The following is a 1,153,433-nucleotide window of genomic DNA, read 5'->3' as shown; positions in this document are numbered from 1 at the left end:
TGGGACAGTGTTTGAGAAATCTGCTGTGGAGTAAAAGAAGAAAGAAGTGTGTATGATGGATAGAAATCTGAGGGAGCACACCATAATAAATTTGGTAAAGCTTTCAATACTGTCTCTTAGAGGATCCTTCTGCCCAAATTGTCCAGCATACAGCTGCATAAACACATCATATGTCACTAGTGGGGTTCCACAGGGCTCCATCTCAGACCCTATGAAGGGTTAATAAGCAAGTTTGCAGATGATACAAAACTGGGAGGAGCTGTTGACTGACTCCCTGGAAGGCAGAGAACCCCTGCAGGGAGACATGGATAAATTAGAGGACTGGGCAATTAGCAGCCACATGAAGTTCAACAAGGAAAAGTGCTGGATTCTGCACCTGGGATGGGACAAACCCCAATGTACATATAGAGTGAGGAATGAGATGCTGGAAAGCAGTGCCATGGAAAGGGACATGGGAGTCCTGGTCCATGGCAAGTTGAATGTGAGTCAGCAGTGCCCTGGCAGCCAGGAGGGCCAACCATCTCATGGGGGTCATCAGGCACAGCATCGCCAGCCAGGAGAGGGAGGGGACTATCCCTCTCTGCTCTGCACTGGGCTGGCCTCCCCTTGAATATTGCATGCAGTTTTGGGCACCACAATATATGAAACATATTAAGCTGTTAGAGTGCGTCCAAAGGAGGGCTACAAGGATGGTGAAGAGTCTTGAGGGGAAGTTGTATGAGGAGTGGCTGAGAGGACTTGGTCTGTTCAACCTGGATGAGCCTGAGGGGAGACCTCATTGCAGTTACAACTTCCTTGTGAGAGGAAGAGGAAGGGCAGGACTGATTTCTTCTCTGTAGTGACCACTGACAGGATCAGAGGGAATGACCTGAAGTTGTGTCAGGGGAGGTTTAGTTTGGATATTAGGAAAAGGTTCTTCACCCAGAGGGTGGTTGGGCACAGGAAGAGGCTCCCCAGAGAAGTGGTCACAGCACCAAGCCTGACAGAGCTCAAGAAGCATTTGGATGATACTCTCAGGCACGTGGTGTAACTCTTGGTGAGGTCCTGTGCACGGCCAGGAGCTGGAGAGTAATCAGAGTAATCAGGCATTGGAATGGGCTGCCCAGAGAGGTGGTGGATTCACCATCCCTGGAGATTTTTAAACACAGATTGGATGTGGCGCTGAGTGCCATGATCTAGTAAATGAACTAGAGTTGGACCAAGGGTTGGACTCGATGATCTTGGAGGTCTTTTCCAACCCAATCGATTCTATGATTCTATGATTCTATGACTCGATGATTCTTGTGGGTCCCTTCCAGCACAGCACATTGTGTGATTTCTGCACAAGACATGTCAATTTGAAGATAAGCACAGTTGCCAGGTTTGTATGTGAACAGCACATTCAGAAATTCATTCCTGTGTTAGGTGTAACAATGACTGCTTGTATTAGGAAGGGTGGTATTAACAGGAGAAACAAAATACTTCATTTGAGGCAGTAGGTGTTTGGGGAAAAAAGAACAATAGCTGAAAACAAATAAGATAAAAATGTCTGAAAACAATCAGAAATAGAAAATGTATTAAGCCTTCATATAGATATATGCAAACGACCAATAGGTTAACGTTAATTTACTTTATTCGTAAATTTTGGAAGATGACCTTGTTTCTTAGTAATTACTATTGCAGCAATTCTGACTTCCTTATTTGAAGGGAACAATGTTTTTCTCTTTGAAGAGTCCTGATAAGGCCAGGTCCTTCACAATTCTTTTTAAACTCAATTATATTTTATTCCAGTTGAAGTAATGTATCTGCATTTTTTTGAATTTTTCATATAATATTCCTTTGAACATGGATTTAAATTAATGCAATTCACATACACACAAGTAGTCTTGCAAAGGTTGAAAAGTGAAAGAAAGCGTACTACTATTAAATAATAAAAAGCAAAAAGTATTAAGATAGTAGAACTACATGGCACAAAATACAAGGAACAAGGGTTGATTGCAGCCTTTATTAATGATGTGTAAGATAATTTTCAGTAACATGAACTACTCTCTGAATTCTCCAGAAAAATAACTAACACTAAGAAGAAACTGAACCTGAAGGGAAACAGTTTTTTTGTTTCTATTCCTATTGAGTACCAGTGTTAAGTCACTGCATGAAGAATAAAAACCCTCCAAGAAACCAGGAATGGCAGGAACCTTAGAATAAATTAGAATCCTAAGATGACTTAAATCAGCTGAAGTAATCCATATTTGTGTAGGCTAAATAAAGCACTTTAGAACATAAGGTTTATATTATAAAATGACAATGTTACTTCTTAAAATGCAAAGGTTTTGGCTGGCAATGCTGCTATGATAAATAATGCTTCTGTCTGTAGAGCTGCTTTTCTGTGGATTGTGGGGCACAAATAGGGCAGGGCAGTTGGTGGAAGCAATCAGGTTATGAATGAGGGCTGCAGAGTTTGTGTCTTTTTTTCTTTCCCCTCAAGGCTTCTATTTTTATTTCTCATTTGCTTGCCTAGAGAAAGTTCAGACAGTATGTTTAGTATATCAAAGCACGATCTGTCTGTGTTTTAATAATTACACTGTCTCTTGTAAAGTAACTTTACAGACAATTCTGTGGCAGAACCAAATTGTGCCTTCAGATGTGCCTGTTATAGCTTTGCTGATTCCCTCCATGCAGACCCTTCCGAAGCTGGTGGGAATGGCTCCATATCATAACGATGCCCCTCACTGCAACAGGGAACATTAATAACTTCAGAGGAAAAATCTGTAATACTTTCTCTGTCTGCTTTAAATGTGAAATCCCAAATAAGACATTGATCCTGACTTCAAATAGTGTTTTGCAGTCTGAGAGCCAAATTTCTGCTAATCTTTCAGAAGTACCATGTTCCCTGACAACAGCTGATCTCACAAGACATGACAAACAGTGACAGGGGGCAAGGGATCTTCCCAGTCAAACATAAAGACCTGATGCTTCTATGTGCTGACAATGCCCTCTTAAGAACAAACTCTACAGATTTGAACTTGCAGTAAGACTTTGATTGTCATTGGGGCCTTGTTTTATTGCTTTCTATGTGACATGTGCCTCCATTAATTTTTTTGCTAAGTAAGAGAAATCAAGGAATTTGGTAACTTAATGGTGACAGCACAGGTTGGTTCCCAGAACACTACTCTATATATTCTGAAAAAAAATAATTTTGCTATAAAAGAAAAAAAAATCTTTTGTTTAAAAGCAATATCTTTGATGTTCTACTATTTCAAGATCATAGTTACAGGGAAAGGATTTTTGTATTGCATTTTTTGTCAATTTACAAACCAAGTATTTATGGAAAAGTGGGATTTATACATCATGTGCTTGTAAATGTGAAAATGCTAATGCATTTACATTCTTCAAATTAATAGAAAATGTTTGCAACATTTTGCAGGGTGAAATCATTTCACTGTCATATGCAGTGCGAGAAGCAGTTTACATTATTCACAGGACTGAACAACACTGCTAGACCTGTATAGATTTAAGAAATATAAAAAGCATCAATCAGTATCATTTCTTTAAAGCCTGTTCTTAAGAAAAATAGAGGTAAAATATATTGCTTCAGCACTAGCAGCAAATGTTATGAGGCACATGAAAAACATTTCAAGAAAAGAAGATTTAAAAAACCCCAAAACTAATCAAACCCACAAAACAGTGATCTGCTCAAGTCATGTGACGTCATCTGTCACAAAACTAAAAGATATTTTCACAAGCTAAATATCAAAGAATGAGAACTCTCCCCATATATATTTAATCAGGATAAATCATGCTCTTCTTACAAGCTCATGAAACAATTTTTCTCTTTCTTATACACCTTTTTATGAGAAAATACCAATTATATTACTACAATCACAAAGAGGATGGTTTCAAGTGGAACTACCACTAAGCTTAGAGCATGTTGCATTTTCCCACCAAAAATATTCCCATGTCACTTGGAGCTTTTAGAGGAATGATTGTTTTTCTTGTCTTCCTAGTGTAACCATAAAATGGTGACAGAATAGCAAATAATAACTGATACTAATCTTTTGAACTGACATCTGTCACACTTGCTGCATAGCTGTTCCTCTGAGGTTTTTGTAGGGACTGGATTTGATCAGCTTATTTCCCTTTAAATATTTTTAAGATTACTTGGATTCCTGTATTTGAATCTTGTATTTTCAGGGAAAGTATACAATAAATGTATGTATGGCCAAACTTCGCGAACGAAGATTTGGGAAGGGCTCCCCCAGGTGGGGGTGTGCCCTTCCAGCCTGCACAGTGGATTTTTAGGTGAGGCTCAGCGTGCACAGAACTGGCCCCACCGTTTAAGTGCTGAGGTCCATTGGCCACGGCCGAGCGAGCTCGGACAGTGACAGTGAAATCCTCAGGACTGTCTACAGCACCCGGTACTAAGACAGTGACAGTGAAATCCTCAGGACTGTCTACAGCACCCGGTACTAACCGGGGCTGACCCTGCTGAGCATCCGAGATCTGACGGGATCGGATGGCAGGAAGGTATTTAACTGCCCGGTAGGGTCTCCACTGAGACTCGAACTCATGACCTTGTGCTCCACAGTCTGGAGTGCTCACCATTACACCACGGGACCGCCCATACAGGCACTAAATGCCTCCCTGACATCCGATCCCGTCAGATCTCGGAAGCTCAGCAGGGTCAGCCCCGGATTAGTACTTGGATGGGAGACCTCCTGGGAAATGCCGGGTGCTGTAGGTTCTAGTCCTGAGGACTTCACTGGCACTGTCCAAGCTCGCTCGGCCGTGGCAGATGAACCTCAGGACTGAAACGGTGGGGCCAGTTCTGCGCACGCTGAGCCTCACCTAAAATCCACTGCGCAGGCTGGAAGGGCACACCCACGTGGGGACAGCCCTGCCCAAATCTGCGTTCGCAAAGCCGAGCCACACACACACATACAATAAATACCAAATGAGAAAACAGATTGATTTGGATAAGGACAGTGAAGATAAGGTTGATAAGAACACAGATCCTCAAAATTACCTGTTCTGTTATCAAGGCAGCAGTGCAGTAGTCTTGCTGTTCATTGGCATCTACAGGTCAGCTAGTGCAACACCCAGCAGGGTTGTAGGCTGTACAAAATATCGGCAAATATATCTAAAGGTACAATTTTGTATCAGTGAAAGATTCTAGTTCTTGAATTCATCCTGTAATATTTCATTGCCCCTTAAAATTTGTCTAGGTTTTTTTTTGTTAACTTAGGTAGAAGAATTTCACTTTTTCTGTTTGAGAAAAATCAGCAGAAAAGTGGTTGTCAGCTGCTTGCTTTCTCTGTTTTCAGCTTTTCTTCTGTTGCAGCTTAGTCAATTTGTCAGAAAAAGTGAATTTCTTTCAATTTTAAAAATCGTTTTATAATTTTAATTAAATGCAGTAAACCAAAAAGATTTTCTTTCCAGTTTTAAAATCGTAATTTTAATTAATTTCAGAAAAAGTACTTATATACACATTTTTCTCATGTCAAAAAAAGACTATTAAAAATTTTGTCCTAGGGAAAAATTTAGAAAAGACAAACCCAACAAAATAAGAATGAAAATCCAGCCTTTATATTAGGTATACAGAGAAACTGTTGTGAGTGTTCCATCCCAGAGGAAAATATAAGCACACAAAAAATAAAATTAAAAAAATTTCAATTTTCCCTAATAATGCTGCAGGCTTGCAGCTTGCCTTAAACAAGAGTTAAGCAGAATTCAATTGTCTAAATCTGATGTTATTATTCAAAAATAATGTTAAATGCAAATGGCATCTAAATTCTTCCAGCACATTGGGCTATAGACTTCGTTCTGCACCCCTAACTCTAGTGCCCTAAGAAAAACATCTTAACTAAGAGGTTAGCAGCTTTAGGCTCCTTTGCAATCTAGAGAGAAAAAAAGATAGACTTTTCTGGGGCAAATAACACCATAAGCAGTTGATTTTTTTTTATAGTAGACTTTCTATATAAGTCCATTTTGGGGGAGTTTCAGATTTACCACTTGCTAGGTCTTACTAAGCAGGTGGATGTGGATGGCACTTGCTGCTTCTTATTCCGGTCTCCAACAGAACTGTTTAGGAATTCTATTGTGGGGGTCTATGCTACAGAGGAGGCAGAAACTTGTATATAGATAGGATTAAGTGTTAAAGGCTTTCTACTGGCTTGCTTCCATGATTTTTCTTTCACCCTTCTGAGGCACCTAATACTTCCAACAACCTGTAGAGGCCATCAGCTTATATTTAATATTCCCCGGAGGTCCAGTGGTGGGACTGGGCTATTCCAGCACCTCATTTCTTTATGTCCAATCAAGATGCTGATGTCCAGTCTTGATGTTGCAATCAGAATCAATACTTGTATGTCAGGATGAATGGTACAGAAACTCTAACCACCAGAAATAGTTTTCTTTATTTCTGATAAGATTAACACATTTTAGTGAGGGAGTAGAAGACACATATGACTATTTATGGGAATAGTTTGATATTGTGTAGAGTAACATGCCAGCCAGTTTGTCTTCTCTTGCTGGAAATTAATGTCCTTGAAGGGTTTTTTCTTGGATTGTTCATTGTGTTTGCTTTTTAAAATACAGTTTTACATAAATGTTTTCTAGCATTTCACATGAACAGGCATTTCACCAGTAATAACAAAACACTTCTTAGACATACACTGTTTCCTGAGGAGAGGGGAGAGATAAAGCAAACGTAGGGGCCTTTTGTAGTAACTACATCAGAGGACAAGGACAGGGGTACAGATATCATTTATCTGCACTTCTGTAAAGCCTTTGACCTGGTGCCTCATAACATTCTTCTCTCTAAATTGGAGAGAGATGGATTCAATGAATAGACTGTTAGATGGATGAAAAATTGGTTGGATGATCACATCCTCAGGGTAGCAGTGGATGGCTCAGAGTCCTGATGAACATGAGTGACAAGTGATTCTGTGATTCTGTTTTAGTGTTTGAGCAATATAACTCCTCCACATGCTATATCAATGTCTCTATAGAGCAAGCTGGATAGAAACTGAATTTCTTTAAAATGTGATATCACAATACTCCTTTCTAAACATTACAGCATCACTCCCTGAAATTAATTTTGAAGTGTTTTATGTGCTGGACACAATTTGCTTGCAAAGAAACATTCATCACATAAATGTAGCAGACAACTAAATTTAGCTGTTTGCCAGTTTAAAAAATTCCCTTGTGAAGGGTCTGCTCACAATGAAAAGAAATGAAGAAATGAGTAGAAATTTGCAAAAAGTCATGTATATACTGGGTAGTTTGACCTGATTATGATTGTTTTGTTGTATAGAGATTTTTATAATTAATTTTGGTATTTAACACTAATTAAGAATCCTTCACACACATAGAAATTCTGATTTCCTCCTGTTGAAGTACATCAGAGAACCCGAAATGACATTATTTGTAGTGCATCTAAACTAATGGGTATCAAGATATTTTTGTATTCATCTGTATTCAGGGGGATGCAACACTCTCCTCTGTCTGTCTTCCATTTATAACTGCTATTATTAACTCCTCCACATTTTCCTATTTCCAAAGGTAAAAAAGAAAAAAAAAAGTAGAGATTTTATCTTTCTTTCTTTTTTTCTCTTTCTTTTCTTTTTCTTTCTTTCTTCCTTCCTTCCTCCCTTTCTTCCTTTCTTCCTTCTTTCTTCCTTTCTTTCTTCCCTTCTTTCTTCCTTTCTTTTTCTTCCTTCCTTCCTTCCTTCCTTCCTTCCTTCCTTCCTTCCTTCCTTCCTTCCTTCCTTCCTTCCTTCCTTCCTTCCTTCCTTCCTTCCTTCCTTCCTTCCTTCCTTCCTTCCTTCCTTCCTTCCTTCCTTCCTTCCTTCCTTCCTTCCTTCCTTCCTTCCTTCCTTCCTTCCTTCCTTCCTTCCTTCCTTCCTTCCTTCCTTCCTTCCTTCCTTCCTTCCTTCCTTCCTTCCTTCCTTCCTTCCTTCCTTCCTTCCTCCCTCCCTTTCTTCCTTCCTTCCTTCTTTCTTCCTTTCTTTCTTCCCTTCTTTCTTCCTTTCTTCCTTTCTTTTTCTTCCTTCCTTCCTTCCTTCCTTCCTTCCTTCCTTCCTTCCTTCCTTCCTTCCTTCCTTCCTTCCTTCCTTCCCTCTCACTCTCCACTTTATTTCTCTGTTCATTCAGTTTTTATCAATGAATTAATCAGTTTTCTCTTGGAGGTTTTGATGCAGTCCAGTAGATTTCTCATAGGAAAATACAGACTTGTCTCAGCACCTTCACAGAGATCTGCGGCAGTCTTCAAAACCTTGTGTGAGGAGACCTGGCCTAGTTAGCCAGAACTCAACAGCTTCAAAGAAAGTCATAGAGGTTTCAGACTGTCACAGGTTTGGCCTAGCTGTTGCCAACCCTGGACTGGTCCCCCTTTTCTCTTCCAGAACTTTCCCAGCAAAGGAAAGGAAAAAAAACCACTGAAAAGAAACGCACTTTAAAGAAACTGAACTGAATAAAAAGAATAAATTATATTTTCTAACATTTACAAACCACACTGTATACACAATAGATAGGATCCCACCCCCAGGGGAGAGGGGAGGGGAGAAAAGGGGTTGATTAGCTGGAAAATAGGGAAGACACCAACTCAACTTATAGAAACTGAATGAATCAAAACAAACACAATTAAAAACTTCAAGGAAGGGGAATAAATATGAAACAATTTCACCCAGGACAGGAGAACCACAAACTACCTGAGGGACCAGGCTCCAACCACCTCCCACCAGCTCTTCAGCCACGTAAGGGAAGGGAGGAAAAAAACCACTCCCACCCTGCTACTTAGAAGACACGTGTGGAATACTTGTAACTTCCTTAGATACAATGGTTACTGAGGAAGCCATGGGTCAAACTATTACACAGATCCCAGGTAATAACAATGCTGAAAGTGGGCAACCTTCAGGCATTATCCTGGTATACAGTCCTAGGCCAGCAGCTCAACATGCACATTGACTAAGCAGCTGCACATGTTGCTCCTCTACAGCCAACTGTGACAGTGGATATTACTTCTGTCTTTGGCAACCAGCCTGAACACACAAATTTAATTTTCTCACAGAGCATTTTGATAGTAAAGGTTTGCTACAGTCACGGAAACCAGATTTATGGGTCACTCTTTTCAGGTGTTTCCTGTCTCATTCCACCCTGGTTCCAGACCAGAGTTGTCATGTCCTCACCAGAAGATAGGAGTCACAGCCAAAACCAGGGAGACTGTGATACTTCACCCATAGCTGAGCATCAATGCAAGATATTTAACAAAACCTTACCTGGGAACAGAGACAAGATCAAGTGCAAAAAATTGAAGCTGCAAAGAGGATCCTTGAAGACAGGAAAGAGGTATAGGAAAAAGAAACATAGTGTCCTTGTTTTAATCTTTAGGAAATATTCCATACCTTATCCATTGTCCATCATTCCTGCTTCAGTGAATGAGTGACTGTTGTCCTTTGTTTGCACACGTTTGTTCTGAGTTGCTGTTACTTTCCAGGGATATGGCTGTTTTGTGTAACCTTTACACCAACCAGACAATGAAAAACAAGAAACCTCTCACTGACTGAAATCATCACTCTTTGAACTACTTGCACTATATAACTAAGCTTAGACAAAAACTCTAAACAAAGAGGGGTTTTATTTATTTGCTTGTTTGTTTTCAAGGAAACTGATTCACAATCATTATGTGAGAGCTACAGCAGCCAATCCTGTAAGCTAACACTGTTTTCAGTTGCTGAACCCCATACAAATTTGCCTTTTCATCTGCAAGTGAATGATCATTAGGCAATCATTAGGATAACTGACATTGGTGAGTCAGATTTCTGTAAAAAAGGATGATATACTTCATGTCTTCTTTGCTTGCAGCTATCATGGTTTTTAACACAGTTTGGGAAGTAAATTAAAATTATTAATTTAAATCTGTAAACCAAAAAGCAAGATATAATATGCCAAAATTATTAGGTAACAGATTTCAAGAGTCTTGACCATGTTATACATAATTTATTAATTATATTACCTATAACATTGATTATAATTAACTGATCCTGTTGTTGGAAAGTCTAGAACTTTCCTTCAAAGATTTTTTATCTATCACCAGTTTCTCCCTTCTTAATAAATATGTTTATGAATTAACAATACAACCTAGAATATTACTCTAAAACCCTCTAATTTTTTAAGTTATAGAATTCCTCTTTATTAAACATGAAAGTACTGAATTATTTCATATAAATAAAAGAAAAAGAGATTGATCCTAGGTCAGATACTGTAATTTTCACCTAATTCTGGTGGGATTATTTGAATGCATAAATAAAATAGGACTTGCTGAGTATTGCTTCTAAAATTGCACTTCTGTTTTATTCAGAAGGTTAGAAATTATTAAAAGAAGAGGGAGAAACTAGCGACTTATCAAATACTTCACTGAATAGATGGTCCTTTAATATGTTGTGTAATAATGTTGTGAAACAAAAATAGCGTGACATACTAACCTGTAAATCAATCAATGTTATCGTGGGGAAAAATAAACCAGAGGTATTTGTTTTAGAAAATAGATAGAAATCAATGTCTTAGTGTGTTATGAGAAGAATTATTATATCCTTTTTCTCTTCCATAATGGAATTCATCTATACGCAAGTTATCAGGAACTAATTGGCTTCAATTATTCCTTCGAACATCTAAGAGAGACAAACCATAGACATAAAAAGCTTCTTATATTTTGCATATTCATAATACCTCAGTGAATCACCAGGATCGGCGATGCTGCTGTCTGAATGCTAATGTAGAGCCAACAGATGAGTTGAAGGGCAAAGCAACGTAGAAATAAGTCAGATTTCCCACATGAATTCACCACTTAATTGTGACCACTTCTTGTAGATTTCTTTTTCCATTGTTACCACTTCCTCTCTTATCCTCTTTCACTAAAAAAATCTAATGACTTAATCTACTATATCTAATTTTATAGGTTTTTTTTTACATCAACAACAGTCAGTTTAAAAGATGCCATTTTTTAAGAGAAAACCAAACATATTCAATGATTACAGACTGATTATTATGTGTTAAGGGTTAGTAGATATGCATAATAATATAATGCAACATCCCTTTTTACTCAGTCTAGCAAAGAATGCATGCTCACAGGAGGAAATCTTAATCATCATTTATCAGAGTAGCAGGTATCTCTGTTTTCAAAATGTTACCTTCAAAGGGCATACATCTAAAACCCTTCTCAGAATCAATTTCTACTCTACCATAAAATTAATTGGCCTTTTAGCTTTACTGAACATATTTCAGAATTTAATATGAGTAAGATGAAAAATGTACTTGATCTATAAGAGATCAACATTTTTACATAAAGATGGGGGTGAGGTGGGGAGCCAACACCCAAAACCAACCCTTTCAAAAATATGACATTTACTTTTCTTTATGTATGACTGCAGCTTTCATTTCAGGGATGCTCATGAGGGGCACACATGTAAATTCAGGGTCATGCTGTTTGCAATTAATTCCCTCAGATAACTTAGTAAATTACGAAGGCTTATTTAGAAGAATTCTCTGGAAAGATATAAACTATCTCAGAAGAATATACATGATGAGTGATGTCAATGCTATGCTGGGCACTAAGTGTGCCATTATAATACAGGAAGCAGCTATCTCATCTGCTATACAAACATGAGCACCCCAGCCAGGACCAGTCTTGAACAGAAATAACATTGAATACACAATTCAGGCTTGAAGGCTGTTAAATGAAAAGGGTTGTGTTGATAAGCAGACACTGAGAGCTGTGTAGTTTAATGGAGAAGAGATTCAATGAGAGTATAAGGTCTCATTTGCCAGCTGTGGAGCACAAGCCTCTTCAGAACACACAGAAAAGTCCCATGGGGTTGACAGCCAAGTGTTTGGAAGCCAGATTTCTCACATCTTCCTTTCCAGAGTGACATCATGAAATTTAATAACCAGCACTTGCATCACAGAAAATTGTGGAATGCTTTACCTAGACTAGTTACTAAAGTGATTAACATGATTTTTTGAGGTGCTGAGAGCCTCCCTGGAAATTTAATCAGCACTGTTGTCAAGCAGAGTTAATTTAATTTGCTCTGGTGCTTTGTGCCCTGAGGCTCAGTTATCTCCAGCTGCTCCTGCTGCCCATCTTACAGCTACTCATAAATGGACTGGTCTATATATTGAGTTATGCTTTTTTCTGGGACTTAGAGGAAATTCTGTTCATCCTTTCTGAGTATCTGCCCACCAGGAGTGAAATTATCAGAGCAGTTTGTATGAGTAAGGTTTTATGTCTGGAAGAGTTTAAGAAGTGCCCAACCAGGCAGGACCAGCAGGGAGCCCTGTATTCTCAACGCCTCGGCAATGGCAGAAGGAGAAGATGGGTAGGAAGAGACATCCTGCCTCTTACGGTTGCATCTGCAGTCCATTTCTCATTGCATTCCCCAGTGTCTAGAATAATTTTAGGGGTTTCAAAGGATCGATTCCTGCCTAGTCCCTTTAGTGTCTGTTTATTGTCTTGTCTTTTAGTGAGTTTATTTAATCCCTTTTTCAACTGGTGATGCTTGCCTTTCAAGCAGCCAACAGCACCAACTAACACAGATTCATTACATACTGTGAAAAGAAATGCTTTCTTTTACGTGTCCAAACCTGAATTTCCATCAGTTTCAGTGGACGTATTGTGAGACCTGGTGAATGAATAGTCCAGGATAAGCTTGTAAAACTCCACTATATTGGTTCATGGTTTTCTTCTGTATAGGATCCCATCCCTGGGAGTCACTTTGTAAGTCACACAGTGACTTTGTAAGGCTGTTGTTCCATCCATGCAACATTTTACTTAACATTTGTTTTATTTGGTTTAGATTTAGTTGCTACTTCACTGCAAGCATTAGTGTTATCACAGTATAATTTTTGGTAAGCTAAGATACTTCTTGGGAATCCCCTATTATATTTTGAGATTTGTTTAGCTTTATGAGTTTGCAAATTCCAAAGTACATTTACTGTTTCTGCTGCTCAAAGAGTTCATATTTCAGCTTTCTGTTGGAGAAAATGTCAGCTTGGGACAAATCAAATTTGTCTGACAGCAGATTACAGCAGTGCCAGCTATGGAAGTGAACTTCCTCCCCAGCATTTTCATGAGCTAGGAAGGTCCAAGCCATTCTGTGTGGGACTCACTGCAGCTAACTTTAGACATCTATAGTTTAGTCGTCTAGATCTGAATTAGTCACTTTGGATTCTCTTTATAGTTACCAGAGAGAAAAGGCCCTTTTATAACATGATTCATCTGACCTATTTAGATATCTACTTAAGAATAAGATGAATCATGTTCTGTAACTTTTTTTCCTCCCTTGACTATGAAGGGAATTAAAATATTGACTTCTACAAGCAGATTTCATTGCACATATTCCTCTCTATGTTATTTTGACACCATTTTTCCAACAAAAAGTTACCCTGGGTATCATGGGATGACTCAATTGTCATAGCAAATTTTCAGCTGAGTTCCTGTTAAACTGTAAGTCACTGCTACAGCTGCTGTTGCAGATATGATCATGTGAGGACTTTTACACCCTTCTTAAATGGTGGGTCTCAGAACTGCATGATACTCAAGGTGAGGCTGCATCATCACTCAACAGAGCAGGATAATCACCTCTTTTGATGGGCTGCCTGAGGCACCCCAGGCTGTGTTTTTCCCTCCTGGCTGCCAAGACACACTGCTGAGTCCTATTGAACCTTCTGCTGACCAAAACCCCCAGATCCCTTTCTGCAGGGCCAAAGACTCACAGTTTATACATATGCCCAGCATTCAGGAATCCCAGAAAATGAAGGAAAATCGGGCACAAGCAAAATTTGCTTCATGATCAGGTTAGAGAATTCTTAAGACCTGACAAGAGCTGACAAGAGCTGAGTAAGGTGGCAGATGTCATTGTGAGGCCACTCTCAATTATCTTAGTTGATCATGGCAATTGGGAGAAGTGCCTGAAGAAGTCCTGCACCTGGGGAAGTATAACCCCAGATACATTATATGCTGGGGTCCACTCAACTGAAAAGTTGCTTGGCAAAAAAAGGACCTGGCCGACTTCAAGTTGAACATGAGCCAGAAATCTGTTCTTGAGGGATAATGGTACCCTGGACTGCATCAGACAAAGGATTATCAGCAGTTTGAGGAAGGTGATCCTTCCCATCTACTCAGTACTAATGAGGCCGCATCTGGTATACTGTGTCCTGTTCTGGGCTTCTCAGAATGAGAGGGACTTGGACATATTGGAGATAGTCCAATGAAGGGCCACAAAGATGAGGAAGGAACTAGAGCAACTCATCTATGAGGAAAGTCTGAGAGAGCTGAGACTGTTCAGCCCAGAGAATGGAAGTCTCAAGGGGGATCTTATCAATATTTACAAGTACCTGAAAGGAGGGTGAAAAGAGGATGGGGTCAGGCTCATTTTAGTATTGCCCAGTGACAGGACAAGAGGAAATAGGCAAAAAATGATGCACAGGAGGTTCTTTCTGAACATCTGGAACCACTTTCTGACTGTGAAAGTGACTGAGCACTGGAAAAGGTTACCCAGCAAGGTTGTGAAGTCTTGTCATTGGATATATTCAAAAGTCATTTGGACACTGTCCTGAACAAATGTCTTTAGGCAGACCTGCTTGAGCATGCAGGATTAGATCAAATTACATTCAAAGGTGTCTTCCAACCTCAACATTTCTGTAATTCTGTGGCTTTATGTACTAGAAACAGAAATAAAATTTGTTTGGTTTCCTTTTTTTTCCCCTTCAGACTGAGTGAGGATCAATTAATATCCTACTTTAATGAATTTTAGAAAGAATCTTGAGAGCTAGTTGTGATCCTGTGATATATTAGTACTGGTGTCTACAAACTGGTGTAGCGCAGAGAAATTCTTGTGTCTTTTCTCAAAACATAGGATTATTTCTCCAGTCTTGTTGTTTGGTCTTAACTGGTAAAGTACATCATGTTCTTTTGGTCTACTGCAGAACAGGCTCTGAAAAATATTTCTATTCAAGGCATTATAGACTCTTCACTCTGGCAAGACACTGCCCATCCTTAATACACTTCAATATGCTACGTCTTTGCCTATCAAATGCTGTTGTTCATTAAATGTTAAATCTCAAATTCTTGATAATTTTCAGGATTTTTTTTTATTATTATCTCTTTCACAATAGATATCTTAGGTCCATACCTTGAAGATCAATCAGAACCTTTGTGGTTCTTTTCTGTAAAATGTTTGTTTTAAACATATTCTCCATATTTTTGCATTGGGTTCTGCACTTCACATTTCTGTAGGGGGAATGTCATGGTTAGCTTCCTCTGCCTAACTTAACTGAAAGCTGTTTAAAAATCATCAAGGGCTTCAGAGCCAGCTATTGTCAGGATTGAAACTTACTTCTGACTATCCTTTCCTTTACTTTCATGCGTTACTTGGAGTTACTGCATAAAGAACTGTTTCAGTCTTCTCTACTTTCCTTCACATTTCCAGAATTATAGAGCTTGCACTCTTCTTTTCAGAATGTCTTAGTAGTTTGCTTTACTTCTTGTTATTACTATTAAGAAATTAGTCAGAAGTGTCATTCTCATATTTTCTAACTGAAGGCTCTCATTCTTAGGATAACCTTCAGTTCAGCAATGCAACCAATAGAATCCCTGGTACATTATTTCCCCTTTATCTTTTTGTTGCAATCATTTATAGCCCCTCTTTCTTGGCTCCTTCCTGACTTTTCTATATATTGCTTCTTCGGGGACAAAGGAGAAAGAATCTATCCCTAAACCTACACTTAGGATTCCTCTCTCATTCTCTCTCATTAAATCAGTAATCTGAACAGAGCCTCTCTTTACTAAATAGTGCCTTAATTTAATTTTTCCCTTGTTCTCTCTTGTTTAAGATTTTCTAATTTCATTCATTCCTACTATATCTTTAAAAGTTGATTTTCTATTATTTTCAGACATAATTTTTTCTTATTCAGTATTATAATAAAAGATCTTTCACTACTTTTAGCTTTCCCATAAAAAAGACATCTTTTAAATTTATACGCAGAGAACTTCTCACATCCTGATCCATTTCAAAATTTCTTAAATACAAACTAAATAAAAAATACAAGAACTTTATATTTTAAAACAATAAAAATTAAATATTTTCATATTACCTCAATATTACAATACCAGTAATTAACAATAGGAATATGACAACAAGATTGCAACTGTTACAGTCTTTAATGTATTGTTCCTTACCTATTTTATAATCAGCTTGAAAATTAGCATGAAATATTAATGATGTACAGCCAGATTTATGAACTCTGGAACTGGACTCTTTTCCCTACCTTCATGGGAGCTGTGTCAGTTATTAAGTAGAATTAATGGATACTAATTTGTTCACACTCCCTGTGGAATGCTTGTACAAATTAAGTGTAAACAAAGAAACAAACTGCCCCTCATCAAAGATACTAAATATATCTCTGTGTTAGCATACTCATCTATAAGGATATCAGAGTTCTAAATTGTGAAATATTGTTCCTCAATAAATTATAGTGTATTTCACTGAACTGTCATTGCTAGGCATATTCAAATCACTGCTAACATTTCTCCTTCATCTTTTATCATGTTTCAAAGAAATATGACACTCATCTCCATGCTTTTTTTTCAGAAATTTCTGCAGATTTACACTTATGCAATATTCAGACACATTCTAGCATGGATGAATTTAAGGCAATGCAATGAAACACAATGGGGTCAGGCAGAAATTACCATTTTCAGTGAAGCATTTCTTAAAGAATAATAAGATTTAGCTTGGATTACACTGAGGTGACATCTCTTGCAGGCAAAAGTGGCCTCCTTCAATACTTTGAGCAGAATTTGAAAGACTAAACATTGTTTTACTTAGCATCAATGTTTGCCCATCAGCCTGGGCACTCAGTTATAAATAAATAGAATTAATTCTGGTGGGGAACACCTGTCACCACCAATTGGAAGATATCAGGAAAGTATGAGCTGGAAAGCAGCTCCTCTCACTTCACCAGGTTGTCTAGTACTTCAGCAGCTTTCACTGTTCAAAATCTGCTAACAGTCAGGGGAATCTCAGCAAAGACATGAGATCTACCAGCAGTTGAGTAATCTGTGCTGCATGCTTCCTATAATCTTATTGGAAACCAATTTTATTAATACTAGATTTAGTTGGACTGTTTTAATGTGCAGGAAGATCACTTCACTAGTGACCTCACTTGGAAAGATAACATTATTATATGCTAGGAATTTGGGTAGCAGTTTGGTTACCTATGCAGACTATGTTGGATGAATGCCCCTTCTTCTTCAAGGTTGTGACTACAGCATTTTTCATCAATTATATTTATAAATAAGAATTTCTCTGAAACATGGTATATGATGAGATTACATCTGGGTAAAAACCACCTTGGTGCTTTTCCAATTAAAGTCAGAATATTTCAACAATATTTGTTTAACAGTTACAAAAATATTTCCACATATGTGCAATGCAAAACTAAAGAATGAGGAAGAGATTTTTGTCTGTCTCGCACGTCTGTTTCAGTGATGCTTCTTGTGACCAGTTCTGTCAGCGTTTCCTCAGCCATTTGAAAAGCAATACCTGTAAGACATTTTTGTTTCCTTGATCCCAGAAACTAACATTACGTGATGTAACTTTGTCAATCTACAGGCATTGTTCATATTTAGCAGAAATTAACTTATTCTTTCATAGGTGAGTTCAGTTCTACTCTCAGAGGAGCCAGACTATATCTTGTGAGACCCTCTGGAATATAGGGCAAGAACTGCAGGTGTCACCAAGAAATGCAAATTGCCACCAGCTTGCACAAACTCAGAATCATAGAATCACTAAGTTTAGAAAAGACTTCTGAGGTCATCATGTCTAACCATTGACCTAACACTACCAGGTCAACCACTAAGCCATGTTCCTAAACACCACATATACAGGTATTTTTTGAACCCTTTCAAGGATGGTGATTTCACCACTGTCCTGGGCAGCCTGTTCCAATACTTGACCTACCTTGGCACATCTTGAAGCCATTTCATCTTGCCTTATTGCCTGTTACTGTCACCCTGTCATAGGAGATAAGTTGATCAAGCAGGACCTGCCTTTCATAAATTCATGCTTCCTGGGCATGGTCCCCTAGTTGTCCTGCATGTGTTGTGTGATTGACTTCATGATGATCTGCTCCATGTTCTTCCCTGGAACCAAGGTCATGGTGACATGTCTATAGTTCCCTGGATCCTTCTTCCTGTCCTTGTAGATGGATGTCGTATTTTCTGAGCTGTGGTCCTAATGAACCAGAACTGGAGATGTCGGAATGGCTTGGCAATCTCTTTTGTGAGCACCATCCATGTCCTTGGGTGGATTCCATCTGGTCCCACAGACTTGTGTATCTTTAAATGGAGCAGCAAATTACCAGCTGTTTCCTCCCGGATTATGAGGACCTCATTCTGCTCCTTGACCTGTGTTCCAGTTCAGGGAGTTGACTACCCTGAGGGTACCTGGTCTAACTATTAAAGAAGGCACTAAGTACCTCAGCATCTTCCTCTTCTGTGGCAACATTTCCCACCACATCCAATAAAGAATGGAGCTTCTTCTTGGCCCTCTTTTTATTTGTGAAACCGTTTTTTTGCTATCTCTTGCAGCAGTGGCCAAACTAAGTTCTAGCTAGGCTTTCTAACTTTCTCCTTGCATAACCTAATGATATCCTTGTAGTCCTCTTGAGATACTGTCTTCTAAAGTTGGTTTTTTTGTGGGTTTTTTTTTGTTTTTGTTTTGTTTTTGGGTTTTTTTTGTTTTGTTTTGGTTTGGTTTGGTTTTTTGTTTTGTTTTTTTTTTTTTTTTTTTGTTTTGTTTTTTTTTTTTTGTTTTCCTGAGTTCTAGTGAAAGAAGACCTCCCTGTTCAGCCAGGACAGTCTTCTTCCTCTGCTGCTCATCTTTTGGCACGTGAGGATGTCCTGCTCCTGTGCATTGAAGATTTACCTCTTGAAGAATGTCTGGCCTTCCTGGACTCCTCTGTTCCTCATGACTGTCTTCCATGGGACTCTCACTGAGTCAATGTCCTCAGCAGGCCAAAATGTGTTCTCCAGAAGTCAAGTGTAGTGGTTTTGCTGACACCTTTCTTTATTTCTCCAAGAATTAAAAACTGTAATTTTGTGATCATTTTGCAGACGATCACTTCCAACCATCCATCACTGTCTTGGTTTGAGGGGAAAACCCAAAATGTTTACCAAAAAGCGGAGAAGAGGATTCCTCCACAATAATCACATCACTCTTTATTAAATTTAAGAAAAGGAACTTTAATTAGAAAATGGATATAAGAAGAATAACTGTTCTTAACTACTATATATATATATATACATATATATGTAGATACAGATATAACTGTAAACAGACCAGAGCAATCTGCTCCCCCAACACCACAAGTAAAAAAAAACAAAACAGAACAACCCCCAAAATGGTAGATTCCTCCTGGAGCAGTTATATTTATGGACAGTATCAGCGTTGCACCTCGACTGGCCGCAAGACGGATTCTCAGTCTTTACCCAGCGAGGCAGAGACGAGCGGAGAGCACTCAGATGGATTCTGTCTTTCTCTCTCTGCCCTTTGTCCCAAACAAAGAAGGAAAGCTGGAAGTAGAGGGATGATGATAGTTCCCAGGAAAACAGCTGTGACTCCTCCCTCAGGTCGCTGCCATGGCGGGGACGGGTAGGCCGCGACACTGTGGGTGACAGTGAAGCCGGAAGTGGCGACCGGGGCCCCGGTGCTGAACCGGGAGAACAGCCATGGCAAGAAAAAGAACCAGCTTGCTAAAAAGCAGCAGCAGTGAGGACCAGGAGAAACAACTTCTCTTCCACAGCAGCACACACACAGCTGCCGAGTTCAGCCTGAGCTAAATGGAATGTCCCCAAAACAAAAGAGACAGAGCAACCCCGTTCCTTGCCACACCTTCCCCCAGTCTGCCCCCACCAAATGATCAATTGGTAGCAGTTAACTACTTCTTTTGTTAACTTATGGCATGGGGAGTTGGTGGCAGGGAGAGATTTTTTTTTCCTTTAACATCCCAAAGCTACAGCAAACACCAACCAGTTCTTCTCAGGTCCAGTAGGGCATCTCCACATTTTGGTTTTCTCACCAGCTGTGTCAGAAGGTTATCTTACACCCACTCTGTGAAACTCCTAGACTATTTCCTTTTGTGATGTTATATTTCCCACGGTCATCTGCTAAGTTGTAGTCCCCCATGAGAACAAAAGATACCTATCATGAGACTTCTATCAGCTGCTTGTCGAATGTTTCATTTGCTAAACTGTAGTGCAGGTACTGGATTTGGCCAGTTTTTCTCATGCTGGACTTCTGCAAATATAAGCTAGAAGCCTTGGACATATTCCCTATCCCATATCCTAGTCCTGAGATTAGTGTCTACTTTTCTACTGCTTTTTCTTTTTCATACTTCCATATTAAAACTACGAACCCTTCCTTTTCCTTCAACTTTCCTTCCCTTTTCATTTCTCTTAAAAGAGGAGATCAAAAAGTTACAGATGATTTTCAAGACCATTACAGGCAGAAAATAAGGTTTGTCAGTAGGTTTCTAGGCATAAAATCCTCTCAAGTTTTATTCTGATTTTCACAGCTCTTCTGATTCTCCTATAGCTGTACAGGTAGTGCCATGTGCACTTTCTTATGTTAATTGCATATGAGAGAGGGCTTTGCAAATTTCTCCTTACTGATGTCCCCTCTACCAATGCACTTTCTGTACTGAATTTCCCAACTGAAATTCCATACTGACTTCAGATGCCTTAAAAAGCCCCACTGATGTAAGTGCATCTGGGAGAATGGTCTGTTGGGATTTTCATCTCCTAGCTCATTGTGGCAGGATACTTCTGTTTGGATTACACATCCTCCAGGCTAATAAATTTTGATTGCTCTGCATTGTTAGCCATCTGCTCCCATCCCCTTGGATCCCAATCCAAGATGGAGGTTAAAAGACAACAAACTGAACCCCTCAACAGGCATAGTGCAATATAGTTTGTACACAAAATTATTAAGCAGAGAAGAAGCTGCTGCATAATATTTGACTGAGACATTCATGGATGTGCACTGGCTTTTCACAAGGTCTGCTGGCTTATTATGAGCAATGTAGTTATAATTAAAGTTTTCTAGCACTTCTTATTGTAATATATTGTTTTCAGGTTTTTATGTATTTACCAAAGTTTAAATAATGAAAAAAAGGCAAGGAATGAACCTTAAAAATCAGAAGAAAATGACATATGGTAACCTGAACCGTAAAAGGAATCAACTCATATAAAATGTCAGCAGACTTGAAGATCTATATTCCACTGCTGTCAGCAAATAAATTGTTCTGAGGGGCAAAATAAATATATAAATAAACACCACTGTGACCTGCTGCCCAAGTGAATTTAACTCCATTCACCACCACTCCCTGGGGCCATCCATCCAGCTAGTTTTTTACCCAGCAAACCATGCACCTGTGCAAGCCACTAGCAGCCAGTTTCTCTGGGAGAATGCTGTGGGAAATGGTGTCAAAGTCTTAAATGAAGTCCAGGCAGACACATCCCCACCCTGTCCCTCATCCACTAAGTGGGTCACTTTGTCACAGAAGGAGATCATGTTGATCGAGCACAACCTGCCTTTTGTAAACTCATGCTGACTGTGCCTTGTCCTCTTGTTGTCCTGTATGTACCATGGGATAATTAAAAATTGTTTATTTAGCTAATGTGGCATAGCCCTTTTGAAAACATACAATGTTTCCTGAGGTACCTGCTATGTATTTGCTCATAAATTAGCCATTTGTATTAGTTTAGTTTGTCAGATATTTTTAAGGACTGTCAAAAGTTTTAGCATCCTGTTTTGTTTCAAGGAAAAAGGATAATTTTAAAGAAATTAAAAGATCATTATATGGGGTTTATTGTTTAATAACTGTTTTTTCTTAGATTATTCTACACAAAATGAAAGAGTTAAATAAGGGACCATATTTTCATTTGAAACAGTATTTTTATACGTGTGTGTAACAGCTGATTATAATTCTGAGCAGATAATACACTGCTAGCTTAATAAACACAAAAAATAAAAGCAGTAATGAACTATTATCTTTTTATCATCATGTTCAAGAATGTAGTCTCTGAAACAGTGTTTTGCTAGGGCTTGTTCTACAATTACCAAGAAAACCTGTGCCATGTGATAGTGTAGTATCAGTCAGTATTTAAGGGATATCAGGAATTTGGGAAGACTGCTTTTATGATACTTATTTGATGGCCTAGGTCAAGGAATAAATAAAAAGAAACTCTTAATAAAAAAAGAAAAAAATTTATTTCACAGTTTTCACATCACTAGAAAAAACAGTAATTTAAAACCTTCTTTCTTTTTTGGGAGGCAACACTTGCAATTTGAAGAGGAATTTAGGTACAAATTTTGACAAGCATGGAATTGTAGCCAAGAACTGAATAATAACAAGCCAAAACAAAATTATTTTGATTAGATGAATAAATAGGAAAAGAAAATTTCTTCAAAATTAGACACTTTTCTAGGCTATGACATGTAAGAGCAGTGTGCATGGAGAGAGAGAGAGCTCACAAATGCTACTTTTCTTCCTTGTCGTGTTTTACCCTCTCAAAACAAAACAAAACCAGAAACAACCCCTTTAAAAAACCCCAAAACACACAAAAACCATCAGAGCATGGAGAGAGAGAGAGCTCACAAATGCTACTTTTCTTCCTTGTTGTGTTTTACCCTCTCAAAACAAAACAAAACCAGAAACAACCCCTTTAAAAAAAACCCCAAACACACAGAAAACACCAGAGAAAAGACCCCAACCACCCATCCCAAAACAAAACAAAACCCCAAACCAAACCAAATCAAAACAAAAAAGCCAACACCCAAAGTGTACGAAAAACATATGTAATATTTTCCATATGGTATGGAAGAGTTCAGGAGGTTCATAAATATTTCCTGTAAGTTTTTCCTCAGGAGAAAGCCTTCTTTTACTAGAAATATCCACTGTACAGAGCAAAGAGATGATACAGTACCAGCAATAATGTGTAGTTTACCATATTTTCTGAAACTTCTTCTGTGTTTGTACTGTAGCCGTAAAGCACTATGTAGATTACTTGTGAATCTATAGGTTATCAGCATAGCTTAACCTTTGTGGTTTATCATTTTTTGTTAATAGTTTCAACAGGCAGGATTTTTAATGAGATAGAAGATTCCTCTATCTGTGAAACAGGACTGATAAAAGGGAAAGAAAACTAACAAACTGGTCAAAGCTGGTCATAGGCTGTGACACCCTTCCAGAAGATGTGATGCTGTGCCAAAAGCGAGGGGTCAAGAAAAGTACAAGCTAAGGAAGATGATGGAAAAGACCACCAGGAGTCCTCAATGACCACCAATGGGACCTTTGACTCAAATACGAGAGGTGTGACAAGGGTGGAATGGTAGGTGGAATAGTTTTGGAATCAGATGGGAAAAAGATGAAGTAATGCCTGAATTTTTAATTAGGTAACTGAATAAAGCTATGAGGCCTTTTGTGATTTGACATGCATTGGAATACATTTCCTGTGCATTCAGCATGCTGTAATAAAAAATGCTTGCTTTCTAATACTCAAAAAAATCTTAGAGAGTTCTTTTCCTGGCTTTTTCTGCATCAGTGCATCAAAATCTCTGATATCTGACACCGAACTTTTAAATTATGAATTAGTGAAGAGTAAAATCTTCAGAAGAGAGAGAAAAAAAATTCAAATTAAATTCTAGGTTACTCAAATTTTTTTTGTTTTGAGTGGAACACAGGTTATTGACTTTTATGTTTTCAATCACATCTACTGAAAGACTGAAAAGGAAAGAAAGCAAGAAAATAGTGAGAGAAAGGCGAGTTAAGTGGTTACCAGAGATGATATTTGCCTGCTTAAATTTGATCTATGCTGGTAAATGCAAAAGGCAAGTAATGTCCCTATTCAAAACTATACACATTTAATTGCACTACAACACAGCAGGTTTTACTCCACTTCTGTTATATACCCAAAGAGTGGGAAAGGAGATGATCTGTTCCTACGAATCATATTGAACTTTCATCTATTACTCTAATTGGAAGTGCTAATTGGCACTCCTGAAATGGCTTTTCTGTGCCTCAAACATCCAGTAGGGCATGGTAGATAAACAATGTGGTCAATATATGGTACAGTCATGAGACAAAGCAGCATCAAAAAATAGTAAATATTAAAATAAAAGAAATAAAATGGAAGAAGATGAGACTTCCAACTTACCATTTATTATTTAAATGTGCATTTCCATGTCCCATTGAACTATTCATCTCTGCAAGCCAAAAAACAAGAACAAACAAACAAACAAAAAACAAACAAAACAAAATACCCTGGTATTACACTAGGCTCCTATCCCAGCCATACAGTGATTTTGAATAAAATAGTATGCTGTGTACAAGAACATGTAAATTCAGTATGAAAAAGTAATGTGATATTTTTGTATATTTGCAGAAAATTCATTCCATAGAGGCTGTAAAAGGGTATGTTAGAAATCTTCAGATGTAACAGCAAAACAGCTATACATCAAACTATGGTCTTCTGCTGAGGTTTAAAAATAATAATAAAAAAGACTGAATTTCTTTTAAAGCTTGGAAAACCTATGGGCAATGGTGGCCCAAGGATGGGTGAACCTTCTTTATATTCCACTGCTGAAGAGGAGTAGCTGGTCCCAGAGCAGATGGCTGCACTGACCGCACCCTGTAAAGAGATGTCTTGGTTTGAGATAAGCAACTGCCAACCCCCCCAAGCAGAGAGAGAAAAGCCTCCCTCCTAACACCAGGGAAAGGGAGGAAAAGAGAGGGGAAAGAAAAAAAAAACTTCAAACTGCATTTATACTAAATCTACATATATTTTTCAAAGAAAGAAAGAGACAATTAGAAGAGAGTACAAATATACACTCACACAAGTCTGCAACAACAAGTTCCCCACCTCAACTTCTTAACGAACACACAAATTCTACTATCTTAACTACACATTACTTAAGAAAAGACTTATTCCCCAGGGAGACAAACTCAAGCAGAAAGGAGAGACCCTGAACAACACATTTTACTTTCCTGAGATACCCTGTGAGCCAGTGGTGGGCCTGGTCCTCTCCATCCCCCCTGGGACAGCATCGTGCGTCCTCCCAAGAGGAGGGCTGAGAAGCGACTGCCTTAACCACTCCCACACTGGTTCCTACTGCCCTGGAGATGATGTCATAATGTGGTATGGAATACAAACTTACTGGCTAGAAGAGGTCAGCTGTTAGCCCAGCCCAGCTCAAGTCAGCTGACAGCTTCGGCCTAGTCCAAACTTCAGAGCCCAAATCTAGGCCCACCCAGGTGAACCCATAACAAGAGATCAGTGCCCTCATGTCCATTAAAAAAGAAGTATAGGCAATCAGAACTCTGCTGGAGACAGACCCCAAATGACTGCTTTCACTCAGTGTTTCAGATAAAAAACTGAGCTGGGGTCATGAGGATATTCCCTTCTTGCACTGACCTGTGGAACTGAAATAGCAGTGGATGGCCTTTTAGAAAGCAGAAATTGCATCCTTTTTTTCCTCTCTCTTCTCAAGAAATGCCATAAAAAGAAATAGCACCAGTGACTTCATAAACTCTTCAAGGGAAGTTTGTTGTTGCCACTTACTTTCTCATGAAAATCTTCACATATATTGTTTGTAGATGACAGCTGAAAAGCTCAGGACAGAATGGCTCATATAGAGCTGCTGTAAAAGCTCTGACTACATCAGCAAGAATGCTCCACTGACACTTGGAGAAGTGAAATTTTTGCACATGACATTTTTGTAGATACTACCTTAAAATAATCTGATTTTAAATAATTTGGTAATTTTTCGTTATATATTTTACGTTATTAAAGAGACAGAGACAGTGGCTGCACTGTAATGAAAAGGGCATAGTAAGTTTGATATTGTGATTTTCTACACAGATATTTTTGTCACAGATGTTATTGATTCTCTGTATTTCTAAAATTGTTGATTTCTTTGAGAAACATTTTATCCTTATCTTCACTATTCATCTCCTGTTTAACTTCACATGTTTTTCTGATTATTCTGTTTTGATAACATACGACTTTGAAACCTAGACTGCTCTTTGTTCCACTGATGTCTGGGTAGCCTGTATTACAATACTTTTAAGATCTATGCCATTTACATCTCAGTTTGAAATTTTATGTTCAATTTTACAGAACTAAAGGTTCTACTAATGTTTAAAGTCTCAAAGAATTAGACAACTGAAACAGTTCCATAATATCTACAGATTTATCTGAAATATTTTCAAAGGAAACTCTGTCATCTTTATATGTTTCTTCCTTATATTTAGAAATGTTGTGTCAAAGTAAGATATACTGATATAAGTCAATCTACTCAGACATGATGCTCTTGAATGACAATAAATGCAGGCTCGGGATTTGTTTGTATATTGGCCAAACAAGTCATGTGAGATAAATAAATTGAGTAATATCTACATAATTATCACGTGTCTTTCAAAAATAAGAGTCCAAGTAATGCAAACTGCCAGTCAAAGCATGCAGGTTTAGATAAAGACCTTGCCAAAGAAATTAAGTGCATGTTCATAGAAGCTTGCTGGGCAGTCACTAATTGATGGTGTTTGAGTTCCATATAATTTGAGTTGGAAGAGACTTTTAATGATCATTTAGTCCAACCCTACCCTGCCATTGGCAAGGACAGCTTTCCCTGAATCAGGTTGCTCAAGGCTTGACTTTAAATGCTTCCAGGGATGGGACATCTATAACTTCTCTGGGCAACTTGTTCCATTGTCTCACCTTCTTCATCACAATTTCCTCCTTATAGCCAATCTAATCTACCCTAACTCTCAGCCTGTCCTAATAGGAGAGGAGTTTCATCCATCGAGTCATCTTCATCGCTTGCCTATGGACTTGCTCCAGCAGGTCAATGTCTTACTTCTGTTGGGGACCCCAGAGTGGATGCAGTTCTCCAGGCAGGGGTTCACCACAGCACAGCAGAAGGGCAGAATCACAGTCCAGGATTTAATTGGATTTGCAAGCTCATGTTCAGCTTCTCATCCACCAACACTCCCAAATCGTTCGTGACAGGTCTGGTCTTGATCTGTTCATCTCGCAGTCCATCTGTATGCATTAGAAACTGGTTTTTGTTTAAGGCCTCTTTAGCATGATTGTACTGATTTCTGTCCATGCTGAAAAAAGTTAAAGTATGTGTCGAATAAAGACATGTCACACCTGGAAGTAAAACAGAGGAACTGAGTCACTTTGACTTTCAGTTGTATTACCTGCATCCATAGGGTTTTGGAAGGCTGCTGTATTTTGAGTCAGGAAAAATTATTTAGTACGTTCCAATAAAATAAGTAATATATACTGAGAATTGCTACATCATTTAAATGTAATGTCTTTCACATTTTTCAAGGCACATTCACAGGCCTCTGATGACAGGCTCAGAGTTCTACCCAATACTTTTTCTGGAGTTAGTGTTTACTGAGGATGAACTCAACTTCTATATTTCTTGCTTTACAGTTCTTTTTCAGTTACAGGAGAAGCAGTCTTGCAATTGCATATTGCTGGATTCTGCTTTCTTTCTATTTATAGTTTTAAACATCTCTATTGCCAAAACAATTATGAGTCCAAAGCTGAAGTTTGACCTTCATTGAGAAGTACCTTTGCTCTTGTGAAAATCAATTTTGCTTTGACAAAGAGATTCTGCAAATTGTACATCTCAATAGTGAACTCTTCTTCATATATGGCTTTAATACTTTTTTTCTGACATTTGTATTTAAAGTAATTAATGACAACATAAGGCTAACTAAGCTAAAATAGTGAAGGCATTTTTGTGTAGCCCTTTATTTCTCATCCTGTGGTGTCATGGACAGTTTTCTTCTTACAATTCTAGTATCAGATAGCCATTTCTGGTTCTTTATAACATGAATATAAAAGGAGAATGCCAGTTCCTTTCACCTTTGATGTACAGATTTCTACTCAGGCAAGAAAGGTGGAATTTCAGATCTGAAATGTACCACACAAAGTTTCATGCAGGTTTTGAATTTCAAAGAGATTTTCAAAGACATGCAGAGCTATTCATATATAATTATCCCTTACATAAGAGTTCTGCACAAATGTACTGAATAAAAATATTGTAATCCATAAATTATTGTATCTTCTAACAGATTAAACTCCTTATCTGCTCCATGAGTAACAACACAGATACCTCTGTGAATAAGGAAAAAAATGCCTTCTGGCCTTCTGTTCTTTCATATGTCTATAATTCTTAAAATAACTAGTATGTTAATGAATGCAAAAGAGAATATAGATCTCCCTGTGTCTGAAGTGATAGTACTACTTTCACTTGTAAATTTGATATTGAAGGGAATGTGTTTATAGAAAACACTATATTTTGATGAGGAACAGTACATGAACAGTAGAAATACAAAATTCTACACTTTGTCCTTCCACCCTGACTGCCACGAAGAAATGAGAACTGAAATATTGAAATAGGCTGAGTGTTAGAGAGACTAACATGTCTTTTATGTTACTTAAAACAGTAAAAATAAAAAGAAAGGGAACATTAAATTTCAATGAACTTCACCAGGTTTAATAAACTCAAGACTTTACCTGTTTGTTGAGGCTCTGCTTATTCAAAGAATCACAGAATCATTAAGGTAGGAAAATACCTTTAAGATAATCCAGTACAACTGTAAACGTAGCACCACTGTGTTCACCACTGAACTATATCACATCCACACACCTTTTGAACACTTCCAGGGGTGATGAATCCATCACTTCCCTGGGCAGCCTATTTCATGGTCTGATCACCCTATCAGTGAAGAAGCATTTCCTAATATCCAGTCTAAATCTCCTCTGTCACTTGTTACCTGCAAGAAGTGCCTTTCTACACCTTTCTACAACCTGCTTTCATGTAGATAATAGAGAGCAAGTGTCTTGGTTTGAGATAAGCAACTGCCAACCCCCCCAAGCACAGAGAGAAAAGCCTCCCTCCTAACACCAGGGAAAGGGAGGAAAAGAGAGGGGAAAGGAAAAAAACACTTCAAACTGCATTTATACTAAATCTACATATATTTTTCACAGAAAGAAAGAGACAATTAGAAGAGAGTACAAATATTCACTCACACAAGTCTGCAACAAGAAGTTCCCCACCTCAACTTCTTAAAGAACACACAAATTCTACTGTCCTAACTACACATTACTTAAGAAGAACCTTATTCCCCAGGGAGACAAACTCAAGCAGAAAGGAGAGACCCAGAACAACACATTTTACTTTCCTGAGGTACCCTGTGAGCCAGTGGTGGGCCTGGTCCTCTCCATCCCCCCTGGGACAGCATCGTGCGTCCTCCCAAGAGGAGGGCTGAGAAGCGACTGCCTTAACCACTCCCACACTGGTTCCTACTTCCCTGGAGATGATGTCATAATGTGGTATGGAATACAAAATTAGTGGCTAGAAGAGGTCAGCTGTTAGCCCAGCCCAGCTCAAGTCAGCTGACAGAATCCCTCCACACGGTGGATGGAGACAAAGTTCCCGCAATTCACCTGAGAGGCATACTAGGCTCAAACTATAACAGCAAGCAACAAGGTGTCCTCTCAGCTTCCTTTTCTACAGGCTAAACAACTCCAGCTCCCTCAGCCACTCTTCAAAGGAGTTCTCTAAACTTTTCACCAGCTCTGCTGTGCTTTTCTGGCTATATTCCAATACCTCCTTGTCTTTCTTGTAGAGAGGAACCCAAAACTGAACACAGGATTGAAGGTTTGGCCTTACCAGTGCTGAGTACAAGAACTCGGGTTTTGATGTTGATCAAATGCAAAGATAAGTTTTGATTTTGCAAATAACTATTGCAATTTGCTAGAAACAAGTTAGCTGAGGATGCTAAGCCCTAAGCACTTCAGGTTTGATCAGGAGTGATTTGGTGTAGATTTAAACAGATAATTCAAGAGGAACATATGGCAAAAACTTGATAATTGCAGTATGTGCAAGCTGTACTTATACTCTTGGTTTCCATTTTGATGTTAACTAATCTGCATGTATTTTCTAAAAGCAAATTCCTCAGAATCTGATATGAATGTTTATTTAATCAAGTGATATTCTGTTTTGCTCAACACAAGAACAGACAAAGCAACCTCCAAAAGAAGTTTATTCATTTTTAATGAGATAACAAAAAAAAGCAAAATTCAATAATAGTGCTCACATATGACTATACATTTCTAAGAGATATCATTACAGGCTGTTAATCTAAAATACTTAGAATAAACCCACTGACACTACTATACTCAGCATTGAGAGTTCAATCAGCTGATAATGGAATAGTAATGCCTTTCATCTGATTGGCATTTAGAGATATATCTTCCCACTTATGTTTACAAGTAACTCCTTTTTTGCTCACTGACAAGGAAATAAACCTTTAAAAAGTCATACAGCCTGCTGAGGAACACACAGGAAGTTGTTGGTGGAAGAGGGAATACAATCGTGAAGTGGCTGACTGGATGTTCAGGCTGTAGCAATTAATTGTGTCATATTGGACATATTTTTTTATAAAAGGCCTTGAATGCCTATGTCCAAATTATGCTTAGTTCAATAATACATAAAATTCTCAGAGCTATTTACTCCATCTGTAGAGAACAATTCTTACTGTTTTGGTCACAGACCCCACTGAGAGAACATAAAAAAAAAGATTAATTGACTTTCCATGTTAGATAACAAGGATTTCAAGCTTCCTTCAAGCTGAAACAAAATAAAAAACCCCAAACAAACAAACAAATCCCAATCAAAAAAAAAAAAAGAAAATAAAAAAGAATGCTGTTTGCTTTTTATGATAGCATGATTTAGTACACACAAATCAACATTATTTTTATCAAAGAAAATGCAAGCGTTTATGATCCTTGTTTTATCCACAAAGTAGTTTGACATTCTTGGTAGGGATTCAAACCTCAGATAACAGAGAACAAACCAGAAATTCATAAAATTAATAAATATGAACTGGGAAAGCAAGCTCCATGATTTTCATCAAAGGAGTGGATAAGAAATGAGTAGATATTCTTAAATGTCTTCCTAGTATTGTGTAAATTTTAAGAATCTCCTTAGGGTTAGTAATGGAAAATATAATTTCTTAACTAAACCTGGTATAAAACTGTTTTTGTTCTCCAGTTTCAGAATCAGTCATTCCCTGAGATTTCCTGCAGTGTGTGTGCTCTTTCAATAGAGGACACACAGGTAGCAGGAAATGAGCAATAATGAGGAATCAATAGCAATTATTTATCATTCATGTTAATTTTGTTGTTCCATTATACTTCCCTCCCTCTCCCCTCCCAATATAATAATGTGGTAGTATCCTCAAGGAACAGTTGACATGAAAACACATTTATATATCCTTGCAATCTGATATAGTTTTAATGTTTACCAGTCCCATTGCTAATAATTTTAAAACACTTTCAAAGTTTCACATCTAATTAAAAAAAGATCTTAATGACAGAAGTTTTAAGTACACAGTATACAATTTATTTTTTTAAAGAAAAAGTTTATAGACTGAGATAAATTTAAGACAATCAGTTCTAAACAGCAATGGAAATATTCCCCAAAGTAAAAATCTTCTCCAATATTCAAGGCATCATGTCCTATTATCTTCAAACTTGGATATAATGTTTCCTGAGGACAGAAACCATGTGCATCATTAGAAAATAAAAAATCACAATGTGAGTGAAAAAGATAAAATACTGTTTGTTGAGTTTCTGCCATAGCCTTTCACAGAATTAGGGCTTCAGGGGCTACAAATCTTTACAGCAACTTCTTTTAAACAAGGAAGGCCATTACTTTAAGTTAGAAACAAACAAAAAAATTAAACTAAACTAAGCTAAACTACAATAGAGGTCACATCCACTGCTCCAAAAAAAACCCCAACAAAACCACCAGATTAATGATTCCATTTCTTATAAGTGTTATACAGATTTTTCCCTTGGTGTTTCAAGGCATTTGCCTGTTTAGAAATCAATTTGCAAAGAGAAGAAGAGATTTTCCTGTGTTTCATCTTTCTGATTTGGTGAAATCCAGGAAACTTCTGATTCTAAGGTTCCCACTTGGAAACATTTTCCAGTACAATCCTAGAGCTGCTTGCTCAAGCAACCCTGGTGGATTTCTCTTTGAACAATGAAAATTTCCTTTGCAAATTACTTCTTTAATATGTGCAAAAGGAAAGGACACTGGTGATGCCCTGTAATTTTATTGCTTTCTATATGAAAGGCTGGACCATATCACACAAGATTTACTTACCTCAAGCAGTAACTTCATAGTATCAAGAATACAAAAGTCTGTTGGATAGTACAGACTTAGTCAACACATAACTCTGTGGAGTGTGGTCACAACAAATCAGTGTGATAAGGTTGGGAGACTTAAATTTTTGTGATTTACATCAAATTTTTCCTGCTGTCCACTGAATCTTGGAGTGCCTACAAAAAAATGGATTTTCACCATTCTGACATTCAAACTTCACAGTCCAAAAGACCTTCTGAATTATTTTAGAAATGCAGACGTACCTGAGAATAAGAGATGCACCTTGGGCAGCTGTTTAACAGCAGAGTTTGTGCCAATTTCAAATCTAATTTCAGAAAATCTATATGAATATCACTGCCCTGATAATTTGTGTCCCATCTTTGCTCTTTCAGTTTTCTCATTCTTCTTTCAAATCTGTGTATCCCAGTCAAATGTATTGGATGCAGTCACATGCTGCATTTTCCTTCTTGAGATTAATTTGGTTTCTATGGGATGCGTGTCTAAAAAAATAATCTGTCCTTTTACTCTCCTATAATTCAATATTTGTCTATTCTAATATAAATTTCATTGTGATTATTCCATATTTACATCAATATAGTGGACAGTTACAGTTTGTCCAAGACATACTTCCTCCACCCTCTCCTCCCCCCATAATCCTTTTTAGTATTTATAGTCTTTAAAGTTATGCACTCATTTTCTCCCTATTTCTCTCTCCTTCTCTCTCAATCTTATTTTATTAAAGCATCCACATTTTTAATAAGCTTTCTGCAGGCTTAACTACCTCTCCCCTCAGGAAATAATTCCTGTTCTTATGCCCCAATGGTTTATCTCAGTGTTTCCATGGAATAATCTTGTAGACATTTATTTATGGCCAGTGAAGTCAGTAATGTGCTTTTAACTACTCCATCCAGCCCCATATCAGTGCAGAATATTATTAACACCTGTATTTCTAGTTATGTACATATTTCCTCCTCATCAGTTCCACTGCATCGCTCCCTTAGGATTAGACTAATAAAGGTAGTGTGATGTTTACAAATTCTAAGAGGCTTTTTCATATAAGTTTCCTAGTGATACACTAAATAATAAATGAGCATGACCTTTGATGCATTTGAGTTGGCTGAATTTCCTGAAGGATTCTTACCCTCGTTATTGTGTCCTTATTCTTCATGTCACTCCAGTCTGAGCTCCAGCAGATAAGGCAAAGTGATACCAACTCCAAGAGCAGCACTAAATGTCACCTTTCTTACAAATGCCAGGCCAATGAAAGTCGGTGAGGTTAGTGTCTTAAACTATTGTCCTGGGTTGAGCTGGCAAAACGCCAACTGTCCAAGACAGAGTGAAAAGGGTTCCTCCTCCCCCCAACCAGCTAAGGGGAAAAGAAGAGGGAGAGAGGAAAAAAAAACTTCCAAAGCCAGGTCTATGCTGAAACTAACTACATGTATTTATACAGAAAAGAGAAAATTAAGAGGAAACTACAATATAACACACACTTACACAAGTTATGTATAACAAGAAATAATTTCCCACTTCCCAGTAAACACAAATTCTACCATTTTAACTACAAATCATTCTAGAGAAGTCAATTCTTCAGAGACAGACTTAAGCAGAGAGAAAAGCTAAGAACAAACATTTTACTTCCCTAAGATAACATGATGGTAAGCTGGTACTCCAGGCTTGGGCCTCCCCATCCTTCCTGGGACAGCAGAGTGTCTTGCTGGGACCACAGCTGTGAAGCAACTGCCCAAGCCACACCCACACACCAGCTCTTACCCCTTTTGAGATGATGCAATATGGTATGGAATACAATATTATTGGCCAGAAGAAGTCAGCTGTTAGCTAGCTCAGCCCAGCTCAAGTCAGCTGACAATTCCCAGGCCTAGCTGAACTTTTAAAACCTAAATTTAGGACCATCTGGCCAAACCCATAACAACTATGGATTTGAAGGAGGCCTTTTAACTAAAGTTACATCTGTGATGAACAGCTTGATGGAATTATTTGTTTTTACCTTGGGAAGAAATTTTGAGTCAAATGAGAAGGGAGACTTCAAATTTCTGTATTTTTATCTTGAGAGAATTCATAAAAAGGTGAGTACAAACCATTGGCTCGGTTCTGATCTTTCCTACAAGACCAGCTCACAGTCCATTATTCCTCACAAAGTTTTGTAAATGTGTGGTAAATTAATAAATGTAGTCTGACCGTGCATACAATTCTATATCTAGCTTGCTAAAAACTATAAACTGTTTTTGACCCACATCTATGTATAAATATGGTTTCTACTTATATAATTTCTGTCTACCATATGTTTCAACTTGGCAGTGTTGTTATTTAATTTTAGAGCATGCAGTTTCCTAGTTACTGACAAGAAATGATACATATACCTCTTTTTGACTATTTGTTTTCCAAACACACACATATATATAGTAGGATAACTAAGAATATAAAAACATTTTGCCTAACCTGTATGATATTTCTGACCAATAAGAACTTGGGTAACTGTGACTCTGATAGTACTCTCACATGAGTAGAAGTCATCATTTTGTGAAGGCTGGTGCACCTCTCCTTGAAGTGACAGAAAGACTGTAAGCTGCCTTTCTTTCTTTTAACATGCTATACCCTAATAGGTGCATCTTATGAAATAAAATATTGTGCTGTGTCTTTAACTTCCATCAGTAATGGGTCGTACACCAAAAATGCCTCCACCCAAATCTATATTTCACTGAGCCAAATTCCTTTTAACTACAACAGTCTGATGTTTGTTAAAACCCTACAAAACTAGGCAATAGTCCTTAAAATAAAGTAAGTCATAAATAACTTTGCCCTATTTTCTTCTTAGTAGCTGGTACAGTGTTGTCTTTTGAATTTAATACAAGAATAGTGTTGATAACACATTGATGTTTTTGTTGTGGCTGAGCAGTGCTTATTCTGAATTAAGGACTTTTGAGATTATCAGGCTCTGTCAGTGAGCAGGTGCACAAGGAACCAGGACACAGCATAGCCGGGGTGGGTGACCTGAACGAGTCAAAGGGATGTTCTATAGTACAGAATATCATGCTCACTATAGCATTGGTCAGTGGGGTGCTGAGCAATTGCATCGTATAACACTTTTTTCTCTTGGTGTTCATTCCTCACCATTACCTGTTCATTACAGTTAGTATTAATATCATTGTTGACTTTTTAATTCTTATTATTAGCATTATTCATATTATCATTATATTTTATTTTCAAAAATATTATTAAATCATTTTTATATTTACCCATGGGGGTTTCTTTCTTTCTTTTTCTCTTTCTTTCTTTTCTTTCTTTTTTTTCTTTCTTTCTTTTCTTTCTTTCTTTTCCTTCCTTCCTTCCTTCCTTCCTTCCTTCCTTCCTTCCTTCCTTCCTTCCTTCCTTCCTTCCTTCCTTCCTTCCTTCCTTCCTTCCTTCCTTCCTTCCTTCCTTCCTTCCTTCCTTCCTTCCTTCCTTCCTTCCTTCCTTCCTTCCTTCCTTCCTTCCTTCCTTCCTTCCTTCCTTCCTTCCTTCCTTCCTTTCTTTTCCCAATTCTCATCCCAACCAGTAGGGTCAGATATAGAGAAACTCATTAGTACTTCATTGTTGATTAGGGTTAAACCATGACAAACTTGATTAAGCTAAGAAAGAAAGTGATGGTTGAAGAAAACTTAAGAAAAACACAAGGGAAATTTTCATTTTAAGCCTTTTTTTCTCTTGTATAATTTGATACAGAACCACAAAAGAATAATAATAATAAATGAGTGAGTAAGTAAGCAACTAACTGACTAACTAACTAACTAACTAACTACCTTCTCCATGATTTCATTTTTTTTTCATATTTTCTTCAGCTAACTCAGTTTAATGCCCTTCTCTCACAAATTGTAGTTCTTAAACCTCCTAAGCCTCTAATTTCAGAAATACTGCCTATACGGTTAAGCTTGATTCAGAAAATAAAGTACAGATGAGACATTTCACTGATAAATATTTTAAAACAAAACAAATGCCCTTTAGAAGGCAACATTCACAGTAATTATCTCAACTCATAATTTCCAGGGAAATTTTGAAAATTTGACCAGTAGTTAGACCGAAAAACAAAAATGCTCTTCACTGAATTTTTTTGTTCTTGAATATATGTTTTGAGGAAAATAAAGCATTTTTGCTTTTATTTTATTTTATTATTGAAAAAATTGAACTAATAAAGCTTTACAGTTAATTAACAAATTTTAAATAATACTTAAATGTGTTCCTATAATTAAAAATAATTTCTTACTTCAGGCTCTTCTTAAATGGGTTCAAGGTAAAAAGAAAAGGCTGTTACCAGTTAGCAAATGCTTTAAAAGATTTGTACTGGCATAAAAACCTTTCAGCTTCTTTGAATTGGATCTTTGTTTGGTATAAACCATGGGATATCTATTGACAGCTGGTTATATATGGATTTACAGCTGCTGAAGGTTCATGCTTTTTGAGACCAGAAAAGGCTATACGCATTAAAATAGACCATCTGAACAGTCATCATCATGGCCAGGCTTCGCAAACGAAGATTTGAGAAGGGCACTACCCACGCTGGCTGCAAGCTGCTGGTGGCTAAAAAGGCCGATACGGGATAGGCAGGTCCGGTCACAGGAGGCACAGTGGAACGTCTCCCTGGGTGACATTGGCAAGGAACGGTTCTTTCTGCATTGTCTTTTCTCCTCCAGACTGACTCTCCGTGCATTCTCAAAGGAAGCAGCAGCATCGTGAATGGTGTGTCTCCATGAATCCTGATTGGAGGCCAGAGTGGACCATTGGTGGCAGTCAATATGGCCAAGGCTGAGGTGTTGTTTCAGGGAGTCCGTGTATCTCTTCTTCGGGGCTCCTCTCTTGCGGCAGCCGGTGGCGAGTTCACCACAGAGCACAATCTTTGGGAGGCAGTGGGTGATCCTCCATCCTGGAGACGTGCCCTGCCCAGCGCAGCTGCGTTCTCAGCAGCATGGCCTTGATACTGCTGACCCTGCCTGTTCAAGAACAGACACATTGGTCACGTAATCAGACCAGTGGATGTTTAGGATTGAACGGAGGCAGCGCTGATGGAAGCGTTCGAGAAGCCGCAGGTGGTGGCGGTAGATGACCCAGGATTCAGACCCATATAAAAGAGTAGAGAGTACAATGGCTCTGTAGACACAGATCTTTGTACTTTTCTTCAGGTGTTTATTGGACCAGACTCTTTTATGGAGTTTTCCGAAGGCTCTGTATGCCTTTGCCAGCCTGTTGTCTGTCTCTTTGTCGATCTTACCATCTGAGGAAATGATACTTCCCAGATAGGTGAACTGCTGGACTGACTTAAGCTCTAAATTGCCTACACAGCCCCAGATTAGTACTTAGATGGGAGACCTCCTGGGAAATGCCGGGTGCTGTAGGTTCTAGTCCTGAGGACTTCACTGGCACCGTCCAAGCTCGCTCAGCCGTGGCAGATGAACCTCAGGACTTAAACGGTGGGGCCAGTTCTGCGCACGCTGAGCCTCACCTAAAATCCACTGCGCAGGCTGGAAGGGCACACCCACATGGAGACAGCCCTTCCCAAATCTTCTTATCTTCTCCGGGGACACCCCCTTGTCGCGGGGGAGAAGCTTGCGTGCCCTCATGAGGTTGAGAGCTATGCTGGAGGTGGTTTGTGCCGCTGGTAGGGTCTGAACAGTACAAGCCAAAGAACATCACTCAATAATTATCATAGTAACCTCATCAATTTACTTGTGGCCCCTCTTTTAAGATGCTATCAGGTTCTAGTCTAATCTAGTCTATCCTAGACTAGTCTAGTCTATCCCATTTTTGCTATTCTGTTCAATTCTGTTCTAGACTTTTAAGTCTGCACATGCAAAAAATACCACGTCTGAAATGGTTCTACATTACATTACTGTTCAGTCTACCTGGATAAATATCATTTTCTGGTGACTACCTATTTCTCAATTTTAACTTGACTAATGAGTTTTTAACCTCTTTCTTGCTGTGAAAGCATGTAAATCATAGACATAAAAACATTTCTTAAATTCCTTGACATTCAGTTTAAAGATAGTATTTTTAAAGAAAATGAAATCTTGGTAAAACTAATCAGCCAGACACGTAAACTGCTCATTCATACTCCTTATACAGCAAAAGCCTCTGTAATGCAGTTAAACAAGCAAAAGAATACTTTCATCAGAGCTTATTGTCTGTTGCTTAAAACAGTCAATGCACATATATCATATTAATTCCTTTTTTCAACATGCACATCATAAAACATTCTACCACTCCAGTGCAGTAAAGAATTTCTCTTGTAGCAAGTTTTACAAGCACTTGAATAAAGAACAAAAATCTTATGACTCTAATGTGTATTAGCAGAGAGACTGTCCTCCAAGAACAATATGGAATGCTTTCCTATGCCAGAAATGTTCTGAGAGAAAGTGTAAGACTTAGCGACAGAAAAATAACCATGGGAATAAAAACTGAATTCACAGATGTATAGATACTCAAAACCTGATTTTTAAAATTATTGTAATGTAAAAATAAGGCTAAAGCAATATCATGCAATTTTATGCATCATTTCAGCATTTGTTAAATATTCAACAATAGTAAAGTATTTATAATCAGTACATACAGTCACATAGTTGCCATAGATTTTTCTGGAAAATAATAGCAAGTTACTAAAAAAAAAAAAGAAAACTATTAAATATTTTAGTAGAAGAGATTGCAGACCCTAAAAAGGTTTTGCATATATATCTACCAATACATGAAATACTAGATTTTTTCTTCTATTCTGAAAAAATCTATATTATATTTTCCAATCTAATAAAGAGAAAATAGTTGCATTCTGATATGCCAGAGACCAGTCAACTGAAATTACATGTGATCTGGTTCTTGGAGAATAGTTGTAGCTGCAACAGTATGCTTATATTCATATAAACCACATCCAGTAAACTCCAACAAGTATTAATTGTGGTTTTGTTTTTCCTTTAATCAATAGCCAGGTGGGGGCTGGTCTCTTCTCCCAGGCACTCAGCAACAGGACAAGGGAGCACGATGGGCTTAAGCTCTGCCAGGGGAAATTTAAGTTGGATATCAGAAAAAAATTTTTTACAGAGAGAGTAATCAGGCATTGGAATGGGCTGCCCAGAGAGGTGGTGGATTCACCATCCCTAGAGATCTTTAAATGCAGATTGGACGTGGCACTGAGTGCCATGATCTAGTAAATGAACTAGAGTTGGACCAAGCGTTGGACTCGATGATCTTGGAGGTCTTTTCCAACCCAATCGATTCTATGATTCTATGATTCTATGATTCTATGATTCTAATAAACAACTGGACATCTACTTAAAATTCTAGGGCACAGAGTAGATAATTTAGGCCTTTAAAAATGCCACTAACTTTTGGCAGAAGTGCATCATTTCAAGAAGGTCACTATTAAGAACAAATCCCTAAATCACTGCTATCTTTGTGTGTCTCCATTTTCTTTCTCATTTATTTTTCTAAACCCATCCTAAGCCACCTAAAATTAGAATCATGAATTCTACCACCATGTTGTCCCAACTCCTTACTGCTGCTGTCCTACAGAGAAGTCCAGATTAGGCAGGCATGACTAGGATTTCAGCAGCGCATATAAAAGCTTAGAGTGTTTCCTCAGAAAGAATGTTTACATCTAATTACTGGTTTTTTCCTTCCACCCATCTTACAAGTTGTTTCCAATAACAACTCCTGAGCAGAGATTACAACACATGACATAAATTCAAAGCATACTTGCTGACCAGCAGAGGCAGTGATGCTATTTTATAAAAGCATCTTGCATACAACTGCATAATAAAACAACAGAGACCTAAAGGATAGCAGAGACATTGTTCAGAATGGTAATTTTTACCTTAACAATGTTTCCCTCCATGACAGCTCAGTAGTCTGTCATGTTATTTATGCTGATGACTGTTGGGCAAATACATCCATTGTCTTTAACAGATTGGTTCCCCAATAAACAACCTGAGGTCAGAGGTCTGTTTTCACATCCTAAAAATCTGCCCTTGAATTTGTATTTAATTATTACTTTTGTGGCCAAAACCATAGTACAAATAACAGAGATGAAACTGAAGATAGTGGATTAAGAAAAACAGTATTATCTTAAGAGTATTTATACAAAATGTTTAGTGAATGTCTATGAATAAACATGTTTTTGAAATCAAGCCTAATTTACAAATAGTATGGTAACCAAAACCAAAACAAAACAGTACAAAACAGATTGCAGTTCAAGAACATTTGGGGTATAATCCTTTGGGGCTCTACTCTGTTCCAGAGCCCTTTATTACCTTCCTTCCTGCTGAAGATGAATCTGATCTCTGACACCAACAGCTGCTCGAAACTTTTTGAGCTCATTATTTACCAGTTTAATCAGTAACAGCAATACACCACTGGACCTTGTGCATCCCCACATTCCATGATTCTTTCTTTGCCCCACCCCAAGTGTCTCCAAATGAGGCCTTGATCTGCTTTGTGTAATTTTGCCCCAGGGCTCAACAGGTACAGAGGTCCTCACACTGGCCTTCACACTGTAGACAAATGCTCCTCGAGGATTAAAGTATTTTTCATAGCAAACTGTTAAACATTGTCATTCTTTAACCTTCAGTCTCTTTTCATGCTTACTCTCCAACTTTTTAGAGCAGTAGGTCATGAAAACGCTTTAAGCTGAAATACTGCCTTAGGCTGTTTAATTGTGATTTTTAATGGGTCATTGTGTTTCTAAATTTCCTATGTACATAAAGTGAAAAAAAAAGAAGAAAAAAGTATCCTTAAAAAAGCTTACTTTTTCTGATGAGGCTACTGTTGAAAGAGATTGGTGGGAAGGAAGTGGTGTCTGAAGACGAGACAGGCAAAAATACTTCAGTTGGCACAAAGGGTACCGCAAAAATAGAGAGCATGTGTCTCACACTGGGTTCCTTTCCTAGAAGAGTGAAGAAGAGTGGTTGTTGTTGTCCTCAGAAAAAAAAGAGTTTTATATATTCCTGTCAAGAAGCAAGTCACTCATATTCTGCTGAGTTGCTACTATTAATCTTAAATAAGTTGTTCCTTAAAGCAAAGGGTGTCTCTTAATGCTATTACTTAACTCAAGGCTTCTTTTTTTTTTATTTTATTTCAAAGGAAACCCTGTGAGTCACTCACATGAAACAACATCTTTCCATCTTATTTAAGCTTCATATAGAGAAATCCTACCTCAGAACAACTAACTCAAAATTATTATTCTGAGTTACATGATAAAGGACATTTATTTGCCTTTAAATAATAAGATCCTCTTCAAGGCCTTATACATTCGTCCCAAGAACAATATTTTTTTTCATTTGCACATTTCTCATAAAAAATTTCCATCTAACCAAAACATTTAAATTTCTTCTTAAGATTTTAATTATTTAATATATTTACTTAAATATATTTCAGTGTATATCAACAGTTTTAATATTGTTGTCCATTCCCATTAAGGTAGACCAAGGAAATTGTAAAAAAGAAAAGAGGGTGAAGTTTAACATTGTTTTCAGATCAATTTATCACTCACTGCAAAGAGCAGGTGTTTGGCATGTAGCCTCAATTTCTGTAGATCATCACCAATTTTCATATTGTCCTGTGAATATAAAAAAATATTTCATTCTTCCAGTTACAACAATCTTGTTCGCAGAAATAGGAAGGTCTTCTGTTCAAAATAATGAACTCTTTTTAATTTTAATAAGTTGAATGTTTCATATCTTTCACCAGTAACAATTTATTAATATCCATCACAATTTATTTTTTCTATAAAACTTGGCATGGATTGCAGCATAAATCTTTATGTGATACTATGTGGTGTTATTCCAAACTGGGGGTGGATACAACTCCAAAGGAGAGTCTGCATTATAAACTGGAATGAAAATTTGCCTTTTTTGGCATTCACAGCTGGATGGATCTTGAAAAGCCTTCACAGCTGATTTAATTCAAGGGCATCCTAACATATATAAATACACAAGCATACTTTTTTATTTTCTAAAGAAAGAATCCTGTAGGCTGAAGTACAGATGAACGAGTCACACATGTGGTAAATCTCCCTCTGCTGTACTTACCCTGTGTTAAACCTGTTGGGCAATGCATAATGACCCTGGTGTTCTTTTGCCTTTATTGAAACAAATAAGCTTCAGTTTTCAAGAGCTGTGACTTCTCTCTCCTCTCACCCTCTTTCCCTCCACATCTTTCTATCTCTCCCTTTTGTTCTTATCCAAGAAAGCAGAAGGTGGATGTGGATCCCTCTAAATATTTCTGTTTTGCTGAACTTGTCTTTTGTCTTTCTCTGTGAGGATTCCTTTGTCTCAAAAATTTTTATGCAGCCAGAAGTGGTCAAATTATTTTACAGAGAATTTTTGCCCAGGTACTGTCTCAATTTACATATCAAATGTAAAATACATTTCTTCTAGGAAAGTTGGTTAAAAGAACTATTTAAAGGTAAACATCTAATTAAGTCAGAATGTTTTTCTCTTTAAAAAGGGAAAAAGGAAATGTCAACAGTTTCTTTATAACCATTCTTCTAGTCCTAAATTCTGCATGAATACTGATGACCCAAGATTTTTTCTGAAGAATCACAAAACTATAAATATAAGCAACTCTCCATGTAAAATAGGAAAAGTCTGTGTGCCAGAATGCCAAGACAACATATTTATATGCCTTCCTTTTTGTGCATCATCTATCCAGGAGGGGAAAAAAATTCCACACCTTGTAAAGAGACTTTAGGAAGTAATGGATTCCCACAAGTGTTCAAGGCCAGATTGGATGGGGTTTTGAGCAACCTGACCTAGGGGAAGATGTCCCTGCCCTTGACAGAGGGCTTGGAAATTGATGATCTTTAAGGTCAAGTAATTCTATGATCAGTGGTTAAGGAACTTGAAGGAACTGACTTGTACAAAAACAACTGCGGATAACAGGCCTCCTCATGAATTCAAATACTCTAAGACCCATAAGTGTTCCACAAAGAAGAAAGAATAGTAGAAATACTTTGAGATGTTAGGAGAACAGCAGTTGTTTCAGTAAGAATTTGTTCTTAAATATTTCTAACCTAGGAAAAAAAATATATAATTTTTATATAATAAAAAACATGTTAGAAAGTTACAATGCAGAACAAAACAGTGAGATCTTCTGGATGGGTATGGAATTGGCATTGTACTGTTAGGATTTCAGAGTCTGTCTTCTAGTGCCTCTTTGACTTGGGTCAGGTTTAATAAAGGATTAATTAGATCTCAATTTTATGACTTCCTGAACATATTATACTGGAATAACTTGTATGTTTGTGGGGCTTTGGTTGGTTGATTGGTTGTCTGAGATTCTTTTGCCATCTTACAAGATTGCTTCTATCTTGCAGTTTCTTCTTCCAATCTCCCTATTTTCTACAATAAAGTCCCAGACTGTCATTTCTGATCAGATTGATTTTCACTATATATACACCTCCTTTTGTTCAGGCTTGTCCATCTGAATGTCCATTATTGATCTTGTGGGGGGGGGTTTTGTTTAGTTTTGATTTTGGGGGGTTTTTGGTTGGTTTGGTTTGGTTTTTGGTTGTTTTTTGGTCTGATTCTTTGCCTGGCAATTCAATTCTGTTTAGAGCATTACTCTCTTGGTCAGTTAAGTTGTTCATGATAGGTTCAAAACTATAAACTGGTGGTGGAAAGTTGTGCTGGTTCTTTAATACCAGCAGCCACAAGTTCATTAAGAAGATCTCAAGAATTCATAATTAGGATAAGTGAGAAAGTACAAGTGTCTGAAGTGGGTAAGAGTAGTCACTGTATTCTGAATTTGCTTAGAACTGAATTCTGTCCAGCTGAATCATAAAAGTGAACAGAAAATAGGATAGAAATATTTCATCCATTTTGTATTTTCAAAAAATCATTATCCCTATATAAAAGGTGATCCAGCCTTCAAACTGGAGTAATAGTTTGTTCATCAGTGTTTCTGTGACATCTGCAAGAAATTAGCCAAACAATAATGGCTGGTGCAGAAACTGCAAGAAAATGTCTGATAGCTATATGTAAACAAAATGTAAAAAGAATATAAATAACTCACTGATTTTATCATCCCTTCTTGAGGTAGTCTGAAAGGAGACCGGGATCAAGAACTGCATTTTTTGTTGTGTGTGAGTTTCTAGCACAGTGAACACAGAGAGCACGTCAAGAATAAAGTGTTAATAAACATCCATGTGATGTGAACAAGTTGATCTGCTTAGTTAAAGAAATATTAAAAAATTACCTTTAGGTTAAATATAATCATGTTTTCTGTCATTTGTGTTTACAGTGAATGGGGATATGGAAAGAAAAACATAAACTTGTTTTTGCATTAATGTTTTCCTCCCTAGATGTGGATTTATTGATACATAGAATCCAGTTTCAAGCTTTCATTGCATCTTTATTTTAGTAAAATTTATGAAAAATGTTAAACTTTTTTCCTTTTTTTAACTTCTTTTTTTTTTTTAACCTAAATGACTACATTCTGGGAAAAGCTACTGGGAAAATAACAATTCATACTCATTCCAAATTGTGACACTGTTTAATTTTCTGCAAGGAAGAACAGAAAAAACAGCTTCTGTTTGCTTCAGTAATAATGGCAAAATAAATTCAATGGAAACTTGTCTTCTGATGCTATAAGCATACTATAAACTCCTCATCCAACAGAAAGAAAAGCAATAAAACTGCCTTTCACTAGGTCAACACCTTTAACAGAAAACAGATAAACACATTCGGATTCTGTCTATCAGAGAACAGTTTCTAATGGATCTTTAAAACACGAAACTAACACCTTCATGTCCTTAAAATTGTTAAACATTTGGCAGCATATTATTAGTCCTGTACATACCAAAAATAAACTGTTTTTTCCTTCCTGCTTTCATGCTGAGATACATCAAACCAACCAAAACATATGCAATGACGATGCAAAGGGTTAGAGTTTAACACATGATGTTATTGTTAGCATTCTGCCTCGTATATATTCCCTTCCACATTTTTCATCCTCAATACAGTGAGAGATGGGTGTGCATTCTGAAAGTATGAAAAACCTACAAAGTTAAAATTTGACATTGCTCCTTGATGACATTTTTCTACATAAGAACATAAAACTTTGTGCTGAAAATGTACACGTGCCTTTTTTTTTTTTTTTTTTTTTGTGTGTCTGTGTGTGTGTTCCCCAAACTTTGGAAATACAGTTGCTATGGATTAACCCCAGTCAGGAAGTAAAACCCACACATTCCTTCCAGGTAGGTTGCAGAAGAGAATTAGAAGAGTGAGAAAACACATATGTTAAGTGAAAGACAAAATAATAGGCAAAGCAAAAGCTGTGCACACAAGCTAAGTAAAATAAGAGATTAATTCACTGCTTTGTACAGACAGACAGGTGTTCATCAGTCTCCAGAAAATCCAGGATCCATCATGCCTAATAATGATTACTTGGGAAGACAAGACAAAACAGTGTGACTCTAAATGTCCCCAATTTCTCCCTCCTCTTCCAGCTTTTATTGCTGAGCATGGGATCATATAAGAAGTTTCTTTAGTCTTTGGGGTCAGCTGTCCCTGTTATGTTCCCTCTCAGCTTGTTGTGCATCCACACCTGCTCACTGGTGGGTGGGGTGTGGAACAGAAAAGGCCTGGACTCTGTAAGCCCTTCTCAGCGACAGTGAAAACATTACTGTGATATGAGCACTGTTTTGGTCACAAATCCAAACCATAGCCCTATGCAAGCTACTACAAAATAAATTTATTCTAGTCAAAAACAGACAACAGGGTTTAGTTAAATTTTACTGACTGATCAGTAGTTTCTTTGCTGTGACTAAGACCACAAGGAGTTCCTTCGGTTGTCTGCTGTACAAAGATATCTTTGAAATACCTGTATAGGGCAATTAATTAAGGAACATCCAGGAGAGCAGTATACTTGCATGGGGTCTTTCTGTAGACTCTGAGATGATCTCTATACAGGCTCTGTAGAGATAGGAAAATCTGCTGCTAGGCTGTTTATTTTTCCACCTTGCAAGTAGGATATGCCTGAGACTTGCCTTATGTTTTTCAGACATTGAAGGGAAATGCTCAAGAAACTGATTGAGAATATTTGCTATCCACTGCAACATCCCAACACATTGTTTGATTATGCATAAATAATTATTTGTCAAGGTAACACCTAGTAAATTGGCCTTCTTAGTATGAGCATTGGCAGCAAAGCACCACTGCAGCCTTTACATTTACTTTTATTTCTATTGCCTCTAATTCTAGTGAGCTGGTAACACAGAGGAAAATTAATTATTAGTTATAAAATCAATGCTGTAGAAAATGGATTTTAAAGGACAATCTAAGTGCAGTGTTAGGTACAGTTAACATTTGAATGCTGAATTTTCATTGCTAAGTGTGATAAAAGTGCATTAGTTCATGTGATCCTCCATATCATTAGACTAGCAGTTTATTGAGAAATTGTACAAACAGTGCTATTGAGGCTCTCTCATATTCTTTAAGCCATTGCACTTAGGTGTAATCAGTCACTTGGTGATTCTTTCAGTTCTGAAGAAGTTCCTGATAGTCTTGTTATTCTTTTCTAGATACCTTTTTCTTAAAGGATTAAATGTGTTTGTGCTTAGGACAGAGCAGGACATCTTCAATCTTCACTCTTCAAGATCTGATAATCCCAATGGTCTCTTTTTTTCCTGTGTTGAACTGCTTTGTAGATCTCCTTGTAGACCCTGTAGTCTCCATATTCTCCACATGTACTCAGCTAATTCCTTACTGTAAGTCATCTGCTATTAATTTCATATATAAGGCTGCTAAGAAATTGCTGTAGGGAAAACAGTCTTCTCAGTTTGCTTTTAGATATTTTTGCAACAAAATGTGTTGGAAACATTGAGGACTGTTGATAAATCATTAAGTCTAATAGTGACTCATATCAATATCAAGCGGGGAATCACTGTTAGAGGGAACTATCTGTGCATTTATGTAAGGACCAAGTAGATCATCATCATCATCATCATCATCATCATCATCATCATCACCATCATCATCATCAACATGGCTAGGCTTCACAAATGAAGATTTGGGAAGGGCCCTACCCACACCTGCTGCAAGCCTGCTGGTGGCTAAAATGGCCAATATGGGATAGGCAGGTCTGGTCACAAAAGGCACAGCAGAATGTCTCCTTTGGCGATATTGGCGAGCACCAAGTACATACTAAAATTTTAAATACTCTTTCAAAAAAATAGCGGTTTTATTAATAATGGTAAGCCAGAATTGAATGCACATTAATTCTGGGAGATCACAGACTTCAGGTTTAGGAAAAGGACATTCTTATATAGCATTATCACCTCTTGATTGAGTTTGTGTCCTAGTTGAGCAGGAGGGACCAGTTGACACTGTGTGGGGGTGATCAAAGATGTGCATTCTATCCCCTCTATTCATTCCCCAAGGACAATGGACCATTAGCAGCAGCTGCCCAGGGAGTCATTATCACCTTCACACCCAGCCTGAGGGGGCGGAGCTGCCAATGGGCCATCAACAGTTCTACAATACCCCCTGGCTCCCAGAGTTAATCACCCATTGTGTGAGTCCCCGCCAAGGGGGAGGGACTGGGTGCTCCCTGAGGGTACATAAGTGGTGGGTAAGAAGACTTTAGTAACTTCTCGTCGGATCCAGAGGAGCAGCAGGACCTCGACAGGAGGAGATCACCGCTCTCGCCCAGACCACAGCCCTTGCCTGCACCAACAGGTTTTTCATTTCCTTTTGCTCTGGACTTGGGGGAGCCACAGGGGTCTCAGCACAAGGGCAAACAAACCCCCTTGGGTTTGTGCCCCAGGACACTGGGTTATACTGCTGGGGTTTTGTGAGTTGAAAGCAATTTCTCTTTTGTGTCAGTATTGTTATTGTAATATTATTATTAAATTTTAGGTCTGACTTATAATCTCTCTCGTGGTGAGTTCATTTCCCCTGCTGGTTTGCCTTTAAACCAGTACAGTTTGTCATTGGGTTGCTGAAGCTTGAAATTTCCTTATCCTTAGTCAATAAGATGATGTCTGTCTAGCATCTTAAACAACTCTTCAGATGTGACTAAGAGTGAGCTGGGACTAGGGATGCATGGTAGTGCTGGGCTTCGACACATTTTCAATGGGGTTTCTTTTGTTTGTTTTGGTTTTGATTTTTTGTGTTTCTTTAGTTGTTGTTGTTGATTGTTTTTTAATTAATTGCTAATAAAAAAGTAAATTAAACTATCATTAATATCACACAAGTGTTAGTGATTCTTCTGCGACAGGATACATAAACACATTAGCAATACAAATGCCCACATTTAGGACAATTTTGTAAAAGATAGACACCCAAAACAGGAAAAAAAGTTAGATATTGTGCAGATAGTTTCAATTTATGGGAAGTTAACTGGAATATAACCATGATCATACTATGTCAAATTTAGTAATATATAATCATAAAATAATCTCATTTGGTGATAAAACACATATTTTAAAATTGAATCTTACATTTTTGTAAACAGGATAGGTGAGAGGTGATCAAAGAGAGATAGTTTGATGGTGCAGTGGGCTGATGTTGGCTGGACAACAGGTGCCCATCAAGCCACTCTATCACTCTGCTTCTCAGCAGAAAAATGGGAGAAGAAAATGAAAAAAACACAGCCTTGTGGGTAAAGATAAAGGCAACTTTAAAAAGCAAAAGGAAAGGCTGTGCAAGGAAGGAAAGCAAAACAAAAGATTTTTTCTCTCCTTCCCATCAGCAGGTGATGCCCAATCACTTCCTGGCAGATGCTACAGAAGACAAATGCCATAATGGCAAATTTGCCTGTTCTCCTCTTCTTTTCTCTTAACATTTATATTTGAGCAGACATCATATGATATGGAACATCCCTTTGGTTCAGATGACATCAGTTGCCTTGGCTGCATCCTCTCTGTCATAGCTTCACCTAGGTGGGCCTAAATTTGAGTTTTTGAAGTTCAGACTAGGCTCGGAGCTGTCAGCTGATCTAAGCTGGGCTAAGACAACAGCTGACTCCTCCTAGACAATAGTGTTTTATTCCGTACCTTATAATGACATCATTTTCCAGGGAAGTAGTCAGTGTGGAAGTGGTTGAGTCAGTCACCCCACAGCATTCTTGCCGAGAGGACACACACGGGGCAGTTCCAGGAGAGATGGGGAGTACCAGGCCCAGCACTGGCCCAGCAGTTGTTTTGAGAAGTAAAATGTTTGTTGTGGGTTCTTCTTTCTCTGCTCAGGTCTGGCTTTCTGGGGACTGAGTCTTCTAAGATAATTTGGGGTTAAAATAGTGAAATTTGTGTGTGTATTGAGAAGTAAGGAATTGTTCCTGGTTGCTTTTAACTTGTGTGAGTGTGTATTTATGCTTTCTTCTAGTTGTCTCTTTCTATCTGTAAAATATATGTAGTTTTAGCACAGACGTGGCCTTAAGTTTTTTTTCCTTCCCTTTTCTTTACCTCCCTTTCCTTGGTGTTGGGAGGGAGGCTCTGACCCTCTGTCTTGGAGGGTTGGCCGTTTACCAGATCAAACCAAGACACTCTCCCAAGATCTTTCCTGCACCCAGACTGCTGATGAGAGAGGAATATTGGAGAGTCAGTCTTGGTGCTGTGTGATTCCTACTCATCAGTAGCTGAAACACTGGTGTGTTACCAACACCTTTCTACATACCAATGCAAAGCACAGGACTTTGAGGGCTGCTGTGGGAAAAATTAACTCCATCTCAGCCAAACCCAGTAGAGATATAAAATTTGCTATCTTAATTTTAGCAAGAGAATGAAGACTCAAAGATGTGAAGGAAAATTTTGAGGTGTGATCACCTCCCAATTTACAGCTCTGAATTATCCTAGCATAACAATGCCTCATAACAGTGTTGTCAGCATAGAGAATTTTCAGAAAAATAGTTGAGAGAAATTACCTCTGAATGCTTCTTCCTGGGCAGGTGTTACTTCTCTACCCTATAGAGACAGAATGAAAGCAAACAAAAAAAAACTTTAAATGAAATCCAAATATGATAATGATTACTTCGTAGCTGTTGTTTACTCACCGTGCAGATGCTTCTATATCCAAAGTCATTCATACCTCATGAGAGAATAGCAATTAACATTCCTACAACAGATTAAAAATTTAATTAAATTTTTTTTTTAAAAGTTGAAATAGCCAAATGGAAAAAGCAAGCTGAAAACATGTACTAAAGGACTGCTTTCCATGATTCTATGATTGTGTTTTGAAACTCCCCATTGCCACTCTCTGTTGCTGTTGGAATCATGAAACAAAAGAGCATGACCGTTTACTTACTTTCTGATTTAGCTGCAATTCATTAATTTCCCAGATCAAGTGATTTTTTCTACTACAATTTTATTTGAAATTGGATATCAGAAAATGCATAATTTTCATGTTGGAAAAGCAGTGAAAGCAGTTAAATAAAATCGTCATCTCTGTGAGTTAAAATACTTCCTAATCTTATAATATGCAACAGATATGATTTCCCTTCTTTTTTTTTGCTATACACAAATGTTTCAGAAATTAAGTCTGTTTGTTAATTTTTCTTTCTCATTATTATTTCATGTATAATGCTGAGAATTGTGATTACAACAAGAACTATTGTTTGTTTGAGTTGTTTTCTTTTCATCTAACCATTTATGTATTCTGGTTTATGACTTCATAATAAATAGCAAACCAAGATTTGCAAATAGTTGAAACACTGTACTATCAGCCTGCTCATATAGAAAAGGAATATTTTCAAAAGTGTAACTGATAATATTCACTTTACAGTTTTGTATCTGCACAAAAATTTGCACTGGTACAGAGAGGATGAACTTAAACTTTAGGTAGTCTGCATGCTCAGCTGTTGCTGAAATCTATGTGAATATAAAGGATGTTCAGGATTTGAGGGATCAGAAGTAAAATAGGCATGTTCCATTTTCAAGGAAATGTTTATCCTTCTGGGGTTTTCTCTACTGTTTTCCTTATTCCACTGAGATAGGCAAAATTTATTTAAAATTTTTATGAGGTATGTTGAATGGTTTTTAAATAAGGAACAATTTAAATTAAAATGCCATAACTCCTTTTAAAAGTATCCCATCATTTAAATCCTTGATATTTTAGGATGCTCCTCAGGTTGTAGAATTTGTATGTGATACTCTGTGGAAAAAAATAGAAACAGAACAGAAGATATTTTATATGTGTGCACGCTTTTTAGTGGTGATAGAATTAATCTGTTCATGTTCTGATGCTGTGTTTGTAATATGTGAACCAAAGGGTGTTGATAATGTAGGAATGCTTTAGGTACTGCTGAGCAGGGCTCACACAGAGTCAAGGCCTTTTCTGCTTCTCACACCACTGCACTGGGAGTGACCAAGAACTGGGATGGAGCACAGCCAGAACAGCTGACCCCAACTGACCAGCAGGATATCCCAGACCATACAGGATCATGCTCAGCAATAAAAGCTGGAGGAAGAAGGAGGAAGGGCAGGACACATTTGGAATGATGGCATTTGTCTTGTGAAGTCACTGTTACACATGATGGAGCCCAGCTTTCCTGGAGATGGCTGAACAACTGACTGCCCATGAGAAGTGGTGAATGAATCCCTGATTTTGCTTTGGTTCTCCATGCAGCTTTTGCTTTACCTATCAAACTGTCTTTAACTCAGTCCACAGGTTTTCTCACTTTTACACTTCTGGTTCTCTTTTTCATTCCACTGAGAAGTGAGCATTGAGCAACTCTTCTGTGGGGCTGAGCTGCCCATTGGGTTTAAGCCCCAACAGCATGATAGGTAAAAGTAGCCATTCCAGGGAAGACCAGAAGAAATTTAGGTACATTTTTAAAATTTTAAGTAAAATTTGAAAGTTTCTTTTCACTATTTTTCTTGCCAAATAGCTCTGATAGAATGTGGAATTATCATAAAATATCTCATCTGTGTTTTAATTCACTGTTCTTTGTTCTAAAGGAGATAAGTCTACCACGCTGTTCCTTTATGTCTGAACTCTTTCAGCTTTTTCCAGCTATTTTATCACATTGATTCTCCTGTTTAATATCCCTGTTAGGATCACCACTGTTTTTCTTTGTACTGTCATCCCTTTCAGCTTTGGCTCTTTATGCTCAACTGATGTGGCACTCAAGTGCCACTTGTCTCCAATGTCCAGAAGTTGCTGAGGTTCAAGTGACCTTATCTGTGAGTCAGATCTGGAAAGTGTTAAGCACCACACAGATTTTTAAACCAGATGTTCAGTCACACAGGCACATCTACGGAGGTGGGAGATGGAATAGGTGTCTATCTACCTCTATGGCATTTCCACTTTGAGAAGCTAGCCTGCTTCAATATATTGTCTGCATAAGAACATGGCAAAACCAAGAGCAGTGAGATACCCTCTTATGGTAAATTTCTATGATTATTTAAGCCACAGCTTGCCTTTGTAGCACACTATTACATTTTTATGTACCCCCAACGCACAGCTGGCTGAGGCAGAAGGAAGGAAAGAGGAACAAATAAATGGATTATTGGAAGAAAACAGAAGAAGCCACAAAGAAAGCAAAAGCTGAGCGGTTTTGGTACTGGTATATAGTTTGTGTTTTGACATACAACAGGAAGAGTCAAAGAGCTTCAGAGAAGAGGACAGCTGGGGAAAGATACTTCTGTCAAGTCTTGTGGGATGATTTGTGTCTACAGGAACAGCAGACACCTGACCTTGTCTCATTTTTGGCAGTGAGGGCAGATGGGAAAATCAGTGGCTCAGAACTGTTGCCCCCATGTGGGGTTCTTGTTCTTCTCACACTGTGTGACCCACAAAAGGTCTACAGAAGCACAACCTCCTCATACAAACTCAGGATGCCAGTTTGGCTGTGTGTGATCTACTGTAGGGGAAAAGCAGAGGGAGACAGTGACCATGGACATGACTGTCCTTTTGCTGCTACTATATTAGTATCTATAAGAAGATTCCAAGGGCAAACATGCATTATGAAGCTTAGAATAAATTAATCAGTTATGTTGGTGGTATATGTGCTTATCTGTAAACTATGAGTATTGCATAAAACCCACAGAGATAATGGCACTACTGTATTTCTCACACAGACCTCATTATTAGTGTAATAGTCAGTTCAATTTATTTCTTAAAAGTCTTAATTTCTTTCTGTCCACTTTACAACATCCCCTCAGAGGTTGTTTACAGTAAATTTTACAATCCCATGATAACCCATGGAGGCAGATTAATTAAAGGAGATTCATTCCACTATTTTCCCCTGGGAAGAGGCAGATGGAGATTTTACTGCAGCATCAGTGCCAGATCAGACTGTTCTGCCTCTTCCAGTATATTACAGGTCAGCTGAGTATGCAGCTATTGATTATTTCCTCTATATAGTTTGTCAGCAAAATTGTACCATTGGTACTTTCCAACTGCAACACCTAAGTTCAACCACGGAAAACTCACTGCTTCTCAGAAAGGAAGCAGCAAAAAAGCTCAGTATGAGGGATAAAATCTTTCAGAAATCTGGGGCAATTTTCCTGTCCTAGTTTGAGAATGATGGAAGAGTGTACTGTGAGTACTCCTGTAAAAGCTCAGGTTAGATGTCACCACTCGTTCTTCCTCAAGAAGACGTTCAAGTGGTTCCTAACAATAACTAGCTGATTTTGACTTCCCTTCAAAAATTTAGAGTAAATGAAAGACGGGATCAAGAATGTAGAGAGGAAGAAGTTAATGGCACATTAGAGAAAATTAAAGAAAAATGTAAAGAGATCACTTGAATCTTGATATCACATGAATTAAGGCAAAATTCTAATATCAAACATTAATTTATTTTAAGGAATAAAAGATGACATAACAAGATAATACTGCTAAATGAGCAGTAAACACAAGTTGAGGCAAGAAAAGATTTTAAGCAAGATAGTGTAATGTTTTCTTCAGTTAATCAGTAATAATTCAAATGTGGAACATTATTATATCACAAAGAGGAAATATTAAATGGAAAAATAATAGATTTGCATATTTTAATTACCTGGCAAATATAAATCTGACTAAACTAATGCAGGAATAGCATCATGACAGAAGAACCCAAATCACTTTTTTTTCATTTGTTCAAACATTTTACATATTCCAGGAAAACAAATTCTGATTTCAAATCTAACACTGTGACTTCAGTAGCTTACTCAAAATAAAAAATATTTTCTTAAAAAGCAAATTGCACTTCTTTCTTATTATTCCTTAGCTATCTCATATTAGTCATTACATGTTGATAATTTAATTTGTTCAGATATGCTTAATCAATATTTTTATACTTTTTAGCTGGGATTGTATGTGTTCTCAGCAGCTAGAGGTTAATCTGTTCCCTCATCTTTGTTTCTATTAATTGTTTGTTTGAAATTTCCTAGGCCATACAGCTGTGGTAGCTAAAATTTATTCAGATAAGTTCAGAAAGAAATTACTTAGTCACCATGATTGTAATATGATGTACATTTACAAAAGATGTATAATTCAGTGGTATTGTGAAGAGTCGATGCCAATCAGCATCCAAGTTTCCTATACAGCCACTTGCTCTCTCCCCTGAAGGATGGGGGAAGAAAACAGGAAGAAAAGAAATGATGAAGCTCATGGTTTCAGATGAAGATAGATTAATATGGAAACCAAACTAAAGTAAAAATATTGATTTTTGAGCCCAAGAGTCCGGCAAGAGAGTCAGAGACGTGACCTTCTCAGAAGTATCATCAGTACTCTAAACTTTATTTGCCAGAACACACACACTTTATCACATACTTCTTGAATACACGAAGAGTGCAGGAATATTATTGGCTAATAGCCTGGGTTTGCTTGCTTTACAACACAACTTGATTGGTACTTCTTTCTAAACCATATCCCTCTGTATCACTGTTTCTGCCTGCTTTCTCTAGCAGCTGCTGCATACTTTATTGTTTACTGCTCTTCTTGAAGCAGGCTCAAGGGTGCAGGGGCCCCGTTTCCCTCTCCATAGGCAGGGCTGTGCACACAGGCTTCTAATAACACACTGTGGCCTGTGCTATTAAAATATTCCTCAACACCAAACAGATATAACAATGGAACAAAAGAAATCACTCACCACACTCCACAAGCAGACCAATATCTAGTCAACCTCCAAGCAAAGGCCTCCTTGAAAAACAAAACCACCCACTCTTCTTCCTCTAACTCTTTGTTTGTGAGCATGACATCGTATGGTAGGAAATGTCCCATTGGCCAGTTTGGGTTAGCTGTCCCAGCCATGTCCCCACTCATTTGTTACCCACTCCTAACTGACTTGATAGTCAGGGAGCAGAGTAGGAAAAAAGAGAAAGCCTTGACACTGTGTAAGTGCTGCTCAGCAATCATCAAAACATTGATGTGTTACCAACACTGTTTTAGCCACAAATCCAAATCATCATGTAAGCTGCTATGAAAGTTAACTCTAGCACAGTCAGACACAGACCCAGGGTTTCAGTTCCAACACATTTAACTCAAAACAAAGTATAGTTTCCATGAATTTATTCAGGTTTAGTGTTCATCTGGCTGTGAGTTTTATATATTGACTCATATCTTCTCATGGATATATCAAGTTTCTTTCTAAATAGGGCCTATGCAAAGTCATCAAAGTGGATGCTTTGAAGACTGTTTTCAAATAAAAGTAGTTCCACATTAAAAAAAAAAGATGTATTGCAATATTTTGGGTTTATGGCCAGTTTTTAGGAGGTACCAAGTACAATAAGTTAATATGAAGCTTGTCTCTCAGTTCTCTAATGGCTGTGCAAGCAGAATGTCTAACAAGTACAATTACATCACATAATTGCATAAGAATAGCTGTGTGGGGTGGGATTAGACAAGGACTTATATCAGAAACAATACAGAAATGAATAGAATGGAAATAGTATTCTATTCTTACATTATATCCATGAGGAACAAAGCGGAGTTATTAAAAGTGTGACAATAATTATGTGGCATTATTAGCTTTTTAGTTGTGTGAGCATAGTCTTACCAATGTACCCTGCTCAACCAGCAAAAGGCAAAAGAATAGGCAAAAGTTTTTCAGATTAATACGCAGAGTAATCATGCAAATCAACATAAAGCTGGGTTTCCTAGGTGTTGCTAGTCAGCATAGTTCCTACTTTGCTCATTCAGAAAGCAAGCCATTATTATTAATATTTTTCCATTGTAAGAGACACATAATATGCAAATAATATAAATGTTGCAATATCTGTTCCAAGAATCTTTTTCAAAATTACCTTTTCGGTAATCTAATGCAACCTGACACCTGAGGGTTTTGTTTTTGCTCAGGTATCACACTGATGCCAAAGGGGTTTTCTGATTTTTCATTTTTATAGATTTTAGAAGTATTTGTAACTGTAGCAAATGTAGTGTTCATATTTGTAACAGCTCATGTTCATTGTTTTTACATCCTAACCCCTGCCACAGATTAGTAGCTCTAATTCTTTTAGCTATTTAGGCTCTCTTCAAGGTACAAGAGCTGACAACTATCAGAAAGGCCTTCAAAACAAGACCAAACATAAACCAACAACCTTGAATCTAAGAAAACTGGAAGAACTCCAAAGCCTGAGGAAAAAGAGCGGATGAAGAACAGAGGGTCCCAGTGACCCCAGCCCCAAAATCTTGGGGGATGGCACAGGGGTGGGACTGGGGCTGGACTGAGAGAAGTGTAAACTGAGGATTGGGTGGGCAATGTTGTAAAAACCATAAAAATCAGTGTTCTAGGAGAATGGGGGCAGCACGAAGATGTCATCATGTGTTCCTAAAAGCCCCAAGCCTGGCCATTAAAGAATGTACCTTTTTATCCTATCCTACATTAACTTGGCTCGAAGTCCTGTTTTTGGGGGCACTCACAGCAAAAACACACATGGAAATACCACAGAAGAATGAGCAAATTGCAATTCCTTTCATAGCTTTAGAGTAGTGCATGGCTTGATAGTTATTGCTCACTTAAGTAAATTTTCACTCATTTTATTTAGTGGGAAGCACTGCAGGTGCATTGTTTGTATGCTGGTATTTTTTTCTTCCAAGTGCAAGTGTTTGTCCCACTCAAAATTGCCTTTCATCTTTCTGCAGATTTTCAAAACCAGATCTTTAATCTCCTGTGACTTAATGTTTAAAAGCAAACATACCTTCTTAACTCTCCAAGCAAACAAACTATTGCCATGTACGAACTGCTCATTTTCTTGTTTTCTAGGGGAGATAACACCTGCTTGTAAGATCCTGTAAAAGCACCTGCAGAGGGTGTTCTCTGTTATTTATAAAACAAATCTCTGTCATTCAGTGAAGTTGAAGAAATAGCACAGTAGTGGTTTTTAGTGTTAAGTACTATTCTTGTCTGTTTAAATTTGGAAACCAGCACAATGCTGCAGTGAGTATACCATTAGTAAATGGTGCCTAAAAGTAGACAGGCAAAGATGATTAGGCAGTTCAACATTGACAACTCTGAATTATGTTGTTGTAAAATCTAGAGGAGACTGGATATCTCTTTGGACATTAGAAAAGAGAAATACTAAAAGTAGATGACATTTCAAGATGCTATCTGAAGAAGCGGTATCGTATTTCCTCTTCATTTCCTATAGGGATCCTTCCAGATCAGATTCTGCTGTACAGCCTTCCTCCTATCCCATCCTTAAAGTAGTCAGCATAAGATGCTTTAAATAGAGGGAGAACATAAAATGGAAAGCTTACTTACAGATGAAGCTTCACCTAAAATGGATAAAATTTATTCTCCTCATCACAATATTTAATTATTCTCAGATATTTTATCCATCTAAATAGTTATTAACCATTTTCATGTCTGATTGGAATTCAGACATGAAAATGCTGGCTTCAATAGCACACTGAGTCAAAAATCGTGTAAAGTTGTGTTCAATTTCATACTTTTTAATTTTCTGTTTCTTTTTCCTTGGTTATCTGCTTGTGTTATGGGTTCAGCCAAGCAGGCCTAAATTTAAGTTTTAAAGTTCAGCTAGGCCTAGGATTGTCAGCTGATTTGAGCTGAGCTGAGCTTGCTCACAGCTGACTTCTTCCAGCCAATAATATTGTATTCCATACCATACTACATCATCTCAAAGAGTGTAAAATCCAGTGTGTAAAAGTGGCTTGGTTAGTTCCATCACGGCTGCACTAAGGGGAGGACATCTGGCAGCTCCTCTAAAATGCTGGGCCCTGCTCCTGTTGCCTGTGCTTGCATTTTGTTTGCATTCAGGAAAGTAGAAATATTTTGTTGTTATACTTTCTCTTTCTTGCTGAGTGTCTTTTGGAGTACTTATGAATTTAGAGTAATGGGCTTTGTATTAATTGGGGAGTGGAGAGTTATTCCTTGTTATATATATGTGACTTGTGTAAGTGTGTGTTATATTGTAGTATCCTCTTAATTTTCTCTTCTCTGTATAAATACATGTAGTTAGTTTCAGCATAGACCTGGCTTTAGAAGTTTTTTTCCTCTCTCCCTCTTCTTTTCCCCTTAGCTGGTTGGGGGGAAGAAGAACCCTTTTCACTCTGTCTTGGACAGTTGGCGTTTTGCCAGCTCAACCCAGGACAGCTTGTTTCAGAACTGCAGAATGAAAAAAAAAAGAAGACATTTTATAATCTATTTTACTAATATATAATTGTATTTTAAATTATGTAAATCAGTTTTAGAGTCCTCGAATATCTTCTGTATTTCTAACTTTATCACCAAACTTTTGATCTCATCCACTGCAATAGAAATCCATTCTTATATCCATCATTAGAAAACTAGTTGTTACCTTCATTTTTTCTTACACATTCTAATATAATTTTTTTCTTAATCACTGATGGCCACTGGTTTACACTGATGACATATGGAATTGATAATTTACCCTAGTTGATTCAGCTAATTTAACATGGTCAATGTGTACAATTGTTTGACATCATCTCTTGTGTACCTGCTGCTATGGTTTTGTTTCTAGTGAGTTTTGACCACTATCGCATTCATGTTTGTTTACCATTAAATCCTCCAAAAGTCTTCATTTCTTTCTCTGACTAATGTATAATGATGTGATTTGCCATTTGTCAAGCTTTTTTCTAGTTGTTACTAGCATATTCAATATCAATCCTAGTGTCCTGGGTTGAGCTGGCAAATCGCCAACTGTCCAGGACAGAGTGAAAAGGGTTCCTCCTCCCCCCAACCAGCTAAGGGGTAAAGAAGAGGGAGAGAGGGTAAAAAAACCCCTCAAAGCAGGTTTATGCTGAAACTAACTACATGTATTCATATAGAAAAGAGAAAATTAAGAGGAAACTACAATATAACACACACTTACACAAGTTATGTATAACAAGAAATAATTTCCCACTTCCCAGTAAACACAAATTCTACCATTTTAACTACAAATCATTCTAGAGATGTCAATTCTTTAAAGACAGACTTAAGCAGAGAGAAAAGCTAAGAACAAACATTTTACTTCCCTAAGAGAACATGATGGTAAGCTGGTGCTCTGGGCTTGGGCCTCCCCATCCCTCCTGGGACGGCAGAGTGTCTTGCTGGGACCACAGCTGTGAAGCAACTGAACTAAGCCACTGCCACACACTGGATTTTACACCCTTTGAGATGATGTAGTGTGGTATGGAATACAATATTATTGGCTGGAAGAAGTCAGCTGTTAGCTGGCTCAGCCCAGCTCAAGTCAGCTGACAATTTCAGGCCTAATCTGAACTTTAAAGCCTACCTCCTTGGCCTATTTGCTTAAACCCATGACACCTAGGAAAATGATTTTAGAGAATCCTATGCAAGTCTTCTGCTGAGGAAAGCTTCACTGTCTGAAAATTGGGGCTTAGGCAGTGCTCTGCTGAATACAGCCAGTATTTTCACTGCTGTTAATTTCGATTTTCCAGGCTAAGTCAAACCCTCTACAGGTCCTTTCAAAAACTATTAACTCGCTGGTTTGCTATTTGTTCACAGCTCTGTATGAAGTATTACACCTTGAGATATGAGACGTATTTCTTTGCAGTATCCCAGTGACAGTATCATTCCCTGCCCTTCCGTTTAAAAGATCAGAAGTACTGAGTCCTTCCTCACACTGTGTACACACCTGTACTCATTGCATGGGATGCATAAGTGCATAAATTATAAGATTGGCCATGGCACCAGAGCTTAGAAAACAATTTCATTATTTCTTTTGACCAAAGAACTGAACAAGACCTTGGAAAAACAATATGCAAGAAAGGGTTTTTAATGATTCCTGAATTTGTTTGCTCAAAATATTTTTTAGTGTTAAGTAAGAGCAATCATAATAATACCCGAAGTCAGAACTGAAATCAAATGTTAGGGGACAAAACGTTCCTGAAATGTATGTTTCTTGCATTCAGTGAGCAATATATAAGGAACTAATGTAAGAACCCGAATTGCTAAATGCAAATTGTAATTTAGCAGTAGTCTATTGATTTCAGTGTCGCCTAAAAGGAATCATGGATGTGTTGGTGTATGGATATTTGACATCCTCATCAATATAAATCTGAATCAAGGAAAACCATGTAACACCTGTAAAAATCTATTACTTGTTTTGTGTTCTCTAAAATCCATATTTTCCTCTTATTTCCTTGCAGGTTGCTTGCTTCTAGTATAATTCACTGATTTCTTTATTGAGTGTCTCCAGAGAGAGTTATTTGGTATTCAGATTCTCTCTCTTCTGTTTCAAGGGACCTTCACTGTCTCTGTTATCTTGTGAGGTTTCTATTCTCTTTTTTCCCCCTGACGTCAGTATTTTCTGATCTATTAGTTTCATTTTAAAAGCATTTCTTCTTATTTAAAGGCTATTAGATTGGATCAAAACTTTCTAATTATTTTCCCTTCTCCTTGCTTCCTATTTTGTTTTTGTTTAAGGGTATGGAATTCTGTTCCAACTTAATTTTCTCTCTACACATCTTTAATTAGCTGGTGTTCTAAGTCCAAGAAGTTAAATGGCTTTATATTTCAATAACAAATTTTATGCTGCATTGTTACTTTTCATGTATTATCTTCTGCTGTGTTAAATTCCCCTTTGGAATTTTTATCTAAGTTAAATTTTGCCATGTCTTGTCTCCATACAATACTGAACTCAAGTTAATACTCAAACCCAATATACCAGTACATACTTGAAAAACCTACATGACTTACATTCAAAGACACTCCTTTTTTCCTCTAAATTATAATTCAAGAGGCCTAGGAAACCTGGTCCATGAGCCTCAATATTCTGTGTATGCTTAAAAATACAAAGATTAGTAGGTAAATTGGTCTTGTACACAAGCGCGACTAAAAGGATGAAAATAAAAATAAGTTACAGAAAACTTGAAAAGGAATATGAACAATTAGAATGTCTTCTACACAATTGAGCAAAATATTTTCAATCTCACATTATCCTTGTTTTTGGCATTGTTCTTACATATAAAATCTATTTGTCAGCAACCCTTCTTTGAAAGTGGGGTTTTGTCCTGTTTTCATTTTTTAATAGAGTGAAAATAATTCCTAAGCACAAGCAGAAATTTCTTTGTTCAAGGTTCAAAGAAAAAGAATATAACTCAGGCATTTTCATCCTGTCTAATTTAACATGAAAGTATCTCACATTTTTCGTAAGCACTTTGACCTTAATAATACCTTGATAGCATCTAAGTTGATCATTAACAAAGTAAATCTTTCACTTTATTCAAATCAGGCAGCATTTGATTTCATTGAATTTCTGTCTTTAATACTGAATTTCTATTTCTTGAGTTCTGCATGGTTTTCTGCTTCTAAAAACATTTCTTTCTTATTTTTAAGCTCCTATATGCTAATAAATACTTAGTGCCTATTGTAGCATTAGAGTTCCTGGCACTGACATCAGTGCTCAGAAATTGAGATTAAATCTACTTTTCACAACTAATTACATGGACTTCCACAGATTTATGACAGAACCTAATCTGAAATACTTTAAACTGGAATCAAAAAACCTCAGTTACACAGTTTCAAATTTCCACCATAATAATCCTGACACACTTCAAAACTATTAAAATACACCCATTGTTTTCCTGTGTTTTAACTTGGACTAAGAGTGACTGCCATCTTCAAAAATTAAGCCATGGATAGCTACAGAAATATTTCTGTATATATTGATTGAATTCTGAAATTCTATGATCTGTGCTGGTTCACATCAGGATTTCTGCTTTTGCTTTAGCACATCCTGAGACAGAAATATGGCTATTGTAGGTAACATGAAACTTGGTCTAGCTATTAAAACATCTTTTATACCTGTTATGCATCTGCATTTCCCATTTTAACTTCTGTGCAAAAGTTCCACCAAGATGAACATAACCTAAGAAAAGCCATTATGAAATAATTACACTGCATACAGCACTTAGTTTTTTCTTGGACCTTTTATAAATACCTCAGCATTACCTTAGAAAAAGATGCTCTGAATTTTGGTTTGTTTGAAATTTTTACTTGTGAAATATTTCCATATTTTTTAACAAATCTAAGTAAAAACCCAAACTAAACAAGGCTACAAATCCTGTTTGTCTTATTCCTTCCCACCAAAGCTGTCATTAATAGATACCATCAGAAGCTAAAACTGAAAGCATTACAGTGATCCAAACACGTATCTGTGAAATGTCGATAAAGCAAACAGAGAATCAAAAGACAAATTTGTAGAGCTGTGTAAGTGAACTCCCTCTTCAGCAGTAAATTTAAAGCCTAGAGTGTGTTTCAGTGTTTTGGAAGATAAACACCAAAGGGCTTCACATTGCATAAGAAATTTCCTACATTCATGGGTATAAATATAATCAGGGCTGAATTCTCTACAATAAATACTAATTTTTTTCATGTGTTTCATCTACCCTTCCTCAAGTATATAGTCTTAGTAACATCAATTAAATGTAAACTTATGTGCACCACTGTAACCAATATGAAATACTTGAAAGAAATGCTTCTACAGGAAAGGATTCAATATTTGATTAAAAAAAATAGTTAAAAAGATTTTTCCCTAAAATAAAGAACTGCTATTAGACAGATAAATTTGCCACTGTTACTTATTTCACATCAAGTTTATTAGCTCTCAAAACTGAATCAATTACCACAGAACAATTATGTCTTTTATTGACATTCTAGATTCTAAACAAAATGGACCAGCTATATCCAGAGAAAGAAATTTATTTTAATTTATTAAGTGATAAAAATATTATCATTTATTATATGTCTTGTAAAATCTTATGCATTTTATTTCTTCAAATGGGAAAAAAGTCAATATTGAGGTGAAATATCACAAAGTTGTTTATTAGTGACATTATTTGTATTCTGCATAGCATGATATTCTCCTTGTAAACAGGCCAGTATTCCTTTACAAAATGTATCCAATATTAAGAAGAGTTAAGCACCACTTAAATCAGCAGATTGCTCAGTGATGCTGTGGTGTCTCTATTATTGGAGGTTTTTAAGAACATCTTTGACAAACCTGTCAGGAATGGTTTAGGTAGAATTTCTCTTGCCTTAGGGCAGAAGTTAGGATGAAATGATCCCTTGAGTTTCCTTCCACTCCAATTTTTGGTGATTCCTAGCACCTTCAGCAATATTGTTTTGTACAACAGTAAGTATGTTCAAGGAAGTGGACTGACCTATATCAACAATTTTTGGAATGTCCTTTCCAAAATCTTTGCTGTTTACTAAGATTTTATTTTCTTGGAGCTGCAGCAAATGATTATGAAGAACAGATTTTCTGTATATGCACATATGTTTATGTACTTAGCAGCAGTTGTTGGCACTGAATATATTATTCTCTGCACATTTAGTCTTCCCTTTTTCTTTCAAATATGAGGTTGACCCACTAGAAAAGAATGCCAACTTCCCCCCCCCTGTAACTTTTCTATCTTGTGGTAACAACAGTGCTTAGACTTGCACTGAAGGTAAGGTGTAGTGTGATGGACTCAACTCCAAAGGGAGGAGGCAAGTGGCTCACTGACCATTATTCCCAGGATGTGCTGTTAGAGCCTCAGCCATCAGCCTCTCTTCATCTCTAGGAGCCTGTGCCCCATGCAGGGCCTCTCATTGCTGGGAGCTCCTGGCATCTTCTGAAGCTGCAGCATCTTCTCTCCAATACCCAAAATGCCATGTCATCAGTCTTTTTTTTTTAATGCAGTGCAGAGAAGTGGGAGGGAAGAAGAAACTCTAACTCCATTATCTTACTGTTCACATAAAAGACGTAGCACACTTTGCTGCTCAGTGACAGATTTCTGATCAACCAGAAGCTTCAACTGTTCCATTTCTTTTCTATTTTATTCTGCACGACCATGCTCTTCTCTTGATCTGCCTTACAGAAATGTCTTAGTGACAGTTTTTCAGTCCAAACATTTCAGACTCCCAGAAATCTACTTCTTTCAACTAAAATGTAGTCTCTCCCTCTCTTTTTTTAAAGTCATTCCTTTATCAATATAATGATACTTTGAAACTCATGAGTGGTACTTAGTCACTCAGCTCCACTGACTTTTAATTAAAGGTGGGTGTCTAATTGCCCAGAGTGCAACTGAAAATTGCCCTAACTTCTTTGTAATATATACTCATTCTGTTATCAATCTCAGATGCCTTCTTGTACGGTAAGTTCCCAAGGTAATTTTCTCTGAAGAATCCTTAATCATTTTCATCAAAACCAAACAAAAGACACAAAGACAACAACTATCACACCTCTCCAAATGTCTCTGTCAGTTTAGTATGACTTCATAGAGACTGTGCTCTGCTTCTGCAGATATCATTGAAAATAATAATTTGACTTGAATAACATATAGTCAGTCACATAAATTCTCTCAGAAATTGTAATAGTAATGACTTCATTGTTTATTACTACTACCCATGTCAAATCTTGCATTGAGCTTATTAGAAATACTGTATATTTAATGAAACAAAGCAGTATACTTAAATTCATCGTGCCTTGACCTTAGGGATTAATGCTTTTATTATGAACCCGAAATGGCACAAGTTTGGATAAACAACAAGTGGTTTATACTCCTATAACTCTCAACACATGTTAGATAAACAAAAACAACAACAACAACAAAAAAACAACCAAAAAACCCCCCCACCTAAATTTCTATGCAAAACTTGAAGGTTTCTATATTATAGAATCATAGTATAATTTAGGTTGGAAAAGACCCTTAAGATCCATCCATTAACTAAACACTACCAACTCCACCACTAAACTGTGTCCCTGAGTGCCACATCTAACATGTCTTAAATATCTCCAGGGATGGTGACTCCATCACTTCCCTTGCCATCATGTTCCAGTACTTATTAACATTTTGGTGAATAAATTTTCCTTAATATCCCATCTAAACCTCCCCTGGTGCAGCTCGAGGACATCTCCACTCATTCAATCATTTGCTACCTGGGAGAAGAGACCAACATCCACCTCAAAATAACCTCATTTCAAGTAGTTGCAGAAAATGACAAGGATCCCCCTGAGCCTCCTTTTCTAAACAATCCCAGCTAAACAGAACCAGCTCCCTCAGTGGACTTTCATAGGACTTCATCTCTAGATCCTTCACCACCTTCATTACTCTTTGGAAGTAATGATAGAACAAAGAAAATGAAAGTGTTTTATTCAACAATGATCCACTAAATGGTTGGAAAATATCACTGCCCAGCTTCTCCAGATTTTTCCTCCAGTGTTTGAAGAAAACTGGTATTTTTGTGTCCAAAGTAAAGCTGGATTAACAATGTGGTTCTCAGTGTTCTCTGAACATTCTTTGAATGACACCACCAACTCTTCTGTCAATTATTAAGCTTTGCTTCATGTAGCTATACTGAAAAATAGTTCCTGAAGGAAAGCATTAGGAAATAAATGTCATGAAGTAAAGAACGAAAGACTTGAAGAGAAACATCAAAAAACATTTCATAAGTTCAAGATTTTAAAAGATATCTTGTGAATAAAGAAACACAACTGCTAATACTCCAAGCACATGCACATATGTTAAAACAAAAATAACAAACCAAACCAACTAACTAAGCAGAAGACCCAACCCAAACCCCACAGATACAATGCTAGAAGATTCTTTATTAGGCAATTATTTTTTGCCCTAAATGAATGTAAGAAGCTAATGACACATTAAAGGTTATTAATACTTATTTAATAGTTATTATTTTACAACTTACACTAAATATCAAATATAGACTTTACCTATACAGTTTGTTCCTTGTTCAACAAGAACAAAAGGGGATTTTATTAAATTGTGATGGTGATGAAAAAAAAATCAAATGTCAAACAGTAGCTGTAATTTGGAAAAGCAGTGATCAAGACAGTCCAAAATTAACAACAACAACCTATTACAGCAGAAAATGCAAACATGATTTTTATCAATGTGTTATCTATTCAGATATCCCAAAATTATTTATTTGAGTTTATTTCTTACATAAATAAATGCATTTCAATATAGAGTTCATCATTCACAAGTACTACTCTTTGCTTTTCACTATCCAGTTTTTAATATGAGTGGAGCAATGTAAAGGGATCTTCCTCTGGTTAATGTATGTAATAAAACCCTACATCATTATGCAGGGAGTTTCTGTACCATAATCCTTTCTACTTATCACTATATTGGGCCAAAATGATTTTGTGAAGAGGGGCACATTTTATCTCGTTTTGAAATCCTAAGGGTTTTAAATCTTTATTCATAAGGTATAGAACATGATGCTGGTGTGTACTCTAAAGAATGTAAATTTCATAAAGTTTGCCTTCATCTTAACTAACTAAAATACTAAATACAGTTTAAAATTTCTTCTTAGAGCTCCACTTCACCATCCCACTAGTTTCTACTGCACGTACCACTCACTGTCCCTTTTCATTCATTTGGACAGAAGAGGCCAACAAAAGCTGGAATTCAATGGAGCTCTGTGAACTTGAAAAAAATTTATTACTGATTACAATTCATCTAATTAAGAAACAGCAAATCTGCAAAGAATCAACTGTAGTCATTATCAACTATAAAGCCTCACATGGTTCATGTTTCAAATGTTAGTTATTGATATTCCTCCTTCCCCTCCTAATAAGTGATATGATCAAAATGTATCATTTCTCTATCACTACAAGATGAAGTGGTTAATACAAGTAAAAACTGTGGTTAATACATTATTTTATATAGTGTATATTTTCACTCTTCTTAGGGCTTGCTGGCAGATTATTTCTTATTTCATGCATTGTGTGAGATTAATGATAATAAACTAACCTAATCTTGGGGCAGATCAGAACAAAATACAAAAGTGCTTTTATGGTATTTGGTTCTGTTTTCCTCTGCTCGACCCACATCCCAATTCTTCATTGCAGAACACAGGAAAAGTATACTATAAGCTGGGAATTTTAGCATTCATACTTCTAATGAAGCCAAAGTTGCTGTTGGCAACTTCATCATGCTTTGTATATTGATGAAACCTGCTTGTACTGAGTGTGAAATTATTTCTCATTTCATATAGGAAAGTGCCAAAGCAACACAGATGTTTTGTTCAGGAGTTTGTACTTAAATTTTCTTTTCAGAGAAGTACAATGTTAATTTCATTTTATACAAAGAAGAGGAAACATCTGTCATATAGCACATTTGTTTTAAAGTATATGCTGTATTTTTTAATGTATTACCCAGACAACATGAAATCTAAGGTTTAAGAGAATATGTAGAAATAAATTAATTGCATAACAGTAAAAATATTAATTTCCTGAAGATGAATTAATGAATATAACTCCTTCCAAGACTTTAGATGGCTATGGGAAGTACAATTTTTTTTCAGTTGCTTCTTAATACATATTTGTGCTCTTTAATTTTTTGTTTGTTTTGCATATCACTACTTTAAACATATTGCTACTGTTCTTCCTCTATCATATTTGAAATTTCATTCCTCACTTTCATTACTAGATGACTGTACAAATAATTCCTGATCTAATTATTAATCTATTTGTAAGTGTGGAATTGCCTGTACCTGTTGCAGATATTATTAATGCTCTTTTCAAAGAAGATACCTTATTGGTTAATGCTACTCAGACAACCTGGACAGCCTGTTGTCTGTGGGACCTAATCCCTTTTGTTTTGGTAAAGGGCATGGAGTAAGTAACAGGTCCATTAATTTAAGGGCACCAACAGGTGGAGGTGCTTCTCACAATGTACTGAGGAAACCTGCTAGTTGGGGTGCATCTTAGAAAGGAAACAAAAAACTTGACCTGAATATTCTGACCAGTTTGCTGCCTGACAGACTTGACATCTGGGAAAGGCTTCTATTTCTGAGTAAAATTCTAAAAAAAACCCACTACAAAATGCAATCTGCCTTTTGGAAATACTCTGGTCTCCTTGACTTTTGTCTGCCTGGGTTGACCCAGGAACTCTTCACTGGTTACAATTTTCCTCAAAACAAACATCAAGCATAAGTTAAAATGTATTGTGATCTGCCAAGAAACTTTGATGTCAAGGGCTATCAGGCAGTCTTGATACTTGGAGTGCTTTAGTATGAGTAAGAACTATGCTACCAAGACTTTGTCTATTCTTGGTTTGCTGAAGAGGCTCCAAAATAATCAGAAGAGATTATCTTCCTCAAGGCAGAGTAGATTCCTCAAAGAAATCTATCATCCTTTTTAAGCAACGTGTTTAGGTGAAATAGCTGGCAGGAATGGTGTTAAACATGAGTTTATTCTACAGTGCAACAGTTTCATATATTGGTTTCCTCTGACTTCAATGGCTTTGAACAACAGAACTGTGAAAATATGGCTATGAAAGCAAAGCTATTAACCAGCAGCTCAACAGAAAGAGTAATAGTGAGCCTTTTAACTAAATGGCTGTTATTGACCATTAGTTACCTAACTCTGCAGTGAAAGGATAATGTAGACTTAAATTGTGTTAAAATATAGGAGTTTAAAATGTTTCATGTCTGCAGTTTTTTCTCCTTGATATTCTTTGCTCTCTATTTTTTTTTTTGCCTTAACTGTATCTGAGTGTTATGGGTTCACCCAGGTGGGCCTAGATTTGGGCTCTGAAGTCTGGACTAGGCCGAAGCTGTCAGCTGACTTGAGCTGGGCTGAGCTAACAGCTGACCTCTTCTAGCCAGTAAGTTTGTATTCCATACCACATTATGACATCATCTCCAGGACAGTAGGAACCAGTGTGGGAGTGGTTAAGGCAGTCGCTTCTCAGCCCTCCTCTTGGGAGGACACACGATGCTGTCCCAGGGGGGATGGAGAGGACCAGGCCCACCACTGGCTCACAGGGTACCTCAGGAAAGTAAAAGGTGTTGTTCTGGGTCTTTCCTTTCTGCTTGAGTTTGTCTCCCTGGGGAGTAAGTCTTTTCTTAAGTAATGTGTAGTTAAGACAGTAGAATTTGTGTGTTCATTAAGAAGTTGAGGTGGGGAACTTGTTGTTGCAGACTTGTGTGAGTGAATATTTGTACTCTCTTCTAATTGTCTCTTTCTTTCTGTGAAAAATATATGTAGATTTAGTATGAATGCGGTTTGAAGTGTTTTTTTTTCTTTCCCCTCTCTTTTCCTCCCTTTCCCTGGTGTTAGGAGGGAGGCTTTTCTCTCTGTGCTTGGGGGGGTTGGCAGTTGCTTATCTCAAACCAAGACACTGAGCTACTTTTACACAGGAATAGTGGTAGAGATAGACATGGGATAGGTGCTGTTGTTCCTGACATAGTGAGTATATCAACACAAAGATGTGCTGAATTGCATTTGGGTTTTTTTTGTTGTTTTACATATGGACATCAGACTGAGAAACCTTGACATCTCAACAGCTTATAACTTTTCAAGTCTTATATAATTAGAGATGCAATTTTTAGAGATGGAGGAGGGGGAGAGAATCTTTCCAGGACACTCATCCTCTGCCATTTACTTTTATGTTCTTAGTATGATTTTGCTGACATTTGGGTTCCTATCTGTTTTGGGAAGAGAAGTAGTCAAGTGTAGGCACATGGAATTTTCCTACACAGGAGTTTTTATCAGGCAGCAAACTGTGGCATTCCACAACTTTGCTTCCTTTATCTGGATTATTAGAGTTTCAAAAATCTCATAATGTAGCAGTCCCCTTTTTAAAAGAGTGATGGTACTTTTGATCCCTTGATGCTGCCTGAAAAAGATGGAATCTCCTTTCACAAAAAATTTGCATATAGACAAGTGCCACATAGTACTCTGGCACCCTTATTCCTCTAGTTTGTTCTCTCTTGTGCTAACAAAAACAGATGGAGGTGACAAGGTAATGTGGTTTTTTGGAAACTATATTTGTCAGGAGCAAATTTTTTGGTCAAAAGTTTTATTACGTACAAACATATCTCTCTACTGTTACAAATCTGAGAAACAGAAGAACAATGAACTGAAAAAAAATAGATCAGCAACTCACAAAATAAAAAGTGGAAAGAAAAACAAAAGAATTTTTTTGTTCTATCAATCAAGCAGATTTCAGAGACTTTAATTAGTTAATCTGTCATCTTTCAGCTTTTACATATTTCTCTATATTTATTATGACTTTTAAATGCTTATTCTCTGCCAAATGATTCATAACAGGTTTAGAGAACAAGTTCTGTCATTATTTTTTATGTAAAATATTTGGAGTGAAAGGACTGAAGAAATACTAAGGGAATATAAATGTACCTGCTTGCTTGGAGATTTATTTTTTTAACTAATGAAAGAGCCATGTTATAAATTGGTAGTTGAATGAGACACAGAATAAGATTGCAGATCTTCCCTGTTCCCAGCAATTTGTATTTCCAGGGTGAAACCTTTACATTTGCTTTACTTCTTGCCCTACATTTGAATCCCACACAGACATATTAATAGTGACCTCAAGAGACTGTAGTCAAGCTGCAGGCCAGAAGATTCTTGCTAATACGACATAATAGTTTGGCACTGTCTGACAACTCAGCCAAGCAATATTTTCCTCCCAAATGGGCAACATCTATAAAGGGTGACACCCTTACCTGCTTTACTGAAATCTGGGAGTTCACTTCTAATTAGAGCTGACAAAAGCTTGACACAATCGGCAGCACTGAGAACTGAAATGCAGTTTCTTGAGCATAACAATGCCTCCAGTTCTTTTCTTTCAACATCATTAAGAGCCCTGAGGATAACAACAGAATGTGAGGGAAGGATAACAACAGAGAAATGGAATCCTCCACCATCATTATTTGTGGCATGAACCAGGTTTTAACAAAAGTAAATTTCAGACACTGATACAGTAACAGTAGAAATGAGTACAATTTCATAGAACTGAAAAAATGCTCAACAGGATGTTACAAATACAACCTTTTATTACATAAGACTCATTGTCTAAATATTTTAGAAGCATAATGGAAAGAAAGGAATATGTAGCTGTAGTTTGCGTGAAGCAAATGCATTCTTTCTTTAGAATTATTTATAAAAATATACAAAATGTACAGGCAGTCATGCATTTAGGGTGGATGGAAATTGTCAGTTACCTTTTCAAAGACCTTGGCTTAGTGCTTCAAAGTGAAATGTTTTAATTTTCTGCAGATGTTTAATGAAAACTACTGTGTTAAGACAATCATTGCCAGTAGAAACTAGCTGATCTGCTAGAGCAGAAGATTGGAATAGATGATCTTAAAAGCTGCCTTCCAGCCTCAACAATTCTGTGAATAAATAAATATACGTAGGGAAAGTGGATCAGGGACTTAATCCTTAAACTCAGTATTATACCTCTAGATTTGGTCTAAAATGAAGATTCATTTGATATTCACAGTTTACTTGTACAGTTTCCCACAAAGTAAAGCCAATGTACTCAGTTGGATACATGATGGGCATGAGGTATTTGCTTCTCCTGACAGGAGCAGAGGTTGTCAACAGCTGAAGCTACTCTGGAGAGCTGTATGTGGATCAATATGAGTTCAAGGAAAGGTCATGACATGCCATGGGCTTGCTGCTACCAGTATCCAAATGGACAGGTTGGTTTCTAGCAGCGTTTTACAACAGGTGCCCAAAGATTTCAAGATACCAGAAGTTGGCTGAAAAAAACATTTGAGTCAAATTTGTTGCTAGCAGGAGCAATATGATATGATGCAGTAGGGAAGAAATGCCTGGAAGAGATTGCCATGCTAGTACTCCATAGCAGCTGTGTTAAGGTACAGGTAATTGAATTCAGTTCTTCTTCTAAATGCATAAATAGAAGCCTGAGATAAATCTATTTGATAAGTGCTCTGGGGCACTCCTGCTGGAAAAGAATTTAGCAAAATTAAAATGTATTGCTTTAGAAAAGTAATGCAATGTAAAAAGAAAATGTAATGAATAATCTCAAAAATAAGTGGTTTGCATCATGTAAGGGTGACAGGACCAAATGTCAAATATGAGGCACATACTTCTGACCACATCACATATGTAGTTCAGTATAGGATCAGAGAAGCAAACAGAAGCCAGAAGAGCCTCTTGAATATTAAGGTTAATACTCTGTAATAGCAAGTAGCTGTAAAATATACATCAAGCTCAGAACAGTCCATGGTTCTATATCATTCATGGATTTTTTTCAAATATGTCTTCTGTATTATTCACAGACCAGAACAAGTAGTTCACTGTTTGGATGGATGCCATGAGAAGAAAAGTTTTTGACATCCTCAGTGAAAGATTTTTACCTCTGGAACCCTTTGCTGAAGGAAAACAGAGGCTATTCTCTGAAAACAATTCAAAACATTCTTTAATTCAGCAGGCAAAAATACAACCATTTAACAGATGGATATAGTAATGCTAATAGGATTTACTCAATGGAGAAAGCAGATATCCAAGTCTGAGATCCAGTCTACCTTCAATTATTCTGTGTTCTCAAAGGAAGACTGTTGATTCAAGACTCCAGTTCCCACTTGAGATTTTTTAACTTTTTCTAAAATATGACCATTCTATCAAACTCCTTTAAGACTAACTGATATTATAGGATTATATACAATTGTGGGTAATTTTTTTAGGTCTTTTTTGTGCACAACTGTTCTATTCCAATTTTAAATGTGCTTCATGGCAGTAAAATACGAAAAAAACAACCCAAAACATTTTTGCAATGCATGGACAGTGAATATATTGTTTTCCTGACCAACTGGAAGAAAATAAATCTTTTGATTTTGTGAAAACAGAGGAAACAGTTTAAGAATTAGGGTGAGAACATGAGGGAGTTTATCATAGTAGAATAAAGGCACCTCACAAAAATTCTCACTCCATGACTGTAGGGTAAATGCACACCTATATGTCTGTGTCAGGTGAATCTGAGTCAGTGTCTCTTCTGAGCAGAGAGTGAAAAAGAGAAAGAAAACAGTCTGAATCAATATTTAGAAGTGCACAATACAAAAAAGAAGGAAAGCAAGTGCTGACATGCACTTAAGGATATATACACACAAGCTGTTAAGTGTTCCTTACTAATTTTCTTGTCTTGATCCTCACTCCCCCCTCCTCCCTGTTGTGCTTCATTCTCCAGCTTGGCAAATAACCACTAGTTCTTGCCAAGCTTCTCTTTTTTGTGTTGATTTTAATTCTTTACATGGGAGCCCTGGGCTTGCCTGGGATTTAACCTTCTAAATATCTTTGATACATGCATATAGGTTTGACCACTATTTGCAGAATCCCTCTACTGACAACTTAGATTTTCACATTGAGACCCTTTTTTCAAGAGTAGATAGAAGATATTTTTCCCCTGGAAATAAACTTTTAAGTTCCAAATATGGATGCAGAACTATATTTGAAATAAAAAAATCCCCAAAGCAAACAAAAAAAACCCACAAAGGAAAATACTTGGTACCTCTAAGGGTAGTCTTTTCTTTACTATGGAATGGCACAATGCCACTCAAATGAATGGATAATATTTTTAAATATCCTGTAACTGGAGAATATTTGGGATTTCTTCAGTGCATTAAATATTTTATCATTCTACACAATTTAACTCTTCATTATAATAAGTTATTAATTTGTTTCCACCATGTAAGCAGATAAGAAATGTAGGCATTTAGAGACTAAAAGGAGAGATTAACTACTAATGCAATGTGTCATCAATATTTGACACCCTACTTAACATGACCATTATCTACTATAATCTACAGAAAATATTCTTCATGCTCCCACTGTACTGCTAGAGTGCCATATGGCTGTGCTTGTTTTTCTTCAAATAATTTTTACATAAACAGCTGGTGAGCTGTTTTCTTTGTACCATAGCACATATTTTTCAGGACAGTTAGGATTGATGTAACACTAGTATCTGCAATGCTTTTCATGTCAGGGTTGTAAGGAACCTTGTATGTATTATTCAAAAATTCTGAGCTCATTTTGCGTTTTGTTGCTTTGGGGGGAGACTTTTTTTTTTTTAAGTGACTGCTGAGCAAAAAGATTACATTTTCCCACTTTCTGCTGATATAACCTTTGAAATAAAACTTAGTGTATATGAATGCTTAATCACACAAAAGACAGTCAAATTATAAAGTCTTGTGGAAGCTCTTTAATATTCATTTGATTAAAAGTGGAGATCAGCTCACCTAGAATTTGACCCATGACACCCTAGATAAAGGAAAATCTGAACTGATTGGCAGCATAGGGATTATTTTATTGACATGGTAACTAATTTATTTAATTTACTGTTTTATCCTATGCAATTCTGAGGGAACAGTACAGTATAAACAGTAACAAAAGCTGAGTTAAAGCTGGATTAAAAATCTCTTCCTTAGGTACTTGTCATGTGAAAGGTGGGAGTTTAGATTTTTGTTTGTCAGTAGCCCCAGGAAAGTTGAGATTCTGGTGTTCAACTGTTGGTCAGTGTCTCATAAATTAGACCCTTCACCAACAGATTTGTAATGTTGGAGAGTACCTCAACCACTGTTGTTAGGGGGGACTCAACAGAGTGAAGACCCTGCAGCGAGTCCTGCCAAGGTGTTTTCTGCTGCTGGCAAGTGCAAAGACTCACTTTAACAGTTTGTGAAATAACAGTTTTATTAATACAAATTGTCACATATTAATGAGGTTCAAAGGTTGTCAGTGACAGTGTCTACTGCAAAAATATGTTTTAAAAGAATCTACCAATACATGTATTAGCAAGCACAAGCTCTAATATGAAGCAATCTACTAATATGCTACGGGGTAAGCACAAGCACAAGCTCTAGTCCTGAAAACAACATTTAGCACATGCAGAGTATAATTCTCATCCAAGGCATCCCTCTGGGGGTGGGAGAAGACAGACTCGGCCAGTTGACTGATCCCAGCAGTTTTTGTTGAGGTCTTCTCCCACTTTCCCTCTATCCCAAACTTATACAATTTTCTTTATGTTTAGGTGTAGTTTGAGAGGCTCTAGTCATAAATACCTTTTATTTCTGATTGATTTATCTAATAGGAGGGGGTGGTGGTTGTGACTCAAGACCCTGAGGAGTGGGTTTGACATGGTTGTTGGCTTCAGTAGCAGAACATCCTGATTCTCCCTTGTCTGACAGGTACTGTATGGTCTCAGTACCACAATGTTCTCTGTCTCTGCTGGGATTAGAATGGAGGGGGGCCATGCAGTCTTCACTTTGTTCCATACTCCATTCTGTTTCTCTGGGCAGATGTTTGTCATTATATCGGGGAGCATGTCAGCCTCAGTCCATCCAGGGAGTTGCAGCTGCTTTTTACCCTAAAATTCTGAGTCCCTTCTAGGTTTAACTCTATCCATCATCCCATAATATCAAAGATACTTTTTCAGGACTATTCACCAAAGCCTATTTCACCCAGTGATAATAGTTTAGCAGTGAGCTCTATGCGAAATTTAATTTTTCCAGCATGTTTTATCTGAAAAGTTTTGCAGCATTCCTGCCTTCCACTTGCAAATAAAGACAAGGAATAACAGTTTTTTATATTTATAAAAAAATTATAAATGAAAGAAAACTGAAAATTTTAGAAACAGGACTAAATGATGAGGAATAGTTTTACAGATTTACTTTTAAAGGCTTTCTGTTTTTTTCACAAGTAGAGTGATAAATGTTTTATATGCTTTGCTAGTGGCCAAAGCAAGAATTGTAAAGGAAATACACACCACGTGGTAGCTGACAACTGTTGAAAACAGTTTATTGAAATGTGTGGGGAATATAAAACTTTGAGTCAGCTGTTATCAGAAACGTAGGGTTAGTTTTCTTGCCTTGTGTCAGAACACCAGTTATTCACATGAGACCAGAAAGATTTCTGGTGCAATATAGCAGTAGTACTACACAGAAATGGTTACTCATTTGCAGGTGAACAAGAACCTACAATAAATTCTTCAACTTGTGCATCTGGTCCTTGACTTTCTATTTTCTAAGTAGGTTTTCCTGAATGTTTCTACAGACATTATCTACAGATTGAAGAAGGAAACTGATGGATGATTTTGCATGCTCTCAAATTTTACAGGGAATACCAAACAGTCCTAAAAATAGTTTTAAATGCTTGCTATTAGCAAGCAAATTTAAAAAAAAAATTGGTACTTTTTGTGGAACACTCAGAAATACCTGTCAGGCTCATCTGCTATTTTGTTTGGGTAGCTGTTGTTATTTTGGGGGCCTTTTTTTTTTTTTTTTTGGCTATGGAATAGCTGCTGCTGCTATTTGAACCAATTTCCCATCATAAAAGCATTTCAAGAATTAATAGTTAATTCTACCTAAATGTAATCATTTTTAGGTATCATCCATGACAGATTAAGAGTGTTTCAGAGGTGCTTAGGCTGATATGAACAAAAGTTATTCAACAGCTAGTGAAAATGAAAGAATGAATGCATGAATGAATGAATGAATGAATGAAAATTTATCAATTCCAGAGAGGAAAAGTAAATGTCCCCACTGCTATTCATCTGGCTGCAAACCAATAAAGCAACCCAATAAACCCTGCTGCACAGACATCTATACCACTTTTCCTTGTCAAAGAAACTCTGATTTGCTCTAGCATGGAGCCTGAAGCAGTCTACTATTTCTGCTACCAGATGCCAAGAAAGTGGTAAGTAAAATGAAGCCAGTCTCCTGAATCTCTGTTTGTCCAAAATATCTACCAAATAAAAGGAAAAACCAGGGCTACAAATGGCACAGCTCTCCAGCTGCATGGTTTCCCAAGTAAGTATATTGATACCAAAGACAGAAATGGACACCAGAAATTACAGAGAACCTTACCAGCAGGACAGGACACAGACCCAAATGGACCTTCTGCTCAAGGGGTAAGTGTTTGCAAGTTCAGAGCATAAGGGGGTTGAAGATGCCAACTGCTTGCTCAACACACGTTACAATTTCCTCTACTGTTGCAGAACATTGTCATAACCACTCAGTGTAATTATTTTGTCCCATAAAACTGAATATATTTAGTTATTTGTTGGCCTATTTTCTTCTTTTTCTTTTTTTTTCTTTTCCAAATTACTTACTAGATAGTTGCTATATTTTTTTATTGAAATTGTGCAGTAATGCTGCCTTAGAGTGGTAATAATGTTTATGTGGGAGACTGCTTTGCTCTGTTAAAGCTGCCTTTTATTACTCTGTAACTGTTTAATCTCAAACTCATTCTCCAGTTTAATTTATGTTTGTAAAACATTGGAATTACTTCTTCTGTTATACCACACCAGTTAAGAAAGACTTAAACTCAAGGGATCAAGACTCTTGCAAAGAGTTTATTACAGCTATAATAATAATAGTAATAAATAAAATAATAAGCAACCTCAAAATATTTATAAGTAATGGAAAATTCTGGCATTAAATGTTTAGAGGAAATTAGTGAGTACAAGCAAGCTGAAGAAGTCTCTAAATATTGATTTTTAGACCAGATGTGACTTATATCCTTACAAAGCAATTTACTTTGGAAAATAAGGAATATTTAAACTTTGAAGAGCTGCTGTATCTATATAAGGTGTTCTATTTTAACATTTAAGAACTGCTGTGTTTCCTTGAGTCTTTTAGATAAACCTGAACTGCTGCTGTAAAAATTAGGAAAAAAAGGGAGGAGGGGAAACTTCACAAATTCTTTGCCTTCAATTTTAATCAGAAAATATGTATTTTAAATGATCCATTAATTGTATCTACTTTTACAAGCCTGTAATCATTCACCTTTTCAACAAGATGCATTCACCTGAATAAATATTTTGACACATCAGACATTTATTACATGGTTAGATCTTTCACACAGTAAATTCTCAATTAATTCCAATACTAAATGAAAAAAAAAAATGTCATTGAGCTGCAACTTCTGAAGTCAAAGATTAAAGCACTAATCACTGCGCTCATCTTCTCTAACCTTGCACTTGTAGGCATTGGAATTGCTGCCATTTAGCATTGTTTAAAAAGAACTCTGACTGAGAAGGAACAATACATACTAATGAGAAAAAAAATATTTTCAGATACAAATAAAAGTGTACCCTCAATATATTAAGATATTTATTTGTATTTTTTTGTTGTGAGACAAAACATCAGGAAAAGTAGAAATGAATATGTACCCAAACACAGACACAGAGGTATATACAAGGGATATGATTAAAGAGATCCTATTTTTTTGCCTGTAAGAACTTTCATGACCATAATTTATAGATTCCTTGGCAGTCATGCAACAGATATTTGTCACAGGCCTTTGCATTTGATCAGAGATCAGAATAAGTTTATAAAAGAACAGCTAAGGACATTTCCCATGTCCCTAAGATATTTGAGAACATCTAAGACACCTGAATCCACCTAGGATGGCATTTTAGATCTTGATAGGAATATTCTCCTGTCTACTAGCTTTACAAATAAATAAATTAAGTATTAAAATGTGTAAATTTCTGCAGTAAAGAAAACAGAGGTTGAAAATAATGTTTCATGATCTTATCAAAAAGATGCTAAAATATTTTTTATTCTAAAAAAATAGATTTAATCATTTAAATCCAAATTTAAATCTTATTGATGCTCAAAAAATGAGTTAACCAATTTTGCCTCAAAAGTATTTCAATCTGTTCATGTTTTACTTATACCATATGTTTTTGTAGCTTAAAGATACTCAAGATTTAATCAATGGTATAACAGAAAATGAAGTTCTATCAGCTTATTACGCAGTAGGAAGCTGGTTTTCTAAAGTCTAATCAAAGTGAAATTTCACATTGAAAAGGTCATATCAGACTATTTGGATACAATAAATATAAATTCACATGTGGGATATAGTGAAAGTCACTGTATAGTCTAAACTTTGCAGAAGTGGACATGTAACAAGGTAACTGAGGTAATAGCACAGTGTGCTGGGTTGAGCTGGCAAATCGCCAACTGTCCAGGACAGGGTGAAAAGGGTTCCTCCCCCCCCCCAACCAGACAAGGAAAGAGAGGAGGGAGAAAGGAAAGAAAACCCTCAAAGCAGGTTTATGCTGAAACTAACTACATGTATTTATAAAGAGAAGAGACAACTAAGAGAGAACTACAATATAACACACACTTACACAAGTTACATATATATAACAAGGAATAACTTCCCACTCCCCAGTTAATACAAAGCCCATTACTCTAAATTCGTAGGCACTCCAAAAGACACTCAGCAAGAAAGAGAAAGTATAACAACAAAGTATCTCTACTTCCCTGAATGCAAACAAAATGCAAGCACAGGCAACAGGAGCAGGGCCCAGCATAGCAGAGGAGCTGCCAGATGTCCTCCTCTTAGTGCAGCCATGGTGGAACTAACCAAGCCACTCCCACACACTGGATTTTACCCCCTTTGAGATGATGTAGTATGGTATGGAATACAATATTATTGGCTAGAAGTAGTCAGCTGTTAGCTAGCTCAGCCCAGCTCAAGTCATCTGACAATTTCAGGCCTAATCTGAACTTTAAAGCCTAACTTCTCGGCCTACTTGGCTAAACCCATAACACACAGGAAGACTCTTGGATCTACTGTGCAAAATGTGACTTGCCTTTTTATATAACTCTTGACCAAAGTGGGTTTTTATTCATGGTGCTCTACTACCATAGAGTGTCTTTTGCTGTTGTGCAGACTGTGGTAAATAGGGCTCAGTGTTCTTCATATGAGCTTCTTTGAGAGTTCAAGGCAATGACTGTGAAGGCAATGGCTGGGTGTGCGTTGCAGCATGGAACAGGAGCAAGCATCCCTAACTTTATGAAGAAGAAAATCCACAAACCCCATATTAAAATGCTAGATTGTTCTTTTTTTCACAGAAGTTTGGTTCTTAAAATGAAACTTATGAGCAAATACATTTTTGGAATTGGTATCTCTATTATGTGCAGCAGTAGGCTTCTCGAGATAAACAGAGGATCCCTGAAAAATAGTGAAATGTGCAAATAAAGACTTGGGACAGGCTTGTGAAACCAGGAGAAGAGAAGCACTTTTTCTTCTTAGTATGAAGTATTCCTTCTTTTCTTCTTAGTGAGTAGTATTCTTTCTCAGTTGCTTTGTAAGCATGATGTTTGGAAGGGAAGGTTTAATAGATAGGCTTAGGGTACCATTATGTGGTGACACGAGGCAGGACTGGCACTGCTAACCTACTATGGCTTTCACAGATTTCTGAAAACTCTTATTTTTAATTTACTTTTTTAGTATATGTGAATAAAACAACAGGTTAGATGAACATGGTTTCCTGGGTTGAGCTGGCAAAATGCCAACTGTCCAGGACAGAGTGAAAAGGGTTCCTCCTCCCCCAACCAGCTAAGGGGAAAAGAAGAGGGAGAGGAAAGAAAAACCCTCAAAGCAGGTTTATGCTGAAACTAACTACATGTATTTATACAGAAAAGAGAAAAATTAAGAGGAAACTACAATATAACACAGACCCACACAAGTTACATATAACAAGGAATAACTTCCCACTCCCCAATTAATACAAAGCCCATTACTCTAAATTCATAAGCACTCCAAAAGACACTCAGCAAGAAAGAGAAAGTATAACAACAAAATATTTCTACTTCCCTGAATGCAAACAAAATGCAAGCAGAGGCAACAGAAGCAGGGTCTAGCATAGTAGAGGAGCTGCCAGATGTCCTCCTCTTAGTGCAGCCATGATGGAACTAACCAAGCCACTCCCACACACTGGATTTTACCCCCTTTGAGATGATGTAGTATGGTATGGAATACAATATTATTGGCTGGAAGAAGTCAGCTGTTAGCTAGCTCAGCCCAGCTCAAGTCATCTGACAATTTCAGGCCTAATCTGAACTTTAAAGCCTAACTTCTCGGCCTACTTGGCTAAACCCATAACACATGGAAACATTCTCTGAATTTATGGATTTTAGTTTGCAAGACAACCTCATGAAGAGTCAAAATTTTCTTTATGAATGAGTATTGGTTCAACTGAATTGAACTGTCAAAGTTGTTGGAAACAATTGCAGTAGAAACAAACAGGAACTATATGATTAGGGCTTGGTTCATCCTCCAGTCCATGCTGTTTTGGGCAGAAGTTGTTCCCTTTCCACAGATCTGAAATACCTCCAAATACTGTTTTGGGGATAATTCCACTGGGCTTACTACAGAAAAAAGCAACAATCAAACCACACTTGATTTCAATTACACAGTTTTTAAGTCTAGAACACGGTATGTTTTTTGGTTAAGTCTGTTTGAGAATCAAGAAGAACACTGTGGATTTATATCAGACAAATAAGCATTTAATAAAATCACTCATCTCAGAATTAGCCTATCAAAACAACAACAACAAAAAGACCAGGAATTAAATGGATAAAAATTAAAATGCAAACCACTATAAATTGTGTAAGAATAGAAACTGAAGGCATTTTTACTTCAATTTCGTGCTCTCTCAGAAAAAGGAAAGGATTTAACGTTCCTACAAGGAGAAATAGAGTTTTCAACTAAAATGTCTTTTTTCTTTTTTTTTTATTGTCAAGATTGGTTTATATTTTATGACTAGTAGTATTTTTTATTTCTGCCTCCATTTTTTTTTCTGATAAAAAGATTAACTGTCTTTACAGAAACTCTTACTAATTGTGCAGGAAAGTAGAGAACTGAGTGATCTGGTCATACTATTTAAGAAAGCTTTTGTTTTATACATTTTTCACTTACACCTTGTTTCAAGATAGTTTGTGGAATATATTAATTCAATTTTCGATCTAAATAACATTTATTGGAATTTATATTGTGAGTGAAATTACAAGGATGAAGAGAGATTCTTACAAGGGCAATTTTTAAAAGTAGGGAGGCAGATAAGAAGTGTAAAAATGTTGGTCCAGATTTTATCTTCAACATTAAAAAAGAGCATTGGGAATAGGTTTAAAAGGAGAGGATGTCAGATGCAGGCAGCTGTAGTTAATGGCTATAGAAGAAGATGGCACAGTTCTTGCAAGTACAGTATTAAATTAAAAAAAAATCATGCAGTAGTGATCCCTTTCTCCTTGACTCTAGCATAATTCCCCAAGGATACATTGACTTGAGAGATTTTCTTATATAGATTCATGAAATGTGGTTGTAGATTAGTCATTGAATGTTTACAACAGAGATTGAATGAACAGAAAGAGTAAGCTCAGAGCTCATTCCTAAGAAAAAATAACAAAAGTTAAGCACCAATAATGTCAGTTTATAACAAAATGTCAAATACAGACATATTTTTAGGGGAATCCTTCATATCCAGAATACAACAGACGTCAATGAATTGTCATCTAGTGTTCCTGAAGTAATCAGACATTTGATTGCTTTTCTTCTGGCCAAAGCCTTAGCAATATACGCATTTCTTGTGCAGAAAGCTGTGCACAGCAATCAATGTGGATCAAGGGAAGCAGGGTGGTGAGATCCAGTTATGCAAGCTTCCCAAAGACTTTTCTGTTGGAGTACCATGGATTTCAGCTTAGACCCACAGACTAAATTTCTATTTGCAGCTAGAATTAGGTGTGCTTTTGAAGCACCTTGTCTTGCCCAGTTTCATCTGAAAGGAATCCAGTTTATATATTCCATGACTGTTCTATAGTGCAAAAAAGGACACAGCAAGGGGAGCAATCTGGAGATTTGATTCAAAAGCTTATTTCTGATCTCCATGAAAACATCAAAGCAGGTTCAGTGTCACGTGAAAGGGAGGAGGGAGACAGAAATGCAAAGATTTCTAGTCTTAACTGTATTAATAAGAAATTATTAGCAATAAGCACCTCCAGACAATCAGATCCTTATGTTCCCAACACTGCCTATCAACTACAGACAGCACACAGGTTGGAAGGGTTTCTGACCTCTGATATGAAGCCAACACTTAAGCCAGGGAGAACTTATCAGGTAAATAAGCGCTTCAAGAAAATTAGAGGCTTATTAACAAAGCACTGCCTGCTGAACTGCTGGACAGAACATAGTCTGGATGGATTTCTAACCTCTGCTTTTGAAGCCACACTTAATAGCTAGAAAAGAACTTTTCCCACAACATGTCCCAAAATAACATTTATTAATACAAGTATGTGACAGTTATTGTGGGGTTTGCGTTGCCAGTGATAACGTTTAGCTGCAAGATTGTATTTAATTGATAGCAAAGACCCCAAATGGAAACCAGCACAAAACACATTTTACAGAGACAGGATGTTATGGGTTTAGCCAGATGGGCCTAAATTTAAGTTTTAAAGTTCAGCTAGGCCTAGGATTGTCAGCTGATTTAAGCTGGGCTGAGCTAGCTAACAGCTGACTTCTTCCAGCCAATAATATTGTATTCCATTCCATACTACATCATCTCAAAGGGGGTAAAATCCAGTGTGTGGGAGTGGCTTGGTTAGTTCCATCATGGCTGCACTAAGAGGAGGACATCTAGCAGCTTCTCTACTATGCTAGGCCCTGCTCCTGTTGCCTGTGCTTGCATTTTGTTTGCAGTCAGGGAAGTAGAAATATTTTGTTGTTATACTTTCTTGCTGAGTGTCTTTTGGAGTGCTTATGAATTTAGAGTAATGGGCTTTGTATTAATTGGGGAGTGGGAAGTTATTCCTTGTTATATATATGCATAACTTGTGTAAGTGTGTGTTATATTGTAGTTTCCTCTTAATATTCTCTTCTCTGTATAAATACATGTAGTTAGTTTCAGCATAAACCTGGTTTTGAGAGTTTTTCTTTTCTCTTTCTGTTCTTTTTCCCTTGGCTGGTTGGGGGGAGGAGGAACCCTTTCACTCTGTCCTGGACAGTTGGTGTTTTGCCAGCTCAACCCAGGACACAGGAATATCAAACTCAAGTTTCAATACAGCAGTGTATCCCATTTTCACGACAGACAAAAACTAGCAATAAAGAACTACTAACTAAAAACACAGCCACCTAAAACACTTATCTAGACACTCGTTCAATAACGTAGGACAACAAAATAGCTTGCACACCACTCTGTAACACAAAGCTAAAGGAAAGAGCAGAACTGCTTCTTATCAACACACATGTTGAAAAAGAAACTGCATATTGCAAAAGAAAACAATAACTAATATGAAGTAGCAAAGTGTAAAGCAAATTACTGTTATTAGTATTAAGATAGCACAACACAGGAAAGGAGGTGCAAAACAACTGTTAGCATAAGATGTAAGATAGAATGTATAAAGGAATAAGCTTTGTAAGAAAGTAAAGTTAAGAAAGTAAAGTAGAAAAATGGAAAGCATATGGTCTCCTTTACCCCTACATTGTTCCAGGAGGTAGGAGGAGGCAGGACAAAGCTGCCAGCAGCTACCACAACAGAGATGATGGCATTCCTCCCTCTCTCCAGCCGTTAAAACTGCATCTCTTTTTATACCTTTTTTTTTCCTTCAAGTTGTTGTGTGACTAAAGTCAATCTTTTGGGGGGTTGATACACATGCCTGAGGGTGGTGGCTCCTTGAGTGGTTATAGCAGATATTGCAAAGGGGGGCCGTGTCATTTTTTAACACTCCATCCTTTGGTAATCGGATCAGTTTGAAAACTTTTGTCCTCGGCTGCGAGCACCCCTCCAGGGGGCTGAGGTGTTTCCCTCAACCCATCCAGGCTCATCAGGGCTATCACTCCACATGCAGTCAAATAACACCACATGGGTAGGACATAATTTTTCTCATGTACCAAGGTCCTGCACCAGTATGAATACAGGCTGGGGGGATGAAGGGACTGAGATAAGTCCTGCTATGAAGAACTTTGATTAGTGGTTGATGAGAGGCCTGACACGATTCCACAGTGTGTGCTCACAGCCCAGAAAGCCAATTGTGTCCTGGGCTGCATCAAAACCAGCATGGACAGGGGGTCAAAAGAGGAGATTCTTCCCCTCTGCTCTGCTCTTGTGAGATCCCACCTGGAGTACCGTTCAGTTCTGGGGTCCCCAACATGAGAAGCATATGGAGGTGTTGGAGTGGGTCCAGAGGAGGTTCACAAAGATAATTAGAGGGATGCAACACCTCTTTTATGAGGCCTTAGAAAGTTGAGGTTCCTCAGCCTGGAGAAGAAAAGACACTAGGGAGAGCTTATAGCAGCCTGTTAGGACTTAAGGGAGTCCACAAGATAGTTGGAGAGGCACTTCTTACAACTGCCCTTACTTCTTGCCTTAGTGATAAGGCAAAGGAGAATGGCTTTAAATTGAAAGAGTGCAGGTTTAGATTAGATACAAGAAAAAAGCTTTTTACAGTGAGGGTAGTAAAACACTGGAATAGGTTGCCCAGAGAGGTGCTGGATGCCCTGTCCTACGAAATGTTCTAGGTCCAGGTGGATGGGGCTCTCAGCTACCTGATCTAGTGGAAGATGCAGGGAAGTTTATTGCAGGGGGCTTGCACTAGGATTCTATGATATATGGGAGCTTCCTCAAGGACAGCAAGATGAGTATATAAAACCAGGTTTTATTGGGGCTGAAAGGGAAGATTTATCTTCTTTTCTGTCTTTTTGAAATATGACAGATGGAAAGTAATTAATCTAATTGTGAATGTCTACAGAGAGATGCTCAGTTTTGAGCCAGACACCTCAGCTGTCTTATCCATCCTTTTATAATCAAGGGAGAGACACAGTGCTTTTACAGCACACAACACATGGAGTAATTTAAATATCTATTTTAGATTAAAATAATCATGCCTTATGTCTTTCTACTGCTTATAAAGGGGAACTGAGAAGTTTCTTGTAGGTCTTAGCCCCAGTTATTCAAATTAGATCAATTTAATGATATTCTAAGTATGTGCATATGTAATTACATTTTTATGAAGAAACTTTATGGGTATAAAGAAAACAGCACATTTTTATTTCTTTTGAAAAGACTCAAACTACTGAGAGGTGTGTCTTAGTTATGACATCAGGAAACAACTTTTATTAATCTGAACAGTCTTCACTTATTAATGTATAGAAATGCTCTTAGACATCAAAGGGAAGTTGAAAAAACACTTTGAAATATTTTTGTATCCTGAATTTTAGTTTGGAAGGGTGAATGTACTTTAGTTCTGATGCAGTTTGGCAGCAGTTATCTGAGCAAATGGGAGAATTTATGATGAAAAAATGGGCAATATTTTAGCAATTAAAACAAAGATCTGTACATGCAGATAAGGAGATGAAGCTAAAAGAGAGGAAGTAATGTTTGCCACAATGCTTAGCAAGAAAATGATTTTGGTTTAAAGTTGACAGCAAATAAGGATCTAGAGAGTTTTGTAATAGAGAAGTAGCTGCAAAGACTGAAAATAAGTAAACAAATATGCCATCTGTGTTAGCAGTCACTGTTTTTCTAACAGAAAAACATGGGAGGAGGTAGGGGGGAGTAATGTATTAGAAGTGCACATGCCACTATGAAGGACTACACATAGGTGATAGCAGTGTCTCATGTTACACTGAAGCAAGGAGGAGGCATTATTGTCAGTTACTGAAACACTAGTCAAACAGAAGCAGAAAAATATCCTCATTTTGACAGTAGCTAACGTGTCAGAGGCAAAAACTACCTAACAGCTGACTAGGCACAAAGAATACCCTAACTACAACAAGTTCTGCAACAGGTATGCATATTCTTTTCTGCTCCTTGAAACTAGGATCATCTGTGCTGCTTTTGGTCACTGTTCTGTACTGCATGAATTTATATTGCTAACACTGCCCCAGGCATCAATGAAAAAAAAATTTATTTTGTATGGATGTGTTAAGGAAAGCTTACCTATATATAGCTAAGCTATAATTGTATTCAATGTCTACAGCAATAAATATATATTTGGATAGTTTTTGCTTTCCATTGAAAATCTTAGCGATTTTTTTCAGAATAAATTGTGTATATCTGAAACATATACATATTTGAACACACAGACAGGCCTTGGTTTATTCAAAATTTGACACAAGTTGGATTTCTTGCTATCAAAAAGGAGAAAGTTTAGTTACAGGTGTGTTTTGATCCACTACTGACTCAGGGTGGCAGAAAATATGTAGACTTGCAAAAGTTAGGCAGGATTTAGATAGAACAAATATTTTGCTGTGAACAAGGGAGGTGTGACTGTATGATCAAGAATTAACTTATTCACAGTTTCCCATAAACCGGGAAAACTTCATCATCATTAGAAGAATAAGAGGTAGGGAAAGAAGTTTTTGGCACATTTTGCATGTTGAAGAGGAGCTAAATGAATAGAATTTAACCACAAAGGGAACAACAGCAAAAAGAAAATATCAGTATTATAACTGTGAAAATTGTTTTCTTCTCAGTACAATAAGCATCTTGCCCTCCAGGTGTGGGGAAGAGGAATATTTCATATTGATGTTTAACATAGAGACCCTTCACAAAGCTCATGGAAATGTTGACTTGGAAAAATGGGTCTCAAATACAGATTTTGATGCCTCAGGAGGACAAAACTGATCTTTACAGAAAAGAAATTTCAGGCAGGATTTTGTGTACAATTGCTTCTTTGCCAAAGGCAGGATATTGTTTTTATTGCCCTAATTGCAGAGTGATTTTTCTTCTTGTTTCTTTACAATGTCCTCTAAAAATCCATCTTCACAGTTCAAGTGCTAGATCTGGAGAAATTTGCAGAAATAAGCTACAAGACATGTTTCAAACTCCAGGATTTGGCTGAAGATACCATGGAGATGTCAGTGGTGATCTTTGCAGGTCTACTGCAGTTGGCTCGCAGAGTTCCTTTGCTATTATGGGGTATTAAGAAACAAATCAATGCCTAGAAACTATCTCAGAGAAATTACAAAAGAAGTAGATCCAAGAAACCTTACCAAGAGGTGGAGTGTTAGGTACCACAAAGAAATTTGATAATGCTCCAGGAAAAAAGGCTGGGTCACTGCTTAAAACAGACACTTGTGGTTAGTTCCCATAGGCTGGAGGAAAGTGGGGGGTGACCAGCACTTTGCATAATTAGTTGTATTTCAAATAGCCCATCTGTAGCCTTTTAAAACTGTGAGAAATATTCATGCACACAGTGAGCTTCTGATGAATTTTAAATTGAAATATTTATTCTTGGGAAAACCACTGTGTGACTATCTTGGCAATTTAACTGGTACAGCCTCTTTGCAATCCATCCATGAAATCACAGTATAACAGGTGAAAATTGGTGGATCAAAGAGAAGTGTTCAGGAACACACAACCTATCGTTCGAGAGAAATAAAAACAAATTCCCTCCCAGCTTAGCACCAGCAGAGACAGCTGCTCTTTATACACTATCCAATGAACCACACACAGTATTTAGCTAAGAAAATACATTTTAAAGAGAATTTTACTCTTTGATGCATTATTTGACTATTGTTTGATTTTAATTTCCTGAAATAAATAGCAATTACTTGTTTGAGAAATTGCCTTACCAGCATCTGCTGATGTCTTTGTACTTCTGGCTTTAAAAAACAAACAAACAAACAAAAAAAAAACCCAAAACATTTCCTGGAGTGAATTTTCCATTAAATTTGCTACACTTCTATGAAATTAATACCTCATAGTTTTTCTATTCAGTGAAGCATTTTTGCATAGGAAAAAAAAAGCTGACTTTCATTAAGGACAGAAAAGGAAAGGAATCCTTAAGACCTCTGTCTTTTGATAAATAAGGAAAATTAAGTAATTCAATATATTTTCAGTATATACTCAGTATCTGGTTTCTGGTTTAAATGTTTAATGTGGTATGCTGAGAGTCAAAAGAAAGTTATCACAATTAACTTATTTAATATATTTTCAGAATGTAAGTAGGTAAGTAAAAGAGTATACACAGATACATAAAAATGTTTTACTTTTTTTAAAATTAGTTTAATATATAAGTATATGTTTTGGGTTGAGCTGGCAAAACGCCAACCGTCCAAGACAGAGTGAAAAGGGAAGAAGAGGGAGAGGGAAAAAATCCTCCAACCTAGTTTTATGCTGAAACTAACTATATGTATTTATACAGAAAAGAGAAAATTAAGAGGAAACTACAATATAACACACACACAAGTTATGTATAACAAGAAATAACTTCCCACTTCCCAGTAAACACAAATTCTACCATTTTAACTACAAATCACTCTAGAGAAGTCAATTCCCAGAGACAGACTTAAGCAGAGAGAAAAGCTAAGAACAAACATTTTACTTCCCTCAGATAACATGATGGTAAGCTGGTGCTCTGGGCTTGGGCCTCCCCATCCCTCCTAGGATGGCAGTGTATTGCTGGGACCACAGCTGTGAAGCAACTGAAACAAACCACTCCCACACCAGTTCCTACCCCTCTGAGATGGTGTCGTAATATGGTCGGGAATACAACATTACTGGCTAGAAGAAGTCAGCTGTCAGATAGCCCAGCCCAGCTCAAGTCAGCTGACAATTCTAGGCCTAGCCTGAACTTCAAAACCTAAAATTTTTGCCTACTTGGCTAAACCCATAAAAGTATGGTATATATTTGTAGGAACAGAACTTTTGAATCTCCTTCTTTTTAGCTTCAAAATTACTTCCTCTGCTGGTTTAAAGGTGAACCAGCAGGGGAAATGAACTCACCACGAGAGAGATTATAAGTCAGAGGTAAAATTTAATAATAATATTACAATAACAACACTGACACAAAAGGGAAATTGCTTTCAACTCACAAAAACCCAGCAGTATAACCCAGTGTCCTGGGGCACAAACCCAAGGGGGTTTGTTTGCCCTTGTGCTGAGACCCCTGTGGTTCCCCCAAGTCCAGAGCAAAAGGAAATGAAAAACCTGTTGGTGCAGGCAAGGGCTGTGGTCTGGGCGAGAGCGGTGATCTCCTCCTGTCGGGGTCCTGCTGCTCCTCTGGATCCGATAAGAAGTTACCAAAGTCTTCTTACCCACCACTTATGTACCCTCAGGGAGCACCCAGTCCCTCCCCCTGGGCGGGGACTCACACAATGGGTGATTAACTCTGGGAGCCAGGGGGTATTGAACTGTTGATGGCCCCTTAGCAGCTCCGCCCCCTCAGGCTGGGTGTGAAGGTGATAATGGCTCCCTGGGCAGCTGCTGCTAATGGCCCATTGTCCTTGGGGAATGAATAGAGGGGGTAGAATACACAGCTTTGATCACCCCCACACAGGGTTAGCTGGTCCCTCCTGCTGAAGTAGGACTCTTCTTTATGTTAACAAGTGTTAGTGCCTTTTACAAATATAAGAAGTGATGCCGGACAGAAAATATGTATCTGAAGATTCTTTGGTAGAAAATACCCTGCTTGCAAAACTGAAATATTTCAGAAAGAAAAAAAAACATTTATCATTTAGTAATGAGAAATATTTTTAATATTCTAATACTTCTTGAAAGGGAGTAAATTTTTGGCCACTTAAATAATATAATAAAAACACATAATTGCACAAATGAAGCATAATAATAAGCCTTCTGCTGCCCATGTTATCTTCCCCCACAAGCAGACCTCCTTGTCCTCATCTTTGAAATACAAATAAGATAAAGCATTTTTTTAATCCATCAACAAGGTCTTTTTCAAATTACACAAAGTTCACCACCAGAGTAATGATTCTTAATGTTATTTATACTTTTCTCTATTTTTTTTTATTCTTTTGCACTACATCTGCTGAGATTAATAAGGAAGGAATAGGGGATAATATTATCTGAAAACAAGCAACGAACAAATTAAAAAACCTAACCAAACAAAACCCTGTAAACAAAATAACTCTTTTTTTCCCTACAGTCAATATCTTACTGTGTAAGCTCCTGTTCAGATTCCTTATTTCTCCTGCTTATTATCATCCCTCTCCTGCAGTGTGCAGCCTCACTGATACAGCTTCAACAACTGCTAACTACACACAAACCTTTTTCAGAATGCTTCTTTCTCTACATCTAAGTCAGAATGATGAGGGAAAAGTATTTAATACATTCAGAAGACTTAATGGCATAAATGTCTAATGATGCAGCCATGTTCAATTCCCAGCATAAAATGGGCTTGGGAGTTCTCTTCTTCCTTCATAGCTGTCACTGGAGGTGAGATTATCTTCTAGAGGGATACTTCCTCTGCTTTTAACACCTCAGAAGGTCAAGGTCCATTTAACTATGCAGCATTGCAATATCAGATAGCTAAATTTAAGGTCAAACTCAAGCTTTCACCCACATCTTATTCCATACTTGAAATGCATATTCCTGTTATATTTCTATTCCTTGTATAAGATTATGTCAAACCATCAGCATGAGAAGTGTAAAATACTACGGAGTATAAATTAAAGAGCTGAAGTTAATCTTAAGAGCTTTTTGAGGTTTTATACTTCTTTCAAAATATCAGTTGAAAGTGTCTGATGGCTTTGCCCTGGAAAGGAATAATCTCATACTTGTATCACAAGTAAAAGAGCATCACCTCCAAATTCTGTATACAGCAAATTGTACTCATACTTCAGCAAGCCCATCCTGCATCTCACCAGTACTTATTTTCCAAATTTCTTCTGTAATTACCTATTATTGCAGCTCTGCAGTACTAAAGTGGGGGAGGGATACTATTTCAATTTACTGCAGTTAAGATCATGTGCTATTACAATGCATGCTGTAAAACCCTATTTTGGTAGAGCCCATAGATGTTATGATGATATAATGGAAAGGTGCCAAATTTGTAGCTAATGACTCCTTTGTGTGGTAAAGAGGAAGTATTAAACATCTGTAAAGAGATATTAGAATTTTATATGAAGAAACTAAAATAAAAAGGCTTGATGTAACTTTGCATTAGCATTCAATGAAAAAATAGTTTTGAAACATTCAGAGCAAATTAAGATTATTCAGTTACTTCTAAAATTTAAGAAATCTTCAGATATTGAGAAAAAACTTGACAGCATCTACAGCTGTGACTTAAGAATCTAAAGGCAGTAAAATTTTCTGTACATTCATGTGGAAATCATTACAGTGCTACTTTTGTAATGCAAGACAGTGGCAGTGAAGGAAAAGAATTTAAATACAGAAAGAAAATTCAATGCCTGTAATTAAATATAAAAGTATGTTTGCTAATTACTAGAAATATAAAGAAAGCAGAGTGCATTTATATCTTGTTTTATATCTAAGTTTTATTTGTGCTTCTTGGCTTGTTACACCCTATACTGAACTAACAATTAGTACCAGAAGTCAATATGTGAGCTTGAAAACCTACTCATGTAAACTGAAAATAGAAACTGCAACTTTGGTTCTTTAATGATATCTAGAAGTTTCTGGCAATAATGCTAGCAAGCTGGGATAGAGAATGAAAATTCATAGGGAAAAAAATAACTTTAGAAGAAGAGACATTCTCTAGGACACCATTCACCATGTGGTTGTGACTGTTTGTTTTCCCTTATTGCTTTCTACTTGTAAAAAAAACAGACATCCCTTCTGAAAAACTGATAAAAATCATCAGTCTTTGATGCTAATTACACTTAATTCTGAAGCCAAAACTTTGTTATTGCCTGTTGTTACAATCTTGGCTGAGATATCTCTCTTTGTTTTTCCAGAATTAAGGTTTTCCTAGTCCCCACTATACATACAGGGAACTAACTGCATGAAGGCTGCAATGGATCATTTAGTTATTCTGAAGTAAAACCATTTACTTTTTGCTCAGAATGTACATATATATGTATATATACTAGGAATAAAAGAATTTGTTTCAGCTGTTATCAGCGGATTAAAAATAGCCCACCGATACGGTGGAGAGGTTTCCGCTTCCAGGAGCCAGGCTAGGAAAGTGACAAGCAGGGCTCCCCAGGATCAGGCCCCTTAGAAGCGAGGGACGGCTCCTCCCGCCCCCGGCCCGGCGACCGTCCCGAACGGAACAAGCCCGCACTTGCCAGGAGTCCACGAGGAAAAGCCAAGTTTATTGCCGCGCGCTAGCTTTTGAGGAGAGCATGGGAATTCCCCGGATGTAGGCGGGGAAGAGGGGCGGAGACGGGGCGGAGTAACACAGTTCATTGGGTACATGCAAACAAAGGGAAAGAGGGAGGGGAGGAGCGGCAAAAGGACCAATGGGAGAATGAGATGGGCGGGGAAAGTCTACTGTAGGGCTTCCGGCACTTCGAGGCAAGCACAGCCCCCACCCGGGCTCCAGCAGTGCCCCGTGGGCGGCCCCGCCGGCAACCGCCCCCATGGCCGGGTCGGGCCAGGACAGGGGGCTGCGACGCGGAGGGTTTTGTGGGAAGAGGGAACCCGGACAAGGAACTACCAAGGGAAAAACAACCAGGGTAGACACATTGGGGTGTATAACATTCAAGCTGGGGAAGCATCAACATAGGGTGTGAACATTAGAGTCCTTATAAATCTCTCGCAGAGCTTCCATATTCGGGGAGCCGGGTTCCTGGGCTTCGGCGTCCTCGTCTATCCATCTCTTATAGTATTTTTGCCAGTGTATAAACCCTGGGTCTCCTCCGACAAGCTGTGTTTTCTGTTTTCTGAGATAACCTAACATCAGGAATTTTGATGCCTGTATTTGGCAAAAGAGTTAAATGGCTATTTTAGACTTTAGGTTTTAGATTTCATTAATCTTGGGGAAAAGTTTATGTATTCCTCATTTCTAAAATCTGGTCAAATCTCTATGCTTTTCTTCTGAGGTAACATTCCTACTCTCCTAATGAAGCTGAACAGATATGGGAAAAAGGACTTTTCAAACCAAGTATAGAGAAGTCCCACTCTGTTCTAGCTCTTACAATAGCTACCTATGATGAGTTCTGCATTGATACTAATAGATTGTCAAGATAAATGTGTTGTTTCTTGAAGAAAAAAATCCCTTACTATGAGTTTGAATTTAAATATAAAAGAATTAGATGAGTAGGGAAAGTGGGGAGAAATATTTCTCAGGAAAATGAGTTCTATGAATGTAGCTCCCAGTTTAGGCAAAAGCAGGATGAACAGTTCCCACCCTCCAGATTTTATTAAGTGATTTGAATCTTGCTGCCCTTTTTTTTTTGTCTCATTACCTAAAAAGTAATACTGTGCTAAAAACCATTAATTATTAACATATGTAAGGCATTATATAGCTTAGTTCACATTTAGCTGTTTTAGCTTATATATTTTTAAAGTTGAGATAAGGTGAGCTAAAAATGTTATTTAAAAATATTTTTGTAGGGATTATTATCAAATTATTTCTGAAAGGAGACTCTATTCTAATTAACATTGCAGAAAAAATATCTAATATTTGATTGATTTTTTCAATAAAATTTAAAAATCCTTTATACAAACCTCATAGAAAATGCATTTTGTGTAAAAAAACCACCTGAATTACTTAAAATATTAATTACTTAATTTGTTTTTGAGATAGTTGGGTTATTGTCAGATTTATGAACACATAATTCTACAAATCTCAGGTCTCAGCATTTCTAACCTACTTTTATTGTGGATAACTGAAGAAAAGTAAGCTTTTCTTTCCTGCCTGTTAACAAGAAGGTTTAAAGCTAAACAGGAGCAAAGATCACTCTTTATCTGAAGAACAGTCTTCAGCTTTCAGAAACCGGGTTACTTAGGCAATGATATTCTTAATTTAGAGGACTTATCTCTTCAAAACTATGGTGGCTTACATGCATTTCTTGAATAATATTTTTTGTGAAATTTAAGATTTTACCAAGGTCTTTAGAAGAATTCTATATCAAAATACAGCTTGCAATTTCTTTTTTACCTTTCCCTGTTTTTTTTTATTTTGGTTTATTTTTGTTTTAACAAGAAAACATATGTTTAATTAAATTTTTATAAAACCAACAATTGAAATGGTTATGTTTGTATTTCTATGCACCATGTTTATTTCAAGCTCTTAATTATAGTTCACATCAATGAGCATGCTATTTTTTATAGTCTGTTATTGTCACTTTCCTGTTCTGTGAAACAGGAATGCAAATAATAGAAAAGAAATGCAGGGAATCAAATATGAATTTAACTACCTGTGAAATAAATATCCAGAATTTGCAGAAATCATTTGCTACTGTGTCACAGCAGTGAATGAGCCTATTTTCTCCCAGAATATGATGTCTGGATCAAAATAAGTGGATGTAGGAAAAGAAAAAAGTAAAACAAACAAACAAACAAAAAATCACCAGTTAAAATTACGGACACCTTTCAAACCCATATTGCATCTGAGCACCAGTTTGACTATAAATGTGGAGATGGGTAACACTGAAGAACTTCAGGTTTAAGCCCTGCTGTTCACTACAAAGTCCTACCATCTGCGCTGCAAATATTGGAATGAAGTGTATAAGACTCTTCTTGGATGTGTAGAGATGCAGCTGACTGTGCAGGAGAAGCACAGGGAGATGTGGCACAACTCTGTGACGTGATGTGTGCCAAAGCCAACCTCACACCACTGAAAAGCAGATTTGATGGTTGGAACAACTTCAGGGCAGCATGCAGGTTTTATCTACTGGTTCTACATATTGGAGTTTTCTAAGATTTTGAAATGCTTTGAACTACTTACACATCTTCAGTTTTAGAATATATATATATATATATATATATATAGCTTTAGAATATATATATATATATATTATCTCTAGACACTTCAGAAACAAATTTACTTCGTTCTATGTGCTTTGAAAAAGAAGAATCAGAAGAGTATGTTTTGCTGTGAAGTAATCAATTCCTTTGCCTTTACATATCTTACTGATGGTACAGATGAATAATCAGTTAAAACTTAGTTCTCTCTCTGACTAATATTAAAGTAGTGTCGGGGCTTTATGGAAATGCCAGTGTTCTTTGATCTATTCTTCAGTGACATAATGATTTAAATATCTCTTTTGCCTTCATACCATCGATTCTTTATGTTGACTACAAGAAGATCCAAATACCAGATTTCTTTAAGATGCAATAGCTATTTTACAGTCATTGGAGCACTTTTAGAAAGACACGGCTTCCTTTCCAATAACTTCTCTGTAATGTGCTGGAACTTCACACACCTAATCACAATGAAGGTAAGGGTGGTCATCCAAAACTGGTGTGGCTTTACATATTCTACTCAAGCAGCAGTGTCCTGCCACACACCAACAGCCCACATGGGCCTCTCTATGCTTCAAATAATCTTCTTCTATTGGTCCAGCCACCCTCAGAGGGGCACTGGCTGTCATCTACAAGTCAGTGTAGAGGTACAGTCCTGGCTAGTTTTCTGGTTCAGCAATGTCCAGTAGACTTGGTCATTCTCCTCCTCCTCTCAGCTGGAGGCAGGGCAGCTTAATTGACATTCTTCGTTCTGTTCTGGGATCTCTGCTTCAACATGTGGACAGCTTTATACCAGCTTTCTTATGTTTTGATTTCCATACCTGGACTTCAAGCACAGAAGTAGATGCACTGACCCACCTCCTTATGTCTTTCCCCTGGTCACACAGGCAGGACGACAGTTCACCATGTGACTCACGCTTGGGGCTTGCTCTCTGTTGAGGTGAGGCAGGAGAGAAAGACAGCTCGCTTTGGCTGTAAGGCTTCTCCTTGCAGTGGCTGCAGTCACAGCAGGTACGAGTTGAGCTGTCTGAACTCATAGAAACAGTCAGTACAAGGAATAAAACAAGGATCCAGTAGCAAGAGAACATTGTTTATATTAGATGTACCCAAGTAATGCAGATATCAAGGCATATTTCTATAACAAAGCTCCCGGAAACCCTGCCAACCTTCTGGGACACTTGCTAGTGTCCTTCGTTTCCCGGCCAACACACCATTTATCTGTCCTGGGCTGAGCTGGCAAAACGCCAACTGTCCAGGACAGGGTGAAAAGGGTTCCTCCTCCCCCCAACCAGCTAAGGGGAAAAAGAAGAGGGAGAGGAAAAAAACCCTCAGAAGCAAGTTTATGCTGGAACTAACTACATGTATTTATACAGAAAAGAGAAAATTAAGAGGAAACTACAATATAACACACACTTACACAAGTTATGTATAACAAGAAACAATTTCCCACTTCCCAGTAAACGCAAATTCTACCATATTAACTACAAATCATTCTAGAGAAGTTGGTTCTTCAGAGACAGACTTAAGCAGAGAGAAAAGCTAAGAACAAACATTTTACTTCCCTAAGATGATGTTAAGCCGGTGCTCTGGGCTTGGGCCTCCCCATCCCTCCTGGGACAGCAGAGTGTCTTGCTGGCACCACAGCTGTGAAGCAACTGCCCAAGCCACACCCACACACCAGCTCTTACCCCTTTTGAGATGATGTAGTGTGGTATGGAATACAATATTATTGGCCAGAAGAAGTCAGCTGTTAGCTAGCTCAGTCCAGCTCAAGTCAGCTGACAATTCCCAGGCCTAGCTGAACTTTTAAACCCTAAATTTAGGCTCACCTGGCTAAACCCATAACACTTTGTGAAAAAACTTTTGATGTTATAATGTTATAATGTTTCTGCGTCTGTGTGGTTGTCTGTTGTGGGGTGCAATCTGCAACAGTGTGGTGATTCTCCTGGTCCTGGGGTTTATTTCATCACCTAGGAGAAAATGTGCTCCCCGCTTCCCCTGAGCACGTGGTCTCCTGAGAGCCCAAGAAGGACACACAGAGACCACCAGAGAAGGAGGAGAAGAGAGAGAGTTTATTGATGGTCAGGGGTTTATATGGACCTTGGAGGGATCCAAACCCCACCAATAGGAAACAAGAGGGGATTTGGCTTTGGGCCAGGGAATAAGGGGATTTTCATTCAATAGGTAGGGGGTCAGGTAACATGCATGTCTCAACCTCCCTCCAGACACCTGAGATAACAAGTATCCCAAGGTATTCTGGGAAGGAGAAGCAGTGACTTGGCAAAAAACACAGTTGAAACCATTTTGTACATTTAAACAACATTAAAACCATCAGTTGTTAAAGCATTATCCGTGGCTTGTTGATTTTCTTCACAAATCCATTTCTGGCAGGACTTTCTACATTCCAGATATTGTAAACCAATTCCCACATTATAAAACACAAATTTCAGCAAGAAGATGCCAACCTTTCAAGCCTTCTTCATTAGCCATCCCACCAAGACTGACAGTTGCCTGTCCTCATTCTTAGCTGAAGGATCTAGATAGGACACAATGGATCTTTCAAAGTGAGTTTCAAAAATACCAGTGGTTTAACACTTTTCTTGAGACCTGTAAGTCTCTCTCTTATGTGCTTTATGATCATCCATTGAAAACCATGACTTCTGGGCTTTGTCAAACTGGACCAGCTAAAGATTGTTTGGGAGTGTGTCTAAGGCAAGAAGACTTTCTTAAACTTAAATTTCTTTTGAATCTACATAATGTCTAAACTCTTCTTTTCCTGGATGTGAAGAGCACAACTGCCAGATTTCTTCCCCAAATGCTCTCCCAGGCATAGGCAGCAAAGACAGATGCAAAAGGCAGCTACTGTGTATTTTCATACTCAGTAGTGATAGTACCTTTTCCTTGTAGGTAATAGGAAACTATGGCAGATCAGTTAACTGAGAGCATGATCAGAAACATGGCTGGAGTCAACAAATGTGATATAATAATAATTATTTCACCTCATTTACCAAAGAACAAATGTCTTACATTTTCTACACATGCGATAGGTGATGCTGCCCTGAGCTGTCATAAGAGCATTAGGAAGTCTTGGTATTAACCTTCTAATTACTAAATCAGGTGCACTGTCATAGCAAGGCCCTGGGAAGAGGAACACTAGCAAGAAAAAGGGAAGGAAAAAGTAGATGTTATCTTTGAAAACAAGAGGAAGAGGGAATCAGGAAGCTGGAGCTGTTTCTCATCACAGTGTTGGGTTGAGGTGGGTTGTTTCTCTGACCATAGCTGCAGGCAGAACCCTTTTCACAGAAATGCCCATGGCAGGGGCCTTGGAACTAGATGTTCCATAAGGTCCCTTCTAACCCAAACTGTTCTATGATTTTATGATTGGGTAATAAGATTAATCTATAAATAATCCTCCTGCCTTTCTGGTTGTGGGCAGCTTCTCCAAAGAGGAAACATTTATAAGGATTACTTTAAGATGTGGTAAAAAATGCTATTACTTAATGGTATTGTTACATGTGGAAAGGTGGAAAGGTCCAGGAATGGACATTCAGAGGGTGTCCATGTCAGGGCCCAGGAGTCATAAATGCTGGTGGTTTGTACTTTGTCATATTCATATGTAGCCCACCCAACTGTACTCATGACAATTCCATGCATATTCAAATAAAGAGACAGTACAGTTTGTCATGGAATTTGTTAGAGAATGATATAAAATGACTGCAAGTTGTGCATTCTAATGAAAGGGTTTGTGGGGGTTTATTTGTTTGTTTCTTTTTTGTTTTGTTTTGTTTTTATTTTTTAATTGTAGAAGAGTAGATTAAATGAAGGTGCATTGGTCCTGTCAATTTAATTGCAGCAATGAGTTTGGCCAGAAGAAAATGAGATAAAACTTTTGTTTGTTTGTTGTTTTTTTACCTTCTACAACTCTAGTACTGTCTTCTATGGGTAAAAATATAAAACCGAGATATATGCTGAATAATTCTAGTAAGTTTCCTCAATGAGTAACAGGTACTTAATGTCTTTTATAGCTGAATAATTTTTTTTCTGCTACTATAATCAATCTATTGGAGTTTTAGTTATAGTTTCTCCAGCATGACTATAGTTTAGATCTGCCAGTCTTTCCATTAAATAAATAAATATCTATTTATACACATGCCCCAATTTTTGCCAAGGAAAACAATTCAGTCAATAAAATTACCTTCAGAAAGAAATTGCAATCGAGATATTTTTTATTCCCTGTGTTTTGGGTTTCTTGAAATATCATCTTTTTGAGCTTGCTTTCAGAAATTCTGGCTATTTGTAACATGAAGAACAGAGCCTTTAAACTTAAATTAAAACCTTCACATTTTCATTCTGTTCAAGTGATGGTGTCATTTCAACAGTCATCAGCTAATTAGTAGCAAGAAATTTTTATTTAGAAAGTATTTTCTCATTCTAATTAAAAAACCTCGATAATAAAAAGTAAATACACTTCAAGCAACCACATTACTTCATTTTGAAAAGTTCATCATGATTATTAGTGAATCAGATGGGTGCTTGTGGGTAGCAGTGAACTTAACAGAGGTGTCATTACAACAACATAAATGATGACAAAAATCCATTATTTAGAATAACTACTGGAGAGACTTTGTGGTCATTCCATCAGAAAAAAAAATCCAACAAAAAAACCCTAAAATTCCAGCCAAAACAAAGAAACATTATTAGGAACATGCTTGAAATTGATGTTGTTCACTCATACTGTCAGTCATCACATTAAGGGAATGTAAAAATCTCGTCACACTTCAGCCTGACACTGTATCAAACAGCCAAGAGGCAAAATCAGTTGCTGAATTAGAATTAAAGATAATGGAGCCTACAACCTAAAAAGGGGGTTCCTACTGAAGTTTAAGATAAAGATAAATCTAAGAACAAAAATGTCATTTTTTATTTAGAAGCTGGGAAAACTCTTGAGAAAATGTTATATACAGCACTTCTCTGCCATATATAATGAAAGGTGACAACCTCAACAGCTGTAGGTGGAATGCAATTAGGTTTTAATATCCCCATTTTACAAATGGTAATCTGAGATATATAGCAATCAAAAGCTACACAGTGCAAAGAGATTATATCACAGAAAAAAAAGCTTTTTTTTCTGGAATAAAAGAACTTCTAATGATTTTGATAAGCATTATTTGTATTTCACTATAAAGAAGGAAAAAAAAAGAGCTTTCAGTTTTATTGGCCCTCAGTCCGATACTAAATCCTCCAACAGTTTGCACTGCCATTCAGGGAAATCATCTTGTTGCAACAGGACTAGAGTGATAAAGACACTTTAGATGGGTTTTATGTGTTATATTATAAAGGAGGTGATCAACAGAGGTTCCCTCTGGGGTCTGGGTATCCCACAGAGCTGAATTCTTAAGGAGTGAGTAATTGCAAGTTCCTTTCTATCTGGTGGATCTAGGTGTGAGAAAAGGCAACCAAAGTGCTTTGTGATTCCGTGTGGGCAGATGTGTTCTGCAAACTTCATGAGCTGATTAAGAAGATCTCTGAGAAGGAGGAGGGGGTGTGTCTAGCTGCATTTTTAAGGGAAGAGGGTGCTAGAGAACATGTTGAAGTTGTACTAGGCAGCTATATGTAGCAGGATTTTTGTTTGAACAGGGTCTACTTTTAAAAAAAAATCCAAAAAACCCAATTTAAACTCATTTTATTATGGAAGACGGAGCTGTGATTATTAACACTTAACTGTGTCATTCTGAAAGGGGAAGAAAGAATTTTGAAAACATTGGAAGATACTCTTTTTTAGAATTTCATTACTTAAGAGTTGTGTGCTTCTACCCATAGTTTTCCTGCTTTCCTGGAACATGTGCTTTTTAGAGTTCTTCTTGACAAGAAGAAAACTTTTAAGGAAGGACAAATAAAAGCTAAGTCTAGTATATGGCAGTGATCTACCCCTGTAGAAGCTATAGAAGACACAAAGCATTGCAAATGCTGCTCATAGTTTACTTCAATACTTTTTCTGACATTCAGTCTCTCTAGATTTTGGGTGGTTTTTTTGTTGCTACTTGTTTTCCAAGGAAACTTTTCCAAGTTTATGCAATATTTTGCAGGTTGACTACTGTTCTTTGCTCTGTTTCACCCAGAAATATAAATCTGTGCCTTAGCTGTTGTCAGAAAGTTTTGCATCCATTAAAAAAGACACTTCAACATCTCTAGGAAACATGTATTGCATAGTTCTTCTTTAAAGTTACACAGTTCCCATAAATAGTATGTCCTACGTAAATGAAGAGTAATAACAGGATCTGTTCATTCACTGCTGAAAGGCAGCTGCCCTTAGCTGGGAGATGTGGTTGAGCCAAGCATAGCACCATAGTTACTGTCAGCTGGAATTCAAGGTAGGCTGAATGTAATTACTTGCATTGAAATTTAGTAGACAGTGTAGTCCTGCTACCTTTTTTTTTTGTTTTGAAGAGCACCTGAAGGTGATATTAACACTTCTTTCTTTCTTCCTATTGCTACAAAAAACTAAACCAAACAAACAAGGTGCTAATGTCTTTTCAATCATAGCATTAAGTGCCCAATACAAGCCAAAACACACTTCTGGCTGCAGCAGGTACTCTCTTTAACTGCTTAATTTCCACAATGTGCTGGTTTAAAAGCAAACCATCAGGAGAAATGAACCCAACTCAAAAGAGATTGCGAGTCAGAGTTACAATATACTGAAAAGATTATAATAAATACAATGATACAAAGAAAATTGTTTTTCAACTTACAGTGACAGATGTATAATCCAGCAGCCTGGGACACAAACAGGACAGTGTTCATTAGCCCCTGTGCTGAGTGCCACGTGGTTGCAAAGTAAAAGGAGAGGAAACCTGTTGATGAGCATGATGATAGCAGTCTTGTTGAGAGTGGCAGTCACAGTCCTGTTGAAGTTCAAGTCATCCTCTGGATCTGACAACTGGTACCAGAAGTCCCCAAACCCAAAGATTATATATGGTCAGGTTCAGGTGAGAATGCCCAGTACCTCCCCCAGGGCAGGGAGGTTCACAATGGCTGATTTAACTGTGTGAGTCATGGGACATTTTTGCAATCTTGGATGGTGTGGGTCTTGCACTTGTCTATTAAGCCAGGCCCTAATGGTCTGTTAGTAGACATGACCCCTTAGACTGGGTGTAAAGGTGTGAGTTATCATGGCTGAGTCATTCATGTGAAGATCAAAACCCACTTCTGTCTCCCAGGGTTCTCTAACACTCAACTTGTAGCCTGAGATGTCAGGTATGCCCTGGGCAGCTGCTGCAAATGATTCATTATTAACAGTTCATTAGAAATTACATTGAGGGTGTAGAATACCATATTAGTTGAATTAAAATTTTAATATTGGTAATAAATTCCCCCTTGGAAAGACATGTAAAACACATTTCTTCTTAGGTATGTTTAAAAATGTCATTAGTTATCTTTTTATATGTATGAGCATTATTGTAATGTCATCACTGACAGCATAAATTAGAACCAGTGCTGCAGAAATCTGGGGGTACTCTGGACACAAGATTTTTAGTGACCTCTTTGGGTATCAGATTAGGTCTGTCATCATGCTTCCCGCATTAACTAATATTTTCTGAATATATAAATGATCAAACCAACATGAAATTTAACATTTTGAAATCCCACTCATGCTGTAAATACAATTTAATGAAATATATGGTGCTGAGAAATAAGTGATTTTCTTGTAACTGAAAAACACCATGAATACATGAATTTTCTCTTGATTTCTTTTTTTTTATTTTGTTGATTTTTTTTTGATGTTAGTGAAAGTTTTCATCACTAGAACTAAAAGTCTTTATAGTTATACCTGAAGAAGTGACTTCAGCCAAGAATGAAAAAGTATGGAGTGTGTCTTACTCAATACACTGGCTTATTCTTGGCTCTGAGACTGGGATTTGCATATGGATTTTGATGCTTAGGATATGATTTAGCACCTTGACTGAGACTGAAAATAGCTGTTTTTATTAATGTAAGACCAGTTAAGCATCTATTTGCTCTGTCTCAACCCCCATAAACCTTTTATATTGGGATATTTAATTTTTTGCTGAGTCAAGGGCTAGGTTTTCCTTCAGTAAAATCTTAGTTAAATGCACCATGTCAGGAAGCAGTGAAGGTTGGCTATTCCACATGAGAAAGGTAGCCAATGCCAAGCAAAATATCAGGCAGCAATCTCACAGGCTCAAAGTACCCCACTGTGAGGGAAGAAGAGCAGGTTCATGATGACAACCACGTGCAACTTTGAGTCAAAACTCTCAGGCAACTCCAGTAGAATGACACCAGACCAAAGACAACATGAAAAGTCAGTCTGTGGATCTGGCTTCAAGAACACAATGTTTTGGGTGTCATATTTTTAACTCTGTGTGAACTATCACAGTTTTCGATTCATTTTGGAAGCATTATACAGAGGAGGTTAACAAGCCAACACCTGAACAAAATGTTTACTTGGTAATGAGTCATGGAAAGTGCACACATAAACACATAAATATTTTCTGTAAAACAGTCCATAACTTACTTTCATGTTTAATTTCTACTTTTCGCTATTAGAAAAATATTCTCTTTGTTTTCAGAACTCCTCCATCCTATTCCAATTATTTTAGAGACCTAAATGCAAGACAGGTCAGGAGGATGATCTCAAAGAAGTTATTTCTAATGATTGTTCCATTTTTTGTGAATTTGGACATATTAATTTTTAAAGAACTGTAGCCAATGTTCTGAATACTCTGACTTGTCAAGGATTTTCAAAGCATCTGAATAAATGAGATTCTTAACTGTTTGTATTATATTAAAACATCTATGTAACCAAGTTTACACATGTATTAACACCCCAAAGTACCCAATCAATGATATTCATAAGATATTGTACCTAGAGATAGCTATATATTATGTATTCTCATTATATTAAGATAGATCCACTTTAAAGTAAGCACCAAGTACTCACCTAACACCCACTTAGCAGAAGTGGGTTCTTGCCATGAGTATACTCTGTACTGTATACAATTTTAGTGCACAAAATCCCAATTTGTGGTGGTGTAGAATTTCAGTCAGTCATTTTCTCAGTGTATGTGTAGTGGATTTGTAATGCATGTATCGAGTGTATAATGACTGCAAACAGATGAAGATAATAATCACTTTGGCTAGTCCTTACAACTGAAAGGAATAGTTATTATGTACATTTATTTTTCCTCCAAAATGTAGGCCTTTACTGTAAACAGTAATGAACACCTCTTTAGCATTTTGTTATCAACTTAAACTACTTGATATGCACAAATCTACTAATAATGGTACTTTAAATGGGGCTTGTGATTTCATAACTTCTAAGACTATCCAAATAAATCCATTGAAAATCAAAATGTGCATTTTGTTTTTAAACCCCTGAAATTTTGAGGCTTCTAATAAAATCCCCAACAACTATGGCATGTGAAAGGCAGAGAAAAGTGTTGGACAGGTGCCAGTAATCATCCAGGGGTGGTATGCTAACTAATTACAGAACAAGAGTTTATAACCAGAAGTTGAAATGGGGTTTAGTCTGCATACATTTGAGGAGAATTTATACCCAGATACTGCTTGGAGTGTGTGGGCTCGGCTTCGCGAATGAAGATTTGGGCAGGGCTGTCCCCACGTGGGTGTGCCCTTCCAGCCTGCGCAGTGGATTTTAGGTGAGGCTCAGAGTGCACAGAACTGGCCCCACAGTTTCAGTCCTGAGGTTCATCTGCCACGGCCGAGCGAGCTTGGACAGTGACAGTGAAGTCTTCAGGACTAGAACCTACAGCACCCGGTATTTCCCGGGAGGTCCAAGCTCGCTTGCTTGGAGTACAGGGCACAGTATTAACACAGTGTGTTACAGCTACAGAACTTAGAAGCTTATCAGTTTAAAACAGACACTTTTTGTAGAGAGAAGGCACAGATGTTTCTGTTAGTTAGTTTATTAAAATTTTAATAAAACCAATCTCTTGGTATTTAATAAGAAAATATTCACTTAAAATTCCTTTCTTCAAGTGCTATAAGCATGAACTAGTGAATCTTCATGAGTCTTATGACTCAGATAGCTAAGCATGACTATCTTTTATGCCTTGAGTAACATTGCTGATGCATTTCAGTGACTTGAAATGGGCCATCCCAAAAGAATCAGTATCGGAGGAGATGAGGTTACAAATAAAGTCCCTTGGCTTTGTCCATGCTTCAGTAACACTTTTGTGCTTCTCTTGTTGTTGTTGTTGATTTCTTTTTTTGTTTTACACATGTATAACTGGAAGCATGACTTTCTCTAAAGGTACTGATTGGCATGCAGTGTTCTATACCCAAATATCATCCTGGCTTAAGACAGAACTGTGGTATCTCTGAATGACAGTACTATCACAGAGGTACTACATTTTCCTTTTGTTGTAGTCTGAGTTCTATAAACATAGTCTTTCCCTCTGGTATGAGAAATTATGTCTCTGAAAGGTTTGTTAGTAGTTGATAGGTCTTGCATGTGATCATGGGCAAAGTGAAAGAGCTTCCACAACACTTTATTAAACTCTGGAAAGGCCAAATTTACAAAAGAACACAGAAGCAAAATATAATTTTCTTGGGTAAATGCTTATTTGGTTTGAAAGGGACTTCTTTCAGCATCCAGCAAAGAAGCATGTTCTGCAAAAAAACCAAACCAATAACCTGTTTCTATGGATTTATTTCATGAAGTCTGAGAACAGAGAGGGCCTCACAAATGACTTGATGCTGTTGACTTAAAAAAATAAATTGCAACTGGTAATACAAATAGTGTTGGAACTCACAAAAATGGGATAACATTGAAGACTCATAAATATGTCATTTAGCAAAGGATGGATATTTCTGGAATTGCGTTGAGTGGGAACTGCTTCATTGTAAAGCAAAATGATTCCTTTTGGAACATTGCCCAGACTTACCTAACTATATTAGCTCTGAGCAGATATTGCTGCATAACTGTCAGGGCAAAATGAGCAATGGCAGACTAGAGAGGCCTCTGAGATATTTAAAGAAGTGTTTCTACACCGCCACCAAATCTGGTTTAAGGCAGAAAATTAGATAACAGAAACAAATATCAGAAAAAAAAAGTTTTTCATTTTTGATTGGAAACGTTACCTTGTGGTTTACATCATAAAAAGGGGCAAAATTTTTTTGCCAAAAATGGACATTTCTGAAACCTGCAAATGCAATTTAAAATATCAGGAATGTTTTGGAATTTGAATCTTTTCTTTTAAAGATTCTTATGATATTATTGAAAGAGAGCAAAAAGAATATGCAGTAAATCTGGTTGAGAGGTATAATTTTTTTTGTATGTTAAGTCTGATTGAATGTATCATTTAATTGTAAGGTACTGAGGATAGAACTCACTTCAAAAATCATTCTAATACATTTCCTGTAATAATGGAATTTTTCACATCAATTTCTTTTACAGGGCTTTCTTCAGATTGTGTTTGATGTAGTTTCAGTTACCATAAGAAAGACAGTATTCTAGCTGCACTTTATCTATTTTCAACTTTATATCCAGGACTTACATTTACACAAAATAAGTTCCCCTCACTTCAGATACTGCCATTGTTGAAAACCCACACTTAATTACTAGGATGCAGGAATAAAAATATAAGCTTTTCCACACATTTTGGTTTCGTAGAGATTTTAACATGAATTCTATATCTTGTTTTCATGGTTTAACACCAGCCAGTCACCACACAGTTACTCACTCACTTCCCCAGCAGCAGGATCAGGAAGAGAATTGAAAGAGTAAAATCTAGAAAACTTGTAGGTGGAGATAAAGCCAGTTTAATACAGAAAGCAAAAGCCACACACACAAGCAAAGCAAAACAAGGAATTAATTCACTGCTATCCATGGGCAGGCAGGAGTTCAGCCATCTTCAGGAGAGCAGGGCCCCATCATACATAACAGTGACTTGGGAAGACAAACACCATCACTCCAAATGTCTCCCTCTTCCTCCTTCTTCCCCTCAGTTTATATTCTGAGCATGATGCCATATTATAAGAATGTTATAGTTTGAGCTGGCAAAATGCCAACTGCCTGGTACCCAGTCAAAAAGTCCACTCCCAGAGCAGGAGAGTGAGGGAAAACAGCAGAAACGAGGCTTTAAACACAGTGAGGTTTTTATATTTATACAGAGAAGAGGAGAGCTTAACACAGAATATGAAATAGCACATAGTGACAGGAAACAACAACAGGCTCACCGAGGTCGCCCCAGCTAACAGGTGAAACTCCAAACCAACCAAACCCCCTCCCCAAAGGAAACCTCCCAGCAAGAGGGAAAGAGGAATTAACAGGAATGTGCTCACGTCCCCGGCTAAGCAGACGTGCCGACCGGCAGGAGGGCCTGATATCAGCAGTCAGGGAGCGGGAACCGTCCTGGTCAGAAGCATGGACCGAAGAGCCCAGAGACTCCTCCCACCTTGCTTGTTATACTCCCCGACACTTCCTGATGATGTCAGATGATATGAAATACCTCTATGGCTGCTGAAGTCAGATGATACCTGTCCCCTCTAATCTGTGTCACAACCTTTGAGGCCTGCTAAAAACTGAGGCCTAAATGGGGACCTATGCTGACTAAAGCCAAAACTACTACAACGGAATATACCTTTGGTCATTTGGGGTCCCGTGTTCCAGCTGTGTCTCCTTTCAATTTTCCATCCACCTCCAGCTTCCTCGCCCATGTGGTGCTATGAGAAGCAGAAAAGGTCTTGGCTCTGTGTAAGCACTGCTCAGCAATAACAAAAATGTCTCTGTATTATCAACACTGTGTATTGTGTGCATTAACACAAATCCAAAACACAGCCCCACAGTAGCCACTGTGAAGAATATTAACTCTACCTCAGCCAAAAGCAGCACCCTTGTCATACAGAAAAATCTTTTTCCATTAAAATACTGAATAGCAACAGTAAAGAGGCAAAAATTTTGTTCAATTCATCTTAGCTATAATTGGGGTTTTTTTCATAATTACCCCAAAGGTCCGAACAAATAAAACCAAATGTTTCTATATTGATGTGAATAACATTTATCACTAATTTTTAGTCTTTCTAAATATGTGATATATACTGCATTACTGTGAAAGACAGAAACTTCCTTCAACCTTTATAAACTTTAGTAAAGCAGCAAATCTAACTTTTTTATAACACATTCCACACCAATTGCAAATAAGGCAAATTGTTCACTTCAATTGATTTATTAAATATAATATTCTGAAGTTTAGAAAGTACTAAGATGATTATTTTTAGGATTGATTTATTAAACTTGTCATACATTTTCATGATACATAGATTGAATTTTTAGCACCTTAATTTAAAATAGAAAGGACACATCAAAAGGAGAGAACATACTGTATAACTATTCATGTGTGTGAAGAAAAATTATTTGTGATAGTATTTCCTCATGAGAAAGGAGACTGTTCCAACAATGGAAGCAAAGCTTTTATCAGAACATAAGCAAAGGTCTGAATCTGAGTTGAAACTGGCAAAAAAAACCCTCTGAGAATTAGAAAAAATAAAAAATATGGGAAAAGCATGATGTGCAGAGGAAATAAATGCTAACAGAGTGGAGGGACAGTTTCATTTATGACTTTGTTGATCAAAAAACTTGAAACAGCTAAGGTAAGAAAAAAATTTAATGGATGATAAGGGAGTGATATAGGGCAAGCTCACATACAGTGGTAAGAAATGTTAAAACACTTCTAAAAGAGGAAAACAAGGTATTTGTGGGAAAGCTGAAAGTGCTGTTGTATTGTCCTCATTTGAATGTCAAACAAAAGACATTCTTTGGGAGCAATCACTCACGTATGCTTTATCTTAGCTACAAGCTACAGTATTTCTGGACAGTATTTGGTAATCAAAAATTGTAGGTACAAACCTCAAATAAATACATCCACTGATCTACCAAAGATTATTGGTACTAGCTGTGGAAGAACGCTAAAATGAGTTTACAAGGATGCCATTGTCAAGGACCAACCCCGACTGGACCAGGCACACAGATTAGAGACTTTCACAGCTGAAGTTTAAAAGTTATGCATTTTATCGTATGGTTCTTGGTTTGGAAAGTTTTATTGTACAGTTGTCTCCCTGTGTGGTAGTCGCCCCTCACATTTATTCCCCAGTTAGTCCCCAGTTAGTCACTGTGTTGCTGAGGAGCAGGGGCCACTTCCCTGGCCAGGGCAGCCTTGCCTCAGGATCATCCCTGAGGTTGTTGTTCTCAAGTACCTCAAGCTGCCGATGCAGCCACTACTGCTGTGTGGAAGCATCCAGGACCTGCCGAGGGTCCAACTGGGTATCTGGCTGCTTCTTCCCCTCCTATCCTTTTCTGCCTCTGCCCTAATCCCTGGTTTCCTATGGGTTAGTTTTCCCATCATTTGATGAGTTGTTCCCCCCTGTCTATCTGGTTGCACTCCACCCCTGTCCTTACCCAATCCCATCCAAGTTCCAGAACCTTTCCTCAGAACCCTATAAATATCCATGTCATTCTTCAATAAAGATCTTAGTTTGTGCCTTTATCTCATCCAGTGTGGAGTATGCACTGGGTCATTTTCCCCCCAGACAACAGCTTGTCAACCAGCCACTACTTGCTCACTGTATTTTGCCATACACCCACAGGTCATTGACTGAAATAGGAGCTTTTAACAAAACCTAAACATTCCACTCATGTTGAAGAATTTTCAAGTATTTTACCATTGCTGAGACACTTCCCAAAACCCCACATTCCAACTATATTTACATTTTAAGTAGTCTTTTCTAAAACTACTTATAATGCATTCTCCAGGATATAGAATGGTGTTTTATTGATCTCTGGAAATAACACTCTGCATGCAAGAACTGTGAAAATGCATTTTTTTTCTAGCTAAAACTAAAGCCAAACTACCATATCTGGTAAGAAAAGCTGTAAACTAGGAACAAAAAGGGGAAAGAGAGTTGCCAGAGGGAGTTACTCCCTGTGAGGGATTGATGAATGAGACTGGCAAGAAAAGGGCATGGTATGATTATAGTAACTAAAGGGAATACTAAATCAACAAAACGGGACTTAAACATGGTAACCACAATTATTGGCATGTAAGAAAGGAAGTGCCAAAAGAGCATCATTATGGAGAAAGAAGAACAACAAATCCATTAAGTGAAACCAGCATGATGGGGTGCCTCTGAAGTGCCGGTACAGGAATGCATAAAACATGGGGAATAAAGTTCATGAAGCTGTGATCTCTGCACAGGTCTATGATCTTGTTGGGATCATGGAGACTTGTTGAGATGGCTTACATTACTGAAGTGATGCAATGAAAGGATACAAGGTCTTTAGGAAGCATGGGCTAAGAAGATGAGGAGGTAGAGTTGCCATTTGTGTGAAAGGGTACCTGGGATGCATGGAGCTCTGTCTATGGATTAGTGATGAGCCAGCTGAGAGCTCATGGGCAAGCATTAAAGAGCACACTATTATGGACTGTAGTCAATGCCTGCTGTAGGCTTTCTGACAAGGAAAGGAAAGCATATAAGGCCTTCCAAAGACAAATAAAAGTAGTCTCATATTCACAGCCTCTGGTTCACATGGGAAATATCAATCATCTTGATATCTGCTGGAAAACAAAACAGGAAATAGCCTCCTTTCCAGAATTTTCCTGGACAGCATTGAAGACAGCTTTCTGATCAAAGTGACAGAGGAAACAACAACGAGATATGCTCTGATAGACTGCATATGCATCAGCATGGAAGGGCTCATTGGGGGTGTGAAAGCCAAAGGCAGCCTTGGATGCCGTGACCATTAGTTATTAAGAGTTACGGATTATGAGAAGAGGGAGTAAAGAGCAAGATCATAACCATGGACTTCAGCAGAGCAGACTATGAATGCTCCAAAGATCTGCTTGGAAGAGTTCTATGGAAAAAAGCAGAAGAAACAATAAAGGTCCAAGAAAGTAATTAATATTTAAGGATCACCTCCTCCAAGCTCAAGGATAGTTCATTGCAATGAGCAGGAAGTCAGGCAAAAGTGTCAGGAGCCCTGCACGGGTAAAGATCTCCTGGCAAAACTCAGACAAAAAAAGGACTACACAGAAGGCAGAAACTTGGGCAGGTAATCTGGGATGAATACAGATATCACCCAAGAATGAAGAGATGAATTTAGGAAAGTCAAAGTCCACCTGGAGCTGATCATGGCAAGGAATGTCAAAACCAGAAGAGCACCTGTAAGTGTGTAAGTGGCAAAAGAAAGACTATGAAAAATATGACCCCACTGCCAAATGGGACAGAGACCTCAGAGACACCAGGCATGGAAAAGTCTGAGGTACTGCATTCCTTCTCTGCCACAGTAGTAAGACCAGCCTTCAAGATTCAGTTTAGAGAATACTTAATCAAACTGGACATAATTAGGTCCATGGATCTTATGGGCTCCACTCATGAATGCAGGGGAACATGACTGGTGCCATTGCAAAGCTACTCTTAATCATCTTTGGTCATGGTCACTGGGAGAAGTGTTTGAAGACTGGAGGAAAGCAAATGTCATTCCTATCCTCAGAAAGGGCAATAAGAAGTACTCAAGGAATTACAGACCAACCATTCTCACCTCAATCCCTAGGAAAGGTGATGGACAACTAACCCCAGAAATCATGTTATGGAACACAAAGCACCAGAAAGTCATCAGGAGTAATCTTCATGGCTTCATTAGGGGGAATTCATGACTGACCAGTCTGAGAAACTTCACTAATGAAATGCCTTGGCAAATATTGGGAGAGCAGTGGGTGTTGTTTACTTTGACTTCAGTAAGGATTTGACACTGTCTCCTAGAAGATCATCACAATCTGTTGATGTATGGACTAGGTGAGGAGACAGCAAGGTGAATTGGAAATGAATATTAGGGCCCAGATGATGATGTTCAGTGGCACTAAGCCTAGTTGAAGGCCAGCAAATAGCAATATAGACCACAAGTCAATACTGAGTCTAAACCAGTTAATCATCTCAAGTGATCTGGATGATGGGCCAAAGTTTACCTGCAGCAGGTTTGCTGCAGACCCTAACCTGGGAGGAGTGGGTGACATGTAAGAGGGTTGTGCTGCCACTCAGAGGGACCTCAACAGACTGTAGAAATGGGCTAGGCTGTTGGGTGCCACATGCCATTCAATATGAGGAAGTGCAGAGTCTCACATCTGGGTAGAAAAGAACCTACGCACCAGTATATGCTGGAAGTCAACCAGTATATGCTGGAAAGCAGTTTTGCACTTCTTATAACTCTACTGATGGTCATTTCTGATATATCAGAAAAACAGGAGCTAACAAATTTTACATGTTGTAGCAAGTCTGGTACACGCATTATTTTCTAAATATCATGTATATGGGTCTCTCAACTAATAGAGTCACAATAGATTTCGAATTATTTGTCATGCAAAATATTATAATCATACTTGAGAAGCAAGGCTGTGGGTTTGAGAAGGGATTTGCTGAATTTTTACAGAACATTACACACTACTGTTTTCTGTCTTCGCCCTGTCAGCATTCAGTTTTCATGTTCCAGATAACCCAAATCTAAGTAAGAAGGTCCTTCAATGATATTGAATGCATGTGGTGTCAGACTCTTTCCTGACTGTTCATCTCTGCTAGTAACTGATGAGCATGAAGACAGTACACAGACAGGGAACATTGCTATATGTCTTTTTCTTTGACCTCAGTGAGAGATCCACTACTCTTTGGACCTTGTTCTTACATCTTCTGAGTGAGTAAATCCTCATCACTGTAGGCTGTATCCTTACTATAGCCCTTGCACATGTAGTATTTGATTGCCAAGAATCTCTACAGAATTCTCATTCAGATCCTTCCTTATGATTCATTCCTGCATACTCACAACTATAGCATTGCTGTATTTTTCCAGGCTGGGCTCTAGAATTTCTGAGGACAGGTGATGGTGTTCAACTCCCCCCAGCCACTCTAACAGTTACATTGTGAAGAACCATGGAAAAATGTGCTGGTTATTCCAGAACTCAGTGTAGACCCCCAGACAAATCTTCACGGAAATGCTTTCACTGCCTCTGTATACAACTTCCCTCTAGTTTTCAGTTTTCTAAAGCTGAGTTTTTGATAACTGCTACTTCCAAGAAATTTTATCACAATCTCCCTCTTCAGTTAAGCTTTGCACTTAACAACTTTCATGTAACTGCAATCTCAAAATTGTAACACATCTATGCTAATTCATCTTAGGAAAATGTTTTTCAATGGTTGGCATAATTTATGGCTTCCTAGGGGCAGCAATCCTCTTTTTCCTTTTTCTTTTTCCTTTTTTTTTTATGTCTAAACTGGGATTTTTGCCCCAGAACTAAGATATTTTGCTGTAAAAGAGAAAAGACAGTATTTTTTTCCCCTTTCCCTTCAGTCTAGATATTGTGTCACTCATTGCATCTGTCTGGAGTGACAACAAATTCACTTTATCATATAGCAAGAATAGCTGTCTTTCTGTATATTGCTATCAATTTCTGTTAGAGATGTGGATTGGATTCAGTTTCCCAACTGAAAGCACCTGGTGCCATTTCAGCTGTCCTGTGGCATCTCACCTCACCTTCATCTGCTGATCTAGAAAGAAGTAAATATTTTGTAGGTCTCCTGTGTCACAAAGAACAGCTACATTCTCATGTCCCAGATACTTTATAGCTTTCGAAATTCCACTTGGCCTGTGTATTTAAATGATACATTTGAACTAGATGATATATGAATTAGAAACCACTCAAGAAGTCCTACTTGTAACATGGTAGGAGATCACATTCATGGAATTTGCCTTTATGGGACTCCTTGAAACCCCTCATTTCTTTGCAGGTACTGTTACAAACCATTTCACCTTCAGTTAGATAAATTTTGAAACTACTAACCTTGTTTTTCTGGTATTAGTGTGTAATTTAACAGAGCTAAGAAATGTGTAACAGACTCCCTAGAGTTAAATTGTTTTCTCGTTAGTTTTTTTTAAGTTATTTCCATACTGTACTTCTAATTCATTGAATTGACTATGACGGTGGCTCGTGGGTACATGTCTAAATCTGTACTTTTTTGCAAAATACTTGAACCTAAAATTCCTAAACTTTTCTTCCTTTCAGATATTATTCTTTTCAGTATAGGACTGCTAGGAGAGAAAAAAACCCAACAAAAAACCCAAAAAACAAACAAAACGAAAAAGCCCAACCCACAAACAAAAAACCTCCCAATATTTAGTATGTACAATGTCATATATAGTTCTAATACCCTTCAATAAATCTCTTTTAAGAAGGTGAAAATAAAACTGGTAAGTAGACATATTTCCTTTCCAGTAAATAAAAACAAAGTTACACTGCTCTGCTATAGACTGACATCTTTGACTTGTTGTTCATTGCTGCACGCAAACAAGACCATTTCAGCACTGCTTAAAATATCTCTACCATTCATTTCATCTTTTTAATTGCTCAAGTGACCTTCATGTTTCTGATTTTATATGCGTTATCTACTTAAGCTGGTTGCCTACTTTGAGCTGGTTTTGAAGGTTGGGAATATGTTCTCTAAGTCACCCATCTGGCACTGTTAATGCTTGTCTGAACAAGAAAAAGGTTTTTCTTGAAAATTTTATACTTATACAGAATAATTTGTTAAAGGTTTTTCTTTACTGTATATTTTTCAGGTGTTTTGAAAGCTTGTTCAAAGTCACTTTGTCTCCCCTAAATTTTTTATGTAGTTTTTCGTTTGAGACAAATAGCTTGATATTCAGTAGACTATTGAAATCTTGTTTTCTATGAACTTGTGTTCTTTTCTTTGGCTGTTTCCTTTCCATCCACAACAATGACACTCAGCAGGAGACAACATGTGCCAAGGCTAATCCAGGCTATAAGTCTGTGGACTGACAAACATTGAAAATGAACTGAACCCAACACCTGCTGGTTGTCATCTTGTTTCATGGCAGAAGAGTTTTATGCTCACTGTGAATCACAGATTCCTTTCAGTCTAAAATATCTATCAGCATATTTTTGATTAGATTAACAGAAATTCTAGGCCAAGTAAGACCCTTATTAGTCATATCTTTCATTTCCAGATCTTGAAAGTCCTGAGAAATTTCAAGAATGTCGTTGGACTTTCTCCAAACACCAGCAGATACAGAAGCAAAGGCATTCACAGTATTTCTGGTCCACCTCCTCCAACTTCATGTCATCTAAATACTGTGGGGCTGGTAAAAATCCAATTCCCTTATTTCCATGATAAATTACAATTATACCTAAATAATACCTATAAACCACAGTTATATCTATCTATAAAGCCTTCAAAAGTTATTCTTTGGCTTTTTAAAACAAGGCTATGTCAATCAAGAACTGGCTAATTAAAAAAAAAGTAGTAATTTCTCAAACTAGACAGCTGTTTAAATCTTTCTTTTGTGGACATGAGTTTCTTAACTATAGTGAGAACAGTTCTTATCAGAGCTCTCTATCCATCCATTTGCTACAAGTGTCTAGTACCTCAAGAACAAACCATCCATACTTTGTCCTTGTTTGGGGAGCTCTCCCACCATTATCACCAGCAGGGAATACCCACCAAGGCACTCACACATAGGCTGATTGAGGGACATTCTGTATGTTACCTGAAATGTCAGAGTCCATCAACAATTATTCTGTCATGTCCTTCATTGGCTGTATGACCTGGGATGCTGAAGCCTCTGTGTGTCCTGTAAACTTACAGCAGGTAAGTTTACAGACTGTCTCAGTAGCAAGTTGGTCAATAATAAAAGTTCTGACTGAAAGGGGCTGCACACAATATCCAAAAACATTTGCCAGATCAAACTTAGCAGAGCTATTGGTTCTCTAATGGTAGATCTGGAAAGAGAGCACTCACTGGTTTTGGGCTTCCACAGGATACCTGAGAGCAATACATGTGGTTTGTTTGGTTGGTTGGTTGGTTTTTTACCCCCCCCCCACTGCAGAAGTACCTTATCTCCTTTCCATTCTTGATCAAGGACAATGACAACCTGCAATCATGTTATTGAGATGTTGGCCCCAGTCAGCCAGTGAGACTTGTAACAAAAGTCCAGAAAATAATACAAAGTACAAAGTACAAAGGGGAAATGTCTTGTAAAATATAAGGACCAGATAATAATTTTATTGTCACCTGAGCACTAGGCACGGTTTGACTCTCCCATTTGTCACCAAAAAACTGAACCTGCAGTATATATGGAAGTGAAATAGGCTCCTTGTCCAAATGTGTAGATGGTTGGAGAAATTTGCAAAGTCAAGTATATGTGTTTCAATGAAGATCTCCGTAAAGGAGCTCTATCCAAGATATAAGGAAATTTTTCTCAGAACCAAATGTGCCAAACACTCTGGTGGGGAGGTTCCCATCAATAAGATGCAGAGAAGTCCCTCTGTGTACAAGGAAGAAATGAGAGATGAACAAATGTGTTTTGAAGCAGAAAGAGGCTTTGTGAGAGGGGGTTCTTGGAGACCTGTGGAATGAAATGAAGACGAAAGAGTGAAAAGTGCAAGTGGCATAGACTTCACAGTGTGTCAGGTAGAGCTGTCCTTCACGGATGTGAGAGTAACAATGCCAGCAACTTTATTTTGGGACTGTTCAGAGGCTCTTTCTTGCACAGCTTTATGTAGTGATTGTGATAGCTACGTACATTTATGTTGATGAGAATGTACATTTCTGTTGATAAGAACACAGACACCTAAGTTTTAGGTTATATGATAAAAGTCTGATTCTTCTACTCACAGAGGCATGTGGGAAGTTGGGGTAAACCCAGTGACATGTGGGGTTATGAAACCTTGGCAACCTAGCTAGGCTACCAGATCCAGCAGTTCCTAACACTGAGAATCTGCAGATGACTTTTATGTGACCAATTATAATCTCAGTTTCAGCAACTGAGGATTCACATGGGGTACTTGTGGGGGATAGTAAGGCTGAGTATAGCAGGGTGATAGGACCAAGTATTGTCACCAACAATGCAAGTAATTATACACCTTTTAATATCTGATTTTGATAAAATTGTGTAGAATGTTGACCTCAAACATAAACACTATATCTTTGAAACCATTGTCAATACCAAAGTCTTTAGCCAGCTCTGGAAAGACCAAATGGCAGCTAGTGATTAACAAAATACTGAAGCACAGTAGAATGCAGTCTATAAAACCATTCAAAATAGAAATAAAATAAAATAGAATAATAATAAAAAATACAGGCCTGCTCCTGCATATAATGTATTGATGGATTTAAAGTGGATTTACTGAGACTAAACCATTGTTCCACAAATCCATAAATGTCTAGTGAATCTGGCTTTCATCAGGCACTTATTGCACTTTCCAAAGCTGCAGTAAGGTATCAAAAGCAAGTACGCTTCTCTTCCTGAGCAAGTTCTACTTCTGACACCAGACTTTCTGTGTTTTTCTATATCCTGAAATTAGTTGTAGGCTGCTGTTAACCTCACGTTGGTTGAAAGCAAATAGAGGCTTTGATGCATGACCTGAATCGTAAAGATGTATCAGGCCTACACTGAGTGCCAGCACAATCCAGAAACTTGGCATAGACAGTACCAAAAAGCTGAAAAACAGCAAAGTGCTCCTTTTTATTATGGCAATACTAATCACAGTTGGTAGAAGAATGCAAGGCAAAAAATGAGGGAAAAGCTGCTATTTGCCAAATTTGCTTTTTTCTCTAGAGCTCCCTTTTTTCTTCTTCATATTTTTTCAACCTTGTAAGGGGCCCATTTTAAAGGGCTGCATGTCAGCATCAAAGGCACAAATGAAGAATTTCGTAAAGTCTTCAAGCTCAGCTAAGGCAGTGGGAAAGCCTGTTTTAGTGTGGACATCACTGTGGACTACAGCACAAAGAAGCAGTTTTGGGAATCACACAGACAAAATCAAGAGACAATAATGTCATAATTTGTGATATTAGGTAGTGAAGGTTGCTAAAAGCTGGCAGTTTCACAAGCTGTGAATAAGAAATTCCACTTGCCCACACGGCTGCAATATCTGAACAGCCTGTTCTATATATTTCTTCAGTCTTTTGTGCTACCAAATGCCATACATATATTATTTTGAAAAAAAAATACATTCTTTTTATAGAGGTGTTTCCCATTTCTGGAAGAATTAATTGCAGTCATTATTTATTTAGAACTTGGTTTTATGTATTTATATACTTTTTATGCATGTTTGTTGCTGATCTGTTTTAAAGTGTGATAAAGACTGGAAATATTTCCTTCATCATGTTAGTTTTAGTACTTTTATTTCCATATGTATGCAGTTAACATGAGGTTTAATATATATTTGTCTGTAACAATTATAATAGACATTATGTATCAGCAGAACTAATGGGTTCCAGGGAAAAGATTTTGTAAAATAATGGCATGATATGGTAAAAATACTCAAATGTAATGAAAATAGAACATATTTACCAACTTTTTATCTGAATGTTCCAAAATGGAAGATCCAGTGGCTTAATAGGTGATGCATTTTTTAATATCTTCTTCTGACTCATTTAGCCAGATTTGTTATTCTTATAAAAAGGTTTAATTTTATCCTTCCAATGTTGAAGCAAATATGTATTTTCCACCATGCTGCCTAAACTGAGTCAGTAGAATTTTTATAGATCTCTTTTAAGTATATGCTTTTGCCTTTCTGCAGCTTTTTCTACAAAGATATTTAATTCCTCATATAGCACATTTTCATAATTTCATAAATGCTAATTTTAACTTCTTAAATTAATTTCTTGGGAGGAATGTCATTTAGACTAGCAGCATCCATTTTTGCTTAATATGTGTGACATTGGTATCGAATTAATTCAACAAAAGCTGTATGGACAATTCAAAAGTATTTGTATAAAACCAACAATCTTTGTAACGTAAGGGAAAAGGAGACAGTTTTGTTCTTTTTCGTGTGGTTATATATCTTTCTGCTTAAACAATTAGAATGATAGTATTTTTAAAATACCTTTTTTCTTTTTTCTTTTCCTTTTTTTTAATTTTTATGATTAAGACCTCAGAACAACCTTTTCATTTGACTTAGTTACAGGTTTTTTATTTTTTCCCATGACCTTAACAGTCTATTCATATTCCTAACCTAGTAATGTTATCCAATCAGGAGACTAAAAATACTCAATACAAAAGTTGCTGAGATCTCCTGACTGCACCAACCACTGTTTTTAAAGATAGGAGCTTCTTTTCCTTCCTATTTGTTGCTAAAAAGAGTGGTGGATTGTCTCCACAAGGTTCAATAGCTAATTTGAGGTTTGTAAGAAACGGTGGCTCTCAGTCTAGAAAGTGCGGATAACCCAAATGGATACATTTGAATCTGTGAATTTTTAGTCCTGGCAACTGGTTAGCTCTCTCTTTTTATTGTTTGGCTTTTCTTTTCTTTTCTTTTCTTTCTTTCCTTTCTTCTTCTTTTTGTCCTTTTCTTTTTTCTTTTCTTTTCTTTTTCTTTTCTTTTCTTTTCTTTTCTTTTCTTTTCTTTTCTTTTCTTTTCTTTTCTTTTCTTTTCTTTTCTTTTCTTTTCTTTTCTTTTCTTTTCTTTTCTTTTCTTTCCTTTCTTCTTCTTTTTGTCCTTTTCTTTTTTCTTTTCTTTTCTTTTCTTTTCTTTTCTTTTCTTTTCTTTTCTTTTCTTTTCTTTTCTTTTCTTTTCTTTTCTTTTCTTTTCTTTTCTTTTCTTTTCTTTTCTTTCCTTTCCTTTCTTCTTCTTTTTGTCCTTTTCTTTTTTCTTTTCTTTTCTTTTCTTTTCTTTTCTTTTCTTTTCTTTTCTTTTCTTTTCTTTTCTTTTCTTTTCTTTTCTTTTCTTTTCTCTTCTTTTCTCTTCTTTTCTTTTCTTCTCTTTTCTTTTCTTCTCTTTTCTTTTCTTTCCTTTTCTTTTTTCTTTTCTTTTCTTTTCTTTTCTTTTCTTTTCTTTTCTTTTCTTTTCTTTTCTTTTCTTTTCTTTTCTTTTCTTTTCTTTTCTTTTCTTTTCTTTTCTTTTCTTTTCTTTTCTTTTCTTTTCTTTTCTTTTCTTTTCTTTCTTCTTCTTTTTGTCCTTTTCTTTTTTTCTTTTCTTTTCTTTTCTTTTCTTTTCTTTTCTTTTCTTTTCTTTTCTTTTCTTTTCTTTTCTTTTCTTTTCTTTTCTTTTCTTTTCTTTTCTTTTCTTCTCTTTTCTTTTCTTCTCTTTTCTTTTCTTTCCTTTTCTTTTTTCTTTTCTTTTCTTTTCTTTTCTTTTCTTTTCTTTTCTTTTCTTTTCTTTTCTTTTCTTTTCTTTTCTTTTCTTTTCTTTTCTTTTCTTTTCTTTTTTCTTTTCTTTTCTTTTCTTTTCTTTTCTTTTCTTTTCTTTTCTTTTCTTTTCTTTTCTTTTCTTTTCTTTTCTTTTCTTTTCTTTTCTTTTCTTTTCTTTCCTTTTTTCTTCTTTTCTCTTCTTTCCTTTTCTCTTCTTTTCTCTTCTTTCCTTTTCTCATCTTTTCTCTTCTTTTCTCTTTTCATTTCTTTTCCTTTTTAAAAATTATTTATAAAAACTTCAATAAAAACTTATAAAAACTTTAACAAAATATTTTTAAAAACTTTAATAAAATAAACAGAAACAAAGCAATCTCCCTTTATAGCCCAGAGCTAGAATCAAATTCTTCATTCTGTTGATTTCTAAGTATTGTCATTCTTTCTTCATGATCACTCAATTTTTCAGGATATGAGATTTCATACCCTCTCTATACCTTAATTGTCACCTTATTCTTAAGTCGTCATGTCATAATGTGGCCAAGCTACACTTTGAAACTTGTATTCAGGGTTTCACAAGGTCCTTCATCACTTCCAAAGAGTCTTCGAAGTTCTTCTTGCTAACTTGTGGATGCTCCTAAACGCTGGTTTTGGCTGTGATACATCTAATTTTCCTCATAGTAGTGAGTATGGTACTAAGTTTTTGATTTGTGGCCAAAACAGTATTGATAACACAGGAATGTTCTAGTGACTGCTGAGCCTTTGCTGCTTCTCACTCTCTCCCACCAGTGAGGAAACTGGGGCTGGACAGAAGCTGTGAGGGGACATAGCTTGGATAGCTGGTCCAACTGCCCAAAGGAATGTTCCATAGCATATGGCATCATGCTCAGCATATAAAACTGGGGGAAGAAGAACAAAGTGGGACACATTCTGGATGATGGTGTTGTGTTTCCCAGTAAGCATTACACATGATAGAGCACAGCTTTCCTGGACATGGCTGAATACCTGCCTGCCTATGCAGTGAATGAATTCCTTGCTTTACTTTGTTGGATTGGCTTTTTCTTTACCCATAAGTCTTTATCCGAACCCAGGGAGGGAGGGAGGGAGGGAGGGAGGAAGGAAGGAAGGAAGGAAGGAAGGAAGGAAGGAAGGAAGGAAGGAAGGAAGGAAGGAAGGAAGGAAGGAAGGAAGGAAGGAAGGAAGGAAGGAAGGAAGGAAGGAAGGAAGGAAGGAAGGAAGGAAAGAAGGAAGGAAGGAAGGAAGGAAGGAAGGAAGGAAGGAAGGAAGGAAGGAAGGAAGGAAGGAAGGAAGGAAGGAAGGAAGGAAGGAAGGAAGGAAGGAAGGAAGGAAGGAAGGAAGGAAGGAAGGAAGGAAGGAAGGAAGGAAGGAAGGAAGGAAGGAAGGAAGGAAGGAAGGAAGGAAGGAAGGAAGGAGAGAAATCTACCTTTAAACAATTGCTCTGATGGTTTCAAAAACCCTTCAAGGTTTCATGTTTTCCTAGATCAAAAGGTTGCAGGAAAAAGAATATGATGCAGGGTCCACTATGCTTACCAGAGAATGGATTTGGAGTCAGTCTGTGGAGGTTCTGTTCTACACATTTGTGCAATTCTGCTATTTTATTCTTTGTTACACTAAGAACTGGGAGACAGTCCATAACAGTGAACTGTTAAGTTGGACTTCATATCCTCATGAGATGAGCAAGTGGTGGTGTGAAAAAAACTGACTGTAAATAACAGTAATAAAAATTTACTAAGTAGAAGCTCCAGTGCAGTACAGAAAACAGCAGCTTTTCTTTTTTTTTTTTTTAAGAAATCAGGGGAGACAATGTTATTAACAGAAGTTTGTTTTAATAACAGAGATTGACAAAGATGGAACCTCCACCAATGGGAAGAATGGGAAATCTGCACAAGTGAGGACACTAATCAGAACTCAGTCTTCATGACAGATTTCATGTAAAAAAATGGCACAGACTAGTGTTTTAGGTGATGTGCTAATCCAAAATATTATTAAATTAATAGATTTAAGGAAAACAAGTGGTGTTGAATATGGATCTAGTGGTTCTGTAAAGCTGTCTGCAATGACAGTGACTGAAACCTCTGACAGAATTCAGTTTCATCTTCCTACTTGAAACTCAGACTATCCACATCACATTCATTACTCCCTTTGAGCCTTTATACCTTATGAGACAGGTACACCATTTGACATTGGAGCTGTAGCAGTATTAGCTCCTCTTTCCTTGGTTATAAAGACAGGAATATATGTTAATTTGTGTTAGGAATTTTATTTAAGCTTCATATAGTTAAAAATGTGACTAGAGCCAGTAGTGTTCAAACACCACCATTATTTTAGAATTATTACTTTCTGTGGTCATTTACTTGAGATAAAACAGAAAAGAGAAGAGCAGGTTATTTTGGTTTTGTAGTGCTTAAGTTAAACAATTAGCTGTTATTGTTGATTGCCCTCTTAGAAATAGAAATTGTTATCCTTTGACATATTTCTACAGTTTTCTCATGTAGAATATACTGCTATGGCTTTACAGCTTGGATAGGGAAACTCTGTTTTTCTGTGTGTTCCAATACCATTCCTATTTCAGACTGCAACAGAACTGCAGTGTGTGCCAGTACTTGCTGTTGTGATGAGCTTTGGAGCACAGTTTGTACATGCCTTCAGGAACTGGAAGATGTAGCCATGTATAGTAAAGAGCCAAAAAGTCTCTCCCTGAAAGCTCTTTTATGATTGAGGCTTATTGCCATAAGGTACCATGTACAGGAAGTTATGGAAATGTTTTCCAAACCTCTTTTGTTCCCACTGAAGCACGGTAAATCTTCACTTAATCATCACAAAACCCTGTGGCTCTGTCTATGAATGGCAAAAAAAAAAAAAAAAAAAAAAAGGAAAAGGCTTATATTCATCAAAATTGTGGTTATATCTTCAAATAACAACACAGATCAGAATGCTATACATACAAAATCAAGTCATTCTGTTATTTGCGTTGAAAAAGTGAATCTGAAGATTTCTCTGTAAATTTTTATATGCTGAAGTCTTTCTTCATTGTAGTTAAACCCGGACATTCTATGAGGACAATTTTCCTCCATGAAATAATAGACAATGTTGTCCTTATATGGAAACTCTACTAATGTTACAGTTACAGAATTACCAAATAATGAAATAATATACTCTTCCCTCTATCGGTTCCTGCTTGTGATGTTAGCACAGGAAATGTTTTTAATTCAGAATACCTTTGTGCTTATGTATACAAATATATGAATCTTTGTTTTCCCTGTTCAACTCAGCCTTTCTACTTTTCCTCTCAGTCTTCCATTGCTTCTTATCTCTATAAGAATCTCTGTGGTATTAACTACCACAGTATCTCACTGTCTCATATATGTTAATAGATTACAAGACTTTAATAGGAAACCTTGCACATCAAGAAAATCTTCAACAAAATACTAACTAACTTTTTTGTAAATTTATTTTTGAACAAAATAATTAGTTTATTAAAAATTGATAGCAATTTTTTCCCCTGAAAATACAAGCTTAAAAAGCAAATATTTTTAGACTTCACATTCTTGACACATGTTCTAAAAAATCCCAACAGAATAAAAATCAAATTAAAAAGATTAAATTAGTCAAATAAAAAGAAAAATTCCTAACCAGGTCTAAGAGGACAGTTCAGGTTAATTCTGCTTTTCCCTTTGCACAGAGGCACAGAAGGAGTTCTTGTAGTAGTCAAAATTGATTTCCAGGATATTGTGAATGGAGACTTTAATTTGCTACTGTGTTTTTAATTCTGAGTGTTGACCAACAAAAATAAGATAGTTATTCTTAGGAAGATATTCAAGCAGAACTTTCAAGAAATTAAAGTCCTACGTGCTTAACCAAAGACATATGGCATACCTTATTGCAAGACATGTTTGTTTGCTTTTTTGCAACATTTTAACACTCTTCATCTATAAGAGTTTATGTTGTCTTTAGTGCTGCCATGTATTGTCAGGGCAAAACAGACCATTAGAAGTAGAAGATACATTTCTTCCTCAGATTAGAAAAAAAAAAAAAAAGGAAGTCAGTGAAGAAAGATGAAATGCAGAATTTGTATTTAAAGGTTTAACATTTTTCAAATACAAAATCACCTTGCTTTTTGACTTCTGCCATTTCCCATCAGATAAGGTTGAAATATTTCCTTTTATTCCATACCTCAGGTCATTTGAATCCATTTTCATTGAAGTGACTGGTAGAATCATTTAATACTGCTTAATTTATTTACTTTGGAAAAAAAAAACAAGAAGAAAAGAAAACTCAAACAAACCAAAAAGCAATGACACACGTGTCTTACTAAAAAAACCACACTTCCAACTTAGTATTGATTTATTATTCTTTAGTACTTTCACAGTTTTTTTAAATTTTGTTGTGCTTTATTAAAACTAGCACATCTCTACATTTCTTTCTGGGTGATTGAGTCAATTAAATTTTTTCCCATGACCTCACTTGTGAAAGCTGTAACATTCTTTTCTAGTGATCACTTTTATGGGATAAGGAACATCAACTAAAAATCAAGAAAAGAAGAATGAAATAGCAAATTAGGAAACACGAGGTTTGGTTACTAAAGAATTCAGGCTGAAAGGTTTAGAATTTCATGGTCATTTAGAACAGTTTTTGTTCTGTCATAGAACAATTACTCAGTGAATTTGAAACAGTTTTTCTCCTAATATGGATCATGTAATAGGTTAGTTGTGGTTTATTTTCTCTTTCTATTTTAAAGTGACATTTTATGAAAAGATTTGCATATTTTGAAAACAAATGTCATGGCCGCTCTCTATCATTTCCTCTGGTTTTCTGTCACAAATGATATTTTATGATCACACGAATATTAGCATATTGCCTGATGAGTTACAGTCTCTCATTGCAGAAGTTATTCTCATTTGTCCTTTCAAAGTCTGTTTGCAAAGTCAAAACAACTGAGATAAATTATTATGAATACTGTACTGTATCTACCAGTTTTAGTATGAAAGTAATTGTAGAATATGATTGAGAGTCAACTAACTAACTTAGGGTAGGATGTTTCACTTAAAGTGGTTGTGTTTGAGCCAATGTATGAAAGTGCCATTTTACTGCCTAGGGCTACCATATGGCTGATGCCAGAAAGTGAGACACTTATTTATGCCTTTAGGCATTCCAAGATTGATAATTCATCTATGTATGTAAAAAAAACTGGAGTGAAGAAAAATATCTCTCAGTTTTGGTTTGATCCTAATCAAGAAGCTACTTCTGAGAGATCAAAATGGCACCAAGTAATATAATAGTGTTACAGATCACTAGCATAAATAATAGCATTTTTAAAATGGTATTTCCAGAAGGCTAATATTTCATGAGTTATTTCCACAGGAGTTCATGCTATCACACAGTGGAATCTAAAATCCACTGTATAAGGGGAAACATACTAGTGATTTCTATGAGTAGTAGGTCAGCCACCACCTTTCATGAAATCCCTCGACTGAGTAATAACTGATGTACATGCTCTGCTCACACATAAAAACTAACAGTTTAAGTCTCTAAATAATGACAGGAATTCTTTTTTGTAGTTTTGTTCCATGTCTCCATGTCAAGTAAATGTCTCGTTTTTTACATATTGAGATTTAATTTGGATTATTATGAAACACTTAAAACCTCTCTATACTGTGAAAATATATTTTTTTAAAATTTTAATATTATTATCTCTGTAGCCAGCTTGCATCCTCACCTGTCTCCCTAAAATCATTCTAGTTTATTGAGAAGTTCAAAGACCTCATCATTTTTATTTAGTTTACCTAAGCTTTAGGTTTGTAATAAAACCTCAGAACACCTGGATTCTACATTTGTGATCTCTTAGCTCTCCAATTGTTGTAATATCAGCCACAGGAAAATCATAAAGCAGCATGTATGTGTATGTATACATACATATCATGATCTAGCAAGCAGGCTACTACAAAATCACCACTAGCAAGTCTATCTATGATTATCTGGATTGATATCAAGCTGTACAAATTAATGTCAACAATCAATATCATAGTATCAATCAATAGTATCTAGCAATGAGTAACAGCAGAAACAAGGACATATATACTTAATTATAGCAGCAAAACACATAAGGTATATTACAAGTTATCATTAGTTGCCGCCCTCGTTGCTCACACAGAAGCAGCTCTGCAGCGCTTCACATCCTGCTTTGCAGAGGCTGCTGAGCTTTTTGGGCTGGAAGTCAGCCTGAAGAAGACGGAAGTTCTCTACCAACCTGCACCTCAAGAAGTCTTCCATCATCCCCACATCACCATAGGCAATTCAGAGCTTAAGTCAGTCCAGCAGTTCACCTATCTGGGAAGTATCATTTCCTCAGATGGTAAGATTGACAAAGAGATAGACAACAGGCTGGCAAAGGCATAGAGAGCCTTTGGAAAACTCCATAAAAGAGTCTGGTCCAATAAACACCTGAAGAAAAGTACAAAGATCAGTGTCTACAGAGCCATTGTACTGTCTACTCTTTTATATGGGTCTGAATCCTGGGTCATCTACCGCCACCACCAGTGGCTCCTTGAACGCTTCCATCAGCGCTGTCTCCGTTCAGTCCTAAACATCCACTGGTCTGATTTCGTGACCAATGTGTCTGTTCTTGAACAGGCAGGGGTCAGCAGTATCGAGGCCATGCTGATGAGAACGCAGCTGCTCTGGGCAGGGCACGTCTCCAGGATGGAGGATCACCCACCGCCTCCCGAAGATTCTGCTCTGTGGTGAACTCGCCACCGGCTGCTGCAAGAGAGGAGCCCCGAAGAAGAGATACAAGGACTCCCTGAAACAACACCTCAGCCTTGGCCATATTGACTGCCACCAATGGTCCACTCTGGCCTCCAATCGGGATTCATGGAGACACACCATTCACGACGCTGCTGCTTCCTTTGAGAATGCACGGAGAGTCAGTCTTGAGGAGAAAAGACAATGCAGAAAGAACCGTTCCTTGCCAATGTCACCCAGGGAGACGTTCCGCTGTGCCTTTTGTGACCGGACCTGCCTGTCCCGTATTGGCCTTTTTAGCCACCAGCAGCTTGCAGCAAGCGTGGGTAGTGCCCTTCCCAAATCTTCGTTCGTGAAGCCGAGCCATGATGATGATGATTAGTGAAGGAAGATTATTACCAATATAACAACACCATATTCTTATGGTAGATTACTGATACGGATATATAGTACTGGATATATGGTACTGGTGCCAAGTGACTCAGACAGAACTCAGAAGGGGACAAACCATTCCTGAGGGCAAAACAAACCCATCCCAGAGATAAGAGGAGAAACCAGTGACCCCTAAAGTGCACCCAAAGTGGGATCAGTAATTCAGCAGGCAGAGTCTCACTTCAGAGGTGACCTGGAATCAGATGGGCATGTCCAGTGAGAGTCCAAGATCTCATAAAATGTTCATGTGTTCAGCCTGTGTAGGAAAAGGGAAAATGCAGCATAGGAAGTTCCCAAAGAGAGAGAGGCTCAACTTCAGCTAAAAATTTAGTCCTTTTCAAATCACTGAGACACAACAGGACATAGGACATCACTGCTTTAAAAATATGCTGTTAATTTTGATTTTACACCTTTTTTCAGTCTTTTCATACCCATTAAATTTCTCAGATTGTTTCCACCTTTTCAGAAAACAGTGTCTTTACAGTTTCTTGATTTTGCACTTATTTGTGGTATCTGAGGTTATCTCTGGCTTCTGATGCCCCAGCTGTACTTCGGAGAGACAAGCTGTACTTTTCAAGGATGTTTCTGGTTCCCAGCCTAGCTCTGGGCTCACAACTTTCAGGATGGCAGGAAACTTCTCTGTCACTGTTTTTTAGTACACAATTTCAGTTTCAGTAAATTTTCCCTTCCAAACAGTCCAATTTCAGAGCTGCTGATCAACCTAATTTTATACTTTTATTTATGCCTCTATATAAGTACCTCATTGAATTTAATTAGTGTTTTTCACTTTCATAGCCTAAGATGCAACCTTAGGAAGTCTTAGCATAGAGTAGGCAAGCATGTTATTTGAAAATGTAGATGCAGATTTTATCTATAAACACTGTAATTTATGTATTGATTTCTTTCATACCAAAATCTAATTTTTAAAAGAAAACATTTCAAAAAGTATTCTACTGGTTTGTAATACTTCAGTACAAAATAGTAGTATGATTCATTCAGCATATTCCTTCCTGGTATTTGGGGGTACAAAGTTGATTGCTCGTTTAATGGATATTTAATCATTCTGCACACAAAACATGAAAATTTGTTCAGTTTGTTGCTACATTAATTTCTTCCAAATGTATCTACTGCTTGTTCTATACACACCTCCTCCCCGTTCCCTTCAACCAAATTCTGTGTAAAAAGGAATTGAACAGTGTATGAAAAATTCAGTGTATCACAAGTAAAATATCTTGCAATGGATGTGAGTTAAAAAATGTTCCTCAGAGTACCTGAATGATAATTTTGATTGTCTTTTATGCACTGCTATATGTGCATGATAGCTCATAGCTTCAAACTTTGGTGGAACATTGACTCATGCCAATATTTTTTCTATATGCTCCTTTAACATTTGTTCTCATGATATGAAATGTAATGATAAGTCCCAACACAAAGTGCTATTCTTTTCTCCAAAATTTGCTGTCAGGAGAAGTAGGTTGGGATTATAGCCCTACCCTGAAAAAAAATTGTGTTTGAGAGAGGGTGAAAAAGCTGTCTGAATCAGCAGCGGGGTTAGGATGAGGGAAATCCTCTACATGTCTGCACCTTTCAGTAGCTGAGGTTTTATGAGGACCATTTGTGCCAGCAACTGCTAACATGTCTCCAAACAACATGACTAGTTGCACTGAATTTATTATGAGCTAAAGTTTCTCAGAGAAGCAGGTGGCCAAAGAGAGCACCCATGCTTGAAGGTTTTGAAATATCAAGTTATGAGAGATGTTGGAATGATACACCTGTTGAATTCTAAGACCATGAAGTTGTGTTGATGTAAAGTCAGACAAGGACAGTAGGAAGAAGACATCACAATTTGTGAAGATAAATCAATCCTGTGAGATAGAAAGAGTAAGGGCTTGAATTTGGCTCTCATAAGAGAGTGATTTAACCATTCCAAGTTATCAGTCTCTTGTATTCCTGTCCAGGTTTGACTAGAAATTCTATTTCAGTGAAGGAAAGCCTATAAGAAATGTCAATCAGATGTGTTTGTGTGAACAACTTCTCTTTTGAAAAGCCAACATAATGTTAAGGAAAGATATTTTTGTTTTCAAATATCAATCAACTTCATGTACCTTTCTCCCAACCAAGAATGAGCACGTATTCTTATAGGGAATGAGTGCTCTAGATGGCAGTATGGTTTTCTTTCCTTAAGATTTTTTTGCCCTAGTAGACACAGAGAATGTTGTGGAATGTATTTCCTTACAAAATCTACCTGAACATTATACTGCATCTATAGAAGCACACAAATAGTATTGTATTATTCATGAACAAATTACATTTCTTGCCTTGCAGAGTACTAGCATTTGTTTAAAATACTATTCTTTCAATTATTTAACTTCTGTTGTTATGCATCATCCTAATTAGTCCACAGAAATAAATCCAAGGAATGTCAGTGACAGTAACACAGCAACTGAAGAACCAAAAGGTTCATTTTTGATTCAATAGTATCATGTCAAAGCACTGAAATGATGAAGAAAAAAAAAATCTGTGATCTCCTTAATGTCTCTGTTGAACAGAAGTTATCTTGGAACTGAAGTGGTCTGGCTAGAATTTGACATAAACCTGTAAGATGACTAGTCATTTCATTCAGGGGCTTAAGATCACCAACTTATCTATTCCCTGCTGAGTCTGGCCTGATCTTGTATTCTAGGGATGATGAATAAGTCTGTTACTCTGCATGTGCTCTCTGGGCAAATTTTCTTACACTCTGTAGTTGTACAGGAAGTTATTAACATCATACATGGAATTTGAGCCACTTCACTGTCCCAGAACTGATTCAGAAATTTAACTCTTGGTTACCTGGAATAAAATCTTATCTGAGGTAATTCAGCACATTTTAATTCCAATGAAGCAAATTTGTATGAGCTATTGATCCAGTCTGGTATAACTAGGTATCATCAAAGAGTGTTCACTGCAGAATTAATCTTTTTACATTGGTAGTCTGAGCTAAATCAATTTATTTGTTCTTCTTTCCCATAGTCCTTTTTGCTTTCTGGCATTTTCATGTATGGACTTTACACTGACATTCTTCAGCTGGCACACATGGAGGACAGTTGCAGTAGCTTTGATTTCTGCCTGCTTTGAACTGAGGTCAGACCATAATTTTTATCCATCTCTTGTTTGGTTTTTGTTGTTGTTGTTTTGTTTTTGTTGTTGTTTGCTTGTTTGGTTGGTTTTGGTTTTTTAAGAGACAAAACTCCCACACATTTTCTGTCTCAGTGATGCAAATATATCTTGTAAATTTGAATAAAAATTATCAAAAAATTTTTATGTTGGCAAGAATAAAAAAGGCAAAGAAATCAAAACCAAGTAGTGGAATTAGCATGAGAGAGCTCAAAAACTTTCTCTGATCTTTCAGCTTTTAGAGCTGCCTGAGTAAGGACTAAGCAAAACTTTGAGATTTTATTTCTGTGGCTGATACTTGTTTAATTAAAGCATGAATTCTATAATGGCTGGAGATGTGAGTGAGACCATTAGATGTGTTATTACATGACATAGTTAAGGATAATTACAGATTTTATTCACTTAAATGTTGATTCTACCCTGGAAGAAGACTGAGAATGTCATATTTGTGCCATATGCCATGTAACTATGGCTACAACCAATTCCTTTGTTTCATGGGTGATGTTTTTAAAAGCTATTTCTACCAACATAGTCAACATTGCTGCAAATTAGTTGTTTTCTGTAGGAGCTGGAAATGTAAATTACATAGGTTCAACTATGTTAGTATTTTATTTTGTACCAGGTGTAGTACTTGAAACAAATCCATTGGTTTTCCCAATCATCATATTTTATACACATCACAGAGTAGTCTCGGAATGCACTCTCTGGATTTCCTTAGCATGTAGGTAAATCAGATATTCTCCAGCAGCACACCAAGAGCAATTCCACTACTCAGATCGATCAAAACCAGGCTAGAAACAGCAGGAGTAAAAATTCTCTGAAATTCTGATAACATGAATGCCAAGTAATGCATTAGCACTAACTGTTTTGTTCTACAGATACAGTTTTATTGGTTGGCATGAATTTTCCTCTATGACCCATTTCCTCATTGTCATTAAGAGGTAGAGCAGGCACACATTTCTTAATGGAACAGTCTAACTTCCAGTGAAGAAGAATTGTGTCTTTTATATGTAAGTTTTAACATGTAAGTTTTTAACAATCAAAGTTTTAGCTGTGGCTGTGTCCTGGTAAGACAGTGGGATAATGCAAGTCACATCTTTTCCTTTATCAGAAATGTATATATTTAAAGACTCAGAGCACTTTGAAATCCCTCCCCAGGCTCACTCTAGTTGACTAACCACCTTTCATATCATGATGCAATATTATTCCCCAGAAAAAATATATGAGAACAGTGTTATTATTATTGCTGGAAGAAATTATTCTTGCTTCTGTATTCCTTAATCAAACATGTTTATATAATGGCCAAATTCCTGAAGTGTTCCATACTGATTGTGTATATGGGCATTTCTCTTTTTTTGTTTGGTTGGGTATTTGGTTGGTTGGTTGGTTTGGTTTGTTTCTTTGGTTTGAGAGTTTCTTTAATTTTTATTTTTCTGACCCTTATTCTGATAGCTTGATACATATTTAGTTCTCTCTGTGTTTATGAAAATAAACCTGAAGCCACTAGTCACTACCAAAAGCTGGCATGTCTTTATTTTTATAAACTATTAGGGCTAAAACCTTTATACTGCTGGGCACAAATGATTCCATCCTTTTTTGTAAAACCATTTTAGACAAAGCCTGGTTAACCCTGTATCTTTTAGTGCTAAACCCAACCCACTCACATTGTAAAAGTAATAGTGTTTATTTCTTTTGTAGAATGACAGCTGCAACAGTTTGTTATCCTTAAGAAACTGGCTTTCCCATAATACCTATTTTGTTATTATTTACAAGAATGAGAGGCCTATTTTTCAGTAATCAAATGCTATTCATACAGAACTTACAGACTTTGAAGTATTTGACAGAAACATCATTATAAGGTTCATTTGGCCCACTTGACACCTTGCAGTAATTTGGGCAATTTTTGAGACTGTATTTAATCCAGCCACAATCCTTTCTGTGTTTGTCTAAGTCAAGAAGGAAACATGAGGAAATCTTTCTCAGGTTTCATCATCTCTCAGAGAATGAGGTTTTCTTTTCAGTAAAAGAGTAGCAATAGCACATTACTAGCAGAAATGGGAGAATATTTGAAGAAAAGACTTTTCATCAAAATATGCTGAGGATACATTATTGAGCTTAGAAAATTCATGATACTCAGGCAAGTTTCCAGAGAGAAAATATCTGAGGCTCAAAACAAAATTCCTGTGTCACTTCTCCACAGAGAACTGAGTGAAAACACTCTTGTGATTTGTTTTTTTAATTGGGAGGTATACACTTCAAAAACATTCCATTTTATGAAAAAATTCAAATGTTGGTGGGTTTTGGTTTTGTTTGGGTTTTTTGAAAACAAACAAAAAAGGAAAAAAAAAAGAAAAAAAGGCATTAAAGTATCACTTTCTTGAAACAGTGAAAGGAAACACAATTTTCCTTCCTTGGCCAGTTCTAATATGTAATTTATTTAGTGATGCTCTTTGATCCATGGATGACATCTGTATAAGGATGAAATCATTAGATCAGTTTGTATTGATAAATTTTTTCATTCTGCTGTCTAAAGTGAGCCATCCTTAGCATCAGAAATGTTTTAGGAGAAAAATCAGAACATGTAGTTGTTCAACATGATTACAGCAGAGCAAAGCTGAGTAACAGACTCAAACCACAAAATTTTGTGATGGTTAAATTTCATCTCCCAGGCTTTCAGAAATAAACAGGCATAAGATTAAAAACAATTGCACTCTAATGATTTCATCTGTGTAGTAGACCTTTAGTGTTGATATTAAGCAGTATTTTAAAAGATTTAACTTTAAGATTGATATGTTTATTGTTTTATGTTCTTTCTTTTTTTATTAAAAAAAAAACAAAACAAGGGAAATTGCATGTTTGCTAAAACATATACATAAAAATCACCATAATGGAAATGGTCAGAGTAAATAAAAGTAAATATGATTATGTGTCAACAGATTTAACTGCAGACTATTACACAAAATGCAGTTCATTGGAGAAAATTGCATTTTCTTCATTGCCAAGTCACCTGAAAAACCACAACGCACATTATAAAATAGTTATTTTTTTTTTTCTGGGAAAATTACATTGCTACTAAAACACCAGATGTTTGATACCTTTATTTCTTGTAAACTGATTTAAGTACTTGCATGGCTAAACTCTTCCTTTTCCCAAATTAACGCATGCAAATGTTGAACTCCCCTCCCCAGGTGACATCTTTATTTACTTATTATTGTCTTTGTAGCATCCAGAGATTGACAAAAACTGGAAATTCTCCTGCATTTGTTTTTGTAGCAATACACAAGAAATTATTTCTCCTACTTCAAAGGGCACAGTGACACATGTTGAAAGAATGGAAATTATTAGAATAACAGCAGCTATAAATGAGTGTAACGGTTTGACCCATGGCTTCCTCAGTAACCATTGTATCTAAGGAAGTTACAAGTATTCCACACGGGTCTTCCACGTAGCGGGGGGGAGTGGTTTGGTTGTGTCTTTTGCTTCCTTGGCCAAGGAGCTGGTGGGAGGTGGTTGGAGCCTGGTCCCTCTGGTTGTTCGTGGTTCTCCTGTCCTGGGTGAGATTGTTTCATGTTTGTTCCCCTTCCTTGAGGTTTTTAATTGTGTTTGTTTTGCTTCATTCGGTTTCTTTAGGTTGGGTTGGTGTCTTCCCTATTTTCTGACCAATCAATCCCCTTTTCTCCCTTCCCCTCTCCCCTGGGGGTGGGATCCTTTGTACTGTGTATACAGTGTGGTTTGTGAATGTTAGAAAATATAATTTATTCTTTTTATTCAGTTCAGTTTCTCTAGAGTGCGTTTCCTTTCAGTGTTTTTTTTTCTCTTTCCTTTGATGGGAAAGTTCTGGGAGGGGAAAGGGGGGCCAGTCCAGGGTTGGCAACAGCTAGACCAAACCTGCTACAATGAGGAATTGTATTGGATGTATAATCATATGCATTTTGTTGGTTAGTTAAACACACCTTAATGGCCCCTACAATACTAGGAAATTGGCAGTTATACACACACACACACACACATATATATGTACAAGTACATATTTCACTCTTTTTTGCTGTTAACTATAATTATGTGTCATTCATAAGGGTTAAGCAAGAGCAGAATAATGAACAGAGACCTCTCTGAGAACAGGTTTTCATGCAAAATTCACTTTGGACTGAGGAGGTAAGACAAAGTGACACAGGCTGACAAGAAGAGGAATTGAAATAACCAAATTTAGTGGGCCACGGGGACAAGCATTAGAAACAGAGTAAAGAGAGATCATACCAGAAAACAAAATAATGGAAGCCAGCTTTGGATAGACTGGAATATGAGTACCTAAGGTCAGCAGGAAAAATTAAGGTATAAGTTAACACTAATGAGTCCCCTTCTGGGCACCTCACTAGAAGAAAGACATTGAGGTGCTGGAGAGTATCCAGAGAACAAACAAACTGGTAAAGGATCTGGAGCACAAGTCCTATGAGGAACAGCTGAGGGAGCTGAGGGTGTTTAGCCTGGAGAGGAGGAGGCTGAAGGGAGACCTTATTTCTTTCTCTAACTACCTTAAAGGAGATTGTGTAAAGGTGAGTATTGGTCTCCTCTCCCAGGCAAGTAGCAACAGGACAGGGGGAATTATCTCATGTTACGCCAAAGGAGGTTCAGGCTGGATACCTGGAAAAAATGCTTTCCTGAAACAGTGGTTAAGCATTGGAATGGGCTGCCCAGAGAGTATGGTAGAGTCACCATTCCTGTGACCTGCTTTCCCAGAATTACAGATTCCTGAAAAGCTAAATTAACTTATTGGATACTTCCTGTTATTTCATCATTTATCTGGACACTTCTGGTCTCTTCTAGCAAAGATGTTCAGCTTCCCTACAATTTACTTCTCTTTATTTCAAATGTTTTTCCTAGAGTTTAAAAAAAAGAAACAAACAAGAACAAGAACAACAACAAAAAAAATTGATAAAGTAACTTTGGCATATATAGGTGGAAAAATAGATGTTCAGAAAACATGAAGAAAAAAGTTTAACTGAAGGAAGTATTTGATGCATCTTTATCAGTAGAAAAAAAAGCAAAGGAAGAGAAACAGGGAAAAAAGTTTCCAACTGGGCCTGTTTTTGCCTTCCAGGTGATGTGAGTAAATGATCTGAAGGAGCTGTTTGTTCTCCCTTTCTGCTTCCCCCCCCCCAAAGAGAATGACATTTCATCAGTAAGTGGACAGTCACAAAGACTTCTCATTCAAATATTCAAGGGAAATTTTAAGAAGACTTTGTCCTCCATTTTGTCAGGAATGAGAAACAGTAGAGAAGGAAAGGGAACTCCTGAAAATTGTAATAGATCAAGCAAATCTGATTTCTCAAATTAAGAAAGAATTGAACTGCTTTCCATCACTTTTCTTGAAAGGCTGCTCTTTAAAATACATAGAATTTTGTGGTCTAAGTATTTGTTCTTTGCATTAACCATTTCTTCTAATACTAGGGTTTGTTTTTCTTACAGGTCACGGGATACCATCCTATAACCCAAAGGATGGTTGAAAACAAACTGAAAAGGATATAATGCAAAGAAAAACTCTAGCACATCTGTCAGCTGGAATTATGCCCCTTTCCCACAAGAAGCTATTTTTTATCAACTTCTCTTTCAAAACTAATCTCCAGAATGCCTTGAGCTATGTCATTAAAGTAGCATAAATGACATCAAGTATGCAGAATACACACACCTTAAAAGTAAAAATTAAATTATACAAATGGGCCACATGTCATCTAAAGATTCAAAACATTTCCAGGCTGAGACTTTGAGAGGTAATTAGGAATCCCTTCTTACTGATATGTGACCACAAAGTGGGACAGAATGAATTACTTTGTGCCAGTAAATCTCACAGTGCCAAATGCCCCAGTAACTTTTGGCTATCTTACTGATAGGCATAAGCATTCATGAAAAGTGTTTTGCATATGCCCTTCATGTCTGCTGCCTTATTTAAATTGAATTCAATTCTATTAAATTGAATTAAACATGAAATACTTTATAGATGATAATTTATAAGTTGGCTTAAGGATGAGATGAAATGGAAGACTCATCTGTAAATGTCAAAGAAGGACCAGTAGAAGTACAGAAAAAGAAGAAAAATCAAAATACTCTACAGGGCTTTTCCTTTTCACAATTGGTTGCTGGGGCACATTGTTTTGACCTTATCCTGTTATCCTACCTGCAAAAAGTAAATAATGGAGTTTTTATTCCTGGTAATTTCCATATTGTTTCAAAAAAAAATTTATTGTATCATAAGTACATTTCACAGATTAGTGTCAGTTAGAAAGTAAGTGATTTGTCAAAAATAACTTTCAAGAGAGCACACCTGTCTACTTGACTCATGTTTGCACTGTGTTGTTCTGGGGTTTTGGTTTTTTATTTCTTTGCATATTATTCTGGCGTGTTTGGTATAGTAAAGACATCTTTGAAAGTATTCTTCTGCTCTCTTGATTCTTTTTCTTGCACAAAACACATAATAAGCACAGTGAACTGACCAACTGCTTCCAGCTCTGTCAGTTTTGTGAAGAATGCAGGTGTACATAAAACAACTCTAACCTGAGAGGTTAGTGCCTCTCTTCACCTGTGAGCTGGACTGCAGGTTGAAAAATGAATGTGTTCCATTTCATTGCTTTTCCAAAAATGATGCTTTGTTAAAGAACTACAAAGGAATTTCAGGAATTTCATATAACATAGTTACAATGCTTACTAAGTCCATTAATTGCTTAAGTTTGGTTATGTGCATAGTACTTCAATTTTTAAATACATTATTAAACAGAACAGTGATTCAGAGACATTATGCAGGATGCTTGCTGTTCAGTTTGAAAATTATTTAATATTTGCAGGTCTTGTAAAAAGTAGCCAGTTGTTATGGGTTCACCTAGGGGGGCCTAGATTTGGGCTCTGAAGCGTGGACTAGGCCGAAGCTGTCAGCTGACTTGAGCTGGGCTGGGCTAACAGCTGACCTCTTCTAGCCAGTATTCCATACCACATTATGACATCATCTCCAGGGAAGTAGGAACCAGTGTGGGAGTGGTTAAGGCAGTCGCTTCTCAGCCCTCCTCTTGGGAGGACGCACGATGCTGTCCCAGGGGGGATGGAGAGGACCAGGCCCACCACTGGCTCACAGGGTACCTCAGGAAAGTAAAATGTGTTGTTCTGGGTCTCTCCTTTCTGCTTGAGTTTGTCTCCCTGGGGAATAAGCTTCTTCTTAAGTAATGTGTAGTTAGGACAGTAGAATTTGTGTGTTCTTTAAGAAGTTGAGGTGGGGAACTTGTTGTTGTAGACTGGTTTGAGTGTATATTTGTACTCTCTTCTAATTGTCTCTTTCTTTCTGTGAAAAATATATGTAGATTTAGTATAAATGCAGTTTGAAGTGTTTTTTTTTCTTTCCCCTCTCTTTTCCTCCCTTTCCCTGGTGTTAGGAGGGAGGCTTTTCTCTCTGTGTTTGGGGGGGTTGGCAGTTGCTTATCTCAAACCAAGACACCAGTGCATTTGGACTCCCATTGGCAGAGAAAAAAACAAAAGACCTCAACTCAATTATGTTATTTTTGGACATTAGCTCAAGAAGACTGGCACTGTGTCTCCCAAGAGATTCTTACAATGTCTGTGTCCAGGTAACCCTAGCACTGAAGATTGCATTAAGAGAGATGTAGTCATTTGAACAATGGTTTAAAGGTTATTCCTGTCATTTACACAGTCTCATAGTATCTCTGTGTCTTGAAAGATGTTCTATTCCCTTATTAATGTAATTATCCAGCAAAGGCTACATTTTACCATTAGTAACTAAGTTTGGAAAAAAGGTAAAATTGTTTGTCTGCATTGAGATGGGAGTAGAAGGATCACAGTTGCCAGCCATTTGCAGCTATCAAACCACTCTACACCTACTGACACCATATTGCCTGCAATCCCTATTGCACACTCACATGTTCTCTTTAAATGAAAATCTATATGTAGTTGCAGGTATTTTAAGGAAGCAAGGGTTATTTATGAGAGATTTCTCACCCTGGTGTGTTACTGGATCTCAAGAAACCAGGTATTTGCATGTGTAGAGTTAATTTTCAATAAGCACTAGAGAGGTGGAGTATCACAGTTTTCTAAAGTTTAACAAAGGTACTGTGAAAGAAAATCATTTAATTTTCAGCAATATTCAGCTTTAGAAAATATAAAAGTTCATTATTTCCAAGACCACTAAGAAAGTAGAATTTTCCTGTTTTTTCTTTGCTTCATAATTTACAATAACAAATACTTTATAGTATAAATTGCTTAACTTAGTCACTTTTGATATAGTACAAAAATTGAAGAATGGATCTTTTTATTTATAACTCAGAGCAAAATAACTCAACCTTAGGCCATTGACATGTGAGTTATTATTGATGGCAAAGAGATTTTGCAAATATTTATTACTTAGAATGATTGGGTTCTTTACATCAATTGATTTTCTAATGTAACTATGCACATTTAAATTCCTAGAAATGATTCTACCTACAGGTATTTTCACACACGACTTTAAATAAACTTTCTATGAGCTTGCAATTTTTTTGTAAAAGAAAACAAAGATCATAGAATCATAGAATCATAGAATCGATTGGGTTGGAAGAGACCTCCAAGATCATTGAGTCCAACCCTTGGTCCAACTCCAGTCCATTTACTAGATCATGGCACTCAGCGCCACGTCCAATCAGCTTTTAAAAACCTCCAGGGATGGTGAATCCACCACCTCTCTGGGCAGCCCATTCCAATGCCTGATTACTCTCTCTGGAAAGAATTTTTTTCTGATATCCAACTTCAATTTCCCCTGGCAGAGCTTGAGCCCATCGTGCCCCCTTGTCCTATTGCTGAGTGCCTGGGAGAAGAGACCAACCCCCACATGGCTAGAACTTCCCTTCAGGTAGTTCTAGACAGTGCTGAGGTCACCTCTGAGCCTCCTCTTCTCCAGGCTGAACAACCCCAGCTCCCTCAGCCTCTCCCCATAGGACCTATGCTCCAGTCCCTTCACCAGCCTTGTAGCTCTTCTCTGGACCTGCTCCAGCACCTCAATATCCTTTCTGAACTGAGGGGCCCAGAACTGAACACAGTACTCAAGGTGTGGCCTCACCAATGCAGAGTACAGGGGAAGGATCACTTCCCTTTTCCTGTTGGCCACGCTATTTTTGATATAGGATAGGATCCCATTGGCCTTCTTGGCCACCTGGGCACACTGTTGGCTCATGTTGAGCTTCCTGTCAATTAGTACTCCAAGGTCCCTTTCTGCCTGACTGCTCTCCAGCCACTCTGTGCCCAGCCTGGAGCGCTGCAGGGGGTTGTTGTGGCCAAAGTGCAGGACGCGGCACTTGCCCTTGTTGAACTTCATCCCATTGGAATCAGCCCATCTCTCAAGTCTATCCAGATCCCTCTGCAGAGCCCTCCTGCCTTCCAGCAGGTCGACACTCTCTCCTATCTTGGTGTCATTAGCAAATGTGCTGATGATGAACTCAATCCCCTCATCTAAATCATCAATAAAGATGTTAAACAGGACTGGACCCAACACAGACCCCTGGGGAACACCACTGGTGACCAGCCACCAGCTGGATGCAGCTCCGTTCACCAGCACTCTCTGGGCCCGACCCTCCAGCCAGCTCCTAATCCAGGAGAGGGTACACTTGTCCAAGCCATGGGCTACCAGCTTTTCCAGGAGTATATTATGGGAGACAGTGTCAAAGGCCTTGCTGAAGTCCAGACAGACACATCCACATCCTTCCCCTCATCCACCAGGTGGGTCACCTGATCGTAGAAAGAGATCAGGTTGGTCAGACAGGACCTGCCCCTCCTAAACCCCCGCTGACTGGATCTAATCCCTTGTCCATCCTGAAGGTGCTGTGTGATTGCACTCAGGATGAACTGCTCCATAACCCTGCCAGGCACGGAGGTCAGGCTGACAGGCCTGGAGTTGCCAGGGTCCTGCTTGCAGCCCCTTTTGTGGATCACAAATACTATCTCTTTGTAAACCCAGTTTGAAAAATTTGACAACATTCATGAGTTGTTTGCACTATCATAAATTTGTCAAAACAAAGGTATTTGGCAAGGTGAAGAATCTTAGTTACTTCTTACACCTGCCTTCCAAATTACTACTGCCATTCAATCAGTCACATTTTGACTTCTGTGGGAAAAGTTCATGGGAGAAAAACAAGATCATTGGGATTACTGTAAATCTGGTTACCTAGTTACTTTTTCTCTCCAGTGTGCAGTCACTAAAACTTGTGGACATTTGCTGTGAATTTGCTACCCCTGGCAGTGTAAGGGACAGTATAAGTAACAAAGGACCATATAAAGGAAAATACACTGTAACATAAAGCCAGTGAATACCAGAACCCCCTTATATTTTTTAGTGTATTCTTAATTAACTTGTGAGACAAATAATCAACTATTAGGGTGACTTCGTTGAAGCTGGTTCTGCTTTATTTGTCTTGTTTATTTCAGTTTGATCATGGGTAAAACAACAACATTTAAAAATTAAGATCCAGTATACACATATTTAAAACTGTTTTCTAATAAATGCACAATTTGCATACAAGATTGTGTGTTCTCTAAGCAACTGAGATTCATATTCACTCAGGACTCAAAGCAAGCCTATTTAAATATGCCACGTTAAAAGAAAATGCTGCTGACAGCAATTCCTCCTGTGGCTCAGTATGTGAAACTGTGAATAGACTGACAATGAAATGAAGTTTACAGGGAAAAAAATTAAACAAAAAATAAAGTAAATGAAATGAAAAGAAGAAATCCAAAAGAATATTTTTTTATGAAAACCCTATGAAAACATTAGATCTCTCTTCCTTTAACTTCGTAAAAGGTTTATCTATCTCTGACCAATTTTGCAATTATTGAAAAAAAAAAGTTACTTAGCTAATAAAACAATCACCTTTTCCAGATGAGATTTATTAATTAGCAGCCATTTAATCTGCATATAAACCTCCTAGATAGTTAAAATACATATATTGTATTCAGTGATATCAGATTACTTCAATAGTGATTTTTATCTCCAGATCCTTACAGATATTAAAGCCTTCTCTTTCAACCTGCTTTCCATTATTAAGGTTACAGTCTTCTATGACTGTGATTTTGCATTTTTCAGGCTGAGAGATATTTAAATGGTTGAGTATTTTGATTTATTAAAATAATTTATTTTGTTTAAAGTTGACTCTTTTCAATATGTGATTTGATGATGAGAAATCAACCAACTCATGGTCATACAATGACTTGGACTGAACAACATAGTGGAGGATAGTGAAATTATTTCCAGATGATCTACTCTGACATTGAAACAAGTTGCATTTTATTGACATAAAGAGTTATTACATATTTGGAGGCGGGGGGGGGGGGGGGGGGGAAGGTGGGGAGGAGGGGAATGTTTTGTTTGGGTTTTGGTTTGTTTCTTTGGAGGTTTTTTGATGAACGTTGCATATTTGAGGTTGAGGAAACTACAACAATTTTATTTTCAAAGAGGTTTACTGAGATTCTGCACCTCTGTGTAGAGGTATCAATTATGCTCCTACACACCTGGCCTCTCCTTACTGCCAGTGGAGATCTGATCATGGTTGTCAATAGATCCTCGAGAAAAACATTCAGCTACATACAGGTGGAAACCTGAATAACTACTAACCAAATGCTCTTTGGGTAGCTTGAGCACGTCTTTCCCTAATAGTAGCAGAAACATAAAGACTGTACCCAGTTGTAGAAACCTACATTGTTGACACCTGAATTCAACTTTCCACATATGAAGGAGAAAGCCAAACATGAAATAAATCTGTATACAGAATAACCCTTCCTTGTAAGAGTAGCTAAAGATCCATAAAGTTTCTTCCTGACCATGTTCCAGGAGGCAATAGTTAGTGACTTACTGAGCCAGCTGGATCCTCACAAGTCTATGGAACCAGACAGGATCCATCGCAGGGTGATGAGGGACCTGGCAGAAAAGCTTGCCAAGCTGCTCTCAATCATCTTCCAACAGTCCTGGCTCTCTGGGGAGGTCCCAGATGATTGGAAGTTGGCAAATGTCACCCCAATCCAAAAAAGGCTGCAAGGCTGACCCTGGCAACTACAGGCCTGTCAGCCTGACCTCCGTGCCTGGCAGGGTTATGGAGCAGTTCATCCTGAGTGCAATCACACAGCACCTTCAGGATGGACAAGGGATTAGACCCAGCCAGCATGGGTTTAGGAGGGGCAGGTCCTGTCTGACCAACCTGATCTCTTTTTAGGATCAGGTGACCACCTGGTGGATGAGGGGAAGGCTGTGGATGTGTCTATCTGGACTTCAGCAAGGCCTTTGACACTGTCTCTCTGTGTTGGGTCCAGTCCTGTTTAACATTTTATTGATGATTTAGGTGAGGGGATTGAGTCCATCATCAGCAAATTTGCTGATGACACCAAGATAGGAGAGAGTGTCGACCTGCTGGAAGGCAGGAGGGCTCTGCAGAGGGATCTGGATAGACTTGAGAGATGGGCTGATTCCAATGGGATGAAGTTCAACAAGGCCAAGTGCCGGGTCCTGCACTTTGGCCACAACAACCCCCTGCAGCACTCCAGGCTGGGCACAGAGTGGCTGGAGAGCAGCCAGGCAGAAAGGGACCTTGGAGTACTAATTGACAGGAAGCTCAACATGAGCCAACAGTGTGCCCAGGTGGCCAAGAAGGCCAATGGGATCCTGACCTGTATCAAAAGTAGCGTGGCCAGCAGGACCAGGGCAGTGATCCTTCCCCTGTACTCTGCGTTGGTGAGGTCACACCTTGAGTACTGTGTTCAGTTCTGGGCCCCTCAGTTCAGAAAGGATATTGAGGTGCTGGAGCGAGTCCAGAGAAGAGCAACAAGGCTGGTGAAGGGACTGAAGCACAAGTGCTGTGGGGAGAGGCTGAGGGAGCTGGGGTTGTTTAGCCTGGAGAAGAGGAGGCTCAGAGGTGACCTCATCACTGTGTATAACTTCCTGAAGGGAAGCTGTAGCCATGTGGGGGTTGGTCTCTTCTCCCAGGCACTCAGTAATAGGACAATGGGGAACGGGCTTAAGCTCTGCCAGGGGAAATTTAATCTGGAGATCAGAAAAAAGTTCTTTCCAGAGAGAGTAATCAGGCATTGGATTGGCCTGCCCAGAGAGGTGGTGGATTCCCCATTCCTGGAGATTTTTAAACTGAGATTGGACGTGGCACTGAGTGCCATGATCTGGTAAACGGACTGGAGTTGGACCAAGGGATGGATTAGATGATCTCTGAGGTCTTTTCCAACCCAATCGATTCTATGATTCTATGATATCTACTGATGATGCTGACTTGGATGATACTTCAGTTTTCAAAGGCATTTATACCCATTAGACCTTGCAGAGGCAATTTAAAACAAAATTTAATTTATTGCATGTATCTAGAACATATCATTATGCACCAATTTTTTTCACTCAGTACAAAACAAAATATTTAAACCAGTTCTCAGTGTGTCATTCACTATTAAGCAAACTAAAAGTATCTGAGCTTGTGAACACTGATCAAATGCATTTGATATCGTATTTCTCATAGTCAATGATCTTTTATTTCCAGTAAGAAATATGAATTTACTTTTATGTTTTAATAAATGATAGTTCTTATCCTTATAGTCTAGGTAGCATTTCCAGAGCTATGTTTCATTCAAATGAATTAATTAAGTTCATTTACATTTATATGATTTCTTTACTTTGACTGCAGTAAACTTTCAATCTAAGTTTTAGAAATCTAAACTCTGCATTGCCAACTGACAATGATCTAACACATAGTTTGGACTGATATTTGTTAATCAAGTCATTTAGAACCATAAATTTACGTATTTTATGGATAATAAACTGTTTAGTTAATATTTGTTATCCTGAGATACTTCCTTTGACACAGGAGAAAGTTAATACTAATAGTTTTTTAGCATTTCAGCGTAGATATTTAATGAATGTTTTTATCATGCAAATGCATCTGTTACTTTGGTACTTTCTGTTTTCTCTAGAAAATGAAGACCCAAACATAAAGATATATTGATGCCAATTATTAAAGATTTAATTTAAAAAAGAAGTGTAGGGATTTTAATTGAAATTGAAATATCTTCATCTAGTGTTTTTTAATTATTTTTATTAAGAAATGGAAAATATTTTGTAAAGGCTGCAATCAAAGGAAATATTTGTTACTGAATTTTTTTATGCTAATATGGAATAAGTAAATAATTATTTCACTCTTTTTAAAGAAAATCTTCTATATGAAGTCAAAACCAGGCTGCTGTAAAATTTCCTCAGAAAGCATTTTAAAGTCTGAAAACTGTCTGGAAAAAAGTTCTGTTCATGTAAATATATATTTCTGTATATAAAATCCTGGAAGAGTAGAAGAGATTGCGCATGAAATTTATATTAATTTGACTCTTCATTTGATGTGTCTATCAGGGAAGGGAAAACTTTTATTTCAATCATTTCAGAAAGTTATTACAAGGAGTTTTTTTCTCTATTTATAAATAGTTATATGAAAAAACGAGGGTTATTGGGTTTTCCATATGTTTTTAAATTTGATTTTAAAATAATCCACTTGGTTTATTTATAAAAATTACATACAGGGATTTCTCTAGAAGCGTAATGAATTTAGGTTTCATAAATCATGATGCAGAACTCTGTAATCTTCTGAAAACTTCATTATTTTCAAATTAGGATGCGACATGAATGGAGGATTGCTACACTGGGGAATGTCTGGGGAAGATCTTTCTTTGAGACCTCAAATAGTCAATGCGTGAGTTATATATTTTAGTAGTAACACAAGTCTATCTAAACGTCCTATTCCTTACTGGGAAAAGTTTTCTCATGTGCACATGTGGTTATTTATTTTTAAACACTTGAAGTATTATCCTTTACCCTCTTCTAAAAATGTTTTCTCTAATTAATCTTCCTTAATCACACAACTGTGAAAAGTTTAGCAATAGTTAGTTGCTGTTGTTGTTGTAAGATTTTTTATTTGTTTGTTTTTTGCATTGAGAGAATCCATTGTTCATACAAAGGTGTTCTAATTTTATTTTCTTTCATTTCACATTTGCCTTACGAAAGTCATTGTCCTATATTTCTATTTTCTAGCATGTATTACTGTCTTGGTTTGAGATAAGCAACTGCTAAACCCCCCAAACACAGAGAGAAAAGCCTCCCTCCTAACACCAGGGAAAGGGAGGAAAAGAGAGGGGAAAGAAAAAAACCACTTCAAACTGCATTTATACTAAAACTACATATATTTTTCACAGAAAGAAAGAGACAATTAGAAGAGAGTACAAATATACACTCACACAAGCCTGCAACACACAACAAAGTCCTCATTTCTTAACGAACACACAAATTCTACTGTCTTAACTACACATTACTTAAGATAAAACTTATTCCCCAGGGAGACAAACTCAAGCAGAAAGGAGAGACCCAGAACAACACATTTGACTTTCCTGAGGTACCCTGTGAGCCAGTGGTGGGCCTGGTCCTCTCCATCCCCCCTGGGACAGCATCGTGCGTCCTCCCAAGAGGAGGGCTGAGAAGCGACTGACTTAACCACTCCCACACTGGTTCCTACTTCCCTGGAGATGATGTTATAATGTGGTATGGAATACAAAGTTACTGGCTAGAAGAGGTCAGCTGTTAGCTCAGCCCAGCTCAAGTCAGCTGACAGCTTCGGCCTAGTCCAGACTTCAGAGCCCAAATCTAGGTCCACCTGGGTGAACCCATAACAATTACATATTCATATTCAAATGAAGTTTCAGATACAGCAGGAATTGATACATTGCTTTTCCCTGATGACCGGGCCCTTGAGACAATGCCAAAGATCAGTTTTGGTGCCTGACTGAAGTGTTCACCTTTTCTTATTCACCACTGTAAGAGTTTCAGATACAGTAAAGCTTAGGTTGATTATACCTGGTTAAATATATTAACTATTCTTTTACCCTCTTGTGAAAAGAAGAGTTTAATTTCTAAATAGGAATGTTAAATTTGTGTTATAAAGATCTCTGTGCCATAATTCAGACCTAGATCATGAGTTTGCTTCCAAATCAACAGATTATTAACATAAAGCTTCTCTGCAAGCAACTTCTCAATTATATATCTGTTGAAAACAATAGTGCTTGTAAACCCATCTGAATACTTTCTCATAAGAGTATATCTAAATTCAAAATTCATGAGCATACTGGAAATATTTTAAATCTTAAATGCCACTTGTGTTTAAATTACATGTTTTCCCCCTCTTTTAGTAAAGTGTTGCAGATATTAGCAAACAGTTTGATAATACCCTATTGCCTTTTGTGCTGCTCACCGATATGAAAGAAAAATTAAAACCAAAACTGCCTCAGCTATGTAAATTCTGATCTCTAGACATGTTGACCTGATTTAGGCAATTATCAAAGTTGATCCCACTTGGGACACCCAAATACAGTGTAACATTTTGAATTATAAACCATATGTGAAATAAAGTTTATTTTTAAAAGAGCTATACTGTATCTTTCTTTTAATTATATTTTTCCTCATAAAAATATGACTTCAAGATTAAGCCAAGTATTTGCTCTTGAGTTCTTATGGCTCCATAACTGCTGCCAGCATTAACTTACATATATAATTTATGTATAATGGAATAGAATATAATGTATACATTTATATACAACTCATGCTGGTTTTACAAAGCCACAAATTTTGATTTCAAACTTGCATCACTAGTCTGTAATTCCATCCAATTATAATTCTAAAACAAATGCATAAGGCAATAGGTTCCTCTGTTAATTTTTCACACAGGTCTATCTGATGCAGCTCTGAGAGTAGGTTTAGATTAGATGTTAGGAAAAAGATTCTTCACTGTGAGGGTGGTGAGGCACTGGAACAGGTCACTCAGAGAAGTTGTTGATTACCCATCCCTGGAAATGTTCAAGGTCAGGTTGGATGGGGCTTTGAGCAAACTGGTCTAGTGAAAGATATCCCTGTCCATGAGAGGGAGTTGTAAATAGATGGTCTTTTAAGGTCCCTTCTATGGGGAAATTCTATGATTCTGTGACTCTATATCAGGGAATTTTTTTTTTATAATCCTTGTCCAAAACAGAACTGATTCAAAACCAATGCAAGGAGTGATTGAGCTGACACTATTGCAGCTGGTTGCATCCATCTCTTGCTACATCCAGGAGGTCTGAGTTATTTGTCTCTGTTTTGAGCATCCTAGACTGAGAAACACTTTCATCTGAGCAACTCTCTTTCATCAGGTTCTCCACTAGTCCCTTACTTCCCAAAGATCTTCTTCTGGAAATGAGTCAGTATAATCATAGAATCATTCAGGTTTGGAAAATTCTCTAAGATCATCAACTCCAACCACCAGTGTAGTACCACTCTCATGTTCACCAATGTCCTCATGTTCCATACCAAACCTTTTTTGAACACTTACAGGGATGGTGACTCCCTCACTTCCCTGGCCAGTGTGTTCCAATGCTTAGTCACTCTTTCAGTGAAGAAATTTTTCCTAATATCTAACCTGAACCTCCTCTGGTGCTTCCTGACAACCCTTTGACTTGGAGTTAAGAGATTTACACATGGTTTGATTATTGATGTTAGGTTTTATTAGGTTGACCTTAATGAGAAAACCATCTTCCTGCACATAGTAACAGCCACATATTCTTAGCTTCAATTTCCTTTCTAAGAGCTTATACAAGGAGCAGAAGGTGGTGACACAATATTCAGCTGGCAAAAGTCAGTGGTACCACAGTAAAAATAAATGAAACTGAAGAGGGAAAGACTGTTGCAACTGATACTCAAAGAATGACAGTCAAAGGAACTTTGTTGAGGCCTGTTCTAAAAGGCTACCTATAGAAAAGTCCCCTTAAAAAGTGACTGTAGCAGATAGACCTCACTCTTACAACTATGGAAGTCATGGATCTCAGAAATTAAATTGCCACTTGGAATTCCCAGATGACTGGTAACTGAAGTGACAGTCTTTATAAAGACAGTGGCAAGCTTTGCTCTGGATAGCTTGAGCCTGAGGTCCCTTGATAAAATGATACTCCAAGACATCCAGTTGAGAAAGTCAGCCAGTCTTATAAGTGAAAATATTATTGGGATAATCATTGTTGGTGATAAGATATGACAAGATACAACATTACAATCCCTTCTAATGTGAATCTTCTCAAACCCAACATGTCAGCATCTCTCTCCAGCTGAGTTTTCCACATAACTCCTCAGAATATGTTTTCGTTCAAGCTTGCTCAACATAAGGGTTTTTGCTCTCCTTCCTAGTTTTCAGTCATACATACATACCAAGAAACTGATAACTATGTAGATATTTATGATTCTGGAACACATAAACCCTAGATTCCCACTAGACAAAACTCCACATCTTCCCATTTATAAAGACAAACTGACCTGTCATGACTAACATAAGCAAAATATTTCAAATCAAATAGTTTTTTTTCTTTTTTTTATAGTAGCTCAAATACTTTCATGAGATACCAAAAGAAGAACAGCAAGCACAATTTCTTTGTTCATGAAGCAAACTGAAAAATTATTTAGTTCAGATCAACCCAAAGATAGAGAGGCATTGCATCATCAAACCTCCACAATTTCAGATGAGTGCTCAAAGCTATTTTCATTCCACTAATAAGCCTTCTGTTAGTTTTCTTATTTTTGACTAAATTCTTTTTCCAGACGCCATAGGAGAGATTGGGACATGAAAGATATTTTACCTTTAAAAGATATCTTTTACTTTTTCTGAAAGTTATGAATTTCACCCACAAAGTAGGTAATTTTCAAAATGACTTTATTTGGTGAATAATAGTAGTGATATATCGGAAAACAAATATAATTTTTCAATTTGCATAATAGTACTTGTTATGGGTTTAGGCAGGTGGGCCTAAACTTAGGTTTTAAAGTCCAGCTAGGCCTAGGATTGTCAGCTGATTTAAGCTGGGCTGAGCTAGCTAACAGCTGACTTCTTCCAGCCAATAATATTGTATTCCATACCATACTACATCATCTCAAAGGGTGTAAAATCCAGTGTGTGGGAGTGGCTTGGTCAGTTCCATCATGTCTGCACTAAGAGGAGGACATCTGGCAGCTCCTCTACTATGCTGGGCCCTGCTCCTGTTGCCTGTGCTTGCATTTTGTTTGCATTCAGGGAAGTAGAAATATTTTGTTGTTATACTTTCTTGCTGAGTGTCTTTTGGAGTGCTTATGAATTTAGAGTAATGGGCTTTGTATTAATTGGGGAGTGGGAAGTTATTCCTTGTTATATATGCATAACTTGTGTAAGTGTGTGTTATACTGTAGTTCTCTCTTAGTTTTCTCTTCTATGTATAAATACATGTAGTTAGTTTCAGCATAAACCTGGTTTTGAGGGTTTTTCTTTCCTCTCCCTCTTCTTTTTCCCTTAGCTGGCTGGGGGGAGGAGGAACCCTTTTCACTCTGTCCTGGACAGTTGGCGTTTTGCCAGCTCAACCCAGGACAGTACTCATGATAAAAGTTTGTGTAAATGGAGATGAGAATGAGTAGTAAAGAAGAGAAATGTGGTGCTTTTTTGTGTGCTAAGACTCTGAAAGATATCACGTCTCAGTTTTTTAAAATCTACCCCCTATATATAAATGTATGAATTCATGTATGCATTACATTGTTGTAATACTCATCCAACACATCATTAATTGGTTGACTTCTTCCAGAAACCTAAATAAAAATGGGTCTAGGGGAAAGACTGTGTTGCAATGAAGAGGGAGGTCAACCAAAAGAGGAATGGCAGATTGCTGAACTCAAGATAACCTTGATAGCATTGTATGCCGACTTTATCAAGTACAGCACATTGTAGCAGCCAAATGAAACACAATTTTTCAAAGCAATGCCAGCTGTAAGGAAGACCTTCCAAGGCAGTGTAAGTTTCCATACACACATCTCTCAAAACAGTGCAGTCACTAAGCTCTTCACATATAACACAGAATTTATGCTCTTGCTAAAGATGTCTAAAGACAGTGAAGAGTTTTCATTCCTTGATTATACATAATATACATAATATAGAAAATTGTTCAGAAAGGAAGAGGAAGAGGAGAGCAGAGCAGAGCAAAGGAGAGCAGAGGAGACGAGTAGGAGAGGAAAGGGAAAGGGAAAGGGAAAGGGAAAGGGAAAGGGAAAGGGAAAGGGAAAGGGAAAGGGAAAGGGAAGGGAAAGGGAAAGGGAAAGGGAAAGGGAAAGGGAAAGGGAAAGGGAAAGGGAAAGGGAAAGGGAAAGGGAAAGGGAAAGGGAAAGGGAAAGGGAAAGGGAAAGGGAAAGGGAAAGGGAAAGGGAAAGGGAAAGGGAAAGGGAAAGGGAAAGGGAAAGGGAAAGGGAAAGGGGGGGGAGAGAGGGGGAGGATGGGGAGGAGGAGGAGGGGGAGGGGGAGAGGGAGAGGGAGAGGGAAGGGTTGGGAAGGGAATGTTGGGAAGAGATGGGAAGCTTTGAGAAGGTTTGGGAAGGGAAGGGAAGGTTTGGGAAGGTTTGGGAAGGGAAGGTTTGGGAAGGGAAGGTTTGGGAAGGTTTGGGAAGGTTTGGGAAGGGAAGGTTTGGGAAGGTTTGGGAAGGGAAGGTTAGGGAAGGTTAGGGAAGGTTAGGGAAGGGAAGGGAAGGTTAGGGAAGGTTAGGGAAGGTTAGGGAAGGGAAGGTTAGGGAAGGGAAGGTTAGGGAAGGGAAGGGAAGGGAAGGTTAGGGAAGGGAAGGGAAGGGAAGGGAAGGGAAGGGAAGGGAAGGGAAGGGAAGGGAAGGGAAGGGAAGGGAAGGGAAGGGAAGGGAAGGGAAGGGAAGGGAAGGGAAGGGAAGGGAAGGGAAGGGAAGGGAAGGGAAGGGAAGGGAAGGGAAGGGAAGGGAAGGGAAGGGAAGGGAAGGGAAGGGAAGGGAAGGGAAGGGAAGGGAAGGGAAGGGAAGGGAAGGGAAGGGAAGGGAAGGGAAGGGAGGGGAGGGGAGGGGAGGGGAGGGGAAGGGGAGGGGAGGGGAGGGGAGGGGAGGGAAGGGAAGGGAAGGGAAGGGAAGGGAAGGGAAGGGAAGGGAAGGGAAGGGAAGGGAAGGGAAGGGAAGGGAAGGGAAGGACAAAGTACTTAAATATAGATGTCTAAGTAAATAGACAGAAAATCCAAACTGAATGTCTTGAAAATGCCTTCTCACCTGTCTCCCAGCTGAGGAGGTCCTGAAAGAGACAATTTTTTTTTCATCTTAATGCTCTCCAAACACAAAAAGGTTTTGTTTTCCAGGTAGTATGATGGAACATTAGATTTGATAAATTATAACTAGCACACACATCCTCAAGGATTTTACAGGACCCTGATTAGAAATTGATGAATTTCAATCTTTTTATTCATTCAGTTAAACCCATGTAATCCTGACAGAGACATTCATCATCCTGCAGTGTTATTCTGCAAATGAAGTACATGAGAATGCTTTGTGCTGTGGTTCCAAAGGTACAGAGGCATACCTTGTTCTAGGCTAGAAATCTAGGCCTAAATTAGTGTGTACTGCCTAAAGAATAATGCCCTACTGTTTCCTGCTGCAAAATTCTCAAATGAAATCCAGTTCAAATCCAGGCAGAGCAAACTCAGATCTTTGCACCACTTCTATATGGAAACAATTAAGATAATGCTTATGTACAAATAGGACACATTCCCAGCATAAGGGAACCCTCACATTCCATAGTACAGAAAAGCAAAACTATTAGAAGCAGATTGTGGCATCTCTGAAGATTAATCTTGAAGCTGAAAGACATGTATAGGGAACACTTATTTTCCCCAGATGTGCTAATAGTCCCCATTGATGATGCAGGTTGGTATTTTAGCCTTTACACTGTTACCAAAGGCTGTCTCAGATTTCTTTTTCCTTTCAGAAATATTTTAAATAGGCTAAAACCTCAGGTCACTGAAAAGAAACTGTGCAGCTGGTTTTTAAAGGATGCACCTTGAGTGACACAAGCAGTAGCTGGCAGAGGAAAGAGAAGATCTAGGTCCAAGTCAGTCCACCCTGTCTGCTGTAGGTCTCAGTTATCCTGCTTTTCAGCCTTGATGTTCTATTGGACAACTTTACTATTCTGTAACGGAGTTTCTGTTCCAGGTCTGCTACTCTGTCACCTGACTTTTAGCTCTGTTTCTTTGTTCCTTGATTTTCTTTTTCCCTGTGTAATCATCTACAAAACTTCTGATCAATCCTTTCCTGCACAACTCCAATATTTTGACAATATTTATTTCCTCTGAGGATTTCTTGATGGTTTCAATATAGCAAGGGAAAAAGCAGCCTGTGTTACCACACCAGCAGTCTTTCAATCTCCACCATAAAGTTTTTCTCCTCCTGCAACAAGAATTGCACATAGTTAGAAAACTCAAATATGTAAAGCCTTAAGTTTTTCTTCAAAATAATCAGAAGACACAAGCATTTAGAAAAAAAGAATGAGGACAACAGAAATCATTTTTGGGGCCAGAATTCTAATTCAGGTCACAATTCTTAATTAGAAAAAAAAAAAGAAGAAAGGAAAAAAAGAATAGATAATAAATACAGGAATCCTTTTACTGATTTGAACTTTCAGTTCCCATACATTTTTATTTGCAATTATCATTAGTTGTTCATTGTGGGGTTTTCTCCAAGGTCATTAAAACTGAGCAAAATAATTTACCTGTGTAAGTATAGAAAGGTCTGGAGTATCTCATTGTTCCCACCATTACTATATAGATGCTCTTTATTTTTTATTAAACCACAGAAACTGAAAAATAGCTTCCAACTTACTGATTTATTAATGTGGAGGAACTTATAGTCACGATTGTATGGGGAAACATATCATTCAACTGACCTCTACGTGGTTCTTATGGAAAGAGGGTATTGCTTACCATCTATATGACTACTACTGCTAATGTCTGAGATTGTTGCAGCCTTAAAAATGCACAGTTCAATCTGCAGATGGTGATAGCTCTACTAACACTTCTATTGTTAGTTTGAAAGTCAAGTGATGATATGTGTAGGCGTCTGTGTGGGAGCAGTGCAAAGAATTACAAGGATTTTCTCCCACACTAACGATCCACATGGAAAAGGGGGCCTTATGAAACAATGTTCTGTTCCCCTGGTATTTTTAATCAGTCTGATATTTTGTTAGAATAGCATTTTATTGCACAGCTTGTCATTTTTCTATCTATGGAGTATCTTTTTAAACTAAAAAAAAATCTTTTATATCTTTTCTTCAGGTTTTGATATGTCACCATTTTAAAAAAAAATCCACTGTGTCAAAGCAGAAAAAAAAATCTGGAAAATTAATGATTTATTCTGACACACATGTAATTTACTCTTCTAGTTTTTTTCAGCAATTATGCATTTGTTGGACCTGCTAGTAATTACAAGTTCCTTAAAAGAGAGAACCTGTCAGTTTTGCCATGTGTGTAAATTCAGGGGTGGCTGGAAAACAGGAAATCCATCAGTATTTGTCTGTAAACACACCCTTCATGGTACAGTTGCACGAGGATAAAACAGTTGACCTGGACAACCCAGACACATACTGCAGTCCCAAAATGGACTTGTATTTGGCTCAGGACATTTTAGTATCCTGGTGGGATTTTTATCTCTCCTGGTTACCCACCTAAATTACCTGTTCACTATCAGCTAGGAAAATGGACTATTTTTTTTTTCCAGGTAGGGTATGAATTCATTCTGCACCATTTGCTGTGTTGTTTTCTGTTTGGTTGATTTAGCTTGGCTTTATACAAACAAAAAGGTATATGTATGAGTATGTGCACATATGTTTAAATGTGTGTGCACAGATATTTTATACATGGACAAGAATACCTATGTATATGTATAAATAATGCATGTCTAAATTTTGCATCATTTTTGATTCTTCTTCACATGTTATGTAAACTCAGGTAACAAGAAAAATTAGTCCATCCAAGTCTTCCATTGTCCTCCCCCTCTACTTCATTCTTCTGCTACTTTTATTCCTGGGTCCAGTCATTTTTTTCTTATTGCTCAGAAATAAGCTCTTTTTCTGTGCATTTTTAATAACGAGGGCTCAGAGAATCACCCTTGGATGATCTGCACTACTCTAATTGTTTTGTTCTTTTGATGGCAACTGTGATTATACCCACTGAGAAATGTCTAACAAAAACTTATATTCTAGTAGCATCAAAAGAAACAACCCAGCTGCATACTCCTCTGTAAATATATCTATTTTAGATTTGCCTAGTCTTTAGTCCATTCAAAATAGTCTTATCCTTGCCCCTTACTATCAAAGGAAACGTGTTTTACTGTTTTGTATGGGAAGTTTGGGGTTTATTTTTTTCTGAAATTAGCATTTTATTATTGAAAAAATGTTAGTTTTATTTACATTTTTATTTCTGTTGGAAAATTTTCTTTAGGAAATATATTGGTTATTAAACTGTAAACTCAAAAAATGCAAACAACTGACAAAATGTCTTTTACTTGAATGGCCAGAACATCAGCAGAGTAGGGAACCTCTCTTGGGGCAAACATTGTTAAGTGGCACAAAGTAACATCATGAAAATTATTATATATATCTGACTGTTCAGACTGTTCACTATATATTGCAGGTCCATCTATTTTATAGTCTTGACAGAATCAGCTCTCTGCTGGAACATATGGACTGGGTTTTTCTGCTGTATTCATAAGTGAATAATTTCACCTATTTCGAAACACTTTCTAAGCCACTTGTCTCACTCAGTAGAACTCAGTGGTTTTGCATTTTTATAATTATTAACTACATGATAAAACGCATCTACAAGGCTCTATATCTTTTCCAGCTGACATTATTAAACACAGTTTTCACTTGATTCTACCAGATATACCTGCTAACTTTGCATTTAACTTTACAACGTGAGTCTTGTTTTGAATCATTATTTTTTGTGTTCCTGTTTATTTGGTGTATTCATTTAGGAGGGGTTTAGAAGGAAACCAAAGCTGATAGTCAAGGATGAATTTTGGATAGGAGTTTGATAATGTATATATAAAAATTATGTGTAGTGGTTATGTGGAAACAAGTTAAAATATGGTTATACCTGACTATAAAATTAGGGTGATATTTAGGTATAAAGTTTGTTGTGTTGGGGTTTTTTTGTTGTTTGGCAGGGGGGGAATGAGGGGGTGTTATTTTTTTGGGTTTCATTTTGTTTGGGTTTTTTAACTATTTCAATGTAATGAAAGAAATACAGTAGGGTAAACAGTAGAAATAAATCTAAATGAAATAATATTTATCAGTTAAATCTCAATAAAGAAAGGAATTCCTAAAGGTACCCATACCTTAACAATATTCTTGTCAATAATGTGAAACCAGCCCAATCTGCCTGCTTTGTCTTTTATTGCTCAGTGCTACATTTTTACAGACATTGACCAGAAAGTAATAACTATTGTGTTTTATAACAACTTATGAAGTTTTGATTGACTTTCCTGGTTTTCTTCTTTTGTCCCTCTGAAAGTAAAGGTCTTCAGGGAAGGAAGATCAAAGGAGAATAGTTTATGATTCTGAGATATGACTCAGACAAAACAAGAACAATTTTTTTATTGTCTTCAATCTCCAAATATTCCACAACTGAAGCTATGTAAATAAAACATTTTAATAAATTATGAGTTATATTTCAGTGTTAAGTTTTAAGGAGAAATACAGACAAGCAAACAAAACCAAACAAGAAACAATTTTTAATAAATGGGAAATAAAAGTCATCTGACAAAATAAATTAATACTCAGAAATAGGATTTTCTAATAAATCAGAACCCTCTGACAATTAGCATCTTGATTTCTTATTCATTTTACTATATATTTTAGAGATTTTATTCATATCCTCTGTCCTGGGACTAAGTACTGCATAAATGCATAGTAAGATTACATTGAATTCTCAGTCTGAAGGTGATAGTTTAGTCCTCTAAATGCAGCTGTTTAGAGAGGTAAGAGATGGAAAATATCACCTTTTTCCTCTCACTTGCCAGCTGAATCCCAGACTAAAGTGAGAGAGAAAGAAATCACTGACAAATGGGGAAAAAAAAAAAGGGGGGGAACACCAGGCAAACCCAAACTTATACCCAGTGACTGCCTAGACATGTCTGGAGGTCTAATCTACATCAGGTAGTTGTATGAGACAGATATAAGTCTCAACTCGGAGTAGCAGAGGGGGATATGACTGTTATTAGTAAAACTATTGCTTATCCCTCTGTCTGGCCTCATGCAAAAGTAGAATATGACCACTGAAACAAAACTCAGACAAAATGAGAGAAGTGTGGTTGTGTTCTATTTTCCCCATGGTGAAGCAAGACTTTCTGAGTCTGGGGTCTTGAGCAAAAGGGCCCTGTGACACCTCTGAAGAAGCTCAACTACAAGACATTCAGTTATTTTTCTGCTTTAACCTTGAAGAATTTTACTTCTCCTCTGGCCTCAGCTGTTTTGTCACTTTGTCAACTTTCACAAAGCCTTGCAGAGAAGCAAAAAGTGTTTAATATTCATTGTGTGTTTTCTTATCCTATCTTAGTATGTCTGAATTATTACTTGCTAATATCATACCATTTCTGCCAAAAATTTTCATTAATATGCATTTTTGCAGCTGGTAGTAGTAGGAAATGAGCCCAGAAAGAAATTACATGGCTCAGAAAATTGGATTAGAAATACTTGACACAAGTACTTGCTTTATTTTGCTTTGCCTTCGTTTGAGATTCATATGTTATACAAATAAAAAAGAAAATATTTTCATCTCTATTCTTGTGTTTTATGTTTCTTTGTGTGGTTACAGCAGTTACTTGTGGTTCATTTGTGAAATGAAAGGAAGTTCTAATATAACAAGTTAGAGCTGATGAAATTTTAAAGGTTTAGAATATCAGTAACAAAATACTGCCCTTGATCAGAGTTCGTTGAAGGTGACTGATTTTTTATTTTTTTTTAGAAAAAAATGGAAGAAATATCACTATTGAATTCTCAGTGACTTCCGTGATCTGAGTAAAATTGACTTCTGTTGGTGGTCCTGTTGTCTTTATTTTTGCTTTGGAAATGAAAGTCTCATTACATCATTCTACATTATTCAATATGATAAGAAAGACAATTTTAATGCTTACACTGCCCTGTGACTCTCTGTGTAACCTTTTCCAAATCCTGCCTTTGGCTGCAATGCAGACAAATAAGTCAAGGCCATTGTTTGCATGGTTTAATAATTCTGCTGCTGGCAAATGAGTCAGACAGAGGTTATTCTTGATTGCTCTCTGACAGTTGTTTTGTTTCTACAATTCTAAGAGGAGTGGGAAGATTAAATAACTTTTTTCCCCCCTGTCAGTTGCAGGAAAAGATTGGATCTTTAGATAATAAAAAATATTGAATCTTCTGATAATAAAAAATATTTAGTGATTACATGATTTAGTAAGGACTGCATTTTGAGATTTAATGCAGAAAAGTGCAGATGTTTCTATATTTTTGCTCTGTGTTTGTGTCATGTTTAGAGATTACTTTGCTATGAGAAAATCTTCAGTAGCAAAAAAAAAATTGCACTTAATGATTCTTAAACTATGAACAGATGTAGAAGTGCAGTGAATGGAGGGACAGCATCGATAATTAAACTTAAATTCTTCCAGTATTGGACCTCCAGATTAATTCTGTTGTTTCGTTGTTGTTGTTGTTTTTTTCCTAAAAGATAGTCTACTGTCATTTCTTCACAATATTTCAATAAGTTTTTCAGTGAGTGTCCACATTATTCTACTTTCAAGACTAGGTGTGAACACAATAAGTAGCTACTATGATACGGTTTGATTTTGTCTAAATAACTCTGAACTGCTCAAGATAAGCAATCAAAGCAGAGCTTACATGAATGGTTTCATTTGGACACACTGTGAATAGACTCTAAAGATCAGGGTTGCAAAACATAGTCATGTATGTGCATGTTGAGTGTCTTGTGCCAATAGTCACATATAAACATAAATTATAGTATGAGTTAAAAGGTAAAAAAGACACCAAAGATAACTCTTTGGTCATTCAGCCCATAGAAGAAGTTAGTTTGAGATTTACCCTGGTAAAGTAGTGGAAAATCGCTCATCTATTTGAATATCTAGACTAGTACTTGCTGTTATAGCTCTTACATAATTTTTCTGATTAATTCAATTCATGCTTTTAAAAAACAAATATTTGAAAATTATAAAAATGTCCCATTATACATTAATATTCTTAGATATCCAAAAAGTCAAGAAATAAGGTTTGAGATTTTTTTCTAAGTTGAAATCTATACAAAAATTTCTCTTGTATGATCCAAGACCATGAAAAATATTCAGGACATTCTAGGTACCCATCTTATTCCCTGTGGCATATTAAAATGCAAATCTATTGAACTTCAAACTGTCTCCCAAATTCCTAGAAAATTAACTCTCAATGATACGTCCAGTTATCACCATAGAAGGTAAATTTTGAAAGTGAAACAAGACTTTAAAAATATATTTTTTATTTTTCTTGTGCTGTTGCTTATTGCATCGACAAAATTAGTGTATTTTAGCAGAAACATGTTTTATAGTCAGTTCAGGGGACAAAATAGGATACTGAAATGCTGAGTGGAAACAGTTCAAAAATTCTGATAGGAAATTAAACCAAAAAAACTTGTACATTTCGCTGCCATGTGTCCTGCCCCATACTTTTATACCATTTCCCTGAAGTATCTATCAAAACTTTAAATGAACAGAAAAAACAATCACACATGCACACACACACACAAAAAAAAAAACCAAACCAAAAAACAACAACAAAAAAAACCAGAAAAAACACTGACTCTGAATTTATTTTTAAATGAAAATTAGTTTTAATTTAGTTCTAATTCTCAAGAGAACACTACAAATTTTGTCAAGATAGAAGGCCTGATTTCCATCTTCTTTTGGCAAGTCCAGGGTAATTCTAAAGGTGTTAAATGGTATGTACATGGGGTGAAAGAAAAACCTATTCCCTAATCTCCTAAAGATTCCTATACTATAGTTTTCTTTATTCATTACATTTTGTCCTACCCACTAGATGGGTATGTGTGAAGTGGAGTGTGAGGTCCATTTACTCCCCAGTGTATAATTTTACATGATTAGCTATGCAGGAAAAATATTCAGAAGTAATCTTAATTGATTTTAGGCAATCAAAAGAAAAAAAAATCATGCTGGCAAGACCAGACAGAATATGAGATATTAGCAGATATAACCAGGTCATTTTCCCCAAGCTTTGGAAATGTTTTCAAGGTAATTTGGACTTTTTTTCCTACAGCTCCTCTCTTAATGAAGTGCAAAAAGCTTTTTCCTTAATAGCTGGCACAAACACAGTTCTGTTTGATTGGTGCAAGCAGTCTGCCTTTTGTCATATTTAACATGTGCATGTTCTTTCCCTCCTGAGAGGAACACATGGTGCATGTAACATTTTCATACTGTTTTGCTTCACACGTCTCGTAAATACTATCAATTTCATACATTACTACTAATTCTACCAAGTAATGCATTTTTAAAATCTTGGTTATTTATTTAAATAGTGTGGCTATGCTTCTGGTGTTCATTAAAACACACCTGTTTTCAAAAAGGGCTGTCTTGGTTTGAGATAAGCAACTGCCAACCCCCCCAAGCACAGAGAGAAAAGCCTCCCTCCTAACACCAGGGAAAGGGAGGAAAAGAGAGGGGAAAGGAAAAAAAACACTTCAAACCACGTTTATACTAAAACTACATATATTTTCACAGAAAGAAATAGACAATTAGAAGAGAGTACAAATATACACTCACACAAGTCTACAACAACAAGTTCCCCACGTCAACTTCTTAACACACAAATTCTACTGTCCTAACTACACATTACTTAAGAAGAAGCTTATTCCCCAGGGAGACAAACTCAAGCAGAAAGAAGAGACCCAGAACAACGCATTTTACTTTCCTGAGGTACCCTGTGAGCCAGTGGTGGGCCTGGTCCTCTCCATCCCCCCTGGGACAGCATCGTGTGTCCTCCCAAGAGGAGGGCTGAGAAGCGACTGCCTTAACCACTCCCACACTGGTTCCTACTGCCCTGGAGATGATGTCATAATGTGGTATGGAATACAAAATTACTGGCTAGAAGAGGTCAGCTGTTAGCTCAGCCCAGCTCAAGTCAGCTGACAGCTTTGGCCTAGTCCACATTTCAGAGCCCAAATCTAGGCCCACCTGGGTGAACCCATAACAAGGGCAAAGAATCTTATTTGCATTTTTCATTGGTAGTGTGTCAGTTCAGCCTAACCAATCAAGTCTAGAAGAGAGATGACGGTGCATTTTGCCTTCTTTTACCAAGGAGATACAAAACCATTTCAGCATAAGTGGATTTTAATCACTCAAGTATTGAAATAGTTTTCTAATTGCAATGGTGAGAAAAAGCATAACATATTTTTTAATATGCAACTTGGTAAATTCATGGAGAACATTGCATATATGTTAAAAGACAATGTCAGAAGATGAGTTACATTTCAGGTATTTCACTGTGTTGTTACCTCAGAATATTTCTTATCCAACCTTCATTGCATTCACAAACTATTCAACTTGTTCTTCATAGCTTTTATTAGTTGCCTGCTACAGAAAAGACTCCTCCTTTTTTTGATCCACAGTGAGGTTTCTTTTTTTGTTTGTTTTTTTTTAGTTGTTTTTTGTTTGGGTTTTTTTGTTTAGTTTTGGTTTGGTTTTAATCTCTTCTTAGGCCCTCACTGATGAATACATTTACGTAAGTTATGAACAGGTATTTCTAAAGGGGGGTAAATTCTTGCTAGGCCTCTTCCATCCAGCTCACAAATTTCAGTTGGAAGCTAATATTGAATTTGTACAGTCAAAGTGGACTTTTTCCATTTCTCATATTCTAATCATAGGTTAAGGGTTTTTTCCTATCCTTTCGGCATTAAAAATAACTTTCTTCCTAGATTATCTGTAAGTGGAGATATTTGGATTTCCATCTTTTCCATTACATTGTCCCCTTTTATAGTGTTTGGGATTTTTTCATATATTGGGTTTTTTTCATCTTAGCTCCTGGTTCTAGAATTAAGTAGTACATCCTTTGGCTATTTTTACTGCTGAAAATGTTATATCCAAAACATATATATAGCAAAAATGAACAAACAGTCACTCAGTTTTGAACCTATCATCTTCCTTTCTTCTTATTCCATATTTATGAAAAAAAGCTATTCCAAGAAAGTCAGTAATATGGTTGTGAATGTAAAATTTTGCAGAGTACTGAGAATATCAATAGTTGAATATCAATAGCTGTTGTATAAAACCTTTCAGTTCAATTTGAAATGAAACTGCAAAGTGGTTTATATGCTGAGATATCCAAGTGAGTAATTTATTCCTCAGTAGTGGTAAGATGCCGACATGCTGATATTCACCCAGGAAATCTTTAGCTTAAACACTGGACATGTTTAGGTAGGTAGACAGATAGTACTTCAGTTGTAGAAGACAGAACACTAGAAATTCTTCTTCTTACATTCGGCATTCACTTACAATGGAAGAAATAGAAAAGATTTTCAGACCTAAAATAAAAATAGTTAATGAGGAGCAACAGAAATTCCATTGTATTCCTCTAAAAAACCAGCATTTCCTACATAATATTTTCCATGCTTTCTCTCATTTGCAATGCCTTGAACACCCAAGCCAAACATTCGAATTTCATAAAATGCTCAAAAATTATTTTTTTTTCCATTGGGTGTTACTTAGAAACTTTGTAAACACCTACAATTAGAATAGAATAGAACACCTGGAAGAGGACTAGAATCCAACTGCCTAGCCCCTTCAGGACTGACCAAAAGTTAACACATGTTGATAAGGGCAATGTCTCTTAATTGCTGACAACCATGGGGCATGAACCACCTCTCCAGGGAGCCTGTTCCACTCTTTGACCACCTTCGTCTTGGCAAAGACATGCTTCCTAATGTCCAGTCTAAGCCACTTCTCCTAAGACATTCCTTCTATGTTTTTCACCAGGTTTGCTGCCCTCCCTGGATTGATTTGAGGACTCTTAACTGGTAGGGCTCTGAACTGTAATCAGTACTCAAGGCGAGGCAACACCAAAGCTGAATACAGTGGTACAATCCTCTCTTTTGAGCCAGCTGTCAATCAGCACCTCCACAGCCCTTTTCCTAACTGGAAAAAAAAAAAGAGGTATTTTATCTTATTTAACAGATTTGTATCTTCTTAACCTGTGCATGTTAAAATTAAGCAAATAAGCTAATTTGTGTTGTCTAACATCACTTTTGGTTAATGATTCAATGTGTTTGTGGGGTTTGCATTTAAAGTTCTGTTACTTTTCTTCCCTTCATGTTGCTTAATAAGCTCCAAGTTCAAATTTAAACTCAAATTGAAAAAAAAAATAAAAGGTCTCTGGAATTAGTGGTCTTTGTGTTTAAAAAAAATCTCACTGCACTGAGAGCAGTATATTGATTGTCTTAAGGGAAGATGGAGTGTACATATGTACTGGTTTAAAGGTGAACCAACAGGGAAAATGAACTCACCACGAGAGAGATTATAAGTCAGAGGCTAAAATTTAATAATAATATTACAATAAATAGACTGACACAAAGAGAAACTGCTTTCCACTCACAAAACCCAGCAGTATAACCCAGTGTCCTGGGGCACAAACCCAAAGGGGTTTGTCAGCCCTTGTGCTGAGACCCCTGTGGCTCCCCCAAGTCCAGAGCAGAAGGAAATGAAAAACCTGTTGGTGCAGGTGAGGGCTGTGGTCTGGGCGAGAGCGGTGATCTCCTCCTGTCGAGGTCCTGCTGCTCCTCTGGATCCGACGAGAGGTTCCCGAGGTCTTCTTACCCACCACTTATGTACCCTCAGGGAGCACCCAGTCCCTCCCCCTGGGCGGGGACTCACACAATGGGTGATTAACTCTGGGAGCCAGGGGGTGTTGAGCTGTTGATGGCCCATTGGCAGCTCCGCCCCCTCAGGCTGAGTGTGAAGGTGCCAATGACTCCCTGGGCAGCTGCTGCTAATGGCCCATTGACCTTGGGGAATGAATAGAGGGGGTAGAATACACAGCTTTGATCACCCCCACACAGGGTTAGCTGGTCCCTCCTGCTGAACTAGGACAACATAGTATACTCCGATCTAATACACTGAGAAACCTCAGAAAGACATAGAATTAACATCAGGAAATCTTTTAGAAACTCTAAAGCAGTCTGAAATTAGACAGTACTTTTGTCTTTTCAAGTGTCTATATAACAGCATAAAATCTGCCATACTAAACTTACAGAAAATTAATTTAAAACTATGCCAAGTAGAAGTAATGATTTAGAAAAACTGTATGGAAATGTCACTGTCCTTCTTGTGCACTGCTGCATATTACACTCTGGCCAACTTTTCCCTGGTTTTCATGATTCTATATGCAGCTCCATCTTGTGATAGTCATTTATTTTGTAAACTGGAGAGCTCTTTTCTTTTTTTCCTCTCTTATTCCAAATCCCTTTATACTTGCTCCTCTTCGCTGTACTTTGTCTAGCTGTACTATATCCTGGTTGATATAGAAGAATGATAAGTGCCTGGGGAATAACTGCACAAAAGAATATGATGTGTGGGTTTATACAATAAGGTATACCATACTGGCTTTTGTTTCTTCCCTTCCTATTAAGTTTTGAGCATCTCTTGCAAATTCTAAGCACAACTGCTCAAATCTTTCCTGATGCCAATAGCCAGTGTAGGTCCTCTGATTTCATGGTACTTTGCTTTTAATTACCTTAGGCATCTCATCCCTCAGTCAGTCACCACTATAATATCTTTTAAGCTGTCATACTGAATTATAGGTCCTACTTCCTTGAAAAACACCACATCAATTAAATTGGTAACCATCATACTTTTTCCCAGATCACTCAGGAACATGTTCAGTAGCATTGATTTCCATGGATCTATCCTTTTCCAACAACGTTTTTTCTTCTTTAAGAACTTATTGATAATTACAGGAAGAGTTAATCCCTTGTACTATGGCATCCTCTTTTACAGATATAGTTTCTCAAAATTATTTTTGAAAACCAAGTAGATAAATCAATCATTATCTCTATCTACTTTATCACCTTCTATATAGAGAGATGCACTACATTTGTGCAGCATTACTAAAGAACCTGTGTTGGTGTTCTACTACATCATATTTGCTCATTTATTCTTTGTTATAGGTTCAACAGTTTGCTGAGTGCAGATACCATTTTATAGTTCTCCAAAGCCCTTTTAAAAAAATTTGTATCACTTTTGCCATTTTCAACTCTCTGGTAGAAAGGAAATTTTAAGTGATAAATTACACACTACAGTTAACAGCTCAGCACTTTCATATTTCATTTTCCTGTTTCTGGAAGTCTGCTGGTATTCATTCTATTAATTTATTTGAAAACTCTTTTATTAACATTCCAACTGAAAGAGCTCCTGAGCAGTGGCTTCTGTTACAAAAAGTTTCATGTGAGACACTCCAAAACTTTTGCACAGTGAGGTAGTTTTATCTTATGATTTTATCTTAGTCAGACATTCCTTATACTAAATAATCTTTAACTATACAGAATCTTGGAAGGCTTCTTGGTTTTGGCAATGGAATTTATTTGAGTATGTTATTATGGGGTTAAACACTTTCCTAGGACAAAATGTTTCTCTAAGTCTTCTTTTAGAACAACACATTTTAGTTGTTAGTTTCAATATTTGTATACAGTTTCTTTTTCTTAAATAAAGTTTTCTAATTTTTAATGTTCATTCTCAATTTGTATTTAACCATGACAGCTTTGGGGCATCATTTTTAAAAAATACCTCCTTTTTTTTTTTAATAGGGACTACTATTTTAGAATAAAATTCTTATATAATGGTAAAATTTCCAATACAAGAACTTTATTTCACTCTAGTGTTATCCTCCTGGCTGCTTGTTTTATTTTCTTTAGCTTTACAAGCATGTTGTTGTTGATATGTTCACATATTTATTTTTTTCCTACTTTTTACTTCTTCGATCATACACATATGCTGAATACATGATGGGAATTTTTCAGGTTAGGTTTTTGCTATTTATATCTTGATTCAGGTCTTGTACATTGATTGAGATTACCTCCTTCCTTTATATTTTCCAATTATTTGTTTTAAAGTGAAATAATTTAAGAAGAAATGACTTTAAAAAGTTGTTTGTATGTAATATCTATTCTGACATGAATTTTCAGAAAGTTTTCTGATAGTTTTCTTCTTAGCTTTTATGATTTTTAATAATATGCCACAGACTGGCTCACTGTCAGAGGAGACCTAGTGGATGAGGATTTTATTAAATGGCAAAAGTATTACAAGCGCTGGGTGGATGAAGACGCAGAAGTCCAAGAATCTGGAAAACCTCAAAAGAAGCCCAATAAGGACCTGTGCTGGTTTGAAGGTGAACCAGCAGGGGAAATGAACTCACCACAAGAGAGATTATAAGTCAGAGCTAAAATTTAATAATAATATTACAATAACAACACTGACACACAAGGGAAATTGCTTTCAACTCACAATACCCCAGCAGTATAACCCAGTGTCCTGGGGCACAAACCCAAGGGGATTTGTTTGCCCTTGTGCTGAGACCCCTGTGGCTCCCCCAAGTCCAGAGCAAAAGGAAATGAAAAACCTGTTGGTGCAGGTGAGGGCTGTAGTCTGGGCAAGAGCGGTGATCTCCTGCTGTCGAGGTCCTGCTGCTTCTCTGGATCCAACAAGAAGTTCCCGAGGTCTTCTTACCCACCACTTATGTACCCTCAGGGAGCACCCAGTCCCTCCCCCTGGGCGGGGACTCACACAATGGGTGATTAACTCTGGGAGCCAGGGGGTATTGAACTGTTGATGGCCCATTAGCAGCTCTGCCCCCCTCAGGCTGGGTGTGAAGGTGATAATGACTCCCTGGGCAGCTGCTGCTAATGGTCCATTGACCTTGGGGAATGAATAGAGGGGGTAGAATACACAGCTTTGATCACCCCCACACAGGGTTAGCTGGTCCCTCCTGCTGAACTAGGACAGGACCATGGGGGTTTTAGGAGCTACTTGGACATTTCCCCAGTTTGATTGTTATATACCCTAAGATGGCTACCCTTGTCTTTTTTCCCTTAGTCATCCCTTTCCAGGTTTCTCCTTCCCACAGACCCTTAGGGCATTTTCCCACCAACCCTACCCTGATTGGTCCCTGTTTGGTGCAGTGCACCATCCCCCTTATGTGGTTATGTTCTCCAATTGGCTCTCTCCTTGTCCCACCCCCTAGTTTGCATGCCCACCAATGAGATGTATCACTCTTCCCTGTCTCCTCCCCTCACTCCGCCCATGTTCTGGAAAGTCCCATGCTCCCCTATATAAGTCCGGGCATCCCAACAAACTTTGCTTCTCTTTGTGGACTCTCAACTCATGTGGACCTCTTCCTTTGGGGAATCGTCGCCAGGTTGGGAGGGGGAGGAGCCATCCCTGAGCTTCCAAGGAGCTGGTCCCTCGAGAGCATTAGCTATTGGTCTTCAAGCCCTTCTCCTAGGAGCGCCACTCCTATTCACCGTATCAGTGGATAATCAATCCTTCACCGAGAGCTCACTATTCTGTCTAGCTAGTCTAGCCAGTATTTCTCTTTTTCAGTTCAAATTTTTCCATAGCACTATGTTTCATCAATCTTCCTTCATCATTTTTAGCCACTGAATACTGCAGCAGGGGCCTCTAGGTGTATAAACATAGGTTGATATCAGAGGCCTTGAAAGTACTGAGACATAGCAGACCTCAAGGCTATGAACACAAATCACAAACGATCAATAGCTGGTCACTAACAGATTTCACTCGTAATTCAGGGTGGATCTACTTCAAAGCATATGAAAAGGTAAAGCAAAAAAAAGTGAAAACTGTGTATTGATTCAATAAAAACAAAACAAAACTAAAACAAACAAAAAGAAAACAAAGAATAGATAGCTGTAGAAAAGACAAACACACACACACCAGAATGGAAACAAAACAAAAGTAAAGAGAGATGAACTGCTTCCACACTGTACTGCCAGTCCACTCAGGATGCTGTGTCTCATCAGTTCCCTCTACTTAGTGTTTGTCAGGCCACACCTGGCATGCTGTGCTCAATTTGGTCCCCACTATAATTAAAAGATTTGGACAGGCTGCACAGGGTTCAGAGGAGGGCCATAAAGATGATCAAAATACTGAAAAGCCTGTCATATGAGGAGAGGCTGTGAGAACTGAAATTGCGAAAAGAAAGCTTAGGAGAGACCTCGCTACCTTATTCCAGTATTTAAAGGGTGTCTACAAAGGTGGTCAAGGCTTCCTTTTTACAAGGAGCCCTGTGGAAAAGACAGGGAGTAATGGGTTGGTCTATTCAAGTTACTCCTGAGGAGATTCCATATGGACACAGGAGGAAAATTTTTCACAATGGGACAATTAGCCACTGGAATAATTTCCCCAGTGAAGAGGTGGACTCCCCAATGTTAGAAAATTTTAAGATTCAGCTGGACAGGTGCTGGGCCATCTCGTCTAGACTGTGCCTTTTTACCATGCTTTCAGTACAATGTTGCCAAGAAAAGGTGGACCAATTTGTCTTTGAGGTCCCCTTCTAGCCCATTGTTCCATGATTCTATGATACCAGTGCTTATCCACCACAGTTCCTCCCTTTCCTCTGGTTGAAAACAGGCATTGCTTTTTCTTCTGCCAATTCCCACATTATTTTTACTGCATTTGTTCAAATACCTGTCTGTGGCTAGTCTTGGTCTGGTTATCTACTTTTGTAAATCATGCTTGTATGGAACTTTCATTATTTTTTCCTGTTGCCTCTCAGAGTTTTATTCACCTTTAACTCATTTACTTTGAAGGCAGAAGTTACTGAACTCACTTATACATCATGTATAATTTACTTATTTTCATTCTTGTATACTTGTTAGGTTTTAGCTTGTCTTTAACTTAAGTTCATCAAAATAGTTTTGGGGGGTTGTATTCTTTTTATTTTAGACTCCAGCAACATAGTTTTATTCTAATTTAGATACAGCATATATATTTACACAATCAGTTATATTTTCCCAAAATTACTGCTTTATTCATTCTTCTAATTCTTGCCCATGTTTAGATTTTCCGTCTCTGGGCACATTAATGCAAATGTTTCAGAGAAAACTTCTTCAGTGTCTGTTTTCTTCGCCAACATATATAGTAATTTCCAGAAATACAATGAACATAATTTCCCAAGAGTTTAAATTCTGCCTTTTAATATAGCAAAAGTTACCACGCTGACACATATATACTACTATAAGCAAACCCCTTCAGAGTGATAGATCTTATCTTCTTGATATCAAGGACACCCTGAAGGGGTGCCCACAACACAGGAACATGTAGCTATCGCATAGGAGGATCAACTTTCTTGCAAATGTGATGCCTGTGGTGCAGTTGAGATGTTTGAGGGAAGGATGTGTAACATAGGAGTGGATCCACCATTCTAATTCTCCAATTGCTATTCCATGTAGTTAATGATCATTCCATGTTCCATCATAATACCTATATTCACCCTAGACGATAGCACATTTTCTCCAAAAAGTGGAGAAGGAACCAAGACCTGCAACAAACCTTCTATATATTTTATTCTGATACTAAAGGCAGCAGCTGGTTTTTTGGGCTTTTTTCCCATAATCCCAAAAGATTATTTGCTGTTGTAAAGAAGGGAAAGTAAAGTCACTGCTTTTTATTTTCTTTATCTTTTTAGAGGTAGTCCTGTCCATTCATTTCTCGGAACTTCTGAGACATCTGTCAAATACAAAGGTCACTTGACATCATCTTTAGGGAAGCTGACATATATTTTTAAATGAAACAAGTTGTGTATAAAATCTGTATTTCTCAACTTTCTTTCACATAACCTTACCTTTCAGCTTGTAGCAACAATTATTTAGGTCCAAATTAATGCATCATTCATTTTACCATTAACGTCAATACAGCTATGGCATGCACACCATTGAATGAGATACAATAGAGGATTGTAAGTAGGAGTTCTTGGTTTTTAAGAAAAAATACTTAAGACACTTCTGTGTAAGACTTCAAAACATTAGTAGTTCATCTGTATGTTAGGTACACAAATTTTTATTCACAGTTCAGTTGCTAATCATTAAAGTATCTATACTTACTGTCATTGCCATTTTGCATCTGCCCTGACTCTTGTAACAACATTATACATATTTGCTAATGTTCTACTCTTTTATATGGGTCTGAATCCTGGGTCATCTACCGCCACCACCTGCGGCTTCTCGAATGCTTCCATCAGCGCTGCCTCCGTTCAGTCCTAAACATCCACTGGTCTAATTACATGACCAATGTGTCTGTTCTTGAACAGGCAGGGGTCAGCAGTATCGAGGCCATGCTGATGAGAACGCAGCTGCGCTGGGCAGGGCACGTCTCCAGGATGGAGGATCACCCACTGCCTTCCAAAGGTTGTGCTCTATGGTGAACTTGCCACCGGCTGCCGCAAGAGAGGAGCCCCGAAGAAGAGATACAAGGACTCCCTGAAACAACACCTCACCCTTGGCCATATTGACTGCCACCAATGGTCCACTCTGGCCTCCAATCGGGATTCATGGAGAGACACCATTCACGACGCTGCTGCTTCCTTTGAGAATGCATGGAGAGTCAGTCTTGAGGAGAAAAGACAACGCAGAAAGAACCATTCCTTGCCAATGTCACCCAGGGAGACGTTCCGCTGTGCCTTTTGTGACCGGACCTGCCTATCCCGTATCGGCCTTTTTAGCCACCAGCAGCTTGCAGCAAGCCTGGGTAGTGCCCTTCTCAAATCTTCCTTCGTGAAGCCGAGCCATGATGATAACTTACTGTCATTGACATTTTGCATCTGCCCTGACTCTTGTAACAACATTATACATATTTGCTAATGTTCATTTATATACACTCATTGTGATAGCTTCATTTACATGTTAATTATGTTTTCTGAAAAATGTGGGCTGTCCATTTTTCTTCTAAATATTGTAATGAATCATTTGCCTGGGGAGTATCCTAGTCTTACTAGTAATTCGAGAAATCCACTATAGTAATTGAAACATAGACCAGCAACAAACAGCAATCAATAAAGGTTCTCACAAAAGTAATAAGTTATAGGCAGATAGCTGTTTCTTTTTCTATAGTCATATCTATACATATGACTTTTTTGCCACATTTTCTGAGAAGATCATATCCAATAATAGTCTTTATGCACATGAAATTTGAAGACAATGTGAAATAATATTTGAAATCAAAAAAAATAAACTATCATAAAATAAAACATAATACAATTATAAGATTAAGTATTCACATACTCATATTTGAAAGTCTGTTGAACTGAGATTGAAGGTTCCATGTTAGTTTTTTTACCTTGTTCTTATTTAAATATATAAAACAAATTTATATAAGAAATGCAATGTATTGAAGACCTCTGTGAATATAATATCTATGGTGATTGTATCTTTGGCATTTTCAAAATTAAAAATACAGAACATGAGTTTTACAGGATTTCAGTATCATTTATATTGGTACTTTGCTATTTAAAAACCTTCAAACATTTTTTAAGACTATATTATCAAGGGTTAGGAAACATTGAACTGAAACAGTCTTTACTACTGTATTCCTTTTTTTCATTATATTCTTTTATTTGAATTACATTATTTGTGCTGGATTCTAGGGTGTAGTACGAAATGTTTAACCATACTGTTTCATGTACTTGCATACAAAATTACTTGGATTATTGGTAAAAAAAAAAAAAGACAAAGTCCAAGTCACTACTAGTTCATCCCACAGTTGATTCTGGTCTGTCTTTATCCTTAGTCAGCTTTTACTAACACTGTCACTGTTATGGGTTCACCTTTAACCTGCCTTACTACTTGAGGGCTGTGGAGGAAGTACTTGCAGGGGTACTCTGTTGAGAACTCGAAGGGTGCTGCAGGGAGGCCAGAAAGCTGCAATTGTGATTCTGGTAAGGTCAGACAAATTAAAGAAAGCCTAGAAAGAGTTCTTTTTATCTTCTACTTTGTTTCTGAGCTTGTGTTGATGAATAAGTAACAGTCTTCTTCTATACATGTTGATAAAACCATCTGTGAGTGACCTGATAAACTCTAGAGTACTCCAGTCCTTAGGATACAGAAACCATAATTAGACTTTACTGAATTTCTCATACAGCCATAGCTCAACTTAGTTCAGCTCAGACATATTTAGGGAATACTGTTATGGGTTCACCTAGGTGGACCTAGATTTGGGCTCTGGAGTTTGGACTAGGCTGAAGCTGTCAGCTGACTTGAGCTGGGCTGAGCTAACAGCTGACCTCTTCTAGCCAGTAATTTTATATTCCATACCACATTATGACATCATCTCCAGGGCAGTAGGAACCAGTGGGGGAGTGGTTAAGGCAGTCGCTTCTCAGCCCTCCTCTTGGGAGGACTCACGATGCTGTCCCAGGGGGGATGGAGAGGACCAGGCCCACCACTGGCTCACAGGGTACCTCAGGAAAGTAAATTGTGTTGTTCTGGGTCTCTCCTTTCTGCTTGAGTTTGTCTCCCTGGGGAGTAAGTCTTTTCCTAAGTAATGTGTAGTTAAGACAGTTGAATTTGTGTGTTCGTTAAGAAGTTGAGGTGGGGAACTTGTTGTTGTAGACTTGTGTGAGTGTATATTTGTACTTTCTTCTATTTGTCTCTTCCATTCTGTAAAAATATATGTAGTTTTAGTATAAATGTGGTTTGAAGTTTTTTTTTCTTTCCCCTCTCTTTTCCTCCCTTTCCCTGGTGTTAGGAGAGAGGCTTTTCTCTCTGTGCTTGGGGGGGGGTTGGCAGTTGCTTATCTCAAACCAAGACATTCACCTACCAAGATATTTTAAAATATCAAAATGTAAATAGTGCAGTATGGTAGTTGAACCTCCTATCTCAGATCTTCAGTCTTCTGAGCTGTCTTTCAATTGATGTTTCCAAGGCCACATCTTTGTCAAACTTTTCAACATCTAAGAGATGAGTAAGCATCTCCTTCACGATGCTGCAGAGTTTGAGTGCCTCCTGAGATTGTTCATAAATGTCTGCAATTTGTAGTACCTTACAGTGTCATCCTTTCCCTCTTGCTTTCTAAACACCTACACATATATAAAATCATATTTCTCAAACTTTCAAAATTTCTATGTTCCAAAATTTACATTGTCAAAACAAGTTTTTAGAAGTTAACTGCTATTTCTCTATGATAGTGTGGTAGCTTTGGCCGTGGTTTTAGCTAGGCCTAGATTAGGCCTTAATTTTAGTAGGCCTCATTTTATTAGACTCAGATAGCGTTGCATAGATTAGAAGGGACAAGTATCACCTGACTAAAGCAATCAAAGAGATATTTCATATCTTTTGATGTCAAAATGAGTATAAAAGCATCTGTAGGTGGTGCCTAGTCCAGTTTTCCTTCATGACTGGGTGCTGATTGGACCCACTATCACTGTGCTGGGAGCGATAGGCCTTGCCACTACTTCGAGGAGTTTGGGTTGAGAAAGTAAACTTTTTTAATTGTTGTTATCTCTCCTCTCTTGCTGGGTGTCTCTTGGGAGGTGTCTTTTGGGGGCCTTTGTGGCTGGGGTGGTGGAATATGTATTATTGGGTGGGTGACTCAGAGTGGCATTATCATCATTTCTTTTTACCTTTGTATATTTGTCTTACATTGTACTTTGCTTTTAATTTTCCCTCTTTCATGTAAATGTATAAACCAACTTAATTTTCCAGTTTTTCTCCCTTTTCTCTGCAAAGAGAGGGAGTTTTGTTGCTGTGGTTTATTCTTGGCAATTTGCCAAGGTTTCAAACCAAAACAGATAAACAATTTTTTTTTTCAAAATGTCATCCCTTTAAAGTATTACAACTGTACTTAGCAGCAAAACAAATGCAACACTGTGCCTTCAAGATTTTAAAAATTCTTAGATTCGAAAGATAAAAAAGAAGCAACTTTTAGGACAAGGAAATTAGATTGGACCATGAAATGTACTTTATTGCTTGCTACCTAGTAGGATGCCTTTGCAAATGCTGATAAAATGTTTATATTCCAAACATTACTGTTAACAGCTCATTGCCTCACTGAAAATAATTTTCCTCATTAGGTGCCATTTTGCCCAAAGTAAATTCAAGCAATTCGTCTGATGAACACTCCAACCACCTAATGCTAAATTGTATATCAAAGGTGTAAGTAGTCTGAATCTATGATGTGCAAGCTGTGAAGATTTAATAAAATTATTAGAAGTGAGGAAAACAACCATATTTATATCATCACATGATAGCTTACATGCTATTTTTAAAAAAAATTTCCATAATTATCAGTTTATTACTGCTTTCTTCTTCAATCTGAGATATTCAATCTGAGAAATTCTTCAATCTGAAATATTACAGTGATGTGTCTTTGCTGTGGCCATAGACACATCATTGTAATATTTCTGTGGCAGCAGTAGGAATTCAAAATTGTACTGATTGTATTGTTTATTATATGAAGGACTCTGCTCTGCAATCTAATTCTTTCCAACTAAATTTATCTAATTATAAAGGAAATAGACAAAGTCAAGCTCAGAATTTTGTCACCAGTACCACTAGGTTGCTGTTTTTTCAATATTGTTTTATAAAGCCTCAAACTAATCTCTTCTAGCTAAAAACTTACAAGAAGGCCAATGGGATCCTGTCCTGTATCAAAATAGCGTGGCCAGCAGGACCAGGGCAGTGATCCTTCCCCTGGACTCTGCGTTGGTGAGGCCACACCTTGAGTGTTGTGTTCAGTTCTGGGCCCCTCAGTTCAGAAAGGATATTGAGGTGCTGGAGCGAGTCCAGAGAAGAGCAACAAGGCTGGTGAAGGGACTGGAGCACAAGCCCTATGGGGAGAGGCTGAGGGAGCTGGGGGTGTTTAGCCTGGAGAAGAGGAGGCTTAGAGGTGACCTCAGCACTGTCTAGAACTACCTGAAGGGAAGTTCTAGCCAGGTGGGGGTTGGTCTCTTCTTCCAGGCACTCAGCAATAGGACAAGGGGGCACGATGGGCTCAAGCTCTGCCAGGGGAAATTTAAGTTGGATATCAGAAAAAAAATCTTTACGGAGAGAGTAATCAGGCATTGGAATGGGCTGCCCAGAGAGGTGGTGGATTCACCATCCCTAGAGATTTTTAAACGCAGATTGGACGTGGCACTGAGTGCCATGATCTAGTAAATGGACTAGAGTTGGACCAAGGGTTGGACTCGATGATCTTGGAGGTCTTTTCCAACCCAATCGATTCTATGATTCTATGATTCTATGACTGAAATGCATCTTGGGGTTTTTTTTGTCTACCCAAAAAATTCTGCATGAAATGTCACATTCTCCAAAGAATGAAGAGTGGTAGATTTTCCTGAAAATATATATGATTTGTACAAGACATGTATAAGATACAGGTCTTAAAAGACAGAAGTAACTGGCAGTTTTGACACTTTCATGTTTATTGGACTGAATACTTTGATAGAGTTCTGACAAGCAGATGAGCCTTTTCTTATTGAAAATACAAACTGAAATGTAGTCACCACATCAGGTCCCATGCTGCTAACATATGTAAGAAGTAAATTTCCTCAGGTGTACTGAGGTACTAAAAAGGAGCATCATAATTTAAGCCTGAACTCTTTGCCTACACTTGAACAGACACTAGGGGAAAATCCATTCTTTATAAGCATTGCCTATACTGGCTGTTGGATGTTTGCTTTAACTAGTCCTTATTTGCACTGTTTAGAAAGAAGCACCTAGAGACACCAAGTTCTCCTCAAAATGGGAAGTATCTCTGCAGAATCTGGATTTTATTAATTTGATTAGTTATTGCTTTGGAGAACAAATTTATTTTGTATGTTGTACAGGCTGATACAAAATAATAAAGAAACTTTGTTTTAAAACTTGTCCATAACTTTGATAGTATTCAGCATAGAAAATGAAGGATAATGATCTTGTAGTCTCTCCTGTGCTATTGCAGAGTAGATTTGTGAAACTTGTCAAATAAAAATACTAGCACAAGTGTTTTGAAGTTAGTGTTCCAAAACATTTTGTTTTCTTGTTTTCTGTAAAAATATTTTTTCCTTGTTTCTAGTACTGTTGTACCTTTAAGTTTAGGCCCTTCATGTCCAAATACTTTGAGGTTTTGGAAGATGATGTCTGGGAATATGTTCTTTGATCTTTGTTCTTTTTGTTGGTTTTTTGTTTTTTGAGTTTTGGGTGTTTTTTTAAATTATGTAAGTGTATACGAAGTTCATAAAAACTATTCAACTTCATGCTAAATTCCTAAGTGCCTCCACAGGTCTGAGCGCTCGTGGAAGAGTTTGCCAAGCCACCCTCCATGATCTTCCAACAGTCCTGGCTCTCTGGGGAGGTCCCAGGTGATTGGAAGTTGGCAAATGTCACCCCAACCCACAAAAAGGGCTGCAAGCAGGACCCTGGCAACTACAGGCCTGTCAGCCTGACCTCGGTGCTTGGAAAGGTTATGGAGCAGTTCATCCTGAGTGCAATCACACAGCACCTACAGGGTGGACAAGGGATTAGACCCAGCCAGCATGGGTTTAGGAAGGGCAGGTCCTATCTGACACACCTGATCTCCTTTTATGGTCAGGTGACCCACCTGGTGGATAAGGGGAGGGCTGTGGATGTGGTCTATCTAGACTTCAGCAAGGCCTTTGTCTCCCATGGCATACTGCTGGAGAAGCTGTCAGCCCACGGCTTGGATAGTGGCACTCTGTGCTGCGTCAAGACCTGGCTGGAGGGCAGGGCTCAGAGAGTGCTGGTGAAAGGAGCTGTGTCCAGCTGGCAGCCAATCACCAGTGGTGTTCCCCAGGGGTCAGTGTCGGGTCAAGTTTTGTTTAACATCTATATCAACAATTTGGATGAGGGGATTGAGTCCATCATTAACAAATTTGCAGACAACACCAAGATAGGAGGGAGTGTTGACCTGCTGGAAGGCAGGAGAGCTCTGCAGAGGGACTTTGATAGGCTGGAGAGATCACCTGATTTCAATGGGATGAAGTTCAACAAGGCCAAGTGCCAGGTCCTGCACTTTGGCCACAAGAACCCCATGCAGCATTATGGGCTGGGCACAGAGTGGCTGGAGAACAGCCAGGTGGAAAGAGACCTGGGGGTTTGGATTGACAGGAGGCTGAACATGAGCCAACAGTGTGCCCAGGTGGCCAAGAAGGCCAATGGGATCCTGGCCTGTATCAAGAATAGTGTGGCCAGCAGGACAATGGAAGTGATCCTTCCCCTGTACTCTGCACTGGTGGCGCCACACCTTGAGTACTGTGTTCAGTTCTGGGCTCCTCAGTTCAGAAAGGATATTGAGGTGCTGGGGCAGGTCCAGAGAAGAGCAATGAGGCTGGTGAAGGGGCTTGAGCATAAGTCCTATGAGGAAAGGACTATGAGGTCCTATGAGGGAGCTGGGGTTGTTTAGCCGGGAGAATTGGAGGCTCAGGGGAGACCTTATCACTCTCTACAACTACCTGAAAGGATGTTGTAGCCACGTGGGTGTTGGTCTCTTCCCTCAGGCAATCAGCAGTAGAACAAGAGGGCATGGGCTTAAGCTCTGTCAGGGGTAGTTTAGGCTGGATATCAGAAAGAAATTCTTTACAGAGGGAGTGATCAGGCATTGGAAAAGGCTGCCCAGAGAGGTGGTGGATTAACCACCCCTGGAGGTCTTCCCTGGAGTTCTTTAAGATGAGATTGGATGTGACACTTAATGTCATGATTTAGTAAGTTAGTTCAGAGGATGGACTTGATGATCTTGGAGGTCTCTGAACCCAGCTGATTCTATGATTTTATGATTCTATTCTATGATTCTAAAGTCAGTGAAGATCTACTCAGTGAATTTATAGTCTGTAGCATATTTCAGTTTACCCTAAAGTAGATATCTGGGTTCTATCTCCATTAACATAATCTGTTTACTGCATCAACAACATCTCCATTGAACTCTGCAGGACCTAGACCACATGAAGACTTTCTGGTTGCCAATCACCTGCTTAAAGAGAGGTGTTTAATGTCATCTGAAAGACCCTTGGGAATCCGAGAGTTTGATGTGATCCTGACAGGTGCAATTTAGAACTTGTGAGAGACTTGCACCCTCCTCTGGTGGTGGCTGAAGCCACCAGACACATGAATCCCACCCCTGCATGGAAACACATACAGATACCTTGATTTGAGATCTGCTGGAGCTTAAGTGGCTTCCAGTACCACTCCAGACGCCTTAGATTCTCCCAGCTTATTTCCACATGTCACTCCAAAAACATTTGAAACACTAATTGACCTGCTAGCAACTTTGTTAGCTCTATGCAAATGTCTTGGACTTACAGGCTGAGAGTCTCCCTTTGGGCAGAAGCAGACCATAGATGCCCATGACTATGCACATACACACAGTGTGGGCTGATTCCCCCTCTTACATTGCAGCAGAATGCTTTTATGTTCTCTTCAGTAACACAGTTGGAGTGCTTCTAAAGGAATAGCTTGTTGGAGAAGCTCCTTCACCTTAAATATGTATGCAAAAAAAGAGGAAAAAACTCTTTGCTTATTAATTCTTTCTGTTATCTAGGTTTGTTTATCCAAAACTCACCAAAATGACACCTAGAATTATCTTCTTAGTTTTTCAGATGAAATAAATAAACACAGTGTGTAAATCCTCTTCAAGTATGCAGTTATAGCATCCTAGCAGAAGCCCCTGCAAGTACATACCTGTATGTTTTTTCAAGACTTTTCTAAACAAAATAGACTGGCTCATTCCCAGTTGTTGATTTCTTTGTGTTCTGCATTGACTGATTCAGGTTCCTGGCACCTTAATTACAACTGACAGCAGCTGACCTGTCTGCAAAGTCTGAGCTCTAGAGATTGTATCTGTAAATCCTGTATTATATAAGTTCATATCATATATATATAAATATATACATAAATATATATTTATAATATATATATATTATATATATATAAATATATACATAAATATATATTTATAATATATATTATATATATATATATACACACATCTCTCTGTGTATATGTATATATATAGGTATCTGTGTATATATATTTATATATTGTATGTGTATGTGTATAGTATATATGTATATATTTATGTATTATGTATTTATATATGTGTATATGTATGTGTGTGCGTATGCAGGCATATATATGTTTATGTATAGTTAAATGCATATATATAGGCTAGAGAATTATTTCTCTGACTTTAAGGCATCAGGATAGAAAGCTGACCAATATTATGGACCTATCAAGGTTTCTATGTTAAACTGAAATATTCATCTCCCATCAATATACTGATAAAATCAGCATATTAATAATTAATGATTTTAATGGATAGGAATTGCAGGCATATTTGAGAGAATACCATGAAACTGTAAGAGAAAAATGTAAATTTTATATCTCAGGTGATAGATTTATATAGCAATATTAAAGATCTTTTTAAAATCTATTGAGAAGGTCTTTGTATGGTCCTTCCCTGCACGAAGCAGATAAGAAATGTTTTGTAGGGAGTCTGTGAGTGGAACAGTCCAGTATGAAGAAAATTCTGCTGTTGAGTAGGAGGGTTCCATACCATGAACTAAAGGGAAGACAGAATTCCATCAAGTTTTGACTTGTATCTTTCTGTTTTGCTACTTAAGAGAGAAACAGGTAAGCACAAATCCAATAGGCAACCAAAATAAAATACTGACTTAATTTCAGCTCTCCAGCTTGGAAAAAAAATACTCTTGGTTTATCCAAATCCATGAAGCTGTACTGCAGATATTTGGACATATCCTGCATCATGTGCAGAAGTGGCTTGGCGACACTGGAAGTTCCTGGAGTCTTTCCTAATTATTCTGCCAACATTCCTCTACGACTAATGAGGTAGGACACAGCAGAGCGTGGAATGCTAAACAGTCTGAGGTGTGCATTTATAAGAGAAATATGTAGACTTTTCAGGCTACATGAGCACTAGCTCTGCCTGTAGACAATGTATAAACTCCATAAATAATACAGAGTGCTCTGAAGAACTCTATGCAATGTGGTATAGAAGCTACATATACATATTATATTTGAAAAATTAAGTGTTTCAGTCTCATGGATTTCATAGTGTAGATAAAGAAACTAACTAAGAGCATGCAGAGGGGAGCATCTGGGAGGAACTGAAGTAGGGAGAATTAAAAAGACCTGTCCAAGATCAATGAAACAGAACAAAATTTAGTACCAAGTAGCAAATCCCTGCGTAAAATTTGTTTTCCCCCTTATGAGGAAAAATATTCTCCCTCATCCTTTTCTCATCAGTTCTTTTTGATACTATTAGAATTGTTACTTAGGGATTTTTGTCTTTTCGGGGAGGTTTAGGATTTAGTGATTTTGGTGGGGATTTTTAATCGTTTTGAAGCCTATGTTCACAGTACCTTGAATTTCTAGGTATTGTACTGTATATGACCTTTAACTAAGCACAAGAATATTTAGCTTTCAGCTTGAGCTTTGATTTGGATAGCCAGATCAATGGAACACTAGGAAGCTAAAAAATACCTTTTAGACCATACTACTTTCATTCAGCTGTAAGTACTATGCATCTATTGTTAATGTAGATAATCACATTAACTGCAAACAAGATGCTTTTTCAGATTATAAATTGATCTTCTGCACTAAAACTTCCATCCTTTTGAAGACCATTGCTAGCAAAAATTTCCATTTACATAATTCCATAGGAAGAGTAAAAGAAAACTTTATGTTATTGTACAGGAACAGTTTTGTTCCATGGTAACTTCTAATGACCACAGCACTTACCAAGCTTATCAATTTATGAAAGAGTTGTGATAAACACTGAAACGTTTTTCAAATGTCATGTGAATGAGTTCGAGTGAAGGGAATCATTCCATACTCTAGTTTAGAAGGTTTCAATCTCAAATTATGCTCTAACGTAGGCTATTACAGAAAACAATAATCTACTTTTCATGCCACCAGATAGTTTAATTATTGTTCACTGCTCCAGATCACTGTTTCAGCTAATCCCCAAAATAATTTATATTATATATTGTATATTATAGTTTAGATTTAGAAAAACCTACAAAGATGAATAAACTTTAACAACTCCTTGTTTTTCATATTTAATTAAACCTTTTAGGCATCATTCTTTTGCAAGATGCTTACTACTCAGAGAGTGACTACAGCCTAGGTACAGCAATGCCTCAGCAGATGTTGTGCCTCTGTGTTAAAACCTTCCTAAATCTGAACCCATACATAAAACTAGGCTAGAATCTAGGTTCTGCTATAAATATATTTTTAAAAATTATAGGACTCCTTTATTTTTATTACTATTTTGTAATAATCTCTTTAGCAACACATTATAGAAAAAGGAAATAAATTATAGATTATAAATGGTTCAAAACCAAACTACTCTGGAAATTAAATGGCACACAAATATTCAGATCCAAGAGAACACTTTTTTTAAATATTTTATTGCTTTCATCTTCATATACCTTGAAAGCATGTGTTGTTTTTGTTGCCAAGGAACTTACATTCATCACCTTCCTCCCAAGTAGTATTGTTTTCCATCTAAAAAGTGGAGGAATTGATCTCTTCTTTGTTAAATAAATGAAAGAATGAATAGATAGACAGATGATAGATAGATAGATAGATAGATAGATAGATAGATAGATAGATAGATAGATTGATTGATAGATAGATAGATAGATAGATAGATAGATAGATAGATAGATAGATTAAAATAATGTCTGAGCCTCCACTCTTGAAAAACACATTTTAAAGACTTATATGCTAACTAGGGCAAGTTATTTTGTCTTAGCCTGCAGTTCTCTATTGAAACTTTTTACTGCTGTAAGAAGAGCTTCTGGATAGTGTAGGTCAGTGAAATTGAAAGATTCTTTCCTGACAACATGGATTAAGTTACAAATTAAGATAACTTCACACAGAGCCACAGAATCAAGATGTGGAAAGACCTCTGAGATTACTGAATCCAACCTGTGACCAAACACCACCATGTCAACTAGACCATGGCACTCAGTGCCATGTGCAGTCTTTTCTTAAACATCTTTAGCAATTGTAACTCCAACACCTCCCCGTGCAGTCCATTCCAATGTCTAATCATCCTTTCTGTGAAGAATGTCTTCCCAATGTCCAACCTAAAACTCCTGTGGTGAAATTTAGGACTATGCCCTCTTGTCCTATTGTTGGTTGCCTGGGAGAAGAGGCCAACTGCCTCCTGGTTACAGTCTCCTTTCAGGTAGACTGAAGAGAGTGATGAGGCCTTCCCTGAGCCTCCTTTTCTCCAGGCTGAACAATCCTAGGTCCCTCAGATCCTGATAAGTCTTGTGCTCCAGATCCTTCACCAGCTTGTGGTTTTGATCCCCACAGAAGCCATTCACTTAGGAGTTGGAGTCAGTGATCCTTGTGGGTCCCTTCCAACTCAGAATATTCTATGATTCTGTGAAAGAAAGAAATAACGAAATTACCATAAGCATGATCAGATGTTTATTTTAACATTATTTTATTTTCTTTTTTCATTAAAGGAGAATCAGTATGTTGCACATAATAATGCAAATTTGAGGCCCAAATTACTCAAGAATTAAGAATTACATTGTATTCTAAATTTATGCACATATATTAAGAACAAAATGTGAAACAGAACACAATTTTATTTTCTTCTGTTTATTTTGTGATTCTCAGATAATCATTAATTTGTTGTTTCTTCCCCAGGAATTTCTACTAAAATAAATTCCTACCTAACAAAAGCTGAATGGAGTGGGTGCCATGCCACAGAAAAGTTTTTGTAAGATATGTGCTGTAAAGCAAGATGGGTGTCACTAGTTCACCACTGCACCTATTGTCAGTTGGCAAACTGGTCCCATTTCGTCTAATACACACCACAGACATTGGTGCAGTTGTGCACCTGGACAGTTATCCCAGTACATACACCCCTGGGCAATGTTAATTTAAAATGCAGTCCTGAAATGGTGAAAATGTGAACTGTTCTGTGGGAATGTCATACCATTTCTGCAGACATTGTAATGAATTTTTCAAGGGAGGACATGCTGAGTTAAATACGTGGAAAGGGAATACAATAGCACATAATCAGAGAAATATAATAAAAGTATAATTGTCAAAATCCATGGGGTTTGTTTTGGTTTGTTTTTGTTTTCATTCATCTGACCAACACAGCTTGATGTTTGCTTGCTTGTTTGTTTCCTGCCCCCTCTAACATTTGACAGGTGGATATCTGCAAAGTATAAATTTAAAACTGTGTCTTTACATACTACTGTTTATTTTGAATACATTTCATTAAAGCTACTGTTAGTTTATTTCATTCAAGTGTAATTTTTTATTATTTTTCACTGACTCTGCAAAATGGTTTTTATAGCATAACTTTGTTCAGGGTATGTCACAGATGATACAAACACTTAAGTTTGGCCTGCTTAGTGATTCCCATGACCTGGAAATGTGTGGGATTCTCTTGTAAACTGTAGAAAGTAGATATTCCTAAGATACTGCTTAGAAAAAGGCAAAAGAAGAAAGTAACAAAAGTGTTCTTAGAGATAAAAGCTCCTTTATTATTTTCCAGAATGCTAAAAGCTAAGGAAGGTTGTTGAGATATTAGTACAGGTTATGTAGAAATGGATATTTAGGTGTGTTAATTCGAGATCTTTTTCACTGCAGTTTAATATGTACTTAATATTGTTGTCTTCATTTAAAGTTAATGTGAGAGGAATAAACACATCCACAGTATAGTAGATATCAGTCTAAGATGGACAAACGACACAGATTAATCATCCCCTCGAAGGCTGCATAGTAAGTAAAATAAATCAAATTAATTGCTGTTATGTAGATGTCCAGATCCGGATAAATGTATCTTACCTATGTTGTGTTTTGGTTTGCTATGTGCCCACTCCTTGCCTGTCTAGCTTAGGATAACTCATCTTTCTCTGTGGCAGAACACATTTTCCTGAAATTTGTCAGTCCTTTAGCAGAACCAAGTTATGAACCCTTTGCAGTCAAGATGAAATAATTAGTGTTTTGAAAATACATATTTGTGTAATATATTGAAATCCAAATTCAGTTACTTCTTTTGGAATTTTTTTTTTTACTAAAGCAAGAGAGATTGAATAATGAAACCGGTTCTTTGAAAATTGCAGTTTTAAGCAAGTTAAGTAACTTACTGGCTATCATGGTCACAGGTCTGCAGTACAAAGTAAGCCAAATACTTTCTGCTGTCATAAGCATTTGTTGCTTTTGCTCAAGCATACTAGACCCAAGTACTTTTTTTTACACAGTAGAGGATAACAGTCTAAGGCACTTGTGAGGTAAGAGAAAAATTAGACTGTTCAAATTCTCCAGAATTAGAATAAGTATGGAAATTTTAGTAACCCAGGGTCAACTGATTCATTGTTTTGTGAAAGAGAAAGAGACTAAAACATTTGTTAGGAAAAATAATTAAATGTCCATATAGTTGACAAAATTGATAGTGAGATGGATCGTTATTAAAGTGATCCCTTTTAGCCCAGTGACATCTTATAAGGTATTAAATAGTTTAGAACTCCTTCTGAGATCAGGATGATATAAAATATTCAATATCCCTCCACTTCATGTCAAAAATATTCCACTAAAATTAGAGTCAGACATATTTAAAATAATTGGCAATATGAGCTTTGTACAGGAAGGCAAAAGGGCTGGGAGATTTAATAATACTTTCATTGATCTTTGAATATGAGAGTAATCCTCTTTGGAAATGATGTTGCTAATGCAGGAGCAAGCCTTCTTTTTTTCTGGATGTACACAGATTAATGAACAAATGCTTCTTCACAAAATATTTTCTGTAAAAAGGGATATTTTGTTCAAAACATGCTTTTTCTATATACCTTTTTAAATTTTTTTTTTTTTAATGACACAGGAAAGTTAGTCCTGACAATGTTGCATTGAAGAAAGAGTAGAAAACTGTAAATTCTGGATGAACAAACAATTCTGGAAAAAAAACAATTGAAATTAAATGAAAACTTCCTTTAAAATAAATTCTCAGTGACATTTTGATATGCTATTTATTCATTAGTTCAATAAACATCTTGGCAGTTCCTACATGAATTCTTGAAGCTGTCAGAGATTGACATTGACTTTTCCAAACAATTAGAACTCATGAGATTCCAAATAGTGCTCAAAAGACATCAGATGCTCAGTATTTCCTCAAGCAGTATTTCCAAAACCTGATAAAAGGGTATGTGACTATTTAAAATGCTACTTGTTTTTAAGAGTAATTCTAATTTATGAGAAAACAATGAATCTTGGGCTGAGAAATGACAGCACAAAGACCTGAAGAAAAGCATTCCCAAAAGCCACTTTGCATGACTGAACAATCATAGAACCCTAGAATCATAGAATGTTTTGGGCTGGAAGGCATCTTAAAGATCATTTATCTCCAACCTCCCCTGACGTGGATAGGGATACCTTTCACTGGGTCAAGTTGCTCAAAGCCCCATCCAAGCTGGTTAGCCTTGAACACTTCCAGGGACAGCACATCCACAACGTGTCTGGGCAACCTATTCCAGTGGCTCACCACCCTCATAAATAAAGAATTTCTTCCTCATATTCAATATAAACCTACCCTCTTTCAGTTTAAAGCCATTCCCCCTTGTCCTATCACTGTATACCCTTGCAAAAAGCCCCTCTTCCAGCCTTTTTGGAAGCTCCCTTAAGTTACTGTCAGTCTGCTGAAAGGTCCCCCCGGAGCCTTCTCCTCCAGGATGAACAGCTCCAGCCATTGGAACATCTTCATGGCCTTTCTCTGGACTAGCTTCAATAAGGCCACGTCCTTCTTATATTGAGGATTCCAGAGCAGAACTCTGTACTCAGCTGGAGTCTCACTGGAGCAGAGTAGAGGCTTTGATTGCCATTACCTTAACATTTCCAGTAGTTACTATGTATTATTTTCAGTATTCACAAAGTGCCAAAAGAAAGTTTTCGTGATTGGAAATAAGACATAACAAACACTATCCCAGGACAGACTGTATTGATCTTCTTCATAACTCTGGCCTTTTATAACTCTGCTGACTATTGAAATAATACTACTAGTATACAGTTATATGCATGATCTAGTGCAGGAGAAATTAGATATTACATAGACACCTACTGTATCCACACTTTAAAGGTTACTTCCAAGTCATATTAGCCAAATAATAAGTGATGCCGAAAGGGTTTTTTTAACTTTTCAATTTTCATATTTTGTAGATTTTAGAGACACAGTAGATGCAATGCTGTAGATTTTAGTGAATTAATATTTAGCAGCTTGTAGCACAAAGTCCTTCTATCTCTACCCCTGCTCCAGAACAGGCAGCTGAGATCTGCCAGCTGTTTAGTCTCTTCCTCAAGGTACCTGATTAAAGCATATCAGAAGAGAACATAAACATGGAGCAGCGTGACCCGAAGCCCTGGAGAGCGTCCAAGAGACCTTTGTGTGCTGAAGAAGAGGAGGTGGATGAAGACAGAGGGTCCCAACGACCCCAGCCCCAATTCAACAGGGGTGGGAACTGGGAGGGGACAGAGGTGGAACTGGACATGTGGACAGTAGTGATTGGATAGGTTATATTATAAAAGCTGTAGAACTTAGAGCTTGCAGGTGCACGTCGGTGTATTCCTGGATGAGCGGGGCTGCTCATTAAAGTGCCTGCCCATTATCTTATCTCCTACAAAACTTGGCTCGGAGTCTTTTTTACAGACTTCTACGGCAACATAAGCAAGTGTGCAGCAGAAGGGCACAGGGTTTTCAGGAGTCTGATTAGATAGGAGTGTGAATTTCTGTGTATTTACTGTCTATACAATTATTTTTATCTGCTGGCAAACACAATACAACATATGAGGTTACATATTTTGGAATAGGATCTAAACTATATTTTAATCTTATCTCCTATAATTTTCTATCTGTACTTTGGCCAAAATTGAGTATATACACACAAAATATATATTTTTGGAACTTTAAAGAGACAGTTTTAATAAATTTTAAAGTAACTGTTGGCATAAACAAATGCAGACACAAAATTTAAAGAAACAATCAAAAGCTGAAAATAGTTCAGCATTGTTCAGCACATGCAAAAAAAAAAATCAATAAAAATAAAAATTCCTGAGACAGAAGAGGAAAAAAAATACAGTGAAAGAAAACCAATACCTAATGGAATTAAAGAACATAATTATGCATTTTTAGGGGGAATAGAATGAAATGGAGATTTAGCCTTATTGGAGAAGCAGCAAATTGAAGATCATAAAAATAAAAGCAATGAAGCAAAAACCTTTCACTAAATTCTGCTTTGTACTTGGATTAAAATGTGGGGACATATCCATTGTGGATGACATTATGAATTAAATAAGCAGCTCACAGTACAAATGATAGAAGTGCCACTTAGGAAAGTGTTAAACATCTATCCTCCATTCAGATTAATAAATGGGCTCACTCCCAGTTCGGCTCCTAATGTCCCAAAATTTATTAAGAGTCTTTTTTGAAGTAAAGATTTAATATTACCATTATTTAAGATATTTAGGATGATAGGAATTAGTTCCCATTTAAACATAGACTAAACAATAAAATATTTAATTTTGAAAACCAATGAAAATTTGTGGACTTTTAAAAGCCTTGTTTCACAGGCCAGTCTTCATAAAGAATCTGATTTATCATTTTGGGGTGATTTTGTAGTTTCTCGTTAGATGACTTGTGGTACAACCTGATCAGGTATCTCAAAGATGTTTAAAAACTTGCCATATGCAGGCATCAGAGACACATGTTCAATAGTTATTAACTTGGGTGCTGCCATCTCAAAAATGTCAGTAAGTCAAAAATGTAGCAAATACAATGATGGTTGTGGTATTATTACAGACATGTTGCACGGTTTTGTTATTTTTGTTTTCAGCAGCAGATCTGCACAAATATCTGTTGTTTGTTGTTAAAGTATATAAAGAATTTATAAAACAATCAGAAAAGTTTTAAAATTAAGTTTGAAAGGCTAGGAAAATAAATTTTAGGGTACCAGATTTAAGAAAATGGACTTATTCAGGTACTTGGGAGAATGTTAGACAATTCCTTAATCACTATAAAAATTGCATCTAACAGTAAGAAAAAAAATCAGACTTGCTGACAGACGCATAGAAGTATCTGGACATTGTAATTAGATTAAATGGTACTGAAAATAAGGCTTATTTTCTTCTCAGTGAGGGCAAATGGCTTTACAGTCTTAAGTTACTGGAGCATCTGTTAGTTATGACAACATTAAGTTTGGAACATTTTTAAAAAATAAATCTTTCCAGTACATATATATATATATATTTATATATATATTTATATTTATGTTTTTGGACACTGCCATATAAGAACGATATTAAGCTATCAGAGGGTGTCAAAAGAATGGATGGTGAAGTGCCTTAAGGAGAAGCCATGTGAGGAGCGGCTGAGGGACCTTGGTCTGGTCAGCCTGGAGAAGAGGAGACTGAGGGGAGATCTCATTGCAGTTACAACTTCCTAGTGAGGGGAGGAGGGGCAGACACTGAGCTCTCCTCTGTGGTGACCAGTGACAGAACCTGAGGGAATGGCTTGAAGTTGTGTTAGCAGGTATTAGAAAAAGGTTCTTCGCCTAGGAGGTGATTGGACACTGGAACAGGTTCTCATGGGAAGTGGTCACAGCGCAAGGCCTGCCAGAGTTCAAGAGGTGCTTGGATGATACTTGGGCACAAGACCTGACCTGTGTGAAGCCAGGAGTTGAAATTGTTCCCTGTATGTCCCTTCCAACTGAGCATATTCAGTGATTCTGTCATATAATGTCCTAGTTCAGCAGCCAGGACCAGTTCATCACTGCGTGGGTGCGACCAAAGCTGTGTATTCTACACAGTCTATCTCATTTCTCATGAACTGTTAAAATTTGCAGCAGCTGCCCAGGGCACACCTGACCCCTCAGAATGTAAGCTGGGTTTTAAAGAAGCCTGTGAGACAGGAACAGTGATAACTCCTATCTGGGGAGTTGTTAGCATCTTCATACCCAGCCTGATGGGTCGTGTCTGCTAACAGACCATCAGTGATTCCTAAAATACCCCATGACCCACAGAGTTAGATCACCCATTGTGAAACTCATCACCCTGAGGCAGATACTGGGCAATCCCACATGAACCTGAGGGTGTACAGTCTTGGGGCTTGGAGACTTCTGGTACCATTCATCAGATCCAGAGGAAGACCAGAACCTCGACCACTATTCTCAACCAGACTGTGACGGTTATCTGCACCACAAGGTTTTCACCCTTCCTTTTACTTTGGACACACAGGAACCACTTGGGGCTCAGCACAGGGGCTAATGAACACCATTCTGTTTGGGCCCCAAGGTGCTGGGTTTTGTGGGTTAAAACCAATTTCTCTTTGTATCATTGCATTTATTGTAATATTTTTATTAAATTGTAACTGACTTATAATCTGTTAAGTGTTGCGCCCATTTCTCCTGCCGGTTTACCTTTAAACCAGCACATTGTCTCACATTGTAGCCCAGCAGAGACATATTTAACTTCAGTTCACCAACAGCAATACCTTTGTCTTTAGCACATCTACTTACTCTCTTATTTTTATATTTCTCACATGCAATAAATTATATTTGCTTTTGAAGTGCTATCTGCTGTCCAAGAAATATGGTGAATAACTGTTCTGGGATAGAACAAAAAATTTTTCTTCCCACCTCTTGGACATCTTACTTCCTTTTTCAATGTATGGTGTCTTGATCCTGGCTGAAGGCTAGGTAGTCACCAAAACTCCTTTGTCACTCCCCTCCTCAGCTGGACAAGGAAGAGAAAAGGCTTATGTGTTGAGATAATCATCAGTTACCGTCACAGACAAAACAGTTTTGACTTGGCAAAATTAACTGAATTTATTTCCAGTCAAAATAAAAACAGGATAATAAGAAGTAAAACTAATCTTATAATACCTTCCCTTCCACTTCTCAGTCTTTTCCAGGTTCTACCTCCTTTTCCCAGCAGCACAGAGAGACGGGGATTGAGAGTTACAGTCAATTCATCACATGTTGTTTCTGCTACTTCCTACTCAAGGGGAGTGCTCCTTCCCCTGCTTCAGCCTGAGGTCCTTCCCACAGTGGGCAATTTCTCCAGCATGAGTCCTTCCCACAACTGCTCCAGCTTGTGTCTCTTCCATCGAGTGTAGTCCTTCCAGAATGGACTTCTTGAGCCTGGATCACTATCACAGGATCACAAGTGCTACTTGTAAATCTGCTGTAGTGTGGTCCTCTGTCTCCACAGGTCTGCAGATCCCTGCCAGGAGCATGCTCCAGCATGGGCTTCTCATGGCATCAACAGCCTTTTTCCAGGCATCCATATGGTCTGGTGTGGAGCTCCTCCATGGGCTGGGGGTGGATCTCTGTTCCACTGTGGACCTGCACAGGTTGCAGGGGGACAGCCTGCTTCACCCTATTTTATGCTGTGGCCTGCAGGGAAATCTCTTCTCTGGTGCCTGGAGTACCTCTGGCTCCCTCTTCTGCATTGGTCTCAGCGTCTGCAGAGTTGATTGTCTCACATATTCTCACTCCTCTTTTCTCTAGCCACAATTACTGCTGCACAATAACAATTTTTTTCCTTCTTGAATATGTTATCACAGCAGTTACTACCATTGCTGGTTGGCTCAGACTTGAACAGCAGTGGGTCCATCTTGAAGCCATCTGACATTGCCTCTGTCTGACTTACAGGAAGCTTCCAGCACCTTCTCACAGAAGCCACCCCTGTAGCCCCTCTTCCACTACAAAAACCTTGCCACACAAACCCAATACAAAATATAAGAATAAAAGTGATGTTTGGATTAGAAGATAACAGTTTTGGTGTAGGCTACATTGGAAGTCTGTCTCTTTCTGAGAAGCACAGACACGATTTGGGCAGATCACCAGTTAGAATAGTCCATGCACAACTTGTCTGATTGTTTCCTTCTGTGCTCTGGCACCCTCTAAGTTTGCAACACTTCAGTCTTCCCTGTGGTTCAGAAGAAAATATTTTTGTCTTCTCAAAGTCTTTGATTCAGCCTAATTTACCATGGATAGCACTGTTCAGTGGTAAAGAGTTCATTGCCATATACATAAAGGGGGGCAGAAGTTTGAGGGCAGAGGGAGCTCTGCCTCAGCCACAGGAGGTGATCAGTCCTATATCCATGGTGGACAGCCCCCGTCATGGGCTCCAAGAAAGGCTTTGTAGGTACCTTTGGAATTTAGAGTGGTTGAAGAGAGAAAAAGTGGAGGAAAATAGAAGGACAAGGAGATGAAAGATAATATTCATGTGTAAGCAGGTGCTTGAATGGCCATGCCCTGTGCCTGATCAGAGCACTCTGTAATTTCTTCTCTTAAACTCCATTTCTGACCATTTGCCTGAGTGTGTCTCGATCTGTGTGCACAAGGCTGTGGGAATTTCTGAGTGAAAGCAGCCAGAGTAGTACCAGAACTAAGAGGGGTTGTATGGGCAACCACTGCAGTGTGTGAGGGTGTGAGATCTAGCGAGTTTCATTCCTAGAGGGGAACCTTCCCAAAAAGAAATTGAGAGAACTCCTCATCAATCATTCAGTTTGATGAAGAATATTTGATTGTTATGTATAGATTCAGTGTTTTGCCGAATTAGGGCCTACAAGAAAAATGTATCATGTTTAAAAAAAATGCCCTTGATGGAAATAAGAGACAAGTATTTGTATTGCCTGCATAAGTTATCAGGCATGGTACAGATGGTGAGGGACTTTGCACTGCAGATGGGAATGATTCAGAAGATGATAAAAGTGCTAAATCCAAACCCTTGCTCTATCACCATCTAGGGATAGACATTGTTGCAGGAAAGTTTACATATAAAGTTTACTTTCAGCAAATATTCAGATCTGTGGGAGTAAAGGTTACATGACAAGAAAATTCAAACTTTTCCAATGGTAATGGGAATCTTTTTGGTACTAAAATAATAAAGAAGTTGTTCATATTATGCAGTCAGTACAGATCCTGAGATGCTGTGAAGCTGATGATATCAACAAACAAAACTGCTTTGGATAACTCTAACCTCAGCAGTGAGTACTTTAAGGACATCAGGATGAAACTACACTCAGACCACTAACATGCAAAATCTCCATAACCTGTGCCATGCTGAACAAGTCTGCAAGATAAAGGCACAGATAAAATACAGACATTTCTATGGCCACAGTTATAGCATATAAAACAACACTCTGAACAACTAGCAAACTAGTTCCATCTCTTACCTTCAGTTTATCTGCTGATTGATTCAAATGACAGTTTATAAAAAGGAAAACCATCACTCATATTTCATGCCAGGAATGTATTCTAAGAAGGCTTGTTATTAAAAATAGCAATACAGCTATCCAGTGGGTCTTTTATTTCCTTTTTCTAAAATCATAATAGACTCCTTATATAGAAAAGGGAAATATTGTTCTGTCCTAGGCCTTTTCTTAGCCAAGACAAGACATACAGCTGCTCTAAGAGAAGTAGAAACTTTTAGTTATAAAAGCTCTTTTCTAAATTAAGTTCATTTTCTATACTTTTTCTCCAGCTCTATTGTAATATTACTAAATTTTAGAAAGTTGAAAAGACCATTCTGAATAGTGAATGTGAAAAATAGACCAATATGGTGTTCAGATCATTTTAGTTTGCTTCAGGGTCTCTAAAAAGTTAAGATGTAACTATGGTAAATTTTAACAGCAATCTGGGGATAATTACAGAATATTTTTCATTATTTTCCTTGAATTTGGAAGTATTATGTGTCTTAGAATGTCTGTTTCATGTACAGTTTAAAATTTCTTCAGTTGTTATTTGATAATTTGTTATGTGAACAGGAGTCTACATTTGGGAAAGGTAGTAAATTTAATTTTCTAGAAAAAGACCTGAAGATTTCTCTAAATGATATTTATGTTGTTGTAGATTTAGTTAAATAGGGAAGATTTTAGCGAGTTTTTTGCGTACCACCACATAATTCTGAGCATGGGGAACTACCCCTACTACCCACACACCCCCCATTTGAGCTGAACTAGGGAAAGCCTGTCTCCAGCATATTGGGACCTGCTGGAAAGGTGAGTCCCTGAAGTAAAGCATTCCAAGAAGTCGGGAGACAGTGAGATAAGAACAGGATCGCACTGGATGTTTCTTGGTACCTTGATTTTTGCTTGCTGGACCACAGCAGACCTTTGAAGCCTCTTTCCTGGAGAACTGCTCTGCCTCAAGTGCAGCTGTTTTCGGCCTCAGCCACAGATGTCTTTTGCACTGGATGGGGACTGTTCCTGCCCCAAGCTGAGCCGTTCCACCATTATTTCTCATTTACATCACATGTAACTCAGATTGTCAATGAAACTTTTATTTTTCATTTCTAAACAAATTGGGGTCCCTTATTTGAACTACTGAAAAACTGCATTTTCATTTAAGTAGCTTGGGTACACGGAATTAGGTCAGTTTATCTCAGTTAGGACTTTGTCTCACATAGCTTAGATTGTTTTGTTCCCCACCCTCCTCCCCCCCCGCCCCCCCCCCCAAAAAAAAAGACTAAATTATTGGACCTGAGCCCAGAATAAATAGGAGACAAAATCTGTTTGTTTGGGGTTTTCTATGGTTACATTAATGATAGAGAGTATACATAAATAATATGCACTGCAATGGTTGAGTGGGACTTTAGGTCCAGAATTTAGTCCGTTACCTAGAGGGGTGTACTCCCCCTGCTGTTCCCCACCATGTGGCCCTCAGGGAGCCCACAATGACCCACACAGAGACCACAGGAGAGGGACCAGAGAGAGAGTTTATTGCTCAAGGGTGAAGGTTTATATGGGGTTTGGAGGGATCCAAAATCTACCAATAGGAAGCAAAGGGGGTTTGGCTCTGTACCAATAGGAATAAAAGGTTAATAACCAATAGAGAGAGGTAGATAACATCCAATCAGAACACTTTTGTAACCTTCTTCCAGACCCCCAGACACATTCCTCAGGGGTGAAACAAGAGTTCTCCCAAGGGATTTTGGGAAGGAGAAGCAGTGACTTTGCAAAAAAAGACAATAGAAACCATTTTGTACATTTAAACATTAAACCCCTCAATTTTAAAGTCACTAGAGTTAGCTTCTTCATTTTCTTCACAAGTCCACTTCTGTCAGGACATTTTCCATTCCAGATATTGTAAATCGAATGCTCAAATGCACAGCTCATCTTTGCATTGTTTCTCATTGAAAAATAAATTAATACTCTCCAATAAAACATCTAGTAAGTGTCTTGACACAAATCACTCAAATAGCCTGACACAATGCAAGAAAGATTGCACTGGCATCAGAAGTGTTGGTAAAGCCTGACATTTTACCCTAAGAAAGATGAAACATTAGAAACAGTAAAAAGGCCTTCACAATATCACATCAGGGCAAATAAAGTCAGAACAGGTAAATAGAACAATTTGTCTGATAAATCTGAAAAAAAAAAGTATAACCATCAGGTTATAGTCAGACTGAAATTTGATTATGGTATATGTCCACTAAGACTGCACATCATAACCTGCATACAGAACCCAATCTAAAAACTTGCACAAAATCAAGCTTAGAAAAAATATGGTATCTTTGAGAATCTCTTAAAGCTTTACTTGTTTTAATATAGAGAGCAATAAATGAGATGGAAAACTCAGCAGTTGAAACATTCAAATGTATTTGTTTATGTTCCAGACTGTCATTGAGAAAAAAGAATTTACAAGCTTATCCTGCATCTATGTGTGTTAACTCAAGCAGTAACAGAAATTCTTCAGAGGACCTTTTCAGATCTTTACATGTGGCATACAGAACAGAGACAAATTAGACACCTTGTAAAAGACAGAGAGCACAAGGCATTAGACAAAAACTAATGGGAAACACTTTTATTGCCTTCCAAGTGAACATTAAATAAGAGTAGAATTCTGGAATGTCACTTTCTCAATGGACTGGAAACTATTTGCATTGATTCTACAATAGACCAAGAGCATCTAAAAGCTTTTAGTGTTTTGATGATTGTCGGAAAGTTTTACAGAAAAATGTTTTATCACAGTGATGAATGGATAAGTCCCACAAATTCACTATTGAATAGCCTAATTGGCCTATTCAGAACAGAGTTTATAAAAACAACCAGTTCAGCTGAACTAAGAATATTCAGAGCCCTTCTGTGTTTGAGTCACAAGTCTAGGAGTGATAAGAATTTCTTATCTGTTAGGTTTCCTTTTGTGGCTTTACCAAATTCACTCAGATCCAGTCCATGAAAGGCTATGGGTAGACCTTAAGCATCAAAATCACAAATTCTCAAACATTCTGCTTACTTGATGGCCAAAGATGGAAGAATTTAACCTTCACCACATGTGAATATTGAAATTCTTTCCTTTTACCTCTGCATACACCCAGAAGTGTCTCAGCTTGGAGAACATTTGAGCTATTTTAGATACTTAATTTAACAGAATCACAGAATATGCTGAGTTGAATGGGACCCACAAGGATCACTGAGTGCAACCCTTATCCCTGCACAAAGCCATCCTCTCAAGGCCTTTCATCATCTTTGCTGCCTTCTTTAGGAAGCTCTCTAATAGTTTAATACCTTTCTTATATTGTGGTGATCAAAACTGCCCACAATTTATTTCCTGCTGGAATCAAAAAATGCTAAAGATGACAGCAAAAACCAGAACAGGGGACTTGCAAGGTGTTAGGAATCAGTGATAATGAAATATGGGAGATATTGTTAATAATATATTAACAGAAGATATGTGTTAATCAAAGTTTAGGTCACATGAAGTTCATGTATGTGCAATGTAACATATTACTTATGTTACCTGTCCAGTAGATAAACATCAGAAGCCAGTATGGGCTATAGCATGAAACAGTAAATATTTGTCTAGAAATATAAATGAGGGACACATGCTGGAAACTCTCACTCTGAAGCACTTAGAAAATTCGTATACAGCACAGACAAACAATCTGGTGTTGTATTGGTTCTGGCTCAGGTGGAGTTCATTTTCCCATAGCAGCCCTCACGGTGTTGTGCTTTGCATTGTTAACTAGAAGGATGTTGATAACACACTGGTGTTTAGGCAACTGCTGAGTGGAGCTGGGACAGCATCAGCACTGTCTCTCAACATTCCTCCCCACTCCTCTGGCCCCATCAAGACATGAGTCGGCCAGCAGACTCTAATAAAGGGATATTCCACACCATATGACCTCAGCTCAGATATAAAAGCTAAAAGAAGGAGAAGGAAGGGAGCAGGGCTTTGTTATTTACAAGGTTTGCCTTCTGGAACAACCTCTCCACATGCTGAAGTCCTGCTTCCCAGGAAGTGGCTGGACATTGTTCACTAACAGGAAGTAGAGAATAAGCCTTGTAATTTTCCTCTCTGGCTGTGTGCACATAAACTTTCACTTTTGCTTTAGTAAAATGCTTTATCTCAACTTAAGAGTTGTTTTCCATACTACTCTGCCTCTCCCCTGTGGGGCTGGGAAAGGGGAGTGATAGAGTGGCTTGGTGGACACCTGATGTCTAGCCAAGGTCAAGCCACCACAAGTGTTAGATTTTATACCAACAAGTTACCATAAATAACATCAAAAGTTAAAGGCATTTCCAAAAAATACTGCTGAGAAGCAGGAAATAAGACTGTCACCCAGTTTGCTTCTGTTTCAGGACCTTGAAGTGCACAACTTTATTTTATCTTTAAAAATCAATCTGCTGCTTGCATGACACATTTAGAATAGCAAGTTCTTATCTATTAACCAGTGACAGTTTCTACTGAGAAAGTTTATCAATGTGTGTCATGAATCATCATGATCAGAAACTATTCTAACAACTCTCAGCTATTAAACAAGATCTAAAGTTATATATATATATTTATCATAGATATATATATCATATATGCAAGGACATATATAGATATAGGCATGGAATGTCAAGCAGATCAATGATAACTAATTTATACAGTCTAGGAAATTATATCTATCTACCTCAGGCAATCAAAGTTTTCTTTAATAATTGCACTGGAACCTGTTTTTTAAGCAATTACAACTCAATTGCCAGCAAACATCTTAGATTAAAAGAAATGGCATTTTAAAATTACATCAATGAAAATTAAATGGAAATTAAGACTACCGCTGTCTAATAGGCAATCAGAAACATAGGAAGATATGAATTCCCAGAACTACTGAAATAAGTTTTGTTCTATATTTCCTAAGTTTTTTTGAATACTGTTGAAGAGGCATCATGGGACTGATCTAGTATGTACTCATTAACAGGAGTGCCACTGTCTTCAATGGGAATTCTACATGTCCTGTACATAGAAATTTGAGTCTACAGGCCATAAAGTTTCTTGTCAATTCCTAAATATGTACAAACCAGAGAACAGACACAAAATCTTTTTGATTTTGTTGTTATTTGTTGCTGGAGACTTACCAGTCATAGTAGTCAATGGTGGAAATCAATAATGTACTGCAATAAATTATCAACTGATAATTGAGCTTGAATATTATTTATTGATATTAAACTTGACAGTTAAAGGGCTAAGCTTCAGATATTATGTTAAATATATTTTCCCATAGGATACTTTGAATATTTTCCTTAATATTTAATGTGCTCTTGATATGAATGCAGAAAAGAGAAAATTAATAAAAAACTAATGAGAATTGGGTGAGTTTAGAAAATTCTCTGGTGGATTTATTATCTTAGAAAGTGGTATTCTAAGACATTTGGATAACTCAAGGGATCATCAAAAGCATACAGCTCCTTTAATATCTTGGTTTCCAACCATTCCATATAAGTGCCTGAATTTAACATACAATGTCTATTTAAGGCCCATAAGAATGGAGCAGTATCCTTGATCCCAATCCTAAAATTGTATCTCCTGAAAAGAGGGGAGATATTAGGAATTTAAGAGTTAGCCTGAGCTCTAAATGAATTGTAGTGTTCTGCAGACAAATCTGATTGACAAAAAATAGTAATGTGTCAAAACATTTCATTTTTTCCAGGCTTTAGTTCATTTGTATAGCAACCGTGGTGCTGCAGGATTTTATTATGAATTAAATAAATTCTGATAATGGATGGACTGGTGATTACTAAGATCTCATATTTCTATAACCTGCAGTTAGGGGTTAGAATGTGCATGGGAAAAAAAGCAAAACACTATATATATTGTAGAAACAAGGAAAATTATTTCCTGCTTTTAGAGGAACTGAAGTTTTTACATTGTGCTTAAAACTTCTGCAGCTGGCTAACTGTGAAGTCAATAGAATCAGTCACAGACTTAGATGTTAAGTTTCTAAAAAACTTCTTTCCATTGGTGTCACGTGAAAGGGAGGAGGGAGACAGAAATGCAAAAAATTCTAGTCTTAACTGTATTAAGAAATTATTAGCAATACGTGCTTCCAGACAATCAGATGCTTATGTTCCAAACATTGCCTATCAACTACGGACAGCACACAGGTTGGAAGGGTTTCTGACCTCTAATATGAAGCTACACTTAAGCCAGGGAGAACTCATCAGGTAAATAACCGCTTCCAGAAAAATTAGAGCCTTATGAACCCAGCACTGCCTGTCAAACTGCTGGACAGAACACAGGCTGGAAGGTTTTCTAACATCTGATATGAAGCCACACTTAACAGCTAGAAAAGTACTTTCCCCACAACAGCTCCTGAAATAACATTTATTAATACAAGTATGTGACAGTTATTGTGGGTTCTGCTTTGCCGGTGTTAATGTTTAGCTGCAAGATTGTATTTAATTGATATTAAAAGAGCCCAAAAGAAACCAGCACAAAACATATTTTACAGAGACAAGAATATCAAACTCAAGTTTCAATACAACAATGTATCCCATTTTCATGATGTTATGGGTTTAGCCAGGTGGGCCTAAACTTAGGTTTTAAAGTTCAGCTAGGCCTAGGATTGTCAGCTGATTTAAGCTGGGCTGAGCTAGCTAACAGCCGACTTCTTCCAGCCAATAATATTGTATTCCATACCATGCTACATCATCTCAAAGGGTGTAAAATCCAGTGTGTGGGAGTGGCTTAGTCAGTTCTGCCATGGCCGAGGTACAAGCCGGAAGTGATCCAGCTTCTGTCTGGGAGCAGGCCTTGCATTTTGTTTGCATTCAGGGAAGTAGAAACATTTTTGTTGTTACTCTTTCTATTTCTTGCTAAGTGTCTCTCAGAGTACTTACAGATCTAGTGTAATAGACTTTGCTTTGTATTAATTGGGGAGTGGGAAGTTATTCCTTGTTATATATATGTAACTTGTGTAAGTGTGTGTTATATTGTAGTTTCCTCTTTATTTTCTCTTTTCTGCATAAATACATGTAGTTAGTTTCAGCATAAACCTGGTTTTTGAGGGTTTTTTCCTCTCCCTCTTCTTTTCCCCTTCACTGGTTGGGGGGAGAGCAACCCTTTTCACTCTGTTCTGGACAGCTGGCATTTTGCCAGCTCAACCCAGGACACATGACAGACAAAAACTAGCAACAAAGAACTACTAAGCAGAAGCACAGCCACCTAAAACACTTATCTAGACACTGAATAACATAGGAAATTAAAAAAGCTTGCACACCACTCTCTCTGTAATACAAAGGAAAAGTAACAGAGCTGCTTCTTATCAACATACATGCTGAAAAAGAAACTGCACATTGCAAAAGAAAGCAATATAAATTATCAAAGTGTAAAGCAAGTTACTGTTATTAGTATTAAGGTAGCAAAACACAGTTAGTAAAGGAGGTGCTTGTAGAGTAAGAATCAAAGTAGCTGTTAGCATAAGATGTAAGATAGAATGTATAAAGGAACAAGCTTTGTAAGAAAGTAAAGTTAAGAAAGTAAAGTATAGAGAAATAGAAAGTACAAGGTCTTCTTACCCCTACATTGTTCCAGGAGGTAGGAGGAGGCAGGACAAGTTGCCACCAGCTACCTCAACAGAGATGATGGTGTTTCTCCCTCTCTCCTGCAGTTAAAACTGCATTTCTTTTTATACTTTTTTTCTTAAAGGGGGTTCGTGTGACTATAGTCAAAATGTTCTGGGAGGTGATACAGATGCCTGAGGAGGGTGGGCTCCTTGAGTCTGTAGGGACAGGATGCAGCAAAGGAAGGCCATGCTAATTTAATACATTCCATTCCTTGGTAACACCTATGACTTATCATTTTGCCTTTGCTTTTGTCTTCTGCTGGGAGCACCCCTCCAGGGGACTGAGGTGTTTCCCTCAACCCATCCAGGCTTATCAGGGCCATCACTCCACAACTGGTATAGTGAAGAGAATAAGTAATATGCAAAGACTATAAGGAGAAAAAAAGTCTTTTATAAATAAGTGGATTTTCATTTTTTATGATAATGATCAAGTAAGAATCCATTAGTCCTAGCTACTGGTATTGCCCTGAGAGCTAGTTATAAAGACCTTAACTAGGAATAATGGTTACACAGCCTTTGATTATACTGTGTAGGATGATTTACATTAAAGTCTTCACAATAATATAAATGTGTTTCATTTTTAAACTCAAACTGTCTAACTGCATTTTGGGAGAAGAGGATAGAAAGTGAAAGAAAGAAATACAGCAGGAAGAATTGGCTGGGATATGAATACTAAACGAAGATAATAATTTTTCAATGAAAGCAGTATACCAAATGAAATTATAGATCAGGTTAAGCCATTAGACATTATGTGAGCAATGTCTGAGCAACCACAAGCTTTCTTATAGTGAAGTTTAATGAAGTTTGGTTTTGTGTGGCTTTCTAGGACACATTACTTCAGAAGAAGATGTTACAGCTAAGGAAAAGCAAGAAAGTCATTCAAAACATGGTAAATAACACTGATAAGTAGAGCATATTTCCTAATATATAACCATAGTTTTTCTGGTTAGTCATAAATTGTCAGAAAGCAAATTTTATTCCTTTTACTATATCAGCAGAATGACTAGTTTTAGATACTGATGTCCCATCTCAGCTGATTCAGAATACTTTTTGTTAATACTCTGAGTCTTTTAAAATTGTAACTGTAATTTATAAAAACTGTCACCAAATCCATTATTTTTCTTTTAAATACACTTCTTACTATATTCTTCTTTCTGATATGTTAAAAAATGCAGTTATAATCTGTAGATGTTCTGTGTCTTGCACCTAAGAAAAAGAAGCTTGTCTTTCTTGTAATTTAAGGGATAAATATCAACCCATAAAGAACTAATTTCAAAACACTTTCCTTGCTGGAAAAAAAAAAAAAGTAGAGCCCCTTTCAAAGTGCCTGTATGACTTTCCCCAAACATATACACTGACATAATCTGAAAGTGTCTGACAAACCTGATCTCTGGGAAAGACTTGCAGGCAGTTGTTGAGAAAATAAAGCCCCCATAAACAAACAAACCAAACAAAGTGAAACAATACAGAAACTCTAACTCACATGTTTATGAATCATCTGCATGCTGTTCACCTGTTTTGTTTTATTTGACTTTATTGTTAAGTCTCAGGAAACAAGCATGCCTCAGTAGGAGTTGAAACTTGACCTAGCAGGCTAGCATTGATGCTCCTTGGAGCACTGATGGAAGAGGTTTATGCCATGATAAATTTAAATATCAACTAAAATTCAAAATTCTGCTTCAGCATGGAAGAAAATAAACCAAGTTGTGAATAGGTGGCTGTGATGTGTAAACCTGTTGTGATTAGGTGGTGTGAGAGTGACGGTTAGCTTGAAATCTGATAGTGGATTCAAAGCCAAATCTAACTACATATAGACTTGGAGAGTTAGGAGACAGTCATTCCTACTCTAATGCAGGAAAGTTATAAAAGCAGGTAGAACACATTTTTTTCAAAGGGGTAATATTCAAGGACTTCTGTCCCATACTTCAACATTTGGAAAATGGAACATTTTTCTGTTCTTCTTGGCTTGGTGGAGAATGAGGGCATTAACAAATGTCCTGGTTTGAGGGGAAAAACTAAAATATTTACCCACAAGCAGGGGAGGAGGCCTATATATACATGTAGGTGTGTGTATAACTATAAACAGACCAGAGCAAACCACTTCCCCAACACCACAGAGGAAAAACAAACAAAACAACAACCCCGCCCAACAACAACCCCTCACAACAAGAAGTTTCCTTCGGGAGAAGGGTTATACTTATGGCAGTATGAGTATCACAGCCCGGCTGGCTGCGGAGTGAGTTTCCAGTCCCTCTCCAGCGAGACAGACGAGTGATGAGCTCTCAGATGAACTCTGTCTCTTCCCCCTGTGCTCCCTGTCCAAGAAAGAAGAAACACGAGCGGACAGAAGCAGTCCCGGGACAGGAAGCAGCAGCGAGCCGACTTCTCCTCAACCCCGCACACACCCCCAACTCATAGCCGTGTGTAGTCCCCAAAAACAAAAGAGACAAACCTGCCCCCACCCAAGTGATCAGCAGTTAACTACTTTTTTTGTTAATTACTGGCATGGACAGTTAGTGGCAGGGGAGAGAATTTACATAATAATTCCAAACTACAACAACAAGGGACAGGGAAAACTGTCTAAGATGAGCATTGCACAAATATCCCAGTATCAAATTTCATGGTGTTTTGCTTCACATGTGGTAACCAAAAGAATTTACAGGAAAAGTTGAAGACACTCACAAAACTGCTGCGCAAAGATGCATTGTGGAATTGTTAATATACCACCAAAATCAGAAGGAAATATTTTCTCAGGAATGTATATAATAGAATATTAAATGGACTTACTGTGTCAACATAATACTTTCTTTAAGACTCCATCTCCCAATTGCCACTTCAGAACAATTAAGAGCTGTAAAAAATACTGTAACACAAATAATGAGCTAAACCAAATAATTAACCCCTCTGCAATTAGATAAAGGATAACAGCAAAGACTAATATTCATAATATCCCAGGCAGTCAGGAATAAGACAAAGGGGGACGGGCTTAAGCTCTGCCAGGGAAAATTTAATTTTGAGATCAGAAAAAAAATTTTAACAGAGAGAGTGCTCAGGCATTGGAATGGGCTGCCCAGAGAGGGTGGATTCACCATCCCTGGAGATTTTTAAATGCAGATTGGACGTGGCACTGAGTGCCATGATCTGGTAAATGGACTGGAGTTGGACCAAGGGTTGGACTCGATGATCTCGGAGGTCTTTTCCAACCCAGTCGATTCTGTGATTCTATGATATAATAATGATCACATTTTGCTCCTTTACAGCTTCCTTAGCTGTATAAAAGATACTTATAGCCATAAAAATTAAAAAGAAAAATTGAAATTATGAAGCCCAAGTGATTGCACTGAGTCTGGACAACATCCCAAGGGAGAGTTGCAGAGGTGGGACAAAGGAAATCAAGAAGATTTGGGGAGAGATGAAGGGGTGATGTTCCCTTTGTCTCTGTCCTCCTCCCTCTCTCTATTCCCCTCTTTGCTCCTCCCTCCTTCTTTCCCTTTTCCTAAGACAACAACGTGCTGGGACTTCTCACAAAACCACAGTTTAGATGGTTGTGATTGTGAAGGGATTAACGTTTCTGAATACTCGTTCTGGTAAAGTTGGTGTTTCTGTATGGCTGGTAGCTGTGAGTGGGTTAAAATTTGCAGTTATTTTTGCCATTCTAATGGTTGTTTACATAAGAACCTTGAATGTAATCTCACCCTAATGTGGGAACCTTGAATTGCTCTCCCCTTCTCCTAGGTGAAAGATGACAACAATGCAGTGTGGGTTTTTTCCCAGGCTTGATTTTCGCAATCAAATTAAGATGGACAAACCAATCATCATTACCCACTACATATGTGGACTTAATTTATTGGGTTTCCTTATTCAGAACGATATCTAAATGCAAGCCTAACTTGGCAGAAATAGGAATTATGGTGGAGGAAACTACTCCCTGATTTTTCCCCTTAGCAAGAGGGGTATTCTTTGGTTTTACTTCTGTCTTACTTGTTTAGATAAGCCTAATATCTGGAAATACTTATTCATTATAATTTTTTTCCTGCTGCTCAAATTTAAGTGGTTTTAAACTTTATGTGTATTCAGAGAGGTAAAATATTGTACTATACAGTTGTTCTAATCCTTTATCAGAAGGTGCTCTCAATGTTCTCTCAATGCAACTTCAGTGACAATGTGAGGATATCTCTTCATATTTAGCTGACTGTGATATATATGCTCTGGTAACATTGGCAATGGAAAGTTTATCTATTTTTTTTATGGGAAATCACACAAAAGCAGCTGAGTAGCAAGGTGTTTCCCAAGTATAGGTTAAATGAGAATACCTTTTTTAGACTTTAGGTAATATTTTTAGATTTACTTTACATCTAACTTACCAGTACTCTCTTGGCTTCAGTAGAGAATGACAGATGATTACACCAATACCTTTCTAAAAACAATATCACTCTTTTCTTCTCTGTAAACAGGATACTGCCTTATCTGATGAGAAGGGAAAGATTCAGTGAAGATTGTTTGAGAGTTTAGAGAAAGTCTGGATTAATAACTGGTAATATATCCCCATACAGATAGGGCACACTCTTACCATTTCTTTTGATAACCTTCAGGCTCCGTTCAGTCCAGGGTAGACATGGAAATATGTTTCCACCTTCTCATCTTCAAATACAGTCACAACCATACATGTTCCTGTGTTATAGGCAGACAGTCTTATGAGTCATATTGATGTTCTGCACCTCCCTTATTAGTCATGAGTTCATTGGTACTGTGTTCACCTCTTAGAGGCAGAATAAGAAATTCAGTATAAATTATTCAAGTTCTGTTTTCTTTTAATATAAAATACTAATTGATTACTGACAGATCACAGACCCACATCACACCTGTACACTGACTATACCTCCAAAACCAGCTGAGATAAGGTAAAGTTTGGATTCCAAAATAGTAATTTCTTTATATGAATTACTGGCATCCTGTCTTATATTTAGCCATTGTTCAGGGTAATATTTTCACCTCTTACTGCCTTTTTTAATCTGTGCAGGAGTATGATAATAGAAAATTTGTGAAGTTTGGTGTCTAGATTATTTCCCTAGAAACACAATATTTATAGAAGGTACTTATTAGAAGTACTTTACTCTTCTCAATAGCACAATACAGGAATCTCAAGGCAAATCATGTAATTCATACCATGACCTACCATGTATTTTTCATTGACTAGAAATGGTCTGAATTCAATATATGGTCCTTAGAGAATGAAATGATCCCACTAGAAGTCCAGATGAATTGTACCTGCTGCCTTCATGGAAAACTGCTGCTGGCTGGTTGAAACATTCAGCAAGATTCCAGGGCTGGCTACTGAAAATCTGATATTGCACATTAGATCTTTTCCCATTTTAGTGTCCTTACAGCAAATATATAAAAAAATAGGCCTACAGGTTATTTGTGTCTTATGCTTGATTAAAAACCCTTGTTTAGACCATGTAGAGCACTTCAGCATTGCCCCAGTTTTCTCAATTCTATTTCTATTTATTCTCTTTTTTCTTCTCTTTTTGTGCTTCTTCAACTGATGTTCTTTTGGTTCTTCATTGTCATATTGTTTCTTTCTATCATTGTCTCCACATCTGAACTTAAATTGAATGTATTGTCATTATTTTCTACATTAAAAAAAAAATCTCCCTTTCCCCTCTCTTCCCATTTCTGTCTTATTATTCCCTCTCTTCCACCCGCCCCCCCCCTTCTCTTCTTCCTTCTGTTGTTCCACATCTAGTTAATTTTATTTTTGATTCTTTTACCCTTATGCAAAGTTACAGTGTTGTTCTATGAGTAGTAGAGAGAATATGTTCACTTTTTATTTGGCATTTCCTTTAACTCTGTGCTAACTTTCCAGTGGGTTGGTTTTGCATCTGATCTAATAAGTGCTCCATACTATTGATGTCTTTCCTTTGTTGTCCTCATGCCCTGTTTGATACCATGGCATCATGGGCAGAGCAGCTCTGCATGAATCTTTGCATTTTTCTGCTGGTGATATTTTGTTAAACGTTGCTCAGTGATTTTCAGCATTGATTTGACTTTGATGGTATTCTGAGTATCTCCTCTACTTGATATATCTGCTTTTATCAGAAAAGCTCAGTTTCTTTTTCACCTGCTTCTTTTTTCATCTAAACTCATAGTAAGGTTCTGTTTCACTGTATACCTTTCTTCTTTTTTTTTTCTTTCCCTTCCTTAGTAGTGTTGTCAAACATTGTCTAAATTGTTGAGGTTTCCATAAGTCGACCTGCTGCCCTCAAATTCTCAGTGTTAGCTTGGACTCTATGGCCTGCAATAGTTTTCAGTGGGTTTATTTTGGATTTTTTATTCAGTACCTTTTATTGAGAGACTGTGTTCACTTAGCAAGTTGAGAAAATCTTGAACAAAGCTTGAGGAGTTTTTTTCCCTAGACAATGCAGCCTGGAGCAGAAGAATGAATGAGCAGATTCTGAACACTTCTAAACAGATAAAGGGCTGGGAAATACAGTGATGATAATGATAGAGAAACATTAAGAAGTCAATAAGCATCCTAATCTGAGAAACTAACAGTCTTAAATTATATGTCTGAGGAACAAGAACAAAATATTTGATGGGATTTGGAGAGTGAGGGTAGCAGTTGGAATTAACATAGAATTAAAATGCAATTCATGCTACTATTGGTAACATCTGTACTCTAACCCTTGAAGTCATCTTTTGGGGGATACTGGTCAGCTACTTGGCCTTTTCAGTACTAACACACCCTAAACCAATAATGCTGCAGTGTATTTTCTGGTCAGATCAGATTCACTGGGCAACTGATTTTGGATTGCTCCATTCTACTTGTTGCCCAGGAACAGATTCCACCACAAATTGTTGAAATTCCTGACCTTACCCAGAACCCTGCACAAAATTGACAGGGCTCTGTCAATTTATTCCATTCCACTATATGAATAAAAGTAGTTTCCCTTCCTTCTTCTCCATTTAGAAATGTAGAAATACTCTGTAGCCACCAGTTGCTGTGGAAATAGATTTTTTCCATAACATTTCTACACACCAAAAAATATTGTCTGCTGGTTGATCAGGAGCTGCTAGAGGGCCACACTGAAGGTTTTAAGTTTTCACTGTTGTTACATTTCACAGAACCACTTCCTTTTTCTCTCATGGGTTTTACCAATGACCGTTACCTGTTATTCAGTCTTTTGGTTATATATGACCATCTCTTGAGCTATCAGAAAAATCCATTTTCCCCAGGTGCCAAACCCCACAATCCCTATCTTTTAAATAGCGCAACCACAGTATCTGAATTTTGCAGCTTCTTTTTACTGCCTGTGTCATTATATCAACTTTCAGTAGTCCCTTCTGTTTCACAGCTCTGGTGAAGGTCTTCATTCACAGAACAAAGTTATACTAACAACCCTATGTGGCAGAGTGGAACCCAAATCATTACAAACCTCACTGACTGTTCATTTGTCTCAGAACTTAGAGAACAAAATAGAAATCACATAAAGAGGTGTAATTAGCAGAAAGAGATGCTAAAAATATCAAGTATTTATTTTCCAAAAACACTGTGCTCTGTCCTGAAAGCAGTGTGTAAAGCATTAGGTTACATACATTACATAACTTCACTATATGAATTAATAAGTAACACTGAGCTTTTAATTTGTTTAGCAGAACAAAAATAAAATTATCCACTAGAAATACAACAGTTATTGATGCACCCCACCATGATGGTGTTGGCAGTTCATGCACTTTCAAGAAGCATTAGTGCACGACTTGTTCTACAGATAAACACAATGCAATCACATGCACTGATTGTAGATCAGGTTAGACCATAAAGAGTTTATTAGGAAAAGAAATGCTATAGGAGCAGTATGGAAGTGAAAAAACTTCAAGATCAAAATGCCCAGTAGCTCTCTCATGAATTTATCCTGTTTGTATTCAGCCCTCTAGAAGACAAGGCAATCATGGCACTCGGCAATAGGACAAGGGGGCACGGGCTTAAGCTCTGCCAGGGCAAATTTAAGTTGGAGATCAGAAAAAAATTCTTTCCAGAGAGAGTAATCAGGCATTGGAATGGGCTGCCCAGAGAGGTGGTGGATTCACCATCCCTGGAGATTTTTAAACGCAGATTGGACGTGGCGCTGAGTGCCATGATCTGGTAAATGGACTGGAGTTGGACCAAGGGTTGGACTCGATGATCTCGGAGGTCTTTTCCAACCCAATGGATTCTATGATTCTATGATTTTATGTGCGCTTTAGAAAGTTGACACTAACGAAGACTAGACACTACAGGAGGAGTACAAATTGTTCAGAAGAAGTAGGCCAAGAATTCAACTAAATACTGATGTATTATGATTTATATGAGCCTAAATCATTGTTACAGTGAAAGTAAACAAAACAATATGCCAAACTCTTTATTCTTGATCTACACTGTTATGCACTTGGTGGGGCAAAAAGGTTAAAAGCAGCCAATTTTTCTTGAAAAACTAATATTTAGAAGACTTGGTGGAAACTAAATATCAATGATGTAAATGCAACTCCACACATCAGAATATAATGGCATTGTTAATAAGAAGATTCAAGTAGAAAAAATATCTTTAAGGATTTGATTACAGTGTTTCTTCTTTGATGTTGCCTATTTAGCTAATTTTAATTATTTATTGATTGATTGATTCTGTACAGAATCATAGAATCATAGAATCATAGAATCTATTGGGTTGGAAAAGACCTCCAAGATCATCGAGTCCAATCCTTGGTCCAACTCCAGTCCCTTTACCAGATCATGGCACCCAGCGCCACGTCCAATCTGCGTTTAAAAATCTCTAGGGATGGTGAATCCACCACCTCTCTGGGCAGCCCATTCCAATGCCTGATTACTCTCTCTGTAAAAAATTTTTTTCTGATACCCAACTTAAATTTCCCCTGGCAGAGCTTAAGCCCATCGTGCCCCCTTGTCCTATTGCTGAGTGCCTGGGAGAAGAGACCAGCTCCCACCTGGCCAGAACTTCCCTTCAGGTAGTTCTAGACAGTGATGAGGTCACCTCTGAGCCTCCTCTTCTCCAGGCTAAACAACCCCATCTCCCTCAGCCTCTCCCCGTAGGGCTTGTGCTCCAGTCCCTTCACCAGCCTTGTTGCTCTTCTCTGGACCCGCTCCAGCACCTCAATATCCTTTCTGAACTGAGGGGCCCAGAACTGAACACAGAACTCAAGGTGTGGCCTCACCAATGCAGAGTACAGGGGAAGGATCACTGCCCTGGTCCTGCTGGTCACGCTATTTTTGATACAGGACAGGATCCCATTGGCCTTCTTGGCCACCTGGGCACACTGTTGACTCATGTTGAGCTTCCTGTCAATTAGTACTCCAAGGTCCCAGAATGTTATCAAGCAGGTTTTTCATTGGTTTTGTATTACCTTGGACTGCTGCTTGGAGGTGTTCCAACATCAAGGCTGGATGGATTTTGCTTTATGGGCAGGGAGGAAATTGATGTTGGTTACCTGAATCATGCTATAGCTGTTATTAGTGTGCAGCATCACTGCACAGCCATTCAATTTTAGACTTCTAGACATACAGTTACTGAATGTTTGGTAAAGAGTGGTTATCACAAAGATAGTATTATAACTGAAGTCAGACAATATCATTCCTCTCATTTTTCATTGGCAGTATTCACTATTTTCTTTATAAGCCCTACACTTTTTGCTTTTGGTAAGAGTAACAAGATATTTAATCTTTCTCCATATGTAAAACTGACACCAATTCAAAGGTTACATCAGTGTAACTGAGATAAACTGCTGCTATGATAACAAGGTGTTCTGCCTTTGGTTCTGTTTTCCTTGAATTGTTTTTTTCAGTTTTTTTTCAATGTTTTTTAAAGCTGATATTAACAGGCCTTCCAAAAATTTGTGCACTGAATAAACACTTATTGTAAGTATAGGCCCAAGCTTGCAAAATATTTCAGTTTCTTAATAGCTATTTATTTAAAATGGTACAAAGAATGTTCTCAAATTTAAAACAAAATCATAAATTTAGATATCATATTTGAGAAATGAGATTGATTTTCTTGTGATAAAACAACCCACTAGGCACACAATATGCTAGCTAGTAATCCAAAAAGAAACTGAATATTGATACATCCTTCATTAAGCAGCTATCACTGTGATTTATTTTCTTTTTTTTTTTTTTTCAGGGAAGAAGGAGTTTAAGGGAGCAATGATTATTCAGAAAGCACATAAGTATGTCATGTAAAACAGATAGTTTTAGCACTGTGTAATGTTATTATGTTTTTAAGTCAATTTATTAATTGACTCATCATATTTGCTCAGCCTTTTAGGCTGGAGTCAGTTATTTAAGACCATGGAAAATATCAGGCCTCTTAAACTGTTTTTCAAGTGATAGGTGTAACAAGTATATAATAATCAATCTTCTACTTTTTTTTCTTTTATCTTTTCCTTTTTCTATCCTTTTCTTTTAGTTCGATTGACATTCTATAGTATAGATAGAAAAAAAATTGTAAGACAAAACACATTTTGAAACAAGAAAAAAGTCCACACACAATTCTCATATTTAAAGTTTAACAATTTCTCAATGTCAGTTTGATAGACATTAGTTTGTCTGAAAACTTTTGTTGTCTTATTCATAGCAAAGGATCAGTTTGAATTCTTCCCTTTACTGTTGTCCTAAATTTTGAAAATTTGACCTTTTTAATCAAAACTCATTTCTTACCATTGGTGAGAGAAGATCATGGATGTCTTGTTTTATATTTTTTCTTTTCTCCCCTCCCCTCCCTCCCCCTTGAAAACAATGTGCCTATTATCTTTTCAGAATTATTTGAGGAGTTTGATGAAAAGTGATACTCATTAGTCATTCCTTTGCTTCCTGCTGATTTTCTCAACCAGGTTTCCCCTGGGTAACAATAGATCTCTGCTGTAAATGTTTCATTAGCCATTACATTAATTTGCAAATATTCCATTTTTATTATAAAATTTCCTTGACAGAAAACACCACGAATTATTATCTGCCATTGCTGGAGGAAAGTAATTTTTAGAGCTAAAGATAACTTTGAGTTTCTTCCATGATGATTTTTGTATTTGCTTCTCGACAGCCTGTCTCTAATTTTGTTGGCAACATTAACATCTCTAGTTCTGATTGATGATCATGATTTGGAAGACATTTACAATTTATGTAATGTCCCGTAAGAAAGTACCTCACTGCCAACAAAAAATTGCTGTAATTTAAGACATATTGCTGTCAATAACTACATAAGGGTTAAGTACATATAAGAAATCTTTAGGTACCTCCTTAATCACATTATTATAAATGCTTTACACTGTATAAATTTGACATTTATATTAAACATGAAAAAACATGAGTCCAGATCTGTACATGACTACGCACTGTGCCTATAGAAAGATTATTTTTACACTTCCAAAAAGTAGTTGAGATTTCTGATAATGGCTATGAGGGAAACATTGTCATCACACATGAAAAGACCTGACCACGCTCTTCAGAGGCCAAGTCAGTTCAGTTTCAGTGGAAAGATGTGAATTTATCTGATGCCGAAAGGGTTTTTGTTCTGATTTTCACATTTTGTAGATTTTAGGAACACAGTAGTTGTGGATTTTTAGAGGGTTAATATTTCTAACAGTTTAAGTTTAATGCCTTTCTATCACTACCCCTGTCCCAGAACAGGGAGCTCAAATTCCTTCAGTTAATTAATCTTGTTTAGACTCCTTTCCAAGGTAAAGAGCTGAAGGATATCAGAAGGCCTACAGAATGAAACATAAACACAGGTCAGAGTGACCCAGAAGTCAAAACTGGATGAACTCCAAGAGACCTTTGTGTGCCCAAGGAAGAAGAGCTGATGAAGACAGAGCGTCTTGATGACCCCAGACCCAATTCAAGGGGTTGGACCAGGGCTGGGACTGGGGCTGGACTGAGAAATGTGTAAAGCAATGATTGGAGGGATCTTATTATAAAAGCCATGGAAACAAGAACTGGGACACATGCATGTCATCCTGTATTCCTGTGGGCCATAGGCCTGTGATATTAAAGGACCTTTACTTTTTATCTTACCCTACACTAACGTGCTCAGAGTCCTGTTTTTGGGGGAAGGGTCATTTCACAGCATCAGGAAAAGACCTGACAACCCTCTTCAGAGGCCAAGTCAGTTCAGTTTCAGTGGAAAGATGTGAATTTAACTGAAACCATCCACAGAGGAAAACAAAAAAAATGCAGTGAAGTAAAAATTAAGTCTTTCACAGAAGTAAAATAAGGTTCTAAACTAGTAATATTTGATAAATCACTTGTGTGTGCTCAGAAAATATGACTTTTTTTTAAAAATTTCGTGTAGAGTAAAACAGTATATGAAGGAAAATAAAATGTAATGGAGAGTAATATAAAGTATTAGATGCAATTTTAGCAGATAGAAAACAAAGAAAAGGAATTATTCTAGCTATGGAAAATGAAGCATGTCCCTCAGTTTTGTAGCAGTAGAGTTGTTTGTCATTTGTCAGCAGTCTGCAAAAGTAGGTGTCCAGTGACACAGTCATTGAAACAAAAGGAAAAGACAAACCGCATGGGAAACTATTGTGGTTTAACCCCAGCCACAAATTACCACACCAGTGGGATGGAGGAGAGAATCTCAAGAGTAAAAGTGAGAAAACTTGTGGGTTGGGATAAAAACAATTTAACAGGTAAAGCAAAAGCTGCACTCACCAGCAAAGCAGACACAGGAATTCATTTACCGCTTCCCATGGGCAGGCAGGTGTTCAGCCATTGCCAGGAAAGCTGGGCTCCATCACATGTAAGGGTGACTTGGGAACTCAAACAGTGTCACTCTGAATGTTCCCCCTTCCTCCTCCTTCTTCCCCCCACTTCACATAATTAGCATGATGCCCTATGATCTGGGATATCCCTTTGCTCAGTTGAGCTCAGCTGTCCTGGCTATGTTGCCTCCCAACTTCTTGTGCACCCCAACCTCCTCACTGCTGGGGCAGAGGAGGCCTTGCTGCTGTGCAAATGCCACTCAGCAATAACAAAACCATTATCATCATTGTTTTCAGCACAAATCTAAACCGTAGCCCCATACTAGACATTGTGAAGAAAACACTACCCCAGTAATAATCAGCACAGTATCCAAGTGGCCCATTCAAATGAAATGAATATCATCATAATGTGTACTTAGACATGTCAGATAATTCATATTGGAAAGAATATTTTATTGTAAGCTGTCAATTAACATAAACTGGAGAAATACAAGAGTCTTGGGCATAATTCTAGAAAGTGATTTAAAGTTGCTCTGTAAATCTAGCAAAAAATGTCAGTGCTGTCATAATAGAAAAGACAGATGTGGAAAAAATATAAACTAACAGTAATAATAGTACAAGTTCATCCATTATGAGGCATCCGCATCTGAAATAGATTGCTTGGTTCTCCTTCTATTTAAGGGAAAATGGTAGGTGAAATGAAAACGTTTTAGTATCATGTGACTTGAATAAAAGCTTAGAGTGTCTCCAGAAACTGAGATGACTGAAATTTTTACTGCAGAGAAGAGAGATGTTCATGCAGGCTGTATTTGTATTAGCTGTTTATTGAAGTCAGTTACTTCTGATTCAACAGGAGCAGATCAATAGGTAAAAGCTGATAGTTCCGTTGTTCTTCATGTTACTATTGTATGTGATTCCTGGCATGATGCCAAAGGAGTTTTTGTTCTGATTTTCACATTTTGTAGATTTTAGGAACACAGTAGTTGTAGATTTTTAGAGGGTTAATATTTCTAACAGTTTAAGTTTAATGCCTTTCTATCACTACCCCTGTCCCAGAACAGGGAGCTCAAATTCCTTCAGTTAATTAATCTTGTTTAGACTCCTTTCCAAGGTAAAGAGCTGAAGGATATCAGAAGGCCTACAGAATGAAACATAAACACAGGTCAGAGTGACCCAGAAGCCAGAATTGGATGAACTCCAAGAGACCTTTGTGTGCCTGAGGAAGAAGAGCTGATGAAGACAGAGGGTCTTGACGACCCCAGACCCAATTCCAGGGGGTTGGACCAGGGCTGGGACTGGGGCTGGACTGAGAAATGTGTAAAGCAATGATTGGAGGGATCTTGTTATAAAAGCCATGGAAACAAGAACTAGGACACATGCATGTCATCCTGTATTCCTGTGGGCTGTAGGCCCTGTGTTATTAAAGGACCTTTACTTTTTATCTTACCCTACACTAACGTGGCTCAGAGTCCTGTTTTTGGGGGGAGGGTCATTCACGGCATCAGTATTTACTAAGATAAAGCTGGATACTTGGGTCAAATGTCCCTATATATATATATGGTTTCAAGTCCTCTTGATGGAAACAAGATGAAAACTTACTCAGTAAATCTTTGTTTCCTTGACTGCACACACTTCCTTATATCTGTTGAGGAAACACTGTTATTTCATCCATTCCATATGGATGACTAACACAGTATTGCATGTTTGAATTCCCTCATCATTACCTTTATAATCCAGGTAGGAATAAATCCTCATTTCTGTTCATGGTCTTGCTGTTGCTAACTCATTTCAAAATGAGTGTATGGTGGCTGCTGCCCAACCCAACTCTCCTTTTCCAGTTTTCTTAGTGTACAGTGTAAAGTGTCAGAGCACAGTGTTCATCCTTTGAGTGCAGCAACTAATGCAGAACACTAAGATCCAGTTATTTTACACTACAGTTTGAAAAGTAAAACATTAGTTACCTGATTTTCTAATGATTTAGTTGAAGTACTGACCTGGTTTTTGCAGAAATGTTTGGCAGTGAGGGAACAGTTCAGATCCCCAGCCATGAACTGGTCTTTGTCATCCTCTCTTCCAATTTCCTGAGCCTATAATTCTTTTGGCAGGGCAGGTGAGGGGGGTCCGTTCTCCCAGTGAATTTTGCAGCCCTTGACTAATCAGTAAGTTGCAAGCAAGATCTGAGTGAGCAACCCTATTGTAGTTCAAGTAATGATCAAAGTCTCTTAAATGGCCAGGCCAATGGAAGAAAAGTTCCAGTTTTATGAGCTGAAAGTTGAAAGCTGCTGACTGCAGTACTTGCCCCCTTTATAACACACAGAAACCGCTTCTAGTTGTCAGAGTAGTTTGAGTCTTCTTACTGGCATGTGAACAAAGTCTGTGTCATGGTACCCGGTGGCTGTATGACCATGACCCAGTTCACAGCCTGATGGTCCACTGAGCAGGAGAGAACATTTATGTTTTTGCCGTGAGATTCCTGTTTAGCTGCTCCTCAAGGGTATATGTACCACAGAGCAAAGCTGCTCTACAAACACACTCTGCAAACCAAATGCAGAAAATGGAGACAAGGGCAGGATTCTCTTGTAAACCACTGTATTGCCTCATTCTAAATTGTCTCTAAAACTATAGAGGTTGAGAAATTATAGGTAAATCTTAATCTAGTTCTTTAAATTTTTCCATTAGACAATGAAAAAAAACCAAACAAAAACAAAGCACAAATGGAAATGGAAGGCAATAAATATGAAAACCCTTTCTCTTGAGATGTAAATAAGGCCAAAAGATTAGCAAGATTCAATGAAGGATTAGACATATATGAGGATAATAAAAACATTCAATGTTATTTCACATAGAATATTTTTCCTTTTTTAGACAGGACTTAAGCCTTAAAAATTCTACTAATTGATAGGGATTATAAAACGTCTCCATTTGGCAGATCATTTCATTCCTGGAGGATACAGAGTTTATTTTTACATATTCCTTTTATGACAGACAGAATATGGGGCTTGACTGGTTATGCATTTTATACATGCAGTGTAGTAAAAGAGTCGATGTTCTAATATGCTCTTTACTGCATGAACATATGTTTATCAAGTTTTATCAATAACAAAAAATTTGATTACCCACTGAGATGAAGTTTTGAGACATACAGAATAAAATATGAATCTTGTTCCCATTATTCTAGTGTATGATACCTCCTGCTTCTTCCCCAGCTCTCTGAACCCCATATAAATTACTCTTGTAGACAAATAAAAAAGGATGAAAGTGTTGCAGTTTCTAATCTGCAGAGATTACATTAGCAGAGCATAGATTTCTACCAAATGCTTTGCTGCAGCTCTAAAAATGCATTTTTTAAAACTGATACCTCTTAATTTCTATGTGCAGAGTTCTCTACCCTGAGAATTCTAGATGCTTTTAAGTTTGCTCCCTGAAAACTGTACTCTAGGTAGTGTTATTTTCACAGATTGATTTGATTTAAGTAAAAATTTGGAAGTCTAAAATTGTAGTTAGATGATCTCTCAGAACAGCAATTTAATGTAGTTAAATGTATTTAAGTCAGTCGTAATTTGGGATTTTTTCTTAATAGAATTATAGATCAGACATATTCTACTTAATTAAATGGTATTCTACAAGCATACACTCTCTTGTGTAAGTCTTGTATAATATTTTTAGCTGTTTATTCCTGAATGAAAGAGGATGAAAATATTACAGTGAAGCTTCATCATGACCTATCAAAGGAGTGAAGTATAAACAGAGGTCAGAAATCAAGAGTTTATTTATTACTCACCAAAAATTAAAGGATATAAGGAGAGAAATTTTAAACACTCAGGAATAAAAGCAACAAACAGATGTCCCGTGAGTTTTGTTGTTGTAATTCTACCTAGTAAATCACTCTGCTTTCTTAATACTATATCATCTCTGCAAAAGTTTTTCATTCATTAAAAGTTGATATTTTAGTTTAATGCAAATGAATACATATTATTGGAAAAGAGAATGCACAGATGACAATTCCAGTGTTATTTGATTTTCCCTTAAACAGGCACAGGCACTAAACCTACTCACCTTAGATAACTGTCTACAAATACATTAGCAACTTACACTACTTTCTATGTGTGAATTTGCTTAACAAATACCTTAATTAAACAAGTGGGATGTCAGAGGTAGGCTGAAAGATTTAAATTCATAATTTTGGCTTAAAAATAGGGGGAAGAGGGGGTTATTTGTGTCTTTTTAATTAAATGTTCAGGTTTTATTATATAAACCTAAGTAGTCATCCATAGTTATGTCAAAACTCACATCTGTCTTTAAACCTTAACATTGGATGAGATGTTTTTGCCTATAACATTAACACTGTAATATTAAGGATCTCTATGTAAGATCCTTTAATTTTCAGATTAGATTAAGAAATTGTGAACAATGACTCTGGAACTCAGATGCTGATTAATCCTGAATTGAGACTCATTTAATGCAGCTTTTTAAAGGTTGTCGATCTTGAACAAGTTTTTTAACCAGTGGAAAGAATTGTGCCCTCCAAGACTGATTATTTCCCTCCTAAAACAGTTTAAATGAATTGCAGAACAGGGTTAGCTCTTTTAATCCTAAGGAACTTGCCTATAATCACCCACTAAACCAATGACAAAGCAAACATTTAAGCAGATTCCCCAAGTTTCAGTGTTTTAGATTGTTCATATACTTTTAATGGGAACTTTTTTTTTAAATGCTGCTAGACATATCTCTACATACTTAGATATACAGATACCTTTCTGAAACTGGTCCTAATTTAGAAAGGATTTATTCTCTTTTCTTCCCTCTTCCTAACATTTTTCAGCACTTCTGTTTTGCTCTCCATAGAAAACAATTAAAAGCTATTAGATTTTTGCTTGGGGTTTTTATATAATTGGAGTTTTTTTGTGTTGCTTGATTGATGTTTTCAGTTATACAAAAGACATATATTCAAATTGGTCTGGTGCAGGACTAGCTAATATATTAACTGGAGAGGTATAAATGTGCTTAAATGGATTGTCTTCATCATTATGACAAAAAGTTAATTAAAATCCAAGTTTCGGATATTTGTGCAACTTCAGATTTTGTGCCACAACTTATCCATCTTTCATCAACAACAAAAAAAAAATCAAGATTTTTGTAGTAAATTCCATTTAGTAAGCTAAAACATGTCTGAATTAGAAAATAATACATAAATGTTCACAAATCATTAGATATAAGTGATTTTCCATAAAGATTTCTCAAAAAATTAATGACCCAAATGTCAAGAGATTTCCTGATATGCTTCAGTTTTTTCTTATCATTCTTTTGGTTTTGTAATTTCAGTGTCCTTTTGATATAATACTTTTAGGGTAATACTTTTCCTTAATGTAGGGGACAATAAATGTTTTAGACTATTCCTGTTGTTTGTTTCTATGTGAAACCAGAAAAATATTTTATGCTTTAAAAAGAATATAGAGAATCTAAATTGCTTCCCTTAAAGGAGTATAATCTATGGAAGATTATCCTGCTGCCTGTATTGTAAAGCTACTATTGATTTTTATGATGATCATTAGGTGCTTTGGAGAATCTCATCCAATGGCTGCAGTTTCAACATATTGGATTTTTAGTTGACGAAGAGCATATTTTTGTATGTATTGTTCTCGACTCATGAATTTTATACTGTCTTATTTTCATTTATCTACTAATTTCTCTCTCTGGAAATATTATCATAATGATTAAATGTCCTGAGTAAAACATGTCAGATCTTATTTTTGGAGAAGAATTTGTGGTGAGGGAAATAAAATTACAGTGTGTAAGAAATACAAATAATGTTAATGGACTTAATAATAATAAATCTGACTGAATATACTTGATGTTGCCTCTTCTGAATCAAGATACTAATCTGTGAGTTTCTACCATTATCAATGTCAAAAGGTACTAGTCCTTATTACTGTTATTATTTCTGTATTATGGTTGATGCAAGAAAAGGAACTGATGTAATTGTCCCTCTGATGTAGTTTCTGACCTCAGTTGGGGAAAAAAAGCACAGAAATCACTACAGTGTAGCAATAAATTAATCCATCAACAAAAATAGAAACTTGGTTTACTAGAGTTTCGTTGGCCAAAGAAGCACAGAATGAGATGAGAAAGGACTTTGCTGTACCCATCTTTAAATGCTTGTTCCTGTTTTGTGAAAGCTTCTCAATATCTGTCTGCAAAATGGGAAGTTAGACTGTAAGCTCTTTGGGAAACTGCTTTTTATCATTTAGGGATCCTTTATAGTTCTTGTAGTATAAACCATGTCTAATTGCAACACTAAACGTGATGTAGATCTCTTGGAAGAAGTGCAAATCACACAGAAACTTGGAAATCATTAACAATACAGAATAAATAAGAGCAATGAGGAAAGAGCACAAAAATGTCAAAATGTGGTCATCATATGGCCTCTAGCTGAGAACCTATTTAAGAGGCAGGCCAATCAGTAAATGTAACAAGCATTATTAAGGATGATGATACAATAATAACAATAAAAATATTATTTCTGAATGCATAACTGCAATTTCTATTTATATTTTATAAAATATGGTCAAAGGAAATAGAATACAAGTCAATTTTCAATAGAATTTGGAAGTATATTACTTAAAAAAACCCTTTAGCTATAAATAAACATATACTTCCTGAAGAATTCATTCAGGGATTGCATAAATCATTATCATCACTTAATACATATCTCTTTTATGCTGAAACATTAAAATAGGATACTAATCTTTCTTCGGGGGGGAGGGGAGGGAAAGATACTGGAAAACATTTCAAAATTAATTTCAAAACACGGATTTGATACATTTATATAGGTCTTCATGCCCTGAATATACAGAACTTCTTGTTTTGCTCTTTAGTGTAATGTTGTGACTTACAGTTGCTAGGGAGTAGAAAGCTCAAAATCAAAATGCAAGATTGGTACAGGCTGTTTTGCAAACAGATTATTCAGATCTTAGTTTCTGATTTGTCTGTCTTTATTGATCGACAAAAAAATTCTTTGAAATGAGAAATGTACTAGCTGTCATATATACCATCCATTCACTACAACCACAAAAATAAAAAATGCATGTATGAATTTAATTATTTAGTCAATGCTGTTTGACATCCTGATTGGTTTTTCCCTGACTTAGTAGTCAAAGAAGTGAAATGTGTCAAATTGTGTCACAGGGCACCATAGAAAGAGTAGCTGCCTTGTGCCAACTTGATGAGACTCCATCATAGTGATACTGCTTTCAGGTCAAGATAAGGATTAGAGTAAAATCAAAAGACTAGCATGCTGGAGAATATCCAAGCAAAAAAAAAGAAGCAGTGTCTAAGGTTCTATAAAAAAAAGACTGAGTTATAGTTGAACTATACACATCTATATTCAAATATAGCTCTGCCTTCCTGCTTGACCTTTGTTTAGGATATGCTGCTGGATAAGGATTGTGTAAACTAAAAACAGTTGCAAAGCTGTGAAACTGTTAATCATCCAGTATGGTCTACTTGTTACAGGATCTAACAAAAAAAAAAATTATGAGGGAAGGAACTGTGGCAGTTTATTCTGGAGAAGGGAAGATACAACATAGACATGACAACAACAAGTGCAAAGACAAAAGAAAGAAACCATTGGCCATGAGCCCTCCCAAACTGGGCAAACATTAACAACTAGACTTAAGCTAAGAAAAATTTTTAATATAATGTAACAAAATACATCTAAGAGTAGGAATAGTTAATACTCACTTTAATATACAGGCCAAGGCAGTCCAAAGAATTTCAGAATGTTCTACAAAAAACTTAGGCAAGTGCCAGTTTCACCCATGTCTCAATGATTCCTTGACACAAGTTTTGATTAGAATACAGTTATGTTATATACTGTAAAGTTCATCTTGAGCTATTTTACTGTAGAGGTGTGTTGATACCAATTAAGTAGCTCCTAATCATCTGTAAAGTTGGTGACTGTTGCTTGATCAGTTCTGGCCAAAACAGAAATGACTGACTGTAATAAATGTAGCACAATGACACATTTTATTCTGCTCTTAATTTCTGTTAGAATTCTGTTTATCCAACATTTTTCTGTTTACTTAGGCACTCTAGATACTGGTTTTCTGGAATAAAATTGCACATGATTTCTATGACTCGTAAAGACTGTGAGTAAACAGCAGTACAAATACAGTAAACAGTTAAGCTTCACTGAAATTCTGTTCAAAGTCAGTAGAGATTGTTGGAACTGACCTTTTTTCCCTTACAAAAGGAAATTGTTCAACTCAATTAGAATCAGACTGATAAATCCTCAAGGTCAGAATGTATATCTAGTATGTGTGTTTGACAGATAAAATATCTCAGGCAGTAGAATCATAGAATCATAGAATATGCTGAGTTGGAAGGGACCCATCAGGATCATCAAGTACAAATCCTGGGCCTGTGCACGACAGAGTCAGAATCACACTGTGTGCCTGAGAGCATTGTCCAAATGCTTCTTGGACTCTGTCAGGCTTCCCTGGGGAGCCTGTTCCAGTGCCCAACCACCCTCTGGGTGAAGAACCTTTTCCTGATATCCAAATTAAACCTCTCCTAACTCAGCTTCATGCCATTTCCTCAAGTCTTGTCACTTGTCATGACAGCAAAGAGAACAGTGCCTGTCCCTCTGCTTCCTGTCATGAGGATGTTGAAGGCTGCTATGAGGTTTTCCCCTCAGTCTCCTTTTCTCCAGGCTGAATAGACCAAGTGACCTCAGTTGCTCCACATAAGGCTTCACCTGCAGACCTTTCACCATCCTTGTTGCCCTCCTCTGGAAGCTCTCTAATGACTTAATGTCTTTCCTATATTGTGCCCAAAACTGCACACAATATTCAAGGTGAGGCCACCCCGGCACAGAGCAGAGCAGGACAATCCCCTCCCTTGATCGGTTCGCGATACTCTGCCTGATGTCCCCAGGACACGGTTGGCCCTCCTGGCTGCCAGGGCACTGCTGACTCATATTCAACTTGCCATCAACCAGGAAACCCAGGGCCCTTTCCCAGCACTGCTTTCCAGCATCTCATTTCCCAATCTGACTGTACATACAGGGTTGCCCTATCTCAGAAGCAGAACCTGGTATTTTCCCCTGTTTAATTTCATATGACTGATGATTGCCCAGTCCTCTAACTTGTTGAGGTCTTTCTGTGGGTCATCTCTGTTTTCTAGGGAGCCAACAGCTTCACTGAATTCAGTGTCATTGGCAAACTTAGTATTCTTTCAAGTCCTGTGTCCAAGTCATTTATGAAGATGTTGAAGAGCACAGGACCTAAGATGGAGCTCTGTGCAGCCCCACTAGTGACAGGTCACCCCATTCGGTGTTACCCTCTGTGCAGACCTGTGAGCTAATTGCTCACAATAAACATGATGGTTTTGTTCAGGATCCTGTGAAAGACAGTATTGAAAGTTTTACTGAAGTCCAAAAAGAATACATCTGCTGGCTTTCCTTGATCAACTAGGTGGGTTACCCTGTCATAGAAGGAAATCAGATATGGCAAACAGGACTTTTCACTCATGAACCCATCCTGGCTGCAATCAATGACTGCTGTCCTCCAGGGATTTTTCAATACCTCCCAGAATAATCCTTTCCATGATTTCACTGGGCTCTGAAGTAAAACTGAAAGACCTGTAGCTCCCAGGGTCCTCCTTCTTGCCCTTTTTGAAAATTGGGATAATGGTCACCAGCTTGCAGTGACTGGCCAAAGAAATATATAATGGTCAGAAGAAAACAAAACAACAAACCACCAACAAGGCCCCACAGAATCTTTTTTTTCACAGTTGTACTAAATGAAATATTGGATTACTCATTTAAAAAATGTATGGATGTTCTTTAGTATTTTAATTTGTGCATTTCATTTTTTACTTAAAATTGTACTGAAACAAAAAGTGATTAATTCATTAAATATTAAATTGGCCAGTATTTAAAACTGTAGCATTTATGTCTAGATATAAAAATGCTTTACTAAAGAAAAATTAAAGTGTAGGTTCCACAGTTCAAGAAATAACATGATTTTCCCAATGAAAAATAAACCTATTTCCTTTACAAAGTAGCCAGATAGTTCTTTATAAATATCAAGTATTACACTGTACAGAGTGAGACTATCATTTGTACTCAACATAAGGGATGATGAAGGGGAAATTGATCTCTTAACAAGGACCATCTCATTAAAAATCAAACATGATTATGATCAGTATTGCAGTAGAAACAGGAATTACCAAATATGATTTTGTTCTGAAACTGATGTCTGACTCAAATTGTAATAGATTTAAATATAATTCTCTATGGATATGTCTACAAAATATGCTAAAGACAGGCACAACTCACTACAAAGTCATTCTGCTCAAATTACCCTGGAGAAGTTCTGGAGCTTGATGGAGATGAAAGCAGTCCAGAGCCTACATTTCAGCTTCACCAAAACAAATGTGTGGAAGACCTTTAGTGCTTCAGTTAATATTTTACAATAAATATGAGGCAGAGAAACAGACAGCGATTAAAAAGCCAAGAAACTTAGAATTTTTTTTTCCCCAGAGCAAAAATTGATTTCTTTAAACATTATTTGTCAGGAATAAACCAGCATGAAATGCCTAAGTAATAATTAATTAAATAATTATTTCTTAGAGTAGGGGAAGAACTTTACAACTCTTTTTTTTTTTTCATTTAGAGAAAAGGTCTCCCAATAGAACAGTTGAACTTTGAATAATACTGCTCCTAATAATGCATTTCTGTCTCCTTAGATTAGTTTTTCAGCTTTTTTTTCAGGCATTGTCCATCTTTGAAACGAAGCCTAGGTGAGTTTGGGAAGCCAGCACTCATGTAAATAATCTGTCAATATTCTAAGTGAATTTCACCCTGTTGCCAGAAGAGCATTGCCTCCCATGGCATCCCCCTCTGTGGAGGGGATCTGGAAGGCAGAAGACATTCCTGCCAGAGCAAGGTGGTTGCCTGCCTGGGCAGCACCCCTAGGAGTGCTCCATAGGTGGTGTCACTGACTGAGTCGAAAGACAGCTCCGTACAGGGAGCACTTGGAATAATCATTCTGAATTAAAGTCGTGTGACTAATTTGTGTTGAACCCCTGATTGGACAGTCTCATAGAAAATTGTAATGACCTTAATTTGATTTGGCTTGATTTATTCTGGAAGCGATTTAAAGTCATTGAATTAAACCCTGTTTAGTTTTCATTACAGCCTTCACACAGGGATTTTATTCAGTTTAACTAAACTTCTTGTTATTTACTCAGTGTGTTAACTGGAATTAAGTATCTTGAATTACTCTGTATAGAAGACATGTAAGTGAAATCAGAAAAAATTATATTATTTCAGATACTGATATCTGACATAGTCAGACAAGAACCCCCCAAACATACACATGTACGTACATATATAGAGATAAGTAAAAAAAAGGTTGCTTTTGGACTGACAGTTTTATTAAAAGAATTCTTCAGAATTGAACAAAATAATTCAAGAAAAAACATTTCCAAATTTGGTGAAAATATTTGTTTTGTCTAATCCTAATTCACAGATTGTTTTTCTTGAGAAAGTTTGATCTTCTGCCTAAATGTGTTTAATAAGGATGTATTACAAAACCTGACAGTGATTCTGATGCTCTACACTTTCATTCACTGGCATGCAAGAACTGCAAGTAAATCATAAATTCAACATATGCATGTTTTTACTTAATTTTCTTTGTGATGATCTGAAATATGCCAAGAATCACAGAAAATTAATATCTGCTTCCTTTGATATATTATTTAAAAGTTGAATCTTCAGTTTGCTGCAGTGCTGAAAGTGTTCATATGTTTCACAGAATCCATGTCAGTTTGAAAATTAGCAAAGAATTTCTTCTCCCTTGTCTTGCCTTGCCTTGCCTTCCCTTCCCCAAATTTAGTGTTTTCTTCTCCTTCTCCATTCTTCACTCTCCTCATTAAGTCAACTCTAACTTTTCTCCCTAAGTCTAACTGTAGATGTTGATGAGATCCAGCCAGTGCCTGGATTCACACAATCCAGTACTACCTTTGAACAGCTGATGGGCAGTGGGAAAGGATCCATGGTCATGCATGACCAAGTTGCTGAGTCTTTGACACTTGGCTTTTTTGAAACCTGCAGTTCTGAGTTAGGAAAAACTTCTGCTGAAAATGAGCTCTGACACAAAAGGCAGTGCTGCTTTTCTAAATCTAACCCTTGCAGGAGACACTGGAATCTGGTCTTAGGTCTCAGATAGCATTTGTATGTGTGTATGCACGTTTATGCATGAGTGAATCTCTAAAACATTGGCAGGGCAGTTATTACACTCTCTGCTGGAATGTTCTGCTTCTATATTATGGCTACATATTTCTGAGAAATTGTTCTTTCTGCCTGGTCGTTATTTGCATCATCAGCCCATGCTTATAAAGAAACAGTTTTAAATGCATGTACTTATTATAATTTGGGTTGTTTTGTGGGTGATGGCACAATTATTGGTCCTGAAATCATGCATGAAAGTCTCTCTAAAGGATTCATGAAATGGCTGTTCTGAGGTGTTGCAAATCATAGCAAAACATCATTATTGTACAACTTATGACTATCACTTTTATTTTTCTGTAGTCCTATAAAGTTCTAAATTTCATGCAGAGGGCATTCAAATGCATTAAACAGAAAAGAATTTAAACACTGCTCAGTGTAAAAAATGCACCCTTATTAATCTTTCAGATCACTCATGGCCCGTTTATAGCAAAGATCTAACATGAAAAAGTACAACTCCACCATAGCCTGTTATAGTTATCCCTGTTAATTAAAACTACAGGAGACAAACAGGCACATTTGGAGAGCTAAGTTTTTACTGGCTTCAAAAATAATTTTTTCCAGGACCTTAGGTTTAGTCTAACAGACAAGACTTCCTGATGGTCAGCTTGTCCAGCTGAGCAGCATGTTTTACACCTCAGCCACACTAGTGAAGGGGTGATAAAGATTTTCTGTCACTGCCACTTCCACTCATGAAGAAGGAGAGGAACTGTCACACTTGGTCATTGTAGGAAACCTTCAACTCCCATAGTGAAAGTGTCTATTTATGCAGCAAGGAACATAAGGATATGAATATCCCTGCCAGATGATCTGTTCCAGGGGTTAGAAATAGACAAAGCAGTTCAGATTCCCACAGAAAATATAGGAATGTAAAAGTATATAGGAATTTTAAATGGAATCAGGAAGAAGATCCTAAGTACAGAATACACTATAATGGAAAATTGCAGCTAAAGAATGTATTGTTGCTGCAGTATTATTTCATTATGGTTTGTCTGTTTTGTTTTGTTTTGTTGTGTTTTTTTTTTTTTAAAGTAGACAACTGAAATTAACTGAACTGAAAACTTCAGCTATACTTGTCTCTGAAGTGTCAATGGGCAAAACATCCAACTTGGGAAATTAATTTATCATTAATAAAATCAGATTAGGATAATGAGAAATAAACCCCATATCTTTAAAATACCTACCCCTCATTTCTCCCTCTTTCTTTTCCAGGTTTAACTTTATTCCCTACTTCTCTGCCTCCACTCCCCATGGGGAAAGGAGGTTATGATCAGTTCATGACATGGTGTCTCTGTTACTCCTTCCTCCTCAGGAAGAGGACTGCTCACACTCTTCCCTTGCTCCAGCCCAGGTTCCCTCCCATAGAAGACTTCATGATCTTTAATGAGGGTCCTTCCCATGAGCTGTAGTACATCACAAACTGCTCCAGCATGGGTCCCTCCCAAAGGATGCATGTCTTCAGGAATAGAGTGCACCAGCATGGGACCCCCATGGGCTCACAAGTGTTAGCAAACCTGCTCCAGCATGGACTCCTCTCTCCAGGGGTCCACAGGTCCTGCCAGGAGACTGCTCCAACATGGGCTTTCCACAGCCTCCTTCAGGCATCCACTTTTTCTGGTGCAGAAACCTCCAAGGGCTGCAAGTGGATCTCTTCTCCACTATGGAACACCATGGGCTGCAGGAGCAAAGCTGCTTCATCATGGCCTTCATCACAGGCTGCAGGGGAATCTCTGGACCAGTGCCTGGAACACCTTCTCCTGCTTCTTCTTCACCGACCTTGGTGTCTGCAGGGTTGTTGCTCACATTACCTCACTCCTCTCATCCCTGGTCACAATACTCTTCTACAGAGTAACAGTTTTGACCTTCTTAAATACATGACCCCAGCAGCACTACTACCATAGCTGATTGGCCTGGCCTTGGTCAGCCCCAGGTCCATCTTGTAGCCATCCAGCATTCCCTCTGTCAGACATGGGGGAAGCTCCTAGGAGCTTCTTACAGAAGCCACCCCTGTAGCCCCTCTCCCACTACCAAACCACAAAACCCAGTCACACCAACATGACACATCATATAAAAGATGCAGTTTGGGAATGGAAGATAATTTGCTTCTGCATGAATCTCTGATCACATTGTTGTTAGAGAGATGACAGTTCTTCCAGCTTGGGGACCTCACAGCTGCCCATCACACACTCAGCTATTTGGATTCTCAGGCTGGGAAATGGATTAGTAAAAGTAAGCATTTGCTTTTGGGGAGTAAATCTTAGCAGTGTTTCTACATGAACTCTTTTAATAACTCTTCTTGCCTAGAAGGATGATTTCATGTTCGCTTTTTTTACTAACTCATATTACCTATTTAAAACAAAGCATGACAGTTTATTTTATTATACTGTATAATATTATGTAGGAAAGATTAGCAACATAGCAGTTACACTCACAGGAAAACTGAACTTAACACTGAATTATAAACTTGAACTGCATTATGATTTTATTTTTAAAAGCTGATGAATATCAAAACCTCATTGAAGTACATGCAAATGTACCAAAACATTCACGAGAACACCTGTAACAGCACATCTCTGCCAGGTATATTTTTCTTGAGGACTAGCAAATGAAGATTGCAGGGAGTTGAGATCAAAAAGAAAAGTTATTTCTATGATATGACATCCCCTTTCATTAAACCATTCCAAATTTAATGCTTCCAATTATATTTGCATATTACGACTAAAGAGCAAGATTCATAAATGCTGTGAGCCAGAGAAAGTTCCCAAGTGAAGAAGTTATTTTGATTTTACATCGGCTAAAGTTGGGCTAGAGGTGCAATTTGCAAAAAACATTGATTAGTTTCATCCTAGCACCTTAACTATTGCATATTTTATTGTGCTGATATTTCTTACGGTAACTACTGTATTAAATCAGAGTTTTAACACTGTTATGCATGAAATCTTGTGTCTATAAATCAGGAAACTAAACTGAAAGTTTAACGGAAAGATTTATATACTTACATACTGAATCAATACTCTAAAGTTTGAGAATTTTTTTTTAAAAAAGTTTTATATGCAGCATGCATAAATCAGGGCAATATGCCTGATTCTGAAAGTGAATGTGTATAAATCAAAATTCTGACAGGATATAATAATGAATCATGGAAATTAAATTACACTTAAAAAGGAATTTTATAGTGTGGCAATTTTCAATTTTATTGCACAGGAGACACTAACTTTTGAGAGGCTTGCTTGAAGCAGTCCTTTCTCTTTTACATACAATGTGATCATCACATTGTGATCATCATTCAAGCAAAGAAAGTAGCAGTCAAAAAATTAAAACACCAGTCATGAATCAAAATATTGCCAATTAACATGAAATCCAGGATGTGTAACAACTGAAGGTCAAGTACCTAGTCCAGACTGATACAGTTTAAACTGTATATAGTGACTTTTAGTAGCATGTTCTTTTAGCTGGGTAATTTTAAATGTGTAGAAATATCCAGTTAGAAAATGAGTTGACATAAGTTTAGTCAGTGTTTAGTTCTGTTTTTAGTGCTATGGTTATTTGTGCCACTCACAAGCCTTTCCCACAGCATGAGTCAAGGAGTAAAATCATGATTATTTCTCTATCTCCTGAGAATTGACTTCAGTGCAATCTGTTAAAGTGAAGTAATGAACCTGAACATAAGTTAGAAGACATTTAATATTTATTTCAGAGATAACATCCCTTAGGACAACATATTATTGCTTTTATTATAGATTTATACTAACATACCAGACAGAACAGAACCCAGTAAGGATCAGCTATGCAGGCCTTGCCACTGTCTTGGTTTGAGATAAGCAACTGCCAACCCCCCCAAGCACAGAGAGAAAAGCCTCCCTCCTAACACCAGGGAAAGGGAGGAAAAGAGAGGGGAAAGAAAAAAAACACTTCAAACCTCATTTATACTAAATCTACATATATTTTTACAAAAAGGAAGAGACAATTAGAAGAGAGTACAAATATACACTCACACAAGTCTACAACAACAAGTTCCCCACCTCAACTTCATAACGAACACACAAATTCTACTGTCCTAACTACACGTTACTTAAGAAAACACTTATTCCCCAGGGAGACAAACCCAAGCAGAAAGGAGAGACCCAGAACAACACATTTTACTTTCCTGAGGTACCCTGTGAGCCAGTGGTGGGCCTGGTCCTCTCCATCCCCCCTGGGACAGCATCGTGCGTCCTCCCAAGAGGAGGGCTGAGAAGCCACTGCCTTAACCACTCCCACACTGGTTCCTACTTCCCTGGAGATGATGTCATAATGTGGTATGGAATACAAAATTACTGGCTAGAAGAGGTCAGCTGTTAGCTCAGCCCAGCTCAAGTCAGCTGACAGCTTCAGCCTAGTCCAGACTTCAGAGCCCAAATCTAGGCCCACCTCGGTGAACCCATAACAGCCACTGAGGTGACTTCATCATCATCAACTCCAAGGACACTTCCCTTCCACACATGGTTTTAACTTCTTTTCTCTGACCTTCATGAATGCATTCTTCAAATCTTTCTCAATTTCCCTATCTCAAGCCAGTCAAACCTTCTCACATTAGGTAATTCTACAATCCCCCTGCTTCCTTCTATCTTTTTAAAATTATTATTCACACTTAATTACCACTCAAAACTTCTGAACCCAGTTTAGTCTCTTGAAACAGGAATTGTATGTCATTCAAAAAGCCTGTGTGGGAAAGATCCTGATCATTGTGATTTTTGTAGATATTTGTCCTCACCGACGATGCAGTCGGCTTCATGTAAAAGCTTTGCATTCACTGTCTCCTGTGAACATGAGTTTATATAAAGTGTAACAATGATTCTTGTGAAGAAAATTCAGTCCCTAAGAAAACTTTGCTTACATTATTCAAAACAAATATAGAACCTTAGCCTTGTTTATAAAAATCACAGATTCACTACGGAACTACTTGTACTCTGCGATCATCAATACTTTTTAGTCACCATGAGTGTCGCTTCTTATTAGATATATTCTTTCTCCCTTTCTGCATCTCCTGCTTTGTGTTTTCTTCTTTAATATGAAGAAATCCAAAACCTGCAATATTTACACAGCAATTTTGGTAAAAATCTGAATAATTATCAAGTATAAACTGAACATATTTGGAGAAGTTATTGGTAACCACCAAAACGGTTGATTACAGTGAGATACCTACATAGTTTTGCACATCTGGTCCTTGGCTCATGTTGGAAAGCAGATGCCTCGTGATACTTTTTACAGATGGATCATGTAAACTGTGCATCCCTGAATAAGTGTCACAGAGGTGCTTCAGCTTCTTTTTGCCAGCTGACAAATAGAAATCATGTGCAGATGTTTCAGCGGAAAGAGGGACAGAGAGGGAGAGAAGTAATTTCTCATGGAATACATGGAGCCAGCCTAACCCTCTGGTGTATGGGTTAGAAAAGCAGGCATATGTGTAACTAGGGAATTATTCCAGACTCATTTAAAAAGATGTGATGAGCTCAATATTGGCTGCAGGAAGTTGAATCCTTCTGTGTATAACACTGAAGTTTGTAGCACAGGAAATTCACAGAGCACACTTAATATGAACATTTTACGCAAGAGACTTTTATCATGCATAATTTCTCATTTTCCTTAAACCTTCAAGGTAGAAGTGTATTGCTAAAAAGTAAGGAGAAAATGCAACCTTACATCCCTTGTCTTCATTTTTGTTATACTTCTGTCTTTCCACTATATGAAATCAAACTGGAAAACAGTAAAAACAAACCATTATGTAAAAGGTTGACTTCATAAAAGAAAGGTGATTCATCTGTGTTAATGACTAGAGACAAGTAATGTTTTTTTCTGGAAATTCACATATGCATAAAACTTGGTAAAAACAATAAAACACATTAAATAAATATTAACAGTCAAGAATTTTGGTGTGTTTTTAAAGAAGAAACAGTAGATGATGTCTTTATATTTTTTCCCCTTCTGGAACAGAAATAGGAAGCACGTACTAGGTCATATAGTCCTTTACCTTACATGTGAGGGAATCATTCTTTTTACATTACTCTTTCATATTCAGTGTAGTAATACAATTCCTTTTGAGAGTTAGCACAAAGGAAATGAAACAGAGGGGGAGACAGGAAGAAAGGCCATAATTTCTTCACAGGGAACACATGAGACTGCTGAACTGCCTTACATTTTGTAGGATACCTGGAGTGCTCTCCTATGGCACAGAAATTATTTGCCTCTTACTAAGGGCAAAAGTAATACACACTTATGAACAAGTGGGTGAAAATGTTAAAGCTGTATTCATTAATTTTCATAGTATCTGTGCATGTGTGCCAGGATCTTCGAACTTCACAACACTCTTGAACTACCTTTTATATCTAAGTCTTAGTGAGTCAGCACAAGGCATGCCATGACTCTACTCTCATTTCACCTTTCTAAGCCTTTGTTACCAAATGTTATGTGACCTCCTTGCCAGTTCTTGGGAATCCATTTTCACCCATATATTCATCTTTTATATTTAGCCCTCTAACAGTAACTGTGGAAAATCTAGGGAACACTGAAGGGTTATCATGAAACCATCTCTACATTCTGAGTAGGTCTGAGACTATCAGCTGACTTGAGCTGGGCTGGGCTAGCTGACAGCTGATTACTACTGGCCAATGGTATTCCATATCATATTCTGACATCATCTCAAAACATAAAAGCCGGAGTAGGAGGAGTTTCCCAATTCCCATATGGCTACTGAGAGGATGTGCTGCTGCTGTGGTGCTGTGCTGGGCCTTGGCTGCTCCCCACTGCTACTTCGCATTTTGTTTTAGTTCAGGGAAGTAGAAATATTTTATTGTTATTCTTTCTTTCTGTTCCTTGCTAGGTGTCTTTTGGAGTGCTTTATAGATGCAGAGTAATGGGATCTGTCATCAGTGAGAAGTAGAAAATTGTTGTTATATCTAACTTGGGTGTGTCTTATAATTTAGTTTTCTTTTAATATTCTCTTTTCTGTATAAATATATATAATTAGTTTAAGTTTAAGCCTGTTTCAAGTTTCCAGGGATTTTTTTTAACTCCCTTTTCTCAGTGGGGTGAGGGAGGCTATAACACTGTATTGGGCAGTTGCCAGCATTTTGCCAGCTCAACCTAAGACAATGGAAAATTCAAAATTTATGTCATTGATCTTTTCCAGTGTTTGATCACCTTCATAGTAATAGTGTATTTTTCTCATGCTTGTGTGTGCTTCATGTTCCTGTGTGTGTTTATGCCCATTGCCTCTTGCCCTGTCACTGAGCACTACTAAGAAGAGCCTGATTCTATTGCCTTTACTCCCTTCTGAGCCTTACCTTTTCCAGACTTGTTACCCCCGTGTCTTTCAGCCTTTTCTCATGTGACAGGTGCTCCAGGCCCTGAATCATCTTTATGGCCCTTTGCCAGATTCACTTCAGTACGCCCATGTCTTGTATTGGAGAGCCCAGCATTGAGTACCAATCTCCAGATGTGTTGCACCAGGGCTGAGTACAGGAGGACGATCACCTCGCTCAACCTACAGCTGATGCACTGCCAGGAATGATGGCCTCCCTGGCCACGAGGTGAGCACTACAGCTCTGACACTTTCTCCAAGGCCACCCTGATACAGCTCTCACTCCCAGTCCTTGGGTTCTGTCCCCACTGTCCCACTCTTCCCATTTCCCAGCTCCAACAAAATGGAGAAAGTAAAGCAGTCGTCCAGATGCTGTGCAGAGTAGTTTGTATGTTTTTTGAAGTTACAGAACTACCAAAAAGAAGTAATGAGTGGGATTCTAATGCTAAACAAAGCATGTCTGGGGCCACAGCCCATTGTGTGATACAGCTGTGTTCAATGAAAATCTAGGAACAGACTGATCCCCACTGAGAACAAATCTGGATACTAGAGATGAAACAACACATTCAGCAGTATGTGTGACAATTAGCAGGTGCAGCAAACATCAGCTGGTATTTCAACCAGTCCCCTGTGGCTTCAGATTTGGCAGCAACCAGATGAATCTTATTTGTACATTAGTGTTTTGCTCTTTGGGGTATTGAGTTTGAACTGATATTTGTACTGTGGAATCATTTGTCCTTTGCCCTTGTGGTAAATGGTGGCTCTGACACTTTGTCAACTTTCAGTAATGCTTTTATAAACATCAAAATATTATGTGATTTAGGCCTCAGGAAATTAAATATGTTTTGAATCTGGCTACTGTCAGGAAAATGTATGAAAAATGTGGTTCTAGAGAATACTTATTTACTAACAGAAAAACACAGTAAGTAGCAGTGTATCTTTGACTTTAATCAGCATATATTATCTAATTAACTCGTTCTTTATTTCTCTAGTCACTAATTGTAAAAGCAGATTTAGATGTACAGTCAAGCTCTCTAAAATGGACACCTCTATTTATGCCTGCTTTCTTGGTGTGTTTCCCCCCATTTCAGTCTCAGGTTCCATACTTCAAGTACAATGGCACTTAATATACAGAAGCAAGACTCAAACCATCTTCTTCCTGTAGCTCAGTCAAACTCCCTTCTCTCCTGGAAAGTGTGAGAAAGTGAAAGATTAAAGTGTCAAAACAGGTGAAAGACTGTAACTTTAGATCAAACCCTGAGAGGCTTGATGTGTGGGCCCATGTGGACCACATGAAGGTCAATAAAGTCAGATTCAAGGTCCTGCTTCTGGGTCAGGGCAATCCCTGATATCAGTACAGACTGGGGAACAAATGGGTCCAGAGCAGCCCTGCAGAGAAGTACTTGAGGGATACTGCTGGACAGAAAACTGGACATGAAGTAACACCGTGTGCTGGCAGCTCATCCTGAGCTGCATCAAGTGTGGCCAGTGGGTCAAGAGACGTGATTTACTCCCTCTGCTCTCAAAAGACCCATCTAGACTATTGAGTGCAGTTCAAGGGTTCCCAGTGCAAGAACATCATTAATCTCTTAGGGGGATGCCACAGGAGGGCCATGGAGATGATCGGAGGGCTTGTACCTCTCTTATGGAGACAGGCTGATAGAGTTGTGGTTGTTCAGCATGGAAGATGCTTCAGTTAGAACTTAGTGTAGCTTCCAATAAATAAAGAGGACTTATAAGGAAGGTGTAGAGAAACTTTTTGCCAAGGCCTGTAGTGACAGAAAAAGGGGAAACAGGATTAGCCTAAAAGAGGGTAGAGAGAAAAGTGTAAGAGGGTGGACAAAAGAAAGAAACTCTTTTACTGTGAGGGAGGTGAGGCACTGAAACAGGTTGCCCAGAGAAGCTGTTGATGCCTCATCCCTGGAAGTGTTCAAGGCTAGGCTGGATGGGGCTTTGAGCAACATGATCTAGCAGAAGGTCCCCCCGATCAGAGCAAGGGAGCTGGAACTAAATGATCTTTAAGATCCCTTCCAACTCAAACCACTCTATGATTCTGTGATACTAGTTCTAGCTTTTAATTTACAGGTCAATAGTTATCAGTTATTATTATTAGCAGGACGTTTTTAGAAAGAAACAGAGATGCCCTTAAGAAAAATGGCCTTCCTGTCAGATCAAATATAAGACATCATGATACAACTTAAACTGAAGTAAGGTAAACATTGGTTCACAAGTGGTCCTGATTCCAGTTGAATTAGAAAATCCTACAGGTGAATGTGCTAGTCCTCAATTTATACCACACACATCACTAAAAATCCAAATAAGGATAAGGACTACAATATTTTGGGAATAAATTAGATGGAGGAAGCAGAAGTAGGATTTAAAGGTAAAATGCAGTGACAATTTTGAGCTAAACATGAAGAAAATAATCTTCTTAACAATAAGACCTTTAAGACAGTGGAATGCTCTTTTAGGAAAATGATGGAAAGCCTCTCACTTTAGCAAGGCACATGCAAAGGAGTTTTAAATAGTGCTTTGATTTGTGCTAGAAAGAAATTGGTCATTATAATGTACTTTGTACAAAAAGTTATGGACAGATGAACAGATTCATGTGGTTTTCCTACTAGCTACCTGAAGGGCCCACCAGGCAGCACAAATTACTCCATCCAGGAACTGCACTTGACCTCCTTTCTGCAGTGAAATTGCCCTGGATATGTCAGTCCTGAACACAGGAAAAGAGCAGCATGTCTTGAATATATCTTGAATTCCTCATATTATTTAAATAAACGTAATTCATCTGCTCAGCATGAAAACAAACCAGTACAGGTTTCAGTCACAGATGAGGCATTCAGGCTCCACAGTTCTCTGCAGCGCCTTCAGGAGTCCAGGCTGCCCCAGTGCTCCCTCCCTGTGCAACTGGTACCCTTTGTGATCAGTGTGTTTGCAGGTTGCTAGGGCTTCCACATCTCCACTGGAGGGCAATGCAAGTAGGGCAGCCCTCATGCCCCAGAGGATGAAGATTACTGGTTATTCCTCTGTCCCAGGGGAGGTGTGAACATAATTGTGTGTGTGCATATGTCATATGAATTTTTGGGAGTAGTTACGTAAGAATGCTTAAGATGTTACTTTTATTATTGTCATCATGAGTATTATTATAATTATTTGTTTGTTATTTCTTTGGAAAGTGTCTAATATTGAAGATTATCTACTGTATTAGAGACGAGTCCTGAATGTACTGTTTGTTGATTGACAGTTATTTACAAGTTGTTAAGAAAACAATAAACTGCTTTGATTCTTTGATTTAATTTAGACTTTGTGAAAAGAGCATTTTTATCCTGTGCCTAAGAAAGCATTAAAGGAATTTCTACTGGCCAAAGGAAAACCTGCTAAAAACTTGCAAAGCTTGGCAGAAGGAGGATCCAGGGAATGTACAAGCCTGACCTTGGTGCCTAGCAGGGTTATGGATCAGATTCTCTTGACCATGATCACACAGCACGAACAGGACAACCTGGGGATGAGGCCCAGCCAGCATGGGTTTAGGAAAGACAGGTCCTGCTTGACCAACTCCTTTTATAACCAGGTGACCACCTAGTGGATGAGGGGAACGCTGTGGATATGTCTGCCTGGACTTCAGCATAGTCTTTGGTACTGTCTCCCAGGCCATTCTCCTGGAAAAGCTGCAGCTCACAGCTCTCAAGGGTGCACTCTTGGCTGACTTAAGAACTGTCTGATGGCTGGGCCCAGAGTAGTGGTGAACAATGTCACATCCAGTTGGCAGTCAGTCACCAGTGGTGCCCACAGGGGTCAGTGTTGGGCCCAGCGCTGTCCAATATCTTTGTTGATGATCTGAATGAGAGGATTGAGTGTACCTTCAGTAAATTTCTGGACATGAAATTGAGTGGGAGTGTTTATCTGCTGGAGGGTAGGAAGGGTCTGCAGAGGTTTTTGGATGCCTGGAGTGATGAGCCTCAATCAATGGCATGAGGTTCAAAAAGACCAAGTGTTGAGTCCTACACTTTAGCCACAACAACCCCATGCAGCACTACCGGCTCAGGGCAGAGAGGCTGGAAAGTTGCCCTTAGGAAAAGGGCCTGGGGATGCTGGTTGACAGCAGCTGAAAGTGAGCTATCAGCATGTGCCCAGGTGGCCAAGAAGGCCAGTGGCATCCTGGGCTGTATCAGCAATAGTGTGGCCAACAGAAACAGGGCAGTGACTGTCCCCCTGTATTCAGCATTGGTGAGGACACACCTCAAATCCTGTGTTCAGTTTTGGGCCCCTCAATTAAAAAACCCACTGATGCTGGAGGGTGTCCAAAGAATAGAAACAGAGCTGGTAAATGGCCTAGAGGGTAGGTCCTATGAGGAGCATCTGAGGGAGCTGGGAATGTTTAGTCTGGAGAAAAAGGAGGTTCAAGGGAGACTTTATCGCTCTCTCCAACTGCATGAAAGGAGGTTGTAGCCAGGTAGAGGTCAGCCTATTGTCCCAGGTAACTAGTGACAGAATGAGAGCATATAACCACAGGCTGTACCAGGGGAGGTTCAGGTTGGACATCAAGAGGAATTTCTTCATTGATAGGGTTTTTAAATACTGAAATAAACTGCCCAGGGAGGTGGTGGAGTCACCATCCATGGAGCTGTTCATGAAACAACTAGACATGGCACTCAGTGTCATGGTGAGTTGATAAGGTGGAGATCAGTCAAAGGTTGGACTCAATGATTTCAAAAGTGTTTTCCAAATGAAATCATTCTGTGATTTTGTTGAAATTTGAAGATTTAAAAAAAGATTTTCTTAATGGCTCAAATATTCATTTGTATTATATTATTCCTTCTAACACTCTCAACAAATGATATTAGGATACATCAGATAGTTTTATATTACTTTCTCTTTAAAGGTTTTTTGAGAATTTTTCATGGTACATACTGAGTTTTTGAAGGCAAAACAAATCCATCAGATTTTTGGCAAAGATATATGTTTACCCACAGGCACAACATGAGGCATTAAAAATTCCAAACTTCTATTTTATGCATTAAGACTAGTTCCTCCCCAACCCAAGTGACAGAGCTGGAAAAGGATTTAAATTCTGTGCTCAGAAAAATTTAGGTATATTCTTTCAATATTACTGTTAGAGATTTTTGCAGGATTAAGTTGTAAATTGTAGGACTTACAAGAGGATACATGAGTTTACAAGAAGCCTCAGGACAGCTTTCAGTCAATCTAAATTGACCCTTACTGAATGAAATCTAGTGTCATTTCACATTATCCTGTGAATTTTTTTGCTAAGGCTTTGTATGATAAAATCATTCATCTAAAGAATTCCACTGGGAAATTATTATTTTTTTTCCAATTTTCCCTAGCTTTTGACTGTAGCCAGCGTATTGTTTGCAAATGACATAAAAGAGGAGATGTGCTTGGGAGATATTTTCATATGAAAGATGAGAAGAAGGAGCTCATCTGTCTATAGAAGTCTGTGTGAAATCCTTGCAGAAACAGGAAGCAGTAACACATATTCAGGTAATTGTCTTAGAAGCACCACACTTCTGTTGTAGTAATGAAATATTTGCTTGCAAATAAATCATGAAGGCAAGCTTCCATAAAAATCATACTCTGTTAAAAAAAAAAACAAAAACAAAACCAAAAACCAACAACCCTCCCAAAAAAAACCCCAAACCTTGAAATATCTAAAAAGGTGAGAAGTAATCATGATATCATTTCAATGCCATCTGTCTAACTTTCCAATGCCTGATGCACTCCACAACAGAATGAGCTCAAGGTTTATCACTCAAAAATGAGACCATTTTCTACACCCATTGTTTAAGTTGATTTTTTTTTAATGTTTCCCAGCTGTGAAAGAATCCATGAAATAATTTTAAATACTATCAATTTCCATCGGGCATCTCAATTTATCACTCAAACAAACAAATAAAAAAGATACAAAACCCCCCATCTCTCTTCACTCAAAGATTCAGTATGCTTATTTTGGAAGGCTGAAGCTTGTTCCACTTCACTAAAAATCTTTAGCTCACTGAGATTTACAAATACAACTGCTTGCAAAAAAATATTTGGATGAACAGGATTTCATTTGATGTAAATGCATGTATTGCACTATAAATGCTCAAAGAAGCTACTTGCAGTTTTAGGAAAAGAACACGGTAAACAGACGGAGCACACAGAGGCACCAAATTTTAAAGGGCATGATCTTGTCTCAGAATATTCACGATCAGCTCTGTGTGTATTAGTTTAAGTACGAGAGAAGAACCCACTAAGATGTTCAGTGATTTCAGTAATTAGTCAGAAACTAGAACTGAACAAAAACTAGAACTGAACAGAAACTAGAACTGAACAGAAACATTTTTTTTTCTCCAGGAGTTGTTTTAATTTAAAACACAATAAACATGAAATTTAGTTCTATTTTTTTATTAGAACATAATGTTTAGTTTGATTTTTTTTTTTAAGTTTAGAGCAGAAATTATTTTCTATTTCCTCTACGGGGTGGGAACATATCTGCACATATGTGTATTCTAAATACCCTTCATTTTTTTTTAATTTTAATGTGTTTTTGTTGGGTTTTTTGGAGGTTTTTTTTGCATATCTTAAAATTGCAGAATAACTCAAATGGGAAGAGACTTCAAAGGAGGTGTTGATAAAGGTTCAAACACAGGAAAGTGGTGTTGGGGGGAGTCCCTCAGAGGATTTTTCTCACCAACAGAAAGATTTGGGCTTGGAGAGCCAGGACTGAGGACAAAGGATGGCTGATGACTTTCAAATTCCAGCTGCATGGTGGGGTGGAGGTGAGGAAACAGAACCCCAGCACCTGGGGATGGGGAGAGGGTTTTTTTCCCTGTGTGCTGGCTTGACTTTTTTGGCTTTTCTTTGGGCAGCTGCAGAAAAAGAGCCATGGCTTGCTGGTGAGAGCTCTTTTTCTGGCTCTGCTCTTTGCTTTTCCCCTCCATCTCTGGGCACCCTGAGCTTCAGAGATTGAGAGAGAGAAGAGAGTCACGGCTACTTCAGGACACACTGAAGACCTTTTTTTTTTTCCTTCCTGGGGACAAACTTAGACTGCAAGGAGATTCCTGAGAATTATCACCATTCCTCCACTCCCAGATTTTCCTTCTTCATTTGGAACAAAGGACAAGGAGAGAAAGAGAGAGTCCAGTGAGTGTTCACCCCTTGTCTCTGCCTCGCTGGGAAAAGACTGAGAATTCATCTTGTAGTCAGCCGAGGTGTGACACTGACAGTGTCCATAAATATAACTGCTCCAGGAGGAACGGACCATTTGGGAGTTGTTCTTTTTTGTTTTTACATTTGGTGCTGGGGGAGTAGTTTTTTCTGGTCTGTTTACAGTTATATCTGTATCTACATATATATGTAGATATAGTATTTAAGAACCATTATCCGTATATCCATTTTCTTATTAAAGTTCCTTTATCTTAATAAGGAGTGACGTAATTATTGAGGAGGAATCCTCTCCTCTGCTTTTTGGTAAACATTTCGGTTTTCCCTCAAACTAAGGCAGTTGTCTAGTCCAGTTTCTTCTTCAAAGCGTTGTTAGGTATGAGATAAAACCAGGTTGCTCACTGCTTCTTCTTGAAACACCTTCAAGGATGGAGACTGCCCAGCCTTCCTGGACGACCTGTTTCAATTATTAAATACTTGGGGCAGCTTAGACCTCCCCTGTTTCCTGCCCGCTGTCCTTTATCCACCTGAGAAAAGTGGAGGTCCTTGTCCTTAACAGCCTCTCTCTGGATAGGCAGGTGGCTGCTGGGATCCTGCAGCAAGCCCAGGTCCCCTGACCCTTTCTCACAGGGCCACTGCCACCATGACCATCCTGAGGATTTACCTGGACTTGCCTTGCTTGGTCAAAGTCTCTTTTCTTCTGGAAGACCCAGCTGGATACAGGACTCCAAGTGGAGTCTGAGACAGAAAATTATAATCTGACTAATAGAACACCCTTGATATATTTTCTGTTGGATGGAAAAATGCTTTACAAAGTTAGAAAAGGAGGATACAGTCCTGTTGTCATTTCCAAGGAATTAACACAGAATGAAGCAACAAGCCAGGCAAGAATGTTACTAAAACTTTTGTAACAGGGAATGTGCAAGCAATTATTTTATCTCAATGTGACAAGAGAAAAGTACATTTAAACTGTGCTGCCAATAAACATAGCATCATTTTGGGGTTTTTTTGCAGGACAGGTGCCTCAAGCAAGGTCTGTGTGATTCAGATTGAAAAAGTTTTTGAGCATTTAAAAATTCATTAATCCTGATTATCTGATATCTCTCTTTTATAAAGACCTAAAAGAATTCTTCAACCCTTCTCTTCTACACTAGAGCTTTACTTTGAGACTCAGATTTGAAAATCTAAAGAAAAAAATTACTAACAATAAATGGTTTGCAGTCAGGAAAATATGAGTAAAAAGAAAAAGTAACAATTATACAGCAAGTTTGAAGAAACAGCATAGAAGCTTCTGAAGACTTTTTGGAAGCATCAGACAGAATTTTAAACCTATGCAATGCATTCTTCTGTGTAAAATATAATATTAGATTAATAACAGAGAAAGCAAAATAAATACCAAGTTTATACATAAACCTCGTATTTATATTTAGTTATAACTGTTATGGCAATTAGCCTACCTCACAAAAATGTCCTTACTAAGAAGCAGAAAACAGGTCATTAAATTAACAGAGAATAGAACCAAAGATGCTGCGCTGAAGCTTTCCTACAGTGGGTGAAGAAATGTCTGCAAAAGTGCCACTGGCACGGAGAATGACTGCAGTGTTAATGACAGTTGATTGTATTTATTATGCAAGGTTATCACCCACAGCTTTGCCAACAGAAGATAAAGGAATGGACACCAAAGTAAAGCTAATGTTCTTGCCTCTGAGCTGGAGAAGTTTGTGGTGCCTAGATCAATAGGATACTGAAGCAACTGCTGTGCAACAGATGCTGTGACATGTTCTGTTTGAAATCAGGAACTTCAGCATTCCCCTTGGGATGCCTTGCAGCCAACACAAGTTTTTATTTTTTTAAGTGATTTGCACCTTTATCTTTCTATAAATTGGATTCCATGACCTTTACAAGCAAAGATCATTGTCTAACTGAAATATGGCAGCTAAGAATGCAGTCCAGCATACAGGAATTAGAAGGCTAAAACATAGATAATCTGTTCATACTAAAAAATCCTTCAGCTTTGGAAGTTACTACCTTCTTACTCAAATGACTTTAACATGTATCTTTTTTCTGCCTGAAAAGAAAAAAAAAAAAGACTACAAGCTCAGAAATACTTTTTCCATATACAAATGCTCCAAATGAAAACAAAAAAAAATAGTCTTCGTGGCTTCTCAGGAAACCTTCAGGCATAAAAGTCTTTCAAGTTCTCAGACACTATTGTCTTCACTAATTTTCTGCAGGTGTGTCTGGATTTTTTGTTTTATTTGAACATTCTCTCAAACACCTCCAGTACTGATAAAACTATGCCAAGAAATGTATTTCAAATGACAAGCGTAGGCGCAGCCAAATTGTTTATACATCTTTGCTTCTGAATTCTCTTCATCATACATTTCCATTTACTTACTTGGCATTTAATTTCCAGTCAAAGAGAAATTTAATAAGATTCACTCACTTAATTGCTCAGTCTATTGCTGCCTCACTTTATCTGGCCTCTCAGACACATTAAAGATTTTAAAAAGGATTTGCTGACTACAGGATATAAGTACTGGGCAATTAATTTACCAGTAGTACCCATAACACCCAGAGTTTACTTCTCAAAATTGCAATTATTCATTCAAATAGAGTTACTACTCCCAGGTTCTCTCTTTACACAGATAACTGGACAGCTAACAATTTTCTTGATTAGTGTAAATAAACAGCTGTACCTCTAAATGTTGTCCTCTTTCAGTCAAGTATACCAGCCACTGGGAACTGTTTTGGCTGTTCATATAGCTGGTCAAACATAATGTAATGGTTTGACCCATGGCTTCCTCAGTGACCGTTGTATCTAAGGAAGTTACAAGTATTCCACATGTGTCTTCCATGTAGCAGTGGGGGAGTGGTTTTGTTCCTGTCTGCCTTCCCTTCCTTAGTGGAGGAGCTGGAGGGAGGTGGTTGATGTCTGGTCCCTCCGGTCCCTGGTGGTTCTCCTGTCCTGGGTGAGATTGTTTCATTCTTGTTCCCCTTCCTTGAGGTTTTTAATTGTGTTTGTTTTGATTCATTCGGATTCTTTAGGTTGGGTTGGTGTCTTCCCTATTTTCCAGCTAATCAATCCCCTTTTCTCCCTTCCTCTCTCCCCTGGGGGGTGGGATCCTATGTATTGTGTATACAGTGTGGTTTGTAAATGTTAGTAAATATAATTTATTCTTTTTATTCAGTTCAGTTTCTTTACAGTGTGTTTCTTTTCAGTTTTTTTTTCCTTTCCCTTTGCTGGGAAGGCTCTGGGAGGGGGAAGCGGGGCCAGTCCAGGGTTGGCAACAGCAAGGCCAAACCTGCGACACATAATTTCTAGTTTATTAAACGTACAACAAAATTTAGCATGGAAGTGTGAGACCATCCAGAAGAAATAAAGAACTTTAGAATTGCTCACCTTAATACCTGTCGCAGGTTTGGCCTTGCTGTTGCCAACCCTGGACTGGCCCCCCTTCCCCCTCCCAGAGCTTTCCCAGCAAAGGAAATGAAAAAAAAACTGAAAAGAAACGCACTCTAAAGAAACTGAACTGAATAAAAAGAATAAATTATATTTACTAACATTTACAAACCACACTGTATACACAATACATAGGATCCCACCCCCCAGGGGAGAGGGGAAGGGAGAAAAGGGGATTGATTAGCCGGAAAATAGGGAAGACACCAACCCAACCCAAAGAAACCGAATGAATCAAAACAAACACAATTAAAAACCTCAAGGAAGGGGAACAAGAATGAAACAGTCTCACCCAGGACAGGAGAACCACCAGGGACCGGAGGGACCAGACTTCAACCACCTCCCACCAGCTCCTCCACTAAGGAAGGGAAGGCAGACAGGAACAAAACCACTCCCCCACTGCTACGTGGAAGACACGTGTGGAATACTTGTAACTTCCTTAGATGCAATGGTTACTGAGGAAGCCATGGGTCAAACCATTACAATACCTTTTTTATCTTCCTTGACACCTAGATATTAAGAAAAAGGAGACTATAATAAAAAAATAAATCAGTAAACATCCTATACTAATTGTTTTCAAGACTTCATGCTACTTCTGCTGTTGCTGCTGCTCTTCTTTTTTTCAAAGTAGAGAAAGGAGCATTTTATGTATAATTATCTCTGGGCAAATTTTATTATATGATCTGGTAAAGAAAGAAAACTACTCCACTCCAGAAAATACTGTTTGCTAGTCATCAATAAACGTTCTAAGAACTTTTTTCATATCTTTAGATTTTCTCATATTGTATGACTATAATTTTTATCTTCAGAGGGATACATCAGAGGGTTATGTTAGCACAGAATAACAGGCATAATAATAATAACTTAGGAAAGACTGTGCTGTGCCAATCCAAAAAAAAAAAAATTACTCACAAGAAAAAATTCCCAAAGCAGCAAAGACAAATTCTTGCCAGGAGAGCACCTTTTGGTGTGAAAAGGCAAAATATTTTTCCTTTATAATTTCCTTTTCAGCAGTTATACAGTCAGAAATTATGGCTAAATTGTCTTTAGAGGAATGAAATGATGGAGAATTTGATAGGTTCAAACAGTTCAACAATTTAGCAAATACGCCCTTTTGAACGCTTCTGAAAGCTCTTTTCCAAAGAAGTATCCACTTGCAGTTAAGCAATGATGACAATTCATCCAAGATGAATGATGTGATACCAAGAAAAGGTTGCCCTCAAAGATCTGTCCCTGAGCCCTTGAGAGGAGTCACATGCCAGTGGTGTATGAGTTGCTGGTGTCAGAGGTGGGAAGGGACAATGAACCATGCTGTCGTCTTGAGTAAACAAAACAATTATTTCAGCAAACAGGAAAGAAACTGAAAGACAGATGCAGGTAAGGATTTAAAAGTGCAAATTTTCGGTATTTTAACTTCATATTTTAATAAAGAAAATGGAAGGAGTGGCCCTTCTTGTCAAGATTTCTGTAGCCCCTGTGGCTTTTGTATTATATTAGTTACATAGCACAAGCTGAGGAGAAACAATTTTAATAGTTTTTCAAACTTGAGTGCCTTTCATAATGTACCTTTAAACAACTTTCAGAGAGTTATTGATATTATAAATAATGATAGAGTTCAGAAGATCTCTAAGGGTTTTCAGCTTTTGTTGTTATGGGTGTGAATAGAAATAAATGAATAATGCAACATTGTTCAGTAGAAACACCTTGGAGTAATGAGTCAGCTTAATCTATGAGATATTGCTCCCCTGGTTTCTGTAGAGGGAAAGGAAATGGCAGTAGAAAATGCACTAGGGCAAAGCAAGGAAACAAATGTGCATGATAGTATATAAACCCAAGGCCTGAAAGAGTAAGACAGGAAGCTTTGGGCAGTGAAGGAGTCTGCACAAGTTCACGCTGATTAACTGCGACAGTGTCTTCCCTTCTGGGCTTGGATGTGTTTTTCAGTTGTTGGTTCTAGGGGCATATCCTGTCTGTGTCTGTTCCCATGTCAGGGAGAAAGTCTAGCACCTTGATTTCTCTCTCCACACTATGCTTCTACACAAGGGAATTCCACTCTTCCTCCAAGCATGCAGTGGCCATAACATGCTGCCAGGGGAGCACTGGGAAGCCCAGGATCCTGGGTTGAGGAGTGACACATGTGCAGATGCCTGAGGAGCCAGCTGCCATCACAAGATGTTGCAGCACTGAGACAGGTGACAGGCTCAGTGCTTGCATTTAAAACAGGACCAAGCTGAATGTTGTGGGGCTGATCACCCCACAGTCTAATTTCTAACACAAAGAACAAGTGTGGTTAAAGCAAACTAGATTTCTGCTGGACAGTGCCTGGCCATTACCCACATAAAAGCATGCCCAGTAGAGGCCAATGAACAGGATACCTGCTCTCAGTAGGCATAGAGAAGAAGTGTGCACCAGATTTGCTTCTTTTTGCTTTATAGTTAATGTCTTCTAATGGTATCCTGCTATCTTAGCACACCACTGCATGCCCTCCCTTTTATTTCAATATTCTGCTAAGCTGTAGCATTATCCTCACACTACTGCAGGTACTTTGGACTGAAAAATACTACTCACAAATATTACTTATATATTAGGGCCATGGAGCACCATCTGAGGCACTGACTTACAGTTGAATTGTATGTACTGTGGACATGTCACTGGGCTCAGAAAAAAAGAATACATTTCTTTAGCAGTACAACTCCAATCAAGGATTTGGATGCAAAATCTCTTATAGCTGTCCATAGAGTTAAAGCTGGGAAAGTAATTATGATTGAGTATTCCTATTTCTAAACTCTAAGTCGAGAACATCATAGTGTATGGAACTACATAAACAGCATTAACTACAGTGATGTGGTGAAAGCAGGGTGGTGTGCTCCAGAAAAGCCTGACAAGTCGGCTCTAGAGTGTCATTGTTATAAAGGGATCAGAAAAGTAAAGCTTATGCCTGGAAATGGAGCCAGAAGCACTGTTTACTGATTTAGGAAAACATACTAAGATTTATTACTTGAAGACCCAGTACACCAGATTAATAAAATTCCAAGAAATTTTACCAGATTTGGAACTTTTATTTCAATTATTCCCCCTCAATAGCTTGGGATAGGCTTTGAGGAAATTGGGAAATATAAATAAATAAATAAACAGGCAAACAAAAAAAATAAAAAAATGCACTGGGAATTTTACACATGCTGTTTTCAGTGAATACTGTCCTGAGTCTGGAATCTTGAACTGGCCAGTACTGTCAGATACCAAAAATGTAATTCAAAGTATTTTCCACAGGAAGTGCAGTAAAGCTGCTCCTCAGATTAGAGAGCTTCATACTCAGAAGGGCAGATGTACAAAGGATGTAAAACTGCCTTTTCTCCCCAACTCCCAACAGAAGTGGCAGTAGCAGGGAAAGGTGCAGAAAAGCTTTTTCCTCTAACCATCTGATATTCAAATACGATCTTCTTTAGTGTTTTGTAGGCAGTGGAGGCTGAGGTATAAGAAAACTCCTAGAGGCCACTTTCATTACACACTCAAAATACTCAGGTTCTTTTTCCTTACTAGCATATATATCTTCAGAAAAGATAGCAATCAGATTATTAGCAAAGACAGCAATCATCTCATTTTCATATAACACAAGTCTGAGGGGAAAAAAAGATTAGTATCCTTTACAATATAAAATTTTTAACTGCAGAAAAAAAAAGAAGATAAAATATTTGGCACTTGCTTCAATTATAGCAGTTTGACTAATGTTAAAAGATAAAAAAGCATTGCACAAGCTTGACATTATACCTGTGTCAGTACACACCATCTTTCAAATCCCAATACAAGGAAAAAAATCATTTATTCATGCACTACATTCAGTGTTCAGAAGCTATGAGATTTTTCTTGAAGTCAATCATTATATGGCTCTTCTGTACTCTGTTCCTCAGGGAAAAAGAAAGGCCTGTGAGGACAGCAACAATCTGTATTATGCTGTGTTGAAATTTTGGACTGTGTCTCCTTTGTTGTGCTGTATTAAGTGCCACCATGAGGAAAGATGAGGTTAAGGGGAAAAAAATCATGCAGGATACCACAAAGCCACAGCTTCCATAGCAGTGCATAGATTGTCTTCGTGAAAAACCTGTTAGATAAACACACAAAGCGCATTTGAAAATAATTTTAATAACAAAATATATGTCAGAGCCATCCTGAAAACTTGATTCCAGCTCAGTGAACTGTTTTCATGCATTATACAATGCCAATTACCATGTAAATGGCTAAGAAATAAAGCTGAGTGTAAATTAGAACTTTTGTGTTTCACAAAGTAAGCACAAGAAAGCACTTGATGAATTAAGTTCAAGAACCACGTTATGACATTTAACATTAACACACACAAAAAAGCTGAGGAACAGGAGAGACCACTTAAAGTCCATTTTGAATTATGGGACAAAGATTGTCTTCAACTCAAAGATTATCTTCAAAAGTATTTCTGGGTTTGAAAACACCTCTCAATCTTTAAGAACCAAAAGAAGTAAAACACACTAAAGATTTGAAGACAGCAAAACCAGTATTCAGTAACAACGAAAGAGCTAAACTCGTGTTTTTAGGTATACATTACTTCCTTAACTGGTTAGATGCAAGAGAAATTACATCTTTCAGGACAAGAAGTTTCTACAGTTTGGTTTTATAGAATGACATTAGGACTTGACTTTTCTCCTCAAAAGAGCTGTATCATCACTGTTCCAGTCATGCATGCCATCTGCCTGACACTGTGTGCTTGACCTCTGCTTCAACTTATGCCAGGAACTCCTGGTGGTAGAGGAACCTGCACGTGCTGGAGGGGCTAATTCACCACCTCTTTGGACCTGGTTAAAGCAAGTCTGGCACCAACTGCTGTGCCCAAGGTTTTCTAAAGACATGTTGGCAGATGCTTTGCCTGTATATATGCTGCAATGGTAAGTACGAGGGCAGTTAAATGCCTCCCTGACATCCGATCCCGTCAGATCTCGGAAGCTCAGCAGGGTCAGCCCCGGATTAGTACTTGGATGGGAGACCTCCTGGGAAATGCCGGGTGCTGTAGGTTCTAGTCCTGAGGACTTCACTGGTACCGTCCAAGCTCGCTCGCCCATGGCAGATGAACCTCAGGACTGAAACGGTGGGGCCAGTTCTGCGCACGCTGAGCCTCACCTAAAATCCACTGCGCAGGCTGGAAGGGCACACCCACGTGGGGACAGCCCTGCCCAAACCTTCGTTCGCGAAGCCGAGCCACACAAAGTATTTTCACTCTGCACCAGTGTCTATCTCCCCAAAAAGACAAAGAGGGCAGAGGACCTGTGTCCACTAAGAAGGTTGAAGATGCCGGAAAAGGATCTCTTAACAGATAGCCCTTAGTGACATGCACATGTCTAACACCTACAAGGGAAACCAGTTTATCCAGTTCTGAAGATTTCTTTTTCAGCTGATTCAAAGAAGAAGAAATTTGTGATACGTATTTTATAAAAATAGTAAAACAATGCTACGGGTACAGTGATGTGTTCATGAAAATAGAATCTGGCTGCACATAAGCCTTCCAGTCCTTCTCCTCCTGCCTCTAAAATGACTTCTACAGCACTAACTTTATATCTAAGGACAAGTGTACAGTTTTTGCTGTTTTCTGTTTGTTTTTTTCAATTGAGGTTTTTTTGTTAGTTTGTTGAGGTTTTGGGGGTTATTTATTTTATCGTATTATCCACAGAGTTTATCTAAAAGAAAAGAGGCAGAAGTAAAAGTCACAAATGAATAGGAGAAAGAAACAAGCAAACAAAAAAAGCCAAAAATACAATTCCTTCCTTTCTTAATCTCATGGGTCCTAACAGTCATTAAAGGAAAAACACATTCTTGTCTTTTCACACACCTTTTGATGCAAAATTCCACTGTCAGGACTGTAGCAAGGTATTGCAAATGACATGGCAGATGCTCCTGGCATTTGGCAGACTGATGCAGCACATATCAGTCCCGAAGAATACTGCAGCTTTGGGCTGCTATTTGGGGTATAATGGGAACACAGTATGTTAGGAAAAAGTGTACTAGGAGTTCCTGTTTGCCTGTAGTTCAGGCAAAATTCAATCTCAACTGAATACTGAGTGAAGCTAGAAACATCTGCTACAACTGTCATGGGAACTCTAGTGTCAGAGTAATGTGTGCTGAGAGAGGAGAGAAATGGATATTCAGGTGCCTTATGGAGATGAGTGGCTTCTTCAACATCTTTTAAAAAAAATCTTCATAAAGACAAGTTAAGGCCAAGAGAGTGTGTGACACCAGAAAACTTAAAACAGTTCTAATAGAGCAAAAGGTATTACATAAAAAAGAAATTTTATATGTTGGATGCCTTGAGGCACATGGATCAAAAGTATTTAAAGATCACATATATGTATATGACAAAGACAAAGTTCAGGTAAAATGAGGTCAATTACAGGCCTGAATGACAGAAAGGATGGTGTTAGATTCATCCATCATTTTCAGGTTTCAGGTGATAAATAAGATGTCAGAAATATTTTGACACACAAGCAATCTAGGCACCATCAATATAATGGTAAAATTTATAGAATGGAGTCAGTTCAGATAATTTGAGGCCCTGGTACACAATAAATGAGGAAATTAAATGCAATTGAACAAAATATTCAATAATATTAGGGAATAGAGAGATGCTGCTGGGTATAGCTTGATTTGTAGCAGTAGAATATTTTTTTAAAAATCACCTTTTTCATAGATCTAAGAGAAAAATATCATTTAATTAAACTGTTAATGTGGTGGTCAGTGTGGAATTTGTCCCAAACATAATGAGGAACTGGAAGAAAAATTCTCAAAGTGTTGAAGAGTACTCATATGTAATTGTATTATCAGGGACTAGGTCTCTAATTTTAATTGATAATTTTTCTGTAAAGCCAAGAAGTAAATATCTTGACCTAAATACAACATAGCATCATACTGAATGTTAAGTTTGAGCATCCTTTAATTCTAATTTGAACTACGCCATTAACTTATGTCACAGCTTCTGTCAGAAAAAAAATCTGTTAGGTCTTCATTACTGAATCACACCAGTACTACATACCAATGAATGTTAACGTCATTGATGAATAACCATGAAACTATCAAAGATACCTGGTGGATGAGGGGAAGGCTGTGGATGTGGTCTATCTGGACTTCAGCAAGGCCTTTGATACTGTCTCCCATAATATACTCCTGAAAAAGCTGGTAGCCCATGTCCTGGACAAGTGTACCCTCTCCTGGATTAAGAGCTGGCTGGAGGGTCGGGCCCAGAGAGTGCTGGTGAATGGAGCTGCATCCAGCTGGTGGCCGGTCACCAGTGGTGTTCCCCAGGGGTCTGTGTTGGGTCCAGTCCTGTTTAACATCTTTATTGATGATTTAGATGTGGGGATTGAGTCCATCATCAGCAAATTTGCTGATGACACCAAGTTGGGAGGGAGTGTCGACCTGCTGGAAGGCAGGAGGGCTCTGCAGAGGGATCTGGATAGACTTGAGAGATGGGCTGATTCCAATGGGATGAAGTTCAATAAGGCCAAGTGCCTGTACCTGCACTTTGGCCACAACAACCCCCTGCAGTGCTACAGGCTGGGCACAGAGTGGCTGGAGAGCAGCCAGGGAGAAAGGGACCTTGGAGTACTAATTGACAGGAAGCTCAACATGAGTCAACAGTGTGCCCAGGTGGCCAAGAAGGCCAATGGGATCCTGTCCTGTATCAAAAATAGTGTGGCCAGCAGGACCAGGGAAGGGATCCTTCCCCTGTACTCTGCATTGGTGAGGCCACACCTTGAGTACTGTGTTCAGTTCTGGGCCCCTCAGTTCAGAAAGGATATTGAGATGCTGGAGCGGGTCCAGAGAAGAGCAACAAGGCTGGTGAAGGGACTGGAGCACAAGTCCTATGGGGAGAGGCTGAGGGAGCTGGGGTTGTTTAGCCTGGAGAAGAGGAGGCTCAGAGGTGACCTCAGCACTGTCTAGAACTACCTGAAGGGAAGTTCTAGCCAGGTGGGGGCTGGTCTCTTCTCCCAGGCACTCAGCAATAGAACAAGGGGGCATGGGCTTAAGCTCTGCCAGGGGAAATTTAAGTTGGATATCAGAAAAAAAATTTTTACAGAGAGAGTAATCAGGCATTGGAATGGGCTGCCTGGAGAGGTGGTGGATTCACCATCCCTAGAGATTTTTAAATGCAGATTGGATGTGGCGCTGAGTGCCATGATCTGGTAAATGAACTAGAGTTGGACCAAGGGTTGGACTCGATGATCTTGGAGGTCTTTTCCAACCCAATCGATTCTATGATTCTATGATTCTATACAAACCTTATGTACGTACCACATATTAGTACTGTAAGCAAGGGGTATCTCACAGAAAAAGTGGATTGGTAAGTAACAAAGCCTGTTGTTTCACCCTCTGATGAATTTAGCTGCACACCCTGCATTTAGAAAAAGCAAATTCCTTCTCACTTTTTTTTTTTTCTGTGAAGAAAATTAAGAACGACAAAGTTTGAGCTACTGATTTCTCTGTTAGTAAAGCTGAAAACAGAGCAGCATTTTAAGAATACCGGGGCAGCTCACGTTTTGCTTCTGGTTAGCAGATAAACTATACATACTGTGTGAAAGTTTTCACTTTGGGAATTGTTATTGAATTATGCCTATGTTACTCTGCAGTTTCAGAGGAAAAGATAAACTTGTCACCTTAGTATTTATTCTATTTGTTTCTACATGAGGACTTCTGTCTCCATCCCATTTCTTCTCTGTAAACAGTTACATTGTATTAAATGAGAAAGGACAGGAGAATAAATATTGATCTGACCTTGAAATCACACTGGTTTTAAGCTAAAGGAATCTGGGTGTTTCCACTTTGCCCTGAGCAGCTTTAGAAGTGTGATCGGAAGGTGACAACACAAACTGTTACAATAACTCTCTTAGGAGAAGCCTTGCTGCAGATGGATTCTGATAGTAATGTGTTTGTCAGACTTCTAGCACTCCTACAATCCATCAGCTAAGGACTGTCTTGGATAAGTGTCCTGAATGCTGATCATTCCAACTGCACTAGTAAACTGTTTTTAATCTGACCAAATGGCAGTGAATAGGTTTTACTGCTTAATCAAAAGATTATGGCATTACTCTGGCAAGTTTTTGATTTTTCTGTTTTTGTTTTTCCTTTCTGAAATATCGTATAAATGTGAATGACAATTATTCATCATGCCTGAAAAAATTAGGCAATTGCAAAAGGCCAGGGCCATATCACAATTGCAAATTGAAAAATTCTGTTACTACAGATTAGATGCTTGGAAATCATTTGATGTTGAGTAAGAAGAAATACCTTTTCCTCCTTCCCCCTAAGACAAAATATTTAATAAAAACATTTAATTAAGGCTAATATCTAGGCTACTGAATTGTTTCCATTGAATGGCCACCTCTACTGACTTCTGCTCATTTTGGGAAATTAATTGAAAGCAATTATGTCTTAGAACTGTTTTAGCTTTGTGTTTTAATCTATCAATTCCTGTGCAGGTCTTCTACCTCTTAATGATGACATTTTACCTTGTAATCAGTGTATGAGCTGCTCTGTATATTAATATGGACTTCAAGCTGTGCTTATTTGTTAACTTCTTGTAAACTTGAAGAGCGTCCTATTTGAATAGGGCTAGACTCTACATAAATTGTGTTAGTGTATTGCAGAAGAACTAAGAGAGGTATTATTTGGCTGCATTTAATAATAGCCAGATTTTATTTTTTTAAGTGGCACTGTGGTTGTATGTGTATATATCTCTACGTGTGCATATTTATGAAGGTAGAGAGGAGGAGAGTGAAAGCATCAAAGTTAACATCTTTTTCCAGGAAAGGACAAAACACACAGGTAGTCTACTATATTTTGGAGGTGTTGAGGGATTTCTTACAGAAAATGGCCATGTGAGTGATCCAGACTGTATGGACTCTGTGAGATTGAAGCAGCTACCAGCAAAGAATAAATAAAGGCACAACTGCTGCTGAGTGGTAAAGAAGAAATCACTCCCCAGGAGTTCACATGACAACTCTCCAGACTTTCACATAACAACTCTTGAAAGTTTCTCACACGACTCTTGAGATGTGCCTGGGAACCGTTAGGATGTTTCATCAAAACACTGGACTTGTGAGATATGGAATATAACCAATAAATGTTGCTTCAGAGTGTGAAAATTACTATAGCCAATTAGTACGTAGCTTTGACCCTATTTAAACCACCTGCAGTGTATCAATAAAGGGCATTCTACCTAAAACCATAACGGTTCATAGTGTGATGTCCTTTGATCCTCCACACTTATCTCTTTATGGAGGGATTTTAGATCTTGTCCCTGAAAAATGACAGAGATCTTATTTCTAATTTCAGATAGCTCTTTTCCCCCAAAAAAACCTGGATAACAACCAAATTAACATCAATATCAATATTTAATATCTTTCTGTATTAACACATCATATCTCAGAGCTCTGAGTCCTTTCACCGAAAGGTTCTTGGAGAAAAGGAATATTTCCTTTGGGGAAGCATTTACTGTCTCATCTTTTAAGCACACATGCAGTCTCAATGACTGCACTGGAATCTCTGACTTGCTCATATAAATTCAAACCACCAAAACAGTATGAAAGTGAGTACTCTTCTCAGGTGCATATTTGAAAGCCCTGGGCTCTCTCTCTAGTCTTACCTTTCATTATATTATAGTTGTTGAGTTTTGGTTTTGTTTCTTTTGGTTTGGTTTTTTTTTTTAAGAACGGCAAAAAAAATAATTTTAAAATATAACCCCAAGATGGTTGTTACAAAATGTCAGCAATATTCTAAAGTGCAGCAAGACAGGACAATAGACCTGGCAGATGAGAACTGTCTCAGATGTTTTAACTGTAGTGCCTAAAAATCATTCAGATGCAATTCACCTTTTTTTTTTTTATGTAATGAACAAAACCACTACTCTGTGAACAGCATCCCAGACTTACCACCTTAAAGGACAGATATTCCACTTGATGACACTTTGCTGGAGGCAAGCAGAATGTCCATCCCAAGTGCAAATATAAACATAAACCATTACAAGATTAATATTTTTTTTGTGAGTCACAAAACCAGATTCTCTCTCGATGCACATCACAGTTTAACCTTTGACTAATTCTTAGAGAATATTAAAGTACATTTCTGAATCAGTGCCTCAATTAGAATAATTACACTGATGGCATTTGAGTTGTATCAGCTGGAAGCCTGAGGGGAAGGCAAAGTTCAGTTTTCCCCAATACTACCCTTAAAGTAATTGCACAGGCTTGTTACTGCTAGAGGTAGCAAGACCCAGCGAACTCCAGGACATAGGGGATTTTTCCCATTCCCAGCTGATTGCTCACATAAGATTCTCAAAAGAGAATTGTAGCTGAGGAAAAAGACTCCTTCTAGTAGTTTTTACCTGAGACACGTAGCCTCTAAGAGTAAACTTCTCTGCTGGATTCGATATTAAAAGATTGAATTTAACTCAGAGTAGCTTTATGCTTCACATAGAATCAAGAATGCTTAAAGTACACACACATGGAGGATGCTGTGGTTTTCAACCTACATTATAACCAGTTGCTGGAACTAGAGTTGGTTGTTGCCAGCTGCTGGCCTGAGCCCCACAGCCCTCTCAGTCCCATAGCTCTTTCTTAGGCCAGCATTTGGCATAAGCTCCCACCCCTCAGCTAAGCTGGCTTACTGTTCACCTGTGCTTATGCACACAGATCTCTAATATAGAGTGCACACACACTTAAAACAGTTGGAAGTGGAATTCAGTGAGAGGATAGAACATGCTGAAGTTCATAGATCAGTCAGTCAAGTGTGCTGTCCCAGCACTGTGCATCAGCAGCCCCTTTTAATCTTATTTTCTCATGTTTGGTGTCTCTTACGTACCTTGCTCCTTCCAACAAACAAGCTTTAAGATATCCCATAAGACTACCCCAAAATGCTCTTCCCTCCTGCATCCTATAGGCAGGAATCCACTTTATTTTACAAGGTCACAGAAAGAGAGTTTCTTTCACTGATTCTTATTGGTGGATTATGAATTAGGTTCAGAGATCCAATCCTTTTCCTTTGATAGTTTTAAGGGCAGGTGATTCAGTGTTCTGTTATTTTCACTGATGAAGCAACTAGAGGTCCTCCACCTGTCACTGCTCCCCTGATCCTTTGGGATCTTTGTGTCTGATAGAAAACCATGCTCTTTCTCTTTAGTTTTCTATATCTCTCCTTCACCTTTAGACCCAGTGGTGGAAACGCTCTTGTACCACAGGTAAACATTTACACTTCAACCTTCACCTATGTTTTATTTAGGATTATAATTTCTAAGCCATCCTGTGGCATCAGCAGGAGCTAACCTCAGAAGATACCTCCATACTACTTAAACATGAAGATACTGTGTAACTCAGTTGATTGTCAGGCTTCTTTTTTAGGTGGGAGCATGCTTTGCTCTGTCCACTGTAAATATGAAGTATTTTAGGAACCTGTGTTAGGCAACAGAGATAGAAGTCCACATTCACTTACTTCCAGTCTACACCAGTAAACTATCACCATAGAAATTTTCAGTCAAATATATAAGAATATGAGAAAGCCAAATAGGTGTATAATAGCAGCACTTTGGTAACTTAAGAGTCTCTGTTCTTGCTTGTAGTCAGGCATTACGTGTGTGTGTGTGTTGCTTGGCTTCGCGAACGAAGATTTGGGAAGGGCTCTCCCCACGTGGGTGGGCCCTTCCAGCCTGCGCAGTGGATTTTAGGTGAGGCTCAGCGTGCACAGAACTGGCCCCACCATTTAAGTCCTGAGGTTCATCTGCCACGGCCGAGTGAGCTTGGACAGTGCCAGTGAAGTCCTCAGGACTAGAACCTACAGCACCCGGCATTTCCCAGGAGGTCTCCCATCCAAGTACTAATCCGGGGCTGACCCTGCTGAGCTTCCGAGATCTGACGGGATCGGATGTCAGGGAGGCATTCAGGCAGTCAGGCATTACACCTTCTGTCTGACAACAGTTATATTTCCTAAATACTCTCAATATGGGCATACACATTGTGAGCACTTCTTCTGAACTTTGGAAAGGATTTAGGTCAGGGATTAATGTACTTCTGGAACAAAAAGTTATGTTAATCCTTGCGGTATTGTCTATTGATAATATGTTAATCCTTGCAGTATTGTTTGTGGATAATTTAAAGAAGCCAAGAAAAAGGAATAAATTTTGCTCTAGGGAAAAAAATATGTAATGACAGTTCCATTTGTAAGTGACCAACCTAGTAGGCTGATGCTGCTAATACAGAAAACAAACTGAACCAATTCTCACTGACCTAGAATGTGAAGACAAGCGTATTTGGAAAAGTTTGCTAGTTAAGACAAAGAACTACAGGGGAAAAAACCAGCAAGATGTGGTTTAGTGATATGCTTTTGCATCTGCATGCACGTGTTTAATGCTCTTCAGCAGAAGAGGGAAAAGATACCTTTAATTTTACTTTTGAGACCATAGCAGATCACAGTGCTACCAGTAAAAAACACTCTCTAAGAGTACATAAGGGCAATAATTGAAGATTTCTGTTTTGTGATAGAAAGGCAAAGGACTTTTTCATTACATAAGATAAAGTATTTTTAAAGCTCCCAATTTTGTTCTATATAGTTTGGTTTTGTGGTTTTTTTGGTTTTGGTTTTTTGTTTTTTTTTTTTAAGCAATGAAGAATGTGTTGTATAGACATATAAAGGAAAAGTACTGGGTTTGCACTGTTTTACTTTTCACACTTACATGGGTAAGACCTCAGAAACTGGGATTTGTTGAATAGTAGCAGATATCAGATTTAAAAAAGGAAATTGTAACTTTTAAGCACTCATTAAAAACAACCTGAAAGACAGTCTATAATGTTAATGACATTCTAATGCCATTCTAATGGCAACTAATACTTTGATGGCTCTTACTGAGTACTCTTTTCCTCTGTAGCTACTATTGTAAGTCCTAGAAACAAAGGCAACAGGGCCACTATGAGCTTCTGTAACACGGAGAGTAGCTGAAAGCCACGAAGAAAACATCACCAACAGCACCACCAAATTGCAGAGATGCAAAACAGTTGACAGTACAGTGCTAAGCTATGTGATAAGTACTCTGTCCTGTCATATTCCTTTGAAGTTGCTAGCATTAGAGCACCAAGCTTACCTTTATAAACCTGAAGTGCTCATCCATACAAGCGCTAGGTTTTCAGCTACTTTAACCTGCAAAACTTCATAGACAGAACTGGAAGCATCTGACTTGGGCTTACTGAGACCTACTTTAAGTTATGCAAACTTATCCTAGAAGTAAATTGCTTTTTTACACTGATATATTAGCAGAAAAAAACCCCAATGTCCTAGTTGAGCAGGAGGGACCAGTTGACACTGTGTGGGGGTGGTCAAAGCTGTGTATTCTACCCCCTCTATTCATTCCCCAAGGTCAATGGGTCATTAGCAGCAGCTGCCCAGGGAGTCATTAGCACCTTCACACCCAGCCTGAGGGGGCGGAGCTGCCAATGGGCCATCAACAGCTCAACACCCCCTGGCTCCCAGAGTTAATCACCCACTGTGTAAGTCCCTGCCCAGGGGGAGGGACTGGGTGCTCCCTGAGAGTACATAAGTGGTGGGTAAGAAGACTTTGGAAACTTCTCGTTGGATCCAGAGGAGCAGCAGGACCTCGACAGGAGGAGATCACCACTCTCACCCAGACCACAGCCCTCGCCTGCACCAACAGGTTTTTCATTTCCTTTTGCTCTGGACTTGGGGGAGCCACAGGGGTCTCAGCACAAGGACAAACAAACCCCCTTGAGTTTGTACCCCAGGACACTGGGTTATACTGCTGGGGTTTTGTGAGTTGAAAGCAATTTCCCTTTTGTGTCAGTGTTTTTATTGTAATACTATTATTATTAAATTTTAGGTCTAACTTATAATCTCTCTCGTGGTGAGTTCATTTCCCCTGCTGGTTCGCCTTTAAACCAGCACACCCAACAACAACAAACACCAAAAAACCACATCTACCTGAACTGATAATTTATCCTTTTTCCACTGGTGTGCGAGCAGATGCACTAATTTAGCTCACCCTGAGGGGGTTTTAATTATTTATTTAATAAATGGTACTAGCACAGTTTCTCTGGATTTATACACTTTCATTACACAGTTTTTTAAAACTACATTTACCACTAAAAGTAAGTAATACCTTTTTTTTTTTAAGAAAAAGAAGTGAATAATTCCCTCATCTCATAAATCTCTACTTTGTAACTCAAAAAGCAATAGAGTTTAGTTGTTTGCTTTAAGAAAAAGTACAGGATATCTATGGATCAATTTTTCATGGTTGGAATTGACTCTAGTTCAAAGTGAAGACAAAATCTTCAAAGACTTCAGTTACACTCATTGTAATAGTTAAATGCAATCGTTTTACATCAGATGCAAGCAGCCAAGTTCACTCTTTAGAGGCCATGCATCTCCCAAATAAAAGCTGCTAAAAGGAACCTTTCCTCTCTGCTGTTGCTGTGTTCTGAGATCTTAAATGAACCAACTCATGACAAATGTTGTTTGGTGTTAGCACAAGTAGCCCAACACACTTGAAAGACAGTAGAATAATTCCTGGAATTCTAGTCAGAAATCAAAAATAGTTGAAGATCGCTTCAACTTTGAAACTCATTATGTATGATTGCTCTTTCAAGCAACTGTCTATAGTAAGGAGTTTTCTAGTCTCAGCCACTACCCCAGATGACAAAAGCAAAAGGAATAGTGAGTGGTTGACTTGAACTGCCCTGTAAAAACACAGAGCCTGCAGTGGAGTTGCTGCTCTGCCCTTACTAGTAAATGTAACTTTGAACACCATCGAAATTGATCAATGACATAAATATGGAGCAATAAAAAGAAAGAAAAAGGAAGCAGTACAAAACTTCATCCATTTTACATGAACCTAACATTTCTGACTTCTAGGGATCAATTCTTCATTGTCACATTAATGAAAGAGTACTTGGTTCCCATTAGTAAAGTGCACGAGTGCAGTGGAGGGATAAATTCTATCATAGGTGAGCTCATGGCTCTTCAAAGGAGCTATGAACAGTTACAATGCCTCTGGCTCTGGCACAGGGATAAGGATTTTACTACCTGACATGGTAGTCATGTTAAGTTTGGAAAAGTGAATGCAGAATTAAGGATAAAACAAACAAACAAAAAATCATGGCTTCGTCATGATCCTTGTTATGTAATTGCATCACAATGGTTTGAATTATTCAATGATCATACATATGCATGCATGTATTTATAAGCAAAAGATCCATGTATCTATCCATGTATCAGTTAACTCATTTCCAGCTTTCTGCTATTGAAAATAAGTATGTTTTCTTGGAATTATTAGTAAATTTAGCTTCAGTGGGCCAAAAAAAAATCAGTTGAAAAATTATACTAGAATTAGATTTGTGAAATTTCTGGTATTCTCTTCTTCTTGAATTCCCAGTTTAATTACATTATATTAGTCATGCTGGCAGCACAAAAAGCATCTTTTCAATAAACACTTATAATCTGTACAAAACAGAATAGCAATGGAGAGCTCTGTGGTGCCATAGTCTTTACACAGTGTTTTGAGGTTCCTCCTGCTCATTAGAAAAATACACATGAATAATTTAGGAAAAATTAAAAGAGAATCTTATCTTAACTGAACATTTCAATGCTTTTTGTTGGCATGTAGTAACCACTGCCTACTGCAATGGATATTTTAGAAATCTGAGTATGTACTTCTGTCATTTGTTGAGTCAGCCAGCCAAAATAGATTTTTGGGTTTAGTTTTGACAAAATCTAAACTAACTTCATCAGTATGTTTTGCAACTAGACTTATTCAGTCTTATTTAGGTTCATTTCTATCAGATCTCCCTGTACTTTGCAAAAATGAGAAAGCCAATCATTAGCTGCAAAAATGAATCTGGAAGATGTGGCTTCTTATTTTTCTTTTTAAGACATCGAGACTGGAGTATGCTAAATATAGATTATAACATCTCTCCTGTACCAGTCAGTCAGAGTTACTCTGGAGTGCAGGGGACAAGGAGCATTCCTCTTTTTAAATGGTAAATTGACTCTACTGAGGCTGACCAGAGCAACTCAAATTAGCAAAATAATCCCCTAGAAGGTGAAATATACTGTCCCAAACTGTTCCTTTTGCTTGCCAAAGGACCAAATTTGCTAGTCCATGCAAGCAGGAATCCATTGTTCTCACAGTGTTGGGGAAGTGCAAGAGTTGCTAATGCATGTTAGGCTGAGTTTACAGATACTTTGCATCTGGAGAAAGGCAACGCACCATCCCTGATGCCGACAGGTATCAGCAAGACACGTGACACATGATGTTTGGTATCACAAGGGAGGAAGTGACTGAGCAGTCATCCTGATGTGTTCGCATTTTCTACAAAGTTTCTAGACACTTCAGTTTCTTACTTCTGCACGAGCCTGGAAACATGATTCAGCCTGCACAGATGATGACATGTTCCAGTCTAATTCATTCTCAATTCATTTTGGGTTTGCTAAATTAAATTTTCCCTCTTCAGCCCATTGAGAGGTCAGTTCAGGAGAATTCCACCTGTATCTCTTACAACACTAGAAAAAGCAGAAAGTATGATCACCCCTCTGTTAGAGAAAGGAAAACCTTTGTTTTTTCTATATTAATGGCAGAACTGCTGGCTATGTGAGATGGACATGAGGATGGAAACTTATTTTATGATATTTTTTCTTTTCCTTTTCTTTTCTTATTTGAATAAAGCTTTTAATCCTCAATCAAAATCTTTTTGTGCTGACAGATGGACCTGATTTTTCCCCAGTTCACAGCAGGTTAAATCAGGTGATAAAAGTGTTATTCAACGAGTGACAAGACTGCAGATTAGAGTGAAAGGAGACTTTATCACATAATGTTTGAAGAGATAATCCCCATGATGTAACACCTGTGGGAGGGTTTCTCTGTCTTATTTTCCCTATTTAGTCTTCTTCAGATTTTTTCCTATAGTTTTAACATTGGGGTTTAAAAATCAAGTAATTTGAGATTTTTCTCTTCATCTGAGCTCAAATTTCATTAAGACCTGCTCAATAACAAAGACTTGGCATGATTTGCCCTCTCTGAATACTAACTTAGACCTTCCAAATGAAGCAAACATTTCTTATAAGTGTATATATTTGGGTTTGGACTTTTTTGTTGTCAGAAAACTGTTTAGAATACTTCCTTGAGTTAGGTGGAGAAAAAACCACACATCTTACTGTGATTCTGAAATGAAAGTCTGCTTTGATGCAGGATACTAGAATACATATGAGAGAGTACTGTTCTTGTCATAAAAGCTGGCAGCTGAGGTTTCATTACCTAGTAACAAAAAGTGACATCTGGACTGAGACAAAGATGCATAGATGAAGAGGAGTTAAAAACCACTAGATCACAGATAAAAATTGAGGTAAAACTGTGACCAAGAGGTGACAAATGCCAAAGACAAGGGGAGTAAATTTCCCTGCCAAGAGGTATAACCCTGAATAGCAAAGAATTCAGCTCTCTGAAGGCCTACAGAAAAACTGTTTTCTGCATGAGACTAATAATAAATTTACCTGTGTCAAAATGGATAAAAATACATGAGTCCAGGTCTCTGAGCTCCTACAGCCACACAGTGGCAGTACCCAGGGCTAGTGTTCAGGCCAATATTGCTTGAGGCTAAAATGAAATTAGCAGCATGGGCTGCATACATCTCCTGAAATAATGTGGAAGCTTTCCATATAGATTTATGAGAGCTAGATTAGGCCTGATCTTTTTTTCCAAGACCCAGCACACTAACATTTTGTTGGTGCAAATCCAATTCATACCTAAGTGTTTAATTTACAAACAATATCACTCCAAAATCTAACATGAAAAAGGGTTTTCTGTCCTTCCCTCTCAATCCAACTTCATGGGCCACAGCTAAAAATTGCTTAAATTGATTCAGACTACATATTCTGTGTCTTCTTTGTATTTATGTCTATCAAAAATTGTAGAAATTTATTTCACAAAGAGGGAAGGTGTTTAATAATCAATTGAATCATTGTACCCTATAAGCTGAATCATAAAAAGTGAGTAAAGTGGTTTGAGATAAAATACCAGGGGGGCTGGAGATTAGAGGGAACAATTTTAGTTTTACAAGTACACATTTTAGCATGTAAGTATCAGACCACCTAACAGTTGTATTTATTGCTGGAGTTTATCTAATTATAAAAACATGATAGAGTTAACACTTTATAGAGGGAAAAAGGCTCCTGTTCTTGCTAAATGTTGCATAAGTTATTAATGTTTGGGAGTGGAGGTATTGTACAAAGACCCTGTGTGTATCAACTCTATTCACATCAATTTGCATTTCACATACAAAAATAGCTTCTTAACATCTATCCAAATGAACACTGAAAGGAAGCAGATTGTAAATCTTTGGTTCAATGCTTTATTTTAAGGACTAGTGAAATATTTCTAATGTATTTTTAATACTCATTGGTATTGTCCACCTCACAATCAGAGAAACAGTCCATTGTTAATGGGGAATGAAGTACTGTTATACCTGCAAAAAAAGATGTTATTGCTTTCAACAGCCTTGGCTAAATCAGCTGCTTAAATCTTAACCTAGCTAGGCAAAAGGCTGAAAGATAGTTTATCACTGTCTGCAACAGGTGCTCTACCAACCAATCTCATTTGTGTTGAACTGGCATTCAAGAATTAGCTACAATAACAGAAAAAGATCCTTACTTAATTTGTAGTCCAACTAATTTATGTACTAAGTTCATGAATTTAGCATTTCAACAAACAGGAACAAAGCCAAATTCTGTTCAGAAACTAACAGCTTGAAAACAGATATTGTAAAGGCTTTAAATTTTAGTTTTCTATTTAGTTGAAAACAAGACTTATTTTCAATAGCTCAATTAAAACCTTTTCTGTCTTAAAATCCAGGGGCAGAAAAATGTTGCAAAAATAATGTTTTGAAAACATTAACAGCTAAATGCAAATCTTACTGTGAAAATGTCTGCTTTCTACAAAGAACTAGAGATAAGGTGATGTCTTTCTGCAGATGAGGAAGAAGGTGTTCTTAAAATAAAATTGGGCCAGTTTCATTGACTTATTAACCCAAAGCCTTCAGTGATTGTTCGAAATATCATGCTGTTGTGTCTTTCATTTGCCACTGAATGTTCTGCTGCATTCAATCATCATAATCCAGGTTGACTCAAATGTAGCTGCCAGTTTCAGAACCTGGAACATCCTCTTGAAAGGCAGCTTTTTATTTTTCTTTTATTTTTAAATACCATCCAAACAGTGGTCAGGGTAGCTATTTGTAGTGGTTTTAGCTAGGCCTCAAATTAGCAGGTTCAGAGAATCTACAGGGATTGGGAGAGACAGCTATCACTTGACTGGCTAACCAAGGAACTGTGTCATACCAGATGACAAAAACCTAAGATATGATACAGGAGTAGGAGGTGTTTTTTCTCAGTTCCATCATGGCTGAAGAACAAGCAGGATGTGCTAGAGTTGTTTTGCTGTGCTAGGCCCTACTCCTGCTACTGCCGTTACTTGCCTTTTGTTTGAGTTCAGGGAAGTAGAAATATATTGTTATACTTGCTCTTTCTTGCTGTGTGTCTTTTGGGGTGCTTATAGAATCATAGAATTGATTGGGTTGGAAAAGACCTCCAAGATCATCAAGTCTAACCCTTGGTCCAACTCCAGTCCCTTTACCAGATCATGGCACTCAGCGCCACGTCCAATCTGTGTTCAAAAATCTCCAGGGATGGTGAATCCACCACCTCTCTGGGCAGCCCATTCCAATGCCTGATTACTCTCTCTCTAAAGAATTTTTTTCTGATATGCAACGTAAATTTCCCCTGGCAGAGCTTGAGCCCATCGTGCCCCCTTGTCCTATTGCTGAGTGCCTGGGAGAAGAGACCAACCCCCACCTGGCCAGAACTTCCCTTCAGGTAGTTCTAGACAGTGATGAGGTCACCTCTGAGCCTCCTCTTCTCCAGGCTAAACAACCCCATCTCCCTCAGCCTCTCCCCATACTGCTTGTGCTCCAGTCCCTTCACCAGCCTTGTTGCTCTTCTCTGGACTCACTCCAGCCCCTCAATATCCTTTCTGAACTGAGGGGCCCAGAACTGAACACAGTACTCAAGGTATGGCCTCACCAATGCAGAGCACAGGGGAAGGATCCCTTCCCTGGTCCTGCTGGCCACACTATTTTTGATTTAGAGTGATAGAATCTGGTTTTGGTGGGAAGTAGAAAATTGTTGTTATACCTAACTTACATGTGTTGTATTGTAATTTTCTCTTAATTTTCTCTTTTATGTATAAACACATATAGTTAGTTTCAGCATAAACCTAGTTTGGAGATTTTTCTTCCCCCCTTTTTTTTTCCCCTTGGCTGGTTGAGGGGGTGGGGGGAACCATTTCTCTCTGTTCTTGGGCAGTTGGCATTTTGGCAGCTCAACCCAAGACAGATAAATGGTGTAGAACGTGGGCAAGATCAAGAATATTGGCAAGTGTCCCAGAAGCTTGGAAGGCTTCCCAGGAGCATTGTTATAGAAACATACCTTGATATCTGCATTGTTTTAGTATATCCAGAACAAATAATATAAACAATGTTTTCTTGCTACTGGATGTTCATTTTATCCCTTTTACTAACGGTTTTTGTGAGTTCAAACAGTTCCAGTTGTACCTGCTGTGAATGTAACCACTGCAAGGAGAAGCCTTACAGTCAAAGCAAGCTTTCGCTCCTGCCCCACCTTGACGGAGAGCAAACCCCAACTGTGGGTCATGTGGTGAATTGTCGTCCTTCTTACGTGATCAGGGAAAAGACATGAGGAGGTGGGACAGTGAATCTACTTCTGTGCTTCAAATAACTTGAAGGATACCTTTAAAAGACATTTTAAGTTTTGCATTCTCCTGCACTCTGAAGGATTTTTTTTCCAACAATAAAGGATTCTATAAAAAAGACTGTTTGGAATCTCTAGAAACTGATTTCCAGTTCCTACTGAATTCTTGTGAATAAGAAATGGCTAATAGAGAGCTTATCTTCTTTAATTTCTTTCGCTTTTGAGATACCCTGAAAAGTTTCTCCAGAAACAATGCCTATTAAAAATCAACTAAAGCATCATTAAGCAAACTATACATTCATTTGTGTACTGGGGATTTTATTAGAACTAAAGAGAATTATTCTTCCCCTTCTTCTCACACCCTTCTACCACAGTTACAGTTTCCTGAAAACATGCACATGCTACTGGAAAAGTGTCAACCCTAAGAAGGATCTGAGCTAACAAAGTAAGGGAAAAAACTAATTCTCCAGCAACTCTAGTATGACCCAGCTGCACTTTTCTTTCTTTCTCCTCTACAGAAGACAAACAGGTTGGGAAGAGGCTATGAAAACTCAGAATTCCACAAGAAATCTTCCTTCTGCTCCTATTTTATACTCTACAAGCTTTATCAAAGCTTTTTGTATTCACTGGCCAGCAAACCACATGAAGGATGGTAAAAGGAGAGAGAATAAAACAGGTATATTTCAACATCAAGGGGAAGCAGCTTCCTTATTCAGAGAATTGCTGGGACTTCAATTGTACTGCTTAAGTTGAGGCTGCAGTACACTTCTATAGAATTGTTTTTTTTTTCTTTTCTGTATTGACTAATTAAATACAGAAATCTTACTGTGGTTTAATAGATAGGATTTAATGTTTCAACAAACAGATTGTTTTATATTTTCTAATCGAGGAGAAGATATTAAAGTATATTTGAAAGAAATTTTAATATTTTAATTTGAAATTATTTCTTTCTTCCCCTTTTATCATCCTGAGACAATGTCTTATGTGACTTATTCAATATGTATAAATATAGGTAAAATAAGAATATTTAAGAATTAGAGGGTTTGGGGTTACTTCAGATAGAAAGATTTTTCAGTAGTGACATGTTTAAACTCAATATTTGAAAAATTAGGTTATTTCCATATGTTATGATTTGAATTACAGTCTAGTAAATCTGACAGTGAGGTAGATTTGCTGGAGACATGAACCAAGATACTGCAGCAACATCGTTGTTTTCACTGTTGTTGCTGTTGCCATTGTCATTGTTGTTCTCTTGAATTATGTAAATATAAGGGCAAATTGGTTACTTTTGTATAGTGCTATCTATGACACATGACCATCCAGAGATCCCAGAGATGACAGCCCTTAAACAAAGTTTAATTTAGTGAAGTATTTATTTGATTGAAATGTTCTTTATTATTATTCAAGTGTGTATATCTTGATTAATTTATGACATTCTCTATGTGTTTTCAATAGTTCACATTCAATTCTTCATTATTCTAGGCAACTAGTAATCAGTCTGCCACCCTGTGAGGGCAACTGGGTGAAGAAACTTATTCTAATATCCAACCTAAATCTGCTCTGGCACAACTTCATGATGCAAAAATCTACCAATTAGACTAAAAACACAGTCTTAAAGCAAATTTCTTTGTCCAAGGCAGACTCGTTGAGATATCATTAAGATATTTGAGAGTGATAGTCAGAAAAAAAATCATACATTCATAAGCATACATATAAAACAATATTATGTACTAAACAGATATAATATTTTAAATATTTAGTCTATTTCACAACTGTTAGTAATGATTTTTTTTCCTTAAAAACAAACAAACAAACAACAAGCACACACACACACACAGAAAAAAAAAAACAACCCCAACCCATAAATCATGCTGTTGCAATAAAAACATACTCAGAAAAGCAACAGAGCAGTTTCTTTGCTGGGATGTCACAATTTTCTAACTGCAAGAGTTTCTGCATTTTATCTGACAACAATATGCATTTTCTTTCTTTTGTTTTCAGCTTTACTAAGTCAGTAACAGTGTTTTTAGAATAATTAATATGGAATGAGAACTATAAACACAAGCTGATATTAGTCCAAGCATTATTGGATGTTTATACAATATGACTTGCAGACTGATACAAAACTAATATTTCACGGTGAGGTGGAGTGTACAAGCTGTTTCATTTTTCTGTTATATCTCCTGGTATATTTCTGTTATTTCTTCTGTTTTTCAGGAGAAATAATTACTAGAAACACATTGTTGATGCATTACACCGGGAATCTTTCCAATGGAATATATTCTCATCAGATAAACATTCATATGACTCAAAGCTGATGAAACCAGTAAATTTGTTTGCTACATATACAGCCCAAAATGAGCTTTCTTAATTTTTTTAATTCAAAATTAAGAGTAGACATCTCAATAAAGGATTTATCAATAGCCTTGTCTTGGGTTGAGCTGGCAAAGTGTCAACTGTCCAGGACAGAGTGAAAAGGGTTCCTCCTCCCCCCAACCAGCCAAGGGAAAAAGAAGAGGGAGAGAGGGAAAAAAACTTCCAAAGCCAGGTCTATGCTGAAACTAACTACTTGTATTTATACAGAGAAGAGAAAATTAAGAGGATACTACAATATAACACACACTTACACAAGTTACATATATAACAAGAAATAACTTCCCACTTCCCAGTAAACACAAATTCTACCATTTTAACTACAAATCATTCTAGAGAAGTTAATTCCCCAGAGACAGACTTAAGCAGAGAGAAAAGCTAGGAACAAATATTTTACTTCCCTAAGATAACATGATGGTAAGCTGGTACTCCAGGCTTGGGCCTCCCCATCCCTCCTGGGACAGCAGAGTGTCTTGCTGGCATCACAGCTGTGAAGCAACTGTCCAAGCCACACCCACACACCAGCTCTTACTCCTTTTGAGATGATGCAATATGGTATGGAATACAATATTATTGGCTAGAAGAAGTCAGCTGTTAGCTAGCTCAGCCCAGCTCAAGTCAGCTGACAATTCCCAGGCCTAGCTGAACTTTAAAACCTAAATTTAGGCCCACCTGGCTAAACCCATAACAAGCCTTAACATTCTTCTCCATCTGCCACAATGGCACAGAAGTACAATATCAAATATCACTCTTTTTTCCTTTATTCCTCTTCCTCAGTTTTTCACTCAAGTATGGCTGGAGAAGGAAATATGAAAAGTTGACTTCAAATTCATGACTCTTTGGGCTACCATACAAAGACTTAGACATTTTTTCTATCTGTCCTAACAGCTGGAGACTTACTTAGATCCCAAGCAGGAACTGTAATCTTTCCTTTCTAATTTCCTTTGCTTTGGTGGAGGATTGATGAGGTTCATAATTTACTATGATTGCTTTAAGAAATGGTGCTGTGCAGTGGGACATTCTAGCATATTATTCTTTAAACATGGAAGGAATAGGAGGTATTGAGGGCTAACTACGCATAATGATAAACAGTCTATGATAACAGATCTGAAAATTGCTCCAATAAAATTTTCAAAAAAACATATTGATCAAATTCTTCTATTAAACAGTACAAAAGGAAGTAACTACATTCCACTCTTCTCTTGTTTTTTTTTATTCCTGGACAAAAATAAAAAGCACAGAAATAAAATTAACTCTGATTTGGATGTTGAATGCTGTTGTATGGGACTAAGGGGTGGAGGATCAGGTAGGAATCAATATTGCATTTCTAATAAGTGAAAATACATCACAGTGGTATTTGGATTTTTATCATGGTATAATTAATAATTTTTTTTTATTTCTATGGAGTTATTTTATGGGGGTTTTTTTATCTTTCAAGTTCAATAAGATAAAAAGGGCCACCTGTGAACATTTTGACATTTTATACATAAAGTTGCAGACATCTCTTTTATACTCTGAGTTTCTACAAACTCTATTCCCAGAAAGTAATGTTGGTCATTGTATAGTTCCACCAAATTTACAGGAATGTTTTATAAGGTAAATATCCAGTCACTTGAAGGTATCCAAATCTTGCCTTCTGACAAGCATATTCCAAAGACTATTTTGAACATTAACATTATAAATGTTTTATTCAAATTAAGAAAGAATGGGGATGAGGTCACACCACTCTCAAGGAAACAATCTGATGACTAAAGAACCAGAGAAACACTTTTTTTCAGGATTAAGTAAACATAGTTTTAAAGTTGATAAAAACACTGGAATGTCTAAATGATATATTGCTAGCCTGAATACTTTGCACTATAGTACTTCTACCAGAAATAGTTAAACCTGCTAATTAAAAAGCCAGGTCAAAGAGAGCAAGGTTTAATTACATCTCTGTTACACATTATTTCTTTTAAATCCACAATATAAGCATGAATGTAGTAACTCCAGCCTAATTTGATTTAGAAAATAATTTCAAGTGTCTTTATGAAAAAATTATGCAGAAATACAAAAATATATTTTACTATGCTCTCCAAAAAAAGTGAAATACTTAGCACATGTGAACAACCTTAATTGTTTGTCCCCAAACACAAACATTTTTTTCCTCAATACTTTTTGCTTCTCCTATCAGCAAAAATAAGCTTGCACTGCTTGCAGAGGGAACCCCACTAAAACCACTGGTGTACACTGAATAATCAGGGTATTATAGTACTAAATTCAACAGAGGACACAGCCATGGTATTGGATCATGGAACGGTTCCCAACACTGCATAGTACAAGCTGTGTATACACCTGTAGTGTCAAACAGACAATTTAACCAGATTGATTCTAATAAATTTAGCCACAGTCACAAAAATATATTTCCTGCTTATTGTTTTATGTTGCTGAGAGGAAGCACAACTGACTTTCAAGCCCACAAACTGCTGAATTTATAAATAACAGCTCCAGGTCTAAAACGACACAAAAGCAAAAAGAAAATGAAAAAAGTATTTAATTGTATGCAGTCTTTTGATTCACCCTTTTCAGACTTTATTTCAGCCTTTTAACAAAAGCCTACAGCATTTCATTTCAAGGACTAGGACCAATGGTCTTGCCCTTGGATATTGGGTGTACTGAAAGGACTCAAACCCTGCCAACAAAACCCCACAAAACCAAAACCAAAGGAAACTGTCTTGGTTTGAGATAAGCAACTGCCAACCCCCCCAAGCACAGAGAGAAAAGCCTCCCTCCTAACACCAGGGAAAGGGAGGAAAAGAGAGGGGAAAGGAAAAAAACACTTCAAACTGCATTTATACTAAATCTACATATATTTTTCACAGAAAGAAAGAGACAATTAGAAGAGAGTACAAATATACACTCACACAAGTCTGCAACAACAAGTTCCCCACCTCAACTTCTTAATGAACACACAAATTCTACTGTCCTAACTACACATTACTTAAGAAAAGACTTACTCCCCAGGGAGACAAACTCAAGCAGAAAGGAGAGACCCAGAACAACACATTTTACTTTCCTGAGGTACCCTGTGAGCCAGTGGTGGGCCTGGTCCTCTCCATCCCCTCTGGGACAGCATCGTGTGTCCTCCCAAGAGGAGGGCTGAGAAGCGACTGCCTTAACCACTCCCACACTGGTTCCTACTGCCCTGGAGATGATGTCATAATGTGGTATGGAATACAAAATTACTGGCTAGAAGAGGTCAGCTGTTAGCTCAGCCCAGCTCAAGTCAGCTGACAGCTTCAGCCTAGTCCAAACTCCAGAGCCCAAATCTAGGCCCACCTAGGGGAACCCATAACAGAAACCAAGACCAGAAGCAAGGAAAGTTTTAGAAGAACAGCAAAGTCTATATGTGCTTGTTTGGAAAAGTTTTCTTTGTCATACATAATTTTACAAGTTTTGGAGAAGATGTGTTATGAAAGAAAAGCCCACTGAGATAATGCATGCTGAACTTTCACTGTTAGATAAAGGCTTATTTACGGTAGCTTAAAAATTGTTAAAATTTCCCCATTAAAAAGAAAAATTTAAACCACAAGGTATTCAGTTACAATTTCACGAGGATTTAAGCCATGCATTCACATTTCTTAACATTTCTTAATACCTTATCTTTGAAGAAAAAATTCAATTTTCCTGTCAAGATAAGTTGTTACTTTCCCCATTCACAGTCAGATAAATAATAACAAAAGACAAATAGTTCAGCAAACTAATATTTTACTGAACATATAGAATGGATTAAAGCTATTAATTCCATTTTTGTACACCATGAACTACAGGATGTTGTACTTCTATATCTTTGGTAGCAAAAATCTTTTGTGTTTCAGGCAAACTCAAGCAAAATAATTAAATTAACTTCTTAGTTTATAAGTTTAACTGACTGGCTTCATGTGAATGAGGTTACAGATTGCTCATGTGATCCTTTTACTATCACAGCTGATGATAAGCATATGGCTGGTGTTAAATACTTTAACTGAAGCAGCTGTTTGCAAAATGAACACCTGTTGATGGCAAAGCAGTAGGTCCTCACCATTATTTTGAAATGCAGAAAAAAATGGCTAAAAATTTTCAGTGTGTAATGAAGGCTAGAAATCTTTAAGGTGTATGTTTGGCTCAAACTTGCAAACAATGCCACAACTTTTTGGCTTTACGCACACACTCATGGTGGAATGAAAAAAACATCAAAAGCAGACCGAGACATTAATTTTGTCACAGGCTTTATGCTTCTTTACGTATTTTTATCACAGGCAATAATGTAGGATGAAGGAAGCCAAGTGCAAAAATATCACAAACTCAGGATGTCCTTCTGCTTTTTATTCACTCCTACTGTAGGGCTCCATTCATTTTTTCAGTCCTATCCAATTTTCCTCTGTGAAGCTTAACGTGTAGATTTCTGTGTTGAAAAGAGAGGTACCTTGTTTCCATCAGGTGACAATTCTCAACCCATGACCTCTCCAGTGTAATTTACAGCCTGTTATGGTTTGAGCTGGCAAAATGACAACTGCCCAGTACAGAGCCAGAGGGTCCCCTCCCAGAGAAAGGGAGTGAGGAAAAAAAAAACAACTTAGAAATGGAGCTTTGAAATGGTAAGGTTTTTATATTTACACAGAAAAAAGAAAATTTAAAACAGAATATGATATAACACGTATATATATATGAATACAAGGCAGTTAAATGCCTCCCTGCCATCCGATCCCGTCAGATCTCGGAAGCTCAGCAGGGTCAGCCCCGGATTAGTACTTGGATGGGAGACCTCCTGGGAAATGCCGGGTGCTGTAGGTTCTAGTCCTGAGGACTTCACTGGCACTGTCCAAGCTCGCTCGGCCGTGGCAGATGAACCTCAGGACTGAAACGGTGGGGCCAGTTCTGCGCACGCTGAGCCTCACCTAAAATCCACTGCGCAGGCTGGAAGGGCCCACCCACGTGGGGACAGCCCTGCCCAAATCTGCGTTCTCGAAGTTTGGCCATACATATATGAAAGTGAAAAGAAAAATAATAACACTTCCAGCGAGTTGCCCAGTTAATAACCCAGATTCCAATCACCCAAACCCCAGAAAACCTCCCAAAAACTCTTCCAGAGAAACCTCCCAGCAAGAGAGAGAGAAATTAACAAGCAAATGTTCACCTCCCTAGATAAACAACAGCGTGGGCAGCAGTAGGTCCCATTTCAGCAGTCAGAGTAGCACATCCTCCCCGGTCAGGAGCAGGGACTGAAAGCGACAGAAACTCCTCCTCCCTCTCTTTTTATACCCCTTGACACTTCTTGATGATGTTGGATGATATGAAATACCTCTTTGATTGCTTAAGTCAGGTGATGTTTGTCCCTTCTAATCTATGTCACATCCTTTGAGACCTGCTAAAGTTTAGGCCTAAGTAAGGCCTAAATTGGAACTAAAGCCAAAACTACCACACAGTCCCACAAGGTTAAAAAGGCCAAAGCAAACCCAAAAGATAAAAGTATGATGCTGTCTGCCATGCAGTCCTTTAGATGCAAAGAAATTGCGTTGCAGAGCAGTATAAAAAGTGATTTTGGAAGACAAACCTATCAAAAAATTCTTTCCACCAAAACACAGGACTAGAATTTACCAGAAGACTCAAGGTGTCCTGCCTTTTGCAGTCACAGGTGCAAGACTTAAAGCCAACAAAAACGACACTTCTCAGTTTCCACTGAATTTTAAACTTAAGACACTTTGTAAATTTCAGCATTTACAGCAAAAGACAGCAAGAGAACTCTTCTCAGTCTTGGATATAACAGCCCAGTAGATATCCAGGGGCTCAAAAATAGACTTGAAGTTCAAGCAATATCAAGTTCAACCTCTCAGAGAGGGCACTGCAGGCTTTCTTGTCATAAGGAATAACATATAAGGAAAAGATACAACTGAACATCTGGGCTTACTTCAACTCCTGAGCTTTCTACAAACTAACTGATTGACCAGTGGCAAAAAAGCTTAAACATTCTACAAAATGGGGAGAATTCATTTTATCTCCTAAGGACTATAGAAGATATGTTCATGCATTCCTTAGGCTTTAAAATATGCCATACTGAAGGAAAACTCTGCCCCGCAGTAATTGATTTGCTCTGTATACACACATGTGTGTAGGGAAAAATGCAAGCACAAGTATGTTAAACTGTCCTCTGAAATGTATTCAACTTTTTGGGTTTCAAATGTCTTTGGGTACTCAGGAAGAAATATTTGGTGGGGGCTTTTTGGTGGTGGTGGATTTTCTGGTGTATGTTTTTTTTGTGTGTGTGGGTGGGTTTTTTTGGTTTTGGTTTTTTTTTGTTTGTTTGTTTGGTTTGTTTGTTTTGCAGGAGGGGAACGGGGCACTCTTGACTGTTTATAATAGAAATTGAACATGAATCTCCCAGTATGTATATTGGTACTTAGGCTTTAATTTACAGCCATGCTGTTTCACACTTCCTGTATTATGTGTTTGTTACATGATGACTTGTGGTACCATCCACAAGAGCAGAGGCCAGAATGGAATGTCTAGGCATAGAGAACATTTCTAATTGAATGTGGTCAAGATACTGTGCCCAACAACCTTATTCTTTTCAAAATGGTTGCACATGTTTAATGACTACACATCTCATCTTTGTATCACAGAATTTTTAAAAGAATTGCTGCTTCAAAACAAAATTTTGTTTTCTGCTCTTCTGGTGGTAAGCCAGAGGGGAGAGTGCCACGTATGATCTGTAGGTAACTGCAGGTCACAGCTGATATTTTTGGGTTCCAAGTTTTTGCATCCTCCACTGCCTGTAGGCTTAATAGAGATTCAGAGGTGGCCAGTTGCTTTTACTGTTTGTAATTACAAACACAACTATGGAGCTGTTTGTGTTAAAAAAACTGAATGGGGAACAGTGATCAGCTTTCCATTTGGCTCTCTAACAACTTTGAATGCATCTCAGTCTGCCTTTGAAGGGTTGTTGAGTGCAGCAGCCAGGTAAAGTCATTAAATGAAAAAAAAAAAGAAAATTCTGAAGTATCACAGTTTACTTTGCTAAATTCATGGCAGTCAGGCAAGAAAATTACGACAGAAGGGAAGGGCACATGAATGAGGAAAATATTACAATCTAATAGTAGCTTCACAGAGAAAAGTTCTCCCATCACAAACCTGATAATTACTTGGTGGAATGAAAAGATAAATACTTTCACAGTACATTTGAAAAATTGCATGTAAATTGTAAAGTTGTATTCAATGGGAGTACTGTTGAGACATTGCAGGGGGTGTCAGCCACATTAATACATGCCTCGGGTGGTTGAATGTTCAAGCATCCCTTGTCTCCCATTGCACCAAAGGAATGTGTTAATGAGTCCGTAGAACATAATCTTGTTATATTTTAATGCTATGTTAATTTAAATGGCTAAGGAACAAATCCTGGGGCTAGGAAGTTCCAAAGCATGAAGCCAAATGAAGCCATGCATTTTGTCTTGATCCTCTGGTCTCACAGTCCTACTTCTCTTGAGTGAGAAATTTCTAAAGACACCTTGAGGGAGGGAGAGCTTCTGTATAACTACCTCACTCTCAGCCCCGTCGTCCTCAGGGATCAGTGATAATAAAACTGCTCTACTGAGGATTATTTGGAGGTGGATTTAGCATGAATTTTTGGCAACCCTGCTGCTTCACAGAGAAGTTGAAGGATTTTTATATCTTTTCTTTGTTGTGTGTTCTTAGCCAACAATTCCAAGGGAAAGAAGAGGAGAAAAAGTATTAAAAGGCCTTTGCTGCTCAGCAGTTCAAATACAGCCTAGTAACAAATGCTACAACACCTCTTTTCAAAACGTAGTTTATTTTAAATATCACAAGAATGAGAAGACCCATTCTGGCTTCAGTCTTCCCACTGAACTAGGGCAGGCATGACTGCTTAACTGGGCCAAGAACATCCTGAGTTACAATGTGCTTTCTGAAGAGTGACAATGATTTGGCTGAATCCTTTTCTTTTCTACACTGGTGCCATCAAATTTTCTTATTTTTTTGGGCGTACAAACAAAGATACTGGTGTAGTCCCCTAGACTCTTTTCTATTCAGAAAATCTCAAAGGAGTTGTAAGGAAATGCAGTGAACCATAAGAGGCGTCTGAACGAATTTCAGCTCCATTTTAGAGAGCTGAACATGGGAGTGAAGACATTCCCAAGGACAGTAGAGTTGCCTCAGTCTGGACCTTTCCACTTGCACCAACAACATTTATTCTCAGAGTAGTTTTGAAACACTGAAGGCACATCAAGCCCGTCTCGGTGCAACACACACTGCACAAGCCTTTGGGGCTCCATCAGGAGATCTAACAAGTATTTACACTATAGTCCACTTTAGGTCCATACCTAACCCCATGCCTTGCACTGCATAGAAAGCATTTGCACATCAGTGTCTTCACAGGACTCGTAGCACACTCTTTTTGTGACAAACAGCCATTCGGAAAACTTCAAAAGAACAAAAAGGAATAAGTGAGTGCTTGGACCCCTATGGATTTGGCCAGGCAGAGACTGTAATTCTTATTGTGGGAGAAGGAACATTGCCATAGTGTCTTCTGCTGTCTTTTGAGATGAGAGGGGTGGGCAGCAACACCATCAGAGCAGACACTTTTCAGTCCTGGGATGACTCAAGTGGGTAACAGCCACTGTTTGTCTTCCTTCTCTTCTAAGGGATGCACTTCCTGCTTATCCACTCAGGTGGACTGATGCATGACCACAGCCTGTATGCTGGACTCCTGATGAAGACCTTCTGACAGTTTGTGCTCACAGTTAAAGGAATCTTACACTTTTTCTGTTTTCTCTGGAATTGGCTTAAGTGTGGCTTGCCATTTTCCCAGAGCTCATTTAGCCTAAAGCTGGATAATAAACTCTCATGAGCCTGTTGAGGGTACTGTTTCCAAAACTGAAGTCCTAAATTCTCCTTTAATATGGAGAAGACTGAAAAACTGTTCAACAATTTGTAATAGATTCAATATTGTCAGAAACAGATTCAGTACTCACTGTGGTGGTATGGGAGCACTGCTCATCCTGCCTTCACTTGGAGTTCCTGAACAACATGCAGTGATTATGGAAAAATACTAGGACAGGATAGGTGAAAATCACACAAAGTGAATGGAAAGTGTCGGGACTCTCAGGACTCCCAAAGTCAGGAGAAAATTTAGATATCTGAGAAATCCGAAGGTTCAGCAGCCTGAGAAGGGAATGGACACAAATATATCTCCTCTAAATGCAATACAAGGAAGACCAAACTGCAAAATTTTTGCAATTTTGTCTTTGTTATCGTGTCACGTCTGCTTTCAGTAACTTAGAACGACACCTTATAAATCATTTTCTGGAATAAGGTCTGGCACTTTATTCTCCATGTTTCCTGTTAACTTTCTTTTTGACTAAGGGATCTAAAAAATAATTGAGAGATACTGTGAACAGACGTCCTGTACCCTCAAAATACCTCTGTCTCATAATTATCACTTGTTATTTTCTATAAGGTTCTCCCATAAAAAAAAGTACATTTCCTCTAGAGTGTCCTTTCCACCACTTCTAACAACTAATCTGAAAAATCAGGTTAGTTTAATAAGGTGAGAGAAAGAGTGTGTGCACGTGTGCATGTGTGTTTGTGTTTGTTCAGAGTTCAAACAATGAGGAGGAAGGCCTGACTTATAAATATTTCAAATATGAACTAGGAACTTCCTTAATTCTCTTCTCTTTCTAGATCTCTTCTCCAGATGATAAATATACACTCATTTTCAAAAACTAAATTTTTTTTTGTTCTTTCTCCTGTTTACTAAAGACTCTCTCTACTTTAGCCTCAGTTTGCTACTTTCACAGGCAAATTATAATTAACCAAGCTTTAAAAAAAAATCAATGAATGAACAAATAGTTGTAACCACAAGAAAAAAAGGAGTGTAGTTGTTAAAGGAAAGGACATTGATTACAATTCAAAGATATCTTAAGCTCTTTCAGCCTCTTCTTGACAAAACAAATGGGTTACAACCTTAGCTTTGATGTCTTTCTGATTCAGTATTCATTAAGCTGGAATTTTATTGATAGGCTATAGCCTAGTTAAGAATTCATTCATGCTATGTCATGCTGTCCTTCTGGCAATGAGGGAAATTTGGGGGAAAGATTTTAATAACATTTTTTCCTTCTTGTGTCTTATGGACAAAGGAAACATTCATGCTAAAAAGTCAGTGTTTTCCTCTTATGTGAGAACATCTGAAAATAGGGCTGCAGGGAACAATTACAGTTGTAAGTGTTAAAATGAATACTCTCAAGTAATAAAACAGCTTCAAAGATTGCTTATTTCTTCACAAGTAAACACTAGATGCCATTAGATGCCAGCATTATATCATATGGAAGCTTAATCTTCAGGACAATTTCTTGTTTACATGTGTGGATTCTTATCAGCCCATCACACTCTTAATATTGCATGATAACATCAGGCAGTATTCATCTGTGAAATGTTCTGAGCACAAACAGAAGTTCAATCTGGAAAAGAGGAAAAAGAAGAAGTGACATGATAAATATTTATTATTGTTGAAACTTTCCAATTTTGTTCTCTTGTGCAATCAAAACTGCAGCACCTTGCCACTTAGAAAAGAGAAAGAAATTTAAGCTGGTTATGTGTCATTAAAATATATGAGTCCAAATCACATAACCCTGAGGAAAAGTAACAGCTGTTGATTATTTGACTGTATCCTGGGATGTAGGCTTAAGGAAGAGATGCATGAGTCTTTCTCCAGTTCTGGGTCCATTTTCTATACTCTCTGACATAGTTTAGGTAAGTGTTTAGAACCTTTCATAAAAGTTAAAACCACTTAAGTTTTACATTTGAAGCAAATTAGTTAAAATCCCCAAAGAATAATCCCATGCAAAACCAGAAGTATGTAATATTTAATGCCTATTTTCTGATGTAAACTATCCATAATGTGCTTTACAATAAAAAATAACTTGAAATAGGTATCTTAAGCTGGTTTCTCTTAACTGTCATGCATGGTCCACATAAACAAGCTGTTAAGTTCTTGTGAATGGAATCTCAGTACAGGAGCTGAGAGAAGAATTAATGGCATTCCTTGGCCACAGGTAAATAAAAGAAACCAGGGAAACTGTATCAAACAGTTTGTTCCTGGAAAGAAAGAGACTTCAGTTGTTTTCCATTTGGAGATACAGTAATCACTGGGGGAAAAAAAAAGGAAAAAGAAAATATTTGCCTAAATTTCACTGATGCCCTTTGACAGAGCACAGTAAATGCTGAAGAACATTTCAACAGTGAGTTTCCTTGGAAAGTTTATAATAATCCTCACTTGACTCTCCTTTTTAAAGAAATAAATAGGTTTCTCCTATAAGGTTTTGATCATCATGTCAGATGTAAACAGAATGTGTAACAAGGGATCTGTTTGCAGGTTAAAAAAATATATATGTGCTTTTAGGCTTATTTTAGAGCTGATGGCCTTTAGTCACAATTCCCTAGTTGCTCTTCAGGTGCTTAGAGATTTCAGAATATTAGTACTCTGTTGCTATTTTTCAAAAGTGGTTGAATGTCTTTATAAGTATGCTATTATAAAGCAGCACAAAACCAACATTTTTTTCTTTTTCTATATTTCTGGGCAAGTAAGAAGCTATTTCTACAAGTGAACAGCTACTCTTTTTTTAGCAACCCCTTGGAATCCTTGTATTGCATGTGAGGGCATAATGGTAGGGTATTTTATTATTATCTCCATAAATTTTTCTTGTATTTCTTGCTAACCTTATTGTAACTGATGCCATGGATGACCCTTCCCCCCAAAAACAGGACTTCGAGCCACATTAGTGTAGGGTAAGATAAAAAGTAAAGGTCCTTTAATATCACAGGGCCTACAGCCCACAGGAATACAGGATGACATGCATGTACCCAGTTCTTGTTTCCATGGCTTTTATAATAAGATCCCTCCAATCATTGCTTTACACATTTCTCAGTCCAGCCCCAGTCCCACCCCTGGTCCAACCCCTGGAATTGGGTCTGGGGTCGTCAAGACCCTCTGTCTTCATCAGCTCTTCTTCCTCAGGCAGACAAAGGTCTCTTGGAGTTCATCCAGTTTTGGCTTCTGGGTCACTCTGACCTGTGTTTATGTTTCATTCTGTGGGCCTTTCTGATATCCTTCAGCTCTTTACCTTGGAAAGGAGTCTAAACAAGATTAATTAACTAAAGGAATTTGAGCTCCCTGTTCTGGGACAGGGGTAGTGATAGAAAGGCATTAAACTTAAACTGTTAGAAATATTAACTCTCTAAAAATCTACAACTACTGTGTTCCTAAAATCTACAAAATGTGAAAATCAGAAATCAAAAACCCCTTTGGCATCATAACAATTGGAAAAATCACTCTTTTTTCTGTTTTTGTGCAATGTCATACTTTCTAAATTTACAAACTCACTTCTGCTTATTATTTTATATCCTCTTTACATTTTAATGAAAGGAATAACCTCACATAGACTTAGGCATCTGTCATACATCTTCTATTTCCAAGCTTTTAATCCACTTTTCTGTCTAGTTGAGAGAGTGAAACAGTTCCTTCAAAGGTGAGATTCACTTAAGATGCCTACACTAGAATGAGCTGAATCATGTTAAAACAGCTTCTGTTTCTCTCCCGTGCTTAGAATGGGAGTCTGGATGATGAGCTCAGGATGATGACAACACTCTGAGAGCCTAAAGTTATGGAAGATTAATTCTGCCCTACTTACCAGAGTTAGCACTGCAAATTGTGGTTGCAGAAAATTTGTTTTGTTACAATAAATTGCAAATTTTCTCAGTACTGAGTCTGACAGATCTTTTAAAGTCAATGTAAGTAACTATTCAATTTGTGACCTTCTGACAAAGATTAATGTTTTCATAGTCATTAATGATAGTCAGACCTCTATTTAAAATCAAAGACTATCTTAAAAATGTTTTTTATTCTCTTAAGAAACTGGTTTTTATATTATCTATCTATCTATCTGTCTATCTATCTATCTATCTATCTATCTGTCCCTTATCTATTTATCTCTTATATATACACACACCTTGTTTATACACATACCAGATATCTATCTATATATATTCATATCTATCTATCTATCTATCTATCTATCTATCTATCTATCTATCTATCTATCTCTATCTCTATATATCTATATATCTATCTCTATATATCTATATATCTATATATCTATATCTATATCTATATCTATATATGTATATACAGACACATGCCCTTGTGGAGACACCTGAAATTGTTCCTATCATTGCTGATATCCCTAAATCATATTTTGATTTTTGGAGAATTTGAGGTTTGTTTTAGTTTGGTGTTTGGTTTTCAGTTTTTTTTTGTTTGTTTGTTTGTTTTTGTTTTTTGTTTTTTCAAACTTTGGGCATTTTAATACAAGTATTTTCAGTTTAAAAATTCATAAATATGTGGTCAGACATAAGTCACAGGTTCAGAACAAACAGGCAGTAACATATTGGTTATTTATTTCAGTAGTATTTTTTTAATGTAATGTCAAACCACACAAAATAAATATGTGAGAGATAGAGCAACGTGGGGAAGAACCGCAGGGAAATAAAAGCTGAGAGAGGAAACAAATTACCTGAAAAAACCCTCTCAATCTACAGTCATCAATGTATCATTAATTCTAAATACTTCTCTGTTATATCTCTCTGTATCAGCAAGAAGATGCCTCTACAACACAGCGTGAAAATGTGAATTTACTGATCAGAGATGGTAAAATTATTGCACATTTATGAAGTATTCATTGACATATGAATTCCAAAATCTTGTGTCCTGGGAAAATGCACTACTTGTTAACAACATGTATAGTACATGCTGTTATAAAAGAGATGTACTTTTTCTTTTTTTTTTTGTAAATGGGATATAGAAAACATAACACCGTACAATTTGATGACATTATGCTTTTGAACACTAATATTTGAATTTTTCTTTTTACCTGACAGGTATTCAGTTCAGGATTGAAAATGTGAATAGGAATTAATCCAAATAAATTTGTTTGATTTACAGTTTTGGGGTTTTCTTCCTCTGTATTTTCCATGTCTTTAAAAGGTGGTTAGCAACAAAGATTGGAATTTCCTAATTTTCCTAGTAGATTAGGGTTGTATTAACAGTAATAGTTTCTTTTGCAATTTTTGCCTTTTTCTCAGTGCAGGTGTGATCAGATTAAGGTGTGAGTTGGATAGGAGGCTGCTCTTATTGTACTGTAACACACTGATGTTTGTGTGTGAAGGCAGATGGACATGAGGCTGGGCAGTTGGTCCTTCCTCCTGGAGCAAATTTCTGCTTCTCAGTGGAATACTTAACTTTGAGTTTTATTCCTCAAAAGATGAGGAGTCCAGACACTGTGCCCTTCCACAAATCCACATTACCACATGGTCACTCTCAGCAGCAAACGTGGCTTTCCAAAACTCTAACATGGCAAAGGAGGAAACAAGGTTACAGCCTTTTAATAGTACCCAGAAGTCTAATGTTCCAGGCAACTGCCTACCAGCCAGCAATCCTATTTGAGATGTCCTGGCAATTTCCCATCCTCTGCAGTCTTATTTATTTTTTCAAACTGCACTTGGGTAAATTTAAACAACTTTTTTTTGTTGTTTTGTTTTGTTTTGTTTTGTTTTTTGGTTTGGTTTGGTTTGGTTTGTTGTGCTGAAATAACAATATACACATGGATATATATCAAGGTAAGAAATCTGCTTTGATTCAAGTGTCACAGTAAATCAGACTGCATCCAAGACCCACAGAATTTCAGGGAAGACTTCCATAAGTGCCTTCTAAAAATTCTAACTAAGCCATTCTGCCTACTGCTTGCTGTTAAATATGGAAAAAATGATCAAAATTACTTTGCAAAAAGCCAAAAAGCTACATAAGTATTAACTAACTAAACCTCATGACTCCTATATATAATGCAGATAAATGTATAATTTAATTTTTACCCTATAATTCTTAGTCAGGCAAATTAGCCACAAAAGTGAACAAGCCTTTTACAAAGAGTGAAGAATTTGAAATAGCACCATGGTTTTCTTGATTGATTCTGGTAGAATCAGTTTCCCTTCAGCTGTACTACAGAAGGGAAAGACTAAAAAGCTTCTTATGCACTACTGTTAAAAAGTTGTTCTACAAAAGGACAATTAAGACAGTGCTACCTTAGCACACAAACGTTAGACAATTATTTATTTTATCTCAAGGTACAATTTTGTGGCCTGCAAATTGCATACTTCACAATGTGACAACACATTTAGATCCATGTTACATATATGTATGTTACTACATTTTGCCCTGTGAAAAACTATTTACTGGCAGAGTAGACACTGCTCTGAGAAACAGCCATGATTGTATGAAGAGCCTGATTCTTTGAAAGGAACTGTTATCAAAACCAATGGCTTGATGGCTGGAAATTTTCCCCACTGCATGTGTTGAAACAAGAACTTCAGAAGGTCTCAGTGTACCTACCATAAAGGTGTCTTTTTGATTTTAAAAATTTGTCAACCTTTTATTTTCAAACATGACATGTCTGCTGGTTTTGTCATCTTGTTATTTTTCCAAAACAGAATTTTCTCTGAGTACTGACATACAACAGATATAATGTTATGTTACATTAGGAATACACTTAAATGACATTTAAGTAAAATACCTGCATCCAGCTGGCGGCCAGTCACCAGTGGTGTTCCCCAGGGGTCTGTGTTGGGTCCAGTCCTGTTTAACATCTTTATTGATGATTTAGATGAGGGGATTGAGTCCATCATCAGCAAATTTGCTGATGACACCAAGTTGGGAGGGAGTGTCGACCTGCTGGAAGGCAGGAGGGCTCTGCAGAGGGATCTGGATAGACTTGAGAGATGGGCTGATTCCAATGGGATGAAGTTCAACAAGGCCAAGTGCCGGGTCCTGCACTTTGGCCACAACAACCCCCTGCAGCGCTCCAGGCTGGGCACAGAGTGGCTGGAGAGCAGCCAGGCAGAAAGGGACCTTGGAGTACTAATTGACAGGAAGCTCAACATGAGCCAACAGTGTGCCCAGGTGGCCAAGAAGGCCAATGGGATCCTGTCCTGTATCAAAAATAGCGTGGCCAGCAGGACCAGAGAAGTGATCCTTCCCCTGTACTCTGCATTGGTGAGGCCACACCTTGAGTACTGTGTTCAGTTCTGGGCCCCTCAGTTCAGAAAGGATATTGAGATGCTGGAGCGGGTCCAGAGAAGAGCAACAAGGCTGGTGAAGGGACTGGAGCACAAGTCCTATGGGGAGAGGCTGAGGGAGCTGGGGTTGTTTAGCCTGGAGAAGAGGAGGCTCAGAGGTGACCTCATCACTGTCTAGAACTACCTGAAGGGAAGTTATAGCCAGGCGGGGGCTGGTCTCTTCTCCCAGGCACTCAGCAATAGAACAAGGGGGCATGGGCTTAAGCTCTGCCAGGGGAAATTTAAGTTGGATATCAGAAAAAAATTTTTTACAGAGAGAGTAATCAGGCATTGGAATGGGCTGCCCGGAGAGGTGGTGGATTCACCATCCCTAGAGATCTTTAAATGCAGATTGGACGTGGCGCTGGGTGCCATGATCTAGTAAATGAGCTAGAGTTGGACCAAGGGTTGGACTCGATGATCTTGGAGGTCTTTTCCAACCCAATCGATTCTATGATTCTATGATTCTATGATTCTACCTAAATATTTAACTATATGGTCTATTTCCCTGGAGAGTGGATGTGAATTGTCAGTATCTCATACACCTCTTTATTTGTAATCAGCCTGAATTACTCAGAGAAGCATTCTCAAATCTTGATAAAGTCCAGTTACATGGACTGAAGGGCCTCAAAAAGTAGGGGAGAATGGGAGGCAGGTGCTAAGCCCTTCCCTTAGCAACTATATTTCACAGGGGCTGTATCCCCACCACTGACTGTGAACCCTGTTTGTTCCAGTTTTGTGATATAAAAAGAGCTCAAGATTATGTCGACGGGCCAGATTTTACACACTGGAAACGAGAGGGCGAGAGCACGATAGAGATCTTTCATCTTGTCAGTGCCTCTTCATCAGCATTCAGATCACATTGCCTTCATTTCAGACCCTGACACTCTCTTCTGCATTCTTTTTTTTCTTATTCTCATTCATCTATCTCCACTGCTGAAAACAAAACTTTCTCCCTTGCATTGACAGTTGTCTCTCTTCTTTCAGGAAATGCTGCATTGTCACTGTTGATCTCATAAGGAACAACTTGTTGCTTCTTGTTAGAAGAAAGAATCCTGACCTTTGAAAAAAATTGAAGGTTTAAGATTTAGCAAGGCAAAACTACACATTGAAATGGAAGTTAGATTTTTCCCAGGTACACAGAACTAAGTTATACTGGAGTGTTCTTGTAAATCTTGGTAATTGCTGATCTTTCATTTTTCAGTATCTACAGCTTGCTTTATGTGTTGTCACAGACATTCTGTAACAATCATGCTAAAATTGTAGCATTTATCTTTGCTGTTTCGTATTTCAAGAGATTATTTAATGTAAGAAAAAAAGACAGAAAATGTTGGGCCTGGGAAATTTGACTTTCAGACTAAAGCTAACAAAAGTTTGACAGAGTTGTTTACAGACTCACATCAGGAAAAGCTGCCACTCCCAGTAATCTGAGTGAAGCCTCAAATTTGTTTATGCTCTAAAGTTGTCCACTAGCCACATAACATTTCAGTAGGGTCCACCAAGGCTCTCATGTTTCTGTATAGACTTCGAGAAAGATTCAGACAGCAACAGAAACCCCACAAAGTCATGTTAAAAAACTCTGCCCTTTAATCCTTTTGCTGCTGGTACCACAGAGATCCTGCCATGCTGCTATCACCCAGAAATGCATTTTTTAGTCACTCCACATCTGAGGGGATGGTAGAAAGATTTCTGTCCTATGAACAATATTTTTAACCTTCCTGAAATATTAGAAGCTCTGCTAGTAAGATTACAGGTTGTAGAGCACAAAAAAAAATATTAAAAAAAATGTAAAAGTGTAACTTGCAATATTTTGAATGGACTGGTATACTTAATATAGCTTAATATCTTTATTAACTGTGCCTGACAAACAGAAGTGAAATTCAGCCTGAATTTCTTGATTTTTCATGATCATTTTATTGCATACCTATCTGCTTATTTACAGCTCTAAAAATGAGCATTGAAAAAATTCAGTTCTTCCCTGGTAGCAGTTTTTACCCCCTTTCTAGCTAGAAGTAAACATCAATGGGAAAAGAAATTCCTGTACATCATACCTAGGCAAGTGATTCCTTGTCATTTGTTTCCACATTCTGTGTTGCATTAACCTTGTGCATAGTGCATGATCTGCATTAACTCTTTCAATAATGTAAAGCTTTCAAATTCTGTATGCCATAAAAGCACAAAACATGTCCATGGAGAGTCAGCACAAAGACCCAGCTCTCCCACAGTTTCATCTCTAAGAATGACTAGTAGAAGAAACCCAAGCAAAGGGTATAAGAAACAAGTGAAGCAGAGTAAGTTCTTTCTGTGGTGTGTCCTTCCACCTTGGCTGCACATAGTTTAGATATTTTCTGCCTGGGAAATTATAATCAGACTATTTTTAATACAAAAGAGAGGCCTCACCAACAAGAATGTACTTAATCTTTCATAACTGATTTATTCTTTGGCCTTCAAAACATTCTGAGGCAATGAATGAATTATACAATTTACTTATTTGTTATGCATCTGTTTTGAACATCACATCATTTCACTGGCTGTCTCATTCTTGTGTACTGAAAACATTAGTCTTTACACAACTTGTAGCTTTAGAGATCTCACATGTATTTCCCTTTTTATCACCTTTTGCAAACCAAATAGACTTACTCTGTTCAGTATTCCTCCATATCTCTGAGCAAACATGTTCTGTTTGACTATTTCCTTGCTAATTACTTTGCTTAGTACTAATTAATAATTATGACTTTTTTTTGAGACTAGGTGACCTAACCATGGGTCATATTCAAGAACAAAGTTCACTATGGAATAATACGGTGGCATAGATTCTTTTCAGTTTTGTTTTCATTTCTTGTCTCAATCATTTTTGAAGTTTTGATTGTTTTTAGAAGATTTTTTAACATTAACTAGTTTTTGAGAAATTGATAGTGATATTGGTAGTCTTCTTTATTAGTACTACAAGAATTTTGTGAAACCAAAGCATTTCAACCTGTGATAGCAATATTTTTAATATCCTTAGCTGTTAAAACATCTCACATATACTTGAACAATAAAATATTAACTATAAATTGAATATTTTGCAACTTGTTACTGCTCTAATCACTGTTTTTTTCTACTAATTCTCATCCTACTGAATCATCTGCTGTTACCAGTGATGACAAGTTTCATCTTCTAATGAGTTTTAAAATATATTTTCTTTATGCTGTATGCTGTTAGTGGGTTGATTTTCAACATTTTTGTCAGGACTGAGTTGCTATAGCTCTACATTTAATTTACTATATATAATTTCCAATTATTGGGCTGTGATTTTCATATTAGAGAGAAGTTTTTTCATCTCTAAAAGATCCTTTACTATTTTTCATAATCACGCTAGCCCTTTTTTAAGGGTCTGATGGGTTCTTTCACCAAGGATGTAACATGATGCCTTTGAACAGCATCCCTTGCACCAATAACATTTTTACCCTTCTGGGTATATTTTTTAAAAAATTCTTTTTAACCAGCTTAAAAGTTTTTGAGGTATTGCCCTTCTTTACAGTAAAATAATGTTTCAGTAAGAGAAGGTGAGGTTGTTTGGATGTCTTTTTGAACGGATCTGGGGAGATTTCCTTCACTAATTTAAATATTTCACAGTGGTTATTGTACAGTGGTACTTAAATAATTGGCTCTTGAACTTGGTCTTGTGCACTGTTCAAAAGTAAAGAGCTGCTTCTCTTCTTGTGAGTTCTCTTTCTTAGTTGTTCCAAAGAGCAACTGTTTATTATGTCCTAAACTTTAATCACTTTTTATCATAGTACTTACTTAATCCACATAGAACAAAGATTTGGGAACAAAGATTTGGGCAGGGCTGTCCCCACGTGGGTGGGCCCTTCCAGCCTGCGCAGTGGATTTCAGGTGAGGCTCAGCGTGCGCAGAACTGGCCCCACCGTTTCAGTCCTGAGGTTCATCTGCCACGGCCGAGCGAGCTTGGACAGTGCCAGTGAAGTCCTCAGGACTAGAACCTACAGCACCCGGCATTTCCCAGGAGGTCTCCCATCCAAGTACTAATCTGGGGCTGACCCTGCTGAGCTTCCGAGATCTGATGGGATCGGATGTCAGGGAGGCATTTAACTGCCCACAATCCACATAGAATAACTTGGGTTTTGTATTAATATCTTTTTTTTTTTTGCTTGTTTGCATAATGTCTACATTAATTGCCCCCATCTTAGATAAGTGGTCCACAGTACAGCTGTATCTATATATTGTTCTCACCCAGGCATTGCAATCAGGATCTGTTGTACATGAAATGATGATGTTGGTTTTCCCCTCCCTTTTTCCATTGTGTGTGTTGTCTTTGTCTCTCCCTCACGTTACTCCCACACATGGAGGACATACCTGTATGTAGAAGTCTAGATTTCCCCATGTCATACAAATAGAAAATTGCAGCTACAAAACATCTTGACAGCAGCTAACTCTAATAACTTATGTTAATAACTGGGACAAACCTTAGCAGTTGCTAAATTGGGTGCATTGATAAGCACAAAGTCAGGTGCCTCTGTACGCACACATGTATATATAGGAGGAAGACAGAAAATCAGCAACACTGAAAAAAAGCCCAAAACATTTCCTGGGTTAATTAATTTTGACACGTATAGCTTTATTGTAATTGACTCATGAGCTCTGTGAGGTAGATAATTTACACAGCTTTGATTTTAGCAATCTTATTTTGCTTCATAACTTTTCAAAGGATATTTTTACTCAGGAACATTAAACCAGTTAAAGTTTAGTTTGTTCCTGTCAAAGTGGTTTACATCTACACAGGCAGTTTCTGGATTTGATTTTGGTTTTGTCAGTCACAGTCTTTGATACATAAAAGTTTAGCACTTAATGTACTTCAGGGTGAAAGTAGCTGTACTTCTTTGGGAACTCGCTCATGTGGAGCTGCATCTGAGTGACCAGCTTACTGCTGTGCTCGTGGCAGCCCCATTGCTACACTGACCTGTATGGCTTCAAATTTTGGTTGTTCTACTTGCACCAAGTCTGCAGAAGTCACTTCAGTAGTGAGGGAGTGCTTCAAAAGATGAACTTGCAGTCAAAGGACCAAAATTTGTATTACATACCCATCATGATGTCCAATGATAAGGCAGCCCTAATCTGTGAACCAGTCCTGAACTTGGAACTGTGACTTTAACCAAAGGTTGGAGGACCCAAGCTGAATTGATGCTGGTGTTGATCCTTGATGACAAGACATCTGCCTCAAAGGACCGCATATGGACTATATATATATGTATATAATCGCGGGATATAAGCGAATGCAAGAATACCAGGATTGCGTGGAAAGACCAGCGTGGAATAAGGGGTGGAGAATGTAATGGTTTTGATCCATGGCTTCCTCAGTAACTAGGTGTAACTAAGGAAGCAGACATCACAAGTATTCCTCACGTGTTTTCCACGTAACAGAGGAGGAGTTTAGTTTTCCTTCTTCCGGGGAGCTGGGTGTGGGAGAGGCTGGATGGTCTGTTCTGTTCTTGTGGTGTTCCTGGCCTGGGACGTGGGTGAGATCATTTCATGCTTGTTCTCCTTTAATTGCATTTGTCTGTTTCATTTATTTAGGTTTGGTTTTGTTTCTTCCTCTTTTCTGGTTAACAAGTTGTTTGGTTTGTTTTTTCCCCTTTTTCCCTTTTCCCTGGGGGTGGGGTCCTACGTGGTGTGTACACATTGTATATATGTGTTTGCAAATGTCAGGAAAATATAATTTCTTTTTAATTCAGTTCAGTTTCTTTTGAGTTCTTCTCTTTTCATTTTTTTTCATTTTTTTTTCCTTTGCTACGGGGACTCAGGGGGGAGGGAGAGGGCAGTCCAGGTTTGATAAGAAGCTAGGCCAAACCTGAGACACCTGTATGACTTCAAATTTTGGTTGTTCTACTTGCACCAAGTCTGCAGAAGTCACTTCAGTAGTGAGGGAATGCTTCAAAAGATGAACTTGCAGTCAAAGGACCAAAATTTGTATTACATACCCATTAATTACATGATGGCCACCTGAACCCCACTCATTTCACATCTCAGAGCAAAGATGGGCAGGTGCTCATAGGCATCCAGGACTGAATAATAATGATATTCATAAAATGGTTTATGATATCCACATTGGATGGATTGGATTGGGTTGCTGGGGAAGGCTCTGGCCACCCAGTCCTGCCTCTGCCAGTCACGGCCTGCCTGCAGGTGGGCAGGAGGCCATGGAAAAATCCTTTTCCTCTTGAGAAAAGCTTTCAGTTGCAGAAGGGTTCAGTGGCTGAATTGGGTTGGGAAGGTGGTGCTGGACAGCATCCTGGGGAGGGGAGCAGTACAGTAGGAAAGGAGCAGCAGCCTATGGGAGCTGCTCTTCTGGAGCATTTTTTACCTTCTGGCAATTTAAGAATGGAAAAAATAAAAAAAAAAGAATAGAAAGACTAAAAGTCAGTTTTGCACAAAACAGCTGGATGACTCAACAAAGTTTTGTTTGTGTTCTTGCTTTTTTCTTTAGAGTTAGGAGGTGGGTTGTTGCCTGTTCATTTGTTTGGAATTTTTTTGTAATTTAGATCATATTTGTCTCTTAATTTCTAACGCTTTTCATATTTGTGGCATTTTCTTGTGATGGAAAGTGAAAATCCCTGACCTGTCAGCTGTCAGAAGTCAGGAGGTGCATTATATGAATATTGCTTTTGCTTGTCACCAGCCCTTCTCACCTGCTGCTGTCCAGCTCTGGCCACTGTTGGGGAATAACACTGGCTGAGGAGGATTACTCTGATAACTTTGGTTGATCATTCCTTTGTAACATTTTTCCCAAATAATGCTCATATTTAAAGTCTCAAATTTATTATCTTTAATTGGACAACAGTAATGCAAGACCTACTGTAACACCTACTGAAGTAAAAGGAGCTTTTCAATTGACTTTATAGGAATTGGATGAGATTGGTATTGTTGAATACTCTAAAAGTAAACAGACCCTCAAAGGAAAATAATCCCTTATTGCTGCCTTCTCTTAGTTCTTTGGCAAAAAAAAAAAGAAAAAAGAAAAAGAAAAAAAAGCAAGTGAACTGAAACTTATAGATCTTTTAAAATGCATGAATGCACCCCATTGTTTTAGATTTCTTCTCATCTTGTGATAAAATACTATTTAATTAAATAGATGAGGTGTATGTTCTAAGTAGCTTATGGATGAGTATTATCTTCATTTGAGATACTCTAATGAGAGACTAGGGGAACAGCAAGTAACCATTTATTCCACAAAATTAAAGATGGGCAAGAGATGAGCATTTAATTATCTTGAGATTATCCTTTGCTATAGTAGGGTAAAGCAGTAAATTGCAGGACAACAAAGCTATTTTTTATATGTGGCTATGTATAAATATATATATAATTCTGACTTCTTTAAACACTAAGGATCAAAGAAATGCATGTGTCAAAGGAATGGCTTTCTGAATGACAGAATCCTCCCACTCAAGTAGTAACAAGACATTTAGCTTTTATGCAATGTCACATTTCATCCACAGGTGCCGTAGTGCTTTGCTCAGGCCACCTACAACTGATGACTACCCAACACAGAAGGCTTGCCTTGGCTGCACAGAGAAGCAGCAAGGCCCTGGCAGAGCTGTGCACAAAATAGCCTGAGCTGTCTCACATGCTCTGCACAAAGTGGCTGAATTAGTCACACAAGAATGGTACCAACAAGAAAAGCATGGTAAAACTGCAGCATTAGGGCCAACATAGTTCAGCAATGAGTATAGCATGCTTATACTTATGAAAAGCTATGTGTAGTTCAGGAAAAGAAGAACATAATTGCAATTAAGACTATAAACAAGACTTGCTGTGATTAAATCTCTTCATTATGAGTATTATTCCCTGACTAGATATGTACTCTTTAGAGTCAGCTGTAAAAGAAGTTGCTTTAGAAATTTTCACATGACATGGAATTAGGGATCATTCTTTTTAAAATACCTACTTTCTTGAACCTTCTAATCTAGACTTATTTAAAATATATAGTATGTAGTGTACTATATATAAAGCACTCAACATAAATAAAAGGTAATTCCATATAAATTAAAACCTATAAAATTAAAATATAAGAGATAAAAATACAAAATACACAAAAGAATTCAAGGAGAATAGAAAAGTTAATCAGAGAGCAGATTTCAGGTTTTACTTTGCTCTCTCTGAAGCATTCCAGACCATTAACTCATGTCAGAAGTGGACAAAAAGGGAAGCAGTTTGTAATAAGATCAATGCAATTGTTTTTGAAAAGGGAAAAAAAAAAAAAAGAAAAAAGATAGATAAAATGCTGACCTTTTTGCTTTACTGAAACTGTTTAGTAATTGGATTGAGAGTACAGTTTAAAGTGTTACAGGGTTCAGATGCAGATTTTTATGTAGCAAGGCTTCTGTTTCACATTTTTAGTGGGTGAGTGAAGGTATATTTTGCAAATTTTGATTTAATTACTTTTTAATCTAAAAAAAACTATGCTTGTTTTCCATGCTGTTAGATTTATGTCTTTTATAATTGTATATGCACACTCAGTAAGAGAATGTGCAAGTGATGATGTTTTACTGTGGTACTTAGTCTGTTTCTTCCTCAGCATTTGTTAAAAAGTTGGGAATAAATGCACAAATGGAAAACTACTTACAACCTAAAATCTACAGGTAGGTAGCGAAAGACCTGCCAGTCCTTGGACCCTCTGGACAAATTTGCCAGCAGGGTAAGCATGAGGCCATGAAGTTTTGAAGGACACCTTGTATCTAAGGAATGGTATCAGCTCCTGGGGAGTGCCCATTCGAGCAGAATGGATTTACTAACAAAAAGCATTCTGCATGATGTTAGCATTCTTCAGAGCCACATACTCTGTCAGCCCTTTCATTTTAAATATGTATTACTTTTAGAAAAGGAAGTTTACTTTGACTGCACTGTTTCACTTTCCTTAATACACATTAAATGCAATGATCCTTTTAAAGACACTTGCTGAAGTATAGATGAGAATGTGGTTTGTGCCTTTCCCTTACCTCAAGGGACACAATGCCTCAAGATCACACACATCGTACAGGTACAAGATACACCATTCATATTAAACCATTCAGCAAGCATTGAATGCCATGGAATTAAAACAATGTTTACAAAAACACAAGAGTTTGCTTTTCTCTTTGGTGAAATATCTTGAAAACCATCAAGTTATAATGAGGAAAAAGGAGATCTCTTATATCATACAAGTCATTATTATTAATGGGAGGGTGAAGGCAATTAGAGATTAGGTATGTGGCTGAGAAAACAATTAAATCTAAAGTCTCTTACACTTGCAGTCATACAACTGCATAGTTATTCATAGCAATTCCATAACAGAAATGAGCTGAATTCAGTTTTTTTAACCCAGGGATAAATTTGACTCAAGAACTCAGGTGGTTTGTATTCTGGCCATGTGAATGGTCTACAGCTCTTCTGTGTTATTAGTCTGGTTTTAACCATTTTAGTGATTTCATTGTATTTTGTTCACAGCTTTTGGCTTCCATCCTTTCTCAGTTTCCCTTTCTCCTGCCAGGCCCTTAATCAACCTCTCTGGGAACTTCTATAGCTCCCATGACCACTGTATAAGAACACCTAACAAACATTAATACCTTTTTATCTTCACTGCGCCCTCATTCATAAGGAGAGTGTTAATTCACATTATATAGAGAAGGAACAAAAGGACAGATAGATTAAGTTACTTGGTTATCAGTGAAAGAGAAATCTGTAAAACACCAGGAACTGAAGGCAAATGTGCCTCAGCATTAGTCCCAAGTATCTCCTTCCTACTCTCTGCTCACTGCAAAGCACAACCAGCCTCAAGCATTTGTCGATCTATCCAGGCATGAAGAACACTCTTTAAGTCCCATAGTGGAGGTGCTTGTGCTGGGAATCTGTTGTGACACCTCCATGGTGAGAAAGCAGCTCTCCCAAAGGATAATGTTTAGAATCAAAGTTGGGAGCCCCTCTCACTCTCTCAAACAGATAGGATGCCTGGGCTTCTAAATCAAGCACCCAAACCAGCTCTCTGAAGTATGAGTCATTTAGCTAACTTAAAATGCCCCGTACTGATCCACAGAGAGAATCCCATGAAGTTTTTCATGTCTCTTTTACCTGCCCACGCATATGGATCACTCATCATAGTAGCATCTGAATGGCTGGTTTAACCAGTCATATTAATTTTCGCCATTTGACACTGAATTTTGACTACTGGTTGCTGCATTCATTTCTAATTTCTTCTATTTTTTTCAGACAAATGTCATTTTTTTTATCATAAGGAGAGGTAGAGTGGGGTGTGAGCAAGTTCCACAAATTCTGCAACAGCTCCCACCTCTCCTGCAACTCACTGACTCTGCATGGCACTATATCTGCCTATTGATAATCATTTATCATGTTCTGTAATAAAATCACACTCCCCCATGTGCTGCATTTTCTTTTTTCTCTTCTCTTGTTAAGATATTGGGGGTTTAACAGCTGTAGTAGTTCTTCTCTATGGCCCTAAAAGGAAGCCAGGATGGATAAAGACGTAACTAAATGTTGCCCAGTCTTTTTGTCCCTGTTTTGGAGAGTGCCATTTACTTAAACATAAACAGATATGTAACTCTACATATTTATCTTACATTGTTCATATTTCCTGTTCCTCCACACTCCCATCCCATACAATGGATTGTAAGAACATGAAATGCCTTTGACCCCACCATGTACCTGTTGACAGGCAACTCTCTGTCTCCCTTCCCTGTGACTGTGCCACTGTAGGTCTAATGCTATGGAGGAAGGGGTGTCTACCACCCGCACCTTTGTGGATCAATATTACTGGGGGGAGGTCAGAATCTGAGAGTATGTTTTATAGAACATTTGTTCAGTATAATAAACATCTGCAAATGACTATTTCTTTCATGAAGTAATTAACATTCCTAATTAGATGCACCTTGCAGCTGCTGTTAATCTTAGTTGACAAAAATTCAGTTACATTTTGATACATATCTTCGTAAGAGTTACTGAGAGAAGGGGGGAAAAAGAAAACAGACAAAAATCCGAAGGGAAGGAAATAAAACTGTTCCCACACAGTTCAGAGAGTTCGCACAAAGAAGATCCCATGGCAACAGCGAGGCCCACAGTTTGCCTTATAAAAATCCAAGAATAGATAATGTATCATCTCTCCTAAAACACTTCGCTTCGGAAAACGGAGGGGAAGCGGGGAGAAAAATAAAATAAAGCACAAGAGGCAAAGAGAAGCAGGCTGACCTCTGCGCGTGTTGCGTTCATTCTCCCGCGTCCCTGCCCTGCCCCAGCCGCTGTCCCGGGCAGGCGCGGAGCGCTGCGGGCAGAGACGGCGCGGGGAGGCGGGCGGCGGCAGCGCAAGGGGGAGCGAGGCCCCGCTACCCAGGAGTTTCTCCAGGATCTCTTCCGAAGGGCCCTCCCCTCGGCTCCCCCCGGACCGATCCCTCCTCCGGAGCCGGAGCGGCGAGTGCGATGCTGTCCATCGGGTGGCAGTGCCGGCCCCTTCCTGCCGGCCCCGCGGAGGGCGCGTTCAGCCGAGCGAGCCAGCCCGTCTCGTAGGAACACTGGGATCGTCTATGCACTGCAGTTTCTCTGTCTCCCTCTCTTCCCCTGCTCCCGAGGATATTTTGGGTGGATTGTGGTTATCAATCAAGACCTCCTCTTCTTTGCTGATCACTTGTCATTTTCACCGGGGATTAGTATCGTTCGGGGCAAGCGGACAACTGAATTTTTTTCCCCTTTCTTTTCCTCGTTTGGAGAATTTTTCCCCCAAAACCACCCTCTCTCCTTTTTCCTTTTTCTTTTTTTTTAATTTTTTTTTTTGGCGCTGTGGTGCGGGTACTAGGACCAGGCAAGCATCCTTCCCGCGGCCCCCCTCCCCCGGCAGCGCTTTCCCCACAGCCGCCCAGCACCAGGAAGCCTCTCCGGACCGTCGCTCGCCGGTACTTGTGCGGGCAGCCCGGTCCGGCCCTCGGCGGCGGCGGCGCGCTGGGCGCGGAGCTGCCCGCGGGTGGCGCGGGGGCCCCCAGGCCGGCCACCCCCTTCCCCCTCCCCCCACAGCCGCACCTGGATTGTACCTCCCGCCGGCGACGGGGGCAATTTCTGAACTAGGAAGGAAGGGGCGACTCCGGGGGGGGGGCGGGTGGGGGTGGTGGGGGGGGCGCTGAAGTCTGTATGGAATTACCTGCGCCCGCGGCGGACCTGGCGGCGGTGGATGGATGGGCGCCGCGTCCGCGGCAGTCGCGGCCAGCTCAGCCCCAGGAGTAAACACGGGGCTTCTCCGGCCGAGTGCGAAGTGTGGTGACCGGCACTCGCCTCGCTGACTGATCGCACCGGAGGGATATTTCGGGAGACTCCTGTGGGTAAGGTCATTTTATCCAGGCAAAAGCCCGGCATTACTAAACTTGGTGGCGGGTGGCTGAAATGGGCACTTTCGGGATTGCTGCATTACCCTAATGCCAGGGGCTCCAGCCACTATTGGCAGTTAAGTGGAATAACTGCAGTAGGTCCTCTGGTGAGTGCGTTTTGCGATAAATTAAAAAAAATACCCTCTTCCCTCATGCACCCTCTGGATTTGGGGGAGTACTGTAAAAGCAAGGAGTCTTTCATTTTCCCTCTTCCCCCCACCCCCCCTTCCGCCCCCTCCCCCAGTTGTAATGCATTTGAGTGAAAAGGGTATGCGATAGTAAAGAAGCTCTCCGTGATGGAATCTAATTAATATGAGATCGAAGCCTATCCGCAGGTTAAATTAATGTTTCCAACTCTGTGCAGCATTCTGCTGCATTTCATAGCTGCAATGGAGGTAGAGAAATCTTGCTCTTCAAGTTGTTAAACTTTAAGGTGGTGATCCTTATTGATCGTGGTACAGTGCACTGATGCTAAAGGGGTTAAATGCCACTGATAATTTGGGATTACAACTGTTCCTGCGAAGAAATTATAAACTGAGGGACGGTAAGGACAAAAAAAAAGCCCTCAGCTTGATAGTAGAGAAATATCGTAAATGTCACTAGCCTGACAATCTCTCATCCAGTTGCTCTTACAAAATATTTTTTACATCCAATAACTTACCTACTGAAATTTCAGACCACGTGTATGGGAGTTGGAAGATGTGCAAACAGCGATGCTATCTTCGGTGTTTTATACATGCATTCATCTGGCTGAGGGACTGTGTGGGAATTCATTCCTGTTACTTGTGGTGTGAAGCGAGACAGGGAGAAAAAAGGAAAGAAAATATCATCTTAAGAACACGAGCTAGCAAGGGAAGCACTTCAGCCTTTAAAGATTTAACGGGATCCGAGCAATGCACATAGGTAATCTTTCTCTGCAAAATCAGTTCTGATATGAAGGAATGGGGGAAGGTTGAGGGAATCGATAGTGATGACGTTGTGCAGTGCAATGCACTGCAATGCTAAAGTTACATAGTGCGTGCGAAAATATGTACCCTTATGTACTGCTGGTGGGTTCATGCATAATGGATGGCAGAAGATATGCAGATCTGTCTGTAGGAAGATGGATGTATTTGTGTAAAGACGGCGATTATGTAACTTGATTACATCAGTGGCATCAATCGCCGATAGTGGAATAATATCCTCCTATAGTGTATCGATCACTTGGGGTAACTTTGTAGCGCTCCCATCAGCGGGGGATGGAGACCTGAGCAGAGGAGGGGAGATCCTTGCTCAGCTCCTGACAAGGGGTTTGCCTCTTGCAGACTGCCTTTTGCATCAGCGTGCTGCTGGCGGAGTTTCCCTGGGACAGGGAGTTCACGGAGGAGGAGGCTGCCGAAGCTGGTTCAGCCACACCCGGGGAGAGGGCTCCCGAAGAGCCCCTAAAAGGCTGCACAATGGTCCCATTGAGCAGCTCCGGCTGCGCGCTCCTCGGCAAGGTCACACCGCAACCTGGGACTTCGGTGCATGGCAACAGCTGAGCGGAGGAGGAACAAAACCGAAATTAAAATTGAGCCTCCTCCTCCCCCCTCACCGTCGCCTACCTCCAAACACGGCGTTCTGCTGACCTCTCTTCCAGGGCTCAAGGCAGAGCTGGTGCCATTTCTCCCCGAGTGTGTGCGGCGCCCAGCTAGACAGCGTTGTCTCTCTCTCTCTGAGTGTGCAGTGACTGCCTCACAGCTTTGTCAGGGTGCTGCTTCACTATGTTAGAGTACAGCGTGACTGACTTCAGAAAAATGTATTGTCAGATACAACAGCCTAATATACCTGTTACTTTTACAGGAGCATAAAAGGTGGTGCATTAACACATTTGAAGCGTCTCAGAAGCGAGTAGGTGAAGAGCAAAGGTGTAACAGGAGCCCCATTGGTTGCTAAACTTTTGGACTTTTTAGCAAATTGTCCACAAAGATAGTAATATCAAGATATGCCTTAATACCCCTTTTAGAATCCTGAATCACTTTTCCTATCTGTTCAGGGGGAGGAGAAGGAAGACCACTCCCAGAAGACAGATAAACTCCTAAGGCAATGCTGAGACCCCATACCTCTAACATGCATTTTCTGAAAAATGTAAGCCCAGTCAAAACTCAGCTAAAATAAGTGATTTTATCATCACTGACCTATGTCCTTCCCCAGTTCACTGTGAATTCATTCTAGCTAAATGCTACCAAAATACTTTTCAGTTAAGAAGAGGTGACAGCGGAGTGGATTTTAACATCTCTTGATAAACATGATCTTCACATACCTACTAGATTTAATGCACTATCAAACTCTTGGTAATTTTACCCTACAAGCAGCCTGAAAAGTACATTTTTCTACTTCTCTGAAATCGTCAGTATTTTAAAGTTGGTTCACCATTAGTTCATGACTATTTTCATATTTCTGGAGGATAAGTCTGGGCAAGCACTAATAAATCCTGCAAATGTAGTTTAGAGTTTGACATTCATAGAGTATATTGAGCAAATTGGAAAAAAAAAGGATATGAAGTTAACTCTGTTTCCATCCTTCAGGGGTCAGAATAGCACTATGGCAACTCTTATGCATTGCTACAGCTCTTACAATTTTTAGACATGACCATGGCATACTCTGTTCTGCTACACATATTACATGCATGCTCTTTCCCCTGATTTCTTACAAGACCCCTTATGACACACAGGTTACATACCTATACAGCCCATCTTAAAGAAAAGCACATTTGTCTAGAGAAGGTGTAAAACTGGTGGTGTAAAAGAGTAGACATTGATAGTGTGGGAATGTATCCCATGGTACGTGTAAAGTGGCATGCAGCATGCAAGTATTTGCAAATTCAGGATAATGGAGAGTTGTAAGCAACCAAGTTTTATTTGTAGATTAATTTCATTATTGTATTTAGCAATACCCACTCAGTAAAAATAGAGGGTTTCAGCTCCAATGCAGTATCTGTTCAGTTTGCATGAAATGTAGCTTCTTCAAGAGGAAACTTTCATTGCTGAAGTAAAGCTGTAAATCACTCGGACAAATGAAGAGAAAATGTGAAAAGAAATATTTACATAAAACATTCCCAGGCTCCAAATCTCAGACCACTGAAAGCAGTGAGAGTTTTGCCACCCACTCCTCGCTATTGCTGGAGAGCTGGCTTTTAAAGAAAACAGCAGTGCATGAAGAATAATCTCAGTGCCTCCCTCTGAAAGAGCAGGCTTCTGAATGTCATTATCACTGAAGACAGTAGACTTGTTTTACTGTTGATAGAAAAACCTGAAGCATACAGGACAGATCTTAATGAAGCTTTTTACTCTTCAGTGCTATTCTTGTAATGCATTCAAAGTATTTTCTGTTGCTATTATGTTGGACCCATGTATTAGGAAACAAACAAAAAAATGGGTAACTGACTGAGGTTTTCCTTCAGTGTATTTGCACTTACAGAGAAATGTTTAGATATACTTCTGTGTTTCATAACTATGATATTTAGGGACTAGGAATCTTTTTATTTTACTAGTGCACACTCTCTGATAATATATGGCAAGTGAAACATCCAAGCTCTCATTAATATGATTTAAAGCTAGCAACTTGTCTTGTGGTTTTTAAGTTGTAAAGTTTAATTCTTGATACACCATTTGCACAGCTATAGGTAAAACTATGACAGCATTTCTATTATAAAACTCTATTTTGTTACCATCCATTGCGTCAGGGGTCTATGAAGTAAGAAGAATCCACAGTAGAGACCATAATGGCTGCTTTAGGTCATGGCCTGTCAGGTTAGTAATCCATGTGTTTCTTTAAGTCTTTATTATGAATATCTACAGTAGGACCAAAGCAGCCATTATGCTCTATCAGTTCAAGTGTATGCTTCTTTTATTTTAAAATGTAATTAAATATGAGGTGATGGACCAGAGTGACTCAGGAGGGATCATTTAACTTGTCATTTTTTATGCACTTTCATATAGTTTTCATACTCCTAAACCAAAAGCAGATGAAATGTGTGGTAAAACGAATGTGAGAGTTCGGCAGAAAATCTTGACGGCGAGAGAAGATTAATCAGGGCACAGCTCACAGGTGTCACACAAAAGATAGTTGATTCAAAAACTCCATGGAGAGAGGGAAAAAACAAGTAAAAGAAAAAAAAAGATCCAAATCAAACTTTAATTACTTAATATATAATCGTAAATCCCACTTGTTGTCACCTCCCATTGGTTGAATAGCCGTGCCCATATACCTTACTACAGCTTCTAATTGGATGCTACTCTTGTGCAGATGTTTCTTCTCACCTCTGAAAAAGCTATACTCCCCAAATTCCTTCTCATGGCAAGTTGACCCAGTAGCCTCTCTATCTCACTTTGTTTTGATAAACCTGCAAAATTTTCTCACAGGACTAATTAAAACTGCCAGAGTTCTCATCCCTGTACCAACTTGTAGGCTTTTCTCAATTTAACAATCCTGCAGAAATGCAACAATGAATTCTACCTGTGACAGCTTAAAATTAATGCACAGTTAGGCAAAAGCTCTTTTAGGGGGCAGGAGGGAGGAGGGAAGAAAGAAGATGAAAGCTTGTGGGTTTTTGATGTTAATATTTCAGCTTTTCATATTCCTCTGAGGTAGTCACATATGGAACTCCATCCTGCAGAAGGGGAAAATCCCATGTTATTTGCCAAAGCTCTGTAAGACTAGGGCAAGGAAATCAGGTATTGCTGGTTCTCTTTTAACATTGAGTACTCTGTTTCTAGGTCTCACTGTACCTGTGTATTATAGGCACTCCTAGGTCATTTGATGGTGTTTTACAGCACACTATTAAGCCTCAATAACTAGATCTGAACAAACGAACCAAGGGCATCAGTCTTACTGCTTCATGTTCTTACAAATTCCATGTTTATAAGAACAGCACAGAAACATACAATAATCCTTCAATGATCATAACATCAACTGCATCTATTACTCACCAAGATTTTTTCAAATGGGAATGAAGTAGCAGAAAGGGAGAAAATGAAAATATTTACATTTTTGCCAATGTAGGAGATATTATTTCAATTTTATTTTTTAGTTTTGGAAATAGTTTAGGAAATTCTCAGTGTAGCTTCTGAAAAGAAATCAGAAACCTAATTGATGCATTGAGAACATTGATATAATCTATACAAAGCTATGCAATCAGCAGGCAGACGACGAGTAGTGCAACTTGGTAATTGGATGACAAGTGGCATCAGAAACTTTTCTGTTCTCTGGTCCTTCTCAGCTCTCCACAATGAATTGTAAAACAGGAAGAAGATGGAGACTAGCAGAATGAGCTAAAAAAGGGGGCAGAAAAATGTATAAAATATGCAGACAATGGTGAAGTACCTCCTCTCTCTTCAGAGATGGAATATATTTCTATACTCCTTTTGTCTGTTCTTTAGTAGTGACACTCAGATGTTTTGAGTTATTGCAGTTCCAAACTCCCACTGCTTTTTTTTTTTTTTGAGAATCCTTAAAACTTTCAGTGTGAGAGCCATCACGTTTTTGTTTTCATGCCTGTTTCCAGTCACACAATGAGACTGTGATCTCTCGGTTGAGGTAAATTGAGGTGTTTCTCCATAAAATAATAAATTAGTGGCAGGAACATGACAGAAAGAATGTTTTCTGTTAGGTGAAAAGACTGAAAAGATAAGACTGATAATTTACACCAATAAATTTTCCTCTGACAAAGCATAAACCTTAGAATTTCCAACTAAAAGCTCACAATGCTCTTACAAGACTGCCACTTACAAAGCTAGTGCAACTGCCACATAAAAACCTCAATATCTTATTTTCCTCTAAAAAGTTCCTCTTAGGAATGTGTGTTCTTGGAATGTCAGTAGCAGTTTCTACTTAGTCTCAACCCAAAATTTAAACTGTTTCAAGGAAAATGAATTCATAGTATGTACAGGGAAAGGCTTCTGCTGGTGGGATTAGGAGTGACCTTAACTGGCTGTGACCTGTCTGGGTTCCCAGACCAGTTGCTTCAGATTGGTGACTGCTGTGCCTGAACGGTTTAAGGGACCTGCATGTACATTGCCCCTGCCTACCTCTATTTGACAGCTCACCTTTGCTGGATTTGACTCTGAGCTCAGATCATATGCCTCAAGGATAATTCCTATACCAAGAAGATCCATTGGTATGATGGAAAACTTGGGATGGAGCCACAATGTCTGCACAAAAATGTGTTTGGCCACGATGCTTTTGTGTGGCACTGATCCTTGGCAACAATTTTAGCCCTGTGTCTGTCAGGTTGCTGTTCAGTGCACACAATTTCAGGATGGCAGCAGAGCACAGCTGTTACCATATAGCACCTTGGCATTCTGCATCCTCGACTTTTCTTTAACGCTTTTTGGCTGTCTCCTCCCACATTAAAACTTTTTTTTTTTTTTTAATTTTTCCTCACCCCTTCAGTAAATCTTAACCTTTGTTCATTTTAAAATAACCTAACTGGAAATGCATAGCATTTTCTTTTTAGCAAATTGTGCATGTGATGGAGATACGTGTGTTCATGTCATTAATATCTGCATGTTCAGTATTGTATGGCTCGGCTTCCCAAACGCAGGTTTGGGAAGGGCTTGACCCACATGGGTGTACACTTCAAGCCTGCAGAGTGCATTTTTTAGGTGAGGCACAGGCTGTGCAAAACTGGCCCCATCCTTAACTTCTAAGGTTCATCTGCCACGGCTGAGTGAGCTTGGACGGTGACAGTGAAGTCCTCAGGACTAGAACCTAGGAGGTATTCCCATGAGGTCTCCCATCCAAGTACTAACTGGGGCTGATCCTGCTTAGCTTCCGAGGTCTGATGGGTTTGGGTGTCAGGGTGGCATTTAACTGCCTACGTTCAGTATACACAGAGTTTATTTTGTTTAACATTTCTTACAAAAGAGACCAGACCTTGAGGGGTCTCTTAGCTTAAGGTGGTGTCCTTAAATCAATGTGAAATCAGGCTTGCTGATTGGCACTGTCTGTCTGCACATACATACATATTTAGTTATCACAGAATCACAGAATCGTAGAATATGTAAGTCGGAAGGGACTCATCAGGATTATCTAGTCCAACTCCTGGCCCTGAGGAGGACAGCCCCAACAATCACACCATGTGCCTGAGGGTATTGTACAAATGCATCTTGAATTCTGTCAGGCTTGGTGCTGTGACCACTTCCCTGGGGAGCCTGTGCCAGGGCTCAACCACCCTCTGGGTGAAAAACCTTTTCCTGATATCCAACCTGAACCTCCCCTGACTCAGCTTTGTGCCATTTCCTCAAGTTCTGTCACTGGTCACAGGAGTAACGGGATCAGTACCTGTCCCTCTGCTTCCCCTCATGAGAAAGTTGTAACTCCAAGGAGGTCTCCTCTCAGTCTCTTGTTCTCCAGGCTGAACAGACCACCTACCCTCAGGCATTCTTCATAGGACTTCTCCTCCAAACCCTGTACCATCCTCCCAGCCCTCCTTTGAACACTCTCTAAGAGCTTAATGTGTACTTTTAGGAATCTTACTGTAGTTTGTTACCAGAGGAGAGTTATGTACATGTACACATGCATAAATACATATATTTGCTTATGTGTATGTGTACATATGTGTTTACTCACATGCATACACAGAGAAAGACTGAGACCAAATAATCAAGAAAAAGTACTCCAGTTACTTCTTATACTAAATGTAAGAAACAAAGCATCATTCAAACATGCCATGAGATGGTATCAGGTTTTGGGGCTTGATTTAGTATTAATACATTTTTTAATTATCTGTAAATGCAGATTATTTGAAGACAACACAAATGTATTTTGGAATGCCAAAGCAGAAACATACTTTGAAAGGACTATCAAAGATCACCACTTAGGCCTATACAGTATCATCTGTAATTTTAGAAATATACATGATAAGACTTCAGAAGACACAATCTGAATGTTTCCTCTATACCTCTGCAACAGAACCTATTAAAAATGTCTTGTCCATTGTCATGGACAAGCTCAATCAGAGTATTTGCTCAGTTCATAGCAGAAGAAATCTATATAAAGTATAAAATAAATGTGAAACTTTGTTTAGTATTTCTTGTATAACACCTAGAAATTGTTGATTCTCGTATTCAGTATGAATAATGTGTCTGCCTTTGGTCACTTCTTATCCAGAGAGCTATTAAGGAAGGAAGGAAGGACCAGAGAATGACAGCAAAAAGAAAAGTCTTCCACGTGAAAAGATTTTCATCTGAAGAAAGAGATGATGGTTTTGTTTTATTCAGAAAAAAGAGGAAGATACAATATTGGAGAACAGGTGATGCAATAGGGAATACGGAAGGCTGTTGAAAGATACTTCTGGTTTATCTTAAATAATGTTTTCCTGATGACCAATAAAATTTAATAGTGAAAAATCTAAATTGAGCAGAGAAAAGCACTCCTTTACATAGTTCATTTAAATAATTTGTCTCTTACTGGCAATGATAAAGCAAAGAAAAAGCTCTAGTAAAATAGCTTGATAAAAACAAAATTTTAAAATGTTGTATTGTAATGGATATCTTGGTAAGAAGACTACTAGCCTGTGTAACAGATAGTTAGAAGGTTATCAAACTGTGTACCCCATCTGTAGTGTAATCAATGGATGTATGTGCCTGTGATTTCTGAAGTATTAAAGGATGCTTCTTCCAAAGCATTTGTTACTGGCTTCCATTGGAGGTCAGCTGTCTGACTAGATGTACTGTGTGTTCTTGTGACCATAGTTGTTCAGTACCTGTTCATTTTACAAACCCAGCAATTATGGTACTGCTTAATAAAGATTTTATTAATGCTGACTGGGCAGCCTAATTTTGCTGTTTAAGTCCTCATTACTAAAGTCCTGATACAAAACCCACTGAAGGAAATGGAAAGAAGCCCACTGCACTCAGGAGGTGTTTGATCAATCTTCAGCTTTGTCATTTAATTTCCTAATTTTTGTTAATTTCTATAAAAAAAACCCTCGTGCTGCTTCTTATGTTTTATAGGTTAACACTGATTAGAAAAATATCTTGTAAACTTTAACAGAATTCAATAAAGCTCTACTATTATTGACAGCATAAATAGTCTCATTAATTTCCATGATTTAAAGATATGCAACCCTCATATTTTGTTTCTTCATAGAAAAGAATGTCCAGATTCTTAAAAGTTGCCATGCCATCCTTGATCTCTGGTGCTTTCAGTTGCTGTGATGGAAAACTTGTAAAGCTCTTCAAAATTAATCACTAAAAATATATGCAGTAGTAGGGTACATTCTGAGCTAGTTCTTGCTAACAGTTTGCAAGTTAATAAAATTACTGATACATTTCAATCTTCAGTTTAATTTACCCTTCCTCTTATTTCTTCTTCAGTGCTTTATTTATATAATAATGTATAATATAGATTGTGTGTAATAATTTATATTTTGTCAAAGGACAATCACATGGCTGATGTTAATGGCTGTTAACTTACAAGGGACCTTCCTTAATTAGTGTTTTCTCTTGATTGTGTCCATTGGTAGTGTCACTTAAGAGTTCCAGATTATCTAATGCAATGTATGTCATTTATTTGGTGTCTGAAATCAGTCCCTCTTGCTAGTTCCAAATATTGTTTCTGTGTAAAACTTTACTAAATTTGTCAGTGCTTCAGTTTTCTGTCTCTAAACTTAGCAAGACAGAAGCACTTTCTGCCTTCTTGTCTTTTAAAGTGTTTCATCTATTTATAATATAAACTTTTTGTTTAATATTTCTATTTTATTATATAAGAAGCAGGGTTAGAGAAAAAGTTAATGTCAATATTTCTCCCTACCTCAGTGGAAATTCAATTTTTTGCCAGCCCATGAAAATCATAGAAAGTATTTGCTTTCTTGAAGCCTCCAGAAAAGAAATAATTTCCATGTTGGTTGGAGGGGAGATTTTTTAATATTTTTTTATTTATTTAGTACTTAGATTTTGGAATCAAAAGATGCCATTTTAGACATAAAATTTTAATGAAAACATTTTCTTCTCAGTAGAAAATTAATCAGGGAAGATAATTTCAGAGTACTTAATGCAAGTTCTTAGCAGAACAGGACTCTCAGCTAAGGTCTTTAGATGCTAAATAATACAAATATGAAAATAGTACTGTGAGTCATATTGCTGGGGGTGGCTGGGTCAGCTGCCTGTTTCCTAAATACTAATCAGTCTTTTTAATTTAAGATTACCTCACTATTCATCTTCTTTTTCTATGTTGCCAGAATTAATTGCATATAAAATATGGATGGGCACGAATCAAAGGTAGCTTGTGTTTTTCCTTTTTGCCAGGGTTCAGGTGTAACCCATGCAGTTAACAGAACAAAAGTGTTAATAGTAATAGGTCTTTCTGGTTTTGATGCTGAACTTTGACTCCGTGTTTGTTCTTATTCATCAAATCTTAATCCAGTGCCCACGGAGTTGTGGAAAAAGCTGCTGGTGGTCTCAGTGTGTAGTGAATTAGATTTGGGAATCTTAAAGTCTTAGCAGTGGGGTTCTCTTATTTCATATGGTGCATTGCCTGTCGGTGCAGAGCCATCACCTGCTGCACGCTCACAGGTGCTGACTGCCTTTAGGAAGAGCAGCTTTCCCAAAGGGAAAGATGAAGTAGGGCAGCTCCTATTTCTCTGGGAGATAATCCCAGAGATGAGAGATTCTTGGGTTTTGTATATGAAACCTCTGCAGTTTGTCTCAGGTCTTGTTACTGGAATTGACAAGCCGTACTCAGTGCCATCCCCTGGGCTAATTCCAGCTGACGGCTTTCGACCATGGCTGGACCGCAGAGCTCTGCGGTGATGCCAGCGGCATTTCCCCATCACAGTCGGCCGCAGGAATGCCCCAGCCAGTGGGCTCTGTGCCCGGCACAACCTGTCGCCTGGAGACTTGTGGTTTCCATAGCTTTGCTTAATACAAGACATTTTTGTCTGCTCAGAAGGTACTTGTGTTTGCTGATTTGGAATAATACTAAGTGAAGCAAGGGTAAACCTATTTCACACAGACTCTGCTGTCAGAGCTCAGTGTTTCATCGAGAATGATCTTAGAGTAACTCCAGTGAATCTGTTTCATTTGACTTGCCAGACTGAGTCCAATATGAACCTTCAACATAGATATTATTGCATTAATTCTAATGAATAAAGATCACAGATGTATTACTTATTTAATTAACATAGCAAAACCCATTGTCAGCAGGCAAAGAAGTTATGTTGTGCAGCTGCTCTAATGCAATCACAGCAGTATACTTTATGGCTATGAGAATATAATTTTCTTGTTAAAAACATTTGGTGTTTCTTTAAATGTATAAAAATGCAGTAAATGTGTAAATAAAGCTTGCCAGCCATCTCAAATGCCTCATATAAAAATGAATCTTTTATTTTTAAGTAGTGTTTATTTTAATAGGTTTTTAATAATGCTGATGTATATATATATAAAAATATATATAAATATAAGCAGAGGGATACATGTATATACATAATTTTTGTTATAAAATCATATTGAAAATACAGCCATTATGTCAATTTTCAGATGTTACTTTTTCCATTATTTTTGCAATTTTATTTGTGCAGTTAAGGGCTGTTTAAACCACCAGAGTTTCACTCTTCTTGTCCTTTGCTACCTGGTCCAACTCACTGTTAGACAAAAAATGCTCCTTTAATTTGTTCTTACGGAATTCAAGAGCACCATATTGGACATTTGCCTACTCCACCAACACCCATTGCCCAAAATGTCTTCTGCATGTCTGGCTTAGACCTACACATGTTTTTTTTCATCTGAACTCCTTCATGCATCACCACATGAGCTGGTTCAAAGTTTTTGGAAGTCAAGGAATCAAGAAGCCACTAGTCAACTGAAGGACAGTATCTGACATGTGCAAGAGAGACAATTGTCTCTGTGTTAGTCCTGAATTCGTAACTGAGGTGGAGTCTATGTTTCATAATAGGGCAAGCTATGAGTAGTGCATCTCGTAGATTGGCAGGAGCTGCTTGCTGTGTAAAAGCCATGTAGATGGCTTTAGATTACTACAAGAGTCAATATTTTAGTATGTTTAATCCCACACTGACACAGACGATGAAAAGCATTGCTTGAAAACAATATATTTAGACAGACTGTGGTTTATCTAATAAAGAAACCTAATTGCAAAAGTGCAAATATAATGCAGTGCAAATGGCATAAGTCTGTATCAGTGCCACCTTCAATACAGAAATAAGTGAATTTATTGTTTATTTGTCAGGAACTATGGTTCTACAATCCTCACTTTTATTGTTTTTGGTGCTGTAATTTTATCTTGTATTTTTCCTATCAAAATTGGTACAGTATTCTTAGCTTAAAAAGTTTTTTTCTTTTTCCTTTTTTTTTTTTTAAACTGGAAATTTATAATATAAGGTTATTGCAGGATAGAGGAAAATAGTACAGTAAGACTATGTTCAAATAATGCCAAAAACTTTTGATTTTGTTTTGAGGTTGATCTATTAACACTTTAAGAAAAAAGAAAAAAATAAACAAACACAAAATGGAAAGGGGAACACCAGAGAAAAAGACCAGTTTTTGTAATTAAATTTAGATATACATTTCTCTAAGTCCAGAACTTGTTTTAAAGTTCAAATTCTCTTTCTGCTTACCTTACAGGGCAGACAGTCCATCTTCCTATTTAAAGGGTTGAGATGTGTAGGAATGTTTACTATTTAAAGCTTATTTTTAAAGTAACTTTTGTATGAAAGGGCCCAATTTTTGCTCAGTCTTTATCAAAGAATAAAATTAAACAAAATACACTGTTCAGCAACACTCACTTTGCCTTAGATGGTCAGAAATAGTTAAAATACAGCAGAGAGCACCATCACACTATCAAAATAGCAAATACTTCTAGGGGATTCCATAAAATTTGGTTAGGGAACTCAAAAGTTTTATAACAAAGTTGTTCGGGTTTTACATATAGAATGACTGATTTCAGCAGAAGATTATGTTTTGTCCATGTCAAGAATTCTAGTCCACTCTTACATTATGTATATTGTGCATAGCTTTTGTGGTGATTATATGCATGAAACAAGAATTATTTTATCAGTTTCCATGAGCAAATGCAGACTTCGCTTTGTCCAGCTGTACACACCTCTTTTTAATGAACACTTAGTTTTACTTGAAAACAAATCCATAGGGGAGAAAATACCCTTAAATGGTCCTGTATTTTATGTGCTGTGGTACAGAAATACATGACATGATAAAAGAATTACTTTCAGCAATGCGGAATTTATTTAGCTCGTTCAGTTGAGACATTCTAGCTGTCACCAGTCACAGAAAGTAATTGTGACTCCCTTCTGCAATTGAATTGCAGAGCCTCATTATTTTAAATGGCAGGTATACAGCTAATTGTCCACCTGGGGTATGAAATCTCAGGAACAATGTACTACAGCCAATGCAGAATTTTCGTATAACATAAGCAGTGCTTGGATGGAGGGGAGTGTGTCGAGTGCCCCAGATGGGTCGGCACAGGGTGTGTAGGCAGTGTGGGAGGGTGCTTGGAGAGCCCCGACCAGTGGGCAGCAGAGCACTGCATTTCTGTCTTATGCAGCCCTGTAGTTACTGTGTGTGCTCTCTAACAGCTCACATGCATGGGGAAGGCTGCTCTAAGATGGATATTAAAGGCTATTAATAATTAAGAAATTGAGAAATACTTGGTGTTGGCCATCATGTAATCCTTTCTGTTGCATACATCATCCTGAAGCAGAATATCCTGCCTCCAATGTCAAGCCTTGGCTTAATGTCAGGTCCCAAGTGAAGAAGAGGACTTGGCTGGGAGGCTGTCCCTCCACCTTAGCTCTCTGGGGCCAGCTGGCTACGTAGCAAGAAGTGGGATGGCAAGCTTGTGCTGGTTTTTGCTGCAACAGAGTTAATTTTCTCCAGGTGATGGAGAGCAGTTCCTATCCACACTGCCCTGTCAAACAATTTGGCTGGGACTTCAGTATGTGTCATTTGGCCTTGGGTTCCTTCTCAGCCACCTGCGGTGGACTCTTGCTCTTGGTTATTGCTATTACTGTTGGGGTTTTTTTCTGTAGGCTTATTTGGGGTTATTTTCAGTTGTGTGAAGTGCAGCCTCTCCTGCAGGATAGTTTTTCAAGCATAAGTGGTAGTAGATGTTGTGTGTCCTAGGCTACATGCAGGATAAACTTAGGGATTGAATAATACCAAATCAAGCCTTGTCCCCTTGGTATTAGCAGCAGTCCTTGGAGTGAACTGTCTTTCCTCACATGTTGACTCCAAACAGAAACCAGCAGTAAACTCACATCGTGCAGTGTAGATCATTCCTGTGAGGAGTTTACTCAAGGACTGCATTACTTGGCAGTGCAGACGTATTGCCTGACTTCAATTCCCACAAGCAGAATGGGGTGATAGCTCTTCTCACCTCACTGGCACACTAAGGGAACAGACACATTAGAGACTGTGAGATGTTAAGATATGGTAAGATAGGGTGTTTTGCGGTGTGATGAGAGTGCAAAAGACAGACTCCTGTCTGAGAAGATGGATGAGTTTCCTTCAGTAACGCATTAATATGTGCTGTGTTCTTCCTCTGAAATGTGAGCAAGTAGTCACAGGCTCTGCAGTTGTTTCTGGGGATTTTGTTATGCAGATGATACTTTCTGATTATTGCATTGTAAGATGCATGCACACATGAAGGGGAAGAGTGAACTGGAGAGGGGTAATCTAACTGAATATAAAAAGCATTTTTATAAGCAGATTTTTTATTCCTGAGATAAATTAGCTCACTCTTAGCCTTAGGCATTGGAACTGAGTCTGGCTGTATCTGAGTTTGTAAGATGCCTTTTATTTATTGCCCTTTGAAAACCCTCAGAAACGTGACTGCCATCACCAACATGCTGTTCAGACAGGTCCATGTGGAGCTCTGTACCATTCCCTCTGCCTGGTTTTCCCCATCAGGCTGGGCAGGTGTATGCCTGATGTTCTTGGAATCAGGACTGTGAAGGCAAATGGATATCCAGTGCAGGTCCTATTTGGGACATCACCCTGTAACAGAGGTGCTCTTCAGAAGTAAGCTACAAATCATCTTGGTTTTGTACACTCTTTTCCACAAGTTGTCCTGGCAAAAAAGGCCCAGTGAAACAAAGGTTTGGTGAAATAATTCCATTTGACACAGCCATCTTTCCCACTTGTAGGAGAACTGCACTGAGTTGAGTACTCCAGCAGATCATGTTTGTTCAGCAGATTTCAATTAAAGGTGTTAGTGCTTTTAAAGGCCAAGCTGGACTTCTTCCAAAGCATATTATTTTAAATTTCCTCTCCTTACATAGCTCCATAAAATGTCCATGTACAGACAAAATGTGCATCTGCCTATACCCTTAGAAAGCTTTTATGATCAAGTTGTATAAGAAATTCTTCTGCCTTACCTCATCTGAATTGGCAATAGCGTATGCTCTGAGAGGAAGCAGACATTATGTTTAGGGTTTGGATGGGAAGAGAGATTTTAATATTGGTTGGGGAATTATTGATATTTCTTTCTATTACAAGACTGCCCATAATTGCCCAGTTTCCATTTCCCTCTGTGTTGTGCATGCTCAGAACCAGCTCCATACAGCTTACAAGAGAGGGAAATTGGATAGGAGCATCTGAGGAGCACACGATAATAACCAAACCATATTGGAAACACTGTTGGCAGTTGCCATCAGCTACTGCTTCCTTCTCAATTTTTCATAGGCATCACAATGAAGAAGGGATTTGAAGGAAGAGAGAATGGAGTTCTTCATCTTTTGTAGTCTGCTTGAATGATTGAGAAGGCTATAAAAAGCTACCTCAGGCTTAATTTCATAGCAGCCAATTCTCACAAATTGTCTGTCTGTAGGAAGAGCACAAAGCCTCTACAATGCCAGGCCACCTGCAGATGTCACTTCAGAAAAGAACAGCTCACTTTTCATTGAACTATCAAAACAATTAACTTCCTTGAAATTGTGGTGATTCTGTAAGGTGATTTTAGGTGTGGAAGAAGAAATTTCTGCAGAAATTTCCATGAGCCTTTCAGAAATCTGTATAATAAATCTTTCCCCCCCATCACTGATATCCCAGTGTTTTAAGTTTAGAAAATAGAAAATTAAACTATCACTAAGGAGGAAGCAAACATAATTTAGTATTACACAGTATTAATGTTTTTTAAATAGAATATTTGTGCTCTTGGTTTGAATTTGGACTTTTGACCTTACATTTATAAGCAAGGTTTAATCTATTTGAAGTTGAAGAATTTTGAATTTTTAATGCAGACTTTGTGTCATTTTACTTCCATAATAATCAGAAGGTTATATGATGCCAAATGAAACACCTTATGACAGTCTAAATTGAGTATATTAATATTGCCTTTATCAGTCAAAAATAATTAATTGGAGAGTATTGCTCATAGATCATAATGTCTGCTTCTGAAAAATACATTGACCTATAAACTGCCCTCTAGTAGTCATGCAGACTAGACAGGAGTTTCTAAAAGGAATTTTTAGAACAATGTCTTGTGAATGATGGGTGTTTACACTGTAAAGCTGAGTAAGGAGGCAGCTATTCAAAGCCCCTTTAATTTTTTTTTGTTAGATCTTTCTTAAAATAATAAACTTTTCTATTTCTAGCATGAATTAACATAATCGACAGATATATTTAACTTCTTTATTTCTGTCTAGTTATTTCCATGTAAGACAGGACACTGTTGGAGCATAACACTAACCACCACATGCATACACTAAATTTACTGAGCAGATGAGTGATTCCTGAAACAGATTTATCTTTGTATTTATTTTTTAAGTTTTATTTTACAATGATTCATAAATTCTAATTAACTCCTTTGTAAACTTTACCCCTGATACTCAGGATATACTCCAGTTTTGAATATATGGACCCATTCTTAGGAATAGAGGACAGAGCCTTATTGTTATGCAGTCCCTACTTCCTCTTAAAACAGTTTTCTTTTATGTTTGTCCTTCTACTCTGCTTTCTGCTTTCAAGGCCAAAATAATTGCTGGACAGCTTCGATTCAATGCCCTTTATTTGACATGGCTTTTCTTCTGACTCATGTCTGTTCCCTGATGGTACACAGAAAGCAGTCATAACTTCTATTCTAGTTATATTCCTATTCCTCTTATGTGTTCTAGCAGCTGTCTTTGCACTTGTGATCTAAGTTCTATTGGAGAATACTGTCCAGAAGCCTCCACATTATGCCAGAATAGGTCTTGCTACTGTTGCATGCAGTAGCTCTCCCACGCACCTCTCTTAAAATCCAGATGCTAATTTGCAGCTGTTTGGTGGTATCTCATTCTGATTTGTCACTTAAAATATTGTACTTATTATATACAAGTTTTCTGACACGCAGCATGTGGCAGCCTTCCGTTTTACTGTGGGTCTGTGGCTGCCCCAACCAGTCTGTAATGCTTTACCACTCTAACTAATATGCATATATAATGCTGAGAATCTGCCTAGAATCTGAATAGAAGCCAAAAACATTGTCCTTTCTGCTCTTGTAAGTGTCCTTAACAGTGGTCTTTCTTCTGGCAATGTGGGGAATGGCTTTAATTGTTCATAGCTTAAGCAGGCATAAAAATTCATCCTGGTACCAGAAGGGTAGACTATTTCATTGCTATTTCATACATTATGCAGGACATCCTGATAACTACTAATATATAGGTATGCAAGATGGAACAGGTCAGTTTTACTCATGGAATATGAGTACATTCACTGAATCACCAGAAATAGTGATATGTGTGAAGCTAAGACCTCATTGAAAATATCTTATCTTACCATAACAAGACACTGCATTTCTCATTGGTTCCTATAGTTATCAGATACTATTTAAAAATCTCCTCCTCTCAGCTATAAAACCATGCCAGCAAACCTGGCATTTTAATGCCAGTCACAAAGACAGCTAAGAAAAATTCTACTTTTTTTTTATTTTAGACTTACAGCAACTTCACATGACATATGTGCAGAGAGGCAATAATCAGATACTTAATTATTAAAAAGTCAAGAACTCGAAAAAGAATCCACCTGGCATAGGAAGAATATTAGCTACCAGAAAAAGGGATTCTAGGAAAGTCATGTGATGGTAAAGTGTAGTATCAGCATGATTTTAAATATAAAAACCCCAGGCTTTATTGAAGTTTAGCTAGGAGTAATGTAAATGAGATTTTATAGAGTAATTGTGGCTAATCCTATGTTTGGTACCCTAAATATTTTATTCATGGTTCCTCAGCCTCATGCCCTCAACCTGTACCAAATTTTCATGAAAAAACACTGTTTTGCATGCAATTAAGCTTTACTGAGGATGTAAAATTACAATATAGCCAATGTGAAATAGGGCAATCAATGACAGTGACATCTGTCAGACACAAGAAAAAGACTATATCAGGAACCCCCAGCCTTGATAGTGTCATCTCAAATTTGCATAACCACTGTTAAAAAATGCAGTTATGTTGTGCACTTAGCATTTCAGACTGGCCTGTAAGTACAGGAGTGAGGCTAGGAAGGGGTATCAGATAATTTTAAATAGTGCAATTAGGATGCCAGAAACCATCTGGAGAAGCAGCGGTGCCTGTAGTGGTGAATACAACAGAGCCATGGACCACTTCCTGGCCTGGATGCCAAGTGACAAGGCCAGGCCATGTTTATGCTTGGTAATTTATAGCCTAAAGGGGTAATCCTGTGCTGAAGGCTCCTGTTGCATCATTATTGGGTTTTGTGAGGGTTTTTGTTTGTCTTTTTCACGGGGCATGTTTGTGTGCAAGCCCTTGTGGGGTGTTGGATGGGGAACCTGTAGGGCAGAGGGACTCTTATCCTGACACCTGCCTGGTGCTACCCCTTGCACCCTGCCTGCCTCAGTTTCCCCAACCTGCAGCTATGCCAGGGAGTGTGCTAGCAGGACAGCAGTGGGGATGGCTGCAGATCCAGTGCTTGAGCTGGCTTTATTTCATTTAGTACTGGTGCAGCCAGAGAGTCTAGTTGACTGCAAAAATATAATACGCAGTTGGTTTAAAAAAGAATACAGAGCACCAACCCCACAGCACTTAGACATCAGAAGTTCCAAGCTAATAACTCCCAACATACTATAATTAATTAGAGTAAAAAAAGCCCTAGAAATTATGATGTTACACAGAAAGAGAGCAGGAGAAATGAAGGGCATTAGCGTTGTTCTAGTATATATATGGTACAGTGGTGATATTACTGACATTAAGAGTCCTTTATTAAAGTAAATTAAGAAGTTTAAAAGAAGAAATTACTAAAGCTATAATACAGAAACAAGTCCCTTGTTGTATAAAAATGGCATAATTTTTCTTCATTAATGGGTAAGATGGGAAAGGACGGATAGGAAAAAGCAGACCAGAAACAATATGTTGTTAGCTACATCAGCCAAAGGAGAGCCAAATGAGACACATCTAGATGGGAAGCTTCTTCACAGGCCCTTCTGTCTCACCACTTGGCACGTAGCAAAAATTACTTATCTTACTAATCTAAGGTATATTTAATCAGCTTGGCAAAGGTGTATTTATTCTGGCACAAGAGGTAATAATTGTCTGAGGATGCAGCAGGAGAAGGAATGATTGCTTTAAGGCTGCTATTGCAGAAGTGTAGAAGAGCTAGACAGGGGTGAAACAGTATTTCAAGAAGAGGAATGCCATTGATTTTTCAGGCTTATGTCTTCTCCTCCCCTTAGCAAAACCTTTTTGCACTTGCTAGTAGTAATACACCCATGCCAAATCCCCAGACACCAACTGAAGAAAAATGATGGGAAAAAAGATGTTTGTTAAATTTTATTTTGGTTTGATTTTACTTTACACTGCAGAAATCACTATTGTACATTTAGTCAAGTTAATAAATACAAGGTTATCATATTCACAACATTTACACATAATATTGAATATTTTCAAGGTAAACAACATCCACATATCCATATCACTGGAGGACACAAACTACATGGAGAGCACAGTAAATTAATATGTTTCCCCAAGTAGTAATTTCACAGTATTTCTCTTCCAATTTGCACAGATGAGAGAGGATTTATATTGCACAATGAAATAAAGTTTAAACCACTCTTTTGTGTACAAAAAAAAACAAAAGTGAAATGTTATATTGTAGATGCAGGATGGTTTTCTCTGTACGTGAGATTCCGGAGAGAATTAATGCGCTTCTCTCTCAGAAATAATTTCTTCAAAATTCATAAAAACAAAGAACAGAACACTCTGAAGAAGAACTAAGAAAAAACAAGAAAAACATACAAAGCCATCTCTTCTTATACTGGATGGGTGGGTTGACCCTGGCTGGATGCCAGAGCTCCTCTATCTCTCCCTTCCTGAGCTGGACAGGAAAGAGAAAATAAAATGAAAGGAACATGGCTTGAGATAAAGACAGGGAGAGATCACTCACCAATTACCATCATAAGCAAAACAGACTCAGCTTGGGGAAATTAATTTATTGCCAGGCAATTCAGAGTAGGCTGATGAGGAATAAAACAAAACCTTAGAAAACACCTTCCCCTCACCCCTTCCTTCTTCCTGGGCTTAACTTCACACCTAACTTTTCTGCCTCCTCCCTCCCAGTGGCACAGGAAGGAGGGCTATTGTCCCTGCTGGTCCTTCCTCCTCACAGTCTTACCCTATTCCAGGGTCAGGTCCCTCCCATGACAGACAATCCTCCATGAACTTCTCCAGTGTGAATCCTTTCCATGGGCTGCAGTTCTTCACGAACTACTCCAGTTAGCACTCCCTTCCATGAGGGGCATTCCCTCAGGAAGAGACTGCTCCATTGTGGGCTTCTCTCTCCATGGGTCCACAGTTACTGCCAGGAGCCTGCTCCAGTGTGGGCTTCCCAGAGGCTTACAGACTCCTTGAGGCATCTGCTTGCTCCAGTGTGTTGTCCTCCATGGGCTGCAGATGGATCTGTGCTCCACCATGGACCTCTGTGGGCTGCAGGAGGACAGCTGCCTCACCATGATCTTCACCACAGGCTGCAGAGGAATCCCTGCTCCAGTGCCTAGAGCACCTCCTCACCCTCCTTTGCAGACCTTGGTGCCTGCAGCACTGTTGGTCTCACATATTCTCATTCCTCTCTTCTCTGGCTACTGTTGCACAGCCTACTTTTATCTTTTCTTGAATACATTGTCCCAGAGGTGCTACTACTGTTGCTTATTGGCTCAGCCTGGGCCAGTAGTGAGTCTGATGTCTTGGAGCTGGCTGGTTTTGGCTCTGTCAGACGAGAAGGAAGCTTCTAGAAGCTTCTCAGAGAAGCCACCCAGTAGCATCCCACTACCAAAACCTTACCCTACAAGCCCAATACAACTGAGTCAGAGAGAATGTTGCTATGGGTTGAATGCTAATTAATCTGAATGTCAAAACAAGTTCTCAGTTGCATTAGTTGCACTGCGCTTTGTCTACCTCAACATTTTAGTTTGAAGCAGTAGCACAATCGTGAAGCAAATCCCTTGGTTTTTTCCCACTTCCATATGCTGGTTCAGTTTCTATGGCAGCTTTTGGAATATGTGGAACAGGTGGCTTTGTAGAACAGAGCACCAGTGGCAGTTCCCTCCACTTCTGCATCAGGAGAATTCAGATCCCCATTGGGCACACATGAATCGAATCCCCAGACTGAACCTCCAAGCAGCCTCAAATTGGTTTCAAGGACCAGATTAAATCTATTCTGAAGTGCAGTCTACCACACAGACTAAAAATTGGGACTTCCTTGCCACATGATTTGTTCTAGTTATTGTTTCACTCTCTTTTCCAGGAAAGAGCTGATAAAACAGGATGGTTCTTTGTTGTTGTTTTTGTTTTGTTTGTTTGGGGCTTATTTTGCAGTTTTTGCTTTTGTTGCTGTTGGTTGATTGGTTTTTTTAATTGTTTTTTTGTGAAAAGGGGGAAAAGCCCAGTGATATAAAACCAGAACATGTGAAGAGAAGGCAATTCATGTGGATAATGGTAACTGCATGAAGGATATCATATGTGGACTGGTAAAATAAAGTGAATTGAGTTGAATGAAAAACCACCTTTAACTGTATGGAAGAAATTAGCTTCCTAGTAAAAATGAAAATGAGTAATATTTTCTAGGTGTTTTACCATTCACATAATCCTGTAAAACAATCTGTCAACAAATTAAATAAAATTTCAACAAAGCATTGCTATGTGGGCTAATCGTTTTAGAATGCTCAGCCTGAAGGTTTTTTTTCTGGTGCTTCCATTGCTCCTGTTAAAACAGGAACATCAACTGTGGACATGCATTTTCCATCTTCCCTGTCCTGCTCTTCTAGGTTAAAGGAGGTTTCTACTTCTTCAGGTGGTTTGTAAATCTGACAACCAGATTTTCTTAAGCAGGATCTGGTTTGTGATTTTGACCCAGTTTTGCAAGTAGTTTTAAAAGAGCTGAAATCACACCGTGGCATAAGAAGAGAGGAAAAAAAATAGGAAGAAGAAATCTACACATTTCATATCACTATTTTTTCAAGTTTTCTGATAAATTCATTATATAATATGGCCCTTTAATCTGTAACAAGATTAAAAGTAATTTTTTCCCATGTTCTGCTTTCCTCTGAGACTGATTCAGTACATATCCCATTGTTTGTGTAGTATTGCATTATTTAGTAAAGTTCTCGGATATTGAACAGCTGTTTACTGGTTTTGACCTGCAACATTAGAGTAACAGCACTACAAAGAGAACAGATTTTTATCAGCCTTAAATCATGTGCAGCTGAAGTATGATATTTGCAATTAATGTGTAACTTGCAACTTTGCATCTGCTTGTATTAATTTCTGACTGTTTTTAAGTAGCACCATTTACTAGACTCGATAAAGACCTAAGAAATTTTGGAGATGTGTATGGAGTTCTATAATAAATTTGCATTTATTTGCATCATACATTTCCTATCCAAATTTAAACTTGGAGTTCTAAATTGGTCTGTAGATCAGGTCCACATGAGTTTAAGGACTGCTTGATAGTCAACACCATCTTAATAGTATATCTTAAATTATGCCTTAACAGAAATAATACAAAGCATGTGCTAAATTTTCCATTTTCTTTAGTAAACATATATTACAGATATACTTTTTTTCAAAAGCCACTTGTCCCTGTTATTTTAATTACAGTAATCGCCTCACAGAATGTCATAAGTAGCCCAGATGCAGTTACTATAATTTAATGCTACTCTATGCATAGGAATTTATTGACATAAATTTTCATCACTACTTGACTCTGAACTGTTGTTTGTCTTAATGAGGTTAGTTGACGGTTGTTCCTTTGCTGAAGGGAAGAGATGTTAGATTAGGAGCTGGAAGATGGCAAGTTGAGGAGACTTCGCCAGCTGCATAGACAAACAAGGCTTACTTTATTATTGCCTTAATAAAAGCTATTGAGCCCTGAGTATGTAGTAGTTTCCTGGCATCTCGTACCCAGCGTGCATGGAACATCCGATTCTCCGGTTAAGTGGTCTGCTCAGTTACACTTGATTTCTATGGCCCATTTTTCCTGGCTTTGCAGCCATCCTCCAGTCTCACTAAATAAATTTCTAAGCAACTACTAAAAAACTCTTCCAAAATATAAAAACACTCAGAAGGTGGATCCTGCTCCTGCCAGCTTCTGAGCAGCCTGAATTCTCATGCAGTCCAGCAGCCAAGGGGTGTACCCAGCCTGCTGAGGAATCAGTCAGGAGCTTGTGTGAATAGACCTGGGTTTAACACCCCACAGCCTCTTGCTGGAAATGAAATTTGCACCTGCGTGGAATAGCTCCAGGAGCTAAAAATACGCAAGACTGACTCTTTCTGTGCATTTTTTGGTTGTTTGGTTTCTAAAGAAGATTTTCATTAGCCAAACTGTATTTAAATGTGTCAAAAAGCAAGTAAATTTACCTGGATCATAATGCTTGGGCCTTTTTGTCTTGTCTTGGTATACTGTTTAGTATTCCCAGGGTCTCGGGACCCCCAATATGATGTGTTTCCAGCTAGGAATATTAACCATGACAACAATTTTAATGAGTTAAAGAGCACTAATTCATAGTGGCAAAAAAAGTATTTAGTTTAAGAATATTTTGTACAAAAGTAAGGAACAAAATTGTACATGAAATTCTTGTAGTATAAAAGTGAAGACATATTTGACTATTACACAAAATATTCAAAATAGTTCTCATGAAGAGGTTTTTTGGTCTGGTTTGCAAATGAAAAATGTAGAATCTGTGCTTTTTTATTTAATAGCCATTCAGAGAAATCCCTCCTTGATCGAGATTCTTGCAAAAGGTTGATTAATATTCATTGGGCTTTACAATGACCAGTCTAGAAAGAGGTGACCAATAGTTCGTTGTCCTGAAACAAAAGATAACACTGTACCAGTCTGAATTTAGCCAGCCTGTCCTGGTTAATAATTCCTAGTTAACTCTTTTTGATTTTTAACTGTAACTGAGTTTGATTGTAACTGTTGAATAGAGCAAGGGATCTTCTTGTTGTTCCTACACGTGAAAAAATGATTCTATGGGTTGCCAAGTGCTTTAGCTTTAATGTAACAAAGCACATGTTCAAGTCATTAATAGGCTTCACTCAAACCTTCAGTCATTCTTCGTGGTTGGAGTTAAGCTGATGAAGAATACTTTTGCTGGATGAAGATATGAATAAAGTTATCAAAAATCGTAATTCTAGCTAATTTCTTTCTATAATTAGTATACTAAGTTGTTTTATTTACTTTGCTGCCTTATGATGAGCCATTTGACAGAATCACTTTACCATCTTTGATTTTGATTAGTCAAGGATATGGATATATTTGGTGGTTCTCTGTTACATCACAAAACAAAGCAAGTGACTTGCAATATCTGATCCTGGAGAACATTTTTGTTTTTTCTGTATTCAGATTGGAAAACAGACATTGTAAAAGACTTTCTTAAGTAGTTCTTGCATTTTGTATTGAAGACAGATTTTCTGTTTAAGGAGATCTGTTTATGCTTTCAAAAATGTTTCAATATATATTATTTTACAAGTTTCAGTTTTCTTTTTCTTTGTGTAGGTGACGGAAAATGAAAATATGTTGCCCTTAATGACACATATAAAAATTAATGGAGACTGAAGAATTACAGTTTATTTTAAATTCTGTTTCCAGACGTCCGAAGGTGGCAGTTTTGCTGATTTTATCTATATTTTTTCAGTGCTATGAATACCTGCCATAAAGTAACATATTTGAAAAAAAAATATAATTCAACTTAATTAAGATTGAAAGTAAGTTTTGAATAGTAGCCCCAAAGAAAAAAATACTAAAATGCTCTTTCAGTGGGAAGAGTATGAATTTCAAGATTTACTGTTGGAAAATGGAGTAAATGAATACTTTTGTGGCTGATGCATTCACAGGCCACAGGTTCATATATTACATGTACTTGTATGTTCTGCATATGATTATGATAAATTTTTAAGGGTGGATTTATTTTCTTCTTTTTTTATTTCTCTTCTGTTTAATTTCATTGGACACTGAGAAAGTCCAAGTGATAAAGATACAGAACATCTAATATTAAAGTCCAATCCATAGTGTCATGATTAATCAATTTATGTGATGCCAAAGGGGTTTTTGTTCTGATTTTCACATTTTGTAGATTTTAGGAACACAGTCATTGTAGATTTTTAGAGGGTTAATATTTCTAACAGTTTAAGTTTAATGCCTTTCTATCACTACCCCTGTCCCAGAACAGGGAGCTCAAATTCCTTTAGTTAATTAATCTTGTTTAGACTCCTTTCCAAGGTAAAGAGCTGAAGGATATCAGAAGGCCCACAGAATGAAACATAAACACAGGTCAGAGTGACCCAAAAGCCAGAACTGGATGAACTCCAAGAGACCTTTGTGTGCCCAAGGAAGAAGAGCTGATGAAGACAGAGGGTCTTGACAACCCCAGACCCAATTCCAGGGGGTTGGACCAGGGGTGGGACTGGGGCTGGACTGAGAAATGTGTAAAGCAATGATTGGAAGGATCTTATTATAAAAGCCATGGAAACAAGAACTAAGACACATGCGTGTCATCCTGTATTCCTGTGGGCTGTAGGCCCTGTGTTATTAAAGGACCTTTACTTTTTATCTTACCCTACACTAACGTGGCTCGAAGTCCTGTTTTTGGGGGGAAGGGTCATTCACGGCATCAATGGAAAAAGAAAATGTTTAATTATACCCTTTATGGCACAATCTCCCTTCACAAAAAACTGCAGCTGTATTATTTTAGATGGGAAAAAGGGCCTGGCCTTCTTGCTCTCATTTACAGTGTCTGAGTGTATCTTACTCTTTTGCATAGTAGTGAAGGGTAATGCTGATCAGGAGCTAGCAAATTAATCAGTTTTACTTCAGCTGAAAGTATCCCAGTTGTATATAACCCATGGTACCTTTAAAAATAGAGCAAATGACTTTATTTTTCCTCTGCTGCTTCAGAAAGTCTGCTTTGATCTATGACCTTTAAGATATCTTAAGCAAGACACTTTTATTTAAATAGCACTTATACTTTTATTTTTATTTACATACTAATGTAGAAGGTTTTTTTCACTTGTGTATCCTGTTATTAAAATCTTTAAAGACACCTGCAATTAATTCTTCATGCTGGTCTTAGCACCTCTATGCTGCAACTGTTTGCCATACATGTAAGTCTTCCAGATGTATCTGTATTTGCTGTTGTATTTTCTGTGTAGACATATCTCTTTCTAGAGACATAATGAAGCAGTGAAACAAGGTACTGGGGAGCAACACAAGAGGTGAAGAAGTGAGGACTGTGTTGTGTGTGCCTCCTTCACCCCACTTGACAGTGTGACAGAAGAAGGGCAAAGAGCAAACAGCACTGTGAACTGAGGTGGAAGGAGACCAGGCTCACTTGTCCTTCCACCTGTGCAGGAGCATCCCCAGGCACTCACTGGAGCTTGCTTTTAGCATGATAGATGATTTTGAAAACAGAAAGTGCCATTTCAATTAAAAGAAAATACAGTGTCTGCTACATGTCGTCTATTTATAGATTAGGTAAATATGTTCATCTTTTCTTTGACGTCTTTGAAAAACAGTGAGGATCATTATTATTAACATATGAATATCAGCTTGGCTTTTGTGTGTTGGCTCAGAGCCAGATTTATGAATTTTTAACGATGCTGCCAAGTTCATCAGGTTCTCTCCTGTAACTGAGGTTATTCATGTGGATAAGTGGTTCTAGGGCCAAGGTCAGGTATCTTTACAAACACGTAAGGCCTTCCAAAAGAGGTTTATTGGCATGACTCACATACCCAGTGCTTCCAGTCTAAGTGCTTTAACAGTTACTGGTGTGGCTAATAATATTTGATAATTGATGACACTTAGTAAATGAGAAATTGCCTTTTATTTTCATGCAATACAAATTAGCAAGAATTCAATATACAGGTTTTAGTATTCAGTGTGCTTCTGTTTAGCTTTCATCAGTTGTAAAAGAAAAATATAAAGACAGAAAGGTAGCTGCTTCTCCTTCCCAGTAATTTAACTGGGCTGCAAGCATTAAGTGCAACAGTATGGCAGAGAGTTCTACAGGTTGGGTGGGGTTTTTTTTGTTAGTTTTTTTTGTTTTCTAATTGTAGGCTGAGTTCCCAAAATAGCTTAATTGAAATTCACTGCAAGCTAGTTTTATTTAGGACTTAATTGGTAATGCTCAGTGTGAAAGGTATCTGAGGATGAGAACAAACTGTGAAAAGCTGGGCATGGTGGTGAAGAACCTTATGCACTAATAATTCTAATATCAATATTTGAAGCAAGAGGGTATTTTCTTGTATGTTTTTATACTAACTTTTATTGGTATTTTTTTTTTAAATAGGAAATATATTTAATATTTTTATTATATTTTTTAAAAAATAAAAAATTTAATTGAGATACTCAAACATTTGAATATGCTCATTTAAAATTTCAAAAAATGAAAATGGGAGGAGTCTTAAAAACTGTCTCCATAGTATTTCTATTCTACAGCATATGTTTACAGTTGAGTTATTAATGAAAATCTACAGCAAAAAAAGCAGAACAGGTCAGTATATCTATGCTATAACAGAGAAATTCTAGTAACATACACTAAAATAATAATGAATCATGATACTTCATTGGTTCCAAAATTATTATAAAGCTGCTTAGCCATTTTTTCTGTCCAGGAATATGCATATTTATCTTACCCTACCTAAAAGTTCATGTAAAATATAATCAGCATTTAGCAACTGATTTAAAACACCTACAAGGGGCTTCAGATTTGCCTTTCTTAAAAAGGCATGTGATCATGTAACTCTTCAAAGGTACTGTACAAATAATATTGAACTATGCCATCTCATAATATTTTCCAAAATGTTTATTTATGTTAAGATACCTCTATTATTCCCATACTTGGATATTTATGCTTATGTTTTCAAAGCATACAATGTGAAATTTATGAAAATTTATGAAAGGCATGTCTTTCTTGACTAACCTGACCTCCTTTTATGACATGTTGACACTTGTGTGTGGCTCAGCTTCGCGAACGCAGATTTGGGCAGGGCTGTCCCCACGTGGGTGTGCCCTTCCAGCCTGCCCAGTGGATTTTAGGTGAGGCTCAGCGTGCGCAGAACTGGCCCCACCGTTTCAGTCCTGAGGTTCATCTGCCACGGCCGAGCGAGCTTGGACAGTGGCAGTGAAGTCCTCAGGACTAGAACCTACAGCACCCGGCATTTCCCAGGAGGTCTCCCATCCAAGTACTAATCCGAGGCTGACCCTGCTGAGCTTCCGAGATCTGATGGGATCGGATGTCAGGGAGGCATTTAACTGCCTATATATATAGGTGACACTTGATGGATGAAGAAAAGGCTGTGGATGTTGCCTACCTGGACTTTAGTAAAGCTTTTGACACTGTCTCACAGAATTATCCGGGAAAAGCTGCCTTATCATGACTTGTATGTGTGCACTGTCCACTGGGTAAAAGACTGGCTGGATGGCCAGCCTTGGAGCATGGTGGGGAATAGAGTTACATCCAGCTGGTGCCAGTCACCAGTGGTGTTGCCCAGTACTCAGTGTTGGGGCCAGTCCTGTTTAATATTTTTAACAATGATCTTTACAAGGGGATCAAGGGCAACCTCAGTCAGTTTGCAGGCAACGTCACACTGGACGGGAGTGTTTGTCTGCTGGAGGGCAAGAAGGTTCTAAAGAAGGATCTGCAGAGGTTAGATCAATGGACAGAGGCAAACTGTGTGAGGTTCAGCAAGGCTGAGTGCTGACTCCTGCCTTTGGGTCACAAAACCCTCATGCAATGCTACAGGCTGGAGGATGAATGGCTGGAATGCTGCCAGGGAAAAGGACCTGGAGTTGCTGGTTGACAGATGGCTGAACATGAGCTGTTAGTGTGCCCAGGTAACCAAAGAAGGCCAGTGGCATCCTGGCTTGTACCAGGCATAGTGTGGCCTGCAGGACCAGGGCAGTGATTGCCCCCCTTGTACTGAGCACTGATAAGGCTGCACCTTGAATCCTGTGTTCAGTTTCGGGCCCCTCACTGCAAGAAAGCCACTGAGGTTATAGAGCATGTCCAGAGAAGGGCAGCAGTGCTCGTGGAGGGTGTGAAACACAAGTCTGATAAGGAATGTCTTGAGGAAGCTGGGGTTGTTTAGTCTGGAAAAAAGTCTGAAGAGAGGCCTTATGCTGTCTACAACTACATGAAAGGAGGTTGTAGCAAGGTGAGGTCAGTCTCTTCTCCCAAATAGCAAGTGAAGTACAAGAAGAAATAGCCTAAAGCTGCATCAGGTGATGTTTGGATTGGATAATAGGAAAAATTTCTACCCTGGAAAGGTTCTCAAGCATTGGAAGAGGTGGTTGAGTCACTTCAAGAGTGTGTTCAAAAGGTGTTTGGAAGTGTCTGTTGCGGACATGATTTAGTGATGGACTTGGCAGTGCTGAGTTAACAGTTGAACTCAGTGAAGCTTAGAGGTCTTTTCCAACCTGAATGATTCTATGAAATGTTACAGGTTAGAGTTTCACTGTAAAGCAATCATATATACTAAGCCAAAGGATCACGAAATTGATGATGGAAAGGTCTGGAAAGAGGGAAATGTGTCTTTTGTTAGTGACCTATGCTCTAGAATAGTACTTTAATTTGAACTTAGATAATCGTCTCCTAGTTAGCACTCCTAGGTACTATTAGGTATTAATTTCATAGAAATTGGGCAAGTAATAGTAGGGATTTTTTCCCCTATACTCGTAATATAATACTTTCTTCCAGGTTTCAGGAATTTTTAAAAGGAAAGTGCTCTAGGTTACATAGATCACATTAAAACCAAAATAACACAGTCTACTGAGATATTTTTTTAATAGCTTGGTAAAGATCTTAGAGGATCATTTTCGGCCATCACAGCTCTCACCTTCACAGCCATTAAGGCTTGAACCTGTAAACATAAAATATTTTATTACAATTATAGGTAAAAACTCCACTTTGAGAGCTGACAAGGAGAACATGTTTTACCTCTATTGATCAAAGAATTCATTTATTGGAAAGGCTTATTTTCTTGTAGTCATCTAAAAGAGTTATGGCTGGGATCCAGAAGAGTTTGTGCTTAGCCTTCTTTGCATTCTAAATCAACATTAGCATATATGTGAGGGGAGAATATGGGTATAGATATGTGGTAAAATAAAAATGATATAAAAATCAATATATACATGTAGTGTTAGCAGAGCCAACACTTGGGGGAGAAGTAAGATCCCTATAAGCCCCACTTTGTCATAGAACTGTAGAATGGTTTGGGTTGTAAGAGACCTTCACAGATTGTCTAGGCCAACCTCCTAGGTAGGGACATTTTGACTGAACGACGTGGCCCAAAGCCCGTCCAGTCTTCCTTTGAACACTTCAAGTCATAGAGCATCCACAATTTCTCTGGGCAAGTTGTCAATGCCGAGACACCCTCATTGTAAAAAAAAAATGTATCAGTACATCCAATCTAAACGTACCCTCCCTTAGTTTAAATTGTTGCCTCCTTGTATGTTTTGTTCCAAGAATGACAGAATGCTTGGTGTTGGAACCTGTGGAAGTCATCTAGTCCAAGCTCTTGTTCAAGCAGATTCCCATACAGCAGGTTGCACAGGATCACACACAGGCAGATTTTTAATACCTCCAGAGAAGGAGACTCCACTACATCTCTGGGAAGCTTGTTCAGTGCTCAGGCACCCTGAAGTTTTTCCTTGTATTCAGATTGAGCTTCCTGTGTTTCAGTGTGTACCCATTGTCCCTTGTCCTGTAAATGGGCACTGCTGAAGAGAATCTGGCCCTATCTTCTTGGCACCCTCCGTTCAGATAATTAAAGATATTGATGAGGTCTCCTCTCAGTCATCACTTCTTGAGGCTAAACAGGCCCAGCTCCCACAGCCTTTCCCCATATGAGATATGCTCCAGTCCCTTAGTTACCTTTGTAGCCATCTGCTGGACCCTTTCCATTAGCTCCATGTCTTTCTTGAACCGGAGAGCCCAGAATTGGACACAGCACTCCAGATGTGGCCTCACCAGGGCTGAGTAGAGGAGTAGATCACCTTCCTTGTCCTCCTGGCCACACTCTTTGTAGTGCACCCAGTGTCATTTGCATCCTGGACAAAAGGGAACATTGGTGAAGCAGCATTTCCTGTCCTTGTTCCAGTAAGGTAGAGGCACAGAAAATAAATTAGTATGTTTTTAATTAGAAAGCCAGGCTTATGCTCAGGAATGTATGAAACTGATCTGTGTTGCTTGCTGACTGCTCTGGCTTTGATCTCCTGCTGTATAGGAAAGACTGCATAGTAGAAGAATTTCTGTAGTATACAGGTTTTCCAGACATTTTTAAGCCAAATTAGTTTGGTCTTACTCCTAAATGTTGGCTCAAACTGTTCTTTTTGTGCAAACTTAAAATCTCCTATCTACACCCATTTACTCCCCAGATCACTCAGTCATCTGGAACTACAAATACCATGTTTATCATGTTGATATGGATGAAGTAGCAAGTTTGGGTCAAAGGTGACTCATCTGACTTATGTCCTTCATTCTTTTAGTTTTCGTTCGTTTACTTACTCTTAAAATATTTAGAACTCAGCTTCTGTGTTTTCTATTAATGGGAATAATAGTGAAAATATCAATCTCATTTTCAAAGTTATTTAAACCTGAGTTTCTTTTAGACATGCTATCTAGGGTTCCAATATTTTCTTGTAACATTTACCATTTATTGAATAAAGTACACATTTTGAGTGGACAAATTGTCATTGCATCCCCAGGTACTTCCTGCAGTAATTTCCATTGAGTGGAGTGCATGTGCTTGTGAAAACAGAGATGATTGACTGCACTGAGTCAACTGAGTCAACAACTCACTCATTATACTACCAGATGGTTTTATTTTCACATACCAAGAGGAGCTTTATGAACCATTCTTTTCTTTTTCTCCCATAAGGACTTTTCAGTGTACTTATAATTCCAGAAATGGATGCTCTATTGCATATTTAAAGAAATTTCTGGCAAGAAAGAAATACAGGCTATACTACACAGACACATTCCTTATGAATGTGAAAGTTTTAACTTTCAGAATTTGTTTTAGGAAGTAATTCTGGGGAAAAAACACCAGCACCGCCACCAACCAACAAACCCAACCCCTCAACACCTCCCGCACACCTTCTTCTCTCCTGATATTAATGTGTTACCTCATTATTATTATTTGTTATTCATCATCTTTCATGTCTCACTCCATGGAAGCAAGTCACAGAAGCTATCTTACCATCACCCCAGAGAGGTTATTTCTGTGCTTTCTGTGTGTTTACAAACACAGTGTGTTGTTTCTCCTCTCACATATGTTACTATCTTTCTCTAAGTACTTGTTACAAATTGACTGTTAATTTATCAAGTACCTGTAATGGATGTTGCTTATTTGAGATATCGTTGAATTCCTAAAGGTCGTGTATATTCACGTATGTCTTTGGGAAGCCCATTGTCAGAGTTTATCAAAGCCTTTCAGACCTGCTGACAGATGTGGGAATGTCACCAGATTACTAATGCATTCTGCTTCTGTTGGTCTAGTTAGCAAACAAATGCACACCTCTGATATTTTGTACTTCAGGCTGAACCTAAAGCAAGAACAGCATAATTAACATGCTTTAAAAAGTAGGCTATGTTCTGATAAATGCTAAAAAGCACACATGGATTGGAAAGTTATTGTTGGAATAAAAATAGAATATTTTCATGGTTTTTTTTCCATTCAACTGAGTGTGTATTGCTGTGGCACGCATAACCTTTTAAAGATTGACTTATGATTTGTATTGTCTTGGATTAAATTCAGTTTTAGAAAAAGGATAAGAAATTTCATGACATTAAACTAAAGAAGACAGGGAGAAAGCTAGTTTGCTGCATATCTTAGAGAATTTATAGAAGTCATTAGAGGTGTAATACTGTATAATTATATAGTTCTGACTGCAGTCAAAATCAAGACTAGTAAAATGCTGGTATGCTAATAGCATTTCCAAAAAAAAAATACTCCTAGTCTTTTTTTAGTTCGTGCTCATCAAACAGGTCAGCCAGCCATGGATGGGTGCAACAATAGATGAATGTGTGAAAGGTCCCTTTTTGCAGGCTAGCCAAACAATTTGTCTATGTTATTGTTCATTAGGAAGCAAGTGTGATATTTCTGATATTTGCTGGAAATAGAACTAAATTGAAAATACAAGCGCAAAAACTACTTTTCAGAATGTTTAAGCAGGAAGTCATAAGTGTTACTGCCTTCTTTGTAAGAGGGATCTCAGATTTATGCACCTAGTCCCACCAAAGTGAAGGGTATTTTGATCTTACACTCGTGTGTTGCTTGGATCACTGCTGAGTGAGCTCTGAGATTGGCTGTCTGTGACAGAGGATGAACTACTTACAGTTATGTTCTTTCTACATGAGTCTGAGCTTCATCTTGCAGATAGACACATGAAACTGTAACAGCAGAGCAGCGATTGCGTAGCACCACGCAGGAGACAAGTATATTTTCATTTCTCTTTTATGCATCATTTAGTGTTCAAGGCACTCATTTGGCATACCCTTTAAGTAACCAAGGTGTACAGGGAGGAGGGTGTTATAGTTTGAGCTGGCAACATGCCAGCTGCCTGGTACCCAGTCAAAAAGTCCACTCCCAGAGCAGGAGAGTGAGGGAAAACAGCAGAAACGAGGCTTTAAACACAGTGAGGTTTTTATATTTATACAGAGAAGAGGAGAGCTTAACACAGAATATGAAATAGCACATAGTGACAGGAAACAACAACAGGCTCACCGAGGTCACCCCAGCTAACAGGTGAAACTCCAAACCAACCAAACACCCTCCCCAGAGGAAACCTCCCAGCAAGAGGGAAAGAGGAATTAACAGGAATGTGCTCACGTCCCCAGCTAAGCAGATGTGCCGACCGGCAGGAGGGCCTGATATCAGCAGTCAGGGAGCGGGAACCGTCCTGGTCAGAAGCATGGACCGAAGAGCCCAGAGACTCCTCCCACCTTGCTTGTTATACTCCCCGACACTTCCTGATGATGTCAGATGATATGAAATACCTCTATGGCTGCTTAAGTCAGATGATACCTGTCCCCTCTAATCTGTGTCACATCCTTTGAGGCCTGCTAAAAACTGAGGCCTAAATGGGAACCTATGCTGACTAAAGCCAAAACTACTACAAGGGAATAAACAAACAAACAAATAACAAATAAATAAAAGGAGACAAAGAAAGAAATAATGAAAAACAAGCAAGAAAGAAAAGAAACTTCAGCAAGTCAAGTACCCACTGGAATATTTTTGTTCTCTTGCACTCATATCCTGCATCCTCAAGTTTCAGACATAATTTGTGTACCTTGTAATGAAAAGAGGGCAGAAAACAACAGGTAATTACATTCAATCCTTTGTAATTCCAATTTCTGCCAGTTAACTGGTATGTGATAGGATTTCTAAGAGAGTGAAAAGCTAAATGGAGAAAGGATCACAGTCAGGTCTGCAGCAGCCTTTCACAGCCCTAGAAGTGCTGAGACCATCCACTGCTTAGGAAATGACCAAAGCAATAATGTCGCCATTCCTTACAGCAGTCTTGCTTAAAACCTCATTATAGATCCCCATTGTAATTTTAAGGTACTTTTTATTAGGGAAATTACTCTAATATGACATCACTAGCGCTGGCTTCTGTCATCAAACACAAATCAATTCTGGACTGAGCAGATCAGAGAATAGAGAATTATAATGGGGGGATTGTTTCTCTGATCACTGCAATATGCTTTGTAGTTCTTGTGGTTTGTGTTACATTTCAGAGCAGATCTTTGAAAGTAAAATTTCCATTTCTCATCCTCATCAAGCTCTTTTATATTTCCTCAAATGTACTTCACTTGTGTAGACTGAATATCTCTGATTTCTTTTTCATTGATTTTGGTATTAATCCACTAAAATCTCAATAACAGTCACATTAAACCTCTTACCGCAGCACTGCATATTTCTAAGATTTTTCAAAATGTTAACCTAGTGATGATAGCATGAAAATAACATGATAGTTTGGAAGAAACAGATTATACTGTAGTTTATGTTCCTGCTGTGGAAAACCAGTGTCAAAATTCACAAAACAGACACTTCCTCTCAACTGTAGAGAAAGGAGATTTGATAGTAGGGAATTACAGAAGCACAGAACGTTGAGTTTGAAAAAAACTGTTGAATGTCATTGGGTCGAACCCTTGCTCAAGCAGGGTGAGCTGGAGCTATGTCCAGATGGCTTTTGAGTGTTCCCAAGGATCAAGACTCTACAGTCTCCTTGGGCAACCTGTGGCAGAGCTTAGTCACCCTCACTGTGAAAGTGTTTTCTGATATTCAGAGAGAAGCTCCTATGTTTCAGTTTGCTCCTGTTGCGTGTCCCTTAAGGAGAGTTTGACTCACCCAGACACAAACATTCAAGAGCTGCAGAGGATGAATTTCTTTATGGTATGCTTCAGGCATTCACATAGAACAAATGGTTCATATCCATTCTGCACAGGTAAAGGAGCAGGTACTGTGAAGCAAGTGGCTGAACTTTATCACTCATATCCTAAATGCTTTCCTACATTACAGGATATTCTGGGTAATAATTCCTTAGTGTTGTCTCTTAAATTTAATTTCCACTGAATAAAACACTTAAGTATTGCTTGTAGCAAGAACTGAAATTCAGGGCTTCCAGACATGTACAATAACTAAAAGTATACTCTATCAGGCCCAGTGAGTTAGATAGGGTATATTTTAAACAATAGGAATGTATTGTAGAGGAAAATTGTCAGAATACAGTAACAGTTTGGTAATGAAACCATTAATCTGGCAGATAGTGATGTAAATTCAGTTCGTTTTCCACTTTAAGCAAAGATGGGATCAAAGCCTGGTTCTTTATTGGTTTAAACTGCTGCTGTTGTATTTCAGCTTTAAAATCTTACCTTTGTTATGGTCCATTCAAGAGCAGACTAAGAATATTACCTTCCTCTCACCTTTTCCTGTATGCAAGGCTTAAGATTCAGAAAGTATCTTCTTACATTCATGAGTAACCTGCTCATTTAAACCAGATATGCAGGCAATGCTAGGCAGGAGGTTCCCAAATGGGAAACACTGTAAAACGTAGTTTGCAGTTACTGAATGTCTTTGTTTACTGGATTTTTATGAGACTGGACAAATATTGATAACCTGATCATATGCATGTGCACAGAGTCTCCTATAGGCTCCTATAGGCTCTTATTTCCATTTTTTGTAACATTATCTGAGTTGTCAGAGTTATTGATGATATGTTAGTGCACTTATGTAGATGTATTGGATCTAGCAATTGTTGGAAGCACATTCTTTTATCTACAAATCTATCATACAAATCTCTACTATTCCAATGCCAAATTTTAGGGATACCTAAAATTAAACCTAAATTTATGATATTTTAGCCTTTTGAGATTAAGCAACATATATTATCATGACAAGGAATATATACTGATAGGTTAGCTTTTTGAGAAGATCCAAGAAAGTCTAGTGATCTTCATGGTGACTAAAAGGTTGCCAGTCAGACCCCTTTCCTTTCCCTCCTTACACCACCCCCACCAGTATGAAAACTGTTACAAGCCAGCTAAGGAAAAGACAATGGGACTCAACTCCAGGTTTCTATAGGTGATTGTCCTGGGTTGAGCTGGCAAAATGCCAACTGTCCAAGACAGAGTGAAGAGGGTTCCTCCTCCCCCCAACCAGCTAAGGGGAAAAGAAGAGGGAGAGGAAAGAAAAACCCTCAAAACCAGGTTTATGCTGGAACTAACTACATGTATTTATACAGAGAGGAGAAAATTAAGAGGAAACTACAATATAACACACACTTACACAAGTTACATATATATAACAAGGAATAACTTCCCACTCCCCAATTAATACAAAGTCTATTACACTAGATTTGTAAGTACTCTGAGAGACACATAGCAAGAAACAGAAAGAGTAACAACAAAAATATTTCTACTTCCCTGAATGCAAACAAAATGCAAGTAGAGGCAGCAGGAGCAGGGCCTAGCATAGTAGAGGAGCTGCTAGATGTCCTCCTCTTAAGTGCAGCCATGATGGAACTGACGAAGCCACTCCCACACACTGGATTTTACCCCCTTTGAGATGATGTAGCATGGTATGGAATACAATATTATTGGCTGGAAGAAGTCAGCTGTGAGCTAGCTCAGCCCAGCTTAAATCAGCTGACAATCCTAGGCCTAGCTGAACTTTAAAACCTAAATTTAGGCCCACCTGGCTAAACCCATAACAGTGATATAGATTAGGGATTACAATTTAAAGATCTTCTCCAGTGAATGTACTGGTAGAAATACTGCTAGACCATCACCGATTCTAGAAATGATGTGGAACATTGTCTTCTCTGGTCTTCCATACTTATTCATGCTTACAACTTTCTTTGGGCATACTGTCTACCCTTTTCTTGCCATCATTTAATGTTTTGAAGAGAGCATTTCCATAATGACAAAAGTGAAAATTGTCTTACTGGATCTATTCACAAGATGCAATCTCCTTAGAAAAAGATATCTTTTATTCTCTGTAAACATTGTCTCATAGAGCCTGTATTTAAGTGAAGGAGCGATGCATTGATGACAGGCATAAGTACAAGGTGAAAAAAAGATAGAAGTGGTCTTAGCTATTCCTCAGCTATGAAACCTACTCTATGGTCTTCTCATTAATATCTAGACTGCAAACTAGAGAAAGAATGAGTAACATAAGAGATAATTTATTTGGATGAAGACACTGCTATAAATAGTTTTATGGAAAATGTGTAAGTACTAGTAGAAACAAAGGAAAGATGCTAAGAAACACTTCATAATGTTTCAGTTCAGACTAGGCAGTAAAGGAAACATTAATGTCTTCCTTTAAATATAGATATATCAGAGGTATTGTCCTAGTTCAGCAGGAGGGACCAGCTAACATTGTGTGGGAATGATCAAAGCTGTGTATTCTACCCCCTCTATTCATTCCCCAAGGACAATGGACCATTAGCAGCAGCTGCCCAGGGAGCCATTATCACCTTCACACCCAGCCTGAGGGGGCAGAGCTGCTAATGGGCCATCAACAGTTCAATACCCCCTGGCTCCCAGAGTTAATCACCCATTGTGTGAGTCCCCGCCCAGGGGGAGGGACTGGGTGCTCCCTGAGGGTACATAAGTGGTGGGTAAGAAGACCTTGGGAACTTCTCGTCAGATCCAGAGGAGCAGCAGGACCTCGACAGGAGGAGATCACCGCTCTCGCCCAGACCACAGCCCTTGCCTGCACCAACAGGTTTTTCTTTTCCTTTTGCTCTGGACTTGGGGGAGCCACAGGGGTCTCAGCACAAGGGCAAACAGACCCCCTTGGGTTTGTGCCCCAGGACACTGGGTTATACTGCTGGGTTTTGTGAGTTGGAAGCAATTTCCCTTTTGTGTCAGTGTTTTTATTGTAATATTATTATTAAATTTTAGGTCTGACTTATAATCTCTCTCGTGGTGAGTTCCTTTCCCCTGCTGGTTCGCCTTTAAACCAGCACAGGTATAAAATGGGGTGGAAACAAAGAGCCTGCATAACAAATTTGCTGGGAGAAATCATGTCTCTTCCGTGAAAATACTTTTATATAATTTAGTATGAACCAGTTTCAAACAATTTTATAACTATTTGGTTATATGTGAAATAAGGAATAAACAATTCTAATTAATGGAGGACTGAATATGTCAGTGCATTCACCTGAGGGCTGACAGACTGAAACAAAAGCTTTCTCACTTTGGTAGGTCAAGGTATATTCATTCAACCCGGTAACAGCCCTGGATACTATATATAACTGACTATATAATCCTGAGAAATGAGCAGTAGTCATTAGGTTGGGAGCATTATCTAACACCTTACAAGAATATAAGGTATTTTGTACTTTGAATTGCCTTTGATAAGACCTGCTTATATAGTGGCAAAAGCCAATCTAGTATTTTTTGCTTCTGATAATATTGCTGTTGTCTTTCCTGCTAAGGAGCCGTGATATAATAAATTCTACAGGGTTTTGTTTTTAAGGATGTAAGGTGAAGAATATGCCAAACCAATGTTTAAAAAATGGCCCTGGCCTAATTTTGAAAACAAGGAAAACAAATAGAGATTCTAAATGGGATATTTTGTAAGGCAGTTTTTGAAGTTGTTGTAGAAGTGCTATGGTTTTTCAAGGCTTTTTTAGCTTCATGCAACTCATCTAAGTGTACCTATATTTAGCACATAATGTGTCTTTATCTTGAAGTGGATTTTTTGTTTTTTGGTGTTATTTTCATTTTTTTTTTAATCATGAAAAAGAAACTGATTGAAAACCAAAGTCACATGTCCAGTATTTATTTTGAACACTCTAGAAGTTTCAATAGGATAAAAAAATCTCTAATTATTTAGTTTATCTTTCTCTGGTGATATTATTTTACTGGATGAATAAGTTGAGCAAAGAAAAGATTGGACTTTTGAGTGCTTAAAGGCTGGGGAATGTTCTCAGGGCTTAGAGGAATGGGGACAGAATGATTCAGTAGGTGGCAGTCTTTCCTTTTAATATTTTCTGCACTAAAATCTCTTTTAAGTTGCTTTTGAAATCTGTTGTCTTTTAAAAGAACCTTACAACCAAGAGGTGCCCTCAAGTGGTTATTATAGATTGTATGGGATGGTTTAGAAAAAGAGTGCTTGCTCCAACCAATTATTATGTCAGAAATTTATATTCTATTGACTTCCATTCCCTCAGTTGTGTCAATTGGTTATCATTTCTTTTCCAAAATCTGGAGAATTTTTGTTCTCCTTGAAACACTGGCATTCTCTCAACACAGATTGTTGCAATGAATTTAAGAAAATGCAAGTCCTTGTAACGCTGTAGTTATGATACTGTGTGTAGGTTGTTTATAGGATCACAAAACAATGAGTGTGTTACAAAAGCAAGGTATTTGTTGTCTGGATAGGAGATGTACAACCTAGATTCACCTTCTCTTAAGAAAAAAAGTGTGTTTGCCTCAAAATAATCAAAGTGACCTGACATTTTAAGAGCTGAGAAACACTTTTTGAAACTAACAGAAATTCAGGGTTTTCCACAGACTCACTTTGTAGTCAATTGTATTCTTATTTAACTAATTTGTAAAAGACAGTATGAGTATAAAGACAAGGTACTTGGGACTGGTCAGATCAAACAGACAAATCTTTAGTGCTGATACATATGTTCTAGAAGTGAATGCACATTTGCACACATGGCAGCTTTGAAATACTGTCCATTAAGCTTTGTTATCTTTTGTCTGTTCATCTTAATGGTTTTACTTTTCATATATTTACTGTGCTATAGGAAGCAAGAAACATGCACTTTCCCTGCAACGATGCACCCTGGGATGAGGTGGGACCCAAAGGAGTGCTGTAGGAAGAGCACAGAGACAGCTCATAAGGCACATGAAATGTCAGTGCAAAGCATAATCCTGTTTCCAGCATAGCTCTTGTGCACCTGGCAGTGTAGCTGTCCTGGTAGCTGCCAGCATTCAAAGACTCAGTGTGACTGTTGGATATGCTCTCCCATGACAAAAGCTTTTGCAGATTTGACGTATTATTCCCTTTTGGTTTTCGTGTTGTAGCTTAACTGAATTACAGCTTCAATACTAATGATGCTGAAGTGAAAATGAGGCTTATTACACAGTCACTTCTCTTTTACTCCCATAGGCATTGACATAATTTATCTATTGAGGGAAGCTTTTTTAAAAAAACTCTTATTTTAAAGATGGCTTCTCATTACTTTGATTTTCAGTTTTGTGGTTTCAATTCAAGCACAAATACACATTTTTTGTTCAGGCTAATTTTCCAGAGACAGTATGGCTCAAAACGAGATTTATTCCTTCTCTTATACAATTAGTCTTATATTAACTAAGTTTCCATTTTAAAACCAACTTTTTTCTCTCTTCATATGAACGTTTAGGAGAAAATTAGTCTTATATTAACTAAGTTTCCATTTTAAAACCAACTTTTTTCTCTCTTCATATGAACGTTTAGGAGAAGAGAAGGTTACATTAATTTGAATAATTGTAGGAGCTGGTTTAGTCTGTTTTTACCAGTAGTAGTTGTTTTTCTAGCAGGAAATATGCACTATGTGATCTGTGAGGTATTGAAGGCAATAGTTTCTTTCATGCTGTAAGGATTCTGTTCAGTACACTTGTAGCACCTTTCTCTTTCCTCTGTACAAAGTGACTAGATAACATCTAGGCACTGTCTGGGAAATAGAACTAGTGGAAAAAACAGCCAGCCAGTTTCTAAGGTCTGCTTCATACAGTGCTGTGTAGCTTTGTCTGATTGATGATTACATTTTGGATAGAGGTTAGGGTGCTCATCTTGACCTCCAGAACTCACTATGATTTACAGCCTGGTTTCAGGGCTACCCATGTGATGCAGTCACAGCTGAAATTAGTTCCCTGCTTAAGAAAAGGTGAGTTGATGGCAAACTATTTTTATTGTCAATCATTATTTGATGGTAAGGAAGACAAAACAGGCAGGTTGATGTGTTGATTAACTCAGCTGTTAGTAGTTTTGAAATACAATAAAGATGGGCAAAAATATAGATAGTATATTTATATTGTTTTGGAAAAAATATATTGACATTATTTTTGTGCTACTTATGATACTGTCCAGTCACTGAATATTCCTCTAGATGATTTACTTATGTAGGAACAAGTGCTAAACTCAAAAACATTCCAGGGAGAAATGGATATCTGTGTAAAGTTTTGCAGCAGAGGACACTTGGCTTTCTGTTCTCATAAATACTCCTTTTGCTGGCATTCTCAACCCATAAACAGAAAAAATGAGATGACACATAAAGACTTTGCAGATTACAGGTAATAGTAGTTGGGAATTCTAACAGAGAGAGCATCACACTTCCCAAGTTAAAATGTATTAATATAAAATGTTTGGATTCTGATTTTCAATGAATTAAAAATCTGATGGTATTTACACAATATTTTTAATATAGGATAAAAATATTTCTTCTCTCATGGTCTTTCATAAATAGGACTTGACCAAGATCAGGTATCATGAACATTATCCCTGTTTATTATTAAATGAGATTTCAATACACTGCCTTCAAAACACTGGTCTGAGTTTGTCAGAAGGAATAGTTGATTTATTATTAAGTCTTTCTGTTTATCACAATAAAATGCTGTACTTACCTCAGTCTTGCTGAGGTCTTTCAAAGGTCTAAAATTGTAGATTCCTTGGGAATAGAGTAGGGCGTGAAGCATTTCACACTTCTTATTAGAGAAAATAGAGAAAATACTATAAGATTAAAATATGCATGTGTCAAACAAATGACATGTCATGCCACTAGCTAGGAAAAAGTCTTCATCTTTGACTAAGGTATATTGCTTCACATCAGTCAGATACCAAAGAAAGCAACAGGTTTTTCTGTAATGGGTGAAGTTCAGTGTCATCACTAAGATTTCTGGGCTCACTGAAGAGCTGATCAGCAGTGCAGCCAAGTTGCTAAGAAACCCACCCAATTAGTTGGCACCAGACCAAAGGAGACATGCAGTTGGGGAAGTTTTGAGTTGTTGGGGGGTTTGAACTAAAACAACAACAACAACAAAAAAACCCCAAACCAACAAAACCCTCACACAATTTCTGTTGCCTTTAGGACAGGCAGATGGAATCCTTTTCTTTTAATAAAGGTAAGAGTAAATAATAATAACATTGACATAAGAATGGTGGTATTACAAAATATGTTATCAGACTGAATCTGAAAATCTGAATCCAAACTGCTACTTAAACTGCTACTTGAACTGCATTATCCAGAATTTTGTTCATGTTTCAAGTCATCTGGAGATAACAAATCCACATGAGAGCTTTCTAAGGTTTTCCTTTCTGCAGCTTCTTATTCCAGGAACTAAAAATTATTTAAAACTTAAGAATATAATTGACTTTAGATTCAGATATTTCAACATACCTACATGAAAGAATGAGTTATTCAGGTTTCTATAAATTAAGATATTGTGCAAGAAGTGCCAAAGTATTCCAGATGCAGTGTTTGATAGGAAGGGCTGCTTAATATTCTTTTTAATTAAGCCTTGTCATCTTTCAGTGTCCTTAGTCAGTTGATTTTGAAGTTAAACATAGAAATTAGCACACAGAGGTTTCACTTCAGAAAGCACAAATTCAGCTTTTAATTTAGGTCACTTTATCTCTGCTTTCTTCCTGTGTATTCACTTTCAGAAGACTGGAGCATAATGTGGCTCAGCTTGACTCTTCTGGCAGTGTCTCCTTAACAGAGGTTCAATGTTAAGACATTTGCAGGTCAGAGCTGATGTACACTGGTGGGGCATTGCAAGCATTAGTGTGTTTATCTGCTTGCAGTCAGAGTCATTAGTGCTTTGATTTTTATTAGGGAAAAGTTCATTCATTTTCCTGTTTATTTATTGTTCCAATAATTAGTTCATAGTGACAATAGTGACACATGTATTTGCTTAATGGACCTTTTTTTTGACCCAATTGCAAATATTTCTGCAAACATTAACCCTTAGCATATATTCCAGATTAGCATGTAAAAGATTTTCTGCAGCTTTCTGCTTTAACTCTTTTCCAGTCAAATATATATATTTTTTTTTGCTTTTAGCTGGGTTTTTAGCCTAGAAGCAGATCAGCTGCATCTGCCAACCTAAAATGGGACTGTGCAGACATGCATACAGAAATGCAGCTGTATTGCATGCCTCTAACTTACCTGTGGAGCAAAACATTTTGTATAGTAAAACTGTGATTCATGTAACTTTGAGAGTATGCTCTTCCATGGCAGGGATATAAGCAAATATCCAGCCTGTCATTTTTTACAGCCTTCTCTTTTTCACTTTTTCTGACATATGTCTAAAGGAGTGATCAAGATACACTTGTATCTTTGAGAAGAAAAGTAGTAAAATTACATAAGTAAGACGAAAAAGAGACATCAGACAACGCTTCAAATAGGAGCTGAAAAGTCACACAGACACCAGCAGAAGGAAAGATAATAAGATTTGTGCATTTTTTACCTTTCTCTTTTATTTTTCCAATTATCTTTCTATCATTTTTTATTTGTGAAGTTGAAACTCATCTTGCCTAAGTACACTAAAACTGCATTAATAAAAGCATGTTCATATCAGAAGAAGTATAAAAATTTTAATTCAAGTTTTTCCAAGCAAAGCTTTGAACATTACTTAATCTTAAGATAAGTTATAGTAGTTTGTTTTTTTTCCCTTGGGATTTATCTACAAGCTGATTTTTAATATTTCCTACATATATGTTTATATATAATAGCACATACTATCACAAGTTATGTCAGCCTATAAAGGCTTTCAATTACATATTGCATATTACATGATTTATCTGCATGTTCTTTTACAGCAGGACAGCAGGGCCACAATGTAAAGAATAATATGGGGCCTAAAATCCCGTGTACCACTGCTGAAACAATCCATCTAATTTCTGTACAGTACCTCAGGACTGAGAGTCAGCATAGTGAACCTACCCATTGAAAACTGTGGCACTGGGCTTTTATAGCTCTACTCCTCTTTATTGACAATTTGCTTTTCTAGGTCTCACTAGGTTGATGCTATTACTCATCATTCTCACTAGCACAAATTCTGTTTTCTACAGGTCTTATTCTTGATTTAGTTATTGATCTTATAATTTTATATAATTAGTAACTGTGTTTGTAGTGTCCTATGCAAACTCTTTTTATTAAAACTCTTGTTTTGAAACCAAAATTTGCTAGAGTTGTCTCAAAACAACTGGATGAGGGGAAGGCTGTGGATGTGTCTATCTGGACTTCAGCAAGGCCTTTGACACTGTCTCCCATAATACACACCTGAAAAAGCTGGTAGCCCATGGCCTGGACAAGTGTACACTCTCCTGGATTAAGAGCTGGCTGGAGGGTCGGGCCCAGAGAGTGCTGGTGAATGGAGCTGCATCCAGCTGGTGGCCAGTCACCAGTGGTGTTCCCCAGGGGTCTGTGTTGGGTCCAGTCCTGTTTAACATCTTTATTGATGATTTAGATGAGGGGATTGAGTCCATCATCAGCAAATTTGCTGATGACACCAAGTCGGGAGGGAGTGTCGACCTGCTGGAAGGCAGGAGGGCTCTGCAGAGGGATCTGGATAGACTTGAGAGATGGACCGATTCCAGTGGGATGAAGTTCAATAAGGCCAAGTGCCGGGTCCTGCACTTTGGCCACAACAACCCCCTGCAGCGCTCCAGGCTGGGCACAGAGTGGCTGGAGAGCAGCCAGGCAGAAAGGGACCTTGGAGTACTAATTGACAGGAAGCTCAACATGAGCCAACAGTGTGTCCAGGTGGCCAAGAAGGCCAATGGGATCCTGTCCTGTATCAAAAATAGCGTGGCCAGCAGGACCAGGGAAGTGATCCTTCCCCTGGACTCTGCATTGGTGAGGCCACGCCTTGAGTGTTGTGTTCAGTTCTGGGCCCTTCAGTTCAGAAAGCATATTGAGGTGCTGGAGCGGGTCCAGAGAAGAACAACAAGGCTGGAGAAGGGACTGGAGCACAAGCCCTATGGGGAGAGGCTGAGGGAGCTGGGGGTGTTTAGCCTGGAGAAGAGGAGGCTCAGAGGTGACCTCAGCACTGTCTATAACTACCTGAAGGGAAGTTCTAGCCAGGTGGGGGCTGGTCTCTTCTCCCAGGCACTCAGCAATAGGACAAGGGGGCACGATGGGCTTAAGTTCTGCCAGGGGAAATTTAAGTTGGAGATCAGAAAAAAATTCTTTCCAGAGAGAGTAATCAGGCATTGGAATGGGCTGCCCAGAGAGGTGGTGGATTCACCATCCCTAGAGATTTTTAAACACAGATTGGACGTGGCACTGAGTGCCATGATCTGGTAAAGGGACTGGAGTTGGACCAAGGGTTGGACTCGATGATCTTGGAGGTCTTTTCCAACCCAATCGATTCTATGATTCTAAAATGTATTTACAAAAGTGTGCTAATTATAACAGTTGAAATGCAATCCTCTGAGTTCATAGAATCACAGAATTATTTGGGTCAGAAGGGACCTTTAAAGATCATCCTGTTCCAATCCCGCTGCCATGGGCAGGAACACTTTCACTAGAGCAGGTTGCTCAAATCTCGATTCAGCCTGGCCTGGACTGCAAGCACACATTGCTGGTTCATACTGAACTTTGTGTCAAGATCAGAAGTTGAAGGTGTATTTTGACAAAAAACCCCTGTAGATTGTGGATATATCCATATAATCATAGTGCTGCTAAAGAGCACTTCAAAACCTGCAGTATAAAATCAGCATCACACAAAGCAATTAATTTCAATGAGAATAAAATGTTAGTGAAATTCTAAAACATATATGCAGCCTCACTTCATCTATTTCAGGTTTGTTGTGTACTTTCTTCTTTGTTAAATCAATTTTCTTTCAACATAGAAATTAAGAGGTGAGAAAAGCACAGGGAGAAGCTTCTTCACAATGGCTCTTATAGCACCAGTAGCCTGCAATCAGGCTGGTATTCAGGTAAGTAGGGAAAAAGTATAACCCTAATCCCTGAGCTATGAACAAATGTTAAAGAGGAGCTAGGGAAGAAAAAGCATTTTTTACATCCTTTTTTCTTTTTATGCTTAAAAGATCTATTTTTCTAAATAAGCCCCCAAAGACTATATTTGCAAGAATATTTACTGTATTTTTTAAGGATATTAAAACTTGTTAATTAGGAAAGGTAAATCTAATCTCATTTGAGCTCAAAATACTGCTTGCAGGGTTCTTTGCAAAAAAGTTAGTCTCAATGTCTACATTAACAGTGTGCAGTTGGTAGTTTTCTAACAGACTTAATTTGGAAAAGGTATTTCCCTGTCACTTTCTGTTTGCAAGTGCTTAAGCCTTGTTGGTTTCAGGGTGTTTAAAATGCTGGCATAGGAACAGCTGAAATTTTAAGTGTTTCACTGAAACTCATTCCACATCCCTTATTGCCTGAAGGATATTGTTCAAATTCAAATGTGTTATACTTTAATGGTAAAACAGTTCCTACTCCTACTCTTTCCCACAAATTGACTTAAAAGATAATTTATATATGAAGATTTTATAGACAATATAGCAAATTTTCATCTTGGTAAGAGGTTGTATTTACTGATAATGGTGCTAAATACACTTAGTATATTCTGTGAGAGTGGTTTGTATATGTGGTTGGTATATGTCGATGTTTAGTTCTTCAGTGTTCTGGTCTTGGGTGGCTGCAGTGAACACTGAGTTTCAGCTTTTTAAGAAGAGTCTAATTGCTGCAGCACTGCAATTGGGGCTTTCTGGTAGGCATGGATACCTCTTAGTATTGCATTTAATTGTAAATAGGTGAAGAGTTTGTTTGACTATTTGTTTGCTTCTTTTTCCTTGTCACTTAATATATGTAATAAAGAGGAACAGTTTGAAAACTTATAGTTTAGCCAGTCTGAAATGACAAGTGAATAAAATCTTATCAGAAAATTGATTGAGTAAAATCCACATTTCTATATGACTAGCTTTAAGCCTTTATAGACATTGACTCAGACAATCAAACATCAAATGACAGAAACTAAGGTGTGACTTTATTAAAGACTGCAACTGTATAATCATATTTGTGTAGTCAAGCAATGTGCCTTATGGAATGAGTATAGATGATTAACAGAGCTGAAAATCTGGTCCATGTGTCTGCTGAGGTTTGCTTCCTCTCTTCTACTTTGAGCAAAAACTTCACTACCCAATTTCTCAGCATTTTATCCTTTTGTCTGTATCTCAGTTCATAAGCTATCACTGAATCTCTTACTTCTGAGGGCTGGCCATTGCTATTCATCTGAAAGGCACTGCCTACATATAAAGGCCTTCTTATTGATATTATATTTGGACAACATTATTTTTTTCCATATGTTTAGTAAGTTCAATCGGTCAATACAGAATTTGAAGAGTTGGTTTTTTGTCTGCTTAATCTTTACCTGATAGATGAACTCCATTGTTGGGATAGACCTAGACTTTGTAAAACGGCAGGAATATTACAAAAGAGGGATTGACGAAGATGCCAAGGTCAAGGAGCCTGGTCCTGGGAATGTTAACGTTTTGCACCGAATTTACAAGGACTATCATTGTGATTTCTCTTACATGAACGTTTTCCATGTTTAGTATTGTAATGTCACCAGGTCTACCCATTGTATTTTTCCCTATCATAGTCCCCCATTCTTCTGGTATCCTGATCATCCTAATCTCAGTCAGTGTGCTGATGAAGACAGAGGGATTTGTAAGTCTTGCAGTGTTAAATGAAACTGGTAGTACTGATGATTGTGCAACTGTACTTGCCTGTCCCACACTGGCTTTTTCAGCCATGAACATGCTTGCAGCAAGCATGGGTAGTGCCTTTCCCAAATCTTCATTTGCGAAGCCTAACCATGGTGATGATGATGATGACTGATGGTTGTGATCTCCATATTCTTTGAGGCACCATTGTGTCAGCTGCCTTGACAGGGCTGATCCTGGCATTAACCCCAGTGAAATATTTCCACATACCAGCAGTTTTCTTATCCTCATACAATTATCGCTACAGTGACTTACAACTGCAAAGTCTCCTGCAGAAATAAAAGTAGCATTAGTAGCCACGCAGCAAACATATGGTGCCTCAGAGCAGCTGGGAAAACAGGGTGCTCCAGCTTTCTTGATGGAAAGCACTTTTCCTCTGCCAACTGCATTTTGTAAAACAGTTCAAAGGCTTTTACCAGCTTTCAGGGAGCTGCTTGCCACAGGGAAGTGCTTGTGAAAGGAGTGGGTAGGCAGGCACCCAAACAGCAGAAGTCATAAGCTATCTAGCTACCTCTCCCCATCTTTCAGCTTCTACACAGAGAGCTGGGATTAACTACTGAGGGGAAAAACTACTAAGGGTATTTGGATACAAGTAAGCCCCCTACAACTTCAGGATGATCAGTTCAAATGACTATATAAACTGACCATAAGCCCTATAGACATGCATCTAGGAATGGTATTACCAAGACAGTATCTTCCCACCCTACATTTCTTTTGACCATGCCCCATTGAAATCCTCTGTCTTCTTGGCCCGCTTTTTTTTGTGGCCAAATACCTCCTGATCCAGTATCTTGATGTGGGTTCACCTAGGTGGGCCTAGATTTGGGCTCTGAAGTCTGGACTAGGCTGAAGCTGTCAGCTGACTTGAGCTGGGCTGAGCTAACAGCTGACCTCTTCTAGCCAGTAACTTTGTATTCCATACCACATTATAACATCATCTCCAGGGAAGTAGGAACCAGTGTGGGAGTGGTTAAGGCAGTCGCTTCTCAGCCCTCCTCTTGGGAGGACACACGATGCTGTCCCAGGGGGGATGGAGAGGACCAGGCCCACCACTGGCTCACAGGGTACCTCAGGAAAGTAAACTGTGTTGTTCTGGGTCTCTCCTTTCTGCTTGAGTTTGTCTTCCTGGGGAATAAGTCTTTCCTTAAGTAATGTGTAGTCAAGGCAGTAGAATTTGTGTGTTCGTTATGAAGTTGAGGTGGGGAACTTGTTGCAGACTTGTGTGAGTGTATATTTGTACTCTCTTCTAATTGTCTCTTTCTTTCTGTGAAAAATATATGTAGATTTAGTATAAATGCGGTTTGAAGTGGTTTTTTCCTTTCCCCTCTCTTTTCCTCCCTTTCCCTGGTGTTAGGAGGGAGGCTTCTCTCTCTGTGCTTGGGGGTTTGGCAGTTGCTTATCTCAAACCAAGACAAGATTCTATTAAATATGGAAGCTGATCTTCAGGTAATGGCACTGCCTGTCCAATTTCTTGTCCTAATTACTGTAGTTCTCCTTGAGACTTCATACCACAGAACCATAGATCGGCCAAGGGTAGAAGGAATATGAATATAAAGTCTATCAGTGGAAGACATCATACAGTAGATAGAGAAAACCTGAATTATAGTCAAAATATGTTTTTAGGTCTACTCAATATGAAAACCTCTCTCATGAGACAGCCACATACTATTTTATTTTTCCATCTCAGAACAGCATCATACGACAGCTTCTTTATCAGAATAGAAAAATCTGAGGAAACATAGTATTACCCACAGGAATTATATGTTCTTTATGTGTCCTTAGTTAATAAGTTCCTATTCAGGATGGGGATCCATATATATTCTGAATCCTTGCTGAACAGGTTTCCCTCAAATTAAATGAATATATCCCATGACAATAAAGCATCATTCTAAAACGTTGCAGTGAGACAGCATCTTTATTAAACAATGTATTAAAATTCCTCCTCTCTTTCAAAATACTAAAAAAAAAAAAAGGGGAGGGGGGGGAGGAAAAAAGAAAAAAAAAGAAAAAAGGCTCTAAGAGATTCAAGGAAGGAAAGCCTTCCTTGTTAAAGCAACAAAGGTTTGTGACATAACCATAGGTGTCATTTCCTAATAATTAGATTAACCTTAGGGTGTATCTTTTGCACCTCTTCATTCAGGATTTCAATAAATGTTTAGTATGTATTCTACATATGCCGTGGCTGTAGTTTAATTACCACAGAGTGTATTTATGGCATTTGGTATATAGAATCTTTTTAGTATGTCTTGTAGACTTCTGGAAAATTCATCCTCCCTGGATAGAAACATTTAGAAAAAATCTATATTGTGTTAATCAACTCAAGAATAACTAAGATTATTTCAAAATAAACCTGCCTCATTGTTTCAGAGAAGTTAAGATTAACAGATGAAGTAAATGATAATCAGGCTTCTGGTAGTACACGTGGACCCATGGAGAGAGGAGCCCACCCTGGAGCAGATTTGGTGGCTGGATTTGTGACCTTGTGGGAGACCCATGCAGGAGTAGCCTCTTCCTGAAGGACTGTGCCCTGTACTGAAGCAGTTTTTGAAGAACTGGACCCACCTTGGGCCTTGGGATAGTAGAAAAGGACTGTCCCATTGGTGGGACCTCATGCTGGAGCAGAAGAGTGTAAGGAAAAAGGAGCAACAGAGATGATGCATAATGGACTGACTGCAACCCTGTTTCCTGTCCCCCTGCACTGCTGCTTGGGGGAAGGAGGTAGAGAAGTTGGGAGTGAAGCCGAGCCTAGGAAGAAAGGAGGTTATTGTTACAGTAAAATCAAAAGTGAGCAATTCAGATCTATAGAAAAACCCTGTGAGACTGAGCTATCAGCCAGAAGCAGCAAGGAGCTCAGCTGCTGCTGGCTGAGAGGGAGGAGTTTACTCCCCAAGAATTCACATAGTAGGAATTCACAGGACTCTGCAGGGGCACGAAAATAGCCAGGATGAAATAATATAAACATGGAACTTGTGAGAGAGAGGCTTTAACCAATTGAAGTATCTGGCGTGGTGGTGTGTTAACTCTTTTAGCCAATAAGCTGTAGTCCTAACCCTATATAAACTGTGTGCTTTGGGTAATAAAAGGTCTTCACTATAAACTTCACAAGCTTGTTGGTGAAGTCCTTTATCTCTGCCGAAAATTGTTTACTTTAGGAGGTGTTTTCAGTTTTGATCTTGATTCTTATTATCCTACGGTCTTAATAAACAGCAAAACATTCAGTTGATTTCTCCAACTCAAGTCTGTTTTGCCCATGATGGTAATTGATAAGTCATATGCCAGTCCTTATGTCAACCAACCCACAAGCTTTTTATCAAATTTTCTCCCCCTGTTATGTTGGGGAGGGGGTGTGATAGTGTGGCTTGGTGAAGACCTGCCAGTTAGCCAAGGTCAATCCACAATTCTAGTAAAGAGTAACTTCACCAGAAGATGGCAAATGTAAGGGATTTGCAATCCTTTTGTTAGAGATTTCAAGTTTCACAGTCATTCCCAATCAAGTGTAAATAACTTAGTGCAATGTATTAAAGTTACCTTTTGCGTGTCCAAAACAGTTAGGCCATTACTTGAATTCCCATGTCTGTCATACAAACGATGGAAGGGAAAATGTTATTTGAAACTGCAGTTCAAAGTAGTTGGTGTTCAACATATATTTAAGCAAGTGTGTCAAGAAAAATATGTTCAGCTATAATCATTTAGAGCTGTTCATATTCTACAGCTTATCTTACTGCAATAAGTCAGTGGGATTTCCAACAGAAATAATTTTCAGGGTTAATACAGCATAGGGAGGAAAAGGTTTCTTGATCCAAACTACTAGATATCTCCAGGCATTTTTCCAAGAAAGTCCTAGTCACCTTGTTAATTACATTAAGCCTTGCTGAACTGTCTCCTAGTTTCAATCATTTATTGTATTTTTCTCTTCATAACTTGATAAAAGCAATGTCTTTCCTATATTTCATGCAACACTTATCATCTAAATACCACTGATTCAGTGAAATTCCATTAAGTCACAAAAAATGTGCCTGCAAAGTGACCATCAAAATTGTCATTAATTTCTGATGTCACACATTGTAAAACCAGTACAAAATTTGAGTTCAGATTTTCAAATTTCTGCTGAAAATTAAGAATGATGAGATTTTACATAGTTGTTCTACTTGTAAATTAAATGCTCCTCATGGGGATCTTGATTCAGGAATGGGCTTAAAATTCAGCACATGGAACTAGTATAGCAGTTCTGGATGCAGGGTAAAAATTAAGAGAGGAGCAAGAACCTTAGGTGGGTAATAGTAAAAATATTCCTGTGTAAGAATCATTTCATAGAGTAAGAGTCATGACTATGCAGTGTTGTGTTCAAGTTCCTTATTTTTGCAATAAAACTTGAGTCTTTGAGGAAAAGGAGAATGGACAGCATAATTTTTCTACAGTGTAAAGAACCCTCACCTATTTGCAAGCGTATGGTTTGTTTTATAGATTGGGCACTTTGGGATTCTTCTCATATAAACATTACATCTACTTATTGGAATAAAAATAGAAAGTTATTTGCTGTGATATTTGGAAATTTTGGTGATGAGTGACATATTCTAAAAAGAGGTTATACCTGACTCAAGAAAAGTATGGGAAAATAATTACAGTAATCAGGTTCATGGAAGAAAAATAGTGATCCAAAAATGTCTAATGATTGACAAAGACAGATGAGACATATTCAGAATGTTAAAAAAAGTTGAAGCAACTTTCGAGAGTTATCAAACTAAATGGTTTTCAGGGGTACAAAGAACCTTACCTGCAATAAAATGGAAAAGTAGGTTATAATTAAGGTTACCAGATAGACTTGTGTTTAACAAACCTTGTGACTGTCTGCGTGTCAAGGGTCTAGAGCATATGCAACAACTGAGGGAGCTGGAGTTTTTTAACCTGGAAAAAAAGGAAGTTCAGGGGGGTCTTTATCAATCTCTTCAACTTCATGAAAGAAGGTTGTAGCGAGGTGGAGGAAGGTCTCTTCTCTCAAGTAACAAGCATTAGGATGAGAGCAGATGGCCTGAAGTTGAGCCGAGGGAGGTTTGGACTGAGTATTTAAGGAAAACTTCTTCAGAGAAAGTGAATCATTGAGAGCAGGCTTCCCAGAGAAGTAGTTGCATCACTGTTCCCCGAGGGGGTTAGAAGATGTGTAGATGTGGCATTCAGGGACAAGTTTTAGTGGTAGACTTGGCAGTGCTGGATTAGTGATTGGACTCCATGATCTTAGAAGTCTTTTCTCCTCTAAATGATTCTATGTGCGTGTGAAAAGGTACCAAAGGCATGGGAGACCACAGAAAGAATGTATGTGGACTTGAAAAAGCACTGATAGGGGGCTTCACAAAAGGCTTGTGTGCCTTCATATCAAGGATGAACTGTTATATGCTGAGGATAACTTAATGGAGACATATTTCAATTGCAGTATTGAATAAAAACCTTTTTGCTTTGCAAGTGCAGAGAAATACAGGGTGATAGGTGAAATGTCAGAAGAATGAGTATTATGGTCAATATTTACCTATTAGAAGAAATGCAAGAAAATTGGCATCTTTCAGCAAGAAAAGCTTTGTACTTGAGAATAACTTAAGAAGCATGGTCGTCAACTGAAATACACATTAGGCTTAGTTATATTCAAATCTTCGCTCATACTTGAATTTGAAGTGCTCAGTTCTGGGCTTTCACTAGTCCCCAACGGGATCACAACAAAGAAAAAGAAAGAAAGAAAATCTTAGTGTTATTCTTTCAAAGGATTAGTGCATTCCAGGATTTGAGTGTAATTTAAACTTCTTAGCCATGCATATGCCTTCAGGAGATTGCAAAAACCAAACTAAATTTCCATCACCATTATAAGCTATTAATTATAGATTGCAATTCTTCTCACAGAGCAATGGGTATGACTGAAGTCATCTCTGGAAGACTTTTATCACAGACTGTTAAAACAAGCAACGTATGGAGAGGGACAAGTGGGAGGGAAAGAGAGAAGGGGCAGCAAGAGATATATGGATTTTACATGATCAAGAACAATATAGCAAATAAGTCTGCATGGGGAGAGAATGGGTGTGAACTGTTCTGAACAGCACACATTTCTGCAGGAAGATGGACTGCAGCATTTCTAACCATTGGAATTAGATTCAAATGAAAGCAATAGTGGTTATTTTGGTTTATGGCATTTTTCTTTTGTTTGCATTATTTTTAATGTAAATAAAGCATTTAAAAACCTTTGAATTAATAAATGAAGATTTATAGGAACATACAGTTGTAGGAAAAAAGTAACTGTGAAGTTCATAGATCTGTTGGTAGCAAATTTAGACAAGAAATTGCTTCATAGCAATAAAAAGCCCATTAATAGCTATAGATAGTTCAAAAGTTGTTCTGAGATAAAACCAAACAAGTCTGCTGCAACAACTGACTTGCTGTTATTAAGTCCCTCGTACTTTCTTTCTGCTGATGGCACTCAGCATCCTGGCAATTCTGTGTTTATGAAATCAGATACATCATCCTTATTAAATGATTTTGTCATTCATTTGTCAAACATCACAAACTAATGTGCTATTTATTGCAGAAACAGAGTAATAATAATGGGTTTGGACGTGCAGTATGCTACTTGTAGAACACCTTACCTCTCAGCAAAAATTTTCTCAATTCTAAAGCTTTGAGGAGGTTATGAGAATTCAATGCCAACAGCAGATCCAGTCAAGAGACAGAAGAGCTCAGTACCTGTAAGGATTAAGCCTGGCTAGCATTTCAAAATTCAAGGGTGTGCAAGGTTACTTTTTTCTTTTCCTTATAACAATAGGGAATAACAATGTAGCACTTCTGAAAGTGTCTGTAAGAAATACAAATTATTCTGTTCTGCCTCTGTGAAGACTTTCTCTAACGTGTCATATACTGATAACATTACTCAAGTAATTATCCTTATCTCTGAGCAAGTGTTTTCAAACACTTGATATCTTTTAATAAGCAAAGCATAGTGCATGCTGTATAGAAGAGTTGGCAAGATTCAGGTGACATGGTTGCCCAGGAAGAGAACTAGAGGAACAGGAGATGTACTGGGGATTAAAAAATCAAGACAAACAAAATGCAGAAATTTCATGCATAAAAGAATGCTGCTCCTCTGTAGCACTGTTGGTTAATAAATATAATCATGTCTCCCAGGGCTACTCTAGATACTTAGCAATGAACTGCAGTTGCTCACTGGATGTAAATGTAAAACAGTTCACAGAACTTTAAAACACAGTTCACAGAGTGGAACATATCACTGAATTAACAAAATAATTCACTGTATATATGCATCAAACTTTTTAAAACCTGTTTTCTCCACAAAAGGACTGTAACTGTTTATTTAATTGCTTCATTTTAACTTCTGGTATAATTTAAGTTTAACACTCCAGCTGAAAAACTGATTAATGAACCTGCAACTAATTCATGTAATGGTATGAAATAATAATATATAAAATGGTGTGAAAGTACCACACTGCTTTTTACAACGTTCAGCAGAGGTCACACTTTCCTGGGAAACATTTTACAGTATATTAACTGCCTAATCATTGAGAATTAATTATGAATTAATTTTTCTTCCTTTGTCTTTTCATAAATTAGCTAAAAAGTTAGATACTTCATTATGGAACTGTGATTTAGAATGTTATAAAGGACTGCAGCAGTCTTCTGATCTTTTTCTTCAAAACTAAAAGTTTAAATAGTTGTAATTTTATTATGAGAAGTTTAGCTTAGTTTTTTACCTGTCTATAATCAGGATCACAATGAATATTTCACTATCATAAACAAATCATGGGTTTTTTGGTCCCTATAGGTCATCCTACCACTTCTGTAATTAAATAATTGATTTTTTTTCGGTCTCTGGGAACAAAAACACAGTATTGTTTCTATTTCTTCAATTCTTTGCATGTTCTGAACTTCAAGGTACATCAGAAAAGGTTTTACTCTGGCACTGTTGCTGCCTAAGTAGCAGTGAAGTGGATAGTACCCCAGCAATACATACATAATGTTTACTTTAGCTTTAAAATTTTTGGTCAAACAAGGAGTTCTATGAGGGCTCTCCTTCTCCTTTTTGGGGGTATAATGGTAAGACTGAAAGCAAGCCTATCCCATGTCAGCTTTGTCATGGCAAGGCTAATCCAGTCCTTCAGTTTTGGTATCACCGTGAAAACTTGCAGTGAGTTTCTAGTTTCCCCAAACACAAAACTGCTCCATAAGGATCATACTGTGTTTCTATTGCCTTTGAAAATTTGCTGTGAATTTTCTCTCTCCTGCAAGCAGTAGTCCCTCAAAAGTTCCTCAGCTCAGATAGACAGCAGCAGGAGCAGGGAAGCAGCTGTACCTACACACATGGCTTTACTTTGGATGTCACTGCTGAATATGTCTGCTTAGTGTTGGTTTATTCTACAGTCATATCTGGGAGTCTGGATACAAGCAGTTATAAAATTATTTAGACTATCTTGATAATGAAAATCACCTTTAATAATGTTATGCAACAGTAAGTTAAAAAAAAAAAACAAACCTGCATATGTTTTAAAATTTTCTAGTATCTCTCTGCTTTGGAAGCAAAACTGAAGTTCATTAGGTGGGGTTTTCTTGTACATGGCATATCCTATGTGAAAAGTGCATATTATGTTTAATCAGTCTGCACATCCTACAGAGCTGCATAGACTTCTAGCACTCTAAGTATTGGAAAAATCTGCTGATGCTTCATGCTTATAGAAGGTTTTTATGCTGATCTCACATGGCTTATGACTGGAGAAATTGAACAGGAATTCCTTGCAGTTATTTCCCCAGGAGGTCCTGTGTTGCGTGAAGATTTAGGCAGATACATTTGTGGTCATCACACAGAAAAACTAAAATTGTGTAGTGGCAGAAGGGAGGGAGGAAATATGAACGTATTGTAGATGAGATCAGCAGCAAGTGCTTCTGGGAATATGGGCAGAAGTACAGAAAACTAAAAAGTACAGATGTCACAAAATAAGCAGGAACTACAGATGTCAGAAAAGGTTAGAGAAGGCTATTCTATAAATAATAAAGCACTGATCCTAGCAAGTAATTGAAATGTGGAGTTGTGAAGAGTTCCATTAAAGAGCTGTCATATGTACTGGTAAAACTCATGTTGCCACTCCAGTAAATCTCTATGAAAGAAGTAACTTTGTCCTGCTACCTACTGCTGCCTCTTTGACATAAAGTTCACTGACCTGATTATTCAAGGTTAGGATGTTTCTATGTTAACAGTTACAACATTGCTTCATTTCACCTAAATCAGATAAAAAGTAATGTATTTTTTATGTTTCTGAGTCCTCTTAAACAACATTAGCATTTCTTTTATAATGAATAACTAAAGTCTTACACTACTCTACAATACAGCCAAGTGTGCAATCTTCATTTGTATTTAGTATCTATATCCACCATGAAAGAAACAATTCTATTACATTTTGCCAAATTGTTCTTGGATAAGATCTAGAGCTGGTTTTACAAGTTCCATTTACATAGTTTTGGAGAGTCAAGCTGCTCATGTAAGAAGGTCACGTTTTGAACAGTGTCTTTAACCTGCCTTACTACTTGAGAGCTGTGGAGGAAGTACTTGCAGGGGTACTCTGTTGAGAACTCGAAGGGTACTGCAGAGAGGCCAGAAATCTGCAATTGTGATGCTGGTAAGGTCAGACAAATTAAAGAAAGCCTAGAAATAGTTCTTTTTATCTTCTACTTTGTTTCTGAGCTTGTGTTGATGAATAAGTAACAGTCTTCTTCTATACATGTTGATAAAACCATCTGTGAGTGACCTGATAAACTCTAGAGTACTCTAGTCCTTAGGATACAGAAACCATAATTAGACTTTACTGAATTTCTCATACAGCCATAGCTCAACTTAATTAGCTCAGACATATTTAGGGAATACTGTTATGGGTTCACTTAGGTGGACCTAAATTTGGGCTCTGGAGTTTGGACTAGGCTGAAGCTGTCAGCTGACTTGAGCTGGGCTGAGCTAACAGCTGACCTCTTCTAGCCAGTAATTTTGTATTCCATACCACATTATGACATCATCTCCAGGGCAGTAGGAACCAGTGTGGGAGTGGTTAAGGCAGTCGCTTCTCAGCCCTCCTCTTGGGAGGACTCACGATGCTGTCCCAGGGGGGATGGAGAGGACCAGGCCCACCACTGGCTCACAGGGTACCTCAGGAAAGTAAATTGTGTTGTTCTGGGTCTCTCCTTTCTGTTTGAGTTTGTCTCCCTGGGGAATAAGTCTTTTCTTAAGTAATGTGTAGTTAGGACAGTAGAATTTGTGTGTTCGTTAAGAAGTTGAGGTGGGGAACTTGTTGTTGCAGACTTGTGTGAGTGAATATTTGTACTCTCTTCTAATTGTCTCTTTCTTTCTGTGAAAAATATATGTAGTTTTAGTATAAATGCAGTTTGAAGTGTTTTGTTTCTTTCCCCTCTCTTTTCCTCCCTTTCCCTGGTGTTAGGAGGGAGGCTTCTCTCTCTGTGCTTGGGGGGGGTTGGCGGTTGCTTATCTCAAACCAAGACAGTTAATGGTGCCGAAACCCAGGAACGAACCAGGGACCTTTAGAAGTGCACTCCTCCCTATCACACACAGTGACCTGCAAGATTATGGGACAGAACAACACTGTGGCCATCCCTGTGTCTCTGTTTCTCGGCTGCTTCAAGGTGTTACAGGGGGTGCCATGAAGGCATGCATCACAAGGGGACATGAGAGTGGGAGACATCTCAGAAAATCATGGGTCATGTAGATATGATAAATAGAATGTGAATTTAAAACTTTTGTAGTTGTCTGGAGATGGTTTTTTCCAGTATATGTAAGAATTCACTTGGGAAATATTTCTTTGGGTTTTGTGCCTATTAGTGAGAAGTGGAGCAAGTACTTTTGTCCTTTGAGATTTTCCTGGTCACAGGAAGAACAGCTGTCATGAAGAGACAAATGTTATTTCTTCCTTTGACTTTCTATAACTGCTTAATGAAAAGTGTTTACCTCTTAGGAGAGAATGCAATGGTTCATCATGAAACTTAAAAAAAAGGCAAATTTATTCCTCAACAGACAAGGGAAAATAAGAGTTTAGGGAAAACACTGTAAAATGTGAGATTTCTACTCCAATGCATACTACCTTTTAGTTCTGATTCTTCTGTCTGAATTTATTGATTCTTATTTTTCACTTTTGTGTATACTCACCTCGTATTGATGTTTCAAGGTGAGGGATTTACTTTCTGTTTAATGCTATGTAGCTTTTCCCAGTGAAGACACTAAATTATTCCATGCTAGAGGGACACCTTTTCTTTAGTTTCGTTTTCTGTGAAATATTTTGCTTTGTTATCAACACTAATCTGAAAGTTGAGTAAAATCAATGTATGCAGAAACTGAAATGATTTACTCGGTGCTTGTTCAATGTTATCAGTCTTGTAAACATTCATAATATTCAAAGCAGATATATATCTATTTCCTTCTGCTATTTGCTTTAAAAAAACTTTACTCTTGTCTCCTTGATATTATCATGAATGCACAAAACACATTTTGTGCTGGTTTATATCCTCTTCTATTCCACTGAAATAGATGGAATTCTGGAGATACTATTTTTTTCTTGATAACTTTCATAACAGTGAAGTGCAAGAGAATATTTTTAATGTTTGAAAATACTTCTCTGTGGTACAGTTTCTGATATCACGATAATTTCATATAAAGGTTTTGGCTTTAGCACACCCTCAGTGTCACAAAATAAAAACTTATAGTATATTTCTGCATATATGAAATGTGTTCCAAGTTCTATTCTACAAATCTATACACTTCCAAGAATACACATACCGGGACTGACTTACCAATGCTTATCCACTTGCATAATCTTTACTTGCACAAGAAATCCTGTTGAAGTTAAAGCTCCCAGATACAATGCAATTACTCACATGCTTTAAGGTTACATGGATCTTGACAATTGTATTCTGCCCCCCAGCTAATTGTTTGCCTATGCTTTGTCTGATAAAACCTTCTAGCTGAACGCTTCTCTACTGTGAGTATATATTTTGAAAGCTGACAAATGCATGGCTTAAGAAGTAGAGAGCCAATTATAAACTGCCACACAATTTTTATGAGAAAGCAACTCTAAGTTGCTTTTAATATTATAACTCTTTTCGATATTGTACAATGTTGCTGTTTACCTCACTTTTCAGCAATTGTTCTCAAGAAAGACCTGGCTAACTGTAGATTTCTTGCTGATGATAGGAGAAGGAAGAAAGAAAATGTGAACATTGTCAATACCAGTCTTAACAATGACTTTCATTGTTGGGGCATAAACTGAGGTCATATTTGGCACTTAGCCCCAGACTGTTCTGCAACAGTGCTGTGTCCTAGCACAGACTTTACCAAAGAATTCTGAAGGCAAGTATTTGCGGAACACCAGTTCCAAAGCTGAATTTTCTAGTCTGTCAAAGGACAATATGTAGGCAGCCTCTATTCTAAGTAATGTTGTGTCATGACTGCTTGGTATCCACTGTACATATGCATACTGGGTGTATACATAAAATGTTATCTTCTTCATGATACTAATAATGATAAAACTTTCAAAGTGAAGGTGCACAATCTAGGGGATTATGTCACTTGGCTTTGCTAGAATAGCTGTCATAAATTGATTTCACATGTCAATAGTAGCTATTAGCTAATTGTATAGTCTGGCTTTTTGATGTGCTTCACATGCAGCCATACTTTTAGTAAAGCTGCCAACTGAAGAAGAAATAAAGTTTCCTTTTTTTCTTCCCCTCTTTTGAATTATTCAACTACATAATCATATCCTTATCTTCTATTGAATGTAATTAAATAATTCTTAGAAAATTATTAGGTCAAGAAGAGTTATGCCTGTGAATGAGTGAGTGTGAGCATGTGTTTGTGTGTGTGTGTGAAACAGAAAGGGAGTGATACTGAGAGTGGGGGTGTCTTTTTTTTTTTTGTCTTTTGAACAAGCTGAGTTAATAAGTGGTTTTCCAGCAAATATCCAACTCTACAAGCCAAACCTACAAAACATTTCCCCTTGGAGTATTACTGTAATAAGCATTGTCCTTTGGGAACTCCAATTCTCCATGCTGAATTTCTCTCCACAGCACAGTGGGATTTTTGGCAGGAGCTAGCAAGGAGAGTGTGGGATCTCAGCATTAGACAGAGACGTGCTGCTGATGGAGAAAAGTATTGTGCCCTTAACTTGCAAGAATGTCTTATCATACATAGGAGTTATGTTGGGGTATCTGAAGACCATTCCTGATTTGGTCAGTTCCAAAGGAACAATAGAGAAGTGCATCAGTCCATTGGCCAAAATGTTATGGACCCAGATTTAATTGTTTTGCTATCTATCTATATTCTGTAAAGTCAGCTTACAGAACATCTGTTGTATTTGCATGGCTGTTTGAATCAAATGTGTCTGTCTTCACTGTAAAATGATGGTGTACTTCAGCTCACACTCTGTCTGAGGAATTTCTGCAGCTCCATGCAAGTCAGCAAAATAGCACAAATTTATACCAGTAACACCATGACCTCAATGTTTGTTAAGCTTGTACCTCATTAGAAGTAAACTTGCTACTGTGGGTTTGTAATATCAGCTGGCTGCAGCATGATTTTTGCCATTTAGCCCACACATCTATTTAGCAGGCTGTATAATTACCGCTGTATGTGTCAGGATTATCCTGAGGTGATAAGATCTTGTTCTCCTGCTCTACTTTTCCCTACCAAAAACGAAACAAAAAAAAAAAAATCAAACCAAAACAACAACAACAAAATAAAAAATACAACAAAACCCCCCAAACCCCAAACAAACAAAAAACCCCAAACCCCAAAACTGTGGTGTTATCCTTAGCTTATAGTGATGCACATTAACAACAACCTTCCTAAGGTGAAATTGCCAGTTTACAAATAATGACAATGAAAAGCACACCTTCCTGCTCCATGTCTCATTTAACACTACCAACCTTCTCTTCTCTGTGATTCTCCTACCAACAAATCTTAGATTTCTTGGTGTGATAAAGCCCATCTGCATTACATTGCAATTTACTGTTCTCTGTAAATCAGAAATGGGGCGGTCCCGTGGTGTAATGGTGAGCACTCCGGACTCTGGATCACAAGGTCATGAGTTCGAGTCTCAGTGGAGACCCTACCAGGCAGTAAAATGCCTCTCTGTCATCCGATCCCGCCACATCTCGGATGCTCAGCAGGGTCAGCCCCGGTTAGTACCGGGTGCTGTGACAGTCCTGAGGACTTCTCTGTCACTGTCCAAGCTCGCTCGGCCGTGGCAGATGGACCTTGGGACTTAAACGGTGGGGCCAGTTCTGTGCACGCTGAGCCTCACCTAAAATCCACTGCACAGGCTGGAAGGGCACACCCTCACCTGGGGGAGAGCCCTTCCCAAATCTGCGTTTGCAAAGTTTGGTCACACAGTACAGTAATTCAGAAATGGAAGTTTTATTGTTCTAAAAACTTTTTTTTTAATAGATTGACGTATAAATGAAAGCCTTCTAGCTATTTAATTCATGAAGAATTCATTATAATAGTCAGGAAATTGGCTAGAAGATGGAAAGAGATACTGTATAAGGACAGTTTAACTACTTTGTTTGTATACATCAGATCTCATTCGTTTGGATCCATTGATTATTTGTTCCGTGTGAGTCCTTTATTTTTATTAAAATTATTTGATACAGCTTTTTCTGGCTCATCTGCACTTGACAGCTTGTGAAATGTAATTTGCAGAGCTCTGTGACCAGCAGAATTGCTTAAGCAGTCTTAGCTTTTTTTTTTTTTTCCCCAATGAATACCAGCCACCTAGCTTCACCTAAATAATATTCTTATCTTTGTAATGGTTGTGCTATGGAGCCCTATTTGCCTTTAAAACTTCAGTAAATGTCATAGACCTGCAAGAATAATTTGAGAAGGACTATTTACCATTGGTCCATTTTTCTTTTTTATAGAAGATAGGTGTGGCTATTAAATAGGAGTATTAAGCTGTATGGGATGTTAAGAGAGTGGATAAAAGGTCATTTTTTCCGAACACTGGCAGGGTGGACCCTAAAACCTCTGAACTACAATGGAAAAAAAGTCTTTAGAAGTGCTTAATAAAGGATGATTTTAACTTTTTTTCAGATATTCAAAAATATATTTTATTTCATTTGGGGTAATCCTTGGGGGTTTTTTGCACAATTGAACTGACCAAGATTTCTGAAGCTAACTATCTTTTCTTTGATGCCAAAGGGGTTTTTGTTCTGATTTTCACATTTTGTAGATTTTAGGAACACAGTAGTTGTAGATTTTTAGAGGGTTAATATTTCTAACAGTTTAAGTTTAATGCCTTTCTATCACTACCCCTGTCCCAGAACAGGGAGCTCAAATTCCTTTAGTTAATTAATCTTGTTTAGACTCCTTTCCAAGGTAAAGAGCTAAAGGATATCAGAAGGCCTACAGAATGAAACATAAACACAGGTCAGAGTGATCCAAAAGCCAGAACTGGATGAACTCCAAGAGACCTTTGTGTGCCCGAGGAAGAAGAGTTGATGAAGACAGAGGGTCTTGACGACCCCAGACCCAATTCCAGGGGTTGGACCAGGGGTGGAACTGGGGCTGAACTGAGAAATGTGTAAAGCAATGATTGGAGGGATCTTATTATAAAAGCCATGGAAACAAGAACTGGGACACCTGCATGTCATCCTGTATTCCTGTGGGCTGTAGGCCCTGTGTTATTAAAGAACCTTTACTTTTTATCTTACCCTACACTAACGTGGCTCGAAGTCCTTTTTTGGGGGGAAGGGTCATTCACGGCATCACTTCCAGTGAAAAAGATTAAGAAATAAAGTATTTATTTTTATTTAATTTATTTCAAGTTAGCAAAATACTTTAATTTCTGTTTCTTTTGCTTTTTGCTGTTCCCTGTTTATCACTCAACTCCTTTACTATGATTTCCTCCACCATCCACAGTCTTTTTGGAGGCTGTATCAGCTCAGGTGTCTCCTGCTGTAGCTCCACCTGTGCATCACCCTACTATCTTCTTTGGGTCTAAAGCTTCACCAGGATCATTTTCTGGTCTCGGCTGTGGTGGCTGAATGGAGGTTGTAGAAAGGTGGGGGTCGGCCTCTTCTCCCAGGTAACATGTGGTAGGCCGAGAAGACATAGCCTCAAACTGCACCAGGGGAGATTTAGGTTTTAGGTTAGGAGGAATTTTTTCATAGAAAGGTTTCTTAAACATTGGAATGCACTGCCCAGGTAGGTTGTGGAGTCATCATCCATGGAGATGTTCAAGAAGTAACTGGATACAGCACTAAGTACAGTGGTCTAGTAGACAAGGTGGTGATCAGTCAAAGGTTGGGCTTGATGGGATCAGAGGTCTTTTCCAGCCTAAATGATTCTGTGATTCTGTTGCAGTCTTTATTGTTGGTGCTTTAAGTGGGGAATGGATAGAAAAAAAAAAGTATTCTGAGAATGTAATTTTTCATGTTTCTAATAAGAAAAATCAGAATCAAAACATAAATCTAGGTATATCAGCCTATTCAGTGAAGAGTAAATGAAAGACAGTTATATTTTGTGGGCTGGACTCCTGTATGGGCAAAATGTTACACAACATGTGAATATGTAACAAGTTATACAGGGACAAATGGCACTGGGCAAAGGCCTGAAGTAGCTTAAATACTTGATTCTTTCTCCTGATGCAGCTTTTCTCAACTATATACCAGATAGTTAAATACAGTTTCCAAGCTGCCTACCTTTATGACATGTATATCCCTCCTTAATGGATCTTAGTCTTTTGGTTCATTTCCATTACATCTCTATTTCATGAAGCTGTATGATTATTTTGCACTAACACATGGGACACACACTGCTAGGAATATCAGTCAATGCAAAGGTTTGGGGAGTATAGGAACAATTGCATTTTATAGAAACAAGTTCTAAATAAGATAGGTAGAAGTCAAGAAGACAAGGAGCTGGAAAGCAGCTCTTAATTTGCAAAAAACTACCAGAAATGTGTACAGTTTATTCCTCTAAGAAACAAAATAATTTATTGAAAAATCTCATGCTCTGTTGACCTTCAAAAATACTCAATCCCCATCAAAAAGTTTTAGGTTTTTAAAAGAGGGCAGGGAAGTCTGACTATTTATTTTCATTTTCTTGTCTCCTTGGGACAACAAATAGGGAGAGAAGAAAACAAATCCTTCCGGTCAAATCCCAGTGTAAATGAAAGAAAAGGAAATACACTCAAGAAATTTGCTCTGTGGCTTTCTTAGAGGAAAATGTGGATATTGGTTCTTATCCTAGAACAACATATTATCCAGAGGTCACCAAAGAGATGTTGGTGGTGGAACATTCCAACTGCTCTACCAGACCAATCTGACTCTTTTGCCTTACACCAACTTCAGTATATTCAGGGCATGTTTTTTTTACTATTTTTAATCTGCTGCAGGAGTGTAAAGACATAATGATCTTCTTTGGATAAAAGAAGAACGAGCAAAACTAGTTTGGTCTAGAAACTATTGTTTGAAATGAACAGCTATTGCTAGTGATGCCATAGAGATTACACTTTAAAAAGAGTAGCACTTCCTCTTTGCATTGCATTTATGTTATTTTATTTTTGGAATCCTGTGAAAAGAAGCATTTTGAAAACTCTATGGAATATCAGGATTCCAACTGGTCTCCTTTGTTCCTGTTATTACATGAGATTTCTCCAGTCTCATCCTTCTACTATAGCTCTTGAAAGAGTATGCAGCTGGTAGTATAAAAGTCAGGCATTTCCTATGTTAGAAGATTATTCTCTGCTTTTATGAGATGTGTATCTTCTAAACATTAGAAATCTGCTGCCATGTACAGTTCTTAGTGTGGAGATAAATAATGTCATTAAACTAAAAAAAACCCTTTTAATGATTTCTGGCTATTCTGTGGGCATAGCAATTTAAACTAATACTTCCTTACAAAAATCCCCACAGTTACTCAAAGTTCTAAGCCCAGCAATCATTCAAGACAGTGTGGCATCATTCTTTTATAAAGTGGGTCAGTGGTGTTTTTCTGAAAGCTTAGCCCAGTAATTTTCGTGTTCTTTTTATTGCTATGTAGAAGAAGAAATACAAAATGTGATTTGGATTGTTAAAATGGCATAAAATTATTTCAATTTAGCAGGGACTATCTAGGAACAAGGTACACTAGGGAGGTCATTCTTAATTCCCTTAAGGACAGTTGCTGTGAGCTGACAAATTTATACTTGGCCAGCCCATGTTCTGCCCTTTGTAACAGGGAAGGAGCAGATCAAGCAAATTCTGAGTGCATCAAGAAAATTCTAACTACAGAGTTTTTCTGTTCACTTCAGTTTCTACTCTTGACTATGTATTTTAATGCTGAATATCAGCAAAATTAGAGAGAGTAGGACTTAGTTCATGTACTTTTCTTCTTTACTTTATTTATGTAGTAAATATTTTCTATCTAGAAATGCCAAAAATGTATGTACATTTAAATTTTTAATTGGAGAGATTTTCAATAAATCTTAAAGCAGAGGAAAATAAGGAAACAGTGTTAAAATTATTAACTGATGGGTGTATATGAACAATTTAACTGGAAGTTAAAACTAAATCTTTCTGTCATCTTACACATTTTTCAATTTTCATTTCATAGAATCATAGAATCGAATGGGTTGGAAAAGACCTCCAAGATCATTGAGTCCAACCCTTGGTCCAACTCCAGTCCATTTACCAGATCATGGCACCCAGCGCCACATCCAATCTGCGTTTAAAAATCTCCAGGGATGGTGAATCCACCACCTCTCTGGGCAGCCCATTCCAGTGCCTGATTACTCTCTCTGGAAACAATTTTTTTCTGATATCCAACTTAAATTTCCGCTGGCAGAGCTTGAGCCCATCGTGCCCCCTTGTCCTATTGCTGAGTGCCTGGGAGAAGAGACCAGCCCCCACCTGGCTAGAACTTCCCTTCAGGTAGTTCCAGACAGCGCTGAGGTCACCTCTGAGCCTCCTCTTCTCCAGGCTAAACAACCCCAGCTCACTCAGCCTCTCCCCATAGGACTTGAACAAGCAGAAATAGGGAGTAAAAGATTAAGATGTTAAGAAGTTAGTAAGTTACGCTAGTAGAAGGAAGAGAAACTTTCTTTTTTATTGTTACTATTCTAAATGCAAACAGCTTTCCTAAAGTCAGGTCTGAATTTGGAAATTAATCATGAGTCTAAAAATGGTCTTCTATTTGTAGAAGATAAGGTGTGCTCAGAACTATGCTGAGTATAAAAAATAAGTTCAGAGCACATTCTCAGTGATTCCATAACACAGCCGGCAGGGAATAATACACTGCAAGAGACATTCCCTGCAAGGCTCAGCACATCCCTTAGGCCCCTGGTAGATCTGACAGATGACAACATTTTGTAATTTGATTTCTTTTTTCTTTCCACACACACTTACTGCATTTCCAAAATCTAATCAAGAATGGGGAATTGAAATCTTGGTTTTGTAATCTTTAATTTATCAAAACTTTTAGATGCTTAAAACATATTAGCGTGTAATTAAAACTTTGGCGAATTTATTCTCTCATCCACTCTACTGTATCACTTAGAATTTATTAGGCAGTTATTAAACACCAAAATTATGTTTAATCCAGTGTTTCCTAAAAATATAAATGCAACTGTAAACAAAGCACTCACTCTTTCATAAATAGCCTATTTGGTTGAAAGGACAGGGATTGTTCCAAACAGCATTATATCAGAATTATTCAGGATTTTCCAAGTCTACCTTCATAGAAGTCACATGGCCAAACACTGAACCTTGTGAGAGCTTGAAAAGAATTTTTTACTATGACGTTTTCTAATTTAGGTTCCTAAATGATGTATATTTCTTTACTTAAAAATAAGTGATGCTGTTTGAAAAATGTATTTTTCTATGAAATTGGAATCTGTAAATGGGTTCTCATAGAGGTCTGTACCTTGGTGACTTTTTGCCTAAGGTATGAAAATCTAGAGGCATGGGGTTACATCTTCTGTGAAGGTTAATTATCAAATTTGATGAACTTCCTTCAGTCCCTCACAAGGGATATATTCAAATATATCAGAATATATAAATGTACTCAGAATATATTCAAATAAGCTTTGCTTTTGTTTTACAGTCTTTGAATAAGTGTGAAGAGGGCGAATATTTTTGTTCACCATTTTTTTATTAGGCTTTTTTCTTTGTTTTCCATTCTTTTCCTTTTTAATTTACCATTTTTGCTTTAGCTATCAGAGAACATTCCACCCTCTTTTCAAGTCTGTGCTTCATGTTCTGGAAAGAGGCTACTTATATATAATAAATAAGAGTGTGTGAAACCCTTATAGAAATAAAAAAAAAATTAAAAAATATTTAATAATAAACATTGTTATATTTCTTGGGAGCAGTACTCAGCAACAGATCTATGAACTAATGGCATGAAGGTACATCTTTGGATATATATAAACTGTAATGAGTGAAGGAAACATTTAGATTTTCAGAAAAACATTAATGTGTACTCTTGATATTTTTAAATTTTTATTTCTCTATCGGATCTTGATTTTAATGAAGAGTAAGAAAGCTGGAAACAGATACATTTGAGAACATATTAATTCCAAATGAATATTGTGACAATAAAATAAATTATGAAGTCCTCCAGGTTTTTTTGTCTATGCTCTTATCCAAAGCAAGTTTATTCTGGTGTTTATACAGATGATTATCTTCAGAGACTTTGGTGAGCCTTATGTTTCTAGGAATAAAACAGGAATTATCATCTTGGAAATGATTTGGCTGTAAAACTCTTCTCTTGTGTTCTGAGACGTGATGTGGTTCTTCTGAATAAGAGCCTCAGATTTTGTTTGGGAGTGGTGTTGACAGGGTAATACTTTTCATTAATCTGGCTCTTTGTCTTGCCTGTGTTGGATCAAACTGTGTTGAGAGCAGGATTGCAAACGGAAGCCCTTTTGTTTCAGACAATATTACACAAACATCATCTGTTGTTAAGGAAATAGTCATCCAGGGAACAGTCATCAAAAGATAGTGTGATGCCTTTACTGAATTCAAGCCCGTAAAGACTCTTCTGTTGAAATCAGAATGGTCCCTTCCCATTTTATTTTAAGCTACCCTAGCAGCTGCTGTAATACATAAAACAGCTAAATGATTTCATAACAGCATTAATGAATTGAAATGAGACTGCAGTCTGCTCTTCTTCAGTACAAACTTTCAACTACCTGGGATGAACAGGGGCTGCAATTTGAAGGAAGCCATCCCTGATATCTATAAAACTCCCATTGATCATCATACAAGTTCACAAAGAATGGAAAATTAACCTTGTTAGGAACATGGTAAAACAAATAATTTAAAACTAGGACTAGTCAGAGGAAGGGCTTTTTTGGCTGTAATGTTCCCTGTCAATAATCAGAACTAACCTTTATTCATGACAGACTTACAGTGGCAGAGAACTCTTTAAGATAAACCATTCAACACAAATCTTAGCTAATCTTTAACTGCCATGTTTAACTGAACATCCTTAGCATGCAGGCTGCATATGCTCAGTATAGTTAATGTATTCAAAGCTTCCATTTAATGTACAGTTTAGAGAAAGAGATGCATGAAATCATCCAGCTGAGGTAAAGGTAATAAACAAAAATCTTGTATATTTTATTTCTGATATATATTTTTAATATTTCAGTAAGAAAGATTTCAGTAAAGGAATTATTTTATTAAATTTTTCCAGTAAGGTTTTTGTATTTATTGGCATTATAAGTATTGACATGTGCCAATACTTCTTATAACAGTAACAATTTAGTTACAAGTCACAATTTTAGTCCTCATCTAAATACATGTTTACAGTTTACAGTGAGAGACATGTATTTGATGGATGGGCTGCTTGATGGATAAGGAATTGGCTGCATTGCCACACTCAAAGCGTTTTGGTCAACAGCTCAGTGCCCAGCTCTAAACCAGTGCTGTGACATTCCTCAGGGGTCAGCACTGGCACCAGTGCTGTTTAACACCTTAGTGTGTGTCATGGACGGTGGGCTGAGTGCACCCCCAGCAAGTTTGCCAATGACATCAAGCTGTGTGATGCAGTTGACACAGTGGAGGGAAGGGACGCCATCCGGAGGGACTTGGACAGTTTTGAGAGGTGGGCCTGTGTAAAACAAGGCCCACTGCAAAGTACTGCATCTGGGTCAAGGCAGCATAAATACATTCCAAGCACAGATACAGGCTGGGCAGAGAATGGATTGACACCAGGCCTGAGGAGAAGGGGATTGGTTGGGGGTGTTGGTTGATGTGAAGCTCAGCATGACCCAGCAATGTGCACTTGCAGCCCAAAAAGACAAACGTGTCCTGGCCTGCATCAAAAAAAGTGTGACCAGCAGGTCAGAGCAGGTGTTTCTATCCCTTTGCTCTTACTTTTTAGAGGTAAATAAAATATGACTTTGATAGCTGTCTTGGTTTGAGATAAGCAACTGCCAACCCCCCCAGTCACAGAGAGAAAAGCCTCCCTCCTAACACCAGGGAAAGGGAGGAAAAGAGAGGGGAAAGGAAAAAAACACTTCAAACTGCATTTATACTAAATCTACATATATTTTTCACAGAAAGAAAGAGACAATTAGAAGAGAGTACAAATATACACTCACACAAGTCTGCAACAACAAGTTCCCCACCTCAACTTCTTAACGAACACACAAATTCTACTGTCCTAACTACACATTACTTAAGAAGAAGCTTATTCCCCAGGGAGACAAACCCAAGCAGAAAGGAGAGACCCAGAACAACACATTTTACTTTCCTGAGGTACCCTGTGAGCCAGTGGTGGGCCTGGTCCTCTCCATCCCCCCTGGGACAGCATCGTGCGTCCTCCCAAGAGGAGGGCTGAGAAGCGACTGCCTTAACCACTCCCACACTGGTTCCTACTGCCCTGGAGATGATGTCATAATGTGGTATGGAATACAAAATTACTGGCTAGAAGAGGTCAGCTGTTGGCTCAGCCCAGCTCAAGCCAGCTGACAGCTTCGGCCTAGTCCACACTTCAGGGCCCAAATCTAGGCCCACCTAGGTGAACCCATAACAATAGCATTCTGATTTGATGTGATTCATGCTGATTCATACTACTACAAAATTTCTTTAGACAATTTCTATTAAAAATTAGTTTGTGTCATCTACTTACAAAATGGAAGTACTGTAGACTAATCAAACTAGGATTTAGTTTGTTTAGTAGTGGTCTAATCAAGCATGCCCTTAAATTCATACTAAAGGTCTTTGCTCTGTTGGTTGAAATGCAGTGTTTTAAATTCTGAAGCTGTGCTTCTCAAACACTGAATATTTGGTGAGAGCTCTTTTTCTCTGTAGGTGATCAGGGCCTCTCAGCAAGCTGAAAATGTAATTCTCTTCCAGGATGACTGTGTTGTCTGAAGATAACTTCTTGTTTGTGAACTATATAGACAGATCATTGCTGCCTGATATGGCAGGATATAAATCCAGAATTAACAAATACATTGCACTCTCTTGTCACTTGCTTTGCTGATTCAAAACTATACTCAGATATTGCAGTAGGTTAGGTTAGTCAGCAAGAAAAACTGATGGCATCCTGAACTTTGTGAGTTAATCCAGGTGTTCAGTGACAGTGTAAGGAGACTTAAGTGCTGATGACTGTACCTATGCTACCTACTTCAATCCGTTTCTCTCCCACATTATCTGACCCTTCCTTGAAAATCCCCTGTTCACAGCAAGAGTGAATAGCACACTCACACAGTTCAGTGAAATAAATGCATTCTAAGTGCTGCCACAAAGGCAGGGAGGAATGGAAGTAGATCTGCTAAGAAGATATTTTTCAACTGTAGAATCAAGTGAGGAAAAAATTGGGAGGTAAAATCAATGGAAGATTTTCATTCCTTCAGCAGCATGCTTGAAAGACAAATATCTAATAAAGTAAGCATAAGGATGTGCCTACACTATAATCTTCATGTTGGATCTGACTTGTTTTACTTTAACAAATCAATCTTTTAATATACCTGTGACAATTTAAGCTAAATTTCTTTTGGTGGACATTTATCAATCTGCTGCAGTTTCTTTATATTAAGTATCTGTGTTTCAAACTTTATGAGTCCAAATGGCATCTTGCATTGAGTTCTGCCATGCCTTCTGTCTCATGCAGGGCTAATTAGCCACTTCATTTGAAGTGAGATATTGCAACCTGACTTTCCTGCCTTCCACCCTCTCTTTAGAAGTCTGTGCAAAGCTTCTTAATTACCTACCACACCACCACATTTATCTGTGTTGACATGTCTTTGGAGATGCACCAGACTGCTGGCAAAGAAAATATTTTCAAACATTTTTTTAATTTCATAAATAGCACAAAATGCACAAAATGAAGGGAACCACAGGCAGGTCATGGTAAAGCAAGACACCTTTTCAAGACTCCTCTTTTACTGTGCAGTGTCTGCAGCAGTGCCTCAAGCCGATATCTGTTCCCCCTTTGATTCTTCCATATTTGTCTGTGTGTTATCACTGTTTTTCCTCTCAGCCTTTACAAGACCTATAGGTTTTTGTGAGAAGAGTGTGTCTTTGGCTTTTTCCTCTTCTTTCTTCTGTTTTTAACTCTGCTTTGGGGAATGCTGTCCTTTGGAGCATACTTCCAGACAAAGGTTAGAGAAATTATATCTATTCTCTTAGCTTCTGAGTAGTGCTTCAGCTCTCCAGTATAAGAGAATATACTGAAGATGCTGTCAGGCTAATCCTTCATTAGACCCTTGGTGCAAGTCCTATCTCATCTTATGAAGCATGACGGAGGGCAGAATAAAAACAGTGTAAAAAATAATGACCCTGCTGATTCAGTAAATCAAAACAAAATTCGGAAATGGCTTTTTCCTTAGTGTGTACAGCCATCTACCTTTTACATTGGATTTTTATTAAGAAGGATCCATAAATTCATGTTTTCATGTGGTTTGAAAATATTAATTCCTAAAGAAAAGTGTAGTGGATTGTAAATTTCCATAACATTTTGGTGTTGTTCTGCAGAGTATTTAATAAGAGGTTTGACTTGAGTGAAATTACACTATACTGTGACATGTGTCCATATTTATGGAGGAATTGGGCCATAGGTTCAAGCTCCCATTCCCAGGTATCGGCCTAAGAGTGGCCCCTTGGTTCCTTACCTGTTTATTGTCATATATGTTCTTCTGGTCTTTGTGTCAGCATATCATAAAACTGAGAAAGAGAAGATGATTTCTGTCACATCACAAGCTGGAGTGCTCACTTTGTCACTGAAACTAATTTCATTCTATGTTAGCTATATAATAAATGGGTTCTCCTGAAAAAAAATAATAAAAAAGAAGCAAAAAAGCATCCTATTAAATAAGATAAATAAAAAAAAAGTGTAAAAAAAACAAAAAGCAAGGGATTTTTGTGCAGGAGTTGCCTGACCTGCAATAAATAAACAATTGGGAACTCTTGATAATTCATACCTAATTAAATTGCTCTCATATATCTGTGTGGGCATCATTGTTAGTAGCAGTGCTGAGAACAAGCCATCAGCTCTCGTGGTAAGTAGGAGGTGTATATACTCCTCACCCACCTCTGCACTGTCGGGACAAAGTAAATAGTATCAAAAAGCCCTAAAATCAGTACTATTGAAAGGGCTGTATTTTGCTTAGGTAATAGTGGGCATGCATAGATCTAATCCTTGCTTAAAAATAACTAGGCTTTGTTGCCAGGACAGACAGCTTCTCCATTTCTTTGGGAATTATCCACTGCTGATGCTACCGTGAGTTTCAATGACGTTTTATGATATTCCCTTGTTTAAGTTTGCAAAAAAGACTAAAACTTGTACACAATATGAAGCTAATTGCCTTACCTATACAAATATAAAAATTAAATATAAATAATTATAAAATTAAGAAGTCCTTGTAGCAGATTCGTGTCTTTTAAATATTGTAGACTGTATGAAATCTCTTGATATAGTGCATATGCTGCTAAGATTCCATGAAATAGAAAGTTTCAGTGGGTATCTGGTAGCAGATACAGAAAACAGACTACACCAAAGAATGCTAAACACTTATCATAACCTCTACTTTAATAGCTGGAAATTAATTGATTCACATGAGGGTGAAACATGTTTTATTTAATATTTATATTACCAATTGAAACTCATAGGATGGTTTGGGTTTGAAGAGACCTTAAAGATCATCCAGTTCCACTGCCCCTACCATGGGCAGGGAGGCCTTCTACTAGACCAGATTGCTCAAAGTCCCATCCAACCAAGCCTGCAACAGTTCCAGGGACACATCAACAGCTTCTCTGGGCAACCTATTCCAGTGCCTGATCACTCTTATAATGGTGAATTTCTAGTTAGTTGATTGATACAAGATGATAGCCACAACTTTGTCAGTATCTAATTGCTTAGATACAATAAAGCTAAAAGCCACAACTTTGTCAGTATCTAATTGCTTAGATACAATAAAGCTAAAAGCTTCCTGGTGTACAGCTACTACTGCTTCCATTAGAGCTGTGCTAATATTCTCCACTTTTTAAAACCTCTTCTTCAGGATTGTTTTATTACTCTTACCACCATTAACAATTCATTTGCACGTAATTGCTAACAATGCATGGACATTTAGCAGAAAATAGGTTTCTGTCCTGAATGGACATAAGTCAGTAAAGAATGTACTGTCCCGACTCCTTTAGCTCAGGGCCCATTGTATGTAATGATTCCAGCTATTAGGCACACTAAAGTGTGTATAACTTGAGCAGGATATATAAGGCAATGAATAATAGGCAATGGCTACAGCAAGGATGTTATACTTACAGCTGTTGTTTAAAGTGGATCTAATGCAGATCTGTGAGGTACCTCACTTTGGATTCTTACATTCTCCCTGTGTTCTAAGGATGGAAGTTACTGCAGGGGCGTTTCAAGCATGATTGTCTGATTTTCTCTTCTAGACACAACAGCCACAACAAAAAGCTCATTTTTTATCTTTAATTTAGTAGCTCTTTTATTTATTTTTTTTTTACTCTTCCAAGTCACATTTCCTCCTTGCTTCTTTTTGCCTGACTTGCAGCTCCAGAGCTAAATGTCTGCTTCCTTAACCACCATTGACACCCCTTACACTCTGTGATATCTGGACTCATTGCCACATGCTCCTGTACTTTATCATAAACCAATGACACTGATGTAATGATGTAATGATCTCCCTTGAGTGTCTTTTCATCTCCTCTAGGTCATTGTCTTTCCCTTTACCTTCCGTTTCCCTCCGTTTTTTTCTTAAGAAACCTTGTGAAGGTCATCTTTCTACCACAACATAAAAGATGAGATAATAGTGTGGGTATTGCTGAGGTGTGATGCATTAGCTCTGTTGCATAGCTCACAGGCTTTAAATTCAAAGATTGGCCATGCATTGAAGACTTCCTGTATTTGAACATTCTTTCATTTCAAGACAAAGATTCTTTGCGTTATCAGGATTAGTCTTTTTTCTATCTTGACACTGTCATGAGCCATCATGCAACAGCAAATGAAATACACAAGTGTCTTTTAGATCCACCTCAGAATTTCTTTCCTGAAAACTGTGGGCAAATGTCAGCCATGCCAGTATTTATTCAAGAAGCACTTACTGTATTCAGATAATGTTGAACGGGTCAGTCAAAATTGGTATTTCTACCTGTGTTGACTGCACTGGCTATTGAATGAGTCCTTACAAGACCATCATTTGTTTCTAAATGACAAATTGTGGGCAGTGGTTTCTACCACTACTGGTGAACTGTGCATTATCTGTGCTTTACACTCTTGCTTTCTCTCTTAACAACTCTTCTATTCCCTGTTTGTTTGTTTCAAAAAAGAAGTATATTTCAGAATGTGTGAACTTCATAGACATATTATTCTTATTTTCATGTGAAGTTTCATAGAATCAAAAGCATGGAATGAAACTATTCCACTGCCCAATGTCAAGGTCAGCTGTACTGAGTCAATGTGTGCAAATGTTAAATGCATTTTTAAAATATTCTTAGGTCCTAAAGATAAAGACGCCACAATTGCCCTGGTCTGTTCACATCCCAGAATGTCAATTAACTTTTTTAAAGGAAGTGTAGTCTGGCTGGTATTCAGTTTCTAATCTACTACAATTGATAAATCCTTTTGTACAGAACCAATGCCTAGCCAGCTGTTTTTCATCCTTTCTGCATTTGGTTGATTAGATCTTCTTAATTTGACAATTTACACTTGTTTCTCTAGTTTTTCTCTATTTTTTCATATATTTTCTGTAGTCTGTCAGGACAATTTTCACTGACCTCAAACAGTTATGCAATTCATCCCACCTTGCTTAGTTAGAAAATATAATAATCAAAGTATTTTTCCCATTGAATAATCAATTAATGAATAATGATGAGCTAACAACAGGCTGTTTAGATGGTCACTTATTATCTGGCATTACAAACTGTTATCCTTTGCTCATCCCGAAACAATGGGATACTCACACCAGAACTGGGATTTCGAAGTGCTAGCTCAAACTTCTTCATCAAAATAATCTCCTCTAATTAAATGTAAAAGAAATGAAAAAAAAATAGAACATACTGAAACCTCATAAACTGATCTAGTTCTAGCTTACTTAATTCCTCCAATAGCTCTTATTAATCTCCTGGTGATATAACTAATGAAGAGTTAATGAGATTTGTGTGTGTGGTATCAGATTCACTGCCTGTGAAATACATTCATCTTGCTTCTACATCAATTTTGAATCTCTCAATCAATATGTGAACACAAGAGCCTCGAACAACGGAGAGACAGGAACAGACAGGTGATTGTCACTTCTTGTGGGTCTTCTGCTACTTCTGCAGCAACCCCATAAGTACTGTGTTTCCAGTTCATCGAGGTTGGGTTGGCTGCTATTAGAGAATGAGTGATCATGCTCTTAGTGTGTATGGCAGGAGTATGTGCTTGAATTAAAAATCCTGTGGAAATATTATAAACATCAACTGTTGTTGTATACATTTTTAGAATGTACCAAAATTCTTACATTTTAAACTTATTTTTTCAAGGAGATGAATCCTCAGCAGTGCTATCCTGAATATAGATTTTGTATATATAATATATTGGCATAACAGTACTCTGTCAATAGCATGGATTCACGGAGAAATACCCTTATGCTCAGCTTTGAATTCTGTGGAAAATAGATGAATTTCTAGTAAGCTTTTAACATGTCCTGGGGGCTTTCACAATAGGAGCTGATAAAATTTTATGGAATGCTCTACTTTTATGTTTAGTGAATATGATGAGAATCATTCTACCCTGTACAACAGGGTAGAAATTAACTGAATAGTTTTGAATGAGCTACCCATAAACATTTGCTGCATTTATTTTACAAGTTAGCATTTTACACAGCACAAACTACTCCTTTGAAAGCACACAATGTGTGTATGTGTTATGGAGTTGCAGCACATACCCAGGAAATGGAAGCATTATTTTGTAAGTCTTCTTGATTTAAAGAATTTGAACCCACATTTTCCAAATGCCTTATCCAATTATTATGATGACAGCACTCTCAGTAATTTCTGGGGAAAACAAGGTGCTGTGCAACTGTGCATGCTAAATTCAGGGGCCTGGAAAAAGAAGCGAAAGAAGACAAGTTTTAATACTTCTATGGGAAAGGAAGAGTTCCATGATTATAGTATTTTTTCCAATTATTTATGTTATGAATATCCATTTTAAGACAAAAGCTTTTGAATTAGGGCCTTAGAATACCAAAATTTGATCTACCACAGGTGAGGCCCAAGTGAATGAGTCTCCTCCTGATCCATGAGTATTTGAAATCCTAGTTTTGAAGGGGGAGATGAGTACTGTCATGGCAGGAGAAAATGGTAGCCATACCCAGAGAAGTTATTTTTAATTTTTTTTGTGTGTGTTTGATCATTATTTTCAAATCAAGGTTTTGAAGAGTATCATAATAATAGTTCACTCCCAGCTATGATAATTGCCAGAAACATCTTGAATATATTTCAATTTAGTGTAATACTCAATCTGTGATCTGAATATATGTAAATCTTTACTTGATGTATATTTTCTATTGTTATAATGTGAAATTTATTTTGGAACAGTGATGGTTATCCATCAAGATGTTGCAGCATTAAGTTTGGATATTATGTATTTCATGGCTATTCATTCTTAATACATCAGTGGTAGATGGGAAGCTCTGTCTCTTCTGAAACTGTTTACTTCCTCTTACCGTGCAATCACAAATTGCAGCTATTAATAAGCAGTATTATTCAGCAGCACTAAAAGTTGGTTAGGCCACTGCTTTCTGACCTTGGATCTCAATACAGGTTTAGATACAGCTAAAAGCAAGCAACGTCTACTACTTTCTACTCAAGCTATGACAGTTTCGTCTGCCCTAGGATTACTAGTTGGTGCCAGGGCAAGTGTCCTAGTTCAGCAAGAGGGACCAGCTAACCCTGTGTGGGGGTGATCAAAGCTGTGTATTCCACCCCCTCTATTCATAACCCAAGGACAATGGACCATTAGCAGCAGCTGCCCAGGGAGCCATTATCACCTTCACACCCAGCCTGGGGGGGGTCAGGCCATCAACAGTTCAACACCCCCTGGCTCCCAGAGTTAATCACCCACTGTGTGAGTCCCTGCCCAGGGGGAGGGACTGGGTGCTTCTTGAGGGTACATAAGTGGTGGGTAAGAAGACCTTGGGAACTTCTTGTCGGATCCAGAGGAGCAGCAGGACCCCGACAGAAGGAGATCCCCACTCTCGCCCAGACCACAGCCCTCGCCTGCACCAACAGGTTTTTCATTTCCTTTTGCTCTGGACTTGGGGGAGCCACAGGGGTCTCAGCACAAGGGCAAACAAACCCCCTTGGGATTGTGCCCCAGGACACTGGGTTATACTGCTGGGATTTTGTGAGTTGAAAGCAATTTCCCTTTTGTGTCAGTGTTGTTATTGTAATATTATTATTAAATTTTAGCTCTGACTTGTAATCTCTCTCGTGGTGAGTTCATTTCCCGTGCTGGTTCGCCTTTAAACCAGCACAGGAAGGAAGTGGCAAGCAGAGTTTGGCTAGAAATTAAAGATATGGAGGTATGATTTTCAAAAACTAGCTCAACAAAAGAACAACTCTTCCCAGGCTATTTATAGCATTAAAATGTGAGAAATTTTCTCCCATTGTAAATTAACAGGTTTGAGACAGACATTGTGTCTTGGTTTGAGATAAGCAACTGCCAACCCCCCCAAGCACAGAGAGAAAAGCCTCCCTCCTAACACCAGGGAAAGGGAGGAAAAGAGAGGGGAAAGAAAAAAACACTTCAAACCACGTTTATACTAAAACTACATATATTTTTACAGAAAGGAAGAGACAATTAGAAGAGAGTACAAATATACACTCACACAAGTCTGCAACAACAAGTTCCCACTTCTTAACGAACACACAAATTCTATTGTCCTAACTTCACATTACTTAAGGAAAGACTTATTCCCCAGGGAGACAAGCTCAAGCAGAAAGGAGAGACCCAGAAAAGCACATTTTACTTTCCTGAGATACCCTGTGAGCCAGTGGTGGGCCTGGTCCTCTCCATCCCCCCGGGACAGCATCGTGCGTCCTCTCAAGAGGAGGGCTGAGAAACGACTGCCTTAACCACTCCCACACTGGTTCCTATTCCCTGGAGATGATGTCATAATGTGGTATGGAATACAAAATTACTGGCTGTTAGCTCAGCCCAGCTCAAGTCAGCTGACATCTTCGGCCTAGTCCAAACTTCAGAGCCCAAATCTAGGCCCACCTAGGTGAGCCCATAACACATTGGTGAATAGGTGATCTGGATTTCAGATTCCTTTGAGGAACAAGGTGTCATGGTATGGTGAGATTTGACTGCTCAACCCCAAGAGTGACACTGCTATAGCCCATACCCTTATCCAGCAGTGCAGTTCCACAGTCTCTGAGCACGGGGGCTGGTTATGGGGTCTGTCTAGAGACCCTGGCATGGTAAGTGGTGAGCCAGGGCAAGGGGCTCTAGCTAGGAGCAGAAGGAGATGACACAAGAGAGGGCTGGAAGCAGCATAGTTACAAGGAATCATGCTGAGACAGGCTGCCTTGAGTGTTGATACCATACAGAAAGGGCCACACACGGAGCTGGAGACCAGCACTTTGGTACTGTCACAGAGACAGGGACTTACATCCAGGGAATGACCTGAAATGGCATCCCACATCCATGGGGGAAAGTCTCAGGGGAGGCTGAGCAAGGACAGACAGGCCCAGTAGTGATCTCAGGATCTGACAACAGGTTGTCAAAATCTGGTTGGAACAAGAGTAAAGGGCTTGTCAGTTAGACTGTGAAAGAGAGGGGATAAATGAAACACTTATTTCTCCTTTTTCACAACTCTGAAATGCAAAGTGAGCTATATAGTATGAAGTATCATGCAAACTACAGACTACTTCCTCTAAGCACTAATTAAAAACAGGTCATGCTGTAAAGGTCTAGGATTACCTTGTATAAGTACAATTGCGTAACAAGTACCAACTGTGGAAAACCATTGGTGTTAGAAGTATGTAAAGCAATAATCTTAGGTGAGGGAGGTTGTTTTGTGTGTCAACAATCTGTCAGATTATCCACAGAGAAGCTTCATCCTCCGTATCCTTCAGTCCTTCATTTTGAGGGAAAATATCTCTCCTACTAGTAAATTAGAAGGGAGATAGAGAATTTTGGAAATAAGTTGTTCTTGTAATACATATTGATTGTCAAAGTACCTAGAATTTTCTGCCAGTATCTGAGACACAGTACATTTATTTTATGAAGTATCTATTCAGAAAATTTCATGAAGACTGATCTTTAAAAAAGGAGCTTTTATCCTAACAAGCTAAAATTTAGAGTTCTCATTTTGCTTTCAGTTGCATCTTGCAAATTTATTTTTCAAACATATTGTTACAAAACTGCTGTTCTTCATAAATTAGAAAATGGGGAAAGGTACTCATATGGGAAACTAGAGTATTCTAACTGTTTGTCTGTGCTTTTGCTGCAAATAACTAGTCTTTGAAAACTTGTCATATTAGAAAAGGAGTTTGAATTCCACAAATATGTATAGTGAATACACTTAACACAGTCTGGAAAAGGTGAAATTTAGCCCCCATTTTTAAACAGGAAAATAAAGAAGACCTGGGAAACTACAGGATAGTCAGTCTTACCTTGGTACCCAGTGAGATTATGGAGCAGATCCTCCTGGAAGCTTTGCTAAGCCAGTAGAAAATTAAGAGGTAATTGAGAACAGCAAACTTGTCTTCATTAATGCCATATGTGCTGGTTTAAAGGCGAACCAGCAGGGCAAGTGAACTCACCACGAGAGAGATGATAAGTCAGACCTAAAATTTAATAATAATATTACAATAAAAACACTGACACAAAAGGGAAATTGCTTTCAACTCACAAAACCCCAGCAGTATAACCCAGTGTCCTGGGGCACAAACCCAAGGGGGTTTGTTTGCCCTTGTGCTGAGACCCCTGTGGCTCCCCCAAGTCCAGAGCAAAAGGAAATGAAAAACCTGTTGGTGCAGGCAAGGGCTGTGGTCTGGGCGAGAGCGGTGATCTCCTCCTGTCGAGGTCCTGCTGCTCCTCTGGATCCGACGAGAAGTTACCAAAGTCTTCTTACCCACCACTTATGTACCCTCAGGGAGCACCCAGTCCCTCCCCCTGGTCGGGGACTCACACAATGGGTGATTAACTCTGGGAGCCAGGGGGCATTGAACTGTTGATGGCCCATGAGCAGCTCTGCCCCCTCAGGCTGGGTGTGAAGGTGATAATGGCTCCCTGGGCAGCTGCTGCTAATGGTCTATTGTCCTTGGGTTATGAATAGAGGGGGTAGAATACACAGCTTTGATCACCCCCACACAGTGTCAACTGGTCCCTCCTACTCAACTAGGACACCATATCATGCCTGACAAATTTGATGGTCTTCTGTGACTGGGTTAGAGCCATGGCCAACTGCTTGTCCTCATTAGTTCATCAGCCTAATCAGAACATGCATATTTCTTATGTATTCTCCTAAACGTGTTGGTTTCATCAAGTATGTTAGTCCAGTTTGGTTACAATTTTTGTTGCAGAAAACTTTCCTTAGTTTCAGATTTTATTTCTTTGTGATCATGAGTGGTGAACTATTAAGAAGGAGGTACCTCCTTGTACTAACAGTACTAGATTGTTTTAAGCTTAGGATGGTGTATTTCTTTATCTCAAGGCTCCTAGTAATGAAAAGAGGGACTTCTGTCCATCCATTTTTCCTTTACCCTGAAAGCAAATAACTCACTGGCTCACTATCCAAGGATTTTCTTTCCTGCCCCATTTACATCAGCATTTCTGAGTGACTGAGCCAGTCTGGTGAATTTTCTGGGACTGGCAAGGACACCCTGCTGACCTGGATTCCACAAGGTGCTATGGGATCATTGAAAGAGACTGTCATCTCTCTTTATTATATCTCTCCTGAAGCTGTACTTTCTCTTCTCAGCCCCAGCAGTTCCCCAAAATACATGTTAGATAGTTTTCAGCTATGTAACTATTTCAATTGATGGATCAGAGGGACAGGATATTCAACTCTTTCTTCAACAGAGGATTCTCAAGCATATGATATGTTACATTTCAGGTATCTGCAATATGCTACAATTTATTTCTTATAATAGAAGAAACGCTATCCAGAAATCCAATCATTACCTGCCACACAAAAAAGCCACTTCATGAAATATTTTGAAATACATGAAGCAATATAATCAGTGTGAAAAATATTAAAAGTTTGCTGGTCCATCACATTCTGTTCAAATGCTATTGTTGGCATTACTGGTTTATGCAAGACTTGGAAAATAAATATTCAGCCTGATGTTAGGATTCTTCTAGTTATGATAAAAGATTTCTTCCCTGTAGAACAATTTTTGATTCTTTTCTATGCTTAAGTAATGCATGTTTTGTGATGTAAACTCACAGGAGTGGTAGATTATATTTTTAAACAGAGAGATACATAGAATGATCTTAATTTTTTCCAGACAGACTGCCATGTGTACTTTACCTTACATGATTTATGGAATCTTAAGAGGAAAATCTTAGCAATAGAAAATATTTTTAAAAGAAGGGAGTAATGAGTACCAGGTTTAATGAGAAAAATGATAATGCAGTTGGTTGGAAACCTCTCCAAAGGCTCGAGTGAATTCCTATTCATGATGTGCTGTGCAGGACAGGTGGCATATTGTCTTTTGGTTATCACATCTTAAAACACTGTTACCATTCCTCCCAAATTTACTGGGTTTTTTAATAATCTCCTTTTGTTTGTGTAGGAATGCTGACCATGGAGGAGCAGGGTGGGGGGTGGGAAAGTGGGATTGGCAGTAGCTTATTGCCTTTCCAGTGCCCATGACTGGTTTCTCATGAGTTCTGAAAAAATTTATTTGCTGATTTTAAATTGTTTTTTTTACTTTTGTATTTGAAACATATTTTCTTCTAGCTACAATTTTAAGCATTTTAACAATTGTTTATGAAATCACATTGATTCTAATTTTAATTTTTCCTTGCATTTTAGGAATTTAAATTAATTTTTTTAAAGCTGTTTGAGATTTTGTTTGGATGTACCAAATATTATACCAATAATATTATGCCAATATTTTGTACTGTCCTTTACACTTTGTGGGATGTAATGTCATGTTATTCAGTGATTTGTAAAGAACTGCCACATGAAGAGAGACTATTACTGAACAGGCAGTTTTTATTTGCTTGTTTCTTATGTATTCAGGTGGTGCTTCTCTGTAATTTTGTTACTCATTCATAATTTACCAGCACTTTCATGTCATTGCTGCTGAACAGTCATGAAATATCTTCCAGAGTTCAGAGGATCCTGCAATTTTATTTTTTTTTCCTTTGAAGGGTATATGATGGAGAAAGATAATGCAGTAGTTTTGAGCATGTGTAAAAGAATATTCTTCAAAGTGAGTAATACAAGAAGGAAAATTATATTCAAATAATTAGTTAATGGAAGGAAGACAGATAGCATTTAAAGGCTAATTGAGGAGCAACCCCTTAAACTTACTGTAAGACTCTGAGCCATGAAAACTTGCTTACTTCAGTTAAGTTTAATTCAAGTTTTGGGAAAGACCCATAATGAACCTAAGTAAATTTAGGAAATCAGATTTTTTTTTCCTGTTTTCCTACCTTACCAGAAGATGTTTTCCTCTTCTTAATTTTACATCTGCTGATCTGTTTTGGGAAGCATGTGTCTATGTGTCTGCATTTTCTTGCTAGTGATTATTTATGACAATTTTTTTTTTAAAGCATTCTTGGCATCTCCCCAAAGAATGCTAGTCTTGAGATACAGCTGTATTTCTATTTCTGTCTCAATTTGAAAATTAGATACATGGTCACACAGATGCCATGCTATGTCATTTTTGTGTTAAGCAATGACACCTTCTACAGAAATTTTTTTTTTTTAATAATAATATTATCAGTTAACATTTGTGTGGAATATATTTAGGCAGAAATATTCAATATTTCTTTTCAGTGTTTTGGTTCATGCAAACAAATGATCCACTACTGAAAATCTGAAGTTTTGAATTCTACTTAAAAATGAAAAATATTTTAATCCTTACTATTGTATAAAGAAAAAAAGCAATCAGAAATCCCTTGTTCTAAAAGATTTTCTTAGTCTACTATTCTCCTATGGAGCCTTCCAGTCTTATAGCCAGAGTATCTAAAACATGCTAAAATTGATGCAAATTAAATACTAGCAATTAAGTTTATAGCTACCATAAATTGTCTTAGCTTTTTGGTGGAAGTAAGTGAAAACCAGAAAAAAAAAAAAACATAAAAATGAGTTTTGTAGAAGTGTATGTAAGCTTTTTATCTCCCTGCTGCTTAAAGAAACAGCAGACTTGTTCTGCTTGTAAAATGTTTCTTAATGACATTAAAAAAATAAAATTAAAGCTAAGGGGCTAGTAAAATAGTCTCTTAAAATTTTCTTTGCTGAAGGAATATTTTCATGAGATATCACAGTCCAATTAGTGTTAAGAATTTGACTTGTCAGAATTATGCCTTTTATTTGTTTGGGGTTTTTGTTTGTTTTTGGGTTTTGTTTTGTTTTTTGTTTGGTTTTTTTGTTTGTTTGTTTTTTGGTTTATTTTTGTTTTTTGTTTGTGTTTTTTTTGGTTTTTTGTTTGTTTGTTTTTTGGTTTATTTTTGGTTTTTTTTTAGTTTAAAAGCTACGTGACTATGGTGCAGTGTCTAAGCCTCAGGCTCACTCATTCCTGCAGTGAAGGCATTTTCTGTTGACTTGTGGGATTCCACTTGGGATGTTCCTTTTTAATTTTCTTCTGACTTGATTATTTTGTTTTCACAACCAATTTCATGAGGGTGACATTTTCTAGAATAGTCAGTTTCTGAAGCAATCACCTGGAACAAGGGACATGAGATGTTAAGTATCTGTTTTGAGTCAGTCATATGAATAACATGAGGCAGATTTTCCAGCTGCCCAGGCAACTTCCAAAGCCTTAAGGCACCAGCTCCAATATACTCATTGTGCTGGTTTAAAGGCGAACCAGCAGAGGAAATGAACTCACCATGAGAGAGAGATTATAAGTCAGAGCTAAAATTTAATAATAATATTACAATAACAACACTGACACACAAGGGAAATTGCTTTCAACTCACAAAAACCCAACAGTATAACCCAATGTCCTGGGGCACAAACCCAAGGGGGTTTGTTTGCCCTTGTGCTGAGACCCCTGTGGCTTCCCCCAGTCCAGAGCAAAAGGAAATAAAAAACCTGTTGGTGCAGACAAGAGCGGTGATCTCCTCCTGTCAAGGTCCTGTTGCTCCTCTGGATCCAATGAGAAGCTACCAAAGTCTTCTTACCCACCACTTATGTACCCTCAGGGAGCACCCAGTCCCTCCCCCTGGGCGGGGACTCACACAATGGGTGATTAACTCTGGGAGCCAGGGGGTATTGAACTGTTGGTGGCCCATTAGCAGCTGCTCCCCCTCAGGCTGGGTGAGAAGGTGATAATGACTCCCTGGGCAGCTGCTGCTAATGGTCCATTGTCCTTGGGGAATGAATAGAGGCGGTAGAATACACAGCTTTGATCACTCCCACACAGGGTTAGCTGGTCCCTCCTGCTGAACTAGGACACTCATCTTTGCTTCTTTAACCTTTCTTTGAGCATTTGACTTTTAAAATGAAGGAAAGGCCAGAAAAACTTCTCCTCCTCCTCAAAAGGCAGTGTAAACAGAAGAGAAAGGTTGGAAGACTCTGAGGAGAGCCTCTGTGAGATCTGATTTGTTGCTCATATTGCTGCAAGGAGTCAATGGCTGCTACTGGGAGTCACCCATTCCTGCTTTTTTCCCTTTAGCAGGAATTCCTTTCTGGGATCTCCAAAGACAGTGACAGTCTTTACTTTCTAGGGATTTACCACAAACAGTGTAGGCAGCAGCCAGTTTTTCTTATGCCTTTAAGCTAGGCCTGCATCTCTGAGAATAAATGTGCATGAGAATGGCTTCTACAGGGGCATGTTTAAAATTAAATTCTTGTTATACTGCTCTCCTTGTTGACTTCACAACTTAAATGAGTGATACAAGAATGGACCAAGAGAAAATTTTAGTTTACTGAACTGTGTTTTGTTGATATTCTGGTGTTTACTGAAGCTTGCTTTGATAGAATCAAGCTTTGTAACTACTTCATGTTTTCGCTACAAAAATATCTGCAAATACAAATGATTACATACAATACATGCATACACACATATATGCAAATGTATGCATATATTTGCATTTATTTCACAGGGCTCAGCAACATTAGGTTTTGATGTATGGTCAGAAAGGATGTGTTTGGATATGCTTTCACAGTCAGAACCTATTTAGTGGATTTGTAATTGCATAGTAAGATCCTGTGGTTTTTTGGGCAGTATTTATTAGGCTCACACAGAGCAAGGAGCTGACTCTTGCTAGTTCCCTGGAGGCTGAAGATATCAACTTCAGGATTTCCTGTGGCATCAGTTAGTGCAGTAACTGAGAAATGAGATTTTGATTTTGGAAAGCTTGACTAAGTTCTGCAGTAAAATGTGGCATAACACATTGTGGTATCTACTCACTGTGCCCCTGGAAAATTAACCTTAATGTCTAGCTTCTAAATTTCTAGTATCTATATTATTTATAACTGCCAGTGGTCACAGTACTTTGTTAAATTTTAAACTTAACTAAAAATGTTAGCATTACACATAATCTATTGCTTAGCAATCCCACATTTCATATTTAATTTCTACATTGATAAGCAATATATTGCCTGCATTTTCTGAAGTAGCATGAGAATAGAAGCAAGTGCCAGTCCTTCACCTGTAATGCTAAAATGCTGAAGCTTGTTCACAGCCCATGAATGAGCAAATGTTTCTGGTTTTGTCCCTATGAATACAAATATTGTAAAAAATAAGATATCGCAAACTGTTGTCAAAATATATTCTCTCACTCCCTCACCTTTAGTAAAGACATAATAATGAATGCAGTAGGTTTGTGGTTAGTTCTGAAATGTCTTGATATGTAAAGCTTTAACATGGATTATATATGAAGCCATCATTGTTTAAGCAATTCTTCCCATAACGTGCTTTTTACACTCCTACTGGGTTTTATTTCTAACCTGTTCTCTTCTAAGATGAAGATATTTTAAGAAACCACTTTCAAAAAATGTCTTGGGTACTTAGTAACCTGACTATCAATGAAAGTGCAAAAGACTCACTGTCTCTTTAGAAATCAAAGCTTGGACTATGTGGTTCCTTCTGAGAATTTTTTCAGTTGCTGTCCACTGCTGTGATTAACAGAGGTCAATACGGAAACCACATTGGTTTAATCTGGGTCTTATTTATAATATTAAAGAACCATTGATACCCATCCTTTTTTGTCTCCAGCTAGGCAAAAATATTTTTGCTTAAGCTTCTGCAATGAATATAGGTAGCATAGATGGGTTACTGTCTAGCTTGAATAGAGAGAAGATTGGGCCTTCCTTTCCCCTTTTAACACACTGAAATATGAGAAGTTAGCTCTATCAACCATTCTAGAAGAAAGTTGATAGTTATAATGAGTAGATGACTCACTCTTAGTTAAATGGAGAATGAACAAAACGTTTAGTTCCTGCTTTCACCAGCTGCTCATAACACTTAATCCTCAGAGTAAGTAAATAGAAACGGAAAACTTTTATTCCCATCTTAGAGGTGAAGGCTGAGACACAGCCTGTGCTCCACTTCTTTCCATTCTAATTAACATTCACTTTTGCTTAAGTGCAGTGAAAATGTTAATTTGAACTTGCTCATGGGAACTTGCTCACCTAAGAGGAAGTTACAAATGTCTCTGTTGGTTCCTCTGGTTCCCTTTTATGTTTCCTCTTTCATTGTTCCTAAGAAGGTGACCAGATTTGTTTTTAATCAGTTGTTCATTTCATTGTGAATCTTGTGCTTAATTTATGGTATTAATAAATGGTAGCAAAACTAATGAGAAGGGGCATTATTTCCTTTTCCTGTTGCTGGGATCCTAATAGATTTTATGATAAAAAGAAAGAAATAGAGGTTTCAGGATGTCTGTTATAAAGTTTTAACAGGGACCCAATGAATTTTCAATATATAGACAAAATTATAACCTAAACTGTAGGGTTAAATGTAATGCATGTGTTTATTTTAAGCTAATTTTAGTTTTTATAATTTTTAAAGAAACAATAGATCAATTTTATTGCATTAAATTGCTCAGAAAAAAACTATTTAGCTTTTCCACGAGGTCAGTATTATTATTATTTACTGCATGGTTGTTTTGGCACTAATGTATAATAAAAGTTTCTTTCTTTTTTTGGTACTCTAGGAAGCAGACACAGAAAGACAGAAGATGAAAGCTCCTATTTCCAACTTGATTCTCTTGTATGCTTCTCTAACTCAGAGCTTGAAGGTTGTGACCAAAAGGGGATCAGGTAAGTAAATCTTCATCTCTCTGGTTATGATGTGGTTTGAAAAGAATTGCTGAATGGTTGCAAGTATATCCTAGGATGTTGTTGTGGTGGTTTGGAACATTGTTAAGAGGATTTCAAATTCTGCAGTGCAAAATGTTGGTAGCTTCTATGTATTTTTAGATTATTGTGTCATGGACTTGATGAAAAAACCCACAAAAATATTAAAATCAGATATGTAATGGGAAATGAATGTAACCATTTTTCTGCTGAAGGAAAGTTAGTTAACTTGAAAGACTTTGTTGCAATCAGTGTTGTTAAGTTGAGCTACTGGATTTATCTTTTTGACTACCTGCTTTTGGAATTGTAGATCATAGAATTTTGGTTTAAGCAACTGATTTTTGCAATATAACAAGTAGATCAAACACATTAAATTTAATAACCTTGAAAAGTGAACAGCAAGATGTATTTTTTGGAAAGGATACCTGATACATGATTGAAGGGTTTAATTCAGCAGAGAAAATAGAGGCATTTTTCAGAAAGCAAGCAGAGGGTGATGTGTTTGCCAAACATCTTTCCTAGTGTTACTATGGATGAGTCATCTTCATGTGTAAATAGAGAACACCAGTACTTATACAGTTGGATAGTTTTGAGTTCATTTTTTCTCTGTCACCCTGAAATTCTAATTTGCCTCTTTGACTTTTCATTGGATAATGAAAAATAAAATAGGATACTACTTCTGCAAAATAACTTGCTTAATGGCACTAAAGAAAACTAAATCCTCTATGAAAGTCCTAATCCCATGTTGATAGAATTAGTTAATTACATTTGCTGTTGCTAGTCATTTTTGTTTTAGCTTTGGAGTGCTTAAGGTGGCTTTTGTTGTGCTGTTCCATAAGTCTGGCTCTGATTTGGTTTTGTATTTTTGTTGGTAGTAGTTGTAAATTGGTGCTTTGGGAAAACACAAGTCTTTATACATTTTGGGCAACAAATTATGTCTTGTATTTTCAGTGGATTACATTTGTAAGAACAACATAATGAAACTGATTATGTCTCTGGTATTTGGGTACCTGGAAATGTAGATTGAGGGAAGGCAAATAAGGACTATTATGATAAATTAAAGTATTCCTCAATGAAGACTTGAGATAAAATCATATTTGGGGTTATTTAAACTCAAGAAAACTGAAATATGCAGACTGACAGAGCAAAGGAGCTGGTGATGGCCTGATGTGTTTGTAATAGGATGTTTAAGCCTAGATAGATGGCATAGATATCCTTTGAATGTGTCTGGGTAGGGTGTTCTCTTTGATTAATATATAATACTTGTTAGCTTTAAATCAAGGCCTTTTAATTCAAATTTAGTACAAACATTACTGATCATCTCAAAGTAAATTTTCCAAAGACATTCCATTTATAAAGAACTAAAAAATGACCAGGCATCAGATACCTGTTGCTTGAAAGTGACAATAATAAGAACTTGGGTAGTCTTTACATTTTATTTCATAATTTTTGCCTCTATCATCTTCCTCTGATTAACCAACGCAAGACAAAAATGGTAAATATGCAATTAAATTTATGATCAGCAATTTATGTCTATCAAAAATTTATGTCTAAATTTATGTCCAGCAAAAGAAAGAGCATACTAAACTTTTCAAGATGTATAGACTATGTTCTCATCCTGATGCTGCAAGAAAAAGGAAAAACGATAATGGAGATCTTTGGATCATACCTTGCTTTAACATGGGGTTCTTGATGTCTGTTGTGTGTGATCTTGTTATTCTGTATACAGTTTCAATCAGCTGTATCACCAGGGGGGAAGTTTGTGGTACTGGGTGTGCAAAGAAAAAGTCTTTGATTTACTGTAATTTGCCTTTGGTCGTGTTGTTTTGTGATTCTAGTTTTGAAGAGCTTCCTCAGGAATAGGTGGAAGGTAGTAATGTGTGACAGTGCTTGGTTTGCTTTTGTTGTTTGGTTTGCTTTGCTTTGGGTTGGGTTGGGTTGGGTTTTTCCTCCCTATTTTTGCAATCCTGAAGTTCCTACAAAGAAAACCTTATTTACTTGAAGGAAAATTTTAGCAAAATAAGACTCATTTATCTGTACTGTGAAAACAGAAATGATTTCTTAAAACTAATCCAACTTATAATTTAAGTAGGAAAGAAAATTCAACTTGAAAAGTAGAACTTTAGTTTTTTGTGGACTTGTTAACCAGAGGCAGAGGGTGGTGAGGGCATGGTTTGCATCCCTTTAGTCAGTTCTACTTGTGACTTCATTTTGTCCTTGAAATAGCAGCATGAAGGCAAAATTAATAGAAAAAAAATCATATTTTTATACTTATGAGATGTTATGATTATAAATATGGAATAGTACTATCCATATTTTAGAGAAATGTTGTTTTTCTCTACTCCCTTCTCTGTTACGAATTGCAAGAATATATTAAAGGGAAAGAAGGTGTTGCATGAATGAGCTAAATATTTGTCCTAGTTATGACTTATTCCTTCTAATTCACTTTTGTTGAGCTTGTTTCTAAGTACCAAACCTGAAAACATGGATCTGTATTCTTTCTATATTTATTTATTTCTATATTTTCACATATATTACATTTTTATATATTCATATTGTTAATATACATTATTATTTATTTGTACTATTATTTCATAAAATATATATTCTGTATTTAATGTTAAGAAGAGTTCTGTGCTTGAAAATGTGTCTTTTCAATACTGTCAGCTGGATTTTTCCTCTCTCTTCATTTGTAAGTCTTTTTATCAGCAGTGCTAAAAAGGTAGTGATTAATAGTATTAAGTTCTCCATCTGGTAGAAATACATTTCCAACCACTTTTCTGATCTGACAAGAACATGACAATTTACCTTCAGAAAGTCAGTGAAGATTCACAGCGTGCCAAAAGTGTGGAATAATTTGTGGGCTCAAATTCTGGATTTATTTCTAAAAATGGATAGCACATCTGACTGTTTACAGGCTTTCAGAACTGAAGTTGTATCAATTAATTAGCTATATGTGTAAACAATTAAGAACAATATAGTATTCTTGATTTTGTTTGTTTGAAAAAAAGGTTAAAAAACTTCATATTAGAAGAATGCTTAGGTTGCACTGCATTGGATTAGGTCTGATAATGAGAGATGTCATTGTGCAGAGCTCTTAAATTAAATTACTTAAAGGTAGCCCTTGAATCTTTCTACCACTATGTGCCATAAATCGGTTAAATATAATAATATAGGAACTAAGGGGAACAGTATTAATCAAATATTTATTACATTAACCAGAAAACATATTTTAATTTTGCTTATTCACAGCTGTGTGACATACCTGTTTAACATTTATCTTCTGGGTGTGATTATGTTTCTATCTGAGAGATTATTCTTTTTTCTTTTTTTTTTTTTATTTTCCTGTTAATATTTTAAATAAGTTCTTAACCATTTCAAGTTACTTTTTAAGATATATTGGATTTATTTTGCATTTAGGGCATGTAATAACTGTACTTGTTACATAAGAAGGATGGATAATCAGTTGTAGTAACAATTCCATTATTAAATACAGATGATGCAAGAATCTTCTTCCTAAACTATGTAGGCAACTTTAAAATAGACTTAAGCACACTTAATTTTTTGTGTCTACTACAGTGGAATACATAACACCTAAAAGTTGTAATGCCTTCTCAAGGAAGAAAGGAAAAATTCTTTTCCTTAAGCTTTGCAGTTCCAACCACTGAATTCATAATATTTATTAATCGGTGTTTCAGGTACTGAGTGAAATCACCATTAACTTCTGTAGAGGCTTCAGAGGCTGCAACAGAAACTGCAAACCTGGATTTTCATTTGGCATAAAACAGATCTCAGATAAGATCTGCTAAAAGGGAAACTGACTCTTGCACATATTTTGATTTCTTCAGCATATAGTTTTACAGGAATTGATTTAAGCCTCAAAAATGTAGGAAATAATGCCTGGTTTTTAGTATGAAGCCAAACTATGTATAAATTTGTGACATGCCTAAAAAGATTTACTTTTTGTTCAATTCGTTGAATGTTGGTTGCCCAGTGCAGCCCTTGATAGAGCTTTGAGAACTTTACAGTAATGCATTTCTAAATTACTTCCTTTCAATGATTTTTCCTGAAATTATCCACCTTCATAGTTGGAACTAAACTGTTGATTTTTTTATATATTTTTGAAGTCTGTTCTTTACAGGTTGAATGGTATTTGATCACTTACTTCTGGTGAATAGAGTTTTTACTTATGAATTATTTAATATTCACCAAAGAGGAAGTAGGTTAGGAAATAGAGCCTCATGCTGATGCACACAGACTTTTTCCCTTATAGTATGTATGTTAAATGAAATACTTGAACACTGCATTGCCATCTGCTGGTTTTTTCCAAGGATGCTGAACAGACAAAAGAAAGAAAAGTTTGGGGGTTTTGCTGTTTTGTGGACTTTTTTGCTAAAAACCAAATCTGTTAAAAGGGAAAATGTGGGAAAAGGATAAAGAAATTTTATTACCTAAAAGAGTTATGAGCTGATCCATATATTCAGACAGTATTAGTGTATTTGCTTTGTTTACACTCTGATTGCCAAAAAATCTGGTGTTGCCTTGTATCAAAAGAGATGAGACTTGTTACTGACTGTAGTTCTCTGTTTTTCTACAGACTATTTTTCATTCTGGGTTAATTAATCAATATTCTGTGATCAGTTCTGCCTATTGTCAATGGCAATTTTCTTTTCTAGATCAGATTTATTCTTTGATGCATTAATTTTACTGGAAGGACAATTTTTCCAGTGATGGATTATTGGGATATGTATGAGATCCTTCACATAATTATGATGAGGTTAAAGTCTAAATATGTATTTTGTCATGTAGCACAAGATTACTTCCCTTTTAATGTCTAGTATTTTTGTGCCTTAGCTATTATTAATCAGTGTGAGGGGTTCTTTTTGTTGTACATGTATGGAAGATCAACATCATGGAAAAAAGGTAGTATAGAGCTTTGATGCTGTGATGTTATTTCTGAATTTTAGTATATTTTTGGAGGCACAAAATGTTAATTTTAATGAGGCAAAAATAATTCAATTTTTTTTGTTGTTCTAAAACTAGTGGAATTCTGAGGAACAGGCTGGAAACATAGACTCAAATGTCAAGTAGTTATTCTGTTTGACAAATTCAATACTCTGTAAGAACTATAAACAGATATTTTTCTAAATTAAGGACCTCTCTGAATCTTTGTGATTTATTTATCTTGATAGAATAAGTATATTTTAGAGAATAATGAAAAATGTTGAAAAGGATTTATCTGTCTGATTTTTGGTAATGTTTCTTTTAACTGGAAAAAGCAACACATGATCTGTGCAATGTAGGCCTTAACATTAGCAAAGGCAAGGTTTTACATATCATGAGAAATGTCATAATGAGAACTCAACAATTGAGTTAAAAAGATATAAAATCCATGGAATGAAAATTCTTCATTTGTGCTGTAAGTAAGGATTATATCTATAGAGGCCAAGACAGTATTAGAGCTCTTTGCAGGCAGGAAGAATTTTTTAATTTAGTTTAGCAATTTGTACTTATTAATTGAATTACACTATTTTACAGAAAATAATTTATATATTTTTAAAATACAGTTTCTATGGCAAAATCATTTTGAGAAAATGCACATAATTAAACACTGGTGCTTAGAGGTCTGGTACCCATTGTTTCAGCATTTATGTTTTTTTATAACCCTTCTACATGACACTTGGTGTCCAAAGTGTGTAGTGCTACATAAATAATTCTTTTCTTCTTAGTGTCCTTCTTTCAGTAGTGCCGTTCTGTTTTTCATTCTGCCTGTATTTTGATTGCCTAAGTATTTTCTTTCTGGATTCTTGTCAAAAGGTAATTAGTTGATGACTGTCATACTGCATCTGATAAAAACTGAATAGTAAGAAGATGGTTCAAAAATAAATTATCCGTTGTTTTTCTTGTTATACAATTTATAAGCAGAACACTCACATATACAGTATGCCAATACACTGAGCTTGTAGTAAAGCATTTACAGCAACCAAGGATATGCTTCTTCTAAACCATAGGAGTTTGTGTCAATTGATATTAATGGCTCCGAGCTGTTGCTTTCACTGTTACAGAATGTTCCATTATTAATTGGCGAGTCTTATGGCTTGTTGGGTGGTTACACAGAACCTGAAATAACATTTAGAGTCTATCTATGTCTGTTTGATGTATAAAATTGTGGGGTGATAGCCCTGATAAATGCTTGATCAGTTGAGGGGAAATGCCTCAGCCCCCAGAGGAATGCTCCCAGAACCATTGTCAGAGGGAAAAGACATCCCAGTGGTTTTCCAAAGGTGCTAAAGCCAGACTGATAAGATTAACAAAGTGTGGAGTGTTGTGGAGATGACATGTCCCTCCTTTGCAAAATCTTCTGGGAACATAAGGAGCCCCTCAGGCCTATGTCATAGTCATCTGTCTATCACCCCAAAACCAATTGTTGACTAAAGCCACCCAAACTACCTAAGAGAAAAAAAAATAAATAAAAGCAATTGGACATGAGAAAAAACTGGGGAGAAATGTCATTGTCTCTGTGGAGGTAGCTGAGAGCAGTTGTCCTGTCTCCTCCCTCTTTGGACGATGTAGTGGTGAGAAAACCGTGTACTCTCTATACTTTATATTCCACATCTTATACTTGACTCTTTTACACTATCTATACATTCTATTTTATATCTTATACTATGCCTGTTACATTACACCTTATAAAGTACCTTATACCCTTATAATATGCTTTCACTTCTACTTCACTGCTACGTTGATACTTATTTCACTTGGCTATATCTTTGCTCTAGAGGCACCGTATTTATTTTTTACTAACTGTGTTTTGCTACACTCCTCAACTTACTAGGTATATATCTTACTTTATATTAGTTGTTGTGTTCCTTTACGGTGAGTTCTTTTTTAAACATGTATGTTAATGGGAACAGCTATATTCTTTCCTTTTGCTTTGTGTTACAGAGAAGGTGGTGTGGAATTCCTTTTGTTGCTCTGTTTGGGGGGGCGTTTCTAGATTTGTGTTTTAAGTTGTTGTGTTTCTGGTTAGTACTTTCTATTGTTAGTTAAGTCTGTCATGGGAGGTACACTGCTGTATTGAATCTTAAATTAGGGGTGCTTTGTCTCTGTAAAATGTGTTTTGTGCTGATTTCTCTTAGGGTTTTAGTCATCAATTAAATACAATCTAAATGTTATCACTGGCAATGGAAAACCCACAGTAACTGTCACATACTTGTATTAATAAAACTTATTTTCAGAGCTGCTGTGGAGAAAGTTCTTTTCTTGCTATTAAGTTTGGTCCTCACAGCAGAATGTCAAAGACCCTTCCAATCTGTGTGCTGTCCATATTTTTGACAGGCAGTATTGGGTTCATAAGACTTCGATGTTATGGGCCGCTTATAGCTAATATCTTCATAGAGAAAGTTCTCCCTGGCTATTAAGTGTGGTCTCATACCAGAGGTCAAAGACGCTTCCAACCTGTCTGCTGTCCATTGACAGACAGTGTTGAGTGCATAAGACTTCGATTTTCTGGAGCCACTTATGGCTTACAAGTTCTCCCTGGCTAAATTGTGGTTTTCACAGGAAGGTCAAAAACCTTTCCAGGCTGTGTTCTGTCCATTGGTTGATAGGCAGTGCTGGGTTCATAAAGCTTTGATTGTTCCGAGGGTGCTTATAGCCTATAAATTTATATTAATACAGGGGGAATAAGGAATCTGCATTTCTGCCCCTCCTTTTCATGTGACAAAGATAAACTTCTGTGAGGAATGACTTTTAAATGAGAACAATCAAGACTACTGTTATGCTTATGAAAAGCTTTTTTCTTTCTGTTTGGTGATAAGAAAATTATAGTGAATGTCAGTCCTATGCAAAGCTATGTATACTGATGCCGTGAATGACCCTTCCCCCAAAAACAGGACTTCGAGCCACGTTAGTGTAGGGTAAGATAAAAAGTAAAGGTCCTTTAATAACACAGGGCCTACAGCCCACAGGAATACAGGATGACATGCATGTGTCCCAGTTCTTGTTTCCATGGCTTTTATAATAAGATCCCTCCAATCATTGCTTTACACATTTCTCAGTCCAGCCCCAGTCCCACCCCTGGTCCAACCCCCTGGAATTGGGTCTGGGGTCGTCAAGACCCTCTGTCTTCATCAACTCTTCTTCCTCAGGCACACAAAGGTCTCTTGGAGTTCATCCAGTTCTGGCTTTTGGGTCACTCTGACCTGTGTTTATGTTTCATTCTGTGGGCCTTCTGATATCCTTCAGCTCTACCTTGGAAAGGAGTCTAAACAAGATTAATTAACTAAAGGAATTTGAGCTCCCTGTTCTGGGACAGGGGTAGTGATAGAAAGGCATTAAACTTAAACTGTTAGAAATATTAACCCTCTAAAAATCTACAACGACTGTGTTCCTAAAATCTACAAAATGTGAAAATCAGAACAAAACCCCTTTGGCATCAATACCTTTCTTATTGCATTGGTGGGCAGGAATATTTTGCATTATGACCTGATTAGAAAGTGAACCTTCCTTTTTATGAGGATTGCTTCACAAAACTCATTTTAAATTGGCATATAAATATATAAATATGCAGCCTTTTTTGTGTTTGTAGCTGTGGGACTGAATGGGGAAAGGTCTGATTTTATTTTTTTTTTTTTGAGGGACAAGAGAGAAGAAGATGAGGGCGAACCTTTACAGTTAAAAACACAGTAGAGATAAACAGAAATCCTTGTTCATTTCAGTCAACCTTTTTATATTGTGATCTATTAATTAATTCCATATTGATTTTATTAACACTAATATTCTTTTGATTTTTATCCGAAGAATAAAAAGTCTTTTAATTTACTTTTACACCTGTTTTGATTTAAAGACAGTCATTCCTCTGCATTTTAATATGTAGGAAATAATCAATAAGTTTTAATGTTAAAACTTCTTTAGAGTTGAAAAATTAATTAACTGAGTGTATCCACTTTCTCAGACTCTACCTAAATACTCTGCAAGGTTTATACCTTGTATAGTTACATGTCAGTGAGGGTAGGGGTTTACTTGCTTTCTTACTTGCACATTTCTTTTAAAGATAGAAGATCTTCAAAATAGCCCTTGAATATACAGTATTGAGTTCAGCTGAGATAAATGATTGCTTATGCCTGCTGGGATGGAGGCCCAGATCATCTGGCAAAGCAGACTCTAAATGCTCTGCCTCTTTCTTCAGCGCTTGCACTCTTTGTCCTGAACTTTTGCTGTCTATTGTCTACTGTGAGGCCTCCTGGAATTAATATAACTCACAGAAAACCTTTGCAGCTTGCAATTACTACATGGCACCAGGATGTTAGAAGAGCAGTTGGTGTCCTTTAGCACTTAGACATCAAAAGTATCCATATCCCCATCCTGCGGCCAATTCTAACAAAGTTATTTACAGCAATTTTCGTATGATCCTCAACTTCTTCCTTAATTTATGAAGGTAAAAACCTATCTGATTCTTGTTAGGTAAAAACCTGTGATGTGCTGTTTGTGAATCAAGGGATACTAGAAGAAAGTAGGAGTGAAGAACTAACTTGTTTAGTAAATTTTTGCATATTCAGGAAATTAGGGCGTTCCTTTATTATGTGGTTTTGAACCTGGATTTTTTGTTTATGCCAACTGTATGTGGGAAGGATTAGGTGTTTTTCTTATTTTTTTTTTAAAAATAACCCTTTACAGTACTGCATGTTTATTTAGCTACAGAATATTGCATGTGTTGCATTGCTATGGAGTAATTTTCAGTGTATAGCTTTCATTTGAAAAACCTTGAACAAAAATCTTGCTGAAAAGCAGACTAAGTTTTGTTAGTGAGGTTAAACATGCTTGGCCACCGTGATGGCTTGGGTCCAATGGTCTCATCTCTACTTTTAGAAGCTAAGGATACTGTTCAAAATGTCAGATGAACAGCAAATATGTGGATTGTGTGCTATGGGGAAGGTAGGGACTATATTATGAAGAAAGTACAATTCTGTTCTACTAGAGTATTTGAGCAATAAGAAATTATTGCATCACAAGCATAAATCCTTTGTGACACATTACTTATTTTGGACCCACTATGAAAGCAATAACTATTACTTGTCCTGTGAGCATTTATGAACAAGATGGCTGGCATTTTAGAAATAGTTATATGACCTTTTGTTGTTGCTAGGATCCATGCTGATACTTTTCAGAGTCCTGGGAGATAGTGAATAATACCACAGTATGTGAAAGGACTGTCTGTGTGGTAGGAAAGGGTCAATGTTTTATAGTGTGCAAAATATATTAAGAAATGAGTAATGATAGGACAGGAGACAAAATGTGAAGCCAAAAGGACAGTAATAGATATTCTTACATAGTTCGATCATTGAGTTTTAACAGCTGTTTAGGATGACTCTCTGTTTCCACAGTCCCTGTTTTCTCTGGGGAATGGTTAGTGGTTCTTTCACTGATTGGCATCTGTTGATAAATGGCCTGGAAGATATAAAAGAACAAGTGACCTTTGATCAGAAATCACTGATGCAGAAGATTTATTTATTTGAATTCTATCTTGTCAATTTTAAGTAGAATAATGACTGTGTAGAATAAGGAGGCAAAAAATCCTCAAGGACAAGTAATGACCATCTGATTATGTCTTTTTTATTTAAGTTTACTCAGTTATGAAATATTATTAAGATAAGATGTAAGAGCCATGATAATAAGTTCTGCTCATTAGAATATGTTTTGTTGCTACATTAAAAGAAATTAAGTTAACAAAATCTGTCCACATTAAAATATGGACTGACTTGGTCTTCCTGAAGGCTGGAGGGAGGAAGTGCTATCAGTGCTGCATACACAGATATATGGAAAGCAACTTATCATTAAAAGAAGACATCATCCTTTAGAGGCGATACTGAAATCCTCAGCCATTCTTGCTCAGAATGTCTTTGTGTTGTCTTTGCTGTTATCATCTTTACTTCAAAAGCAGATTGCACAAGCTAAGATCTATATTTGTATCCTTTTTGGGTTTTTTCCCCCTCCCAGTTATAAGGACTGCTGTAATGGCAAATTGCAACACAGTTGTTAGTTGAGAGATGAGTGCTCCTGCAATTTCATCGCCTTGCTCTGAAAACATAACTCCTTTCAGGAAACTGTCAGGCATACAGATGCAAAGCAGAGAATTGTATTGAAGCAATCTGGAAATTCATTTGGAGTAGCCCACTTCCACAAATGACTCTTTTTCATCCTCGAGAAAAAGATGCAATTTTTATTCTTTTTTAAAATAAATTTTAATTGCGGTAAAAATACTTCCAATTGATAATTTCAGTTTTGATTGCAGAGTCATTTAGGTTGGAAGAGAGCTCTTAAGATCACCTAATATAACACCCTTAGTTCTAGCAATGTTAACTGCAGGAGGTTGTTCAGAACTGTGTGCAATTGAATTAAATGACTTTAGGACTGTTCTTTAAACAGTGTTTCTTAAGGAATTTAGGGAAACGTTTGAGAGGCTCTATACACATGCTGAAGACCCTCTATTATTCCAGATAAGGATTTCTCAACATATTTCTCATCATGGGTTGCTCTAATGTGAGATTGCAACATACCAAGGAAACATCTGGAGCTATTGTCACATTAGGTTCCTGAATTTGACCTACCTGTAAGCACCATTAGTTAAAATTACTTGGTAAGGGTTCAGAATGCTCAGTTTCTTTCACTGTAAGATTAGTTATTTCTTGGAAATTGCAAATATAGTGAAACTCTACTGAAACATGAGACAATAAATGAGGCTACATGAAAAAATGAACATATGTGGCATATATTTTACCATTGAGTAGCCACCTCACTTTCACCCATAGTTAATATGCTCATTAATACAAGGAATATATTATTTTTTATGGGAAAAGTAATTGACTAATACTAGACATTCTACTTTCATATACTTTCATACAATTCACTATGATTTTTTTAATGAGGCTTTTCATCGTAAATAAAACAAAGACGGGGACTTGGGATATTAAAAGATCAGACTGTAAAGTTTAAAACTTTCAAGAAAACCAACAACATACATAGGTTGTCCAGATCAAAAGAAAGCAAACAGCAGTAAGGCTGTTGTTAATACTATTTTTTAAAAAAGCACCAGGTAGACTTGTCTTAGTTTCCAAACTTTGTGTGAATGTCATTGATTGTATAACCCAGAGTGAATCCTGAAGGCAAACCAGAGAGCCAGGCAAGAAACAATGCAAAATCTCTCTCTGTATATAAATAGATATCTGTGATATTCCTTCTTAGGGAGGAAGGCTCAATTCCTTCTTAGGAATCATGGATCCTACAGAGATGCTGTTTAGCTTTTACATAGGTGATTTCCAGGTTGCAGGACAGCTAAAGAGAAGGGAAAACATGGAGCAATAGTGTCAACCTCTGGCACCCTTCTATCCAAACATGTTGAGCCAAGGATGACAAGGAGTCTAGCTGCCTTTTCTAGCAGTGACTAATGCATATCTCATGGTTTCACAAGGGGCAGGCCAGATTGGAGGCAAGTGAGTGCCCTGTTTTCATGCTACTGACTGTGCCAGGCCACTTTACACACTCTACAGCAAAATCACTATTTTGTATTGTCTGCTTCTTTTTGCCATTGGCAGGGTTTTAAGTGCAATTTATATTTTTATTATTTGAAAGACAAAATAAAATTTTAAACTTTGAGTTTTTTCTAGGTAATTGAATAAGGGTCAATAACAGAAGATTCTAGTTGAGTAAGAAACACTTTTTTTTGAAACAATTATTCAGCAGAAATTATATCTGGTGTAAGTTTACATATATGCATGTTTTTATTTTTTAGTGTACTACTTGCTGGGAGGTTTTAGCAAAATGGGACTATTAATGGATGTAGCAGGAAGTTTAAAATGCCTGCAAGTCTGAAAAGAAAACATGGCAAACTGCATTTCTCAGGAAATGCATTTTTTATTATGAAAAGTAGTTGTCTGTCAAGAAGAGGAGGAGCAAATTGCTTCTGGTGGTTAGGAATGATAAAATAGCATGGCTTATATTTTTAATTGTAATAATTTATTTATATATATTTGAAATATATACCATAATACCCACTTGAAAGGAATTAGTATATAAGATTTGAGATAAGGAAAACCTCTATATTTCTTTTTCTAAAATTTTTCAAAGAAAACAAATTTATGACATATTATTGAATTAATAAATTTTAATAATTCACTTAAAATAGCCACTGTTACTCTTGTCTCAACTTTTTTTTTTTCTTGTAATTCCCAGTTAAATTATCAGAAATCTGTGCAATGGCATAGAGGTAATGAGATATAGTAAAAAAAAATGGACAGGGTGTTGTTTAACAATGTTAAAACTTCTCTCTGTAAGAGTTTGGTCAACAGTACATCAAAATGGGAGGTCAGTGTCCACACACACACATACAAAAACAAAAAGTAGAAGATAATACTTAGGATGTAGTGCAGTGACCGAATTCCAGTGTGATGACACTTTTACATTGCCTAGAGAAGCTGTTAACTTTCCTTCACAATAAGACTGCATGGAAAAAGCAGCTGTCATTATCATCTCACTAGTGTTGTGTTGTCTGTAATTCAGGGCAAACTGGAAATAAATGAAATTTATTTGCATGGTTGATGAGGTGGACTGCTTTATTCATTCATGACTTTGTTACAGTTTGTCACTTCTAAGTAATGCATATGTTGCATTTCAAAGTAGCTGATACTATTCTCATACCTGTACAAATTCATCATGTTTTGTGTGTTTTGGGTATTGAAGACAATTACATTAAAAAGCTGCTGTTCATGCCAAATCTATAGTTGATGCTGCACTTCAGATCCATGATGGCTCATACCTACCAATGCTACTGCTTTCAGTGGGGAGAATCAGTTTTTCATTTCCAACTCTGCTTGAACAAGACTATTCGGCAGAGTTGCTTCCTGACCATATTGTGTGCTTGAAACCCCTCAATTTTTTTCTTTCTGGTAAGCAATAAGATCCAAATAAAATACTGAGGTCCTGTGCTAAGTCTCCAGAATTAATAACTTTGGGGAGAGAAGAGGCTTGATTTTTTGGTTGGGTTGGTTTTAGTTGTTCTCAATGACTCAATCTTTCACTAAAAGCTAGATAAGAAAGAAATTTATGTTCCATGGTACCTTTGAGTCTTTTTCCCATTTCCTTCCTTCTGTATAGACACACAAGCTGAAAGATGTACCGGGCTCAGGTAGTTACCCATCACTGTTAGCAAGTTGTCAGATGTTCCTGGGCTGAGAAACTTAAGAAAGGTCTTAAAAGCTGTTTTGCTGTGCTGAGATGTATTCATCAACTTCAAGATATTGTCAATTGTGATCAGTGGTTGTAATCAAAATGTGATTAGTGTTTTTTGTCTGCCACACATAATTTCCTACAGAGCTGTAGACAATAGAATAGCTGTCCTCCCCAAAAACAATGCTGTTGAAAATTTAAGCCCAAGTTCTTAGTTATGTTTTCCGACAGAGACAGTTGCAAGTGTTAGTAATATATAGGAACTCTAGTAAGTGAATTACTTTGACACACTGTGCCATGTAGAAGAAGGGTCTGGATAGAATGGATTGATGAACAGAGGCCAGTTGTATGAGGTTCAGTAAAGTCAAGTGCCACCTTCAGCCCTTGGGTGAAAGCAACCCCAGGCAGTGCTACAGGCTGGGGACAGAGTGGCTGGAAAGCTGTCTAGAGGAAAAGAACCTGGCGGTGCTGGTTGACAGTGCCAGAACACGAGCCAGAGTGGCCAACAAGGCAAATGACACCATGGCCTGGATCAGTAGTAGTGTGGCCAGCAAGACCAGGGCAGTGACTGTTTCCCTGTACTCGGCACTGGTGAGGCTTCATCTCGAGTTCTGTGTTCAGTTTCGGGTCTCTTACTACAAGAAAGACATTGAGGTGCTGGAGCATGACCAGAGAAGGGCAATGGAGCTGTGGAAGGGTCGAGAACAAGTGCCTGATGAGGAGCAGCTGAGGGAGCTTGCGGTATTTAGCCTGGAGAAAAACAGGCTCAGGGGAGACTGTATTTTTCTCTATGACTACTTGTTGCCTCTTCTCCCACATAACTAGCAACAGAAAAAGAGGAAATGGCCTCAAGTTGCATCAAGGGAGATTTAGGTTGAACATTATGAAGAATTTCTTCACTGCAAGGGTGGTTAAGCATTGGAACAGGTTGCCCAGGGAAGTGGTGGAGTCACTAGAAATGTTCAGGAAATGCACTTAGTGCAACAGTTTAGTTGACATGATGATGTTCAGTCAAAGGTTGAACTCAGTGATCCTGGAGGTCTTTTTCAAATTTAATGATTTGATGCTTCTATGTAATTTTAAAAGTATCTGATTCTTTACTTACTTAAAACAAAGCTGCTTTGTTATCCTCTGAAAACTTCCAGTAACTTTCTTTTTCTACCTCCAGTTATTAAAATAATTGAATTTAATTTATGTTTTATTAGGTTGATTTCATTAATATGTTCACTGAAAATAGCTCTTTATTTTCTCTCCCATTTGCCTCATATAAATCTCTAGGCCAAATTTAATATGAAGGCTTTAAATCTTGTCTCTCGCTTAGGGAAAAGGTCAGGCATCAAGTTCCATCACACTCTTGAGAGAAGAATAATGTGTTATGTATGCTTTGTTCACAGTCCTTCACTGCTGTAAGGAATTCTGCTGTAATGATCAGTCACATGTGAGAGTAACTTTTGTTTACATTTACTTCAGTCAAAGCAAAGGTGAGCTTCCTGCTCCCACCCCCACCCCGCCCCACCTTCTTGAAGACCTATTTCTCTCTTGATGGGCTCTATTGTGTGTTTGTGGATTGGTTTTGGATTTATATTTTTATATTTTACTGTAGTTAGTTTTGGTATAAGTAATACAGTGCTTTATGGGTTTTTTTTTTTCATTTTGGGGTGAAATTGTAATGCATGCTGGACAAGTCTATGACTTATAGGAACATAATAATGGAATATAAATATGAATAATTGAAGTCACCTCTGTATATGAAATATAAACAAATATGGAAACAAATCCCATTACCTGGAATTTAACATTCCAGGTAGACATGGAAAAAATATTTAATCTACCACAATTTTTTTAAATTAATTTTTAGCTACTGTTAAATCTGAAATTTGTAATTTTATGACTTTACTGAGATAGTGGCATGACAGGTTCTTGTGCACTGTTACATATTTTCTTTTGATAGTTAGTTCCACTTTAAGATGCATCTTCCCTTCAAAATACATAGGGAAGCCATCATTTCTGACGTATTGATAACTTCTGCATATTGTGCAGCTTTCAGTCCTGAAGCTAAAGTTCATGGGATCATAGAATCATAGAATTGATTGGGTTGGAAAAGACCTCAGAGATCATCTAATCCAACCCTTGGTCCAACTCCAGTCCATTTACCAGATCATGGCACTCAGTGCCACGTCCAATCTGTGTTTAAAAATCTCTAGGGATGGTGAATCCACCACCTCTCTGGGCAGCCCATTCCAATGCCTGATTACTCTCTCTGGAAAGAATTTTTTTCTGATATCCAACTTCAATTTCCCCTGGCAGAGCTTAAGCCCATGCCCCCTTGTCCTATTGCTGAGTGCCTGGGAGAAGAGACCAACCCCCACCTGGCTATAACTTCCCTTCAGGTAGTTCTAGACAGTGCTGAGGTCACCTCTGAGCCTCCTCTTCTCCAGGCTAAACACCCCCAGTTCCCTCAGCCTCTCCCCATAGGGCTTGTGCTCCATGTGGAACTAAAATTCACACAGGAAGGTTTAGGATGAAATGATAAGATATACAAAGAACAAATATTTTGAGACAGAGGGAGTTCACAAGGAAAATTTTTTTTCAGTCATTGCTGACCTTTTAATGCTTTTTGTAAACATACCAGTAGATTACCATAACCATTTTTTGCACATCTTTGATTATTTAGCATTTTATTTTAATTGATGCAGATTTTTTTTTCTTAGATCTCTTTTTACTGAAATAAACCTGATCTCTTTATTAAGATTAGCTAAAATCTCAAGTGTAACTTAATTTTGTTAGGGTAGTCTATGCTGGTTACTGTACCTGAGCAAGTGGTCCATATTTTTACCCTGTCAATTTTTTTTTTCCTAATACTGGTTAGGAATTTTACATTGACACATTGTTCCCTATTCACTGCATTCCAGTTTTCAACCTGAAAATATCTTTCAACATTTTGAAAGACTACAAGTGTGATCATACCTGGTTTTAGATAAGAAAAAATAAAATACAAAAATGTGTGGTGGTTTGTGGTGGAAAACTGCAGGTTCTAACATTTCAGACTAAAAAAAAATGTTATATATCTCCATATGATACTACTTACTTGTTTGGTACATATGCACAGCACTTGAAATAAAAATGTTATTCCTAATTAGAATAACAGAATAATAGAATGGGTTGGGTTGGGTTGGGTTGGGTTGGGTTGGGTTGGGTTGGGTTGGGTTGGGTTGCGTTGGGTTGGATTGGGTTGGGTTGGGTTGGGTTGGGTTGGGTTGGGTTGGTTTGGGTTGGGTTGGAAGCAATCTTCAAAGGTCAGCTAGTTCTATCTGCCCTGCCATGGACAGGGACACCTTCCACTAGATCAGATTGCTCAGAATGCCATCCAGCCTGGCCTTGAACACTTCCAAGCATGGGCCATCCAGAGCTCATCTGAGCAGCCTGTGCCAGAGCCTCGCCACCCTCATTGTAGAAAGGTTATTACATCCAATCTAATTCAGTTTAAATCCACTGTGTTTTCTGCTGTCACAACTGGCCCTGGTAAAAGGTCTGTCTGCACCATTCCTACAAGACCTCTGTAGGTAATGGAACAGGCTCTAAGGTCTCCCCAGAGACTTCTCTTCTCCAGGATGAACAAACTCAACTCTCTCAGCGTGCCTTCACAGGAGAGGTGCTCCAGCTCTCTGATCATCTTCATGGCCCTTTTCTGGACCCACTTCATGTTGTTCCTATGTTGAGGACCCCCAAACAGGACACAGTGCTCCAGGTGGAGTCTCACCAGAGCAGTGAGGGGGGAGGATCCCCACTTTTGATCTGTTGGCCACATTTCTTTTTATTTTTTAATATATATTCTCAATATGAGTCACAATGGTGTTAATTAGAAAATTAACCTGATGCAAAAGGAAATTTTGGAATACTCTTTGAGAAATGTTTCATTAACGAGACATGTAATGATATTTTTGTCTCAAGAACATGGTTAAACAACATGCTTGAAAGATAGACCTGTGAGGAAGTGCAATGAGATGTGTCACTAGTGTGGATTACCTGTGCTACATCTGTTAATAGAATGATATTGAACTGCTTTTGGACCACAGCAAAAGATTTTTTTCAAATTTATGTGGTTTTGTTGACACTAAATATTTGTTGATACAAAATATTTAGTAATCAACTGAAACTGGCAGAGTCAAGTAATATTTTTGATTTTTTTCAAATTTCTTTTATAAGATAATTCAGGTTGGGAGAGGTCTTTGGATGTCTCAGGTTTAAAACAGGGTCAGCTCTGAGATCAGGCCAGGTTGCTCAGGACTTTATCCATGAGATTCTTTTAAAACCTCCATGGATAGAGCTTGCACATGGTCTCTGGGAAATTGGTGTTACTTTTAATCTCTTGTCTTCTGCTAGGGCTCACAAAATATTCTCAGAAGGACCTAACGCATGACCTGGAAACTATGTCTGATCTAGACCCAAAATCCTAAAAAACCTGAAGGAAAAAAGAAAAAAAAAGGCTAAATTATCTTGTTGATAACAGGCTCAAAGGATTAATCTAAATAAAAAATAAGAAAATTAACTTTTTCCTTAAAAATACTTTATAATGAAACCAAAAGAGAGAATTTAATATTCCATTCGTTCAACTTTCTGCATAATTTATTTCCATATGTATACTTTTATCTAAGCTTTTTTCTCTTTTGCTTGAGGCAATTTATTGCTTTTGTTAAGGGCTAGTGGAGATTAAGTTCCTGATGTGAATAAAAATCTGATAGAACTATCCATGTTTTTATTTTGTTTAAATAAAAAATTGCTTCAGTTCATTTCAATAGCTTCCAAATTTGCTGTATGAAATGTTGGGGTTTTTAAATAAATCACAATTCTGATTTTTTTAATTATCTTAGTGGTTAGAGTAAGACCTTTGAAAAAACCTGTGATTGGGAAGGATTCTGTGAAGTGTAGCTAACTGCCAATAAAACTTGTACTATCAAAAAGTGTTCAATTGATAGATATGGAGCACACTAGAATACCTCATTGAAACAGTGAATGACACTAAATATTGATTAACAATCTTCAGTTTTCATTAGATTGCTTACATGACTGTCTGAAAGAGGGCAATAATAAGCATTGTTATACTTCTTTCTTTGAAAACAACAACAACAAAAAAAAAAACCCACAAACCCCAATCAAAATAACCACAAAATCAAAACCAATTTTTTTAATGGTTTTAACTCATATGACTCTTTTTATAAAGATATAGGCACAAAAATCCTAAATAAAAAATAATAATAATAATTTCAATGGACCCAACCTTATCAGCATGGAATCCAAGAATAATGTTGTCAATAAAATAATTATAATAAAAGCCTAGAGTTGTATTAACTATTTTTTCAGTAAAGCCTGTGTTCATGTTTTTAAGAGGACAACAGTGCCACTTTTTCTTTTCCATCAGACTTCTTAATTAAATAGGTGAAAAAAATAATGAAAATAATGAATATGTGGCAGTACTGATGTATCAGTTGTGTTTAAAGATATGGACAAGGAAAAGTTTGTTAGGAAGCACAATAAGCTATATTAGATGAATAGGTGCTTTGTTGAAGAAGGTGTCTTTGGTTACTGCCAGATCATGTGAGGAAGCAAGTCACTTAAAACAAAGTGTCTATAACTCAGGAATCTACTGAAAAATAAACTATTAAGAAGTTAACCCAAATTGAATGGAGACAATAATTAAATTGGACTTGAATTCATAAATCTATTCAATTTCTGTCGGGCTTTATAATTCAAAAGTTTAAAATTCCCTCAGAGAACATTATTACTGTAAGGAAGACTTTCTGGTCCCAAAGGAACCAATTTTCCCCATTCTTCAATGTGCTAATGCTGACTTACCTTGAATATTGTATAACTGATGTTATAGTTGTCTTCATCTCCTGTATGCAGAAAGTATATGTTTCTGAATGTTGTTTTTTCTGTATATTATATTTTTGAATATCCTTGATTTTATGATAAAATATTATCTCTACCTACATGCTCCTGTTTTCCAGAATATGACTTAAAAGTTTAGAATTATCAAGAGTGATGGAAATTGGGGGTGGAGGAGGAATGTTGGCAGAGAAGTTCCAGCACAGTTAGGGATGTTGTCTGTTTCAGAGGGTATCAGTGGATATTTTTTTTCCTTGGGAAGCACTAAAACATTTGCAGATAGATCTCGTTGGCCACAACTGTCTTTTTAGCACCATTTTATTCTATAGTTTAAATTTGATATTCCAGTATTCATTACTTTCCTCGGGACTCTGCTGGATGTCTATAGGATGTCATGCTCAAGGATGGACTGTTCAGACAGTGGTCAGAATATGTGGGCTTTTCTTTGTTTTGCTTTTCTTCTGAGGCTGACAGCCAAAGAGATGTGTGCCAGCTCGGAAACTTAATCACAGGTAATTAAATTGATTGATATATAGCTAACTCAGGGCCTTTAAGAAGGATGGAATTGCTTGCACAGGAAAAAAATAAAACAAAACATAAAAGAGAGAAAGCTCTGACCAGAGGTAGAAGAGGAGGCAATTAAAAAAAAAAAAAAGAAGGCAAAACAAAACCAATCAAACCAAACCAAACCAACAAAACATAGAACACATTAAAAAAGCAAACTCTGAATTACTTTTATGGAATATTTTATTTTCTTCAGTTTCCAACACAGTTATAGAGCTGTGTTTGAAAATGCACTTTAAAATAAAATACAAAAATGATTCTCAAGCAATGTGGTTCACATTTGATGCTGAGACTCCAAACTGGTTTTTATGTGTTCAGTTACTGGCTTCCTCTCAGTCTTGGCTGCCTGCAACTAACATGGAATTATGCAGAGGTGAAGTGCTTGAGATGAAGAAGAGCTGATTTTTTTTAAAAGAAAATCGGGAGGAGCACCTTTAAACTTGTCTCGTACTTAATTGCAAGTCCCACACAGAGCATCAGTAGCATGACTCTGCTTCACATGTGCAAAGATGAACGTAGTGAATGAGCTGCAGCTTTAGAGAGAAATGAAGATGAAGCATCAGTCTGGAGAGATCTCCAAACAATACTTTGGAATCTTCCAATCACTTGCGTGGAACAGTCAAGGCCTCTTTATTTAAAGCCAGCTGTGTCAGTTTATTTCAAATGTCAGAAGATCTCTGAAACAATATTTACCCTGAACAAGTAAAAGATGTGACTTACATATTGACTTTAATATAGTTAAACATGGCAAAAATATTCCTACATGAAATATTTTATAAGAAAAACATTAATTTTCCAAATTAGATACTTCCAACAGTGCATTAAAAAAAAATTAAAAATAAGGGCTGAGAAAATTAAAATTTCAGTGTTTAGTCTATTAGTTTACCAAGATAATGTTTTAGCTTTTAACTAAATACAAGCTAATATTCTTTAGCTTTTCAAATGTATTCCTTCCTCCTTTCTGTATACTCCCCTTTGTTTCTATCCAGCTATTCAATTCTTTAGCAGGTTTCCCTCTTCACTTTTGATTTGTTATTGAGCTTCACAATGTGACAATCTCTGTGAATAGAAAGCACTTCCTCTAGTTGCATTTCAAGATCACCGCTTCTGTCAATCAAATTCCCCAAAAATCTTTAGAATATGTTAGAACACTTGCAGACCTTTTCAGCTCCAAGAAATTCAGTGGGTTTCTCACTTCAGTTGTGTCGCAGGTTTGACCCAGCTGTTGCCAACCCTGGACTGGCCCCCCTTCCCCCTCCCAGAACCTTCTCAGCAAAGGAAAAGGAAAAGAAAAAGAACAGAAAAGACACGCACTCTAAAGAAACTGAACTGAATAAAAAGAATAAATTATATTTACTAACATTTACAAACCACACTGTATACACAATACGTAGGATCCCACCCCCCAGGGGAGAGGGGAAGGGAGAAAAGGGGATTGATTAGCCGGAAAATAGGGAAGACACCAACCTGACCCAAAGAAACTGAATGGATCAAAACAAACACAATTAAAAACCTCAAGGAAGGGGAACAAGAATGAAACAATCTCACCCAGGACAGGAGAACCACCAGGGACCGGAGGGACCAGACTCCAACCACCTCCCACAAGCTCCTCAGCCCAGGAAGGGAGACAGCAACCAAAAAAAACCACACACACCCCCCCCCCCCCCCCGCTACGTGGAAGACCCGTGTGGAATACTTGTAACTTCCTTAGATACAGTGGTTACTGAGGAAGCCATGGGTCAAACCATTACAAGTTGTTTTGGTTTTGTTTTGGTTTTTTGGTTTTTTTTTTTGTGTTTTTTTTTTCATCTAAAGAAGAAACAAAATGGCAAATCCATCAGTTGTAGCCCCTTAGGGACCACAGAATCACAGAATGATTAAGGCTGGAAGGGACTATAGTGCGTACAAGCTCCCTGCTCAAGCAGAGTTGTCCTAGGGAACATTGCATAGGATAGTGTCTAGATGGTTCTTGAATATCTCCAGTGAGGGAGACTCCACAACCTCTCTGGGGAATCTGCTCCAGTGCGTGGTCACCCACACAGTTAAATTCTTCCTTGTGTTCAGGTGAAACTTCTTGTGCTCCAGTTTCTGCCCATTCCTCTTGTTATTGCTTGGCATCACTGATAAGGGCCTGGCTCCATCCTCTTGAGATACATTGATGAGATCCCCTATATATTTTAAAATAACCTGGATTTTTACATAGTTTCTCCCAATAATAGATTCTAGCATTGTGTAGACTTTATTAAGCATAGAAAGTGCAAGAGTTGAACTGTATTATTTAATGAGATGCCCTAGAGGCATCAAAATTTGGACACGTATCTGAGTCACAGGTCCTGTGTTATTCTTACTCTGGCAAGGAGGGTAGCAATTTGCTGCTGGCCTAATTTTGCTAGCAAAAAGTTTACAGTTTCTCCCCTACCTTCTCTTTCTGTTTGTGTAGCTTCAGTTCTCTGGCCAGGAATGCTCACTGATCCAAGTTTTGGGCAGACCAAACAAGGAATGAGGGGAGATGTTACATTGCATTAGTCTTAAGAAAGTGCCTTGTTCTGTAGCAGCTGAGCCCTTTCATTTTCATCTCTTTCCTGGAGGAGCACTGTTGTGTTTTGGCATTTATAAGTACATATCAAAAAACCCCAAACAATAAAGCAGTGATATTAAATTAGTTTTGCTTGTAGTTCAACTTCTCCCATGCACTTTTCGTGTGCTTTTCATGTGCTTAATGTTTTAAAGGCATTTTCTGAATTTATGTGGCTGCTAGCTCTCTTTTTGTGTCTGCAAAACAGCATGTCCAGATTTAAATCAGTGGAGTTATGAACTGCTTTTAAGAAAAGTAGAATTAAATGTCAATTGTCAGAAGTCAGTATTCAGCTTCCAAAATCCTTCTTTTGATCATCCAAGAGGATTTTTCTATTTGTTTGGTTTTCTATGCATGGCTATATACCTTTTAATTTATTTTACTCTATTGCACTGCACATCCCTGATGTGCTGACTGAGAACTTTTTGTAAAGTATTAAAACATTTCCTGAAATGTTATGGTCCTAGGAGAGATTCTATTATGTGGCATCACATTTATTTCTTCTGTTCTGTATAGTGTATATTTGTGCATTCTCGTCTAAAATAGGTTAGTAGATCAAGAATAACACACTTGTTGGTTTGGTGACAGAGAGGACTGGCAGGGCAGCAGTCAGGCAGATGCAAGGTATATTTGGCATTTCTACAAAATCATTGTATTTAATGAATAGCCACATAGTTTTCAATCCCATAAAATTTGGCTCCACTTTTAAATTTATTTTATGATCTCAGGGAGGAGTAATTTTCTTTTCTGATGTTTGACTTTTATAAGTATACCATAATTCAAAGCTGTGATCATGAGGTGTTCTATTAGTAATTAATGAACTTAAAAAAAGACCTTTCAGCTGATTTCAGGATCTACAAATACTTTGAGACAAAATTTAAATATTAAAAATTACATGTCACATACAAGTTTGGAGTCAGGTGCTTCTCAGTTTACATGTGAGATAGAATATATCTCTCAACTATTTTTGGTCACTTCTGTGGTGTGGCAGCTTATATGGTAGAGATGCTGTCAATTATCAGCTAGAGCACTGACTTATAGTAATTTCTAAAAATAGAGGTTACATTCAATTTAGATTTTGTATTCAACAGAGCAGAAAAGAAAAACTTGGAACACAGATTTGGGCATAAACTTTCAGTTTTATAAAAAAAAAATACTGCATCACAGCCCACATAAAACAGATAGAAACCAAAATTTAAAAGCTCTCCTAAACCCAACAGTTGTTACAGTATTGAGTTAGTTAATGCATGGAGGAAAAAAATATTTTTCAACTAATTTTTTAACATAATTCAGAATTCTCTTACTTCTCTGTGTGTTATTTCTGGGATTTGGGGACTATATTGGTGGGCAATTTTTGTTCTGGAGATAAATTTTATCCATTCTAATTGGAAAAAGTTAAGCAGGTAGTTTTGAAGCACATTTTCTTTTGTAATGCTATATTAAATCAATCCACATAGTTGAGTAAAGAAGTTTTCTATGTAATTAAGCAATTTTTATATTTTGAGAGTTAAAGATTATTTAGCATAAAGACAAAGATTGTATTTTTAGGTCTGGATGTGATGAACTACTTTATAATGTGTTTTTCTATCATATATAAAGAAAAATGTTTGGGCATCTTTCAAAATTTTATCTTTATTTTGACAGAGAAATTCAAAATTGCAGAGAAAAGTAACTGATCTCTGATAGTTTCTTGGAAGCTCTTGATTTTTTGGCATCAAGAGCACAGGACCAGTTTACACACTTACATTCCATAAAACCTAAGGGAAGCCACACAAGAACTTTGTTCATAAGGGAACGTGACAGAACACCTCTATGGATCTTTATCCCAGCCTCCCCTAACAAATCTAAGTTTCATTGATAGCAGTATAGAATCATAGAATCATAGAATCATAGAATTGATTGGGTTGGAAAAGACCTCCAAGATCATCGAGTCCAACCCTTGGTCCAACTCCAGTCCATTTACCAGATCATGGCACTCAGCGCCACGTCCAATCTGTGTTTAAAAATCTCCAGGGATGGTGAATCCACCACCTCTCCAGGCAGCCCATTCCAATCCCTGATTACTCTTTCTGGAAAGAATTTTTTTCTGATATCCAACTTAAATTTACCCTGGCAGAGCTTGAGCCCATCGTGCCCCCTTGTCCTATTGCTGAGTGCCTGGGAGAAGAGACCAGCCCCCACCTGGCTATAACTTCCCTTCAGGTAGTTCTAGACAGTGCTGAGGTCACCTCTGAGCCTCCTCTTCTCCAGGCTAAACAACCCCAGCTCCCTCAGCCTCTCCCCACAGCACTTTTGCTCCAATTCCTTCACCAGCCTTGTTGCTCTTCTCTGAACTCACTCCAGCACCTCAATATCCTTTCTGAACTGAGGAGCCCAGAACTGAACACAACACTCAAGGTGTGGCCTCACCACTTCCTTGAACTCTTTGAGGCAGTTCCCTTCCTTCCCTTTATCCAATAACTAGTCGGTTGATAAAACCATCTATTTGTCTGTAAAGATGACACATTTCTTCCATGATGTATGTGCAGACAGAAACCAATGCTCTCTATTCAAACTCATGGTTCATCTTTTCAGCAACGTGAACCCTACTATCATTTTTAAAACATCTAACATCTGTCTCATTGCAAATAAGAACCTGGAGTGGTCTAATGAAGGTAATGTTTTGTTGAATAATATGATATAATACTTCATCTCAATGTTCCAATGAAAAAATGGCTTGTTCTTTTCCTCTGACCTCCTGACTGCACTGCCCATTGCTTCATGCTCCTTTTACCCAGGCAGAAACTGACTATAAATATATTTCTCTCCCTTTGTCCAACCACAGTTCTGTTTGCTTACTAAATTATGGTATTTTAAAATATTTTCCTGGATTCAACCTTCTTTAAAAGGTTGAGAAATTAAGTCAATATTTTAATTTCTTTGATTACTGAATTTATCTGTCTTTGAAGTAAACACACCAACAAAACTGTCTTTAAATCTTTATGTCAGTTTTAAAATTCCACAACAGAAATAGAAAACAAAACATCTCCACAATGTATCTTTTTTTGAAAGATTGGTGCTTATAGTTCTCTCTCTGTACTTTCAAACACTATAAGTAGCTTCATAAGCTGTTCCTGTATATAAAATTTCAATAGGTTTACATCCATCCAGATTTCTGTCACTTGTGCATCCTTATTGTCTGATCATGTATATTTTGGTGGGAGTACCTGTCCAGTCCTCTCTCACTGCTTTGTGAAGAAAAGGAGTACCTTTAATTCAGTCCTGTGCCTTAGAAAAGGAAGCATGTGTTTAATTTTTTTTCCCAACACAAGATTTAGTGGCATCTCAAGGGAATAAGATTATATTGAAAAAATACAATTTTAATTTTTTTTTTAACCACACGAAGGGAGGCATTTACCTTAAAGTTTCTGTAAGAAAACCCCTGTCTGTGATTGTTTAATTTCCCATATATACGAGTGAAAGCAACATGATTCTTTTCAATAGGATGAGGTATGTTTAACCTGCAGGCACAGAGAATACATATGAATGTTGCCAGGCATTTTGTGGCTTGACCAAAGAATTTGGTAAAAGCTACTTCAAAGGCAAAACCCAACATCTGAGCACTGATGTAAATAAAAGAGAAAAATACTTAAAGCCACATATGGATTCATCAGAAATCACTTGGCACCTTATTTTAGACAGAAGTAAAAAATTATGATTGATTCAGGTACGACATACTCTGTCACATTCTTTAACGAAACCTCACGCTCAGTCATTGAGTGGAGGACACAATCCACTCTAATTTCCACTAACTTATTGTGAATCTTATTTAATTATTTAAAATTATCTTTAGCCAATTTAGCTTCATCACAAGAGCAATGTTCATCCTAATCATTCCTGTGGGGATAACTTTTTACAGTTAATTAAGCATTCATTAGCTACTAGCCCATAGAAAGCAGGAAGTTTCTTGGTGTAAATGTTAATCAATAGATTAACCCTGTTCTTCCTAGTTCATTTTTTAGACACTGAAAAATTCATGGAAATATCCTTTGAATCTTCTTGAAAAAATACTTTAGCTGTAAACCAAGTGTTGAAGAGGATATGGTAAACAATTTTTCCACTGATATCAATATTGGTGTACAAACAAAATTGAGAATTATGATTTCTTTAGATTATTTTTTTCCTTGACTATGCTGATATTATGGAAATTGAGTTTTACTTTGTATGATGTCTTATTCTACTTGCTGTGATATTCCATATTCTGGAATCAGCCAGTATTAGCATACTCTTTCACTTAAGTACATTCTCTGAAAATAAGGGAACACTGTTTTTCAGTTACGCAGATTACTTACATTTCTAAATATACTCAAGTAAATTTCAATAATTTCTGCTTTTGTTTCTGGCAATTTTTAATTTCCTGTGTTTTTCTTTCATTCAACACATGGAGATTTTTAATGTTTATTATGCCATAATGGAAGCCATATTTAATCTTCTGATTTCTACTTTCCTTGGAGCCTCAGAGAGTTGAAAAGAAAAATAATTGAAGCTTGTTTTAAAAGACGAGTCTAGTGTAGGCTGCTCCTCTTCATTTGCACTAATTTAACAGGATCTTTCTGACTCTTATAGAGTTATTATCTCCTGATTACTTGTGAGTCAGACCCTCAGACAAAGGTCTGACATGGCAATCCTAATCAGAAACTAAGTTATTATATCATGTATTTTAATAAGTGCTAGAGACAAGTCAATGAAAATTACTGTGAAAAACAGTCTAACCAGAATCGTTGCATTTTTTAATCAATTGGAATGGCTTGTCATCAAATGATGTTCAAGCAACTGTTTTTAAGCATTCCATATTGCATTTCAAGGGTATGTCTGAAATTCAGAGGAGTAAATGATACAATAAATAGAATAGTGAAATGGAATATGCATGGTTTCCATTTAATTGTACATTCTGCCTCAAAATCATTCAGCTACTTTTTTCTTTTGTTTTTGTTCCCCCCCTCCCCCTTTATTTTTTTTAAGGGCTTTTGTTCTGTGTGATCAGAAGCATTTACAAAAGCTGCATTCCTGTGCCATTTCTGTCCAAACATTAATGATAGAATGAATCTGTATCTTCATTATACCTTTCTAGGAGCTGTTGGTTCTTGGTAAATCAAATACTTTAGTGCATGCTTGTGCATAATCCTTTTAACGAGAATTTTCAAAGCAACATAGTAGGGGAAAAAAAGTAAGTCAGTAAAGGATACTTTAATACAAGTATATAAGAAAAGTTGTCTTTGGTAGTATGACAGTTGTTTCCAACAGTTTTATGTAAGTTCACTGTGTAACTCCAGAAACAAAACAATTTTCAGTTCTTTAGTTGTTCATGTTTTGGTGAAATGAGAGATGCTGCAGTAAATATACATCAGTGATTTTTTTTTATAGTACAACTGCTCCTTCTTTAGAAGTCTTTCAGGGCTAATAGAAAATGTAAAATGAAACACTGCAGCACCTGTACATATTATTCATTTAAGGCAAAGACTAATTCAAATTTAGAGGAAGAATAAATCACATGTTTTCTCTAATCTTTTCTTCATTTTTTTTCTCTTTCTAAGGTTATTCTATATTAAGATTATTTATTTTATTTCAAAGTTCCTTTTATAGAAATGTGGTAAGTCCCACAACTGGTATTATTTCAACCATCCACTAATATGTGCCTCAGCTTTTATTTTTTTAATGTGATAATTAATTCTGATTTGGGTTTTGACAATTGAATTTTCATAATAATATTTCAATACATCCAGGTTACTCTATACCTGATAACAGTCTCAGTTTGCTTCTTAACTTTAAAAGGGGCCAGAGGAAATTGCTGAATAAAGGCTTGGAGATAAAGAAATCACTGCTCCCCTGAACTGCACAACAGAAAACTCACTATGGTGCTACTCAGTAGATAAAAGGAGAAAATAAGGAACATAAAACTCTTCCTAAATATTTCTAAGTATTATGGTGCCAGATGTGAGAGTCTAAAATAATTGTGTCCCTTTTTGGTTTGCAAAATTTTTACATCACCTTGTCCTGTAGTATATTCATGCATGAATGTGAAGTTTAAAGCCCCCCAGGAGATTGTATGTCTTATATCAAAATTACTACAAAATGGTCACTAAATGACAATATATTACTAATCCAGCTTTCTCTCTTGTCTTTCAGACTGTTAAACACTACACTAGAAAGGGCTTACATGAGTATCTACTGTGCTACAAAATGAAATTAGATTATTATTGGTTTTATACAGAGTCCATGAATGCATAATTTTCACTTCATTTAATTGATTTGTTGTGTTTTCAAGATTAATGTTTGCTAGATGGTGGTGTTCTAAGTATTAGGGTAAAATTAAATATCAGAAAGAAAAACTGGAATTCAGATTGTTTTGATTCCCACATTCTATCTTATCTGTTATTAATTAAAACCATTATAATCTTTGCTTGTTAAAATTTTTATAGCAATTTTCCTTATAAAATTCAGAAATGGAAACAGAATGCATTTTTATACTTCACATAATTACCCCTCTGCTGGTCCTTCACCTCAATCAAGGGTGCAGTGTAGTTACAAGCTTGGTTATCCTGGTTATATCACAACTGAGTACCTGCTCTTTCCAAGAGGCTGGTAAGATAAAACTGTGGAAAATTAAGTGGAGGATAAATTTTTATTTTTAGTTTTTTAACATGCTATCTGACTTTCCATCAACTTACAGTAAAGCACAGTGAAAATGCAATTATAGCAAAGACAGATATTTCACAAAGCATACTCAGACTCCTAAGAAACTTCTGGAGGTACTGCTGTAAAAGTATTTATACTCTGTGTAAACAATGTGTGGCACTTCTGTTTGTTTTGTACTTTTTGGGGAAGGGTAAGGAGTTTCTTTTCATTAACACTCCAGGCCACTCACAAATCATATAGAAGATTTTCAGATGAGTAATATAATACTCTTTGGCTGATACTCAAGAAAATAGACTCTTTTAAGTTACGGTGGTTACTATATGGATTTTATCTGTAGTGTTGCTGTGTAAATTTTTGGTGTGTACTTTTCTGATAGTGGAAATATTTCAGACATTTCCAGTAACATTCAGTGGAAATAAAAATAGGAATTTGGTGTTTAATTATGCTTTAAAATATTTTATGCTTTTACACTTAGTGCATAGTACGAGAATAATTTAAAATGTTTGCTAACTTGAAGATAGGGAGAATTAAAAAAATATTGGCAAAATTGAAATTTGCGTCCTCTTTAGCAGCATCTCAAATGATCATAGAATCATAGAATCATAGAATCAATTGGGTTGGAAAAGACCTCCGAGATCATCGAATCCAACCCTTGGTCCAGCTCCAGTCCCTTTACCAGATCATGGCACTCAGTGCCACGTCCAATCTGTGTTTAAAAATCTCCAGGGATGGTGAATCCACCACCTCTCTGGGCAGCCCATTCCAATGCCTGATTACTCTCTCTGGAAAGAATTATTTTCTGATCTCCAACTTAAATTTCCCCTGGCAGAGCTTAAGCCCGTGCCCCCTTGTCCTATTGCTGAGTGCCTGGGAGAAGAGACCAGCCCCCACCTGGCTAGAACTTCCCTTCAGGCAGTTCCAGACAGTGCTGAGGTCACCTCTGAGCCTCCTCTTCTCCAGGCTAAACACCCCCAGGTCTCTCAGCCTCTCCCCATAGGACTTGTTCTCCAGTCCCTTCTCCAGCCTCGTTGCTCTTCTCTGGACCCGCTCCAGCCCCTCAATCTCTTGCCTGAACTGAGGGCCCCAGAACTGAACACAGAACTCAAGGTGTGGCCTCGCCAATGCAGAGTACAGGGGAAGGATCACTGTAGCCAGTTTGGTTTTGCTACATCATCCTCATTGCTCCTGAGGTTTAAAGAGTATGTTTCAGGAGTATTGCACTGCAAACCTTTTCTAATGTAAAAAGCTTTTTTCTGCCAGGAACCAGACAATGCATTTTAGCTCTGTTGGAAAATTAATACCTCAGCAAGATATGCTTTAAGAAGGTCAAGTATTGTCTAAGATTGTACCTCTCATTTTATGAATTTTTGCATGGCCTGAGAATCATCCTATATAAGGCCTAATGCCTTGAGCTGCTCTATAAATAAACTAAGCTGCAGCCAATACTTGTTGAAATCCAGATTTTTAAATACATTCAGTTCAGGAGATAAGCAAGTTTTTCCAGAAGTACTTAAAGACTGAATCACAGTAGCTTTCCATGAAAATTTAGTCTAATACATGTTGAATCTTATACATGGTAACAAAATGCAATTTTTAACACTTACTTTTGATTCTGTGTTTACAAAGGTCACTATCAGAATAGGTTTATTTGTTGCTTGGTGAGACTTATTTTTCAGAATTTGAAAACCTGTAAGTAGCTTATATTGTTTGAGATCTATGCAGTTGTAAATTATCCTTTCCTGTCCTTTCAGACCTTGCCACTACAATGCATAATTGACTATACACATGCAATTAATAAATAAAGACTGTTTACTTAGATTTTAACAACTCTGGATTCTGGATTCTGGTTTCTGGATTTAATGTGTAGTAAGAACAGGCTCAGTTCAGGATGTTGAGAACTTCCATGACCTAATTAGCTGACTCAGTCATTTGTTACAGTCAAAGATGTCTTCATCTTTTTTCATAAATTCCTGGAAAAAAAATCCCATGACTTTACATTTACTGGCAAAGTCTTTGAAAACATTTTACATTATGCTCTAGCTATACATGCATTTAATTAAATCTACTTGTCAGCAGTATTGAGAAGACTTGTTTATCAATAAGTGCAGGTAGGATGAAGTTAGAGAAATGATTTCAATGCAGACTCTATCATCTCTTATTGCAGATATTAAATAAAGTGAACATTTTAACATATCTTTTCTCCCCTCCTCCCCCTCCCCCCCCAATTTAATTAAAAGTAATTCACTTAAGCACTATTTGTGAGATGCAGCAATTAAATTTCATTAAGTAGTAATAAACCCTGTAATGACCACAGGCTGGTTTTCTTTTCACATGTGGAAAAAATTTCCTTGTAGTGTCACCTCTTCCTGCCTGATCACTAGTTAGACTTCTCTCATCTTGAATAATGATCAAAATGCATTTATTGATCCTTTTTTTAATCCAGTACGATGGATTCAGACAGATATTTTTTTTTTCAAAACAGAATCCTCAACTAATACTTGCTTTTTCAAAATTAAAACTCTAAATAGAATAATTTAAAACTATCCTCCTCTAGATAGCTGTGTGAAATCCCAGTGATCACTATGAGAATGGACAAAATTTTTGAAGTTTGAAGATTTGTTTTAATAAAATATATTTAATTAAAGCCTGAAGGGGAATATTGCATTATCTCATCTTTTATGGTACAAGGTGTAAAATTCCAAGCAGTCGTTTCTACACTCAGTTGCACACTTGTGTAATGAGAATGTATTTTTCAGAATTATAACTACTGTTTTGTCATCTTCTGGCTCTGAATTTTCACATTTCCATGTTTAAGCTTTTCTCTGTAATCACTCAGATATTTTGGGGTTTTTTTCTGGTTGTTGTTTTTTCTTTTTTTTAACAGAAATAAAAAAGACAGAAACATAATTTCCTAAAAATGTTGAGCTTTGAAGAAAAGACAAAATGAACTGAATTTGACTCAAAGGACAAGGAAAATATGTTTTTTCCCCTGACCTCTTAATGATCCACTAACAAGTTAGAAAAAAATAATAATAGGAAAAAAAACCACAAAAAAAAACCCAAACCAAAACCAGGCACAGAACATTAAAAAAAAAAGGGAGTTAAGTTGAGTTTGGTTTCTTTTGATGAGAGTAAACATCTGGAGCTTTTGGTGCAGTCATGTCTTGTGTAAATAGTAGCAGAAAAAGTGTGTTCTGTTATGAATACTTTAGTCAGTAAGCTTTTCAACTAATAAGCTGATGTTTTTTCACATTTGAAAAGCAAAAGCATTGTGTTTTAAATTGGAATATGTTTATGCATATGTCAGTGTATGAGCATTTGGTTTATTGCAGAGTTATTAATGGGTCTACTTAGGCACTTATGTCTTTTTGCCTTTTTTTCTCAAAGGAGAGAAAACAAAACAAAACAAAACACTTTCCTTTAAATTCAATAGGTATCCACATGTGTCACTTAAGTCTAAAAAACCTCCCTTACTTCTAGAGGCTCTCAAAATTTTTTAAATCTGCCATGTGATGTTTTGATTTAAGTTAGATAATATAACTAAGCTTGGTTAATTTTTGTACTCTTGTTCATAACTTCACTCACACGGGTTGTAAGGAATTATTTTTGTTATAGATTCTTGAAGTAACAAGTTATGGGTGCAGCTGAGGTGGCTGTGAGAGGACAAAGCAAATAAATAGTTGTCTTGTGAAAGAATACAGATTGAATTTTGTTCAGACAACCTCTATAAGTAATTGTTTGGATTAAGAACGGATATTTGTTCTGTCCTCAGTATATGTTGCAGTAGTGGTCATGGTTAGGTAATTATTGCTTTTTTTTTTGTGAAACAAATAATTCCAGATTATGACCGTGTTTTAATCAACCCAGAGAGCATAAAATATGCTGCCTATTAATATTCTTTTTTTTTCAAACAAAGACAAAATTATGAATCGATGTTCAGTAGAAGTGTTTACTCAACAGTTTTACAAATGAAACTTTTTGTGTCAAGAAATCATATTAAAGATGCTTTAGTTCTTGTTATGCATACCTTGCCTGAAAGATTTCAATGCTGCATTTATCACACTCATGGACGTGCTTCAGGGTTGCCTGGGTCAAGTGAGGGTGTTGTCTTTCAGAAACGTTTGGGCTTTTGTGAATATTTTGCAGCATCCTTTGTGAAAATATCTATCTAGAATGCTGCCAATGCCATAAAGAATAAAATCTGAATGTTTCAAGTAAAACTGACAATTTAGGAGCCTAAGGATACCAAATGCATAATGATTGATGCTATTTTTGGATCCATTGTTATGAGTCTTTTTTTACTTGATTTTATTTTCTTTTGCTCAGGCTCCTCAAAATTAAATGATTTCTTACCTTTTCTGCCTTGAAGATTAGGTATGTTGGGACAATGAGAAATACCCTTTGGTGAACACAACTGAAAGACTGGAAGGATTAAAAATATTCACAATCAGTTTGAGGATGATTGAGGTAGTCTGTGTAAAATTGTAGAACTGAAGTAATCTGTGTCTTGAACAGATTTTTCCAGAGCCAAAAAAGAGTTGTTTTCCACATATTATGCAAAGTTTCTTTTATAGAGCCAAGTAAATTATTTATACCTAAGGAAGAATGTTCTATGGTATTTCTTTAAATTATAAAGCAATTATTTATTGCTGCAGTTTTATTTATGGTATGTCTCAGTTAATAGAATTACACATTTATGAAAATAGTAAAATTACCAAATGATCTCTTAAAACCTCAATGCTTAGTTCACCTACCAACTTCTTGTCTTCCATTCATTTTCTTCTGTTAAATGAAGAGTTTATACTTGAAATGTTGCTGTTTAATTTAAACTGTGGCGTAATTTATTTTTTCCATCATGGTGAAAGAGTCTTAATGTGGAAGGCTCTTCATGAGGAAAATTGTGTTTTGTAACAGTGTAATTCCTGGTCCCGTATGAAAATGTCTATGCTTCCACAAAGCACCTTTTAATAAAATAAATAAAGCCCCCTTGGGATGTGCAACTATACTGGCAAAGAAAAAGAAACGCTTCACTTTTGAGTGCAAAGTCATAGGATAGATGGACACAGAACTGTATTTCTTTCATCCTTCCCCTTGAGCTGATGGGATGAATGAAATGCTTTGCCAAAATACCATGCTGACTGATGTCCATTCTGACGGAATCTCACTGCTCTCTAATTCACACTGTTAAATGGCAGAGCTACAGCAAGGCTGCACCTCCCTTGCAGGAGGAAGCACTGAGCTATAGAGCTCCCCCAGGCAGGAGCCAGGAGTGTTGACTTTGGAGCTGGTGACCCAAACAGAATAGGGACCCTGCCATCTCTTCTGAAACACATAAAAAAACCAAATAGCAGTCACTGAGAAATAAAAACAAAGGAAGTCAGCAGAACTTTGCTGGCTGAAGCAGATCAACTAATTCCAGGAATTACCTGTACCATATTCCCATCTGCTTTTCTCTCTATATATATTTTTACCACCTTCCCTGACATTCAACTACTTGATCTTGATTCATGAAGGTGAAATTTCTTTCTGGAGGTGAGATATTTAAAATTCCAACATTAAAATACCTTTTGAACTTTCTGGAGAAATAAAAAGAACAGCCATGCATATTAAATCCCTTGCAAGAATTTCAGTCTCATTTTTTGTCTAGGTAGACAGTGTACATATTTAAATATTATTCTGAGTAACATAGGGTGCAAAAAATTACAATTTTTAATAAGAGACATGAATGTGCTCTATCCTTAAGCCCTATCTATTTAGAAAAAAAATCCCCCCAAATATATGGGCAGGTATTTTATCATAAATATTGGTTTCACCGTGCACCAATTTCTTCAAAAATTATTTATAACTTAGTGTTTGCGTTGCAGTTGTACAAAAAGAACACTCAGGTCACACAAGTGGATGCTTTAGAAACGTCTTTAATAGCTCATTCCTGTTTTCATCTATTGAGCTCTATTGTGTCATAGAAGAATCTCAGGATTTGAGCCAATTCAGGAGAACGATAACAAATTGTGCACTGACTCTGAAAACGTCTACATAAAATATAAGAGTTTCATGGCATCCACTTTATTAACTCTTTAGTTAAACATGTAGATACTTTCTTGACCATACACAACTTAATTTTGAATATTATATGATGATATAAGAAAATAAAAACTGGTATGATACTCCTATCCACAGCATACTTTCAGATAAATAAGCTTTAAAGAAAATCCTGAAAAAAATACCTTTCTTCTTTAAATGCTACTCTGAAGGTAACAAATACAGGCATTTGAGTTTCAGGGGGATTTCTTTAGGTATCTTACACATAAGAATCAGTAGGGTGTTTAAAGTAGCTGCTTTCAGATGGATCAGAGAGAATCCAGGAATCTCAATGTAATTCTCATGTGAATGTGGTGAAGACAATTCAAAGTAAGCACAGTCATTATTAGGCGTTGCCAAAAGGGGAGAATGTTGCAAAACTTTCTTCTGCTTTCCTAGTTCATAGGCCCTTCTCTTGTAGGGGAGATGCTGTATCACTTGTGGATGTTTCCTCTTACTCAGTATACCTATTAATCAGTGTGTGATGATGGCTAGGCTTCACAAACAAAGATTTGGAAAGGGCTCTACCCACGTGGGAGTGTCCTTCGAGCCTGTGCAGTGGATTTTTTAGGTGAGGCACAGAGTGCATGAAACTGGCCTCACCCTTTAATTCCTAAGGTTCATCTGCTACGGCCGAGCAAGCCTGGACGGTGACGGTGAAGTCCTCAGAACTAAAACCTACAACCCCTGCTATTCCCTGGAGGTCTCCCATCCAAGCATTAACTGGGGCTGACCCTGCTTAGCTTCTGAGATCTGATGGGATCGGGTGTCAGGATGGGATATAACTGCCTAACCAGTGTGTACGTTTGTAGTTATTATTATTAGTTGGCATTTAAGTACATAGGTTGAATAATTCAGTACTGTAAACACTGTGCATACAAATGCATATCTGAATTTATTAACAGGGAAATGAGTAATTTAAAATATACAATACGGGAAAAAAAAAGTATTCTGACAAACTTTTGAAGCTTCATGTGTAACCAGAGAAGTACTGAAGTAGGGAGAAGTATGAACTGAAATTTATTTGGTGAGGCATAGAAGGGACTCACAGCTCTAAACATATTACCAGTACCAGCATCTGGGAACCAGCCTGGGATATAAGGAGAAATGGAGCTGCTTGCCTCCCCCTCTTCCTAGGATTCTTGTATGAACTGTGACATATCTGGCAATCTGATGGCCTTTTTTCAAAGCTGTTTGGACACCTCAAACAAGTGGTAATTAGTGGTGGTAAAATATCTTTTAGAAGAATGTCTTATTAATTTTAATCTTTCCCATGGGTGTTGTGATGTTGGGGATACCGGTTCTCCATAAAGAAAGTGAAATTTCAGTATTAAAACTGGTGAACAAACAGGAGGGACCTTTTTATTTTTTAATACAGTTAAGAGCTTGTTTTCTGTTCATATTGCTGGAGCAATAGTCTTTCAGGAATCTACTCAGGTGCCTAAACCCTAAATGTGTAGCACTTTTTGAGGTACTGTGAAGATTCCAGCCTGGCCTCCACCTGCCCATGCATAAAAGCAGAGCCTCCCTTCACTCCAGCATCACATCTGCCAGCCACATCCAGGTGGGAAGTTTTGAGTGACTGCATATTTGTGAGCCTCAGCATACTGGACAAGAAAACATGTTTGAAAAATGTGCTTAAGCCTGAGTTTTCTGCATTATGTTGTATTAACATTGTAATTAGCTTCTAAGTAATGAATACAGCTGATTGCAAAAGTTTTATATATATTAATTATGAATTTAGAAGATGATTGTTACCAAACCTTGGGTCTTCCTGTTAAAAAATTAGTAATAGATGATGTAATGACATATAATTGAACATAAATATGAAAAATAACTTTCTCAGAAACATAATTATTTAAGAAATAACAAAAACAAAACACTTAAAAAGAACACCATACAGTTTAATTACAATAGAAAAATAATCTTCACTGGACATCCCTTATGTCATAAAGAGGCAAGCAAAAGAAAAAAAAATAGATTATTGTTAAGCCTGCATCACGCTAAATATGATGCCTATTCATATAGATTATGATTTCAGACTAAGGTCCTGAAATCAAATAATAGAATTAAGAAAAAAAAAAGAATAAAGAAAAAGGGGCAGTTAGGAATACTATATCTGGCTGGGGGGTTGTTCTGAGGTTTTGGTGTTTTGGTTTGGTTTTTTTTTTCGTTTTTATAGTTGGAAATTTTGATGCATAAATTTAAAACTTTGCAAACATTTTCAGATCTGAAATAGAATATTAGTTCAAAAGAAATAATGGTTAATACCTTAATGCTACTTTTGGCACTTGTTCAGGATATAGGAAATTTTTGATTGGCTCCTTGGTGCATGAATCTGTCTCATATATTCGATGTAAGTGTTTGAGGCAGTAGGCAGTAGTCTTTGTACAGAAGGATAAATTCAAAACAAACCCAAACCTCATTTTCTCTTACAAGGAAATTATAACAAGGTCTAATACATTGGTCCTACTTAGGTAGCAGAATATTGCTTCTGATTTTTTGTTTAATTCATATGTGAGCTTATGAGTTCTAAGTTTCTGCTGACATGTGTATCTGTACATCTTTGTACATAAACATGTTCGGTTTCAAATGTTCCTCTGCTAGAATATAATAGTCAAAGCTTGAAAAGAATTCCTTGTCATTGTCTGGCAGTTTACAGGATCTGTGCTTCCATGTTCATCATGTACAGAGTCCTTGTATTTTACTCTCAATCCAGTCATCTTCTTTCTTCAAAATGATAACTTGTATAACTCCAGAATTCATGAAGGGGTAAAATGTAGATTACCTAGGAAGCTGACTGTATGAATATAAGAGTGGAACAGCAAACATATGGCTGTCTGAAACTCTACAGCAAAGTATTACAATAGAAATATTAAGGCCAAAAAATAGCTTGGACATTCCTACATAAATTAAATGCTTTTGCCATTAAAACAAGTAATTAGAAAACTATTGGGAAGGGATTAGACATTTTTTTTAATTATTATTTGTAAATCATATATGTTCACTTCCCAAGGGCAAAGAAGTAGTCAGAGGATTCTGGCTGGATAGGATGCACATTATCCAAAGTAACTGCACCATATTCTTTCACTATTAAAGGAAACTATAACAACTAGATAAAATTGCAGTTGTAATAGAAATTGAGCATAAATGCATTTAAAAATAGAAGGCATAAGTAGAATTTGTTGTTCTTAATTTCAATGAAAAAAGATGAAATTAATTTTGCTGCAAAAAGGAAAAGGAAACCCTTCATAAATTATGTATTCATAGCCATCACATATCCGGCAATAATGCTGCCATTATTAAAAGGAATATTGATGAGTTAGATGAAACTCTGCCTACATATGCAGACAAATGTGATTCTTTCCCCTTTTTTATTACACATTATTAATGCAATTTGTGTTATAGACTTGTGTATTTCAAACATGTTTTCTTGTTGCACACGCTGTCCTATACTTATACTAAATTACTTTATGTTTCCATTGTGTTTATTATGTTGCTTGTGACACGCAAGAAAATTATCAAAAATTGTTAAGGGAAGGACAACTTTGCAATAATATGAAAAATAACATTTCAGGTTCTAGTTGAAATAGGACCATTGGAATATTTTTGATGCTTCAGGCTTTTAAGTAGAAGGACCGTTATTTTTTTTCCTTTTTGTTTTTTTAACCTCAAAACATTTTTTTAACATCTATTGTGTCAAAACCTACTATCACACTTAATATTCCAGTAGACTACAGAGCCAATACATTTACAGTTACTCAAGTTGCCCTTTTTATGAAGCATGTTCAACTAAAGAGTTAATAAAGTGGATGCCACTAAACTCTTACGTTTTACATAGATGTAGCTGATGAGTGTGAAAACTTTATAACTACTATATTGTACTTTAAGATATAAGCACTGATCATATTTAACCTTGAGAACAATTGGTGTAATTCCTGATTTTCAGGAGCAAATTCTGACCTTTGTTTCCCCCTACCCCAAAGGTCTGAGCTGCCCAGACACTGAGGGATGGGGAAAGGAGGCTGTGCCAAATCTTCACTCTCCAGACGGGGAGTTGAAGGGGAGAATAAACAAGAATGGAGTAAATTAAGTAAAACAACTGCTTTCCTCTGTGGATTAGTTATTGTTAGGAGTTGTAGTGACCCTGTATCCATTGCTTTGACATACTCCTGAAGAGCATGTATTGTTAAAATCAGTATCTAGCTTCACTTCTGGATGTGAACCTGCAGTGGTGTAGCAAGTAATGCTTCCCTTAGCCCAGTACAATCCTCTGAGGATCTATTTGCTATTTCATTTGCTGACAGTCATGGGGGTTTTTTTGATGTCAGTTCTCTGTAGTAAGGTCTAAGGAAGTACAGGTGTCCAATAAATATGTGTTTACAGAGAATCCTCTGTAAAACCCAGTTAACTTTAGAAGGCAAACTGAAAAAGTCACAATTGGCTTATAACAGCCATGTTTAATGTTTGAGGAAATAAAGAAAAATGTAATGCAAGCGTGAGTTACTCCAGAGAATACCAATCTACAATCAGTAATTTCACTGTCAGAACCTACAGATTTCACCAAGAGGTGCTGTGCAGACACTAAAATTAGAAAAAAAAGCGTTATGCACTTTGAAACATTTCAGCCCCAGACATTACTGATGGCTGTATTATACAATATTTGCTTGCAGTTTTCCCTGGGGTAATAGAATTGCTGACTCCCTATGGGGGTAGTGATTTATTCTTACTCAGACATCCTTAATGTTGACCAAATATTATTTTACTATATGACTTCCTTTATAAATCCACCAAATAAAATAATTTATAATGATTGAAATTCTAAGTTCAGGTAAATTTTTACTACTATACATATAGATAAGATGCAGAATCAGTAGATACCAGTGTGAATAATGCAAGGATTAACATTAGGAAGTCTTGAAAGTCTTCCTCAGAGCCAGGAACAGTTTGAGTTTCTTTTCCATGGTGATTCACTGCTCATGGTGCTTAATACCATTATTTTTTCTGGATTTACAACTTAAAAAGAAAAAATATTAAAAAATGAAATATGCTTTCAACTTCTGACATTTTGACACTTATTTATTTGTTGCCTTTTGATGATTTAACTGTACTTAATTTGGAACATAATATATATTTTAATACATTAGTAATACACATTGAAAATATGATGACATTTATTCTCCCTGGGTATTTTGTCTGGCATATTAATATTGCAACCTCCGCATGACTTATCTTAACCCACTTGATACCTGAAAGCAAACTAGGTTTTTAAAGACAAGATCCATCCATCCAAACCATTGCATTATTCCCTGTGGTATCTCCATGTGGGTTTAGGTCAGCAGGAATGAAGAGAAATCAAACAACAGACTGACAAATGGTTAAGACCATGTTAAGTGGTGGTTGATATGTCTGTGTATTTCTGAAAAGCCGGCAATTATGGGAAACAAACATTACAAGAATTCTTCCTATGTTACAAAATTTTTGCAACTGAATATGTTATTTGTTTTAGATAAACTGATGTAATGGTTTGACCCATGGCTTCCTCAGTAACCATTGTATCTAAGGAAGTTACAAGTATTCCACACGTGTCTTCCATGTAGCAGTGGGGGAGTGGTTTTGTTCTGGTCTTCCTTCCCTTGCTGGGCTGAGGAGCTGGTGGGAGGTGGTTGGAGTCTGGTCCCTCTGGTCCCTGGTGGTTCTCCTGTCCTGGGTGAGATTGTTTCATTCTCGTTCCCCTTCCTTGAGGTTTTTAATTGTGTTTGTTTTGATTCATTCGGTTTCTTTAGGTTGGGTTGGTGTCTTCCCTATTTTCCAGCTAATCAATCCCCTTTTCTCCCTTCCCCTCTCCCCTGGGGGGTGGGATCCTATGTGTTGTGTATACAGTGTGGTTTGTAAATGTTAGAAAATATAATTTATTCTTTTTATTCAGTTCAGTTTCTTTAGAGTGTGTTTCTTTTCAGTTTTTTTTCCCTTTCCTTTGCTGAGAAGGTTCTGGGAAGGGGAAGGGGGGCCACTCCAGGGCTGGCAACAGCTTGGCCAAACCTGCGACAACTGATTATTAATGAAACTAAAAGAAGGTTGAGTGATATTAGTAGGAAGCCTATTTGAAATGAGTGAAAGATGAATCTCTACATTTCATAACTGCTGTTCTTGGAAATGTATGCTCTTCAAGAAAGACAACATTCTTATTCTTAGCACTGTGGCAATTAGAATTAATTTATTTCAAAGAAAATATTTAAGCTTCCCTCCTTAATCTTGATAACTCTTACTGCTGTAGATAGTTCCACCAAATATTATGGACTTTGATTTTCCCATTTTTAACTGATGTCATTTACAAAGAACTCTATGGACAGTGAAAAACTACGTATGTTCGGACTCGGTCATTTCTTTTTTCATCTTCTTGTTTTGGTTTGAGATAAGCAACTGCCAACCCCCCCAAGCACAGAGAGAAAAGCCTCCCTCCTAACACCAGGGAAAGGGAGGAAAAGAGAGGGGAAAGGGAAAAAAACCACTTCAAACTGCATTTATACTAAATCTACATATATTTTTCACAGAAAGAAAGAGACAATTAGAAGAGAGTACAAATATTCACTCACACAAGTCTACAACAACAAGTTCCCCACCTCAACTTCTTAACGAACACACAAATTCTACTGTCTTAACTACACATTACTTAAGAAGAAACTTATTCCCCAGGGAGACAAACTCAAGCAGAAAGGAGAGACCCAGAACAACACAGTTTACTTTCCTGAGGTACCCTGTGAGCCAGTGGTGGGCCTGGTCCTCTCCATCCCCCCTGGGACAGCATCGTGCGTCCTCCCAAGAGGAGGGCTGAGAAGCCACTGCCTTAACCACTCCCACACTGGTTCCTACTTCCCTGGAGATGATGTCATAATGTGGTATGGAATACAAAATTACTGGCTAGAAGAGGTCAGCTGTTGGCTCAGCCCAGCTCAAGTCAGCTGACAGCTTCGGCCTAGTCCAGACTTCAGAGCCCAAATCTAGGCCCACCCAGGTGAACCCATAACATGAAGTCAAGAATGAGAATCTTGGGATTGGCTAATTTGTGAGCTGATTGTTTTCTCTCTTTTTTATCTCTTTTCTAATTTAAGTAAAATATTTAAATTATAAGCATGCTATTCAAAAAGAGAATAATTTCAAAACTGTTGTAAATAAGGTCAAGACAGGAATTTCTGCAACCTGAGTGTTTTTAAGTGGTTTTTCTATTGCTGTAGAAACTTAATAATTACTTATTTGTTTCCTTTTGATTCCAAGAGGACAGGAAATGCTACATGGTTTCAGAGAAGGCAGCCAAATAAAGAGCTAAAGATTACCAGAGAAATTCTAATAATTCAGCTGCATGACATTAGAATGCAGTCTTTGCTAAGTTGGGTGGTATCTGTGAATTGCAAATTCCTTTTGGTTTATCTTTTTGAAACCCCTTGCTAGATTCAAACTTTGATGGAAAAACAGAAAAGGGAAGGATACTGAAATTATGCAAACTCTACAATATGTTGTTTTTATTGTTGGTTTGTTTGGGGTTTTTTTGTAATGGAATAATGTCAGTGCACATGAACTGCTGTGATTCTTTCATGCATGGTGGAGGGAATAATTTAAAACTGTTAGGTTTGCCCTTGAACATTTTTTCCATTCCTTTAAGTTACAAGCCTCTAGAATATTCCCAAAGCCTTCATTATTAGACTTTGGCTATCTTTTCCAGAAAATTGGTTTAAAGGGACACCTGTTTAACTTCTACTGGGCTATCTTTGCTTAGAGGAAACAAACTTTAACTGCTGAATACTTCCTTGCTTGCATTTCTAAGTTCCAGCCAGGGATTTGAGGAGTGGGCATGCATTTTCTTACTGTTCAGCTACACCAGCACTCTTCCTAATAAATATGGTGGGCAAGATCTATCAAGAAATGGTAAAAAGCTGTCACCCTTCAGTATCAAAATATAAATCCTTGTTTCTGACCCTGTATCTTTGGAATTAACTTGAGCAAATTTTTCAAATCTGTGTCAGTGAGAAGTAATGAAATATCCTGCTGAATTCTAAGAATTGAAAATACTCTTCTTCTTGTTATTATTATTATTATTATTATTATTATTAATTATTATTATTATTAATTATTATTATTATTAATTATTATTAGTATTACTACTACTACTACTACTACTACTACTACTATCCTCCTATCCTCCTCCTCCTCCTCTGGGGCACTTCTGTGGAATTGGCACAAGAGGTTGAGATCTAAAAATAGTGTACAAAAAGAATTTCTATTTCAATTAAACTCTTCTATTAATTACTGAAGTCATTATAAAGTTATTTAATGTTCCTTTGAATAGCTGAGTAAAACTTTCCTTGTGACTATAATGTACATTACATAAGATGCAATTTGGATGTGAAATGTATGTTACTTTTATAACAGAAGTCTTTTCTTATGGCAAAACCAAAGGGTAGAAAAAGCAGTTTCTCTTGAGAGTAGAGTATGTTAAATGAATGGACATAAGGTGTTTTTTGTTTCCTTAGAGCAGCTGTGAGTTTACTTCTAGTTTTACAATTATCTTCACTTCATTCTTGATTACTCATTTTACCTTTGCTGTGATGATGTTTGGAATAAAGAAACCAAGGCCAAGTTCACGACGTTGAAACAGAGAAGAAAATATAGTCTTTTCTGCATAAAGAATTTGAAAACATTGTCAAAGTTATGACTTGAGTCTCAGCTTAGCAGAGAAGAAAAAAAACCCCACACTCATCTTCAAACCAAAGTCTTAAGTAAGCACACCCTTAGATGCTTATCCTTTCATTTCAGGAAAATCAATAACTGTTGCTGGCATGTGGTTTCCTTTAACAAGAGTCAATAAAGCCATTATCTTTTTTGGTCCTCTTTTCCCCTGCACCATAAGTGTAGAATCTTTTCAGAGATAAATATGAAGAGTTTTAACTCAGAGAAGTGCCTAAGAAAAAATATTTTGCAGTTTACTAAGACCTAAGCAATTGAAATAGATATTTTGGAATTCCATGTCATTAATTGAAAACAAGTTTGTACATATTTGGATCTAGTGAGTAGCATCCTTTTGTTTTATGGAAAAAACTGTAATAGGGCATTTAATAACTTGGCAATGGATAGGTTTTAATGTTAAAGACAGGATTGCCAGAGCATTCAAGAAGTGCTCAGGGTAATTTTCTGAAGAAGTTCTCAAAAAAAAAAAAAAAAAAAGAAGATAAGGAGGATGCTATAACTGTTTGCATCATACCAGTAGGTAAGAGTCAATATTTCCAGTCCTGAACAAGCTGATGAAGTTGACATCACAGATTGTTCACAAACCAAATACATCTGAGTAAATTTGAGGCTGTTAATGAACTCTTCCAAAAGCAGAGATTTTCTGCTAAAGTCAATCAGAAGTTTAAACAGTATACCTGATAATGTGTTTGCCATCTTTGGTAGATAAAAGGTGTGAAAATTAATGTTGTTTATTCTGAAAGGGTGGAAGGTTGTTAAATTCAGTGTGAGTGTCTAATTATAAAACACAGGAAACTCAGCTATCTTAATACAAACATCTAATGAAATACCAAGCTAAAGATTAGGACAAGGTACTGAACATAATACTGTTATTTTAGTTCATCTGGTAAAATAAAAACATTGAAAGTGTTGACAGGTCTTTCATGTCATATTAAGCTGAAACTTATATCAAATTTAACTTTCTTTTAATGTTTTTCCTTTAAATTCTTTATGAGACAAGGATCATTTGAAATCTTTACTAGCTTTGTTGATCTGTTCTGTGTTGGCTGTCCACCTCTGTTGTTCGTGTTGGTTTCAAATATTTAATTTGATTTTGGTTGTAAATAGAAAATAATTTTATAAATAGTTTTGTTTAATTCTTTTTCTTCTTGATGAAAACTGAGACCTTAAAATAATGTGGCGGAGGGATTGGAAAAATGTGATTGTTCCATAAACACAAAAATAAGCAAATAAGCAAAACCCAATCAGCCAAAAAAGAGTTTTTTTCAGTTAGATTAAAATACTGTATTGAAGCAACTGGCATATCTGGGGGTGAAGGGCGTGGGGGGTGGGGGGGACAGACTGAAATATCTAAATATTCTGTTGGATAGTTTTGCAGTTTTGAATCATATTGAAATTCTTAGATTTCAAAAGTATTGAAGTAAAAAGTGTTCTGGCAGATTTCTATTCCTTACTTCTTTTGAGTAAAGTGTTTTTACACTACTTCCATTCCTCTCCTGGTCCATATATTGAATGGTCAAACTCTGCTGTAAACATTACTGAAAAAACCAAATGCTTTTATACGCACTGTGCACTTTTTATTCATTTTTATCTCTCACTTTTTTCATACTGGTTTTTCAGTTTTACATAAATATCAAGAGCTTCTCCCTTCCTTTCTACTTCTTGCTGTTATTTTCCTTCTCATTAGCTTGCTTGTTGCCTCTCATCTTTCTTGCATCTCCTTCTTTGGTAGACTGCTCAGTATGGAGCCATTAGAAAATATTCCCCTTCCTTTCTTATAATGCTGCATAATACCTGAATATTCTTGCTTCTTCATCTAAGCAAGTATTTTAAGGGCTTCTATTAGATGCAACTCTATGTAACTGTGATACTTGATAGAGATATTAATAGAGAAGATTAATTTCTTGTGAAGTTGATAGGAGAAGCTACGTATTATAATTTCACTGTATATTCCTAGCAGAATTGAAATGAGCATGTCACATCATCAAGAAATGACTGAAGATCAAGTAAAAAAATGCAATCCTGCTATCAATATTATATTTCCTGAAAGCAAGCAACACATTGTCAGATGTAGAATGCACGTTTGGTAACTCATCCAATATAGGTTCGCTTTGAGTAACTAGGGAAGAACTGTAGAATGGGGGAAAGGGGCAAACTCTGTGGGACACTGTCCTGAGATCCTAATTAAAGCAGTTACAAAATCCCTGAGCTAGTAGATTGAGGCTGCTGTTCTGTTTTTCTAGATAATTGTTTTGTAGGCAAGGGCTGAGCTCTTCAAACTTTGTGTATTAAAGATAAATTACTTCAATAAAAATTCTGCTAAAGCTAAAGGAAATTATCTCTGAGATTCTGACACATTTGAGTGGATGACTGAATACATGTAATCTAATAATCTCTGCTCCAATGAGCAACAGTAGAGTTTATGAACCTTCTTTTTGGCCCTGATGGCTTAAATGCTGAGAATTACGTTTAACAGCACAATAGAATTCTTCACAGCTGTAAATAGCTGCTATCTTATATCAATTTATGTCACTGTATAAGCCCTTTCCTCAGAGCTGGTGGAAAACATTTCCCTCAGTGGTTTACCTTTATCTCTAAAGTGTAAGTATTTTCCATCTTAAGTATAATCATGTATTAGTTAAAATATTTTCAATATCTGGTTATTGTAGAACGATCACTTTGTGCCCCACAAAGCAAGATGGCATTTGGTGCATTACTGCCTTCCTATCTCCCTTCTCTTCCTTTCTTGAAAAGGGAACAACAGTACCCAGCCCTGTGGTCAGCTCATAAATAGCACACTGAAGTTCAGAAGCATCAAGTTCTCACCTTTGACCTGAAGTTCTGGCACCTAAATATATGTAAGTCAACATAAGCCTGAATGGTAACATTTGGTGACTGGTGACATTTTCGGCCTGATGAATGTCATACTTAACCTTACTATAGATAATGGCAGTAAGATTTTTGTATGGAAGAAGGATATAAAAACCAACCTAACAACAAAAAAACAATTAGTAAATGCAAGATTTATTCGCTGAAACAAGTACCTGAATGCTGGTGGTGCATTTTGCTGTGGCAGAATCCTTTACAGATGATTGAATACTTACATTTTTAGGATGCTACCTGTTGGAAGCAAGTGCATTTTTAAGGGCAAGTTATAATTAATAGCTATTGTTAGGTAAGATCTATACCACAAAGTACACCAAACGAGTCAGATCATATTTTTCTTCCCTGTGATACCATTTTACCAGCTCTGAGTACATTTTATGAAAGTTAAAAGACTGAGTTATGAAAACAGGGATATCATTTATATAAAAGTTGAAGGAAAAAAAATCAAATGCATTTAGCCAACAACAGAATTGGAGAGGAAAAACTGAGATAACTACTGAGAAAAACAAAGAGGACTTAATTAGATGTTAAGAAATATAATCCAAATATCCCTGTCATTCAACATAACTAGTTGACTCCTCTTCAGTTTTTGACTATTCTCAGATTGTGATCTTATTTTTTTTCAGACAGCTTTTTAACAGTTAAAATTTTATTTTTACTACAACTTTATATATATATATATATATTTACTTTCTTGTATCCTATGTGCATACATTCACATGTGATCATATATATCAGTCATGATAAAGTGATCACAGAAATTAACATTTCATAGGAGAACATTCAGAGCTGGCAGACTGTCTGGTCATCCCTAGAACAAATGTGTTACTGGCACAGATTCCCATAAAGCCAGAAATTAAGGGATTTCTTTTAAATTGATCCTTAAGGAGCCTGCCATAATTTTGACCCTCCAATGAAAGAACTGCTGAAGAAATGCTTGGGGAGGAAAAAAGAGGAAAATCAAGTTCTGAATGAATTATGTATAAGAGCATATCACATGTATATAATGATATATCTAATATGAAGTTTATAGTACTGTCATGTTCGAGCACATGACAGAATTTTGTAATAATCTAATAGAATATTTTGAAAGTAATAGAATTTAATAATTTAGTAGATATATTTTCACTGAAATACAAATTTAGTATGTTTTCAGTACAAGCCTAATCATTAGGACTTTCTAGCTGTGTAATTTAGATTTTATCAAATTCTATACAGTGCGTTATGATTAAAGCACTTCCTGGTATTTGCACATCTTGGTTTTTTTAAAGGCAATTGTTAAAATCACTCCACTATAAATATTTCTTTTAGTATTCTCTGAGGTTGATAAAAGGATGGCCATGGACTTTACTGAGTTACCTATGAAACTTGATTCCATGATAGAATTCCATTTTTAAAGTAATGATGAAGATCTTAATTTTTGAAAGAATTCAATCTAGGTATTTTAATATATTTTTATATCTAAACCTATGTCATTACATTCTTTCTAGTTCCAAATTCCTGTTTATATGACTTCTCTCCTAAAGTAAGAGTCAGCTACCTCCCTACTACATCATTTACTTCATAGACTTAAGGTGCACAGTGTTGCAGGAAGCTGTGCAGGTATCACTTGCTGCTTGCTCAACATTGGTCACAGACGTCACAGGGTGATTATCTCCTGATTGCACTTGGTCAAGGCAGTCATTTAAATGTTAACCTCTATACTGAAAGGTGCAGTATAGATCCCCTAAGGTAATTTTAACAGTACACTCATTTTCTGAGCAAAAGCTGACAATTTTCTAGAGGCTAAATTCAAGTCTTTCGAACATCAGGGTAGTACCCTTCACTGGTCAGGTCCTTTGAAGTCAAATGTAAATAGGATAAGCAATTTTGCTGGTGAAAAGATCTCAACAAAAAATATATTTTTTTTAAATTTTAATTCTTCTTTCTAGATATTTGTGAAAGAAATAAGATTTTTTTATTGGCTTCAGTCATTGAAAGTAACACCATGTAAACAATGCAATAGTCATTAAAGATTAACAAGGAAAAAATAGAAAAAATATCAGGCATTGATGGGTGTGCCAACAGTCAAAATAGCCAGGCTTTCTGTCTTCTTTTCTTTTGAAACTTGTTTTCTGCATCCTGCTTTGATGTTGATATACACTGAAATTGAAAATAATTTTGGCATAGACTTGTACAAAATTAGCATTTAACATGACTAGTTAACAGTAATTCATGGTTCAGAATTACCTGCTAAAGGAAGACCTGCAGAGTGTATTCATTAAATATATAGGGATTTCTTTTCCTACAGATTTAATTGTTTGTTTAACTGGTTAGTTATTGGAGTTTGTTTTGTTTGTTTTATTTGTTTTGTTTGTTTGTCTTTTCTAAACCCAAGTACTTAAATTGAGTCATTATTTTTTCTTAGTTTTCATTATTTGGGTATTGGCAACTGGCAGTCTTTATTCCAAACAGCCTTTAGTAATATGGATACAAAATATAATACAGTTCTCTTGGAAGATTTTGTCTGTTTAAAGAGCCTCCAAGATTTTGCAATACTTCTGAGGTCTGTGTTTAAGGATGTCTGTCAAAATATTTACTAGTGTATTTACCAACATGGTATATAATAACAAGAATTGTATATTGCTTGGAATTTCACCACCAGGTGGTATCCATTTACATACTTAAAGGCATCCCTGATCTATGGACCACTATACTTTGTTGTGTTGATGAGTAAAGACAACATTTTTTTATCCGTTTATTAAGATATAATGCAATGTTGCAGTGTTTAATGGGCAAGTATTGGCTTCCTTGTGCCAAAATGATTTTTAAGAGGAAATGTGTGTTGTGCTTTATATCATCTTGCCACCTGAGGAAGATTGTGCAGAAGGGCAATGAGGTGTGTGAAAAAGGTTGGAGGAAGAAAAATAGCAATACTTCTATTTACTAAAGGGAACTCTGTTGGCAACAATAGTGAATAAATATCTTCTTGTGTTAGTCTCTCCAGCTCGAATTCTGAAGTACAGTTTATTTCATTTTATCTGTGACAGACCATTCATTTAGTACCAAGAACAGTTTTTAAGTGTGGCTTGAGCAGCTGTTTATCACAGGTAAAGAGCTGAGAGGACACATGTAAGTGATATATGCTGTGCTTATTTTTAATACACTGGACATGAAAGAAATGTACAACATGCTGAGACAAAATGTCTGTGTGGCCAAAGAAAGAAAATAAAGCAAACTATTCAGTTTTTCAGTAATACACACTGCTGCTTAAGTTGCTTATTTATTGGACCCTAAGTGTTTAAGGGAACTTTTACTAATTTTGTCCTAGGAAAGGTGTAAGGATGTTGTACAGATACTGGAAAGATTATGAGAAAATAGTTCTTGGGCTGCTATCTTAGACTTCATTATTTGCTGCGGGTTTTGGATATCTTGTATTTCCTTCTTCATTCATATGTGACTCATTTCTCAAACAATCCTACTGTGGCAGTAACGTACATATATTTTTTCTCACTGTCTTGGCATGAAGAAGATGTGGGAGTTAGTCATGAATATTTACTTCTTAATAGGTTTGTCTGTGTCAGTGAAATGCATGATATTATGCTGAAAAGGTTTTTTTTCCCCTTTCAGGTTGTGCAAAAAAATATTTTAAAAGTATTGTTGGTTAACTTAAGTACCATAATCCTATATTACATATGTCACAGAAAAAGTGAATTTCACATGTGACTGGGTTATTGATAACTCAGAAATGACAACTGTTTACTGTCATGTACAGGGTAGAGTCTGCTTCCCAGCAAACAGGCATCCTAAAAGGAGTTTCTAAAAGGAGCCACGAGTCTTGTACCAAGTGCACTGATGTTGACATTCCCCTGAGATATGGCTGATAATGAATGAACCCTAAAGGCAGAGAAACAATTTTTTGTTGTTTTTTTTCTGTTTGTTGGGGGTTTTTTTAGTTATTTTTCTCGTCCTTTCCAAGAATGTTCTTTTTTGAGCTGAGTTTGGTCAAGAAGATTCTTTTGCAGACATCCTAGAATGAAATGAAAGTAACGGTGTAAAGAAAATATTAAAATTTCAGAGGCATCATCTCTAGAAAAGGGAATTTGAAACTGTGTACATTTATTTGAAACTATACCTGAATCAGGATGACTGACTTGTCCTTGGAAATGGATGTTTCTGAGTGGTGATACTCAGAGTAGTGGCCATCCCAGGAAGAGTTTGAAAGGCTTGTAAATGAGGCACTTGGGGGACATAGCTTTGGGGTGAACACAGTGGTGCTGGGTTAATGGTTGTATTCCATGGTCTTGGTGGTCTTTTCCAACATTAGTAATTCTATGATTCTATATTGATCTCTCCTGATTTTGGTTTAATCTAGTCATTTCAGCTTCCTGTTTGATGTCTAGAGAAAGAAAATTCTGTCCAGAGGTGGAGACTTTCCTGCTCTCAGGGTGAAGTAAGTCATTCCCTAGAGCATCTTTCCTTTACACTGTTTGCAGGCCACTTTAGGTAGATGAATACTTGGAAAATAATACTTGGCTAGGAAAAACAGAGTCTTAACAGTAGTGGAAAGAGCCAGATCCTGTTAACACATGATGGTGATCAGGAGATCATTCCTTGTTAGATTTTACATGTGTACTATTATGCCCCTATAATAAACTGTACGGAAACTTCAGTCTGAAGATAATCTGACTTTGGTTGGATGCCAGGTTGAAGAGTATAACTGGTGGTGATAACGATTCCTGTAAACTCTTTTCCAGTCCAGATCACAGTGTTTGCTAATATACTGTATCAATTAAAATATAGATAGCCAAGAAAGTCTAAAGTACGCAAAGGTTCAAGATCTTTCCCAGGTTTGCCTTCATTTGCTGCACATTGCAGAGCATTGCTGCTTCATAGATAGGAACATCTTTAGTATGTAAAGCACCATTATTTTGTGGGAAATTTGAAGTCCATTTGAAGAAATCTGTGTCATAGATCATTCTATTACTGTTCTTGCACGGAAGGTCAGTGTGGTAAATTTCTCAGTACAAAGGGGTTATACTGACTTGCTATTCCTCGTTGTTGGATGACATACAGTGTCTGGCTGTCTCATGACTGCTGTAGACAAACAGATCTGATGAAATAAAAATGTAGCTTTCTCATGAGGGTGAATTCTTTCGTGGTCATCATACAATTTTGATATGATAGGACTCCCATGAAAGGAATTATTTTCAGCTTTAAATAAGGATGAAGTTAACATTCCATAGTTACATAAGCAGAAAGTCTTTTATTGAGCAGTGTGTCACGTTATTTTCAATGTGATATAGAAAGGGCTTCTTTTAAAAAAGTTACAGAAATATTTAGTAAAAAATGCTCTGTCAGTACTGTCATCTAAGGATGAAGCAAATCAAAGGGAGAAGCTTTACCAGAGGCAGTATTCATAGAGGTTATTACTTTATCTAACTTGTCCCTCTCAATCAAATTTCTGCTTTCCTTCTGTGAATTTCCTGCGTTCACATTGATTATGCTTTGACTTTGCACCCTCTAATTTTTTTTTACATTTTTCTAATTATCCTCAACTTGATATCAAAGCTCACTGCAACTCCTTCATTAAAAAGTACTGATCTTCTTGTGTAAAGTGTAAAGGCATAAACTGATATTATTTTTCTTGGAAAAAAATAAACTTACTTTTATTTAGAGAAAAAAGTAAAAGTTAAAGATGATGCAGGGAGAATTTCTCTTTTCAGAAGAACAGATTGTTCCACTTAATTTCTCACCGCTGTTTTATGGAAAGGATTTTGTACCAGCATGACCACCTGTTAACTGTTACCAAATTTTCCATTTCATTAAGAAACTGCTAATGTTAATATGTGATGGAATAAGAAGTCACCAAATATTGAGGGGGAATAGCCCCATCCTTTCCTTTAAATATGGAGGCCAATAATTCTGAGAAAGGAGCTAATCGCCAGTCTTACATCTGTGTTAGAATTCAACTGCAAAAGACAATTTTTTTTCAATAGATAAATCCTAGATCTTCTGGATCTGGCAGATTAATACCAGGTGTTTGAAAATGGGTCTTCCCAATCCACTGTGTCCTGTCAGTATGGGTCCTTCTCATTCCAGTATTTTTCAGTGGCTCGCTGGTTTACAAAAGTTCTGTAGTTTTTCCTGGATCCCTAGAAAATTTTACATTCTTGATTACTTTTGAGGCCTTTAGTACTGCTGGCCTTAACAGGACACTTCTGAGATGTGCTGGCTCTATTGATCCCATGATTATAGTCTTATTCTGTGCTGTGCATTTGCCCTGAGAGGTTATTTCTGAGCACACACAGTCGCTCTCAAGAAGAGAACTATGCCCTTTTCCCTCCATAAGTTTCCCATTTGAGTCACAGGGCAGTAGTCAGGATAAAGTAGATTGCCTTGCCATTGTCCAGCCTCACTCTTAAAAGTAAAGCAAAATTGGCACTTACACAATGCATGTTGAACAAACAAATAAAGAAAATTCATGTTCAAACTCAATGAGATGTTAGTGAGATATATTTCCTGGGTGTTTCAGGAGTGAAAAAATGCATGGGCAGTTCATACATAATGTGGAAATTTTGCATTTTGTGTTTTAGTGTTTGATCTGTGTAACTTCGTTGACTTTCAAAAATCAAAACCATCAAGTCCCGCTGTGAGTTTGGCTTTATTTAATTTGATGAACACAAGAAATATTACTGTGGCTTTTCTATCTGCCACTCCTTTCCTTCACTGTTGATCAAAGAGGCAAGATGACTTTTATACACATTTTATTCTCGCTATATTATGCAAAAATACTGTGAATATTTCTCAGTCACTGCAATTCTGAAGCTAAAAAGGGCCTCCTAGCCTTTTGTTGTAAATAATACCTAGGGAACAAAGGGTAGTTCGTGGTTTTTTTCTATCTTAATATGTGCAAATGGCTTAGAAGAAATTGGGGGGTGCGAAAAGCAGTATTTTCCATTTCATTTGGTTCTAGGCAAGCAGAGGAATGTAAGCTAAGTATTTTCTACAGCCAAGAAAATTCAGTCTTACTAATAGTCTTTCTAAGTGTTTAGTCAATTCATCTTGGTGGCAATACTTATTAACTAAGGCCCAGTGCAACATGAGCAGAAATAAAATAATGGGTAATTCATTGTAAATATGATTGGTTTTATGTCCATTTTTCATTCCTTCTTGACTGATGTTTAGTATTTATACTTCAACATGATTGGCTCTTTTCCTGTCTTCAGCTGTGGGGCTTGAGGAATTTCTTTTGCAAGTGAGGTGTGTGAGCATCCTGTGTTTAAAGTGTGCACTTTAAGTTTAGTGGAAAACTTCTTATTGTCTCAAACTAAAAAATACACAAAGAATCTCATTCCAAAATACAGCAACCAACTTTCAGATTCAGGGTACTAGACATAGAACTTGACTTTACAGTAGTTGCTCAGAGATAATAGTTTGAATGATAAAATATAGAGACAAAAGAATGTGTGTTCAATATAAAAAGTATCTCATCATGATAAGAGATAAAATAATTCAACACAGAACAGGAACATGCAGAAGATGCACCATATCATATTGTGGTGGGTTAATCTTGACAGGATACCAGGTGCCCACCATCACTCCCTCTCCTCAACTGGAAAGGGTGAGAAAAATGTGACAAAATGCTCATGGATACAGATAAAGACAGGATGAGATCCTTCATCAGTTACTGACATGGGCAAAACAGATTAAAGAAAATTAATTTATAAGAAAATAGTGATAATAAGAACCAACCTAAGGAACACCTTCCTCCCTCTTTCCCTTCTTACCAGACTCAACTTCATTCTCAATTTCTCCACGTTCTCCCCCATGCAGTGCAGGGTCTCGGGGAATGGGGATTGCAGTCAGATCATCACATGTCTCTGCTGCTCCTCTCTCCTCAAACTTTACCCACTCTAGTGTGCCATGGGAAACAGTCCTTCATGAACAACCCCAACAGGGATACTTTCCACAGGGTGCATTCCTTCAAGAACAGACTGCTCCAGCGTCAGTCCCCCATGGGCTCACAAATCCTGCAGCAAACATGCACCAGTGTGGGCTCCTCTCTACAGAGCCACAGGTACTACAGGGAGTTTGCTCCACAGGGTCACAGCCTCCTTCAGGGTGCATCCACCTGCTCTGTCGTGGCTGCAGCTGGATATCTCCTCCACTGTCTATTTCCATGGGCTGCAGAAGTACATCCTGCTGCACCTTGGTCTTCCCCTGTGGGCTGCTGGGGACTCCTTGTTCTGGTGTTTGAAGCACCTCCTGCCCCTCTTTCTTTACTGTTGTCTGCAGAGCTGTTTCTCTCACATATTTCCAAGCCTCTTTCCCAACTACATTTGTATAGCCAGTTTTCCCCCTTCTTAAACATAGTGTCCAAGAGGCTCTCCCAGTATAACCCATAAATTCAGCCTTGGCCAGCAGTGGGTTGGCCTTGGAGCCGTGTGTAATGACTCTGTTGGACTAGGGGGAAGCATCTGGCATCTTCTCACAGAATTCAGTCCTGTAGCTTTCCCACTATCAAAATTTTCCAGGGACGCCCCATACATACATGATAAAAGCATAACCTTCAGAGAAAACCCTCACCCAGCCTGGGATAAATGTTATTGGTTATCCCCTTTCCAGCCTCCTGTGTAACACCAAAGCTTTCTATATGGTGAAACAAAATCTTTCTAGAGGTCAAAACATCTGTTTCATAAATTTTCTTTCAATTTAAATAATAATAATATTTTAAAAATTCAGAGAAGGAAAAGAAGCTTCTAAGGTCCACCTGTTGGGTTAAGTATGAACATGATCAAGGTATGTAGGTTTTAAAGCTGACCTATAATAAGGATGAAAGAAAACATGATTTATTTAATTAATAATCTAATTAATGCACTGCTGCATGTCATTAAAATCTAGCCTAAGAACTTTCTTCTTAACACAGCAAAAAGTTTCCCATAATTTAAAAAAATTAAGATTTTTTCTATTTATTAAACCAAAGTCTTACATGATCTAAGTTTCATATACATGTATTTTCTCTTTTATAGGGAAATTTATCAGAGCACCTACTTTACAGAAATTTACTCAAGACGAGCCACTTCCTAAGTGGAAATACAGGTTGTCTTCATGAGATGAATGCATGCAAGTAGATTATTTTTCTTCACTCTGCAGAGTGGGAAAAGAACAGGCTTGCAGACAGTACCTAAGACACCAGCTCATCTACAAAGTGGTTTTGAAGTAAGGAGTGTGTAGGAAGCAAAAGAAACTGGTGAAAAATTTGTTTCTTTGCATTGTGCTATTTGAAAGAAAACTATTTACTAAAAACTTAAATTCCTAGAATGGTACCTGAGTTATAATATATTATAGTTTGGCTGATGAAGTACATGAATATGCATCACTAGTTCTATTTTTCTATTTTGTTTTTCTGTTAATTTTCATTGCATTTTTCTCACAGAGGAATCTGCTATATTTTTAAAGCATTAAAACAAAACTTATAACTAGCTTATCTTCATTCCTTTATGCATTACATTATAAATCAACTTTAAAAAAATAGGATTTACCTTTAGTTGGTATAAATTCACTGTTCTGTTGGCTGCAATAAATGTTGGCAATTTATATTACTAAGGGTCTGGACAATAAGCTTTCCTTCAGCTGTAAATATAAGAAATAGACCATAATAACATAAGATATAGACTGTAAATCCAATCAACACTTCCCTTTACTTGTTTGGAGAGAAATATGATCACAAGTTTAAGAGTACATGGTATAACTTACACTTGAAGAACTTTATGTCCAATGTATTCTCATTGAATGCTCGACGATTACACTTTATTCACTGAATTATTTGTGAACATATAATTATTTCTTCCATTACTAATAATTACCAACCCATTTAACTTGGACATAAAACCCAAGATGAAATAATAAAAGAGTAGCCTGAAAGAAAGGAAAAAAATTATGTTATTTTGTTGTGAAATCTAAAATAAAGTATACAAAGCCAATGGGCCAAAAAATTGCTTTTGCTAAACAGTTACATAACCCTTGTTTCTCACTTCTGCTTTCTGTAGAACTCCAGTCAAATGAAAATCTGCATCTCTAGCATTTTTTTTCTGGCATTCAGTGCCTTGCCTAATATCTGATTATATTTTGTGATATAATGTGTGTCTGTGTAGAGTGCTGGTTTTGTATCAATGATTACCTCCTATGAATATTGGTGTCATTACCCATGCATAGAATTGCTGCTTTGAAGAAGGCATTTCTAAAGGTATTTATGTATCTGAGACAAGTGCTACTGAAAACCTTAGTCTTAGAATAGAATTATTATCACTTTGCAATAAATGCCATTACAAAGAAAAATGAAGTAGTGCTATAACAATCATTAATTAAAATGTAGGTTCTTTGGAACAGGGACTCTTTCTTGGACTATAAATAATGGGAACGAAGTTAAGATTCTGTTATGGGTTCACCTAGGTGGGCCTAGATTTGGGCTCTGAAGTCTGGACTAGGCTGAAGCTGTCAGCTGACTTGAGCTGGGCTGAGCTAACAGCTGACCTCTGCTAGCCAGTAACTTTGTATTCCATACCACATTATGACATCATCTCCAGGGAAGTAGGAACCAGTGTGGGAGTGGTTAAGGCAGTCGCTTCTCAGCCCTCCTCTTGGGAGGACGCACGATGCTGTCCCAGGGGGGATGGAGAGGACCAGGCCCACCACTGGCTCACAGGGTACCTCAGGAAAGTAAAATGTGTTGTTCTGGGTCTCTCCTTTCTGCTTGAGTTTGTCTCCCTGGGGAATAAGCTTCTTCTTAAGTAATGTGTAGTTAAGACAGTAGAATTTGTGTGTTCGTTAAGAAGTTGAGGTGGGGAACTTGTTGTTGTAGACTTGTGTGAGTGTATATTTGTACTCTCTTCTAATTGTCTCTTTCTTTCTGTGAAAAATATATGTGGATTTAGTATAAATGCAGTTTGAAGTGTTTTTTTTTTTCTTTTCCCCTCTCTTTTCCTCCCTTTCCCTGGTGTTAGGAGGGAGGCTTCTCTCTCTGTGCTTGGGGGGGGTGGCAGTTGCTTATCTCAGACCAAGACAGATTCACAGTCTGTAGTTTACCTACATCAGAATAATATACTCCTTTTTGCCTAGGACCCATTTGAAGTAATTCTCATATTACTACAGACACACCATCACTTTTTTCTGCCTGTAATACTGTTTGCTTTGAGACTTGTTGTAGATTGGGTGTCTTGATGCTCTCAGAAATAAGAGCTAAAATAATTGAACACCTTAAAATAAAACATAAAAAACTATATCTCTGCATATCCATGCCACATTCTCTTCTCTTTAAGGGAGGAGGAAGAGAGAAGTATCTTTACTACACTAATATTTTGTCTTCTGACTGTCTCTGCTTTCTGACAAAGCTGTCTTCCAAATCCTTGTAATAAGAGAATTGGCAAATCCCCTGGCTTTATTTATTGGATCATGCCATAGAGTTGGTTATCTTCATATTGTTATGGGTTCACCCAGGTGGGCCTAGATTTGGGCTCTGAAGTGTGGACTAGGCCAAAGCTGTCAGCTGACTTGAGCTGGGCTGAGCTAACAGCTGACCTCTTCTAGCCAGTAATTTTGTATTCCATACCACATTATGACATCATCTCCAGGGAAGTGGGAACCAGTGTGGGAGTGGTTAAGGCTGTCGCTTCTCAGCCCTCCTCTTGGGAGGATGCACGATGCTGTCCCAGGGGGGATGGAGAGGACCAGGCCCACCACTGGCTCACAGGGTACCTCAGGAAAGTAAAATGTGTTGTTCTGGGTCTCTCCTTTCTGCTTGAGTTTGTCTCCCTGGGGAATAAGCTTCTTCTTAAGTAATGTGTAGTTAGGACAGTAGAATTTGTGTGTTCGTTAAGAAGTTGAGGTGGGGAACTTGTTGTTGCAGACTTGTGTGAGTGAATATTTGTACTCTCTTCTAATTGTCTCTTTCTTTCTGTGAAAAATATATGTAGTTTTAGTATAAATGCAGTTTGAAGTGGTTTTTTTTCCCTTTCCCCTCTCTTCTCCTCCCTTTCCCTGGTGTTAGGAGGGAGGCTTTTCTCTCTGTGCTTGGGGGGGTTGGCAGTTGCTTATCTCAAACCAAGACACATATAAACAGTAGCAGTGCAGAGATTCCCTTCTGACTCTCCACCTCCTCCACCGAGTTCCATTGTAATGGACTGCTGAACATTATTCCTTGTATTTCATAAATACATTAAAAATATATATATATGTATATATTTCAACATCCTCTAAGGCTTTCTTCCCAGAAACACCTGAACTGAAAACAAAGTTAAATGTATTACTCAGTCAGATTTCTGGATAACCTAAATCCAGGCAGTAATTGCACAGAGCTTGTCTATGCAATGACGGTTTATAGTGAAGTGCTTATCCTGGAAAATAGGACAAATCATAGACAAACTTTCTTTCCTCTGAAATATATTAAAGTCTATTAAGTACAAGACTGATTCTGAAAATGTGATAGCAGTAGAGCTTTTCAGACTAAATAAAAAACAATTATGGGAACATTTTCAAAAGGTTCATGACAACTTTTCAACATCATTGCTAACTTCATAATCCTATGAGTATTTTTCAGTATAACTGATGTTAAACACCATGGAAGGAATCAATTGTGAGTAAGTAAGAGGATTGGTTATTGAGATGTCATCTGATTACTCATAGTCATGTATTTTCCCTTGTGAATTTGGTCTTCAAATCACATTCTTGAAGTCCATTCACATTTTAATGTAATTAAGCTTTCACTGTGTCTTTTTGGTAGGTTGTATTTGATTACACCAACAATCCATATTTAAAAAAAAAACCTAGTCTAATAATCTTAGAATATATTCAGATCTGTTTCTAACATTCATTTTTCTCCTTCTTCAAAATAAATTTCCTTGTGTCAACCTAGGAACTATTCCCCTGCCCCAAATTTCTCTTATTTATTCTTGCTTACCTGTAAAAATCTCACACTTTCCTCAGTTATTTCAGTAGAAAAGACCAGCCTAGTGTTTTAGGTCATGACTCCCTCTTTTACTGGATTTCTTCTCCAAAGCTGAGGTGGAAATCTTAAATGGAACAACAGCTTTCTCCATCTGACAAACTTTTCTTTTTTTCTTTTTTTCCCCCATCTTTGACGTAAAAATGTAAAAAAAAAAAAGGCATTTTGAGGCATCTCACCTCATGAGTGAGATCATTATTAGAAGACATTTCTTTAACACAAGCCACTCAGTGGTTTATTTCTCTCTAGAAAGTGATAGTTCCTTGTCAAATATTAAATTCCATTGGAGGAAAAGGAGAACGCAAAGAGAAAATGTGCTCAGATTCCATTTTTTTATCTTTCCCTTCATTTTTTTCTGGATCACCTACAAGTTCTCAATTATGAAGCCAAATCATGCACTCTCTCTGACAAATGCATCAAGGCTGACACCTCATCTGGTCAGGTTTCATTTGTATGTGCTGAAATTTCTTCAGTTATTCAGGCAAACTGGAAGACACTCTTGATTAGTGATTCTTCAGCAGAAGGTTTTCATATTGAAACAGTGTGTATGTGAATTTCAGTGAGGCTCTTATCACCTGTGATGAAGTCCCTGGTAGATATTCTGATATATAAAAATTGAATTTTTCATGGAAATTATTTTTATAAGATGGAAAACAAAATACAAAGAGGAAGAAAAATAAAATCCAAACAGATTTATTTTTTAAAGATCCTATTCAATTATTATTTGTCAGTTTATCTGTGATGAGTTCTCTCTTCATAAAGAGGCAGACATCTTCTTGTGCAATATCTCCATTTGTCTTTGACATCAGAATCCCTTTCATAAAAAAAAATCAATCTAAATTTAGAATTTTTTGGCTTAATTTTCCCTGAAAGAGAATTATATATAGAATTTCGGACATTTCAGAAATCACAAGTGACAGTGATCTAAATGAACAGTTGATACAATATGTTATGTCTACTTTGTATATTGTTTGTCATGATTCAACAGAAATTTTGCTATTTAGAGTTCCACTTGAAATCTGAAATGCAGGTAGATATCAAATAAATTGTCTCCTCATAAAAATACATTGCAACCCAACAGCACTTATCCTCATTAATGGTATTATAATTCCTGTTCTGTATTTACTTTTCATAACAACATGCAGAGTCCTAATAAATCTAAAATAGGAACACCCTAAATTTCTTTATATTTTTTAATTGTTAAATGTCTTGTGTATTGCTACTATTAATGTGGTCTGGTTTCAATATTTTGTGCTAAGGCAGTAGTGTTTTAATTTGCCATTATTTTTTATTATACAGAAATTAGCTCAGGCTTTTCTTCTCCTTTCCTGTCCAAGCCGTGTAACTTTCCACCTCTTACCAGCTTGGCTTTAGATCTTGTGTACCATGAAGGAGAAACTCTTCCTGTATCTTACTCTACACTTATGAAAAATAAAAGCCACAAATATAATGAACCACAAAAAGCAAAACCCAAACCCTTTTAATATGATTGACCTCTAAGGAAAGGTAATTAACTGTGACACAAAATCCTGAGTTTTTGCAATAAGCTTTCCTTAAACAGGTGTTGCTGTTGGATTGACAATACTGTGCTGTGACCTCTGGTTACATGAGGTGTGTTAACATTCAGAACATCTTACTTTATCATCTGTCATGCCTTGGCAGGGAATAGAGTGCCAGGTGTGGGAAGTCTGATGCTTTTGCCATTAACAGAAATCCTAAATCATCAGTATGTCTAAGGCAACCAAAACTATTTAGTCTGACCATTCAGTTCTATATTTCATCCTTTCAGCAGCTAATGGATTGTTTATGAAAGTCCTGAATGGTGATGTATAGCTAAGATACTGGAATTGTGGAAATTTAATGTAAAAATTAGGCAACTCACTTTTTAGACACTTATCAAGTTAATTGGCTATTAACAACTTCAGGCACACAGGCTGCATTAAATCTAAATCCTTTAATTACACATGATGCTCCTAAGTACCAGTATATATGTACTGTCTCCCTGAGATACAGTCAAGTTGCTTGCTTAGCAAAGTATTCAATTAATCCTGCATATTTCCATGATTTCCAAGGAAAAAAAAATTCTCAAAGATGCAGATGTCCAGTCAATCAAAAATGTTCACAGCAGATTGCAGTGAAAGAAAGGGTTGTTGGAGGCTGTTGGATAAGGCTCTGTTTCCAGCCTATTTTAGTAGTTTTCCTGCTCAGTGGAGGTGTCCTCGTCTTTGGAAACCTCCCAGGAAATCACATCCACAGCCTCAGCATTGTGAAAATTCACTTCGACTGATATGATGTCTTAGTTTAAGGGAAACCAAAATGTTTACCAAAACCAGATGAGAGGATTCCTCCTCAGTAACCATGTCACTCCTTACTAATTCTTTTTTTTCAAAAAGAACTTTAATTAGAAAATTTATATAAGAAGGATAACTGTTCTTAACTACTATACATATATATTTATGTAGATATAGATATAACTAGAAACAGACCAAAGCAAAATACTCCTCCAGCACAAAAAAAAAAAAAAAGAAAAACACACCCCAAAAAAACACAAACATAAAAAAAAACCCAAAAAAAAACGCCTCTAGGTTCCTCCTGGTGCAGTTATATTTATGAACAGTGTCAGTGTCACACCTCAGCTGTCTGGGAGGTGAATTCTCAGTCTTTTCCCAGCAAGGCAGAGACAAGGGGGTGTGTGACTTGCGTGGTGCAGGATGGAGCCTTTTTCTTGGGGGAAAAGCAGACACTCTCTCTCTCTCTTTGTCCTTTGTTCAAAAAGAAGGAAAAGCTGGGAGTTGAGGAGTGGTGATAATTCCCAGGAATCTCCTTGCAGTCCAAGTCAGTCCCCAGGAAGAAAATGTCTGCAGTGTGTCCTGAAGCAGCTGTGACCATCTTCTCTCTCTCTCTCTGAAGCTCAGGGTGCCTAGAGATGGAGGGGGAAGGCCAGGAGCTGAGCCAGAAAAAGCTCTCACCAGCTTAGCAAACAGTGGTTCTTTTCCAGCAGCTGCCCAAAACCAAAAGTCAAGCCAACACAAAGGAGAAAAACCTCTCCCACCCCCAGGTGCTGGGGTTCTGTTTCTCCCCTCCAGCCCACCATTCAGTTGGAATCTGAAGTCCTCAACCACTCTTTTGTCCTCAGTCCTGGCCCTTCACTGCCCAAACCTTCGTGTTGGTAGGGTGAGGAAAATTCTCTGAGGGACTTGTCCCAACACCACCTTCCTTTGCTTGAACCTTTAACATATGAATGTGAGAATTTTTTCATTGTTGCTCCATTCCTTTCCCAATATCTAATCTGAAAAAAGGACTGGGGCCTAAGAGATACATTACAGTTTGTTCTTCTGTACTGCTTGTTGCATGGGCATGCAGAACTGAATGGTCCTTTTATGAAATTAGTGCCATATCTTGTCGGTCTTAATCATGCACAGTATTTGTGTGTCCTAGTGATTACTATGGTAAAGAGATAATTCTTCCTTCTAAAGGTTGTCACTCTGATTCTTCAGAGAGACTGAGTTAACCTGAACAGTCTGGCGTGAAATTCTGGTTTATTCCTGTTTAAAAAACCCCACTGGTGAATCACTGAAACAACTAATAGAAGGTAGGGTTTTCCTCATTTGTTTTGCAGTCTGATTTCTCCTTCAGTGACTGTGTGATGGTTAAAGATCCAGTTGAAACAAACTTGACATTGACTTTTGAATAATTTTGAAGGCGTGGTAATTACGTATTAAAAACCCCCAAAACAACAATCAGAAATTCCTATTCTGCTACCTTTTAATCATTCTTAATTTTGTTTTAAGTGAAAAAGTTTTTAAAAATGTTGAAATACTAGGAGAAATTTCAATATTGGAAAGTCTTTGAAAATGCATATAAGAGATTTGTCATCTCTTTTCTATGATAATAAAACAAAATCCTAGAAAACAAAAGATGTAACGGTCCTTACTCTTTCATTTTTATTGACTTTTATCTTAAACAAATTTTATTTTTAGTTGTATAATTGGGGTTTTTTTGGTGTGCTGTAAAATAAACAGCAATAAAGAAAGTGTTTTGTGTCGAAACAGTACTTTCTTCATTAAAGGGGATATGGTTGTTGTGGGAAGGGATCTTTGGTGTTCATTACTTCCTCAGAGGAAAGGGCAGATGTTGCATTGCATTTTAGTTTTGTTTTTTTTTAGTTTTTCGAAACTGATAATTCTATATGCATATTTTGCAGACTGACAACTTAAGCTCTGCCAGGGGAAATTTAAGTTGGATATCAGAAAAAAATTCTTTACAGAGAGAGTGCTGAGGCATTGGAATGGGCTGCCCAGAGAGGTGGTGGATTCACCATCCCTGGAGATTTTTAAACACAGATTGGACGTGGCACTGAGTGCCATGATCTGGTAAATGGACTGGAGTTGGACCAAGGGTTGGACTCGATGATCTTGGAGGTCTTTTCCAACCCAATCGATTCTATGATTCTATGATTTGTTAGGCAGAAGATAAATGGACAGGGGTGGATTTTTGAGTGCTGCAGGTTGTTTATTTCTTGCAGGAAATTATTCCAAAATGCAATCAGTTAAACCTTCCTGATGGTAAATTTTGATATGACCTACACAGCCTCTATGGCATCATTTTTAAATGAATAATCAGGCAATGATTTGATGACATGGCACATATACATCATAAATCTTTAATTAAGTGTCCAGTAGCACCTAATTTTAATAGTATAGTGATGTAGATGGGAACAAAGTTTTTTTTTTTAAATAGCTATGGCATCCACATTACTCAAATTTATTTCAGCTGCTGTTATTGCCCTGAATACCAAGTGAAATTATGAAAATGAATGCTTAGAAACATCATTCTATCTAGTACACACTGACATTTATTAATACAAATATCCATGATGTAGCAGGAAAAATCATGAATACCGGAAGTTCCAATATGGCTGGAAGTGGAAGTTAGAAAACCACATTAGCTGTCAGGCAAACATTTTTATAGTGTGATTGTTTAACCTTTGGAAGAATGATGGTGGTGGATTCTCCTTCTTAATATGAAGGGCTGCATGGGTTTCAGACAGCCAAGGTCAACCCACTACAAGGTATTTTTTCCACCCTAAAATATTTCTCATTTTGAATAAAAAGTATTTTAAAACTGTCTTGTAACTAGTTTGGTGTATGTTTTCGGATGTTAATGGACCTTTTTTGCTTTGGGATTTATGAATTGTTGATAACAGCTTTGCAAAAACACACTGACAGTTTTAGGTCCTTCTCAAGCTAAAGACAGGACTCCACAGTATTATAGAACTACATTTATGCATTCTTCCCATAGATTTTTTTTAATTATATGTTAGCTTTAAAGAGATAAAATGAATTCATCTTTGTCTGCTCTTCCCAAGATGCACAAAAAAGACCCTGAGATCAGCTCAGTTGGTTAAAACTTGGTTGTAATAATGCCAAGGTCATGGGTTCAAACCCCAATGTGGGCCATTGACTTAAGAGTTGGACTTGATGATCCTTGTGGGTCCCTTCCAACTCAGAATAGTCTGTGATTCCAAAAGAGATTCAATTGATCTGACAAAATCATTTCTATACTTCTAAATTTTCAATGGGAATTTTTATAATTGTCAAAGAACATTTTTTTCATTTTCAATTCAGACTGTTAACTTTTTCAAAAAAAGTATACATATATTTAACATACATAATAAATGCTACTTAGATAGCCAGTATTTTTTCAAAGCTCTGTGGAACTCTTACAGACTTTTGGAAATTAAAGTTTTGGTTACAAATATTAGACTTAAAATAAACCTGACTTTTTCTATTTATTCTATTGCATTTTTTGGCTAGATTATTTTGATCTGTCTCATTTTTTTAATCTCAATTCCTACATTCCTCCATATTTCAAAATGCAAGAGGCTTGTTAGACTTGGGCTAAGGACTGATTCCATTTCCTGCCACCTCCTTCTTTCTCTCCATCTCAGACAGTTTAGAGGTCTGTCATCCTTTTTTGTCCTTTTCAGATCATCTGACTTCAGGAAATCAGGATCTGAGATTCAGATAAAACTGTAATGGTGGAAGTTTGTGATATTTGCCATTTTTCTTTACTATAGTGTTGCAAAGAACGTTGTCAAATAGTTTCAGTGCTAAATATAGGACATACAACCAATTTGTGTAAAACAGATATTTTGTGGAAAAAGTATTTGTAACTGTGGCTCAAATCTAACCCAAAATTTTAGTAACATCTGCAAGCCTAAAATACAGCCTTTTTTTCTCTCCCACTTTATTTATGATTCTTTGCTTAGTGATTGTGCCAATGGATATGTAAGCACAAAGCATGTGCCTTTTCTCTGAGTAAGAGAATTTAAGCATTTAAGGAATAGGAACTTATATATATATATCGTATATAAAAAGCCATTTTTCTATTAAGCCAAAAGAATTTTCAAGTGCTAATCCCCAAGGTGTTTTTCATGCTTTCAAGCAACTGTTTGTGCCTTTTATTTGCTTTTGTAAAATGGAAGTCTATTCAACCAGTGCTGCTGATGATTCCTTTGTCTTTGGGCAAGAACAAGGAAAAAGAAAATTCACTCTCATCCCGCCTTTATGATAGGAAAGATAAAATAATTTTTAACAAAATGTTTCTGTTAAAACTTTTCCTAGGCTAAAATTGACGTACATTTAAATTATACCTCTGAGATTTTGTATGAGTGTAAAAACTGTTTCCGTCAAACCTGTTTTGCACATGAAATCCTGCAGTCATTCTGAACATTAAAAAAGTCTCTTTATTACAAGACTATAATGACATACCAGCAGTGTAGGTTATTTGGAAGTCTTTCTATCTCACTTACTTTTTAGCACTTGCATTTAACAAACAACTTTCCGGGGTTTTGTTGTTTTTTTGTTTTGTTTTTTTTTCATATGAGCTCTGTTTATGCACACTAGATGTTGCCAGTTTTCTTTTAGTCCTCTGACATTTTGAATTTATTGATGAGATTAACATTTCTAAAGATGCAGTGTCACTTCCTCAGATATCCAAGAAAATATAAGCCTATATCACTGTATGATCCCAGGTAAAATCTAAAATTCATAAGGAGAAATACAATAAATAATGTCTTTGGTTGCACAGCACTCTATATAATGCCAGTTTATTCTTCATTGTGAAATGATAATATGGCTTGTGAAGCACAGCTCGAGCATGTGAGAGGAGTGCGACCCTCTTCATCTGCTGTGCCAACAGTCTACTGCATCTCACAGGAAAAAACACCAGACTGGTGGTATCTGTTACTATTTGTAGCATTAACACCCCATGTTAATTCCAGCTGTTGCTCATGATTTGCCTTTGGTAGCCAAATGAGAGCTTCCTGTGCCCAGCTTGGGCAACTGTGTGTCAGCCTGGCATTTAAAAAGTCCAGTTTGTATTATTCAAATATATTATGTGCATCAGAAGTCTCTTTCCTGTGTATTTGTAAAAGTAGAATAGTATGAATAGATTAAATGTTTTGTTTTTTAATGTAGATCACATGTTGCTTATTGCATTGTCGTTCTTCATGTTAAAAGTGCTTCTGTTTTCTGTTTGCTCATCCAAGCCATTTTCTGGCTTTTCCTGCCTGGGAGAATAGTGTGCACAGTGAGACATAAGGAGGATTCTAGTGAAAACACTTCTCAGTCTTTCTTTTTTCCATCAGACTGGAGGACTGATCTCATCTGGATGGCAAAGTATCGTGGTTTCATCAGCACTGCTGAGCCTTTTTGAGTGCCAGGGGCAGTCTGAGTGACTCATAGCTGAGACAGAAGGGCTTTTGAGAGCTGCCTCTGGGGCAGAGCCACATGGAGTCTCACAATCCCTGTGCTATCAAACGCAACAATAAAGCCTCACAATGCCCGCGTGTGAAAATACCAGACTCTGAGGGAGTGTCTTTCTCATACTGATAAGAGCTATGAATGGTGCAAAAGTTCAAAGTCACAGAGTTGCACTTATTTTCTTCATCACTAAAATCATAATAACAGATTGCATATTGCTGATTTAATTCCCATACCTGGTTGTTTCAATGGTTTCTTCTAGAACTCCCTGTCTTTATCACAGTTGCCTCCAGCAATAGAGGCACATGTGCCAACATAAGTCAGAAAAAGTTAGCAGTCCAATGCTAATGAAAAGCACTCTATTAATCACCATCTCGCTGACAAGCTTGTGTGTGATGTATGTGTGTGGGCTGGTAGCAGATTAGTACCTTGTGTAAGTATATACATAACACACAAGCCTGAGATCTCATTAATATCTATAAAATTCCTGTTAGACTAAGGCATAGCTGTCTCTTCAATGCAGCTTATTATACTAGACACAGATGTCCTAAACAAAAAACAAGCTAATGAACAAAAAATGCCCTGTTCATCCTTATATTCTTTCAGTGTCACGAGAGTCTATGTTTTTTACAAACTCTTTTTTGTTCACATTTGAAAGCCTTTTTGCAGAACTATTGTTAGTACTCCAAACAGATAATTCAAAAGTTCATGTGATGGTTAGGCTTGTTTGTTAATTGAAATGTTTACTTATATATATTCTGGAAAGTCTTTGGATTAGAGAATACTTTTATTTATCCTCCTCCATAACATTATAATTCACTTGAATAATGCAAAATATAAATGAGAAAATTAAGAAGTCTCTCTTCCATATTGTTTTCCTGAATGGTCTGATATGCCAATAGGTCCTGCAGTTCTGTTTCTTTTTTATTCAGCCTTTCCTTTCTTTCTTACCAATAGGCCTTTTGGTTTTATCTCTTCTCTAATGACAGTAATTTTTTATTTCTCTGGCTGTCATCCCTTCCTGAAATTAAGCTCTTACTCACTTCGTAGATGGGAAAATACCAAAATGAAAATTCCAGTGACATAGGACTGGGCTGAAGAGCTCCTGAAATTAATTGAGTGTGGAACTCCTGCCCTGTTATTTTGCCAATGAACAGGCAAAACAAATTGCCTTAATCTGGCAAACAAAAAATGAAATTTTCAAAACTAGAGTACCACAGTGCAGCATTGTGCTATACAACAAAGTACCCCAACATGAAGAGGAAGGTCATCATTGTTCACTCAAGCTGCTCTGTGGCAGGATTATGTTTTTCTGGTGGTCTCGAGTATAATTTTAATTCTCCACTTTGGATTCAGTTTACTTCAGTTTCTTTAAATTCATGTGTTTTACATATGATGTATTTCTTTCTTCGATGTGTTTTTTCCTTTTCTGCAAGGGTGAGAGATTTCAAAGAGGTTTTGATGTAAAATAATAATTTTTATCATTATCTTTTTCAATGTTATCATTTTTATTGTCAGAAATGCAACCAGAAAATTCACTTGGTTTTAAGATATTTCATTTTGTGCAATTTTGGACTCCAATCTACACAATGGAACCACTCTTATACCTGTGCCCAAGCATCTACATTTGCTAATAAGAACCTTAAAATTGTATCAGAGGAAAAGATTCTTAGTACTTTCCTTCAGTTCTTAAACATTGCTTTAAATATATTTTGACTTAGAAGAAATAATGTAGGTGAAAATAGTGTGATATTCAAACAGACATGAACACTTTTTTTAGGAATAAAGAAAGTGCTTAAATTTTTAATGGATTGTACAATTTTGCTTTGAATTTGCTGTTCTCTTATGGGATAATAAATTGGAAAAATACTTACCTTTATTGTAGTGCTCTCTTAGTCAAGTGTATGAACTTCATTGTGCTAGGCTCTCTGTACATAAAGACAAAAAAAGATGATTCTATGAGCAACTATACTAATAGACGTTATCTGCAGGGAAATATATTCTATTTCATGTGGATATTGGGGGGTAAGGGGGGGAGGAATGTATTTAGTGGACTACACTATGAAGAGAATGGGATGTACAGTAGTCCCCTTGACACAGGGAAATAATTTCTGGAGTCAGATATACCTGTACAGAAGAACTGATGATTTGACTTGTGATACAGGAATCAAATCTCTAGGGATCCATTACTGCTGTTGATACTTTACCAAAGAGATTTGTATTCAATCAGTTATGGACTCAGATACACTGGCAAAAGAATATCTAATGTAAGCTATGTTCTAGGGAGCATGCCTATCAAACTCCAATTATCTCTTACACTGTACTAAACCATAGCAATAGAGTGTTTCATCACGTCTTTCTTTGCTGTTAGATCATAGAATCATAGAATCATAGAATCGATTGGGTTGGAAAAGACCTCCAAGATCATCGAATCCAACCCTTGGTCCAACTCTAGTCCATTTACTAGATCATGGCACTCAGTGCCACGTCCAATCTGCGTTTAAAAATCTCCAGGGATGGTGAATCCACCACCTCTCCGGGCAGCCCATTCCAATGTCTGATTACTCTCTCTGGAAAGAATTTTTTTCTGATATCCAACTTAAATTTCCCCTGGCAGAGCTTAAGCCCATCATGCCCCCTTGTCCTATTGCTGAGTGCCTGGGAGAAGAGACCAGCCCCCACCTGGCCAGAACTTCCCTTCAGGTAGTTCTAGACAGTGCTGAGGTCACCTCTGAGCCTCCTCTTCTCCAGGCTAAACACCCCCAGCTCCCTCAGCCTCTCCCCATAGGGCTTGTGCTCCAGATGTGTCTGACACTGTGGTATTTTAATTAATAGCGTTATGAAGAAACAAATAGCTTAAGAACATTTTTAGAATGAATTCTGTATTACTCCAACTTATTGATGTGTTATCAGCCAGTAAAACAAATAAACAGATTATCTCTCCTCAGTGATCAGGAAACTTTAGTTGTCACTTGTCATTTTGCTTCTATTCGTTCTACTTCATGCACACTCAACAGAAACCTTTGCAGAAATGTTAGTGATGATGATCTGTGGCAATCTCCTACAATGGCAGCAATAGTTCAGCAACACATTTGCTGAGATGACTGTTGCAGAAGGTGCTTCATAGTACTGTTATTGCTTATGATTAGAAAGTTACTTTATTCCAAGTGATTTAGAACAAAAATATCTGCTTGAACATTTGTGAAGCTAAGATTGACTTTCAGATATTTACTGACACTGTTTTATTATATATGTTAGTCTTCCCAATTAGTGTTTGAGATGAAAAGATGAATTCAGAACTTTCATGCTCATATATATCAAACTCATCTCATAATACTTTATTCCATGTTTTTTTAAAGGAAAAACAAAACAAAAAGTAGGCTGTTGGAAGCTGGGACACCTTGCTTCACTGTAAAAATAAAATAAAATTTGCTTCTAAATAAAATAAAAGAGATGTCCTTTTAAAAAGGAAATGATTTTGTCTCATTTGTCCATATCTCTTCTATTTCAATCTTATGTGACGCAGGCATATGTGCTTTCTGAATCTATGAAAATGAGTCTATCAGAGTCATTGTTTATTGCTTATTATTTCATATTGTTACTAAATTTGCATCTTTGCAGTCTCATTTCTCTAATATTTTCCCATCCTTTATCAAATAATCTCTTCATGGTGAGCATCCACAACTTCTTTCAAAGCAGTATGACTGTCTTCGTTTTCACATAACATTTGCTCCTAGTCATAAAGGACCTTGGAATTTAGAAGGTATCATGGGAGAGTAAAGCTACACTGAGAAAAACAAACAAACTAAAAACCCCCTCTATGTGCTATATACAACAGATGTCTTACATTTTATTGTAAATGCATATGTGTTAGATATGTGTGTGTGGTTTTACATGTATGTATATATCTCATGGGCGGTCCCGTGGTGTAATGGTGAGCACTCCGGACTCTGATCACAAGGTCGTGAGTTTGAGGCTCCGTGGAGACCGTACCTGGCAGTTCAATGCCTCCCTGCCCTCCGATCCCGTCAGATCTCGGATGCTCAGCAGGGTCAGCCCTGGTTAGTACCGGGTGCTGTGACAGTCCTGAGGACTTCACTGTCACCGTCCAAGCTCGCTCGGCCGTGGCAGATGGACCTTGGGACTTAAACGGTGGGGCCAGTTCTGCGCACGCTGAACCTCACCTAAAAAATCCACTGTGCGGGCTGGACAGACTGCACAGTCCCACCTGGGGAGAGCCCTTCCCAAATCTTCGTTTGTGAAGTTTGGCCATACATACATACATACACACACATACATGTATCTCATGTTATGCCCCATGAAAGAGGATCCCATCATGGTAAGTAAAACATCAAAGATGAAAAGGAAAGCATCAGCTCTTTTTTACCACATCATTTTTCTTCCTGTTAGTTTTTTGTGTAAGCAGCATAAGGGTTATCACTTTCTGCACTGTTCTTGATAGCTGTCAGCTCAGCTTCTCCAGGGACACCAACTGTTTTAATCCTGATGTGTAGGTTGGTGTGGTTGTCTGCCATCACGAAAGGATACATGCTTGTCTTCATTATTCCCTTGACTGTATTTTCCTCAAAGTGGGGTGTAGTTCTGCTTAATACTCACTGTGCTGCTCCTTAGTCAAGAATTCTTCTTAAAGTTACTGTTTGAATATATAGATACAATTATTTCAAGGAAAAGAGCAGAAGAAATCAGATACTTGAGTCATTGCATTCTGAAAGAGACATTGATAATTTAAAATAATTTAATTCTAAACCTTCATTTATTAGTTTAATATTCATTGCTTGTAAAGTATAGTAAGATTGAGCCTTTTTTCCACCTCCATCTTTACTGCAGAGGCAGAATCCTCCTTTAAAGGGCTGTGATAATGTGTACATATTCTATAAAAGGACACAGATGGAGTGGATTCCTCTGACTTCAGGGGCTATCCAAACAACATTAACATTTAAATTATGTTTTATGGTGTAATACAGCTGTATGTGATTTGTCATTACTTTGTTTCATTAAATAATTTAGAATGCCTTTTTACTGACCAACTTCTATAGGCAAGTTCTGGCTTTTCTGACTCTTATCCAGAAATGCATTCCTTTTGAACAAATATGTTGCAATGGTTGGAAGGTGAGGGCTAGAGAAAGAATAGCACAATGTAAAAGAAGGGAAAAGAAAGACACAATCCATTAAAACAGAGAAGTGATTATAAGATTGAGCTGCAGTGGGAAGGTTTGAGATGTAAATCCATCTTTGCCTTGTTTTTTGCATGGCTGAAACCCAATCTCTCATACTCTGCTCTGAGTTTTTCTTTCCCCCCCGGCTCTAGTGTTTTTTGCTGACCTGAACATTTATGTTATTAGCATTTAGTATGTTACACACATACTGATATATGAAAGACTTGTAACTTCAGTCCAGTGTTATGCCAATGTCAATCTACTGCTGGAGGCTGTTACGTGTCCAGGCAACCTTGGAACACATACCAGGTACAGCTGGGACCTGGCTGTAAAAAGCCATGCAGGCACTCCTCTGGATGTGCTCTGAGCAGAATATTCCTTCAGAAGATAAAGTTCCTTCCTTTTTCCTGGCTACTTCTTCTATTTAAATTATTTTCCCTTTTTACCTTGTAGGCTTTCTTTCAAAAAGATGTATCTTACTGTTTCTTCCTAGCTCCTGTGGATGCAATACAGTAAAGGAAAATGCCTCAAAGGAAGCAGATTTTTGTCCAAAATCTCACATGCCCAAGGCTGTTAAGTAAGTCTGTTATATAACTAGAAGTACAAAGTCTTCTAATTCTTCTAGGGATGCCTTTGAAAACTACCTCTGGCGTTTACTTTCTGCCATATAACTGCAACTTTCCCAGAGCTGAGGAAATCCTTTAACAACCTGCACAGCACTAAAGGTCTCTCTATATGTGGAGGGTGCTAACTAGTGTATCAAAGATGTAGCTTATTTTGCTTTAACTGAAATTGTGTCAGGGCAAAGTCATTAAGAAAAGGAAAATATTTTTTTCTTTTTGATTTTAAATATTGAAATTGCCTCCAGTTTCCTATATTCTACCAAGCCAACAGCCTTTCTTCTTCCTCCAGTCATCTGAAAGGAACTTACAAAAATGGCTTCCAAAAGAATAAAAAAGAGCTGTAGGCTGGTGATCTGAAACAAGAGATTGGCTTGTTCACATGTGGACATTGTAAGCAACATCCATTCCTGATAGTCAGTTGACTTGTAGAAATGTAATGTGGGATTGTGCTGAGCAATATCTAACCAGGCTGCTTTAAATCCAGCCACTGGGAAAATATGTATACATACACATTTCTCATGTGTATATCTATGTATATAACTGTTATTGCTGTTAATCTCATTATAACTCTGCATCGTGCCATGTAATAATATTTGCAGAACTCAAATGTGTAGACAGTTCTATTGATTGGCTCTTTCAAGATCCAAAGCAAAGTTGTGCTTGTGTGGATTCATTGTTTTATCCTCCAGTTACTGGTTTGCCTCAGACATTTTCCTGACTCTGATGCTCTTTATTCTTACCAAGTATGGTGCTACCAGTCTTTTGCTCTGTCTTCACATTTATTGTCATCAAATTTTCAAATATGAAACATTTCAATTTAATTTTTTTTCATAGATCTTGAAAAGAATAATTAAGTGATTAAGGGACTATATGGAGAGATATTAATTTTTCTAAACTGTGCTATAATTCTGGCGCATTTTCTTCCAATTGTGTTGTCTGTCAGCATACAAGAAATCCCAAGAATCTTTCACATAAAATAGAGAAGATGCATCTACAGTTCTGCATTTCTGTCATATCAATCTCACTGAAATATCACAGTGCGTAAAAAAAGTTATTTTCTGTCCACATGTGAAAGAAAGATGAGGTTTATTTTAAAGGACCAAGTCAGTACTGGTGCTAGAGTCATCTACAGATATAGGGTAAAATGCTACTTTAATTATGGTTGTAGCTTTTAGAGGATGCCCATGATAGAAGTAGATAAAACGACTCCTCTTTTCCTATTTCAGCACGAAAAAAAAGAAAGAAAAAAGAAATTACAAAATGCAATTCAAACTCAGGTTTTTACTGGTGGACTTGCAGAGTATGAAGAAGATTTGCACTATGTTGGTAGTGTGCAATAATGCACATAGTTTAATAAAAGTGCTGGAATTTATATCTATTTTTTAAAATCCTCTCTGCCTACCTTTGTGTTAATATTATATATAATTCTGTGTGCATGGCAAATATTTATATTACATCATTAAGATTACTTATGATGCTCAAAGCAATCTTATTCTGGTGGAATAGACTTTGGAACTGAATCAGAGTTCAGCATAAAAGACATAATTTGAAAATATCTGATTTTTCAAAAAGAGCCATGACATAGCAATTTATTTGACTCATCTGTACATGAAAATGATGGGACTCAATTCAATTCTCTTAAACTGCAAACTTTTATTTAGGTCTCGAGGTGTATTGGAACGTGTGGTTTTGTTGTTTCTCTTGAGAATTTCTGAATATCAAAGGAAGTACCTGGAATAAACCACTTTTGTCATTATACAATTTAAAACTTCAGATAACTCTTGAATTTTTTCTTTTTGTAACTCTATGATTGACTATTTAACCTCCTAACTGGTGAACATGAGTAACACAGATCTCTGTTTATGCCATTTAGAATGTATGGAAAGTAATTAATCTTGCAGATTTGTTTCCACAATAAATTGACATGAAATAGAAACCACTGTAAATTTAAGACTGGTAAAGCTTTCAGAAGCAAATTTTCCAGCATAGCTAGCACCTTTTACATGCCTGATAGGTGTTTCTTTTTTTACCATTTCCTTCTTATGGAAGTTATGCAATAAATTTTGCTTCATAACTCATAATGCCCGAAAGGCTAATTTTAGCTCTGAAAGGTTTTTACATCTAAATTGATCAATGAATAAGATGAATAAATTAAGTTCTGCTGTGAAGGACGTGGTGACCTCATCACTGTCTATAACTACCTGAAGGGAAGTTCTAGCCAGGTGGGGGCTGGTCTCTTCTCCCAGGCACTCAGCAATAGGACAAGGGGGCACGATGGGCTTAAGCTCTGCCAGGGGAAATTTAAGTTGGATATCAGAAAAAAATTCTTTCCAGAGAGAGTAATCAGGCATTGGAATGGGCTGCCCAGAGAGGGGGTGGATTCACCATCCCTAGAGATTTTTAAATGCAGATTGGACGTGGCGCTGAGTGCCATGATCTGGTAAAGGGACTGGAGTTGGACCAAGGGTTGGACTCGATGATCTTGGAGGTCTTTTCCAACTCAATCGATTCTATGATTCTATGTTTCTATGACCATCAGTGTATGTAAGCTTGCTGATATTTATCGAAGAACAATAACTTGTTTAGACTCTCTATGTATCCTTTCCATTTTTAAAGCCTTGAAAAGGTCTGCCTCTTTCAAAGAATAAAATTTCATCCTGTCAGGGAAATGCTGAAGCTGGATCAGTAATACAGAGCAGTACTCAACTGCAAAAGATGAACAAATTCTGGAAGAATGCAATTTCTGACAGCTGCATAAATTAGAAAGCAGTTTCCTGAAAAATGACCATGATTACATTTTGTCCATATAGCCAAAGTTTGCCCTGATCTGAATAAAGTTATATAGGTGAAAATAGTGGATTATTGGCATATGTACAAGATTTGTATCAAATGTATATGAATTTCCATTCACTGAAGGAATACTCATCTGTGTTTGATGCAGCCTTTTGAAAATATTTACCATTAAAAACCGTGTCATTCTCCCATTCAAAATTTCCATAAGGCACAATTAATTCAGAACTAAGAAAATACCAATGCCTAAGGAAACACCTGGGTTCTTTCCACACACAACAAATCCTGGAATATGCTAAACCATCAGAACTCTTATCAGTCATGTCAGAAATTTTGCTACAGGTTCTAGCAATTCTGTCTCTCAGTAATAGTTTTTTGCCAGATGAAAACGCACAAGAAAAATGAATGAGGAATAGAAATCCTTTTCATTATGACAGACCACAAAAATGGTGTCCACATTGCAAAGATATAAAAATCACTACATTTAAGGAAGGTATGAAATGCATAATATTTATATTTTTATGAAAAAGTTATTTTCTTTAGTGTTTTCCACAGTACAGTCTGAATCTTACTGGAGTTTTTGGTTTAAAGCATCAGTTATATTGGTGTATATATTTTCTCATGTATTCATACAAACAATGCTCTGCTGATATATTGTCTTATTTGGCCTTTACCATTGATTAATAAAATAATAAATTAAAAAAAAAAACAAGAACAAAAGAGGAAGAAAATTTAATAGATTCATTTAATATAGACATTAATAAAGCTGACTTTTAAATTATCAAGATACCATGATTCATTCCTTTAAAAAATAAATATATCCTATAAAATGTCATGCTCTAATGACAAATATATACAGGGAGATTAATAATAGACAACTTGGGGAAAATATGAAGAAGAAAAACCTGAAAAAATTCTACTCCAGAAACCAAGTACAGTTCTTCCAGTTCCTCATCTTCAGATATGTTCCTTTATAATTCCTCTAGATGTGAAATTAAATTAACTAAATTAAAAAAAAAGTGTGAGAAACCATGCAAAAATCTTACTTACCACATATATACACATTCCAGACTACAGTTCAAGTAATCAAATGAATACTATAGCAGAAAAACAGATGAAATTGCACTATACAGATTTTTTCAATATGAAAGCAAAAATATACTAATGAAATCATAATGCCCAAGGTATGTTTTATATATAAAGTAACATTTTAGAGTAATCTTTTGTATAATATTTGTATCATTATATTTATTGCTTCTTCATTTTGCACCTGATGATTCCATCATTTACTTCTGAACAAGCAAATAACAATCTTTCTGAAAAATTACTTTGATTTAGGATTCTGACTGGAAACAGCTCAGCTTCACCTGAACCTTTAGTATTCATTTCTATTAATCATAGAATCAGAGAATCATAGAATCATAGAATCGATTGGGTTGGAAAAGACCTCCAAGATCATCAAGTCCAACCCTTGGTCCAACTCCAGTCCATTTACCAGATCATGGCACTCAGCACCACGTCCAATCTGCGTTTAAAAATCTCCAGGGATGGTGAATCCACCACCTCTCTGGGCAGCCCATTCCAATGCCTGATTACTCTCTCTGGAAAGAATTTTTTTCTGATATCCAACTTAAGTTTTCCCTGGCAGAGCTTGAGCCCATCGTGCCCCCCTGTCCTATTGCTGAGTGCCTGGGAGAAGAGACCAGCCCCCACCTGGCTATAACTTCCCTTCAGGTAGTTCTAGACAGTGATGAGGTCACCTCTGAGCCTCCTCTTCTCCAGGCTAAACACCCCCAGCTCCCTCAGCCTCTCCCCATAGGGCTTGTGCTCCAGTCCTTTCTCCAGCCTTGTTGCTCTTGTCTGGACTCGCTCCAGCACCTCAATATCCTTTCTGAACTGAGGGGCCCAGAACTGAACACAACACTCAAGGTGTGGCCTCACCAACGCAGAGCACAGGGGAAGGATCACTGCCCTGGTCCTGCTGGACACGCTATTTTTGATACAGGCCAGGATCCCATTGGCCTTCTTGGCCACCTGGGCACACTGTTGGCTCATGTTGAGCTTCCTGTCAATTAGTACTCCAAGGTCCCTTTCTGCCTGGCTGCTCTCCAGCCACTCTGTGCCCAGCCTGTAGCGCTGCAGGGGGTTGTTGTGGCCAAAGTGCAGGACCCGGCACTTCGTCTTATTGAACTTCATCCCATTGGAATCAAACCCAAAGCCTCTGTTCTATTAATCTGTAAAACTCTTCAAGTAAGTTGATTTATGATTAGTGGTCAGTCTGATAAAAGCACTGGTTTGCATGTTTGCTTATCTGAGTTTTCACATCTGATAAGGGTAAGAGATATCCAGAAGGACAGTTTGGTATATTGAAAATGAGGTGGTTCTTACATCCCCAGTCTTCTTCACCTCATAGATATGGCATTGAAAAAAACATGGGTTGTCTTTTTGTCTTTCAATTTACACTTCTAGAAGCACCAGCTGAAAATTGCTACAGGATTCCTAAAGATCTGATTATGATTTCTGTAAAATGTAACTGGCTTCAGTAAACACTTTTTTTTTTTAGGGATTTGTCTTGAACAGGCGGAAGTAAAAAAAAAAAAAATGAGCTGGTGTTTAGCAAAGTATAATTCTTACCAATTTCCTCTCTTCATTCTTCTCACTTCTATTGTCACTTCTTATGCTTTTAGATTAGTGAATATTTTTCTCTTGAATCTCTGGTTGAGAAAACATTTGAAGAATATTGGTATAAGCTCGATACACTGAGGGTTCTGAGAGTACTTCAGTTTTACTTTTGGTTTTAAGAGTGAAGGAAGTAGAAAATATATGCACGATGACAGATGTTCCTTTGGCCAAATGTGATTGAGAACTTGTGAAGTTTTAGGATTTGGTGAATGTCAATAGACTAGACTCCAGTACACTTCATTGAAATCAAAACCTTATTACTTGATAATTTTGTCACTATATTTTGTGTTTAATTTGTTCTTGTAGTTACAATGACATGATGTCAAGATCATTAATTTCAATGCAAATGTCTGTTTACATCTCAGGGAAACTTTTTACTTACATGTAGTTATGGACAGTTTCTTTTGCTTTGTATCAGTGTTTCTTCTGATCTATATCAACTACTTCAGCTTCCTTATAGAAGGCTTATATTTGGCTTGGAGTTTCACACTCAGATAATTCCTTGTTAGGATTCAGGCTTATGATGCCAAGATGCTACATTTCTCCTTACTTAAAATGAAAACAAGAAAAGAGATAAGTACCATGTGTCAGAGTCTGTACTTGACACTGCATTTCTTCTAATGCAATGCTGCTGTCTAGTATGCTGTGGAAAAAAGAAGCATGAGAAAATCAAAACCTTAGTCACTTGAAAGTTATCAGAGGCTCACTGAATCACATATTTTCAGAGGGATTGAGACACCTGAGGCTTCACATGAAAATGGCAAAAATAACGTAATCTGTTAGGAAACAATTTCCTGCAGTCATCTATGTGTAGGAGTCTGACTTGCCTAACTTCAAAATCTCAGCAATGGCTGAACTGCCTCATTAAGTGCCTAAATGTATTCGATGATCTTGCCCTTGTTCCTCCAGAATCCAATGAAAAATAGTTGCAGGAAAATGACTCAATAAGAAAGTATATGTTAATACATACAAAAATTGCATAAAAGTTCATATAGTCATTGCAGAGGTGTATGATTCCTCTCTTAGGGTAAGGACAAAAACATTATGATACATAAGCTGAAGTTTCCAAAGCAGCTTAAGCCCTCATGAGCTTTACTGTTAGGTGACCTTCATTAGTACATTTCATGAGGACAAAACTAACTTAAGAAAATATTATACTGTGACAAATCTAGTTTCCATATTATGATAAGTTAATGAGTTTCTCTCTTTTAATTTGCTAAATTAACATGAACACTGCTCAAAAGATTACAATGACATGATAAAAGCATTAATTTAGTCTTAATTATTTAAAGTGTGTTTCTCAGAAATGAGAATGGCTGTAAAAAAAAATCTCACAGCAAGATAAACAAAGCATTTCAGAACAGTATTGTAAATTCTTATACTTCTTGGCCTGAGCAGACTCTGTAAACAGTCCTAAACTCTGCCTCCAAAATTTGCGTGCAGAATTCGCTTACTGACTTACGTGTTCCTGCACAAAAAAGAAAAAAAAAAAGAAAGAAAAGGTGAATGAGAACATATCCATTTATTGATTTTTTTTTTAATCTTCCTTTTCTGCTGGTAGTTACACAGTAGACTGAATTCAGACCAGGAGAGAAAGATTTCTTCTGTAGGTGGCTTCTTTTTCCCCAAGAAGTTATCTTCATATTTCTGCAATATTTAAAGTACAGATCATGTAGCTCAGCCCTATCAAGCCCCATGAATTCTGAACGTTTCCTTTCCTATTGAATCCTTGCAGTGCTTACAATTCAGATCTTCCCTGTATTGCATAGTGGGGTCTCACCAGGGTCTGGATGCCCATGTGTAAGGCAAGGCAGCATTTGCATGCTTGTTATTCTTGCTTGGCCACAATAAGGAAGGAGAGTTTCTAGCACAGTCTTGTTGATGTTTGTAGATTTTTTGAAGTGCATGAAGGTCTGGCCAAACTGTCTCTGATTCAAATTATATTGGGAAGGAAATAGTTAAAATTCAAGAAAATAAAAGTGTGGGTTTTTTCCTCCTTTTGTTTGGTTTTTGGTTTTTGGTTTCTGTGGGGTTTTTTTCCGGATTATTAATGTGCTTTCATTTTTATTTCCTTTTCCTTCTATGAACTACATGAAAAATGCACTACACACCCAGCATAAACATTTCTGCATGACAAGTGGGTTGGGTTTTTTTTTTGTTTTTTAAAGTGTTCTTGCTTTCACAGTAGAGAGCTCTTGAAAGCATTACAAAAATAACAAAGCTTCGACTACTTTGGCAGTTAAGTTTCAAGACATTGTGTTATGGGTTCACCCAGGTGGGCCTAGATTTGGGCTCTGAAGTTTGGATTAGGCCGAAGCTGTCAGCTGACTTGAGCTGGGCTGAGCTAACAGCTGACCTCTTCTAGCCAGTAATTTTGTGTTCCATACCACATTATGACATCATCTCCAGGGCAGTAGGAACCAGTGTGGGAGTGGTTAAGGCAGTCGCTTCTCAGCCTCCTCTTGGGAGGACGCACGATGCTGTCCCAGGGGGGATGGAGAGGACCAGGCCTACCACTGGCTCACAGGGTACCTCAGGAAAGTCAAATGTGTTGTTCTGGGTCTCTCCTTTCTGCTTGAGTTTGTCTCCCTGGGGAATAAGCTTCTTCTTAAGTAATGTGTAGTTAGGACAGTAGAATTTGTGTGTTCGTTAAGAAGTTGAGGTGGGGAACTTGTTGTTGTAGACTTGTGTGAGTGTATATTTGTACTCTCTTCTAATTGTCTCTTTCTTTCTGTGAAAAATATATGTAGATTTTGTATAAATGCAGTTTGAAGTGTTTTTTTCTTTCCCCTCTCTTTTCCTCCCTTTCCCTGGTGTTAGGAGGGAGGCTTTTCTCTCTGTGCTTGGGGGGGTTGGCAGTTGCTTATCTCAAACCAAGACACATTGCATGTGGTTCTACTTTATAGAACATTTCGATATAACACAATTGCAACTGTTTATTCCCCAGTTTTGGCTATCACAATGACCGACTTCTTTAAATGGAGGATCTCTTTATGCTTGATTTGTTGAAAAGTTTGCAGTATTACTGTACACTTCATGGCTTCAAGCTATTCAATAGAAAATAATTAGATGTTCGAGTTGCATTATAAGAGACAAACCACAGCCGACAGATCTTGAACTTTGAAAAAGGGAAAAGAACTTCCTTCACTGACTGAGGGACAAAAGTACCCTCTCTGCCAGCCCCCAACCTGACCATTCTGATTTAGGAGGAGAACTATACTATAGAAGGCTTGTTCTTTGCTGTTGAATTTTATTATCTGTAAGTTTTCTGCAGTAATTGAAGAAGCATGGAGAAAAAAAACCAAACTGTTACAAAATCAAATATTTTATTTAATATTAAGCAATGAAATGTTTGTATAGTTAAGCAGCTTGTGAATAATTCTTTTCTAAAAAGGGAAATCTTACATCCTTAGTTACATTCAATCACCAAAGATAGATGCATTCTCTCACTTAAATATTTACAGACATAATTTTACAAATTATTTCATTGTGAATGGTTGATGCTTAAAGTGCATTTTTCTGTCAATTAGATTTTCCCCTTTATTCTTGAAATTTTAGGTGCAAATGTTTAAATTACAGTCTGGAGTGCCTTTTCATAGGGTTCTTTTGTCCCTGGTTAACACTGGAAAAAATAAGAGTGGTTTGTTTTCTGGGGGTTTTTTTGGTGTGGTTTTTTTTGTTTATTTGTTGTTTTTTTTTTAATAATCCATTTTCTTTAGTTTATGTAAGAAATTTCTTCTCTTTGTCTAAAGTAGGAGAACTAAAGTCTGAAATTAAAATATTGCTTATGAAATTACGTATTTTTAGTGCAGATAAGTTTTGATTAGTGAGAGATTTTTATCTGCAATTTGTCATATGTTTGATTTTTTTTTTCAATTTTCCATAAATGCAGTAAATTCTCTTTTTTCATAATAACTGAAATATTGTACAAAACTGAATCCTTGTAGATTTGTAGTATTTCTGAAAGCACTAAAACTCTGGGTGGATGAACTGAAATTGTAAACAAGAGAAACCAGTGAAATGCATTTGTTAGAAGGGAAAAATCACCCATGACTGTTTGCTTATGTACTATGGTAAAACGAGGGTTTTTTAAGGTGATTATTGAAAATTCATCCCTGATTACTAAATCAATAATTGATTATAATTTGGAAATCTGCTTGTTATTTATATACATATGAAGCAGAGAAAAGCCAGAACCTAGGGGATTTTACTAAAAGTACCCAACTTTCCAGGGAGTTTCCAAGAGATAAGGTCTAATTTACAGAAGACATCGAACTCTCAGTGAAGTCATAATTAAAGGTCCATGTAGCAAATAGGTTAATCCCAAGAAAAAAGCCAGAGCACCATGTTTGGCAAGACCCACTGCAAGAATCTGCAAGAATCTGCAAGAATCAGCAAAATTAGACCGAGTTGAAAAGTTCATGAGGATGAAGAGCAAAAATACGACCACCACCAGATGAAGTAACAGGATCTCCCCTCATAATATTCCTCAAAATGGACAGCTCCGCCCCAACTCTGCCTGCTATGAATATTATAACTAGATATTGCAATATTATAATCGTGCATGAATATGTAGGTAAAAATATTGTAATCCCTCACTAGAAATGTATAAATACTGTAGCTTCTCACTGTAGATTTTAGAGCTCTTTTGTCCAATACTAATCGGAGAGTTACCCCAACGTTGTCTTAATAAATACCTTGCTGTTTATTGACTAAAACTTTGTCTCTAAACAGTTTGTTCTGCCTCTTTGGGCATCACATAGTTTTGTTAAACATTTATATTTTACCAAATTTATGTGACATAGTGAGATTTTTTATATATATTGCCTCTTTCATCATGAAACTCTTCTTCTTACAGAGATCACCCTGACAGATCTCATTAATCATACATATTCTATATAAATACAACAAGTTACTTTTTGTATATGTCCTAGTTCAGCAGGAGGGACCAGCTAACCCTGTGTGGGGGTGATCAAAGCTGTGTATTCTACCCCCTCTATTCATTCCCCAAGGACAATGGGCCATTAGCAGCAGCTGCCCAGGGAGCCATTATCACCTTCACACTCAGCCTGAGGGGGGCGGAGCTGCTAATGGGCCATCAACAGCTCAACAGCCCCTGGCTCCCAGAGTTAATCACCCATTGTGTGAGTCCCCGCCCAGGGGGAGGGACTGAGTGCTCCCTGAGGGTACATAAGTGGTGGGTAAGAAGACCTCAGGAACCTCTTCTCAGATCCAGAGCAGCAGCAGGACCTTGACAGGAGGAGATCACTGCTCTTGCCCAGACCACAGCCCTTGCCTGCACCAACAGGTTTTTCTTTTCCTTTTGCTCTGGACTTGGGGGAACCACAGGGGTCTCAGCACAAGGGCAAACAAACCCCCTTGGGTTTGTGCCCCAGGACACTGGGTTATACTGCTGGGGTTTTGTGAGTTGAAAGCAATTTCCCTTGTGTGTCAGTGTTATTAAATTTTAGGTCTGACTTATAATCTCTCCCCTGGTGAGTTCATTTCCCTTGCTGGTTCACCTTTAAACCAGCACAGTATAGAAAGTCTTTTTTTTATGGTTCCATCATAGCGGTCCTGTAGAGTAATGGTGAGCACTCCAGACTCTGATCACAAGGTCGTGAGTTCGAGTCTCAGTGGAGACCCTACCGGGCAGTTAAAGGCTCCCTGCCATTCAATCCTGTCAGATCTCGGATGCTCAACAGGGTCAGCCCTGGTTAGTACCGGGTGCTGTGACAGTCCTGAGGACTTCACTGGCACTGTCCAAGCTCGCTCGGCCGCGGCAGATGGACCTTGGGACTTAAACGGTGGGGCCAGTTCTGCGCACCTGAGCCTCACCTAAAATCCACTGTGCAGGCTGGAAGGGCACACCCCCACCTGGGGAGAGCCCTTCCCAAATCTTCGTTCGCGAAGTTTGGCCATACACACATACATAGGACTAAGGGAAAGAGCATGTAACTCATGGCCTGAAACCAGGTATAGTTTCATCATGGGTGAATTCCCAGTAATTGGATTTAATCGTTAATGTTACATCTGGATGTATGTATAATTAACCAATGTAGAGATATTGGTTTCTCTTTATTTCATCATCTCGGGTAATATTTCAATCACCATTTTTGCACATCAGTCAATAAGTGAATTGCAAATTGGAATTTCAACAATACATGCGCAGACTCATTGACTCCACAAGGTGTTGAAAAACCATAAAGAGCTCTACAGATCTGTAATGTCATGGCTTTACAAACTGCAAAAAATGGACAGTAAATACAGGGAGTTTGTTTGGGTCGTTTCATTTAGGTAAAGTTGATATATCCATTTAGATTAAGAGACAGTTTAAAATTAGAAATTAGAAAGACAACTAGATGGGTAGTGCATTGCTCCTCAAAAGAGTACAGAATCAGATCCTATACAAATAAATACAAATTTGTAGGACACATCAATAAGTTTCCTGGAATAATCAGACTACGACAATGTAGAATGTCCTAAGTGCTGTATACATTGCATTATATTATCTGTATTTATTATTGCAATATATTTCTTCATCTTTGAGGTGGAGAGTTGCTTGAAATGCACCTTTCCAAAGAACAGATTATAAAATTGATGTATCTGTTGTGCTCCCTACCATATGGAAAAGCTTAAAGCAATATATTTTAACAGAATGCTGTATATACAGTGTTTTCAGTACTGCTTGCTCTGGGGTTTTTTGAAGTATTCATTAATTAAGGAAGTATAATGCAAATAACTGAATTTCAGACTAAGACCAAAAGAAAATGTGCCTTTAAAAGGAGGAAAGATGCTATTATTAGAACACTTCTGACTTAGTTTATTTCAATTATTTGCATTGCTGTAATTAAGTTATAGTGCACTTCACTTCTGCTTTAAAATTAAGTAGAATAAAATTATCACTTTTTAATAACATCAAATTAAATGTAATTAATGAGAATTTAATTGCCATGTTTCATATTAATTAGCTAATGATCTATAAATCGGTATAAAACACAGCTTAACAATATAACACCTTACATAATAAGTAATGTAAGCCCAAGAAGTAATTAAAAATATGCCATATGTGCCATATTTCACTTTACATGAGCAAAGACAATTGAAGCTCTGGTAAAATACACAACAATGAATTTGACTTGTCCTGCCCAAAGTATGTGTTAAGGGTTAATCCATTTAACTATAGTGTAGACTGTGCTGGAAATGGTGGCTTTAATTTTCTTGGTCTGTTCTTTATATTATGATTTTTCACTAGAAAAATTGCTTTATTGAAATAAAAATCTCCAGAGAGAAAATTTTGAGATTTCTGTGATGAATTTTCTCAGATTTTCTGGGCAGAATTTCTGCTCAAAAGCAGTGAGAAAAATAAGTTCTCTGGAGTTCATTGCAACAGTGATAGTTTAGGTATTCAACGTTGATGTCACTATGAGCTAAACTGCTCTGCAAGTCTGCTGGAGTCCTATCATGCTTAGTCTTGATTTTTTCCAGTTATTGAAGAAAACAAAGTTATGGAAAGCCTAAGAAACAAAATGCCCACACTGTTTTACTATTCCCCTTCTAAATGACAAATATTGCTGGAAAATCATGGTATTGTTTGAATGTACTTTTTCACTTGCCTCCTCATGTTCATGTCTTAGTTTATTGAATTTTGTGATCTCTATAACTCAGAGAAGAAGAAGTGGGCAAAATAAAATGATTATTTATTCTGTATGGTTTATTCAATATGTGAATTGATTACTTAAGTTTGCATTGGAGTTCAGAGCCATGTACACTTATGAGTCTGAAATGTCTTAGAAACTTTTTGATTAATGAAAAAAAATATTTTTAAGAGCCCTATCATTTATTTCCTGAAGACAATTCTGAATTTCACTGGGAATATAGGTTTTGTTCCTAACTTGAATATATGTATATATATATACACACATATACATATATACATATATACACACATACATATAAATTGAAGCAATAATCTCATCCGCATATATGTCTTAAAAATAAGTTCCTGTTCAGGGACTTTCAAATACTAAAAAGTTGGTATTCATATCTGTATTAACTTTAAAAGTGTTCAAATGTGCAGTATTCAATACATGGCCACTGTCTGCTGTATATCCAGAAATTATGCCAATTTCTAGTACTTTAGATTGCCTTAAATTTTAGATTTCTCATTTCCTGAAATGTGTTTGCTGAAAACCAGTACATTTTTCTTTTTTTTTTTTATAAATCTGAGAAAGGTTATAGAATTGATTTTGTTAAGAAAAAGTAAAAAAACAAGTTTTCACTTTACATAAACTTTTACATAGCATTTGTATTGACTTCAGCTTAGTTATTTCTGATTAAGGAATTCATGCACATATGTATATAACATTAATGCTACATTATAAATTTATTGGGAAAAATATGTTCAAAAGTGTAAGTGATTATTAAACTAAGAACTAGGCACTTTAAGCTAGAACTAGACTGTATTAGACCCAAAAGGAGTGCAGGCTATTCTGATTTGCCACGTGGTTTGGTATTACTTGTAGATTTAACAACTGGTCCTTGTGGGCCAAGTGTCCAACCAAATATCTTGACAAATTTTTGAGAACTAAAGAAGCATATCTTGAATTCAAAGTTAGGAATTCAATGTTATTCTAATCAAAGATTTACTATTAGTACAAATTACTCTAAGAAGTGCTATTTTGAATAAACTACATTCTCAGGACATGAGGATTCTCTGCACTTTAGGAACCAAGGAGATGTTGCCATCTGCAATCCATGACTTTTCTGAAGTTTGGATCTTGTTTGCCTGCCCTTGGAAGGTCCCTGATGCTTCTGGACTATGTGGGCAAACAGAGCCTCTTCTCAGTCTGAGCTCTGCAAGTTGTACAGAAAGGCTTTGTATCAATCCAGACTTGACTTGACTGAGGTTTCTTCCTCCTTTATTTTCTCCTTTGCTTTAATGTTGTGGTCACCAAATTCTCATTTCTTCTTGTTACATAATCTGATTTTGTATTGTTCTTCTGTTGGTGGTTGACAGTAAACGCGAAAACGTATTTGAATTGTTGCACACAGGAAATGCAATTACTGTGTGTATTTCTGTTTTATTTCATTATCCCCATGGTACCGGTATAAGGAGAAGACAGGTGGAGATCAAACTGTTCCAGAGCAACAAATTACAATGATATGAACGCATTCTGTATTTTCCTAATGATATTTTTAATTCTAAATAGGGGTATAATAACTTTCTTATAGTCACTCTTCCTCTGTTCCTCTGGGTCTCAAATTCAGTGGCAAAAGCCTTATGCGTTGACAAGCAGAACTGGAAAAGAGCAGAGTTTCAGCAGGTGCTCTGCATCCCCTGTCCTTTACCAGCAGAAGTGTGATGTGGTTGCAGGGCAATGAAGATTTGCCTAAGGGCACGTTTATGCTTTTTATAACACAGCCTGATTTCTTGATCTTTCTTTAATAGTTTTCTATGAAACCACCTTTACTGAGTATCTCAAGGTCCTTTATTAAACAACACTCAACTATTTATATTTATTTGTTTTTGTAGCTGTAAGGCCTCTGATATCGTCTTGTGTTTGCAGATTCAAAGTCTTCATCTGTATATTGTGCTCATGCCTGTGGGGGTGACTAAAATTGTGATCTATTAGAAGACATAGATGCATAAAGGTACAGTGAGTTTGGCAAGTGCAAAGTTTTGAACCTGGAGAGGAACAACCCCAGCCAACAGGATATGCTGGGGGACACCCAGCTGGAGAACATCTTGTCAGGAAAGGATCTGGGAATCCTGGTGGACACCATGTTGAGCATGAGTCAGCAGTGTGCCTTGTGACGTAGGCCAGTGATATTCTGAGCTGCATTAGGCAAAGGGAAGTGATCTTTTCCCTCTACTCACCACTGGTGAGGCCACACCTAGAATGCTGTGTCCAGTTCTGGGCTTCCCCATACAAGGGAGACAGGGACTTACTGGAGACAGTCAAAGGGCCATTAAGATAATTAGGGGACTAGAACATCTCTCCTATGAGAAAAGGGATTGTTCAGCCTGGAGGAGGGAAGGCTCAGGGGAATCTAAATGTATACAAATACCTGAAAGTGCAAAGAGGATGGAGCCAGGTTCTTTCCACTGGTGCCCAGGTATAGGATCAGAGGCAACAGGCACAAACTGAAACACAAGAGGTGCTTTCTGAACATCAAGGTGACCAAGCCCTGGCACTGGGCAACAGGAAAGTTGTGGAGATTCCCTCCTTGGAGATATTTAAAAGCTGCCTGGAAACAATCCTGGGAAATCAGTTCTTTGTGTTCCTGCTTGAAGCCCTGCATGACCATATGATTTGCAGAGTCCACTTATGACCTCAATCATTCTTTGATTCTCTAATTGCTTTGGTACCCTCGTTATTACAATCTTGTGGTTACAGAGGTACACTGGTGCACTGTCAGAATTGCAACATGAGATAAGCATATTCTGTCACCTATTTCTGATCTCTGATTCGGTGTTGTGGAGTAACATGTTAAACCAGAGAATCTTGTTCACTTTTAGTGAGAAGCCCATGTCCTTGAAGCTATCCCATCAAAAGATAGCTATTTAGTAAGCAGATTGACATTTGGGGCAGAGTTTCCACTGATATTTAATTTTTCACCTCATCTTTACTTTCTTTTATACATTGATTTATCTGCCTTTGGAGGCTGAAATTGAAATTGACTCTTTCATTTGCACATATTTTAAAGTTATGTACTGCATTACATACTTAATAAAGATTTAAAGGAGTGAAACTCATTCATTGATCCAGACATGTTAGACAGTTTTTAAAATGTGCATTATTGTATCATATCACTCATGTCCAGCCTTGCTTAGAACAACTTGGTAATCAAAAGCATCAACATCAATCTTAAAGCAGGAGTGCAATGATTTGCTGTGAATGTAAATGTCAGCTAAAAGTCACTGTCACATTTTAAATAATTCAAAATTGTTTCCCAATGAGAAATCTTTAAGATTGCATTTTTAAGATCCCTAAGTACTGACTGATACTTCATGAAGTTACATTTAGGCTGAAAAATGTAATCAAATTACTTTTTCACATTTTATCTCTGAATAAAGCATCGTATTTCTCCATTGTTGCATTGAAAGCAAAGCATTTTAAAACTCATGTGATACTTTCCCACATCATGAATGTTTTCTCTGTAACTCCCATATCATAGAAAGTGGAGCTTTATAAAACTGCTAAATGTACTGCTAAAGTTCACCACTTCATAATAATTGAATTGGATGTCAACATTTTCTTTGAGTTACCATTCATTTCATGCTACCTTCCTACCTTAACAGATAAAATTTTGTATGCTTTTATAAAGGTTGTGCTTAGACTCTCAATCACAAAATATATTCTTTGATTTCTATAAGACCCTCATCACCATCCTCAGAAATCTTACCACAGAACAAAGGTGTACAGGAAGCAATTCATTACAGATCCTTCTTAAAGTTGGTACAAAATGATTAACACCTGAAATAGTAGTCCATTAAGGGATATTGAAACCATTGCTGCCTAGGAAAGCCACCAGTTGCTGGAAGGGTTAACTGGACTATCAAATGTTTGAGAAGGTCTATGAAAGGAAGCAATTCTCTAATCTGAAGTATGTATTTCAACTTTCAAAAATCAAAAGGAGGGAAAAGACAGAGAACACTATATATTAAAAAAAATGATTACATTCAGGTCCATGTTTTTAATTAAACTAGGAACACTGATGGTATATATAGCTTTTAATGACCATTTTCAGAAAATAAAATTAGAAATAATTAATTCCTGGTAAATTTTAGCCGAAGGGAAAGGAATATATACATTCATGATTATATATGTGTGGAGAACTGGCATAACATATTGGTAAAGTGAAAAATTTTGATCCTTTCATTTTCCAGTGTATTTAAATGGATGCACTTTTACCCTTTCATATGCCTTTCTGTGGCCTGAGCTTCTAATTCATCAGATGAGATGGAGGATTTTTCCCAGGCCAGAGGAGGACCTGGAGGCTTTGTTGTGACGTGTGGGCTTTCCAGCAGGAATAAGCATATGAGATGAAAGGTGTTAAATCCACCATAGTATGTGTGGTAGGGTATAGACACTGCTGTCTGAGAAGTCAGAAATTGGAAGGATATTTGGCAATATCATGTTTTCTGGATAGCAACGTGTGTACATCTGTTTGGCGTTCAGTGAAAGTTAAGCAGTTTCCAGCACGTCCAGACATTTATCACCCATACTCTCTGCAGTCCAGTTTTCCACATACTTCAGAAATGTCTGTTATGTGTTGATTTTCAGGTGTAGAATTAAAGCTACTGTGCAAATGCTCCAAACCAGAAACATGGCTGGACATGGGATTTCACTTCTTCACCAAATAACTTTGAAAAAATCCTCAAAATTAAATAGTGACTAAATGTTTACAGAAATAGATATTTTTGACTAATTGAAATAGGTGTTTTGTTTGCAGATATAATAACGTCCCAGCTGCTTATCAGGTGAGGCATATCTCTTGACATGGTGGTAAAAAGACTTTAATTTCCACCTCTAGCAACTGGTAGCTGCTGGTAAACACCTTCCCTTTGAAATTGGAATGTTTCAGGTTATATTAACTTGTGTCTTATCATTTCAGCAAAATAGTCTTCAATTCTCATGGAACCAAGACTTTCTAAACAATATATATATTTTATTTCTTTTGATTGTTCTGGAAGTTTCAAAAGAGATTAGTCAGAATTATAAATCACAGGCAGGCAGCTGTAAGAAAATAATTTTACTGTCTAGCCAAAACAGTCTTTTTAAGAGGCATTGTGCCAGAGTCAGGTGGAGAAGGAGGCTGATTTTTATACTATTCACAGTATGTGAATATTTAGTCTGGATATTCTTCATCATGCTTGTGAGAGGAACAGCCCCACAAGTCCATTCAAATCAACCTGGTTGTGAAAATAAAAAAAAAAACCAAGTTTATCAGAAATTAGTTTAAGACTATATACGTTGTAGGTGATAACCTATAGCAGTCCTAATTAAAAAAAAATAAAAATCTCACATTATTTTTGGTGAAAACCATACAGTTAAGGTATTTTGTTGTCAATTTCATTAAGTTGTGAAATGCATTTACTACCTGGAGGTAGTATATCTTTACTCACTTCAAGCTGTAATCTTGGACTTCTACCATTTTCCCTTGTCATACCTGTCCTTAAACACATTTGTCTGTTGCAAATTACCAAATTTTGAGTCCTGCAGTGTTCATTAGTAGATTGGAATCTACTTGAGATAAAGACAGTCATTTTAGCATTTTTATACTAGCTATTCAACACAAAGCAGTTTCTGATGTGGAAATTAATTACTGCTATAACATGCACTTTAAGTAATCAGATTCATTCAAAACTGTATCTGAGGGATGTTTCTGAATCATAAAATGCAGATGGCTGACTTTCATTGAACGTTTCAGCTTAAGTACTGGTTGTCTTTTTTGAAGCCTCACCCTATCTAAGAGTATTCAAGAAATACAAAACTTTTATTTGTAGAATAAAGTATTTAGTAGTCCTTGAGAACTGTATGTACAATGTCGTTTTCAGATTATCTGTTAACTGTTATGTATTAACAGCTTTATGATAAAAGATTAAGACCAGATGAAAACAAGGACACTAATTTTCAACGCTTTCCCTGTGTCATTTATGAGGAGTTACTAATGAAGGAACATTGTTGTATAAGCTCAACTTCTGCATGCCAGAACATGGATTCCTTTGTGTAATGTGAATTGAATTTTGCTTACACATAACGAGGATTGGTACTTTTCTTCAAAAAGAATATTTTTTCTGAGGCCAGTATGAAATGTTGTCTCCTGTATTTCTCAGTATTCAAGTGAATTTCATAAATTTTTAACAATTTTTTCCTCCAGCACTTTAAGTCAATTACATAGTGCCTTTAAGTAAAAATCTATCTTACATTTTGCTGTGTGTCTGTTAAATTGATAACAGCGTTGAGAACACTGTCCTGGGCATTCTTTACTGCTGTCCCTACTTATTTCTTCAGTGTTCCATCCTAACTGATATTACAGGCCATAACAGTCAGAGCAAAGAGATTTTATTTTTCCCTTTGTGTTGTGTCTGAAATCTAGCTCTGAAATTCTTTAGTTCCAAATAAATATTTGTCTCTAGCTACTTTGCTTTCTAGTTACAGTGCTAAGTGTTTCATAGTCACTTAACATTATAAGAGAAACAGACAGTGTTGCTATTTGAATGAAAACAACATTTGACTTCAGGTAGGTTGACCTTTTCAGGTCTGCAGGATACTGTGCTCAAATCTCCCAGTGTGCCAAGTGGGGGCTGGAAATCTCTCCTTCCACCTCATGAATTTTAGAAGTACATCTCAAAAAAGAAACCATCCTCTTAGTGAAACAAAGAATTAGACATAATTTTATCTCAGTAGTCTGTACTTGTTATGTATGTGTGCAATTCAGAAATTTGCAGTGTATGTTCCCTAACTGGCACCTCTATACATGTTTGACCCAGTTACTTCTTACTAAGTTTATTTTTTCTTGGTATTAATGTCACTATAGAGTAGCTATAAGTAGACTTGCACTATACAGCACCTGTGACCTTTTCCATCATGGGATGGATGTGGTTGGTTTACCGTATCCTGTCCTTTGCTGAAGTCCTGTTCATTCTCCATGTGGAGAGGTCTTTAACCCAGGTCTTCCAGTGATACACAAAAGTTGATACAGATTGCAAACTTTTTCAAAGCAGTTCAATGCTGTGGAGCCCTAACAGGCTTCTTCAGATGCAAGAATATTTGTTCATGCTGCTTGACACATCACAGGCATATCCATGAGCTGTGCTTTTGTGGAATGCAACTGAAAACTTTACATACTTTAATTGCAGAGGGCTATTTCTAAGTTCTGAATCCTAAGAAATTTGCAAAGATGTCAAAGCACTTAATGCCCCACATCAGCTTTGCTATGAACTGAGGACTTATTTTTCTCAGGAAAATCTCATATAAAATTTTATATGATTATTTAAAGTTCATCCATTATTGTTTTCTGATATATTTTTTTCAAGATTCAGCTATGATGCTGATTCTTCTTCAAAAGCAGTGTTTGAAAAGTGAGAAATTGTCTCTCTAACTTGTATGTGTTGCAGTCTGTTCCTTGTGCTGCTTGTTTTTGTAAACTGGTTCAGAATCTCTTAATTTTTATGTGCAGTGAAGTTAAGCTGCTAAATTTTGCAGTGTAATTTCAGTATCAGGTTATTCTGGGAGCTATTGGCAGAAACACATATATTTCATTATTATCTGTCATTTTCTACCTTTTCTGGGCTTGTCTGTCTAGGATCCTGAGCTATTTTTACAGAGTGGGCAGATGGAAAAAAATATTTCTTTCCATAGATTTGGATGTTCTGTGTGCACATATTATTTACAGCACATGAATGTATTACTATTTTTGTGGCAGATTTTATTTTTTCAAACTTTATCCTTGATGTAATTTACTTTTCAATTAGTTTAGAATAAACTAGAAACAAAAAACAGAAGAAAACCCCTCAAGGAAAGCAAATTAACAAGTTAGGCATAAGATCAAACAGAAAATAAATGTACAGCCGATAGGCACTTGAGACCCATCCTAGAAAAACAAATAGAGGCATGCATGGGTACTCCCATATATTAAATAGCAAAAAAATAAAAGCCAGCCTTGAGCTAGCAAGATTGAAATTAAATGAATGAGAGGGAAGCAAGGAGAAAAAACATATGTTGTGCTTTTCTTAAGGTATTTGTGTATTTGTTCATTATTAGTCAAAAATAACTATATTTAAGTAAAATCTTTTTAATAAAAAATGTACCTTTCCAGTCTTTGTTTCAGTTTCAAAGCCTCAAAGAAAACATTATTGTTTCTCTTCCTTTATAAGTATAATCAGTGGATTATATATTCAGAGGATTTTAAAAGGGCATTGAAAAGCACTCAGTTTTCCTACCTCTAGTCAGTGCACAATATGTTTAGATATTCAATAATGTTTAATCAATGTTATAAAGTTTGTCATGAAGCATGAACTTCTGGAAATATAATTTTAAGAAGGAAGCCTGACTATGGCTCCTTAAAAAAAAACAACAATCAACCAAACAAAAAGAAGTCAAAATCAAAACCACTAAAAACTCCACAAAGCCAACCAAGCAACTAAACAAAACAAAAGAAAACCTCACTGCCCAAAGAACAATAAAAAAAGTTTTAAATAAGAAATTAAGGAGTAGAGGAAGGTATAAGGACACTTTGATTCTGCATACAAATTAAGCTAAGAAACTGATTATAACTTGGTTACATTAGAATCTCTGATTCAGTTTAAATCCCCAATTTTTGAACCATCTCACATTATGAAAAAGAAAAACAAGATTGGAAAATATTCTGGTTTAAGGATATTGATTCCCTGTGGATCTGTGAAGCCTGCTTATTCCTCTTTCCTCTAGGGATTTGCCTGTCCTCTCTCTATCTGTTAGTTTTGGATAGACTTTCACTGCCCTGGTGAAAAAAAAAGAGTCAGCAATGTTTAAGAATTTATCTGTCAAGTGTACAGGTAGAACTTGGGTTTGGCAACCTCTGCTCATATATTGCAAAGCCATATTTTATTAATGATATTTTTATAGTATGCAGATGTTAGAAAGTGATAATCAAATGCATAAAAATTCATAAATATAATAAAAACCTTCTGTGAACATCAATAGTATAACATGTAGTGACTACAGCTATTTTTAATCCAATACTGAAAACAGAATATGAACTTACATTGTAAAAACAGAAAATGAATTTAAAATCATGTTGATGTTTTTTAATTCAGTGAATAAACACTTTTTTTTTCAAAATATAAAGAGTTTAGAAAGCAAAGACAAATTCAGAAAGACTAGCGATAGGTTCTCTCCCTCATCCTAATTCTGCCCTCTGATGTGTTCTAATTAATTTTTCATCATCATCATGGTTAGACTTCACAAACAAAGATTTGGGACAGGCTCTACTCACGTGGGTAAACCCTTCCAGGCTGCACAGTGGATTATTTAGGTGAGGCACAGTGTGCACAGAACTGTCTCCACCCTTTGCTCTTAAGGTTCATATGCCACGGTTGACAGTGAAGTCCTCAGGACTGGAACCTACAGCTCCCAGTATTCCCAGGAGGTCTCCCATCCAAGAACTAATGAGGTCTGACCCTGCTCAGCTTCCGAGATCTGATGGGATTGGGCATCAGGGTGGCATTTAACTGCCTAAATTAATTTTTACTGTAATTACAATGGGTGTGGCTGCAGATGCTTTTCTGTCTCGAGGGCCCAAAGACATGTCCCTGGAACACTTATGAATGACAATTGTTTGGGGTTTTTTTAGTTTCCATATCGATCTAGCATGAAAAATGAAAATACCAATAAATATTAACTTTGTAGTGAATCTCCTTTTGTTGCTGAAAACACGTACCATGAAGTTTGTATCATCCCCGTCTTAGAAGAGTCTCACTATCTATGTTTGAAAGTCACAGAAAGACTTTAATGAAGATACAATTAGAGTTGTTTATGTGTTAGAGCACTGTGTGCATGGTAAAATAAGAGACCTATAGAAACTAGATACAGAAATGTATCTTTCATGTTTAAAATAGGAAAAAAACCCCACAACAACAACAACAACAAAATCAGAACTGATTGCTTGTAATCTAGTTTTTGTATGGGGAATTACAAAGCAGACAAGTTTTACTTGTCCAAAGCCAAAGAACAGATCAGTGGCACAACTGAAAATATCTAGTAAAGATTCACCAAATACTTTTTCTTTTAGATTACACCTTCTCTGGGACATAGACTAATGTATTTTTCCAACACTATATGCCTTTAACATGTGTCTGGGAATTGAACTAACGTAAGTCAAAGCTTAGTTTTTAAAAAAGGTAAGCATGAATATAGAATATTATACATTTTTGCTTCCCAGAGGATGAGTTTTCATAATGAGGTTACGATCAAATGTACACTTTTTAAAACTTTTTTCCTTAGCTATGCATCATTTTGGGTAAAGTGTTCAAATACTGTGACGATAAGGATCTTAGAAAATACTGCACAGAAAATAATTTCACTGTAGGAGCTAAATTCAGGAAGCATAAACACTTGAAATACTGAAATTAGGGTAGACAGAGCAGACAAATTCCTGTGATTATGGAATTATTTTGAAGAATAAGTCCAAGGGCAAGATTTACAAGGAATACAAACCTTCGGTTAAATCCATAGCAATGTTTTATTACCTACTGTTTAACTGTGAAATGAGTTCCTCTTTCCTCCTCCTGCTGATGGCGGCTACTGGGCAAATTATAAAGAAGGAGCAACATATGAAAGGAAGTGTTTTACACAGCTAAATGAGCTGCAGTGTTGGTGTTCCAGAATTATTATATCTCTGCTTGATGCACTATGTACATCCTACTATATAAAAACCCTCACAGATGAAAATGTTGATATTTAATAAATGCATCAAAATGTGAGCAAAGAGTATACCAAAACATTTTATCTTAAAATTTATGTTAAACATAAGGTCATTTGGCATAGTTTTTGTCCCAGATCTATTGCTAACGTGCTGTGCTGTGCTGTGCAAAATAAATAAAATGTTCACATCTTTAAGTCCAATCTTGATTGCAAATCCTTAAAAAAATGTTTTATTCCAATAGGCCATGCAGATCTCAATGTGTGTGTGTGTATGTGTGTGTGTGTGTGTGTGTGTGTGTGTGTGTGTGGCTCAGCTTCATGAACGCAGATTTGGGCAGGGCTGTCCCCACGTGGGTGTGCCCTTCCAGCCTGCGCAGTGGATTTTAGGTGAGGCTCAGCGTGCGCAGAACTGGCCCCACCGTTTCAGTCCTGAGGTTCATCTGCCACGGCCGAGCGAGCTTGGACAGTGCCAGTGAAGTCCTCAGGACTAGAACCTACAGCACCCGGCATTTCCCAGGAGGTCTCCCATCCAAGTACTAATCCGGGGCTGACCCTGCTGAGCTTCCGAGATCTGACGGGATCGGATGTCAGGGAGACATTTAACTGCTGGAAGTCAGCCTGAAGAAGATGGAAGTTCTCTACCAATCTGCACCTCAAGAAGTCTTCCATCATCCTCACATCACCATAGGCAATTCAGATATAAAACTTTTGAAATTTTGTCTACTTACTCACATTGAAGTTAGAGTTCTTTTATGGTCCCTACTCAAAAAGAAAATTCAAAAGGGAATTATCCATAATACCAGTATAATTAACAAACTACTAAGCACAAACTCTCCCTTCTTTCATTCAGATGTTTAGACAATAATTGAAAGGCTAGTGCTGAAAATTGTTGAGAGCTATGGACTACTCTTCGGCTAGTCTTTAAATTGATAAGCATTTCACTGTATGAATTAAAAGAGCAGAATCACTGATAAATTGTTCCTTTATTAATCACAGTTCCTAATCTTCATTTCTCACATCCTACTCTCTGTAGATTTGATAAAATGCAATTCTCTATAGTTACATAAAGAAAGCACATACAAATCAGAAGTTATATATAAATCATTTAATTGAAAAGTTTTTGAGAAATGATTTATTTTGCATTTATTTAAAACTTAGTAAGTGGTTCTCTTATTTGATATTGGAAGCTGGACTGTGAAGTTAAGAGTCAAGCAAGGAATTCAGACAGGAATTCCAAACTTCCATTTTACCAAATGACTTGTTTTATATAAATGTATTTCTTTATATGCTAGGATCCTTTCTTGGGTCCAAGATGGAATTTTTTAACTAAAGTGTAAAAAATGATGTGGAGTGTGTCTTGGTTTGAGATAAGCAACTGCCAACCCCCCCAAGCACAGAGAGAGAAGCCTCCCTCCTAACACCAGGGAAAGGGAGGAAAAGAGAGGGGAAAGGAAAAAACCATTTCAAATGGCATTTATACTAAAACTACATATATTTTTCACAGAAAGAAAGAGACAATTAGAAGAGAGTACAAATATACACTCACACAAGTCTGCAACAACAAGTTCCCCACCTCAACTTCTTAACGAACACACAAATTCTACTGTCTTAACTACACATTACTTAAGAAAATACTTATTCCCCAGGGAGACAAACTCAAGCAGAAAGGAGAGACCCAGAACAACAGTTTACTTTCCTGAGATACCCTGTGAGCCAGTGGTGGGCCTGGTCCTCTCCATCCCCCCTGGGACAGCATCGTGCGTCCTCCCAAGAGGAGGGCTGAGAAGAGACTGCCTTAACCACTCCCACACTGGTTCCTACTGCCCTGGAGATGATGTCATAATGTGGTATGGAATACAGAAGTACTGGCTAGAAGAGGTCAGCTGTCAGCTCAGCCCAGCTCAAGTCAGCTGACAGCTTCAGCCTAGTCCAGACTTCAGAGCCCAAATTTAGGCCCACCTAGGTGGACTCATAACAAGTGAGACTAAGGAATTGATTGGTTGTTAGAGTCACAAAACCACACAATCCTTCACTGTGGTGATTGCACGATTGTACTCAGGAGGTGGTTCACTGGTTCTTTTTTTTTACCCCTCCCTCAAACTGTGCTTGGGAAACTAATGTTTCAAAGCCTCATAGCTTTCATATAATTGAGTGGTATTCCATCAACCAGGCACTAGTAGGAAGTAAAATGTGTGGGCTTTCTTGAGATATTACTGACTTCGGGGACAGTCCTTATACTTTCAAAAGAAAATATGGTGAGAACATCTACACTGAGCTGTCTTTATGCCAAGTCTTAATACACACCTGAATCTTGTTTAAGTTGTTAGACAGATACTTAAGCCTCTTCAGTTGACATAGAACATTTTTATTTTTTGTGTTATTTTCAAAATAAATTGACAGTATAAAATAATAGAAAGTTACATTAGCTTAATCTCAAGCAAATGGATTTTCTCTTTTCCACAATATAGTTGACAAATATAATAATTTCAACTCGAACAAGTAAGAATTAGTAACTTATTCAAAAAACTTGGAAGGAAATGTCTTTCCTGAATAGCAGGATTTTTGAGGCATAAAAGTGCATGCGTGCTTGATATTTTTTAAAAGATGCTCTATTATTTCTATAAAATTATTTCTATTGATACTGGTTTATACTGTGTGTCATGACAGTTTTTCAGATCCAGTCCTCCACATTTGCTGTATCTAATTCATCACCTATGAGGCTAATTATGGGCTTCACTATTACAGACCTTATTCTCTTGTGAGGAGAATAAAACTAAGCACACATTGCTGCTTAGTCTTTCTAAGACCAAGATTCAGGCAAATCAGATAAATCCCCTTCATAGGTAAAGTCAATAAGCCTAATTAAAATTATTTAAACCCTCAGGATGTGAAGTAAACATACATAAACTTAAGCATATTTAAACATATGCAGACTATCTCATGCAGAATTAAAGTAACTTTAGAAAGCTCTAGTTTATTATTCAACAGAGTGAAACTGCAGCTGGGCAGTTACTTTAAATAATAAATATCTCCTATTTATGAATACAGATTGTGGAGCTGGTGTGGATGTAGAGGGAGCTGAAGGAAGCACTGCAGAGCTCTTCAGACTTCAGTCTTGCCTACACAGGTAGTTCTGTGCTCCCATTCACTGAGGCTGATTGTACTGAGGCTGCAGCCAAGTCATTTCTGTACCTTGTCAGGGAACTGTCAACCAGCTGTAAATTATCCAAGATTATTTTTAACATTCACAAGATTCTCCTTTAATAGTGATTTTTTGTGCCTTATTCATAAGAACCCCTTTCAGATGTTCTGAAAATTTGTCCAGGTGATATATTCTGATAGAAAAAGATTGCATAATATTGTAAGAGACAAGATTTAAATTAAAACTATTTCTTATAAGAAGCAGTATTGTGGTTCTTTTCTGCTTACCATATTATTTAAAGGCCTGAAAAGCTCAATATGTTTTCCATGGGTAAATAATGAAATTCAGTACAAAGTTGAAGAGAAAATATAAGGAAATAAATATGCACTGTCAGGGATTTTCACAATCATGTTTCTTTTTGAGAACTGAGCTGCCTTTGAGGTATTGCTTTGGGGAAGTTTAGCTCCAGAAAAGACAGACATGCAGAATTTGGGTTTTCTGTGCTTTTTCTTTATTCCCTGTAACCCTCATAATACAAAACCTGACAAGATGATTAATGGGCATGCATTCCAGAATAGCATATTTTGTGTATCAGTTTTGTTGAAACATTAGTGTTATAAATATCTAAGTGATGAAATAAGAGAGGGATTCAGGGGTATATTTAAAAGGTCTGTTTTAAAGAATCCGTGGAAGACTTATTCTTCTAAACTTATCAAACTATAAGATTGAAATCAGTTTTTCTCTAGTCTTCAAAAGATGCCAAAGTTTAATTACATAAAAGTGCTTTAAGATTTCTCTCTGAGAAAGGTAATGAACCATCATTTCATTTTGGTATTGCATATTTTATTTTGATTTTGTTTCTTGTTGTTACTTTTTTCTTTTTTTTTTTTCTTTAGTCTAGTCAAGTATTTCTGACTCAGCTGTAATGCTGCATTCTATAGAGAGGCTGTTCCCAATGGGAACTATCATAGTTTGAAGGTTTTTATGCCCATAGAAGATTAATCTAGAACATAAGAGTGTGTCTTGTCTGTGGTCCTGGACAGTGCAGGACTACTGAAACTGTCAGTTAATCAACTAACTGCCTAGACTGTGTAAATATTTTTGTATGATGATTCTCATCCACTTTTAATTATTGTGTTCTTATTTTTTAGTTTATCCCATTCCACCCTTTTTGTTTTGTGGGTAATTTTTCCTCATTTCACTGTTTCAGAAAGAGGATAATTTCCTTTGTATTGTTAAAATGAAGATATGATCCATTCCCTGGAGTTTTCAGGTTATGTAGACAATACTCTGTTCCTTTATGTCTCAGTTTTCCTCACACATTTTATCCTCTTTATCCTTTTTGGTTGCTATTTGTATTTTATGTAACTCTTTGGAGGTTTTATAAACTCTGCATCCTAGAATCAGAAAATAAGACTTAGACTTCATAAAATTCACTGGGAATACAAATCCTCAATAAAAAATTATGTGTATCCATAGCATAATAAATAGAATTTTAAAAGTGCCTATATTTTCAGAATATGTGCATACTGGCTAAACATTTACCTTGTATCAATATATTTGGTTAGTGTTTCAATGAAATATATTTATAGCCAAATAATTATATTATTTAAAAATCCCAGGTTTGGGGTTTTTTTCTTTTTTTTTCTTTTTTTCTTTTTTTTTCCCAAGCCTGGATATTTATTCTTATATAGCAAAATAATGCAGTAAGTTATAAATAAATGCAGTCAGAATAAATAAATGTGATTGCTATTGGGCCATAAACCGTCATAAATAGAATACAAAATTCATTTTCTATGAAGAAAATCAATTACTTTAAACATGACAATGTAATATTCTCTTACTAATCAAAGTATTTTTTGCTTACATCGAGTCTTTTAGAATTAAGACAACAACAGCAAATTAAATGAATAACAATTGGTTTGATCTAAATAACAAGAGAACATACTATTGTGATGTCCTCTTCATAATAAAGAATATACATTTCCTTCTGTTTCTTAAAAAACCCATGAACCTTTCTATGAAAAAGAGAATAAAAGGCCTTTTTCCAAGGCTTACCTCGTCAGCATTTCAAAGTGAGTGCCTTGATATAAAATGTTATCACCACTAATGGGTATTACAATGGGTTAGGAGCAGTTAATGAGTATACATAACAACTTATAGGTATATGGAATTCTTTTTGTTTAATTTTTACTAAATACTGATTTTGGGGGTTTGGTGTCCTTTTGTGCTGCCTTAGGATTTAATGGAAATATAAGAACTTTATAAAATTGTTTAGAGAACCAGCATAAGGTGTTACTGAGTATGAACAAAGTATCAGCGTATTCCACAAACCATTGTTGCTCTTCCTCAGCTTTAGGTAATATTATGTAAAGAGTACATTGTTCTTTTAATAATTATCAAAGGATTTTAAGGCTGAGTTAAAATTATCAATTATTTCCATGGTTTTTTTAGATATTATGTAAGGAAACATTATTACTTTTTATAGGCAGAGCATTGACTGGCCTATGTTGGACCTACTGTGCTGAACCTCACTGGAGATCTTAACGTTTGTGTGGGATTAAAAAGTGACAGTTTTCTAAATTTATCCTAATTTTTCTTTTATCAACAGATTTTATTTCCTAATAGCTCTAGCTGAAAAAATATTTTAAATATGTACATTTTGATTATGATTAATCTGATCATAAGTATTTGATAAACTCATTTAAAACACTTCTAAGATTTGACAACTTCGCAGGTTTTTTCTGGGATTCTAAACTCTACTAACTTTTCTGAAAGAATATTCAAAAACTGGAAGAAAACTTTTTTGCTTTATTGGCTTAAGAAAACTCAGACAAGTAGCAGAGTACTGAAAATATATATTTTTAAAATACTATTTGATTGCCAGTTGTTTCAAATTTCATTTTAAAGTCTCCCAATAACCCTTTCTTTTTGACCAACCTCACCAGGTTTAGGTCTTGCATATCAAAACTGATAGAAGAAATAACATTACAGACTTGTGAACTGAGAAAATAGACTGATAATGTCAAATTATATGAAAGTTCCCAAGTGCCTTTCCTATTCTGAATGATGGGAAAAATAAGCAAATATTTAGAGTCTGAAATCAGAAATTTGATCATTTACATTCCAGCCAGGGATTTATGAATCATGGAATCATAATGATATAAATATGCAGCCACCTTTTTATTCCTCCTATGCCCAAAACAAAGTGAGAATAAGGAGTAAAGCCTTTTCTTCCACTTTATAATCTGAGATGTATTCAAATGAGAATACAGTGCAATATAATTGGAATTGTCAGTGGGATTTGCAGAATATTAATTACTGCTTTTTGAATTGTTAACTATTAGTGAGTCATAGGACAAATCTACTTGATATTATTCAACCTGCAAATATTAAATTAAAAATATAGACTATTAATGTTGGAGATAGAAACCTAATTCCTTTCCTATGTCAACTTTGAATTGACTGGCAATAATGGAAACATCTGGAAATTTCTAAGCTTTTCATGAGCATGTAAGCAAAGCAAAATGCCTATAGCAGGGTCATTATGGGATGTAAGGTCAGGTTTGTGACTGATATTAATACTGTGAGAATAAACACCAGTCTGGTAGACTTGAGGGTAATATGCTTTGTGGTTATTTTATTTAGTAAAGAAAGTAAAATTCATGGCAATTCTTTTACACTGCTGAGTAATCCAAACCTATCAATAAAGAATTAAAACCCCCTTAGTTTAGGTCTGTGTACTCCCTATTCCTGACACAGAGTGATTTAAGTGAAAACAAAGAAACAAAACTTAACATTTAGTCTTAATGTCAAGCAAACCTCTTAAGACACTTTAGAACAGCAGTTATTGATCCCATATGCAGCCACTACTCTTGAAATGGATCTAGAGGTTTGAGAGGTGTACAAGTGTTATGTACAGAGTAAATACCAAAGGATAATTAGACTGTCTTTGCAGTAAAGCAGGATACTCTCTCCTCACCTTCTTGCTTATTTTCAGAATCTGGCACAGGCATTAGTTAGTGCTCAGCTGCTGATTCATCTCAAAGCCGTTCAGTCATTTGGGGCCAAACTAGTGAGCAGATTTCAAGGCAAAATGTGGGGGAAAAGATGCAGATTTACACACTTAAAAGTAATAATTCTGGCAGCTATTTATTGGAAAGATTTTGCACATGTTACTGAAGAGAGACTTGAGCCTTGACAGGGATTTTGTACAGATTGTTCCTCTTGGCCTTTCCTTGGACTTCACAGCCCAGCTGATAAATGAAACTTTGCAGAGGGAACAGTTGGTGCTGGTGCAGTGGGAGCCCTGGATTGCTGGAGGGTGACCTTCCAGGGTGAGAAATGGCTTTCCTTGGGTTATGCTAAGGATAGATTCAGACACCTGAAACAAATGCAACTAAAGGGAGGAAGCAGACTCTTCTACACTCTCAATAAAAACATCCTTCCCTAAGTAATGAGTAGGATCATATAGCCAAACACTTATACCCTTACTCTCAGTTTGCATAATACTGATGATAATCTGGTGTATTAGATATTAACACTATTAATAATAGACATTATTAATTTCTCTCTTGCTGTACCTTTCCAGGCCTGAATTTAGCAATTCTGTATTTTTTGCTTCATTCTCTCCCTGTTTTCCAAAGCAAACTGCCCCTCGTCTCTGCATGATTACCATGGAGCTACATAAACTTCTTCCCCACAGAAGGAAAAGTTGTAGGAGAGTCTTGTCTTCTTTCCTCTCTCCTGCAGCCACTGGTACTTCCCTCTGAAGTGTGATTGAGAGAGGAAATCTGTGGATCCTTGGAGAGAGGCCATGGGGGACAACCCACAGTGAGACACCCTGCGCGGTGTGAGAAAATGGACTGGAAAAAACTCAGAGAGCAGTCTTAGCCCATTCCATGGGAAATGAGTTGGAACAGGGAGACATGGGAGAGACATCCTTGAAATCTCACTGGAAGGCTTAGAGAAACTTGAGCAAGAGGAAGAAATGCAATAAAGCTGGCATACAGGAGAGTGGGCTTGAGGGGGAGAGCCAGGCAGACAAAGGGACTGAAATGACTGAGATTGATGTCACAGGGTGGACAATGAGTAGTGCCTGGAAGTGGAGATATGAGCAGGGGCAAACCTACTGGAGCTAGTTTTGGGAAATCAGATGCAGGATTGGAGCATCTGGGCAGGTGAACATGGATCAAGGAATTTGGGACAAAACCAGGAGAATGACTGTACAGGAAAAGAGGAGAAACTAGGAAATGGAGTACGGTATCTATACAAGTGGTGTTTGGGTGGAACATGTAAAGTAAAATGCCTGAATCTGAGGCAAGGAGTAGAGACTTGAGTGAAAAGTCAGAGAGAATACTTAGAAAAGTCTGATTTTGTTTGAATAGAAGTCTACATCCACGTTTGACCATTCCTCTGATGGTAGAAGGTAATCATTTTTTTTCAAAAAAAGGTCTCACTATATAGTTTGGAGACAATAAATTCCTACCATTGTCAGTTATTCTGTTTCAGAAATCTGTCAATAATAATTCATATTTTTAGCCATGATTAATTTTATGTATTTAGTCCAAAATATTGCTATTAAAATCATAGAAATTAAGTGTATAAATATACTGAAATAATAGATTTAGTGTTGTTTTAATTAATATTGTAGAAATGTAAGAAGTCCTTAGGTATTTCACAGCTTAAGTTCTGCAGCATTTGAAAATTCATTACAAATGTTTCATAAAAACACTAAATCTGTACAGATCTGAGTGGTCACTATGGTCTAATTTTAGCTGAGTTTACATACAGGAGCAAGAATAAATATATTTGGAGGGAACATTTTTAAGCACATGACTTTAATGATTGTTGGAATAGGAGCATGTAGTAAACTATTCCTAAAATAAGAAGTCTTCATCTAGAAAAAAAAAACAAAAAAAACAAAGAATCAAAAAAAAAAACCAAAGAGGAAACAATAGTTAAGGCCTATGGGCTTTTATTGGTGATTGTTACTAAAAAAAAGTAGTACTTAAAAAAAAAAAAAGCTAGATTTCAAGAAATAAAACCAATCAACTAGTCAAGTCTTTCAGTAAAGAAGTCATGTGCTAAAATAACCGGATGAATCCTTTTCCAGATTTGAGTCTAGATATCTGCGACCCAAGAGATTTCTCATCCAACTCTGACACACTCTCTCAGGGGAGACTGTTGGTTATATAGAATAGTCCAACTAAATTTACCTTTTTGCTACAGGAAAGTGAAGGATTTTTTTTTATAATTAAGATTATGTCTGGCAAAACTTCGCATTTCATTATTAACTGATATAAATACTGACTGATTAAGAAGCGCTTCTCCAAATATTGAAGACATATATTTTTCTTTTACTGTTTCAAAAACTTTTGAAATTGCTGTTTCAGTAGGCTTTCTTTTTCACAAAAATACAGGTGGTGCTATTTTTCCCACTGAAATATTTTGAATTTATCAATATGGCACCAAACAGCTACCTATGTAATCATATCATTTTTTTTTTATTTCATTGCTCATAACACATGAAATTGAGCTGAGCATCTCAGAAACAGGTCTGATTTTTAGAATTGCATTTATTCAACTCTTCAATGACCTGGTTAATTATATAAGAAAGAAGAGAGGAAGAAGAAATGTAGGGAAGAGAACACCAATTTCTTTTCAAATATTAGTAATCTAGCAATACAAAATTCTATTTCAAAAATATGCAATTGGTCTGAACATTAGTTGCTTTTTTTTCTTTGGTTGGTTGTTTTTGGTGGGGTTTTTTGTTGTTTTATTTTTGGTTGGTTGGTTGGTTTTTTGGGTTTTTTGTTTGGTTTTTTTTTTGTTTGGTTTGTTTTTTTGTGGTTTTTTTTGTCCCCAGTTCACCCATTCATTTCCTTTCACCTGGAAACCCAAGAGGTGAACCAAGCCCTTCCTTCCATTTACATGGTCTGACAGCTTTGAACAATGAGGTGACAGGTGTGGTAGATGAGGCAAGAGCAGTGAGTATTATTTACCTCTACTTTAGCAAGACTTTTGAGGCTTTCTTTCATCATCATCATAGACAGGCTGATGAGGTATGGTTTAAATGAATGGACAGTGAGGTGGACAGAAAAGTACCTGAACATCTGGGCCCAGAGGTTTGTGAAGAGTGGTATGACATTCAGCAAAAAATTGCCAAATCCTGCCCATGGCAAGGAATAGCCCCAACCACCAGGGCAGACCAGGGGTGGCTGGAAGGCAGTTCTGCAAACTGGGAAGGAATCCAGAGGGGACCAAACTCTTCTTGGTGATGCCCTCTGATAGGGCAGATACAAATGGGTACAAAAAAACCCAACTTGTCAGATTCCTTTTGATCACAAAAGGTGCTTTTGTGAGGATTAACATTGCGGCAGGTTTCTCTGAGAGGCTGTGGAGTCTCCATGTCTGGAGATATTCAAAACCTGAGTGGACACAGCCCTGAGCAACCTCCTTTCACTGACACTGCTCTGGGAAGGGGCTTGGGCTATGGAGTTGCCTTCCTTCCTCATCCTCTCTGTGAATCTGTGACATGGACTTCAGGTAAATCTTATAGTATGTCTGTGTGAAAGACTGACCTGAACTGAGGCAGAATCTTGTCCCTGTTAAAAAATGCTTTCTCTTTTTACCCACATTGCTTCATTTTCCATACCTTGGGAAGATTACACCCATGTGCTTTTTGTTTGCTAGTTATCCTTGTCATGTTCTTACTGCTTGACAGAGAAAATATGGTCACAGATTTTCAAATGACCACAGGAATCTTTATCAAATCATCATGTTTGGAGACCACATGTTGCTTCATTACCAGTTAGTTCATCTCTATATTGTGACCTACCAGGTGAAGTCAGTGTATTGGGGTTTATTTTCCTGTGAGTTGGTATATGCCCTATGTAAGTAACACTTTTTTGGATCAGCAAGAAAGGTTTGTCATTAATTTTCTTTACTTCTGTTATCATGCCAGAAGAAAAAAAGAATGAAGGAAAATTTTTACTATGTGCATTGACACTCATGTGTTGAGTGTGCATTTATGCAATATTTGGGACAGAAACTGAGTGCACTACAGGCAAGTATGAAAATGTGTATCACTTCTTCATTTTTAAGCAATTTTCCTGGGAGACTTTCTAAGAATGTATTGTATTTAAAGATGGAACAATCAAAAGGTTTTCAGACCAGTTACTAGATAGTTAATGGAATACATTCATTATGTCTTATTTCTGGAAAAAAAAACAACAAAACAAGTTGAAGGAAAATTTTTGCCTCATTATCTGTCTTGAATAAGTTGAAAAGCAGTCATTAATCTAATTACAATAAAAAATAATGCTTAGTCTTACTTTGTATTCTGAAAAGGATGTGAGGCTATTCTAGCTTTAGATTTTTTGAAAGCATTATCTTTTATGAATTTTGATTTCTTTTTCTATTCTCACCTGTCTTCCTTACTTGTAGGGCACAGTGAAAAGTGTTAAATTTACTCATAAATCATAGAAATATCATTTATATCTAGGGTTCAGAAGTAAGAGCTCATCCATTCTGGCTCTGATATCACTTATTTTTGTAGCTGCTATTAAAATGTCAACATTTGCTATCTAATAGCCCAGCATTGTATTTGATGTATTACTCAATAGCTAAAATAAGAAACAGCAGTAGTATTTCAGATATTGCAGTTCTTAAATTGTTAGAAAAAGTCCACCATAGTTGATACCTTCAGGATTCTTGGAACTCATAGATGGCTAGGCAGCAATAATCAGAAATACATATATGGTTAGAATTCAATTTAGCAACATTTGTTAATTTTCTTGTTTAAAAAAATAATAAGTTTGGGTTAGAAAACTTTTAAGGTGTTAGGAGATTTCATCTTTCCTTTATGCTGTATTGCCTAAGATTTTGAATTATAGGATGATACTAGTTTTGCAGATTTTTTCTTTTTTTTTAATGCTCAGTGTAAGCATTGATATTTTCCTGGAAATTATTCTTTATAAAGTCATTAAAGAAGAGTCTCTGGTAATATTTTACTGAAGCTAAACATTTATTCAAAGAACTTAGGAGACAAGAGGGATAAAAACCCATCCATGTTGCTTTGAAATGAATCAGCATTATCCATACAATTTACTCATGACCATGATTTCTTTGTGATTTGTTTATTTTATGTGCAATTTAAACTATTACATTAACCAGAATCAAATCTGAGTAAAGGTGTAGGACTAAAAATGAGGAAGTCTATTGTGATACACTGATATCCTGAGACACCCCAAAATCCTTTTTCTGTGAGGAACTGGTGCTGTTCATGCTAATGTCAGATAAAATATTATAGTCTGATTTCATTGGAAATAGAATGGAGCCCTAATAGAAAGGCCTAAATAGAAAGGCCTAAAAAACTTCTTCTTTCTCACTCAGTAATTCTGATAGCTTAGAAAAAAATATATATAGAATTAAAAAAAAAGCTAATTTTATAGTGGCACTTTAATATTACAGTATGTATGTTTGCTTGTTTTTCAAGCAAGTATCAAGAATGTTCACCACGGGCTTTCCAATGATAGAAGCGTTTCATTCCCTCCCCCATGGGTGTGCTTATCTCTGTAAAGATAACCTGAACAAACCTTTGCAAACCTGAACAAATCTATTGTGTGAGAATTACCCAGAGACTGCCATCAATTTCTGTCATTCCATATATAAATGCTTTCTCTTCTTGAAGCAGATTTATGTTCTTCAAGCAATGAGTTGGTCTTGTACATGGCACTTCGCTAAGAAAACTAAATGTGCTGTAATTGTTCTGCATGACAAACTGAAGGATGAATGTTTTTTTTTCCTAAATAATTGCCTCTCTTATTTGAGCATTACCTTCATTTTGTATGTTTGTCAGAATTCATACTCTCTGACTAGGTTCTTTTACGTATTCCACGTGTGGAGGGATATCAAATTTATCCATATGAAGACAGCTGACGTTACGTGGGATTTCTGATTTAGTAAAACAGTATAAAATATATCAGAGAATCACAGAATGTGCCAAGTTAGAAGGGACCCACAGGGATCATTGAGTCCAGCTCATCTTCAAGAGTACCACGATGTGGCCAAGAATATAATATAAATATAAGTTACTAGCAAAATCTAGCAATATATACAGTTCAATCATAAATGCAATGCAACTCCCATTACCCAGCTCTACAATATTCTCACTAGCACTGTGCTGGACATCCTCAGGAAGGCATATGTGTCGGCTGAAGCCAGCTCAAGCCTGTTGAGCTTTTCAGAATTCTTTAGTTTTTCAATTTACTGAAAAATACTCAATGTCGGTTTGTCTCAGTTTCTCTTCTTCAGGTGTTCAATCCTGCCGTGCTGGTCTGGCTACCTCAGGGAGACATTCCCATTATTCTAATTGTATGTATGGCCAAACTTCACGAACGCAGATTTGGGCAGGGCTGTCCCCACGTGGGTGGGCCCTTCGAGCCTGCGCAGGGGATTTTAGGTGAGGCTCAGCGTGTGCAGAACTGACCCCACCGTTTAAGTCCTGAGGTTCATCTGCCACGGCCGAGCGAGCTTGGACAGTGCCAGTGAAGTCCTCAGGACTAGAACCTACAGCACCCGGTAACTAACTGGGGCTGACCCTGCTGAGCATCCGAGATCTGACATTGAACTGCCCGGTAGGGTCTCCACTGAGACTCGAACTCACGACCTTGTGATCAGAGTCCGGAGTGCTCACCATTACACCATGGGACCGCCCTTTTTTCTAATTACCTCAAAGAGAAAATATTTAGACCACCTGTTGATCTATTCAACTGTTGGCAGCTGTTTACCTGAAAAAGGCCACCCTCTGGTCACCTTGGTGCTGAGCCAAATCACCCTCTATACAACAGCTGTGGTCAGTCAAAGGCTGCATTATTCCCTGAGCTTCATAGGAACATCACCTTGCTCATTTCCTCTGAGCCTTCTTCCATTGTTGGGATTTATTAGTCAGTCAAAATGTTTTTAGGAAGGGGTCTTTGATGAAGTCTGGATGACGTAGCATTTTGCAGTAGACTTTAAGTGAGGCCAAGATTTCATTTCAGGAACACATAATTCTGCTTATTAAGTCAAGTCCAAAACAGCTAGCTGCATTAAATAAAGTGGTATTCCTCAGCTTTATTATTATTTCTGGAGTATTCATGTATTTTCCTAGTCAATGAGACATTTGGATATAAGACCTAAAGTAAAAGGACTTTGATATAACTGACAAAAACTCCTGTGTATGTTTGAAAATGTACCTATACCTTATATTGGTTTATCATGTAAACTTTTGAAATGTCAATTTACTTCCTTGGTATTTCCAACAAAAACCTATTAATCCAGAGTAAAGTAAACTAGTTTCTATTTATATCAGAGTTGCAATGTAAGTGATAATTTCCCACGTCTGCTCCGAACAAGCTTCTGCTGCCATGTATCCTTTCTTTCTCTGTGCACAAAGACATGCACACCCTACATGTATAAAAATAGATGACCTGAAAATCTCTCCACTCTAATTTCTACTTCAGCTTGACTTCTGTTTGTTGTAAGTACTTCAGCTTGAGTCATGCATATTATAAGTAAAAAAAAAAAATATTTAGAGGTAAAAACATTTAGAAATATTTGTGAAAACTTTTTATACTTTCCAAGTGACTTTGTAAGAAGAGTGACTTGAAGGAAAGGTGGTTTCATAGCATTAAGTCTTCCATTTTCAGATTAACAATAGATAATGTACTCTCCATAATGATGTACATTTAATATTTGTGAAACAAATATTCTGTTAATACATTTTCTAACTGCAGATAATCAGTGTTTGCCTCTGTGTGTGCGTATGTGTGTGAGCTTTTTCCTCCTTGAGACTTCTTGCTATCCTGAAATAATGCAAATTCTCTTTGCTTGTTTGACAAGAAGTTTGATGGTATCAAGCTATATGAGTGTCAGTGACTGCTTTTCTTCTCATTAGTATAATTGGAAATAAGATACATCAGATGCTCTCAAGACAAAAAGCAGACCTGCTAAAAAAATGCATATACTATTTTCAGAACTTCTCTCCAGTGGTGGAAACATAGAATATTTCTGAATTATAAGATGAAACAACCACCTTATTTCCACTCTGTCTTTTTTTTTTTTCACTAATTTGCCCATGTAACATTTGCCCAGGCTTCCAGAGTTAAGCAGAGAAAAGACAAGAATTAAATAATCAGCCTTCATTCCTATTTGCTTTCTATTCCTGGTATTTTGCTCTAGGGTAACTGGAACTTTTAAGATTCATTAGATAACCAGACAACTCAGGACATAATCTTTGACAAATGATGCCCCAATTAAACAATTAGCCTTTGCCAACAAAGCAGAGATCTAACATAGAGGTGTCTCAAGTCAAAGTGTCAGCTTTTAGATTTTCTTGCTTGAACCTGTGACATGATGATTCCTCTGAAACTAAGGTTTATGCAATATGTATTCATCAAGAGATTTTCTATGATAATTGCTAAAGAAATGATGACCAGAAAACGTGTCATGCTTGCAGAAGCCTTATGGATTTTATTGTCAGAGCAATAAAACCACATTTTCTTTGGTGTCACATCTTTAATCTCTCTTTATGTATCACTGGTTAATATTTTTTGAATAAAAATAATTTTGATGCTTTGTTAAACATTAGGAAGTGGAGCATCCCATTGAACTTGTGAATTCTTCATGTTTGTGCTAAGAGAATTTTATGTATTAGTTTCTCTAATTTTTCAATCCTCAGATAGTCGCAGCAAGTGGATGGGTTTTTAAACTGCATTTATTCCCTTGTCAAAGACAGTCTCCAAGTCTCTGGCTGAAAAGGAGGGACCTAAGTCTCAGTCTATCAACCACAGCACTTCCATGTTCTCTCATTAGAGAGACCACAGCCCTGAATCATGAGAGGCCCAGGCTTTACAACATTTGAATTAATTTATTGGTTTTTTAGGAAAAAATTTTGGCACCTTCTTTTCTTGTGGCTTTTCATTAATCTTGCAACAGCAGTGAGTCTGAAAGTCTTAGCTTGACAATTAAGTCCTGAGTAAAACAGGATTGGAGAATTGTGCATGGAAAAAAGTGTAGAAACTGAGACTTTTCCGTGCAGCACTTTTGTCAACCTAAATGGCTGAGAAAAAATTGTCATTAAATTGCTGGAGTCTGAGGGCTCATAGGTCAAGAGAACCTCAAGGTACCATTTCTGTGAAACAGTAACAGATGGAGGGTATCTGTCTTGTGGGCCTGCCAAAATCATAATGATGGTGGGCAGGCAATTACTGAGAACAAATAGCTTGATAGTTGCCTAGATCGTACAAAACTTGCCATAAACAATGCTGCTTTTGGGAAAAAAAAAAGACAGTATTTTGATGTTGAAATAGAACCTACAAAATTATTTATCTGCAACTCTTGAAAAAAGAGTTTATTTGTTCTTGTGACAAAGCAGAAGATAAATCCTTTTGATAATATTATTGTATCAAATTAAAGCCATCTATATGTTTATCAAACTAATTTTTCATTAATGCTTCCTAAATGTGTTAATGCCAAAAATATTCTTCTAGATACAGATCCAAAATGCTACCAATTTTCAGATTATTTTGGAAAAAACCCCAACAAACAACAAAAAACCCCAAACACAAAGTTAGACTATTATTATATACTTGAAGCCTCCAGAGGAGATAAATGTTTTCTTCTTTTTTTTTTTCCCCACTTATTATGTGTTCCTGATCTGCCTATTTAACAATATAATGCAATATTTATCCTAATTTTGGAGATTTAAAAAAAAAAAGAAAAACCACAACAACAACAAAAGAAAAAAATATAAAAACCCAAAACCCAAAACAAAAAAACAAAATATCTCTGGGGCAAAGAGATGTAAGATGAAAAAAAATGAAATAATGAGCTGCCTTAAGCTCAATAATGCTTATATATTTTCTTTAAAAAATAACAGTGGTGGGGTTTGCTTTGTAATTTCGGATAGAAATCGGTGAAGGTAGGCAGTGACTCAGGAAACGATTTGCATAACAAAGATACAGCTCTGGAAGGGAAATTCTTGTAAACAGCTTAGTAAAGTCAGAGTTTTGAATATGCTAATTATTGTCTACATTTGATCAGTCCCTTGAAAAATAAACACTTCACCCTTAGTAAGACACACCTTGGGAATATGCCTGACCCTTTAAAAGTGACAATGTGAAGACCCCATGAATAGCAGCAGTGACCACGGTAATAACAGTGTATGTAAGTGTTCTTTGCCCCGTTTATGTGCCTGTAAAATTGCAGAAAATAAGTTTAAATGCTTCTATGCCAAACAAAATTTTTTTCAGCTAATATATCTGGAGATTTTCTGTATACTGCATATGATCCTGTGCAGTATAACCTATCATTCAATCAAGTAATCAGTAAAAGGACTTTTTTTTTTTTAATTTGTTTGTTTTCTGATTTTGTTTTTATCCAATTTGGATAAGATTATTAAAAGAAAATCCTTTGCTTCAACATACAAATATCTCAATTAATAAGAAAATAGTAAGAAAAACATAGGGTTTTTTCTTCTTAACTTGATTAATAACAGACAATTAATTACAAGAGGCTGGGGAAAGGGTGTAATAATATTTTTGAAAAACTCTATTTTGAATTATTCTGTTTTCTCAGATTTTGCCTATGGACTGAAACAGAATCTTTATGCCAAGTACTTCTGTATTTTTTGCTACTATCAGCCTAGAATTAGCACACCAAAACCTAAGAAAATTTCTTTTGAACAGTAAAATCAAACACTAGCACCACCTTTTCCACTTCTGTGTGTATAGACAAACTGTTAGTTGGACTCAAGAACACTAAATCACAAATTTGCTGTCCTTCTTTTAACTGTACATATTCCCTATTTCTGTTTTTCACATCTTTTCAGTTAGAGGGAAGACTCTTCTTCAGTTTGTAATGCAGTTTTCAAGTGTTGTGGTTTGTGGTAAGTTATTTACTATTCTTGTTTCTGCTGCAAGTCGCTCTTTTTTACTCTGGGATTTTTTTGATCAATGAAGTTTACTCACTAAATAAGAAATTTTTACAGTTAAAAATTTGTTTACTTACTAACCTGCTGCTAAGCAACTTGAAGCGAATGCAAGTTCTGTTTATTTTGTTGCACTTTTCATATCCTTTCATGACACCAAGAGTGAAACTAATTTCAAAGAATGTAATTGAACTTGTAGGGCAGTTAAATGCCTCCCTGCCATCCAATCCCGTCAGATCTCGGAAGCTCAGCAGGGTCAGCCCCGGAGTAGTACTTGGATGGGAGACCTCCTGGGAAATGCCGGGTGCTGTAGGTTCTAGTCCTGAGGACTTCACTGGCACTGTCCAAGCTCACTCGGCTGTGGCAGATGAACCTCAGGACTGAAACGGTGGGGCCAGTTCTGCGCACGCTGAGCCTCACCTGAAATCCACTGCGCAGGCTGGAAGGGCCCACCCACGTGGGGACAGCCCTGCCCAAATCTGCGTTCGTGAAGTTTGGCCATACATACATACAACTGAACTTATTCAACATACAAAAGGATTGGTTACTTCAGTATCCTGATGTTTCATACCTGAGGTAGGAGATAGAACACCTTACTCAGAATGCTGCCACATATCATCCTTCTACATATCGTTTGCCCTTTTTGTCCAGTATTATTCCTTTCTTACAATGTTCTAGGGATAACAAGCTGGTTGACTGTGCAGGTAGTAAATGGTTTTGGGATTTTTTTTGGTTAATGCATCACAAGCTTCCCCCCCCTAATCTTACTGTGTTAATAGGTAAGAGAAAATAACAAAATCAGCTTTCCTAAGCACTAAGGAATGTTTAGGAATGTCCTAAGGACATTGCTACTAAGTCAAAATCCACCTGTTAGACTTCTGTGCTGGTTTAAAGGCGAACCAGCAGCAGAAATGAACTCACCATGAGAGAGAGATTATAAGTCAGAGCTAAAATTTAATTATAATATTACAATAAAAACTCTGACACAAAAGGGAAATTGCTTTCAACTCACAAAAACCCAGCAGTATAACCCAGTGTCCTGGGGCACAAACCCAAGGGGGTTTGTTTGCCCTTGTGCTGAGACCCCTGTGGTTCCCCCAAGTCCAGAGCAAAAGGAAAAGAAAGACCTGTTGGTGCAGGTGAGGGCTGTGGTCTGGGCAAGAGCAGTGATCTCCTCCTGTCGAGGTCCTGCTGATCCTCTGGATCCGATGAGAAGTTACCAAAGTCTTCTTACCCACCACTTATGTACCCTCGGGGAGCACCCAGTCCCTCCCCCTGGGCGGGGACTCACACAATGGGTGATTAACTCTGGAGCCAGGGGGTATTGAACTGTTGATGGCCCATTAGCAGCTCCGCCCCCCCAGGCTGAGTGTGAAGGTGATAATGACTCCCTGGGCAGCTGCTGCTAATGGCCCATTGTCCTTGGGGAATGAATAGAGGGGGTAGAATACACAGCTTTGATCACCCCCACACAAGGTCAGCTGGTCCCTCCTGCTGAACTAGGACAAATTCCAAAGAAATGAAGCTGTCACTGTCACAGAGAAAAGAGATGAAGAATACTTGATTTTGCAATTGGAATTTATGCTTCACAGAAAAAAACTGAAGATATATGATATATATGGAAGGTGTTCTAACTGCATAAGTTGGAGAATGGCCCCAGTGTCACTTCTGTGAAAAAGTAAAAAGTCAGTTTTAAGTCATTCACTGTCATACATATTAAATGTTACTCTGCAGAGACCATGGCCCTTCACTGGGCCATAATATTAAAGGGAATACTTTAGTTGAACAAATGCGTATCTTTGTGAGTTACTTGTCACAAATATGAATACTGAATTACTCTTCAACACTTCATTATTCAGTATTCCAAGAAATCTTTTCTAGCCATGTTGAATACAGAAAAAAGCTAAGACTGTCACTGAAAAGAAGTGATGACAGTCTGTATTTTTCACATTTAACTATGTTACAAAAATCTGTTAATTGTCTCTGTCAGTTACTAAAACAACTAAACAAAATGCCCTCTGCACATCTATCAGGATGACTGGCCTAATCAGGCTCAGCAAATTCAATGAGTATTTTGCTATGCTTAATTAAAATTCAGCCCCATATTTGGGCAAGCCGCAGTGGTTTGGCAGACCTTCAAAGGGCTATACTGCAGCACAACAATAAAAGTGATAAAGGCAAACAATAACAATAAATACAATGCAAATGTTCCCATTATTCATAAATCAGGTATAACCTTGCTTCTTTAACTATTTTCTGTTTGCCAAAGTGATAAAATTCAAATTAGTGGATTTTTTTGTTTTCAGTCTCTGCAAATGTTGTTCTTATCCACATACCATTTTATGGTTCTAATGAAGTGAAATGAAATAATTCTAATTACTTAGGAACAATACTGTATGTGCTTTATTCCCAATACTGAGAGAATTGCACATGGCATTGTTTGTTAAAAATTACAAAATGAGACTTTTGCTTTGCAGTGGCAATGCTGTCAGTCCCTTTGGTGGATAATATGTCAGCTCAACCAGTTACTCCTTGAGGAGTATTCTGCATCTGCCTTTCTTGACTGTATGACCTCAAGTCCAGGTTTCTCCTGGCATTATGTAAATTAAAGTTCTTCTGCATCATAAATGAAATTGAGCCTTCCCTGCAGGTACTTCAGTTCTCATTTAAAAACTAGAATCATATTTCTTCATAAATACTTGTTTTCTTTTGTTGCAAAATCTCTGCTGTTCCGCACATAACTTAAATATCTTTGGAATGCTTATTTGTGACCCTTCATGAAGAAATGTTATTTAGACCATATTCTTTCTTCAGAATTAGAAATTCTTTTTGAAGAAAAAATTTGCATGATCCTTTTGAATGGTGAGGACTCTGCATCACAAATAATTTCCAACATACTCCTCTGTCTTGTACTTCATGATGGTCCAGTTACCCTTGTTCCTTTAGCTTTGCATCATGGTATGTACCTCGGATATTTTAATCTTTTGTTTATATTCTTAACAATCACGAGACTGACAGTCAATCTTGGCTAAAGGTTGTTTACTTTTCCTTCAAAGAGAGAACTCTTATTTTCTTATTTTTCCTTATATTTTTCTTTATTTCTTGTATTTTACTTACTTTCTGCTGCAAAGTAAACTAATAGCTATGCTAAGAGATTTTTATAATGGCAAACAAAACCAGTTTTCAACAACTAGAGAAGCAAAAGAGGAGGAAACAGCAAAAACTGAAGCAAAAAGCTATTACTACTGAACACTGTTTCTAGAATCAGATTTTTGTTATAGGCAATAAACATTAGGATGATTCAGAATGAAAAAAATGGTGACTTAGAAATAAACACTGATAGAAATATTACACAGTGGAAAGATATATTCCTATCTTATTCCTTGCTTTGATGTTTAGTATTTGCTAAAATTAATTATCTCTGTATTGGCCTGTACAATCATAAATTTTTTGAAAGATCAATTCCACTTAAGTATATAAACCATAAGAGAGTACACGTAACAATATGAGCAGTGTAAGAGTATTTTTTAATCAGAAGATTAAAAATTCTCATATAAATTTAATTTTTTTGCCTGAATGAGATTAAAACAGAGCATAAAGTGGAGTCCATATTCATGTGAACTCCATAAACCTTGACAAAGCAGTACAAGTAAGGGTGAAGCTTCTTCACATTTCCGTGGGAGCCGCTGACCTATTTGACATTTTGCATTTCTCTTTTCTGCAAATGTAACATGGATTCTGTTGGATGGAAATCTTTGCTTTTCATCCACAGATTTGCAGAAACAGATCTTTTAGTAGGTAACTGTTCAGCTTTCAGTCACTGCCCATTTCTTTCACCTCCATTCTTCCTTACTGTTGTACAGCCTTAGAAATGCTTCCAAAACCAGCATGTAATGGGCATTTAGGATATTTCCAAGTAATGGTGGGAGGAATAAAAGGAAATTGCAGAGCTTATTGTGATTTTCTTTTTTAAAAAAAATTTATTTTATTATTTCGTTTTGAAATGTAGAAAAGTATCTGCTTAAATGAGGAAAATGACTAAGCATCCAAGGTCCAAGCTGCTAAAAGACTGAGTGCTGCCTACAAACTGTGACTAAATATTTCATTCATATTAAAAGCCATCCTTTACAGTTCTGTCGTTTTTCCACAAGTTGTGACTAAGAATACAAAGTCATGTAAACCTTTATAAATGCAGCTTCTTTCTATTTTTCCTAAATTACCTTCTGATAGCATGCACAACTAATCACTGTCAGTAAAAGGATCATTTAGATGCAAGATTTTCTTCATAAAACTAAAGACTCAGATTTTTTGTTTTTAAAAGACTTACCTCAGTTCTCTTTGTGCCTTGAGAATGATGTGAAATAAACTATGATTAATATATTAAATCTTAAAAATTGGACATAGTAAATTACCATATTATCGCAGATTCTATGAACTAGTTTTGTACATTTATTTCATAAAAGTTTGTGATGGAATTGACAAATGAAAATACCAGTGTAAAATGTTCCCATTCATGCAAGTTTATATTTCCCTAAGTGTGAAATTTTGAGTCTATCTTGAAACAGGATTTTTCTTCTTAAGTAGTTGCAACATTGGGACCTTTTACAAGCCAAAAAGGAGACATTAGTGGAATTTAGGAACTGAGTTAGATCTACCCTTTAATCCAAATGTAAAACAGTCAGGTATGTGCTTGTGTATAATATCTAAACTGAGAGAGAGTAACATTTAATCAGACTTTCCTTGCACAAGAATGCAACAGCATATAAAGAGCAATTTCACTGACGAAGTTGCTTAACAATCTTCTGTATTGATTCTTTCCTTTCTAGTTGAGCTCAATTGATCTTCAATGAAGTAGTGTATAATAATATTGAAATAATAATATATAACAATATACATATGTAATATTATATATAGTATATAACTTTAATATTAATATATTATTAATAACAGCTACTCCTTTTTACCAATGTGTAAAAAGTTCTTGCAAAAGATTTTAATTTTTCTTCTTTATTCTTGTACTTCAATCAGTGATATTATTGCTATAGACTGTTGTGCATACTTGTAAGATATTAATATCCAGTTCTGACTGTGATTCAAGCAGAGATGAGTATTCAAAACTTTTCTTACAGGCACACAGTCATGTAGAATTATTACAAGTGTAAAAATGAAGAACTGATAGGGCCCAACATGCTCTAATAAACAAAATCTATGGTAAGAAATGATGTATTTTGTTTGTTGTGCCTCTGCTAACAAGCTGAGTGCTGTTGGTCTCACTACTGAGGTGTTCTGATGTCTCCCTTTTATAATCAGCCTTTCATCTTGACCCTTTCTAGTCTGCAGTTACAATAACTGCAGTGCAGTAGATACTGAATGAGTTATTAACAATTCACATCTGAAGGATCTGTTGCAACTTAGGCCTGATTATGTGAGAACGTGCATAAAAATTAAATGTTCTGAAGAAGTAAAATAAATGAATAGTAGGACCAATACATTATTATACCTTCACAATTAGTTCAAACTTCACAACTTTGCTGAAACAGACAGGTATATGAAGAAACTTAAGTTATTTTTTAATCTTTGACGAAGAATATGTCAAACTGACAACATTCATTCATTTGTTCTTGTGCCTTCTATTTTATGCATCTCATATTTGTACATTTGAAGAGAAATAGTTCGACTGTTCGGCTCTAGTCCTATACATGATATATTTAGGCATAATATGTTGCTGTGAGTTTCTGTGTGTCATGAAGTGTCTGGTCCCATGTGATAAGCAACTAAAGAGTCATAAAAAGGACTCTTTTTTCTTGCTTTGTTGATCATGAAATTTATGATGAATTATTGTTTTGAAAAATCTTAAAGGTTGGTGTGGATTTTGATACATGAGATTGAAATTTTACTAACAGGGATATCTGCATAGAAAAGTATCTGAAAACAATATTTGAACATTTATTTCCCAGTTTCACAAACAAACTGGAATGTCTTCTGATGGTACTACATTTCTGAAGTTCTTTATTTTCATTTACAGAATGTCTTTTAACATTTAAAATATGTAAATCAAGAAAGCTTTTCAAGGCATGAGGGAAAATGTGCAAGTTCTGTTTTCATGCCACACCCAATAAAAAAAAATTGATGTGGCTATAAGTTTGTATGATAAGATCCATGAATGGAGCTTTTTCAGAAGTGAATATAAATAATATAATATAAAGTGAAAATCCTCAGGCATAGCAGCATCATAGGTCTTTAGCTGGAATCAGTCATGGCTAAACGTACCTTGTACGCATAAATGTTGTGAAAGGCAATCCACAGATTTGTGGATCTCATTGTTTTAGGTCACTAACTAACCTTTGCACATAAATGTGATGAACTGATCTACACAGTGAGTGTTGATCTGATCTTAAATCTACTTCTTGGTTGGGAGATGCAAAAGTACATCTTGTTGGTGTGGGAAACAGAGAAACTGTTAGTGATTTGCAAAAGGCTGGACAGTAAATGAGACAAAGCTAAAGCTTCTGAATCTCAGTCTCTCACTAGACCTAGAATTATGAATTCTAATTCAATTATGAAATCATAATGCCATGTATTAAATTATAAATATTGTTAAGTATAAATCTATTTATATATTTATAATATAGCTTCTTAAATTTTAAATTGGTAGTCATACCAGTCCTTCAGTACTCCTGATGTAACGAGCTTATGTGCAATAAAAAAGTGCCATGCATATAAATGTTACATACTTAACTGTACCAAATTAACAACCTTCATAAAGTAATTACCAAAAATTCATTTAACATGATGTCTTTTTGGTAGATTCAAAAAATCACATAAGCAAACAGTCGATTTAGATGTTGAACTTCGGATTTTGCTGGGGAAAGTTTCAGGAAAAGGTCTGTGCTCCCATTTTGCCTTCAAATCTTCTAGTAGTATTCTGTTCATATGCAATTTTAATTACCACTTTGTAGTTTGCAAAGATGGTATGCAGCTGTAAAATTCTGCACTTTATTGCAACAAGAGGAATATTTATCTGAACAGATACATTACTGTTACTGTAAAGAATGGGCCTATTTTACTTTCTCAGCAGCTAAGGGGAAGGTTAATGGCTATGATATATCTTTTATGTAGTGTGTGAAACATGGAATGCTCTGCACTGTTAAGATTGACCGTGTGGAAGACAAAGCGTGTGCTGTTCCAAGCACTTTTTTTTTTAACAGCAAACTGTAAACTTGGAAATCAACTTCAACCCCCCTAAATATGTTAAAACAACATTAAGACTGGAAAATGAAATAATTTCTTCACTTAAATTCATACTTTTAAGCTTTTGTGCATGCCTTGTAAATTTTATAGATTTCTCAAGCAAGTAAAGAATGCAAGTAACCAGGATGCTCTCAATATTCATTGTATTTCCATCTGTAGTGCAGCACGGTACAGGAACAGAGTCATACAAAAATTCTGTTCATTACTTTAGAGAAGAAGTCAGTATCTTGAGAGAGGACATAATCATGCTCTTGGGAAGTCCAATCTACTCAGTAAGAAGGACCATATAGCAGTTTAGGTCTACATGAACACAATGATAAATATCAAGTGTAAGGGACAGTTTCCAATCTTTTTTATCCTGTAGCTGGAAAGCAATAAGACTCACTATGTCCCCATGACTAATAGCTGGACCATTGTAGGACCACTGCAGTTCTGGCAGGGCAGACTATAATGGGATTTGGTACAGGAGTAATTTGGAATATGCCCATTAAAGACTATGTATTCTGTAGCTGTGAAACCTAGAGATATTACATATAGATTCTAATCACTAGAACAAAATTCAGAGCTCTGTTTTAGAGAACTCTGTCATACATTGCACAAGATGGCAGTTTTCCCAAAACTTATTTGTGGAAACTATCTCCCAATACATTCCAAGGAGTTCAATGCCTATGCATTTCTCTAGTTCCTGCAGCCAAACTGAAAACGTCCTTCCAAGATGTGTGATGATATGAGATCATCTGTGTCCCTGCAGCACTGTTAGTGCTGTAAAAATGTCCTGTTTAAGGCCATTGACAGCCATAGCATCCTGAATTCATAAATCATCTGGTTCAGTTTCTGGTATTCCTTTTACACCAGCCCCTAAGGAAAGAACCTGCCACAAAGCAGAACTGTATAAGGTTTAGGTGTGAATGCCCTAAATTCATCCCACTGCTCCCTCTTATATCTGCTCCACCTGGTAAGTCTATCTGCAAGCCTGTAGGTGAGAAAACAAGATTATGTAAGTGAAAAGTTACATTTGTGTACTGCCAGCATAATGAAAAGATGTGCTTTTTCAAAAAAATTTGAAGAAAGTTTCAAAATGCAGTGGTAGGTATTGCACTGACTTCAGAAATTTCGGTTTAAATTATGACTTCTAAAAAAATAAAGAATAGAATTTAAATAATGAAAGTGTCCACTCCAATAGCTACAGGTTTGAATAGTACAGCTAATTTCAAGATACTACATTATTTCCTTCAAATTAAAGCTATCACAAGCAGGTAGATCTGAAGTTAAAATCTTAATAATGAAACTGCTTTTGGCAACTGAGAACTGCTGACTCTTCAGAAATTTGGTTCCCAATACTGAATTTTGCGATAAAATTGAAAGAATCATCCTACGAATAAATCTTTGCCTGACATTTCAGTGGAATTGAAGTTTAGGAGCACAAATATATGTCTGTTTCTAACACTTAAGGTTTTGGTTGCTTTTGTTTTGTTTTGGGTTTTGGGTTGGTTTTTTTGGTGTTTTTTTTTTTTTGTTTGTTTGTTTTTTCATGTCTTGGTGCCCTTTTAAAGGCCTTATTTTATTTAGATTCTATTTTCATTTTTATTTTTCACAAAAGCACTCTCTCAGTCTAATGCTGTCAGTGAGAAGAAATTCACACCATAAAACTGGGATAAATAATGAGACTTGAAATTCCCAGGTCATAATAATTATTTGGCTTTTTTCTAAGCTCTGGCTGCTGTTCATAAATGGAATATACCAGTGGTTATTACTGGTTAGACCTAAACATGACATTTAGGGCTTTGTTTGTTTGTTTATTTATTTGGAGTTTGGATGTTGTTTTTTTCTGGTGGATGTGTCTGTTGGGATTGAGAAAATCAGTTTTAAGTCAGGATGTTACTTGCTGTATTTCACTGTCAAGTAATACATTGAGCATTGTTACCACCATTGGGTGCTGATAGCCATGCAAGCTCTTCAAATAGAATTTAAAAAAAATAATAATCAATAAAATTTAATCAGGTGCCATGCTTTGAAGAGTTTACTCATTGTGTTTGTTAAAATAAATGGTCATGAAATGTGTTGAGAAAGTATTTTCAGTGTAATATAGTAAATATTAGTGTAAAGAAAGGATATAATGAGCTTTGCCCTAGGACACTGTGTAGGTTCATAGAAGCTCTAGGTTAACTCATTCTGTTTTCTTTTCAAGAGCAGTGCAGGTCTTTCACAGACTCATTTCTGCCAGACACAGACAGATATCTTGCAAATCATAGGACACAAAAAAAAAACACTCAACACCACCATGGATTAAATTAATCCTGTAAAAGACCTCAGTATCCATCAATGCCCCAGATTTTCCAAGAAATTCATACCTGGTGCTAATTAGCAGAATATCTTTTTCACAATTTATATCTAAGACATGATTTCTGGAGTCAGTTGGTTTCTATCCCCACTATGTTAGTTTGTCAATACAACGTGAACAATTCAGCTCTCTCAGAATCTTATATTCTCTCAAATCAGCAGGTTTTTATAATCTCACTCATTGCAAACATATAATGAAACTATGAAGTTAGTTCCCTAATGCTATAGAGAAGTAAAAAAAAAAAAAAAAAAACCCAATGAAAAATAGTGGTCATGGGCAGGGCCAGGATTTGAACTTTGATGATCCTTGTGGTCCCTTCACCTCAGTATGTTCTGTGAATCTGTGCTTCTAAGAATGTTTTTAAAAAGCTATACATTGAACTTTCCTAAATATACTACTGGCTGCTCCAGACAAATAGCTTTTCATATAAGAGAAACTTTATTTAATTAACTCTGCCATAACAATAATAAACATTTTATTAGCCTATTTTTTCCCCTAGCACCAGCTTCTAAAAGATCATAAGTATTTGCTGTTGTCTGTGAGTTCTGAATACAGACTAATGAATAGTGAAGTAACAGAGCTCTTTTCTACAAATCCAAACTTTGTTTCAGTCATCACAGTGTTTGCCAATCCAAGTATCATGAGTTGAATACTTATGTATTTAGAACTGGATCTCAACTGCTGCTGAAATTCACAATCAGCCGATTGTGACACATACATCTAAATTGAAACACATACTTTTGTTAATAGTTTTATGATTACTAAACTGTTAAGATTTTGGATGAATTATGTGTTGCTGTAAAAGTCTGTAAAAAGACTCCAAGCCAAGTTTTGTAGGAGATAAGATAATGGGCAGGCACTTTAATGAGCAGCCCCGCTCATCCAGGAATACATCGACGTGCACCTGCAAGCTCTAAGTTCTACAGCTTTTATAATATAACCTATCCAATCACTACTGTCCACATGTCCAGTTCCACCTCTGTCCCCTCCCAGTTCCCACCCCTGTTGAATTGGGGCTGGGGTCGTTGAGACCCTCCGTCTTCATCCACCTCCTCTTCTTCAGCACACAAAGGTCTCTTGGACGCTCTCCAGGGCTTCGGTTCACGCTGCTCCATGTTTATGTTCTCTCTGATATGCTTTAATCAGGTACCTTGAGGAAGAGACTCAACAGCTGTCAGATCTCAGCTGCCTGTTCTGGAGCAGGGGTAGAGATAGAAGGACTTTATGCTACAAGCTGCTAAATATTAATTCACTAAAATCTACAGCATTACATCTACTGTGTTCCTAAAATCTACAAAATATGAAAATTGAAAAATTAAAAAAAAACCCTTTCGGCATCAATGCATGACCTAAACCAACCTTAGGGAAAGTTTTGGTTATATCATCTATTGATCATTGACTGATTGTTTTTTAGATCAACTTTTTGTCACCGTCAGCTGTACCCAGGTAGCTGGGAGACAAGTTGTTTTGGAATAGAAAGCTTTCTCTCTAAACCACTTTGTATTAATCCATAATTAAGAGAAAATATGATCTATTTGTAAAATAGAATGTAGTTGCTTCAGTATTTTTTCTAGCTTTATGAATCAAGAAATTTATTTTCCAGAGCAAATATGAGAGATCTGATGGATTCCCTGATCAAGATGAACTGTTTGCTTATGTGGGAAAAAGCATTCCTAAAATTCTTACATCCCAAAGGTATTGACCAAACCCATAAGGTTGCTTTTCCACAATTGTTAAACTTTTAATAATGGCACCAGTCCCATTATTTGAACGGAAATTACGATCCCTATGGAAATTCAGATTTGTGACTCAGTTTTTCAAGTTCAAAGGGCTTATTTCATCTAATTCAGGTAAATGAGATAAGAGTACCATCTCTCCTGAATGACAATAGTGGCTTTTTGTTCCTTGTTTGCTATGACAGATAAATCTAGTATTTTTTATGTTTTCTAGTTTGGGTATTTAACTAACTTAATATTAAAAGGAAATAATGAAAATCAGCCTAAAACAACACAGATGCTTCTATTAATATCCATTACAAGGGAAAAGCAAAGACATAATATATTGGTAGACAGACCTTATTAAAAACACGGAATAAAGGTCAAATTATTTTCAGAGCCAGATTACCGAGGTAAGAAGACATTTTCCATATGTTTTATTTCGTGTCTTTCGTTCTTTTTGCCTTTCCTTTTTCCCTTCTCTTGCCTCTTCCTAATTGCTATTTGGAAGATAAGAAGAACCAAATAAGATTGCTATACTAGTGCTATTGCTATCACAATTGTTATCATTATGGCAATCCACATCACTATTACTTCAGGTTTTCTTTATTCTCAAGTCTGAGGACCTATAATGTAATGTAAAAATGGCCTGCATGTACTTTTGTTTGTATGTTTTTAAAAGTAATTTGTAATATTGTTTGGTTCCATCGTGGTACGATCCCACACTTGTCAAATGATTTCCAGAATGTTTTCTTTCAGGTATTTTATTGTAAAAGTTTTTCTTTAGGTAATCAAAACCATTGCCAAAATTCAGCCTTTGTAGTTATCATAAGGGTGAGAGAGACTTCCTGTATCACTTACCTCAAAATTTATCTGCTTAAAAGCAGAACTTACCTCAATCCCACATTAATTGTGCCTCTCCTAAAAAAAAATAGATTGGAAGACCATTTAAAATTCAATCTCCATACTTAAATTTAAGTTAAGTAAGTGAGAATTCAGACATCAATATTGTGTACTGCAGACCTGGGGGAACATTTTCAGAGAGAAGTTAATAGAAACATACACTGTGTGTACCCAGCAGTAGACAAGCAAATTAGGAAAAAAAAATGTACAAAGATGACTTAAGTGTTCATTTTTCTTCATGTTTGGTTTTTTTGGAGGCTTGAGGGGAATGTGCATGTGTGTGCATGTGTCTTTAGGGTTGTTCTTTCCTCCTTTATCGCTAAAGTCCTACCTCTTCTCTTCAAATAGGTGCATGGCTGTTGAAGCAGAGAAATCCATATAACCCTAATAAACTGTGCTGGTTTAAAGGCGAACCAGCAGAGGAAATGAACTCACCACGAGAGAGATTATAAATCAGAGCTAAAATTTAATAATAATATTACAATAACAACACTGACACACCAGGGAAATTGCTTTCAACTCACAAAAACCCAGCAGTATGACCCAGTGTCCTGGGGCACAAACCCAAGGGGGTTTGTTTACCTTTGTGCTGAGACCCCTGTGGTTCCCCCAAGTCCAGAGCAAAAGGAAATGAAAAACCTGTTGGTGCAGGCGAGGGCTGTGGTCTGGGCGAGAGCGGTGATCTCCTCCTGTCGAAGTCCTGCTGCTCCTCTGGATCCAACGAGAAGTTCCTGAGGTCTTCTTACCCACCACTTATGTACCCTCAGGGAGCACCCAGTCCCTCCCCCTGGGCGGGGACTCACACAGTGGGTGATTAACTCTGGGAGCCAGGGGGTATTGAACTGTTGATGGCCCATTGGCAGCTCCGCCCCCTCAGGCTGAGTGTGAAGGTGATAATGACTCCCTGGGCAGCTGCTGCTAATGGCCCATTGACCTTGGGGAATGAATAGAGGGGGTAGAATACACAGCTTTGATCACCCCCACACAGGGTTAGCTGGTCCCTCCTGCTGAACTAGGACATAAACAAAATTTAGTTAGGTGCTGCTCAGAGAATTGTAAGATTTTAAGGATTTTCTTTTCCAACGTTCTTCATATGTCTCTTAATGGCACCCCAAACCTCTAGTGCATTTTTATTATACTGTTAAATAAACTTGCAAAGGAGAAATATATGAGGACAAAAAGTCTGAATTTGATATCAAACTTCTTTCAAAGGAGCTACCAAGTTCAGTTTGCTACAACTTTATGTATTTTCTCCTGAACCTATCCTACTCCATTTAAATTAAATTAGATTTTTCCTGTCATTACTTTGAATATACATAGTAGGCTACCATTTATCTTGCATTTTTCTGACCTTAAATAATTGTGATTATGTAAGAACAAATAATCTAGTGATAATGCAGCTATTAAATATTGTATTTTTAATCAAACCTTGTCTGATTATTACAGATTTTAAAAAATAAAGGCTTAAAAGAGAAAAATGTAATTGATTGAAATGTTCATAGGTTGGTTAGTGTGGCTAGTCTCCAAAATTAGATAATTATTTTAATGTTTTAGTTAACTGAGGCTTTAATTCAACTTTATTGCTACAGAAACAAGGTTTATTGAAAGAAATGGAAAAGTGATACAAATTATTCCCATTGCCAGTCAAGCATCCCTTCCAAATGATTATAAAAACTGGCATGATTTTTAATATTAGTTTAGATACAGGATTTTTATTTTACAAGGCCAAAATTCTGTAGTGCAGAAAGGTGGATTTTGATTTTGTTGTTGCAGATTTTAAAAAAAAAAAAAAAAAAAAGAAAGAGAGAGAGAGAGAGACCCTTAGGTGATATTTTTGCTGAGGAAGGAGGTTAGCTTAACTGACACTTAGAACTGCATGGTCACCTTCCTTGCCCACAGTCTTATGTAATATGAGGAAAAATGAAAGGATGTGTTTCACAGTCTATGTTCTCTTCTGGCTAAAGTGGTTAATTTATTTCCTCTTACTTTCATATTGTTTTTAAAGCTATGACCTATTTAGATAAAGAGATTTAGACTTTTCCTCCTCTTGCATGTGCAGAATCAAGAATACAATTTTCAGCAATTATACTGCAAAATACATGAATAATTTAACTCTATTTTCTAATTCATATAAGCAAATCATCAGGACTGTAAATATGTCATCAATATTCAAATGAACAAGAAGAAACTGTCCTCATAATGAGGATCAAATTTTCCTGTGATCCTCATTTTTGTTAGCAGTAAGAGATCTGCACTTTGTCAGTTCTGCTCTTTCCATCAGATCTCAGATGTGGGATTTTTGTTTATTTTTTTAAGAAGGAAGAGGGAGGATATCAAGACTGTTTAGAGTGCTTGGGGCATAAAGAAAGAAATGTAATTTTAGATAGGGCTTGATTCCAGGATGCTCTTAGCATCTGTATGAGATTTGCAGAAATGTGAGTTCTTAACTGTACAGTTAGAAATACACAGAAAAGAGTCAGAAAACTTTGAAGTTCAAGCCAATTCCATACTTAACGTTTGCTGAGCTTTTTATCTCCAGGCAGCAATGATCTTTTTACTAATATCTGCTTTTGATCCAACCAGGGACATTGTTTTCAAATGTCACTGCTGTCTGACGAGCTTATTTAAACGTGTATTCAGGCTAGGTGAACACTCCAGTATACAAAAAATTATCTAAAATGCAAAAGTTTTTCAGAGGTCATAGAATCAGGAAGAGACCTTAAAGATTATGTAGTTCCAACTCCCCTGCCAAGGGCAGGGACTACTTTCACTAGACTATGTTTTTCAAAGCCCCGTTCAGCCTGGCTCTGAACTCTTCCAGGGATAGAACTTCTCTGGCCAACCTGTTCCAGTGTCTCACCACCCTCACAGTGAAGGATTTCTTCCTAAGATTTGATCTATTCCTACCCTCTTTCAGGGTAAAGCCATTCCTCTGTGTCCTATTACTACATGCCCTTGTGAAAAGCCACTCTATGGCTCCCCTTTAGGCACTGGAAGGTGCTGTGAAGTCTCCCTGGAGCCCCAATTCTCTCAGTCTTTCCTCATAGGAGAGGTGTTCCACCCCTCTAATGATCTCTGTGGCCCTCCCCTGGACTTGCTCCAACAAGTCCATGTCCTTCTTCTGCTGGGGACCCAAGAACCACTGGAACTGCTCCAGGTGGGGTGTTCAGTACTTTCCGATTAAAGCCATTTAGACTGTAAACATACTTTCTGTTCTGAGGCCAGCACAAAAAAAGTTTGGTTTGCAGTTTAGCCTGAGACATGTAATATCTAGATAGCTTAATCAATTCATGGAGATAATTTCCCAGAACTGCAGTATTAAACTATGACAGGAGTTTCCATGGAATATAGCTGGTGTAAGCTTGCAGTTACTTTATCTGAGATCAAGAGACAACAGTATACTGTCTGGGTTTTTACTGATTTTCTCAAAATTAATTTCTCCCTTGTTAATATAAAAAGGTAAACATTGTCATCATTCTGCTATTAAATAATTCTGTGTTCGGGTGCTCAACTACTGAATGAAAAAGTTCATTATACCTTCATTTATTTTCTTTACGATACTTTTACTATGCAAATATTACACCATTGTATTTCTATAAAATATACTAACATTTAAGGAGAGGATTTTACTTTTCTTCCTTAGCTGCCACACAATTTGTTAGGGTTCCTATTCTGGTTGGCACTCTGTAAAGGCAGCATGTTACGCTGAGCCAGCAGAGATTAGACTAAATGAGAACACACTCGCTATAAATTTAACTGGGTTCATTTTCTAAAGTGACTGATTTATGCATCTGCAAATGGAAAGAAATAGAGCAGCAAGCTCTTAATTTTTCCTACACATATAAAACTGAAGTACTGGGTCTTAATTTAAATCTTCAAAGGAATCTTATTTTTATTGGGTACTAGAACAGAGTACAATGCTCAAAAATGGGGAGATGATGTAGGATTGTTGTATTATGCACCTTCAGGAAAAATAAGTCTTTGATTTTTTTACCTCTACATGACATTTTTCTAAATACTGGGGTGCAAATCACTGGATTATAATGTAAACTTCTGCAAGGCTGTGCAAGGCGTGACTGGGCAAGGCTAAAACATTTTATGAGTTTCAATAGTGCAAGTAAAATCTGTCTCTGCAGCATGTTTATCCCATATTCAATCCATTTGCAGTTCAAGTTACTAAGAAGAATTCTACTGACTGGAATGGAACAGGATCACTAGATTGCATATCAATTGCTATTACCCTGTAAAATGACTGATTTTAAAGTCAGGATTGAGCTCTAGCAATTGACTGTTTTAAAGCTGTCCCAAATAGGTGGGTACTTTAGAGACAGGTATCAACTCCCAGAAGAAGAAAAAATTCTCTTTCTGCACAGTTCCTGCTCATAAGTCAGCTTTTGTGTTCACTGAATAATGAAAATATAGTATGTGGTCATGAATATTTACTGTAGACTTAACTCTTCAGGATTCTTTGTGTCAAAAAGTATTATTTGCCATGAGTTTGGGGCTTTTAACTTAAGTCATACAAATTCAGAAAAAAACCCCTGCTCTTTTCATAAAATAACATACAAAAGAAAATTATAATAAAATCAGGCTACTAAAAAAAGAAAAAGTTATGTCTCTAGAGATGTATCAGACAAAAGTGAAAGGAAGGAACCAGCAGGAAACTGAAGAGGATATATTAGGCATCCAAAGATACACAGGACAGCTGCCTTGCACAATGAAAGTATGCACTCAAGTGCAAAAAAGATGTCAGAGAGTAATGACACTTCAAATAGCAATAAAATAATATCTAATTGTCAGAACTCCAATTAATGCATTGTCAGGCCAATAAAATACTTTTTCCTTATTTTCTTCCTAATAGCAATTTAATGCTTGGATAATTAAACTTGAGATGGCATTAGATTTTATTTATTTCTCAGAAATCTTTTGAGTGGTACATTACATTTTAAATAGATTTATGCAATCTGTGCTATTTTACACAATCTATGCTATTAAAAAAAAATCTGGGATTTTTAATTATTGTGCAGGAATAGTTTCATGCTACCTTTTCTATTTTGCTTGACTATTCTTAGTGAGCATCCAAGCTCTGAAACGGAAAATATGTTATGAAAATACTTGATTGTACTTTTATACAGCCAAAGTTGAGAGAGAAAAGATAGTGCAGGGAATCACCTGTAAATCTAAAATGCCAAGAGAACATGTATGGCAAGGCTTTCCAAGAATGGTGGACACTAGAAATGAATTGAAGGTTTTTAGTGTTTTGGTTTCAGTGCCTTGGGTTCTTGGGCCCGGAGGAACATCTTCCATCTCAGAGCATGGAATTTGGAAGTCCACTATAGCTAAATGTGTTTGTGTCTAGAATTTTAATTCTAGAGGTTTGCCTGAGCAAATGACTCCCTTGCTGAAATCCTAAAAATCCTGTCTTAAGGGTTTTAATTCACGGAGACCTCTGTAGCTTGCAGCCTGAGTGTCTCCAACTGAAAGTCTCCTGCCCCTCTTAGTTGCACAGTTTTGTGGCATCATGAAAATGATTAAAGTCAATAACATTTTTCTCTGTATCTCTTTCCCCAAATGATATGTTGACCTGTAACAATTGAAATATTTCACACTCATACAAAAAATCCTGATCTCAGTTATCCATCTCTGCAGCTGACATTTAATTATGTGCCATTCCAAGTTTCCTGGACTTGGAAAAGAATCAGGATGCTGCTACTTTCTGTGAAGAGACTGGTATCTCTGTGTGCTGCCAACAGGATCTGTGTGCTCAGCAGAGTGCTATTAAATAGGAAAGAAAGTTCTGGTTTTCTCTCTTACCAAAATAAACTAAAAAAAACCCTTAAATTTCTTCAGTTACCATATCCTAATGTCATAGAAATAGCAAAATGAAATTGGAAGCATTTTCTACAGTCTTTGATGTGACTTGGGATGCAAAAGTGAAGACTCGTTTCACCAAATGTTTGGACATTCATTTGCTTCTATCTTACAGTATTGGACATTTATATTATTTTGTTCAGCCTAAGTAGACCTTTCATTTAGTAAAAGAATATTGGGAGTTGACATCTTACTGGCAATGGAATAAAAAAAGGAACATCAAATTAGTCTTTCCAATTAAAGGGGCATATGTACCATTAAAGGCCCCACGGCTTAGCACGGCTGCACCTCGGGGAGGCTGGCACATCATGGGAATATGCTCTAGGAATTGGGACATATGCTCAACTAGAAGAAAGTATTCCAGAAAACTTAACTATATTTTCAGGGCAAGATGAGCATATCAAATTTTTTATATGTAGATTTTAAAGTAGATAACTGATTTCAGCAATTGGTATAAGAAATTTGTGTGCTTTTCAGTTCAAATTTGCAAGTCTTCAGACTCATGCATTTTCTTGAAGTAGATGATGCTTACTTGGGTATTGTGGCTTTGAGCCTTTGCTCTGATAGCATGTCACATTCAAAGAGGCATAAATACCAGAAGTTATTTAACCAGTGCTGTGTACTATAATTGGTTAAAATAATTCCCCTTTCATTAAATACATACCAAAACAAAAGCAGCAATAAGTATAAGACTGGTTAGGCTAATCAGTCCACATCCACTTTAAGTCAATGTCCTTATTTTCCCTACTTACTGTAATTTGATTTGTGTCTTTGGGCAGCCTTGGAATGAACAGTTGGGCTTCTTTTACATGAAACTAACCCCAGATCTTCAGTCATGATAGTGTGTTCAGTCTGTGAAGCTAGAATAAAACCAGTGTAAAAGAAAACCTGAAAAAAACGTGTATAACATAGACATCAGGTGCACAATCCAAGCTGTTTTCCTGTCCACATCAATTTCTGTTGTACATATAGATGTGTGCTAAATACTGCATTTATTTATTGTAGCATTAAGAAACTAGGGGTTTGTGATTTCAAGACTGCTTGCCTTATGTTTTATTTTCTATTTCTTTAATGCAGAAAACTAGCACTTTGCTAAAATCTGTATATTTTAGCTTTTACAATTAAATCTGTTCCTGTCCACAGAAGCAGTTAAGGAGTAAATACAATTATTGGATTGGGTAGATATTATTAAGAAAAGTCTCTGATGCATTATTGACAGTCTACAAGGTCTTTGGAACTTATGAGTTCTTAAATTAGTTTTAGTTATTAGACAAGGTGATGAAGCACACATTCCACAATATATGTATAGTCTTTGGAGGGAAGATTTGGAATGAAAACTTGGAATGGAAATATTGAAATGACTGTTTCATTGAGTAACTTTTTGGGGTATGCTTGAATATAAGTAGTACGTGGATTTGTATATATCTGTATCCAAATCTTTTATATGTATAAATAAAAATATTTATTTATATACATTTCTTATAAACCCTATATAAAAAAGTAAATTTACAGTTCAGAGTCATAATTTCCATTTTAAAAGTACTGTAGGCACGGTCTCGCCTTCCTATTTTTTATGGCTCTCATTTTCTGTAAACATTATATGCACAACTGAGCAAGATTATTGTGTGTCCAGAAACTTTAATGGTCTGTAAGGTCTAGAAACTTTCCTGTCCGTCATCATCATGATTAGTTAAGCAGTTTTCAATTTGTTATGAATTCTCATTGCCCAAATTCTGGTAATGGAAGTATGAGTCTAATGTAATTTAAGTCTCTCTATAGACAATGGAAAAAAGAAATCATTTCCATGATCAAAATAGAAGCACTTCTTAATTCAGGCATCTACTTCAGGATGGTGATAAGCTGTCTTGCCCTCCACCTGCAATGTGAAGCATTCATATTGTTGCCGTAAAAGTCTGTAAAAAAGACTCTGAGCCAAGTTTTGTAGGAGATAAGATAATGGGCAGGCACTTTAATGAGCAGCCCCGCTCATCCAGGAATACATCGACGTGCACCTGCAAGCTCTAAGTTCTACAGCTTTTATAATATAACCTATCCAATCACTACTGTCCACATGTCCAGTTCCACCTCTGTCCCCTCCCAGTTCCCACCCCTGTTGAATTGGGGCTGGGGTCGTTGGGACCCTCTGTCTTCATCCACCTCCTCTTCTTCAGCACACAAAGGTCTCTTGGACGCTCTCCTGGGCTTCGGGTCACACTGTTCCATGTTTATGTTCTCTTCTGATATGCTTTAATCAGGTACCTTGAGGAAGAGACTAAACAGCTGTCAGATCTCAGCTGCCTGTTCTGGAACAGGGGTAGAGATAGAAGGACTTTATGCTACAAGCTGCTAAATATTAATTCACTAAAATCTACAGCATTACATCTACTGTGTTCCTAAAATCTACAAAATATGAAAATTGAAAAATTAAAAAAACTCTTTCAGCATCAATATAATACCTGAAAGAAAGAGTAACAAGTTGACAGAAGGTACCTAAGGAGACAGGAGCAGTTAGAGAGCTCATAAAGATGCTTTCATTACCAATTTCACTTACTATTGCTTTTCGCAAATAATTCCCATTTCAAGTTTTTAAACAATGCTGTTAATGAGAAAAGGAAGGCTCATATTAAGGTAAATTCTTGCCACTAATGGTTTTCACTTTGAAGAAAGACAAAAGGATATGTAAAAGCAGCAGGTTATTTTTCATCCAAGATACAGGTCCCAATGACCCTAAAGGTTTGATCTTATTTTCATAAGAGCAGCAACTTCAACAAAAGTGAGGGGGAAAATAATAAACGAGGCAGAAGTATTAGGAGAATCAATAGCACAGGATTTTATGATCTGACAAGGCTCTGAATAGAGTGTAACTGAAAACATATTTGTGAAGTGCAAACATTTCAGAAAATTACTTTACTCTGCATGACAGTAGACTAATACTTTAAAATAACAGTTTTGTAGCTAAAAATGCAGTATAGGATTCAGTTTGCCTTCTAGTATTCCCTGTGATACCAGGAGGGGGAATCAGCAGTCTTACTACGTGCCACAGTCTCCAGTAATTTGATTTTAGTCCATTTTAAACTGTTTTAGCAGAAGTACTGTATTACATTAAAAGCTCATCTGAATGAAGATGCAGTGCCTGGAAAGCCACAAGGTTCTTCACCTTTCATGCTGCCACCAGCACCAGTTCTCCCTTTGGTGCTGTGGCTTTTCCTCCAGAATTTTACCAGGTAAATGAAAACCTGTGCATATGAAACTGCTTCAACATATTAAGTCTAGAAACAGGGTTTTTTTCTGGACTTTTTTCCTTCCCATTTACGATAGGCAATGTTGTTCTTATCACCTGGAGATGTTAAATTCGACCTTGGATTAATTAAAGGAGGACAGCAACTGCTTTGTGACAGTGAATACTTAAGTGACTTCATCTAGTCACATAGGCATTTCTTTTCTCATGAAACCTGAACCAAAAGTTTCCTTGCAGAATAGCAGACATGAAGACTGGAAGAGTGCTGGCACATACCCCACTATGATGCTGTTTTTCTTATTTATTCATCTGTTATTGGCCATTGTGGGAAGGAAACTGGTCTTGACGGGCTTTTGATCTGACCCAGCACAGCCATTTCTGAGTTCCTTTACACCTTCAGAAAATGTCATAAATACAGTATGAACAGATCTTTCATGAGATAAAAGAAAATCTAGAAATATAAAATTCTGCAGCAACAGTATCAGTAATTTCTTCCCACCATCTGGATCTCTTTTTTGACCCTTATACCTATTCAAAATGCAAAATATGTAACTCATTCTGGAGCTCAATAAAGTATGCAACACACTGACTGTTACTGGCAACGTCTGTAAATTGTACCTGCTCTTTTTTACAAGGATTCATTTGACTAGTACCACTGAGAAGAGGAAAAGGTTAAAGCTCTGTAAATTGTACTATAATGTTAATCATAAATTTAATTAAAACAGTAGTTTATCATCTTGAAATGATATTTATTGCTTCTTCTTTGCTTGACAGTCGCTGCAAGTCTTCTTGTATTTTCACTGCAGAGAAATTAAAAGGATATAAAATTGTTCTTTTCAACACAAAGATGTATTTTAAAGTATTGATTTTAATTACTCTAAATACATAGGGTTTTGTCCCATCTAAGTGCTAGAAAAGTTTAATTATTGAAGAAACATATATTTCATAATACTTATCTCCTAAGACAAAATCCTGAGGTTTCTCTGAGGCAAGTATTTTTCTTGATTTGTTGAGCTTTACAAATCCCACACAGAGTCCAATAGAAGCTTTGCAATGCCAAGTTGGCAAGGCTGCAGTATTAGCTACAAGAAGGCTTAAGAAAAGACTGTCAACATTTCCTCCTACAGACCCTAAATAGCTATGGGACATGAACAGAACTTTGTATAAAAATGTACTCTTGTCCAGCAAGCCAAGAAAATCAATTCTGAATTCATGCTATGGTGTATCATGACAGTGCCTCTACTCCTCTTCACTAGATCTGTAAAATTGCTGCAGAATATAGTCTCAGCCTGCCTCTTTAAATGTTCATCATTTCAGTCATCTTAAATGGTTTCATTTAAACAGAAAGACAAGGATTAACATTTGAAAGAATGATATTTATCCTGTCATTCTCTCTACTCCCATCTATCATAAATAGACATACACTGAGAAAATGCAGATAGTTAGGAACAGTGAAGTACTTTAAGCTTAGAAAGCACTGGGTCATGATTCCACTTCATCATTTCATTTTAGGAATAACTCAAATTCAAAGTCTGTGACTTGAGTGAAAGCACTGCTTCTTCTGGACCAAGTATTCCACACACGTGTGGAATACTTGTAACTTCCTTAGATACAATGGTTACTGAGGAAGCCATGGGTCAAACCATTACATTCATAAATCTATGTATCAGTGCTGCTTTCCTGTCTCTCTTTAGGCAATCAGATCTCTTTGTGATGAATGCCTTTGTTTTCTTCCACCTGTCCAGTAGACTGGCTGTTATATATTGCCATGGAACATCATCTCATTTGAAACAGAATTCAAGATATTTATCTTTGAAAACAAGCCAGTATAATGTCACTGTGCAAGATTACATGTTCAGTCTTTTCCTGTGTCAACTCCCAGTTGAATAGATATTCCCAAGGCATTATTTTGTTAATTTATTACACACTGTGAAATATAATAACTGAGAGCAATCAGAGTTTTTATGAGATGAAACCTCAAATATTAGTTTGCTAGTTGCTCAATTGTTACAGAAGACATAGAGAACAAGAAATCTGGGATTAAATTTTTCTGTCTGTGTGTAAGAACACACTTCTGAACAACAGAAGTATCTTTCTGCTGTGGTATTTCAGCTACTTTATAAGCACAAATATTCAATTTCTAGCAGAAAACATTTCATGTTCTTTTATTTGCACCACAGATGATGAGCTCTTATAACTTCTATCTCAATAAGGGGAAACTTGTTTTAAGAGCTGATATGTTCTCACCAAATTATCTAAATTTTGTGTCTGAAACCTGAAAACATTTAGATAGGAATTCATGCTTTGGATTTGTATCAAATTAAATTTATCTGCGGTTTGTGTGCTTCTACTAATAAGATGAAAGCTTCTTTTTTTTCTTTTGAAGGCATTTATTTTGAAAACTGTTAGTGATATAATGCAGCAAGATGACTTGTCTGAAATCAAACTTCTCTAATGAACTTCTGATGTGGTATTTCAAAATTAAGTTGTTCTTTAGACTTAAAATGGTAAATCAAATCTCTACCTTCTTCACAAGGAGGAAAAAGGCACTGGGGAGTCAACTCTTGACCTTTCAAACTCTAAAGGCCTACATTTTTTAGGACTTCTGAAGATGAATAGAACAAAATAACATTTATTTTTTTGCTTCTCAAAATAAGTTTTCTCAGGTCCTTCACAATTCAACTTTTACATTGATAATTTTCAGCAATTTTTTATTGCATACTCTGGAAATAATTTGTTCTTGGATATTTTATTTTCCGTTCCTTTCACTTTGGCTTTCATACTCATACTTTCCTACTCATACTGGGTGTTAATGGAGATTCCAATCTTCATAATTTCACTTTTCTTTTTGACACCTCTTTGCAAACATTTCATTAATTTTTACTGCATTTAAGATTCCTTGGCTGGTACTGGTATTTATTTTGGGGACCGTAGATAAACTGCTGTGACTCTGGGTGTCTGAGGCAGGGATACCATTCTGGAATAAGCTGTTTTCAGGTGCCTGCACAAATAACCACAGTTCTGCCATGTGTTTAAAATTTCATTTTCATAAATGGGCACCTGCTAAATAAAATTAGTGTTTAAAGAGCAATTCCTCTCCTTCTGAAGTGGTCACATTGAGTACTAAACTTAATCTCTTGCCGCAGGCCGGTGTCTGTGGTGATTAGGGATAGGATTTTTGTGTGGCCATTTGAGGTGTACTGGGATGGCTGAGAAATCCTAATACTGGTGTATGACACAGAACCTGCAGAGACTTGAACTTCTCTGAAAGCAACACGTGATGTCAAGGAGGGATAGGCAATATGTGCATATGCTTGGGCTCTTCAACCAGGCTACTATTTAGGGTGTCTTGGCTACCAATGCAATGCTTGATACACTGCTTAATATTGCTACGTATTGAAAGGTATTTGAGTATTTTGAGGTAGAATCTTCTATTGTGCTGGTTAAACAAGTTTATTCCTTTCCAAGTGAAAGAGGTTTGAGACTTAAGAACGAGTTGTGAGTGCATTTGGGAAGCACATACTGAAACACCTGTAAATGTTGGTTTCTTATGTTTGCATGGGTTTATGTTGCAGACTTCATGTTAAAACTATGGGACTGACTTGATGTGTATTTCAGTTTCCTTTCAAGCACTGAGATACTTGACTACACTTAGATTATTTTGTATTTTCATTTTGCTGTCTGTTTCAAAATGCAGGATGATAAATTACTAATGAAACAAAGTAAATGAAACAGATGAAAACTTTTCTAATAGATACAGAAGGAAAGGTCTGATTTTATTACAGTGTTGTCAGGCTATATTGTTTGAGTTTATGTAAAGATGTAAGAACTCTAAATGCTACTTCAGAAGAAATATCAGCTAAATTCACTTTTTTTTTCTAGAATGTGCATCATCTTGAACTGCTGTATTAGCAAATTGTCTATTGTATTGTCAGAAATTGCAAAAATATTATTTTATTATCACAGATTGTTTCAGATGCATTTGGTTTCAGTTAATAAGACCATATTATGTGTGGGTTTGTCTGTGTGGATTTCTCCACACACGTGATCATAAATTAAGAATGACAGAGGATAACAGCCATTTAGTTGTATCATTTTTAAACCAAAATAAAGCTGTCTATTGAATGACAATAAGACATCTCACAACTGCCTGTGTTACTAATTAGTAGGATTTACAGATTTTTTATATATTCAGCAGTGTTTGTGACTAAAAATGAATGCTTATGATCTGCACAGTGTTGCAATACAGATAGTACATTGTCAGAAACTGTTATAAGTGTAAAACCTCATTTGTGCAAAATCCGTAAGGACAATTAAATACAGTTGTAATTTCTAAATAAAAAATCATCCTCTCACTTATGTGTGTAAAAACCTAATTCCACATCAAAGTATTGCTATTTACATGTTGATTTTCATATGAGTTTCTTGACAAGGTTTAGAAGATTTTGTACTGGTCTTGCTTTCTGTGTCAAGAGGATGAGTGACAAAGTCAAGTAAATAAAAAAACCTGGAAACAGTTGGACATTCAACTTCAATGATCTTTGAGAATCCAATATCTGATTATTTCTTGTATTTACTCATTTATCAAACTTCGGTCCAGCTCTTCTACTGAAATTAAGATCAATTTTCTAATTTATTTTGCTGTTTGCTGGTTATGAGTTTCACATTCCATTCCTCTGTCAATAACTCCCTTGAAAATTAACCAATACTTTCTGTTTTCTACAAAAAGGAGATTAGGCAAGGAATAATTACCTTTTTTTTTTTAACATTGAACACATCTTTTTACCTGCACATAATAATCATACATAAAGTGCATACATAAAACTATGTGTGGTAATATCACATTCTTTCCTTAGAGATAATGCAGTTCCAATCTTGGTATAGTTCATCAGCTTTCTAATTTTCTTGAACCTCAGTGAGTCATAGGAGTCAAACAAATGTTAATACATAGATGCAATTACATATATGTGAGTTAACCTTTCAAAATAAAAACTCCACTTTAAAGGAAAATATAAGGATTTCTGAGAAAGTGATTGAATAGGAAACCACTTCAATAGAATTAGAGAGGAGAAAGAGATTCTTTCTTAAGTTTAGGCTTTCCTAGGAATTTACATCACTGATAGACAAAGAATAAGGGATAGTCAAAGTTTCAGAAATGTCAGCTGTATTCAACTCTCCTTCAAACAATAATTATCATGGCACATTTTAAATATATTTTAGCACTAAAATGTTCTCAAGCTTTGAGATACTGATATATAGATCTATGTACTATGGTAATAATTAAGAAAGGATAGCATTATTCTTAACTTCTCTAAGTCCAGATTTGTCTATCTTCAAATTTCACAAACTTTGGAAAAGAATAATTCAACACTATTCATAATGGAAAGAAGAATTGAAAAGATCTTATTGCAGTGTTGCAATGTTTTGGCACTGTGTTGATTTGGGAGAGTAATTGATCTTGGAGAGACGAGGGCTGATAAAAACTGAACAAACTGAAAGTTTGACTGAAGCCAGAAACCTTACTAAGGAACTTAATGAATAACGTTTAGAGGGCGATGAAGACAGGTCAAGATGTCAAGAGTACAGAAATTTCAGGGGGAGAAAAGCTGTATTACAAAACTGGGAGACCCTGGTCACAGGAAATTGATCCAGTCAGTGCAAGCTACAGAAGCCGATGTCTTCATAGGTTGTCGTAGACAAATGAGCTTTTAGAGAGCTGCATCAAATTCATTGACAGGTAGAAATTAATGGTTGTGACCCTTAGCAAGGGATTTCTCTAAAAGTAATAAGGACTATGAAATAAAATGTTAGATATCTGAGAGTTGGACTATCTTTCCTTCCTCTTGCAGAATCCTATTATTTGATTCATACAGACCTTTGACTACATCTGTAATACAGTAGTTTTCTTGTATTTGCTAGAAAGAAGCAAGATATATTTTAAAAACTGCAAATCCTAGAAGAAGAGACAAACCACTTTCTTCAACATAATTAGGCAGCAGCAATTGCACCTTGAGTTAGGGGACTTGAAAGAGTAAAAAAAAAATATAAGATCTTCATATAGTGGAAAGAAAACAACAACACTGAGAAATGGAGTTTAGCAGCAACAGTTGCCTGTATGAGAACAACAGAAAAAAAAAAACTTCCTTTGGAAAGAAATATTAAGCAAGACTTTATTACTTTATCACTTTATCAGTTCTATGAATATTTACCTTTTATAGAAAGAATACTAGTCACCTACTATGCTTGCTGCTAAGACCAGTACTCCTGCCAATACATACTTGGTACTTAGTTCTTGCACATGTGCTTTCTAAAATCTGAACTGTATAATTTAAAATCCACCTTTTCAAGTAGAATTTTGATGAAACACTCTTTCTTAAGGTAACACAATCTCTTCTTCTTGGATAAGCAAGACTTAATCTTTTATTTCATAGCCTTGTCCAACACCTTCTTAGTAATCTGTTTACAAAATCAGATGTTGCTAGACATGTCTGTAAAAATAGAGTCAGATAATGCTGGTTTATTTTGATATGTGTTATTTGACAATGTGTGTCCTGTTTTAAAGGATATGTTTCTGTACGCTTATGCTTCTACTGTAATGTTAAGTAATGTACTTAAGAATAAACAAAATAATCAAGTTAAGTGTTATACTGAATGTAATTGGTACTGGTTGGATGTCCTTTTTTTTACTTTTTAATTTTTTTTTTTTTTTTTTTTAAGACCAATTTGGACCGGAGACATGGAGATTTTTTTAAAAACTCTTATTTTGCAAAACATTGTCAAAACATTTATGTACTATTTGTTGGTGAAGGAAGTGACCATTTTTAAGTGAAATGAAATGAAACATTTTAATTCCTCCCAGTCTAACTGTTGTGACCCATGTTGCCTCTTTTATTCTGTCTATTTATTCTAAAGCTAATGCATTTATAACCTAGTTTAATAAAAATCTCTAATGATCTGCAGTGGACATTGTGTTTCTGGTCCCAGTTATTGATCCCAGCAAGTACTGTGTCCATTCAAGGAATCTGATTCTTTTTCTTTCCTAATAATATTGTTATTCTTTGTCCTCGTTATTTCATTCTTTGTTCTGAGAGTTGCAGGGACTGAAAAACATGAAGGGTTTTTTTTTCCTCATACACAAAGTTTTGAATTATGAGTTTCCCTAATATTACTAAATTGCTTGGGGTCTAGTGATCCAAGAGAAAGATCCCCTCCCATGGGATGGAGCTATACTGGAGGCAGTATCTTAGTGGCATAGAATAGTTTGTGTTGAAAGGGACCTTTAAAGGTCTTTTAGTCCAATCGTCTTCAATGAGCAGGGACATCCCCAAAGAGACCGAGTTGCTCAGAGCTCTGTTCATGTGGACCTTGAACATTTACAGTGATGGATCATCCATTACACTCTGAGTATTTTGTTCCAGTGTTTAATCACCCTCATTGTAATTTTTTCCCCTATATCTCATTGAAATCCACCCTCTTTTAGTTTAAAACTGTTACTCTTGTCCAGTCACAACAGACTCTGCTTAAAACTGTCTCCATCATTAAGTTCTGAAGGGCCAAAATAAGGTCTCCTTGGAGCCTTCTCCATTCTGAACAAACCCAAATCTCTCAGCCTGTCTTTATTGTAGAGGTGTTCCAGCTCTCTGATGTGACCATCTAACCAGTTCCTCATCCTCAAAACGGTGCACCCATAAAATCCATATGTTTCCAATTTAGAGAAAAGGATTTTGTGGGAGACCATAACAAAGAATCCTGATAGATGGCTTCTCTAGACCTTCTCTTGTCCACTGGTGTAGTGGCTTCATCATAGAGGCCACTAGACTGGTCAGGTAGGACTATCCATGTCCATGGGTTCTAGGAGTTCCATGATCTTCCTGCCCACAGAGGTGAGGCTGACAGGTTTGTAGTTCCCAGGGTCCTTGTTCTTACCTTTTTTAAAGATGGTTAAAATTTCTACCTTTTTTCAGTCACCTGTGACTTCCTCTGACTTCTGTGACTTTTCAAATGTCATGGAGAAAAAATGGGTTGACAACTGTGTCAGGCAATTCACTCAGGACTCTGGGATGCGCCTGATCAGGTCTCATAGACTTATGTATGTTCAGATTCCTTAGATGGTCATGAACCTGATCTTCTCTTGAAATGAAAGAAACTTTGCTCCAACAATCCCCATGCTGCAGTTCATCTTCCTCTGTGGGAATAGAGGGTGCCTGTGAAAACTGAGGCAAAAAACCTTGTTGATTACCTCAGTCTCCTTCTCAACTGTTGTTACATCTTCACCAGAGTTGTTTATTGGGCAGGGATACACTTTTTGACTTCCATATTTTGTCTAACATTCCTGTAGAAGCACTTATTTTTTACATCCCTTGCAAAATTCAGCTGCAGACATGCTTTGGCCTTCCTAACCCCATCCTTACACAACTGAACTGTATCCCTATACTCTTCCCAAGATACCTGTCCCTGCTTACACTGCTTTTGTGTTTGCTTATTTCCCTTTGGTTTGACCAGCAACCCATTAATGTCAGTCTCTTGCCTTCATTGCTTGATTTTGTACAGCTGGGGATTGCTAGCTGTTGCACTCTGTGGAAAGCATCCTTAAAGATCTGGCAGCTGTGTTCTGATCCCTTGTCCCTGAGGGGTTTTAATTGAACAACTCCTTGAACAGTCAAAAGTTTGCTTCCGTAAAATTCAGGCTCCCGACTTTACTCTTTTTCTAACTCATATTTCTCAGGACTGTTAACTCCACCCATGAGTGATCACTGCAGCCCAAGCTGCCTCCAATCTAGATGTCCCTGATTAGCTCAGTTACATTGGTGACCAACAGGTCCAGTATTACATCTCCTGTGGTAGGCCTATTACCTGCTTTGGAAAGTTATTCTCCATGCATGTGCCACTTTTCCAGCAGATATTGAAGTGGCTGAAGTCCCCAGCAACACAAGGCCCTATGAACACAAGACCTCCTGTAGCTGGAGAAAGAAGACTGGCAAGAGGCTCCCCTTGATCAAGCAACCTGTAGTAGTCTCCAGACACTGATTTCCCTTTGCTGCCTTGGTCTCCAACTCTTAGTCACAAGTTTTCAATCTGCTCATGACTATTCCTCAGAATATTCATCTATCTTTTTCTTGGTGTAGAGTGGAACTTCAGAATTTCAAGAGGTCTAATGTATGTAAAGTCCATAGTGAAATTAGAATAATTGTAGTGAAGACAAACTTTTAACACAACATTCATCAGTAAGGCTCTCCACAGTTTTTTTAAAGTGAGAAATTACATGTGGGAGAAAAGAGTCTTTGGAGAGCCACCCTTGAGTGCAATGGGTCTTTTTTTTTCCTCTTTTTAGGTACAATTTACTAGGTCCCACAACCACAGGTCAATTCCAGCAGTTATGCAATTGGATTCCCTTTTCTGTCAGTGTGTGAAGGGAGGAGCTGGATGGAAGCTGTTCTCCCTGATCTCTGTTCACATGAGGATAGAGTGTGAGTGGAGGAAAATTGTAACATAAGCTTTTTTTGTAGTCTCAGCCCTAAATACACGGGTTGGACAGGTATAGGATTATTGCCACTGCATGGATACTTTTCATCAGATTTTAAAAGTTAGGATGATAGGCAAGCCATTGACTTTCCTTTGAGAATGCAATATGTATTAAATCATATATAATTGCTTGGAGCATACAGTAAAACTATTGAAAGGAAAAATTGAAGGCTTTTCTGGTTGTCCAAACAGCCTTTGCTGTTTTTGATTGCAGAGACATCTTGATATCAGACAGATTGCTAGGCAAATAAAATATCTATGAAAGAAAATTAATTTCATATAATGTAAACCCTGCTTATGCAAGAAAGGACTTAACTGAAATAATTTTATAGTCATATAGTTTCTGATCCTTACTGTACTGATCCTGAGACTTGATGGCTTTCAATTACTTAAGTGGAAGGTAAATGCACTCATGATTTTGAGAGCTGTACATTTGCCAAATCTCAATCATAAATATATAAAAGAGATCTACTCTATCTGGAGGCACAAGATTTTATTGCCAGTCATCACCTGGACTACTCTCACAGAAAACATGTTCATTCATATAGGAAACTCTCTGAAGATAGATGAAAACTCTTATATAGTGAGGGAAAAATATCTCCTGCGAATTGACTTAAGTTAGTTGTCTATTCTAAGCTATTTCACTCATTTTAGATACCCCAGCCCCGTTTTCCTTGCCATCTTTGGTCCTCTTTTTATTAAGAAGACATTATTTGAAAATTCCATAATTATCAGTGTGTATTTGTAGTTATGGGATTTTGGTATTTTATGCTTCAGTGCATATTCATAATGTAATGCATATGAATTAAGTTAGAGGGTTCTTTTTCTTTTTTTTTTTTTTTAGAGGCTTGTTTGCATATTATGTTACAAAAGCAAGGGCCAGAAGTTAGGCCAAAGCAACAGAGAAATAGAACATTTTTGGTGTTTTACAGCTGGAGTCTTGTAATGGAACTGGATGCTTGGATCCAGACTCATCTGTTGCTTTTAGAGCTGAAGACAGTAGAATAGTTCTATTTCACTTGAGATTTTATTTCATCCTTTACTTCAATGAATATAATTTTCTTTATTGTTAAATTAAAGTCCAGCAGTTTAGAAGCATTCCACAAATATTGGAAACTAAAACATGGTGTTTGCTGAATATGACTTTTCCAAATATTTTTTTTTAAATAGCATCCTGCTCAATCAAATGGACATCTAATAAGAATGATTTACCATTTTTCTTACATATGATAATAATAAAAGACATAGGAAAGTAAAAGCAGCATAAAATGCAACGAGAACTATTTTAAAAAGCAAACATGTGCCATTTTCACTCCAAAAATAATATTTTCAGTTTACATGTATGTGAAACAGAGGTACCCTGAATGTACCAGCTCTTCATGAAAACAGTATGTTAGAAATAACCTTTTCCAGCTTTTGCTTAGTCTCTAATGAACTTCTGAAACTTCAACCGCTGTTGCTCACCCTACTGTATTTTAACAAAGATGAAAAGTAGCATGACTATCATACCTGTGATGCCAAAGGGGTTTTTGTTCTGATTTTCACATTTTGTAGATTTTAGGAACACAGTAGTTGTAGATTTTTAGAGGCTTAATATTTCTAACAGTTTAAGTTTAATGCCTTTCTATCACTGCCCCTGTCCCAGAACAGGGAGCTCAAATTCCTTTAGTTAATTAATCTTGTTTAGACTCCTTTCCAAGGTAAAGAGCTGAAGGATATCAGAAGGCCTACAGAATGAAACATAAACACAGGTCAGAGTGACCCAAAAGCCAGAACTGGATGAACTCCAAGAGACCTTTGTGTGCCTGAGGAAGAAGAGTTGATGAAGACAGAGGGTCTTGATGACCCCAGACCCAATTCCAGGGGGTTGGACCAGGGGTGGGACTGGGACTGGACTGAGAAATGTGTAAAGCAATGATTGGAGGGATCTTATTATAAAAGCCATGGAAACAAGAACTGGGACACATGCATGTCATCCTGTATTCCTGTGGGCTGTAGGCCTTGTGTTATTAAAGGACCTTTACTTTTTATCTTACCCTACACTAACGTGGCTCAAAGTCCTGGTTTTGGGGGGAAGGGTCATTCACGGCATCACCTGTGTATAGTTGATTCATGAGCAGGAAATGATGCCTTCTGTCTTCATAATCCTGTTGTAATTAGTCAAAAACAAAAGTGTGGTTTCCTCAACAACAATGGCCATGGTTAAATGACTTTAAAATAGTTATTCTTTACACTCTATTAAGTGGAAGCAAGTTTAACAGAAACTCGCCTTTAGTGAGATTCATTTTCTGTATCCTACTTTTCTATTCTATTAAAAATAAATTGCTATAGCACACCTTTTTCCAATATCTAGCCTAGCAGTTCCAACTACCAAAAAAAGAAAAAAAATACTGTAAAAAATCAAATATGCCATGGTTAAAATTGGACTAGTGATTCATTTTGATTTTATATCTTCTGTATTTTGTATTAAGGAAAATGATTCATTGGTAATATAACTCTAAGTGATTTTAACATCTATCCTAGAGGTATTACAGGTGTTTCAGCCCGTTCCATTTATTAGAGCATTTTGTATTTATCTCTTGAGTATCTTCCTTCAAAAGGGATATCTAATGCATTTCTACATCATATCCAGCATCAATCACTTTGATTAGGGTCTCACTGCACAAACTGAACAGCTTTGCTTCCATGGCAGCTCCATATGTTTGCTGCAGCTGTTACAGTTTCCAGGCAGAATGTGACCATACTCTGTTCAGAGTTTGTGTCCCTGTCAAAGAGACAGGAAATTATTCCTCTCTGCTTTGATTTGCCTTGAAGTTGAGTGGCTTGAAATCTGTCCTACAGCTAGAGTTGCTTACAAAAACATGTGTGAAAATGCGTCTCCTCTATGTTTTCAAAACTATGACTCCGGAAAGCACAGACTACCAAGGTTTGTTCTCAGAGCACTCTTTGAATACAAGATCAAGGGAGTTTTATTGCTAGACAGGTTACTCCAGAGAGATTTTAACATGGATCCAAAGATAGATGACTATTATCAGTTGCAAATTAGTTTCATAATAGCTATGAACATGAAATATACTGAAATTTATTACTGATTTTATGATTTCTGGCTCAGGGAAATATTTCTCTTTTGTTGACCAATATTTTTTTATCTTGCACTAAGGCAATATATAGTATATAATACAGTACACTGTACTACAGCACAGTAGTAGAACTACCATTGTACTCTGAACACTGTGAAAAGAATGTACCAGTTAGGAGATTCATATTTCCATAAAGGGCACCTTTAAGATCACCAACTCACTATGGTTTAGTTACATCTAAGATGAAGCAGAGAACTCAAGTTACTAAAACTTATTGAAATATATATTAAAACATATATGTGGAAATGTGTTTCAAACTCCACATAAGGAAGAAATGAATACAGTAGTCAGTATTGTAAGAACTTGATTCATTCTAGAAACACATGCACTTGTTCAGCAACTAGCATTGCTGTGCCACTCTTCATTTCAGTTGATTAGCTGTCTGCAAAAGTAAATATGCAATGGATCATTACGTTTCGGTGACCAAGAACACAATTTGGCATGTCTTAAATAAGCTTTTAATGAAATTTGTAATAGTGCACCTGTTCAGATGACAAGTATTTTTAAAAGCCCTGTGAACCCATAAACGCAGGTTTACAATTAAGGTCTGACACAGATGAATGAATGTAATGTATTCACTACAGAGGTGTGAAAAATGACTTCAATATCAGAACATCTTACTGCTCACTGATCCTCTACCTCTGTGATTGCACATTACTCCTCTGACTTTAGGAACTCACTTGTTAGAGAGGCAGGTTGTCCCTGATGCTCCAAAGTACATTATTTCTCTGTGTGTGACTTCACGGTGACTGTAAGTAGCTGAGCTGTCACAGTACAGAATTTTCCTCTTTTCCTCCAAGAAAGAAAAGCAGAAAGGACGTGCACACTATCAAACACATGCACCATGTCAGGAAAACTGTGACTCTTACAGGAGTTAAGACTATTGATAAAATAAAGCTAGGTCAATGAAAAATGCTTCTCAAAGTTTAAAACACTATCTAGAATTCAAATTGATTGATGCAGGTCTTTGTCAAATAGTTTTCTTCCCTCCTTTGCACAAAATGAAGATTATGGCTGAATATATCAGAAAAGAATTCTTTCCAGAGAGAGTAATCAGGCATTGGAATGGGCTGCCCAGAGAGGTGGTGGATTCACCATCCCTAGAGATTTTTAAACGCAGATTGGACGTGGCACTGAGTGCCATGATCTGGTAAATGAACTAGAGTTGGACCAAGGGTTGGACTCGATGATCTTGGAGGTCTTTTCCAACCCAATTGATTCTATGATTCTACGATTTTATGATTCTATATGTGTGTGTGTGTGTAAGTATCTTTAAATATTTTTCTATCTCCTAATACACAGAAATCAGACATCTACAATCAGAAGCAACAGTATCTGGGGTTTGTTTTTAAATTTTCTTAAGAAATTTTTAGTCTTTTCACTGAAGGCTGAAGTGTTCCATCCTATTTCAAAGTCAAACTAATTTTTTGTTGTTATAGTAAAAAGGCTTTCTAAAAAAAAAAAAAATCCTAATAATTGGACAAAGAATGTTTCTGAGCTGCTGGAGGCGAATAGAAAAAAGTAAATCTATTATCTGTATGAAGATCCTTAGCCAACAAAGCACTTAATTTAGTGTGAATAACACCACAGATTTCAGAGAAACTTCTTGAATATTTAAATTCTATTCTGAATAAGGTTATAGAGGGAACATCTATAATAACTAAATTAGCAGAGGGACATATTTAGCTTTAGTAGAGCTATTAAAATTATCAGTTGTGCTCTCCACTTCTCACCCACCCCTTCCCTTCTCATTAAGTGCTAAAGTGGGTGTGCTCTTGTTTAAGTATGGAATATGAAATGGGAAGAGAGAAAACATGTCGAAAGCACCAGGAAGAGGGCAATCTGGGGAATGACAAAGCTGTGGTACCCAGTATTGCCCTTGGATTTCAAGGAGCTCAGGTCCTGTGTTTAGTCTTTCAGCAGTAATTGCAGTCTGGCAGTGCTCTGCTGTGTGAAAAGCTAACACAATTTCTGGTCTCTCAGGAAGATTAAATGCTTACGGATTTGTGCCAGATGCAAACGAGTTTGGTTTCCAGATTCAAATGTTTAAATTCTGTCTAAAAGTATCATCCCTCTATAATGTCCCTCTGTGTCATAAATGACATTAAGAAATCACACCTTGTAAGTCAGTTGTGGTTATTAGTTTGGACCTCAAATACTTTATGTAGCAGGCCTCTTCCCTAACCCAGACTGGAGAACATATTTGAAGGACTAGACACTGTGTATCACTTGTTAGCAGAGAATCAAAGTAGCTGTATGATAAATGTTTTCAGAATGTAATGCTTATTTTATCTAGAAATCATAAATGGTGTGAAAAATATTGCAGTGTGCATGAATAATGCCAGCTATCATGATAGAAGCTAAATATTAACTGGTCATTTCTGCCAATTAAAAGTCAAATTACCTGTATTTTACTGCATGTGCTGTTATTTAGGTATGTTTTAGTTGCAGTGAGTCATAGTCATAGAGATGAAAAAAGAGGAAGGATTTTCTGTCAGATATTCTAAAATATCAACAGTCTATAGGTTTATATTGAATATTTATATTTTTTCTTAGATTAAAAAAAATCAAATTTAATTTAATAGTAAATTTATACTCATCTTAAACATGCACAAAGTCAATCAGTCAATCATTCAATAAAGTTCTTTAGTTGTACTCACTTTAATAAGTAGGATGTCATTTTGTAGTAGGTAAGGCTCTTTTAAAGCTTTCCAGAGCAGGAACAGAGCAAGGTACTTTACAACAGCTAAGGTGGTTCTTCATTAGGAGAAGATAAAAAACATACTGATTTCTTGATTAATTGTATACAAAAATCTTTGTGCAAAGTATCGTACTTTGTAACATAATATTTGAATGAAACGAACAAATGTAAATAAAGACAGACAAGAAGAATGAGGCAGAGTAATTCCAGCTTAGACATACATCCTAGATTCAGGGGTGGTGGTTACAATGAGAGCTCCACAGGTTTCAACCACTTGGATCCTGTATCACTTGATACAGAATCTTGGCAATATTTTATTTCATGTGCTTAAATTAATTCTCAGTAGCTATAATAAATCCTTTCCTTTTTGGCAGGGAATAATATTATTCCCTAATATTGATTCAGTTCCCTTGAATATTCAATGCAAACTCATTGGAGATTTGTTAATAGAAGAATTAACATCTACCAAAAAGGAATTGCAACAGGGAGATTATATTTGCTAATAGATTTTTTCAAGCTATGCTATATTTTATTCTTTCTCCATAAATCTTTATTAAACACTGCCAATTCAGCATCTTTATCCTGATTGTTTCATTTGCATTCTTTGCCTTTGTGAGTGGATTACAGTTTGTTGGACCTTACTCTTTATTATTAGCTCTGTGGATGTGTAATTATGCATTATTACTTAACATTCAATTAACTTTGATCAGTATTTGAATATAAGGCCTTGCACTGAGGCAGCAATACACAAAAATATTTTTCTGCTTCTGCAAGTCCTGCTGCAAACCTTCAGCTTAGCCTCTGTAACTGTGGAAAAAAAATTACCTTGCATGTGGTGTATTACTGCTGGAATTACAGTCAGATGAAGAAATTGAACAAAAATTGATTCATATCTGAATTGGTCATATCATCTCATGGTCAGTTCATCACATCATTTATGGGTTGACCAAAGACTCACAGACTTTTGCATCCCCTATTTTGTGCTTCACTCCCTTGGGAATTTATGAAATTGTTTTCAAAATTATAATTATAAACCTGATTTTATATTTTTTTCAGACAAAGCAAAGATCCAAATTGGGAATTTTTCAGAGTGGGTATTACTAAAATAAGTTTGGTTTAAATATGTTTCTCCCAGCCAGTTTGTTATAGAACATTGATTAGAATCACAGAATAATTAAGGTTTGAAGTGACCTCTGGAGATCCTCTACTCCAACCCCTAAGTTAAAGAAACAAGTTCAATGGTAGAAAAAATGTGAGTTAATTTTTTGTAAAGACATTTGAGTCAATGGGTTATAATTACAATCATTAAATATTTTTATGAATACAGTTTTATTAGCCAAAATAGCCATGACCTCAAAACTGAGCACATAATCTGAAAATTTCCAAATAGTCTGTTAATTTTATATTAAGAAGATGATTATCATATGAAGACACTGGTCATTTACTAAGGAATCCTAAAAACTACATTAATTTTGTTGCCCAATTTTCAAGCATCTTTTGATATATTCTCAAGGAGAGCAAGTTAGCACTGGGAAACAACAAGATTATGTAAAAGATAAATGACAACTAATTATTTAATTATGCTTTTTTACAGTGAAAAAAAGCCAAATGCAAACTTCTGAGACAACTATGATGTAGATTTTCTAACTTATCAGATTTAAATAGAAAATTTACTTAATTGCTGCAGTAGAGCAAATTAAGATGTGGCTTAATAGAAATAAAGTGACAAACTATAAGGAGATAACTGGCTAATCAAGAGAATGCAAAACATTTGTATTATGAGTTCTACAGATTTGGATTAGTAATGAAAGTTTTCAAGGCTATTCTTTTTCAGATTCATCCTCTCTAGTGTGTTGATTAATGACATTACAGGAAGAACAAGAAATATGCCAATGGGGATTTTGGTAATATTGAAAAGAACTATGGTAGTTCATAGCTAATAATCAGAAAAAATGATACAATCAGAAAATTCATCAGTTAGAGGTGGCAGCTCAGGAAACAGCTCTCATGAACCAGTCCCTCATGAATGACCAAATATATGCATCTGGAAAAATCTATCCTGATTTTAGGCACTGATAGGGCCTCTTTTACAGAGCTGTTTATATTCTGGTCTCTGAAGTTAAAAGAGAGAAGAGCAATGTCTCTTCACAAGTAGACACATGAATAAGAAGAGGGCAATGGGTTCAAGTTGCACTGGGACAGGTTATACCTTGACATAAGAAATAAATTTGTCAGCTGGAACAGTGGTTTAGGGTGTGTTCGAAAAGATGCCAGAAAGTGAGACAGATGCTGTGAAAAGATTAAAAATCGGGTTTTTTTATTCACCAGAGATTGTTAAAATGACAGGAGTTTTATGGTGGAAAAAGAGGGGGAAGCAAAAGGAAGAAAAAAAAATGCCTTCAAAAAAGTAATAAAACCCGGCGTGCCAACACCCCCCACTCACCAAGGGAGTAGCTGGCACTAATGTCTTACTGACCCACTAGCAACTCACTGCAGTAACAGGTTCCCTTGCGTAGCAAACCAGCCCCCCCGAGATGTCTGCCCGGGGTGGGGGGGAGGCACTGAAGCCTTTCCCCCCTCCCCCCAGGGAAGAACCTACCAAACTTCGCTGCTGCTTCTTCTCTTGCTTCAAATTCTTCTCTCCTCTCTCCCCAAGCTCCCTCCCTTAACAACTCTCTCCTCCCCAGGCAGTCCAGCCAATAGGAAAGACTCAGAATAACTGCAGTTTATGCAAAGTCTTTTCGTTCAAGGACGAAATTTTCCCTTTATCAGCTCCTTCTCCTCAGAACTAGGCAGGAAAAGGGTAGATCCTCCTCACAGGTGGCAGATGGCAAAAACACAGACCAAAAATGTCAACAATCCTAATTCCTGATACAAACAGTCGCTGGAACAACCTCCCCAGGGCCATAGAATCATAGAATCATAGAATGGTTTGGATTGAAAGATCATCTAGTTCCAACCCCCTTGCTATGGGCAGAGACCCATTCAGCTAGACCAGGTTGCTCAGGGCCCCATCCAACCCATAGAATCATAGAATCGATTGGGTTGTGTCTTGGTTTGAGATAAGCAACTGCCAACCCCTCCCAAGCACAGAGAGAAAAGCCTCCCTCCTAACACCAGGGAAAGGGAGGAAAAGAGAGGGGAAAGAAAAAAAAACACTTCAAACTGCATTTATACTAAAACTACATATATTTTTCACAGAAAGAAAGAGACAATTGGAAGAGAATACAAATATACACTCACAAGTCTGCAACAACAAGTTCCCCACCTCAACTTCTTAACGAACACACAAATTCTACTGTCCTAACTACACATTACTTAAGAAGAAGCTTATTCCCCAGGGAGACAAACCCAAGCAGAAAGGAGAGACCCAGAACAACACAGTTTACTTTCCTGAGGTACCCTGTGAGCCAGTGGTGGGCCTGGTCCTCTCCATCCCCCCTGGGACAGCATCGTGTGTCCTCCCAAGAGGAGGGCTGAGAAACCACTGCCTTAACCACTCCCACACTGGTTCCTACTTCCCTGGAGATGATGTCATAATGTGGTATGGAATACAAAATTACTGGCTAGGAGAGGTCAGCTGTTAGCCCAGCCCAGCTCAAGTCAGCTGCCAGCTTCGGCCTAATCCACACTTCAGAGCCCAAATCTAGGCCCACGTAGGTGAACCCATAACAGGTTGGAAAAGACCTCTGAGATCATCGAGTCCAACCCTTCATCCAACTCTAGTCCATTTACCAGATCACGGCACTCAGCACCACGTCCAATCTGCATTTAGAAATCTCTAGGGATGGTGAATCCACCACCTCTCTGGGCAGCCCATTCCAATGCCTGAGCACTCTCTCTGTAAAGAATTTTTTTCTGATATCCAACCTAAATTTCCCCTGGCAAAGCTTAAGCCCGTGCCCCCTTGTCCTATTGCTGAGTGCCTGGGAGAAAAGACCAGCCCCCACCTGGCTATAGCTTCCCTTCAGGTAGTTATAGACAGTGATGAGGTCACCTCTGAGCCTCCTCTTCTCCAGGCTAAACAACCCCAGCCTTGATCACTCCAGGAATGGGAGACCCACAACTTCTCTGGGCAACCTATTCCGGTACCTCATAACCCTCACAGTAAAGATTTTTTTCCTAATGTCTAATCTAATACCACTCTTTCAATTTGAAGCCATTCTCCCTTGTCCTGTTACTACATAACTGTCTAAATAGCTTTGCACTGTTCTCTCCAGAAAGTTCCCTGCAGGTACTGGAAAGCTGCAATTAGGACATCCCAAAGCCTTCTCTTTTTCCAGGCATGGTAGAGTGTCCATTGCAACTTTCCACATATGTTGCTAATTGCCTTATTTTAAATTATGTACTCTTAAGTTGAGACAAAACCCATAGAATATGACTAGGAATAATACTCCATTGCTAGAAAATTCTAGTCTTTGTGTTCCTGTTTTGCCTGAAAGCCCTTTTGGTTAAATAACTGGGTGCTGAAAAATGGACAGACTAGAAGAATGGATCTGATTATCTAGTTCAATCTCAAATAAATTCCTCAAACTAATCAGTGAGTCATGTAGCATTTGGATGGTAGTTAGTTAGTTAGTTTTTAAAGGATCTTATTCAGTATCTCTTTTAGGATCATTTATTAGGATTATTCATTGCAGATCAGGTCAAAAGGAAGTACTTGGAATTCCTTTGCAGACTTGATCTCAAAATTATTCCTGAAAGTCAGCTCTGGATTTAGATAACAAAGCTGTAAAGTCTGTTATCTTCAAATACTACTATGGCAAGCTGGTGAATGTTTAATAATTTGCTGTAAAACCTGTGAGGTTGTGTCTAGCCTTCTGTATTTACTGCTGATGAGGGACTGTCTACCAGAAGTAAGCAAATACATATATCTGAATATTGAAGCTAGCTAGGCAAAGCCATTTTGCAAAACTAGAAACAAAATGATTTTGTCTGAGGCTGCTAATCTTAGAAATAATTTCTATTCTGAAATATTAAAATTTAGGGATGGGGTTAAGGAAGAGTTCATCTTTCATTTTTCCAGTAGAGAACAATAAACAACTTGACAAAGATAATTAGATAAACCACCTTGGTTTTTCCAGGCAAACTAGAAACAGGGATTTTTAGATCACTGATTTGAAAAGCCATCCCTGCTATCTATAACTTTTTATCATTCACTATTGATAAAACACTTTGTGACAGATAAGTAGGTGCCTTGCCTGAGGTTGCTGCACCCCAGCACTTCAATTTGGCAAATATTCTGTTGCTTTCTTCTTAAATCTCCTTTGTTTCCTGATGTTCTGCAACATTTCTAGGTGATCATCCTAAATTTACTTGGTTACTGTTATTTTGGTGATGATTTAGGGGTCTTAACCACAGAAACAGGAAAAAAATCTCAGTCTTAATGTCTTGTGCATACCTACATCAAAACCAGTGAGTATTGTTTGGGTATAGATTGTACCTGTTATTTTGAGTTTATGAGCATGGGAGTCAATGTGCATTGTTGTAACAAAACTTACCATTTTTAAGGAAAAAGTAAAAAGAGTTCAATCAAATCCATGCCCTCATAATATTATAAAAATGGTTAAAAATTGCAAAAATGAAAAAAAAAACCCCTTTCAACAGTACTAAATTACACATTAAGGGAGGGAAAATTCCCTTTTAATATTACTGAAAAAAATTAGTCTTTTGTTCAGAAAACTACTTTAAATAATATCTGAACTAATATTGTTTCTTTCTCTTTTTTTTTTTCTTTTTACTTTTTATTTTTCTTTTTCTCTTTGTCCCTGCATTAAGCATATCTATTTAGAGATCAGTACCAGACACATTTTTTACAGGGGTTCTGTATACGTCATTACATATGTAGGTGCACTCACACAAATGCACACCTACCCCTACACATTTTTTAAAGGACCAGACCCTTTTTCTTCCAAGTTACTATTGCCAAGTGGTCAATCTTGGAGGTCTTCATCCATAGGCTTTTTAAGAACAATTGATGGCACATTGTTAGTTCCTAAACAATGGTTCAACAAACTCTCTTCACTTGCATCTTAGTAGTTTTAATGACTGCAAAATAATCTTGAATGGCTTCAAGTTTTAACAGCAGAAGGATCTATGTTGTTTTAATGCTGTTGTGCTGGTTTAAAGGCGAACCAGCAGCGGAAATGAACTCACCATGAGAGAGAGATTATAAGTCAGACCTAAAATTTAATAATAATATTACAATAACAACACTGACACAAAAGGGAAATTGCTTTCAACTCACAAAAACCCATCAGTATAACCCAGTGTCCTGGGGCACAAACCCAAGGGGGTTTGTTTGCCCTTGTGCTGAGACCCCTGTGGTTCCCCCAAGTCCAGAGCAAAAGGAAATGAAAAACCTGTTGGTGCAGGCGAGGGCTGTGGTCTGGGCGAGAGCGGGGATCTCCTCCTGTCAAGGTCCTGCTGCTCCTCTGGATCCGACGAGAAGTTTCCCAAGGTCTTCTTACCCACCACTTATGTACCCTCAGGGAGCACCCAGTCCCTCCCCCTGGGCGGGGACTCACACAATGGGTGATTAACTCTGGGAGCCAGGGGGTATTGAACTGTTGATGGCCCATGAGCAGCTCCGCCCCCTCAGGCTGGGTGTGAAGGTGATAATGACTCCCTGGGCAGCTGCTGCTAATGGCCCATTGTCCTTGGGGAATGAATAGAGGGGGTAGAATACACAGCTTTGATCACCCCCACACAGGGTTAGCTGGTCCCTCCTGCTGAACTAGGACAGCTGTAAATGGGTTAATTGTCTTTATTGTATATAGATATATGTGAGTTTGCAAAACAAACAGTGTATTATCTGGAGAGTCACTACAAATATATGATTGTTACAGAAATATATTTCCCTCTTTCCCCTGCACTTTAAATACTTTTCATTTAATAAAATGTTTCAGCTGTTCATGGACATGGACCTTCTCCAAAAAACCCCTCAGCCAACTAAAAATTAAAATAACAGGAAAAATAGTTTACAGTAACTCTAAAATTTTTGCTAAAGTTTTTTTGGAGGTCTGCTAACTCCTTGACTCCCACACATGTAGGTACCTCCCAGAAATACAACTTTATGTAAGCAATATGGAAATACGTAGTTCGTTAAAGCAGATTTTGACCATAAAAATTTGGGTGTCTACAAAACATAATAAAAATAATAATAACAAATCATTGTCCATATGTTTACTTACTAAGTTTTTATTTTGTCTACTTACAGTGATTCTGATTGCTTGATGATATTAATTAAAGTGGAAGCATCAAAAAGTTTCTGTAAAGTGTTTATAATGCATGCTTGTTGTTTATTCTGCCAAGACCCCCTTTTCCTGGGGTCTTACAGGCCACAAGCCACATTAGCACTGCTGTTTCTGGTCGAGGTGCTATTCAGTTGCTATTAAAATAAGTGGCATTTCTTGCAAATAAATAATAATATAAAAATAAACCATTAAATATATCTAATGGGGACTGTATGCTCAAGGTTTATATCAGAAAATTTCCACCTACTATTCCTAAGAAGTCCTGTTAGCTGCCTAATAGTTGCAGCTTACTTTGTGATAGTTTGTTTTCCTCTGGACATTTGGATCTGATGACTAAGCAAGTGTCACACAATGCCTGGACATACCACAGAGCTTGGAAGTTCCATACGGACTAATAAACTAAAAGCATTTAGGAGAATCTCCTTGTAAATCTATCAAATGCTACAGGAAAATTAAAAGTGGTAGAGTGGCAAGAATAGGGAAAAGCCTCTTCCTCCCCATTATTTTTAAATTAAAGGACCAATATCATCCATCTCAGAATTTAGACTCAAAATATCAGCTCTTAAAAATTGTCATGTCTAATTGTCTTCTTCAGTGAGACTTATATTTAGACTCTAGGTCTGAAGCAATCCTTTTTAAAATTCATAATCCTTCACAGTGATCCAATTAGAAATCCTGTTATCTCCGCACTACATTCACAGACTCCTCCTGATTTCTCCTAAGGGATCTAGTTAGCTGTTTTACACAGGATTTCTCAGGTCCCTTGCAGACCTGACCAGCTTTTGCTGGCAGAGAAGTTTCCACATAGCAAATTTTAACCCAGAAGATGTTTGCATCCTAAACTTTTCAAACTGGAATTATTTTTCCAGTAGCATCTTTTCATGGTAGATGATAACAACTTATGTAGGAAAACGAACCTTCCTGGTGTATGAAATCCTGTGCCCTGTTCTATGACCTCCACTGAGCCATTCTGTGATGGAGAATAAGCTATTTATTGACTGTGGATGTAATGCTAAATGTCCCCAAGCAGCAGTTGCTCTGTATTTAAGAGGAGAATACAGGTTACTTACCCATTGTTGTGTAGTATATTCACAACTCTGGACTAAAATGTGCTGTACAAGTAAAAGTGTTACATTTGCTATCACTGCATATATAATGGATTCACCATCACTGCACAGAGAATGGAGATAGACTCAGCAGTTTCAAAGGCAGGTAATGCTTTTATTTGGCTTTTAGGAGATCAGGGTTTCCATTTACTTCCTGAATGATTTTGTAAATGCTAGCCTTCTGTGATGTGCATGTCATCACCTATTATCTTAAAAAAAAAAAAAGAAAAAAGAAAAAAAAAGTACTATACTTCACATTATTAATAATTTTATTTACAAGTCAAAAAAAAAAACAACAAAACAACCCTACTTGACTGTTTCTTCAATGAAAATCAGAAAAGCTACTCTAGTGAAAGTAAGTAAATACTTAGGTGGAGAGAAAAGATAAAAATCACAAATGTATGGGTGTTTGGGGTTTTTTTTGGGGAAATTAACTTCAGCCTCTCTGGCTACTTGTAGCTGGTTCCATGTGAAGAAAACAACGACTTACTTTCATAAGCAACATGCAAAAATTTTTAAAATAGAAATTCCAATATGCCTCTCTATTAAAATAATTTAAAAAAATTCTTTGCATGTTTTTTGATTAAAACAAAGCTATATCTGAACTTTAGTCCGTATTATGTTTTCTATCAACATAGAAACTGATAGAGATTTACAAATTTTACAATGTACTACAGTACACTGCAATAGTTGTACTTTGTTTAAAATGAGAAAGCAGATATTCTACTCTTTTGAATATGTATTTAAAAAAAAAACAATGGTAAATTGTGTGTATATATGGGGGGAGTGAGGATAGAGTCTCATCCTGAAGCTGTCAGGATATGCATAGTAATCTACTTTTAAATACCACTTTCTATAAATACGGGTAATTTTGTAGCACATTTTTCCCAGTCATTTAGCCATTATGATTACCTATATGACATTATATTTCTTTTATCAAAGATTAGCTTTAAGAAAAAAAATACCTTTGGACTTTGAGACAATTGTACCTGCTGCTTATTTGTAACAGGTTCAGTGTTAGCTGAGGCTTTGTCTGAAGGCAGCATCAAAACCTGTTGTTGCAGTGACAGAAAATTAAAATGCATGCATGAAAATTGTTCATTTTCAGTAGCTGGAGAACTCAGTTATTTTTAGGCTATTGAAATTCAAAAAGACTGTGTAAACTTTTGAAGTTTCCTAAAGTTTGTATTTAACAAATTTAAATGTTCCTAGTTACATAATTAAAATGTTAAAGAAACTCACAATTGATTAATGTGATTTTAATTGTGACTTTAATGCCTGTTTAAGCTTGTGTGTGTGTATGTTGCCGTAAAAGTCTGTAAAAAAGACTCTGAGCCAAGTTTTGTAGGAGATAAGATAATGGGCAGGCACTTTAATGAGCGGCCCCGCTCATCCAGGAATACATCGACGTGCACCTGCAAGCTCTAAGTTCTACAGCTTTTATAATATAACCTATCCAATCACTACTGTCCACATGTCCAGTTCCACCTCTGTCCCCTCCCAGTTCCCACCCCTGTTGAATTGGGGCTGGGGTCGTTGGGACCCTCTGTCTTCATCCACCTCCTCTTCTTCAGCACACAAAGGTCTCTTGGACGCTCTCCAGGGCTTCGGGTCACACTGCTCCATGTTTATGTTCTCTTCTGATATGCTTTAATCAGGTACCTTGAGGAAGAGACTAAACAGCTGGCAGATCTCAGCTGCCTGTTCTGGAACAGGGGTAGAGATAGAAGGACTTTATGCTACAAGCTGCTAAATATTAATTCACTAAAATCTACAGCATTACATCTACTGTGTTCCTAAAATCTACAAAATATGAAAATTGAAAAATTAAAAAACCCCTTTCGGCATCAGTGTAGATATATATATAGAGAGATATATATATGTATATATGTATATATGTATATATATATATAATGTCAATATTTGAGATACTGTAAAGCACAGAATCCCTGTCAAATCTGCACATTACTGAAATGCCAATATGTACTGCTCTTCAGTTCAGGGAATACAACAAATGCAAGGAATATATTGCACATAGCTAATTACATATTTTTGATTCTGAGGTTGCTATCCATAATGCAGCAGGTCACACAGGGTGCTTAACCCACCAGTGAGACGCAAAGTGGCAGCTGCTCAGGATCTCATAGCAGAATTTTCTTTCTTGCACCACCAAGAAGAGAATACTGCATCCAACTGAGATTGCAAGGGGAGCTAGAAAGACAGAAGGTAATTACTCCGGGTATCTCGAGAATAACACTTTTAATCCTGTGAAAAATGTTATGGCATGCTTAGTGACCCAGAGGAGTAAAGTGTCCATCACACCTATCTTCCAGCTAGAAGCATTTAGCTCAATGCAGTTTTTTGAACAGTTTTTTTTTTGTTGCACTCAAGCTAAAAGCTGTGTCATCTGTGAATCTGGATCACATCTTGGCCTTTATAGATTAACAAAACCATGAAATCCATCCAGAAAGCATGAAATTTATTTTGACTTTAGATGTACAGTAAGGATATATAAATTTGTTATAGGGTAATACTACTATAGGTTTGAAATTACATTAGGACTTGTCTACATTAGTGCAATTGTGAAAGGTAACCCAAATTGACTAAAGTCATGAATTCAGTGCATCATTAATTAAAGTAGATTAGTGGATTCACGTCCTGAATAAATTAAATTAAAGCAAATGCAAGCCCTTTTTCATTCTGAATGAGAGCGTCCAGGCAAGAGTTTAATGCAGTTTAACTAATCCTTTTTTAAAGGATTGCTCTTGATGGGTGTCCATGAAAAGGAGGCATGAGAAGATGGCCGTATGTATGTGTGCGTGAATTTGTACAGAATCTCAAAGAAATATAATCAAAAAACCCAAAAGACAACTTTCTTCATTTACATTTGCCATTTCAAAAAGTATACTGATTAAACATTCAGAATCCCAGATATGGTCAAGGTAAAAGAGTTCCATGTTTCCAGAGATACTGGATTTCTAAGAATAATGAACTTTTATGGTCAAACGTCATGAAGGAAAACATTATTCACTTTTATGTGGGTGAATCAATCTCACTAAGCTTCCTGATCCATTTAATGGGTATGTTACTTTACAGAGTAATTGTCCATGCAGATAAATCTTAAAGTAGCACTGTATACAATAAAAAAAAAACAAACTTGAAAAATACATGATACGCACACTATTCCTTGCATAAGGCATGATCTGTCCTCAGTGCTGCAGCTACATCTTCAAATGAGCTGGGAAAAATCAGTGTGGATAAGAAATTGAGTTTTAAGGACAAAATAGTTTGCAAGACTGTTTATAGCCTGTTTATTTTTAATTTCTCATTCAATTTGCAATATATTTCCCCTTTACAGCTTTTTACTGCTGAAAAATTCCCTTTGTTGTGCAAATTGTAAGTCATGTTTCGAGCCCAATTGGAAGTACACTTGCATTTCCTTGCTATAGATGGTCCTTTTTACTTATGTGGTGACATACACAATTTTTTTTTTATTGCAGATTCTACTTTCTGAATAATATTAATTATTATTCATGATAATAATTATCTATTTGTTCAGAACATTCTTTACAGCTGTAAAAAAAATTACTGAGGAAGCAAATTTTATATACCACTCAGTTAAACTAGTCAAAATGTACTGAGTTTAGAGTGGAATGAATGATTTTTTTAATGTAATATTTTCTGCTAATCTTAAATTCACTATTCCTCTCTGATACAACACTTTGCACCAATGAAACGATGGACACAAGAAATTTATTCTGAATGATTTCAAATTTGAGCTAAAAATATGGGCCATTTCATGTAAAAATGGGATATTGTCAGATGCAAATTTATTAACTACCAAAAATAGAGTGAGTGAAAGAAGGAACACTTTGATTCTTATGCAGAGTGTTAACATGCTGTACATCTGGATCACTTAATCATTAAAAATAACAGCAATGTGTAATGTGGAAAGTTTAACACTCAAAAGTGAGAATGGGGAAGGTCAGATATCTAATTACTGAGCTTGTCAGTGCCTGGAAGGATTTGTAGGAACATTATTGGTAAAAGCTGTTTTCATATTGATTTTATGATTGGTTCAAGTTTTTCTTTCAGTATTTGCCAAGTTACTCACTGGGTATTAGATCATGCTTAGACTTCTTAAGAAAAATTTAGTCTCAGAATTCAGAGTTAAAATGTCAGTTGGATAAAAGCAAAAAAAAATGTCAATACTGGGACATACTAATCAACTTTTAGCCTCTGCAGTACATTTGCATTAGAATTATATGTTATCAACTGTATAAGAGAAACATTAAGCTAAAATGAAATTTTGAAGTTTCACCTGGTAGATCTCACTACTGAAATTTTAGCCATATTAGGCTAATAATGCTATATTTCTGTGCTGGTTTAAAGGTGAACCAGCAGGGGAAATGAACTCACCACGAGAGAGATTATAAGTCAAACCTAAAATTTAATAATAATATTACACTAAAAACACGGACACAAAAGGGAAATTGCTTTCAACTCACAAAAACCCAGCAGTATAACCCAGTGTCCTGGGGCACAAACCCAAGGGGGTTTGTTTGCCCTTGTGCTGAGACCCCTGTGGCTCCCCCAAGTCCAGAGCAAAAGGTAAAGAAAAACCTGTTGGTGCAGGCGAGGGCTGTGGTCTGGGCGAGAGCGGTGATCTCCTCCTGTCGAGGTCCTGCTGCTGCTCTGGATCCGACAAGAGGTTCCCGAGGTCTTCTTACCCACCCCTTATGTACCCTCAGGGAGCACCCAGTCCCTCCCCCTGGGCGGGGACTCACACAATGGGTGATTAACTCTGGGAGCCAGGGGGTGTTGAGCTGTTGATGGCCCATTAGCAGCTCCGCCCCCCTCAGGCTGGGTGTGAAGTGATAATGGCTCCCTGGGCAGCTGCTGCTAATGACCCATTGACCTTGGGGAATGAATAGAGGGGGTAGAATACACAGCTTTGATCACCCCCACACAGGGTTAGCTGGTCCCTCCTGCTGAACTAGGACAATTTCTGTAATACTTTTTTAAAAAATCTGATTCTCTTAAGATTATGTTTGAATTCTCAATCACGTGCAATCTTAACACTTCACCCTGATTTCTGTGGAAAGAACACAGATGTATTGGGCTCAAAGTGGTCAAATACCATGGAAGAGTTCAAATTTTTGGGGCAACAGGTCTGTATTTGCTGTACAGGTTTAGTAGACACTTCCAGTCTTCAGAAGGTGACTCAGGAATTTTTGGTCTTGCTGTTTCCAGAGCACTGAGATGTTGGGATCTGTACCAACAAACTGCTTAGGCTAAGAAGACCACTGTCCAAGGTCTGGGGAGTGTTATTTCAGGGGAAAAAAGTCAAAATGGCTTTCATGCTAAACTTTCCGTCAATAGGAAATGTTGAATACAGAGTATAGAAGTGACATCTTAGTGCTTTCTGCCCTTTGAGTGTCTTCAATATAGAACTAGTGTGTGTAGTGATGCCGTGAATGACCCTTCCCCCCAAAAACAGGACTTCAAGCCATGTTAGTGTAGGGTAAGATAAAAAGTAAAGGTCCTTTAATATCACAGGGCCTACAGCCCACAGGAATACAGGATGACAGGCATGTGTCCCAGTTCTTGTTTCCATGGCTTTTATAATAAGATCCCTCCAATCATTGCTTTACACATTTCTCAGTCCAGCCCTAGTTCCACCCACCCCTGGTCCAACCCCTGGAATTGGGTCTGGGGTCATCAAGACCCTCTGTCTTCATCAGCTCTTCTTCCTCAGGCACACAAAAGTCTCTTGGAGTTCATCCAGTTCTGGCTTTTGGGTCACTCTGACCTGTGTTTATGTTTCATTCTGTGGGCCTTCTGATATCCTTCAGCTCTACCTTGGAAAGGAGTCTAAACAAGATTAATTAACTAAAGGAATTTGAGCTCCCTGTTCTGGGACAGGGGTAGTGATAGAAAGGCATTAAACTTAAACTGTTAGAAATATTAACCCTCTAAAAATCTACAACTACTGTGTTCCTAAAATCTACAAAATGTGAAAATCAGAACAAAAACCCCTTTGGCATCAGTAGAAATACACTATGTTGTTGGGTTGTCTCTCTTTAGACACCTAAGTTGCTTTTCAGTTTTTGGGGATTTTTTAAAGGAATAGAGATTATGTGTCCATTCTAAACTCCAAAGGGAATTTAGTACTGGTTTTCTTTAGTCCTCTGTACACCTGCTATCACCTGAAGGCTTCTTGGTGCACTGCACTAACCCATATTGTGGGGCACGTGGACCCTGCACTCTGCACTACAAGAGGCTGAAGCCCAGAGCTGCACCCTCTTTCCTCTGAGGTAGGAGGGCTCATTCACCCACGATGGGACATTGTATTTAAAGGCAAGAATTTTTAATTATATTTATATTTAAAATGTTTAATTATTTTATAAGTATGGTGTTTCCCGAACCAAGACACACAAAGAAACATGTCATCCAAGTTATGTAATTATCATACAAGAAGTCAATTTTGGAGACTGCAAATGGATTTTATCCAACGGTTTTAATGCACACAACCCAGTTTAAACATTTAGACTGAATGCTTTTTATAAGTATACACTGAATGTCTTGACAAATTATTTCCTTGAAATAAAAATAGTTTTAAATTATCTGCAGTATTCTTCAGAGTCATTTAATCTGTTGTAATCTCCTATAAAATCTGGGTTTCTATCTCATTATCTCATTAAAGAATAGTTAAAACAAGGACAATGCTATTTATTTTTTGATGCTTTAAGCATATCAGGAAAGGTTAGGCAGTTAATATTACATTGATCAGTTTTTTCCTTTGCCCTATTTCCATTTTCACAAAGAGAAAGGAAATAAAAGTTTATAAAAGAATTTATGTCAAACAGCCAAAATTATATCAAACTTTTATGGCATGTGGAGCCAGAAATTCTCCTAAACACGAAAACTAAGAAATCCTTAGAAGTCACAGGCTAAAATGAAGGCATTACAGCTCATGTCTTATGTGCTTTGATAGGTGAGGGAAATGCAACAGGCCCTGTGGGAGAATTGTTAGGTAAAACCATTTGAAGCAGTTTTGTTGTTGCTCTGTTTTACAAAAAAAATTAGACTGCAGCTGCCTAAGGGATCCAGGCAATAAAAATGTAGTCACATTTTCCCCTGTTTTCTCTTTCAGTTGTGGCCAAAAAGTCTGCAGATGTACTCAGAGATCTGTTCAGTAGTAATTAGATTAACATGGTAATTGGACTGTAACTCCATTTGTTCATGCAAATGAAAACTAACCAATTTTTTCAACCTTTTGTTTGTTTGGGGTTTTTTTAGCAAAAACAAAAGTTTGTTTGGTATCACATTTAGCTGAGTCTTTTTTTCCCAGATGTCAGATTTTTCAATAGGTGAGATAGTTTTCTGAGACTTAAGTGTAATACCATTGTATATGAACATGGAAATTCGCTTAAAATGTTTAATTATTTTATAAGTCACTGGTTTTTGATGTTTGCTAAAAGCTGTAATAATCCTCAATATGAAGGTAGAACATGTATAAAATTAGCATTGTGGGATACCATATGAGGCAATATCCTTTTTCCTTTGAATTTTTCCATTTTAGTTATTACCTACCCACCCTGCAGGTGTATCTCACAGCCCACAGCTAACATTACCCTAATTCATTACGAGTTTCCAATTTTAGTTTTGTTGTCTTTTACTTATCTAAATCAGACATATTGCTTTCCCTATTCCCTTAGTTAATAGAATGTCCTCAGCATGACCGTCAAAGTCCTGTACCTTTTGACTGAAAGGTGATCTGATAAGTTTTAAAAAAAAAAGCAAATCACTTCCAGAATATCTGATTTACTGAGCTGAACTAACAATACTTCAATTCCTTTACAATATATGTTTGCTAGTATGTATCTTTTATTTATTTTCCATTTTATAATTTGCAAATATGTGTATAATATGTAGGAATGGATATTATTTAACAACATATAAAACGAGTTGTTAATGCACGAGGAAAGCCAAATATTACTTATTTGATATGTGAAAATTATTCCTTCTCTTTCTTTAAGGCAAGACTTGCAAAAAGAGGCCTGATGCTGTACTATTATTCATAAAGGGTTCCAGTAAAAAACGTAGTGCTGGAGGTATTGGATTAAACTACTACTTAAGGGAGCTATAATAAGAAAGAGAAAGAAGACAGGGACTTATGTTCCTTCACATGCTGGAAACCCTGAGCTATGCAGCTCTGGGGCTCTACAGTCAGAGCACAGCACAGGGTGGAAATCCTGTCCATGAAGGGATATTGTGGTCTTTGGACTTTTGATAGTATTTTCTTAGACATACACAAATATGACATAAAGGTAAGACTTGACATCATCCCCAGGTGCTAAGTGGGAGCATGTGCAGGCATGTTCTTCATGATTAGTCAAATAAGTTTATCCAAAGCCTGCTTGGGTCAGCTGCTATGTAGATCACTTAACTCCTCCATGTACAACGGTCTTCCAGGTATGAACACTATGTGTACCTCTCCTGTAAGTGTATTTTAGATTTTTAGCATTCCAAAAGAGATTCAACCCTAACAGTCCTTGTTAAATTTGTTGAAGTTCATTTTTTTGTCCCTACAGTGGTGTAACATATTTAATGCTAGGAATAAGAAATATATAATAAATTATGTAAGGAAGCCAAAATATGAGGGTTAATTTAATAGAACACAATTCAGAATGGCCTGACGGGGATTTTTTTTCCTTTCTGCATTTATGATTAGATATCAAGTGATAAAAAGTAAAAAAGATAGAGTGGATGGTCACCTGTTCAATTCTTAATCAGCAAGGTTAGATGTACATTACTGTGTTGTAATATTATATTTTTTGCCTAACTCTGCAGTTCAGGGGATTCTGATTTGAATTCTTCCTCAACATTGTTAGTGTCTAATTATCTGTAATCTTCTGTGAAGATAAATATTTGAGGTTTTTTTTCTATGGCATGCATATCTATCAACATGCACACATGCACACAAAACACATACACACACATATTTCAACTCCAGCAGAATGGAAAGGATTTTCAAATTTTGCATTGCCACCTTTGACTCAAAGGATAAAAAGGAAAGCCCACCTAACAAAAAAACCTTGAATGGCTGTACCTTTTTAGCTGTAGGAAGACTGAATGAAAGGTACCTGCTGTTTTTTCCACTTAGATTCATATTTTCATATGCATTGCTTGTAGAATTTACATACCTTCAAACTGAAAATACGAGATTCTTGCACATGCATTGCAAACAAAGACCTGAAGTTGTAAAAACAGCAGAAATTGCAGGGAGGACCACAGGATAGAATTTAGTTGATGGAGCTGAAGAGGTTCGTATGTTGCAGAAGAACATCATTTGTGCAAACCCATTCTGTGAGTGGAGAAACGGTCTGACTTCACGATACTGTGACACAGTTTGATTGCCAGCTTGGAGAACAGTATTGATAAAGTTTGTAAGATATTCATTTCCAGCACTGTTGAAAGAGAGGTGGACATTTAGTCTGAGGTCTGTGGTATCTGTGGTATAAACAAAGCTATAGCCTTGCTCTTTTGAAAAGGTCAGGTGCAACATTTCCTAAGATGCTGGGCAAACTTTCAGAGCAAGAAAGGGCAAAGAGGAAAGTATTCAGAGGGAACGTGAAATGCACAGCAGAAACCATATGTCAGCATGGCTGTGTCACCAGCTCGAAATAGGAGAAAGAGTCATAAACACAGAAGTCTGATGATGAACACTTTTGGTCTCAAGCAGAGGAAAATTAATAACCTCTAACGTCCAAAACAGAAGAATTGAATTCTTTTCAGAATTTAAACTTCATAATCCCTCTATCTTAGTGGTATAGGACCCCTGGCTAAGGATAAGTAAATAAACAAATAAGCACAAGATGCCCACCCCTCACCCCCATTTTCCTTGTTGTAGGAAGTTCATTAAGGACAAATAGGATGTGTGACTTTGCTATTTGCCAGGGATTTTTGTAATTTTTAAGTGCAGCAATGACTAGACATTTTCCTAACTCTCATCACTACTGATCACTCCCATCTCATGTATCTTGGACATACTTCAACTGGTACTAAATGAGTAGGAACTGTGAGGTTTAGCAGTCATTTAACTGCTATTTCTGTTAGCTGCAATTGAACCAGTGCTGTGGTTTAACCACAGCCAGCAACTAAGCCCCATGCAGCCACTTGCTCCCTCAGCTCTGGTGTGATGAGAAGAAAATCTGAAGAGTAAAACTGAGGAAACCTGGGGGTTGATATAAATACAGCTTAATAGGTAAAGCAAAAGCCATGTGTGCATGGAAAGAAAACCAGGAATTCATTCACCAGTTTTCATGGCTAGGCAGTTCAGCCACCCCCAGGACAGCTGGGATCCATCACATGTAATGGTGACTTGGGAAGACAGACACCATCACTCTGAACATTCCCCCATTCCTCCTTCTTTCCCCAGCTCTATATGCTGACCATGATTCCATATTGTATGGAATATGCATTTGGTCAGTTGGTTCTGTCCCCTTCCCACTTCACACTGGAGAGGTGCCTTGACATTGTGCCAAGTGCTGCACAGCAATAGCTAAAACATCCCTCTGTTATCAACACTGTTTCCAGCAGAAATCCAAACCATAGTCCCATACTAGGTACCAGGAAGAATATTAACTCTCTCCCAGTCAAAATCAGCACAGCCAACATCAGAGGAAATAGCCCTTCATGCCTTAAACAGTTAAACACACTTCTGTGTACTTTACCAGGGAGAAATTTAAACTGAGGTGAATACTTATGTGTGTGTAATATATGCATATTTACAGATAAATGTTTTATCTGCAATGAAACCCCTTAATCTCACTTGAACTTTAGTCACATTCCCTTCAGTTCTAGCAAGAACTACTGAAAACAAAACAACTCTGCAATTTCTGCATATTTTTTTCCTCAGTCACTAACTGGTTATAAGGTGTGAATATCTACTGTGCATTGTGTTTTTGCTTAGTTTATTTACTGATGAATCAGGTTTCCTGTTTAATTTTATGAAATTAGAGGGAACCAAATGATTTGTGTTAATAATAATGTAACTTCCATTTTTTAAAACTGATCAGTCTTGGCTAGTTAGGGTAGATTACTAGGATTGTTCAGTCACTGATTATAGAAAGGCACTGAGAGAGCAAGCACACTGAGTAAGAGAGGAATGCTCAAGCAGTGTCAGAAGGTGGCCAGGTGACAAATTTGTTTCTCAGATGTTGTTGCTGGCACTACACCACTGTGGATATCCTGCCCTGTGCAGGCTGTGGCACCATGTGCACTCTGCTGGGCACAGTGCAGAAATGATCAAGGGTTTATATTAATCAAAGGGGTTGAAAAAGAAAGGAAGGTGAAATCAGAGCTTAGAAAATCTGTATTACTCCATTTCACTGTCTGCTGAGAACACTGATTGCCTGAAGCCATACTCGGTTAGGTTAGCTGGGCCTTTTCAGCATGGCATGCTCCTGAAAAGCTGTCAGCAGAGCCCAGCTACAAGATACCTATGCCCATTATATTAAACTGTACAGTTTTATCCTTCCCCTCCACCCCCACTGAGAAGAAAAGAGAGCGAGGATGCTGGGACTACTTCACTCTACAGTGACCTCTAGAACTGCAAGCCTTTATAATAAAAATGTCATTCTAAAAGCTTGTACTTTGTATTGCTATACTAGGAAAACCTGGTGACAGCATTTACAATGTAGGATTTTCTTTTCAATGTTTTTAAGCGTATCAGAAACATGAAAAATTCAGTTTTATCCATATGCATTTTAAAATATGTTGGACAAGGCAAAATGCTTCATTGGATCTTTATTCAGAATGAAACAGAGCTGAATATTTTCCTGGTAATAAGTGAGGTTTATTTTTTGTTTTATTCATTATCTTTCAATTCAACCTGTTTTGTGGGTTTTTTGTTTGGTTTGGTTGTTTTTTGGTTTGGTTTTTTTTTTTTCTGTTTTGGGAATGCCTTGATAAGATTTTAAACAACTTTTTATTTCTCAATATTTTTTGAAAAGGGTAGGTGTCTGCAATAATCTTCCCATTTAAATAGTTCTGAAAAGGTTTTAGAAAGACAAAAACATTACATTTCAGTGTAAGGTCCAGGCCTACACATAACTCTGGGACTTACTTCATGACTATCTCACATCTCTTATGACTATTAATATTCAAAAAATCCATGAATACTGCCCATCAGAGTAGAAAAAACAATGCATTCAAATATATATTAGAGTAAGGAAGAAATTAAAGCACAAAACCCCAAAAACCCTTTTGATAAGCTTGATTCTTAAAGAAGACAAAATGTTAAAGGGAAAATTAATTATAATAATTGTCACATGCTGAAATTTCCTTCAATACAAACTGTGTTATTTACTGTATAAGGTCATCATTATTTCCATACTTCATGCAACATGAAATACAAGCTACATGATATTAATTTGCTTTTCAGGATGACTTGTTTTTTTTCTGTAAGGTACCCTAGATTTAGGAATTCACTATTCTTCTGTGACTGACTGATCTCATGACTTTGAGGTAGTAATTTAACATTCTTTATTTTCCCATAGTGAGTTGAAATGGGATATTAAGGAAAAGATAAAAGAAAAATCCAAATATTCTCCATAGGAAATAGCTTTATGTGAAACATAGTGGAGGAACATGCAGTTAAAGGTGGTTGGCAAGTTTTTATGCTATGATTTTGTTATTCTGTATTTTATAAAAGCTTCTGCCTCTTGAAGTGAAGGCCTTAAAAGTAAATACCAGTAAATACAAGTGAATGCAAGCCTTTCATGTATGCTAAATCCCTGCTATTTTAAATATATATTATTTCCTCATGAGCTGTATTTCATGCCAAACTAGTTTCAAACAATAAGTTGTATAAGGAACAAGCTGAGAGTAAAAATTGGTGCAAACCTTCATCAGGAAGAAAAAAGCTGATAGGGAACTAGGTATTTTGAAGTTCAAAAGTGGTCTCTTGGGTCTTGTTTGAATTTTGAAATATAGGTCAGCTACACAAAGGAGAGTTTGGAAGACTGAGAGTGAAGATATTTGGTTTCCAGTATGAACTTTTTAAAAAATAAATATTGCATCAGTGGAAGTTCATCAGCTGAATATAAGCTGGAAACCTCTGCTTGGAGCAGAATTCCCATGAAGAGTAAAACCACAAATTTCTTTTGGTCCTTTCAAATAAAATGCAATGACTTTTCAATGGGAAATACATTCTTCTTTCATAAGGGTATTTTTGAAATCCATCAGAGAAAGAACATTTTGGTGAGACTGATCTTGTTTATGTCATATGTCAAATGCATCTACAAGGAAAAAGAAAAAAGGGAGAAGAGAGAGAACAAAAGCAACTAGTGGTGTTTCAGTTTTTTTTGTTTGTTTTTGTTTTGTTTTGCTTTTTCCTTAAATTAGTTTCAAATGCCAATTAATATAAGGCTGGTAGATACTTCCAGCCAGGTGACAGTCCAAGAAACTAATGTCTCCTCTCTTTCCACAATGGGTTAGTCCATAACAGTCAAGGAGAGGGCTTACCCTGCTGCTGCTCTTCCTCACATGGCCCAAAGGGAATTCCCCCTTAGGATAATTAAAAATAATTCTATTTTAATTCTGTTCTCAGCCTCACTATAGAGCCTACAAGTGTGGGCCTGACTGATGGTCTCTGTAGCTCAGTGTCCTCACCATTCCATCATCAGAGTGAGAATCACATCTCTCTAATAGCTGACTTTTTTGCAGCCAATCAGGACACAACTTCTTTTCTTATTATTATTTCTTTTCTTATTAGTTTGCTTTAAAAATAAAATTATTTTTAAAAAATAAGAAAAGATAACTGTTCTGCTTGGGGTTTTTGAGGGAGTTGGTTTTTCTTTTTTTTTTTTCTTTTTTTTTTAGATGTCCTCTTTGCTTTTCAAAACTTACCATTCCTTTGTGTAGTTAGACTTGTATTCATACCTTGAGTCTTCATTTCCTGTTGAAATTAGCAGCTTATACTTATTTTCTATTCTTTTTATTTCTGTTCTCCATTTATGTAGGATTTAGTATGACATTTAAATGGAATATAGATACAAAGCCTGGCAGTGGAACAGTTTATAGTGTCAGAGGGAGTAAGGTTTAGGAATTCAAAAGGAAAAGTTGCATGTTTCCTCTCTGAACCTTGCATTCTTCTTTCAACATTCTAAGTATTATTTTGCCATTTGTCCTTCTCTATAGTTTAGAGTCCATTACCATTATAGAATTTGAATAGAGGGGAGAAAACATTGTTACAAATTAGCAAGGCAAGGAAGAGAACATTGAATGACAGGGATGAGTAGGAATTTCTCAAATAAATTTTTACATCAAAAAGGAGATATTAGTAATTCAAACACCTATTTTTTTATTTAACTTGCTACTCAAAAAACAATTTTTAAGTCCTAAAGTCATGAAAATGACAATTTTTCTTTTCCAGAATTGACAGAATTAAAAGTTAGTTTTACTCCAGATCACATCTAACTTGGTAGCATAGTTACTGCGTGCTTAAAAAAAGACAATGAAAAATATTTGTGTGAAATATTTTGAACGTAAGTAACATATAAACTACTTAATTAATTTTATGCATTATTTTTTGTTGCAGTTTGATATAGCTGATCTCATACTCTTTAATGACAGACAACTTTTTCAGCCCTCTTGGAAAGGGCACTACAAATGCCTGAGGGACAAAAGAAAAGTTAAGAAGAAAAAATAATAGGTGTGCTGGTTTAAAGGCGAACCAGCAGGGGAAATGAACTCACCACGAGAGAGATTATAAGTCAGAGCTAAAATTTAATAATAATATTACTAAAACAACACTGACACAAAAGGGAAATTGCTTTCAACTCACAAAAACCCCAGCAGTATAACCCAGTGTCCTGGGGCACAAACCCAAGGGGGTTTGTTTGCCCTTGTGCTGAGACCTCTGTGGTTCCCCCAAGTCCAGTGCAAAAGGAAATGAAAAACCTGTTGGTGCAGGCGAGGGCTGTGGTCTGGGTGAGAGCGGTGATCTCCTCCTGTCAAGGTCCTGCTGATCCTCTGGATCCAATGAGAAGTTTCTGAGGTCTTCTTACCCACCACTTATGTACCCTCAGGGAGCACCCAGTCCCTCCCCTTGGGCGGGGACTCACACAATGGGTGATTAACTCTGGGAGCCAGGGGGTATTGAACTGTTGATGGCCCATAGGCAGCTGCTCCCCCTCAGGCTCAGTGTGAAGGTGATAATGGCTCCCTGGGCAGCTGCTGCTAATGGCCCATTGTCCTTGGGAATGAATAGAGGGGGTAGAATACACAGCTTTGATCACCCCACACAGTGTCAACTGGTCCCTCCTGCTGAACTAGGACAATAAGTCAGGGTTTTATGAGCAATCTCTGTGAGGAAAAAACTATGAAATAAATAACATAATGAAATATTTGTTGTCTGCATAAACTTCTACATAACTTGAGAGTTTACAAACAAATATTTGAAAAACTGAATTTATCAGAAAAGCTGGAATTAAAGCCTGTATGTTAAAATTTTGTGTTTAAGCAAGTTTGTCATAATAAATCACGCAAAAGTAAGGTTCATGTATTCTGAGAATGTAATTTCTGGTATATTATGCCCTCATAAGCTTAAAAAAAGGGCAAGGTTTTATCTCATCAAGCAGCCTATGACCTCTCATTGAATGCTCACAATTCATTTGTTAGGAAACAAAAACCTGCCAGGAAAAAAACAGAGGACACATACAGTCAACTCACATTTGAGTAATACACATTCCCTAACCAATATATTTGCTTTTGATATGTTCTATTGTTACTTTGCCTGTGAAGACTGAAATACCTGTCTACTCTTCTGCAAAGCAGTGGTCTCAGAGAACAGACTCCTCTTCAGTGTTTCTATGGCAAGATCATAAAAGGGTTCAAAAATGCTTGCAAGTATTTGGAAAATACATTTTTTAAAGAAGAAAACTTTTATCTGTAACTATATTTGTATCATTTATAACTACAATATACATCAACCCCTGAAGTAAGCCTCCCTTAATTATGTGACAGTGACATTCTATAAATCTGAGCCATTCAGAGGCATTAAAAATGGCAAGTTAAAAGGGAGATTCACACTTTCAGGAAACTTGAGTTGAACTATTCAAAATCATACCAAGGAATGAAAATACTAATGTTCAAGAATCTCCTAGAAACAGAAGTGCCTAATTCCACAAATCACATTGCAACATTGCATTTTCTTAGGTCCACCTAAGTATTCTGTTTAGTGATTTTCTTGGTTAAAAAGGGAGGGTATTACGACTGTTTGATGTCACTCATGTAATCCAGTGCCTGCAGCGCTCTACAGAATTCCATGTCTCTAGCCATATGAAGAAATTGTATTACTTCATAAAGTTCCCCTTTAATCACTTTTACACTACATTTTGAATTAAAAACCTAAAAGTAGTGTACTTTTAATGATTACTTTTAAATGCTGTTTACACAATTGAAATTGCTCTATCATGTTGTGGGGTGATAGCCCTGGTAAGCCTTGATGGGTTGAAGGAAACGCTTCAGCCCCCTGGAGGGATGCTCCTAGCAGAGGCAAACTGATAAGTGGTGGGTGTTACCAAAGAATGGAATGTAGTTAAATTAGCATGGCCTTTCTTTGCCGCACCCTGGCCCTGCAGACTCAAGGAGCCCACTCCCCTCAGGCACCTGTATCACCTCCCAGAACATTTGACTATAGTCGCATGAAACCACCTGAGGGGAAAAAAAAGTATAAAAAGAAATGCAGTTTTAACTGCAGGAAGGAGGGGGGAAATGCTGTGTCTCTGTGAGGGTAACTGCTGGCAGCTTGTCCTGCTTCCTTTCACCTCTTGGAACAATGTAGGGGGTAAGAAAACCATATACTTTGTATACTTCACTTTTTTAACTCTACTTTCTTACAAAGCTTATTCTTTTATACATTCTATCTTACATCTTATGCTAACAGCTATGCTTATTTTTAGTCTCCTCCTTTACTAATTGTGTTTTGTTACCTTAATACTAATAACAGTAACTTCCTTTACACTTTGCTATTTTCAGTGTGCAGTTCCTTTTTCAACAAGTGTGTTGATAAGAAGCAGCTCTGTCCTTTCCTTTTGTTTTGTGTTACAGACAGAGTAGGGTGCAAGCTACTTTATTGCCCTATGTTTTTGAAAGAGTGTCTAGTTAAGTGTTTTGGGTGGTTGTATTTCTAATTAGTAGTTCTTTGTTGCTAGTTATTGTCCGTTGAGAAAATGGGATACACTTCTGTATTGAAACTTAAGTTTGGTGTGCTGGTCTCTGTAAAATGTGTTTTGTGCTGGCTTCTTTTGGAGTCTTTTATTATAAATTAAATACAATCTTGCAGCTGAACGTTATCACTGGCAAAGTGGAACCCACAATAAATATCATATACTTGTATTAATAAATGTTATTTCGAGATCAGTTTGGGGAAAGTTATTTTCTAGCTATTAAGTGTTGTCTCATATCAGAGGTTAGAAATCCTTCCAGCCTGTGTTCTGTCCAGAACTTTGACAGGCAGTGCTGGGTTCATACCTAAGGCTCTGATTTTTCTGGAAGCGGTTATTCAGCTGATAAGTTCTCCCTGGCTTAAGTGTGGCTGCGTACAAAAGGTCAGAAACCCTTCCAACCTGTGTACTGTCTGTAGTCAATAGGCAGTGTTGGGAAACAAGAATCTGATTGTCTGGAACCACTTATTGCTAATAATTTCTTATTAATACAGTTAAGACTAGAAATCTTTGCATTTCTGTCTCCCTCCTCCCTTTCACGTGACGCATGTCTTGCCTGTTTAGAAAACAAGAAGTTATTAATCTTCTAAAAACCAGAATAGGAAATATTAAGGCAAGCCAGAGGTTTATTTTGTAAGGCTTTATATATGGATTGGCATCTTTCCCCACTATTAGTATTGCTCAAGTACTTATGCTCTTGCACATTGTGAAAATGTCTTCATGGTCACACAGCTTCACTTTTTTCTTCTTCCCTGGGCATTAATTGTACCTCAGTTTAGGTAACAGAAATGTAGATCTCTGAGAACATGGAATGAGAGAAAACATTGCTCCTTCCCCTATGTTCTCTGGAAGTGGTACTGGGAACATGGAGAGGTTCAAAGGTTAGCAAGCTGCTAGTTGATGGAAGGTTCCTCATCTCTTGTTGCCTTCCTATTGAGAATCTAGGATGTGAGAAAGTGGTAAATTTTACACATACCAGAAGTAAGAATTCAACAGCCTCTGTTACAGATAGCTTGAACTAGTTGTTCTTTCTGGCTAGAAAAACTTATGAAGCAATGTGAAAAAATATACAGAAATACAAGGAAAAGGCAGTCTTGTTTGAAACTGGTAATAACATGTGTTATAGATGTGTTTCTTGAAGATGCAACCATACTCAATGATGGACTTTCTAGTGATGCCAAAGGGTTTTTGTTCTGATTTTCACATTTTGTAGATTTTAGGAACACAGTAGTTGTAGATTTTTAGAGGGTTAATATTTCTAACAGTTTAAGTTTAATGCCTTTCTATCACTACCCCTGTCCCAGAACAGGGAGCTCAAATTCCTTTAGTTAATTAATCTTGTTTAGACTCCTTTCCAAGGTAAAGAGCTGAAGGATATCAGAAGGCCTACAGAATGAAACATAAACACAGGTCAGAGTGACCCAAAAGCCAGAACTGGATGAACTCCAAGAGACCTTTGTGTGCCTGAGGAAGAGGAGCTGATGAAGACAGAGGGTCTTGACAACCCCAGACCCAATTCCAGGGGGTTGGACAGGGGTGGGACTGGGGCTGGACTGAGAAATGTGTAAAGCAATGATTGAAGGGATCTTATTATAAAAGCCATGGAAACAAGAACTAGGACACATGCATGTCATCTTGTATTCCTGTGGGCTGTAGGCCTGTGATATTAAAGAACATTTACTTTTTATCTTACCCTACACTAACGTGGCTCAAAGTCCTGTTTTTGGGGGGAAGGGTCATTCACGGCATCACTAGAGACAGAGTAGAACTTTTGATGCATTTGGAGCAAATGCATATAAGGGAGGTACTTGTGGCCTTTTTTGAAGCTGGCTACTATAGATACATGAATCTTACCATGAGGATTTACATTTTTCCTGATTATGGAGCACTGAACAGAATATGTGTTTGTCTGTATAAGACTGAAGCCCCAAAGGAAGTTTAAATACAGTAGGAGAAGAGTATTGTTTGAGTAGTTCATGTGGAGGTTGTGTAGGCCAAGCACAGTTGGGAACAAGACTGAATTTTTGGACTTTGACCTAAAATGCTCATGCACTATCTACTGGACTTATTCAACTGTACTTCAGACAGGAATTCAGATTTAGGAAAAGTAGAGGTCTTGTCCATAGAGTACTGCTGAAGAAATATTAGACAAAACTGAGAAATTTCACCTTGCTTTGCCATAACTTTTCATTTTAGAAAGAGAATGTGCATAAGGAATCACTGGATAGCCTCAAGTTCCTGGTAGTTTTTCAACTGAGTCAGAGTGTAATAAAAATATTGTTATTTTATTGCCATTACTGTTATATCATTGTACACTGTTTTAAGAGAGCTGAAGTGAAAGTTTGTCATTTTAGTTGTGTTTCAAACTCTACTATTTTTGTATTATCTCTTTGAAAATCTTCACCAAATGTAAATGGTTTAGGAATATATAATACATGGAAAGCAAAATATTTGAAAGGATCTGATCACTGCCATTGCATGCTACATTTTAAAATAGTTACTCAACATCTCTCTTGGACTGCAGGCCAAATATAGGTACTGACATTTCTCCAGCATTGCATTATGTTTGCTTGTCATTAGCATATATGAGCTGCCACAGAACTTTGTTGCTTGTCTGCCAATTTTGGCAACAGGGCTGCAGAGTAATCTTTATCTAAGAGCATCTTAAGGAAGAAAATTTCTCATTTGTCAAAATACTTCTTCTCTCACTTCCACTCTATCTGACAACTTGCAGCTGTAGACTTATAGTTGAGAACTCCTTTACAATTCCATGCACTTTCCCTCACTTTCTTTCTTTTGAGTAATGTACAAAAACTATTTTGGTGTAGACCATTTTTTGGTTGTCACAACACAAATTAGAGTGAGGTCTTTTAGGAGGATACTGATTTTTATAAGCACAGTTTACAAAATTTTACCTCATCTTTGGGACTCAAAATCTTCACCCCTATTCTTAACAAGTCAGAAAAGAAGAAATAATGTTTCTTAGATATGCAGTCCAAATCTTAAATAAAAACATCTGCCCTCACATAAGGAATTCCTCAAATAGGGATTTTTTTGTGGGTTGGGCTTTTTTTTTGGAGTGTCTGAATAAATCACACTTCCAGCCCTTTGTATGAAATATGAGGCTTATGAGTAGAAATGCATAGAAATTCTGACATCAAAGGGACAATCCTAGCTATCTATTATCCCATAAGCTTTACAGAATGGTTTCAATGGGATAAATCCCCTTGGTTTTCATATAGTAACAAAATTTATTGCAGATGATGGACCAAAAAGAAGCCATAGGAGCATCCTCTGTCATAGGAGTTTACCAATACTCTTGATCATCTGCTCTCATTTCCCTCCCTTGTATTTAGCTCTCTCCCACTGACCTATATCACTTCTCTCTTACTTATCTGCATCTTCTCTCTGAGGTTTTCCACCACTGTAGCAAAAAATGCATGCATTACAAGGAACTCCTTCATTCCAACTTTCAGCTGTATCTCATAAAATCTTCATATTCCCAGGCTGGTGTGCTTTGTAGGGTGATTTGCCTGGTTTGGGCTCACAGACTCCCTCAGCCTCCAGTCTGCTTATGGTACTCTAAACAGGGACACACAAAGAACCTATAAAGCTCCTGGTGTTGCATATTCTATTTGATTTTGCAGGATCTGTGTTTTCATTATTCAGTTGTCTTTTCTTTTCTCTCCAAGTTAATTAAAGTTAATTGATTAAAAGGTACTCTGCTACAGCAGCTACCCATCTGGACAAGCACCAACCTGCAGAATGATCAAATGTGCAAAGCATGTTTAATTTGTTATCTTATGTGAAAAGGCCAGGACTCCTTTTAAATTAGCTGTAACAAGGTGTATTTTCCAGAAGGAGCAGTTAAGATAGAGTGCAATATAACTAATCCTGGGTTCTACCCAGCAGATACACTTGAATCACTTAGATCACAGAATCACAGAACATGCTGAGTCGGAAGGGACCCACAAGCACAGCTGTATCTCTGTTTCCAGTGAGATAGCTTCAGGAATTCATCTTCTGTTAAAATGGTTTCTCTGGGTTGTATTATCACCACTACACCTTGCAGAGTCCCTGGTGAATAAGGAAATTGCACATTTAGGGGAAAAAAACCCTACTCCCTTTAATAATATTTTGGCTATCATTTTTCCAGTGAGGTAACAGGAGCTGGGTACTTCCACAAGTCAATGGTGGCACTTGGAATTATGTGTTTAAGAGCTCTAGTTTAAGTCCTATTTGCAGGTTACAGTCAAACACATTCCTCTTAAACAGAGAATTTTTAAAAACTGGGGCATTTTTTTTTCAGTTCATGAGGTTTGCAAATAAATATATGTAGAGTCCACTGCTCCACTGAGTCATTATGGAACATACACAATAGCAGTCATCCTTATATACTGTATAAGAAAATCTTAAGTGGGTTCAGCTAAAACTTTCAAAATGCTGAATTTATCAAAAGCATTAATTTGACTTAAAATATTTCCTTTTAATTTAATTTTCTGAGCCATTTTAATATTGTTCATTCTTCTCCTGTTTCAAAAGTTTGAATGTACAAATTTCAAATTATGTTTTGCCGAAACAAAAAAATATTTTCTTGCTGTTTGTTTGGTTTTGTTGGGGTTTATTTCATTGTTTCTTTGGTTGGTTGGCTGATTGGTTGGTTTTTTTGAACAATTGATTAAAGAAAAAAATCACAATATAACTTCTGGTCATTGAAATTTCTGTAGAAACAAAGATATGGTTTTCTTCAGAATATGGTAGGAAGATACACATCTTGTCAACTCTGTGATGTTCTTCCAGTATCTGCCAGAGGCAAAACCTGAGTTTGCTGGTTTTCTCTGAAACTGCACACTAATGCATTTTCTTTCTGTAGAATAATTAGTGTTTGTGCCCAGAGAGAGTTAGAAAATTATTTTCTGATGACGTATTTTCCTTATTTCCTCAGGAAATGGGATAGAGTATACAGTATATTTCTGTAGTTTATAGGAACAAGAAATTATGAAAATTGAGGGAAATTGTCAATTTATGAATTATTTTAATAAACTATAGATTCACTTACAGTTTCTTTCTTAAACCATAGATTTGTGCCTAAATATTTTCATGTACATTTAAAGGTGTATCATCATCACTTAACTTATTCAATAACTATATAATATCTATTAGATAGGCTGAGTTATTAAAAGATTAGTACTCTATTAAACACAGAGATTTCACTTTATTTTGTGATGATGTTATGATTTTGTGGTCAAAATTGTTTATTAATTTTTTTTTCTCATTTTATTTTAGAATTTCTCTAAAGCTTAAAAAGATTTCAGATTCAAAGGCATGTGTCACATTTGAGCAAGTAATTATTGGTACCTTTATTAGATAAGCTTATCACTGAAAAAAAAAATTGACCTCGTTTTTTGAGCACTGACCATTAACATTTAGAGGTTATTATTTTTCAAGGCCACTTTCTTTTATAGAAGTACTCAAGAACTAGTAGAATCTTACAAGTCAATGCAATTCTTCAGGCACAGAAAGCTAAAGGTCAGACCTCATCGTTAACATAAATAAATCTTCTGATATCTAAGCAAATGATAAGATAGATTTGCATACAGATTAAATTTAAAATGAATGCAGTTTATTTATTTAAAGGAAAGTGAAATCAATTAAAATACAATAAGAAAGGACATCACTGAAAGAAAGTGAAATCAATTAAAATACAATAAGAAAGGACATCACTGAAAAGAAAAAAAAATCAATATTTCTCCTATTAGAAGAACCTAATGTGAAAGTCATCATTTACGAGAAACAGCATATTAATTTGGTAGGAAAAAATCATTATCACTCACAAACACCACCACTACCACCACCGAAACCAAGCAGATCACATAATTAAAATAAATTATTTTTCCTTAAAGAATAATTAAAACATTTTTGCATAAAATATTTTGATAAAAATCATTAAACATTTGCTTAAACAATGTCTTTTTCAGTTTGTTGGAATTTTATCATTTCATATTTGGATAGACATAGTTACAATTTTATTTGTTAAGAGTGTAGTTTTATTCAGCTATATCTTCACCACAGACAACAGAAATGTACTTTCCCTGAAACAACTTTGTTGTTTGGTGGTTCATGGAACAAGAAACACAAGAGGGGTGGCTTCCTTGAAGGATGAAAGGTATGTGAAGGACTCATTTGGCCAAATTTAATCATCTAGAAATAAGATGCAGCCACTTGATGCTCACTATAGTCCATGGTAAAGAAGGTATCTCTAGAAGAAACCACATGCCACTCACAGACAGAAAGGTCTGCAGAATCTCTGACTGGTCCTCTCCACTTCTTTAATTGCAAATGAAAACTCAGACATGGATGGCATCCTTGAATGGGAGATGAACCTCACTCAGTGCCTCCGTGTACTTTCAAAGTAGGATGTAGAATCTGATGTGATACTCAGTTCTGCGAGCTGGTCCCACATAATTATGTGACATCAAACTCATATGGGAGGCTCCCAAGCAGTTGCTGTTCATACGGTACAAACCCATAAAGCATGGAAGGTGTGTGTGTGTGTGTGTGTGTGTGTGTGTGTGTGGCTCAGCTTCGCGAACGCAGATTTGGGCAGGGCTGTCCCCACGTGGGTGTGCCCTTCCAGCCTGCGCAGTGGATTTTAGGTGAGGCTCAGCGTGCGCAGAACTGGCCCCACCGTTTCAGTCCTGAGGTTCATCTGCCACGGCCGAGCGAGCTTGGACAGTGCCAGTGAAGTCCTCAGGACTAGAACCTACAGCACCCGGCATTTCCCAGGAGGTCTCCCATCCAAGTCCTAATCCAGGGCTGACCCTGCTGAGCTTCCGAGATCTGACGGGATTGGATGTCAGGGAGGCATTATTAATGAAAGAGCACTTTGCTGCATTTTCCAGCTCATGAAAGATGGAGATTGATCTTTTACCCATGGGATGCACCCACAGTGTTTGCATTTGCTGGTCAAGTTTTTGTGGGCAAAATGTTTACCAAATAACAGAATCTGTAGTATAAATTGTGTACTTTAAAGTAATTTTGTGCAACTACAAGGATTTTGAAATAAATGTGGTCTTTAAGAGACCATCTTTAATCAATCCCTTAGAAAACCACCAGAGTAACATACATACCTGTAAGGGAGAACAATGTGTGGAATATCTAGTATCAGTTGGAGAGTCACTGAATAACTTCTTGCTACAGTATCATTATTTTCTATTTAATATGTAAATGATGGTATAAACCAGTAATAAATATTTTATTAAGGTATACTACTTTCTTTAAAGGGTCTTTTTTACTGTAATTAAAATATAATAGTTATGAGGTCACAGACGAAGTCTGTCAACTAACATTCCACTATTTAATGAGTTAATCTTGCATAAGGGCTACTAGGGACCAATTCTTTAATGTAAACATTTAGCATTATGTCAGACATTCCATAATTTTTTTATGGTCTCCAATTGCCTGCTCTGAAGGTCAGGTACTCCTTCTACAGTCCATGCCTACCAAAAACCTCAGCAAACTGAAACAGCATCAGATATGTGTATTTTGTGTGTGAGCAGCTGAAGCCCATCCTTCAGATTCCACCTTGTGTCTTGTGATAACAAGATATACACACGACTGTGTAACAAACTTATTGCTTTAGAAAAATCTACTGGCTACCTACCATAAGACAACAAGCTGCAGGTGCATAATGATCTTTGGTATCTTGCTTTTTAGGGAGACCTGAAATTATAATGCCAAGATAATTATTCTTTTCTTTCAAAAGTGAGTAGTAGTTTTGATCACTCATTAAACAGTGAATGCAAGACAAAAGAAAAGCTACATTTTACATCAGTAGATTTTAAAATACTAGATCTTTTAAAAAGGATTTTAGACTGAGTAATAAAAAATTAAGTCTTTAATTCAAAGACTAGTTACTTTAGGGCTAATTTTAAAGGCATATACATTCACTACAATGAAGTGAATAGGTGTATTTTTTAGAGGAACTGAAATAGCGTGAGTAAATAATTCCCATTAGATCTTATTAATAGGACATTTTGGATAACAGCCCACTATCTAACTGTGTTTGTAGTCATCTAAGTCAGTGGATATATATGACCTTTAGATCTCAGGAATCTTCCTGACTTATTTTAAATTACCATCATACCAGATGGGTGCATAATGCACTTCTATTTTCCTTTTATTTTGGTGAGTTTTTCTCAAAAAGTTTTAAAAGCATGAGTATCAATTTTATGAGTGAGAAAATCATGTGCAAATAATTATGTGGTACAGAGAGTACACATCCTTAAAATCATACTGAATTTGCTACTGGTAGTGGATATGGAATTGAAAAAAATTACAAATACAGAATGACAGAAATGGAAATAAATGTAACTACTGGTAAAAACAAGATATTTCTTTCATGCAATCCAAACATAGCAGCTCACTCCTGATGCCATGCTCTACTACAGACTGGTTGTCATATAATAACATGGATCATGATCTGAACACCTTTCTTTGGCAAATTATAGGATCACTGAGGAGAGAAGAGACTACAGAAGTTTCTAACTCAACCTTTGCTCATCCTGGATCTTCAAACAATGAAAAAACTGAATTCATGCCAGGTCACTCAGGGCTTTGTTGTGTCAGGTCTTGAAAACCTCTAAGAATGTATACTCCACATTCACTCTGGACAACCTGATTCATTGCTTAATTATCTTCACATGGACATCTTTAAACTTAAATTCCATTTAAATGTTCCCTATTTCAGTTTTTCACATTTAAGTGTGATGTAAAATAATAAGACTTCATTTTTTTGGTGGATTTATTAATAGCATTTGAAAAATTAGGTTTTTTTTTCTACTCTCAGTGCATCATCTCTTAAGTACAATGCCTGTGTTCTCCCATATTAGAATTACAGGAAAATGAGGAATGAATGTATTTTACTGATCATGTTAAGCACTGGACTTTTTCAACATCTACTACCCACAAAAAAAAATAAATTACCCAACACAAACATGTGATAGAAAATGAGCTTTTCCTGAGATTTCTGTGTATGAAAAAAAAAAAAGGTGGTGTGCTTTTGTCATCTATTATATCTTTTCCATCAGAAGGAGACTTTAATCACTGTGTTGTTAAATCTACTGACTTTCCATCTACTCGTCAGAAAGGTGTCTGGTATGATTTATTCTCCAATGAACATGGATGACATTTTGTCTACTAAAGTGGAGAATTCACTGTCAAGGGCTTTATAATTCAAATGAAAAAGTACTCAAGGCACCATGATAACAATTTTGATAGAAGAATGTCATCAGGATCTACATGTGTTTGAAAAGTCTATGTAGTGTGAATGTAAGAAGAATACTATTGCTCCTGTCTCACTTTGGAAAGTTGTTGGATTCTACTTATATGAAGTGGTTTTCTTCCTTCTACAAAACTAAATTATGTAGAAGGACATTAATCTAGAAATCATACATGATATAACAGGGATGACATCAGAGAAAGGTGCAGCTTTTATGAAGGAAAGACTCAAGTTTAGAAGGAGAATTTCCTGGGTGTACAGTAACTGGAGAATAATGTAATTTCATTTGCAGAGTTATTCCTTGCCATGCTTAGGAGGATCCACTGCCTATATTGTTAAGCTTGATCCTGGCAATATGTATTGATGTGAAGTACAGTGTAGATGAAATTCTGTGGTAGAGTTGTTAAATATTGCAGAGTTACAATTCCTGGTGTGCAATGTATAAAAGAATAATGAGTTTACATTTTGCTCTGTAGTACTTATGACATCTACTAAAATAAAAATTAAAAAAAAAATAAACCAAAATCAATGAAGAGCCTGGGCCGCATACCCTATGTAAGTGTTATGGGTTCACCTAGGTGGGCCTAGATTTGGGCTCTGAAGTTTGGACTAGGCCAAAGCTGTCAGCTGACTTGAGCTGGGCTGAGCTAACAGCTGACCTCTTCTAGCCAGTAACTTTGTATTCCATACCACATTATGACATCATCTCCAGGGCAGTAGGAACCAGTGTGGGAGTGGTTAAGGCAGTCGCTTCTCAGCCCTCCTCTTGGGAGGACTCACGATGCTGTCCCAGGGGGGATGGAGAGGACCAGGCCCACCACTGGCTCACAGGGTACCTCAGGAAAGTAAAATGTGTTGTTCTGGGTCTCTCCTTTCTGCTTGGGTTTGTCTCCCTGGGGAATAAGCTTCTTCTTAAGTAATGTGTAGTTAGGACAGTAGAATTTGTGTGTTCCTTAAGAAGTTGAGGTGGGGAACTTGTTCTTACAGACTTGTGTGAGTGTATATTTGTACTCTCTTCTAATTGTCTCTTTCTCTCTGTGAAAAATATATGTAGATTTAGTATAAATGCAGTTTGAAGTGTTTTTTTTCTTTCCCCTCTCTTTTCCTCCCTTTCCCTGGTGTTAGGAGGGAGGCTTTTCTCTCTGTGCTTGGGGGGGTTGGCAGTTGCTTATCTCAAACCAAGACAGTAAGGATATAATTATGATTTCCCTAATACTTAGGGAAAGATGCAATAACAACAATCCTCAAAATCTTACACACCTTCGTAGTGCATTATGGTCTAAAATAGACCATCAGATAGACATGGAAATATGCAGCTAAGCAACTACTTGGCTGAGCACCAAGAGAGTTTTGTTCAGAGAAACAGAAGCAGTGCCAAGATATCCCCAATTTAGTCTTTGACACATTGTCATCTCAGCATTCTCCACAGTATGAGCTGTTATGTGCTGCCTTCAGCATAGGAATGGTTAACTTGGGGCATGGCTACACATATCCTTACAATCTCTGCTTTTCAAACTCTTACAAGAAAAGATGGGAAAACAGGGTTAATTTTTAGATCCGCACATAATTATGTGTGTATGTAGACATATATAAGCTACATCCAATAAAAATTACCATAAAAAAGTCATGATTAAATAATTGTATCATCATACTTGAACAAAAGGAGAAATAAGAATATTTCACAGTGAATTGGTTTGGAAGCACTTGGTTCTCCATCTACTCACAGTATGATTTGATTCAAACAGCAATAAAATTATTTTCTTAACCATTTAACTGTTCTTCATGCACTAGCAGAGACCGGGTTGTAAATTCTGTTTCAACACTTGCTGGTGCAGAGTGGAATGGTGAATAGCTCATGTTGGGAGGGAAATGAGTATTTGTGTCTGATGCTTGTAATCTGAGGCCAAAAGCTAAGGGCAGAACTTTCACCACTCACATTTTTAGAACAAACAAATACTTTCTGAATGTAATAATAAAAGAAGAAAGGCAATACCTAACTCAAAGTAATATTTTTGAGTCAGCTTAACCTGTAAGGAGATAAACAGCAAACACAAATTTAACTTTTAAATCATAATGATAATCAGATTTTAAAACACTGAACATAAATAAACCAGTGGGGTGAGCATGTGAGGTGACATTGAGTTTTAAAGAATATCATCAGGACAAAATCATGTCTATAAAGTGGAAAAAAGAATAAAATTATTTTTCTGCTAACAACTCATAATCTTAATTTAATATTTCTCTATGGTTAAGGAATATTGTGTATTTGCATCTTTCGGTTGTTTGAAATTAGTTCTGTGCATTTGATAAAAAATGTGTCACTCATCCTTTCCAGTGCTAGACTGGGTGGCATTTGTTGCTCCTTCTGTCTTCTCTGTTACCTGATAATTCAGCAACAACAGGAGAGCTGACATGTGAGAAGGAGGTAAAATGCAAACCGAGGAAGCAGAGTCATGGAAAAACAGCATAAAAAGACAAATACAGGGGATAGAAACTGAGGGAGGAATACAAGCCACTAAGTGTACAATTCAAAGGGCATAGAGTATATAAGAAGAGATAGACTGTAAGTGTTGAAAGGTAGCAAAGATGGAAGGTGAAAGAAGCACTTTTTTGTTTGGTTGGTTTGTTTGGCTGGACAGTCTTCTTTCTTTCTTCTCCTTCACCTCTAAAACTGCTGAGCATTCATGTGAATAACAGTGCTATAGCACTTCCAAAAATAATGGGGGTTTACCTTCTTCGCAGAGTATTTGTTAAAGGATGGAAAGTTGTGCTGAGATATTGGTATAAATCTTTTAAAGGTGGGAATCTGAAATGAAATAAAATACAATCCATTTTTAGGTGATTATTATATCTAACAATGCCAGAACTCTTAAGTACAAATACAACTGTTGTATACACAATATGACTCTTTCAGGATGTGCCAGGCAGAAATGCTCTGTCCTGGGAGTCAGGGAATTCTACAGAGAATCCTGCACAAAGAAGGAAACATTTTTGGAGTACTTAGTCCTAAATCTGAAAATAAAGACAAAGTGAATCTGCTGTCCTCTTTTGCTTCCTTACTTCCCTGTCCCAGCTGCAGGTTGAGGTCCCTCATGGGATTGTGGCAGATTTGCCCCCACAGTTTGACCATATTGGCACTCAAGTAGTGAAGGTGGGGGAAGGAGAAACTCCTGGTACTCCTCAGCCCCAAAAGCTCTTATGCAAAGTGGGTAATGCATTAGTGGGTACTGGTGATTGATATTTCATTTGGTTTGTGTTTTGTGCAGAATTTAACTGATATCTCCAGCATCATTCAAGGCTGACTATGAAACATGTAGACTTTTTGTTGTATTTCTAGTTGTACTTTTCTTCAGCAAATTAGATTTATATATTCTGGTATTAGGTGGAATATATATTGTAGTCCATTTTTGCATGGACTTAAAATCCCCTCAATTAATGTTAAAAAATGAAATATTTTCTTCTAAACATAGCCTCTGTTTGTTTAGGGTATTTTTGTTACATTGAGTAGAGGTTTCTGAACATGCCTGAATCATATACTCAGTGAAACAGTAATATCTGTCTCCAAAGTTCTAGAAGACTTAGGATTGTGTGAAGTCAACACATTTCCTGTCTTTGCTAGACTGATAACAACATGAAGAGCTAATGAGGTAAGAAAAAGCATTTTTCAATTTTCAGAAGATACAAAGTCTTTACAGCAAAAAGGCAGCCAGGAAAACTTAATAGGAAAAAAAAGTCTGACTTCCCTTTGCAATAGTAAATTGGGGGGGGGGGGGGGGGGGATGATGGAATATTTGGTTATTTTACATTAAAATATCATGACCTTGGGTCTATCGAATTTATCTATAACTGCTTGACTATCACAAGTCTCTGAACCAGAGTGAAGCACTTGTTAATGAAAAGAAATAACATTTCCCCCAAAAAAGGTCTTTAAACCCCAGAAAGATTTAGAGTATTTGCAATAAATACCTCTGAAATACAATGTAATCTGTTTATATGCCATTTAAAATATAAGGTGGTGAAAAAAATAGGTATCTCAGAGATGATAGTTTTTCTTCCTATAATATTTGTAAGGTATTAGAGAAAATTTGTGTATTAACATAAATATATAAATGTTAATATATTGTATCAGCATTAAAATTCTCACCTATCACTCCATCAAAGGCTGGATTATTTGTGTTTGCTTTAGTATAGTTAGAGTTAGTCAACATAAATAGATGTGGCAAAGTTCACTTATCTCAGTTAAGATGATTGGAAGAAAGGTATTTTAGATGTGGCTCTGTTATTCTGGGGATAATTTAAGTAACTCTTCTGAATATTTGTTTAAAAGTTGTTTATCTTCCTCTTAAGATAGTTTATAGAATTCTAATGATTTATTAATGTCTAGAAATAAATGCATCCTTTTGTATAATAAACCAGTCAGCAGCCTGGAACTTGCTTCTGCTTCCACTGGACCTTTTTAAAGCCATTATTCAAAATTCTGTAGGTACTTCCAGAAGGTCAAGTAATCTGCTTTTCTAAACAGTTATCATCTGATAATCATTACCTGTAATTAACTCACTATTGTGTATATGATCTGTCATGTGACTGGAGAGGAGAGTGAAGCCCACTCTGCCTCCTGTGCCCCAGGGAGCAGCGATGCCCATTCCCAGCAGGCTGACAGAGATGCAGAAAGTGAAGGACAGACAAACCAGAGCTGCCCTCCCCCTTTTTTCTCTTTTCTTTTCTTTTCTTTTCTTTTCTTTTCTTTTCTTTTCTTTTCTTTTCTTTTCTTTTCTTTTCTTTTCTTTTCTTTTCTTTTCTTTTCTTTTCTTTTCTTTTCTTTTCTTTTCTTTTTTTCTTTTCTTTTTCCTTTTCTTTTCTTTTCTTTTCTTTTTCCTTTTCTTTTCTTTTCTTTTCTTTTTTCTTTTCTTTTCTTTTCTTTTCTTTTCTTTTCTTTTCTTTTCTTTTCTTTTCTTTTCTTTTCTTTTCTTTTCTTTTCTTTTCTTTTCTTTTCTTTTCTTTTCTTTTTCCTTTTCTTTTCTTTTTCCTTTCCTTTCCTTTCCTTTCCTTTCCTTTCCTTTCCTTTCCTTTCCTTTCCTTTCCTTTCCTTTCCTTTCCTTTCCTTTCCTTTCCTTTCCTTTCCTTTCCTTTCCTTTCCTTTCCTTTCTTTTTTCTTTTTCCTTTCCTTTCCTTTCTTTTTTTTTCTTTTTCTTTTTCCTTTCCTTTCTTTTTTTTTTCTTTTTCCTTTCCTTTCCTTTCCTTTCTTTTTTTTTTCTTTTTCCTTTCCTTTCCTTTCCTTTCTTTTTTTTTTCTTTTTCTTTTTCCTTTCCTTTCCTTTCTTTTTTTTTTCTTTTTCTTTTTCCTTTCCTTTCCTTTCCTTTCTTTTTTTTTTCTTTTTCTTTTTCCTTTCCTTTCCTTTCCTTTCTTTTTTTTTCTTTTTCTTTTTCCTTTCCTTTCCTTTCCTTTCTTTTTTTTTCTTTTTCTTTTTCCTTTCCTTTCCTTTCCTTTCCTTTCTTTTTTTTCTTTTTCCTTTCCTTTCCTTTCTTTTTTTTTCTTTTTCTTTTTCCTTTCCTTTCCTTTCCTTTCTTTTTTTTTTCTTTTTCTTTTTCCTTTCCTTTCCTTTCCTTTCTTTTTTTTTCTTTTTCTTTTTCCTTTCCTTTCCTTTCCTTTCTTTTTTTTTTCTTTTTCTTTTTCCTTTCCTTTCCTTTCCTTTCTTTTTTTTTCTTTTTCTTTTTCCTTTCCTTTCTTTTTTTTTCTTTTTCTTATTCTTTTTCTTTTTTTTCTCTCTTTTCCCTTTTTCTTTCGGGGAGGGGGGAATGAGAAAATAGGATTTTATGTCCTTTTCTATTTGTTGAAGGTGAGTGTTTAAATTAAGCAATACCTGACCAAAATGCAAATAATAGTAGCCTCTTTCCAAAATGCAAATCCTATCCTGCTCTTTGAGTGTATTTGTTTCAGATAGAAAAACTAAAAACTTGCAGATTGAATTATGAAAACAGGCCTTGTAAATCTTTGATGTGAGTTTCCCATACTCATTTCCCAGAAATCATTTTGCATAAGTATATCCTTAAGTGATTATTTCTTATTTGCTACATTTCTGAGAGTTTTTATTCTATTTCCTGAAGTTTCTTTGTTCATGCTAAGCTACCAACCTCTTGCACATATTCCTTCATCTATCTCTAATGATAATAATAACAGTAAAAAAAGTGGTATAGTGACTACTGAGGTTTAAAGTGCTGAACTGCCACATGGCAGTCTACCAATCACTTTCAAACAGACAGTAGACATGAATGTATTCACCATGACCCTCATTCTGAGCCATAAATTGAATTTTAGAAAGGAAAATTGTAATTTAAATGCTTAAATTATGTTAGAATTGGGAAATCAAATAAGTGGTGTTTAATCTTTTCCTTCGTGACACACTAATCAGTGACTGTTATTAGATACTTAACAGCAAATACTTACAAGTATTAAATATCAAAAATTCTTATGCTGGAAACTCCTGCACTGATAGAATTGAGGTGGTTCAAACATAACCTTCACATTCACATTTCATCAGTACATTTCTCTGCTTAATAGTGCTTTTCCTCCTACTGTTAGCTTTGTGATGATGGAAAACACATTCTGGTTTTGTGTCAGTACTAGAAATAGGACTTTCAATCATAAAGTCTTTTGCCACTCTACCTCTTTGCCATGAAAGTGATTGAACAAAAAATTCAGTCTGTCAAGCAACAGTCAACAGCTATTCTGGCTGCTGATTTTGTGCTGATCAAGGCTTCTAGAGTGAAAGCTTGTATTGTCCTGGGAATGCTGATGACCTCAACTGCCCAGCAAAAGTTAAAGATGAGTAAAGCTAAAATTCGTTATATGATGACGTTTATTAGAGTCTAAATCATGAGGGATATGGAGTACAACATTTAAAATTAAAGTATATATGCTACCTTCTGTATGGGTAAGAGAAAAGGAAGGGATTACAGTTTCTTGACCCTTTACTTATATGACCATCAGTAAATACATTATATTGGATTTTTCTACATGATTTTTTTTTAATACATGATGCTATGGTATTGGAAATGCTGTTGGTATAAGTTAGTTCAGAATGAAATGACTACCTTATTACCAGCATCAAATATAAGCTATTTGCTTCTAAGTGGAAAATGAGGCTTTCAACTGGAGAAAATCTTACAAAATTCTATCAGGAAGCAAAGTTCTGGCATTATCAAACCTGCCGCTGCTGAAATTCTTACCTTTTTCTTCTGCATTGCATTGCAATGTAAAGCCTCTGAATTGGTGAAGCAACAAACAAGCACTTAAAGTAAATCTTTAGAAATGGAAAATATTTTTTCTCTCATTGCTTTTAGAATTTTTCCCTAGCGAGCATAAACTAACTCAAAAAACTATGGTGACTGACCATAACATCTAGTCTAGGATGTCCACTGTGAGACCATGTCCACTCTAGGCCTGATATCTTAAAGAAAAGGAACTTGAATGATTTGAAAGGAGTTTCTACAGACCCATTTACAATATGCAGCTTGACCAGCTCAGGGCTAAGTTGGAGCTGGTAAATAAAATTGGAAAGCTACAGGACACCTGGCAAAGAAACAATGGTCATTTCTTCTGCTGCAGCCAGCACTTAGATGTCATGTTGGGTTGTCAGGGTTGAGGAGAAAACATAAGTCAATCTTTACTGAGGATAAAATCATTTTCCTTGAAAAATGATCTTTAGCTAAATTAAAAATAGGAACAGGCAATTCAGGTAACTAAGCAGATGGACTTCTTAAACTTATGTTTTTAAGTAAACAAAAGAAAATCAGCATAAAGAAACCATTCTATAAATATAACCATTTTGAAAAAAACAAACTTTTTTAGGATGGCTGTGGGTTGTCTTCTTTCCTTGGTATTTGTTTTGTGCCTCCCTGCCATCCGATCCCGTCAGATCTCGGAAGCTCAGCAGGGTCAGCCCCGGATTAGTACTTGGATGGGAGACCTCCTGGGAAATGCCGGCTGCTGTAGGTTCTAGTCCTGAGGACTTCACTGGCACTGTCCAAGCTCGCTCGGCCGTGGCAGATGAACCTCAGGACTGAAACGGTGGGGCCAGTTCTGCGCACGCTGAGCCTCACCTAAAATCCACTGCGCAGGCTGGAAGGGCACACCCACGTGGGGACAGCCCTGCCCAAACCTTCGTTCGCGAAGTTTGGCCATACATATACATTTATTTTGTGGGTTTGTTTGTTGTTTACTTTTGGCAATGTTTTAAGTACATGTCTACAGGGAAAAGCACTCCCTGGAAAAAAAATCTTCGTATGTTCTTTTATATTCTCAGTAAGAGCAGGGGAAGTAACTTTTTATAATTTTACCCAATTTTATGAAGAAGGAATTTTTACACTGAGGTGTAGACCCAGCCTGACTGGGTTTTATCAGCTGGCTGGTTTTGTTCCTAGAGCAGGATGGTCCTGATAAGGGTGGTAGAACATAACTGAACTCAGATTGTCAGGTATCATTATCATTTAACAGTGACTAAGACAAGTATATTTCTATTTTTTTGTAAATGAAACAAACAGCATTACCCTGCATACAGAGCGTTCTCTAGAGACTCTCTAAAGATCAACATTTCACTGCCCATAATGAAAGTTTTGTATTGATGGCTTTTTAAATAGGTATTGCTGCTTCTTCAGAGTGTTCAAACAGTAAGCAACAGTATGTCTGGGATTGCCATTAGTAGGATAAAGAGTGCATTGAAGTCACATCATCAACACTACCTCCAGAGCAATGCATCAGGCAACATTTTAAGTTCCACAGCCCTTTTAATACTTGCAACAGAGAAACTGCAAGAAAAAAATGATATATTTGTATTATCTGATTAAATCTATGTGTTTTTCGTATTAAAAAAATAGGTTATTATTCCAAGATAACAATATAAAAAGCTGGGGGCCTCCTACCTGAGAGAGGAAAGTTTTCAATAAACTTTTTAGGTTTTCCTGAAATCCAGAGTCAGTAGAATAAATATATTTTCTTTCATTCTAGCTGCATTAAAATACCTTGAGACATATAATTTTATGTGTATATTTTTAAATATTGGCCTAGAGTATCAATTGCAGACATGACTATATAATAAAAAAGGAAAGTCAGAAGCCATGTTGTTAGAATTTAGGACAAATTCTGTTGCAGGAAGCTGGAAGACATTCATGGTTGTTATCGTGGTGCAGTAATATTTTGCCAGAAGGGAAAATGCTTTGCCTCAAATCACTGTCAACTTTTGCAACTGAATCCAAAACTTTCTTATGACTGAAGGTTTTGGTTTTTTTAGTTATTTTCCCGAACTTGGAAATCAGAAGTCAGTATAATAAGGATTCGAATCGCTCATTAAATTTTGGAAATACAATCTAAACCAACACCACCCACTATCATGAAACTACCCAAGAGTTCCTAATGATATGAAAATAACCATTGAGCCAAGCAGAAAAGTACTAACAGTAATTGTATTTCTATAAATTGTATCATACTGCAGTGTAGGTAAAGTTGTGTGTGCATATACCATATATGTAAATATATGTGATATATGTATATATATACACATATATATATGGAACATATGCATTATTAAATGTATAGTAACATTTGAAAATGAGTCATTCCTTAAAGATGGAATGAAATACAGTCGCTTAAGAAAACAAGAAAGAAAAAAAAAAATCAAGGATGATGGTAAGTGTAGAGGAGAAGATTCAGGAAGCAACCCTGGAAACAGAGATTGGGAAGTGGCATTGTCATAGTTTAAATTTGCTATTGTGTTTTGTGAAATTAGCCATACTAAGTCAGAAAACAATTACATCTAGTTCAGGACCTTAATTTTGATCTCAGACTGTGGCAGACAGGAAAAAAGTAAGGGGCAACCATATTATTATATTTTTCAGGTTTATTCACACAATCCATTAGTCAGCGGTCTTGAATCATTCTTCAGAGGGTTTTTATTTTCTCCCATGAATTAGAAGAAATGTTTTGAGCCTATGCAAACTGAAGCAATCATTTATCTACAGAGTCCAAGTACAAGCAAAGTGATACCATATCTTCTTTTTTGAACTTCTAGCCTGATGATGTCAGTCCTTTGATTCTATTTTTGATTTATGACAGAAAATAAACACTAATTCTTTATTCACCTTCTTTCTGGCACTTGTAATTTTACAGAATTCTATTGCATGCCTTAGAAGTGTCTACATATCTTTGAGAATCCTTGCTGCCCTTCTTTGTTTCTTCTCAAGTCTTATCCTTCTGGGGATATGAGGACATAAGTATTTTATACTCTCTGCCTTTCCATATCATTCTTATAGATTTCAATTTTATTTTTCACTCTTTAGTCTTTTTACTCTTTGCCCCTTTGGATAGCATTTGCATGGGACTCTTCATTATAATTGCAAATTTTTGACTAACTAATAAGGGTAACAAGTGGTAGTTGCTGACTACCAGTACCTTTTCACTGTTTTCGTGAAAAAAAAAATCAGGATTGTTTTCTTCACTATACATAATTCTTATATTTTCAGTATTGGTTTTTCCATTGTAGTATCAAGCACTACCATATCATTCTTCTTCACATTTTGACACTTTTTTCAACATTCTGCTCATTCACTAAATAATTATTCTTGTTCATTTAAGGTTGGAATATGGAAAAATGAACAGATGCATTTCCATTCAGTGTTCTAAATCTTGACATAGACAAATTTGTAACATGGTGAGTAATGCAACATATTGTTTCTTATACCAACTAATAGAAAACAATTTTCTACAAAATATCAATAATAATACAAAATATTATTCCTCACTACCATTGGCTACCATCAGAGGTATAAAATTGTATAGTAAAACAGGATAATAAGCAATTCTCCTTATTGTAAGGGAAGAGAAAGCAGACAAGACCAGACTAGAAGGCCATCTGTTTAGTATTTTCTCTTTGGTGCTGTTGAAGATAATATGTTCAAGAGAGTACTGAGCAGATATATTTGCAACAATCCATTTGTAGAGTGTATTTGTTTTTATATTTATCAGACTACAGCTTAAAACAAGAAACTTCAGTCCTTCATCCTTCAGGTAATTCCCATCGCTCTTCAGGAGTCAAGGCAATCTTTCATTTACAGAGCACAAAACTGTGTTTTAAGGAGGCAGATCCCTCCATCATTTTCCACCATGAGTATGTTGCATCTTCCTCTGATGTATGTAGTCCAGGCCAGTGTTAAAGACAGAGTGGTGACCTAATCACAGATCTGCTCCAGCAGAGCAGATCCTGTGAGATAACAGATCACCCAGTGTAAGTACAGCGTTTTCTGTCAATAGTACATAATTCCATTTGAAAACACATAATAATGCACATCAAAAAAGCCAATTGCCTGAACTTGTAGGTCATTTTATATCTTGTACTATTATATATATGCTAGTATGAAACTCAGTATATACAATACTGGATTTTACACCCTTGATGCAATCTTCATGAGTATTCTTTTTTTTTCTTTAATGTAAGTCAAGGTTATAATTTTCTCACAAAGCTTTTTTATGATCTAAATATTTAATTTTTTCTTTATTTTTGTCTTTGTGGAACAGAGAAGACAAATGCAGATTGGAGTTGCAGATTGCTGTCACTCTTTCTTTAATTTGAAAGTGTTGATCTGTTAAGTGAAATTGATAATTCTTTGTCTATGAACAACTTTCAAAAACATATAGAAATTGGGACTGTTTGATTTCCTGCCCCATCTTGAGTAAATCTCTGTTCTGTGTTTGGTAAATCATTAAGTTCCTGCTTGCTGGCTGAAAAATGGGACAATTATATCTTTGTAAGCAGCAGAGATGGTTTATAAACCACTAATCATAGTAGTGATCATCTGATTAAATATCTGAGACCAGTGATCATCCTAATCCAGCAGTTTTCTCAGTCAAAATCCTCAACTGTCCCTTATTTAAACTCCTTCATAGCAGAGACATTGATTCACCAGATAAATCAAATCTATTTTGATAGCTTTCATGTATTTGGGGCTGTACTGTGAGTCAGATTTAAAGCATTTGAAGTGTTCTTGACTCATCTGTGGACTTTTAAAATTGTTTTAGACTTTTCATTCTCTTATGGAGTTAAGATCATTATGTCATTTCATATGTCTAGAAGCCACATATCAAGATACTCTTTCAGAAAATCCTTTAGTTTTGTCTCACTAGGGGATGACTTGTGAATTGGCTAGCAAACATTTTTTCCAAGATACTGTAGTTTGGAATTCAAGCCATAGAGAGAGAATTTACTATTTTCCATGGAATGGATGTCAATTATGGGAGCTTGAGAGAGGATTTTTTATTATTTTACTTTTTTTTCTACATAATATGACCACATTTCAAAGAGAGACATTGACAATTTTTGTAGGAGGAAAAGATGGTTCATGCAGGAACCATTGCTTTGAAATTTCCAGTATGACCAATAAAGAAAAGAGAATATCATGCAAGATACAATCCCAGCTTTAAAAGGCAACATGTCAATGTTCAAAACAGCATGAGACACTGAGGGTTATATTTTTAAGGGTTATTACTTTTTATTCCTTTTCAAAATTCATTCAGTCCTGTCAGTTCAGTTTCTCTTACTCTAAAAATAAATATAGCACATAACTTCCAAACCTGAATACTTTCCATCTGTCTGAATTTAAAAAATTCAGGTCACATGTACCTGAAAAATACACTTTGTTTTTCATTTTTCATTCAACTATTCAGGTGTTTATTGCTTCATACATAAATGTATATATGTATTTCAAAAAAATGTTGTTCCTAAGCTCTGTAGACTATGCCTCCTGTAGATTAAATTTGATGTTCTTATAATCATGAAAGTAGAAAATAACTTAGAATACATTTAGGGCAGGTCGGAGCAGTCCAATTCTGCATTGAACTTCTGAGACTATTGACTGCTTTATTAAAGCTATGCAGATTCATGAAAATTACCAGCTTATCTCTAATACAGATTTTAACCCAATTACCACAATACAGATTAAAAATTCTGAGAATTATCTTAAATATTGGATAATATGGTAACTGAACAAATACGTTTCCATATACTGTTGCCATATGTTATGTGTGCCTGTGAAGGATGCTACTAGTCTCCCATAAAAAAGATATATCTTTCTTGACCATAAGTGTCACTTAAAATATCAGTGCTCATATTATTCTAACTGTGGGGGTTTTTTTTTAGAAAACCCTGTATGCTCAGAGATAGCTGCCTTGCTTTGACTGCACACTATTAAATTGCTATTTTAAGTGTGAATTCTTACATAATTCCACTAGCTTTATCTCTGTGTTTGCTAGCTTCCAAAGTTTTCTGTGGTTGCACTGAAGACATAAATCACTGAACTTAGTGTTTTTTTCTATATACAGTGAAGAATAAAAACAGATCGAACTTGAATAAATGTTCATTGTTTTGGACCAAAAAGTGCCCTAATGGTCACACTGACTCAAGCCTTGTTAACCAGCCTACTACACACAGAGTATCAAATATTGTAAAAAACTCCCTTGCTGGTAAAGAAATGCAACCAAATCACGATGTGTATATGAGGACAGAACATGTGTGTCTGTGTGACATTTCTGTGAAAAAGGGGCATCCACTGTGATGCTTGCCACTGCATAGAGCAGAATAAACAGCATAGTTTGAGTAAGAAACATGTCAGATGAAGAAAAAACCCCACTGTTAAGTAAGAAAATAAAAATGAAATTTCGTTACACTTCTTCAGTCCAAATCTTTTTTTGGAAACGCTTGCCAGAATGGTGGTGGTCCCTATAGCTTTTGCTTTCATCAGAACTGCAGGAATGCTTTTTCATGGCAATACATTATTAAGGACACAAACTCTAATTCATTGTTTTCTAAAATCTCTCCCTTTCTAGCCAGTCTAATTTTTCAGATTCATCTTCAGTGAGACATTTTCAACATTAGTGGGTCAAATCCTTGTTTGGTTTAGGGGAAGTGCTCCTGGGACACAGATTTATTTAGATGTGTAAAAAATTCAGCTCATAGACCTGTGTAGATAAATACTGAAGTGCCTTCTCTCTTTGATTGCCATTAGTTTAAGAAATTGCTGGCTTTCAAACAGCCTAGTGACCTTTTACACCCTCCATTAATTTTTCTCCATATCTTCCACAGGCTGATTTGTACACTTACTAGTTTTGCATTTGCAGGGTTGTTATGGGTTCACCGAGGTGGGCCTAGATTTGGGCTCTGAAGTCTGGACTAGGCTGAAGCTGTCAGCTGACTTGAGCTGGGCTGAGCTAACAGCTGACCTCTTCTAGCCAGTAATTTTGTATTCCATACCACATTATGACATCATCTCCAGGGCAGTAGGAACCAGTGTGGGAGTGGTTAAGGCAGTCGCTTCTCAGCCCTCCTCTTGGGAGGACACACGATGCTGTCCCAGGGGGGATGGAGAGGACCAGGCCCACCACAGGCTCACAGGGTATCTCAGGAAAGTCAAATGTGTTGTTCTGGGTCTCTCCTTTCTGCTTGAGTTTGTCTCCCTGGGGAATAAGCTTCTTCTTAAGTAATGTGTAGTTAAGACAGTAGAATTTGTGTGTTCGTTAAGAAGTTGAGGTGAGGAACTTGTTGTTGCAGACTTGTGTGAGTGTATATTTGTACTCTCTTCTAATTGTCTCTTTCTTCCTGTGAAAAATATATGTAGATTTAGTATAAATGCAGTTTGAAGTGTTTTTTTCTTTCCCCTCTCTTTTCCTCCCTTTCCCTGGTGTTGGGAGGGAGGTTTTTCTCTCTGTGCTTGGGGGGGGTTGGCAGTTGCTTATCTCAAACCAAGACAAGGGTAGTTCTGCAAAGCTGTACAGAATGCACGCTTGCTCCTGATTCTTCCCTCCTTTATCAGAGCATACCAAATTTTCAAACATTGATGCTATTTTACTCTTTTAATGTTTGTTACTGGAACTGCTAATGCACTTGGAGACTCTGAAAAGCTTCAAATAATTGTATTCATCTGTTTTGATGATTCTTATATTTTCATGCATATTGTAGTTCTTTTTCAAGGATTTTCTTGGAACTGTGAGCTCTTCTCTGATTATTCTTCACGACCATTCATCATTCTTTCCAGCTTGACATCTTGATGAAAATATACTGCAACTACATAAGTTTGTGTGTTAATATACAAATGTGTTTGTACACACACGTATATGTGTATACATATGAAAATATGTACCAATCATAATTATGCATGACATATTTAGAATATGCACATGTATGTATGTATGTATGTATGGCCAAACTTCACTAACGCAGATTTGGGCAGGGCTGTCCCCACGTGGGTGGGCCCTTCCAGCCTGCGCAGTGGATTTTAGGTGAGGCTCAGCGTGCGCAGAACCGGCCCCACCGTTTCAGTCCTGAGGTTCATCTGCCACGGCCGAGCGAGCTTGGACAGTGCCAGTGAAGTCCTCAGGACTAGAACCTACAGCCCTCGGCATTTCCCAGGAGGTCTCCCATCCAAGTACTAATCCGGGGCTGACCCTGCTGAGCTTCCGAGATCTGACGGGATCGGATGTCAGGGAGGCATTTAACTGCATTTAACTGCACATATGCATATTCATAATAGCATATTCAGGCTATAAGGAGGCACACAGACCCGAGCTGCCAGAGTAACTCGCTCTGTAAAACTATCACAAAGCATGATTTTCTTTTCAAGGACACCAGCTTTTCATGACACTTTAGGAAGTCAAGTGTTCATCACTGTGACAAAGCACTTTTTGTCTTCGGCAAATTTAAGTTCTTTACATTAGTGCCGATGTTCTCTCAGCAGGTGGTCGATGTCAATTATTTTTTGCTTCTGTGTAAAGAAAGCTGCTACATATTCATTTCAATTCTGTTACAGAGCTCTGAAGTTCTGACAAGCTGTGAGCAGTTCTTCAATCAGGTAAACTTATGAACAGCTTCCTACTAGTTGGAATCATCTTGTCCTGACTAACCTGGGTTTCTCACAACTTGTCTCTATGTTTGCCTCATACAGAATGGCTAGGTTGTACTTTTCCTTTCTTAGGTTATTAGAGTTTTTTGCAGAAGACAGGCATACAAACCTCACTTGCTCACTTGTAACAGATGTTAGACAAGCTGATTTTATTTTAACAGGTGCATGCACAAGATAATTCTCATTGATCTGAGACTTGGACCATGTCCACATGAGCAACTTACTTTGCCCTTGTCCAAGTTAGCACAAAGTTTCTAGTCAGATCAAGCTGAGTTCTGTTCCTCTGGAAATAACAGCCCTTCTCTCAAGACTATCATCCAGGCTGCCAATATCCGTCACATGGACACAAACCAAACTCATCTTAAATCTTGAATAAAATGCTTCTTGATTATACACCATTCAGACAAAAAAAAAAAAAACAAACCAAAAAAACCACACCAAAACCAGAAACAAACCAAAAAAACCAACAACCCCCCCAAAAAACAGAAAACCAAACCCTCAACAGAATATAATCTTACTTTAAAAATCTCTTTCAAGTCTTCAACCTGCTGTGGTACTCCAATTATTACCAGTTTCACTTCCAGGAGTTTACCATAACTTTGATATATTTTACATATAGATATTTATACATATATTATATATATAGATTTCTTATATAAATATATATATTTATGTGTTCATATATATATATATATATAAACTCTAGCTCTGAATCTATCACAAACTTTTAGAAATTCTTTAGGTATTCAAAAAATTTTCTACATAAACTAAATCTTCTTCCAAAGCCTTTGTTTTTCTTATGACTCAGAAGTGGGACAGTAACTCGTGTGCTCATATTACACTGGTGACTAAATCTGTTGAGAAAGATCAGAGTCATGCCCATATAAGTTTCCCATAGTGCCTATCGGAGCACTTCCTCTACTATGAGCACATACACAGCAAGGGTGGATGTAACACCAAAATATTGAAGGACAAGACATTAAAAAAAAAAAAAAGTTGAAAATATTTACTTCATGACCCTCTAGATAATAAGGTATCAGAATTGATTTTTATTATTGAAAACAGAAAGAGTGTCATGACTATGGAGCTGTCCCTGTTTACCAGATTTGCTTATCTGACTTCCTCAGTACTGTGTGCATTAGGTAGGTAAAAATTTGTTATCAGCAATATCAAAACATCTGTCATGCTGTCAAGTTTAATGAAAGGGGAGCATGGAAGAAAAGATTGCAAGCTAGAGATATAATTAGTTCTCTGGAAAAGAAGTTTGAGTTGTATAACTTCTTCATTAAAACAGAATGACCAACTGAGGCTGAGACAGGAAGGCATCTCTGGAGATCATCTGCTCCAAGCCTTTTCTCAGAGCACAGTCAGTGAAGCCAGGAATGCATCCAGTTGGGTTTTTAATATCTCTAAGTATAGTGACTCCACAGTTTCTCTGGGCAACCTCTTCCTGTGTGGGACCACAGCAAAGAAGATATTTCTTATGTCAAAATTTCATTTTGTGCCTATTGCCTGAGAAAAGTCTGTCTTTCCTCTTTCGTCTGCCATGAGGTTTTTATGATCCCTCTGAGCATTCTCTTTTCCAGAATGAGCACTCAGTTCTTTCAGCTTCTTCTTGTATGCCAAGTGCTCGAGTCCGTGAACCCCTTTGTTGGACTCATTCCAGTATGTCCACGTCTCTCTCATACTGGGTAGCCCAGCACTGGACCCAGCATTTCAGATATGTCTTAACCAGTGCCAAGTAGAGAAGGATCATTTTCCTTGTCCTGCTATCAGCAATCTTGCCTGACGCTTGGCTGCAAACGTACTCTGCTGGCTCCTATCTAACTTCATGTCCACCAGGACACCCAGAGTCTTTCTTCCCAAACTGCTTTCCAGATGGGGCATAAACTGGTACCTGGGATTATTCTTCCACATGGTCAGGACTTGGCATTTCTCTTTGTTGATCTTCAAAACTTTTGGCCCATTTCTCTAGCCTTTTGAAGTCCTCCTGAATAATAGAACACCTGTGTGGTGCATCAGCCACTCTGGTTTTGCATGATATGTAAACTCACTGAGGGTGTGCTCTGACCCATTATCTGGATAACTGATGATAATGCCAAACAGTATTGGCACCAGGATACTTACCCGAGGGAAGATCTCTGTGATGTTGTAGAACTGACATTGAGTTATGAAAAAAGTAATATTCTGACCATTATTTTAGAAACAGTCTGGCTGCCATCTTGATTATCAGATCTATAGGCTTCCATGAGTTTTTTGAGGCATCTTTTCCATTTCCACCATTTAAGAGAAAGCTCTTCCCCATCAATGAAAAAAATACTGTTCAAAAATCAATGATTAGTAATTTTAAATTAATTATCATGGTATTTATCTCAAATCATGAAAATATTAAATATTTTTATGCTTTTTGCATTGGACTTAGTTTCAGTAAACTTAGTTTCAGATTTCAGTACTGAAGTTTTCAGTCGATAGTCAAATGAAAGGCACATTATTGTCAAATGATAAAGAGATAAGTTATTATAGTTTATGTTAATCTTTCGTTTTAGAACTTGGTGGCTACTACATTTGTTAGTTCAGAAGACTTTTCTATTTACTTTGCTGAATTCTGCAAGAAGTTCAATGATGTTTCAATAGTGAAACTTCTTTATGCCTCCTGCTAGAGCTCTAGCACTAAAATTCATCTGCTGTCTTCTTGAATGACTTTTATTACAATTATTTATATTGTACCATTGGAAATCAAACATAAGCAAAGATTTCCCCATTAGAGGTGATGATGTGCTAGACAATAAGGTAACAGGTAGGAGAGGGATGGCAGAAATAAAAGGAAGTGTTTTTTACATCTATAAATATTGGGAATAATAAATTGGAAAACATTGTAGTTCAAAGCTACAAGTTAGCCTTGCTCTTTTAATGTCCACATGAGTTTGTTTTTTTTTTAACAGAAGCTGTTGTTTCACATTCATGTATTATCCATGGACACAATGTATTGCTGTTTTCTGAAATATTTATGACATACAGCCAGGCAGTGTGAAACTACTTAAGGTGGCAATTCATGTTAGGAAATTGTGACTGTAATGCTTCACATATACTTGGTAAGAATATGTCTGTAAACATACTTTAATTAGCATAATGATCATAAAATAATAGAATCATAGACTTATTAAGGTTGAAAAAGATCTGTAAGACCATCAAGTCAAACCATTAACCAGATAGTACTTATGTTTCTATTGGCATTGAAAAGAAGAGACTATGATAATCTTGCTTCTTCAGGACAAGAGGACATTCAGAGTAATCAAGTCTAATTCTTTAACTCTGGGATATCACACCTTTAGCAATTGGCAAAAGTCCATCCTAGTTTTGTTGTCTGCCTGCCCTACTAGAAGGTTGGTCCAAAATCACACTTTTGTCTTCCTGGCTATTTACACCTATTTATTTTTGTGCCAATCTGGTCCTTCCCTTTAAAGAACACCTTTCAGTTTCTTTGCTTTGCTTTTCCCTTTCTCTGACCCCCTCTCCTTCCCACTCCTTGACATAAGGAAACATAGCAAGCCATCTTTCCCCATTGATTTTGTAGCCTTAGCTAGCCACACATTTGCCTTGCAGCCACAGTATTAGCCTTCTTTCATTTGATAGCTGGTTCTGGGGTTTTTTTAATCACTCTACAAGTCCTCCACTGTGCTGCTTCAGTGGTTTTATGCATATGAAATGTGCAGACAGAGAAGTACAGACACTGTAGTACCCTGATAATATTAACTTTTTATGTTTAAGTTCTTAAAACACTTGTAGGCTAACAGTAAGCTTCCTGATCTAAGAAGAAAATGAACAAGGGGAAAGAAGGGAGAAGAAGAGACTCAGCTTTGTAAAGTTCATGACTATCTTTGCTCAGAATATCTGCAGTTATTAAAACTTGTAATTAAATGAAGGCTTGGTTAAACCCAGTGCAGTCCACTATAGCCATTTCTCTCTGGCTTTTCATAGGCATAGTACCAGCATTTCTCTATTTCTCCTGGAAATTATGTGGTCGTCACTGCACATTTTTCTATACAGTTTGAAAGAAATTTTCAAATTATGCTAAGGGCAATATATTACTCCATTTCCATGTAAATCCCAGCTTTATCCCAGCTTGCCTCTACTCCTGAGTTCCCTTTTCTATGCTTCTGCCTATAAACTGGTCTCTGTCACTGTGAAACGAGAAAAGCCTGCAGGGCTTGCACAATAATTGTGTTTTCAAGTAGTTTAGTAGGACTACTTTTGGATTAAACCTTCAGGAATAGTATTCAGCAACATCAGCTGAAAGATGTGTTATGAAGGATGTGTCTAAATAGTGCAGTGTACTGGCTACAAATAGGGAAAAATGAACTATTTCCATCAAACTGTGTGGGGCAATGTTTGTCAGGTTGTAGTTTCTGTATCAATGGTGGTCTTTAAAATTTCAAAAGGAGTGCAACAGAATGCTCCTTTTTTACTGCAAGTACATAGCATATGTTTATGAAGGCAGATAAACAAAACAAACAGAGGGATATGGAAGAAATACAAGAACACTGAAAATGTAACCTGTATTCAATACAATAGTAATTGAAATTTTTTGTGACATTATTTCATATTATGGATGGATGTTTTTGTGTGTTTGCATTTATGTGCTTGTACATGCATATACTGTGCATCTCTGTGTGTATGTTTCTTTATTTCAGTTAGGTATCCTGCAAATTTGAAAAGTGTGAAAGTCAAAGTAGTGGTTCCTAATTATTCCTTCCAGTGCTATCACAGCATGCAAGTGCAGTAATGAAGAATGTCAAGAACTGTGCCTGCCCCCAGCAGTATCAATGCTGAGGAATTCACTCAGCTTGTCTGAGCTCTCATCACTTCTTTTCAGCAGGTCAGAAACTAGTTCAAAAGAAATGATTCTCTTGATTGGCAGTGGATGTGAGAGGATGCCCTTTCAGGCACTGTGTTTTTTCTTTCTTTCTCTAAAGAAAGTTAGAACTTAAGGAAGTCCTGCATTCCCAAATAACACCTTTTTTGTGCAAATTTGAATCTTATTGACAGCCATTATGGCTAATGTTTTTTTTCCTCATTAAACTTTACTCTAAAAGTTTTTGTGGTTTTTTTTTCAATTTTAAGAAAGGAGCCTGTGTTTGTTTTTCTTATTGGATCATATGTTTAGAGAAAGAGACATTTAAAAAATAAATCACTTTATGAGGCTACATTAAGTCTATTAGACATTTAAAAGTATTCTAGCTTCCTTCTTCACTCTTAATCTCAAGTGACTTTTTCTTCGCTCTACTGCTCTATAACTGTCTATTCTTCTAAGTATTAAAATTATGTGAATAAATTTTTTTAAGTTCTTAGGGGAAATGGCCACATATCAATGATAACATCCACTTTTAATTGTTAATATATTCTTTTACACTTTTATGTGTGATATCTGTCTTCTGTACATTGAAATGTACACTTATGATGTACTTCCTACATTTCTTCACTCTAAGACTTTTAGTTTATTGTTAGAATAAACATTTATTTTTTTCCTTTAACACAGAATTTCTGTTTCAAAATACATAAACCAGAATATTTTAAAATACTGCTATAAAAATAAAGCTACAACAGATTCTGGCAAGGATCATCTCTTTCTTAAACAAGGAAGAAGAGTAGAAAGAGGAAACTTTCATGCTTCTGAGATACCTTTTAGATCAGTTCAGTCAAGTCATGCCTCATGCAATGTTCTAAAGATCAATGAGTTCCTATAGAGTGACTTGCTGAAGGTGCTTTGGATAAATTATTCACCAAGAACTTCACAGTTTTATGGTATTTTAAGACAATGATCTAACAAATCACAAAGGCATGTCAGTTCAAAGTATTGATCCAAAGCTTGGACATTCACATAATTATACCCAGACATCACAGGTTGATAAAGTTTTCCAAACTAGACTAAAAAGTTGAGTGGATTAATTCAAGTGATCTCTAGCATTCTCTCCTTAGGGTCAAGTTTAAGGCACTGTAAAAATGCCTTTTACAGCAACAGCAGCACTTTGCATCCTGCAAAAATTGGAAAGTGTATAAAGCCTGAAGAGAAAAAATATGTATATTAGAAGAATTCAGCAGATTTCCTCGAACTTCAGTCCCCTCTCATGTGCTCAGAAATTTATTTTATTATCATATTGCCCTGCAGATATCATTTAATTTGAAATAATTCTGCTATAATATCGACGTTTTTACTTCTTTAACTCCTTCTACTTTGGGAGTATATCTTTTTTGTGCGTGTCGAATACCAAATACATATAGCTGCATTTAGAAAACTTTACATGGACTGGCTACAGTTAACGAAAGAAACATATAATGTTGCATTTCAACATCAAATGCAAACAGAAAGCCTAGTTTTGGCACAGTTAGGAGAAGGACGATATAGCATAGAGCATTTAGAAAATGTTGCAAATAAACCAAAATCTACTTTACAATCCTTTTTTTTTTTTTAATCTCTGCAAAAAGCTTCATTCAGCCTTATTAGTATTTTCAAGAGTCCTATATCCTTCAAAGGGCAGTTAAATGCCTCCCTGCCATCCGATCCCGTCAGATCTCGGAAGCTCAGCAAGGTCAGCCCCGGATTAGGACTTGGATGGGAGACCTCCTGGGAAATGCCGGGTGCTGTAGGTTCTAGTCCTGAGGACTTCACTGGCACCGTCCAAGCTCGCTCGGCCGTGGCAGATGAACCTCAGGACTGAAACGGTGGGGCCAGTTCTGTGCATGCTGAGCCTCACCTAAAATCCACTGCGCAGGCTGGAAGGGCACAGCCACGTGGGGACAGCCCTGCCCAAATCTGCGTTCGCCAAGTTTGGCCATACATACATATCCTTTAAAAAATATATTCTTAGCAGTTCAAGGCATAACATTTTGCATTCTACTATACAGCTATATTAAAAATACCCCAGGTAAAGAAGTCTCCAGTAAATGCTACTTTGAAATTGAGTCTGAACAATGAAAACTCTTTCAACTATATTTTGGGTTTGACTTTTTTTTTTTTTTGTCTTAAAACAAGAAGTTATCAGCTGTTCTGATATTGCCCACTCTTGCCTGAAACCCTTATCGGGGAAAAGTGTGAAAAATTACTAAAGGAGGAAATAATTTCTAGATAAAATTTTCTTTTTGCTTAAAGAAAAGAGAAGGAAACAGGAGGAGAATAAACGTGATTTATGTTTCTGTTTTGTTCCATGTGCACCAATTACAAACAAATTTAGCTGCTGGTGGCCAGAAACCCTAAGGATCTTGTGATGTGTATTCTGTTTGTCTCTAATCCTATATTAAACATTGTACTGAGGTCTGTTAAACATTGATAAGCTTTTTTTGCACTGTAAGTCCTCCAAGACCATTGTGCCTAAATGCCATAAAGACCTGGATCAGCTTTATGCATTGTTATGGTCGTTTAGATACATCTTAGCACTCAGTCTATTCTTTCCAAAGGAGAGAGTCAACCTGACTGTATATTATTATTGGTGTCATTGTAGTGATTAGTTGATAAATCTTTAAAAAAAAATTAATTCAGAATAATTTTCTGATTCTCATTCTTCATGGTGTCAAAGGACTTTTGTCAATCTTTAAATATGAGAAATTTACAAAAATTCACAGAATTGTATATTCATCATTTTTTGTATACAAAACTATATAAAGAACTCTACTTTCTTCCAACCCATATAATACATTGTTTCAGAAACATTGTTTCTCCTTTTTCTTTGTTATTTATTAGAGCAAGAACCTTCTTTTTTCGTTAAATATTTATTTTCCCATTGCTAAACCTTTCTGCCTTTTTAATGTGTGGAATAGAACTTAGAATATATCTGCTTTTAGATAAATAATATATTTGGGGTTATTGGTTTGTTTGTTTTTTTTTTTTCCAAAGAGGTGCTTTTAGGCAGAAAAAACCAAGAACTAACAAACTACACATGGACTTGATTTTTCAGTGGCATTTTGTGATGTTTGGTGTTTTGATTGAGATTTGTCCACTCAGTCTTTCTATATAAATAAATACTAGCTGCTTGTGTGCCTATTAATGCAGATCATCAAATGATAGACACATATTCTCTTTCCTGGGTGCAAATGGGAGAATGACAGAATGGCACTATGTACTTCTATGCCATCTTCTTAGATCACTGCAGATTCCAGATCCAAAGCCAGCAGCTGTTGTTTATCCTTCAATATCTTTCTTGAAAGCCATACTACTAAATACAGAAGTGTGTTCAATATGTCTTTACTCATTCTTCACTTAGATGTGCTGGTATGCAGATGACTCCTGGAACTCTAAAAGCAGCTTAGTCCAGAGAGATTGTTCTCTGTATCTCAGGATCACAGTTGTTCAAGGCAATTTCCCTAACAAGATAAATATATTTGCTGACATCTATAAGTGGCTTACTACCAAGTAGAATGTTAGCCTGATTATTCTCTACTATTTAACAGAATGACACAGCTCTCTTCAGAGCATAGTTTTCAAAAAAAAGTCTGTTCTTAACCCTAATACCATGTGAAAAACCCTGTAATCAGGTACCATGAATATTTTCTAATGTCTATGTTTGCCCTTTTGTGTAGTTTTATCCTCTTAGGATCCCTAAAATAAGTAATTTTTGCCAGGGGACACTCAATATATCTCTCTGCAATTTTCTAAACAAGGGAATATAATGTAGTAATTGTTGAGATTTGGGGTTTGAGTTTTGAGATTTAGAGATACATATGGGAAACTTTTGTATGTGTGTGTGTGAGATTACAGTAATAACAGCTTATTTTATAACAGCTAAATTTATCCTATTATGAACTTATTAAGGTCAATGGTGTAAAGAATCAGAAGTAGATAAAAGACTGCACTTTAGCTTTGAAATTATTTGCTTGAAAAGCTGCAGGAAGGTTTGCAGACTTAAACATCAAACAAAATGAAAACAACAGGAAACCTGAGCTATAGAGCTTTGCTTTTCCTATTTCTTAGCTATCTCATCAGTGTGAGAGGAAAAAAATAACATTATGAAGAATTTCAGAAGCAGCCCACTGACTTTCTTCTGTGTGGTAAATGTCCCTTCTGTTTCCCAAAATCCCATTTTTGTGTTCAGGTAAAATAATAAGTTTTGTCTATTATATATTTTGAAAGTTCTCTACATACTTCAGCAAACATTCCCATCAGCCTGATGAAGTAGGCCATGGAAGACTAATGTCAATTTTTTTTTTTTTGGGCACTTCATGGTAAGCCAGGCAGTTAAATGCCTCCCTGCCATCCGATCCCGTCAGATCTCGGAAGCTCAGCAGGGTCAGCCCCGGATTAGTACTTGGATGGGAGACCTCCTGGGAAATGCCGGGTGCTGTAGGTTCTAGTCCTGAGGACTTCACTGGCACTGTCCAAGCTCGCTCGGCCGTGGCAGATGAACCTCAGGACTGAAACGGTGGGGCCAGTTCTGCGCACACTGAGCCTCACCTAAAATCCACTGTGCAGGCTGGAAGGGCACAGCCACGTGGGGACAGCCCTGCCCAAATCTTCATTCACGAAGCCGAGCCACACATGGTAAGCCCCAGAGCAGATTAATTGTTTGTGAAGTGCTGTGCCAATAGGAGCTTGTAAAGCTCCCAAATTCTGAGGTTATATACACATTCGTGTGCTTTAAACGCTGGTAATAGTAGGTAAACTAGAAAGTCAGCTGGAGCCTGATGTCTGGGGTTTGGTTTGGGTTTTTTCCCCCTCTACGCATATCTGGATGCAGCTGGCCACAGATTCACTTTCCCCCCCACTCCCAAAAAAATTGAGATATCGTAGTTAAATCTACGTGGGTTAATGGAAAGAAAAATCTGAGAACCAAATATAAAAACTTAGACTTTGTTACTTGATGGATTTTTTTAATTTATTTCCATCAAGCTTCATGTCAAACAAGGCACATTGCTGATTAAGACCTCAGCTCCACAAACAACCGAGCTATTGCAACAACTTGCTGCTGCTCCTGAAATCTTACTGCTTCTCCTGTCTTCACTGATATCAGCCCCAAAGGCCTTCTTTCTACCATTTTGACACTCAGAAGGACAGAGGGTAAAAGGAACTTGAGACTGCAAAAAGGAAGCAAATAGCAAACTTCAGTCATAGCCCTGTGAAACTGAAGCGAGAGGGCAGCAGCCTTCCCTTTTTCAGTGCTGCAGTTGTCTACTGAGAGTACAGGAAGGCCTTCCTCATTCTCATGACCACCCTAAAAAGAAAATAAAAATATATATCTGTTTTCCTTTAACTATAAACACATGTATTTATTGCACAGAAAAAAAAATAAAGACAATATATTCAAAAAAATCTTAACTATCTAAGTCTCTGCATTTACCCTCCCAATCCCATTGAAAGACTACCAGTACATTCAGGGGCCCATGGCAAGGCAAAAGTACATGCAAAAGGAAAGTAGGTATAATTTAGAAAGGTAACAAAGTACAAACTGTACTTGAGAACAGTTGAATTATAGACCACATCTGTGGGCAACTTCCTGGTCAGTGACTGAAATAAACAATTGTTTTACATAGAGCGTGTATACTCAGCAAAATAGTGGCAATATAATCCAAAATGCTTAGATTGAAATGATTTAGGTGGTAATCCATGAAGTTTTCTGTATTATCTATATTTAAAGAAAAATGAGTATGTGATTTATTTCTTAGTAAACTGTTTTTATTACAATGTGTTGCAAATAAACATTCTTATACTACGGACCTTGTCAGTTGAGTTAAGATGAAATGGACATGCAGGCTGCATGTTAGATTGTGTCCATTTCATCAGATTGAATGAGTGGATGAACTTTTCAGGAGGAACTTGAAAAGTTCATACTTCCACCAAATGTTAAGGAGACATGAAGCACATCTTAAAAGACCATGAAAATACCACTTTCCTTAGATTTGAGAAATTCAAGTAAAAACAAGTAAATGTAATATGAGTGGCAAAGTAGTTTTATTTCAAATATAAAATGCTTGAAATTCATGGGAGCTTTACGTGAATCTAAAATTATTGAACTTACATTTACATAATTTTTAAAAAGGGTTTGAGAAATGTATTCTGTTAAAATATTCTCCTTTTTCTGTAGGATAATACATCTTGAACTTTGGGAAATGTTTAGAGCTACTAAGGTTTTTGGTTTTTTTCCTTTCTGTTATTTATATTGAGGACTTATATAGGATTTCATTCTGCTGAATCAGAAAGATTGTTTATCAGATAGGTAGATAGGTAATACTCAAGAAGGGTGATAGAATCTGTTCCAGTTGATTTTTAGCCCTAACAAGCAGTTCCTTTTGTTATATATGAAATACGTGAGCTTCCAGAATGCCATTATTTCTTGAAAGCAAATAATAATAATACAATTTCTATCCCTATTCAGAAAGAGATCCTTTACTCAGATACACACCACCATAACTACAATTGGCATCAGTAGCAGCTGTGCATATGTAACTAAAGGCAAAGCTTGGCCCTTCATCAAAATCATTTTCTGCTGCAAAAATATCCAGTTTATGTTTTAGATAAGCAATTCAGTTATCTTTCTTCAGCAATGTATCATAAATTGCAAACCTTCAGTAATTATTTGTTGTGTATTATTCCATTGCATTGCCAAATCAATTAATATGTATTTATATCATTCTGCAAAAACCAGTCATATGTTCTAGGCAACTATTTCTATTCTGAATGTTTAGGAGACAATCGAAAAATTAATCCCTATAACCCAATAAATAGAGTACTGACCTTGCTAATTGCAGATTTCACATTTTACAGTAGCTCTGCAAAGCCTCAGGATTTTTCAGGCTTTGTCAGGACTTCTCTTGTCCTTCCCAGAGCTGTTTCAAATTGTTTAGCTGTGAAAGCAATATTCTAATGACCTATTTCCTAGTGGCCATTTCCTAATTTGTTTTACTTTTGCTGAGCTTTGTGTAACCAAGTATATAACCATAATTTTTATATCTATATATAATAATGCTATATAATTATTTTGTGTAGAATGAACTATTTATGACCCTACCATAATGATGCAGCATAATGGAATGAAAGATTGGAGTGAAGCAGAGACTTTAAATGTGAGGAAACAGCATGCAGTGTAGGGAGTGTATAGGGGTGGGGTGATGACAGAGGTGGCACATGGTGATACTAAAGTAAAGCTAAAAAGAACTCCTGAGTGGTCAATTACCTTTTGATAGAGAAATGCAGCATTCAGACCTGGGTAAAAACAGTTAGAAGAAAGAGGAAAATGAAGAACAAGTACGCAAGATAGGAAATATGTTTGACTTATAGGAGTCAGATAGGGAGGCTTCCAATCAAAAAACAATCAAACAAAAAACCCAACAAAACAAAACCCAACAAAACAAAACACAAACAATGCGCAAAAAAACTATGTTAGAAATTCAGTTGACCTGAAATGAGGAGCAAGAAGCTGTCAACATCAACATAATACAATTCAGGGAAGGACATGAATTGTTGATGACATGCTACAGTGCCCCACTGCCTCTCTGATGCTGCAAAATGCAGGACATGCAGAAGCAGTCAAAGGCAAGGAATAATCTTACTGAAAGAAGTACAAACTCAAAGAAATTTCTGCATAACAATTATAACTGTTTTATTATTTAGACTTTCATCTGAAATAATTTTCTTTCCCCCCCCCCTTTTATTTTCTTGTAATTTATATTACACAAAAAATAAATTCTTGATATTGCATAAAAGGTGTTGGTTTGTTTTAGTTTTTTCACCTTTTGCCAAAAGAAACATTTTAACAGGTATATCTCGATAGTCTTTAGCAGAGAATGCATCCCTTGTGTTAAAGTATAGATTGTGGCATCTGCTCATACACTTGAGGAATTTCTGAGTCTCAGAGACACTCTCCATGTAGAACATTTCTTCATCCTATTCACGTGTCAATTCTCAACAGGTCAATTTAAGCATCATATTATGGCATTACGCTTTTGGATATCTTAAATTGGTACTTTTTTCTAAGGGTTGAGAAGAGCATCCGTGTTGTGAGATTGCTTGCAAAAAGTGAATTTCTGAGCAATCCAAACTGCTTCAACTCCATGAGAATCATGCAGATATTTCAGCCTGCAAGGACACACACCTGCTGTTTGTCCGGTAGGCGACAGTCACTCCTTGCAAGTGTTTTCATGAGAACGTCTCAACTGCCTTCCTGATCTCCGGACATGGACCTCGAAACATCGGGATGAGATAATACAAACACTGGACTTGTGAGAGATTGGCTTTTAACCAGTTAGAAGTTCTAGGGTGTTGGGGTGAGACCCTTTTAGCCAATAAGATGTACCTCTAGCCCTATATAAACCGTGTGCTGTGTGGAATAAAAGGTCTTCACTTTGAATCTCGTAGATTTGTACTGTGAAGTCCTTTCTCTCCATGAAAGTTTGTTTACTTTACATCTGTACTCTAACTGCCTATTAGATGACCTTGGATTTCCATATAGTTCCCTTCTTTTTTATGTCTTTTTATAAAATAATGGTCTTTGGTGGTTGTTATTAAGATCTCAAGACCATTCTTACCCCCAATTATCTTGTTCTGGGCACAATAAGGTTCAGTGGAAAAAAAAAGTAAAAAAAAAAATCCACACTCCTTTAAATACTTTTGTTTTACCCATCTCTTGACAAAACTAAAATTTCCAGAAAAATTGTTACTGAAGAAATAAAAGTTCTTCGTGAAATAGACTTACTCATCTAGGTGCTTATGGAGGAGCAGAGACTCTAAGAAAGAGACTCCTCACTATCGCTGATTCTCTATTTTTATTTATGTTTAGAAGACTGAAAACTCTTAAAATGCCCTGTATTTAATGTCCAGTTTAACTTGTTAAATACTCAAATGTAACAAGAAAAGCAAAATGGACTTGTGAAAGATTAGGTTCTATATTCCTAAGATTTAGATGTTTGGAAGATCACAGAACTTTTTTCCCAGTCAACATAGGAAACAGTATTCATTTCTCTGATTTAAGTAGAATCTTCCTAGAACTGTTAAATTTTATAGATGAACAGAACAATGAGATGACTGGCTAAAAATATTTTTCTAGACGTTTGCTGACAAAAAATAATATGTAAAAGACTGTCAGACTTTACGCATCTCCACCAATGAATTCATCTTCACTGTACTGTCCTTGAATCCAATTAGTTTGTTGTATCTGTTGTAACTCAGAAGATGAGTTTTGTGTTATTATTCAGTAATACTGAAAACATCACATGATGGCTTTCCATAGGACACTGACTTGCAGCATAAAGCAGCATAGCAAGCACATATTTGGCCCCTAGTTCTCATTGTTAGAGAAAAATGTCAGTCACAGGCTTTCATGCGGAATGGAAGTGGGGTAAGAGTGGGGATAAGAGAAATAAAGATACTGGAAGTGCCTCCAGCACCTTCAGCAAGGAGGACTGCAAGCTGCAACCTGCAGCAGTGGTTGTAAGGATGTCCGGATGCATGTTTGTGGGAAGTTCCCTTCCCACTTAGTCAAAAGGGGCTTCGAAGGAATGGGCACATATTTAGGACAGAATCCAAAGGGCAAAGTAAGACTACTGTGACTTTTATCCAATGTCTTTACATGGTAACTGTCTTGGTTTGAGATAAGCAACTGCCAACCCCCCCAAGCCCAGAGAGAAAAGCCTCCCTCCTAACACCAGGGAAAGGGAGGAAAGGACAGGGGAAAGAAAAAAACACTTCAAACTGCATTTATACTAAAACTACATATATTTTTCACAGAAAGAAAGAGACAATTAGAAGAGAGTACAAATATACACTCACACAAGTCTGCAACAACAAGTTCCCCACCTCAACTTCTTAACGAACACACAAACTCTACTGTCTTAACTACACATTACTTGAGAAAATACTTATTCTCCAGGGAGACAAACTCAAGCAGAAAGGAGAGACCCAGAACAACACATTTGACTTTCCTGAGATACCCTGTGAGCCAGTGGTGGGCCTGGTCCTCTCCATCCCCCCTGGGACAGCATCGTGCGTCCTCCCAAGAGGAGGGCTGAGAAGTGACTGCCTTAACCACTCCCACACTGGTTCCTACTGCCCTGGAGATGATGTCATAGTGTGGTATGGAATACAAAATTAGTGGCTAGAAGAGGTCAGCTGTTAGCTCAGCCCAGCTCAAGTCAGCTGACAGCTTCAGCCTAGTCCAGACTTCAGAGCCCAAATTTGGGTCCACCTGGGTGAACCCATAACAGTAGCAGTGAACAATAGTATGATAATAATGCTTGTAAAGAATTCTGTGATTATTTTTCCTGTATTCACCTTAATTTTTGGAGTCTTATTTGTGAAGTTTGACAGTTATGTATTGATTCATGAATGGCAGCATAACATTTATGCTGGAGGTAATACTTTACACTTCCAGCAACCTGCATATATGAAGATCATATGTTGCTTTCTGTCTAGACCGTAAGCTAATACATGTAATCCTACCTTTTTTTTCCTCTACTTTTCTGAGAAATAAGTACTGAGCTTTAGTTTTCACAAAACAGGAGTTTATACAATGTGTAAAAGATGTTTGTCACTTCCATGAAATTATCTAGCTTGTTAAAAATTTATTTCTTGCTGCCATAATATCTTGAAAGGAAAGCCCTATCCAGTGTCATGAAAATAATTGTTCTACCTCTTCATGATATTTTAACCATCATGAATTAAGGAACTTTATTAACCATCATTAAAATCTCATAAATAAAAATATCCATGCCAATTAGGGCAACTTTTTTCAGATAGATAGATAGATAGATAGACCGATCGATCGATCGATCATTGAATCTGCTCTAAAACCTTTGTTGGTAGAAAATATTGGACTAAGTCCAAACTACTGAAGATAAATGAGTAGAAATGGAAATGAAACTCATAGAAAATGCTAAATATTATTATAATCCATTTCCTATTTGCATTTCTGTCCATCCTCCCTCAGTGTTTTAAGATCTTTTCTAATGAAAGTAAACAGCACATTGAATGTCAAGAGCTGAACAAGAACCGAAATTCATTTTTAGGATGAGGAAAGTGACATGAAATTGAATAGAACTTCTACCATCAACATTATTCATAAGGACCATTTGTTGATTAAACTATCTGTTGTACTCTCAGCATGTCATATCACATCAATCACACATGAATTTAAATTAAAGACATATTCCAAAAAATAATTGCCAAGTTGCCACGTGTACCATCTGAGTGCTAAATTTAAGCTTTTGCAGTACTTCAGCAGCTGCATGAAACTATGAATAATTCATCAACTGTATGAAATAGTAGATTAGAATTAACCAACTAGTTGCATATTTTAGCTAATGTTTAGAATTGAAGAAGTATAACTAGCAAACTCACCAGATATATCCTAATGAAAAGCAATTATTTTTGCAACATTTTGTAAGATCTACTTAATCCTTAATATATACTTTAGGCAAACAGAGAGGAATCGAACTAAATTTCCGAATTGCAAGATGATGAAAAATGAAATAAAAGAAGGAAAGAGGGAAAAAGGGTCTTCTGCTAGGTAATGTACAAGTGGCTTGTAGCATAGCTCCAGGTATTCTTGTTCTTGGATTTCTTAATGGACAACAGATGATTTTTTATAAGCTTGCTTTCATTCATAATTTTTGTGTATTTTTAGATTGAAGGAATCATTATATGCTTTCTATGCACACCAGGAATGATTTATCTTTTTTTTTTCCTAATTAACATGCATTACAGTCCATATTCCCCATTCCTGAATTTCCAGGAATAGGTTGGTACTGGACTTTAATGGTTTCAGTGGTTGATAAGCAACAGCAACTATCTGATAGAAGGAAACTGAAAATATTATTTGCAGGCATTACACACTATCATTCTTAAAGAAACTGCCAATACATAAACAGCTCATTTTATATCCACGGGTTCAAAAGCAAAATATTTTTAAAGCCAGGAAAAGGGGTACATTGACTCACCAAGGCATGACATAAATCACAGGATTTTATAGAATCATAGAATATTTCAAGTTGGAAGGGATCCGTGAAGATATAGGATCCAACTCCCTGCTCATTGCAGAACTACTTAAAACTAAACCACATGACAAAGAGCACCATTTAGGCATTGCTTGAATTCTAACAGGCTTGGTTACTTGATCCCTTCTCTGAGGAGTCTGTTCCAGTGACTTGCCTCCCTCTCAGAAAAAAACCTTTTCCTAATGTCCATTCTGAAGTTTCCCTGACACAGCAAAATATCACTGTGTCTGGGGAAAGGATTTCCTCTGTCAGGAAACTGCTGGCTTTGGAAGCTGCCAGAGTATTTGTCTTCCTACTCATCAGAAGGGCAATGTGAGTCTTGAAACCTTTACAGTGCATTATGCTGACCTCAAGCCTCTGGGTTGACACTCTTTAAGCTCAGAGGTTAAACATTTAGATTGTGGAGTTCATGGTCATATGTAACTGTAACTGGATGTGTGTATGGTGGGGATGATAGTCTTTAGGATTTTATTCTCTTTAGTCTGTGAGAGCAGGTAAGATAACACACATTGGAAATTTGTGACTGAGACTGCAGCATGACTCCTAAAGGGGAAATAGGAAATAATAACAGCATAACCTGTTGAAAAGCCTCATCACTAAGCAAAAATATGAAGCCTCATTCCTAGAGCACCCTTTGCCTGCTTTCTTTTATAGTCATACTTTCACATGTAAAGCAGGATGGGAAGGTGTTTATGGTACTGTCTGTAACTTGTGTGGGACTTGATGGGTATTAACATTTTATTTTTCGTAACACAGATGCTTATTTATTCTTATTGAAAAACAATTTTAATCTAATTATTTTTTTAATAGCTTGAAGCAATCATACCCAGGCCTTCACTTCTGTATTATACTGCTATTTGCAACTAGTAGAGGAGCACTTATCCCTCCTGCTATGAAAGGGTCAGAACATGCCAAGTAGAATTTAGGAAATTGTGTAACTTACGATATGACACAAGAATGTGTTTCCTTACCTTAAAATTACTAATGATGATGATGATGATTTGCGTTTCAGTGCAAATCTACTCTTTCTTCCCTGCAATTTCATTCCAGTTTCCTCCTAATAAACATAAAATTCAAATGTTTCTATTCCATGTTAAATAATATTTTTTTTAAAATTAAGGATCTCTGAATCAAAACCAGAACATTCTTCTGTCATCTAGAGACTATCTAGATGATAGTGAAAGAAACCTCATTAGGCTAAAAGAAGTTTAATTAATGTTATGTTTATCCCCAAGGTACACCACATGAGTTGCATACAGAACACCTGGAGGTGTGGAGGCAATAAACAATGAATCAATAGTCCACATAGTACACACTTCAAATATTTTGCAGGTATTAGATATTTTACTTTAAAAAACTGTAGAAGAAACAGAGACATCAGAATAAGATTTTTAGGCAGAAAGGTAAAACAGAAAGATAAAGGATGATTTTCCCATAATAACAACTGAAATAATAAAGGAGTAATGGTTATAAACTAAACCACAAGGTGTTGCACCAGCTTCTTTCCACCGAGGGTGGCAGAGCACTAGGACAGGCTGCTCAGGGATGCCTTGAGTCTCCCTCTCTGGAGGCGTTCAAAACTCACCTGAACGTGTTCCTGTGTCACCTGTTCCAGGTGGTCATGCCTTGGCAGAGAGGTTGGACTAGATCATAGAATCATAGAATCATAGAATCGATTGGGTTGGAAAAGACCTCCAAGATCATCGAGTCCAACCCTTGGTCCAACTCTAGTTCATTTACTAGATCATGGCACTCAGCGCCACGTCCAATCTGCATTTAAAGATCTCCAGGGATGGTGAATCCACCACCTCTCCGGGCAGCCCATTCCAATGCCTGATTACTCTCTCTGTAAAAAATTTTTTTCTGATATCCAACTTAAATTTCCCCTGGCAGAGCTTAAGCCCGTGCCCCCTTGTTCTATTGCTGAGTGCCTGGGAGAAGAGACCAGCCCCCACCTGGCTATAACTTCCCTTCAGGTAGTTCTAGACAGTGCTGAGGTCACCTCTGAGCCTCCTCTTCTCCAGGCTAAACACCCCCAAGCTCCCTCAGCCTCTCCCCATAGGGCTTGTGCTCCAGTCCCTTCACCAGCCTTGTTGCTCTTCTCTGGACTTGCTCCAGCACCTCAATATCCTTTCTGAACTGAGGGGCCCAGAACTGAACACAACACTCAAGGTGTGGCCTCACCAATGCAGAGTACAGGGGAAGGATCACTTCCCTGGTCCTGCTGGTCACGCTATTTTTGATACAGGACAGGATCCCATTGGCCTTCTTGGCCACCTGGGCACACTGTTGGCTCATGTTGAGCTTCCTGTCAATTAGTACTCCAAGGTCCCTTTCTGCCTGGCTGCTCTCCAGCCACTCTGTGCCCAGCCTGTAGCGCTGCAGGGGGTTGTTGTGGCCATAGTGCAGGACCCTGCACTTGGCCTTGTTGAACTTCATCCCATTGGAATCAGCCCATCTCTCAAGTCTATCCAGATCCCTCTGCAGAGCCCTCCTGCCTTCCAGCAGGTTGACACTCCCTCCCAACTTGGTGTCATCAGCAAATTTGCTGATGATGGACTCAATCCCCTCATCTGAATCATCAATAAAGATGTTAAACAGGACTGGACCCAACACAGACCCCTGGGGAACACCACTGGTGACCAGCCGACAGCTGGATGCAGCTCCGTTCACCAGCACTCTCTGGGCCTGACCATCCAGCCAGCTCTTAATCCAGGAGAGGGTACACTTGTCCAAGCCATGGGCTACCAGCTTTTTCAGGAGTATATTATGGGAGACAGTATCAAAGGCCAGAGGTCCCTTCCAACACTAACAATTCTGTGATAATAGTAATTAAAGGAATAATTAATTTTTAAAACTTTTTTTTAATCACAAAATGTGCAATTCACAGTCAATGTGTCTTATCAGGCATTTAGAAAAATAATAGTGTTTTGATATAGAATGCAAAACTATTTGGTGTTAAAACTTCTACAGTTGTTGTGGAATTATGTAAAACAAGCTATAGGGCATGTCAGACTTTCTCTGATTTTGCAGATTTAAGAGAAAACTGTCCTCAAAGTTCCTTTATGAATGTTTAATACAGAAACCTTCCTTTGAATCCAGTTTGGAGGTGGGATGAGAAACACGGTGTTGTATCAAGCCACCACCAAGCACTGTGGACTTTCTGCTACATAGTTTTGGGATTGGGGAGGAGTGTGGAGAATAAAAAAATCTTGACTTTTCTATGGGGTTAAAGTAACACTTAGGTCATGTTTTCTCTTATGCAATGTTTCAGGACATAGTTATTTGCCACTCTGAACTAACCCCTCTAAAGTGTATTTTATATATATCTAAAAGGTATTTTGGCAAGGTGCTTACAGTTAAGTACGGTGCAGAAAAATACTGCTCAGACTTCTCCTTTCTTTACTGTCATCATTTCAGATTTCTGTCCTTTATTTCAACTCTCTTGTTTCTTTTCACTGAACTGGAAAAACATGCCAAAGTTGTGATGTGAACAACCAAGGACAAGGAAAACCTGTCTAGCATAATTTTACTTGACACCTAAATTATGGTCATGTTGGGCTCAGGAAATAAAGAATGCAGCAGAAATCGAATGGGACATTTTTCCTTTAGTGCCAGTACATCTTCTGTTGTCTTTTTCTGTATATCAGAAATATACAGAACTAATCAAAGCTAACTAAAAATTTAGGTGAAAATATTTTTCTCTGGACCTACTTTGAACTTACAACTACCTCATTATATTGAAAAATAGTGAATTTTAGTTTATCCTGTTAGTCCTAATGTTACTACACTAGAATTTGACTGAATCTACTCTCATTTATTTTTCTGTATTTGCTGGGAAGCTAACCCAATTTTTGATTTGTACAAATAGTCTTCAACACTGAAACAAATTACTACCTTTTAATTTTATAGTCACTTTAAATAAATGGAATTTTTCATTAAATCCAATGCAAAACTGAATTTAAGGTTTTATGCAACTTTAACATCTTGCCTACTTTTAAAAGAAATATATTTTTTCATAATATTCCAAAATTGTAAATATCTCGGATCAATCAAAAGACATACTATCATTTTAATATATATCTAACCTGGCATGGTATACAGACATACATGTGAAGTAAACAAACACCCAAGGAAGCTCTGTATTGCATTCAAACTGATGTATATGACTTCTCTTACAAAATCTGACTTCCTTTTCTGACTGCTCCAAACTTCCCCCATTTTGTCAGTTCTTCCTGCCTGGAAAGTGCTGACGAAAGGCCCTCACTGTGACCGATTGAGACATGAACAAAAAGTTGTCACTTCTGCTTTTCTTTCCAGTATTAATATTAAAGTTTGATGGGTTTTTAAAATGAAATTTTGAGGTGATTAGCTAAACCTCCAGTTTTAATTAATCACAGCTTAATCCATCATAATGCCTATGCATACATCAAGATTTTAAGCATGTGGATGTGAGTTCACACAAGTGGGCTATTTAGAAAAGAAAACTGTTTAAGTAAAGTTCAAGGTGAGTGTTTTGAATTTCCCTGTACTTTTAAAAAGTTGAAACTTGCACAAAATGTAGAATAATGTTTATTTGATTGTGACATTTAGTTGTTGGATACATCCAGGTAATATAAAGATAAAAATACAAACAAACAAAGAGCAACAAAAATAACAAAACACAAACAAAAAATACACCCTAAATTGCTCTTTTTCAAAGAACTAGAAATGTGAAAGGAAACTGAGAAATTCTGCTGTGACTATATTTCATTGCCTTACAATGTACCCACATAGGGGCCTTGATTTAGTGTCTGATACTTATTCTTCAGGCATGTTATAGAATTTTCATCAAGGCTAGAGTGATATCACCAGGTTGACCAGAGATATGATGAAATTCCTATTTACAAGAAAAATGGTTGTCCCTTGTCTACTGAGAAAAAAAAATGCCTTGACTGATACATCATTGTCAACCTCTTCTGCCATTGTTTATTCCTTTCTGTTTTCTGTGGAAGTTCTTCAGACTCTCTCAGTCCATAAATCATCAGTTTTTCTACTACTTGAAGACACTGGGGCAACATAACACATTGAAAGTCTTTTTATGCAAGCCTTGTAGGATTATTTGCTTTTAAAACAGATATTTACAAATTAATGAATATCTCTTTGTCATAGGAAGTATGAGTGCAAAATATAAGTACATTGGTACCTATTTCAGAGTTTTCTTGTTTTGATCACTGTAATAAAATATAAGCCACATGGGGCTTTGGATGCTGAATTTTTGATAACCTATTTTTAGTGGTTTTTCATAATATGCATACAAGCAATGGAAAATCTTCATTTTGTTTTGGAAAGCTGTGAAATTGCCCAGTCAATTCAGAGGTAGAAGAAGCAGTTTATAAAAAAAAATAGTTAAAGTGATAAACATGACCCTCATGGACTGTCTAGTTGACATTGACCCAACAGGGTGGACTAGGTGACCTGTTTACATCCTTTACAGACTTGTGAGCCTGTGAAAGAACAAAAAGGCAGAGGAGAAAGAAGAGAAGCTTGTATAGTAAATAAGAGTCATGAAAAAGGCAAAGGTGATACAGGGACCACAATATCTAACAGCGACTAATTGATCATACAGGTCAGAGAAAAAAGGTATCTTGTTTTCAGATAATTTGAGTCTCAATCCTTTGTAAGAAGCCTTTTTGAGGATGGCTTTGTAGGCAGCTGGCAAGGCCCAGAAGGCCCATCCTCTATGTCAAGGGTACAAAGTTTTCCATTATCTTAGAGCAATTTTGTAGCTCTAAGATAAAGGAAAGCTTTTTTGGTTGCTTTTTGTTGTTGTTGTTCTTGTTGTTGGTTTTTGTATTTTGCTTTTTTTTAATTTTTTTTGTGATGATAAAATTCATAAAAGTTATCTGGTTTTGTTTATTATCTAGCAATGTGGAACAGGTTTTAGAAGATATTTGTAAAATATCTTGTAAACGGAATAGATCTAATATATAATCATAGGTTGACCAGACGCCTATTAGGTTACCCAAAAGAATCTTCCTGTTTCTATCTTTTTTCAAAATTGTGTGTAATGATGGATGTGCATTCTCATTCTTAGAGCCTTGAACTGTGATCCTTTTCTGAGGGAACTCCAGTAACACATAACAGGACTCTTGATGCTTATGACACTGCTCTAATATTTCTGAAATATGTAGGGTGGCACAAAACGTGCTTAAAACCCTCTCATTTGTGATTTTGTTGTGGTTTTTTTCCTTACAAACACTCTATTGGGGTGTCCTGCATTTCTCAATAAATCTGAAGTTCTACACACCTTTAAAAAAGAAGTGCAGCTTTCTTTAACATCCTGCACAGTACTTTCTGTTCAAGTGTTTGTGTTGCAGAATGAGCAGCACTCCATTTGCACTCCTTCAGCTCTTTCCCAGCACAGAAATCTTTTTTACAAGTGCTCTTACACATCAAGACCCTCTAAATGTGCTGGATCCTACAGCGTGGTCTGTTTATTCCTCTTATCAGCAATTTGTCTGTTGCTTGAGTTACAAAAAGATTAGAGATATGCCTTATGTTTTCTTCCCTTCCCATTTTATACCCCAAATATACCCACCTTTTCCATATCCATGATAACTTTAATAACATTAAAAGATTTTTTTTTTGAAAGATTTTTTTAAAAATTTGAAAGGTTCACTGAAAGACTTTTTTTATTTCAAAACCTGATCAACAAGGAGAGTGATTCAAAAGTGCTAGGCATGGAAAGGAGATGCTTGGGCTTCATGACCATATCTAGTTTGTGCTATGTTTACTATGCTACTATGTGGAAATTGTTTATATACATAAAACAGAGCATACCAGACTTACTTTCACATATGCTAAAAGCCAAACTCCCACTGCAAGGTTCATAATAGCAGTCAAGCTGTTCAAATAAAATGTTTTTAACAAGACTCAGGCATCATTTCCGTGGTGTGGATTGACATACAGGAGCATGGGGTAGTAGTGCTTTTAGGAGAAAATCGTTTTCTGTGGGAATTTCTCACCTGATTTTTTTCTTCATGAATTAGATAAATCAGTTACTTTTGCTGAAATAAAGTACTGATATCACATTCTGGAAGTCCGTTGGTTGTTAGGGTGCCAGACTCCCTGTTTGGGGATGGAGAAGTCAAAGTGATGCAGATCTCTGCTCACCTTGTGAAGCCACTGGGAGTTACTGCTTTTGGAAGAACAGAGCATCTCCCTGAGCTGATCATGCTACACAAGGAGCATCATTAATCTTTCAGTGTGATGCACTGCACTCTGACAATATGTCTGGCATCTCTGCTTGTCAAAGGAGAAGAGGGACAGCAGAGCAAGATGCTGACTTTCCTTTTCCACCCTCCCCATTCACTACTTAAAATCAGGGAGCAGTGCAGAGACTTTGAGAAGAAGAAACATAATTACCTCTATAGGCAGTGCCACTCTACTTACTCCTTTGTTACCTGTTGTGCCTCAATTTTGTTCTCTTTGCCTGGAGAACTGTTGTGCCCCATGACTGTAGGGCATTATATCCCATGGGAATTTAATTTTGAAAACTCATTGTTGACAGGTAGGCACTGATGCTGTGTCATTGCATGGTCCCTGAAAAGACAAAGGGTCGAGTTGTTCAGCCCCTTTTTGTTGTTTCACGACTCAGTGAATGTAATACGGACTTATTGCTACAGGATAACATTTTCATACTGAAGCACAGGTGCTCTCTGGGGTTTCTTTTGCTTTCTTTCAAGTGACTAGACTTGTTCACACTAATGGTTAGCTGCTGGCCATGTAACACCCTGAATAGATTTTCATACAGTAATTATTATACTCAGATAGAACAGACTTTTACTCAACTGACTGTCTGAAATGTTGAAGATAAGATCTTGGAGCTATCTGAAAAAAACTTTAAGTATGTGCTTGAATTTCTATTTGTAGACTGTTATATTTTTAATGATATATTTATGGCTTGAAGGGATTAATGTTTTATGTACAGGAAAAATAATTTGTTTAGATGACTCATGAATGAAACTTAACATCACTGAATTTAACTCCTGCGTCGATGTCCTGGGAAATGCAACTCTTGTTAAAAAAAAAAAATCTTACACTAAAATGTCATCTTCCTGAAGTCTGCAACACAATTGACAAAATCTTTTTCCACTGAGTCATTTATGACTCCCCTGTACGTGCTAGACCAAATTATGATTCCATTTGCACAGCTATATAGAGAAAATGCCGTATACACTATTTTTTCAAGTAAAGAAGGACAAATTGGTGGATCATATTCTTTCATATCTTTGGACTTTCTAATGATTTTCCCATAGAACCACATCACATGAGAAGCTAAGGGAACTGATATAGATAAAGCCTGGGGGCAAACTGAGAGTAATTTTGTAAGAACCCTTTTTTTAAGAGAATTTCTGAGAGCAGCAGTCACTGGGAGAGCGGCTGCTTGCAAGCCATGATACTCATAAGGTTGTGCTAAGGCATCACTGGATATATGTCCCATCAAAACAATTTTTCTGGCCTATATATAGGTCATCTGTTTTTGTTGACTTACTATTTAAAGGTTCTGTCAAAACCTGGAGCATTTTCAAGGGGATTGTGGTATTTAGGAATGGCCCTGTTAGCCAGACTTACAGTTGAATCAGGCCAATGTAGGAAAAATATATCTATGGACCTCTGCTTCCAGGTACATCAAATTACTTGGTCCATTCAGGTCAATTGGCTAATGTACATGCCATTTGAAGCTTGATGTCATCTAAGACTGTTAAATGCAAGCTGCTAATATTATACAGGAATTTATCATGCATAAGCATTGCTCAGAGAAAAGGTGTTTTGTCAAATTATTAATTGGACAGAAAGCTTTGACCTACTGAAACTAAAGACTTGAATTGTGTCTCTGTAGCTCAGGCACATATTGCAAAAGTTTTAAAGTGAGGCCTGAATTCTATATACCTGTCACTTATGCTCAATATGAATACTTTGTATTCACTTCTATATTCTTCAATTTGATTAACAGATCAAAATGCATTAAAATATGTCAATATTATAGGCAATAAAAGCTTTACCATTTTTTGTCTTACATGACACTTGATCCCATCCTTTTCTTAACTATTTGATAGATTCCATAACAATGGTCTATATTTAAAAGTCTCTTTTTTCTAGTCTTCAACTTATGTCCTTGTATATGTAGTTTTTGGAGACAGTGTCCAAAAGCATTACACAAAGGATGTATTGTTTAATAGGCCAAAAGTCAAAATGTTCATGATTCCACATGCCATAGCTCACTACATTTTGAAATGACTGCATATCTCCTAAATGATGCCTCATTCTGAAATATATTTCAGGAACTGACCACACATCAGCTAGTTTGGGAAAACACAAAAACTTCAGAAATGTTTTGAATGATGAGTTATGGGGTTTAGACAGTATATATGTATTTTTGTCGTATCCTTGGTGGGACATCACTCTTTAGCATTATTTTTACATTTAATATGATCCATGAGGAGTTCTTCTGCAACACTTTTGGACCGTATTTTTTATTTTTATTGCAGTTCTTAATGACATTTTTATAGCTCTATAACGAGTCAGAATATTTTTGTTTTGTACTATGTATTTTCTTTTTAAAACTGGATAAATATGGTTATCTGGCTGCTCTGGTGTGATATACTTTAGAAATCAACAGCCTTAATATTGCTGTGAGTTACAGTCCATTCCCTTCCTTCCTTTTGCCAGTACAGTCTCATGAGATGGGTTTTTGTTGTGTTTGGTTTTTGCTTGTTTGCTTTCAGTATGGGCTACTTCTGATATGAATTTGATGTTTCAGGACCTGAGAGTAAAAGTTATTTAGGTCAGTTTTGAACTAGTATTTACACAAAGATTGTCATTTGTTTTATTGTTAAATGACTTATAACTAGTGCACTGCTTTCTGTCCCTTTTTCTCCCCTCTAAGGATAATATTTTTTTGAAACTCGGCATGGAGTATGTCAGAGTTCTGAAGGAAACAGAAAGGAAAAATTTAATGTAAGATTTTTTTTTCTATGCAAAAAAAAATTCTTTTTCAATGTGCATCAAAATGTATTCAATACACTGTAAATGCTGTTATTAATAGCCATTTAATATTAATTTTCACTTGTCTTGCATATCCTGAAGGATTAATATGAGTTACATTAAAAAAGTATTAAGTTATTCATCTAAAAATATTTCTTGGAATTCATACTTGTGAAAAATTCTCTAAACTTTGCTGTTTTATACTTTTAAGAATATTGTCAATACAGTTCCATTACATTTAGATGTGTACAAAATTAACTTGTTTTCAGCACATGGTAATGGCTTGGGTGATAAAGCAAGTTCTGTTTTCCAATAGAAATTATTTGCATGAGTATGGACATTACTAGTTTTCATATTGTCCAGGAGTTGTAATGACTCAATATTGTCAAAGTGAGGTGATCCTTAAAATTCCTCTGTCTCTTGGGATTAACAGTGAATTTGCAGTTTTTCACCAGAGATGCAAAATCACAATGCTATGTCTAAAAGTTATTTTCATTGTAGCCCACTACCAGTCCCACAGGGAAATCTGATTACAGACTGGGTATGCCCTGCTGCTTTTCTCCAGTGCTTTTGCAAGAGGTTGGTTTAAATATCTACTGATCTTTAGCCAGGAGCAACCTGAGCTGCTAAATCCACCCAACACTGCAGCCTGTAGAGATGACAGTATTTCTGGGCAGCAGTGTGGTTTTGGGGGATTCTGTTCAGTATGGTGTGGACACACCTGGCCTGCTTCCAGGCTCGGGGGCAGTTCAAGGAGAACTGGGATGTCATTTCCTGCACCAGCACACACACAGTTAGTTTGCATTTCATAGAATCATAGAATCGATTGGGTTGGAAAAGACCTCCAAGATCATCGAGTCCAACCCTTGGTCCAACTCCAGTCCCTTTACCAGATCATGGCACCCAGCGCCACATCCAATCTGTGTTTAAAAATCTCTAGGGATGGTGAATCCACCACCTCTCTGGGCAGCCCATTCCAATGCCTGATTACTCTCTCTGGAAAGAATTTTTTTCTGATATCCAACTTAAATTTCCCCTGGCAGAGCTTAAGCCCGTGCCCCCTTGTCCTATTGCTGAGTGCCTGGGAGAAGAGACCAACCTCCACCTGGCCAGAACTTCCCTTCAGGTAGTTCCAGACAGTGCTGAGGTCACCTCTGAGCCTCCTCTTCTCCAGGCTGAACAACCCCAGCTCCCTCAGCCTCTCCCCATAGGGCTTGTGCTCCAGGACTGTTTCTACATGCTTGAAGCAGGCTACCTTCATTCACTTAGGTCTCAAATGTGCCTAATTAACAGTCCACTTCCAGAGCTCAGACTACTCAAAAGACGCTGTTTTACAGGATTGTTTTGTTGTTTTTTTTTTTAAGTTTGCATTTCAGACAGTGAGTTATGGTTTATCTGTGGCAAAAACAAAGAACACATTAAAACAGCAGCCATGATAAAAATCATACACAATTTCTCAGTGTGTCCATGATACTATTTCTCATTGTTTAAATATTATATGTGAATATTGAAGAATTTATTTTGCTTAAATATTAATTAGTATTTTAGATCTTTCCAACTTCTTTCCAGATTAGACTTTCCAAAAGTCTAAACATATAGCAGGAAAAGTTCTCATTTTTGCTGATTACAAGTCTTGAACATCTTTCTGTGAACAGTAATTGCAACCTGATAATTACTTTGAAAAATCTACTTTTTCAACATTTTTGGAAAATGCATTTGTACCGGATTATTTTTTTTAAAGAATTCTTTGATAGTCAAATAGTTATATTTGACAAATATCAGAATGCTGTTATGATATAAAGATAACATATGTTATGCTTCTTTAAAAGTCTAATAAAAGTAACTCTGAAGCATTGTAAAGTAATGAACACTGTTGTAACATAACTCTCTGATGAGCAATCTGTGCCACTCAGGGACATTAATGTTTTTGCTGTTGCAAACATGCAGACTAATTAACCAACTTAGTAGTATTCTCCTGCAATATGGACAAAGTAAATTTGTAAAGAAAATCTAATCAATGTGTTAAATAAGAAATATTTTCTTTAGTGTAATGAATGATATTTTTCCACAGGTAAGATTATGTCCCCAAGCTTCAGAGATTAGTCATTTTTTTCTTTTGTTGGCATACGTTAAGAATGTTTAAATCATTTTGACAATCCTACCCAGATTTTTTTCATAAAACTTCTATTGCGTGTCACGTTTTTATGGAAAGAAATTGCATAAGATTTCATCCCACATAACATAAAAATATATATTTTAAGTATTTAAAGCCGTTTACAGAAGTAGAAGTTTGGTAAATGAAATTTAAACAAATATATATATTCACAAATACAAATACATACGTATGTGTGCACTTTTATACACTATTATGCATACATTTGCACAGGTATGTGCATGAATCATATAAATATACATAGGTAGCTGTGTATGTTATATATAGCTACATTCTTATTACACTTTATTTACTTGACTGTAAGAGGAAAAAATATGTGAAGGCACTAAAAGATGCAATAAGATTTGTCTTTTAATTACTTTGACAAAAGCTTGGTAGTTTTCATTATAGCAGTTTTATCAGTCAGTGTCATCCCACAACAGTGGGACAGTTTTTCCTTTCCATCATACTCAAGGCTGCTGTTCTTTCATCTTGACATGCTTCAGTTATGTAGGTTGACAAACCCCTGTATGATGAAGATTCCACATAAAAAACACTGGAAAACTGAAAGAGTGCACATAGACTGTGCCTGTAGATCACAGTGTCAAAGACTGTCCTCTTCTACAGTGAGGTGAACCCAGCCTGTAGCATGGTACAGAAAGATTGCTATGGATAAGGCTTCTAGCCCAGTGTCAGAGATGATTAATGAGACAGATAAGAGAACATCCTCCTTTTGACATTAGGGGCAGATAGAAGAGAATGAAAGAGTGAAGAAAAGCAAAACACTTATATCTGAAAAAATAATGAGGGTCAGCAAAGCTCTGGTCTCAAATTAGAGTTGTGTGTTGGTCCATTTGTCGTTGTAGCTTGACCCCTTCCATCTGATAAAGGACTTTTAAGGGAAGATGGTAAAAAAATATCCCCTATAGAGAAACAAAAAGGATGAATAGCTTTAATGGAAACACAGCAAGACAAAAGCAGAATGCGAGCAAAAAAATCCAGAACAAGGTGTTTCACAGAATAAGATGTTTTATTCCTTTCTCCAACTCTGAGATGGTTTTGTGCAGATGGGAACAGATAAAGGCAAATGTCTTCGGCAAGACTTAATTAAAAAAATTACATAAAAGACTAGTAAGAGAAATAAGCATTGCTCAAAATAATTTTAGAACATACACAGTGACTCTGACTGCACAGAGAAACTCATGACCAAACCCCTCAGCTTCTTGGAGGGAGTGGATCAAAAGAACACAGTCAATATAAATGGCAGAAGTCATGATGAAGTTTTCTGTTAATGCTGTAAAAGAAAAAAGTCACTCTTCAATCACTGAAGTTATTCAAATTGATACTTTCATTGTTAGCTGATAATTTCTAGGCAGAAAAATATTATTTTAGATGCGGGTTTTTTTCTAATGAGAACCATGAAGTAATTTGCCATCCGGGTTACATGTATCAGAAACTTGAATGGCAGAGTAAAATAGATAAAAATCTCTTGGTCTGGTATTGTGCTGCACTGTTATCTTCTAAAAAATAAAATTAGTCCTTGAGATGCTGGAATATTTGTACTACAATGAGGGAGGAACTCAGATTTTTAATTTTTCAAGAGGATTTTTATGTTTCTAAGATATTATAATTTTATGGAGTGGGGAGGAGCAGTATGTGTGTTTCTTGCATGTGCATGGACTTCAGATCTTGCTGGATACCCATGCTTTATTATTTTTAAATTAATAAGTTCTAATAATTAATTTATTGAGATTGTTCTGATAATTTAATAATATTTTGTAAATATTATTTTATAATAATTTAGCAATTTTTAATATCATGCTATATAAAGCAATCTCTCTTTAGAAAATTGGGCTATTCCCTTAAAAACAAATAATCCTTCTTTGAATCCGAAAATAAGGTGGTATTAACGTTACATGTGTTAAAACTTTCAAGAAAAGATTAAGATTAGTTTAAAAGAAAACATTTTTATTTATGAAAAACAGTATAATATGAAAATGAAACCCTACTGTTGGTAATTTATGAGTTGGTTAAAACTTCCATTTATCTGTATAGTCCATTTGAGACCTTCATCTGGGGATGTGCAGAACAGTCAAAACATCTTAAAATGAAGATTCCTCTAGCATAATTTCTTTTCAACATATCACACATAGATACTGAGAGTGTAATCAAATCACATTTGTTTAGCAAGCTGGTTTTTGAGCATGAGTTCTTTTCAACAAACAGCAACATTATATAAGTTTAGAGAAGTAGATAAGCACCTCCTATGAAATACAGGCAAAAAGGTGGCACACTGAAAAGTAACAGACTGATCTCCAAACCATTCTGTCATTTCCCAGACAGAAAATAGAAATGTACTGCTTTCACAGTTAATATGATACAGCCTATCAGTGTAAATATAAACAGTTGATAAATAGCCTTCATTTTGTTTTGGTATGTTTATCAAATGGGTCAGTATGAAAATAAGTTTTGTTATAGCCAAAAATAACAGAAAACATTATTCAGGATAAAAGAAATTGAACAGTGCTGTTGCTACTTCCATCTACTCGCTCCAATCCACCACAAGAAGAGGATAGTTGAAATAAAGATTTCTTCATCCCAGCCTCATCCCACCCTTGTGTGTCCCCCTCACCACCACCCAGCCCTATCTCCCCTTCTGCCCCCTCTAAAAAAATATCAAGGAACAAATTGATACTTTTGCTTGATACATAAAAGACATAAACCCAGATATATATTATCTTAACAATGTTGGAAAAGGGAAGTATGTGGGAGTTCAAATGGACCCCAAATTAACATAAAGACTTAGTGGATTAAAAGCAAAAGACATGTACATGTTTTATCCAACATAGGAAGCTGTGATATTCTAGTCAGGTTGTCTGAGGTTGCCCAGAGGTCTTTAATTAATGTGACACTATAGAGAATTGTTCAATATGAAGAAAGAGAACAAAATGTAGAATGAAAATTAGCTCTGATGTGCTCATTACATTAATTTAGAATTGTGTTTAAGAAATTGGATCACTAATGCATACATTGCAAAATTAATCTCACAAGTTCGTGGAAGAGGGAGAAACCTCAACTCTTTTCAATTTTTTTTTTTCAAGGAACTGAAGTATTCTCTCCTCTTTATTATAAAACCATCCCAAATGTTAAAACCATGGAAATATCCTCAATTTTGCCTTTTATTTTTAGGAACTTCACAGTTTCTTAATTTTCAGATAGATCTTCTTGCACTTAAGGAAACACAATTCCTTGAAACTTCTATTCTAGGACTTCAATTTAACGAACACAAGTTTTGTGGACTCAAAAGATAATTTTCAATAAGGTAGAGAAAGAAATGAAGCTTTATTTTACATTTGTGAGAGCAAAGCAAGTCACAAATTTTTGAAACCTGGATGACAGTAAGACTCTGAGGGGTCAGCACAAGAGTCCATATCACAAAATATACTTTACCTGTCACTTTTACAATCATCTGGGCATCATGTTTTGGTTGCAGAAAGACTTATCGATTGAGAAAATTATAGATAATATGAAATATAAAATAAGGGATGCATAGTTCCAGATGGGAGCTATCTGATGATTTTTAAATAATATTTTTACTCTTATATTGTGTCATACCCTACAACCTTGGCATGATATTCTTTTGCTGTATAGATAATTAAATTCTGGAACAATAAAATAAACCAACAATAATGTGTCATATCCGAATATTTTGGTCTACAAAGATGGAAAACAGCATTTTCCTCAGGTTGAAAATAACCTTTGCACCAAAAGAAACCTTTGGAATTCACACTTTGTTTTCTGTCTCTGCAGACTGCAAGTGTGGCAAATATATCCACATTTTTGACCATCATTTTGCTTGAACGATTGGGAAAACTGGAGGATAAAAAAACATACATAAGAGATCAACAAATCTCATAATCTCATGAAAATGCCATTGAGAAAGGGCACCATCCATCCATTTATTATTTTTTTAAGAAATACATGAAGTGGAAACTTTATTTCATAATAAAAATAGCAATTTATGGAGAAAAATAATATAAAGAAAATTTCAGGGAGAAATATATAAAAGAATCAACACCTCCAAGCTGGTGCCAAAGTAAAACAATAAATAAGGCCTATTTTTGTAATAATGAGTGTATTTATCTACTCAAGAAATTTCCTACTATTTATTAAATTTAGGAGATAAATAAGTTATTGAAGTGTAACATTCTGCAATATGTGAGATTTGACCAGATTTGCAAAATTCTTTCTTCACTTAATTTCCATTAAAGTGTGATGCTGCTCTGTAGGGGAAAAACAATTGGCACACTTTGTAGTCTCAGATGGATGTATTTAAAGTGAAAGCTCTATTTGCAGTTTTTATTTTGGTACCTCACTACAAAGAAAGACTAATTGTACTCTCACACATTTTGATTCTGGAGAAATTCCACTTGCTTGCTACAAATTGCTTTTCATCCATACCAAAAAATATACTTTCAGCCTGGCTTACACAATACCAATCTCCTTTTCCAGTATTTCCAGACACTTATGGTTTTCTATTTAACATCTTTAGCTGCATCTGCATATACACTCTGAGATTTCTATCCAATGCACACATTTGCATTTCCTTTCCATAGAAACCATGGTTCAGCTGAGAGGTAGAGGAACTTTTGCACACGTGGGCTTAATCCAAAATGAAAACAAAATATGGCTGCAAACTTCCAAATCCTGTAGCTCAGGTGCTCTCTCTATAACCTTTTATAGTCTTTGTAAAATAGAAAAATCATCTTATGCTTTCAAAGAATAATAAGTCAAAAGTTGTGGACACAAACACATCACAAAAGTATTTCAGGTGAGTTTCATTAACTAAACTTTCTTTCCCTTGTCTTTATCAATATCGGGGTTTTACTTATTTTTACAGGTAGATTAGAATTCAAAAAATTGTCTTATTCTCCTAGAATTATGATCTGTTTCCTTCATACTGAATATGAGGATACCATAGGAAAAAAAAAAAGACTATCTAACCTCTGTTTTAGTTCATGTCAATGGTTTGTTACTGGAATTATGTATTTCACAAGAGAAGGAGAAAGAGGGTATGATATGATATGATCATGCTTATTCCTTCTTTTGTTGTCATCATGTATTACAAGAGAGGGCTGAAGCAGTCAGACCATTTATGGCATCAAGTAATATGTGTGTGTGTGTGTGTGTGTGTGTGTGTGTGTGTGGCTCAGCTTCCTGAATGAAGATTTGGGCAGGGCTGTCCCCACGTGGGTGGGCCCTTCCAGCCTGCGCAGTGGATTTTAGGTGAGGCTCAGCGTGCGCAGAACTGGCCCCACCGTTTCAGTCCTGAGGTTCATCTGCCACGGCCGAGCGAGCTTGGACGGTGCCAGTGAAGTCCTCAGGACTAGAACCTACAGCACCCGGCATTGCCCAGGAGGTCTCCCATCCAAGTACTAATCCGGGGCTGACCCTGCTGAGCTTCCGAGATCTGACGGGATCGGATGGCAGGGAGGCATTTAACTGCCTGATATGTGTGTATGTTGCTTATATTACACTGACTGTTTCTTCTATTATATTGTCTCAGTTCTCTGCATCTTCTACAGGGGTTCTGGAGAGAGTCTCATTCAAGTTAGAAACACACTTTATGTAAATCTATAGGTTGTAAACTGGGAACTGAAATCTTGGTTGGGATAATTGTGATGGGAAGATGGGAAGCTGTGCATTCACATATATCCAGGGTTGTTTTCTTTAAAAATGTGTGAAAGGAAACTGAGAAAAAACAGCACGAAAAGATGTAAGAAAGTGTGAACTTTAAAATTTAACTGATTATTTGTATTTTCTTTATTGTATTTCAGAAAACATGCCTATGTTCTTCCTAATACTGTCTTTCTCTATTGCTGTGTTTATTAAAATTATTTTAAAGCTTTGAAATAAAGACATGGTCTAATGAATTCTGTGATACTATGAGGTACTCACTTTTTCACTTAAATGAAAACCTATTTATTCTCAGGCTTGTGAATGCATATAGTTGAATCAATGATTAAATGCCAATAGGTTCTTTAATGCTTTCAATTAAGTTTTGTGCATGAAAATATTCTTTTTTTTTTCTGGCCAATGCTTACATCTGCTCTTAATCCTGCATCAGAAATATTCTTATATGTGTGTTTATAAATCAGGAGTGACTCTCGTAGTCCTAATGGCCATGTACTGGAGAAATACCAGAATGAAAGTAGAATCAGGAGTTAAAACTCTTTCCTGACCATAAACAATACTGAGTTTGCATTAGCTTTGAAACTGTTCAAATCAATAAATAGAGTCAGACTTTAATTTATTTTAGGAGATGCATGTGGGTTGGTCACAGGGTCCAGAATTCAAACTAATGTACACCTGGGAGCTCTGCTACCAACTGAGCTCATCTAAGTGTGGGATGCAAAGATAGCAAACCTGGCAAACAACTTGTCAGCACACAGGCTGCAGCCCTGGAGCCTTTTCTTCACAGGGACCTGAATACTTTTCATCAACTCATATTTTTATAAAAGCATATTCTGTATTGTGATAAGCAGAGTTAGCCCAGGTATTGATTTGAAACAAGCTGGTTAAAGGTGAGAAACCATTCCATTTTAGCCTCTTGAAAATGGTTCACCATTTTGTTCACAGGAATTGGATTTAATGATCTTGATAGCTACTGACACATAAGTCTTTTCAGAATCCTTTCTGTCTGTATAATTAAATTGAAGGTTGGCACCAGGGAATCTCAGGCTCTGTCAGGTACTATATGTTTTTCCTGTTCTAGACTGGAAAGACTGTACAGGCAACGAGGTATTATTCTGCTTCACTGGATCAGAGGAAAAGGAAGAGAGATTGGTAGTAGGCTTTTTATACTCAGTTTGGTTCAGTTTTCCACTCACTAGGCTATTGTTAATAAGTCTGAGGACTGTTTTATTCAAGTACTTTACTTGCATATGTTTATTTTATTTTAAACAACACATTGTTTTTATGTAAATTCAGATAAAAAAAGAAGAACGTATTCCTTTTTTTGTGCAGTGAAATCCCCTTCATTTTCTTTTTTTTTCTTTTTTTTTTTTTTTGCTGTTGGCAGATCTAATTTTTCAACTATATGACCATACACCTTTACAGTCCAGCTGCAGTGCTGATGTATAACAAGGCTGGCACATTAAAAGATACACAGACTTTTGCTCCTTGAGTACTATTTCTCCATCTTAGTTTGTCCATTTCCTTTAATCATTGTTTCTCTATTTCATGCATTGCATACAAGTATATAAGTATATGATCAGGAAATTATTGCTTACAAAGGTAATGACTGCACAGATAGATGTTAATAAAATAATGCTTCCAAATACTCCCAAAACAGAGACTAAAAAACACTGAGTGATGACAATGCTCTGTTTTTCAAACAATTTTAATGTAAATTTAATGCAAAGGGATAGATATGCAGAAGAGTGTTTTTCTACATAGAACAGAACAATGTTTTTCTCATTTATATGAAGCCTGAGTGAAAGTACTTTGCAAAGAGAAAGACTAATAGAGCTTGTAGAGAATAAAAACACTGAATTTTTAAGCAGTCTTTGCTGTCAAAAAGTTGAAAAGATTGAAGACAAGAAAACTGATCTGTATTTTGGAAAAACAAACTTCATGGCTTCCCTCCTTCAGGATGGCTATTGGTGCATGTAAATCAAGTCAGTGAACATGTATATCATGTTAACAAGCAATAATTACAAATAAACCTCACACAGATATTTGGATGACAAATCTTACATCCCTCAAATTTGATTTGTATGCCATTTTTTGAGAATTTACCATGCAATCATTTTATATTCTGTACATAAAAAAATGCATATAGGAAATTCTATGTCATCTGGGAAAGTAGTAAAACCTGTCTATATATTCGAGCAAAGTCATTTTCTAAAATTATGTCTATTATGACACACACGTGTGCCATTTGAAATGCCTGTTCACTTATTAATTCAGCTTCTTTTTAATCCTACAGTGTATTGTTAGGAATTTTGACCATGTTAAAGACCTTGACCCTTGACAATATCTCTGTAGGTTAGGGGTCTAAAATGGCAAAGGCAGACAGAGCATTCATTCTGTTCCCACACAGAGAAGGAGTTGGTGTAACATGATAAAGTTATGAACAGCAAGTGAAGTTTAAACTCATCTTTGGAAAATTGCTCCCGTTCCTCATGCATTTGAGAGTTGGTTGCCAACTGAAGAAGGGTTGGAATCTACCATCTTTGTCTGCCATAGCTGCACTTGGTGTTCTGTTAAAAAGCCTCTGGAGGCACATTCCAAACTATTGTGGATCTTGAAGGTGAGATCACACGTAGTGGTGGTCCAGAAGTGTGTATCCTCTTAAGCACTTCTGAGTTAGTATTGCTGGAGGAAAACACTAGAAATTAAAGTATGTAGTATTTTATGGGCTGAGGAAAATCCTTCTGTATTAGAATGACTGAAGTGAGATACATTGGAAATTGTGCCTCCTAGGACTGATAAAAGATTGTCCTTACTTTTAATGTTTTTTCTTATATGTTTTATTTCTGGATTTCAAAAAACTAATTCAGATAGAAACTCTCTTGGAAGACCTGTAATTGTTTCTGCTTCCCTGGAGTTAACTTGGTCTGAAGGACTACATGTAGTTAGTTCAACAACCATTCCTCTTTTAGACTTCACCTTGAGAATTTGCTCTGGTGTGAAAAAGCTAAAACCTCTCTTCTCATTGCTCTTCTATGTTTTCCCCTTTACAGCAGTCTAAATGTCTTTTTGGCTTTCATTAAGCAAGTCTTTCTTTAAGTAGAAAGCAACACTTCTTGCTTTGTGGTGACTAGATCAGCCCTTTGTGAGAATCCAGAATTTACATGTATGGAGAGGTCAGCAAAAAATTCTCAAATGTTTTATATGCAAGATTATTTGTTTCACTTATTTCGTAAGGATGTGGAATTTTATTGATCTTAAATAGAGTCTGAACACACTGTTTTATAGTAACACATTACTAGAGTAGCTTTGTTGTAGCATGAAATACTGTAAAAGAGAAAAAGTAAAAGGCAGACAGTTCATACTATCCGCCCAAGACGGACATAGTTAAAACATTAAAGATCTCAAGAGATATGGAAACAACTGTCTGCTTTAAATTGCTGTGGTATATGTAATTTTATTTAAATGAGATTTGTGATTTTAATGCTACCATCATAATATATGTAATTATTTTAGTAACAGAAGTCTAAAATATATTCAATATTCGGAAAAATTCCTTGTTGGCTTTGACATTTTGAAAGAATTCTTGGTAAAAACAGCTTCACTTTTGAACTCTTTGTGTTGCATATACAGGCACTTATATTTTGTCAGATACAAGTTCTTATTATGATTTCTGGATATTTAGATGTTCCATTGTAAGGTTATTCCACTATGAATATCCCACATTCCATTATTCTTCCCATGACAAAGGGAAGGACAAATTTTGGAAAACATCTAATCCACATGTAAAAGCCATTTGAAGGGGTGAATAAGCAGGAAAATTAGTTTGTGCAGTTACTAATAATGAACAAGAGAGCTACCCAGAAGAGAAGGAGACTCTTCCTCCCATCCATTTTTGTCTAGAAAGAGCTTTAGAGGCCTGGAGATAATGGACAGTCTCTGACAAAAGGAAAAAGTCAAAGAAAAGGGAAAAAGGGAAAAAGACAAAGGGACAAAAGAGAAAAGTCTCCTTTTCTTAAGCTACAGTGAACACATACCTTTATGTTGTCAACAGTAGAAAGAAATGAGTTAAAGAGATGCTGATTTATTATTATTTGAAATCTATGTTCATGTCTTTTGGAGGTTCTCGTCCTCCTCAGATCATTGCCCTCCTCCTTGCCATAGAAACTTGTCATATGACTCTGATGGATCATCTGTAAGAGACTTCAAATGCTTTATTCCAGCTGGGATAAATTTCATGGTTTTGTGTCTTTGTGATCTCATAGTGAATGCATTGGCTTTCATTAGATGGATCTAAGAAATTCACATGAAAAAAACAAAAAATAAAAAGACAAAAAGGGATAATTAATAAAAGACATTATATGCTGCCTACTTGCTAGCCAGTGGTAGAAATATAATCTTTACTGTTAGAAATCTAAAAATATATATTTAAGGCAGTTAAATGACTCCCTGACACCCAATCCCAGCAGATCTCAGATGTTAAGCAGGGTCAGCCCTGGTTAGTACTTGGATGGGAGACTTTCTGGGAATACCAGGTGCTGTAGGTTCTAGTCCTGAGGACTTCACTGTGACTGTCCAAGCTCATTTGGCCGTGGCAGATGATCCTTAGGATTAAAGGGTGGGGCCAGTTTCGTGCACACTGTACCTCACCTAAAATCCACTGCACAGGCTCAAAGGACACACCCACGTGAGTAGAGCCCTTCCCAACTCTTCATTCACTAAGCCTTGCCATACAATATATATTTGACACTCAATAGGCTTGTAAGCAATATTTCCCACAGACTACCTGCAGTCTTACTGGGCGTGTGCATATGTGTGTGTGCACGTATATCTATCTGTGTGTTTACATAAATTAAATTTACCTATCTATACTTAGCCTTTTACAACTATTTGAAGCAGTCTAATGATCCTGGTGTTCTTTAAAATTATTCTAGACTGGTTGTAATCGATACCACTGCTGCATTTACTGAATATATGATTGCAATGAGCATATCCCTTTCTCATAAAAGACTTTAATTTTATATTTCTGTCCTCCATTCTGGATCATTTTCCAACTAGAGAAAAGCCCCCAAGCTAAGGAAGAGTTCTCAAAAGAGGCAAATCACCTTTATTTTCTAGAGAGTGGAAGGGGATATTTTATTTTATGGCTTTTCATAGCAAGGCACTTTTTCTTGTTATTTTATGGCTTTTTGTAGCAAGGCACTTTTTTGTTTGTTTGTTGGGTTTTGTTCACTGTGTTCTAAGTGTGAAAGTTATGTTAGAGAAGTGGTAGAACTGAAGTAACAGCAAATATACCCTATCGTAGAATCATAGAATCATAGAATCGATTGGGTTGGAAAAGACCTCCAAGATCATCGAGTCCAACCCTTGGTTCAACTCTAGTCCATTTACTAGATCATGGCACTCAGTGCCACGTCCAATCCCAGTTTAAAAATCTCTAGGGATGGTGAATCCACCCCCTCTCTGGGCAGCCCGTTCCAATGCCTGATTACTCTCTCTGCAAAGAATTTTTTTCTGATATCCAACTTAAATTTCCCCTGGCAGAGCTTGAGCCCATCGTGCCCCCTTGTCCTACTGCTGAGTGCCTGGGAGAAGAGACCAGCCCCCACCTGGCCAGAACTTCCCTTCAGGTAGTTCTAGACAGTGCTGAGGTCACCTCTGAGCCTCCTCTTCTCCAGGCTAAACACCCCCAGCTCCCTCAGCCTCTCCCCACAGCACTTGTGCTCCAGTCCCTTCACCAGCCTTGTTGCTCTTCTCTGGACTCACTCCAGCACCTCAATATCCTTTCTGAACTGAGGGGCCCAGAACCCTGTAAGGTAACATGCCTTATGCAATTTGTATTTCTTCTTTCCTAAACCACTGTGATTTTTAAGAAAACCTGAATGTTAATTGGTACCTAAATGCTTTGAAAAGAGAATCTTCAATACTTGTTTATAAGCCTTGAGGTTTTCTTTTGCAAATAAAAACTGTGAGAGAAAATTGTATGCCCTGTGCTCTGGAAGGCCACGTATCTTGAATTTGAAGATATGTTAGCCAAGTTTGGTGTTGTATCTTCACACAACTGAACTAATTCATCTTTTCTCCTCTTGTAACACATGATCTACTAAAATGTCTGAAGATTAAAAAAATTATATTAAGAAGGAAATACAAATAATTTTGTGTTGATTAAGGTCAAGAGTTTAATGAATTATTTCAAGTATTTGTGTGCCAAGTAGAATTTTTGTGTTTTAAAGTATTTAAAAGCAAAGATGATCTTCCAGAGCTGGAGTAGTAAACGCTTCTGAAACACAGAGAAGATGTGCATAAATTGTTTGAAAGCTGAATCAGGTAGAGTGAAGCTGCCACAGCTCCATGTCCCAACATCCAGCTACTGCCAAGCATGACGACACACATGAATTCATGTGTGCACCCAATAACTGGCCTTTACATGTAGTGTTGAACTCAGTTTCCCCACTAGTGGTTCTTCTTAACACAAGTTGCCCCAGTGTACACATGCACATTTGCACACATGTGTGTGCACACACACATACAGACTTCCCTCTCAGCTTTCTCTCTCAGGTCTCTCCAGCAGCTGGCACAGATGGCCTGGTACTTCCAGTAGCCACTTCTCAGACTCTGGTCTTTCCACATCTTTCCACAGACTTGTGGCACCTCTGGTCCCTAACCCAACTCACCAGCCTGTCCAGCCCAATGTTTGCTCCTGACCTGCTGACAAACCCAACCTCACACACTGCAGTGGTGTCCCTCAGACATGTGGCTTCTGTAAGCCCGGATTCTACTCCATTTGCTGCCAATCAGGCATCCCAAATCCATGTTCACAAGATAGTCCCTCACAGAGGAAAATAGTCAGAAATGGAGTTTCTATAAGACAGGACATATCAGGTACAGGGCATAGTCAGACAAGCACAGTGTTGAGCCCCAGCTTACTAATTACTCACTTCTTTTATCCGCTTACCTCTGCATTTTCCTGGACTTGTTCCTTCCCAAACCACTCAAGTGCCTGAGGGCTTTTCCCTGGCTGTCCATAATGGGTGTCTACCCCAGCTGCAGTGCTGGTCATCTCCTGTGGCACTTTGTGTAGTGGTTGGGGCAGGGTCACTCCTTTGCCCATGTGCCATTGTCCTCCTTCCCCACAACACAATGAAAGAATTTGATCTTTTGATCAGGCAGGAATCGATTTATTTTCCTTGTTTAACTCTGTCAAATGCAGATTTCTGTGTTTGAATTGAATATGTTCACTCCCCATGACAAAGACAAATACAAATGCTAAATATATAAACAATTCCCTTAAGCATTTAGGTTTTTGTTGTGTTTATAAGTCAACAAACAAACAAACAAAACCCACACACCCCCACACACCCAAACCACACCCTCCCCCCCACCCCGCATACACCACATGACATTCAGGGAAAGATTAAAGGAAATGTCATGGTCTGGATGGCAGAGCTTTCAAGCTTATTTTTATCTCGCAGCAGATGCTCATGTTCCCAAACCTATGGAAAAAATGGAATATTATGTAGTGTACCTACATAATATTTTTCATCGTATTGTTTCTTTGTCACTTTAGTATCTTTTGTATAGCACTGTTGCTAGAACACAGTAACCAAAAAATAGTTAGGACAGAGATTATAAATGACAGACAGAGCAATAGAGGAGATATGAAATGCATTTTTATCAAGCCACATCATCATATCCTAACAATTTCGCGTGGAAACTCAGTAGAAATTCATACTGCATAACAGAAGGACACTTGCAGAATTTTCTTGTCAGCCTGGACACTGGAAACTGTTAAGAAAAAAAAAGAAGGATGACAAGGCATATTAGATTAACCTGCTTGTTTCCCCTCTAAAATATCATGGAGGAGTGTGTGATCTCATGAGATAGCACCCAGTGGCAAAAGCAGAAATCTGTCTACTGCAGCAATTTAACTATGAGCTTCTAGGATTTCTGTTGCCAAGGGATTCAAAAACTTCAAAAATCTCAATTGCTTCATCCTTATGTCAACTAAAGTGAAGGCTATATTGTTTCTTGGTTCTTATTTAGAAAAAGGGCTCTTAAACCTCCTTTAATCTCCCTGAAGATGTTTTAACCGTTACAGAATATGGGATAAACATTCAAAAAGAGATCTTTTTCCCAGCTTTATTTCTCAGAGCTATTAAAAATAAAAACTAAAACTCAGGAGAGGAAGCATGTCATGATGTGAGAATTTAGTGTGATTGTAGGTCTTTCTCTTCAGAAGGTGAGACTTTTTACTATTAGGCTTAATATGCTTACACAGATTAAACACTTTGTGCAAACGTGAAAGAGGAGCATCTTCTTTGACACTTTTTTCACATGAAGTTGGTAGTTAAAACACCAGGTAAAACTCACAAGTCTATACAATTCATAAGAGTGCTATACAATTTTATACAGATTTTGCAAATAGCATAATTCACTTTCCTCACTCTCATTTTTCAGGGAGGACAATTTTTATCTGATAAAATTATACCTTTGTCTGGAACTTCTTATTGGGTTAAAAAGACATGGGGTTTCGTATATTAGGGATTTGTCAACAGGACTGCTAATTACTAAGCAAACCAAAGAAGCATTTTGGATGCTAGTAAAGTGCTGAGGATATTTTTTTCTCTCCCATGGCCATCCTACAAAATAAAGAGATTATCGAAATAATAAATTTAGTTTTAATGGACTCTCTTAATGCAATCTTTTTTCTTCTATTTCTGCTTCTAGAAAAATAGCTCTCTAAAACTGTAAATTACTCTCAGAGAATGTGGTATTCAGCTATACAGCATATTCAGTAAGAATTTGTTCACAATTGGGGAAATCTTATAAATTTGGAATTTGCTGTAGGTGGTTATGTTTTATAAGACATTGGATATACTAAGTGTCATGTTCTAACTCCAAAATGACAAGAAAAAATTATTTAAAGCCTAAGAAGAAATTGTCTAAGTTCTGGGACTTAAAACTCTCGCTAGAGTGAGACTTAACTAAAAGATGCTGATACTTCACCTGTTCATACTGTCAACCCATAACCCATAGGATCATAGAATATCCTGAGTTAAAGGGTCCCTATAGGATCACTGAGTCCAGCTCCTGGCCCTGAAGACTGCAGTCCCAAAAATCACACCCTGTGCTGAGAGTGTTGTCCAAGCACTTCTTGAGCTCTGCCAGGCTTGGTGCCATGACCACTTGCCTGGGGGCCCCGTTCTCAGTGCCCAACCATCCTCAGCCTCATATTTTAGCCTCAGCTTAGGAAGTTAAGAAAACCTTCTAGTCTCAGCCTAAAGTGTGACAATGAATGGTTAAGAAATCTTGCTGTTGTTTCCTACAGAACTCTGCTGAATGTCATGTTTGCAGTAATGCCTTACACCTTCATGAGACTGGTAAATGTGGTTGATAAAGAATGATAAAGGTTGTAGACATGGGTGGTCCTTCCCAGTGCCACACTTCAGAGAAACAGTATTGTTAGAGACTTGACTGCTGTATTTCTTCAGCTACGAATGGAGCTCATGCAAGCTGTGGTTTTCACAGAACTTTCTTAGTGGGACTAGAAGAGTTGTGTTTGTCCCTTCACTAGCTTCCTGGTCCTCTCTCTCCACAGTTGGGTTGAAGGTTCTCAGTAGGCTAAAAAGATGGAGAGGAAGCAGGAGAGGAAGACGCAGAAAGATAGTACAAATTATTGTTTAATGAGTATAAGCTTCATAGTCTTCTCCAGGTATTGACAGGTGAATAAAGCATAAAGTACACCTGAGGTTTATAAGTGGAAATATTTGAAAGACAAAGATAAATCAGAAAATTCAGAGTTTTCAAATTCTTTTTTTTTTTTTTTTGCTCCTTGGTATTTTGAATTATATCTTTCAGGCCTAGGTTCCCAAATTTTATTAGATCCTCAGAAGAAGCTAATAATTTTCAACACAAGCTGCACTATTTTTTATCTCATAAGACAGCATTTCCTGCTCACAAGTGACTCTCACCCAAAAGTGTTTCCTAAATCAGCATTTTTGGGATTGCATATTTACTGTATGTCATTGACTTTCAGCTCAAAGCTGTTTGAATTTGCACTTGATATTCTGAAGTTTTTAAACTGTTTTCACTGCAGAGAAACCAAGACAAAGTCCTGTCTTCTACCTTGTTTTGTAATGCAGTTCATTGTACTAACCTAAAAAGGCTGGTATCATGTTTAATGACTATGTATAGGTGCAGACAAACACTTTTTGTTCAACCTAGCTTGTCTTCTCCAAGAGTTTCACTTTTCTTCTGACTTTGCTCTTGAGGGATGGGGGCATAATTCAAAAGAAAATGTGGGATTGCTTCATTTGCATGGAAAGTTACAGAATGCTGTGACAGAAATAGATAAAAAAGCCAAATTAACTGTGCTGTTTCAAATGCAGAACACTTGTCTTTAAATTATCCCGCTTTTCTTGTTGCTGTTCATAATCCTGTACAGTTTAAACTGAGGTCAGAGTTTTGCCTTATCATTCATAAAACATGAGAGGTTCCAGCTGTGTTTCACATCAGCAAATTGGCTATGCAGGGTCATCAGAAATCACTGAGGGGGAGGGGGTGAGGGGGAGGGGAAGTAAAATTAGTTTGCTCATTAAAATGAGTTGATAAATGATGATTCTATGTTTGTCAGAGCCATTTAAGGGAAGAATGTCAAATGTCAATAGACACATTCTAGAAGTTGAATCACTACATTACAACTTGTTAAACTTTTAAAGCAAATTGTACACCATTATAAGTACTTCAACTAGTTCAAGGGCTTGTCTGAGTTAAAGCAGCTTAATTGAGTTTCACCATGTTAAATTAAGCTGATATGCAGTGCAAGACCTAATTAAGAATGTCCTACATAAGCAGTATCAGATCTTCTGCCTGTATACTGTCTATCACATCTCATTTCTTTGAGAAAAATAAAATGTTCCTATGAGTTGTCACTTAATCGACTCCATAGATCTAGCTCAGCTCAGGGAGGCTAAGAATAATTTTCTTTTAGCTTATTAATCATCCAATTCCTGTTCACATTGTTAGAAAGGGTTTTTTATTTGCATGTTGTCCCTGTGTGGTGCTGCTGAAACGCTTTTCTGTGGTACCACAAGTGTAGAAGGCACCATTCAACATCAACAGGTGTTGCATTTGTGGGTAAAGATCAGGTTAATCATGGGGAGAGACAGGGTAAATTTATTTTCCCTCTATTTAGTCTTGGTAGATCTTGAGGTGTAAATAATTTGACCTATATATCAAGCATTTCCTGCAATTTACGGTACCTGTTATTAAAAGAGACTCAAGTTTGGAATTCCCAAAAGCTAAAAAATAACAGATAAACTACTTTAAATACTCAAGAACTCATTTAATTTAAATCAAAACAGATTTCTTAAAGCCTTAAAGTGAAACAATATTAGCTAAAGGGCTTTCATAAAAGGATTAATTCCATGAGACTTAACCAGCTTGAGTTTAGGTGTTAAGCCCCTAAAAATTCCTGAGCTGTTAAGGTGGGCTTAAATACCTGACTTCATCAGCAATGCCTTAGTTAAATACCAGCTCAATGCTAAAGTGCCTTAAAGACACTTCAAAAAGTGGAGGATTTTCTCTTTATTTTTTTTGTCCTAATTAGGTCAGCTTAATTAAGGGAACATTGAATTCTAAGACATTAGAAATTTAGTGATTTTTATAGGCTGTCCAATTGAAAGTTGCAACTTTAAATTTTGACTAAAAAAAGGCTTTGGAATCTTAAAATGCAAAACATGTGGTAAGGAAACTTGAGATTCTCCTAGATAAGACTGAGGAGACATATAAGAACTGACATAAGAATAAACTGACAAGCGTATATGTTCACCTCATTGTAAATAGATGCAACACTTCATCACTTAACAAAGTTAGTGTTCTATCTGCATCTACAGAAATTTGCCATAACTATCTCCTTTTCATAACTCTTCACTAAGACTGGCAGCTCCCTGAGCTCACTTTTACTCTTGGTGGGTCAATCCATTCGGGCATTTAAAGGTGGGGGTGCCAGGAATACTGTTATCTGGGTTAAGCTTTTCAAATTAGTTAATAAAAGCCACAGTAAGAAAACAATAGTGGCTTGTCCTCTATCCTGAGCAATAAAAATGTGTCAAAAAGGTTCTAGGAACATTTGAACATCTAGAATTCAACTGCAAACTGCAAAATCTTTTTTTTTTCCAAACATGCCTGTGCAGCAATCACATGCATGTGAAGATGTACAGTAGGAAGCTCCTGTTCTTCTTTGGCTCACCTCCCATTTAAACTTTCTTGTCAAAAATACAAGGCCACCTCTTGTGTAAGAGTAAATGCTTAATTTCATTCCATATTCTATTGATTTCTTTTGCTTGTTCTGAAGAGGAATGTGTTATGACAAAGGTTTTCTTCTAATGTTTTTAGAAGAATATGATTGAATAACCTTTGAGATTGGTCTGAGTGTTTGTGTGGCTCGGCTTCGCGAACGCAGATTTGGGCAGGGCTGTCCCCACGTGGGTGTGCCCTTCCAGCCTGCGCAGTGGATTTTAGGTGAGGCTCAGCGTGCGCAGAACTGGCCCCACCGTTTAAGTCCTGAGGTTCATCTGCCACGGCCGAGCGAGCTTGGACAGTGCCAGTGAAGTCCTCAGGACTAGAACCTACAGCACCCGGCATTTCCCAGGAGGTCTCCCAGCCAAGTACTAATCCGGGGCTGACCCTGCTGAGCTTCCGAGATCTGACGGGATCGGATGGCAGGGAGGCGTCGTGTTTGTGTACCTGGCTAGAGTTAACAAGGTAATGATCTTCTTACAGACAACTGAAAGGATATAGAACAGCTTTTTTCCTAAGAGTGTAAAAAGAAAATCTTTCAGATCTTTAAACTGAATTCAGTAGGAGGTACACCAGTTTTGAAGTCATATCTAATAATGGATATTGGCCACTTTATATAAGTCCTTAAAAGTCTTTTACATAAGTCCTAGTCATGCTTGTCATAAAGAAACTGTTTCTCACACAAATGGGTTCAGAAATTTGTATTTCAAAACCTGCTATTGACTTAAAGAAATGGTTCTTATTTCACTTGTAGATTTATGAAGTTAGAGTTCATGAGGTGTGTATGACATGTTTAAAAAACTATTTTGTATTCTTTCAGTATCCAAAATTATTAAGACTATGAGAACAAGTGAAACTGTAGCTCATATTAAGCCTCATGGCAAGCCTCCTACCAAGATGGAGTTTTATTCTAGATTTTTCAGAAGCAGAGGTGCAAAGATTTATTCAACTATTTGTTTATGTAGACCATTCGTGTTATTATAGTTTTGTTATAAAGGTCCTGAGTGTGTAACACCATTGCAGTGCCCTGAGATGCTAAGATACAGTATTTTCTTTCTACAGATGAAAAGTATTGTATTTGATAAAGGTTTAATTAAGAAACAAAAAGAAAAAAGCATAAACAAACCAAAACCATAACAAACCCCTTAGCAATCAAACAAATAATAATAATTTAAAAACCCCAAACAACAAATAAACAAAAAACCAAGAAAACTAAAGTTGAAGAAGGTTTACAAATTTCACTAATAAATACCTTTTGTTACAACTGCAGGGGCATAATTTTACAATTGTACAGTTTAGTCATAAATAATAGTTTGTGTTGATGGTAAATCAACTCATTTAAAACAAACAAAAAAACCCAAACCAAACTTTCATTTCTTTTCAGATACAACACCTCAAAAAATTATTTTCTCTTTTACTCAACTGAAAAATGTGTAGCTCCATGGAGACCTACAGACAGTGCATGATGATAGCTTATGACATACAAATATTGCTTTGCTCCTTTTGCAAGGATTTCCTTATAACTTTACCAAAATATTTTTCATTAATTGAACAGTAAAAAATTTAAGTAATTATAACATTTTTGTTGCATGAAATGCATGAGCTGTGCCTGTATTTGGGTTTCAGGTCTTGACAAAAGCTAAAGCACATACAACGGCCTCTCATAATGATTAGTCTTGGTATATTTATTCTCATTAGATGTTTATCACAAACCTCAGGTGTCCACAGACCAATCTGTTTTCTGTAACAGTGATTTAGAAGAGATAATTGTGAACAATTAGTTTTAAGCTAGAAAGTATCAACCAAAATACTCTAATACACAGAGCCTAATATTCCAGTACAGGTTGTACACTTGGGGTTTTATAATGTTATTGAAGGAGTTTTTTGTTGTGGTTGATTTTGTGTTTTTTTTTTTAAATTTTATCTTATTTTTTTTAGCTTATAATGATTATAAACCACTTATTCACACAAGAAAAGGAAAAACTATACATATGCACAACATCTTATGACTATCGTTCAGGAAAGTGAAATGTTTCCCTGAATGTTTTAAAAACAGTGACTCCAGAGATGCATTAAGTGATAATTGTAACATGCTAACCTGGTTAAGTTTCTTATAGAAAGTAAATATTTGTGATTTTAAAAAAAAATAATGTGATATTTTGGAATGAGCAACCTGGCAGGGATTGTGAAAGTGACTGACTACTACTTTACAACAGAGATTTGTTCACAGTGTTTTCACAGGTGTCAGAAAGAGCTTTTAGCTGGTGTTTTGAGATACTGTGTCAGTAGTTACTCGGTAGAGCCCCATTTTTAACAAGGCTTTGTGATGTAACACATGAAGTGAAGCATTAGTGAGTATACGGATTTCTTGGATATCTTGTTCCAATATTTGGTGAATGATATACTGAAGAAAACAGGAGATTAATGAGACAGCTGCGACAGGGCAAATTTAACTGAGTAATTTTGAAAGGAGTCCAAAGGACTTTTGAATATAATATAATAAAAATGCTGCATGATGGATAATAAATTCGGGGCCGGGGGGGGGGGGGGAGGTTAAGTGTTGTTTTTACTTCCTTCTGGAGCTGTGTTTAGCAACAAGATTATTAATAATGGGGTTTGGATTAATAAGAACATGAATATAAGAATATAACTTCTGTTCTAGAATCTTTGTCAATTTAGATACCATCTTGTTTCAGGGTCTCTTACTCTGGAAACTGTTAATATAGGAAATTAGTGGCAGCCAAAAATTCATACTTACAGATGTTCATATAATTAAAAATGTGAGAAACCCTCCTACAACAGTAAAGTTTTGATGAGCTTTGACCTAATTTTACTATCAACTGACACATCAGTCATAATATATATTTCATGAGATAAATAGATGTAATTAAAAATATTTTTACATGAACATTGAGAATTTTAAATCATGTTTTGGGCTTAAAGATTATACAAATCTTCAATTGTTTCAGCAATTTTGTTAGCATTTTTAAATCCTTTTTATTCAATCATTAACGATCTTCTAATTTGAAAATATACACAAAGTTTGCAGTATTTTTCTTCCGCTTTTTTATTTTTTTTAAACTCCCAGGTTTTTTCCATTCCTTAGATTTCAGATTATCTTCATTGGCCTAGTTATAAAGCAGAAGATAAATGTCTTTGGTGTTTTATAACTCTCAAACATTCCAAGAAGCAAAACCGAAAAGGTCTTGGACAAATTTATTTTTCAATCTGATCTTATTCAGTCATTTGCATTGTAGTGCATTATAGTATGATTAAGGTAAAGAAGAGCTTATTGAAAAAGCCAGTTAAATTTCTCTCACTAAGAGATAATTGAGAATTTTTTGTGTTAGTTCAATATCCCATTTTTATGTTGTTGCTAATCTGTAAATTTAATGGAGTTGTACTGATTCTTCATAGTATTTCAGAAGATCTGTTTCTTTTATTTATTCTTTGTGGCCAAATAAACAAAAGAAATTACGCTCATAAAATTTTGTTTGTGCAAATACATTAAAAATAAATACCTTTTTTGTTTTGTTTTGTTTTCTTTTGGAATTCTTTTTCTTCTACAGAAGTATTTGGGTCTTGTACAAGTAGCCCTAAAAATATTTCTCTTGGAATTTTTTCTTATAATAAGGATACAACTGGAAAAGAAAAATATGGGGGAGTGAGAAGAGAGTTTGTTCTCTTCTGTGACTATGTCCTAGCAGAGATCTAGAAAAGAAATGTAGAATATTTGTCAGTAATATCTATCTAGTTAAGTCTTTTACATAACTTTACTTGCATGGGAACCTGAGACAATAACAGTTTTAAATTTAAGGAAATTTTGGCATTGAAATCCCCACACCTATGCAAATTCATACTATGTTGCATAGGTGTTTAGAAGTAATTGAAAATATGTGAACAAGATACCAAGATAAGATATGTGAAAGTATCAGATGTTGGAAATAATGTAGAAACTGGTGTCTAAGATCAGCAACACAGAATTGAAGAAAATAAAAATCCAAAATCCAAATCAAAAAAATATGTTTAAAAAATTCTAAAAAGCTTTAGATCTGTCAGTATTGGAGATAAAATTCTCAACATACAGAAACACGTTTAAACTGTGCAGATTTCATTTTCGTAATTATTTTCACAGCACATTTAATTTTTCTAGGACATAATAGAGACATATTTCTCTGAGCAGAAGTTAAAATGATAAGCACTTATACATGGCATAGCTCTAATTTCCTATATTAAAATAAATTTTATTTTCTCTCACTTTCTCTAGTCCTTCCTCTTGAGTTAATGGTTTTTCATTTAAATCAAGCTACAAAATGCAGGAGTAGTAAGTAAGTCTTAAGTATATATTTAGAAAAAAATCTAGGTTTAATTACAATAATATTAAAAGAAATATAAGGAAATGAAAATTTTTCTACACTTGTTTCATGCGTCTACAGGATGTTAAATATTACAAATAGCTTATTTAATTTGTGTGTTCTGCTATGCTCCCAGCATTAAATGTGCCTTGTTTCAAAATAAAACAATGTCCTAGTTCAGCAGGTGAGAGCAGTTTATCACCGTGTGGGTGTGACCAAAGCTGTGTATTCCACACCCTCTATTCATTTCCCATCAACTGTTAATAATGGGCCATTTGCAGCAGCTGCCCAGGGCACACCTGACCCCTCAGGCTGTGAGCTGGCTGTGAAAGACACCTGTGAGATAAGAGCTGTGATAACTCCCCTCCAGCAAGTCCTTAGCACCATCACACCCAGCCTTAGGTGTCATGTCTACTAATGGACCATCGATGATTCCAACTACCCCAGGACTCCCAGAATCAGATCACCCATTGTGCAACTCCCCACTGAGGGAGGTAGTGGGCAGTCCCACCTGGACCTAAGGGGATATAATCTTGGGGATTTAAGGATTTGGGACCATTTGTCAGATCCAGAGGAGGAACAGAAGCTCAATAGGAGACCACCACTTCTCACCAGACTGCAACTATCACCCTCACCAACAGGTTTTTCACTTCCTTTTACTTTGGCCTTGGGGGAACCATGTGGGGTTCAGCCCAGGGGCTAACAAACCCCTTTGTGTTTGTGTGCCAGGGTGCTGGGTCATACTTCTGGGTTTTGTGGGTTAAAACCAATTTCTCTTTGTGCCATTGCATTTATTGTATTATTGTTAATAAAATGTAACTGTGACTTATAATCTCTTTCATGTTGAGTTCATTTCTCCTGTCAATTTACCTTTAAAATCAGCACAAATATATTGGTAAATTAGAAAGGCCTTCACCATATGTTAAGTTTGTAACTACTGATGCAGGAAGGATTTTTGATTTTTTTGATTTTCACATTTTATAGATTTTAGAAACAAAGTAGCTGTAGCAAAGTAGATTTTTATTGGGTTAATAGTTCTAGCAGCTTAAGTTTAATGTCTTTCTATCACTACCCCCTGTCCTGTAACAGGGAGCTAAAATTCCTTAGCTGTTTAGTCTCTTGTTCAAGGTACAAGATTGAAGGGTATCAGAAGAAGACATAAACACAGGGCAGAGTGACACAGAAAAAAGAACTTTGGAAGAACTCCAGGAGGCCGAGGAAGAGGAAGGCTGGTGAAGAGGGGGTCTCATGACCCCAGACCCAATTCCTGGGGAGTGGAACCGGGGTGAGACTGGAACGGGAGAAAGGTGGAACTGGAAATATGTAAAGTGGTGATTGGATGGATCATATTATAAAAGTTATGGAAATTAAAGCTTGTCCTCGCATGCATCAATGTAATCCTGCGTGAGCCTGGGTGCTCATTAAAGTAATTAACCTTTATCTTATCTCCTACTAAAATTTGGCTTGGAGTCTTTTTTTGCAGGCTTTTAAAGCATCACCACCTACTAGGTCTTAAGTAAGTAACCAGACCTTATTAGATTTATTTTTAATATCTGAAGAGAAGTGGCTAATCTGCAGTACTACATTAGATCTCTTAATTTCATATTCTTGTAAGACAAAAACTTTATTTTTTAACCTTGTAAGTGTCAAGAAATTGAATGCTGTTTTTGAACATGAATGATGCATAATTATAACATGGAACACATTATGTTAAGATTTAAATTGCAGCCCAATACTTCTTTGACAGTTCTAAACAAAAAGCAGTAATTTCTTTTTCTAACATTTCCTTCAGCTTCTGAGTTAACGTGAAAACAAAATTACAAGACTTCTGTGTATTCATGGAAGATTCCACTGAGAAATCTGCACTTCTTTACACTGCTCTTTTGGATTTCTTTTTGGCATTGCTTTTAAGATACTAATTTGTTTATAAGTTAGACTGTATGAATCTCTTCTGTAGTACAGATTCTGCTCTATTTTTTCATGATAAAAAGAGGGATACTGTGGAAGTCTAGATCAAATAAGTTTAAATTCAGCAAGATCTTATTTGGGTACAATTACAGACTTGCAGAGTGAAAAATCTTCACTTAAACTGACTACGTTAAGTGGACTGATCAGGGCTCTTCATATGAGAATAGTCCAGTTTTTAGCCTTCTGAAAGGTTAACTCTTTATGCAATTTGCTGTCCAAAAGGTAAACACCAAGAAAGAAGGAAATAATTTAAAAGATAATGTTGGTACAGGATTGAGTGGCTGCAAATTGATCATAACTGTTTCAGAACTGAAAAATTTTTTAAGCATTAAAACTTTTGAAGGAGCTTCCAGAGAATTATAGGGCAAATATACTGAATTTGAAATCAAACTTGAAGAATTTCGATAATTCTTCTACATTAAGGGAAAGGTTTCTATTTCAGGTTTGTTGTTGGGTTTTTTTCATTTGTAATAATCACAGCTACCACACAACTATCTCAAAACAAAGATTTTCAGATATAAAATAGAATGTAAATGCAGCAAAGGTTATAAGCATGCTTTAAAAATTGTTTGGCATTAACATTTCTATATTTGTTTTATGTTTTCCCCATCAATCAACAACAGAAATTATTTTGTTGGTTTTTTTTCTTACTGTTTTAGATGTACTTTTTTTTTCGTATTATCCTACAATGAACTTCAGGTTTGCTTCTGAAACTGATTGTGTTCCACCTACATTTATATCTGTCCTCTAGATAAAAGTCATCTCAGTATGTTTTGGCAGTGACAGAAAGTAAAAGAGAAGCATTTAGAATGCCACATTAAATTTATATTCCTAGGTCTTAGTTATTATGGCAGGAAGGGGAAGAGATGTGTATTCTCTGTTATGGAAGGCTGTATTCCAGTAGATTCCCTTAAATAATCTTGAATTAAGTAAGAAAAGCCTCTGTGTCACATCTGTGTCTTTAAGGAAACACAGTTGCTTTATTATTTCCAGAATTCTCCTGTATTGGACATATATTACCAAATCTAAGTTTCAGTGGTATTGAATGCACTATGGCAAGATAATTCTTTATTTTTTTAAGTTTGTACACAGTTAGTAAAATTTTTACAGTGTGTGGTCCTTAGATCTTTCAATAATGAAATGGCAGGTCAGGCTGTAATAACTCCAAGTTGCAATTTCTGATTGCTTCCTTACCTGACACCTTTGTACGTTGTATATTTCAGACACAGTCTATAAAAGGATGAAAGTCAATGAACAGCATCTACTTTCCAGATCAGAATAATTTCTGGAACTTTACTCTTCTTCATTTTTGGTAAATGTAAAGTCAAGATGGAGAACTTTGCCAGGCTGGTATTTATGGAAAGTTTAAACCTAGTTGTGTTAGACTGGAAAACTACATGATTTTTTTGCTAATCCCATGACTAACACCACATGCTATTATGTTGTGTTTTACAAAGTACTTGTGTTATTATCTCACTTACTGTATAAAATACCTTTTAGTTTTCTAGAACAGCATTTCAGAAAATTCATATATATTAGAGACAACTTGGTTCCAAGAATAAGGAATCATGTTCTCAAATAACTTTACAGAAGAAACAAACTGTGCTTCTCTTCTGCTATGTAGAGATACCCTGAACTTGCTACATGAGAACTATTCTGGCATCTTTGGTGATGAGGTGTGTGAAGCTTTCAAGGTTATTTTCCATTTCAAAGACAGCAGGTCAGAGTAGAATGGTGAAGTTATTGGACCTTCCATATTGTAAAACCTGTTGTGAATTCCATAGAATTACACTTTTAATTGCATCTTCAAGCTATTTAATAGCAAGAGACTGCAGAGAGTCTGTTCTAACACTAGGGATATGTAAGCGACTGGTTTCATGATCCCTTGCAAGATTTTGCTTCAGGTGCCTCCATAAAATGTATGGATTTGGCCATATATAACTAATACATGTCTAGCTTAAAAAGGCATATTTTCAGAGAATGATTAATTGTGAGAGTTATCTTATCTGTATCTGGCATATGCAAACATTACCTTAGGAAAATACCTCACCAATCAGCACCCAGTACTAATAAGTAGAATGTAGAACTGGCATTAAACACCAAACTCTTCTTACAAAAATACAGTTTTTATTCTGGGTTTGGGGTTTTGGTGTTTGAGTTTAGGGGGTTTTTTTTAGGGGTTGTTTGTTTGGGGTTTGGGTTTGGTTTGGTTTTGGGAGTTTGAGTGCTTTTTATCTTAGTAATAAAGACATTGTAGAAAAGAAACATAAAGGGGGAAAAAGAGAAAAATGAAAAGTGGAGAAAATTGTGAAAGATATTGCTTGATAGTCATGATGTTTTAAAATATTCATAAAAGAGAAACTTGTTTGTTTCCTTTGCCATACCTTATGTTTCATAGTGGTTTGCATTCCTGTGTAATAAAATTGTTTTCTTAGATGACACAGAGCATCTGATTGAAGAAAAGAAAAATATGGATTTTAAGCTGTAATAGAAGTAAGCAGGATTATCCACTTTTCTCAGATAACTGCCAGCTGACACTGCATGCAATTGCAAAGAGTTCTCTATCTTGGAGCACTTGCTAGAATATTACAAAAACCAAGATCTGGTGCAGGAATCAGAAGAATGTAAGATAGCCCTTTTAATAACTTTTTTTCTGATTTTGTTCTAAAGAAATATGTACAACTTTTGCTTCCCTATGAGAATTATCCAGCATTAAAAGAATATATTCAATTTTAAGCTTGCAATATAGCTGACCTTTCTCTTTTAGACAGTGATTCCTGTTTAATGATAATATTACTATAGAAAAATAATACATGATATTATTCTAGGGTTGTGTTACATAATTATATTTCTAATATTAGATGGGTTTAATTAACAATTTTCATATACTCTTTACTAGGATATTTCTACTAAGAGAATTTTATGTGTACACACACACATATAAATATACACACATATTTATATGGAAAATATCTCTAATTTTAGTCAATGTTACGTGCCTGTGAAATAGATAATTTATATGCAAATTACATGCAACTATTGCTAAGCTTGCAGTTTTAACTTAAATTCTTTAGCAGAAAGATTTATTCTAAGTTCAATTTGCATTTAAAAAAATAATCTGCTGACATGAACTACAGTTAGATTCTATTATAGATTATGTTTCCACAAAGTTTCTGTTTCTAAACATAATTTAGGGTTTAGATTGTGGGTTTTTTCCCTGGCTTTGGAACACTTAACTCTCGGATTGCTGTGGGTTTTTTGTTTCATACGTCTAAAATATGGATTAACTCCCTATGTTTTAAATATTGTTTGAAACTGGCATTTCTGTCAATTTCTAAAGAATTATGTGGCATGCAGAAAAATACTAACTAAAGAAAGTGTGTCAAAAAATACTTTCTGTATGATAAGCATACTACTTTCAATAGTGATTTATTATTCAATAACAAATATATTTCCATAATAATTTATTATTAAACTGAAGACTTTTCTATCAATACCTCGGACATGGAATCCATTTGTCTTTTGAGATTCCCATCCTCATGGATGAACCTGTATAGGTGTGCAGGCAGAGGTTGTGCTTTTAGTGTTGTTCTCTCCACTTTTCCCAGCCATTGGAGCAATAAAGTCTTCCAATCTTCTTCACTTCTTCCACATTTTTTATGTTTAATTTTGTCTATCGATGCATCAGTGCATATCTCTGATTCCTCAGTCAGGTGATTTTTTTTTCTGACATTTCAGTGGCACTGGTGTGTATATCATATTTCTGGTATCCTGTAGAGAAAGGACCTGAACCCTTGCAAAGTCATAAAGTTTCAAATAGTGAGTTTCTGGTAAGCAGAAAGATTTCATATAGGGAGCAACATCTAGAAGAAAACAACTATGTTCTAGTTTTATGGGTTTTTTTCATATCATAGACTTATAATACTGTTTTGGAAATTATGATTATAGGAAACCTCTAGCCTTATTACTTAAAAAAGCATTGTATTTTTTATTGTTGGTGCACATTTGAGAAGGAGGCCTGGAAATTAGAAAGCTGAAAAATAATAATAATTCCCTTATTATCTGACTTTTATTAAAAAAGAGGTTGCAATTATTTACATACTGCTGTTTACCTTCAAAGATGGCTTTTCTCTCTTTGAAAAAATTAAACATTCTGTTAGTTTAACATTAATACTTTTAGTACTCTTGTTTCCTTAGAATATACTTGTGCTGGTTTAAAGGTGAACCAGCAGGGGAAATGAACTCACCACAAGAGAGATTATAAGTCAGACCTAAAATTTAATAATAATATTACAATAAAAACACTGACACAAAAGGGAAATTGCTTTCAACTCACAAAAGCCCAGCAGTATAACCCAGTGTCCTGGGGCACAAACCCAAGGGGGTTTGTTTGCCCTTGTGCTGAGACCCCTGTGGTTCCCCCAAGTCCAGAGCAAAAGGAAAAGAAAAACCTGTTGGTGCAGGCAAGGGCTGTGGTCTGGGCGAGAGCGGGGATCTCCTCCTGTCAAGGTCCTGCTGCTCCTCTGGATCCAACAAGAGGTTCCCGAGGTCTTCTTACCCACCACTTATGTACCCTCAGGGAGCTCTCAGTCCCTCCCCCTGGGCGGGGACTCACACAATGGGTGATTAACTCTGGGAGCCAGGGGGTGTTGAGCTGTTGATGGCCCATTAGCAGTTCTGCCCCCTCAGGCTGGGTGTGAAGGTGATAATGGCTCCCTGGGCAGCTGCTGCTAATGGCCCATTGACCTTGGGGAATGAATAGAGGGGGTAGAATACACAGCTTTGATCACCCCCACACAGGGTTAGCTGGTCCCTCCTGCTGAACTAGGACAATACTATATGGATACATTCTGTAAATCAATGTGTTTGTCAGCTAATTGAAGCATGTATGGAAAACTGCATGCTGCAAACTTTGCAGTTCTTGAAGGGCTGCTTTTTAAATTTCATCACAAAAGGTTAAGGTTTTGATTTCCTTGTACTGTAGATATCTTATGCAGACATTACTTTGAAGCACTGATTATTTGACAGCAGAAAGAGTTTAGTTTGTCCTTTTGCCATAAAAATACTTTCTGAGCTGGTGGGGAAAGGAAGTATTTTGTATGAATCTTCACTGCTAAGTATGGCAATAAGAAAGCCAATACAAAAGATCTTGAGATTTAACTGACTGAGAAGGCTTGACTTGCAAGGCTTTTAAGAATTTTGGACTTTTATGACAATAATTAGTACTCTAGTGATCAGGTGCCCATGTATCTAGGCTGTCAAGGTCCCTCTGGATGGAATCCCTTTACAATATTAACCACATTACTCAGCTTGGTGTCATCTGTAGACTTGCTGGGTGCCCACTCAATCCCACTGTCCATATCCCTGACAAAGATGTTAAATAATATGGATTTCAATACAGATCTCTGAGGCACATCACTCTTTGCTATTCTCCACCTGTCATCAAGCTGTTACTGCTACTCTTTGAGTATGAGCCTCCAGAAAATTCCGTATCCACTGAGAGGTCTACCCATCAAATCCATGTCTCTGCAGTTTAGAGACAAGGATATCACAGGGCACAATATCAAATGCTTTACACTGGTCCAGGTAGATGGTGTCAGTTATCTTCACTATCTGCCAATACTGCAATTCCATCACAGACAACCATCAAATTCATCAGTCACTATTTGCTCTCAGTGAAGCCATGCTGGCTGACTCAAATCCCCTCTCTGTTTTCCATGCCCTTTGCATAGCTGATCAGCTTTATGCTCTTGCAGGGCACCAAGGTGATACATGCTGGTCTTTTGTTCCCTTTTATTGTCTTTTTAATATTTTTCAAAATTATAGCAAGTCAGTCTTTAAGGGTGAAAATCTGTTCCACTTTGAATATAACTGTTCATTTCAGAGGAAGAAAATAAAAACCAAGAAAGCATTAGTTAAGTTTATCAGTGTGAAATTACATCCCAACACAAATTTCAAACTGAATTAAAAAATCAAAGCAATACAAGAAGTAAATATTTGTCTGAAACACCTTAAAATGTGTGTTGATGAAACAGAATTATAGAATTATTTAGATTGGAAAAAACTTCTAAGATCATTGAATCCAACAATTAACCTAACACTGCCAAGTTCACCACTAAACCAAGTCCTTAAGTGCCACATCTACACATATTTTAAGTACCTCAAGGGATGGTGATTCAAACAATTCCCTGGGCAGCCCATTAAAATGCTCAGCCACCTTTTCAAAGAGGATTTTTTTCTTCTTAAGATCCAGTCTGAACCTTCATTGGTACAACTTGAGGCCATTCCTTTTCATCCTATCACTTTGTACCTGGGAGAAAAGACCATCTGGCTACAACCTCCTTTCAGATAGTTTGAAAGAGTGGAAAGGTCTCTCCTGAGCCTCCTTTTCTCCAGGCTAAACACCCCCATCTCCCTCAGCTGCTCCTGTAAGACTTCAGCTCCAGAACCTTCACCTGAATGTAACAAAAAAAGAAGAGCAGATGGTCTGGTAAATGATTCAGAGTAATACTATTAAAATCTTAGCACCTGTGACCTCAGAGATTTAAAATTTGGGAAACCATTATTGTTAGTCAAGGAATATAAGAAGTAGTCAGAAATAATGAAATGAAGATTAAAAGTGGTGTAGGAAACCACATTAGCTTTGGCAGTCTAAATGTAGTGTAGAGTTGTCACTTAACATCTAATCCAACAAAACTGATGCCAGTGGGAGTTTGCTGTGAAGTTCAATGAATATAAAGTTCTAACTAAATCGGCTTGAAACTATGAGTTTATTTTCTTCTTCATTCCTTTAATTTTACTTAAACCTTTTGTGTTTTAAAAACTGAACTCTGACTCCTTAAGGTAGAAGCATCTTACTGTCCCCTGTATTTCAAGAGATCACCTTTGCATTTCATTACTATTCAAAAATGTTTGTCTAACATTGTATTTAATTTGTATGGATGGATGTCCATTATATTCTGAAAACATAACACTTTCTAGAAAGAACCATGAATTTAGCAGGTTTTCATAGTTTAAGAAAAACCTTTTTTCCCTTCCTAATGAGACTAAAGATACAAATCAAATACTGCATAGAACTGGCTTAAAAATGTGTATCAATTTAGATCCAGTAACTTGCATTATTTAATAATATGAGGTTTTAACAAAAGAAACAAAACTCCAACTTATGTGATGAAATGACAGTTCATTCCCATCTCAGGTTAGCAAAAGACAGGGCGGTTTAAGATTTGTTTATTGATGCTTCACACTTCTAGCTTGTAGCATGCAGTAAAAATTATATATATGACTTTCTCTTTTAAAACACTCTTTCTCAGCAAAAAGTGGTAGTCCCCTTCATACTTATATTTTATCCATAAGAAGAAGATAGTAATCCTTTCTGGGCATGAGAAAGAGTATAATTGAGCATACTTAGAAATCTAAACTTGTGATGTTTAGGAATTAGTTCTTAAGGTTCACTTCATTATGAAGCCATAAAGAGCAAAGACCAACTGTTATTCCAAATATGTGGTAATACAAAACAGATGTTACAGTACCAGAGAGGACAGAACTTCAAATTCATTTTAATTACTCTTGAGTACACCTTCTAATGACAAATCTTGTTTTCTGCTCCTCATTCTGAGTAGAAGCCATACCACCTAGCCTGCTTTTTAATGCATCATTAGGCTGAAATTTTGCTGGATTTAAAATCCATTAGCCTGAGGCCAAATCCATTTTGGCGCATAAGCCTTCAAAAATAAATACGTAATGAAACAGCTTTTTCAGCATAAGATTTTCCCACATAAGGTATCACAAGTTATATAACATGTAAAACAAAGAGATTAAAACCAAAAAGTACAGAATACTTACAGGTCTTACCTAACTGAGAAACTTCCTTGCTTGTTCCTGACACTTCTTTTTATCCCAAATTGTCCCCTGTCTTCCTTGAATAGATTTACTTTGCTTTTCAATGGTCTGTTTGCAACTCAGCCCTGGTGCACCCCTCTCTCCTTCCATTGCTTTCCAGACCAGCATCTCAAAAAATTCACCTCCTGAGCAGAAGTCAGGCTGAGGTTTATTTGTGTCTTATCCCTCGTGAGACAGTGTGGGCAATGTCATCTTTGACATTGCTTTGCCTGTATCTTACCTTTCTTGTTTGATTCAGCCTTTTATATTGAAGCAGGGTGGTAACATACATCTATCTAGCATTCATATCATCATACACTCATAGTTGTCAATCTCTACAGAAACAGTTTGGCCTTTCATAGATATTTGAGCTATTTAGATTGAAAAATAAAAGTAAACTAGGTCAAGAACATCTGATTTTAAATAACTGAAATTATATATCCAGCTAATAATGAAAAGTGACTGTTGACATCAGTGGAATTGCTATTCCTGCAATAGTTAGGGATCTCTCTTTCCCTGTCCAGTTTAAAATTGCCATTTCCTGGGAGAAAAAACTTAAAATATAGTAAATTTTCCTAATGGCTGTAAATATAGATTGAAGTTAAATGAATTTAAACTCAATTATAAATGCCGTAATTTTTTACAAACCAGCAGTGATATCATATGTGGAGTTTTTTTTAACTGAAGCCACTGACATCTCATAGGCATCATAATTAAATCATAAAATCATTATGGCCCCCCGAGGACCATATTAGGATCATATTCATCAATGACATAGACAGTGGGATTGATTGCAGCCCGAGCAAGTCTGCAACCAACACCAAGCGGAGTGATGTGGTTGACACATCTGAGGGATGAGATGCCATCCAAGGGGACCTGGCCAAGCTCAAGAAGTGGGCCCATGGGATCTTCATGCAGTTCAACAAGGCCAAGTGCAAAATTCTAAAACTGGGTTGGGGCAAACCCCAGTATCAATACAGGCTGGGGCATAAACAGATCAAGAGCAGTACAGGAATTGGAGTGAGTCCAGAGGAAAATCACCAAGATGACAGGAAGAATTAAACACGTTTGCTATGAAGACAGGCTGAGAGAGTGGATGTTTTTCAGTGTGGAGAAGAGAAGGGTCCAAAGAAACCTCATTGCAGTTTTTAGTACTTAAAGAAGGCTTATGAGGAAAAAAATTTTTAACAGGAATAGTGCTAAAGGAGAAGGAATAATAGTTTTAAACTGAAACTAGTAGGTTTAAACTAGATATAAAGAAGACTTTTTACTATGAGGTTGGTAAAACACTGGCCAGAGAGGTGATAGTTGCTCCAAGGTCAGGCTAGACTGGGCTCTGACAACATCCCTGCTCATTGCAGAAGGATTGGAATAGATGAACTATGGCCATGCCACCCTGACTCCTGATCCCATCACTTCTAGGAAGCTATGCAGGGTCAGCCACGGTTAGTATTTGGATGGGAGACCTCCTGGGAATACCAGGGGCTGTAGGTTCCAGTCCTGAGGACTTCATTGTCACCATCCAAGCTCGCTCGGTCATGGCAGATGAACATTAGGAGTTGGGTGGGGCCAGTTTCATGGACTCTGTTCCTCACCTGAAAAATCCACTGTGCAGGCTCAAAGGGTACACCCACGCAGGTAGGGCCCTTCCCAAAAAATCTTCATTTGCAAAGCTTAGCCATGATGATGATGGACTAGATGACCTTTAAAGTTCCCTTCTAATACAAAGTATTCTATTGTTCTTTGATTCTATGATATTTAGAAGTGCATGGAAGAATAAAAAGTCTTAAAATGTAGAGTGTCTAAAGTAGAGCTGATATTTTGTTAATGTTACAATGATATTTGACAAGGTAGATTCACAGATAAACATTTTTTTTTTTAAGGAAAATGTAAGCATTGAAAAGAAACCCAAATTATCAAAACAAATCTTCAGTTTTACAGAATCAAATGCAAATTTTACTGATTGGGGAAAATAATGTTTATATACACATAAGTAAACTAATGTATGTATTTATGCTGATCTTCATGTTATCTTACACAACAATTTCAGTTTTTATTCTAGGATTGGAATCTAATGTATATCTCATAACTCATTGTAAATCAAGAGATGTTTGTTCATCCGGGAAACAGCCATTCACAGTTCTGTGGCTGTTTTCTGAACTGCAACTCCCATGAGCCATAGGAAAAACATTGCAAACCCAATGTTGGTGTTCTTCCCTTTATTCACAGAAAGGAAAACATTTTCTGTGGAGCAGAAATGAGTAGAACCATCCTTTGACAAGCACTAATGACCAACTAATTTTGTCATGTTGGAAAGAAAGAAAATGGGTGTTCCAGTCATGAAGGTTGCATTGTGTTTAGTTCCTCTGACTTTCTCAGATACAGGTCCATTTCTAGGGAAGCCATGATGAATACTTTTTCAACATAGGACTGAAACGTGAGACAGCAGATATTCCTTCAAGGAATACACTATTGAAATGCATATACTAACAGTTAATATGTCAATAGCATACTGCAATGATGCCAAAAGGCAGAATAAAGTGTTTAGAGACAGAGTTTTAGTCCATAAGCAGCAAGGTATTTATTGGTACAACGCTGGGGAAACTCTCCGATTAGCATCGGACAAAGAGCTCCAAAGTCAGTCGTGCAGGGCTACAGTATTTATACAGTTTCTGTGAGAGATTACAACATTTTAACATAAATATTCATTACATTCCAATACTAAATTATAATACTGCAACACTTGATTATAATATTCATAGTAGGTGGAGAGTGGGTGGAGTTGCTCTTTTTTGAGGAATATTATGGTGGGAGATCCTGTTACTTCATCTGGCAGGGGTCGTTTTATGCTCCTCTTCCTCGGTGAACTTTTCAACTTGGCTTGGTTTTTGCTGATTCTAGGGATGAGTCTTGCCAAACATGGTACTTTGAGTTTCTTATCTTCTTTCTCCAGATTAGCTTGTTCTGTGTTTTCTTTAGGTATGCATATTTTGCCCTATTTTGGATGGGCCTTGAGCCTTATCTCCTTGGATATTCCCTTGAATGTTAGGTATTTTCTACAAACCCTTTAGTTCCCAGTTTTACTCTGCTTCCTTCAGCAAGCTCACAGTAGTCTTGGCTGGGATGACAGCAGTCAGTTTTGCTATTTCTAGGTCACAATTGTTCTCATCTATGTAAGTTTAGAACAGCATCCTAGGAGACCCCTTGACAGACTGACTTGACAAACTGCTCCATGGCATGACCTGTCAAAATCAGCACAGTCTCTATAGGGACGAAGCCGAGAATTTCTACATGCCATCACTCAGCTGCTTCATGTCCTGTGTTAGAATTGAGTTTCCTTGCATAACCCCAGGCTCTGCAAAGTAAAATACTTGATTCCCACTACATTTCACCAGTATTTCTACATTCCTACACTCAGGAGCTTCCTCAAGGATGACTTAAGAAACTGTTTTGTCCCTGCAGGGGTACCAAGGGACCCAAAATGTGAGAGATAAAATGTGGAATGTAAAAGACACCCTTGTCCTCCATCTCTCCTTTAACTTCTTGAGGGGAAGGACAGAAACATGTATGAATTAACCTTTTTTCAACTTATATATGCCTTTTGCCACTTATCAAGGGAATTAATTCCATGATAATTGATACTAAATGAGGAAGTCTATGCATAAATCAAAAATGTTCAAAAATATTAGTAAAATATTTTGGAAATATTCTAATTTACCTAAATACAAAATCAGGGTGATACTGGCACTATCTATAAAATTAAATGCTTATGTTTTACATAAAAGTAACACTGCCTTAACTTTTTCTTTTTTTAATGTCTGATGATCTCATATATACCCTCTAGGAAAGAGGACTGTGTGAGGTTTCAACCTCAGGGAGTGCATTTCAGGTCCAGTGAGGAGGAGGATCAGGAAGAGGAGGAGGAGGACCACGATGTCCCTAGAGAAAATCTGGCATAACTAGAACAAGGCTGAATTTCCAGAAGTGAGCCACTCTCTAAACCCTCTAGCACCAGTCTTCCCATGCCTAGGCACTGGCAGTGAATGTGCAGCTCATGAATACGAACAGATGGAGTCTGCTCCCACCAATTCCACCAGAGCTAGATATATGTCAGTGAAGTGAAATTATACTAGAATGGAGGCTTAAAATGAAAGGAGATACATAATTAAAGAGTTGAGAGTCCTTATCATCATGTCATTTTAACCTTGTTCCATTAGCAAAAATAAAATAAGTCACTCAAGACCAACTGCATTTGAAAGAGTCTATTTTAAACACGTGTTCCAAATTGCCTCTGAGCTTCTAATAAGCTGTACTGGTTTTTACTGACAGTAACTTTTTGTCACTATTCTTTCTATACTGATGTATTGTGATAAGTCTTTGAATATTGAGTTAAACAACTACACTTTACATGCCATCAAATTGATGGTAATATAAATATATTAAACAAGCTAATAAATATCTTACATTTTGACTTTTGCTCTTATATTTGAAATTGTTACAGGCATTTAAAGAGATTACTGCCCTACAGACACACTACAGGCAACTAAAAAAATTGAATAACTTCTCATAGCAGTATGAAAGTCTTTCCTGCTTTTCATGTAGCTCTCAGTACGAAAAAATGTGGAGTGTGTTAGCAAAGAGACAAAGGTAGTGCTCGTTGTGGTTAGGACCAGGGACCTCATTGTAGCTCTGTGAAACTGTAATACAATGTCAAATCTTGGTTTATTTGTGGCTGTTACAGGTCTGTATAAATATTTTAAGGGTGAAAATTGTAGTGGATCATGTTTATAGGTTATGTTATCAGGCCCTCAATTATATCATAAGTGAGGGGGAAATGGTGCTATATCTCCTGATGACCTGAGCAGTCTCCATCAGCTCCTCTGATGAAAACAAATGTATGTTTACAAAACATTTCTCTTAGCGCTGATATGGTCTTCAGTGAAGATAAAAATTATAATGTACTTTGTTCTGGAAGGTGCTTGTACAGTACCTGTATATTTCAATGAAAGAAAAATGGTATAAGATCTGATACTTGTTTGAGATAGGAGAGTTATGCTCTCAGCCTTGAGAGTAGGGAGTGAGCCTAAAGGACTTTATGAAGAACATTTTATTGAACTTCTTCATAAGTTGCTTCCTTCTTGAAACATCTACTGTTCCTAAATAAAACTAACCAACAGGGAATTTCACACAGCCCAGTGAAGGTATCACAAAAAACCCAAACCAAACAAAAGCAGAAGAAAAAGAGTAGACCAAATGTTCATTCTGGATTCTAATATGAGAGGGCATAGGAAGATTCAATGCTCTGTCATTGGATTAAAACAGATTTCTTTCAAACCATTTTCTAATTTTATTAAAGTGAATTGCTTGCTTTATATTGCTAAAGCAGCCAGCCATTGTTTGAGTAATGTAATAGAAAGTCCTTAAGCCATTGATAATGTTTTTTTTCTGGTGCCATCTTAAAAATTGTTCTACTTAATCACTTTTTACTTCTCTAAGATAAGTGTGAAAAGTGGATTGTATTTGGGAGAGTAAAGGAAGTGAAAGTGACTCAGTAAAATTCAGTGAAAGTTACCCTCTTCCATTGTTTTGATGAAAGTCCTCTGAAGTTGTCTGGAGCCTGGTGTAAATACATGAACATTCTATGCTTTATTTTGAAAATCTTGCCACTGTTTTTTCCAAAATTGAAATTCTCAGACTTTGCATAAAAAACAATCTTTTTCAGATGTGGTCTGACTCATGTAACATCTAAAAATTGTATAGATAAGGCAAAATTTGCTGTCAGAAACAACATAGTGAGCAAATAATCATTATTGAGTTTTCCTGATTGTCAGATGGAAGGATAAGTTTTTTCTTATTGCTTGCAACTGGTACAAAGCTATTTGCAAGCTTTCAGCTGTCTTCAGGGGTTTAGTGGGAACTAAATGTTTTAGCAACTTTTCAGTCTTAAAAAAAATAATACAGTACTCATGAATAATTCAAATAACACCTTCACCTGTAAGGTATTCCTACTGGCTTATTTTATGAAAAAAAAAAAACAAAAAAAAAAACCAAAACCATGGCTAATAACAGCTATTGAAAAATAAATTTTCATATTAACTACAGAATTATTTGTCTTTGAAGAGGAAATACTTTTACTTGTACAATATTCTGGTCAAAGAAAAAAATCTTATTCACCTTCTTGGTTAGAAACATTTAAAATTGCTTAATATTAGGAACTCACCATTAGCCAACATAAAGTTGTGGAGCACAGGTGCAGTATAACAATGATGTCAACACCTCACTGCACTGGCACCAGGTTTCCACCCTATTTCATAGTCAAGAAAAGCAGCTTTGGGTATTAACAATGCCATCCAGTGGAGACTTCTGAGTATTGAAGAGGTTGAAATAGAGGAGATGTATCAGAAGAAAAGGAAAGTTCAGCTCCAAACTAGTACTGGCAAGCTTGAGCTATGAAAACTTAAGAAACTTCAGTTAACTTAAAACTTAACTTCCTGAAACTTAAGAAATCCTAGCTCATTTCCGAGTTGCCAAACTTCTGATCTGCTTGCCCTCCTTAGGTATGTTCTCGTGGCACTCACACAATCCACCAGCATTTCACTTTAAAAAAAAAAAAAGCTTGTGAATTTTTTTCTCAAAAGAAAAAGTATATAATTCTGTCTTAGGCAAACGTAGATAAAGAAAAGAAATGAATAAAAGCTAATTTTCACTCCCCGAAATAGTTAAACAAACATAAATGCAAATAGAAATATAAAAAAAAATATATTTTCTTCAAAGTCTTCATTCTTTCCCTTGGCCAAAGTAGTCTTGGGTTAAATTTAGGCAGCAACATGCAAGCTGAAAGTTTTTCTGAAAATATATTAAGAAAACTAGGTCAATGTTGCAAGTATCCAATCTTATATAGATGGAGGAAGACAATCATGCTCCATTGTGCACAATCTTAAAAAAAATTCAGAAAAAATATTTGTCTAATAGTACTTTTAATGTCTTCAGTTTTTCCATTTTTTTCTAGGACAAAACCATTTAATGTGCCCAGGAAGAGATCGAAGTAGGGAACTTCCTTTTTTTTCCTTAGATTGAGGGTGGGATATTATAATAGTCCTTTTAATTCTACATACATTGGCCTGCACAGGTGGCTGTGATTCATTGTGTGAGCCTATTTATGCTCTTTTATTTCGCTGCATAGGACAAGTTGTTCTTTAAGAATTCTTTTATGAACATTCCATTGAATACCTGAATGCATGCAGAATGGCACATCATTTCCTAGACCTTATTTTTTTTTCTTTCTCTGGGGAAAAGGAAGAAATTAGACCCCTAAACCTGCAGTAGATGTCTTCAGCTAAGAGCATTTCATTGTCCTACTCATTCTTAATGGGACATAATGCTCAATCCTGTGCTGTTTCCAATGAAGAAACTTCTTGGTTGTCACAACCTGCTCATCATCTTTTTTGATCTGTGTATGAGATAATTTGTTTGATGATAACATGTTTTCCTTCCTTTTGCAGTCTACCTTTGAGAGTAAAGACTTCTTTTTTAAAGGTGTGCCCACCAGAAATTTATACAAGGATTATAAATGTGTGTGTGTGTGTGTGTGTGTGGTGGGGGGAGTTCTTCCCTGTAGCACACTTAACACTTCTGTTGAACAGTAACCTCTTACACAGATTAACCTGGTTAATCTGGATAATTTCTAGGCATGTATTTTATGATTTCACATTATTGTGGAAAATAAAGCCCTGTTTTTATCACTAAATATTTCATTTATGCATTTTGATTTTAAGTGTGACTAGTTAGTTAGTTTACGGATATAGTTTGGAAAATTCAATTATTGAGGTTTAGCCTGTGTGAAAAATTTTGGTAACTATAAATGAATTAGCAGGAGATGAAGGTTTATGTAAGAGGATGACAGGCAAGAATTTCATCCTTCTGAAGTTTTTGCTGAGTTTTGATGGAGTGAGATGACCCTTAAGTGGACTATACAGGTATTCCTGTATGTGTTGCTGCAAAAATATATATTTTACATCAATCATCAATCTCTTTTTCTCCAGGGTGTTAATTTTGAAAGTCATAGTGAAAATGTTGAGCTAAGATGTAGTGTGGCATGTATGTATGGCCAAACTTCCCAAACGCAGATTTGGGCAGGGCTGTCCCCACGTGGGTGGGCCCTTCCAGCCTGCACAGTGGATTTCAGGTGAGGCTCAGCGTGCACAGAACTGGCCCCACCGTTTCAGTCCTGAGGTTCATCTGCCACGGCCGAGCGAGCTTGGACAGTGCCAGTGAAGTCCTCAGGACTAGAACCTACAGCACCCGGCATTTCCCAGGAGGTCTCCCATCCAAGTACCAATCCGGGGCTGACCCTGCTGAGCTTCCGAGATCTGACGGGAGCGGATGGCAGGGAGGCATTTAACTGCCCAGTGTGGCATGTGGTATTAGAAAATTGTTCTTGCCTTGTGAACCTAAAAAAGGGAGGAATTTTATGCGGGCAATAATAAATGCAGTAGATAAATTGCAAAATAAACTCGCTAAGGAAGTACAAATCATCAGAAAGAGAAATGAAAATACATTACATGAACAAACTCAACATGATTGGTTTTTTTCGGGGGAAGGATCCTTTACAAGTAGGTAAGAAGTTCTATTCAGGTTACATCTAAAAATCCCAAACTAGGTAATTTTTTCACTGTACATATTCTTCTTCCATCAAAAGAAATTATCATTGAGTCTGTTGGGCCTCTTAGAATTTACGTAGAAAAAGTTTTGTAAAATTACTTCTTAGCCTTGGATAACAAGAAGAATTGGGAATTTGTGGAACTGTAGTACATCATGAATTGTAGTACAGACAGTTACTGATCTTTACGATTTTATATTTTGACGGGGTAAAAATATGAGATTTATAATGGAAGGCTTTTTAGTCTGCTGGAGAATGCACTATAAACATTGCATTTTCTGGAAGTCTGAGACTTGAAGAGGGAAGGCAGTTTCCTTTTGACCTTAATTTTCATGCTGATAAAATTCACTTTGGACAGACAAATGTTTTGCCTTTCAAATGAGATTCATGTACTCAGATTTGCATCAGTTACAAATGCAATGATGAGACACTTCCAAACTTATTTTAAAATATCCAGTCAAATTTCACTTCAAATCAATGTTTCTTTAAAACTAGAAGAAAGATTTAGGAGGTTTTTGATGTTATGTGAAAGCTGACAGAGTTCTTGAAGAAATATAGGGAGGAGGAGGGAAGATTCATTTTTTTCAGGAAAGTAAGATTAATTTCCTAAAAGGTTACTAATCCTAAATTATGCTTGTTTTATCACTGCTTTTGATTATACTTGCAAACAACTGCTAGTGGTAAAGCTTATAACCTAAATGCTTTATAAAACAGCAGCTTTACTAAATGTGGATAGACAAATAGAAACACAACAGGGAGGAAAAGGTGCAAAGAGGTGTTTAAACATTGTTATTACACTTTGATATATGTGTTCTGTCAGTTCATCCACAGTTACAGGTGACAGTGGCATGAACATGTACACAGAGAGAGGGCCTTAGACACAGGGTTGAAGGTCCAAAATATGAGAGCAGCATGTTAATTAAAAAAAAAACAAACAAAAAAAAACAAAAAAACCCAAAAAAACAACAAACCAAGCAAAAAAACAACATAAAAACCACAACCCCAAACCTCAAAAAATGAAAAAATAAAACGAAGAATAAAACCACACCAAAAAAAACCAAAAGACCCAAGCCTCCAGCCCCCACAAAAAAACCCAAACCAAACCAAAACCAAATAAAACAAAATCAAACAAAACAACAAGCAAAACCAACAACTTTTTGAGTACATATGCTAAAGAGCTACCTATTTAAAGAAAGATTTATAGTTCAAATTAAAATTGCAACTGAGCACCCTGTTAGGAGCTGCCAAGCACGTATATTAGAGGCATATCTAGTAAATACAGAATTATTGCTGCATGATACAGCACTATTCTGTGCTCAGAGCACAAAGAGCTCAGAAATTTTTGAAATACATACTGTGATAAGCAGAATTTTTTTACAATACTGATCATCTTGATAATGGAGAAGTAAAAAAAATCATCATATTAATCACAATAAAATGCAAGAAATTATGTGGATTTTTCCTCTTCCTTTAAGGCAGATCTAGGGAGAAATTGAAATATTAATAAGTTTGCACTATTGTTATTTTAACTGCTCCTGTTTACTTGTGCAGCACGATGTGAATGTGTCTGTTTTCTGACACAGCACAGTCTATGTACAGCTTGACCTACAGAAATAGATCATCTTTGTACATAAGAATAAAGGAATAAGGTGGCTGTTGGAGATGGCGAGTACATGAACATGCAGGAATGGAGGAGGGCAAGGGCCCTTAATCAACCTTTTTTTTTTAATTGTAATCCAGTTCTTGATAAAATTTGCCAATTCTATTCAGTGCTGAAGCCTGTAGATTGATTTTGTACATTACTCGAAATTTGAGAGTGAGAAAATAATATTAATATTTACTTTTTTTAAAATTTCCATGTTACAGAACATTTATTTGAGTACTATTCTTTATAGCCAGGTTTTCTTTTCATGGAAATATCATTTAATAGTTGTGTAGTAATAGTTCTTATCTATATTCCCTAAATGATAGTAAAAAATAATTCTAAAGTTTGATAGAGGGTGATGTAAAAGAAGTGTTCCATTCCTCATAGTTCTCTGCTTGTGTTCTTGTCATAAAACAGCACTCAATTTTGCTTTTTGAGGTTTTAGTTCTTTTTTAAGTCACAGGGGGCTGTTCCCAAGTTAAAAGTGTCTTCCCATATTTTTCGTAATAAAAAATAATAAAAAATGGATATTAAAAGGTAGGAGAATTTAAAGTTATTTTGTAAGGCAGTTCGTTGATGAAAGGATGTGATAAGTCATAATTGTAGTATTGCTACAGTGTCTGCTACAGCCCACAGTCTGGCAGTGGTCAGCACTGTGTAACAAGCTTTTAAAGACACTCTCTGAGCACTGAATACCTTGCAAATTGTATGGAACAAAATGAAAGAAAGCTATGGAAGAAGGATTTTCAATATGAAGAACTGTTAAAGGACAGAATTTGCTAAAGTCTGCAATGTAAGCTTGTAGTACTTGCACTCTATTGAATGACAAGAGACATTCTTCTCAAGGTAATGGGACCAAAAGTAACTCTGCTATTCATTTTACTTGCCCTCAAATGTAACACGATTTTTTTTTCTCTGCCCCAACTATGAGGTGTCTGATATTTCATGATTTAATTTTGTATTGTCTCACAGCAAGAGACTAATGTTGAATTTTCCTTTTGTGAATGTGATTTTAGTAATCAGACAGTTAGTTTTACAAATATATTTTCTGATAATCTTGAAAAATATTTGTTCCACCTTTGAGTTTCTTTCTTTATTTGCCAATAAGATTATATAAACAAAATTAGCAGACTAGACTACCTACCAAGAAGTAACTCTTCTTCTTTGTGTTTACCTCCTGTAGTGAATCCTATTATGAACCTGTCAGTTACTCCCTTCCTGTGGCATAAAGGAACCTTTTCAGCTCAGCAGGATCCAGAGATCCTCTGTTATTTTCTGGCTCAGGACTGAGTGATGCTTGTCCTAGATCTCAATGTGAACTGGATGGGGAAGTGGAAGTCAACATTTGGAATAGAAAAAGCCAAATATTTGGGGAGTAGGATGCTTCTGAATAAGTTCAGAGAGGTCATTATTGCTAAACAGTTGAGAGATGGAAAGATGCATGCAGATGAGAAGTTCAGTGGTGCATAATAAATGTTACTTCTGCAGAAGATGTTTGCAGGTCATCTATGGATTTCATATACCATGATTCTAGCAATACAGCTAAACCTTCACTGCTTGATAGTCCAGTCTTAATGTTTAAAGATGTCATTTGTGTGAAGAGGGGAAGAACACTTGGAGTGATATTAAGAAACTGTTCTTACATGCACATGCATATAAAAAGGACTGTCCAATATAAAACAATTTGTGTTTTTCCCATATGTGTGTAGAAAAGGGCATGTAGATGAAATCTTTATACTTCATGGTAATGTTTTGTTTTCCTCTCTAATTTGTATGGCTGTGAAGATACATGATTAGGTTTGCATAAAAAGAAACGTCTGCATAAAAGCTTTCATACACAGGAATTTTTGTATTAAAGAATATCAATGACCTACTACCAAGTTCTGTTACACAAGCTGGCCTTTAATTTGCATTGTATTTTCAAGGAGGCACTTAAGGCAAAACATTGCCAGCTGGAAGTACTTTTTAATGTAATTTGCCATTCACTCTTGCAGTCATTCTTTTTTATTCCAGATTGTAACTCATAATACTATACCAACATTATAATTGAAAAAAATCTGATTGAAACAATTAGCATCAGTAATGCTTCATCATACATAACATGTACTTGTATTTGTACAGATTGTTGCATACCTTCTTATATAAAAATATTTTTACCCCTGCTTAAATATGGGGTTTTAACAAAGAGGAATGGCACTGGTTTGGAAAAAAAAGTCCTTTTGAATAATTAATCCTTCCTGTTCCCTTATCCTTATTTCCATCTTCTGTTTTACTGAAAACATAAAACTTACACTTTTTTCGCTCTTTAGGAAGTTATTTACATTTGAAGGCTGACAAGTTAAGCAAGTAAACCACAAGAGTCATATAGTGAATAAAATAGTTAGGCTCTGAAGGGGCCTTTAAACACCATTTAAGTCGAGTCCTCCCTAGCATGGGCAGGGACAACTTCCACTAGATCTGGGCCCCATTCAACACAGCTTTGAACACCGTTATGGATGGGGCATGAACAGCTTCTCTGGGCAGCCTGTTCCAGTGCCTCACCACCCTCTGAGTAAGAAATTTCCTCCCAACATCTGATTTAAATCTTGTCTTTCAGTGTAAAGCCCTTCCCACTTGTCCTATCACAACATGCCCTTGTAAAAAGTCTCTCTACAGCTCTCTTGTAAGTCCCCATTAGGTACTGAAAGGTTGTTATAAGGTTTTCCTGGAGCCTTGTCTTCTCTAGGCTGAACAATGCCAATTCTCTCAGCCTGTCTTCATAGGAGAGCTACTCCAGCCCTCTGGTTACCTTTGTGGCCCTCCCCTGGTCCTACTCCAAAACGCCCATGTCCTTCCTGTGCTGAGTACTTGAGCTGGATGCAGTACTCCAGCTGGGGTCTCACCACAGTGGAACAGAGGGACAGAATCACCTCCCTGGATCTGCTGCCCACTCTGCTTTTGATGCAGCCCAGGATATGATCAGCTTTGTGGGCTGTGAATGCCCACTGTTGGCTCACCCCCAGCTCTTTGTCCACCAGAACTATCAAGTCCTTCTGCATAGGGCTGCTCCCAGTGAGTTCTTTTCCCAGTCTGTACTCATGTCTGGGATTGCTCCAACTGAAGTGCAGCACCTTGAACCTGGCCTTGTTGAAACTCATTAGGTTCACTTGGGCCCATTTCTCAAGCTTTTCCAAGTCCCTTTCTTCTGTTGTGCCAACTGCACTGCTTAGCTTTGTGTCCTCTGCAAACATGCTGAGGGTGCACTCAGTCTCATTCTTCACATCATTGATAAAGATGTTAAAGAACATCGGTTCCAAGACAGAACCCTGAGGGACAACACCCTCCCCCTGGACAGAGAATCATTGACCACAACTTCTTGGCTGCATCCATCCAGACAATTCCTTATCTAACAAACAGTCCATCCTTCAAATCCATTTCTTCCCAATTTAGAGATTTGGATGTCATGTGGGACTATATTTAAGGCCTTGTAGAAATCTCAGTAGATGACATAAGTTATCTTTCCTTGTCAACCATTTCAGTCACTCCATCCTAGAAGACCACTATTATTCATAAATAAATCATCCCTGGTAAGGGTTCTGTTACCTGTCTTCTGTGCTTGAATTATTTCTTACCAGTTTTTAACTTTACCAAAAAACCTGACCAATAATCCATAGTTCTGCCTTAAGTGGAACGCTGTTATTGCTGAAAGCAATAAATGAGGAGCAATTGCTATGAACTTGACTGATCTGTTAGTGGCCTTTGTGCAGCTGCTTAGAATAAGTGCAAAGCACTTCATATCAGCCTGCTATAGCATGCAGTTATCCTGTTTAGAATATTGAAAACAAGGATTCAAGTGATCAGTGCTGAGAAGAACAGGTCCAGAAAACAACTCCTTGTAAACCACCTTCTGCAGTGAAATTCATTTCACAGCAAGACCATCTTGCTGATGATTGCATATAGTATAAAATATGTTACAGAATCTTTATGCATAATTTAAATTACTCTCTTAGAGAAAATACAAGCACACTGATGGATTCAGAGGAAAATAACTATCCGTGGTGGCAAACAAATATCTACTGTAGCTACTTACCTGAAACGTTTTTTCCCAGTGGTCCAATTAACTTTACAATGTGGCACTAAGACTCAAATTTTTTCCCCATCGGAAAAGGTTTTTAAGCTCTGAATTATACAGTGACCTTGTTTATATCATAAACTGCAAAATAAGGTGGAAACTCTGCCATGTACTTCATGTAAAACATTTCAAAGAAGAAACTTGAAGCTGTGAAATAGAGGCTTTTAGATAATATGTGTTGCATATTTGGTGGTTTTGAAAAATGACCAGTAGTGGGTTATTTTTCTTGAATTCGCATATTTTGAGGGAAAATACTTCCATGAAGAGGTGTGGGTAATAGCCCTGATTATCTCATGATGGTTTCAGGGGAACACCTCAGCCCCTGGAGCACAGGCTTGCAGGAACCATTGTCATGGGACAAAGAGACTCCAGTGGCTCCTGGAAAAGTGCTTAAGTCATATTGATGGGATTATGAAAGAATGGAGTGTTATGGAAATTACATGGCCCTTTGCCACACCTTGTGACACCCTGTGGAGACCCAAGGAGCCAGACCTCAGGCATCTATCACCCCCAAAACTATCATTGACTATAATCACTCAACCTACCTAAAGAAAAAAGGGTATAAAAAGAGATTGGATATGAACAAAAACTGGGGAGAAAACTTCCACTATCTCTGGGAGGGCAACCTACGAGCTATCCTGTCTCCCCCCACCCCATCAGACATTGCAGGGGTGAGCAACCAATTCTTACTCTGTTTTCCTGTTCCTTACTAATTATAATTTGCTATAACTCTCCGGGTATATATGTGGTGGTGGGAAGCACCTATATTCTTCCTGTTGCTTTTGCTTTGGTTTACTGAGTGTGTTTAAATGTAGTGTTGAGCTGTTGTGTTTCTGGTTAATAATCTTCTGTTAGTTAACTTGTCATGGGGGGTACACTGCTGGAGTTGCCTGTAGATGTGTTTTGTGCTGGTTTCTCTTGGGTTTTTTTGTCATCAATTAAATACAATCATGCAGCTGGATGTTATCACTCCAGCTAAGCAACCCATATAGTCATTATCACATACTTGTACTAATAAAAGTTATTTCGGGAACTGATACAGATAAAGTTATTTTTCTTGCTATTAAGTGTGGTCTATAAACCGAGTATCAAAGACTTTTCCAGGCAATGTGCTGTCCAGTGTTGTCTCTTTAGGTGAGACACGGACAGGCTGATCTGGGTTATATAAAGCTTTGATGTTCTGGGACACTTATAGGTAATAAGTTCTCCCTGGCTAAAGTGTGATCCTCATAGGAAGGTCAAAAATCTTTCCAGCCTGTGTTCTGTCCATGGGTTGATAGGCAGTGCTGGGTTCATAAAGCTTTGATTGTTCTGAGGGCACTTATAGATGATAACCTTATATTAATACAAGAGTGGGATAAGAAATCTTTGCACTTCTGCTCCGTCCTTTTCATATGACAAAAGGCTGTAAAATTAAAACATAAAATTGATTTGTTTTCAGTTATCTATTTTTAGAAAGCAGAGCAGCCTCCACAATTATTTCTCTCTAAATGAATTAAAAAAAAAAAAAAGCCTGCTGTCTCTATGGAGCATTATATGATTTCCAACACTGCCATTTGATTTTTGGCAGCAGGAATGCCTGAGAAGAGCAAAAGAAAGCACAAACTTTTTTTTTTTTCTGACTGGAGTTTTTTTTGCTGTACTCAAAATCAGTGGCATTTGAAAAGCTTGAGATAAAGATTAGGATACTGTAAAGTTTCATGAATGACTTCAGAGAACTGTCTGGCATGTGTGATTGGGAACAGGAAATAAACTTTGGGGTCGTTTAGAGTACTGTTTGAATCAAGTACACCCTTATATGCCTTCATCTTCAGTTGCTTAAGACTAGGCTTTGTAGCTGCCTTGGAATAATGCAAAGTTTAAGAAGACCAAGAACAAAGTGAAAAATTTTAAAACCCTTGGAAAGAGTGGCATGGCAAGATTTCCAATTAAGCTTTATACAGAGAACTTTATTTCAGAGAACGAGATGATCCAAGTACTTCTGCAGGTCACAGATCAATTACAAATCAAATAAAGTGTCTTTCAGATTATGCATTTTTCTTTCAGAAGGTCTTGCACCAGAGCCATATTCTAGGGAAAGCTGTGTATGAGAGCACTGTGAGAAGTGCAAATCTTAATTTGTGACATGCAAAACAAAAAGCTGCATCTGGCAACAATCAGATGGCTACTCGTCAGCTTTTGCAATCATGATAATAGGCTTTTGCAGCAGACCCAGCAGACCAATATTGACTTTTAAGTAACTAGAGTCCTTATAGATTCAGAACCTAAGAATCAGAACCTGCAATGTCTCTTTCCAACCATCTTTTCCACCATATTTCTCTTTAAAATGCTGCATATTGTGGTCGTACAAATATTTAGGTTGGACTTTTGTGCTTTCTACTGATAACATTCACCCTGACACACTGTAAGAGTACCTAAACTGAATAAAATTCATTTTATAACAGAAGAACATTATGAAAGTCACAGGTTTTGCTGGCTTTAATGTTTCCATGCAAGGCAACACATACTGGGAAAAATTATTGCATTATATGATAAAACCTCATATGTTAAACAGAAAAATGCTACTACAAAGACTTTATCATGCAATCATACACAACACAAGGGAGAAACTCATTGAGGTTTCATTAAATAATATAGGCATGGTAAGTTGTTAAAAAAAATAAGGAGATTAAAATGACAGTTTGCACAGCATAACTGCATTTAGGATTTATCTTCAAGGAACCACTGGTAACTCAACATAAGATTCTATCAATTTTGCAGGACTCTTATTACTTTGGTACAATGCTTTAATATTTTTGGCAAATGCAATAGGCCTTCAATAAAAAGGGCAGTGTGAATGCAATACCACATTTGTGTCATTTGAATTATGTGGGTATCTGTGGTTGGAAATAATAATCACATTAAAATGTGTTTCATGGTAAATTGATAACATTAATAAGGTCTTTCTGAAGGAAAAAGCTCTTCTGCTATAGGACTCAAAAAGATTTTAAAAAATGCCTTGAGTTATTTGGAGCCATTTTACCAGCACAGTAAATTTGCTTAAGCTATTCACAATGATCTATTCAATGCCTCCAATTTATGTGAATGTTGTTAATGTAAAAACTTGGCTTCTATCCAGTATTTCTTCTTTCTTTACTTGAACACAATACCATAGATACCATCATCTGAAACAGAAAAACTCTATAACTAGATAAATTATTTAAATATTATTATGAAATACTTTAGGGTTTTGTTGTTGTTGTTTTAATTTGTCAGAACTAATTTTCAAGATATTGTGATGTCTCATTCATGGGAAATATATGACTTGGTGGCTGAGGTGAATTGCAATTGCTCTGTTTTTTATATGGCTGCCTGCAGCTATCACAGCCCTCCTGTGCACTCATGCAGCTGCCTTAAAACATCCCTCATCCGAGAAAGGAACGTGAGGAAGACAATATAAAATGGACAATTATCATTACTTTTAATTGAAGGCAGCCTGGTCTGAAATATTTTTTTCCTTGTGTCCTAGTTGAGCAGGAGGGACCAGCTAACCCTGTGTGGGGTGATCAAAACTGTGTATTCTACCCCCTCTATTCATTCCCCAAGAACAATGGACCATTAGCAGCAGCTGCCCAGGGAGTCATGATCACCTTCACACCCAGCCTGAGGGGGCGGAGCTGCTAATGGGCCATCAACAGTTCAATACCCCCCTGGCTCCCAGAGTTAATCACCCATTGTGTGAGTCCCCGCCCAGGGGGAGGGACTGGGTGCTCCCTGAGGGTACATAAGTGGTGGGTAAGAAGACCTTGGGAAACTTCTCGTCGGATCCAGAGGAGCAGCAGGACCTCGACAGGAGGAGATCCCCGCTCTCGCCCAGACCACAGCCCTCACCTGCACCAACAGGTTTTTCACTTCCTTTTGCTCTGGACTTGGGGGAGCCACAGGGGTCTCAGCACAAGGGCTAACAAGCCCCCTTGGGTTTGTGCCCCAGGACACTGGGTTATACTGCTGGGATTTTGTGAGTTGAAAGCAATTTCCCTTTTGTGTCAGTGTTGTTATTGTAATATTATTATTAAATTTTAGGTCTGATTTATAATCTCTCTCGTGGTGAGTTCATTTCCCCTGCTGGTTTGCCTTTAAACCAGCACACCTTGACTTAAGAAATTGCATGAATTTTCTGAGTTTACCAGTAAAAAAGTGTTGGGAACACATAAAAAGGTTTTCAGGTTTACTTTTTTTTTTTTTAAATCAGTCTGAAGTAAGACTATAGTTAAAATTACAACCAGCTCTATGGGGGTGACCAGGGAGTAGTGCAAATTAAGCACAGAGGTATCTACATGGCCTGGGCACAGATGAAAGGTTTGTTTGACTTAAAAAAAAAAAAAAAGGAAAGAGATTAGTTTCATTATAATGTTTAAATACTTACCTAAAAAGCATGTCAAATTGAACATTTCTATGAGTAGGGTATGTTTATAAAAAATCCCTGCATTTGTGATATTAAGGCAATACGAACACATTAAGGCTTTTGGGAAAAATGTTTAATAGGCCATTTTTAAATGTTCATCTGTAAATTACCTGGGATGTACTTATCTTTTGAAGAGTTGCTACATCATTTGGAGTCTAATTTTAATCACCAAAGGATGAAATGGGAGAATTTTAATCCTGTTTAAAGTGCTCATCTCAATACAGCATTAACTGTGGTGTTGCTACTGATATTTCTGTAATATATTTGACAAAAGCTGCTTGGACAAGTTGGTTTAAACAATCACTTCAGACTCAATAACTTTTTTTCCTTTTTTATTTTTTTTGACCATGTTTTCTTAGACTTTATGAGAATCCTGCAGATTTTTAATGTCTTTTTGAAAAAATAATAGTAGGAAATGGGGCATTGTCAAAATGTAATAAGAGGAAGAAAAAGTCATAAACTCAATGGCACAAAGAAAGTAAGAGCTTATAAACAAGTTGGTGTTTTCTATTTAATGATCTTGGGTAGTTTTTCTTTTATTTCTGCTTCTCAGACCAGGTGTGGTTTTTGTTTGTTTAAATTTATTTCCTTTTCTCTGTCTATGCATGTGTGTGGCTTTCTGGCAAGTGTTTCCCCTGTTCCTTTTTGAACAAGTGGGACAAGAGGCCTCCTGTGAAATTAGAAAATAAATAGAAGAAAATAGAAAAAACTCTGCTAGCTTTAATGTTCATTGTTACCAGATTAGGAGCATCCCTTAACACAGATTAAACTCTGTCATACATATACTTACACTTAGGCTTATACAGACAAAATTAATATATATGCCAGAGAAAATTATACAAAATTCTAACATCCACCTTCAAATTTAATGTGTTTCAAAGCATAAAATCAATTGGTTTTCTCACATAATTCCTTTCTTTTCCCCTAATGATGTCTGTAAGACATGTGATAGGTAAATCTGAAGTCTGTTGCACTGAATTTTTCTGAATATGTAATTACATGAAGCTTAGAGGGAAAAAAAGAACTCCGTTATGGAAGTATGGACAACTCATGCTGATATAAGTGGTTATTGCCACAACAACAAATGGTTCTCAGGTAGGGATTAATTCCTCTGTATGCTACTTGATTAATTATTGATATCTAGGGCATTGAAAGATTTTGAGAGCCTTTTTGCTGCAAGATGCTGGCTCATTTCTACTTATTCTGGCTAAAGCTTCAGAAAATTGAACTCTTCACTGAAGTTTGGGAAGGCACAATGAATCACACTGTGGGTTTCAGCAAGCCAAAGATACAAGAGAGGAAGATTATCTTCTGCCTATCGAATTTAACCTCCAGATACCATTCACAAACATGGTCCCTGCCCTGTGTTTTTGTATTTTACTATTTCAAATCTGCCTCACAGCTTGTTACCTGCTTGAAATGGTCAAAGGGAGGATGGAAAAGGAGAAAAGAAAAAGTCTGAGTCTGTTGGGTCTCAGTTTTGCAGAGGTTTGACATGTGAAAAACCCTCAGCATGTGGGACATCTTATTAACTTTAGTCACCCAAATTCTTTAAAATAAGCTTGTGGGTAAGAATTTAGGATCAAAGTATTAATATCCAGAGAGGATTTGCCAAGACTATGGCAGTTAGCACAAAGTTGCACATGCTGACAGCTGTGCATTCTTCTCTTCCTCTTCTTGAGCTGGTAGTGTGCCCAGGTGGCCAAGAAGGGCAATGACACCCTGGTCTGTAGCAAAAATAGTGTGGCCAGCAGGACTAGACCAGTGGTTCTCCCTTTGTACTTGCACTCCTGAAGCTACACGCCAAGTACTGTGCCCAGTTCTGTACCCCTGACTTCGAGAAAGACACTAAGGGTGCTTAAGCTTGTTCAGAGAAAGATCTAGAGAAGAATCTAGAAATTAAATCAAAAGAGGAGCAGCTGAAGGAGCTGGGGTTGTTTAGTCTGGAGAAGAGGAGGTTCAGTGGAGACCTTATTGCACTCTAAACCACCTGAAAGATTATAGGAAGGTGGGCATCAATCCCTTCTCCCAGGCAACTAGTGACAGACAGGAAAAGAAAACATAGGTTCAATCTACAGCAGAGTAGATTCGGGCTGGGTATCAGGAAGAATTTCTTTACTGAAAGGGTGACTGGTCATTGGAATAGGCAGAAATGACTGGATGTGGCACTTAGTGCTGTGGTATAGTTTACAAACTTGACAAGATCTAGTTGACTGGTAAGAGGTTGGACTCCATGGTCTTGGAGATCTTCAATGATTGTATGATTTTTCCTTGTAAGGTTCAGATCTCGCTGGAAGAGGCCTTAGCAAACCCTCAAGGTGGCAAAGCCAGACAGTAAAAAATGTTTATAACTAGGAATAGAACTCAATAAGGAAAAATACACTTTCAAGTGAACAGAAAGAAATTTGGAGAGAACAATAGAAGTGAAAACCAAGTACTTTGCCTGCCTCCTGAACTCTGACTACCAGAATAGCACCGTTGCAGTGGTGTTGAGAAATACATTCAGTGCAGGTAGCTCTGTGTGGAGCTGCAGGTTAAGCTCTGGGATGCAGGAGTCCCAGGCAAGAAGCTGTGAAAGGGCACCAACTCTTTGCATAACAAAGGGCAGGGTAACCTGCGGCCTGGACAGTTGGTGGACACTGAGAGACACAGCAGAAGCCAACAACCCCCACACATTTGTGTGCTTAGACTATGAAGGCATAAAATTTCAGGGTTTCCTTTGTTCAGGGCCCCTCCACGGAGACACTCAGCTTAGGGTTATGTTGTTATTGCATCATGATTAAATTATTTTAAGGATCTGAGGCTGTGCTATGGGAAACTTGGAGACAAGTTGGTAAGAGAACCTGGTGTGACTGTGTGAGTGTGGAGTGTGTAGCTGCAAAGGGATCTCAGTCCCAGCTCAGGTGGTGTGAGTGTGCCTGCCAGACAGGCACCTGGATGATCACAGGCAAATACTGGAAGTAGACTGGTTTTATACCCCCAGAATTATTTCAAGACAGAGGTCTCACTGGACTTATAAATCAATACCTAGGGTTTAAAAACATTAATTCACCTATTCTCTATAGATACTCTCTTACTACCCTCTGAGAATCCCGACTGATACCTGAGACAAGAAAAACGGCACTTTTATGACTTCCTATAATTAATATAAATCATACACAGCTTTGTCTTGCAGTACTGCACATTTTTGTTTATTGGGGGTGGAAGGGTTGTTGGGGGTTTGTTTGTTTGTTTTCAGAACACTAGATGTTCTGGTTAGTGATTTTGAATAATCAGATAGGAGAGAAGTAACATTTTTAAAGATTTGCCAGGAAACAGAAAAGCATATTTTTGACACTTTGTCATCTAAAATTATGAAAATTGAGCTAATCATTCCTGTGTAAAAGGGGAAATGAATACAGGAAAAAAAAAGTTGTTTACCTGCACTGTTATTTTTTTTAATTGTTTATTAGCCAGGTAAGTACCCTCAGTAATATGTGGTCACTTTAAGTAAAAAGATACTGAAACTGAAGAGTCAGAAATGCTCACTTAAAAGATTTCTGAACTCTCAGAAAACCAAAGAATCTGTGTGATAATGTAGGAAATGTTATGAGAGGTTTTGAGTTCTTTTGTTAGTCCTCCTAAAATACCACACCTGTGAAGTTCAACGTCTCTATCAAAGGAGAGAAAATATGGTTTGGTATTACCACTCCTTTGTAATACTTAATCTTCCATACATTTAATTTATTGTCATTTTAAAGTTTTAATTATTGAGCTAGTAAATTAATATTGCAATGGTTGCACAAATTGGAGCAATGTTGCTTTGTAAAGGTTATTATAAGTTCTTTTTCTTGGTTAACAATATATCTGATTGTCACTGGACTGAATGCCTGGAGGTGACCCACAGGAAGAATTAATGTTATACCAAAACTAAGATAGGTATGGATATGGCTGTTTCTGCTGTGTAACTTATAAATCAAAGATGCTGCAGTGACTTCTCAAGGCAAAAGAGCAGCAGCTCACAAAACCCATAATTGTTTCCCTTTTGAAGTCATATAGATGCCAGAGCAATTTCAACAGTGCATCGTTCATCCTTTAAACAAGGAGAGGTTTCAAGGATATCTTACTGTAGCCTTTCAGTACTTAAGGGAGTCTGTAAGAAAGCAGGGGATGGGTTATCCCCACAGCATGTTGCAACAGGACAAGGGGTAAATGTTCTAAAGTAAAAGAAGGTAAATTCAGACTATAGCTATGGAAGACATTTTTTACAATGTGGTAGGTAAGAAACTGGAACAGGTTTCCCAAAGAGGTGGTGAATGCCCTAAATGTTCAAGATTGGACAGGACTCTGGTCAGCCTGGTCTAGTTGAAGATTTTCTTGCTCTTTACAGGGGCTTGGTGTTCATGGTGCCTTTTAAATCTAAAGTATTCTATTATTCTTTGATTTTGTATAATATCACCCATTCACTTTCGTTAATTAGTACTTTATACTTTGGGTACAGGTGATATTAATGGCAAATAATTGTTCCATCTTTAAAAAATACATATAGCAACTTTACCCTTTGAGAAAGAGACTTGCATACATTTGAAATACTCCTTTTCACCAATACAAGCACTGCATCACATTCATAAAAAGCATGTAAAAAGTGCTAAACTCATCTAGTTATCAAAGCGAAGATCCAGCTGAAAATTGTAATGGCCTTTAAAAGACTTTTTCATAGTGCTGAAATCCCATTTCTGATTTTCACAATGGGACACAGGAAAGTGCCTGTAACACTTCACTCACTTTAATCAGGATTTAGATTCTGAATTCATGTGAGCAAATGACCCCTGTAAAATGGTTAGTGAGGCACAGTGAGGTAGCTTCTATGTCTGTGAAAGCATGATTTTTTTTTTACTTTCATCATCCCATAGTTTGCCTTCTAAAAAAAAAATTACCACAATTATCAGGGAACTTCATCAGTTTCTATTTGTATTACATTGATTTACTGGCAGGTTCAAAATTAACTCTTCCTGCAGCAGAAAGGGGCAAGACATTGGGATTGTCTTGTAGAAACATACAGAATTCACAGAAATCACACTTTTGCTGTGTTGCAGATTTTATGCCACTTAAAGTATGATTTGTCAATTGTTTTTCTTTTCAGTTCATCTGTTTTTGGTTTTGTTCAAAACCAAAGTGAAAAAAAAATCCATTATATTTGTAACCTTCAGATTGTATCATCTGAAAGGTTTGGTGAACTGAAAAAAACCCCACAAATATTTAAAGTATCATCTCTTGTCTTTTCTTGAGATGCATCTGTTCAGTGTTTCTTATTAAGCAGTGATAGCTTGGCTGGTTTCCAGCAGTTTAATTAGCTCTTGTTTACCTAATCTCTTATAGCAGATATTACTACTGAATTAAGGGACTTCAAAAATCCTGTATCTGACAAAGCAGGTTTAATAATGAAAATCACTATGTTTTTACATTGTATTTGTCTTGGCAAGAGCACCTACTAGAACACATACATTTTTCACTAGCTAGAAAATATGTAGTTCACAGTTGCAATCCCTGAGTTGTTCACTCTTCAGAAAAACAGAACTGAGCAGGAATTAAAATTGAATGAAAACTGGAGGGGGAGTTGCAGAGAAAGACAAATTGTACAAGAGAGCATCATTTTCTAGACAGATGTTAATTTGTTTCTCACTGGGTGAAACCGATCTGCAGTAACATAACTGTGTGTATTTTGAAATGTTTTTGAGCAGAATATCTGTGGAGCACTGAGGGTTGATTTCAGCCCCTGGGTTTGTTCAGTTGCCTAATTTCTTCACACAGGCTCTAGCTAGCCTGGCTCCTGCTTGACAGCTGCTGAGAGCTGTTTTCTGGAGACTCATACTCATGGGGTGGGGGAAGTAATTTTGTGTTTTGCTGAAAGGAGAGGAAACATTCCTAATTGGTAGTCCTCAGAAGCAATTGGTTTCTCAGAAGCCACCTGGGTTTTGTCTCTTCCTCTCTAACCTTCCTCTTGGCAGGAATGTGGGGAAAGGTATGAGGAAGTATATTGTTAGTGACTATGTACGAACCACAAAACTAAAAAACTGAGATAAGGAGATATGATTTTATTTCACTGGCAAACTGTGGCTTACTCTGTCCTTCCAGCACAAAGGAAAAGTCCATTTGCAAATATGGGTGTGTGCTCAGCTGTAGAAGTGCTGACCCTCTGTTTTAGAATTGTAAGGGTTATTATCTGTGGCTACACAGCACAACATCCCTTTGCATTTTCCCACCCTTGTTGCAGGACCCATCAGAGTTCATGATGTAGTAGCATTGGATAAACTGGCAACAAGCTTGGGTTTAATTCATCTGTTGTGCTGTAACGTGTCTTTGTTCATCAGCTTCTGCTCAGGCAGACGACCTGAGCCTTCAGCAGGGATGCACAGGACAGCAGGGGCAGGTGCTGCTGTTCCATCCCTAAGGTGAGGTCTCTCCTGTAAGGATTCAGTGCTCAGGGTCTCTGTCTGCACGCACAGACAATTTAGTCATCACCTAATTTTAACTGTTTAATTTTCACGTTCCAAGTTACCCCCCACAGATTTTTCTCTATTGACTGGACAGGAAGTTTCTATTGGGCACTCAGATACCTAAAGTAGGCAGTCAGAGTAGTACACACAAGGGCAATTTTCCATGTTTGACAACATATGAATTGTATCAGTCTTAATAACCATTTCTTGGAAAAATAAAGAAAGCATATTGCTTATGACATTATTTTCTCTCTCTTACAAGAGATTCTCTCCAATATTTCATATTGTTATATTGAGATCTTCTTCATGTGTATTTTAGCAATAGGTGTAAAATATCAATAATATATGATAATGATGAAACAGAGAATGAAAATTGCATGTAATGGTTCTCTTGGAGCAATCTCAAATTGTGCCAGGCAGCATATCAAGTTTTCAGTTATGGTTTTGTAGCTGTCAAACTGTTTATTCAGGAAACAAGGGGAAATATAAGTAAAGGAGACATAACAATATTTTAGTAGGGCTCTAAAGACTGTAGTATATACTTGTTTTAATCAAACTGGAGAGAACCTAAAGGAGATAACTGAGTATTTTCTGATGTGACTGTATCAAGGATTGGTATTGATAAAGATTTCTTTAAGCATTTATGAAAATTAGTAAGTTTGTGTTTTTCTTTTGATAATGCTAGACCCATTTGGGGCAAACTTATAGCATTAGTAGCTGCAGCAATTGTTTTCAGTGGTGCTGTTTTGTAATTTTGCCTTTGACGTACACTCGAACCAGGATTTTTAATATATCTACAAAAGATTACCCACTTTTAACTTGATGCTATAAATACACTTCTTAGTACTGCTAGTTAATATCCCACCTGTTCAAAGAGGAGTGTTACTTGTACTTCAGTCATCAAAATACAGGCTGATGAGTCAAATTGTTTTTTCTCTCCTCTGCGTTTCAGTTAAGCATAAGGTGGCTGCAGGGCTTTTCAAAATTGCTAGTCACAAATAAGAGAAAATAAATTATGTGCACTTGTACAAAGAAGTGCAACTGTAAACTGACCACGGATAAATGTAAGGTAGAAATTTAATATAGAATGTGAATTGCAAAATAGTTTCTAAACATTCGAGGAAAGAGATTATGAAACAATTTCCAGCAGGACTTTCAGAAAAAAATATTTAAGTAGTCTTGACATAAGAATTGATATAAAAGTCTCTATTTCCTCCATTGATTGAGCTGACAGACATCTAGAAACATTGGCCTAGAAGGCCTGGTCCTGTTCTGCTATTAAGAACATTGAATTACTTTATTAAGAAAAATGGGACATTTTCAAATTCTTTCAAGGTCTATATACAGTAGGTACACTGTACAATAATGCTTAGGAGTAGTTTTACTGTGATACAACTTGATGGATTTTTTGTTTGTGTATAATTTATTTTAATTAGTATTCAAGTATATATCACATATTTTCCTGTGAAAGGTTATTTTCATTTAACCTCCAATATCTCTACGTGCTCATTTTGGTGAAATGTATCTTATGAGTTTTCTAATAAAAGTTAGAAAAATACATTTATATGCAGATTAAATTAAAAGCTAAACAGCTGTTGGCAGCTCAAGAATTAGATCAAAATATTAATTTATGAAATCTTCCATTCCTTGTTTATTATTGGATGATTTTTCATTTTATTATGTAACATTTTTGATTCTAATATTTTAAAGTTTAATTTCAATGTCTTCTATCTGCAGTGGTTAATTGTTTTGCTGTTAGATTATAAAGCCACCTTTTCAATAGGGCCTGGTTCACAAAGTTAATAATTCTACATGTTTGAATGCCTTGAGGAGACCTCATATTAAAATGGGTTCTTTAAGCAAGCTTTTCACAATAGATCTGCAGGATATTTCAGCCTGGGAAAAACCCTGATACTTAACACTCTCAGTTAGTTCTAAAAACTTTTTTATATTTCCTCATCAAGGTATTTTATTTTATCATAATAGAAACAATTTTATATTCTAATGAAAATTTCCATTGAAGATAGTATTCATTAACTCCATAGTGTTCTGTTGGATATCTATGGCAAAATGATAATAAAAGAGAAACAAACATAAAAATCCCTTAAAATGAAAGGAGGGAAGTCACTGATGAAGTGAAATCCTTACCTGTTAGTTGAATTTCCAGTCAGTCTGAAAATTTCCAATGTACTTTGAAATCAAAGAACAGTACAAGATTTTTTATATTTCTAAAACCTTTATGCCAAAGTGAAACCCAAACTCTCTCATAAGTGCATCTGACACTTACTAATTTACTGTTTCTCTGAGAGTTTTTCTATACTTGTCTGCAGTGGGCTCTTATCTTTTTTAGAGAAACACATCTTTTAATGCTTTTGTCAGTTAACTGGGCTATAGTTCATGTCTTGTGCTGGTCCCTCTCAGCAACATCAGAACAGACAAAAATTTGAGACAATGGAGAAGAGATGTATGTCTGGCAGCTCTGTAATGAATTAGATGCAAAATGTGAATGTCCTCTTTGCCACCAATCAGAAACCACACTCCAATACAGACAGCACAGAGCTGAGAGGGAAGAAAAAAGACATTTCTTCAGAGGTCAACTGGTTTCTTGTTCATGAAAAATCATAGTTCATGGTAAAGACTCACTCTGGAGAAGTTCCTGGAGAACGGTTTCCCATGGGAGGGGCCCTACAATGGAGCAAGGGAAGGACCCCTTTCCCTGAGGAGGAAGAATCAGGAGAAACAACCTGTGATCAACTGACTGTAGCCCCCGTTCCCCACCTCCCTGTACCACTCAGGGTGGAGGGAGGTAGAGAATTGGGAATAAAGTTAAGGCCAGGAATGAGGGAGGGGTGGGGGCAAAGGTATTTTGAAGATTTGATTTGCTTCTCATTATCCTACTCTGATTTTGGTTGATAATAAATTAAACTCACTTCCCCAAGCCGAGTCAGTTCTGCCCATGATGGAAACTGATGAGTGATCTCCTGTACTTGTCTCAAGTCACAAGACATTTGTTATGCTTTCTCTCCCCTCTTCAGTAGAGGAAGGAGTGATAGAGCAGCTTTGGTGGACACCTGCCTTCCAGCCAGGGTCAACCCACCACAGCAGTCCGTGCGCAGGTAACTGAGTGACTCCTGACTGAGCATCAAGTCAAGGAAATTCTTAATAGAGGAGGAGCTTCCCAGTAGCAGGAAAGCAGGACTTTTTACTGCACAGGGCAAGTCCAGACGTTGGTAATTCAATTTTGTGAAGTAGAGTTCATTTTAAAACCTGGATTTGTTATGAATAGTAATGTTTGAGCAACAAAAGAGAAAAAAATTAAGTCCAGTAAACGTTTGGTTTCAAGTGCTGACATTTTACATTAAGTTATAAGTTGCTGTGTAGTAATAGGAATAGAAAATAAAATTATTTAACATGGAAAAGTGAACATATATTTTTAGTTTAATGCTGTCCCCCTTGTTTTCTTTTCCAATTTAATTAAAAAAGAAAAGATTTTTTATTGCTTGGCCCAGTTTTACAGGCACCTTGATTTCACTGAATTGAACAGATAGTTTTGATGAAGTTTCTGCAGTTACCTCTTCTTCAAAAAATTGAATAAAAGGTATTCATAGAGATAGGGTCAGATCCTGAATATTAATAAGAGAAAAGGGGGTCTTAGGTCTGTATTTCAACTTTACTGAGGGGATGATGATGCATAAATGGAACAAAATGTGTTTTGAAATGTGACCTATCTAAAATGTCGCTATATACAAAGCTATACAATGTGAGTTTGAAATATGTGATTATTGTTATTTTGAGAAGAAATATTGCAGGCATCTAGAAGGTAAAAGAAATATTCAGAATTGATAAGCTGAGGTTTGGGTTTGGTTTTGTGTTTGTTTTTTTTTTTCTCTGACATCTAATATTTTCCAGAAAAAGAAAATCAGTTCTGCTCTAAATGATGCCATGAGAGACCCACCCCCCCCTCCCCCAAAGCAGGACTCTGACCCACGTTAGTGTAGGGTAAGATAAAAAGTAAAGGTCCTTTAATAACACAGGTCTACAGCCCACAGGAATACAGGATGACATGCATGTGCTCTCCAGTTCTAGTTTCCATGGCTTTTATAATAAGATCCCTCCAATCATTGCTTTACACATTTCTCAGTCCAGCCCCGGTTCCACCCCTGTTCCACCCCCTGGAATTGGGTCTGGGGTCGTCAAGACCCTCTGTCTTCATCCACCTTCTCTTCTTCAGCACATTAAGGTCTTTTGGATGCTTTCCCGTGCTCCGGGTCACTCTGTTTCATGTTTATGTTTCCCTCTGATATCTTCCAATCTTGTACCTTGAGAAAGAGACTAAACAGCTAGAAGATTTTAGCTGCCTGTTCTGGAGCAGGGGTAGAGATAGAAGGACCTTATACTTAAGTTGCTAAATATTAACCCACTAAAAATCTACAGCTACTGTGTTCCTAAAATCTACAAAATGTGAAAATCAAAAAATCAAAAACCCCTTTGGCATCATAAAGATACTATGCTAACTCTGGAAAAGAGATTCAATCAATGAAGTGTGAAATGGAAGGATTTGGCCTTTATTATGGGGTTACTAATAATACTTTTATAATAACAAAACTGTCATATCATCTAGAGTTCATATATAACCATATAAACTGTTTCAAATTAATTATGAGATATGAATTTTAATTTTTATCACTCAATTCCTATGACTAAAAATAGTCTTTCCTTCTTTCTTTGTAACTATTTAAAAAATGTCTTCTGAGGATATGGAAAACAAAATTCCTGAGGATGAAGTCTGTGAGAAACTTGGGATTAGTACTTAGGGACCTTGTCCCATGTATTTTCTCTATTACATGAGTAAAATAATAGACCATATGCCATTCAGTGCATTTCACACATGCTGCAGAGTGAATGTGTTTTAGTTTTGATTTTGTTTCCTTACCTACCCCTCTGGGTTAGTGGCACATTCAAGAACAGGTTTGCAGTTGCCATTTCAGGAGGCATATAATCTTACCTTAGATTTTCTTCATTCTGTCTTGCTGCTTGTAGCTCTGGATATCATACTCTGAATTGTCCTTAACAAAAACAATCCCCCAAAAAATGTTGGACTCAATTTCAAAGGTTAGTTGAAAGAAAAAGGAGGTCTGTGATAAATCTTACACATCAGGGTAATTCATATTAATCAGTCTTTTCTGCAGAGATATAATATTTTATTCATGCTGGTGGATACCTTTGTTTACTATAGTTAAGCCTCAAAAAGAATTAAACCTTTTCCTTACGTTTGTTTGTTGCCATTAAAGATCAAGTCTTAAAGAAAAGTGGTAATGAAACTCCTGATGACCAGTATAAGAACTAAGTTTACTTACAGACTGCAATACAGCAGTGCAGAAAACTCAGCTGGAAACAATTTTACTCTCAAATACAATTTTCCCTTGATATTAAGAAGACTATGTTGGGAATAAGCTTGGTAAATATTATTTCTTACTCTGATGCAAACCCAAGTGTAAAATGAGACTCAAGTGTCAAATGTGGGACACATCTGATTTCTCCTACTGTTTGGCTAATGTGCTGACAAACACCATGTGAAGAGCCATCCTGAGCTGCTGAAGTGGCACTGATTTATTACTGTAAAATGGAACAATGAATGGCAGTACTCACAAAACCCTGGGGAAGGCGTGTGAAAAAATGAATGAGGGGCTGATGTAACCTCTGACTGCTTTCAGAGACAGCTCATCTTCGACAGGGAACTGGAAGTTATGTATTACTTGGAGGTGCCCACACTGACAGTTGTGAGCTTTGCAGATCTCCAGACTGGAAGCTGTGCAGTCTCATTGGCACTGAGTTGCTCTCAACCTGAAGTACAAAACTCAACAGCTTGTGCACTCTACCGTGCTAATATTCAGCTGTTTCATGTCCAGTCAATGCAGGCCAAGTTAAAGTGAGCCAATCTCACCCTGCCTCATAAATACATGTAACATATGTGTTTTTTCTATTTTGTCACTCAAAATACATTTTCTTATTTATGTAGGGGAAAAAGAAAATATAACAAAAAAAAAAAACCACAAAACAAACAAACCAACCAAAAAATCCTGTATATTTATATAGATACATATGTTGGATTTTTTTTTTCTTTTTCTTTTTTTTTTTCCTTAAATCTTGGCTTCTTAGAGAGTCCTGTTGGACTATGGCTGTTGTGTTGTATCCGTATTTCAGGTAGTTAACCTGGTTTCCAAACGGACATTGAAGCAACTACAACATGCCAAGTATTTTTTGACAAAGACGTAAAAACTGTAGGAAATTCAAACAAAATTAATAACTTGATTATCAAAAAGGATCTTGTATCTGGGTTAAATTTCCTCTCAAATATTTTAATTGCTTAGAAGTCCAGAAGTGAATGTAGCAAGGCTCTTCTATATCTTCTTATATCTGTCTACCGGAAATTACTGTCCTCTCCAGAAAGAGAGAGACCTTAACCCATCATAAAGTAGTCAGCCAACTTCATGCATAAAGTTGGTATTGGAACATTTTCTAAATTGATACATATTACCACAGAAAAAGAGATTTTGGGTGATAATATCAACTATTGCAGGGATTCACTTTTTTCTATTGAATTCACATGAAAACACTTGGATGCTGAGGAGAAACAAAACAAGGAGCAGTATTAGCACTTATATTCAAGAAAAATATATGAAACTTTATTAACTGTGGGGGTTTTTTTATATCTTTTCTCTGCCTTTTAGAATTATCCAGTCTTAGTTCTTTCTAATAATTTTAATATATTCTTTTTTCTACTTCAATACCTTTAATTTTATTTCTTTCATTTTGGAAGACAAAAAGATGGAAGCAATTCCTTTTTTATGTTAGAAAAAATTCCAGATCTTTTTTCCTCTCCATCTGGACATAAACCCATGAATTCATCTTTGGCTGTACAGATGATTGAATCTATATCTATTTGTGTACTTCAGTCACATTCTCTTTCTTCTGACATAAATCTGATCTTGTATTTGTACATTCCACATGTTGCCTGCCCATGGCATTAGCAGAGGGCTCTGACACGAGTTACCCTCAAATTACACAGCTCCAGATTGCACTCAGATTTCATTATTATCAGTATTTCTTATACTGTGTAGCAAAATTCATCATTAATAATTAAATTGTCTATTTAAGTGGGCCTATATGTGCAAAGGACAGCAATGATACACAGAAGGTGAATTAGTTCTTAAATTGAAGAATCCTTGAAGAAATTTTAAGTAATCACAGATCAAAATCTATTTCAGCTCTTTGACCTTATCCTGAATAATACACTAGTGTTTTCTTTACCTCAGTGCATCTGAGGTAGCAAAAAGGCTGCACAGAGACCAGAGTGAAGCATCACTCAATAAAAGTTAGTCTCAGTGGAACATTTGGGTTATAAGGTTCTCTTACAACTATTTCTAATTTCATTGAGTTCTTTATAAAAATGTGCATTCCTTCAGTGGCTAGAAAGGCATAGTATGAGTTCTTCCAGGTTCTTTAAGTAGGGGTTTGTGCAGAGCAGAACTGTGAGCATGAGTGAGGTGTGCAAGAAGGGCACCACTGTGAGTGTGCAAATGGGCACAGCCCTGTTGAACGTGAGCATGCAGAGCCTCATTGTGAGCACAGGGGAACTGCTACAGTGTCACTGCTGCTGTCACCTGCTCACACAAGGCAGGAGAAATAGCTGCCTTTGCCACCTGTAGTGCCCCAGGAGCAAAAGGTGTGTGGTGCTCTTCTTCCTGTGTCCACCTGTGGGCAGGAGGAGAAGTGGGAGGAATGTGGCTGCATGGCCCAGCAGCAAACCCATCCCTAGCCCCCCCAGACAACTCCTCCATCCCCACCCCACCAACCACCCTCTCCATCCTGCCCTAGCCCTCACCTGTTGCCTCATCCACAGGCTTGGCAACCCTTTCACATGGTAGGAGTTGGGATTCACCTTCTTCTCCATGGACATCTCCATCTGACTCTGCCACGGAGGCACTCAGGGGAGCTGTGACTCCTGAACAAGGTGCCCTCCTGAGACTGGGCATCCCAGAGCTCTGTGCCCCTTCAATACCTCCACTGCCAGTGTCACAAAGTGCCCTGGAAAACCACTTTGCCCCAGAGGGCCACCACTAGCACCCATAACAACCACAGTACTGGCTAGAAGCATCTGAAACTGGCTCGAAACAACTGGAACCACTAATTCAGTGTCCACTTTGTCTGTCTGGCATGCAAACTTATAACTAGAGACAGTGCAAGATTCCGTTGTTTTCTTGGGGTTTTTGTTGTTGGGGTTTTTTAAATAAATATATATTGTTTGGTTTGGTTTGGTTTTTCTGTTCAGTAGCAATTCATAAGGTTTAATTTTTCAATGTCTGTCTACTACATTACATAGATTTAGAGGAAAAAGCAGTTGAAACACATTTTTTGAGGTTGGTTTGACCCAATTTCTGGAATTTCATTTTGATGTGGTGCTGATTTTGGCTGGGATACAGATAATTTTCTTAATAGGAGCTAGTATGGAGCTATTGAAACAATTCTTGAAGTAAATCAGAATAAAATTAGTTTTTTGTTTTGGTTTGGTTTAGTTTGTTTGTTTGTTTTTAAGTCTGGAAGTTATTATTTGAATGTCCAAAGTCCATATCCTTTCACCTGTGCAACTTCCATGCTGAACTCTATGTCTAGTGGTGTAATACAACTTTCATCTTAAATCTAGAGCTTTGTGGCTGCAAGGATTTTGCATGAGATGACCACTAAGAAATGTGGTTGCTAAGGCAAGGTTGAGCCATCTTACATCACGGGGGGTCCCAGTGTCACTGAAGAAAAAAACAGTCCTACAATGAAATAAATATTCTATGTCTGTTCATTAAAGTAGAATGAAAATTTTATTTTATAATATATCAAAAATTTATCTTTCAATTGAAGATTTTTTTTTCTGACTGAAGTTTGTTTCAGAATTTCATTTTAAGAGATTTATATGGTATTCATAGGCACAGGGTGCAAAAATGTATTTCAGTATAATTATATATTGTGTTATCTTTTTCTATTGAGTCATAATTTGGGAGGAGGTATGTATTCTAGGATATGGCATTATGAGAGAAAGGAAAATGCTCTGATGTTTTGATTTTTGTCTTTGAAATTCAATGCAGCTAAGCACATTAGTGTGCTTACCTGATCCACAAAGGTACCTGAGGAAGCTTTTCATCTTAGTCTTGTGGGATTTAGATTCCTAACTCAATTAAATCCATTCTATTTCTTTAGAAGTGCTTCAACCAAAACATTCATACTAAGCTTTAAAGTAAACTTTGGTGAAAGGAGTAAAGTTTTCTTCTCAAACTCAAATTTTAATTTCCTTTGCCTAATGAGATTAAAGTACTGAACTACTGCATTACTCTTGTGACCTCTTTCTCTTTGGTAAGCTGTCTCAAGTGTGGCAAACGTGGCATATGGGAACAGAGGAAATGTCAAACTGGGGAGCAAAGGTTTACAAAATTTAATAACTTTCATAAGCTTTAGCTTCTTGACTTAATATGGACAAAAAAAAACAAGAAAAAAGGGAAATGCCAGATGCTATAATAATATGGGTTCTTCTAAAACAGAAAAAAAAAAGTGTACAAACAGATTTATAATTACTTTTTGTAATCCATGGAGTGCAGATTTACTGTAGTTAATATTTTCTCTTTAAAGTTCAGTTAATATTGTTGTTCCTTGCCAAGTCTTTAAAGATGTTCCTATTGGCTTAAACTACTGTGTTTTGTACTTAGTAATGTCTGCAGGGAAAGAGCATATATCACCAAAACTTCTTAAATGAAAAATTTCTACTTTATAAAGAAATGTGTCCTTTCTTTAGCCATTTGATGATAAATTATCCCAGTGTTATATGTATAACTATTTCTTGTGGTTCTGTAGAGAAAGCATAGCGTTTTATCCTTTTTTTTTTTAATTTTTTCTCCACAGTCTGTTATATTCAATTTTGGTATTAAATATTTTGCATAAATGAGGCTAAATTTCTCTATTTTGGTTAGCATGTGTTTTCTAATTATTGTGGTAGTTGGTGCTGTATTGGGTGGTGGCAGTAGCTTCAGATTAACATCAAGAATTTTTTTTTTTCCTTTGAATCATTTACACAGAAAATGTTAAAGAGCTCTTGGAACTAAAACAAATGCAAAAGATAAGGAAAATTTGTCTTTTCCAAAAGTTGGATGCTTGTCTAAATGTACAGGAAGTGGGACACCACTATCAGTGGTGGTTTTTTTGAAATTCATTAAGATATATAATCGTGCAGCATAGAATGGACTGTTCCAAGGACAAATGTATTTTAAAATAAATATGTCCCCTGCTGAAGATACAGCCACGTGGAGGGTCAGATTGATGGGGTTTTTTCTCATCTTTAACCATTATTTGCCGCTGTGCGATGGCAGCGCAATGCAGGTCCTGATCTGATCTGTTCTGTGGAAAATCCCTATGGTATCCCAGTGCAAAGGGGCTCATTGCCAGGCTACCCATGAGTGCCAGGACAGCTGTAGCCAGGCCTTAAAGCAGCTGCCCTTCCAGACCTCTCTGCCCCTGTACCTCCCTCTTCCTCTCAGGCTTAGCCTTTCAATCCACCTCTGCTCCACTGTCCTGCCAAAAAACACCCATGGGAAGAAGACCTTATTCTGTCCTCAGGTGCTTAAATGTTTCTGGGGTGTCTCAAAATTGCTAATGATTACTAAAGCCTTGGTTAACAGATTCCTAATGGCACCATAAATTTGTATTAACATATTGATATAAATATTGACATCAGATCCCTGTTCTAGAGCACTGTAATTTCTCAGTTCTTTTTGCATGCAAATGCACACACAGTAAATCAAATTGAAGAAGTGATGTACAATTAAGATTATTTAAAAGTTCTCACCAGCTCAGGGAAAAATAAATAACTTTGTCATATGGAGTAAGGAAAAGCTTCCTGGAGTTGCTTTGTTGTAGGAATCTGAAATCCAGCTTACAGCAAAAAGAGCTAGAAATCTTAAACAGCAAGCCTTGGTCAACAAAGGTTGAGAGAAATTCCATCACCAAGAACAGAGGAGCCTTGGTAATGCTCAACTTGAAGATAAGCTGTCTCCTGCCTTAACATAAGAAAAGAGTCTAGAATGAATGTTATCAGATTGTGTTGTAATCCCCTGCTGTCTTCCCTCCATAAATTCCTGGAATTACCATAACCCTTCCTACCTATTAGCATGTGTCTCCCTGAAACCTTAAAAAGTGGTCAAGTGTTCAATAAAGTATTCCAGTTTTGTTCCCCATGCTGGGATCGTGTAGTTTTTGACCGTCTCACTTTGTGCTCTTAAATGTTATACTGCACTTTAGCTTCTATTTAATTGTATGTATAGACACAAATATCTGTCTGACACATATATAGTTTTAAATAAATCCTTATCTACAGTTTCAATCTATCAGGACTACCTGTAGGCAAGAAACAGTAATCAAAACTGCTTGGAGTTCTATGCAGTTAATATACACTTTCACAAAGAATATTGATATTTTAGATTCAATATCACAGTTTCACTATATGTTATGGGTTCACCCAGGTGGGCCTAGATTTGGGCTCTGAAGTTTGGATTAGGCCGAAGCTGTCAGCTGACTTGAGCTGGGCAGGGCTAACAGCTGACCTCTTCTAGCCAGTAATTTTGTATTCCATACCACATTATGACATCATCTCCAGGGAAGCAGGAACCAGTGTGGGAGTGGTTAAGGCTGTCCCTTCTCAGCCCTCCTCTTGGGAGGACACATGATGCTGTCCCAGGGGGGATGGAGAGGACCAGGCCCACCACTGGCTCACAGGGTACCTCAGGAAAGTAAAATGTGTTGTTCTGGGTCTCTCCTTTCTGCTTGGCTTTGTCTCCCTGGGAAATAAGCTTCTTCTTAAGTAATGTGTAGTTAGGACAGTAGAATTTGTGTGTTCGTTAAGAAGTTGAGGTGGGGAACTTGTTGTTGTAGACTTGTGTGAGTGTATATTTGTACTCTCTTTTAATTGTCTCTTTCTTTCTGTGAAAAATATATGTAGATTTAGTATAAATGCAGTTTGAAGTGTTTTTTTTTCTTTCCCCTCTCTTTTCCTCCCTTTCCCTGGTGTTAGGAGGGAGGCTTTTCTCTCTGTGCTTGGGGAGGTTGGCAGTTGCTTATCTCAAACCAAGACACTATATTATCTCTCTCTCAATATTTTAAGAGTGAAAGCAACGTAGAGCAGATTAATAAAGAGAAATATGTTTGGTTTTTTTAAATATGTATTATTCCTGGTAACACATAAAGTGTTTCTTTGAGTCTCAGCTCTTTCTGAAGCTCTCACTGCAATTCTTCACATTTTTACACAGTTCTAGTCACATAGGCATGACAATGCAGCTTAAGGAATTTCCACCAGATAAGTCACAGGAACAAGGTGTTTGTACTCTCCTAAGCACATGTTGTAATTTGATTAATTTTAATCCTCTTGTATTATGAACTAATCTGCTGATTTTTTGTATATTTACTGCAAGTCAACAGTTTTCACGTATTTAGTTATCGCAGCTCAGCTGATATTCAGCAACTTTGTGATATTAAGCCGTTGAGTTCTTTGTAGGAAAAAGTTTAGAGGTATACAGTGCAGCTGTTAACTCAAGTGTTACTGAAATTCCAACATCAAAAAATCCTTGATCTTTCTCATAATCTCCAAAACAAAGCTACTGGAGAACAGAATTTATTTTCAGAAGCAGTCTCAATAATGAGATGTTGTGGAAGAGATTAAATAATTTGCCATCTGCTGAACAACATGATACACCAGTATGGCCCAGAGATTTTCTTTCCTTGGAAATCTTTCTACAAGGCATCCTTACATGTCCCTTTTCAGTTTTTAGAAATTAGTGTAACCTCTCCCCATGGTTGTGTCTCCTCAGGCTGAGTTAGTACTTTGTATTAGTAACATTTTTTAATCATTCCAGAGGGAAATCGAAGATCAGTGTATACCAGACTTAATTTTCTCACATCCTCATGTTGAGGTAATCCTATATAGCCACATAAGAAACAGGATGTAGAACTGTCCTCACACAAAGTTGTATGGTCAATATAACAAACAAGAAACAATTCATTTCGGAGGGGTACAAAAATTAATGCAATTTAATATCAGGCTCTGGTAATCAATGTAGTAAACAAACTTGTGCTTTGTAGCTGTTGATTACATTATGCTGCCATCTCTATGCTGTAACTGTAAATGTACAGACAGTCTCTGAGCCGAAAAAGAATAATTGAAAGAAGGTGGAATAGAGAAGCATGCAGATTAGGGACCTGTGCTCTGTGCCTGGCTGAGGCGAAGTTCTTTTTATTCATTTATTATGGTGCTGTGTTGTGGATTTGTGACTGAAAAAGTGCTGATAGCACACCAATGTTTAGATTGTTGCTGAGCAGTGCCTGCACCACATGAAGGCTTCTCTTTGTCCCATTCTACTTCCCAGGACAGGTAGGATTATGGGTAGGGGACAAAAACTTGGGAGTGGACACAGCTGGGACAAGTCACCCAGAGGGGCCCAGGGGATATTCCACATCAAATAACCATAAAAGTGGAGAGGTTTTGGCTTTCAAGTAGCTGTTGTTGAGAGACTAGCTGGGCATTGGTCTGCTTGTGGGAGGTGATGAGTGCCTCTGCATCACTTGTGATTGTTTTTTCTCTTTTCTTCACTTGTTAGACTATTTTTATCTTGAACAATAGATTTTCTCTCTTTTGCTCTTCTTATCTTTCCTTTGTCCTGTTGTCTGTGTGGTTTAGTGATTGAGAAGCTGTGTAAATGCTTGGCTGCTGGCCTGGGCCCAACCTGACATCTGATCCCATCAGATCTCCGAACCTAAGCAGGGTCAGCCCAGTTAGTACTTGGATGGGAGACCTCCTGGGAATACTGGGGGCTGTAGGTTCTAGTCCTGAGGACTTCACTGGCACTGTCCAAGCTCGCTCAGCTGTGGCAGATGAACATTAGGTGTTAAAGGGTAGGGCCAGTTCTGTGCATGCTGTGCCTCACCTAAAAATCCACTATGCAGGCTCGAAGGACACACCCATTTGGGTAGAGCCCTTCCCAAATCTTTGTTCTGGAAGCTGAGCTATACATACATACATTCATACATACATTAGTGATTGAGAAGCTGTGTGAGTGCCTGGCTGCTGGCCTGGACTCAACCTACCAGAACCTGATCAGTCAGTATGGAGCAGGCTCTCTTTAAAGGGTGTGTTTATGAAGCCTCCTAATTTATAGGGCGTGGTGAAGCAGAATAGGAGGATTTGAAAGAAGCAAGAGGGATTGAATGAGCAACAGGGACAAATTCTTAGTTTAGAGTAGGACCTTAGGAAATTCAGCATTTACTCTTCCATTGGTTGCTCTGCCTTGTGTGGTATATTTGGGTTTATCCTATTTTTTTCCTTAAAAATTGCTTTCATGCTTTAACTTCTTCTACAACATGATAGTGATAATTAGAGGATTAGTATTAGTTCAGGCAGAAATACTATTTAATCTGGCTTGGATATAGGTAGGAGAGAGAATGACAAAAAAATTTTCCACCAGATAGACATAATATTATTTTCATGTTTATTATCCCTCTAAGTGGTCCAATACCTAGACATATGTATTCTGTTTCATGTTAATGCAGCATCCTGAAGCCAGGAAACACAGTATTTTTCATTAATTTACAGCCAGCCATAACTTTATATTTCATTACTCCTCTTCCTGTGGGCTAGTGCATTTGCCATGATTCCTCTGCCACTTTTAAAACTTATCTCAAATAGGGTTGCATCAAGTACAGTTTTTAGAAACTAACCTCTTTAATAGGTGACAGTATCCAAAATAATTTTTCTGTCTCCCTCAAATGTTCTTCAATATTTTTTCAATTATTGGCACCTTGTCCTAACAGCCACTACACACCTCTAAACTGAGAACAAAATACGTGAGTTTTTAGCCTAAAACATATATTTTACATGAGTTTTCAAGAGAATGATAAATTGCATTTCAAAATGAAAAGGCAGTATCAAACACAAGTTTAACATGGCAATATTTAAAGTTCTAGTAGCAGTTTTAGGGCCAAAGGAAATTTTTTTGTGTATAAAATATCTAATATCAATTTCTGATAATGTGAGTACAAAAATTAAATAATATTTGTTTGTTTTTATTTTTACAGTTTTATACTAGTACAACTTTGAAAGAACAAAATCTAAGCAGTCTAATATAGAACTGACCATCTTCTCTTTCTCATCTCCATAGTGTGTTGCATTTCTAAGCTCTGCTTTTTCTTTCCTGTTAGAGCTTATTTTTATGGTAAAAGTATACACAAACCAAAACTAGACAATCTTTGCATGTCTTCATAATGAGAATCCACAGTAGAATACCATGTGATATGTTGCATAGAGCTAATTGGTTCAGGCACTGTAGTGTGCTATAAAATATAAAATCTTGATTTATTTTTTTTTAATACTAGCCAGTCTAAGCAAAAACCAGAAAGAAACAGGCAAAGAGAATCAAGAACAGAGTGTCATTTTGATGATAAAATACTGTTGTGAAAATTGTTTGAAAGAAAGTAATCTCGAGTCTTATGCATCACTCAATAAGCTTTTGAAAAGGTGTTTCATAAGTAGCCAGTTAAGGAAAACTTCTTTTCTTGACATATTATGCCCCATAATCTCCACCCTACCCAAAAATCTTGCTGCACTGATACAATATCCTTTGTTTGCTTTCTCTACCTGCCATAATTATTGTCCCTACATACTGTCACCTCGTTTCTGCATTCCCTCGTGCCCTCTTTGTCTAGTTCCCAGCTTTAGGAACAAGACCTGCTGCTTTATCCCTTACATACTCACTTTTCAGTATTTTGTGTGACTTTTGAGATCACTTCTTCATCAGGTTTGCAAATGCCTTGTCGAAAATCCCCGAAGGAACTGACAAATAAAAAGAAGGCACAGTGACATTGTATAATCTTCTCTATACAAAATTAAGAACAGAATTACAAACACAGATAAGCAGGGGAAAAAAATCTGTTAATTTTTATTTTATTAAATATTATGAAGTGTAATAAATTTAGGATAATTTGCCATTACTGTTACAAGTGTTTTAGAAGAACTGTTTTCAACTGTCAGACCTAATTTCTTTAGATGTCTGGAAATCAGATTTCAACCAATGTATGGGAAAATTAAAAACTTTTCTAACCCTGAAACCTATACATTGAATTGAAGCTTTTGAATGAAACCAGGCTCCAGCAGCGGACCCAGGAGTTATTAGCTTTATATTTCTCTCCTTTTCAGCATGGAATCTGGCCTTGAAAATGATACATATGATACTGAAAAATTAAGGGGAAGACCTTCTCAGGAAAGGTGAATATTCTGTGTGCTGAGTCCTATCAGCAGGTACAACCTGCAAGAAGCTTGTTTATCCAGCAGAATGATCTCATTATTGGGACAGTAATATAGTGTGGTTTATTTCATACCCTCAAATCACTCCAGGAAATAACTGAGTGAATGTTATTTATCTTGGACCCTGCATTGTGCTGTTTTGTGAAGTAATAACTGGCAGCATATTAAAATAAAGATCAGGGACTGCAACCATTCATTTAAAGGCGGTTCTGAAATTTCAAAGCTGTTGAATTATTAAGGTATTTTCCAATTTATAAAATAAAATATGATTGAGTGTTTGATGATGCAAAAATAGAAATAAAAACATTGAAAAATATTGAGTGTATTTTTTTTTCCTCCACAGTTGTTTTGAACGACCATAATTGTAAGTGTTGATTTTGTGTCAGTAGCAGCCAAAATTAAGAAAGGAAACATTCAATATTTTCTTTGGTCAATACCCTAATTATACACAAAGAAAAGAAAAATCAGTCAAAATAGAAATGGACAGGGCTACAATAGATATACCTTTATTTAATATTAACAAATGTGAATGAATATTAAGCCTTTGCTCTACTCTGTCCCTATTTATGAAATAAGGAACACGAGGGTTTTAACATGTAAAAATGTAACTATTTTAAGGTGGCAATGTCAATACAAAAATCTAAAGGACTCTCTGAATGTATGTTTGTGTCTTTTAAAATATACCTTTATGTTCTTCAAGGAATTTGGAAATCAGGATTTTAATTAGATTTCTCATACATTCAAGTTTTCCTAGACTGAAAAACACATGTGTGCTTTATACATCCCATGCAGAGTGTACACAGAAAGAGTCAGTTAAAGTGCATGCATGTTATCATCTGACCATTTACAGTAATATAAGTTTTAAGGACATGACAGTCTATTTTTCTTTCTTTTAGGTGGTTTTATGCCTCTGTTTGTTCCTCAGTTACAGTGGAATAGCATCATTTTAAGCAGAGGTAGTTATCTCCTGAAATATCACTGTTTTCACAAAATATCACAGAAGGTTTTTTGTGTCTTATGATGTGAATAATGAGCTGTTAGATCTGACAAAATTGCATTAACACCTTCTCATAAATGAAGGCACATTGGCTGAGCAGTAGTGTAAGGTATTTCCTGGAAGATTTTTAAGGTATTAAGCCTTCCAGCTGTAATAAGGTTAATATAGTTCTAAGTGACTTGAATGTCAGTTTTGGCAAAGTTTAAATGGTATATTTCTGTAAGCAAGAAGAGAAACACTCTCATGTTCACTTAATTGAAAGACCCTATTGAGAAGAGAACATGTTTTCTTAAGATTATCACTGAGCATAACTGTAATAAAGCACAGAATTACAGGGTGGTTGAGAAGAGACCTCTGAAGGACATACCGTCCAAACCTCTCCTCAAGCAGGGCCACCTAGAAGTGGCTGACTTCTGAATACTTCCAAGGACAAGGAATCCCCAACCTCCCTAACACACCTCTGCCAATCCTCAGTCACCCTTGCAGTAAAAAAAGTGTTTCCTGGTGTTCAAAAACAGCCTACTGAGTTTCAGTTTGCCTCTTGTCCTGTTACTGGGCACCAGTGGAAAGAACCAGGCTCCATCCTCTTTGCACCTTCCTTTCAGATATTTGTAGTCATTACTAAGAATCCTCCCTGAGTCTTCTCTTCTCCAGGCTGATCAGTCTCTGTGCTAACCCTGTGCTCATAGCAGAGATGCTCCAGTCTCTTAACCATCTCTGTGGCCCTTTGTTGGACTCTCTTCAGTCTGCACTTGTGTTTTGTATTCAGGAGACCAGAGCTGGATACAGCACTCTAGGTGTGGGCCCACTAGTGCTGAGCTTGGTAATGTTCTCTGTGGTTTTGGATGTGAATAAGAATATCTGGCAGCATATTTGTGTAAGCCTGTTAAACTGTACTACAAATGATCCTTAGCATGTTTCTGTGAGTGTCTTGGTGAACCCGTAACAGTGAGAAACAGCATACTAAGATAAAGTCAGTGGTATCTGCCCTGCATCCTTCATTCAATACAAAGGTTTGAAACAGGGCTTGGTGTCATTCCCAGTATATTCAAATGGTTCAGCAAGCTCAAGGAACTGAAAACTATTAGAACTGAATATCCTGAGAGAGGAAACATGACTAACAGACTAATAATGTAAACCAAAGTGTACTAAGTTAATTACGCAGTGAAAGGCAAGATTACAATTTGATAATAAATTACGATGAAGAACATATTACCTGGTAACTTATATAATGAAATTTACACTGCTAAGAGGTGTCTCTAATTCATTTTTGGCATGGGGATTTAGAAGCAGGGAGAAATAGAATCAGATCAGAGAGAATGCATTTCAGAAAGGTAAAAAATGGAATGACCAAAGATGTAATTGAATTCTAGAATAAATGGGATGAGTTTCTTGGAGTCCTGTGAGGAAGCTAATAGTGTAGCTTTCTTTCCATTCACTTCAATTTCTGCAAGAATGCAACTAAGTGTTATTAGGGTCTTGTAATTGTTACTAATTTTTAGGAACTGTTTGGTGGGAAATTTGGAACAGGGCCATATTTATTTTCTTTTCCTGACCTTAAAAGTAAATTGAGGAGGAGACAGTCCAAAAGTATATCAAATATTTCTTTATGTGAATTTTGTTTGCAATTAAAATTCATTCTAAAGATCTTTATTATTTTTCCCCCCCATCTTTCAATATGATTATCAAACTTAAGTTCTTGTAAAACAGTGATGTGTCAAGATGTCTTTCTTATTTTGAACACATAATGAATACTGTGGTATTATCCAAATAGAGATCTCAGAAATCACTCTCTGGTATGTTATTCTCCCAAGTAACAGATCAAAAACATTGCCTGGGTTTAAAGTGCTAGTACTGTTTTATCTTGCACAGTAGTTTCAACTCTCCACTAAAGTCAATATTCAGCCAACTCTAGGATGACAATTCAGCTTTTCAAAAGGTGATTTTCTAAGCTAACTCTCTACCCAAGGTCTTCTGAAGCCAATAAAAAGAATTATCAAATTCAAAGACAAAATATTTATATGAGACATAGATACTAATTTTATCATGAAATAAATTGTCCCTTGGATATACTGATTGTTTTCTACTGACTGGACTGGGGCTTAATTAACTAGCTGAGACTGGACACTGAGTTTTTAAGTGAAAGAATGTAATAGTGAATTCTCACAGCTGAAATTCCTTAAGAAAAAGTCATTGTATAAAATATCTCTTCAAGGTTTATTTGTTTTGGTATTCTTAATTCAATAAAGAGGAGGAAGAAGGGAGTTTGTTGGTTGTTGGGGTTTTTTGTTTTGTTTTCTTTTCTTTTTGGATTTTTGTGCAGGGAGGGGGTTTGGTTTTGTTGCTGGTGTTTAGAAAGTCAAAAAATCTGGTATTGCTTTCCATTAAACAGTTATTGTGGGAAAGTATTAGTAATGACATTCCTCAACAGAGGAAAAGAAAAAGAAAAGAAAAATAATAATTTACTTTAATTTGTAATGTACTTCTGGAAAGTCAGGAATTCCAAGTAAGATCTACTTAACTTGTTCTTGAATAATCCATTAATATTACTGACAGTCATTTTCCTGGCAGTATCTTTTTACACATTTGCTCTTATTGTAAAGACAGTTTCTACTCCTCCTTCAAATCTAAGTCAAACTTTCACACTTTTTGATTAAGACCACAGCTCTTTGTCCTAATATCTTCTGAGATTTCATTTGCATGGTTACCCTGAAGATATTTGATTGATTGAATTCAGATTGGGACACCCTGTGTACCACATGGCTTCTGTGTTGCATTGACTTCTCTCCAGTATTTTATAACTGATAATGCTGGAGTTCCACAAAAGATAAAATAGCAAATACTCAATTATCTCAGAAATTATCAACACTTAGCAATAAACCTCCTAATAACTCTGTCCAGTACAAACAAGTACATGACATTGATACCAGGAAAATGCAGTTAATTTTTCAGGCATCAAAAGAGTCCTGCTAGTCACCCAAAGGACCTTTTCTCAGATGCAATGCTTTCCCACAATAAAGGTTGCTGTGTGAATAGTGCTCTCCAAAGCCTTTGACAATCTCTTGTCATTTTCTCTTCTCTTTTAGCTGATGGATGCACTGACTGGTCTGTGGATTACAAGAAATATCAAGTTCTAGTGGGAGAACCTGTTCGTATAAAATGTGCACTTTTTTATGGATATATTAGAGCTAATTACTCTCTAGCCCAAAGTGCTGGACTGAGCTTGATGTGGTACAAAAGCTCTGGACCTGGAGATTTTGAGGAACCTATAGCTTTTGATGGAACCAGAATGAGCAAAGAAGAGGACTCCATTTGGTTCCGACCAACAGTGGTACAAGACAGCGGTCTCTATGCATGTGTTATAAGGTACTCTATTTTAATATACTGCATTCAAATTAACCAAATATGAAACAAGGCTCTTAATAGTGAGACTTTTGTGTCAAAGAAATTTTTTTTTGTGTGTTCTTTTTCCTTTTCCTCCTGGCATTCCCTTCCCTGAAATGTTTGATACTTGAGCAGAAATTTTGAATGTCTTGAACACTTTAAAATTTCCTTTGTATAAATTTAATAATTTTTGACAAAATCTCAAATTTATAAGGTGTGTGGAACGAGATGAGTACGTCATATGTTCCTGTTTCTGATTCTGTTTTCACTCTTGCAATCATATCCTAGTGTAAAAAGTTTCTTTTCTACATTTAGATTTAATTTTATATGGATTTCATTAAATGGTTTCACTTAATTAACTTTTTTTCTTTAAAAAAATTGTTATTTGATATAAAGTAGTTGCATCAGGGAAAAGAGAAGGTGAAATTTCAGCATTTCTACAGACATACATCCTGTAGAATCACATCTGGCTAGACCTGATAATAGAGGCTGGATGCCAGATGTCATCCAAAAGTATTTAACCTTCTGATTCATTAAGCTTTATCACCATAAATTGGACTAGATTCTGCTTCCTGCTTTCTGCAACAGGTGTTGAGCTTTTTTCTGCATCTTTAAAGTGGCTTACACTGAGATATTGTTTCCAGCCCTTTACAGTGTTCCTCTCTATCTGTACATGGGTAAAAGTGGTTTTGTTACTAATACATGATAGAGAGAGTCCAAAAGAAAGCATAAAGAAACTGAGTGGCCTGAAAAGGAAGCTGTGTGATGCAGCTATTCCAGTGATGCAAGGTAAATAAGGAAATTGTTCTACCAGCACCTGGGGATGTTTAGTGTCTGCCACATTATTTTTTTTTTTATTTTATTTTTGGTAGAGGGAGGGGGAGCAGAGATTTCTCTCTGGTTTGTGTGTGATGAGTGAAATTTTTACTAAATAATATGTTTATCGAAACATTTATTCTATGAGCCCTTTGCAAACCTTTGCAAAATTTCATATTACATCAATTGTTCAATAGCATTTTCAACCTGTTTTTTATGATGATGGCAGTTCTCTTTAAAAGAGAGCCACAAAAACCCTAAAAGTTACACTAATTAAGGAGAATGTTTAGTTGGTTATATTTAGATTAATGTATTTCAGATAAGTGTATAGCAGTCTCCTTGAAAATGGAAACAGTTTAGTCCATTATTCCATAATGTTTTTTAAAAGACCATAATTAATCATCTCTGTTTATATAAAGAAAACCTTAATTATCTGATGGACTTTTCAACAAGTATAGATAAAAGTTTAATTTAGATAATCAGACATACTTTAAAATGTGTTTGTCATCTCAACCTGTATTTATGACTTCTTTTTAGTCCAGAGATAGGTAAGGGCATGTTCTAATCTGCTTTAAACTACATACTGCTTTTTTAGCATGTGCTTAATTTCCAATGTAGATTGATGACAGATTTTAAAAAATAAAGTGCTAAATAAATACTATACTGAATAGTATTATGACAAGTTACAAAACCTTTCACCTTGAGGATACCTTCTAGTATTGTCTAAGGAGTTGTTACTAATAGGTCTAAACTTGTTATACCAGTGTTTCAGTTTTAGATTTCTTGGATAGAACCTTTCAAAAGTATGAGCAAGATCGCTGTTGGTAGAAGACAAAATCATCATTTCAGTATCAGAGGAATATACTCTTTTATGCATGTTTTGTACATACAGTTAAAGGTTACTTTCAAATAGGTTTGAATGCCCATCTAGAATCTATTTAAAACTTAATAATTCAGGTTCCTGAGGTAAACGTGTATTTGATATTTTAACCTAAAACAAATAAAATTCAATACTCAGCAGTATAATGGATCTCTTTTCCCTTCATCCTTCCTTCAGATTTCTACACTATAAAGTGATTATCTGAGGGAAAAAAAAAAAAGGCTGAAGTGGTGCCATCTGACAAAATTACACACTCTATCAGTATTTCCAAAGATATTGCTACAGAGATATCTAGCTAAACCTCTTATATTAAATAGCTCTTTACTGCTTTTTAGTCTCATCACTGAAATCAGCATACTCAGCCCTGCTGTCACCTTGTGTTGTATACTGGTAGGAGGTACCAAAGAATCTTGAGAAAGGTTAACAAGCAAGAACTGTATATTCTTTTAAGGAACAAAGTAAAGATTGCAGGGGTGGTATTTAGGAGTTTTTCTTAGGAATTTGAAGTTTCTGTTTGTTTTAAAGATGAGATGATGCCTTCAGAATGATGTTAGATTTATTCAGCCAGTAGAGAAACTCAGTTAAGACAGTTAAATCTACCTAGTAGCAAACATATTCAATGTGATGCTTGCAATAACTTGAGTAGGAGAGCAAGGAGAAGAAATGTACCTGAGAGGTAATGAGGGCAGGCAGAAAAGGGTAAATGGGCAAAAGCAGAACTGTACTTTGAGTAAATGACTCTGCCCCGTTTTTATTTTAAACTTAATTGAAGGGATGGAACAGTCCAGGACTTATTATTTTCTTTGCTTAGATGCTCCTTTATTCACAGTTCTGTGCCTTTGATACCTGTGCCAACAATAAGGAAGGGAAATATATATATTGCACCAAATGTGCAGAATACAAACATGCTGGAACAATCTGTTTGGCATTAAATTGGTAAAGGGTAGTTACTGGACAAAACTAATTTCTACAGTGATTACATTACAGTAGAAAAATGGAATTTGATTAAGTAGATTCATTCACAATTTCAGTGAAACTAATCTAGGGATAGTAATGAAATATGTCTCTTTTTCCTTCAGAAGCAAAGAAACAACTTTCTTCCCTATTCAAAACTGTTCAAAATACTCCAACCCTTAAATTCTTATTCCTGCTTTTCCTCCTATGGGAAGCTTGCTTTCATAAAGGAATTAACAAAATTGACTGAGACCTATTATCAAGGCACTGCTGCACACTCCTAACTGAAGAAGAGGAGACAGAATCCTAGAAATACCTTTCAGCTTACAATTCAATATAAGGACTATGATCTGACTGGTAAAAATTGTATGGGCTTATACCCTGCTTTTGAGGAAGAGAATAATGCAGTTTGTTTCAGGTACAGCACTGTACCATTCTGCTGCAACTTCTCTGAGCTGCAATTTTAAGGAAGCAAAAAGATATTAAATCTTTAAGTGGATGTCACATCACATGGTTGTTTGTTGTTTAACATATGTGGGCAATAAATATAACTAGATAATCTGCACAAAGAGTTGATGTATATCTTATACTCCGGCTCCCAGAACTTATGTCTGTCTGTCTATCTATCTATCTATCTATCTATCTATCTATCTATCTATCTATCTATCTATCTATCATCTATCTATCTATCTGTCTATCTGGTATAATAGTGAGTAATAAGTAATTTCTGTCAAATGTTCTGCCTTTAACATGGCAAAATAAGTTTAAGTATTGTTCTTCATGTGTTCAACTTTGCAGTTATCAGTTTGTATTAAAAGCTTCAGAGTTGTTAAAAAATACAAACACATTGTTTTCTTCTATCACAATAATTTTTTTTCATTTGAAGTAAAAGTCAAGTGTTGCTGGAAATGTCCTTCATAACCACACAGAGTCTTAAATGTAGGAGTACTCAGTATTGAGTCCACCATCAGCAAATTTGCTGATGACACCAAGTTGGGAGGGAGTGTCGACCTGCTGGAAGGCAGGAGGGCTCTGCAGAGGGATCTGGATAGACTTGAGAGATGGGCTGATTCCAATGGGATGAAGTTCAACAAGGCCAAGTGCCGGGTCCTGCACTTTGGCCACAACAACCCCCTGCAGTGCTACAGGCTGGGCACAGAGTGGCTGGAGAGCAGCCAGGCAGAAAGGGACCTTGGAGTACTAATTGACAGGAAGCTCAACATGAGCCAACAGTGTGCCCAGGTGGCCAAGAAGGCCAATGGGATCCTGTCCTGTATCAAAAATAGCGTGACCAGCAGGACCAGGGCAGTGACCCTTCCCCTGTACTCTGCATTGGTGAGGCCACACCTTGAGTGTTGTGTTCAGTTCTGGGCCCCTCAGTTCAGAAAGGATATTGAGGGGCTGGAGCGAGTCCAGAGAAGAGCAACAAGGCTGGTGAAGGGACTGGAGCACAAGCCCTATGGGGAGAGGCTGAGGGAGCTGGGGTTGTTCAGCCTGGAGAAGAGGAGGCTCAGAGGTGACCTCAGCACTGTTTAGAACTACCTGAAGGGAAGTTCTAGCCAGGTGGGGGCTGGTCTCTTCTCCCAGGCACTCAGCAATAGGACAAGGGGGCATGGGCTTAAGCTCTGGCAGGGGAAATTTAAGTTGGATATCAGAAAAAAATTCTTCACAGAGAGAGTAATCAGGCATTGGAATGGGCTGGCCAGAGAGGGGGTGGGTTCACCATCCCTAAAGATTTTTAAACGCAGATTGGACATGGCACTGAGTGCCATGATCTAGTAAATGGACTAGAGTTGGACCAAGGGTTGGACTCGATGATCTTGGAGGTCTTTTCCAACCCAATCGATTCTATGATTCTATGATTCTAAGCAGCTAGAACTCAGGAACTGAGTTACCTAGGGAGTAAGCTAAGACTTTTCAGCTGCTCATGCAGTCATTACAAATATGTTCCATCTAATGGTCACTTGCATTCAGTTAAGGTTTTTATTTGAGAGGAGTTAATCTAAGAATCAAAATTCAGTTAACTCTGCTGTGAAAACGACTAGCTCTTTACGAATTGTTAGGTCTAAGTTTTCAGGATGGGTGAGAAAAAGGAAAAATACTTTTCCTGGGAAACTGTAGCCAAGTATTCTGGTTTGAAAGGTGAAATGTTAATGGAAAACTTGGATAGTGCAGTGATAAAACTATATATCAGCTTATAAGGAAATGAAATCCTTTGTATTGGGTTCAGGATATGCAGTAGGTAAAAGCAGGACCTGCATACTGAGTGGTAAGACAGAAAGGAAGATGAGATCAGGGAACATTTATTGGGGTTTGCACATCCAGAGTACCAAATCTGAAAAAGAAGTGGCTGAGTAGAGTAAAGACTGGGGAAAAAGAAATATGCTCATGCTATTTAAAGATAACATTGTAATATAGGTGCATGGACTGGGAGGATTAAGGAACCTTTAATTACTGAATTCCTTCACATGTAATTTTTTTACTTAACTTTTTTTTTGTTCGGGTATTTAAAATATACAGATTTCATAGCAGTAGAGATATATGATTTTAATTTTAATGGGGTGTGCATACCTTGTTAAAATTAATATTCTCTCTCATTCTCATGTCCTATGAATTTTACCTCAGGCTCTGTAGCACTGCATGTAGAAAAATTATTAAGAAATTTTATGGATTTACTGCTATACAAAATCAAGCTGAGTCCTTGTCCTCCTTACAAACTTTTCTAGGATGGAAATGAGATTTAGAAGCAACACACAGAGCTTTTACTTTTCTAGGTTGTACCATTCTCTAGGTCCCCAGGTAAGGAATGAGAGGCAAGTGTCCCCAGGCAGGCAATCAATTCTGGAAGTGACACTGAGTGTGTCTGATCTCCCCACTGCAGAGCACTTGCTACTACATGCCAAAATACCCTCTCCCCAAAAGATTTCTTTCACAGTTAGCATTGCTTTCAAGTTTGGAAGGTTACAGTCCCTTTTCCTGCAACAGCAAGACTGCATTGATCTCTTCATCACTTGAAGTGAGAAACAGTGGACTCAGACAAATACAAGATCTATTGGACTGTTATGATACACTGACAGTAAATCCTCCATTTGTGCTTATTAGAATTGCTATTTTTTCTATGTGGCTCTCAAGTGCTGAAGCTGAAGCAGCGTGTAGACTCCTTTATGGACCTTAGGAACACCCTCTCTGAAGCTCAAGTCTGTTCATTATTCAAGGGGTGTCATATTAGTTGTCAGGCCTGAAAAATTGTCCATTGCTTTTGAAAAACTGCTCAGTTTTCCACTAGAAATAGTTTTCCCAATCAGAGCAGATCTTTGTGTATTTTTTTGTGGAACTTTATTTAGGGAATCATTCTAAAATCATATGGGTCCTAGCATTAGACTTGCTGGTTACAGGGAGTCTTTAACAGGGAATGAATGAAAACAAGGACTCTGTTAACCTCTCATATTACTCATCAGAGAGAAAATATCTAGCTGTTAATTAGAGCAATAAACTGGCAGTGTATGCAATAATGTACAGTTTGTTTGGAGTGGGACTTTTAAGCTGTACTTTCCCATTCTTTAAGAGAAAAATACGCCCACACATGTTCAGATCTTGTGGGTGTTCAGTGCAGAAGAAAATTGGCAAAGGCCAAATGAGATGAAATCTGCTGAAATAGAAGAGTTTGGATTAATGAGCTTATCGTCAAAATATTACAATTAGCCAGATTAACCACTAAATGCCATTTCTGTGGATGTGATACTGTCTGAAAACATGATCTGCAGCAGCTTTAATGACAGTTACTTTGTGTAAGGGAAACAAATAAGACACAATTGCATATGAGGAAAATATGTTATGATCCAAATTTTTTGGAAGGCATCCTTCAAGCACTGAAAGTCAGAGTCCCTCAGTCTCATCAGGGCAGAATGGGCATGGCTGGCTGCCAAATGAGTTGAGCTGTGCTGGACAGTTGATCCTTATTGTATCTTATGCAAAAGACTTGACATAAAGTGATTTACATTGGACAGTGGCTGTTGTCTTATGTGGGATATGGAGAGTGTCCAAGAATGTATGTCTTCCCTCTGTAATATGTCAGGGAGAATAAATATCTGGATGAGGCTCTATAGCAGACTGTGGTGTAATATTCATGCATGACACAGAACAGCAGATAATGCATTAAAACCTTAACTTTGGGAAAATACAGCAAATCCTACTGTCAATCTCTCTTCTCAAAGCCTCTTTTAAATGGTGACTTTTAATGAGCAATCTCCTTGTGTTTCAGTTCTTTGCTGCCAGTGAGAATCTCATTGGTATGCAGTGCTTATTTTGACCGTCATGTTTTGCTCTTTGGCGTTTGGAAAATGCATCAAAGAAATTTAATTTGAGTGACAAAATAACTATTATTCACTCTTTTATTTTAACAGTGTGAAGACTGCTAAAGGGGGAGTAATGTTTTTGAGTGAACAGCTACAAGATTAATATAGTTTTGAGCATTTTATATGAATCAGCAGCTAACTTTCTGATTCTTCAGTAGTTCTATCTGAAAGACATGTAAGAGTCAAAGTTGTGTTTGTTCAAGCACTGTATATCAAATGTGCAGATCTTGCAAGTTGTAATACAGAAATAATATAGCTTTGTATTTCTGTAAATCTGAATTTTATAGTGCATGCTATTTCTCTTATGAGTGCAAATAGTCACTGAGAATCATATGATGGGTTTGATTTTCTGTTACCAGAAAAAAAAAAGGAAAAAATATTTAGTGTCAGGGAACATTCATCTGGTACTCATTAACTGTTGGATAAAAGTTGGCAAGGAAGTAACTTTCACGTGTTTAGAGTGAATTTGGTGTTGCAATTTAGGTAACAATCACCATCAAATGTGGGTGATTTGCTTATCGTGTACTATACTCAGAACTGTTGCAGTTTATTTTTCTATTCTCATTTTAAGTACTTAAGGGGGGTATTTTTTCAATCATCTCAACTTCATCAGTTAGCAAATTACCACTTTAGTGAAAAATTAGGGGCATTGGCATGCAGAGTATGTAAAAAAACTTTATATTTACAGGTTTTGTGATCCTAGCTAGGTCAAGAGTTTTATATGAATTAATGCATTTAGAAAAGTGGTCAAACTGGAAAACATGCAAAAATAATCTCCATCTTGTTGAAAATTAATCAACACTCCAAAGATCACAAAAAATATAGATAGATAGATGATAGATAGATAGATAGATAGATAGATAGATAGATAGATAGATAGATAGATAGATAGATAATGGATAGATAGTTAGATAGATGATGGATAGATAGATAAATAGATAGATGATGGATAGATAGTTAGATAGATAGATGATGGATAGATAGATAGATAGATGTAGATCTCACAAATCATGTTATTTATATTAACTGAATATTTCTATGTTTACCACTGTATTTCTATATGATTTAATTTTAGGTAGTCCTGTGAGGAACACAGAGTGTGACTCAATCATTATGTGTCCACTTCCACTTTGAGATACTCCACGACTCTATGGCCACCATAGAATTTTCATCCCATAGCCTTGAAGATACGTATTGACTCCTCAGAGACAAGGAAAATGATGCCTCCCTTTTTCAAAAGGGAGCAGGCCAGTTTGCACAGGCCTGGTTATCTTCTGTAAAACTGACAGGTTACCTTCTTGCTAATAAATGGCTTCACATGGAGAACTGGCCTGGCCAACATTTTCAAATAGCAGCATAATCTGTTTCCAGTTCTCTGGGGTATGTATAAGGTAGGAGTTAGAACAGGATATACAAGTTTAGGGTTTTCTCCAGGATATATATGTTCATAACACACAGTGAAATGGGGGCAATTGCAGGTGTTCTCTTCTAGTCCATAGCCCACTATTTCTTCTAGTATGTAGAACCCTCACAGAAGAAAGAATATTTAAGTGGATTTAAGCAGCTTAGAGATCACTGCCTTATTTAATTGTAATAATTTTGAGCTTTAGGTAACCTAAAGACATACAGTAACTATCTTAATCATGCCTTCAAAACAATTTTAATTCAGTAAAGAAAAGAAAACAAATATATCTGGCTAAATATCTAGTAATGTACAATGGAAATCAATCTGACTACTTAAACAGTGCTGTTTTGAATCCAAGTGAAATCAAGAATGTAATATATTAAGTGTAAAGTAGTGTAGTATAAAAACAGCTATTTTACAAAACTGTAATATGTAGCATTTTTTTCTGCTTTCCTTTATTGTCCAAACATTACTGTAGCTACTACTATTAAAAATTAAAAACACTATCAGAAAAGGATTTGAAATTAATTTGAAATTTTGTTTTCCAAAAAGTTTAATGTGTAGTCCAGTCTATAAATATGTAACTAATTTATTGTTATTATATATATGCATTTTTTTAATGAGGAAGTCCACAAATTATGTCCTGTCCAGTAGAGGTAACTAATAAACTAAATTGCATCCAGGAAGGTATGAAATAAAGCTGAGAACTTTGATACACAACAGTCAGAGATAACTCTCCTGTGTTAGCACTCTACATTAATAATACTTTGTTTAAATATTTCAATTCCTTCTCTGGCCATACAGAGTTTCTTTCTCTAGAGACAATACACAACTATTCCTGGAAGATTTATGCAAGTGAGACACTTGGTAGATGATAAATTAGACAGTTGTAGACATTGATTTTAATTTTTGTATTATAAATCTCTTCCAAAATGTGAATCTTTTATCCCATCATATACATATTAAAATTTCTAGAAGAGAGAATGCTTCACATGCACAGAAGAAGAACTCTGCCTAGGAATGCAGTGAGTGAAAAGGTCTATGGAATTATTGTAAATAATGCTCAAACATAAAGTCCTGTCATGTTTCTGCATCTATTACCCTAAATATGTGACAGAGGATGGGAACATCAAGTGGGATGGCTCCATGAAAGGCAGAAAGAGGTTCTGTGGCAGGAAAATTGAGCAATATGAACTCAGGCTAGGAAAAAGTACTCATTGATGACTATTCAGAGACATTTACTTTCTGTTTTGCTGGAGTGTTCATTTGCTGGAACATTTAAATTGAGTAAAATTATGTGTGTAAAATACATTCTACACCTCCAAGAGAAGATACATTCCAGTACTAAAATCATGCATTTCATAGTGTACATCATGTAGGTGGTTAAACTACAGGGTTACAGTATGATTCCTTCTGATGTAAAGAAAAAGAAAAAAATTGACAATGGAAAAAGGTTTTTATTCTTCAACATGCACCTTAATATTATTATTAAGAAATAGATACTGCCCTCATAAGGAGCCTAAAATATTTATATCCAGGAAATTTAACAAGGGGCCTTGATAGACCTGTAGAAAATGATGAGCATAATGCCATGAAACAGTTGGGGGGTTTTGTATTCTTGTGATAATTAAGTATTCTTGCCTGACCAGCAGCTTTACTCTTCATTCATGCTCATTCATACTTTACTGTTCCTTCATTCAATTTTTTTTTAGCGTGGTGAAGGAAGAAATAATGTATGTATGATAACATGTAAATGTCCACTCATACAAGATGAAAAAAGAGAAAGAAGGTTTGAAAAGCAAAAAGAAAAGGTTCCAAAGAGTTCCAGGACAATAGATGTATTTCCACATATCTTTTGAAAGAATTCTAAGGCAGATTATTGTAAATATTTACCAGGTTTTGAATCTATATGCTTTTGTCTCATGTCATACATTATTTGTGATCTGTACATAATTCATACTACACGTGAAAAGACAACACTGCATAGGAGATTTTTAAGAAGATGCTTCACTGCAGTTAATGGACAGGCAGTCAGGGTAGCTCATGAATTTGTGAAATGAAACAAATAATGTGAATAAAATGAATGAGGTTGATTCATTGTGGTTTTATCTGAAATGTGCTTTCTCTTTTCCTTCTGAATGTGACCGTATTTGTGAGGGAAAAAAATAATGTGAAACCAGTTAATAAATCTTATATATGTATATAGACTCAACTTTTCATGTTGGACTGTGAAGAACATTCTGGATTAGAAATTGTGTCACTACCACAACACATTTAAACATTTGAAAATTAGAAAGAGAGCTTATAACTAGAGGGACCTTATAAGATATGCTGTCTATAAGTACTTTATTTTTTGTCAGAGCAACAGTAAAATTTATGATGGTGGGAAGTTCAGACAACATTCAATTATGCATTGATTGAATTTATTGACTTTAGTCTAGTATTTAATCCACTGCCAGAAAAAATTTATTGCCTATCATATGGGAGCAACATGAATATTATCTATTCATTTTACTAGTACAGACAAAACAAATGCTAGTGTTTTTGGAGTCAGCAAACTACAAAACTTAAGTGGTTTAATATATACATGCAGTGTTTGTGTATATATGCACATATCTGTATGTATACATAAAAGTCAAGACAAGATTGGGCTATTATGAAGCATTAATAAAGATAATTATTCTCCTTAAGAAATTTTCCTTCACTGTTATCATATTTCTCATTATTAAAGCTCAAAATTTGTAGTTGAAAACTTAAATTCAAATATTAATAATACAACCTAAAAAAAATCATAGGATGTACTATGTAATACTGGACTAGAAGATCCCTTTAAACATTATTTTCATTATTCACTTGCAAGGTCAGAATGATAAGCTTTCCATCCCATTTCCATCCCATTTTTTAAAAATTGTGATCAATTGCATCTCCTGGTTGAAACTGGATTGTTCTGACACAGGAATTAATGAATTAATTTCAATGACCAAAGAAGGGCCATCCAAGTCTTGAGGCATCGGCCACATGAGTTAGAAGGGCAGAAATTAAATAAAATAACATCTTAGCCTCTCTTGTCCAGAATAAATGAACCTCTTCAACCATACCAAAGTACCCCTAAGAAGATAAAAACATGCATCATGGATATAAGTGCATGTGATGTTTAAAGAACAACCAGTTTATGTTAGGCTTTATTTTTTCTTGTGTGTTTCACTTATAAACTGGTGACATGAAACTATTCACAAGAAGAAGTTCCTAATCCACTACAACTAAACCTGTGGCAGCAGATTTGTTTTACCAATTGGGCACTTGTCTCATAATGACAGCCTTGAGCTCAAGAGTATAAGACATAAAAAGTAAATAGACAAAGATGTTTCCTGATGTTTCGATAGAAGTTTCTGTGTTTCTTTTCCTGTTACTAGGCATGACTGAAAGAAGACTGGATCCATCTTCTTCACACACCCCTTTCAGTTATTTATACACATCAGTCAGATCCCTCTGAGACTTCTCTTTCTTGGGCTAAACAGCCCTTTCCTCACATATGAGTCTCTTAACCAGCCAGGTGGACCTTCACTGGACTCCAGTGTGTCCACGTCTCTCTTGTACTGGGGAATGCAGAGCTGGACACTATGCCAGGTGTGGCCCAGCAGTGCTGAGTGGCATCACCTCAGTCTGCTGGCAATACTTCATCTAATCCAGTCAAGCATATCATTGGCCTCTTTTGCTGCAAGGGCACTTTTTAGCTTGATGTTCTCCAGAACCCTCAGATGTTTTTCTGCAAAGCTGTTGGGTGCCTTCCAGCACAATTTGGTACCCAGAGTTTTTCCTCCTCAGGTTCACGACTTATCCTTATTAAACTAGGTAATAGATCCAAAATGTATAATATTATTATGATATGAATTAGATAATAGACCTGATATGAATAATATTATTTTGAGGGCATTGGTAATTTTGGTTTGTTTGGGTTTTCATTGTTTTGTTTGGAGCTTGTTTTTGTTTTATAAAATAAAGTGTTGTTAAATTACTATGGCCAAGGGTTCTCTCAAGAAAACAGACTTCTACAAAATGAAGAGTTGAAATAGAAGCTACATATTTAAAGAAAAAAACAGGCATTTTTTTTTCCTGTCATATACTAGTTCAAGACATAGTCCCTGTCATAAAAGAAAGGAAAGAGACATCTCAGGTTCCAGTGCATGAAAACAGTTTACTGGAATCTCCAGTTCTAGCAACACAAGTTTTGCCCAGAACAAAAAGGTCTTTATTTTTTTGATTTGGTCACAGGTTTCAACTGAATGAAGGTATTCCTGCAGTTTTTCCATTTGTTAAACAAAAAAAACTAGAAGCTTTCTAACACCTCTATGTTATTTTAATCTGTAGTTTCCTAATATTTTCTTAAAGGACTTTGCTTGTCTCAGGTGGTAAACAAAGGGGTCCAGTTCTTTCTGTTGCTCTTTCTCTCTGTTGTGAAACCTGAACTTTGTGACAATCAAAAAGGTCGTCTTGTGCAAGTACTTTATTTTTTTTCCTACATTTATTTAACAACTAAGTTTCAAATTCTGTCAAGAACTAAAATCACAAAAGAATCATGGAGGATTTTGGAAAATTAAACAGGGTCATATAATATTTAAAACTTTGATTATCTGCCTTATAATCATAAAGTTCTGGTGAAATAATGATCATGCACTAATAATTCTGTTTGTGCATCATCAATGTCTGATCTCAACTCTATAACATCTTTGATCTGACCTCTCTAATCTTTGGTCTCTGTTTCCCAAAAAGGACATTCATGACCTTACCATAAAGATTTTTGGAATAGAAAAGTAGAAAACATGAAAAAGGGAAGTTTTGTGTTCAAAAGAACAACAAGAAATTGCAGTATTAGTTTAGGCAACTTCCATTACAGTGGTTCAGGAAAAATAATCACTAAATTACTAAAACTAAATACTAAACAAAGTGAATGCAAATGTAGAGAAGAAAGAGGTTTTGAATTTTTTTTCTCCCCATTATATAAAGTCATAATATTCTCAGTCTCAGTGATATTTCCTTGTATATATATTATACGATATTTCTGTGATAAAAGCATCTTAGAGTTTTGTTTGTTCAGAAGTTTACAATTCCTAAAATTCTAGAAAATGCTAAATAAAATAAACTGGTTAAAAGCATATTTCAATAACAAGCTTTTAATAGTAAAACACATGGCTTTTTTTTTTACAATTTGGAAATAGTTGAACTTGGTTCTGTCAATTGGCAGTTCCAATTCCACCTCCAAAAAATCATTATAGTAACTCTTAAAGTATCTTTTAAAACAAGTTTAAAAAAGAGAGGAAAATACCATGATTTCTTATTTATTTGTCATTATGATTCATGCTTGCAAACAAATGTTAAAAAATTGATTATGAATATTTTAATTGATAGTCTAAACCCACAAATTAAAGGGAAACATTTAATTTATTATAATGATTTTTTAAATTATTTAAAAATCCCCCAAGCTTATATTCCATCTTTGACTTTAATGTGACCCAAATAAATTGCTTTCTTTTCTGCCTATCATTTATATGTCATCTTCCTATAATTTTTTCTTGACAAATCTCTAAATGGCAAACACTGTGTTGTTTGAAATAGCAATTTCCAACAAAATACAATGTCATGTTTCTCAAATTTCCGTAAAGTAATTAAATATAAAGAGGAAATGTCACTATTGAAACTATATTTGGTTCAAAATAACTCCAGAGAAGTAAGCTGGTGAACCAGCTGAAATACTGTAGAGAAAGATCATCTTTAGAACAAGAGACAACACATCCTAAAGTATGTTCCTCTCATGACAATATGACCAAAATCTAATCTAATGCCAAAAGTGTTTTTTTCTTTTAGTCGCATACAAAAGTTCTCTGACTTTTTACCTAGTTCTGTATGGTGTATATTTTAATTCCATACATCATGTTTGAAATAGTGTTTTCTAAGGAGTCTAAAAAGGTAGAGATATGCCTTTTGTTTTGTAAAAATATTTTTGAGTGGCCCAACTTTTAGGAATGTTCAGTAACCAATATTTAAATTGGGGGAAATTTATTATTGATTTCTTAGGATTTTTCATGAAAGTTTGAGTTCATAGAATCATATAATCATAGAATATGTTGAGTTGAAGGGACCCACCCGGATCCTGGTCTGGCTCCTTTTCCTCCATAGGGCCATTCCCAGGAGTCACACCATGTGCCTGAGAGTATCATCCAAACATTTCTTGAACTCAGACAGTTGGTGCTGTGACCACTTCCCTGGGGAGCCTGTTCCATTGCACAACCAGCCTCTGGCTGAAGAACCTTTTCCTAATATCCAACATAAACCTCCCCTTACACGACTTCAGGCCCTTCCCTTGGGTCCTGTCACTGATCACCACAGAGAAGAGATCAGTGCCTGACCCTCCTCTGCCCGTCTTGAGGAAGTTGTAGATTGCAATGTGGTCTCTGCTCAGTCTCCTCCAGGCTAAACAGATCAAATGCCCTCAGCTGCTCCTCACACAGCTTCCACTCAAGGCCCTTCATCATCTTTATTGCCCTGCTTTGGATACTCTCTAATATCTTAATGACTTTCTTATATCATGGTGCCCAAAACTGCACACAATATTCAAGGTGAGGCCTCCCCAGTGCAGAGCAGAGCGGGACAATCCCCTCCCTTGCCCAGCTGCCCCCCAGGATACAGTTGGTCCTCCTGCCTGCCAGGGTACTGCTGACTCATATTCAACTCACCATCAGCCAGGATCCCCAGGTCCCCTTCCACAACACTGCTCTACATTCCCTCATTTCACAGTCTATACACACAACCAGGGTTGCCCCATCCCAGGTGCAGAAATTCAAGATGAAGAAATGCTTCAGCTTAAATCAGTACTTCTTTCACTTCCTTAACCTTAATGGAAACATATTGGCATATTCTATGCTCTTACCTTTATGGAAATATGTTTTCCACAGGAAAAAAAAAAGTAATTTAAGTGAAATACCAACATTATCTTTGGTATATGTATGCATGTATATATATGTATGTGTGCTTTTATAAATGGATGCTAATCCATATATATGTTTGTGCATTTAAACATAAATTAGGTGGTGACAAACTTTGATTTCTGCTTGTTTATTAGTTTGTTTCTTCCCTCTGGAGCAAAGTATCTCTGCTTTGTATTCATCAGTTTATTAATTACAGTTTTAGAAAAAGTAAAAAGTAGGCACTAAACATTTTTTTCCTCTAAATAATACACCACTTCTGCTTCTGTGACCTTACACTTTTTTAGCCATGTTCTATCTGTCATGTTTGTTAGTAATTGAGTCATCAGCTCTGTCCTGGAAAACCTGTTTGCTTGTACTTGTGCATGACAACACACAAATTCAAAATCTTCCCTCTCATTCTAAACCCTAATAAAACCCATATCTCTAGCAATTCATAGTGTAACTTGCAGCTTAACCATGGATAGAAAAGTTCCAAACTAGGATTATTCAACAGTTTAAAATATGGGTTTGTGGGAGGAATATGATAGTCAGAGTGAAAATACACTAATTTTAATTATTTACGTGTGCCACAGTAAAAGTTACAATTTTTAATTTTTTATTGCTGCAGCTGTGATTGCAGCTGCACTAGGACCTTTTTACTTGATACCTTTTCCCAGAATAGTTTTAGCTGAGCTGAATCCAGCAATGGTTTTGAGAAGCTCAAGTTATTCTTTGAGCATGTGCTTTTTCCACATTGCCTCCAATTCTCAATATGGCTTTCAGAGTGAGGAGCAGTCAGTTTGTGTAAAAATTTCAGTAAGAAATTGTCCTGTCCTGTGGCAAAGCAAGAGACTTTATTTAAGCTTTACTGCTTGTGTTATTATTCAAGTTTAACTTGTTGGCATGTTTTAAAATAAGTCAGTTTGTTAAGATGAGATGAATTCTAAAGTATTTAGCTCTTATTTTATTCTTATTTTCATGTTAATGCATTTCCTTTCATTTTAATTAATGGTTATTTTTAATACAAGTAATCCAAATAATCTGCTGCTGTGGCAGCCAACATATTTTTCTACTGACAGTGTTTTATTGATTAGTTGATTTCTGTTTGTATTTTTGTCCTATGGGGAGGAACAGAGTTTTATAGCTGTGATAGTCCTGAGCTGGAATTCTCAGTGAGCCTCCATCTGGGTGATTGCAGGCAAGCCACTTGACCTCAGTATGACTCAATTAACCCAGCAACAAAACTGGGTAAACATCAAAATCTCATTGAAAAGCAGCTGCTGCATCTAAATTGAATTGTCTAAAATTGCATTGTAACAGCATTGCCATTGTGTCTCTCAAGATCTGAATTTTAATTGTTTTTCAGTCATAATGCTACATGAAAAAGGACATTTCCTGTATGGTCGATGAGGGCATTTAGAGAAAATCTATAAAGTGGCTTTTTGCAGTTTTGTGATTTTTTACATAACCATTTACATGTCTGTTTACTTGCAAGGGGTGTGTATTTTTAAAACTCAAGTCAGATAGCAGCAATTTCACCATTAATTCATTATACAACCTTAAGAATTTATTGATCTTGAGGGAAACCTGGAAAACATGAAGATTAAAAGAAGTTTCATGAGATTTTGAAAAATGAATGGGAAATCTTGGGAAATATTCCAGGACAGTTTTTGCTTTTCCTCTTGATTTGAACGTGCTTCTTTTCCAGTTTGCAATATCTGCTCCTTCAAGAATGTATTTTTTTTTATACAAGGTGAGATGTTCTTCACATGAGCTGTGCCACAAAACCTGTAATAAAAGCTTGTAGGTAGAGTATAAATGTACCTTTTCTCCAGTAATGTTTGGGCCCACACTTTGAAAGTCACAGGTGGCCCAGGTATGTCTCTCCCAGCACAAGCAATAGCAATGATTTGACAGGATTTGTCTTAATATCTAAGTCAATTCTTTTCATCATAATGAATTTAAACTCCTTTATAGGATTGTAATTTGGGATTTTGGCTGCCATGTTCCTCAGCATACTGAAAAATCTATGATATTCTGAGGATTTTCAAGACCAGCAATTTGAAAATTAATTGCTATTAATATTAAAACTTAGCTTACTTGGTAAATCTTAAAGATAAACTTAAATCTGGACTTGTCCCATGGGACACCTTATTCAAACATGATGGCTTGTAGCCAGCATATATATTGGTTTTTTCTCATGCTGAAACTGGTAATGCTCATGAAGTCAAACTACCCAACAGATGAGATTCAAGCCTGGAATCCTCTGTTCTTCCATTATTTGCATACTATTCCTTATTGTGGTAGTTTTAGCTAAGCCTCAAATTAGCAGGCTCAGAAAATCTATGTAGATTAGGAGAGACAGGTGGCACCTGACTTAAGTAACCAAAGAAATATTTCATACCAGATGATGCAAACCTGAGGTAGGTAGGAGGAGTCTCTCAGTTCCATCAGAGCCAAAGCAGAGGCAAGACACTGTCTGGGCCCTGCTGCTGCTGCCACCACTTGCATTTTGTTTGAGTTCAGGGAACTAGAAATATTTTGTTATACATTCTGTTTCTTGCTGGGTGTCTTTTGGAGTGCTTATAGATCCAGAGTGATGGAATCTGTTTTCAATGGGAGGTAGAAAACTGGTTTTATGTCTAACTTTTGTTAAGTGTGTGTTATATTATAGTTTTCTTTTAATATTCTCTTTTCTGTATAAACATATATAGTTAGTTTAAGTTTAAACCTAGTTTAAGGGGGTTTTTCCCTTTCTCCCTTTTCCACAGTGTGTGTGGAGGAAAGAGACTGGCTCTGTGTTGAGCAGTTGCCATTTTGCCAGCATTGCATCATGATTTTTACCTCCTAGTTATCTTTTATTGTGAATTTCTCATTACAATGAATACATTCATTATTTTTTTTATCCACATGTAACACACGAGCCAATCAGTACAGTAGTGGCTGTATAGACAATACACATTTAATACTATAGTTGGCTACTTTCTACTCTACATATTGTCTTTGAATTATAACCAGAAACCCTGTAAAAGGGATGGTTGTGTGTATCAGCTGATAACCTACAGAAAATTTTATTTTATATCACTGAAAAGAACTTTGGAGGTTATCAGTCATTTATTCTCACTCAATACATTTCCTAGAAACAATCCCATGAAGGAAAGCTGATACTTGTTTCAGTATGGAACCAGCTTTATAGGGGAGAAATGCCTCTGTGTGTGAAAAACAATTTTATCATTGTTTACTGTCAATGATCTGCTTACCCATATAGCTGCACAGAAATCAAATGCCTTTCAGTGCTTTAAAACTTAAATAAAATTCACTATATGATTTATTAAACAGTCTTTATATTACCTGTAAAAAAAAGTTAAATATTTGGCATTTGGGCTCATGTAAGAAAACAAAACAAAGCAAAAACAAAGAAACACTCTGCTTTAAAAAAATTAACATCAGTATCCAAAATGTAGTGGGTAAGTGGAAATCTCAGTACAAGAATCTTGAAAATAACTTCAGTAACATAAAAACACCACAAAACTTGGTAAATATAGAATCCATTACCACATAGTGTGAATTGGACAGAAGAGCAAATATGGACCTTTGGCAACATTAAGTTCAAGAAAATAGTGTCCTGTGTCTGGCAATACAGACTTAATACTTTAGGTAATCTGATTAAATAGGAATATTTTATTACAAAATGGTTGAAAAAAATGAGCCTTAGTTTGGCCTGAGTTGGTTTATTATATGAAGCCTCTTATGTAGAGCCAAAACCAATACAGCAATTCCAAAGTGACATACAATATAGAAAACCAGTACAGCTGTTAATCTGTGCTTTCTATGGACTCTTTGTAGCCTTTCACTATTGTCTCTTTTTTGTTTCTGTGTAACAGAAATTGTAAGGAGTAAAAAATTACCCAGATTATGATTCTTCTGCACTGAGAGGTGTGTGCAAATGTAGGCAAGCATGAATGTTTCAGTGGGTGGTTATTTGAACGATGGAATAGAAAACAGTTCATTTCCCAGCAATTTAAAGATGGACTTGAGAGGATGATGCCTTTAAAATACTATGTATCTATTTATCTATTGGTTCATCTATCTATTCTTTCTCTTCCTCCTTATCCATAAATGAGGTCAAAAAACTAAGAATGATTGAGAAAAAGTAAGAATTGCATCGTCTCCCATATGAGTTTTAGACAGGTCTTCTCTTTCTCTTTATTACAAACAAACCTGGGCAGAATCAGCAATACAGCATCTCTTTCTAGTGTTTTTACACTACAAATGAAGTCTATGGGTACTCAAGACCCTGAAAATTCCCTGTACTTTGCTCTGGGATGTAGGGACCTTCTTGAATTTGCAGTCCTCCCCCATGCCTGGGGTTTTCTGGGAGAAAACAATCCCCACCCACACCCATGGGGCATCTTTTGTGGGCCTTCAAAGCTACCTTAGTTAGTGATGTGTCACCCACTTGGTCAGATCCCAAATGGCCCTTTAGAAACCCTTCCTAATTTTTGCATTTTATAGGTTATGTTTTCTCACTCCTGGGTCCTGTAGCTATCATCAAAGCGGGGCACTTCTGTGGGCAAGTTTCTGCTGCCTTTGAACAGCATGGCTTGGGTAATGGTCTAATTAACTCAAGAGTATTAAATGAAAAATCCCTTTGGAATGGTAGGTGCAAAGTCATGGCATTACTCACAGGATGTCCTGAGTTGTGACTGTCTTGCAGGTAGAAGACAACTAAGGTGCACACTTGTATTGATTACCCTGCTTCATAGCTCCTTCCTGTATTCTTTGAGACCTCTGTTTGAGTGCTTGGCTATGCTTTTCTTCTCCATTTGTTTATTTGTTTGTTTCATTAATTTTTATTTGCCTTTGAAAACCTATCTTCTCTTTCACCTCCTCCTTGCCTTAAAAAGCTGTGTCACAATAGGGCAAAAAGAAAGAAGTGTGGTATAGTGGGAGGCAGGAGTGGGGAGATCTCCCAGTCTCACTTTTGTTCTCTTCTTATGTCACATCCTTGGATATCCATAAAGGCAGTTAAATGCCACCCTGACACCCAATCCTGACAAATCTCAGAAGCTAAGCAGGATCAGCCCTGGTTAGTACTTGGATGGGAGACCTCCTGGGAGTACCGGGGGTTGTAGGTTCTAGTCCTGAGGGTGTCTGTCTTGATTTGAGATAAGCAACTGCCAACCCCCCCCCCCCCCCCCAAGCACAGAGAGAAGAGACTCCCTCCTAACACCAGGGAAAGGGAGGAAAAGAGAGGGGAAAGAAAAAAAACACTTCAAACCTCATTTATACTAAAACTCCATATATTTTTACAAAAAGGAAGAGACAATTAGAAAAGAGTACAAATATACACTCACACAAGTCTGCAACACACAACAAATTCCCTACTTCTTAACGAACACACAAAGTCTACTGTCCTAACTACACATTACTTAAGAAAAACCTTATTCCCCAGGGAGACAAACTCAAGCAGAAAGGAGAGACCCAGAACAACACAGTTTACTTTCCTGAGATACCCTGTGAGCCAGTGGTGGGCCTGGTCCTCTCCATCCCCCTGGGACAGCACCATGTGTCCTCCCAAGAGGAGGGCTGAGAAGCGACTGCCTTAACCACTCTCACACTGGTTCCTACTTCCCTGGAGATGATGTCATAATGTGGTATGGAATACAAACTTACTGCCTAGAAGAAGTCAACTGTTAGCTCAGCCCAGCTCAAGTCAGCTGACAGCTTCAGCCTAGTCCAAACTTCAGAGTCCAAATCTAGGCCCACCTAGGTGAACCCATAACATTCTCCATCCCTTATTCCATACCATATAATGTCACTCATATCTTAGGTTCTCGTGCTTAAACACTCAAAACACTTAAACAACGTCACTGTCACCATCCAAGTTCACTTGGCTTGCTTGTGACAGATGAACCTTAGGAGCAAAGGGTGGGGCCAGTTTCATGCACTCTGTGCCTCACCTAAAAAATCCATTGCGCAGGCTTGAAGGACACACCCACGTGAGTAGAGTCCTTCCCATATCTTCATTTGCTAAGCTTAGCCATGATGATGATGGGTATCCACAACATTTCATTTTTCACCCTCATTGCTCTTCCGCTTTTCATATTTTATCCCCCACAATGATTTGATTTTCCCAAGCTGCTTTACCTTTCCTTGTTTGAGGAATGAGGGGAGATAATAGAGAACTTCTTTGTACAGCCAGATTCCTGTCCATAACTGGGAAAATCAATAGGAATTGCAGTCACAAGTGTATATTCAGAAAAGAATAATGCCAGAATAAACAGTTTTCATGGAGCAATACAAAAGTGCACAATATGATGTATACAGTGACTTTGATAAATACAGTGATGATTTCTGTGAAAGTAGACAGCAGCCCAGTCAGCAAGGGTTTCACTAATGCTGATGACATCCCATTACTTTGTAGGATATCTTTCAGGCATTTAGTAGATTCTAACTATTACTCTCTTCTGTCCTAATGGAAAGGACCAGCGTGTAGTCCTCTGGACTTTCTAATTATTTTTACTTAAGAAAAAGAAAGAAAGAAAAAGAAACCGATGGAAGTACATAGTAGACAAATATTATTAAGATGCTACTGATTTTGTTGCTTATTTTCTAGGCAGTCTGATACAATATATTCCCAATTTTTAATTTTAGAAAATAATAATGTTGATATTGATAGTAATCTTATTTCATATGCTCTTTATCTGAGCCATCTTTAAGAGCTTTTAGCTCAAAAAATCAATCTGAAAAGTATGCCCTGACCTGCTCACATTTTGTATTTAGCAGTTGAACAGTCCTAAATTGCCAGTGGTTTAAACACTGTAACAAAGCTTTCTCAGCAATTTTGTTAGGTAGTGTTAGGTAGTTAATAGTCATCACCAGCTATTGTCAGCAACAGTAATTTGTGCTATACAGTACCTTGCTGATAAGAATCTGCAAGTCTTTTATGCAAAAATTTCATTTGTACATGAAGTAGATAAGCTGAGTTAAAGAGAGACATAATGCCATGTTATCTTCCTAGAGAAAATACAGTAAAAAGTTAGACTAAATGCCAAGTCTCAATTTTTAAATATGACAAAACTTCAACATATATTCCACTATGTGATTTGAACTGGAGAAGCAGCAGAAATTCATTAACATTAAAGTCTTTTGCTGAGCTTTGCATGGTTTTTTCCTCACAGTTTAAAAGCAAACAAACCAAACATTATTAAGTGAAATATTTTTTCCTTTAAATGTTGCATATTTTTATGGACAAGTTTATTAGAATTTTTTCATCAAAGTGGTTGTCAAACACTGGAACAGGCTGGTCAGGAAAGTGGGGGAGTCATCATCCCTGGAGCTTTTAGAGACATGTAGATGTGGGACTTTGTGTGACAATTCAGTGGTGAACATGGCAATACTATGTTAATGGTTGGACTCAATAACCTTAGGAATCTTTTCCAATAAAAATGATTCTGTAATTCTGTGATTCTTATTGCTTTGGTCAAAATAAAATAAAAATAAAATAAAATAAAATGCCAGAATAATTTTTGAATGACTGTAAAATCTGGTAACTACAATTCCACATGTGGGTTATAAGACCCAATACATGCAGGAAGTAAATCAAAGGGTTTATTCCACTGGTGCCAAAGTAGGATACTTGATAATCTTTCGTCAACAAAAACATTTGGAAGGGGCTAGAATGAGAAGATGAAAAAGTATTTCTAAAATTCATATGGGAAGTGGTTTTCCTCAATCACTTTACTGTAGATTGACTGATAACATTTGTATAATTTGCAAATGTAAGTAAAGTCTGGATCTTCAAAAGACCTTTATGTATCTACTAATAAAGTGAGTTATATTTTGCAAAAATTGCACTTTGTTTTCCAGAGAACCTTTCCCTAAGGAGAGAGAAAATATCTGTCAGTGAGTTGCATATGGTAACATATCTTTTGCTGTGTACAGACTCTGCAGTGTGTGTATAAGTTCAGAGCACAGAGAAGTTCAGCCATTCTTTATTGACCAATGCATACAGTAGACAATCAGCAGTGCTAACCTCTAGTATAGTTCCAACACAATGTTCCAAGTTTTAGTATATTCACAACTTCAATGAGGCCCCACATGCATGTGATGCTGATGGTGAGGTAGACATTGGCTAGGGAAAAGCTGGCCTATGTTTCTCCTTGAGGGGGGCTGATCCTCAGGCATGCAGACTTCCTCTGTTCCCAGGTTTTATTTTGGTTTGTTGTTGTTTGTTGTTTGGGGTTTTTTTTTGGCGGGGGGAGGGGGGGTGGGTAGATGGGGTGTGTTTGTTTGTTTGTTTCAGATATCACAACTTTCATGGCAGTGTGTTTCCTTTGGAAATCCTTAACTATTATTTTCTTGAACACTACAGTGTTTTTTCCAATTCTGTATTGGTTTAGATAACATACTTTCAGATCTTAAAACAATTCTCTCAACAGATGTGAGCCAAAGGCTCACAGACTCCCCGATTATGCCAAGTTGGAAGGGACCCACTAAGATTATAGAATCCAAGTCCTGCCTCTACACAGGACCATCCCCAAGAGTCACACTACGTGACTGAGAGCACAGTCCAAACACTTCTTCAACTCTGGCAGGCTTGGTGCTGTGACCACTACCCTCGGGTGCCTGTTCCAATACCCAGTCACCCTCTGGGGTAAGAACCTTTTTCTAATATCCAACCAAAACCTTCCCTGACACAACTTCAGGCCATTCCCTTGGGTCCTGTCACTGATCACCACAGAGAAGAGATCAGTGCCTGCCCCTCCTCTTCCCCTCACAAGGAAGTGTAGCTGCAATAAGGTCTCCGTCTGTCTCCTCAAAGCCACACTTGCACACATTTGTTTGTGCATTTGATAGCTGAAGCCCTGGTCTGAGGATGACAGGGCAATCCAAACATATGTAAAGTTCAGACTATGCTAGCAAAGTACTGTGCAACATTATCCATATACCCAATTTCCCCTGGAAGAAATTCACAAGCAAATGAGCAATTTTAGTAGTTAGGAAAGTAACGTGTTTCAACTGCCTTTGAGAATTCCTACCAAAGCATTCCTTCTAAAATTGCTCCATCTTATAATAGCAATACTCAAAAAGCTACTAAAGAGACTTTCACTTCCCCAACACAGACTTTAAAAGACAGAGGCTTTTGCTTTATAGGCACTCTTTTGATTTTTTTTTTCTTTTTTGGGGTGGAATATGGATTTTATTGTTCAAAATAGTATTTAATTCACAGTTTAGCTATTGTAGTTTTAACATTGAAAAATGTATACTCGTGAAGATGTTCAGAAAAGGTTAAACTAACCTTATTGTTAACTCATCTTGGCTAAACTTATTCAAGTCCCTCACCTCTCAAATGCTTACTCACTGTTTTACTGAATTTAACATATTCTGTATAAATTATCTATGGGTGGTAATGTTATTTTTATAAAGTGTCAGCTTCCCTCTTTATGCAAAATATCAAGTTAAATTTTTAAAGCCTTCAGAGTGAATTTTCAATATTGCTCTGACGACAATATGAGTATTATCTGTTTAGTAATTTTTAGTAGTCCCCAAAATATGGTTGTTGCAGGAAATTTGAACAGTACAGGCCACAGCCTGGTGTTGGAAGTCTGTATGCCCAACCCAGTTTATGCAGAAAATAGAAGGCCTGTGTCCTTGAGATAGTTTCAAAAGAAAACAGACTTGCAGTAAGCAGCAGCAAGCAGAAACCAATCAAATCACATTATAAAGGATGGACACTATTAGCCAATAAGGTGCTTTTATTATTCACGTGCTTTTAGAGGGATGAGATATAGTTTGTGTGTAATAAACAATAAATTAGATCATTCCTTCTGTGAAGAGACATCTTTGACTCTGTCGCTGGAACTCCAGGGCTCTAACGACCTTTTCTTCTATATATGGTACTTCTCCTTACTAATCTCTGGCCACTTAATTATTGCACATTGTCATATAAAAATGTGCTGATTCTAAAGACAGAATGAAGAGATAACATCCTATCTACATGTATAAATTTGTTATTATTAAGTTAAAGAGCAGAAAATTTGATATAAAAATGTACAGATCTACTATCTGAACATCTGAAAACTATATTTTTTTTAACTTGAACTGACTTGAATGAAGCATGATTTCAGAATAAGTGAAGTAATCTTCAAGTACAATGTCTTAAAGGGCATGATGATTCTTCAGTGTTGTAATATGTAGTGTCATTTACCAACTACAATTTAAGTTCTGAAATTATCTTCAGAATTCAAAAGGTCTTTATAACGTATTTATTTCTAGGATTATGGGGCAGAGATAAGCAATATTTTTTTATCCACTTACAACACAAGCAAATTTGCTATTACACTGAAAGTTATTAAATTTCACATTTAATATTCAGCTACACAAGGTGCAACAAACATTGCTAATGGATGATGTTGCAAACCCAAAAATATTATTTCATATCATTATGATGAAAATACTCTGAATTTACACCTTGAAAAATTTAGAAGATAGTTATTTTTTTAAATAAACTTTATATATGCATTTTAATTTCTATTCAAACTGATTGTAGTCTAATTTTTACATTTCTGGCTCTACCATTTTCTAGGAACTATACATAATATCTAAAATTCCCAAAGAAGCTTATGAGACCTGTCTGTTTGAGAAAATTTGAAGGGGTAGAGACCTCAGACAGAAGTCTCCTCCTTCCTTTGGATTCAATAGCCCTGGTTTCTCCAATACAGAGAGAGAGACCAAATACATCCTGATGTAAGTGAAAAAATAACTCTACCAAGAATGCCAATAACAATACTGATAAAACTGGGTTAAACCAAATTATGAGGACAAACTTCTCAAGCTCTGCTTACCAGACCAAACAGAGATGGTGGATGGCCTCCCCCACCTGGAAAAAACACATATGGTCACAGGATAGAGACAATTTTGCCACTCTTCCACACAGTTTGCCTCCCTCACTCCCAGAAAACATACCAGGAATGCCTGGACAGTGCTGGCAGGAAATAGTGGATAGCTGGGATTCGATACCGACAGACACTTGCATGGCACTGGAGTGAGGCTGTGGGGCTAGTACAGGTGGTTAGATCAGGGCTGTGGATCCCCCAGGAGACTGGAAGGACCCACAAGACACCTGTAGGATCCAGCAGCAAGACTTGGCTTTTGTGGTTTTGATGTTTGTTTGTCGAAGTGTGATAGTGCAGATCCATTGAGATGCTGGTGGAACCCTCGGGTGGTGAGGCTTCGAAGCCCCAAAACTCAGAATTCTATATACTCAGGTTCAAATGGGAATATCTCTAGCACCTCCCTTGGGACAGGAATTTTTGCAGTGGATGAGGTAATACTGTGAGTCAAGAGGTACCTCGGGAGTCTCTGACATCTTCTAAGATGCTGCAGTTCTTACATCAGTGCGGCTGAGTTCATTAAGGCCCACCAACAAGAGATGAATACCTTCAGGCTAGGTGTGAATGTTCCAGTGAGTTATCACAGCTGAGTCATCTGTGTAAGGAAGAAGAAACATTACCATATCTCACTGGGTTTGTATCTTTCCTTATCTTGTCTACACCCAGCTTGTATGGTGAGGTGTCAGATATGCACACCTTCAGCACCTGGACTGGGTGGCTGCTGTGCACACTGTTAGCAAAGCACGCTGCTGATTGAGGCTTTAGCATCAATGGGCCCAGTCTCGGACAGCATCTGGGCAGTCATTTCAAATGGTCAAATGTTTGAGTTGTTAATCACCAGCAGTTCAGTCTTTTTAAAGAAGGCAAAACACCAAAAAGCCAAAAAGGCATATTTAGAGAAAAAAAAAAATGTTGATACCAGAATTTTTGTTTTACCCAGGACAGACCATATTTCCTACAGGTTGATATCTTTGAAAGCTACCTATTAGCTGGCTTTAAGAAATGCTGAGCACAGGTTCACAAAACATTTGGGTTTTATGTATTTCATAGAATCATAAAATCATCAGTTTTGGAAGAGACATTCAACATCACCAAGTCCAATCATCAACCCAGGACTATCACTGTAACTTCTAAACCCCTAAACCATGTCACTCAGCTCAAGATCCAGATGCCTCTGACACACTTTCAGGGATGGTGACTACCACCTCCATGAGCAATCCCATCTTCCAATGCCTGACAATCCTAACAATGTGTTTTTGTTTGGTTGGGTTTTTTTTGTTTTATTTTTATTTCTAATATCTAATCTGAGAGTGGTTGGCAAGTTCTTTCCCCAGTTCCCTCATTACTCTCGGTTGGATCCCATCAGGGCTCACAGATTTGTGAGTGTCTCATTGTCATAGGAGGTCACTGACCATCTCATCCTGTGTTATGGAAGCTCCACTCATGTTCCCAACACCAACTTCCAGCTCAGAGAGCTGGGTATCCTGAGGACAACTGGTCTTAATATTGAAGACTGAGGCAAAGAAGGCATTAAGTACAGCTGTCTTTTCCTCATCCCCTGTCATACAGTAGTAGTTCACTAGTGTATACATTATTTGTATTCACTATTTGAATACTAGGAAAGTATTTCTATGTGATGATTACTATTACATTCCCCAGACCATAGAATTTTAACACCATAGGGTCTACCAAAGAAAAATAGACTTCTGATAACTACTGATAATTTCTCTTTGTAGTTTTCATAATTTCTGGTAATCTACTCAGAACTCAGCAAAACCTAGTGTCATGGGTTCACCTAGGTGGGCCTAGATTTGGGCTCTGGAGTTTGGATTAGGCCAAAGCTGTCAGCTGACTTGAGCTGGGCTGAGCTAACAGCTGACCTCTTCTAGCCAGTAATTTTGTATTCCATACCACATTATGACGTCATCTCCAGGGCAGTAGGAACCAGTGTGGGAGTGGTTAAGGCAGTCGTTTCTCAGCCCTCCTCTTGGGAGGACACACGATGCTGTCCCAGGGGGGATGGAGAGGACCAGGCCCACCACTGGCTCACAGGGTATCTCAGGAAAGTAAAATGTGTTGTTCGGGGTCTCTCCTTTCTGCTTGAGTTTGTCTCCCTGGGAATAAGTCTTTTCTTAAGTAATGTGTAGTTAAGACAGTAGAATTTGTGTGTTCGTTATGAAGTTGAGGTGGGGAACTTGTTGTTGCAGACTTGTGTGAGTGTATATTTGTACTCTCTTCTAATTGTCACTTTCTTTCTGTGAAAAATATATGTAGATTTAGTATAAATGCAGTTTGAAGTGTTTTTTCTTTCCCCTCTCTTTTCCTCCCTTTCCCTGGTGTTAGGAGGGAGGCTTTTCTCTCTGTGCTTGGGGGGGTTGGCAGTTGCTTATCTCAAACCAAGACACCTAGGAATCCTATTTCAATATTTAAATTTTGCAGAACCATTTTTCTTACCAAAGAAAATGACTTGATGCATTTCTTTTAGTATCATAATTTTCTTAGTGGGTCAAGTAATTGCTAGAGCTAAAAAGTCTACTTTTCCTTCTGCATTTGGGAAGGTTTTAAGTCAGTTTTCTTTGAGTAAACCATCCTGTAAAGTATTTGAAATATTAGGGCTGAATAGGTAAAAATATTGTGTAGATCTTTTTCTTGTCTTCAATATGTAACTGTTAATATTATCTATCTCATAACAGGAAAACTGAAAAAACATTTCCTGTAGGAAAGACTAGTAAGAAAAGGGTAAAAAAAACCCCAACCAAACAACTTAAAAAAACCCCCAAATATCTCATCAGCTGAAGCCATAGTGCTTCCTGCAGCATTTGCCTACTTTTTTTCAACTTTAATTTTTTATTTCAGTTTTCATTATTGTCTGAGTAGTTCCATACATGAGCTTCATGTTCCTAGTTAATGCTCTAATCTCAGGGTGCTGAAATTGTTCACCTCCCCTACAGAGAGCACCTTCTGATGTGAATCAGGAAATGTCTTCATACAGACAACTAAGGCATATTGGTAAAATTAAAGTTTTTTAATTATTAGAAATATTTAGTTTTCCTCAAAGTAATTGAAGATTTTTTTTCCCCTCATAAGAAACAGTTTTCTTTTTACTCCTTTATTTTCCTTAGGAAAGTGTTTACCTGCATTCACTAAAGATTTGTTTATTATAGTATGTTCTGTATGATTTTGTTTCTGTGTACACAACTTATTTTTTGCAGGTTGGGTTTTATACTGGCATATGGGTCTTTACTCTGTTAGCTCTGACTGTTTTAGGTAACTTTAAAATCTGCTCATCTTTGGCATATGTAATTTTCTGAACAGAATTCCAAAAATAAATATCTGACTGTCAAAATTACACAATAATACACTGCATGTCTGAAGAAGCATATCTTTTTCTTGGTACCATATGTGAGAAATTTGAGTAACATCTGCTGACACAGGCAAAAAATCTCAAAGTGAATTCTGCTTTAAAGACTATTTTGTTCCATTTCTTTGAAAACAGGAAATTGTGTAGTCACAGCGTTTTCACTAATGTGATAGGGGAAGGCATTTAAAAATGTATCTTAGGATACAGGTTATCTTAGGACAATCTTGCCACAGCTTGGCTGTGTTCGCCACATTTTCTCTGTATTCTCTTTCCAATTTTATAAATATACTCTCTGGAAGTTTAAATCTCTCTTTAACCTGTGTCCCATGAGATGCTCTCTTAATTGTAACTTAAACACCCAGACATATTTTTCTGATTGTTTCTGGAGCACACTGTCCACTTCATGTTGCAGCTGATTCTGTCCCTATCTTCTTATAATGTGTAAGGGGTCTTTATGCTCTGCAGCAGCTTCTTATGGATTTATTTTATAAACTAATTTAATATTATTTTAAGGGTTTTCTTTTTCTGTCCTTCAGAGAAAAATACTGTTGTGAGGATATTATGCACCAGCTTCTCCTGACTACTTGCATTAGAGAAATAATTTCACAGACAATCACAGACTATTCTGAGCTGGAAGGGACCCACAAGGATCATCGAGTCCAACTCTTAAGTCAATGGCCCACACAGGGGATCGAACCCATGACCTTGGCGTTATTACAACCAAGTTTTAACCAGCTGAGCTAGACTACAATGCCCTGCCCCTGTATCAATTTTAACAAGACTTTTTTTTTTTCACTTTGGGAAATTGAAAGCCTCAGAAATGCAACCTGAGAAATAGCCTCAAACAGAAGTTCTTGGTCTTGTTTACACAAGGTAGTGTGTAAACAGCAGCACCAATGCACCAATGGTTACAACATTTCCAGGGAGTGTTGCACAGAGATCACTCAGGAGACTTTATACTCCTGGTTCCAAAATCAGCTCTTGCAGGGTGAACTGAGGAGACATGAACTCTAATTAAGCTCTTCTGAAGGTTCATGATTGCAAGCAGACTGACTTCTTAAAGAATGTATTCTGCCTTTTCTTCCTCCTCAGGCAGGAAAGAAACTTACCAAAGAACAGCCCTGGTCCAAGTCCACTGCACTAAGTGGAAACGTTCCTATTCACTGCAATCGACTTTAGATCAGGAACAAAGTGACCTTAATCCTTTTCTGTGACACTTCAGAGATCATTCATCTCAGAGCTGGGCTTCCTCTGGGCTTCTCCTCCTGCCAGCCCTTCTGCCCACCCTAATTACATCCTGTTCCTCCACTAAATGCAAAAACTTTCAAACACTTTCAAAGTTCAAGATTTTTCCTCGGTGATCTACCTCTCAGTACTTGTAGTGTAAGCACCCCCATCCTTACTTATCTTTTCAATTAAAAGAAAAGACTAAGTTTTCTTAAGCAAGAAGTGAAACAAACCATGTCCCTTTGTGTCTTAAACACTCTTCCTCTGCTTTATGAAAGGTCTGTTCTTATCTTATGTAAGATTTTCAGTCATGAGCTTTCTTCTTGAGTCTTTATAAACAACACCTAAAATAGGGAGGCATTCATTTTGATTGGAGAATTTGACACTACAAGAATACAAATAACATGATAAAATTCTAAGACTTCAACTACAGGAAAATATATATGAGGTTTCTGTTTAGTTTCAGTACAAAGTAATTTTTAAGAGCAGGTTTGAAACCCATGTGTAGAGACACATAATTTGTAAAATCTGTGTTCTGTTATAAAGACTTTATGGCTTTACCACTGGGTATCTGTGACCTATTAAAGAGATGACAGAGGCCAGCCTGGTTAGGAAATAGTAGCGGCATCCAAGTTGCTTCATTTGACTAGAAAATGAAAGTACACAAACCCTTGGTTAAACCTTTTAGAAATACACAATGCTATGTCCCATTCAGTCTGCTTCTCTGGGGAGCAGGCCAGACTGTTTACATGCAGTGTAACACCTCTACCTCTTGGGACCTGTAGCAGTAATTGTGCTAGTTCTGCTGAATAGTAATGCTACTTGGCCTCCTTTTCAGTTACTTCTCTGTGTTAATTAGAATATAAGATTAAATGAAATAGAAGTTTCACAGAGGGATGCAATGTGTTTGAATAACAACATCAAAGTATGGCTAAGGAGGATTGCTCCGTGTCTTTTGGAGTGATTTATTTTGGGTGATCCATTGATTAGAATTAGTTTTGTGCCTTTTAGTTGTTCACTGTTATTCTTGTTACTGTTATTATTATATTTACAGAAATGAAGCTTGAAAGCAATTTTGAAAAACATCAAGTATTCTATCAAAAAGCTACATTTTCTAACCATATACTGTGGCATACTGGAGATTTTGTTGTGTACCTCCACTTACTCCTCTACCTCAAGACGCAGAGTCTGAGCCAGTGCTACCACTGTCTTGGAAAGCATTTGAGACATACTATTGAAAACTTGTGTGATTCTGCATTTATTTCTCTGTTTATTGCCTAATATGAGAGATTAAGAAACTATTCAAGATGGTTTTGCTATTGATCTTGTGTAGATTTTTAAAAAGGGAGGACAAAATGTCAATCAGAAGATAAAGCATAAGATAAGATAGATAAGAGAAAGCAGGAAACACACCTTTAAAATTAACAGACAAAATAAATTACTTCCAATTTAGAAAAGAGCTCTGGCTTTCAACAGCTCTAGGTATAGTCCTTTCATACCCCTTTCTTAGCACATAGTGGCCCCTCCCAATTTGATTCAGACCATTTCTTTTGCATTGCGGTTTTATTCTGGTCTTTTTAAAGACAGGTTTTCAGTCATGCTACATTTTATGGTCTTTTTCTGCCTTTTAGTATTCAGAAAAAATTAGTATTGTACATCAAAGTGATGTTCTTGTCTACTCTCCGAAAGCAATGCTTAAACAAGTAATGCTCCTGCCTACCATGTCATCTTTATGCTAGTTCTGTAACTGCACAAAATTATGCAACTCATGTCTAATTTTTGAAGATTACAATATATAATAGCCTGTCTAAAACAAAGACTTTTTTAATGTTTGAGGTTATTGCTGAGAAGGATTGTATAACTAATAAATTATCATGATAGAATTAAACGGCAGTAAAAATTAAAACCAATTTTTTTCTCATACCTTTGAGATTCAAAATTACTTTCAGGGCCAGTAGGAAGTTAATGATTTGTCTCTGTGGTGCATTAAACTGGGCTGGCTGCCATATGCCCACCCAGCTGCTGTCACACTCCCCTTTTACAACAGGATGGGGGAAAAATAAGATGAAAAATCTTGTGGGTAAAGATGAAGACAAGGAGATCACTTACCAATTACTTTCATGGGAAAAACAGACTTGACTTGGAGAAAATCAATTTACTTTAGTGGCAATCTAAAAAAGCTAGTGTAAGATTGTGATAAAGAAAAAAACAAGAATGGCATCCCCCAGCCTCTTCCTTCTCCCCAGGCTCAACATCATTCTTCCTTCTCAACTTGTCTACCTTGTTCCCACCAAACCAGCACAGCACAGGCAGATGGGGAACGAGGTTGCCATCAGTTCGTAAGAGTTCATCTCTGCCACTCCTTCCTCCCCAGACTTTTATCCTGTTGCACTGTGAGGCCCTTTTGATGGGTTACAGTCTTTCACAAGGGTGTATAATTTGGGTCCTTCTGTGGGCTGTGATTCTTCAAGATTTACTCCACATGGGTGCTTCCCACATGATACAGTCCTTCAGGAACAGATTGCTCTAGCATAGGCCCTCCATGGGATGGCAGCTCTTACCAGAAAAACTGCTTCTGCACAGGATCTCTACAGGCCGCTTCCTTCATGTCCACCTGTTTCAGCTTGGGGTCCTCCAAGGGCTGCAGGTGGATAAATGCTTCAATGTGATCCTCCATGAGCTGCAGAGGGACAACATGCATCACCACGGTCTTCTCCACAGGATGCAGGGAAGTCTCTGCTCCAGCACTTACTGAGCCTTTCCCCCTTTCTTTCTGTCTCTTTCATTGTGTAACATCAATTTAGAAATAGAATTGATTTTGGAAATGTTCAGACCTGGATTTAAATTATTTTTGTGATATTTAGTCATATTACTATTTGTGAGTAGTGGAGACATAGTCTTTCTGTTTTAGTTCCTCCTCTGCAAAACAACACTTTTACACTTCACAGATGATGAGATAAATGTATTACAGAGTGTGAAAAACTTAGCTGCCTTTGGTTGGGGTCACAGGCAAATACCTGAGTTGGAGGTGGATGGGGTTCTGTGTCAGATTACGTCTAGTGGCAAGGTGTACCCCTCATACTTTGGGTGAGACTTTTTCTACTGGTGGAAGTGATCAGCTGTCCTCATTGTAACAGCATGTTGTTCATTGTTTTAGAAGGGTGATAACTGAATTATGTTGTGTGCTATACTTTCCATTTCTTGAATGCATTGGTTTCAGACAAAAGCAAAGAAAAATAAATCTGAATTTTCTTGTTTCTTTTTTTTTTCTATGATGAGGTTTCTCTTTAAAGAGGGAAGATAAATGTATGAAAACACATTTGAATTAAAGCAGTTATCACATGCTTGTGTGAACATAATATAACTTTACTGTATGCTTGTATTTAGTGAATAAAAAAGTGGTAATTTTTCTAATGGTCAAATAGTGCAGCCCTTTCGAAATCCAAACTGAATATTCATAAACCCTCTTCCTGCCTGATTTAACTGATTTGAACTTTCAAAGACTAAAGTTTCCTCAGAAGTTGCTCTAGAATTACAACTAATAATCTTCACATGTTTATACATTGTGCAAACACATATATGGTAGGTGTACATGCATTATCTTTGTATTAGCTAAATTTTGTTGACAAAAAGATGATAGATCATCTAACAAATGTATTTATTGCAGTTTTATAAGAGACACTGTTATAAAAATGGGTATGACATTTGCATTTCTGTTTAATTGCTGTAGAGTGAACATAAAAAGATAAGAGAGCCAAGAGAGCTTATTAAAACTGAAATGAGGGCAAGTGATAAAAGAATGATATTTTAGTGGTGCTGCAGTCAGATCTGACACTTTTCCCACAGAAACAATGTTATTCATGGATTTTCTGGTGTGGAGAGAGGATGTAGAGTTTATATAACAACTCTCTTCTCTTTTGAGCTACGCTTGATATACAGAATCTCTCCATGCCTGTATTAACTTGAGGGCCTCAGTAGCCCTGGGGACATTCTGTAAAATAATAAGGCTATTTTGCTGCCCTTAAATGACTTCCTTTTTTTTTCTTCCCTTTTTCCTTTTTTCTCCTTTTTCCTTTTTCTTTTCTGCCTCAGAATATACCAAGCTGCACGTAGGGGACTCCTCAGCCTTGCCATGTCATACCTCATAGCCACGTCTCTAAATTTTAACCCATCCAATCAGATTTAGTAATTGAGAATAATATTTGAAAGTATTCAAAGGCATGTCTCATAGTTTGAAATGTTAAGCATTTGGAAAAATTAATTAATTCTGGGCATGTAAATGAGCTAAGTTCACAGTGAAAAATAAAGAATAATCACATAGCTGATAACATAGTCATAATCTAAGTACATAGAAATGTGCAGCTGTGCTGGTTTAAAGGTAAACCAGAAGGATAAATGAACTCAGCTTAAAAAGGTTTACAAGTCACAGTTAAAATTTAATAAAAAGTTTCAATAAATACAATGATACAAAAAAAAATTGGTTTTAACCCATGAAACTCAGATGTATAACCCAGCACCCTGGGGCACAAACAGAATGGTGTTTGTCAGCCCCTGTGCTGAGTGCCACATGATAGCCCTGAGTCCAAAGTAAAAGGAAAGGAAAAAACCTGTTGGTGAGGATGATGGTCGCAGTCCTGTCAAGGTTCTGGTCCTTCTCTGGATCCAACAAGTGGTACCAGAGGTCCCCAAACCCCAAGATTATATATGCTTAGGCTCAGATGGACATGCCCAGTACCTCCTTCAGGGCCAGGAGTTTCACAATGGGTGATTTAATTTGTAAGTCATAGAATATTTTTGGAATCCTTGATGGCCCATTAGCAGACATGACCATCAGGCTGGGTGTGAAGGTGCTAATGCCTCCCTGGAGGAGAATTATCACACCTGAGTCATTGGTGTGAAAACCTTATCTCACAGGTTTCTCTAACACCCAGTTTGTAGCCTGAGATGTCATGTGTGCCCTGGGTAGCTGCTGCAAATGATCCATTATTAACAGTTTTTTAGAAATTATCTAGAGGGTGTAGAATACACAGTTTTGGTTACACCCACAGAGTGATAAGCTGGTCCTGGCTGCTCTAACTAGGACAAATATAGTAATCCTTTAAGTCAAGGCCTTCCTATTTTTTGCATTAATGATATAATCAAGATAATGCTTCTATAAGGACATTGGTAAAAGTTCTCCTAGTTTTGAAACATTAAATATCTCTATAAGTGTTCATATGCTACATGCCATTGTAGAGACTTTCCTCTGCTTCTGAATATCACATACCACCTTGCTTTGTGAAATCACCACGGATGATTTTTTTTTTTAAACCATGAGTCTAATTGGACAGGGAGCTACAGAGGGGAATTGTCTTACAGGAATCTATGTGCTGGAACAGGAGGCCTATTCCTCCTCTGGTTAGGCATTTGAGCAGATTGTGGCAAAATTCTGCTTTGTCAACAGAATAAGCTCAGTTCTGCTGAGTGTTCAGCACAGCTTTCAGTCACAAAGAAATGATGAGCTGTCACTAAGCTGATATGGGAACAGAACACCATTTCACAGCTTTCCCTACCAAAAAAAAAATATTCTGTTCTCTGCAGGGACATTCATAACTCCCGATATGAAGCCGTATTAGATTGCACAAAAATTGAGAAAATTCACTAAAATAGGTAAAAGCTACCCAAATCAAACTTATATTTTTAAGTCCAGTCTTGCTTCTCTGCAAAAGATAAATAATCTAAATGATAAAATCTAAAAAGGAGGGATAGTTCCCTGAAATTCAAGAGCTTTCTGGGACTATGTTATAAATAGTGACAGCTGAGATAGGGATATGGCTTTTTACTTCAAACACACATCTTGTTTGAATAATTGTGTGTGCTGGTGGTCTGAAGGAACAACTTCCAAAACCCACAATTTGTGAAATTAAATCATCCTAATAGTTTGGTTTAATTTGGTAATCTGAAATGAGAAGCTGCAGGAATAAGGAACAATCAAGTATTCTATTGGTACTGAACCTCTAGCTGTAATACCTAAGATTCATGTGCTAATAGTATTTATAAGCAAGGTTTTGTTTTGGCTTATTATTTTTTTGCAGTTCTCATGTTTACTGTGAAAGAGTAACATCATTAAGAGATGTTGGCAAATACTAGAAAAACTAAAAAACACATATGAAACCAGGAAACCTATTCTCATACTCTTTTTCTATGAGTCTTTTTTATTGTCTGAAAACAAGGTTGGTTTTATAACTATTTTATTTTCAGAATAATAGACTGCATTGCTGTGATGCTAAAGAGCTCTTGGGGTAACCCATGTTTATCACAGTTATTGTACATTAAAATTGATGCTTTTTGTTGCAATAAATTTGAAGTTATTTTTAAGTTCTGGCCTTCTATATGAAACTCCCACGTTTCAGATATTGGCTGTTACGAGAAATGAACTTATTCATTCAAACATACATAAAATGTAAAAACTTTCTAATTATCGTTCCACTTCTGATAATGTAACCTTCATTTCTTAGACAATTTAGATTCCATTATACATACATGTATGTGTTTTATTAACTGCTGCACTACAGCCATTGCTATTTTGTAATGATGGAGATTTAAAAATTAGCTACTTAGAAAATTTTTTAATGCAACAACAGAAATGTTGGTAACTTAATGGGGATGCTGAAATAAGGGGCAAAGAAATTCTTAAGAGCCAATATTCTGTTGTCAACACATCTTAGAATAACAGTAATGATGTTCTTATCACCAACAGAGAATGCATACATGTAAAAAGGAAAAATCTGGCTCTATAGACTGAAGACTGTAGGGCTTCTACTATTGGTTTCGATATTAACAAGATTGTCTCATAAATTTCAACCAGCAGCAGAAGGAAACAAAATATGAGGACTTCAAAATCATGTTGTTCAAAACATTTATGTTACATCAGTACTTTTCACACTTTTCACAGTTCAAGAAAACACCTTCCTCACATATTTTCTTTGGTACTGAAGTTTCTGCTCTTATTCAAGATCTCAGCATTTCATTGTTGCTCTTTATCTTTCAGAAATTAGAAACTAAAATGTTTAAGAGGAGAGAGAAATTATACAGGAAGCATCAGTGTTATGGAGTAGTAGTTACTAGTACATAATTACAATGGAAGATTTCCCCTAAAAAGTGCTGTTAAAAAACAAACAACTGCTGTGTTAGAAAGCAACAGGTTCTTCTGATTTTTATGTGCTCTTGCTCCTTCTCACAGTACAGTTTTATGATAACACTTATAATTATGGTATCCTGACATTTTTGGGGGCATTTTTGCTAGTATTTTATATTTGTTTTGTTTGTAGTAGCTCCAAAATTGTTTGCTTAGAAGATAAATATTTCTGCTATTTTCTTGAGAACAAAAAAATTAAATGTTTGGAGAATATTTAGGACTTAAATAAGTTACATTGATACATTATCTATATATTGATAATTATTTATATACTAGTGTAAACATTATAATAGCACAAAAATTATGGTTGAAATAGATTAGGGAGTAAGAATATTGCTGAATGATCTTTTGAAATGATTTTGAGGCTGCATGAATCTTATTTGGGAATTTTTAAGGGAAGGACCAAAGAGGCAAAGAGATTAATGTATACTGAGAACTGGAGTGGGATATAGAGGGAGTAGAGTATCAAAGGCAAAGAGATAAGGGGGAGAAAGAAGTGAAAGGCCTTTCAGTGAAAATATACTGATGATGTTTACTCTCATGTTCACATTAAAGGGCATTTCAATTTTCCAAGTGGCTGTGTTGCCTACACTAAGAAGGTGTTGGCACATGAGCTGGCTTGCCTGGTGGGCAGGATAAATTGTCTGAGATCTGGCAGCTGGTGAGGACTGTGATGTGCCAGTGCCAGCAGCTGGAGAGAGCAGTGGCCCTGGGGCCTGCTCCTGAGCTGAGAGTCTAAGGCCAGTTGCTGGAGGCACCTGTGTTTTGTGCTTGTGTATTTATGTGTTCCACCAGCTGACTTCAACTTCCTCAGCTGGAGTGGAGGAACTGGATTGGGTCAGCTCTGCAGTTCATTATTTCGGCTAGAACAGTTCATCTGTACAGGTGTCTGTGTGAGTGGCTGTGTGTGCACGTGTGTGTGTCTGTGTGTCTGTGTGTCTGTGTCTGTGTGTCTGTGTCTGTGTGTGTGTGTGTGCACGTGTGCGTGTGTGTGTGTGTGTGTGTGCCTGTGTCTGTGTGTGTGTGTGTGTGTGTGTGTGTGTGTGTGCCTGTGTCTGTGTGTGTCTGTGTCTGTGTCTGTGTGTCTGTGTGTGTCTGTGTGTGTGTGTGTGTGCCTGTGTCTGTGTGTGTCTGTGTGTCTGTGTCTGTGTGTGTGTGTGTGCACGTGTGCGTGTGTGTGTGTGTGTGTGTGTGTGTGTGTCTGTGTCTGTTTGTGTGTGTCTGTGTGCACGTGTGTGTGTGTGTGTGTGTGTGTGTGTGTGCATGCCCACCTATGGGGTGCATGTCCTTAGCCCAGCTGCTGGATGAACCTGGTGCAAATTCTGCAATATATTTCACAGAATCACAGAATATACTGAGTTGCAATGGACCCACAAGGATCATCAAGTCCAACTCTGCCCTGCACAGGACCATCCCCAAGAGTCACACCATGTGCCTGAGAGCTCAGTCCAAACACTTCAGCTCTGGCAGGCTTGGTGCTGTGACCACTTACCTGGGGGAGCCTGTTCAAGTGCCCAATCACCCTCTGGGGAAAGAATGTTTTTCTAATATCCAATCTAAACCTCCCCTTACACAACTTCAGGCCCTTCCCTTGGGTCCTGTCAGTGGTGAACACAGAGAAGAAATCAGTGTCTGCCCTTTCTCTTCCCCTCATGGGGAAGTTGTAACTGCAGTGACTTCTCACCTCAATCTCTTTTTCTCCAGGCTGAACAGACCAAGTGCCCTCAGCTCCTTCTTACACGGCTTCCCTTCAAGGCCCTTCACCATCTTCATTGCCCTCCTTTGGACACTCTCTAATATCTTAATGACTTTTTCATATTGTGGTGCCCAAAACTGCACACAATATTCAAGGGAAGGCCACCCCAGTGCAGAGCAGAGCGGGACAATCCCCTCTGTTGCACCAAACAGTAAACATAATTCTAAGTAACTCTACCTTCAAAAAGCATGCATTTTTCCCCAGTCATTCTCATACCAACTATTTTTTCTGTACCTTTTATATATTACTTGGAAAAGTACTTTTGTTTAAAAATTCTCCTCTACCCCATGCCAGTGAAAAACTACCTGAGAAAAAAGAGGTGCCATTAACAACAATTATGCAGCTTTGCAGAAGAGGACCTAGACATTCTGGTGAAGACCAAGTTAAACATGAACCAGTAATGTTCCCCAGTGGCAAAAAAAAAGGTTAATGACAACCTGGGCTTCATTAGACAGTGTTGCCAGCACACCAAGGGAGGTGGTCCTTCCTCTTTACTCAGCAATGGTGAGACCAGTGGTGTTCAGTTCTGGACTCCCTGGTGCAAGAGAAACATGGAGAGAGTCTGGTAAAGATGCATGAAGATGATCAAGGAACTGGAGCTTCTCTCCCATGAGCACAGGCTGAGAGAACTGGGACTGCTTAGCCTGGAGAAGAGAAGGCACAGGTACATTTCAGTGAGGTATACACATATGTGAAGGGAGGATTCAAAGAGGATGGAGACTGACTCTTTTCACAATTTCCTGGTGACAGGACCAGAGGTAATGGGCACAAACTGAATTGCAGAATATTCCATCTGAACATCAGAAAACCCTTTTCACTGTGATGGTGACTAAACCCCAGAACAGTTTACCCAGGAAGATTGTGGAGTCTCCATCCTTGGTGATATTTAAAAGTGGTCTGGTCATACTCCTGGGCAAGGTGACCCTGCTTGATCAGGGAGATTGGACCAGATGACATGCAGTGTTCCCTTCCATTCTCAGCCATTTTGAGGTGTTGTTACTTCATAAATGAAAGAAATTGGAGGAATAATAAAACTCTGTTAACTGGTAGTTTTCTGAGGAAGCCACAGTACTGTACTTCTGGTATTCTGGCACATAGTGCTAAGTAAGGTATAAAAATTACTCTTCTTCATACTCATGGGTTCCTAAGAAAAACCAATTGCCATCATCTCCCGAATTATGAGGAGATAGTATACCCAGAGATGTTTCATGCTAAGGTATTACCTCCCTACTGCAGTTTGTAAAGCTAAAGGGTTTTCTTCTGTAAGGATACAATTGCTCAGCTCTTCATACTTCCATCTCCTTTGGGAATATACATTGATCTGCTGCAGTGAAAATATTTAATATCATTCTGACATGTCTCCATTTTAGCACTTCATGACTCACTGGCCCAAAATTTCTTCACTAACAATCCTGGGAAGCCTTACTGAAGTGAGCAGCTAATTTAGTACTAAATTTGTAAGCAGCACTAAAATATTAAATGTGCTATTAAATTTAGACTAGTGGTAATCCATATTTTACTCACTCTTTGTCTTGTGAGCAGTACAATGCTTTTTTGATTTTTTTCTTATCCTTTTTAATTATCTCTAAAGTTTTTATTTGCAATCCATATGTAAGTGCTGTTCTCTGGAGGAGATCCCATTCCAAATATTTTAATAAAAAGATGTTTTTAAAACTCAGCTTTAGTCACAGTGAATGACATACAGGTGTAAGATTAATATGCTTTTTAAATCTTTATTTGGTAACTTTCTTGAAACACGTATTCTACTTAATTAGTTTTGAAATCATTGAAATCCCTGCTATGACTGATTTATAAGAATGGATGCATAGACATGTAGAGTACAGCAATATATGTTGTAAGAATAAGAGACTTTTAAAGTTATCTGTAAGAAAGCTTTAACTTCAAGTAAAATGTGTTTAAATTTATATTCATATACTGTAGCAGTACAGAGTTACATTACAGGAATAGTTTTGTATTCCTGTACTGTAAAGAGGTGTTTTGGTTTTTTTCTGTTGATTTCTATGAAAGGAAGCTTTCATTTTAAAGAAAACATAGTAGTTAATTTTATGTAATTTTTCTTTTCATGTAATTTCTAGTACAAGTTCTCTAATTAACTTTGTTGTCAGAATTTTGCCCAAGTATTTTGTACTAAGAAAACGGTGCTTTATTAAAATGTGGAAATCAATATAAGATTGATTCCAGCTTTTGAAAAGGAATAAGTTTCACTTAGACTTTAAAAACAACAGAGATCATTCAGAAAATCAATTAAAAATATATATTTTTCCTAGTTTACTCATAAAAGGAACTTTAAGGTATATTAAAGATAAGAAAATTAAATTCGTTTTCTAAAGGCTAATTTTTATTTAATTTTTATTGTTCAGAACATCAATAGAAGGCTTTTCACATCAGTCAATAGCTCCCTCCAATACAAGGAAAGCATTACTGTAACCCAGACTTTGTACTTTGACATCTTTTTGCTGGTTTGGAGAGGAGTAATTTGGGATGGCAACATGTAGCACTTGTGTCAGAAGAAGGTAAAATGTGATGGTGTTGGTTTCCTAGGGTGGAAGCAGGCATTAAAACCAAACTATTTTTCAATGTGACTAATTCAAACCTGTTACAACAAGTATTTTGCAGAGTATTGATATTCAAATAGTCCTGGAGGCTTGTGTGCAGTGGGTTATTTCATAGTATCATGCACATAATTAGATGACCCTTGAGGGAAAAAAATCAGTACTTATGTAATTCAATTGAGGTCAAAGCAATTTCCAAACTGGGTTGGTCCCCCAGGGTATGGAAGCAGAAGATAATTTCTAAAGCACAGAGGAAAATTCCATCTGGCTTCTGTCCATTTCCCTCCACTTTTCTTCTCTCTTCCCCATGCCTGAAGCACTGCCTCAGCACTTGCAACTCTGTTGGCTCTGGAAGCTTTGTGGAAAAGGCAATCTGTAATTTCTGCTATCAGATCCAAGGAGTGTGGGAGTCAGCCATTCCAGAGTTTGGGCAAATGAAAACACACACACACACACAAAAAAACCCCAAACAAACAAACAAACAAACAAAAAAAACCACAAGGAAATCTAAACCAAACTCAACAAAAGGGAACATTGCTTATAAAGTTTGTGAACTGCTGTACTGAAAATATGGTCCAGAAGTCACAGACTGCTGGGGGTATCAGATCTCACCACCAAGGGGACCTCATTGCACAACAACAATTCTGGTTGCAGATTGGTACGCTGGCCTTCCTCCCTCACCATGTGGCCCAAGGCCTCAGGCATGTCCTCAAACAACCCTGCTGCTATGTAAGAGGCTTTAAAAAATTTTGTGCAAAAGTTTTAAAGCTCACAAAGAGCCTTTGGAGCTACTGACCAAGAACACGAGTTGATTATCAATAACGTGGTTTTGTTTCTCTCTTGAATGAATGCTTCTCTATCCAGCTTTCAGGCATCCAAATAATTCTCACAGAAGTTACTTGGACTGAAAAAGGACAAAATTGTGTCTGCAAAACCATGAAAAAACTAATTAAGGAAGTCAACAAAAGCTGGACCATTTATAAAAAATGGATATTGATGTCAGTGGCTAAGTTTACTTTTTAAAGTTTAAAATAAAGTTGTGATGAAAGGAGTTTTCTCAGACTTTCTTTTTTAATGCCCAGTTTAGGAGGAGTTGGAAATACAGTTACTTTTCTGACTCACTTTGTATGATGAGGGAAACATAAAAGGGATTTTTTTTTGGCTTCCTGTTTACTCTTCAGTTTGTTTACCATGGTAAATAACATAATGGCAAAGCATCAGAGTGGACAAGTAACAAGTAGAGTCCCAGTTTCCCTTCTTCTGCCATGAGTTGGTATGATGAGGGATGCTGCCTGGGGAGTACTGAGCTGTATAAATCCACTGCTGAGCTCGCTGTGATGAGGTTGAAGAGAAGATTGACAATTACTGGTGGTTTTTCGTAGGGAGAAAAGCATAATTTCATAAGAGTAACCCATTTAGCCCATTATAGAGTTGGATTTTTTTAAAGAAATCATGATTTAAGTGCTTAGTTTTCTAAGCAATTCCTTTAAATTTAGGTGTTCATATTGCAAATGCTAAAGTTTAGAGAAGCTACTCTTGATCTATGTGTAGTCTTGTCTGTTTTCTCCATTGTGTCTCCTGTTCTTCCCCCTCCTTTTCTCTCTAACAAGTTACTAATTTAACTATTTTATAAGATAACTTTAAGTGGATTTTTTGTCTTTAATAAAAATACTCATACAGCTTGTTGTTTCCTGTTTTTGTATTTTGTACTTTTTAGATCTCACTATTTCAGTGCTTGAAATCTATTTGAATAAAAGAGGAAAATGAAAAGGTTCACTTATGTGTGTGAATGGGTTCTAGATAATTTTACTTTGGAATATTTGTAACTGGACAGATTAGGGAACAATTAATTGACTAACTTGTCACCTGTTCTTATTACTATTTTCAGGGGAAAAAAAAATGGGAAACAAACAAACAAAAGAACTCCCCAGAAGTATCATAAGTGAATTAAAGCACAGTTACTTTAGCACTTATTAAGTGCTACAGGTTATTAAGATGCCTTAAATTCATGACATAGGGATTTTTGTATGTTTTTTGTTTCTTGTCTGACACCTCCAGTAGAACAAATATGGAAAATTTTCTTAGTTCTACCACATGAAGAGTTTTTACCCCCTGCAGTATGTGCATGCTTGCCAGAGGGCTCTGCTGCCTGATACTTTTCCTGCTACCTGAGAGGTTTGACATCAACTGTATCCTTCATGCTCTAGCTATAATCAGCAAATTCACTTCCTCTTTCTTCATTCCCACCTGGAGGCTGCTGAGTTTTCTTACTAATGTTGGGCTAATGTTCTATGAGCCCATTAGCTTGGTTTGTTTGCTCAGACTCTTTGTGTTACTCTGCCTTCTGTACCAGTCCTTTTGAGCTTTGTTTCCACCCAACACCCTTGACTTCTGACACAGAGTATGAGATGAGTCAGACTCAGAGTGCAGTTAGTATTTGAGTCAGAATAAGAAAGTGTAATGGTTTGACCCATGGCTTCCCCAGTAACCATTGTATCTAAAGAAGTTACAAGTATTCCACACCTGTCTTCCACGTAGCAGTGGGGGAGTAGTTTTTTTTCCCTTCTTCCGGTCCTTGGCTGAGGAGCTGGAGGGAGGTGGTGAAGGTCTGGTCCCTCCGGTCCCTGGTGTTTCTCCTGTCCTGGGTGAGATTGTTTCATTCTTGTTCCCCTTACTTGAAGTTTTTAATTGTGTTTGTTTTGATTCATTCGGTTTCTTTAGGTTGGGTTGGTGTCTTCCCTATTTTCCAGCTAATCAATCCCCTTTTCTCCCTTCCCCTCTCCCCTGGGGGGTGGGATCCTACGTATTGTGTATACAGTGTGGTTTGTAAATGTTAGTAAATATAATTTATTCTTTTTATTCAGTTCAGTTTCTTTAGAGTGCGTTTCTTTTCAGTTTTTTTTTCCCTTTCCTTTGCTGGGAAAGTTTTGGGAGGGGGAAAGGGGGCCAGTCCAGGGTTGGCAACAGCTGGGCCAAACCTGCGACAGAAAGTCTGTCTTACCAGTGGGCATTTGGAACTTTAGATTCTTTTGATGAAACTTTGGGATTTTGAAAGAAAATTATGTTAGGGAACTCAGCTGACAAAGAATCCACTCAAAATTGTTAGTACTTTTGTTATGGGTTTGGCCAATTGGTCCTAAATTTAGGTTTTAAAAGTTAGGCTAGGCCTGGGAATTGTCAGCTGACTTGAGCTGGACTGAGCTAGCTAACAGCTGACTTCTTCTGGCCAATAATATTGTATTCCATACCATATTGCATCATCTCAAAAGGGGTAAGAGCTGGTGTGTGGGAGTGGCTTGGTCAGTTGCTTCACAGCTGTGGTCCCAGCAAGACACTCTGCTGTCCCAGGAGGGATGGGGAGGCCCAAGCCCAGAGCACCGGCTTAACATCATGTTCTCTGAGGGAAGTAAAATATTTGTTCCTAGCTTTTCTCTCTGCTTAAGTCTGTCTCTGAAGAATTGACTTCTCTAGAATGATTTGTAGTTAAAAATGGTAGAATTTGTGTTTACTGGGAAGTGGGAAGTTATTTCTTGTTATACATAACTTGTGTAAGTGTGTGTTATATTGTAGTATCCTCTTAATTTTCTCTTCTCTGTATAAATACATGTAGTTAGTTTCAGCATAGACCTGGCTTTGGAAGTTTTTTTTCCTCTCTCCCTCTTCTTTTTCCCTTGGCTGGCTGGGGGGAGGAGGAACCTCTTTCACTCTGTCCTGGACAGTTGGCGTTTTGCCAGCTCAGCCCAGGACAACTTTGTGTCTGACAGTTAAGAAACATCATCTTAAAACAATGAACTTAAACATTCTGGGATATTTCAAAAATATTTCTGTTCTGGAGCAGAAAGCCTTAGTTGCATCTGGTAAAGGATTGCTATTGCGATGGAAACTTGGATGTGTCTCAGAAAGAATTCTATCTCTGGCAATTTCAGAACAGAGTATTTTTAGTAGATTAAAACATTAAATAATAATTTTTGCACAATACTGTCTGAATACTGAAGGGTCCCTATGTGACAATTTTACTTACCTTGCTTTCTCAGAGAATGGAGGACAGTTGTTGGGTTTTGTGTGTTTGGTTTTTGGTTGGGTTTGGGTTTTTTGGTGTTTTTTGTGTTTTTTCGGTGACAGGTCCTTCTAGAAATATTCAAATCATGAGGTTCAGTAATATAAACAAAACATAATGCTCAAACACAGAGGAAGGATCAAAAGAGACTATATAAATATGAAAATTGTATAGCCAAATACCTCACTTTATATTATTTCCTGCCATCCAGGAACAGAATCCTCCCATCTAGTTAGGGTGCTCTTGAACCTCAGAGCTTCATGGAGTATTCAGGCCTTCTCCCTGTTTCCAAGGGACAGGTCTTTAAAGAACAAAGAAAAATAAATTTTCTGATTTGGAAAAACTAAATTAATTGACCTGTTATGCATTTTCCAAGACACACAATTAAAAAAAATATTTCAAGTAATACCTTAAGGGAGGAATAACATAAGATACATGAATGTTCTTTAAAAAAGAGGTGATTTCTATTTGAATGTACATGTGAGAATAATGATCAGCCCTTGAACATCTTAAAAGCAGCAAGAGAGATCCATATTCAGTGAATTCATTCTTTGCTTTGCATAAGGTTTAAATAACTTTATTTGCTTTATACAGCCAGATGCTTGAACAGAGTAATAAATTATACTTACAGCTACATTATAAGGAAATAATTTTTTGTTTATTTTCCTTACAAATCCATGAATTAGCTGACTACCTAAGGGTCATTCTGTTCCAGAATTTACTTTCTATGACTCCTGTCTAATTTTATAGTTAAGTATAGACCTTCCCTTACAGGGGTTACATTTTCTCTACAAAAACTGGACTCTAGAGTTCTTTGAATTAAGTTTTCTTATTCTTTATCCTTAAGCATTTCTGTCCCTTCTTATTGAACAGAGAAAGGAAACAGTTATTGAGAAATCAATCTTTGAGATTCTGCCATGTCTGGCACGCATGACTCTATTGTAAATAAGCAATCAACTCAAAGAGGCTGAGAATGGAGATAAGGAGAGAATGTTTCCTCTGCAGGATCCTCTTTCAGCAGATCATGGGTCAAATGCATTTACAAAACAGTAGGAGAGAAATCTTGCATTGTCACAGTGTGTTTCTGGGGAGTATTCAACTTTACACACTTATTTACTGCCCACCTGGAAACTCAACTGAAAAAAAAAAAAAAGTAAAAATTCAAGTGATTTTGTCTCTGAGCCTAATTAAAGCACATAGTGAAATGTGGGAAGGCAGACAACCTTCTCTACTCTCTGGTTTATCAACATCCAGCAGAAGAGGTAGTAATAAGTTTCAGGAGAGAGCCCAAACTAATGAAGCCTGTAGGTAATGCAGAAGCAACATTTTGTCCTGGGACGGTGGGGATTGAAGGCTAAGGTTAAACAAGCTGGCAGTGCATTAGGTTGAAACATCCTTCATTCTATAATTAACAGGATCACAAGACTCTTGTTAATTAAAGTCTGCAAAAAGGCTAGTGTCGCAGTCTTGGTCTCTTTCGGGAAGGGACCAGACCAGCGACGGGGTTCGCAGACTGCCTGCTGAGCTGTCGTTCGCGGCTATCCCTTGACCCAAGGTATGGTTTGCCTCGCGAGCTGAGAACAAACACCAAGGAGCCAAGGGTGGTCTGACCTGATCCGAAGATCTAGGCTGATCCAACTTTATTGGGGGGAAACAGGGGTTTATATAACTTGGGATAGGGAAGGTTCTGGAAAAGGGGTGGAGCTGAGGTGGAGCATGCAAATCCACCTCAGCCCATAGGGTAGGCAAACTAGGGGGGAGTGAACTTGGGCGTGGACTGGTGACAGGCAGGGCCAGGGCCGCCCCCTAGAGGGAGCTGGCCAATGGTAGCTGTCTCCTTGTTGCTAGGCACCTGCCTGCCTGGGGGAAGGTTCTGGAACTGGGAGAGACATTAGACAGCATGAACTCAAGGAAAAGGAACAGGGGTAGAAACAGGCAAAGTCCGTAGTAAAAGCACAGTCCAGTTCAGGGTTGGTCCTCCTGGACCTTCCCTCCGTCAAATTCTGTCCGGCGGTCTCTTGCCCTTCTCCATTCTTGCATCCATGTACTTGCCACCTCCAACAGGCTAGCACTTCCACTTTAAGGAATGCTCAGAGCTGATGAATAGGTGGTTCCTGGTGTGGGGCTTGAATTCCAATTTGTCATTTTCTTGTGGTACTACAACATGATCTCTTCCCTCCTGAAAGCTTCCATAGTGGTGCCTGTGAGCAAGTTGCTTGTCTAGTTTCACTGGTAAATACGTAGATCTTGTATTGTATACTTATTTTTTGGGAAATTGTTCTCAAACACAGTAAGGACACTAATGTTAAAAAGATTTTGATGAGAGAGAAACTTTTAGTCAGAGAGTAAGGCAAATCAACACCTTTTAAATACTGTAATCACTGGTGAGAGAGAAGTAAAGTTACGATGTACAGCTATAAAATACACACAAAATTTACTAACCTCTTCTTGGAATGAAAAACAATGTCATGTACACTGGCAATTATTCTTTTTTTTTGATATTAGACTTTTCTTTCTATTTTTATTTCATAACAGAAACTCAACTTACTGTATGAAAGTGTCCATCTCGCTGACGGTGGGTGAAAATGACACTGGACTTTGCTACAATTCAAAGATGAAATATTTTGAGAAAGCTGAACTTAGCAAAAGCAAGGAAATCTCATGCCCTGAAATTGAGGATTTTTTATTTCCATTTAGGGAGCCTGAAATTCTGTGGTATAAGGTAAGGAATGCAAGGTGTTTATATCTTCAACAAGGTATTATGCAATGTTCTTTTTGTTTCCATGATCTCAATGTGTTATTAAGCTTGGATTGTTTTAAAATTTGTTAAGAACAGACAACAGAATCATTGATAAAAAGGAATTAACTAATTGAGAGAGAAATTCAAATGGTACACTTTTTTGTTTGTAAACATTATGAGATATCTGTGCATGCTAAGCATGCTCTTAGCTGAATGAATGGCTTTATTTTGCAGCATGAAATTCAGCAAAGATACCAAAACTTTAGTTTCTACGTAACTTGTTATATTTGCAAATATAATTCATTGTTTTTATCTTAAGATTGTGTACTGAGTTCTAGATTTTTACTTAAAGGCTAAATTGTAGTGATGCCTGTGGGCAGTGCACTTGAAGGTCTGTGAACAACACCTTGAGTTCTGCACTTCTTACTATCTACATGAAATCCTCGATACGTCAGTTCTCCACCTAAAGATCCCAAACTGTCCAGTAAAGCTGAAGTTGATATTCTGTGTATTTTTTTGTACACAGACCTCTACAGAGGCATGCATTCTAATTATTTTTCTGAAGTCTGATAATTTACCTGTTCACATAAATGCTTTTAGTTATGGTTTACAAGACTATGCTTTCTAGTAAGTAAAGTTTTGTGGCCTAGAATAGTAATGACCAACTTACTGACAGCATATGTAAGACAGAGGGTGGTCCCATGGTGTAAAGGAGAGCACTCTGGACTCTGAATCCCAAGTACCTGAGTTTGAGTCTCCTTGGGTGCCCTTCCCTGGCAGTTCAATGCCTCCCTGACATCCGATCCCGTCAGATCTCGGATTCTAAGCAGGGTCAGCCCTGGTTAGTACCAGGTGCTGTAGACACTCCTGAGGACTTCCCTGTCACTGTCCAAGCTCGCTCGGCCGTGGCAGATGAACCTCAGGACTGAAACGGTGGGGCCAGTTCTGCGCACGCTGAGCCTCACCTAAAATCCACTGTGCAGGCTGGAAGGGCACACCCACGTGGGGACAGCCCTTCCCAAATCTTCATTTGCAAAGTCTGGCCATACATATAAGACAGAAGAAATATAACCAATTATTTGTTTATTCTCATCTTGATTTTCATTATTTCATTTCTTATTCTTATCTGGATTTTGAGTTTGTAATACAATTTTTGTAGATTAAAAATTCACCTATTCTAAGTTCAGAGAGCTTTGATTTTAAGATTTTTTTATAAATATATATATATATTTGTCCTCAATCTCATTTTCTTCTGTTTCTCTAATTTATTTTTTTTAAATTGAATTAAAATAAAAAAAATTCCCTACAGCCTGTAGCTGCTGGCAATATAAAAGTTGTAGATCACAACATAAGCATAATGGTAAATAAGTAAATTGAATAGGAACAACTCAGCAAACTAATGTCAAAAGAAAACCACCAAAGGAATCAACTCCTTTTTGTCAGAGGCACAAATATTAAATCAGATGGTAAATTTGCAGTCTTTTTTTCTTTTTAATCAGCACCTAAATGGACTGGATTTTTAGACATTTGGTGTAGACAAAGTTTGTAACTAGCCTGGGCTCTTGCCTGGCCACCTTGGCTTTAAGCAGCATCGTCAACAGCTGTCCATTTTAAGTGTAAGAACACAGTCACTGAAGTGTTATATTGTCTTTAAACAGGAATGCAAGTCAAAGACATGGAGATCAAGTATTGTGTTTAAAAAGGACACTCTTGTCATTCGGGAAGTCAGAGAGGATGACATTGGAAATTACACCTGTGAGTTAAAGTATGGATTCTTTGTTGTCAGAAGAACAACGGAATTAACTGTTACAGGTAATTACAGAATCTTGCTATCTCCTGTATTTATTAAAAAAAATAGATATTGAATGTTGTGATTTGAGTTGTGACTATTTGAGTCATTATACCTTTTACCTAGATAAGAATGGTTAATACATTAGAGCTGTCCTGAATACTTCACGGTGATATCTGCAACGCATTGAGAAGTCTGATTTTTGCTCTGTTCCAAAAGCTCTTTTTCTTTTTTTTTTTTTTTTTGACTGGAAAATGTGGTCAAGGAACAGGTAAATTCAGCAAGCACTACCCCTAAGAGAAAATAAGATCATTAAGTCTATCATACTTCATGTGATTAAATGCCTTGGGATTTAAAAATAGCTGTAGCAATAGCCCAATAGTATTAGTTCTAATTGTCTTTGGATGTTAGAATAGCTGTAGCCACAACCCAACAGCAGTAGGTCTGGCCCAGTGAGACCTTTGCAACTGTGTGACAGGTGCTTAAGCGGCGCAGGACTGGGGATCAGTAGCATTCTTCCTCTGGTATTCTTTTTCTGCTTTCTGTAGTTTATAGTTCAAGAACTTGCTGATCTCAATCATCATTCACTGTGGCTACCAACTAACCTTTTTTCCATTACTCTGATTATTTTTTTAATCCATTTAGTCTTGGCTTCAAAGACATTTTGAAGTATCAAGTTTCCACAGTGTAATTATGTAACATAAACCCCCTTCATAATTTAGCAAACAGCAATTGAATAAGATGCATTTAATATAATCTGCATTTAAAACTACCATATCAATATGTAAAATCCATTATAGATGAAAGCAAAGTACATAGTGTAATAGTAATGTCCCCAGCAGCAGAACAGTATGAAGAATGGTCCACTGAATTTTCAATTCCTCACTGAACTCCTAACCTTTGTTTAACAAATATGTAAAACGTATAGTTGAAGTATAAAATTAGCCTTTAGAATTACAGGCTAGCAATGAAAGACAAGAATACCTCATGATGTAGCAATGCTGTGTAGTTCTACAGTATATTTCCTAAAAGAAGGCAAAATGAGGATTTTTCTGGGACACTGGAGGTGAACTAGGTCCACGGGGTTGACAGAGGCTTACATGTGTAAGTTCTTGCGCCTTCAAAATACCTAATAAACCAAGAAACAAATCTTAGAGAAATAGTATTTTGGGCTTTTCTTGTTCCTTTTAGTAACTAAAATATGAATTTATTGCACACCAGCATCTAGTAACACATTTATGTTGTGCATTAGGTTGCATTACAACAGTTTCCTTTAAAGGTAAAGTGTTTGTTTTCTGTTATAATGTATCCCATTTGCCCTGTAAATTAACAGAAATTATAGTGCATTATGGCATGTAACTTTCATCTGTTAGGTAAGTTTAGAAATTATATTTTTATGTTGTTTTGAGATATTTCAAGCAATCAATTACATTTATTTAAGCTCAATAATAAAGATCTCTTCGTTGTTGTATGGAATTGATTTACTGGTCAGTACATGCAGCCAGTTACTGTCGAGTGATAAACTTCACAGTAAACATCCATGTACTCTGGTTGACTGATGTAAAGAAAACAGAGACAGATTCTTCGAGCATGTGATTTATGCCAGAAGGAGGTTGTCGGTTCTCTTTTCCAATATATGATATGCAGATTTGAAGAGTACATATTCCCTCCATCAAGGCAGTTAAATGCCTCCCTGACATCCAATCCCGTCAGATCTCGGAAGCTCAGCAGGGTCAGCCCCGGATTAGTACTTGGATGGGAGACCTCCTGGGAAATGCCGGGTGCTGTAGGTTCTAGTCCTGAGGACTTCACTGGCACTGTCCAAGCTCGCTCGGCCGTGGCAGATGAACCTCAGGACTGAAACGGTGGGGCCAGTTCTGCGCACGCTGAGCCTCACCTAAAATCCACTGCGCAGGCTGGAAGGGCACACCCACGTGGGGACAGCCCTGCCCAAATCTTCGTTCGCGAAGCTGAGCCACACACACACACATTCCCTCCATCATCAAGTGATCCCTTCTGTCCTTATGGTTGGGGTTCCACTATGCAGCAGTGTTTCAACAGGCTCAGACTGACAGAAAAGAGAAAGAAATAAAAAACCTTAGAACCAGATGCATGTTACTATTTGTAGGAATAATTTTTTAAAAATGTAATTCATCCCTTGTAGTGTAGGTAGTAGTTCAGTATTAAATGTTTAACCAGACAGAGACAGAAAGAGACTTGGCTGATTTTGATGTGCTAAAAATGAATGAATGCATATGGAGGGAATTATTCAATTTCCACCTCTGCAAACCTCAGAAGATTTGAGGACAATCCCAAATTAGTAAACACCTTAGGTAGTACCGTAGGTCTTATAACGTCTTTGTAATATTATATGATATAGAGAACAAGCAGATTTACTTACAGTCCTACTAAACTTTGTTACATCTGTTTTGATGTCTTGATAAGACTTTTATTTAATGCTTTATAGGGAAAAATTCAGTCTTTAAATGTCTGTCATGCTTTCTTTGTGACCTGAAATACAGGTTGAGTTGTCATGGGCATACATGGAGGAATTTATAGAATAAATAAGTGTTGGTGGGAAAGGCTGTTTGTTTGATGTGGGAAAGGAATTAAACTTTAATTTTGGAACTAAGAAATTAATTTTGCAAATGTCAAATTAAAAGTAGAGAATTAACTTGATAGTTGATCTCCTTACTGCATTAATGAAAACATAATTAATGGAAGCAAAAGAATAATGTGTCTTTCAGATGTACAGTCTCAAACATGTCACCAGCCAATATCAATAAATGGTGACATTTGTGTGAACTATTGCTGACAACAAATTCCATCAACTTCCATCAGGTCCTCAAGGATTCAAAATTTTTTCTACGATATTTGGAGTTTTTCTACCAAAGATATTTTTTAGCTAGAATGAAAGAAATTAAAAATATGAGTAAGAATTCACAATTTGCCTCGAGCTTTTCAGAACATGAAGGAAGATGTAATCTGTTTATCAACATGTAACATGTTTATCAAGTTGGGATTTATGAAAAGTAACTCCCTGTATTCATTATCATTACCTTGTGTGGTAATGGTGGGCGTGCCACGATTACCCCCCATCATTAGAAAACAGTCGCTTACTTTTTTCCATTCTCTGTGTGCTCTTTCCAAGTATGTGTTTATGTAAGATTGGAATTTGCACTTTCTAAGTTTCTTCTAGAAACAGAAAAAAATCCAAACACCTGTGATGAAAGAAATCCATGAACCAGATTGGTTTTTATATGCACACATTTGTAGTGTTCTCAGTATGAAGCTGATATTCCTGACCAGACTCAATTCTTACTGAGCCTTGGCTTCCCTGACCTTCTCCCTTCCCTCACCTTGTCCCTAAATGCCCATACAATTCCCCTGTGTTCTTCCCGGGCCCCTTGTCCTCATTTCCACTTCCTGAAATCTTCTTTGAATGTGTCCTTTAAGTATTTTGAATGCACGGTGACATTCAGAGTAGTCTGAAGTTTCTGGTGATCTTTTAAGATAAATGTTTTTGTCTCCGTTTGAAAAAAAAATATCGAGGAGGAAAAGATACAATGTCTTCAGACAATATGAGAAAGGTTAGAAATGGTTTTCTTTTACCTTATAAACACTCATGAAAAGTTCTCTTTCCAATATTATGCACAAGTATTAGAGTAGAAGGTAAAACTTTTCTTGTTGTTCTTAGATATGAGGTAGAAATTACATGCTTTGCAAAACGCAAACTATACACTGGCTTGTAACTAAGTAAGATATTCACATAAACAGCCTAATTGGTTGCTTTTTGGTCTGTGGTTATGCAATTACACATTCTAAAAAGCCCTGCCATGTACAAAGTCATATGTAGACTTTTCAGAGTGGTCAGATTAGCAGTTTTACTTTTACATGTGGAATTTTAATTAAGACATACCTCATTTTTCTGACATACTTTATTAAGAGTATGTTCAGACTTTGGAAAGAATCATATTTTAACAGCATGGTATTAATTTAGTCTTAATGCACAACATGGGTCAAAAATATTTTCCTGCATTGATTTAATTAAATATTAGGTTTAATAATATTCTTTTTGTTACTTTTACTATCAAACCTTTTGAAAACTCTTCCCATTTTTGCATGTTTTTATTCAGGTCAAATGAAGTCCAGCCTTTGTTTGAGAGGGAGAGTATGTGTCCCCACTACAACAACAAATAGTTTGCCATGATGAACATCATAAAACAAACAATCCCCATCAATCATGCAGTTAAAGCATTACTTATTCACTTCCTCCATGACTGCTTTAGTTTTAAATATTAAAATATATTTTTCTGTTGTGTTAAAAGTGAGAAGCCCTTATACCTCGCAGATGGAATCATAGCTAATCACTAAGTTCTCACTCCTGAATCCTCTCCTCAGAGATACCCTTTGTTGTCTTTATTTATTCATGTGACCCCTTAAAGTTCCTTTGAAAACAACTCTTGCTGTAATGAGCACAGGTTTGGATTTACAGATCTGAGCATGTCTACAATCAAGTTATAGCAATACTAAACTCAATGTGAATTGACAGTATTTTTTATTTAAATTAAATAGGCTTGGTTTAACAAATTTGTGAAACAATCTTGAAAGTGCCAGTTTACTCTTTACAGTCTTCTACCCATGACTTTCTTTGTCTTTAGGAAAAAAAAAAAAGGCAATTTTTTGGTTTGGCAGTTGCCTCTTAGTAAGGCTGAAAGTTTGGGATGTGTTGAATATACTTTGTCTCTTGCTTTCTGACAGAACTAGTCTTCATTAGCATAGTAGAAAATCTTACATGAGTATATGCATGTAGATATTTTTAGAGCTGAAAACATCACTGTAAAAATAAATAGTAGGAAGAAATAATTATTATTACTTATATGCCTGGCCTCACAGCTCCTGCATCTTTTATATAGCGTTAACCACCATATTGTGTGAATAATAATAAAAAAAAATTAAAGGGACACACACACACACTTTGAAGGTTATAGCCTACTCTAAGTGGACTGTATTCTGACTGTATTAGGCAAAATGTTCACCTTTTTTTTTCCCCCAAAACGTTGACTTTAATTTTTTCAAGGTGTGCTGCTCTTTCTCATTCAATACACTGGAATGCAGAAAGGTGCTGCAATAAGTACATACCTCTTTAATTTTAGCAAGTGCTAAGTTAGAAAAAAAGAAGAATAAAGAGGCTTGTTTTCCAAGCATTTAGAGCTTGAGCATGAACTCCACTTGGTTTCTGCAGTTAATGACAGGGATGAACCATTTTTAATGTACCCAGCATCTCCTTGCTTCAGCTGTTCCTAATATTTATCAGTCCTCATGTTCATTCCTTTTGTTCATAATTAATTTAATTTGATTCCAAAATATACTCAGATAGTAATTCTATTTACCATTTTTCTGTGCAAAGACTAATAAAATATAAAGCAGACAATAGACTCATGATGAAAGCAGCATGTTCAAAATACCAACCTAGCATTTTAAAATACATAAAATTCTGTCGGTTTAACAAATTCATGGCTGAAGAGTGGGCTGGATGTTTGTTTTGGTTTTGTTTCATAATTGGAAATGAGTGATCTTCTTTTATAATACAATCATTTTGGTATGGCTGAAAACAAGGGTCTAAATTAAAATCCAGTGTGCATTTGATTATAAATAATAAAAATATTATGTATTTGATTAAAAAATTCTCTATAAATTTCATTTAACATATTTATTGTAAATGGGTTTAGTGCATTATTCAAAACTAGCCTTAGATTAAAACAGCAATGAGCATAGCTTCCTTCAAAGGCAGGTTTAAGTTATGAATTAGAAAAGCAACTTCATCAAATTAAAAAAATTTAGAAAACTTAGAAAAAGAACCAATGCAAAAGACTTATGGAGACAAAATTCCACCCTCATTGCTGCTGGTGACCTTACATTTCTTCTTTTGTGATACATTGAATTGGAGTGCTCTCAAAGACCAGCTTTAGTTATTAGAGATTATTCCTATCATGGTGACTGGGTACAGAGAAGCTCCTCCAGACAGGCATTCAAAGAACTAGACTGAGCTGGTTGTCAGAACATTCTTAATACAACAGTCTCTATGGGGTTTAGAAGGAGAGTTTTCTCTCCCTAAAATTAGATTTGATGAATAACTAGTTCATTTTGAGTGATAAGTTTACATGCTTGTCATTCTGGACAATGTCCTAGGTCATGGATAGCATGCTGCTCTTTTTCTGTTATTCATTAAAAAATCCTCCAGGACATGGCCACTATTGCTGAGTTTTCTTATTTTATTAATTGTTTTTATACAATTTTTTTTGCACTTCCCTTGCTACAGCCTAGTTCTGTCTCTATACATGATAGCATAACTTCAGAAGAGGAGAAGTGACCAGTCTCTTGTGGCTTTTTGTGTGAATAATGTAAAAATAAGGTATTAGTTATAAAACCCTAAATATACTAGAAGGTTTTGCTGTTAGTACCTCAAAGTAAATTTCAGTATTTGCAAGCTTATTTTATTCATTCTCTTTACATTGTGTCCCATGTCCATTGATGCCTTTGCTCATTGCCTATAATGTTAATAGCAGTTAAATGCCTCCCTGCCATCCGATCCCGTCAGATCTCGGAAGCTCAGCAGGGTCAGCCCCGGATTAGTACTTGGATGGGAGACCTCCTGGGAAATGCCGGGTGCTGTAGGTTCTAGTCCTGAGGACTTCACTGGCACTGTCCAAGCTCGCTCGGCCGTGGCAGATGAACCTCAGGACTGAAACGGTGGGGCCAGTTCTGCGCACGCTGAGCCTCACCTAAAATCCACTGCGCAGGCTGGAAGGGCACACCCACGTGGGGACAGCCCTGCCCAAATCTTCGTTGGTGAAGCCGAGCCACACACACACATAATGTTAATAAATGGCAAAATTATGTATGGCTCATGATAGTTGCTTGGACAGATGCTACAAATCAATGTAATCAATGATGCAGTCATGACTTCTTTTGGAATCCTGTACTCCCTGTTGACAATATGGTATCAGTAAAAGTTAGGGGGATGTTTTAATATGTGGCAATCAGTAGAATAAATCTTAGTCCCTAATGAAAATGAAGACTTCCACTTAAAATAGGTATTATGCAAGAAATGCGGATTGTTGCTCTTTTTTAAATTATTACAATTTTGCTAATTTCTAACCATAGTGTTATAAACCTGATGTCTTTTTAAATCTAGACTAAACTCCTTTTTTTTTTCCTCTTGAGGATTTTTTCAATTATAGATTTGTGTGTAAGGTTAAAACTAAGATAAAAATAATCAATTGAGAAAAAAAATTAAGGAAGTGACATTTTCTGAGTTATGAAAGTTTCTTTTTATGAGTCATTTTCCCTTCATCAGTCCTACAAGAATATTGAAATATCAAGCTGTGAGTGGATATTACCATGATGCTTCTTCCCATTGTTTCATTTTAGTGGGTTGAAGTTTTTAAGATGAGCTTCATTCTACAGAGAGAAGGAAGCTGTACACAAAAAAGTTCATTAAAAAACTGTTACTGACTGCTAAAGACATAAAACGCTTATAAACCCTTAGCTCAATAATATCATACAAAAATTAAATAAATCTCTTGTTAAGGCACCCAAGTTGCTTATTGAACAACCTTTAAAAAGGCAGATAAATTACACTGAATGTTAATTTTTTCCCATTATTGCTATGGTATCAGAAGGCTTCATTTTACTTTTATGCTCCCCTAGAGTATGCTAAATCCACCAATATTGTTCTAACTGAGCATTTGTCATCTCCCTAGCTTTTTATATAAAGCTTTAGATAATTTTAGTGGAGTCTTCCAGGATGCTGCATCAATAAACCAGAATATAAAACATACAAGTACAATAGCATCTAGACTTTGTGTTGCCTCCATCCTAAAAACAATCTGCACATTCCTAAAAACAGTCTGTGCACAGTTAGACTAACTGAATATTTAGCTTTAAAATTGAGAACAGTTTTTTCCGATGTTTTCCATATCTTTCAATTGGCTTAGGTAAATTCTAAACACAGAGCTACTAAGTGAAAGAATATTCATAATATGTATGATTAGGGAGAAGTTCCAGATAATACTGATGCTGTGAATGACCCTTCCCCCCAAAAACAGGACTCTGAGCCACGTTAGTGCAGGGTAAGATAAAAAGTAAAGGTCCTTTAATATCACAGGGCCTACAGCCCACAGGAATACAGGATGACATGCATGTGCCCCAGTTCTTGTTTCCATGGCTTTTATAATAAGATCCCTCCAATCACTGCTTTACACATTTCTTAGTCCAGCCCCAGTCCCACCCCTGGTCCAACCCCTGGAATTGGGTCTGGGGTCGTCAAGACCCCCTGTCTTCATCAGCTCTTCTTCCTCTTGGAGCTCATCCAGTTCTGGCTTTTGGGTCACTCTGACCTGTTTATGTTTCATTCTGTAGGCCTTCTGATATCCTTCAGCTCTTTACCTTGGAAAGGAGTCTAAACAAGATTAATTAACTAGAGGAATTTGAGCTCCCTGTTCTGGGACAGGGGTAGTGATAGAAAGGCATTAAACTTAAACTGTTAGAAATATTAACCCTCTAAAAATCTACAACTACTGTGTTCCTAAAATCTACAAAATGTGAAAATCAGAACAAAAACCCCTTTGGCATCAATACATATATCTGCAATCATTGTGATTGTTTTTAGAGGCAGAAAAACTTTGTTTAAAGTTTTAATTTTAATGGCAGCAATATCACATGGGACAGTATTAACAGAATAGTAGAATCAAAATCATGCAGAAGGTATCTGAGATATATTCCATTATATTAAAAGAGCAACTTCTCTTTAAGAGTATTCACATCCTGAGATGACCTCAGAAATATTGTTCTGTTCCCTTTACCACCCTAAGAAAAAATAAAAAGAGGCTATTTTTAAGCTGTTGTTTCACAGTGTTGATTAACCATCTAAAATATTATAGTATATAAACAGAAAAATGGTGCCTATCAAATCTAAGAAACAAGTTTTACTTTGAATTCTTTAATAAGTGTAAATCAAGACTGAAATCTTAGTTTCTTTGAGATCAATGTCAGTTTGCCCATTAACTTCACAGAGCCAATATTTCATCCTTGTGCTTTCTAGTTTGAAAGATCAGAACTGAAGTTAGTTCTAAAAATTTAAATAAGTTTTCAAAAAATCTATCTCTACAAATCATCTTGATGTTTCATTGGTTATTCTGTCATGCAATTTCGTTCAATTAATGAATGCATTAGTTTTTAAAAATGAATTTAAAAATACTTTCTGCATGTTTTAGTAGCAGAAAGAATGCATAATAGATGCATAGTGACCCTCCAAGACAGGATGAACAGTAAGTGATTTTTTTTTACCACTATAAAGAGGGAAACCCTCCCCATATATTTCTACAATGACTCTAAAATACAGAATTTAAGTTTGATTCTGGCTGAAATTGTAGTTTGTCCTAGTTTATTCACCTGGTGAATAGTTTGTTTCAATTCTTCCTGGAATCAGTATTGGTAAAACACCTTCTGACTTACTGGAAAAACTGCAGGTCTAAAATAAAGCAGTCAAGAGAAATAATGTTGTATTCTAAGGTGTTTTATCTGAAAAGTTTAAAAATTAAAGATATGTAAAAAGGAATAGAAATTAATAAATGAAAATTAATATAATAATATTTTTTACTTCTGATGCTTCACTTACCTGTGTGAGAGTTTAATATAGGAAAACAATTTCACCAACTTTTTTTTTTCTGTCTGAAGTTGATAACACACAATAATTGTTTGAATCTGAAAAAGAAATTGGAACTAGCAATGACATTTTTCATTTCTTTAATGCAGTTTTCCCTTTGGCTTTGGAGTATTATATTCACATCAAGCCATGGATTAATTTAGAAATATTAGATATAACTTCATAGAAACATGATTGAGGAGTGATATAAATCAGTGAATTTCCTCCACATTCTTTATACAAAGCAAGGGAGTGCAGAAAGTGTAGAAAGATACATGTGAGTTTTTTCCCTTTCTAAATCATTCTACTTCTCCTCACTGAATTCCTCCCATGTTAAACAAGAATATTATATTTCTCCAGACACAAGGTAGGACAAGAAACATTTCCATTTCTTAATAAGCCCTTTATGGTGTCACTAGTCACACAGCATAATTCTACTAGTGCTGTGGGAGGTTTATTTATGGTAAGTATATGATCTATTGTGTGTTTGTTTGTTTTTTTTTTCTTTTCTAGAGGTAAGATTCCTCTCATCTAAGGTTAATATTTACACTCACTGGCATATGAGTTCACTGCTCTTCATAGCAATTCTGTGGCATGACTTGCATCCTATTTATGCCAATGCATTCAACATCAGATGAGTTGTGTTACACAAAATTCCACTTCCATCTTTTGACTATCCAAGGAGCTTAACTTGACAAACTCAAATGTAGATTGATAATATAAGTATCTTATTACATGAATCCTATTTTAAGGTTCCAGCATTGTTATTTTTATAACCTTTGGAAATGGTAAGCTGGCTCTATGTAATACTTTGTTGTTGTAGAAAAAATCCAAAAAGTTGTGTCAGCTTTTCAAAGCAGGCAAGAACAAATCTGTAGTAGAAATGTTATTTGTCTTGTTTTATCTGAGATGTACAGCTGGAAAAAAAAAAGCCTTTTGGATGTACAAGGCCATCTTCAGATCTCAGGAGCTTAATAAACCAGTTGGTCTAATAAAATATATTACTTCTACCTTGTTTAGTCTAAGCCATCATGTCTAAAGAAACATTACAATTATTATTGTTCATGGTATTTAAATTTTCTTAGGTTGGAATCACAGCATACCTTTCTTTAAGCTAGCTGCAGTGTGCAAAATAAGTATAGGGTTTTTATTAAAATATCACTGTTTTTATTCCTTTTGACAGAATAAATTGTGCTTCACATGTAACAGAGTGTTCCCTTTTCCATTCTGTGCTTTCTTTGAAAGTGGTGACTGTGGTTAAAAGCCAACTGGAAGCATTCCTTTTATACTTCACTATTTTCAATTTTGTACAAATGAAACATAAAGAAAAATGAATCCTTGCTGAAAACAAAGGTATTGGTTTGAGAGCTGCAGTACACAGAATAAATGTGTTATTACAAGTAGGCAGCTTATGATGCTTCAGCATAGAGATAGTAGATTTATTTTAAACTACTAGTTTTATTCAGTACCATATCTTATAACAGGGCATTTTTAATGTTGATATCAACTATTTTAATGCCCAGGTGGGTAAAGAATCTGAGGAGAGATGTAAGTTTTATTTTAGTGTCATATAGCTCTGCCAGGAAACCTTCTCTTTTCCACACACAGCACAAGAGAGAAGTGCAACTTGCAGTGAACACCTCCTGCTTCTGCTGCCGCAGCTTTGAGCCTGGCACTAGAGCCCAAGCCCCAGCTGCCTTACAGCATCCCATGCTGGGCCTGTCCTAACATACAATGCCCTCTGAATCTGGCACAGTTTATGACTTCAGTGGCCAAAACTGGCCCCTCTCACTTTGTGCAGCCTGCCCTTTCAAAGCAGACCAGAGATGCACTTTGGGTCTTGGTGTCACTTCTAGATGTGCAGCAGCAAGAGAATGAGGTACCTTTGAGGGGACCACCCTGCCCCACATACACTGCTGTGGTTGCTCCTGCCCTCCTGTCAACCACCCATCTTACCCTGGGCAGAACATGGACAGTGGCAGTGGACAAGCCAAGGCATGAGAAGAAAGACAGTGCTAAAATAACCCCCTGCAGATGGAGGCAGCCAAAAGAAGTACCCACCCAGCCACAGCCTCCAGCTGGGCAGCCACCCCTGTATGCAGTGGCAGAGCATTGCTGAAATCCTGTTTTGAATTTTCATGTGTTTCTTTCCTTCAAAACAATTCCATTAGTTTTTCAGATTTTTTTCAGCTAGTATTCAGAATTCAAAAAGTCACTCATGAATAACTTGGCGAAAGGGTAAAAAATGCATTGTGAAAATCTAATATAAATAGAAATAAGCTCATTCTTTATGTGGGTCGCATATGTGTTTTGGTGGTTTGTTTTTTGTTGGGCTTTTTTTTAATATCTGGATTTTTATGAGGAAGTTCAGTTTTCTGAGGAGCTACTCTGACAACAGCAAGAAAAAAGAAAAATCAAGGCTATATGAAGTGATTGTCATTTTCATACAACTAGCAACCTAGACTTTTTGATCACATTTGAGGAGAGAGTTTCTTAGGATGACTTGCAAGGCAAGAACAGAGATTAAGGAAGAAAAGACACTTGCAAAATGTAGATGTTGTGACATTTACTGGAAATTAGATGATCACAACAGGAAAAGCATTTATTTTTTTCCCTCTTGTGCAGATAAAAAGCTGTACACTTATGAGGAAATAGTCCTTTTAAAGCTGCTGTTCTTGCTAAGAGAGGCTCAAAAGACTGAAGAAAAATACTTGAAAAAACTATTCTGGCTTTTGAGAAGTCAAGGACATTTCAAAATACTTTGAATACATGTACTGTGTAATGCCTCATTCTAATATATTATAAATGCTAGTTGACAGATTACATCTCATATTTTCAAAAGCTAAAGTCTGTACTGTTCTGCTCTAGGTGTCTCCTTGTCTATGTGGTTCAAAAACATTTTCAAGATCTGTCACAGCAGTTTTGATATTCACATAATATCGCTTGGATAGAAAGCATAAAGCATTGAAAATTTCTTAATTTAGACTATAGTGTCTTGTGAAAGAGAGGAGGGAGACACAAATGCAGATTTCTAGTCTTAACTGTATTAATATAAAGTTAATAGCTATAAGCGCCCTCGGGATAATCAAAACTTTATGAACCCAGCACTGCCTGCTGGACTCTGGACAGAACACATTCTGGAAAGATTTTTGATTCCTCTATGAGACCCTCACTTAAGTAAGGGAGAAATTACTAGCAATAAGCACCTCCAGAAAATTACAGCCTTATGTTTCCTAACACAGCCTATCGACTACGGACAGCACACAGGTTGGAAGTATTTCTAACATCTGCTCTGAGGCCACACTTAAGCCAGGGAGAGCTCATCAGATAAATAAGCACTTCCAGAAAATTAGAGCCTTATGAACCCAGCACTGCCTACCAACACGGATAGAACACAGGCTGGAAGGATTTCTAACCTCTGCTCTGAGACCACAGTTAATTGCAAGAAAAGAACTTTCCCCACAACAGCTCCCAAAATAACATTTATTAATACAAGGATGTGACAGTTATTGTGGGGTTTGCATTGCCGGTGATAACGTTCAGCTGCAAGATTGTATTTAATTGAAAATAAAAGAGCCCAAAAGAAACCAGCACAAAACACATTTTATAGAGACCAGCACACCAAACTTAAGTTTCAACACGGCAGTGTATCCCATTTTCACAACAGACAGAAACTAGAAACAAAGATCTACTAATTAGAAATACAACCACCCAAAACACTTATCTAGACACTCTTTCAAAAACATAGGGCAATAAAATTGCTTCCACACCACTCTCTCTGTAACACAAAGCAAATGGAAGGAACAGAGCTGCTTCTTATCAACCCACATGTTGAAAAAGCAACTGCACATTGCAAAAGAAAGAAATAACTAATATAAAGTAGCAAAGTGTAAAGGAAGTTACTGTTATTAGTATTAAGGTAGCAAAACACAGTTAGTAAAGGAGGTGCTTATAGAAAAAGAATCAAAGTAGCTGTTAGCATATGATGTAAGATAGAATGTGTAAAGGAATAAGCTTTGTAAGAAAGTAAAGTTAAGAAAGTAAAGTATAGAGTATAGAAAACACATGGTTCTAACCCCTATATTGTTCTAAGAGAAGGAGGCAGAACAGGCTGCCAGCAGTTACCCTCACAGAGACATGGCATTTCTCCCCCTTCACTTGAGTTTAAATCCCACACTTTTTATACCTTTTTTTTTCTTCATGTGCTTTCGTGTGACTAAGTCGATACTTAGGGGGTGAAACAGATGCCTGAGGGTAGTGGCTCCTTGAGTGGTCATAGAAGATATTGCAAAGGAGGGCCATGTCATTCTTTAAGACATTCCACCCTTTATTAATCTTATCAGTTTGAAAGCTTTTGTCCTCAGCTGGAAGCATCCCTCTAGGGGGACTCAGGTGTTTCCCTCAACTCATCAAGGCTTATCAGCCCATCATCCCACACTATAGTATATGTAAATTGGAAGTAAATATTATAAATACAAATTCAGGCTTCTGTTTTTACTTAATAGTTCCATAACAGACATGATAATTTCATTAGTTGTCAGTGTTACTTGGTTTTTTTTTTAATGACCTGTCTTTTGAAAAGAGCAGTTCTGAAAAATGTTAGTTAATTCAAAAGTAGCCAAACTCAAAATATATAAATTATAAGGACAAATTAAAAGACTTTCATGACTTGAAACTTTTGTTTCCATTTTGGAATGTATGGCAAAATAACTGTTCTAAGAAAACATGCCAGCTGATACCTGATTCCCTTATTAAAGTGAGTGCCTCAGAGTATCAAAGGGCAGAAAACTTGCATTAACTTGATTAAAAATAGTACACTGAGCCAACAGAAAAATGATGAATTTACTGCTGGGATTTTGAAAGTATTTTGTGGGCAGAAAGGACAGTTTTTTAATCAGTAAATTGTTAAAGAGTGAAGAACTATGCTTATAGATCCTGTTCATGTAAATAAACTGAGTAGAGTAAGAAGTACAATTCTGATTCAAAAACTAAATTTGAAACGGTCTTAATTCTTGTTTGTTTATGGAAGTAAGTACCATCTAGTTAACTGAAATACTGCTAAATTTTCAGGATATGGATTGTTTCTTCAACAGGCATGGCAAAAGGGTATTTATTTTGTTAGACACCTTTCAGCATAGCAGCATTTTAGGCTAGTATAAAGGTTGTTTTCTGCAAATTCAACCATTAAAAGAGAAGCTAGACCAGTGCTAGGCCTGTAGTCTGTACAGGACTTTGAAAAAAACTAAAAATCATTTGTACTGCAGTGGTGGGCTGTTTTATTAAAAGGTTTTAAGAAGGTTGAAAAGAATACTCATCTACAGCTAAGAGACATTTGATGAGTTCAAATAAAATGCATAGTAGTAAATCAGTTTTACAAGTTGTACTTTTATTTATAAATATTTAAATGTTTTAATTAAACACAGACACTCGTTCACTAAATTTGAATGGACTTTGCTGTTTACCAGTCAATAGAAAAGATTTTTGTTTAAAAAAACCCCTTCTCTTGTAATTCCTCGAAATCTTTGCCAAATTTTTGGAGAGAAGAGGCAAAATATAAGCAACACAGAAGCTGCTTGTGTGTTTTGATTTTTGTGGGGAGAAAAAACAAACATCACTTTAAGAGTGTTGAGCTGTATTTGAGCTTTACCTAATTTTTGAGTAATGTGTCCTTGAAGGATTATGTGGGACTTTCTGCCCTGGAGGGAAAATACACTTTTAACTGAAGAAAGACAATTTTAAAATTTTGCTTTATTATTAGAAAGCTCTTCCATGAGCTGAGACAGATTTTTAATGCCTATATTAGCACACCAGCTCTTCTTCCTGAATAAGATGATAGTTTTGCTGGTGGCAGGGGAAGGGTTGCTGTGAATTCAAAGCAAGACAGTAGAATAACTATGGGTAGAGCATTTGAGACAAATATATCTTTCTTCCTACTGTCCTATGGGAGCTTGGGAAGACTTCAACAACACACCCTGAAAGATTTGGTGAGTACCGGAGGAAATGAATATCCTGGATTAGGAGCTGGCTGGAGGGTCGGGTCCAGAGAGTGCTGGTGAATGCAGCTGCATCCAGCTGGTGGCCGGTCACCAGTGGTGTTCCCCAGGGGTCTGTATTGGGTCCAGTCCTATTTAACATCTTTATTGATGATTTAAATGAGGGGATTGAGTCCATCACCAGCAAATTTGCTGATGACACCAAGCTGGGAGGGAGTGTCGATCTGCTGGAAGGCAGGAGGGCTCTGCAGAGGGATCTGGATAGACTTGAGAGATGGGCTGATTCCAATGGGATGAAGTTCAATAAGGCCAAGTGCCGAGTCCTGCACTTTGGCCACAACAACCCCCTGCAGCGCTACAGGCTGGGCACTGAGTGGCTGGAGAGCAGCCAGGCAGAAAGGGACCTTGGGGTACTAATTGACAGGAAGCTCAACATGAGCCAACAGTGTGCCCAGGTGGCCAAGAAGGCCAATGGGATCCTGGCCTGTATCAAAAATAGCGTGGCCAGCAGGCCCAGGGCAGTGATCCTTCCCCTGTACTCTGCGTTGGTGAGGCCACACCTTGAGTGTTGTGCTCTGTTCTGGGCCCCTCAGTTCAGAAAGGATATTGAGGTACTGGAGCAAGTCCAGAGAAGAGCAACAAGGCTGGTGAAGGGACTGGAGCACAAGTGCTGTGGGGAGAGGCTGAGGGAGATGGGGTTGTTTAGCCTGGAGAAGAGGAGGCTCAGAGGTGACCTCAGCACTGTCTAGAACTACCTGAAGGGAAGTTCTAGCCAGGTGGGGGCTGGTCTCTTCTCCCAGGCACTCAGCAATAGCACAAGGGGGCACGGGCTTAAGCTCTGCCAGGGGAAATTTAAGTTGGATATCAGAAAAAAATTCTTTCCAGAGAGAGTAATCAGGCATTGGAATGGGCTGCTCAGAGAGGTGGTGGATTCACCATCCCTAGAGATTTTTAAACACAGATTGGACGTGGCACTGAGTGCCATGATCTGGTAAATGGACTGGAGTTGGACCAAGGGTTGGACTCGATGATCTCGGAGGTCTTTTCCAACCCAATCGATTCTATGATTCTATGATTCTATGAAATATGGAAGTAGTATAGATGGGAAAAATACATGTGAAGAAGACAGTGATTTTTTTTCCTACAGGAGGCCCAGTGTAAATGCATTTATCATTTTTCCTACTGTGGGACTGTGTACCATTTTTCACAAGACAGTACTGACACTGAAGACTGGTGAGCTAGTCAGAAGTGATGAATATATTTTAGTGAATACAGTTATATCTGTCATCATGAATGGCTGCTGTAATCACAGTTCTAAAACCCATTATTGGCTTCAACAGTCCGTGGTACAATGGAACTCTTCAGAACTACACCAGTTGTTGACATTCCATTAAGGAAAACAATATAAGTGGAATGAATATGCTTAGATTTCTTTTTACTCTGTATGACTGATTTATAAAAAGAAATAACAGAGGGAGAGAAAAAAAAAAGGAGAACAGACCATTGTAAAAAATAATCAAAGATATGAATATTTAGGAAGGGTAAAATACTGCTATAGCTGTAGTAAAAGACTATTTGGAACTCTTTAATCTATTAAATGGATTTTTTTAAGGCTTATATCGTTATATACAGTGGGATTATCAGAGCTATCACACTGAATTTTGTTTCTAAATTTTGTTAAAAAAATAAGGTTATGTAAGGCTTTTAATTTAACATTTAGGTACCAGCAGGGTCCATAACTATGGTTTTACAAGATTTTTCTCACTTGAAATTATAGGTAGTTAGATTCTAGGACTAGTTCAGAGATGATAGATATTTAGGTGGCGGGGGTTTTTTACATTATTTATTTCAGTATTCAGCTGGTGAAGAATGTTCCCTACCTGAAACTCACTGAAAGGATGCTGTCCTGTAAGTTTACTGTCCAAGGTTTGTATAGACTGATACAGTGAAAACATCAGTCAAAAGCAGAGCTAGACATAATTTACTTATTTAATAAATAATAATTTCTTTCACCTCCCAAAGGGTAGTTTTCGCAATCACTTTAGAATTTATATGAAATCCATTGCAGTGTTTTGCCTTTACATGTCAGATTTGCCTTTACCTGTCATCATGAAATATTTCAACTGCAGTATGCAGCCTTTCCTTATTTAAAAAGCTTTATAATTGTTGTCCTCATTCTAAGGAGCATAACAAGTGAGAGGCTCCAAATTGCCTTTGAAGCTGTTACTATGTAATCTACTGCAGGGTTTTGGTTTACTGGCTTAGTTGCTTTTAATCTAAAAATGGCATCATAACAAAACAAATAGCACTGTCAGATACATGAACCCATTTCTTCTTCCATTTATGTTGTCTAACTATGCAGACATTTGAGAAATATCTCTGCATCTTATGCACAAATGTTAAATAATATTGAAATACAAGCGCATGAAGAATATTAGAATAGTTTTTTTAACGATTAAATTCATACTTAATATGGCTTTATTATACAATTAACCTGTCACAGCCAGTAAGCCCTTCTCCACCTGCTGCACTGAAAGAAGAACACTTTAGAAATATTTTTAACTTTGTCTGAAAAAATTAACATGGGATTTTTTCATCCACATACCAAGTTTTAAAATAACCTTGATTATCCTTTGGAACTTGATCCATATGTTTGATACTCCACCAAGCATTGTTATGTGGGTTAGATTGCAAGCTGGAAATAGTGAAATTGGGAGTTTGAAGGAGCTCAGCAATTATACAAGAACTTAGAATTCTTATAATCTTTTTTTTTCATGTATCATCTGTATGAAAGGGAATGCTTACATTATAAATCAAGCTTTTAAACATTGCTTGCCAATCTCTTGTTTTTCTTTCTAGGAGATTTATTTCTGCCTCATACAGTAGGAAAAATTAGCTAAAATTGTTTAGAACCTTTTTCATAGTCATGAGTCTTAATGGTCAATGAAATAGGAATGCAGAATTAAACAAAAATATAACTGAGAACTTAAAATGTGTTGAAGTGAAGAAATTTGGTGGTCACATGTTATAGAAGGCCAATAGTGCAGCAAATGAGGCTCAAAAAATCTTAGTAATACTATTGACAATTAACAATTAAGATGTGCTGGCTGAGAGATCACAGTGTTCACAAAGTCTTTTTTTGAGTGACATAATTTTGTTACTTGCATAGTGGTTCCAACAAATGATGACTTTTGTGATACTGCTGGAGTCAGTGAAGTGTCACCCCTGTCTGGGGGTCATTCTTGAAAAACAGTCTTACCAACAAAACAAATCAAGAACACATTCTAAACAGCTACTGCAATGCTTAATTGCAAGAGCAGTAATAGGCAAGGGCTTTCTGGATGTGTCTAGAAAACTGCAGGTTTGGAGATATTTAAAAAAAAATCTTTAATTTCACTACTGATGAATTCAAAGGCTCAGAACTCAAAATGTCTCTTAATCTCTTGGTCATCTATACTAAGATGGAGAAAAAGACACTAAGTTCCTGATTATAAATTATCTGACCTCTCTCATTGTGATTCCTGTCTGACAATGCCTACATCACAGAAAATGTCATTGCAGCCAGCCATAATTGGTACTCTTACTGATTATCTCAGAGAAGATGAGACTGGAATAGTTTTGAAGGCTCTGCTACCAGCCTTACTATTAGGCAGGGTCCCAAAACTACACTACAGGAGGTGAGAAGAGCAGGGATGAAGAAACATCTCTGCTCTGGTTTGTAGATAAATAAAAGAATTTTGTTAATGATATCACAACTTTTGTTACTCAGGAGAAATAATTTCATTGGAAATTAAATGGTCTCTGTCTTGATTCCAAACTTTTTTTTCAATAGTTCACCAGTGGCTGATGTAGAAATGGAAAAAAAATCTTTTGAATGACAAATCAAGATGTTTGGTAAAGCATTGCCTAGATCCAAATTGTGGGATTTTTTTTTCCAGATAGAAAGGAAGAAAATGAGATTACCAGTGTTAGAATTTAATTTAAATGTCTTGATTCCTACTTAAGGAGATACCCAAGTCACTCTTACATGGTGGTCTGCCTGGAGATCAGCCAGCCTCAGGCTAAACTGCAAACATTCATGTTGAAGATCTGTGCCCTATTCTGATCAGCTTGTGCATTTTGTCAGATTTAGTATTTGATTAACAGCATTTGTAACAGTTGGACTTGATGAACTTAAGGGTCTTTTCCAACCTAAACTGTGATACTGTGATTCTGTGAAAATAGCTGTGGTATTCATGTCACTATGAGATCCCTTCAGCCCAGCTGTATTTTTGCAGCCACACAGTTCAGCAGCTGACAGTGGGTTTGTGCACTAACTTGTGACTATGGCCTGAAGGGAAGATGAATCTTTGATATTTGCATTTGAAACTTATTATTGTTGTGTCAGATCCCAGAGTTTTCTTGGTATTCTCTGAAGATGTAACTTCAAGAAAATATTTTCCAGGTTTAAAATTAAATTGGAGACAGTTATTATGAGACCAATGTGGTTTTATCTATATCTATATCTATATCTATATATCTATATATCTATATATCTATATATCTATATATCTATATATCTATATCTATATCTATATCTATATCTATATATCTATATCTATATCTATATCTCTATATATCTATATATCTATATATCTATATCTATATCTATCTATCTCTCTCTCTATATATATATATAAAGGATATTAAAGTCATTAAATTGTAAGTCCTTTTGCTTAAATTTTAGATCATTGTTTTCAAGTAGCAATTTATAGGTTATTATATAGGAAATCAGTATTAGCACTCTGAAAGGCAGTATTAGTTCAAAACAAACAGAACTCCACCAACTAACAGGATAAGTGTTAGTGATAGGCTGTTCTGCCTGTCCCAAAATGTGAAGGGAAAGCAGAACACTTGCGCTGTGGTCTCAGCGTTCTGCCCAAATTTAAAGTCATTGCCTTTAAGTGCATGGCTGCATTGCACTTCTGTGGCTCCTAGCTCATCAACGCTGCTGCAGAACTAGACACTCAACTTTCCTCTGAAGGTCAAGACAGACATTGGAATTTTCCATGAAGGCCAGGTGAAATTTTTCAGTGCTGCTCCAGTTTCTCTCCCCGCTGGATCTCAGGCTGCCCACAGCCCTGCTCCTTGCAGGTGAGCTGTGCAAAATACTTTCCAGCAGCACCCACTTGGTAATTGTTTTTCTATCTAAAGATGCCAGTGCTTTAAAGTAACTTGTCAAACTGACTGAAAATTGCACAATACTCAGTTGCCTATGACTGTCAAACCTCCAGGAGTTGTGTTGGCAGGTAAGAGCTACCCATTTCTACCTAATCTAGATTTTTCTATTCAGTCACAGGCTGTTATAGAGAGAGCTTGGATGTGGCAGTGTTAGGTCTCACCATTAACTTTGTACTCCATAAAAAGCAGAAAATCTTTCCCAATGCATTTTTCAGTTGCTTTATTATGAATAGAAGCGTGCAATACTTTGTGTGCTTGTCTTTCCAGTCAAAAATTCTTCTGATCAGATTCTGAGGGACAGAAAAGTATTCAGATATTGACTTCAGATTCTGTAAGTCCAGTAATGACTTTATTATGTGCCAAACAGTGTTTGGACATCAAAGTAATGCAGCACTCACCCTGTGAAATATGTGGAAATACAGGAAAGGTACTTGCAACTTTATTTACCCAGGATAATAGTGCAGGCTACAGTTCCTTTCTGGATCACCATCCTTCACTGGAAACTTCCATTAGCCCTTCACTGACCCTCAGACCATTTTAAGAACTACATTCCCTTCTTCTCACATGACAGTTAAAAGGCAGGTCAAATGGGACTGTCATTCTTCTTCCCCAGGAGGTCAAGGCTTAGTGTTAAATGATACCTCTCTCTGCCATTAGTGCTGCTCTGTGGCAAAAAAAAAGATGACCCTTGGACCAGGACTAAGCTGTCTTTAAACTCTGACTCTTCTTCAGGTAAACCCTTCAGCTCTGACTCTTACTCATCAAGGAACTAGATACCTTAAGAAGTGAAAAATAGCCACAAGATTCATAGATTCATATATGTATACACATGTACACCCATGGATATGAGGAAGCAAGTATATAATGTATTGTTCAGACCTGAAACATAATACCTATGAACCTAATTTCCCCCCTAATTCTGATCCAAACTGAAAACTCTACATATTCCCTGATCTCTCATGGTACATTGGGCTCTTAGCAACCATTTTTAATTGTCAAAAGTTCTCACATTTAACATATGAACTATAAATACCCAGTTGGTTCTAGTGATTTTCTTCATGAAAGCACTGATGGCTTGTTTAGAATGACCCACCAGCAAAACAAAAATTAAGAAAATAAAATTGTTTTAATGTATTCTCTTATGATTTCACTTAAGTAGAATTCATGGAATCAGGTTACAACTGGGTTCACCTGATGGATCAGAATATGATCAAAGTGGAGTAGCACTATCCATTACATTGAAAAAAAGGGAATGTCTTTTTTTTTAATTTGCTTCTCAATAAATAAGTAAATAAATAAGCTTTTTTAAACGTGGAAGGAAGTGATTAATGATATAAAAAAATTACTTTGGAATGGGTTTGTGTAGCAAAATAGCCTGTCCTTTCTAAGCATCTGTCTTTTAACCATCCACAAGTTTTCAGTTCCTTGAAAAAAAATTTTAAAAAAGCAAAAATCCAGAGGGACAGAGATAACAAAAAGCATGATATTGGGGTAAATACATTTTCTTCAGTGCATCTCATCTGTTTCTTAAAGGAAGAATATTTCTATTTCTGGTGCCCATGCAAACATTGTACTAAATGTCATTAACTGTGAAAATACAAAGCAGAATCAACTGCTTGAAGGTAGAAGGGATATTTCCTCTGCATTTGATATGTTAAATAGGTCTCATATTGGCAAAAGACTTTTTTAATATGATAGGCTGCAGCTGATAAGAGATATAAGCTATCGCTGAAATTGTTATTTTTATAAATTATCATTATCACTGAAATTCCAAGAAAGTTTGTTGCTTTTTCATTTAGGTTTCTTTGTTTGGTTGGTTCCCTTTCTGGAAAGAATTAAAGATACATCCTCTCAGATAAATGTGTATTAGTATTAGTAGCATATTTTATTGAAGAAAACTCAATTTTAGGACATAGGGCCATGGTTTGGAAAGTCAAACCACCCGGCATGACTAATTCCCTCCTTATTAACACTGAAATTGCTGCCTTGTATGTGTCAGAATTGTGTGTCAAAACACAGTGAACTCTATTTCAGATAAGCTTTAGCCATAATAAGGGGGAAAGAATTCTCAGAAATTGCTTGTTTATGTTGATATAAATGATATAATTACCAGCTTCCTTCATGAGGCATTTCTGTCCATCAGAAACTCCATAAACTCTGATAAACTTCCCTTGGAAAAAAGTATTATTAATGCAAAAGAGTCTTTAGAGGTTTTTATTGATGTGAGACTGTTTTATTTTTTAGTTGGCACTGGAACTGATTTGTATTTGCATTGATTAGTTACTTTAAGCATAGCTTGATCCTCTCTGGGGAAATAACATCTATGATCCAATAGACTAGAAATCCCTGCCATCACAAAGTCTGCTGCCAATAGCTGACATCCATTTGAGCAGGCAATGATTTCCATGTTTTTGAGTAACTTTTAATGGTGCATAATATTTATATTTATCATGTGCATTATATAGTCATGTTTTTTGCATTCCTCAATTTCCCTGTTGTCATCCACTCTACTCTTTTAGTTAAATGATGGCCAAAGTGTATGTTTAGATTTATTCCAATGACCATATAAATGTGTTCTGCTTTTGAAATTATAGAAGTGTATAAAGTAGTGAAAGAAGAAATCCAACAAGATTGGGCTTTAAAAATGGATATATTTTAATACTGAACATCTTTATTAAATTAATAATTTCCAGACAGGTAGGTATGAGAGGACTTACAAACCCAATTTATTCTTTTGCAAACCTAAATATATATTTCTTGCTGAGATACTCATTTATAGAACTGCCAAAACATTCTTTATTAAAAAATTTGTTTTATTTTTATAGTTTTTCTGCCATATTCATCATTTTAATAGTGCTTCAAGGAATATAAGTTTTTAAATTTTTTATGTGCACCTATATCGATTTTTAATTAGTTAGAGTATTTAAGCAACTCTGAATACTTTGAGTTAAAAAAATGCTACCTTGTGTTGCAGTAGTAACTAAATAAGGATTGATTTCATATTAAAACTGGGAATATTAAGCAGGGCTACTGTTCATAGAGCTATAAATGAATAGTATATACAAGTAGTATTGCATTAAATGTATGTAAGACAAGATGATTAATCCAATTTCCTTCATGTTCTCTCTTAACTTTCTCCCTGAATACCCAAATAATTTCAAAAAACAAAGTTACAACACTAATTCCCAATAGATAGCAAACATACTGAACAAAACATAGATTTGTAGTCCAAGACATGAATTTTTCATTGGAGTAATAAGAGAGTGGTTACTCTGTGTGTTTATGTTTTCTCATAGATAAATGAAGTAGCTCCTGAATTCTGCATTGAAGGCAAATGCTGAGAAATTTAAATAGGACACACATTCATATGGAATGTGTTTATTATTGGTTGCATATATCATTTAATATTTAAAAGCCCTTTTATCATGTACTATAGCTCATGGAAATAAGTTTTCTTCTAATTTTTAGTCTTGGGAAATAGTTTTCGGTTAGGGGATTCTGGGATTTAATTACAGGACTTTTCAGAAGTTCTTCTTAAACATACTAATTCTGCTCTGAATTAACTCATATCTCCACATTTGGCCTATAGTAGTTGCATCAGGAGCAATGAAAGTACAGTCATGACCGTGACATTTCCTCAGAATACCTTCCAGTTTTCTCTTACTTGGGGTTCAGGAAATTTTTCCTCTGCTGACTGTACCTAATAGTAATTTTCCAATCTCTATTTGCCCAGTCTTGTACACCTTTTCAGCCTCCACAATATCTTTCAGGAAGGAATTCCATTATTTTAATCAAGCACTCTGTTGATGCCAAAGGACTTTTTGTTCTGATTTTCACATTTTGTAGATTTTAGGAACGCAGTGGTTGTGGATTTTTAGAGGGTTAATATTTCTAACAGTTTAAGTTTAATGCCATTCTATCACTACCCCTGTCCCAGAACAGGGAGCTCAAATTCCTTTAGTTAATTAATCTTGTTCAGACTCCTTTCCAAGGTAGAGCTGAAGGATATCAGAAGGCCCACAGAATGAAACATAAACACAGGTCAGAGTGACCCAAAAGCCAGAACTGGATGAACTCCAAGAGACCTTTGTGTGTCTGAGGAAGAAGAGTTGATGAAGACAGAGGGTCTTGATGACCCCAGACCCAATTTCAGGGTGTGGACCAGGGGTGGGACTGGGGCTGGACTGAGAAATGTGTAAAGCAATGATTGGAGGGATCTTATTATAAAAGCCATGGAAACAAGAACTGGGACACATGGATGTCATCCTGTATTCCTGTGGGCTGTAGGCCCTGTGATATTAAAGGACCTTTATTTTTTATCTTACCCTACACTACCGTGCTCAGAGTCCTGTTTTTGGGGGGAAGGGTCATTCACGGCATCATTGTGAAAAACGATATTTTTGTTTATTTTGTTAGTGGTTAGTGACTGATTCTATTCTAAGTTACATTGCTAAAAAACAAGAACAAAGCTGATTTTACGGTTGTAACACAGAGGCTTCAAAGACATGCAGTTGTCAGGCTATGGAATATTCTGGTTCTCAAATCTAAAAGTATATGATTTAAAATCCTACAACTAAATGGTATGCAAAGCATACTCAAACCATTGAAGCTACCCTACTGTTCTCTGAGTTACAAACTAGCTCTCAAAAAGTCTGCTTCCTGAGATTTTAAATTAGTTCATTAAGAAGATGAAGGTAGACTTTTTTTGTCTGCTTTGGATTTCTTCAGTCTGTCAGCATTTATTCTCAGCTTTACTTAAAATGTTCATTATTTTTACAGCCTCAATAGTTAGTGTGTATAGATAATAAAGGGATCAGTTTAAAAAAAAAACCAGTAGTATAAAGCAGTCACCTAGATATGCTCCCAAAATCGGAAGTTATCTTGAAGACCTGCAGAAGAAATAAACTTCACAAAAGTACAGACAAACACACGTAACGTGTATAGTGGCAGTCAATGTGTAGCTTTGTGTCACCTGCTAATAGCCATTAGGCTGGATATTAGTGATTTAGTCTGAGATCAAGATTTTTTTTTGTGTGTGTGTTAAATGCCTCCCTGACATCCGATCCCATCAGATCTTGGAAGCTCAGCAGGGTCAGCCCCGGATTAGTACTTGGATAGGAGACCTCCTGGGAAATGCCGGGTGCTGGAGTTTCTAGTCCTGAGGACTTCACTGGCACTGTCCAAGCTCGCTCGGCTGTGGCAGATGAACCTCAGGACTGAAACGGTGGGGCCAGTTCTGCGCACGCTGAGCCTCACCTGAAATCCACTGCGCAGGCTGGAAGGGCACACCCACGTGGGGACAGCCCTGCCCAAATCTGCGTTAGCAAAGCCGAGCCACACACACACACAGTCTGAGATCATCATCTAGTCTCCTGCCATTATCAGCGATGGACTGATTCACATGCAGATGTGTCAGTTTCTCAATTCAGGTAGGGCAAACAGTATACATGTCACGTGGCTGCTGTTAGTGAGATTGTAGCCATTCAGGGGCAGCAGGAAACACCATTTCGAACTGATAGCAACTGGTTTTTTTAAGACAGGGAGCAGGCTCATGGCCGACACACTCAGATGCTCTTGGCTTTCTGCTGCTGTTTTTCATTCTGACATTTACCTGACTTGTACCTCCATTTACCTTTGAAAAAAGGACAAAATTGTACTTTCCTTCTCCTTCTTGTCAGACAATATATCTCTTAAGATTGTCCCTTACTTTTTTACTGTGTTTTGAGATGCCTTACAAGTTCTGCAACATAAATACTGAATGACGGCGTTCCCTATCAGATGCACTGAATTTAAGATACACCACCTTTCTCAAAAATCATCCATATTTCAGGATACATTTCTTCCTTGGTGCTCCCAATCCAGAAATGAGTAGGTGTTATGGGTTCACCGAGGTGGGCCTAGATTTGGGCTCTGAAGTTTGGATTAGGCTGAAGCTGTCAGCTGACTTGAGCTGGGCTGAGCTAACAGCTGACCTCTTCTAGCCAGTAATTCTGTATTCCATACCACATTATGACATCATCTCCAGGGCAGTAGGAACCAGTGTGGGAGTGGTTAAGGCAGTCGCTTCTCAGCCCTCCTCTTGGGAGGACGCACGATGCTGTCCCAGGGGGATGGAGAGGACCAGGCCCACCACTGGCTCACAGGGTATCTCAGGAAAGTAAATTGTGTTGTTCTGGGTCTCTCCTTTCTGCTTGAGTTTGTCTCCCTGGGGAATAAGCTTCTTCTTAAGTAATGTGTAGTTAAGACAGTAGAATTTGTGTGTTCGTTAAGAAGTTGAGGTGTGGAACTTGTTGTTGCAGACTTGTGTGAGTGTATATTTGTACTCTCTTCTAATTGTCTCTTTCTTTCTGTAAAAATATATGTATAGTTTTAGTATAAATGCGGTTTGAAGTGTTTTTTTCCTTTCCCCTCTCTTTTCCTCCCTTTCCCTGGTGTTAGGAGGGAGGCTTTTCTCTCTGTGCTTGGGAGGGTTGGCAGTTTACTATCTCAAACCAAGACAGTAGGAAAGAAAACTAAATGCCAAGTTACTTGTAGCAAGTTATCCAGATACCTGAGTATCCAAATCCACAAAATAAGCTTTCAATACTCGTCACATGAAAGGATTTCACATTATTCATCATCAAGTGAAGAAAAATTAGGCTCTTAAAAAAAAAAACCAAAAAACCAAAAAACACATTAAAAATGACCAATGTATAGTTGTCATCAAACAAGAAAAAGGAGGTCCAGCAGATGGTAAAACTGAAGCAAATTTTTCTGTTTTATCCATTTCTTCCACTCTGCCATTACTCTCATTCTTGTATTTATACCAGCATAAAATAATTATAATAACGCCTTGGAGAGATGTAGGCCATGCACTGCCAGTGTAATGGTGTCATGGCACATAGGAATTAAATGTTTATCAAATAAATGCAAAGAACTTTTCATATAAGATGACTACTCAGAAAGAATATGTTGGGCGAGGATTTGAAACTGACCAACTATTTACAATGTCACTGTTGTACAACACAGTTAGTATGAGAAGAATACTAATATTTCCATCTGGTAATAAGTATCTTAACCTCATAAAGCACTCAATGAATAGAGTTAGGCTTATGTCTGAAAATAAAAAAAATGATGTCTACAAAATATGCTACTTGATGCAACTAATAATGTAATGGAAAACTTAATTGTGTCTCAAATAAAAGAAGAAAATTAATAACAATTTCAAGGATTAAAACTATGACGTATATTATTTTTTCACACTCCTAATAAATTTCTCATGTTAGTTTTGCTGTTTAATTAATATGGCATGAAGGATAAAAATTGCAGTTGTGACCAGAGAATTAATATATTCTCACCAGTTCTCACTTCAACATCTTATCTCTCAGTGTTTTCTTACTACAAAATTGTAAACAGCTCAAAAACATGCAGGCTTGTTGGAAGCTCAGTAGGTTTAAAAATCAAAGTTGGTTTTAAGAATGTTGCTCAAATTCATCTCTCTTTTCACCATCTTCCTTTTTTGTGATTAGTTGCATGACATGAAATATTTGATCCATAAAGCTGATGGAGAAGAGGCTTTGAAGATTTGCTTGGAGTAGGAAATCAAATATCTATGAAGATTTCAAAATATCTTCCTTGTGAACCCTGCCATTTATCTTTGTCACTCTTAAAGGTGTTTAGAGATAGAAATTAAAAACATTAATTAAAATAAATTAAATACATTCTCATTATAGGTCAAAGGAGTTCACATAGGGTAGCACATACCTTTATGCCTACTGTGTTTTCCAAAATACTCTCTGCTAGATCAGTCCTGAAATAGGAAAGGTTCATACATATCTATGTCTATGTCTATGTTTATGTCTATGTCGATCTCGATCTCTATATCATCTATATCTATATATCTATATATCTATATCTATATATTTATATCTATACCTATATTTCCGGTAATTATTACAGGTTTTAGGGTAATTAATCCAGACAATTTTTCAATTTTTTTTGGATAAACATGATGGAAGAGGCATGACTGGAATAATGTTCTTACATATCTTATAATACATCAGTACTGTTATTTGAAGGATTTCCAGCCCTTTACCTTTCTCATTCTCTTCAAATCCATCTATTTTTCTGGAAACACTGAAACTTCTGAGATTAGAGGCAACCAAACATTGAGGCTTAGAGGAGAAAATTATGTAGGTACTTGTACGATTTTATGTATTAACTAGCAAACACAAGCTTTAAACACATTAATAAGCCCTCAAGTATCATATAATCAATATTATTTTTACAGTGGCAAACCCGTTCATTGTTCATTGCAAATATTCTTTTACCTCAGCAAAAATTACAGAAAAACTCATAAAACTATCACAACTTAATAAAAAAAAAACAAAACCAAAAACAACAACCTTGAGACTAAATACCCTTTAAGGATTTTCTTTTATGAAGAAAAAAAAAAAAGAGTTTTGAATAACTTATGACATATACAGCAGCATATACAAAATCAGCAGTACCAAAAGTACCTTTCTATCAATGAACAAACTGGAGGGAAGGCACAAAATTAAGATATTCACAGTAAAAAGAATGATTGTGGATACCAAAAATAGAAACTAAGTTAATGAACTTGGTGACATACAAATATGTTCATACATTTATTTAGAAAACGTCTTAGTAAGTATTATGGTGTTTTTACTGACAATGAAAAGGAACTTCAGGGCCAGTATATTTGGGGTGTTGCTGTTTTCAGACCACAGTATTAAGCTGCAGCTACTTCTACAATGGGTGTGACAGAGCAGTCTTGCTTCTCTTCTTATAAAATAAGTATCAGAAAATAAATTAAACAAAAAGAAAAAAAAAAGGTGGTCTCGCCCCTAAAAGGAACATATGGAGTTACTGGAGCAATCCCAAAGAAGAATTAAGCATCTGTAGCATCTGATACAGGAGGAGAGGTTAAGAGAGCTGGATTGGCTCAGCCTGGAGAAGAAAAGGGTCAGGGGGAATTTCTGTGTGTGCATAACTGATTCATCTGCATAGCTGATGAAAACATGTGCAACCTGAATGAGCAGTAAAGACAACAGACAGGCTCTCCTCAGTAGTGCCCAGAGACAGATGAGAGGCAGTGGATACAAACTGAAATACGGGAAATTCCACTTAAAAATAAAACAAAAAAAACCCAAAACAAAACCTAAATTATGCACTATGTGGACAGTCATACACAAGAATAGATTACTCAGAGATGTTAAGGAGTCTCATCCTTGTAGATATTTAAAACTCAATTGGACAAGGCCCTGAGGAACCCACTATCATGGACACCGCTCTGAGCAGAGACTTAGACCAGATGATGCAGAGGTGCCTGTCAGGCTCAGCCAGTCTATGTATCTTTGAAAATGCAATAATGAATAAAAAAATTTATAAAATGAATAGATGTGAAGAAGTGTGAATCCAAGAATCACACCTTTGTTAATCCTTGTTCTGTTGACAAGTTCTTTGCCTCATCCTTTTCAATTATTTACTGACAGGCTGCTGAGGTCAGGTGCAAACAAATGTAAAAAGAGATAGAAAAGTACAAGAGTTTAGGTTATTTCTGAAAATGTAATATTCCATATTGACTTGGTGAGTTCTATCTAGACATTAGGGAGCTACACACAGGACAAGTAAGATGTCAGTCATAACAGAAATTAAATGTCTAACAGTTGCATTCAAAAAATGTCAGGTTAAATTTAATTGTCAATATAATAGCTGCCTGAATGTTGGTGATACCAGTTGAAAAAAGAGAAAGTTATGTCAGTCATAGTTTTTTGAAGCTTTATTGGAATTATCAATCATCTGAAATATCTGTTGACTGAAGCACCTTTAATTGTGGCAATTATTTAGTCAGCTGATGCACAGAAGGGTACTATGTGCCTGAGGAAAAAGTACAGAGATGAGGTTTTGTTATTGCTGCATAGATGCTGATATCTTTTTTTTGCACTGTTCTTGTGACAGTCTTCACTGGCCAGGCTGAGCTCATGAGTAAGCAGCTGCTTGTGTGAAAGCCAGTGTTCAGCAGAGTCACCCTGGGCACTTGCTCTTTGGAATCAGCTTTCAGACTAACTGAGCTGCTGGTCTGGACCTGTGTTCTGGACAGATTCCAGCAAGGATGATTGCTGTTTGCCAAATGCAATTCTACCCTGCACTTTTATTTGGCTGTGATGTTTGCTTCCGGTCTTGTGCACTTCTGTGAAACATGTTAATTGCTTTATTTTGCTCCAGAGAATGCTGTATTTCAATAGAAAATGAAATTATTCTTCCCTCCCTTCCTCCCTTTCCCTTTTTTTCTCTTTCTGGATATACATCTGTGCATATTTATTAACATAATTGGGTACTCTTATTACAAGCTTTTTTAAAATAAAACCTGTAATATAGCTTATCAGTTAGTTGTTTATGATACACAGCTTAGTAATTTTTAGATTCGCTGCTTTCCTAAGTATTTCAAAATAGCAGCAAGTAGAATTGCTAACAGCTCAGCTCTCCAGCAGTGGAAAACATGGCATGTTTCCCTTACATTCAGTGATATGAGAAGTGCACCATAGCTGTACCACAGGTACAGCAGCTTTTGCTGAAAATCAAATAGTGTGTTGTGTCATCTCTCCATCTCACTGGCCACTTCAAAGTCTTTTAAGTCTCTACTGATGAAACTGATATTTAAAGACCAATACCATAGCAGTACTGTACTAACCTAGGATATATTTGTACCTCTACAGAACACTTTCAGCCAAAGTTCATTTTTAATACAAGATAAAATTAAATCAAAATAGCAGAGAAAGCATACATATCCACCACTGATTTTCAGAGGCTGGTGGGAAAAAGTAATTCGTCATATTAAATGAGATTGAAGCTCTATACCTCCAACACAGATGAACATAGGGGAAATTTACTACATAGCTTGAGCCTGCAGGTCTGTTCTAGTATTTGCCTGTGTACTTCCTCACAAAGATATGATTCACTCATGGAAATCACATGTTTTGGCTTGAGCTTGTGCATAAGTGGATACAATGGAGCACCTAAAGTAAGAATACTGATGTTGACAGAAAAAATAACAGTATTTGTCACAATTCACAGTATTGTTTGGAGGATTTTTATTCCTGTGAAATAACATTGGCATTGTGAAACTCATTTAGTTTGCTTTGTTTTTGTTTACCAGGACTCAGATCCCCAAAGATATTGAGATGCCTGACTTTCAATTCAATCTACATTTACTGAGTCTGTTGCTTAGAACGAGTTCAATATTAGAGGCCTATTGCATTTGAAAACATGATCCTAAATGTTTATGTGAGAAATAAAACTTCTCCCAGGCACTCAGCAATAGGACAAGGGGCACGATGGGCTTAAGCTCTGCCAGGGGAAATTTAAGTTGGATATCAGAAAAAAATTCTTTCCAGAGAGAGTAATCAGGCATTGGAATGGGCTGCCCAGAGAGGTGGTGGATTCACCATCCCTAGAGATTTTTAAACACAGATTGGACGTGGTACTGAGTGCCATGATCTGGTAAAGGGACTGGAGTTGGACCAAGGGTTGGACTAGATGATCTCGGAGGTCTTTTCCAACCCAATCTGTTCTATTCTATTCTATTCTATTCTATTCTATTCTATTCTATTCTATTCTATTCTATTCTATACCATTATTTTGTTTTAAAAGAAATGGCATATTTTCCAGTAATTTTATATGCATTTGACAATAACCAAAAGTAGGAATAACTTATTTTCATGCCTCTTGGAAAACCAATCTATGATTTTGGTCATGGATGTACAGCTAAGGGCATCAGAACACTTAATTCTTCATAAACTCACTCAGACATTTGTAGATCTTCTGTATTTTGTAAGCATCTTTAATACAAGAAAAAAATATAGTAATGGATGTATCACTTTTCACATTTCTGAAGGTTACATTTAGATTTTTTGACATCATTCTATTTCAGCAATAGTTATAAATGCTCCTCACTTTCATATGCAGCATAAGTATGCGAGAGAGCTGAACGCTATCACATTTATGCTGTTAAAAAGAAAATGCCTGGGGCAAATTCCACAATATCAACTAAGCTGAAGGGATTACTTGATTTCAAGAGAGATGCTAAAGTTTGTCATGTCCTAGTCATGCCAATGAGAAATAACTTTTAGAGCTGAACTTCAAAGATAATAAAAAATATATTTGCTGCCGTGCAATTTTAGCTATCACTAAATGCTGTCCAAGGTAAGCCTGTAGAAACAGCTAAAAATTTCAACTTCAAGTTACATCAAAAATTTTGTGTTAAACTTTGAGTTCTGAACATGAAGGACAATTATTGTCTTGTTATTTTCTACCATTAAATACCCACTTGCAAGTCTTGTTCTGTGTCTTGGTTTGAGATAAGCAACTGCCAACCCCCCCAAGCACAGAGAGAAAAGCCTCCCTTCTAACACCAGGAAAAGGGAGGAAAAGAGAGGGGAAAGAAAAAAACACTTCAAACTGCATTTATACTAAATCTACATATATTTTTCACAGAAAGAAAGAGACAATTAGAAGAGAGTACAAATATACACTCACACAAGTCTACAACAACAAGTTCCCCACCTCAACTTCTTAACGAACACACAAATTCTACTGTCCTAACTACACATTACTTAAGAAGAAGCTTATTCCCCAGGAAGACAAACCCAAGCAGAAAGGAGAGACTCAGAAGAACACATTTTACTTTCCTGAGGTACCCTGTGAGCCAGTGGTGGGCCTGGTCCTCTCCATCCCCCCTGGGACAGCATCGTGCGTCCTCCCAAGAGGAGGGCTGAGAAGCCACTGCCTTAACCACTCCCACACTGGTTCCTCCTTCCCTGGAGATGATGTCATAATGTGGTATGGAATACAAAATTACTGGCTAGAAGAGGTCAGCTGTTGGCTCAGCCCAGCTCAAGTCAGCTGACAGCTTCGGCCTGGTCCACACTTCAGGGCCCAAATCTAGGCCCACCTAGGTGAACCCATAACATTCTGTATCATTACCTTTCTTGTGGGGTATAATGCAAATAATACCATCTTATGTTGCACAAGGCTGAGCATAACGTTAATAAGCTAATGACCTTTATGTCTGTTGCTGATGACATTTGGTGCCAGATTTTTTTCCACTTATCTTGGTTAACGTGTAATTTGGATACATTGTGGTGGGAAATGTCATGCTTTCAATAAAATTTGAAGGTTCACTGTCTGAATGGGTCTATTCCTCTCAGTCACTAGAATTTATCAAATTTCTGAGTACATAACTTCTCATGACAACTATTCAAAAAGCTCATTAACACACAAATACAGTTGATACACATTAGAAACTCCTCATCCTACAGTTCAGCATCTGTGTATGAATTAGTGTATGGAGATATGAGTAATTGTTTTAATGAAAATTTCACCTCTGAACCACTTTCTTCTGAGTTCATTGTGAATATAATTAGGTCTGCCAGAGTCCTCTCCCTGTGAGACTGCAGATAAGACACAGGAAAAAAATATTTCTTTGCTATAATCCTTCTGCTTAAAGATGATAGGGAGGCACTGATGAATTTAGTGCCATTCATGTTCTCTGAACAAGAACTCTTTAAATAATAAAATATCATATAATGTCTTTTTTAACAAGAACTTGTTTTTTAAACAAAGGAATAAATCTTTAAAACAAATGGATTAAGGGGCACTATAATAAATGGAGAAACATATCCCATATTCTTCAGTCCCACACAAACAAAGATTTGATTATGCACTTCATTTGACCTTTCCATAGTAAAAAATAAAGGAACATATTTTTCCACTCTGTATGCCAGTATGGCCCTTATATTGGTGGTTTGTAAAATGTGTTAATGTAACAGTATTCATTAATAAAATCTTTATGTGAAGAGTTGCTGAAAGATATTAGCTTTGGAATTAATTCGGGTTTGTAATCTATAACTACAAGGGTTATAGGCATGAATATATTCCATATGTTTTTCTATGAGACTTTGCTTCATGAAAAGTCTCCCAAGCCTTGTAAAGGTGAAGCAGTCACAGTTTTTTAACAGAGCTTAGGTAGTGAATATCAATATTGTTGAGGTTTGACTGAACTCTGTAAATGTTCAACAATTGATCTTGTAAAGATGCTTTATTTGAGAAAGAGATTTTCTTAGTGTTTGCATCTTTATCTGAATATCCTGATGATGTAGATAGCATCTACTTAAATGGAAATTCTGTTATGCAAACACTGGATGAATCTTGCAAACTACAAGAAATTCTGGAAGTCAAATATTGTTTTGCTGTGGAGGGATTATTAAACTTTTGGGAAACTCTTTTAACTGGAGGAAATGATGAAACACAGACTAGAAAAAGAAGTGGCAACCATGTGAGAGTTTATACTATGTACTAAATGATCAGCAGATTAGCTGAGAAAATCTGGAGAGCCAACAAATGTGAAGAATTAGTAAATTTTTCTAAAGACAAATTGATAATGTAAGTTCTTATGCCTTAAATATTTACTCTGGGTATGTTTTAATTTCAGACTGATCTAGTGTTTTTATTTTCTGTTCATGTAAATCTTACTGAAAAGGTTTTGTTAGGTTGTTTAGTTATGAGCTACTTGAACAGAGATGGCTGGCACCACCAATTTTTCACTCAGAAAGCAGACTAAGTCATTTCAAAGTTGAATGCTCTCTGGAGGCTGAAAAAGCCAATTTCTGTCCATTTTAGCCCATTAAATAAATTGGATGTAAGAATGTAATAACTGGCACTGTGGAATGGTTGTTCATGCTGAAGTAAACTAATTCAATATAATCAGACCAAGATAATGATTGGAGGAGAAAGGATAAGGGTCAGCAGAATGGCTATTTAGTCTTCTGGAGGGCAGACTTTGGCCTGTTGAAGAGACTGGTTGAAAAAGTCCCTTTGGAAGTAGTCCTGAGAGGCAGAGAAGTCCAGGAAGGCTGGACACTCAAGATGGAAGGATGATCTGAAGGATTATCTAACAAGGGAGAAGGCTGGCTTGGCTGAACAGAGAATTTCAGCTGGAAGCCAGATAGAACTCAGGGGACAAAAAGAAGAGAATTTATCAACTCTGGAAGAAGGGTCAGGCCACTCAGGAGTATTGCAGGATGTTGGGAGGATTGCAGGGTGTCATGATATTATGTAGGAATAAAATCAGAAGAGACAAGGCCAGCTAGAAGCTAATTTGACAACTACCATAAAAGAGAACAAAGGATCTTTCTATAAATACATGAACAACCAAAGGAGGGCTAAGGAGAATCTTCATCCTTTATTGGATGTCGAGGGAAACAAAATGACAAAGGAGGAAGAAGACCCTAAGGTTGAAGTACTTAATGCAAGTCCTGCTTGAGTAACCTTATCTCTTCCTATGATGAGATAATCCACTTAGCAGGTGAGGAAGAGGCTATGGATATTGTTTCCCAGGACTTTAGAGAAGCATTTGACACCATTTTCCACAGCATTCTGCCGGAGAAACTGGCTTGGACAGGTGCACTGTTCCCTAGACAAAGATTGACTGCATGTTTAGGCCCAGACAGTGGTGGGAAATGTAGTTACATCCAGCTGGTGGCCAGCCACCAGGGGGGCTCCCCAGGGCTCAGTCTTGGGGCCAGCTCTGTTTAATATCTTTGTTGATGATCTGGAAAAAGGGATCAAGCCATTTTGCAAACGACACCAAGTTGGGTGGGAGTGTTGGTCTGCTGGAGGGTGGGAAGACTCTGCAGAGGGATATGAAGGAGTTTGAACAATGGACAGAGACCAGTTGCATGAGGTTCAGCAAGTGCAAGTACTAGATCCTATATCTGGGTAACAACAATCTCAGGGTGTGCTCCAGGTTTCAGGAAGAGTGGCTGGAAAGCTGCCCAGGAGAAAAAAGCCTGGGGATGCTAGTTGACAGCTGGCTGAATGTGAGCAAGCAGTGTGTCCAGGAGGCCAAGAAGGTCACTGGCATCCTGACAGCAATAGTGTGATCAGCAGGACCAGGGCAGTGATTATCCTCTTGTGCCTGGCACTGGTGAGGCCTCACCTTGAATCCTGTGTTCAGTTTTGGGCCTCTCACTTCAAGGACATTGAGGGGTTGGAGGACGTCCAGAAAAGGGCAACAGAGTTGGTGAAGGGTCTGGAGCACAAGTGTAAGATCAGCTGAGGGAACTGGGGTTGTTTAGCCTGGTGAAAAGAGGACTCAGAGCAGACCTTATCACTCTCTACTCTTACCTAAAAGGAAGTTGTAGCGATATGGGAGTTGGTCTCTTTTCCCAAGAAACAAGCAATAGGACAAACAAAATGGCCTGAAGTTGCACCACGGGAAGTTAAGATTGGATATTAGGAAAAAATTCTCCATGGAAACCAGTATCATGCACTGTACCAGGGGAGTTGTGGAATGAGCATCCCTGGAGGTATTTAAAAAACTTTTAGGTGCAGCATGTAGGGACATGGTTTAATGGTGAACACAGCAGTGCTGGGTTAATGGCTGGACTCAATGATCTTAATAGTCTTTTCCAACCTTAACAAGTCTGTGGTTCTATGAAAAATTGAAAAAAAAAAGAGATTAAAAAAAAAGAGAAAACAAAAGGAGAGAAGATAGCCTTCTCCCATTAATCATTATCTAAGACTTCTGAAATTCTATATTATAGGCAGTCTGAAGTGAGGGTTCATACAAATTCCTCTCAGACTGTTTGCATTGTACTACTTTTTAATAAAAAATATTTAGCTTTGAGCTTTTAAAGTATCACTGAGTAGCTGTATAATAGAAATACTTAGAATTTAGGTTGAGTTTGTGAAGGGTTCTCAGCTTGGATCCTCTTCACATCTTACGTAACCAAATATCTAGTAGGTCTGTGGCATGATGGCCATTTATCAATTTCTTAATCTTTTTATCAAAAGAGTTGCTGAAAATTAATGTATTTTCACAAAAGTTTTAGTATATTTTGTGAACCCTGTTTATGCCATACAAAGATTACTATGCTTTTGTCTATTAAAAAAAAAAAAGGCAATTCCAAATGCTAAATTGCTGTCTTCAAGAAGTCACAGTAGGATATATGATCTGTCATATTTAGGTCATGAGTTTAAATTCCCCCAAATCAATTTCATCTGAAGATCATTATTATCTGATAGCTGACTGAGAAAGGAACCTTGTACTGTAGTGGTTTTAGTAAATAAATAAAGATTTCATTACGGTTATTCCATACTTTTCATCTTCTCTGAAGTTATCACATCCACGTCAGAACCTACAACTCCTTTAATTTTGCACTTCATGCAATCTGTCTTCATGACCCTTGAGTTCCAGACATCTCTGAATAATGTATGGTTTTCCTCTCTAGACCTCAAACGGAGTTAAATGCCCCTACAGTGCTTTTGATTGATTAGGGGCCCACACGATCAATGTCACAATGTAAAGCACAGCCCCTTCATGATTAACGAGTTTCAGCTCCTGTACTTTCTTTGGAGAAGGAAAGCAGAAAGCTGTAGGCATTATGCTTATTCAATAGCTACACTAAAAGAAAAAACAAACAAACAAACAAACAAACAAAAAACCCACACCAAACTCCCCCCTGCAACCCCCAAAAGAACAAAATGTAAAAACAAACCAAAAAACAACCAACCAAACCAAAACAAACCCCAAACCCAACCAAGAAAGTAAAAGCCCAATAACCTAAATCTATTGGTATATTATAGACATATATTCTCTCTATATATGTTCTATATTCTATAAATTGTATATAAGTAAAGATGAAATTCAATACATTGTTCTTATTTAATTTCTTATAACTCTCTATTTGTCTCTAACAAAGAATGTTTATAATTTTTTTATTTTGAAATCTTAAATTTTGTAGTCTTGTTTCTTGTAGTATCACAGCAGATTTTTACAGAATGGCTATTATTATAAATCTTTGGTTTATGAACTTTGTGTGTGAATGTTATTAGGAGTATTTTATGATGTCTCATTATTGTACCCACATTAATCCATCTTGTGAGAGAAAGACACACTTTATAGAAATGAAGTACTAAAAAGATTTTCGTTTATATGTTATCTTAAGCATAGAGTATTACACTTGAAGAATATTTCTGAAAACTAAGCTGGAAAAGATTGCAAAATTATTTTTGTGTGAGAATCCATTAGTTCATGGAAGCAGGTATGACTCTTCAAATTTTTCTTGCTACTCTTCTCATACTTAAAAACCACACATAAGGCTTTTAATGAACAATTAAAATGCACTTCTATATACTTTCCAGTTTAAAAGTTGTTTTCTGACTGGAGTTAGGAAGGGGATTGAATATTAAATAAAAAATATGAAATATATGTTCTCTTCAGGAGCCAAATTGAATATTAGACGTTAAAAGACCAGCTGTGAAAACAAATTGTGGTGAGGATAAAAGTTAATTTACATGTATAATGAAAAACATTTTAAGGAAAGTAATAATTGTTTTAATTTCAATCAGAGATTGATAATAAGCACAAATTTTGAGGAATGCCCTCATCATTTTAATATTCTAAGATGTTTCAGACTAAAAGTCGCAAGGAAACATCTCTAATAAATCATTGGTTTATTTTCATTTTTTCTGAAAAAAAAAATCCTGAAAACTCAGAGACTTGTAGGTTAAATTTCATATACCTCCTGCCTCTACCCTGTATCCCTAGAGTCAGTTTAGTACATTATGCATACTACTCAGAAAATTGTAGGGAGAAAATATCAATTCATTCATTAATTATATGTCTGACAGAACTTCAGTATAGAAATTGATCTGATTTGTGCAGATGGCCTCTTCCTTAGCTTTTAGCAGATAACTATAATTTAGAAAACATATAGATCCATCAAGATGCCCTTCAAAAATGATACCCGAGATCTTAGTTAGACTTTTTTTTCCTTCTCTGTCACTGTGAAACGTAGATGTGCCTCACGTGCATGTGCCAAGGCACCACCTATATGACACCAGCCATATGTGAACAGTTCCCCTGCTGTACTGATGTCCAGGCTGATAATCTTGCAGATCTTTCCTCACAGACTATGTGTCTTGGGTTGGCAAAATGCCAACTGCCCAATACAGAGTCAAAGCCTCCCTTCCTCTCCCGCTGAGAAAAGGGAGAAAGGAAAAAAAAACTGGAGACTCTAAGATTTAAACTTAAACTAACTATATATGTGTGTGGCTCATCTTCACGAACGAAGATTTGGGCAGGGCTGTCCCCACGTGGGTGTGCCCTTCCAGCCTGCGCAGTGGATTTTAGGTGAGGCTCAGCGTGCGCAGAACTGGCCCCACCGTTTCAGTCCTGAGGTTCATCTGCCACGGCCGAGCGAGCTTGGACAGTGCCAGTGAAGTCCTCAGGACTAGAACCTACAGCACCCGGCATTTCCCAGGAGGTCTCCCATCCAAGTACTAATCCAGGGCTGACCCTGCTGAGCTTCCGAGATCTGACGGGATCGGATGTCAGGGAGGCATTTAACTGCCCTTAACTATATATATTTATACAGAAAAGAGAAAATTAAGAGGAAACTACAACACACTTACACAAGTTAGATGTAACAAAAAATAACTCCCCACTTCCCACTGAACACAAATCCCACTATTCTAACTACAAATCACTTTAGAGAACTCAGTTTCCCAGAGACAGACACTATGTAATGGATTTGGCCAGGTGGGCCTAAATTTAGGTTTTAAAGTTCAGCTAGGCCTAGGATTGTCAGCTGATTTAAGCTGGGCTGAGCCAGCTCACAGCTGACTTTTTCCAGCCAATAATATTGTATTCCATACCATACTACATCATCTCAAAGGGGGTAAGATCCAGTGTGTGGGATTGGCTTGGTCAGTTCCATCATGGCGGCACTAAGAGAAGGACATCTAACAGCTCCTCTACTATGCTAAGCCCTGCTCCTGTTGCCTCTGCTTGCATTTTGTTTGCATTCAGGGAAGTAGAGATAGTTTGTTATTATACTTTCTCTTTCTTGCTGAGTGTCTTTTGGAGTGCTTATGAATTTGGAGTAATGGGTTTTGTATTAATTGGGGAGTGGGAAGTTATTCCTTGTTATATATATGTAACTTGTGTAAGTGTGTGTTATATTGTAGTTTCCTCTTAATATTCTCTTTTCTGTATAAATACACGTAGTTAGTTTCAGCATAAACCTGTTTTAGAAGGTTTTTTCTCTCTCTCCCTCTTCTTTTCCCTTAGCTGGTTGGGGGGAGGAGGGACCCTCTTCACTCTGTCCTGGACAGTTGGCGTTTTGCCAGCTCAACCTTAGGACACACATGCAGAGAGAAAGACTAAGAACAAACATTTTACTTCCCTAGGATAACATGGTGGTGAGCCAGTGCTGGGCTTGGGCCTCCCGTCCCTCCTGGGATGGCACGGTGCGTCCTTCTGGGACCACAGCCATGAAGGAACTGACCAAGCCACTCCCACACCAGCTCCTACACTTTGAGATGATGTTGGAATGTGGTGTGGAATACTATTGGCCATAGTAGTCAGCTGTCAGCTGACCCAGCCCAGCTCAAGTCAGCTGATAGTCGCAGGCCTAGTCTGAAATCTAAAGCCTAAATTTAGGCCTATCTAGCTAAACCATAACACTGTGTTAAGTGCCTGGACACTAAGTTCACTTGTGAATTTAAAGCTAGTTACTGGAAATTACTGTTCCTCTCAGAACATGAATAATCGACCTGCACAAGACAGCTCTTTGATGTCAGTCCCCAATGGGGTGAATTTGGTAAGAGATGATCTAAGTGTACACTGACTTGTCCTTTCTGTGGTTTTACATGGAAACCTCATGTATTGCATCATACCATGGTAGAGTAATTCCATGTACAAATGTTTCAGATAATCTTCCTGTGTAATATTTCAAAATCTTCCCATGACTTCAGGTTACTGATATCACACTCTTACTGTACCCTGTGATAATATGAAAAACCCAAAGACTATAACAAGTTTCATTACTCTGAAATAGTGTTTTGTCACTTGTGGGCTGTTTCTTCAAATTTCATGAAATGCATCAAGTAATTATGTGTTTTCTACTCATTTCTACTCATTTTGCCATTTATATTAGTGTTCAAAGTTACATCAGAATTATTGCTAAAAACTCCAAACTAAAAATGACATTTAACTTTATGGTCAGAATATTGTAATGATTTAACTCTGTGAAAATGAGAAGAACCCTAGAAAGCAAAAATGCTGCATTTTCATTAGAATATAACCTTTTGGGGACCATATTTATATGTAATATTTATATCAAAATAATTGTCATTATATGGCAGTACAGCTCCTAGGGTATCTATGGATTGTATTTTGCTAGCATTACCACAATTAAAGCAATTTTTATATAGTAATTGAGAATTTGATAAGTAAGGCTTGGAGACATGAATATATTGAGCTAATCCATTTCACTGCGGGTCACAGAACACCAACTGAGACTCTTCATGTCTTGGCATGATCTTCTGGTATGAATCTTTTCTACTATATAAAGTGCACCCAAAAAAGATGCATCAAAACAAAATACATTTAAATTATACAATTGTATAATTTTATATTTCTATTTTCAAAATAGAAGGAGGTCTTATCCATATCCCACTTAACAGATGTTTGTACAATGAAGAAAAGACTCTTCTTTCCCAATATCTTGCAACGTAATGGTGAAAAAGAACCCATAACAACATTATGATTAGTACATAAATAATCACAAGGAAACAATAAGTCATTGTTTATTATAAATTGTTAAGTGCCCTTGATGACATTGGAGGGGGAAGTACTTTTTGAGCTGTTATGGGTTCACCTGGGTGGGCCTAGATTTGGGCTCTGAAGTGTGGACTAGGCCGAAGCTGTCAGCTGACTTGAGCTGGGCTAAGCTAACAGCTGACCTCTTCTAGCCAGTAATTTTGTATTCCATACCACATTATGACATCATCTCCAGGGCAGTAGGAACCAGTGTGGGAGTGGTTAAGGCAGTGGCTTCTCAGCCCTCCTTTTGGGAGGACGCACGATGCTGTCCCAGGGGGGATGGAGAGGACCAGGCCCACCACTGGCTCACAGGGTATCTCAGGAAAGTCAAATGTGTTGTTCTGGGTCTCTCCTTTCTGCTTGAGTTTGTCTCCCTGGGGAATAAGTATTTTCTTAAGTAATGTGTAGTTAAGACAGTAGAATTTGTGTGTTCGGTAAGAAGTTGAGGTGGGGAACTTGTTGTTGCAGACTTGTGTGAGTGAATATTTGTACTCTGTTCTAATTGTCTCTTTCTTTCCGTGAAAAATATATGTAGATTTGGTATAAATGTGGTTTGAAGTGTTTTTTTTTTCTTTCCCCTCTCTTTTCCTCCCTTTCCCTGGTGTTAGGAGGGAGGCTTTTCTCTCTGTGCTTGGGGGGGGGGGGTTGGCAGTTGCTTATCTCAAACCAAGATAGAGCATTTTGTGAGCACTTTTGTGAATGGGAAATGCAAGGTGAATCCTTGATAAATGATAAGGCTATTGATACACTGTGAAACTTTTTGTCTCTACTTATGATATGCTAAAGAAGAGAATTCAATAGAGAAGTGGAAAGAGAGAATTCATATCATCAAAGTAATAGAAGTGAATTATTAATTTGGCATATGCATCTTGAATAGCTTTGCATTTGAGATGGGAAAAATGGATAAAGATTAAAATAAAATTTAAAATTGTCTTGCTTGTAAAAATCAAACATGTGAAGACACAGATAACCTAGATCTGATGGCTTGAGTAAGAAATATGATTTCAAATTAGTATTGGAGAAAAATCTGGATGGATGGAAACAGAGATTTTTGGTGATGAGAACAAGGTGGCAAGGAGGAATGGTGTGTAGAAGTTTGTTTTAGGCAACTGAAATTAAATTTACAGCTGGGGATCCAGTAAAACATTGACCAAAGGTCAAATGGAGGTCTTAGCTTTGACATCCTGAATGGGACTACCTGAATTTAACATCTGAGCTAACTATGTGAACTCTGTTATAGATGAAATAAGACACAATTAGGAAGCCATTCTTTCTAAAATATTCGTCTGAAACAGATCAGTACAAATGCTGGATTTGTCTGGGTTTTTTTCTGTAATGACTATTAGGAGAGATGTGGTTTTCTAGTATAGGTATAAGGTGCCTGAAGTTACATGTGGCAAATTTTTGGGCAATAACACAGTGCTGGAATGTGTTGCCATGTAACAACAGAAAGTAAATTTGTTTTCTGTGGAAAGATTTAATGAAAGAAATAATTTAAACATAAAATGCACAAGACCAAGAGGACTCCAGTAACCATGGAAAAAATTGCCACAGATTTGAGATCATATTTTTAGGTTTAGGATAGACTGAAATAGAAATAAAAACAAGAACAGGGGAAGAAAGTTGAATTAGGGAAGCTATTAAATGAAAGAAGGAAAATGGGTCACTTCTTTTAATGTTATAATACACTAAGTACACTAAGGACTTTGTTTTCTTGATTTCTGGATAATATATGGAAACACTACTAGATGTAATTTTAATATTCTGTGCCCACAGAAATTGAAGAGAAAGGACAGAAAAAAAGTTGCTGGAGAGGAACGTTGAATTCCTTTTTCTTTAGAAAATGGAGGTGACTTGACCATATTTGTACTGTGAAGAAAAAGGGTAAAAAGGCTGATCAACTCTGTGGGAGAATGGTTTGCAGAAAGTGACAGGTCTCTAAATAACATTTCACATTGATGTTGCTCAGCTAGATGCAACCAGATTTGTGAGTTAGATGCAACATTCTCTGACACAGCTGGCCATTTATTATGCTCTTAGAGCAAGAGGAAATTGAGGAGAGTGAAAACTATAGCAGAAATGTAGGGAAGAATTTAGATTTGGCATGATAAGCTGCAGCAGGATACTTAAGTCTATTTTCATGTCAGGAAAGCCATAGTTGGGGCATGGCATGTGCTGAGGTGAGCAGGGCCTGGAAACAAATTTTCAACCCAGCACAAACTTAAAATTGTCTGGCAAGACAGAAGATAGCCATTGCTTGATGAATTACTGCATGGACATAGATATCAATTTATTGTGTCACACATGAATAGCATTAGAACTCTTTATCTGTGGGTCATTCCTGGAGCTGCAATGCCAAGATGGAGATCTGCAACCAAGGGCCGAGTGATCAATTTGCTTTGGATCAGAATTAGAGGCATCTCAGTCAGAACAATGATGTAGGTCCTAGAGAGGGGGAAAAGGGAACAAAGCAACACAAAAGCAGCAGTAGAGTGGGGAAGAACAAGGCAGAGTGAGCCCTGAAGACCCAGGCTGTGAGCATCAACTTGTACAGAGGTGGGTGAACACCCCCAGGCAGCCTTTCTACTCCAGCAGGACTCCAGTGGGCTTGCAGGGCCAACCAAGGAATCTTGCAGCCCTTTGCACTTTGAGGTGAACTCAGGAAACTTGGAGTGCTTATCATGAATCCAGTAGTGCTAGCAGTAAACACAACACTATGTTTCTAAATACTTACTGTGTTTGTGTGCCATTAGTTTATTAGAGTTATCCTCTGCCAATTGTCATATCATAGTTATTTCAATCACAGACTGTGACATGTAAAGGAAAATAGTTGCTATAACTTTATCTGCTATTGCCATGCTTCCATGTTGCATTCTATATAAACTATTGAAATTAACTGCATATATGCTTCATATACAAACATATTTCGTTCCTTAAACAACTATAAACTATAAACTATAAACTTTTCTTCCCCAATATCAACGTTAAGAATTGCTAAAATACAAATACCATGATTGAGACAAGCATGACACAAACAGATAACATTCTGTGTCTCAGTGAGAAATTGAATGGAAGAAACAAGAAAATAGAGAATAAAAATGTCATGTGTTCTTTTATTTTTAACTACAAAAATAAAGGGTGACCCTGTTTAAAGGAAAAAATAATGGCAATAGTGATAGTAGGATAAAGGAAAGATAAACTTGACACTTGGGAAAGTACACTTTTGCCATGGAGTGGTTATGACAATAGGATTTTTTTTTTTTGAGAGTGAAGTCATAAAAGCTATAGAAAAATGGATGGTAAAATCAAGTTTCATTAAGGTTTTTGTGGCAGGTAGGAGATAGGATAAGTGAAACACATATCAAGGATGAAGAAATATGCAATAAATATGAATCAAAAATTATAATGAAAAGAGAGAAAGGGAGAAGAAACAAGTTTGATGGATGGTCTCTAGCAGAGTCACAGGAAAGGAGAAATTCTGATTGACAAGACTAGCCAACATAGTGGCAGTTGATGCAAACTTGTATGCAGTATGTAATAGTATGCACACAGTTCTATCGAAATAGCCTGACTACTCCTTCACCTGGGTACACTGACAGATCTCATGGATCTGTCAGGGACATGGTAAGCACCAAGATATTAGCTTGCCTTGACTGCCTTCTGTCCTCACTTCAATAAATAATAATTAAAACCCCACTCAAACAAACAAAGAGCAAAACAAAACAAAAAGAAAAAAAACCAAAACCCCAACCAACCAAGCAAACAAAAACCACCTAAGAAATACCCTTATCTATCAATCAAAGCTGGAAGGATGAGATAGTAGTTTACTGATGAACACCATCTTTTTGAAAAGCAATTTGATACAGTTGATGGGTGGAGAAATTCTGCCTGACTTGGTCTGGCTGTAGTGCAACCTAGTGTACAATACATAGACATATTTTTGCAAAGTTCAAATGGAAAGAACATATTTGAATAATTTATAGGAGATGCATTTAAGTATACAAAATATGCAACTATCTTCACTATACAGATATGCTGAGATTACAGAGGGCACTTAATTTCCAGTCAGCTTTTCTAGAAAGACACGAGATTCTGACTAAGCAAACACATTTAGTTAAGCTTGCTTTATTCCCTGTTTCTCCACTGTAGTTCACTGATCTTCTAACAGATTCTTAATTCAACAGAGCACATTGATTCTGTAAAGCACCACAGAGAACAACACAGGACAACTGAAATGTTTTCTTCCTGATATGAAAGTTAGACAAAAAGACCAATGAATCAGCATGGTAGCTGTGTACAAGAGGTGATGGCAAAACACAATTTGTATAACAAGTTATCATCATAAACAGTGTGTAATCTCACCATTTTACCAACCTTGTCATAATGTTTTATTATAGGCTTTACAGCTCCAGAAGATAGAGATGGTATGTACAAATGTGTCTGTACTAACCCAGCTGTTTTACAGCCTTTTCCATGGCCATTTTTTATTCATTTTTTATCAAGTATTAAAAAAAAAATTAGTAATAAGATTGCAGCACTTTTCTTTGTCAGAGTGGAAGCAATATGTGTTAGAGTGAAAGCAATTGAGTGCTTAATCCCCACATGGGGAGTGGAAAGGTTAATGAGAGCCAGAAAAACTTTCCCAGGAGCACAGGAATTTGGACAGATAATGAAAGTATTACTGTCTGCTTCCTTTGAGTTGTTTTAAAAGTATGAAGGGAAGAAAAAAGAATGGACAAAGTCCAGAGTAGGTCTGTGTTTCAAGATAGACTGGAAACTTGGAAACTTGGAAACATACTAGGAAAGGATTAGAAAAATATACCTGGGGAAGGCTGAAAATGTTCAATTCCTGTTTAGCACTCTCTTGAAAGTAACTGTGCTAGAAGAGCCCAGGGGCAGGACAAAATTTCCTGAAAGAAATTGACTAAAGAACACATTAGAAATTCAAATCAGGGACTTGGATTACAGTTTCTTAGAGTAAATGCGAGGGATTTACTGTTCTGGAATAGGTATGTCTCATTCCTTCTGAAATGCTAATTTCATATATATAAATATAAATAGATAGATAGATAGATAGATAGATAGATAGAGATAGATATAGATATATAAAATAAGGCAATTATCTGATATTGTATCTTTAGTAAGGTACCATAGCCAGCAAAAACAGATCACTCTCTTTTTGTTACCCAGTACATTTATTGATATAAACAGTTCTTAAAAACTGTGGCTAAAAAAAAAACCAATCAACCAACCAATCAAAAAACCCTCAAAAAACTCAACTGATAAAGCCCCAGAAATCTCATAGAAGTCCTTAACTGAAGAGACTCACAAGGATCATAAAAGTCCAACTCCTGGCCATGTACAGGACAGCCCAAAGAATGACATCATGTACCTGAGAATGTTTTCAAAACATTTGCTGAACTCCAGTGGGCTTGGTGTTGTGACCCTCTCCCAGGAGAGCCTGTTCTAGTGCCCAACCAAACTCTGGGTGAAAACCCCAAGCTAAACCTCCCCCAACACAATTTCATGCCATTTTTTAGGACCTGTCACTGGTCACAGAGAGAAGAGGTCACTGCCTGTACCTTCCCTTCCCCTTGTGAGGAAGTTGTAGACTGCTATGAGATCTCCACTCAGTCTCCTTTTCTCCAGGTTGAACAAGCCAAGCGACCTTGCCGTGCTTCATATGGCTTCCCCCCCAGACCCTCACCATCTTTGTTGTCCTTGACTGGACGCTCTCTAAAAGCTTAATATCTTTCTCATATTGTGGTACACAAAACTGCACACACTATTCAAGGTAAGGCCACCCCAGTGCAATCCCCTCCCTCAACTGGCTGGCAATGTTTTGCCTGATTTCCCCAGGACACAGTTGGCCCTCCTGGCTGCCAGGGCACTGCTGACTCATATTCAAATTGCCATCAACCAGGACTCCCATGTCCCTTTTCATGTCCCTGCTCTCCAGTGCCTCATTACCCCATTTACATGTAGATTCAGAGTTGCCCCATCCCAGGTGCAGAATATGGCACCTGGGACAGGGTAACCCTGGATGTCTCTCAAAATCCAGCAATGAACTGTGTGAGGAACAGCATGGACTTTTGCTCTGGCAGATCCAGCTGGAGTCACAGAAGATGGGATTTAATGTCTTCCATGTTTCATCTGTGGTTCTTGGAGATTTTCCTCCCTCCACCCCAAGAAATCCCAAACCACAGAAGAATCCACTTTTTTTTCTCTCCCTCCCCCCCCCCCCCCCAATACTGTCTCTTTCTGGCTTTCACCAGAAGTACCAAGATGGAAGGATGAATTCTACCTGGAAATCCTGCTAGAATCTGACACACTATGGTGCAGGGCTTTGGTGTGAATCTTTGATGGGATCTCCCCAGTTCTCTCTCTCAGACTCACACCTCCATACCCGCACAGGATAGCACCAAAACGCCTGCCAGCTAAAGCTTCATCTCTGCTATATATCTTACAGTCTTTTAGAATATCATGCTATTGAATAATTCATTATTCAGTGGTGACATACAGTGAATGTTTGTTGTCTTTCAAGGTCCTTTTAGTTATTTCCAAGTTAATTTGCAAGTCTCCGTTAAAAATACATCTCCTAAATAGGACATGAACCCATATAAATTTCATTTGGTTTTCAGTCTTCAGCACTAAAGCACTGTGTATTCTTTCACTCTCTTTAGCAGTTGTATTTGGAGTATAAGCATCCTGTCAAAGAGAAAACATCTGCTGGTAGATGAACTATTGTAACCCTGAATGGAGCCTGTGTTACATTTAAAGTTACATTTCTAATGTTCTTAAGGCATATTTGAGGCAAGGATGCTATTATTTATTTTTTTAGAACAACCTCTGTACAATGTTTTGGTAAGTTCTTGCCTCAAGAATAAAATTTGCAATATATGCAGATTTGTTGTGACTTTTTAATAAGGATATGTTTGTATTTTTCTCGGTATCTATTCCTAAATGTGCACATCAAAACCACATTTTCATGAAATCATATTGAAATTGACGTGGTTACTTACAAATTTTTCTGTCTTATAAAATATTTAGCATCTTCTATCCTTGAGTTTTGAATGTGTCATACAGCCTAATGTCTGAATAACTTATTAAATCATTTGTTAAATAATGAGCCTTGAAAATTCTGAAGGAGTCATGAGTACTGCAGTCAGTGAAAGACTTTATTCTTTAGACTGTGAACGAGAAAACCAACTAAATAATGTTACTTCTCAGTTTCCCTGCCCCCATTTCCATTGCAGCATTACACATCTGCTCTTGGCTGAGTGCTTTATCTGACTCAGTCAGGAAACTGCAAAAAATGCTCATCCAGGTTCATAAAGTTTGAGAGTTTCTACTTTCCTTAAAGTCTTGAAAGGTACTCTTGAGTTTTCATACCATTTTTGCAAAACTAAATATGTAGTTTTTCATACCTTAAGAGTATACTTAAATAGTTGAAGTTAACATTACACATAAACATTGTATAATTTTCAAAAATATGTATTTGTTTTTAAAATACAATTATCGTGGCTTTTGAGATTTTCCTAAGAACTGATGCACAGCTCTTGTCAAGCAATTCTGGCTAAAAGTTGTAGCTGGCTGCTATAATCTTCAGAAATTGTAGCAAGAAAACTTTTGTTGCAAGCTTCTAGCATATTTTGATCCTTAAGATATAAGAGATGATAACTTGCTGCATAGATTCAATTTGGAACAAGCTATAAGTGGTCCCTTCTGTAACAATATAGCTCGTAATGAAGAATATCAAGATACATTTCCTTTTGGGCATAAATTATTTATTATATATAGTCAGCATTAACAAATAAAATCTATTCCACACTATTCCCCAAATTAAAAACTAAAATGATTTGATATGATTTGTTTTAAATCAGGTCTTTGAAATAATATTTTAGGGATAATTATTGCTAACAGGAGTCAGAGCTAGTGTCAATAAGAGTATAGAATGATTAAGCCAATGTAAATAATTATATTTTTAAACTTGAAGTTTAAACATACATCGTAAACCAAAACTGTCTTTCAAATGCCATCTTTCAGTAGCTTTTAGAGACATTTTGCTCTTATAAAATAGTGCTTTCCAATACCTTTTTGCTGTTTAATGTGTTCATTTCTGTTCGTATTTTTAGTAGAACACTGGAGTGCAGGGGAACCTGTCCATGCATTGTTCAGCACAAGTATTACAATAATCTAAAGCAGAATAATTTAAAATGCTAAAATCACTGGTAGTCTGATAAAGGTCTCACTGGACCTGTGAATAGTCACTGCCATTTGGAGTAGGAGATGGTGGAAGCTAAAGATGGAGCTACTGGGAAAGTGGGATGGGGAAGAGGGGGGAAAACCTGTTTGTCAACAGAGTATTGTCTACTGGGGTCATTTCAGATGTTTTCCCTTATAAACTAGAGGGTTTGCCCTTTTTTTTCCCCCCTCAACAATGTCTTGTCTTAATTTTTTTTGTATGAATCCAGTAGTTTTATTTATCTATTCATAAAACTGGTTGTGTGGAGCTGATGTTACGTGTGAGTCATAAGAGTCACACCTTTACTGCAGTGCTCACTGGACAGGGAATCAGTGCCATTTCAAAACATCACACTTGATAAATCTCTCTTTTTTTCTTCCTGTTCAACAAAATGGATTCTTCAAGACTGGTAAACGCAAAGCAGATTATACAATCAGCTTCAAAATAACTGTCTGCTGGATTAATCTCAGGGGTTTAGATGAGATATAGGGGAGATTTAGAACCACAGGAAAACATTCTCTGTGGAAATCAGGGAAAGTGGTTTTAAGCATTACACACTGGGTTTTAGATCAGTATTACTTGCTATTTAGATGTATGCCTATATTATACATTATGCACCTAAAAAGCTATAATGAATGTCGATACAGTGAAAAAAAATCAAAATAATATTAAAGCTTTTCCAATTTATTTTTTAAAATTTACAAAAATGTTATATTTGCAATAAACTGTGGATACTAATTAGCATGGCCTACAGTTCAAATGCAGTACTATCAAAAGATGGGTTCAGGAGTAACTTTCTCTACAACTGTTTCACATGATATGGAGTGATATTTCTTCTACATTTTTCAACTATCAGTCATCTTCATCTCACAATTTAATAGCCGTTATTTGTGAACAACTGGTTCTGTTTTTATTTTTCCTTTTGTTGCGTAACAATTTGTGTGTACTATTATTCACTTTGTTTTTCAAATTTCCTCCTAAATTTGGTAGGGTTTTTTTCAACAAACTTGTATCACTGCAATATTATTACACAGTAAACTAAAATTATTTAGTTTATTTTGATGAAATGTAAGCCCAAATAAAAGTATATCACAGTAAAGTTATTTGCTTGTTTTTTAATATAAAATAGAAAATTACCCATTGAAAATTCACTAAACATGCATTGAACTAAAAGTGTCATGTACATACAAATGTCATAATAGATTTCCCTATTTAGACTACGGTTCCCTCGAAGTTTTCATAACTCTTTATGGTCCGTACAGGTGTGAAGAAGAAGAGACACTGTGATCAGCTCCATTTCAAAATAAGCCACATTACTGTTTTTATGCTAAGGTTATTGAAGTGTGACTGATCAAGCAGTAACCTATAGGTCTGGCACATCAAACAGAATTATGACAAAAATGTCCAAAACATCTTAGCCAAAAAAAGGAGTTTTAATGTCACCCACCCAGTTGAAATGCTACGCTGGTGAGAAAAGGCTTAAAAAACCCCCTGAGGAGATGTGAGCTTAGCTAGTCTTACAACCTCTAAAGAGCTATTCTCATTTTACACTGCACATGTTAATGCACAGCAGCTGTAAAAGCTGTAAGTGGCCACTGACAGATCTGTGGTATCAGAATAGGGCTAATCTGAAAGGATTTGTTTGTGTTTCAAAAAGACTCACACAAAACAAAACTGTGAACTGTGTCTGTGAGTTTGTCAGACCTTCAGCACCAGCTGTTTTGTTTGACAGCTCTTCCATCCATCTGTACTACATGTCGTGGTACAGATGTAATTACTGCTCCAGTTATTTTCTTTCAGCTGTGTTCATATATTAACTACACATTGATTATTTTCATGATTATGTAAATGCATGGGGGTAAATTACATGTAATGCAAGCACATGTAATATAAATAGGTCTGCTCTCCAGAGGAGGTCCAAGAAGATGATTAGAGGGATGGAGCACCTGTCCCCTGAGGAAAAGCTGGGAGAATTTAGATTGTTCTGCCTGGAAAAGAGAAGGCTTAGGGGTGACCTAAGTGTGGGCTTCCAGTACCTGAAGGGAGCCTACAAGAAAGAACTTTTTACAAGAGCATGTGGTGACAGGACGAGGGGGAATGGATTCAAAGAGACTAGGTTTGGATTAGAAAATAAGAAGAAATACTTTACTGTTAGGGTGGTGAGGCTATGGCACAGGTTTCACAGAGGTGTGGACGCCTTATCCCTGGAAGTGTTCAAGGCCAAGTTAAATAGGTCTCTGAATAACCTGGTCTAGTGAAAGGTGTCCCTGACTCATGGCAGGGGTGTTGAAACTAGATGACCTTTACAGTCCTTTCCAACCAAAATAATTCTATCATTCTATAAAATTATCTATATATTCCAAGTATCTAAAAATCTCTAAGATTTTGGTTGATGTTAATAATCTGCCAAAAATTAGACAAACTAAGCAGACTAAAAGTTGTAATGGATTTGGTGATACTTTGGAGATGTATCAGCAAACTGAGAATTCTCATTCAGATTAATCCAGAGTTTTCTATTAAAAAAAAAAAAGTTTAAACAAGGCCATTTACACAAACCCCACCATTTACAATTCAAACAGAAATTAATCTAAGTGAACCCACTCCAACACCAATTATCTGCTACTCATAATCATCGTATATTTAATACTTCATTTTATTTTTTTTTCTTTTCAGTGAAGATACTTTCATTGAAAACACTTGAAAATGCACTTAAATTATGTCTTATGCTATCATTTATCACCCTTTCTGAATTCCAGGCACAGCATCAGTCTGGAAATACAACACACTTTCTTCCAAGTCATCCCCTGCATACAGAATGTTTTTTCCTCAGCTAATTTAGACAAGTATGCTTCTATTTAACCCACATTTCTTCATGGCTGAATTAATGATGATAAACACCTCCTTACATATAAAAATGGCTTTAGGCTTTGCTGAATATCTCTCTGGTCTTATCTATTACAGTGCAAAGTTTTCCCCAAGCCCATATTACACTTATGCCTCTGCCTAAATTCCTACTAGGACTCGTCTGTCTTATATTTTCACATCATGGTATGCTTGCCAAATTCTTGGGTTTGATAGAAAAGGCTTATAGGAATTATATGAAGAATTAATTACAAAATTACAAGGAGTTTTTAATGTATCCTTCAGAAATTGTTGAAAGAACCCTCAAATAGTTGTGTCTAATGCTTATAGGAGAGTTGGATATTTAGCACTGACATTCTTTTAGAAATGTATATTTTTTTTTGTATTAAAAATGCATCTGTTATTAAGGAAACAAACTTCTGGCATCTGATATTCATATACTGGTATCAGTACTTTCAATGCCTATTATTGACAAGATTTGTGACTAAAGAAATAATCACTACCATTGATACAACAGAGTTTTATCTGTATCTTTGTGTTTACTGTTCTTCTCTGAAAATGCTTCATGGAAATTAAAATTCTTAGATGTTTTACTACTTAACTCAAATGAAACAAAAGTGACAGTTGATTGCAAAAGATAATTGCATCACCAGCACCCAGGCTTTACATTAATCAAAACAGTTTCCATTTGCAGTCTTTATTACATCCCATTGGTAGTACTTAAATTGAATCATATTGTGTGTGTTAATTGCCTAAGGAATTTAATAAAAATATTCTCGGATTGCACAATATTCCTGTATTTGTGTAAATATTGTATCCTTATTAGTTATTATGATGTAAGTGCAGTTTAGTATAGCATGGGTTGTAAATGGGCCAACAATGAGAAGTACATCTTCTGTTGATGTGGAGATGTGAGCATACAATGCACAGAAAAAGATTTAAAAGTCAACATAGAGATAAAATCAATTTTTAACAAGTTAACATTTATAGTGAGTTTTCTGTTAGTATTATTAACAAAGATAAATCTATCTCAAATTATTTCCTTTTACTTGACATTCTATTGTGTGTGCACTGTTGCCTGATTTAATGGCTCATGAAACTCTTCAAAATGGAAACAGGGATAATATAACAAGAACAACTTCAGTAAATCACTAAAGCATGGCCCATTTGTGTTTATGGCTAATGTGTTTGTACGACGAGAACAAAGTCTCAAATAAAGATACTGAGGTTATAAGATTTCTTTTCTCCAATAAATGTTTCCATGCTATTAAATCCTCACAATGAAAATCTAAAAAGTTTTGTCTATAGAAAAATAGAGAAGATGAAAGATTGCCTTTAGTCGTCAGTAGCAAAGTCTTTCAAAAAATTCAGGCTAAAAGACCAGTGTGAAATATAAGCTTAGACTTTTTATATATCAGTGTGTTGGTACATTGTGCATTCCTGTTAAAAATCTGGGGGGTTACTGGTGGCTTTGCTTTGGTTGCTGTTGCAGACTGGGCAAAGGAAGCAGCCAAGCCTCAGGCAGGGCTGTCACCAGTACAGCTTGGGATGATGAGAAGCAGGGCATCCACCCACTCAAGTGGCAGAGGAATTTCCTTGGATCAAGGCAAGGAAATATGGGGATTTCTGCAGTGTAGAAAGGCACAGATGTATAAAAACTGTTGCAGCTCTATCTTTTCAAATGACTAAGTTTTTAATTCAATAAAACTTCTAGTGTTAATTTAATAAAGCAAAGCATATTTGAGTCTAATAATGGGGGAACTAAAAAGGGTGGGTGGATGGCAGTGATTTTTTGGGAACCTAATGTATTTGAATCCAGTAATTTGCTACAACCATTTTGTTTATCATTTAAAAATTTTAGTTAGGACAGACATAATTGTAACCATTATGTTTTTTAATTAAAATGTTTTCAGATTGGCTGATTGTACCTCATTATAAATGGCTGCATCGTTATATGCAATTATAAATTATGGTCTCTGTCTGATAAATAAGTAAATTTATGTTGCCACTAACTTTGTATTGTTTCCATATGCTTTCTGAACCTCCAGTTCAGGAGTGTAGATCAGAAGTCTACCATATAAAAAATTGATCTTACCCAGGAGTGATTTTTTAATACTTCTCTTAATTGGCTCTTTTGTGTAAGAGCAGTAGCATGGAGAATAAAGTGAATATAAGCTCATCAAAACATTGAATTCCTGAATATGAATGATTTTTTTAGTGGAAAGAATAAAAATTAGATATTTTTCTTTTTTTTTCTTTTTTCCTAATACCGTTTAAATGAGGCTTTCATTTTTGTTTAATATGTGGAGAAGATAAATTTATTTCAAGTGGAAAGATATACAATTAAATCTTCTGTCCGTATTGTGATAAAGGTCTGATTACATTATGCAAAGTTGAGTTGTCTGGATTTATAATAAAAATATCTCTAGGCTATAAAATTAGCTTTATTAGTTCATTGTTTGATTGTTTATGTCAGGGAAGATGAGACTGCATTTAATCTGTGTAAGGATTTTGAAAGGATTGTTGTGTTTCAGTAATACCAAATTTTTAGTTCTAGAAATTGTGCTATTCTGTGTCCCCCTTCTATCTTGACAACAAAAATGTCATTCTCTACTCTATCTGAAATAGAAAGGTTGCCCCCTCTACTCATGGGCCTTCATGTGGGTCAGCAGTTTGATTATTAGGAGAATGCAGCAGAAGGTTACAGGGAGGGAGAGGATAGATGCCAGGGGAAGGCAGCTTCTACAGATGGCTTTAGATGTCAGAACAGAGACTGAGCTCATCTCTCAAATCATCTGGGAGAAGCTGTACATAAGGAGGGATAACATGTTCTTGTGGTTGCTAAGCAGAATGCCTTTTACATTTTGTTCCAATTATGGCTGTTCTTCGAGATGGGTGCTTTTGTACCTGAGCTGGGGAAATCAAACCTTGTGGCACAAAATATGTGGTCTGCTCAAGACTTTGATATAAGAAGCTGTGAAGTCTTGACCAGGCCTGTGCTGTTGGTATCTGAGTAGCCTTTACTAGTTCAGAATCGAGAAGCAAACCCTCAACTCATCCTGAGGATGTCAGAAGGCAGGTGTAGCCCTAACCATCTTAGAAAGTTAGGCCATCACCACAATCTTTCAAGGTGTTTCCTAATCTTTTCACAAACATCAATGCAAGCACAGCTTGGCTGAGTTTTGACAAGTGTTTTTCTGGCTATTATTTTCCTGGGATCTCCTTAGAAGCTGAGAGGAAGACAAAAGTGTAATTTTCTATAAGATAGTAAGTAGATACAACTTGATGTTGCCAGCTTTCCTGTCACAACTATAGGTTCTGTTTCAGCAAGATGTTTACCTGTACTGCCTGCCATGTCAGCAAAACTTTAGTCTCTTCTTATGAGGAGGCAAGAACTCAGATGAAATCTTTATGGTTCTAAGGTTTCTATCAAAACTTACTTTATTCTTTAGCCAGTTCCTTTTTCTGTCCTCCCCATGTCTCCTAATTTCCTTCAGGGATGGCCAGGTTGGATGGGGCTGAGATCATCAAGTCCAACCCTTGGTCCAACTCCAGTCCATTTACCAGATCATGGCACTCAGTGTCACATCCAATCTCAGTTTAAAAACCTCCAGGGATGGTGAATCCACACCCTCTCTAGGCAGGCCATTCCAATGCCTGATTATTCTCTCTGTAAAGAATTTTTTTCTGATCTCCAACTTAAATTTCCCCTGGCAGAGCTTGAGCCCATCGTGCCCCCTGGTCCTATTGCTGAGTGCCTGGGAGAAGAGACCGGGCCCCACCTGGCTAGAACTTCCCTTCAGGAAGTTATGGACAGTGATGAGGTCACCTCTGAGCCTCCTCTTCTCCAGGCTAAACAACTCCAGCTCCCTCAGCCTCTCCCCATAGGGCTTGTGCTCCAGTCCCTTCACCAGCCTTGTTGCTCTTCTCTGGACTTGCTCCAGCCCCTGAATATCTTTCTTGAACTGAGGGCCCCAGAACTGAACACAACACTCAAGGTGTGGCCGCATCAAAGCAGAGTACAGGGGAAAGGTCACTGCCCTGGTCCTGCTGGTCATGCTATTTTTGATATAGGACAGGATCCCATTGGCCTTCTTGGCCACCTGGGCACACTGTTGGCTCATGTTGAGCTTCCTGTCAATTAGTACTCCAAGGTCCCTTTCTGCCTGGCTGCTCTCCAGCCACTCTGTGCCCAGCCTGGAGCGCTGCAGGGGGTTGTTGTGGCCACAGTGCAGGACCCAGCACTTGGCCTTATTGAACTTCATCCCATTGGAATCAGCCCCTCTCTCAAGTCTATCCAGATCCCTCTGCAGAGCCCTCCTGCCTTCCAGCAGGTCGACACTCCCTCCCAGCTTGGTGTCATCAGCAAATTTGCTGATGATGGACTCAATCCCCTCATCTAAATCATCAATAAAAATGTTAAACAGGACTGGACCCAACACAGACCCCTGGGGAACACCACTGGTGACCAGCCACCAGCTGGATGCAGCTCCATTCACCAGCACTCTCTGGGCCCGACCCTCCAGCCAGCTCCTAATCCAGGAGAGGGTACACTTGTCCAGGCCATGGGCTACCAGCTTTTCCAGGAGTATATTATGGGAGACAGTGTCAAAGGCCTTGCTGAAGTCCAGATAGACACACCCACAGCCTTCCCCTCATCCACCAGGTGGGTCACCTGATCGTAGAAAGAGATCAGGTTGGTCAGACAGGACCTGCCCCTCCTAAACCCCTGCTGGCTGGGTCTAATCCCTTGTCCACCCTGAAGGTGCTGTGTGATTGCACTCAGGATGAACTGCTCCATAACCCTGCCAGGCACGGAGGTCAGGCTGACAGGCCTGGAGTTGCCAGGGTCCTGCTTGCAGCCCTTTTTGTTGATTGGGGTGACATTGGCCAACCTCCAATCATTTGGGACCTCCCCAGAGAGCCAGGACTGTTGGAAGATGATGGAGAGCGGCTTGGCAAACTCTTCTGCCAGCTCCCTCATCACCCTGGGATGGATCCCATCTGGTCCCATAGACTTGTTAGGATCCAGCTGGCTCAGTAAGTCAGTAACTATTTCCTCCTGGAATACAGGAGGGCTATTCAGCTCCCTCTCTCTGTCTACCAGCTCCAGAGGCCAGTTGTCTTCAGGGCCACCTGTCTTACTAGTAAAAACTGAGGCAAAGTAGGTGTTAAGTACCTCAGCCTTCTCCTCATCTTCCTTAACTGTATTTCCCTCCAAGTCCAACAGAGAATGGAGGTTTTCCTTGCCCCTCCTTTTGTTATTAATGTATTTATAGAAGGACCTTTCGTTATCCCTAACAGAATTAGCCAAATTAACTTCAAATTCCCTTTTTCTTTCCCCGATTTTTTTTCTGCATGACCTAGCTATCTTCATAAATTCTTCATAAGAAGCCAGCCCTTTTTTCCACAGTCTGTAAACTTTCTTTTTATCCCTGATTTCCTTCAGAATCTCCCTATTTAACCAAGCTGGCCGTCTTCCCCTCCGGGTGGCCTTTCGGCACACTGGTATAGCCTGCTCCTGTGCACTTAAAATTTCCTGCTTGAAAAATGTCCATCCCTCCTGGACCCCCTTGTTTTTAAGGGTTGTTTCCCAGGGTATACTCTGAATTAGTATTTGGAATAGGCTAAAATCTGCCCTCTGGAAGTCCAGTGTAGACCTTTTAATGATGGCTCTCCTTGCATCTCTGAATATTGAAATATATCGTATTATATATTATATATTATATATGTTTAAAAAAACTAAACCAGGGCACTACATTATTACTGTTAATTATTAACTGTTAAACTAATTTCCAGCACTAGGGACAATCTAATTTGTCTATTTGTCTTTCTATATATTTCATATATATCTGTATATACATACAAAAATCGGGGATGCCATTTCTGAATCCAGACTTGCTAGCATACATATGTTATCACATATAGACAGGAAATATTAAGAAACCCTACTCAAATGACAAAGTTATATGTGCTGTAACTTTGTTAGTAAGATGCATTATGGAAGTGATGACACCAAAAGCCTGACTGGTTTTGTTTTGATTTAGGTTTTCTCATTTGAAAGTCTTAGAATGACTTTTAATGCCTGTGATTACTTTTCACCTAAAAATATTCTCTACATATTAGCAATTTTCAGAGTTATTCCGGATCTACCACTATTTCTGTAGGATCTTACAGGAGAAAATGCTTTCCTCAAGTAGTTCTACAGGTCCATGGAGCATTGTTAAAACAAGAAAATGTGAAGTGTTTATCTTTACTGGTCTCTTTACTTAATGATGCATAACCAGGAAGAGTTTTTTATTGTTTTTTTTTTTTTAATCAACCCCCATTCATTACTTATGTTATCCTCAAAGGAATATCAGTGAGAAGGTCAAAGTCTGCTGGACCTTTTGCTGTTCTTTTAAATTAACACATCTTCTGATCATAGGTGTACATGTTGTGCTAACTTTGAAGATTTCTACATATTAGAAAAATGGGAATTCTTTCTGCCTGACAGAATGAGATCAGAATTTCTGGAAAAACTGTTTTTCTGCAGCCTGTGTTTGTGAGTAACATGCATATAACTTTATAGTAGCTGACATCCATGAAAATTCTGGAGCAATAAAATGTCTGTTGCAAATTGCTTTTAAAAAATTATACAGACTACTTTAATAGTGTCTGAAGAAAAATACATCTTCTTTTATTAGATTGTCTATGACAGAACCAAATAACTGTTTGAAAGCAATCTTGGGGGGGGGTGAGGGGAGACAGAATGAAAGGGAGGACTTAACCTCATTATTCATATATTCATTATATTAATAAAAAAACACTCTTTTGATAAGCTACAAATTTTTCTTCATTCACACTGCTTATACTTATCCCAGGGGCTTGCTGAACTACATATCAGAACAAGGATTATTCACTTGCACGTGTTCTTCTGAAAAAGCATGGAATTTCATGTTGATGGTTTCCATTTTGAAAGGCTTTTTTCCAGTGGCTTGTACATTCCTGGTATGTGCAGACCACAGTTTTTAGGTTCAGGTCATTTATTATGGCTTCTTCATTGAAACTGAGAAAAGAATACCACAGATAATGACCAGTTTGTGGATTTGGCACCACAAAACAGCTCACCATAGGGTAATCTCATCAGTCAGCAGTTTGTTCTCAGAGAACAGAGGCAAGGATACACAAAGGTTTTGTCCCGAAGATCTACAAAAGAATTTATTGTCATTCTGCATTGTCTCACAGTGCATTGTCACTGTCAATCAACTCAATGATTGCTGAATGTTAAGAATTTTGCTAAAATCAATTCAACTTCTCAGTAGCCAGACTAAAAATCATAAATTTATATACTAGCTTCTTTTTTCATCCTTAAAGATGCTCTAGAACAAAGAATGTGGCATCTCAGCTGTCTTCAATCTTACTCTACCTATTTTGGATACATGTAAGTAAAAGAAAGCACCATGTGCATTCTCTTAAATTTCCATGCAACACCAATTATTTACAGTGTTTTATACTTTGTTAGCATCGCAAAATTCGCTTCCTTTTTCTGGTTTTTTATTGCTTCAGATTTGACTGTATAAAGTCACAGGGCTGAGTTGCCAAGATGAAATGGATAGTTGAAATGGAGTAACATCCCAAGCAAGATATCATGGAATCAAGCAAGATCCCACTGGCCTTTCTCACTGCAGGGCCCTGGGTGATTGAGGGGCACCTGTCAGGCCCTTGAAAACTTGTTCTATGCACAGCTTGGTGCAGCTTGGGGTCTGTATTCAAGCAAGTTGCCTTTTTACCCAAGTTTGCCCTTCTATTGGTAAAACAGTTTATTGAGTGCTGCAGGAAGTGTTGGTGAACCCTGCTTAAGTTAATTCTGCCCCTCTTAGTTATTAAAAAATTACTGTCCTTTCCCCCATGAATAATTTAGAATTCCCTTTTCTGGAGATGCAGCATTGTGTCTTTACTGACACATGCCCAGATGTCTTTATTTCCAGCCCTATTATATCTGTCTGGAGTGTGTTTCCACTGTGCACCACATGGCCGTATAGAGACATCTGCACCTGTCTATATGTATTTTAACCAATTAATATATAACCAGGGCTGACATCTGCACTGTTCCACTGAACTAATTGAGATTACAGAACATTTTCATGCAAAGGAATATACAAACTAGGATATTCAGCTTGCAATATAGCCATAAATCACAGTTTTATAAAGAGTGATTATCTCCCTTTAAAGTGATGGAGGACAACATTGTCCAGCCAAAGTTGCCATTAGAATTTTTGGTCATGCTAGTGCATTTGCTGATGGAAAACCAGACAAATTTCTTCACAACTTCCTTGCAGTTAAGTCTGGGTTTTGGCAGTCTCAATTATGTCTGTGGCCTAAGGCAGTCGAGATAAAAACCAACAACTATACTGCAGCTTCCAGTTAATAAATTACAGGTTATCACAGGGGACAAGTTACTAATCCTTTCTAACTTGAATTAAAATAAAAATATAATTTAAAGAATTTGTCACTTACCTTGTTTACAAAGCTCTCCTGTCAGGTACATGTTATGGAAACATCTGTTACTTGCCCCAGTTTACACTCCTTTTCTTAAAAGTTGTAATCTTGCCAAATATTTATTTTTGTGTTTTACATGCTAATTAAATGTCATTGCTGTGAATAATGTATTTAGTATTAAGAGAATTGCATATTCTGTTTCTTATTAGTGTGTTTTAAAGCCACACCAAAAATATACTTATACTTGGCTGCTGCTTTGTAATCCTTCAGAAGTGAGTTTGCAGTTTGATTGATCAGCTTCCACCACCAAAGAGAAGCAGCTGCAGCTCTGAATAAAATTGTGCTAATGAAGATTTCAAAGTGGTGATCAAAAGCAGACTTTGCTCTTTCAATTGTACACTTTTCTGAAGATAAATAATTGTGCTGCTTCAGCAAAATGTGCATATCAAAGCAGCTGAATCATACATTTCAGTGGGAACTTTAAAGCATGTTTAACACATTAGGATGGTTAATCTTTGTCACAGTTGGCCTGTCAGTTGCAGAAGAGTAAAAAGTGATTAACTATTTTTAGCACTGATTCATGTAGTAATCAAGAGTCTGAATATGAAGAATATTCTATATTTCCTTATAGACAACTATATTTATATGGCTGTGAAGACACATATATCTAGATGACTAAGTGTTACCTTCAACAGTTTTAGTAAAATGTAAAAATCCCATAGCTTTGAAAAGAATTTCAGTCTTTTAGACAGAGGTCACAAAGCTTTGGGAGGGGTTTGGGAACAATGCCGTGGTCTGCCACAAGTTTTCTGGCAGATGTTTTGGAATAGCCTGCTAGAATTGAATTTTTAACACATTTAGGCATTTAAAGACAAAGCCATGTACCTTCAGGAATTTCCATTTTTATATTCAGGCAAAGGCAAACTGTTCCCAGCTCTGTTAAACATCTTTGTGTCTTTGCACTTAATTCAGAAGGCAATTTTTGATGTCCATAATGAGTTCTGTAAAGCAATTTTTAGACTGTTTGATCATTGAAGCCACATACCTGTGCTTGTTCCACCCTTTTCTGAAACACACTTCTGTCCCTTCCACACTGTGGAAAACCCCACACATAGCCATGACATGCTCTGTCATGCTCTTGATGCCAAAGGGGTTTTTGTTCTGATTTTCACATTTTGTAGATTTTAGGAACACAGTAGTTGTGGATTTTTAGAAGGTTAATATTTCTAACAGTTTAAGTTTAATGCCTTTCTATCACTACCCCTGTCCCAGAACAGGGAGCTCAAATTCCTTTAGTTAATTAATCTTGTTTAGACTCCTTTCCAAGGTAAAGAGCTGAAGGATATCAGAAGGCCCACAGAATGAAACATAAACACAGGTCAGAGTGACCCAAAAGCCTGAACTGGATGAACTCCAAGAGACCTTTGTGTGCCTGAGGAAGAAGAGCTGATGAAGACAGAGGGTCTTGATGACCCCAGACCCAATTCCAGGGGTTGGTCCAGGGGTGGGACTGGGGCTGGACTGAGAAATGTGTAAAGCAATGATTGGAGGGATCTTATTATAAAAGCCATGGAAACAAGAACTGGGACACATGCATGTCATCCTGTATTCCTGTGGGCTGTAGGCCTGTGTTATTAAAGGACCTTTACTTTTTATCTTACCCTACACTAACGTGGCTCAGAGTCCTGTTTTTGGGGGGAAGGGTCATTCACGGCATCACTCTGAAGACTATAAAAAATATAAATAAATAAATAAAAACCCCCCACCCCACAAACAACAGAAACAAAACAAAAACCCATAAACATAATAAAATTGACTAACTGAAGTATATTAAAAAAGGCAACAACCTGTACATGGAGTGAGTTGTTGAGCTGAGTTACTTGCAATGATACTTAGTATAGTTTTTAAACTTCTTTTTTTTTTACGTTTAAATGAGGTCAATGCACTATTCCAGACATACAGCAAAAGACTTCTGGCAAAGCCACTCAGGTCTCCTAACTAAACATTTTTTGTCTGTTGAGTGGTTGTTAATTGCTTTGTAGTTACGTGTTTGGCCCATTTAATCCAAAATATCTGGATTTGAGGATTGAGACGACTTTGTTCTGGATATTCTGATTTTAATAATAATGACATATCTATAGTGGCCCCTTTTACACTCGACTCTCAAAGTACGAGGCTCAATGAAGATATCCTGGGGTGCCTCAGACAATATATGCTATTCTAAATGATTAAAATGGTTACAAATGTTAGCTTTGAGAAAACAACATGCCAAATAATATTTTCATGTTTTGTGTCAGCAGAAGATAATTTGGATGGTATATACGAAGATTCTGACCTTTTTAAGTGCTTATCAGGCTCGTAATAGGAATCCTTATTGCAGCAAATCCTTACTTTTTATATTTATTATAATGTTGTACATGGGTCTTCACAAAAAAAGATTGATTTTTGCTTTCATTCCATCTTCCTTCTGTTTCTCTGTGCTATATATCTCTTTTATCTGAGTTACAATTCAGAAAAATTACATGGTTAAATCCTTGTTGCACAAAAGTAATCTTCACGAACTTCTGTGAATTATTTTACTCACAAAGATAATACCATGAAGACAGAAAAGAGAAAGGTCAAACTAAGACAAAACTTCAAATTATTTTAGTATCTGTTAAATTTGCTTCATCTATAATGTATTCAAAATCATTATCTTTATTTCATTCTTTATCAAACCAGAAATTAAGTGGAAAACCTTCTTTCCATTAGCACTGTTATAAATGCTTAGCCAGCCCTGCTTTCCATTCTCTGTTATTTGGCATCAAAAATTACTTTCTAATAATTTATACTATTTTATGAATTTTCCACAGCAATATAAATATACTTTTAGATTAAGTATTTCCAGAATATCCTGGTGGGATTTTGGCCATAAAGTTAGAAGATGCAACATAAGTGTAACCACAGTGTCCAAACTTGTGAATTACATAATTAGTACCCAAACACACCACAATTTGAAAAGCGAAAATAGAGGAAAGAATAAATAAAAAATAAAATAATAATGAAAACTCCCATTTCATCTACACCTTCAGCAATTTTTGCATAAAAGATGTCCAGTTACAGCAACTCTATTTTTTTCTTTTACTCAAATTCCATTATTTCCTGTACTTTTGAAAAATCTTAATATTGAAACGTTTAGTTCTTTTAATAATGTAAGCATAGAAACATAAACTAAAGCAATGACACTTAAAATGGAATGTATTTGATTATTTTATTTGAGGTATATGATTAATATGTGAGTTTAAAATAATATAAGTTGATTTATGATGAGAGTAAAATCAGGAAAAAAAGCGTAAGGTGACTGGATGTCAAAATTGAGCTCATAGTTATCTATGTAATTATGTATGCATATAGTTATGTATCAGTTATACATAAATATAAATATAAATATTTGCTTTTGCAGTATGTTTTATTTTGCAGTTGACAATGCTGTAAAACATAACTTTTCCTATTAGAGCTACAGTCATTCATTAGAGCTATTTCAGAGGTTTTTCTGTCTTGTAATCCTTTCAGGGTTTTTGTGGATCATCTCATTATTTCACTGGCTCTTTGCATTCCCTTCACTGTTGAAATGATCTTTTCAACCAAGGTTATAAAAAGTAGACAAATTAGCTCTTTAAAGAGAAACTCTTAAAATGTATATTTGCAAACAAAATGCCCACACACCACTTAGTTTGAGGAACTTCTGCAGAAATGAATGAGCAACATGTGGAATGAGGTGAGTGGTTTCCCCAGGGTTCCCAGTGGACAAGCTGCCACATGGTTTACAATTCCCATGTACAGTTTTCACCTCATATACTGTCCTGTTGCACTAAAGGGGATTTTTTCTGAGCACATATATATACTTATATTTAGAGGTGGTCCTTCAACAAAAAGTCTGATACTCCTGAGGGTAATGTGGGAATCCCTTCTGCCATTGTCCAAACTCAAAGCTGTGCAAAAGGTATGAGTACAATGGGTTATTTTATCAAACACTCTTTGGGAGTTGTTTATTTAAGCTAATTTCCCTCTGAAAAGTTGCTTCCAATTACTAGCAGTTTTTCAGAGAGCAGCTTAGCCTGGTGAAGGTGACTTGGATCTTGTGCAATGGATCATAATTGAAGCAATATGCAAAAAACAGATAATAAGAAAAACAATTCTAAATGACCAAACATGGTGCTCATTTGAATTTCCAAGTATTTCCTAGACATTAGAAAGTAAAAAAACGAAACAAAACAAAGTATTCAGAGATATGCCTGGTTTCCATCCTTATGCTTGCTCCATCCAACTAGAGGTTTTCCCAAAAATCTCCCAAAAAAAACCCCACATTTCAAATCTTAGTGTTGACTTAAGGGAATATTTTTATTCTATCACTTTGTTAAGATTAAAATACAAAAAAAAGATATTATTGGTTTAAAACCCACCTATTTTCTTTTATTTTTGTCTGAAAAGAGAAATTTATCACTGTTTTCACCTAAATAGGCTTTTCTTTTTCCTTTTTCTTTCAAAAGATGCTGTTTATCTCCAGTTTATTTGTTAAGATAGAATTTTTTATAATGGTTTGCCTAAGAATCTCAGTGAGAAACCATTACATTTCTCCTGCTGTTAACAAGAAAATTTTATTAATACACAGATGAAATCACTTTGCATGTCCAGTCAGAATTAAATTTTATGTATCTTGAATGTAATAATATGTTTGCCTTATTTCTCACAGAGGGATCCAAAAATACCATTACAAAGTCTTTTATAGCAAATAATTCACTTCAGCAACAGAAAGGTGTTCTAAAATAAATGACATATAACAGTCCTGGAAAAGCAGCTACTGGAATTCCTATAAAAGAAATAGAGAAATTACATTGTACATCAGAAAGATGGTTCTTTTCATGGTCTCCAACCCAAATTCCTATTAAAATTCCTGGCACTGAGCCACAAGTGCTGCTTCCTTGCTCTTATTCTAATCTTAAAATGATTCCTTGAGTCATCCCACCTCAGAGAATAAAGCAGGGGGTTCAATAGCACGTTATTCTCACATTTACAGCATGTTCAGTACCTTGGGGGTCCATGTTTTTATGTCTGCCTTCTTGTAAATCTGGGACCCTTAGCTGAAATGACCTGCATGGAAAAAGATAATAATTGGGGGCAGAAAATATGAACATTGCCATTTGAAATCTTAGACCCTTGTGCATCAAAGTGCTTTTGCTTGTTCCATGGTCAGAAGAAGACCAGGAGCTGAAGAGTGTCTTACACACCCACAGCGGGACACTTGACATAGTGCAGGACACTGTCTTTTTCCCTCAGACAAAAAATGCATGTGTCATTACTTAATTGCAGGGTAGAAAAGGACTTTCATCATATAGTTTCAGCTTTCAGAGCCTGTAGAGGTTTCTCTGGCTTCCATACCTTATAATTGCAGTTTGAGAAAAGGGTCTCATTTTTCTCATTATTCCTGGGCTATATAAATGCTGATGATCAAAACTTGAAATCTCACTACAAGTTGCATTGTATTAATTATATTCTTGTTGTCTACATTTTTTAAAAAATGTCTTTTCTTTTACATTAACAAGATCTTTTTCTAATTTTATTTTTTTTCTGGTTTTGCACTTAATTTTGTTTTGTTTTGTTTTGTTTTTTAAATAAATGACTTTGTTAATGTGAATCTTGACTATCCTCTATTTAACACATGCCAAAGCAGAGCAACAGACAGGCCATAGGAAATAAGATAACCTTGCTAGAAGCTTAGTGCCACTAAAACAGCTGGAGTTACTTCTTGAAGGAAGGTCCCTAACTACTGAAGTAAAGCTGCAGTTAAGCAAAAGGGCAGATGGAGAACCAGGCTTTCCAGTGAAACCTTGGCTTAGCTCACTTGCCATCTCACTTGCTCTTTCCTGCCTTAGCCTGAGACCTGCTCTGCCAGTCACTCCTTGAAAGCTGTTTTCAGCCACTCAGCTGTGCCTAATTTCAGGAGTCTCATGTGCAGTGATGCTCTGCCTGAAAAAGCTGTGTTGGTATGAACACTCCCCTGGGTAAAGCACAGCAAATAATTCTTTCTTCCCATTTTCAAGCTTCAATGTGCTGGGATGGCTGGGAGAATCAAATAGTAAAAATATTCTCAGTTGAAATAAAAAGGAAGTAGATATCTTTTTGAGAGTTCTTTAGATTTTTCTGAAAAGTGATTTAAAAAGTATATTTTGATATTCCAGCTTTTGCTAAATATTATTTTTCCACCCAGTTCTCTTACCCTGATGTAGAGCAGGGACTAATAACTAAACACACTCTCCCTTTCCACTACTGTACCCAGGGTCTGTGCCAAAAGGATATAACATCTCATGTGCAGTTACCATATGCCACAGTTTAATCCTTATTCAATGTGACAGCAAGATCCTTTTCCTTCTGTCATCTTATTCTGCCTGCTGATGTCACTTCGTATCCCCAGTGTGTGTGTGTGGCTCGGCTTTGCGAACGCAGATTTGGGCAGGGCTGTCCCCACGTGGGTGTGCCCTTCCAGCCTGCGCAGTGGATTTCAGGTGAGGCTCAGCGTGCGCAGAACTGGCCCCACCGTTTCAGTCCTGAGGTTCATCTGCCACGGCCGAGCGAGCTTGGACAGTGCCAGTGAAGTCCTCAGGACTAGAACCTACAGCCCCCGGCATTTCCCAGGAGGTCTCCCATCCAAGTACTAATCCGGGGTTGACCCTGCTGAGCTTCCGAGATCCATTTCGTTGAGCTGCATAGGTACAGAGCTCTGCATGCACACAGCCTTGCAGCTGGAGGAAAGGACATAACCTTTTCTGGTACCAGTCTTTTCTGCCCTTGTCTATGACAGAAGAACATGAGAACGAGTTCTGGAGACCTCACAAAATTTTTCAGTTAGTTTGTAATGTTGCCTTTTTTTTTTTTTTTAAACTCATCTGTGGTTAGTGCCAAATTTTATACTTGTTTCTGGATGCAGAACTCATTACCAGACATTTGACAGGAAAAGTGTTTTCCAACAGGGGTTTCATTTTAAAATGTGTTGTCAGAAAATTACTAGTTATTGATTTTTTTTCTGACATGCAGACAATAAGGTTAGCTTAAGTGCAAGCCAATTGCATGAGAGTACATATTTATTTTGTCTTTTTATTTTTTACTTTCCTTTTTCTTTCCTCAAAATTTGCTTGACAAATTTCCATTTAAGATTTGTGTTTACATATGCTTTACATTACATTATCACTTAAATGAAGAAAGTACAATGTATATCTTTATATCATGGAGGAAAAAACCACAAATATATTAGTGAGTGTATAACTGAATTTGTGCTGAATTTGTTCTGAGGGCTTTATTATGACACAGCCTCAACCTGTGACATATCTCACTGTCCAGTAGCTTTCTGTGGCACCTTGGGTACATTAATTAAAGTTTGCGGAGCTCAGTCTTACCTAGAAAATGAGAATTTCATACCTCGTGCATGAGAAAAGGGAATACTGACCTGTGAAGTTCCCTGGTCATAGGGTAAGAGTATTTGATTTTGTTTTAAATATGAACTATTCATCCATTTTCTGAGGTTGGTGAACTAAAAGCATTGTAGCAATAGCTCTGCACTGAAATACAACATGGAGAAAATGCTGGTGACTACCTGGTGCTGTCCCACTGTTTAATCAATTATAGCTGGGGGTTTTACAAACCATAAAGGCAATGCTAAACTTATTTACATACCAGAACTGCCTCCTCCTTTGCTATTTCTTAGGTTGTCTGTTCTCACCTCTTCATCCCTACATCCCCCCTGGATGTCTCTTTCACAGCATCTCACGGTGTTTTTGACCATCTGAGGGTATCCCACACTCCAACACTGCCTTCCCATTTCTGCTTGCCACCAGCTTTCAGTGCTGTATGTGTTGCCCCACAAATGGTATTATGTTTCCTGCCTCTGAACTTTGCAGACATCAGTGCTGGTTTACTGCTGCCCTCCTGCCAACTCCATGTGCTTTCGCAGATGCCTCATACCCTTCTTTTGATCCTCTTTAATGTCAGGGAACATAAACAAATGTACCTTCTTCCTGCCCTGTGCTTGGAGAACAGACTATGGGAGCCTCTCCTGTGCATACAGCACCATAAAGAACCTGATTTTGCTTTCTATGACTTGGGTCTGATAGGAAATTTTATTTTTCTCTCTGTTCACCTCTCATTATTCTCATATTGTCAGTTATCTGGGAAAGATAATTCCATTAGGTCTGAGCTATAACAATCTCCACTAAACAAAGGAAAACATCACTTTTCATTGGAAAGCTAGACAAAGGCCAAATTTTTTCAGTCTGTTGCAAATGTGTAAATGTACACCTCATTTTGAGATTTACCATGTTATTCTTGAATCAGAGTTGTAGATATTTTATACTTAGGAGAGGAATGGTCTCCCTGTAGATCCTTCTTTTCATTAGATAATTTTTGTTGTTTGATTGTTGCTTTTTATTACTGGGAGGAAAAATGTGAACAAGACTCAATGTAGCATTATTCTCATGGGTATCAACCTGCTCTAAATGGAAATATTCCCAACACTAACAAAATAAAAAAAAAATCTTTTAAGAAATGAAAGAGCAGTGAGTGATTTCCACAAAGTATTACCAGGTTTTTTTCTTTTTGTCAAAACAGTGATTGCTGTTTATCATTAGTAAGTCTTTGATGATGTCTTGTCTATTTTAAATTAATGATTTATTAGAGGAGGACACTTCAGGAAGGAAATAATGAGCCAGTACTACCACAGCTCTGCCCCCACTATCCTTCCCTCTTTCAACAGCCTGCAGTGCAGTATGACTGTAGAAAATTGGGGTGTTTTTTCTTATTCCTATCCCAGTTTCTTCCAAATATGTACAGAGATAAGAATATGTTGCAGTGACTTCTTTTTTCTGTATCAGTGAGAAATCATTGTAATCTATCTGGTCAGTGTTTCAGATCCTGAAGGTCAGCAGAGTCATGTAGTAATATGTAAAAAGTTGCCTCTATCTCTTGTACTGTAAGATGCAGAAGGCAATGGTGATAAATGCTAATTTTGGGAAGACCTTACAGAAGTTTGGGTTTTGGAAAATTAGTAGTTGGATGCATCGATGTATTTGAGATTGGGGAATATGTGGATGAGTGTATAGCCCACTGAGTAGCTGGAAGGTCTGAAGTTCTCCAACCAAGCGAGGCTTCTCTGGTGTATCATGAGAATAATGTTTTGTGGGATTGCATGGTATCATCTCTCCACTATGTGCTTTGCACACTGGGCTCAAGGATTACAGCAAAGCAAGCTGCTTTCATAACTTCTCTCCAATCTGGAACAGCTGAAGCTCATTACTTATATTTGAAACCTGCATTGGAACAGCCCTTCTCACAGTGACACTCTGGTTATCCACAGACTCAGCCATGACACTGAATTGTATTATCATGTCTGCTTTGTCATGTTTGTATTAGTAGGCTTTGGTAAATTTAAGCAATTTTATCAAGCAAAAGTGATAAGAGAGAGATATTCACAGGTGGCAAAATGAGCATCCCAATGTCTAACTCTGCTTTTAACAAGTGTTCAAAAGCAAGACAGACCTTTTAAAATTGGCAAAACAACCTTCCTTTATATTTTCATGATAACTTACTAGCTTATCATTCAATTCACTCTTATTCACATTCCATCCTAGTCCAACTCTTAAGAGGGAATAAATGAAGCTTACACACAGGAGCATTACAAAATTAACAGCCTCATATAGGAAATAAACAGAAAGCTGATACAATCTCTACAACTCCCAGACTTGGGGAGATATCACCACTTTTAATCAAGTGATTGTTGCTATCCTTCAAGTTTTTATTGGAGAAAGAACAACTAACTATGGAAGAACCACCATACTGATGCTACTTCATAAAAATTTGCGAATGTTTCTGTAATGTATGGAATCTTCACAGTTGTCTAACATTTTATTCATCATAGAAAGATTTTACTTCTATAATTTCAATTTAAAATGATTGAAGAAAGTGTAAGAACTAAACACAACACCCCAAGTTATTTCACCACAGCTTTCTGTGCACCTGAGCAGTAAAGGGAAGTTATAAGTTTAGAAACTTACAACTGAAATAACAAATGGCTTGGGCTGCAAGGAACTTTATACATCATCTAATTCTCCCACCAGATGAAGGAACACTTTCCACTAGACCAGGTTGCTCAATGCTCCATCCAGCCTGACCTTGAACAACTCCAGGGATGGAGCATCCACAAGTTATCTGGCCAAACTATTCCAGTGCATCACCACCTTCAGAGTGAAGGATTTCTTCCTAATATGTAATCTAAACCTACTCTTTTTCAGCTTGGAGTGATTCCCCCTTGTCCTGTCCCTCCACGCTTTTGTCAATAGTCTCTCTCCATCTTTCTTGTAGGCTCCCTTCTGGTACCGGAAAGCCAAACTTAGGTTATCCCTAAGCCTTCTCTTCTCCAGGCTGAACAATCCCAATTCTTTTTGTAGGAATGATGCTCCATCCCTCTAATCATCTTGGTAGTCTCCATAGCACTCACTCCAACATATCCATGTCCTTCCTGTGCTGGGGACCTCAAAACTGAACACAGCACTGCAGAGCAGATCACAGGGGCAGAATCACTTCCCTTGACCCACTTGACACTCTGCTTTTGTTGTAGCCCAGGGCACAGTTGGTTTCTGGGCTATGAGTGGACAAGGCTGGGTCATGTCCAGACTCTCATGCGAGTCCTTCTGGGCAGAGTTGCTCCTGATCTGTTTATCCCCCAACCTGGATTGTTACTGCAGGTTGCACTGACCCAGGTACAGCACCTCACACATGGTGGTGTTAACTCATGAGACTTGCATGGACCCTCTTCTCAAGCTTGTCCAGGTCCCTCTGGATGTCAGACACATCATTAAATGCCTTCTTGCACTTAATTATGTAAGGATAAATCTTGTTACCTTGAAAGAGGCTTTTTCAATACTTCATGTAACTAAATATGCCATTAGTTTTTACTTTTCTTGGATTTATGTATATTCTGATCATAAAATGTTATTTATTATGGCATGGATGAACTACATTTTTCTGTGAAAACAAAAGATTTTGCATTACAATTTTTTCTGGTTTTTTAGTCCCAGTTCAGAGCTGTGATTTGCACCATGGAAAAAAACTTTCATGTTTGCATAAATTTAATTAAGATACTCCCATTTTCTAATTAATTTCAGTGACATTTGTGTAGCTAAAATTATCCCTGTAATTGTGACTATCTTTAAATATGTCTATGATTAAGTTTAGAGTGTGGAAATTATTTTTGTATATCTTGTACATCTTGTACCATTAGTTTGGTGGAGTTTTTTTCTCCTTTTTTTTTTTTTTTAATTTTCTTTCTCCCTAGAAAATGAGTTGGCTAAAGGAGAGCCAAAAAGAAAAAAATACTGAAATTTATGCTGTAAAGACAAGTGACCTGAGAAAATACTTACTAAACTAATAAATCCATTGCTGGAATTATGTAAATTTTGTACAGTATGATCATGTTTTACTTTAAGTACGCTAATGAGGAAATTCCTTGAGCAAACCAGCATCTATTCTATTAGTGTCTTTCTGCAGCATATAATGCTATTTATGTCCTTTTAAAGTAGTTTTTAATGGCTACTGTGTCACAACCATTCAGATTTAATGCTAATGATTCGATAAGGAGTGTGAAGTATAGACAGCCATTCATTCCACTGTTTACTGCAAGGAAACTGAAAGACTCCGAAGCAGAAACACTGATAGCCTTTTAAAGATAATTTCTGAAAGCTCTGAACTGTAAATATAGCATTGTTTTCTTCTGGTTTGTGTTTTAGCTTTGCTTCCTAGAAGAACATTAGATAGCTTGCAAATATTTTTTAAGACCCTATACAATTACTTTTTTGGGTATTTTTATCTTTTGAATGCATATGTAGACATTGTTCTCATTTCAATATAAACCTTTCCCTAATGAGCTTATTCCTATAAAGCATCAAGCTTGTGGTTTAAGGATAAAATTATCTCTGCTGAAAACAGTTTTCTAACTTTGAACCTGTTAGCTAGATAAACATGTTCTTTGTTGCCATGGTTATCTACAGACATGTAACTAACTCTTCAACAAGATCCATAAAATCAAAGTGTCTGAAGGTATTGTGGGCTTCCACTGAGGACACAGCAATGCCACTATCTTATCAAAGAATTTAATGGTTGTCATTTACCAGAGTAGTGTGTAATTATCACAAGATAAATCAGACTAGAACTTGAAAAATTGCAGTTCTTGTTAAAAATTACATCAGATTTGTGTATAGGAAAACTTGCACGTATTCAAAGTGCAATAATCCTTCTCTAATGTTTCTATTCTCTGTAATTATCAAAAAAACCCTTTCTTTAGAACATTTTGTGTATAATCACTTAAAACCTATGTTCTTTTCATATGTTTCAAAATAAATTATTATTTAAGAGCAAAACATCCTGCTGTTGCATTGAAAAAGATTCATTTTAGTAATTGTGCACAGCAGATGTCTGATAAGTATAAAATTTGAAGTGGAGAAATTATATCCATATAAGTTATATGGTGTTCTTCCTGTATTAAATCCTGTCTTTCATTTATGCCTTTCCTTTAATTTTCTGACAAATACTTTGGTTTAGTTTTCCATTACTTTTATATTATGTACAAACAATTTTATTTTCAAAGAGTAAAGCATGAAATTGGCAAAGAATATTCTGTTTCTGTTTATTTTTTCTGATTAGTTAGGGGTGAGCACCTTTAAAATTTGTGTCCTGGGTTGGAATCTGGAGGAAGAGAAGCAGACATGTTCCAGATATTACTGAATTACAATCCTATTTTCATGCTACTTTAGACTTGTCTCTACTGAGACAAGATACTTCAAAATATATAGTACTGAAATATGATTAAACATAGGGACTTAAGGTGGATGTGTCTATCTGGACTTCAGCAAGGCCTTTGACACTGTCTCCCATAATATACTCCTGGAAAAGCTGGTAACCCATGGCCTGGACAAGTGTACCCTCTCCTGGATTAGGAGCTGGCTCGAGGGTCGGGCCCAGAGAGTGCTGGTGAATGGAGCTGCATCCAGCTGGTGGCCGGTCACCAGTGGTGTTCCCCAGGGGTCTGTATTGGGTCCAGTCCTGTTTAACATCTTTATTGATGATTTAGATGAGGGGATTGAGTCCATCATCAGCAAATTTGCTGATGACACCAAGTTGGGAGGGAGTGTCGACCTGCTGGAAGGCAGGAGGGCTCTGCAGAGGGATCTGGATAGACTTGAGAGATGGGCTGATTCCAATGGGATGAAGTTCAATAAGGCCAAGTGCCGGGTCCTGCACTTTGGCCACAACAACCCCCTGCAGCGCTCCAGGCTGGGCACAGAGTGGCTGGAGAGCAGCCAGGCAGAAAGGGACCTTGGAGTACTAATTGACAGGAAGCTCAACATGAGTCAACAGTGTGCCCAGGTGGCCAAGAAGGCCAATGGGATCCTGTCCTGTATCAAAAATAGTGTGGCCAGCAGGACCAGGGAAGTGATCCTTCCCCTGTACTCTGCATTGGTGAGGCCACACCTTGAGTGTTGTGTTCAGTTCTGGGCCCCTCAGTTCAGAAAGGATATTGAGGTGCTGGAGCGAGTCCAGAGAAGAGCAACAAGGCTGGTGAAGGGACTGGAGCACAAGCCCTATGGGGAGAGGCTGAGGGAGCTGGGGTTGTTTAGCCTGGAGAAGAGGAGGCTCAGAGGTGACCTCATCACTGTCTAGAACTACCTGAAGGGAAGTTATAACCAGGTGGGGGTTGGTCTCTTCTCCCAGGCACTCAGCAATAGGACAAGGGGGCACGATGGGCTCAAGCTCTGCCAGGGGAAATTTAAGTTGGATATCAGAAAAAAATTCTTTCCAGAGAGAGTAATCAGGCATTGGAATGGGCTGCCCGGAGAGGTGGTGGATTCACCATCCCTAGAGATTTTTAAACACAGATTGGACGTGGCACTGAGTGCCATGATCTGGTAAATGGACTGGAGTTGGACCAAGGGTTGGACTCGATGATCTTGGAGGTCTTTTCCAACCCAATCGATTCTATGATTCTATGACTCTATGATTCTAAGGTTCTACCCAGGAGAAACTGGGCTGAGAGAATTGACAGGAGAATTCTTTTGTCCAGGGCATGTCGAATTTAATCTGTGTTGCTACAACTGAAAAAAAAAAAAAAAAAAAAAAGGAGGTAGGCTTAAAATAACTCTAAGGCACATGTCCACAATTTAGCTATTGAATAGAAGTAAATCTAATTATAAAAAAGATCTGAGACTGTTTATCAACACTTATCAAATTAAAGCAGGGAAAAACTTCAAACCAACCAATAAACAATGAAAACCTTTCTTACAGGACAGTTGTTTAGACAGTCTGAATTTATAAGTGCTCTATTTATTCCACTTAAAATCCATTGTTTATTTTTTGCTTTTAGTTTATATTTTTAATTTGTGTTTTGTTATCAGATTTCTTTTGTGATACAGATTCCCATACTGCACAGATTCAAAGGAAAAAAAGGATTAAATATTCTAAAAATATGCAAAATTTCTTCTTCTACATTAAACAGCAGGAAAGACAGAATGGTTGAGTTCTGTAACATATAGTTATCTTAGCACCCTGCAAAGGCAGATGTTTGGTTTTGCTGGACACCCCTGAGTGGGTGTGGGCCACCTTATATAGTCATTTGAGGTGTTCTTGGTGTTACAATTATGTTCGGTAGAGTGTCCCAGAATGTTATTATTTACAGGCTCTGTAATTGGTTGCAATCTGATATTATCCTTATCATTCTAATACCAATGCCAGTCTTATATAATTTGTGCTATAGACAAAATAATTTTGGTTGATACCTAGGTCTTGTTTTTGCACTTTTTTCTTTTTTATCCTGAGAAAGTAGAGGAAGAATTGTTTTCAGGTGTTTAATTTTGTTATAGTTTCATTTCACTGTGTCTCTCCATTATTCTTTACCTCTTTAGCTTAGATTTGTGTCTTTTTCATGCTGGTGTGTGTACTGCCATCCTCTTAATTTTCTTGCAGGCTGGCATATTATCAACGTGTAAATGCAATCTCCACCTTTTGTGGTAACTCTCAGAGTTTTCGTGCTGGATAACTTGTAAGAAGAAAGTATGTCATTCAAATATGAGAACATTTAGGAGTACTGAGGTCTGGTAGTAGTGTATGTAGGCTGAAAGACATCAACACCCTTTTTTCATGCCAAATATGTGTTTTTGGGTTATGATATTGTGGTAGAAAATCCATGTATTGTATGCAAGATAGGAAAAACCCCAATGATTTCTGGTGAATACTCACATCTGCTAAACATGGAGTGAAACATACTGAAAATTATAGATTGTAAACCATCCAAAAGGCAATGGTTTCTTGTTACTAGTAATTTTCATGTTGTTTTTGGTTTTCAGTGTAGGACAATAGCACAGAGGAATATGTGATTGCACCAAACAAATCAGCAATATGAGCTCACTATCCTCTTAATCACTGTAGCATTTTGACAGTGTAATACATATAGTGAATGTGTGTGTATGTATATTTAGTATAATCTTTGTTTAAAGAGCAGAGCAATCTATCCTCTAAGACTGCATTTTTTTTATTTAACAAAATGGTTGTGTGCAAGTGCACATAACAACTTCCAAGAGCTTTCATCATGACTAGAAATGAAACAAAGAAACACGTGTACTGTATATCTAATGAACTGGTCCAGATTTTGGAAGCAAACCTGTATTGGGATTAAAACATTATGTTGTTGAATGCAAAAATCATTTATCTTGTATATATGGTTTATTTTCTCTTTTAGCTTGACTGTGTGCAGCTTTCTCTTTTTGTCTGTTCTACTAAATTTATTTTGGTCAGGTCCAAAAAAAGGGCTCCATGATTAAAGCAGACAATCTTGATTTGGCTTAATTGATTGAGACAGAATTTTCATAAAGAATGAAGTGTTTTCTATTCTTTCTAATTTAGGTCTTTCTAGTGTGATCAAGACATTTGTTCACACACAAATTAAAAGGTTGAAAGACCTAATAACTGAAGATATGTAATATGCCAGCTTCTTTCATCAGCTCTCTTGTTACATCAGCTTGCCAGTCTCAGCATACAAGTTTTCTCAGTCCTATTAGGTGAATTACAGCATTTTCATTATAAAATAGCAGTACCAAAGTATGAATTATTTTGCTCCATTTTTTTTTTAGCCATAATCATCTTCAAAACCTTCTGGTTTTAATTTTATTTTTCTGTTTCTTAAGCCTGTATTTGATAACTTATTTCCTTGCATTAGTGAAACCGAGTGACAAGTGTTCTTTCCAGTTTTGATAGGGATTGATTTGCTATGAATACCATAGGAACAGAAGAGTTTGTGAGTTTTATTTTTTTATAATCTAGAGATAATAGCACACATGATAACCTCAGTCTTTGTAAAACTGTAAAAAACAGTTTTCCATCAATTAGTCTAAAAAAAGGGAACTTTCTCATTTAATTATATAACTGCAGAGATTTTAAAGTTTATCTGTGGTTCTGAATGTGCAATCATTTTTATTGGCCTTTTTTTAGACCTTCTCAAAAATGCAAAAACCTGTATTGTCAAATAGAAGATGGTAATATCAGTGTCTTCATCAGATTTTCCATTAGTTCATCCAAGCAAATATGAATCAATGTTATTATTTGCTGTACCTGAGTGTGTTCCATACCTGCAGCTCACACTGAAACAGAAATATTCTTTTTATCTTGCTGTATCCATCAATCCTTTACTCTCAGGTATTATAACTTTCATATAATTCTTAATATTGATTAAATCTCCTGAAAGGATTTGCTTAATTTTGAAATGCCAATATGAAGCTTTTGTTTCAATTTTCACACTTCTATTCATTCTGAGATGCATGTCCTGATGTGTCTGTTTCAATGACTATTATATGTAGAAAACAGGTGAGAATGGTGAAGTACTAAAATGGAAAATCTGTAGATTTAAAGCTGATTATGAACAATTAATGTCTCTCATCACTTTCGTATTGCAGAAGTACAGCAGTACATTATTCTTGCACATGGAAATTTTCTTCACATTCAGCAAAAATTTTGTTGTTATTGAATAATAAAGTATAACTCTACATTTAGACAGAAGGTATAAATCCATCAGTTCTGACAGCCAGAAATAGGTCTTTAAGATAAAGCGATTAGGAAGTTTTGAACTGTTCTGGTTTCAGCCCAGAACAGCAGGAGGGAACATGGCCAAGATGTTCTTTTATTCAATACCACTTTATGTCATTGCCAGGGTGGAAGAAAGGGGCTCTCTCTCTAGCACTTCCAAGGAGAAGGAAGCTCCTTTTCCAGTGGAGCAATCATGGAATGTTGCTCCCCTGGAGCAGCGGAGTGGGCAGTGTGAGGGGCTACTGGCTGAGGTTGCATCACCTCAGTTGGCCTCACTGAGCATTTTGCATGTAAATCAGCCTCTCTTTTATAACTTTTGTTATTAATAATGTAGCCGTTACTGTTCATTTGTGTTTTCTTATTGCTGTTAGCATTAAATTCTTATCCCAACTCATGATCTTTGCTTTTTGTGATTCCAGCTGGAGGGTGAGGAGAAGTGAGTGGCAGCATGGTATTTTTAGTGGGGTCACTAAATTGGAGAACAACATTGCTAAACCACAACATGAGCATGCATTTGAGTAATTTTAAAATAATTGACCAATCATAGAATCATAGAATCATAGAATCATAGAATCATAGAATCATAGAATCGATTGGGTTGGAGAAGACCTCCAAGATCATCGAGTCCAACCCTTGGTCCAACTCCAGTCCATTTACCAGATCATGGCACTCAGTGCCACGTCCAATCTGTGTTTAAAAATCTCCAGGGATGGTGAATCCACCACCTCTCTGGGCAGCCCATTCCAATGCCTGATTACTCTCTCTGGAAACAATTTTTTTCTGATTTCCAACTTAAATTTCCCCTGGCAGAGCTTGAGCCCATCGTGCCCCCTTGTCCTATTGCTGAGTGCCTGGGAGAAGAGACCAGCCCCCACCTGGCTAGAACTTCCCTTCAGGTAGTTATAGACAGTGATGAGGTCACCTCTGAGCCTCCTCTTCTCCAGGCTAGACCAAATTGTTCATAAAAACCCATTCACTCCCTTGAGTGCAAAATGTCCTCTGAGGGGAAATTTAACACTTGTTTCCACTTTATATGGATTGCAAGTGCATTCAGTAGTTTCACATTATATTTAAAGAAAAGAATATATTGACAGTTTGTTTTAAAACCATGTATCAGTAGTTTCACTCCTACTTAAATCAGACATTTGAAAGGAAGTCTTAAAAAATACTTCCTCGTAGAATCTTTGCTTAATTACTTATTTCTGTATAAATATTGGTTGCTGATAACAAAAACCAAACCAAAACAAAACAAAAAACTGAAACCAAAACAAAAAAAAAAAACTAAAAAAACCAATACAATAACAAAGACTGAAGACTTCCCAATGGTTTTTAAGCTATTAAATATCATTCAGGTATTCCTAAAATATTGAAACGTTTTCTATTTTTCAGACTAGATCTACAATACACATTAAAGTATTTGTCAATACCAATTTCCCCAGTATTGAGGGGCAAAACTTCCTTCAATTTAAACTAAAATTAGCATCCCTATGTCTCAGATGCTGAATTGCTGTTACAGCTGATGTCTAGTTATTAACCTGGCAGGGTTTGAGATGCTGTTATCCAGCCCACATCAGATGTTCCAGTTGTAGCGCCTGGAATCCTTCACATCCTCTCACTTTCTTTATGACTGATATGAATATTGGGCTGCACAGCATCTCCATCTTCATTTAATGGATGGAAGGGCTCATGAATTAATAGAGAAAACTATAAAGCACTTGTTGGAATTCTTGAAAATTTAGAAAATCCACTGCTTATATTAAGTGGAGAAAAATCTAAAGTATGTGAAAGAATGGAGATGTGTTTCAGTTCTGTCCTACAATGATACCATCAGAAAGGAAAATTAAGAAACTTAAAAATAATTTTAATGATTCTGAGACATTTGTTCATGCACTGATCATAATTGTGTTTGTAATCCATGTTGCAATTACAAATAGGAAGTAATACAGCTACCAATCTCATATGCTGCATCTTATGATACACTGTGGGATTGTATAACACATGTTTATTTATGGTATTAGAGCTCCAAACATACATTGAATGAATGGTTGTGCAAATGGAAACAGAGAGTCACTACTTTTATCCATAAGGTCATAGAATATGTAAAGGTAATTGAGTAATTTTGTTGAGGAACAAATTTTTTTTTGGTTGTTTTTTTTTTGTTTAGCTGAAGTAATTGCAAAATTCAGGATTCAGGGCATCTCTGTCTCTTAAAAAATACTAACAAATTATATAAAATCATGCTTTGTGTTCTTTGATTCATGAAATACAAAATATTGCATATCGTTTGCTGTTTCACTGAAGTTTATAAAAATCTTGATACTCTGCTTATTTTAATTTTCTCAGCTTGCTTGTACTGATATAATTTATTTCTCATCTAAAACTGAATTAATAGCTTATTGTCATTATAAAGAGAAGCTACAGCAATGGATCTGGATCCATTTCTTCATTGATGATTAGCACACAAGCTAGCATGTGGACAGTCATTGATACTGCTAAGAGGCTTCATTCTCATTATCTCACTGTTTCCATCAATATTTTGATGAAGGACCTTGGCTGGACACATTGGAATGCTATTTTTAGCACACACTCTCATTTCAAACTGCAACACAAAACAAAATAGCACTTTGTCTCTGGATGTCAATGCATAATGTGGGATAACACACCTTTCTAGTTTGCCTACTTTTAGAGACAAATATACTGTGGAGAACCACCTGTTTGGTGCTGTCAGTCCTATACTCTATGCCTACATTCTGGAAATAAATTTTGTTTAAGCTTGATTCTTTTGGAAACGTACAGATGGGAGACTTCCTTCAACTTCCACTATCTGCCGAAACAGAGAACGGGAATTCTTGTGGTTTCAATCAGCCCATTGGAACAGAAAGTTCCCACTACGTTCTCTTTTTCCACACTTTAACAAACTGTGGTGATGTGCAGATCCACAAGATCAATGCCATACTCTGTCAGCAGCAGCTGGATTTTAGGTTGTGAAATAATTTTGTTTGAAAACAAACCTTCCTTTTACATTTTCCTATACTTCTGTGTTCCCAGGACTTCACACAGGTATCTCAAAGAGTTAATACTGGCTAAATAAATATTATACTGGTTGGAAATTAAGTACATCCTCTTTACTGTGTGGGAGGGCTTCCCTGTCTCTCCCTAACTGACATTTTCCCTTTCATGTCCCCAGCTGTACTTCAATAGGGTTTAGCAGGTTCTATAGACTCAGGAGGAGACCTCTCAGTCTTTGATTCTCTCTCTTCGTGGTTCTTTTCAGCCCCTACCCCTCCAATTGTATTGCAGTTGGCTCTTTAAATTTGAAGTAAAATGATTTTGAAAGATCCCAGAAACAGATACCCAGCCAAAAATACCTGTTGTGTGTGTAATATGACACTTGGTAGCAACTTCATTAGATGTGGAAGAGAAACACTATTAAGTTACATATTTCTTTCTGTGCATTTCCATTCTGGTCAACATTCAAGTGTTGCACCTACTTTAATCTGAATGGAAAGCTGTGATGAACTGTGAGCTATATTTCAATTATCCTGGTGGTGTAATTAACTTCAGGGAAAAAGCAAAGAAAGCAGGCAATGCTAGCTTTGTTTAATAGCAGCACATCACAGTAAAGTTGATTACAGTTCAACACAGATGTGGGATTTTATTAATGAAGTGGTAATACAACTTGAAATGGATGGGGGGTTTTATGCATTCCTCAGAAAAGATTATGCAAAGATTATATCCTGCAATGTTTGCTGGTGATTGTTTTGTAGTAGACGAGCTGGGGAGCCACATCATATTTAACTACAATTAGAAAAATACTATGAAAATAAGATTACTATGTGGTAAACTTTTGCCATAATAGCACCATCAATTGCTAGCATAAAATTTTATTGTTTAGCTGCAGCAAGAATAGAGAGCTCTGACCATGATGTCCTTTGTTTGTCATTTCTACTTTTGAAATTAGTCACTCTGTTCCCCTGAATTCCCTTGCAAGACTTCATTCGTCTTGGTGGGGATTTTAGGAACAGGCTACAGATGCAAAAACAACTAGAGAGAAATAAAAATACCCCATATATAAAATTCTGTTACAAAGTTCCTGTAATAACTTGTCATACTGCAGTGAATTCAGAAATTAAAATTAGAATAGAATTATGGTTTGTTTTTTAAAAAAGCAAAATGAAGTTTAAGTCCATGGGGCAAAGTAACATATGCATAAATATATAGATGTGCACACACTGTGATTACTCCCTGCTGAATTTCCAATGTACAGTAATACTTAAGGGATTTGCTATTGCAAAATAACAATAGCAAATTGTTCTAGGCAGGCTCATTCCTTTTCTCATTGGCATAGAGATGAGAAGATAAAAAAAATAAAAGTAAGATGGTACAAAATTCTAAGGGATCATCATGGACAAAGTTCTGAAAAATGTGTCACATTAGCAGAAAAAAATTGTGATTTACACCTTCCCTGGTTCATATGTTATATTCAGGTATACTGTAGATCTGAATACAGATTGTAACTAAGTCCAGGAATGATAGGGTCATACATAAAGTAAAATTGGATGCCTAAACTCATCCTAAATTTTTAAGGTCTATTTGAGTCTTTAAAATTACAGCATGAATGAATATCCTTCACATGAGTATCCCAGAGAGCATCAGTTACAGGAGTCCTTCAAAACCAAAAAATTGTTCTGCCATGTCACTATGTTTTTCTGTTTGCTAATTATTCATCTGTAATCTTTCCACCACTCACTTAAGAGTCATGCAGTTTATGCAGCATTAGGTTTTGTGGTGATAGGGATAGTCTCAAGTTTTCCATTTATTTTTTCCCTTCTTTTCATTGATTCACAGTGACTAAAATGGTAAAAATGACAATATAATCTTGTCCAGAACAGTATTAGTGTTCATAAATTTGTCCACTGTAAAGTCAATATTTTAAAAAAAATATTTGTCTTCAATTACTCTATGCAGTGCTACAGGCTGGGGACAGAGTGGCTGGAGAGCAGCCAGGCAGAAAGGAATTCTGAGAATTCAGAAAGGGACCTGGGATTGACATGAAGCTGAGCATGAACTAGCAGTGTGCCCAGGTGGCCGAGAAGGCCAATGGCATCCTGACCTGTATCAGGAATAGTGTTGCCAGCAGGACCAGGGAAGTGATTCTTCCCCTGTATTCAGCTTTGGTGAGGCTACACCTCCAGTGCTGTGTCCAGTTCTGGGCCCCTTGTTTCAGGGAGGATATTGAAGTGCTGGAAAGTGTCCAGGAAAGGGCAACGAGGCAGGTCAAGGTTCTGGAGCACAAGTCCTGTGAAGAGCAGCTGAGAGAGCTGGGAGAGTTTAGCCTGGAGAAAAGGAGTCTCAGGGGTGACCTTACTGCTCTCTACAACTACCTGAAAGGAGGTTGTAGCCAGGTGGGGATTGGTCTCTTCTCCAAGGCAACCAGCCACAGGACAAAAGTGCACAGTCTACAGCTGTGCCAGGAGCAGGGTTTAGGTTGAACATTAGGGAGAAGTTCTTTATGAAGATAGTGATTGGACATTGGAATGGGCCACGATGGGAGGTGGTGGAATCACTGTCCCTGAAGGTATTTAAGGAAAGACTGGACATGGCACTCAATGTCATGGTCTAGTTGACAAGACGGTGTTTGGTCATAGGTTGGACTTGATGACCTCAGTGTTCTTTGCTAATCTAGTTGATTCTGTGATTCTGTACTCAAAGGCTGTAATTCACTGTATTTGCTTAAGTGCTGTAGTCAAAACAAAAAGCAGCATTCAACAAGTTCCTGAATAAAAACTAATCAATTGGACACAAGTGGCAAATAAAAGTAATGTTGCCATTGTATCTGTCACACAGGCTGACATTATTCCCTCTGTCAGTAAAACTGCTGTTGTGAAATTTCTTCTGTTACTTTTCTAGTGATCTTGCAGAGTTACATTTACTCAAGGAGAGGTGTCACTGAGGAACAACCAATGGGACACCAGAACTGCCAAAATACCTGCCCTGCAGTGAACTTTACAAGTCCTGTGTCCCCTGACTCTATTAATTCACAGTTGGAGTCAATAGCACCAACCTAAGTAAAACAGGAAAAGCTGTACAAAATCTGTTTTGATCTGCTTTGCAATTCAGAAATTACTGTTAATTTTCTACAAAATTTCCACAAGATGAATACTGCATTCTAAAAATATTTAACCTGATTTAGTGAGAATTTGGCATGGGAGGCAATTGCCTCTATGGGACATAAACTGACAATTTATATAGGCTTTCAGTGAACACAGTACATGGTTCATGACACAGACTCCTGTCACTGTAAGCTGTAAAAAGCAAAATATTAATTTCCCATAGGAGATTTGAGATATATGCTAGCTATATATATCCTCTTTTCAGTGTTATATTTACACTAAGAAGGTCTAGCAATGCTGCCATATAAAATTAAATTTTACCTTCCAATTATTAGTTGCAGTTTATATATCATTGTGCCGAATCATTCACAATGATATCTAAATGAGATATCAACTAATTTATAAGCAACTAAGCAAATGTTAGTGCAAAAAACCTCTTTAAAAGCAAAAGTATTTAATTAAATGTATTCCTATTGCACTATTTTATTAATGTAAACCACAGCTGTATAATTATTGTAGCTATAGTACACAACTTTTACTGACCACTGGCAACCAAAACAAAACAAAAAAAAACAACAAAACCAAGTATCTTTTTTGGATCATTTCATGTAAGAACATACTATGCTTTAAAATAGCTGTTCCACAGACCAACACTTTTACTTAATTAGGGAGAAATTGTGTGGGAAAAAATTATCATTTTAGCCATTCTCCTAAACTTTCAGAAAATACTTTTCTTAGATGGGAGTAATTTTTTCATGAAAGTATGAAAGAGGAAATGGCATAAATATTCTCTATTAAAACTTCTTTACCTATAACTGAGAATATTATTGTTAGATGTCCTTCTTCATTAAAAGTTTCAGTTCTGCATTAAAGCTTTATTGAAATATAATACATATTTCATTTAGATATTGAAAGCCAACATTTGAACTTTTCATAGTTTTTATAACTGTCCACATTTTCTGCTTCTGGATGGAGCTTAAATATTCCTTCAAACTGTTAAAAAAAAAAAAAAAAGGAAAGAAGCTGTTGGAGTGGTATTTACAATTTTACTTTTGTCTGTGAGGAGAAAAATGAACTCTTCTTATAGTGAGTGACCCCCTCCAAGGAAGACTTTGCATCCAACTTTCCAAAGTCAAAGAGGATTGCTCAGCAGTTAGCTGTATTTCAAAGTTCATATCTGAGTTCTTTACAGTAAGTCCTTTATTCTGTGCAAAATCCATTTCCTGGGCTTCAGGACACGAAAACCAGAAATTATGAAAGTAGCCAGAAGGAAGTGGAAGTAGTGTTGCTGTGAAGTGTTCATCCTGAGAGTTCCATACCTAATGTACCAGTGGTCCTCCAGCATAAAAAAACTGGCTTTGTAGTTTTTCCTCTGTAGATTTGGTGAACAATTTAAAGGATTAGAATCAAACTGACTCAAACAGTAGAAAAATCCTATGTTTTTGTTGTCTTTGAGTCCCTTTGGTTTTACATATGTACTAGAAGGTCTAGTAGAGAGAAGGAAAAATTCTCAGCTTAATCATCTCAGTAGATGATACACAGAAAATCTGGCCATACTAGAAGAGTTCCTTAAAAGTGGGTTGTAAAATAAAGAGTAAAATTACCATGATTTTGACTAACGATTTTCTCAATTTTTTATGCTTTTCAAAGTAGGATGCTTCTTCCAAGCAACAGGAAATGTGGATTGATAATCTTTATTAAAAATCTAAATATAGGATTGATATTTCAATTATTAATGATGCTCATTTGAACTCTGATGGACAATCCTCATGAGTAGAACTAGTTTCAAAATGGCAATAGAGCAAAATTAAGTTTTGTCATTTACTCTGTCTAGAACTAAAATTAGAAAAAAAAAGAATATCTGATTTCATACTGATAATAACTTCTGATGCAATTTGGTTTAGTGGTCAGAATTTGGGGGATTTACATAGCCTGGTCTCTAACTCAGAAATTTAGTCCCATAGTGAAAGGGAATTTATTGACTGCAACTGTTTGCTACAAGTGAAGACAGTCATAAAAGATCCTATTTTCTTTGTGTTGGACAGAAATTTTGATACTGTTACATTTTTGGACATAGTGTGTAGACACGCAGGGCCTTGTGCCTTGATCTGGGTTAGGCAACTCTGGCAGTAGCATCCCAGTAAGTGCAAAGATCTGATTTTTCAAATACTTTAGTACAAGTATTCAGTTCAGATACAAAAGTACTCAGATACAAGTACTCAGTTCAGATACAAAAAAATCCTGTGGACCAAGATGGTTTCACACTTTCAGTAGTTTAATAGCAGTGATATTTTGCTAAGAGAAAAGATAACAATGTTTTGACAGTGATTATACTGAGAATTACAGTGAAGAGTTATTATGTTTCCATGATGATTGCAGGTATAAGTGTGAAACTGGCATCTAGCAGGACATCATTTAGAGCTGGAATGCCCTCTTTTAACTGTTTGTAAGTCATTGTTAGACATGGTGTGACTTACTGAATGTACTACTCTTCAAATAGGTCTAACTGGGTATCTTTGCTCTTAGTACAACGTTATTATCATATAAAATTTCAAATATAATACTGATTTTTGGCCTTGTACAGGACACAGTAGAGAAGGACATCATTCCCCTTCAACTATGTCTTTTACAACAAGTATCCTGGGAAAAGCATCATTAGGTTTGTTGTCAAAACAGAACTGGGCTCATTGATTTTTAGAGGGACTTCATCTTTCTGTCATTCTCCTACTGCAAATCAGAAAATTAACCCAGCAGATAATTTTAAACAAAGAAAAATATGTATACATATGTATTTTCAGTGTTCTATAATATAATCATATAACTATACTGGTAGTTGGCTCATTTATAACACTTAAAAATACTTCAGAATCATTAGGTAATTAGTAAGTACTTACAAAGAGCAACATTACATGTAACACATTGAGAGTGTGTTGACCTACTTGGGGATATTTTGCTTTTTGCCACAAAATAGGCATGAAATGACTTAAGAACATATACTCTGATAAATCTTACTACTTTCAAAATAGACCTTTTAGTATTTTTGGGGTGTCCAGCCATATCTGAAAAGAATTTGTCTTCTGCTTCTCTGTGTATTTGTAACATCTCCCCAAATTAGACCAAGGTCTTTGTTTTGTTAACTCTCATTTGTCATGTTGCTGCCTTTTTGGCAGCCTGTATGTGGAGCTAGAATTTGAATGACTTGAAAAAGAATGAATCTTAAGGGTCAAGTTTCATTGCTGTTTAGCAGAGGTGTGGAGAAGAAGGCACATCACCAGCTTAAGACTTTGCAAAGCTGGGACCCCACCCTCATAAACTAAAAGCCTACGACTGGAGGAGTGGAAGATGGCTCAGAAAAGAAGAACTGTTTAAGCGCAGTGTGGTAGTTTTGGCCTTAGTTTTAGTTAGGACTAGATTAGGCCTTAATTTTAGTAGGCCTAGAAAGTATTACGTAGATTAGAAAGGACAAGCATCACTTGACTTAAGCAACCAAAGAGATATTTCATACCATTTGACACGAAATCAAGTATAAAAGGAGGTGTAGGAGGTGCCTAGGCCTCTTTTTCTTCATGGCTGAGGAGCGAGGGGAACTTGCTGGGCTATTCTGAGAGGATTAGGCCTCACTGCCGCTCACCGCTACTTTCACAGTTGGTTTTGGTTTAAGAAAGTAAACATCTGATTGTTGATTTTTTCACCTCTCTTGCTGGATGTCTCTTGGTGTGTGTCTTTTGGGGTGTTTTGTGGCTGGGGTAGTGAAAATCTGTATTATTGGATGGGCAACTCGGTGTGGAGTTGTTCTTTCTTCTTACCTTATTGCATTTGGCTTTTAATTTTCCCTCTTCTGTATAAATATAAAAAGCTTGCCCTTTTCAGTTTTAGGGTTTTTTCCTCCCTTTCCCTTGGGGCTGGGGGGGCTCTGACTCTGCATTTTGCCGAACACACACTGACAGTTCTGTCAGTCTATGGCTGACTTGAGCAGCTGATTCAGGTGTTCCTACACCTGCAAATAGGCCCTAAGCACTGACATCATGACCGAGTGTCCACATAAAGTACTGAACCTTCTTGTACAGTCAGGTGCTTACAAGAAAAATGGACAGGCAAGTTTAGGGAAAAAATTGTGTTCTGCGTGTCTTGTCCAATGTGAATTTAGCCTCTGGAAAACTGTATTCTGAGATGTACCAAGCTTTCACTGGCAACCATGATCTGATAGGTGGGAGATGCTTACTGTGGCGTTGTGAGGCCAAGAACTGTTTAATCCTCAGTGTCTACTTTGGAGGGAAATCTCTGTGAGTTTCTAATAGAAAATTAGAGATGGCCATACATTAAAATGCTTCTCATTTCCACTTGCATTCGTGATAGGTAATGAATACACAAGAATCCTATTTATATTAGACTCCTGGTGTTGCAGAGCAATAGTTTTTTCTGAGCAAAATACAGGAAATCTCTAGATATAATAGCCACATATGATGGGGTGATTTCAGATTATTACTCTTTAAATGACTCATAATTTTTTTAATACTTCATCATTTCATTGGACTTTTTACCATATTATTTTAGAGCATGACTGTTCTACTGTTTGCCTAAAAAGTCGTCAACACCACATCTTTGAAACAGCTTTTATTTTTAACCTGTATGAAGAACGCAAAGTACAGGAACAGAGGCATTAAATGATTTTTCCTTTATCAACACTTTATCACTGTTGAAATTAGAAAAAAAGAAAGTAAAGTATCTGTATCCATCTATGTGCTATGAGTCATCATTTTACGATCAGGTGACCCACCTGGTGGATGAGGGGAAGGCTGTGGGTGTGATCTGGACTTCAGCAAGACCTTTGACAATGTCTCCCATAATATACTCCTGGAAAAGCTGGTAGCCCATGGCCTGGACAAGTGTACGCTCTCCTGGATTAAGAGCTGGATAGAGGGTCGGGCCCAGAGAGTGCTGGTGAATGGAGCTGCATCCAGATGGCGGCCGGTCACCAGTGGTGTTCCCCAGGGGTCTGTGTTGGGTCCAGTCCTGTTTAACATCTTTATTGATGATTTAGATGAGGGGATTGAGTCCATCATCAGCAAATTTGCTGATGACACCAAGCTGGGAGGGAGTGTCGACCTGCTGGAAGGCAGGAGGGCTCTGCAGAGGGATCTGGATAGACTTGAGAGATGGGCTGATTCCAATGGGATGAAGTTCAATAAGGCCAAGTGCCGGGTCCTGCACTTTGGCCACAACAACCCCCTGCAGCGCTCCAGGCTGGGCACAGAGTGGCTGGAGAGCAGCCAGGCAGAGGGACCTGGGGGTACTAATTGACAGGAAGCTCAACATGAGCCAACAGTGTGCCCAGGTGGCCAAGAAGGCCAATGGGATCCTGTCCTGTATCAAAAATAGCGTGGCCAGCAGGACCAGGGCAGTGACCCTTCCCCTGTACTCTGCGTTGGTGAGGCCACACCTTGAGTGTTGTGTTCAGTTCTGGGCCCCTCAGTTCAGAAAGGATATTGAGGTGCTGGAGCGGGTCCAGAGAAGAGCAACAAGGCTGGTGAAGGGACTGAAGCACAAGCCCTATGGCGAGAGGCTGAGGGAGCTGGGGGTGTTTAGCCTGGAGAAGAGGAGGCTCAGAGGTGACCTCATCACTGTCTAGAACTTCCTGAAGGGAAGTTCTGGCCAGGTGGGGTCTGGTCTCTTCTCCCAGGCACTCAGCAATAGGACAAGGGGGCACGATGGGCTTAAGCTCTGCCAGGGGAAATTTAAGTTGGATATCAGAAAAAAGTTCTTTCCAGAGAGAGTAATCAGGCATTGGAATGTGCTGCCCAGAGAGGTGGTGGATTCACCATCCCTGGAGATTTTTAAACGCAGATTGGACGTGGCGCTGAGTGCCATGATCTGGTAAATGGACTGGAGTTGGACCAAGGGTTGGACTCGATGATCTTGGAGGTCTTTTCCAATCCAATCGATTCTATGATTCTATGATCATGTGTAGAGAAATGATCACTGTGGTGCTTTTCACAGAGTTCAGATATTGTTCTGATTTATTAGAAATCTAAAATATTGAATGCTTATTGGTTGCTATTCTAAGCCACTGCTTTTGCATTGTGGCTGTTGGAATACTTGAACAGTTTTCACTTTGCTTCTCATTAGACTGGAACAAGGAGAAGTAGAATAAGGAAGAACTGAAAATATGAGGAATTACCATTTTTTAAAAAATTTTATTCAAGTATTTGGAACATGTGTTGTTCATCAAAGGGAAATTCAATTCAGCTTGTTTACCCATGAATAATAATAGTGCATTCTATGGGTATTTGATAAGAAAATCTATAACCACAGCATGACACAGAAATTCTTATTGAATGTATTCATTTGAGCTTTAATATCAATTATTATGCCTTGATGCTTACAACATTGTAATATAGCCCTGAATATATCCCATTTAAAAATGTATGAGGATAGAAAATGTTGTATGGGAATTAAAAATAATGCATAAAATGCATTCCAGATACTTTTCAGTAGGTATATATTTCAGCAGTAAGCATGATAGATAACAAATGGTAGGTTGGTTTTACCTAAAATACTCAGGTTAATAAATAATACATGTTCCTTTGCTGATTTTATGAAAAGGTTAGCTTTATGAATTCTAGAATATATATTAGGACAATGCATGGAGGAGAAAAGAATTTTTGAAAATACATCTATGGCTTACCCACTCTCTGAACTTAAATAGAGGCTGGAACTAGTCTGTTCCTTTATTTATCATAGCTAAGAGTCTGAAATTACTTCCATAAGAAATGCTAAATAATGAATTTTATTATTTATAGACCTAACCAACTTCACATCAAATTATTGAAGTTACCTTCTTCACAACCAGTCTTATTAAGCAGCATGCATAATGTATGTATTATTAACCACCAGTGGTAGGTTGTGGCTTTAATTATAAACACCTTCCTATTGGACTGAAAGAATAATTTTTTAATTTTATTGCAAAATATAAACTTCTTGAAAAGAAAAAATTACTTAGCTAAATACTTTAGCTATAAATATATGGATATAATTCATTTTTCAAGACACTTTCATGTTTTATTATATTTATAAATATAAATATATAAATATATATATACATATATAAAGCACTTGTTTGTTTAGAACTGATTGACTTTTTAGAATAAAAAAAGTATAATATTTTTATTTTGAAATTCAAATACGAAAACTCTGATAAATTCTCTGAAGCTTCTTGGTTAGAATGGCAATGGTCTTTAATACAGGACATAGTAATGTTACAATTTCCACAGTACAATTAACAAAAGCATAAGGCTCTTTTAGATACTCTGAATCACTCCAAAGAGCTGTATTAAAGGCAGATTTCACTAACAAATATATTTATAATAATTTATAATCTATAGCTCTCAACTAATTAGCTGATTATATGAATGTGAGCTTTGTGTAGTATAAGGCAGCAAATTTGAAAACAGCAATGAAATTATAATCAAGACATTTGCTATTGTCTTCATTCCAGCCTGTTGATGAATGAATGACAGTATAATGCTCCCTGGCTTTTTGATGAGGACATAATGATCTGAAGAATGTCTCATCAAGTTAAAACTGCTCAATCTCATCTGTTTAACCTTTTAAAAGTTTAATACAGTATGACTGTGAATAGAAGTCAGTCTTCCACCTAGGACAGGAACTGACAATTCAGCTTGATCAACAGGACACCAGGTCTGCGAGGTCAGCATCTTCAGGCAGACCTCTGAAAGCTGGAAAGGTGGCTGACCTTTTCACAATCCCATGTGCAGACTGAAGGCCCTGCGCAGAGAGAACTGTGGGGCTCAACTGAGATGCCATGGGTACAGCCCCTGTCCCCAGACATCTATTGCACCTTGTAGAGTTTTCAGTATTGTAATGTTATAAAACTTGGAACAAACTTTCTTAGCCTAGGGCATATTTAATTCCTATTTATACAGGGTGACCAGTGACAGATTGTGGGGACTAAACCCTGTAAGAGATTGCGGGGACTAAACCCTGTAAGAGATTGCTGCTCTAGAGGCTTGCTCACTTGGCCACAGAGCAAGGTGCATCCTAGCCTAAGAATTTTTAGTTCTCAGTTGCAAATGTCTCCCCAGATTTAAATCTCTAAGTTGTTCCTGTCAGGTTGTCACATGAAAAGGAGGGGCAGAAATGCAGAGATTTCTTGTCCCACCTGTATTAATATAAAGTTATCAGCTATAAGGATCCTCGGAACAATCAAAGCTTTATGAACCCAACACTGCCTGCCTGACACTGGACAGAACACAGGCTGGAAAGATTTTCAACCTTTCTGTGAGGACCACACTTAAGCCAGGGAAAGCTTATGAGCTGTAAGGGTCCCAGAACATTGAAGTCTTATGTACCCAACACTGTCTGCCTAAAACTGGGTAGCACACAGGCTGGAAGGGTCTTCAACACTCTGCTTTGAGGACCACACTTAATAGCAAGAAAAGAACTTTCTGTATAGCAGCTACTGAAATAACTTTTATTAATACAAGTATGTGACAGTTATTGCAGGTTTTGTGTTGCCAGTGATAATGTTTAACTGCATGATTGTATTTAATGGATGACCAAAACCCCAAAAGAAACCAGCATAAACCACGTTCTACAGACAAGCACACCAAATTTAAGTTTCAATACAGATCCCCTACAAGAGACTTAACTAACAACAGAAAACTACTAACCACAAACACAAAATCTTAAAACACAAATCTAGAACTCCCTCAGTAACACAGAGCAACAAAATGACTTCCACACAACCTTCTCTGTAACACATAGCAAATGGAAAGAATATAACTGTTTCCCATTATACACATGTTAAAAAAAAGATCTACACACCTTTAAGGAACACTCAAACCAATATAAAGTAAGATATATACCTAGTAAGTTACAGGGTATAAGGCAAGTTATAATTATTAGTATTAAAGTGCTAAAGCACAGTTAGTAAATAAGGTGACTTTAGAGTAAAGATATAGCCCAGTGAATTTAGCATCCAAGTAGCTGTGAAGTAAAAGTGAAAGCATATTATAAGAATATAAGGTACTGTATAAGGTATAACAGGCATAGTATAAGATATAAAATAGAATGTATGAAGTAATAGACATTGTAAGGGAGTAAAGTATAAGATATAAAATATAAAATAGAGAGAGTACCTGGTTTTCTCACCCCTGCATTGCCTGAAGAGGTGAGAGGAGACAGGGCACCTCCTCTCAGCTACCCTCGAAGAGATGATGGCATTCCTCCACAATTTTTGCTCATGCCCAATTGCTTTTATACCTTTTTCTTCTCTTAGGTCGTTTGGGTGGCTTTAGTCAATAGTTTGTTTTGGGGTGATAGACAGCATAGCCCTGAAGGGCTCCCTTTATTCCTAGAATATATTGCAAAGGAGGGCCATGTCATCTCCACAACACTCCATCATTTGTTAGTCTTATCAGTCAGGCTTTAACACTTTTGGAAAGCCACTGGGATGTCTTTGTGCGCTAACAAGGGTTCTGAGAGCTCCAGGAGGCTGAGGCGCTTCCCTCAACTCATCAAGAGTCTATCGGGCCTATCACCCCACACAGCTTTATTAACCACTGACATTCTCATAACAATTAGCTGTAGTTTGGGCAATAGAGAAGAAAACTATTCCATCAGATTACCATTAGTGAAGTACAACTGGAAACATCAGGGGCACTTGGCAACTGGGATGCCATTTTAAGATTATACCACAGAAGTGCACTGTGCTTTCAGATGTCTGTCTTCAGTGAAATAGTAGATGGTTTAATATTTGAATGTTCTTTTTCAGATTCCTGGTTAAATTCACAGTGATGAATCAGAACACATAATACTTTCAGCATTTATGAGTTCAGGCTGTTAGATGTGTGACTCCTTTTGTTGCTCTGTTTATTTCTGATTCATATAAATTATTTCAGAATTGCAAGAAAGAAAAGGTTCTTTCTCTTCTTCTCAAAGAACTCTTACGCTTTAGGAGAATATTTATTTCAAAGGCTGATGACACATAGAGAAAAATTTGTAAAGAAACGTGCTGAAGCAGCCTTGTGCTAGGTAAGCCAACCCTAATTCTGTAATCTTCTTTGGTAAGAAAAATCACATTTCAAAAATTAGCTTTCTGTCTTTTACAAGGTCAGAATCCTGGAGTATCCCTTGTTTGGCATTCAATGTACAGCACTTTTAGTTCTCCAAAATCTCTCTGATCTTCAGCTTTTCAGAAAATGCATTTTTTAAGTTGCAGCAAGGTACTGTGGTTTTGAATATATGTCTATATACCTACATATACATGTTCATGCATACCATGCCATGGAAAAATCTTCGTAGTTTCCTGCTACCCCTTGTGATGGACAGTTCCTGTGTGTCTTGGTTTGAGATAAGCAACTGCCAACCCCCCCAAGCACAGAGAGAAAAGCCTCCCTCCTAACACCAGGGAAAGGGAGGAAAAGAGAGGGGAAAGAGAAAAAAACACTTCAAACTGCATTTATACTAAATCTACATATATTTTTCACATAAAGAAAGAGACAATAACAATTAGAAGAGAGTACAAATATACACTCACACAAGTCTGCAACAACAAGTTCCCCACCTCAACTTCTTAACGAACACACAAATTCTACTGTCCTAACTACACATTACTTAAGAAGAAGCTTATTCCCCAGGGAGACAAACCCAAGCAGAAAGGAGAGACCCAGAACGACACAGTTTACTTTCCTGAGGTACCCTGTGAGCCAGTGGTGGGCCTGGTCCTCTCCATCCCCCCTGGGACAGCATCGTGCGTCCTCCCAAGAGGAGGCTGAGAAGTGACTGCCTTAACCACTCCCACACTGGTTCCTACTGCCCTGGAGATGATGTCATAATGTGGTATGGAATACAAAATTACTGGCTAGAAGAGGTCAGCTGTTAGCTCAGCCCAGCTCAAGTCAGCTGACAGCTTCGGCCTAATCCAAACCTCAGAGCCCAAATCTAGGCCCACCTAGGTGAACCCATAACACTGTGTCTGTAGTGACCGCATTTCAAAATCAGTGACCAACAATAGAAAGCCATGTTAGTTTTGGAACTCACATTTATCCATATTTCAGAACCTGCCCATGAGCCACTTGTGATAACCCTTAATGTCTGATTTAGAAGCTGATGTGTGTGCCTATATATCTCCTTAATACACTTGCTGGTCTTTGCTTTCCCACCACTCCAGGCAAAGTGTGCTACCAGTGTGCAGACTGAAAGTATTTGGTTTGGTTTTGTTCTAAAGTAATATACATGTTCTCCCCTCAATTACAGACTCTTTAAAGGTAAACAAGGCTTGCCTTGAGGCAACAGAGCAGCTAAAATATACCTAATATATTTTGGGTTTGAAATACATTTGTCTGATTTTTAATTATCTGGCTGTAAAAGAAATGAAACACTGAAAATACTCCCCAAAACTCTCCCTGCACATCAGGTAAGAATAGTTATCTGTGTAAATGATTCACAAGTCCTTTTCATTATATAACCACCTAGTTATCACTAAGCAGATGGAAGCATCTGTGGCTATTGTACTACATCTGCCAGGTGCCCCAAGAACATGTTTGTGTATGTGCTGATGATATTTTCCATCACTGTTACTGCTGTGAATGTCAGTGTCACTATGGAACTTGGGTACTATGTGGAACAGGAAGCACATTAGGATTTTCATCTCCTTTGTTGTTCTGTTGCTTACTTGCTTTGACTTACTTTTACATTGACATTTGACATTTCTATCCATAATAGCTATGAAATTAAGGTCAAAGTTTTAATACTGATAAGCAGCACAGTGATAAGTTTTGGCATTCCCCCCTGCCAAGAAGAAAACACAAAAGTCATGAGTGACGGTTTGTCTGACTTCTCTGATCAACAGAAGAAAGGCAACCTCATGTTCAAGATCATAACCTGGCTCCTTAGAAGGAGAGGTTAATCTGATAATATTTGTTATACATAAAATTTTTTTTGAGAGGATTTCTTTGTGCTTTACCTCATGAAGATGGGAAAATCATATCTTCAATTACTGCTTAACATGAATTAGGAAACAAACATGAAAGCTTAAGGTGCATTCTTGTGAGTAATGAGCTCAATAAAGTAAATAGGACTAAGGAAAAGTTGCAAATATAGACAGATTGCAACTGGTTTTAATTCAAAGAAATAAAGTTTTGATCAGCTCCACCTGCAGCACTTCCAGATGAGACCAGGTGTTTAGATATCACATAAAGATTTTGAATAAATAACTTACATGATGTAGCTTAATTTTGATGTTCCTGTATTGCTCACAAACTTACTGTCACTTACATTGCCCTATAATATTTGCCATACATATTTATGAATAATAAGTGCAGTGACACTAATCACTGTTTGCCCCTGGTGTCTAAGCAAGATAAATAATTTCAAAATACAAAGAAGATTTTGTAAGTCATGCATGAACTGAGTGTATCTTTTTAGAGAAAACAGATATTATAGATTCTAATGTAGAAGAATATATCTGTGAGAAAAGATGGTATGTTTTGTGGACGTAATAAACACTCAGATGTCATTACCAATCGTTTTTATAGGAAGATTGAATACTTTTTGTGATTATATTTTGATTTTCTGGAAAGTACAAAGGGCTATTATTAGTTACAATGTGTCTGCCTGTGAATCAATAAATAATTCATAAAGAAAATTAAGGAAGCATTTATATTAGTTTAGTGGTAACTTGGTCCTATTTGAGAAAACGTAAAAGTAAACAAAACTTCCAGCTTGATTTTGCTGCTAAGAAGCCTATTCCTTTCTGTTAATATTCCTAGAAGAAATATGTGGCCAATAACTGGGAAACTTTAAAATACTGGGAGTTTTATTTATTTTTTTGTTTGTTGTGGTACAAAGGAAAAAGCTTTTTTTTATATTAAATGTTGGATAGATATAGATTTTAAGCTGCAGTGGTGTTTCAGATAGTAATGAATTGTTCTTCCAAAGGAAAATGAAGCATTTTCATCAATCCAGAAATCTGAAAGCATATAGGATTTCACAGGAAGGCAGGTGGTATTCTAAATAAATGTTACATGTCTGGAAAGAAAGATGAAATAGGAGGTGAAACAATGTCTTTAAAACAATGACAGGGTTTTCAGAGTAATAGACTTATAATTCAGTATGTTGTAGATTTTTTTAATTTGATTTGCAAGTTTTCTACTTGTATTCTTTTTCCTCTCTTCTTCTCATTTGTACAGTTAAGACACTTTCTCATTCCAAATGCCCATACTGTGTCTTGACACAGAATACCCAGTTTCAGGACAGCACTTTGTCTTATATTTCACTTTTATACATGGTCAACAAGAGGGAGACCATACTTTCCCAGTATGTACCTATATCACAGCACTTTATGCTAGTCACTTGTAAGGACATCTTTAAATTTTGCATAGTATTTGGAAAAAGGGAAAAAGCCCAAGAAATGTATGCAGAGTTGGCAAAACCTATAACAAATCACCATTCTTCGGTGGGGATGCTTAATGAATTTGATAATATTTTTAATTATATTAAAATATAATTAATTATAATTATTTCTTTTTCTTCCACAAAAAGGTATTGCATATTTAATGCATTTGATATGTTTATTGTGGTTAATTCATGACGTGAAACAGGAATTTTTTGCATTTTCATTTTCTGCATGTTTTTCAAACAGGAGTCAGCTTAGTTTTCATTGCCATTTCATTTCCCTCTTGAGGCACGGGGTTCTTAAAAAATACTCATTTTCCCAATAATCTACTTTAAGATTTCTCTCAATTTCTCTTCCACTTCCTCTCCCCAAATATTTTTTGACAACTTGCTGGCAGCAAATGTTAAAGTGACTAACTGCATTACATTCTCTGAAACTGTAGGGTGCTAAAATGCAGGCAAGAAAACTGGTTTCTGGCAGAGCCCTGGCTTCAGGAACCAGGTCAGTAATACACAGTGGCTGGATGGAGAAAGAGCTCTGGTCCTTGATTGATAAAATGTTATCTGCACCGAAAACATCCTCCCCAGCCTTTCAGCTGAAGGCAAAAACTCTGTGTGTGTGGCCTCCAGCAAAATGTAAGTGAATTGATCAGGAGACAGTGGAGAGAAACTAAAAGATTAATGTAATTTTGAAAGGGTCATTAAAAAAGCTGTCAGCAATTCACATAGAAGTAAGGAATTCTCATGGTCAGAACGTTGCTGTTTCATAAAGCCAGAATATTTTATTTGGCAACATGCCTAGAGGTAAATGTATAAACTGCTTGAGTTAAAAAAAAAAAATTTTGAAGTTTAATATGCAATTTCTAGCAAGGTAATATATTTTAAATTTTCATTGTTTAAACATTCTGAAGCACATGGAATTAGTTCTAAAGTTAAATTACTAAATCATGGTTGTTAAGAATATGCTTACACTGTTAAAATGTGTGCAATGACAAGGCTATTTCAGGCAAATGCCAGACATCATATTGTGCCCTTTTACCAAACAAGCCCTTCTCATGATCATAATTGCCTTGGGCTAGTGAATGCAATATTACACTCATTTTCACAATAATTGTACACTTATTTGAAAAGATGTGTCATATATCTTGAATGCCCAATTTACAATAGTTTGGTATGATTACAGCTAATTAAATCAGATGGGAACACTGTACTTAATCACATTAATTGCTTCAATAAAAGGATCTAGAAATTTGTGGATAAGACCTATAAAGTATTTCCCACATTCTCACAGTGAATACACCTTGGGAGGTTTTTGCATTTTTTTTCTTCAAGTTTTATACACAGTATTGTTCAGTTTGGGGAAATGTGGATGTCTTTCTAATTTTTCTTCATTACAATATAATTAAGCATTTCTTTTTCATTTATTATGCAAGGCTTTTTCAAATGTTTAAGTTAAGGATGTCTACTAGGAAAAAAAAAGAGAAGGAAAGAAAGAAAAATATATTAATTTCAGGTAATCACTTGTGATATCTCTGAGGTGGTTTTAAGACTTACCTCTTCCATCTACCCCCTTCACTGTTGCCCCTCCATTACAGGTAGGAAAGTAAGTTTTGAGTGTGCACTTTTATCTTTATGTCTTTGAACTTTTACTTCCCTTTTTGTTGTAGTCTGGGGCCTTAGACATCCATTCCTAGTGAAACAACCAGCTTAGTTTAGCGAGGTCCATGCTGATGAGTTCGGGTGCTCAGTGGACCTGTTGCCTACAGGCAATATAAAAGAAGACCAGACTACTGGATTTATGCAAGTTGGCACATTGTGACACTGGTCTCAGATTGGACCAACTGGCCCAGAGGCAGAGCTTGCTCTTTGTAAACCAGTAGGGAAGTTGAGGGCACTGTTCATAATTTTAATGCAAGTCATCTATCCCTGTCTAAAGAGCTGTGGGTCCTGCATGCAGATCCACTAAAAATTTGTGAAAATTATTTCTGTGGAATTCAGTAGTTGAATATAAAATAGATAAAAGTGCTGAGCAGCAGGAAAATCTTTAGGAAAAATGAATATATTTATGAAGTTACCTTATGTCAGAGTAGTTCAATACTTCTATAAGGAAATAATTCTGAGCAGATGAAAGGAGAATGGGGATTTTGCACATTTTAATTTTCAATTCTCAAACCCAGTAATTCTTTCTGCTTATAAACAGAAACTATTAGACAGTCTATTTTATTTCCTTGAATCTCCTACTTTCATTTGTCTACTATTTGTTCCAATTTGTAGCCATCCTAGGATTACAGAAATGTGACATCGTAGTTGTTAGCACCATCTGACCATCAACAGATCATTACTTATTTTACAAAAAGCATATAAACAACTGTCTCTTTTTTATATTCAACTCTTTCTTCATTTATGTATGTCCAAAACACACACAGAAAAAGAACATTAAAGCAACTTAAATATCTGGGGAGGAGGGGGAATGGAGAAGTTAAAACACTTCTGCAGACTGTACAGTCAATAGTATACACAGAAGTGTTCAAAAGCTTTTTAATGAGGTAAAATCATTTTACTAAGTGCATCTTAGGGTGCATTTACAATAGTAAAAATGCTAGGATGCATGTAAGTGATCTCAGAATATCTGATTTTTCAAAGTAACTTTTTCTGATATTGATTCATAAAATGAAGGAAATCTATTGTATGAAATAATTCTTGAATTTAAAACATATTTTAAATGTTCCTAACTGCTGCCAATGCTCAGCTATTAATAACTTGGCTATCACTCTCAGGCAGCTCTTAGTAAGTCTGGGTTTTTTTCAAATAGTGACAACACTTGGCAGGGAAATTAGCCCTTATTTTCTTTGTAAAATGTTTAGCAGTGAAAAACCTATTCCAGAAAAGTTTTAGACTCTAATTCTCATGTAAGTTCACATGTCAGAACTCCAGCATGAGGTTGCTCTGTCATGGGCAAAGCAAAAATGGATGGGGAAAAAATTGCCTCCCTTCTTCATCAAAACATCTTTATTATAGAAAACACAGCAAGATGAACAGGAAGATTAAAATTTAATAATATAATAAAAAATTATTTCTTTAAGATTTTATGAACTTGAGTTGCTTATTTTGCCCTGCTTTGAATTGTGGTTTTGGACTAGATGACCTCCAGGCTGAGGTCCTTTCCAGCCTCAACCAGCCTGTGATTCTGATAGTTCACACAATAAGTACACCCTCAGAAACTCTCTTTGAAATATCCATGTATTCATAAGGTATTCTGATTAATGTGTGAATAAGACACCTGATATTTGCAAAATTTATGATTTTTCTGTGATTCTTTCTGTTTGAAATGATTCACTGCTGCCTGTTTTTAATATGCTTAACAACATTTCTTTGTTAAATATGTTTTTTTTTATTCAGCCCAACATTGCACTTGACAATTGTATAACATGATTTTCTATATACTTTTTTTCTTGCACTTTTTTTTTTTTGTTCTCTAGTGCGTATGTTTTGTTTTGGTTCGATGGACCAAAGGTAAATCTCCTTTCCTGCCTTTTCCTTTAATAAACGAGAAGGCAGGAGCAAAAAAAGATGTGCATATGTCATGGAACCCACATTCACTGTGACTTCTTTTGCCTTCCACATTTGCTTCCTAGCATGACGTTTTCCCTGGGAAAATGACTCTGACATGGCTCCAGAGTTCTTCCACACCAAAAATTCTTGAAATTTCTTGCTTGTTGATTTTTAATAGTTTGAATCCACTTTGTACTTCAAAGCCAGTTGTACTCGCAGAATGAAAATACAAAATAATGTTTCTGGTTTCATGTAATTTTTATTATTTTCTTCTTTACTTATTTTTCTGTTGTTGTAAGTGAAACATATTAATTTCAAATTTTTCAAAAGTGATTTTTCTCTCTATTTCCCAGTAAAAACAACTTCATTTATTATAAGAATATTATAGGTCTACATTTTTAGGTTCCATACAGGTTTTGGTTTGGGTTTTTTTATCTTGTGATTAGAATGACAGCTATTTTTCTCATTTTTCCAACACGGCATGTAATGCACTTTGAGCATGCAAAGAAAAGTCAGCCACATAAACAGAATGAAAGAGTATTTGTATGCAAAATGCCTTATACTGCTATTTTCTAGGCAGACACTACTTTACATATTTCTTATCCATTGGGAAAGAGTCTAACTTGCTGGAAACTTGAGTTTTCAGCCAAAGAAAACTTTTCAGGCAAATCACATCCTTTCCAAGGATTCAGATTCCTGCTCCTAGGCTTACACAAGGATTATGGCACCAAGTGGAATGTACAGAAGTATAGGAAATAAACAACAGGATCCATATTTGTGCTGGTTTAAAGGCGAACCAGCAGGGGAAATGAACTCACCATGAGAGAAATTATAAGTCAGAGCTAAAATTTAATAATAATATTACAATAACAACACTGACACGAAAGGGAAATTGCTTTCAACTCACAAAAACCCAGCAGTATAACCCAGTGTCCTGGGGCACAAACCCAAGGGGGTTTGTTTGCCCTTGTGCTGAGACTCCTGTGGCTCCCCCAAGTCCAGAGCAAAAGGAAAAGAAAAAACCTGTTGGTGCAGATGAGGGCTGTGGTCTGGATGAGAGCAGTGATCTCCTCATGTTGAGGTCCTGCTGCTCCTCTGGATCCGACGAGAAGTTCCTGAGGTCTTCTTACCCACCACTTATGTACCCTCAGGGAGCACCCAGTCCCTCCCCCTGGGCGGGAACTCACACAATGGGTGGTTAACTCTGGGAGCCAGGGGGTATTGAACTGTTGATGGCCCATTAGCAGCTCCGCCCCCTCAGGCTGGGTGTGAAGGTGATAATGGCTCCCTGGGCAGCTGCTGCTAATGGCCCATTGTCCTTGGGGAATGAATAGAGGGGGTAGAATACACAGCTTTGATCATCCCCACACAGGGTTGGCTGGTCCCTCCTGCTGAACTAGGACAATATTAAGCCATGAGTTTTTGAGAACTGGCATGACACTCAGGCTGCTAAATATTTACCTCACTTTTGGGAACTGGATTAATGCTCCTGAATCACTAATGAGATACTGTAATGAGGTATTGTGCACTGGCACGTAGCTCAAACAGTAGAAGCACCATGATCTGTTAACAGTGCACTCCTCTCTCACTCACCAGCACACTGCACGGAACTTCTGAAATAGTCTTTTAGCCCAGACACTTTGGAGTCCTAATATGTCCTAATGAGGATCTTACAACTCGGTATGACACTGAATAGTGCTTTGTAGACAAAGTCCAAAATAGATTAGAAAATTCCAAAATAGTTAGCTAGTCCTTTAGTTGAAAGAGTTTGTGGTATTTCTTATCTTCTAGTTTCAGCCTTGATTCAAACCAAAATATTGCAAAAAATACAGTGCTTGTACCACAAGAACCAAGAAGCAGAAACACAGACAAATACTAATATTAAGGACATCTCACTCTAAATGTTGCATCCAAAATGAACAATTTTGTTTTATCTACAGAAACCCCAAAAGAATGTGTCATGGATTTTTTTACTTTAGATATTTCTGCAAGGATTTTGATAGATTTCTACTGAAAACATCAGAATTAGAAAAATTCTGAATAGTCTTTATTTTTCTGTGTAAACAAGTTGTACATTCTAATAAAAATCCATCCTTAGATTCAGAAGAAATAAGAAGTTTGATGAAAACTAAAGGAAAGCCTTCCAATTCTAATTCCTTTTGCCCAAGATATTTGATTATGAAGACAACAGAGTAATAATAATTAAAAGACTTCTGTATTTACAATGGTACAGATTCTACAAAGAGAGAAAATTACATAGATTTATAGCTAGAGAAAACATATCTACTTCTAGCTGAGAAAACTAATGTGCAGGTGCTTTAATAGGCATGCATTTCCTTAATTAATAAAATTAACTTTGTCCAGCCATTTTTCTTCTGCTTCCAAATAGGATTGAGAATAGATTTATTTGGAAAAGCAAGCAAACAAACAAACAAAAACAAAAACAATAACAAAACCCAGTCTGTCATCGTTTCCTAGTTACATTGTCTGGAAGAAAAACCCCAAAACAATATGATCCAGATTGTTTGGCAGCAACGATATTTCTTATCAACTTGTTTATTATTAAAAGAGAGAAATTTGTGTTGTTTGTTTGTTTTATGTAAGAGGAATATTATTTTCAATAAGATTTTCTTGGTTTGTAGTTTGCTTTACAGACATTTTATATATACACAACTAGAGGGGATTTTTTTAACGCATTAAGCATTAAATATGGTTGTGTAACCACCAGCTCTGGTACCATTTCTTCAGACCAAATGTTTATGATGTCTAATCTCTGTTTGTTGCCAAGTAACTGTATGATATGTGCTAATATATCATCTGCCATACTGTTTTTGTGTAGAGAGCTTTATTTAAAGCTTGGCACATCAAATGGACAATATGTTAGATATTACTGCTCTCAAGCATGTTCTCCTCTCTCCACTTATACTGACTGTGTAACTGTTAAATATACAATGATAGACCTTGATTTCCTACCTTGTTACAAAACAGTAAAGCCATGGAAGCTAAAACTGCACAGCTTAGGCTGCAGACAAGATTTGTGGAGTGATTATGCAAACCTGAAGTCCTCTGTGCCAGGATGTCTGCTGTTGTAATGGGGCGGGGGGGTCTGTACACACAGTGTAGAACCAGCCAGAACATCTGGATGATAAACTTCAGAGTTGTACAGTGCAATTAGCATGGCATATCCCCCTATCCCATCTGCTGCACAGACACTTAACTACTCAGGACACTCAGGGAGTTCTTCAGACTTTCTAAACATGATGAAAAAATGCAAATACTTGCAAAAAATAAATAGCAAGAGGAGACCTGCTAGAGATGTTTTGGTCCAATCCCTTGCTCAGAATAGGATCAGTCAGGCCAGGTTTCTGAGGGTGACACTGCAACATATCCAGGCAAACTGTTCCGATGCGTGACCAGATGTGTAGTGAATAACATTTATTTTGTGCTTAAGAGGAAATTCCTGTGTTTTGTGCCATTGACTCTTATCTTGTCCCTTAGCACCACTGAGAAGAGTCTGGCTCTGTTGTCTTGACTTTTCCCATTCTTATGTGTTTTTTTACACATGGATGAGATCCTTTGGAGTCCTCTCTTCTCCAGGCTGAGCACTTTCAGCACTCTGTCTTTCCTTGTCTGAAAATGATCCAATTCCTTGGTCATCATTGTAGTCCTTCACTGTCCTTAACATGGCATGTCTATAACTCTCTTGTATTGGAGAGTCCAGCACTGGACCAACACTCCTGAAGTGTGTCATCACAGCTGAGCAAAGGAGAAGAATGACTTTCAAGCTTCTGGCCATGGTCTCCTAGATGCAACCAAGGGTGCTGTTGGTCTTTGCTGCTGCAAGAGCACATTGCTGGCTCATGGCTAACTTATTTTCTGTGAATACAAGGTCCTTCCCTGCCAATCTGATTTTCAGCTGTTTGGTTCCTGAACTGTACTGAAGTCTGGGATTATTCTCAGGGACAGGACTTGGAATTTCACATTGTTGAACTTCATGGGGCTCCTGTCAGATGATTTCTCCAGCCTGTCAAGGCTGAGTGGCTGTACACCCACCTGGTTTTGTCATCAACCACTCTTCCCAGTCTTGCAATCTGTTATCCAGGTCACTAATGAAGAAGACAAACACTGCTGAACCACCACTGATTGTTGTAATACACTGCTGGTACAGACCTCAGTTAGACTTTGTGCTGCTGGTTGCAGGCCTCTTAGTCCAGCAGTTCTCTTAGATTTCAACCCTCTCACTGTCCACCTACTTAGGCCATATTTCACCAGTTTGTCAGTGAGACAAAAGGCCTTGATAAAGTTAAGATAAACAGCATCAACTGCTGTCTGCAGGTCCACTCAGCCAGTCATCTCATCATTGAAGGTTATCAGATTGGTTAAGCACAATTTTGCCTTTGTAAATCCATGCTGACTACTCCCAATCATCATCTTGTTCTTAATGTGCTTGGAAACAGTTTCCAAGACTCCTTAGGAATCAAGGTAAACCTGACCGTTTCATGTTCCCAATGTCCTCCTTATAGCCTTTCTTGAACATTCGGAGTGATATTTGTTTTTTTTAAGGTCCAAAGTCTCTCAGCTTTAAAACATAAACGTGTCTCAATGGAGCATATAAAAAAAAAAAAAGCCAAAACCCCCCCAAACAAACAAACAAACAAACAAAATCAAAACAAAAAACCGAAAAAAAACAAAACCAAAAACACCCAAGAGGGCAAAAAAGACCAAGTGCACTCAATGAGAAGTAGAAAAACAAACAAACAAAAAAGGCATTCTCACTGTTCATGAAAATGGAAATTATGGATTTTTTTTTATTTTTTGAGTCACGAGAAATGATAGTATGTACAAAATTTTAGCATAGCAAAGACAGATTCAGAAGACTAAATCACTGAAATTGCTTGGAGAACAAATGGTCTACAATAGAACTAGAACAGAGAGAATGAGAGTGGGTCATCTTTTAAATGAGATGATTTTTAAATAGAGCAACAGAATAAAAGGTTGACTTCAAATCCTAAAAGTGAAATCTCTATGAAATATGTAAAACCTTTAATTGCAAGGCTTTTAAATGTCACCTCATTGAAAGAGCTGAAGTGGTCAAAGGTTCCTATCCCCTTTACAAGGCTTCCTCAGAGGCTGAGAAATCTTACTCTGAAATGTCAGTATTATCAGCAAAAAGATTTAATTATAAAAGAAAAAAAAGCATAGAGTATCTAGAATTTGTGTTCAAAGGTCATGAGCTACTGTATTTTCAAGAACTATCTGCTCTAACTCTCTCAAAAAAAAGGGGGAGAATAACAAAAACAAGGCAGGAACAGTTTCATGATATTACTATTCGGTTCCTAAAATGTGTTCTACTGTTGTTACTTTTAATGAGGTTCTTTTAATTATGGCTGGAAAAGCTTTCTGTAAGAAAAAGACCTGGGAAGGCTGGTCTGGAGACAGCCAATCATAAGCCAGCAGTGTGCCCAAGTGGCCAAGAAGGCCAAATGGCATCCAGACTTTTATCAGAACTAGCGTGTCCAGCAGGACCAGAGCAGTGATTGGCTCCCTGTACCTGGCACTGGTGACACTGCACCTCAAATCGGAGGGGTCAGTTTTGGGCCCCTCAGTACAAGGAAAACATTGAGATGCTGGAGCATCTCCATAGAAGAAACATTGGAACAGGCTGCCTAGGGAAGTGGTAGAGTCACTATCTCTGGAGGTACTTAAAAGACCTATAGATGAGGCACTTGGGGACATGGTTTAGTGGTGTACTGGGCAGTGCTTGATTAACCATTGGACTTGATGATCTTAAAGTTCTTTTCCAACTTCAACAGCTCTATGTTTCTAAACCACAATCCATTTACTTGGGTTTGAATCTAAGTCTTAGAATATACAAATAATAGACAATAATATACAAATAATAAAATTTGGAACTATTCCTAAATTTCAGGGGAAAATTTTAATGACTGTGAAAAGGTTGAGGAAAAGAAATAATAGTGAATACTTAAGTGCAATGTCAAGTGTGAAGGTGAAGCTGAACAAGAAAATGTAGGTTACACTGAACAACTGGACTATATAAATGAGATTTTCTGGTAATAATAACAGAGTAACTGTTAAGAAAATGTATATTTGGTCTAGTAACAGAGAATATAACCTTAAGATATTTCCATCCCTGTATTTTCAGTATTTTAACCTAGAAACAAAAGGAAAGAACAGATTAAGTTAACTATATAAGAAGGGAATCTATGATATGTAGAGAAATTTTAATGGTGTGTTGCAGAATGCTAGAGTGTGAGTCTGACTTTCTTGTTTGCCTAAATCTCATGATTTATATAACTTTCTGTTTTGCTTCATGAATATGACACCTACTGAGGTAGCCCAGGTGTTAAGAACACTGTGTATGTGTCTATTTGTTTCACAAGCCTTATACAAGATTTAAAATCATACCTCTTCACTGAGGACTCTTCTAAACAAAGGCATAACCTATCATGTAGATATAGGAGCAAATTCCATGATGGGTTATAACTGCATTCCTGCTGAATTACATGCTGGTGAGCTTCATTATTTAGCTGAGACATTAGAGATTCTACTGGTGGGGAAGTGCTCCTTGATACATAATATTTTGTTAACAAGATCTTTTATTTTCATTAAATGCACTGATAATTTATCACCTGGTTTTTTATAGCAACATCAACAACAACCTTTTTTTTTCCTTTTCTTCAGATGATCTGTTGCCTCTTAGATACAAGTGCAGGGACATGGAGGCAGACCAGGCTTTAACATGACAGACCATGCAAACAGATCAGGCTTTATAACGACATCCTTTTCACACATCCAACTAGCAAATCTCATTTTCATTATCTTACTTTAGAGATCAGTTTTGTACATAAATACTGTTGTAGTGCAAAGAAACTATGCAAAAGAGAAAATAGAAATTAGATGTTTTAGATACTTTAATATTTTTATTTGTCTTTTTCTACTTTGGATCTTTTGTTTGTTTGGGGTTTTTTTTGTGTGTGTGTGAGAGGGGGATTCCTGTCTCTATAATTAAAAAGCTTTTAGCATAAAAGCCTTGCTTTATTGCTTCACTTCTTTGTACAATCAATATATAAATATCTGCCACACAGAAAGAGACCAAAACTATCAAGATGTTAGAGTGATATTTCACTCAAAAGTTTAACTAAATGTACTCTTTGGGGGTTTTTTTTTGTATTTCAAGACTGCATTAACACCTGCCATGGCAACATTTTGTTTATTTGTACTTTTTGCGTGAAGATGATCACTGGGAAATGTCACTGTGTGTTCAAGAAAACATCTTCTCTGAAACCTTAGGGGTAGCGCAAGTGTCACATCAGATTCAATTAGTGATGGGTAGATAATGAAAACCCCAACATCTGTCTGCATTTGCTCTTCTCCAATATTCAGTGTGCTGTTAATCACAGGGGACTGACAGGCCTAAAACATCTTAAAAGGCTTCTTGGAAATGTTCTTCCCATCTTTTGGATTTCATTTTAGCAATGCCTCTTTAGCTGCTTCTGCATTTTCTTGCAGGAAGGGCTAGTATTCTATTCAGCATATTGTACAGTTATAGAAAATTTCCTTATGTGAAAAAATTAAGAATTGTAGCCACTTTGGGAAAAACATCAGAAAAAATAGTTAGTTATGAGAAATAAAGATCATTTTCTTTTGTATGCCCAAGACAACAGGGGAAAGGGATTGTTTTGGGGTTTTTTAATATGCGGTAAGGAGAAGTCAATGAGAAAGACATAAACTGAAAAAAGATACTTTTTTTGTCTCTCAGTGCAAGATTTATGGGAACATTTCAGAAGATAAAAGCTGATCTTCAGTCAGCCACAGTGATAACTAAGTCACATTAGGCAGCTCCTTTACTGTCACATGCCTATGGCTTCACACACATATCTCCAGTATCCTGTGTCTGCCCTCAGTCTGAACTGCTTGATTCAGCATTCACACATTGAGGCAGAATATTCTTACAGGGCTGCTGTGCAATTTGTGGCATACGTGATATTAAATGATGCTCTTGTGAATGAAAAACTAATCTGAATGTAACTGAGAACTGAGATTAAAAGTTGTTAGAAGTCTCAAACATGTATAAAGAATTTCCCTCCTATGAAGGACCTTGCCATATATTTATTTTTTAAAAGGCATTGATTTCTCTAGGGATATATATATGGATATATAGGGCTATATCTATGTAAGGAGGATAAAGTAAAAACACAACATCCTTGTCTGGCACTACCTTTTTTTTTTTTTTTTTTTTGCTTTGATCACATTTGCTCTGAGGAACCTCAGAGTTCTCAGTATGAATATTCATCTGGACAGTGACTGTGTAGATTAATGTTTCAAGACTGCAGCTTCAGGCTGCACATAAATAATTTTATTGCAATCTACTGTAGACTACTGCTACTGCATTATTTCTTTTACAGGCTTTACTATTAGGAAAAAAGACACCAAACATAAAAGTACACATCTGTGTTTTCCAAGGCACTGCTATTAACAACTGAAATGCTGTAGTTTTTCTCCTATTCTTATAATTACTTATGATTCCTAAATTTAGCCATCATTGTCAGTTTTTCATAACTGATGGCTTTCCAATGCCAGTGCTTTATTTCAAGAGCTATCTCATGAAGTAGACACTTTAACATAGCTATCTGAAACCCAAATCCACTGTTTTACTCTAATTTCAAACCTTCTCCACTGTTATTGGTATAACATTATTGAGCTTGACAATTCTTGAATAAACATTGAGATGTATTAAAGGGGTGAACATGCCACATGCACTTCACAGCCAGGCATGGGCCAGGTCTGACAGCACGTGGAGCAGGCAGCAGTGCCAGGCACTGTCACAGAATCATAGAATGGTTTAGGTTGGAAGGGACCATCTAGTTTCAATGTCCTTGCCATAGGCAGGATCACCTTCCACTGGAACAGTTTGCTCAGGGTCCCATCCAGCCTGGCCTTGAACACCAATGGGGGATTGGGCATCCACAGATTCTCTGGGCACTCTGTTCAACTCTGTAGTCAGTCAGACCTCACATTCTTCTGCTGACAGAAGTGCCTTGTTTCCACAATCATTTGCCTATGGCAAAATTGGCACCATGAAGAGAGGAGAAAAAGAAACACAAGATCAGAAAATTAGCAGGAAAGTAACTGGAATGAGGAATTCTCTTGAGTTTCTACAGACAAGTCAAGTGTTGGGGCATCTTTTCGAACTGTGGGATGAATTTAAAGAAATAGTGCATATTTCAAGGAAAGAACTCCATTCTTTTTTATTTGCCTTGATTTCAAAATGTAGGAATATTTTGCCTTTACGTAATGAATTCTTCCCCCTTTTTAGTCTCATGCTATAGTTGCAATTTCTTCCAGGCAGAAGAAATTTGCATGCCAGGTTTTTTTTCTAAAAATTATTTAAATTCATAAACATAAGTAGTTTAATCTCACTCATTATCTCAAATCTCATTATCTCAAATCTCAGAAAAATCAGAAGTATTTTCATCATTAAAAAGTAATTTTGACTTCAATGAAACCATTGAACAAGAAATGTTCTAAAATATATAAAACTCAGATTGGCCAATTAAGGCAGCTACTCCTACTGGATTTTTGTCCTTAAATGAAATTTCCAGACAATAAGCTCACTGAGTTGCAGGCAATTCTGCACAGCCCTGTCTTCCTCTAAGAAATTAAAATTTTTTTTAATTATTTTCAAGGGAGGATCTGAAAGCGTTTTCTAAAGGAGACATAAGTATTGGTCTTTGGAATTAGCATTTTTTCTAATATAAATCTTGTGCATTTTGAGGTAGTTGCACTTTGATGCCCAGATTAGTGCTATTTTGATGTACAGTTTGAATTAAAATTTCTTCATTGTACGTGTTAAATTAAGGCAGTTAAATGCCTCCCTGACATCCGATCCCATCAGATCTCGGAAGCTCAGCAGGGTCAGCCCCGGATTAGTACTTGGATGGGAGACCTCCTGGGAAATGCCGGGTGCTGTAGGTTCTAGTCCTGAGGACTTCACTGGCACTGTCCAAGCTCGCTCGGCCGTGGCAGATGAACCTCAGGACTGAAACGGTGGGGCCAGTTCTGCGCACGCTGAGCCTCACCTGAAATCCACTGCGCAGGCTGGAAGGGCACGTGGGGACAGCCCTGCCCAAATCTGCGTTCGCGAAGTTTGGCCATACATACGTAGCCAGACCCCTGAGGGGATAGCCTGTGACAAGCCAAACAAAAGGGTAGCTGATAGCCCCTTAAATACCAACCTAACCAAGGCAGTTAAATGCCTCCCTGCCATCCGATCCCGTCAGATCTCGGAAGCTCAGCAGGGTCAGCCCCGGATTAGTACTTGGATGGGAGACCTCCTGGGAAATGCCGGGTGCTGTAGGTTCTAGTCCTGAGGACTTCACTGGCACTGTCCAAGCTCGCTCGGCCATGGCAGATGAACCTCAGGACTGAAACGGTGGGGCCAGTTCTGTGCACGCTGAGCCTCACCTGAAATCCACTGCGCAGGCTGGAAGGGCCCACCCACGTGGGGACAGCCCTGCCCAAATCTGCGTTCGCGAAGCCGAGCCACACACACATGTTAAATTCTAACAGGTTCCTGGTCTCTTCAAATAACATTGTTTTTCATAGAAAAGAATGTGTGTATGTAGCATGTGACCATGTACATCTAAAGCTAAAGCAGCAGCATAGGAAGAGGAGTAAGGAAGTAGGTGGCTGATGTAAAAATACTCTTTTCTGGCCAATTTCTAATTGAGTGACTGATCATGGTGCCTCTCTCAGTCTCATTACCGCAAGACAAATTGTTCAATATATTTTAAATGTACATCCAACTTGTTAGACATGGAATGTGAATTTAGTGACTTTTTCTCTGAGCAGGATCAATATGTCTGCAGCTGAACGGTAACTCTGAAGTTAAATATTTATTTTTAATAAAGCTTCACAATTGGCAGCTTCATTTTTTTTTGTTTTAACTTTGTTTCTATTGAAAAACAAGTTTGACACATATGTGTTTTCAAATCATTCTTCAGTGATGGTTCAGAAGTCAAACATCAGATGATTTGTAAACTTGATTTTTTTTGATCAAACAGACCTTTTAAAAAGGTGCTGACCCACACCATTTTTCCCCCCCTTTTTAAAGAGAAGAATATGCCATTTTTGGTTGTCCTTGTCTGGGATGTAGTTCTTGACATTTGAGGTGGGGGGAAAAAATGAACAAAACAACACAACAAAAACAAAAAAATATAAACACCAAAAAAAAAAAGCCAAAAGAAAGCCAAACAAAAAAACACAAATTAAAACAAAAAAGGTAGTGAAAGAGAGAAAGAGAAAGAAAAGACAAAGTTAGGGGAGGAGGGAAGTGAGAGGAGAGAGAGAAGTGAATCCATGCAGCAGTAGATAATAATATCCAGAAACTAATATTCTTGCCAAAAGACTTGAAAATTCCCTCATGCAAGAATAGGAATCTGAGCATTCTGTTCCTTTTATATAACCAGGTTGACAAGTAGTACCTGGTGGGAAGAGGATCTTCTCTTCATATTTTTAAACATATTCAAAAGAATTCTTGTTCTTTGCATGCAGCACAGAACAGGAAATGTTTTGAAATCATGGATATTTTTGTAGGACATGAAAATTATTGCCTTCCTGCACTTATATATTAAAAAAAAAAAAAGAAGAAAATGAAAAAAATAGAAAAAATAATAAAAGATGTATTAATTTGTTTAAGAGACCAGATGGAGTTGTGAGTTTTGTAAATTTTGATTGATTCTTGCTATTTAGTAAAAGTTTAGGAAGAAAGTATTAAATTATGGTTTTGCTGTTCAATTTAGTAGACAACTGTTCCTCAATAAATCCTTCTGAAAATGATATTGATTTTGAAGAGCCTCTTGCATAGTGGGTTTACCCAGTTGAGAAGTCACTCCCTATGGTTTGAATGATATGAAGAAGCTTATAGGAGACACGTCTCCTCCAGAATTCCTGAACTAAAGAAGGATTGCAGTAACTCTGTGTTGTCCATTAATGTTGCTCTCTGTGGAAAGTGTAAACTTGAAATGTAGGGAGACAACTAGAGAAATTCCCACCTCTGCATCAGTCCACAGGGATCAATACGCCAGAAAATATAGATATTTCAAGAAATAGATTAAATAACAGACAATAAAGGTACTGATTAACTGTGGACAACTTTGAAATCTCCTTGGAAAATTTGATATTTTAAGCATATCAAGTTTTCAGAATTATTTTCCTTACCTATATTACTCACATTCACAGTATTTCCCTACAGTCTAAAACTCTGGAATGCAGAATACCTAAGGATACTTTCAATTTTCCAAATGGGGAAGAAGTTGGCCTTGGGAAATGTGGTTGCTTGTAGTACAGACATACAACAGTGTGAGGGTGGTAGACATCAAAGAAAATGAAACAGTGAAATACAAATATTTTCTCTGATTTAGAGATCTTAGAGTTGAGCTGTCTTACTATTTACTCTTACTGGCCACAAATATTGGTAGCCATCCCTTTGAAATAAGTGTATGACAGTTAGCTCCTGGTATATGTTTGTTTTGCTATTGATTAGAGGGTTTATGTATTCCTGTATTATGGAACAGAGTGCACTCTCAGCAAAAGGGTGACAACAAAATGGAATGTCCTGATCTAGAAGTGGAATAACCCTGTGCAGCAATGCAGAACCAGGGGCTGACTGAGTAGGAAAAAGCTTCACGGGAATGGTCCTGTTAGCCCAGGTGGACAAGAAGTTAAGCATGAGTTGGCAAAGGCCAACTGCACAGCTCTTGGAAGGAATTTAGCTGTGCCCAGGCAGGGGATCCTTCACATCTATTTAGTATCTGTGTGGCCACACCTGGGATACTGTCACAAATTTTGAGCTCTCTGCTGTATAGAAATACATGGACATACTGGACTGAGTCCAGTGAGGGCCAGAAGGCAGGTAGGAGCTGGAACACCTGATGTGGTGAAATCTGACTCCACAGAGATGTTCAAAACATGACTGGATGACATCCTGACAACCTGCTCTATTGGACCTGCTTCCAACAGGAGGTTGGATCCCAGAGGATCCTTCCAGACTACATGCTCCCGTTATTCTGATACATCAGTTATATGTCTAATTTATTATTTTCAGTAAGATTTTGTTTTTTAAACTATTTATTGAATGTCACAAGTTGTGGGAAAATTAAACTGCACAAAAATTTTATGGTAACTTCATACTTCTGTTGAAGGATGATTTGTGTGCATATATTAACATCCTGGGCCTATTCCTCTAAAAGCAGAGAGCCTCTTAGAGACCTGAAGGACCAGGAAAGTAATGCTGATCTTTGCTTAAACTGATGAAAAATGCTATCTTCCAATCTACTTATTTGTCATATTCAGATTAACTCCACCAGTTAGTATATCTTTGCTTACAATAAGGGAACTTTGCTCAGAGTTTCAAAACAGAATTAGAACAACAGTGACTCAGAAGACATTATCTGATGAATAGTAATTGAGTGGAGAATGACAGAACTGCAAAACTAAATTTAAGTTTATAGTGGATGTTTTAAAGGTGACAATTTGCTGATGAATTATGAGCCTTTACAGAGAAGTTCAGAAATGGGAATGACTAATTTTACAGTTTAAGAAATACATTTTGAATCCTTTTACCCTTCACCGACTTTAGCCTTCAAGAAAAAAAAAAAAAAGAGAGATAAAAAGAATTAACACTGGTGTAAATAAAAGTAACAACCCAGAGATGATGCTGAAAAGTCTTTCACAGCTGTGACTCTCTCCAAAGTCTGTAGTGCAGAATAATTTCCCACAGAGAATAGAAGCTGTTGTTGGAAGAATGAACTGAAAGTAGTTCTGTGGACCAAATATAATACTTTCCCATTCCTGACTTTTGATTCAATACTAGTCTGATGTATCTACATCCCAGACACCAAAGGAGTGGGTTTATGCTCTGATCATATAAAGGATAATCTCTGTAAAGCAGAAACATGAGTTGATAATGCTTCCACTCTGTAATTGTTGCAAAGTTGAAAATAATGCCGTATATTTTAAAGAAAATTGATAATTTAATAAAAGAGCAGAGGAAACATAGTGAAGAGAATGCAATGCTGTTCCACGGATAGGAGATGAGTGTGTTTAGTATATTAAGCCCATACACATACAGATATGTGTGTATGTGTGTCAGTAAGAAAAGGAGCATTGATTTTGACAAGTTGAAGGGAACAAATATTATAGAGTTATATCAAAATGTCAAATGTATTTTAAATCTTTGGCAGCTCGTAATCTGTTTTAAAAACTGAAGCAGTAATTAATGTTGAAAAGCAAAATATCAAATGTTGCTGGTGACTACCAAAGTTGGAACTTTCTCATAAGTGTTTACTATCAGTATTAAAGAAAAAAAAAATCCTTTTTTTTTTATATGACATGCACTCATCTGTCAGAGATAGTAAAGAATATACTTCCCAATAGCAACAAAAGTTGTAATAATCAATGTCACTTCTGTGAATTGAGTACATAGTGGATACATCTGGTAGAATAGCAGCTATATTTGGATGCATCATTTGAACTCATTTTGACAACCTTCAGAAAGTTTTTGACCACTACAAAACTCTTTCTGTTCCACAATTTGCATAAATCTACTATATTTCAGGGCAAGCCAAAAAGGAGGAGGGAAGCTGTCTTATTAGGTGGGAAGCTTGACATTAGTTCATTGCATCCATCCCTTGGATTTTGTAAACTGAGCCTTTTTCTAGTAATCCACTTTACAAAGTTTCAGTGTTGGTAATATTTTTAAAATAAAATGCTCATCAAATATTCAAAATTGTTTTACAGTAACTTGGTTTATGTTATCGCTCTGTAAATGACTATATAGAGAGGTAATATAACAACAAACTGTGAGATGCTGGATAATATTTATGAAAATATAAAATTGCAACATCAGTGGGTGTTGGTTTTCTTTTGCATGTTGGGGTTTTTTGTGAATGTTTAGAGAGATTACTGTAGCATGTGAAAGATTTTAAATTTTGGTGCTCTAGTTACTGTCTCTATGCAAAAGCATTTACAGCTACTGAGGGCATGAACATTATTCAAACAAAAGGAAAAACAAATCCTTCCTGAACCAAACCCAAGTCTTATTTTACCCAGTAGTAATCAGAACACTATATATGTGAATTTCTTTCTTTTCTAGCACCACTAACAGATAAACCACCAAAGCTTTTACATCCCTTGGAGAGTAAGCTAACAATTCAGGAGACCCAGTTAGGTAAGTGGAAAATGTAATCTTTCTTCAGATTATATGAAGGTATTTGATGTGTTAATCTATTATGGTAATCTGAGGGCATATTGGCATTAATAATTTAATTGAAAAGACATTAAACTTTTTTTTTCCATGAATAGAGGTATCATATAATATCTAGAAGATTATTGTTCCCCCCAGAAAATCTTAGTAATTAATATTGAATGCTAATTTCTTGAATATTACTGATATTGGGTTTTACCTTGCTCAAAGTCAATAGTTAGAAGTGAATCTGAACTTTTCTTTCTAAACTTCTCCTCTTCTGTATATACTTACTGTGGGATTCAGTGGGATTTTTTGATTTATGTTGTACTTGCAAGAGTTCTTTTCTTTGGTGTCTGCTTACAGAATTGCAAAGTTATTCAGTAATTATAAAGGTTGTGCTGGTCAAATCATACAGCAGTGTTATTTTACCATAACAGCAATTGATTATTCTGAATGTAAGAATATTTATATACAGATGAATGAAGATAAACTGATGCATGAAAAAACCATCTAGTCTTGTGAATGGGGGATATGTTTGGTCACTTTGTTGTCCTACTGCTGTGGAGGTAATTAAGGCTACAAAAATAAGTGCATGAGTTCGTACAGTTTCCAGGATGTAACAATATCTCCTTTTTTATTGACACAGAGGGCAACTTGTAAGAAACAGTCCTCAGTAGGTTACCCTTGAATTATGGTTTGTTGTCAGAACAGTAAACTGCTGGTAGGTGTTCTAGCATGTTAGCTACAGAAGAAAATGGAAACAAATCTGGTGGTTGTCTAAATCTCACAGAAAAAATACAGCAAACAAAACTCAGTACATTCTGCAGCACACTGTCAGATAAAGCAGAAGGCTTGAAAATGAATTCTGACAGTCACTGGCAGAGCATTTTATGTTGATTGCCAGCTTATGGCTTATAGTGGCCAGAAAATCGCTCATCTTTTCTTTGAAATTAAGAAACTATTTCTTTAAATGATTCATGCTATTCAGGTAATATTTTGAAGTGCTGGTATACAGTTTTTTCAGAAACAATTCTATAGAAAAGGAGAGATATAACACATTTCCTTCTACAGCTACTTTCTGTTATTCTGAAAGTATTTTTGTTGATGCACTGACTCAGGAGTCTTTTCCTGTATGACAGTTCTATTTGATTTTACATTGTTGTTTGAACACAAGACTAGAGAACACAAAATAAAATATTCTACACATTTGGTTCTTAACTAATGTTTCTAACTGAGATATTTTTGTTGGGAAAAAAAAAACAAAACAAAGAACTTTCCTGTGCTTTAATGTTGTTTTGCCAAATATACTGTATGGTGAGAGTATTTCAAGAAGAGTGTTATTACTAATGGTTAGCTAGAGGCTTTGTGTCTATGATTTTTATAATTACTCTCAGTTTTGATTTCTTATAGTTCTAAGAAATAGATTAAATAATTTGAAAAGAGGTTTGAAAAAGACACCTTTCAGAAAACTAAATAGTTGTCAATGAATTTGAAAGGGTTAACTTGAAAATGGCACTTTCAGAGACAGATGGGAATGTCTGACCATAAATGAATGTGAAGCTACAATATTTACTTTATGCCAAAAAGTTACAAGAATATATTAATTTGTTGTTTACAACCATGTGAAAAAGTGTGTGAGAACTGGAGCAAGTTCAAAAAATTGATAGCTCACTGACACAAAAATTGTTTTGTTCCAGTCTAGATTTAATGCCTTGGTCCTGCTGGATAACCTTAGAAAAGTCTGTGTTTTCATGAGAAAAGCCAGTGTTTATTTCCAGGAGTCTGTTACTGTGCAAAAAGTGCAGAATATTTTAATATCTAACTAAGACCAATATTAACTTAGATACTTAGATAATTGCCTGTCTGAGTCTTGGGGTGACCACATGTTGCAGGCTGGTCTAGACACTCCCTGAAAACATAGTCCTCCAGAATCTGATTGGGATGCTGTTTATACCTTACCTGCAAAATAAATATGGTGGTGGAAGCTGAAGAAGTGAAAGGGGTGGCAATCTCATTCCAAAGGCAAAAAGACAGCAAAGAACTGGGAGCTTGAGGTAGTCTGCTACTTCATGAGCAGGTCACCAGTCAGTGTGATGGAGAGCTGGGGCAATCCCTACTCTTCATCCATGTTTCTGTCCCTCTCACTTTGCAGTCCTCCATCCTGAGTCTCAAATGAAGTAGATTGCATGTGCCAGGGCATGTTCTGAGAGGTGCATGCCAGATTTGCAGGGCTGTGTGTGCAGCTGCAGGTGCACATGATGTCCTGAAAAGTCAGTAGTGATGGTTCATCTCCAAATCTTCGCCTGCCAGAAGGTACCCTTGGGGAGGTGATGGACACACTTGTGAAGAAGACCTCAGTAACACCAGTGTGTTTTCTGCTGAAAGACCTACTGGAGCTCAGTTCTTAAACAGGGCACCTCCATGCAGTGTCTAACTCAAGGTGGAGAGGCTGCAGACTTATCTTACTCACTTGGCTCCAGCACTGCTGAGTGGCAGAGATGCCTGACATTTGTCATTGAAATATTTTGGTTTCTTCTATGCACCAGCAATTGAAATTATTACCATGGGACCACAGACCTGTCTTATTATCACGTTGCATGCCTTCCATAAAACAGCATCAAACTGAAAGGTGACTGCATATAAAGAAAAGAGTTTCTCTAAGGGGTGACTGGTAGAGTGTTATGGATAAGCTTCCTGCATTTTGACTTGCTGAGACACAAGGAAAGAAATCAGAGCTGGACAATCTGCACACCTCAGTCCTATGAACCTCCAGGATCCCATCACATTCAAGTTATCCACAGTTGTGGAAAAGGTGCCATTCTATTAAATTGATATCTGGTGGAGTGCTAAGCATGGCTGCACTGAAATGAGCAACTTTAGAGTCAAAGGCATCTTGAGATCTCATCAGAAATATCTTTTATGACACTGAATAGTAACCAGATAGAAGCACAAGATAAAAATTGAAGTCAATTTCTCAAAGACTTTTCATAAAATACACCATGGGAGAGCCAAAGAATGAAGCACAGAAAATTAGATGAGGAAAGAGATTAGTTTGCAACTCATCCAGTAGTTTGCAACTCATCCAGTTCTGCACTTAATGTTTTTATTTTGTTTGTTATTTCACTTCCAATTTTGTAATCAATTACTTAATCCTGTTGCAAGGGGAAAAATATTTTCCTTTTAAGCATTTCTCGTTTTAAAAGGGGTTTTAGGTGGTGGTGGTGACCTCACTGTAAACTGTTTCTCTGGAAACAATGACTCCAGATAAAATATTATCATAGAATCATAGAATCATAGAATCGATTGGGTTGGAAAAGACCTCCAAGATCATCAAGTCCAACCCTTGGTCCAACTCTAGTCCATTTACCAGATCATGGCACCCAGCGCCACGTCCAATCTGTGTTTAAAAATCTCTAGGGATGGTGAATCCACCACCTCTCTGAGCAGCCCATTCCAATGCCTGATTACTCTCTCTGGAAAGAACTTTTTTCTGATATCCAACTTAAATTTCCCCTGGCAGAGCTTAAGCCCATCGTGCCCCCTTGTCCTATTGCTGAGTGCCTGGGAGAAGAGACCAGCCCCCACCTGGCTAGAACTTCCCTTCAGGTAGTTCTAGACAGTGATGAGGTCACCTCTGAGCCTCCTCTTCTCCAGGCTAAACAACCCCAGCTCCCTCAGCCTCTCCCCACAGCACTTGTGCTCCAGTCCCTTCACCAGCCTTGTTGCTCTTCTCTGGACTCGCTCCAGCACCTCAATATCCTTTCTGAACTGAGGGGCCCAGAACTGAACACAACACTCAAGGTGTGGCCTCACCAATGCAGAGTACAGGGGAAGGATCACTTCCCTGGTCCTGCTGGCCACGCTATTTTTGATACAGGACAGGATCCCATTGGCCTTCTTGGCCACCTGGGCACACTGTTGGCTCATGTTGAGCTTCCTGTCAATTAGTACTCCAAGGTCCCTTTCTGCCTGGCTGCTCTCCAGCCACTCTGTGCCCAGCCTGAAGTGCTGCAGGGGGTTGTTGTGGCCAAAGTGCAGGACCCGGCACTTGGCCTTGTTGAACTTCATCCCATTGGAATCAGCCCATCTCTCAAGTCTATCCAGATCCCTCTCCAGAGCCCTCCTGCCTTCCAGCAGGTCGACACTCCCTCCCAGCTTGGTGTCATCAGCAAATTTGCTGATGATGGACTCAATCTTCAAAATACAATCTTCAAAATACAATCTTTAAAAGATTGAATCTTGCAAAGCTTGGAGCTGTAAGATGATGAAGGGTGTTTCCCACTCAGCTCTGAGCCACCCTGTGATCTGGTAACAGCAGATGCCAGGGAGGGAGATGAGCTGGTAATCAGTGGGAGGCCAAGGGAGGTAAGGCACAGTGATCATGAACACAATGACCCAAGGAACTGCATACCACAATAATACTGCTCTGACCTTCCACACGCTAACAAAACCAAATGAACAAATCTCTACTAACACAAGCCTCTTCTTGTAATAATATAAACCCACAGACCTTTCTGTTCAGATCTGTTCAGATAGGAATTAATTAACACTGTTTCTTACATACGAAAAATCCTATAACTTCAGGTAACTATATTTCTAATTATATATTCATGCCAAGGTAATACATTTAAGATATAAATATATCATATCCATGATATTTAAATTCATATAAAATATGTTCTGGGGTTTTTTTTATTGGTAATTTCTGAGTCTTTTCAGTTACACCTGTCTTTCAGGTTACATTGTTTTTGCTTCCAGCACTGTCCAATATCTTTTTGTCTCAAGGAAACAAAGAATATTTCTAGTCTGACTCCAGAAAATCTGATTGTAGTATCAAGTTGGTTCATCTCATGTTATTAAAGGAGACAGATGTGATTCCACAACAGACAGTAATGGATCTGAATCAAAAAATTACAAAATGTGAAATAATTCCTTTTAACACCTCAGCAGCTAGTTAGCCTTTATCCTTCTGTTCTTCCCTTTTTTTTCAGTGTATTTCCTGGTTCTGCACAAGGCTGTAATTTGGCATGCCAAAATTCACCTAGAAAAATAAAGCTATTGTCAAATTATTTTTAGCTAGGCTTGAAGTTAAAGAAGGCAAAAAAAAAAGGGATAAAAGATTTCCAACACTTTATGAATGGACTTAAAAGATGAGTTTGGACTGTAACCTAAACACTTTATCATCTGAATAAAGTGAATTTTCCTGAATATCATCCAACACAACAAAATTACTCTTGTGACCAAATGTTCAGTGAATATCTGTCCTATTTTTATGTAAGGCATTATTTTGATAGAATTAAATTGACTATAACCCAGTGCACTGCGGATTTCTTCTTTCTCCACCTTTCCTGCATCTATTCAAGAAAAGAATCATTAAACTATTTTTAATAAACTGTTTCTAAAGTAATAATACAAAGAAGCTCCCCATCAGGGACAGGAGAATGTTGCTTCATTTATAGTACTGTTTTGGCATAAAAATCTTCCACACAATTTGGCCTTGTTAAAGATAAAAGCCCTCCTTAACTAACTTAATCAGTAGATGTATAAATAAATTAACTAAAGTGTTAGGAAATAACTAGCAATCAGTGAGTCCTTTCAGGATGGAAATGGAAATTCAGGAATACAAAAAAATTATAGATTTTATCTCTACACTTTTCATCTAAATGCTATATTCACTCTGTAACAGGGCCTTTTTTTTCATTATGTAAGGAATTTTAAGTTTATCCAATTACACTAATGTTTTCTAAACCAAATTGAATTTTTTTTTCAATCATGTGATGCAATTGGACACTTTTTCTTTGATATATTCTGTTATTAGATTAACACAGGATGGGCAACACTTTGCGTGGGAATAATCAAAACTGTAAATTCATAATTTACTTTATACTTATCATCTTTTTTTTGTTTGTTTTTACTTGAAAGCTGAGACTTTCAGAACACAACTGGGAGGGAAGAGGGTTGGAAAAAAAGTAGAAAAGACAATGCATTTGTTTAAATTTTATCTCACTTTATCAGTGCTTTTTCTGGGAGACATGTGTCTGATCTATTGGATGAATAGGAAAACTTCTTTGTTCATTTTAGATTATAATCCACTGAGAAACGTCTGCTCAAGAGAACATTATGTACCATACTTATCTGAGGTACTTCCTGTGTTAGGCATTTAAACAGGATTTAATGCAATAAAAAGTCTCTTTGTCTGCAACTATGCACATTTCATTTTTTATGTACAGATTAGACAGATGGGAATTTTTATTTCAGAATTTTGTGCAATATAACCAGTTATTTTCATAATATGAGAGAAGACTATGGAACCTGAAAAGGACATATCAGCTGGCTAATCATCCAAAAGTTACATTTCCTACTTAAGACTTTCTTAAACAATCAAAAAACATATGTCCCTTACTAGCAGAGTAAAATATAATCAGATACAGCAAAACTTGTATAGGAATACTCTGTGGGAGACAGTAGGATGTAATTTATTGTAACCAAGATCATAACGAGTACAGAATACCACATACCAAGAAATGCAATTTAGGCCCATACTGTATATTATTTCATGAGAAATAATAGTTCTAAAACCCCTTTAATTTTGTAAATTTGAAACATCAGGATTCACATTGTTCTGTGATCAATTTTTGCCAGATTTTTTTCCTTCAAGCTATACTTTGTGTTTCCACATTATATATAAGGACTTTATGGTGTCTGATACTGAAAGACACACAAGTGTTTCTTTGCATTAAACAAACAAACAAACAAAAAACAACAAAAACAGCAAACATATAATAGTGCTATGCAAAAATATTAAGTTGTAAAAGTGAAACTCAAAATGTAACACTGTGACTTATAATTAATAACCATCTTAAAGTAATGAACTCCTCCAGAATATCTTGCTTTAGAGATACAGGTCTCTTGTGAGCAGCAATGGTAATCACATCTAAAAGTGATCTCAAGAATAATGTATTGGTGGAGTGACAAGCACTAGTACAATTTTTATTTACAGGAATTATTCTGCTTTCCAGTTCTAGAATAAAAGCTTTCCAGCCTTATTGGTGAAGTCAGCATGTGCTCATGCAGTGAAAATAAGGAGTAGCTTTACATGAAGCTGCACTGAACAATGTTTTTTTCTAGGACATACTGAGTATTTGCACTAAGATTTAGTGCTGTACATAAGTTTCATTCTGGAAAATCCATATAAATCTGCATGCATTCTTAACAGCAATAATTATCAGGGATTTGACAGCTTGTCGTGTCAATAGAAAATAAAAAGTTATTTGAAGGAACTCTAAGGGTCTGAAAGGCTTAAATGCCTTTGATAAACTCTAACAGTTTAGAACATCATAGTAGTATGAATATTTTCAAGCCATCAGTTGAACAGAATCTTTTTTTTATTTGTTAACAGATGTGTAACACTGAGACTTCAGACTGTGCACATTGAAGTGCTATTCTGGTCTGTTTACATAAGATATTATGGATGAATACACAGAAAATATCTACCCAAGATATAATCAACATATCATAAATGTCCAATTTTCTAGCTATTTAATTTTATATATTTAATATCTGAGGAACTTGTAAATAAAAATACTCACAAAAAATCAGTTTGATTCTACATAGCATAATTGATATAAAAATATTCTAACAATATTTTTATGGCATATATTGTATTTCTTCTATAGCACTTTGGTGATAATGAATACATGATGTAGAACTACAAGTCAGTGCACTCCTTTACTTTGGGTTAGGCTTGAGGATATTAGGATACACATAGTTATTAGTCTAAATTTCATATTTGATAACAAATGTGTTCAACATTCACATGCCAACCATAACTGGCACCCTATGTCTGTCTTAGAATGTTCTGGACAGTTATAAGCAAAAGACAACATAGCAGGATTTTCCATAATCTGTCCTCTTTTAATTTCTTATTCTTTTGCCTGAGGTAAAAATCTGACAACAGATTATTTAAATACTTTTTATATTTTCCACACAACGAACTAAAATATCCCCTGAATCAAGATATTTATTCAGCCCTTAGTTTTCATGCCAGCATGAAAGCACATACAAATAAAAGATTGGATACAAAGAAATGGGTGTTCAACACTTGTTTTACTGAACTCAGAGGTAACTCTTGAGAACCACGGAGCTAGGAAGTTAAAGAAGAGAAAAGGTATTCAGCTCAGTAAACCCCAAATTCAAATTCACACCTCAGGATTTAGTTATTTGTGAGAGCCATCTTGAGCATCTACCTAGAATGCTGCAGTAAAAGTCACCTTCTAGTGTATCAGTCATTTCAACTGCTTAAAGTATCCTTTTGTCCTAGTTCAGCAGGAGGGACCAGCTAACCCTGTGTGGGGTGATCAAAGCTGTGTATTCTACCCCCTCTATTCATTCCCCAAGGACAATGGGCCATTAGCAGCAGCTGTCCAGGGAGTCATTATCACCTTCACACTCAGCCTGAGGGGGCGGAGCTGCTAATGGGCCATCAACAGTTCAATACCCCCTGGCTCCCAGAGTTAATCACCCATTGTGTGAGTCCCCGCCCAGGGGGAGGGACTGGGTGCTCCCTGAGGGTACATAAGTGGTGGGTAGAAGACCTGGAGAACTTCTTGTCAGATCCAGAGGAGCAGCAGAACCTCGACAGGAGGAGATCACCACTCTCGCCCAGACCACAGCCCTCGCCTGCACCAACAGGTTTTTCTTTTCCTTTTGCTCTGGACTTGGGGGAGCCACAGGGGTCTCAGCACAAGGGCAACCAAACCCCCTTGGGTTTGTGCCCCAGGACACTGGGTTCTACTGCTGAGTTTTGTGAGTTGAAAGCAATTTCCCTTTTGTGTCAGAGTTTTTATTGTAATATTATTATTAAATTTTAGCTCTGACTTATAATCTCTCTCGTGGTGAGTTCATTTCCCCTGCTGGTTCACCTTTAAACCAGCACACCTTTAAATAGTTATGTGGTTTATTCTCAATATGCTGATCTCATTCCAATAACTAATATTTATAAGAAAGGAAATATAAGAAAAATGTTTTACTTACCTCAAAATATATCATATCAAGTAACTATTCATATTGACTTCAGAAATAAATGATTCATATATTATACATAAGCTTATTTAGAAAAATTTATTGCAAGCATTGCAAAATTACTTCTCTGTCGCTAATGTCTGGAGATGTGAGGCTATAGGGTCATAGGTTTTGTTTTTTCATGGCTTTCAAACAATTAATTAGGAGTAATAAATGCTCGTAATTTTTAATTGTCATTAAAAATCATGGGAGGACTAGTTTTTTCCTGCTGATTTTATAATAGGTATAGAGATTGTTACAAAAGATACCCATACGTTTGTTATAATTTAAGTATTAGTAGAGATTTTTTGTGCATTTCTGGTGTGTGGTTTTAATCTCCCACTAGTCATTTTTAAACAGACTATTCATCCTATTTAAGTCAAAATTTGAGGATTTCTTTTTGGAAAACTTTTCCAACTGTTAATAAAGAGATTCTATGCTCATATAAAGAAAGATGGCTTAAAAATACAACAGCCAATATTATTTTTTTTCCTTTATCAAGTGGTAATTAATCCTACAACAGAGATTTTATCCTATAGTATCTAAATGCCATTTACAGTCTCCTAATTCTTTGGAAAGGTCAGGCTCTTAAAAAAGCTTATAAATGCAAATACTATTTCTCATGAATCAGTGAGATTATTCTTCTTGGTAAAAATAAGCAAACAGAAGTTACATTTAGAAGGGTGAAATCCAAGATGAAATAACTTGGAATTGCTATTAGGGAATGAATGAACTTTAGTTCTTTCTAGAATGATGTTCAGAATAATTTATTTACTATAGTGGACGCATATGATGAAATAGTACCAACAATAATAATTCAACCTAGTTTAAATCAAAAAACTAAAATAAGGTCTAAAATGCTATTGTAGGAGTTACTGGAGGGACACACACAAAGCATTACCTCAGTGTATTTAAGACTTTTCTAAAAGCATTGATACCTGTTACAGTTCGCTGCTGTTTTAGGTTTTTTGAATATTAGCATCCTTTTTCAGAGTTGTTCTATTTTTGGAGTTCCTTATATCAGTCACTCCTTGAGGAAAGGAGGAAAGGGTAGGTAGAAAATTGAGTTTGGTTTCCAGGGCAGTCTGAGCCAGCAGTTGAAGAGAGGTGACTATATACTCTCCTACTTTTACAGAAAAAAAAAAGGTCTGGGGAGTAGGGAAAATTTCATACTGTTTCCTGTAGTCTCTGGACATGCAAACCCCTTGGTCTTGTATTGTGTTTAAAATATTTCTGTCAAAATCATCATGAAAAAGGAATTTACAAAAAAAAAAAAAGTCGAAACAAACATAAAACCTCATTTAGAGTAAGATACACAAACCTCATTAAGATGCTGAACTTCTGTTGCTGTCAATACCTTTGTGTTACTGCTATTTATGCATTATAAAGAGTGCTCACTTTTTTGAGCTTGAGGTCTCTGGCTCAAAGATGTTCTTGAATTAGTCAGTGGGCCCTCTTGAGAGGACACACAGCTCCACCTGGCAGCCAGGTTAGCCATTAATGGTATGATGTTTCATGATTTCTTTAAAGAGGTGTAAATCTGTGCTGCTCTGACATCTGCCTCCTCTCATACTCCTCTTATTTCACCCAGCTTCAGCACTCTTGCTTAGAGGGCTGAAAAGTCACTCAAAGGAAAGAACCAATTTAAGCTGGATTTCTTGCTATGCTGATGGTAACATGAGCACAAGAAGTCCTAATGCCAAGACATGGTGAGTGGGAGTTACAGTCAGGGAGAAAAGTCGTGAGAAGGTATTTTGGCTCAAACTGTTTCTGAAATATCACTCTAAGTCAAGACTTGGTCTCAGTAGGTTCCCAAAACGGTCGATATAGATCAAGATGCAGCTGTGTGACACATCATATCACATCATAATGGAAGTGCTTTGCATCTTCCCATCAGGGTGGCTTTTGTCTGGTCTTTGGCAAACTGACAACTTGCTCCATTCACTGTATAGGATTTTAGACTTTTTGTTTAGACATCTGGGATGACATACCTAAAGTGGGAGTGTGTGAATGTCTTTCTTCATGACACCTATACAGAGCAGGTGAATGAATGCCAGGCTTCCAAAAATATTAAAAATACAGCTTTCAGAAACTGAACCATTTGACAAGAAGTATTTTATAACAGAAATGTTAAAGGTATGGTATGTCATAGAAAGTTATAGCCCAGATTTTCTAACGAGTTTGTATTTTTAATTTAAATTCATTAACTGAGGTGTAATAAGGATTTACCATGACCACAACAAGGAATTATTCCATCATTATTTTGATGTTATTTAAAGCTCTATATTAATCACATTGCTACTTAATTGGCTGTCTGGTATCCCCGTTGCAGAAGCTTGAGAGCAAGGAAGATATTTAACTGTGATAAGAAAAATGTGTATTACCCATATCAATTCTTTAATTATATGTTGTGTTAACTTTGTTTATCAATTGTTCTTGCTTTGTCTCCTTTGTACTCATTAATATGAGTAAAAAGCATATTGAATGATGGTCCTTTTTTTCAGCTGAAATGTACATGATAAATTAGTGATACTGAGAAAAACATAGCAAATATTTTTTTGAAAGTCATACTATGCAGCTCAGCAAAATGCAAAGATGATTTCACTTTAGCAAGATGATTTTTGTTTCATAAACGCTCACTCTTTCAATACTGCTATGTCAGAAGTCTTATTTTTCATATTTTTTAGTCGTTCCTCTTAGTGACATGAAAAAAGTAAACTCAAGATTGTTACTGCATTTGAAATATTGTTTTGTTATGCAAAATATGTATTGACTTTAATAAAACGTTCATGAGTAAGGTTATTGACTCTGTGTACCACACATTGAAAAGATTGTATGACTATGTTAGGATTGAGAGATATCTTATTTTTATTTTGGTAAACAGGCAATCATTAATGAATTTTTTTAGTCAATCATTAATGAAAATTGTTCAAAAATATTAATTTTAAAAGCAAATCCCTTTTGTTTTGAAATATTTCCCTTTTTTCTTTACACTGAAAATTAGAGGTTTCTGTACATAATAGTGAGCTGCTGTGCCCATATCAGACATGCCAAACTACCAAAGCCCAACCTCAGCAAGTGTTTGCTCACATCCTATTTCTCGACTCCATTTTTTAAGCTTTTTATCTAATTAGAAGTAGAGTTTCAGCCTGATGTGAATGAAAAGAGATCATACCAAAAGAAGTCAATATCTCTCACAGCTTGAGCATCCCCTCTTTTCAGCTTTGCTTGTCATTTAGAAGTGTTATCTTTATCATGGCAAGATGGTGTCGCTGATTGCTCTATCACCTACCACTCTGCAGCATCCCTGCCCTTATCTCCTGTTTTGCTTTGTGGCAATCTGCTAACAAGTGTGGGTGTGGACCAGCTCCGCTGAGCTGTCATAATATCCCAAGGCATGAAACGTAATTCCTGAGGTTTTGTGTCCTAAATTCAGTATGATTCATTCAGAATTAGCCTAATGGATGACGGGATCCCAAATGCTCGACTGCCAGTAGCAATTTACAAGCAGCCCAGAGATGAAAAGGAGGACTTCACTAGTTAAAGATGTCTGAAGAGGGGAAGTGGTGCATGTATAATTACTGGTTACTTCGAAGTCACTTAATTGGGGTTTTAAGTGTGACTGACTTGTAGAGAAGTTGAGCCTCAGTACTTGACGCCTTGCAACATTTTCTGAAACTTGTTTTCAGTGCATTGTAAATGGAAGGTAAAGTATTACTGAATTGAAGACAACAGGGTTTTCTTTGCTTTTCAAAGGGCTAACAGTACATGTTATCACTTACTGTACCACAGAAGGTGTTTTGAAATTCCTTGAACTGTGGTAACACCTTTGTGATTTAAAGAATACTGAATCTTTTCTAAATTACAGGTCTAATATCTTTTTTTTTGTCCATTCAGTATATAATAGCTCCTTGTGCTGGTTTAAAGGTGAACCAGCAGGGGAAATGAACTCACCACGAGAGAGATTATAAGTCAGACCTAAAATTTAATAATAATATTACAGTAACAACACTGATACACAAGGGAAATTGCTTTCAACTCACAAAACCCCAGCAGTATAACCCAGTGTCCTGGGGCACAAACCCAAGGGGGTTTGTTTGCCCTTGTGCTGAGACCCCTGTGGTTCCCCCAAGTCCAGAGCAAAAGGAAAAGAAAAACCTGTTGGTGCAGGTGAGGGCTGTGGTCTGGGCGAGAGCGGTGATCTCCTCCTGTCAAGGTCCTGTTGCTGCTCTGGATCCGACGAGAAGTTCCCAAGGTCTTCTTACCCACCACTTATGTACCCTCAGGGAGCACCCAGTCCCTCCCCCTGGGCGGGGACTCACACAATGGGTGATTAACTCTGGGAGCCAGGGGGTGTTGAGCTGTTGATGGCCCATTAGCAGCTCCGCCCCCTCAGGCTGAGTGTGAAGGTGATAATGGCTCCCTGGGCAGCTGCTGCTAATGGCCCATTGTCCTTGGGAATGAATAGAGGGGGTAGAATACACAGCTTTGATCACCCCACACAGGGTTAGCTGGTCCCTCCTGCTGAACTAGGACACTCCTTCACAGTTAGTAATGGTTATTTTATTTATTTATGGTGAGTAATTTACCTACCCCCAAATGCATTATCTGTTATCCAGGTAAATATGTGTACATAAATTTAGCTTGTTTATGAAAATGCAACATATTGTATTTGAATTAAACTTTTGGTGTTACTTTAAAATTAATTGGAAAACCCAACGTAGACAATAATCTAAAAATTATTACCAGATGTTTTGGCAGCTCATATTTTGCTGCAGTGACATACACGTAGCTAGATTGAAAGAAAAAAGTATTAAAATCTAAACAGCAGTAAAGTTATTTTAAATATAATTTTAAATTTTAAAATAGAGAAAATGTAAGACTAGACAATCTAAATAAAGAACAGCCAACTTGATATGTATCATCAGGTTTATTCCCTAGCAAATTCTACACATAAAAGAATTATTTTGATTTTCTAGTTAAGAATATAGAAGGATACATTATTTTAAAGCCACAAGTCTACCCTGAAATGTAGCTTTTTAAAGGGAAAATGATAGATTATGGCATCCATATGTAGCCTATGTATATTACAGGCATAAGTAGGATCAGATTACTGTAGCTGTTGATTTTTAGGCTGTGTGGAGTAACAATAAATGAAGAATAAAAACCAAAGCAAAACAAGCATGTTTTCTTAAGCAGAGAGGAAAACTCACATCCTGCATTGTTGTCCTTATGGCATTAAGCCCTACAAAGTGTTTTGAGAAACAAAGAGAAGCTGGGTTTTATCTTTTGACTGTTTTCTAATCTATAAGAAAAATAAATAATTTATTGCTAATTTTTGTGTTTATTATACGCACTTAAACTCAGAAAAGACAATAAAAGGACAGAGTTTTTCAATATATTTCATCCTTCTTTATGCACCTGTGGTACTCAGTTCTATCTACTTAAAATGTTGATCTAAAGAATATTTATTCTGCTTTAAGCAAAGATTGTAGAAGGCAAAAATAAAAAAGAATTGGTCAATCATTAGTAAAGGTCAAGATTTGTAAAGGTCTGCGCTGCCTTTTTAAGACAATAACAGAAATACATGCCTTGAGGGCTAATCTCTAAAGTGTAGCTAAAGGAAATAGTTTGTGTTGCATTAATGTTAGAAATTTTCCTAATAATGACTAATGCAAGGGAAAAGTGTCTCTGCCAGATACACTAATTTTGATTTAAGTAGAAAGTACTATGAAGAATATTTAAATTATATATGTTTTTTGTTGAAATTTCAATTTTATGAAGAAACTGCTTGGAGTAGAAAGTTAAAAATATCATGAGGTAGAAGTCTGGTATAGGTAAGTAATGATAAAACTAATTTTAGAAGCATGGCATTGAAAGAAATTATTAGTTTCTCCAGTCCCACACTATTTATGATTCTCTGTGGTCAATCATCTTCAATTGTCTTTGCAATGCAAACCATTGCTAGTCACATTAGTTAAATAAGGATTCAAGATTCTGCCTCTCTCTATGGATGTAAATGATTCAGAAGCCTGAGCACAATTGAAGCCATTCTGTACTGGAAAAACAATATAACTGATTCTTTAAAAAGACTTATAAAGCACTCTTAATATTTTATTCTAATTAATGTAGAACGTGCCTTCTCTCCTCACCAGGCTTCACTCTCCAGAGGGTTGTACACTTTTCTTTTGAGTAATCTTCACTGCCTGCTGGAGATAGAGACTTTTATCTGCAATACTGCTGCCATATGTATCCTTCACATAAAGGCCATAGTCATAAAATTTTGCCTTGATTCCAATTCTGTTTCTTACATTTCTCTTAAAAAATAGCTGGCTTTCTCTATTTAGGCAGTCCCTACCAACACTTATCATAAATATTTGTCTCCTTTGATGAATAATACTGATTTTCAAGTCTGAGTTCTTCCTTTTTTGCTGATATTATTTCCTGAGAGTTATTTTAATGTAACTGCAAAGGATTATCTGGAATTCAAACACTGTGCCTTTTGCAGAGCTATAATACCTGGCAGCAATGGACTGCTCTATGCTCATCTATCTGAGAGGCATTAAAAGAATTCATTTTCCAATTACTCTTTGGTTATACTGCTAGCAGAGGTGGGACAGACACTTCTTGTAACAGTAAAGCAAGAAATATTTGCATGAAAAATCATTCTCTGGAACAGCAAAAGCTTCACAAATGGTAGTTCTTGTAAGGAAAGGGACTTCCTGTCCTGCTGACGTTTCTCCCAAATATTCTGATAGTTGAAGAGATTTTCTCCTTCCTCAGAAATCTTCCATGGAAGTGACAGTCGTTGAACAAGAGGAAGTCATTATCTTCTCCCATCCTTACTTTAACTTATCAGAGAAACATCAAGAATCCTGTAATATTCACTTGGATATCTGTGCATTTCCCACATGACAGCTGTAGCTGAGGCAGGTGTCATCCTCTGTTACTAAAATACATTTATTGATGATTGCCAGGCAGGGAAAACTGTGGCTGAAATTGTTAAAACTTGCTTGATTCACTCTATTCACATGATTTTCTATGTTTGTTTGGTGTCACAAAATCTGTAAGCTTTTGGAGGAAAGACTTCTATTTACTGTGTATGAACTGTCCAGAGCCATGCCCAGCTAGTGATACCTAGTTATGGTAGCTGTGAAAACTGATTTAGATTACAGGTATTGCTCCTTAGTCCCTCTTCAGTACACCGAACTTGCCATGAACCCTATAAAGTTCTGAATTCTGTAAGAACATTGCTTTCTACCCATCTTCCCTTGTCTCTATCTTCCCAGCCAAGAAGAGAAAGAAAGGCAAAGAAGAAGAGCAAAACTTATTCCATACAGTAAAAATATCCCTACAAATTAAACTGAATAAATAAAAAAAATTAAACAATCTCTTCAATGCTCTTATTAGAAGATATTTTGCAGTTGCCAGGCACCTCACAGGACTCTGCAAAGGTGGAAGCCACCAGTGATCCTTTGTATTGTTCATTGACACTTCTGGATACTGAGAGCTCTCTCAGATTATAGTGTAATCTTAAAATGAGTACTTGCATTCAGATCCAAAAATATGCTGATTAGCATAGCTTTCATTTTGTATTTCAGAAGCTTTGCAAGGAATCAGACCATTGTTTTTGGGTGCTTCCACTACCTACCCACACCACCAATTTTAATGGGAAATAAAATGTAGAGAAAATATTTTCCATATAAATGTGCAGTAGACACTATGTGTAGTAACTACAGATTTCAAGGCCATATTTGTTAGTACTCATCTCTTCACTGATCCCAAATGATAATTATTTGCAGACAGAAGCCTAGTGATGTTTCAGCAACACAGAGAACACTACCTTAGTTCTGAAAGGGATTAAACTGATAAATGCTAAAATGAATGCCACTGAGTTGAGTTCACCTGCTTGTCCTTTGTTGGATCACTCTGTGTCAGCAATATAGTTTCTGTAGCTTAATGAGCACAAGCTTGTGAGACATCACACATAGACTTCCTCATTAGCGGTTTATGTAACTACGGAAAGAACCATTGTGTGGAAATACGTAATGAAATATGGAAGAGCTTTTTATATGCTCCCAGCATCTTCTGCTGCATTCCATATTCATGGCTTATTTTTCCCTTGACTGCTTCTTGAATTCCTTATCTCTGTTATCAGATGTTGATTTTTAGTGATAGATGTGATGTTTAGAAATCTTCCAATATGCCGTATCTGGTGTTTTGGTCAAATTTCAATTAATGACCTAAACTCTAGAAATAACCTCACAGGTATTTGAAGTGTCCTTCAAAGACCTACCCAAACAACTGGCTCTGAGAAAGCAGAAAAGATAGGTATGGCAATTAGTGTGAGAAATAAGAAGTAAATTGGGAAACTAGGTGTAATGGGCATAAACTGAGAGCCTTTTGAACAAGCCTGTTCAAACCCAGAAATTCAGACATCAGAAGGGGAGAATGCAAGAAGCAAACAAAATCTCTGCAAAGGTTGAGCAAAACCAGGAAAATACAGCCAAACAGCAAAACAAGAGGAGGGAATCATGGGGTACAACATAGCCACAACCTGTTAAGAAGAATATCACTAGGACAACATTTGGTCCCCTTTGTGCGATAGAGGAAAGGGAAATCCTCCCTCACTGGGGTATTGGGGTGTGCTACAAGCAGCAGCTAAATGCAGAAAGGAAAGATAATGTGTATTATGTGACTGGGTTATGACTGTAATGAAAGAGCATAAGACCATGCAGAAATAATCTGTCTTTTTTATGCTGCCAGGATTACAATAGATATTAAACAAGAGATTCCTTAATGACATTGAAGTTTATTAGGTTAATGTCAGTCTGCAAGGCTAATACTGATTCCATCAAATGAAAACTTGAAGAAATATAAATAAGTTCTGTTGCAGGAAATATATTAATTTGTCAGTTATATTAGACCATGCTTGGTATACAGTTATCCAGTTGTGTTTCTGTTGAATACTTAGACATAAAAATAGATTTCAATAAGCATCAGAAAATAGGAGGCATGTATAAGAAAGCTGGATTCTTCTCTTTCTTGGCTAGGGTGAAAGAATAGAAAAGAGTTAAGATTAAGAAAAAGACGGTCAAAAAGTGCTCTGTGTTTTGAGAATGATTGATAGAGTACTCTTCATAGGGTACTCATCACTCAGCCTTTGAATCTCTACCATTTCTTTATCCATTTTTGGTAACTATTTTTTTTCCAGTAATAAGCTTATTACTGTCACATAAGATTTGTGAGAATGACTGCTCATGACTAAAATCAGCTATGGAGGATGATGTAGGTCCTGTCTGAGAGAACTCTGCACTAGGTTTGACAAGGGTATGCTTGCCTTCTAGTTACTCTGTACCTCTCTGGACTACATTGGCCATAGCAAACTGCATTTGGTGGTGTCTTGATCTGTGACAGTCTATGCTTGATTATCTATTTCTCATACTTCTTCCTGTGCTTGCTAGAATAATCTGTGCAATCATCAGATCCGTGCAAATTAAGAATACTTTTAGAGGCCAGAAATAATTTTGAAATAATCATCAGATAGAGAGTCTGTCACTGACATTTTAGTAGCTCCCCCTCCCACCCCCCCCGACCCTTTACATGTACATTCATTTCCTCACCGACACAAACGGTGCTTAGAGAAATTTTTTCAGGCAATTTGTCATGTTCACCAAGCTTTGATAATCTGAGTCCTGGAACTTCCAGGAGCTAATTCTTCATTAAAGTTTTGGTTCAGCTGATTGGATGAGATGACAACTGTATAATGGGTTTTTTTTTCCCTGGAGTCATTTGTATGAATTCAACTCCACCAGCAAGGCATGGTCACGTATGGTCTAACTGTGAACCACCAACATTCATTTTGCACTCACAGAAAGGCAAAGGCTTAGGTTATTTAGAAGAAAGGAATTACTGTCAAACACCTAGATGTATGTGGGTCTAGAACTGTGGACACTTCCACAGTGAGTTTGGTGGTTTACTGAAGACAAGTGACTTTACCTTCCCAGCCACACTTCCACTTTCATTGTACACACTCAGGGCTATACCTTGTCAGAAAAGAGCAAAAAGACCTACTAATGCCTAATCACTTTCTTACACACAGCTGTCTCTTTAAGGTTAGTGGTGTCACTGGTTTGGAGAAGGTTCTTCAGTGTGACTGTAACAATTTATTTGGAAAAATGCTGATGAAAATGTGTAGTGTGAGGTTTGTTTGCAGCAATGCACCTGTGAGACACAATGGCAGAGATATGTCAGAATGAGAAACAATAATGCTGTTTGTGTCTAAATGGTTAAATAGGATAGGACAAGCACTGTAAAATCATGCTTAGAAAACCAAAATACATATTTTGAAAAAGGAGTAAAGAAGAAAATCATGCTTAAGTTTCCTCTTAGGCCTGCAGGGTTTGATAATCTGGGAAATATTTTTCCATTAAAAGGTATAGGAGATAATGTTGAGAATATTATATTTACTGGTAACACTCTGTCTGCCTGATTTAAATAATAATAAGTTCCTAGCCTGTACTGATATTTTCACAGTGTACAGAACTACTAGAGTGTCTTTCCATCTTTAATTTCTGAAAATGCTTAGAAGATGATTTTATAAGTGAAACTTTGCAAAGGATTTTTGCATATGTGTGGCTTTTACTGATCTCTGTCAAGAGAATATAAGACATGAAAACTAAATATTTAACAACTCACCTCTTTTCTGTTAATTACTTTGTTGGCAGGAAAGCACCTTTACAGGGATAATGGACGAATATTAGACCACTGTAGTGCAGAAACTCAATTGGAATCCTCAGATATTTCAGTGTGGCTGCTAATTGTGAAATGTCCTCTGACAGTAAAATGGTTTTTTAAAAGTGCAGTTAGAAAATAAGCTTTAATTAAATATTTATACATTCATTTCCATTTAACACATAGCTTTTGTTGGTTCCTGTGCATATCTGTTGGTAGAACAACTACGAGATAGTTTTTCCATATTCTGTATTTTCTATGATCTTTCATGGTTTTCTTAGGATGAGGAATGAGTTCATAAAACATGCTCTAAGGACAAAAAAAAGTGTAGAGGACAATGAATTTCTCTCTGTTGATTCACACTATGTGAAAGATGCTATATTCTTCTTTAGGCAGAATGAAAATCTAAGTCAAAAGGAGATAGAAAACTCCCTTATCATGCTGATGCTGGGAAAACTTTGGACATGAAGCTCTATTGCACACGCAGCATCGAAAGACGTTAGAGATGCTGTGGGCATACTGCCTCCCAATGGAAATAAAAACTTCTATTCACTTTTGGCCTCAGCATTTGAAACAGTGCTTCTCCAGATGCGTTGACAAAATTCCTTCCCTTATAGCAGAAAAGATAAGGGATTTTCTGATTCCTATGTCTCAAATTATGGGGATATAAAGTACTTTTTCCAGCTGCTAGTGCAGCAAAGGTAACTCTTTTATATGAGATTCTTGATTTTAATGTTAAATAAAACCTTAGAGCTTCCAACTTCCAAGAATTCCTTGTAGACATGCCTTAATCTGATTGTTTCTCTTGCTTAGCTCAGGTTGCTATCCATATGGATAAACATGGCTAACCCAGTTTGTTGTGATGTCTGCTCAGTTCAATGAGCAGCATGCCAATGCTGACATCTGTGCATGCTGGAGTAATGGAGGCATTTTGTCCAACCCCTCCAGATCTATCCATGAAAGCCTACCTGCTGGTATTCTCATTGAACAGCATGTCAATGTTTCCCTTATATCAGCAAATAGCTTCCATCTGCTCCATCACATCCACCTGCTTTGTAAAGAACCAGATGATCTGACTGTAGTGTTATGTGTTAATGTCCTGTGGGAGAGAAGTCCAACACATCCACTCATAAATAAGAGCTATAACTTGTCACTCCAGAAGGGTCAACACATCATAATTCAGTAGTCAATACTATAATAATGTATTTCTATTTTTATTGAGGATATGTGCTTTCAAAGTCTTCACCAACTTCATGTTGTAAATTAATGGAATCAACAACTGCATTGTGGTCCATTTTTCCTTCAAAAGTATTTAATATTTCTGCCTTTCCCCCTTGGCATCTTTTAGTGTTTCTGTCAGGTGAGTAGCTACTGACTTCCATGAATACTTTGCTGTTTATACGAGCTACACAGTAACAGTGAGGGGGTGGGGTGAATGCTTCCACCATGTTGTTTATACTGTGCTTTCTCATCATCTGAAGAGATTTCTTTTCTTTTTCTATTTCTTCTCCTATTAGTTTCTTTGACTATATGGCTGTTTCTGAAGCTTTTCTTTTATTATTTGTTTTATGGTTTGTCTCAGAAAACTGTTAAACCGGTGACAAGCAATCTGTCAACAGAGTGGTAGTATGGAGGTTTTAAATTTGAATTAGCTGAAAGACTCCAGACTTGCTCATTGCTAAAGCAGGTTTGTGACCCTATCAGCTTGCATCTCATGCAGGCTAGCCTTGTTCTGAGCCTCCTTGCTTTCTCTATGTCTAGAGCCTTAACTCTTTCATTCCCACCCTATCAAGAGCTGGGATCACAGAAGCTAGAATTGTTCTTTCCCTGTTGCTGCAATAAAGCTGCTCCTCAGCAAAATCCTGGTGCTGCTACACAAAGGAGTTGATCCTGGGTCCTTAAATGATTTGGGTAGAGCGCAATAACCTGAACCAGAATTTTTCTCCTGGGTCATTTTTATCTCTTAAGGTCACTAAGGATGAGACAGACATGGCATTGGTCACAGCGTACATATTCATTTCCTGACCTACCCTTTTGCAGGATGTTGAATAATAAATAGTGTTGCTATCATCAGTAGTGGTGGTGGTAGTGGGCATTTGGGAGGGTACGTAAGTCATAAAGCATCACTACCCTTAGCACACCTAAATTATAGACATGGGCTTGTACCTTAGTGATCATATGTGTGTACCCTCAGACTGTCCATAAACAAATTAAAAAGGACTTAAAAATTACTGAGTGGATGATGAGGCTCTTTTGGTTGTTGCATACACCAGGCTCTACCCTGTACTGGCCAGCCTGCACTAAGGCCCAGGTTTGGAAGCTCTTGCATGAGGCCCTGGACAACTATGCCAAGAAGCTGGAACTTCGTGATTTACAAGCAACTCACTGAAATCCCAACAGGCAGCTCTCACATTTCTAGGTTATCCTTGACTTTTTTTTGGCAGGAAGCTCAGGAAAAGCTGCTTTTAAGGTGTTCCTCTTGGGAAATCTGTCTAAAAGCCACGCATTTTTCAGGTCCAGGAGGCAACATAAAGTCTCCTCAGCTAGCCCAGGGGAGAGGCAGCCTTATCTTGTTGTGTAACATGCACAAAGGTGCTTCTGAGGACTGTATCTTCAGTAATCCATAGTCTTTGGTCACTGAAAAGACATTGTGAGTACTAGCCTGTGCAATCCTGGGGTGAACAGGCAATAGAAAATGTCGAGTGTGATGTTGCTAAAGGGCAAATGGGACAGGAGTCAGCACCAAGCACATGTAGGAATACCTTCATCTACCTGTCAGCAGAGGCTATTATGAGCTTTTCCTGTTCAGGATAATTCAAACAAAAACAAAAACTGTATAAAAATGTTTGCAAGTTGACTCAACAGAAGCTCAGTAATGTTGTACATACTAACATCCAAATTTAAAAAAAAGATGAGTACACACTTGAAAATTCTTTCCCATAATAAACAGTTGAGTTTCTCACTGGGTTGTTGATCATTTGGGCTTTTTTTCCTATGCATTCTGTTATGATGAGGTAAAATACCTGCCCTCCCTGACCCCATTTGTATGCAATGCTTTGGGGAAGGCAGACGGTTCCCATCTGTCCTCCAGAGGTGGGGAGAGCTGAGACACAGATGTTTGCAGTCCAGAGGCAAGAGGCAAAAACAGTTTATTGCGATATGCACGAGGCTTTTATTGGGTCTCTGGGGGGAAGGGGCTGGAACTTGGAAAGTATTGGATAAGAGCTCCGGAAGGGGAATGGCTTAGGTGCCTCGGCTGGCCAATAGGGGAAATGGAGGATAAAAACCAAGAGAAAACCAGGGATTGGGGATAGATGGGTGCGATAACCAATAGGATTAGGAAAGGAGTGGGTCTGGCTGTGTGGGCGGAGCAAGATGGCACTGACCAGGCAAGCCACGTGGCTGCCGTGTGCAGGGTCATCTGGGCATGGAGCCACCCCAGATCTGTCCCGTTGGGTGCAGTGGTGATGCACTTGGATCACAACAGACTCCTCCTGCGGGACCCAGCACTTGTTCTTGTTGAACCTCATATAATTGGCCTAAGCCCATTGATCCAACCTGTGCAGATCCTTCTTTGAAGCCCTCCTATCCTCCACAGATCAACATTCCTGACCAAGATGGTGTTGTCTGTAAAGTGATTGGGGGTGCCCTCAATCCCCTTGTCCAGGTCATTGATAACTGGCCCCAAGACTGAGCCCTGGGGAACACCACTGGTGGCCGACTGCCAGCTGGATGTAACTCCTTTCCTCACCACACTCTAGGCCCAGCCCTCTACACAGGTTTTACCCAGCAAAAAGTACAACTGTCCATACCTTGAGAAGCCACTTTCTCCAGGAGAATTCTGTGGCAGATTGTGTCAAAGGATTCACTGAAGTCCAGGTAGACAACATTCACAGCCTTTCCCACATCCACTAAATGTGTCACCTTGTCATGGAAGAAGGTCAGGCTGGTCAAACAGGGCCTGCCCTTTATAAACCTAGGCTGGCTGTGTCTGGTCACATGGTCCCACATGCACCATGGGATCGCACTCAAGATAAGATGCTCTGTGACCTTCCCCAGCACTTTTGTGTATCTTAAGTCATGTTGCCTTGACAAAAGAAAAATCCCTACTTCTTATTCTGATAGCACAGTTTTGCTTTCATATTTAATCCTACTTATTAATTAGAGACTGAAACTTTCTTTCATGGGATTTTGGTTTATAAATGTCAGTAATCAATAAATGTATTTATTCTTAATTTACACCTGATAGATTATAACATAGTTTTACCACTGAGAACATGACATTTTGACATCTGAAAAATACTGTAATTTAAAGTGTTTTGGTGTTTTTAAACTTTGAGGTAAAACTTCATTGTTGTTTAGCATTTCAGCAATTAAGCTTTATATAAAGAGTTTTATTGGATGTGCTGTCACTGCAAGAGTGGTTATCTCTTTTTTCACAGTTCAGAAAAAGTCAGAAACATCAGCACAGCAGAAAAAACAGCCCACAAGTCCTGGCTCCTTAACTACTACCTTCTTTACATACTGTACATATTCACGTCACAGATTAGAGTCTGGTCCTTAGGGAAGATGACAGAGCACAGTTTGTTCTTGGTCAGTAACGTACTGCACTTTGGCCACAACAACCCCCTGCAGCGCTCCAGGCTGGGCACTGAGTGGCTGGAGAGCAGCCAGGCAGAAAGGGACCTTGGAGTACTAATTGACAGGAAGCTCAACATGAGCCAACAGTGTGCCCAGGTGGCCAAGAAGGCCAATGGGATCCTGTCCTGTATCAAAAATAGCGTGGCCAGCAGGCCCAGGGCAGTGATCCTTCCCCTGTACTCTGCATTGGTGAAGCCACACCGTGAGTACTGTGTTCAGTTCTGGGCCCCTCAGTTCAGAAAGGATATTGAGATGCTGGAGTGAGTCCAGAGAAGAGCAACAAGGCCGGTGAAGGGACTGGAGCACAAGCCCTATGGGGAGAGGCTGAGGGAGCTGGGGTTGTTTAGGCTGGAGAAGAGGAGGCTCAGAGGTGACCTCATCACTGTCTAGAACTACCTGAAGGGAAGTTCTAGCCAGGTGGCGGCTGGTCTCTTCTCCCAGGCACTCAGCAATAGGACAAGGGGGCACGATGGGCTCAAGCTCTGCCAGGGGAAATTTAAGTTGGATATCAGAAAAAAATTCTTTCCAGAGAGAGTAATCAGGCATTGGAATGGGCTGCCCAGAGAGGTGGTGGATTCACCATCCCTGGATATTTTTAAATGCAGATTGGACGTGGCACTGAGTGCCATGATCTGGTAAATGGACTGGAGTTGGACCAAGGGTTGGACTCGATGATCTTGGAGGTCTTTTCCAACCCAATCGATTCTATGATTCTATGATTCTATTCTATGATTATAAGAAAAGCCTAAAGCTCTTTTAAAGTACTTTGTATATGACCTTTTCACCCATCCCTCTCACCCATGGATGCACTACGGGATGTTTTTTCAAAGCACAGGGAGATTTTTGGGTATCTGTTCTTCCCTCCTCTGTGCAGCTCTTAGGTGCTTCACCTTCCTTGTGAGCCAAAACATTCCAAAGTTAGAACAGATCATTTTGATTAATTTCTTACTCTCCATCCATCTCTGACAATATCTGTTTCTCTCCTCTGCTTATTTAGGTAATGTGTGAGATGTATTTACCTATTTCATGTTAATAATCTGAAGTCCTGTTCCTTTCCATGATACCTATCCACTCTGTACAAACCTCATGGTGATGTGGAATGATGGAGTGTAACCCGAGTTAATCACTCTCTGTGTGGGGCTACATTCACCCAATAGGCTGTGCAGACACCATGCCTTCTTCTTCAGCTGGCCTCGTGATGCCGTGAATGACCCTTCCCCTCAAAACCAGGACTTCGAGCCATGTTAGTGTAGGGTAAGATAAAAAGTAAAGGTCCTTTAATATCACAGGGCCTACAGCCCACAGGAATACAGGATGACATGCATGTGTCTCAGTTCTTGTTTCCATGGCTTTTATAATAAGATCCCTCCAATCATTGCTTTACACATTTCTCAGTCCAGCCCCAGTCCCACCCCTGGTCCAACCCCTTGAATTGGGTCTGGGGTCGTCAAGACCCTCTGTCTTCATCAGCTCTTCTTCTTCAGGCACACAAAGGTCTCTTGGAGTTCATCCAGTTCAGGCTTTTGGGTCACTCTGACCTGTGTTTATGTTTCATTCTGTGGGCCTTCTGATATCCTTCAGCTCTTTACCTTGGAAAGGAGTCTAAAGAAGATTAATTAACTAAAGGAATTTGAGCTCCCTGTTCTGGGACAGGGGTAGTGATAGAAAGGAATTAAACTTAAACTGTTAGAAATATTAACCCTCTAAAAATCCACAACTACTGTGTTCCTAAAATCTACAAAATGTGAAAATCAGAACAGAAACCCCTTTGGCATCACTCGTGAAGGAAAAATTAAGCAAATTGCCAATGAGAAAGTAAATCTAGGAAACTGTGGGCTAAAATTTGGCCCTGGATGTCAGTTGGGCAGTATGTCTATAAAAAAGCAGTGTTACAGTCAGTGTAAAGAGATTAGTGCCCTTTAACAGTGTAGCTGCCCATAGGTAAGCCTTATAGCAAGGTTTAACATCCCTTTATAGTAGAAGGGCCTACTTCAAGTTAAATTCACTTCTCTTACAAGTGCTTGCACCAGTCTCGTACTGTGAAAGGGAGATAAGTAGCACAGGGTGGAAAAGGGTAGAAAATAAGACACATATAAGAATCCAGTAGAGCATCTTTTATCAATAATGACTGATGTCAGCTTTGAAATGCTAGAAAAGGCAGTGGAAGTATTCTCGTGTGGAGGAATAGAGAATAAAACTTAAATTGATTCACCGTTCTTACTACAAGTCTGTGGAAGTGATTGACAAACTCAGTTTAGCAGCAGGAACAAGCTGTTCACACAAATTGCACCTTTGAACTCATACAATTTCTGGAGTTCCACCTGCAAATTTCAATTTTGGCATTTCATACATTTTTCCTATTAGTATTCATGCAAGATGGTGTATGTAATTTGCTTAAACACTCCAAACATAAGAAGAATCTGTTCTCACTTGAAACATGGGCAATCTAAGCTCACGTTTACGAGGCCTTCATTTGCTCAGCAAGGCAGTAATAGACTCCTTCAGGCTCTTAAATATTCAAATTTGACATTTTAAAGAATTCAAGGATTCCAGATTTATTATTCAAAGGACAATCACAGTAACAAAGCATGCTCTTTTCCTTTCAGAACACAAATTTTCTTAACTAAAATTGTAAAATCTTCAATTCAGTAAAAGTTTTCTGACTAAAAGTTCTATAAACAAAAACAAGAGTATTTCCTAACATCCATGACTCTCTGGAGTGCAATAACAATTCCATTGTTTGAAGACACAAGAGGAGCTAGATGCAAAAAAAGCACAGACCATTTTTATGTTTTCTGAATTAGTCAGAGTACCATAGTGTGAGGTAATGGATTAGGCGTGTGTTTTCACTAACATCTAATAGAGCTTCCAAGAAAAGCAAGCAAACTTGCAAGTTAGTTAAACATTTGTGTTGCTGAGATCTTTTAAATATTAGTAGTATCATAAATGCTTAGTATTAACCATATATAGCCTTGGCCTTATAGTAGAATTCATTTAAGTCACATAATAAGTGCCAATGTCAATAAGGATTTCGGTGGCAGTGATAATCATAAATTATACATTTATTTAAACTTTGCATCATGTGTTCTTCTGTAAGTTGATTCTACTGATCTTTCTACCAAATATGTACTTTGTAATTACATTAAACTAACTACTCAGTATTTGAAAAGGGATATGCATAAACTTTGTGCTGTTGACCAGGCATCTTTATTCTCCCTCTTACTGCTAAGTCAAATAGGCAACAAATATTGTGAAAACTCTGTACCATCATAAACTCTGTATTTTCACATGCTGTCTTTGGTTGTATCTTTCTGTGTGTATACATGTTTAAACCTGAAAGTTGTGTTTCTCGATGGGGGGTGGGGGGGTGTTGTTGGTTTTTGTTGTTGTTTTTTCATGAACACAACTGATTAAACATTTTAAGCTGTCTAATTACTTGTATGTCATCTTTACGGTTTAATGTGGTTGCTCCCTTTACAACTCTGCACTTATTCATCTCATCCTATCTCTATAACCCTCTACAGCTTCATCTAACCTGGTCTTCTTTTATTGGTAGCTTCATGGAAGCATCTGCTGCTGTAGCACAATGCTTATGAGTCAAAACACCTTCTTCTCTGCTTCCAACACATAAGTGGTCTTTCACTGGTTCTCAGGTTGCCCAATTTCTTCCATTCCCATTGCAGTGACCTCTGAGAACTCAAAATAACATTTTCCAGTTTGTTAAACCAAGCAGCTTGAAGAATTAAATGAAAAACAGTGAAAAAGAGAAACAGGTACAAAGTGTATTAGTGTTCTGAAAAGGAAAACTAAACTCTCTTTCAGCTGTCAAGTAGGACATACAGTATATTCTATGGAACCTCCTAGTTACCTTTTGGCAGATGGTTCCTCTCCTGCATTTATATCAAACTGGTGAGCCTGCAGGGAGCTAAGGAAACACCTTGCTACCTTCCAAGAAGTAGTAATGATTCACCTACAGTGGTCCATGTTTCTACCTTTAAGTCAAACCCTACACCTCTCTGACAAGTGGTGACAATTACATTGTTATTACATGCCATTGGAGGGGGGAAATAATAGATATGATTTTTATTGAGTACTGGTATTAGGTAGTAGCCAATTATTTTGCAAGGCATGTCAAATACCAAACACAATGTAGTCTGGACATTAGATAGTCAGGATTTTTGTGATACATATAAAGGTCTTTTCAAAAGAAGCATAATGCCACCCCCTCCACCCTCCAAATGGATGGCAACAATCCTTACTTGAATGTCAGCTTAGCCAGAAATGCAGCCACCCTTGGCAGAGTGAGTGAGTAAGCTGATGTATGTTGACTTTCAATTCAGTTTAGGGTATCATCTGGCTAGTGAAGGCAATGAGCAAAGCAAATCTGCATCTGCCTGAATATGTAAAACAGTATGGAAAATGGTGGGACTGATATGAGATGGAGCTGTTCTTTCCTTTTGATTTCTTTTGCAAGACTTAGTCTCCATGCTTATCCAAGGCTAGCTGTCTCCATCTACACTTGTAGGCTAGTTCACATTTGCCCTACTTCAGATCTTCTGTCAGCCAAGTGCTCCACTTCTACAGGGCAAGTTATTAAGGAAGAATTTTCTGCTTTCTTTTGTGGTGTTCTTGCTGATAGAGAGAGCTTTCATAAACCTATGTTAACATTTTCCTTCAAAATCTTCCTTAAAAGCCTTTCTCACTACAATGCCATGATGAAATTTGGAAAATAGATTGCTAGTATGTGAAAACTACTGCCTTTCATTCCATCACCTCATCTTCCCTTGCATTTTTCCATCTGCCTGTAACAATCTGTTACCTCTCATCTTAGATATATATTACAGACTTGAGATCATCAAACTAAGGATCATCAGTGAGTGTTGTAATCTGCCATGGTAATAATCTGCTATGTGGTTGAAATTCTTTGCCAATGTATTAATGTCAATTGCCATCATTTTTCAGAGCCCAGAGATAAGTTTTCCCCCTGTGCTTACAGCTAAAAGCTAGAAAATATAAAATAATAATGCTGTTTTATAAAATGTTTTAAGGATTCATCATTTAAGGAGGAAAGCTGTTTATAACATTTTAAAGACAGCAATGAGGAAATAGCCCCCATCACAGTTGTTCCATCCTGAAAAGTCTTGTATGATAATGAGGGTGGTTTCCTAGTTCTGCTTAAAGAAAAAAAAAAGGAAAAAAAAAGCCAACATGTATTTTTATTCATATTCATAGACAGTAAAATGCCTTTAAAAGAGACATGAGGACAGAGACAGAATCGAACAGAGGCATGGAGTTATATTTATGTTATATCCTCATGCAAATCTAGAGTCCCAAAAGTGGCCAGATTGCCATCCTTCCAGGTGAAAAAATAAAATTTATATATATAAAGAAAACTTCTCTTTTGATGAAGAAATCTTTCATCACAAAGTTATGCAATGGTTCTGTCGTTTGAAGTGTTTGGTCTGTCACAAAAGAAGGAAAATAATTTATTATCTCTATTGAAATGTTGTAAGAAAACATTAATGTCCAAAAAGCACTTTAAGAGCCTCAGGCACAATATACAAAAATCACATGCACTCAACTTTTTAAAAATACAAATCCTTAACAATAAATTATTTTAATAATTTTAAAAGTTTTTTCCTTATTATTTTATTATGTTTTTCATGGCTGTATAAATTGAATATAATTACATATACCATATTTCAAAATGAACACATTTTGGAACCCAACCATAAGGAAATATTTCATTGTGTTTTGAAAATTTTTCAGTTTAAAATGATTTACAGAAAAGCCTGCAGCTACATTCTTTTGCACAGCGTACAGAAAACTAAGTGATATATAGAAAATCTTTGGAGGTATGAATTGTGTAGAGGAAATGGGTTTGTTTCTGTTTACATTTCTGTAAGGTTTTCTAAAATTTGACAGCAGAGTTCAACAACTATAGAGTAAAGAAAAAGGCACGAACCCCTGTTAGAGCATTTTGTTTAAACAAATGAACATGTCATGAATACATGTTAAAGCACATTAAATACTGATATATATTTTTTCTTGTTATCTGCAAACTTTGAATTTGTTGTTTTTCTTTCAAATTATTCTTGCAGAATAGATACTCATGTTCATGCACAGATAACTAATGTGAATGTGTGCTGGTTTAAAGGTGAACCAGCAGGGGAAATGAACTCACCATGAGAGAGATTGTAAGTCAGACCTAAAATTTAATAACAATATTACAATAACAACACTGACACACACAAGGGAAATTGCTTTCAACTCACAAAACCCCAGCAGTATAACCCAGTGTCCTGGGGCACAAACCCAAGGGGGTTTGTTTGCCCTTGTGCTGAGACCCCTGCGGTTCTCCCAAGTCCAGAGCAAAAGGAAAAAACCTGTTGGTGCAGGTGAGGGCTGTGGTCTGGGCGAGAGGGGGGATCTCCTCCTGTCAAGGTCCTGCTGCTGCTCTGGATCCGACAAGAGGTTCCCGAGGTCTTCTTACCCACCACTTATGTACCCTCAGGGAGCTCTCAGTCCCTCCCCCTGGGCGGGGACTCACACAATGGGTGATTAACTCTGGGAGCCAGGGGGTATTGAACTGTTGATGGCCCCTTAGCAGCTCCGCCCCCTCAGGCTGGGTGTGAGGGTGATAATGGCTCCCTGGGCAGCTGCTGCTAATGGCCCATTGACCTTGGGGAATGAATAGAGGGGGTAGAATACACAGCTTTGATCACCCCCACACAGGGTTAGCTGGTCCCTCCTGCTGAACTAGGACAGAATGTTCAGGTTAAAATACTTGTAAAATTTATTTAGTCTTCTATATTTTGCTGTCACTTCATTTTTATAAAATGTTGCAATCAAATCAGTAATTCTTGCTTTTCACTATTAATTCTTAATTAGATAGATGTTAGAAGCTGCTAGAGGGCCACATCTACAAGGGAAAGGAGAGTGTCAGTGTTGGCAACTGCTTTTCCTGTGCCTGGGAGGTGCTTGGCCCTCCAAGGAGCAAGGGCTGGGACCTATAAATGTCCTGAAGAGAGCACCAGGGAATGTGTTCTCTCCCACTTCAGGATACTTCTTACACTCACACTCATTCTCTGCACAAGGCTGTTGTCACATTTCTCACAGTGAAGAAGCCACCACTTTCAGGTAAAGATAATGACCAGTTTTATTTACTGCTTAAGCACTTGAGATTTTTTAGAGCTAATAGTTGAAAAATAACATATGAATTAGCAGCTCTGATCAGGAAGAGGAACATAAACATATTGGTTCAGATAACCCCCAAGATCTAAAGCAAGTGAAACAAGCAGTAAGAGAGAAAACTCACAAACTGAAAGTTAAGTTTAATCGAAATGTGTGGGTTGGAATAATGGACATATCTGCAAAAGTTAATGCTGTGGAACTGAAAAGCAGTGGGAAATGTTTATGAAATAAAATATCCATAGTTGCTGTAGTTAAATGATAATTGGAATTTTAGAGAAGTTGAATTTCAGAAAATAAGATGTCAATCTTATGCTTCAGTCATCAAACCATTCATTAAAAACCAAAAAAAAAAAGATACAGAATAGCTATTTGGCAGATGATCTCTCATATAACTAACATGTTTGTTAGCTTTTCCTGAAGCACGTTAATGTTTACTAGCCACTAATGAAATTTTTATATTTTTGCTTCAGAGAAACAACTGTGTATTTCTGAAACATGTCAAAAAGACTAAACAAAACACTTCCAAACATCTATTCATTTTCAAAGATAGATCAGTACCATAATAATGACAGTATCCATGTTTATCTTCCTGTTGTAAACATCATCGAGAATGCAAGGCACACTTGCATTGCTGCTGCATAAGGAAAAGTATTAGGGGTTTATGACAACACTATAATATCCTCTGAAATCCACTGTGCAGGCTTGAAGGGCACACCCCCAAGTGGGGAGAGCCCTGCCCAAATCGTCATTCGCAAAGTTTGGCCATACATAATATCCTCTGAGGAGAAAGAGTTAGTTTCATGTTTAGGTGAGTAAACAAGTTTTATTTCCTCAAAGTCATAAATTCCTGTCATTTTCCTTTTCTTGTCTTCCTGTGCTGGTTTAAAGGTGAACCAGCAGGGGAAATGAACTCACCACAAGACAGAGATTATAAGTCAGACCTAAAATTTAATAATAATATTACAATAAAAACACTGACACAAAAGGGAAATTGCTTTCAACTCACAAAACCCCAGCAGTATAACCCAGTGTCCTGGGGCACAAACCCAAGGGGGTTTGTTTGCCCTTGTGCTGAGACCCCTGTGGCTCCCCCAAGTCCAGAGCAAAAGGAAATGAAAAACCTGTTGGTGCAGGCGAGGGCTGTGGTCTGGGCGAGAGCGGTGATCTCCTCCTGTCGAGGTCCTGCTGCTCCTCTGAATCTGACAAGAAGTTCTCCAGGTCTTCTTACCCACCACTTATGTACCCTCAGGGAGCACCCAGTCCCTCCCCCTGGGCGGGGACTCACACAATGGGTGATTAACTCTGGGAGCCAGGGGGTATTGAACTGTTGATGGCCCCTGAGCAGCTCCGCCCCCCCAGGCTGGGTGTGAAGGTGATCATGACTCCCTGGGCAGCTGCTGCTAATGGCCCATTGTCCTTGGGGAATGAATAGAGGGGGTAGAATACACAGCTTTGATCACCCTTACACAGTGTCAGCTGGTCCCTCCTGCTCAACTAGGACACTTCCAGAGAAATGGAAATATTTCTTTTCACCTTTGTCATGGAACATCTTCTGATTCTATAGCATTTAGAAAGTGTTCATGATTATTTTCAAAGCCAAAATCATACCTTTAGGGAAGTTAAGTCTGAAGCCTATAAAACACTACCTCAGAATCTCCAGGCTAACTGCTCAGCATTACAATGTGGGTTTTTTTAGTTTCTTCCTGGAGTGAAATAAGGAATATTTGTATACAGTTTGAACCTCTGGCACCTAATCTCTCCAGAAGTGACTGTTACTGTATGTGAAGGAAAATTTTATTTCTTTACTTCTGTTCAGTACTCTTGTCAAATGAAAATAAGTAACTCTGAAGAGAAGTAGAGAACTACTTCTTACAGCAGTTTTTCCTTCAAGTTATAAACACAGAGCTTCTTCAGAGAAAAAAAAAATCCATTAAAATGAAAAGCCATTACTTAGATTGGAAAAAAATAGCTTATCAATTATGCAAGTCCAAGAAATTTTCCAGACCCAAAATCACCTCTCAGGTAATTTTCTTTGAAGTGATTAACAATCCTCTTTCTGGTTGCCCCTCAGCATGCAATCCAGGAGATATTACAGACTGTACACCTACACAGTGTAATACACTGTCTCAAAATTAATGGCAAGCATATGACTGTTATCAGACATTGATAACATATTTTCTGTCTTTCTCACTACTGACAGGTAGATCTGGTCCTCAGTTACTCAGAGACAGGTTGGGAGCCAGCATTAGCTCTTTCCTCAGGCATTCTGTTTCTCAAGACAAGTGGAACTCGTTTAGGAGCAGTTGCCACAAAGGAGATCAGATTCAAAAGGAGGAAATGGAACCACAGGAAATTAACAAAGCCTCAGGATAGATACTAAACTTAAGAATGCTTTATGTTGAGCAGTATGTATAATAACCAGAGCAGCATCCAAGCTTTCTTTGCATCTCCCATGATCCAAAAATTATCCTTATTTTGTGAAGTTTAGATGTTAAGGGTGTGCACTAGGCCTTTTGTCATCTGTGCAAACTAAGCCAGTGCCATTGATGGTCTGGTTAGAACCACACAAGGCCTGACACAACATGAACAGTTCATGAGACTCATTAACCTATTTACTACCAGTGTGACATAGCACTTTTATGTTCCTACTGGAGTGTATAAAGTGGTGGAAAAAGAGATACCCTTTTCAATTGATTTTATGGAAATTATATTTGAAGATGAGTTTCTTTTTTTTTTTTTCTTTTTTTTTGCTGTGGCATAGTTACCATCTCCTTGGACATAAAAGCCAATTTAAGAGGGAACACATGAAGTAGCTACTATATTCTTGTTATTCAAGGAACATTTAAAGTAAGGATTTATAGAATAGTTGCCATCAGGTGTTTTTATTATGGATTTTATCTGGTTTTGTAATATTTTAATTAATAGCCAAGAAAGCAATTTTAAATTGCATTTTCAGATAAATACATGTACAAGTGATAGAGACAGAACATTTACTCAAGCCAGTCTGTATTAGCATACATTCATTTTCACTTAATAATATCTTTTTATTTCTGTAAGAAATAAAAATTTCACAAATCACATTGAAATACAACATAAAATTACTCACTTATGTCAGATTAAAAATCTCTGTGATGGCAAAGTTTGTGTATAATGTGGGGTTTTTTTCCATAAGGGTTTACATTGCATGTTAGTATTATGATTGTTTTGAAAATTACTAATATTTTATTGTATTGGTCATTATGGAAGAAAATGAAATATTTGATTTTTAGAAATAAATTTCTTTTGTAAAAGTCAGCAAGTTCTTGTAACTTGACAGATTTTTTGAGAAATTCCATACAGTTACACTTAAATACAGTGAACATAAAATAAGAAAGGCTGGTGTTTTTCTTTCAGAGTCCCAGGAAGCCCTTATTTTTCATGTCACAGCTGCATGTAATACCAAATTTTATCATGCATAGTGTATAATTTAAGCTATCACAGGAATTATGTGTCTGCTTTTACACCCTGCTCCCTGTCTGCATATGTATGGTCACATGTATAGCTGTTTTTCTAGAAATGTAAGTGCATATATAGACACACCCACATGTACACACATACACATACATGTCTGTGTACATTTCTATACACTGACATATATGGGTTTTGTGTGTATAAATACAAATATTTACAAATAGGCATTAGTGGTAATAGAAATACTATCATTAATAATAATGCTATATTTTGTATTAATAAATATAATTCAATTGACAAATATGCTCTTGGGAAAAATACATGTGGTATTTCCCTCATTCAAATGTCTTTAAAAAGATCAGTTTAGGAGCAGATTTAGGAAAGATTTTTCTTTTTAAGAAGACCCATATTCAAGCCTAAAAGAAACACACTGAAAACTCTAATATTATCTGCCTAAAAAAGCTGATAGATATTCCCAGCTGGTATAAATCCGTGCAAGCCACAGTGATTTAAGTATTTTTTATCTGCAGCCTGGTTTCAAGTGGGAAGCAAAATTGTTTGGTTCCATTGGACAGAACTGATTATTGATATCCTGGTTAGATTTTATTGTGTCTGTTGGCATTAGGTTTGCAGCAGAAAAAATTCAAACCTCCTCTCTAAAATTGCCTCACTTTCTGTTATGTACATTCCAAAGCTTATACATGAACGGTGAATAAAAGCAAATTCTTTCAATGTGTTCATTTCTCACATGGAATAATGCACTGTGTTAACTGTAGATAAAGGAAATCTACTTTTAAAATGCTGTTTCAACTGATGAAAATGTTCATAATTTTTACTTATTTCTAATTAAGATCTTATCAGAATGACTTCTGGAATCACTCCCAAAGGTTATTTCTTTTAATTCCTACTCTTTCAATCTGTCAGCACACAAGATTAACTGCAATGTAACCTATGTATTAAAGATTGAATAGAAGGAAAACTGGTCTCATTACTAAAGAAAACTAATACATTAAAACCCCCTTAACCAGTATTATCGACTGTCAGCCTTGTTTTTCCCTGTGTCTAAGTTTGGGATGAATGCTTCGCCTGTTGACTACAGCAGAAGAAGGCTAATTAGGTAATTGTCTCAAACTAATGTGATGTCTTAGTTGAAATGAGGATGCAGTTCCTGAAATTGGAGTGCACACTTTGTGCTTTTGCCAATTAGAGCACACAGCCACCAAAACTTTTAACTCTTTGCAATGGTTTGCCCCATGGCTTCCTCAGTAACCATTGTATCTAAGGAAGTTACAAGTATTCCACACGTGTCTTCCACCTAGCAGGGGGGGAGTTGTTTTTTTGGCTGCCTTCCTTGGCTGAGGAGCTGGGGGAGGTGGTTGGAGTCTGGTCTCTCCGGTCCCTGGTGGTTCTCCTGTCCTGGGAGACAGGATTGTTTCATTCTTGTTCCCCTTCCTTGAGGTTTTTAATTGTGTTTGTTCTGATTCATTTGGTTTCTTTAGGTTGGGTTGGTGTCCTCCCTATTTTCCAGCTAATCAATCCCCTTTTCTCCTTTCCCCTCTCCCCTGGGGGTGGGATCCTATATATTGTGTATACAGTGTGGTTTGTAAATGTTAGTAAATATAATTTATTCTTTTTATTCAGTTCAGTTTCTTTAGAGTACATTTCTTTTCAGTGTTTTTTTTTTTCCTTTCCTTTGCTGGGAAGGTTCTGGGAGGGGAAAGGGGGGCAGTCCAGGGTTGGTAACAGCTGGGCCAAACCTGCTACACTCTTAGTCAGCTCTTGGTCAAGAAATACAGTGTATTGCAGCCATAAGCTTGCTTTTTTGCAACTATATGTATTTTAAGTTTTGATAGTTTTATACTTAGTGGCCCAAACATCACTGCTGGACATAACATGGGACTGTAAAATCCATGTAAAGGAGATAATAACTAAGCTTTTGAAATAAGTGTTAGAATATTTATTCTTAGACCCATTTTGTGGCACACTAAAACACTTCTTTCCTTTCTTCTTCTATGAACAGGCTTCACTGGGAAAAGAGGTGATCAGGAAACTTAGGAAACAGAGATATTTTGACATTTTGAGGTTAAACTGAAAAGAGGCTTCCTGCCAGGGAGCACATTTCATGTTTGACAAAGTGTTGCATAAGTACTGACAATTGTCGCCTTTTCCCATCCTTTGCAAAGTCAGAATGAGTAAAGGGGCTGTCATAAGCACTGAAGGATCTGTACTCTCTATTCCGTGATTCAGTCAGGTTCTGACTTGTTGTTTGCTTTGTGGTTTGGGTTTTTTTTTTTAATTTTTTATTTTCTTTTACACCTATTTATGAATCCATCAATAATATAAAACTCTCATGCCTAGTTTTCTGGATCTTTACTATCTCCCCGTCTAAGAGTAGCAGAAATTATTTGTCCTTTTCAAACTCATCCTGGGGTAAATTTCTGTTTTTAGAAAACGTAATCAGGTTTTGTTGCTTTAAAAATTGTTAGAACACTCTGATTCCTTTCATCAAGAATATGATATCCAGCATGGTTAATTCTACATTTATCTCTCATTTATCACACTAAACATCGGGTATATTACATTATAAAATATGGACCCTATTTTAATTCATAATGGAAATGCCCTACCAGTCCTCTTTGGACTGTTTTTCGTTAAAATAAACAACAAAAAAAAAACCTCTATGGGTAAAATACTAGAAGAATAGCACAGTTTAAACTATTTAATTAGGACAAGGAGTTTGTTTTTTTTTTAACTTTAGGCAGGAAAATCTCATGCATGCTCACCATTTTTCATATAGAAACAGTTGGGGATCATAAAACTTTATATTTTGATACCTAATCTTCTGATTTTCCATTAAATCATGACTTGCAAAATTTAGTGCCAAATTCCCTGGGTCAGCAATGATAGATTCATAGATGCAGACCATACAGTTTTCTAAATGCAATTTTGACAAACATCATAAAATAATAGTGCTATACTCTGTATGTCATTATGTGTAAACATATTTTATCACATTCACAAGTTGCTGAAAGAAAAAGAAGACTGTGTAAAAGCATAGAGAAACTTTGAATCTGGCAAAGATGTATGTCCAAATGGTGATTTTTTTTTTATTGTGATGCTAAGTGACAGGTACCATATATTATGTTTTCCCCCTAACCACAACCTATGAAATCAGCTCCATGGCAGATTTTGGCTTCAGGAGATACGCTGAAATGATTTAACAGGGCAGAGAGGGCAGAGAAAAAAACTTTGCATGTTAAACAAGTGCAGTGTGTCTGTTCCCAGTGATGTCTCATGTAGTACCTTTACGTAACCAAAATCAGGGAAGAACTTCAGTTAATTTGGCCATGCTGTGGTGAGAAATTTTGCACTGCACTTAAAGCAAAATAGGGTGCAATATGCTGAAAAACAAGAGTACTGAATACAAATCATCTTACTGCTGACTTCAACAAGGCAAAAAAGCAGAAGAAGAAGCACAGAACATTCTGTACTTGTCATGATCCCTGATTTGTAAATGTCTCATAGCAGAGTCTTGGCAGATGCTTTGTGTAAGAGTGATTGACTTCACTGAAGTAGTTAACCTAAGCCAGCCCTCCCAAGTGATCTGAAACTGTTTCTCCTTTGCTGCAGGCTTAGTTCAAGCTTTGTAATAGATCATGCTGATGTCTATCCCCCAGATATACAGGTTAGACAATGGGGTGTCTCTTCACCTCCTGTTGCAGTTCACTGAAACTGTTAAAATACTCTAAAGAGTAGCTCATTTGTCACATTGTTCTGGCTAAGAAAAATGCTTTACAAAGCTGCCTTACTAGTTATCCATGAAACTGAATGTTTTCTAAGCACCGAAGACTTCTAGGACTTACATGAAATAAAACCCCCACTATTATACATATTCTAGAAATAGGTAATTTGTAAAGCAAATATGTTGGCATCTTTCTGATAAACTTTCAGAGGGAAGTGGTCTCATTTGTAATAACTGGATTGATCTGTCAGAAAAATTCCTCAACTCATCAAAACATTTCATATCTCTACTTGTCTAACTTATAATAATGCATTTTTTTATCCTAATCTATGACCTCTGTTACAGATGTCTGAGATATGGAATCATAGAACCACAGAATGGTTTGGGTTGGAAGGGACCTTAATGATCTCTTAGTTCCAACCTCTCTGCCATGAGCAGGGACACATTCAAATGAACAAGGCTGGTCAAAGACCCATCCAACCTGGCCTCCAACGTTCCAGGGATGGAGATAACATCCCTTTGCCACAAAGTGTGTGAACATCCTTAGCTGATGAATGCTGAGACTTTATATCAGTCAGTGTATTTGTCAAGGAGGAAATAACTGCTGGGACTTTTGTGAAATCATGGGATAAAGGCTATTTTTATAAATTCATGTGAAAATAAATATATAAAGAAAAGTGAAAAAAATTATATATAAAAGCATTTAAATAATAGTGAAAAATTCTGATGTTTTCAGAAATTCTGTGTAGATGATACCATTCCTAATTTTGTTAATTTTCCAGGGATTCTTACTGATTTCATTCTAACTGACTTGGAATAAATGCATTTGTTCAAGTATAATTGACCCTTTTTCATCTAGACTGGCCATGGTTGAGCTGTGTCTTTCATTAGGGAAGAGTTAATCATCACTGAAATACTAATTGCTGTTCTTTTTAAGGAGTCTAGATGCAATCTTGTCCATTAAATTTCTGGAGTTGAGAGAAAAGCCCAAAAAATTTAAAGATTGCCTTTATTTAGCCATAAACTTTTTTTTTTTTTATCTACAAAGCTGGTGAAAAGGAAGAACATCCATAACATCTTTCAGAAGTCCAGTCTTGGCCGAACTTATCTGTTTTGTCAGATATAATTATCAAACATTAAAATCCTAAGTTCTATGAAGGTTTTCTGGGTAGTGAAAAGTGAAGAGCATAAGAAAAGTTAGACCTCACATGGGGTGGAAGTCTTTTTTAGTAGTTAGAGCATAGCTGATTCTCAGCTGAGTGCTGAAATTGCATGGGAATGTGCTGACCACTGAGGATGGTATGCTCAAAGAAGCAGTGGGCCATGAATTTCAGGATGGAGAGGACTTATTTTCCTTTCAATTGTTGCTAAATAGCTTCTCTGAGAGTCTGAGGAACTTTGTGTATTTTCTCAGTCACATAATTTTTAAGTGTTTTGTTATCTTATACACTTAAAAACATCATTTGCGTTTTTGCATAAAGATAAACATTAAATTTAGATATAATACTAACCATTTTATGGAAAACTGTTTTAACAAAGGCTGCATCATGGAAAAGGCTTTGAGTTTTTACACAAGTTACCCAAAGCAGGAAAAAAAAAATCAGATGGGTAATAAGAAAAAAACCCTCTAGAGTGAATGATTTGCTTTGTAGGCTTTATATTTCAGCCCAGACATTTGACAATTGATAGTCTGTGAAATGAAAGGTTTGGGATTTATGAGACTATTTACACTCTGTCTGTAACTTTTGCAGGTTCTCACAGACCATATAACACTTCAGGAAAAACTGTGCAAAATATTACAGAAACAATATAGATTGTATTTTTTTCTATTTTCCTTATTCTATCTTTAGAGCCTGCAGAGTATTTTCCAGTTAGGTATTTTCAGCAGTACATATAATCAAACCACAACTTCTTCATTTCTTCATTTCACTTTTTGCTGAATATTCCTCCCTTCAAACCCACCCCCCCCCCAAAAAAAAAAGCCAAAAAATGAATTAAAAAAACCAACCAACCAAAAAAAATTGATGAAGTTCTGAAGTTCTGATTAAAAATATAATATTATGACTAATCTCTCACTTTAAAAAAACATCTTTCAGCTCCACACTGTGATTAATTTTTTATGTTTTGCAAGTGGTAAAACATCTCTGTGGTGTCAATTCTGCCTGAAAAACATTCAGCTCTAATTTGTAAAAATATTGTTATCTACTCTTTAATGAGGTTTTGTTAGCTATAATTACAGAGACTCAATATCAATTTTCTTCAAAACCAAGAAATTACCAGAAAAGCAATCCAGGTGAATTTTCAAGAAATATTTTAATACTTTTGATATAAAAAGCAGAAGGGGTAGAATAAACCCTGCCCATACCTGTTCTTCCTGTTAGCACACCCAGTTCAGGTTAGCAAGATAAGGACTAAAAGCAGGGGGATGGGCTAGAAGGGAGGTCTGCAAGGCTCCTGCCTCACAGCCTAGAGAAGCTCTCCACTAAGAGTTGCAAAGGCTGATGCTTTTGGTGTGACAGCCAGAACTCTCTCAGTGCATATTCATGTGAGCATCTCCATACTATCTCAGACTATGAAAGGAGACTGAAACCAACTTAAAGTTGTCCACAGTTAAGGACTGATCAGTGAAGTCATATTTTAAACTTCTCACAGTTGTCTATCATCTTTTTCAATGCCATTCATATTCTAGATACTTTAGAATAATAATAATTATTTTTACAACCATGTGATACAGCCATAATTTGTCTTTAATATGGTTACAAACAGAACACGAGTTTAATGTAGAGAGAACAAAAAATCTTCTAAGCCTGGGGAAACAACAGGTATGTGCTTGAATGGCGCCCTCCACTGGGTTTGTGTGAGGATGCATTATTTAAGTGGATGAAAAGGTCATAATTTTGTTTGCCTGCTTACTTTTAATTCCTAATGACTCTACCATATATGATTGTCATAGCCAGTGATTTTATTTACAAGACTTGATGGTATTCTGTATAAGTTAATTATTATTCTGACAATATAGCAGCATACTAATTAGTGGCAATAAATGACTATAAAAGACTATGGAGTGAAAGTATCTGATTAGAACCATCAAAGTACTTAGTTGTCATCTATTTATTTATTCACTTAGGTAAAAGAAGTTAATTATTTTTTAGAAATGTTAACTCAATATTTAGAAAAGTTATGTCTTGTGTAATAAACCTAAAATAATTATTTCCCCCCTGGTTTTTATAACAATTCATTATGTACAATTTCTCAATTCAGCTTGAGTCAAGTAAATTTGCTTTATATGAAAGACTGGTCTACATTTTGCTAGGGTTTGAAAACCATCTTCAAGGGACAGAAAATGGTGCCTAAAATTTATTTTACAGTTGAAAAATTCCACCTGTCTTCTGAGTTTGCATTTATATATCTTTCATGACCATGGTTTGGGTTTGTTTTGTTCATGTTTTTTGGGTTTTATTTCTTCTGCCAATAAGAAACATTGAAATGAGTTAATAACAGCAAATAAACCCCAATCAGTTATGACCTCATAATCAGTTATGGACCTCATCACTTTCTATAACTACCTCAAAGGAGGTTATAGTTAATTGGGGCAGGTCTCTTTTGACACGCCTACAGTGAGAAGACAAGAGGAAATGGCCTTAAACTGAGACAGGAGGGATTGAGATTGATATTAGAAAACCTTTTTTCACTGTTAGGATTGGCAGGCATTGGATTAGGTTGCCCAGGGAGAAACTGGAGTCACCATTCCTGGAGGTGTTCAAGGGGCATGTGGATCTGGTGATGATCCACATGTGGGCTGAGTGATGGTTTAGGGGTTACAGTGGCAGTGCTGTATTTGCAGCTGAACTGGATGATCTTGATTGTCTTCTCCAACTTTGATGATTCTATTATTCTGTGATTCTATGAACTGTGACTACATTGGGTAGATTTGCTAAATGTTATAGTTTGCTTCAAGATAGTGCTTTAGATAGTGATTTTCAGTTTTTCTTTCTGATACCGAATTTTGTCACTTAGACAAATACTTCTGTACCTTGAGAGCAATAAGTACCTAAAGTGAATGATTCATCCCATCCTGACACCTCTGTAAAGTAATTGCCTGAATTCCCTAAGGAAATATATTATAGCCTTCAGTGACTACTGAGGGGTTCTTCATAGGCTAGCTTTAAGATGGCGTTTAAATGTCAGGTGATGTAAGCACTACGTTTCCCATTTAAATGGACTAATGTAATTCTCTCAAATTAAAGGAAGTCCAGAATCCAGCTGCTGTGCCAAGTTAGATGTTTATCTAGCAGGATGTGAATGAGATCTGCTCAACTAATGGTGTGATCATTCAAATACCTCCCATATGGAGCAGAACTTCCTTCATATGATCTTTTCCTTTGGGAGTGTTAGAGCCTTCAGAGCATGTACGAGAAAATGTGACGACCTTCCCAGGGACTAGGCAGGTCTTCATTTTGCCCTCTTTACTTCCAAACTCTGTTGCATTAAAGGACATGAGTAAGAGTTGCTTTGGCTAATTGCTAATATTTTTTCTAATTTTGCAAAATAAGTTATTAAGTACCTTCTGCAGCCTGTTTGGTTGACTCTGGCTGGGATGCAGGTAACATTCTTTATAGCAACCCATATGGTGTTATGGTTTGGATTTATTCTAAAACAGTGTTAGTAATTAATGTTTTGGCTTTCACTGTACTGTGCTTGCACAGCACTGAGGTTTTCTCTTTTTCTTCATACTGTCTCCTTCCCCCAGGCTTGGGCACGGCTAAGAAGTTGGGAAGGGACACAGCCTGAACAGCTGATCCAGACTGTTCAAAGCTTTATATTCAAGCTATATTAACATCATGCTCAGGGAAAATAAATAGATAGATAGATAGATAGATAGATAGATAGATAGATAGATAGATAGATAGATAGATAGATAGATAAATAAGTAAGTAAGTAAGTAAGTAAGTAAGTAGTAAAAGCACAGAATTTTCATTTTGTCTTCAAAGTGGCCTCTGCTCAGAACTGGTTGGTCATCAGTCTGCTTATAGAAAGTGGTGAGGGATCTCCTTTGCGTGGCTTAGGTTTTTCTCTTTCACTTGCCAAATTGGCTTGACTTGACCCACGACTTTTTTAGTGTGTTTTCTTCCTATTGTCTCCCCTGTCCTGCTGGAGTGGGGAGCGAGTGACCAGTTGTGTAGATGCTTGGCTGCTGGTAGTGTCAATGCCCCACAGTTCTATTTGGCTCCTTGCTCAAGGGATTCAGCATAATGACAGATCTGATCAAACTGTGCTAGACTGAATTTACGGCTGTTATATGAGTTTAGCTGTGATTTGGAGCACTGCTACTTCTGTTGCTGGTCACGAAGTTGACTTATTTGCTCCTTCACCTAATCCCTTGCTCACTCCCTTTCTTACTGTGCTTTCAATTTCAGGGATTGTTAGTGGCTGCTTTCTGCTTTTTTTCAGTTTGCATTGCTTATAGGTGTTTCTCTTTTCTTCACTTGTTAAACTGTCTGTCTTGACTCACGATTTTTTTTTCTTTTTGTCTTCCTATTCTCTCCCCCATTCCACCACAGGGGAGAAGTGAGTGTACAGTTATATGAGTGATTATTAGCTCCTGACTGGGATCAAACCACTGCACATGCCAATCCTTTAAATTCAACAGATGTCAAATAAAAATAATTGCAAATTGATGGTGTATTCCTTATTTTACACCACACTGGTAAGAACAAAACCAATAAAACTTCCCAGTTTTATGTCAGAAGGCTTTTTATTTCAATTTTTCCAATACCAGTATCAATGTGAGACACAAATATTTATGCCAGTGAGACCATTAATTGGACTTAGGTAATATCAGGCTGGTGGTGTGTCACTGCAGAAGGGCAGCCTGCAACATCCTCAGCAGAGTTCACAAGAAAACAATATTTTTTTCTGGTAATTTTGCAGGTTTATACTTTCTCTACTCTAATTGAACACTACACTACAGTAACATAAGCAGTTTAAGTCTATAATAAAGAGGAAAGTTGGTTGTAAATAGGTTCCTTTACTGCATATGTTTCTGGAAATCTAAAATTACATATTTACTGCTGCTTTTGCAGATATTTTGAAATATATGCAAATATTTTTATCCGTATATTTATATTGAGCCCAGAGATGTCTTAATGTATTCTGCAATTTTAAGAACATTTTTCTTCTTAATTTTTCATAAGTATTTAAAATAGTTGAATTAACTTCAGTTTCTATTCCAAATAATTGAGATAGAAACTGATAATTTCATTTTAAAAAAATGTTGAGAGTGGGGGTTTTGTTGTTGGCTTTTGTTTTATTTCTCCCTGGTTCATTAAAATTAGACTGTAGTTGAAATTGCTTTGGAATTATCCCACGGCCATTTGCTATATATTATATTAAAAAAAGTATCTTGCAAGGTCAGCATGTGCTGTCAGAAACATTTGACGTTTGTGCCATATGTCAGTGGAAGATGACACTAACTGGCTCTTCCGTAAAAAAATCTTTGAAGTAAGAGAAAGTGTCATTGATTAACCATAGAAAAGTTGCATGACCATGAAATGTACACAGACTGAGCTTCCTCTTCTTCTTTATATTAGATAATGAAGCACATTTAACTGCAACAGGGCTTGTCAGGACAGAAACGATAACTGACCTACTTTTGAAAGTTTAAAGATTAAAAATAAAATGAAAAATGAAATAAAATATGGGTGGTATTCTGAACAGCATGATGAGCACAACGATAAACTGAGGAGAACATCAAAGGTGCTGAGATAGTGTCAGTATTATTTTTGGGTTCTTGTCTTCATCTTTACAGGGATTTGTGTATATGCACACGCGTGTACGGACTTAAGAGCCAATTCGCTCTGTAGCTTTATTTCATTCAAAGTAATATTTCATAACAATAAGAAAACAAAAGCAGCAAAACCTAAAAATAATAACAAAATGCTTTTTTTTTGTAACTTTGCGTGTATGTAATGTGTGTGTGTGGCTCAACTTCGCCAACGCAGATTTGGGCAGGGCTGTCCCCACGTGGGTGGGCCCTTCCAGCCTGCGCAGTGGATTTTAGGTGAGGCTCAGCGTGCGCAGAACTGGCCCCACCGTTTCAGTCCTGAGGTTCATCTGCCACGGCCGAGCGAGCTTGGACAGTGCCAGTGAAGTCCTCAGGACTAGAACCTACAGCACCCGGCATTTCCCAGGAGGTCTCCCATCCAAGTACTAATCCGGGGCTGACCCTGCTGAGCTTCCGAGATCTGACGGGATCGGATGTCAGGGAGGCATTTAACTGCATATGTATGTAATGAAAACCCCCAAATTTTCCATTGCTCTTTGCAATGTTGTCCTAGTTCAGCAGGAGGGACCAGCTAACCCTGTGTGGAGGTGATCAAAGCTGTGTATTCCACCCCCTCTATTCATTCCCCAAGGACAAGGGGCCATTAGCAGCAGCTGCCCAGGGAGCCATTATCACTTCACACCCACCCTGAGGGGGGCGGAGCTGCTAATGGGCCATCAACAGCTCAACACCCCCTGGCTCCCAGAGTTAATCACCCATTGTGTGAGTCCCCGCCCAGGGGGAGGGACTGAGAGCTCCCTGAGGATACATAAGTGGTGGGTAAGAAGACCTCGGGAACCTCTCGTCAGATCCAGAGCAGCAGCAGGACCTTGACAGGAGGAGATCCCCGCTCTCGCCCAGACCACAGCCCTCGCCTGCACCAACAGGTTTTTCTTTTCCTTTTGCTCTGGACTTGGGGGAGCCACAGGGGTCTCAGCACAAGGGCAAACAAACCCCCTTGGGTTTTGTGCCCCAGGACACTGGGTTATACTGCTGGGGTATTGTGAGTTGAAAGCAATTTCCCTTGTGTGTCAGTGTTGCTATTGTAATATTATTATTAAATTTTAGGTCTCACTTATAATCTCTCTCGTGGTGAGTTCATTTCCCCTGCTGGTTCACCTTTAAACCAGCACAAATGTGTTAACAATACTTCTGTTTATCAAGTATTTATTGGAACATATATATTTATATAATACAAACATGGTATTGATTTCCTATGAACTAGTACTTTGCTAAAGCTAGGTATTTGTAGAGGACATGATTTTCTGACAGCTCTAGCTTGTCACCACATTTTAAGTAAGTAATGCAGTGAAGAAGTTGGCAGTAGTAAGATCAGCAAGTGTTCTTACACAATAAGAAGTGGCAGTTGCTCACACTGATCCTTTGAAAAGGAAATGTGCTGAAAGGATACTGTCAAAATTGGTAGACTTGAGGTGTGACCTACCTTGATAGTATTTCCCTATGGCAAATCTTACTGTAAGGATTGTAAACACTTGAGGCAGTGGGATTTGAGAGAAGTAATGCAGGGTTGCAATTCAGGAAATTCTGATTTTTGGTCAGTGTGCTCCTGACAGTATATGCCCTGTCATAAGGAAAGTCATTTGGGGTAAGTTGTACTTCTGTGACATCTCCTTATTTCTGTGGACGTCCACTTTCCTAAGGATAAGCCTATGCCAGCACATACTCCTGTGGCAGAAAGGCAAGTACCACTTCCAGGACATGGTGTCTTTTTCAGCTTCATAAGCCACCAAAGACATCAAGACAGTTTTATTCAGACTCCACAAGAATTTAGGCTTTTCCCTCCTTTTCTCATGAGCCTGGGCTGTGCGAGTGCACTGAGTAGATTTTTGATTTTTGCTTTCATCTTTCTTTCTCTGCAAAATCTGTGCAGTAAAAAAGGGCATGTGTTAATGTTAGAACTGATATAGATGTTTATACAGTGCAACATGTATTTACACTTTTGAAATCCCAAGTTCTCTAATGAAATTGATTTCTTATGGGTTTAATATGGCTTTTCTTTTCAACTGGAGAAGAATTTTCTCTTTTAGTCATCCTTAAAACCAATATTTCTGAGATGAAATGGTTCAAGGTCAAGAATATCCTACTGTCATCAAATCTGTACAAATTACGGGTATGTTTTCAATAGAAAAATTATATTACCCCTACTTAGATCAAAATTTCTAACTAAACTTTTGAAAATTTTTGAGTAAAACATTATAATCCTGGGAGCAAGAGAGTTTTATAACTTTACCTGCTTAGAAATACATAATTTTTTACCCAAGTCAGAACATCTTTCCTAGAATATTATGTGTTTGCAACTTTCCAACAAAGATAAATCACAAATATGATCCATGTCACAAGAATTTCTCACCAATTATCATCTTCAAAAATTAATGGATAAAAAAGAAAGTGGTATTTTTGAATGTGGTCTTAAATTATATGTCCACAGATACCTGTTTTTACAGTAAAAGTAATTGCACTTATTCTTATCTCCAGCACGTTTCCAAATTAATTGTACATGTAATTACCAGGGTAGAATATCATCAAGTTTTATAACAAAATTTGTCAATTTAAATGTATTTTGAAAAACATTTTTACATAAAAATATCAGAGCAGTTATTAGGGAGTTGCAGATTTCAGCTTCCCTTGCTGAAATCTTTCTGCTTTAACATTTCTGAATCATTTCATTGACTTAACATGACTATAAGATTACAGACTTCTTATGGGAGGGGTGTATCCCAGGGAACTGATAATCTCACCCCAGAAACCATTAATCATGGATAATTTGCATATACTCTTCTTATTTACATTTATTGCAGTGATGATGCGTGGAAGCAAACAAGAATAGGGCCTGATTGTACCAGGCAAAAACAAAGTGAAAAAAACCAAACAAATACCAAGAAGGATTTTTGCTTTGCATCCAGCAAATTTCAGTCTGGGTGAAATACATTAATGGGAAATGAATGTTTCACAGAATGTTGTGTAAGTAGAGCTGGAAGCAAATTAATTCCATGGCTGTAAATGTCAGAGAAGGAGGAAGAGATGAGGGAGAAGGTAAGAACAGGGTTGGGACAAGAGGACTCAGAGAGATGAGTATTGAGGTGACACTGAGGAACATGCTGGTACCTGACTGACACTGCCAAGAAGGTCAGCTGATCCTCAGCTTAGTCATTGTATGGTTTTCTGCTTCCTCACCTCACTTATGGGACTCACGTCAAATGAATCCTTTTCTTTGATTGCATTTACTGTTTCCTGGCAACCACCCACCTTGGAAAAATAAAATCCTGTGCAATGAGAAAGGATGGAGGGCCCTTTTCTTGCCCCCACTACTGGCCTCTGACAGGCCTTCCTATGCTTAATTCCACGTGCAGTCAGACAGTCTGTATCCCAGTTACTTTCCTAAGATAATGATTATGCGAGTTGATTAGGGACATATTGAATCAACTTGTTATTTAAACTCAACAAAGCTTAATCAAATGAATAATTCTGATATATAAAATTAAAGATGTGAAGTTTTCCTTTCATTTTCTCAGCATGCTCATGGAGATGGTCTATTTCAGATACGAAAATGAAATGAATTTTAAAAAGATGACTTTGTACAAATAGTTTTCTCATATAACATGAGGAAATATGGCAGAATATTAATTGAAGGATAAAATTAGTGATGACATAATATTAAACCATAAATTATTTCCCCGGTATAGTCTCCTAAACTCCATTAACTTGAATATCAGGGATGTGAATCCTCAATCTTAACTATTTTTGGGGGGGGGAAAATTGAACTAATGCAGCTACACACAACTAACATGAATTACTGTGAGTTGCTAAGAGTAAGAATCAAATAAATTCCTGGAGTTAAGCAATGTCTACCAAAAACTTAATGGCCCACACAGAAGAAAAACACAATGCACTAAAAATTACTCAGGTTGGAAAAGGCCTCTAAGATCACAAAGTCCAACCATTAACCCAGCACTACCAAGTCCATCACTAAACCATGTCCCTAAGTGTCACATCTACATGTGTTTTGAACACTTTCTGGGATGGTGACCACATTTCTTCCCTGGGTAACCTGTTGCAATGCTTGACCACCTTTTCAGTGAGGAAACGTTTCCCTATATCTAGTCTAAAAGTCCCCTGGCGCAACTTGAGGCCATTTCTTCTTATCCTATTGCTTGGTCCCTTGGTGAAGAGAGACCAACTTGTCTACAATCTCCTTTCAAGCAGTTATAGAGAACAATAATGTTTCCCCTCAGCTTCCTTTTCTGCAGACTAAATAACCTCAGCTCTGTCAGCTGCTTTTTTAAGCTGGCACCAGCCTCTCTGGTGCATCCTGTCTGCAAAGATAGAATCACTGAGCTTGGAAAAGGCCATTTAAGATCACAGAGTACAACCATGAACACTGTGGTACACTGTGGAAACAGCACATACATGTGAGGGTTTGGATATGGACATGTGTCTTGCAGATCCTCAGTGGGAAGCAGTCCTGTATGGCTTTTATTTTAAGTAATTATGTAGGTTAATCCTATTTACAGTTGGAAGAAAAGCAAAACTTTACAGGATGTGATATATAAGATCATGAATCATTTAGACTAAAATCTACTAGCCCTTTTCCATACCAGAAGCAGAAGAGGCCATTCAAAATTAAAATGTGAAGATTGAAAATGAGAGGTTCTACTTCATAAAACATGTAAATAGCCTGTGGAATTCTGCACTATCAAATTCTAGATTTAATGTATTATTTCTGTAAAGAATATTAATAGTCTTTGAGATTCAACAACCTATTTCAGTGTACTGAGTGAGCAAGAAATTTTCTCCCCAAAAAATGCTTTTTTTCCTTTCCATTTCTAATACAAAAACTTGAGGTTTCCATGTAAAGTTTACTTAAAATCTTTTTGTATTCTAGTTAATTACTGAAGTTACATGTGTGTGTGTGTGTGTCTGTGTGAGCACGCCAAAATACCCCTGCTACAAGTAACCTTCAATTTTCAGTTTATTAGTACAGCAGAAAAAATATGTGTGTTTATGGTAAAATGGAGAATCATATGGAGGGAAGAATCTTACAGAAGATGATATTTCCCAGTGATTAAAGAAATGTATGGTTTGGTAGTAAGAAAGAACTTGATATACTCTGGCGACTACCAAATGAAGAATGCAGCAAAGCACAAAGTGTCTGACAGTTCTTCAAGTTGTTTTTTTTTTATTACAAAAGGGAGGGAAAAAAAGACCTTTTCAGTTTGACTCTGATCACTGAAATTAATTAGTTGTCTCTGACTCTTGAGGCCCCCCTAATTCTCAAGGCAAAAAGGAGAAAGGACATCACAACAGAGACAAGAAGCCTAAAGAAAGCAAATTTAAAACTCCATGGACTGGTATATTAGATTATAAGAAGAAAACTTAAATTTTGTAAAAACAGAAGCTCAGGAGAGTTCAGAATTCCTTAATGACATTATATTGAGGACACATTAATATTTTTCAATGCAGTAAGTTGGATCAGAAGTTTAAAAAGGAACTCTCCCGACTGAATCACAAGTTCTTCATCTACAGGATGTTCAACTATAAAGTTGAAACAAGTTTAGTTTATTAGAGATGAGTACAGAGGGATGCTCACATATGTGAACAGAAAATCAGAAAAGCACAAAGCTTTCCACAGCTACCAAGGGATACAAATTATATTATGGAAACATTTTTTAATTCTACAAGGACCAAAGCTCTGTTTCTAGTACAAATGTGTTTTATTGTTGCAACAGACCACTTTGTGTCGCCTGTGAAATGACACTGTCAACAACAGTGTTTTTCCTTTAAACTTGTTCTTGACTTTCCATATTAAGCTGGGCTAGGACTGAAACTGATGCATTTTTTTTGTTGAAAGAAAATTCAGATTGTGCTTCTAGGAGTTTTCTTTATTGCAACTTGAATTGCAAAGTATTGCCCTCACTTTTCGTTTTGACTCCAGGTAAGTGCATGGTAGGAATAATCTGAGAAACTTGAAAGCTCTATCTTATGCTCCAAAGAAAAATGTATTCCTCTTGAACAAAGATATCAAGGCCTGGATTAAGGAGATCAAATTTTAATGTAGTCAAAATGAATTCTTTTTCCCACACACAGCAGTAGGGTAATTGACAGATGATTATATATAAGCCTTTGCCAAGAATGTTGCTAAGCTCTTTAAGTCTGGCAAACTCTGTGTGTACTTTGTGATTGGTAGAAAAATCTATAATTTTCTCTTGGGGAAAAGCCAACCTTATATCATCTCAAATGTTACGCCATGCTCTTTCCATCCCAAAATTCCAGCTGCACACACTGGATGTACTCCTAAAAAGATGGATTATATTTATTTTTATTAGAATTGAAAATTTATAGCGAAATGAGCTTACCAAACTTGACTTTCCAACTATTAACATCTTGAAGTTAAATAATGCTCTGAGATTCACCACTGGATTTCAGCTCACAAGTGAGTTATTAAATTAATTAATGGAGCAACTCATTATCAAGGATTGTAGCAAGCCATTGAGCCTCTGGAGCCTGTTCCCCTCACTGTGTCTGAGTTCAATATGTTTCCACTTGTCCAGCCCAAATGCATATACTCAGAAAAAGCTTTTGGTCAAACACTGTTGTGATTATTTTGCTTGGTCTAAAGGGATATTTGAGATTATGAAAGCTTTTTAAGAATTGTGCTTTTTTAGTGTAAACCATTGTAGATGGTTATTGTTTGAACACATTGCCATATAACCTCTGTAATGTAGGATTAAATATACATATATATTCACAAAGGAAACTGATGAAATCAATTTTATGAGAAGTTAGTATTTTTAAAGAGTCAGTTTTACAGTGTTAATCAAAAAATATATTAGCATCATTCCTTCCAGGAAGTGGCATTAACCAACTCAGCCCATAAAACAGTAACTTCCCTCAGTGAAAAAATAATTTTGCAACAACTATATTTGAGAAAGAATCAATATGAAAGCTCATGAATTTGTTATTTAATGCAGATTTTAATAAGTGCTCATACTTTGCAAAACACTCACAGCTTTTTTGTCAGTAGTCTTTTCAACATTTCCCTCTCATTAACTTGAGTATGGTCTGAGGGTTTCATAAGAGGCAAACATTGTTCACCCTCGCCTATACAGGCAGGTTGATGTAGCTTTGATATTTTTAATTCAAATTATAGAAAGACCTCATTTGAGCAAAGTAATAATTGTGGGCCTTGACCAATTTGCCACTGCAAGCCTAGTGGGAATTGCATCCAATCTGCTATTGAATAGCTGGGTGCCATCTCATTTTCTGACATCTGAGCTGAAAATTCACTGCTGTTATATGAACCAATTTCTTCTGCTTGAATGACGTTCTCGATAACTGATGCTAACTACAAATATATTTTTGGGCTGTATAAGCAAGAAGGGAGAACCATATGGGGGTACAGTTAATTACAAACACAAATTAACTGTCTGTTTCTGGCCTACATTTCTTGTGGACCTGAGTTAGTTATTTTTTACTGATCAAAATAATTGCATAGCAGTTATGCATATATTTAAATGCAAGTCGTTTGCTGTCTCAATAAAAAGAGAAAGCAGACAAGATCCCATGATATTTTTAATGCTAATCCTTTTCTTTAAAGTAAATGGAACACTCTCTTTACTGTCACTTGCAGTCCTTGAGGACAAATAATCCATGTACTTCATGCAGAAAAATAATCAAAAATGCCCGCGTGATGAAATGTGCTTCTTTGAAAAAGTACTTCTGTAATACTAGTGCAAAAAGTCTTCTGAGACAAAATTGATAAAGCAGTTCATTTTTAACCGAAGGATATCTTTTCCTGAAGTGCATCCACATTCTGATTATGATCCGAAGATGTATTTTACTTCATAGAGTATAAATCCACAAGGGCGGTCCCGTGGTGTAATGGTGAGCCCTCCGAACTCTGATCACAAGGTCGTGAGTTCGAGTCTCAGTGGAGACCGTACCGGGCAGTTCAATGCTTCCCTGCCATCCGATCCCGTCAGATCTCGGATACTCAGCAGGGTCAGCCCCGGGCAGTTCAATGCTTCCCTGCCATCCGATCCCGTCAGATCTCGGATGCTCAGCAGGGTCAGCCCCGGGCAGTTCAATGCCTCCCTGCCCTCCGATCCCGTCAGATCTCAGATGCTCAGCAGGGTCAGCCCCGGATTAGTACTTGGATGGGAGACCTCCTGGGAAATGCCGGGTGCTGTAGGTTCTAGTCCTGAGGACTTCACTGGCACTGTCCAAGCTCGCTCGGCCGTGGCAGATGAACCTCAGGACTGAAATGGTGGGGCCAGTTCTGCGCACGCTGAGCCTCACCTAAAATCCACTGTGCAGGCTGGAAGGGCACACCCATGTGGGGAAAGCCCTTCCCAAATCTGCGTTCATGAAGTTTGGCCATACATACATAGATCCACATGTTATTAAAGAATAAGAATAAGTAACTTTTTTTTTTTGAGAAATACTGCAAATGCTTAATTGGGATTGAAGTTATCTCTAGAGTGACAGTAGCTTTATATATATCCTAAATGACATTTATCACCAGAACTTCATGCATTCGAATGCAAGAATAGCTGGGGAGCAACCTTAGCTGTGAGTGCTGCAAAGGAAGCTCAGTAATGAATCCTGGCAATGACGCTCTAATCATTACTTTCATGGCAATTAGGCAGTGTACTGAGCAGGCCTTCAACTCTTGGAGAAAGATGGACAATGAATACTGAATTCTGACCTGCTTTTTAAGACATTCTAAACTAATTTAATTGGGATCACATAATTACTCAAAAGGCAATCTCAAGTGCATTATCATCCTCCTGTGTCAGCCTTGCATACCTTGTTATCCTGTTAGAGTGTGTCAAAAAATTGTCACAGAAGACTGAATCTTACAGAGGATAATAACCCTACTGCTGCTTCCTCAAGCCTTAAACCTGAGATTTGAAATAATGAGAGGACTCTGCTGCTGGGAAGAACCTTTTTCATGTGTTTGGGATTCGTTGGGTTTTTTTTTTAAGCTAGACCACCCAGTTACATCCGTCACAGGGATTTGAAAACAATATTTTGAACAGTGGAATCTTTATGGGTTTTGTTCAATGATTTATTATGCTCTATTTGCAAAGGTGTCTAACAGTCACTTCCTTGCTGGGTTATATATATTCCTAATGATCCCTTTCCATTTCTGTAGAAAAGAAATAATATGGAAATTATACTTCTTAGGATGACATCTCATCTGTTTTCTACAGAAAGTTTACAAATAGAATTTATTCTGATTTTCTTTTCCATTTAATTTGAATGCACAATGAAGTTTGATAGTATACTGCTGCAATATATATCTTCATGTTACTGTTTGTACCATTTGTTGGCAGAGAGAAAAGGGAAATGAGCATTACCAACAAAATTCTTATTTTACCTGTTATTCATGCGCACTCCCAAAGGCTTTGAATTCTACCAAAATGAAGGAATCTGAAGGAAGAGCTAAGATAAATATTTTTCAAAGTCTTCCGTCAAACTTGGCTTTTATGTGTCAAAAAGCAAGATATATAGCTAATAAAATCTACCATTGATATTTGGATTGGGAGATTAATGATCCACCAGTACACTGTCATTGCCATTCTGTCCTCAAAGGCAAATATTAGACTGTCTTTCCTGCATTTCTTTTTACTTGGTCATCATTCACTTCCCCAGGGACCTGTAGGCAATCATGTTTGTCTGTACAGACACTGTAAATTCTAACACTACTCCCCACCTGGAAGTCATTATGGACTTGTACATTCTACCTGTAAATTCATTGTTTTACATTCTTTTGCCTGACCAAGCAGAATTCTGTACCATCCATGGTGTGGGATTCAGAAGGGAGAAGCATCGCTTTGCATTTTACTAATTTTCTGTGTGACGCTTTTGAAATCAGCTGAGAAAGAGACAAGCTATTGCTGACAGCAGGCTTGGCTTGCACAAAAGAGATCAATCTATAACCAGATCAGTCTGCTGCAAGTGCTCCCAGCAGCATTCATATCCTTCTACTTGAAGTGCTTCCATTTGGAACTGCTATGCACAGATTTTCTTTCTCTACAGTTTTATCAGCAATGGCGATTTTATGTCAGATTTTAAGGACAGCTAAATCAGCATAGGGCAATTTCAAAATGATTGAATTACTGCCCTTCTAAAAATATTTCAGACAGAACACCCTAAGTATTCAGGAATAGTTACAGATTAGATTTAATATGGTGCCTGGGCATAGCTTTATGGCCCATAACTGATAGTGGACACATGCTCAGCAAAACTAGCTCAGCATAATGCTTGCTCAGAGATGAGTGAAGCATGTTAGTGGTACACAGTGCTCCATGAGCAACACAGCTGAACCTATTCTTGCTACACACTGAGAGAAATATCTCAGTGTATTTCTGTGCCCTGATGTGACAGGGGAAATTGGCAGAATTGAGGGGCAGAAATTTTGGAATATAAATAACGTGGATCATGATGGCATTGCTGGTATGGTAAGAAGCAATTAGGACCTCCCCAATGCAGATGGGATTAGTGCACTTTGGAAAGAACAATGGTTTCATCCTATTTTTACTTTTAAGGGTAGGGAGGGGAGAGAAAAATTAATAGATAACATATGTCTCATATGGACACACTAAATAAATAATCAGAAAAGGACACTGTAAAGAGAACATGATACCATTGTTTATTTATTTTTGTTTGTTTATTTTTTACTCTTCTGAGTGCACAGGCTTAGTTCATCCCATGATCTAGAAAAAAATAGTATGTGAATTATGTGATCAATGGAAATTAAAAAACTTACATTACTGTTGCCGTGAATGGCCCTTCCCCCCAAAAACAGGACTCTGAGCCATGTTAGTGCAGGGTAAGATAAAAAGTAAAGGTCCTTTAATATCACAGGGCCTACAGCCCACAGGAATACAGGATGACATCCATGTGTCCCAGTTCTTGTTTCCATGGCTTTTATAATAAGATCCCTCCAATCATTGCTTTACACATTTCTCAGTCCAGCCCCAGTCCCACCCCTGGTCCAACCCCCTGGAATTGGGTCTGGGGTCGTCAGGACCCTCTGTCTTCATCAGCTCTTCTTCCTCAGGCACACAAAGGTCTCTTGGAGCTCATCCAATTCTGGCTTTTGGGTCACTCTGACCTGTGTTTATGTTTCATTCTGTGGGCCTTCTGATATCCTTCAGCTCTACCTTGGAAAGGAGTCTAAACAAGATTAATTAACTAAAGGAATTTGAGCTCCCTGTTCTGGGACAGGGGTAGTGATAGAAAGGCATTAAACTTAAACTGTTAGAAATATTAACCCTCTAAACATCTACAACTACTGTGTTCCTAAAATCTACAAAATGTGAAAATCAGAACAAAAACCCCTTTGGCATCATTAAAATTAAGGAAAAATAACAAAAAAATCTGGTTGACATAATTACTAGTAATTTTTATCCTGGGCAATGCATGAGGAAAATAATTATTTAATATTTCATAACATTTGTAAATATATCACTAACATATGTGATGACTTTTTAATAACTGTCTCTAATGTCACAGTGATGCAGGCAATCCCATGTCTTTACCTGAGGATCAGTAAAAGTTTGGGGTTGTTAATATATAAATAGGGATGTAAAAAATCCTTCAATTTGCTGATAATTAAAAACTACTTCTTTTGGATCAAACAAACCATAAAGCAAGATAGTTGCATGACAATGATACCATTTTAATAAATTCTGTTTACATTTCTTAAGATTTGAAGAAACCACAAACCAAACCAAATCAAACTCTATTTAAATGTTTTTAAATATTCTTATTTTTTTAAGCACATACATTTTTAAATCTAAGCAGTCTTCGCTGCAAAATGAATTAAAATATTATTTCATAGTTACAGAAGTTTGGTCCATATCTATTCACAAGCATCCACAATTACCAAATCAAATATGTCAGCAGAAAAGCAAAACTTAAATAAAAAGCTGTTGCCTCTTATCCTCATCTTGAAGCAAACATAGACTAATTAAAATCTGTATTACAGTAAGTTAGAATTCCTTCCATGTAATTGTCAGAAAAATCAATATAGTGGGTTTTTTTTCTTATTGCTTTGTCCTCGATATGGGTTTGTATTGTGCATTCATTAAACATATTATAAACTGGATTGGAAGAAGCCTGTGAAGAGAATATTTTGGGGTTTCTGTTCAAAGGAGCTTTCTGTTTTAACAGCTATAACTCAGTCCTCAATTGTTTTTAAGTTGTAATACTAATAACAGTAATTATACACTCTTTTAGCAACATATTCTTGTCACCCACAGTTATTTACATGAGAATTCAGAAAGGATGTTTTACTTACTGCTAGGCAGCTGAGCAGTGTCACTTGTATAATTTAAAACAGGACTAATTAAAATGAATGAGTTTGCTATAATGTTCTTTGCCGTGTTTACTGCATGAAAGTTATTGAAATATTCAATGCAATAACAATATTCAAAGGAACAACAGACATATTTATTTAATTTAATGTTAACTTGTTTTCTGTCAAATTGAAAGTTGATTGAAAACTCTTTAATGCCAGGGTGGTTTTTTGTATATCTTCTAAGTGTTTTCAAATACTTCCCTGGAAGTAAACTACAGCAGGAGGAGTGTTTTCATAGAATCATAGACTTGGAATGGTTTGGGTTTAAAGGGGACCTTGAAGATTATCCCATTCCAACCTCCCTGCCATGGGCAGAGGCACCTTCAACTAGACCAGGTTTTTCAGAGCCCCAATCAGCCTGGCCTTGTGTGGTAGTTTAGGCCATAATTTTAACAGGCCTTGATAGTGTTACATAGATTAGGAGGGACAGGTGTCACCTGACTTAAGCAACCATAGAAATATTTCATACCAGATGATGCAAATGGAAATATAAATACAGTAGAGTAGGAGGAGTTCTCTCAGTTCCCATCATGGCTGAGATATGGACAGGACACGCTGCTGCTGTCCTGCTGTGGTGGACCTTCCTGCTGCTGCTGCCACTATGTCACATTTTTGTGTTAGATTGGGGAAGTAAACAATTATTGTTATTCTCTCTTCTCCTTGCTGGGTATCTTTTGGGGTGCTTCATGGATCTGGAGCGATGGGATGTGTTTTCAGTGGGAGGTAGAGGATTGTTGTTTTATCTAACTTGTGTAGGTGTGTGTTATAGTGTAGTTTACTTTTAATTTTCTCTTTTCTGTATAAATACATAAAACTATTTTAAGTTTTCCAGTTTTTTTACCCCTTTTCTCGGCAGGGCAAGGGGAACGCTTAGACTGTGTTTGGGTAGTTGGCATTTTGCCAGCTCAACTAAACACACCTTGAACACAGCAACCCAATTTCATTCTCCTGGTTATTCATTCCCTGGGACCAAAGGTTTGAAAAGAAATTTTTTGTAATCCAACTTACTGTGTTTCTTCCTTTTTTTTTTTTTTGGTTAGCTGCTAGGGGAAAACAAGGATATTATGGATATGAATTTCAACAGCCTGTAGCTGTCATTATTTTCAGTATTTATTTGCTAAATTTCATTTTCAGAAAGTGCTGTGGGTTATTTTCTCCTAAATACAAAAATGGCTCTTGTCATCTCTTTGCATCAGTCACTATGGCAAATGTGCTGCCCTTCTTTGTCATAGTTGGGAAAGGGCAGTGACAGAAATCAGTGTTCAACAATATTCCAACTCTTCCACCATAACCAAACATACAAAACTATATTTGAATGAATTACTTGTTACAAATACTGTAAATATACACATATAGTGTCTGACCACTCTGCTAGCACAAAGGGTCAAGCTAATTAGCAATAACATGCATGCAAATGAAGTTGTTCATGTTAAAGATCTTTGCATAATGCCCCAATAATTAGAGAAGCAATTACAATAGTAGTTTCATGTCATTATTAATCTTTTTAATAATTTCTGTATACTAATTTAGCTCATTTTTGAAGCCCTAAATCAAAATAGTTCTTTGCATTATATTCATTAAGACTTCTTTTTGTTTCTTGGTTTCATCATCATTATTATTATTATTATCATTATTATTATTCTGTATCTTATTTTAATATTTGCATATTATTATAGCATTTGTATATATTTTTAATAAGGCCATCTACTTAATTAAAAAAGTTTTCCATTACTTCCCATACTTAAAACAAGCATTTATAAGAATACTGTCTTCCTAGTGGCTAAAGAATTGCTGTATCTTTTTGACTCATTCTGGCTGTAGAGGTTGTTTTGCATTATGAATTTCTATCCAGTGTGTTTTTTATGAGAGTCAGAAATAGGTAGTTCTGTGCTTAAACAATGAAGAGATTAAAATACTTTGTGTGTGCCCCTTCTCTCACCAACTCACAGTTTCATGCACAGATAGCAGTGCAGTGAATTCAAACCATTGTTCACTGCTCACTGACCCCAGGGAGGAAAGTTTGGGCCTCTGGCTATACCACCAAGTACATCCCAGTGCTATACCTGTAAGGATATCTTGCAGGACAAAATGCATTTTCAGAGTTGTGTAGAAAGATCCCAGGTGAGAGGTGCCAGCAGCCAGCCTTTCATCTGTTTGCTGAATCCCCTCTCTGCTCTGTGCATTAATGAGGATATATCCCTAACAAACTGATACCTTTAATTTAGCATTTTTCAAGATGTAAAATAAATTCCAACTTCAGAATGTGGCTGGAATAACACTGCTTTTTCTTATATCCTCTTTTCACGTGACCTATGACCCCTTCTCAAGGTTAGAAGGAAAAGCTGAAGGTGTTGCACTGAAAGATGCTCTGTATGGGCAAAGGTTGAATCCTTTTGCTTTGCAATGGTAGAATAACTTTTAACAGCTAAGAGACAACTTTTACTTCCAGTGTTGCCCACAGCACAAGCACAGAGCCATCAAACTCAGGCCCTGGTGTGGAATACACATTTCTACCAGTCCTGAAGGCTCCTTAACTCCACATCTCTCTTGGGGAGCAGCTGATCTGCTGGAGGGCAGGGCCAGAAGGTTGCACTCAACAGATTGGGCACGTGAGTGAGAAAAAAATCAGGAAGTTCACCAAATCAAAATGCAAAACCTTGCAGCTGGAATGGAATAACCACATGGAGCAATGCAAAATGGGAGATGACTGCTCAGAAACAGATCTGCAGGAAAGGTCCAGGGAGCCCAGACCTTCATCAAGCTTAATGTGAGCCAGTAGAGAGCCCTGTGACAAAGGCAACCTCTGCAGCCTGGGCTGTGTTGGCAGTAGTGGAGCCAGCACACCTGTGGAAGTGCTCCTTCCCCTTCATTGGCCACCTGTGAGTCTGCAACTGGGGAGGAAGAGGGCTCTGGAGTTTCAGGTAGGACCTCCAAAAGTAGCATATGTTTCATATACCATGTAAGGAGGGAGGCTGTGAACCCTCCCATTTCATTTCTCCATCCCTATGGTGACCAATTCACATTGGTACAGCTGATATGAAAACAGAATTTTCTCGTGAACTTCTTGTAGTTGCCCTACTTCCTACTCCACCAAGTCTCACTCAGGAGAAACCTCTCAGGGACTTCTAAAACCATTGCTGTTTCATTCTTTTAATTTCTGTCAAGAAGGGAAGCAAGCCAGCTTTACACAAAATAGCACAAGCCAAAATCCAAATGCTGAGAGTGTCCCTGAAGTAAACATTAGGAGATACTTTGAATTCCCACTGGAAAAATAGTGTAAAAAATATATAGGGCAGCCCAGAATCTGCTCTTTTAAGAGCTAATGTCAGGTTCTTTATCCTTCTATTGGGAAGTTCCTTTCTTTGCCTTCCAAATCAATATGATCAACTGATCTTCCCAAAAGCTTCTGTAAAATGCTGTATATCTCAGAGATTATTGCATTGTATTGCTTTCCTTTATCCAAAGTTCTTCAAGCCAAATGGTTTTCATCTTAAAATGTGTCGCTTTATATCTCAAAGCAATGGAAAAATGGGAACTGGAAATTTTAGACTCAAAACTACTTCTTCCTTTACTGACTGAGTTGTAATTTCCTTTCATGCCATAGTTCTTAGCAGATCTTTACATTGAATCAGTATGGATTTGTTGAATACTGACTGAAGTGTGCTTCAATCTTGTTTTCTTTCCCCAAAAGATGACCACTTACAGAGCATGATATATATGTAGCTCTTTTCCAGCTTGTTCTTTAGTTCAGATGCATGATAAACCTTGGCAAGGAATAGTGCTCAAGAAATGTGGAAAAACAAAAGAACAACAACAACAAAAACAGCAAAAAAGAAAAAAAAAAGGAAGAGAAAGCAGCTGCATGACACTGTTCAGATGCAAACATATCCTACCTCTTTGCATGATTTTGCAAATTAGCACAACCTTCAATTAGTTCTCACTTACAGTGAGGTCATACTATATATTTTTTGCTGCATTGTATATTGTAATAAAATAGCATAATTAAGATTTCATTGAAGCTGCAGATTTAAAGTCTGCAAAATTGAGCTTAATAAGCTGTATTTTAATATACTATAGGCAAATTGCTACAAGATTTTTTTAAAGCTTTCAAAAAAACAAACAAAAGAATGCTAATTTTTTCTTTTTAGTTGTCCAAAATTGAGCAGTCCCAATTCTATATTGTGTCAAATATTATATTGCTGGGCCCTTGGGCCTTGTTTGTTTCTTTCTTTCTTTTGAAATTGTGAGTTGAAAGGTAAATGTAACCTCTGAACATTTTCAAACATCAATGCTGGCTGAGCATTTTGAGTGAGAATGTGGGTATTATTATGCTTGTATATTGAATTGTATCTCTTTTTGCTTCTCTTCATGCACTTTTTATTTTAAAAAGTTCATCTTTGTCTACACTGACATATCTCTGTGCAGTTTTTCAGCTTTGCAAAAAGCAACTTTTTCACATTTACCTAAGTCTGCTTTAAAGCAACTTATTCTGCTTTTGCCAATGGTCTGCTCCATATAAGCCTCCCAAGGATCCACATGAATAATCCACAACAGATTAAAGCCTGCAGAAGCATGAATGGTATTTTGGGTGTGGTGGAGTTGACAGAGAAAGTAAAGGGTGAGAGGACACACAGGTAGTGCCTGTCCCAGCACATCTCTGCTGCTCATGTGTACAGGGGACAGGTGAGCTTTGCTTGCTGAAAAGCTGCCCTGGAGGACAGTCCTGCCTGACCCCAAGCAGTAGGTGACCATATCTGTGTGCAGGACTGTCTTCCACAAGAAGGTCAATCATGCTGACATTGGTTTACAATGAGAAAGTTTTACATTCTTCTCTCCACTGACTGATCTGAATGCTTCCACTGATGAATCCATGCCTAAGGAGTTTCTGAGTTCAGACCAAATGTTTCTGTTTCACCTAGAAACCTTGCAGTTTTTCCATCCACATTCAAATTTCCATTACGTCTCCCCATTCCTAAATTGCTTAGAGTAGAAAAAAGGAGCTTTGACAATGTCGGTTATTTCCAAAGTTAAAGGTCTTGGTGTAGCAAAAATAAAGGCCATTTGTAACAATTTCTCCTATTTTCCAATAAGGAGGAAGGAGACACATTGCCATTTCTAGAAACTTTTTGCTAGCATATTTTTATTTGCTCCAATTTCTCAGCAGAGGAGCTACACAACTAAAGCTAAACCCTACAGATTACCTATTCTTTTTCACTATTTCAGACTTTATGTGCAGAAAACTACTGCAAAACATTTACCCTTCACAGAGATGTGTGCTGGTTTAAAAGTGAACCAGCAAGGGAAATGAACTCACCACGAGAGAGATTGTAAGTCAGAGCTAAAATTTAATAATAATATTACAATAACAACACTGACACACAAGGGAAATTGCTTTCAACTCACAAAACCCCAGCAGTATAACCCAGTGTCCTGGGGTACAAACCCAAGGGGGTTTGTTTGCCCTTGTGCTGAGACCCCTGTGGTTCCCCCAAGTCCAGAGCAAAAGGAAAAGAAAAACCTGTTGGTGCAGGCGAGGGCTGTGGTCTGGGTGAGAGCGGGGATCTCCTCCTGTCAAGGTCCTGCTGCTGCTCTGGATCCGACAAGAGGTTCCCGAGGTCTTCTTACCCACCACTTATGTACCCTCAGGGAGCTCTCAGTCCCTCCCCCTGGGCGGGGACTCACACAATGGGTTATTAACTCTGGGAGCCAGGGGGTGTTGAGCTGTTGATGGCCCATTGGCAGCTCCGCCCCCTCAGGCTGAGTGTGAAGGTGATAATGACTCCCTGGGCAGCTGCTGCTAATGGCCCATTGACCTTGGGGAATGAATAGAGGGGGTAGAATACACAGCTTTGATCACCCCCACACAGGGTTAGCTGGTCCCTCCTGCTGAACTAGGACAGATGTCATTACTCCTTCCCAGATTGGTTCTTGTTGCAAGATCAACAAAAATTCAAGAAGTGCTACAATTCAAGCTTTTCAGATGGTGGTAAAACACCACGGGAGAAACGAAGCTGTAGGAGATGTCAGCCAATGAAAGTGTATTTACTGCAATTCTTTCATAAGGACTTTGTCTTTAGAAGCAAACACATGGACACAGGTTGGCAGCAGAAAGCCTTCTCTAATTGTAATAGGAAGAGGAAACAGTGACTATATAGTATTTGGAAAAATAGTATTTTTTATCAACTAAAACCAGAAACATTCTAAACAAAGAACCTGGCTGACAAACACATTGTACTCTCTTGCGTAGCTGACAAGTTGTTCTAATGTTATGAATCAGTCAGATGTTGGGTTATAAACAGAACTCTGCAACACGTTCTTTCCTACTGACTCACTCAATTTCATCCAACTTGATGTTGTCAGAAATTAGAGAAAGATGTCAGAAAAATGAGAATCAAATGTGAAAAAGACCTGAAAGAGATGCTGAGAAATTCAGTTATTTTTATGAAATTTCAAGACTTCAAAGACTTTTACATAAGTGTCAGTTTTAGTTTGGAGAAAAAAATATAATCTGACATTGATTTATTTATTAAGGTATCTATTAGTAAAACTTCCAAAGCATGTTCATCACCAATATTATAGACATATTTTTGAAGCGTGGATTTGACTGTCAACAATTAGCAGCATAATAACATAATTATGTTTTCAGTCCAAAGGAAAATTAAAATAGGTTCAGGAAGCTGTTGTTCTTTGGAAACCTAAGTACATCACAAAGATTTTATGATATATCTAAAGTGAGAAAACTCAGCAGTTCTAATCATACTGAAAATGAAGCCAATATATTTAAATATGGAAAAATAGGTCATATAGAAATATGTAATTGATTTAACCATTCTTCTGAAACAGCATTACAGAATAGCGTTCTTCTCAAATGTCATAAAATAACATCAGGTAGATTAGTGTGCTACAGTATTTGTGGTACATATTTATACTTAATTTGTTATTTAAATTATTGTTTTTCACCTTTTATTTGTATCACTAAAGGTTTTTTTTTTCTTTGATTGTCCTCCTTTTTTTCCTTGACAAGAATACACTTTACTTACATGAAAGTGTTAAAAAAAATGTGCGTGTTATTATGGGAAACAAGAAAAATTCTGCCTCTGGAAGCTGCATTTCCTACAATAATAATTTAAAAATTAATATGAGCTAGTGTTATGAAATTCTGGCTCCAATGAAGGGAAAACAATATTGCTATTGATGTAAATTGAACTGGGATGTCATCCATAAAGTAATTTCCTTCTTAACAGAAAAGCTGATTTAAATATGGAACTTACAACAAGCCCAGTAAAGGAACTAGGGTCAAGATTTGTGGTAGAGACAAAGAAATATAAGTTATGATTTTTTTATCACCATAAAGGGAGACAAAGGAGACAAGAATGCTTTCCAAAGTGGTATCAATATAAGAATTATTCCACACCACAGTAATGTGTGCACTGTATATACTCTTGAATTTTTTTTTTAAATTTAATTGGAATCTTAGTATCTGCAAGCCCCTTTTAATCAGAAAATTTAGGTGCTGCCATCACTGTAGTTCTCTTTACATGTCTGGAGTGATTCTTTGGATTGGTGATTATTTGAAATGCAGCAGAGGTCGCAGTCAGAATCTTTCTGGGTATGAGAGCAAGTTGGAGTCTTGTAATCAAGAGCTTCTGTATTTTCTTGCTATAAAGCTGCCAGTACAATTACAGCTCATGGCCTCTGTCGGGGTGAGGCATCAGTGTTCATCCATCCTTCCTTTTAGAGTGTTTTATTACTGTCAGCTTCTGTGGAAGAAGCAGTGAAGTAGTGTAGGGGCATCAGTCTTGTGGTTCTCTGTCTGTGGTGGGGAGACAAACTCCACTCCAAGAAAGGGTGCAAAGATAAGCCCAAGAACAACCAGAAACAGGTTAAGATCATAGAATGAATCTTCAGAAAGCAGGCTGATGGGTAACTCCTGTGGGAGATGGCAAACTGCTGCTGAATGTCCTTTTTCATGATACAGATCCTCTGGTGTTACTGCCACTGTAATGCCTATGAGGGGGAACAGTGACAGTAGTAAATCCATGTGATACTATTAAATCTGTGCTGATTCTTGGGGACATGTGTCCTGTACCTGCCTGGAGAGGAATTGCAGTAAGCCAATGGTAATGCAATTTTTATATTTGAATACCCTTTAATTGAGATAAGTAGTCACATCTGATGACTGTGTAAAACACTGCAATTGCTTTCATATGTATAAATTATGTTCTCTATATTTTTTCAATATTTCATAAATGTCCCTAAGTACCTCTTTGTTTAATCTACTGCTTGGTTCATCTTTAGTGATTCTATATGACTGAGTGCATCAATTCTACATATAAAACCATATTTTCACCTGACAAGCATTGACCGGTGAAATAATGATCCCCTCCTCCCCAGTGGAATGAAGGCACAATAGTGAACCTTTACTGAAGAACTCACAGACTTGTTGAGGGGAAGTTTCTAGAACTTGCACGCAATTCAGTCAGGGTAGGGATGGAGTGGGTAACTGGCAACCGGATAGCCAATGGGGAACAACTCATTAGATGAAGGGAGAACTAACTAATAGGAAACCAGGGATTGGGACAGAGGTTGAAACGCATAGGGCAGGTGGGTGCAGTGATGGGCTGCATTGGCAATTCAAGGCAGAGACGATCCTGAAACGGGGCAACCCTGACCCCGACCTGCCAGGAGTAGCCCCGGCAGGCCTTGGCTGGTGCCACTCAGCAGTAGCAGCAGCCACAGCGGTGGCTGCATTGGCAAAGCAGGGCAGGGACATCCCCTGGAAAGCACAGTCCCCACACCTGAGTAGCACAATGACTCATCGGGGACAATTCCTCAGGGAGAAGGCACGGAAGAGGTGGCAGACATGCAGAGGGGGATACAAAAAACTTTCTGAACGAAAAACCCTACAATAAAACGCATAACTTTTAAACTCCAACAAGAGTCTCATATTTATAGCTGGTCAGGTCCAGGCTGCTTCCCAGCACCGTAATCCTCAGAGGTTCATTTTAGCCTTCTCCCATAATGTGCCATAACATAAAAAGTTAAATCATGACCTTTATTTTTCCCCCTAAGTATTAATCCTAGGATTTGCATTTTATAAAACCTTAGTGCACAAATAGGATAGAATGTAAATGTCCTGAAACACAAAGAAACAGAATGTCATTCTCCTCATTTTCCATGAGCCAGATACACTTGTTCAAGTCCAAGGAGGAGATGCACTAATTGCACGGACAACAATCCAGAACAGCACTGGATTCTTCAACAATTTGTACCTCATTTATATAACACTGTGTGTTCTAGGTTACTTTACACAGCTCCTCAAATCTTGTACGTAGACTTACCTGACTCCTCCCAAAATAAAAATGCATACTACAACCTTTGCCCATCTGGAGCTTAGAAAAACATGAAAAAAGGTACACTGTTGTAATAACCAACTGTTGTAATATTACAACTGTAAAATTTTATAAATTTTTAAATACTTAATCTAAATGTAAAAGAATTATACAATATTTTACTGAAGTTATTAAATGCAAAAAAGCAAATTTATTTGAGGTGTCAGAAAGTATGACATTTTGAGCTCTCCTTCCCCATTTAAAAAAACCCCTTTTCTGTACTGATGTTAAGGTGTTCTTTTTCATACATAACTTAAAGTTCCTTCTCAAGTTAAAGCCATATTCCAGGGCTTGACTTAACATTTAAAATAGGTAGTGGTTGCTCCTGAATGATGGAGGGGTTTTTGAGTCATTCTAGTCGTTCTGGTTATTTGTGAAGTTGCGGTTTCCTGGAGCTATAGAGTATTTTGAATTAAAAAAAAACAAAAACAAACAAACAAACAAACAAAACAAACAAACAAAAAAAAAAACAAGCACCAAAAGGGATCAGAGACAAAGAGTGGTATTACTGAGAAGGATGGAGCTATTGTATAACCTTTTGTTTTAATACCTCCACACATGTTATAACTGCACACAAGTTATATGTGTGAATAATATAACATATTAATACAACATAAAAATATAGTACAAGTAAAGGATATAAGCTGCAAATGAATTATTTGAAAAATGGTTCAGAAAGAAAATACTATTGTTGCACTTTTTATTTGTATGTATATACTGGTTTTGTATGTTGTCTTTTTTTCTGAAAACCATATGGAAAGTTAAATCCAGGTTTGGTTTTGTTGTTTTTTTTTTTTTAATTTTAGAAATCTGTAAATAGGTATAACAAAGAAACCAATTTTTATGGTTGTCTTGTTCCAAATTTCTTACACAGTTAAGAGTTCATTTTCTCAGGCAATTTGTTACTACAAAGCTAAAGAGTTAATTTCGTGAGCATCTGCAATAAGATTTAGCAATGGTTAAATTAGTATTCATTATCAAGCAAAATATATTCTGTAATAAAAGTGTTGCCTAGAATCGATCCCCCATATATCATTGTCACGGAATCACAGAACATGCCAAGCTGGAAGGGACCCACAATGATTGAGTCCAACTCCTGGCCCTGCAGAGGACCATCCCCAAGAGTCACACTGTGTGCCTGAGAGTATCATCCAAATGCTTCTTGAACTCTCTCAGGCTTGGTGCTGTGACCACTTCCCTGGGGAGCCTGTCCTTGTGACCAACCACCCTCTGGGTGAAGAACCTTGTTCTATTATCCAAACTAAACCTCCCCTGACACAACTTCAGGCTATTTTCTTGGGTTCTGTCTCTGTTCACCACAGAGAAGAGATCAGTGCCTTCCCCTCCACCTCTCCTCATAAGGAAGTTGTAATTGCAATGAGGTCTCCCCTCGGTCTCCTCCAGGCTGAACAGACCGAGTGCCTTCAGACACTCCTCATATAGATTCCCAGCAAGGCCCTTCATCATCCTTGTTGCCCACCTTTGGACACTCTTTAACAGCTAAATATCTTGTATTGTAGTGCCCCAAACTGTACACAATATTCAAGGTGAGACTGCCTCAGTGCAGAGTAAAGAGGAACAATTCCCCCTCTCACCCAGCTGGTGATGCTTTGCCTGATGCCCCTCCAGGACACAGTTAGGCCTCCTGGCTGCCAGGGCACTGCTGACGTATATTCAACTTGCCTTCAACCCAGATTATTAGCAAAAAGAAGCTAAAATGATAAAGAATTTTGATTAAGTTCTCCCAGTCATACAAATATTCTTTAGTCAGCATAGTTTGAGAAGCTTCCAGCTTCTTACCTGTGACATAGTTCGTTCATGCTGCCCAGTAAGGTCTACACAAATAGGTTTCAGGCTTATGAAATCATCTCCATGAAATGAAAAAAACCAAGATGGTTTTGGAATGGTTGATTTAGTTGGGGCTGGGGGGAGGTTGAGGTGACTTGTTCTGTTTTGGTTTGGGGTTTTTTGCAGCAAAGAACTGGCAACAAGCAGCAACATTCTCTGTTCTACAGCCTACCTTGAAAATTGTTCTTTTAGACAAGTAAAACTTCCGACATTGCACATTGCTCATGTTTATAGTCTAGCAGAATTTAAGCCTTCCCATGTCTCCACTTATTATCATCAAAAAGGGTGCACCTGAATGAAGAAATCTATAACACCAAATTTTATAAACATTTGGAAAAAAAATGCTGTTAAAAGAAGGTCTATGGTTCAATAGCCTGTCAGATGAACAGAACCATAAGCACACAAGCTCTGATGCTTATTTGATTCTGCTTTGTTTCCATAGTAACTATAAATAGCTAATTGTGGGACTCTCATAAATGTTTTCGCCTTTTTCTTTCCTGACAAAGGGTGCTGGTTATTTTATGGAGGGCAAGATTCTGTGCAGGAAACATCAACAAATTGCTTTACATTGTTCAGAAGTTCAAGCTAATTTATTTATATAATTTAGCTATATTATAGCTTAATTTATCCTAAGATAATCATTAGAATAAATAGCCTTTTGTTGACTAGAATTGTCTAGTGGCATTCCACAGGACAAGATTATATTATCCATCTTAATTAATATCTTAATTTTTGCTGTGGAAGCTGGAACGATTCTCACATGAATTGTTTTTACTGATGTTACATAAAACAGGAAAGAAAATTAATATGTGGTAATATTCCTACCAAGAAATAATAAAATTTTTATTGAGATTTAATATTTATAGGAAGACTAGAAACTTAGCCTAAAAATATGAGTTTGGAGAAAAATGTGAACAAATACACCAAAATAACACATTATCCACTAGACATGAAGCAAGGTCTTTAAAATTTATTCCAGAGATCATTATGATAGACAGCAGGTGAAGTCAATCTTCCATGTAATACAGGTGCTCAGAAGGCTTGCACAACTTTATTCTGAGCCTGACAGGAATTATTTATTTCTCAGCATGGAGCAAGGCAGAACTTGCACTCAGTCTGGGATATTGATCAGGGACAATGAAACAGATGAGCATCCTGTGATGTTTTGATAAGTAATCCTTACAAATAACAGTAAAAATTTGCACTTGGAATTCATTGTGTGGTTCTGCATGTTCCTTAACAGAAATGCTTTGTTTTCTATTACTAGACCAAAGGCCAAGATACAGCATTGCCTATAGTTACTATTTATGTCATTGACTGCAATTGATATATGCAAAATAAATCCCACAGGGAGTGCTTTAAAAGTCTACAGGGTTGCAAATTCACCTTTGTCTACGAAAAAGGTTAACTCTTTGCATCATGCAAAACTTTAGGCCTAGTTTAATTTCCCAAAGTTACAGTGGAGCTTGAGGGTTGCACAGCACCTGGGAAAGCATCCAGATTTTACTCTGCTCTACAAAGCATGTGAGTCAAGTATTAAGAAGCTATTGCAATTCTGTGAGGAGTTTAGGGCTTTGCATAGTTTCATATGTAAAGACAACCAAAATTGGTCAATCTTGTTTAAGATTTAGAATCTGTTATAATCTGGCTTTCACAGAAATCCTCAACATGCATGAGCAGAACACCAATGAATAAAGCCAAACAAACAAAAACTAAATGCAATCCTTCCGGCAAGTGAGGAATTCAGTTTTGCACAGCCTTACTAACTGTTGAGAAAGCAGCTAATAATTGTTCTTAATAATTGCCAAAAGTCAGGGAGAAAGAAAGGAAAATAACCCGTTTTGTGGCACTGCAGCAATTTCTAGTAATTTCTTTAGAAGTAGAATAGAAAAAATACAGCTTATCTACCAAATGTCAGTAGTTCCTAGATGTGTAGCAGCTTCTCTCACCTGTGTGAAAATCAGAGGTTATCATAGATTATCAAAATGTCATCTGTTACATTGGAGAAATACCAGCTGCTGAACAACAAAAATATTGCTTTCTGAGGACCACTCTGAACATGTGGAGGATTGATCTGCACAAGCCTGGATTTTCTAACTTATAGGTTCTCCTTGGATGTCTACAATAAGATGAAAAGCAGGAATAGGAAGGTAACAATGTTCGTTCATTCCTAGTGGCTCTTTTGTGTGGGTATGTGTTCATAAGGAATCTGAAGAAGGGGAGGCTCCTTCCAAAGTCTTGGCAAGCTTAAAGTTCCATAGAAGGAAATTTTGTAGACTACAAACCTGTAGCAAGAACTAACTACTGCCTTTTGTCCATCCCTCAGAAGACACAGTGCTGCAGAGTGAGAAGGAGTTAGGGAGAAGTATGATACAAAGGAAAATATGTTCACTAGATTCTCATTCACAAGAAGGAAACCCTTATTATGTTGAGAAGAGGATCAGTCTATCCCTGAGGAAAATGGACAACCATTACAGCAGAAGCCAAGAATGAAGTTTCTTTATCTTTTTGAACCATAAAATCGTGTTTAAAATTGCTTGCATTGAAAAAAAAAAACAAAACAAAGCAAACAAACAAAAACCCACAACAATTCAGCCACTGATTCAAACTTTAATTCATATTTAAGAAGTATCTTGTAGCATAAATCATCAAAATTCTGTCAAGACAGAAACTCCTCTCTAAAAAAAGCACTGCCATGAATAACCACCATAACAAGTATCTCTCAGCTGCTTGGGGGCCAAAGCATGGGTGGTAAAAATGTTGTAAGAGGAAAGCTGAAAATATCTATATTCCACTTGGCTTTCTTACTCACTTGAAAGAGAAGTAATACTTTCCTTTCTGTTTGAGTGTACAGGAAAAAGCTCTAGGTAGAGTGAATATATTTAATATCACAAACTGATTTCTTAGGCTAGCATTATTAGTTTAAAATCTCTTTTTGTGAGACCTGATCATCATATTCTTCAATGTCTGGCTTAGTAAGCATAGAGTTCTTTATGCTTTAAATGGCTAAGAGTTAATCTCCTGATTTTAGCTTTCACATTACCCAAGTAGAAACTGTTTCTATTAAGCAACGATTTACAATCATTTAATTTTTTCTAGTTAATTAAGCAATCATATTATCATCAATAAAAATATTTATATCTTCCACTGAATTATTGCCTAGTCAGCAAATGAATGGTTTTATTCCTGGGATAATACATGCATAAAAGCAGATGGCTTCTTCCATGTCTGACAATTTTATATTATCTATCTATCTATCTATCTATCTATCTATCTATCTATCAATCAATTATCTACATATCTATAAATTATCTATCTATCAATCAATTATCTATCTATATATCTATCTATATATCTATCATCTATCTATCATCTATCTATCTATCTATCTATCTATCTATCATCTATCTATCTATCTATCTACACATATATATAGGCATTTCTTAACATGGTTCTGTCTGGAAGTTATTTAGAAGTACAGCATAAAGAAATCTCTACTTAAGATTAAGTATTTCTGAAGAACCTTTAACAGTTCCTGTAGAGCAGTCGGAGGTCACAGGGCATAAACATCTGAACTTGAGGTTCCAAAGTAATTTTTGTGGCTCTGAAACTATACATGAACTTTGTTTTAATAAAGGTGAGACTAACAAGCAGTTGTAAAGTGGTTAGTCCCATCGATGCTATTAAGAAGAACTTATTGAAATTCTTTGTGCAGTTCTCATTTAAAGAGTATAAAAGGAATGTCAGTAGTTTGAAAATGATTTAGAAAAGAACTCAAAGAACAATGTAAGGTTGAAAGCTCTGTCTCAACTGTAAAAGACTAAAAAAAATTAATGTATTTGACTAAACAAAAAGAAGGTTAAGAGGTGAATAGTTTGTAGTCTGCAGCTGCACCCATGAGGAAAATTTTCCAGGGCTAGAAGGCTCTTTAATCTTATAGATGAATGGAAAATGAGACCCAGTGGCTGGAATTAGAAGTTTAATAAATTCAAAGTCAAAATGAGGTAGACTTCTTCAGGAATAAAATGTATTCAACTATGAAACTATTTGGTGGATGTTGTGATGCACCTTCCACCATTTAAAATCTTTAAGATTAGCTGTCATTTTAAAAGAGATGCTTAGACTCCACCAGAGTTGTGGTCTCATTGAAGGCATTAGTGGTCAAAGTTTTTGGGACTGTTTTGCTGGAAATTAAATTTGGATGATCATGATGGTTCCTGCTGGATAAAAATCTGCAAAACTTCAGAGGTTTATATTCTGTTGTCCTTTCTCATACTGAACATTCTTTTCCTTTGCAATTGACCTCTTCTGAAGCCATTGGCACTGCAAGTCCAATAAGTGTAACAGATCCTGCTCCCAGGAATACCACTTTGGAACCTCATTCTGTTTAAATGCAATAAACAAAATAACATTGGAATTTGTAAGATATATAGTTCCCACAAGTATTATGATTGTGACTGAAATCCTTGTGTAGTGTCCAGTGTTAGCTTGTATTTGACCACCTCCATTCCATTCTGGCATGTCTTTGTGCACAGTAGTGTTTGATCTCTGCTCACTGTGAAGAAAGCTCTGGGAGAATTTTTAACCCTGATTACACAGGGTTACTCAAGACACTATAGCATCCTGTGTACCATTCAATAAAGCCACTGGAACATCTCTTTACAGGGTACCCTTTCCTACACTCTGGGCTTTAGTGCTACAAGACCTGGATAGTGACAATTTTTGTGGTCCATTTACAGTGGACCCAAACATTGCTGCACAGAGTAATGATTCACTTTCCCTAGACAGGAATGTCATGCTTCTGCCCTGATCTTATATACATTAATAGAATAGCATGTATATACTGAGCTTGTTTTGCTGGGACATAAAAGGCCTGGTTCTTACGTACAAACATACATAAAATTAAGAGGGCTCCGTGGTGAAGAAGACTTTGACATATCTGGGGAGATCTGTAGCTGTTGTTTATGCTCAAAGAAAGTGATCTTACTATGCTTGTTAAGTTTGCATTGGCAAATATATTGGAATAACTGCAAATGAAAAATTATTCCTTATAATGAATCAGTGTCATACAAGTGCAGTAGATGCAACATATATTAGACACATCTTAGAGAAGTAAATACTCAGATGTACACTAACTGAAGAAATGGACAGATAGATCACTACTTCACCCCACATACAGACAAAATAACCCAAACTAGATATAGAAGATGCGTTGAATCTGATACTATTTACCCTTTGAGGCTTGTAACTGGCTAAAATAAATTCAGTAGACAAAGCTGATATTGCAGTGCACAAATATTCTCTTGCATTATATTACATCACATGTGCAATAATGATAATTCTGCAGACAAGTAATTTTAATCAATTAAACTGAAGCATATTCTGTATTTAAAACAGATTTCTAACAAAGGTTAAATTGAACCCACAAACCTCAGTTAACTGATTAAAATTTTCCATTGAGCAAATGTGGCCCTCCCTATTTGAAATAAATAAGATGGTATTCCAAGTGCTTACCTTCCACTAAAATAAGAAAATTGCATTGTAATTTAGAGGGCAGCTTGCAGTCATTTTATGGGACTATTTCCAGAAGGCATAACTAGCAAACTGCCAACATGCTTTTGAAATAGCTCATATACTTTCTTCTAAAGGAATACACTGCAGAAATGTTATTAACTTGCCTCTCTGTTTTATACTTTCATTGCAGTGTTGTTCTCTCTAAAGAATGTAATGTGAAAAACAGCACATAACCCAAGTCATATACATACAATATATTCAGATATGCAGATTATATCTTTTGTCTTTGTTAAATTATTATTAATTTTCATGTTTACTTAATGTTTCCTTATTATATTTTCTAAATGAAGAAATTCTAATTATTGAATAAATATCTGATCCTATTAAACATTTGTTGCACAATTCAACAATAATGCCTCTAGGTTTGGATATTGTTACATAATTATGTGAAATTATATGAACTCATGTTTGAATGTTCTGCACACGGATACTGCAGAAATCTACCCATCAAAATCATACATTCATACTAGACATTTCTCTCCATAACGTATGTTTGGATGTAAAACTGCTGCCTCTGCAAAGGTGGTAATAAGATGACACATGTGTGTGTGTGGCTCAGCTTCGCGAACGCATATTTGGGCAGGGCTGTCCCCACGTGCCCTTCCAGCCTGCGCAGTGGATTTCAGGTGAGGCTCAGCGTGCACAGAACTGGCCCCACCGTTTCAGTCCTGAGGTTCATCTGCCACGGCCGAGCGAGCTTGGACAGTGCCAGTGAAGTCCTCAGGACTAGAACCTACAGCACCCGGCATTTCCCAGGAGGTCTCCCATCCAAGTACTAATCCGGGGCTGACCCTGCTGAGCTTCCGAGGTCTGACGGGATCAGATGTCAGGGATAGTGTTGCGGTTAAACCCTGTTGGGCAGATAAGCACTACACGGCACCTCACTCACTCCTTCTGCAGTGGGGTGAGTGGATAAAAGCTAGAAAACTCATGAATTGAGATAAAGACAGTGTAATATGTAATGCAAAATCTATGCACACAAGCAAAGCAAAACAAGGAATTAATTTGCCATGAGCAGGAAGGTGTTCAGCCACCTCCGGGAAAGCTGAGCCCCATAAAATATAACAGTGACTTAGAAAGATTGCTGTACCACTGAATGCTTCCTTTCCTTCTTGTCTCTCCAGATTTGAGTGCTGAGCATGAGCTCCATATGGTCTGGGATACCCTTTAGGTCAGTTAAGGTCAGCTGGTCCAGATGTGTCCCCTTCCAAAATCTTGTGCATCCCCAGCCTGCTTACTGATGGGGTGGTGCAAGAGTGACAGGAGGTCTTGACACTGTGTGAGCACTGCTCAGCAATAACTAGAACAACCCTCTGTTATTAACTCTAACTTTGGCACAAATCCAAATGACAGCAACTTAATGGGATGCTAAAAAGAAAATCAACTCTGTCCCAACCAAAACAATGAGAAAACATAGTTTTGCCTAACTATACGCATAATTAAGTTCAATTCAATTTCTGCAAACACAGTGTCAAATCAAACTTTTACAAACACTGGACCTTTGATGTCCAAAAAAAAAAAACAACAGTAATTTTAAAAAAGTTATGCCATCAAACAGTGAAAGTTATATCCTTCCTGTCCATCAATGAAGACTAACACAGTGGGCATTCTTTACCTTTTTCACCTACTTTGAAATCAGCTTAGATTTAATTTTGTATGTGCTAGTAAGTCAGGTTGATCTACTTTGCATATAAATAAATTTCCAGTCCATATACTGGTATGGCAGCCAAACTCCCAATGTGCTTCCTCAGTGAAGAGGTGAGGAGGTGTACTGAATGCTCCAGATTTATTCAGAAACACCATCTGCATTATTCATTTACACTCCCTTTTCCATTTTGTCAGCTCATAGTACAAAACATGGAACAGTACCAGATTTTAAAAGTTATTTTTACTTTCAGTCAATAGACTCACAAGTAAAGTGCCTTCCAGGTTTTTCAGGCATGCAGAGTTTCTTCATTTCTTCATCACCTTGATATACTAATGTTTCTCAATATGTTTTCAGGGTTGTTTTAAATAAAATACTATTTATTTCATGCCCTGCATGCACTAGTAACAGGAGTGAATATTAATCTTTACTAGTCAAGTATTAGAAACTAGAGGAAAAAAAACCCCATAAATAATAATGAGAAACCTCCTTATCTCTTCCATCCCATCTGCTGCTTTCCTGCTCCACCTCCCAAAACTTGACAGGATCCCTAGTTTTGTCTGTCTAGAAGTTTAGCATCTAGAAGTGCTATATATTTAGGGGCAAGAGAGGGACATGTCCCAACAGAGGTTCATCCCATATTAAACAAGAACATGGAAAGGCTAGATTTCACCTAAGAAGCAGATGTTTACTAATTATAAGAGAAGCACACTATCTTTAAATATCTCATGTCAGGCACTATAAATAGCACATTCAGAAAATCCTGTGCTCCTATGCTCTCTGTACTTGTTCCTACTGCCCCATTGTGACAGAAACTGAAGAGGAAGGTCACTACAGCTGCAATACTGGAGTATCATGTGCTTGCATCTGAACAAAATTCCTCTTAACTAAGTAGGATTTTTATTGAACTTGGCAGTATTTCTTACTTACCCCAGCTATTTCAGATTAGATCCTGTTACTCTGTATTTCCATGTCATTTTCTCATGGCCTGTTGTTGGAATGCTGTGCTGTTTGTTGTCACACCTCAGTACACACTCCACATCTTACCCCTCCAGCTTTTTTTCAGTGGACTGTTGTACATTCATGGTCACTATTGTGTCTCAAGTGTAGTAAGAGTCTGCTGTTACTTAGATGCCAGTGTAGGTAGCAGTGATTTGTAAGGATCTGCGACAAAATAATGTCTTAAAATTTGAAAATATTTCAACCTGAATTTGGAGTAAGGGCAGCTGTACTGTTTTATAAAACTTTAAATTATACTGGGATTGAAATGATTAAAGGTAGTGCTTTTTCATTTTAGAAGCTTTCTCATTATCTTAGATCTCAAGTATGATAGTGGGATTTCCAGCAGAGAGAAGCAGTTCAGAAAAACATTCTGCTACAGTTAGTTAATTCTTCCCTACATGTGCTATATTTAATGTGTCCATTTTAAAACCAAATTAGGCAGCTCTGTCTTTAGAATGTACAACAAGCCCTAGCTGTGCTAGTTTTAGAGTGTGGGAATATGGTTTTCTAATCTTTATTACATAGTAAAATTTAAATAATAAAAAATTGAATTTTGCCTCATAGCAGGAAATACATATGTTGTTGAAGTATTTTCTTCTTCAGCTTGACTCTTAAAGATAAGAAATACAGTTTTTTAGAAGTATGTTAAGTTAAAAAGGTGCTTGTAAAATAGTCTTGGAAGACAATGGGATGGAGAAAGGCGAAATCATTGACCTTGAGTATTTTGCCTGCAATGTATTGACACATTGTCAAATGTAATTCTCTCCAGTAGTGGCCATTTGTGACACCAGATTGAAAAGAATGTGTAATAAGCAACAAAGGAAACCCCAAAAACCAAATAAAAATACCACATAAAATGTAGTTCTGCCTCCCATGACAGAGTCTCATACAAGAATTTAGGCACTGAAAGGTGTAAGAGATCTTCAGTCCTTCTATAGAAACAGTTTTAATCTTTGAAATAGCCCTTCACTGCTACCTCTTGCAGGGCTGCTTCAGCTTTATTTAAGAACAGTTACTTGGGTTTTTTTACCAGCCTCATTTGTGACTACACATCTGTGCCCAGAACTGCCTCTGCCATACAGTGAAGTCAAGTCCTACAGGATCCAAAAAAAGGGTGAAGGTCATCTGAACAAACTAAGGAATCTGGTATTTTCTTCTGATTGATTTATATGGATAACCTTACAAATAAACACAAGTGGTGTCCAAAACACGTTGGTTTAATTGCATCTTATAAGTTCTTATTTAATCCCATTGACCAAGGGTCAGTTAGCTTCAAGGCAGACTGTGTAAATGCAGACTTTGCAAAAGTTAAAAAAGAAAGATCCAATTTTAATTTTTCCTTTGCTATGAAATGAATTCAAATTCCCTGGCTCTGGACAGTGTTTTTCATTATGAGATCACAAGCCTGACTAACTTAAACTCAGGAGCCCCCCCTTTCTTCTGCTTTCACAAATGAGTGGTTTAGGCCCCTTAAAGAATCACTGTCAAAGGTATTGGTCAAAGCAGGTTTTACCATAAATTTGTGAAAATGCAACTTTAACAGCTGATGGTAATGTTCATTCCATTACTTAGTACATGATGAAACATACAAAGGAAAATCAAGTTACAGGGATTTAGAATGATTTACCTAGAGATCAGTATTGCAAAAGGCGAAGGGTGTAAACGTCTTTAACAGAAGTTAATTGCTGACTAATTTAACACAAAGTGACTTGATAGAGTTTAGTACAATTGCAACAGCTACTTAAGTATGGTTCTGAGCAGCAACATCCCACTATACTTGGTAGAATGTATTTACATACACACACACACACAACACACACACACACATGCATGGACAAAGAGGTGTGTATATCTAAATGCATAAAGAAGACCTGTGAAAACTTCCCCTGAGCTCAGTGAATTATTCACGTCTAATGCCTTGGCACTTCTGAACAGATGAGGACTGAGCCTTGAGGAGTGGGTTTATCAGCCCAGGTCACATTGTAGACCCTAAGATTAGCTCAGCTGGTTAAAACTTGGTTGTAATAATGTCAAGGTCATGGGTTCAATTCCCTGTATGGGCCATTAACTTGAGTTGGACTCAATGATCCTTGTGGGTCTCTTTCAACTCAGAATAGTCTGTGATTCTGTAAGCTTTTACTGATGGTCCTCTGAGCATCACAATCTTGAGAGTTCATGAGCATTGAGAGGTATCTCAGAGGGAGATGTTGGCACAGTGGGCTATGATCTGGGAGAGCTCAAAGGGCTTCCCTTAGGACCACTGTTTATAGTGTCATGAAATGATTTGTTTAAGTCATCAGTAGATTTCCGCTCTGGTCATAACTAGACTTGGTAACTACTGAAGTTTTTTTTCAGAAGTCCAATAACAATTGTTCCATTCCATATGGGGTACAATTCAGGCAAACAACATTTCAAGATTGCCGGGGGATAACTGATTATCTCTTGTTCCCTGCCTTGGTCAGGCAACAGATGTCCCTGATCCAAACACACAGTAAAGGGATGCTTCAGCATCCAACTGATTTGGTCAAGACTTAACAGGAACTCATGAAATGATAGACCATGTTCTAGAATTGGGGAGGAAATGCAATATCATAGTCCACTCTGTGATGAAAATCAATCCATCTTGCTCCACAGAGTGGCAGTGTGGTTACCTCTTGCCTTTTTGCCTATAAGCACATTAATGCCCTATGCCAATTGTAATTTAAGTTCTGTTTTTGTTGTTTGTATTTTTTTCTTAGGCTACCTACTTATTAAAGTTTTGTTAAATGTGATTGAGTAGTATTATATATCCTAGAAGGAGGTCTTTGCACAAGTGTCACCCATCTAGGTATTCTCCACATTTTAACATACAGAATAATAGGCAATAGGAAGCATAACACAACAGAAATTAGCAAAATGATTATAGGGTGCAGCATCTGATTCACAGTTTTTGTTCCTGTTGGTGACCATACCAATAAGGTGTCCCACTATCAATGACCTCCATTCTTCTTCACTCTTTTTTGGACATGGAATAGGTTTCTGTCTATTGTTTTGGACACATTCTAGCAGTTGACATAGGTTATCTGTTGCAGTAGTTTATTTACCAAATTAAGATTCATTCCAATGGGGATAGGCGGTAAATCTTTATATGAAGTGCAGCAACCGTATTGTAACAACTGGTAGGTTGTGACAGGACATGAATTGTAGAAGTCTCATCCCACAATTTTGGTACAATTACAGATATTTGAGTGATTGCTCATCTTTACAGTGGTGCTGTCCACAAGTATAACATCACAAATAGTTCTCATACAAACACATATATTTCTGACATATACAAGCACAGTTTCAGGAGTTTCATAATCTTGTATTTCAAAATGACAAACATTTTGTTCAGTGTCAAAGATGAATGTCTTGGGCCATGATGGTATTACTTTCTCAAATAAATACTTATTATTATTCCATACAACACATGCATCAACACTGACAATTTGTTCCAATTTTGTTGCTCTTGCACTCTGTGTTCTATTGGCTAGAATACAGAATCATAGAATCATAGAATCGATTGGGTTGGAAAAGACCTCCAAGATCGTCTAGTCCAACCCTTGGTCCAACTCCAGTCCATTTACCAGATCATGGCACTCAGCACCACGTCCAATCTGCATTTTAAAATATCCAGGGATGGTGAATCCACCCCCTCTCTGGGCAGCCCATTCCAATGCCTGATTACTCTCTCTGGAAACAATTTTTTTCTGATCTCCAACTTAAATTTCCCCTGGCAGAGCTTGAGCCCATCGTGCCCCCTTGTCCTATTGCTGAGTGCCTGGGAGAAGAGACCAGCCCCCACCTGGCCAGAACTTCCCTTCAGGTAGTTCTAGACAGTGCTGAGGTCACCTCTGAGCCTCCTCTTCTCCAGGCTAAACACCCCCAGCTCCCTCAGCCTCTCCCCACAGCACTTGTGCTCCAGTCCCTTCACCAGCCTTGTTGCTCTTCTCTGGACCCGCTCCAGCATCTCAATATCCTTTCTGAACTGAGGGGCCCAGAACTGAACACAACACTCAAGGTGTGGCCTCACCAACGCAGAGTACAGGGGAAGGATCACTTCCCTGGTCCTGCTGGTCACGCTATTTTTGATGCAGGACAGGATCCCATTGGCCTTCTTGGCCACCTGGGCACACTGTTGGCTCATGTTGAGCTTCCTGTCAATTAGTACTCCAAGGTCCCTTTCTGCCTGGCTGCTCTCCAGCCACTCTGTGCCCAGCCTGGAGCGCTGCAGGGGGTTGTTGTGGCCAAAGGGCAGGACCCGGCACTTGGCCTTGTTGAACTTCATCCCATTGGAATCAGCCCATCTCTCAAGTCTATCCAGAACCCTCTGCAGAGCCCTCCTGCATTCCAGCAGGTCGACACTCCCTCCCAACTTGGTGTCATCAGCAAATTTGCTGATGATGGACTCAATCCCCTCATCTAAATCATCAATAAAGATGTTAAACAGGACTGGACCCAACACAGACCCCTGGGGAACACCACTAGTGACTGTCTGCCATCTGGATGGAGCTCCATTCACCAGCACTCTCTGGGCCCGACCCTCCAGCCAGCTCCTAACCCAGCAGAGGGTACACTTGTCCAGGCCATGGGCTACCAGCTTTTCCAGGAGTATATTATGGGAGACAGTGTCAAAGGCCTTGCTGAAGTCCAGATAGACACATCCACAACCTTCCCCTCATCCACCAGGTGGGTCACCTGATCATAAAAAGAGATCAGGTTGGTCAGACAGGACCTGCCCCTCCTAAACCCATGCTGGCTGGATCTAATCCCTTGTCCACCCTGAAGGTGCTGTGTGATTGCACTCAGGATGAACTGCTCCATAACCCTGCCAGGCAGGGAGGTCAGGCTGACAGGCCTGTAGTTGCCAGGGTCCTGCTTGCAGCCCTTTTTGTGGATTGGGGTGACATTGGCCAACCTCCAATCATTTGGGACCTCCCCAGAAAGCCAGGACTGTTGAAGATGATGGAGAGCGGCTTGGCAAACTCTTCTGCCAGCTCCCTCATCACCCTGGGATGGATCCCATCTGGTCCCATAGACTTGTGAGGATCCAGCTGGCTCAGTAAGTCAGTAACTATTTCCTCCTGGAATACAGGAGGGCTATTCAGCTCCCTCTCTCTGTCTACCAGCTCCAGAGGCCAGTTGTCTTGAGGGCCACCTGTCTTACTGGTGAACACTGAGGCAAAGTGGGTGTTAAGTACCTCAGCCTTCTCCTCATCTCCCTTAACTATATTTCCCTCCAAGTCCAACAGAGAATGGAGGTTTTCCTTGCCCCTCCTTTTGTTCTTAATGTATTTATAAAAGGACTTTTTGTTATCCCTAACTGAAGTAGCCAAATTTACTTCAAATTCCACTTTTCTTTCCCTAATTTTTTTCCTGCACGACCCAGCTCTATCTGGAAATTCTTCATAAGTAGCCAGCCCTTTTTTCCATAGTCTGTAAACTTTCTTTTTATCCCTGATTTCTTGCAGAATCTCCCTGTTTAACCAAGCCGGCCGTCTTCCCCTCTGGCTGGCCTTTGGGCACACTGGTATAGCCTGTTGCTGTGCATTCAAAATCTCCCTTTTAAAACATGTCCATCCCTCCTGGACCCCTCTTGCCTTTAAGGGTTGTTTCCCAGGATATGCTCTGAATCAGTTTTTTGAATAGGCCAAAATCTGCTCTCCGGAAGTCCAAGGTAGAGGTTTTAATGGTGGCTCTCCTTACATCCCTGAGGACTGAAAATTCTATTATTTCATGGTCACTATGCCCCAGGCGGCCTCCAACCTCTACATCATCCACCAGCCCCTCTCTGTTTGTAAACAGTAGGTCTAGCAGGGCCTTACCCCTGGTAGGCTCATTTACCAGTTGATGAAGGAAATTGTCCTCTATACACTCTAGGAACCTCCTTGACTGCCTCTTCTCTGCAGTATGAAGCTCCCAGCAGATATTTGGCAGGTTAAAGTCACCCACAAGAACAAGGGCTGGAGATTTTGAGACATCCGCCAGCTGCTTGTGGAATAATTCATCTCCTTCATCATCCTGGTTGGGCGGTCTGTAACAGGCACCCACAAGGGTGTCAGCCTTGTTGGCCTTGCCCCTGATTCTGGCCCACAGGCACTCAACCTTGTCACTGCTGATCTCAACTTCAACAGAGTCAAGAGACTCTCTAACATATAAAGCCACCCCTCCACCTCTTCTTCCCTGCCTGTCCTTTCTGAAGAGCTTGTAGCCTCCCATAGCAGCACTCCAGTCATGTGAGTCAACCCACCACGTTTCAGTGACAGCAACTATGTCATAGTTTTCCTGCTGCACTATGGTTTCCAGCTCCTCTTGTTTCTTTCCCATACTGCGTGCATTGGTGTACATGCACTTCAGCTGGGCCATTGATTTCATTCTCAACTCGGGCTCTACGTCCTTAGGCTTATCTCTGGAGAGCCCAGTTGCCATCCCTTCCCCCTTCAAACCTAGTTCCATTGTGATTTAGTTCCAGTGCATCGATTGTGTGTATGATGTTTGCATTGCATATTCTCAGTAGGGTCATTGGTGAAATTAGCGAGATGCCACCAACTTTGGAATTCCCTTTCAAATGTATTTGCATTATCCCAGATTACAGTTTGAACTTCAGTGATCAAGATGCCTGCAACAACTTCCCTTATAATTGCAATTACAGTAGACTGTATCCACAACTAAGAAGCATTTATGGTTCATAATATGCTATCGTTACCATATTGATTATCTTTTTATCTGCTGGGTCAAGCTTGATGTGTGAACCAAATTTGGTTCATGCTGGCAGTGATGGTTCCTGAAAGAAGGATAAGCAATTCCTCAATGAATTAACCTAATCTCTAGTGGAGTTGTGCTGGCATTATTCCCATTATCATTTCTGGAAAGGGAAAACGATGCAAGACTCAGCAGGTTTTGTCCAGACAGATTACCTCTCAGTGTCTCAACTTGTTTTACTGTTCAGACTAAAGTCTTTTTCCCACTGGTAGTATCTCTGTTTTATCTTTAAATGCAGTCAAGCAGAACAATAAAGATCTCTTTAGTCCATCAGGGCCAGTTGAAATAGATCACTGTAAGTACCATGTCCAGCAAACCTCATTTTGCCATAATAGGGTCACAGGGATGTACTGGCTGCAGTGACTGATAGTTCTTCAATTCCTGTTTTAGGGCTGCATTTTTGTGTTCTGAGTTCCTTCTCAATGGTTTTCCTTTTTGTAAAAGTGAACGCAGTGGCTGAGCAGTGGAAGAAAATCTGAGCATGTGTTTCCTGCAATATCCTAAGGTTCCCATTAACTATTACAATTCCTTCCTACATTGGGGCATTTACAGTAGTACAATTCTTTCTGAAGGTCTATGGAAGAATCACTGTGCTGCCTGCACTATCCACCAAGTACCCAAAATTTTACTTCTCTACCCTGACACTTCTCAGGTGTAATCTTCACTCCTGCTTTATGTAGGACTTGCCTTGTTGCTGTTGCTTCTTTCCCTACCTTTTCAGGGGAATCTCCTGCATTTAATATATCATCTATGCATTGATATAATTTCATATCTTGGGGGAGTTAAACTCTGTAAAAGTTCAGCAAGAACAGCAAGAGCAAGGTGAATGTTTACACCCCTGAGGGAGTGTGTTAAAGGTATATTGTATGCTTTCCCAAGTGAAAGAAAGGTTCTTTTTGTCCTCCTCTTGTAAGGGGACCTTTCATTTAGTGCTGCCATCGTTTGGTGGGTGGCTGCATGCAGTGTGGCTGTTCACTTTGCAATATTGGATGCTGCTGCAGCTAGTGGGGCTGTGTTGGTATTTAAGCACCAGTAATCAGTTGTTAGTTACCATGTGCCATCCAGTTTTCAGACTGGAAATATTTTGAGTTATATGGGGAGTGGGTTCTGGAGACGATTTATCATTGATCACCTTTCCAAATCAGCTGTAACTTCAGAAATTCCATTTCATGTGGCAGCAGAAATTGAGTATTGTGGTATATTAGTAATCTTTGAATCAGGGTGCTTGTGCTGCACAGAATGAACACACTGTAGTCTCCTGATTTCTTGTGCAGCTAGGGTCAATATATATTTCTTTCTTTCTTTCTTTCTTTCTTTCTTTCTTTCTTTCTTTCTTTCTTTCTTTCTTTCTTTCTTTCTTTCTTTCTTTCTTTCTTTCTTTCTTTCTTTCTTTCTTTCTTTCTTTCTTCCTTTCTTCCTTTCTTCGTTCCTTTCTTCCTTTCTTCGTTCCTTTCTTCCTTTCTTTCCTTTCTTCCTTTCTTTCCTTTCTTTCTTTCTTTCTTTCTTTCTTTCTTTCTTTCTTTCTTTCTTTCTTTCTTTCTTTCTTTCTTTCTTTCTTTCTTTCTTTCTTTCTTTCTTTCTTTCTTTCTTTCTTTCTTTCTTTCTTTCTTTCTTTCTTTCTTTTCTTTCTCTTTTAATCTTTTTTGGTTTTAACATGAAATTTTGCTTATCTCTGTTCATTGGGATTAGAAGTGGTCTATTATTCTCCCTCTTGGGAGAATGGCAGTACTTGAGAAAAGAAATAAAAAGAAAGAGAAGAACATTTGGTTTCATAGAATTAGTTCAGTAAGTTTAGAGTTATCATCCTTATTCACTCTCATACTTCAGTGTTCATAGAGATTATGTCCTGGATGTTCAAAAGCAGCTACTTATGTGCTCTCAGTCTACACTGAGGAGTTCCTAAGGTGACTTAAGGGAATGGTAGGGCTGCTTTCAGAAAGTCTTGACAAGGTGCACTTCAGAAAAAGTGATAGCAAGTTGAATATGCAAATGTGGAGACACTCAAACTGTCTTTTAAACATCAATTTTTCTGATAATAGATCTGCCTCATCCCATATACATTCAGTACTTCCCTTTGTATCAAAGAAAAGAAGCCTAAAAATATCTAGGGAGACAATGCACAAGGTTTCCTAACTAAAAGTGACTTAATACTTAGTCATTTTTCTGAGAGGAATTGTTATAAACCCGCTCTCATCCCATGCATTAGACCATCACAGACAAATCAGCCATAGTCTAATTTAAATCTTCTGAATACCAAACTGTTCTTTGCTTATATTTAGCTCATCCTAATTATAACTGAAAATGAGATGACTTTTGTCTCTAGTATTTTCCCCAGAACTATAGGTCATCTTTAACACCACAATCCAAGAGAAAACATCATAAAATCTTTGCAGAAAAAAACCCCCACACTTATATTGGTATTATAGTTTCATAATTTTATATAGCTGAAAAATAGCTGTTATCCCCCTCTAGCAATATATAATTTCAGAAGTATAATATGACATCCTTGTCCTCTGGCTTAGCTGGAGAATATCCAACACATTTGAAATATATAATTTTTATGAGATTCATTCATCTTAGTTTTATGTTTTGCATACTTATATACTTCATTAAGCCCATCAAAAATTAAGTGTAACTTCCGCTAGAATGGAAATTTCTTAGCTAAGAATAGTTGCAGTACTGCCACCCAAACTCACCTGTGAATTTTCTGTATGCTGTGAATTTTCTGTAGAAATTTGGTGTGCTGTAGGAATATCTGGGAAGTACATCTGATGAACAAATGCTACACATATATTTTTAAATCTTTCTAAATAAAAGCCAAGCCATTAGAATAACAAATTAATTTACAAAACCATAAAGAGTGCAGCCAAAGTTACAAATACAGAAATGTAAAAAAAAAATAAAAATATTGATTGCTTCAGATTAAAATCTCTGTAAATCTAGAGGGAGATCTCCCTGGGGCTAGTACCAAACTGCAGACACATACCTACCCTGCATGGCCAGGGACTTGTGCCTTCTGCCAGCTGTATATCTTCAGACTACATTTGTAAGAAAGATCATTTGGACAGAATGCTAACTTGCATGCTTATGCCATTTCTTATGTTTTTATTTCACTTCAAAATCTCTTCTTCTTGTCCTTGAAAATAATGAAAGACAATTTACCACAAAGTTTCTGTCCTAGATTGTCAGTTGCTCTTACTTCTCGTTAAATATTAGTGTCCTTTGGGCAGGATTGGTGCAGGTATCTCCTCTCTCTTCCTTAAACAATTGGCAAGCCATTAACCTATGAGTAAAATGTTCTTTTTTACAGCAAAATGTTCTTTCTAATGCAGCAATAGAGATATTTCAATTGGAGTTTATTTCCATTTGTCATACTTTACCAAAGGATATAAAACAACAGCTTTTATTTTTGCAAACTGCATTTATACAAATAAAGGAGGTTAATGCTTCCTTTCATTATGTTCTCAGAACTGTGACCAGATATGTCTGCAGATTAATGTCTCTCAAGTGATGGCAATATTTATGACAATCGACTTCAACTTTGCCTTTGAAGAACCTTATAATACTCTCTTTTTTTTCCAAGTACAAAATAAGAATTGGTTTAAAACATAAAGTGAAAGAAAATGGAGAGAAAAAAATAAGGAGATGATCTAAGAAAAAAAAAAGTCTGAAAAACATCTCTAGGCTGTAACATGTTCCGGTTACAGAGCAGCAAATTTATCACTGGCTATATTTCACAATTAATCTTGAATTGCAAATCTTTAACAAGAGGATGAATTGCTTCTGAACATTTTCTCCAAAGCACAAACAAAATAAGCAAATTGCTCTGTATCGATACCATTTTCGTCAACTTGAATGGTGCCAAGAAAACTGCTGCTCATTTTTACAGTTTTACTAACATTCTCTGTTTCTCCATAACTAGTGGAATTTGAGGCTGAAGACTGAAACAGCCTGTTTTTTCCTCCTTCATGCTACTATTTTATATTCAAAAGCTATTGTATAACTGCCACTACTCTGTGACTTTTTGCACTGTCATTTTATGAAGATATTTTTTTCCTCCTGGCTTGTGAAGATTCTCTTGCAATGTCTCTTGCTTTATTGCCCTGTGAAGCAACACCAGCCAAAACAATAGGAATGCAAATGTCTTCATGTTTCAGACTGTATCCATGGGATATTGATATTCTATTTTAAATTTCATATAATTGCTCACAATTGCAGTTCCTCCAACATCTGTATGGATTCCTTTCACAAGATACCATATGCCTTTTCCTGAAATGAATTACTTTAAGAAAGCTTAATTAAATTAATAAAGGAGAATGTACTATAGCTATTACTCAAATTCACCACGCCACTCAGAAAGCTGGTAAGCGATGTATCCATAATTTCCAAGTCATAAAATAACAGTAAGGATTGGAGAATTTAAATAAATAAAATAAATACCTCCTGTAATCCACCATTCTTGCCAATGTTTTTGTATCTTCTCTAAATATCCGAAGTCTAGTATATCTTTAAATTACTACATTTTCCATTCTTTCCCTATGGATGGATATTTCCCATTCCAGAAGAAATGCTGGTTTCTTTTTTTCTCTCAAATCTTCATGGATGTTCTCATGTAACCTTTTAAATTGCTGGCTTTCTTGCTTTTCTCAAGTGTCCTGTGTCTCCTATATATTAATTTTGCCTCTAACCAGTTTCCCTAAGATACTTTATCTCTGTAGTTAATGTTCTGTTAAGTCCAGATTTACTAGCCTCTATGCAATTATACTGTGTTTTGGGCTCAAATCAAAGCTGAATAACGGAGACTGAATTCAATAATCTGAAAGGCGAATGGGAAGGACTTAAACTCACGAGTATCTCTTGGTTTCCAACAAGCGTAGAACTTGCCATCAAGAGTCCTATTTATCTGCTTTGGCATTTCATCTCAAAATACAGTTGTATTTGTGCCCCTGAATGGTTTGATAATACTGACAGTTGAAAAATAGATACAACATACACAATCCTAATGTTTTCCTTCCAGTTTGGGGAATTCTGAGATTTAAGAAGCCGAAAATCACTTTCATACTGGAGCTTATAAACTGAAATCAGAAGCTTGGAGGCAGTGAGTATCTACCTTAATAAACAATTTGGTGCAATATCAGCAGTCAAATAGACTGAGCTGCTTTGCGTCGAAGCCTAAGTTTTATATGTTTACATATTGGAATTTTACTTCAGAATAGATTTAGACTCATCTCTGTGACTGCATGTCCCCTCCTTGTATGTTGCTCAAAGCTTCCCAGAGGCAGCAGATTTGGTGTGCACAAGGGATGTCTCTAAAAGGAGTTTAATTCACATTGAAACTTCTCTGCAAGCTTTGTCTATATGTGGTAAATAGAGCAGACAACAACCTGTTGAACTGCACTGTAGCTCTGAACAGCTTGATTAAATCCATAGGAAAAACTTTTTAATGGGCCATAGATTCATGGTTTATTAATGCACTCCTGCTTATTCACCCTATAGAAAATAGCAGAGGACAGGCAGGTTTAGATGCTAAGGGAAGAGAAGACTTTCCCAAACTTAACAGAGAGCAGGGTCAATCAAGCACCTACTTGTCCTAACAACACTGCAGCATCTTCTTAATGATAGAATAAACAGTTCCTGCTTCAGTTTTCACCTCTGTACCCTACTGTTTGCCCCTCACTTGGTACTGGACTAGAGGGTACTTAGAACTGAACTAGTATGAGCAGTCTCAGGCCTAGTCAGTCATGGTAACCTTTAAAACAGATGTTTTAAAAATGTTTGTGTAGAGTGCCAGTTGCCACTGAAAGACTCACTAGTATTATATTTTTCATCAATCTGGAACTTCCTCAGAAATGCCAAAGTTTGCCAGAGTGTATATATGTAAAAATATGTATATAGTCTGTGTTCTGAGCTCAATACTTACTCTGTAGTCCTTTATTGTGAAGACAATGGTGCTCTTTCCATAGTGCTTACATTGTGACTAAAGTTCCAAAAAGGACTGATGTCTTTTTTGATCTCTTTTCCAGCATATTCTTGTTCATGTAAATCAGAAAAACAGTACAAACTAAAAAAAAAAAACCAAACTACCTCTCTAGTTTATTTTGCAGAGCCTTCTTCTTGAAGAGATAAGAGGTGGTGAGTTCTGACGTCTCACTAAAAAAGAGTTTAAATAACAGTCATATTTTTGTAATTGCAAAAGCATTCCTGCAATATAAATAGAAGAACCAGCTTAAAATTCAGACTTTGGACTAAGGGGAAATTGTGGATCATGAAGGACGTTTCAAATAGGTTGGGAAGGAGTCACTGACCTTATGACCATTCCTTCTGCAATTGCAAGGACATAGGTCTGCCAAACCCATCCCACAAAGCATTTTGTGTAAGGGCAGCCAAAATGGCTCTTGGTGCATATGGGTTGCTGTCTGAATTGAGCCATAGGCACCATCTCCTACCGTGATGAAATGTCAAATGCTGGAAAGAGCTAAGTACTAATTGTTGTGTAGACACTTCATCAACATGTGTTACCCAGAGCCTTCTGCAGCTCTGCACTCAGGCAGAAAATGAACTAAGATGAGTAAAACATGAATGTGAAAAAGAGCAAACTGTCACTTAAGTCACAGAAGTGGTTCAGCTGGTGATTCAAGAATAATCACTTCATTTAAGCATGCACAAGGTGAAGTCTAGTGCTCTCAAGACTTTGTAAGCCTGAACCATATGAACACAATAACAAGTATTGCAAAAATATTGTATGTTGATATAATTTAACTTAAATCTTTTTATCCTAAAAGTTTTGCAGGTAATATTTAAAGTGAATAAAATGTACCCAAAACAAAAACAAACAAACAAAAAAAAACTCCAAGCATTTCTGGTTTGGAAATTTTATCTGTATTCACTTACTTAAAGTCATCATCACTTGGCTAACATTGTTCTGTGTTAGTGTGGTGCCATTCTATAAAGCATACAACTATATGTAAAGAGAAGTGCCTTCTTTCATCAAACAGTCTTCATAAGGATGACACCATTATAAAAGCTTTGGAGTGATCCATGTGCAAAAAAAACGGGAAGGCAGAATGAGAACATGATTCTGTTATGTCATGCAAAGTTAAACTTAGTTACCTGCAGAAAGAATCAATGTCAATGTTCACATGACTGTAAACAAGATGTAGGAAATACATAATTTACAAGATATTTTTTGTTCAGTCCTCATTTTTGCAGAAATAACTTTTATCTCAGTGTAACTTCACCCTGGTCTTTTCTGATAGAGCCATAGAAAACTGATAAGGAAAACTGGATTCTAAAAGTAATGGAAAACAAAAACCACTTTGGCCTGGATCCATAGTACTTTGCTCCAATTCTTTTTAATTTATACCAATTAGAAACAGTATTTGCATTTTAGGATTTATTTGTTTGCATAGATGCCTCTGTGGCTGGTCTTGGATTGGAACAACAGAACCATGGGTCTAAAATTTGAAATGTAACCAAGAAAAAGGATGATCCAAAGACTTAGTAAGATTAGGGAAGAGCAATCTGAAGCAAATGGAAAAACTGAGCTAAATACAGAAGAAACTTTCCCATTTGTGATGCTAGGGGACAGCAGTAAAGCTGCCCTTGGAGCAGTAAGAGATAAAAAGAAGAAAAATCTCACATAAATGCTACAAAATGATTCCTTTGTCCAGACAGATAATAGAAAGAGTTCAAATAAAAAGTGATTTGAGAAAAATTAGTAATTGCAATTGACATAATAATCAACTTCCCTGCATTTTGAATTTTATCTGGATATTGAAGAACTGAGGCAAGGTGGGAGCAAAAAAAGAAACACTTTGCTTTTTTTTGATGGTACCTTGTTTTGGAAACACCTATTGAAATCAATTCTTTTTAAAATCTGGGAGTTTCTAGGCACCTTCATAAAGAAAATGTCCAAATGCTTCCTCTGAAAAGCAGTTCAGTTTTACAAGGGCACAGGATGCATGTAAACATTACACTAAACATAACTTAGTTATTACTAGGATTTTTTTTTCTGTCATTACTTAAGTTGTGGTAGACATGTAGTGCTTTTAAATAATTTTTTTAAATGCTACACTCTGTGATTTCTTCTTTATGGTTCTTGAGACTACCCTGGTCATGAACCTCGTTTGTATTCCTGGACAATTTCTTGCACATTGGCTTTGTTTAGTTGAAAGCTGATAAAATAGGAGGGTATATGTGTATTGTATCCCCTTGCTTTTTGTGACAAAATACATAAGATTCAGAAACTAATATTCTACTCAAATCTGCTGCTGCACCCACTACCTCATTTTCTAAACACTTATGCAGCTTGATACTTTTTGCTCAACATCTCACAAATTTTAAAATCCCTCATAATAATTCTTCAGATGTTGCAATTTCATTATTGACATAGAATTTACAGATTAAGATACCTACCTGTGCATGTCTAGATACCATCCAGGCTCTTTTCTGTTGTAGCCAACACAGGTGTAGTCAACACAGTGAACTCGAGAAATCTCAGTCTGAATCAGACACTGATAAGAACTAATCATATCTAATGCCTATTTCCTGACTCAGAAAAACAATTTTAGATGATCAGTTCCTTTGTCTGTGAAAGATAAATGTGTCATGGGAGGATACTTATTCTGCACTGCCATTTTGGCAGCTCATTAGAAGGTTACCCACAGTGACACATTTCAGGCTAAGCATTTGTAGCCATTTTTCCATCAATACTGTCTTCTGGGACATTCATTGAGATCTTTGGTATTTATGGCCAGATGTAAAGACTAAACAATATGTGCCTGGCTGAAGTGTGAGAAAATCTTAACAATTTATTTAGATACAGGATCACTCCTAGTAAGCATGCTAATAAGTCTAAAATTCTAATGAGGGCATCTATGTGCACATACTTGAATATTGCCTTTCAGATACCCAAAATACACATAAATACCTAGTGGACTGACCATCTGAGAAATGTTGATCTGTATGGTTTCTTTACACTCCAAAACATGCATTTTATCCACCTAAAAGCATCTTTGGGAAAAAAAAAGCAGAATCTTACAGATCAAAATATGCCAAGACATTCCCTGTTGGCAGCAAAATTGTACCCAGGGAGGAGAGGTTGTGAACTATCTCCTCTTTCTCGAGGCCAGATGAAGATATGGCTTTCCTGCTCTTCTACGTATTGATCTTTATGAAAGAAGGAACAGAATAAGGGATATGATGCAATTATTTGAGCATGTCTGTGTTGGTTTAGCTGTTCTTCATCTAAGCGTATTTGAGAGAGAGATTACAAAAAAAAAATCTACCTGAGCATCTCTATGACAGTCCATTAAAGAAAGAACCTGCATTTCATTAGTGTTTATCATGACATTAGTAAAGTTCAGAATTAACAAAATGCAAAAATAAACCAGTTAATAGGAATTTAATCCACAGAAAAGAAATTAACAGCACTGAATAAGTATTCCTAATATGAAACATAAAAGGTGACATTTTTCTTCTTCATTGATGGACCTGGGGCAGTAATTCATACAGCAACTTCAGTAATGTATTTCTTGGAGAAAAGTAGTTTGAATGGTTAAAGAAAATCATTATAATAAGGTTGGTTACTTCCAAATTAAAAAGGAAAATCTATTCAAGAGAATTTCTGTAAACTCCTGGATCTGCTTTCTCTTGCACTGTACCATTCTTCACAGGTTTGAATATAAGAGCATGTATCCCTTTTTGTCACTAGTATTTCACATGTAGTTTGTTTTTAATAATGATATTCTTGTTTTGGTTCTGATATTGACAAACACTTTACTTACAACATTGAAATGCGTTGAGTTTACATAGAGATCTTAATCTAGGTTTCCAAATAAGTATATTAACTTACAATTCAGCCTCATATGGGGTGGGTTGTCTGCAGCTACCTCTCTTTTACAGGTAATGTCACCTGCAATATCTCAGTTGTCTTTAATACACAATTTTTTGTTATGGAAATAAATCACAGTGTTCCTAAATTATACTTGTGATAATATGTTTTGCTCATTTGAGCCACCATTTATGGCAAAATATCATCTATGAACAAAGGTTATTAACCTTTTATGGAGGCATTTCTTCTCTGACATAAGCAAGTTCATACATTTTATACTCTCATATAAAGGGAATTTTTGTGTATTTTTCTATATAATTTCTTCTGTATGAATGTTCGCATGATTAAAAATGTATTTTTAATGAGGTAACTCAGTGACAAACATTAGACTTAAATCCACTATGCATGGAAGACATCACAGAATCACAGAACACTTTGGGTTTTAAGGGACTTTTAAAGGTCATCTGTTCCAACTCCCCCACAATGAACGAGGACATCCCCAACTACAACAGGTTGCTGACAGCTTTTCCAGCCTGACCTTCAATGTTTCCAGAGATGGAGCATCTACCACCTCTCTGAGCAATCTGTTCCAGTCTTTCATCACCCATATTGTAAAACAATTCTTTCTTATGTCTTAGGAACTGTCTCGGTTTGAGGGGAAAAGAACCAAAATGTTTTACCCACAAGCAGGGGAGGGGCCTCCTCCACGATAATCACACCACTCTTTATCAAATTTAAGAAAAGGAATTTTAATACAAGAAGGATAACTGATATATATATATATATATATGTAAACAGACTAGTGCAACCCACTTCCCCAACACCACAAGAGAGAAAAAAAAAAACAAAAAAAACCAAAACAACAACAAAACCCAGCAGGTTTTTTTCTCCGGGAGGAAAGGTTCTACTCAAGTGTTCATATCACAGCCCGGCTGGCTGCAGAGTGAGTTTCAGTCCCTCTCCAGCGAGACAGACGAGTAGTGAGCTTTCAGATGGACTCAGTCTCTTCCCCCTGTGTTCCCCGTCCAAGAAGCAGAAAGGTACGAGCAACCAGCAGCAAATCCAAGGCAGGCAGCAGCAGCAGCACGGCACGAAAAAGTAGTCCGGAGTAGGCAGCAGCAAGACAGCCAGGAAAACCCCAGCAGTAACCAGCAGGGCAGCCTGCCTCCTTCGAGCCCCCACTCCCCCGTTCCGCCGAGCCAAGACTGGGGAGAATATCCAAAAAAAAAAAACCAAAAGAGACAAACCTGCCCCCACCCCAGCAATCACAGTTAACGGCTTCTTTTGTTAACCGCTGGCCTGGGCAGTTAAGTGGCAGGGGAGAGAATTTACATAATAATCCCAAACTACAACAGGAACCTGTTCTGTGCTGTCCTAATAGCTGGTTTCATTGAAGTATTGATTTTATCTCTGTGAAGGAACAATAACTTGCTAGAGCATCATGATAGTTATTCCTTTACACTGCATTCAGCTAGTGACAGAGAAACATAGGCAGAACAACTTATTTTATTTTCCTGTCCTTTCCTGAACAGATATTTTTTGGTCTGTTCTATTTAGCAAACTGGGAAAGAAGGGTACAGAGGTGTAACAACCCTGACCTTTGACCAAGTGCTTCATAACAGCTCCTCAGCTGTGATTTAGTTATAATAAAATGCATAAAAATATGCACATTATGGGGAAAGAAATAACCCGAATGGAGCCCTTTTTACAATTGCATATACTTATGTAAATTAAAATGGATTTAAAATAAGTAGACAGCATATACCCCTATGAAGACAATGTAAATGAGAGCAGAAACAGCCCTAAATTTATACTGTTCAATGTCAGCTGTTCACCGTAACACATTGCAACATTTAGGGAGTTTTCAAGACATACAAGTTCAAACTTAAATATCCCTTGATAAAAGCCTTTCTTCTTTTACAAAATCTGTCCAAATTGAGATCTTTCGACTTCATTTTAGGAGAATTCCTGAATGAATCAGTACTTCAGTAAAACAGAAATAAAAGCAAAATTTTCATTTAATGAATGGCGAACATCACTAAAGTATCAAGTAGGTTCAACAAAATTTTTCATTTCATTTCCTTTTTTTTTTTAAATGATACATTCTCCATACTCATTGTTTAAAACTCATTAAAAGAAAATGCCTTTTTCTTATGAGAATTCACAAAATTAAGTGGAGTCCTAACACTAAGTAAAGATGTTCCAAGTTGGTTTAATCTTTGAACTCTAAAAAAATAAAGAACTAAAATGATGGTTCATTATGAAAATTGTCTAAGGGAAGAGTTAAATGATATTTGAACATTCATTCTTAAAAGAAGTTACATCTTCCAGGGCTTTGAGTACTTTGGATGTTCTGTCTCATTATTGTTTGCTATAGAGTTACACTCATTGGTTTCATTACTCAGGCAATTAACGGCACTGACTATAAAGTACTCAACAAACACTGATAAAATGTAAAAATTTTGAGTCAATGTGCACTGTAGCTGATATGAAGACCTAAAAAACAGTAACAGGACTTTAAATTCCCTACTTCGTATTCAATTGTGTCATCTTCATTATCTTATGGTGATAAAGAGTGATGTTTTGAGAATAATGTAAGTCATTTTCTTTGCAGGTTGAAGGAAAATTTTCAGTTCTCTTAGGCACTTTTTCATTATATAATACATTCATATGAGGAAAAAAGCTAACAAATTGATTGAATTAAATTTTTCCCATTTTTCATCCTTAAAAAGAAAAAAAAAATTAAAAAAAAATACTCCATCTCATTGCATTACAAAGACTCCAGAAATACTGTTTTTAACTGCTCAGCCTCAGACAGAAGGTGACAAGGTTAAAGTCTAACTTTTGACATGTTCAGCATTAACATTTTTACATTCACTTAGGCTGTCTGTTCAGAGAAAGATTAATTCAATAGAGATAGGTAAATATTAAAAAAAATATTTTCTCTCTAAATTTATATAATGACACACTTTCATAAAGATTTTTGTAAATAATTTTCAGCTTATACTTTCCTCTCTATGGGTTCAATTATCTCTGTCATAAAAAAGAGCTTTTTCGTAGACAACCTTTAGCCATTTTTCATGACCTAATTTAACTATAAAGCTGTTATCCCATTTTAACAATGATGATAGATTGCCTTTTAACTTATCAGAAATTTTCAGATTAGATATTACAATATTCATAGATATAACCTTAGAAATTAGGAAGAAAAACTCTGAAAACATAAATACGGCTTAACCTTGAAACCTGACTGGGTTTCAGATACAGCAGAACCTGTCATGTCATACCAATGCTTTGTCACAGCAAATTCTGTGATTTCCTGAATTCACTGAGAAAACACACGAAGGCCAGATTCTTCTGAGACACTGGTTTGATGCTTTTGTCGTAGCTCATTTTACAGCCAGCTACCTCAGATGATTCAGATAGTTTTTTTCCCCCTATTTACTTTTACAATAAAATGTTTCCTTTCACATGAAAAGGAGATGAAATTTGATTGCTTTATTACCTTGCTGTTGTGCTTTGCTAATTTTGCTCTCAAAAATCAGTCTGTTTTAACAAAATCAATGCTCTCATCCCTCTGTGTTATGGGTTCACCCAGGTGAGCCTAAATTTGGGCTCTGAAGTCTGGACTAGGCTGAAGCTGTCAGCTGACTTGAGCTGGGCTGAGCTGACAGCTGACCTCTTCTAGCCAGTAACTTTGTATTCCATACCACATTATGACATCATCTCCAGGGCAGTAGGAACCAGTGTGGGAGTGGTTAAGGCAGTCGCTTCTCAGCCCTCCTCTTGGGAGGACACACGATGCTGTCCCAGGGGGGATGGAGAGGGCCAGGCCCACCACTGGCTCACAGGGTACCTCAGGAAAGTAAAATGTGTTGTTCTGGGTCTCTCCTTTCTGCTTGAGTTTGTCTCCCTGGGGAATAAGCTTCTTCTTAAGTAATGTGTAGTTAGGACAGTAGAATTTGTGTGTTCGTTAAGAAGTTGAGGTGGGGAACTTGTTGTTGCAGACTTGTGTGAGTGTGTATTTGTACTCTCTTCTAATTGTCTCTTTCTGTGAAAAATATATGTAGATTTAGTATAAATGCAGTTTGAAGTGTTTTTTTTTCCTTTCCCCTCTCTTTTTCTCCCTTTCCCTGGTGTTAGGAGGGAGGCTTTTCTCTCTGTGCTTGGGGGGGTTGGCAGTTGCTTATCTCAAACCAAGACACTCAGCTAAATAAGTCCCACTCTTCCAGCTGTTCTTTTTCAGAATTCAGAGACCACTCCCAAGCTTCCTTCAGCCAGTCATGAAAAACCATCCCATCCAGTATTGCTGAGCATGTAGAGCTGACTGTCACTGCAAGCTCTTTGACAAAATACCTCGCAATGTATTTGTGCAATGTTGTGTAAACACCGGGCACAGTATACAGCTATTGCAACTTACTCAGGATAAGTGCGTGTAAACAGCTTGGTCCCCTGTGAATATCAGCAGGCTCAGGGCTCATCAGGTGAACAAGAGGAACAAATTGCAGTCATTCTCTATTATGCTTCTATTCCCTGTTTTCATCTTGATTACCCTCCCAGAATTCACATTGGCAAATTTTTGAGAGGGCTTTTTAGCAGACTACACTATCTGGCACCTTGAAAACAGGGAAAACCAGTTTTTAGCATAACTTTATCTGCCCTGGGTTGAGCTGGCAAAACGCCAACTGTCCAGGACAGAGTGAAGAGGGTTCCTCCTCCCCCCAACCAGCCAAGGGAAAAAAGAAGAGGGAGAGGAAAAAAAACCCTTTAAAGCAGGTTTATGTTGGAACTAACTACATGTATTTATATAGAAAAGAGAAAATTAAGAGGAAACTACAATATAACACACACTTACACAAGTTATGTTCCTTGAAGTTTTTAATTGTGTTTGTTTTAATTCATTCGGTTTCTTTAGGTTGGGTTGGTGTCTTCCCTATTTTCCAGCTAATCAATCCCCTTTTCTCCCTTCCCCTCTCCCCTGGGGGGTGGGATCCTTTGTATTGTGTATACAGTGTGGTTTGTAAATGTTAGTAAATATAATTTATTCTTTTTATTCAGGTCAGTTTCTTTAAAGTGCGTGTCTTTTCTGTTTTGGTTTTTTTTCCCTTTCCTTTGCTGAAAAGGTTCTGGGAAGGGGAAGGGGGGCCAGTCCAGGGTTGGCAACAGCTACACTTCAGTAAAAATTGAGTAAAGTGTGTTTAAGCACCTATACATGTGGCCTAAATACTCACAACACTCATATATGTGAACACCTAAAGTTGGACACACAGACATCACTAGACATTTACCTTGTCCTGCACAGCAGAGTGCTCAGCACTTCAGAAAATCAATGCTCTAAGTGGTTCATAGGATTTAGGAATCATCTTTAAGGTACCATTTTTATGTTCTTAAGTACCATGCTTAAAGCAAACCTTTAATGGAAAGTTGCACCTATTTTTCTCAGCTCAAGCTGACAAGGTGAGACATATTTGTATCCCTGAAAAAATTGCAACAGGTTTATTTTTTGGGGGGAGCTTTAGCTGCAACTTGTCAATTTTGTCCTCTCCTGAAGTGTGGTGTTATTTCTGAGGAGTGTCATACGAGGGTGAAAAGTAAGGATTTTTGTGGTCTGCCTAAATATGGATTTAAGAAACAAACAAACAAAAAAAAACAGAAAAAAAAGAAAAAAACCAGTAAATCTTTTAAAATGGTCTTTTATGCCTGTTTCAGCAATTACTGGAACAGAACTGAAATGTGTTTACAGATTCCTGCATTGAACTCTCACACCACTACTGTCACAAATCACATTGCTTTTCAACAATGGGTCATTTCTAGCACTCGAGAAGGGAAAGCTGTTTGAAATGAAATATTGCTGTGAATTCACAACAATGTATTTTTTGCCTTTAATATGCTCTTAGGTGACATCTCTCTTTTTGACATTTTATAGTGTCTTGGTGCTTTTTCTTTGTAATATTAGAGGAAAAAGAGAAACAGAACTTTTCTCAAATATTTATTTTAAAAATATAGAGTTTTCCACTAAAAATTCAGCTGATGTGCAGGTTTTTTGAGTACCTATGCATTATGTGTTTGGAATCTGCAAAGCTTATTTATTTCTTTTATGCAGAATGTGTGATTATATCATTAATGTTTCAAGTGGAGACTTATAAAGGGGAAGGTTGTGGACTACAGCTCAGCTCTTGACGTAGATCATAGAACATTCTTTGTTCCCAGATTTAGCCAACTCGCAATAGTACCTATCTGATTTTACTGTTATGCACTTGAATATTCATATTTTGCTAAAATGAAGTAGAATTTAAAAAAATAAAAAGGTATTTTCCTGTCTTGGTCATAGTAGCTTTTCAAATAAAATGAAATCATTTCCACTGGATTAAAATTCTTTCATTTTTTTTCTCTTAAAATTGGTCCAGCTGAGGGCTTTACAAATCACTGAAGCAAAGATTCCTCTCTCTCTCTCACCTAAACTTTACAAACTCGTAATGCTTTCTACTTCCTGCTGGCAGATTTATCTCAGATGCTACTTTCTTTATAAATTATAATATTGGTTTACACTCTATGGAATAGGAAAGACCTATGATGAAGGAAATATCAGAAACCTTCACTGTATCATTATAGCAGTTACTGAATGAGTTCAGAAAAAGAAAGTCTCAATTTGATAATTCAAATTCAAAGATGTGGTTTGTTGCCCATGCTGCAAACCAAAAGTAATCTAAGAAGTTCACAAAGTATAAAATGTTCTAGACTGATCAAGGAGTGATGGCTACAATGAACCATCATTGCTCACCATTACTGTCTTACTAAAAATGAAATAATAAGAACTGACATCTAATAACTGTTATGAAGTTCTTCAACTCCTTTACCAAAAGCCAAGTTGAAATACCTAATTGGAGAATGTGGCCAAGCACCAAAACCTAATTTTCTCAGAATTTAGGCTATGATATGAAAGTTGTGTCATGGAAATGTGAGGACAGAAGATTAGGCATAAGACATAGGGAAATATTATACATCTTATACACTGTGGGACCAGATGTCCTGTGGAGCAAGTTTTAGAGACTTCTGCTCACGGAAATAATCCTTGTGTATCTCCTTTAACATCATGCTGCTGCAAAATTTTAAAAGTCGATGGAAAATTAATCAATCATGTTCATTTTTGTACAGAAAGAAACATAAGTGAACTCTAATTTAGCTAAAAATTTGTTAAGTTTATTATCTGCCTTTGTTAGCCTTTCACATTTCATGCATCTTTTTAGAGTGTATAGTTCTATATATGAGAGCTCTATGGATTTTTTTTGGCTAATTAGTTGCACTAATTATTATGATTTTCAGTTGAAATATAAGATGCAGCTTGACAGGATGAAGGATTTTTTTTCAGTCCAGTGTGGAATCAATCAGTGAAAACATTAAGACTGCAACATGAAGATTAAGGAGTGTCAAGAAACGTTTTGGGTCTGGCTGAGACAGACTTGATTTTTCCCATGGCAGCCTTCATAGTTCTGTGCTTTGTATTGGTAGCTAGAAAAGTGTTGACAATACACCAGTATTTTGGCTACCACTGACCAGTGCTATGTGTGCTGAAGCCCTACTTCCTGGCAAGGTGCTGGGCATCACCTACTGATGGGAAATAAAGAAAAAAACCTCTTCTGTTTTGGTTTACTTCCATATGTGACTTTGCTTTTGCTTTTTTTAAACTGCTTTTATCTTGACACACAAGTTTTTTCCATTTTATTTTCTTCCCCCACTGTCTGGCTGAGGAGGGTAAAGATAGAGCATCTTGGTGGGCACCTGATGTTTAGCCAATGTCAACCCACCACAGTCCCATTTGCTGCCCAGCATGAGGCATGAGGAATTTGAAATGAAGACAGTGTCTGGGAGAGGTAGCAGGAAAAACATGGAATGAACAATGATAGAGAGCAGAATGACTGTGGAAAAATTTGGTTGTTGTGGTGAAGAGACCAGAGGTGAATTATTTGTGAATTGTTCACTTTCCCATCAGTGTTTTGTTCCTATTTTGGCTTAAGTGTGGGGAGTTCTTTAGTTGATGTGAGATTGTGAAGATTTGTGATGAATGTAGATTTTAATGACCATTCTTAAAAGTGTGATTCACAAAGGTAAGGGTTGGAATCTGTCGTGTTTGTGTGGCAAGGTTTTGGTGGCAGGCCCCTGCAGAGGTGGCTTCTGTTAGAAGCTGCCACGGAGAGAGGATTCCATGCTGGAACGGATTTACTGACAACACCTGTGACCCAATGAGGTCACATTGCATCCCATGGGAGGGACCCACACTGGAGCAGTTCACACAGAACTCCATCCTGTAGAAAGGACTCACATTGGAGAAGTTCATGGAGGGCTGTCCCCTGTGGTAAGGACTCCACACTGGAGCAGGGGAAGTGTGAGGAATCCTCCCCATGAAGAGGAAGCAGTGGCAGAAACAACATGTGCTAAACTGACTGCAGCCCCCGTTACCTAAGTCCCTGTGCTGCTGCAGGAGAGGAGGTAGAAAAATCTGGAGTGAAGTTGAGCCTGGGAAGAAGGAAGGAGTGGACAGGAATGTGTTTTAAAGTTTATTTCTCGTTATTTTATTGGTTATAAAATAAGCTAATTTCCCCAAGTCAAGGCTGTTTTTCCTGAGATGGTAACTGGTGAGTGATCTCTCCCTGTCCTTATCTCCATCCATGAGTCTTTAATTACATTTTCTCTTCCCTGTCCAGTTGAGGAGAGGAGTGACAGTGTTAAACCACCACAATCAGTTAAAAGTTCAGACTGTCACTTGTGGTAATATCATTTCTCACTCAGGCAAAAAGTCTTGGCTGGAAGGTCATTTCTCTGAGAAAATCTGCACCCTGTGTTATGACATCTTCTTGAACAGACCTGGACTAGCCCAAGAACTGGCATCAGCATTAGTAACTGCATTCAGGGTAGAAGACTTCATATACAAATTGCTAGTATGCCTATAACATGTTTAGGACTAAAGCTGCCATCCCTGCACAGCTGTGTCTTCCTGATAAATCCTCTTGTTTGGAACAATATATTCGTGCATTGCATGGTGCAGGTATACCTGTTTCTGTAGGAATAGGGGAAGACTTCCCTCAGACAGTCTGTTTTCCTCAGTTTCTGTAACAAAACAGTCTAATAGAATTTAAATTTGGCTCCTAATTATGTTCTTTCATTAGGTCTCAATGGCAATATATTGAGAAATGGAAATATATTGAGAAATGGAAATATATTCAGTTTCCATAACAAACCAATACCAATAATGAAGAGATAGATAAACATTTTACAGAAAACAAATATATTCCAAGTGATGGAAGTCTCAGATAGACAGAGAAAGAAGAAACAATATTTTATAAAAGAGTGGCCTCAAAGCAAGCATGTTTTTATCAGGGAACAAGTTGATAGAGACCAAGTATCTCAAAGGGGTAAAGCAGCTTTTTTTGAAGCATAAACATTATTTCTGACCCTCTATAAATTGATTAAAATTCAAGCAAAGTGAGCCATAAATAAAATAAATAACTTTTTTTTTGTTCTTACATGATAGGCATATCTGCTCAAACAAATTATATTACGAGACTGGACAATTTTGTCTGGGCTTTTGATCTTCAAAAGGAGGTTGTGGCCTAATCTGTGTGCTCTGTGCAGCTTCAGTTCTGCAGCACAGAGAGGCCAATGGTCATTTCATAAAAGGAAATTTCCATTTCTCTAGTAAGTGAATTTTTAACAGAATCTAGGAGAAAGCATTTTATATATAAGAACATATGAATTAATTCACTTACTCAGTTATATGTCTGATTCCCTTCTGAAATCTTTATTGCCTGAACGAGGTGTCTGGTAGAGCTGCGTGTCAAAGTTATGGGGCATTGCAGGTCTCATAACATCTTCCTGACTTTGATAGCTCAATAACTGCCTCTGCAGGGCAAGATCTGAGTTGAAAAATAATATAAAAGGGATGCTGACTCATTGCACCTCAATTAATAATTAATGATGGTGGTATATTCTCACGCCAGTAGCACATTCAAATGAGGTAGGCTGGAATAAGGAAAATGCCTCCATCTATGAGCCATGCAGGAACCCAGTTAGGTCTGAAATACATTGTAGCAGGTGAGAGTCTTCCTTCCTGAAAACAGAAGGCAAAAGAAAGCTATAGTTCTAAGCTTTGCCAAAGAATCAATCTCTTACCTAAGATTTTCAATTCCTGTGAAATGAGAAGCTGTTGGATCTGATTCCCACTTAGTGACTTGTGACTTTTGATGTTGAGGGGAAGGGAATATGCTGTCCCAGTGCTTATGACACTGCCAACAGAAATGTGGCAGTCATCCTGCCGAGCTACCATAGTCAAAATACTAATGATAAAATTGGTGCTATCCTGCTTTCCTTTGTTATGGTGGAAAAAACAAGAAAAAGCATATCTTTTAGTCTATAAATGGCTGCATTCCTGTCTGGCATAGTTGATGACTAAGAAAAACAACAGATTTGGGGTTTTAAGCAAACGCTGTAAAGTGCCTGAGGCAGATCAAAATCCTCACTGTTAAGGTGTTCCTCATTTGGTTAATGTGAACTACTTCTAGTTTACCTAACTTGTGACATTATTTTATCTTCACATAAAAATGGATGGCAAAATTTATCAGCTTCCTGTGTCTGCAATGACTGGAAGAGCTTTTTAAATTTCTTAACTTATTCTTAACTCACCCACTCTAATTGTAACGGAAATGGGAAAAGCTGCTTTGGAAATTAGGTTTTTTTTTAAATGTCTTAGGGAAATCTGGATTTCTAAAGGAGGGATATGCCATTTTGCAAGGGTCAGTAATGACTGAGACAAAAGAAGTTTTTTACTGTGATTGGAAACACATAGCAAGCACATTTCCACTTCTTTAATTTCTATCTCTTAGTTAAAAGTTACTGTGATTTCTTTAGTAGCTGTTGTTTAGCAAATTTTTTAATCTAAACCTGAAGGCATATGTGTTGCACATCCTAACTAAGGAGTGATGCCTTTGGGTATTGACTCTATTTCCTGACAAGATGAGAGAATTAAATTGGGTGGCCTAAGACATTTCTTCTGTTCATTAATTACTCCTTAAGCAGAATTTTCTCTCAAGTGCTTTCACTGCTGAAGTCCTCACTGCTGTATCTAGAATCTATAAAGATCTTGAAGAATAGACATATAATCCATTCTCTGTGCAAAATATTTTATAAGATATATCATCTGCTGTCACCTTATGTTTCAGAGGATTCTATTTCATTCAATATATTCACATGTAATGTACTTCTTCTTGTCGTCTTACTTGGGATCCGATGATAGGATAATGTTATCTCTCTCATCTTCTGAAAGTAAAATGATATAAATGTTAATGAAAAAGTTACTTTTGCATTCAAAAATATTAGTAGTCAGGTCATAGAAAACCTTCAGAAACTTGAGAACATAATCTAATAAAGACCAAAGAGGTAGAAGGGGATGACATACAAAACTATGCACAACATCCCTTATTCATCATGAGAAATTCTCTATTCTGAGCATTTGCTCACTTGAAACACTTCAAATCTGGAAAACCAAATAAACAACTACACAAAAAAAGATTTTATATGGGAAAAAGTTTAAGAAATCCCAGTGTATGAGATACACACACAGATAAAAGCCCCCCAAAACCCAAACCAAATGAAACTGAAAAAAACCAAACACATGGTAGTCTCACACAATCAAAATAAAAGGAATAACCATTCCGGAAGGAAGAAGAGAGGGGATGTGTGTGTGTGTGTAACTTTCCCCTTGGCTCATCTCTACAGCTGATTTCAGCATTTTTTTTCACATTGGCCCAACACCAACAAAAGGAAAACTGAAGAGATGATTGAGACAGTTTTTATCTATGGCCATGTGTATAATGTGGAAAATAATAAATGTACTGCAATTTATAGGCAGTACATTGAAGAGATATTTGTGGTTTTGGTGGATTTGTATTGGTGGCTTTTTCCAGTGGAGGAGACAGAGAATTCTAAAGAAATCAAAGCACATTTAATTTTCTTGTTGGAGACGAGTAAAGCGATATGTAGTCAGTGATACGTAAGCAAACAACTGATCATTATATATTTTTCTTAGTTGTGGAAGGATTAGAATGATTTGAAATCAATGTTGTTTTTTTTGTTTTAGTTAGATGAAAAGTGTACTGAAGAATTCAGTCCTAATTTATATGTGTATGTATGTATGGCCAGACTTCACGAACGCAGATTTGGGCAGGGCTGTCCCCACGTGGGTGGGCCCTTCCAGCCTGTGCAGTGGATTTTAGGTGAGGCTCAGCGTGCGCAGAACTGGCCCCACCGTTTCAGTCCTGAGGTTCATCTGCCACGGCCGAGTGAGCTTGGACAGTGATGTCCTCAGCACTGTCTACAGCACCCGGTACTAAGCAGGGCTGACCCTGCTGAGCATCCGAGATCCGACAGGATCGGATGGCAGGGACGCATTGAACTGCCAGGGGACAGTCCCCATTTGTTAAAACTCAATAACTGCACATAATCAAATGGTTTATCAGCATCCTAAGAACAGACCTTGTACTTGTATGGTCTTACATCTTCCTCTTAGATGTCACTCTGTCCAGGCAACACATAACACAAATGGAAACACAACGTGGTTTCAAATCATAATATTTGTCTCATTAATTCACACCTCCCATTAATAAAAATAATTTTTATTCATACCTGAAAAATAAAATATTTATGAACTTTAGAGGTATGCAGTTATTAACTTTATGGCAACTTAATCCCATTAGCAGCTTGCTTAACTCCAGTAATTGTAATTTGTAACTGCAAAAAAATAAAATTGCTGGCTAAGAAACCCCAAGTATGTTTAGATACATCCAAAAAGTTGTTGTTACAGTAAAATCAAAAGTGAGCAATTCAGATCTATAGAAAACCCTGTGAGACTGAGCTATCAGCCAGAAGCAGCAAGGAGCTCAGCTGCTGCTGGCTGAGAGGGAGGAGGTTACTCCCCAAAAATTCACATAGTAGGAATTCACAGGACTCTGCAGGGGCACGAAAACAGCCTGGATGAAATAATATAAACATGGGACTTGTGAGAGAGAGGCTTTAACCAATTGAAGTATCTGGCGTGGTGGTGTGTTAATTCTTTTAGCCAATAAGCTGTAGTCCTAACCCCATATAAACTGTGTGCTTTGGGTAATAAAATGTCTTCACTATAAACTTCATAAGCTTGTTGGTGAAGTCCTTTATCTCCGCCGAAAATTGTTTACTTTAAAAAGTAATGAAGATTTATAAGAAAAAAGTCATAGCAATAAACATTTTCCTGCTTAGAGTAGACTAAATGGTGCATTTTGAGCTGGGCTTTTGGTGTGGTCAATTCCTCAATTTGATTTTTATCATTCAGATGCAACTCCATTTAATTATCCAGCATAATCTATGTGAAGAATAACATGCCTTTAAATACCCAAGCAAGCTAGTGAGGAAGAAGAAAACTATTATTTTGTAGGAACAGAATCTGATTTTATAAAAGCAGTGGTGATTAAATTATTACTTCTTGAGATTCTTGGTATTTTTGTGTTGATATGTGTTTTGTTATAAGCAACCCTGCCTTGAAGATGCTCATGCTATGGAGCAGAACTCAGTCCTGAGAGTGTGGTCTCTCCACTGGGAATCTGGTTTCAAGTGCCACACTCAGTTGTCATGGTAGTGTATCACTGAAATAATTTATGCAGTTTATATCCATTGTCTCATTTGCATTAGATTTTAAAAACTTATATTTGAAAATACCTTAAAATTTTAACATAAATGTGTTATTTCTGGTAATTTACTTGTTAATTTCCTTTCTTCATTTCTTCATCAGTCTTGGGAAGATATGTAAACATCTGTGAGGGTTTAAACTGTGCTGTTTAGTGCACTTTAAAGCCACACTTAAGACATCTCACAATCATCTTATATTCGTTTTACCTTGAAAGCAGGAGTAAGACATTTTTAACAATGTGAAAGGCAGAAGATAAAACTCTATATTATAAGAAGAGATAATTAGAAAAAGGGCATGAGATGAAGTACCTGCTTAGAAAGCTATAATTTAAACTGGTAATTAAACTCAAGTGTTTCATTTTCCCAGTCAGCTCATCAGTGACTCTAGAAAATAAATGATCCGAAAGTGAAATCCTTTGGGGGACACTATAGTAATTCATTATATTTCTCAAGGGACAATATATTCCCAAAAGCTGTTTCTGGGTAACCTCAAGAGCAACAGATATTACAGTGTACAGGTGGCAAAGTAGGGACAATAAGGGGAAAAGATAATTTAATTTCAATATTCAGGAAGTTTCCAGCCTGGCTTATAGTCTACTGTCATTTTCTTAAAAATCACAGAATCAGTATGTATTTCCTATACTATATCACAGTTAATAGTTACCACCTTTATCCCTATGAAAATAAGGAGGCTATACAGGATTGGCTGCTGTATTTTCACTGGCACTCTTCCAAAAGTTAATTACATGTACAGAAAAATTGGTGATAAAAAGGAATCAGAGTCTAGTCTAGCAGTCTGGTAGGTCAGAAAGTAATATCCTTTGCAATGAGGGAAATCTCCCAAGAGAACATTCTATTATGCCTTTCCCCTATATTGAGTTTAAAGCTTGAAGTGTTGGGAATTCCCCTTTTGTTCTGGGAAATTAATCAATTCTACTTTTCCTAATTTTTTCTGACTAATTTTTCTTCTGATTAATTTCCTTCAGTTGCCTCAAGTTATTGTGTTTACTCCCTGCATGACTATCAATCCCTTCTTAGTTTTTGTTTAGCTACTCTTCCCATATTAAATTTTAATTTATTCTTGTATGCCAATCCCTTCAGACCTCCTACATGTTACAGCATTTTTCTCCATAATCCTTCTGTTCTTCATGCTCATTCCAGTTATCAATCATCCACAGAAAGAGTTGAATTTTAAACCAATACTCCCAAACCCACAGATTTTATAGAGCAAGGTAAAAACATCTTTCAAAAGAGAAACAATAATTCTCAAATTGTTGAGCTAAAATACCAATCTGTTCTTCCCTCCCTGCGGAAAATGTGTAAAAATGCATCTTTATTGACCACCTTAAGTTGTTTGTGTGTTATTAAAAGAACTCAAGGTGAAGCTTTTCATAAGACAGTTGAAAAGCAGACAAAAGATGTTTCACAGACAATATGGAAGGTAAACCAGCATACTGTCAGCAGCACCACCCAGGATAGGCAGCAGAAGCAGCCATGATGAGAATTGCAGATTTTTAGCTTCAACAAAGCTCCACAATAACTTCAATTCATTTGTTCTGGGATTTGGATGTGATTCTTACCTGTGGCAGTGTTAGCTCTGCCTACTGTGTCAAGTGCATTACCACAGCTGCACAGCTGTTCAGGGAAAGCCAGGCAGAAATCTTCTGCTTAGGCAAGAAGAAAACAATATTCTCCTTCTTCTCAAGCTCACTACTCCAGCCCCAAAGAAGCTTTTTTGCTATTTTCAGTCTGTCCTGGGTTGAGCTGGCAAAACGTCAACTGTCCAGGACAGAGTGAAGAGGGTCCCTCCTCCCCCCAACCAGCCAAGGGAAAAGAAGAGGGAGAGAGAGAAAAAAACTTCTAAAACAGGTTTATGCTGAAACTAACTACATGTATTTATACAGAAAAGAGAATATTAAGAGGAAACTACAATATAACACACTTACACAAGTTATATATAACAAGGAATAACTTCCCACTCCCCAATTAATACAAAGCCCATTACTCTAAATTCATAAGCACTCCAAAAGACACTCAGCAAGAAAGAGAAAGTATTAACAACAAAATATTTCTACTTCCCTGAATGCAAACAAAATGCAAGCAGAGGCAACAGGAGCAGGGCCCAGCATAGTAGAGGAGCTGCCAGATGTCCTCCTCTTAGTGCAGCCATGATGGAACTGACCAAGCCACTCCCACACACTGGATTTTGCACCTTTTGAGATGATGTAGTATGGTATGGAATACACTATTATTGGCTAGAAGAAGTCAGCTGTTAGCTAGCTCAGCCCAGCTCAAGTCAGCTGACAATTTCAGGCCTAATCTGAACTTTCAAGCCTAATTTTTTTGCCTACTTGGCTAAACCCATAACACTCAAATATTGGATAGTGTTCACAATTTCCTGAGTGAGCACCAAACAAGGCTGGGGGTAATATCTCTTATTAAATTATCAAAACAAGCAATGACACAAAAAAACTCCATGAAAAAAGCTTGAGAGTCTTGGGAATTATTCACAGGAAATCTGCATTTCTTGCCTATTAACATTTTCTACCCTCGCCATTGGAAGATGTATTTCCAGATGCTCAAACTTCTCCTGTTTTTACCATGTGATCCCTCCCGTAAAGAGGACACAGCTTGGTGCATCAATACATGAATCTATCAATAACTTCATATGGGAGAGTAATAAACATTTTTCAAAGAAAGGTCTGCATTACCAGTCTTTATCTCTCTAAAACTTCTTGGTTTGTTACAGACAAAAGCTTACCCAGCACTCCCACATCAAGAATAGCAAGGTTTCAAATTTTCAGGTCCCTGAAACTAAAAATTTTAACAACATAATCCTCGAATAAGATTCATTTAGATTAGAAAATGAGAAATGAAAGAAACCAAGGTGATGTCAAGGCTTTTTCTAAGCATCTGAGAAAATCCTTTTACCTTAAATCACCTCCTAAAAGTTTGAGCATTCAGAGAAAAAATTTTGTTTAATTCATCCACTTTTATAGATAAAAAACCAGGGCTAGGACATCATTCATGATTAAAGTAGCCAAAGTTATGAAAGAGCTTGTAAAAAGTCCCTAGTATTTCCTGCAGATAAGTGTCATAAAATGATGGAAGATGAAAAAGCATAGAGTTTGTCTGAAATCTGCTTGAAATCAGTGATCTGTGCATAGAATCCAGCTGTTATTAGACAGATTTTCAACACAGGGGTCCTAAAAATTTGGTGAGTCCAACACACCAAGAAGACACAGTTTATGTGTCACTCAGTGACTGGACATAATCATACTGACACATGGAGAAAATTTTTTCCCATCCCTGTAAGCTGTTTGAAAAGCAAAGACAGGATGACAGAAGCAACAAGAACCAAACCCAAGAATAATAAATCATATTTATAAATAATTCAATCACAAGCATATTTTTCTGAATTTCTAAGGCAAAACTTTAGCAACAGATTATTAATCCCAATTGGCTACAAGATTTCCAAAAAAGAGGCATATCAAAACATCTGAACAGACTTGCAATATTGGATTTGTTGTTTATTTATTTATGTATTTCTTTGTACTGTGTTACTGTCCTAGGACAATTGTACTAAACATGCAAGTACATTATAGATATATTACCATTCCCCAGGAAATCTTAGATTGTAGTATCAGACAACAAGCAGCTACAGAGAGTTTTGTGACTGAGCTGGCTCTTTCCAACTGTAATTCTCAGAATGCACCACAGATTTGTGAGAAAAAGCAGAAAAAATGGCGCAAAAGAAGGACAAAAAGTATAAGGATGTGTTACTGTAGCAACACATGAAGTGATTGGATAAAAGAAACACCTAAATATATACCTAAGGCTTTAAGATATGAGTGAATTTCCCTGGCTTTTGAAGCTAATATTGTTTTATGGAACTGAATATAAAAATCACGAGAGCATAAAATTTTAAAGTAAAAAAAACATAAAATCCCCTAAAGCATGTATTAATCAGTAAACTCATCGATCTTTTAGTTTTGCCAACTATTGCCTAATCAATAGCAATATTTGCATGAAAATATGACTTAAAATAGTTTTCTAAGTATCTGAACAGCCACTGTGCAAATTCAATGCGTCATTCCTCCTTCATTCTTGAAAGTTAGAAACTGTTTAAAAGACACAATATTTGCCAATATTCTGCAGTTATCCCTTTATGTATGTTATTACTATCTTACTAGGCAGTTAAATGCCTCCCTGCCATCCGATCCCGTCAGGTCTCGGAAGCTGAGCAGGGTCAGCCCCGGATTAGTACTTGGATGGGAGACCTCCTGGGCAATGCCGGGGGCTGTAGGTTCTAGTCCTGAGGACTTCACTGGCACCGTCCAAGCTCGCTCGGCCGTGGCAGATGAACCTCAGGACTGAAACGGTGGGGCCAGTTCTGCGCACGCTGAGCCTCACCTGAAATCCACTGCGCAGGCTGGAAGGGCACACCCACGTGGGGACAGCCCTGCCCAAATCTGCGTTCGGGAAGCCGAGACACACACACACACACACACACACAATCTTACTAGAGCCAGAGGAATTTCAGATGCCATCTTACAGAGCACCTCTATATGTGTTCCACAGCTTATGTTTAAGAATGTATGACATACCATGTTCTTTTTACACCTCATGCAACCCATAGTGATGTATCCCTCATGAGCAAGGCTCTTGTTCAAAAGAACCTCCCTTGACAAAGAAGCTAAAATCAGTTACATTAGGCATACAATTACTTTGAAAAACTATGGAATAATATCACTCAAATGACAGAAAATGAACAAAATATGTATGGGACTGTGTAACTATACAGTCATAACTATGTATTGAAATTTCCTCTTAATCAAATATTAATAATTTGGACACCAAAACTGATAGCCTCCCTCACAATCTTCACTCAAGATCTTTTATAAACTTGTTATGGGAAGTAAATTGGTAAAGTCATATAAATTCCTGTTTTAAAGTTGGCAAATTATCAAAATCCAGACCCACAGAAAACTGCCATAAGTACATAATAGTAGCAAATCCCAATTAAAAAAAAATAACCAAAGTTATTTACAGATTTTGTTAACCTCTGGTGAAATGTAGAAGAAAAAACATCACCTGACTTTGATGGGTTTGGTGAATAATATATTTTCCACCTTTAGTCTCCACAAATTATTTAGGTAATCAATAATATCAGATTAAAAAATCAAATGGGATTGGAGGATATTTGTTTGGCAAACAGTCCAGTTGAGAGCGTTCAAATAGTGATGAGAGGAAATAAAATAATCTTTTTTTTTTTTTCTGCCTGATAAAGAGATTTCTTCTTAGCTTCTCCTGTGATTTCTTTTTGGCTATATAGGCAGTGCATTAGAAGAAATTCACTTAGAATCTGGAACAGGATTAAAGCTTCAAGAATGGGTAACTGAAGTAAAGCCTGTTTTGTTTGGATTTTCTGAGCCTAACAAGAATCACTGAAACTAAAATAAAAATAAATGGAAACTAAAATTTAGCCTCTATTTTCATAGTTGGGGATTTAAAAAAAAAATAGATTGTCCCTGTGTTTATTGAAGAGGAAAAATCCTTAGGCTGGCACCCTAGCTGCACAAAGGGGATGAGAGTAGTGTGCTTGAATCTTTGTTGTTTATAGACTGCTTACTGAATATAGGAATAAAATACTGCCAAAATGAAACAGAATCATTAAGCTCATTTTGCACAGACTTAAATGGCCACAGAGAACAAGAATGAAGACCAGACTAAGATCACATGTACATAACTGGGGTTTGTTTGCTAAAATAACTATTTAATAGAATCATAGAATTTATTAGGTTGGAAAAGACCTCCAAGATCATCAAGTCCAACCCTTGGTCCAACTCCAGTCCCTTTACCAGATCATGGCACTCAGTGCCACGGCCAAGCTCAGTTTAAAAACCTCCAGGGATGGTGAATCCACCCCCTCTCTGGGCAGCCCATTCCAATGCCTGATTACTCTCTCTGGAAAAAATTTTTTTCTGCTCTCCAACTTAAATTTCCCCTGGCAGAGTTTGAGCCCATCGTGCCCCCTTGTCCTATTGCTGAGTGCCTGGGAGAAGAGACCAGCCCCCACCTGGCCAGAACTTCCCTTCATGTATGTAACAGCAATTGTCAGAGAAGAGAAGAAAAATATATTTTCTGATGTATGGATGAAAAATTAGATTGAAATTTATCTGACCAGATAAAACCATAGAAAAATTTTTGCAATTTATTTATAGCTGCCTGGCCAATTCTGAAGTCAATAGCAGTAAAGAAAATCAGGAGTTCATTTTGAATATTGGTTTAGCCTAAATTAACATGAAAAATTTTCAAGGTTTCTTGTTATATTTGCAAAATTATAAGGCTGGATGGGAACAAATGAAATCTCATCCAGCTCCACATGCTGTAGAATATAAAAGAATGCAGAAGAAGACATAGGCCTTGCCCTAAATATGTACATACAAAGTAGATGGGTAATGACTGGTTCATATCCAGAGGACTGTGCTAGTCTAATATTTTTAACATTCCTGTCAGTTCCTTAGTAATGCCATTAAACCATCTGGCTAGAGTTTATGGATGATCTCCAAGGAAGGTTGTTAGGAGGAATTTGAAGCCAAGGGGAGAGACAGGGCACCTGTTGCATTAGCAACTGTGTGGAAATTTAAAATGGGGTGAAAGAGAAAGCTGGTCAGGCAAAATGAAAGATTGAATTTGAGATGTAATTGGAAAAAGGCCAAACATAAAATGTACCCTCAATGGAATAGGAATGGTGGCTTTTTCTCTTTCCTGCACTATGTTTCTGAAAAGCTCTCATACGGTGCAGAGAAGAGACTAGAGAAAGTCAGCCACTCTTGGGATGCAAAGATCAGTCTCTAGTGATACTCCTAGACAGGAAAAGGAGTCTTGATTTAGCACCTAAATAACCCAGCTAATGGCAGTGTGTAAGGAGAATAACAATCTGACCTTTGCAGTTGCCATGACTTTTCAGACCAGGAAGAACAGGGAAGGGACTGTCAAGATTGCTGCTCCTGCTAGACTGTTGACTCAGTCAAAAGGCTCAAACTGGCTATTAAGGTGAAATAGGCAGAAAAATGCATGAATACAATCTTAATATGTTGCTGGGGTTTGTATGTTTTTCTTAGTTTTGAACTTTACATATACTGAAAATTCTAATAAATCTTTAAAGGCAGTGAATTACAAATGGCATACTAAAAGAAACTTGTTTAAAATTACTTTTTCCCTTCCTTTGCAACAAAGATTGAAAAAGCTCTTCCCGTAATTTTCTTTTTTTTTTTTTTTACATTTTTACTATGCAGTAAATAAGATACTTTGTTCTGACTTTTTAAATGTGGTTCTGGCTCTCTTTTATTTGTTCATTTATAGCATACTCTTTCCACACAGACAAATACCCTTTTTTAATACATCAGAACACAAAACCCAACATGACATAACTGATAAATTGCAAAAATAAAATTACTGCAGAAATGCAGCACTGTGGTTTGAACCTTTGAGGGACTGAGACATCTCACAAATTTTAGATTCCACACTCCAAAGGATATTAGCCGACCGTTTCCAAGTTCATATTTTTTAACATAGATATTCAAATAATCCAGCCAATATACTGAAGGTATGTTGTGAAATCAACAGAATTTAGCCTCAGCAGCAGCTGTAAGATTTGGCCTCTGGATAGTGCAAAAGAACAAGAAAAAATTATTCAGGAAGAGCATATATTTTATGAGTAGAAACAGCAGCGCTAATTGAATTCTACAAAGAGAATATCATTGAAATGTGAAGAGCCTTTGAGTAAATTTATGGCCACATTATGCCTCCTTTTTTGCATCCCATTGTGCTCATCCTGCTCATAACTTGGCTCCAAGAGCCAGATCCTCAGCTGGTATAAATTGGTGTCATTCCACCAAAGACAGAGAAGCTGCACTGATTTATACCAGCTGTGGACCAAGCATGTTTTTATTCCTTCTACTTCTCCTGTTATTTGAATGAAGGTGTAGCCAGAAAAGCTACTATGGTCTAAACAGCAGATGAATAAACATAGTTTGAAGCATATCCAGCATGGCTATAGCATTTCTATTATTTGAATAAAAAGATAAATCCAAACTACAACTGAAAGTCAGTTAATTGGAGATTCAGAGATCTCCCTCACATTGTGTGCCATTAATCATCTACCATATAAACAGGCACATTCAGCTCAGAATCATTTAAAACTTCATTTTATTTGTAGAAAACCAACTAAAAAATGTGAATTTATTCTGAGCAAATCTATTTCTTTTGTGGTTAGTTTTGCATTTTGGGGTGTTTCTGTGAGCATTTCCCCCCCAAAATCAACGAGTCATCACATAGGTCTCTGAATTTCTGTGCAGGTTTTTGAAAATTAAGGTCTTTCAATAGAAACAAATTGTATTAGTCATACAAAAGTGTGAATTGCATACATTTATGAACACATTCTAACCTTGGATAAGACACATTGACTTCTGAAATCAGAGTTCCCAGTTTTATTGCATTCACTCTACTTTTGTTTTTATCCTGTTTTGTATTAATTCAGTGAGCAGGAGCAGCTCAAACTAAAAAATGGAAATGAATATCAATATTATTTTTCCTTAAAAAAGTCTCAGTATTATTTTTCCTTAGCAAAGTCCTCATGATGAAGACTTCTGTATTTATGTAGGTATTTTACAGCCTGAATGTTCAGCATGACTCACTCAAGATTTTTCTATAGTGCCCAGAGAAAATAAGATCATATTCCTGACAGACTCTCTGGACTCTGAAATATACCTGGAAATCTGTAGACATACTTAAAAGAAACAGCAACTCTATTCTTTGGTTCTCCACATACTAATCTGTGAGATCTGCTAAGTATCAGATTGCCTCTGTCTGGATAGACCTTAGTATGTTGAAAAGGGGTTTCTAATTTCTGGGTGGGACAACCCATTAGGCCACTGTGGATGTTTCTCTGATAGTCAGAATTAGGAAAGCTAAAGATGTACATCAGAACACTGAAAAAGTAAGAATTCTGAAGAGCCTTGACTGAAGATTTCTCAAAATTTCCTGCAGTGATGTTCAGTTATTTTGAGTATGGCTAAAGCTATATTCAAATAAAGAAATTCCAACTCAGTGACAAGCTTTGGGGTTTTTTTACCTTTTTTTTTTTAAATGCATCTTTGTCCATTGGCATGAGTTAATTTACTAGGAAAAATTAAGGATATAGGTCTAATTGTGGCAGGCTGGTACTGACCCAAACAAAAGGATTTTTGAAAAATATGAAAAGCATCCTTTTGTGAAGTTTATTGCTTTAGGTAGTTAGTATTAATGGGTTATAAACTATCAATTAGTTAATACTGATCAGTTAATTAATTATTACTTAAGCAGATGTGATTAATTGCCAAATAATTATTAGTAATTGACCAGTGATTAATAGTGATTATCATGATTGATTATAAATTTCATTTACAGTGTATCTGCAGCAACACTGTTATCCCTTTCCACTGAGAATCCATCTCCATAGCACCTAAAGTGCAGATCAATCAAATTACAGGGAAACAAGCCCCTTGTTCTCTTCAAGAAATTGTCTAGGTGACTTTATAAAATTCTTGGGTAAAGGCATGGAGCCTTTGCTTTGTCTGCAATATCCTTTTCGATACAGTCTCTGTAATCTCTGCTCGATTTTTCTACCAGCTCTAAGCAAACACAACATGATTTTGCTGTTGAGGAAATGTGGTTGCAACAATTTAAAATACTACTTTATAACAGAAGTGTGGAAAGATCCTTTACATTGTGCATTTAGTTTCCCATTCAAGGAAAAAAAGGCAGCTCAACACAGTATAAAATGACAGACGAGACATTAAAATCAAGTTTGTTGCAAAATTTCGGAAAAATTCTGCAGTCCAAATTGTTCAGTGATAACAAGTAATAAGGTGTAACCTCCAGAGTTTTGAACTCAACTGCTGTTATGCAAGGACAGTGTGCAATTTGAGAAGGAAAAAACATCCATTTTAAGAATTTGGATCAGACTCTTTTGAAATAAGCCCATAAACTAGATGGTTTAGAGGCAATATGGCTGGATCCCAAGAAAAAATATATATGGCAAGAGAGCCTTTAACAGCAAGTGATGAAGCTAAATTGGATCTATGAGCACTACACTGTAGCATCAAATTTAGATCTGGTAAAACAGTGGCTATACTGAAACTTTTGAATTTTTGCTGTTTACCACTCGATTGGGCTCCAGAAACCCAGATCCCCTGAACCTCTCAACTCCTGTGTGAGTCGTGATCGGTGCACTACCCCCAGTTGGATGAAGAGGTGGTGGCCTTTTGCACAGAACTGAGATTTACCCCTCTCTCTTTTGGGTCACTGGTCTCACAGGTATTACCTCCTTAGGGACTTAAATGCTAACAACAGACATTTTGCTACCTCCAGCTACAAAAACACTTTACAACTATTGAGAGAGGGAGGCTTTGGCTCATACTGGAGTTCTGCCAAGGAAGTTGGAGGTTTAAACACGCCAAAATCCTGGCCTATCTTGCAAATCAGGTCAGAGTGCAGATGCTGTGTTCCTTGGTCATCAATGTCTCTGGTGCAGCTGGGTGAAGTTTCATTTTATTTCTTGTGTGGGGCCAATGAGGGACAGAAACGTTTACGTACTTGATGGCAGCAAACACTAGAGGTCTGAACTCCAACCCCTGGGGGAGGCTGCACACTGGATCTCAGTCCCCTCGGGTGAGATGAGAGGCCACGTAGGCTGGTGGCTGAAACTCCTGGGTATTTCCCTGTGCCAATAAAAACACTGCATCAAGCTGCCAATATAGAACTATTCAGTGTGTAGAGAGTGTGTTCACCCATTCCCGTGCTGAAGATGTGCCAGTTCCTTGGTGTATGAAATGGAAAGCGACTGTAGGTTATAAAATTGTGATGGATGATTTAGGTGGTTGTATTCAGCTGTAAGCAATAAATGCTGAGCTCAGCAGAAACTACTAAAGGCAAAACTGCAAGTGATTTACTAGCAATTTAAAGCACATGAGATTTGTAATGCATGAGGCCCTCAGGCCCATCACTTCTCTTCAGTAATGGGAAACAATATTTTGGTGAAAAATGGCACGTTTGATTTCAACCTTGTGCTGTAAAATATACAGGCAGCCTCGTTCTCTTCATTTCTCAGGGTGTATCTTCTTACATCTTATTCAAACGGGAAGTTGATGTTCAGAAAAAGTTGGCAATATTAATATTCCTTGAGTGAGTTTTGTTATGAAGGAAAAAAATATTTCAGGATAACTAAAACAGTGCAGTTTTAAAACTACTCATCTAAATGTTTCAAATTTTATCTTACGTATGATAAACTTGTGTGAGATTAACTCCATAGTGAGCCAAAACAGCTGCCCTTTGAAGGAAAAAAATGAAAATGTCATTTATTTCTACACAAGTACCAATACAGCTAAGCAGTTCAAATACCAATTTGCATTTAAGGGGGCAACAGTGGGTGAAGGAATGCTGGCATGGAGCTGAATACTGAGTTATCACATACTTGGTGTGACACAGATAAACACCCTCTAGCTGGGGGCTTACGCTGAGGTTTTCTTAATTAGCCAAAATTTCAGTTCATGAGACTACCTTTAAAAAGTTGTTCCACTTAACAGTGATCATGTGAAAAATGGTGTGGTGGATTCCACTGATTTTGGATGACCAGGAATTTAGGTAAAAAAGCATCTCTTTATTTTCCAAGTATGTGTTGTCTAAACAAGGAAGGCACAATAAGCCTGCAAATTTACAACACCAGAGTCTTAAAAAAAAAAAAAAAGAAAAAAAAAGAAAAAAGAAATTTCCACTCAGCAAAGCTAATCAGGTTATGCTACTTTTCCTTGGGTTATTTCCAACATGGTCATGTTAGCCTAGTTGCTGAGTTACCACCTTTTCTCTAAAGTCAAAGGCTTAGATGGTAGGTGAGCTCTGCAAACAACCCAGATGGTGATCTAATGGCTACAAATCCTCCATTCCCTGGTAGCAAAGATCTGGTGTCTGGTTTCTGCTGTGGTATCAATAGCTGAGCAACAATTTACTCATAGTCGAAGACGGAGATGAACAATTTGTTTTGGTTGACTTTCTGTGTGTTGCCCTAAGTATCCCACCTCTTTCACATCTCTGGTCTGTGCAATGCGTTGCCTTTCCATCTCCTCCCATGCCTCCATGATGCCAGCTCTGCTCACTGCACATCTTGTGTGTACCTTTGCAGAAAGGATTATTTTAGTTATAAAATAGCTGTCGTAAACATCCCAAATTCCAAAGGAAGTAAAAATGTCCTGAAATATTTCTTTTGGATAGATAAATGAATAGATGAAAATTGTATCCATCCATCCATTTGCTAATGATTAAAGCCCAGTAGTAAGCAATAAAAAAATAATGCTTCTAATCCTGCTTTTTTTTTTCTTTCAAGTCTCTAGCTAAGACTTTCTCTTACTGAAAACTTGGAGCTTTTTAAACTTTATTTATCACAGCTAAACTAAAAGAATTTTTAACCAGAAAGAGAAGTTACTTAATACTGCAAATCCTTAGACTAGCAGCATGATAGAGGAGGGAGGAGGTTAAAGATATGAACTAGATATTTGTGCTTTTATCCTGAATCTATTGAAACCATGCTAATACATCAATCATTCTGTTCTGCCAGTGAAATCCCTCCTAACTTGGTCAATAGAAAGGATTAAGATGAAAGGAAAGTAGTGAAAGCACTTTCTGTCAAGTGGCGGTGTATACATCCACTTAAAATCAAGTATCTATACAAGGAGCCATAACTACTAAGAGGCAATGTTCATGTTCTACAATGACTTTTCCCTCCAGATTATTCAACTGGAATTTAAAAATCAAAATCATGAAAGCTTTTAAGAACTGGAACCTCAAGGTAAATCAGATCAGTCAAAACTTATCACCATAATTTTTGTTTCCTAACCAAAGCTTCCATTTATTTTTCCAGCAACAGATTTACCTTAAAACAGGTTGTTTTGGACTTTATTATTTGCAGTAATTTAAAAACTTAATTAATAAGAACATAATAAAAGTGACTTTTTGTAGTCTTGCTGGTCAGGCCATGAAGAATTTTGATGGTTAAAACTGCTTTCAAAGAAGCTGATCTTAGTAAACAGGTTTTATGGCAATGGGTGATAGCATTTTGTAGGACTGCTGGAGAGAAGGCTGTCACAGAAATGAAATTAGGTGTTCTGGATCTTCAGAGTTAGAGAGGTTGGCAAAGGGCAGATATCACAAAAGATATAGAAGAAAATAACAAGATTTAGGCACATTATGTGTTAATGGCATGAAAAAAACAAGACCTGGACATGTTCACAATTTCTTTTTTTCTGTCACACATGAGCAATTGCCACCAGTCAAAGGGTGTATTATGTTTTCTTTTCCCATGGGTGTACAGAAAGCAAGTGGTATTTTCACCCAATTCTTCCACTTCTGATATCCCCATTATTAGAAATGTCTAAACATCTAAATAAATCTTTGAAAGCGTTAAGCAATTTCCTTTTGACTTTTTAAATGTAATTTCCCCTTTTACTCTCACCCTCATCTACACTCTGTGGTTTGTTGTTATTTTGGTTTTTTGGGTTTGTTAGGATTATTTTGGTTTTCATTTTTTATGAGCAGTATGTTTACAATACTTTAATTCAAAGAAATCAAATCCCAGGGTACTAGAGGTCTCTGTTCTTCCTAAATCCTACTTCAAGTTCTAGAAATAAGAAAAGATTTTCAATTTATGTTCAATAATTGAAGCAGAGCACCTGCTAAGGCAGAATATTAGATTGCCTCGTATAGTGACAAATGATGAGAGAGTGATGTCCAATGACTCTTGTAATGTAAATTGATTTCAGATTATTATGGCTTCTCTCTTTAGCTGACTGTGATTTTGCAGACATCTATGGAAAAGTGACTGTGCTCTAAGTCCATGTTTTTTTACTTTATGTGTTTGGGGCTTGAAGTAGCATGTAGAAACTGTGACCACAGAGAATTTACTTTGAATAAAAGTATTTTCCGTACTAGATTTTTTTTGTTGTTGTTTCTTTCCATGAGCTATATGGCCATAGTAGGTAGTTACTGTCATTTTGTACTCTGGAGCCTGCTGAGAGACAGCAGTCACATTTTTCTTGCTTTTTTCTCTGGGCTGCTGCCTGAAGTCTTTCTGCCATGGAACATTCTATTACAAAGTTGCTCAGAAACAACAGGCAAGCAACCAAAAGCTGCAGTAGCCAAAGAGCAAGGACCAATGCATGTGTGCCTGCTTAAAATGTAGCTGGCATTCAGAGGAAATTATGACATGAATTGGCAACAGCAACATTGTGGTTAGACCTAGGAAGATTGTGGTAGTATTTAACATACTATGTCAATCTATTCAAATTTCCTGTTATAACAATGTAAAACCAACATCATATCAAGACTGTGATTATTTTTTTAAGATAAAAACAACAAACATAATAACTTCCAAGCAATGAAGAATTTCCAGATCTATTTTCCTGAAATCCTTTTTTTTTATAGGATATATATCACTTTCTGCTTTGAATTTTATTAATGACAGTAGGTCTCAAGACTGATGTTGTGTTTTCAGGAATGGTGTCACATGTGAATGTGCTGGTTTAAAGGTGAACCAGCAGGGGAAATGAACTCAACACGAGAGAGACTATAAGTCAGACCTAAAATTTAATAATAATATTACAATAACAACACTGACACAAAAGGGAAATTGCTTTCAACTCACAAAAACCCAGCAGTATAACCCAGTGTCCTGGGGCACAAACCCAAGGGGGTTTGTTTGCCCTTGTGCTGAGACCCCTGTGGCTCCCCCAAGTCCAGACCAAAGGAAATGAAAAACCTGTTGGTGCAGGCGAGGGCTGTGGTCTGAGTGAGAGCAGTGATCTCCTCCTGTCAAGGTCCTGCTGCTCCTCTGGATCCGACGAGAAGTTCTCAAGGTCTTCTTACCCACCACTTATGTACCCTCAGGGAGCACCCAGTCCCTCCCCCTGGGTGGGGACTCACACAATGGGTGATTAACTCTGGGAGCCAGGGGGTGTTGAGCTGTTGATGGCCCTTAGCAGCTCCGCCCCCTTAGGCTGGGTGTGAAGGTGATAATGACTCCCTGGGCAGCTGCTGCAAATGGCCCATTGTCCTTGGGAATGAATAGAGGGGGTAGAATACACAGCTTTGATCACCCCCACACAGTGTCAACTGGTCCCTCCTGCTCAACTAGGACAGTGAGTAGTATTTTAATGGACTCTTACCTTTCAGGGTTTGATGGAAAGATGGAGGAGGCTTAAATAGCTTTTTATAACATTTTTGTCACTCATTTGAAATGTTTCACGGTTTATTAAAGGGCACACTAAATGCAGACATACTAATAATCTGAAGATTTATTCACTGAAAGCCAGAATTGTACAAATGAAATGTTTCAGAGTAAGCTGCATATGAGCAGATTGTGTCTTTCTCTTTGCACCTACAATTTCCATTTGAAAACAGGGAGTAACATGTTGGCACATGTTGGCACAGCTAAGCCTGATATTTTTAACTTTCTGTCTTTGTGATCTTTAAAATAGGAAGTCTTCCTATATTACATGTTTTATTCTTTTGATGATAATTATTCTCCAAGCCAGAAAAAAAGAATATTAATAGTTTATAGATTTGTAGAAACTTAGTGATTAGCAAGGTCAGTCTCCTGTTATTATGAAAATTCAATTTTGGAACATTAAACTGAACTTCTATTTTCTTGACATGTACTACTTAAATATGCTTAATGAAAGAACGGTGTAGTCTACCGTAGACTATATATTTAATTTTATATATTTTGATTATCTGAAGTTCTTTTATTTAATCTGGGTGTCATTAAAAATATGACTTTTAATAAGTATTTATCATTCATCTTTTTGAAAGACTGTGCTACTTTTTTACACTCATATATGGCATGGTAAATTATGTTTAAAAATTGTTTCTCCTGGTTATGTTCTGACTATATGAATTGTTGACATGCACATGAATAAAAGCATTTGAGTTGGATTTAAAAATAGTACATTTTCTCACAGTGCTGGAAATAACCAATAATTATTTTTGCCAAGTATAATATTCTATTGGATTAACTTTTTTTTTATGTATAAAGTTCATTATTCTTAATTGGGCAATCATAATGGTCATGAATGAGACTGAAACCACTCTTGGAAGGTTTTAGAAACAAATGAAAGAAATTTTCCAGAAGTTAAGAACAATTGAAATTGAAAATTCTGATGAAGTTTTAATTATAGAGAATCTCTACTGGGAAAATTATGTGAAATATTTGTCTAAAAAGACAAAACTTTGTTCAACTTTGCTTCTACAATTACCCTGCTAATTTCTTTGTAAACATGTTTTGTGGTTAAGACTTCTCTGATGAACCATAGGGTGGAAATCCCAGCATTCCCCTCCAAGTTACTGACACATTTTTTCAACTCAAATTCTGTAATATGACCCCAGAGTACTCTAAACACTAAAAAAAAACCAAATAAACAAACAAACAAAAAACCAAAACAAAAAAAAACCACTAAGCAAATTTTAATGTGTATCTTTCTATCTAACTCATATAGTCTGGGTAGATAAGGTGTAAACAGAGAGAGTGATCCACATGGCAGGAATTGGTCATTCATAGAAGCAAATACCCTGTTTGAGAGGATTACAACCAAATGACAGACATCTCTGGAATACTGCAGAAAAGAACATTTTTCTTGGAAAAAAAATCAAGCTCTTGTTGCCGTAAAAGTCTGTAAAAAGACTCTGAGCCAAGTTTTGTAGGAGATAAGACAATGGGCAGGCACTTTAATGAGCAGCCCCGCTCATCCAGGAATACATCGACGTGCACCTGCAAGCTCTAAGTTCTACAGCTTCTATAATATAACCTATCCAATCACTACTGTCCACATGTCCAGTTCCACCTCTGTCCCCTCCCAGTTCCCACCCCTGTTGAATTGGGGCTGGGGTCGTTGGGACCCTCTGTCTTCATCCACCTCCTCTTCTTCAGCACACAAAGGTCTCTTGGACGCTCTCCAGGGCTTTGGGTCACACTGCTCCATGTTTATGTTCTCTTCTGATATGCTTTAATCAGGTACCTTGAGGAAGAGACTAAATAGCTGGCAGATCTTACCTGCCTGTTCTGGAGCAGGGGTAGAGATAGAAGGACTTTATGCTACAAGCTGCTAAATATTAATTCACTAAAATCTACAGCATTACATCTACTGTGTTCCTAAAATCTACAAAATATGAAAATTGAAAAATTAAAAAAACCCTTTCGGCATCACTCTAAATACAAACCATTGTCACAATGATTTGGGAAATTTTAACACTTCTTCTATATTCTTGTGACATTCACAAGCAATTCTCCTGGCTTTATATAGAATAGAAGTGCTAGAACAAAGATCAAAATGTCCTCAAGATGTTGAACGCACAGTAACCTGTATAGAATATGCTCTGAGATGCCCTAAGGATTCATAGTCCATTTCAATTCTGATACACCACCAAGAAGCTTTTTTCCTAAAGCATTTGTGTTTTAGATAGCAACAAATAAGCTTCTCTTGACTAAAATACTGTAAAATTTGTTTCGTTTCTGGAGACATTATACACAGAAAAAAAGTCAGAAAGGATCTACAGAAAATTTCTTGACCTATGGTCTCTCCAAGTTCTTGGGTTCAGTGTGTTGTTTTTTAGAATACTGAGAAGTAAAATCCATGCAAGCCCCTCCATAATTTCCTGGGCTCTGTGTAGTTTAATGTCCATATGTTGCTTTTCATCCCCACAAAAGGACAGTGATCATACAACCATGCAACCTGTTACAGATCACTAACATGGCATATTTTAAGGAAAATTTGAACTCACAGAAGGAAGTTTAACCTAAGTCCAAGAGGCTTGAAGGAATGTAGAGTGTTAGTTATGCATTTCACCTCTTGACAGAGCTCAAATATCTAGAGATGCAATAACTTTCTCTTCCTCCTTACTCAAAAAGAATCTGTTTGCCTGAAAGAGTAAAATATGGTGAAAAGACAGTTTAGATACAGGAAATTAATACATTTAGGAAGTCTGTTCTCACAATAATGTGCACAGTTCAACCCTCAAGATTTGAATCTGCCAAGGGTAATACTTGGCTAAAAAATGAGTGCAATTTTTTGGGTTGAAATTAAATAACCTTTTTAACAATACTTGGTAAAACAATGATGTCATGCAGTGTCTCACTTTGGAGTAGCCAACACTTTAATTCAGCACGAAAGTTGCATTTCCTTTCCAGTTTTTTAATCTGCTTCGAAAAGTCTTTCCTTTGTCAGGCTATTTTATTTCTCAAAATAAAATAAATCAGAATAAGAAATATTGACAAAGTTTATTTTAAAATTTAAAAAAAAACCCTCTCAATATTTTCTGCCTTTCTTTATTCTGTCAGTGAAAATTCATCTGAATTTGCAAATAATTTTGCATCTTTCTTCCTCTGTTTTCTAAAATACAATATTCACTGAAAAAGCACTGCCTTTGTGAAGGCAAAGTGAAGCGTATAAAAGCTTTGTGTACATCTGAGGAAGTAGCCATAGTCATGGTCTATATGTTATTTCACTGGCAATTCCCTCTTTGCCATCTCCTGAGTAACTGGAACTGTTACAATTCTGAATGAAATGTAATGTATCCTGCTGAGACTGTTTCCATTTCCAAATGAGCCTATAGTAGGTATTTCTGCCTTCTACACACATTGGCTTCTTCCATTTGTAAAGAAGTTCCCCTCTCTACCAACAGGATTGCAAATTTCACCTTATTTATACCATCATCCTTAAATAGTTCCAAGCAAATTTATATACATTAACCTTTAATTGACTTTAGATGCCTTTCTTAGAAGGATAAGAACTAGGAAGCATTACTAAATGGGTCAATTCCCATGACATTATAGTCTCTGGACAGTCCTCCATTTTATGCATAAAAAAAGCAAAGGATTTTCTTACTGTATCTTTAATGTGTAGAAACCTTACATTCTCTGAGAATTTAGAAGAGGATGAAAAAATTATTATTTAAACTGAATAATTACCCATACCCCCCACAAGAAGATATAGATTGAATCCAAGCAAGCCACAGAGATTCCTGGCAAAGCTAGTAAAGGAAATAACACCACAACTGTTTTACCAGACAGAAGAGAATGAGCATAAGTATTTACTTCCTGAGGACAAATATTCCCTCCAATACTCTCCCAAAGGGAGTATATTTCAATCTACCAATAAAGGGGATACATTCTTGATAATTTTAAAGCATTATAGTGAATAAAATGTGTTTAATATTAATGCATTTGTGTTGGCTTCTGTCCAAATCTCCTGTATAATTATAGAACTTTTCTTGCTGGTCTTTTGACCAAGCTCCAATAAAACATCAGTTAAATATTTACTGAGTGTGTTAGAAGTATGAAAACTATATCCTGAATGAAGGATGTGGACTCAGTGGTTTGAAAGGTATCTGCTGCAGCCACTGTGTTTCCATGACTACCTTTCATATTAGCAGAAATAAAATCCTCTCTTGCAATGTATGGGAAGATTTTGTGTTTGTTTCCTCATGATTAGCTGCTTTCTTCAGCTGACTAAGATTTAACCATTTATCTTGGCTCTCAAAGGAGCTACTCTCATATTTCTTTTCCCAGTTCACCACATATTTTTTCATGTGGTCATCACAATGGCATTTGGTGGTGAAAGATGGGCAGCATTGGACAGGGCTCTTGTTGGTAATATGAGCCAGAAACACAAGAAGCACATCAGTAATTGTGAGCAGTGAAAATGATTCACTGATCCATGGAGGAATGACTGACCAAAGCCTCTTATTTTTAGTCCACAAAAACACCCATATTCCATTTCTGTACTGTTCATATATAAGAAAAGGCTCCAAGTGATACACCTTTGCATAGAAGGAGTAACAAGGACTGTTTTCATGCATTTATCTCGCAGCAATAGGAGCCTTAAATGGTTTTATATTTCAGTACACTTCTACAGCTGTTGAGCTGGGCAGTGGTAACGTTAAGGGTTATTTTGCCAGCCATAAACAGATGGTGTATTACAGTGCAAAACACTGCACTGATGTGAAGCCAGTGGGTGAAATCCCAGAATAGGATGGGAGTTCTGGTGTCAGCCTGAGTAGTACTTCAGCAACTGGTTTCCCATAATGCTAGCAATCATAAAAATGTGTATTAATTGTGTTCTACTGTACAGGAAACATAGAGCCAGCTATTTATATCAGAAAAGCTGTTGTGCTATTTAAGAGCACTGTAGAATGCCCTAGGTGGTCTATGCAAAGGGAGTACAGAATTGCAAAATGCTATCCATAAAAGATGTGAAACTAATCAATTTATAAATATAAACTGGTCAAAATCTATGTAATTTGTAGAACCAGGTTTTCCCAGTGGATTGCAGAAAGGGGATAAAATAGTGAAACCAGGAAAAAAATAGGAAACTCTCCTCCTCATTGCAGTCAGGTTGGACTAGTTGGTCTTGGGAGGTCTCTTCCAACACAACCATTCTATGATTCTGTGGATTAATATATGAGGCACACACTGGTTATATAGCATGGAAGTGAGAATGATTTTAATTAGAGGTGGTCAGGACAAGTATTTGTCCTAACTTTGTGATGAATGTTTCAATTTCTTCATATATTTACCTTCTAGCAAATATTACCTCTAACTAGTAAACCTCCACCAGATTATACTGTTAGGGACCAAATTCATCCCTATTACAATACCACTCAGAGCAGTAATTGTCCTTACAGGGTGTATTTTAAAAGACTTATTGAAATAATAGTACCTGAGCAATTAAACAGCTCATGGACACACATTTAAGAATTTCTATTTCTATATCATATGCAGCTGAATATTTCCTCGTGGTTTAGGTTAATGATATGGAATATCAATTTAAGATTGACAGAGTAGTAACCACATATAGTCTTCCACACATATGTCCTTCTCTAATACAATGAATTAAATTACAAAGTGTTTTTCCTGATTTACATCTTTACTACTTAGCCTTCTTTCATTTTACATGTGCCTTTCTGGTACAAAGGCAACCTAAAAGCACTATGGTTACTACAAGTCAGTAGTGAGAAGAAAATAAGTAAAATGATATCTTGAATGTTGTAACAGATATTACAAAAATTCCTACTAAAAGCAGGATAATTTCTAGAAAAAAGAGTGAAGTTTTAGGTGTGTAACGAACATGAGAGAAATTATTCTCTTCTCCATTAAGCTTATGATGCAACACCCCCAGCCTATAAGCAGTTATGTAAATGCTTAATTTGAAGCATATGAGTCATCTCATAGCTCTGCAGAGTGTTAAGCAGTTGCCCTACTGCAGAAGCATAGCTTAGACCAGAGTGTTAACAAGGGTGCTTTTGCTAAGGTTTCACTAGTGATTTGTTTAGAGCCCTTTCCAGTGTTTGGCCATTCAGATTTTATTTATTCTTTTCCTAATAAGTTGAAAGTAGTATTGCCATACAGATTATACTGAATTAAACTTGACACCCTTAATATAAGTGCATTAATAAATATTCCTTTTTCTTCACACTTCTTCAAGTAGTCTGCCAAAACAAGTGACCTCTTAGAGGAACAGATGAAGACACAGTGAATGAAGAAATGAGCAATCACAAACGTAACCAGCAGTGCTTGTTATCACAGCAACATTTACTGGTCTCCACCTCTACTGAGGTGCTGGAGCGAGTCCAGAGAAGAGCAACAAGGCTGGTGAAGGGACTGGAGCACAAGCCCTATGGAGAGAGGCTGAGGGAGCTGGGATTGTTTAGCCTGGAGAAGAGGAGGCTCAGAGGTGACCTCATCACTGTCTAGAACTACCTGAAGGGAAGTTCTGGCCAGGTGGGGGTTGGTCTCTTCTCCCAGGCACTCAGCAATAGGACAAGGGGGCACGGGCTTAAGCTCTGCCAGGGGAAATTTAAGTGGATATCAGAAAAACATTCTTTCCAGAGAGAGTGCTCAGGCATTGGAATGGGCTGCCCAGAGAGGGGGTGGATTCACCATCCCTGGGGATTTTTAAATGCAGACTGGACATGACACTGAGTGCCATGATCTGGTAAATGGACTGGAGTTGGACCAAGGGTTGGATTCGATGATCTCAGAGGTCTTTTCCAACCCAATCGATTCTATGATTCTATGATTCTGTGAAGGATCCATTGAAATTTTAATTTGATTTGTTCAGAGGAAACAGTATTGATAGATCTACAGTAAGCAACACATCCTGCAGTTATAACACTGGTGGGGTTCAGAATGAACAAGCTTGGGTACAGAAGCAGTACAGATGAACCAATACAGCATTTTACAGCTATATTGCTTTCAGGATTGTAGCTATTATATCTGCATATTGGTTTACTCTGTGACATTCTCTGGCCTACACATTCATTCAGCTGATGCTGAGGAGTCTCTATTGTGGAACGTCTTTGACTTGCTTCCCCCATATAATAAAACAGAGGATTAGAGAACAAATTTCTCTGAGTTCTGGTGGCAGGTAAATTAGAACAGAAAATATCAGTAAGTATCCCAAAGTCCTACAGAACACATGTAGCAGAGCTGGAACTACACCTAAATGTTGAGGACAGTAATTTTTGGGAAAAGATAGTCTCACCCAGAACAAATGGGCTTCACAGCATTTTGATAAATCAAACACCTCTAGATTTGTGGTTTATCAGTGGAGATCCCTATGCTTACAATGCCCTAGTCTTGAATATTGACAGTCATGAGAGATGTTCTATATCTGATCAGTAGAGCTGGAATTCTGAATTTCCTCTGGGCTACAGCTGTCAACTTGGAAGTAGCTTTACAGTCCAACATGACAGATATGCTAATCTTGCTGTATACCATGTCTTGAGATGGTCAACAGGGAGGCAATCAACAGGCTACAGCTTTGGGAAGCTCAAGCTGGACTTTCAAGGTCCATGTTTCCAGATAGAAAGACATAGAAGAGTTTCCAAGATTGTCGATACAAAACTTCCTAGTGGGAGAGTCTTGGTATCTCCAGCCCCAACTAAGTCTCCTTAAGAGAGATTTAAAACTCTGAGAACAAGTGAGTCAAGATCCAATAGTGTTGCCAGACTTCTTCCTGCATCACTTGAATTTAGATTCTGCAAGTCCTGGGAGAGATCCCAGCATTTTATCTAACAGGCTAGCCTTCCTTTTGTGACTATCCTGGGCTAACAGCTCTGAGGTGATAGTCTGTTCAAATTAATAAACTAGCAGATAGAAAAAAATCAATAAAACAAAATAGCAAGTCTTTTTTTTACAGAAATCCTGTCTCCTGGGAATCTCTGCTTTTCATCCTACCATCTAAGCCATAGAAAATTCTGTTCAACCCAGTGTGTCCAGTCTATGAATTATTCATTTACAGTCAGTTGATAAATAAAACTGTAAAATTTCTAGGTGAGATATATTTTTATTCCTGTCTATCCAATCTAGCAATTTATTTTTGTGGTTTTAAATAATTTATTGAAGTTTCTCATGTTCCCACTTAGTGAAAGGGTGAGATAGTAGATTTGCATTTTTTGCCTTACTGAAAATCTTCAGTTTTACAGCTCTTTACACAAACAAGAGCTCATCTGCAACATCTCCCATGCCACCGAGATAAGATTTTATTGTAAAAGTGACATTTGAGTAACTAATAACTTTTTAATAGAAATACCTCTAAACTGAACATAAAAACGCAGATTATTTTTTTTCTTCAGAGTCTTCATTTATGCAGAAAATGTCATGTCAACCTTTTCCTTCTGCTTTTTCAACAAATGCTCTTTTCAAACTTTAATTTCAGTTTCATTGTAATTTGTAACATGTGCTAATCATATCAGGAATGATTCACTTTATTCAGAATGGCAAACTGCTGCTCTTAGCTAGTACTTATCCACAATGCCACTCTTCAATGTACAGTAAAAGAATCTTTCTTAACAATGAAAGAAAATGGCTGTTTTCAGCCTGTTCTCCCATATCTTTTTTGCAGTTTTCCAGTATTTTGTTCATTTTTTTATTTTTCCTGATCACTTCCTAGACAAAGTAACCTCATAACATTTGATGATCTCTTATGTTAGGGGCTTGGCAGATTTTGGCACTCCTAATTTTAGATGCAAAGACAAAGGTGTAAGATGACCATGTCAGCAGGGTTCAGGCTGCCTCTCACCTGACTTGGGTACTGGAGATATGGGCCTAGAGTTATCTCCAGGCAGCAAGGAACTGGCAAGTGCAGGAAACCTTTAGGATGCAGAAGAAGCAATGGGATGAGACACGGTGGCTGTGGAAACATGGGCAACAGGAGTGTTGGGGGTTTTTGAGGAGAAACATCAATATCCTCCTCTCTCAGCTCAACCTTTTTCTGGAACATGCTTTCAGGCTACTGCAGTGGCACTGGGTAGTGCCAGTAGCCCATCTTTAAGAGGATATCATCCAGCTTTCCATGTGCACTATTATCATCCAGCTTTCCATGTGCCCTCCCTTGAGGAGCTCAGGTCCTAACCTCAATAGCAATCTTTTTCTGTTTCTCAGCTACTCCTTCCACACAATAGTGACCTGAACATTGGGAATGGAAATAACTTTTAAAAGAATTCCTTATTACAGCATAAGAAGAAAAATAAAAAGGAGCAAGAAGTTAAAATGTGATTACTGTTTCTATTGACTTAGCTTTTCTCTCACATTCATCAGGACAGATATCAGTTTTAGAGACTTACTCAGAGGAAATAGAAAAGATACAGGATCAACCACCCCTTCTCATCCTCTTGCCTGCCTTTCACATGAAGAAAGTGCTACCTGCCATCACAGTCTTGAAAACAATCCTCCCTTCATCTTTAAATGACCACATAGAATAGGAACAATTTTGCCTTTTTCCCCTTGCCTTTTATAATTTTCCTCTGGTTTTTTTCATGCTTCTTAAATTACCTTATTGTTTAACAGCTGAACTTTTATCTTCTGCCAATACAAAGTGCTTTAGGGCAATGATTTATGTAAAGTGTAGTTTAATATACTTGCTAGCCAAAATCTACCACATTTTTAAAAAGCCCTAAACAGCTCTTTTCAAACTTGAATTATAGCTATCTCTGATTCTCCTGAAAAATTGAGAAAATAAACAATAACAAGTTGGAGACAAAGCACTCAATTAGATAAGATCACTCACCTGCTTCTTATCATACCAATAAACTTACATCTTTTAACTTCTCATTGTTGAACTTCTATCAGAAGGGGGTTTTTTTGTTTTTCTTTTTGTGTCCTAGTGCTAATGAAGCTGATTTCTGGTCCTGTTTTATATGCACATCCTGTTAGAACAGACAGACTAATGGCTTACAGAGGACAGCAATATGACCTTGCTTTCTATTAATTGCATTGCTGTAGTATAAAGTCTGTCAAAATTTCCATCATAAAATTTGACTCAGCAATCCTGTGGGTCCCTTCCAACTCAGCATGTTCTGTGATTTTGTGATTCAGGGACTATGACTCTCTTATCTAGACATTTGCCCTGATGCTATTGAACGGTACAGCTACATGATGCTGGGACAGTATAGCTTTGCTCTGATTTGCTATGTATGACTGTTTTCTTTCCCACTTTTTCTGTTTGAAGATTAATCATCCTAAATTAAAGTGTTTGAAAGTGGTTCCTTTCTTCTCACTATTCTCACCTAAGATAATCCATATGACTTGATTTAAGATACATATGGATTTAAACTCCTTTGAAAGTGTACATTATGCATATAGGAAACTGGTTGGATATGTAATCATGCACTACTTAATGCCTAAGGCCATTCATTTTGGACTGGTTTATAAATAATACTCATGTTCATATGCCTGCAATTATGACACATTTTTAAAGGGTTGGATGCCATTTAGGTGCCAAAGGACTGAAAGTAAACACTGTACTAAGCACTTTCTGAAAATCCATCCTTGTTTTACTATCCAATGGTATGTAACAGCCCTTACAAATTAATGTCTTGATAAAAATCAAAGCCTATAGCTGCAATGGTATTCTTTAGGTCAGGAGATGGGCTGTGCAGTGCAAAGGTTTACACTTTTTTTCTTCTGCAGACGTGAATTAAAATTCTAGCTCCAAGTTGCAAGTGCAAATGGGTTTTGAAAACTTACCCTGCTCTCTTGTGGACAGGTGTCCACATTGTAAAGGCATCATGCAGCTTGGGATGACTGGCAGCCTCAGCTCTGGGAGGGGCAGAGAACTGGTTGAGTGGTAGCACCTGCACCTCTACAGAGACCTGTGCTGTCAGAGACACCAGCCTGCCACCTCTTTCCTTGCACAGTTTGTATCTTAAATATTGCATAATGAATATTTGTCTCTCTTCCCGTAACCAGCAGCTGTCATACCTTATATTTCTATTGTCACTCAAACCCTGCTTTTAGTCCTTGCTTGGAGACCTGTTAAAACTGTTAAAAGCACAAACAACATTTCAGACAATGCTCTGTATTCCCGGAGTTTGGATGAAGCAAGGTGAAATTTTCCTTCACTTTCTTCTACTTTTTAGAAATGCCAGAACTCCCAGACCTCTCAAAACACTTAGAAAATTAAAAACAAACAAACAAACAAAACAAAACAAAAAACCCCCAAACAAAACAAAAGAAAAAGAAATCAAACCAAAAGCCACAACAAGAAAAAATTACAGCATTGGTGGACATGCAACAGGAGGAGGGCAAGTTTTGTAAATTCTTCAGGGAATTCACAATTATGTTTGTAAAAAGGATTGCTATCCCCCTTGCTGACTTCAGGCATTTGCCTTCAGATATAGGAGCCCTAATTCTCCCAGAAGTTTTTCTGGCAGGACCCTGTGCAGTGCAACGATGAAAATTACAACTAAAGGAGAATGAGGATGGACTAGACAAACGAGACACACATAGCTGCTCCAAGAAAAGAAATCATTTCAGCCTTGCAGCTGTTCAGAGTTTCCAGTACTCACAAGCACCTCCTTTTAACTAAAATTGCCAAGAAACCTAAATTGATGAGTAATTGTTCTTGAGAAGGAAGTCATTTTGGGAGAATCACATTTTACAGTGCCCAGGACTGCACCTACTTCAAACACAAGATGGGGACATCAGGCTCTGCTGCTTCCTATGGTACCTCCAGTCTGGCCAGGACATTTTCTTGTTACAGCATGAAGCCAGTCCTTGTGCAGTGTTATTGAGGAGTACAAGAATAACACTCCCCCACTTGCCTATATGGTACAAGAACAGCTACTCTGTAGAGGGGAATGAAGACCACATGTCTTCACCCACCTCAGAAACAGAATGAGAGAAGGCAGGTTGCTGAGGCTGGGAGAAGTGGGCAGGTCCTGGTGTGGAAGAGAAGCTTTCATAATGAGCAAGGACTTGCAAGGAGGAGCTGTGTGGCCCAGGAGTTTGTGGCAGGAATCCTACCTTTGGCCAGACACGTTTTTCCCTGTGGGAATTCTGCTTATAACACAGGTCTTCTACTCCACTCATATATACCAACAGGACAGAAAGCAGGGTATGACATCAAGATTTTAAGCTTATTCCCTTTTCTAAACTTATTTCCTTTTAAGTCAGGTAGCATATGTGCAATGCTAGCTTGATTATTTTTATTCCATTGGTGGCATTTGTGCAGCTGCCTTCACTAAATATTGTCTCTCAATATGCAATTATATTGAAGGATAATCTAAAAATGTCTGTCTGCCTGTCATGTGGAAAGAAGGCTGATCAATAGCAGTGTATTCCAGCATGTGTATGATCCAAGAGTATAGCACATTTTTCACAGAGAAGTAACCAAATTTCTCCATGTACATCTTTGAGAGCTAGAGAGTTTTGTTTTAATGGATTTTATTTCAGTGTTATCTTAAGAAAACAGAGGATTAACACATGCAAGAGAGACAGAAAAACTACATGATATAATGGCTACTGTGGAAAAGCAAAAAACAGTGCTGTTAGAAACAGCATGCATTTCCATTTTTATGCAATAAAAATATTTCATGCAGTAGGATTTTTAAATTAGATAAACAGATATTAGCCCATGTGATACTTCATTAAATGACAAACTATTTCTGAGGACATGCTAAGCATTGGTATTTCCTCTGTGTATTGCAATAGCTTCATGACATAAAGCAGGAACACCAGGACTTAAAGCAGAGGCATATTTTATATATATATATATATATATATATATATTTACATATATATCACTCTTTTTCACTCTTTTATTCACATTGAAAAATCCAGTATGAATAAACTTGGCATACTTTCCTACCATCAGAGGCTTTAGTGCAGTAAAAGGGAAAGTTACTGCTGATTTTATCTGTTTTATTAGTAATCAACAGGTTCACTTCATCAGGGCTCCAATTATCAATGGTTCTTAGTGGCTTTCCTAGTGAAAATTAGAACAGAGAATTTTTAAACCAAATTGAAATATCTCGGTTCACATAATAGATGTGGTTTATTTCAATTGTATATATCCTGTTGTACCACATATTCAAATGTTTGCCAAACTAGTCTTTGTCTTTTCCAAATGATATTTTCCATCATATGGTCTGATCTAATGGAACAGATTAATTCATGAAAATCTTAGGACTGCTAATGTTTCCAGTGTGTGCTGAAGAGAAACATCATCAGAGAGAGTGTTAATTATTTGTTGCTTGTTATTTGAAGTATCAATTTCTTTCATATACACTTAGCAAGTGTAGGTGACACTGTGCATGCTACTTCTAGAAGCTTTTCTTTTTAAAAAAATATTCCATATGCAGCCCATCTCTACAGTATTTTTTAGAACACCTGCTAGCCCAAATAGTTTCCTGCAGCCTACTTAATCAGTGGTAGATCTGCTTATGAAGAAAGAGCAAAGTGAGGAAATGAATAGTCAGACTGACCAATGGAAAGTAAAACTACAACTTATTATTCAATATATTTGTGTGACTCTAAAGCTGAGAATTTGCTGCATGCACTCAAATTACCTTCCTCTTTACAAAGCAGTTAAATAGCAGCTACTATGTGCTGGGTCCTGCACTTTGGCCACAACAACCCCCTGCAGCGCTACAGGCTGGGCACAGAGTGGCTGGAGAGCAGCCAGGCAGAAAGGGACCTTGGGGTACTCATTGACAGGAAGCTCAACATGAGCCAACAGTGTGCCCAGGTGGCCAAGAAGGCCAATGGGATCCTGGCCTGTATCAAAAATAGCGTGACCAGCAGGACCAGGGCAGTGATCCTTCCCCTGTACTCTGTGTTGGTGAGGCCACACCTTGAGTACTGTGTTCAGTTCTGGGCCCCTCAGTTCAGAAAGGATATTGAGGTGCTGGAGCGAGTCCAGAGAAGAGCAACAAGGCTGGTGAAGGGACTGGAGCACAAGCCCTATGGCGAGAGGCTGAGGGAGCTGGGGGTGTTTAGCCTGGAGAAGAGGAGGCTCAGAGGTGACCTCAGCACTGTCTAGAACTACCTGAAGGGAAGTTCTAGCCAGGTGGGTGCTGGTCTCTTCTCCCAGGCACTCAGCAACAGGACAAGGGGGCACGATGGGCTCAAGCTCTGCCAGGGGAAATTTAAGTTGGATATCAGAAAAAAATTGTTTCCAGAGAGAGTAATCAGGCATTGGAATGGGCTGCCCAGAGAGGGGGTGGATTCACCATCCCTAGAGATTTTTAAACGCAGATTGGACGTGGCGCTGAGTGCCATGATCTGGTAAAGGGACTGGAGTTGGACCAAGGGTTGGACTCGATGATCTTGGAGGTCTTTTCCAACCCAATCGATTCTATGATTCTATGATTCTATGAGACATTCTAGCAAAACACATTTTCTAATTCTGTTAATTAAATTCTACATTGAAAGAAATCAACTGGATGGATAGTTTGGGGCTGAAAAAGCCACAAGAAGCCGAACTTGTATATAAACTGAATTGCCAAGTCTGTTCCTTAAGATTATTGATATTTACATTTAAGCGTGATCTCACATGGCAAGTTGTTTGCTGCAGCTGCACAGAGTTAAGCTCTTTTGGAATAAAAAAAAAGGTGTGTTATGTATCATTTTCTAGAATCCAAAACATCATCTGCTATTCTCTGTACAGAATGTGTTGTGCAGTGCACCTGAGAGGGAGGCTGGGAGACAGTACTGGGGCTGCAGCCGGCTGCAGTGATTTACGAGCATGGTTTAAGATGGACTAACACCCACAAGACACCAAAGTAAACTGACATATTCTGTTCTGCAAGAAGAGGAACACCTCTGCAGTGAGACATTTGAATGTTTCTATCTGCTGGAACGACACTCTTCAGGTTAAAAAAAAAATCAATTATACCTACAGTTTTCACAGGTAAAAGAAAGTATAGTGGAAAGGGTGTTGTGCTATTGCAAGTGTGTTCTTTCAAGTGGTTTCTTGGCAAAGCAAGTCTCGCAACAGCCGTGTTCTAACAGAGTCACCAAGGTCCTGCTTTGAGTCTGCTACTGCTTTGCCTCTGGATTTTGTTTAGGAAGGAGGAATATGTAGTGATTGCTCTAATGGCTTGCAACCAGTAGAGAAAGTATTCCAGCTTTGTAGTTTCTTGAGGCCCAGAGTCACCTACAGAACTGAAGGAGCTTATAGGTCCTATCGTATTTCTTATCAAAAAATATTCTTTACCAAAGGGACACATATTGAATAATTTTCTATTTTTTTTTCTTTCTCCTAATATAAACTCTCTGAAATGTGAAAAGATAAACAGGAAACCCATCTGCTTTTCTGGAAGTTTCTCAAAGTATGACCCAGAGCAGGACCTCACAAAGCTGAAGGCACACAAGGCCTTTCTTGTGGTGACTGCTGAGAGTCAGTGGCACCCCCAAGGGTGTGACCTACTGACTCTCTTTCAAGGTACAGTGAGAGACCATCCAGTTCCTTATAGGAGCCTTTCTGGGACTCCTTTTTGCAATGACAACCTTGGGCTGCTAGCTAAGGTTATTCTCTTATCATGTAGTATCATTAAAATGCAAAAACCACAGCACCATAATCAAAGGCAATATGGTTGAAAGAGAATCCAGAAAAAAAATCACTGAACAATACTAAGCTGTGCATGGAGGGAACAGATTTAAAGCACCCAAATCATAAGCCTGTAAGAACTAAAAAATATGTGAAGTTTGACATTTAGAGCCACTTCTTTCTTTTTTTCTCCAATTGGAAATTTTTTGTTACCTAGGTTATTTTCTTGGAACTTATATCTCAAAACAGCTAAGCTTTAAAATAGAAATTATTTTGATGTCACAGAGAGGGCACAGTAAAAAAATATTTGTAAATGTATTTGCTTAAAAAACTTAAAAGGAAAAAGAAGAGAAAATATGAGCTTCTAGAGTAAGAGTTAAGTCAAGCTTGTAGAACAATTGCAATGGCTTTCCTTTTCTTTAGCAATACATGCTATCACATACTTGTGATAGTTGTCTCCCACTCCAGCCTCTACTTCTGAAAAGGAAGGAGTGAAAAATACTTGCTGAACAGCTAATTTGTCAGCCTGACATTACCATCCATCAAGAGGAGAGGCCTGCTGTTAGGAAAATCAAGATTATTGGTTCATGGGTTTTGTTACCTCTTGAGAAATGAGGGCCACTTTAACAATCTATGTACCTGAGAGATGGTCTGGGTATTTCGATCGCCGAGTCCCATACACCACTTCAGTCTGCTGTGGTGGTTTCTGTCTTTGACTTTCTCTCTGGGAGTCCTGCTCCTAGAGAGCCTGTTCAAAGGATAAAGGGTTTGGGTTTCTTTTCCTTCACAAGCAATGAAGCAGTCCACTAAAAATCTTTAATACCTTTAAGTTATTCTTAGGTTTTACCATGTATGTGTCAGTATAGCACCTTATAGAATGTTGCATACTCCAGTATCTCAGGGCTGATGGCAGGGAACATGTGAGCAGCAACATACAGACACCTCCATTGAGTGTCCTGCTGTTGAACTGTAATTCAGTAGATGGAAGGCATGGAAGGCAAACAGCTTTTCATATGACAGTGGATAATTATGAGTGTGTGAGTTTAGTCCTATGGTGAATGAGGATTATTTTCTTAGTAAAGAGAACAACAAGAAAACTCCAAATGAACAAGAATTAGTAATTTTTTTAATTCTTTCAAACTGAAAAAAAAATCCAAAATTGAAAGAAGGGATTTTTTTAAATCCAATAAATAGTGATATCTAAAAATTCAGTAAAAGTTCAAATGCTACAATATCTCTCTGATTTTGCTGAAAACCTTGCACTGATGCTTTTTTATTCTGAAGAAATAGTTGTGTGTACTCTAAGTTTACACAATTATGGCCTGAAGAACTTTTTCAAAATATAATTCAGATTCCTGTGCAATCAACATTCTGTTCTGCAGCATAGCAAAACATGGACAGGCCTATTAATGAAGAAATATAGCTGTGCAATCACATTCAGCCCTCTTGTATGATGCTTGCAGGATAATACTTAGTGGAATGATTATACCCAACCCTTTCAAACCTACATCTACTGAATTAAAAGTAGACTGAATTTGCAGATTGTTTCTTTGCAATTGTATGGATACCAGAACTGATTGTTTGCCAGACACTTTAAAACCTATGACTTGGTGATGTTACTAGAATTTTCCCAGAGATTAGTTCCCAGGGTGCAGTTCTATTTCAGAAAACAATCTTTTGCTTTGCTTTGTTTTGGTGGCTTTTTAATTTATCTTGACCTGCTATATGAAACGTGCAGCAAGAGATTTACATTGTGGGAAGAGAGTACAAGGTATCAAGATGCAGTTATATTACGTAATCTGGAGGGAGGTGTAGCAGTAAGTGATGCTTTGTGTAGGCAAGGATAGAATCGAGGAATCACTGCAGCTCATCCTGCTCTGAGAGATAACTCACAGATCTTGAGTGTATGATCATATGATCAAGATAGAATCATAGAATCATAGAATCGATTGGGTTGGAAAAGACCTCCAAGATCATCGAGTCCAACCCTTGGTCCAACTCCAGTCCCTTTACCAGATCATGGCACTCAGTGCCACGTCCAATCTGTGTTTAAAAATCTCTAGGGATGGTGAATCCACCACCTCTCTGGGCAGCCCATTCCAATGCCTGATTACTCTCTCTGGAAAGAATATTTTTCTGATATCCAACTTAAATTTCCCCTGGCAGAGCTTAAGCCCGTGCCCCCTTGTTCTATTGCTGAGTGCCTGGGAGAAGAGACCAGCACCCACCTGGCTAGAACTTCCCTTCAGGTAGTTCTAGACAGTGCTGAGGTCACCTCTGAGCCTCCTCTTCTCCAGGCTAAACACCCCCAGCTCCCTCAGCCTCTCCCCATAGGGCTTGTGCTCCAGTCCCTTCACCAGCCTTGTTGCTCTTCTCTGGACCCTCTCCAGCCCCTCAATATCCTTTCTGAACTGAGGGGCCCAGAACTGAACACAACACTCAAGGTGTGGCCTCACCAACGCAGAGTACAGGGGAAGGGTCACTTCCCTGGTCCTGCTGGCCACGCTATTTTTGATACAGGACAGGATCCCATTGGCCTTCTTGGCCACCTGGGCACACTGTTGGCTCAGGTTGAGCTTCCTGTCAATTAGTACTCCAAGGTCCCTTTCTGCCTGGCTGCTCTCCAGTCGCTCTGTGCCCAGCCTGGAGCGCTGCAGGGGGTTGTTGTGGCCAAAGTGCAGGACCCGGCACTTGGCCTTGTTGAACTTCATCCCATTGGAATCAGCCCATCTCTCAAGTCTCTCCAGATCCCTCTGCAGAGCCCTCCCGCCTTCCAGCAGGTCGACACTCCCTCCCAACTTGGTGTCATCAGCAAGATACATGGCTGAAAACTATGTAGTACCTCATTTTCCTTTGTTATGTATTTTTTTCTTAATCACATTTGCATGAAGGCTTTCAACAACTGTTGAAGTGTCCTAGGACAGAAGACTTCTCTGAAAACCAAAGAAGCTTCTACTCACCTGGCCTCTGGGCTTAGCAGGATACATTGGAAAAACAAGTGGGTCATCGACTTTCTGAGAAATTGCTGCTGATCTGTCACACCCAGGAAGTTAACAGTTTTCACATCCCTCCACTTGGAAGACTGATATTTTGTCAGTATTATTTCTCAAATGTGAAAGGAAAGAATAGTATTTAACTTCTGTGTGAAAGATTTTGATTGTGCCTGTCTTGGCCTTTTATAATTTCATTTCAAGATGTTAGCATTCCAGATAAATTGCATACTTGTAAGTCTGTCGGTATTGCCTGTGTATTTCTTGTACATAAGTTTTATAAAAGGTTTTCACTGCACAGTAAAAGAAAGTCCCACATTTCTGTGCACTTTACATTTCCACTCTTTTGGCCCTCAATATTACTGGATGGTGAGCATGGCGCTAGAACACTTCCATAATATGTCTTTGTGGATTCCTCTAAAAAGAGGTTGCAGAAGATGTCTGATTATTATATTGTTTCCAAGAAAAATGGTTATCCTTCACTGAAGAATCTGCCAAATCAAAGGCTACAAAGCATGCTATTGTGGTGTATGAAAACTTGTAAGACTAATGGTGCAAGTGTAACTTAGATAACATTTTACTTACCACAAAACATTCACTATTTGATAATTACAACTAGCAGGCTCCTAGCAGGCTTATGTTTTTAATTAGAACTTATACACTAGGAATTTACTTAGGGTTTTGGTTGGGTTTTTTAATGGTTAGGAAGTTAGGCAGTGCCCTCTGCTGGACTCAGGTGTCCATAGCAGTAGTTTGCAAAGTGCCCCAAATGTTGGCAATTGGTGAAAATGAACAAAAAAATCAGCGTGCTCTGCAGACAGGAGTTTCAAGGAAGTACACTTTGTTGTGGTCCCTTCTTCCATTCTTCTCTATTTGGAAACATACTGTGCAGCAAAAATTGGTCTTATTTTAGATGGCAAAGAGCTTTTGACTAATTTAGTTTGAGCCCAGTTGGCTAGAGCTGACTGAGACTTTATCACAGCAAGCAGCAGGAACATGTAGTTCTACATACTCCAGATTTTACAAAAATAAACTCAACACAGCAAGAACATATTCATTTCAGAAATAAGGGTGATGGAGAAATATGCAGTTGAACTTACTATTTATGTGTTCTCTTGTATGTCTTCATTGCCTTATTTCACCATTTAAAAGTTACAATTATACTGAGAAGCGAAAAGCGTCACTTTTCACTTTATTCTTTCTTTAAATTGCTTCAGTTCTTTTTTTTTTTTTTTGAGGTGGGTGCTAATAACACTATCAGTTAATACTAATACCAACACTATCAGTTTCACTTAATAATTCTACTGTCATGCCTTTGGACATCCCAAACAATTAAAAATAAAACAAAGGCATTTACCCAGGATGTAACTTGAATTTACAATATGTCACAGAAAAAGCAACAGAGAGATATGAATTTCTCCCATAATTTAGTTGAAAACGTTTAGTGAATTTAAAACAAATTTAAAATCCTTCAAAGATAGACTATAAAACTGTAGTAATCCAGCACGTAAGGAAAATTGAAATTAGTGGCATAGAAAGAATTGCATATCTATTCATGAAACTTTTATGGCTTTTAAATCACTTCCCTAGTTTTTTGCAGCACAGAAAGCACACGAAAGGAAACAGTTGCATAGGGTTTGCTGTGAATGATTTCTATTAATTGACTGGCAGGTTGTTTTATATATTAACTTAAAGATGAAGAAAAACAGCTATTGTGTTTATTATATGTTACATGTTTTCTAAAAATCTACAGACGTCTTAAAAGGAGATTGCCCTTGCAGAGCAGCTGCTCTGTGCCAAAATATGCATCCTCCCCTCACTTCAAAGGTGTACTTCTAGGGAGAAATCCTCCACTCATTCACTCACTCTTATGATGGCAGCTCTGGAGGAGAGTTGAAAGTGTTCTCCCAAAATACTCTGTCCACTCATAACATTTCTCTTCACTCAGCCATTATTTACATGTGTCTGCAGCTGTGAACCTCTTTGCTTCAAGTGAGCTCCATACCCTCTGCTAAGAGGAGTAACAGACCTCCTCATTAATGGTCACAGCTGGTCATTAGCTGGTCACTGAATCTTGCTTGATGACCAGCTAATGAACTCCCCACTGGCTTATTGTGAAGATTGGTCAAGGTAGACAGTACACGTAATTTACAGCTGAACCCCTGGCTGGCTAACAGCCTTCACTGAGTAACTGCTATCAACACAGTACTACTAAGGGGCATACATTTTTCCTAATTTATTTCCCAGCTGTAACTATTTCATGTTGAATGGAAGCTTTGGATGCTATGTTTAAAAATATATTTACATATTATATTTGGTGGTGGCACGGTGTGTGTGTGGGGAAATTTCTTTAAGAATTCAATAAGGAAAACAGCTTTAATCTCAAAAAATCCTTTTATTTTTGACAATTTTCCCCCCTAACAGAAGATGTTTATTTTTGAAAAACGAATCTGTTCACATGAATATTCACCTGTAAAAGCCCATTCAGTGCAAAAATCAGCTCTCAGGAGGTACCTGTTAGTTTTAGGAGCCTGGACAGCTCATCTCTGAATCATGGATAAGTTGGCCAGAAGCTACAGTTCCTCTTGCTGTGATCTTGCCAGCTCTTAAAAGCTATAAAGTTTCAACTAGGCCTTGGCTTGGTAGGAAAGCTCTGGAAAAAAGCCCGAGAAGTGACAGTGATGCATTAGGTAGCACTCTTCCCTCTAAAACTGGTAGATAATGTCACAGGAGTTATCCAATTAGCACGGGAGCCCACTTTGGCTTTTGATGTGCAGGTACCTTTTCCCATTTCAAGTGTGAACGGATTCCACTGTGGCCAAGACATTCATTATCCTTTAAGGTTTTGTATTTTCATTTTCACTGGTTAAAGTATCATAATTTTTATTCAAAACCAAATCAAAATAAAACAAAACAAAAAAAACAGCTGGTGTATATCTGCAATGAAACTGCTTTAAGAAACTGGGTTTGCATGTCCTGTACAAGGTTATTTATCATGTTCCACTACAGGTTTTCATGCACTTGACCCACATTAAGTGGTGTCCTGATGCTCATCTCATTTCCTGCAAATGGCTTCAAGATTGTAAAAAACTTTCCCCCAGTGCTTCCAAATGGCACTTCTTGAGCTGTGTAGAGATTAAAATGTTGAGTTTCCAGGGAGGTGTCCTGACCATTGCCCCCTGGTGTGTGGAAGTAGGACCTATGGTATTCTTTAAAAAGTGTTTTTGCCCTCTTTCTGAAGATACTCATCTTACATTTGGTAACTTTGCTCTAAATTATATGAGATTATAAAAATTTCTCATTATTTAGAGATTCTATTTCATGCTCTTTGATTACACAAGAGACCCTTCTCTCCATCCTTGTTTCAAGTACCGGGATACTCCTGTGTCCTTAGCAGGTGCTGCTGGCAAAGCATGTGGCTCCACCCAAACTTTGTGAAATTACTAAAAGCAACTGAGTTCCTAAACAGCTTGTGAAAGCAGCACAGATGGTATTGCTTGATGTTGCCCATTTTGAACGCAAACATTTGATTTTGCAACTTTTATGGTGTGGATGTAAGAGTTCAAGCCAGACAGAGGAGTCAGATACTTTGACAGAAAACTATTAATTATTTTAGATAAATAACAATTTATTTATTAATACTCGTGATCTTGTTATACAGTGTCATGCAGTTGTTTCCATGCTAAAAAGTAAATCAGTTGTTCAAATATTAATATCATATGTTTAAGAGGGACCGAGTCCTGACTGAAAGAACTGTATTTTTTAGAGGATTCATTGAACCCAGGTGGACTTATGGCATCTCAATACAGAATGAACTAGTGTTAACAATGCTTTATTCTTATTTTTTTGTCCAAGAGCTGCAGTCAGTCAGCTTTAAAATCCTAAAATCAAAAAATTGTAAATGTAAATAAAATATGAATTATTTGGTCTCAGCAGTAATATAAACTCCATAAAAATACTCTCTTCAGGGAGGGAAAAAGCACTCCTTAAATCACACTTCCTTAAATCTCTGTGGAATCATCCACTAAAGGGATGAACATAACAGTTTAGAAGAGTTGGTGCATGTTGAGGCACATACCTTTACAAGACTAAATGGGAAATCTTTATCTGTCTGCCCTCTCATTTTATCCAATCTTACTGACACACAAAATGTGTGCAAAGCACTGTTTCAATCCCTGCATGTGCTCTGGATGAAACTGCAAAGCGAAGCGGTGCAAACGCAAAGCAAGATCACGCAATGAAAATAAACCAAAGCGAAGACATATGACATTTGTAAATTGTCACTATGATGATTAAATAAGCAAGGCTGCATATATATATGTTATGGGTTCACCCAGGTGGGCCTAGATTTGGGCTCTGAAGTCTGGACTAGGCTGAAGCTGTCAGCTGACTTGAGCTGGGCTGAGCTAACAGCTGACCTCTTCTAGCCAGTAATTCTGTATTCCATACCACATTATGACATCATCTCCAGGGCAGTAGGAACCAGTGTGGGAGTGGTTAAGGCAGTCGCTTCTCAGCCTCCTCTTGGGAGAACGCACGATGCTGTCCCAGGGGGGATGGAGAGGACCAGGCCCACCACTGGCTCACAGGGTACCTCAGGAAAGTAAATTGTGTTGTTCTGGGTCTCTCCTTTCTGCTTGGGTTTGTCTCCCTGGGGAATAAGCTTCTTCTTAAGTAATGTGTAGTTAGGACAGTAGAATTTGTATGTTCGTTCAGAAGTTGAGGTGGGGAGCTGGACTTTGTTGTTGTTGCAGACTTGTGTGAGTGTATATTTGTACTCTCTTCTAATTGTCTCTTTCTTTCTGTGAAAAAATATATGTAGATTTAGTATAAATGCAGTTTGAAGTGTTTTTTTTTCTTTCCCCTCTCTTTTCCTCCCTTTTCCTGGTGTTAGGAGGGAGGCTTTTCTCTCTGTGCTTGGGGAGGTTGGCAGTTGCTTATCTCAAACCAAGACAATATAGAATTCCTGCTCCTTTCTGCATGTACCTAGAGGTTAGCCCCAGTCTTAGGGTGAGACGTGCCCCGCAATGTAAAGAATGAGTTCACGTTCTTTTTTTCAAGTGTCAGTGTTTAATACTTCCCTGCTAAGACAGTTTAGCAGTGAGCACATATCTTTCTGCTGGATGTCCCTTGCCAATGGTATTCTACAGGAATACACCAGTCTCTCTGCAGAAACCTTTGCAAAGCTGAACTAACACCATAAGATTTCAGGTCTGTTTTGCCTAATCTTTATCTTTTTCAGAGGAAACAGAAATGTTTTATTAATTTTGTAAGTTAAAACATTATTCAGCTGGCTTCTTTTGAAAAAACCATAATCTTTGTTTTCATTACCGAAAAGAAATTACTGAAATAATAAAAAAATCTTGTTCTTATGTCTCATTTAATTCTTATTATATTTATTTTCAGAAAATGTGTTGAACCCAGTGTCAAGACAAATAGATACTTTTGGAAATTTTCTACTAATGTGTTTTTTTTAATCAATAAAAGCAACTGATTCAAAAATGAAACTTTTTAATACAGATTTTGAAATAATGTATTTCTGACATTCTTTGTAACAGGTGGTTCTGCTAATCTAACCTGCCGAGCTTTCTTTGGGTATAGTGGAGATGTTAGTCCTTTGATCTACTGGATGAAAGGGGAGAAGTTTATTGAAGATTTGGATGATACTCGAGTCTGGGAAAGTGACATTAGGTAAAAGAAAAAGCTTTTCTTTTTATTACTCTATTTTTTTTTAAAGTTAATGTAATACTTTTTATCACACTAACTCAGGGGCACTTTGGGTCTGATCTCTATTTTCGCAACATCGATTCTCTACCTTTTTCACTCCACCAGCAGAGAACAGAAAAAGGCACTCCTCAGCCAGATCCAATGTTAAAGAGCTGCAAAAGCAGAATAGCTGCCCAAAAATTGCTGTAGTGTTGAACAACTGGAATTTACATAATGAATTTTTCGAACTGTGACAATCAACAGTAACAACCATTAAGACACTTAGTACAATAAAACAAAGGAAAATTAATATGTCAAGGAAAACAGCTCAAAAAGGTATTTTCAAACACTGAACCTTAAATTTAAAAATCCCTTTTGAAATGTTTTCATTTCTTCATGAAAAAAAACCCTGAGGTTCCCAAGATGTTATCTGGCCTATGAGAGCCAAGCATCCTGTTATGTAGGCTGCTTATACATGCTGAAATACTTGGTTTAGAAAGGATCTGGCATTCATATCTTGTACTTCTACTGCTCCTAGAAGTGCTGCCTCATTTGGAAACTACATAAAAAAGTGAGTTTGTATTCAGAATTACATGCTTGATATAGCATACCGACTCCTATCCAATATGAAGTATCTGCTTGGATCTGAAGGGTTTCCTTTTTCATTTAAAATTCTGTATGTGTTATAGCCCTGAGTTTATGTTTCTTGGGTAAACCCAGAAATGAAGACAAATCTAAATGTGCATGTCACAGTTTAACTAAGCACCACACAGCCCCTCACTCACTCCCCTGTTATCCCCTTCAGGGAGGGAGAATAACCAGAAAAAAAAAAGGATTATAATAATAGCAATAATATTAATAGTAGTAGTAGTAGTAGTAATAGTAGTAATAATAATAATAATTATTATTTTTAATAATAATTGTAATGGAAATGAGCAATAGAGGACTAAAACCCAAGAAAGACAATACAATTGCTCACCACCCACTGATCAGTGCCCAGCCCATTCCTGAGCAGTGATCCACAGTTCCCAACCAGCTTTCCCCAGTTCATATACTGGGCATGGTGTTCTGTGGTATGACCTTTGGCCAGTTCAGATCACCTGTCCTGGCTTTGTTCCCTCCCAGCTTTTGTGCATCTACTCACTGGCAGGGCATGAGACACTGGGAAGTCCTTGACTTAGGGTAAGCACTGCTCAGCAAGAACTAAAACATCAGTGTGTTATCAGCATTAGTCTCATGCTAAATCCAGAATGCAGCACTGTACCAGCTATTAGGAAGAAAATTAACTCTATCCCAGAAAACCAGGACAGTGCATTACAAAGGAAACTATGTAATCATGGATGTGTTTACAACACAGATAGTCTACAAGAGAACAAAATTAGCCTATTTTACATTTCTCCTCTTACATGGACATTTACAATGTCATTAAAAGATATGAAGTCAGGCTCATTTTCAACTAAACCCTGGATTTCTTCAATGTAACAAAGTAACTGAGACACTTCCTGTAATATAATCAAGAAAACCACATAGATCCTGATGCTCATTGTCCCCAGATACAGGCAAAATGGAAGCGTATTTCACCCCAGTGTACTACAAGTTTATTCTGTAAAGGTCAAGACTAAGACACTAAATGGCACGTGGCAATCAAATCAGCTGTATTTTGCATCTAAAGCTTTTACCAAGTCTTTCAGTTAGTGACTTGGCTCTCTGATGACTGACAAAAAGGTAAAAACAACCCTGTCACAGCTTACTTGTTTTGTGGAGGGAGGAGTAGAAAGGCTGGTTTTGACTTCTTTTGGCAGGTGTGACATGAGGAAGCAGCCTGGAATAATTTGTCATTTTCTTTCCTGGGTTCTTAAAACCACTGACAGTCTTGTTAAGAAGCAAAGAAAGTAATGTGAAGACAGGTGGAGTCTTACACAGGAAGTCTTTCATTTATCATCTGTAAGAACTAGAGGCATCTGGTATACCAGATCTTTCTACTGTTTTATAATATATAATCAAATTTTATAATGCATTCTAGAAATAATCTCTCAGATCATGGCATGAACACATTGTTTCTGAGTGGCATTTTGAAGAGCCTCAACAAAAGCACAAGTATTGTGTTTGGCCCAGACTCCTAGTGTGACTCTACACCCCAAAATAATTGTTTTCACTTTTGTCTCTTGACATTCCAAGACTTCATGGATCAGGGTCTTCATCAGAGTGTGCAAAGATATATTATCAGTGTGCTATCATTCTGTGTAAAGAAGACAATGAACTGAAGCTCTCATTAACATTTACAGAGACAAACCTCCTAATTAGAAGTGAGGAAGAAAGGGGCATAATATAATTTAATTAAGATTGCATCAAACCATAGCCAAATTTGAAGCCAGAGAGTTGTGAGTTGTAAGCAGCATTATTATGTCATGATTATCTAGTGCTCCACTATGATACAAGCAGAATGGCAGCCATGGTTGTTTTTTTCTCAGGGTTCTCAAGGAACATCTCGGGGAACAGGAGGTTTCCATCTCATTGATTCTTGACTCTGTTGAAGAGGCAGACCTGGGGAATTATTCATGCTACGTGGAGAATGGAAATGGACGCCGCCACGCCAGTATCCTTCTACACAAAAGGGGTAAATATGCAGCTTTTCTCCATGAAATGGAACAATATAGGGGAGGTCAGTTTGTAGAGCTTCTTTCCACAGCAAGAGTAAATTTTGGCTTCCTAAGAATTGATAGTCAAAGATTATTTTTCCCCAGGAATATGCACAACTTGCAAAATAAAACAAAAAGGATGTTGTTAATTATGGCTGTCACTGGAAAAAATACAGTAACACCTTTTAATTATATATCTCTATATATATGATGGATTTAATAATTCATTAACTTTTAAATTAATGAAGGCTCAATATAGGAAAAATAGTAGGACACCACAGGTAATACAACTGTAATAATTTTCTGTGAGAAATAAACCAGACTTCTGAAAACCCAACAAAAATATATTCCACTTCTATCAGAAATGCCTCCTAAACCCCATGCCAGGGGACTACCTACATAGCCTGACTGTGGACATTTTCCTTCTAACACTTTTGTTTAACATCAACATTTCTGAAGTGAAACATCATGATAGAAACTTCTAAGGACCTTCCTGTTTCTCCTAAGCACTCATATGCCATGATTCCACACTGCCTAATGCCCAGATCCATCTCCCACACAGGAGATTATAGAGCTGTGGCAAATCAGGGCCCCCAGACACACTCACTTTGCCCCCTTTACCTCCCAGAGAGTGCTCCATATGCCTGGGATTGACACTGCCCACCCTCATGCAGCATCTTGCTGGCTTAAGAGAGCAAAGAATGAGCAGAAGCAGTGTGTGCACTTTGCTGTGCTATTTTCAGGCTGTTTGTAAAGGAGAGCAACCAGGTTCTTACTGTGGTGCTGAAGCATTTGTGGTATCTCAATTCATATCAGAGCAGTGCTGTCTTCCCTAAATTGAGTTTTGTAGCATGCAAAGTCTGTCTGAATTTAGAAGGAAACCATAAATCAAAAGAGTGTGACCAAATTATTTAACCATATTGTTGTGTACCTACAATTAATTGAATAGAACTAATTTGTAGCCATTTTTCTGAAGACATCATTGCTTCTCAAAAGATGCAGATGTGAATAACCAGATTTCTGCTCAGCCTGGCATTTGTCACATTTTCTTGAATTCACTGAGATGAAAAATTAACATATTAATTAACTGAACTTCAGTAATATACCAGTTTGTAGTCAAATACTCCTAGTTCAGAGATATTTAAGCTCAGAACAAGAGCTTAACCCAAAGAAACACTGAAATCCATCAGCTTGTCCCTAATAATTAAATTAGTCAATGGAACACTGAAAATAAAGAATTTTTAAGGCTTAAATTACTTTAAAACCTGTACTTGATTATCTGGCATGATGAGTCCTTATTTTCTTTTCCATAAATGCAGTAGCTTGAAGACTGAAAACTCATAAGTCTTCTCTGTTCTGTGATTTTTAATCTAACAGTGTAGATTTGAATTTTTCAAGACTCTACTTTCCTTACTTCCTTTCTTGGAGAACTCAGTGAGTGAAACACACCACAGTATTTGGCCTTATGATGACATACTTAGAAGGAAGTAATCTCAATATTTAATAGCTCTTATGAATAGTAAAACAATAAAAATAGCAAAAAAACTCCCCCATTTTTTTCCTCTTTAACTAAGGCTGAATCTGAAATTGATTTGGAAGCACGGTCTGTTCTGTCCTCAAAAAACAAAAGATACCTGATAGAAGCCTTCTATACACTTTGTATGTTGACAAGTGTTTCAGTGAAATGATAAATTAAGCATGACAGATAAAAATTTGAGCTAGTCTCCCAGGTCTCGTAGGAAGAGGAGCTTTGCACTGCTTGCTTAGTCTCCTGTATATCACCATGACAACCTTTCGGTTTAGGTTTCCTTGTTTAGATCAACATTAGTCCCTGCTAGGAATGAGTTAGCTGTTTATTAATTTCTGATTATTTGGCTGACTTAGAACAATTGGGACCTAACAACTAGGCAAATTTGCTTCCTGAGTAGCGAGACATTTGCAGAGGTATTAGTTTTGGCTGACTTTCTAGGTAGAGATCTTTTTTTCTTCCAGCAGTATAAGCCAACAAAGGTGTTGAATCTGGAATGTTCACTGCATACCTGAAAAAGAAATTATAATCCTTCTTAAACTTCCTCTGTGGAACATTATCACCAGGATCACAAGGGACAGCAAAGCAGAAAGCTTTGCTACTGAACAAAGGGCATTCCTGGGAAAAGAGTTATTTAGGGCTAAAGGCTGCAGTGGGGATTCAGATACCGAGTTTAAGCCTTTCAGACACCTTCACAACTGCTGCTTTGCCCTGGCCAGTATAGTTTCTGTAAACTTAAAAGTCCAGGGGGAGATTTTAGACATACCTACAATTACACAGGCTTTGAAAGGACAAGAAATATGGAGTCTAATACACCAGATAAAACCTGCATTCATCTTCCTTAATCTTCCCGCTGGTGAGCCCAGCAGGGACACACTCTCACCTCACAGAAACCACAAGCAGGGTGGTCCCAGCCACAAACCAGTGCCTGGCACATTCAGAAGGGGAAAGGGGGATTCTGCTCTTTCCCTTGCATGGCAGGGGAATGGAAAGCCACAGCCTTGCCTTTCCTGAAATGAATTAATCTCAGGATGGGAGCAGCACACAGTGCCCCTGCATTTCCACTTGTGTGGGAAAGTGAGCCCAGTTTTGGCACCTGGCACTGAGGGAAGGCTGGGACCCCTGGTAATTCTCTTTTGTGTGGACAGCGGTGCTCTGCATTTTGGGGAGCTGAGCCCTTATGTTCTCCTGATCTTCCTTTGCTTTCTGATGCCAGTGCACAAAACCTGTGATCTCTATTTTTCTGCTGCCAGCTAACCATTTTTAGACTCCTAAATTTCCTCAGATGCTGTGCATACGGAGCATTTAACTCAAAGCTAAAGGCAGCAGAGCACTTTGAGCATGACAATGACAATGCTGTTTCCTTTCCTTGTTCACTGCTACAAAATTTGTCCAAAAGATAATCAGAAAAAGAGAGGGATCAGAACCCAGGAGATTTAACTCTCATTCCTTTCCTCTAGCTGTTGACCAAATCCCTGTCACCTTTATGATAATCAAGTTATTTTCTCTTTTTTTTTGAGGAAAAAAAGAATCTACTTGGTATAATCTAAGGCTGATTTTTTTTACTCACTGGTGATAGCTGCCATTGATCATCTGTAGCAGTTGCAGGCTAATTTTCAGCCAGGTAGGGGAACCTTCTAGAAATTAACTTTGAGAATGTTACTGACAACAGCTAACCACAAATTTATTAATGACAGACCTCTTATTGCTAATGACATAAGAGGTGGATTCACACACACATTCTATTTTTCCATAGTTTTTTAAATTAAAGAAGAAAAGCCCATAGTCTATCAATGTAGTAGATAAAAATGGAAAAAGAATGCTCTTCTACAATGCATTGAAAAGTATGACTTTCATGCTGGATCAAAGTCTGCAGAGTCTCGTTTAATCATAGAGTGTGTTGTAAATACAGATTAGGATCTAATTGTGTGATTATTTTTGTGGAAATCCTTGTCTGCACGTCTGCAAGTAGATATTTAAAGCAAAAATTATCTCAAATTCTATTTTGACATTATTCTTTAAATGGTATGCATACAATTTTAAAAGCTTAATAATATATCTATATTTTTCCTGGGACAGACACCAGAACTAAGAGCAGGTAACATACATTTATGCATTTTGTCAAAGTATCTACTACTGTTTCTTCCCATTTTCACAATACTGTCTAATTTCCTATCCTGTTCTTCTTTTATGTTTTTGATTTGTTTTCCTTTATCATAGATATTCTCAATGGACATACATGGATTTTGCTGGCTGTAAGTTAATAAGGAATAGTTAAAACAAGGGTAGTTGTGTTTTTTTCTGTCAAGACAAAAAAAAAGTCTCTGAAATAAGTTGTTTAGAAAAAGAACTTGAATCTGTTTGAAATGGCCCATGAGAATATAGGTTTGAAAAGTATACAAGTTAGCATTTGCTGGATAGAATGCATATTGAAGAAACCAACAAATAGGTAGGCATACTTTAAACTCATCATTTATTAATGTATAAACATCATAATAATATTTCCTATACAATGTAATGGCAAATTCTGAGTAGAATTGTCTTCATATGGTTATTAAAGACACGAAATTGCTGACGAGCACCTTAAATTACAGAGTCATTCACATAAATAGTGTGAATCTGGTTTATTACTTGAAGGGGTTAAGTTTTTGATCCCATGATCAGTCACTAGGACATGATTTCATACAGTGATGAGTGACAGTTAAGTCTTAAAAGAGAAATAAAACTGGTTCTTTTCTAACCCCTGCAAAGAAACTGCAGGTGTTATGTCCTGCTTTACCACAAAGCTTCACAATGTTTCTAAAATTTCTGAATGGAAACTCAACACATTAAAATGAGAGCAATTAGTCTTATATTTCAGCTTCTGTTTATTGGTCCTAATTACTTGACCATTGCAGCAAATTTGTGAGTCTCAATGGAAGCAAAACTGTTGTAGAGCTCTGATCCACTTGATTAGTTAAGACTCTACATGTGTGTATATTCCAGTGCATAAAGCATTCAGTTTTCATTGTGCACCTCAGGAAAAGCTTTTCTTAGATCCTCACCAGGTTTTAGAATTGGAATTGAAATTGGATTGGATTTGATGGAAATTGATTTTTCACCCACCTATGTCCATTGAAGAAGTCTTCAGGTTAACAGTGAGAAGGTTCATTCGCTCAGGAGTTTTATGACATAAGGCAGAAAGTTGAATATCAGCTCCTTTCTCGTCCCAAACGTAACCAAAACTGACTGCTCTTTTTACTCTCAAACTCATCTAAAATCAGTCAATGAATAGAATACTATTCTATGTCAATGAATAGGGACACCTGCCTGACAGAAACTCTTCATAAAACCATTCTCTTAATCAGTAAGGTTTTCCTCATCCTTTAGAAAATTGGACTGAGACAACTCCAGTAAAAAGGTTAGTAAGATTACTTAGCATATGCCTAAATCTAACTTTCCTCTGACAAATCTTTCTTCTGACAATGTTTCAAACAATTTGGTTTGTCTAACAGATGCCCTTTTAAAACAACTTTTGTACTGCTTTTATCATAGTTCTTCTCTTTATGTAATGTCTAACTTCAATTCTAATCTTGATTGGCAAGAATGAAAATATTTTCAATGAGAATGTCACATACTGTTCCCATAACCCATGCAGAGCTAAATTATTCATTAATGCTATCCTCAGAAAAATTGTAAACATTATGTTTTATGAATCTTAAATCCTTGGAACTTGCTACTCAATTTTTTCCCCACATTTTTAGAACCTCCGAGTGCTTTATACATTCATTTCTTTGAGAAGATCTAAAAAAGTAATTGTGTGGGATGTCTGATTTTTGTAGTGCAAAAAGCAAATAGAAGCTCTCCTAATCAGGAAGGTATTAAGTCATACACAATTCCATAATTTGGGGAAGCTAACCAGAGATTACTGCAGTTCTACACCATGGCACTTTTTTCCTTCAACCTGTGTTATAAACTGCCTTTAAAAGGCAGTGTCATGTAATTAAATGTAGTAAACTTCAGTAACATTGCAGCATCTCTATTTTCTTCCAACCTTATCCTCCTTTGAGCTAACATACTGTTGGAGATAGTCGATGTAATTATTCTCCTGCTGGGAACAGACATCCAGCACTTCTCAGAAGAAATAAAAATGTCATTGGTAAGAGTAGACTTCTATTATAATAATTTACTAGCTCTCTTTTAATAACATTGGAAATCCAACAGCAGCAAGGCTGACACATCCTGCCTGCCATACTAATGAATAGAATAACAAGATCCCTGTCTTGCATTTGCACACATATATGTGTACGTACATATAATCCCAAACCTGACCAGCTTTTTTCATACATGAATCAGGAATATATATTATTATTTATACGAAAAATAAAGCAGGTTAGCTAGGTCTCAATAGCTCTAATAAATAAAATTAAACTACTGCATAACTATATTGAAAACCACTACTAAATTTAGTCAGCTTCAGTCAACTCTGCAGACATCTACAGGCACACATAGCCTATGCTGGCAGAAAGCATATACTTTGTGCTAAGAAGTTATTTCATAATCAAGCTAATGAATAGCCTGAGTCTGTTCCTACTGTCATCAGAAGTATTATTGTCCTACAATATCCATCAGTAATTATTCATAACAACATCCATAAGGCCACCTATGTACCTTAGGCACAAACATATTTTGTTTGGTGGGGCAATTAAATGCCTCCCTGACATCCGATCCCGTCAGATCTCGGAAGCTCAGCAGGGTCAGCCCCGGATTAGTACTTGGATGGGAGACCTCCTGGGAAATGCCGGGGGCTGTAGGTTCTAGTCCTGAGGACTTCACTGGCACTGTCCAAGCTCGCTCGGCCGTGGCAGATGAACCTCAGGACTGAAACGGTGGGGCCAGTTCTGCGCACGCTGAGCCTCACCTAAAATCCACTGCGCAGGCTGGAAGGGCCCACCCACGTGGGGACAGCCCTGCCCAAATCTGCGTTCAGCGAAGTTTGGCCATACATATATACATTTTGTTTGGCAATTTGAAACAAACAAAACCCCTAAAAAGTAGTGAATATGCCATATGCATATTGGGTATGCGTACGCTGCATGAGGTTGTGGTTGCATGTGCTGTACTTCAGGAAGATAATTTATTTTACAGCCATGCCAAAAAGATCACTGTATTGAGAAGGCGGGGTGGTCAGGGGAGGTGGAAAAAAGCACATATTTCTCCATTTTAAAACTGATTATGAGTTTCTGTTATAGTTTGAGCTGGCAAAATGCCAACTGCCTGGTACCCAGTCAAAAAGTCCACTCCCAGAGCAGGAGAGTGAGGGAAAACAGCAGAAACGAGGCTTTAAACACGGTGAGGTTTTTATATTTATACAGAGAAGAGGAGAGCTTAACACAGAATATGAAATAGCACATAGTGACAGGAACCAACAACAGGCTCACCGAGGTCGCCCCAGCTAACAGGTGAAACTCCAAACCAACCAAACCCCCTCCCCAGAGGAAACCTCCCAGCAAGAGGGAAAGAGGAATTAACAGGAATGTGCTCACGTCCCCGGCTAAGCAGACGTGCCGACCGGCAGGAGGGCCTGATATCAGCAGTCAGGGAGCGGGAACCGTCCTGATCAGAAGCATGGACCAAAGAGCCCAGAGACTCCTCCCACCTTGCTTGTTATACTCCCCGACACTTCCTGATGATGTCAGATGATATGAAATACCTCTATGGCTGCTTAAGTCAGATGATACCTGTCCCCTCTAATCTGTGTCACAACCTTTGAGGCCTGCTAAAAACTGAGGCCTAAATGGGGACCTATGCTGACTAAAGCCAAAACTACTACAGTTTCTTTATTCCTAACCTAAACTCTGCCTACTCTTTACTGCTGATATCTGAAATGACATTCAGCATTAGCCAGCTTCCTTCTTCCTTTAGAAGACACATACCCATTCATAACCAAAGCTACATGTTGTGACATATCAGTCCCAGCTCTCCTTCCAAATTATATTCATTATCTCTACATTTTCTTTAATAATTGAAGTCTATGAGGGTATACCTACACAAACTGAGAACTGCCTCTAACCAAACCATATCTGTTTGTGAGTTAAATCATCCAAGACAAGCAGAGAATGAAAATCAGTTTAGGCCACAAAGTTGCAAGGATTTATTTATGTGCTAACCTGAAGCTCTGTGGATAGTCCTGTTGACTTCAGAGGGATTACTTATAGTCCATGAAGTTGAGCAATCAGCGTAAGTGATTGCAAAATTGAAACCTTAGATAGACTGTAATTGGATTTTGAAAAAGGCTCAGAAACTGAATATACAGCTATAAATCACATGTCCTTGAAGAGTTATATATCACCAAAAAAAAAAAAAAGGTTGGAAATACAATTATTTTTCTTAGTGGCTCAGCTGTACGAGGACTAATAAATGAATAAAATTAATTTCAAATTATCAGAGTTCGTTAAATGTAAAGTCCCTGAAGCATGTTGCATAAGTCAAAAGATAAGAATCTTTGACAGAACACTTTTATTTACTTTCTTGATACAACTCCAGCTATGATAAATGAATTACCTGCATGACCCAGTGAAAGGAAGTTTATCAAATATTAGAGCCAGGTGAAGATCAAGGATATATCTTACAAATGTGCCAGTAATTAGAAAAGAAACAGTATAAAATGAATGTATTTATTACCAGCCATATCGTGCTAGATATTTGGAGAGAACATGTGCTTTGTTTTAATTAGCTGTCTTTTCCACTGGGTTCCTTGGCCAAAGCCTCCTGATTAAAAAAAAAATGTAGCCAGTGGTCAAAATGCTTGTAACAAATCTTGTTTTAAATTGAAGCTATTTATTCAGAAAACAATCTACTACTGCTGCAGTAATCAATGTGTTTTCCCTTGGAGTAGAACTGCTCCTGTGCTACTGGAGGACTATTGTTAATTGCCTGTAACTAAATGATTGCTGTGCTTCTGGATGTAACTTTCTGGCACTTGCTTGTTTGTTGTGTTTAACAGAATGCCTGTCCCCCTAAGGGTTAGCCAAGTAATTTTACTCTACTGTTTCCTACATTCAGTCTCAGCTCCTTAAGGAGGGCTAGGTCTGTAATTTGAGCAAGGCAACACAGAGGCTAAATAGATTTTAAAAGGTTTGCACTTTTCATTTCTCCCCTCTGATGTGGAATTGTGCTGAAATTGAATCTTTTTAGTGTGTAGCCACTACAGGAAACTTGTATTTCAGCAGGAAAAACAGATCACACTTCAAAGGAAGTGTAATGCCTGCTGCAGCAACTGTGCTCAAATTGCAATAAAAAAGGCAGAATAAAGCAGCAGAAAAAAGTGTTATTGTGAAGGTAACCATACACTCTAACCTTGCCACTCCACTTTAACTTGGCTTTAACAGTCACTACATTACTGCTGAAATCGTTGACATACACATCACCAACATCCCTGGCATTCACAGAGCACCTTTCAGGAGCAACCTCTCTTAGGAAGAGGCCAGAATACCTTCCACAATTCACATTGGGAAAACGTAGGCACAGAAATGTGAAATGGCTTCAGTCACCTGGGGCTGACAGCAATGGCAGGACTGAGCCTTCTGCTTCTCACACTTTGAGTTCAGCTCAACACAGGGTAACACAGTTCCCAAAATCCCTGTGGCAGCTTAGAGCCAGCCAGTGCCCCTTTGGACTTGGTTTAGCATCCTGCAGAAACACAAACTCAAGGACTGAAAACAATCAACTTAGTGTGACACTGTGCTCAGGCCAATCCATCCTGCCTTCCACGGTGCTGCACAGATGCAGCTGTCCTGCTTCCAGTGCTTTGGGGGTCAGCTCAGGCAGCTGCAGGGCTGGGTGTGAGGATGTGGCAGTCTCCTGGGTTTGTCACTGCCCTCTCTGCCTCCCAACCCTGACAAACAGCACCCAAGACAGAGAATGAACATGTGCTGATAGATGTTGTCCAGTACAGAAGAAAAAACAGCTTGCTTTGTTAGATCGAGACTATGAAAATTAATTTTCAGACAAGTCTGTGTAAGAAAGAACCACCTTATCCTTGTACTCGTAAGCGATGACAATGGGCTCAGCAGCAACACATGAAAAGGTAATTGCTGCTACGTTTCAGGCTGACTTAGAGAACTTTGTTGTTTGCTTTGATTGCCTAATTAAAGACAGTTTCATGTGCTTTCAGATTTTACTGAAGCAAACATATAGGCATAATCTTATTTTATGGGGAAAGACAACTAAGAGGGACTCTTAACAAAAGTGATGCAGTGCATTAGTCTGCATTCATGCACTGTGACAGGGAGCAGATGACTACTGGCAGTTACTTTTTTTTTCCATTTAATCTCAAAATCATTAGTTTAGGAAAAACTTCCATTTTCCAGTTGTAAAGTTTTTCTTTCCCTTTAATGAGTCATAAGAGCAGGCACATAAATATAGTATTGTATGTCTAGCAACTTGAAATATTAAAACCTTTCTCCTAGTTACCATTGAACAGCTGTATCACCTGTAGTACAAAATGATAAACAGGGTATACTAAGCCAGTGCAAAGTAATCTCCATTTTCATTTATATTCTAAAATATTGTATTACTTGTTTATGCAAACAATTTTTTGTGAGTGTTTTTAATAACATTCCCCTCTCTGGACAAGAAAAGTATTGGAAGTCTGAAATAACTATGTCAGTTTCAAAAATATCTAACACAAAGGAGTTCCCAGCACAGTTTTGGAAAAAATGACAAGGAATATAAATGCCTTTTTATTTTATTTTATTACATTTTTAGTGTCTTCTGGAGAGCAATGAAATCTTCTTACAGTTGCCTCAAAGTAATGAAAAAAATAGTGTGTGATTCACAGTAGATGCCATCACAATAAATGGAATTGTCTCTTTTTCCTGTAACCTTTTATTTCTCTAATTGAATTGCATTGTACTGGGTTATCATATCTGCACAACCACGCACTCACAAAAAAAAAAAAAAAAAAGGTGACTTGGGGCCTATGCTACTTCACTCAGATGGAAACTGCCCATTGGAAGAGGATACTGTGAAAATAATGCAGAACTGAACTTGCTTCAGCACAGACTTTTTATGAAGCAAACTGTGTGTCTTAGATTGCCAAGGAAATTTTTTTGACTCCTCAAAACTGAGAGTTTTGAAAAAGTATAGAAGATCTTAACAGTTGCCACCTATTGCTCATTTCAAATTACAAAATTGTTAGCAACGCTCTTCCTCCCCCCGCCCTGTTGTTTGAACGTTGCCAATTTTCAGCCAATAAGCAAATGAAAAGTAACAAGAAGATGGAAAGCACATAACTCTGTGAGCTTCCTTGAGTGTGAAATGCTTAAAACTCGGAGAGACAAAGGTCCATGTAGGCATATTACTTTTGCTTTGATAAGTGGCACCACTGCTGATCATAGACAGTTGTGGTGGCAACATACAACGAGTCCATCCTCAGGCATGGAGCTACATGGTGATAATCTCAACCCATCATGCAAGCAGACTGCAGTGAAGACACCAGTGGGTCAGTCTGAATGGGAATGTCAGAACAGACCAATCAGGAAGGTTTGCTGTGATTACAAAGCAAATCCCATTGGGGAAAGGTGAGAATAGAGCCAAATGGCAGGCCTCTGGGAAGGGAAGCTGTGTTAAAGATATTATAGAATCATAGAATCATAGAATCGATTGGGTTGGAAAAGACCTCCAAGATCATCAAGTCCAACCCTTGGTCCAACTCTAGTTCATTTACTAGATCATGGCACCCAGCACCACGTCCAATCTGTGTTTAAAAATCTCTAGGGATGGTGAATCCACCACCTCTCCGGCCAGCCCATTCCAATGCCTGATTACTCTCTCTGTGAAGAATTTTTTTCTGATATCCAACTTAAATTTCCCCTGGCAGAGCTTAAGCCCATCGTGCCCCCTTGTTCTATTGCTGAGTGCCTGGGAGAAGACACCAGCCCCCACCTGGCTAGAACTTCCCTTCAGGTAGTTCTAGACAGTGCTGAGGTCACCTCTGAGCCTCCTCTTCTCCAGGATGAACAACCCCAGCTCCCTCAGCCTCTCCCCATAGGACTTGTGCTCCAGTCCCTTCACCAGCCTTGTTGTTCTTCTCTGGACCCACTCCAGCACCTCAATATCCTTTCTGAATTGAGGGGCCCAGAACTGAACACAACACTCAAGGTGTGGCCTCACCAATGCAGAGTACAGGGGAAGGATCACTGCCCTGGTCCTGCTGGCCACGCTATTTTTGATACAGGCCAGGATCCCATTGGCCTTCTTGGCCAGCTGGGCACACTGTTGGCTCATGTTGAGCTTCCTGTCAATTAGTACTCCAAGGTCCCTTTCTGCCTGGCTGCTCTCCAGCCACTCTGTGCCCAGCCTGGAGCGCTGCAGGGGGTTGTTGTGGTCAAAGTGCAGGACCCGGCACTTGGCCTTGTTGAACTTCATCCCATTGGCATCAGCCCATCTCTCAAGTCTATCCAGAACCCTCTGCAGAGCCCTCCTGCCTTCCAGCAGGTCGACACTCCCTCCCAACTTGGTGTCATCAGCAAATTTGCTGATGATGGACTCAATCCCCTCATCTAAATCATCAATAAAGATTATATTAATACATAAGTGAAATGTGAAGATGTAGGGTCGTTTGGGTAATCTGTCCTCATGTCTCTCAAGTTTTTTGTTTTTAATTTTTTAATTTTTGCTTTTATTTTGGAAAAAAGAGTCCAATCCTTAGTGAGGTTCTTGTCTAGTAGACTAAAATTCTTCCTATTTGTATGTGGAATAAGGGGAAAGCTGGTTTTGCATTATAGTTCAAAAAAAGGGAAATGCACAGCTCTGTTTTCATTGTAAATCAATGTCAGCATTTATCTGTGTAAAGCAAACTGGGATCTATCTACAGAAAGAGAAAAGGAAGAGTTATCAAAGGTAACAAATTTATGCACATATTCATACACACACATGCCCAGCAATTTTTCTTTTGTAAATGAGCAATTCATGTGGTGTATCAGGGAAAATACAGTTTGCTGAAGAAAAAAGAAGAAAGCATTAATTATGTATTTCTTCAAGGGCCCTACGATGAAATAAATAAATAAATGACCCATCATTCATTATTTTATTTTCCTGTTAAGAGAAGTGTGAGGTCTGCTGCTGATCTTCATGTGGTTTGGAATGTAGTTGTTACTGAGTTTTGTAATTCTTTGCAGAGCTGATGTACACAGTTGAGCTTGCTGGTGGGCTTGGTGCTATTCTGCTGCTGCTTGTTTGTTTAGTGACTCTCTACAAGTGTTACAAGATAGAGATTATGCTCTTCTACAGGAATCATTTTGGAGCTGAAGAACTAGATGGAGGTAAGGCAGTTTCCTTGTATGTTTTCTACTTTCTAAGAATTCGTGTCTTTTATTTCTCTCCACCAAGACCCACATTTCATTTCAGTTCAAGATGTGTGAAAAACTGTGATTTTTACTTTTCACTGCATTAGGCACTGACTTGAATATATTTTCTTCATACAGCACACTAACACAGTAACTCATAAGCTGTACATGCTGCTCCCCAGAGCTCCAGAAGACATCCATGTCTTTTAGATTTTTATTTCCAACACTGAACGTAAACTACCAACACTGATGCATTAAAGATTTTCCCTTTCTGTCAGTACTGATTGCCAGCTTCACTTCTCCATGAGTTAGAGTGTCCTCCCTAATTGTATTCAACAAATAGGTAGCGGTTGAAGTGAATCTCAATTTACGACTTGTTTAAACTGATCAGTTTCAATAAGCTCTACTGAGTGTTTGGGAATGTACCCAACAGTTCATTGTCTTGAGTTCATTTGCTTAATCATTGAGAGAACTTCTAATGGTCATTAAAGTTGCTGTGTGATTCAAGGACGCCCAGAATAAACAAAAGTAATCCACTATGTATGCACCAGCTCTGTCAAATGTCTTTTCTTTTCTTCTCTTTTTAAGCACTCAAGAAAAAGGTTATATTTACCTCTAGCCTTACTAATCAAAATTGCTGTTGAGCAGTGAACTGGGTTGAGCTGCAGGCTCTGATTAATTAAATTTTGTTTCTCAGGTCAGAGTTCCTGATGTTTTGTGCTACCACTATGTCTTTGGTAACAAGACCTTCTTTTCTACAGAAATACTAATGAAAGTTATTTTACAGTTCAAGGTAACAGCCTGTGGGCAGAAGCCACTGTGATATATCAAAATAAACATACTGATAAACAAGTGATAGCCAAATCTGTCACTGATAAAGGAGAAGAGCAGCAACAGAATTATGGGTCCTTATATAAAAGAAAGACTTCCATAATAAACTCACTAGGGAATGACCCATTTCTGCCTTCAATCTAACAATCCACAAGGATTCAAAATAGAAAATGCTCAGAACAACAAGCCCAAGAACATTAGAACATTTTGTAACCTTCTACAGGATTTACAAAAAGATGCATTAATATAGCAGCTCCGTGGGGGAAAAAGTCAGGTTATTCTATTTATTTTGCAGGGGAGGAAACTGAGGCCCAGAGGAACTGTGAGTCATGGAGGATTTTTTTGACAGACACCTTCTTTTTTTTTTCCAAGAAGCTGAGGTTCCCTCTTCTACTCTCCACAGAGCAGCCACCAGTTTAAATTGCCATGCTTACTCCATAAATTGTATGAATTTAATAGTAGTCATGCAGAAATAGACATCTAAAATAATAAATTAGATGTAATTTTATGTTTTCTCTCTCAGTATCAGTAATTCTTACTTTTATAGATGTCATTAATTATTATCTCAAATCACTCCTATTCTTTTGCAAACTTCCACTTCTAGGTCTTACACTCTTGCCTCTCTCTTGTCCCATTATGGGTTATCAGGGAACAATATTTGAATCACATATTTTATGCATTAAAAAACGTGACCTCTAAGGCATGTTGTTCTGTGATCCAAAAGAAGGAAAACCAATATCCATTCAATTTATCCTTCTGAGCAAAGGTCGCTGGCAAAGGTCAAGCACAGCTTCTCCTTAGAAGATCAATGCAAACACTGATATCTTGGGTGCTTAACCACAGCAATATAAGAAGAAATACAATACTTACAGATTCCTAATGAAAACATGTAGTTTCTACTCTATTCAATATACTAACAACATGGAAAAAATCCATTGTGCCAATGAAGTGACTGCAGCTGCACATTTCACTCTGTCTCTTCCATTTACAGTCGTGCAAAAGGAAGAAGACAGAGAGAAAATGTCCCAAGACCAAGGCATGGCTTGTGCAGAAATAAATTACAGACGTACATTCAGATCTTTTCCTTTGGCTTAGTTTGTAATTGACAGGCACAAAATGCTGAACTCTAAAATCTTATTCTAACCACATTTCCTGCAGTGCAGCAGCAGAGCGCCCACGTGCTATTCATAATTTACACCATGTTCTGTCGTACTCCAGGACTGCATGGAGATAAGAAAACATAAAAAAATCACAGTTGCTTTTTACATGCAACGTATTGTACCTAGAGAGGATTTGGAACACTTTAAAAGTGAAGTCCAATTAAAATTTTCAGTAGAAAATGTCTTTTAAAATTCCACGCTTCATTTCTTCCTTGATCAGAGAACAAGCCCTTCAGGATGTCAAATCTCATCACAATTCCTCTTTCCTTTCCAGCCTTAGACACATCAGTTTTTCCCAGGCTAACTAACATATGCATTTCTGTAGGAGGGATGGGTAAATTGTGAGAACTATTCGAAAACAAAGTATTTAACCTTTGCAGCCAATGCAACTCAATTTATTACTTTCTGTAGGGGTAGATTAAGCAATTGATCATAGCTGTTGATTCCTCAGTTCTCTAACTTACAGCTTTGAACTTCCCATTTTTTTTCTCATCCTAGTAACTAGACTCTCCTGCTTTTTTTCTCTCTCTGCAAACACTGCAGCTTAATTCTGGGAATGGGAATTGGAGTCCCCTTCTTGTTTTCATGCTTAATTCCCTGCCTTTCTGACTAGTTTGGAATATAATAATTTTACCACTTCTCTCACTCTATACCTGTGCTCTCCAGCAACATGGGAACAGACTTCAAAACAGGGGGTTACATGATGGGCACTGTGTTGTGTCCTTTAGTGCAGAGCAGCTCAACGTGCTGGTGTTTAGTCAGGGCACCTCCCCAGGAATGTCTAACAGTTCCTGCTGGTAGCTGGAGCACAGGGAAAAGAGCAACACTCTGATCCTTGGCAAAGCAGTAGCTTTGTCACATGCAGGCATTTGGCATGACCTTGCATCTCAAAGCTATAACTTGCCACTACCAGTTTGGTTATCAGAAACTCCAAAATCTGTTTAAGAGGAAAAATTCGGTTCAATATGTCTCTGCATGCACTCCAAAGATGATACCTTGAAGTGCTACACAAACAAAGAAATGTCCAGTGCTATTCTGAAAACAACAAAACTTTCACAAATAGGTGCTTGACTGGGAACTTCAGAGGGCTAATCTTTGCTAAATGTCAGGCAACTTTTTTAGTTTTGCAGGTTTAAACTTAAAAGCTTATTTTAAAAAGCCTTGTCCATAAAGTATACTTTAGGGACTAACACATTATTAGTGAAAGCCACTTTTAGAAGGGATGATTTCTTCTATTTTGCTGTACATTGAGATCCAACAAAAGGGGTTTTTATACTATGTTCATTCTCTGTGGAGCATTTTCACTGTTGCTTTTTATGTATTTTTATCTTACAAGGACCTTCTCTTGCTGTCATTCCCAATTTTTAAATGACTTTGTGAAAAAAAGTATCGTACTTTAACTGAGTTAAAATGCAAATAACTCTGTACAAGTACCTGCAATCAACACATGCCCTGACTTCTTTCCACCTTGCACCCTGTGACCTTAATAGCCTATTTGTATCAGAAGAGGTATTACCACAGTATAAAAATCTGCTCTTTGTCTACATATGAGCAGACTTCCAGGCACCCTAAAATCAGTGGAAATTTTCCTGTCATTTCACTTGGGACAGCTTTGTCCTTTGTTACAGTGTTCCTGCTCACCAAATTGTGCAAGGATCCGTCCCCAGACATGACAGACACAGCAGGTACAGCAAGGGTGGAGGGGGATTTCAGATCACTTCCCCAGGTAGTGCCAGTTTTGATGCTGCCTTAGAGTGGACAGGAGGCTCAAAGTGACCAGAACAGCTATTTTCAATTTTTTTCTTGCCATTTCAAGACCTGGGAGGTTCCAGGTGATATGGAAGTTTGCATGCCAGTTTTGAGGTATATTAAGGATAAATCCAGAAGCCTACAGATGACAGGCTGGAAGCCATGGTCAGATAGGCAAAATTACTCAAAATAATGAATTTCTACATGTGTTTACATTTAAATTGGTGAAAGTTTTTGTATGAAGGAATTAATAAAAGGGGGTGAACATTTTCGTAAAAGAAAAAAAGATTCATTAGAAGGCTGGCAAAAATGTAACCATTAAAGACAAAGTCTGACCAAATTTATTGTAAATAGTTTTCTAATGAAATTCTCATAAAAATCCTTTTTCACTGCTATGTTGACTAGAAGTCAAGCTTTAGGCTGAATTAAAAATAAAGACTGTGGACAGCTGATAACTATAGAGAACATTGCTTAACACCTTAAATGGTGACCTTCACAAAGACCCTTGGTGCCTTCAGGTTCCACCAGCTGCTTCTACAATGTGGGGCAGGAGCTCACTGTGGTGTTCCGTCTTGTTCTCAGCTTTCTTTGCTGTGGAAACCTTGGTGAATTTAAGGAAAACACAGATTCTGTGCAGCTGGGGTGCTGGCAGGGAAGTCAACTTGGCCCAGGCCTCAGAAGTATCTCTGTGTTTCACTTTCAACTCTGAAAGTGGATGCTTTATTATTAGTATTAATTTATTTCCACCACATGGCTGAAATAAAACTAAGTGCTCCTCATGAGATTAAAATGTGCCACTGCTCAGCACTCTCAGTCCAGGAAATCTTGTTTGGCTTTGGTACATGACATCTATACTGGCTGTTTCTTGGCTGAACTGACTGCCCTTTCTTGAGAGATGAGTTTCTACTTCTTGCTGAGGGGAAGCAAATCAATGCTCAGATTAAGAGACTGATGAAACTGTTTCTTCCTTGAAATCTCTGTTGCACCTGGGAGTCCTTAAGTAATCGTGGGGTTTGTGCTCACTATTATTTAGCTGCAAAAGACTATCAGGGTTCATTGATAAACCCATGGGGTTGCCCAGATAATATCTTATTAACTGCCTCGAACAAGAGCAGGTAAGAGATACTTCTTAGTGGTTTCCTGCATTTCATCCCAGTGAAGCTCTTAAGCAGCAAGAAATGGTAATGCTTTGAGATGCTTAACATTGTTAGCTAAGATGTTAACTTTCAAATGTAACTTTTACCACTGGTTTAAGCACCACTAAAGCACTTGTGTTAATAATTATGCATTGCAAGTATAGCTAGACTGAAATTATTGCAGAAGTTAGTGACTTTGCAATTACAGAATCTTCCCTGGAGACCCATAAAATAAGTTTGCAATAGCAGCCTCACCACTCGTTTATATATTCTTATTGGCTATTGGCAAATTGTGGCGATAAGAATTTCTGCTCTATGAATATCAATTTCAAATTCTATTAAAATCACCTTAGAAAAGTGGAGCTTTCTTATTTCTAAATATTACTTGTTAAAAAAAAAAGATATTTTCCTCTTATTTAATTACAATTTTATTGCTGTAAAACTGCTCCTCTTCTTGTTTATGCCATTTATTTATATCTGAAATGCAAGTCAAGCAATAAAAACTCAATTTATGTCTCCACTGAATATGATATTTTCTAGATTCTCTGCATGAAACATGCTAATTCAAAGGAAAGTTCCTGCTTTTTTTCTCTCTTATAGCATCTGAAGTACATATGTACTACATATATATTTTAAAAAATAAAATATCACCAAGAACATCTTTAGATTCCAAACTAAGAGACTCTTGTATGTAAGGTGGGAAAAAAAAATTACTACCATATTTAAATTGAGGAAGTCTGAGATATCTCCTATTGCTCAACCAGCTTTCAAAGTTTTGAAGATTTTTTTTGTCAAAGAACAAATCACATCACAGATTTCTGAGGCAGGTGAGGTGAGCACTCCACATTGGCATCTGATTTCAAGAATCTTGGATTGAAAGTCTGTTCCCAAGCTGTTTCTTCCTTGAGCTTTGTTTGTATTTATAGTGATTTACTTAATGTTTTGATGCTTTTTTCTAAATCAAGGCTGCCTTAGATCCAGTTTTTAAAATACTTAACACAATCCTAGGAAACACTGTTGCTAAGATAACAGATCTAAGAAATACACCTAAAATTAAGCATGCATTTTATACAGGTTGTTATTTCAGACAGTTGTTTTGTTTAATTAGGACCATAATAAGAGCATTGTCCCTTGACAGATTTTATTTAAGAAATTTCTTTTATATAGAAAAAACTATATCTTTAATTTTCAGAGTTTATATGACACTTTTTAAGAATTTCTTTCTCCTTTTTAATATAGTAGCTAATTTCTTCCAGTCTTTTATAGATAACTACTATGCTATGCTAAATTTCCAGCTGCATAGTTGTCATTCAGTCTTTCAATATCTACTAAGAACGTATTTTTTCTTAGTTTCATGCTTGACGTGCAAATAAATCATAACAACCAAGAATATAATTTCATTTCATCATTTTTTTAATATTATGAAACTCTTATAAGGACTTCTGAGTTTTTATATCTGTCAGGAGCACCTTCTAATTTTAATTTTTCAGCAGTTTTTTATACTGAATTACAGTGTTTTCAACTGTAGTGATAAATTTAAAGTTCCATGTTAATGAGAATACAGAGAAACATTTGAAATGTACTCTTTATTTAGTTAGAAACACACAATCAGACTGAATACAAGATAAAAACCCCTTTAATAATAAGTTATTAATTTTAAATATGTGCTATTCCATCTTATGTGTCTATCAATGACAATGTGTGCTGGTTTGAAGGTGAACCAGCAGGGGAAATGAACTCACCATGAGAGAGATTATAAGTCAGACCAAAAATTTAATAATAATATTACAATAGCAACACTGACACACAAGGGAAATTGCTTTCAACTCACAAAACCCCAGCAGTATAACCCAGTGTCCTGGGGCACAAACCCAAGGGGGTTTGTTTGCCCTTGTGCTGAGACCCCTGTGGTTCCCCCAAGTCCAGAGCAAAAGGAAAAGAAAAAACCTGTTGGTGCAGGCGAGGGCTGTGGTCTGGGCGAGAGCGGTGATCTCCTACTGTCGAGGTCCTGCTGCTCCTCTGGATCCAACGAGAGGTTCCCGAGGTCTTCTTACCCACCACTTATGTACCCTCAGGGAGCTCTCAGTCCCTCCCCCTGGGCGGGGACTCACACAATGGGTGATTAACTCTGGGAGCCAGGGGGTGTTGAACTGTTGATGGCCCATTGGCAGCTCCGCCCCCTCAGGCTGGGTGTGAAGGTGATAATGGCTCCCTGGGCAGCTGCTGCAAATGGCCCATTGTCCTTGGGAATGAATAGAGGGGGTGGAATACACAGCTTTGATCACCCCCACACAGGGTTAGCTGGTCCCTCCTGCTGAACTAGGACACAATGTTTACCTGTAATTACAGAAAACCAAGGAGAATATAACTTACAGAGAGAATTTATTTTGCACTAAAAATTGTCACTTTATTTTTTGGCTGAATTTTGGCCAGAAATCACTCTTAATTTTAGAGACACATCAAATGATGCATTGATATATTGGGGTATTTATAAATATTCATATAAAATCAACTTTTTAACTGGTGTTTATTTTATTTTTTCCAGTTATTTAGATGTCCAAAATTCAATATGGCTTAATGGAGTGGGAAAAAAACCCCAATAAAACAAAAACAAACAAAACAAAGGAAAAAAACCCTCTATACATTTTTTGATTTAGTCATTTTATAAACCTGGTAGTTAGGACAAAGAACTTTCTTCTTTCCCTGGTTTATGACATCCTGAGAAGACTCTACACCTTCTTTAGATTTGATTACATTTCTTTAGCCCCTTCCCCAGTGTTGCATTTCCAAAAATTCTCTCAAATTCAACACTGGACAGTGCTGCAGTACTGCACAGTGATATGAGCTATCATGAGGAATGCTACTTAACAAATACTTTGCCACAGAAAGAATTGTGTAGGTAGTTCTTAATTTTTATTCACATTAAAGGGCTTGACATTTAAAAATAATGGGAAATGTTACAGTGAGCTTCATAAGCAACAGTAAATAGTGAGAGAAAAAGTATAAGCATTTTGAAAGGATTTGGGCATTTTCCTCCACTAAGAATCTGAAGTACATTTTTTCATTTTATTAAGGATGGACACTATCACAATGTATATATTAAATGTGGTCCTACAAATAACAAAAAAAAATGCATATTAAGAAATGCCTCAGTTTTGAAGCAATTACAGTCTCTGGGAAATTTTGAAAAGTACTTTGCAACCTTTCCTGAACACAACGGATTTTTTTTGAAGATGAGAGCTTTCTGAAGCAGCTTGACTCCAGATCCCTGCAGCACTTGGAAGGATCCAGTCTGTCATTTCCAAGAACCCCTCTTGAAAAAAAACTATGAGTTAAACCAGTGCATTGCTCCTAAAGTTTTGTACTGAACATCCAAGTATTTATGAGGTTAGCATGTGCTCTTTTGAAGGAGAAGAATCAGCTGTCCAGTTTCCTGTTGATGGGGAAATGGAAGATCTGCCAAAAGTGTTGCTGGCTACATTGAGCAGCCCATGCAGGGTAAGCTGCCTTCAGAGCACTGAATATTTCTGAAGGCACTGCTGATTGCTCTGGAGGATTTCAGGATGCACAAGAGACAAGGACTGACCCTGCTGTCCAGATCTTGGAGCTTCATTCAAATAAGATTCACTATGAAATACAACATTGTGTTATTTTTCTTAGTTTTGATCTATTAATGTGCTAAAGTGTATCATACTACCTTAAGGTCAGAATTTGTCATGGACTTGAACATGGCTGATAAGAAAAGAATTACTCCAGGAAGGTTTTTTTACTAATTTTTCATGCACATCTATATAATTTTTCTGTGCCCCATTACCAGAAATATCTGCAATGTTTAAGGTTTAATAAACCCTCAAAGGCCCAAACTGCTGGCTTCTTGCAGGGCAACATGGAAATCATTAGAAAACATGTACATCTATAATGCAAATTCAAAGTTGAATGTGCTTGGTGGTCCCTGTAGAAGAGGAAGTTTTATGTATCTTTCTGTAGGCACCAGCTTATCATTCCTTCATGTATAGCTGTTCAGAGAGCATGCATACAGATGAGTTCTTAGGTATCTGATAGCAATTTACTTACCCAAAGATCCCATTTGCATGTGACAAAGTAGATGCACATAAAGTCTGGGTTTCATTTTATGCTTACATTGAGCCTTTATGTGACTGCTGTTGAGCACGTCCTTGGAATAAAGATCAGCTTTTGCAACTTCATCCCCTAAAAATTTATATCACTTCTGGATTAACACTGTAGAAAGTTACAGAGAGTATGATAATGTATTCTGCATTTGGATGAGTACCCAAGGGAATGGACAGCATTAAAGAATGCATGTTGTAATGATGAAGCAGGTGCTTTGGCTAAAATCCTGGTCCACTAAATGAAGTAATAGTTCCATGTGCTATTAGTGAAGCTGAGATTTCACCTTCAGTGTTTACACCTTAGATCTATTCAGACAGTTTTATCAGACCCATGACTGAGTGCAGCTCCATGACCATTACTCAGTCTCCTTGCTTTCAACTCCACAGAATGGTTAAAGTGATATGGCAAAGTTTGTACCTCACAGTCTGTTTTCCCTCAGTCTTGCAGTACCAGTGGTTTTGGGCTGACTTAAACACTTGTTGACTGAAAGTATCACACCATGAACACAGGTTGAATTTTACCCATTGTGATGAACTAAACCAGAGCTCTCATGATTGTGCACAAAACCACAGAATTCTGTTTGAATTTTGCCATACAACATCTACTTTAGGTTTTATTTCAATATTTTTGAATAATATTAATTAATTAATTAATTAATTAATTAATTAATTAAAAATTAAACTAAACTACAGAGAAATGGTTGAAGAACTCTGTGCTAGTTGTTTACTATCTGTAGGCATCAGAAAGCAACTACAAACCACATAACTGCAAAGGATTACTTGTCCAGTCACAAAAAATTGGAAGAGAAAACTTACTACACCAAAATGTTTCCAAGTGTTCCTGTTGCCTGACATTGTATGTCACACTGAGCTGAATTAAAAAATAGCCATTACATAAAAGAGCTCTGGAACACACCTGGAAGCAATGCAAAATTAACTTATTCTGCTATGTTATACTGAAATGGTTAAGCCAAAAGAAGTGCTTTCAGGCTCAAAAATATATTTAGACAATAGATAATTTCATTCAATCTTCATGGGAAAGAAAGTAAGTTTCAGAATAAATGATCAAACCCCCTGCCTCTGCTTATTAAAAGGTATTTTTCTTACTAAGGAAAGGAGGAAAAAGTGAGTGACTATATTTCAGTCTATTGCTAATGCACAGAAGCCTAAAATCAGGTCTTTGAAACAGCATAATCTATATCTAAAGCACAAGTACAAGAAACAATCAATCACATTTTCATTCTGGGGATTCTTGGCTAGAAGACAGAACTGTTTGCTGATGAAGAGAAACAAAGAGGTTTTCACTTTAGGGAAAATCTTAGTTTGCCACCAGCCTTGTTCTGAATTTGGATTTTTGCCCTGTTATTCTGACACTGAATATTAGATCCAGCCAGTATTGGAACATGTTGCACAACCAAATCTGTAATTATCATCCTTCATAATAATATAAGTAGGAACATCAAGTCCTTTATGCCTTGATAAGTGTTTTGTACCAGATCAGAAGTTTTCTGATATGTTTTCTCTTGAAAAAGGCAGATATGTCAACTTATTTTCATGGGTAAAATACTTATTTGAGTGAAGAAAACACAAAGCTGTGATAAGCTGCTTGCTTGCTGGGAATCTGGGGACACCTGGATACACTGCTCAAGAAGGAAAGCTTACATGAAACAGTTGAAGAGTAAAGAATTTGAGAGCAAAGCCAAGAGCCTCCTACTTTCATGTAACATGGCCAGGAAGACTGGCAAGATGCAAGTCCCAGCTCCTGGATTATGACCAGCAGTAAGATCTGCCATTTCTCCTTCTCATTGCATTGGGACAACATGTTGAAAAACATAAATTAAGATCAGAAATGTTCTTCAGTATGTAAGCATCAGTCCCACCCATTACAAAGAGGAGTAGGTGGGGCCATTTAACTAAGAAGACCCTGTTGTAGTCCTTAAAATGTTTTGGAGTTGGCAATATATGACAAGTAATATTAAGTAGCCAAAACCAGACTAATATATAAATAATAACACAGAGGTAAAACAAAGGCATATGTGAACATCCTCTGTGCATCCCAGATATTTAACATTTTGCAAATCATCTGCTTCTGCCAGTATTTCAGCCTATCAGATGACAAAATTACCACATAAGGTAGTTCTGCTGTAAATGGAATGTTTTACTTTTCATCAAAGAAAGTTTAAAAAAACACCTGGCAGATGGGGCCTATAAAAACTCTTGGAAGCCACTGTGACAATACCTTTAAGAGTTTCCTGAACCAGATTACACATCCTGCTGGATTGGAGTTTGAGTAAATGCATGATTGCTTGAACCCATCTATGTAGACACACCCCAGATTCTGCCTATTCTTTGCCCCTCAAATGCTAATAAACCTAGGTAGGAAATATATGGTCCCTGCAATCCAGGATAATTCAGTTTACTTAGTGGAAATGCTAGAACCTCCGTGATAAGAAACATGTGTGCTTCAAATAAATGCATTAGTGCATAGCACAAATAATTTTCTCTCTGAGTCATAATGTGGAAATGATCTAAACAGAAAATACTCTGAGCCTTTAAAATAGTTTTAATTATTCATTATTTCTTATTATTTATCCCTTTGAGAGATGATATATCCTCATCTTTACTCAAAGACTTTCAGCAGAGCAAAACTACTCTCAAGCACGTACTATGGTCATGACCATTACTGAGGTGACAATAGAAAATGGCTTTGCAACATCATAATTTTGCTGGTTGTTTTGATTTCACCATGTGTTTATTGACCCCACTGTGTGTTAATTCTGTTGCTGGGTTAGCACTATCCTACTGTAGAAACAAAAACCTGCTATGTAATCTCCCCCTATCTCATGCTTCATCCAATCAATGTTATTTTAAGGCATTGTCAAAGGCACAAGGTGTTTTTCTATCATTAAAAAATATGTTTTCATAAATATTCCAGAGAAAAATAATGGAAAGTACAAACCACAGAAGGCAGTGCTTCTATTTTTCTTTTTTTTTTTTTTTTTGCTGTTTTTGTGGTTGTTATTTTTATTTGTTTGGGATTTTTTTTCCTGTGGATATAAAAATCCCAATAGATATCACACAAAAGATGTGCAGGAGGTTTGAAGGTAATACCAGTACAACCAAGGTTGTTTGTCATCTGCAAATGTTAATGAGCATAGTACTCATGGTTCCTCAGAAGGGAGAGGGGACTGTTCAAGATTAGCACCATTTCATTAATTTCAATTACACTTTTTGCACCCACCTACAGTTGGCAGCCTTTTCAAATAGTGCTACCAGAGTGCAAAGAGTTATAAAAGGCAGAAAGGAGTGGTTCAATAAACAACTGATGTCAGCATTCACTGAATATAACATTACTTATGACACACTATTTAGAGTGTTCAATCAGGTCTCTTTTACAAGCAATTGATATTCTTGGTAGTCTGTGCATAACGTTGTCAAGAGAGTCAGAAGGATGTTAACATTTCATTACTCGTCATTGATTTTTCTCTGCTTTCTTCACAACAAAAGTCAAAACGTGACCTCTTATTCCACTGAATTAGTTCCAGAGCACTTGGCATTATTGACCTCCTAATGAAAATTAATGGCAACTCTTTTGATTCAGGCTTTCAAGTAGGCACACCAAGCACATTTAAAAACCAGGCACGGTTATTTCTCATATTGCAATGAAGTAACACACTGTTAAGTAAGAAAATATACATTAGTGCAACATTAAACTTGCAAATTTAAGGGAACAAAATGCGAGATACTTAAACTACACTATCAGGAGCTGATGCTGCAATGACTTAGGCTTGGCAATAATTTCAAACCTGGTGAGCCAAAGAGTTTTATGAGGAAAGCTACACATACACTTAGAACATTTGAGCCTCAGGTCCTAAATTTATAGTAAAAACCTGGAAAGATTGAAATGTTTTTAGTATGCAGCAGAGACAATGGCACATTGCTTAGGTATTTCCATGCTTTTCTTTCCTCTGTTAGAGCTAGAGAATAATGCAAATTCTTTTCAGTGACTTTTGTGCTCATGAGCTGTCACTCTGTAGTTGAGTGGATTTCCTTCATCCAGATTCTTACACAAATGTTTCTGCACAAACTCACTTCTGTCTATGGAGATGGACCCCTCCTTCCCTGCATCTGTGTAAATAAGGATTGCCTCTACCGGATGAAACACAAAAGATTAATGGTTTCATATCTGGAGATGGGGTGAAAGTTTGCCATTTTACCTAAACAATTTCCTATTCCCTGAAAGTTTTCCTAGACATAATACCTGGAAAGATACCTGGGAAAGTGCAAGAATAATGAATAAAATAACTTAATTTGTCTCTTTCCTTAGACAACAAAGACTATGATGCATATCTATCTTATACCAAAGTGGATCCTGACCAGTGGAATCAAGAAACTGGAGAAGAAGAAAGATTTGCTCTTGAGATCCTACCAGATATGCTTGAAAAGCATTATGGATACAAGTTGTTCATACCAGACAGAGATTTGATTCCCACAGGAAGTAAGTCATGTCTTTATTCTTGTGTGTTTTCTAAACAGCAAATGCAGTGATTGCAGTGACTGTTTTAGTCTTGTTCCTATACCTACTCCTTCAGAATGTCATCTCTCCTCCTTTGTCATAGAGAATAGTGAAGATAAGCCACCAAATATACTTAAAGTACATTTCCATGATAAGAGGATTATTATTTAGTAATTGCATTATTCTGATGGAAGGTTAGAAGTACAGACAGGGTATGATACATAAAGGAAATGAAAAACATTTTTCACAGTTTTTCTGTGAACTTGCATCTCTAGGAATGAATACAGAGTTCCTTGTTTTCATTTCCTTAGAGTTTGTTTGGAAAGATATCCATGATTCTAAGTATTAGAGAATATAAGACACAAAGGAAAAAGTTGTGTTTGGACTAAGGCAATGGTTGAGTAATAAAATTTACATCAGAGAAAATTAGTGAATTCTGTCAGTGGCCACTGCAGATAAATGTGTAGTGGATGGACTTGATCATTCTCAGAGACTGAAAATTGGAATTGATTGGTAGAAGTAGATCCTTTTCATGTTTCTCTCACATATTCCAACAGAAGTATTGTAATTTTTTTCATTTGTTGTAGTGTTCTTCATAAGCTCACTGTAACCACATAGAAAGGTGCCAAGTTCAGTATCTTTTACTAAAGATAAGAAAAGATGGTTGGTATAGGCAGAACACAATCCGTCTCGTGGATACTTTTTAAACCCGTGGTAAACTAGATACTAATTTACAGGAGGCAGTACTGGTTTTGTGAATGTGCCTGGTGGGGTCTTGAAAAGAAAAACAGAATCCAAAACTACCATACACTGTAGAGTATTACTAGAGGCCTGAGGCTGAGGTCCTGAAGCAGATAGCTGCTGCTCTGCTGTCTGCCTAGGTGACTTTGACTTTTTAAAGGAAAAAAGTCGAGATGGACACACTTGTTTCAATAATGATACAGATAATTATACAAAACCACAGCTAGTGAACAAACATAATCTGCAGTGCATGTACAAATAGCTGTTTCTCAGAATCACAGAAGGGTTGAGGTTGGAAGGGGCCTCTGGAGGGTCACCTTGTCCAACCTCCCTGTTCACAAAGGGCCACACAGAGTGGGTTGCCCAGGACCATGTTCTGCCAAGCCAGCCTAGCACATTTGCACGTGATGGTTTTGCATATTTCATTGAGATCTTTTGGGACCAGGGAGTTGCTTCTGTTGTTTCTCAGCAGTCTATATAAGAAGACTGTTTTCTTAGATTGGTTTTTGAGCAATTTTTTTTGTTTTGTAGCCTACATTGAAGATGTGGCAAGATGTGTAGACCAAAGCAAGCGACTGATCATCGTCATGACTCCAAGTTATGTGGTAAGAAGAGGTTGGAGCATCTTTGAACTGGAAACGAGGCTTCGAAATATGTTAGTCACGGGAGAAATCAAAGTGATACTGATTGAATGCAGTGAACTACGAGGAGTTATGAACTACCAGGAGGTCGAGGCCCTAAAACATACCATCAAGCTCCTCACTGTCATTAAATGGCACGGACCAAAATGCAACAAGTTGAATTCCAAGTTCTGGAAACGTTTACAGTACGAAATGCCTTTTAAGAGGATTGAACCCATCACAAATGAGCCGGTTTTAGATGTCAGTGAGCAGGGGCCCTTTGGGGAACTGCAGACAGTGTCTGCAATTTCCATGGCTGCTGCCACCTCCACTGCTCTTGCCACTGCCCATCCAGACCTGCGCTCCACCTTTCATAACACATATCATTCACAGATGCGCCAGAAACACTATTATCGAAGCTATGAATACGATGTACCTCCTGCCGGCACCCTGCCACTTACCTCAATAGGTAACCAGCACACCTACTGCAACATCCCTATGACACTTATAAACGGGCAGCGGCCGCAGACAAAAACTAACAGGGAGCAGAACCCAGAAGAGGCTCACACAAACAGTGCGATACTGCCCCTCTTGCCACGGGAGACCAGTATATCGAGTGTCATCTGGTGACCAAGATGCAAGGGGCTGTCAACCCCCTTGAGTAGGATCAGAGTCTGCAGTCTGGTGCCTGGAACTACATCCTCGACTGCTGCTGTTAAACATGCATTACAATCGATAACGTACGAGGAAAAACAGGGTCTTGTACATATGTTTTTGCAATTTCTTTGTAGCATCAGTCTTCCTGTTTTACCCATGTCTCTTCCCATTCACATTTTCCACTTTGTTTTATATGTCATTGGAATTTGTATATTTACATTTTTTTAAATGAAGAGACTGCTGTATAGATAGGAAACTTTTTTGCTTCATTAGAATAGTTTTACATTTTTGTTTGTTTGTTTGTTGGTTTTTAACCTCTCTTGGGAATGCTTGGACAAAGCTATGTTGATATCAGAAGCACCACCCATTTTGTTGGCCTGCCTAGCCTGATTCCTGAAGGCCATGCCTGCTGCAGCTCACCTCTTTCAGAGAGTATTTGTTCTTAGAAGGACCCCATCCCTCTCTGAGAGCTCCAGTTTCATTTCTACTCCAGTAATGTGCACTGCTGCTTCCCTGCCCTTACAAAAACCCCTATGTGGGGTAACACCACAGTCTGATCATCTAACATGTAACTTGGTAGATACCTGTCCAACAACAGAATATACCAATTTGTATTGGTTGCATCACAGTAGTCATACAGAGTGTATAGAAACTAGAGTCGGTTTGGTTTTCACTTTCTTGAGTTTGTTTGGGGTTTTTTAAATATTATTTTAAGAATGAGTTGATTGTAATCCTTTTATAAATATAAAAGCAAACCCTATTTTTAACACGTTCTGGAAAAGGATTGATGTGGTTGTGGATTTTATTTTTTAAGCATTTATTTTTTCTCCTTCCCTTTCAAAATCCTACAAATGACATCATTTGCAAATGTTAGGTGAGTAAGACAAGTGAGGCAATAGGCACTGAAGTGCAGAGTCCTGCTTATAATGTACAGTGATGACTTCCAAACCAAAGGGGAATAAAAGGACAGTATTGTAGATGGTTTATCGCTTTGTATTATAGAAAATGTTATTTTCAAAAAAAAAAGTAAGAGCAAAACATTATTTTGCTGTGGATTACAGAGTCCCCTTGTATTTTATTGTTCCAAAAACTGTATTTGCTTTAAAATTATATATTCAGGATTAAGAAATCTTCTTTCATTTGGTTTTAGCTTGTAACAATAAATGAAACTTTATTAATTTCAACATGATTTCAGTAAGAACTCAGGCAGAAAAAATCACATGAATACCAGAAATATAATTGTTTTCAGAATAAACTTTATTTATACAAAATTAATATTGAAATCAGACCTGGAAGTATTAAAAACAATTTATTCACTTTAATGAATAAATAAATTAGTTTTATTTTTATGTATGATTCTCTCTTTGAGGAGTTGCAAATAATGCATGTACCATGGCTGACAGAAAAGAAAAAAAACACCATTGTGTTTACATCCAGACATCTTTAAGACAAATTAAATAAGCACCTTGCTCATACTTATGTTTTAAATAATTGAAAAGTCCTTGCTGGTTTTAGAAATAGAAAGGAGTGGTGCAGCTCTACAACATATTCAGGCCAAGCTCTCTGCTAGTTCCCACTGGCAGAAGCAGAAGAAGAGTTACTGGCTGCAGCTCACTGTCATGTACCCCTGGGTTTGATTTACCCTGGCAGAAATGTAACTGGTGTCCTGGCAAACAGGCCTTATGGTCTATTGATGTAATTAATTAGCTTTAGGTATTTTTATGGCAGCTGAATGATATTGGCCAATATAATGAATGTGTGGGGTTTGTTCATCCTGATTGTCACAACGAGAAAAGTATAGCTTATAATATTTTGGTTTCCTAATGAGGAATGAGAGGGAAAATTGCAGTTTGGGGGATGTTTGTGGGAGTAATCCAGAACTGACAATGTGGGAGGAAATGACTATGATCTTGTTGTGAGAGTCAAGAAATCTCTATATCTGCTTAAGAAGCTAATAGACCTTTGAGATGTGCACTGATTTTTATTTTCTCAAAATGCTTCTTTCTCTGAGATTTTGCTCAAGCCCTTTTCTACAATCTGTTCTTTGTTACGGTGTCTTTCTCTGGATTTGTGCCAAACATCCACAAAATGGAAATGAAGCTGCCAAGTCAGATAAAAATTTAAGAGACTTTTGCACATTTGGTTACTTTCATAGTGGAAGAAAGCTACTATTTATTTGCTCTTACAGACACCTGTCAGGCACGGATGGCATTTTGGTTCATTCATCTGGATGCAAAATACCCCAGTATTCTCTGAAAGCAAAGCATTATTTTTTCCCTCTTTCCCTCCCCTTTCTATGCCCTGGGGTAAAGACTGGGATGTGGAATAAATGTAGGATGTAATTATCTGACCACAGTCACATTCAGACAACTGGTAGGTGTTTTCTTAGCCACATGGGAAATATTTTTCTGTTGTTCTATTTTTACTGTAGATTTAAGCACTTTGAATAGCATGATTCAGGGATTGACAGATACTATTTGATATTCACACTACATAAAAAAAAGCTTTTCTTATGATGCTTTGTCATAATGTTAAATATAAGAAAAACAAAAACAAAAACAAACAAAAAAAAACAAAGAAAGAAACAAACCACAAAACAAAACCTGAAATAAACAGAAAAGCTGTCTATGGCTTTAGAAAAATTCTTCCTTAGTATTCCTTTTCTGTGAACAGCTTGGTGTGGGGAACAGTGAAGGAAACTGTTGTGTTTTCACATGCTCTATGTTTGACAAAAGTTCTTTTGGAAAGCAAAATAAAATGGAAAAAACAAAACCAAAATCAGAACCAGCAAAAACTGTCATTGCCCTAGTGCTTAGGCTCCATCATTTTTGGTGAAGGTGTTCCAGTTTTTGACAATGCAGCCTGAACTGTGCATGCAATAGCCACATAAAAGGATTAGCCATAAGCAAATAGCACTTTATTTTAAAAACTTCACAGTGTGATGATCAGAAAAACTTACTCTGTCTGGTCGATAACTTTGGGTCTGTGTGTGGATTCTATGCACGTGAATTAGCTAAGTGTGGTGCTCTGTCTTTATAAGGCTCTCTCTAATCAGGGTAGTCCATGTTATAAAACTAAAGGACTATGTTGCACAACTTGTGTAAATTCAATATATAGGTTCTCCAGACAGCATATATAGCTGGACAGAAATGGGAGGTTGTATGCAGCTAATTATTTTGAGGGCAAACTCCATTGCTGGGTCTGATTCTGTTCTCAGTTGCAGCAGTATGATTTGAGAGTAAATCTAATAAAGTTGAATGACTGTAAGATTGATTTGTGTGGGAGGAGAAAATTGGAAAAGCAAAGAGGAAAGGAATTCATATTTGCAGTCTGTGACAAGCTGAAATTTTGGCTGAAAGGAAAGCAGTAGCAAATGTCTTCTGAATTTTAGTAGGGACCCAGTTCTCACCTGGCAGCCAACATCAAACACCTTCAATATGATCTGGTTCAGAGCTAAATACTGTTAGGCTTAGATGCAAACTAAGATTTTTCTGTTACTGCACAGCTGTGAAATCCATGTGTATGTTACATAATGGGTGATAATCAGCTTCAAAATAATTGCAAAGCTTGTTATACCCGCCTGCTCAAAATTCACAAAGTTTTATTTGGATATTGTGCATTAATGACACATTTAAATTATAGATAAAGCAGTGGGTTTTGGGGAAAACTGGCCTGGTAAACAGGATTCCTTAATTTTTAAATTGAAAAAGAAAATAAAAGAAAAGGAAAAGAAAAGTAGGAGAAGAAAATGCAAAGCTAGCAAGCCTAAGGAAAGTTTAATTAAAATCCAAAGGAAAAAAAAAATCACAGCGGTAAAGTACATTCAAGTAGAAGAAAGGCCAATGGAGAATAAAGAGCAAAATACCCACCTGCTTTTTGATTGTATTGTGGTTTCTTTTGTCATGCAAAGCTCTGTACTCTGGCTGACCTACATCAAGCAACTGGCTTTTTTGGAGGCTATCCAGACAGACCAGCAATACAAGTATGTCCCTGTATGTCTAATACACTTCTGAATTCGTTTTTCACTTGTTGATAGTCTAGCACAGACACATTTTTGTTTGTCTTCTATTGTGATAAAGAGGATGGCAGAAATCTGTCAGCACTAAAAAAATCTCCGTAACAGACTTAATTTATTATCTGTAGTAACTATATTCCTTCACACCCACCCCTTATCTGATTCACTATTGTATTTTTTAACCCAATTCTCAGTTGAGAAATAGATTAATGTGGCTGGCAACAGAAAAAAATGTAAGCAATCTCATAGCAGAGAGTTTCCTTGTATAACGAATGCTGCAAGTTCCCTTTTTTTCATAGCAACACATCTCTTCACCTCCTAAACAGCCCACTGAGTGGAGGTTAAAGAACACCATTGTGTCTTTAATTTCAGATTCACCGAATTTAGTATGGATCCTGAGCTGTTGTTTTTGATGTAATTTTGCTGGGCTATTTTCCATTGACTCTGACTATATGCTCCAAGAAGATGTGTTGGCAGCATCACACTTCTCCATGTTCCAGAACTTAGAGTGGTTGTCCTGGGGAGTGAAACTGATAGAAATGTTTCAGCTATTAAGAGTTTTCCTATGCCATTTACTTGTCTAAATTCTGTTTGAGGCAGAGTTTGTCCTTTGCTGTGGATTAATAAGCTCTTCAGGTAGAAGGTCCAGAGTCCACAGGGTCATGAAGTATTCAAAGAAGAAATTGCAAAGATAAGTCTTATTTGGAAAACATAAAAATTCTGGAGCTGTTCAGATTACTAAGAAATAAGTACATTTTGAATGAGGGTTGTTAAAGGGAAATATTCAGCTTTTAATTACAACCAGCCTCATTCCTAAAGCTTATCAGCATTCTTAAATTGAATATCCAATACCTTAGATAACATAATTTCAGAAACATTCAATACTAAACTAAAATACTTTTATTTTGGGCCACTACAAACAATGTGATTCACTAGGGACTAGATTATCTAATACTGAGATTACAGAAACTACAAATATTTCCTTGTTGGGTCACTAGTATTAGGAAAACTATTTGAAATAAAATTTGAGAGCTAAGAATTTGATGAGAATATTATTGATATTTTTTACAAAGACATCTCTCTTAACCATCAAGAGATGACAAAAGGAACAAACAAATTACTCAAAAAATAAATTTAAAAATAGAATAAATGAAATGGATATGCTTTTTAAGCTTTCCTTTCTCTGTTTATCAAATATTAACTCTCTCTCTGCTCTCCTCAAAAATACAAAACCATTCAGGAAGAATTGACACCTACCAAGCCCAGACTCCCAAGCATACTTTGTGACAGATAAAGTTCAAGAGAGAGGGAGTGGCTGCACTGCATTGCTGGGACTCAGAACATGTGTACCTGTGCATGGGGAAGGAGAACAGAGGGCCCTTTGGCCTCATGTTTAGTTAATCCTTTGTCTGATGGGTGTAGAAGGAGCCATAGGCTCAGTGTATCACCCCTGTCCCACCTGCTATAGGCAACACACTGGGAAGGTGGGCGGTAAATCTTAATGCTGATGACAGTAAATGTGATAAACACCAGATGTCAAGGGATAGATACTCTATTGCAAAGCAGCCAGAAGAGCAGAAACTGCTCTGAAATGGTATTTTCCATTTGCTCCACATGCAAAATAAAACCCAGCACTAAGCAGAGAAATGTCAGCTTGCTGTGTTAGTATGCAATGCACTAACAGGAAATTGCCATCTCAATTGGCTAACACCGAACCTGAGAACCCTCACAGAAATCTCTATCCTATCCTATCCTATCCTATCCTATCCTATCCTATCCTATCCTATCCTATCCTATCCTATCCTATCCTATCCTAGCCTAGCCTAGCCTAGCCTAGCCTAGTCTAGCCTAGCCTAGCCTAGCCTAGCCTAGCCTAGCCTAATCCTGTCCTATCCTATCCTATCCTATCCTATCCTATCCTATCCTAATCCTGTCCTGTCCTATCCTATCCTATCCTATCCTATCCTATCCTATCCTATCCTATCCTATCCTATCCTATCCTATCCTATCCTATCCTATCCTAATCCTATCCTATCCTATCCTATCCTATCCTATCCTATCCTATCCTATCCTACCCTAGCCTACCCTAGCCTATCCAAGCCTAGCCTATCCAATCCAATCCTATCCCACCCCCTTGTTCTCATATCTGTTTACCTGGCAGATTATATTAGAAGTAAAAGCACTCAAAGCTTGCTCTGAGTCCTCAGGTTGGGGTACACATCAAAATTCTTTACAGAGATGCTTAGAGTGATTAGATGTCTTCTGTCCTAAGAAGAGTCTTACAAGAGCAAAACTTTGATTTATAAAAAGTTTGGGGCTTTTTTTGGTCTCAGCACACTGTTTTTCACATCCATTTAGAATGTTCATATGGAGCAGAATCCTGATATCATTCTGACCTTCTCTGAGGTAAAAGGAAAGTCTTGAAAATGTCAATTATGGGCTCAAAATATGTGATTAAGCTACAAAGTCTGCACCCACACTTGAAAACCAAAAGTAAATAAAGAAAAGTGAATTAACAATGTAAAAACTAAACCTATTTAAACCTGCTTTTCAATATTTATTGTTTTCAGGGAAGATTGTTTTCTCCTGCTGTTTTGTAGGATGTAAGAGACTTTTAAAATTTTCTCTTCATTATTTGCATGACAAGTAAATCTCAGAGAGATTTATTTAGGAAATCTCATTCTTTACTGTAAGTTTAAATCACAAGTGGCAATGAATTTACAGACGTAGAAGTTGTTTTCCAGAGTTAATACTCTCTGGTGAACAGCTCACTGCAGCCCTATTGGGTTCTTAGGAAAATTACAGTAGAAAATTTAAACAGTTAGTATTATACATTTACCTTCAGCCCTAATGAGTTCTTAGGAATATTACAGTAGAAAATTTAAACAATTAGTATTATGCATTTACCTTCAGCATCACATTAGAATGTTGTGCTTTTGTCTTCTTAAGACCCAGGCAACTTTAAATGGAAAAAGTATGTAAATACAAAATGGTGAGGAGAACAGCCACACAACTGTCTCTCCATCTATCTCAGCAAAATCATTTAATGACATCAGACTCCTTCTTTGAGATCATTAACCTATACCTACCTCAGCAAAATGCATGAATTTTGCAAAATGTGCAGATATCTGGGAAAAAAAAAATGTTGCAATAAGTACTCTCAAATCTTAGTTGCACCACAAAAAGCACTTTATGCAATTTTATGCCTATACATAAATATTTTAAATTGTAATAATTTAATCATAGAACTGTGTAAACAAAATAAAATAAGTAACACTCTCCTAAAAATCAAGGAGGACCCAAAAGTCTGGATTTATTCATAGGATGACATTTCCCATGTGTTGCAAGATGACAAACATGTAAAATAAATAGTCAGTATAGTTCATCTTGTATTTTCTCTGTTTACCTTTTCACTCTTCCAAATAAAAGACTTTGTGAATAGCTGCCAGTGCCATATAGCAAATAGCATTCTTGCACCTTTTTTTTTTTTCAATTATTGTTGTTAGGTGTTTGAAGAGTGAGAAGCAGCAGCAAAGACTCTATCTGCTTGAAATGACACTTGCCAAGTTGTTCTTTAGGGGATGATGAAGAAAATTCCCTGTTTAGTCATCTTGGGCACCTTACCTGTTATACTTCTTTCAAGATCCCTCAAACAGCAAAGGGGTTGGAGACAGACTGAGTTGCACATGCATGAAATTTTCAAGAATGTTTTCATTACCTGTAGCTCCTTAAATTGTGTTTTTCTTTGTTGTGCTTTGCTTTGTTTTCATAAAAAAAACATCAGGACTGAGATACCTTTGCACTACATCAGTGGTGGCATAGTCACATTAGATAGAATGGAGTAGAAGTCCAGAGAGATGGAATCAAGCTGAAAGTCTCCTACCTGTGCATATGGCAGTTGTTCAAAGAGCTGCTGGATTTCCCCAGCTGCCACTTCAGTCAGTTCTCCACTTTATAGGCAATTCCACAAGGAGGTTTTGTAAGGGAAAATGGTGCTTTCAGGTGCCACTATACACAGTCTCAGGCACAATGAGTCTGATGTCACATGCTCTCTCAGAAATGAGCTTTCTTTGAGAAACTTGAGGTTTCCTCCTCATTTCAGCCTTCTGATTGCTATCTTTTGGCTTTCTAAGGTTCTCCAAAGACTCAAAGAATAAAATAAAATCAAATATTTCAAAGTCATGGTGAATCCATGTAAATGTAGAAAATCATCACTGATTGTTTCAAACAGCTGACTAGAACACATATCTGTACCTTTTTCCTGTAACTCTTCCTATTCTGTCCTAGATAGTCATTGGCTATTACTTATTTTACATGTCCTGTAAAATAATGATCTAAGGTTTTTTTGTTGTTATATTACTAAGCAAAATCATACATAGTTTAATATAATGTTTTTGCCATAAATGTTTCCAGATCTGTTAATAGCCTTTATTTTATCTCTATTCAGCAGTTAATAAAGCTAAAGTAGGGAGCCTCCCAGTGCTGGGCAGTGGTCAAGCAGCCAACACTGTTAGTGAGTCGAGGATGCTAAAAGACAAAATATTAATCTCAGTTCTTACAGTAAAATGGAGTTAAATTATCTTCCCAACATTGCAACTAAATGTCCACTGCTGTAAGTCACAGCAATTTTGAGTCACACATGAATTTTGCAAGAAGAGCACACTACCAAGTCTGTGCAGTTACTAATGTCATGTAACTATTCATAATATATAAACTGAAACATAGGTGCCATTTCATAAGTAAATGTTTTTATTGGCATATTTTACATAACTGCTCTTTCTTCAGATGACAAGAAAACAAAATGACCAAAAAGATCTTTCAAAGAACATGCATCTAGTTGCAATACTAGAAGTAACATTTCACCACCTTCTCTTTCACAACAACAACAAAAAAGCTGCAAAAGTAATACAAATAAAGAAACAAAATTCTGTGCAGAATTGTTTGTTTCTAATGCCATCTGCAACATCTTTTTTATGAGCCACAAATTGTCTAGGAGGTTCAGTTTTTTTAATTTCATTCTATTACTTATCTCAGGAGGAGCTGACTGTCAAGAACTAGAGTGCACGACACATCTCAAGCAGTGAGAGTCCCTTCTCGGGAGCACACTGTTTCAAGTTAATAGCTGGATAAGCATCCTGATAAATTACTTTGTTAATGAAGCCCTCAGCTGGCCTTCTGTAACCCTGGAAACCACCACAACAGAAATGCTCTGTAGCTCCTATTGAATACATGCACACACATTGACGATGTAGATGTGCACTTACCATCTTTAAAACATCTTGCACTGATGGAATGAAACAAGGAATTTCCATGCTAGGCCTTGGAAACTTTCACTGGAATTTGCTTAATAGCTGGTAAAATAAAATAAAATAAAATAAAAATTCTACTGAAGTCAGCAGAATTAATGCTGTGTAGAACTGGTGCAAAAAAAAAAAATAAAGAGCAGAATCAGGCCCAGAATTTCTGCATGAATTTTTGGCTATTCTACAATTTAATTGAAGATTCAGCATCATTGCCTCTTCCAAGTGTCCATCACTATTGCTGTATAAACCACAGATTAACATATGCATTCTTGGCAAGATTTTCTTTAAGGCTACAGATATGACTATAAACTGGAAAATATATCACTTCCTTTGTACACTTTGTTGAAAATCACTGAAGTTAAAATAGAAGCACTAAAATTAAGGAGAAATACTTCAACCTATATTTATGCCTACTGTATATTAAATATTTTACATAAAGAGATTAACATATTTAATTTTTTTAAAAAATTAGATGGGTCATAATTAAAAGGAACTGCATTTCTATAGTAATACTACGTTTATTGCTAAGAAGCAAGAGAGTACTGATCAAAATGTTACCTAATTTCAGTGTATGTTACTTTAAAAAAAAACATGTTTTAAGTTACCCTAACTTTTGGAAAATTCACCAATTCTGATACAAAACAAAACAAAACAAAGCAAAACAAAAACCAAACAAAAAAACCAAACCAACCAAACAAAAAAAACCACCAACAGCTTATTGTAATAACTATAACATATTAAATTTTTTTTTGTATTTTCATCAATTTTTATTGTATAGGACAAAATACATCACTCGTTGAATATGAATGCTGCACATGTTAGCAATAGGAATATTGATTTTTGTAACTTTGATTGCACTTGCCTTAACTTTTCCACACTTATAAACAAACACAAGGAACACGGTGGGGGGGGAAAATAAGGATGAAGGGAAATAAAACCCACAAAAGTAGGCAAGTTTTAGATCGTTTAAAAAATAATGGCACATGAGCATATTCAGCAGAATCCTTGTAAAGAGCACATGATGCTGCACGTTTGTTAAAGCACAGTGTACTTTGTCTAGATTCAAAAACAAAACAAGATACAAAACCAAACAAAAAATCCCTTTTGGTGTGACTTTGCTTTAGGTTTAAAAAGCTGAATGTTTTAAAAAAAAAAACCCTTTATTACTTGCATATGAATATTTTTGTATGATAATATATAAAGAAGGTTTTAAAACAAAACAAAAAATCCTACTTGCTTTATAGTGTGCAAATTTTAGAGAAAAATAAACAGGGTATGTGTCCAGTTTGTAAAACAATGTTCACCTTTCAAGATTATTCTTTCACTGGCTAAATGCAAGGTTATGACAACTTGAAATACTTTTTTTGTGAACTGAAAAACAAAAAATAAAGCAATGTGAATAATTTGCGTACGCAAACTTTTTTTAGAAGAAATAGTTGCTAGTAGCAATACAAATTTAACAGCATAATGGGAGAGGCTTTGAAGATTCCAGTTCAGTGGTTTGAGTACAAGGACGTCCTGGGGCAGGGCATATGCGTTGGGTAAACTGGCACAGCTCCACTGGAGGCAGTGGAGCTGCTCCAGCTTACACCAGCTGAGAATCTGACCTTTTGCTTAAGAATACTTTCAACAGTAAATATTCCTGCATTATTATTTTCTTTCTTGTTGTTTTCTCTTGTTCTGCTGTTTTATTTCTTAAGGACATTTACTTTAAGATATATATATTTCATGTGTTTTCTTTTTCCTTAAAAAACACAATGGATTATGGATATACTGATAGTAAAGCAAGTAGTGCAGTCTCATAACTCTCCGAGGGAAAGACTCTGTGGGTGTGAGTGTGGGTGTGGGTGGCACATACATGTTTGATTTATTACACCATTGCTCAAGTTTCATGGCAGTTTAGCTCCACTGGAACCACAGGGTGACAGGGGAACAGAGTAACAGAGTAGGGAATAATTTTTAGCAGTTTGTGTGTGTGGTCTGTGTGAGCAGTGTGAAAGACCCTGACGGATACAGGAACTGTTGTGGAATAGGAGGAGCTCATATCCCAACCATGTTGTCATTGCACAAAGGAAATTTAACAAGAAAATGTAAAAGAAGGCACTACTGAAACCCTGGACAAATGCTTTTCTTTTTTTAAGTTTGTTGAATATGACATCATGCCTGGGTCAGGACAAACTCCATCCTTGGTTTTCTGAACCGACTATAAACTCTGGTTCTGTTCTAAACTGCAGTGGCATAAATCAGGAGCATCACCATCCAAGGAAATGGGTTTATACTCATGTTATACAGTCACATGAACTGAAATCAGCTTTTTTATGGCTTCCCTATTAAGACCCTTACCTTCTCAAGTCTTGAAAGACACAAGAAACACTAAACTTGTTTGCACTCTTTCATTATTTTTTAAAGTTGTGTATCCCCTCAGATGCCAGGGGAATAACTACAAATTTGAACCTCAGTGACATAAAAATTTGGGGCTTTGCAATAAGAGACAGGCACCGGTGCACAGCAGCTCTTACAAAGGTCAATTTTATGCCATAGATAGAGCTTAAGTTGTCAAAAGAGCTGGTGATTTTCTAGCTCCAGAATCCCATGCCACAGGCCACCATGTGTCTATGTAGCTCATGAGTATCACAAGATGTTTAAGACACGACAACTTGTGTCTACCTGCAGCAACTCATATTTAAATGTATTTTTAATATAACCACTGTATTTTGCACTTGCAGTCTGGAGCCTGAGTCAAGGTGAACTATATTGCAAAATATTGTTTCTACAGTCACCTTTTTGAACTTGGAAACTGTTTGTTTCATCTGCTACTCACCAGATTTTTATCTTTGCTATACAAAATATCAGTAAGACCATATGAATAAATGATCATGGTTTCACCAATATCAACGCAATTCATTGGACTGGAATGGTGGCAGGAAATGCATTTAGCATTCTGTGAGACATCATAAGAGTTATGACTACTCAACAACCAGCATGTGACATGCACAGAAATATGGTATCCACTGTAAATTCAAAAAAATATTTATGTATATTTAGTTACATTTTTTAAATATTGCTATTTAACAGACATTAATAAAAAAATGGAAGAACACAATGCTCTACTCTTTACTGCATTGCTCTGCATTCCTTGCAATTTTAGACACGTGACTGAGACAAGTACAAATACAGAAATGTTATTAATTGCTGATATTCCTTCCCAAAAGAGTGCATGTGTGAACAGACTGGGAAGCCACATAGGGCTGCATGCTTGAAGAAAGACAATTACAGGAAAAAATAAGTAAACAAGAAGATTGCTTGAAGACCACTGGAATCTGGGTTCAAAAAAAAAAAAGAGAGAAAGACAAACAAATAAGACAGAGAAAAAGCACAAAGAACCAACACTGATCAAAATATTTAGAATACAGCTGGACAGCTGTCTTTGGATTCTCCTGACCTGTATCACATACAGTTTTTCTTTTAATCAATTGTTTTGATTGTTTAGATTTCACTTTCCCTCTCTTTATGAGTACTTATTTCCCCTTTGTATTCATTTTCTTTTTTTTGTGTGGGTTTTTTTGTGGGTTATTTTGTCTTTTTTGGGTTGTTTTTTGGGGGTTTTTTTTGGTGGTTTTTTGTTTGTTTGTTGTTGTGGGGGGAGTTTCGTGGGTTGTTTTTTTTTTTCTTTTTGCTTTGGAGGTTTTTTTTCTTCAGATTTACTTTATTTTAAGTACTAGGTTTGCCCTGTTAGGATTTCAGTGTGGTATCTGTAATTGAAACATAGGTTCATGAACAGAGCTGTGAAATGCAACTGTTCACATACTGTGAGCCTACACTCCAACTGCTGCACCAGGGAGACCAGAATGTCATTTGAAGTAATACATACACAAATTAAAATTAAATGCTCAGGTATTTACAGTATCCACTGAAGTGAAAATAAAACTGTTGTTTGTAAGTAAAGAGCTGTTTTGTTGCAGCTGGAGAACTTTTGAAAGGTCTTCTGTTAAATAACCTGAAAAGAAACATTAAAGACATATACTGATAGTCATATACTATAAAAAGTGATGCTGAGAATAAAAAAGAGACACTACAATGCAAAGATAGACCTTTAATTGCGGTTTAAGTTTTCAAAATCTCCCCAAAATGTCAGGGAAACATGTCCTCCCTTGGAATACTCATGGATTGCACACAGGTTAGTTTCAAAGCTCAATGAAGACAAATGTCAAGAGTGAAATGAACAGCAAGCATATTTTTCTGCAGAACAGGAACCACAGTAATGAGAATAATTTGAACAGAGGAGATTAAAGAGTGATATAGAAGTGATGTCCAAATGCATTGTCTAGAGACTGAAAAATAGGCTACAGAAAATTAGTCAAAGATCTTTAAAGTGTTTTACTTTCCAGTTGCATTCAGAATGGGTTCATTCTTTTAAATCAATATGCATGCCACAAAATCAAATAGCTATTCTTATATGAACACTGATGAATCTACCCAATTTAGTATGTTCTCCATACCCATATTTCTGGGACATATGCACTGAGCAAGGTAAAGCTAGGACAAAGCCTCTGCCCCTTGTGATTGCTTTATATAGCACTCTCATTTCTGTCTTGAGAAATTAGGTGTTGGCTGTCATCAGAATTAGTATTGGCTGTGGTGGAGACAGCTGTCAGAAGCAACACAGCCCAAATATTTGATGTGGGAATATACTGTGGCTTTTCTGTCAGCAGCACTGGGTACAGTGCCAATAACAACCAGAAGATTTTTGTACTCCAGTGAGCATTGTCTTTCTCTCCATAGTAGCACCACATGTATTGGAGAGAATGGAAAGAATACAAAAGCATTAAAGGAGGAATACATTATGAAAGAGGATGTAAGAAAAAGAACTGTTTGTCCTGTGCTGGTTGACATCTCATCCCATATGATAAATTCCTTGCCTTCTCCAGGCCTTGCTCGGTCCCAGTTTCTGTCCCCAGACAGGTGAGATCAAGAGGAAATGCTGAGTCACATTTGAACCCCTCCAGCCAGGACTGGCTCAGTCACCTTTACACCCCCTACTGCAACTGGTGACCTCTCCTTTCAAAACTAACCTAACAGTAACTAATTATTCTTCTTGACCATAGAATTTTGCATGTTATCAATACACCAAATTGCTGTCATTTGCAAAGACAGTTTTTACTTTTGATATCCTCATTGTTTTAATACATCTAAAAGGCATTATTTTTATGGAAAATGGTTGTAAATTTAAAGAGTGTACATTTGTTTGGGTATACAGAAGTGAGGATCTGGTGGTGTGGTGGTTTGACCTTGACTGGACAACAGGTGCCCACTAAAGCCACTCCTGGACAGGGGAGAGAAAATATAACAAAAGATTCATGCATTGAGATAAGGACAGGGAGAGATCACTCACCAGTTACAGGCATGGGCAAAACAGACTTAATCTGAGGAAATTAATTTAATTTATTATCAATCAAAATCAGAGTAAGATAATGAGAAATAAATCTAAATTGTAAAACACCTTCCCCCCTACCCACCCCCCCCCCACCTCCCGCCCATGCTTTCCTTCCTGGCCTCAACTTTATTCCTGATTTTTCTTCCCTTTCTTCCCCTGCAGTGGTGCAGAGAGATGGAATGGAGACTGCAGTAGTTTTATCACACATTGTCTCTGCTGCTCCTTCCTCCTCATGGGGAGGACTCCTCACACTCATCCCCTGCTCCTGTGTAGATTTGTCCCCACAGGTGACAGTCCTCCATGAACTTCTCCATGAGTCCTTCCCACAGGCTACAGACCTTCACAAACTTCTTCAGCATGGATCTCTTCCATGGGGTGCAGTCCTTCAGGAACAGACTGCTCCAGCATGGGTCCACAGATCCTGCCAGGAACCTGCTCCAGTACAGGATTCCCATGGGGTCACAATCTCTGGGCATCCACCTGCTCTGGCATGGGGTCCTCCATGGGCTGCAGGTGGATAACTGCTCCATTATGGAGCACTATGGGCTGAAGGAGCACAACTGCCTCACTGTGGCCTTCATTGGCGGAATCTCTGCTCCAGCAGCTGGACCACCTCCTCCCACTTCTGCTTCATGGACCCTGGTGCCTGCAGGTCTATTGCTCACATATTTTCACTCCTGTCTTTTTTGACTGATGTTCTTTGTTGCACATTTGGGAATTTTTTCCTTCTTATCTGTGCTATCTCAGTGGCACTGCCACCATCACTGATGGGCTCAGCCTTGGCTGTGGCTGCTCTGTCTTGTTGCTGGCTGGCATGGGCTCTGTCAGACACAGGGGAAGCTTCTGGCAGCTTCTCAGAGAAGTTAATGCTGTAGTTGTCCTGCTACTAAAACCTTGCCATGCAAACCCAATACAAGTGGCATGAAAAAGAGTTTAAATTTGAGTAATAGTAGTGTAAGTGTAAAAGCAGCATTTATTCTGATGATGGCAATAAGAGAACATACCCTTTTAAGCAAATAGTTAATTAACAATGTGATCAATAAATGCCTGGGAAAAAATCTCCTTAGATTACAGGTAAATGAAATACAATAAAAAGATAGCAACCTAATTATGCATTTTCCAAAAAGATTTTATCATATTCTAAAGGAGTTATTTCAAGCTATTAAGCACATGACACTTTCAAAAACCCTAAAAACTATGTTTCCATCCATAGTAACTTTGTAGAAGTTGCCTCAGTCTCTCTGGTAAATAATTTGCATTTTTAAACTGTCTAAATAAATATTTATATAAGAGATTAGAAGGAGTTTCAAGGACTTATTACAGGCTCTCTTTATTGTAAGTAGAATGGAATGGCTCTGATCTTATCTCCTGGGTAAATAACATATTTTATGACTTTTAATTAAAAATGGGAGAAGTGTAAATTCTCTTAAACAAATATTTTGATACTGTCAAGGATTTGATTCAAAAGTGACAAAAGACATCAGACATTAAACAATAGAGGGATATTCCATCCTTGATTTCTGTTTTCTCCAGCCAGTTGCTAGAGGTTCCCTTCAGAGCTTGTACTGTGTGACTGAGAAATGAGGTCTGGCCTTCAAACTTATATGGATCACTTCACAAAAACTCTTGGGATCTGAAGCAGGATTAACTTTAGGCAGAAAATTTTAAAGACTTGATGTCTAAATATGCTTTTTACATCAGCAGAAACTGGAGCTCAAGTGATAGTGTTACAAAGTATTTCAATGTGAAAAGAGATAGCTCTGTTCCTGAAGAGATTATGCTCACAGATCAGGAATTTATGTAACAATTCATCCTTATAATATTCTTGATAAAAGAAATTATTCACTCAGAAACAACAGGAAAGAATTTGATTTTCCTCCTGACTTCTACTTGTAGGTGACTTGGCCATATCAGGGAGAGATTTTCTCCCTCTTTCCAGAATTATGAACATACTGACAGCAGTTGTGAAGTTATTTACCCATCCTTTCTTCAATTGTAAAATTATTTCTGGGGAAATGTTTTCTCTCCTCAGAACTTTTTTTTGCCTTAAAATACTTTGCAGGATGTGGCTCTTGCAGAAAATATGTGAAGCTGGAGAGTAGAAGAGTAAGTGTCCTCTATTAGTCATAAAAAAAGACATGCCACAAAAGAAGCCCAGACAAGTAAAAAAAACAAAAAACAAAACCAAAAACCCTTGGTCCTTCTTCAGATAGCCCTATAAGGTTTCTCCATGACAGTTGTGGTATGGTATCCTGTTGATGGTCTACAAGAAATCTTCCACCAAAGCTTTGTAAAATGTCACTGGTACATCTATCTCTATTTTAGATATGTAGATATAGATTATATATAGTTAGATAGATGATATAGATATAGATATAGATATAGATATAGATATAATCTATAGATGTATAGATATATAGATATATGATAGAGATTATAGAGATAGGGATGATAGAGATATAGATATACATATAGAGAAATTAGATAGATAGATAGATAGATAGATAGATAGATAGATAGATAGATAGATAGATAGATAGATAGATAGATGATAGATAGATGATAGATAGATGATAGATAGATAGCTAGATGGATAGATACATAGATATAGGACAGCACCCTAGTCGGTTTCATCAATCCTATCATAAAAAAGATAAAGCTTTAATTTACATTTAGGTTAATGAAAGCACTACTTTACATTTAGGTTAATGAAAGCCAAGAAGGCCAATGGGATCCTGTCCTGTATCAAAAATAGCGTGGCCAGCAGGCCCAGGGCAGTGATCCTTCCCCTGTGCTCTGCATTGGTGAGGCCACACCTTGAGTGTTGTGTTCAGTTCTGGGCCCCTCAGTTCAGAAAGGATATTGAGGGGCTGGAGCGAGTCCAGAGAAGAGCAACAAGACTGGTGAAGGGACTGGAGCACAAGCCCTATGGGGAGAGGCTGAGGGAGCTGGGGGTGTTTAGCCTGGAAGAGAGGAGGCTCAGAGGTGACCTCAGCACTGTCTAGAACTACCTGAAGGGAAGTTCTAGCCAGGTGGGTGCTGGTCTCTTCTCCCAGGCACTCAGCAATAGGACAAGGGGGCACGATGGGCTTAAGCTCTGCCAGGGGAAATTTAAGTTGGAGAGCAGAAAAAAATTCTTTCCAGAGAGAGTAATCAGGCATTGGAATGGGCTGTCCAGAGAGGTGGTGGATTCACCATCCCTGGAGATTTTTAAACACAGATTGGCCATGGCACTGAGTGCCATGATCTGGTAAATGGACTGGAGTTGAACCAAAGGTTGGACTTGATGACCTTGGAGGTCTTTTCCAACCCAATCGATTCTATGATTCTATGATTCTATGATAATACTTACTCTATCCCTATTATGTAGAAGGCGTGGGAGTGAGGATGGGAAGTCTTTTTTTGGTCTTGATTTTTATATAACTATAAGTTAATTTGAAGGTTCTAAAACAGCTTGATGTTTGCCATTGTTGATATTATTTGGCCATGATGTTCTCAGTTTACTTTGCAAAAAATATATCTCTTTTTTCCATTTCTTAGTGAGATTTTTGTTTATTCTTTATGAGAGAGGGATTCTTCCAATGATTGTACTGCTTTTCCCTATACATTTTCCAAATACACTTTCCAAATACATTTTCACAAAACTTCCTCACTGTAGTCACCTTGAAAGTAGCAAATGAAATGGTGACTGGGCCCATTCTTTGGCCCTGGGGGTCAACTGCTGCATAAATACAATTAAACTCTTGTGGCATCCAAAAGAGTTGCTTTATCCAAATTGTATATTAAGAATGGCCATGCAGACTTGCCTAGGCAGCTACTAGGAGAGCCCTTGGTGGCCCAGAGTAAAATCATGCCAGAGACCCTTCGAACAGCAAGAAAGTGAGATAATAGAGCACCACAGGCAGTGTTTAATTAACTCATGTAGATGAGTCACTCTGTTCCCCGGCTCTTCTTGCATTCATTGCAAAGGAGGGCAGAAAGTTGTTCATTCTTACAACGTTATCCTAAGTTTCACATATTTTCACACATGTCTTAAAGCTTAAAATCTCTGAAAGAAATATTTTGGCATAATTTTACCATCTGTTCCAGGAAAAAGGTGCTCAATATTCTTTTCTGGTTGGTTGGGCTGGGGTTTTTTTTTGTTTGTTTTTGATATTTTCTTTTGCTGTTGCTTTGTTTTGTTTATTTGTTTAATCTAGCAGAGGAGAAAAAAATATTCCTACTTATGCAGAAAACTTTCAATAAAATGTATTCTGAACTTTGATTGTTATTTTCTTATCTTTTCTATACAAGTAAACTTAAGACTGAATAAATTAAAAAGGTGTTTTTAGCAGTTTCTTCTTCATTTTCAGTTCCAACTCCTGACCTGATTTAACTACACTCTTCAGCTTTTTTTTTCTGGAGAAAACAGAGCTGGAATGTGAATCAGCACACACACTTCTCAAAAGCTGCAGCATCTTCTGATGTGAAATATCAGACCGTGACAGGCTATGGATTAACTGAAAGTTAAAAACAACAGTACGAGAAATATTTGAAAAGTGCCTTTCAGGGATTTGAGAGAACAGCCAATTATAAGCAAAAAAAAAAAAAAAAACCACCAAACCAAACCAAACAAACAAAAAAAAAACAACCAAAAAACCAAACAAACAAAAAAAAACAACCAAAACCCGGAGATCAATTGTATGCCATCTAAAAATGAGATTCAGCTAATTCACAAGTTGAAACAAAAATATATTCCTAGTAGCATAATATGAGGGGAGAAAAAAAGAAAAGAGAGAGAGAAGAAGCTGGTGCATGTTAGTAAATCTTTCATTTTGCATTTGAAACAACATTCAGTGGGTGGTGGGGGTTTTCTCGTTGGGTTTTTTTTTTTGGGGGGGTTGGTTAGTTGGTTTTATTATTTTGGTTTGGGGCTTTTTTTGTTCTATTGAATAAGCCTTTTCAAGAGATGATTTCGGCCTCCCTGCTTCCCATTACATCAAAACACCATTTTGTTCTGGTAATACTATTTGGTTCTGTTAAAAACAATTTTGAGTATCTTAAGAAAGTTCCTGATCTGGATTAACACAATAATAATTAATAAAAATAAAAATAGAGGAAATATCACTTTGTTTTGCTTTTCCCTGAGGCATCTCTCTGCAATTGAACTATTGAGTTGCTGTCTTGTCTAACTGTTACTAATACCAGCAGCTTTCAAGATGAGTTTTAAGGACAGAAAAATGAAGACATTTTCTTTTTTATTTTAACTGAATTTTCTGGATTGATGAATAATTCTCTTACTTCATATCTCTCACTCCATGCTGCTATGTTGATTTTATTTAATTGTTTGTTTATTTATCATGAAACTATTCCAGTAGAATCTTGGATTTTGTCTCTATCATGTGGTGAATTGACCTGGTCTGATTGTCAGGTGCCCACCAAATTGATCTTTCACTCTCCCTCCTGAACAGAAAAGGGAGAAAAAATATAATGAAAGGCTTGAGGGTGGAGATCAGGGCAAGAAGAGATCACTCACCAGTTACCATCATGGACAAAACAGATTGAAGTTGGGGAAATCGGTTTAATAAGTTAACAATGAAATCAGAGTAGAATAATGAGAAATAAGAAAAAAATCTAAAACCACCTTGTCCCTACTCCTCCCTTCTCCACAGGCTCAACTTCATTCCCAACTTTTCTGCCTCCTGTTCCTACTGTCTTTGAGTAGCCCAGGGCGACACAGAATGGGGATTACAGTGTCTATAATGCTTCGGTTTTGCTACTTCTTTCTCCTCACACTTTTTCTCTGCTCCAGTGTAGGGTTTCTCCCATGGGAGATAGTGCTCTGAAAACTTCTCCAACAAGAACACTTTAGTTTTTCAGGAACTGCTCCAGTGTGAATCCCCTGTGGTGCCACAGGTGCTGCCAGCAGACCTGCTCCAGTGTGGGCTCTCACAGAGTCAGAATTTTCTTCAGGGCACATCCATTTCCTCTGTCATGGAGTCCTCCATAGCCTGCAGGTGGATATCTGATCCACCATGGACCTCTATAGTCTTCAACATAGGCTGCAGGGGAATCTCTGCTCTTGTGCCTGGAGCATCTCAGCATCTCCTCCCACTCCTGCCTCACTGACCTGGGTTTGTGCAGTGCTGTTGCTCTCACATATTCTCACTCCTCTCTCCCAGCTGCTGGAAAGTTTTTACCCATCTTAAATATGTTATCCCAGAGATGCTACCCCCATTGCTGATGGGCTTGGCCTTGGCCAGCTACATGTCCATGTTGGACCTGACTGGTGTTGGTTCTCTCAAACATGGGAGCAGCTTCTGCATCTTCTCATATAAGACCCCCTTGAGGCCCCACTGCTATCAAAACCTTACCACGTACAGCCACTACATTCAATTAGTGTGATCTGCAATGAGTGCATGGGAAGCTTTCCTGTTTCTCTTCTAAGTTGTAATTGCATGTATTTGCCAAGGAAAATAGTGCCAATTTACAGAGGTTCATTGGTTATATAGTCAGCATTATGTTGAAAGATTTCTGTTCTCTAGAACAAGTGCCTACTCTGGTTATCTAGGCTTTATATCAAGCAAATAATCACAGCCAAAGAAATACCAACTAGGGGAATTTTAACTGAATTTTAACTCTTCAATACTTCTCCCATAAAATCTGTGCGCAGATCATTCAACTTTATCTTGGTGGGCTTCACTGGGGCAAATCATCTTCCAGTGATCTAATTTCCTACTTAGCTAAACTCCACATCACAGTTTAATTTTTTGTTCTTTATGCCTCTGTTTATTGTATTTTCAAATGGGAGGAAGTACTTTCTAGTTTTGAAGTGTAGCAGTGATATGCAAACGACCACAGCAGTCTAACAGAATCTGGAAATCTAAGGTGAAGGCATCTAACATGTCCTTGCCACCTGCTTCTGTATTGAAGTAAATTAAGAGAGGGCAAGAAGATGGCACTACAGTGAGGATTATGCATCAAGTGTCAGGCATTATTTTAAATCTTCTTATCTTCTGTCACCTTAAATCAAATTGTTGAAAAGTACTGGGGCAGAGAACAGGGAAGTTGTTCCGCAAAATACCTAAATTATTTTTTTCTTTTTTCCTGTGAAACAGGATGAATTCTGTTACTTATTTGGATTTATATCTGTTAATTGTAGTAAAAAAATGTAAGGTTTTATTATTGCTTTTGTTCCTGGCCCTGCATAGCCAGCTACAGCTGTCTTCAAGTAGAGGTTTCTTCCCAGAAATAACCAATGTAACACTGAGTGCAGTTTGAGGCAATGATCCAATTTACTGATGCCCTTGGGTCATGTAGGTGCCACAACTGACATTAAATGAAGGTAATGTGACTATACAGCTGTCACCAAGGGAATGAGGAAATAAGCAGGACTGCAAAAATATATACAGGTTTATGATTTGACCTGGAGAAAAAAGAATGAAGAAGCAGGTCAGAAAAGACTGATTTTGGTACATCCAGCTGGATGGAGAAGGAAAAACAAAAGTATCATTTTGTTAGCATGCTCTGCCCATTGCTGATATTTCAGTGCCAGTGTCACTGCCACCTGTCAAAACACAGGTGTACGCTGTGTCGTTACAGGGGAATTTGAGACAAATCAAGAGAAGTTAATCTCAGAGTGCAGACCGACAGTGCAATGCCCAACTTTCTGGTGCTCAGTTACCTGGCAACAGTCACAGCCCTTCCTAAGGGCTGATGTTCTTTGGGCTGAACAGGAATAAAACCCAATGTTTAAGAAGGCAAAACACAGAACACAGCGCACAAAATAATGAGCCTTTATGCCAGAGGACACAAAATGATGGGAACAAACATATCTAGTAAAGTGTGCCTTTCTCTCTCAGAGTTAGACATTTCCCTCAGATCAACACAGGTTGTCTGTTCCCCGGTAGAAATTCAGCCCCAGAGCTGACCATCGATGAAAACTGCTCAAACTCAGACTGGTGCAAGGATTGTGACAGCTTTGCTCTCCTCCTCCTCTTCTGCCTAGGGCAATGGGACTGACTTAAACACTATCAGGTTAAGGATTTTTGAGGCAGGATAAATTCCTTCCATCGAAACTGCTCTACTTCATAAACAGTAATTAAATAATCAGTAGTCTAAGGAAAGCATAGGAAAAATGACTCTGTAGCCTGTAGGTAAGGAGCTTGTTTATGAAGATGTCCAGATTCATATATCTTCTCCCTTCATTCCATTCTCATTTTGCTTAAAGTTTGCAGCTTCACACTCTTCAGCAAATTAACTATTAGATTTTTTCCCAAGCAACATGAGACAGCCAAAGGCATTGGATCTTAGACTATATTTGGTTTTTTCAGTGAATGTAGACTTCCTTTTGGTTTGCAGATGGATTTTTTTTTTGCAATGTTCTTTGTTTCAGTCCCACATTTTTCCATAGGAAAACATGCATTTTTCCAAAGCAATGAAGTAGTAATATCAAATTTTATTCCTGTAAGACAAAATAATAAATTCTGCTGATGTGTTTTTCCCCAACACGTTTCTTATTTTGAGATGAAGAAAGAAATCTAGACACAATTTCTTTAATGATTTGACACCATATTATTGCTGAGTTTTCAGGAGTCCCTCATGACTTCATTGTAAATCCATAAAACATATGCCCAAATGGGGCATAATATGAGATGAATCCTGAAGAAAAGACACTTAAACATGCAAAGATTTCAGTGGAAGATGAGTACCCAGAAAATCCCATAGGTAGGACTTTTGGTTATCAAGAAGCATGTCTGAGAATCTGTTTCAAATAGAAGGGATTTCTTACAGCCTTGGTTAAAGGTTAGAAAGTCCCCAGTGTTCTTTTCTTTTTCTTATACTTAAGCTTATTGTGCTTTTTTCAATTTAATTTATTTGTTGTTGTGAAAAGGTAGAAAGTTTCCATAAAAACATGGTAAATATACTTATTCATTAATTTACTGGTCTTAAAGTTGAGGAAAAATTCTCTAGTTGTTCAGGTATTAAAAGAAAAAGTGTATTGAGACTGCCTACCTTTAAGAATTATTCACATTATTAAAGAACCTTTTTCCTGTTTTTTCCCTGTGTGACATATCTGCCTTTTGCCTTTAATGCCTCAGAATCTCTTGCTAGCCTTTTTCTTTAGATAGAATTAAATGGGTTAGTCTAAATGTTGCCTTTTTTCCTTTCTGAATTTTCTGAAAGATTAAAGCAAAAAAATTATGTAACAGATAGTTTATAACTATATAACAGAAATAATAATGCAAACAAACAAAAGAGCTTATATAACAAAGTCTGTGAAGACGACTACATAACAATTTGTAATTTATTGTGAGTCAGATACATATTTTAATGGGCTTTTATTTTTATTGGGTTCAGATACAGGGAAAACACAGCAATTATAACTTATTAAATCCTATCATGATATAGATGTGTGTGTGTGGCTCAGCTTCATGAACGCAGATTTGGGCAGGGCTGTCCCCACGTGGGTGGGCCCTTCCAGCCTGCGCAGTGGATTTCAGGTGAGGCTCAGCGTGCGCAGAACTGGCCCCACCGTTTCAGTCCTGAGATTCATCTGCCACGGCCGAGCGAGCTTGGACAGTGCCAGTGAAGTCCTCAGGACTAGAACCTCCAGCACCCGGCATTTCCCAGGAGGTCTCCCATCCAAGTACTAATCCGGGGCTGACCCTGCTGAGCTTCCGAGACCTGACGGGATCGGATGTCAGGGAGGCATTTAAGTGCCTTGATATAGATGGCAGAAACACTAAAAGTGACATTGGTATGGACTCTGAGAACAGAACAAAAATTCTTCCTTCTGACTTAATGTCTTCAGAAAACCCCTTATTTTTACTATCCTCACCTTCTTGTTTTCTTGGATTACACTGTAATGATACTAATAGTGACTACTGTACTGGTCCCACAAATAGAGAACTGAAAATTGAGTAAAGTCTGTCTTTAGCCTCAGGTTGTTTCTGTTAGGTTTTCCACCTTTTCTGCACAATCTTGGAAACACACTCTGGCAAAGTTCTGTGCTGTCAAGCAAGCTCGGATCTGACAGATACCCAGATGCAATAAGGAACAATGGTATCAGCAATGTTCATACCAGGCATAGAGCATCCTTCATGTGGAGCTGTCTGGCGCCTCCTGCGTGCAAGGTACATGACATGCCTTGCAAACCAGTGGCTTAGTGTAGCATGGTCATGGTTTGACCCAAGTGGCAAGTAAGCTACACATGATCACTGGTTTATTTGTCCCTGGGAAATGGGAGAGAGAGCCAAAAGAGTAAAAGTGAGAAAACTCCCGGGTTGAGATAGAGACATTTTAATGGGTAAAGAAAAAGCCACTCACACAAGCAAAGCAAAACGAGGAATTAATTCACTTCTTCCCATAGGCAGGCAGGTGTTCAACTATTCCAGGAAAGCTGGACTCCATCACACCTGATTTGGTAAGACAAAGGCCATCACTCTGAACATCCTTCCCTTCCTTCTTCCCCCAGCCCTATATGCTGAGCCACATATACCATATGCTCTGGGATATCACTTGGGATTCAGGGGTCAGCTGTCCCAGCTGTGTCTCCTCACAATTCTTGGTGTTCTCCCAGTCCCCTCACTGGGAGGGTGGGATGAGAAACAGAGGAGTCCTTGGTGGTGTTCAAACACTGCACAGCAATAACTACAACAGTCTTGTGTTATCAACACTGTGTCCAGCACAAGTCCAAAACACTTCCCCATACTAACTGCTATGGAGGAAACTAACTCTACCCCAGCCAAAACCTGCACAAGTGTGGATATGAAAAGTTCACAAAAAAAAAATTAAAAAATCCAAGAGAATAAAAGAATAAACCCCAATTTGAACACACACAGTATAAACCTAAAGCATTTAAAGCATTAAATGGTAGTTTTGAAAGTGTCTCAATATTGATGCCGTGAATGACCCTTCCCCCCAAAAACAGGACTCTGAGCCACGTTAGTGTAGGGTAAGATAAAAAGTAAAGGTCCTTTAATATCACAGGGCCTACAGCCCACAGGAATACAGGATGACATGCATGTGTCTCAGTTCTTGTTTCCATGGCTTTTATAATAAGATCCCTCCAATCATTGCTTTACACATTTCTCAGTCCAGCCCCAGTCCCACCCCTGGTCCAACCCCTGGAATTGGGTCTGGGGTCGTCAAGACCCTCTGTCTTCATCAGCTCTTCTTCCTCAGGCACACAAAGGTCTCTTGGAGTTCATCCAATTCTGGCTTTTGGGTCACTCTGACCTGTGTTTATGTTTCATTCTGTGGGCCTTCTGATATCCTTCAGCTCTACCTTGGAAAGGAGTCTAAACAAGATTAATTAACTAAAGGAATTTGAGCTCCCTGTTCTGGGACAGGGGTAGTGATAGAAAGGCATTAAACTTAAACTGTTAGAAATATTAACCCTCTAAAAATCCACAACTACTGTGTTCCTAAAATCTACAAAATGTGAAAATCAGAACAAAAACCCCTTTGGCATCAATATTATAAAGATCACTAAAGTAGCTCTAAGTAACATCATGTCTGGACACATAATTTCCTATCAGATTAAGTCAGCAGCAAAATTAAATCAAAAAATCTATGTATACATAAATATTTTTTTAACTAGTCTTTATGGTACACATTCAGCCTCAGCATCCACATTTCCTCTTCTGTCTGATGGGTTTTGCTCCAGCTATAAGGAATATCAACACACCTCCTGGGAGCAGACTTGGCATTGGAGTCTGCCAATTAGAATGGTCACAGCATAATTTCACAGCAGACTAAGTACTTTGAACGTAATTCATGGGACACTGTTGTTGAGAGTTGTGTTCATTCATTTTTCAGATGGATGATTTTTCATTTAACACTGATCTGTCCCTTGTTTTCCCCTCCCTGTTATCTCCCAGTGTCATCTGCTTGCTGCAAAGAAAAAATCCATTTTTGCAACAGAGGGAGAGTGATTCTCAGACTACCATAAAATATAACCTAAATCTTTACCTTCATGAACAGTATAAACAAAAGTAATATGTTCTTCCTGTGACCATTCTAGTGATCACATGAATGAGCAGCACATGGTGTTTCTGGAGCATCTTTAATAGAATGTCTCAAACTGATTTTCCAGCAATTATCAAATTATAATACATATGTGACCTAAGATTTTCAGTTGTCCCACTTATCTGAACAGCAAACATCATCTTCTTAGAGTTTAGAATATTATCTTTTAAAATACAATACTTCAATCACCTTCATTAAATTAAGAAAAGTTAATTGCTTTTAAAATTTTTAACTTAAGTATCTGTGGAATTTTAAATATAATTATACGATTTTAAGAGTAATTGAGGTTGCTATAGCTATTTAAAACCTAAACCTTCTAGAATTCCAAAACATAAAGCTATCCTAGACAAATAGCTTAATCCTTTTCTGTCAGTGTTTCTATCTATTCTCAATAACAATAAAGATTACAAACTTCAGTTGAGCAATTTAGAAAATGCAACTAAAGCCAGAATGAATTTAAATATGACTAACATAGCATATCTCTAAAAATTATTACCTTAAGTGACATGGGGTATTAGATATGGCCTATCCATGTGCATGTCTTGCTTTAAAAACTAGCAGCACACTAAACTCTTTGCAATTGTCATTTAGTCTACATCCCAAGAGGCAACAGAGTAGGCATTCACATCCAGTTTAGTCACTATAAGACTCTAGACATGATCCTAACTAGGAAGGTGATGTACATTCACTAAAACATTATAATACAACTTTGATGAGAGCTTAAATTCAGAAAAGCAATGAGCACCATGACAGACTATTACCACAAACCATGCCAGCATTTAGATTAAAACACTATGGTCACAGTTAGGGAAAAATAGAACAAGAACTGTGAGGAGCCTCATTTTGGACCATAACAGAAGCACTCAAAGGATCTAGAATGGAAACTCACCTTCAGTGTAAGGCTGTACCCACTACAAAGCTTTGGAAACATATTTTTATAGGCTTAATTGTGCACAGTTTGTAAAAGAGCTGTATAGAACTTGCAGACAGTTTTAACAGAGTATCTCTTTCTCAGTTTGTCAAGAATCAGACGCACCTATTGTGTTCTATATATGTCCTAGTTGAACAGGAGGGACCAGTTGACACTGTGTGGGGGTGATCAAAGCTGTGTATTCTACCCCTCTATTCATTCCCAAGGACAATGGGCCATTAGCAGCAGCTGCCCAGGGAGTCATGATCACCTTCACACTCAGCCTGAGGGGGCGGAGCTGCTAAGGGGCCATCAACAGTTCAACACCCCCTGGCTCCCAGAGTTAATCACCCACTGTGTGAGTCCCCGCCCAGGGGGAGGGACTGGGTGCTCCCTGAGGGTACATAAGTGGTGGGTAAGAAGACTTCAGGAACTTCTCATCAGATCCAGAGGAGCAGCAGGACCTCGACAGGAGGAGATCACCGCTCTCGCCCAGACCACAGCCCTCACCTGCACCAACAGGTTTTTCATTTCCTTTTGCTCTGGACTTGGGGGAACCACAGGGGTCTCAGCACAAGGGCTAACAAACCCCCTTGGGTTTGTGCCCCAGGACACTGGGTTATACTGCTGGGTTTTTGTGAGTTGAAAGCAATTTCCCTTTTGTGTCAGTGTTTTTATTGTAATATTATTATTAAATTTTAGGTCTAACTTATAATTTCTCTTGTGGTGAGTTCATTTCCCCTGCTGGTTTGCCTTTAAGCCAGCACAATATATAACTACAAAAATGATACTAAGATAAAATACAGTGGATTTGATTCTTAACTGCCTTACTGCCTATCCAGCCATTCAAGGCCTGGCCTAACAGGGAGGTTAACAGGGAACAGGGTTGAAGCGAAATACATACATAACAAGGACTAAATCTTTATCATGTCTTTCCTGTGGTTCCCACATGTGCAATGCTGGCAGATTAGGTGAAATAGAGTACCAAGGGCTCTAAAACAGAGCTCTCTCTAGTGTATGTGTGGGTGGGAAATTGATTATTTTTCACACAGTCGTATTTTGGAAAAACTATGAATTGCCTTGCAGACAGGATACCTGTTGGGCTTAATGCATTTCTGTACTCTTCAAATATGCTCTTAGGCCACATTCTGGAATAATTCATGCTAGTAGCTCTTTAAGAAAACCTCCAGCATATTGTGTGCTTTGTGATGTTTTCCAGCATATGCTTATCAAACGGATTTTCTTGGCACTCTGTGGAAACTGAAAGCGCCTTTGCAGTGATGGCACCTGACACAGAAGGCTGGCACAGCCTTTCCTAGAAACCCCCAGTATTGGCCCTGTCAGCAGCTGGAACTCTGCTGAGCTCAGGCCGCGTGCCCTGAACGAATGATCTAACGCGACAGGTCTTTTTGGGAACCTCCCCAAGAACAGTGGGCATATATCAGTGCTTTCTTTAATCTCTTTGTAAGCCAGCCTGTATATATAGGTAGTTGATAAATGTTATGATTTTACATAGAATATAATTTATCTTCAATGACAGTAGTCTACCTTGTGCATCTCAGCCAGGCCTGGGTTGTGCCACCTGTCCTCCTCTGGAGCCTCACCCACCTGGGAGGCAATTTCCAGTCGAATTTGTTATTTATGACCATTCACATAACAAAGGATATGCACACCATCTAGATGAATTACATGATACTGAGAACATATCCCAGTATCATGGCACTGATCAGTTTTTTCTTAGCAGGAACCTGACTTGAAAGGTTCCAGTGGTGCAGTTGTAAAGAGATGTTAATACGTCTGCTGGGGAGAAACTAAATTTGGATACTTAGTTTCAGTGTGTGATTATGTTCACTCAGATTTCATTTTTCCAAACTTTAATATAACAAAAAGACTCACATCTATTAGTTCCTGAAAAGCACAGGTGTAGAGTCTAACAGAAGCTCACTAACCACAGTGGTACCTCATACTTTTCTTCTGAATTAGAGACAAAAAACTGTTGGCTTACCTGGTTGGTTTTCTTTTCTGGACAGACTTAGCAAATGAAATAGATTTTTATTGACTTACACTTTTAAAAATAAAAGTAGCACTTCTAACTTACATTTACAATGTTTACAATTCATTAACAGTAAGTTATGACATTCAGTTTATTTTCATACCTAACCAAGCTCATAACAAGTCACAAGTCAATGCAGTAGGTTGTGGAAGAGAAAATGGAAGTTTACATGGAAGGACAAGGAAGTATGATTCTGTAGTTGAAAAACAGTGTTATTATTTGTTTCTTCATTTAAGGTTGTGGTCTATTCAGCTTGTCTTCCAAAAGAAGGAGGAAAAAAACAAAAAAAAAGTATAAAAACAACTGGTTGTTGATGATAAACCCCACAATTCTGTCTCAAATATTAACTGATAAAGACCCTAATGCTTCAAATTTCATAATGGACAATGTCTGGCTACATGACTTGTAAATTTTGTCAACCAATCCCTCCAAGTGGTTTTTATGAGACTTTAGTACACCTCATTAAAAACCTGGCTTGTGCTTTGACTAACACAAATATTCTTTCTTTTTCTGCTGTTGTTTACTTATGGCAGTATTTTAAAAATGCCTTCCAAGTTGAAATTACATACTTGTAGTGATTGAAGTGGCATTTTCTTAACTCTCACTCTCTTAACAGTTTGCAGTTTTATAAAACTGAAACTCACTTTACACACAATTGGATTTCTGCTTTTACTCTTCATATTATCCAAGTTATGGGCAGTTAAATGCCTCCCTGACATCCGATCCCGTCAGATCTCGGAAGCTCAGCAGGGTCAGCCCCGGATTAGTACTTGGATGGGAGACCTCCTGGGAAATGCCGGGTGCTGGAGGTTCTAGTCCTGAGGACTTCACTGGCACTGTCCAAGCTCGCTCGGCCGTGGCAGATGAACCTCAGGACTGAAACGGTGGGGCCAGTTCTGCGCACGCTGAGCCTCACCTGAAATCCACTGCGCAGGCTGGAAGGGCCCACCCACGTGGGGACAGCCCTGCCTAAATCTGCGTTCGCCAAGTTTGGCCATACATACATACATATCCAAGTTATTTGGTCTCAGAATTAAACAACATTAACTATCACAAAACAGTAAACCATTGCATCTGTGTATTGATTACATCATGTTACTATGAACTAAATGAAAGCTCATATCCCCAGTGTAATTATGGGTTAGCCTGCTGAATGTTAACATTCAAAAATCTATCTGAGTGTTCAGGCCCAAGTGATAGATCACCAATGTCCTACCTATTAAGAAAGTGCAACAGCACTACATCAAAAACAAGTCTCTTGCTAAATATACTTGCATTTTTCATACTGAGAAAACATTTCCTTTTGTTTTCACATACAATCATCTTTTGTGACAAAATGATAACATGCTTGTCATCAATCAGTTCTAGGACATCCAGGAAATTGTGAATACACAACAAAGATTCCTAGCATTTGGCTGAAGCAGAGCATTTTGAAATTCAATTAAATTTTATACAGTAAAAGGCCTTTTCACATTGACATCTTCCATGGTTTCTATTTATTCTGTTTAAGTTATTTTTAATTCATTTTCTCTTTTTTTCTCAGACCAGATACTATATTTACAACTCAAATGACTTTCTGCTCCTTATATTACACATTTCTTCAGTTGCTACCAGTTTTATGATTTCATCAAAATTTGTAAGAACAAATAGAATAGGTCTCATTAATTTTTCAACAGATCACAAAGGAAAAACCTCTCCTTGGGTGCCCAGTAATATTGTCCCAGAGTGCCTTCTACTCCTGGCCCTTTTACTGATAATCAAAGGAGAGGATAACTTCACTCTCTGCATCAGTAATTTGTTCATTAACAAAGCAACTGTTTCTACAGCTGTTCAACTAATAAGGACTTTATTTCCACATCTGGATATGTTTTTGTATTATGCCTGCAATTAGCAGTGTTAGTCCAAGTCTCAAAATTGTCTGTGATAATCCCAGCAACCAGAATTTAAGATTAAAATAATTCAATGTGTATAAGCAAGCAGGGAAGGAATCTGTTTGCCTCATCTCAGTTGTCAGTTGGCGATGGTGAGAGGCAAGTTGACTCTTGCCTCTTCAAAATTCAAAGCAGGTGAAAACAACATTTGTTTTGTTCTCATTAGTGCTTTCCTGAGGTCTGTTTTCACTGAGCATTGCATTACTGTTCTACTTGGATCAGGAGTACTCTTTCAAAATGGTCCTCCAATGATCCCTGCTTGTCATGCTTTGGTGTTCACCATGGAGTTGACTCAGTGCACTTGATCTGAATTCCCTTTGGATGTAACTTGAACTTCAGTGAAGTCTCCAGGTATTTGCTTACTGTGTCCCCTGTGCAAGTGGGAGGTCAGGCCATGGAACCAGATAGGATTTGGATGAAACCTCCCCATTCTCCCTCTGCTTGCAATGTGTGTGCCATGGATTCAGGGTGCTCAGCACGGTCTCGCTTGCTCTCATGTTGCTGCACCTAACTGGGGAACAGAGACAAAATCCCTCCTTTTCCTTCTTTGAGCTTACAAAATAAAGTTGTTTTGAAATGTAAATGCCTAAAAACATGAACCCTGGCAAACATGGGTGTCGATCATTCTATGCTAATATATATGTAATGAAATGCAAATGTCTGTTTATAAAATTAGTTTCACAGAGCATTCCTTAAGGTCTGTTGGACTGATATTTTTCAAAGATAGGGATTAAAACAGATATATGCACATGTTACTTTTCACTTAAGTGAACAAGATTACACAAATTTGTTTGGAGAACAGCCATCCTTATCACAGCCTGCATTACCCTGGCTAAGATTGTTTTAGAATTGACATTTTTCAGACAATCATTTCATATTCAGAAAGTAGGTTTACCAGACAGGAACAGGAACAGCAACATACTGACTTCATCTAAACGGGTGCAGGCTCATGAGAGCACTTTTGATGCAGGTTTTATGAAAATATCAGACAAAATGATTTTAGAGAGAGCAGACCCATGAACCCTCACATAGTATTTTCAAAAGAACTTGCATGCACTTGTAAGATGATAAATGCACTAATAACATGAGAGGAACGAAGTATGGTGCATAAGATCTATCTGGCTCTCTACATTAAAGACCAAAGAAATATATCCTGTTGCTCAGCTTTTTTTTTTTTTTAATTTTAAAACTATCCAAGTGTCTGAGACAGGATTTTGACCTCTTTGAACTTGTTACCATTCTAATATTGGAGTGCTTGCAATTGAAACATTACGGTTCAATTCCAACAATCAAACAGGCATTTCCAGATAAAAACGTACAAACTGTCTTCCCTGTTGTGTTATTACTTTATACAAACTTGGTAGGCTAAGGTGTCTCCTGAGAGTAATCCATCCAAAGGTAATTCAATAGCTAAAACAGGAAGAATTTATTCCAGTCTGTCTCTCGAGTTGAAAAGGGAGGATAACTTGAACTGCATGCTGACTAGTTAGATAACCATACCTCAGTATGAAAATTTCCATTCTCTATGTCTTAAAATTTTTGTGACAGATGAGAAAATTCCCTTAAAAGTCTTTCTATCAGTCCTAGCTTCTATTTTCAAGTCCTAATTCTTTCTTCTTTTTCAGTCACTAGGGTTGCACATATGCAATATCACTCCCTGGACACAGATGGGTATTTGATCATATTTCTTCCTTCCCAGCCTTATCCCTGTCTAGAATGAGCCCAAATCTCATTAAGTTATCATTATCAATCCTGTTTCATAATCTGACTGTGCTAGTTGGAAATGGTCACATCAGCTGCTCTCTGATGCTCAGGTGAGACCACAATCAGTGAACAGGGTCTTCTGGACCATTTGTGGGCCATCAGATAGCAGTGTTTTGTACAATATTATAAACCTCAGGTCATTTCTTGACCTTTATTGCTCTACTGACTTCTTTGTAACACTGTAGGTACCAGTGAGAAAGTGTAAAGGTAAAATCAGTGTAACCACTGCTGCCTTGGGCACCACATTAAATTTCATTGCCCCACCTGGACTGCCTGGATTGTTAAACATGTGATTACCCAGTGTTTCTATGGGTAGGAATGAAGGTTTTCTGTGCTGCTTTGGTAAAAATGTGCATTCTCACTCATCACAAGAATCCAGCCAGTTGAATTTTTCTGATTTTGGAATAGGGCTTCAGCTAGTCAGTCTATATAAAAGGCAGAACACCCTTCCCAAAATTACAGCACATTATTTCTGAATATGCAATAATTTTCTTCTTATTTTTATGGAGAAAATTGGAAAAGTAGTTTATTTTAATTCATTTTACCTCCCTTTAAAGCAAATCTTTAAAACCATTTTGCAAAGTGTTTATTTTTCCTTCTATATGAGTTCACAGATTCAGAGCCTTCCAACTGCTATGTGATTACATATTGAATACTTATGTTAAAGTAAAACTTAAAATCTCTGATTTTAAAGATATTTCTTCCATTTTTTTAAACGGAAAGTTTCTTTTGAAACCAAGGTAGATAGTTATATTTTATTAATATTTCCAATAATGGAGTTATGAATATATTTTATTTTTGTTGTTTTTACTTACCCCTCTCCCCCCAAAAAAACAAAAAAACTAGGAAAGAAATCCTCTTCCAAATCCATATATGTAGAAAGCAACTCTGAATACTACACATGTTGCATTTTAGTTAGAATAGTCACACTATGGTTCCAAAGCACCATATTCTTAAATTGCTTGCAAATATGCTCTCAATTTTTGTATCATGGGTTTCTTTTTTTTTTTTTTGGGGGTGGGTAGGGGGGGTGGGATGGGGTGAGGGAGTGTTGGTTTGTGTGTTTTGCCCTGAGATCTGCTCCCAAAGTTTCAGATTTACAACAACAAAGTATTTCAGGGCAATCTCAGTTATATCTGAAATAACAAGTCCTGATGTGCCTCAGGTGCAGAATGAGTCTGTGCCAGCCAGAGCTGTCCAATGCTCTACATTTCAGAAGGCTTATTAGCTCGAATCCAGTGCTGTACCTGAGCAGGATAAATCTGTTCTTGCTACGTTTATTTGACCTATGCAACATTTCCAGCTTTGATGTTAAGGGAATTCATGGTAGTCTGAGCTCTATAAATTGTGATAAAGTAAAAGGAAGGTTATGCAATGAGTTTCAAGGTATTAAGAGAACTTTTCAAGAGCTGGACTATCCCACCTTTTTTTTTTTTTATTGGAGACTTATCTACATAGTTTTTCTATCTCCAAGTCCAGGGATAATTATGTTCAGAAAAAACAACAAGCCTTCCTTCTCAGACTGATTCGTCTCAAGTCTGCTGGCCTCAGCTCTCTAGTCTCTGACACAGCAAATTCTTATCACATACTTAGCACAGAAGAACAGCAATTCCTGCACTGAATGTGACCTATTTAAGATATCATCCTAGCCCTGATAATCTTGCAAATTCAATCAATAAACCTAGCTCTGCTCTTTCAGGTGTCTGCCCTAACAGAACCATTAACACAGAAGTGCAGTGACCTTCCTGAGTCCCAATATCAATCAAAAGCCAAATGCCACTGCTGGCACTGACCTTCACCTTAGCTCTGAAGGCTTTGGGGGATCTGTCAGTGAACCACAATGGTCAGACCTGATGCTAATCCTAAACCGAATTCTGGCATTAGTATAAAAATATGATTCTGTAATGACCCTGATTAACACTATCAATAATCACAGATCTATATCTCACTTTATTCATTATTTCTCAGTCATACCCTTCTTCCAATGGTAGTTATGTATATCTAAAATCATGTTGGTTTTTTTTTTACCTGATGCTAGCTTATTCTCATATAGTCAAGCAATAAAACTAATCTTTAGCTGAATTCAGCCTGTTTTTCTAAAGACTGACATGAAGTTTGACTCAAATGTAACATTGTCTTTAATAAAGTCAACCAGCAACCTCTGTCATCATTCACTCCTACTTAGCCCAATAAAATACAGTAATTTTTCTTCCTAAAGTCTTCTGCCAAACCTATCTTTAATATAGTAGTTTGTTAGATTCATCTAACCAGGACCAGGACAAAATATATCTAAAAGCTCAGATCTCTGTGCATGCAGAATTCATACTTGACATTAATTCTCCTACATCAGCTGCCACAAACCCCACTCCAAGCCTAAACATAGCCTTAACTCAATGAAGCTTTTACTTTCCTTAGTTCCAACTCTGCGTTAAAATAATCCCTCTCCTGTATCTTGTAGGATTCCAAGCCAGACTTCCTTCCCCTTCCAGGGATGATCTGGAAGTCCTCAAACACCCCAGGATTACCCTTCCCTGCTTCAAGTTGGCTCACCACAGTTAGACATGCAGCATTTGCAGGCAGAAGCATGGGATTGTTCCACACCTAACCTCAGCAATAATGAAAACCACTCCAATTCATTCTCCTTAATTTCACGTAAGGTATTTGTCCATGTCAGCAACAACCTTTATTGATCTTAGCAGGACCAAAATATACAGCTGGCTCCACTGTTCTAAATTTTACTGCTGCTCTAACAGCAGTAGGAGAGATCTCCTGTCAGCTCCTGGTCTGGCAAAACGTAGTTGGGCATTTTCAGAGATGTCAGTCACAGCACTAACATGTGCAGTTTAATGTTAATTCTTGAGCTGATGACAGATGCTGCTGTAGACTGTCAAGGATAGATTAAGACTAGACTTAGAGGACAGGAGAGCAAGAAGGCACTGGGAGATTTATTGCTTATTCTTGTGAGACTAGGGTAGTAGTTTTTCACAAGTGAATGTTTTAAGAGACTTAGGAATTGACAAGTGGTGGCACTGTAATTTCATTAGGGCTAAGACTAGAAGTAATTTTAAAAAACATGTGTTTCTACGTCATGGCAGATCCATAGCGTAAATTTTATATGCTTATAACATCAGTCCCTTCCCATTGCTCTTACAGACTCCAGGGGCAAAAACAACTTCTGCCCTCTTGAGGGGCAGCAATCATGGGCACCAGTCTTTATCAAAAATTCTAACACAAATTCTACCTGATGAAATGCTTCTGTTACCATCAATATCTTCAGTTCTCTATCAGTCCTCAGACTTCATGTTGGCCACAGGCCATAGATAGCCTGGATGTAATGCTACTGACATTAGGATCAAGCAGGTTACCTGATCAGAAATATGTGCTTCCAGGTTTTCTGTTTTCTGAAGAGATCCAGATAGCATTCATAAAGGCAAGAGCCAAGCATACTTAATAGAAGTAGCACTCAGGTTTATTTAATGAATCAACAAAAGTGTTTGTCAAATTACAGCTTCACAAGTAATCCCAAAGCTCAATGAACCATTTCTCAGTCAAACATCTAGCTCCATCTTGGTTCCTGCAAAAGTCAAACAAATGTCAGACTCTTGATGTTTTATATATAGAAATGTGATTCTTGGTCTCTAGCAAGCCACAGGTACTGCTACTTAGATAAAAACTTCCCCATTAGTTTTCCACTCAAATTGCTTTGTTTGATAATTTATATAAATAGCTGTAACAACAGCAATCTAACCATAATGCCACCACAAAAAAAAAAAATCAGAGGTGTTTTTTTTTCCACATAATAAAAACCAAGCATCTACACAACTTTCCAATTTACATGATTATATGTTTATGCCTGTTCAGCTTCTGAGCCATCACTAGTTAAGATAGCCTCTGATGCTAGTTAGCTTGAAGTTCAGGGTCTTCACATGCTAAACCTCATTCCCTCCCAATCCCTACTGTCATAAATGGTAAACAAAATCGAATTATAACTCAAAACTTGCCAGTCCCAACTATAAGATCTTGTTTGTTCTCACCTTGTGCTCATCTACTTGCCAAAGTAGGAAAGAAGAGCATTCACAGATGTGAAAAACAACTACTGGTTTAAGATGTGTGATTGTTTCTGGGTGAGGACTAGGCTAGGTTATATTTTAGGAGGTTTTAGGTTATAGGGCTGCTTTAAATATTGCAGTTAGGTTTCTGTCTTGAACACAATCCAGGCAAAAGAAGAATAATGAATAAACTGGGTTGTGCCAGGTTGGTGAGAATGTTCTTGTGGATAGAAATAAGTATCTTATTGTTGTCTGGATCAGGATGGGTTCAATCGTCAGCAAAGCTTCTTGCAGTTAGAATCAGTAATGTCTAAATAAATAGTTTTACTGGTTAAATCATCTTATATCCTTGTGGATAAGGTGATGAAAACTCACAGAAAATCCTAATGCATATCTAATAATTTCTGGATGAGCGAAATATGGCTCAGATTCATTTCAGGATTCAGTGCAGCAAAGACTGAATAACTAAGATTATTGCTAAGCTCAGAACGTTTACCTTTAATAACAGTGTCTAAGGGCAGAGGAATAGGTTTTTGCTTTTTGGTAGAAGAAAAGTAGAAGGTTTTTAGGGTTGGGCTGAGCTGTAATGGTGTAGTTGCAACTTGAAGGGCAGTCCTGAACAAGCAAAAGCTGCCAGAGTTCAGAAAAGCAAAGGATGGTACTTGGCATTCAGAGATAAATAAAATGTCATGAGCTAGGTTTGTATCTATAGTCTTCTAAATTTATAGAGATCCTGGATGCCACCAAGAGCTGAGATTATGATTTATGGTTCTAGCTCAGATTGGTGAAACTAGGCTATGATATTGCCCTAACATGGATCGGTTCTCAAGCTGAAAGCAGCAGTTAATCAGGTACATTAATTTCTAGATCCTCTCAAGCACATAATACTAGGATGACTGACATCAGCAGAAACATATAATTTAAAAGCAGTTCCAATCTTCAGGAATATGGTAATAACCCATGGAAATTTGTAGATTAATTATGTTTAAAGTTGCATTATGCATTTGGCTGAGATTAAAGGCAAGAGGCCTCAATTTCCTGTTAGGAAGAGCAAGGAATAAGGACTCATGTGAAGCCTGTTGTTGGAAAGTGCAAAAATCTGTGGCACAGTTCTATCAGCAGGTAGGATTTACTGCACCTCTGGAATAAATCAAGTGTCATGTTGATGTTGATATTAGATTTGGAGTTAGGCCTCAGCAGAATCTGAAATGTTAAATTTCTTTCTCAAGTACCACTGGACAAAAGCAAGAGTTTGTAAAGATGTATTACCATAAGCTAAGGGGATAATGAAATACTCTGCTGTAAAGGTAATTTGGCTTTAGCATAATTTGAAGTCAGGCTTGGAATCAGAAGTGCCTACATGGGTAATATTCTAAATTTTAATACTCAAATGAGGATTAGTGACAATAGGAATGTTTAAGGGAGGCACATGGGAGTCACAAGGCTATGGCAGTAAATTCAGCATTAGGAATTCATTTTAGAGGAGCAGGGACAAATAAGTGGGTTAGATTCATGGCTGGCCCTGGCTGGGTGAGGGCAACTGTCAGTAAGTTGAACACGTTGTTGTCATTCCAGGGTAGCAGCAGTCACTGTGGTGCATGAGTGGGTGTGTTCCACATGTCTACATGTAAAGATAAATATGTGTGTAGAATATATGTACATATACACATATATGAAGGTATTCACAGAGTTAAATCTTGACTTAGGACTGAATCTAAGTTCGTTTTCAGGAACTGTTCCAAACTGAAGGAGCTGAATAATTGTCTGTTGTGCATGCAGTTCCTTACAGTCTTGAAGAAAGAAATGGTTTTGAAGCAGTCTGTGAAGCGTGGAAGTAGAACTCAAGCCAGCAGCCTTCACAGAACACAGACTTGTTGCTAAATTCTGGAAGTCCTCCAGTGTATCTCAGATGCAAAGAGAATACATAACCTTCAGAAGCCAAAGAGGCTCACCTGGCTCTGATACTAACATGTACAGCATCCAGACACAAACATGTATGTGCAGCTGTAACTTTCAGCAAAACTCAGCACCACCTTTAACCACAGCTAAAGACTTGTGTGTGATGCAGAAGAGAACTGCACAGTTCAATAAAACACTGAACACAAGCACCAACTTCAATCCTACCCTGCACAGTCCTTCTGAAACATTTTCCTTATAACCTACATGACTTTAACCTCAGCTTAAACCAGTGACAACCTATAAAATTGTAGGCACTCCACCTCAGGAGGACACTTTTCTCAAACAGCACCCACAGTCATCCAAGCAAGAAAGAATAGAAAGATCTCAATTTCTACAGTAATCCGTTCATTGACTTGTTTCTTCTTTCCCCTCTTCAATACACATTACATGAATATATACAGAAAAGAGGAGTATTTATGTTAATTATTTCACTGAAAACATCAATTTCACTCTCCAGAATATAAAAAGTAAGGCTGGGTAAAAGGAGAATTTTAAAATAATTAGTTCAGAGGTTTAACTTTGTTTCTTGCAAAAAGTGTGATCAGATAGAAACAAGTAATTACTTCACTGGTTACATTGTTCTCTCTTGTTAACATATAAAACCAATTATGAAAAATGAAGATCTTTTAATATAATTACTACATTGATTCAATTTTTCTTGTTCTTTGTATTTCAAAAGAGCATGACAGATAAGTTGCTACTATAATCAGTTTGAAGTGAATTCTGTGCTGGCAAATGAGGTCAGACTAATGGTCTTCATAAATGATATTTTCTGAAGTAGTGCTAGTTGGAAAATTGGACCTATCATTTCCTCTACAGAATTCTTTTATATATAAATTGAAATGCTTCATTTAGTTATATTTATTTAGAAATGTAATAATGATTCCCAAGCATATTTTGAATATAAATGCCATTTTAGTAAATTCTCCTATCAGCTGGGTCTAGCTGTGGCTATGGTAAACTATATTCCAATTTAATAAATGTATTCGTGAAAAAAGTTCCCTAGTTCTGACTGAAATCCTATATCCATTAAAATCAGTGCATAAACTCCTGTAGGCTATGAGGGGGCCAAGATTTTAGCTATTCTTATATGACTGAGTCAGACACACACAGGCAGGCAGAGGGCCCCTGTTTGAATAAACAGGACCATAGTGGTGTGGGTTTCTAAAATCCTCCTTCCTCTGCCCACCTTCACTTCTTGCCTCTTTGCTTCACAAGTTACACGTCTCTGTATATTATAAGACAGGATCCACATAAGATCATAACCTCCAGTCAGATTCAAGAGCAAGAACTACAGCCAGAATGAGGTGCCTACTTTTCTTTCATTAGCTACTTTGGATAGCTCTGCTCATCCCTTTGCCCTTTGTGGCACGGGGCCCTCAGAACAAGACACCTGACCCAGGGCTTTACTTCTTAAAAGACTAAAAACCTCATCTCTCATGCCCATTATCAACTGAACTTAAGAAATTACTGCTTTTAGTATTTTAGGTAAAGCATTTCATTCTTTTAGGAGAAGAAGAAAGATTTAAAGCACTGTAAATCTTATTCTCTGTCATAATTTTGGAGCTGTTAAATAAAATTCATTGCTTTTGGTTCGTTTGTTGGGAAGTGTTAATCAGAAGAGCAGTGCAACTATAGAAGCCTTTTCATCACATATAAGCACTTTCATCATTAAATGTAGACTCTAATCCTATTTAAGTAAGAGACATTTTGGCAGCAGTACCCATGGGTTTTTTGAAAAACATCCATTCTCCCGTATAGTACTTTATGGCATAAGGAAGCACTTCACAGATAAACTGATCAGCTGAAACTCACTGTTTGACAGTGGAAAAGATCAGGTTTAAAACAAAATACTGCCAGTCTCAGGGCTAGTTCCCACTTTTATATTGCTCAGTAGGAACACAGTTTTCCTCTAAAAATTAAAAATTCTTTTATTATACATGATGTCACCTGAGTACACAGATACAATTGAATAAATGCTGTCAATAAATGGACAGAAGTTACCCTTGGTTGGATAAAGATGGACACAGGCCCATTCCAAACTCTAGCAAGCACTTGCCATGTGGAAAAGCCCACCAAGAGCACCTCTCAGGGAAATGAGCCCTGGACTACATCTGCTTAGATCTTACTGGCCAGATAAACTCAATATGAGCCAAAAAGCAAAGAAACAATGGGTGAATTTCACAAGTAATTGTCCCTAACTTCCTAACACTCCTGGGGAAGGAGACCAGAAGGCATGAAATGCAAGTAATAGACCCTAATTGGCCTTAGACATAAAGTCGAAGACATTGCCCTGGGACTACATGATTAGCAAGATTATTTGCAGCCAGTGGGGACAATCTAATTTAGGGGCAATAAAGAGTTAAAACAGAGGTCTCTGGAGAAGGAGCACACCCAAGAATGTCTGAGCCCTCCTAGCCTCCAGTCCCCTTGAGTCTGGTCTAGATCTGTGACAGCAAAGTGGTTACACAGCTCAATAATAGTAATATGCTTTAGTTTTTATACAGTGCTCCTATTCCTTTCAAAATTCTTATTTTCTTAGTTTTCAAGGACACCTTCTGAATCACTTAAGAGTAACACAGGCATTACAAAATTGCAAATTAGCAAAGAAAAGACAATTACAAAATAGCAAAGAAAAGAAAGAAGGAGCTAAGTAACTCAACTTAAAAGCTTTGTTAAATTCTAGACCAAAAGAGATATCAATTAGACTTGCCTGAATGGTAAAATGTTTGCTCAAGTTGTCTATTTTTCCAATGCTGAGGAAAAGTGACAGAAAAATCTGTCACCAACACCACAAAAGAGATCAAATACCAAAGTCAATAAAGCCTAATCCATTAACCAATTATAGACTGGAAAAATAAAAGCCCTGTATTCCTTCCAGAGTTCCTGCAAACATTTATACAACATGCAGTTTGCACAGAGTATTCAGAAGTGTTTGGTTTATGAAACTGATTCTGCTCCCATTAGTGTCAATGAAAATTTTACAGTGAATCCTGAAGAGTTGCACAATTATTTTTGAAACTATGATATCATGGTAGATATTTATATTTAATGCTTTCAGGGAAAAAATATATCACCTTTGTTGGGTAGTTCTTGATTTCATGTGATCCGTATGTGTCTATGTGTATACACACACAAATTTCAGCAAAGCTATGTAACATCATGGCAATATGCAAATGAAGAGCCTGTGAAATTAGAGCTATTAATAATAAATATGCCTGTCCCATTTGGAAAGATTTATATAAAAATTATCTTTCAAATATAAAATATGGGAATCATATTGTTTAATACACACTTTTTTGGGATTTGAATTAATAAAAGTAAATTACAATGCCTTTGTTGAAGAGAAGAAAAACAAAAATAAGAGAAAATATCACCCATGTATACTATTTGCAGAGGCAAACTGTTTTCTTTGTCTTAACTCCAATGTTCCGTAAACATGAAGAAAGAAAAAAGAATGAGATACAGAGGCTTAGATTTTGAGTTATTGTTGCTTTCCTAGTACCTATAGTATTTTCAGTTCTGCAATTCCTCTTAAGCTATAGCACAGAAAAAAATAAAATTAGGAGAAAATTTTAAAAAAATTTATAAAACTTAATTATTTGTGACAAAGTTCAATAGCCAAGCCTTGTTAATGTGCTTATGAGACAAAGGCTATATGATAGAAATATATACAGGGCATATATCATGATAGAGAAATATAAAATAGCAGATGCCTTTGAAAATATACAGAGTAAGTGGAAAGATATTAAGTAAAAATTTAATACAGTATTCAGAGTTTGCTCTTTTCTGAAGGAAAATGCAAACATTGGGACTCAAAGCTCAAAAATTTCATCCTTCATGTCATAAACTAAAGAGGAAAATAATCCATAGCAATTTCTGTTGCTAGGGATAATGTATCCAAGTGAACCCAGAACACAAAATAGTTGATATCTGCAGCAATATATGTTGTCTCATGAGAGAAGAGGGTCTATAGGATCAGCCTGCTCACACTGGCCACCGCAACCGTACATAGGCGACAGTATTGGACAAACCGAGTTGCTGTGATCCCCATCCATAGGTTGATCAAGAAGCTGGAAAGTCAAGGGGTGGTCCGTAGAACACATTCACCCTTCAACAGCCCCATTTGGCCTGTACTCAAACCAGATGGAGAATGGAGACTGACAGTGGACTATCGTGGCTTGAATGAGGTCACGCCACCATTGAGTGCCGCTGTGCCAGCTCAAACTATAACATTCTTTTGGTCACACTGGGGTCACCCCTCTTGGGAGCAGGAAGGGAGAAGAATCCCAACTGTTTTTTCCTGAAGTATAGTAAAATTCTTCAGAGTGGAAATTTTCTTAGTCATTTTTTTGCTTGCCTATATGTTCTGAACTCATCCCTGACAACTACAGATTGCATCATGTGCTCAGGCGCAGGAATTGCACAGGGAGATTCTTCTACAATATGTGGACAGAGAGGACTCACCGCCAGAGTCAGAGCTGCCACTAAGTGCTTTACTTCGGCAGGCAAGAGCAAAGAAAGCAGTGCATTCTGCCATTTATAACCCTCATTATTATTGATCACAATGAAGCATATAGGAGCTGTCTTGAAAGGAAGCATTTGGATTCCCCACTATGAGTAAAGCACCTGCTCTGATGCTTTTAGAGGAATTAATGAAACCCCAAAATCTCAGAGCAGTTTCCTGATAGACTTAATGAATAGCTGTCAGCACAACTGGCACTAATTGGCATGCTTTCAGGTACCCTGGAGGGGAAAGCACCAAGAGGATAGTAATCTTATACTTCTTTGATTTATAAATGTTCAGCATCAGACTGACACTTCATTTCTGGGGCAGTGCATTGATATTTGCACTTTCGTTTGTCTGCTGATCCTTGTTCTGTCCACATGCAGAGACCATAATGTCTCCAAATGTCAATTTGGTGTTTTTCCAGAAAGCCCTGCAGAAGGATTTTAACAAAAATGGTTGTGTAGGCAAGAAGGAAAAGGAAAAATCTTCAACTTGTAAAAAGAAAAAAATATCTAACTTGTATATGACACTTACAAGCTCAATTTCATCAATCATCTACCTATGGTGCTAATTTAAATAAATCTTGACATTGTTGATTCTGCCCAGACTAGACCTCATGAAGTCTCTGGCTTTTAAAGATTTGTCCCAGTCAGAAGTTTCTTGATAGTGAGATTTAAGTGCAGGTTGCACATCTGACAGGTTACACCTGTCTCAAAGAGATGAACAGATCTTTTCACAGGCATTACTTGGGCTCAGTGAAAATGTTTAAACTGGATTCAAAGGGGGAAAGGGATAAAACCGAAATCACTAGAGGTATGTCTGGTGTGCTGTCTCACTGGAGGTAGGGAATGGAGATCCATGAGACAATAAAGACACAAAGGTTGTTGATATGTTAGAAATTATGGATAAGGATGATCACATGGGAATAAGGGCAAGGAAACTTGGGAGGCCTACGGGGATGCCCTGATGTTATTCAGGGAGAAAATCAGAAGAGTCAAAGCCCAACTAGAAAGAATCTGGCTACTGCCATAAAAGATGATAAAAAATGTATCTAAGATTCTTGTTAGGCAGGCTAAGATTCTCATTAACCCTCCTTTGATTACTAGGGTACTGAGGAAGACAGCAGAAGTGCTCACCGATCCACTTTCTGTCATTTACCAGCAGTCCTGTATCACCAGGAAGGTTCCAGTTGACTGGACCTCTGCAAAAGTGATGCCCATCTACAAGAAGGACTTTAAGGACAATCCAGCCTGACCTCAGTGCTGGGGAAGGACATGGAGCAGATCATCCCAAAAGCCATCATGTGGCATATGCAGGACAGATACAGGATCAGGCCAACCCAGCATGGGTTCAGAAAAGGCAGGTCCTGCTTGACCAGCTTGATTTCCTTCTATGACAAGGTGACCCATTCCCTGGAGGAGGAAATGACTGTGATTGTTTTCTCCCTGGACTTCAATAAAGCCTTTGCCACTGTTCCGCAGCATTCTCCTGGAGTAATTGGCTGTTCATGGCATGGACAGATGCTCTGTTCCCTGGGTAAAAACCCAGCTGGATGGCAGGTCCCAATGGTGGCCAGTCAACAGTGGTGTTCCTCAAGGCTTAGTGTTGGAACCAGTACTGTTTAATATCTGCTTTGATGATCTGGACAAGGGGTTCAAGAGCACTCACAAACAGTTTGCAGATGACAGCAAATTGGGCAGTAGTGTTGGTATGCTGGAGGACAGGAAAGGTCTCCAGAGGGATCTGGACACATGAGATTAATGGGCCAAGGCCAATTGTGTGAGGTTCAATAAGGCCAAGTGCAGGGTCCTGCACTTGGGTCATAAAAACCTCATGCAATGCTACAAGCTTGAGGCAGAGTGGCTGGAAAGCTGCCAGAAGGAAAAGGATCTGGGGGTACTGGTTGACAGCAGCTGAACATGAGCCAGAGTGTGCCCAGGTGGCCAAGGCCAATGACATCCTGGCCTATATCTGCAATAGTATGTCTTGCAGGAACAGGGCAGTGACTGTCCCTCTGTACTCAGCAATGGTGCAAATTCATCTCAAATCCTGTGTTCAGTTTTGGGCTCCTCACTACAAGAAAAACATTGAGGTGCTGGAGCATGTCCAGAGAAGGGCAATGGAGCTGATGAAGGGTCTGGAGTACAAGTCTTATGAGGAAAAGCTGTGGGATCTGGGATTGTTTAGCCTGGAGAAGAAGAGGCTCGAGGGACCTCATCACTCTTCACAACTACTTGAAAAGCAGTTGTAGTGAGGTGGGGGGTGGTCTTTTCTCCCAAGTAACAAGTGACAGGAGCAGAGGAAATGGCCTCAAGTTGCACTAGGGGAGGTTTAGATTGGATATCGGGGTGTGATGGGTTTGATCCATGCCTTCCTCAGTAACGAGGAGTAACTAAGGAAGTAGACATTACATAAGTATTCCACAGGTGTTTTCCACGTAAGAGTAGGAGGAGGGGAGATAGGAAGGAGTGGTAGTCTTCCTTCTTCCAGGAGCTCAGGGGAGCAGGAGGAGCCTGGACGGTCCCTTTGTTTCTGTTTACATGTGCTTGCTATTGTGAAACCCCTGAAAAGGGAATAGTGACCCCCATGTGGGGATAGTGACCCCTGAGAAGGGGATGGAGACCCCAGTGTGGGGCCAGTAACCCCAATGTGGGGATGGTGACCCTAATGAGGGTATAGTGACCCCTGAGAAGGGGATGGGATAATCCCAATGTGTGCCTCAAGGACGTTTAACCTTGGGGGAAAAGGTAACTTGCATTTTGAGTTCTGTGTTGCAGGACATAAATCATCAGATGAAGAAGACCTGAGCTGAACTGGTGTTGGTGTCCAATGATGAACTGCCTGAAGTACCTACCCCATCCTAATGGGCTATTGCCTACAATATGGAGGGGTGGAAGACGGCCACGGAAAGAACAAAGACTGTTTAAGCGTGGGAATAAATAATTTAAAATATGAATGACATAACATGGTATGGAATAAGGGGTGGAATACGTTACGGGTTTAGCCAAGTAGGCCAAAAATTTAGGCTTTAAAGTTCAGACTAGGCCTGGAATTGTCAGCTGATTTCAGGTGAGCTGGGCTAGCTAACAGCTGACTTCTTCTAGCCAGTTAATGTTGAATTCCATGCCATGTTACAACATCATCTCAGAAAGGGTAAGAGTCAGTGTGTGTGGGTGGCTTGTGCAGTTGCTTCACAGCTGTGGTCCCAGCAAGACACTCTGCTGTCCCAGGAGGGATAAGGAGGCCCAAGCCCAGAGCACCAGCTTACCATCATGTTATCTGAGGGAAGTAAAATGTTTGTTCTTAGCTTTTCTCTCTGCTTAAGTCTGTCTCTGGGGAATTGACTTCTCTAGAATGATTTGTAGTTAAAATGGTAGAATTTGTGTTTACTGGGAAGTGGGAAGTTATTTCTTGTTATACATAACTCGTGTAAGTGTGTGTTATAGTGTAGTTTTTATTAATTTTCTCTTTTCTGTATAAATACATGTAGTTAGTTTCAGCATAAACCTGGTTTAGAGGGGTTTTTTTTCTCTCTCCCTCTTCTTTTTCCCTTAGCTGGTTGGGGGGAGGAGGAACCCTTTCTCTCTATCTTGGACACTTGGCATTTTGCCAGCTCAACCCAAGACACAGGGAAAAATTTCTTCAGGGAAAAGTTGTCAAGCACTGGAACAGACTGTCCAGGGAAGTGGCTGAATCACCACACCTGGAGGTATTTCCAGGAAGTGTAGCTCTGGCACTTGGGGACCTGTTTTATTGGTGAAATTAGCAATGCTGGAGTTGGACTCAATGGTCTTAAAGTTATTTTCCACCCTAACCTATTCTGTGGTTCCATGAGAGGTTATTTCTGTTAAGGATTCTCCCCAAAGGTCTTGTGTGTGCACATGCCTTTTGAAGCACGATTCTTGCCTGAGAGATGTAGCTATGATTGGAAGACACCAACTGAATATGAGACATCATTCTCGGTAACTTTTATCACTTTGCTTACAATAAAATGTTAATAGTTAGGTTCCAGAATTTAGCAGAAAGTGACCCAAATGATTATTTAGGGCCCTTATCTTCATAGAATCTACAATGAAGGTTGTCACACCCTCAGTCTCTCTTGGACAGCTCAGTATCCATTGTCATGTAGCAGAAAGTGACTCATTTTTAAATTTTATTCAGCACTTCATTTTCTTTCATGGATTTTTGCCAAAGTCTGCAATTAGAGAAAAAAATTAGTGGCATCAGTAACAGCAGGTTCTTCTATAAAGAGCTGTATGTTTTCTGCTTTTATTTAATTATTGTGACCAATAATAATCTTTAAAAACACTGAAAATTGCAAAGAAATAAACCTTTCCTATCAGAATGTAGTACCTTAAAAATGGAAAATTAAAATTCAATGGTAATACACTAATATAATTGAATCAAAAGAAAAGGAAATGCAATTATCTTTTTGGTACAAGGGTTTTTTAATTTTAATGGCGGCTGTATTAATCAGATGTCATATTAATATCTGTAATAAAATGCCTTATGGAGCTTTCTCGGCCTACAGAAAAGGTACAGAAGACTGACAAAACCAAATGTTAAAAGAATAAAATTATCTTGAAGTCTAGCTGGACTAAAAAGGACTAGAAAATGTTGCATGAGTTCAGAGGAGGGATTTTAATATTTTTATTTTTAAATTCCTAAAAGTTGGGCAATGAAAAGATAGAAAAAATATCTTTTAAAATTACTTGAAAGAGTGTCCCTAGACTTTTAAAGAGGATATATGAATTGATCAATTATATCCAGTGGTGTTAACCTAGTAAGGCATCCTGGCAATAGCACTGTACCAATGGCATGTCAAAGGAACATCAACTACCTGCAACTGGAAATTCTGTCCAGCAGACAACATGCAGTAATACTTTTGGGCTCTCCAGATAAGGAGAGTGAAAGTCACTGTGCTTTCTTCCCTTGTGTATGTAAAAATGGTCATATTCCAGACATGGCTCTTGATTTAATGCCACAGAGGCACTGGTTGGTTGTGAAATCGCTGGATGTTGCCTTTTCAATGCACTCCCTGGAGGATGGGCACTGGTGTTCTCCTCCTCCCTGGCTGCTGGGAAGCCCAGCCTGCTCCTGGGTACCGCCGAGCTCAGCCCATGCCTCTCTCACTAGCAGCAGAAAGCATAACCTTTTCCAAAAAATTCAGGAGATTTAACTTGGTGAAATTCAGGGATGTCCTGTAGCCTAATTTTCACTGTGTCCTGTTTCGTTTTTGCTCCTATATAATGCATGAAATGGCACATAAGAAAGCAAGATATAATGAAAGCAGCAGCTATAAATAAACATGAAAGCTTACCCACATATTTTCTTAAAGAAAATCAGATAATGGAATCAGACTCTCTTACAGAAGATGGATTTTTGTCTTTTGAAGCACTAGCCTTATGAGTATTTTCATTTCAATACTTTGAATGTTTTACTACCTACATACAATGTTTAGACTACTGAAGAGTTATTATTGCCCAGAGATATTTTCAGAAAAAAATAATGTTCTTAATGCTGCCTCTAACTGCAGCACTATCTGCTGAAAGATAAAGAACTTAAAGATTTCAATCCACTTTCATTTTTAATTCTGTTTAATTCAGTTCCACTGGATCCAGTCCTATGATTTCATAAGACTATTTCTTCTTTTCTGCTTGAACAAAACAATCAACTCAAAAGTGCTCGTAGCAATAATGAACAATGAATTAGGTTCCTTATTCAGTTTTTGCATGTTGGCAACAGATAATTATACCTGGATTTAAAATACTTCTTTAAATGTTCTTAACTAATCCACCAAATTATACATATATATAAATACTCTGCTCCATCATTTCAGAAAAGTTTGGTCTGACAGTGTTTATTTAATTGCAGCTGCTGTAAAATTCTAAGAAGCTCAGGTTTATTTGAGTAGAGCAGATCTTGTGCTATGGTGAATAGTGGTTCATTAAAAAAAAAAGCCTATTAGGAGAGCAGTTGTCTAAAGCATAATGATTCAGATTAGCTTTTCAAAGGAATTTGGAACAGTTAGAGTCACCTTTGATCTTGTTTAGTACACCAAAATGAGGATTCTGTATATCAAGTGTGCAAGCTAAATCCATGGCAAAGGAAATTGAATAAAATGGATTATTTCCTGTGTGAAGTCATTTGATAGATTTAGTTCTAAATGCTCTCTCTCTGGAATTGCATGAGATCCTACAAGCTGGAGAACACACAGGCAGGGAGACATGATAAAGGCTGCCTGGCTAAATTCATTGGGACCTGAGAGTCTGAGACAAAGCTGGGTGGATTTTTCATAGAGAAGGAATAATAAGGCAAGCAAGGAAGTTTATAATATTTCAGAGAGAGTTCAGTTTGATCCATCTTCAGTTAAAAGTCATAATACAGCACCCATGGTAACCCAAACTCCTGTGGTGCTCTCACCAGGTGGTTGGAGACTCAAAGAAGAGATGTGCCTTGTTACCAAATCTCTTTTATATCGTCAAACTCCGGAAAATTCCATGAATCTTTTGACTGGTTCAGGAGATGGATGTATGATCTCAGGTTGCTCTTTTCTTCTGGTTTCCGGTTGTTTCTTTCTCAGGTCACATTCTTCCCCACACTGGAAGCATTTTTACATTTCTTTTAAAAGACAGATTTTTCTTCTACCAAATAATTTTGTATCTATGCTTCACATGTCTTATTTCTTTGGCAAAGTCACGGAATGATTTTTCGTTCTTTCATTATGCCTCAAATTTGATGTTTGAACATCAAATCTGGTGACTGAATATGCCTAAAAATTTGAAAAATTAGCTGGTGATTTGCCACGCTGCAGTACTGTTTTAAAAGTCCATGTGCATAAAGTCCCTAATGTGCACTAACTTCTTGGGAAAAAGGGGGGAAATATGTTACAGAAATATTCTGTTAACAAAATATCGGCTTACAGACAATTAGTCTGGACCTGCTATACTGAAAATTTTAGTACATTCAAGAATATAAGAATGATCTTCAACTTTATACCACCACTATGATCTCTAGAAATCCTGCATATGTAAATTCAGACTCAATATATTTGACAACCTTCAAAAAGAATTTATAACTCTGGGCATTTCTGAAAACTTGTTTAAAAAGGCCTTTCATATCATATTATAATAATGTAAAACTAAACTTTCTTCTTTAAAAACAAAACAATTCATGGTAAAATACATGCATATCTAGCAATAAAAATAAAAAATTTATACCTTTTATTTAAAATTTAACATAGCTTTCCCACACAAAAGGGTCATCTAACCACCACAAAACCACAAAAATGAGTTTCCTGATCCTCAGAACAGCCCATACATTGTGCCTTTCTTTTGATTCAGTAGTTTTCTTTTCATTTCCATACTTCTGTGTTTACTTACCATTTCATCAACTTTACTGATCATTTGTTTCATAGTTATTTCAAGAGACTTCCACATTTTCATTCCAATATCTTTTTCCTCATCACCATGGGAACCACTGTCTTTTTATCCTTCAAGAATATTATGTTTTAGAAAAGCTCTCATCCTTGTAATGGAAATTTGCAGGTGAGAACAGCTTCATTCTGTGCTCTTAACTTACAGATGATTTTGCTACTTGCAGTGATTTATCATCTCTGTTGGTTATGCCTGTGCTGTAGCCAAAAGTACCATTGCACCTCCTAGAAATGCAGTCACAGCGTCCAATTGAATATTCATTGTGAGTTTAGCACTGGACAAGGGTGAGTTTGCAGCAGCAGCAAAGGGCTCTGCTGGTATGATAAAAGCTGCTCAATAAGTCTCAGCCACTGAAGCAGCTGTTATTACCATCTAAAAGTACAAAGTTTAGAACTACTTTGGGTATGCCTATGTAAGCTGCAGCTACTGTACATTCTTCTCTGCAGACGCTATTTTGGGACCCATCTCTGTATTTTTCTCATTTAGTAGTTTGCATTGATAAATACTTAGGGTAGTTAGGGGAAAAAATTGGGGAGGAGAGTTGAAGCATTAAAAGATCTCATTCAGAATTAACTTTAAAAAGAAGAGGAACAAGGAAAGAAAGATTGTGCTGGTTTAAAGGCGAACCACCAGGGGAAATGAACTCACCACGAGAGAGATTATAAGTCAGACCTAAAATTTAATAATAATATTACAATAAATACACTGACACAAAAGGGAAATTGCTTTCAACTCACAAAAACCCAGCAGTATAGCCCAGTGTCCTGGGGCACAAACCCAAGGGGGTTTGTTTGCCCTTGTGCTGAGACCACTGTGGCTCCCCCAAGTCCAGAGCAAAAGGAAATGAAAAACCTGTTGGTGCAGGCGAGGGCTGTGGTCTGGGCGAGAGCAGTGATCTTCTCCAGTCAAGGTCCTGCTGCTCCTCTGGATCTGATGAGAAGTTCCTGAAGTCTTCTTACCCACCACTTATGTACCCTCAGGGAGCACCCAGTCCCTCCCCCTGGGCGGGGACTCACACAGTGGGTGATTAACTCTGGGAGCCAGGGGGTGTTGAACTGTTGGTGGCCCATTAGCAGCTCCGCCCCCTCAGGCTGGGTGTGAAGGTGATAATGACTCCCTGGGCAGCTGCTGCTAATGGTCCATTGTTCTTGGGGAATGAATAGAGGGGGTAGAATACACAGCTTTGATCACCTCACACACAGTGTTAACTGGTCCCTCCTGCTGAACTAGGACAAACATGAATATAATTTTCAGTTCTTAAAAGAAACTTTAAATTGCTTTGAATGATAAATAGAAGCAAGACAAGTGTATTACTAGAACAAATTGTTCTGTGTTGGGTTTCTCTCTCCTTCACACACTCTGGTTGTACAACCCCAGGGCTGACAATGTCTCAGAAACTGTCATGATAAGGAAACTACAGTAATTTGGGGAAAGACAGCTTAATATTGGACTGCTTCCTTTAGAGACACCTAAACTTTCAAGTCCATGAACTACAACTTTCAGATGATATGGTGATATAATTGCATGGTAAAGTACACCTTAATTACTGATGGATTTGTTAAATGTTTGGGATTTTTACCAAAATGCCAGTTTCTCTGACATGGGATGAAGAAATAAGATAATTGTTTCCTAATCAGCCTAATTTGTCGCTCTGGTTTCTGGTGACACTGTTTCCATCTGTACCCAGCAATGTAAATAGCTCTCACTTCCTGTGCCCGGGAAGAAGAACTGATGGGTTTGGCCCCAAATCTACAGAGATCTCAATACACATGTTTTCTCTGTACCAACACACAGTGAAATACAAGTTGGCTCCCAACTGGACCCCAAAGCACTATAATAATGTATATATTAAGAGTTTATCACATGGCAGTCAGTTACAGCCTGCATGCAGCAGTAATCATATTTCCCATTGTATTTCCACAAATCTCCTCCTGTCCAAGGCTGTCAGTCACCAATATCTGTGGAGCTAAGCCTTAGACAGTATGAGGACTGTGCTTCACCTCCCTTCTTTAGTTTCCATGCTGTTCTCATGCCCTTACTATCGCCTGTAACCCTAAAAACAGAGAACCACTTTATACATTTAGGTGGGATATTTTTTTCAATTGTTTTTAAAAGAGATCAGCAATTTGGAATCTTAATGCCCATGTCTAAATAAAATCTTCAGACTTCATTTCGTGTTTCAGAGCCCATGACTTTCCTGCAGCAGGCAGAGGATTTCTGTAAGCAAGCAGTCCAGTCAGTTTTATATTTAAATGGCATAACTCAAAATTACTTTCATCTCCTGATTCCCTTGTTGTTTCCTGGACCCTGAACATTCAGAGAGCAGTTTGAATCGCTGAGTCATCAGATTTTATGCACAAACTTCTGAAAAAGTACATTACAATAAGCTTTTAAGCAATGTAAGTTGTTATGATATGAAAGATACAGTGCTGACAAGGATTAGGAAAAGATAAAGACAGAAAACAAAGTAGGGGGGGAATGCCAGATTTCAGCAGGGTAGAAGGGTAATGATGGGATGTAATCACAGATGTGCAGCACTGTTCCTGAGTTAGAAAAGGGACTGGAAATCAAGACAGCATCAGTTCCAGGTGAACCACCCACGCAACAGTAGGGAAACTCTTCAGCTGCTTGCTTGGCTAGATCTTGTACAGAGCATGGAGGCAGCTGTAGTTCAATACCAACACAAAGACTGGCATACCCCAGTATATCTGCTGGGGTCTAAGTTAACTAACCCTTACGTAAATTCAAAGGACGATTTCAGATCCAAAAGGAAACTCAACCCAGTGTGGCTGTGGCAGTAAAAACACAGTCATGCACGTGGCAATCTACAAGAAGTCTAAACAGCAGTACAGAAATAATCCTGAAATTACCATGTCTTCACATAAAATTGTACCACCACTCATTGATTCCTGTATTTGGCTCTGGCTATCCAAACTAAATATAATATTAGAGAAATTGAAACTGTTCAGTGGAAAGCAATAAATTTTTTTTAAATATAAAAAAGTCTCAAAGAGTTTAATTAAGACTGGGACTGTTTTTTTGTGGAAATTACCTGGACAAGATAAAAGCCTATTTAGTTGGTGAATAAAATTAGTTCTTTTGGAATTCTCTTTACTACAGCTCACACAAGTGCAAAATGTCAGATTCTAAACAGATGAAAGGAAATGTTTATTTTAGAAAATTTACATCTAATCTGTAAAATTCATGTTGTACTTCAAGCTAAGTGGTACAAACTTCAATGGAATAAGAACTGTTTATAGTTTTTTCATCAATGTTTACATTGCTGGAAAGCAACTTTTCAAACATGCTGAAAATTTTACCATTTGTTGTGATTTTCCCTTTAAAGGAGAAAGATTTTATCTTGGTTTCATAAAAGAAATAATGTAATTTAAAAATAATACTTCCACACTGTTTAATTAAAACTTTTCCAACTAGTTATTATTGGATTTTTATTTCCTTTTTTATTTTCTTGTTTATTTCCCCATAACTTTATTTATTCTCCTTTAATTTCAAAACGTGGAGAATTAGAAGGATTGGACTACAAAATTTATGGCAGAGGAAACAGTAGTCAATTTTTGGGTAAGTGTTTTGATCTAAAATGTACCACCATGTAAACTTCATAGAATCATGGAATATTCTGAGTTGAAAGGGAGACATCAGGATCATTGAGTGCAACTCCTTGCCCTGTGGAAGACATCCCAAGAATCAGACTATGTTCCTGAGAGGTTTTCCAAACCCTCCTTTTCAGACCATTTTACTTTTATTTTGAAAAGTATTACTGAAAAATATTTAACACACTTTCAGTGATTCAGGGGAATTCCAAAGTTAAAGGATCCAAATGGGTGAGTATATAAGCCCTATCCTTACAGTAGAATTTATATAAAAATTCTTTTTTACCATGAAAAAAAAAGTCCCGTGAATAGGTCCTATGGGATTTTCAAACTTGGTACAAAGTACTTATGCCAGTTCATCACGAAGAAGGAATAAACTTATCATAAGGTTTGGAGGTGCTCACAGAGCTATAGCTTATTATTCCATCTGCAGTGGACATTGTCGCACATTACACAATGATCGACTGTATATAATGCTCCACGTGCTCCACACTGCCCTTCCTCTCCCTCCTCTTCCTCCTCTCAATCTCTCTGCCTTGGACTCTTGCACTAAAGTCTGAAAATGAAAATTAATATTCTTCATGACTGTGGGGTGATGGCCCCTCTGATAAGGCCTGCTGGGTTGAAGGAGATGCCTCAGCCCCTGAAGGGGTGCTCCAGCCGAGGACAAAGGCTTTCAAACTGATAAGATTAAGTAGGGCGGAGTGTTGTTTAAGGAATGACATGGCCTCCCTCTGTCATACCTTCTATAACTGCTCAAAGAAGCCACCTCCCCTCAGGCATCTGCATCACATTCACCCTCCAATAGATTGACTTAGCCACACAAACCACATGGAAGAAAAAAAAAAGGTATAAAAAGTGTTTGGAGTTTAAACTCCAGGAGGAGAGAGAGAAATGTCAATGTCTCTGTGAGGGTAACTGCTGCAGCTCCTCTTGGAACAATGTAGGGGTGAGGAGACCATGTGCTTTCTATTTTTTCTAACTTTATTTTTGTAACTTTACTTTCTTCCTCTCTTACTTTGATTCTTACTTTATAAGCATTTCTTGTACTAAATGTGTTTTGCTACCTTAATACTAATAACAGTAACTTGCTTCACACTTTGCTACTTTATATTGGTTATTGCTTTTTGCTATTACTGCTTTTTGCTATTCTTACTTTATAAGACCAGGTCTGTTTTGCTCTATAGTAACCAGCTTCACTTTCAAGATGTAGTTTCTTTCTTTTTTCAACACGTATGTTGATAAGAAGCAGCTCTGCTCTTCCCTTTTGTTTTGTGTTACAGGGAGAGTGGTGTGCAAGATATTTTATTGTCTTATGTTCTGGATAAGAGTTTGAGGTGGCTGTGTTTTTAGTTAGTAGTTCTTTGTTGCTAGTTTCTGTCTGTTGTGAAAATGGGATACATTGCTGTATTGTAACTTGAGTTTAGTGTGTTTGTCTCTGTAGAACATGTTTTGTGCTGGTTTCTTTTTGGGATCTTTTATTATCAATTAAACACAATCTTGCAGCTGAACGTTATCACCGGCAAAGCAGAACCCACAATAACTGTCACATATTTGTATTAATAAAAGTTATTTTGGGAGCTGTTGTGAGAAAAGTTCTTTTCTGGCATTAAGTGTGGCTTCATGTTAGAAATTGATGCCTAAAAAGGCAGAACAAACTGTTTAAAGACAAAGTTTTAGTCAATAAACAGCAAGGTATTTATTAAGACAACGTTGGGGTAACTCTCCGATTAGTATCGGACAAAAGAGCTCCCAAAATCTACAGTGAGAAGCTACAGTATTTATACATTTCTAGTGAGGGATTACAATATTTTTACCTACATATTCATGCACGATTATAATATTGCAATATCTAGTCATAATATTCATAGCAGGCGGAGTTGGGGCGGAGCTGTCCATTTTGAGGAATATTATGAGAGGAGATCCTGTTACTTCATCTGGTGGTGGTCGTATTTTTGCTCTTCATCCTCATGAACTTTTCAACTCGGTCTAATTTTGCTGATTCTTGCAGATTCTTGCAGATTCTTGCAGTGGGTCTTGCCAAACATGGTGCTCTGGCTTTTTTTTTTTGATTAACCTGTTCGCTACATGGACCTTTAATTATGACTTCACTGAGAGTTAGATGTCTTCCATAAATTAGACCTTATCTCTTGGAAACTCCCCGGAAAGTTGGGTGCTTTTAGTAAAATCCCCTAGGTTCTGGCTTTTCTCTACTTCAAAATCAGAATCCCTTCCAATCTGTGGGCTGTCCGTTAGTTGACAGTGTTGGGGAACATAAGGCTCTGATTGTCTAGAAGCGCTTATTGCTAACAATTTTTCTCCCGGCTTAAGTGTGGTCCTCATATCAGGGGTTAGAATACCTTCCAGCCTGTGTTCTGTCCAGCAGTTTGGCAGGCAATGCTGGGTTCACAAAGCTCTAATTTTTCTGGAGGCCCTTATTGCTAATATTTCTCCCTGGCTGAAGTGAAGCTTCACATCAGAGGTCAGAACCCCTTCCATCTTTTGTGCTGTCAGTTAAAAGACAGACACTATTTGGTACATAAGGATCTGATTGTCTGGAAGCACTTACGGCTAATAACTTTTAATTAATACAGTTAAGACTGGAAATCTTTGCATTTCTGTCTCCCTTCTCTCTTTCACGTGACAATGACTGAAAGTTTTCAAAAGCATAAGAGAATATTGAAAGCTGTGACACTGAGCATACTAAAACAGAGACAGGTCTGCAGCCTCACCACATCAGTGAGAGCAGAGCTAGCACACATCCTGTATTACCCAGACTATGTGTGTCTCTGTATGCTCTTATGAAATACCCAAGAGCACCCAGCCACCCATGATATTATGTGTTGCACTGAAGTCTGATACAGGCCAGCAGGTACAGGGGGGCTTCCCAAATGGTGACAGTGTCACAGAATGTGTGAGGGATTTGGGGAAGAGGGCAGGATGGTGTTTGAGGTGTGAGGAGTCTGAACTAGCTCAGGTCATGCAGGCAGCTTCTGATGGGCAAGATGTGCTAGTTTAGAGTGCTTTGGAGAAGAATAAGGGCTTTCAAGGTACTAGCAGGAGGCAGGCTGGATGTAGGAGCATAGGTTAACCTGGGGCAAAGGCAGCATTCCCACTCGCACCTAAGCATATTAGCAGTGATTTTTATGGCAGAAACATAGCAGGATGCTCTTCCCCTTGCTTCCACTATCAGACTTGTATTCCTACCCTCTACCTGAGAGCTTTGGTCCTTTAGATGGAAATGTGGTTCCTTCAGCTGTGATTCTACCTGTTAGGTTTGGTGGCTGTTACACCAGTCACACCTTGAAAAAATTATAGTACCAGGAGTCATCATAAATATTTTTGCATCTTCAGCATTTTTTATGTGTACAATCCGATTTTCATCAAGCACTTGTATGTAAACCTCACCCTTCTCATTCCTTCACCAAGTAATGAAACATAACCCCCCCCGACTTATCTTCATAGAATATAAGTGATATGATATGCAACTATAAGTATAAAATATTGAAACTTTATCACATATTCTTCAGAATTACTAAACATTACATGATAAATGTCTTCCTCTACGTTTCAATATTAGATTCAACAAGGGTTCATACCTCAAATTAAAGGTAAAATCTGATTTTTTTTTTCTTTTTAGAAAGCATTCGTCTCAAAGATACTTCTTGTCTAATGGAAGAATTTTATTTCCTACATTCAAATTTCATCCACAGGCCAAAAAGATAGACAGTATTTAAAGAACCTATTGTAATATTTTTCTTCACTAAAATGTCTTTAAAATTACATTCTTGTTCTAAATCCGTATCATGTAATCTCCAGTAGATTTTTGATGGTATCTCAAAGAAAAGTTGTCAGAGACTGCTTAGTTCACCAATCTATTCCCTGGCTTGTGCAGACTTGTTTCCTGTCCTACAACCTTTCCCAGTGTTTTGCTAATCAGATCTGGCATGGGTCGAGCACCGAGTATTGCACTCATTCTCCTGGAAGTAACAGGTCTTCACACGTATTTGTAATATCTTCTCCATTTGCAGGACAGGAGGATTTCTTTGGGATTTATCATTCAAATTCCTGTGCTACTAGAAAATACCTGCTGGCACATACCAGGGTCTTATATTTGCTGATTCTATTAACAAATCTGGCAGCTTTATGAAGCATGAATTGAGCTGCAGTCTCTTTCATGCAACAAGACACAAATCACACCTCAGATATTTTTTTCATAAATGTTTAATCCAGAAGAACAAATGAAAGGATATAAGGAAGCTTTTATTTCATAATATATGGTGACGCACACTGGTGCTTATTCCAGTTAAAGTTTCCCTTAAGCAAGTAAAGGTCAGGTAAACCTCAAACATTACCAAAGTACTTTTCTAGACCAAAACACTTAACTTCTTAGATTCAATTTTAAAAACTGATTTTCTGCGCTGTAGAAAAGCTTTTCCTCTGTAAAGTGTTCTCTTTCACAGTTACGGGAGGTGTCATTTAAACAGGAATTACTGTTCCCTGTAGAAGATCCTGTTGACTGACATCTCCTCCTTGATTCTGTCTTGTAAATGCTTTTAAATCCCATCTCTGAAAAGTTTTCCCCCTTCTATATCATTATTTAAATGAACTCTGACACATCCAAGTACAAATCGATGAGAACTTGGCTGCATCATAGAAGAGAAGGTGGAACAAAATGCTTATCTAATATACTAAGTGCAGTAAGATGTTCTCAAATTGGCAAATTTACCTTCGTTCCTTGTCCCACTTGATGAAGCAAATGCCTCTGTACAGGTTATGTATGGTTAAACTGTCTCACTGAGAGAGCTGGTTTACTTGTGCCGCTGCAACTGGCAGGGAGGATGTGAATATGCATGTGTGTGTGAATGTGATCAGTACATATATATGTATGTACATGTAAGTGTACATATGAGATGTGTGCAAATTTATGCATATTATATATATGCACACACATATATTTTCAGTAATTGACATTATGACCACTGAGGACATTTGCATACCCACACAGAGATTACATTGGAAATTCCCTGTAAGGGCAGTCATGTTGGAACTCAAGCAGAGATGGTAGAAGTATGTCAGAGAAGCAGCTTAACAATGAGATAGGAATTCCTGCCCTGGTGAGCGGGGCTGCCTTAGCCCCACTGCAGTACTGTTTTGACACAACTGCTGCGTTGCCTCTCCCAAAACTAAATTCCTTTTGGAGCACACATGGTGCAGGGAGTCTGCACCATTGATGAGAGTAGACCCAGGACTTTGAAGCAGCCCCACAGCTGTGTGATTTTCGTCCGCCTTTGCCGGGCTTTTTGTGTAATTCATGTGTTAAATATGGTTCAGAATGAAAGCAAATAGAGGGAGGAGAGAAAAGGGACAGAACAATTGTCTGCAGGTTTATGGGAAATAATTGGCTGTAGAGACAGAAAGAAGTCAGTGAGAAGACTGCTTTACTTTTTCCTTCCAGCAGGGGAGGAGCAATGGGGACTGTTTGGGAGTAAGAAATCTTTCCTGATGCAGAGCCAAGGCACATCTCCTTGAATTCAAACAAGCTTTTAGACTGATTATGTGCTGAGAGTAACTAATTATGTTGCAAAGAGAGAAAAAAAAATGGGTTTTTTTCAATTTCAAAAGTAATTTCTATCTCCTCAAGAACTGTGAGGAGTATCTGATCTGTCAGAATGATTTTTCAATATGATTTGTCTTGAACTGAACCTGCCTGTGATTGTAGGCAGCACTCCAAACACACCACATTCTGCACACAGCTTCATTTTATGCACGGTTCTTTTTCACCACTTAATTAAATGAAATAATTTGCAATTGTTTTGTGAAGCTAAAAATTACTGCACCTGAGCCAAATAGTACCAAATGGAATTATAATTGTTATTACCAGCCTTTATTCGTCACTGATTATATCAGCTTCTATGTGTGCACAGAATCAGTGTCCCCACGTGGACCTCCCTGGGAGACCTACATCAACTCCATTGGTCTTGCCACCTTCCTTTACTGTTCTCCAGCTGACTTCTAGGGGTTCAGTTAATGAGGATCAGATACCCTGTTTATTAAAACTTTCCTCCAGAAAATAAAGATATTGGGTCCAAGATATTGTTGTAGAGAGGGAAAAAGTGAACCATGGCCATTTGATTATGCCAGCAATGCCAATCAGGGGCTGATGGGAGAAGATTTCAATAGTTTCCTCAACCCTACTCCATCTCACAAAATGTGTACATCTTTCTGGGAAAACATAGAAACATTACTAGCAGTTCATTAGGGAGGTGAGAGGCTCTCACAGTTGTAAATCTCATGACCCTGAAGAGATCTATATGACAAGAGAATTGTGTTCCAATTCCTAGATTAAAACTGTTGTGGACAGACAAGAGACAAGAAAGGAAATAGGGATTTGCTCACTTGGAGATATTGAAACTGAAACAACACCATGTAAGATATAGAACAATCTCCTAATATGATTATCCTCTAAGTGCCAACTGTGTAGCTTTGGAGGCAAATAGGAAATATTGAATAAATCTTTAATCAGAACATGATGGTGTGTCAAAAACAAGCTAGCTGTTTTCAAAGTGTTGGAAAATATTCCTAGCTTGATGTCTGAACTCCTGGAATTCCCTTCAGCCCAAATACCCACCAGTCGACACTTCGACAGTAGGCAGTAGCTTAGTGGTAAGAGAGGAAACCTACAGTTTGACATTTTGGATTAATTAATTCATTCAGACCAGGATGCTGAACCTTGGTGTCCTCCATCCATGCCTGTTTCATCTAGATAAATCAAGAAAGAGCCTTTAGTTCTTGAGTTTATAGGATGAAGTGCCACATGTTTGCAATGCCTTTAGGGACAAGACAAAACTACAGAATCACAAGACGGTTGATGTAGAAAGGAACCTTTGGAGACCATCTGGTCCAACCCCTCTGCTCAGGACCATGTCTAGGTGGTTTTTGAATAGAGTACTAAAGAAAGACTTGCATAACTAACATTTTACTGATTTTTAGTCCATAAAAATTACTTATTTTTAATCTATTTGAACCTGTTCTAAATTCTATTATATATTGCAAAATGCTTCTTCCATTTAGCTTTGTGCATAATAGAAAGAAGGTCGATCTGAAGAGAAATGCTATCCAAACTACTTTGTGTAATTGAGGCCAAATTTTCACTTTTAAAAGTAAGAAAGCAAACAGGTTTGAGACAAAAAAAAGTAACCATTTTATACTGAGCTTCCCATTGAAAGCTAGCTATAAATATTGAGTGCTTATGAGTGAGAAAATATGTCCATGATATTTGGCATCCTGCTTTAGGAATGGCAAAATGAGCACTTTGGCATGGACCAAGAAAAAAATGGAGCTACAGTGGAGCAAAGATTGAAGATGATGGGCTGAAATGTAGAACTGTCATTGGCATTTGTGATATTATTGTTGCAAATATTGCAGATATTCTTAACACATACAGACCATATGGGTCATTGTCTCGTGTCAGTTGGATTCTATTAGGATTGATTGGAATTTGGAATGCTAAGACAGTTGAAAGTTTTGTGGGGTTTTTTTATCTTGTTAATTTAGTTTTAAACCTTCAGAGACACAAAAGAACAAAAGGCACCTTTGAAAGGTAGAATTATGGTGAGTATGGCTCACATACCCCTGTAGAGTCATCAAAGACCAGTACAAGCCATTTGGAAGAATTTGAAGAAGTAATTCCACTTAACCGCTGTAACTTTTTCATGCTGAGTGAAGCCTGTTGAGCAGTGATGATGGAAGGATTCATTTATATAGAAAAATGTAAAAAAAAGGGGAAAGCAAAGGATTTCATCCTGTACAGAAGGGGAGAAAGAAGAAAAGAAATAAATATGACATTGAAACAGAAGATTTGAGTGACTGGAGTTGGAAAGTAATCTCACTTGTCCTTGTTCCTCTGCTGGACCATACCTCTGTTGTTGACCTGAAGATGACTGCTGGCATGGCAGACAATATTCTTCTTTGCTGAAATTGCTCTCATTAAGCACACAGTCTGTACAAAGCTGAAATAAAGCTTTTAATTAAACTAGAGAGACAAGCTACAGGGCAGGTTGTTTCTCTTATTTTTTTTTTTTTTAGTTAGAAAAGATGTCAGAAATTCAAGGTGAGAGAGAGCACAGAGCTGAAAAAGTGACAAAAGTACAGCAGTTCCTCTAAAAGCTTTGAACTATTCACGGTCTCTTTCTTTCTTAATCCACTTGTAGGAAGATTAAGAAAACGCCTTCTGGCCTGATTGCCCAAGGTGCTAAGTACTTGCCACTGCCAATGACTTTTGGCTTCTGCCTGGCTTCTTGTAATGCATCTGTCTTCTTAGAGGACCAACTCCTGCTAAACCAATCTGTGGGAGGCTGGAGATCAGCTTCACCCAGGGCAGGAAAGTGAGAACTCTTTACGGTTATTCAGCGTGGGTGTAAATGATCATTCCTCTTCCCTATGGGAACTACACTAAGGGTGGCACTCCAAGGCACTTCTCTTTACCCTTGACATATCTTCATACAATAAATATTTGTCACTAGTTGTCTTGGGTTGAGCTGGCAAAATGCCAACTGTCCAGGACAGCGTGAAGAGGGTTCCTCCTCCCCCCAACCAGCCAAGGGAAAAAGAAGAGGGAGAGGAAAAAAACCCCTCAAACCAGGTTTATGCTCAAACTAACTACATGTATTTATATAGAAAAGAGAAAATTAAGAGAGAACTACAATATAACACACATTTACACAAGTTATATATAACAAGAAATAACTCCCCACTCCCCAATTAATACAAAGCCCATTACTCTAGATTCATAAGCACTCTAAAAGACACCCTGCAAGAAAGAGAAAGTATAACAAAATATTTCTACTTCCCTGAATGCAAACAAAATGCAAGCAGAGGCAACAGGAGCAGGGCCCAGCATAGTAGAGGAGCTGCTGGATTCCTCCTCTTAGTGCAGCCATGATGGAACTGACCAAGCCACTCCTACACACTGGATTTTACACCCTTTGAGATGATGCAATATGGTATGGAATACAATATTATTGGCTGGAAGAAGTCAGCTGTTAGCTAGCTCAGCCCAGCTCAAATCAGCTGACAATCAGCTGACAATCCCAGGCCTAGCTGATCTTTAAAACCGAAATTTAGGCCCATCTGGCCAAACCCATAACACTAGTAATGACAGCAACTTCTCCTCTTGGTATAAATAGGCAATAGGCAATATAAGAGTACTGCTTTTTTATCATTTTGCAGCTCTGGATTTTTCATGGTACTCAAAAGCATTATAATTCTGCATTTGAGGGGATTGTGCTAGACTAGCAAAAGATCAGGGCCTATCACTACATTTTTGGTACTTGACCATATAAAGTAAAACTTTGTTTAAATTTCAAATAATCTGAAAGGAACCAGTCAGTTACTCACCCCTCAAATAATAAAGAAAATTATTTACTTTGTTTGCTTTTCAGTGAGGAAAAAGGACTGGGTTTTAGGTGTTTGTTCATTTAAGGAAATTGGTATGCATTTAATCTTCAAAAAATTTTGGCACTTGTAAGATACAAGCAGTCGATTCTATGAAGGTGACAAGGTGCAAATTAACTTCAATGCATTTTTATTCTAGTAATCATGGGGCCACTCAAAAGCCAAATGCTGATGTTTTTGCTTGGAGAGGTGATCTGTCCTGCATAGTATTCTATCATTTTAAGCAGAGGTGGGGCACTTTTCCATTGTGCATTAGCATATATATTAGAGCCAATCGATGGACAATTTTTCCAGTAGCCTGCATTGATTGCAACATGAAAGGGGTTAGTAATATAGTGCTACAATCCCAGTGTAAATGCAGTTATACCAGTATACCAGTGCTTCCTACTAATACAACTTGCCCACTTTATTATACAAACTTTCCCAGTGTAAGCAACTTGTGTTGCTAAGAGAGGTGAAGATGTGGAGATTCATTTGGAGTCAGGCTTTAGTATGTGAATTGATGAACAACCTACCATAAAAGCAAGATAGAAAATGAATTTACAGAGGGAGGTCATTTGCAAAATTATTCATTGGCAAATTCCAATTCATGCTGTTTCTTGCTTTTGAGTGAAAACAACATTTGGTACCCTGTAGGACATTGTGTGAGAGGAGTCTGCCCAGGGCTGTTACTACAGATTAATTGCTTGTCTGTAAAATCATTCACCATTGCATGTTTTTCACATGCCCATATCTCAACATTACAATCTCTTTCTTTCAATAATGTAAATAAATTTAAAAGAGAAAAGGGAATCATTACTTAGCTGACATACGTGGACTTACCTGTATCTGAACTGCTTTTTAGCATATTGAGCCCATACTTGTCATTCATGGTACAATGGAAAAATTGTTATGATGTCTGTGATCTAAAATCTGTCCCCAAATAAAATGTGTTTCAAAAGTGGGGTTAGTGGATATTCAATTGTCCCAGAAAAATAAACAAATGGAGCTGGCATGCAGACCCACGGTGGAGAGTCTGCTCGTGCTAATTTTGCTCTTTAAAGATCTGAATGAGACACATTTTATTTGCTAAGAAGTCGATATTTTGTATTATCAAACTTTCACCAGTTTTCCTCAGATGACTTCTTATATGAAAGAAATTGTTACCCCACAACAGTCATAAGTAGAGAGTAATTAGTGTCTTTTTTTCTCTACTCCTGTGTTGAGCTGGATGGATCTGGGACAATAGATATAATGAGAGTAATCACAGGGCTGTATTTCAGTGTTCAGAGATCTGCTGACAGCAGAAACCGCCAGGATGGCAGCACTGCCAAGCTGCCACGAACTGTCACCAAGCCCAGGGAATAAACAGGGTCTGGGCAATTCCTCCCCTGGAGCCAATGCTGCTCCCAGAGATTTCCTTCAAACCAGGTGCTTTCCATGAGCTACAGGGGTAGGTTCTGGTGTAAGAAAGTGTAACTGTGCCTGCTCTTTTTGCTGTTCCTTAACTTTCCTGAGGAACAGCAGAGAAAGAATATTTCCTGGAAACCAAGACAACCAATAACATAAATGTCATAGCTTGGAAGCTAGATCATTTACTAAGTCAGAATTTGATTTATGATAGTAGGAAAAAAAAAAAGCCAAAAACTTTGTGATTTAAAGAAAATAAACTAACAAACAATCAGTTGCTTGTTCAAAAAATGGTTTTCCTTTACTAGACTTACATTTCCCTACTTTCTCATTGTTCCTTCTGTTCGTAGAGAAGACAATTTCAAAAATGTTTGTTTCAGGTCACAATAAATATCATTACAGAGTATAATAAGATGATACCTACATTTGTGCAAGCAGACCTAAATCAGAAGTACTCCTTTGATTTAAATAGGGTCTGATTACATTTTTGTGTTAGATATACATTCTAATTATTGTTTTCTACAACTCTACTAGTCTATAGGAAAAAAACCCCACCAGTTACAGAGTTTTTAAGGTTTCAGCTGAAAATTGATGCCTTAACTGACCATCCTCAGGTATTTCCTCTTTTTCCTCTTTTTTTTTCTTTTTTTTTGGTCAGCATTGTATAAAGTGTGCCTAGTTACAGATCAGGACCTTTCTATTTTTCTCTGAAATAAGACTCCTCAGACTGCAACTAGAACTAGAGAAAACATTTCGAAATACCTCAGAATACAGTTTGAAATATGGATACATATGCCTTCTATTTTTATTCTTGTTTTATAGAGTTGGGGTGATAATGACTTTAATAAGTCAAGTATTTTTTAGAAAGATGATAACTGATTTTGAAACCACCACAGGCTAAATTTCTAGAAAATAATCAGAGGAAGATAATAGATAATTTTTAGGTCTGAAATACCAATTTCAAAGCAGTTCTGGACTGGAAATAACTGCTCTGGGTTTAATTTGATTATGTTACTCAGTTAGACAATCTGAAAGAAAAATGTGGATGGCACCATTCAGGAAAAAAGGGATGTTAGAAAAAGAAGAGAGATAAGGTCATCAGCTCCTGTGGGACAAAAAGAGAAATTAGTAATTATCACCTATGGAACACTGAGTTATCAGGGAATGGCTGGGGGAAAACTGCAATGTGCCACAAAACTAATATCTCAATTGATTCATGGGCTTTTAGTGTCTTTGGAGGTCATTTCACCTTGAAAGTTGTATTTTGTGAGTTCCTGCTGCTACAGAGACATCAACAGTTCTACACAGAGTTTTATACAAAGTTCCAGTCAAGGAGGTTAAGTCTAGATGACTTGGTCTTGTATGTGGCATCTAATGAAATCAATGGGAAGATTCTTAGTCACCGAACCCAGAGTGCATCCTTACTATAATGATATTATTTATTGCCACTATCATTGTTGTCACTACTGCTGCTATTACTTTTGTTATGCTGTAGATTGTAAGCTAACATTTAGAGAAGAAGGATCTTTTATTCGGGTGAAGGCAAATATTTCATCTGGAATCTTCACTAAGGTACTTGAAACCAGCAAAGGTGATACAAACGCTCTCAGAGTGAGTTTGTTAAACAAAAGATCCCTCACAATTGTGAATTCAATCCCATGGTTACAAGTGTTCACAAGTGTTCTCAATCTAGCAAAATAACACTGTTTAAAAATTATAAAGAAAAACCTGAAGTAGGTCACCTCCCACAGTATCCCTACAGTGCAGGTAAATTAGCATTCTTTCTTTTTTATTTATTCAAATGGCAAACTGAGGCAGAAGGAGTCATTAAAATTTCTGATTTCACAGAGTTACTATTTCCACATTTTCTGCTCAAGAGGAATCTTCCCTGGGAAGAATTGCAGTATTTTACACTGTTTTCATACCTCTCCTGCAAATTATGAAAGGGATCAGAGCCCAGAGCACCAATCACATTCAATGTCTTCATTACATGGGAGCTAACTCAAATTCCCACTCACAAATGAGTCTTGAATAAAGGCAAATGCCATGTTGAGACGTTCCCACATAACTACTTTCCTCTCCTATCATGGAACAGCAGTTCATAGAGAAATAGTGGCTGCTGGAAGCCAAGAAGGAACACATGGAACACAGAAAAACTGAGTCACTAAGGAGTGTGTAACCTCTACATTAGACAAAAATGTACCGAAAACAGTGAGAGCTACTTTAAAGTGATTGCTTTCAGCACGAGACTAAACTTTCTCAAGTTCAAGCTTATGTGATGTTGTTTTCTCTTCATCCATTCACTCAGCTCCCAGAAAGTCCCACAGATTAAACCAAATTTAATCAATTTACAGTTTTGTTAGTTGCTCAGGGAATTATGCAAAACTCAGGTCCGTAGGTGTCTAAAGTCCTTTGAAGCTGAGGACTTCAAGTTAGATACTGCAACATTTAGAAGATCCTCTGCAAGGTGAATCATCCAATAAAGATCTTTCTCAGATTTTGCTGATACTTCACATTTTTCTAGAGGCTAACTTTCATGTTTTTCACATAAATCCTCTGCTTTGTTTGTCACCATTGGCAACTCTCTCATCTCCTATAGTCATCAGTGTCATAAAGTTGGTGCTTTTTTTTAAACTTCTTTCTTCATTTCTTTTCCACTCAGTATTGTCATTAAATCCTGCTGCTGTTTCTAATACATTTGAGAAATCCAGGCATTCCTCCCTGTCCCTGCCATCGAAACATGTTCACACAACATTTTGCTTCTTTGCTGCAGCAGCAGCACCTCATTTAATGGTGTTGTCATTCAACTCAGATCATATTCAATCTTGTCAGCCAAGGAGTGTGATGCAGACTCATCTTTGTTTTCTCTGCCTGCTTCTGCAACTCAGGCTCTGCTGCCTTCTGTATTTTTGCCCTTTCAGATGATGTCCATTTCTTTCCTGCAGGACCTCTCAAATTATTGGTGTCATGTTTTTCCTGGTGTGGTTATTTATCTTTATCATCCAGTCATTTTTGTGGTCTCTGATCCTTTAAGAAAGAAAGTAGTTGGAAGTGATAAAAATTAGGCAACTGTGATTAGGGAGAGGTAAAGTCAATGGGAAGGGAAGGACATAATTTTGACATATGTGTAAATATAGAAAATATCAAAATACAAATAAATATACATGCAGAAATACATCCATGAGTCAGTGGGAGGGTTGTGCCAGGGTGCGTTTTGAACCTTCTGTTTGGACCACTGAGACTTAAGAGTGCACATAAAAGACACACAGTCTTGACAGTAATGAAATGCCTTTCCCTCATCACTGTTATGTGCCATATTGTTGTATAGGAAACTAATAATAAAAATATTTTGATCCCTATAGGCATGTCAGGGATCTGATATTTTTCCAGTTTTGTTACTGAGATGTAGAGAGGCAAGCATTTCTCCTGTGCCCTCTGAGCATATTTTGGGAACATGAAAATGTCACATATCCTGTTAATCAACAAACCAGGGGAACTCCAAAGACTGAGACCTGTTTCCAGTTCATTTTATTAGGGGCAGGGGGAGGAAAGAAGAGACAAAAGGTAAAAATTTACAAGAGACAGGACTGTAAGCTGTGATTTTGGCTTCAGCACTCCTTCAGAGACCTTTTCCTATGAGAGAAATAGAAATCATTGTAAGTTGTTAAACTAGAGTGATAAATTCTCTTTTCCAATCTCTGTGAATGTTACAATTCCTAATAATAATACATATTATGTGTAGAGTACATTTCATCTTCAAAATGTTGAATTAATTCTTATTATTTTTCTCTAGGAACATTTTCTTATCATTCCTTTATCTTCAAGAAAACTGTCTATTTCTTTACTTGTCATTAGGAGTCTTATCTCATTCCCATCCAACTAAATGGAAAAGTACTGCTTGTGTTACAAATGAAGAAAGACATACTTGGATTTCTCCTTCTCCTCTGTGATTATTTTTACTTAATTCTTTCTTTTTTCTTTTGTATTTCTGTCACCTCTGTTCCCTTATCAGATTTTTAACTCCATTGCTTACCTTGTGTCAGTACACCATTTGTTCTTCTCTTCATTCTGTTCATCCCACTGCCTTTTTTTTTTCTTAGGTATTTTATTAGTGTTACTTATCTGAATCCATCCTGTTTCACTGCTCTTTTTGCTCATTCTTTTTCCTTCTCTCTTATATTTCTTCCACTATATCAGATACTGTGGAATGTTTGCCACACATAGGAAAAACATATTTTTTTTAATTCTTTGAGTCAATAGAGTTGGAAACAAAAAGAATGTTCAGGCATATGAATAAATCTGCTATGCCTCCAAACTATTCTTATGAGTCATTTAAAAACTATTGTTCTGAAAATATGGACCTCTGTGAAGGTCAGTGGTACCACAACTGAGCATTGAGTTAAAAAAATCCTAACCAGCATCTCCAAAAAAGGTTGAGGAGAAAATTAATAAAATGAGAGTGGATTTGAGAGATAGTGTATTTTGTAGGCATTGTTCATTTGGCTGGTTGGGTTTGTTTTCTTTACAAAATCTGTTCTTACATTTTTGCTGTGGTGGCATTATTGCTCTGTGTTGGCATCATAAATTTAAAGAGAACATCACATTTCTCACAAAACAGAAAAAGGGAAAATCTCTTGCAGCAATTCCTGAATAAAATGTCATCACCTTTTGTGCTGATATGCACAGCCAAAGTTTTTCCTGATTTGCCTCCCACATTTTGAGGGCATATGCAGTCAGAAGCTGATTTTAAACAGCCGTAAGCAATGCTCAACTGCTGTACCGAAGGTCAGGATCAAGCCCTTGAAAATTATCTCACATTTTCCATATTGCTGTTCTGAATCTCACAGGTAGTTGTCCTAGTTGAGCAGGAGGGACCAGTTGACACTGTGTGGGGGTGATCAAAACTGTGTATTCTACCCCCTCTATTCATTTCCCAAGGACAATGGGCCATTTGCAGCAGCTGCCCAGGGAGTCATTATCACCTTCACACTCAGCCTGAGGGGGCGGAGCTGCTAATGGGCCATCAACAGTTCAATACCCCCTGGCTCCCAGAGTTAATCACCCATTGTGTGAGTCCCCGCCCAGGGGGAGGGACTGGGTGCTCCCTGAGGGTACATAAGTGGTGGGCAAGAAGACTTCGGGAACTTCTTGTCGGATCCAGAGGAGCAGCAGGACCTTGACAGGAGGAGATCACCGCTCTCACCCAGACCACAGCCCTCGCCTGCACCAACAGGTTTTTCACTTCCTTTTGCTCTGGACTTGGGGGAGCCACAGGGGTCTCAGCACAAGGGCAAACAAACCCCCTTGGGTTTGTGCCCCAGGACACTGGGTTATACTGCTGGGTTTTGTGAGCTGAAAGCAATTTCCCTTTTGTGTCAGTGTATTTATTGTAATATTATTATTAAATTTTAGCTCTGACTTATAATCTCTCTCGTGGTGAGTTCATTTCCCCTGCTGGTTCGCCTTTAAACCAGCACAGTAGTTAAATAGGATAACTCTGTGCCATGTTTTCAAAAGACACTACAAATTTCTTGCATTGCCCCAGGAAATGCATGTTTTAGGGGAGAGGTCTTTTACAGGTTGATGTACCAAAGCATGTTTTTTTTTCCTTTTGAATGTCTTGGATTTTTCCTTTTTATTGAATAGTATTTATACTTCTTTCTCTCTTTTTTTTCTTTCCTTTTAAGGTAAATGAGATATTGCCTTAGAGTCTAAAACAGGTGGGAAGTGAGCAAGGCACCTTCCTACAGACTCTGACCCTGCAGCTTGTGATGCTGTTTGATGGGAGGAAGAAAGAGCCAAGAATATGGGTAAGAGCTACTGAAGCATAACAACCTTCTTCCCAAAAGAAATGTCTAGACAGTTTCAAGTTAGTTCTAAGCAGGCCCCAAACAAAGAGGATATGAGTCGATACCACTCAGACAGGTAGATGATGGGGTCTGGAAATGGGGCTGGCTTACTGCCAACACTCTGGGCTGCACCAAACTGGGTCCTTGCTGTTGGCACTGAACCCTATGATAAACACATCTATGTTTATTGAGTTCTATAGCTGTAGGAATTGGGGAAATTGTTTATAATATTCTATATAAGAAAGGGTAGTTGTTTTGACTGCATTAAGATGAATGGAGGAAATTGAAGGGTGATAGGTCTATCTAGTGATTAGATACGAAACCACCAGAAACTCTCAGCCATGGCTCAACATCTTTTAAGCACTAGTTTCTAGTGAGAGAAGAAACTGAAAGAGTCCTATTTGTGTCCATTTTGTGACAGTGGAAAAAAAGGAAGGAGAAAAATGCCATAATCATAGGCAGTTCCACAGATTATGTTTTCCTGTCTGAAGAATTTCTTCTCTGTTGACAGTCATGAAGAAAGCACAACCAGTTTAGTTAAAAGCTACATTAAATTTCTTACAAGAGGACTGAATAAAAAATTCTGACATTCAGGCAGTATGAGAAAAATTTAACTGTATAAACAAAGACAGGAATCTGAAGATATAACAACCTTGAAATTCAGTATTCAAAGTACAGTGATCTAAAAGTTTAGTAAATCAGGGTAAATCAGATTTATGATATTTTAAATTTGTACTATACCACTGCTACTTTTAGCTGCAACACTTTGAATTCAAAAGTGGAGTTCATTTAAATTATTTTACTACACATACAAAGTATACAGAAGCTTGATAGGCTGTGTGAACTTTTTATATTTTTTTCTGGTAGGTTGAATTTGCCTCTTTTTGGCCTTCTTACAGTCAGTAAACTTGTCTAATGAGACTAAGTGTGGAACGAGCAACATCAGAATAGGACTGAAGCTAAAAGGCAAGTGGTGCTTCACTGATCATTGTATTGATATACTATGTGGACAGAACTGCAAAGCACTCACAAGAGCTTCCTGTGGACTGTGAGATCCTGATCTTATCTTCATTGCATCCTTTCACTTAAGTCCAGGTAACACAGAGCTCACCATTTCTCAGCAGCTGCCTATTCAGTACACAGCTCCTACTAGTCAATGCAGAGCAAATGTGAAGTGCTAGCATGTGGAATCCTGGGAGAGTGACATGAAGTGTTAGGTTGTCAAGTACTAATAGATCTATGTGGCTTACCATGAACTGTAAACCAAATCTATGCACTGCAGATACAGAGACTGTACATTCATAAGAATCCACCTGACCTACATGTAGCTTACTCTCAATAACTAACCAGAGATTGTCCTTCTGCAATATGAGATGTGTCACTGGCACAGGGTCAAACATACCCTGAAATGCAGGACATGGCCATCACCAAGTCAGTTCCTGAGTTATGATTTATTGGTTTGTTTTAAAGTGCACACCCAAAGTATGACAAGCTCTAGGAGTCCTTCCTGAAAGATGTCAGCTTTGTAGTTTAGCTAGTAACAACAGGAAGGGTTTAACATTATATCTTGAAGTCTTGCACGCAGGCCTGTGTTGTCACTGTAGAAGAAAAGTAAATTATCACCTGTTTTTCCTCACCTTAGACTGAGACTTTATATCTTCCCCTTTTTAGATAATTTTTACAGTATTACTCATCATTTCAGCTACTCTGATTGTTAATGAAGACAGCAGAGAGTACTGCTGTCATGGATGGATGAAGTCTAACACCACTCATAAGAGAGAAGTAATAATACACTTTATTGATATATCAAAGTTCAATGCAAAGTGCAACAGTGGTTTAAAAAAATTCAGTGGCAAGGTACACAGGATTATTTACAGCATAGAGGACAGGGTCAGAGACCTGCCAGGGAGACCCTACTGTTGAGTCATGAGGTTCAGAAAGGACCTCATTTTTTCTAAAGTCCTACTTAGAGAGGAGGCTGGGTTCCAGACTTAGTCAATGATTTATTTCTGATGGTTTAAATGTGTGCAATTAATCTTTTACGTCACTTTGCCAAGATTTCAAAATTTAGCATGCTATTAACCACTTACTGAGAATCTATTGTGCCTCAAGCAGTAACCTTGAGCAATACTCCTGCTGAAGGGTTGACCCTGGCACGCAGCCTCCTACAATGCAGGAGATCTCAATGTGCCCTGGGAGGTCCGCTGTTTCTGGGGTAAGGTGATTGACTTACAGTCACATTTACATATCAGTAATACATCTGTTTCCAAACAGCCTTTGGCTGCTGTGTTGCCCTCCATCCCCAAAACCCCAGAGAGGGTGAAGGGAAAGCACACCACCACAACTGTGTAGTAGAAGTATTGGAAGACATCCTATATTTACTCATGGGTAGGACATTTGCTACTTGGAAGAAGGAAATCCTGATTTCTCCACTATACAATCCCTTGTATACTCATGAAAGGACCAAAGCAGTAAATACCTGTAACTCAGGATCCAAGTCATGCCAACTAACTCTCTAGCATATCTCATATCAAGAGACACAAAGAAGTTTACTGTAGCACTCTTCCTCTTCATTTGCATTGAGAGGAGATGAGTAAGTTCAAAGGCAGCTCTTTCTATTTCTTATACTGTTCTGCTATTGTTTTTTCAAAAGTTGCTGAGCTTGTTTAAATGCATTATGTCTCTAAAGTCTATTTGACTTTTTGCTTTGTTTTGGTAGCCCAAAGGAATATAAAGAAGTACAAGTTGTACATGTGCCAAAATATTTAGCAGGTGATTTAAGTGAGAAAAGACCTGAAAGTAAAACTTATTCTGATGGTTAGTGGTAGCCAGACCACTTACAGTGCCTGCTCATCATTTCTTTTGGTGCAGAATTGCAGATCATGTAGCAGCAGAGTCTAGGTAGATACAGCATGAAATTAATGTCATTTATCTTTAAATGTCAAGACAATGTTATGCTTCGTGTCTACGTTTTGACACATCATGCTACACCACTCATCTTTTAACATTTCTCTAACCTGGGGTATTATAATGTTTGGAGAGATGAAAGTGACTGTGGATATGGAAAGAAGTTCTCTTCAGGAATACAGACATGTATGCAAAATGATGATGGCAGTTAAACAGTCTCCCCACTCACTCCATTATAGCTGATTATGTCCAAATCTTTTTATTCTATTTCATCCTTCTTCCTTGCCCTTTACAGATTCCTTCTTTCTCCCTTGTGCTTAGAGGAACACACCAACAGCACAACCTACATCTCCTCCCTGCTTTCTTTTTTAATACCATTTGATTTGATAATTCCATACTGGGTTATGTATCTACTTTACACTCTTCCATAATGAGCTAATTAAAGAAATACAAGGCTCTTTATTGAGGCATATGGAGACTGTTCTTTTTATGCTACTTTTTTGTTTCTGCTATGAGTCAGACCTTTCCTCCCACAGTATCCCCTTACTGGCTTGGAAGTTGGGTTTTTTGAAATGGGGGGCAGAGAAAGTTATTCTGAAGCTAGTTCCCCAACTTGTCTCCTGGCACTGTATTGAAAGGTTTCTCAAGTTCCCTGGGATATTTTTTTCCTTGTTAAATAGACTAAAAGCACTTTATTTCTTAGTTAACCTGTTTTGCCTATCAGAAAAGAGAAACCTTCTGTTCCTCTATTGAGCATGAGTCTGCTGTATTTGCTTTCTGGAGAAGCAGAAACTGGATTTCAGCCTCCTTTGCCACAACAAGCACCAGTACCAGCCATTTGTTCTTCCTACAAAAGAGCACCGCAAGCTCTGTAGCTTTCTGCTGGTGCTGCTTCTTGCTCATCTAACAAATCTCACTGGTCAGCTTTGCAAGTATGGAGTTACAGATGTTTGTGGACCGACTTTTAACGTGAAAGTGGAGGGTTTGTAGTATACTGTTATATGAGCTCAGTTTTTCCCCGTGTTTGACTTGCATATTCTCCTAAAGAGAACTGAAAACCTTGGGAATCCAGGTTTTTGCAGCTTCCTGGTGAGATGCAAGGAAAGTTTAGATCTTTTCTGGGATATGAACAGTATGCTGGTGGGTGTCCTCTTCTCAAGTTTCAGGCTGAAGAAAAGATCCAAAATTTGTGAAGTATAACATTTCAATCCACAGTCTGCTCAAGACCAAGCCATGACCTCCATCTGGGTCTGTAATTTTTTTGAGTCCTTTCTGGGTCTGGAGGTATAAGCATGCAGCTTAGTTGTGCTAAGGTAGTTTGACAATTATGTTAAACTCTGCCTAAGCAATATGATTTTCCCTGATGAGTTTCTAAAATTAGGAAGTGGACAAAAGATGACACTGAACTGGTGCTTTCCATCTCCATTGTCCCTTTCTGTTTCCATCAGCTGTATGTGAGGTTAAAGTTGTAGGAGCGAGGAGGAGCTGAGGAGATTACGTGGCAGAAAGAGAAATGGAAATGCTAGCAAGGGAAAAATAGATCTTTAAATCCAGACAATGGGTGAGTGAGGGAAGGAGACATGTCAAACGGAATAAACACCCACAAGTGACCATGAAATTAGGAAAGGCTCATACTTCGTTGTTCTAGTTTAGCAGGTGGGACCAGTTTATCACTGTGTGGATGATCAAAGCTATGTATTTCACATCCTCTATTCATTTTCCAAGAACTGTTAACAATTGACCATTTGCAGCAGCTGCCCAGGGCACACCTGACTCCTCAGGGTGTGAGCTGAATGTGAAAGAAATCTGTGAGATAAGAGCTGTGATAACTCCCCTCCAGGGAGTCTTTAGCACCTTCACACCCGGCCTGAGGGGGCATGTCTGCTAATGGGCCATCAACAACTCCAAAACACCCCCTGACTCACAGAGTCAGATCACCCATTGTGTAACTCTCTGGCCTGGGGTAGGGACTGGGTGCTCCCACCTGGACCTGAGGGTACATAATCTTGGGGTTTGAAGACCTCCGAGAACCACTCAGTGGACTGAAAGGAGGAACAGAACCTCAATAGAATGCCACCACTCTCAATCAGACTGTGACCACGACTCCTCACCAGACTGCAAACATCATCTGCACCAACAGGGTTTTTTTACCTCCTTTTGCTTTGGACTCAGGGGAACCACGTGGGGCTCAGCACAGGGGCTAACAAAACCCCTTTGTGTTTGTGCCCCAGGGTGCTGGGTTACAATTCTGGGGTTTGTGGGTTAAAAGCAATTTCCCTTTTTGTCATTGTATGCATTGTAATATTTTTCATTAAATTGTAACTGATTTATAATCTCTCCTGAGCTGGGTTCATTTCTGCTGCCAGTTTACCTTTAAACCAGCACATTGGTCTAGTGGCAGAGTCCCGGGAATGCTCACTAGTGGAAGAGGCACATACCTGAAAGATGACTACAAACTCCCCATGATACCATGTAGTTCACAGACCATTGTTATATGTTTATTTCACCTCTTCCATAAATTCTGTTGGTACCTTATTTGGCATCGTAAATCTCAGATCAACACTGAAATGCACACAATTTTAATTTTCAGTGTTGCTTGACCCTAATACGTTGACAGGACTCTAGGGGTTCCTGAGAGATCAAATCCACACAGGGATCATGGCCGTAGATCAGCTGTGTGAGTCTTTTCCTATTGCTTTGGTACATTATATGTACTCTTTGTCACTAGGAAATTATATGTAGCAAGAATTATACCTCAGCAAGCCTGGATAATTCAATGGTATTCTATATATTTCTTGCACATCCCCTCAAGAAGACTCAAGTTTGCAACAAACTATACCAGGAAAAAATATAATGCAGTTCTTCAGATATCAGATCCACTTAGAAAATTGTATTTACTTCTAGAACATTTCATTTTCTTTCCTTATTTATTATATATTTAACTTAATTTGTCTGTTAAGTTTCGGAGCCAATGTATGTCAACTGCTTATCAATGTGCTAGCTAACATTCCATACTTATCACTGATTCAAACTGAAGACTGAGCACACAAAGCGTAATGTCACTGAAAATATCTCCTTGCAAAGGAAATTGGTCAGTGTGCTCGTAAGATTGAGATGTAAACTGTCAGTTCCTGATGGTACAGTAATTATTATGGTAAGCAGAAGTACAGAGACACTGGTCAGCACACATAATATGGAGATGCAGTGGCTTCCAGAGAAGTCTCCTAGTGTGACATGCAACATTTCTGCACGCACATTGTTACTAAGGGAGGATAAGTCAGGAAACTGGTAGCTGTCTATTCCCTTCTTGAACAACTCATTCTGCGAGGAGTAAGAGAACAGTTATGTCTGTCAGCTTCCCTTCTCTCCACCACCCCTTGAAAGCAAGAGGTCCCCCAGTCAAACTTCCAAGTTGTTTATTTAACCACAGCAAGTTAGTAGAGCTGTCTAGAAAAGACCAGTTGTATTTGAACCAATGTTCTGGTCAGTTCTTTAACTTGTGCTACACAGAATCTTATCTTTGAATCAACAGGAAAATATTTTTACCCATGGACAAGTTTAGTGTATGATGAGAGAACTAATCAGCCTATACACACTCTATTGTAGTAGAGCTACATAAAATCATTTTCTGTTCCCTACTTTCAGCAGTTTAGTTGTAGCTGGAACTGTCAATGATTGTAGCTATCCTAAAAACATCTTCCTTATTCATTCCTGAGACAACCATATAGATGTGTGTTGTGAATTCCCAGTGCATTTCATATCTTCTCTGCACACCTGGAGAATGACCTTTTAACCCCAGTATCCTGAGATTAGAACATTTTTATATATGGTGGTTCAATAGCAAGAATGTTATTATGTGCCATTTCAATGGTTCTGAGATAAGAGAAGAAATGGGAAAATATGAAAAACAGTAGACCTTTACATCTTTTTAGTACTGGTTTCCCAGGTTACCTTAATCACAACTCATTACATATGGAGAGCCAGTTTGGTAGCCAGAGAAGAATTGCCTAAAACAAATAAATTCAATGGGGAAAGAAAATTTGTTTATAAAGCAGTTCTTCTGTCACAGAACAAATCCAGGGAATCTTTACAGCTCAGTGTCAGTAAAAATGGCATTGCAAAATACTACATTTATTATCTGACTCTGATTTCCACATTTCATTTTCTTATTTCTCAAGTCAAAACAATGAGACTGAGTGTTTACTTATATAAAGCAGTACGGGAAAGCCTTTAGGAATATTTCATAACTATGTTTGCTATATTTGAGTGGTAAATTAGTTCAAGAGGACATATAACATTGTTAAGAGTTTTAAACTAGTGTAATATGACTAAATCTGACATTTTGTGATAAGCTTGTCCTGAGAGGTAATGTAGTAAAAAAATCAATTTATGATCAGGTGACGTGTACATTCTTAGTGTTGATTTTATGCTGTTACTTAATTTAATCCCCATTTAGTTCTCAGACTACAACAAACTACAGCACTATTCTAGTCATGTTTCCACACATTATTATGCCTCTGCCATTACATATTATTATATCACTGATTTTATGTATAAATCATGTACCCACCTGTTAAAATATTCCTGCCAAAAATGAAGCTGAATTAGTAACATAGACAATAAACCTCCCATTCAGTTTTGCAGCAGCTTCAGGGATGCTGTTGTAATGCTCTGGCAATTGGAACAGGGTACTCTTTGGATTTCCTTGATTCATTAAACTAAGCATACAAAAGGATGAAATCTGTCTATATTTTGCCCTTATCTAGAGGCAGCTGAGCTAGTTATAAACACACCAGTATGAGTAGCAATAAGGGTTTCTTCAACAACACACATCTTGAGGAAATCCCAAATTGTGATAATGAAGTTGTTTCTGGTACTTGTACTGGTACTGGTACTAATATAAAGCTGATGACACTGAAACACAGACATAGCCTTTTAGTGCTTCTTGCTGTTACCACATTTTCAGAGCTTCTCAGGTGGCTTCTGAATGTTATTTGGTTATGCTGGAGATTATTTAATGGCCATTCTTTCTGCTCTTAAAGTCAATGAAACATTGGAATTGCTATTTAGATAAGATAACCAGCTCCAAAAAATTTGATTCCATTTTCACTTATTCCATTTTATCTCTGTTGATATATAGGTATAGGCACATATATATATAAATGTTGATAGATTTGATTGTTGATAGATATTAACATATCTTTCTGTATTCCTATAGATATAGATGTATTATATAAATAATATATATACACACAAAGACTTATATATTGCATCCTTTTCCTGGCCTTTATTTCTAGAATAGAGTAAGCCCAATGTACTTACTGAAATGTTTGCTTCTGACATAAAGCAATAACACAGCTGTTCTGCAAAATGGTGGTTTAGAGGTCTGATCTGAAATGCATGAAATAATACAACTCCAAATAACTACTTCCTCGCTGACTCTTAAGAAGTCATTTCAATGAGTGACAGCTTTTTTGGTTCTGTCCCATCACGAAAATTCCCAGAGAACTCACTAACATCATATAAATATCTCCAGCAAGCAAAATCCCTGAGCTTTGCTGACCAGCGGGTTCAGGTACAGAGTATATATGACCAATATGCACCTAAGCCAAATGCAATTCCCAGTAAATCCCTTTACACTTCAAAAAGGAATAAAATAAAGAGAATTTTAAAAAATGTTTTCCTGAAGTAAAAACATTAAATTAACCTTTCAACTAGAAACCCTAAGTTTCACCTTATAGGTCTTTGTGAAACCCAGCTTTTTGCCCTGAAGCTATAAAGAAAGACATCAAGTTTGATTCATCTTCACATTAAGTTATGCTAGTATAATTGCATTTCTTCCAGTAGCTTTACATAAATGCAAATCAGGTCCTCTCTATCTTACATGAAAGCAATGAGGTTTTCCAAGTTCTTTAAACCATCATCTCTACCTCTTTAATGAGTTAATTGTCTTCTCTTACCAATTTAGCTGTAAATTGTAGGAATAAAGCAAGGCGAAATGTGAGAAGTTATCATTTAGAGTCTCATGTTTCATTTTCCCACCTTTATTTATAGCTTCTGAGATTCATCTTAAGGATCAGAGAATACAAAATAAATCTCAGGTGAGTTTTACTGTCTTTTACATCAGAATGGCAAAGACTAGCATTTTTTCTATGCTTTTGCTATTAAAAACAATTTCTCTCTACTTAACAAAGACCCATTTCACTCAACTCTTTGTGAACCTCAACAAAACCACTGAATTTTTTTTTAATTTTTAACGAAAAGTAAGAAAGAAACATATTTCACATAATTTGGAATATTACTGGGAACATTTTGTTCACCTCCATTGCAATCCTAGCAAATAATTAACAACAGAAGGACTTGACTGTAGCATGCATGAGATGATGTTGGCCCCAGAAACCTTTTGGAGATGAGTTTTTTCTGGAGTCTTTGTTTTATTCTATTTCCCATATGATGGCAAAGTGATGACTGACTCAACCCTTTCATAAAAGTCAGTAATCTGACTTCAACTTCTGGGCTGACAAACCCAGGTATCCCAGGAAGATTCAATATAAGTCTGAGGAGTTTTGTCCTACATACTATCCACGAGCTCAGAAATCCTGCTATGTGGAGTTGACATTCCTCTTTTTCCTAGGGAGTTATGTCCCTGAGCCTAAGGCTCACTTCAGCTGCTGCCATGTGTTGGCAATAATACCACCTTTCATATTGTGTCCTGAAATGAAAATTCAGAATCTCTTATTCCATTTCTCTTGCAATCATGGAATCCAGGCTATATATTTAATAACAAGTGTGTGTGTTTACAGTGGATAAAATTTACAATTTTTAGATAGGCTTTCCACAGTCCAATTCTAGAGGAGCTCAAGCCATTGCGTGCTACACCTGAGTTTAAAAAGTGGATAATCTTATGAGCAATGTTTGCAGTTGCACATGATAATCTGGATAATCAAAATTCATGTGGCGGAAGATAAATCAAATCACAATGGGTTCATAAAATAATTTATAAGCCATGTACCTACCACAAAACATGACCAGGTACATTATATTATTTTGAATATTACCTTTTGCTGAAATATCAATCAGTGATCATAGGCAGAGCTTGATATAGCATTCATCTGACCAAGCTCAACATTCTGCTCTGAGAACTGAGCTTTCAGCCAGCTTTAATTAAACCCTACTTTGGATAAATTCCTGTGACAGGATGTACAGCCACAATAAAGGTATTTAGGAAAAGATACATAAGAGCAAGTTTTTGCAAGGCACATGACTCCTCTAATTCGTAGGCATTATTAGTATGGGAAACATCATTACATGACTTATGGCAGTCAAAAATGTTCTCTGAAGGCAGATGGTCTAAAATTGGATGATTTTATTTAGGTTTCAATTTACATACTGATCTGAAATGGTTTTATTTTATTTCATTTTAAATGAAAATTAAAAAGTTTGTTAGTTGCATTCTTGTACAGACAATCTCATAAGCCTAATTATCTCAGTAGGATATGTTTTATTAATGCTTACGTTTTGCTTTGAACATATTTTAATTTGCATCTGTGGCAAGAAGTTTCAGTCTTCTAAACTAGCCCTTGATGTACCACCGTCACTCTTTTGTAGGAGATAAAAGAATGTTTGGCCTGATGCTGACTCTAATGAGTATTTCTGAACCAAGTTTACTGTCAGGGCCCTGACTGCGCTAGTTGGTCTTGATGGCCCAGACCAGACTCACCAATGTCATCCTCTCCTCTTTGCTCAGGAGCTGACTCAATTCAGGCTTTTCCCTGGGCCTGGCTGGAGCTACGCCACTGCCAGCCCAGTCCCTTTCCTGACCCTGACTCATCTGCCCTGGTCACCATCTCCAGCCCAGCCACCCTGCCACTACCCTACCACTGCCTGTTCTAATGATGTCCCAGTGCTGCATCTTGATAGTCACTCAGACGTGGATGTTTTTAACAGTTAAAACTTTCCATGAGAAAGTCACAGGTGTGATGATCATTTGTCAAAAAAGTCGTCAGGCAGCTCCAGCATGGCTGACACCACACTGTTTAAGTTAAAGACTAGGGCTGGGACTGACTCCCTCTTTCTGGTCTGTAATGTTGATTTGAATCCAGATCATCCACATCCAGGAGTGATTTTTTTGTATCAGAATACAAGTGACTAAATGACAGCTCCTCTCAAACCCAAGAAATGTGTGTTTAGGCAGAATGGAAAAGGAACCCTATAGCCTTCCTGCGAGAGTGGATTTTTAATCTGTCCTTTAGAGACAAAAAATCCAGATGAGCACAAAATTCAACATCCCAGTCCAACCCCAGAAACAGTAAGAGCTGGTGTTGTCTGATAGGGCCCAGGAATGCTCCTCTGGACAGAAGAAGGTTAAAATTTCGTCTCGACTGAAGATTGTGTCTTCTGAGTGGGAGAAGGTGCCCTTATTCTGAGAGCTTACACTTTGGGGGGTTTTTTGTAGAATCCTACACATTCTGCCTCCACACTGCCACAAACACGGTATGTCCTGAAGCAGTGCCGAAAGACAATGTCAAGAAATATTTCTCCTCTAAAATGTGGACAAAGCCCTCCACTGACAAAACTAAAGTAAGGACAAAAATGCATTCCTGGCCTTTACCAGAAAATGCTTATGGGAAACACATCTGCAATTCAAATGCTATAGTAAGATGGCCAACTGTCCTTTTTGATGTTCTCTTTTGTTTTTTCATCAGATATCCTATGGTTTTGATGAGTGAAATACAGGATGCCTGTTATGGGTTCACCTAGGTGGGCCTAGATTTGGGCTCTGAAGTCTGGACTAGGCCGAAGCTGTCAGCTGACTTGAGCTGGGCTGAGCTAACAGCTGACCTCTTCTAGCCAGTAATTTTGTATTCCATACCACATTATGACATCATTTCCAGGAAAGTAGGAACCAGTGTGGGAGTGGTTAAGGCAGTCGCTTCTCAGCCCTCCTCTGGGGAGGACGCACGATGCTGTCCCAGGGGGGATGGAGAGGACCAGGCCCACCACTGGCTCACAGGGTACCTCAGGAAAGTAAAATGTGTTGTTCTGGGTCTCTCCTTTCTGCTTGGGTTTGTCTCCCTGGGGAATAAGCTTATTCTTAAGTAATGTGTAGTTAAGACAGTAGAATTTTTGTGTTCGTTAAGAAGTTGACGTGGGGAACTTGTTGTTGTAGACTTGTGTGAGTGTATATTTGTACTCTCTTCTAATTGTCTCTTTCTTTCTGTGAAAAATATATGTAGATTTAGTATAAATGCAGTTTGAAGTGTTTTTTTTTCTTTCCCCTCTCTTTTCCTCCCTTTCCCTGGTGTTAGGAGGGAGGTTTTTCTCTCTGTGCTTGGGGGGGGTTGGCAGTTGCTTATCTCAAACCAAGACAGTGCCATTTGTCTTGCATTGTGGCTTGAAAACAAATATTTTCAATTGTCCATTTCGTAATCCAGATGTGAGGTGTTACTGATTACCATGAAGAAGCTTGCTGAGCAATTTTATTTTAATGTTAGAAAAAATGACCTGGCAATTATCTTAATTATCTTGGCATCATACTGAAATCTATGGATATAAAAAGCAGGTTGATTGAGTTTTATGCTTGTATTCAGATTGGGACTGTTGTAATGAATGTTTTGCATTTTTTTTTGCATTAGCTCTTTCTTCTGCAGCTCTTTGCAAGTCGTTTAGAGGTGATGGGCCTTACTTGGACTCCTGGCTGTAAATCAGTTTATTATCACTCTATCAGTACAACATAGATAAAGCCTAATGTGATAATTTACTGAAATCTTAATTGCTTAGCTTTTGTCCTGGTAGTTTTAAGCTTCAATGAAAGAGGAGTATTTTTGTTTTTAATAGAGAAGTCCCTTGGATATCAGGCAACATAAATAAACCTAAAAGTCATGATATAATTAATTTTATTTGAAAAAATGTAATTGGGATAAACAGAGTCTGAATTGTTTGCTCTTGATTCCCTTAAAGAAACCCAGCAGCTGGTATACCCTGGAGGGTAGATGAACTTGCTCCAGAGACAAGCTGTTCTAGATGCTGCTGAGTGTGACAGGCATTCTCAGCAAGAAGCAAATAAACCAGGTCTGAAGGTCAAGTTCCCTTAGTATGAGGGGAAACTTGAGTATACAGAGTCTCTTGAAACTCAGTAAGGGAGAACAGACATATAAACCATGTTTAGGATATTTCTCATTGCTTTTCCTTACCATTTAGTTTTAGTTTGCTCTGTTCAGAAACCTAATCATTCCAGTTTAAGGACAAAAGAAAATACCGTATTTTACTAGAACACAGAGTAGCTCTCTGTACAGGAAAGATCTGAATGGATTCAAAACTCTGGCATCCTCCAGGTCCTAGCAAAACAAAGAAAAGATTTTCACTGCACCAGAAAGGCAATGAAAGACCTCAGTCTAAAACTGAAAGTGTAGACCTTAGCAAAATAACTCTGTATGGTATGCAAGAAGTTTAGGATGACTTGGTTTATGACATACACTCTACTCCTAGATGTTGCTTCAACTCATGCTTAGATTTTTTTCCATCAGCTGTACTCCTAGGAGAGAAGTATGTTTGTTTGGGGTGTTTAACTTTTCAGATTTAAACTGTGAGAATGAAGAAGACATGCTACAGAAACTGGCAGTGGGGGGAGGGAAGCTATTTGACAGATTTTTTTGCTGTCTTTTAAGATGACAATCTCAACCCAGTTTTCCACAGGTCAGGAAGAAAGGACACAATGGGCATATGGAGAATTTAAAGATTAGCATTCTGGTATCATTTTGTCAGAACTGCCAGGAGAACTAAGGAAAGTTTTCCTTTCAGTCCAAGAGCCCTCTCTTTGCTCTGGACTTGGTCAGTCCATTGCAGGTGAAGCTGCTCCTCCCAGACAGCTGGATTCTACCTGCCTGACACATGCCCAGCCCATCCACTTGCAGTCTGAATTTCTGTGTATCCACCACTATTTGAACCAGCAGCATGGAGTTACATGGCTTGTCACACAAAGACTCAGACTCAGCACAGAGGTGGTTTTAGGGAAAAATTACTATTGGGGGAGTGCTCCTTTGCCTGCCCTGCCTGCTCTGAGACCATAATTCTGTGTACTGGCTTGTAGTTCTGACATTCATATCACTTGTGGAATCCAGCCACCAACATCATGCAAAATCCTGATTGATATGGATGCGTTAACCAGGAGATGGTGTAACCAGCTTTGCTGTCAAGTGGAAATAATGTCTGACTTAGTTAGAACATAGGAATTAATTTCTCAGTGCACTCCCTGGCATGGTGTCATGGCAATTACCACCTCCAAAACACCCACAGGCAGGGTAAAAATCATTTTGAAATTCATAGAGTGTAATAAAATACAGAAGGAAGTATTCCTTAAGATCTCAGCATGCAAACTACTTTCACTTTAATCATATGTCTATAGGAGGTCTATAATGAGGCTTGCTTTGAGCAGGGTGTTTGGATTAGATGACCTGCAGAGGTCCCTTCCATCTTGAATGTTTGTGTGTGCGGCTCAGCTTCGCAAACGAAGATTTGGGAAGGGCTGTCCCCACGTGGGTGTGCCCTTCCAGCCTGCGCAGTGGATTTTAGGTGAGGCTCCCTGACATTCGATCCCGTCAGATCTTGAATGTACTCTGTAATTTTGTGAAGTATGGAGTGATATCACCATCATTCAATCCAAGCTGAGCTGTACTGCACTGCCCTGGCATCAGTCACCCACGATGGGATCCCTGCCATTCACCAGCTGACTCTTCAGTCTCCACCATGTTCAGCACCAATCTCATTTCTCTTCCAAAAATGCTTCTGAGAACCCACTGATCTTCTGAGGCACCTCACAGATGGGTTAACTTATTTTCTCTTTGACACTGGGGCAGAGAAATGTTCCCTGACAAGATCAGTAAATCTGTGTGGCAGTTGCTACTGGTATCAAAGCTTATTCATTCTGTTTTATGAATAGTTCCTCTTGTACAGCTCCAACTGGTCTTCCTGAGCAGCATGAGCCTGCAAGGCTGTGAAATATAAACCAGAGGAATTTCTGTTACCTCTGTGCTTCCTGTCTATTTCTCACAAACAAATAGGATGGTGGGTGATAACAGGCCTGCACTGTTTTCCCTCTGCAAGTATTCCAGATTCCTGTGCAGTGCACACAGTGGTTTGAGCTGGTCTTCTGGGTCGTCCCATCAGCTGCAAGGAAGTACAGCCATGGGTACCTCTTCTCTAAATCCTACAGCTCTGTAGATCACTATAAACAAGGTCACCCTGCAGCTTGAAAAATTTTAGAAGGGCTGGTTATCTCTGTAACTTCATAATAATATAAATCAATAAAAATATTGACTTAAATGATATTTCCCCCCCTTCCTAGGATAGGTGTCCAAGAACTTTGAGTTGTTCAACTATCTTGCTGTGGCTACCCTTTATATTTTTGAAGTGGCTGGATAATAATTTTCACAGTACTCACAAAAATAGAAGAAAATAGTATTTTGTCTTATGAAATGGAAGAAGACTTTTTCTAACTAAAAGATTTAAAACAGAAATAATGAAAATTTTAGGCAGCAATGGTCAACTTTTTGCAAATGAAGCCTGAGTTTCTGCAACGTCACCAAATGAAAAACAATTCATCTTCCATGAATGCTTCTGAATTAATTAAAAAATTCTCTTCTTGGCAAAATGATAAAAGTTCTATCAATTGCATTCATGAAGTTAATAACAATGCATATAGAATAAGCTAACTTTTTTTATTACTTCTTCAATGTTTAAAATACAAAACAAAGTACCAGGTGAAGATTTAAAATAAATATGAAGACATCATTGCAGGTAAAAGATGAAGAGATGTATTCAAATATTTGCATACGCAGCAGGTACCTTGTAAAAACATGAAAGCACAAACTGAATTTTCATAAGAACTACTGCATAATTAAAAATGTTGTTTTCACCTATAAATTCTTTATGAAGATATGAAAAGTTGTGGTTTAGTATTGGAGTTATTAATATTATTTTCATAAACCAATATTTTTCGATATCTTTTTTCTCCTGAATATTTTATTCTGTCTTTTCAAAATGAGAACTGGGAAGGCTCAGCCTCTTGGTCCTACAGCTGAAGAGTATTTATGCAATTGTAACATTCAGTAAGCAATTTGTCAAAGTTGCCTCTAAGAGTGAAGCAAAGTGCTTTCCAAGACATACCACCTGGCCTCATTACTCATAGTTTTTCCAATAGTTACAGCTTTATGTATAGATATGACTCTAACTTAGCAAGGGTAATTAATTTATTTACTTTAAAATATTTGAGATATTAACTCTATTTATTCACTATACTTCATCAAGTGTGAAAACTGGGGGTAGCTGAGCATTTAGGAAGTCATGGTATGAACCAGCTGGAAACAGTAGTCGTGTTCTGCAGAGAACAATATTGTCTAATGCTGAGTATTTAGAATTACAAGGCATGTGATTTTTTTTTTTTTTTTTGGTTTTGGCTCATAAAGAATTTGGAACAATCACAAGGCAAGCACATTTCATTTTTTAATTGGCATGGTTTCTTGTGCCTTTTGTCTGATCCAGGAATGTTTTTCATTCCAAGTCTTCTCTTTTGCTTTTTTTTTCCCTCAGGGCGACACAGTCCTACATCTTCACCAGCTCTAGTCATGAGAACCTTTTTTGTTTGTTTGTTTTGCTGTAAGTTTTTGAATCATTATTATTTGTATCATTAATTTATCTCTAAAAAGAAAGTCATGATTATAAGACTTCTATAAAGTATCTGCATATTAAAGTACACAACTTGCTGTAAGCTAAAAACATGCACTGATAACACAGACACACAGGCACACCAGCAAGGTACAGCTTTTAACATAGTTACAGTGAGTTTAACTTTATGCATGCTAAATAATAGCTGTTTTAACAAGTAAAGATCAACTCTTAACCAATTTATGAAAGACAAGTAACCATCACTGAACAATAAATCACCCCAAATTGGTGTGAAACTCATTTTCATATAAAGTCCATAGGAAATAGATAAGCAATTTGAAACAACTTCAAGATAAATATTTTAGAGTGTAGTTTCTTTTCAGCTAGGGAATTCAACATGAAATGTTTAGTGAATCCCTCAGAAAGTGAGGAAATTCTGAACTCAGGCTGTGTATTTGGGACGTGGCACATGGGGGGATCTAAACTGGAGATAGATCTTAGGGGCTACTAGAGCCAAGTGGTGCTCAGTTTTCATCTGAAAGAGCTGCCAACCACTTTCTGTGGAGAACCCTTTATACAGGGATGCCACAACATTTCCAGAGCACCCCTGCAAAGTCCATTCATCCTGGTATTTATCCTTGCCTATGTCTGAGGTGTACCAGAGCAGACAACTACCCAAAATGAGCTGCAGCCATCAGAGAAATCCATATGATCAGCTGCAAGACTTCCTCTGTCTGGAAACTGCTTGGGGACAGAATGTATGAAAAACCTAGAATAACTATTTTGGCAAAGACAGAGGCAAATCCCTCCTAGATTTTATCTTTATAAAGACCCTTTATTCCTTTCTCCTTTATTGTTTCCTGTCTGGGCACGTCATATAATCAAGAACAATCACAAGTCCTTCAGGAAAAATTAAAAATAGGGAATGGGACATCACTACAAACAGAACAGTTTGTCAAGTTTGCAGCTGTTTTTTGAGGAGCTCTTGGGAAAGATACTCAAGCAGGGAAAGAAGGTTATTAGTTGGATGAACTAAGCAGCAAAATCCACTCTAAAATGCCATTTTTTTGCCATAAATATCCACCAGAATCCATGCCCTCAATGCTTTTCTCTTATTTCTTTGTAGTATTTATGGTCACTAGCCTGTATAGATCATCCTTTCACCATAAGAAGCAATTCTGAAAGGAAGGCTAAGACATAGCAAATCTGTGTGACTGTTCCACAGAGTATTCTTCACTGTGAATAGAGCTTCATGGTCTGTAAGCACCATAGAGCTGCCCAGGTCCACTTTGGATTCCTGTCTGCAATCCATGAGTCTCCTGTAGGAGTATGGCATGGCCACGGTGGGTAGCAGTGGGGGCCATGGGACAGGCTGGGGCAGGGACTTTCCCAGCAGCCTTGTCCCTCCGTGAGGAGCAGACCTGGGATAGGGATGATGACAGGGCACACTGAGTACTCCCACATATCATTGCGTACAAGAATTAGTTCAACACAGGATTTCTCAAAACCACTATGGGAGTCAAAACAAATGACCATATAATACTCAGGGAATAGAAATACACTCAGAAGTTTAAAATTAAGCAGGAAGAAAGACAATTCCAGCAACTCTTGAGTATCTTGCTCACTCTCTCCTGCATTAATGGCCTTGCAGCAGCAAGAGGATGGTCAGTCAGAGGATGGTGGGGAGGAGACTCTCACACTAAGCTTTGCACTGCAACAGCTGAGCCAAGAGAGCCCTGACAGAGGAGGTCTGCCCAAATGCACTGCAGGGTGTTGGGATGACAGACACCTGACACAGTTCCTATGTGGTAATTTATAAATAGAACAGAGAAAGCCCGTGATAAAGAGCCTGTTGCAAAGTAGAGAAACAGAAACTGCTATCAATATTATGGTAGAGGAGTGATTCACCAAGCAATCATTCAGATATACTGCTGCAACTTTTATCTCCTGAGAAAGTTTTCCATATTTCCTATTAGAACTGAGAGCTTATGAATAGAGGTGTGTTGCCTATTAAAATAAGGCACACAGTAAGCATAGTGTAGTGACTCCAGAAACGTTGTGTGGAAGGATCAAGTTATGTAGTTATGCTTATAATTTCAAGAAGTATCTCCGTTATTTAAGCCAAACTCATACCTTTGTCTATCATATCTCATAGCAGGCTCCTGGTAACTTGCCCTGGTTTTGCTGAAAGCCTTCCACAACATCCAGAGAGGTACTGCTGCCATGGCCCAGTGAGCTGCATATCCACTATGTGTGGAAGAACTACAGCTGACTGGACTTTCTCAACACAGGGATCAGAGAGTGTATTTAGATCACACTACTAGCACATGGCTTCACAATAGCAGAAAGTTCAATAAATGCCACTGGCCAAGTTGTGGCACTGGGTCTCATCCTTCCTGCCCAAAAATTGGAAAGGATACAGAACTTACAGCCAGTGAATTAAGGGCATAGATTTGGGGTTGGCCCAGAATAGCCTCATTAAATATATTTCATCCTGTTTCTAACATTGTTAATCTGTTTTAAAGTGCTATGAAATTTGAAGGCATACATAAAAATAAAATTCTACTGAAAACATATCCACTAACACAGACCACAGTGACATCTCTAAGGCTTTTGCATCATTTCAGCAGTACTGTTTATCACCTGTATATACTAGGCAATTTATTTTTCAGCTTTGGATAGTTAAGGAATAATAAAACAGAAATCATCTTTATAAGGTAACAATCCTGCTGCAGATCTCAAGTGCAGCATCCACAAGGACATGACTCATTGCTATCAGTAAAATATTAGATGACTCTGAAATGGCATTAATTTCACCTTTCCTTGCTTCTCCTGTTGTGCATGACACTTCCTGATGCTGAGTTCAGATGCAGAGCTGAGAAGCTCAGAAATAACCGAGGGTCAAAGACTACTGTTCAGCTTGAGAACAGAAGGGGTGATATTGCTAATGTTTAATGTTTTCTAAATTGGAAATGAAAAACGAAAAAGAGCTCAACATGTGTCGAAACTGAACAGTGAAAGAGGGAGGGATAAAAGAACTGATTAAATTTTGACAGAATAGCAATAAAGGAAACTTAGGAACTGGCTTTGAGGATCTGAACACAGCTGGTGACAAGAATGAGATGTGTCAAAGAAAGATGGCAAGGAAAGTCACATTGCATCTAAAAAGTAGTACTGGGAAGACTCCCAGTTCCTTTCTCTGTTGCAGTGAAGCAGTACATTTGATAAGGTAGATTAAGTAATAGCAACCCAAGAGCAGCAATTAGTATCTGTTGATGGTGCTCCCTGCAGACAGTAACCATTTAAGAGTTTAACCAAGGAGTAGAGGCTTTTAAGGTGCTTTAGATGACCTGCTGGAAACAAGGGAAATGCCGGATCATCAACCTCTGTAATCGCCTCATCTTCCCCATTGCTCTGCTTCCCATATGTCCAGCTGATGTTCCCATGTGTGTTTTTCTATCCAGACTCTATCCTTTCAAGTAGACAAGTATGGTACGTAATAATATGGATCTCGGGACAATGTGGATCTCAGGACTTTCTAGCAGCACAGATTCAGAATAAATACCATTTTATTAAGAACTTGGGAGTATTTATGATGGTAAATGTTTCAGGCATCCATGATCTTATGAATGAAAGTTCAGGTTCAGTGCCAGTTATTCCAAGGGGATTACAGAAAATTTGCATCTTTATCTGCTGTAGTTGGCTTAGATGGCAAAACTATCACCTTAAATTAGAAAAGATTTTGCTAATAGGAGAACAGTAGGGTAGAATGTTTTGTCACTGTTATGGGTGAAGTCATTGATTCTTTCGTTGAACTGAAAATAAAGGAATTACCTAGAAAATTCCCTCCAGAGTGATTTCTCTGTGTGTGTGTTGTTAGTTTAAGCAATACACATTGTTCAGAGCCAAAGGCACAAGACAAGAAGCTCACCAACTTCATGAGATGAGAAGAAAAGTGGTCATGGGTTGATGATGCAACAATTCAGCATTCAGCCAAGACAACCTGACAAGGTGACTACAGACACCTTGAGATTCAACACCATCGATATAGATTCTGAAATCTCAGAGCCAGGCTTCCAGAAGTGCTAAACCAGCTGCATAACTCTTTTTGTGTCTCAAAATCTCCCATTGTCACTTCATTTTGTTAGCATTATTTTTATGTTATTTGTTCTTTCTAGACCTTTACTCCCTGATTTTCTATAGGTAGTGAAATTACTAAAGCTTTTCATCTGATTTTCTCTTTGCTGTCTACAGTGGAGTTTTGTTTTAGAAAATAATACATCTGTTGCCCCAGTAAAAGTTCCATAATTCTCCATTTACCCATACAGTTTTGCTCATTCTTTTATGTTTTTCTGCTCATCAGTATGCACACCATCTGTGCCTCTACTACAACGTTCTTACATGGCCTCCAGACTTACTTAGTGGTTTTAAAGTTTTATTACTTTGCCCTTCAGTCTCATGTTAATAATTTTGCTCACTGCTTTAAAAATCTGCCCTTTCAAATCTTGCTGTTAGCATGTCAGCCACAGAGAAATTCAGCTTCCTCACCTCAACATCACATCAAACCTCACTGTGTGGTGGTACCTGGCAAGCACTGGAAATACTGTAATAACAAGAACTAAACTCAGCGGTTCTATTCCAAAGGATACACATTTATTAATTACAGAAGAACAGGACAGCATTCAAAGAACACAGGGGAAGAGCTATTACGAGTGAGTATAAACAAAGAAATGCTTTTAAAATTAATTTGGTCACTTTTTCTAATTTAATTATTGAGACATCTCAGACAGCACCTACAGCTGATGCATGTGATGCCGGCTGTAAATACATTCTCACAGTAGTGCTAAAGCCCCTCAGTCTTTAATAATGTGTATTGTGAATCCTGCTAATTGACCCTCAAATTTAAACTCTGCCCTGATCAGCTGGGGAGATTTTGGACACTGGAAACTCTTGCAGACAGATTTCGTGGAGCACTAGGGCTGAGAAGGGCTGGACAATACTATTTCCTCAAAACCAGAAATGTTTAGCAGCAAAGCTGGTCACTTACTGGCTGTGGGAGGAAAGGAGACTTTCTGATTAAGGCACTGAGCAGATGAAAGTGTAAACCCCAGCTCTGCTAGAGGTTGTGTGTATATCCCTGGGCAAGTCACATCACCTTTCTGTGATTTGTGTCTGCAGCTACAGAAAGAGAATCATTATTTTTCCATCCCCAAGCATCTCTGAGTGCGAGAGCTCCTTTGGAGTTGGACTTTTTCCAATTCTGTGTTTGTATGAGACCTAATACAAGAGCATTTTATCTAACTGAGATTCCAGATGTTCTGTGGAATAGACCATTAAGGCTTCTACTTAACACATAGTGTGAAAAAGAAAAACAGCAAATATCTTGCAATTTTTTTGGTTTTAGTGTAAGCTAGGAATAATGTACTCTGGAATATCTGGATTTATAAATTTGCCGTTATAAAGGCACAAATGAAAACACAATCATGACTTAACCATTCTGAAAGATTTTACTATCTAGGTATGATTTTTTTATTGCTGTTTTCATGTTCACGGAACATGAAAAAGAAAGCAACAGATACTTCATTTTCAAGCTGATAAACACATTAACATTTATCATGGAAACATCAGCAAACAGACCACTTCTTTTGTACTCTATCAGCACTCTTGAGGGAGAGCACAGCGGAGGACTTGCTTGCAAAGTTATTCTCACTGACAACTGAGTTTCTTTGAAATGCCTTATTTCAGATTAAATGTGATTATATTTTGCTATCTTCAAAATACTCTTCATTGTTTTCATTTAAAGAAAAAATAACTAAGCTCTTTCCAGACTATAAATAAATAAATAAACAGGATTTTATGTGCTTTTCATCCAATTTCATCTGTTCAATTTTCATTATCACAGTTCCAGTGTGTTACTAGCTCTTTTCCCTCAAAAATAATGAAAACCTAATTTGAAGCAGTTGTTATTAGTATAAAAAACATTTGTAAAATCAAGGCCTTCAGCAAGGATTATTTTAAATTCAAATTTAGTTACTTATCAGAAGTACAGCAGTTGACTGCAAGGTAAATAAATATATGCATAAAAATTTGGAACAAAGCAATTCCAGTGTGGCTTTATGGCACCAAAAAGACAGCGTAATCCTAAATTTTCAAATACTCAGATTAAGTTGAGGTTGTATTTACAAGCAGTATGAATGTTGGAAAAATTGTGACACAAACAGCAAAATAATTTTAAAATCATTACTAATTACAAATGTTTTGGAAATATACACTCTGGTTTTTAAATATACATGGGCCAATGCCGTAGAAATTACACAATGAAACACTGTTGAAAATGTGGCCAGATCACAGTGACTGAAGGAATTAACAGTAATAATTAAAGAAATTTTAGAATGCTATCCATCAAGACATGTTGGTTTGCTTTTTCTTAATCCAGAAATTACTGTCTGTTCTGTCCTATAAATTTTTTTTTACATAAATTATGAATTTACAAGAAACTTTATCAGAACCTGATGAACACTGGAATTTTTGTTCATCTCTTTATGCTGTTCTCTTTCAGACCACTTGAGAATGCTCACTCTGACTAACAAGCAAATGGCACACTCTTAGGGCATTGTTGTGACCTAAATTTCTGAGAAAACCAGGAGGTTTTCCAATAGACATGATGAAATACATAATTTTTTAATGGTATATATGCAAGCAAGCATCAGACTGATAGTTACAGATGGAATTATCTACTCTTGAAAACAAATCTGAAACTGTTCAGGTGTGAAATGCATCAGCTATTGTGGAAAAACAGCCTGTATAGCTCAGCATTGCATTAAGGGCAGCTTTTCTCAGATCCTAAATAATAACAATCCATTTGCTGAGCTCTGTCTGAATTATAGTTGCTTTCAAATGGACAATAATATTTGTTGATTTTTCATTTCTCTAAACTGTATTTTCCAAAATTACTTCAAGCTGCCAGCATGGTACACTGCCATTAAATTAGATTAAATGGTCTCCCTGCTTTTCCAAGGACCTGAACCTTGGAAAATATCAGTCTGGTCTCCCACCCATACATTCTCATCCTGTTTCCCTCATCCACGTAGGATGTGCTTCAGGTCAGGCCAGCTTCTGTGAGCAGTCAAACAGGCATGTGTCTTCTGAATGAATTCCTTCATCAGGAGTGGAATGGTTAGTGTGCTAGCATTTTCAAATTCTATAGTCTAGATTTCAATTAAGAAGTCATGTCTTGCCACATACAGTCGGCACCAAGGACTGGTCAGCGTAACTGAAGGAGTATTAAATAGCCCTGTGATAAGGTCACAATTTATTCTGTAATGAGAATACACAAATTCTTTGAGCTTTAGGACTGACCATCTGGGTGCCTATGTAAGTGATGTTGTTTAGGGTATGACTCCAGTGAAAAACAGACAATGTGGAGTCTCTGTGTGCATTACTAAAAAAAAGAAAAAAATGTAACAGAAAAAAGCCCCAAAGCCAAAATAGCCAAAGCATGCAAGAACATAAGGACTTTTACAAAAATAGGGTATTTTTATGAAAATATAAATTCATAAAGCTCAGCCTGACTTTACTATGTCTTGCTGAATTTGTTTATTTAAAATATAAAGCAAAGTTATTCTTGTGATCAAAGACATAATGAAGCATCCTGGAGCCTGTCACTAGAACCAACAACTTCTGGGGTAAAGCTGTGACTCATCCTTCTTATCGTTCCTATATATTGGAATATAAGAAAAAGAAATCCCTGAAGTCTCTTTTACAAACTTTGCTGCAACTTACATGAAGTGAGGAAGTACTGAGCACATGTTCTTTGCTATGGCACCTGGCCTTTCATTGCTGGCAGGTCAGATCTGCCCTGGATGAGCTCTGTTATACTCCAACACCAGGATACTGTGAGTATACCATGGCTTCTCTCTGGAAATACAACCCAAGATTACAAGAGGAAGAGATGTGCACTCATCTGTCTTTCCTCCCCTATACAGATGTAATTCAGCATGCACCAGAGCCTGGGATTACAGATGCAACCACTAGTTTCTCCAAATATCCTCCTGAGCCTCTTCCCTTGTCTTATGTTTAGATTACAAGCTCTTAGGTTTGGAAATGTCCTCATGTTAGTGTGCAGAGATAACACTGATGGGTCTAATTACTGCAACTTTCCTGATCAAATCTTCCTAATTTTTTCTGGATTAGATGAAATTGCTCAAGAAGAAACAGAGACAATCCTCTGGGCCCTAAAACCCTTCTGCATTGCTATGGGCTCTGTCTGAGTAAAGTGCTGGTGGTCAGACACCTTGCTGGGTGTTCTTGGTTTTAAAGCACAATTACCACTTCTGAAATATAATGCAGCTTTCTGAAATTGCCTGCCAAGGACAAAATAAGGTCATACAAAATCATATTACCAAAGCTTTATTTTTATCTAACGTTTATTTTCCAATAAAAATTTCTCTGAAACATTACTCTTTCTCCAATTGAAGCATCTTGAAAGATACTTTCGACATAAATGGGAGCTGCTTCCGCACTGCCAGAGGTGCATTTTAGCTGGCATTGAGTGGCTTTTGTTATCTATGAATTTGCTCTCTCTCTGTTGAAGAGATTTCTGTTCTTTACAGGGCTATCTGTGTAACTCAGAATAATTACAAATTCAGCAGCATTCTTAAGATGAAATTAGTTTTTGAATGATTCTGCCAGGACAGCAAACTAAAATTCTATACGAAATTTTATATTTAATTTTAATGTTTGATTTTTTAGACTACTTATTAAACTCATTACCATAAATTAATTATGCTGACACACAACACAGTGCTTCAGTCCTTGTAAAAGTGACTAATTAGGTATGTAATACCTTGATAAACCATCAAAACATTCTTAAAATGGCTATTAAAAAAGGAGGTTCCGTGTTCATTTTTCCTTTATTTCACAGGCTGTGTATGGTGGGCTTCCTGACTAGCCAGGAGTAAATTAGAGAAAATAGAAGGTAGCAAAACTCAATAAATAGTTTAGCAGGCATGATATATAAAGTTGCAAAAAAAAGGAGTGTTATCTGTACAGCTCAGAGAAAAATAAAAAGGAGCAGATATGATAAATGTGTCTAGCTACTTCAGGAGAATGTAAAACATGGGGAGAAATTACATCAAATGATAAGAGCAATATAATAAGGAGCAATGGGCTGAAACTTGAAGAAAGAAAACTAATTTATGTTAGACATAAGGAATAAAAATGCCAACAGCAAGGATAATTATACAATGGAAAGGTTTGCCAAGAGGGGTAATTGGGGGACCACTATTAGGAAATACTCCAGAGCAGACTAGATAAAAGGCACAGATTTAACACTGAGCATAAATCCTGCCCTCGTGCAGAGTGATAGTAACCCTCCTGAAGCTACCATCTCACTGATTGTCACCAAAAAAAAAAAAAAGGTACATATGAACGTGGTTTAGCTGAGCTCTGATTTAGCAATTTTTAGAGAGTGATTTGCAGAGCTGAATTCCTCCCTCCCAGAGTGCCATAAGAGAGAAATGAAGACTGACAAAGCTAAGCATGGAAACTTGACAGAGAATGTCAGACAGAAATGAGGAGAAACAAAATTCAGAGGAAGCAAATATATCTTCCACAGCCATATGCTTCAGTCATAGTCACTGCCTGAATCATCCTGCAGACATGGCTTCGTGCACAGACACCTGTTCTGATCTTTGGGAGCACATACGGGGACATGTGTGTGTGTCCCAGCACAGAGGCTTCCAGAACAACAGCCCAGCAGCTTCACCACTGTAACAAAGCCCTGAGCAACACTTCCAAATATGCATTAATTACTGAATGTGTACTTAGCTAAGGCAAGCTGTAATTCCATCTCATTTCTATTTTTTTTAGCCAAAATCACCCTGGCACTACACAGAGAGTATTAAGAGCTTTTCTAGGGTGTGGAATATACAGTAGGTCTATTATAAGCTCGTCATAATTCATGAGCAATTCTACTCCCCATCTTAATCTGTGATCTAATTTGGGATCTAATTTTCTTCCACCCTTATCCCATCTCCCCCTACATTATCCTCCAAATAATATATGCTCACAGAATACCAGAATAGAAATAGAAGTCTATAAATCTTTCAGAATCATTTATAGAGCTTCTCTGCACTGTGGCATGCATTCAGCTGACAGCTGCTGCATGCCTTTGTGTTCTCATTCATTAGACATTGCTGTCTGGAATAACATCAGCATAGTGGAATTCTTTATATCCTAATTATCCTTCTGCTCTTTCACTTGCTTCACAAGGTAGATACTTTGTAGGTATATTAGGAAGAATGTCTGAGGTATTGCTCTGGTTAACCAGTAACACATCAAATGTTCTGCAGAACCTTCTCACAATTAAAAAAAAAAAAAAAAAAAAGAAGGAGAAGAAGAAGAAAGATCTGAGCAGTAGGTTAGGGTGGGTCACTTTGTTTAAGGAAGGAATTAATAATAGACATTCAGAGGCACAATTCAAGTAAGTGAAATAATGGCCTTCCTCTGACCCTCATTATTTAAAGAATTTCAGGTATTTTCTAACAAAAATAAAATTTAAAAAAAAGAGCAAGGTCAACTGGGCAACATAAAAGGGCTGTGGTTCTAAGCCAACACAAACTGGGAGAAGAAAACAGCTTTGTTAGTTTAACAATGCTGATTTGTCAGCTATGACACAAGTTTCAAAAGTACTGATGAAAATGTTATAGTTTTGAGAAGACCACCTTCACATAAACTTCAATGCCTTGCCTTTATCTAAACACCAAGGACATCACTATGTGATTTCTGGTAGTGAATGAGAGACATAAGTCATCTAAAAGAAAGGTCGGCTTCCAAAGGGTCAGAGATGCATTGGGCAGAAATATCTGGTGCACTTCATTTTTCATTTCTCCAATTTACTAACTAAAAATCCACCTTGAATAAACTGTCAGTTAACGATATTAAAATATGACAGAATTTCTCAAGTGATGATTTATTAAAACATCCACATGTTATGCCATCTGATTTTTACAGTTCCAGGTCTACTCAGGATCTTATTAATATATGTTGTGTTTATTAGCAAATTTCTGATAAAACAACTGTGTTTTCAGTCTTAAAGAGTTGTGACTTCTGCAGCAAAGCAAGTGAAGAATTTTTTTTTCTTTGCTACCTGTTAATGGGTACCATTTCCTTCATTTCATATCTTCAGAACCTGCTGGTCCTGAGACTGACTGTATCTATATCCCTGGGGAAGATAAAACAAAGATGACACAGGGTATATAACAATGGACTCAAATGGAAGCAGGACGATATACTGCCTCAGCACATTGAACAAAGATTAAAGCTGATGCTTGTTATAGTCTTATAAGTAAAAACACCACCTGACTCGCCTCTCTTAAAGTCTGCCATTTGCCTCAATAACTCTTCATTTAAGGGCCAGGGTTAAATTGTATTTTCACAGAAAGTTTCCTAAGCTGTGGCAGGGCTAGAAGGCAGAGGGCAGAAGAAATAAAAAGCAAGACTTATTAAATACAGTGAGCGAGCTATGCACATGCACAGCAGCTCAGGGCACTTCACACTCACAACTGTTATTTAACAGAGAATTGGCAGAAAGGAGATGAGACTTACACATTGGGTAGAAAAGGATTTAGTCATGCATGTGGTTAACCACTTGGAGCTGAGTGACAGAGTAGGGAAGGCACTCACTACAGCAAACAGTTGAGTTGGCATCAAAGCTGTATGGACGCCTTTAATGTCTTTTTTCAGGCACTGAAACAGTAAGGCTCAAAGGGGGATGTACAGATCACAGAATGACCAAAGTCACACCCACATGGCATGTGCATAACCATAATGCTAGTTGGACTGTGTGCTCAGAAAATTACTGCATCAAATACTTTGTTAAGAAATACATAACCAGTTCTGCAGAGCAGATAGCCCAGCACCGAATGCACATCAGGCTTAAACTGGCATGCATCTACAGGCAAGGAGGACCTTTTCTTAGTTCAGCTTTACAAAACTGCTTCTTTTTTTGACCACTGGAATGATAACCTTCTCACTCACCACGATTCCTCCATATATGCAATGACTATGCCTACACTGTCATCTTGCTCAGCCTTATGAGAGCAGACTACCAAGCCAAAGAGCAAAATCTAGGGCTGCTGCATGGCATCCTCACAGGAGATGATTAGTAGCTTTACTGCAGGCTAGCTCTAGTCCAGCCCTGTGGAACAAACACCCTCTATTGGCCGGAGCACAGTGCATGAACTCCTGGAGTACATCTTCCTGTTTCATTTCAACTCAAAGGAACCCAGTTCATGTGAAGAGCCAGCTCTGTCATACAAGCAAAAGCACACCAGGTGGGGATGGTCGTGATGGCAGTGGTAGGTAATAGCAGTCACCAGGAATCTGGCAGTTTTCCAGTGCTATTCCTACAAACTGCTTTAAGACCTTCTGGAAAAACATTAGCCACTCTACATACTATGTATTTTTCTTCTATTTCTTTTGTATTGTGGAAGAAAGAAATCCAGATAAGAGTCATAACACCATTTTATAGGGCCTCATGCAACACTAATTCAATACATTATCACATATAATGTGTGTATATACACAGGTACACATTATGGATCGCTGCACTAATGTACTTATGGGTGGATTTATGTCACCAAACTGAAGCCCTAGAGTGTCAGGTAGCTAGTCCTGGTGAGCCACCTAGGCTGTACTAGTGCAGAGGAAAAGAATCACTGCAAGAAATATGTTCAATCCATTATAAAATGCTTGTCTAAGACAGGTACATTAAAACATCCTCCAGAAATGCATTTTTCACTAATTAACTATAGAAGCTGTCTTTCAATGTTCTTTTTTCTAGAAGTAGGTGATACTTCAGTTCAGGGAAAAATGGTTTATCATTATTTAAGAAGTGTCACACTCATAGATGACTGCCATTTAGTGGGGTATACCATCACCTAGGCTTAACTTTGTGTCAGAGCCTGAAAATGCATTGACTGTACTAAGCAGAAACATTTCTTTTTTACTGTGGAAACAGCAAATATATTACTAAAAACTAAGGTACTAGTATCTTTTCTCAGAATACTGCATCCACCAGGCTTTATAATAACAGAACTGGCTTCCCTGAAACCCACTGTTTCTGCAGTGAAAATAGTCTGTTTTCAGAATGTTAACACATGCCTTAGATGTAGATTATTTTAGCATTCCCCCTCATGCAGTTGCCAAACCCTCTGGCCAAAAGCACTGAGACATCAAAGGTCATTTGGGCCAATGATTACTTTTGTCAGCTGGGTAATTTCTTTCACTTGGCTAATTAATCATGCTCTGCATATTTCTCAGCCTTCAGCTTGTCTCAGGGAAACAGTATGTGTCATTACTGGTACTGAGTTTATTAAAGACACAGTAAATATTGGACATTGCATAATTGACTGAATGGATATGGATAATGGAAATATTTCTCTTTTCTTGCAATTCAGATATTACATAGTGGGGCATACAAAAGGACAGGTAGATAAATCTGAAATTCAGGCAGTTTAAATCCTAACATCTTGTAAGATTATAATTTGATTTATAAAAATTTTGCAAAATTGTCCTCTTAGTATGCTGTGCAGTTAATTTTCATACCATAATTTAAGCTAGGAAATAAATATATTTTGAAACATGAAAGACTGAAAATCCAAAGATGTTGAGAACATAACTACAAGCCAAATGTTTAAAATTGTGACAGTATTTTTGAAATAAATTTGATCTATTCCACCTAGGATAAACATATTATTTAGCAAATGTTAAAAATATGCAAATATTTTACTTGAAAGACTGTGACTATGCTGTGATTTTATAGTTGGCAATATCAGGAGTTGCCTTCTCACAAAAATGTACTGACACCTGGACTAATATAAGATTTTGAAAATTAGAAGAATTACTTAGGTTAATCAGTTGGAAATAACTTCTTCCCCTCTCAACCCACATGACTGAGTAGTAAGTGAATGCACCATCTCTGCAGAAAGAGAAGCAGCTTGCAACAAAAGGCTGCGAGGACTTGAGAACATCTTTCCTGAAGGAACTGTTCCCAAGGATGCTTGAGGTAACTCAGGAAATTAAATTGAATATGGAAAATTTATACTCTTGTCTCTCACTCAAACGTTGCAAGAGTGATTTAAAAACCTGCACTTTCTTGCCCTTAAAACCTCCTGCCTGATGAATACTGTGGCAAAGTCAAATGCAGAACAGTCTCACGCAGGAAGGAGGGAGAAATCCAAGACCAGACCAAGGATGAGTCCCATGTGATGTGACACTGTGGGGAGTCCATGGGAGCAGGGGAAAGGTGAGCCCTCGTTGGAGGAGGAGACTGAGGCATCTCAGGAGACAGGAATGGGGAAAGGAAATTTTGAAGAAGGCAGGGAAGAGGTGATGATGCCAGAGAGAAACAGAGGAAGACATTCCGAGCAGAACATATGCCCAGAGCTTGAAACAGAAAACAGGACTCCAGTTTTAGGTTTCTCTGCTATCAGCTGATAACTGTGAAACCTGCTGTAAAGCATCTTGCCCCTAGCTGAGTATTGCTCTGCTGAGAAGGGAATAATGCTTCTATCCAAAACTCAGTCAGCTCAAAGGTCTAGGTCTCTGGAACAGAGGCACAGACTGCAGTAGACAGATGATTGTTTCTTGTTTGTTTGTTTCTTTTTATAAATTGACAATATATGTCTTAATTTTCTACTGCTAGCTGTGGATGTTGCAGATATGTTTATCTTTATTTATGTGTGGCACATTATTTCATTTTTTTCCAAAGGAACCCAACTGCACTAATAGCAATAGATGATTCTTTAACTGAATCAACTATTTTGAAGAGATATTTATGTATTTATTTTTGTATGCTCTGTGTGCATTTTTATGTTTTTATATATTATATATTTATCTTTTCTGTTTAACAGTGGCCTTGTGTCTTATTTTACTGCATGTTATTAATTCTCTGCCATGAAAATAAAGCATTATTAAATTCCTCACAGGGTTTACTATAGCTATCTGCATTAATGTAACTCAGTGCTTGATAGTTATTTTCTTCACATCATCACAGTGGTGGCTGAGATGAGAAGGAACCAAATCCCATTCTACAGAAAGCTCCAGAATGATTCATGTCAAAAACCTGACAATAATTTTCCTTATGTCATTTGAAAGCCTTTGACTTGGTAGTTTTGATAATCTATTTCTATATAGCAACTAATGCATTCAGAGCAGTCACAAAAGCATATATGCAGAGTCAAGCCAAATTGGTGGTTTGCTTCTGGGAGGCAGTGGAGCCAAGATGGGTCTGCTTTCCCACAGGGACAGAAGAAGCCAGGGGAAGAGGCAGAGCCATGAGTGTGGCATCAGAGGACTGAAAGAAAAACATTTTCCTTTCTGGAAGCACCAGAATTCAATGGATTCTGGAGAACCAGGTTTTCTGCTCCTGCTGCAACCACAGGTATGGCAAAAGACATAGAAACAACTGATATTTCCAAGAAGAGTTTACTTCTTTGTAGCCACACAGCACTCTAAATCCCCAAAGTCTCATGGTCACAGCAGTTGGCCTGTCTTTGCAGGACCTTGACCAAGGCAGAACAATCAGTGGAGCATGGACACTCTGCAATTTTCCTTTTTTCCCATCTCTTACACTGCTGATCTGATCTACTGCCTTTTTCTGTTTTCTTGAAGCCAACCCTCGATACGCTACTGAGAGAACAATGTACTGAGTTCATTGTAATTTGTCAAGTCTTCTGTCAGCTTTCTTTTGCTCGGTATTAGAACGTAGTCATTTCAAAAGACAATCAGCACTTACTTCGTTAGTGCATCAGCAAGTCAAGTTTTTCTCTGCCTTATAATATTAGCTGATAAAATAGGTGTTCCAAATACCTCAGTCCAATTGCTCCCTTTAAAAGACAACAGTAATGGTCAGTCAGCTTTCATTATCTGAAGTGCTGATTTTTCAGTCCTGATAAATAATTTTCTTTACCTTCTTGCTTAAAAATCTCAGCTTGGAACATTATATAAATTCATTTGTTGTTTTTCTGCTTTTAAATAATCCAGTTAAAAGCCTTTTTGCCCAGAGATAAATGCCGTTCAAAGCCACAGGGGTGGCTATAAAAAAAGCTGTCAGAGGGTACAAAGAAAACTGTTCATCTACCGTATATAAAGACATGAAACAGAAAAGTCAAGAGAGAGTAGTAGGGAAAGGTCAAGGAAACTTCAGAGGAGTCAGATTAGAATGAGCCAGAGGGAAACAAGGTGGGGTGGGTGAGACTAGGACAGCTTTTCAAAGGAGAATGCACAGAGAATGTCTTCATATTTCTGATAGACATATTTTGTTCAGATTAGTAGCCCTCCCTTATACTTATAGGCCACTGGCTTTTTCCAGGAGTGTCTCAAGGACAGGTTATTAATTATTTTTCTTCTCAAAGTGACACTTTTGAAATAGTGAATTCTATAGAGACAATAGAGCAAAGAATCCTCATTTTAGCATGTTTGAGTTTAAATCAGTAAGACTCAGTTGGTTTAGATAGCAAAATAATACTTCTATCACTCTTGTGAATTTACAGAGATAATTCAAGTAAGTGCATTAAAGAAAATGGTAAGCTTGTTTGTTCATGGAGAGAGGAAATGGCAGCCATCATTAAGCAAACACAAGGAAAACAGGGAATCAAGCAGTGAGCAGAAAAAGAGTAGCAGGAGTATAAGGAGAAAAGGCAGTGGATGGAAATATTCGGCAGTTCCTCTGAAATATGTAAGAAGATTCAATCTGCTTTTGGTGTTAGTCTGCTAGTTATCTTCAGTGATAGCTGCTAGCTAAACTCCTGCCAAACTATTAGAGTTTCTGTCTTTAACAGGAGACATGCCTCCCAGTTTGTTAGCAGTTTACAATTTACTGGACACAAAAAAAAGTGACAGACAAGTCTAGAATTTGGGCTTCCCCTTCTTCTTCTGGGTACCTGAAGGAGCAGAAACAGTGATGGATTTGCCTGGATATGACAAACACCTTGTGACAGGCAACACAGTGAAGTGGCTACAGTCTCAGTACCAAGTAATGCATATGCAGGGACCAAAAAGAGCAGATACCTTTCCAGTTATGCCTCCTTATGGAAAAGGTTACCTGTCACTGCATTATTAGGAGTCCTTCAATGCAACTATTCATATCAATCAATCCCTTGAGATCTGCTTGTGGTGTAGAAATCCCTTGCTTTAGTCCTGTCCCATGCACATCTACTTAGGGCAGGCAGGCTTTGCAGTTTTGTCTGTGCAGCATTAAGGGTTGTATTTGCAGCAGGAAGTTTCAGTCCGTTTTCCTAAACTATGGTCAAGACAGATACCTGCAGAGCCTGCTGTAGAGCTGAGTGTATGCTCAGTGCAAATGGAATGCTGCAAGATTTTTACAAGTCTCTAAAGAGTTCTGCTGAGCATGTGAGAACATGGTTTTTGAAAGGCTTTATAAGGTGGTCAAATCAATGTAAATAATCAAGCAGAAGTAATGGCCACCTTTATGTCCTCAATGTTAGTCGCCTGAGAAAATTGAAATCCATTGCCTAAAAAAACAGAAAATAGAGCTCTTCAAAGAAACAACTGGAGATGCTGTAGCTTAGGCAAGCCATCTCTTTTTCTATCTTTAGTCTTGAAAACATTATGAAATGTTAACTGGAAGCTTTACGGCTGTCTTTGGGGAGAGATAAAAGGAAAGCATGCAGTCCCCAAATTACCACAGCATGCTGCTTCCCTTGCTGCTGTCTGGTGTTAAATTTTAGCCAGCACTGTTTACTGAGGTGCCACACTGCAGAGAACGAAGACAACTCTTCCTTGTCCAATTTACTTGCTAGCTTGACATCTTCAGTGAAACCCTGATCAAACATAAGCTGCTGCTTGAAGTAGGACACATTTGTCTACTTTCTTTTTTTTTTTGTATGTGTGTGTGTAAATGTATTCCTTAATCAATTCACCTATTTGATTATCAATTGAAAGATATTTCTTGTTTTTCTTAAAGAAACATTCAAGTCTTCATGGTACTGTAAGGTTTGTGCATTTTTTAAGTGGGATTTTTTTTTAAAAACAAAAGAATTCCACACTAAATTGGACAGGAAGAAAGGGCTTTAGTGCACTGAATCAAGAAGAGCAATTTTATTAAAACTGTATGAGCAATCTGATGCAAAAGGTAAGGAAAACATGGCCCATCCCGATCTTTAAAGGTTTAACGGGATTTTCATTTCTAATATTGCATTAAAGAAGAACTCATTTTTCTGTTTGTGGCTCAGGATGCACAAAGTAAACATGTCCTTTGGAGAAAAAATAATGTCTTCAGTACAAACTGTGAGTCATGGCTGGCTTGAGAAGGGAACAAGTGAGGGAGCAGTGCCATCTACAGGCTATATCTCTGTATCCCTCCACAGGATAGTTATCATCTGTATATCATCTCTATCTCCTTCAGGCACAGACAAGTACAAATAAAACAGGGTGTCTCAACAATCTGCTATATGTATTTGAATACCTGTTGGGGATGAGCAGAATAAATTTTATGTTTTCCATTATTTCTTCTGGTTGTAGGCTCTTTCTAGCGTGCCCAACAGAAGAAGGGAGAGTATTTTACTTTGGAATTGAAATCTCTGCAGGGCTGCACAGCACTCTGCAAGGAAGAGTTTCCAATATCGAAAGGAAAATCATTCTTTCCATAACAAAATTTAAAAAAATAAATCTTAAAGGTTGAGGAGACTTGAGATGAGTAATGTGTATCCATGACTTCCTACCAGGAGACAAAATGTCTCTGGTAGATACCAAAACAATGATTATGAAGAATTTATTTTTTTAAAAAAAAACCAGACTGATTTGTTGAATTTAGTGCCAGATCTTATTATGCAGCCAGGGTTTATAAGGGTTGGTAAAGGAGTTAACCCACAGCACAGATGGGAACAGCTGGCCCTTATATGCTATGAAAAGGATGCCATTTTTTCAAGAAACTTCATAAATTTCTGAGCTCCTTTGTGAGTTTTTGTGCACTGGTTCTTGTATTTGTTCTCTGGACATCTGCATTTGCTACTAATAGGGACAAGATAACCAAGTACAGTGGACTTTCTCCTCACTCAGTGCGTCCATTGCACTTCTATTTATAGAAAAAGCTGATCATGCTTGCAGGAACTAATCCTAATACAACACTAAAATCTCAAATGCAGAGGAATAAAAAAAGACTAATGAAGGTTCAGCAAACCATTGCCAATGTTAAATAATGGCCTATGCATGGACCTTTCCCTACTGGAACCCATGCAGAAACAAACATTTTGTCTTGCTAGATGTTTCCAAAAAAAAAAAAAAAACTTTAGGCATGCAGGCTGAGAGGTTGAAAAGCCTGCTGCAGTAGAAGATATCACAGAATGAGTAAATGAATCTTGTCACTCTGAAGGAATTGATAAAAGTTATTGCATAAGTGGGCCTATTATCTCTTTTTGGGAGGAACCCAAATAGATGTTTTCCTAGATTTGACCCAGCTGTTTAAACTTGTGAGGAGTTTATAATTGGCAGAAATGTAGAAAACCTGTCTCATTAAAAGTTGTTGGGTAAGAAATATGTATTTCTTTCATTTCATTTCATGCCCAAAACCAAATTATCATTGTTACTCATGAAATTTATCTACACATCTACTCTTAAAAATTACTTTCTATTTTTGTCTTATTCAGTTCAGGATTTTTCCTTATTATGAGCAAACATGGGTGTGCTGCCCACCACCAGTGTTTTCCACTTTCTTTTGCTTCTTACTATCACATTTTCATTTGGCCTTTAGAATGGCAGCAGTCTTGAAGTGGTTAGTGAACACCAGATAAGCTGCATGATATTCACATGGTACCAGTCTGAAGCTATTCTTTTTTCTGCCTTCAAAGGAATGGGAGACCTGATACCCTCCATTTAAAATGTGTTTATTTAAAGACTGTCACATTCCCCCTGGAGTTCTCAAACTACTTCCCATCTTCTCAGATATAATCAGAGAAGGCTTGCAATGTTAATCTCTGTTCTCTTAATCAAAAGAATGCAAATTTTACTGCCCTATCACAGTTTGACATCAGCAGGACTGATTACTACTTAGGGACAAGGGTTACGCTAAGCCTGTTCTTCCAGGGTACAAATATTTTATAGCTTCACACTGTTTGTAAGATGCCATCCTATTTCCCTTCCTCATCATCATCATCACAGGTAATTATAGAATAGAATCATAGGATCATTTTGATTGGAAAAGATTTTTAAGACCATCAAGTTCAACCATTCTCCCAGCACTGCCAAATCCATCAATGAAACAGGTTCCTAAGTGACACATCCACAGCATTTTTAAATACCCCCTGAGATGGTGGCTCAACCACTTCCTGGGCAACCTATTCCAGTGCATGACAACCATTTCCTAGAAGAAATTTTTCTTAATATCTAATCTAAATATCCCTCAGTGCAACTTGAGGCCATTTCCTCTGCTTCTGTCTCTTGTCAATATAACCTTCTTTCAGATAGTTGCAGAGAATGGTAAGGTCTCCTCTGAGCCTCCTTTTCTCCAGGCTAAACACATTGAGCTCCCTCAGCTGCTCCTCATCAGACTTGTGCTCCAGACCCTTCCCCAGCTCCATTGTCCTTCCCTGAACACACCCCAGCACTTTGGAGTCTGTCTTGCAGTGAGGTACCCAAAATTGAACACAGGATTTGAGGTGTGGCCTCATCAGTGCTCAGTACAGGGGGACAGTCACTGCCCTGGTCCTGCTGGCCACACTGTGTCTGGTACAGGCAAGGATGCCATTGGCTTTTTTGGCCGCCTGGGCATACTGACAGCTCATGCTCAGCCAGCTGTTGGCCAGCACCCCCAGGTGCTTTTCCACTGGGCAGCTTTCCAGCCACTCTTCTCCAAGCCTGGAGTGTTGCCTGGGGTTGTTGTGACCCAAGAGCAGGACCCAGCACTTGGAGTTGTTGAGCCTCATACAATTGGCTTTGGCCCATTGATCCAACCTGTGCAAATCCCTCTTTAAGACTTCCTGCCCTTCAGCTGATTAACACTCCTGCCCAATGTGGTGTTGTTTGCAAGCTGACTGAGGGTGCCCTCAAACCCATCGCCCACATCAGTGATAAAAATATTAAACAGAACTGACCCCAACACTGAGCCCGGAGGAACACCCCTGGTGACTGGTCACCAGCTGGAGATAACTCCATTCCCCATCACTCTTTAGGCCTGGCCATCCAGCCATTTTTTTAACCCTGCAAACAGAGCACCTGTCCAAGACATGAACAGCCAATTTCTCCAGGACAATGCTGTGAGAGACAGTGTCAAAGACTTTACTGAAGTCCAGGTAGA

The 1,153,433-nt window shown here is 37.3% G+C and overlaps 1 protein-coding gene across 1 annotated transcript; it reads left to right on the top strand.

The window, feature by feature from the left end:
* The first annotated feature begins 295,721 nt into the window (after positions 1-295,721).
* On the top strand, positions 295,722-1,043,982 carry IL1RAPL1 (interleukin 1 receptor accessory protein like 1). The gene is made up of 11 exons (XM_071569407.1): positions 295,722-295,909; positions 385,501-385,606; positions 696,472-696,751; positions 745,726-745,912; positions 747,589-747,742; positions 865,307-865,381; positions 1,012,683-1,012,815; positions 1,015,302-1,015,447; positions 1,028,160-1,028,303; positions 1,041,661-1,041,831; positions 1,043,122-1,043,982. The coding sequence occupies exons 2-11, from the start codon at positions 385,525-385,527 to the stop codon at positions 1,043,838-1,043,840; spliced, it is 2,091 nt and encodes a 696-aa protein (XP_071425508.1). The 5' UTR covers positions 295,722-295,909; positions 385,501-385,524; the 3' UTR covers positions 1,043,841-1,043,982.
* The last annotated feature ends 109,451 nt before the right edge of the window (positions 1,043,983-1,153,433 follow it).

The sequence above is a fragment of the Pithys albifrons genome, chromosome 1 (assembly GCF_047495875.1).
Source record: "Pithys albifrons albifrons isolate INPA30051 chromosome 1, PitAlb_v1, whole genome shotgun sequence".
Classification (NCBI taxonomy): Eukaryota; Metazoa; Chordata; class Aves; order Passeriformes; family Thamnophilidae; genus Pithys; species Pithys albifrons.
This window is presented reverse-complemented; position numbering and strand designations above follow the sequence as displayed.

Excerpts from the sequence above, each read along its gene's own strand:
- IL1RAPL1 (XM_071569407.1), top strand. The coding sequence starts at position 385,525 with ATGAAAGCTCCTATTTCCAACTTGATTCTCTTGTATGCTTCTCTAACT. Across the intron at positions 745,913-747,588 it reads CTGAAATTCTGTGGTATAAG|GAATGCAAGTCAAAGACATG; the intron begins GTAAGGAATGCA and ends GTCTTTAAACAG. Across the intron at positions 747,743-865,306 it reads AACGGAATTAACTGTTACAG|CACCACTAACAGATAAACCA; the intron begins GTAATTACAGAA and ends TTTCTTTTCTAG.